The 1,093,904-nt window shown below is 32.5% G+C and overlaps 28 protein-coding genes, 8 long non-coding RNA genes and 1 pseudogene across 63 annotated transcripts; 23 read left to right on the top strand and 14 right to left on the bottom strand.

The window, feature by feature from the left end:
* The first annotated feature begins 15,776 nt into the window (after positions 1-15,776).
* Positions 15,777-32,356, top strand: LOC127729347 (uncharacterized). Of its 3 annotated transcripts, none has more exons than XM_052237118.1 (4): positions 15,777-15,930; positions 19,000-19,144; positions 27,255-27,415; positions 31,908-32,356. In XM_052237118.1, the coding sequence occupies exons 1-4, from the start codon at positions 15,879-15,881 to the stop codon at positions 32,078-32,080; spliced, it is 531 nt and encodes a 176-aa protein (XP_052093078.1). In that variant the 5' UTR covers positions 15,777-15,878; the 3' UTR covers positions 32,081-32,356. The 3 variants fall into 3 exon arrangements, with proteins under 3 accessions (XP_052093078.1, XP_052093092.1, XP_052093086.1); XM_052237132.1 differs by lacking the exons at positions 15,777-15,930; positions 19,000-19,144 and adding exons at positions 22,987-23,229; positions 25,894-26,014; XM_052237126.1 differs by lacking the exons at positions 15,777-15,930; positions 19,000-19,144 and adding exons at positions 22,988-23,229; positions 25,891-26,014.
* LOC127729406 (uncharacterized) lies at positions 28,823-30,796 on the top strand. The gene is made up of 3 exons (XR_007994608.1): positions 28,823-28,992; positions 30,109-30,254; positions 30,697-30,796. It is a non-coding gene; the product is annotated as an uncharacterized LOC127729406 (long non-coding RNA).
* A 16,782-nt stretch (positions 32,357-49,138) lies between the features above and the next one.
* LOC127729171 (uncharacterized) lies at positions 49,139-73,636 on the bottom strand. 2 transcript variants are annotated; one of them, XM_052236857.1, is made up of 10 exons: positions 73,529-73,636; positions 68,994-69,856; positions 68,633-68,744; positions 67,824-67,892; positions 63,484-63,528; positions 59,033-59,087; positions 54,648-54,782; positions 53,879-53,935; positions 53,421-53,474; positions 49,139-49,390 (listed from the first exon to the last, which is right to left on the bottom strand). In XM_052236857.1, exons 2-10 carry the CDS (start codon positions 69,638-69,640, stop codon positions 49,311-49,313), a joined length of 1,254 nt encoding a protein of 417 aa, XP_052092817.1. In that variant the 5' UTR covers positions 69,641-69,856; positions 73,529-73,636; the 3' UTR covers positions 49,139-49,310. The 2 variants fall into 2 exon arrangements, with proteins under 2 accessions (XP_052092817.1, XP_052092826.1); XM_052236866.1 differs by having other exon boundaries at positions 73,589-73,636.
* Positions 73,637-79,952: 6,316 nt separating this feature from the next.
* On the top strand, positions 79,953-128,760 carry LOC127729053 (uncharacterized). Of its 12 annotated transcripts, none has more exons than XR_007994492.1 (12): positions 88,891-89,049; positions 96,389-96,571; positions 99,846-100,451; positions 105,249-105,368; positions 106,589-107,304; positions 115,292-115,956; positions 116,464-117,025; positions 120,205-120,445; positions 121,461-121,572; positions 125,358-128,112; positions 128,281-128,364; positions 128,449-128,760. XR_007994492.1 is itself a non-coding variant. In XM_052236697.1 (10 exons), exons 2-10 carry the CDS (start codon positions 96,428-96,430, stop codon positions 125,552-125,554), a joined length of 3,363 nt encoding a protein of 1,120 aa, XP_052092657.1. In that variant the 5' UTR covers positions 79,953-80,068; positions 96,389-96,427; the 3' UTR covers positions 125,555-128,760. The 12 variants fall into 12 exon arrangements, 4 of the variants coding, with proteins under 4 accessions (XP_052092657.1, XP_052092641.1, XP_052092648.1 ...); XR_007994486.1 differs by having other exon boundaries at positions 125,358-128,196; XR_007994493.1 differs by lacking the exon at positions 128,281-128,364.
* LOC127738623 (piggyBac transposable element-derived protein 4-like) lies at positions 81,481-83,707 on the bottom strand. The gene is made up of 2 exons (XM_052249958.1): positions 83,703-83,707; positions 81,481-82,447 (listed from the first exon to the last, which is right to left on the bottom strand). Exons 1-2 carry the CDS (start codon positions 83,705-83,707, stop codon positions 81,481-81,483), a joined length of 972 nt encoding a protein of 323 aa, XP_052105918.1.
* On the top strand, positions 102,056-104,077 carry LOC127729477 (uncharacterized). Its single transcript, XR_007994647.1, has 2 exons — positions 102,056-103,477; positions 103,789-104,077. It is a non-coding gene; the product is annotated as an uncharacterized LOC127729477 (long non-coding RNA).
* Positions 128,761-132,859: 4,099 nt separating the features above from the next.
* LOC127729277 (uncharacterized) lies at positions 132,860-142,965 on the top strand. The gene is made up of 4 exons (XM_052237014.1): positions 132,860-133,171; positions 134,582-134,701; positions 136,196-136,463; positions 142,504-142,965. The coding sequence occupies exons 1-4, from the start codon at positions 133,049-133,051 to the stop codon at positions 142,695-142,697; spliced, it is 705 nt and encodes a 234-aa protein (XP_052092974.1). The 5' UTR covers positions 132,860-133,048; the 3' UTR covers positions 142,698-142,965.
* A 2,893-nt stretch (positions 142,966-145,858) lies between these two features.
* Positions 145,859-151,771, bottom strand: LOC127729184 (filamin-A-interacting protein 1-like). Its single transcript, XM_052236877.1, has 3 exons — positions 151,320-151,771; positions 148,977-149,023; positions 145,859-146,938 (listed from the first exon to the last, which is right to left on the bottom strand). The coding sequence occupies exons 1-3, from the start codon at positions 151,618-151,620 to the stop codon at positions 146,081-146,083; spliced, it is 1,206 nt and encodes a 401-aa protein (XP_052092837.1). The 5' UTR covers positions 151,621-151,771; the 3' UTR covers positions 145,859-146,080.
* Positions 151,772-165,371: 13,600 nt separating this feature from the next.
* On the bottom strand, positions 165,372-222,183 carry LOC127729098 (uncharacterized). The gene is made up of 8 exons (XM_052236756.1): positions 222,108-222,183; positions 206,849-206,915; positions 189,637-189,747; positions 186,517-188,205; positions 185,258-185,423; positions 182,568-182,697; positions 173,362-173,574; positions 165,372-167,721 (listed from the first exon to the last, which is right to left on the bottom strand). The coding sequence occupies exons 3-8, from the start codon at positions 189,743-189,745 to the stop codon at positions 167,581-167,583; spliced, it is 2,448 nt and encodes an 815-aa protein (XP_052092716.1). The 5' UTR covers positions 189,746-189,747; positions 206,849-206,915; positions 222,108-222,183; the 3' UTR covers positions 165,372-167,580.
* Positions 204,479-652,068, bottom strand: LOC127729108 (TBC1 domain family member 25-like). 3 transcript variants are annotated; one of them, XM_052236767.1, is made up of 7 exons: positions 651,936-652,068; positions 640,940-641,049; positions 638,781-638,929; positions 634,865-635,005; positions 627,291-631,520; positions 218,934-219,253; positions 204,479-204,752 (listed from the first exon to the last, which is right to left on the bottom strand). In XM_052236767.1, exons 1-5 carry the CDS (start codon positions 651,990-651,992, stop codon positions 629,542-629,544), a joined length of 2,436 nt encoding a protein of 811 aa, XP_052092727.1. In that variant the 5' UTR covers positions 651,993-652,068; the 3' UTR covers positions 204,479-204,752; positions 218,934-219,253; positions 627,291-629,541. The 3 variants fall into 3 exon arrangements, with proteins under 3 accessions (XP_052092727.1, XP_052092735.1, XP_052092742.1); XM_052236775.1 differs by lacking the exons at positions 204,479-204,752; positions 218,934-219,253 and adding an exon at positions 219,266-219,516 and having other exon boundaries at positions 627,912-631,520; XM_052236782.1 differs by lacking the exons at positions 204,479-204,752; positions 218,934-219,253 and adding an exon at positions 517,195-517,658 and having other exon boundaries at positions 627,912-631,520.
* Positions 237,026-239,110, top strand: LOC127729393 (retinal homeobox protein Rx1-like; the record flags this gene model as incomplete). The annotated part of the gene is made up of 2 exons (XM_052237220.1): positions 237,026-237,145; positions 238,912-239,110. Coding segments are annotated over 2 exons (285 nt in total), but the record flags the coding sequence as incomplete, so codon positions are not given.
* LOC127729372 (uncharacterized) lies at positions 245,388-255,007 on the top strand. 2 transcript variants are annotated; one of them, XM_052237186.1, is made up of 4 exons: positions 245,388-245,464; positions 250,269-250,464; positions 251,006-251,151; positions 254,389-255,007. In XM_052237186.1, the coding sequence occupies exons 1-4, from the start codon at positions 245,416-245,418 to the stop codon at positions 254,424-254,426; spliced, it is 429 nt and encodes a 142-aa protein (XP_052093146.1). In that variant the 5' UTR covers positions 245,388-245,415; the 3' UTR covers positions 254,427-255,007. The 2 variants fall into 2 exon arrangements, with proteins under 2 accessions (XP_052093146.1, XP_052093135.1); XM_052237175.1 differs by lacking the exon at positions 245,388-245,464 and adding an exon at positions 249,106-249,247.
* Positions 287,021-344,093, top strand: LOC127729133 (xaa-Pro aminopeptidase ApepP-like). The gene is made up of 22 exons (XM_052236791.1): positions 287,021-287,112; positions 299,396-299,487; positions 301,689-301,784; positions 304,795-304,858; positions 305,536-305,640; positions 306,626-306,718; positions 310,174-310,320; positions 311,028-311,123; positions 311,565-311,646; positions 313,568-313,691; positions 314,640-314,762; positions 316,507-316,593; positions 316,911-316,961; positions 318,136-318,197; positions 319,028-319,177; positions 321,663-321,723; positions 327,712-327,781; positions 336,004-336,183; positions 336,672-336,743; positions 337,733-337,809; positions 338,518-338,616; positions 343,803-344,093. The coding sequence occupies exons 1-22, from the start codon at positions 287,040-287,042 to the stop codon at positions 344,025-344,027; spliced, it is 2,229 nt and encodes a 742-aa protein (XP_052092751.1). The 5' UTR covers positions 287,021-287,039; the 3' UTR covers positions 344,028-344,093.
* Positions 344,943-354,910, top strand: LOC127729420 (uncharacterized). 2 transcript variants are annotated; one of them, XR_007994618.1, is made up of 3 exons: positions 344,943-345,073; positions 353,390-353,524; positions 354,408-354,910. It is a non-coding gene; the product is annotated as an uncharacterized LOC127729420 (long non-coding RNA). The 2 variants fall into 2 exon arrangements; XR_007994620.1 differs by lacking the exon at positions 344,943-345,073 and adding an exon at positions 347,527-347,596.
* LOC127729043 (putative helicase MOV-10) lies at positions 363,835-407,490 on the top strand. The gene is made up of 17 exons (XM_052236669.1): positions 363,835-363,941; positions 370,364-371,173; positions 372,232-372,473; positions 376,020-376,260; positions 376,635-376,775; positions 383,097-383,259; positions 383,903-384,054; positions 386,730-386,918; positions 388,874-389,021; positions 389,382-389,543; positions 392,419-392,522; positions 392,892-393,106; positions 394,786-395,183; positions 396,067-396,243; positions 396,644-396,732; positions 397,434-397,558; positions 406,634-407,490. Exons 2-17 carry the CDS (start codon positions 370,404-370,406, stop codon positions 406,705-406,707), a joined length of 3,390 nt encoding a protein of 1,129 aa, XP_052092629.1. The 5' UTR covers positions 363,835-363,941; positions 370,364-370,403; the 3' UTR covers positions 406,708-407,490.
* Positions 421,098-446,301, bottom strand: LOC127729042 (transcription initiation factor TFIID subunit 3-like). Of its 2 annotated transcripts, XM_052236659.1 has the most exons (11): positions 446,148-446,301; positions 441,991-442,164; positions 436,875-437,117; positions 436,212-436,371; positions 433,627-435,367; positions 432,909-432,995; positions 431,544-431,674; positions 430,051-430,705; positions 429,228-429,251; positions 424,436-424,536; positions 421,098-423,836 (listed from the first exon to the last, which is right to left on the bottom strand). In XM_052236659.1, the coding sequence occupies exons 2-11, from the start codon at positions 442,154-442,156 to the stop codon at positions 423,695-423,697; spliced, it is 3,450 nt and encodes a 1,149-aa protein (XP_052092619.1). In that variant the 5' UTR covers positions 442,157-442,164; positions 446,148-446,301; the 3' UTR covers positions 421,098-423,694. The 2 variants fall into 2 exon arrangements, with proteins under 2 accessions (XP_052092619.1, XP_052092620.1); XM_052236660.1 differs by lacking the exon at positions 429,228-429,251.
* On the top strand, positions 446,406-448,323 carry LOC127729331 (ADP-ribosylation factor-like protein 6). The gene has a single exon (XM_052237092.1). The coding sequence runs from the start codon at positions 446,677-446,679 to the stop codon at positions 447,253-447,255; it is 579 nt and encodes a 192-aa protein (XP_052093052.1). The 5' UTR covers positions 446,406-446,676; the 3' UTR covers positions 447,256-448,323.
* LOC127729157 (synapsin-like) lies at positions 455,768-600,714 on the bottom strand. The gene is made up of 14 exons (XM_052236833.1): positions 600,623-600,714; positions 572,504-572,689; positions 562,210-562,617; positions 548,954-549,011; positions 539,038-539,129; positions 537,830-537,980; positions 527,755-527,844; positions 485,524-485,586; positions 478,272-478,414; positions 477,163-477,237; positions 470,105-470,207; positions 467,352-467,467; positions 464,865-465,209; positions 455,768-462,288 (listed from the first exon to the last, which is right to left on the bottom strand). The coding sequence occupies exons 3-14, from the start codon at positions 562,446-562,448 to the stop codon at positions 462,153-462,155; spliced, it is 1,611 nt and encodes a 536-aa protein (XP_052092793.1). The 5' UTR covers positions 562,449-562,617; positions 572,504-572,689; positions 600,623-600,714; the 3' UTR covers positions 455,768-462,152.
* Positions 469,454-511,164, top strand: LOC127729218 (tissue inhibitor of metalloproteinase-like). Of its 6 annotated transcripts, none has more exons than XM_052236948.1 (6): positions 469,454-469,577; positions 504,759-504,893; positions 507,262-507,398; positions 508,000-508,102; positions 508,510-508,631; positions 509,385-511,164. In XM_052236948.1, exons 2-6 carry the CDS (start codon positions 504,776-504,778, stop codon positions 509,670-509,672), a joined length of 768 nt encoding a protein of 255 aa, XP_052092908.1. In that variant the 5' UTR covers positions 469,454-469,577; positions 504,759-504,775; the 3' UTR covers positions 509,673-511,164. The 6 variants fall into 6 exon arrangements, with proteins under 6 accessions (XP_052092908.1, XP_052092926.1, XP_052092936.1 ...); XM_052236966.1 differs by lacking the exon at positions 469,454-469,577 and adding an exon at positions 485,043-485,261; XM_052236976.1 differs by lacking the exon at positions 469,454-469,577 and adding an exon at positions 493,736-493,833.
* Positions 514,948-526,346, top strand: LOC127729266 (metalloproteinase inhibitor 3-like). The gene is made up of 6 exons (XM_052237004.1): positions 514,948-515,074; positions 519,443-519,597; positions 520,380-520,543; positions 522,182-522,287; positions 523,837-523,958; positions 525,393-526,346. The coding sequence occupies exons 2-6, from the start codon at positions 519,477-519,479 to the stop codon at positions 525,600-525,602; spliced, it is 723 nt and encodes a 240-aa protein (XP_052092964.1). The 5' UTR covers positions 514,948-515,074; positions 519,443-519,476; the 3' UTR covers positions 525,603-526,346.
* On the bottom strand, positions 583,634-586,615 carry LOC127729321 (uncharacterized). The gene is made up of 2 exons (XM_052237080.1): positions 586,399-586,615; positions 583,634-584,815 (listed from the first exon to the last, which is right to left on the bottom strand). The coding sequence occupies exons 1-2, from the start codon at positions 586,481-586,483 to the stop codon at positions 584,301-584,303; spliced, it is 600 nt and encodes a 199-aa protein (XP_052093040.1). The 5' UTR covers positions 586,484-586,615; the 3' UTR covers positions 583,634-584,300.
* On the top strand, positions 607,617-617,101 carry LOC127729376 (NADH dehydrogenase [ubiquinone] 1 alpha subcomplex subunit 5-like). The gene is made up of 5 exons (XM_052237199.1): positions 607,617-607,701; positions 611,399-611,443; positions 613,039-613,155; positions 614,085-614,150; positions 616,934-617,101. The coding sequence occupies exons 1-5, from the start codon at positions 607,681-607,683 to the stop codon at positions 617,033-617,035; spliced, it is 351 nt and encodes a 116-aa protein (XP_052093159.1). The 5' UTR covers positions 607,617-607,680; the 3' UTR covers positions 617,036-617,101.
* Positions 652,069-657,810: 5,742 nt separating the features above from the next.
* On the bottom strand, positions 657,811-680,792 carry LOC127738613 (bifunctional endo-1,4-beta-xylanase XylA-like). Its single transcript, XM_052249949.1, has 7 exons — positions 680,724-680,792; positions 671,927-672,075; positions 670,956-671,180; positions 663,359-663,465; positions 662,351-662,466; positions 659,329-660,400; positions 657,811-658,230 (listed from the first exon to the last, which is right to left on the bottom strand). The coding sequence occupies exons 2-7, from the start codon at positions 672,065-672,067 to the stop codon at positions 657,849-657,851; spliced, it is 2,043 nt and encodes a 680-aa protein (XP_052105909.1). The 5' UTR covers positions 672,068-672,075; positions 680,724-680,792; the 3' UTR covers positions 657,811-657,848.
* A 14,478-nt stretch (positions 680,793-695,270) lies between these two features.
* LOC127738603 (uncharacterized) lies at positions 695,271-702,648 on the top strand. Its single transcript, XM_052249937.1, has 4 exons — positions 695,271-695,401; positions 700,880-701,432; positions 702,240-702,292; positions 702,505-702,648. The coding sequence occupies exons 2-4, from the start codon at positions 700,931-700,933 to the stop codon at positions 702,646-702,648; spliced, it is 699 nt and encodes a 232-aa protein (XP_052105897.1). The 5' UTR covers positions 695,271-695,401; positions 700,880-700,930.
* Positions 702,649-704,397: 1,749 nt separating this feature from the next.
* On the top strand, positions 704,398-708,279 carry LOC127729402 (uncharacterized). Its single transcript, XR_007994607.1, has 4 exons — positions 704,398-704,581; positions 705,355-705,422; positions 707,132-707,250; positions 707,764-708,279. It is a non-coding gene; the product is annotated as an uncharacterized LOC127729402 (long non-coding RNA).
* Positions 708,280-721,009: 12,730 nt separating this feature from the next.
* On the top strand, positions 721,010-738,159 carry LOC127729464 (uncharacterized). Its single transcript, XR_007994640.1, has 4 exons — positions 721,010-721,479; positions 731,381-732,612; positions 737,393-737,511; positions 738,100-738,159. It is a non-coding gene; the product is annotated as an uncharacterized LOC127729464 (long non-coding RNA).
* Positions 738,160-745,532: 7,373 nt separating this feature from the next.
* Positions 745,533-747,877, bottom strand: LOC127729448 (uncharacterized). The gene is made up of 2 exons (XR_007994638.1): positions 747,156-747,877; positions 745,533-745,727 (listed from the first exon to the last, which is right to left on the bottom strand). It is a non-coding gene; the product is annotated as an uncharacterized LOC127729448 (long non-coding RNA).
* Positions 747,878-749,387: 1,510 nt separating this feature from the next.
* LOC127738598 (uncharacterized) lies at positions 749,388-750,286 on the bottom strand (annotated as a pseudogene).
* A 16,124-nt stretch (positions 750,287-766,410) lies between these two features.
* LOC127729370 (uncharacterized) lies at positions 766,411-781,486 on the bottom strand. Its single transcript, XM_052237159.1, has 3 exons — positions 781,086-781,486; positions 768,567-768,737; positions 766,411-767,093 (listed from the first exon to the last, which is right to left on the bottom strand). Exons 1-3 carry the CDS (start codon positions 781,144-781,146, stop codon positions 766,885-766,887), a joined length of 441 nt encoding a protein of 146 aa, XP_052093119.1. The 5' UTR covers positions 781,147-781,486; the 3' UTR covers positions 766,411-766,884.
* Positions 781,487-795,001: 13,515 nt separating this feature from the next.
* LOC127729384 (PR domain zinc finger protein 14-like) lies at positions 795,002-808,190 on the top strand. The gene is made up of 8 exons (XM_052237212.1): positions 795,002-795,282; positions 801,804-801,908; positions 802,491-802,651; positions 804,382-804,649; positions 805,309-805,438; positions 805,937-806,063; positions 807,270-807,380; positions 807,953-808,190. Exons 1-8 carry the CDS (start codon positions 795,048-795,050, stop codon positions 808,115-808,117), a joined length of 1,302 nt encoding a protein of 433 aa, XP_052093172.1. The 5' UTR covers positions 795,002-795,047; the 3' UTR covers positions 808,118-808,190.
* Positions 808,191-840,998: 32,808 nt separating this feature from the next.
* LOC127729440 (uncharacterized) lies at positions 840,999-844,665 on the top strand. Its single transcript, XR_007994625.1, has 3 exons — positions 840,999-841,195; positions 844,105-844,173; positions 844,570-844,665. It is a non-coding gene; the product is annotated as an uncharacterized LOC127729440 (long non-coding RNA).
* A 43,370-nt stretch (positions 844,666-888,035) lies between these two features.
* LOC127729081 (uncharacterized) lies at positions 888,036-939,589 on the top strand. Of its 2 annotated transcripts, none has more exons than XM_052236744.1 (21): positions 888,036-888,084; positions 899,461-899,578; positions 900,526-900,720; positions 901,944-902,077; positions 902,634-902,742; positions 904,230-904,390; positions 906,019-906,135; positions 907,149-907,257; positions 907,974-908,152; positions 919,209-919,313; positions 920,815-920,901; positions 921,797-921,920; positions 924,291-924,464; positions 926,867-927,091; positions 928,043-928,155; positions 928,641-928,710; positions 929,593-929,829; positions 930,601-930,843; positions 932,506-932,742; positions 934,673-934,759; positions 939,245-939,589. In XM_052236744.1, exons 1-21 carry the CDS (start codon positions 888,079-888,081, stop codon positions 939,394-939,396), a joined length of 2,982 nt encoding a protein of 993 aa, XP_052092704.1. In that variant the 5' UTR covers positions 888,036-888,078; the 3' UTR covers positions 939,397-939,589. The 2 variants fall into 2 exon arrangements, with proteins under 2 accessions (XP_052092704.1, XP_052092706.1); XM_052236746.1 differs by lacking the exon at positions 888,036-888,084 and adding an exon at positions 896,827-896,908.
* A 37,293-nt stretch (positions 939,590-976,882) lies between these two features.
* LOC127729479 (uncharacterized) lies at positions 976,883-992,445 on the top strand. The gene is made up of 3 exons (XR_007994649.1): positions 976,883-977,085; positions 989,155-989,224; positions 991,588-992,445. It is a non-coding gene; the product is annotated as an uncharacterized LOC127729479 (long non-coding RNA).
* LOC127729366 (uncharacterized) lies at positions 980,566-993,690 on the bottom strand. The gene is made up of 4 exons (XM_052237144.1): positions 993,599-993,690; positions 983,119-983,169; positions 981,662-981,970; positions 980,566-980,780 (listed from the first exon to the last, which is right to left on the bottom strand). Exons 2-4 carry the CDS (start codon positions 983,158-983,160, stop codon positions 980,658-980,660), a joined length of 474 nt encoding a protein of 157 aa, XP_052093104.1. The 5' UTR covers positions 983,161-983,169; positions 993,599-993,690; the 3' UTR covers positions 980,566-980,657.
* A 23-nt stretch (positions 993,691-993,713) lies between these two features.
* Positions 993,714-997,996, top strand: LOC127729341 (uncharacterized). Its single transcript, XM_052237104.1, has 2 exons — positions 993,714-994,003; positions 997,576-997,996. Exons 1-2 carry the CDS (start codon positions 993,787-993,789, stop codon positions 997,923-997,925), a joined length of 567 nt encoding a protein of 188 aa, XP_052093064.1. The 5' UTR covers positions 993,714-993,786; the 3' UTR covers positions 997,926-997,996.
* A 9,526-nt stretch (positions 997,997-1,007,522) lies between these two features.
* LOC127729242 (ras-related protein Rab-23-like) lies at positions 1,007,523-1,057,378 on the bottom strand. Of its 3 annotated transcripts, XM_052236988.1 has the most exons (9): positions 1,057,313-1,057,378; positions 1,041,866-1,041,928; positions 1,034,313-1,034,737; positions 1,032,464-1,032,549; positions 1,019,422-1,019,498; positions 1,016,910-1,016,989; positions 1,016,304-1,016,386; positions 1,012,586-1,012,672; positions 1,007,523-1,011,928 (listed from the first exon to the last, which is right to left on the bottom strand). In XM_052236988.1, exons 3-9 carry the CDS (start codon positions 1,034,465-1,034,467, stop codon positions 1,011,744-1,011,746), a joined length of 753 nt encoding a protein of 250 aa, XP_052092948.1. In that variant the 5' UTR covers positions 1,034,468-1,034,737; positions 1,041,866-1,041,928; positions 1,057,313-1,057,378; the 3' UTR covers positions 1,007,523-1,011,743. The 3 variants fall into 3 exon arrangements, with proteins under 3 accessions (XP_052092948.1, XP_052092950.1, XP_052092956.1); XM_052236990.1 differs by lacking the exons at positions 1,041,866-1,041,928; positions 1,057,313-1,057,378 and adding an exon at positions 1,037,211-1,037,440; XM_052236996.1 differs by lacking the exons at positions 1,041,866-1,041,928; positions 1,057,313-1,057,378 and adding an exon at positions 1,036,334-1,036,401.
* A 4,982-nt stretch (positions 1,057,379-1,062,360) lies between these two features.
* On the top strand, positions 1,062,361-1,093,150 carry LOC127729165 (ubiquitin carboxyl-terminal hydrolase 14-like). Its single transcript, XM_052236846.1, has 18 exons — positions 1,062,361-1,062,428; positions 1,068,359-1,068,504; positions 1,068,927-1,068,959; positions 1,070,403-1,070,507; positions 1,070,873-1,070,976; positions 1,073,691-1,073,752; positions 1,075,066-1,075,196; positions 1,075,750-1,075,824; positions 1,078,281-1,078,345; positions 1,079,421-1,079,503; positions 1,079,787-1,079,818; positions 1,080,874-1,080,939; positions 1,081,797-1,081,889; positions 1,085,480-1,085,605; positions 1,086,071-1,086,143; positions 1,086,853-1,086,960; positions 1,090,343-1,090,417; positions 1,092,785-1,093,150. Exons 1-18 carry the CDS (start codon positions 1,062,413-1,062,415, stop codon positions 1,092,862-1,092,864), a joined length of 1,473 nt encoding a protein of 490 aa, XP_052092806.1. The 5' UTR covers positions 1,062,361-1,062,412; the 3' UTR covers positions 1,092,865-1,093,150.
* The last annotated feature ends 754 nt before the right edge of the window (positions 1,093,151-1,093,904 follow it).

The following is a 1,093,904-nucleotide window of genomic DNA, read 5'->3' as shown; positions in this document are numbered from 1 at the left end:
GTGGGGTTTCATATGATTATATATAAATATATATATATATAGAATGAATTTCATAACAGTGTGGACATGGACACCTGATATTTCAATGATATCGTGTCGGTCACTGGCTGTCGACAACAAAGACTTCACGCAATTACAGTATGTCAGGGGCCTCTCAATGGGGATATACATAATTACTATTTTACACATTTCCATTCATAAAAATAGTTTGTTTTGAATATATTTATATACTGACAGCAACAAGTTTCTTTTGAAAGAATGAGTATATTCAGAGGTGATATAACAAAGTAATCAAGAGAAAAAAAGTAAGAAAAATTCGTTTCTGGCAATAAGTGAAAAATTAAGTAGTGTGTCTGTTTTAGGCAAGTCATGCATTGCAAATCATTCAGTGGATTGGTCAATCGCCGAAAAAAAGCTTTATTTGTAAACAAACACTAATACATGCATTGACGGGGGCATAAGTATGCTAATAATACATGTCCGTATAAGGAAATGTGTCCGATCTGTTCAGGTTCATCATAACCTTTTGGTTAATATGGCCGTATTTACACCACAAATTTTACTCTGAGTACAGACATACCTCTGCACCTGGAAAAGTTTTAGGGCATGGCAGGAACTAGATAATTAAATTTTAAATGCATTTTATGTTTCAGAAAATTATAAACTTTTCTGGATTTTGCTGTTCATTTTTTTTTCATTCATGTAGAAGGTGCCAAAATAAACTAAGTTGGGAAAGAGGTTTGAGAAGCTCCCCTCGTATATAATAAATGTTGTGAGTAGTATTGATTTAAATGGACAATAGACATCTGCGAAGATTACTCTACATCAACTGGTACGAATAAATGTTTTCTTAATTTTTTAAGGAGCCACAGAACGTTTGTGCAATAAAAAACATTACGTTTTTTTTCGATAACTTGGTGATATCACCTCTGAATATACTCATTCTGTCAAAAGAAACTTTTTGTTGTGAGTATATAAATATATTCAAAACAAATTCCTATAAACTTTCATGCCAAAACTTCTATTTTATGAACGGACATGTGTAAAGATAGTAATTATGTATATCCCCATTGAGAGGCCCCTGACATGCTGTAATTGCGTGAAGTCTTTGTTGTAGACAGCCAGTGATACACACGATAACATTTAATAACTATGTGTCCATGTCCACGCTGTTATGAAATTCATTCTATAAGCACAACAATGTTAAATCTGCAGAAGCAAATTTTTGTTCTTCCCTCGCCGGGATTCGAACTCATGCTATTGGGATATCGATACAACACCGCCTGCACTGTGTTCAGCGCTCTAGACCACACGGCCACCTAGACTGAACTAACAATTCAGTTTTCGGTGGCTTAGTGTTATATTTCCTCGTCAGTAGAATCTAGAGGTGTAACACAGTACATGATATATTAGGCATAAAGATGGAATTGATTGCAGATTAGCTAAATATCTATCGTAAAGGATCGTAAGATACAGTCACAGATATGCTGATATTTAGAGTAATTATGAACATAATATGTGTTTTCAGCCGTGTATCACCTTCACTGGTGATCCAATGGATGGATCTGTCGTAGAGTTGTCACTTGTTTAGACGTGTATATATATATAATATATATATATATATATATGGTAGTCAGCAGGGTTTAAGAACATTTGTTGTTCGACCTGTTAGTCAAATGCGTTTTGTTAAAATATACTTTTTCACCTCTTTTGGTCTTTTGGAAAATGTTGTTTGTGCTGTATTTAGACCCCTCTAACAAGAAATTTGTTTTGCATGTACACGTATAAACATTGCGGTTTTTATCCAACGCAATCATAGGTTTGAACGTTGTTTTTAATTTAGACTTGTTTATATTTTTTCGTTTGGGCTTGTATTATATTTGCCTTCGGGTTTATATGATCCGTTCATCCTATTTTGACTCCTCAAAATTCAAGAGTCTATCCTAAATTGAGGTAAATTATGTGGCCTTCCAATAACCGTTTCGATTCCTAACATCACTGAAGAGACATTAATTGTCGAAATCCGGATATGGTGTACAAAAATCTTTGCACCTTTGTTTGCGGTATACCATATTTTCCGCAAGTTTGTTGTTTTCTGTTTGGTATTAAATTTATAGTTAAGATCCTATTATTACACCTTGTGATCCGTTTATTTGGCAATCGCCAATGGCAGTCAGCAGGGTTTAAGAACATTTGTTGTTCGACCTGTTAGTCAAATGCGTTTTGTTAAAATATACTTTTTCACCTCTTTTGGTCTTTTGGAAAATGTTGTTTGTGCTGTATTTAGACCCCTCTAACAAGAAATTTGTTTTGCATGCACACGTATAAACATTGCGGTTTTTATCCAACGCAATCATAGGTTTGAACGTTGTTTTCAATTTAGACTTGTTTATATTTTTTCGCTTTGGCTTGTATTATATTTGCCTTCGGGTTTATATGATCCGTTCATCCTATTTTGACTCCTCAAAATTCAGGAGTCTATCATAAATTGAGGTAAATTATGTGGCCTTCCAATAACCGTTTCGATTCCTAACATCACTGAAGAGACATTAATTGTCGAAATCCGGATATGGTGTACAAAAATCTTTGCACCTTTGTTTGCGGTATACCATCTTTGCCGCAAGTTTGTTGTTTTCTGTTTGGTATTAAATTTATAGTTAAGATCCTATTATTACACCTTGTGATCCGTTTATTTGGCAATCGCCAATGGCAGTCAGCAGGGTTTAAGAACATTTGTTGTTCGACCTGTTAGTCAAATGCGTTTTGTTAAAATATACTTTTTCACCTCTTTTGGTCTTTTGGAAAATGTTGTTTGTGCTGTATTTAAACCCCTCTAACACGAAATTTGTTTTGCATGCACACGTATAAACATTGCGGTTTTTATCAAACGCAATCATAGGTTTGAACGTTGTTTTCAATTTAGACTTGTTTATATTTTTTCGCTTGGGCTTGTATTATATTTGCCTTCGGGTTTATATGATCCGTTCATCCTATTTTGACTCCTCAAAATTCAAGAGTCTATTCTTAATTGAGGTAAATTATGTGGCCTTCCAATAACCGTTTCGATTCCTAACATCACTGAAGAGACATTAATTGTCGAAATCCGGATATGGTGTACAAAAATCTTTGCACCTTTGTTTGCGGTATACCATCTTTGCCGCAAGTTTGTTGTTTTCTGTTTGGTATTAAATTTATAGTTAAGATCCTATTATTTCACCTTGTGATCCGTTTATTTGGCAATCGCCAATGGCAGTCAGCAGGGTTTAAGAACATTTGTTGTTCGACCTGTTAGTCAAATGCGTTTTGTTAAAATATACTTTTTCACCTCTTTTGGTCTTTTGGAAAATGTTGTTTGTGCTGTATTTAGACCCCTCTAACAAGAAATTTGTTTTGCATGCACACGTATAAACATTGCGGTTTTTATCCAACGCAATCATAGGTTTGAACGTTGTTTTCAATTTAGACTTGTTTATATTTTTTCGTTTGGGCTTGTATTATATTTGCCTTCGGGTTTATATGATCCGTTCATCCTATTTTGACTCCTCAAAATTCAAGAGTCTATCCTAAATTGAGGTAAATTATGTGGCCTTCCAATAACCGTTTCGATTCCTAACATCACTGAAGAGACATTAATTGTCGAAATCCGGATATGGTGTACACAAATCTTTGCACCTTTGTTTGCGGTATACCATCTTTGCCGCAAGTTTGTTGTTTTCTGTTTGGTATTAAATTTATAGTTAAGATTCTATTATTACACCTTGTGATCCGTTTATTTGGCAATCGCCAATGGCAGTCAGCAGGGTTTAAGAACATTTGTTGTTCGACCTGTTAGTCAAATGCGTTTTGTTAAAATATACTTTTTCACCTCTTTTGGTCTTTTGGAAAATGTCGTTTGTGCTGTATTTAGACCCCTCTAACAAGAAATTTGTTTTGCATGCACACGTATAAACATTGCGGTTTTTATCCAACGCAATCATATGTTTGAACGTTGTTTTCAATTTAGACTTGTTTATATTTTTTTCGTTTGGGCTTGTATTATATTTGCCTTCGGGTTTATATGATCCGTTCATCCTATTTTGACTCCTCAAAATTCAAGAGTCTATCCTAAATTGAGGTAAATTATGTGGCCTTCCAATAACCGTTTCGATTCCTAACATCACTGAAGAGACATTAATTGTCGAAATCCGGATATGGTGTACAAAAATCTTTGCACCTTTGTTTGCGGTATACCATCTTTGCCGCAAGTTTGTTGTTTTCTGTTTGGTATTAAATTTATAGTTAAGATCCTATTATTACACCTTGTGATCCGTTTATTTGGCAATCGCCAATGGCAGTCAGCAGGGTTTAAGAACATTTGTTGTTCGACCTGTTAGTCAAATGCGTTTTGTTAAAATATACTTTTTCACCTCTTTTGGTCTTTTGGAAATGTTGTTTGTGCTGTATTTAGACCACTCTAACAAGAAATTTGTTTTGCATGCACACGTATAAACATTGCGGTTTTTATCCAACGCAATCATAGGTTTGAACGTTGTTTTCAATTTAGACTTGTTTATATATATATATATATATATATATATATATATATATATAAAACGTCTGAATAATAGTCAACGATTTTTCCCACGAGGGCGCTGGATCGTTTCGAGTAACGATACACGTACACAATAAATAAATTATATAAACGCCTAAAAAGTGTACACAACAACACCAATAACAAAAAAAGGAACTATAAATGTAATTATTTATAAATATTTCGGATAACAGATATCCTTCATCAGTAAATATGATTGTGATGTTGAATGAATCATATATCAGTCTACTTAGATTAAACTATACCAATCTTGAAATTTATACAATAAAAATGTCAAACCGAACATCAGGTAAGACGCTTCGAAATTCTAAATATGTGTTAAACACCACATAGGTTATATGACTAATTACAACAGAGAATTCAAATATATGCTTTAAATAAAAATGATAATGTGCGATATGAACTAGCACAATTCTAAAGCTTTAACGGTGACGACAGTTATGATGTTACAAGAACGATTGCGTCAATAAGAATTCCAAATAAACAGCACTGAACGATCTAAATTTGTAAATATTTCAAATTTGACAACGGTAGAGTAGTTGCAACAGAGTCTGCGTATTTAAACATCGCAAACAAACGGCCGTTAAAATATAATAATAAATTTTGACTAAGGTTAACTAGTTGAACGTGGCTTGGTACTTTTACATCCCTCAAAAAATTAAGCAATTTAAATTGGTATACAGATTTATTTTAGAGATGAGTAAGGTAAAGAAATAGAAACAGAGACTATAATAAAAAGTAATATAACCCAAATGTGAAGCACTGCATGGAGTCGAACTACATCTTTTCATTTATCCCATTTGGTGCCAAAGTTGTTAATTTTCTTATCCAAAATCTTTCCCGAGTGAGTCTATCCTCCCTAGACCAAGCAGAGTTGTGGTCAATGATTGTAATGGTCAGTCGATTGAGATCTGCCTTAGTGTGGCCAGGGGATCTTAAATGTCGACTGAGAGGGAGGTCTGGCTTGCATAGGTAGTCGCTACGATGACCGTTCATTCGTTTGTGAAACGGCTGTTCTGACTCGCCAACATACTGTTTACCACATTTACACTGTAGGAGATACACAACATTTGTAGTCTTGCAATTAACATTGCAAAATATGGTGTATTCTGTACCAGTGGAGTGACTGTTAAAAGTCTGGGTAACCAGTATTTGTTTGCAAGTCAGACATCGTTTGTTTCCGCAACCCTTGCAAGAGCCCACAGACGAAGAGCCTGCTTGAGAGGATAAATCAGCTCTCACCAGCAAGTCTTTAAGGCTTTTGGGCCTACGGAAAGCCAGTACAGGTGGCTCGGGAAAGATCTTGGAAATTTTGGATGGTAAGTCAACACAAAAGGTGTTGACTTACCATCCAAAATTTGACAACTTATCTCACCTAATCCGCGAAAATTGGAAAGACTTGCTGGTGAGAGCTGATTTATCCTCTCAAGCAGGCTCTTCGTCTGTGGGCTCTTGCAAGGGTTGCGGAAACAAACGATGTCTGACTTGCAAACAAATACTGGTTACCCAGACTTTTAACAGTCACTCCACTGGTACAGAATACACCATATTTTGCAATGTTAATTGCAAGACTACAAATGTTGTGTATCTCCTACAGTGTAAATGTGGTAAACAGTATGTTGGCGAGTCAGAACAGCCGTTTCACAAACGAATGAACGGTCATCGTAGCGACTACCTATGCAAGCCAGACCTCCCTCTCAGTCGACATTTAAGATCCCCTGGCCACACTAAGGCAGATCTCAATCGACTGACCATTACAATCATTGACCACAACTCTGCTTGGTCTAGGGAGGATAGACTCACTCGGGAAAGATTTTGGATAAGAAAATTAACAACTTTGGCACCAAATGGGATAAATGAAAAGATGTAGTTCGACTCCATGCAGTGCTTCACATTTGGGTTATATTACTTTTTATTATAGTCTCTGTTTCTATTTCTTTACCTTACTCATCTCTAAAATAAATCTGTATACCAATTTAAATTGCTTAATTTTTTGAGGGATGTAAAAGTACCAAGCCACGTTCAACTAGTTAACCTTAGTCAAAATTTATTATTATATTTTAACGGCCGTTTGTTTGCGATGTTTAAATACGCAGACTCTGTTGCAACTACTCTACCGTTGTCAAATTTGAAATATTTACAAATTTAGATCGTTCAGTGCTGTTTATTTGGAATTCTTATTGACGCAATCGTTCTTGTAACATCATAACTGTCGTCACCGTTAAAGCTTTAGAATTGTGCTAGTTCATATCGCACATTATCATTTTTATTTAAAGCATATATTTGAATTCTCTGTTGTAATTAGTCATATAACCTATGTGGTGTTTAACACATATTTAGAATTTCGAAGCGTCTTACCTGATGTTCGGTTTGACATTTTTATTGTATAAATTTCAAGATTGGTATAGTTTAATCTAAGTAGACTGATATATGATTCATTCAACATCACAATCATATTTACTGATGAAGGATATCTGTTATCCGAAATATTTATAAATAATTACATTTATAGTTCCTTTTTTTGTTATTGGTGTTGTTGTGTACACTTTTTAGGCGTTTATATATATATATATATATATATATATACAGAAGAGTTCATGGATTCCAAAACCAAGCAAATCTGCAACACTGGAAGAAGTTATCGACAAAATCAAATCGGACGTTGTCCATCTAGCTAACAACAAGTACTCGTCGTTTTATAACACCTCTTCTGACGAGAAAAAAAGCCATACAATCGCTGAGAAACCGAGATGATATTGTGATAAAACCATCAGACAAGGGAAGTGCCGTAGTGATAATGGACAAAGCAAACTACATCGCGGAAGCAGAGCGTCAGCTCTCTGATGAGAGATTTTATAAGAAGCTTGACCATGACCCTACTTCCGAGTTTTGTTCCAAAATTATTACTGCGTTACAAACCATGCACAATGACGGTCACATAGATGAGGAAACAATCGGATATTTAAAACCAGAGAACGCAAAGCCTGGTCGATTGTATCTTCTTCCCAAAATACACAAGGTTAACAACCCTGGTAAACCCATTGTATCCGCAAACGTCTACCCGACTGAGAAAATCTCAGAATTCGTAGACTTTCATTTAAGACCTCCTACTTATAACATCACCTGCTGATATGACCCCTTCCTATAGGCACAATAGAACGTGTCTCTATTGACCCATTCTTTACTTATAACTTCACCTGCTGATATGACCCCTTCCTATAGGCACAATAGATAGTGTCTCTATTGACCCTTTCTTTACTTATAACATCACCTGCTGATATGACCCCTTCCTATAGGCACAATAGAAAGTGTCTCTATTGACCCTTTCTTTGCTTATAACATCACCTGCTGATATGACCCCTTCCTATAGTCATCATAGAAAGTGTCTCTATTGGCCCTTTCTTTACTTATAACATCACCTGCTGATATGACCCCTTCCTATAGGCACAATAGATAGTGTCTCTATTGACCCTTTCTTTACTTATAACATCACCTGATGGTATGACCCCTTCCTATAGGCACAATAGAACGTGTCTCTATTGACCCTTTCTTTGCTTATAACATCACCTGCTGATATGACCCCTTCCTATAGGCACAATAGAAAGTGTCTCAATTGACCCTTTATTTACTAATAACATCACCTGCTGATATGACCCCTTCCTATAGTCATCATAGAAAGTGTCTCTATTGGCCCTTTCTTTACTTATAACATCACCTGCTGATATGACCCCTTCCTATAGGCACAATAGATAGTGTCTCTATTGACCCTTTCTTTACTTATAACATCACCTGATGGTATGACCCATTCCTATAGGCACAATAGAAAGTGTCTCTATTGACCCTTTATTTACTTATAACATCACCTGCTGATATGACCCCTTCCTATAGGCATCAAAAAAAGTGTCTCTATTGACCCTTTCTTTACTAATAACATCACCTGCTGATATGACCCCTTCCTATAGGCACAATAGAACGTGTCTCTATTGACCCATTCTTTACTTATAACATCACCTGCTGGTATGACCCCTTCCTATAGGCACAATAGAACGTGTCTCTATTGACCCTTTCTTTGCTTATAACATCACCTGCTGATATGACCCCTTCCTATAGGCACAATAGAAAGTGTCTCTATTGACCCTTTATTTACTTATAACATCACCTGCTGATATGACTCCTACCTATAGGCACAATAGAAAGTGTCTCTATTGGCCCTTTCTTTACTTATAACATCACCTGCTGATATGACCCGTTCCTATAGGCACAATAGGAAATGTCTCTATTGACCCTTTCTTTACTTATAACATCACCTGCTGATATGACCCCTTCCTATAGGCACCATAGAAAGTGTCTCTATTGACCCTTTCTTCACTTATAACATCACCTGCTAATATGACCCCTTCCTAAAGGCCCCATAGAAAGTGTCTATATTGACCCTTTCTTTACTTATAACATCACCTGCTGATATGACCCCTTCCTATAGGCATCAAAGAAAGTGTCCCTTCTTACCCTTTCTTTACTTATAACATCACCTTCTCTTATGACCCCTTCCTATAGGCACAAAAGAACGTGTCTCTTTTGACCCTTACTTTACTTATAACATCACCTGCTGATATGACCCTTCCTATAGGCACAATAGAAAGTGTCTCTATTGACCCTTTCTTTACTTATAACATCACCTGCTGATATGACCCCTTCCTATAGGCACAATAGAAAGTGTCTCTATAGACCCTTTCTTTATTTATAACATCACCTGCTGATATGACCCCTTCCTATAGGCACAATAGAACGTGTCTCTATTGACCCTTTAATTATAACATCACCTGCTGATATGACCCCTTCCCATAGGCACAATAGAAGGTGTCTCTTTTGACCCTTTCTTTACTTATAACATCACCTGCTGATATGACCCCTTCCTATCGGCACAATAGAAAGTGTCTCTATTGACCCATTCAAGACACCACAGATTACCTTCGTAAAATGGAATCCATGAACCCTCTTCCTCCGGAAACTATCCTTGTCACTTTAGATGTCACCTCATTGTATACCAACTTACCTCATGATGACGGAATACAATCGTGTAAGGAAATATGGGACTCGCACAACACTTTAGAACCATATACCGAATGTTTAGTCCAGCTGCTTACTCGGGTTCTGAAATGCAACAATTTCACCTTTAATGGTGAACATTATCAGAATGGGGACGAAAATGGCACCGACTTACGCCAATATTTTCATGGGCAAATTAGAGAAGCAAATCATTTCAACATCTTTATCCAAATCTGTCTTGGTTCCGTTTCATCGATGATGTTGACATGAAATGGATTGAATCCCAACAAAAACTTGATGACTGTATCAGACATGCAAACAAGGCCCATCAGTCAATTAAATTTACATATGAAATTTCCGACTCTAAAATAGCTTTCTTAGACACAACTTCATCTATAAAGGACGGTGTCATATCAACAGACCTCTACTGTAAACCTACAGATAAACATCGGTACCTTTCTCCCCAAAGCTGTCACCCCAAGCACTGTACAAAAAGTATCCCGTACAGTCAAGCTCTCAGAGTAAAGCGCATTTGCTCCTCTGAGGAGGCTGTCACTAAACGGTTACAGGAACTTCGCGGATTTTTGACCAAACGAGGTTATAAGAAATGGGACATAGATAAGGTGTTTGTGCGTGCTAACAATAACAGCCGCAATGACATATTACAGTACAAACAGAAGAGGCGCACCGAAATAGTTCCGTTTGTTTTAACATACAATCCCACCTTTACTAACCTTTCACGTTTGATCCGTGCCAAATGGCAGACTATTGGACTAATTATCCAAGATCTTTCCCAAACCTCCTGTCTAAGCTTTTCGGAGACCAGCAAGTCTGAAAGACTTATTTGTGAGCGCTGATGTCTCCTCTAATAAAAGCTGTTCAACTGCAGGATGGTGTAAGTCGTGTGGTAACAGACGATGTCTGACTTGCCAACAAATACTGAATACTCAAACATTTACTTGCCACTCCACTGGGTCTGTGTACACTATATTTTGCAATGTAACTTGCAAAACCCAGAATGTTGTATACCTTCAGTGTCGATGCGGCATGCAGTATGTTGGCGAGACAGAACAGCCATTCAACAAACGCATGAATGGTCATCGAAGTGACTACACATGCAAGCCCAACCTCCCCGTAAGTCGTCATTTGAGATCACCTGGGCACGCCCAGGCTGATCTCAAAAACCTTACCATCACTATAATAGACCACAGCGAGGGATGGTCAAGGGCCGACAGACTTGCTCGGGAAAGGTTTTGGATAAAAAAAAGTTTAGGACAGTTTCCCCAGAGGGCATAAATGAAAAAACATAGAATGAGTCACTCCTTTTCCCTACCATCACTCATTTCCCTACCATCTGATCCCGAAATCCCGAACCTAATTTGCCCAAATCCTTAATTCCCAATCTTAAAACATTGAAATCCCGGATCCCCACAAAAAAATAATCCCGAAATGATCAACATGGCCTCTAACCTCAAATAACAGGTCAATCCCTGGTCAATCATACTTTTTCCATGGGATTACATGTTTTGAATATCTATTGCTATAAAACTGTAAGTTAGTAAGGCATGGCACCCTCTTGGAGAAACTGGATGACCTTTGTAGCATGTGTGTAATGAAAGAATTTTGTAACCGTAACCGTAAGCCGTAACCGACAGTTTGAAAATGTATTTTATAAATTCACCCAGTTTTTGTTTTGTGCTATGCGGATTCTGATTTTTGATTGTTTGGTTTTGTTGTCGTTTTACGACGTCTTTCAGCAGTAAAACTGAAATCCTTGTCAATTCAGAACGGAGTCTAACACGGTCCGCTTTTAAAAAGGCGATCATATTCTAACTTACAACCCCAGTGATGACAGGCTAGTACAGTCAGGTTTTTTTTTTTGGAAGAATTTAAGGAAAAATTGGTCATCCCGACAAGCAAAAATCCCGGAGTTAAATTGTAGGCGTCCTGATTTCCCGAATTAAAAAATGGCCGATCCCGACGTCCCGAAAAAGGTCCTGCCGCCCCCGCTAGAATTGCACTAGCGTCTTTGTGTTCGGTTTCAACTGTTTTATTGTATAAATTTCAAGATTTTTTATAGTTCAATCAGAATAGATTGATATGATTCATTTTACATCATAATCATACTGATGAAGGATATCGTTATCCGAAATATTTAACATTTGTTCATTTTATTATTTTTTGGTGATGTTGTATCCTTTAAGACTTGTTATATATTATATTTTGTAGTGTACTGTACCATAATTATATGATCCATCGCCCCGTAAAATTTATCGTTGGCTATTATTTAGTCATGTTATATATATATTTTTTGAATTTAGACTTGTTTATATATATATATATATATTTGCCTTCGGGTTTATATGATCCGTTCATCCTATTTTGACTATTTCAAAATTCAAGAGTCTATCCTAAATTGAGGTAAATTATATGGCCTTCCAAATACCGTTTCGATTCCTAACATCTCTGAAGAGACAATTGTCGAAATCCGGATATGGTGTACAAATTTTTGCACCTCATGTTTGCGGTATACCATCTTTTCCACAAGTTTATTGTTTTCTGTTTGGTAATAATTTAATAATAAGATCTGTTTTGTTACATCTTGTGATCCGTTTATTTGGCAATCGCCAATGGCAGTCAGCAGGGTTTAAGAACATCAGTTGTTCGACCTGCTAGTCAAATGCGTTTTGTTAAAAATATACTTTTTCACTCATTTGGTCTTTTGGAAAATGTTGTTTGTGCTGTATTTAGACCCCTCTATCAAGAAATTTGTTTTGCATGCACACGTATAAAAATTGCGGTTTTTATCCAACGCAATCATAGGTTTGAACGTTGTTTTCAATTTAGACTTGTTTATATTTTTTCGTTTTGGCTTGTATTATATTTTCCTTCGGGTTTATATGATCCGTTCATCCTATTTCTAATATTTCGACTCTTCAAAATTCAAGAGTCTATCCTAAATTGAGGTAAATTATATGGCCTTCCAAATACCGTTTCGATCCTTAACACCACTGAAGAGACATTAATTGTCGAAATCCGGATATGGTGTACTAATTTTTGCACCTTTTGTTTGCGGTATACCATCTTTTCCGCAAGTTTATTGTTTTCTGTTTGGTATTAAATTAATAATTTTAAAAGATCCATTTTGTAACATCTTGTGATCCGTTTATTTGGCAATCGCCAATGGCAGTCAACAGGGTTTAAGAACATCTGTTGTTCGACCTGTTAGTCAAGTGCGTTTTTGTTAAAATATACTTTTTCACTTTTTTGGTCTTTTGGAAAATGTTGTTTGTGCTGTATTTAGACCCCTCTATCAAGAAATTTGTTTTGCATGCACACGTATAAAAATTGCGGTTTTTATCCAACGCAATCATAGGTTTGAACGTTGTTTTCAATTTAGATTTGTTTATATTTTTTCGTTTGGGCTTGTATTATATTTTCCTTCGGGTTTATATGATCCGTTCATCCTATTTCTAACATTTCGACTCTTCAAAATTCAAGAGTCTATCCTAAATTGAGGTAAATTATATGGCCTTCCAAATACCGTTTTGATCCCTAACATCACTGAAGAGACATTTATTGTCGAAATCCGGATATGGTGTACTAATTTTTGCACCTTTTGTTTTGCGGATTTCGACAACTAATGTCAAAACGGTATCAAAATAGGATGAACGGATCATATAAACCCGAAGGCAAATATAATACAAGCCCAAACGAAAAAATATAAACAAGTCTAAATTGAAAACAACGTTCAAACCTATGATTGCGTTGGATAAAAACCGCAATTTTTATACGTGTGCATGCAAAACAAATTTCTTATAAGAGGTGTCTTAATACAGCACAAACAACATTTTCCAAAAGACCAAAAAAGTGAAAAAGTATATTTTAACAAAACGCATTTGACTAACAGGTCGAACAACAAATGTTCTTAAACCCTGCTGACTGCCATTGGCGATTGCCAAATAAACGGATCACCGATGTAATAAATGGATCTTAATTATAAATTTAATACTAAACAGAAAACAATAAACTTGCGGAAAAGATGATATACCGCAAACAAAAGGTGCAAAGGTTTTGTACACCATATCCGGATTTCGACAATTTATGTCTCTTCAGTGATGTTAGGAATCGAAACGGTATTTGGAAAGCCATACAATTTACCTCAATTTAGGATAGACTCTTGAATTTTGAGGAGTCAAAATAGGATGAACGGATCATATAAACCCGAAGGCAAATATAATACAAGCCCAAACGAAAAAATATAAACAAGTCTAAATTGAAAACAACGTTCAGACCTATGATTGCGTTGGATAAAAACCGCAATTTTTATACGTGTGCATGCAAAACAAATTTCTTGTAAGAGGTGTCTAAATACAGCACAAACAACATTTTCCAAAAGACCAAAAAAGTGAAAAAGTATATTTTAACAAAACGCATTTGACTAACAGGTCGAACAACAAATGTTCTTAAACCCTGCTGACTGCCATTGGCGATTGCCAAATAAACGGATCACCGATGTAATAAATGGATCTTAATTATAAATTTAATACTAAACAGAAAACAATAAACTTGCGGAAAAGATGATATACCGCAAACAAAAGGTGCAAAGGTTTTTGTACACCATATCCGGATTTCGACAATTTATGTCTCTTCAGTGATGTTAGGAATCGAAACGGTATAAAAATTGCGGTTTTTATCCAACGCAATCATAGGATTGGACGTTGTTTTCAATTTAGACTTGTTTATATTTTTCCGTTTGGGCTTGTATTATATTTTCCTTCGGGTTTAAATGATCCGTTCATCCTATTTCGACTCTTTAAAATTCAAGAGTCTATCCTAAATTGAGGTAAATTATATGGCCTTTCAAATACCGTTTCGATCCCTAACATCACTGAAGAGACATTAGTTGTCGAAATCCGGATATGGTGTATAAAATTTTTTGCACCTCATGTTTGTGGTAAACAATCTTTTCCACAAGTTTATTGTTTTCTGTTTGGTATTAAATTAATATTAAGATCCATTTTGTACTGGTGATCAATTTATTTGGCAATCGCCAATGGCAGTCAGCAGGGTTTAAGAAAATCCGTTGTTCGACCTGTTAGTCAAATGCGTTTTGTTAAAATATACTTTTTCACTATTTTGGTCTTTTGGAAAATGTTGTTTGTGCTGTATTTAGACCCCTCTACCAAGAAATTTGTTTTACATGCACACGTATAAAAATTGCGGTTTTTATCCAACGCAATCATAGGATTGGACGTTGTTTTCAATTTAGACTTGTATATTATATATATATTTATATATACAAGTCTGAATTGAAAACAACGTTCAAACCTATGATTGCGTTGGATAAAAACCGCAATTTTTATACGTGTGCATGCAAAACAAATTTCTTGTAAGAGGTGTCTAAATACAGCACAAACAACATTTTCCAAAAGACCAAAAAAGTGAAAAGGTATATTTTAACAAAACGCATTTGACTAACAGGTCGAACAACAAATGTTCTTAAACCCTGCTGACTGCCATTGGCGATTGCCAAATAAACGGATCACCGATGTACTTTATATATATATATTTATATATATATATATATAAAGTTCCTAGAAAATCAACCTAACGATGTTAGAGTAGATCTGTTTCTTTACTATATATAAACAAATCTTAATTGAAAACAACGTTCAAACCTATGATTGCGTTGGAAAAAAACCGCAATTTTTATACGTGTGCATGCAAAACAAATTTCTTGGTAGAAGGGTCTAAATACAGCACAAACAACATTTTCCAAAAGACCAAAAAAAGTCTATTTATATATTTGTGATTATAAACCTAATATCAGCCTCACTTATCAATAATATTTGAGCTGCTTAAACATATGCTTAAGAATAAAAAAAAAGTTGTTTATCTTTTGATTTTATTGAATGTTATTTAAATGTTTTAATCTCGAATTAGTGATTTGATTGCCATGTCAAATGCGTATGCCACTTGGGGCTAATAACTGGAATAAAATATTCTTCTTTTTTTATTCTTTTGTATTTCAAAATGTCACAGCCCTTGAAATGCAGTGAAATATTTAAATGTTCAGTTTTATTTAAATACCTTAATTGTTACTGAAATATTTGATTCATCGTTTGAACACGTGATAGTGACGTTGTAGCGACAACCAATGTCCCAACAAACAATAATAAAGGATTAAATATTAATTGTATTTTCGGCCATGTTTTATTAGCTGTATTATTGAGCTAAAATGGACACAGTAACGGAATTAATCTGTTGCTTGTTTCAGTTATTAATATCAGGTATGTGTGTGTGTGTGTGGGGGGGGGGGGGGGGGGGGGGGGGGGGGTACTTTACGTGTTTTTTCTATATCTGTTTATGATACTTCCCCCTTATTTGGATATTTCAAAGCTTATAAATAGAGTATTCGAAGATCTATTGTTATCAATAATTATTTATGTATCGGAAAATCTTGTTGGAAACTTCAACATACCTCAAGACTTTAAGAAAAAAGGTCACCTGGCTTTCTCCTATTTGACAGTATAATACATGTATAACCGGGCGTTTTCCGTGTTATAGTAATTCAAAGACGGAATACCAATACTTTAAACTTTATTAGCAAGGTCCGGACAGTACCAGACCTAAGACCTAAACTGACTACAAAATAACATACAAAAGCATATATAGAAAACAGTTACTATAGCAAAGGATCAGTGTCTAAAGGATTAACTTGTCATCGACAGAGTGATTTCCATTACGACAAACATATATTTAACAATAGAATTAATTAAACACAAAGAAATGTAAAAGGTTTGATAAATGGATTAATAAATTGTCACTATAGCACTTAAAATATATTGTCGGTATTAGCTTTATTTCTATTTCACATTTGTCCAAATCTTCCTGGTTATATTCGCCACTACTCCACCAAAACTCGGTCTCCGAGTTTGCCGAATGAATTTTGTTATCGTCGTGGGTATCCTCCTCCTCGCCGATGACGTTGCTGCGAATTGCCACGCGAGCAAATTGCAAGGGTCGAACGCACATCTCGGTTTGAATGTTTTATATCTAGATGTTGAATCTCGTGTCTACTGTTTACGTTCTCTTCCTTAAGTCTCTGAATTTCGTCTTCCATATCATTTAAGATGCGATTGTACTGCATGTCAGAATTTTTGAACTCCATTGTTAAGCGTTGTCTGGTGTTCGTTAAATTTAGGTTTTCCTCTTTCAGTTGAACTATTACTCTTTCCAAATGTTCATTTCTATCTGTATAACCACTTATTTCTTTTTCAAAATTTTTAGTTCGACTTGTATGTTCGGCTAATTCATGTTCGATCTTTTGAATTATCCGGCCATGTTCTAAACGTTCCAAATTTAATTTGTCCAAACTGTCACTCAACATTACATTATCTTTCACTACGGTATTCAATTTAGAATTTTCACACTTTAGCACAGCGATTTCTTTGATGAAGTTTCGGTTAGACACTTTCAACTTGTTAATGTGTAGTTTCGCGGATTCGTCCTGTATGGAGCACGTAAAAGCGGAGAGTTCCTTGTCCTCGAGTTCTTGAAACGGAAATTGAGACATTTGTTTCTTCTCAATAAACGTTCTCATTCGGACGCTGTCTCTTTGAATTTTTGACTTTGATTTCTTCTTCGGTTTTGGGTTTTCACACGACTTAACGTGAAAACTACACATACGGGCAAAATGTCCATGATGTCTGCACTTGTAACAATGAGCGTTAGCTGCATAACACCGATGGTAGGTGAAAACGTTCAATGTCTTACCGCAATATTTGCACAGAAAGTCCAAATAGGTATCTGTTTTTCTCATCGGAAACGGATGTCCATTTCTGCAAGGCTGGTAATTCCAGGTTCCTTCCATATAGTTGCTTCTAGAGGTATTCATTACTAGTTTGGGGGAACTAGCTCAAGATCGTGCCGCGGGTACCTCCACCAATATATAACCGGGAGTTTTTCCGTGTTATAGTAATTCAAAGACGGAATACCAATACTTTAAACTTTATTAGCAAGGTCCGGATAGTACCAGACCTAAGACCTAAACTGACTACAAAATAACATACAAAAGCATATATAGAAAACAGTTACTATAGCAAAGGATTAGTGTCTAAAGGATAAACTTGTCATCGACAGAGTGATTTCCATTACGACAAACATATATTTAACAATAGAATTAATTAAACACAAAGAAATGTAAAAGGTTTGATAAATGGATTAATAAATTGTCACTATAGCACTTAAAATATATTGTCGGTATTAGCTTTATTTCTATTTCACATTTGTCCAAATCTTCCTGGTTATACATGCTAAACGAGGACGTCTGTTTGGCTGTACGGGATGTATAAATACACAGCCACATCTGAGATAAATCCGATACCCTATAGGCTACAAAGCCAGTACAGACATCATGTTTGCCATCGAATCAATATGAAAGAGTAATTTCTGTACCAACATGACCAAGCCGTCTGCTAACCATCATTTCCGAAAGTTTAAAAGCTGCGATCTTCTAATTACAGAGGAGAAAAAAAATTGGAAATGTACAATCCAGAATCAAAAAATTATTCTTATAGCTATGTTTTTAAGTGAATCACAAACACTAGAAATAATATAAAGAACATTTCGTTTTGATTGACTGAGATAGCAGCAAGCCCACCATCCAGAATCTAATGACTGTCCGCTTATTTAATAGTAATATCAATCATTCAATTTTCATATATTTTAGACTTTCTCAACTCACAACTCGACTTGTGTAACTCGCAACTCGACTTTTGTAAATCGCAAATTGACGTTTTTAACTCTTCAGTCGACTTTTGTAACTCGCAACTCGACTTTTGAGTCTGGGACTGACAGATCAACATCGTTAAACAGTAAAATAGTGTAAGTTTCCCTTACTCCATGAAATATGATATACTTTAGATTCTTCTATTGGTTATTCTTATCTATACTCTGATCTATTTAAAATGAAGCGAGGCTTTTTTAAATTGAAGTTTGCGGGGGCTGAAATGCAAATGGTCACTGGCGGTATAGATTATAAAAATAAGAAGTGGCATGATTTCCAACGAGACAACTATCCATTAAAGAATAAATAATGAAGATATAAGCACCTATAGGTAACCGTAAGGCCTTCAACAATGATTAAAACCCATACCGCATAGCAAGCTATAAAAGATCCCGACATGACAAAACCCATACCGCATAGCAAGCTATAAAAGTCCCCGACATGACAAAACCCATACCGCATAGCAAGCTATAAATGATCCCCCCCGACATGACAAAATGTAAAACAATTCAATCGATTTATGAACTGTTTTATTGAGAATATGTTATGATTATAAGTTTTTATTTTTCAGTTAACCTTGTAGAGTCTGCCCGATACTACAGATCCTATTCTGGTTACTATTCCAGATATTATTCTCGTTACTATTCTTATTACAACTACTATTATTATAATTATAATTACTATGACACGTATTATGGATATAGCAGTTCTGGCTCGTAAGTATGATGTACTATATAGTACTGTACTGATTTATTTTCATTTAGTACATTAGCTACTCATTTAAGTCTTATTTATTTTGGGAATTGCACACTTGTTTCTTTGGCTGAATGTAAAATCCCTATCGCCAAATACCAAATAATTAACATAACTCAATGCATGAACGTATCTGATGAATAATTAACCACAGCATCATGAGCACACGATACGCCCATCTCCAACAAACATGCATACAAAGGTATTGTGAACTACATAGTAAATATTAATCTTTGTACAATGTCAAGAGGAAGTGAATACTGCATTTCGCCACTGTGAATGCGTAAGAAACCACAACTGCTAATCATTAACCATTGAGAAAAAAAAGAAAACATTGCTATACAAATAAGAGTTAAGATATGGTTTGATAGCTAATGAGACAGAGACCAAATGACGTAGAAGTTAGCAACTAAATGTAATCGTACGGCCTTCATCAATGAGCAAAATAAGCACATTAAAAAACATGTATACTAAACGTGGGGCTAGAATGAATAAAAATTGCACGGTTTCTTAATTTTTCCCCCTGACATTTAACACATTACACAATTCATTGCATTAAAATGTAAAAACGAGTTTTTAAAGGAAAAGAAAGTTAAAATCCAATCCTTGTTCTTCACATGTTCATGTCTAATATAGAGATTTAAAACTAGATGATGATGATGTCGGATGATAATGAAACTTTAAAACAGAATTTTAAATAACAAAAAAAATCTTTTTTTTCAGGGCTGGTATGGTTGCTGGTATAGTAATCGGTTGCATATTTGGTCTAGTTATTATTGTTACTATAACAGTATGTGTCTGTTATAACGTACGGAAAGGAAAAACAAAAACTACGGTGGTTATTAAACCAAAGCCAGTAAAGACAAAAGTCAATGTTGTTAGAAGTATGTTTATATATTTTTCATTTATATACACATTTTGCCAAATACAAAATTTCATCAATTTAATTAAAATTTCTTAGACTTTGGAACAGACCAGACCTGTGTTTCACAATAAAAATTTACGACTAAAAGTCATGAACGATTCAGTTTATTTAAGATCAATTTTGGATCGTAAGATATATTTTTTTAAATGCAGACAAGGATTTAAAGTTTAAAGCATTTGGTCTCGCATCGCTACGGGGCGATACTTACGCATGCTGTTTCGAGTGTCGGCAGCAGCGGTGTCAACAATTTTGTTAAAGTTTGTGGTTAGGTCAGTTTACGGGGAACCACTAATATGCAGTTGTATAAGCATGGAAATTATTTGACCCTGCACCTTAGTCATAGTTCATCATAAGTTGACTTTGAATATGTTGCCTAGTTTACCTGTTAAAGTATTGCCATTTTAATTTCAACATTTGCATTATACTATCAAAATTACATACATGCGATACATATCTCTGTGTTGACAGTTTATTATGTAAATGAAGCTGAAGAACATAAAAGGTTTCAAGTCCTCCTACAAAATGTCATAGCTTTTCACGAGTTTTATGTGTCATAATAACTTGGTATTCGTTTTATTTTAGCGACAACAAATATTGCACCACCACCACCACCACAGCCAAATCCCTTCCAGTATAATCCAAATATTCCTCCACCCACATATGCATCACAGGATGCGGCCTACCCTCCACCAGCATATAATTACGGATACAGATAATACAGATACCAGTGTTATTATTTGCAGTACAGGAACGATCTGACATTATTTGAACAGTATTATGTTTAATGCCATAGTCAAAATATATCTTATTTATATTGTTGTTGTTGTTTCATGCAAATATATTTATAAAATTTTTGTACGACCCAGATAAGCAATATGAACTCAAGTCATGTTTTCAAACTTTCAATAATTATGTTGTGTATGGTTAACATTATTACTACTAAAAACCGGGGGATCAACTATGTAAGGGTGAGCAGTTCATGTTCTATTGGTGGCACCCATCGTGTCGCACATGACCAGTTAAAATCCTGAAATGAGTTGCACTTTGTGATAAGACAAAGAAAGAATTATGGACTCCGTCTATTGAACGATTTGTCTTCATCTGAGACCATGATGTCAAGTATAAGTCCTTTCGAAGAAATGAACCCTTGATTAAATAGCTTCCCTGTAAGATGTTATGCTTGTCATGCACATCCTGAAATACAAACTCTGCAAAATTCAATAGCAAATAGATAAATTTGACGAAAATACCAGGATATGAATAGAAAAAAAAGAACTGGAAAAGGAGATTATCCGAATTAGAAAATCTCGTAGACAAAACAAAAAATTAAAACAGAACAGACCGAAATCATAGATCTTAATCTTAATATGCCAATCTATATATAACGAACAATAATAACTGGTAAATGTCTCTGGTCGAACCGTCATACAGTACTGAATTCAATTATCTCATGATATGTCTGATCGAGGTTTTTTTTCAGAACAAAGATATACAAGTACCATTACCGATAGAAACACGTATATATCGAAAAATAAAACATCACAAAATGCAACACCGAAACTTAAGTAAAAGTATCGCAACCCAAGCTCAAGATTTGATGAACCTTTGTATTATTGAAGGATTGACAGTTTCTGCTCCTGACTGCATGGTGCCACCAAATATAATTTTTAAAAGACTTTCAACACACATATTAAACTTGTAACACCGCAGATGCGACTATAAAGGCTAAGTATAAATTATTAGACGACATTTCGGATTTTGATCAACTTTTGAACTCCATCTAGGAGGGGGTGGACAGGGGGTACCCTTCTCCCACCTCCCACCCCCTATCTCCCACCTCCCACTTTTAGAATCTTTTTTTCTCTCCCACCTATGTTTTGAGCTGTCCACCCCGTCATCTAGGTATTATGAATGGTATATATAATAGAATCAATTAAACATTTGTGAAATAGGTCTATGGATGTAAGTAAAAAGCGGCGAAAATATTCTAGAAAATTCGGCCACATAATTTTGTTTTGATTATAAATTATATGTTTGATTGCTGTAAATATTTTCGTTTTAACGATATGAAAATATTAGGGGTCATTGGATTCGTTTTTGCTGTCAAAATCATGCACTAGTGATACATGTATGTAAACACGTTAACAAATACGACATCGTCACGGCGTTAACGGTTATTTTGTTGTTTAGAACCTTTTTCCACGCTACATTTCGATACTAATTAATTTCGACTAAAGAAAAAAATACGAATCCGATGACCCCTCATATTTTCATATCATTTCTCAAATGGAAGTGAACATATCAATTCTAATTAAAATACTGTGAACGGATTTTTTCCCTTATATTCTACATTATATGTACACAATGTATACATCTTATAATTCCAAAAAATGATTTTTTCAAGACGCATTTGTATTTAAAGATTGGCCCTTTCATGTGACCATTGAAATACTGCATTGTCAATATAATGCTTCAATGCTTATACCAAGTTAGACTGCAGCTCTTCGTTTTTTCCGCATTCCGGATTATTTCGTAGTATAAATAATAGATAAAAAATATTCATTGTAACCTGCAAAATAACCGCATTCAGTATGATCAGAGAATATGCCTCCACTATGGTTCAACACATATTGTAGAACTGAAATCAATATTAAAAACCCCTAAAGACTTCACATTATGTTTTGGCGGTGACGTTTATTTTTAAGCCTCTTTCGAAAATGAGCGGGAGTTCAACAAGGATTCAACTGTACCGACAGATTATTTTATAGACTGTACAAATAGATACCCTTTTTTAATAACATCAAGAATTGTTTCTTTTAAAAAATTCTTTAATTTTGTTTAAGCTCTAGTTCCATATATTTTATCATTTTTTAGATTATTGTCTTTTGTTATCATCAGACACCACACATTGATGAAAGTAGCGACAGGTTTTATAATTTGTTTGGTCACGTGACAAAAACATCGATTCGTATCCAAGGACAAGAGATTCACATTTTAAAAATAAGCATTTAATTATGGGTTTTATTTAAACTGTGTATGTTGTTTCATTTGTTTTCCTCTCATGTGTCAAAATGGGAATTGGATCATTATTAACCAATCTGATTCTTCAACTATGTCTTACAGGTACGTTTAAACTCTTCACTTTCTTATAATCTATAAAACCCCCGGTTTATTTGTGGAATTAATAATTGAGGGTCAAAATTTATAACAAAGCTACTGTTATTGTAATATCGTGTGGATAATTGCAGAAACACATTAAATAAGTTAAAATATTACAGAATGTTTACTAAAAAAATTAAAACACAAAACAAATATTAAGAAAAGGGGGGTTCATTCCCCAAGCACTTGTTGCCAAAATCCTAAATTGTACTGTATAACTTGCAGTTATAGGAGCGATCAGTTGATTTGAAATGCATTGTCACTTTTACTAACTGAATACCATAATACAAATAATGCGAACTGTACACCTACAAGTATACATTTTTACCTGTTGAAATGTGCGTACATTGTCAAGGTAGGTGATTAAACCATTGATTTATTGATATAGAAAACTTTATATTCGACCATAGACTGATAGATTTTATTTGTGTGAAATCAAGTTAGAAACATTCCCAGTGTTTACAAGTCTTTGTATCCGCTGTAATAAACAAATAAAGATCCTTTCACACAAATCTTGAAAGCAGTGAACATATTATTATCAGTATATAAAACAAAAACCTGTTACACTATTTAAAAACCCAAACGATGTCCTCAGATATTTCAAATTCTGTCTCCGAATAACGTCAGGATTTAATGGTTTGTTTTTAGTTTTGTTCTTTTTTATACCTTGCAGATGAAATAAATGGGACATTGTGTTGTCCTGTATCTTGTGAAATCTGGTTAAACTGAGGCGGTTAAAACTTTGCGGTTAAAACTTTGGTTTAAGGTATACAGTGTACCGTAAACTTGAAACTTAGTACACATGCATCATTGCATGTTTAGTATGTGTGAATTTGTTAAAAATATATACAATTAGGAGGACCCGGTGTGATAGTGTGAGCAGGGCATAGTGTTCTATTATACATTCTGTTTATCTTTATCGCTGCTTGATATTGCTACATAGAAAATGAAAATTCACCATGGGGAAGATAAATCATCTCTTTTGTCGAAAAGTTTTATTCTCAAACGACCCTAATTGTCAATTTCTAGATGTAGGTCAAGATATGAGGCAGGCTTTACTGTTGTGTCCTTTATTTCAAGTTCGATGGGATAGATGCGTTCAACTTAGTCACCAAACATTGAATTATTTAGTGAGAGGCCATCCTCTATATAGCGGTACGTAAAGTTAAAGGGGATAGTGTTCGCTTTTTTTTCATTCTTCCGAGGAAGCTCCTGTGTGAAGAATACCTCATATGAATAAAGGAACAAGACGGCAAGAAAAGGAACACAGTTGGTGCCCATGGAAATGCCGATTGTTTTTTTAAAAACACGTCCACCAAACGTCATAAATATGTTGTCAATCAAGCATCTTGTCAGTTTCAGAGCATTTTTTGTTTGAATCAGAGTGGGTTTTTTTTTTTTACAAAGTACGATTTATGCCTCCCTAACTTGACAAGATACTTGTATATACGCTGGCCATTCCTTTTTTATTAAACAAAGCAGAACAAATTCTTTCAATTTGTCTTTTAGTTTTGAATGGGGAATTGTAAAGGGTTAAAATGTCAAATATTTTAATAAGTCTGTATTGCAGGAGGAAAGAGACTTTGTTTGTATGTACTTTAACAGATCTTTGGATTTTTTTAGTATCTATATAGGTTCACAACGCCCCGAGATTAGGAAGTTTTAAAATAACTTTGAAGCCCGGCTTTAATTGCTGATAATTTAGAAAGAGGTTTGGAGGAGCACTTTAACCACCCAGCAATATAACGTTGTGTTTAAGGACACTTATGTAATTTGGGTATATAATACAGTGAAACAGTGAAGGGAGATCCACATATTCATATTTGGTTGAAAATCCAAATGGACATAGAACAGGACTTTGATTATTCAGGATTTCCTCTTTAGAGAGTGTTGTGGGGTTATATGTTGAGTTTAAAAGTTAATTGTCAATACCGATTTTCCTTTATCAAGCAGTTTATATAATGTGATTTACGATGTTCTTTGGGGCTTTATCTGTGGAAACCATAGCATATTTTTCATGGAGGTAGGACAGGTGCTTAGCAACATTTGGGTCTTTAAAGATCGATGTAGCACGTGTATTCATAGACCATTCAGTTTTTTTAATTCTAATTTGTTTTAACGACCTCACAGCCTTAACCCATTCGGAAAGAGTATCTAAGTCATTTCTTTTTTTATCGTTTAGCCCATAATCATCGATTGAACCCAGCAGTAAGGTTGTGTTTCCAATTGATGGATTTAGATTCACGATATTTCTGGTATTTGGATAACACATTTCGCAGAGAAATGTTATCTACAATGTTCAAGTCACCAGTAATAACGTAGCCAGCAGGATAATATATGAATGGGGAACTAGCACAGGTGCATTCTGGAGGTTTAGACTTGAAGTCGTCAATTTTGAGATCCTACAACACGTGTTTTAGTCGCAGTTGGTTCTATTTTGGACTTAAGCGATATTAGTAAAATTCTAAATCGCAAAAGACATAATATTTAATATAACATGGTCTTTATGTTTTTATTCATACTCTTTCATAATAAAATATTTAAACGGTGGAGTAAAGCAAAAGTCGCGGGGAGGAAACACCACTCTTATTATTTTTATGGTGAAATCTATTTTTTTTATTTCAGCAGAGCTAGCTGAGTGTGCTCGATACTACTACTCGAGATATTATTCCAATTATTACTATTACTACTATTATTACAATAGTTATTACTACTACGATAGTTACTATGGATACAGCAGTTCTGGCTCGTAAGTCCTTAAATATCAGATGTAAATTGTTAACAGTATATTAATACGGCACATATAAGGGTATAATATTTCTCTCAGATATCTTTTACATGAATTATGGTTGTGACTCACGTTATGATGTAAAAAATTGGCACCATAAATACATTTATATTTATATAAGGACATGTGGTATGATCCCCAATAAGACAACGAACCACCAATTGAAAGACCACGAGACGAGGATGTAAAAGGTTACCATAAGGCTTTCATCAATGAGTAAAACAGATCTATAAATTGCTGTTCTATGTCATTTTCACATTTCATATGTTCTATATTGCTAAAGACCGACAGCACAGAAACATAACATCCGAAATTATACAGTACTTGTCTATACTGTTCGGATCTCGAAACGGCATGATTGATATTTCAACTTGACACTAGCCATCTTTTGTGTAAAGGATGAATCGTAAGGTTACACAAAATCAGTAGGGGATACGACATCAGAGTGGATTTTTAATTTGTAAGGTAGAATATTAGGCAAACATGTCTACACAACACCAGGTTTTAACCCATGTTTTGACCTTGAGTCAATTTTTATGGTTTTGCAGTCTTTTAACTTAAATACACGAAGCCTAAGCTTAAGGCGAAAAAGTAAGACAAAATTCATATATGTTATTTCTGATAGTTAAATAAAACTAACGGCGTGCAAGCATTTATAAGACGTTTTTGATAGATTTATAACACTTTTTGGTATTTGCATTCGAAATGCCAAAAATATGGCCTTATTCACACCTTCTCTTTTCGAACTTAACTAATTGTCTTTCCTTTAATAGGAGTCCTCTATTTTCAAATTAAATATTTCCGTGTGCTTCGGATTGAATTTGTAAATTATGACGCTTACATACAACTTTTCTGATCTTATATTCCTTATTTTACAAGTTGAAGGAGCATATATTCCGCTCTTATATCGGATTTCCTTGTTCTTATGTCGGACCAAACATTATCCTACTATACATTATTACAGCATGAAATCATAACCGGAACAAATGGCAGGTCTTGATAATGTGTAGGCATGAACAAAAGGCAGGTCTTGATAATATGTAGGCATGAACAAATGGCAGGTCTTGATAATGTGTAGGCATGAACAAAAGGCAGGTCTTGATAATATGTAGGCATGACCAAATGACAGGTCTTGATAATGTGTAGACATGAACAAAAGGCAGGTCTTGATAATGTGTATGCATGTTCCTTTTTTTTTCAGAACCGCTACCATTGTGGGAGCAGTAATTGGATCAATAGTTGGCATAGTATTTATTATTGTTGTTATAATTGTATGCTATAGAATTCGACTGGCCAAGGCCAAGAGTACTGTTGTCTTAAAAAGAACACCACCAAAGCCTACCGTTACATACACTACTACAAGTAAGCTCATACATTTTAATTATTTTTTTGTTGACTTGCTCATTATTCACTGGTGAATTAAAATAAATTGCTGCAAAATACGGGTGATAAAAGATGTTTTTCAAACGCTTAGACTTTGATCGAAATTTATTTATAAAAAAATCTCTATATAAGTCCGAAATATCTGACCCTAACGCGGCATCAAAATATTACAGACAACGGACTCTGTACAATCAATTTATTCTAGGCAAATCAAATATTTAAAACTAAGGTAGATGAAACAACACTCACAATTGAACTATTATTATTCTGTTTTTGTTTTCAAATTGGAGATCATTAAATAAAATCAAATGTATTAAACTGCATACCTTAATTGGGGAATTTTTGTCCGTTTTTATGGATTTCCCCCTTTTTGATCTTACAATGCAGTTCGGTATATTTGTTATACTTTTTTGTATAGTTATGTGAAAAAATAAATTTTGAAATGAGATTAAATACATGTGTGGGTGGATGTTAGGCTTTCTGGACGTACAAATTGTGCAGGTATTCATGTTGCGAGGCGTCTGTTTGGCTGATCAAAGCGAGGAATCAACATCTCTATTCTAAACGTACGTGGCAGTATGTATATTGATACACCATCCCAGGTAGCACAAAACATTTTCAAAACATTTTTATAAGGTTGTATAAATGTCGTCTCAAAACGTTGTCGAAAAAATGTTTTCGTGATGTTATGTAGATATTTTTTCTTGTATTTTAAAAACATTTATTTAAAACATTTTTTGAAAATGTTTTTACAATGATGTAAGAATATTCATGAAAATGTTTTCAATGACATTTTTTAAGATATTTTGTTTGAATGTTTTATAAATGTTCAGAAGATATGTACGTTCTACTTCTAAAAAACATTTTAAAAGCATATGAGTAAAACATTCTTAACAATATTGCTAATATGTTTTTAAAACATTTTCTAAAAATGTTTCATGAAATGTTTTAATAACATGCCTTTAAGATATTTTAACAACATTTCTTCATAATATTTGATGAAAACATTTTAAAAACGTTACGCATTTAATATTGAGAAAATGAATTTATAAAACATTTTGTTACTAATATTTTAAGAACATTTTAAAATAATATTATGAATACATTTACCCAAAAACATTTAAAAAACGTTACGCATTTAATATTGAGAAAATGAATTTATAAAACATTTTGTTGCTAATATTTTAACAACATTTTAAAAAAATATTATGAATACATTTACCTAAAAACATTTAATAGAAAATGTTTAAACAATATTTTGCAAACATTAATTTAGGTTATAGAAGAAAAACTTTATTTCATCAAATGACAGTGATTGAAGCGGTACTTCCCATTTATTGCCCTTTACAGTGCACGTATTGCTATTTTCCGGATTTTCTGTTCCAGTACCGACAATAAAAGTTTACACATTTAAAATCTAACTGTTCCCGATGACCAACGAACATGATCCGAAGCAATTTTGGAAACCAGTAACCGGAAGTTTTATTTACCATGCTGTAAACAAAGACAAAGGAAACGTACAAAATAAAGAATAACCTTATCATGCGTTAAAACTGGTAAGATATGACACTAGTTCACATTATTAAAACATTGTTATGCTTCTGGAAATATCTTGGTTAACTTGATTAATATATTCCAAGAATTAATACGAGTGTAAGCAAGCACAATGCAAAAAGGGGGGTGATGATTTAGATGTTATGATGTTTATGTCCAGTGAACATTACGAATTATAGAAAAGGGGTTAAACTTAAGGGTTATTTATATGATTTTAAAATTCATAAATGTAATCACTTGTAACCAGTGAGCATGTCTGAAAAGTTCTGTGTTACAAGTCAGCCCTTTGACGCTTTGTTGGCTTTAACAGACTGAGCTATTTAAGCAGTACTTCCTTAGCTCAATCTCTGGCTACGTATCTACTAGTCAAGGGAATCTCAAACACGCAATGGTTAGCTATAAACACACAATATATAACGCATACCAGTCAACTGGCATATATTTCCGCCCCAAAATATCTATGATACGCGCCCCTGTGCTATAATATATTGTTTATGTAACTTGTACATTTGTGTTAAGCCCTACAGCCCAGCCTAAGGCCAGATAATTATTTATGTGCCAAGTCCCAAGACAGAAGTTTGATTTAGTAGTTGTCGGTTCATTTCTGACATATTTGTTTTATAAATTATGCCATTATAGTTTCATTGTTTGAATTGTCTTTAATTATACGCCCATTTACGGGACGTATTATGGTATACCGTTCTCCGTATGTCTGTCGTCAACATGTCGGAGATAAACTCATAAATGCTTTAACCAATTTGAATAAAACTTTATAAATTTTAGATTTTACGTTTCCGAGTTCTGGAGTTTTATTCATTAAAAATAGCGTGGATTTTCTAGTTTTCGGACAATAACTCAAAAACGCTTTCAGCAGTTCTCTTTAAACTTTGGTGAATAGTTTATATCTATTGACTTAAGCTCCCTTTTCAATTTTCATGAATTTCTGATTTGACATTGAGAAATGATTGAACTTTTTTCTTCGAAAAATGCGACGGGCGTATCATGCGCTCATGGCGCAGCTGTTTATTTTTGAATGTTGTGGCCTTTGTAGCTGACTACTACAATGTGACTTTTTCTTACCTGTATTTTATTTATATCGATTATTTTAACTTTTGTAGGATCAATTAGCATGATTAGACATACCAAAATTTAGGATAGATTTTCAGAAATGCAGATTAAAATTGAGAATGGAAATGGGGATTATATAGAAGAATATAAGCTTAGAAATGATTCAAACCATCCTGGAGGAGCAAATTTTATGAAGGTATTTATTCTTTAAAATCCTCAATCTATAGTACATGTATTTGCGCTAAAATATACAATATATCCATTACGAAACTTTTTTTTTTTTTGTAAGACCAAGAAAATGTTACAGGCCCTACACGGCTGGCTACTCTCAGTTGAGAAAATTGTAGTGTACAGTATACATGTCTTATTTTATAAACTGGTGAAATCTACCTTTACACTTTTGTAATAATAATACACCCCAAACACTACAGATGTATAAAGTAGCTACAATTGTTGCTTCTGAATCCATTAACACTGATTAGATGACACTTTTCAATATATTTTTGTGAAAACACTGGATTAAACACTGGATTAAATTGAAGAAAAATAGTTTATTGTGTAATTCAATGAAATTAGCTGAATTTTCACTCGTTAATCACTAAACAGAAGGACTAATTTGTTTACACTTTATTTTACAGAAGCCAGTAGATGTCAAAAGAAATAAAAAGAATGGAACAAAAGAAACTTTGAAAAAGAACAGTGATACGAAAATATTGAATAAATGTTTTGCATTTATAATTGTAATTCTATCTTGTATAGTGTTGACTAAGGCAGCAAAGAAAACAGTAAAAAAAACTTCAGAAAAAAAATGTCCGATGCTACATGTGATCAAACATGAGATCAAGAAATACTTCTCAAAAAAATGCACAAAGATTAAAATCAGAAAAAAACCATGACAAATTATAACGTGTTCAAGGTATTACAAAAAATAGGGTTATGTCAATGATACATAAATCCGACAAAAGTAAACAAAATATATGTAGATTCAACTGTAATCAACAAACAATTGTATTAAAAGGAGATGTGGGGTAAAGATCAGTATGACAGCAGTTGTTTTTCAGATGCAGATCCAGGATTATGAAAAGAGGGGCCACAGGCTCTAAACTAGACAAAGTTTGAGTGAAATAGTAGGAATTAGATTAACCATAATTGCAGCTCCATAAGGGGACCCAGGACCCCCCCCCCCCCCCCCCCCACCCCCCCTCCCCACCCCCAGATCAAACATGATTAAAATGTTTTTTGAATATTTTATAAAACATTTGAATGATGATGTAAGAAAACATTTTTCTAATGATATTCATATAACATTTAAATGATGTTTTGAGAATATGAACATTATTAAAACATTTTGTAAAATGTTTTTTGAACATTTTCACAACATTTTATCCTGCAAAAACATTTTTTTTTATGTTTTAAAAATGTTTCAAGGATATTTTATAAACAAGCATATTTAAAACATTTACAAAACATTTTACAAACATTGTCAACAAAATTCAGAAACGTTTTAATGATGTTTTAAAAATATCCTGGACATGTTATGGAAAATGTTTTGAAAATATTTTTAGCGCCATACATTTTAATGTGATTTTGATATTTTCTACGATATTTTCACAACATTTTTCAAAATGTTTTTAAAACATAAACACAATGTTTTTGTGTTAACTGGGATGTGCAGGAAAAGGGGCGAACCCATATCATCGGTCGTGTTGCCGGTTTGGAGAAATCCAGGTGCCCATATTGCTATACCTATGTAAACTGTTCGCTCAAAATTTAAATGGGAAATATGTATTCAGTAAATATATGCACTATTGTAGAAGAAAGTTTAACATGATATATTTTTTCCTTTCAGTGTTAGCTAACAGACCTCAGATAGCACCACAACAGCACCCAACACCACCACAACAACAACCAATACCTCCACAATCAAATCCCTTTCAGTATAGACCAAATCTCCCTCCGCCGACTTACGCATCACAAGACCCGGCATATCCTCCACCAGCTTATAACTATGGATATCAATGAACAGAATCTCGTTTAAATAAGAAATTGTGCAATCAAATCACTATGTGATTATAAATGCTAACTGTGATAGCAAACAATAGGCATTAAGACTACAGATTATTTTATCATAATTTTTAGGATTAATATTGACAATGCCAAATTTGAATGTTATTTATATCTTTATACATAAATGGAAGAAATGTCAAAAGTTTTATCTTGTGTTTCATCAGATGTTGGAACATGAATCTTCTGTTTGCATCAGATTTAAAAATTAATAAACGTTATTATTTTAGTTAACCTACTTGTCATTTGAACTGCATATTGTTTCAGTTGGGTGATATATATATATATATATATATATACTTCATATGCAGGCGCTACTGGAATGTTGCTACATAGAAATGGAAAACTTACAATTGGAAAAGAAAACTACTCATTCGAACAAATGTCCAAGTTCGCTAAAGATTGACTTGGGGGACAAAGCATCTGTTCATATTACCCGTAATATATTCGTTGTATGAAACTGTTGTAAGGTGAACACTACCATTTGACAGAGTTCATCTGACTTTGATCTCATGTAATGGTTTATCAGTAACGTTAAGTTTAGTTATAAATCTTTTTCTCAGATGCTGCAAGTGAAAGGTCAGCTATATAAGGTATGAAGAATGATTGTATGGTGTACAGTGGCAGATTCGGGGGGTGGCATAGAGGGCTGATGCCCCCTTTTTGATCGAAAAAACTATCATTTTTGCATAAAATCACCACACACAAAAATTCGCCTCTCTCCGATTGGCAATTTAAATGGTATATTTTAAGTTTTATGGAATTCCGCCCCTCTTTCAAAATTCCTTGTTCCACCCCTGGTGTACATCGTCTGTCTTGCAGGGTTTATCTTTCCTTGACCTTATTTTCGTTGTTTATTGGTCAACCTTTATGATCTTGGTAAGGTCGTTTTCTTAGATACTAAAATTAATAGGTTAACTATATTGGATGGAGCGAATGATAGTAAGGTAAACAGGTCTATCTGTATGTCAGGGTTCATCTGACTTTGACTTAATTTTCATGGTTCAATGGTATGCATTAACTTTCATGCTATGCATTATAAGGTCTGTTTCTCCGATATTAAAATAAATCGGGTAACTATATTGGGTGAAGAGAATAATTGTTAGGTATAAATGCCTGTCTGACAGTGTTCATCTGGACCTTAATCTCATTTTCGTGGTTAAATGGTCAACTTTATTGTCTTTATAAGGTCAAGTTACTTAGAATTTGTAAGTAACGAGTCAGCTATACTGTGTGTATAGAATGATTTTTGTCGAGCCTGCGACTTTTGTCGCAAAAGCGAGACATATAGCGATCCTACATTCCGTCGTCGGCGGCGTCCACAAATATTCATCCTGTGGTTAAAGTTTTTGAAATTTTAATATCTTTAATTCTTAAACTATCCTAGATTTCTACCAAACTTGGACAGAAGCTGGTTAATGATCATAAGATAGTATCCAGAAGTAAATTTTGTAAAAAAAAATCCTGTTTATCCGTATTTTACTTATAAATGGACTTAGTTTTTCTGCCAGTTAACATTACATTCATTCTGTGGTTAAAGTTTTTAAAATTGTAATAACTTTCTTAAACTATCCTAGATTTCTACCAAACTTGGACAGAAGCTTGTTATTGATCATAAGATAGTATTCAGAAGTAAATTTTGTAAAAAAATAAATCCTGTTTATCCGTATTTTACTTATAAATGGACTTAGTTTTTCTGCCAGTTAACATTACATTCACTCTGTGGTTAAAGTTTTTAAAATTTTAATAACTTATGGACTTAGTTTTTCTAACAGTTAACATTACATTCACTCAGTGGTTAAAGTTTTAAAAATTTTAATAACTTTCTTAAACTATCCTGGATTTGTACCAAACTTGGACAGAAGCTTGTTTATGATCAAAAGCTAGTATCTAGAAGGAAATTTTGTAAAAATTTATTTCCTGTTTTTCCGTAAATTACTTATAAATGGACTTAGTTTTTCTGTCAGTTAACATTACATACAGTCTGCAGTTAAAATTTTAAAACAATTATTAGATTCATAAACCATCCTGGATTTTTACCAAACTTGGACAGAAGCTTTTTACAGTCAAAAGATAGTATCTAGAGGAAAATTTTTAATAATTTTTTCCCCATTTTTGTAAAATATATCTATTATGTGCATTCCCCTATCACAATGAAAATATAGACAACAGCAAAAGTAGGCGAGACCGTGACTGGGTTCCGCGGAACACTTACGATTTTTTTAGATATGTATGTCTGTTTTGCAGGGTTCATTCGACCTTATCTCATTTTATGGTTCAGTATGTCCATAAACTGGGTGAATATTAATTGTAACACGTATGTTTCATATGAATTTGACCCCATTTTGTTCATTGGTTAATTTTACTTCTTGGTGATCACACCAACGACTACTTTACAAGCTAAATAACTATGAAAGCTGGAGGCTCTAAAAAAATGTCATTTTGAAGGGCAATAACTCATATAAGAAGTTTTGGTGTAGACAGACAGTAGGTAGATCTCAACATTTCGAACATTTCTGCCACATTCAGATTTGTTCTATTCATAGCGGTTTTCAAGATAATAAACAAAATTTGTATTTTACCCCTATGTTCTATTTGTGGCCATGTTGGTTGGCAGGCGGGATAATCAGACACATTTTTTTAACTAGATACCCCAATGATGATTGTTTCAACGTCCTTGGGGGACTAATAAAGGACGAAATCGTTTCTAAAATCTAATTTTACTGCTCTAAATATATTTGTGTGTGACTACCTTAACATGCAGTGGGAAAGAGAGAGAGAGAAGGCATGCTAATGAAATATGATACATAGGATATAGATGATTTTACTATTTACAAACATCATCCCGGAGCACCCCTGTGATTCCGGTATGATATGTACTGAACTACGTTTCCAACAACCATATACAAATCAAGTATATAACATCCCCGCCCCGAAAGAAAAAGAAATTTATAAAATTTCGAGATGGTTGTTGGTAAACGTAGGTCAGAGAATATAAAACTAAAATTAGACAACAAACATTATAGTCTACCATAATCAAAATTTATAATTAAAAAAAATATATATATAAGTTTCTCACTAAACTTCAAGGTATCAAATCTCTGACGCCGACTACCACACAAATCTCTTACAATGTAATATTTTCTCATCACAGTTATGGTCTTGCGTATGAAACATTCAAATGACTCATAATTTCAGTTATGCAATTGAGGAATCATAGTCTATTTGATAAGTCTAGCAGAGACCTGAAACTCCTAATATTTCAGATAATACATTCATAAAAAATATCAACTTGTACACACAGATTTGGTTAACACTAGCACTCTCACTTACATATAAATACGAAAATATTATATGAAACATACACAGGTTTTATAGTCTAGAACATGTCATTCAACCTCATTTGACACAAACTCTACTCATGAAACGACCAATAAAAACTAGTAATAATAATACAATGATTATTAAAGAGAAGGGTGGCAGTCACACACAGTACATTCAAAAATAATAAATCTCAATATACAATAACAAACAAATCAAATCTTTTCACGTTAAACAAGTCTCAATATTGTCAACTGTTATCAACGATAACTGGTCCCTGGTACTGGAGGAATATAATAGCGATGCAATCATCACTGATTAAAACAACATCGGATTCAGCACGTTTGGCGATGCAATCATCACCGATTCTATTAACATCTTCTTAATACACGTGGGGCGATGCAATCATCACCGATTATATCATCATCATTGTCCAACAAGTGTGGCGATGCAATCATCACCGAACACCAAATCACCTGTATGTGGCGATGCAATCATCACCGATCATTTGAACATCTTCTTAGGTATTTACAAAAAACACAAGTAAACGGTTAAAAACTACACTTAATTGGCGATACAATTATCACCGAATAATTACTGTATATCAATGTGCACTGAATGCGTGATAGTCTTACTATCGAACGTTATTGAAACAATTACGATACTACACTAGCGGAGGTGGCCTAGCAATTATTAGTTCCTGAGCTTTCGGTGGTAGCTCCGACAACGGTTTCCATTTTGCATTTTGTGCAGGCTCGCCTATCAATTGCACTAGATAGAGAAACGAACTTCCGTGTGGTTTCTTTGCCAGGATTCGCTTTATCTTTTCCTGAGCTCCATCGCATGAACTTATTTCACTTAGAAAATTTTCATCACGGTATCTGATAGGTTTTTTAACAACCCGAGATGTTCGCCTTAACGGAGTAGGATTATCATTTTGTACTAGTAATTGAATATCTTGTTCAGTATCTATTTTATTTTGGGAAATGTCGGAATCAGAATCGGAACTAGTTGAAACTGGATTTTGCCGTGGAACATGTACTAAATAGTTTTGGGGATCTGGTGCTCTTATATGCGCAAGTTTTAGTCGGTTAATATGAACAGGTGATTTTAATTTCCGTTTTCCGGATGGATCTCGTAATTTGATCAAGTGAGGACTAGGAATGCTGTTAACAACAAATGGTCCGTCGTAAAGTGGCTGAAATTTTCTACCCTGACCTGTTAGAGTTCTTTGTAAATATACGTAATCGCCAATCGAAAGTTTTAGTTCATTTAGTTTAAAGTTTGCGTTTTCTTCCATTTTTTCTCCTGAAACTTTGGCATTTTGCACAATCATTTCCCATATTATTTCAAGACAATCCTTTAAATCCGAAAAATAATTTTGCATATTGGGATGAATATCATTCAGGTTAAAATGTGCACCGAACACGGGGAATTTTGGACGTTTCCCGAAAACAATTTCAAACGGGGAAAAATCTATACTACTGTTGACTGACGAATTCATTGAAAAAGTAACCGAATGTATCTCTGTTTCCCATGATTTTTCTTTCAAAACATGCGCAGTTAAGCGTTCATTTAGTGTCCTATGTTGTCTTTCACATGCTCCTAGACAGTGATGAGCAAAGGCAGGCGTGAACTCTTGTGTCACTTCCAAAAGTTTACAAAGTCCAGCGGTGCATTGATTGACAAATTCTGAGCCACGATCTGAAACTAAGGTTCGACACAGACCAAATTGAGTAAACATTCGATAAATTACTTCACAAACTGTCAGAGCATCATTATTTCTCAAAGAATGTGCAAATATAAATTTGCTGAACATGTCGACCGCAGTGAAAACATAAGTATTTCCATTTACTGACTTTGGAAATGGACCACATAAATCGATTTGCCACACTTCGAATGGCTCAGAAGGAGTTAGAAATGCCACAATGGCTTGCTTGGTTTTGAAATTTGTAACTTTCCGAACTTGACAAAAATGACATGTTTGTACATAATCCGTTATAATTTTTCCCATCCTTGGAAAAAAGAAATGTTCCTTGGCTCTGTCAAGTGTATTGTTCATTCCGGCATGGCCACCGAGAGGCGAATCATGAACCACTTTTAATACAGAAGGTATCAGCGCTCGAGGTATAACAATTTGATAATGTGACATCATTTTGTTGCGTTTAGATTTTGCAACTCTTGAATGGAACAGTATGTCATCAATGAGCGCATAATCGTTAGATTTCAATAGCACACATCTTGCTTCCTTTTGTAAATCTGGAAGTATATCGTTTTCTAAATAGTCTATAATGGGGGACAATGACGGATCTTGCCGTTGTAACTCTTTAATGTTATTGATAGGCATAGAATTTTAGCTAAAATTTTGTCATTAACCATTTTATCAATATCAATGTCCGTATCTGATTTTGACGATTCATGTAATATATTATATATGTGCTGACGCTTTATCTTAAATTGTTTATTTACATCTTGCGGTTCATCTGTATCGGCATCATATGGATCAGAATGTTCTGATTGTTGTTCTTCTGTTAACACATGTATAGCCTGAACTGCCTCTGAATTGTTTTGAAATAAATTTGCAAAGTTTTGACCGTTTGGTAATGTTATATGTCCAATTTTGTCCGGAACGAAAGGAAAGTACGGGTCATCTTCCACGGGACTTTCGACAATTTCTGCATGGAGATTTTCGCATCTCGACAGAGCGTCTGGAACTTCCATTTGCTCTGCTTTCTTATATACTATTTCGAAATTAAATTGTTGAAGAATAGAAAGCCAACGTTCATAAATCGCACCCTTAAATTGCTTTTGGTATAAAGGCTTCAGCGCTTGGTGGTCGCATTTCCCAATAAACTGGTTTCCTCTAAGATATTCGGAACAATCCAATATACTCACAACCATTCCTAAGAGTTCTAATTTGGTTGGCCCATACGATTGCTGCCAACGACTAAGGTTTTTAGACCCAAAACGAATAATTCGTGGTTTACAAGTTTTGTCCTACGGACCAAGTTGGTACAACATATACCCTATTCCACGAGAAGATGTATCGACGCTCAAACGAAACTGCATATTAAATTGAGGAAAACTCGACATTTCAGAGTTGACAAGGCGATCTTTTAAATCATTAAATGCTATGTCTTGTTCCTTTCCCCATTTGAATGTTTGATTCTTTTTCAAAAGTCTAGTAAGAGGGCTAATTGTAGCGCTAAAGTTCGGAATAAATTTCTTGAACCAGTTAAAAAGTCCAATAAGTCTTCTAAGTTCTTTTACATTTCGAGGTGCAGGGTACTCTTGGATTGCTTGAAGACGATCTGCAGGTGGAAATATTCCATCTTTCGAAATAAGATGACCCAAAAAAACGCATGATTGTGCCGCAAAAGAACACTTTTTCGGTCCAAGCTTCAAGCCTGCATCCCTAAAACGGCCAAGTACTTCACTTAAATCAGAAATGTGCTGATCAAAAGACTCAGAACATATTAAAACATCATCTAAATAACATAAACAAGATTTGAATTTAAGTCCATGTAACACCCTGTCCATCAACAGTTGAAATGTATTGGGTGACGTTTTTAGACCCATAGGTAGTCTCAAAAATTTATAAGTTCCAAAACATGTATTAAAAGCGGTATAACGAGAAGATTCAGGTGTTATGCCCATTTGGAAAAATCCCGATGACAAGTCAATGGATGTTATATAGTTCGGCGTCATTTCCGAAAACGATTCAGTAAGCTCCTGCAGGTTTGGTATTGTATACTTAAATTCCTGTGTTTGAGAATTCAAGTAACGAAAATCACAACAAAAACGAAAGTTCTGAGGAGCATGCTGGTCGGAAGATGTCGAACGTTTGGTTACTAAAACAATTGGACTTGTTATTGGCAAATCTTCGGTCTCACTGACTGGTGAGATTATACCTTGTTTCAAAAGTTTATCTAAGTGATGTCTCAAAATCTCACGTTTGTATGGTGGTAATCGATACGGTTTCTGGTGTTTACCAGTAGCATCGGGCTTCAAATGAATCGTGTGTTCGATTAGTTTTGTATATCCCAAGTTAGGATTGTCATCGGTAACAAACAAGTCTATGTTTTTGTAAAGAAGTGATGCAAGTTCAGTTTGTTGCCTTTCTGAAAGGTGATCAGACAAGGTGAATTGATCCTTTACCTGCTTTAAATGTTCATTACTACAACTATCACTACAATCTTTCAAATCAGGTGTAACACAACTATTTACAATATCAATATTCTGTACAACTGGACAACTTTGGTCAACAGGTACATAACTGTAATCAGAATTAAGCGATAAAAACTCCGCTATAGCTCTGTCTTTTGGAATAACAACTCTCAGTGCTGTTGCGTTTAAAACTTTCACAGGAACCTTGTGATTATAAGAAACTGTGACAAGATATTTGGCTACCATTAAACCTTTTTCGAGTATGAACTTATGATTCGAACAAACACCATTTAATCCTGGCAGAACATAAGTAGGAACATGTCCCCATACAATACATTCGGAATTAGGAGGAATTGTAAGTTTCTTGTGTGTTTGCACTTTGACTGACTTGAAATTAGCGGAAAAATTGCTAAAGTCAAGAATAATATTGTTACTATGCAAGTAATTAGTTCCTAAAATTAGCGGATGTGACGTAAACGGTAAAATATAAACTTCAATTGCATGATGTTCATTGTTACACGTAACCAAGATTTTTGCTAAACCAAAAACTCTAACCTTTGAATTATCGGCAAGTCGCACTTCAGACGGAAATTGTTCGAAACTCAATTTAGATTTGTACGGAAGAGTATTATACAAAGTTTGTGAAATAACATTTATTGAACTACCATTATCTACCAATGCTGCAATGTTTATATCTTCAAATGAAATTTGCAAATGTACAAAAGAAGTTCCATTGTTTTTATGTATGCTGGCACTAACTAAATTTTGACCGAACGACCGTGCCTGTCCCTCGGGTTTTAGCCTTTTCCCGACTGGAATTGCTGAAGGGTATTGCAAAACTGTGCAGTATGTCCTTGTTGGGAACATAACTGACATGTGGCTGATGTGTTGACAGGTCCAGTTCCTGTCCAATTACAGTTGCGATGAATGTGACCTTGCCCCCGGCAACCATAGCATTCACGAGAATTTTGTTGCCGAGGCGGGTGGGTTGGTGACTGGCGGTAGTCTTGGCGTCGGTAATTTGGCGATTGATTTGAGCTGTTATTCTGTACCGTGATATTGGCCACCATAGATGTAAGCGTCTTTATTTGATCTTTAATATCGTCCATTTCACTTTTCGTGGGATCAGGTCTTGGCTTAACCTCAGTCTTAATGGCTTGTGTGACATTCCCTTCTGTTCGATACCCCGGCACACGCCTCTACCATTTTTGATGAAGTCAATGCTGCCTGTAGTGTAGTTCGATTTCCGTCAGCGCTGGACCTTTGAGATGCAGGTGAAATGCTGCAATTTTTCGTTTATGATCTTGCAGATCATACAGAGTTGAGTAAGACTCGAATTCAGCGAGAAATTAAGCGGCATTTTCTTGTGGATAACCCGAAAATTCCCTACACTTTACAATTTTGTCCATTGGAATAGTAGCGGGTGAATATGGTGAAGACATTAATGAAGTTGTGGTTTTAGTATATTGTAAATGAGAAATGTCCGTTCAAGGAGTAGATTTTGGAATGTTGGTTATGTTGTCAAACGAACGTGTCGGGGTCGGTAAAGATTTAAATTCGTCTTCTTGAATAGCTTGCTTCGATATAAAACTGTCACTTAATAAATATCCAGAGAGGTCACTAGAATGTGCATTATACATGTGTTCAATGGTAGATTCAGAAATGTTTGGGATTATTTTATCGTCATCAAAAGTTACAGACTTACTCATACTCTTATTACTGTTTGATTAATATGTATTAAAAGCAATCATGAACGTAAACTCCGTCGGCCTGGCGAGACAATTCTCACCGAGAGCCTCATCTGTATACACATAAAACACATAAATTCTTCAACACTAACAATTTTTTTTATTACAATAAACCATATAATTATGCGCAATCAACAACAATCAAAGCGACGATACCGTCAACAGCCATAATTTGGACAGCAATGATGTAGGATGAATTCCATCTAAATAAAAAGCATTAAATTTGTATGAAAACCGGCTATTTCTGATTTGACTGCATTTTCTAGAATTTTGAAGATCACAGCTAAATTTTGGTGAATGTTTTCGAAGAATCAAATTTGTCTCACGGATAAAACTATTCACGGTATTGATTTGTTCTTCAAGTTTCAAATCATCATTCTGAAATCGTTCCGAATATTTGTGGCCTTGGTTTTTATTCCAACATACAATGGAATAAACAGGTATTTCTAAAAACACCAATTCAACTGTTTTATATGTAGCGACAAGTGCATAAATTCGCCTGAAGTTGTTAATATTGTATCATTGACCGAGGAAGAGTCACGTGATCGGAGACTGATATGTCTATTTTTATGATTAAAATCAGTAAGGTCACTAACTCGAATAATTCTGCGCCCTCTAGCGGCCTATAGCCTATTGTTAATGTAGCAATCGGAGATTAGACGGAGATCGGCGGAATATAACGACTGACATTATTCGGGTTATAAGGTCACAAGTTCCTAGCCACACATATAATACAATGTTTTTATAGTGTCGTACAGCTTCTTCAATCTGTCCTTCAGCTTAGCATTGCTCATTATCATACAACGGTTTGTTACTGCAGTCTAAAAATACATTCCTTATCTGCATGGTGAATTCGTGCAGACGATACACACACTACGCTGATTCAGCAATTTGGGTCAAATTCACACAATCAAAATGTCAATTAATTCGTTTATAAAGACGGAATGCAAAAAAAATATAAAATGTTCATAACGTCAGCGGGAAGTATTTGAGGTCCTCCACCATTCAACGTCCTTGGGGGACTAATAAAGGACGAAATCGTTTCTAAAATCTAATTTTACTGCTCTAGATATATTTGTGTGTGACTACCTTAACATGCAGTGGGAAAGAGAGAGAGAGAAGGCATGCTAATGAAATATGATACATAGGATATAGATGATTTTACTATTTACAAACATCATCCCGGAGCACCCCTGTGATTCCGGTATGATATGTACTGAACTACGTTTCCAACAACCATATACAAATCAAGTATATAACATTGTGGCCATGTTTGGTTAATTTGGTCCAGTAGTTTTCAAGGAGAAGATTTTTGTACACGAAAGTTAACGGACGACATACGGGCCCTTACGCCAAGTGATGAGAAAAGCTTTAAGGGAGCAACCATTTAACTTCAAGGGAGGGTTATGGTTTTTTGTCTGAGTCAGAACATTTTTTTTTAGTTTTTCGACGCTATCAATCAAACTAAGTTATTTTATTTTCTTCAAAATTTACCCCCCCCCCCCCCTTCTTGAAGTTAAATGGTCGTTCCCTAAATCAAAATTTTAAAATACCGTGACTAAACTGATCAAAGCTTACTCCATCAGTGCCAGTCACATCGGGAGTACCACAGGGTTTTTCAGAACACATAAATGGAGAATGTGTCAATGGAACACAGATGATGCCCCCGCTAGCATATAACGTTATAAAGGGACATAACTCAAGAACGGTAAAAGTGACGCCATTCAAATTCGAACTTGATCTGAGTTTTGTGGTAATAAGCATTGTGTATAAGTTTCATAACATTTGGTAGAGGCAAACAAAAGTAAGAGAAGGGAAACCAATTTCGGGTGGTACGTACGTACAGACGGACAAGGGTAACACTTAATGCTCCCTCCGCTACGGCGGGGGCATAAACATTAACACTCTTTGCTGATGATAGCATCGTATATAGAGAAATCAAATCTTAAGCAGACTGTAATAAATTACAACAAGATCTAGACACTACAGCAAGATGGAAGGCAGATTGGCTTATGGCTTTCCACCCATACAAGTGCACCAAACTTACAATATCTCATAAATAAAGTGCTCCACAGGCCGCAGCTTGATATGACCGCAGAGGTCGAACCTTGAACAGTTGAGGCAAATATGGACACAACATTCAAGCTTGATACAGCTCTGAATTTGGATTGTGATTAAATATTGACACAGCATAGGTTTCTGACACAGAATGAATGTGTTCTAACAGAGACATATAATACATGTATTATATGTCTCTGGTTCTAAGAACTTGAAATTTGAAATTTGACATTTGCCTACTATGGTCCAATATCCAAAATCTAAATTCATGGTTAGGTTCAGCATATCAAAGAGCCCCAAGAATTTAATTATTGATGAAATCAAACAAAGTTTAATTTTGGACCCTTTTGACCTCAATGTGGGCCAATTTGATCAAGGGGCCAAAAATCCTAAATCTAAATACACCTTTAGATTCAGCATATCAAAGACCCCATTATATTAAATTTTTGTTGAAATCAAGCAAAGTTTTATTGGACCTTAATGTGAACCAACTTGAAAACTGGGCCCAAAATCAATAAACAGCTGCGCCATGAGCGCATGATACGCCCATAGCTTTTTCAAAGAATAAAGCTTAATAACTTCTCAATGTCATATCAGAAATTCATGAAAAACTAATGGGAGGCTATCTTAATAGATATAAACCAGTCACCAAAGTTTCATAATAACTGCTCAAAGTATTGTATGAAAACTGGAAAATCCCCCCTTTTTTATGAATAAAATCACATAACTCTGAAACATAAAATCTAAAATTTATAACAATCAAAAGGGAGCTCATGTCAATAGATATAAACAACTCACCAAAATTTCTTGCAAATTGGTGAAAGTGTTTTAGAGTTATTGTCCGAAATTTTTAATGAAAAAAAACCCAAAACTCGGGAACTTAAAATCTCAAATTTATAAAAAACGAAAGGGAGCTCACGTCAACAGATATAAACAATTCACCAAAGTTTCATGTGAATTGGTTAAAGCGTTTTTGAGTTATTGTCCGACATGTTGACGACGGACGGACAGACGGACAACAGTATACCATAATACGTCCCGTTAACAGGCGTATAAAAATTGAAATACATGTTTAGATTCAGCATATCAAATTACCCCAAGAATTCAATTTTTTTTTTTAAATCAAATTTTGGACCTTTTGGACTTTAATGTGGACCATTTTGAAAACGGGGCCCAAAATAAAAAATCTAAATACACGGTTAGATTCAGCATATTAAAGAACCCCATTAATTCAAGACTTTGAATTAAACCCCATTGAAATGGGTTAAGAATTAAGCAATTTATTAAAAGTATTAGAAAATTAATTGTTTCTGGCCCCGACTTCCTAAATAGTTCGGACCGTAACCCCCAAAATCAATCCCAACCTTCTTTTTTAGGTATCGAACCTTGTGGTACAATTTCATAGAGATCCATAGACTTATACTCTAGTTATTTTTCTGGAAACCAGAAAAACCTGGTTTTTTGGCCATTAATTCCTAAACAGTTTGGGCCATAAACCCCAAAATCAATCCCAACCTTCCTTTCGAGTATTGAACCTTGTGATACAATATCATAGAGATTCATACACTTATACTCAAGCTATTGTTTGGAAACCAAATGTCTTCTGACGAAGACGACGATGACATCACCATACCATTATACAGCCGCAAATTTTTGCGGGCATATAAAAAGACATATATGCACAAATACATCCTACATAACTATATCTTATATGGAGCAGGATCTGCTTACCTTTCAGGAGCACCTGAGATCACACCCAGTATTTGGTTGGGTTCATGTTGCTCAGTCTTTAGTTTTCTATGTTGTGTTTTTTGTACTGTTGTTTGTTGGTTTGTCTTTTTCTATTTTAGCCATGGCGTTGTCAGTTTATTTTCAACTTATGAGTTTGAATGTCCCTTTGGTATCTTTCGCCTCTCTCTTTTTTAACTTCATTCTTGAATCCATTACATCTGCTAAATATCTGAGCATTACTTTAAAATCAAAACTAAAATGGATCCTACATTATGACAACATGAAATCAAACAGAAATAAATCCTTAGGATTCCTTACAAGAAATCTAAAAATATCAATCACAGACATTAAATCCAGAGCATATCAAGCAATAGTAAGACCTAAACTAGAATACAGCAGCAGTTTATGGGAACATGCTACCAATAGCTACAGTACAGGCAACCACAGTTGACAGCTTCAGAGCACACCTTACACAAGGTATATCTGTCAACTGATTTAAACCAGATACTGTAAATTCAGAAATTATTGCGTGCATTTATTATTGCGATTTTGTCATTTTAGACTAAAATGCGATTTTAATTTTTGCGATATTGAGAAAATCCTGTTTAATTCATATAAAAAAATTTCATAATGCGAGTTTAGATTATTGCGATTATAACCCTGTCATATTTTTCGCAATAATAAAAATATCGCAATAATTTCTGAATTTACAGTACTAAATTTTGTAAATATTGTTAATTTTAATCAGTTTTTGTAATATACATGCACAGACTGTAAAACTTGTATACTACTCCTTTGTTTTTACAAGAGAAATAACTTTTGGTAAAAACAATCCATGCACAAACAACAAGTAATCTTCAGTATCCAGAAGTTTTGTTGTACATGTACAACTGAAGAAGAAAATCAGGTTGGTTCTTAACAGAACAAATTCTACAGTATTTGAGGGGATAAGTTTAGTCCAGATTTCACTGTAATCCATGTGTATATCAACAATATTTACAATGCATTTAAAAAACTGTACTTTTTTTATAGGAATTATCCACTGTAGAAATATAAATTATCTAAAAAAGCCTTGAATGTTCTCATACCCTTGCACCTCTTCACAGATTTTAACACAACTTCTATAAATGGTTTATATCAGTAGTACATTTGTATCTATAAACCAGTGCCAATTGACAATTTCTATGGGAGTGATTACCCTTGGAAATCTTAATTAAATGAAAATTGCCTAATAAGCATTTTCATCCTTCATTTCAGTTCTTGATGGATTTTTATTAAATTATTCCTTTGAGCTACAACCAGTGCAAAACAATTAGCGGTTGAAAATGTAAATCAGGTGAAAAACTGCATTGTAAGTAATTTTATGTTTACAATATGAAGATGATCAATAAGAGCCTTTTGTCATAGCAGATTACTGAAGTATTGCTTCATGAATCATGAATAAGGGTTTTATGCTGATAAACAAAAGATGGATAGCAGAAACTAATTCTCTTTGTATTTAAAAGAATTAACATTTTACAAATATAAATGTTTCCAATGACTTCACCATTCATGGACTACAGGAATGGTTTTCCTTTATAATGAAAATATAGTTAAAGGATCACTTCCATTTAGAATGATGTTACAATATTCTGATCACCCTAGGAATAGAGAAATTCTGTTTGTTACAATTCAAATTTCTTGACTTCCAAATGTTTTTTTTATCACATCTGAACCAAAATCAATATTTTTCAGTCTTTTTTGAGGTGAGACATGTGTGAAACTTTATCATTGTACTTCCATTTTAATGCTTTGAACTATAAACTTTCAATTTAATTTTTTGAAATTCAATCTTCAACAGTATGAATGAAGTGACCCTTTGATATAACAATCAGCCATAAATCAGAACATTTTCATGCTATATCAAATTAAAGGGTCACAAAATCTCCATGATTCCAAAAAAGATCAACACTTACAATGTCAACCTTACTAACTTTTCCAATGGGTTGATCCTCAAAATCAAAGATTAAAATGTATCCAAAAGCAATTTTTAAGTGTTTGATTTGAAGAGAGTGTATCATGTTGTTCTGATTGCAATGGAATTTAGGTCTTGATGATCCTTTAACTCTTTTTAACCGTATATTCAAGGAACAAGAGTGCACACGCTGAAATGTCTTGCCTGCTTTACTGACCATTGATTTTATGTTAGAGTCCTAAATATAAAGCTTTACTACAAGTATCACATAAACTTTACATGATCCAAGAAAATGAGGTCAAGGTCAGATAAACCAAACTGGAAATACATGTACACCTTACAAACAATCTATGCATTAAATATAGTTGACCAATTGCTTATAGTATCTAAGAAACAAACTTAACCATGAAAACTTAACATTGACCAATAACCATGAAAATGAGGTCAAGGTCAGACGATACCTGTCAGACAGACATATACATCTTACAATCATTCCATACACCAAATATAGTTGACCTATTGCTTATAGTTAAAGAAAAATAGACCAAAAACTTTACACTGAGCAATGAACCATGAAAATAAGGTCATTAACCCCGCCACATTCTGTATGTGCCTGTCCCAAGTCCGGAACCTGTAATTCAGTGGTTTTTGTTTGTTGCTGTGTTGCATATTTGTTTTTCGTTCATTATTTTGTACATAAATTAGGCCGTTAGTTTTCTCGTTTGAATTGTTTTACATTTGTGATTTCGGAGCCTTTTATAGCTGACTATGCGGTATGGGCTTTGCTCATTGTTGAAGGCCGTACTGTGACCTATAGTTGTTAATTTCTGTGTCATTTTGTCTATTGTGGAGAGTTGTCATATTGGCAATCATACCACATCTTCTTTTTATATCAATCAAGGTCAAATAAAACCTGCCAGACTGACATGTACATCGTAAAATATTTCCACACACCAAATATAGATGACCTATTGCATATAGTTCAAGAAAAACAGACCAAAACACAAAAACTTAACTTTAACTGCTGAACCATGAAAATGAGGTCAAGGTCAAATGACACCTGCCAGTTGAACATGTAAACCTTACAATCATTCCATACACCGAATATAGTAGACTTATTGCTTATAGTATCTGAGATATGGACTTGACCACGAAAACTTAACCTTGTTCACTGATCCATGAAATGAGGTCGAGGTCAGATAAAAACTGTCTGAGAGGCATGAAGACCTTGCAAGGTACACACATACTAAATATAGTTATCCTATTACTCATAATAAGAGAGAAATTAACATTACAAAAATCTCAACTTTTTTTTCAAGTAGTCACTGAACCACGAAAATGAGGCCAAGGACAGACGGAAACTTCATAGCATAAGGCATCTATATACAAAGTATGAAGCATCCAAGTCTTCCACCTTCTAAAATATAAAGCTTTTAAGTAATTAGTTAATGCCGCCGCTGGACCACTATCCCTATGTCGAGCTTTCTACGACAGAAGTTGCAGGATTGACAAAAATCTAATTCCCTTATCTTGCAAGCTCATACTTAGAAAAAGTATTTGGAACAGAAGAGATAGAAAGGAGCCATGATATATTCCGGTCAGTGTGTCCTTTTGTTTGTACATTAGTTTGTTCCCTATCAGATTTAAGCTTTTGTCAATGTAGTTTACAATGAAATTGTGGTTACATCAACTTGAAACTTGTACCGGTAATACATGTTCATCTTGTCAAATTTTTAAAATATATGTTTTTTTCTTCGATTTCCGGGTTCACATAGAAATATGTGCAGGTGGTGAACGGTGTCCTGTAGACAGATTTTTCTTTGTACATAATTTTGGAGTCTGATTGGCACTAATGCATTAAGCATTTGTTTTATTCATTTGGTCTCAACTTGTTGGGTTTCATCTAATCTTATGAAAACATACACTTTGGCCTGAAAAAGTATTTGCGATGGCTAAAAAACACATGTGCAAACAACTGACCTTATAAATTGATAATGTTTTATGATGTTAATTTGATAAACATTATAGCAATAATCCTTTTCTTTTTTGAACATTTAATAAGGTACCTTTTTATTTAACAAAATATCATATTATAATTTTAAATAATTTTACCATCTATTTTTTTTTCTTCATATTTTATCATATGTTTTTAGCAATATTTCATAATGCTCTTTTTACAAACTATCTACCATGTGTTTTTTATAAACATTTAATCAAGTTCTTTCTTAATCCTCTTTTTCAGTTCCTTCTTCAACTTCTTTTCAACTGACTTATCTAACTGATCACCATCTGAAAGAGATTATGTTGTAGAATTGCCTTGAATTTCTATATTCACAGATATACATATTAGTTTTCAAAGGGAAGTTGAAATCTTCTTCTACAGGGAAACATAATTATTTCATGAATAGGATGTACATGACATTGAGAAAAGAAGAACATGGAATTTAACTTAACTGATTGTATGCTCATAGCTGTACTTTTTGGATGAAATGTCCATGAAATTAAAAGAATAATTAAAAATTCGTAAGGGGTTCCATGGAACCCTGTGTCTCATCTACGATTGCTGCTGTCAGTGTAAAAGTGTAATGTTGACTTAAAAAGTGAGTCCATTTATCAGTAAAATACAGAATGTAAAAAAAAATTAAAACGTTTTCTTTAGATGCTATTCCTTGGTCTTGAAGATTAGCTTCTGTCCAAGTTTCATATCAATCCATGAAGGTTTACAAACTTATCATGTCAAAATAATTGAATCCCAGACTGTCTGTAAGTGTTAACCGTCATAAAAAAGTCCATCTATCAAAAAAATACTGAAAATAAAAATGTAGTTTCAATAGTTTGCTTCAGATATTATCTCTTAATCATAAAGCTTCTACCAAAGTTTCATAAAATTCTATGAAGGTTTCACAAAGTATTTGATGTGTAACAAACTTTAACCCCAGACTGTATCTACTTGGTAATTGTAAAATAAACTAAGTCCATTTATCAGTAAAATACAGAAAAATGAAAATAAATATTTTCAAAGTTTTGCTTTGGATACTGTATTTTGGTCATAAACAAGCTTCTATCCAAATTTCATAAAATTCCATGAAGGTTTGACAAAGTTATTGATGTCTAAAAAACTTTAACCACAGACTGAACCTAAATGTTGACGCTGCGGACGGAATCTAGGATCGCTATGTCTCGCTTTCGCGACATAAATGTTGCAGGCTCGACAAAAATGGGTCTTTGATTCAAAGAGCTTAATTGGAAAACTTTTGGTTTATATTTTGAAAAGTCAATGTTAATGACACCAGTATCTAACAGGCACAAAAGAACATCAAATTAAATGATAGTATAAAGGAATGGTTATATCTGATATATCAAATGAAACCATAATAAAATGCTCCGCAGGGCGCAGCTTGATACGACCCCAGAGGTCGAACCCTGAACAGTTGGGGCAAGTATGGACACAACATTCAAGCTTGATACAGCTTTGCATTTGGATTGTGATTAAATATTTGACACAGCATAGGTTTCTGACACAGAATGAATGTGGTCTAAGAACTTAAAATTTTAAATTGGACATTCACTTATTATGGTCCAATATCCAAAATCTAAATACATGGTTAGATTCAGCATATCAAAGAACCCCAAGAATTCAATTTTTGATGAAATCAAACAAAGTTTAATTTTGGACCCTTTCGACCTCAATGTGGACAAAGTTTATAATGGGGCCCAAAAATCAAAAATCTAAATACATGGTTAGATTCAGCATATCAAAGAACCCCATATATTCAATTTTTGTTGAAATCAAACAAAGTTTAATTTTGGACCCTGATTTGGACCAACTTGAAAACTGGGCCCATAATCAAAAATCTAAATACATGTTTAAATTCAGCATATCAAAGAACCCTAAGAATTCATTTTTTGTTAAAATCAATCTAAGTTTAATTTTGGACCCTTTGGACCTTAATGTAGACCAAATATTTGAAAACGGAACCAAAAATTAAGAATCTAAATACACGATTAGATTCATCATATCAAAGAACCCCAATAATTCAATTTTTGATAAAATCAAACAAAGTTTACTTTTGGACCCTTTGGACCTCAATGTGGACCAATTTAAAAACGGGGCCCAAAATCCAAAAACTAAATACACGGTTAGATTCAGCATATTAAAGAACCCCAAGAATTCAAGAATAAAACCCCATTGAAATTGGTCAAGAAATAAGCAATTTATACGAAGTATCTTCATTTGCACAATACTGTGCAATTAAATATTTCTTGCTATTGCGCAATACTGTACAATTGACAATTTCTTGCTATTGTGCAATATTGTGCTATTGGATATTTCTTGCTATTGCCCAATACTGTGCAGTTGAAGATTTCTTGCTATTGCGCAATACTTATTATATAATAATTTACACATCCTGTTTGGTGTGTATCTCCTACCATATCATTATTATTTGCTTTTAAATATAAATCAGAAATAACCAACTTAAAATGGAAAATTTTAAAAGAAAAAATAGGAAAAAAAGAAAAAAAATGAAAAAAAAAAAAATCCCCCCCCCCAAAATTTTTTGAACCCCCTTATGATTTATCACACCCAAACTCAATCCCAGCCTTCCCTTTGTGGTATGGTACCTTGCAGTACAATTTCAGAGAGATCCATACACTTGAACACAAGTTATTGTCTGGAAACTGTAAAAATGTTTGTTTTTTGGCCCCTTTTTGGCCCCAAATTCCTAAACGTTTAGGGCAATTACCCCCAAATTCAAACCCAGCTTTCCCTTTGTGATATGGAACCTTGTAGTACAATTTCAGAAAGATCCATACACTTACACACAAGTTATTGTCCTGAAACTAGAAAAATGCTTGTTTTTTTGTCCCTTTTTGGCCCCTAATTCCTAAAATATTGAGGCAATTACCCCCATCATCAATCCCAGCCTTCCCTTTGTGGTATGGTACCTTGCAGTACAATTTCAGAGAGATCCATACACTTGAACACAAGTTATTGTCTGGAAACTAGAAAAATGCTTATTTTTGGCCCCTTTTTGGCCCCCAATTCCTAAACGTTTCGGCAATTACCCCTAAACTCAATTCCAGCTTTCCCTTTGTGATATGGAACCTTGTAGTACAATTTCAGAAAGATCCATACACTTACACACAAGTTATTGTCATGAAACTAGAAAAATGCTTTTTTTTCCCCTTTTTTGGCCCCTGTAATTCCTAAAATTTTGAGGCAATTACCCCCAAAATCAATCCCAGCATTCCTTTTGTGATATGGAACCTTGTGGTACAATGTCAGAGAGATCCATACACTAACACACAAGTTATGTCTGGAAGTTACAAAAATGCTTATTTTTGGCCCCTTTTTGGCCCCTAATTCTTTTACTGTTGGTACCATAACCCCCAAAATCAATCCCAACCTTCCTTTTGTGGTATTGAACCATATGGTAAAATTTCATAGAGATCCATTCACTTAAACTAAAGTTAGAGTGCGAAAACCAATGTGTCTTCGGACGACGACGACGCCAACGTCATACCAATATACGACCACAAAATTTTTTTTGCGGTCGTATAAAAATCCTTTGGATAACAAAATATGTGCAGTTTAAATATATGTTAAATCTGCATTCAAAAAAGTGTCTAAAAGCAGTGTGGAAAGGTTGGATGTTGAGCAATGCATGTTTACAGCAAACGGGAATCATTTATTTAATTTGTCAAATCATGTATTCCAAATGGGATGAGTACAAAGTTCACTTTTCTTCAAAACCTTTAAATTGTATTACTTTGAAATTTGCATTGCAAAATAATCATTATATTCGATCAAAATGACAATATATTATTTTTTATAAGAATTAGAGTTGTCTACCTTTGTACACAAGGTCTGTACACATCTTAAATGCATAGTATTTTAGAAAGCTTGAGGGATCTGTGTTGAAAACGTTATGGGTTTTCTGTTATTACTTCATGATTTGTTACACTTTTGATATTAAATAAAAATAATCTTGTTTATCTGGGTTTTTATCAAACAGTTATCTGCTGTTTTTTCCTCAATGTTTGCAGTCATTAGTTCTAAGCAATAAGATTTTATTTTTACAATAAAAACAAATAAACCATAATAAACATCATTTTAAAATAATGATAACTTTACAGTTATAAGACTGACAGAATTATTTACAAACACAAAAACTAAACTTTGTAGGAAAAAAAGAAATTTCGAGAAACCTTCAAACTGTCACATATGACTAGAAATAGTTGATTGAAAAATATTTAATTCCTATGTCTTTCAATCTTTGTTAAATTCTGACTAAAGGATCATAAAACTACTACCTACCTAAGTAGTCTTCATCCTGATGATGTTTCTTTTTATGTGACTTTGATGATGAATCTGAAAAGAAAAAATGTTAAAAATGCAAAGTATTGTATCAGTCTATATGCATATACAAACCAGTATGATACACTAAAGTCCAATGGTAAATGTTTTTGGCCAATTTACATAGTGAGCTATTTCTCAAGATTAAAAGATACTTGATAAGTCTGAATAAACTGTTTCATTTATTTTGGATTCATTATTATTCATGGAGTACCAATTTTCGTGGATTTCTTTGGGATAGGTGAGCCACAAGTTCAACTAAGTACAAATTTCCTATGCAAATTTTGGCAAAACCATGAAATCAAGTATCCACATAAATACAATCTTTCTTCAATCCCCAAAAAACACTTCATGCTATTTGAGCTTCTACCTCAGTAATAATGTCAGTTAAGCTACAATGATGTCATTAAAAAACATACTAGATTTATTTCCTTTATGGTCATGATGTTTTCTTTTTCCTAACTTCACTGGATCTCCTGAAATCATAAAAATATTTTTACAGAAAATTTAGTTTAGAAAAACTTTCCTTATCAATTACCTGGATCATTAGATTATCACTCAATGTTCTCCCACATTGATCTAGCATTTATTTACCATAATGAATATCAAAAACTAATCATCTTCAGACTTTGGAAATGGGAAGAAAATTTAGCCAAGTGGTTATTTTCAGAAATTTCTAAGAAATTTAAGTACCTAAAAGGCATTTTTTTAATATCTGTTTGGTTAATGTTCCCTTTTCCTACAGAACATTTTATAAATAATTAAGACTATGAACTTTTACAATCTAACCTCAATAGGCAAAGGGACCCAACAAAATTATTTGAGTTATCGTGGGATTAAATCATAGAATGTCATGAGTTACATAATGTTTTCCCATTTGTAAGTTGTAACTTGTATTGTTAAGGTTGAAGATGTATAAAAACGACACAGCAGAAACATTACACATGGGATGTTAACAAAGATAAGTATGGTCACACAGTAAATATTCCGTGAGGACAAACATTAAGTTTTAGACTTAGAATCAACCAAGTTTGAATCATCACAGTCATCATTTAACAAATGAGAGGGACTGACAAAATAGACCTACTAATCAGAAAACAAAACTAAGTTCGACACAATGAAGTTCAACTGTATTTGACCCCTTCTCCTACAAATCAATATCAATAACTCATAACTGTGAAAAATTACCTGACCCAAACGGTTCAAATCTAGGTATAAGACCTTTAGGTATTTTATGGGCTATTGGTTCTGGAATCTTTATTGCAGGTAGATCTGGAATCTCTAAAGACTGCATCACATGTATCTGGCCTCTGAACTTTGGTCCTATAAAAATACAGTTGAAATCAAATAAGGAATTCTAATTAGCTTCACATAATTTGTAGGAAATAAATAATATGCAAACTAACTTTTAAATTCCTGTAAGATTTTATTCAGTCTTCATTGTCTGTGAAAACCATCTGGAGATCTCTTCAAAGATTTGATTCAGTTTGAATTGGTAGCATTCTTTTACATACCCCATATACATTTGGTTTGATGCAGAATATTAAATCCAATGCAAGCGTTGGCAGGATAGCACACGCTTTGAAAACTTTAAATACTGCAGAACATAAGAAAGGGGTTCCTATGACCTACAATAACTTGCTGTAAGGCTAAATTTCCTATCCTATCTGATTCATCCCTTTTCTATTGGCAATCAAAACTATTTCCATCCAAATTTTCAGATCATTAAAACTGATAAACCATTAACTTTTTGAGAATGCATAAACTATTTGCCACTGAATGAACAATCAATTCCATTCATAAACTGAATTCGTTTTGGTTAGTAATTTCCTTTATATTGCGTTCACCATAAACAGGTTGAACTGTGATAACCCCACTATAAGCATTCAGCAAACAGAAGGTTGATGAGTCATGAATTTGAAAAAGCATCACACAGTATAGCATGCCTAAATGAAGTTTGATACCAAATTTCAGAAAGCCTTGATTTGTAGTTCCTCAGACAATTGAGACAAAAACTTCTATCAGGTAAACAGAAGAGTCTCATATGAGATTCAAATGCAAACTTGCAGTGTTTAGTGATCAATTTATAATATCTTCTTCAATATCTTTATGAATAACATATAAAACGATGTAACTTTATTACAAATAACCAACATTTCTCTTTCTTTCAAACAAATATCTGCAATAATTATTGTTGAAATCAGATGTGGAAAGAGGGGATATTCAATGTCATCACAGTTACTTCTTATATGTAAATTATCTAAATACGCTTTAGAGAAAAACAAACAGAGAGCCTACACTATGGTTTATGATTGTATAAACTCTTAGTTTTTTCCAAATACAGTGAAATCTGTCAAAACTGAACACCCTTGAGACTTGATGTTTTGTTCGGTTTTCACAGGTGTTCGGATTGTAGACGTAAACGGAAGTGAATAGTTTCAAATTATTTTAACACTGACTGACGAGGAACATCAGGTGACACAACAAACAAGAATATATTTTCAAGTTGATTTAGATGTAAATGTTAATAAAGTGAAAATATCAAATAGATGAAGAAAGACATAGTTACATATTTTTACAATAAAATGCCAATTTGTCAATCACGCTCCTCATTGTAAGGAGAAATTTCGTTCAATGTTATCTGATGTGTAGCCAGTTTGCTTTTCATAATGATGTTGTCATCCGTAAATTCACCGACCAATTCAGATTTCTAATCACTGTCAAATGACGATTCGGTAGTTGACTCGAGATCAACATCGTCTGTTTCAATTATCTGTAGTTCTCTAACTTTATCTTAACTAAATAGCTTACAGAACGTCAACATCCGGGTCTTCAGAATCATATGCATTTGATAGGGCCTCTAAAGGAAAACCTGCATCACGAAAACATTATTCAAAAGTCGTTTATTTTGTTTCATTCCACGACTTGTCAATCCATTATCAGTGAATGGAAGAACGTTAATTTATTTACACAGTACAGTTACGAAATGGCAGTTGTCAATTTGTGGCAGTGAATATTTGAATCACGTGCATTTAAATAATTCCAATTTGTATTCAAGGGATAGGTCCTTTCTTGCCCCTTTTGGCGATGGGCGAGGTTTATCGTTTTGATCAATTTTGCGTTTGCAAGCCCCTTGCTGTAAATTTCATAGAATACGTTTTTATAGACTAACCGATACTTTTACAATGATTTTAACACTGTTTACAGGTACACAAACAAGCTCATTAGTTTATAATAAAATGCTCTGCAGGGCGCAGCTTGATACGACCGCAGAGGTCGAACCCTGAACAGTTGGGGCAAGTATGGACACAACATTCAAGCTTGATACAGCTCTGAATTTGGATTGTGATTAAATATTTGACACAGCATAGGTTTCTGACACAGAATGAATGTGGTCTAAGAACTTAAAAATTTTAAATTGGACATTCACCTATTATGGTCCAATATCCAAAATCTAAATACATGGTTAGATTCATCATATCAAAGAACCCCAAGAATTCAATTTTTGATGAAATCAAACAAAGTTTAATTTTGGACCCTTTTGACCTCAATGTGGACAAAGTTGATAACGGGGCCCAAAAATCAAAAATCTAAATAAATGGTTAGATTCAGCATATCAAAGAACCCCATATATTCAATTTTTGTTGAAATCAAACAAAGTTTAATTTTGGACCCCGATTTGGACCAACTTGAAAACTGGGCCCATAATCAAAAATCTAAATACATGTTTAGATTCAGCATATCAAAGAACCCTAAAAATTCAATTTTTGTTAAAAACTAAGTTTAATTTTGGACCCTTTCGACCTTAATGTAGACCAATTTGAAAACGGAACCAAAAATTAAGAATCTAAATACACGGTTAGATTCGGCATATCAAAGAACCCCAATAATTCAATTTTTGATGAAATCAAACAAAGCTAAATTTTGGACCCTTTGGACCTCAATGTGGACCAATTTAAAAACGGGGCCCAAAATCCAAAAACTTAATACACGGTTAGATTCAGCATATTAAAGAACCCCAAGAATTCAAGAATAAAACCCCATTGAAATTGATCAAGAAATAAGCAATTTATACGAAGTATCTTCTTTTGCACAATACTGTGCAATTGAATATTTCTTGCTATTGCGCAATACTGTACAATTGACAATGTCTTGCTATTGCGCAATATTGTGCTATTGGATATTTCTTGCTATTGCCCAATACTGTGCAATTGAAGATTTCTTGCTATTGCGCAATACTGTGCAATTGAAGATTTCTTGCTATTGCGCAATACTGTGCAATTGAAGATTTCTTGCTATTGCACAATACTTATTATATAATAATTTACACATCCTGTTTGGTGTGTATCTCCTACCATATCATTATTATTTGCTTTTAAATATAAATCAGAAATAACCAACTTAAAATGGAAAATTTTAAAAGAAAAAAAAAAGGAAAAAAAGAAAAAAAAAGAACCCCCCCCCAAATTTTTTGAACCCCCTTATGATTCATCACCCCCAAACTCAATCCCAGCCTTCCCTTTGTGGTATGGTACCTTGCAGTACAATTTCAGAGAGATCCATACACTTGAACACAAGTTATTGTCTGTAAACTAGAAAAATGCTTATTTTTGGCCCCTTTAGGCCCCAAATTCCTAAACGTTTCTGCAATTACCCCCAAACTCAATTCCAGCTTTCCCTTTGTGATATGGAACCTTGTAGTACAATTTCAGAAATATCCAAACACTTACACACAAGTTATTGTCATGAAACTAGAAAAATGCTTGTTTTTTGCCCCTTTTTTGGCCCCTAATTCCTCAAATTTTGAGGCAATTACCCCCAAAATCAATTACAGCCTTCCCTTTGTGATATGGAACCTTGTGGTACAATGTCAGAGAGATCCATACACTTACACACAAGTTATTGTCTGGAAGTTACAAAACTGCTTATTTTTGGCCCCTTTTTGGCCCGTAATTCCTTAACTGTTGGTACCATAACCCCCAAAATCAATCCCAACCTTCCTTTCGTGGTATTGAACCTTATGGCAAAATTTCATGGAGATCCATTCACTTAAACTAAAGTTAGAGTGCGAAAACCAATGTGTCTTCGGACGACGCCGGACGACGAAAACGACGACGACGACGCCAACGTCAGTCATACCAATATACGACCAAAAAATTTTTAATTTTTGCGGTCGTATAAAAACAATTCACCAGTTCATTAAACTTCAAATACCCTCGGGGATCCTCTGTCAGCCTGTGTTTGTTTAATAACTCATGCAAATCATTGAAAATACCTTTTGTTTTTATTGCTATTGATCAATTTTGACAGGTGATTTTTGTATACACTTTCACTAACGTGCCTTAAAAAAGCGTGCGGGATTCAGTGTTGGCAGGGTGCAGATTTTTCAGGTTAGATTAGCGTTAATTGATAGGGATATTCCATTGGACTTTGAAAATTGTTCGGTTAAACTGTAATTCGGTTTTATCAGGGTTTGGTTTTCCCAGGTTTCACTGTACAAATATTTCAAAATCAGAAATCAAACAAATAAAAACGTTAATTCCTAATTTCTAATTACACAACAATCTACATACCTAATACAAAAGACGACTTTTCTCTGCTTGGTAAAATGGGAGCAAATGTTGACATCTGGAATTAACAATAAAGAACCTTCAGTAAAACAAGAGTGCACACGCTGAAATGTCTCGCCTTCTTTACTAATCACTGATATTATGTTGATAGTCCTAAATATAAAAATTATTACAACTGTCACATAAACTTAACATTAACCAAGAAAATTAAACATTGACCAATGAACCATGAAAATGAGGTCAAGGTCAGATGAACAATGCCAGACAGGCATGTACAGCTAACAATTCTTCCATACAACAAATATAGTTGACCTATTGCTTATAGTTTAAGAAAAACAGACCAAAACACAAAAACTTAACACTGAGCAATGAACTGTGAAAATGAGGTCAAGGTCAAATAAAACCTGCGCGACTGACATATAGATCATAAAATATTTCCATACACCAAATATAGTTGACCTATTGCATATAGTATTAGAAAAAAATACCAAAACTCAAAATCTTAACTTTGACCACTGAACCATGAAAATGAGGTCAAGGCCAAATGACACCTGCCAGCTAGATATGTACACCTTACAATCATTCCATACACCAAATATAGTAGACCTATTGCATACAGTATAAAAAAAACAGACCAAAACACAAAAACTTAACTATAACCACTGAACCATGAAAATGAGGGCAAGGTCAGATGACACCTGCCAGTTGGACATGTACACCTTAAAGTCCTTCCATACACCGAATATACTTGACCTATTGCTTATAGTATCTGAGATATGGACTTGACCACCAAAACTTAACCTTGTTCACTGATCCTTGAAATGAGGTTGAGTTCAAGTGAAAACTGTCTGACGGACATGAGGACCTTGCAAGGTACGCACATACCAAATATAGTTATCCTACTACTTATAATAAGAGAGAATTTAACATTACAAAAAATGTTAACTTTTTTTTCAAGTAGTCACTGAACCATGAAAATGAGGTCAAGGACATTGGACATGGGACTGATGGAAACTTCGTAACATGAGGCATCCATATACAAAGTATGAAGCATCCAGGTCTTCCACCTTCTAAAATATAAAGCTTTTAAGAAGTTAGCTAATGCCGCCGCCGCCGGATCTCCATCCCTATGTCGAGCTTTCTGCGACAAAAGTCGCAGGCTCGACAAAAACTCAAATATTCCATACCCCCATATAAAGGGGGGGGAGCTTGTAATGCACTATTGGCACATTTTTTTTCTGTTTAATTTTAGGTATGATTCTTTTCTACTATGTTTTCAGAAAGTAATATTGTCTTACAATATCTATTTTCAGTAAATATGACCTTGACCTTAGACCTAGACTTCAAAATCAATAGGGATCTGACTCTCACATATCAAAACAAGATTGCAAACCAATAAGAAGTCTTTCTTACACAAATTATAGTCTATCTTTAAAAATATGACCTCAAAATCAATTGGGATCTTCCTCTCCTCATTATGTTTGACCATATACCCAAGTAACGTTGCAGTCTGATAAAAATCATTTTGACCTTACCTTCCAGATATAATTTTTCTTCATAAATTTAAGTCTACTATAGTAACTATGACCTTGATCTTGGACATAGTGACCTCAAAATCAAAATAGATCTTCCACTCATTATATGTTGTCTTATCGCACCTTGGCCAAACTAGCGATGTTGTGATTGGTTTCATGCTGTCACGTGGTGACCCCTATGAATCTGTAGGGGGTAAATAGATTCCATAGGGGTATCATGACGTTATGTCTATTATTAACAGTGACGTCATCTATTAATATTATTGTATTTCATTGTTTATTTTTACACAAAACTAGGCAGGAAAAGTCCTGTGTGCGATAAATTTGTTGTATGGTTCATTACTGACCCCCTACGGATCCATAGAGGGTTAAAAAATTACATAAGGGGTGAGGTCGAACAATAAAATTAATAAAGGATGTCACCAACTGCCTTCGGCCTCACCCCCTATGTATTTTACTAACCCTCTATGGATCCATAGGGGGTCAGTAGCAAACTATACAACTTATAATATGACCAAATAAGGTTGCAATCCCATATATATATATATATAGTATTTGATTTAAAACTAGTAAACAACTTTTCCTCACAAATTTCTGTTTATCATTAGTAACTGTGACCTTGACTTTAGATGTAGTGACCTCAAAATCAATAGAGATTTTTCTCTCATAATATCTCACCATATACCCCAGTAAGGTTGCAATCTGATATAAACTATTTAAAAGTTAAAACAGGGGCATTTCAATCCTTTTGTGGTAGGGGTGAGTGGCTGGGACATCAAATACCCTTTTCATTTTGAATAACAAAAATATACATGTATACCCTACCATATTTTCTTCAAAAAATGTACCTATACAATATTTCATGGAGAGATAATTTGATTTGACAAATAGATGATGCATTTACGACAGAGGTTTTAATCTCATCTGTGAAAAATATTGACATCTGATTAATTTCAAATACTTATGATTCAATCAACAACCTTTTCATATATTTCATCTTAATTTTTAGACCTTATCAAAAACATGAAGCTTGAAAATAGTGAGCTATTCCAGCGGCTCATCCATACCTTACCTAAAATGACACATTATGTGTTGACACACAGTCCAACCCCAAAAGATAGTTTAGCCACATTAACACAGATGTAGCAAAATATCTTTTTGGATAAAGCTGTAGCTCATATTTAAATATTGATGACAAAATCATAAAATGAGGCTTTTTGCAGTTTTAAATCAAATGCAGAAACTTTGGAGCCCTGAAACAAATACAGCCAACTGAAAGACTATCCTGCGAACATTTAAAGGATGTTTAGTTTAAGAATACTTCAAAAACATCAATATCATTAACAGAATAAGAATTTCTGTCCATAGGACACAATGCCCTGCTTACACAATCACATTTCTATGTTCAGTTAACTTCAAAATTTTGGTAAAAACTCTAATTTGGCATATAGTTTTAATAGTTCATGTCATTATAAACATGTGTACTAAGTTTCAAATGACCACAATGTCCTGATAAACTACCTTAAACTAAAAATGTTCCCTGATTTTAGGACAGACAGACGCTTGGACAGAGGCACGGACAGAAAAATATTATACCCCTCTACTACCAAAGGCAGGCTAAAATAAAAATTCGTAAGGGTTCCGCGGAACCCAGTGTCTCGCCTACTTCTGCTGTTAATCACGGGCTCAACAAAAATGAGGAAAAAAATTAATAAAAATATTCCTCTCTATACTATCTTTTGATTGTAAGTAGCTTCTGTCCAAGTTTGGTAAAAATCCAGGATAGTTTATGAATCTAATAAATGTTTTAAAATAAAAACTTAAACTGCAGACTGTTATGTAATGTTAACTGGAAGAAAAACTAAGTCCATTTATAAGTAAAATACGGAAAAAATGGAACAAAATTTTAACAAAATTTCCTTTTAGATACTAGCTTTTAATCATAAACAAGCTTCTGTCCAAGTTTGGTACAAATCCAGGATAGTTTAAGAAAGTTGTTAAAATTTTAAAAACTTTAACTACAGAGTGAATGTAATGTTAACTGGCAGAAAAAACTAAGTCCATTTATAAGTAAAATACAAAAAAAAATTGAATTTTTGTTTACAAAATTTACTTCTGGATACTATCTTATGATCACAAACAAGCTTCTTTCCAAGTTTGGTACAAATCCAGGATAGTTTAAGAAAGTTATTAAAATTTCAAAAACTTTAACCACAGAGTGAATGTAATGTTTCCTGGCAGAAAAACTAAGTCCATTTACAAGTAAAATACGGAAAAAATAGAATTTTTTTTTTACAAAATTTACTTCTGGATACTATCTTATGATCACAAACAAGCTTCTTTCCAAGTTTGGTACAAATCCAGGATAGTTTAAGAAAGTTATTAAAATTTCAAAAACTTTAACCACAGAGTGAATGTAATGTTTCCTGGCAGAAAAACTAAGTCCATTTACAAGTAAAATACGGAAAAAATAGAATTTTTTTTTTACAAAATTTACTTCTGGATACTATCTTATGATCACAAACAAGCTTCTTTCCAAGTTTGGTACAAATCCAGGATAGTTTAAGAAAGTAATTAAAATTTCAAAAACTTTAACCACAGAGTGAATGTAATGTTTCCTGGCAGAAAAACTAAGTCCATTTATAAGTAAAATACGGAAAAAATGGAATTTTTTTTTTTACAAAATTTACTTTTGAATATTATCTTATGATCATAAACAAGCTTCTGTCCAAGTTTGGTAGAAATCCAGGGTAGTTTAAGAAAGTTATTAAAATTTCAAAAACTTTAACCACAGAGTGAATATTTGTGGACGCCGCCGACGACGACGACGGAATGTAGGATCGCTATGTCTCGCTTTTTCGACAAAAGTCAAAGGCTCGACAAAAATGCTGCTCAATAAAAACTTTGTACTATAATTACCTCATTTGTAGTATCTTCTGTTACATCCACTTCATACAATTCATCCTGGAAAAAAATATGAAAAGAATACCTTTATAAACTTGTTTTTTACAACCTATAGATAATTCTTTTATATTTATATCAAGTGATATAATGGATGAATGGGGTAATATTAAATGAAACCTTTTTTGTCCAAAACTGACAGATCAAAACAAAAAATTCTGTACTCTCTACCAGTAAACTTGTCATGATGAAAATATGCTCAGGTATTATCTAATGTAATGGTATCGATAAATCATCAGCTGGTCTCTTTTGACCATACATCTGATCAGGGGCGGATCCAGCCATTTAAAGAAGGGGGGGGGGGGGGTTCCTTACCCAGGATAAAGAGGGGGGGGGGGGTCCAACTATATGTCCCCATTCAAATGCATTGATCGTCAAAAAAAAAGGGGGGTTCCAACCCCTGGAACCCCCCCTGGATCCGCCACTGTTGATCAATACATAACATTTTCATGATTTTGAGATATTACAACTGATTTTGGTGTTGGACGTTAGAAGATTAAAAATGGAGATTAACTTGACTTACACCAAAGTCAAATGTGATTTTCTAAACAGTATAGTACTGTGGATTCGTTTATTTTCGTGGATACTAATTTCAATGGATTGAGGTAAAATTATGATTTCATGGTTTTGGCTATAAGTGTGTATACAAACCTATAGAAAATTTATACAGCGTTGAACATTTAAATTTGTGATTTACCTATACACACAAAATCTAAAAAAAATTGGTATCCAACGAATAATAATGAATCCACATTATCAATTATCTTATGTCAAACTTAAATGGAAATAATTACTTTGAATTACATTTATACTAAAACTTTCACTAAATAAATTGCCTCGCCGGATGCAGCTGGATACGACCGCAGAGGCCCAACCCTGAACAGTTGGGACAAAAATGGACACAATATCGCGCTTGATAGAGGTCTGAATTTGGATTGTAATTAAATATTTGACACATAATTGGTTTCTGACACAGAATGACTGTAGTCAAAGAACTTAGAATTGGTTATATGATTTGAATTTATATTCAATTTTTTGCTTTTGTGCAATACACTGTGCCTGTGCGAATTTTCCAAACTAGAGGCTCTCAAGAGCCTGTGTCGCTCACCTGATTCTACTTTGGTTTTGGAAATCATGTAAAAATAGATTAAAATCATAACAGATACCCTAATAATGAGTGAGGCCAAATTTGGTTTAATATTGGTCCTGTAATTTAATAAAAAATCCTGGTGGCCATCTTGAACAGTAAATCAGCAACAAAGTAGCAACACTTAATCAGCACCTCATAAGAAACATTTATGCCATGTTTTGGTTTCATTCCATTCAGTGCACCTCTAGAAGAAGCATTTGTATGTATTTCCCATAGGGTCTTATGTTAAAGGAAGTCCCCCCATTGGCGGCCATCATGGATGATGAATCAGCTTCAAAGTAACAAAACTTAGTCAGCATCTCATAAGGAACATTCATGCCATGTTTGTTTTCAATCCATTCAGTATGTGGTTCTCTAAAAGAAGTCATTTGTATGTATTGTCCATAGGGTCCTTTGTTAAACATTGCCCCCATCTGGCAGCCATAATGGATGAAGGATCAGCTTCAAAGTAACAACACTTGGTCAGCACCTCAAAAGGAACATGCATGCCATGTTTGGTTTCATTCCATTCAATGGTTCTCTAAAAGAAAACATTTGTACATATTTCTCATAGGGTCTTATGTTTAACTAAGTCCTCCGCTGGCGGCCATCTTAGATTATGGATCTGCTTCATAGTAACAACACTTGGTCAGCACCTCATAAGGAACATTCATGCCATGTTTGGTTTCATTGCATTTAGTGGTTCTCTAAAAGAAGACATTTTTATGTATTTCCCATAGGGTCCTATGTTAAACTAAGTCCCCCGCTGGCTGCCATCTTGGATGATGGATCAGCTTCAAAGTAACAACACTTGGTCAGCACCTCATAAGGAACATTCATACCATGTTTGGTTTCATTCCATTCAGTAGTTCTCTAAAAGAAGACGTTTGTATGTATTTCCCATAGGGTCCCATGTTAAACTAAGTCCCCCGCTGGCGGCCATCTTGGATTAGGGATCGGCTTCAAAGTAACAACACTCGGTCAACACCTCATAAGGAACATTCATGCCATGTTTGGTTTCATTCCATTCAGTGGTTCTCTAAAAGAAGACATTTGTATGTATTTCTCATAGGGTCCCATGTTAAACTAAGTCCCCTGCAGGCGGCCATCTTGGATTATGGATTGCCTCAAAGTAACAACACTTGGTCAGCACCTTATAAGGAACATTCATGCCATGTTTGGTTTCATTCCATTCAGTGGTTCTCTAAAAGAAGACATTTGTATGTATTTCCTATAGGGTCCAATGTTAAACTAAGTCCCCTGCTGGCGGCCATCTTGGATTATGGATCAGCTTCATAGTAACAACACTTGGTCAGCACCTCATAAGGAACATTCATGCCATGTTTGGTTTCATTCCATTCAGCGGTTCTCTAAAAGAAGACATTTGTATGTATTTCCCATAGGGTCCCATGTTAAACTAAGTCCCCAGCTGGCGGCCATCTTGGATTATGGATCGGCTTCAAAGTAACAACACTCGGTCAGCACCTCATAAGAAACATTCATGCCATGTTTGGTTTCATTCCATTCAGTGGTTCTCTAAAAGAAGACATTTGTATGTATTTCCCATAGGGTCCCATGTTAAACTAAGTCCCCAGCTGGCGGCCATCTTGGATTATGGATCGGCTTCAAAGTAACAACACTCGGTCAGCACCTCATAAGAAACATTCATGCCATGTTTGGTTTCATTCCATTCAGTGGTTCTCTAAAAGAAGACATTTGTATGTATTTCCCATAGGGTCCCATGTTAAACTAAGTCCCCAGCTGGCGGCCATCTTGGATTATGGATCGGCTTCAAAGTAACAACACTCGGTCAGCACCTCATAAGAAACATTCATGCCATGTTTGGTTTCATTCCATTCAGTGGTTCTCTAAAAGAAGACATTTGTATGTATTTTCCATAGGGTCCTATGTTAAACTAAGTCCCCCGCTGGCGGCCATCTTGGATGATGGATCCGCTACAAAGTAACAACACTTGGTCAGCACCTCATAAGGAACATTCATGCCATGTTTGGTTTCATTCCATTCAGTGGTTCTCTAGAAGAAGTTCAAAATGTAAAAAGTTAACGCCGACGACGGACGACGGACGCCAAGTGACGAGAAAAGCTCACTTGGCCCTTCGGGCCAGGTGAGCTAAAAAAACAACATTCTTTCCCTCAAGATATGGTCATAATCTCAATTCAAATTTCCAATGGAGTTTGCAACCATAACTACCCATTTAAATACATCATAAAAGTCTTAAATAGATAATTTAAAAGCAGTGTAAGGGAGGTAATCCAACATTGTACAACATTGAACAATTTTGTTTTTGGATTACCTCCCTTACACTGCTTTTAAATTGTCCATTAACCAGGAAACCCTTGTTTTTTCCCCTTTTTTGCCCCTAATTCCTAAATGGTTTGAGCCATAACCCCCAAAGCCAATCCTATCCATCCCTTTGTGGTATGGAAACTTGTGGTATAATTTCAGAGAGATCCATACACTTAAACACAAGTTATTGTCTGGAAAATAGAAAAATGCCTTTTTGGGCCTCTTTTTGGCCCCTTTTTCCTAAACTGTTAGGACCATAACCCCCAATATCAATCCCAATCTTCCTTTTGTGGTTATAAACCTTGTGTTTAAATTTCATAGATTTCTTTTTACTTATACTAAAGTTATTGTCCGGAAACCAACTGTCTGCGGACGACGACGACAACGTGATACCAATATACGACCACAAAATTTTCTTGCGGTCGTATAAAAACAGATTTTCTTCTTTAAGCATCTTACTATTAGGGATCATTAGAACAGTAAAATTCCACAACTTGATAGGCAAAAGCATCCACAGCAGCCAGGTCAGACTTTGTAGAATGATCCCATGCATTTTTTTGTAATAGTATTCGAAATGGGTCAAAATTTATAATATTTGGGGCCAAATTGGGGGATATAGTTATGTACAGAATTGTAGTTAATGATATTTTTTTTTTTATCAAAAATGTTTATGTTTGTTAGAACTGTTCATGGGCAAATACCCTTCACCAGAGAAGTCAGTCTTGGTACAAGTATAGTTTCATTGCATATAGGTTTTAATAGGTGTAGATGTAATCACAAAAAACTGTGCCTTTGTATATTTTACATGTTTTTCCTGTAGATATTCACCATTTCTTTTGAATGTGAGACTACTGATACTTACATCTTTAGAACTGAACTCTGTACATCCATTTAAATCTATTGCCATCCCATTCAGATTTTGAATATCAAACTGAAAATATAAATGTCCAATTGTCCATTAATTCTTAAAACATGACAAAAAATTGCCTAACACAAGATTGGAAATTTGAACATTTTTTCTTTGCAATTTAAAATAAACGTAGAAAGTCTTGCTTGATAACTTGAGACAATTGTTCTACATAATGATTCTTTAGTTATTACTCTTATATATCAATTGACATTTTATATCCATTCTGACCACATGAGAAATGAAAGCAAATAATATTTTTGTATAGTATATGGTACTACACAAAGAATTCAATTCATTGTAAATATGTTTTAGTTTACAGTCAATGTTTGTATCATTGTCTGATTCTTCAATAAACTTGCACTTAAATACTAAATAATCAGTTTTTCTTCAATACATATACAAAATATTAAGGTTTTACTTTAGAGTCTACTTTAATTGTTGACTGTATCAAAAATATTGTTCTATTATAACATAATAATACATGCCTACTGATTATTTAATCACTTGATTGGTTGACCAATTGGTGTTAAATGTGTAAAATTATTAAACCCTGCTGGGGTCTAAACAGCTCCATAAATCATACAATTATAAATTGTTTGGTTGTTATTTGGTTGTTATTTTCATTTGATCTTACAAAACTGATCTTACAAAAGATTAAGAAAAAATATGTAACTTGTATTTTCCAATGAACTTATTACTTGATTTTAAGGTAGTATTAACCTTCATATGCAAACAAATATAACTACAATTTCAGGACATACATTTACAGGTGCCTTAATAAGCCATAGGTCCTTGTGTCTGAGATCTTCTTTACACATATCTGTATTGGATTCAGTAAGTTTAGATGGTTCATATCCTTCTGGTATGTTGTATCTACAAAATATATATGAAAACCTGCATAAGACAATCTTCAAAACTTTTAAAATCCCTGTTTTGAGTTATTTCCCTTTCTAAAGATTTTTTTTCATTAACTTTTAAAAATAACCCAAGAAGAAAACTTATTAATTGATAATATTTTTGCCCCAGTTTTAAAAATATTTTATTTTAGGGAATAATTGGCCAAAAATCATATCTTCTCCTCTGGCATCTTTATTTTTATGAAAGAATAAAGGCATGTATTACCTCAGTTTTAAATTTTGCTCCGTTTGGTTTGTCATATCTTCCTGATCACTTTCTATGTTCCCAATTGTGTGAGATTTTCTCTTCTTCTTATGAACCCTTGAAGACCCTTTTAACTGACTACCAGATGTAGAAGTACTAAATATTGATTGAGACATCAGTGGTTCTTCATCACCAGAATTTTCATCTGAACTGTCTGCTGTTGTCTTTGCTTCAATTATTCTTAACTTTCTTTTTTTCTTTGGTGAAGCTATACTAAAATCTGACATTTCATCCATACTGGATTTTGCATGCTGTTCAGCTATACTGTGAATTTCTCTCTCTACACTTTGATCAGAATCAGAAATGTCATGTTCTAACCAATGTTTGGAAGCGTCTAAAGATGAATCAGAACCACTTGAAGTTGTAGGAGATTTTGAACGATTTGACCTTTTTTTACTATGTCTCTCATGTTCTAATGAAATCTTCCTATTTTTAACTGAATTGTTTTTTACTCCCTGTTTTGAAGGACTTTTAGATTGAACAATTCTTTGCTGTTTCTTTGTGTTTTTTGCTGAAAGTTTATCTTTTTCTGTTTCTGTAGTTGATATGTCCAATAACTTCCTCCTTGATGATTTTTTTACATGGCTGTCACTTGTTCCAGAAACCATAATGCTTAGCAAAGAGATTTAATAAATATTTTCCTGCTAATTTTCCAAACAATGATCAATTTGCCTCAAAAAGTTTTTCCTCTCATCTCCCAATATAAGTTACATTGTATATCTATGTAAATAATATGGTCTACACAACTCTACCGTCTAAGTAACTTCACTCTATATTTCAACTCCTTACTTCAGATAATTCTCTCTACAATTAAGCAAACTCTTCTACAAAGTAAATAATTAGAATTAGATAATTTAGTGTCATATCACAGATATCCCAACTGACAGCTACTACTCTGGTTACTACATGTATATAGGTAACCAACCATAATTCTTGAAAAGGAAGATGAATGTATCATTAACCAAAGTATGGGAAAAATTGGCTCATAACAGGATTTCTCAAAATTTCTTAATTATTTTGTTCTTCAAATTTTACATTATTGAAATAATAGCAGCCCATGGGTAAGGGCAGTTAGGACTGTTAACAAAAACTTTTTACAGAAGATTGTAAATTCATTATCTAATTTCAATTAATTATCTTTTTCTTCTTGCTGTGGTAAGTATCAGAGTGCCATCTGTTGTATTCTGCTGGAATGACCTGCTTTCTTAGAAAAACTAACAGTTATAATAATATATCCAAATTTTGACTTATTCTCAGTGTCAAATTTTTCATTCAAATAAAAACACTGCATTCACCTCTGCATTTACAATATTTTTAATATTGTATATATTGTGCAAAATTTTTTCTGTGATTAAAAATAAAAAGATACATTCTATTCAATACAAGATTTCAAAAATATGTTTATCATAAGCACTTTGGGTATACTGTTCTATTTTGTTAAGTTTTAGTGTATATGTTGTGTACAAGTTATCATTTTGTACAAATTATAACATGTACAAAAAAATTGTACAAATTATAATTTGTATTTTGACTTTGTACAAATTGTAATTTCTGACTAAAATTCATTTATAACTTGTACAATAATTAATAGTATTGATTTTGTTATAAAAAAACAAGGATACACATTATATTTTTTTTATTCAATGACCACACAATTAACCTTATTTACAAAATACAAAAAATAGTTATGTCTCATTTGTTTGAGCATGTGAGTGAATTATGGCATCGAGAATTGCACAATATCTTTTGCTTTTTACATTAACATGTGCTGCACCCCTTTTACATTTACATGAAATAAACCCCTGACCACCAGTTTCTGAAAGCTTGATAACTGTTTCACGTAGAGAAAGTTGAAGCTCAGGGACTGTTACTGCGAAAAAGATGTGTCTTTAACAGCTTCAATTTGATTTCTCGACCAATATCATGCTAAAATTCCTACAACTGTTCCAATAGACCTACGATATTTCGACTATCAATTGGGGCACGATCATACTGAGGAATTGGTATAATGACATTATCCCCCACAGCAAGTTCTGGGGCCTGTTTATCGAAGCAGTCTTAGGATTAGGACGTGTCCTAAGACCAACTTGAGACATATCTTAGTCCTAACTGGGTTTATCAAACATGTCGCAACTTACGATAATCCTAGGAATTGTCCCAACTTTAGGATACTAATTTAGGTGTCTTAAGATGTTCTTAAGATGGTCCTAACTTTAGGATATATTTAGGATGGTTATTTTATTAATAAATATGGCCTGTGTTGGTTTCATTTACTTTAATGCATATTGAATCCCTATCTCTCTTTTCAATACCATTAGTTGCAACATTTGATAGTTTACTAAAATGCAGAGTTTTACTCTTTTCCACTTCGTTCAGAAGAGTCTGTAGTTCTGCATCAGTAAAATGCGGATTTCCTCTCTTGCTCATATTCACAAGTATATATTTTTTTTTGGCAGTAATAAAATAGTTGATGAACTCCGTATTTATATGAAAGATGCACAAGATTTGCCTTTGAACTTTTAAGTATGAAACCATGACACGTCAAAATCAGCTCACCCAAAGCATATACATGTAATGACTTTACCAATTAAATATTTAATTTTAACTATTTACAATTAGTTTGTTCAATTCTTATATAAAACGTAATCCTAAGATAGCTTCGATGTGCATGCTGAGACATGTCGTAATTTGGTCCTTACTTACCCTAATTTCAGTCCCAAAAAATTCTTAGGACAGACCTTAGGACAGTTTCTATAAACAGGCCCCTGATGATAAACGTTTCCTTTTCTTGTTTAGATATTCGGGTTGGATCAGTTTGCCAGATAGAGCACGCTTCCTGACACGTATGATCAAGGTGTTTCAACGTCAGTGTCATCCTGATTGTCACTCGGGCAATTTTCTATTATACTATCAGAATTGTCACTCGGCTAATTTCTATTATACTATCAGAATTGTCGGTGGAACCAATTTTTATTTTTCTATCAGAATTGTCACTTGGGCCAATTTCTATTTTGCTAGCAGAATTAACTGACATGCATGTACATTTCCTGTCTCCATCTTGGTATTTTTTTAATTTTTTTTTTGTAAATAAGATTTAGTTTGTGGTCATTGAATACAAACTCTATATCGTGTATCATTGGTATTTTAAAACAAAATCCATACTTAAAATTATTGTACAAGCACTTTTTGTACAAATTACAATTTGTACAAAGTCAAAATACAAATTATAATTTGTACAATTTTTTTGTACAAATTATAATTTATACAAAATGATAACTTGTACACAACATATACATGGTATACAAATGCATGAATAAACTTTGTTTTAAATATCAAAATGTCAAAAAAGCTAAATGACAGTAAATATGCACTTTCTAAAGTTTAAGATAATTTACAGAAACTGAATTTGGTTAGAATCAACAAACTTAAAATACTGAACATTAAAAACAGATATTTCTACACAGACATGACAAATCAATTCTATCATTTTGGAATTTCTCCACAGACTGAGACATGACAGATCAATCTTTCGTTTTGAAACTCAGTAAATATCCCAAGGCCCATGAGTTACAGTTCTGCAGCTAATTCTTTGAATTTAGAATTATTGTGAAAATAAAAATGGATGGTACCATCAAGATTCGACCCCTGAATCTTTGGATCTAAAGGCAGCACTCTAACCGACTGAGCCAAAGAAGATCTTTCCTAACTCAACCAGTTAGACTACTTTTATATGAAATTGCATGTCCATTGAAACAACTCTTGAACCCCTTTTCTTTTTTCATGCTGCATACCATCCTGGCATTTGAGCAGCTCACATGTCAACTACCTGACAAACCCTACATTTGTAGGTCTTTCACTTTGAAACCCTCTGGTCAGTTCCTTGCATGTCATAGTCATCCCTAATGACCTGCTGGTCATACCATAGTCCAAATAATTATGATGTCTTGAAAGGCTATCTTAATTTTTTTTGCTGTCACTCCTTCCTAGTATCTACAATTATTCGCTGCTATAAAATAAAATAGCCTTTCAAGACGTCATAATTTCATGTATTAGGACTATTTATACCCTATGACTCTCAAAAGATATTCATTTCAAATCACTGGCCTACTGACGATGCTTATCCTCATGGGTTTTCGTGCTATTAAGAATGCATTGTGACGTCACAATTTCCATTGAAAAAGCATGCATAGTACGAATTCATATGACCTACGAAAACATGATCTGACCATATGTCCGTTCAACCCCAGTGTTCTGTAGTTAGAAAATATCAATATAGTATAATATTTAAATAAAAGGTTTTTTTTTTTCTTTTACACTTAATATATGTTACATTTCAGTTTATGGCAAATTATGCTGGAACATTCAACTTTACAAAATGCAATAATATTGCCAAAAATTCACTTTAAAAATAAAAATTATCCATTTTCGATCAAGAGAAATGGGGGGGGTCAACAAATGAGGAGCATACTAAAATTCAAGATTTTTGCATCTTATACATTTAATTTTGTGTTCCTTGCATCTACAATCTTTGGTTTTGTTGTTGTCGCATACCATACCATGTGCACAATATAGCCTGGTTTCTGGATTCGATAGTCAATTCGGACGGAACCAGTCGATAACTAAAATAAATATACAATCCCGTATGGATAATTTGTTTTTCATAAGTATGAATAAATGAATACTTCAGATTAAAAAGGTAGTCCAGTTAGTAACAATATAGTTTATCTTCCCTGGGTTCCTCCTTAAAATAAAAAAAAAATGATTCTTATATGAATAAATGTACATTGGTACAATTCCATACTAACTGATTTCTATAGTTTGTTCTTATGTTGTACTGTTACACCACTGTCCCATGTTAGGGGAGGGTTGGCGCTCCTTCAAACTAGTTTAACCCCGCCACATTCTGTATGTGCCTGTCCCAAGTCAGGAGCCTGTAATTCAGTGGTTGTCGTTTGTTGCTGTATACCATCATTTGTTTTTCGTCATAAATCAGGCCGTCACAAGTTTGTTTTCTCGTTTGAATTGTTTTACATTTGTCATTTCGGGGCCTTTTATAGCTGACTATGCGGTATGGGTTTTACTCATTGTAATGTTGAAAGCCGTACGGTGACCTATAGGTGTTAATTTCTGTGTCTTTTTGGTTTCTTTTGGAGAGTTGTTTCATTGTCAATCATACCACATCTTCTTATTTTTATATTTTATACACTGTATAGAGTCAGTTGTGAAATAAGATATTTCAAATATTTTCTTGTCTATACATTGAATATTTCATATATGTTTCTTTTGTCTTTTCGTCGTTTTTCTTCGACTTCCGATTTTTATTTGCTAACTAGTATCCGTTCTCTTCCCTTTTTAATGTTTATGATCATCTGTCGTCAAATTGAATGTCCATATCAAGTTTTAATGTAAAGCAAAATATTGGGCCTGAAATAATGTCCCTAAAGAAAACATTTCATGACTTTGTATCACGAAATTTTGTCCCCATCTATGATATATTGTCCAGTGAAGGACAAATTTCCTTTGAAATATTGTCCATATACAGGCAATATGAGGGTCGTAATGGGGGTACCTTCATGATGAATAACGGTACAAAATCTTGCCAATGTCGTTAACGGTAATTTTAGGTGCCTGACGATAAACATGATGAACATTTTCTTTATGACGATAATAAAAATCAACTGATTTTGACGAATAACGTTAAGTTCTTTCCTAAAATAACGGTAACGGTTAATTATTTCATAACTCTGACGAATCACGATAAGGATATTTTGACGAATCACGATAAAATTTTAACCAATTTGACGCTAACGGTAGCCGAAAATGACCGTTTGACGCCTCGGTAAAGGGCATTTCTACCCTCCAATATGTCATAGAAAGATAGTATGACAGTTTGTCTTGTAAAAGGGAGGTTATCCAAGGTTATATATTGTGTTTAGTGAGACAATATTTCATAAATAAATTGTCATGAAATTTTGTTTCATGAAAGGTAAAGCTATATAAACATTTAATATTTTGGATAATGAGTATCATTAGTTTTATTTGATTGAAAATAAGGAACAAACCTGCATAACTTATTAATGCAGCAATTTATGGTTATACACATACTCTTTATGAAAAATATTAAATATTTCCAGTCACATTCCATGACAGAGGATTTCTCAGGGAAGACATCATTAGATTCAGAAATGTTTCCGTGGACAGTATTTCACAGTGAAATATTGTCACAGACAGATTTTCACATTGAAATATTGTCATGGACAAAATTTCACAGTGAAATATTTTCATGGACAGCATTTTATAGTGAAATATTGTTCAGAAGGAGGTGACTAAATCTCATGGACAATAACTTATATGAAATTTTGTCCGACGGACAATATTTCATGGGTACTTTATTTTATGTTACATTAACACCTCAGTTGATACTGTCTCGTGGGGTTAAAACAAGCCGACTTTAGGATTGAAAACAACTTCAAACATTTTTGCAGTCCTGGAGTGGTTCTGGCTGCTACTGCTCGGCTTAACGTATGTAATTTGATACATGTTTAAGCATCTTAAAGGGCATTAGCTATGAGATATGTATATAAAAAAATCAATCTGATTAAGATATAGTTCTTTGATTTCGTTTATACTTATATGTTCGAGGACGCGAGCTAATATAGGTCTGAATTTTAATCATATTGATATAATTTTGTTTCAATCATTAATGAAAGTGAAATAATGAAATAATAATCCGCGTTTAGCAGCCAGTTTAGTTCAATTTTGTCAAAATAAGCTAAGAAATATCGCTGATGAATTATTCACTTGTAAGTGAATAATTCGACCTCATTAAATCCGTATTCATGTGATCTTCAATTTAACCCCTTATCTAGAGATGGATTACGCATACACTAGGCGTGTTCAGCTATTAAAAGGAAAAGAATGTCAACATTGAAAGTGAAACAAGGGTAAACCATTTGGTTGACTGATTCGATCCACACAAAATCATTCTTATACAGGTAAAAACGATGATTAACATATTTTTAACCTATAATATGAAATCAAACAGACCTAGAAAAATCCAATTGCACGTGTTCGCTAACTATTTATATCTAATATTTATTTATATCGGGTCATATCATATTAAATGACCGTCAGCATTCTTCGGAGGTCACCTAGATGGTTAATTAGATGGCGTCTAGACTAAAATACACACGAAATACTGATATATATTATCGAGTCCCAGGATTCCCTACATCGTAAATTGTTTATTTTAGACTTTTTATTATTTGAATATATGTTTTAGTATATTATAAATCAAATATGAGAATTAGAGTCAAATCGGTGAACATTAATTTGACAGCTAATGCCCCTTTAATGTTTCCTGACTAGCTTTCATTATTATTTTGTTTAATGTTTCATTATGTTATACCCCATCACACTAGGACCACGATCCCGCTACGACCTCAGAAATTATTTAAAATTTTGGAATATCGTAGTAAGATCGTGGTGGTCATAGTAAGGACGTGACAAGGTCTTCATGATCGTTGAGGTCCACGACCAACTTTGAACATGCTTAAAACATTCGTAGTGCAGTCGTGGCCAAAACTAGTCATTGTAGAAGCGTAGGAAGGTCGTAGTAATGGCGTAATAAGATCGGAGTGGGCGAAGAAGCATCGTATTGGAAACGTGGTGCAATCGGGAAGCCAATGGAAAAGATTTCGCTGCGACCTGACTACGATTTCACTGCGACTATCCCGATTTCACTACGTCTTTATTACGCTATCTTCTACTACGATTAAACTACGATGAAGACGACAATAGAACACTGCTACTACGCGCTTGCCGTCCTTAGTACGACCTTACTGCGATACTACTACGTTCTAGCCACGATAATTGCACGACCTCATTCTGTTGATACCTCTACTTTTAGCACCACGACCTCTAAATGTTTTTGATACCTTTGGCGGCATGTTTTCTCAAGGAAACTGGAGTGTACAATGGGAAAGTCAAGATATTTACAGGGACGAAGAGTGCAGTGACAACGTAGTGGAAACGTAGTGGAGTCGTGGTTCGATCGTACTAGACTCGTATTGAGATCGTAATGCGATCGGGAAGGTCTTGGTAGAAGCGTACAGAGAGTAAATACACGTGTAAGTCGTTGTAAGGTCTTATTAGATGTAGCAAGAGCGTGACAATATCGTAACTAGAACGTGTTACTATTGTAGCGGAATCGTAGTGCTGTCAGGATCTTATCAGGATCATAGCAAAGTCGTGGTATGAACGTGAATACTATGAAATATTGAATATTCAAGCCGACCATACCACGATCACGATCTCACCCGCGATCTTATCTGCATGGTTACCTCACATTCGGTGAAATAGGGGCACTTAGTACACCATATGCACCAACTCTAGAACGGTTATGTCTGTCTCGTGAAAAGGAGGTTATAAAAAATAGTATTTTATTGATAATAACACACATATATTACATGTATAAGTGATAGTCAGTACTTTTCTTATATCTAAACAGTACAATATGGTACAATTAAGATATTTGACTATATTCATTTATAAATGCAAATTTGAAATTAGCTTATGATAAAATATATAATTGTTATGATAAAATATATAATTGTACCAGTAAAATCAGAACCATTGACACGCGATGAAAATAGGAATCGATGCTATCAACATCAGCAACGCCGGTTCTTCATAACAAAGAATTGATATCTAAAATTCCGCTTTATTTTCAAAATCAGTGCACTTAAAGTATTTAAAAATAAATAAGTATTGCAAGATTTTGATTTATTCTCCTTGAAAAACCCTCTGACATGTGACTGTTCCCAGGCCACTCTCCATATATTTACAAGCCCTCTGGCCATTTAATTACTCGTGATCTAAACATAATTCAACATGAACGTCTCAGGAAGGTGATATGTCATGGTCCCAAATATAGAGTGCCAAACACATCAATTGGAACCATAACTTTAAAATAATAATGGACTCCGTTGAGGGTTACGCCAGAGTATGGAAAAAAACGAGAAGAGAGTGAACTAGAAATTCTGTCAGAATGGGTTAAGGCAATTAATTGGCTGATACAGCGTAGCATCCGCAAATTGAAAAACTGTGTAAAAGTTCGACCTAAGTCCGTATTCAGAGATAAATAAGCTGTAAAAAGTCTCTTCACGAAAAAGATGTTGTTGTTCCTGCTGACAAAGCTTCAAACAATTTTGTTTTTGTCTGTAAACTTTGTCCTATTACAACGAGTGTCTTATCAAAGAATTAGGAATAAATGAACAATCGGGTAATCCCACGTACAAAAACGTAACTTTTGATAAGGATGATTTCTTGGCAAACCATATGTCCTTCATGGTCCCATTGAATATTTCAATTAGCAAATAATCTGAGCCTTGTTTGTATGGGATACATAAACTCCACAGAGCTCCGAACAAACAACGGTAAAGTACCAGCTCATCTGCATGTTCTACCAAGGAATTGTCGGTCTGATTAACAAAAATTGTGTCCGCAGTGAAAGAGGGTTTACAGAAATACAGCGAATCTGTTTAGTGGCGTAGTAATTACTCGTGATCTAAACATAATTCAACATGAACGTCTCAGGAAGGTGATTTGTCATGGTCCCAAATTTAGAGTGCCAAACACATCAATTGGAACCATAACTTTAAAATAATAATGGACTCCGTTGAGGGCTACGCCAGAGTATGGAAAAAAACGAGAAGAACTAGTAGGAAGGTACCAAGACCTTACAGATAAATATTCAGACTCTACTTCACAAATAATACAAGATGGTCTTGCGTTATAGATTCTAGGTGCTAAAGTTGTGTATCTTTTTATTAACTTTACGGTTTTCCCTTTATTTGTCTTTGTTTTATTAAGTTCCTTTTGGTCGTATGACTCTTGACGTGACTGCGTATCTGTACATCCAGCTATCGGGTTTCTGGCTTTGGGCGTTCCTGGTGAAGATGGACCCAGAGGTGCGATTCGTTCCGTTGGTTGATAAAGTCTTATGTTTGATTTTTTATCTTCAGTTTGTATGGACCGGCCCCTTTTTAATTTACCTTGGAGTTTGGTATTTTTTTCCCCTTCTTCATCTGATGCATGTACAGCTTCAGCTTCATATTATTGAAGATTACGAATAAATAGAATAAATACTTGCCTTACAAACTATTTTCCATTATAGATATAAAAATGTACATGTACATGCTTGTGTACCATAGAATTATATGATGCAGCATTTCACAGTAATGCACATACTTTTCAAGATACATATTCCAAAGATTATCTGAACACGGAAACACGTGAAATAAAAATCGCAAAAACGTTGCACGGAAAATAAAAATCGGGAAAAACGAAGCACGAGAAATAAAATCGTAAATATTAAGAAAAAGGTACTAGAAGTTATTACTCAGCCGTTCTTAGAGATCATGCAGTCATTATTAATGGACATGAAGACCCTGCGGTCACCTTTTAGCGTCCGCTAGTTGAATTTGATTTGAAAAAATATTATTCATAGTAATTTGATGGACTTTATTACATATACAATAGAATTGCAAAAGTAGAATGGTAACAGTATACATCAAGTTCTATTAGATTACACAAGTTTTACTTTTTAGTCAAATGCGGTACAAGCACGAGAAATTAAGAGTTCCGACACGAAACACGGAAAATAAATAAGGGGGCACACGAAAAACGCACATCGAACAAAACACGAGAAAACGAGAAATAAAACGTCAAAACACGAAAACACGTAAAATAAAAAGGCCGAAAACGTTGAACGAAAATAACCCTTTACCACCCTCTTAGTAGTCTCAGATTTTACCAGAAACATTGTATGTCTCTGGTTTTACAATTTAATTTTTATATTATTTTAATTATTTTTTTATTATCGGATACTGAATACATCTTTTATCATACAACTTTTGGGTCTGCTCCTTGATCAAAACAAAAACAGAAAAATCCAAACATTTGTGTTGCCGCTAGGAATGTAGTCCAGTTAACCGCAACTGCTTGTCGACTGTTGCTGGGGATACCCGTTGCTGGTAAGTCTGTTTGGTGTTTATTAGTCCAGAAACAAACTGATATTTTCTTGTTAATATATAAATAAGGAGATGTAGTATGATTGCCAACAAGACAAAGTCCTATACACACCAAAGTTCAAATAAAGTGGATGTAAGCAATTATAGGCAACCGTACGGCCTTCAACAATGAGAAAAACTATACCGTATAGTCGGCTATAAAAGGCCCCAACATGAAAAATATGAAACAATTCAATTGAGAAAACTAATGGCATAATTTTTAAGGTTCATGTGGACCCTTTGGCCAAAATGGCTGCGTTTTCACCTAAACCCTTTGACTGCCAAGAATCGGCCCGGCGTCGTACGTTTTCAAACAGCGCCATGGCAACCTTTACAACAATTGATAACGTCAAGCTATTGTGCATGGTACCTGCATAGGAAAATTTGCTCGTTTTGATGACACCACAGCTGTCTGCTTAGTTGATTTATCGCTCTCAGGTGCCGTTTTTTGTTGTTGTTTATTTTGGTTAGTCTTTTCATTATTACACTATTTGGTGTTGATTGCAATTTATTAGAATAGTGGTTGTAAAAACTGATAACCTCATTGACTTTAATGGTATTAAAGCTCAGAATGCCGTGTAATGTATCATATCTGGTAATGTTTTTTTGTATGTCTTCGTGCGATTTCCCCATTATATCCGTTATTTTTCATATTGTTTAACTGTTTGCACTTCAAGAATACCTTGGTACACCTGTTTTTATACAGAGCCTCGTTTTTCTCAAATGCCGTTAGTTTGCAATGTAAATTTATGTTGTCTTTCTTTGTTTTTGTCTATATTTCTTGATTTCCTTTCAGTTTTATTACACTTCGGTATTCTACCTTAAACCGTTTATATTTTGCGGCTGGTGCGGAATTTCGTAAACTATTAATAAATGAAAACCAACTCTTGTTGTCAAAATGCTTGGGTTGCTTTTTGTATTATTCCCTAATAAAAGCATTAAAACAAAAATGTTTCTTCGTGGAGAATTTATAAATATTAAAACATATCTGCCGCCAAAATATATATGCAAATTGTGAAAGAAGGTACATTTTTGTGTAAATGTATAAAATCTCTCGTAGATGTGAACCACATACTGAGGCACTTTGGACAATAAAAGACACCAGACAAATGTAATTATATAATACAATATTAAAAATGTATTTATGATTAACATTCGTGCCTCTGAAGGCAAGCTGCATGTTGTCCTCTGGTACACTGCGCACAAGAGGTTCTTGATCTTTTTCTTATATTTCGCTTTCTGTCGGAACAAATGACACAATCTCGTTCTTTTCGAAAGTCAAGTTTTTTCACTCTTGCTTGCCGATTCACGTTACCATTTCTATGTGTCAAATAAGCGGACGCTAAACTTTCTATTACAGATTGGTTGAACTGAAGTCAGGACATAACCGGTAATGATGTGTTATGACTGTACAGAATATACTCGTTTAACATGATGCGGTTAAATATGTGATATATAATTTTTTTCCATACTTTACTGCATTTCCTGTGATCATTATATGCTCCAATCATTTGGTCGCTAAGGTCGACACCGCCCATGAATGTATTATATGCGCCTATGATCCTAGGTTTACCGTTTAGTGTATCAATAGCATTGTAGTAAGTAGACACCAATGTGACGGGGTTTTTTCTGTTGTGGTCGCGGAAACAGCAAAGCATGATTTGTCTTTGTCTAGCGTAAACAGCATTCCCTGCTTGAGGACATGCATTTTTTATCATCTGTGGCGTAGGTCTATTAGTTCTCATTGTGCCTGTGAGATACGTACGCTCTCTCAATAATTTGTTAGCTAAATTAAGTGAAGCAAAAAAGTTATCGGCGAAAACATGAAAGCCTTTTCCAAGAAGATGTGAATTCTTCATTAAATTTATTACTACATTTGTTCCTTGTAATGTTCCAGCAGGAGTGGGATCGAAACGTTTCCCGTGATATACATCCATCTGTAAAACATACACGGTGACGGACTCGACCAACATCCAGAATTTAAGGCCAAACCTTGAACGTTTACTTGGTATATACTGTAACATACTTGTCTTTCCTTTTGTACCAACAAGGGATTCATCTACAGCAAGTTCTCTGCGGGAATTATAATACCGTAAAAATTTCCTGTTACCGAAATCAAGTAACGGTTTGAACCTTTGAGATGGTTTGTAAGCTGGATCATTAGGATTAGGGAGTGTTTTGGTGTCCACCAGGTGCAAAAATTTTAAGATGTTTTGGAATTGGTTTCGACTAAACATACAACGGAACCAGGGTGTAGACTGAGATGGACTGTGCTTATTCCAATATTCTTCAAATGAGACTTTCCTAATTAAGCCCATGTTAAAAAAAAACAGCAAGGAATCCCTTAAACTCAGGTATGGTTAGTTTACCCTCCTTCTGCCACTGCATTTTTCTCGAAAATCGTCTGGTTTGGCGAATGGTTTCATTGCAAAGATTCTTTGCATATCTAAAAAAATAATAAAAAATAATCATAAACATTTATTATATAAAGTCGTAGAATCTTTTATGTAAATATTTATTTTTTTAAGGGAACGACCATATTACTTTGAAAATGTATATTTTTTGGTGGTGGTGATTAAGTGGGGTGTGTGTTTTATCTTCAAAAAATATTCTTAATCCCAACTTTGAAGAAAAACATTATGATCAGGGAATTTTTTTTTTATTATTATCAGTTTTTGCCATTATAAATTCAATATCAAGTGTCAAGCTTGACTCGTAAAGCAAACCTGAATAAAAAAATACATAGTACCCCCTTTCAGAGTTAACAGGCTGTTCTCTCAAGAAATGTATTATTTTTATTTTCTTCATTTGTTTTTGTATTTGGTGATTTGTTGATGTCTTCGTGCCATTGACTTATATCTGTTCTTTTTAATATTTTGTTTTCGTATACTGCCAGAATAACCGTTTCTTTTGAGTTACACATGCTTTTGTGTTATTTTATATCCTGTCATTGGGGCGCTTCCCCTGTATCTGAGCAAGCTGCAACGCAACCACAGAAAAACATAATGTCCATTACTCTTTATTGAGCTGAACGAACAAACAGTCGTGTTGGGCTGTCTTTCTATTATCTTGACCGGTCTACACATACCATTTCAGCAGGACGAACACCCGTTTATTTTTATTTGCAGGGGGATATAAAAGTGTTCAAAATTTTCTAAATTATGTTTTAGAAAGAACAATGTCATAATTGAAACAAATTGTAATCACAAACACTTAAATCGTATGACTTTGTTGATTATTTTATTGACTGTGTCATTAACATTTCAATGGAGGAGCGTTGGTTCTACATTGATGGTAAAAAATTGCAATATGGCTATGAAAGATACGTCTAGTAACTATAAACTAACTCAGAAAAGATTATTTTACCAACCTGTTTGTTTGTTTGACAAACTCTTTGATAAGGTCAATAGAAAATCGCTAATAAAAGTCAGCTATTGGCGCGGCATCTCTGGGTGGCATATTAATGGGTCCAGTGGGTGCTCTATTAAACGGTGGGTCATTCATTGGCTCTGGTGGGAGAACCCGGAACCACGGATTAGGTTCAATTGCAGCCATGTTTCCTTCAGCGCTGCTCATAGTCTATGACGTCACAGATTACGTCATTGATGCTGCACATCGGCCAAAGCCGATGCCTGGCAGTCAAAGGTACATTTTTGAAATCGGTGCGTTTTTTTGTTGTTGTGTGTATGAGGGATGCCCCCTTTTGCCTTGGCATGTGATATTCCGGGTACATGAAAAAAAGAGTATTCGGTACTCAAAGGAATGGTACGCAGTATTCAGAAATTAACGTGTTGGTACTCGATACGCCGGAATCATAATTGTTTCTGAGGCGGCATTAAGTGTTACCTTTGACCACCCGTCCGTCCGACCTGGTTTTGGTTTCCACTCTTTAAACCAGGTAAAAAGTCAAAGACGATTATGAAAAGTTTATAGAGGGATAAATGCAGTAAAAAAATATTACTTAAGAAATAATTCCTACATGTCATGCTCTATGCTCATTTTAACATGGGCAGGCATTATATTTGTCTATATTTTACATTGAGCGTTATTTCGATTCTAATAGGACAAATACAGTATATTTATAGGTCAAAGCGCACAAAAATATCTTAAAAATGTTTGGCTGTTCTCATTTCCTCCCCATGGAGTCTGTACATTACATTTTCATATTTAATTAGTTTAAAAACTAAAAGCAGGGTAAATATATGTTGTTTGATAATCAATATATAATAAAAGTTTATGTAAGCTGCTAAAATATATATACTTTATTAGAATAACAATGAAAATAACGAGAATATAAACAGTAAATTTGTGCGCATGTGTCAAACATATTTTGTGCTAATTAGAACACGGCTTTGTTTACAAAGCGTAATAAGGACGTCATATTATAATGATAAATAATTTATGCTCTTTAAGTCCATTGGTCCATATGCACATCAACAAAATAAAATAAAGTTTTGTTTTATTGCTATATTATAAAATTGAGAATGGAAATGGGGAATATGTCAAAGAGACAACAACCCGACCAAAGAGCAGATAACAGTCATAGGCACCCGGAATATGATAAAGACGCACTTATACAATTGACATATTGGAGCTGGGACGACTTTTAAACATATCCGTTTATTTGGAAAAATCAATAGAAAGAAATATGTGAATGTAAGCAAATGACAATGCACTTCTGGGTAATAATGTAATAATATTATAAGGATGGCTGGATCGTGATGGGGCTTCATTGAAAGAAAAGTCCATGAGCCTGGTAGCAGAACTCTGAACAACGGCTGATTTTCTTTCCACGCCGGTTTCGCTGGGCACTGCGAATTCTCTATGACGTCAAGGAACAACATCACAGCGGAAAACAACATCGGCTTTGGGCCGATCCTTGGCAGTCAAAGGTACTGTTTCTGCATCGGCCAAATCGGCCCTATGGCAGAAAGGAGGTTAAGGTTCATGTGGACCCTTTGGCTAAAATGGCTGCATTTTCACCTCAAAATTTACTCTGAGTACAGACAAACCTGTGTATCTGGAAAAGTTTTCAGGCATAGCATGCCCTAGATAAATAAAATTCAAATATATTCTATGTTTTAGAAAATTAAAAAAGTAACAGGATTTTGCAGTGCACTTTTTTTCATTCCTCCAGAAGGTGCCAAAATATAATAGGCACTGGCTACGGTTACATTGAAATGTAACAATAATAAAAAAGTTATTGTTACATTGGAGACTTTATGGTTAAAAGTTGATGTAAAACAAGGAAAATCAAGAAATTTTACAGAATATACAAATGTTGTCATGGTTTGTTGTGATATTTGTTTTGATTTTCTGAACACCTTGTACCTAAAATAAATTTAAGAATATGTATATGTATATAACTTTTCAATTTGCACTAATTTGGGCCAAATAAAGGCCTTATTGCTCCTACTAACTTTGTACAGCCATTCTGTCCCACAAATTACCATTCATATTCATTTTCCCCCTGCGAACAATAAGGTTGTTGAATTCCTTACCAAACCAGTTAGCCAGTAACCCAGACTAAGATGCTTTCAAGTCTGGAACACAATCTATTATGTTTTGCTAAAACAAATGATATGTTTATATTTATATAATTTTTTTTTTATATGCCCGTTTATGGGACGTATTATGGTATACCGTTGACTGTCTGTCCGTCTGTCCATCCGACCGTCCGTCCGTCCGTTGTCAACATGTCGGACATTAATTCAAAAACGCTTTAACCAATATGCATGAAACTTTGGTGAAATGTTTATATCTATTGACGTGAGCTCCCTTTCGTTTTTTATAAATTTCAGATTTACCATTTCCGAGTTTTGGGGTTTTATTCATTAAAAAAGGGGGGATTTTCCAGTTTTCGGACAATAACTCAAAAACAATTTCACGAATTTGCATGAAACTTTTGTGAATGGTGTCCCTTTCGGTTTTTTATAAATTTCGGATTTACCTAGCCGAGTTTTGGGGTTTTTTTAATTAAAAAAGGGGGGGATTTTCCAGTTTTCAGACAATAACTCAAAAACAATTTCACCAATTTGCAAGAAACTTTGTTGAATTGTTTATTTCTATCGACATCAGTTCCCTTTTGATTTTTATAAACTTCAGACTATATGTTTCCGATTTATGGGGTTTATTTATTTCAAAAAGGGGGATTTTCCAGTTTTCGGACAATAACTCAAAAATGCTTTCAGCATTTTTTATGAAACTTTGGTAAATTGTTTATATCTATTTTTGTAAGCTGCCTTTTGATTTACATAAATTTTCAATTTTAAGTTTCCAAGTTATAAGATTTTATTTGTCTATAGTCTAGACAACAGATTTACTAAGTATTGCGCAACAGCACAGTGTATTGCACAACAGCAAGAAATCTTTCATATAACCAATTTCAAGTTCTTTGACTACATTTATTCAGAAACCTATAATATATCAAATATTTAATTACAATCCAAATTCAGACCTGTATCAAGCTTGAATATTGTGTCCATTTTTGCCCCAACTGTTCAGGGTTGGACCTCTGCTGGTGTATCCAGCTGGGCTCCGCGAAGCAGTTTATTTAGATAATCAAAATGTTTTTGAAACTTATTGTAAATATGCCCATTTTCTCCCCTAGCATGTGCCTTGTAATCATAATATATATTGAAGTTAAGAATTATTAGGTAGATGTAGATGCATTTCAACTTTAGAAATAGAATTTTTTGTTTCTTGAATACAATCCCAGGTTTTCAGGTGCTTTCAGGTATTCAAGGTACCTTCAAATTGCCACTTATGATCAAAAGAAAATAGATAATGATAGAGGGTCAAAATTTATAACCTACTATTATTGTAATATCGTATGGAAAAGAGCTAGCACACAATAGTGAAAATAAGTTAAAATATCTCAGAGTATTTACTAATAAATAAAAAAAATAAAAACACCAAAAAAAATTTTAGAAAAAGGGGTCCCATTCCTCAAGCTCCTGTGTTTTCAGGCTATTATGGGTTTATGGAGCAGAAAATCATACTCCTGTATTGTCTAAAAACAAATAACTGAGTCCTGCAGCTGCATATAACTAAGTTCATTATGAAGTATGTCAAGCACAACAATGAACATTATTTTTGAATTTTAATAGTTTCTTGTTCAACATTCCTGGCACCAAAAGCATTACCATGTCATGCTAGATTTCCTTAAAGGGAGAGAAGATACTTAGAAATCAATTTGAAGAAAAATAGACTATACAACTATACATAGCCAAGAGCAAGACAAACAACATTGGCTTTCATTGTCAGTAATTTTAATATTGATGAAATGGCAATTCTTCATTTAAAGTGAAGAAAATTAAAGCGAGACAATTTTTTTTTAAAACACCCATTTTATGTGGTTTTGAATTTTGGCTATATTCTTGAAAGCAATATTAGATATATCTTCCAAGAGAATCTTCAAACAACAAAAATTATCAGCTAGACAAGATCTACAAATAGTTCCACATGGATGAAATCATCACAACTTTGACTCCTTTCAGGAATTATTGCCCTTTAATGATTTTTTTTAACAATTTTTTTGCATTCTTGGAGAAAACTAGACTCGTAGAGTGAAACTATAAACAGCCTAAATGATCAACAAGAAAAGATATACAAATAAGTTCAATGATTAAAATCATCAGTCAAATCCTTAAAGGAGTAATTTGACATTTTTTATCCATTTTGGTGTTTTGGGCTGTAGTCTTGAAAACTGTAATACCGGTAGGTATAATCACTTTTTTTATTGGAGTTATTGACCTTCAATGACAACTTTTACCTATTTTTCATGTTTTTGGCTCTTTTCTTAAGTACCAAAATAAATAAAGAGTAACTGTGAACAGAAATAATAAAATGCAAGATAAGATATACAAAAAGGTGAACATAACTTTGGGATTGACTTCTTATAGAAGTTACTGCCCCATAACATTTGCTAAATGAAAATTTTTGACCAATTTTAGCATTTTTTGTGATTATCTTGAAAACTTTGTTAAATAATCAGCAAGAAAAAATCTACAAGAAAATAAATTGATGAAATGGTCAGTTGACTCCTTTAATTATATTATGCATTGTCCTTAATGTGGTTTGACATTTTAAATTTATTATTCACCTTGAAGCCTCTAGTTTTAAGAGTTAAGGACTATGTAAGCATACATTTTTCAGTATGTTTTTTTTCTCATTGTTGATGGCTGTACGGTGACCTATAATTACTTAAACCCACTTCATTTGGACACTATTAGATAGGTTGTCTCATTGGCAATGATGCCACATCACCTTAGTTTGTATTTATTGCATAAATGCATATATATATATATCATGTATTCATGTATTCAGATGTATATTACATGTATAATAAAGATTGGCTAAGTTTTGTTCTTTTGAAAATTCCACCCTATTTATTTCCTTTTAAGTACATAATTTAATTATTTTGTACAATGATATAACATACCCATGTGACACAAATTGATTTCACGTCTGACTTGAAAATAAGTGAAAAATGAGGTCAGGTTGAAAGAAGGTGAAAATTAAGTAGCTGAACTACATTTTTGAAGTGTGCTCAGTTTGACAATTCATGTCAATATTCATGATATTGCAAAAAGTCATTTTAATTGATGCCGTTATACATGTTAAATATATAAAGCTAATTTTTAATCAGATTTACACTTTATATAAGCAGAAAAAGAACATTTGATGGACTTGATAATGAAATTCATCAAATGTCTTTTGTGCACTAAAACCTTTAAAGGTCAACGGAAAACCCAGATTTCTATATTTGTTCTGAATACCAAGAAACTGATATTGAATGGGTATCATATTAAGTATTTTAATATGTTGTACATCAAAGTCCATGTGTGTGAATGGAAGGAAGTGAGTAAGAACAGCTGATGATGGCTTCCTTGAAAAGATGTCATGGAATTAAAACATGCAAATATAATGAATTAGTTTTACATGTAAGTATTACCATGATTACCCGTATTACTTTGTCTTTTAAAATATCTTAAATCATGTAAATGATAAAACTTTTGCATGTACATTTGAATTCATGCATGTGTATCTGTCCTTGCATACTTATATAAACCTCCTTGTAAGTCAAAGTCCATTATTGGTTGCATTAAACTGTTTATTGAATTCTTTAATCATCAAGTTTTTTTTATAAATAGGAGTGCCTGCATGTATTTGTTGAAGTGTGTAAATATCTTACATTCTTCAACAATGTATTTAGATTGGTATTGTTAAGAAATTTTAACCACTGATAGATCTTATCCTTAACTACATTGATTAAGAAAAGATTTTCCTTTAAAATCTGTAGAATATAAATTAAGTCTGAGGACACAGTTATCGTTTTTTGATTTTCATTGTCTATAAATATAGACCCTAGTGTGGACAGTGTATAACTTGCAAATGTTTTCATACATCTTCCAAATTTTTTTATTTATATTGTATGCATAAAATATCAAGTAGGGGGATGAAATTACATGTTAAAAGAATTGGTGTGATCAATTTTAAGGTAAAGTAGTGATTTGGTCCAGTTAAAAAAGGTACAAAATTATTTTGTCTGAAGCTGTCAAACTGAATTGTAGACTCTGTAACTTAGAATTGTCCATATTGTGAGTTAGAGCAGGTAAAAATTTTATATAATTTGTCCCAAAAGTAGTACACTTCACTTTAAAAATCTTATTGAGATAGAGCAGGTGTAATTTTTATACAACCGCAAAAATTAAAAATTTTTTGGTCGTATATTGGTATTACATTGGCGTCGTCGTCGTCGTCGTCGTCCGAAGACACATTGGTTTTCGCACTCTAACTTTAGTTTAAGTGAATGGATCTCCATGAAATTTTACCATAAGGTTCGATACCACGAAAGGAAGGTTGGGATTGATTTTAGGGGTTATGGTACCAACAGTTAAGGAATTAGGGGCCGAAAAGGGGCCAAAAATAAGCATTTTTGTAACTTCCAGACAATAACTTGTGTGTAAGTGTATGGATCTCTCTGACATTGTACCACAAGGTTCCATATCACAAAGGGAAGGCTGTAATTGATTTTGGGGGTAATTGCCTCAAAATTTTAGGAATTAGGGGCCAAAAAAGGGGCAAAAAACAAGCATTTTTCTAGTTTCATGACAATAACTTGTGTGTTAGTGTTTGGATATTTCTGAAATTGTACTACAAGGTTCCATATCACAAAGGGAAAGCTGGAATTGAGTTTGCGGGTAATTGCCCTAAAAGTTTAGGAATTGGGGGCCAAAAAGGGGCCAAAAATAAGCATTTTTCTAGTTTCCAGACAATAACTTGTGTTCAAGTGTATGGATCTCTCTGAAATTGTACTGCAAGGTACCATACCACAAAGGGAAGGCTGGGATTGAGTTTGGGGGTGATGAATCATAAGGGGGTTAAAAAAATTGGGGGGGGGGGGGGGTTTCTTTTTTTTTTCTTTTAAAATTTTCCATTTTAAGTTGGTTATTTCTGATTTATATTTAAAAGCAAATAATAATGATATGGTAGGAGATACACACCAAACAGGATGTGTAAATTATTATATAATAAGTATTGTGCAATAGCAAGAAATTTTCAATTGTACAGTATTGCACAATAGCAAGAAATCTTCAATTGCACAGTATTGCGCAATAGCAAGAAATCTTCAATTGCACAGTATTGCGCAATAGCAAGAAATATCCAATAGCACAATATTGCGCAATAGCAAGAAATTGTCAATTGTACAGTATTGCGCAATAGCAAGAAATATTCAATTGCACAGTATTGTGCAAAAGAAGATACTTCGTATAAATTGCTTATTTCTTGATCAATTTCAATGGGGTTTTATTCTTGAATTCTTGGGGTTCTTTAATATTCTGAATCTAACCGTGTATTAAGTTTTTGGATTTTGGGCCCCATTTTTAAATTGGTCCACATTGAGGTCCAAAGGGTCCAAAATTTAACTTTGTTTGATTTCATCAAAAATTGAATTATTGGGTTTCTTTGATATGCCGAATCTAACCGTGTATTTAGATTCTCAATTTTTGGTTCCGTTTTCAAATTGGTCTACATTAAGGTCCAAAGGGTCCAAAATTAAACTTAGTTTGATTTTAACAAAAATTGAATTTTTAGGGTTCTTTGATATGCTGAATCTAAACATGTATTTAGATTTTTGATTATGGGCCCAGTTTTCAAGTTGGTCCAAATCGGGGTCCAAAATTAAACTTTGTTTGATTTCAACAAAAATTGAATACATGGGGTTCTTTGATATGCTGAATCTAACCATGTATTTAGATTTTTGATTTTTGGGCCCCGTTATCAACTTTGTCCACATTGAGGTCAAAAGGGTCTAAAATAAAACTTTGTTTGATTTCATCAAAAATTGAATTCTTGGGGTTCTTTGATATGCTGAATCTAACCATGTATTTAGATTTTGGATATTGGACCATAAAAGGTGAATGTCCAATTTAAAATTTTTAAGTTCTTAGACCACATTCATTCTGTGTCAGAAACCTATGCTGTGTCAAATATTTAATCACAATCCAAATTCAGAGCTGTATCAAGCTTGAATGTTGTGTCCATACTTGCCCCAACTGTTCAGGGTTCGACCTCTGCGGTCGTATCAAGCTGCGCCCTGTGGAGCATTTTATTTTTAATTGAATTTATTGTCTAAAAGAAATGCACTACAAAATCCCAGGAGATGAATTCTGTAAATGTAGATTCTGTACTTTGGCAACTTCTCTGAATAGTATGCTGGTATCAATTTGTCAAACTGAATAAAAGTAAACATATGTAAAGGATTTACATCTTTTTTTGATAGAAATTCTGTAAAAATATCTTGATTTTGACAATATTTGGCCAAAAAGCATTTTTAAGCAGTCTCCATTTTTATGCCAAAGTGGCATGCTGACTTTCAATCTGATAGGTTTTTATGTTTTGATATTTGTGTTTCTATGCTTTATTCAAGTTTTATTAATCATTTGTGAAAAGTAGATTATCACAGAAAAATGTTGAAAATGTGTTGTATTCATGGTCCTGGTTGAACAGTCAGTTTGATGTATGTGAAATGTAAGGAGCTTTGTACATGTATAAAAATTGAAGTCCATCATAAATATTTTACATAATCTATTAAAAAAGCACTTTACAATGATAAGTGCACCTTAGTCATTTCATATACTACCATTATATTTTCTGTAGGATAGTAAGTGGTTCAAATATATGCCTGTTGAGACTAAAATTGCATGTAAGTTTTCCACTGAAAAGTGATAAAACTGTGCATTAGACCATACTATCTACAAAAAAAGTTGAATGCAAGAGTCCTTTTAAGTAGTTATTTGGTCCATGCAAGAAAGAAAATTGGAGGGGATATTAGTTTGATAAACTTTGTGGAGGGAATATTAGGTCAAATGAAGATGAGAGGGGATATAAGTTTGATGACCTTTGTGGAGGGAATATTAGGTCAAATGAAGAGGAGAGGGGATATAAGTTTGATGAACTTTGTGGAGGGAATATTAGGTTAAATGAAGATGAGAGGGGATATAAAATTGTTGAACTTTGTGGAGGAAATATTAGGTCAAATGAAGATTGGAGGGGATATAAGTTTGATGAACTTTGTGGAGGGAATATTAGGTCTAATGAAGATTGGAGAGGATATAAGTTTGATGAACTTTGTGGAGGGAATATTAGGTCAAATGAAGATTGGAGGGGATACAAGTTTGATGAACTTTGTGGAGGGAATATTAGGTCAAATGAAGATTGAAGGGGATATAAGTTTGATGAACTTTGTGGATGAAATATTAGGTCAAATGAAGATGAGAGGGGATATAAGTTTGATGAACTTTGTGGAGGGAATATTAGGTCAAATGAAGATGAGATGGGATATAAGTTTGATGAACTTTGTGGAGGGAATATTAGGTCAAATGAAGATTGGAGGGGATATAAGGTCTAATGAACTTTGGAGGGGCAAATGAAGTTAGATAGAAGTATTAGGTTTACATCTTGTATCTTGTATAATTCATTACTAAGAGCTAGTAATGATCCTTGATAAAAGACTTGGTTAGTCAAATAAGAAAATCCATTAATTAACCAGTTTGCCCTTCAACATGGGGACCAAGGAAAATAACTCCAACTCAAATTACACCAATTGAAAACTACTAAAATCTATTAGATTTGGAACTCATGAACTTAGACTTCTTGCTTTACTCCTTGAGAACAAGGCTTTTATAAATTTGCCCCTCAGTTACTTCCTTATATTTTACAGAGCCCTGAATACCAGAAAATAAAAAAAAATACAATGACCTTCAAACAATTTTTTTTTAATTGAGGCAAATATATCATGAACATAAAACATAAATAATGCTTAATTATCCACCAATTGATCCATGATCTATACATTATAAATTATCCACCAATTCATCCATGATCTATACATTATTAAGTATCCACCATTCATCCATGATCTATACATTATTAATTATCCACCAATTCATCCATGATCTATACATTATTAAGTATCTACCATTCATCCATGATCTATTCATTATTAATTATCCACCAATGCATCCATGATCTATGCATTATTAATTATCCACCAATTCATCCATGATCTATACATTATTAATTATCCACCAATGCATCCATGATCTATACATTATTAAGTATCCACCATTCATCCATGATCTATACATTATTGATTATCCACCAATTCATCCATGATCTATACATTATTAATTATCCACCAATGCATCCATGATCTATACATTATTAATTATCCACCAATGCATCCATGATCTATGCATTATTAAGTATCTACCAATTCATCCATGATCTATACATTATTAAGTATCCACCATTCATCCATGATCTATAAATTATAAATTATCCACCAATTCATCCATGATCTATGCATTATTAAGTATCCACCATTCATCCATGATCTATACATTATTAATTATCCACCATTCATCCATGATCTATACATTATTAATTATCCACCAATTCATCCATGATCTATACATTATTAAGTATCTACCATTCATCCATGATCTATACATTATTAATTATCCACCAATTCATCCATGATCTATACATTATTAATTATCCACCAATTCATCCATGATCTATACATTATTAATTATCCACCAATTCATCCATGATCTATACATTATTAATTATCCACCAATTCATCCATGATCTATACATTATTAATTATCCACCAATTCATCCATGATCTATGCATTATTGATTAATTAGTATGTGTATATGATGTAAGTGTGCTGTGTATATGTTGATGCTCATTAGTATGTGTATATGATGTAAGTGTGCTATGTACATGTTGATGCTCATTAGTATGTGTATATGGTGTAAGTGTGCTTTGTACATGTTGATGCTCATTAGTATGTGTATATGATGTAAGTGTGCTGTGTACATGTTGATGCTCATTAGTATGTGTATATGATGTAAGTGTGCTATGTACATGTTGATGCTCATTAGTATGTGTATATGATGTAAGTGTGCTGTGTACATATTGATGCTCACTGATGTATGGTTTTCATCAATACACTATTTGAATTTTATAAAAGTCATGTATTGTAACCTAACTGTCCTTCAATTGAGTATGATATACATGTAAACACGACTGATCATTGTACAGTTTATGTTACACAATTGTGTGAATGTCAGGGTAATACAAACTTAACATTCAAATGTTTAATGACAGTTATATAATAATGTCTATTTCAGATATTTATGATAATTGTATAGAATTTTATTTCGTTTTGAGAGAGTTTAAATGATTTATTACCTGGTGAAAAATTCAATATCACAATGGTTTAATACACTGATGGGATTCATATAGCTTTACTTTTTATTAATTGAACAATTATGACTGTGGATGCAGATCTTTCATGATCAATGTCTTTACTGATTACAGTATATATATCTAAGGATGTGATAGCCCACGTCAGGTGACGTCAGTTTGAATCTGTAAACATGTGTGTTGACACACAAAACAGTAAGAAATTGATCAAATAACAAATAAACTTGAATGTTGTAATAAAACATAAGAGATTGTGGTGCAGATCAAGCATCTTGTCGGAAGATAAATAAATCGGTCAATAGTGGAAATATAAAAGGAATTATGTATAATAAAAATTCAAGTATTTAACAGAAGTTAAAAACTTGGCATATAATAATATCTGCTTTCTGTGGTAAGTTTTTAAATATAACTGTTTTGTAAACTTATTGTGTCATCTGCACATTCAAAGAACATGAAAATAGATGAAATTAAATACTTATGCAATATATTCTATGTAACAATCATATTCGGCATGTAAAGAGCTATTTCAATAAACATCTCTATAAAATTTTTATTAAACTGATAATCTACCAATAAATCTGTGGCCTCATGTTTAGTATGCATAAGTTTACCTCTGTAAGTAGGACGTCATGAACCAGAATAAGATGATGGGAAGAAATCAAATGAAACTTAAGTACAAGCTTGATTGAATTTAACAATTTTAACTGTGATTTTACAATTTTAAAAGTTCATTATTTAGGTTGATTGACCGAAGCAGATGTTTTATTTTCTTATTCTTTTTTTTCTGATTTTTGAATTTTGGTGAACAAACAATAAATTGTTTTGACTTTTTTTAGAAATTGTCAAATTGATATAATTACATACATATAACCGAATTCAATGTCCTAGTAACATTTCACAGATAAGATAGCTGACTTTGATAGTTAATTTGTTCAAAGATAGCTCTCATGACGGATGTTTATCCTAGTTGAATAGGATTCAACTGTACTGACCAAATTTAGGAAGGAAAAAAAATTTAGCCCTCATGCATTTATAAGTTAAGTGATGGATATATATCACATGGAACAAAATTATTTGATATGGTAGGGATTTATTGTCTTTTGTGTATCTATCTGTAACTTTATTTTTTTTTCTTTCTGTGTACCAAATAAAAGGTATCTGAGACCACTATTGTTATGGTAATACATGTATATTTATTTGTTTACTGTTATGTTAAAACATTTGTCATACAAAATAGTTTTGGTGAAAATTTTGAAATTGGAGATGACAATTAAATCCTGAACTGGCTCTTTTCTAATAAAATCTGAATTCAAATACAATTCTACAACAACATATTGTTTACATTTCAAAGAAAGCTTTGTACTGTCTAAGATATATATATCCTGTGTTTATACACTTTGTTTGCTCTAATAGCATGGATACAATATAAGAATAGATTTTTTTCCAGGAAAAATAGTATACTGATGTACAGTGTGTAATGTTTTTTTTTTAATTTCCAGGTTCACTACCAGTAAAAATGTGATTCAGATATTTGAATAATGGGTTCTACACCCTATGATACTTATAGAAATATAAAACAAAGGCTAGAAGAAGAGCCAGAGAATATTTCGTGGACATTGCCTCGGAAAGTTTGTATTCTAAAGGTGACAGGAAAATTGGGCATTAAAGTAAAAGTATACGAGGTATGTATTATTATATATATTTGTAATCTAAATAAAAATATATTGAGTGATAAGGTTTCATTTCAGCATTTAAAAATCTGAGGAATCAGGTCTAAATACAAAATTGTACCCTTATTCATAGAGGGGGCAAAATGTAGATATTTGATGTACATTGTATTGTCATAATCAAATGATTGAAAACTTACAACCTGTAACTGTAATTTTAAAGTATTTCAAGTATTAGGAAGACACATTAACTTATTTGGTGATTAAATACTGCATCATCAGGGACATTTCCCCATCTTTTTCTCAACATGTCCTGAAGAAATTTGAAAATTTTAGTTAACTTCTTAAAGAATGTCCTCAGAAAAAGAAATAGACCTGAAGCTCCTGAAATTTTGCTGAATCACTGATGATGGCAATCATTCAACTGAATGGATAATTATTTCATATTTCTATATGAAAATTTAACTCCAGTCTAAAATTTCTGTTTCAATAATTTCAGCTTTAAATTGTTCAATATGATTTTACTGTTAGTTTGCACTAGTTTGTCACCTGTAATTTAGTATGATACTATGTAAATCTTACATAGTACTAGCTTCATATATTAAACTGTACCAAGCATACAGTCAAGCAATATATGTAAAAGTTCTGTAGGTGTTAAATATTTCAGTATCAATGCTACTGTATAAGGAAGCTTGCTACAAAAAAACATTTATGTGTCATTGTATGTCTGATAGGAAAAGAGCTGGTAATCTTAGAGGCAAAAATATCTGATAACAAAAGTGAAAGTTTATAGACGATGTAATCTTGATGATTAAGGTACTTGTATATAGATCCTACAGAAAAAGTATTATACCACAAATAAATTGAAAATGTGTGTTAAAAATTTGAAGTGTTGCTAAAGATTCCTGGTAGGATGCTTAGAGGAATTAAGAAGGTGAATGCATTCCAGCACTTTAAGTATCATTTGATATTTTTTCTTGTGTCATTTACCCCTTTCCCATTATTTTTTTCCACCCTATACCTTACTGAAAACTTGATTTGTGTCAAGGATCTTACCATATACAACATGGTAGATGAATTCTGAATAACTTTTAGTCAGATTATTGTCATGTGAGGAAAGTTCACACATGATTAAGATGATGACTATATTTTGTGCATGAAATGCTTAGGTTAAAGTTTGCATTTAAAGTCCAGATCAAAGCAACTAAATGTAATTGAGGAATGATCTTTTGTCAGTGGATGGATCATGTTTAGAGATGAAGGTCCACAATGAAATAAGGTGACCTTGAAATTCATTTTAGGCATGAATGGCTTTGGATGAGTGTTGTTTTAAAGTCCAAATTTTAGAGGAAAGATGTTTTGTCAGTTAATACATCATGTTTAGTGACAAAGGTCCTTATACAAGTTAGGTGAACTTGACCTTCATCAATGATTTAAATAAAAAATAATAACTCAAGGGAATAGGTGATCTTAATGATGCTTTATTTCTTAATTTTTAATTGCAACTGAACATGAACTCTTCATTATCTCCTTGAATTAAAAATATTTTGGATTGTCTCATTACAGTGTATGTAATTTTAACTTACTCTCATGGACAAAAAATATTTGTTTTGAATATATTTTTATACACATACAAAATAACCATTATTATTACTACCAGTATGATACTGACTCAAAGATAATTATATTAATCCACCATGAATACATGCTTTGAAGAATAATTGAATTACCAGTAGAACTCTAAAATTAAATATTAAATATTATTTCTGTGATAAATAAATCATGACTTGATAATGAATTATGTAAATATTCCTTATAAACAGTGTTACATATTATAAGTACCAAGCCATGTTTGTCTGATTTGCGATTTTTCTACTTAATATTTGATATTTTATTTTGATGATATGAACTTAAATCTATATACACTGGCTAATATTTAAACTCTATTATCTAAAGATTTAAATTGTGTTTACAGACATTGTTCCCTTCCCATTAAATTCTAAGGTATTTTCGTGGGTAGTCAGTGTATTGAACTTCATGTACATATAACATTTACACAAGTTTATTGAACCAAACACTAGGTATTCGGTTAGTTTTTCAGATTAAAAAATCTTATGTAGTGATGTAATTTGATACCAGTGCTCAAATATAATTTAGTTAACTTATACACAGGGACAAGAACTATGGTTTCTTACTTATGTAGGTAGCAAGATTACAGTAAGTTCCTTTTCATATAAAAAAATACATGTCTATGAAGAATTTCTAATATCATTTCTACCTAGAGATTATTTTGATTAAATTAATAAAGATTAAGACTTGGACACAATTATTGATATAATTTTTTAATTAAATAATACAGATAATGGTTTGTTATGGCACTATTGCATAGATTAGAAATGTTCCTCTTTCAAAATGATGAAACGTTATCAGATTATATTCAAATTGAAAATATTATACAGATACTTTAAATAATTTTTTTTCTCATTTCATTGGATAAAGTGTGTTACTCACTTGATCATATCTGGATCCAGGATTATGAAAAAGGGGGGCCCCCCCAAACTAGTCAACATTTGGAGTGAGACATGTAAAAAGTCTATGTGTTAACCATATATGAAGCTCCATATGGGGGCCTGGGCCCCTGTCCCCACCCTCCTAAATCTGCCTTTGTTGATATCATTTACTTATGAACTATAATGTATCAAAAGTGTTGTCACACTGGAATCCTCTTCCTCCCCCTCCTAAAAAAAAAGAAAAGGTTCCAGTAAGGCAAACCTCCACTAAGGTCAAAATGTATGACATAAGGATGTGTTTTAACAGTTTTAATGTAAAAAAAATAAAGGAATAATGTGTGAATTATGAATAAATCTGTAATGCAGCCCTTTTGAGAAAGGTGCTATATTTTAATTATTAAAATATTTTAAAAAATCCTTAGTTATGTTATTTCCCTTAGTTCATCTAATACCAAAAAATAAAGAATCAATACATGTAGATTTACAGTATTTAATCTTGATAAAACTCTTCATAATGCCTTTGTTTTCTAAATTTTTAATCAATGGTAATATTGATAGGTTCTGTCAACAGTAGAAATATGACTTTTATCAGTTTTTCTTTGTGGATGGAGAATGTGATTACATAAAAATGACGTTTCAGAAGATTTGTACATAACGGAAGTAAAGGGATGCTTTAATTGTAGTTCATGATAACAAGAAATACTACTTATAAGCAGAGTGATGGTTGTAAACAAATAGTGATATCTCAAATTGAATATATATAATGTTTTATTTTCCAGAGTAAAATATGTGATAAGACCTATGCAATTGTGACAAGGGTGAAAGACGAATGTCGGCTGATACAGGGACACAATTTGGCTGAATATGAACGAATTATTTCCATAAACAACACCAATATTGAGACTTATACAGAAGACTGTGTTCTTCACCTGTTACAAACTCATCAACCTGATGTAGAACTTCTTGTGTGTCGTTTAGACTTGAAAAGGTATCGTGACCCATCTGGATCTTATACAAGTGAAATGTCTGGTCGGCCTTCAATAAAGATCAAGCAAGTCAAACCTGAAGAAAGTACAAACCAAATAATTTCTGCAGAATCATTACTCGATTCGCTTGTTCCAGGACATTTTTTAGAAGATAGAAATATTTCTGTACCTGTTATTAATTCTCCGAGTGAGATGATGTATAACCCAGAACCATGTACCTGTAATTCTCTAGATTCAGCAACCAGGAAACCAAAACCAAATATTAACCCACAGGGTAATACAGAAATCTATATAAAATATCCCCACTGTGTCAAGTGGTCATCAACTAAAACAATAACACTCGATAGAGGCAACAAGCAGAACTTTGGATTTAAATACAAAATTAAACAGTGTACTTACGTAAGTTTACAGAATAATAATTAAAATTCTTTCTCACTGTTAATGGTGCCTAAAGTGATGGCTCTGATACAGAGACTTTATAATGTTTTTAGAGTTGCCTGGGTCCACACAAATTAAGAGGTTCATGCCCCATAGCCTGTTTTTATACGCCCGTTTACAGGACATATTATGGTATACCGTTGTCCGACCGTCTGTCCATCCGTCCGTGTCAACATGTCGGACAATTACTCAAAAACGATTTATCCAGTTTGCATGAAACTTTGGTGAATTGTTTATATTTATTGACGTGAGCTCCCTTTCGATTTTTATAAATTTTGGATTTTACTTTTCCGAGTTATGGGGTTTTATTCATTAAAAAAGGGGGATTTTCCAATTTTCTGACAATAACTCAAAAATGCTTTGAGCAGTTTTCATGAAACTTTGGTGAATTGTTTATATCTATTGATGTGAGCTCCCTTTCAATTTTTATAAATTTTAGATTTTACGTTTCCGAGTTACAGGGTTTTATTCATTGAAAAAGGGTGATTTTCCAGTTTTTGGACAATAACTCTAAATTGCTTTGCACAGTTTTCATGAAACTTTGGTGAATTGTTCATATCTATTAACGTGAGCTCCCTTTTAATTTTTATAAATTTTAGATTTTACGTTTCTGAGTTATGGGGTTTTATTCATTAAAAAAGGGGATTTTCCAGTTTTCAGTTATGGGGTTTTATTCATTAAAAAAGGGGGATTTTCCAGTTTTCGGACAATAACTCAAAAGTTCTTTGAGCAGTTTTCATGAAAAATTGGTGACGGGTTTATATCTATTAAAATAACCTCCCTTTAGTTTTTTATAAATTTCTGATATGACATTGAGGAGTAATGGAACTTTTTTCTTTGAAAAAGCGACAGCCTTATCATGCGCTTATGGCGCAGCTCTTTATTTTATTTTACAAAAAGTAGAAAATATGTTCTCTCAATAGCTGCCTTGCTCTTTGAAGATAATACAATATATTTTTAGGTTTATTAATTTGACAAATTCTGTATCATATTTTAATGAATACCTCGATCAGATTCTCAAAAAAATGGAATATGTATTTCCATTTATTTGGTCTGCATTTTAGGTAGATACATATGTATTTATGTATATTAAGTGCCTCCTTAACTATGACCTAATTACTACAGCTGACTGACACTGATAAGATAATTTATCACAAGTTGAAGAATTTGCTACTGCTTATTACTATAGTTTGTTTGGAATACTTTTATAATGATATATCAAATCACTGGTTGCCACATAGTAAATACAGGATTTAGATCATGTTATTTCAAAGGAATGACTTAGTTGTAATTTCTTTGCCTTGTTTCGAATTGAGATAATTTAGGCGATTCTCTTTGACATGTTCAGGTATTAAGGTCAACTTTTCTTACTGTGATATTATATTGACAGAAAATAAATGTCATCCACATGAATTCATCTTTGTGTAGTTAAATATGTTTATTATATTGCTAAGGATGTTGTACTTGAAATAGTCAAGCCAATGTTAACCTTATCAATCCTAAAAGCCTATGTGTTGTGATTTATTTCATCAATATTCATTGTAAATATTGTTTCATTGGATAGTTTCTAGGTAAAAATTCCCTTTATCATGACTTTTATATCTAAAACTACAGTTTATTGAAAAACTTGCAGATTTAATTAAAATTTGGATCCAACATTTAACATAGAAACACCAGTAAATTGTAATATTATTGATTAATATATGCATCGTGCCCTATTTTTTGTTTGTCAGTTTCAAATACAAGGTATATATTGAATGTTATAGAAAGATAACTGCTTTCAGTAACTTCTAGGGGGTGTTTGAAGATTTTGTAGATATTTTTTTAATCCTGATTTTGAAATAAATATCAAAAAGGCTAATCTTTGCCAGATGAGCAATATTGGTTCTATTCTTGATTATGTATTCTTGTAAGGGTTTGTTGTCATGCATTTTTATAGTTGTATTATATTTTCTACGTAGGAAGGGTGCACTATGTTTTCTGGTCTTTTTGTCCATCTGTTTGTCCGTCAATCCAGTATCAAGTAAATGTTTTGGTTGAAGGTAGTTTATCCTTAGGCTGTGGACACATCAATTTGAAACTTAGTGCACATATGTTCATTGTGGTGTGAACTTCTTAAAATATATACCATACTAGGGTTTTGACCTAGATTTCACAGTTCACTTAACTTTGAAATATGATATTGTCTAATTCTGATTTTGGGTGGGTGTCATACTCATAGATATATATGAGTGTATTTTGGTAACAGTTGGATGTCTTGCTGTTGTGTGGTAATTCTATAGTATTGGTGATTTATCATGCATTTTTATGGTCAAATTTTGAACTGTTTAATATGGTTTCCTGTCTACCTTTGTATACCCCTAATTGAAGAAGGAGTATATAGTGATGTACATGTCCATCCCTTACAAGTTTGGTTTCCAGATTATAATTAAAGAACAACTTGCCTAAATGTTTAAAATTTTAACAAAATATCATAGAGCATAAAATATAGTTCAAGTCTGATATTTATAGTTTTGACATTTACTGTTCAAGAGTTGAGTAATGCCAGTAGTTACCTTGAAAGGTGATTTTTATACAACCGCAAAAAATTTTGTGAAGACACATTGGTTTTCGCACAATAACTTTAGTTTAAGTGAATGGATCTCTATGAAATTTTACCATAAGGTTCAATACCACAAAAGAAAGGTTGGGATTGATTTTAGGGGTTATGGTACCAACAGTTAAGGAATTAGGGGCCAAAAAGGGGCAAAAAATAAGCAGTTTTGTAACTTCCAGACAATAATTTGTGTGTTAGTGTATGGATCTCTCTGACATTGTACCACAAGGTTCCATATCACAAAGGGAATGCTGGGATTGATTTTGGAGGTAATTGCCTCAAAATTTTAGGAATTAGGGGCAAAAAAAGGGGCAAAAAACAAGCATTTTTCGAGTTTCATGACAATAACTTGTGTGTAAGTGAATGGATCTTTCTGAAATTGTATTACAAGGTTCCATGTCACAAAGGGAAAGCTGAAATTGAGTTTGGGGGTAATTGCCCAAAACGTTTAGGAATAAGGGGCCAAAAATAAGCATTTTTCTAGTTTCCAGACAATAACTTGTGTTCAAGTGTATGGATCTCACTGAAATTGTACTGCAAGGTACCATACCACAAAGGAAAGGCTGGGATTGATTTTGGGGGTAATTGCCTTTAAATTTTAGGAATTAGGGGCCAAAAAGGGGCAAAAAACAAGCATTTTTCGAGTTTCCGGACAATTACTTGTGTGTAAGTGTATGGATCTTTATGAAATTGCACTACAAGGTTCCATATCACAAAGGGAAAGCTGGGTTTGAGTTTGGGGGTAATTGCCCAATGTTTAGGAATTTGGGGCCACAAAGGGGCCAAAAAACAAACATTTTTACAATTTCCAGACAATAACTTGTGTTCAAGTGTATGGATCTCTCTGAAATTGTACTGCAAGGTACCATACCACAAAGGGAAGGCTGGGATTGAGTTTGGGGGTTATGAATCATAAGGGGGTTCAAAAAATTTGGGGGGGGGGGGATGTTTTTTTCCTTTTTTTTTTTTTTTTTTTTTTTTTTCTCTTAAACTTTTCCATTTTAAGTTGGTTATTTTTGATTTATATATAAAAGCAAATAATAATGATATGGTTTGATTTCATCAAAAATTGAAATATTGGGGTTCTTTGATATGCTGAATCTAACCGTGTATTTAGATTCTTAAATTTTGGTCCTGTTTTCAAATTGGTCTACATTAAGGTTCAAAGGGTCCAAAATTAAACTTAGTTTGATTTTAACAAAAATTGAATTCTTGGGGTTCTTTGATATGCTGAATCTAACTGTGTATGTATTAAGATTTTGGATATTGGACCATAATAGGTAAATTAAAAAATTTTGAGTTCTTAGACCACAATCATTCTGTGTCAGAAACCTATGCTGTGTCAAATATTTAATTACAATCCAAATTCAGAGCTGTATCAAGCTTGAATGTTGTGTCCATATTTGCCCCAACTGTTCAGGGTTCGACCTCTGCGGTTGTATCAAGCTGCGCCCAGCGGAGCATTTTATTTTAATATCAGTATCATAATTAGTGTACATTTTTGCCCAAATCTTAAAATTTGATCACAAAATCATGGATCATAAAAAAAGTCTAGTTTGTTTTGATGGATTTTACATTTACTGTTCGAGAGCTATTCCCTTTAGTTACCTTAACATTTTTTTCCCCAGGTTATAATGAAGTCTTTTTAGATTTAAACACTGTTATGAAACATGAAATACAGGTCATATTCCCTTTGAATTTGCATTTACCTCAGAAGGGTTTTTATGCAGGCTGAGGTATCTTTATTTTTGATCACAGTACCAGGGTGTCTTATTCTAGTTTTCTCTTGTAATTCTTTAACTGAATTCTCATATGCTGTATGATTTTTTTTTCGTACATATATAAAAATGAGGAGATGGGGTATGATTGTCAATGAGACTATGCTGCCTTGACATACAATGGAGATATGAGGGTATGAAATCCTTATATTAGGTTATTGACTTACCAAGTATGCCACCATTTAAGGGTGAGGTCATATTCCTATATTATTGGAAATATCATGCATACATTTTTATTTTGATATGTAATTTTGTTTTTCAATAAATTTAATACTTTTATAAGATAAGAAATATATGTAAATTATTATGGGATGCAACGTTTTCATTGTAGAAGTAATGTACAAAATGATAACCATAGTATAGAAATATATATTATCTTTTTAGCGACAAGATGATTGGTACACACTTGTTGTAGAAGTGAAGGATACCCCTGCAGAAGGCAAGCTGATGATTGGTGATTACATCAGATCTATAAATGGCCAGGCTTTGGCAACACCACATGAGGTTTGCTCTTGTTTTATAACTTTTTAATAGTTCATTGTTTTGCTTAGAGGGTGAGGAACATGACCAGCCACTTTAATAGTTCATTGCCTTGCTTAGAGGGTGAGGAACATGACCAGCCACTTTAATAGTTCATTGCCTTGCTTAGAGGGTGAGGAACATGACCAGCCACTTTAATAGTTCATTGCCTTGCTTTGAGGGTGAGGAACGTGACCAGCCACTTTAATAGTTCATTGCCTTGCTTAGAGGGTGAGGAACATTACCAACCACTTTAATAGTTCATTGCCTTGCTTAGAGGGCGAGGAACATTACCAGCCACTTTAATAGTTCATTGCCTTGCTTAGAGGGTGAGGAACATGACCAGCCACTTTAATAGTTCATTGCCTTGCTTTGAGGGTGAGGAACATGACCAGCCACTTTAATAGTTCATTGCCTTGCTTTGAGGGTGAGGAACATGACCAGCCACTTTAATAGTTCATTGCCTTGCTTAGAGGGTGAGGAACATGACCAGCCACTTTAATAGTTCATTGCCTTGCTTAGAGGGTGAGGAACATGACCAGCCACTTTAATAGTTCATTGCCTTGCTTAGAGGGTGAGGAACATGATCAGCCACTTTAATAGTTCATTGCCTTGCTTTGAGGGCAAGGAACATGACCAGCCACTTTAATAGTTCATTGTCTTGCTTTGAGGGCAAGGAACATGACCAGCCACGTTCAATCAGAAAGGGAATGTTGAATCTGATGCCTTGTGAAGGGAGTGTCACACTTAATTTTTGCAGTATTTTGGGTAAAATTTACTGGGATTGATATTTTTGTCGAATTATTCATAAAAATGCATTTGATAATCAATATCAATACTTTTCTTATAATTTCTAAAACAAAAAACAAGACAACCATAAGTACTAACTTAAGAAACAGAACAAAAAGAAAAGAAACAAAGTACCATGGGAATTTGTAAAATAAGAAATGAAACAGTTTCATATTTTCTTGTTTCATGTCATTCTTTTCTGATTAGTTTCTTGTAATATCATCACCTCACCTGATTAAATTACAAAAACACTGAGTTTTAAGGCTTTTTGATTACAGATTTTCAAACATTTTTGGAAAACATACCCAAATGCTGATTGACTATCTGAAATATGTTAGGCATTGTATAACAATCAGTTATTTTACCAGGATTTAATTTTATTTCATTTGCTTATTGTGGTGATTGTTACTTTGTAGGCATTCAAAATGATGGATAAATTGGAGGATTCAATAACAGCCAAGATTGTTTTGCAGCGACCAGAAGATGTTGTTGAAGATTTCAGGGGCAAAATACAACAAGCCAAAGATATTTGCAGTGCAAAGCAGATAAATCCTGCGATTAATGAACCTGAAAACAGGAAACCAATGAGACAAAATAGTTCCACATCACAGAAATCCACTGGTTCAGGAAAACTGTTCCCCGGTGAACAAAAACTGATGGCAGTGCATCCTTCTAAAACTGAGGCAGCTAAAACTGGCTTGAAATATAAACAAGCTGATAACAATACTCTAGTGTCGGGATTATTTAATGTTGTTAGACCTGGATCTAGTTGTTCAAATTCTAACGAGTCCCATATGAACTTTTTAGAAAATGAAAAACTTGTTGATAACTCAGAAGTTCATTTAATTGTGCCAGAACCACCAGTATTAAACAATAACAATCAAATTTTGTCAGAGTTTCAATCAAATCGGATAGTAAAACTACCGAAAATTAGGATATTTATATGTGGCAATGAGGCAAGAGCATTAGCCAAATTATTAGTGCCGTCAAGTTTTTTAAAGACAGACACTAGCAGTGCACATTGTTTGTATGAATGTGTTAAATGTACAATGGACATGAGTAAAGCTGGGGATGTTAGTTTTATGCCTTGGTCATCATATGACAATTTGTTACAGTCAGAGGAAACTACAAGGTTAGTACCATTACTACTATTTATATATAGGAAAATAGACTCATACTGATTTTTTGAATTGTTCATTGGTAGCAAAACAAAATTGCACTGAAGAACTTTATTTCCACTTACCATGTACACTAAATATCAATCTTGTATCACATTTTACATTTCCTGTCTGTGAAATTAAGATTATATAACTTATTTATCTATTCACAAGGAAACACTTCATAAAAAATGAAGAAGGAAAGCTAGTAATAAAAAAACAACTATGCCATAAAAATTATATGTATATTTATGAAATTTACATATTATAAGTGTTGATCATATATACTGGTATTACCAATACTAATATACAAACTGATAAAGATAGCAGAAATTTAAGACCAGTACATGTTTAGACTGTAAAAGATCATTGATATTTCTGTAATATTCTAAAGAAAAAAACCTTGATATTATTATCATAATATTTCAGTACTTTAGTCTATAAAATAAAGCTTTGATCAACATCATTTTCGTAACCTTATCTAAATTTCATGGTTTAGTGACTTATTTTTCCCCAGCAACTAATGATGATGTAACAATATTTAAATATTACATTTCCTTTACAATAAAATTTTATATCAATTTGGCCACTTTGATCAACATTGAAATATTAAATGGCTTTGGTTAAAGTTGTTACTCTATTAATTACAGTTCACCTTTAAGTAACATTGGCAATTTGTGTTTTTTTGTAGCAAAAATCTTCCTTTTTGTCTCGCCTATGACGAAAGTCGCAGTATGCGAGACATACAAATGAAGGTATTACTATCCGGCGGCGTAAACTATTTGTATAAAGCTTTATATTTCAGAAGGTAGAAGACCTGGATGCTTCATACCTTGTATGCAGATACCTTATGTTACGAAGTTTCCGTCTGTCATATACCTGTTGTCCTTGACCTCATTTTCATGGTTCAGCAGTTGCTTGAAAAAAAATTACAGTTTTTTTATCATGTGAACTTCTCACTTATTATGAGTAATGGGATAACTATATTTGGTATATATATATGGGTTCCTTGCAACGTCTACATGTCTGTCAGACAGGGTTGACCTGACCTCAACCTCAATTCATGGATCAGTGATCAAAGTCAAAGTTACGTTTCTCAGATACTACAAGCAGAAGGTCAACTATATGTGGTGTATGGAATGAATGTAAGAGGTACATGTCAGACTGGCAGGTTTCATCTGACCTTGACCTCATTTTCATGGTTCATTGGTCATTGTTAATTTTTTGTGTTTTAGTCTGTTTTCCAAGTACTGTAAGCAATAAGTCAACTATATTTGGTGTATGGAATGATTGTAAGGTGTACATATCTGTCTAGCTGGTGTCATCTGACCTTGACCTCATTTTCATAGTTCATTGGTCAATGTTAAGTTTTTGTGTTTTGATCTGTTTTCCAAGTACTATAAGCAAAAGGTCATCTATTTTTGGTTTAGGGAATGATTGTAAGGTGTACATGTCTGTCTAGCCAGTGTCATCTGACCTTGACCTCATTTTCATGGTTCATTGGTCAATGTTAAGTTTTTGTTTTTTGGAAAATGACGCAGTCAATTTTCCTATACCGCTGACCAGAAGTCATTTACCGCTTCCAAGTCGCTTTCTGAACTCGGTTCCGTATTTTACATACTTATTCATTCTTAACCTGTCCATATGTTTATTGTTATTAAATGGTATTTTGAGCTATCCCTTTGGTATATTTTTCATATTTATACGAGCTTTCGCTTTTGCGTGCATGTCTTTACAATCCGTAAAAAAATCAGAATATAAATAGATCCGTTTTGTTATGGTTTTGGACTTTTTACATACCAATGATAACCAATCGCTAGACAAAACAGTTCTTGAAAGAATGTCAACCTTTCTTGTCAGTTGAACTTTAAAATCATTAAAAAAATAATAATTGGAATCATCTTGATATCCATACTCTTGATATCCACACGAAAGATAATGCTCTTTATCAAGATTTACGAAGTTTTTAAGAATCGAAAATTAGTAATATGGTTATACCCACGCGGTGCATTTGTATTTTGTTTACAAAGTTATAGCTGCAGACAGTTGAAGGGCAAACGCCTGAATCTGACAGATGAAGGTCAATCTGTTGACACAAAAACTACCTGTACCTAAAATATTCACGCCCATAAACAGCTCCACCTATATAATTTTTTTTTCGTCTTTGAGAACGATGTTCTGTTCTGTTTGAAATTAAAACATTAAATTAATTAACTTAAACATAAAATAGTAAGTGTAGAAAACAAATTAAAAGATATATTTTTACATGACTGATTATGCATATGCTGGCAATGTGCGCAATGTCCTTTAATCCAAGATTGAAAATAAGTTTGTTTCCTACGTCAAAATGGCGGTTTTCAATGTTTACATTTTTTCCATCAAAAAAAAAGTTGACACAATTGCGTGTCCGGCCATGAATATGCAAATTATTTATTATTTCGGGTAGCTTATTCAATTACATTTACTGATATAGAAGTGGCTATACGTTACCATCCATCGTTACAAAAGTAGGATGTGTTTGGTGTGTACATCTCTGGAATGATGTGTATTCAATTTTTTACGGTAAAAATCAATGTTATCTTCATTATATTTCCATGCAAACACAAGTCATAATGACAAATAATTGTTTATAAAACTTATAATGTAAACAGACATGTTTAACCATCTGTCTTAGCAAAAATTCGTGTAAATAAAGCTGATGGGTTGTTTTATAATTTAAGCACAGCAGACAAACACGTGGTTGTTCATTGATGTTTGTTTACTTAAAATGCAGGTTGTTGTTACTTCATACCTAGAAATAACCACTATTTTGTTATTATTGTTTAACAGCAGATATAATTAGCATTTACAAAGGGATTGTATTGCTTTCAGAGTTATATAATATACCTTGCCTAAGAAATAGGTCTAGCTAGGTCCTTATAAAAAAAATGAGGTTATAATGATGTAAATTACCATATTTACATTACAGCTGCATTTTTATACGACTGCAAAAAATGTATATTGGTATGACGTTGGCGTTGTCGTCGTCGTCGTCATTGTCATTGTCCGAAGACACATTGGTTTTCGCACAATAACTTTAGTTTAAGTGAATGGATCTCTAAGAAATTTTACCATAAGGTTCAATACCACAAAAGGAAGGTTGGGATTGATTTTGGGGGTTATTGTACCAACAGTTAAGGAATTAGAGGCCAAAAAGGGGCCAAAAATAAGCAGTTTTGTAACTTCCAGACAATAATTGTGTGTTAGTGTATGGATCTCTCTGACATTGTACCACAAGGTTCCATATCACAAAGGGAATGCTAGGATTGATTTTGGTGGTAATTGCCTCAAAATTTTAGGAATTAGGGGCCAAAAAAGGGGCAAAAAACAAGCATTTTTCTAGTTTCATGACAATAACTTGTGTGTAAGTGTATGGATCTTTATGAAATTGTACTACAAGGTTCCATATCACAAAGGGAAAGCTGGAATTGAGTTTTGGGGGTAATTGCCCAAAACGTTTAGGAATTAGGGACCAAAAAGGGGCTAAGAATAAGCATTTTTCTAGTTTCCAGACAATAATTTGTGTTCGAGTGTATGGATCCCTCTGAAATTGTACTGCAAGGTACCATACCACAAAGGGAAAGCTGGGTTTGAGTTTGGGGGAAATTGCCCTAAATGTTTAGGAATTTGGGGCCAAAAAGGGGCCAAAAAACAAGCATTTTTACAGTTTCCAGACAATAACTTGTGTTCAAGTGTATGGATCTCTCTGAAATTGTACTGCAAGGTACCATACCTCAAAGGGAAGGCTGGGATTGAGTTTGGGGGTGATGAATCATAAGGGGGTTTAAAAAATTTGGGGGGGGGGATTTTTTTTTTTCTTTTAAATTTTCCATTTTAAGTTGGTTATTTTTTATTTATATATAAAAGCAAATAATAATGATATGGTTTGATTTCATCAAAAATTGAAATATTGGGGTTCTTTGATATGCTGAATTTAACCGTGTATTTAGATTCGTAATTTTTATATGCACGTTTACGGGATGTATTATGGTATACCGTTGCCCGTCTGTCCGTCCGTCCGTCTGTCCGTCCATCCGTCGTCAACATGCCGGACATTAACTCAAAAAAGCTTTAACCAATATGCATGAAACTTTGGTGAATTGTTTATATCTATTGACGTGAGCTCCCTTTCATTTTTAATAAATTTCAGATTTACCGTTTCCGAGTTTTGGGGTTTTATTCATTAAAAAAGGGGGGATTTTCCAGTTTTCCGACAATAACTCAAGAATGCTTTCACCAACTTGCAAGAAATTTTGGTGAATTGTTTATATCTATTTACATGAGCTCCCTTTTGGATTTTTATAAATTTTAGATTTAACGTTTCCGAGTTACAGGGTTTTATTCATGAAAAAGGGGGATTTTCCAGTTTTCGGACAATAAGTAAAAAATGCTTTCAGCAGTTCTCATGAAACTTTGGTGAATTGTTTATATCTGTTAATGTAAGCTCCCTTTAGAATTTTATAAATTTTAGATTTTACATTTCTGAGTTATGGGGTTTTATTCATGAAGAAAGGGGGAATTTTCCAGTTTTTGGACAATAACTCAAAAATGCTTTCAGCAGTTCTCATGAAACTTTGGTGAATTATTTATAGCTATTGATGTAATCTCCCTATTGATTTTCATAAATTTCAAATATGAAATTGAGAAGAAATTGAACTTTATTTATTTATAGTCTGACAACAGATTTTCTAAGTATTGCGCAACAGCACAGTGTATTGCATAACAGCAAGAAATCTTTACTTGAATATTTAATCACATTCCAAATTCAGAGCTGTATCAAGCTTGAATGTTGTGTCCATACTTGCCCCAACTGTTCAGGGTTTGACCTCTGCGGTCGTATCAAGCTGCCCCCAGCGGAGCATTTTATTTGCATTTAATATATATCATACATGTACATAAGAGAACAACAGATTAAATGCACATGGGTTTAATTACTATCCTAGGCATTAATTTTAATAGGTGGCAGCAAATAGGGCAGATTGTCCCCACATCTACTCTGTTGTTCCTAAGTCTCAAAATTCTGCTTGCCCTGGCTAAGTCCTCAACATCTTTCTTGTCTTGAGTATAGATCAGCAGCTCCTCTATTAAGGATTAGTAATGGAGCACTTTATATATAGTCCAGTGGTTTAGTCCTGTGTTTTTTGTCGCTCTTATTTTTATGCCCTTGCCGTAGCGGAGCGGGCATTAAGTTTTACCCTTGTCTGTCTGTAAGTCCGTACGTCCCAAAATTGGTTTCCATTCTCTAACTTTAGTTTTCCTGAACCAAATGTTATGAAACTTAAACACAATGCTTATTACCACTAAACATAAAGCAAGTTTGAATTTGGTGGCGTCACTTTTATCGTTCTAGAGTTATGCCCCTTTACAAATGGAAAAATTGCTGAATTTTTCGTTTCCGTTCTCTAACTTTGGTTTGCCTCAACCAAATGTTATGAAACTTTACACAATGCTTATTACCACTATACACAGATCAAGTTTGAAATTTGGTTGCGTCACTTTTACCTTTCTAGAGCAATGCCCCATTATATTACAAATGGAAAAATTGCTGCATTTTTCGTTTCCGTTCTTTAACTTTAGTTAGCCTCAACCAAATGCTATGAAACTTATACACAATGCTTTTTACAACAAAACACAGATCAAGTATGAATTTTGGTAGCGTTACTTTTACCTTTCTAGAGTTATGTCCCTTTACAAATGGAAAAATTGCTGAAATTTTTGTTTCCGTTCTCAAACTTAAGTTTCCCTCAACCAAATGTTATGAACTTATGTGCAATGCTTATTACCACAAAACACAGATCAAAAAGTTTGAATTTTGGTGGCCTCACTTTTACTGTTCTAGAGTTATGCCCCTATTACAAATGGAAAAATTGCCAAATCCTCGTTTTTATGCCCCACCTGCGATAGTTGTAGGGGCATTATGTTTTCTGATCTGTGCGTCCGTTCGTTCGTCCATCTGTTCGTCCGTCTGTCCCGCTTCAGGTTAAAGTTTTTGGTCAAGGTAGTTTTTGATGAAGTTGAAGTCCAATCAACTTGAAACTTAGTACACATGTTCTCTATCAAATGATCTTTCTAATTTTAATACCAAATTAGAGTTTTGACCCCAATTTCACGGTCCACTGAACTTAGAAAATGATAGCGCAAGTGGGACATCCGTGTACTATGGACACATTCTTGTTATTCTCTAATTTAAGTTTGCCTCTACCAAATGTTATGAAAACTTATACACAATGCTTATTACCACAAAACTCAGATCAAGTACAAATTTGAGTAGTGTCACTTTTACCGTTCTTGAGTTATAGCCCTTTATAAGGTTATATGCAAGCAAGGGCATCATCTATGTCCTATGGACACATTCCCCATTTATCTTATTTATATTATTATTATCATATTTCTTATATTTTCTTGTAAGCCACCAAGCCACAACTCCTCTTTTTCCTATGGTGCCTGAAAACAATGAACCAGTTTTGTTGATTATTGAGGTCTGTAAAGTGACTTATAACTGCCAACAGCCACATTATTTGGACTCTGGTGGATAGTTATCAGACTGTTATCTCATAGGCAATCATACCACATCTCCTTATTTTAGTACGGGTTAATTATTTGAAATAAATGACTAACAAACATTACATTTTGTAAATCATTTGAAAAAAAAAAATTCTGCAATAATTTATGTTGTCATTTTAAGATTTCAGTTTATATATATATCAACAATGAAATTTGGTTGTATAAATGGTGTCACTATGTTTGTAATTGTCAAACTAGTATAACAATACTATTGTCTAAATCTACAGAAATGGATCATGCTTCAAGTAACAGAAATAACAATGTCACTAGGTCACTTAAATAAGGACTATGTGGGGTATAAGAGCTTGCTTACTACAGGCTCTTCATAATCATTTTGTTAAATAATTCTACAAAGAAGGGGATAGTCTGTTAATGTATCCTTGACTAAGAATAATGAAATTGCAAGAAACAAATTCACATATTACTTTGAATATTGTAGATCGTTCAGGTAGTCTTGAGCTATATCTTTGTACAAAAGAACAACCAGTAGTCATCTTCACTTCACACATATATTATCTTGACAAACAAATAAAACAGCCATAGACATTAAAAAAAAATTATATCTATTCTATTGTCAGTCAGCCTACGGTACCTACCATGAACTGAAAAGTCTCCTAAGATTCAGTAGGTAAATTATGTGAAAATCAAGACTTGCATAAAAAATATCCCAATATTAGAGACTATGGCGTCATTTTTCTCAGAGCTTTCAGCTCTTTGATTTCGGTTTGTTTTTCAAATACTAATAGCAATAAGTCAACTATAATTGGTGTATGGAATGATTGTAATGTGAACATGTCTGTCTAGCGGGTACATGTATCATCTGACCTTGTCCTCATTATCATGGTTCATTGTTAAAGTTAAAGTTTTTGTGGTTTGGTCTGTTTTTCAATTACCATAAGCAATGGTCAACTATAAATTATTTGGTGTATGGAATAATTGTAAGGTGTACATGTCTGTGTGACAGTTTTTATCTGACCTTGACCTCATTGTCATGGATCTTTAAAAATGTTAAGTTTATGTCATACTTGTAGAAAAACCTTTATCTTAAAGACTTGTAACATAGTCAGTAAAACAGGCGAGACATTTCAGAATGTGCACTCTTGTTTCTAACTTTTATATTATCTTGATGGATATTATTGTTTAATGTTCAGTGGCAACTATCACATACATATCAGGAATAGATGTTATTTGAATATGTACTCTGGTTTGTACTAAACTGACACACTAAGCCAAATAATTTTTCTGAATTTCTTGGAACATTGTTTATTCCCCGGTAAGAAAGTTTTCAAACTAAGTTATTGATGTTTCAGTACACATATATATCATGTAAAATAATGTGTGAATATTGAAATCTTTCAGGTTACATGCTAGTAATGACTCTCTGGTCAATGGGGAGGTAAACAAACAAAGAGAAGAGGATTATTTACATAGAGGTGTTGTCAATACAGAAATATTCATTGTGCCAGATGAGAAACTATTTCAATACGGATGCCATTACTTATTTACAAGGACAAGTTTATTTTTGCTGACATTTAATGGTGCCAAAGTTTTAAATTCTGCTGCAGGAGAAATTCTACGGTTACAAAATTTGATCCATACTATAAGATGTTGTGTGGGGTATGATAGCAATATCTTTACATATGGTCTTTTGAACAGTGAACAAGCTGATTTCAAAGACGAGGTTCAAACTTTATTTTATACATCCTACGGTCAACAGATACGCAAATATAGTGTGACGATTCCTGATTTAATTATATCTGACGAAAATTCTAATCAGATTCCATCCAAAATATTGAAAAAGAATGTATGGAAAGCTGTAAGTGAAACAATTCAGAAACAACCTGTGTCTATTCTCTCTGTTGTTATGATGGCACAACTTGAAAGGCTGCGCCAAGAAGGAAAACAAATAATAACAGAAGAAGAATTCACAAAAATGTTCAAAATGGCTGTACCAAATGGTGAACCTAGTCTACAACATGTTGTATGGACTACCTTGAAGGAGTTTGGTGAATTACTCTCTCCAAGTAGGTCATATATACTCCAATGTTAGAAAAACTTTTTATTACAATGCATTTCTTCAGCAAAATTCTTTTTTCTTTTACATTTTTAAAACATGCTTACTCTTATTTATAGTAAAATTAAACAGTTAGGTTATTCTACTACATGAAATAAATGATAAGATGCTCTTCAATTTTGGTAATTACAAAAAGAAATGTGACACTGCCAAGTATGCATTATACTATGGTCACAGTATAGTAAGGTCTAAAGCTATTAAAGTTGTTTGTTTTTTTTTTCTTTTTTGGATGTTACATTATGTTATGAAAGTCATGCATTTTGTATTTGTACATTTAACAAGCATATAGTATTTAATACCCAGTAACATTTTGTAGTTGAATCAATTAATCATGTTCTAATTGAGAACTGAAATGAGTGAATAGACTGCAGTGTGCAATGGTAAAATTAATTCATACCTGCAACTTTTCAAAGTCTCCATGGACATTTTTAATTTAATCTCTAAATTGTCTTTCCAGAAGCAGCACCTTTAAATTTACCCAACAACCAGCAAATGGAGAAGTTGCTATTTATAGATCCCGAGATAATACTTCAGCATGTCCAAGGCTTGGTTTGTATACCACAAAGACATTCCTCAAGCAGTGATATCACCAAACACTGGATTAAACTTGTTGCTACTGGAAACATATCAAAAGAAGACCTTTTGTCAATCATAAGTTCTCAATCGATTAATGCAGAGAAGATATTGAATCTTATGTTAGCATTTGGCATGATTTTCAAACATTTTATTGATCAAGATGGCATTGAACAGTACCTTTTTCCATACTTTCTGTCAGAACAAGGGCATATAAACCATCAAAGGACAGACCGGAGTAATGCCTGTTTGTATTTACAGTGTGTTGATCAGACTCATTTGTCCAGCATGCAGTTTTATCAGCTTGCCTTTAGTATCAGTAATCAGTCTGATGGTAACAGGATCTCGCTGACCAGTGCTAACTCATGCACCCTACATCACCAGGGTCATGAGATCACTCTGGTACATCACAAATTTCAGGACAGAATGCAGATAATTATTGGAAAGTGAGTAGATAATTAATATATCACGTTACATGTTTTATAATTGAATATATAGAAGGATCAAAAGAGCAACAGATAAACTTTTTGAAATTATTTGCTTTGTAAGCATTATTGCCATAAGAAGTTAACAGTACAATGAAAGTTTTTGTCTCGCCTTGACTGAGGTATGCTGTTTCGGGCAGTAGCGGCATCAACAATGTATTAGTTTGTAATTAGGTCTAGTTTATGGTGAACCACTAGTGGTAGGTCAATAATATTTGGTATGCAGTTGTATTAGCATTGGCACATCTCATTACCATGGAGATTATTTGGTCCCGCCCCCTCAGTCATGATCTATTGACTTTGAAACTTTGCTTAGTTTACATGTTTTAGTTTGTGATTAGGTCAGTTTATGGGGAACCACTAGTGGTAGGTCAATGATATTTGGTATGCAGTTGTATAAGCATTGGCATATCTCATTTTCATGGAAATTGTTTGGCCCTGCCCCCTCAGTCATGATCTATTGACTTTGAAACTTTTGCTTAGTTTACATGTATCAGTTTGTGATTAGGTCAGCTCAAGGGGAAAGTTAGTGGTAGGTCAATGATAATTGGTATGCAGTTGTATAAGCGTTAGCATATCTCATTTCTGTGGAGAATATTTTGTCCTTACCCCTGGCCTATTGACTTTGAAACTTTTGCTTAGTTTACATGTATTAGTTTGTGATTAGGTCAATTTAAGATGAACCACTAATGTTAAGTCAATGATATTTGGTATGCAAATGTATTGGTATTTGCAAGTTTCATTTCCATGGAGATTGTTTAGCCTTGTACCTTCAGTCATGGTTCATTGACTTTGAATATTTGCATAACTTACATGTTAAATTATTACTATTTTAATTTCAACATTTGCATTATCAAATAACAAATAGGCGAGACATATCTCTGTGTTAACAGTTTATCAATTATTTTAAATATCATACAAGTGCAGTGATTCTTCCATGACAAGTATAAAACTAAAACAATTTTAATGATATCACAATCCTTGATGTACATGATGTATTAATTAGCTTTACACAATGAAAACATTTTTTTGTTAAAATCAGGGATAATGTGCATAGCAAACCACCTTGTTTGTAATAGAATTGATTGCAAGAAAATTCCTTTTAGAAGCATGCTGTTGATTATACAAATATTATTTATCTTTGCATGTTTCACTGTAATCTTATTTGTCCTTGAGATATATATAACCTGTACTTTTTAAACCATTTCCTATTTCCTTAGATAAATAACACTTGGTCAAGTGGTATGTTGTTCCGTTCGAAAAGAAGCTTTAAACAAATTAAATAAAATATATGAATAAAAGTTTCTTAAAATGTCATTTCTTGAGGGGTTTTTTTCTGTCTCGCCTTGACAGAGTCAAAAAGCAAGACATAGGTATGCTGTTTCTGGCAGCGGCAGCGACAACAATGTATTAGTTTGTGATAAGGTCAGTTTATGGGTAACCAATAGTGGTAAGTCAATGATATTTGGTATGCAGTTGTATTAGCATTGGCACATTTCATATCCATGGAGATTATTTGGCCACGCCCCCTCAGTCATTTTCTTTTGAATTTGAAACATTTGTTTAGTTTACATGTAAAACTTTTGCTTAGTTTACATGTATTAGTTTGTGATTAGGTCAGTTTATGGGGAACCATAGTGGTTGGTCAATTATATTTGGTATGCACTTGTACTAGCATTGGCACATCTTCCTTCCATGGAGATTGTTTGGCCCTGTACCTTCAGTCATGGTTCATTGACTTTGAATATTTTGCATAACTTACATGTTAAAGTATTGCTATTTTTTATTTGCATTTTACTATCAAAATAACAAAAAAACGAGACATATCTCTGTGTTAACAATTTATTTATTGATAATGACACACAGTTCTGAAACACCATAACAGCAGTATTACTTATAACAAGGAAATATTTATTTTCATCATATATTTTTATCTTTTTGCCCTATTTCATGTAATTTATTGATAAAAATATAAAATTACAAAACACAATTATCTATTAAATCTTTAGTACTTAGGTTTCATTTATTTCCATGGAAACCAAATTCTAATCTTGATGAAAAGTTGCTATTTTGATAGTATCTAATTTCTTAGTATAAGTTTTTAGTCTTCTTCTTTGATGTTTATACTGGTAATAACTCTTAGTTTGTATAGAATAATTCTGTCCATAAAATTCCTAAAAATTTTGCATTCCACAAATATCAAAGAATCCCCATACAGTTTATGCAACTTATGTAGAAAGAGGCATGCATACTCTGTCCCTGCTTTGAGTCTACATATCACACATGCACTTTTTCCTGGACTTTTCCTTTATCTACAGGTTTCAGCTTGCTGATATATGATACTAAGCTAATTTTTTTACATGTTTAATATTGAATTGAGATCTGTTCTTGGTTTCAAATGTCATGAAGAAATATATACATATGTGCATTTGATCAAATGAATACCTATCTAAGCAACAACTAATTAGAACTTCTTGATGTTGGCCGGAAATGACTTGCTACTTCATTTATATGTTTTAGAGATTACTTTGTAACTTCCTGTGTACTTGTTACATCAGTAACATTCTTTGAGATTGAATTGTAATAATATTGTTCAGATAGAATGTTTAAATGACAGGTTTTGTTTACAGTTGCTGTCATTAGACAATGTGATATTACCTAGTAAAAGTACTAAAGAGAGGTGAAAATTACAATAGGGACATTCAAACTTATAAGTTGAAAACAAACTGACAATGCCATCTAGCAAAAAATGAAAAAGATCAAAAGATAAACAACACTATACAAAACACAACATAGAAAACTAAAGACTAAGCAATAGTTAATTAAATACATTTTCAATAACTCTTGATAAATTTGGTGCATCCATGGTGCTTTCTTTTTTTGTTGCTTTCATTAGGAATGGTCAAAACCAAAAAAAATCTAAACCTAAGGATTTATAAATACTTGAGGAACTAGATGACCAAATTGGACATAGGGACCTAATGAATACCGGTAGCCAAAACCATTTAAAGCCAACTTTACCTGAGGGAGTTGGAACCTTAGTTTTTTTAATAATTACCAAAATTTAAGGAATGTATGTTATAAATCATGTCAGAAGAAGTGCTACATATATTAATATACATTTGTAATTTTGTTTTCAGAAGTGAAAGAAACAAGAAGTTACATTATATATACCAATGGTTATGTGATGTTTGTCATGCTGCCCTACCACCTGAAGTTCAGTATGTTTTAGGTCCAGAATGTCCACTTCAGGAGGATTGTGAGGTGAAAGGATCAAAGACCAGCATGCATGTAGTGGACATTTCAAGTAGGAGGTCTATTTTATGTAAAACAACAAGGATTGATAATCACAAGGCTGTAAGAAGATGGCTACAGGATCAGGTGAGTAAAGTTATTGAATTAAGTAGAATTTCAGAACACTGATTGATTGGTGTTTAACGCAACTTTCAACACTATTGTGCTATTTCGTGGCTGTCAGTTTTTATTAGTGGAGGAAGCCGGAGAGAACCACTGACCTTTGGTAGGAAAACTGACAAACCTAGTCAATTAAGATTGGAGTCGAGCGCACCTGGCACGTGCGGGATTCGAACTCACAACCTCAGTGTTGACTGGCTAGTGATATAGTAGTTCGACTACTTAGACCACTCGGCCACCGAGGCCCCTTGAGAACACTGATTACTTGAATACTTTCTAAGTTCAAGTTATTTGAAGAGGAACCATTTAATAATGAGACAATATCCATAAAAAACTCAGTAAGATGCGTCTATCAGAACCACCAAACAACAAAACAGATATCATATTAATCCATTGGAAATCACTGCATTTCACATTACTTCTTGGCTCTCAAAATTAATCACCATACAAATGATAAATTAACACAAGAATAGAATTTTTTGTCTACAAGAATTTCAAATTTGGTCTGAATGGCAATATCCAAAAAGCTAAGGAAAAGTCTCAATAAAACAGTTAATTCTAACCATTTATAAAAGATACAACAGTAATAATAGCATTCTCTATATGCATTTTCCACACTTATATCATTTTCATAGGGTACAGATTTAAAATTTTGCCACAGTAAAAGTAATTGCAAAATTAAATTAATATTGTTGAAGTAAATATGCTTACTATTGCATGCTTAACACATTCTACTTAACGAGTAGCAAAACAACCCCCTTAAAAAACCACAAAACAAAAAAGAAGGTACAACAAAATAAAAACAAGGAATAATAAAAATACATGACAAAAGAATTGTACAGGGTGAAGGCAGCATATTCTTTCTTGAGTTATTCCTGTTAAAAAATGTATACATTCAATCAATAAGCAAAAATAACTTTAATTAATAAGAGATCAATGCATAAATCATATATCTTTAAAATGTATGTTGTTATGCTTACAGAGCACAGAACCAAAAGTTTATATAAAAGATTTGCCATACAATGTGTTCCATAAACTTTTTACCTATCTGCAGTGTGCGACAACTCTTGGGCAGGATTGGAAAGGTTTAGGAGGTAAGTACAGTATAAATGTTTATAATCTGATTTAGTCATTAAAATCTGACAAGAGGGAAACAAACTTTTGGGATTAAGGGAGGGGACAGTGTTCAAAAGTGTTCTTCAAATAAAGAAAAAATGTAAATTTGAATTTTGGTTTAGGTACTGTTAAAAAGTTATCTTTAAGCAGGGTATCTGTCATCACTATATCACCATTCTAGTTTAATTTTATTGGTATCTATTTTGGTTGGAGAAACATTAGTTATTTCAAAGTTTCTTAATTTTGTGATTTCATCATTTTGTCTTATCAAAAAAGTAACTTAAAAATTATAATTATATTATGCCTAGTACATGTATTAAAATTTGAAGTTTTCCCGTACCAAAAAAAAATATCCACAAAAACTGGTATGTTGCAAGTATTAATGAATTCACATGTATTTAAACTTATGATTTTAGCTTCTTTGGGCAAATGTGAGATATTGACGCCTGTAATTTGTTTTCTATTAACTTTCTCTGTAAATACTGGGCAAATTTGAACCAAATATCTTCATAATTTGTAATGGCCAAAGGAAATCTAATCGGGCAGAAATATTCAAAATGTCAAGGTCTACCCACCGTCCATTTGAACGAAAAATGTCAGAAGAATCCTTATAGGAGTTATTGAACATTTTATTATCTTGAAAATCATAGTTGATAGAGAGAAATTTCAGACATGAAAAAGGATCAGCAAGACAAGATATATACAAGTTAAAAAGTTAACATGGCCAATTTCCTTTTTTGAGGAAACTAAAGTAGATAGCTATAAATAGCAAAAATGATCTGCCAAATAAGATCTACAAATAAATCAATCATGCCGAAATAGTCAGTCAACTCCTCATAGGAATGACAATTTGTTCCCATTTTTGCATTTTTGGAGGAAACTTTAGTTGTTAGCTGTAAACAACAAATATGGTCAGCCAAATAAGTCATATGGGAAATCATCAGTCCATGCCTTATAGGAATAATTTCTCTTGAATGATCATTAACGAATAAAATTTAGTGTTTTTACCTAATACATGTATCTTGATTACTATAACACATATATAACAGGAAGATAGCATGATAAGAAAATATCTATGATAGAGTTTAATCAGACAAACTTTTACATAGATATAAGAAGATGTGGTATGAGTGCCAATGAGACAACTCTCCATCCAAGTAACAATTTATAAAAGTAAACCATTATAGGTCAAAGTACGGTCTTCAACACGGAGCCTTGGCTCACACCGCACAGCAAGCTATAAAGGGCCCCAAAAATTACTAGTGTAAAACCATTCAAACGGGAAAACCAACTGTCTTATCTATATAAAAAACGAGAAACGAGAAACACTTATTAACTACATCAACAAATGACAACTACTGAACATCAGATTCCTGACTTAGGACAGGTGCAAACAATTGCAGTGGGTTTAAACGTTTTAATGGTACCAAACCTTCACCCTTATCTGAAACAATAGTGTAACATCACAACATAGAAAGACACACTATAAAACATTGTTGTAAAATATCAATTGAAATGGCTTAACTCAATCAAAAGACATATTAACACAAGCAAACATACACTGAACGAATAAATTTGATCTATGATACAATGTAAATACAAAATCAATGAAATAAGGGATGAATAATTAAAGTAACAGTATTATACCGCTGTGAAATGTTAAACAATTTCAGAAAAACAACAATAATCTTAAACAAAAATCCGCCATTTACAATAATATTATACACAGGTAAATGAAAATAATTTAATTGTTAGGTATACAGTTTAAAAGGAGAAAGGAAATATTTTTACAAAATAAATAATTTTGATGTTCATAGTTCGAAGAAGTGAAAATTTATAGTAATATGACAACCATGAGAAAGGGTTATCAATCGAGACAGATAAATAATATATTTCCTAAATATCAGATAACCAGTGTAAACTGTTCTTATTGATAAGTACTTGTTACATAATAAAAAAAAATATAACTTACGATAATTTGTGCAATTACATCCTTATTGCTAACTGAGATCAATTCATGAAAGTTACAATAACAATCATAAACATCAATGTTAAAAGGGTAATTTATGAAAGTAAATCAAAGATGATTTTATTGTCGAGCCTGCGACTTTTGTCGCAGAAAGCTCGACATAGGGATAGTGATCCGGCGGCGGCGGCTACGGCGGCGGCGGCGTTAGCTAACTTCTGAAAAGCTTTATATTTTAGAAGGTGGAAGGTCTGGATGCTTCATACATTGTATATGGATGCCTCATGTTACGAAGTTTCTGTCAGTCACATGTCCAATGTCCTTGACCTCATTTTCATGGTTCAGTGACTACTTGAAAAAAAAGTTAAGATTTTTTGTAATGTTAGATTTTCTCTTATTATAAGTAATAGGATAACTATATTTGGTATGTGCGTACCTTGCAAGGTCCTCATGCCCGTCAGACAGTTTTCACTTTACCTCGACCTCATTTCATGGATCAGTGAACAAGGTTAAGTTTTGGTGGTCAAGTCCATATCTCAGATACTATAAGCAATAGGTCTAGTATATTCGGTGTATGGAAGGACTGTAAGGTGTACATGTCCAACTGGCAGGTGTCATCTGACCTTGACCTCATTTTCATGGTTCATTGGTTATAGTTAAGTTTTTGTGTTTTAGTCTGTTTTTCTTATACTGTATGCCATAGGTCTACTATATTTGGTGTATGGAATGATTGTAAGGTGTACATGTCTAGCGGGCAGGTGTCATCTGACCTTGACCTCATTTTCATGGTTCAGTGGTCAAAGTTAAGTTTTTGAGTTTTGGTCTTTTTTTCTAATACTATATGCAATAGTTCAACTATATTTGGTATGTGTGTACCTTGCAAGGTCCTCATGCCCGTCACACAGTTTTCACTTGACCTCGACCTCATTTCATGGATCAATGAACAAGGTTAAGTTTTGGTGGTCAAGTCCATATCTCAGGTACTATAAGCAATGGGTCTAGTATATTCGGTGTATGGAAGGACTGTAAGGTGTACATGTCCAACTGGCAGGTGTCATCTGACCTTGACCTCATTTTCATGGTTCAGTGGTTATAGTTAAGTTTTTGTGTTTTGGTCTGTTTTTCTTATACTGTATGCCATAGGTCTACTATATTTGGTGTATGGAATGATTGTAAGGTGTACATGTCGAGCTGGCAGGTGTCTTCTGACCTTGACCTCATTTTCATGGTTCAGTGGTCAAAGTTAAGTTTTTGAGTTTTGATCTTTTTTTCTAATACTTTATGCAATAGGTCATCTATATTTGGTGTATGGAAATATTTTATGATGTACCTGTCAGTCTTGCAGGTTTTATTTGACCTTGACCTCATTTTCACGGTTCATTGCTCAGTGTTAAGTTTTTGTGTTTTGGTCTGTTTTTCTAATACTATAAGCAATAGGTCAACTATATTTGTTGTATGGAAGGATTGCAAGCTGTAGTACATGTCTGCCTGGCATTGTTCATCTGACCTTGACCTCATTTTCTTGGTTCATTGGTCAATGATTAGTTTTCTTGGTTAAGTCTGTATCTTAGAAACTATAAACAATAGGTCAACTATATTTAGTGTATTGAATGATTGTAAGGTGTACATGTATTTCTTGTTTGGTTTATATGACCTTGACCTCATTTTCTTGGATCATGTTGAGTGTATGTGATAGTTGTAGTAAAGCTTTATATTTAGGACTATCAACATAATATCAATGATTAGTAAAGAAGGCGAGACATTTCAGCGTGTGCACTCTTGTTTGTGTACTTACAGGATTACTTGGATTATCAATAAATGATATCAATGTTTATGAAACAAAAAAAGATCCTGCGATGGTTCTTCTATTGGATCAGGATCAAACCAATAGATTGACAGTCCATGAGTTAATAGAATTATTGGACCATCCAGATATGAAAAGAAAAGATCTCATAGAACTGTTACAGAATTGGTTAGATAGCCGAAATAGATAATCCCAACTCATACATCAAGACAGACAACTCTTACTTCACCTGATTCATTCATATGGAGTTTACACTTGAACATCGAAACCAAATACTGATACAGTTTTGAAGGAACCCAATGTCATCTTACTGCAGATTGATTATTATTTGTTTGATACCAATTTTCAATCATTTATCCACGACAGTACAATTTTTCCTCAACCCATGAGAATTGGTGACCACAAAAATAAATGAATCTACAGTATTTCAAACTAATGTTTGAATTATAAATGGTATATAAATTTTTACAAGAAGAAATGATTGATATTCAGACTTTTTATTATATTTCTAAAATATGTAAAAATCCCAATGATATTGTTACTAAAAAGAACAAGGATAGAAAAAAATTATAAGATGTCTTTAGTTAAGTTAGTTTGATTTTATAACTTTGGACAATGATTGCACTGGGCATCTTTTTTGAATAAGTATAGCACATTTTGCAAAGCTTCATGACATGATTTATTCAAACATTTATTGAGATTACATTATTTATTCTTTGAATATCTCTCATTTACCAAAAAATAATCTTATGTTTTACTGGACTTTGTAATTTTTGTGAATATTTTAATAGTATGCAATTTTTGAACAATGCAGTGTAAAGTGTTTATATATTTATTAAATAGAAGGAATGTGTATGATATGATTGAACAGTTTCACATACTATAGATTATATGGATTTATATTAGATGCATACATAATATGAAATGCTTGATATAGAAATTCTGTATATTTTTCATGTCTCTTCTACGATTCTAAATTGTGAAGTAGCTATTGAATTTTTATAGTGATAAAGTCATAGTAAAATAGTGAATCATCATGATTCTTATAATTTTATTTCTTTGTTTTTTTACTTTTACAAGTTTAACCAACCACTTTAGAATTGTACACTTTAATAATAAAAAAAATCACTAAAGTTAGGTCATACATGTATTAAAAAAGTTATCTTGTTCTTAGATACTGGATTTTTTAGAAAGTGTATTGTATATACAGACAAATTTCTGACCTCCTTTGGTGTCGTTTCTGAACTAGAAAGATGAGATTTATATATAAGTCAAATTGAATAAGGACTGGTGTAATACCTAGTGTTTTGAGATGATTTTGATCCAGACTTGCTTTAATCTATATTTTGATATTGCTTTTGGAGGAACCTATAATTATAGGTTTCATAACGAGTGAGAGTTGGATAGCACTTGTATCAACTCCAGTCATTTAATTTCAGTATAATGATAAACGAGCCTTTGGATAGTTTATTATTACTATTTAAATAAAATAAAGAGAGTTGATATGAATTGATAGCCAATTCTAACCATTTGTGAAACCTATTCTTTTGCACATACCAGTTTGATGTCATATGTCCTGTTCCGACATCAAACTTCAACATCAGACATTTTAAAACTTTTTGTATGCTTCAGATTGTAATAAAATTAACAAAAAGAACATTTTCAGGTAAAAAGTGTGAGTGTTTAGTGTCGCAATATCCTTTCATGATGCATATAAGCCAATCAAATTAAAGCATTTTTGGTATCACTTTCGTGGAGAATTGATAACAGGCCACAACCATGAGAGAATGTATTTTTGTAAGCTTTTTGTTTATTTATTAATTGGACAGTCCCTAAGAAAATAATTCTGCTGTTATCTGAAAAGCATATTTTTTGGTTCTGAAATAAACTGCTGAATAGATTTTTTTTGTTTTTATATATATTTTATGCATGTTAATTACTTAAGGGCAAACTCTTGTTTTTAATATCTGTTGTATAAAAAGTTTATAGTAGTATTAAATTAGGATTACCATTATTTGTGTATGTAAGGCCAAGGCAAAACAAATAATGACCATAGAACAGACAAAAATAATGATGTTAAAACCAAAGTTCACAGGGCATTATCATATCGTGAAGAAAATCAATTAAAACAAGGACAATATTCATTTGTGGTTCAAATAGTGGTTGAATTTTTTGCACATTTGAAATTTTGAGAAATGATCTGAGAAATTGAAATTGTCTGACATTATGAGATGTACATGTATAGCTATGTAAAATGAATGTGCAATATATATTGTTATTTTTAGTTTGAGTTAACATAGTCCTGCATCAACATCACTCATTATGTCAAAAGAAGGGTTTTCTCACATGTAAAAGACAATAATATTTAGAAAACCAAACTCTTTTTCTGTAATTGTCAGATAAGACTACTCTATATTAATACTTAGTATAGATGATATAAATTAATCTAAACTAACCATATGTGTCTCTCACAAATGTTCTGTTCAGAATTGTTTGATGGGATGTTTAACAAATCTTGTACAACTGGAGCAGTTAATCAAAATTGATACAGCAAACAATTTACCCGTGTTTTACATAAAAGAAATTACAAAATAGTAAAATGAAAAGAATAATTTGGATATACACCAATGAGACCGCAACCTAATGACACAAAAACACCTAGAGGTAAACATTGTCTTTATCAATAGACATATGTGTATGTAGTCTGTTAATTGATGCAGCAACCTAATGACACAAAAACACCAAGAGGTAAACATTGTCTTTAACAATAGACATATGTGTATGTAGTCTGTTAATTGATGCAGCAACCTAATGGCACAAAAACACCAAGAGGTAAACATTGTCTTTAACAATAGACATATGTGTATGTAGTCTGTTAATTGATGCAGCAACCTAATGGCACAAAAACACCGAGAGGTAAACATTGTCTTTATCAATAGACATATGTGTATGTAGTCTGTTAATTGATGCAGCAACCTAATGACACAAAAACACCTGGAGGTAAACATTGTCTATATCAATAGACATATGTGTCTGTAGTCTGTTAATTGATGCAGCAACCTAATGACACAAAAACACCGAGAGGTAAACATTGTCTTTATCAATAGACATATGAATTTAAATTTGATTTGTAATTTTAAAATTTTGACAAATAAAAGAACACTTCAGTGTGTCATATAAACTTGAAAATACAAGAGTTGTACTTATTTTACTATTGTTGTAAATGGCATGTACATTTATCTCATTTTAGAAATCCAACATCATAAGTAGTGTATGATATATTAAAGTTTTATTTTCTTTTACATTTGTGTATTTATTTTGTTACAGGATATCAAAATTGCATACATATATATATATATTTGTTTTGATTTGTTTAATAAAATTTATGTCAAAGTTTTCTTGAGTTGTAAAGTTGAAAATAACAAGAATGCACATGTTGTCATGCTGAGCATACCCCCACTCATAATTCAAAGTATCTGAAAACAGGAAGGAGGTGTCTTACAAATTCAAAGGATTTGTACAGTAAGAAGGATTGGAATCTCGTGGTTTATCATTACTATACAAATCCTTGCAAATTCATAAAGTGCTCATCGTCCTGAACATGCATGAAATATTTGCCAATGGATGTTAAGCAACCAACAATCAATCAATCATAAAGTGCTCACACGTTCCAACTCATCCCTGCCAAACTGCTTGACTAAAGGAGTAAGTTCACAAAGGGTTAAAATTGGCCCTAAGATTTTGCTGTTTTTAAAACAGGCCAAAATATTACAAATTTCACATAGAAATAGTTGTGATATTACTAGTACTTCATTTTGGCACATCACATTAGAAATGAAGACATATTGGACTCCTTTGGTCAAATTCTCAATAATTCTTAACAGTATATAGCATTTACTTTGGCCGCCACCCCTGATCCAGAAAGTTTTTGTGTCTAGGGATTCAATATCATCATTGGCAACTTTTGGCTAGAGAACATTTTGGATCCTAGGTTGCAGCCAAGGCTTTCCTCAAGCTTTTAGGTCTGAAAAATGCACAAAATCACCGTATTTTAACAATATATCCAAAATGTGCTGATTACGAAACCAAGAATGTACTCTTATGAAGAGATTTATTTTCAATAAAGAAGTAAGGCTTTTGAAATTGATCCATTCAAGAACCAAATTATGGCCATTTGGAAATTTTATGATAAAATTTAAATTCAAGGCCATATTTGGCCTAAAGTGAACATTGTCCTTTGAAGTCATTCATTTAGAAGTACTGGAGAAATGTGTGTCGAAAATTTTAAGTTCATTCAACATATTGGAAAATTCAAAGTATCCACAAGCGGGAAGATAGTGTCTGACAGATCCAAAAAGTGATCCAACTTTCCAACTCATCAATGTCAGGCTGCTGACCGTAAATGAAGTCATTCTGTTAGTAGTACCCGAGAAAAGTGTGACAGAAATATTTGTTGGATGCACAGACGGATGTATGGACAAGATGAAAGCAATATAGCAATAATAATAAAAAGTTATAGAAGCATGAAATATACGGTAGTGGGAGGCAGACGTCAATGCAGTCTATTAATTTTATGATTCTAGCTAACTTGGAATATAATAAATGAACTTAACATAACTCACTTAAGTTTGAAATGTAGGCCAGTGTGACCTAATTTTGAAGGTTAACTGTTACACTTGCTTAAACGCATTATTGCACAATCTCATTTCATTGTAAATCACTAAGTACATGAGAAATTAACTGAATAAAAAATTTACCAAAGTTAATGACTTTTTTAAGCTGTTATACTCCCCAAAAAACATCCTTACACCAGGTTTCTAGTACTAGTATACAATTGTAAGTTGCTTAGTATTTTAGATCTGAACTCGAATGTAAAACTGAACCAGTTACTGAAGTGTGTATATATGTCTGGTGAAATGTAGACTAGTCAGTATGACCTGGGACACACTATATTGACAGTCAGTGAGACCTGGGACATAATATATTGACAGTCAGTGAGACCTGGGACATACTATATTGACAGTCAATGAGACCTGGGACATACTATATTGACAGTCAGTGAGACCTGGGACATACTATATTGACAGTCAGTGAGACCTGGGACATAATATATTGACAGTCAGTGAGACCTGGGACATAATATATTGACAGTCAGTATACTATTCCAAGTTTTCTGCAAGATCTGATTCAGAAGTTTAACTGAAATTAAGTAACTGATCACAAAGCTAGAAATGTAGGTCAATGGGATCTTATTTGACGAAGATATGTTATAGCAGAGTATATATATCTCTGGTTATAGTTACTGGTATCTAGATGCATCTTTACATCATACTACGGAATAGTAGGTCACTAAGAATCTGAGAACTTAACCCTAACGTAAAATATTGAACCGAAATAGTTGAAAAGTGTACCGGTAGGTGTGGTCTTATGCTACCGACAGGCTGTCCCTTCGTGTATGTTTTGCAGTTGCAGGTTGGCAAATTGTCTTTATGCCCATTTTCGAAAAGCTTACATTCCAATTTTATGTGGCGGTAATATTTTGATTTCTCTTATACATATGTTACTTTCATGGACTTACATGTCAAATCACTACAATAAAGCCTGATTGGACTAACACAAGAATTAAAAAGTTTCATATGGGAAAGCATCTGTTTTATCAGAATGCAGCATTTACTTTATGCAAAACAATGAAGATTTACTGCATTTGTGAACACTTCAGATCACTTCACAGTGGCGGATCCAGAGGGGGGCGTAGAGGGCTTACGCCCCCCCCCCCCCTTTTGCACTTTTTTTTTTTTTTTTTTGTAAAATGATTAATCAGACTAGACTTCGTGAACTTTGCCATTTTCCGCGTATTTAATTTTTATACGGCAATTCTTTACTTATAAAGATATGTTTCGCTCGTATTTACTGTAATATATTATTGATTATGTGATTCGCTACGGTGGAGTTGACCAGTGCGTAAAAACGTCACTCAGTCATTTTGAAATTCAAATTACAGTAACACTGTGACATTGCTTAGGCTGAGGATGACAAGCATGACACCTTCAAAGCGACAAAGGATTGAGCAAGAACGTATTGATTGACTTCTATTTCACAATTCCACCGAACAGAAAGTAATACTCTATTACACTTTCATGAAAAAAAAGTTCCACAGCAATATTATTTACCTACGAAAACATGTTTAACCCAACACGCCCCAGCCTATTAATAACATAGCTGAATAATGATCCCCAGTCAATAAGCTCTAGATAGATTTAAAGTCTAAGGTACGGACCATTTGATTTGAGGGGCAGTCTGAGATGTTTGAGAGAAAAAATTCTGACCCTGATTTTTGCCTTAAATAAAAATTCTGGCTGTATCTGGATTGAAAACAATAATCTTGTCCACTTTTTTTGCTATTAGAAACAAAAATTTCCAACAGAATTATTTAGCATTAAATGAACATGATGAATAAAAAAAACGGGCGTAATTTTTTTGGGGCCGGGGGTTTGCATGTAAATCCCATATCTGACCGGAATGTCTGTTTCGTCGAACTGATAAAATGAATACTTTTTCAAGGCCCGACTGCAACCTGCCTGCTGGGTGTGGCCTTTATGTCTCCATTTGTCGACCGTCATTCATATATTCGTTGTCATTTCAGACTCATTCGTAGCCTTTGGTTGATTTGAAACCCCTCACTTCCCTTGTTGGGTGAAACATTTCAACCAAACATTTGGATAAAAATTGCTTGTTCATTGAATAGCCCGGCGTATATCTTGTTTACAACAAGAAATCCGTGACGTTATGCTAACTAGACATACAACAAACGAGAATTTTCAATGTCAATTTTTTACTGACAAGTCCCACATCAAATATATTAGTACATAGCTTTGGATTCATCCAATCATTTTATAATAAACAATTAATGGGGAGAATACGGCATCAAAAATGTCCAACCCTTACACTTTATAAAATATACATGCCTTACGTCAGGAACCGTTAAAAAAGTGCATTTTACACTTATTTTATGTTTTTTAGCCAAAAAAAGGTCCAAAAAAATGTTCGCATCGCTCCGCTCGGCGATATTTACATACTTCGCCCCCCTTTCCAAAATCCTGGATCCGCCCCTGCTTCAGATGGCATAAATAATAATGATAATACCGTTGACTGTTTAGTTACATTTATCACTGTATCAATTTATTTCAACTTATTAAACAATTTTGCAATCCATTTGTCCAGGGACGGTCTATACTAAATGTAGACTGTCCCTGATTTGTCTAACTCCTGTGGGAATTTTCTGTTTTTGTTTACGTAATTCAACACGTATGTAATTATTAAACAAACACTTATATAGCATCCTTTTACTTACCTTTTCATTTCCAACTACTGCAGAAACTGGTTAATTTTATACTTTTAATACAGAAGCGTATTTTTTGGCCAAATTTTATTGCGCAATGTAGCAAATATGATTTCTCGACTTGAAAAAAGCTATTAATAAATGTTTTGCTGATCAAAGTTTTGTTATATAATAGTCAAGGTCGTCGTAAAGTTTGGTGTTTCTAAGAATCAAGATCTAGGACACATGATTTTGTGGAAATGTTGCATCTATTATTTCCAGTTAGAACTGATGATTGAAATATTGTATATCGGTGGGATATTACACCTATACTAACAGAACAGACATTAATCGAGAAATAAAAGAATGTCTCCAGAAATTTTGTTAAAATATCCACATGGGATTAAGTGGTCATCACCGGTTGTTATTGTACTGGACAGGGATGGTAACCGGAGTTTTGGTTTTCGATTTAAGATATGCCAGAGCAGGGTAAATAAAGTAATCATCATTCAATAAAATTGTTATTATTTGTTCTAATTATTACAAACATAAATTAACAGACAACACAGACCGCACAAACAAAATGTTTACAAAAAGAAACAATTAAACTGTTGCACAACTATTTATAAGAAAAATGGAAAAAACGCAAAGCTTACTGGCATATATAAGGTGAAGATATGTGGTATGATTGCCATTAGAATAGTCATTGAGACAGCTATCCAAAAAGACCAAATTACAAGGAGCCATTGACACAGCTATCACAAAGACCAAATTACAAGGAGCCATTGACACATCTATCCACAAACGGACCAAATTACAAGGAGCCATTGACACAACTATCAACAAAGACCAAATTACAAGAAGCCATTGACACATCTATCCACAAAGACCAAATTACAAGGAGCCATTGACACATCTATCCACAAAGACCAAATTACAAGGAGCCATTGACACATCTATCCACAAAGACCAAATTACAAGGAGCCATTGACACATCTATCCACAAACGGACCAAATTACAAGGAGCCATTGACACATCTATCCACAAAGACCAAATTACAAGGAGCCATTGACACGTCTATCCACAAAGACCAAATTACAAGGAGCCATTGACACATCTATCCACAAAGACCAAATTACAAGGAGCCATTGACACGTCTATCCACAAAGACCAAATTACAAGGAGCCATTGACACATCTATCCACAAAAACCAAATTACAAGGAGCCATTGACACGTCTATCCACAAAGACCAAATTACAAGGAGCCATTGACACATCTATCCACAAAGACCAAATTACAAGGAGCCATTGACACATCTATCCACAAAGACCAAATTACAAGGATGTGAACAACTACAGATCACCGTACTGTCTTCAACAATGAGCATGTTTCTAAGACTTTTAAAATACCAATCAGTACATCTCCAACGAATTTAGTGTGAGAATGTCATAAGCAGTCTGAGAAAAGCATGTGTAAATGCCAAAATAAAAAAGATCCAACAGGGTGAAGGAAAATAAGTGTTATTTAATCTTTTACACATAAAAACATATGAAAGATCGATATAGACGATATTTAACGATTTTACTTCATTAGATTGCCATGTCTTTCAACAAAGAAAACAAATGTTATATATACACTATTCATCATTCTAATATTTCCGAGTGATTTGGGTTTATTTCAGTATTGCATCGCTCACATTTCATTATGAAAAAAAAATCATATCAAAAACTATTTTGGAGAACAGATTGAAGTCTTAAATTATTGACATATTCAGTACTGCCTTTAAAAACGACTTACAAAAATGTATAAAGTGAGATCAATTTTATAAGTGTTACTCTTTGCATGAAAGCTATATAAATAATACTTAAATGCTGTTACAATAATCAATATTTTTCAGAATCCAGATGACTGGTACACGCTTGTTTCTGAGGTTTCTAGTGCCCCTGCTAAAAACAAGCTGAATGCTGGCGATTATATAAGATCCATAAACGGGAAATCGCCGGAAACACCACAAGAGGTATAAAAAATATCACCAAATTCTTGTTTTTACAATTGAAGAGTCCACGAGCATATATATATCGTAGAGTGATTACTCAACTAACTTTTACTCAGTACTGTTGATAGTGGTTGTTATAATTTTTATTGATATTAGAATTTCTCAAGGTAATCTTCACTGATTTCGTTTTTCGTTTATTGTTTTGCATAAATCGGGACTGGTCGTTGTTTTTCATTTTGTTCTTCCTGGGCTTTTTTGTTGTCATGCTTTGATTTTTTTGTTGTCATGCCTGGGCTTTTTTGTTGTGATGCCGGGGTTTTTTTTTTTTTTGTTGTCTTATCTTTTGTTTTCCTTCCCTTTTACCGAAATGCTGTCAAATAAAGCTATATCATAGGACGACAGGAATGGATTTTCATATATTTGAGCTCGCTTTCAGTAACAGTGGTCATACTTTGATACGATATTCTTTATAATTGCTTTGCTTGATTTTAATTTTTACGAGGATGACCGTGAGGCGAGATTACTAAAAATTCTCAAGAGGTTCCGCGTAACCCTGTGTGTCGCCTGGGATTGCTGCTGTCTACATGTAAAAACGTAACGTTGACTTTAAAAAGTGAGTTTATTTATCATTAAAATATAGAATTTAAACAAAAATTCAAACTTTTTCTTTAGATGCTATTTCATGGTCTTGAAGATTAGCTTCTGTCCAAGTTTCATAACAATCCATGAAAGCTTACAAATTTATCATGTCAAAAAAGTGTAATCACAGACTGTCTGTAAATGTTAACTGTCAAAAACTAAGTGCAACTAACAGAAAAATACTGAAAGTGAAAAAAAAAAATTTCAAAAGTTTGCTTTAGACATTATCTCTTAATCATAATAAAGCTGCTGCCAAAGTTTCATAAAATTCTATGAAGGTTTGATAAAGTAGTTGATGTGTAACAAACTTTAACCCCAGACTGTATTGTTAAATGTAAAAAAAGCTAAGTTCATTTATCAGTAATATACGGAAAATTTTATTTAAAAATTTTTTCCCTGTCTTTTGATCATAAACAAGCCTCTGTCCAAATTTCCTAAAATTCCATGAAAGTTTGACAAAATTATTGGTGACTGAAAAACTTTAACCTCAGACTAAATCTGAATGTTAACTGTAAAAAAACTAAGTCTGCCATCCTCTACCTTCAAGGTGTTATACTGCTCTAGGTTCCATACAAAATGTGATACTGTCGACGCTGTTCTTAAGAAATATTCAGTTCGTTTAGAAAGGATGTTTTGTCTTCTGAAGTAATAAGCATCTGTGCGCTTTTCTTCAAACAATTATGCTGTTGTATCTAACATTCTAATGTCTTCCTTCTAAAGAGTCTACAGAAGCAGTAATGGAGTAACAATAGAATATTATATTTTTATTCTGTTCTGTATTATCACGTTTTCATTTATTGAAAAACATCTGTTGACTATGGTTTATTTAAAAAACATTTTGTCAAATGTGTATATATATCTAATGTATTTTAATAGGCTGAACAACTCCTGTACAGTTTGGAAAATTTAGATTCATTGAGGATTATCGTGCAGCGGCCACAAGACATTCTGTCAAAATATAAAAGATGTATTTCTCAAAAAGAGGGAAGCGACCCGACCAAAACAGTTAGTTTCAGAGGAGTTTCGATACAGAAATCCGATTTGAATGTTTATATCGGTGATATACCACCCTCATTGTATGACCAACTGTGTACAGATCTTCAGATTCAAATGCCGCGTGAGAATGATTGGAAACTATTAGGTGGTAAGTCATAATGTGGAATTTGTAACCCAAAAAATAAAACTAGTCAGAAGAAACTGATATAATAACAATTATCTTTATTTATGCAAAACGGATATGAGCATACACATAATATAAACATGACATAATATATAACAGTTAATTTGTATTATCCTTAGTAAACTCTCTCTCTCCTCTTTTCTAATGACTGTTTTATAAAGGATGTCACTGCTTTAACATTGCTTGGTGTCGGATTCAGAAGCCTTTTAATTTTATCAACGTGTCTTAAGTATTTATAATTATCTTCTACAGTGTTACAGATATATATATTTAAATAACTGTTCACGAATATTTTTTGTTAAATTATACAGGACAGAGATAATTAACTTTCCCTTTTACATCAAATCTGGGACTATAGTATAATAGTCCCAGATCAAATGCATAATCTTTCTTCTCGTGGTCATTTTCTATATCTGCCTATTGCAATCAGTAGTGTTTATACTCATTCAGAAATGATCTCTTATTATTTTGTGACGGACGGCTATACTTGCAGAATTTCTTTTTGTGGTTTCGACAACATACCTAATGACTTTCTTAAATACGGTGGTGTTATACTGGTTGGTTCCCTTGTTAAGATAACCGACTTTGAATGCATTCCAGTTGAATGTCATAAAGGTATAATAAAGTTAATTCACAAAGGAGGCTCGGTTCATGATTTGGCTAATTACAGGGGAATAACTTTAACTTCCAATGTATATAAGGTTTATTGTAAAATCATTGAGGACAAAATTATGAATTATATTGAAGGTAAGAACTTATTAGGTGAATATCAAGGCGCCTTTAGAAAAGACAGAAGAGTTGAAGATCATGTTTTCACCATTCGTGGACTCTGCTCTTTAAGGAAAACAAAAAAGGAAAACACCCTTCTAGCTTTCTTATATCTATCCTCTGCTTTTGATAAAGTCTGGAGATGGTCTTTTTTTTTATCTTCTTTGGCAAAATGGTATCCAAGGAAAATTCTGGAAACTACTACGTTCTCTTTATAAAAATGTAAGTAACAATAAAATTGAGAATGGAAATGGGGAATGTGTCAAAGAGACAACAACCCGACCACAGAACAGACAACAGCAGAAGGCCACCAACAGGTCTTCAATGCAGCGAGAAATTCCCGCACCCGTAGGCGTCCTTCAGCTGGCCCCTAAACAAGGTCATTTTTGGAAATTACGAATCAGATGGTTTGATCATGAATTAGGCCTAAAAGAAGGATGTATTTTATCTCCTACATTATTATCTATTCTAATGTCTGATCTTATCTCAATGATAAAAGAAAAGAATCCCGGTATTAATGTAGCGACAGAATAAAAACTGGTTTCTAGGGGATGTTTTAATTGAGTAAACAAATATAAATACTTGGGAGTTAATTTTTCAAGAACGTTCAAATTTAATCATCATATCGGCGACAAATACCTAAAGGAAAACTTTGAAAAGAAACCTAACTATATTATTAGCGTCTCAGGAGAACACGGTGATTTTAATCGGTCTAATTTTGGCTGTGCTTTGTGGATTTCGGTTATACGTCCATCCATTGCTCATGCTTGTGGCGTATGGTACTCAACGTCAAAATCCGGAAACGAAATGCTAGACAGCTGGCAGTACAAAGTCGCAAAATTAATAATTAACTCCAAAATGCTCTGTTTTATTGGAGTTAAGATGGGAATCATTAACAAATTATATGGACCGTCAAAGGATCACATATTTTGATAGGTTAGATTCTTTACCTGGTACAAGATATTGCAAAGTGATTTTTAACGAACTTAGATTTTACGTTACACAAGCAAGACAACATTCCGCATGAAATTGAAAGATAGTGATACATGTCAAACATGTTGTATTGAAGAAACTGTTTTGCATGTATTATTGGAATGCCAGGCATTTAATGATATTCGAGAACGTTTCTTTTCTGATTTGCGAGATTTTCTCCTCAATGCAGGAACCGGCGTGTTTTTTTCAGAGTTGCCTCGCTTTAATAAACTTCAATTAATCATCGGCGACATAGCCTTTTTGTTCGGTGATGATATCGGGAAAAGGGTTGATGAAATAGGCAAAAAATATCTTACCTCAGTCATTAAAGCTCGCAATGAGTTGTTTGAAAGTTTGAAAGTGTGCCAAATTTATTTGAATTTGTATTTTAAGAAAAAGTCTAAATATTATGTGTAATCTTTTAATAATATTCAAGATATAGCAATGCACTTTTACGGTTTCTTTTATTCATTTTTATAAATGTTTATTATCAAAGGTTGGATTTTAAAAGAAATACTTTTACGATTATATTGACATTTTTAATTTTATAGTGATGTGATATTTTACGTACACTGTATATATTGTCTCTTTGACACATTCCCCGTTTCCATTCTCAATTTTATTTATTATTTATTGTAAAGTTTGTATGACCCAAACACTAATACCCCGCTGGTCACGGTTTGCCCCGATGTAAAGGGGTACTTTCTCAATAAATATATATAGAATATTATTGTTTTCTGTTTAGTGTTAAATTTATAATTAAGATCCAGTTATTACAGCGGTGATCCGTTTATTTGGCAATCGCCAATGGCAGTCAGCAGGGTTAAAGAACATTTGTTGTTCGACCTGTTAATCAAATGCGTTTTGTTAAAATATACTTTTTCACATTTTTGGTCTTTTGGAAAATGTTGTTTGTGCTGTATTTAGACCCCTCTAACAAGAAATTTGTTTTGCATGCACACGTATAAAAATTGCGGTTTTTATCCAACGCAATCATAGGTTTGAACGTTGTTTCCAATTTAGACTTGTTTATATTTTTTCGTTTGGGCTTGTATTATATTTGCCTTCGGGTTTATATGATCCGTTCATCCTATTTTGACTCCTCAAAAATCAAGAGTCTATCCTAAATTGAGGTAAATTGTATGGCTTTCCAAATACCGTTTCGATTCCTAACATCACTGAAGAGACATTAGTTGTCGAAATCCGGATATGATGTACAAAAACCTTTGCACCTTTTGTTTGCGGTATGCCATCTTTTCCGCAAGTTTATTGTTTTCTGTTTAGTGTTACATTTATAATTAAGATCCATTTATTACATCGGTGATCCGTTTATTTGGCAATCGCCAATGGCAGTCAGCAGGGTTTAAGAACATTTGTTGTTCGACCTGTTAGTCAAATGCGTTTTGTTAAAATATACTTTTTTGGTCTTTTGGGAAATGTTGTTTGTGCTGTATTTAGACCCCTCTAACAAGAAATTTGTTTTGCATGCACACGTATAAAAATTGCGGTTTTTATCCAACGCAATCATAGGTTTGAACGTTGTTTTCAATTTAGACTTGTTTATATTTTTCGTTTTGGCTTGTATTATATTTGCCTTCGGGTTTATATGATCCGTTCATCCTATTTTGACTCCTCAAAAATCAAGTGTCTATCCTAAATTGAGGTAAATTGTATGGTTTTCCAAATACCGTTTCGATTCCTAACATCACTGAAGAGACATAAATTGTCGAAATCCGGATATGGTTTACAAAAACCTTTGCACCTTTTGTTTGCGGTATACCATCTTTTCCGCAAGTTTATTGTTTTCTGTTTAGTGTTAAATTTATAATTAAGATCCCTTTATTACATCGGTGATCCGTTTATTTGGCAATCGCCAATGGCAGTCAGCAGGGTTTAAGAACATTTGTTGTTCGACCTGTTAGTCAAATGCGTTTTGTTAAAATATACTTTTTCACTTTTTTGGTCTTTTGGAAAATGTTGTTTGTGCTGTATTTAGACCCCTCTAACAAGAAATTTGTTTTTCATGCACACGTATAAAAATTGCTGTTTTTATCCAACGCAATCATAGGTTTGAACGTTGTTTTCAATTTAGACTTGTTTATATTTTTCGTTTTGGCTTGTATTATATTTGCCATTCGGGTTTATATGATCCGTTCATCCTATTTTGACTCCTCAAAAATCAAGAGTCTATCCTAAATTGAGGTAAATTGTATGGCTTTCCAAATACCGTTTCGATTCCTAACATCACTGAAGAGACATTAATTGTCGAAATCCGGATATGGTGTACAAAAACCTTTGCACCTTTTGTTTGCGGTATACCATCTTTTCCGCAAGTTCATTGTTTTCTGTTTAGTGTTAAATTTATAATTAAGATCCATTTATTACATCGGTGATCCTTTTATTTGGCAATCGCCAATGGCAGTCAGCAGGGTTTAAGAACATTTGTTGTTCGACCTGTTAGTCAAATGCGTTTTGTTAAAATATACTATTTCACTTTTTTGGTCTTTTGGAAACTGTTGTTTGTGCTGTATTTAGACCCCTCTAACAAGAAATTTGTTTTGCATGCACACGTATAAAAATTGCGGTTTTTATCCAACGCAATCATAGGTTTGAACGTTGTTTTCAATTTAGACTTGTAGAATATATACATATATATATATATATATATTGTCCTAAGAGTATTTCTACCAAATTTGATGTGAATATTTTCCAGATGTGTTCTGTCAAGAAAAGTAAGTGCATCTAAATGAAATTGAGACTTTGGGTTTTCTTCTTTCGTTGAGGGTCTGTAGTATTTTATTATAAATGCAAATATACGGTTGCCTATTGTTGCTTACATCCACTTCATTTGAACTTTGGTGGATAGTTGTCTCATTGGCAATCATACCACATCTTCTTATTTTTATATAATAAAATTCAGAATTATAAATTACTATAGGTTTTACCAACGAGTCAAAAAGATTAAAGGCTACATTCACTTATACATCTGTGTATATGCTGGTGTATTATATCTAGAGAAAAGAGTACTTTTCTGGCTTTTTAAAGGTCTTCAGTACTAGGAGTTCAACTTCCATTTCTCCTTACTATATTACCAAGAAACTTGTACTCTTAGTTTTAATAAAAATCAAATAAAACTAACCTTTTTTTTACACCTTAAGGCATTTAATGTAACAACACGTAGAAATAAAAGAATCCTCATGTTCACGTAGAACCAATTTCCCCTGTACATATTTCATCAGCAGGGTCATTTCATATATAATTCTAGAATATGTAGCGACATACACAATATCACAGATCTGTCCACTGCTTTAAGGTTCTGGTTTTATCAGATATTTATTTCTGGTGAAATGCTGAGGAATATTAAATAATGTAAAGTATTATAGCATAGAACTTTTTCTGAAATGTTAGTACTGTAAATGGTTCAAAATGCAAATTTCGAGTACTTAGAGTTAAACATAATAAGGGCATCTCCTCTTATTCAAGTTAAACCAAACCTCAAACTCATCGAAAAAGATATTTATTACTTTGGTGTTTGCTTTCCATGTAATTTTCAATACAATAGTCTTGAACTAAAAATGTATTGATAGAATAACTGTTTTCCTATAGTCTAAATGTTACAAAGTCTCGACTCAAGTGTCAACTCAGTGGTCAACAAGAAGCTGTGTAATACTGATTTGGGTGCTAAAGACAAATTCCCTTTTGTATCTTAATTTTATTACTTAAAAACTATATTCCGAGGATGGCCGACTTTTACCCCGTCAGTTAATCTTGTAACGGTCACATTGTGATTTTCTAATCAGTCTATCTATTTCATTATCAGGTTTTTGTAAAGGTTGTCGGATATTCGTAATATTTGAATTGAGTTGAACATTAATATTTATAGTATATATTTATGCAAATTTATGGTCAAATCATGAAAAAAAAAGAATTCTGGTGCTTTGAAAGTATTTTTAACAATTTTGTCGATAAAACGTGTGAATGAATAACGTACAGAATGTTGCCTTCAGTCATTGCTCACAAAATTATACAAATGCAATTTTTTTTTTCACTGAAAATGTGAGATATATTTCTCATCTTCTTAAGTTGTCACCAAAATACATTAGTTTTTTTTTAAATTGCTTAACTCTACAGAATAGACAGAACATGTTAATTCTTGCAAATTCGGAAAGTTGTTCAATCAACTGGATGTGTACTAAATCCTCAGAATATAAGGCTTTGATAAACATCTAAAAGCTGGATAAAAAAACACCTTTGTATATTTCAGAGTTAATTCTACGTTTGACGACTCGTGATGTTGAGAGATACAAAACAAAGACAAATCCAGCTGATTGTTTGTTATGGGATCTTAGAAATGAGAAAGGTTTTACAGTCCCTAGGTTGATCAACTTTCTTAGGAAAATGGAAAGAGAAGACATAATATCACCTTTACAAAAGTGGCTAGACAGTGAGCAAAAATAGTACTAACCTACAAGGAAACTGCTTATTTAGTCATGAGTATGCACAGAATAAAACAAGCCATGAACACCAAAACTGAGAATAAAATCTGACGTCTTAAAAATGGTACCAGGTGACGGAAGAAAATTAAACTGAATATTGGAAAATGGACTAAAACTGATAACTTGGTATTTTATGTAATTCATTTCAAATATAAATGCCGTTCTCACAAACAATAGATCTTAACTGATATATAACCATCTAACCATCATTATTAAAGAAGGAATATAAATTAACTTTTCATTGAGAAAGATAAAAGATTAGTCTGTTAAAAGCATTTATTTGCAACAGTAATTTGTGAAAGAAAATTCTGTAATAATCTTATCGTGAAGAATATACGTTTTGCATTCTGGTATGTTTGAACTGTTACAACGTAAAAACAAAAACAAACAATTGATATATCACTTCGCTTCAGATCGCTTTAAATTATTTCCTGAAGATTATATTTGAAAAGCACACAATTATGTTAACTAAAAGAAAACTATAAGATATAGTTTTAAAATCTGGGGAGATAGTGTTCATTAAATTTTCATTAGACACCTCCAGCAAGTAAAAATGAGGGAGTCACCGTGCTTGGTTTCTTGCTACAACACAAAATGTCCTAATTCACAGAACAATTCATTTTGAATTAAAAGAAATTTTGAGTTACCTCCCCGTATATGTAAAATGCGCTGAGTATCAGCAATACTGGGAAAATTTATTTTTGAGATTTTAACTAAACGGGATGCCATTTCAGAGAAGTGCAAAATTTAACAATATCAATTCACATAACGGTGAACGGTGAACATAACACATTCAGTTTCATAACAAAAAAGAACTCTGCCCGAATAATATATTGTTCATAGATACTCTTAGAGGCTCGTTACTCTACGCTTAAGGAGCAGACGAGATTAGTTTTAAGACAGATTTATCTGTCTATTCAATAGAATCTTGCTAAAAGAAAAAAAAATGTTGATAATTAAGCAGTGTAAAATAGTCATCATGGTTTGTATAAAACCGAAAACATTCAGTCGAAAACAATCATATGATATATCATATTTATGAAAGAACATGACAGCAATAGTTCGATCAGATTTCTTGAATAACAGACTTTATGCCCAGAAAAGGGGCAGAAGGACTTTTGTCTGGCATTGAAGCTTAGCTGTTTCATTTTAACTGGCGGAATTCAGATTATACTTTTCTTAGCTTTAGGTGGTATGGGAGTATAAACGATAATTGATAGAACTTTTTTTCATACTTTGCCAAAATATAGTATATATTGTGGAATGTTAAAAAATATCATGAATAAAAATGATAGGTCACCGCGCATTCTTTCAGGCTACATGTTGTAAAAAATGACACATTTTGTATCGATTATACATGAAAACCCATCATTATGTGAATAGAAGGTAATCTAAATGATAGAATTGAGAAATAAAATACGAGAAGATAGCTCTTAGTAAATGCCTACAGAACATCGAAAGGAAAGATAGGGTCACCGTACGTTTTTTTCCCTGCTATAACATGAAATAGAAAAATTTCATGAAGATTCCTCTAGAAATTATTCTATTTCAGAGTTACTTCTTCTTAATGCGCTTATTAAAAAAAAAATGAAAATCAAGCAAAAATAATCTATGTTTGTAAAAAATATTAGTAATAATAAGTTGAATTCTTATAAATTTGTTAATTTGAATGAAAATTCAAATTAGTTAATTGCATTCCTGCATCAAATTTTCCTGACTTGATTGAAAATCTGGACCTATTGTGTTCTGCTATTCTACAATCCAAGATGGCGAAAGACACCCATGCTACCTTAAAGTCGGAACTTTGGCATTAAAATATATAAGGTTTCTGGAAAATATCAGAATTCGAGATTTAGATATTGAAAGTTTACTTCAAATTTTAAAAACTTACACCTATAGGGACTTAAAGTGACGAGGGTCGCTTGAAAAGTTAACTTTACACTAAAGACGTGACTATTTTTATTTTCCATTTTATGTAGCAACATTCCTGCATCACGATCTCCTTGCGTTTAGGGTAAATATCTCCAAATTTATGCGTTTTTCGAGCGGTTGTGTTTCCTATCAGGATATATTAAATAAGTGGTAAATGCTAAAAAGGAAGCTGAATTTTAATAGTGAATTTGACGTTATTTCTTCAAATGAGTTTTCGGACGCCATTATGATTAAACTTACCATAACATCTGGATACAATTTACAATCTGTGTCACAGATGACTATGATCTGGGATCATGGATATGTTCAATTTTTTATAGTTCATCCTCTTTGCTTATAATAACCCAGATTCATCTGTCATGAGCTAAATGACGGATGTCACTTGAGGAGCAGGAAATGCTTACCATCGTCACTTGAGTTTATCCTACTTATTTAGGACGTTCGTGTTGCTCGATCTTAAATGTCTTGTATTTTGTGTGTTTGTATTCTTGTATTTCTGGGCAATTGTGTTGTAATTTTTCGACTAATGACTACTGATTGCCCCTTTGTATATTTTCTTACTTTCTATCTATTTATCAGTATTTGGGATAAATCCTTCTATCGGTCTTCTTTAAGACTTATGAATAAAAAAATTAGAGGCGTTCAGGCGTCTGAATCGCTCACCTGGTAAAAATATGTAGCACTCAGTCTCTTGAAAATCATTAGTAGCAGTGATGGCAATATTGCGCACACTAAATAAGGTAGTGACAATGTTTGACCCAGAGCCTATCGGGAAATATATTGTATAGGTCTTATCTTGGTGATCAGTTATGCTGTTAACAATATATCTCTATAAATCAACATTAATAGCTTTCTTCAAGAAATGCAAAACAGGGTAAAAATCATAATAGAATTAAAAATTTATTATGTCAGTGATGATAATGTATTAAAGTGTAAGAGTGATAAAGAATATACTTATTGAGATATAAGCCAAGGCATTACCCCTGTGTTCTATTTAAAGCAACAATGGTCATGTCTGATGGTGAATCAAAATATCGGATACAATTCATAAACTAGACATAACAAGAAACATTCACACACAGCTTACTAAAATCCATAGGAGAATTTTGAAAAATAAAATATTTACGCAAAGGACGACAGACGGCAATGGATGCAAAGTTCAACAGGGGCTCTTTTCACAAAAAGTCACAATGACAAAAATTGATCGTAAGTTATACTGAAATAAGTCACCAAACCTTTATACCAGGTGATTTTAAACAGATTAACTCTCCCATTTTATTAGAATTTTACAACAATGTATGTGTTTCTTTCCTATTAAACAAGAACACATTAGTAACGCTTTAAACACATCAAAATATTGTCAAGTTATTATTTTTCCTAATTATTGATCTCTTCGTGAAATAAATTTTCAAATTATGATTTGTTAGATCTGTTTGACCTCTGGATGGCATTCCCGCCAATGTATAATGTCCGTGGGGCTCCGGATGATTTTATCTGATTCAACCTATCTCTAGCAGATAACGCATTGACAGCGTCGTATATTTCGGACAATTTTTGGTTCTGTTTATCCAGAACTGTTTTATAAGTAGTATCCTCGGTTGTGGATTTTTCTTTCTGAACGCGTATAATCTCATGAATTCTTTCATAAGCATTCTCGATATCTCGTTTCAAATCATCACGTTCTTTTTCTTTTTCGTCTAGTTCTGTTTTAAGATTCCTGTTTTCTGTCAACAAATGTTTAGCCTCCATATCTGAATTCAGTTTTCCTTTTCTGACAGTTGATACTTCATCTTGAAGTTCTTCTACTTTATCTTTCAATCGATCAACTTCTTCCTTTAACATAGTATTTTCGGCTTTTAGTTGGGAATTTTCCAAGTTTGATTGTGTCAGTTTTTGCCAACGTTCGTTTTCCTTTTCTCTCAAATCCTTCTGGTGTTGTTTCAGTTGATCATATTTCAATTTGAGTTTTTCACATTCATTTTGTTTTCGTTGTAGACTTTCGATACTATCTTGCAGAGATTTTATGGCACTGTCATTCTGCAATAGCATTTGTTTCTTCTCTTGTTCCCATTGTTCGCTGAATTTCCCCAGTTTGGCATCTATATTTTCTTCCATCTCTCGAATGTCATCTTCTCTTCTTTTTTCAAAATTGGTGACTAGTTCCTCGGTTAACTTTCCACTAAATTCTGATAGGACTTTTGACATAATAGAAGCAACTTGGTCAATATGTGTATATCCACTGGCAAGTGCTGGCTCGTCAGAATGACTTATCTAAAATGATAATATATAGACAATAAACACTAGTTAATTAATATCCAATTGGGCATAACATAAAAGTTATCGTTTTCCTATACGTATACCTGACACTTTATCTTGCTTCCGATTAATTATCAAACTCATTTCATAAAAACAGAATTTCTAATTGTATTTAGCATCCTTCGTCGATAAACAGGAACTGAATGCGAACATTGTTAAAAGTTTCATATAAAATAGCATTGAAGGATAGCTATAACCCCTTTAGATTTTGAACATAGTCAAATGCATGAATGAAATAAATCCCAAACAGGCATAAAATAGGGCATGGAGATCAAATCATGTTTTTCAAAGCAAAATGCATTCTCCGTATTGGTCTGAAATCGAAATTTATCCCCTTTTTTGCGTTTTGGCAATTATGTTTAACACAGCAATAGATGTCAATAGAAAACTGCATACCTGATTAGATTAAATCTACATATAAGTCAACAGAAGCAAAATAGTCACACGACGCCTTATAGGAGTCATTGCCCTTTAAATGAACATTTTAACCCTTTTTGCGTTTTTTTGTTATTATTTTTACTAAATAGAAAAAGAAAAGCTGTTTACAGCAAAATTATCAGTAAGATGAAAAAATAACAAATAAGTCAACATGAGTTATAGCACTTAAATTTCAATATTTATCCATTTTTTCGTTTTTATACGACCGCAAAAATATGTTGGTCGTAAAATGATATGGCGTCGTCGTCGTCGTCCGAAGACATTTGGTTTCTACACAATAACTTGAGTATAAGTGTATAGATCTCTATGAAATTGTACCACAATGTTCCATACCACAACAGGAAGGTTGGGATTGATTTTGGAGGTTATTGTCTTAACAGTTTAGGAATTAGGGACCAAAAAAGGGTCAAAAACAAGCATTTTCTTGTTTCAGGACAATAACTTGTGTATTTGTGTATGTATCTCTATGAAATTGTACCAAAAGGTTCTAAGCCTCATAGGGAGGTTGGGATTGCTTTTGGGGTTTATGGCACTAACCGTTTAGGAATTAGGGGCTCAAAAAAGGGGCAGAAAACAAGGATTTTCCGGTTTCCGGACAATAACTTGAGTATAAGTGTATGGATATCTATGAAATTGTACCACAAGGTTTCAATGATTGATTTTTTGGACCATTATAAGTAAATGTCCAATTTCAATTGTTTAAGTTCTTAGACCACATTCATTCCGTGTCACAAATCTATGCTGTGTCAAATATTTAATCTCAATCCAAATTCAGAGCTGTATCAAGCTTGAATGTTATGCCCAACTGTTTAGGGTTCGACCTCTGCGGTCGTATCAAGCAGCGTCATTTTATTGCTATTATCTTGAACACGTTGATAGATAAAGATAAACCATAGATAGCAAAGCTTAGTGTTTGTGATGATTTTTGTTCTTTTTGCGTTTTCTTTTACTGTTATCTCAAAAGAACTTTAAATAGCAAAAAATGAGCAACAAGACACGAGCTAACAATAAGCTAACTATATCGAAATTGTCAATAGACTCTTTGTAGGACTTATTGTTCTTTAATGATGACTTTTTAATGATGATGTTTCACCTAATTTTGCATTTAAAACAATCATAAATAAGAAACTATCAAACAAAACCGATCTACAAATACGTCAACATGACCAACATCTGTTTTACCTTTGTTTGCATTTTTATCTTTGAAAACTATAAGTCAAAGATAAACTGAAGACAGCAAAAATAACAAAAAAATCAGGATCTACAAGAAAGTAAAGTAATGGAAAATGTAATTTGACTCCTTCTGGGGATTTTTTGTTCTTCAGCAATTTAAAGGGTGGTCGGAAATATTCTCGAAGTGGATCTTGATTAAACCGGATCACAAACAAAAGATGCGTGAAAAAGATGTCTGCCATTGTTGGTAAAAGTTTTAATGTTGCATATATTGCCAGGTACCCGATTCGGGAGCCTCTTATTTATAGTTTTGTACTGTATCGTTATGCACTGCGAGTCATGAAAGAGAATAATCAACGCTTTGGGGCTAAAAAGAACTTACCGCTTGAACAGGCTGCCTCTTGTGGGGAGTTTTTGCTCTCATTGGACCTGGAAAGCAAACAGAAGAAAGATTTCTATATTGAAACGTCACAAGGGTCAAATGTTGTTTTTTTTTTGTATTACAACGATTCTTATTTTTTTGGAGCAACTGGCCAACTGAGCTTATGTTATCACTTGGCATCGGTCGTCGTTGACCGACGTTCGTCTTTAAAAAAAATCTTTAACAAATCAAATATGTTCACACTTGGAAGTAATGTTAACTGCATGTCCTCTACAAACGATCCCCATTTTTTTCTTATAGGAGGAAAAAATTATAAAATAGAACATAGATTTGCAGTTTTTGGCTTATAAATTAAGCAGGTAAATATCTACAGGTCCGAAATTGTCAAACGACTCTTTCTAGTTGTCATTGACCTTTAATGGCGTTTTTTACCCATTTTTGTGTTTTGGGCTATATCAAATCTCGACACTACAATTCGATGAAGACAACTGTAAAAAGCAAAAAGGATCAGCCAAATCTATATAAAAAAATAAGTAAACATAATTGTAATTGTCAGTCGATTCCTTTTAGGAGTCATATCGGGTCGCCATCTTACTTAATTGCGTGAAAGATTGCTGCCAATGTGGCAAATGATTTTAAAGTTGCATATTTAACGAGGTGGGCGTTTAAAGATTCTTGGACCATTAGTTATAAAACATAAAGCTTTTAAACAGTAAATGCAATATATAGAATAAAATGCGGTGATTTCCCTGAAGATTCGCCAAATAAAGTCTTGAGAGTGACACACCACCCAATGATGAAGGTTCGTAAAACTGCCGTCAATAAAATGGTTTACTGTGAATTGGGACGTTACTCAATGTTTTATGAAAAATACATAATAATGATTCAGTTTTGGTTAAAAATATTAAAAATTGATAACTGGTTATGGAGATAAATTGGAGAGTTCTATTAAACCAACGACAAACTGAATTAGGCATGCTCAGTCAGAGATGTTTTATGTAAATATAGTTTTCATGATGATGGTTAAAACAAAGCGTAAATAATGTTGATATATTTATACATGAGCTAAAACAAAGAATGAAAGAAATCTGTATCACTGATGCTAATGCGTTTTTTTTTTAATTCATGTAAATAGATATAAGAAGATGTGGTATGAGTGCCAATGAGACAACTCTCCATCCAAGTCAAAATTTATAAAAGTAAACCATTATAGGTCAAAGTACGGTCTTGTATACTTTATAGATAATATATATGACACAGACATATTGCAATTTTGTTTAGATAGACCTGCTAATCAAATATATAAACCTTATATGGGTAAATATCGGATCTCTGCCCATAGTCTCAATATAGAGGCAGGCAGATATTACAATGTTCAATAGCAATATTGTTGAAGATGAATACCATTTTATTAAAGAATGTAACAGGTATAGTGATGTAAGAAAACAATTTATTAAATAATATTATTGGCAATTAAACTTATACAGTTGCTATCAGTTCACAATGTGAAATACATGTAACTTAATAATTTGGGTAAATTTTAGTTCATTATATTTATCCAAGGATGTATAACTAATATACGTCCTTGATTTATCATATCTGAATGGTTATTGTCATTCTCCGCCATATGTGTATTTTGTATAATTATTCAGTTATTGGTATGACACTGGTGCATTGAAAATATAATGTAAATATTTACGTTCTATAAGCTGTATTGCTTTTAAATACAGTATTATTATTATTAACTAAATGTCGAGTTGAAGAAGAGCAATCATCAAAGTGTTGTTTCTTTGATACACGGTTATTTCCCTTGTATTTTTAGGGATATTTATCTAATATACATCTACTCAAAAGTCCTTTTCGACGTTATAATCTGTAAAAATTATGTCCTTTCGGGAAATTTCCCCCTATTCTCAAAATAAACATTTATCCGGAGGTTTTAATCCAAAGTAGTTTGATATACATGGGATCTTACAAAAGAGTCGTGTTTCACTATTCATTGTGAAATAAGGTAAAACATCAATCTTCAAAAAATAATAACCATTGCGCTTATATGGCAAATGAACATGATATATCGAAATTAAACTGTATTAAATATTGCATATGCTTCTCATAAGCTACTAGTACCTAATAAGAAATGCTTAGCTAAATCATAACGATGATCCTCGACCGTCGAAAATACGGTCACAGACGTCATATTTGTCTACTAGTATTTAAATCATGAAACCTGTTTTTGTGGCTTAGTTCATCTGCTTCACAACAAATTGCTTTATACCTAAACTTCACCGCAAAAATGGAAATTTATATGCCTCGTTGCTTGATGCAATTAAGAAAAAAACTTACCAGCATCTAGCTTTACCACTGTATTTTGAAGTCTCTCCACCACATAAAACTGTCGTTCATTTTGAAGTGCTTCAAGAAAGGCATTGTATGCTGCAGGATGCGAAGATGATAGTAACAGTTGAATGAATTCATTAAACTTTCTCTGAGGAGTAGGTGGAGTTGCAGCATCAATCCTGGAACGATGTTCTAACTGAAACACGTCTCGTTCAATAAGATAATCCAAAAGAGGATCTAAATCTAGCATTCTTTCTTTCAGATATGTCAAGTTTTGAGTAATCCTTTTACGATTCTCTTTATTCATATTGTATCTTTGCTACTTTACCATTATAGAATTAAATGTGTTAATTTTCCCTCTTATATTTTAATTTAAATCGGATGTCACCTATCTAATGAAGTCTGTTTTATGCAATCCAAAGTGATAAGTGTACTTATGACGAATGCAAAAATCTCCAGTGAATGACATTCTAGTTAGCAATTTACTTATTTTTGTATCGATTATTTAAACCTAAAAGTGATCTAACAGTTTAGAATTTACTTAACCCAACCTATCATTTATTCATCAATACATGTGAATTTAAATGCAAACATTGTCAAAATACATGACAATGTAATGTTTACGGTAACTTGGATAAGTCCAATATTGTATCTGCACAAAACTTCTATTCAAATCGATTTCTGATGTATACAACTCATGTTTTTCCAATTTTAATATAAGGATTACTCCAAACATTTTTATAATATTACCAATTTCCTGCCTGTTGGTACTTATAGTTAACTAATAATTAAATCGCATGTAGGACAAGTTATTTTGATATCAGATCTACAGGTTTTTTCTACATTCTTTGAAAGCGTTTTAAAAGTCAAAATCTTGTGGACGCTCAGTTCAAAATATCAAATTCCTAGTACTGATAAAAAAAAACACGTGAGAATGGGACGCTCCTTATGGCGATGTAGATAATCAAGTTGTCTGGTCAACCTTATGGCGATGTTTGTAACCAAGTTGTCTGTTCAACCTTATGGCGATGTTGGTAATCAAGTTGTCTGGTCAATATTTATACAGTTTTCTACGTAAACGTTTTGCTCCATTATTTTGATAAGATGAGAAGTGTGGCCAATATTTGAGTTTTGACCTCAAATTATATTTTTTCAACTCAAACTAAACCTTTTGTCTTTTGGCACAAAGGTATATGTCATGTGGGTTTCACCTCTTTCATCAATTAATTCACCCTCATTTCTGAATCCTAAGGTCTAATAGAAAATGTCTCAAAGGTGCACTCTGATGGTTTTTACTCATTGTAGTTTTCTTGTCTGTGCTTTTATGGATGTACTGGTTAAGAGTGAGTATGAGCATCTGGAGAATTCAATCCGCCAGTCTGGTCTATGAAGCCATTATATGTAACTGTTCGTTTCCTTATAAAGTTTTTATCATTTTAGAAACTAAGAAGTAACTATTCTGTCCATTATTTAGCAAGTTTATACCATTTAATAGTATCTACCTTGTAATATTAGTCAGAGACTATAGGGAATTTTTCTCTATTCTTATATAGTACCAGCTCGAAATTTTACTTGAACACAAAAAGGTGACTTAAACATTTCTACATTTCCTTCAATTTACATACTCTATATTAACATGTGACCTGTTATGCATTATAACTGAGAAATGACCCTGAAGAGGAAAATAACGTTGATTATTCAAACATGAAAAGAGGTCAAAGTCTGATAACTACTGCAGCTGTACATGTACACCATGCCTTGTAACAATTCTATAGACCAAATATAAATGACCTCTAACTTATTTGACCGGACTATGAAAACTTGACTGTAGAAGTTACATTACAAAAAAATCAAAGAGCTTAAAGAATTTAAAACCATAAGCTATCCATATCTACAATATATGGATGTTAAAGCTCCTGTGCTGTCTTATATTAAGTTTTTAACAATCAGTTGACAATGTTGCTGCCACAGGATTGGCATATCTTGCATTCTGCAACTTGGACACAGGCAAAACTTTTCTGGTTTTCCAATCGTTTTGTCATGCCAATAAATTAAGTATTTTTACATTTATTCTGACAAAAACTATAAATCCTATATATGCATTGAATATCTGATTTACACTAATGGACACCTTGTTGGTAAATCGTTCATGACATATCCTAGACACTCTTTATCAGGTAAGATTTCAAATGATATATGTATACAAAATCATGACAGCAGATTATGTAATACTTTGATTTAGGTTATCTTAAAGTAGTACTTTTTAAAATTCTCTGAAAAATCATCAATTAAAAAAAAAGAAATGATTAAATATCTGCATGGGACAAATTTAAAAAAACTGTCAGTGTTTCCTATACAATTATATAATAGTTCACACTTTATAGAACCACATTTCAATCATATGTTTCCAAAGTTAAAATTTAAACAGGTTTGTATTCCCATTTAACTAAGTATAATGTTATATTTTTTTTGTAATTGATGTGGTGCAAGTATATACACATTAAATCAATTTCTTATTCAGTATAGGCAGAGACATATATACACAGATGTCTCTGGTATAGGACAATGTACATTTTGGGAATAATTTGGCCCTGTTAATTTACATTTACTGAACTAATTATCAATCACATTCTTTAATCATCAGAGAAAGCTTTCAGAACAGGTGAACATTATCAAATATAAAAAGAAGGATGAGAATGATTACTAATGAAACAACTTTCCATCATACACCAAATGTTGTAAAAGTTAGCAATAAGAGATCACGTCACCTTAAAAAAATATATATATATGCTTGTTTCCTGCTTCCAAGTTGAAAAAAAAGGGTAGGAAGTTGGAAATTTATTTTCATTTTTATACTGACCGACTTTAGAAACGCAACACTAGATTATTCTTTTTAATTCCCATTTTCAAATATGCAATTTTTGTTTAACAAACTTATGAACAGAAATTTCTTTCATTACTTCATTGTTTTAAAAAAAATGGCAGTTCGAAAGTTGAATTGATTACGTCATTTTCAATGTTCAAATCATGTCGTTTACACTGAAACCCTGGTTTTCCCCTTACCAAAGAACGTGTCATCGTCAAAAGCAATGACTGCATGTAACAAACGCCAAAATTATTGTCAGAAAGGTCAACCAATTCTGTTCGGCATGTTTTGGGTTCTGTTTTGCACTTTCTGATTTTGCCGTTGTTCCATCCATTTCAATGGGTTTTGGCAATTATGCGGTTAAAACTTAAGGGGTTTAAATGTTTTTCTGCAGTCGATTCTTTGGCAGTTCAGTTTATGAAAAACATTTATGGCATGAATATGTGCGCAATGGCATTCGGCAATTTGATAAGCAGTTGACGTTGCGGCCGTAAACATGTCTCGCAAATGACGTTGCGAAATTAAATTCTATTGACGTTGCATTGTCAATACATGTTGATCTGGTCATTGATGGTCTTCAACAAATCCCGTCTACCTGTATCGTTGTCGGAAGGACAGTAAAAGAGTTTCTGGCGTCATATTGTCTGGTTGCAGCACGTTCACGTATTCCTGTTTGCAGTATTCTTATGGCCTGATTCAGTTTTTTATTCCTCAGTCTTGACAATATGAAGATGCAACATTTTTTAACTGATTTAAGTGTGGCCAAGGATTGAAAGAACTGTTTCACAAGGAAAAAAAACTGAAAAAATCTTTTATGGGTTCCAAATTTGCTTTAAGAAATTCGTGCGACTTCAATAATCAGGTATGGTCAATAACCACAGGTAAGTCAGATGTTGATTTTTTCTAAGGAGAAAGAAGTATGGTAGGCATGAATAGTAGTTGTATGAGGATCAAATATGATTTGGTAAAAGAAATCAACAAAATGAGTGTTGCGTTTTTAAAGTCAGTCAGTATATTTAACTAGGATACGAGTAAATTTTAGAACAGGGGATATTCAAAACCAATACCAAAAGAGCATCACTGAACATTTCAGTAGAGAAGAAAGATACTTATTTGGCAATTGCCTGATTCAGTGGTTGACATTTAGCCCAAATCTCCAAATGGGGTTAACTCATGTTAGATAACAGGCTTAAAAGTGTATACGCCAGCTGCACATTTCGTCTACAAAAGACTCATCAGTGACGCCTGCTGATATAAACCTATGACATAAGTTTCATAAAATTCTGGCTAGAATTGTACACATGAGAGCACTAACAATGCAATTTTCCATATAATTAATGTTTCCAAGGGGCATAACTCTTAAAAATAATTGATCGGCACTGATACGCCCGTCGTCTTGTGTGTGAAGTTTTATGCAATAAGCATAAAAAGTTTCTGACATACGGCGTGACATGTGAAAACCCCCCCTTTTTTTTTTACAAAAAACTCAATATCTCTAAAATAAAATTTTGAATCAAAACCAAAGTTTACAGATCTTTAGATTAATATAACTAAGAAGTGTGTAAAATTTTAAGCAATAATCATAAATCGTTTTTGAGATACGGCGCGACATGTGAAAAACTCCTCCCCCTTTTTTAACAAAATACTCAATATCTCTAAAATAAAATTTTGAATCATCACCAAAAAGTATACAGATCTTAAGATTAATATAACTAAGAAGTGTGTAAAGTTTTAAGCAATAATCATAAATTGTTTTTGAGATACGGCGCGACATGTGAAAAAAAACACACACCTGTTTTAGTTACTAAGTCCCGTATCTCAAAAAGTTTTAATTTTATTTTCACCAAAAAGTATACAGATCGTTTGACCATCATAAGAAACAACTATGTTAAGTTTCATGAAATTTGGATAAGTCATTCTCAAGGTACGGTGCGACATGTTTACGCCGGACAGACAGACGGACAGACAGACAGACAGACGGACAGACAGACAGACAGACAGACGGACAGACAGACAGACGGACAGACAGACGGACAGACAGACAGACAGACGGACGGACGGACGGATGGACGGACGCTGGACATTTGTATAACATAATACGTCCCGTCAAAAATTTGACGGGCGTATAATAATTGATCGGCACTGATTTTCGAACTCGTCCTAGACATTGCTGATATAAACCTATGATATACGTTTCATAAAAATCTGGCAAGGATTGTACACGTGAGAAGAGCTAACAAGACCGGACGGACGGACGCGTTGTGCGGGTGACAATAAAATGCCCCGCGAGGGACAGCTTGTTACGACCGTAGATGTCGAACCCTGAATAGTTGGGGCAGGTATGGACACTATATTCAAGCTTGATACAGCTCTAAAATTGAATTGGGATTAAATATTTAACACAGCATAGGTTTCTGACACCGAAAGGATGTGGTGAAAGAACTAAAAAAATTTGAAATTGGACTTTTACATGGTCACAATATCCAAAATCTAAATACATAGTTAGATTCAGCATATCTAAGAACCCCAAGAATTTATTTTTTGATGAAATCAAACAAAGTTTAATTTGGGACCCTTTGGACCAATTTGATAACAGCATAGGCGGATCCAGGGGGGCCTGGGGGGGGGGCGCTTTTTGTGGGAAAAATTTGGTTGATTATATAGGGAATCACTGAAGCATGACTCATTAATAGTCCTTCAAAACTGCATCAACATGATGATGGATTAAAAATCAGCTTATCAGCCATGCCACTTAGAAAACACAAAATTTTCAAATAAATTTGTCACTCCATTTGTAAGTGCGTTAGTTGATGAATTCCACATGTTTTGTTTTCTTGATAATAGGTGGCAATTGCTTCATGAATGAATAAATAGTAAATACACAGCACTTATCCATATTCATAAATGTGAATATTGAGTTAATTACAAATATAAATATGTAATACAAATTGTGTGACGTTTTTATAGGAAGCAAGGGGAAAAAAATCAATTTATTTTGATAATAATAATAATGATTTTTTTATTCAAAGAGGGTTACACAGTAAGCTGTAAAACTTATCTTCTCTGAGGCCCTCATGAAATACATTGAAATATAACAAACAAAGAATTACAAAATAATCAAACAAATACACACATTAGCTAATGTGTAGGAAAATAATACATCACAAACTTTCCTTCATTCATTTTAATATTTAATGTTCATGATCAAGTTATAAAAATGTTAAAATAAACAAAATTTCAATTAACTTTATTGTTCCTGTCCTGGGGTGGTAATACCAGAAACTGAACACAATCATCTCTACCTGTTAACAAACTCAGTTTTTTGTTTTAAATACTGTTTGTTAAGTAATATTATCTGTCCCTTTATCAGCATGTGATTACAGATTTACAGCTCTACTTAACCATTTTATAATTGAGAGAAGATGTGAAACTTTCATTCTGAAGGGTTTCGATTTAAGATTGAATTGAGTCTCTAAATAATCTACAAAACTTACTTTTAGTTATATTCAAAATATGTATACATAATTTTTTCTCTAAAATGAGATTGATTTGATGCTATAACTATGACTCTACTTACAATTTCTATTGCTTGTGCAATACAGCTCTGAATTTGGATTGTGATTTTATGTTTGACATAGCATAGTTTCTGACACAGAAAGAAGGTGGTCTAAGAACTTAAAAATTTATAATATTGGACATTTACCTTTTATGGACCAATACACAAAATCTAAATACACTAGTACATGGTAAGAATCAGCATATCAAAGAACCCTAAGAATTTAATTTTTTGATAAAATCAAACAAAAATTTAATTTTGGACCCTTTGGACCTCAATGTGGACCAATTTGATAACAGGGCCTAATATCCAAAATCTAAATACAAGTTTAGATTCAGCATATTAAAGAATCCCATATATTCAATTTTTGTTTTGGACTTTAATGTAGACCATTTTGAAAACCGGTCCCAAAAAAAAATAATTTAATTACACGGTTAGATTCAGCATATCAAAGAACCCCAGGAATTCAATTTTTTTTTTTACATCAAACAAAGTTTAATTTGGATCCTTTAGACCTTAATGTGGACCAAATTGAAAACAGGCCCCAAAATATAAATCTAAATACATGGTTGAATTTGGCATATAAAAGAACACCAATATTTCAATTTTTGATGAAATCCTCCTAAGTTTAATTTTGGACATTTTGGACCTTAATGTGGACTAATTCAAAAATGGGGAACAAAATCCAAATTCTAAATACATGGTTAGATTCATCATATTAAAGACCGCCAAGAATTCAAGACTTTGAATTAAACCCCATTGAAATTGGTCAAGAAATAAGCAATTTATACAAAGTAAACTAAAAGTAGTGTTTTTGGCTCCTTTTTCCTAAACCATTAGGATCATAACACCAAAAATCAATCTCAACCTTTCTCTTATGGTATGGAACCTTGTGGTACAAATTCATAGTGATCCATAGACTTATACTCAAGTTATTGTCCAGAAACCAGAAAATCCTAGTTTTTTTGGCCCCTAATTACTAAATGGATAGGGCCATGACACCGCAAATCTATCCCAACCTTCCTTTTGAGGTATGGAACCTTGTGGTAAAAGTTCATAGAGATCCATTCACTTATACACAAGTTATTGTCCTGAAACAAGAAAAATGCTTTGGCCCCTTATTCCTAAACAGTTTGCACAATAACCCCCAAAGTCAATCCCAACCTTCCTATTGTGGTATAGAACCTTGTGCTACAATTTCATACAGATCCATAAACTTATACTCAATTTATTGTCTGGAAACAAAAACGTCTTCGGATGACGACGCAGACATCACCATAACATAATATGAATGCAAAAATTTTGCGGTTGTATAAAAACGAATTCGGGGACCTTCTATAAATTTTATACCAATAAAACGGAAATTTCAGTAGTAATCACATATCATTTTTCAAGAAAATTCGTAGGACAGGATTTCAAGAAAAGTTAATTTTAGGTTAAATTTGGTAAATTTTTTTAAGATATTTACGTGTATGGATTTTGATTACAATTTTCCAGATATTTTTTTGTTATATCTCAGAAAGTATGAAAGTTATATATATAATTTTTTCGATGTTCATGTGCAGTTCCTCATGCTCTAGTTGTATGCAGAATTTCATAAAATTCCGTCCGATCATCCATTTACATACCTGTTACCTTAATAATATATTTAGCATAGCTAACTGGTATTAACAGCATGAAAACAAAGATAAACTTTATTCTGGTAGCCGAACATGAAGAACTGTTGAAAATGAACATGTCAGAGTTAAATCAATTGTTCAAGAATTGCTTTATTAATTATTTTCTGACTGTTTCAGACAACTTTTCTGCAAATGAAAGAGAAATAAATTAGGGTCAGAGGGTCTGAGACAAGGACTGTCGGTAGACAGGAAACAAACATATTTTTGTTTGGCCTTATGGCCTTCAATAATGGGTATAACACATACCGCATAGCAAGCTACACAAGGCCCAAACATGACAAATGTAAAATTTGAATGTGATGTCTTTAAAGAGACATAGAAGCAAGATTTGTCAGATTTTTAACCAAAACAGGCTAATTGTAAGACATTTTCATGATTTTGGCTCAATTAATACAGAGCATAAGCATTGCACAAAATGCAAAAATAGAAGCCATTGTAGGGGTGACCAGCTGTCAATTTAGCTCTTGAAAACCGATAAATTTATCCACATAGCATCATTACGATCCTTATATGACAGTTTTATTCTAAAAAACATATGAATCTACTAGCAATTAAGCATCATTTAATATACTTTTAGGCCTTTATTCAACTTAAAACTATTGTCTGATCGGTTGTCAGGGGGAATTTTCGAAAAATTCAAAAACACTAAAAAAAATTCTAATTTAATATTTCTTGGGAGGACAGACTAAAATTTTCAGAGGTTGAAGACTAATTACGCTAGATAACACACAAAAAAAATGAAACTTTTTTTGGAAGTTATGCACAAAAAAGATCCACAAGTAAAGTCTGTCATCAAGTATTTTTAGTAAACAAGAGTGCACATGCTGAAATGTCTCGCCTACTTTACTAATCATTGATTTTATGTTGATAGTCCTAAACATAAAGCTTTACTACAAGTATCACATAAACTTAACATGATCCAAGAAAATGCGGCCAAGGTCAAATAACCAAACTGGAAATACATGTACACCTCAATCATTCCATACACAAAATATAGTTGACCTATTGCTTATAGTTTCTAAGAAACAAACTTAATCAGGAAAATTTAACATTGTCCAACGAACCATGCCAGAGATATGTACACCTTACAATCAATCTATGCATTAAATATAGTTGACCTATTGCTTATAGTATCTAAGAAACAAACTTACCAGTAACCATGAAAATTTAACATTGACCAATGAACCATGAATATGAGGTCAAGGTCAGATGATACCTGCCAGAAAGACATAAACACCTTACAATCAATCCATACACCAAATATAGTTGACCTATTGCTTATAGTTTAAGAAAAACAGACCAAAACACAAAAACTTAACACTGAGCAATGAACCGTGAAAATGACGTCAAGGTCAAATAAAACCTGCCAGACTTACATGTACATCGAAAAATATTACCACACACCAAATATAGTTGACCTTTTGCATATAGTATTAGAAAAAAAGACCAAAACACAAAAACTTAACTTTAACCAATGAACCATGAACATGAGGTCAAGGTCAGATGACACCTGCCAGCTGGACATGTACACCTTACAATCATTCCATACAACAAATATAGTTGACCTATTGCTTATAGTTTAAGAAAAACAGACCAAAACACAAAAACTTAACACTGAGCAATGAACTGTGAAAATGAGGTCAAGGTCAAATAAAACCTGCGACTGACATGTACATCGTAAAATATTTCCATACACCAAATATAGTTGACCTATGCATATAGTATTAGAAAAAATTCGTAAGGGTTCCGCGGAACCCAGTGTCTCGCCTACTTTTGCTGTTAATCGCAGGCTCAACAAAAATGAGGAAAAAAATTAATAAAAATATTCCTCTCTATACTATCTTTTGATTGTAAGTAGCTTCTGTCCAAGTTTGGTAAAAATCCAGGATAGTTTATGAATCTAATAAATGTTTTAAAAACTTAAACTGCAGACTGTATGTAATGTTAACTGGAAGAAAAACAAAGTCCATTTATAAGAAAAATACAGAAAAAATCGAACAAAATTTTAACAAAATTTTCTTCTAGATACTAGCTTTTAATCATAAACAAGCTTCTGTCCAAGTTTGGTACAAATCCAGGATAGTTTAAGAAAGTTGTTAAAATTCTAAAAACTTTAACCACAGAGTGAATGTAATGTTAACTGGCAGAAAAACTAAGTCCAATTATAAGTAAAATATGGGAAAAAATGGATTTTTTTTTTTACAAAATTTACTTCTGGATACTATCTTATGATCATAAACAAGCTTCTTTCCAAGTTTGGTAGAAATCCAGGATAGTTTAAGAAAGTTATTAAAATTTCAAAAACTTTAACCACAGAGTGAATGTAATGTTTCTTGGCAGAAAAACTAAGTCCATTTATAAGTAAAATACGGAAAAAATGGAATTTTTTTTTTACAAAATTTACTTTAGAATATTATCTTATGATCATAAACAAGCTTCTGTCCAAGTTTGGTAGAAATCCAGGTTAGTTTAAGAAAGTTATTAAAATTTCAAAAACTTTAACCACAGAGTGAATATTTGTGGACGCCGCCGACGCCGACGACGACAACGACGCCGACGCCGACGCCGACGCCGACGGAATGTAGGATCGCTATGTCTCGCTTTTTCGACAAAAGTCGAAGGCTCGACAAAAAAGACCAAAACACAAAAACTCAACTTAAACCAATGAACCATGAAAATGAGGTCGAGGACAGATGACACCTGCCAGTTGGACATGTACACCTTTAAATCATTCCATACACCAAATATAGTAGACCTATTGCTTTAAGTATCTGATATATGGACTTTACCACGAAAACCTAACCTTGTTCACTGATCCATGAAATGAGGTCAAGGTCAGATGAAAACTGTCTGACAGGCATGAGGACCTTGCAAGCTACGCACATACTAAAGATAGTTATCCTATTACTCATAATAAGAGAGAAATTAACATTACAAAAAAATCTTAACTTTTTTTTCAAGTAGTCACTCAACCATGAAAATGAGGTCAAGGACAATGGACATATGACAGATGGAAACTTCATAACATAAGGCATCTATATACAAAGTATGAAGCATCCAGGTCTTCCACCTTCTAAAATATAAAGCTTTTAAGAATTTAGTTAATGCCGCCCCCGGATCACTATCCTATGTCGAGCTTTCTGCGACAGAAGTCGCAGGCTCGACAAAAATTGTTATTCAAACATGCCTACTCTGTTGTTATGACTCATTAGAAAGGGATTTCACTTAACCCATATATTTCATTTTTCAGTACTGTGAAATTTTAATGTTATTAAATCAACCTGTAGCCTAAATACATAAAAATAATAGAATCTGAATCAAGATGATGTATCAATTAATTTTGCTTTATACGTTTTCAAGACAAAATAGTCAACTCAAACACGCCTGATCATAAAAAGGTGTACTGGACTTTCTCTTTTCTATAAAATCATTGCCCAGGTTTAGGATTAAAAAAAAAAAGAAATTTTGCCAGGAGCAGAGATGCAAATTAATGCTTTAAAAAGATCAATCTTTAATCTTTCTGTGGAATTTTTTTCAGCGGAATTTATGCTTATGCACAAAAAAAATCCACATGTTTTTGCACCTACCACAATCGATTGTTTGTGGAAAATTTGTCTTCAATTTAAAAGTTTAAACATCTCTAGGCTCCATACTAAAATTTAAGAAAAACATGTATATGAGATGCATAAAATCCTATATCATGCACCTGTATTAAACTTTTAAAGCCCATAGAAATAGATGTAAACAATTCAAATATACTAACTTGGCCTTTTTTACCTTCTCTAATAAAGAGTTCCATTTCTTTTGTTTAATTTCAACTGAGTATCTGACAGCCTGCAACCTAACTGTGAAAGGGTGATACAGTTTAAAACACATATGATTTTAGTGCCAATTTCACCCAAAAATCTCCTCATCATACTCAGGAATAAATAAACAACAAACACAATCAGCATAATAACCAATTTATTTGTGTTCTAACTGAACACTGAACACATGTATGAGCACAATAGTTTGTCAATATGATGAGCACTAAGTTACAATAAAATCAAATACGTATGTAGCTTAACAATACATGTATTATATTATCGGTAGCCCTTTATCAAATTTTTGTCAAAATCACAAATCATTTTGAGAATAAAATACAAAGTTGAAAATTTTAAGATGTATTACTTTGTATCAATAAGCACTGTTGACTGCTGTTCCTTAAAGATGGTAAAAATATCATGGTGCTTTGACAACAGGAAGTGCATAAACAGTGAAGAATACCTCTATTTAAAAGAAACAAAAACAAGTTTAATAAAAGTTACCTAGCCTACCCTGGATATTGTGTATTCATCAAATAAAACTTTTAGAAAAAACATTTGAGCCCCAAATTGAAACAAAAATGTTTTTGAACCCCATTCAAACAACTATTGCCTTTTGTGGCCAATTTGTAACTTTCAATAGGCTTTCAATGGAAATTATGTACCATATTTGCCACTTAATGATCATTAAATGAAGATTGTTTGTTGAGGGTCTTCCAATCATTAATCCCAAGGCACAAGTTTCAATTAAATTGAGCCTTGGAGTTTTGAAATTAGCCAATCAGAATCAAAGATTACCTCTGGCTATTTTGTTTTGGATTGTTATTTGCTTAAAATACAGTGGCAAGTATTTCACACATAATCAAGACAATAATTTTTTTTTATCCGATTATATTTTTTTTAAGATTGAAACCAGAACTTTTGATAAACAATGATAAAAGTCCCTCCATATATTATCCCTGACATGTTTGGTTCAAATTGGCATACCGGTAGTTTTTTCATGGATGAAAATTAGTATTAATACAATAAGAAAAGCATTCATTTTAAATAAGATGAACATGGGAATCAATGTTTCGCTATAGCAAGATTTGCTTTGTGCAATCTTGGTATACATTTTCAAATACTTTCAGTGTTGACAAGCAAGGTAGTTACAGAGAACTGGCGAATTATAATTGCTTCTAGTTTTCATGTTTTTATCCTATCTGAAAGACATCATGGACATTTTGTGCTTGATTCTTACCACATTTTGATTTATATTAGTTAAATAAGTAGACAAGAAATGAGCTGTCAAATTTCTGTATTTTGAAGGTAACCATTTTTGAACTTAAGAGGACAACTAGTATGAATGAAATTGATTTATTCTAAGGTATGTCGCTTTAAGGCTTGTTTGACTTCTCAAGTGCCATTTTCAATTTTCTTTCAAGGACCATAACTCCTGACTGGTAATGTGAAAATAGTCAATATCGAACTTGACCTTCATTTTGTCATCAATAACAGCATATCAAAATGGTTAAACAGTTCATAATTTATTGCACAGAAACACTATAAAGTACTGTTTAACAATCTATCAAAGATCATAAATGGCAAAAGTGAAAATTGTCTATATTGAAATTGACCTCAATTTTGTCATCAGTAACAACTTATCAAAATTTGAAAGCATTGGTTGAACAGTTCATAAGTTATTGCACAGAAACTGTTGGCAGCCACCCACAGTACTTCATCATTTCAATAACCAACTGTTTCCTTTGGAAAACACTGTTAAAACTGACATCTTAGAATTGTCTATTTCCTTTTTTTACGACTCCAGATGGATTGACCAAAATTAAAACAAAAACAAATATCATACAATATCAAAGGGGCAGTTCTCTGGGGGTAAAACAGTTTAAAAAAAAATCTAAATACATACAAAAATTCATAAATACTAGAAATACCAATGATGCATACTTTGCCTTAAGACATTCTAACCTTTTAACATCTGGAACATACACTGCAATTTAATGAAAATGAAAAATTCATTGTAAATTTCAAATGTTTACAAAAATAATATAAAATAAAATGCTTCGCTAGGCGCAGCTTGATACGACCGCAGAGGTCGAACCCTGAACAGTTGGGGCAAGTATGGACACAACATTCAAGCTTGATACAGCTCTGAATTTGGATTGTGATTAAATATTTGACACAGCATAGGTTTCTGACACAGAAAGAATGTGGTCTAAGAACTTCAATTTTTTTAATTTACCTATTATGGTCCAATGTCCAAAATCAAAATACATGGTTAGATTCAGCATATCAAAGAACCCCATATATTCAATTTTTGTTGAAATCAAACAAAGTTTAATTTTAGACCCCAACTTGGACAAACTTGAAAACTGGTCCCATAATAAAAAATCTACACATGTTTAGATTCAGCATATCAAAGAACCCCAAGAATTCAATTTTTGTTAAAATCAAACTAAAGTTTAATTTTGGACCCTTTGGACCTTAATGTAGACCAATTAAAAAAAACGGGACCCAAATTAAAAATCTAAAAACACGGTTAATTTTGGCATATCAAAGAACCCCAATAATTCAATTTTTGATGAAATCAAACAAAGTTTAATTTTGGACCCTTTTGACCTCAATATGAACCAATTTGATAGCGGGCCCACAAATAAAAAATCTAAATACATGGTAAGATTCAGCATATCAAAGAACCCCATATATTCAATTTTTGTTGAAATCAAACAGTTTAATTTTGGACCCCAATTTGGACCAACTTGAAAACTGGGCCAAAAATCTAAAATCTAAATACATGTTTAGATTCAGCATATCAAAGAACCCCATATATTCAATTTTTGTTGAAATCAAACAAAGTTTAATTTTGGACCCCAACTTGGACCAACTTGAAAACTGGTCCCATAATCAAAAATCTAAACACATGTTTAGATTCAGCATATCAAAGAACTCCAAAAATTCAATTTTTGTTAAAATCAAACTAAGTTTAATTTTGGACCCTTTGGACCTTAATGTAGACCAATTAAAAAAAACGGGACCCAAAATTAAAAATCTAAAAACACGGTTAGATTTGGCATATCAAAGAACCCAAATAATTCAATTTTTGATGAAATCAAACAAAGTTTAATTTTGGACCCTTTTGACCTCAATATGAACCAATTTGATAGGGGGCCCACAAATAAAAAATCTAAATACATGGTTAGATGCAGCATATTAAAGAACCCCATATATTCAATTTTTGTTGAAATCAAACAAAGTTTAATTTTGGACCCCAATTTGGACCAACTTGAAAACTGGGCCAAAAATCAAAAATCTAAATACATGTTTAGATTCAGCATATCAAAGAACCCCATATATTCAATTTTTGTTAAAATCAAACAAAGTTTAATTTTGGACCCTTTGGACCTTAATGTAGACCAATTTGAAAACTGGACCCAAAATTAAAAATCTAAATACACGGTTAGATTCGGTATAACAAATAAATAAATGTGGTCAAAGATTTTACAAATCTAATGCGCCATACTGGTCTTCCTTTATAAATATGCATTTCTTTAAACATAATTTAAAAGCAGTGTAAGGGAAGTAACCAAAACGTTGTATTTGGATTACCTCCCTTACACTGTTTTAAATTATCTTAATTGTTCATTAACCATTACTTTATACATAATTTTAAAGCAGTGTAAGGGAGATAATTTCAATGATGTATTTGATTTATCTCCCTTACACTGCTTTAAATTATGTTTTGTACTAAAGTATTTGTCCATTAATGAGGACAACCTTGTTTTTCCCCCTTTTTTGCCCCTAATTCTTAAACGGTTTGAGCAATAACCCCCCAAAGCAAATCCTAACCATCCCTTTGTGGTATGGAAACTTGTAGTATAATTTCAGAGAGATCCATACACCGTTCCACAGTTATTGTCTGGAATCTAGAAAATGCTTATTTTTGGCCCCTTTTTGGCCCCTAATTCCTTAACTGTTGGTACCATAACCCCCAAAATCAATCCCCACCTTCCTTTTGTGGTATTGAACCTTATGGTAAAATTTCATAGAGATCCATTCACTTAAACTAAAGTTAGAGTGCAAAAACTAATGCGTCTTCGGACGACGACGACGCCAACGTCATACCAATATACGACCACAAAAATTTTTTTGCGTTCGTATAACAACAAGTAAAAAAATTAAAAAATTATATAACAGACTAATACTTCAATGTTATTTTGTTTAAAGACCAAATGCTCTGAAAATATGACTGTGTTGATTTTCTATGTACAGTATAACAACCAAACTGACCACAGTAACTAGATAAGATTACTGTTCCACTAGTTACTTTTCATCTGCTTACATATTATCAAAACAGCTGTTTATTTTGTCATATTCCGTACATCAATTTTGTATTCTGTCTACAACTGTAAAGAACTTCTGATATTGGACATCTTTTAATGTATGAAACTTCTTCTGCCACTGTTATAGCCATACCCGGATGTGAATGTGGAAATTCTTTTCGTGGACACTGTAATTATAAACAATCATCTATAAAAATTGAAGCCTTTGCTGATGTACAAGGATTGTAAAAGCCTGACTACTGAAAAAAATAAAATGCTCCGCTGGGCACAGCTTGATACGACCGCAGAGGTCGAACCCTGAACAGTTGGGGCAAGTATGGACACAACATTCAAGCTTGATACAGCACTGAATTTGGATTGTGATTAAATATTTGACACAGCACAGGTTTCTGACACAGAATGAATGTGGTCTAAGAACTTAAAAATTTTTAATTTACCTATTCAAACCATATCATTATTATTTGCTTTTATATATAAATCAGAAATAACCAATTTAAAATGGAAAATTTTAAAAGAAAAAAAAATCCCCCCCCCCCAAATTTTTTGAACCCCCTTATGATTCATCACCCCCAAACTCAATCCCAGCCTTCCCTTTGTGGTATGGTACCTGCAGTACAATTTCAGAGAGATCCATACACTTGAACACAAGTTATTGTCTGGAAACTAGAAAAATGCTTGTTTTTTGGCCCCAAATTCCTAAACGTTTAGGGCAATTACCCCCAAACTCAAACCCAGCTTTCCCTTTGTGATATGGAACCTTGTAGAACAATTTCATAAAGATCCATACACTTACACACAAGTTATTGTCCTGAAACTAGAAAAATGCTTGTTTTTTGCCCCTTTTTGACCCCTAATTCCTAAAATATTGAGGCAATTACCCCCATCATCAATCCCAGCCTTCCCTTTGTGGTATGGTAACTTGCAGTACAATTTCAGAGAGATCCATAAACTTGAACACAAGTTATTGTCTGGAAACTAGAAAAATGCTCATTTTTGGCCCCTTTTTGGCCCCCAATTCCTAAACGTTTCGGCAATTACCCCCAAACTCAATTCCAGCTTTCCCTTTGTGATATGGAACCTTGTAATACAATTTCAGAAAGATCCATACACTTACACACAAGTTATTGTCATGAAACTAGAAAAATGCTTGTTTTTTGCCCCTTTTTTGGCCCCCCATTCCTAAAATTTTGAGGCAATTACCCCCAAAATCAATCCCAGCATTCCTTTTGTAATATGGAACCTGTACAATGTCAGAGAGATCCATACACTAACACACAAGTTATGTCTGGAAGTTACAAAAATGCTTATTTTTGGCCCCTTTTTGGCCCCCAATTCCTTTACTGTTGGTACCATAACCCCCAAAATCAATCCCAACCTTCCTTTTGTGGTATTGAACCTTGTGGTAAAATTTCATAGAGATCCATTCACTTAAACTAAAGTTAGAGTGCGAAAACCAATGTGTCTTTCGGACGACGCCAACGTCATACCAATATACGACCACAAAAATTTTTTTGCGGTCGTATAAAAACACCAAAGTGCACATGCTGAAATGCCTCGCCTGTTTTACTTATCATTGAATTTATGTTGAAAGTCTGTAATATGAAGGTCTTACTACAAGTATCACATAAATTTAATATTATCAATGTTCTATGATAATGAGGTCATGGTCAGATGAACCAGTCCAGACAGACATGTACACCTTACAATCATTCCATACACCAAATATAGTTAACCTGTTGCTTTTAGTATCTGATAAACTGACAAAATCATGAAAACTTATCATTGACCAATGAACCATAAAAATGTGGTCAAGGTCAGAAAAATACCTGCCAGACAGACATGTACACCTTACAATTATTCCTTACATCAAACATAGCTGACCTATTGCTATTTATATGAAAACCGACCAAAACACCAAAACCTAACTTTGACCAATGAACCATGAAAATGAGGTCAAGGTCAGATGATACTGATTAGACCGACATGTACACCGTACATTCATTCCATACACCAAATATAGTTGACCTTTAGCTTATCATGCTTGTAGTACTTGAAAACAGACCAAAACACAATAAAATGCTCCGCAGGGCGCAGCTTGATACGACCGCAGAGGTCAAACCCTGAACAGTTGGGGCAAGTATGGACACAACATTCAAGCTTGATACAGCTCTGAATTTGGATTGTGATTAAATATTTGACACAGCATAGTTTTCTGACACAGAATGAATGTGGTCAAAGAACTTAAAAATTTTAAATTGGACATTCACCTATTATGGTCCAATATCCAAAATCTAAATACATGGTTAGATTCAGCATATCAAAGAACCCCAAGAATTCAATTTTTGATGAAATCAAACAAAGTTTAATTTTGGACCCTTTTGACCTCAATGTGGACAAATTTGATAACAGGGCCCAAAAATCAAAAATCTAAATACATGGTTAGATTCAGCATATCAAAGAACCCCATATATTCAATTTTTGTTGAAATCAAACAAAGTTTAATTTTGGACCCCGATTTGGACCAACTTGAAAACTGGACCCATAATCAAAAATCTAAATACATGTTTAGATTCAGCATATCAAAGAACCCTAAAAATTCAATTTTTGTTAAAATCAAACTAAGTTTAATTTTGGACCCTTTGGACCTTAATGTAGACCAATTTGAAAACGGAACCAAAAATTAAGAATCTAAATACATGGTTAGATTTGGCATATCAAAGAACCCCAATAATTCAATTTTTGATGAAATCAAACAAAGTTAAATTTTGGACCCTTTGGACCTCAATGTGGACTAATTTAAAAACGGGGCCCAAAATCCAAAAACTTAATACACGGTTAGATTCAGCATATTAAAGAACCCCAAAAATTCAAGAATAAAACCCCATTGAAATTGATCAAGAAATAAGCAATTTATACGAAGTATCTTCTGTTGCACAATACTGTGCAATTGAACATTTCTTGCTATTGCGCAATACTGTACAATTGACAATTTCTTGCTATTGCGCAATATTGTGCTATTGGATATTTCTTGCTATTGCGCAATACTGTGCAATTGAAGATTTCTTGCTATTGCGCAATACTGTGCAATTGAAGATTTCTTGCTATTGTGCAATACTGTGCAATTGAAAATTTCTTGCTATTGCACAATACTTATAATATAATAATTTACACATCCTGTTTGGTGTGTATCTCCTACCATATCATTATTATTTGCTTTTAAATATAAATCAGAAATAACCAACTTAAAATGGAAAATTTTAAAAGAAAAAAAAAAGGAAAAAAAGAAAAAAAAAAAATCCCCCCCCCCCCAAATTTTTTGAACCCCCTTATGATTCATCACCCCCAAACTCAATCCCAGCCTTCCCTTTGTGGTATGGTACCTTGCAGTACAATTTCAGAGAGATCCATACACTTGAACACAAGTTATTGTCTGGAAACTAGAAAAATGCTTATTTTTGGCCCCTTTTTGGCCCCCAATTCCTAAACGTTTCGGGCAATTACCCCCAAACTCAATTCCAGCTTTCCCTTTGAGATATGGAACCTTGTAGTACAATTTCAGAAATATCCAAACACTTACACACAAGTAATTGTCATGAAACTAGAAAACTGCTTGTTTTTTTGCCCCTTTTTTGGCCCCTAATTCCTACAATTTTGAGGCATTTACCCCCAAAATCAATTACAGCCTTCCCTTTGTGATATGGAACCTTGTGGTACAATGTCAGAGAGATCCATACACTTACACACAAGTTATTGTCTGGAAGTTACAAAAATGCTTATTTTTGGCCCCTTTTTGGCCCCTAATTCCTTAACTGTTAGTACCATAACCCACAAAGTCAATCCCAACCTTCCTTTTGTGGTATTGAACCTTATGATTAAATTTCATGGAGATCCATTCACTTAAACTAAAGTTAGAGTGCGAAATCCAATGTGTCTTCGGACGACGCCGGACGACGACGCCAACGTCATACCAATATACGACCAAAAATTTTTTAATTTTTGCGGTCGTATAAAAACTTACCATTGACCAATGAACCATGAAAATGAGGTCCAGGTCAGTTGAAACCTGATAGACTGACATGTACCCCTTACAATCATTCCATACATGTACACCACATTTAGTTGACCTACTGCTTATAGTATCTGAGAAACCAACCTAATCTCATAACTTGAACCATGATCACTGATCCATAAAAAAATGATGTCGAGGTCAGGTGAACCCTCTCTGATGGACATGTAGGTGTTGCAAGGAACCCATATACCAAATATAGTTATCCTACTACTCATAATAAGTGAGAAATTCACATGACAAAAACACTTTTTTTTTCAAGCAGTCGCTGAACCATGAAAATGAGGTCAAGGACAATGGACATATGACAGGCAGAAACTCCGTAACATAAGGTATCTGCATACAAGGTATGAAGCATCCAGGTCTTCTACATTGTGAAATATAAAGCTTTATACAAATAATTTATCGATACTGCCGGCGGATAGTAATACCTATGTCTCGCATGTCACAGGTGAGACAAAAAAAACCCAACAATACACAGTTAGTAATAAATATTAAAATTGACACTCATAATTTTTTACCACCTTCTTTCCCTTGATTTCCAACAAATTAAGCTGACTGTTTGTGTCATATACAGGCATATGTATGGAATGAGCGTCTTTCATCAATTTGATTTATAATAGATAAATGGTGAAATATAATCTCTTTTTGGTGTAACTATGGCAACAATCTCCATTTAATTGATATAAAATATTGCAAAAAAAGGGGATGAAAATGTCACAACTGTTCCCAAAATTTGGTTCAAAGTAAAATTTCAATCCATTTGAGTGAAACCTGTTCTGAAACCCTTGACCTTTATCTATAATGGGATCAAATAAAAAAAAAGCATTTCACCTCATTTTTCCAAAAAATTACATCCAAAAGTCGAGCACAAAAAATTGTTAGTTAACATAACAATAATTTCTGAACATATGGTCGGTATGGATATAAAAATATAGAATGTCGAACAGAACATAGCTAATATAACATGTAACAAACTATCTTGATGTTTATATAAATCCAGGCTATAACCCCAAAAATCAATCCCAACCTTCCTTTTGTGGTATGGAACCTTGTGGTACAATTTCATAGAGATCTATACACTTATACTCAAGTTATTGTCTGCAAACCAAATGTCTTCGGACAACGACATCACCATACCATTATACAGCCGCAAATTTTTGCGGTTGCATTAAATTCAGTCACTGAAGCATGAATGAGGGAGAAAGCCTTATTTCCTCTCAAACACTGATGTGCATGGATTCTTAGCAACAGTATACCAAAATATCAATAGTGTATTATAATACTTCTTTATAAACACATCAAATCAGTTAGCTTAACCTATAATTATTGAAGTCAATGGAGCAGGACTGAAAGGGGTATATTCATACAGCATAAAATTGAGATGACTGGATGCTGTTGCAACTGTCAATAATGTATTGTAAGAACTTAGCTAGAAATGGACTAACAAGAAAACTTAAAATTAGGTGTTGATGATGATGATACTGACTGCTATATTCTGTTCTTATCAGTATAAAAAATACTAATTTTAAAGTCTTTTGTATAACCCAGAAGAGAATTGAACCCAAAACCTCCTGTAGCCATGAAAGAACTTTACCACAAAACTATCAAGGTGAATGGTTAGATATTTTTGTTTTCACTTTAACGAAATATGAAGAAACTTCTTATAAATATAAACAAGTCAGCCAATACAAAGATTTAGGTATACATTTTTAAACAAGAAATAAAAAATTTTCCATACCTTTCTAGGAATAAAGTATGGAGCATCTGTCTCCAATAACAAGCGTTCCAACGGTATAAATCTGGCTACTTCATGTGTAGAGGTAGCTGATTTATAAGTAACAAGTGGTGTAAGTCCTATAAATAGATTAGGAAACATATCCATCCATTTCTTAGCAGATTCATAGTTCCCAGTGAAGCAATGGCAGTGTATTTTATAATTCTTTGGTACCATCTGAAAATTAAACAAGAACATGTATCTATTGGACACACTGCCCAGCTCATACTTTCACATTTCAATGTCCATTGAACCAGATGGGTCAAAACCTTTATTTGGTATGTATTATTTACTTAAATATTTCAAATAATGAACATGTGTACTAAGTTTCAAGTTGTTAAGACCACAACTTCATGGTCAACTACCTTAAGCCAAAACTTTTACCTTCTAAATTACACGAGTGTAAAAAATTGTCAATCATATTTAAAAACATTTTACAAGTCTAAATTTAACAAGAGTGCACACGCTGAAATGTCTCGCCTTCTTTACTAATCATTGATATTATGTTGATAGTCCTAAATATAAAGCTTTATTACAACTGTCACATAAACTTAACATTAACCAAGTAAACTAAACATTGACCAATGAACCATGAAAATGAGGTCAGATCAGATGAACCATGCTAGGCAGGCATGTACAGCTAACAATTCTTCCATACAACAAATATAGTTGACCTATTGCTTATAGTTTAAGAAAAACAGACGAAAACACAAAAACTTAACACTGAGCAATGAACCTTGAAAATGAGGTCAAGGTCAAATAAAACCTGCGTGACTGACATATAGATCATAAAATATTTCCATACACCAAATATAGTTGAACTATTGCATATAGTATTAGAAAAAAAGACCAAAACTCAAAAACTTAACTTTGACCACTGAACCATGAAAATGAGGTCAAGGTAATATGACACCTGTCAGCTAGACATGTACACCTTACAATCATTCCATACACCAAATATAGCTGACCTATTGCATGCAGTATTAGAAAAAAGACCAAAACTCAAAAACTTAACTTTGACCACTGAACCATGAAAATGAGGTCAAGGTCAGATGACACCTGCCAGCTAGACATGTACACCTTACAATCATTCCATACACCAAATATAGTAGACCTATTGCATACAGTATAAGAAAAACAGACCAAAACACAAAAACTTAACTATAACCACTGAACCATGAAAATGAGGTCAAGGTCAGATGACACCTGCCAGTTGGACATGTACACCTTACAGTCCTTCCATACACCGAATATACTAGACCTATTGCTTATAGTATCTGAGATATGGACTTGACCACGAAAACTTAACCTTGTTCACTGATCCATGAAATGAGGTCGAGGTCAAGTGAAAACTGTCTGACGGGCATGAGGACCTTGCAAGGTACGCACATACCAAATATAGTTATCCTATTACTTATAATAAGAGAGAATTTAACATTACAAAAATTCTGAACTTTTTTTTCAAGTAGTCACTGAACCATGAAAATGAGGTCAAGGACATTGGACATGTGACTGACGGAAACTTCGTAACATGAGGCATCCATATACAAAGTATGAAGCATCCAGGTCTTCCATCTTCTAAAATATAAAGCTTTTAAGAAGTTAGCTAACGCCGCCGCCACCGCCGCCGCCGGATCGCTATCCCTATGTCGAGCTTTCTGCGACAAAAGTCGCAGGCTCGACAAAAATGCATTTACTGCCATTTGAAATTGTCAAAAACAACCCCATATCGTAAATCAGAATTAATTTGGAATTTATAATCAACTTGAAAGTTATGGTTTACACTTCATTTCTCATAATCCTAAGTAATTTTCAATTCTAAGCAATTAAAATAATTCGAATTTTAAACTGTTTTATGCCACATATCATTCTAAAATAATTTTACAAAAAAAAAAAGAGACAAGAAATTGCCGGTAGTTTTAGGCTGCAAAACAGCAGACACAGGTTTGTTTATATGGTGACCTGTGGTATAAATTTGAAGTAAAAAAAAAATAACCCTGACTTTCAAGTTCTCGAAAAATGACCGAAATTACATGATTTAAGGAGTAAGTTCAGTAAGAGCCATATTTGACCTAGATTATTAAGATCAATTTTTTCAAGATAAACAAGAGTGCACACGCTGAAATGTCTCGCCATCCTTACTAACCATTCATTTTATGTTGATAGTCCTTAATATAAAGCTTTACTACAAGTAACACATAAACTTAACATGATCCAAGAAAATGAGGTCAGATAAACCAGAAATACATGTACACCTTACAATCATTCAATAAACCAAACATATTTGACCTATTAATTATAGTTTCTAAGAAAGACTTAAACAAGAAAACTTAACATTGACCAATGAACCATGAAAATGAGATCAAGGTCAGATGATACCTGCCAGACAGACATATACACCCTACAATCCTTCCATACAACAAATATAGTTGATCTATTGCTTATAGTTGAATAAAAACAGACCGAAACACAAAAACTTAACACTGAGAAATGAACCGTGAAAATGAGGTCAAGATCAAATAAAACCTGCGAGACTGACATGTACATCAAAATATTTCCATACACCAAATATAGTTGACCTATTGCATATAGTATTAGAAAAAAAGACCAAAACTCAAAAACTTAACTTTGACCACTGAACCATAAAAATGAGGTCAAGGTCAGATGACACCTACCAGTTTGACATGTACACCTTACAATCATTCCATATACTAAATATAGTAGACCTACTGCTTATAGTATCTGATGTATGGACTTGACCACGAAAACTTAACCTTGTTCACTGATCCATTAAATGAGGTCGAGGTCAAATGAAAATTGTCTGACGGGCATGAGGACCTTGCAAGGTACGCATATACTAAATATAGTTATCCTATTACTCATATTAAGAAAGAAATTAACATTACAAAAAATGTTGACTTTTTTTTCAAGTAGTCACTGAACCATGAAAATGAGGTCAAGGACAATGGTAATATGATAGACGGAAACTTCGTAACATAAGGCATTTATATACAAAGTAGGAAGCATCCAGGTCTTCTAGCTTCTAAAATATAAAGCTTTTAAGAAGTTAGCTAACGCCGCCGCCGGATCACTATCCCTATGTCGAGCTTTCTGCGACAAAAGTCGCAAGCTCGACAAAAATGTTAAGTTGATGAAAAGACATGCGAGAAATTAGATAGAACTATTTTTATCAAAGTTTTATTTTAAAGCATTGATTTTTACATCCCAAATAGGTCAAAAATAGAGATTATTGCTTAATTAACAAAATTGTCCTCATTTCAAAATAGATACATAGAGTGCAGTCGTCCACAAACTAAATATACAAGTCAGACTGAGACATGTTAAGAGATCTTTTTGTCAACGCATATGCTCTCTATGTTTCCAGTCCAAAAATACAATGGAAATTTACCCGTTTTAATTGAATTTTTTAGGAAAATCATAATGAGTGTTATTCATGACATCATGACTAGAATGCAAGTACGTTAATTTTCAACAAAAAGAAATATTTCCTATCAAGTCATTGTATTAGGTATGATTCATTGTGATATTGGTTAATAAATTCTAATTTGAAATTTTAGCTATATAAAGGGGCCATTTTAGGGCCATATTGAATCTACTCCTTTTCTGACCCTATGCTTCAATTTTTACAGTCATAAAATGTCATGTTAATCCATTGCCCAAAAAGATATTTACACAGGAAAAGTGTTTTGAGGCTACCTATTCACTGGCTAATAACTTATTTGGGTGATACATGTGCTCTAATTAGCCAAATTTTTTTTGGAAACTTATTCTATTTGAGATAACAATCTGAAAATTTCCAGTATGAGTTACATCTTTCTTTCATAATCAAAGCACTGCATGTGCTGTGGGCAGTTAATAGAAAACCAAGGCAAAGTAATGATGAAAATTGTAGAAGAGTTGGTTTACCGGTAGTTATTTATCACAACTTATAATAAAATGCTTCACAGGGATCAGCTTGATACAACCGCAGAGGTTGAACCCTGAATAGTTGGGCAAGTAATATTGGACACTACATTCAAGCTTGGTTCAGCTCTGAATTTGGATTGTGATTAAATATTTGACACAGCATAGGTTTCTTACAATGAATGAATGTGGTCAAAGACTGAAAAATTTGAAATTAGACTTTTACTTATTATGGTCCAATATCAAAAATTTAAATACACTGTTAGATTCAGCATATTTAAGTACATCAAGAATTTAATTTTTGTTGAAATCAAACAAAGTTTTATTTTTTACCCTTTTGATGACGATATGACCAACTTGAAAAATCTAATACATTGTTAGATTCAGCATATAAAATAAACAGCTGCGCCATGAGCACATGATATCCCGTCGCTTTTTCAAAGAATAAAGTTCAATAACTTCTCAATGTCACATCATAAATTGATGAAAAACTAAAGGGAGGTTATCTTAATAGATATAAACCAGTCACCAAAGTTTCATGAAAAACTGCTCAAAGCACTTTAAAGATATTGTCCGAAAAATGGAAAATCACCCCTTTTTGAAGAATAAAATTGCATAACTCGGAAACGTAAAATCTAAAATTTATATAAACAGTTCACCTAAGTTTCATTAAACTGCTGAAAGTTTTTTTGAGTTTTTGTCCGAAAACTGGAAAATCCCCCTTTTTTAATGAATAAAACCCCATAACTCAGAAATGTAAAATCTAAAATTTATAAAAAACGAAAGGGAGCGTACGTCAATAGATATAAACAATTCACCAAAGTTTCTTGCAAATTGGTAAAAGCGTTTTTGAGTTATTGTCCGAAAACTTGAATCCCCCTTTTTTAATGAATAAAACCCCACAACTCGGAAACATAAAATCTAATATTTTTAAAAAACAAAAGGGAGCTCACGTCGATAGATATAATTCACCAAAGTTTCATGCAAATTGGTTAAAGCGTATATGAGTTATTGTCCGACATGTTGACAATGGACGGACAGACAACGGTATACCATCATACGTCTCGTAAACGAACTTATAAAAACCCCAAGAATTCAATGTTTGACTTCAATTCAAACAAAACTTAATTTTGGACCCCAATTTGGACCAACTTTAAAACGGTGACAAAAATAATTTGATTCAGCATATTAAAGAACCCCATTGAAATTGGTCAAGAAATGAGCAATTTATACAAAGTTCTATAAAATGCTTGTTTTTGGCCCCTAATTCGTAAACGGTTAGGGCCATAACCCCCAATATCAATCCCAACCTTTCTTTTGTGGTATGGCACCATGTGCTACAATTTCATAGAGATCCATACACTTATACTCAAGTTATTGTCTGGAAACCAAATGTCTTCGGAATATGACATCACCATACCATTATACGGTGGCAATTGTTTTGTGGTTGTATAAAAAATCTCAAGTATCAACACTTTTTTTATACTGTGTTATCATACACACTTTTCTCATCAACTATACCATTTGTTTTCAAAAACTGATACCAGGTTTTAAGTTACTCAAAAACAAAAATCCTTTTTAAAGTATCAATGTCTGAGAAGATGTAAGTATATGTAAGCGTAAGCATGTCTCCATTGAATAATTGAAGAAAGCAAATGCATCTATAATGGGAATTTATGAAAAGGTGATTTAGCGATTTTTTGACCGAAAATTATAGCACCATGGGCCAGAAATAAAGGACAGTTCTAAGACTGATAGGTCTAAGGACCACTCTCCAATATTATATTGGCCTGGGGAGAACACTGAGTTTGGTTGACGTAAGTTCTACAGTACAAAATTTATGCTATTCTTCCTTTCTATGAACAAATAAATGTGGATAGTGTCCACATGTGGACACAAATGATGCCCCCGCTTGCATATCATATAGTTATAAAAGGACATAACTGAAGAACGGTAAAAATTTGAACTTGATCTGAGTTTTGTGGTAATAAGCATTGTGTGTAAGTCTCATAACATTTGGTTGAGGCTAACTTAAGTAAAGAACAGAAACTAAAAATTCAGCAATTTTTCTATTTGTAAACACGCATAACTCTAGAACGGTTGTGTATAAGTTTTATATCATTTGGATGAGACAAACTAAAGTTAAAGAACGAGCGAAAAATTCAGCAATTTTTATGTTTATAAAGGAACATAACTCAAGAATGGTAAAAGTGTTGCCATCAAATTTCGTACTTAATCTGTATTATGTAGTAATAAGCAATTGTATACAAGTTTCATAACATTTGGTTGAGGCAAACTAAAGTTAGAAAACAGAAACAAAATATTTGTACTTGATCTTAGTTTTGTGGTAATGAATATTGTGTATAGGTTTCATAATGTTTGGTTGGGGCAAACTCAAGTCACAGAATGGAAACTAAAAATTTTGCAATCTTTCGATTTATAAATGGGCATAACTCAATAATGGTTAAAGTGACACTACCCAAATTCAACTTGATCTGTGTTTTATCAGTGGTAGTCAAAATTAAACATTGCATTGTATAAAGCATTGATTGTAGTTGACTCAACTATAATCATTGACAAAGGAAGATAACTCCAATTTTAATAAACTGCTTTGCTGAGTGCAGCTGGATACGCCCGCAGAGGTCCAACCCTGAACAGTTGGGGCAAAAATGGACACAATATTCAAGCTTGATACAGGTCTGAATTTGGAATGTAATTAAATATTTGATATATTATAGGTTTCTGAATAAATGTAGTCAAAGAACTTGAAATTGGTTATATGAAAGATTTCTTGCTGTTGTGCAATACACTGTGCTGTTGCGCAATACTAAGTAAATCTGTTGTCAGACTATAAACAATTAAAATCTTATAACTCAGAAACGTAAAATCGAAAATTTATAAAAATCAAAAGGGAGCTTACAAATATAAATATAAACAATTTATCAAAGTTTCATAAAAAAATGCTGAAAGCATTTTTGAGTTATTGTCCGAAAACTGGAAAATCCCCCTTTTTGTAATGAATAAAACCCCATAAATCGGAAACGTTTAGTCTGAAATTTATAAAAATCGAAAGGGAGCTCATGTCGTTAGAAATAAACAATTCATCAAAGTTTCTTGCAAATTGGTGAAATTGTTTTTGAGTTATTGTCTGAAAACTGGAAAATCCCCCCTTTTTTAATGAATAAATCCCCAAAACTCAGAAAACAGTAAATCCAAAATCTATAAAAAAAACAAAAGGGAGCTCACGTCAATAGATATGAACAATTCACAAAAGTTTCATGCAAATTGGTGAAATTTTTTTTGAGTTATTGTCCGAAAACTGGAAAATCCCCCCTTTTTAATGAATAAAACCCCAATTTTTCCATTTATAACGGGGCATAACTCTAGAACAGTTAAAGTGACGCCACCAAATTTCAAACTTGATCTGTGTTTTGTGGTAATAAGCATTGTGTATATAAGTTTCATAACATTTGGTTGAGGCAAACTCAAGTTAGAGAACGGAAACCAATTTTGAGACGTACGTACGTACAGACGGACAAGGGTAAAACTTAATGCCCCCACCGCTACAGCCGGGGCATAAAAAAAAAACTAACAAGTCCAATGACACTGTTGTCTGAAGTTGTGGAACTATAGCCAAGTTCGGATAACTTTTTTTGACCAAGGATGTATATTAAACTAACAATATACGTCATTGCTTTGACCAAACCGAATTTTGAAGAAAAAAAACTTCACTTCCCTATTCATAAGGTTTTGAAGAGTAACCATTCTTTAGAATGGATTTCGGTTACTTACATTGCTAATTTTAGATCGCGATAACAGTATGCAGTTGATATCCGAAATCTGAAATTACGGGGTCAAACACGATCGGAAGAACAAGAAACCCCTGAAAAAGGATGGAGAGCTATGCTCGATATGTCAGTGTCACAGTGTTAAATAATAGAAATATATATCTCTTGTTAAATTCAATAAGATATATTTGTCTCATATAATATTGTTTTAGTTCTTTCAATAAAGATTATAAAACAACAATAGATCTGATTTTATGTGTTGTTTCCCGCGCTTCCTTTTGTCTCCATGACATAAGAATTATAAAATAGAATGTTATCGATCTATAAATAAATTTTTCAATGACCCATATGTAAAATATTTATAGCTGTTTCCGTATAGGCAAAGTAGTAAAGGGGCCCTTTACAGGTTTTTGTTTGACGTGAGAAATTTTTTAAATTAGAATTGATTATTTTTTCACCAGTAACAAAGATAAAACCTTAAACTTAAAAAAAACAACCGAAAACAATGCATACAAGATAAACTCTGACCTTCTGTCACGTGACCAAAAACTTGAACTTAGCTGTTAAATCATTTTATTTTCCAACTTTAACAACTTCATTTGACAAAGCCTGTTATGTAATAAAATGGAATAATATAATAGAGGAAGGAAAGCGTTAATAAAGTGATCAATGCATGACTGCCAAAAGACTGCCACATGACTGCTACATTTAAACGACACTGTAATAGGCACGATTCATGTAAACAAAGTTGCAATATAGTATTGATCACAGCTTAACGTTTGTTATAAATCCTTGAAATCTACTTTTCGTCTACTAGTTTAAAATTACAGCCAAACTATATCCTTGCGCAATTTGTCATTTGGTAAATGTAAACGACTTGTATATAGAAATTTTTCAGCGATGAATTATTTCATACACTTGTTCTTTAACATTGTTATCAAAAGCACAGAAGATTAAACTCAATGTAAGACTTTCCGTTAAGCACTATTTCCAATGTGCAACGTCATTGATTTTGGGTTGTTCGACGATCATTTAAGGTTATATTAGACATATTTTTTGTATTCCAGAACTAAAAGAATGAAAAAAGTGTCCAATTAGTTATACATGAATTACCAGCCTGCTAGATAAGGACAATGACACCTATTTCAGTATTCCCGAGGAAAAATGCAAATCTAGAGTGCTAGCATAAGGCAGCTTAACTGCCTAAAAATCCAAATACAGCCAAATAATATAAACACTTTCCTTAACTAGCATTACTTTAAGTGTAATTTCATTGTTTAGAACATGTACATTACCAGTTATAACATTTTGCTGCATATTTTTTGTTTGCTTTAACATGTACAATGTATAAGTAAATTCACTGTATCTCCTTTTTAAAAATAAAAAGAAACAATTTTGTAATTATAAGTTTACAGCATGAACAGTTGCCACTACACAGATTAAATATAGAATCTTAACCTCTTCCAATATGGCTAGTGTATCTTGTTCAGCATCTCTACAGTGTATAACTAATGGTTTGTTCATATCAAGTGCTATCTGTATCTGCTTTCTGAATACTATCTGTTGTACCTCTTTATGTTTCTCAAAGCTACAATATGTCAATAGAAGTTTCATAGTTTAATATAAAATACTTAAGACTTAAAAAGTAATTATAAATGGTTCTTTTGTAAGATTGTTCAATGCTGGGCAAGACGTTGTATGTTAATAAACCAGCAAAATTTAATGTAGTCCACTGCAGCCAGTCATGTTTAGTTTTATTATCTGAATATCAGTATGGGCTATTTGATCTTTCACCAGACTAAGGTTCATATGTTGTACTGTTACACCACTGTCTCAGGTAAGGGGGAGTGGTGGACAATTTTTGCTGTATACTGTAAATTCAGAAATTATTGCGTGCATTTATTATTGCGATTTTAATTTTTACGATTTTGAGAAAAATCCTGTTTAGTTCATATAAAATATTTCAAAATGCGAGTTTAGATTATTGCGTTTACAACTCTGTTGCATTTATCGCAATAATAAAAACCTCGCAATAATTTCTGAATTTACAGTATCATATTTGTTTTTCTTTTATTGTTTGTACAAAAATCAGACTGTTAGTACTCTCATTTGAATTGTTTTACATTTGTCATTTCGGGGCCTTTTATAGCTTATTATATCGTGTGGGTTTAGCTCATTGTTGAAGCCGTATGGTGACCTATAGTTGTTAACTTCTACATCATTTGGTCTCTGATGGAGAGTTGTCTCACTGGCAATCATACCACATCTTATTATTTTTATAAGGAACTTTATTGTAAGTTGAAACAATTCTAAACAATAACTAATTATTAACTACTCTTTTATTAGATTTTTATGATAAAAACTGCCTATGCAATACAAAAGTGTCAACTCGGCCAATATAGAATAGCTCATCCAATTTTGATCAGTTGAGGTCCAATCTGGCCAATACAGGTTTTCAGAATTTCTCTGGATTTTCGAACAAAAGTTATGATTAACGCCAAGATATGTAAAAGACATGCTAAATGAGGTCTTATTGACAAAAGGACCAATACTGACCTAGGCCATTGGCTGAGGTCAATATTGGTTCTGTTGTCCATAATATCCATTAACAATAAGTTTTGAAATTCCTTCTTTTCTTTTAGAATGTAGTACTAAAACAAGAAGTGGGGCAAAACTTGGGAGATTATAGACCAGTTCAGCCCAAAGTATTTGAAGAACCAATGGAGGAGAAAAATTTCCAGTACACATCTATAAAGAATTCAGACGTCATAGGCCAATGCTAGACAATGATTCTCAATTTTACTTGAGACCATTAATTGAATCAAAAACAGATTTCTGGGTCTCCAAACAATGAATAGGAAAGGACAAGTTAGGGTGTATTTATATGAAAAACATGGCTGACAATAATGATAAATCTGACATATCTGATGGACAAATTGCATGAAATTGCCACTGAACTTGATAATGTAAATCAACCATGCAGTATTGTATCTATAGTTGAATCAAGATCATGTTTAGCATTAAATGTCAAATTTATCAAGCAATCAAATACATGAAATAGTCAGAAAAACAAGACAATCCATTGACATGATTGACACTGTTTTTATGGGGCAGTAATTAGCGGTGGTCCCGTGCATATCAATATTGTCTCTGGCAGTAATGAGAAATGGAAAACATGTACCAGCACTGTGACCAGTAAAATTGTATCATCTCAAGAGTAACAGAACACAAATGTCAAACTAGTTACATTAACATTGTTCCTGGGAAGAAACTTGCCAAAAAAGAATTCTAGTTAATCATTCTTCTTTATCAAATATTGAACAACTTTAATATTTCTGTATTTTGTCCTAATCCTGACTTGGTAAATGTTTTTTTTTAATTTTTATTTTTTGGGAGGAGAGGGGGGGGGATAATACTAAATAGAAACCAACTTTGTAATAAATACTATCTCCAGACATGTCAAAGTTCGAAAATATAAAAAAAAACTTTTTTGTGCATGTCCCCTTAATTTTTTTAGGACATTGCTATAAAATAAAAGGTAAGGGTTCCCTTGCCATCCTGACAAATCATGTGGGAAATGCCAAATCTTAATGCTGAAAGTTATATTTCATGAAAAATTTTGATGACAACACAATCTTCATATAGCAGTCATGTGTTATAAATGCTTCCTCTTCCAAAGCCTTGCTTTACAGAAACCCTTTGGTTTTTGAGTCAGGGTTTCCATATGTAGTTTACAGGAAGCACACACCTATTACATATCTTCCAGAAAAAAAAACCCATATTTTTAGAGATTTTATCTAGAGACCAAGAGTTTGGAGCCATTTTTAGCAGCTCTGACCATAAAATTATAACCTACTCCTTTTCCTACTTTCAACTTGTATAAGTTTCATTAAAATCGAATTAAGGCCCCACCTGGAATTCTGAAAATTTTAACCCCAGCAAGATTTTCCATAACTTTTTCCAAGATAATAGACAATACTTGCTGTAAACCTATATTCTATTTTGGCCTTGGTAGCCATGTTGATTGGCAGGCAGGTCATTGGCCATCTTTTAATCTTTTTAACTGTATTATATTGTTGTTTCTTTACTGAAAATTGATGTTATATATATATGTAATGACTATGCAAGTAATATGATTATAACCTTACATGCCAGAATAGTCCAACCCTATTTCACCAAGGGCCACAACTTTTGGATTCATGAGACAGAATTTAAGGTTCATTTCTGTTCTATCTGTGAATTCTGTAGCATTCTTTGGATGACAGCCGAATGTTATCCAGACATCTTTCTCCTTGGCAATCTCATTCCATAATCCTATAATAAAAAGTTTTACTTGTATATCATGGATATGAAAACTTCTATCATAATTTGTCCTAAGCATTGTATAGTTGGCCAATAAAAAATTGCAAGGAAATTATTGTGTACTTGTAATTTTTTTTTTATAGTAAAAAAATAATCTGCTGTTTAAAGTTAGAACTAGTCTGTTAAGCATATTAAAGATGAAGGTTAAAGTTTCATGATTTCTATTACGTGACATTTTTTTTTTAATTGGAAATTTATGTTAATTTCTTTTAAATGGGTTTATATTAATATCTTTTATCATCAACGTCAATATATATAATAAACAACATGATACGCCTGTCGCTTTTTTAAAGAATAAAGTTCAATAACTTCTCAATGTCAAATCAGAAATTTATGAAAAACTAAAAGGAGGTTATCTTAATAGATATAAACCAGTCACCAAAGTTTAAAGCACTTTAAAGATATTGTCCGAAAACTGGAAAATCACCCTTTTTTTATGAATAAAATCCCATATCTCGGAAACGTAAAATCTAAAATTTATATAAACAATTCACCAAAGTTTCATTAAACTGCTGAAAACTTTTTTGAGTTATTGTCTGAAAACTGGAAAATCCCCCTTTTTTTAATGAAAAAAACTCCATAACTCAGAAACATAAAATCTAAAATTTATAAAAATCGAAAGGGAGCTCATGTCAATAGATATAAACAATTCATCAAAGTTTCTTGCAAATTGATGAAAGTGTTTTTGAGTTATTGTGCAAAAACTGGAAAATCTCCCTTTTGTAATGAATAAACGAAAAAAGGAGCTCACGTCAATAGATATGAACAATTCACCAAAGTTTCATGCAAATTGATTAAAGCATTTTTGAGTTACTATTAGACATGTTGACGACGGACGGACGGACAACTGTATACCATAATATGTCCCGTAAAACGGGCGTATAAAAATTATCAAAATATTTCACATTATGAAACATGTTTTTTGATTTACTTTGCTTTAACAATATTTTTACTTTGGCATCCACACTACCCTGAACAATATCAGGAAAGAAACTACAGGAAGTATAATATATAATATTTTTGAATTGAATACAAGTTCACCTACCATCAGATCTAAAACTACTTGGATGACAAAACACAGCTACACATCCTTCAAAGTTAGGTGGAATTGTGTCACTATTGACTTCTTTAAACTTTGACCATGTTCCACCAAACTCTGTTCTTGTGAATAAGAAATCTAAATGACAATGAGAATCTATATAGTTTCCTTGGTGTTTCCTACAATTCTCCATAAACCGTATTTTCCAGTTAAAGGTCCATGATGACTGACTCAGACTGTCAGAATCAGTTTCATTTCGTGTGTTTTTCGGATACATAGCAAGTCTATCTTTAAATGTTTTTTCATTATCCATTAGTTTGCTGTTATTAAGGAACCTCATTCTTGCAGTCATTCCCCGCATAGATACACTTCCACGTTTTAATGTACTTTCTTCATTTTCTTCTTTTTGAGACTGAGAATATTTTTCTGGTGTTTGAGATATTCCTGAGTCTGTTGGACTTGTGGTATTTTGCCTTGATGAGAACTCTGCTTGACAAGATTCATTTGAAAGGCGACTATTGTTTCCAATGTTTGGACTGGGTGGTGTATAGCCAGCTGCTATCATTTCTTGACTGACCCAACCAGGATAAGTGTATGGAGGAAACATCATGGAATAGCCACTCAAAGGGGAATCATTACATGAGTCTGGACTCTGCCAGAATGTTGCATTCCAATGAAGCTTCTTCGGTTTGACATCCCTTTCTGTACTCTCCTGTGATGCCACACTAATAATTTCTGACCCATCATCAGTTAAATCAACCAAATCATTGTCTACAACTGCTTTCTTAGTCTTGTGATATTTAGGAAACTTTTGATTAAGAACAGTTTGCAGTATTTGATAATTACTGATTGTTGAGGAACAATCCTGAAACTTTGATGATCCATCATCTGAGTCCTCTGTAATTTCTCCTTCCTCAATTTCTGGATGGACATCACTTGAACCCCTTGTTTTAGTTTTCTGACAAGATTCTGTGTCAGGTAAATGCTTTGAATGAACATGATTTTTTCTCAAATGTATCTTTTGTTTAAAAGAATTTTCTTCCTCAGAATTTGAATCATGTACTTGTATAACATCATCCTTGCTCTCTTTTAATCTTTTCTCACCCTGTGATGACCTTGAACGATCATCTTCAGATTCCTCTGTTTCACTATAAGAATAGTCCACTAACCTTTTTCTAGGAGTGTCTTTATCTTTACCCAATAATTTTCTAATGGCAGATAAAGGTGATACTTTGTCGCTTGAAGGTTTTAATTTCTTTTCTTTTGGCAAAATTGGTCCAATAAATCCTGGTGAGCCTTCTACAACAACTCCACTGTCATTTTGATCACCATTTTCTATTTCTGACTTATGTCTATATTTCTGTTTAGAGTGTGTATTTTGATTGTTTTTTGGAGAAGTTAAACCATGATAAAATCCTTGTGCACATACTATTGGTGATATAACAGTCCTAGATGACTGTGAACTTTGGACCATGTGAACAGGTACATCTTGAGGTCTTGGCTGAGGACCACGATATGACATTCTACAGTGGGAAATCAATGGCGCACTATGCATCCTGTCCCAAATCTGTTTGGAAGGTGGTGGTGGTGGAACCCCTGGGAAAGGCATTTGTGGTATCATTCCAACTGGATAGATAACTTTCCTGGGGGGACCTGCTAATCCTGGAGGTAACATGGTATTCTCATCTCCACTCTCTACAATAATAGTTCATTGTATTAATTTAATGTTAGATCAATTAGTAAATTTCGTCTTTTCTCTTAGTATGATCTCTTCTGAAGATATGTTTTATTAGACCTTTATATTTAAACTGATATTGGGACCAGTCAGTAATTGTGACTGGATAGTTTTACCTAACACAGGAACACTTTTCTGGTCATACAGTGACACAAAGAGTAATTACTATATAAAGGGCTCAAATTAAACACTAATGTCATATAAAAACAATTATTAGCCAGGGTTAATTGGCAGCCTGACTATCAAGAGTGGAGAAATATTGTAGTCAACTGGGTGAAGTGATAGAACCTGTTCGTCAAATAATACCATTAAACTGCTTACTGCAATGTTCTAAATGAATATGACTGGAAATTACACAACAGAAATTTAATCAAAGTGTGGTTTAACAAAATTTGAATGCATACAGAACAATTTGAACTCCGAGCTATTGCTCATAAATGTAGCCCTGCTATAAGTTTCAGTGAACAGGAAGATGAGCAACTAGACATTATTGAGATGGAAGCCATCTCTGTGGGCCCCGCTGTAAATAACGTGTGGTAAAAAATTTGTATGGATAAACTGATATGAAGCACTTTTTTAAGTTATTAAGAATTGTTATGGACGGACGGACTGACCGACAGACAGACAGACGGACCTTTGACCTAATAAGTTGTACATACATTATGACACAACCTCTAGTGTTGGTTAATATACACGTCAAGTATAAACTTTGAAATCATAACGGTTCTCAAGATATAGAGCGGACATGATCTGTACCATAGGACATGGGGTTGTCAACTGAAACCAAAGTTTTTGACCTTGACCTTTGACCTAGGAAGTTGTACATACATTATGACACACCCTCTGGTGTTGGTAAATATACATGTCAAGTATAAAGTATGAAATTATAACGGTTCTCTGTATATAGAGCGGACACAATTTGTTACGGACGGACAGACTGATCACTATAGCATAAAGGCGGACCCGCCATTAGGCGGGGCCCTAATGAATGTGAAAACACATCAAACAGTATAAAAGACTGCTACGGTAATATAATTGCAGAATACCTAGATGAGAAAAAAAATCATCATGACCATAATGTGTAAGATTATACATGTACAATATATATTCTAAGTAATTAGTAAACAGGAAGCGGAAGAGCAATGAATCAGAAAATGCATCACAAAGTATAACATGCTCACATGAAGCTCAGATTTGTAGGTCCTGAGAAAAAGTTTATGGGACAGACAGACATAAACAAGTATACTCCCTCTCCTCTTTTCCTCATTTTGTATATTCTCTGTATCCTATATTCCATATGGAGATCAGTTGCTAAAAATCTACTTCAATGTATGTTTCACAAGTAACATATTTCAAGTTTGTCTTTATTTTAAATTGACTTTTTAACAAACCTTTTATGTGGGATCGTGTGTAATTATCATGTTCTTTACTTTTCTGGTCTTTGCTTGCTTTGTTGTTGTTGACATCAGGTATAGGTACAGTATGGTAAATACCTTCCATGTCTGAAAAATTTATATAACTTCAATTTATACTAAGATGGATTCCAGTGACTTCTAAATGAAAGAGCAACAAGCATTCTGAGGGTATTACATTGCAGTAAAATATCCCCTACTTGCAAGATTATTGGATGTGTTTATATAAGACAAGCGTTCCATTAAAAGAGAGGTCAGATGGAGTTTCACACAATGTATCATGCCAATCAATGAAGTTCTGTTTACTATATAGTGTTTATAGTGAGCTTATTCTGATTATCATGATTAAGAAAATTGTATGACCTCTGAAAGAGTTTAATGAGAAGCAACATGTTCATGAATCAGACATAATTACTACATGCATTACACATTTCAATTGAAAAGTCAACTTATTATTTTTACGGTTATGCTGATTTCATTGTTCTTTGGTTGCCTTTTTTCTTGACATCAAAATAGGAAATTCAGATGAAAGCAAGAAAATCGGAAGTCAGGATTGCATTTTCACCTAAGAAGAACTGGCAACTCTCATGTTGATTGAAAATAAAAGAAGAATGTGTCCATGGGACACAGATGCCCCCACTTGCAGACCTGCCAACTTTTGAAAATCCCCATGGGGGATTTAGTGCGTGACCAGATTTTTAAGGGTTGACATTTTTGCGGCGTTTCTGTATGCAGTTTTATCCTCTTGAAATAGTCTCATATCTCTTCTTTTTTTTTTTTGGGGGGGGGGGGGGGGGGGGGGGGGGGTAATTGATGATGAGCTAATAAGCCTTGATTTCTTTTATTTGCATGATTCTTGTACTTATTAATTGGCAAAATAACTTAAGAATAGAGAAAAATGGCCAAAAAATTAAAGAATACAAAATAAAAGACCCCCCTTTTCCCCCCTCCAAAGACCTTTTTATCTTTGCACCATGAATCAAAAGACCTAAACCTAAATGTCCTAAAGTTAGAAGGATGGAGACAGATCTTGAGTTAGTTTATCAGTAATGAGTAAATGGATAAAATTTTAGTTATCTTTCTTGGTATTCAAAGGTGCTCAAACTTGCAGAGGCTTATACGCAGAAGTGAATACAATATGGCGTCGGTTTTAAATTAGAACTGGACAGAAACATGTCTGATTTCAAAAACTTCACAGATTTCAAGATAAACGATGTTTCATAATGAGTTCATTATAGTTGTCGCCTTACAGTTAATTATGTTTTTGTCATGATGGCATGGTAAACGTTGCAAAATGTGATTGTATGAAAAATTGATAAAATTGAACTGACCAATTCTATTTACAAATTAATTAATTTTGAGGATCAACATGACCCATCATGCCCATTGGATAAGTAGATTACCTGTATCAACAAATTATGACACCTGTTGTGGCTGTTGATTAACTTTGGGTCGTAAACTTGTCATAAATATGTCGCCAGGTAAACTTATAGATTTACAGAAATTGATCAGAAAAACTTCAAAATCAGTAACCAACAATTTTTTCTGGTAGATTTTGTGAAAATCAGGATTTTCACTTGTTTTAAAATAGGTCTGCGCTTGTAAATATACAAGTCATTGTACTAATTCAAACCAATTGACAATTAATTCAGCAATTACTCCATTTATAAAGGGACATAACTCAAGAACAGTGACAGTGACGCCACCCAAATCATATCTTGATCTGTGTTTAGTGGTTATAAGCATTATGCATAAGTTTCATAACATTTGGTTGAGGAAAACTAAAGTTTGAGTGCAGATATGGCAAAATTAACAAATTGTCTATTTATAAAATGACATAACTCAAGAACAGCAATGAACGTTGAAAGTGACGCCACCTTAATTTGAAATTGATCAGTGTTTGGTGGTAATAAGCATTGTGTATAGGTTTCATAATTTTTGGCTGAGGCATGTTAAAGCATGTAAAGTAAGAGAACAAAAACCAATTTTGGGCCGTACGGATGGACAAGGGTCAACCTAAATATAAAAAAATAATTAACACGTCAGGAAAAGGATAAATCGACTAGGAATTAGAGAAATATTGTTTCACACTCGAATTTTGAAATACAGCGATTTCTGATTTGTAGCTATGTTTGACTCTATAATTCCAATATGTACCTTCAAAAGGATACTGTAGCCAGTAATCTTGGCAAGTCCTGATCTCACATAGTCGTGGAATCTGACACATACAAGTGTGCCATACCCAGTACTGTTGAACAGAAGGATGACAGTTGCAGGTTGATAAATCTGGATAGAAGTAGCTCATATAATGATTATCAACATCCTTTTCACAAGTATTTTGTTTTGAATGTGATTCTTCTTTTGCTTTGTTACACCCATCCATATTAGAATTAACAAAATCTCCTGTATCATGTGTACAAGGGATGATGTGCTGATCATTTTGCACTTGACAGTCTTTTTCACTCTCATCTAGTGTAATGTTCTCTGTAAAATGTCCATCCAGAATTTCATCTTCAATGTCATTTTTATTGACATCTAACTGCCCTGACTCACTGTTTTCATAATCAGACATGGTGGGAACTCCACTAAGTGTACTTTGTGATTTAGGGCTAAGTAATTCACATTGAGGCATAGATGACACAGATGCAGAATCACACTCCACATTCAAATGCCCTAAATGTACATCAATGAAGTTCTGGTTAATTATAGTCTGAGGTGCCTTACATATTTCCTGGTTTACCTGATTTATGTCCATCTGTTGATCAGTTGTTGTTATTTTTTTAAATAAATTCTCTTTATCAAGATTCTCTTGATTCTCATCCAAGCTATCAATATTTATCAAACTACTTTCCCAATCCTCTGGAGAATGATTTTCTCTCTTTTTAGACTGATTATCACTATCCGTCTTTTCATTAGAATTCAGTTCGAACTGATTCTTAACACTAAAGCCTCTTCTTTCCTGTACTAACACTTTCTTGTCTTCAACATTTATAAATTTACTCAAATTACATTGAAAATCTGGTGACAAACAACCTCTCCCTTTTGCAAATCTTGGAATAAAAGATTTCGTATAACTAGGCTTCTTGACTCCATCACTATCAGGTTCAGCAAAGTTTGGTGACACCTGTTCAGTCTGATAATTATCTGGTTTCTGAAGATGATATGGTAATGGAGTCTGCTGTGCTTGACACTTTTTAACAGTCAAATATGAATGACTGACTGGAACAGGTGAAAGTTTGGGTCTGACTGTTTGTTCAGTCACTCTAACATTTAACAGCTTTTCTGTCTGTATGCAGGCTGATCGATGATCTTGTACTTCGAATACATCACTTGTAGACTCTTCTTCTGTTAGGCTGCGATCAGATATTATGTACTGATCAACAGGAACAAGATCTGATTCCCAGTCTTCCTCCTGTCTTACCAGAGAATGAGGATCTGATGCAACGGTCACTTTTCCTCTCCCTATCATTGGAACTCTGTTAACATTAGATGTTTTGTCATCTACATCCAACTGACATTGCCATTGTTTTTGTTCCTCAAGTAATAAATTCCTTTCAGTTTCTTTATGTTTAAAGTTTTGAACAAGTTCCTTAATTTGCATATATGGACTGCTTGAAAGACTATGAGATCTCTTGTTTTGCTCCAGAGCGGGTAAACCACTTATACTGTATGAAGGGAACCGTTCCAGATCTTCGTCAATATTATCATTCCTTTGTGTCCCTGTTTTACAGCTTTTGTCACATTTTATATCTTTCACTTTTTGTTTAATCAAAGTATCATAAATGTCCCCATGAGCTGAAACGTCACTTTCAAACTCTTCTCTAGCCTGAACATGTGTACAATGTTTATTTTCAGCTTTCTGTGAGTCATGTATGTTTAAAGCATTCAAGTCTTTATTGTCTTTTCCACCACTATGACTTCTTAATTCACTTTCTTTATTTGATTCAATACTAATGTCACTATCTTCTGAAAATATTCTAATGGATTCACATTCAGAAATATCACTCATTTCAAAAGTTTTGTAACTTTGTCCTAGGTCTGAAGTTTCATTGTTTCTACTAATGTCAGATAATTCTAAATTATCACGAAATTTTTCACATATTTTTCCTTTTCCACATCCTTCAATGTTATTAACAACTTGTTTTATTTCATCAGTTTTACATAAAGGTTCAGTATCAATTTCACTTTTTTCTTTATCAGTTTCAAAAGGTTCATCAATAACATATTCATTTTCATTATGGTCATGTTCATGATCTGTTTCTACGAGATCAGACAAAGTTTCATGTTGGATATCATGTTTTCTGACATTTTTGTCTTCTTCATTTTCAGCAGTAGTCATGGTAGTTATTTGAGAACTTTCTTCTACACACTGTCCCATATACTTTTGTATTTCCAAAGAATACCCTATTTCATTAGACTCCTGTTCATGATCAGTACATGTAAGTGTTAGGTTATTTATGTTTTCATTATGTGGTTCAATTTCATTAATCTGAGATGATGTGTTCAATTCATGTTCAAGGTCAACAAGATTAAATTCAGTATTCCCACTATCTCTAGCAGAAGAAACTGCATCTAAAGAATGCTTTACATCATCTTCCATATTTTCTCTTTCAACAGATTCAACATGTTCTTTTTTAATTATATTATGATTAGCATTTTCAGTAAGTTCTGTCTGAATAAATTTTTTATTTCTTTTGTTATATTCAGTTTGCAATAAATTCATATCAGCTGTATTCTCAAGGTGTTCATTCCTAATTTCACACTCAGATTTGTCAATGACAGATAGATCAACAGTGTCTTTACACATATTATATAATCCTTCAATACTATCACTTGTCCATCTTGTTTCTACTGAATTCAGTTTATCCAATTCCTCAATACTACAGATCTCTGAATCATTTCTGATTTTATTTGTGATCTTATCTTGCTCTATATAATCACTATTCTTAACAGGAACTTCCAATGTTGATATGGATACCGCAACTTGGATGAGATCTTGACCATTATTGCCATGAGAAGACAGACCTTTCTTTGGATAGTTATCTGGAATCCACTTTTCTGTTTCAATCTTTTCAAAGTTTTCATTTTGATTTTCATGATATAAAACTTCCTCATTATTTATCCCTTCTACATGCCAGTTCTCATGAGATGTGCCAGAATATGTCAGTTTAATTTCTGTCTGTGGAATTTCAATATCAGCTGTTTGTATTCTATAACTAACATCTTCTACTTCCCAAGTGTCCTTTTCCCTAGACCTAACAGCTGCCTGTACTCTAGAATTAACATTTTCTACTTCCCAAGTGTCCTTTTCCCTAGACCTAACAGCTGCCTGTACTCTAGAATTAACATCTTCTACTTCCCAAGTGTCCTTTTCCCAAGACCTAACAGCTGCCTGTACTCTAGAATTGACATCTTCTACTTCCCAAGTGTCCTTTTCCCTAGACCTAACAGCTGCCTGTACTCTAGAATTAACATTTTCTACTTCCCAAGTGTCCTTTTCCCTAGACCTAACAGCTGCATGTACTCTAGAATTAACATCTTCTACTTCCCAAGTGTCCTTTTCCCTAGACCTAACCTCTGAATTATTAATGTGTTCCTCCATTATGTTGTCAGAGTTCCAATCAGAAAGATTTAACAATTCTGTTGACCAATCTTCTGATTGACCTGATTCAGTGTTACAATGGACTTGTGGAATGACACCATATTCTGTTTTTCTGGATGGTATACAATTTTTCGGATAATGCAGTTCTTTGTTAGATCCTCTACGAGTACTTCCACAAGTTCCTCTTTGAGTATTACCATAAGCTCCTCTATGCATATTATCATGACATCCCCTACGTCTATAGTCCCTTGATCTGTTTTGATTATACTGAAATTCCCTATGATTTCTTTCTCTATGAGAAATATTCTGTTGGTGTCTGTTTTCATACTGATGAGAAAAGTTATGACTGGAAGTTCTATTTAATTGAGAATTTGGGGGATCAGAAGATTTTTGATTGTCTACTTCTGGAGATTTTCTATTGCTGAAATCAATACGCTTCCTGGTCAAAGGCATGTTATTATTTTCATCAGAAGACATCTTTTCTTGATTAACGTGCTCTTGCGTTTCTCTTAACTTTAAAAATCTTGGTGGAGTTTGTGCTTTTGGTAGATGATTATATGGTCTGAATTGATAGTCATTATTCTTAATTGGTGTTGTCTGAAATGGTCTTCCATGGGCTACTTTGGCTTCTGTTGGCATTTCAATGTTTATAGACTGCATATTGTTGTTTTCAGATGTTAATAGTTCTGGTTTTACTTCTTTATATGAAGTTTGTTGTACTTGTTTATCTGGTGTTATTTCTCTACTAGGACAATGTTGTTTATCTGGTGTTATTTCTCTACTAGGACAGTGTTGTTTATCTGGTGTTATTTCTCTACTAGGGCAAAGTCGTTTATCTGGTGTTATTTCTCTACTAGGGCAAATTAGTTTATCTGGTGTTATTTCTCTACTAGGACAATGTTGTTTATGTGGTGTTATTTCTCTACTAGGACAATGTTGTTTATCTGGTGTTATTTTTCTACCAAGACAATGATGTTTATCTGGTGTTATTTCTCTTGTAGGACAATGTTGTTTATCTGGTGTTATTTCTCTACTAGGACAATGCTGTTTATCTGGTGTTATTTCTCTACTAGGACAATGATGTTTATCTTGCGCTATTTCTCTTGTAAGACAATGTTGTTTATCTGGTGTCTTTTCTCTACTATCATGATGTTGTTTATTTAGCATTATTTCTGTACTGAGGCAATGTTGTTTATCTTGCGTTATTTCTCTTCTAGGACAATGATGTTTCTCTTGTGTTATTTCTCTTTTAGGACAATGTTGTTTATCTGGTGTCTTTTCTCTAATATCATGATCGTCTTTGTCATGCATCATTTCCGTACCAGGACAATGTTGTTTAACTTGTGTCCTGAGAGTATGCTGTTTTTCTATTATCTTGTCTTTATTTAGGTTAAGTCGCTTTTCAGATGTAAGATCTTTACCTAGATTATGAAGACCTTCTTGAGTCATTTCTTTACAAGAGGCATGCTGTGTTTCAGGTAATGATTCTATTTGTGGGACAGACTGTTTAAAATGCATTGAATCTTTACTTGGAGAAGTCAATCTTAATTTTTCATTCGACATTTCATTCAACTGTAGTATTTCATGGTGTTCAGGATGGAAAGTGTGATCAGATTTACTGTGACAAATGTGTAGCTGTTTCTCCACAGAACCCATTTCTTTAATTGATCGCTGGAATATTCTTGCACATCCACCACCTACTGTTCTCTTTCGACCTTCTAAAGAAGCCATTCTAACTGAAAAAAAGATAAAACTTAAAGTGTTAAAATAAGAAATCTTCTTAAATAAAAAAACCCAAACTTTTACAATTTAAATACATAGAACAGAATATCTTAGTATCGAATACATAAAATAATCATGAGTTAGCCTTTCAATTTCATGCAAACATTGCAAAATGACATACAAAACTGATGGACAGAAATTTTCTTTTTACTTGTACTTATAGATCCCTTAAAAGACCACAATTACTGTATATCAGGAATGTTTTCAGTGTTTCACTTTTTTCATGGTAGGCATTTCACTGCAAAATTTAAATTGCACAACCATTTTACTGTCCATTTTTAAAATTGCATTGTACAAGACTGTAAAACGCTTACAATGAACACAGCAAAGTTTTATCTCTCCCCTCTAATGCCAAAATGATCCAAACTTAAACAAGAAAATAACCTGACATACAGTATATTAAAATTTACAAAGGTTACTTACCAAATCTTTTTACTTCTTTTATTATTTTCCTCTGAAGATGATTAATTCAAATTCGGCTTTCTCCCACAACTATAAAGTTAGATACATGAATCAAGGGATCTAAATAGTACAAGTAATCAGAAATTATGCCGATATTAAAATATATTCCTGGGAAAATGCTTTCGATACTCTACCACTATGCTAAATGTTTCAATATCTTGACTACACTGAGCTTATTATCCTTGGTGGATAGAGGAAAACCCTGTTTATCCACTGCAAAATCTGAAAGTAGGTTCATTAATGCAGTAGTTTAGCCATACAAATTAAACTATTTTACACTATACCAAATCTCTGAAGGAGTGTAGTGTATACCAATTTACTTAGTATTTTAGATAATTATGTGTCTGAATATATTTAAAGTTCAATATATTCTGGGCAGTTTATCTCCAGATCGGATTCCATATCTCTTTTTACATATGTCATGTATGTAGATCACAGTGATATGCTGTAGTTTTGAGTATTTTTTTTACCACACCAGATTTAATATGATCTATAATGATAAAAGAACAGCCAAGTGTTTCAATGTGCCCCACTTTGCACATATTTTATCTGCTGAAGGGCAATAACTCAAAAAACTGTTTTCAATTAATTTAAAAAAAAAAAAATCTTTCAAGAAATGAAGCCATGAGCTTGCTAACAATGTTATTTTCCATATATTTCTTATTCAAAGGGGTATAACTCCTGTAAAAATAGTTTTATGGCACTCTATCAGCCTTTGATATAAACTTCAAATGAATTCAACAGAAATGTAGGTGTGAGGGTGTTTACAATGCAATATGCTATATAAATTACATTTCAAAATGACACATATAACTCATGAAAAAATAATAGATCAGCACTGATGTGCAAACTTGCCCAATACATTTCTGAAATAAACTCATAACAAACCTACAAGAAATGCGAGAGTGCTTAGTGTGTAATTTTTTATATAATCAATATTTTAAAGGGGTGTAACTCTTTAAATAAACTGCTTCGCTGAGCGCAGCTGGATACGCCCGCAGAGGTCCAACCCTGAACAGTTTGGGCAAAAATGGACACAATATTCAAGCTTGATACAGGTCTGAATTTGGATTGTATTAAATATTGACATATTATAGGTTTCTGAATAAATGTAGTTAAAGAACTTGAAATTGGTTATATGAATTGAACTTATATTCAATTAAAGATTTCTTGCTGTTGTGCAATACACTGTGCTGTTGCGCAATACTTAGTAAATCTGTTGTCAGACTATAAACAATTAAAGTTCAATTAATTCTCAATGTCATATTAGAAATTTATGAAAATGTAAAGGGAACTTACATCAATAGATATAAACAATTCACCAAGGTTTCATGAGAATTGCTGACAGCATTTTTGAGTTATTGTCTGAAAACTGGAAAATCCCCCTTTTTTATGAATAAAACCCTGTAACTCGGAAACATAAAATCTAAACTATATAAAAATCGAAAGGGAGCTCATGTCAATAGATATAAACAATTCACCACAATTTCTTGCAAGTTGGTGAAAGCATTCTTGAGTTATTGTCCGAAAACTGGAAAACCCCCCTTTTTTTAATGAATAAAACCCCATAACTCGGAAACGTAAAATCTAAAATTTATAAAAAAACAAAAGGGAGCTCACGTCAATAGATATAAACAATTCACCAAAGTTTTCTGCAAATTGGTTAAAGTGTTTTTGAGTTAATGTCCGACATGTTGACAAGGGACGGACAGACTGACGGACTTTCTGCAAAACAATTAATACAAATTCTCTTTAATGGACAAGAACTATATATTTTCTTAATTTAGTAAATTGTTTTGTGGTAAAACTATAACAAGCAAAATTTTTGCACTTTAAATCTAAAAACAAGAGTGCACATGTTGAAATGTCTCGCCTGCTTTACTGACCATTGATTTTATGTTGAAAGTCCTATTACTCATAGTAAGTGAGAAATTCACATGAGAAGAAAACTCAATTTTTTTTTCAAGCAGTCGTTGAACCATGACAATGAGGTCAAGGACATTGGACATATGACAGTGCTCTCCCCAGGAATTTTGGATAGCATCACATTTGGCGTAAAAAAAAATTGTATTTATTTTTCAATGTCATTTGTTGCGTCGCGGCAATGCTCTCTTTCTTTTAAGTTATGTTGATTTTTTTCAATTCATAACTGAGAATACAATTAAAGTATAACTGTTCTTTTAGTTTATTTCTTTAATATTCATTTATAGTTACAGAATTATATTTTTCTTGTCAGAAACTACCAACTAAAAATCTAGTACAAAAGAGAACTTCTTTTATATCAAAAAGGAAAAGAAAGTATCATATAGTAATACCATTTCAATTAAAAACTATTCTGTTTATCATGTTTATGAAATTCATTATTTCCTGGGACTCAATGTATCAGTCTCAGTTGTTTCAAACAGATATATGTTTTTAACATTGTTAAACTACTTTAATCAGTAAATTAATTGAAACAATGCATTTACATAGAAATAAATATATTTTGCAAGGAGATCTAACAAATAGTCTGTAAATTCATGTGGAATGAGTAGCTTTCCCTATTGGGATCATTATTATTCTGTCAGCTGTGCCGTTTCTGTGTCTGTAGTTATTACCGTAAAAATGCGGATTTTGATCATAGTTGGTCCGCTTCCGATCCGTAATTAGTACAAATATATCAATGGCGGTCGAAGAAAAATTTACGAAAATAAACAATGTTTGAGAAGCGAATTGGATGAATATATCACGATTTTACTGTAATAAATAGATGAAACATTACCTAAAGGCAATTTTCATCACGTTCTAATGAAGTATAGAACTTATTTTGCCCAGAATCGAAATGTTTTATGTACGCTCTCGAGTACCGGAATGGAAAGAAAACACTTCCTTTACAAGTTGTTAGTTTGAAATAACAAACAACCAGCCTGTTAAGTTCGCTCGTTTTTTTTCTTTTTTTTCTTCTTCTCTTAGGAGACGAATTTGCCTTGATTCAAACGTAGATTTCGAATTGTTTATGATTTTCTCGATGTGAAAATTTTGCAATTGGGCCACGTGTTATCAGTCATGTCATAAGTGTCAGCTTGGGGTATTCGTATCCAAACAGTTATCACCCAAAGGGCAATTAACACCTATTTAATCAATCTTAATTGCCTCTTATGTCTGATTTGAAGGGATTACAATTAAAGGTGATATAATTTTTATGATCCTAAGCGGCAATTCTATGAAAGTTCGAAATTTAGGACATCGATAATGCGGCAGTGTATAGAGCAGACAAGAAAAAAATAGCGTCCTCAAAATAATTATAGCGTCGCGGTAAAAAATTATAGCATCGCGGGACCGGGATGCTAAAACGGCCTGGGGAGATCACTGCATATGACAGATAGAATCTTCGTAACATACAGTATCTGCATACAAGATATGAAGCATCCAGGTCTTCTATCTTCTGAAATATAAAGCTTTATACAAAGAGTTTACGCCGCCGCTGGATAGTAATACCTATGTCTCTCATACTGCGATAAAAGTCGAAGGAAGACAAAAAAGAAATAATTCAAAATTTCATAAGAACTAGTCAGTATTTTTAAAGTTTGTCATGGTTTATTTAATGTACACATATCAGAACAAGAATGTGTCCATAGTACACGGATGCCCCACTCGCACTATCATTTTATATGTTCAGTGGACCGTGAAATTGGGGTCAAAACTCTAATTTGGCATTAAAATTAGAAAGATCATATCATAGGGAAATGTGTACTAAGTTTCAAGTTGATTGGACTTCAACTTCATCAAAAACTACCTTGACCAAAAACTTTAACTTGAAGCGGAACAGACGCATTTTCTATGTTCAGTGGACCGTGAAATTAGGGTCCAAACTCTAATTTGGCATTAAAATTAGAAAGATCATATCATAGGGAACATGTGTACTTAGTTTCAAGTTGATTGGGCTACAACTTCATCAAAAACTACCTTGACCAAAAACTTTAACCTGAAGCTGGACAGATGGACGGACAGACGGAAGATTGAACGAACGGACGCACAGACTGAAAAACATAATGCCCCTAGGTGGGGCATAAAAATAATAGGCATATGGTTTGTTGGAAGATATTTTGAAGATTTATACCAGTTATTCAGCATGATATATAGAATTTGTTGTGTGTCTGGCAATAGATTTTGTTGTGTGTCTCAGTGAAAAGACAATTCAGAAATTTTCCTTCTTATGCTTCTGAAATGAGCAACAGAAAAAAAACTTCCAGAATCAGAGGAGATGTGTTTCAAGAACAACTTGATTGATACCAGGTATATGAAACTGAGAATTACATTTCTTTTTATATTCAATACTACTGAACTAAGCTCTTTTTTAAAATATGACACATGAGATGTAAGTTTACATCATTAAGCGCTAGCCCAATAATAAAATAAACTGTTGATACAGAGATATGTCTTGCCTTTATGAAATTTAAGATAGTATAATGCATATGTTGAAATTAAAATGGCAATACTTTAACATGGAAGCTATACTAAACATTCAAAGTCAACAAACTTTAACTGAAGGTACGTATACAGGGCCAAATAATCTCCATAGAAATCAGAACAGCTGATGTTTTTATAACTGTATACTAAACATCATTGACTTATCATAAGTGGTAAACTGACCTAAACACATTCTTTAACAAGTAAACTTTGCAAAAGTTTCAAAGTCAATGATCCATGACTTAGGTGACAGGGTCATATAATCTCCATCCAGGGCATTGAGATGTGCAAATACTAATACAACTGCATACCAAATATAATTGACTTACCATTAGCATGATTAGTGGTTTATCATTAACTGACCTAATCATAAACTTTAACATGCAATCTAGGCAAATATTTTAAAGTCTAAGACCATTACCATGATTACTGAGTGAGGAGGCAGTGCCTAATAATCTCCACCAATATTAGAAAATCAAATGTTACCACACCTCCATACCAATTATCATTAACTTACTAGTAGTGTTTTTTCTTCAACTGGCCTAATCACAAACTTTAACATGTAAACTAAGTAAAGTTTCAAAGCTGAGAGGACAGGGCCAAATAATTAATCTCCATAAAAATAGTATTTGTTAATGCTTATACAACGGCATACCAAATATCATTGGCCAACAACAAGTGGTTCCCCTTCAACTAACCTAATCACAAACAGTTAATTGTTTTACACTAGTCATTTTGGGACCCTTTATCATGTTTATAGCTTGCTGTTTGGTGTGAGCCAAGGCTCCGTGTTGAAGGCCGTACTTTGAAAAATAATTATTTACTTTTTACACATTGTGACTCATACCACATCTTCTTATTTCTACTTAAACAATGTTGACACAACAGTTTTTATAGGTCATTAATGGTACACTTCCAAAAACATAAACCTTAGTAAAGCCACTGAAACTTTGTTGATGGAATACAAAGATCAAACTTTATCTATAGGTCACTAATGGTACACTTCAGGAAACAGAACCTTAGTAAAGCCACTGAAACTTTGTTGATGGAATACAAAAATCAAACTTTATTTATAGGTCACTAATGGTACACTTCAGCAAACAGAAACCTTAGTAAAGCCACTGAAACTTTGTTGATGGAATACAAAGATCAAACTTTATCTATAGGTCACTAATGGTACACTTCAGGAAACAGAACCTTAGTAAAGCCACTGAAACTTTGTTGATGGAATACAAAGATCAAACTTTATTTATAGGTCACTAATGGTACACCTCAGGAAACAGAAACCCTAGTAAAGCCACTGAAACTTTGTTGATGGAATACAAAGATCAAACTTTATCTATAGGTCATTAATGGTACACTTCAGGAAACAGAACCTTAGTAAAGCCACTGAAACTTTGTTGATGGAATACAAAGATCAAACTTATCTATAGGTCACTAATGGTACACTTCAGGAAACAGAACCTTAGTAAAGCCACTGAAACTTTGTTGATGGAATACAAAGATCAAACTTTATTTATAGGTCACTAATGGTACACTTCAGGAAACAGAAACCTTAGTAAAGCCACTGAAACTTTGTTGATGGAATACAAAGATCAAACTTTATTTATAGGTCACTAAGACACTAACATTATTTAATAATAGACAATAATATCAATACTGTCATGAATGTCAAGCTCTTTAATTAGCTCATGGTGATCATTCTTATCATTAAACCCTTCAAGCAACAGAGGAAAACTCATGAATTCACAAGACCTTTATAGAACAAGAGTGCACACGCTGAAATGTCTCGCCTTCTTTACTAACCATTGATATTATGTTGATAGTCCTAAATGAAAGCTTTACTACAACTATTACATAAACTTAACATGATCTAAGAAAATGAAGTCAAGGTCATATAAACCAAACGAGAAATACATGTACACCTTACAATCATTCATTACACTAAATATAGTTGACCTATTGCTTATAGTTTCTAAGAAACAGACTTAACCAAGAAAACTAAACATTGACCAATGAATCGTGAAAATGAGGTTAAGGTCAGATGAACCATGTCAGGCAGACATGAACAGCTTACAATCCTTCCATACAACAGATATAGTTGACCTATTGCTTATAGTTTAAGAAAAACAGACCGAAACACATAAACTTAACACTGAGCAATGAACAATGAAAATGAGGTCACGGTCAAATAAAACCTGCGAGACTGACATGTACATCATAAAATATTTCCATACACCAAATATAGTTGACTTATTGCATATAGTATTAGAATAAAATGCTCCGCTGGGGCGCAGCTTGATACGACCGCAGAGGTCGAACCCTGAACAGTTGGGGCAAGTATGGACACAACATTCAAGCTTGATACAGCACTGAATTTGGATTGTAATTAAATATTTGACACAGCATAGGTTTCTGACACAGAATGAAAGTGGTCTAAAAACTTAAAAAATTTTAATTTACCTATTCAAACCATATCATTATTATTTGCTTTTATATATAAATCAGAAATAACCAATTTAAAATGTAAAATTTTAAAGAAAAAAAAGGAAAAAAAAATCCACCCCAAATTTTTTGAACCCCCTTATGATTCATCAACCCCAAACTCAATCCCAGCCTTCCCTTTGTGGTATGGTACCTTGCAGTACAATTTCAGAGAGGTCCATAAACTTGAACACAAGTTAGTGTCTGGAAACTAGAAAAATGCTTGTTTTTTTGCCCCTTTTTGGCCCCAAATTCCTAAACGTTTAGGGCAATTACCCCTAAACTCAAACCCAGCTTTCCCTTTGTGATATGGAACCTTGCAGTACAATTTCATAAAGATCCATACACTTACACACAAGTTATTGTCCTGAAACTAGAAAAATGCTTGTTTTTTTGCCCTTTTATGGCCCCTAATTACTAAAATTTTGAGGGAATTACCCCCAAAATCAATCCTAGCCTTCCCTTTGTGGTATGGTACCTTGCAGTACAATTTCAGAGAGATCTATACACTTGAACACAAGTTATTGTCTGGAAACTAGAAAAATGCTTATTTTTGGCCCCTTATTCCTAAACTTTTTGGGCAATTACCCCCAAACTCAATTCCAGCTTTCCCTTTGTGATATGGAACCTTGTTGTACAATTTCATAAAAATCCATACACTTACACACAAGTTATTGTCATGAAACTAGAAAAATGCTTGTTTTTTGCCCCTTTTTGGCCCCTAATTCCTAAAATTTGGAGGCAATTACCCCCAAAATCAATCCCAGCATTCCCTTTGTGTTATGGAACCTTGTGATACAATGTCAGAGAGATCCATACACTTACACACAAGTTATTGTCATGAAACAAGAAAAATGCTTGTTTTTTGCCCCTTTTTGGCCCCTCATTCCTAAAATTTGGAGGCAATTACCCCCAAAATCAATCCCAGCATTCCCTTTGTGATATGAAACCTTGTGGTACAATGTCAGAGAGATCCATACACTTACACACAAGTTAATGTCTGGAAGTTACAAAAATGCTTATTTTTGGCCCCTAATTCCTTAACTGTTGGTACCATAACCCCCAAAATCAATCCCCACCTTCCTTTTGTGGTATTGAACCTTATGGTAAAATTTCATTGAGATCCATTCACTTAAACTAAAGTTAGAGTGCGAAAACTAATGTGTCTTCGGACGACGACGACGACGCCAACGTCATACCAATATACGACCACAAAAATGTTTTTGCGGTCGTATAAAAAAGACCAAAACTCAAAAACTTAACTTTGACCACTGAACCATGAAAATGAGGTCAAAGTCAGATGACACCTGCCAGTTGGACATGTACACCTTACAATCATTCCATACACCAAATATAGTAGACCTATTGCATAAAGTATAAGAAAAACAGACCAAAACACAAAAACTTATCTATAACCACTGAACCATGAAAATGAGGTCAAGGTCAGATGACACAAGCCAGTTGGACATGTACACCTTACAATCCTTCTATACACCAAATATACTAGTCCTATTGCTTATAGTATCTGAGATATGGACTTGAACACCAAAACTTAACCTTGTTCACTGATCCATGAAATGAGGTTGAGGTCAAGTGAAAACTGTCTGACGGGCATAAGGACCTTGCAAGGTACGCACATACCAAATATAGTTATCCTTTTACTCATAATAAGAGAGAAATTAACATTACAAAAAATCTCAACTTTTTTTTCAAGTTGTCTTTGAACCATGAAAATGAGGTCAAGGATAATGGACATGTGACAGACGGAAACTTCGTAACATAAGGCATCTATATACAAAGTATGAAGCATCCAGGTCTTCCACCTTCTAAAATATAAAACTTTTAAGAAGTTAGCTTAGGCAGCCGCCGCCTCCAGATCACTATCCCTATGTCGAGCTTTCTGCAACAAAAGTTGCAGGCTCGACAATAAACTAGATATCATTGAGATGGGAGCCATCTCTGTGGGACCCACTGTGAATAATGTGTGTTAAAAAATTTGTATCTTTATCATTGGACATGGGGTTGTCAACTGAAACCAAAGTTTTTGACCTTGAACCTAGGAAGTTGTACATAAATTATGACACACCCTCTGGTGTTGGTTAATATACATGTCAAGTATAAACTTTGAAATCATAACGGTTCTCAAGATATAGAGCAGACACGATCTTTACCATAAGACATGGGGTTGTCAACTAAAACCAAAGTTTTTGACCTTGACCTTTGACCTAGGAAGTTGTACATACATTATGACACACCCTCTGGTGTTGGTTAATATACATGTCAAGTATAAACTTTGAAATCATAACGGTTCTCTAGATATAGAGCAGACACAATATGTTACGGACGGACGGACAGACTGATCACTATAGGGCGTCCTGCCGAATGGCGGGGCCCTAATAATTATATACTTACTAATGTTTAGTTCCTCTTTTTTTCCTTCCAAATTTTCAAGCTTTATGCACTATTACACACTTTGCTTCTGAAAAAGTTTAGAAATAAATAAAGTTTATTGACTATATTATAGTTCAATAATGAATTTAATTTTTTTCTACAGAACAAGAGTGCACACGCTGAAATGTCTCACCTGCTTTACTTGTCATGATTGAATTTATGTTGAAAGTCTTTAATACGAAGGTTTTACTACAAAGTATGACATAAACTTAACATTGAACATTGACCAATATACCATAAAAATGAGGTCAAGGTCAGATGAACCTTGCCAACAATATGTACACCATATAATCGTTCCATACTCCCAATACAGTGATATATATAGCAATAGCATATAGTATCTGAGATACAGACTTGATCCCAAAAACTTAACCTTCATCACTTATTCATGAATTGATGTTGAGATCAGGTGAACTCTGTCTGACGGACATGTAGACTTCCAAGGATCCCATATACCATATATAGTTCTATTACTCACAAGTGAGGAATCACATGACAAAACAAGAATGTGTCCATAGTACACTGATGTCCCAATCACACTATCATTTTCTATGTTCAGTGGACCGTGAAATTGGGGTCAAAACTCTAATTTGGCATTAAAATTAGAAAGATCATATCATAGGGAACATGTGAACTGAGTTTCAGGTTGATTGGACTTCAAAAACTAACTTGACCAAAAACTTTTAACCTGAAGCGAGACAGACGGACGAATGGGCGCACAGACTGAAAAACATAATGCCCATAAATGGGACATAAAAATAAACATTTTTTCAAGCAGTTGCTGAACCATGTAAATGAGGTCAAGAATGATGGACATATGACAGACAGAAAATTTGTAACATAAGGCATCTGCATACAACTATATGTACAAGGTATGAAGAATCCATGTCTTTTACCTTCTAGAATATAAAAACTTATACAAAGAGTTTATGCGGCTGCCGCTGGATAGCAGCTGCCACTGGATAGTAATCCTTATGTCTAACATTCTGCGACTTCTGCACTGCCTAACCATCAACAATGACAAATTGGATAGCAAAATTAATGATTTTCCTAAATCAAGTTTTTTTTTAGGAAATCCCTTATCTTCTACATTGAACAATTACTTTTTGCAACTAAACTTAAGATGGATCATAGTATGGGAGTTTTCTTGTAAAAAAGCAGAATACAATCAATCTAGATTTTCAAGGTAATTAGAAAATTTTGTGGCATAAATGCATTTCATTTGTAAGACTTCCTCTGAAATAAACAAATTAATGTGATTTTATCCTATTGTCATTAATGTTTTTGTACAATTGCAGTATATTTCTTTATTTATTCAAAGATATTATTGAAACTTGGTACATAACTTGGTATAACTCAATAATCAAAATCGTCTTGGTCTAAAAAGGTCTTTTCTTAAAACATTTTTGGAATTTTTAACAATAACAAACAAATAATTGACTATATTTTACTAGTGTGTCTCTAGTTCGATTGATGAAATGCAACCATAAACCTAATATACAAAGGTTCATGACAGTTTCACACTCAAAACATTCGAACAAAAGTTTAAAAAACTTCATGATGAAACAGATGAAAAAAAAAAAATGTGTCCATAGGATATGCCCCCCCTTGTAGATATGCAAGGTCGATGGATGTACTAATTCATACCTAATGACATTTTGCTTTCTTTGAAACTTAATGACTATTGTTTCTGTATGTTGTCATTAGAGATTGCTTGGGCCTTTGAGTGCTTTCATTGTTCAATAACAAACAATAATGGGGAAACTCGGGAACAGTTTAAGTTACACCACCCAAATTTTAACTTGATCTGTGTTTGGTGGTAATAAGCATTGTGTTTAAGTTTCATAACATTTGGTTGAGTTAGAGTTAGAGTGTGGAAACAGCAAATTTACCAATTTTTTCATTTATAAAGGGACATGACTCAAGAATGGTGAAAGTGATGCACCCAAATTTGAACGTGATCTGTGATTGGTGGTAATAATGTATAAGTTTCAGACAATTGGTTAAGGCAAACTAAAGTTAAACAAAAACCAATTTCTGGACGTACAAGGGTAAACCTTAATGGCTTGAGAAGGCACAAAATATCAATAAACAGCTGCGCCATGAGCGCATGATACGCCCGTCGTCTTGTGTGTGAATTTTTATGTAATAAGCATAAATAGTTTCTGACATACGGCGTGACATGCGAAAACCCTCCTTTTTTTTTTACAAAAAACTCAATATCTCTAAAATAAAATTTTGAATCAAAACCAAAAAGTATACAGATCTTTAGATTAATATAACTAAGAAGTGTGTAAAATTTTAAGCAATAATCATAAATCATTTTTGAGATACGGCGCGACATGTGAAAACCCCCCCTTTTAAAAAAAAAAAAATCAATATCTCAAAAATAAAATTTTGAATCAAAACCAAAAAGTATACAGATCTTTAGATTAATATAACTAAGAAGTGTGTAAAATTTTAAGCAATAATCATAAATCGTTTTAGAGATACTGCGTGACATGTGAAAAACCCCTCCCCCTTTTTTTACAAAATACTCAATCACTCAAAAATAAAATTTTGAATCATCACCAAAAAGTATACAGATCTTAAGGTTAATATAACTAAGAAGTGTGTAAAGTTTTAAGCAATAATCATAAACTGTTTTTGAGATACGGCGCGACATGTGAAAAACCCCTCCCCCTTTTTTAACAAAATACTCAATATCTCTAAAATAAAATTTTAAATCATCACCAAAAAGTATACAGATCTTAAGATTAATATAACTAAGAAGTGTGTAAAGTTTTAAGCAATAATCATAAATTGTTTTTGAGATACGGCGCGACATGTGAAAAAAAACACACACGTTTTAGTTACTAAGTCCCGTAACTCAAAAAGTTTTAATCTTATTTTCACCAAAAAGTATACAGATCGTTTGACCATCATAAGAAACAACTATGTTAAGTTTCATGAAATTTGGATAAGTCATTCTCAAGTTACGGTGCGACATGTTTACGCCGGACAGACAGACGGACAGACAGACAGACGACCGGACATTTGTATAACATAATACGTCCCGTCAAAAATTTGACGGGCGTATAAAAAGTCCAGACCTACCGTTCTTTTTTATTTGGAAATGCACCCAAAAAACATCTTCTTTTTTTTTTGCCTTCTGGCTATTCATATTTTGGAAAATTTGATTCATTTTTCATAAATATACGCTACTTCAAGTATAAAAGGTGTATTAAAAAAGTTTTTTAACTCTAGAGAAGTATCCTTTATTTGAGGGATAGTTACTGATTTGGGGAACTAATCCCCATTTGGCAGGTTGTCACCAAATTGAATGGTAAATTTCTCCAAAAAAAGGAGTGGAAAAATCCAAAGATATAGAAATGAAATTTACCTACATGTAACTCAGTCAGGGGTTATACTTAAACAAGTGGATTTTTTCTAATTACTTCTTATTCTTAACATGCTTAAGGTAGAGTTATATCCTGTAGACATTAAATTTGTTTACTTAAATATTAATAAATAAAAGTAATATTTTCTTTCTTTTTTTTTAATATTTTTTGAAAACATTTCTATAAATGAGTGTTGAATTGTCTGCCATTAATAAGATGATGATGATGATGAAGGATTGCTGCTTAAATTCCAGCGTCAAATTAATATATGCATATTTTTAATGTGCTAGTTCACAAGGTAATAGTCCGCAGGAAGACATATCACCTTATCCGGACACATGATTCTAACTCCGAGCTGACCAGTCTTTGCTCTTACTCCTTAATGCTGCATGCTTAGTGGAGAAGCAGCAAATACCAATTTTAAAGTCTTTGGTCTGACCCGGCCCGGGTTTAAAACAACAACCTCCCCAACTCAAGGCCAACACGCTACCACAAGACAACAGACGCAGTTCTGCCATTAATAGTTGTCTTAACTATTCATAAGGCCAAAAATAAATATTATTTGTTTCCCTTTTTCCCTACCAGGTATTGGTAGGTAGGTTGGAAAATAATTATATTTTTTCCCCAAAAAAACGAAGTTTGTACATGGAAACTGTATAATGGAAAGGAGGAATTTTCACTGACATATACTGATTTAATGTTGCCATCTTAACATTTTGTACTTTAAGGTTCAGTAGTTAACTTAAACCAATGTGGTGGCATTAATATGGTGCACAATATACAAGTGCTTTTAAAACTGATCATTCAATGCTAAAAATAATAATTAAAAAACTTAATACTTCCAAGTCAAAAAGAAAGAAAAAGTTCAAGGCATGTTACATCAAAAACTTCAAATAGAATGAGATGATGCAAGTACTTGAAATGTTAGCAACATGGACTTCAGATATAAAGCATCAAAAGATAAAATAGTTTCTTTCACTAACATGCATTCATTGGCATTGTTGGCATTGACAAGGCATCAGGGATACTTTTATCATTTCATTTCTTTTGAAATTCAATAAAAATTTGTCATTGTCAGCTTTATTCTATCTAATTGGCCTTGGGTTTCTTTAGGGATTGATGAATTTAAGGAAGCCTGTTTTTCCCAATTTACATGAAATAAAATACTTCGCTGAGCGCAGCCTGATACGGCCGCAGAGGTCGAACCCTGAACAGTTGGGGCAAATTTGGACACAATATTCAAGCTTGATACTGTCTGAATTTGGATTGTGGTTTCTGACACAAAATAAATGTGGTCAAAGATCTTATAAATCCATTGCGCAATACTGTGCAATTGAAGATTTCTTCTTGAAACTTTTCAAAAATTCGTACTTTTTAAAAATTTTGAAAAAAAAATATGAATCCCTTAAAAAAATTGGGAAAAAAATCCCCCTTGGAGCAATAACCCCAAAACTCAATCCCAGCCTTTCCTTTGTAGAATGGAACCTTGTAGTATAAATTCAGAGAGATCCATACACTTACACACAAGTTATTGTCTGGAAACTAGAAAAATGCTTGTTTTTGGACCTTTTTTGGCCCCTAATTCCTACATGTTTGGGGCAATTCACCCCAAACTCAATCCCAGCCTTCCCTTTGATATATGGAACCTTGTGGTACAATGTCAGAGAGATCCATACACTTACACACAAGTAATTGTCTTGAAACTAGAAAAATGCTTGTTTTTGGCCCCTTTTTGGCCCCTAATTCCTAAACTGTTGGCCCCCATAACCCCTAAAATGAATCCCAAACCTTTTACTTGTGGTATTAAACATTGTGGTACAATTTCAGAGCAATCGAAATACTTATACACAAGTTATTATCCTGAAACTAGAAAAATGCTTGTTTTGGACCCCTAATTCCTAAACGGTTGGGACCATCATCCCCAACCTTCCTTTTGTGGTATTGAACCTTCTTAAAAAATCATAGAGATCCATTCACTTAAACTAGTTATTGTCCGGAAACCAATGTGTCTTCGAACGACGACGACGACGACATCATACCATTATACGATCCCAAAAAATATTTTGTGGTCGTATAAAAAAAATTCCCTTTCTTCATCAATCTTAATGTAAATTAACCTAGGGCAAAGTGTGAAACAAAAAATTACAGATCAGCATCGTAAATGAAATGTCCTTTTTCTTAAGTCTAGCAGTAAGTATACAAGTTGAATTTGGCTGACTTATGAAGGAATTTTGGCACTTAGCTATAGCCCTCCAACATGGTGACAAAAGGGAACTCTTGCCCAATTTGTGTCAAATCAAAACCTATCTATAGTCGTAGATATAATGAATAAAATGAAATGCTAGTTTGTATTAAAGTTTTAATTTTAATTTTTTTTTAAATATCATATATTCTATTTTATCAACCTCTGAAAGATCCTGCAGAATACAACTCTCTGATTATATTCATTGTATGATACATGTATATCATAACAAGAGTGCACACACTGGAATGTCTTGCCTGTTTTCCTTCTCATTGAATTCATGTTAAGAGTCTGTAATATGAAGGTTTTACTACAAGTATCACATAAACTTAACATTATCCATGCTCTATGAAAATGAGGTCACAGTCAGATGAACCATGCCAAACAGACATGTACACCTTACAATCATTCTATACACCAATTAAAGTTGATCTTTTGCTTATAGTATCTGATAACCTGTCATAATTACGAAAACTTATCATTGATCAATGAACCATGAAAATGAGGTCAAGGTCATATGAACACTGCAAGACAGACATGCACACCTCACAATTGTTGAATTATTGTGCCATTCACCAAATATAGTGGCCCTATTGCTTAGAGTATCTGAGAAATAGACAAAACCACAAAAACTAAAAATTGTCCAATGGACCATCAAATTGAGGTCAAGGTCAGATGAAACCTGTCAGTCTGACATGTACACCTTACAATCATTCCATACACAAAATAGAGTGGACCTTTTGCTTATAACATCTGAGATACAAACTTAACCACATAACTTTAACCTTGATCACTGATCCATGGAATAAGGTCGAGGTCAAGTGAACCGTACCATACAGACATGTAGACATTGCAGGAAACCCATATACCATAAATAGTTATCCTTTTACTCATAATAAGTGTAATTTTTTTTGCAAGCAGTAACTGAACCATTAAAATGAGGTCAAGGACAATGGATTATAACAGGCGGAAACTTTATATCATAAGGTATGAAGCATCAGGGTCTTCTACCCTCTGAAAATAAATGGCACGTGTCTTTAGTTACAAGTTTATACCAAAGTAACAAAATCAATGTTATCGGCAGATATGTGAACTGTTACTAAAGCGCTAGTTAATATTTGAAATAAATATCATAAAAATAAAGTTTTACAAATTTAAAAAAAAAATGTTTATTGAATTTATTCCTATATAATATCTCATAGGTGCTTTAATTTTAAATTTTAGGCATTTCTCTTGACCTCTACCGCCTTACAGTAAAAGGTCAACGAGACTGTTTTACCAAGAAATGAAACACAATAAATCTTCCACGAGGTACGAAATGGCATACATACAAACCTTCCATGAGGTAAGAAATGGTATACAGACAAATCTTCTATGAGGTACGAAATGGTATACATATAAATCTTCCATAAGGTACGAAATGGCGCACATTAATAAGACAGTTTTTACCAAGAAATCAAAAACATATAAATCTTCCATGAGGTACGAAATGGCATACATATAAACTTCCATGAGGTACGAAATAGTATACATATAAATTTTCCATGAGGTACTAAAATGATATACATGATAATATTCCATGAGGTACGAAATGGTCAGGGTACGAAATGGTTTTTGCCAGGGTACGAAATGGTTAGGGTACGAAATGACTATAATTCCCTCGAAAATGGCGACCAAGGAAAGTAACTCAAACTCAAACTACGTCATTCAAAATCTATCTATAGATAGACACTTTGGGGTATTTAGGCCAAAAAAAAATGTCTTGAAACAGTCTGTTTAGGGTTAAATCATCTAAAAAAATAGGGTAGGTAAGTCGGTATCTTCAATTTTTTTTTTTTTCCATTTTATTTTTGCAACATGATTTTGAGTAATGTGGTCCGTTTTTTCATGGTTCGAGTTGTCCATGGACTGAATTAATCCATATTTTGTTGGAAATAAAATCGACCAATTCAAATGGTGTTATGAACTACATAATGTACTATGACGTCGCCGTTTTTGCGCTTAAATAAAATTAATTCCACCGTCTTGAAATTTTCGTGCGTTTTTTTACCAATATTAAAAAATACGGAAGTTGAGCTTTTTTTGAGAAAATTATGAAAATAAAATTATGTAAGGATTCCTCTATAAATATTACTGATGTAAGTTTTAGATGTATTGAGTCTTAAATTCACTCTCTTTTTTCCTGCACTTTTGCGGTATGCATTTTAGGCTTACTTTCAGCCTAAAGTTATCATCAAGGGATTTACTTTAATAAAAATATATAAATGCAAGTAAAAATGTAAATACATAAAATATAGAATATAGAAATTAATTAAATCAGAACAAAATACCTTAACAAAGAAAGGTTGAGATAAAATGCAAATGATTTTTTTTTAAATCCTCAAAGACGTGAAAAGATGAAAAGTACGCCAAAAAGTGCAATATTCATTAATGATGTAATCAATCTAATGACGTCATCCATTAACACATCCATCGAATTATGGCTGATCCTAATCCCTGGTTTTGAGTTGATCCTCCTGAAGTTAGGGATCACACAGAATTTAATCATAATGTAGGATCTACAGGGTTTGACACTAACTAAATGTATGTACTAGCCTGCAGGGCTAATGAAATTATTATTCTTCTAGTCCTCTTGACTAGCCTCCAAGCGCCAAAGGCACTTGGACGGTCGTGCCACCGGCACAACCCTATCTTGGAGGGTCTGGGGGCATGCCCCCCAGAAAATTTTGATACAAATGAAGCTAAATCCTGTGTTCTGGAGCATTTCCAGAGGGTTTTGAACATGTTTTGTTTCATGAAATTTCACTGATTGGCTAATAAAAAATACCCCCCCAAAAAAAAAATTCATATTTTAATCATCTTTATCAAGAATGTGTTCGACTTATTTTGAAGACCCCTTTAGATCATTACTTCATCAACATCCTCATTTTACTTATCATTATTACTAGTGTCTTTAATGAAGATGGATAAGTTAGGGATTTAAAAATACACCCACAAAAGAGGAAAGATTTGCCCTTGCTGTTTTTTGTCATAATTCTTCATGGACTCCTTCTTTTCCCTTGTTTTTTCAGTTTTTTTTTTTTTTTTCCAGGACAAGATTTTATTCCTAAAAATCTGTATATTTTTACTAGAGACCAAGGAATTGTATAGTATACAAATCCTTGCAAAGACCTATAGTTTTGTTTTTATGACAATAATTCAGTGATATTGTTTGCCTCAAATTACATTCGAAATACAGCTTTTTCCCCTAGAGAAAATTCCCAATTACTAAAAAAATGGCTTAAAATTCCTCCCAATAAGATGTACATTTTTCCCAAAAAGTGATGGTATCGGTAGTAATGTATGTAAATTTCGTATTCATGTTATTATTTTGATATTATGAAAGCACTTTTGAGATCCAGGTTTCTGATTAGAATCATCACGGCGTTTGTAACACACATGGTTTTCAATGTATAAAGTACCATCATTGTTTCCGTTTCTTTCCCCTCCCCATAAAGTACCTTTCATGTTAAAAATGTCTTGACAATCAAAATATATGTGAATAAACTGTACAATAAAGACAGCAAAGGTCAGCAAAAAATCTGGGATTTGTTGACAATTAAAATTTTGACTAGCCCGTCGGACTACTGTGATGAAAACTTTACTAGCCCTCCCTTATTTTTACTAGCCTCAGGCTAGCGGACTAGCATTAGTGTCAAACCTTGAGTCCTAAAAGAATGCAACAGAGAAATTCCAGACCCACTGAATATTTCATGCTGATTTTCACAATTGATTTGATGAAGAAGTTTGTCTTGGAAACAAACGGATATGTGTAAGCCCATGTTCCATTTAAATCGACACCATTGAATTTTAATGCACGGAATAAATTTCAATGAAAAAACTTTACTGCATCCAATTTTTTAGATCAATGCGGCATACGTTAGGAAAGGCTGAACAGTAAACAGAAATAACTAGATATCATTGAGATGGGAGCCATCTCTGTGGGCCCCACTGTGAATAATGTGTGGTAAAAGTTTGTATCTTTATCATTGGACATGGGGTTGTCAACTGAAACCAAAGTTTTTGACCTAGGAAGTTGTACATACATTATGACACACCCTCTGGTGTTGGTTAATATACATGTCAAGTATAAACTTTGAAATCATAACGGTTCTCTAGATATAGAGTGGACACAATTTGTTGTATCTTTATCATTGGACATGGGGTTGTCAACTGAAACCAAAGTTTTTGACCTTGACCTTTGACCTAGGAAGTTGTACATAAATTATGACACACTCTTTGGTGTTGGTTTATATACATGTCAAGTATAAACTTTGAAATCATAACGGTTCTCAAGATATAGAGCGGACACCATCTTTACCATAGGACATGGGGTTGTCAACTAAAACTAAAGATTTTGACCTTGACCTTTGACCTCCGAAGTTGTACATACATTATGACACACCCTCTGGTGTTGGTTAATAAACATGTCAAGTATTAACTTTGAAATCATAACGGTTCTCTAGATATAGAGCGGATACAATTTGTTACGGACGGACAGACTGATCACTATAGGGCGTCTGCCATTCGGCGGGGCCCTAATAAATCAAGGTTTGGATACAAGAGATACAAATAAAAAAAAAAAATGTGGATAGTGGACACATGTGGACACTGATGATGCCCCCACTTGCATATCATATAGTTTTAAAGGGACATAACTGAAGAACGGTAAAAGTGACGCTACCCAAATTTGAACTTGATCTGAGTTTTGTGGTAATAAGCATTGTGTGTAAGTCTCATAACATTTGGTTGAGGCTAACTTAAGTAGAGAACAGAAACTAAAAATTCAGCATTTTTTCTTTTTGTAAACACGCATAACTCTAGAACGGTTGTGTATAAGTTTTATAACATTTGGTTGAGACAAACTAAAAAATTCAGCAATTTTTATGTTTTTAAAGGGACATAACTCAAGAATGGTAAAAGTGTTCTCACCAAATTTCGTACTTATTCTGTATTATGTAGTACAGTCGACTCCACTTAATCGCATACCGCTTAATAGCATAATTCGGTTAATTGCATAATTTTCTCCTGCACAAAACCATTTCCCATTCATCTAATGTTAAATTATCCGGTTATATGCATAGCCTTACAAGTGGCCTTTCGGTTAATTGCATAGAAAATAATTGCCGGCTAGATATGCTTAGTTCAAACTGACCAGATTTTTTACCAGAAACAGCAATTTGGTAAGTATATTTTTCTTGAATGTATCATTATTTTCGTTATTATTTCATATTCACTTTTGTGTTATTAAAATAAAGTTTTAAAACAGTTTCTTTCGTGTTTATATGATGGAGGTTTACTTTAAAATAACCCTCGATGTGTACACAGGTGAAGTTTCCCATGTTCTAATTCAGGCCTCGAGGTCATAAAATGTCAAACAGGTAATTGTTGTAAAAACACGACAATTCTATCCCAAAAGGTGTTAATTATTGATTGGATTTTAAGTATTGTCCATAGATTACATTTGGGGTGAATTTTAAAAACAACAACGCCTGCTAATTTACTTTGAAAGACCAGGGTGGGTCTTTTCACCACGGAACACCGCCAAACACCCAAAAAAACCATCAACCACTAAGAAAATCAGTGATTTTATACAATAAAACGGTAAAATCAATTAAATTTTAAGTTGTTTATGTGCATCATTTTTCTTTTAAAGTCGATTATCAATATAATCAATATAAAGAAAAACTTCTCCTGATTCATCACTATTTTTCCGGATTACATTGTGTGTGTATAAGCATGATAAGAATCATTTGACATCTATTACTGATGAAGGATATTAGTTATCCGAAATAATTAACATTTGTTCATGTCTCTTTTCTTATTATTGGTACAACTATTTTATAAAAGAAGAAAAATAAAATGCTCTGCTGGGCGCAGCTTGATACGACCGCAGAGGTCGAACCCTGAACAGTTGGGGCAAGTATGGACACAACATTCAAGCTTAATACAGCACTGAATTTGGATTGTGATTAAATATTTGACACAGCATAGGTTTCTGACACAGAATGAATGTGGTCTAAGAACTTATAAATTATTAATTGACCTATTCAAACCATATCATTATTATTTGCTTTTACATATAAATCAGAAATAACCAATTTAAAATGGAAAATTTTAAAGAAAATAAAAGGAAAAAAAATCCCTTCCCCAAATTTTTTGAACCCCCTTATGATTCATCACCCCCAAACTCAATCCCAGCCTTCCTTTTGTGGTATGGTACCTTGCAGTACAATTTCAGAGAGATCCATACACTTGAACACAAGTTATTGTCTGGAAACTAGAAAAATGCTTGTTTTTAGGCCCCTTTTTGGCCCCAAATTCCTAAGCGTAAAGGGCAATTACCCCCAAACTCAAACCCAGCTTTCCCTTTGTGATATGGAACCTTGTAGTACAATTTCATAAAGATCCATACACTTACACACAAGTTATTGTCCTGAAACTAGAAAAATGCTTGTTTTTTGCCCCTTTTGGGCCCCTAATTCCTAAAATTTTGAGGCAATTACCCCCAAAATCAATCCCAGCCTTCCCTTTGTGGTATGGTACCTTGCAGTACAATTTCAGAGAGATCCATACACTTGAACACAAGTTATTGTCTGGAAACAAGAAAATGTTTATTTTTGGCCCCTTTTTGGCCCCTTATTCCTAAACGTTTTGGGCAATCACCCCCAAACTCAATTCCAGCTTTCCCTTGTGATATGGAACCTTGTAGTACACACAAGTAATTGTCATGAAACTAGAAAAATGCTTGTTTTTTGCCCCTTTTTTGGCCCCTAATTCCTAAAATTTTGAGGCAATTACCCCAAAATCAATCCCAGCATTCCCTTTGTGATATGAAACCTTGTGGTACAATGTCAGAGAGATCCATACACTAACACACAAGTTATGTCTGGAAGTTACAAAAATGCTTATTTTTGGCCCCTAATTCCTTCACTGTTGGTACCATAACCCCCAAAATCAATCCCAACCTTCCTTTTGTGGTATTGAACCTTACAGTAAAATTTGTTCTAATTTTGTATCCCTGGTAAAGGAAATGTCAGTACGCAAATAAACTAAAACAAAATGTGTTTATAAACTTTATTAAAAGATTACAATATACAATAACATGAATAACACTAGACTTATAACTTTTATCAGAATAAATCAACATTTGACATGTTGTAAGTGGATTATGGCCGTTCATTTTTCTTCAGGGATTTCCTTTACTATCGATGTTATTTGACTCCGTAATTTGGCATTTCGGATATAAGCATACTCCGCTTAATTGCATAATTTTGTCTTCCAAATAAGCTATGCAAATAACCAGAATCGACTGTAATAAGCATTGTGTATAAGTTTCATAACATTTGGTTGAGGCAAACTAAAGTTAGAAAACAGAAACAAAAAATTTGTACTTGATCTTAGTTTTGTGGTAATGAATATTGTGTATAGGTTTCATAATGTTTGGTTGGGGCAAACTTAAGTTACAGAATGGAAACTAAAAATTTTGCAATCTTTCGATTTATAAAGGGGCATAACTCAATAATGGTTAAAGTGACACTACCCAAATTCAACTTGATCTTTGTTTTATCAGTGGAAGTCAAAATTAAACATTGCATTGTATAAAGCATTGATTGTAGTTGATTCAACTATAATCATGGACAAAGGAAGATAACTCAAATTTTAAAAATTACTTGATATTTAGAAGAAAACAAAAATTTTGCACTTTTTCCATTTATAAAGAGGCATAACTCTAGAACGGTTAAAGTGACGCCACCAAAATTCAAACTTGATCTGTGTTTGTGGTAATAAGCATTGTGTATAAGTTTCATAACATTTGGTTGAGGCAAACTCAAGTTAGAGAATTGAAACCAATTTTGGAACGTATGTACGTACAGACGGACAAGGGTAAAACCTAATGCCCCCAACGCTACGGTGGGGGCATAAAAAAAGATCAAACAAAAGCAAAACGCAGGGAACGGAGCTATGGATTTCATCATGAAATTAATATTGCATTTATCGTGGGAAAACGCATTGTCCAGTATTGCATCGTAAAAAAGCTTCTTGAGCATACTGGCCAAATTAACATTCCAGGTCAACATGACATTTTAATGGATACATGCAACAGGTTTCTTAGTGAAAGATATGTTTTTTGATCGGTGCATGTGTTTACTCATTTATTAGTTTGTCCCTTCTTATCCCTCCACAGTCTTTCTTAAAAAAGAAAAGAAAGAAAAAAATTTGTGACAGTACATTCCGACAAAGCACGCTTAATTTGATGTTAAACTATGGATGTTGACAGAAGCTATTGTAGGGTATTGTTTTCACTTCAATGTTTACAAAGGAAAAAAATATGATCCCACTCCAGCAGGAGAGACCCAAGGTTCAAATGTTGTTACATCATTACTTCGCGCTGCTGGTTTACTGTATAAATGGTACCATGTGTTTTGCAACTCGTTTTTCACCTCTTTAGCTTTAGCAAAACGATTGTTAAACTAACATACATATGCAACTGGAACTGTGCGTATTAATGGCCCGTTACCAAACCTTATCAAATCGGCAAATTTAAGGCCTTCCCAGAGTATGTTTATGCGGAAGCAGGAAATTTTGGTATGTGTGTTTAAGGAAAAAGAAAAGCGCAAAATTAGTTGCAAACCGAAAACCTAAAATGATAACGGAGTACAATAAATATATGGTAGGCATCGACTTGTATGACATGCTCACTAGTTTTTACGAGGACGGTCGAAAATGTGGAAGAAGATCGTGTTTAACATTATACACATGACGGTCATAAACGCATATATTTTATATCAACAGAACTCCGACAATGTGAAATCTCGTCTCCATTTTATACAATTATTAATTGATGACCTTTCCGAAGATCATATGACAAGAAATACTGCCAATCTTAGGGTCTTGAATGATGAAAGAAACAACCAACATTTGAGAAAATTGTTCTGTATGTACGGTACGAAATATTAATGTTCCTGGTGGCAGGAAAAGGTCGAAACATAAATGTGTTCTCTGTCATAAAGGTGTTCATAAAACATGTTATAAGAAACACAGCAGACGATGTAACGCTGATGAATAAAATATCTTTCTTGATAAATGTTTATGAATCTTGAATGTTGTATCCCCGGCTCATATAATGAAATTATTCATAGAGAATAATCACAAAATTTCTTTTATAAGTAGTGACAAATCCATCTATTTTCTCATGTATAGAAAACATAAAACAATTTATCATCACCCCTCCCCTCCCCCCCAGACTTGTACAGTTGTATGAGAAAGATAGTAGCATATACATGGGAGTGTGTGAAAAAGATAAATTCCATATTAGTCTGATGTATATATGTATGTGTGTGTGTGTGTGTGTATATAGTATCCTATGCGTTTTCCGTTTGACCTCTTTCAAACTTTCATCACCCTCAATGGGCTCATCAAGCATGTCTATAATTTGTCAGTATTGATCATTGATGTTGTTGATAAATGAATAAAATACTGACTCAAAATAGAGATTACTAAACCATTGCTATAGGAATTTAAAACTGATTGATATTGTATTCTCTCATGTCTTTACCTAAACATTTGTTTCAGAAAATATCGGATTGTGTGTGTGTTTGAAAACAGAGAACAGCTTCAGCAACTTCATTGCGCATGCGTTTGATGCACGTGTTGGATTTGATTCACCTTCTTTTAAAAAGAGTTTATAAAGCTAGCGGTGCGCTCTCTAAAATAGATAGATACACTTTGATTTTATTCATTTTTATAAATTTGCAACAAAATTACGAATCTATGTCCGTATATATATATCTGATAAAAAAAATTAAAAAAAAAACATCCGAACTTTAATGATTCTTTCAGTGTCCGGTCATACAAAGAAGGGACCGATTATTTATTATGTTCCAACCCATTAAACAAATTCCTCACCCCGGGTATGCCTCCGGTGAACTTACTGACTCTAGTGCATTCTTAAGAGTTACAGATCCTGTTACCAAAAGATAAACTTGTTTAGTCCCAGCAGACCCTTTTGAGGTTGTGCCAAATTCCTACTCCTAATGTCTAGTCCTACAGAATTAATTTCCCGTTAATATGCATGTCGTATTGATACCAACATATTACTTTTAGGTCCACTTTAATGAAAAAATGTACTCATTTCGTTTTGATACTGAATTTATTGCATATCAGTTCATGGTCAAAAAGCCTCGTATAATTATTTACACAAATTCTTTGCGTGTAATTGGTCTCTTTTTCTTTACTTTAAATATAAGCAACCTTTTATTTTTGTATATTGTTTTCTGATAATACATGCATTAGTTTAACATACTTCGTATATTTAGGGAACACATGTTAATTTAAGCAATGTTGGTAGTTTCCGATAGCTAACATTTTCTATATCATTTGCTTCAAGTATTAAAAGAGTTGAAAAATATACACTGCCTGTAACCGAGTACGGCAGAAAGTGATTTTCCCCGATTGATTACTGATTTTTCCCGATTTTCCTATGTAGAGAACATCAAAAGGGTAATTATATATGAATTAAGGAAAATCTGTGTCAATAATTATGCAACCTTCCTTTTCATTCATACATTTTTATCATTGACCTCCCATGGGCAATATGGATTTTGATGACCAATCCTAAAAATAGATTAGGAAAATACTAAAAAAAATATGATTTCAATTTCTGATGCAGTGTACTGATTGTCCACTATCAGTGTACAGATTGTCCACTATCAGTGTACAGATTGTCCCAGAGAAGATGAAGTTTTAAATTACAGATTTTCCCCGATTTTCTCTTATAGAATCATAAGGAAAAAGGTTTATTCTAAGTTTTATTTTTAACTGTTACTTGCAAGAAAATATCAACATAGCTTTAATAGCTTTCTAAAAATGTCATCTTTGAAGAAATAGTAGCTCACCATCAGAAGACACATCCATCCGAAAAACTTGTCATTTGGAGAAGACTTGAAGACGGTGGTGAAAGATAACATACCATGCATTAATTCCAGAACTTCTTGACAGAAAAGGATTTTTTTTTATTAAAATACAAGATGAAAATATTATAATTTGTAACTTATCAACAAATACACCACAAAAGATTATCAAAAAAGGCAAATCATCACAATCTCCAACCATTTCAGACAATTTATCAAATTTACCAAACTATGAATCCAGAAATATACAAACAGTAAGTTATGAACCCCAAGCAAGAAGAAACCTGCTTAAAGTTTCTTAACCAACCAATGAAACATAAATGAACCAAAAAATCTCTAATTCAATTTTATATATAAAATTGTAGAATTACAGGTTTGCAGGAAAATTTTTCATATATTCCACTATTTTTATTAGAACATGCCTAAGTGTAATGAAGATCCACATATTAGCTTTATTTTTTAATGAGTAGCTTTTTCAAAATCGGGGACAATCTGTATAGGTATCAGGGAAAATCTGTAATCAACACAAGCTGATCGGGGACAATCTGTACACCAAAGCTGAAGTTTAATTACTATTTTTTTCACCATTTAAAAGCTTATTATGTCCAAATTTCTACTTGCTTTTTTCAGATTATTATATTTGAAAAAAATTTCATGAAAAAAAAATAAATTGATACTCCCAGTTTTCTAAAAGCAGACTAAAACAGATTTTTTTTACTCAAATCAGCTGCAACAGCATCAAAACAAAGAATAAGGAAGGTCATGATGTAACTTCAAAGCAAATCACTTACTAATGACTATACTGACCAGACAGAATAAACGATCTTTACCAATTGATTAGTTCAAGCTACTTAAATTAAATAACAGAACTATAGTGTAAATTTTATCATGAAAAATCAGTACAAAATCGAGGAAAATCAGTACTATAATCGGGGGAAAATCACTTTCTGCCGTACTCGGTTATAGGTAGTGATATAACTCTATATAAAGTATATGACTTGTTGAATCATATAATAAACAAATTATCGTTTAAGCCATATTTATAAATTATCTACTTTAACAGGTCCCATCAAATTACAAACCTTGGATTATACATAATTAAGTACTTTTAAAATAACAGACTGTGCGAAAACATTAATTTATCAACATCAGAGACATATATACAATTGTATAACATGGAAGGTTTAATAGTTCAGCGCGTGTGTCCGACGAAGAATCAAAGGAGCGGATTATACAATTATCTGTTTCTTTTCATGCCTAACTGTTATAATTAACATTGTAAAAACAATGAATTTTTTAGAAATGGCTTCGGTAAGAGATGGGCTTGTGTGATTTTTACAATTAATTTGGAATCCATTGCTAATCGTTACGCGGAAAGATGAAAGAGGCAACATAAGAGAATGTTGGCTTGTTGTTTTTACAAAGGAATCTTTTAAAATTGCAATAACTCAATTTTTTATATCATTGAATGTTTTCTACTTGTTGTTGAAACAACGTTTAACACAGTGAATCCCTAGAATTAAGGTAGGCAGTTATTGTGTTTTATATCTGGTTCTTTTTCATATGAAATTATAAATATCTTTCAGGGAGGTTCTCGTAGCTACCGTTTAATTTATCCCGCAAATACATCTTATGTACAATGTCTGTTATAAATGAAACCATTTTTTCTTCATCGTACATTTGGCTAGAACAGACTAAGAGACATGTAACAAATGTTTAGGCTAGACCATGTACAAGAATTCCATTCTAAACTATAGATGGCAATAAAAACGATCCCGGTGATCAATATAAACGATTTTGACACTCAAATGTTCCATAACTGCTCGAAAAGGATTAATTATCGTATCAACAAAACTGAACAAGCTTTTGAAAATACTCTAGATTGAAAAAAATCATGCACATATGTTATATTAAATTTCGAATGATGAATCACCGATTCCGCAAAATGTGACCATGTGAATATATGATATTTAAACCCTTTTCAATTTTTATAGTTCGTTCTTATATTGTACGTTACGCCACTTTCCCAGGTTATGGGAGGGTTGGCGCCTGCAAACATGTTTAACCCGTTCTGTATGTACCTGCATGTCCAAAGTCAGGAGCATATAATTCAGTGGTTGTCGTTTGTCGCTGTATATCACATTTGTTTTTCGTTTAATGTTTTGTACATAAATCAAGCCGTTTGTTTTCTCGTTTGAATTGTTTTACATTTGTCATTTCGAGGCCTTTTATAGCTTCCTTTGCGGTATGGGTTTTCCTCGTTGTTGAAGTCTGTACGGTGACCTATAGTTTTTTTTAATTTCTACGTCATTTGGTCTCGGATTGACAGTTGTCTCATTTGTAATCATACCACATCTTCTCATTTTAAATTATTTAGAGTTTGTGTAAAGCAAATGCCATCGGTGATGCATATCATCACTAAATCACATGCAAATGTTTTAAACTGATAAAAAAAAGTGTTGACAGAAATTTACACCAATTGCAATACGCTAAATAGAATTCAATAATATCATGAATATAGTTCAAAATCCAAATAAACGAAATTATGTTCATAAAAAACCTTTAAAAAAGGGATAATTTTCATTATTGAAACAACCTTTTTACCTCATCTTGCTTTCTCTCTTTCACAAGTCAACTGTATGTTGTATTATATATTTGTATTATTTATCATATAGTTTTCTTATGAACTTTAACCATGGCGATTCAAAATGACTTTCGACCGACAATTTGTATAATAATTGATACGCTTGATAAGATAGTTTTGAATCCTTTCCAGATAAAAGTCGTGTCCAATATGCAATCATTTTAGCTTGATATCTAGTTGAACAGGAAAAATGCCAAGTTCACCATTAATCATATAGTTTGGGGTGGATTCTTTTAACCTAAGTAACAATTTACCAAATTGTAATTGTACCCTTTCGATGCATTGCATATTTTTACAAAATCCCCATACATCTGAGCCATACAAAAGAATTGGCTTTACCATTTTATTAAACAGTTCTACATGACATTCGATGGATAAATTATGAATGCGACCTCTTTTTAAAACCTCATACACTGCTTTTGTTGCCTTCTCTGCTTGCTTATTTATTGCTTTACTGAAATTTCTGGTCCGGCTAAATAGTATTCGAAGATAGTTAAATTCGTGAACTATCTCTATGTCTGCCCCATATTACAGTACTCTCCAAATTTGTTCAATATTTTTTGTAAGTCTTCTTTTGATTCAGACAGAAGGACCGTGTCGTCTGCATATAGGACAAAAAGTTTCAGGTAAATGATCAACTTGTCTTCTAGTAAATCCGAAGTCTCGTTTAGACCCTCAAGATTTTCCGTTTCTAAAAAAACTTGCAAATCATTCAAAAAGAGGGCAAACAGAAAAGGCGACAAAATCGCACCTTGTCTTACCCCAATATCACATGAGAAATAGTCTGATTTGTGATAATTATATGTAATACAAGACTTAATATCTTTGTACATATTTAGAATGACATGATATATTTTTCCTAATACCATTTAAAAGTAGTTTATACCAGAGAGCCTCTCTCCAAACCGTGTCGAACGCCTTTTCAAAGTCGACGAATGCGCAGAACAGTTTCTTATTTCTATATTTCAAAATTTAAAAAAATGAGTATAAAGCAAAAAGACTATCAGTTGTCGAGTACGAATTTCGGAATCCAAATTGGTTTTCATTCAACAAGAGTTTTCATCAGAGAAACGACATAATCTTTCGTTTAGTATAGCTGTAAATAATTTACCAAGGCAACTCAAGATGGTTATCGAACGGAAGATTTTTGGATCAAACTGGTTGCCTTTACCTTTATATATAGGTTTTATATTTCCAATAAGCCAAATATCAGACAGAACGCCGGAGTCAAATATGAGGTTAAATAACATCTCATAAATCGGAAGAAATAAATCTGCAGTAGATTTCATGTATTCGTTTACTACATAATCTTCATCACAGGCTTTGTTGTTCTTCAGATTTTTAATGCATTTAGCTATTTCTTCTTTGGTAATGCAGACATTTATTTCATCATTCAAATGACCAATGTCAACACTATCAAATAGATCTCTTTTGGAAATTTCCCGAACAGGGGGTTCTTCAACCGTTTGGTTAAGTTTTTTTTAAAGCTGAACAAGTCCTCAAGCGGAAGATTTGGTTGCCTTTTCTGTTTACCCCTATTTAAAAGATTCCAATACTCTTTTGGGTCGGAAGTTTTCATATATTTAAGCTTACAACGCATTTGCTTCCTATGCTTTTTACTATTCGCATCGAGTGTCTTTTTATATCGCTTCTCTGCTTCTGAAACCTCTTGTTTAAGTGTATCTGTTTTTCTGAACTTAAGTTTCTTTTAAGTTTACGATAGTTTTGTATTGCGAATCTACATTCTTCGTTAAACCACGGTTTATCTCCCTTAGGCTTCTTATTAGTAGATTTTCGCTTTCGGGAACCAAAAGTATTTTTGCGCTATCAATAAAAAGATTGCATAATTTTCTGAAAAACGAATTAACTTTATATTTATCTAAATTGTCACTCAAAGTTTCTTCCAAATCAGTATATAATACTTGTAACTTTTCTTTATCTTTATTATCAACAAATGAAGTTTTTTTCGACACGTCCCACTTTTTAACTCTACAGCTTATTAAGAAAATTATATGTACAAATCGTTTGTGGTTCATAATTGTTTATTGTTGCTCGTTTTTTATATAGATGAGACCGTTGGTTTTCCCGTTTGAATAGTTTTACACTAGTAATTTTTGGGGCCCTTTATAGCTTACTGTTCGGTGTGAGCCATGGCTCCGTGTTGAAGACCGTACTTTGACCTATAATGGTTTACTTTTATAAATTTTGACTTGGATGGAGAGTTGTCTCATTGGCACTCATACCACATCTTCTTATATCTAAATACAGTAATCAATAACACTGGTATTTTTTACATGCTAGTTTACCAGATTCAATTTTATCATCACCAATACGACCATTTACAATAAACAAGTCATTCCTTTACATAATTCTAATAATTTCTGACCAGAACGGTTTTTAACAGTATCCATACTCTTTCTAATGTATATTTCTGTCAATATTAAGAACCTCTAAGCAATTTGGAGTATCCTGTATAAATTCAGAAAAATCTTGTTCGTGTTAATTTGCTTCTATCTGATATAATATGGTTCATCTGCAGTTCTGCCATTATAATCGCCCAATAAACAAATATATTTAAAATTTTGGGAAAAACTACGTAATTCATTTTTAACTTGATCGAAAGTATCTGGTTGGTGATATACGGAATTTTCTGGGGGAAAAAATTGAGAATGGAAATGGGGAATGTGTCAAAGAGACAACAACCCGACCATAGAGCAGACAACAGCCGAAGGCCACCAATGGGTCTTCAATGCAGCGAGAAACTCCCGCACCCGGAGGCGCCCTTCAGCTGGCCCCTAAACAAATATGTTTACTAGTTCAGTGATAATGGACGTCATACTAAACTCCAAATTATACACATGAAACTAAAATTAAAAATGATACAAGACTAACAAAGGGCAGAGGCTCCTGACTTGGGACAGGCGCAAAAATGCGGCGGGGTTAAACATGTTTTTTGAGATCTCAACCCTCCCCCTATACCTCTAGCCAATGTAGAAAAAACAAACGAACAACAGTACGCACAGTAAAACTCAGTTAAAGAGAAGTCCGAGTCCGATGTCAGAATAGGAAACAAAAGAAAATAAACAAAATGACAATAATACATAAATAACAACAGACTACTAGCAGTTACTGACATGCCAGCTCCAGACTTCAATTAAACTGATTGAAAGATTATGTCTTCATCATATGAATATCAGGCACAATCCCTCCTGTTAGGGGTTTAGTATTATACCATCATAAAATATATGAGAAGAACATAACCCGTGTCATGCCAACAACTGGTTTTAGAATAAATATGTTTAATTCCGATGCAAAGACCCTATAAGTGAATCAATATTAAAGCCAAAATATGCAATCTTTAATGACCTGACAACAGTATCGTAACTATATCCCTTCTTAATAAGTCTGTTTAAAGGTTTTGTTAGCTTTTGAGGTGAATACTGACATTTTTGTGCTTTGTAAAGAATATTACCATAAAAGATTGGATGTGAAATACCCGAACGTATAAGATGTTGCATGTTGAGTTATATTTACGAATGATGTCCTTATACCGATGATAAAATTTAGTAAATGTTTTGACTAGTTTATGATATCGAAAACCCTGGTGTAATAATTTTTCAGTAATACATAAATTTCTTTCGCTAAAATCTAATACGTTGTTACATACACGAGCGAATCGTACAAGTTGAGATATATAAACACCATAAGATGGTGACAAGGGAACGTCACCATCTAAAAATGGATAATTAACGATAGGAAATGAAAAATCATCTCTTTTATCATAAATTTTTGTATTAAGCTTCCCGTTAATGATATAGATATCAAGATCGAGGAAAGGAAAGGACAGTGGTCATTGTTAGTATTAGCTTTATTTAAAGTAAGTTCAACAGGATAAATGTCTTTAGTATACATACTGAAGTCGTCATTATTGAGAGCCAATATATCATCCAAATATCTAAAAGTATTGTTAAATTTTTGTATCAGATGTTGTTTCGATGGGTCTTTGCTGATTTTAGTCATAAATTGTAACTCATAACAATACAAAAACAGGTCCGCAATAAGTGGTGCACAGTTAGTCCCCATTGGAATTCCGATAACTTGACGATATACGGAATCTCCAAAGCGAACAAAAATGTTATCAAGTAAAAATTCAAGGGCAGATAAATTATCAAAGCATATCAAGTACTTCCAACGAGTTTTTGACACTCCAAAAGTAGTTAATTCCACTATTTTCAAAGGCCTTATTTGAACAATTAATTATCAGGTTTTTGATTGTACCAAGTGTACTAGTAAGTAGAATAGACAATTTAGTAGTGGAACAATGACTTGAAGACGAAATAAATCTATATTTGTAAGGTGATTTGTGTAGATTCGGAAGCCAGTACATAGTTGGGACTTTCATTGTATTTGGTTCTGCTTGTAAAGAAGTAGCTAATAGTTTATGTTTGTTACAGATATCGTTTTCTGAAAATGAAGTCAGTTGGAATGTTGGTGAATTCGTGATTTCATTTTGCAGAACCTCAATGTAGAATGTATATTATACCAAACACAACATCCTCATATATTTCAAACAAAATTTAAGAAAGTTTGAACCAGAAGACGTATTTTGAATCTGATTCTATTGGTTCTAAATAATCATTTAGTGTTTCTTTATATGCTAAAATAAAACCACCAGATTTTTTCACAAATTTTTGTCTGTTTTTCATTTGAAATATATAACCTGGAAGTGTTATAATATCTAAATCATCCGTCTTCGTTTCTTGCATACAAATTATATCATGATCATATAAAAGTTCACAAAATTCAGGCTATTAAAGACGCTTATTAATGCCACAACAGTTTATTAGGATATTTAGATTACATTTGTTTTCAATAATACAGTTTGTGTCACTATTTCCTATTTTAGGATTGTTCAATACATTTTTGACACTCGTTTTGACTTTTGAAACATGTGAAATATTTGTATTTTTTGTGTTAACTGTACATGAAGACTTTTCCTTTATTGTCATTTTTATGAATGGAAAATAAAGAATAAATAGCCTCTAAAGATACTCTAATTTAGCTATCTTAAAAGTGCCAGATATCACGTTCTTTATAAATCAAGACACAGTTTGACAAAGGTATTTGATTAAATTATTAAACCTATTTTACTGTATGCATGGGGCGAAGTATGGGTTTCACTTACGATATGATTCAATTCAATATTTTATTTAAGTCTCACCTCTCAATAACTATAATACAACATTACATTTAGTGTAAACATATATAGATATAAAAAAGAGGGCCATTCTGTACAGAATTATAAGAGACTATAACATAAAAACATTATAGAAAATTCGTCTATTATAAAACATATTTATAAGTACATTATTTACAGTATGAAATATTTCTACGTCAATCTAAGATAAGATAACAGGCTTAAAATTTGGCACAGCTACGAATCATATTAATATGTAAATAAAAACACCGTTAATTTCTGTTTATCATCAAAAGACATAAAATCACTATTAAAATGTTTTGCTTCATCAAATATTTTTTTTTCTAAAATCGTCATATAAAGGACACGATAAAAAAAAAACATGTGCTTCATCTTCTAAAATATCTTTACAATTATCTCAGACTAGCTCATCTAAAAGTGATTTTTCAAATCTCCCCGTTTCGATTCTTAATGGTACCACTCCACATCAAAATTTGGCAAAAGAACTCCTTTGTGAAAATGGTATTGGAATGTACAATATGTTTCAGTTTCAAAACTGTTCTTAAACAAATTATATGTTATAAGGTTGTTGCCATCTTGACTAGTTAAAGCTTTCTCTGACTGTTACTAAACATTTTAGACATAATAATATTACCAATTGAGGTACTATCGAAATATTCTGTAATGTTACACAAATATTCTACATTGTACTCAGAAAATGCTTTCCTTACATAAAAATTATAATTTTTTACACACTTGTGTTTTCTACTCATAATGTCTGTCCATATTTAATAAATTTAATTGTATTTATCAAGCAATAGGATTGGACACAAGTTATAACAGCTTATATTAAGTCCTCTCCTTACATATACAATACACATATATGATGACAGCAAACACATACATAATACAGCGACAGTTATAGAAAATAAAGGAAGGAGTCACACATTTGCATGGCAACAAAAAAGCAAATAGGACAGAAAGAAAAAAGAAAGCTGCTGACTTAGAATGTTAAAATCGTTTTGACTGTTTAATGAAATAACGAACTTTATCAAAAATTTTAGAGTTAGTTTCGTAATTATATGCATCTTTTCCAAACAGTAGCGTTTCAATATCAATGTGTATGTTCATATTTGTAAGATCATTAATCAGAGATATTCTTTGGTTATAATATAATTGACATTCTAGAAAGTAATGGATGGCATCTTCAACAGGAGAACCGCAGGAGCATTTAGAATCATTCACTACATTTATCTTATTTAAGTCTGCATTTAATGAACTGCACTGCATGGTGCCTTAGTCTTGTATGCAGTATATTAAATTTTCTAGGCCCTTCACCATAATATGTTGGAGGTCTAAATAGTTCACCCTTTATTTTTCGTTTAAATTGTGGAATAGTTGGTGCGTTTCTTATTGTTGGATTTAAATTATTCCATATTCTGACAGTAGATGGTACGAATGACTTTTCAGTTATTCGTAGTCTACATCTAGGGGGTATATAATTATCATTATTTCTTAGGTTGTATCCACTGACATCAGATGTAACTGGAGGTAGACAGTTGATTAAATATTGGGGACAAAATTTATTATGCATTCGATAAAAAATTGTTAATTTTCGTTGTTTACGCCTTTCTGCTAAAGTTTCCCATATTTCCCAGTTTCTGTCCATATGAAAACCTTTCTGTTTAACCGATTAGAACTCATATTGCACCAGGATCTTTTCCGTTAAGGGGTTTTAGGCATTTTTAAACTATTGTTAATTGTTATTTTGAAAATATATGTGCTGTTAACTGCATACTATTGACTAATTAGCTATTATCTGTTCTTAAAATTGACATTTTTGTTAACTGTTATTGTGAAAAAAATTACCCTTATTAACTGTTTTTCGATTTTTGAATTCACTATTTTCTGTTTACTCATCTGTTTTATAACCCGAGGGTTAGATATTTCTCCTTTTTGACACCTGTGTCATAAAATGTGTTGATAGTACATTAAAATGTTATTGTTTTTTTTTCCTGAAAAAGGTTAAAATTATTCAAGAAAAAGTAGGTTTTTCTTTATTAGATCTATACAATGACCACCACATCATTTTCTACAAAAGCTATCAAAATTGATTCATGCAAAATAATACTTATATCTAGATGCATATAGTACTTATATACCTGTTCATACACTGTTAAACAATTTAAAAAAAAACAACAAAAATTATGCATCCAATATAATACGCCCTCCAAGGGATAACATCCGAAATACAAGTGTCAAATTTTTCACATTGTATATTGGACCGGTTATGTTTTATTTATTAATATTGTATCAAAGAGATCCATAAGAGAAACTGATTGAAAATTGGAGTAATTCAAATGAGAAATTCTCTTTGAATACAATGGCAATTCTTCTCATTATTACAGTCACCACTTTCCTTACATTTGTGTATGAAACTAAAAATAATCTGTATGTCGTTATTAAGTGTATTCAAAATGTATCTAGACCCAAAATTTTAATAGATGGATTTTCACTGCATTTGCTGTTTGTTTTGGCAAAAAACTCAAAAATAAAAAAGCATCAATTATGAGCTTAAATAAAAGAGCCTTACATATCTAAGCCAGATCCAACCAATTACCTACTGTTATATAGACCTATATAGATATAAGATGTGGTATAAGTGCCAATGAGACAACTCTCCATCCAAGTCACAATTTGTAAAAGTAAACCATTATAGGTCAAAGTACGGCCTTCAACACGGAGCCTTGGCTCACACCGAACAGCAAGCTATAAAGGGCCCCAAAATGACTAGTGTAAAACCATTCAAACAGGAAAAAAAACGGTCTAATCTCTATATAAAACGAGAAACGAGAAACACTTATGAACCACATCAACAAACGACAACCACTGAACATCAGGTTCCTGACTTAAACAAATTTTCCGGTATTTGTTCATAATTTTGATTTTCTTTTGATACATTTTTTAATAATATAGTTTGATTAGTATTTAACGTATAAATAATTTTTTCCTATAGGATAAACAAAAAGGAAAGAAACACCTTAAGTATGACTTGAGGGAACGCACAGTACAAAGTGTTTTCTCTGAACATAATAGTTTGGAGCCAGCTAACTAGTTTAACCCCGCCACAATCTATATGTGCCTGTCCCAAGTCAGGAGCTTGTAGTTCAGTGGTTGTCGTTGGTTCATGTCTGTCATATTTGTTTTTCGTAAATTGTTTTGTTATACATTAGGCCGTTAGTTTTCTCAATTGAATTGTTTCATAATTTTCATGCGGAGACTTATATAGACGACTATACGGTATTGGGTTTTCTCGTTGTTGAAGGCTGAACGGTTGCCTATAATTGCTTACATCCACTTCATTAGAACTTTGGTGGATAGTTGTCTCATTTGCAATCAAACAACATCTCCTTATTTTTATATAGTCGATTGATATAGACAGTGTATTCGTGTAACTTGGCCAGAATCATCATGTGATTAGCCCCCTACCCCCCCCCCCCCCCAAAAAAAGTTCCTGATTTAGAAATGATATCTGTACTATAATTACACAAGGCAATTTGTATACCCGATGCTATGCTTTATATCCGACCTAGCCACACATATTTATTTACCTTTATATAGGAGTCTTGAAAATATGACTGTAAAAAGCAGATGACACTCAGTAGATTTCATTATTTTTTTTTATTCATTAGTTCATTTCTTTTTCAGAATGGGCGTAAAAGATGATCTTCAGTCTCGTCGTGGCAGAACCAAGTACACCACTGAACAGGTACATAGCAATAATTAAGAAATGATCATCATACGAGAAAAGACGCTACGATATAAACAAATGAACACTATCCCGCCACAACTGAAAGGGGCGTTACATCAATATTGGTAAAGCTCTTCCGGAAATTTCCTTCCATAAAAATTGTTAAATCTTCTGAACCAAATCACTACACAATGTAAAAAAACATATTTTCTTTCAATAAAGTGTCGTGTAATATAAGAATAACACTTGATAAATTTCATGCGTCCGAAGAGCTTTTCTGGGTCATAATTTACTTCATTAGAAACGCTCAAAGCCGAATATTTGAAAGCCAAGGACATATAAGAAACGAAACACTTGAAGAGCTTTAAGACCAAAAAGTAGATAAAAATAATTGCCAAATTCATCAAAGGTCATCTTTGCCTAAGGAAGTTGAAACCTTAGTATCTTAATGATTTATAAATTTATAAACTGTCTGTATAAGTTAAGAAAAGTCTGTTATAAATCATTTCAGTAGACTACTAAAAGCTATGAATGAACGAAGATTAGGGATAAGCGTCATAGAGACGGTAACTGCACGGCACTAAAAACATCAAAAAGACATCTTGAGGTCACTACACAATTACCATCGCTGGAAAAGTAACCACATCGTCTGTCGAGGTCTTTATAATAGTTGGAAAAAAATAATTTTACAAATTCAAATTAAACAATAAATCAAGGATCAAATATTTGTTACCATCCCAAAAATGTTATGAATGTAAGATTTTCAATGATGCACTACCGACGAAGTACGGTTCAAAAGGGTCAAAAGGGTCTAAATTATAAAGGAACCGTTTGATTTTTTTTGGGTTATAAATTACAGGCTAGAACGGACTTGAAACATTAGAGTTATCTTTTTTTGACATTAAATGCTTGTTTTTTCAATGGACATGATATTTTTCATGTTCTGATGTCTTGAAACTATATAAAAATTATTCTGCTATAAATTAATTTCTGTCGCTAAAATGGGCGTTGATTATTTCACTTTTAGTTCAAATAGATTAAAAATCTGGAGCTACAACGGGTTAGACTTTAGCGCTAAAAAGTCCGATTTTTTTCTCTCGCTGAAATGTCCTCCGCCGTTTAAAACAAACACCATTTTTAATGATTGCGTAATAACTTTTTCGCATGCTTTACTTTTTGATTCGAGCGTCACTGTTGAGTCTTTTATAGATGGAATGTGCGTCTGGCGTACAAAATTTTTGTCCTGGTATCTATGATGAGTTTATTGAAATAAAATGTTTGCCTTTTTGTTGAAGGCGTTATATGCTCAGTTGTTGCCTTTAATAATGAATTATCATTATTTTTCTTTCGGGAATCTAGTATGAATGACCGATCTCTGTGACAGGTTCTTTAAACTTTATTCATAACTTTTCTAGACTTGGAATGGCTAAGAGCTTGACATATATTGTATAGACACTTTTCTTTTTCTGAAGACCATGTATTGACCTGGAGATGCTTTTTGGGGGTTGGTTTCCCGTCTCATTGACATACCCACATTTCTTTTATACATTGAAATAAATGATAGAGTAGTTTTTAATCATTTTTTAAAGAAAGTATAATCCTTATCGTAATATTTATTCTCTTCTGGTTGAAAAATTGAAGATACTTTTCTATTTATGCATGACGTTTTATTTGAAAAGAGGAAGATACAATCACTCCATAAAGGATCCATAACAAAAAAGAAAAAAAAACCAACAGTCTACAAAACACTAAACACGAGAAACAGAAAGCCCAGCATAATCACTTCATCGAATTAAGACTGGTAAAAAGCGTCCTTAGTTTTTTAGTAGCTTTTAGTTATAAATCCCAAATATTCTTAACTGATATAAGTATTACGTTTATATCAATTCAAAACTAAGGCGTCTGTCTGATCATTTTGCTACCGAGCTAAAATACTTTAAAATAAATATATACAAAATTCATTATAAAAAAATTGTTTTCTTTGTTCCAGCTGTATGCTTTGGAGAGGTCATTTTGTTTGTCACAGTATCCAGATACCGCCACAATGGAGGAACTTGCTGACCTGTGTAATGTTTCAACAGACAAAATATCAGTATGTATAAAGTAACAACCTAAATATACTAACGTTTGTACAACTTTAGACAGTTTCTGAAATCTATAAAAATACTACAAAAAAGTTACTAAGTTTAATTTTGTGAACGGCAACAACCCTTCAACAAACTAATACAATGTATATGTAAACGGATTAATATATAAAACAAATTTAAAAAAAATGCGAAATAACAGTGACGAATGCTTTGAACGGGTTACGTATTGAAATCTTAACATTTTATCATGGACAATGGTGCTTTTGATTTCAACTGTCTTAACTCGGACTTCGTAGATGAGCGCAATTTATCGATGAGTCTATTGTAGACGCGACGTTCGTTGGGCATTCATGATGATTTTTTTTTATCATTATGGCAAACAAATGGACAGATGGAAGGGTGGCTGGTTATAGTACACTGGACAATGATACAATCATATATTCAGGACTGGAACATGAATACGAATCCCGTTGTATTAAACTGACACACTGTGCCAAAATTTTAAAACAAGATTATAGTTTTATTGAAGACATCTGGCCAAACTGCTGCTACAAAAAGTTCCAATCTGATATTAGATTTTTTTTTTGTATTTTATTGTTCTCCGCACGTTAATGCAGTTTGTTCACAACACTGTTTGGTTCCAAATAAAAAGTCCAAACCAAAAGTAAATATTTTATTACTTTTTTTGTTTATTATTGCCATTAACCACATAACCAGGTCGAATTCGATTTTTGCAAAAATCACATATGTGGTTTAAAGTGATATTGCTAAATGTATTTCACTCCAAGTGAACATTGATAATCTGAATAATATTCTTGAAGAGATTTGCAAAAATTTAATATATCCAATAACCAATTAAAATGTTATTTTATTTATATGTTTCTATTTTCCAAAATATTATTTGAAGTTATACATATGTACGTTTTAGACAATTTTCAGAAAATATTGAAATTTATCCAAAGGACATCCATAAGACCATAACCAAAATATTGAAATTTATCCAAATGACATCCATAAGACCATAACCAAAATAGTTTAAGTTTGTATTTGATTTCACTACAATTTTGGTTCTTGCTGAGATATTCCTTCTCATCTTTTGGTTCTTGCTAAGATATTCCCTCTCATCTTTTGGTTCTTGCTAAGATATTCCCTCTCATCTTTTGGTTCTTGCTGAGATATTCCTTCTCATCTTTTGGTTCTTGCTAAGATATTCCTTCTCATCTTTTGGTTCTTGCTAAGATATTCCTTCTCATCTATTGGTTCTTGCTAAGATATTCCCTCTCATCTTTTGGTTCTTTCTAAGATATTTCCTCTCATCTTTTGGTTCTTGCTAAGATATTCCCCCTCATCTTTTGGTTCTTGCTAAGATATTCCCCCTCATCTTTTGGTTCTTTCTAAGATATTCCCTCTCATCTTTTGGTTCTTGCTAAGATATTCCTTCTCATCTTTTGGTTCTTGCTAAGATATTCCTTCTCATCTTTTGGTTCTTGCTAAGATATTCGTTCTCATCTATTGGTTCTTGCTAAGATATTCCCTCTCATCTTTTGGTTCTTTCTAAGATATTCCCTCTCATCTTTTGGTTCTTCTAAGATATTCCTTCTCATCTTTTGGTTCTTGCTAAGATATTCCTTCTCATCTTTTGATGTTGACAAAGTCTTAGGCTAAATGCCTGAATGTGTAAATCACTGTAGTACACATATATAAGCTGTCAGCAATACTGTAAATAAATATTAGTAGACTTCTTGAAAATTAACTTGTAACTTATTTTCAGACATGGTTCCAGAACCGAAGATCTAAGTTCAAACGTCAATCTAAAGACTCCAACATTGCCTGGATGAGGAAGCACATCTTCAACAGAGACCCAGCAGTAAAAGAAAATCATGTACTGTCACCACCAACAACAGAAAGTATCAGATGTGCTCCCAAATCAAAGTAAGTCTATATATTAAACAATAGCACTGTTACCAGCCAGTCATGGATAACCAAGGAAATACTATATAATTAATAATTGTTGTATTTTACATAAAAAATATTCTGCTAAAAACTGATTACTGTACAAAACAAAAGTTCAAAAAATTATAACTTTTCAACAATCATTGGCTTCGACTGAAAATAAATTTTAGAATTTGTGGTATTGTTTATTTGTAACTTTTTTAATTTAAGGAAACAGCGATAAACCTTATAACTTATTACCTTATATATTTGAGCAATTCAAAGTTTTAAGTATCCAAATTACAAATAGTTTGCTGTTTTTTGTTTGTTTTGGATATTTTTTTGTCGTTAGTAACTTAATGACTACATTTTTGTAGTGGTAAATACTGCATTCAAAGTAATATATATATGACTTTAGCAAAATAAACGATAAACATAATAACAACCCGAAAACATGGGATGCAGAATAAATGTATTGATTGATTGATTGATGGTTGCTTAACGTCCAGTGACGTATTTAGTAGAATCCGAAGTTCATTTTGCTTTGTAACAGGCCACTTGCACACCTTTCAAATAGTTTTTGAATGGGTTCTTTAACGTGAAGAAAATGTGGCACTCTCCATAGACATCGGATTCAACGCCCCATTGCGTATCAATTTTATACACCCTGCTAAGCCAAACGAAAGCCAGTCTTTAGCCAGTCTTTTTGTTGCGCTTCGGTGTTCCTGTCGTTCATTTGTTTTCCTCTTATAGTTGATGTGTTTCCCTCGGTTTTGGTTTGTAACCCGGATTTGTTTTTTCTCAATCGATTTATGACTTTTGAACACCGGTATACTACCTTTATTTATACTTGCCTTTATTTAGCATGTGTTTTCTGTCGAAGGGCTATACCTAGTCAACACTTCTTCTTTAGTGATACATTTCTTATAAACTGTAGATTTTATAATGATATCAGACAAACTGTTTTAATGAGATATTAGTGTTGCCTGACTATATGCAGCTAGATAATCAAGGAAAATTAACATTCCTAATGGTGAACCATCCAAGGAAAATAGCTTAATACTTAGCAGAGTCACTTTTCCGTAGAAAACAGAGTTTATTCTAGTTAACATTCTTAAAATTTAGAATAACCATTTCTGAACTTTTACAAACGCTAATTCTTAAGTTATGATTATCTTTCTATCGAATTTAAGTTGACAATTAACACGTGATATTGAAACATTTATATTGAATTGAAAGTTAAATGTGACTTATTGGTCCATTGGAACGGGTGTATTTTGTATGTTGGATAATATTTTTTACACATATGTATATATTTATGTTGAATTACACATGTCACTATGATAAACAATTTACTTACTTATACAATATACCATCGGCATCCAATGATTACATACTGTTTGGTCAAAACTGACAGAGAAAACATTTCAATTAATATGTAGTCAAACAAATATATTTGTTAATTTCTATTAGTACAAAATATTGAACTTCGTTCATATAAATTATCATAAATATGCATGACTCATACATTGTATCTTTTTTTCAGTTTGTCATATATGCCAAGTGTGTCTTCTAGTTATCCATCTCCACCAACTCCGTTTTACCCGCCTGTAGGTCCATATGATATGTTCAACGACATCTTACGTGACATCAGTTCCACCTCTAACAAACCAACCACGGAGAATTCTTCGCCAGTTCAGCAGTTTAATGACCAGACATCGCTATCAGCAGAGTCATCTCCAGACATGAAACAGATACTTACATCACCATTACAGTCGTCACAGCAGTGTTCCAACCAACATCCACACTTTAGCAAACACCAAGACAGGGTCTCACCAGCATATAGCTCACCGCCACAACACATGTCGTCACCAGACCAGGAATGCATGCTGAACTCATCATCAGACAGTTCTACATGTAGCATTCAAACATCTCCCCCATCGTATAATCACAGCTCTACATCACCATCTCAACCTCATCCACTGTTGTTTCAAGGTCCGTACTACATTCATCAAGCGTATCCATGGCAATACTTTCAGACCTCAGTAGCAGTAGCACATCGCATGTATCGACGCTAACCGTGAATTGTTGTTTAAAGTGTCTTTGTGGTTTACCTTAGTGTACTAAACATATTCAAAGTGATGACTCTCGGTTTGAACATCTGTAAATAATGTTTGAATTTGTAAATATATCGATATAATAGTGCTAAAACAAAATAAAGTTCATTTGATTGTCTTGTGTGTTGCTATCATTATTCTCCCTCATTTTACCCATTTGCCTTTTTATTCATACATTTCCAATTTTTCATGTTGAGTTTGAATGAATAAATTAAAGCAATGATGATGAATAAAAAATGTGTAAGGTATAATTTCAAAGCGACATCTACCATAGAACACTAAAAAAAATCCCCGAATCGAAAAATAGACGTCAACATATGGTTAATAAACATTAACAGCTGTGAATAGATTTCACTGTGACTACTAAAGATCTACAGCTAATGCAGGTTTCTATGAAAAGGCAATCCTTATATGTATATAACGATTGTGACATCACAGAAAAACATTTATCACCATATTTGTAATTGCATGAGCAACACAACGGGTGCCACGGTGCCTTCCTGGGCACATCTATTTAGTCCCCACACCCCAGTGTTTTTGGTTGGGTTCGTGTTGCTCAATCTTTAGTTTTCGACGTTGTGTTTTGTGGTTTGTCTTTTCGTCGTTTTTTTAGCTCACCGGTGAGCTTTAGCCATCACTTTGCGTCCGTCGTCGTCCGTCTGGTGTAAACTATTTCAAACATCTTCTCCTCTGAAACTACAGAACCAATTCCAACCAAACTTAAGCAGAATGATCCTTAGGGTATCTAGAATAAAGTTTGTGTTTTATTTTCTGTTTCGTAAAAAAAAATGGCCGCCATGGCTAAAAATAGAACATAGGGGTAAAATGCAGTTTTTGGCTTATATCTTAAAAACCAAGGGAATTAGAACAAATCTGACGGGGTAAAAGTGTTCATTAGGTGAAGTTCTATAAGCCCTGAAATTTTCAGATGAATCTAATAACCCATTGTTGGGTTGCTGCCACTAAATTGGTAATTTTAAGGAAATTTTGCAGTTTTTGGTTATTATCTTGAATAGTATTAATGATAAAGATAAACTGTAAACAGCAAATATGTTCAGCAAAGTAAGATCTACAAATAAGTTTAATATGACCAATATTGTTAATTGACCCCTTAAGGAGTATTGCCCTTTGAGGACAATTTTACACAATTTGTTTATCATGTTTTCTAACTTTAAAAAATCATCTCCTCTAAAACTACTAGACTAATTCCAACCAAACTTAAGCTAAATGATCCTTAGGGTATCTAGAATAAAGATTTTGTTTTATTTTCTGTTTCGTCAAAAATCATGGCCGCCATGGCTAAAATTAGAACAGGGGTAAAATGCAGTTTTTGGCTAATATATCTCAAACACTTAAGCAATTAGAGCAAATCTGATGAGAAGTTAAAATGTTCATTAGGCCAAGTTCTATCAGCCATGAAATTTTCAGACGAATCTAACAGTCCATTAATGGGTTGCTGCCACTAAATTGGTAATTTTAAGGAATTTTGCAGTTTTTGGTTATTATCTTGAATAGTATTAATGATAAAGATAAACTGTGAACAGCAAAACTGTTCAGCAAAGTAAGATCTACAAATAAGTTCATATGACCAAAATTGTCAAATGTGTCCTTAAGGAGTTATTGCCCTTTGAAGACAATTTTTCACAATTTGTTCATCTAGTTTGCTTACTTTAAAAAATCATCTCCTTTGAAACTGCTGAATCAATTTCAGCCAAACTTGGGCTAAATGAGTTACCGAGTATCTAGTATAAATTTTGTATTTTATTTTCTTGTACGTCAAGAAACATAGCCACTATAGCTAAAATGGAACATAGGGGTAAAATGTATTTCTTTGCTTTTGAAGAAAATATGACAGATACAAAGAACATCTCAATGGAATTTTAAAGCCACTCATTAAAATATATCAAAAAGCAAAAGTATTCATTGATGAAAGATTTAAGCAAAAAATTACAGGTGAGCAATTCAGGCTCTTGAGAGCCTCTTGTTTTTTTTTGCCATGGTGTTGTAAGTTTTCCTTCACTTATGCGTTTTGAGTGCCCGTTGGTATCTTCCTACTCTTTTTGAAATAAAATGTAACGAATTAAAAGTCATGACAGGTACAAACCATTGCCAAGTTTTCTAAATACAACCTAAGATAAGATAAACTAAAGTTGACCGTCATCAGATAGGTTCTAAGCACAAAATCAACTAACAAAAACAAAAACCCACAACAAATTAGCCAACAAAAAAAACCCCAAAAAACAAATGACAAATACGTACATTTCTAAGAGTACACACAGTTACTGCAAGCTTAGCCAAAGACCAGTTTTAACTAATAAATAATCATTTCCAGACTAAATTATCAATTTAATGTACAAACGTCATAAGCAGTCTGAGAAAAGCATAAAAAGTTTCATTGATGAATATTTCAAAACACATCAATGCATGTAATGTTACTTGTACATGCACGTGGCAGAACTGAATACGCTTACAACATCAATACCAGAAGTAATTGTTGCTCTAAAACACTTGCCTTTGAAAATGAATTAAACAATCGTGACAAAAAAGACATGTCTGCCATTGTCAAACATTGAATATTTAAATTATTTGTAGATAGACACCTTTGGATACTAGCATATGAACCGATATAATAAAAGTTAATGCAATGGCAGAGATGTGCCAGTATATAGACTACATGTATATATTTTATTCTGAAAAACCTTTGTTGATACAAAGGTGTACAGAAACATATAGATCTACACCATGATATAATAAAAATGTGGTAGTAGCAGATGAAGTCTTATCAGAGAAGAAAAAGGCGTAAAAGTTTTTACTGGCACAACTTCTTTTTAGTCTCGATTACTTTGACGATTTCATAAATGTCTTTAAAGTTGAGAGCGTTAATGTTGGTACTACCTATACATTCTGTCCTTTCTTCTGAAAAATAGACCACTCTCAGGATTATATACATACTGAATCCATGAAATTTAGTAACAAGGAAAATGACAAGAAAAAAAAAAACATTTTTCAATAGTTAGAGTCTTCTTTCATTTTCATTTTTTATTTTCAAAAATCTCTTGTGGTCAAAATTTTGCTCCCTATCAAAATTGCCCCCTTGAAACCTCTTTTCGCCTTCTCTCGCTCACCTTTTTTTCTCCTTCTCTCGCTCACCTTCCTTTTCTTGCTTAATAATTAAGTGTGTCTTGTTGTTTGTAGTACAATTTTAAATGAACATATATCATTGTTGGTACAACGGCTTATCAGTATACATAAATGATCAAAATATTATTTGCTAGATATAACCTTTAAGTATCTACTTGACAAACATGTGACAACTGACTAGTTTGAAGATTATGATAGTACTGTGATATATCTTTACAATTTTTCAAACAATATCTTGGTATTTCATAATTTCCTTAAGCATGTTAGCTAGGATATTTTTAAATACTCACATTCGACACACAAATGAACAATGAATTGTTAAATATAAGGTATAAAGATTAAATTTCGTGTATTGGATACTATAAAGATCAAAAGCCGTGAAATTCACCTTAATATTTAAATTGAGTATTTACATAATAATGATATAACTTTCGATATATGCCTCAAAAACATGACTGGTTTAAAGCACAGGCACTTGAGGAATGGATCCTTCTTTTCCCAAATATTTTTGTGTGTTTTTTTTTAATTATTTTATTTTTTATAGTAAATATTCTATAATAAATGCAAAATAAGCTAACAGATCGCAGCCATTAAAAATAAAATCAGTGGCGGGGCAGGGACATAAGAAAGGCGTTAAAATATTTCGTGTTTGAATTGTTTTTGACAATTTAACACGTGTTTTTGTTGAAAACTTTCAGGCTCATAGGCTGAAAAAAAACTGATTCAAGGATTGACGTGATTTTTTTTTATTGTATATCTATTTTTACAGACTGATTCAATTATATCATTTATATCACTTGACAGTGAATATGATCAAAATCATTTTCCTCAAATTATTTATAACCTGATTATTTGGTATTTCTAATTTCCTGTACCTTAAAATCTATAAAAAGTTAAGTTTACGGCGAGTTTTTTCTTTAATTTACACAAAAAAATGCAAGGTAACTAAATTAGTTTAAAGCACTCATAATGCCCTTATCTCATAAATTAGAATACAGGAAATGCGGTTTTGGAATTTCCTTAAGTATTCTTTTAATGCTTTCCGGAAATAAATAAAACTACATTTTTCAAAGAAGTGAGATAAAATGTTGAACGGTAAAAAGGCGCCATGGATAATTGTATTGTTTTTCACAGGTATGTTATGTTCAGATGATCAATTTTAAACGTTCTGTGAGTAAAAATTTTCATTATGGCATATAGTTATATGTGTTAAGCAAAAGTTGTAATTTATTTGAAGACACTTTTTATACAATTTGTCAGTAGCTTTGCTATTGTTCCTGCATAATCGTCCTAAACATGCATGATCAATTTGCAACTGGACAACCGACAATCAATCAATCCAGGCATAATTGGATAAATCAAGCACACGTCTTTTTATTTAGTGTACCGCTGCCAATTGTGCCCGACTACATCATATAGCCATATATAGCACTGAAACAAATGTATTATTGTATTGTTTCGACAAAGTCGCAGCAGCGAGACTTAGACATGTTGTTCTCGGCTACATCGGCTTCAACACTTATTAAAGTAAGTGACTAAGTGATTTTAATGGAATCACAGATGGCAAGTCAATGATATATTTGGGTATATGTAGTTGTTTTAGCATTGACATATCTCATGTCCATGGAGGTTATTTGACCACACCCTCAGCAATTTCTGCATAATTAACACGTTGAAGTTTTTGATTAGGTAAATTTAAGGAGAACATATAATGGTAAATCAATGATATATTTTAGTAAACATTTGTATTAGCAATGACACATCCAGCGACTGCTTACCTTCCAGAGCACATGAGTTCAGCCCGGCTTTTGATGGGGTTCGTGTAGTTTAATCTTGTTTTCTTCATGTGTATTGTTTTGTTATTGATATATGTGTTATGTCGTTTTAGTGTACTTTATCTAACCTATAAAAAATAGAAAGAATACCACTAAATAGGTATTTTATGACTTTCTAAATGGTTGATCTTATTCTCATTTAATCATAGACAAGACTTGAAGACTTGATAAGAAGTACCTAACAGAAGTTTGAAAGGGATTGTTTTGTCGCCCAAATAACAATTATTACCAATATCATTTCCCGTGGTAGTGGGCGTATGAAATAGTACGTGTCATACTGTTCTGGAAATTGATGAAACTGAAAAACCTGTTTCCTATTTTGAGTACCATAAGCAACACACTGACTAGGACGAACTGTTGTCTCAGCTTTAACACTATATTACAATTTGCCATCCTGCTTAACTCTTATCGGCAACCCAAATAAGCTTATTCCTACGGTGTAATTTATCCTTAACTGTCGTGACAAAAGTGTGAACTATAGATTGATATGTATTTTGGGGGATTTGAGGGTTTACCTCATCAATGAAGAAGAATCTGTTTTGAGTTCTTTGGTGACCTTGGTTGCCATCTAAAAACAAACGACGAAAAAAACCAAGACAAATACCTATATAACTGAAAACTACAAATATAAAAACAAGGAGATGTGGTATGAGACAACTATCCACCAACGTTCCAATGAAGTGGATGTAAGCAGCATATCTACGAGTATGTATTCCTTATTTTTTTCTGTATAAAACTAAAAAGATGTGGCATGATTGCTTATGAGACAAATACTTATTAAAGTCCAAAGAGCAAGGATGTAAAAAGCTTATGGTCACCGTACGGCTATCAACAATGAAGAAACTATAGTACCGTATGTATAGTTATTATAAAAGCTCTTGAATAACAAAGTGAAACACTTCAAAGGAGAAAAGAAACAAAATGAAAATAACACATTATAACTCGTGCGTTCGATGCGCTTTACTTAAGTTTTTCCTTCACCAGGAACACTCAAACCTGATCATTTGAAAGCAAAGGATTAATAGATACCCGAACACTTTGGGAGCTACACTGTATATAACCAAAAAGGGACATATACAAGAGTAGCCAAATTTATCTAAGGGGTCAACAACACCTGAAGGAGTTGAAGCCCTAGTCAATGTCAGTATCAAAACACTAACTGATGACAACGTCGGAAATTAACAGTCCACCAGCAGTGGAATCAACACAGTGCTATTAAATAAATGAAAGAAAAAAAAAACACTTTATAAATTTCGTGCATGTAAAGCGTTTTTGTTGAAATATCGTATCTGGAATGCTCATACCGAAATATATGAAAACGAAGAACGTATAAATGCCATATTTTAAGCATACTTTTCCGGTAAATTTCCTAATAGTATTGAAAATTAAAAAGGAAAGTTGGTACTGTAAAAATTCAAATTTTAATCAAATTTAGTAAAACCTTTTTCTTAGTACATCGTAAGCTAAGTTGGCTTTGGTGTTTACGCTCTCAAAGTTTCATCTTTATTTGGCTTTTTATGGATCGTGCGTACCTGATGAAGATTGTTCAAGAGACACGTGTCATGTGAACGGAATCGATATTATCACAAGTTTGTTTACTTCCACTAAATTGGCACCGCTCCTAATGGGCTATTAGTCCCTTAATGGTTCCATCTGCCCAGTAACAAGTGCTTCGGTACTACTAGTATATAATTCAAATTTGAGTGTGGATATCCAGTTTATCAATTGTGTAATTCTACTAAATCTTAGTTTATATATTTACCTCAGACATAACTGACCAAAGGCTGTTATTACTCTTCTGTTAAGGCTTTTGCTTTTTTTCTCTGTGAAAATTGGCTTATACAAATTTTTGCCATGAGCGTACTTAATTATATACCAATAAGTATAAAGAAAAATAATCATGAGTTATTGAATTTTAATAAACATATAATGTAAAAGGCAGGATCAGAACGGGGAAAAACGTGTACAGCTGTTATCCTAATGCTAGCAAGATAAAGGTTTGGTTTGCTTGCTTTGTTTGTATTAATGTTTGCTCAAGCATTGTTATTAAGATTGACATCTGAAAAAAACATAAAAAGGCGGAGTTAAGCTTGTATACATTATATTTAAATTTGATTGGACATTATCAAATAATCAAATTTACCTATATACAGCTTTAACTCCGCCTACTTATATTGTTTGCAGATGTCAATCTTAATTACAATGCTTGAGCAAACTTGAATACAAACAAAGCAAGCAAGCCAACCAAACCTTTAACTTGCTAGCATTAGGATAACAGCTGTAACTATCTGTCTAAGTTGTCTTTTGAAGTAACTGTTTGTGTGATAATCGCATGAACAGAGGGACATTGTGTGTCAATGGTGTAATGTCAATGGTTAAAACCATTGATATAGACGTATTATAACTGCAGGGCTTAAGATAATACATTACGCACAGTTTTGTTTAGTTTTGTGTGTTTTTTTTTCTTTTTTGTTTGTTTTTGTTTGTTTTCTTCTTTTTTTTCGTTTTTTGTTCAACAATGCATATTTGTTTAGATGTATGCAAATGGTAGTTTGATTTTACATATTTTTACCCATGATTTGCTGCATTTCCGTATTTGAACTGATTTCCGATTTTTGAATTTCTTGTATAGATAGTATTTTACGTTTATTTACATTGCTTTTACCTTTGAATTCGTTCGATATTCCAGAGATTTACTTCTGATAACTGGTACGATTTATCTGATCAGGTGTTTTATCCGACTGAGTCACTTTGCGTGTGGTAAATATTTTTTAGTTTGTCTTGACAAATTTGATAGAAGCGATACACTGATATACCCCTAACGAATCAAATGAGACTCGTTGAATTCATAAGTTATTTATTCTTTTAATACTATTTTGACAATAAGGCTTCAGTATTTAATACACATGAAAGAAACACAAATATGTTTAAATGTCTTATTGAATTTATAATTGTATTCGTGAGATCAATGCGTTTTAATTTAAAAAATTGTACAGTTAACCAGAAATAGCGATATGCTTAAAGGTTAAAAACATGACTGGTTGCAAACTTTTAGAAAGACATTTTGCGTATATTTTATTTGGTAAGTACATCTCTAAACTTTCTTTAAATAATGTATGTATAATTTTTACCTGGAATAATTGAAATTCACTAAAACTATATATTTTTTTTTCGGATATTTTTCTTTCGTTTTATAAAATTATTACTTGTAATAATGTAAATTTTGTCTGCAATTTTATATTTTTCTGGATGTTGACAAATCCTAGGCTTTCTTCTCTTTGTTTGTATATGAACTTAGTATGACAATTATTTTGATGTGTTTATCCAAGGAGCTATGTCGTCTCTATCTCCAGGGGAAGTTAGATTTAATGTTGTACACAATAGCAATTTATATAAAATGGACTTGACGATTTTAGTGTAGACCTGTGCATAACCCCGATTCAGTACTCAAACTTACAAAATTACATAGTTCTTAATCATGTTATTATTTAAAAAAATTCTAGTAATCTCAATACAAAAACTCTTATTGAATCAGGAATGACATAATGTATTTGATTTGATCTTTTAAGGCAAAGAGTATAATTCTATTTTGATAAAATTAATAGCTGTCAGAATGATTTTGATTGAATACGATTTGAGTTCTACAGTGTTAAAGGTCTTTTAAATTGAACGTGTATAAAGTAAATCTCTTCAATCAATTCACTTTATAAAAAAAATTGTATATTCATCACAGATACTACTTTAAAATTGTGTACGCCAGATGCGCGTTTCGCCTACAAAAGACTCACCAGTGACGCTCGAATGTAAAAATTAGAAAGGCAAAAATAAAGTACGAAGTTGAGCATAGAGGACCCAAAGTTCCGAAAGGTTTTGCCAACTATAGCTAAGGTAATCTATTCCTAGGGTAGAAAATTCTTATTATTTCGAGAAATTCAACGTTTCGTAAAAAAATATTTTATAATTTTGACCATATCAATAATAATTCATGTCACACAGAAGTGCTACAACCGACATTGCCTAGTGGTTTACAGTCCGTTTACTCCCTACCCTGTCCACCGACTATTTTTTATTCGTATTGAATTCGAAAACATTTCATATTACAGATTTAATACTATTTAAATATACGTTTGCTGGAGAAGTATGTACGTATACCTATATGGACAGCAACAGAGAAAGGTTTGCCCACCACTATTGCACCACAGGCTGCTGTGGGAGTTATGGAGGTTTCGTTTGTTGTGTAAAGGATACATACTACAAGTATTTCCGAGATGAAAGACGACAACCAGCTGACAAAAGTTTGTATGTTAATATTGAAATATAAGTTTAATATGGAGATTAGAAGGGCACAATCATTTGAAATTCAGGGGGAGAAGCAGGAGGATTTTTTTCTGACGGAATATAAAATTAAGAAGCCATGATGCTGTATGATTGCCAATGACTATATAGGTCACCGTACGGATTTTCACCTCTTGTGATTCTCGCTTATTCTTTTTGCGCGACGAAAATTTATTTTCGCTTTTGTGCAAATTTATTTTGTATACCAAATGGTCGAACCTAACCATTTTCTATAAGTTTAGTATTTTCATTATTGGTCTAATTGTATGTTCTCACGACGTAGTAGGATAAATGGATCTCATAAAAACGTAATGATCGACGCGAGTATTTCTAGATGTTAATAAACCTGAAACAAATACTTTACACCATATACCAATCCCGTACATTCGTATGATAGACTAATTGGTTAGAGCACACAAAGAAAGTTTATTTTTAGCACGAAAAGAGTGTATAAAATGGTATGTTTTAATGATACTTTTAAATTTCACAAATCTCAACACTTCAGAAGCATAGAAGCTATAGCTGCCATAGTGACGGGAAGTATTGTTGGTTTATTAGTTTTCATTGGAATTGGAGTGGTACTCTATATAGACTACACAAGAAGAATAATATGGTTCAAACCTGAAGCATCACCAGTGGAAAAAGATACAAGTGAGTTATTTCTTTTACATTCCATTCATGATAAAGCGAAACTATATAATAACATCAATAATAAGAAATATGGATACATGTATGGAAGGGAATATCCGCCATAATTATTCATATCTTAATTTGTTAAATGTAATTCCTAAATTTGTAACATGCAATTTCTTAATTTGTAAAATGTTATTCCTTAATTTGTAGCGTGTATTTTCTACATCCGTTACACGAATTTCTACATTTCTTGATTTGTGAAGTGTAACTTCTTAATGTGTAAAGGCAATTTCATAATTTTTTAACGTATTTTCTTCGTTCGTTACATGAAACTCTACATTTCTTAATTTGTGAAATGCAATTTATTTGTTTGAGTCACGTTTTGGGACAATGTGTCAGTGTAATTGTTATCACTGCCAGCCAATAAGAAGTTCCGTTTCACAAGATTAACTACAAGTTACAAATCAACAAGTTACAAAATTAATCAAGAAGTTTTACATATCAAGAAGTTTTACAAATCAAGAATAAAATAGTTCCACGATATTCCACACGATGTCGCTGTTGATCCATGTCAACTCGTACCTTAGCCAACTCGTACTCAACCAACTCATATTTCTACCAACTCGTACCCAATATTTCATTATTTGTATGCATTAAAGTTGCTATGTTCTTTTATATAATATAGAAACATATAAATACAATCAAGTACAACTTTATTTGTTGGTAATCTGATGAAATTTGTTTTCAAATCCGAAATATGTAAAGATAGACAATCAGCTCTATATTCATGGCACTATATTAGACGAATCTAGAACAGAGCGTACCAGCTCTTCGTCAAGAAATCATGACACGACCACAAAAAGGTCTTACTCTATTGCTACCCCATCTAGCAAAAGATAGCGACAAGGACCGTCCCCTCGTCCACCGAACTCAAATGCTCCACTAACTTCTGGCATATAGGGGGTTGGTGCAAGAGGCCTATATCTAAAAAGAATTTGACCAGCAATTGAACTGTAAATAGTGAATATAAATTGAACAAAGATAGTTTAAAGTTTTGTTTCTTAAATGTTTGTGGGCTGAAGAAAAGATTGCTGTCTCCGGATTTCATTGACATTTTGCTTGGACATGATATATCTGTATTTTTTGTTGAAACGATGTTTACTAGCTTAGATAATTTAAACTTACCAGACGATTATATCTATTTTTTGGGGACTATTTTTAATGCCCGTGTTGCCTTTATCGGTTCAGAAAGATTCGAAATGCCTTCATATAAAAACTAACTAGCAGATCTTCTTGAACACATGTTCAACGCTAAAATCAGTAAACAAAAATGCTCCATAGAATAAGTGAGAAGGATATTTTTTACTGATGTTTACGTTGAACATGTGTTCAAGAAGATTTTTCTAGTTAGTTAATATATGTTTTGATGTATAGTTTACAAATAGGGGGTTTCAAAATAATATTGTTATCGTTCAAACAATTTCACGAAATCACTTACTACTAAAGACGAATGATTTACTTTAAATATTTCTGATTTGAAAACAAATTGCATCAGAATACCAATAAATAAAGTTGTACTTTTTTGTTTTTATACAAAATAACATGAAAATTTTATTGAGTATAAATAATAAAATATTGGGTACGAGTTGGTAAAAGTACGAGTTGGTAGAAGTACGAGTTGGTAAATATTGGGTACGAGTTTGCTAAGGTACGATTTTACATAGATCCACAGCGACATCGTGCGGAATATTGTGGCACTATTACATTCTGGATTTGTAAAACTTCTTGATTTGTAACTTGTTGATTTTTAACTTGCAGTTTAAGAAATTGCATTTTCACATTAAGAAGTAACGTTTCACAAATCAAGAAATGTAGAATTTCATGTAACGGATGTAGAAAATACATGCTACAAATTAAGAAAGTTACATTTTACAAATTAAGAAATTGCATGTTACAAATTATGAAATTGCATTTTACAAATTAAGAAATGTATAATTATGGCGGATATTCCCTTCCATATACATGACAGTCAGATAGCATCCTAAGGACACAAACTGATCCGGTGATCTACCATAATCATTCTGATCATCATTAGAACTTTTCTCCCCCTTTTTAAACCCATTTATATATAGTCTTTGTGGATGTCGTTTGTTGCTGTATTTCATTTTCGTTTTTCGTTTATTGTTTTGTACATAAACTATTGGGTTTCTCCTTTGAATTGTCTTACATTTATCATGTCGTGCCATTTTAAATCTTGCTTTGTGTTTTGGGATATGCTTATTGTTGAAGACTGTAAGGTGAATTTTACTTGCTTACTTTGTCATTTGGTCTCTGGTGGAAAGTTGTTTCATTGGCAATCATAATACCACATCTTCTCAATTTAATTTATACATAAGTAGTATTTCTTTTTTTTTCTTTTTTTGGCAAAACAAAATGTTCTTTTTTACCTTTTATAGTCTTATAGAAGTATTCGATTTTTTTTCTTGCAGAACAATACGTTATTTTTTATTCCTTTATATATAATCTTATAAGAGTCATATACCTTAAAAAGTTTGTTTCAAATAAAAAGAATTGAGAATGGAAACAGGGAATGAGACAACAACCCGACCAAATAACAGAAAACAGCCAAGGGCCAAGGGCCACCAATGGGTCTTCAACGCAGCGAGAAAATCCCGCATCCGGAGGCAGGCTTCAGCTGGCCCTAAACAATATTGTATACAAGTTCAGCGGAATGGATGCCACTCTAAACTCCGAAACATATAAATGAACCAAAATTGACAAAAACACACAAGATTAACAAAGGCTATAGGTTGCTGACTTGGGACAGGGCATACATGCGGTGGGGTTAAACATGTTTTGTGAGATCTCAACCTTCCCCTCTACCTCTAGCCAATGTGGAATAAACAAATACACAGTAATACGCAGAGTAAAACTCTGTTTGAAAAAAGTCCGAGTCCGATATTAGAATAGGTAAAAGAAGAAACTAAGCAAAATGACAATGATCAACATAAATTAACAAAGGACTACTAGCAGTTACTGACATGTCAGCTCCAGACCTCAATTAATTTAAACTGATCGAAATATCATGTCTTCAGCATTTGAATGTATGTTATGTTCATCCCATATGTTGTGTGTTTTGTTCATAATGTCTTTGCTCTGTTTGTTATAGATTTATAGGTTATATGTTTGTCAGTTCATATATGCGTTTAGTGAACATCAGCACAGGCATGACAGGAGTGTTTTCTATATTTACAGAGTCTACAAAGGAGCCATTGATGGTTGATGAAAATTAGGATGAAAGAAATGGAAATAGATGCATTGAAACACACGGTTAGATAAGAAGGATATGATTGTAAAACTATGAATGTTTTGAATGAACAATTCAAGAACCAAGAGACTGAGTAATGAAGAGTTGATGTGTTATCTGAGTCAACCAATATTCAACAATTGATCATGTCAAGTATTGAAAACAAGAGATCTCGAACACTGCATATAATTCTCATCTTAACTGAATATTTCCACTAGAGACAGGTCTAGTCGACTGTGTTATATCATGGAATATTAATGTCTTTAATTTTTCTTTTTTTTATTTGTGTTTAAAATATCTAGCATACATAAACCAAAATCTATAAGCTGATCTCAATAAAGCCTATACGTTCCACTGACCGACATTTGCTGTCGAAGGACTGAGTGATTATAAGGTTATTGTAGCCAAATATTGGCGTGTCTGTCGAAGTCATATATCATTATGAGTTATTGTGTGTTTTCATTGTAAACGTTTCTTCTCGCATACTAACATTATGATAATAATTGTACTATGATGTTTATGTACCTTGCCTGACAAGGTTTGTAAAAATATATATTGTCTATATAAGATATAATCTCTGTTAAATTTATTTACAATTGCATCTTGGCGATTTAGAGCTTGACATATCATGGTAAAAACCCTCGTTTACTGTCGAAAGCTACATATGTTGACCTTTAGATGTCACTTATATTTTGTTTTTGTCGTTAGGTTGTTGTTGTTTTGTAAGATTTTCGTTGCAAAAAAATCCTTTAGATTTTAAATATTATATCTGATACAGAAGTGTCCGAAACAGGAGCCGGACTGATGATACCCTCAAGAATCCACAAAATTAGAATTCGAGTATACATTTTTCGGTCATTATGGTTCAAAGAGGTACCTAGAGTCAATTAGATTGTACTCAAAATAAAAAAAAAAAAACTGTTAAAAATCATTTTTTATTCACTTAAAGTGTAAAAAGTAAAATAACAAAAATAACTCCAAGGAAAATTCAAATCGGAAAGTCCCCTATCAAATGGCAAAATCAAAAGCTCAAATACATCAAACGAATGGAACACAACTGTCATTTTCCTGACTTGGTACAGACATTTCCTTAAACTACCCTGAAAAAAATTCAGATCTATCTTCACTGACTTACTCGTCGTAACTGATAAAAGCGTTGCGAAATCTTATCTGACTCAAAAGGCTAGTGTGAGTTTTCCCAATTACTTGGCGTCCGTCAACTTTTGACAAAAATCTTCTCCTCTGATACAATGCACAGGGTCAAATTTAAACTAACGGCCACAATCATCATTGGGGTATCTTATTTAAAAAATGTGTCGAACGACCCTTCCTTCCAACCAAATGGCCGACATGGTTAGAAATAGAAAATAGGGGTGAAATGTTTTTGTTCATTACTAGTACCTTGAAAACCACTATGGATAGAGAATAGTTTTGTAAAAGTTAACGGACAACTAGCATCAAGTGACGAGAATAGCTTATTTGACCCTTCGCATCAGGTCAGCTTAAAGGGATGTTGCATGATTGTAAAAAAAAACACAACCAATCGGAGACCAAAGGACGATGATGTAAACAACTTTACGACACTGCATGACCTTCATCAATGAGGAAACAAACCTATACCATAAAGTCAGCTTTCAAAGGCTTGAAACGACCAAAAACAACAAAGCAAAGACAGACAGCAACGGAAACACTGAATTACAAGCTCCAAATTTAGGACAGGCAAACAGAATGCATTGGGGATGAATATATTTGTGAGGAATCAACTGTCTAACCTGAGACAGTGGTGTACCAGCACAAAACAAGAACAAACTATACAAATCAGTTGAAAAAGTTTTAGCTCATAAGATCGGCTATGAGCATACTAAAAACCCTAACAAAAAAATACACAAGTAACTGATTTAAGAGTACTCGCAGTTACTGAAAGCTGTTCGAAGACAATTCCAACTTATAAATAAACCTTATATATTTTAGTAATGACGTTCCCTTGGCACCATCTTATGGTGTTTATATATCACAACTTGTTCGATTCGCTCGTGTTTTAAATAACGAATTTGATTTTAACGAAAGAAACCTCTGTATTACTGAAAAATTATTACACCGGCGTTTTCGACACTTGTCAAAACATTTACTAGATTTCATAATCGGTACAAGAACATCATTCGTAAGTATAATAAATCGACATGCAGATACTAGATTTTATAATCGGTACAAGAACATCATTCGTAAGTATAATAAATCGACATGCAGATACTAGATTTTATAATCGGTACAAGAACATCATTCGTAAGTATAATAAATCGACATGCAGATACCAGATTTTATCATCGGTACAAGGACATCATTCGTAAGTATAATAGATTGACATGCAGATACCAGATTTTATCATCGGTACAAGGACATCATTCGTAAGTATAATAAATTGACATGCAGATACTAGATTTTATAATCGGTACAAGAACATCATTCGTAAGTATAATGAATCGACATGCAGATACTATATTTTATAATCGGTACAAGAACATCATTCGTAAGTATAATAAATCGACATGCAGATACCAGATTTATCATCGGTACAAGAACATCATTCGTAAGTATAATAAATCGACATGCAGATACTAGATTTTATAATCGGTACAAGAACATCATTCGTAAGTATAATAAATCGACATGCAGATACCAGATTTTATCATCGGTACAAGGACATCATTCGTAAGTATAATAAATCGACATGCAGATACCAGATTTTATCATCGGTACAAGGACATCATTCGTAAGTATAATAAATCGACATGCAGATACTAGATTTTATAATCGGTACAAGAACATCATTCGTAAGTATAATAAATCGACATGCAGATACTAGATTTTATAATCGGTACAAGGACATCATTCGTAAGTATAATAAATCGACATGCAGATACCAGATTTTATAATCGGTACAAGGACATCATTCGTAAGTATAATAAATCGACATGCAGATACCAGATTTTATAATCGGTACAAGGACATCATTCGTAAGTATAATAAATTGACATGCAGATACCAGATTTTATAATCGGTACAAGGACATCATTCGTAAGTATAATACATCAACATGCAGATACTAGATTTTATCATCGGTACAAGGACATCATTCGTAAGTATAATAAATTGACATGCAGATACCAGATTTTATCATCGGTACAAGGACATCATTCGTAAGTATAATAAATCGACATGCAGATACTAGATTTTATCATCGGTACAAGGACATCATTCGTAAGTATAATAAATTGACATGCAGATACCAGATTTTATCATCGGTTCAAGAACATCATTCGTAAGTATAATAAATCGACATGCAGATACCAGATTTTATAATCGGTACAAGAACATCATTCGTAAGTATAATAAATCGACATGCAGATACCAGATTTTATCATCGGTACAAGGACATCATTCGTAAGTATAATAAATCAACGTCTAATACGTTCAGGTATTTCACATCCCATCTTGTATGGTAATAAACAAAGCACAAAAATGTTGTTATTCACACCAAAAGCTGACCAAACATTTGAACAGACTTATTCAGAAGGGATATAGTTACGATACTGTTGTCAGGTCATTAAAGATGGCATTTTTTTTTTGGAATTAATATTGATTCACTCATAGGGTCTTTGCATCGGGAATGAACACATTTATTCTAAAACCAATTGTTGGCATATTACGGGTTATGTTCTTCTCGTATTTTTTATGATGGTATGATACTAAACCCCTTACGGGAGGGATTGTGCTTGATTTTCAAATGATGAGGACATAATCTTTCGATTAGTTTAACTGAGGTCTGGAGCTGGGATGTCAGTTACTGCTAGTAGTCCTTTGTTAATTTATGATGATCATTGTCATTTTGCTAAGTTTCTTCTGTTACCTATTCTAACATCGGACTCGGTCTTCTTTTAAACAGAGTTTTACTGTGCGTATTGCTGTGTGTTTGTTTATTCCACATTGGCTAGAGGTATGGGGGAGGGTTGAGATCTCACAAAACATGTTTAACCCCACCGCATTTTTGCGCCTGTCCCAAGTCAGGAATCTCTAGTAGAGCCTTTGTTAGTCTTGTATGTTTTTTGTTTTATTTTGGTTCATTTATATGTTTCGGAGTTTAGTGCGACGTCCATTTTCGCTGAACTAGTTAGTATACATTATTGTTTAGGGGCCAGCGAATGCCCGACTCTGGGTGCGGGATGTTCTCGCTGTGTTTAAGACCTATTGGTGGCCTTGGGCTGTTTTCTGCTCTTTGGTCAGGTTGTTGTCTCTTTGACACATTCTCCGTTTCCATTCTCAATTTTAGAAAATGTATATCAGCACGCTTCAAATTAAAGACGTTATAGGCAGTTGAGAAAATATGGCCTTGTACAATGTCAAACATATAGTATCGACAGGATGTATGATCGAAAGTGTTATTAATTGTACAGCCACACACCTAAGTTTGTCCTATTCCACTAAAAGCAAAATTAATACCAGCACCGACAACGACAACACATAAAGATCATTAAAACAGCGTCAATCCGACAACTCTTTGGAACTCCAAGAGTTTCACAAATAATATCACCATAAAAACTAGGAAAAGACATCCCGTTTGCAACTAGAACTTTACAGCTAAACTTCCAAAACAAATATCTGTATCTATGAGAGAATCCAGTAAAGCCTGACGGATGTTTTTTATCAATATAGTATTTGATAGCTCCATACTTGTTTAGATAAACAGGCCAATTTAAACTATAATCCAAAACATCATAGAGAAAATCTTATCGTCGTCATGGGCCATGCAGTATTAATGCGTATTTCAGCAATTGCATTTGTTGCATTGTATTATTGAAACAAAAATGATCTATATAGGTCCCATTTCTGGGTTCGGAATTAAAATTTGAAATAATGTTGACATAATCGCGTTAGATAAATTAACTTGTGTGATGAAATAAATATGAAAAGACTAGATAGTATTATATATCACTTTGGACCGGATGTATGCTACAATCCCAGTCCTCCTGTCACACATGAATCACCGTCCCATTTGCGTTAAAAAAAATCATCAAAAATACAAGGTTTATGACAATTCAGTTTTGAGAGAACTATTGAATAATAAAATTTCATATGGCAAAACGATTTGTCATGATATGTGTTGGTCGTTTTTTAACAGTTGGACAAGATATGCCCAATCGAGTGCAAGTTTCAATGTGAAGGTTGTCCTGATGGATTAGAGGTTCCCAAATTGCTACCGTACCAACCGTAGTACGAACTTGGAGCCGTCATTGAACTTTTGAAAATAATTCATATATTCCCTTAATGTCAACGTATGTTTTAAGAATCATTACCAAACGTATTTGGAGGATTTTTAGCTACACCTTGGTATAAATTTCATGTGGATATCTCCCCTTTTCCTAACAAACAGTATTGTGTGTACTTGATTATGCTTTCAACCAACCGTTGCAAGTAACCGTTGCAGGAACGGTTTATAATTAAGATTTATTTCCCTTGAAATTGCACAGGCAAAAAGAAGCTAAATATAAAGCATATTCATATTTCATCTAATGCTCGCCTGTTATATTGCTACAACAGTATAGAATGAATAGGTTGGCGTTTTTGGGGGTAGGCTTTAACAAAAAAATGATAGAATAAGAGATATTTTAAAAGACCTCATTGAAAATGTATTAATGATGAAAATAAATATGAAAACTGTTTCGTAATTTATACTACCTTCATTGATAAACCTCGTGTGCAAGTCAACTTAAAATACAAAATTACAAACCCCCCCGACTGAGCAAGTCTTTAGGTATATATATATTAACTTATGTCATATTGGTGATCAACAAACTTTTTATTACAAAAGCAGTATCAATTCTTTGTATTCTTTAATAGAATTTAATATTGTAAGTTATTTTAGTAGTTCAAATTCATTATTTATACCATTCTTATATTTTACTGCAATTTCTCAAAAATCGTCATACACACGTACGAGAAATTTTACTATTTGGTTAAAAGTACGAAGAAAGGGTCAAATTAAAGATACGCTTATAAAATATTCAAAGAACACAAGTGTCAGTACAATTTACTATAATTATATGACAATTATTCTAGTTTCAATGATTCAAAACATTGGTGTTGTTTTCATCGGCAAAAGAATAGTGAATACTTATTTTTCAATACTTTTTTGGTAACAGTAATGATCGAAGTAGACTACTTAAATAATAATAACTAATTTCAATATCATGCAAGAACATTATGTAATTAAAATATGAAATCAACACAATTTTAACACGTAAACGAATATAACCAACACCAATAACACGTGTTTTAGAAAGTAGTTCATAGATATTATTTTAATTATTTCAAATTCTGTTTATAAATAAGAAAAAAAGATTTTTTTTCCCTATAAATTAAAGAACCTTAGTGAGCGCGCTCTCATACCCCACGTCCCCACATTGTCATTGGAGAAATAAAATAAATGTAAGAAAAAAAATTTGAATCATAATTTCCTGTCAATATGCACATCTACATAGTATGTCCTTATTATCTACAAAGTTTCATGAAATTCTGTCGTGTGGTTTCAGAGGAGTTGCGATGACAAACTGTTGCAGAAGTACATTGAAGCAAATAAATTCAAAGGGGCATAACTCCTAGAAAAAATAAAGAACCTTAGTGAGCGCGCTCACATACCCCACGTCCCCACATTGTCATTGGAGAAATAAAATAAGTGTAAGAAAAATAAATTGTATCAGAAAAAAAATTGAATCATAATTTCCTGTCAATATGCACATCTACATAGTATGTCCTTATTATCTACACAGTTTCATGAAATTCTGTTGTGTGGTTTGAGAGGAGTTGCGATGACAAAAGGTTGCAGTAGTATATTGGGCAAATAAGTTCAAAGGGGCGTAACTTCTGGAAAAAAAATTGAATCGTAATTTCCTGTCGATATGCACATCTACGTAGTATGTCCTTATTATCTGAAAAGGTTTCATGAAATTCTGTAGTGTGGTTTGAGAGGAGTTGCGATGACAAAAGGTTGCAGTAGCATATTGGGCAAATAAGTTCAAAGGGGCGTAACTCCTGGAAAAAAAATTGAATCGTAATTTCCTGTCGATATGCACATCTACGTAGTATGTCCTTATTATCTGAAAAGGTTTCATGAAATTCTGTTGTGTGATTTGAGAGGAGTTGCGATGACAAAAGGTTGCAGTAGCATATTGGGCAAATAAGTTCAAAGGGGCGTAACACCTGGAAAAAAAATTGAATCGTAATTTCCTGTCGATATGCACATCTACGTAGTATGTCCTTATTATCTGAAAAAGGTTTCATGAAATTCTGTTGTGTGGTTTGAGAGGAGTTGCGATGACAAAAGGTTGCAGTAGTATATTGGGCAAATAAGTTCAAAGGGGCGTAACTCCTGGAAATTTTTTTTTATCGTAATTTCCTGTCGATATGCACATCTACGTTGTATGTCCTTATTATCTGAAAAGGTTTCATTAAATTCTGTTGTGTGGTTTGAGAGGAGTTGCGATGACAAAAGGTTGCAGTAGTACATTAAAGTAAATAAGTTCAAAGGGGCGTAACTCCTAGAAAAAAAATTGAATCGTAATTTCCTGTCGATATGCACAACTACATAGTATGTCCTTATTATCTAAAAAGGTTTCGTGAAATTCTGTTGTATGGTTTGAGAGGAGTTGCGATGACAAGAAATAGGACTGACGGACTGACGGACGGACAGACAGACGGACGGACAGACAGACGGACGGACAGACGGACATACGGACGGACGGGTCAAAAACATTATACCCTCCGCAACTCGTTGCGTGGGGTATAAAAAATTGAATCATAATTTCCTGTCAATATGCACATCTACATAGTATGTCCTTATTATCTACAGTTTCATGAAATTCTGTTGTGTGGTTTCAGAGGAGTTGCGATGACAAACTGTTGCAGTAGTACATTTAAAGCAAATAAGTTCAAAGAGGCGTAACTCCTAGAAAAAAAACTGAATCGTAATTTCCTGTCGATATGCACATCTACAGTGTATGTCTTTATTATCTAAAAAGTTTCATGAAATTCTGTTGTGTGGTTTGAGAGGAGTTGCGATGACAAGAAACAGGACTGACGGACGGACGGGTCAAAAACATTATATCCTCCGCAACTCGTTGCGTGGGGTATAATAAGTTCAAAGGGGCGCAACTCCTAGAAAAAAAATTGAATCGTAATTTCCTGTCGATATGCACATCTACATAGTATGTCCTTATTATCTAAAAAGGTTTCATGAAATTCTGTTGTGTGGTTTCAGAGGAGTTGCGATGACAAACTGTTGCAGTAGTACATTAAAGCAAATAAGTTCAAAGGGGCGCAACTCCTAGAAAAAAAAAATTGAATCATAATTTCCTGTCGATATGCACATCTACATAGTTTGTCCTTATTAACTAAAAAGGTTTCATGAAATTCTGTTTAGTGGTTTCAGAGGAGTTGCGATGACAAACCGTTGCAGTAGTATATTGAAGCAAATAAGTTCAAAGGGTCGTAACTCCTGGAAAAAAAATTGAATTGTAATTTCCTGTCGATATGCACATCTACGTAGTAAACTATGTCCTTATTATCTGAAAAGGTTTCATGAAATTCTGTTATGTGGTTTGAGAGGAGTTGCGATGACAAGAAACAGGACTGACGGACTGACGGACTGACGGACGGACGGACGGGTCAAAAACATTATACCCTCCGCAACTCGTTGCGTGGGGTATAATAAACGAAACAAAAACTATACCTGTAACAAACAGAAATGCAAATCTATATTTAGAATCTAAAGGACGTGTCAACTCAGTTCGATTAAGGTCTGTTTGATTCATGCACTTGTGCACAACGAAATAATCTCATAAACAATCATAAACAAAGCGTTGAAATCGTTATCAAATAAAACGTTAAGCTATTTTTTTGCTGATATGCATTTCAATTCTTTAAATTTATCACGATGAATAAAATAATCTCATGCAATAAATGATCCCTCCAAAACAGCACTAACCGTTGGGTTACGTGCCAACCGTACCTGATACGCAGCAAATCGGGAAACCTCTATTACGCGAGTGTTTAGATACTGAATGCAAACTTGGTCCTGCGCATACCTTTTTATCTGTACATTTCGTACAATATCTTGTATTTACTTAATTGGGACAAATAATTAGATTATTGACCTATCTTGTTCGAAGCGACGAAATGTGCTGCCCCGTCGATTCCAGTCCAAATATATATGGCATTGGACAAGGTATGAAAAAAAAGAGAATTAAATCTCCGCCCTCGCTCATTTTTCATGGGATTTAATTTTAAAGTAAGTTTGGTTAAACGATTTAAATATAAGGTAGCAGAAAAGTAATCACAGCAAATCACTTTAATATTAATCATTTTATACATCAGAGATATAATCTGCAACTATTCAAAAAAAGATTTGCTAGGTTACTATAGTTGTAAGTCTTGAAAGCATTCATGTGAGTATAATAAATTGATTTTGTTATTATATATTTATTAACTTGTAATTTATCTATTTACAAGTATGACCGTTTATATCAATATAAAATGCTGATTTCAATTCCTCTGTGTAATTATAGGGAATGGTATATTTTGGGGCATATTTTACACTGCAAAATAACTGAAAAAAAAAATGTAAAATCCCATTACTATTCACCATTTTTGAAACCTCGGAATAGGCGTTGTTAGAAAATATAAGAATTACCTTAGGAGTAATGATACAAAAGTGACGTATTTCACTAATTGGTCGTGTATTTGGAATTATAAATGCAACACATATAATTTTTAATTCGATATTCAGATGCAGTTCAATGTGTTCTAAATGCATACACAATTTCATTAAAATCCGAAATATCGCCCAATTACATGTACGTGGCTTAAATAAGAATTCGTAGGGAAGTGTTTGTTTTTTTTTCAGTATTAAGCAAAATTAATCAAATATTAATTTAGGAACGGTTTTGGCTTAAACTAAGCACATAAAGCACACAAAAATATTCATAACATTCCCCTCTAGTTCCAAAACACTCACTTCTAATTTTGCATATGGATGCAATTAACTGTTACTGTTATTGTACAATTAAAAACCTATATGAGAAAAAAAAAAACTCATGTTGCCAGATTATTTATCATCTTATTTTTTATTCATTAATCAAATGTAAGTACTTCATATTTTCAAACTTGTTTTTACCTATGTTGCTATTTGTATTAAATACCAGCGTATTATAATTTTGGATCTTTATTTACATACATTCTGTAGTTTTCGACATTATTTTTGTTTGTGTTCTATTTCAATTCATTGTTTATCGATGTATTTATATACATGTTTATTCGTTTATTTGTTGTTTATTATGGCATGGTATTGGTTGCAAAAATTTGATATTTTTCATTTAAATGCAATATTTTTCATTTAATTGGTATATTTTTTCATTTATATGCGATATTTTTTCATTTATATGCAATATTTTTTCATTTGTATGGTATATTTTTTCATTTAAATGGTATATTTTTTCATTTATATGCAATATTTTTTATTTTAATGGTATAATTTTTCATTTATATGGTATATTTTTTCATTTAAATGCAATATTTTTTATTCAAATGTATAATTTTTCATTCAAATGGTATAATTTTTCATTCAAATGGTATAATTTTTCATTCAAATGGTATAATTTTCATTCAAATGCAATAGTTTTTATTCAATTGGTATAAAATGTCATTTGAATGCAATATTTTTTATTCAATTGGTATAGTAGTTTTTTTATTTATATGCAATAATTGCATTATGGGAAATTCTTTGACGTCATAAGGTCAAATTTGCAACAACGTTTGTGATTGGTCGGAAATTGTTTGGATGTCTCCCCTTTCTTTCTAAACAAGGGTGACCAAGAATTAAAAAACGCGTCAGAATATCGCCCCTCTAACTAAATCTAACGTTCGTGCGAGTCCTGCACTGGCTGTTAATGCCAATAATGGCCAGGACGAGCAAAAAATGCGAGTGTCAAGTAATAATAATTAATTTGACACACAACTTGTTCATGGATAGCGCTGAAACAGATGCCTGCGTGCATGGCAAAAACACCTCCAATGAAAACCTTTTCTGAAGAAACTCTCCTACAGTCTACACATTGAAATAAAAAAAAATACATAGCTAGCCCCCGTCCAGATACATGTAATCATGACGTTCTTTAGTGCTATATCATTTTTTACTTTTCTTGATCCTCAGAGACGTTGCAGGTAGGCACATGAAAAAAGAATAAAAAGCATCCAGGACGTTACAATTATTTGGACTAAGCCCCCTCTTTTTTACTACATGTAGAAAAAAAATCACCTAATTACGACAGCAGAACTAGAAACCCACAAGTAGAGACATAAGCTGTTATACTCCGGAACTAATTCTTTAATAAAGACAATTCAGGATAAATTGGAACCAGTTACTAACCCATGTTACAACAATAGTCCTATGACATAGGACTTCACTATATGAGGCGTGAACTTCATATTTAATACTATCTATGATATGTGCTCTCATGTCTTATGCTGCAAATCATTTTACATTTAGGATTCGTTGCTGAGCTTTTTTTTACTGTTCTCGCCTCCGAATCCCTTAAATAGATTTTTTTTCAAGCCCCACAGTAGTTCAATAATTACTATATGTCTTTGCATAAATAAGTATGCAGGGCATATTTCAAAACATATTTTATCTTCAGGACTTTTAAATGATTTACTTTTCAATACTGCATTGGGAAGGGGGGTATACAAGTTTATTTTGTGACACATTATATAATATAATTAGGTATCCAACAAATTATATGATTGTACGTTTAGCTATTATCTAGACCCGTACACAATGTATATAATTAGACACATTTAACAGGGGCGGATCCAAAACCTCGGTGTCTAGAAAGGGGGGGGGGGGGGGGGGAGTAGGTTAAAATTTAGATATTTGTATAGAGATGTATATATGCGAGTATTGGCAGTAATGGTTATGGTGTGTGTGTGAGGGTAGGGGGTTTCAGATCAAAGATCGTTTCTATAATTCTATATCTTTTAGTTTTTACCATTTCACTCTATTCTTTATCCTTTGATCTCTATTATATTTGTTCTAAACATGCGTGACATATTTGCCACTGGACATAAGGCAACCAAAAGTCAATCAACGTATTCTGTATATTTCATCATTTCTTTATTATGTTTTCTATAGGTTTGGTCCCGCCCCTTATCTATTTTTTTGCACATTAGGGACGACATCAAAAGTTAAATGTAGGATAAAAAAAATAAATAATTCATATAGTTTTTTTCACTGACCCCCTACCCCCCCCCCCCCCCCCCCCCCCTGATAAATGGTGACTCATGCATAGCATCATATGGGGTTATTAAAACAAGAAACATATTCATATTATAATAATTAATGTATGCTAGGACTTATAGATAGATGTCATTAGTCCCAGGTCATGTAATAAAGTAGGTCTTATAAAAATACAATAGCATTTTAATTTTGATGATTATATATATGTTTATATATTTAATAATGCCATTTTTTTGGAAAAAAGGTAGGGGCAAGGCGTTTTTAAAACATATCAATGGGACGCGTTTTTTTTTTTTTGTTCTTCGGAAGTCCATTTCTGTTTTTTTTTGCATTGGGAAGATCTTCTGGCTCTCTTCCACCTCTTCTTTTTTGATAGGTTGACGGCAGAGGCACATAACAAACATGGCGTCGTTTAGTCTAAATGAAATTAATAAATTTATGAATGCAGATATATTAGAATGTGAGCTGTTTTATAAACGTTTTATGGTATGACAGCCTTAGTAGGACATCCCTGTAGGACGATAAGCTGGATAAATATAAGAACTACACGGACAATAACAGTTAAGGGACGATTATTTGATATTCTAAGGACGGGATTTTGATTGATTGGTGTTTTACGCTACTTTCAACACTATTGGGCTATTCCGTGGTGGTCAGTTTAAATTTATAGATGAAGGATGGGGAAGGGGAGAGGGGGCATTATTATTCATTTCAATCTGTCGCTAATCATGCCTATTTTTCAGCTCTTACCAGGCAACCATATTCATATATGAAATCCTTCTGTCCCCCGACCCAACAAATAAATAAATATCAAATGGGTTTCCTCTAATTTAACACAAGTTTTAATTGATTGATTGTTTGTTGCTAATTTTAACGCCCAGTGAAAATTATTTCATGCTTGTTCAGGAAAACACGAGTTTAGAAGTCACGTATATAATATAAAAATGAAGAGATGGAATATGATTGCTAATAAGGCAACTATCCACCGGAGTTCAAATATGAAGTGGATGTAAGCAATTATAGATAAGATAAGATAAGAAACATTTATTTTAATTCGGGTTACATGAAATACTACAAACATGAGCTCTGTAGAGCTTTTTGCCGTCATGTAGACAAATGATTTTTGTAGACAATCGTAAGGCCTTCAACAATGACAAAAACCTGATACTGTAAAGTCGTCTATAAAAGGCCCTTCATTAAAAGTGTGACTGACAATTCAAACGAAAAAACTAACAGCCTAATTATACATAACAAAACAATTTACAAAATATCAAATATGAGTCGAGACAGGAACCAACGACAACCATTAAACTACAGGCTCCATCCCTGGGACAGGCAAATAAAGAATATGGCAGGGTGGATATAAAAACGAAGATGTGGTATGATTGCAGATGAGACAACTCTCCACAAGAGATCAAATGACACAGAAATCAACAGCGATAAGTCACCGTACGGCCTTCGACAATAAGCAAAGCCTACACCGCATAGTCAGCTATAATAGGCCCCGAAATCAAAAATGTAAAACAATGCAATCGAGAAAACTAACGGCCGAATTAATGTACAAAAAAAATGAACGAAACACAAATATGTATAACAAAGCAACAAACGGCAACCACTGAGTTACAGGCTCCTGACTTGGGACAAGCACATACATACAGAATGTGGCGGGGTTAAACATGTTAGCGGGATCCCAATCCTCCCCCTAATCTGGGACAGCGGTGTAACAGTACAACAAAATGTTTGTGAGCAACCCATCCCAAAGCTGGGACAGTGGTGTAACTGTACAATAAAATAACAACCTGCACAAATCAGCAAATTACTCAAAAGATCGGTAGGAGACACACACAAAAACTAACATTAAGACAATAGACACAAAGCACCGACATAAGAGTATTTGCAATTACTGGAAGTTTGCTCAAACCTAATTACAACTGGTACTGAAATAAATCTTGTTCTCCCAGACCGAGTTATCAATCAGTACACAACGCGCGGCAAAGGATTTATTAAAAAAAGAAAACAGTCTGAGAAACGTCTGGTTTACGTTGAATATACATATAAGAAGATGTGGTATGAGTGCCGATGAAACAACTCTCCATCAAAGTCATAATTTGTAAATGTAAACCATTAAAGGTCAACGTACGGTCTTCAACACGGAGCCTTGGCTCAAACCGAACAGCAAGCTATAAAGGGCCCCCAAAAATTAGTAGTGTAAAACCATTCAAACGGGAAAACCAACGGTGTCTAATCTATTTAAAAACCCGATATACTTGCATATAAATCCATATACAATGAAACGGTTTTTGAAAAGTGGACCGAACGTTTTGACCATCGAAATTTTGCAATAGAAATACTAGTTATGACCACAAGATTTTAACAGCCAGTGCAAGACTCGCACGAACGTTAGATTTAGTTAGAGGGGCGATATTCTGACGCGTTTTTTAATTCTTGGTCACCCATGTTTAGAAAGAAAGGGGAGAAATCCAAACAATTTCCGACCAATCACAAACGTTGTTGCAAATTTGACCTTATGACGTCAAAGAATTTCCCATAATGCAATTATTGCATATAAATAAAAAACTACTATACCAATTGAATAAAAAATATTGCATTCAAATGACATTTTATACCAATTGAATAAAAACTATTGCATTTGAATGAAAATTATACCATTTGAATGAAAAATTATACCATTTGAATGAAAAATTATACCATTTGAATAAAAAATATTGCATTTAAATGAAAAAATATACCATATAAATGAAAAATTATACCATTAAAATAAAAAATATTGCATATAAATGAAAAAATATACCATTTAAATGAAAAAATATACCATACAAATGAAAAAATATTGCATATAAATGAAAAAATATTGCATATAAATGAAAAAATATACCAATTAAATGAAAAATATTGCATTTAAATGAAAAATATCAAATTTTTGCAACCAATACCATGCCATAGTTTATTTATTATACCTAGATATTGGAAAATGAAATATTTCAATTCATGGTAAGTATTAAGATTAGTACACTACAGTTTTAATTATGATCAACATTGTATAACTTTATACAGAGACATATAATACAATATGTCTCTCATTTTAACTTGTATGAAGCTTTACATTAGATAATGAAAAAAAGATTGCACATATGGTAAGGTTTTTGAATTTGTAATGGTGACAAAGTAACGGCTTTTGTGGTACTCCGACCTTTATCAGCCCGTATCTAAAGCCGTAAAAAATAAGTGGCATCTAATTTTAAAGCTCAGACGGAGAATTAACAAAAATCTAAGCAAAATTCAAACCAAAAATTATGTACACAATCTAAGCAAATTCTTCAATTTTTTTATGATTAATAATACCATTCCCATTCATCTTGGAACGATTCAATGTCAACCTTTGTCATGATAAATACATGTATGTCAAATTAAAGCACCAACCTTTTGTCTCTCTTGTGTGTGTTGGGGCGTGTCTTTAAATGAATAGATTGATTCCAAATTTCTTGAAAGATATAATATTTGTTTCAGATACGAAAAATATATCAATTTGTATTAAAAACATAAAGCTGAATGACGCCTATTCTATGACAAGATTAACCCCAAAAGGATATTTCAGAATTTTCACCGAATGAAGAATTTATAATGCAACAACAGGAGTGTTTGCCACTCCCTCCCTAAACCCCCAAAAACACCAAAACACCAAAACAAAAATAAAAACAAACACATAACTGAACTAAGCACGCACAAGCTTTAATGGTCTTTTGGAAAAAAACTACATACTAATTTTATGCATTGTTGACATTAGACGAAGTTGACGGGAGCAACAGGTATACGGTGCTCCATATACGTTAAAGAAACAATATCCATATTTTTTTAAATTTAATTTCCATAAATGAATAATAATAATAATAATAATAATAATAATCTTTATTTTAAGAGGGTATGCTCAATTAGTACAAACAGTTGTAACTATGTGTATTTAGCCTAACAGAATTATTGTAACGTAAATGTTTGTGTATATCCAACACTATATAAATAACACATAGCTGAGAGGGTGATAGAGCAGATTGTTACCCCGAGAAAGCATTGTCAACTGAGGCGAAGCCAAGGTTGAAAATGTCTTTTCGAGGGGTAACAATCTGCTCTATCACCCTCTCAGATATGTGTTATTTAATTTATTATACTGAATGTTCTGTTATTACTGTCTATTAAATTTTAATTTTTCAAAGTAATAAACTATGACGTCTTGTATATATCAATCATCCGTATTTATTAAAGAGCACACTTGAGCAAGGGTAATAGAGTATTTGCCATGGCAAAGAGTAAATTGTCTCCCTCGTATTAACCAATCAAAATCTTGCATTTTGACATGAAGTATAATAAAATATAATTGAAGCATATATATATATATACTTACCATATGAACATCCTCTATGGTAATGATGAAGGCGTCTATGTTATGGGAATCAAACAATGCACGAACTTCTTGTAATCTGTCATGCGTTGCATTATTCTGCAAGCAATGTTTCATCATTATTTGTTTTAATTTTGAAAATTTCAAAAATGAACTAGTAAATGTGAATTGATAACAAAAGGGATATATGATATGGACATTTCTACTGTTATATTGGAGATATGTATTTAAAAAATAATTGTATATATATAATATATACAACAATTTCAAAAAATTGCGGTTTTTATCCAACGCAATCATAGGTTTGACCGTTGTTTTCAATTTAGACTTTTATATATTTTTTCGTTTGGGCTTGTATTATATTTTCCTTCGGGTTTATATGATCCGTTCATCCTATTTCGACTCTTTAAAATTCAAGAGTCAATCCCAAATTGAGGTAAATTATATGGCCTTCCAAATACCGTTTCGATCCCTAACATCACCGAAGAGACATCAATTGTCGAAATCCGGATATGGTGTACAAATTTTTGCACCTCATGTTTGTGGTATACCATCTTTTCCACGAGTTTATTGTTTTCTGTTTGGTATTAAATTAATATTAAGATCCATTTCGTTAGATCTGGTGATCAATTTATTTGGCAATCGCCAATGGCAGTCAGCAGGGTTTAAGAACATCAGTTGTTCGACCTGTTAGTCAAATGCGTATTGTTAAAATAGACTTTTTCACTTTTTTTGGTCTTTTTGAAATTGTTGTTTGTGCTGTATTTAGACCCCTCTACCAAGAAATTTGTTTTACATGCACAGGTATAAAAATTGCGGTTTTTATCCAACGCAATCATAGGTTTGAACGTTGTTTTCAATTTAGACTTTTATATATTTTTTCGTTTGGGCTTGTATTATATTTTCCTTCGGGTTTATATGATCCGTTCATCCTATTTCGACTCTTTAAAATTCAAGAGTCAATCCCAAATTGAGGTAAATTATATGGCCTTCCAAATACCGTTTCGATCCCTAACATCACTGAAGAGACATCAATTGTCGAAATCCGGATATTGTGTACAAATTTTTGCACCTCATGTTTGTGGCATACCATCTTTTCCACAAGTTTATTGTTTTCTGTTTGGTATTAAATTAATATTAAGATCCATTTCGTTAGATCTGGTGATCAATTTATTTGGCAATCGCCAATGGCAGTCAGCAGGGTTTAAGAACATCAGTTGTTCGACCTGTTAGTCAAATGCGTATTGTTAAAATAGACTTTTTCACTTTTTTTGGTCTTTTTGAAATTGTTGTTTGTGCTGTATTTAGACCCCTCTACCAAGAAATTTGTTTTACATGCACAGGTATAAAAATTGCGGTTTTTATCCAACGCAATCATAGGTTTGAACGTTGTTTTCAATTTAGACTTTTATATATTTTTTCGTTTGGGCTTGTATTATATTTTCCTTCGGGTTTATATGATCCGTTCATCCTATTTCGACTCTTTAAAATTCAAGAGTCAATCCCAAATTGAGGTAAATTATATGGCCTTCCAAATACCGTTTCGATCCCTAACATCACTGAAGAGACATCAATTGTCGAAATCCGGATATGGTGTACAAATTTTTGCACCTCATGTTTGTGGTATACCATCTTTTCCACAAGTTTATTGTTTTCTGTTTGGTATTAAATTAATATTAAGATCCATTTCGTTAGATCTGGTGATCAATTTATTTGGCAATCGCCAATGGCAGTCAGCAGGGTTTAAGAACATCAGTTGTTCGACCTGTTAGTCAAATGCGTATTGTTAAAATAGACTTTTTCACTTTTTTTGGTCTTTTTGAAATTGTTGTTTGTGCTGTATTTAGACCCCTCTACCAAGAAATTTGTTTTACATGCACAGGTATAAAAATTGCGGTTTTTATCCAACGCAATCATAGGTTTGAACGTTGTTTTCAATTTAGACTTTTATATATTTTTTCGTTTGGGCTTGTATTATATTTTCCTTCGGGTTTATATGATCCGTTCATCCTATTTCGACTCTTTAAAATTCAAGAGTCAATCCCAAATTGAGGTAAATTATATGGCCTTCCAAATACCGTTTCGATCCCTAACATCACTGAAGAGACATCAATTGTCGAAATCCGGATATTGTGTACAAATTTTTGCACCTCATGTTTGTGGTATACCATCTTTTCCACAAGTTTATTGTTTTCTGTTTGGTATTAAATTAATATTAAGATCCATTTCGTTAGATCTGGTGATCAATTTATTTGGCAATCGCCAATGGCAGTCAGCAGGGTTTAAGAACATCAGTTGTTCGACCTGTTAGTCAAATGCGTATTGTTAAAATAGACTTTTTCACTTTTTTTGGTCTTTTTGAAATTGTTGTTTGTGCTGTATTTAGACCCCTCTACCAAGAAATTTGTTTTACATGCACAGGTATAAAAATTGCGGTTTTTATCCAACGCAATCATAGGTTTGAACGTTGTTTTCAATTTAGACTTTTATATATTTTTTCGTTTGGGCTTGTATTATATTTTCCTTCGGGTTTATATGATCCGTTCATCCTATTTCGACTCTTTAAAATTCAAGAGTCAATCCCAAATTGAGGTAAATTATATGGCCTTCCAAATACCGTTTCGATCCCTAACATCACTGAAGAGACATCAATTGTCGAAATCCGGATATGGTGTACAAATTTTTGCACCTCATGTTTGTGGTATACCATCTTTTCCACAAGTTTATTGTTTTCTGTTTGGTATTAAATTAATATTAAGATCCATTTCGTTAGATCTGGTGATCAATTTATTTGGCAATCGCCAATGGCAGTCAGCAGGGTTTAAGAACATCAGTTGTTCGACCTGTTAGTCAAATGCGTATTGTTAAAATAGACTTTTTCACTTTTTTTTGGTCTTTTTGAAATTGTTGTTTGTGCTGTATTTAGACCCCTCTACCAAGAAATTTGTTTTACATGCACAGGTATAAAAATTGCGGTTTTTATCCAACGCAATCATAGGTTTGAACGTTGTTTTCAATTTAGACTTTTATATATTTTTTCGTTTGGGCTTGTATTATATTTTCCTTCGGGTTTATATGATCCGTTCATCCTATTTCGACTCTTTAAAATTCAAGAGTCAATCCCAAATTGAGGTAAATTATATGGCCTTCCAAATACCGTTTCGATCCCTAACATCACTGAAGAGACATCAATTGTCGAAATCCGGATATGGTGTACAAATTTTTGCACCTCATGTTTGTGGTATACCATCTTTTCCACAAGTTTATTGTTTTCTGTTTGGTATTAAATTAATATTAAGATCCATTTCGTTAGATCTGGTGATCAATTTATTTGGCAATCGCCAATGGCAGTCAGCAGGGTTTAAGAACATCAGTTGTTCGACCTGTTAGTCAAATGCGTATTGTTAAAATAGACTTTTTCACTTTTTTTTGGTCTTTTTGAAATTGTTGTTTGTGCTGTATTTAGACCCCTCTACCAAGAAATTTGTTTTACATGCACAGGTATAAAAATTGCGGTTTTTATCCAACGCAATCATAGGTTTGAACGTTGTTTTCAATTTAGACTTTTATATATTTTTTCGTTTGGGCTTGTATTATATTTTCCTTCGGGTTTATATGATCCGTTCATCCTATTTCGACTCTTTAAATTCAAGAGTCAATCCCAAATTGAGGTAAATTATATGGCCTTCCAAATACCGTTTCGATCCCTAACATCACTGAAGAGACATCAATTGTCGAAATCCGGATATGGTGTACAAATTTTTGCACCTCATGTTTGTGGTATACCATCTTTTCCACAAGTTTATTGTTTTCTGTTTGGTATTAAATTAATATTAAGATCCATTTCGTTAGATCTGGTGATCAATTTATTTGGCAATCGCCAATGGCAGTCAGCAGGGTTTAAGAACATCAGTTGTTCGACCTGTTAGTCAAATGCGTATTGTTAAAATAGACTTTTTCACTTTTTTTGGTCTTTTTGAAATTGTTGTTTGTGCTGTATTTAGACCCCTCTACCAAGAAATTTGTTTTACATGCACAGGTATAAAAATTGCGGTTTTTATCCAACGCAATCATAGGTTTGAACGTTGTTTTCAATTTAGACTTTTATATATTTTTTCGTTTGGGCTTGTATTATATTTTCCTTCGGGTTTATATGATCCGTTCATCCTATTTCGACTCTTTAAAATTCAAGAGTCAATCCCAAATTGAGGTAAATTATATGGCCTTCCAAATACCGTTTCGATCCCTAACATCACTGAAGAGACATCAATTGTCGAAATCCGGATATGGTGTACAAATTTTTGCACCTCATGTTTGTGGTATACCATCTTTTCCACAAGTTTATTGTTTTCTGTTTGGTATTAAATTAATATTAAGATCCATTTCGTTAGATCTGGTGATCAATTTATTTGGCAATCGCCAATGGCAGTCAGCAGGGTTTAAGAACATCAGTTGTTCGACCTGTTAGTCAAATGCGTATTGTTAAAATAGACTTTTTCACTTTTTTTGGTCTTTTTGAAATTGTTGTTTGTGCTGTATTTAGACCCCTCTACCAAGAAATTTGTTTTACATGCACAGGTATAAAAATTGCGGTTTTTATCCAACGCAATCATAGGTTTGAACGTTGTTTTCAATTTAGACTTTTATATCTATATATATATATATATATATATTATTCAGATATATATATATATATCTGAAATGTTTCAATCATTTGACATGCTGAAAACACAATTAAGTTTATGAAATAAAATAAGCCTTGATAAATAAATTTCGAAAAATAATTGAATGAAAACAAAATTTAAAATTGTTTCGGGTGTTTTTTGTTTTTTTTTTATAAGTTATTTGTTATTCCCGAATGATGTCGAAAATTGAATTTGGACTGTAAGCCAGTAATAATTTTCAATCGATGTCAACTGCATCACCAATCCTGATTTCAAAACAGCTTATTCTATTTCTGAAATGTTTAGATTGTAAAGGACATTTTTATTTTAAATTTTGTTGTAGTTTGTTATGAAATAAATTAACCGTTGAAATGCATATATTAAGTCATTAAAATTATTTCTCTATTTATCGCCTTTAAAGACAATCCAACAAGAAAAATCATTTAAGAAAACAAAAATGTATCTAACCTTTGGACAACTTAATCTGTCGAGGATAAAACTTGTTTCTGGAATAGCAACAACACATTCTACTCCAAGGTCATGACCATTCGTTTCTTTGACTACAACAGAACAGAATTAATGTTTACCCTTTGCTAAATTCGTCCAACTCCTCTTTCGTTTACACTACATTAAATTTTTCAATAGACGAAAATCACTTGAAACTAAAAATACATAATTATTAAATACATGAAAGGAAAAGAAAAAAGCTAAAAGCATTAGACCTATATTAACACTGCAAAGGAGACAGTAACTAAGTTTATGAAAATCTAAATGAATTACTTAATTAGAAAATTGTAAATTTAAAGGAGAAGGTACGGTAAGGGCTAATTTTGGCCTCAAATTTGAAGTACATCTGATCAAAGATTTTTGACATTTTTTAAACACTTAAGTGTCTATTTAAGTCGTTTCAATTGGTTTATGAAAAAAGACTTGAACTGATCTGGTCATTGAAGACGCTCAAAGTCAAGCTTAGATATGAAAATCTATCAAATATGCCATAAACGTCACTTTTCAGATGTTTTTTGTCTAAAATGTAAGTGGCCGCATTCTTGTTAGGTTTCAACCTCTATATATGTTATGTATTATCATCAAATACATTATATATTTAAATATTAAGACTGAACACAAGTGCTCCATTTTGGACAAAAATGGTCTAAAAAATGCTAAAATTGAGAATTTGTAAAAATTCTATATTTTGGGGCCAAAAAGGAGTCTATCCGGGCCTACTCCTTTGAAATCATGTTCGTAAAAAAGCATTCTGAATGGAATATCATCATCAGGACTATCACATTCAAAATATTTTATGACCAAATGAATTTTGGTATCTTGTAATTTTGTATTATACCATTAGATTGGTGTCATTCTGGTAGACATGTCAATAACCATAATAGTTTAGCGTTACAAGTTATGTTGATAAAAAGATGTGAAACCTGATCGGTCGATGATGTAACAAAACTAGTGATATAATTCAAAAGGTAGATAATAAAAAGAAGTATAATTACGTCCGTCATATTGATATCCCAAGGAACATGCATACAATTCTAAAAATTCATCCGCGTGCATTATGGGTACTAAGATGACCCATGTTTTCTAGGTACCTGTTCGTTATAATGATATTCATGATTTTTTACTGATATATATATATTTCTCAAGACAAAACATGTTGATAAATGTTCTTAAACAAATATTTTCATGAAGTTTCATTGGTAATATTAATATAGATATGAAGTGATAAAGAATTCCATTTTGCACTTGATAACGTCAGCGGATTTATACGCAGTAAAGCGTGGTTAAAGTTTTATTGGTAATATTAATATAGATATAAAGTGATAAAGAATTCTATTTTGCACTTGATAACGTCAGCGGATTTATTAGTTTCGATAATCCAGCCGCTTTATTTTTACATCAGATGACCGTGAGGGCATTCCGGTGTATTGCTGTCGCCTAGATTTCCATTACGTAACTTTCGTGTTGGGATTGTAACCGATCTATAAACATGATAAATACGCTGACATTTTCGAGTGCAAAATAACATTCCTTATCGCTTGTTATAAATTCATTTTTTCAATGGATACTCCTAAAAATATTTTTTTAGAACATAAATTTATAATATGAAAATGTTTTGTCGTTAGAAATATATATATATATAAGTAAAAAATCTTTAATATCTATGCACACGTACAGAAAATGTGTGTTAACGCATGCGGAAGAATATCTCAAGAACGTTTGCAATCTCCCATGCAGAGTTATCGGTCCTCGCTCTCTCTCAAGGACCGATAACTCTGCATGGGAGATTGAAAGTTTGGCGGGAAAATATGAATGCCTACTCAAATCCAATCTATTAGAAAAATCGAATTATTACAGAAGTGTCCACCATGCACTTGCACTGCACTATTATTAATATAGTAGAATAGAATGATATACAAATGGATGAAAATTATATATACATGTAACTGTAATATACAAATATTAATATAATATATAACAAAAAACCAGAGTATACTGATTTGTATCACTTCAATATCATATTTATTACGGTGAGGTTGAATTCTCTATCATTTATTTATCATCCACGCACGAACTTGTCTCAGAAAAAAAAATATATCTGTACATTAACCTCACTTTCAGGTATAGAGATGTGATTTTTTTTTCTGAGACAAGTGCTTGTGACCATCCACAAGAACTTGCAGTCATCCGATGTTCAGTACTTCAGTACTTTGATTCATGGTAAAGCGTCTGGATGACAAGCAGGGGCGTAGCTAGGTATCGAACAAACTGTAGGCACAAATTGCGGCAGGGGGTCTGAGGACCTTAAGCGGTCCCCAGTAGGTCCAGGGGGGCGAAGCCCCCCGACGGAAAACGGTTTTCAGCATTTTTAGTTGCAAAATTTTGTGTACAAAAACCATGAAATTTACTGGTAATTTTAACATGAAAATATACATGAAGAAAAGTTCGTAGAATTTTACATAATTTTACAAAAACATCTGACTGATGAATTAAAAAGTAAAATAACAAAAATACCGAACTCCGAGGAAAATTCAAAACGGAAACTCCGTAATCAAATGGCAAAATCAAAAGCTTAAACACATCAAACGAATGGATAACAACTATCATATTCCTGACTTGGTACAGGCATTTTCTTATGTAGAAAATTGTGGATTAAACCTGGTTTTATAGCTAGCTAAACCACATGCATGACAGTTGCATAAAATTCCATTATATTGACAACGATATGTGAACAAAACAAACAGACATACTAAAATATATGATAAAAGAGATGATTTTTCATTTCCTATCGTTAATTATCCATTTTTAGATGGTGACGTTCCCTTGTCACCATCTTACGGTGTTTATATATCTCAACTTGTACGATTCGCTCGTGTATGTAACAATGTTTTAGATTTTAACGAGAGAAATTTATGTATTACTGAAAAATTATTACACCAGGGTTTTCGATATCACAAACTAGTCAAAACATTTACTAAATTTTATCATCGGTATAAGGACATCATTCGTAAATATAGCTCAACATGCAGACTTCTTATACGTTCAGGTATTTCACATCCAATTTTTTATGGAAATATTCTTTATAAAGCACAAAAATGTCAGTATTCACCTCTGAAGCTAACAAAACCTTTAAATAGACTTATTAAGAAGGGATATAGTTACGATACTGTTGTCAGGTCATTAAAGATTGCATATTTTGGCGTTAATATTGATTCACTTATAGGGTCTTTGCATCGGCACTAAACACATTTATTTAAAAACCAGTTGTTGGCATGACACGGGTTATGTTCTTCTCATATATGTTATGATGGTATGATACTAAACCCCTAACGGGAAGGATTGTGCCTGATATTCATATGATGAAGACATAATCTTTCAATCAGTTTAATTGAAGTCTGGAGCTGGTATGTCAGTTAACTGCTAGTAGTCTGTTGTTATTTATGTATTATTGTCATTTTGTTTATTTTCTTTGGTTACATCTTCTGACATCAGACTCGGACTTCTCTTGAACTGAATTTTAATGTGCGTATTGTTATGCGTTTACTTTTCTACATTGGCTAGAGGTATAGGGGGAGGGTTGAGATCTCATAAACATGTTTAACCCCGCCGCATTTTAGCGCCTGTCCCAAGTCAGGAGCCTCTAGCCTTTGTTAGTCTTGTATTATTTTTAATTTTAGTTTCTTGTGTACAATTTGGAGTTTAGTATGGCGTTCATTATCACTGAACTAGTATATATATTTGTTTAGGGGCCAGCTGAAGGACGCCTCCGGGTGCGGGAATTTCTCGCTGCATTGAAGACCTGTTGGTGACCTTCTGCTGTTGTCTGTTCTATGGTCGGGTTGTTGTCTCTTTGACACATTCCCCATTTCCATTCTCAATTTTATAATAGGTAAAAATTTCAAAAATAGGGGTACAGCAGTCAACATTGTGTTATAATCTTAATCACTATAAAAACAAACAAATATGTAACAAAGAAACACAAAAAGGCATATAGACAAAGCACATTAGCTAAAAATTAACCGACAGAACAATCAGAAATATAAAAATAAAATATTTACAATCTGCATTGCCCAGCGTAGATCAGCATAGCCCTTTAATAAAGCAGTACATCCTGTTTAGTATTTTCGTATCTATTCCTTTCTGATTGAGGATAATTGATAAATACGTCAATTGATAGTACATATTGACGATCCTTCATTTAAACAATTGGCAAGTAAACACCATAACTACTATATAATAATACTATCCTTCGGGCTAGGCATCGACCATTCATATTTTGATTCTTAAACCTTCACCCTCCCCCGGCCACACAAACAATATACACACTATCCTTCGGGCTAGGCATCGACCATTCATATTTTGATTCTTAAACCTTCACCCTCCCCCGGCCACACAAACACATACACACTCACAGTCAATGCCTCATGCAGAAGTTCTGTTCTGTTCATACTATCTAACAAAATTCAAGAAATTCATATTTTCTGATATTCTGTATTGTAGAATCCATACCGGCTGAGGAATTTGTATAATTATGGTCATTACACGAAGATCTGAGAGTACTCGAAGTTACTGAAAGTTAGTTGATTTGTTGATTGATTGCTAAACGTCCAATGGCAAATAGTTCATGCATGTTCAGGACAAAAACAAATTTACAAAAATACAACAGGTAGCCAGGTCCTGTAATAGGGGTCATCCAGGATGAAGGTCTGGAAATTTGGAAATGCCATGCATTTGAAATTGGAAAATGAAGGTTTATTGGATAGGAACAGAAATTTTGCCTTTCAGCAGACCACCTACGAACCCCTCAGAGAGTTGTTGCAAGTGTTCTTAACGTGCAGCGAGCGTGGCACTCTCTCTACACTAGGCATCGGATTTAACGTCCCCATTCTGATCAGACGTTACTGCGTATCTATACATCCCGCAAAGCTAAACGGATGTATCTAAGAATAATATGTCAGGGTTTTGAGCATGTTGAGTTTCATTCAAGTATTTGTTGATAGAAGTGAAATGATCTGAACCAAAGTTCTAGTTTTTAGTTTCTATATAAGGTGGAATATAATGACATGCAATTCTATCCAATACTCCATTCACTAAGGATGATAAACTAGTGTACAAATGACATTTGATAATTAAAGAGTTTTGACGACTTCACGTGCATCTACAGATAACGTTGTTTATTATTTTTTTTAATAAAAAAAAAATATTTGTGAAAAAATTATGTGTAGGCACGTGCCTTAAGTGCCTAACAGCAGCTACGCCCCTGACAAGTGCTATAGAAATGGTAATTTATGACAATCGGAATAGTATCTGCTTTTTTTTAGCTTGTTTAAATGGATAATATCCAAGACGATTAACCAAGAAGTTGGTTATTGACTACGGAAGAAATTACATTACGATAATATTATTGAAAAGTCCGAGTGTTTCGATTGTTGTTTGGATTAGTCGAATGACTTCATTTAAAGCTATTTTTATTTGTTTGTGACGTTATACAAATCAGGGACCAGACAGCATGGCTTGGCCGCGAAGGAAAATAACAGCACAGCCAAGTCAGCCAACCTTGGGCTTGGTAAGATGTTATAACAATACATACTGTAACATAAATTTCAATACAACCTGATACATTGAGTAGTTATATTTTTTCATGCATGTCCGTGCTATGCAAAAGAGTTAATAGTTATACAATTAAATGACAAATTTTGTATTGACTGGGACCACTCGAATAGTCGTACATTCTATAAATACAATTTGGGGTTGATATATAGTATCTTTAACTTTATAAATATTCGATGAAAAGGGGCTATGACGCCGTAATATGACCTTCATCCAAGATTAGATTGTTGTATCTATCTGTATAAGGGAGTTTGCAATAGGGGGAGAGGAGAGATTCACAGTGATGTACATATTCAAAGGAGGGAACGCAATCCAAAACCCTAAGTAGAAGAATAACAGACAAAGTGTTTCTAGAAGATGCCTTTTTGTATATACACCAAACGGACAAAATGTTCTATACTCGATTTAAAAAAAAAAAAATATGCACTTTTTAAACAATACAGATTAGAAATGGGACAAGTTGTTGTGCAAAATAAGGAGATGCGGTATGAATGCTAATGAGACAACTATCCACCCAAGTTCTAATAAAGTGGATGTGAGCAATTATAGGCAACTGTATGGCCTTCAGCAATGAGAAAAACGCATGCATGGTTTGGATAGAGAATAGAAACAGGGACTGTGTCAAAGGGACACCAACCCGACCAAAGCGCAGGAAACAGCCCAATGCCTCCAATTGGTCTTCAATGCAATGAGAAAATCACCCTTCCGGAGGTGGGATTCAGCTTGTCCCTGGACACTAATTTATACAATATATTTGTATGATGTTTTTTTCTCAAACAATAAATTTTTTTTCATATATATGCTATGTTGGTGACCAAAATTGATATGATTTTAAATTGATATTTATTTTCTTTTGTAGACAAACCAATGATGATTTCTGGACACAGATTTTATGTGATAAATGTCAAGAATTAAAAAAATATAATGTTCAGGATACTCATTGTATCATGCTTAAACAGCTTCAATTTTATAAGAATAAGATTCAAAGAATTTTTTTTAAAATACTGAAATATCAATCAGTATAAATAAATCACAGTACCAAGAATGTTTGGTAAACATTATTTTGACAGCAACCACAAAGCCAAAAAAAGGTACACAGACGTATATTAAGTCTATAAAACAAAAATCAAGAACAACATTGTTGTCAGACATGTCAGAGCATTAAGATTTGTATTAACAAATTAAAAATCATATAAACAATTAAACAGTTAGTTTTCTCGTTTGAATTCACATTTTTTATGTCACGCCCTTTTATAGTTGACTATACGGTATGGAGTTTATCAATATTGAAGGCCGTACAGTGACTATATTTGCTTATATCCACGTCATTTTAATTCAGGTGGGTTGTTGCCTTTCTAACAATCATACCATATCTCCTTATTTTTATATATAGGTTCACAAGAGAAGATATTGTTCTTGTGAAGCTGTCCTTTCTTGCATACTAATACATGGTGGATATTAAAATTATAGTAGAAATGATGGAGATCTGAAACAATAAATCAGTTAACAATCATAAGGATATTCCTCTAGAGAAATAGAATACACTTTTGAGTTGTTGGTTTTTTTACAAGTTACCATGTAGTATGGGATAAATCCTATTCCATCTTCTCCATGTATGCATTCAAAGAGTGATGGGTTTCATGAATGACTGGTTAAGTTCCGTATTTCCTCTATGGACACGGGGTAACACTGGCACAGTGGTATTGTGTGAAGGTTGGTTCATAAATTTGTTCTTCCCAAAAGGATTAGGCGATACCATTCTGTCGTTTGCAGTTTATTTTTTAAATGAAAATTGGTTTGGCTCATTGTGTGATCTCACTGATCTGCAAGTAATAGCTGTTGAGGAAATTATTTTACATTGCAGTCTTCGTATTTGTATTATTTTTCTTTACATAGAAGTAACTTGATGTGTGTTTTTGTAAGGTAAGTGTATCCTGAGACTGCTATAACACATATAGTAGTCTCAGGTGTATCAGATATCTGAAAGAATATATAACAAGGACAGCATAAACTAAAACACAAGTTTCAGAAATGAGAATAATGGAAAAAAAACTAAGAAAATTGGACCAAAAGATAAAGAATAGAGACTAAAGGTGTGCTACAATGTAAAAAATAGAGAAAAGTGGTGTGCCATAATATGAACAATAGAGAATAATGGTGTTTTATAGTATGGAGATAAGAGAATACCGTGGTGTGCTAGAATATAAGAAGATTGGTTGCTTGGTTATCGTCTAGTGGTAAATATATTGCATACATGTTCAGGACAAACAGAAATTAACAATAAATATAACAAGTATAGAAAAGAAGATGTGGTATGATTGCCAATGAGAAAACTCTCCACAAGAGACCAAATGACACAGAAATTAATAGCTATAGGTCAGGGGCGGATCCAGTCATTTATAAAAAGGGAGGGGAGTCCTAACGCAGGATAAAGGGGGGGGGGGTCCAACTATATGTCCCCATTCAAATGCATTGATCGTCAAAAAAAGGGGGATTCCAATCACCGGAACCCCCTCCTGGATCCGCCACTGTAGGTCATCGTACGGCCTTCAACAATGAGCAAAGCCCATACCGCATAGTCAGCTATAAAAGGGCCCGAAATCACAAATGTAAAACAATTCAAACGAGACAACTAAGGTCCTGTAATAGAGGCCGTCCGGGATACAGGTCAGAGAAATTATGACCGCAACCTGCAAAGGGGCAGAAATTTAGCCTTTAGTACAACGTTCCACCTACGAACCCCTCTCCTAGCGCAGAGAGAGCGTGGTACCCTCTATACAGGAGTGCTTTAACATTTAGAACAGACATTCACGTTCTATATTGGAAAACTTGGACTGATCATGTATGAGCATTTACCAATTCAGTTTTTTTCTTTTTTAAAAAAATGTACATGTACAAAATTCAGGTCAAAAAGGTCACCGTTAGTTAGTTTATAATCGTTTTTGAAGAAATTTATGCTAGACAAGTAGTTAATGATAAAGTCTTTTAGATAAAAATCATGGCAAAAAAATGATTAAAACTTATAAGTATTTTAAATCAACGAAAAAAATATCCGTACTATGAACGAGTATAAGAGAGTGTTATCTATTGTACACTATCTATTTCAAAACATTTACCAAGGGACTGTTTTGGAACTGTTGGTGAATTTTTTTAACCTAGGTTCCAAATATTCTTAAGTCTTTATAAACAGGGGATTGCTATGAAACTCCTCCGGCCCAGTGGAATGAAGAGCACAGAGAATAACGTGAATTCTAGTGTATTATGGCCCGGTTATTGGTCACCTCTGTCATATTAATTAGTTTCGGGGGAAACTAGCGGTATCTTAAATAAAGTCCAAATCGCTGGAAAGTTTACATATTTATTTCGCATCCATATATTTTAAACATTAAACATAACTGAATAACAACATAAAAACATATATAAAATACAATTTCAAAAGACTGATTGACATGCGGAATATGAACCAATCAGAATATCTTTTTATCAAATATTATGGGCGTATTGCATTTCCGCTAATTTTTCAAAGTTCCAATACTACGTTTCCGGAAACTTAAAGTATACGTTTCCAGAAATTGTATAATTTATTACTTTTCCGGAAATTTACCTGGTAATAAATTATTAATATTTGAATATATGTTTGATAAATTATTTATTTCATATTTTTATACAAAAAAGGTTCTGATCTTATATCTACAATATACTAGATATAAAAAAAAATGAAAGTTTCACCTTAGTGAAAGATAATGATGTTGGAATTGTTATATTTTTATGTTTCACCAACTTGAAATGTCTATGATCGTCTATGCAATGAAATAACTAATATTTTCATAGATGGCACAGTTAAATATTCAATACATGGGTGTAAAATGGTAACTACATTCCTCTTGTGTTTGCGTTACTTCCACTTTTATCAAAATGTGGGATCTACTTATTGATGTGTGCACTTCCCGAAGACTAACTCTCCAGTCCGAGGTAGATCATATTGACATTGAATGTGCAATGCATACTGCTGTTACAAAAATTTCATGCTGCTACAATCAGTTGTTGCGGGTTTCATTTAGGACAAAGACACAGTTCAAGGTACTCCTTTAACTGGCCACCCGCTGATTGATACTTCGACACAAACGAAGTTTGTGTAGATAAGATTGAAACAACAGCAGGGGTCCAGATAAGGTACTCCTTAATTATTTTCTCGAAAAAGTAATAATTTTCCGGAATAGTAACTAGTTTCTCGGAAAAGTAAGGTATTTTTTTCCGGAAACGTAAACTTCTCTTTGCGGAAACGTCATTTTTTTTCCCGGAAAAGTAATGCCAATATGCGGAAACGTAAAACGCCGAATATGATAAATCGTGTTTTGCCGAAAGCGGGGATTACGGATTAAAAACATGTTTCGTAAAAGTTTATCAAGAATGGCTTTCGGCAGTTATCACTTAGTGTCAATTTATCTATATTCTTTGTTACACAATCTTTTATCATAAAGACGGATATAAATCTTTGATAATTGATTTAGATGAAAGGATTATAGTTAAGTGTAAAATACAAGTAACTTTTGAACTATTGAATTATTAAAAACCAATGACGACCCGGAATGATAATAAAAAGCATGAATTATAAAAATATACAAAATCCTAAAAGTGAACTTTGAACGAACAATTGTCGGGTCATAGTATCGCAGATCAAACATAGGAAATGCGAAATAAAACATTAATCATATTTGGCTTTATAACACTCACGCAACAATATCATGTATTCGACGTCATATAGCATTTATATATATACCGGTTCCCAAGTGTTATTTGTATAAATCTGTATTTTAACATCCCGACCAATTATTACATGGTTTTTATCTTTTTTTTCTCTGTTTGTTTTGGTCTTTCCTGTTTTGAAATTTGTGTTCAATGTATTTTGAATTTTAATTAATGTGTTTCAAACTTTCGAAATATTTTCTAAACTACGCAAAATCTCCTTTGTATATACCCCAATGACGCTAAGTACACTCCGTTGAGGCAAACACATTACGTAATACAGATATGAAGTATTTGGTTGTCAAGTGTTTCTGAATGTTTATTGCGACAACTGAGAAGAAAGTGATGATGATAGGATACGTTATTTTCATAGCTGCGTCAATATACGGTAAAGCTAGTATATCATTTAATATTATACAATTAAAGCCTGTTGATGTTTTTATTGACTCATGGAAGTATATTCACTTCTGACGATCGATCAAATGAAACGGTTTATCAACTTAGGACGGAGTTCGAAGTCGATATGATAAAACTATATGTATTAACTGAACATCATTTTATTAACTTACCACTCAATAATGATCATTTAACTTATACTTCTTTTTTCATTTCCATTCTCTGTTCGCTGTTATGTTGAATCTTGGTTACAACCCTTTGCTGCTACATTTTTTATTCATTTCAAAGTATACATAAGGAGTGATTAGAAAGGATAAATAATAAAGTAAGAGTCGACAATAGTTTACGATGTTCAAATCTGCAAATCCATTTTGAATATAAAAATTCGCAAGGGGTTCCACGGAACCCTGTTTTTCGCATGCTTTTGCTGCTGTTTGCGTTAAAGTGTAAAGTTGACTTAAAAATTGAGTCCATTTATCAATAAAATACAGAATTTTTTAAAAAATCAGAATTTTCTTTCGATGCTATTGCTTGGTCTTGAAGATTAGCTTCTGTCCAAGTTTCAGAATAATCCATGAAGGTTTGCAAATTTATCAAAAGTTTGCTTCTGAAATTATCTCTTAATCATAAAAAAGCTTCTGCCATAGTTTCATAAAATTCCATGAAGGTTTGACAAAGTGATTGATGTGTAACAAACTTTAACCCCAGACTGTATCTACTTGTTAACTGTAAAAAAACAAAAAAAACAAAGTCCATTTATCAGTAAAATAAGGGATCAAAATTTTGCTCTGGATACTGTATTTTAGTCATTAACAAGCTTTTGTCAAAATTTCATAAATTTCCATGAAGGTTTGACAAAGTAATTGATGACTGAAAAACTTTAAACTCAGATTGAATCTGAATGTTAACTGTAAAAAACTAAGTCCATTTATACGTAAAATACGGAAATTTTGCTCTGGATACTGTATTTTGGTCATAAACAAGCTTCTGTCTAAATTTTCAAAAAATCCATGAAGGTTTGACAAAGTTATTGATACCTAAAAAAAACTTAACCACAGACTGAACCTAAATGTTGACGCCGCCGACGGAATATAGGATCGCTATGTCTCGCTTTCACGACATAGATGTCGCAGGCTCGACAAAAATCAAATAAGAATAACGGAAGAAATTGCATGACTCCATGCAAAATTATAAAATCGTGTGCACACTCCTAACTTTCGGTACTATTCAATTATTTGGCTTCTAGGGTTCCTGGAGAAAGTAGATCTATTAAAACTTGTGTGGTAAGAATATACTCCCTTTTATATGTGCACACTCTATAGCAGAATCTTCAATATAAAAAATTAAGATATATACCAGCTAGACTGGATAAAAGGTAAAAAGTATAAAACTGATTGGATGGTTGGAATTGTCGGGGACTAATAGATGATATTATTAAATGTATTAATCCCAAGAATCATAAACCTTGTTTTCTATTCGATGGTGGTGAATAGCATAGTTTTCAATTAATATATTCCCCAAAACAACAAAGCATAGAAGTAGCGCCTATTTTGATCTAAGTATATCGGGATTATAATTGTTGATGATTTTTTATGATTCATGCCAATGTTAGCTGCATTGTTTTCTCTTCTTCTTGACATCAAACATTCACGATTGTCTTGTTGAATGCTATTTGAGTACACATAGCTCAGGAGGCGCTAACCCTGTCGACACACCCGGTCTCGCTCCTTTTCGGTGGAGTTCAAGCGATTTCTCCAGTGTTTGTTTGTTATCTTAAATTTTCTCTTCAAATCGATTTACTAGATTTTAACAGCGGTAACATACTGTCGCCTTAAATTTACTGATGGCCCATTTGAGGCTTATTATCTCTAAAATATCTTTTTATTCCAATTTTGATGTTTCTGTTGGTTTTTGATGGAGAATCTCATTCATATCCTAGTTTTTCATTTTTGTTTATTGTTTGAAACGTCACTTCTTTGCTAAATTACTAGTCTAGGTTGGTTCAGTGAGGTAGAGATTGGTGATTTCCACTCATACCTTGGTACTCTGCCTAGAGAGTGGCGATTCTCATTCATACCTAGGTTCAGTAAGGTAGAGAGTGGTGAAGTAAGGGAAACCCCTAAAATAAGTTTGTTTAAAAAAAAGAGGAAGATAACAGAACGTTTTGGATCATTTTTGCTGCATAATTTTGTTTAAAAAGTGTATATTAATGTTGTTGTTTCTTAATATCTATGATGTTCGTGTTTAATACTCTGTCTTTAGTTTTATATGTTGTATGTCGTATGTTGTGTTTTGTGTGCTGTTGATTGTCTTTTAGTCGTTTTCTTTTTTGTCATGGCATTGTCAGTTCGTTTTCGACTTATGAGTTTGAATATCCCTTTTGTTATCATCCGCCTCTCTTCTTCACATTTAATTTTTACTCGGATGATCTTGAGTAGGTCATCCGAAGTAATGTTATGGCATTTTCTGAGTGTGCCTTTAACCACGCTTTACTGCGTATAAATCCGTAGTCTCGATTACCCGTATATTATATCTATATGTGATTATTAAACTGACATTCTATGTTCTTGTAGCTCACGCAGTGATGCCCAACTTGACAGTGATATGCATTTTTTATAGAGACATGATGTCAAATAAATAAAACTGCTTCAAATACCATTTTACACGTATTCTTGTCTCAGTGGTTTATAAACATTTATTTAAGATTTATAGTCAAAATAAAGCTTTACACCGTACTTATTCAGATTTCGGATATTTTTTTCGTTGATTTAAAATACTTATAAGTTTTAATCATTTTTTTGCCATGATTTTTATCTAAAAGACTTTATCATTAACTACTTGTCTAGCATAAATTTCTTCAAAAACGATTATAAACTAACTAACGGTGACCTTTTTGACCTGAATTTTGTACATGTACATTTTTTTAAAAAAGAAAAAAACTGAATTGGTAAATGCTCATACATGATCAGTCCAAGTTTTCCAATATAGAACGTGAATGTCTGTTCTAAATGTTAAAGCACTCCTGTAAAGAGGGTACCACGCTCTCTCTGCGCTAGGAGAGGGGTTCGTAGGTGGAACGTTGTACTAAAGGCTAAATTTCTGCCCCTTTGCAGGTTGCGGTCATAATTTCTCTGACCTGTATCCCGGACGGCCTCTATTACAGGACCTTAGTTGTCTCGTTTGAATTGTTTTACATTTGTGATTTCGGGCCCTTTTATAGCTGACTATGCGGTATGGGCTTTGCTCATTGTTGAAGGCCGTACGATGACCTACAGTGGCGGATCCAGGAGGGGGTTCCGGTGATTGGAATCCCCCTTTTTTTGACGATCAATGCATTTGAATGGGGATATATAGTTGGACCCTCCCCCCCTTTATCCTGCGTTAGGACTCCCCTCCCTTTTTATAAATGACTGGATCCGCCCCTGACCTATAGCTGTTAATTTCTGTGTCATTTGGTCTCTTGTGGAGAGTTTTCTCATTGGCAATCATACCACATCTTCTTTTCTATACTTGTTATATTTATTGTTAATTTCTGTTTGTCCTGAACATGTATGCAATATATTTACCACTAGACGATAACCAAGCAACCAGTCTTCTTATATTCTAGCACACCACGGTATTCTCTTATCTCCATACTATAAAACACCATTATTCTCTATTGTTCATATTATAGCACACCACTTTTCTCTATTTTTCACATTGTAGCACACCTTTAGTCTCTATTCTTTATTTTTTGGTCCATTTTTCTCATTTCTGAAACTTGTGTTATAGTTTATGCTGTCCTTGTTATATATTCTTTCAGATATCTGATACACCTGAGACTACTATATGTGTAATAGCAGTCTCAGGATACACTTACCTTACAAAAACACACATCAAGTTACTTCTATGTAAAGAAAACCAATACAAATACTAAGACTGAAATGTAAAATAATTTCCTCAACAGCTATTACTTGCAGATCAGTGAGATCACACAATGAGCCAAATCAATTTTCATTTAAAAAATAAACTGCAAACGACAGAATGGTATCGCCTAATTCTTTTGGGAAGAACAAATTTATGAACCAACCTTCACACAATACCACTGTGCCAGTGTTACCCCGTGTCCATAGAGGAAATACGGAACTTAACCAGTCATTCATGAAACCCATCACTCTTTGAATGCATACATGGAGAAGATGGAATAGGATTTATCCCATACTACATGGTAACTTGTAAAAAAACCAACAACTCAAAAGTGTATTCTACTTCTCTAGAGGAATATCCTTATGATTGTTAACTGATTTATTGTTTCAGATCTCCATCATTTCTACTATAATTTTAATATCCACCATGTATTAGTATGCAAAAAGGACAGCTTCACAAGAACAATATCTTCTCTTGTGAACCTTTATATAAAAATAAGGAGATATGGTATGATTGTTAGAAAGGCAACAACCCACCTGAATTAAAATGACGTGGATATAAGCAAATATAGTCACTGCACGGCCTTCAATATTGATAAACTCCATACCGTATAGTCAACTATAAAAGGGCGTGACATAAAAAAATGTGAATTCAAACGAGAAAACTAACTGTTTAATTGTTTATATGATTTTTAATTTGTTAATACAAATCTTAATGCTCTGACATGTCTGACAACAATGTTGTTCTTGATTTTTGTTTTATAGACTTAATATACGTCTGTGTACCTTTTTTTGGCTTTGTGGTTGCTGTCAAAATAATGTTTACCAAACATTCTTGGTACTGTGATTTATTTATACTGATTGATATTTCAGTATTTTAAAAAAAATTCTTTGAATCTTATTCTTATAAAATTGAAGCTGTTTAAGCATGATACAATGAGTATCCTGAACATTATATTTTTTTAATTCTTGACATTTATCACATAAAATCTGTGTCTAGAAATCATCATTGGTTTGTCTACAAAAGAAAATAAATATCAATTTAAAATCATATCAATTTTGGTCACCAACATAGCATATATATGAAAAAAAATTTATTGTTTGAGAAAAAAACATCATACAAATATATTGTATAAATTAGTGTCCAGGGACAAGCTGAATCCCACCTCCGGAAGGGTGATTTTCTCATTGCATTGAAGACCAATTGGAGGCATTGGGCTGTTTCCTGCGCTTTGGTCGGGTTGGTGTCCCTTTGACACAGTCCCTGTTTCTATTCTCTATCCAAACCATGCATGCGTTTTTCTCATTGCTGAAGGCCATACAGTTGCCTATAATTGCTCACATCCACTTTATTAGAACTTGGGTGGATAGTTGTCTCATTAGCATTCATACCGCATCTCCTTATTTTGCACAACAACTTGTCCCATTTCTAATCTGTATTGTTTAAAAAGTGCATATGTTTTTTTATTAAATCGAGTATAGAACATTTTGTCCGTTTGGTGTATATACAAAAAGGCATCTTCTAGAAACACTTTGTCTGTTTTTCTCCTACTTAGGGTTTTGGATTGCGTTCCCTCCTTTGAATAAGTACATCATTGTGAATCTCTCCTCTCCCCCTATTTTTACACATATCAAGATGCAAACTCCCTTATACAGATAGATACAACAATCTAATCTTGGATGAAGGTCATATTTCGGCGTCATAGCCCCTTTTCATCGAATATTTATAAAGTTAAAGATACTATATATCAACCCCAAATTGTATTTATAGCATGTACGACTATTCGAGTGGTCCCAGTCAATACAAAATTTGTCATTTATTTGTATAACTATTAACTCGTTTGCATTGCACGGACATGCATGAAAAAATATAACTACTCAATGTATCAGGTTGTATTGAAATTTATGTTACAGTATGTATTGTTATAACATCTTACCAAGCCCAAGGTTGGCTGACTTGGCTGTGCTGTTATTTTCCTTCGCGGCCAAGCCATGCTGTCTGGTCCCTGATTTGTATAACGTCACAAACAAATAAAAATAGCTTTAAATGAAGTCATTCGACTAATCCAAACAACAATCGAAACACTCGGACTTTTCAATAATATTATCGTAATGTAATTTCTTCCGTAGTCAATAACCAACTTCTTGGTTAATCGTCTTGGATATTATCCATTTAAACAAGCTAAAAAAAAGCAGATACTATTCCGATTGTTATAAATTACCATTTCTATAGCACTTGTCAGGGGCGTAGCTGCTGTTAGGCACTTTAGGCACGTGCCTACACATAATTTTTTCACAAATATTTTTTTTTTATTAAAAAAAAATAATAAACAACGTTATCTGTAGATGCACGTGAAGTCGTCAAAACTCTTTAATTATCAAATGTCATTTGTACACTAGTTTATCATCCTTAGTGAATGGAGTATTGGATAGAATTGCATGTCATTATATTCCACCTTATATAGAAACTAAAAACTAGAACTTTGGTTCAGATCATTTCACTTCTATCAACAAATACTTGAATGAAACTCAACATGCTCAAAACCCTGACATATTATTCTTAGATACATCCGTTTAGCTTTGCGGGATGTATAGATACGCAGTAACGTCTGATCAGAATGGGGACGTTAAATCCGATGCCTAGTGTAGAGAGAGTGCCACGCTCGCTGCACGTTAAGAACACTTGCAACAACTCTTTGAGGGGTTCGTAGGTGGTCTGCTGAAAGGCAAAATTTCTGTTCCTATCCAATAAACCTTCATTTTCCAATTTCAAATGCATGGCATTTCCAAATTTCCAGACCTTCATCCTGGATGACCCCTATTACAGGACCTGGCTACCTGTTGTATTTTTGTAAATTTGTTTTTGTCCTGAACATGCATGAACTATTTACCATTGGACGTTTAGCAATCAATCAACAAATCAACTAACTTTCAGTAACTTCGAGTACTCTCAGATCTTCGTGTAATGACCATAATTATACAAATTCCTAAGCCGGTATGGATTCTACAATACAGAATATCAGAAAATATGAATTTCTTGAATTTTGTTAGATAGTATGAACAGAACAGAACTTCTGCATGAGGCATCGACTGTGAGTGTGTATGTGTTTGTGTGGCCGGGGGAGGGTGAAGGTTTAAGAATCAAAATATGAATGGTCGATGCCTAGCCCGAAGGATAGTATTATTATATAGTAGTTATGGTGTTTACTTGCCAATTGTTTAAATGAAGGATCGTCAATATGTACTATCAATTGACGTATTTATCAATTATCCTCAATCAGAAAGGAATAGATACGAAAATACTAAACAGGATGTACTGCTTTATTAAAGGGCTATGCTGATCTACGCTGGGCAATGCAGATTGTAAATATTTTATTTTTATATTTCTGATTGTTCTGTCGGTTAATTTTTAGCTAATGTGCTTTGTCTATATGCCTTTTTGTGTTTCTTTGTTACATATTTGTTTGTTTTTATAGTGATTAAGATTATAACACAATGTTGACTGCTGTACCCCTATTTTTGAAATTTTTACCTATTATAAAATTGAGAATGGAAATGGGGAATGTGTCAAAGAGACAACAACCCGACCATAGAACAGACAACAGCAGAAGGTCACCAACAGGTCTTCAATGCAGCGAGAAATTCCCGCACCCGGAGGCGTCCTTCAGCTGGCCCCTAAACAAATATATATACTAGTTCAGTGATAATGAACGCCATACTAAACTCCAAATTGTACACAAGAAACTAAAATTAAAAATAATACAAGACTAACAAAGGCTAGAGGCTCCTGACTTGGGACAGGCGCTAAAATGCGGCGGGGTTAAACATGTTTATGAGATCTCAACCCTCCCCCTATACCTCTAGCCAATGTAGAAAAGTAAACGCATAACAATACGCACATTAAAATTCAGTTGAAGAGAAGTCCGAGTCTGATGTCAGAAGATGTAAACAAAGAAAATAAACAAAATGACAATAATACATAAATAACAACAGACTACTAGCAGTTAACTGACATGCCAGCTCCAGACTTCAATTAAACTGATTGAAAGATTATGTCTTCATCATATGAATATCAGGCACAATCCTTCCCGTTAGGGGTTTAGTATCATACCATCATAACATAAATGAGAAGAACATAACCCGTGTCATGCCAACAACTGGTTTTTAAATAAATGTGTTTAGTGCCGATGCAAAGACCCTATAAGTGAATCAATATTAACGCCAAAATATGCAATCTTTAATGACCTGACAACAGTATCGTAACTATATCCCTTCTTAATAAGTCTATTTAAAGGTTTTGTTAGCTTCAGAGGTGAATACTGACATTTTTGTGCTTTATAAAGAATATTTCCATAAAAAATTGGATGTGAAATACCTGAACGTATAAGAAGTCTGCATGTTGAGCTATATTTACGAATGATGTCCTTATACCGATGATAAAATTTAGTAAATGTTTTGACTAGTTTATGATATCGAAAACCCTGGTGTAATAATTTTTCAGTAATACATAAATTTCTCTCGTTAAAATCTAAAACATTGTTACATACACGAACGAATCGTACAAGTTGAGATATATAAACACCGTAAGATGGTGACAAGGGAACGTCACCATCTAAAAATGGATAATTAACGATAGGAAATTAAAAATCATCTCTTTTATCATATATTTTAGTATTAAGCTTTCCATTAATGATATAGATATCAAGATCGAGGAAAGGGCAGTGGTCATTGTTAGTATTAGCTTTATTTAAAGTAAGTTCAACAGGATAAATTTCTTTAGTATACATACTGAAGTCGTCATTATTGAGAGCCAAAATATCATCCAAATATCTAAAAGTATTATTAAATCTGTGTATCAGATGTTGTTTCGATGGGTCTTTGCTGATTTTTGTCATAAATTGTAACTCATAGCAATACAAAAAAAGGTCCGCAATAAGTGGTGCACAGTTAGTCCCCATTGGAATTCCGATAACCTGACGATATACGGAATCTCCAAAGCGAACACAAATATTATCTAGTAAAAATTCAAGGGCATATATAGTATCAAAGCATGTCCAATTGACATAGTTTTTTTGTTTATTGCTACTAAAAAATTACCTAAAAGAGTTTGAACATATATATTCACATTCTGACTTTTTAAATGCCCATTTAATTAGATGTGTGAATTTTTTCCTAATGAGAATGTGAGGCAATGTGGTATATAGGGTAGAAAAATCAAAACTTTGAACAGATTCAAAATCACCAATATATGCATGTAATTTATCAAGTACTTCCAACGAGTTCTTGACACTCCAAAAGTAATTAATTCCACTATTTTCGAAGGCCTTATTTGAACAATTTATTATCAGGTTTTTGATTGTACCAAGTGTACTGGTAAGAAGAATAGACAATTTAGTAGTGGAACAATGGCTTGAAGACGAAATAAATCTATATTTGTAAGGTGTTTTGTGTAGCTTCGGAAGCCAATACATAGTTGGGACTTTCATTGTATTTGGTTCTGCTTGTAAATCGGTAGCTAAAAGTTTATGTTTGTTACAGATGTCGTTTTCTGAAAATGGAGTCAGTTGGAATGTTGGTGAATTGGTGATTTCTTTTTTCAGAACCTCAATGTAAAATTTACGTCAAACAATAATAATATTATTAGCAGCTTTATCGGCCGGGACAAAAACAAATTCCTTGGCTAGTTCTTTTAGTTTATGTTTGATACGAGAAATAGGTTTATTGTGGTCTATTATTATGTCTGTTTGTTTTGTTCACATATCGTTGTCAATATAATGGAATTTTATGCAACTGTCATGCGGTTTAGCTAGCTATAAAACCAGGTTTAATCCACAATCCATTCGTTTGATGTGTTTAAGCTTTTGATTTTGCCATTTGATTACGGAGTTTCCGTTTTGAATTTTCCTCGGAGTTCGGTATTTTTGTTATTTTACTTTTTAATTCATCAGTCAGATGTTTTTGTAAAATTATGTAAAATTCTACGAACTTTTCTTCATGTATATTTTCATGTTAAAATTACCAGTAAATTTCATGGTTTTTCTACACAAAATTTTGCAACTAAAAATGCTGAAAACCGTTTTCCGTCGGGGGGCTTCGCCCCCCTGGACCTACTGGGGGCCGCTTAAGGTCCCCAGACCCCCTGCCGCAATTTGTGCCTACAGTTTGTTCGATACCTAGCTACGCCCCTGCTTGTCATCCAGACGCTATACTATGAATCAAAGTACTGAAGTACTGAACATCGGATGACTGCAAGTTCTTGTGGATGGTCACAAGCACTTGTCTCAGAAAACAAAATCACATCTCTATACCTGAAAGTGAGGTTAATGTACAGATATATTTTTTTTTCTGAGAAAAGTTCGTGCGTGGATGATAAATAAATGATAGGGAATTCAACCTCACCGTAATAAATATGATATTGAAGTGATACAAATCAGTATACTCTGGTTTTTTGTTATATATTATATTAATATTTGTAAATTACAGTTACATGTATATATAATTTTCATCCATTTGTATATCATTCTATTCTACTATATTAATAATAGTGCAGTGCAAGTGCATGGTGGACACTTCTGTAATAATTCGATTTTTCTAATAGATTGGATTTGAGTAGGCATTCATATTTTCCCGCCAAACTTTCAATCTCCCATGCAGAGTTATCGGTCCTTGAGAGAGAGCGAGGACCGATAACTCTGCATGGGAGATTGCAAACGTTCTTGAGATATTCTTCCGCATGCGTTAACACACATTTTCTGTACGTGTGCATAGATATTAAAGATTTTTTACTTATATATATATTTCTAACGACAAAACATTTTCATGTTATAAATTTATTTTCTAAAAAAATATTTTTAGGAGTATCCATTGAAAAAATGAATTTATAACAAGCGATAAGGAATGTTATTTTGCACTCGAAAATGTCAGCGTATTTATCATGTTTATAGATCGGTTACAATCCCAACACGAAAGTTACGTAATGGAAATCTAGGCGACAGCAATACGCCGGAATGCCCTTACGGTCATCTGATGTAAAAATAAAGCGGCTGGATTATCGAAACTAATAAATCCGCTGACGTTATCAAGTGCAAAATGGAATTCTTTATCACTTTATATCTATATTAATATTACCAATGAAACTTTAACCACGCTTTACTGCGTATAAATCCGCTGACGTTATCAAGTGCAAAATGGAATTCTTTATCACTTCATATCTATATTAATATTACCAATGAAACTTCATGAAAATATTTGTTTAAGAACATTTATCAACATGTTTTGTCTTGAGAAATATATATATATCAGTAAAAAATCATGCATATCATTATAACGAACAGGTACCTAGAAAACATGGGTCATCTTAGTACCCATAATGCACGCGGATGAATTTTTAGAATTGTATGCATGTTCCTTGGGATATCAATATGACGGACGTAATTATACTTCTTTTTATTATCTACCTTTTGAATTATATCACTAGTTTTGTTAATCATCGACCGATCAGGTTTCACATCTTTTTATCAACATAACTTGTAACGCTAAACTATTATGGTTATTGACATGTCTACCAGAATGACACCAATCTAATGGTATAATACAAAATTACAAGATACCAAAATTCATTTGGTCATAAAATATTTTGAATGTGATAGTCCTGATGATGATATTCCATTCAGAATGCTTTTTTACGGACATGATTTCAAAGGAGTAGGCCCGGATAGACTCCTTTTTGGCCCCAAAATATAGAATTTTTACAAATTCTCAATTTTAGCATTTTTTAGACCATTTTTGTCCAAAATGGAGCACTTGTGTTCAGTCTTAATATTTAAATATATAATGTATTTGATGATAATACATAACATATATAGAGGTTGAAACTGAACAAGAATGCGGCCACTTACATTTTAGACAAAAAACATCTGAAAAGTGACGTTTATGGCATATTTGATAGATTTTCATATCTAAGCTTGACTTTGAGCGTCTTCAATGACCAAATCAGTTCAAGTCTTTTTTCATAAACCAATTGAATCGACTTAAATAGACACTTAAGTGTTTAAAAAATGTCAAAAATCTTTGATCAGATGTACTTCAGATTTGAGGCCAAAATTAGCCCTTACCGTACCTTCTCCTTTAAATTTACAATTTTCTGATTATGTAATTCATTTAGATTTTCATAAACTTAGTTACTGCCTCCTTTGCAGTGTTAATAAAGGTCTAATGCTTTTAGCTTTTTTCTTTTCCTTTCATGTATTTAATAATCATGTATTTTTAGTTTCAAGTGATTTTCGTCTATTGAAAAATTTAATGTAGTGTAAACGAAAGAGAGTTGGACGAATTTAGCAAAGGGTAAACATTAATTCTGTTCTGTTGTAGTCAAAGAAACGAATGGTCATGACCTTGGAGTAGATTGTGTTGTTGCTATTCCAGAAACAAGTTTTATCCTCGACAGATTAAGTTGTCCAAAGGTAAGATACATTTTTGTTTTCTTAAATGATTTTTCTTGTTGGATTGTCTTTAAAGGCGATAAATAGAGAAATAATTTTAATGACTTAATATATGCATTTCAACGGTTAATTTATTTCATAACAAACTACAACAAAATTTATAATAAAAATGTCCTTTACAATCTAAACATTTCAGAAATAGAATAAGCTGTTTTGAAATCAGGATTGGTGATGCAGTTGACATCGATTGAAAATTATTACTGGCTTACAGTCCAAATTCAATTTTCGACATCATTCGGGAATAACAAATAACTTATAAAAAAAAAAAAAAACACCCGAAACAATTTTAAATTTTGTTTTCATTTAAATACTTTTCGAAATTTATTTATCAAGGCTTATTTTATTTCATAAACTTAATTGTGTTTTCAGCATGTCAAATGATTGAAACATTTCAGATATATATATATGTTACAGTGAATTTGTATAATCAGGGATTATGTAGAATCCCTAAAAATTTCAGGGATTATGTATAATCACTGGTTAGTTTAGGGATTATATATAATCACTAGTATTTTCAGGGATTATGTATAATCACTAGAAAAAACGTCAGGGATTATACAGAATAACTGAAATGATATTAAAATATATAACATATTGAAATATATTAAAAGTTAACCGTAATATATCAAAATAATAACCTTAATATGTTAAAACGTTAGGCATAATATATTAATATGATAGACACAAAAATACTGAAATGTTATACACAATATAATTAGATGATAAGCACAATATAATTAAATGATAAGCAAAATATATATAGAATAATTGTTTTTTTTGGTTTTTTTTAATACTGACTTTATCAGTAATAATATCAAGCGAGCCCTTTTTGACACTGACTTTATCAGTATTAATAATATCAAGCAAGCCCACAAGGGCGGGTTGATGAAGTCAGTGTGAAAATTTTAAATGGCATAATGATTATTCTTTTTATCTGATTGTTTTAGCAATTGTTTTTAGGTTGAGAATATGAAATAAAATGAAATTGTCATTAAAACTATTTTTATGCGTACAATCGTTTTGATAAATGTTCGTCCATTGTATGAATGAAGTCAAATGTTATGCACAATATTTTAAAAATAAACATTTTATTTACAAACTAAATTTGGATGGCATCGACTATTACACATGTGCTCTGCTTTTCTACAGGCATATCTATAAAATTCACATCTGTTTTTACCACAATATCAACATTTAAAAACAACCTTGTCCTCCATATTGAATCAGATTTTATGGCACGTCTCAGAGAAATAGAGTTTTCAGCACAAACATCTGAAGGTACCAATGAAGGGAAATCAGCAACCTAAAACTGATTTCTTGTATTAAAGATCCGAGCAGGATTCCATGCTATATGGCAAGGAGATATCCTTCTACAGTCTTTTCGTGAATAATGACCTTTATGTTTTTTTGGATCTCCCTTTCCTGGAACCACTAGTGGAATTGGTATGATCACGGAAGTAATATTGAAAGGAATAACAACAACGCCAGTTAAATATTACTTCCATGGTATGAGATATGCATATGTTGCATTTTGTTTTTCCTCTGCAATTTGCATTAACTTTTGAGCATACGTTTTCTTCAACCCAAGCAACATCTGTGCCTGTGCCGAGCTTATTTGTTAGTGACATAATGAGGTTCAACACTTGAATAAAATGTAAAGGGAAAAACTCATCACTTAAGATTCACATAGTAGATCAGGAATGAAAACTGTTTACTTAAACTTTCAAGGAATAAGAAAAGAAAATGATAATTTGTCTATGTTAATTTGTTTCATCATCTTTGGAGCTTTTAATTATTGATAATCCCTGAAATCATATTAGGGAATTTGTAGAATAATAATTAAAATTATCAGTGATTATATAAAATCACTGGTCATTTTCAGGGAATCTATATAATCACTAATGATTTTAGTGATTCTACATAATCCCTGAAAATTCAGGGATTCTACATAATCCCTGATTATACAAATTCACTGTAACACATATATATATATATATATATATATATATATATATATATACAATTATTTTTTAAATACATATCTCCAATATAACAGTAGAAATGTCCATATCATATATCCCTTTTGTTATCAATTCACATTTACTAGTTCATCTTTGAAATTTTCAAAATTAAAACAAATAATGATGAAACATTGCTTGCAGAATAATGCAACGCATGACAGATTACAAGAAGTTCGTGCATTGTTTGATTCCCATAACATTGACGCCTACATCATTACCATAGAGGATGTTCATATGGTAAGTATATATATATATATGCTTCAATTATATTTTATTATACCTCATGTCAAAATGCAAAATTTTGATTGGTTAATACGAGGGAGACAATTTACTCTTTGCCATGGCAAATACTCTATTACCCTTGCTCAAGTTTGCTCTTTAATAAATACGGATGATTGATATATACAAGACGTCATAGTTTATTACTTTGAAAAATTAAAATTTAATAGACAGTAATAACAGAACATTCAGTATAATAAATTAAATAACACATATCTGAGAGGGTGATAGAGCAGATTGTTACCCCTCGAAAAGACATTTTCAACCTTGGCTTCGCCTCAGTTGACAATGCTTTCTCGGGGTAACAATCTGCTCTATCACCCTCTCAGCTATGTGTTATTTATATAGTGTTGGATATACACAAACATTTACGTTACAATAATTCTGTTAGGCTAAATACACATAGTTGTGTTTGTTTCAATCTTATAATAAAAGGATTGAAGGAATATGAATTTATAATAAAAATTGATAAACGAAAATAACACTTGATTGTTATTTCGTGCGTCGAGACGCTTCACCAGACACGCTCAAACCCGAACAAAAAGCCTAGGATGTATGAATACCTAATACAACGTGAAGAGGTGACCAAAATGAACATAAAAAGTATAGCCACATCCATCTAAATAAACTCATCATAGATACTTGGCTTAAAGTTGCATGTGTACGTCAGACGCGCGTTTAAGGTCAACGTTCCTTATGTTTAGCTAGCTATAAAACCAGGTTTAATCCACCATTTTCTACTTAAGAAAATGCCTGTACCATGCAAGTCAGGAATATGACAGTTGTTTTCCATTCGTTTGATGTGTTTGAGCTTTTGATTTTGCCATTCGATAAGGGACATCCGATTTGAATTTTCCTTGGAGTTCGGTATTTTTGTTATTTTACTTTTTGCATGAGGGAGTTGGAATCTTAGTTTCATAATAATAACATGAAAATACTGGACGATAACATCAAAGCTGAATATATCTCGGTGACTCTTAATAGATAGAACATACTTTTTTCTTTTCAGTTTTGTTTTTGTTATTTTAAGTCGTCCCTTTTTAAGAATAAATACACATTTCGTTATATTTCGCCTTGAAAGATAATAGAATATGGGGTGTTTCTCCTGTGCGTCCTTTTTGGGTGAGTTTTGGTTAAGTCCTCGTAAATCTCATCTGACAATGTAATGACATAATACCAGAAGGGTACTGTAATATAGTCAAACACAATCCGGCTTCATTCCTATCACCATTGTCTTTTACTGTTTTTTTCGCGTTCAGGTTAACATCTCTGATACCCATTGTGATATATCAATGACCCATTGTGATACATCAATGACCCATTGTGATACATCAATGACTTTTCATCATTTCACTGCCTTATAGCAAAAACTCACTTCTGAGTCATTTTAATTATCAGATCCAACATTTTTACGCTTGAGTAATTACGTTTTCGTTTAGAATGGTGATTGTATTTCAGGTGGGTGGGTGAAAGGAAGCATGCAAAAAACATCAGACTCGATTTGTGTAATTAACTAGTTAGGTTTTTATTACCCATAGTTTCAAACATTTTGAAATTTTTGTATATGTACTTACTTGAGTACGCATTTGGGGAGTATTGCAGCTTTTCCTGATGGTGAAACTTAAGTCATTTTTCAGCACCATTATAAATTAAGGGTTTTATTTTGATTACATTTTGATGAATTTGCACAGACATATATACTAAAATACTGTATTATAGGTCTCTGAAAATTTGTTTGCATTTAACTAAACTCTTCTGTAAGATTGTAATTATACGTCCGTTTTACGGGACGTGCTTATGGTATACCGATGTCCGTCTTTCCGTCCGTCGTCAACATTTCGGACAATAACTCAAGAACGCTTTAACCAATGTTCATGAAACTTTATTGAATTTTTCATATCTAAAGACGTAAGCTCCCTTTCGATTTTTATAAATTTTAGATTCTAAGTTTCCGAAATATGGAATTTTATTCATAAAAAAGGGGGGATTTTCTAGTTTCCGGACAACAACTCAAAAATGCTTTCAGCAGTTTTCATGAAACTTTGGTGACTGGTTTATATCTATTAGAATAAGCTCCGTTTAGTTTTTTTTTATTTAAATTTCTGATATGACATTGAGGAGTTATAGAACTTTATTCGTTGAAAAAGAGACGGGCTTATCATCACTCATAGCTCCGCTCTTTATTTTCATTAGTTCTGCTAATTTGTAGAAATCAGTAGAAGAACGCTTCCCTTACTGGCTTTTAAATAAATGCCAACTTAGCTTTTGAGTGTATTATGTGTATGTCAACGGAATACCTAATACACGTGTCTTAGCATTTCAATTTACGATCCATATATGATAGATATTACAAACAAGCTATTTAAGAATGATAGATATTACCAACAAGCTATTTAAGACTGATAGATATTACAAACAAGCTATTTAAGTCTTTTACAATTTAAAAACAAATGTTGGTATGTTTTTTATTAGACAGTTTTTGTACAGCAAAGAAACAACGAATTCACAAATATTCAGCAAAAGCTTACCGAATATCTTGGAATACAAATATACAACAAAAAATCTTAAAAACATTTTAATATTAATTTGAACATCTGTGGACGTTTTTTTTTCACTCTTAAGATTACAAATAAACTTTGTTTGAATTTTACTCTGATTGTTGTTCTCGTGTAAATTTTAAAGTATTCGAATTCGTTATATATCTATTTTTGATAAGATACACGGTATATTGACACTCGTCAGAATACTTAAAGCTCAGTAGTTCTCGATAGAGTCTACGACTCATTGTTAATTGTTTACTTGAATTGAGAGTTATCTCATTGGCACTCATACCACATCTTCTTATTTCTAATTAATGCATCAATTTGTCATATTCTAAATATGCTTGCCGTTCGGGAAAAATTATTTCAGTCGATGTTTGTCACCTTTTAAAAAATATATAAAAGAAAGAAACAAATTTCTTTTTCAGCAATTTACAACATCGTTACATGATAAACGATTACAGGCTGTATCGGGATTTTCTGGTGTTATTGGTAAGAACTATGTAAGATGAGGTTGAGGTAATGAGTAAATCTCTTAATGAAATCGTTATTGCTAGGCGCTTTCGTAAAACTAATGTCCATTTAGAACTAGATGTGTTCCTTAATTTTTTTTTTATTTGTTATCAGTAATGTTTCAAGTCGATATAGCACTAAATGCTTTCACAATCAACACCCATATAGTACAAGTATTCTGTGTGATACCATCGAAGAAGAAAAAACTTGTCTCATGCATATCATAACTACTCCATGACCTTTTTGCCAACATGTACGAAGGTTAAACGTTCGGTGGAAATCGTTTTGCTACGAATACCTGGCAAATATTGAAGAATACGAGTACTAGGCATACACCTGCTTTTATTGGTGTAAAATGCAAACCTTGTTTAAATATGTATGATATTTTTCTGTTGAATAGTATAATACTGTTAAGTGGACCTTAGATTTTTTAAATTTTCAAAGCGCACATGTAAAGTTTTAAGTACATATGTACATCTCCTGCATGCATATACTTGCTGTCATTAGGTCTCTGGTGGAGAGTGGTCTCATTGGCAATTATACCACTTCTTCTTATTTTTATATTTGCAAGTTTTAATTTTGAATACGAATATCTCTTTTGAAAATATGAATGCATTGTTTGTAATTGTTAAAAATACAGGCTTCTTTCTATTAAGGTCTTGGAGTTGTTACGAGATCCACGGCAGCTCTGTGGACTGATGGGAGGACTTTTATACAAGCAACCGAAGAAGTGGACTGTGGTTGGGAGATCTACAGGAAAGGTAGAGTAAAACATTTTATTTTACAAATGATTTCTCTTTCCTATACATATTTTGATGTTATTTTAAAGCCAGTTTAGACAAATGTTAAATTAACAACCCCGTGAAAAAAAATCAACAACAACACAACAAAATAAAATAACAGAAACAAAACAAACAGCAACAACAACTAAATAAAAGAAAGAACCCAATCCCCCACTCTCATCCAAATAAGAAGAGAAAAAGGAAAGCAAGTTCCTATAGACTTTTAAAATGTACGAATTTTACTTACTTTTGGTGGAGTTTGAAATATTTTTCTTATCAATAGATACTTTCATAATACCAGTATGCAGATATGTATGGAAAGCCGTTTTTATATTTATTCCATTTTAAAGATATCTTGTTAAGGTAATAATTAACTAAATATTTTCATGACTTAAAGATTAATGATTGCTTAACATTGCTGTTGAAGACAATTTTGAAAGAAATTTTTTAGTAGATTTGCATTGAAGGATTGATTGGTTGGAGGGTTTTGCTAAATGTACAGTGACACATATTTTATGCATATTTAAAGAAAACATCGATTTTGAGGCCCAACCTCTTTGCAATAAAAATTACCTTCCGACCAAAATTCTTGTTTGTCAAATCCGTTTGGTTTAATCCCTCATAAACATAAAATCAAACAGCTTGCCCTTGTCCATCATCTTCGGGGACTATTTCAACTATATGCAGATCTTTCGGTAAAAAAAAAAACTGAAGATTTTTTTCACGGGCTGGGTGCAGGAAAAATTTCATGAATATGTATATGAAACACAACATTTACAATAATATTTGGAATTTGTAACTGGTTTACTAGACAGGGGCGTGTAAATATTCTTTTCGCATGCAAAACTCGAATATTTCCGCGCCCGTCTTGTAATTCAGTTACACATCCTAAATGGTATTGTACATACAACTTACATTCTGCTATTAATGTGTATCTTTCATACTGACCTTTTTTTATTGACAGGTGGTCCGAACACTACCTCGGTTACTGATTGGATAAAAGAAAATGTAGTAGATCATGCAACAGTTGGTGCCAGTCCTAGTTATATGTATTCAGGTAACGTATCACATTTTAAGATTATACCTTTTGTTTTACAGTCTGCAATTACCCTTTCTTGATCAGAGATGTGAGAGAATCGTCAGTGAGACAGCAACCAAAAAGCGAAGAAAAAAAAACAACGAAAGGGCAGTAAATTAATTCAACAGGTACTTCAAGAAATCTGCCATCAATATTTAATTGCTGAAACTGACAAAAAATAACGCGTTTTGAAATGAGACAAAAGACAAAGACTAATGAAGTTCCAGTCATATGGACATGAAATCCAATGATTTACAAGCTTTATTAATTTCTAAAACTATCATTACATATAATAAATTCTCTAGTCGTAATAAATGATCAAATAGGAAAGTTTGTGATGAAATTCAAAACAGTTACGCAGTACACACAGACATAGCAAAAAAAAACCATAAAAAATTACAACACAAAAAATTATACGAAAATGATTATGTTAGTCCTTTAAGATACAGTTTGATAAACTGTGCCCACTTACTACGCTTGACTGTCTTAGCTTTGATTAAAATATATCTAAAAAATATTTTTTAAACGCTGAATCGTTGATAACAGTTTTTGGCTCCCCTGGCCTAAAGGGCCAAGTGAGCTTTACTCGTCGTCTGGTAACTTTTACAAAAATATTCTCCTCTTAAACTACTAGGCCAAATTTACTGAACCAAACTTAGCCACAATCATCATTGGGGTATTTAGTTTTTAAAATGTGTCGGATGTCCCCACCTGCCAACCAAGATTGCTGACAAGGCTAAAAATAGAACATAGTGGTAAAATGCAAGTTTTAACCTATTATTTTGAAAACCCCTATAATAGAGAAAACTTGACATGGCAACAATGTTGAGAATGTTGAGACCTATTGTATAATTACGTCAAAACTGTCAGACGACTTCTTATAGGAGTTATCGTCTTAAATGACAAATTTTCCCATTTTTAAAATGTTTGCTTATTATCTCGAAAATTATAATAGATAGTCAGAAACTTTAAATAGCAAAAAAATGATCAGCAAGACAAGATCTACAAATAAATCAACATAGCTGAAATCCTCAGTCGACTCCTTATTAGAGTTATAGCCCTTTAATGACGATTTTTACCAATTTTTGCGTTTTGGCTAAAATCTTAAAAGGTATAATAGATAGATAGAAATTTTAAATAGCAAAAATGATAAGCAAAACATGATCTACAAATTAGTCAAAATCATCAGCAGGATAAGATCTACAAATATTTCAACATGAATGAAATTGTCAGTTTACTCTTAATAGAGTTATTCCTTTTAATGATCTTTTTCACTAAAAAGTGGCCATTGTTGAAGATTCAGGTGAACGACACAGACTCTTCAGAGCCTCTAGTTCAATCATGTTTGAAAAGAATTCTCTTTCAAAAGAGACGTTATGATAACACTATAATGTTTCATAGTATGAAAACATCATACTGTTTTATATCTTAATCAATAGTAATTCCACAGATAAATAGAAGACAAAAATATTTATTTTTCGCTGTTTAAGTATTGCTGTTAGTACTCAGATTTGACAATTTGGGAATAATTACACAAATCAGCAAAATTTCTCATATCGACCTCCTTTCATTACATTTGGAAATTATTTGAACAATAAGATTCATTACACATACCATTTAAGATGGCTATCACTGTCGAATAATGTCATTGTCTTTATTAATATTACTTTTACTGTTAAGTCTGTTTTTTGAGATATCCATTTGACGTGACTCTGTGCTTATGTATCCCGTCATACTTTGAACGACAAAATTATTTTATTTATTAATATTACTTTTACTGTTAAGTCTGTTTTTTGTGATATACATTTGACGTGACTCTGTACTTATGTATCCCGTCATAATTTGAACCACACAATTATTTTATTTATTAATATTACTTTTACTGTTAAGTCTGTTTTTTGTGATATCCATTTTACGTGACTCTGTATTTATGTATCTCTTCATACTTTGAACGACAAAATTATTTTATGTCTACCTGTGCGAATTTCAAACGCGCGATTTTACGCCAGTACTTAAAACCTAAGTCCTTCCATCCTTTATGGGTGGATTTTACATAGATAAATAAAATAGTATAATATAAGCTAAATGAGGATGTTAAATTTGATGTATGCCTTTTTGTGCTTCTTCGTTACATTTGTTTGTTTTTATAGTGATGAAGATGATAACACAATGTTGACTGCTGTAACCCTATTTTTGACACTTTTACCTATTGTGTCTGTTTGTTTTGTTCACGCATCGTTGTCAGTATAATGGAATTTGATGCGACTGTCATACAAGTGAGGGGTTTAGCTAGCTATAAAACCAGGTTCAATCCACCATTTTCTACATAGAAAATGCCTGTACCAAGTCAGGAATATGACAGTTGTTGTCCATTCGTTTGATGTGTTTGAGCTTTTGATTTTGCCATTTGATTAGGACTTATATCTAGTAATTGACTATAAGGGTCGGTTGAAAACAAAACTTTACTACAAAAGAGATGATTTCAGCTTTCCAATTGTGACCTTTTCATTTTTAAACCAAGAGTTCTAAATGGTGCAGTTGAAATTATCACTTTGTAAATTTTACGGACGCCATCGCGGGATGGTTGGCCGTTATGGAATATCCGTTTCACAGATGATATCGGATATGTTCCTTGTGTCGTAACTACAATCCTGTTCCCTTTTCACGAATGTGACCTACCGAATTGGACTATTTGCCGGCTTTGTAATAACATGAGCAACACGACGGGTGCCACCTGTGGAGCAGGATCTGCTTACCCTTACGGAGCACCTGAGATCACCCCCAGTTTTTGGTGGGGTTCGTGTTGAGCAGCTGTTGTACCCCTATTTGTGACATTTTTACCTATTGTGTCTGTTTGTTTTGTTCACACATCGTTGTCAATATAAAGGAATTCGATGCGACTGTCATACAAGTGAGAGGTTTAGCTAGCTTTAAAACCAGGTTTAATCCACCATTTTCTACATAAGAAAATGCCTGTACCAAGTCAGGAATATGACAGTTGTTATCCATTCGTTTGATGTGTTTGAACTTTTGATTTTGCCATTTGATTGGGGACTTTCCTTTTTGAATTTTCCTCGGAGTTCAGTATTTTTGTGATTCTACTTTTTAAAGGACACACATTTTTTAGAGATGAAATTCTACTGTTGATGTTTTCCCTCACTTTCATTTAAATAACAAATTGATCTTAACTCCAAAATAACTCCAAAGTAGATTTTCTTTACATATGCTCGGAATCTTACTAATAGTTTCCTTCTTCTATAGTAAAACACTAAAGAGTACAGTAAAACAATTTATCCATAACATTTAAGAAATTTAAACCAGGTAAATGTGGTATTATTTGCTGTTATACTAGATTCAGTGATTGCAATGGCACAACTTACATCATATCACAAAATTAGCAAGGTTAACAGAACTGTTTTGTTTGCATATCATAGTATGGTGGAAGAACTTTGATTTTGTGCTGAGCAAATATGATCTGACACTTAAAGCCATTGAACCAGATTTAGTAGATGAAATTTGGATATCAGACAGACCCCCACAACCAAGTACTGATATTAATGTTCTAGACATTAAATATGCAGGTGAGAGCCGATTTATCTTTATTAGAAATAAGATTAAACACTAATGTGTTGTTATAAACGCTCAAATGCAAGTAACATCGAATGATATATAACATGTGAAGCTCATTAATAAAGACTGGGTGTTAAAGCCTGGCGAAATGATTTATTTTGATAATCCTTTCCTTATTATATGTTTCTATACAAAGAAAAGATTTTAACTTACTTATTTAACTTTTACCGTAAATGTTATCTGCTCACCGTGCTTTTAAAGTTTGCACCTTTCATTATTTTACTTTTTATTTGAAGTAGCCTTATTTAAGCTTTGCACATAATTTGCGATCTGGCGGAGATAACCAGGATTTACTTTAGGTATGCACCATCCCCAAGCCCTTTGGCTCATAATTTCAAGAATTGCTAAAAAATATAAACTTCTTGACAACTATAAATCATAAACGTATAGATTGGTATAGTTATAGACTGCCATTTATAATTTATTATTTTATTACTATTAATATTTTTTTTCATTGTTACTATTGTTAAACTCAAAAGTAATCTTAACTTTAAAATGATCACAAATCCTTTGATTCATGAGATGTTAACTATGTTTTCTCTCCGGCAAATTTGTCGATAAGATAAGACGAAACCATGTATTTTGTCAAGATAATGACTTACCTAAGTTTGGATATCCAGTTCTATAGTGTTGATGCTTTACAATTATATTATATTAGGAAGAAAATGGGAAGACAAACTGAGAGACATTAGAGAAGACATGACTAAACTAGGAGTTGACGTTCTAGTGACAACCGGGATGGATGAGATAGCATGTAAGTTTTACTCTAACTACAGTCAATTTTCGATGATATGATATTTCAAGTTATTCACAAATAGATGATTATATATATGATGTTGTTTGCTTAACGTTAACTGGCAAATATTCAGGACGAGAACTGATAACGGTAAAAAAAAATTAAAGCAGTAAAACATAAATAAAAAAGAGATGTTTCTGAATAGAAATGAAATAATTTGGTAGCTTATTACCTGCAGTTTATCTATATCATTCAAAAGGGCACGCTCATTTTTTTACGGTAACCATTGATACTTTGACATTCAATTTGACACAAGTACACAATAGACCATTTTTGCCTCAAACAGTAATAAGCAAAGCACCAAAGCTATCAGCAGTATTAATGTTAATACAATAACCTGCATTTCAATAGCTAACACATAGTTTTGGTTAAAAAAAATCTCATTTAATTTATTTACAGGGCTTTACAATATCCGAGCAAGAGACATAGAGTATGAACCTTACCCTTATGCTTTTTCCATTGTGCAGCATCAGACTACCAGGTAATGCAGAGGGTAATTATGTCATTAAACGGAGCAACATTTTAAGTAGCAAATGCATACAAATTTATGATTACAGTCGATTGTGTTTTTTGTGTGTAAATCTATTTGTTATGAGATGTCAAAACCTAAACAACTCTATAATTAAAAAAAAACACGTTTAACACAGTTTCTGACATCGTTCATTGTTTCAACACTATTGAGTAATGCAAATTTCTCATAACTTTTTTTGAGAAGAATGTGAAACACGTTTATTGAAAATTGCATCAATTGGCGTGATCAAACGTATATTGATAGAAAAACCTAATTAGTTGTACAATATTTGCGCCCTTATATGGTTTTATGTGTATATAGATATTATATTTTTGTTCTTTTTCATCGTTTTAGCATTTGAATATAAATAATAGTGGTAGACAGCATTTTCTGCCGTATACCTGGTGTAATTATAATTATTATGCAGTTTTGGGAGAATGCATGTTGCAACGCCATACAAAATTAGAAAATATCGATGAATAATATGTCATTTGGTATTTTGCATTGTACTAACGAGTCATGTTTGGTTGGTTACAAGCTAAATGTTTGGATTTTAACTAATACAAGCTTCCTTTTCTGTATTCTTCACCTATGCTTTTCTGTTAGAAACAAAATGGTATATATAAGAACAGAACATGTATGGCGATATGTTGTACTAAAAAGAAACAACATTAGGTCAATTATTTATGAAATAACAGACAAAAGAATTAATGTGTTATGCCAGTTAAACAAGATTGCGCAAGTAGATAACGATTTTTGACTTTAATAAGTAAGTTTGTTTCAAGTTGGCTGCGGTAAAATTTTCAAGCTTTAAAAAAACTTCTCATGCAAATACACGTGTGAGATGACCATTTCATGTACTTATCAGCTACCATATTACAACTATTTATTGGGTAAAAAAAGTTTGTATATTTTTATATGTCTGCCGATGACTAGCGTATTAACTGTTTATCTTTTCGTTCGTGCGTATGTCCGTCAAGCAGGTTTTGTGATAACTCTGCTGTGTACGATTTTGGCGATTTTTTTTATTCCGGAGTTTCTATCTGTTTATCATTGTAAATTAGGCAGTTGTAATTTTGTATCTTTGTCAAGTTTGCTATATAAGATATTTGAAGACAATATTTTGTTCAAACAAGACAAGTTTTCTGTTGATTTTGAGGATAATTTTAAATGTTGTTACAGTTTACATGCCTCTCTACTCGCTAAACATTGACAACTTGAATCACATCTAATGTTTACTGAAATTGCTTTATTACATATTTTCGAAATCTTTGCACACTGTTTGGTACTGTGAAGATAAGATTTTTAAAGTCTGATAGTTTTAAGATTTTAGTTTTATAGTAATGGGAGGTTTGATCGTTAAAATAGCGTATGAGCATTCAAGTTTGCTGTACTGGATGTTAATAGAATTGTTATCCCATTTTCGGGTCTATTATGGCAAGTCCGCCTTTAAATGTGATGTTTTCGTTTTTCCCCCCTTATTTTAGGTCCAGGGGTATGACTTTGTTCATCATAATATAGACAATTTTGGTGTGTCGAGCAAAGTCCTCTTAGTCATCTTATTCCATTCAATTTATCAATCTATTAATGTCCCCTCCTTTTCAATATTCATATTCTTGAATATCCGGATGTTAAATGACTAAATTTTTAAAAACAGAGCAAGGGGCGTATCATGCCTTCATGGCGTTGCAGTATCAGTCAGTACCTTTGGAAGCTGATAACGTGGCTAACTTTGCAATACAAACAAATTCATTTTATTCTAAAGTTTTGACAATACAAAGAATATTTACACGTACCATTTTATACACAGTAATGAGGTATGAAGACAAGAGTTATATAAGTATATGAACATGAAGAATGTGTTATTTGTTTAAACAAAATCTGTTTACAGTTTATATATAATGGACAGTAAATCAAAGCTGTCCCGTCCTAGTTCAGATCCAGAAAGCTTAGTTACTTTGAAAGAACATCTGAAGACGAATAATGATGGGCAATGTTCCAGATCCTGTGTGCAAGTAATTAACACTAATAATGTTTTTGTGTGAGATAGATAATGATTGATATGTAGTTGACCGTGTGCATATTCATAGATATCAAAATGTTTTGTCATTAATTTTGTTTTCAAGGCTTCAATGATACAATTAGTGATAGTGAGTTTTTCATTTTATCGTAAACAGTTGAATTGATGTGTAATACGAACAAAGGATATCGATCTATTTAGTTTCCGTGTAATATCGATGTTATTAGTACTCATTATGTTATTAGTCTGTTTTGTTCCCGTGATTATAACTATCTAATAACCGTGATGATATCGATCTGTTTAGTTCCCGTGGAGGTTTTGACCTGTCCAGTATCCGTGATTATGTGTATGATATTTATCTGTGTAATTCCCGTGGTGATATCGATTTATTTAGTACTCTTGATTAAATCGATCTGGTTATTATCCATGATGATATCGATATGTTTTGTTACCGTGATGATACCTGTTTTATTGTTTATAACACTTATGATATCGGTTTCAGTCGGTGCAGGAATCGTGTTCAAAGGATCGTATTCAATAGAACGAATTAACCCTTTAACTGCGTATCGAGATTAAAGAAAACAGATTTATTTTTACGTAGATTTATCTGAAATCCATAAAGCTTATTAATTGTGAAAATATACCCTTCTATTCTTTTTACGTAAGACACTGACCAAAATCCTTTAATTCCATGAATTAAGATAATGCAACAGTTCTGGGCAACTATGATATCAAAATAAAATATAAATTAGCACATAGAAGAAGACACAACACTGTAAAAATTCATTTGACATTAACAAATGTAAAATTACAAGTTCGTACAATGATCAAAATAGTAAAAAATCAAAACACAAAACCAACAAACTTGTTTAATGCTTCGATCTCATTAATGATATAACTTTCTTATCCATTAAAATGGTTTTTCATTGGATCTTTTTTCAAGACCAAGGAATATAACCATTCCAGTTTCACTGAGGACATTGTCAAAATAGCTGGACGGAAAGACATAAAGAAAATCATGGTGTCGTTTTCCTGCAATTACAAAATATATGCTTCGATTCCTGAGGTAAAGTATTTATTCTTAATACAACCAAGAGCTGATGATACGCAGGAAAATATTACAAAAATGCACTATGAATTGTTTTCGAGGTTCGTTCGGTCATATAATTGGAGCATTACTTCACTGCGATATTGTTACTGTCCCAATGATTAAGTTCAAATCTTTTATTCATTATCGCATGGAAATCATCATTCACGAAATAATCCTAATGATATTAACTTTAAACATATATGTACAACTATATTTCATCAGTTTGTCATATTTTGCTTTGATTATTCTCTTTTACACCTATCTAAGTTTTTCAACGATGTATGAAAAAAACCCTTTCTTTCAGGATCCGTTGCCGGTATTATCGTCAGTTCACAGAAATTAATAGAATGTAAAGAATTATAAAGATGCCGTCTGTTCCTTTGTGTGAAAATGTATTTGTTGCTGTAGTGATATGCCGTAAATTCAAAACAGAATAATTTGGAGCTGGAAAAGCAAATATACATATTTTAGAGTACGCCGATGTAATCCCGGATAATTGTCCAGAATATTTGAAAGATCGACTGGAACAAATTAATTATGAGGCAGCACGTATAGTTACTGGGGCTACTAAGTTAACAAGTCTACAAATTCTTCTAAAAGAGACCGGATGGGAAACTCTCAGGGAAAGGCGAAAAAATCACCAAGCTTATTTTGTTTCATCAGATGGCTAACAATAACTCTCCAGCCTATCTTTTAAATCTAGTCCCTTCCAACTTTGGCCAATCACATTCGTATCGGACACGCAATGCAGGAAATGTGCCTCACATGCCTGCACGAACGAATTATTATCATAACAGTTTTCTTCCTTCTACTGTCCGTTTTTGGAACGAGATTCCAATTAATATCAGAAATTCTTCTTTATATATATTTAAGAAGTATTTGAAGAAAACTTGGGTTGTCCCAAAATATTTTTATAGTGGTAGTAGACTAGGACAAATTTTGCACACTAGAATTAGAACTGAGAGCAGTGGTCTGAATGAACATTTGTATAGAAAAAATTTAGTTACTGATCCTATTTGTAAATGTAGACAGATTGAAACATCTGAACACTTTTTATTGCGTTGTCCGCAATACCAATTACTTAGAGAGTTTATGCTGAGTAATTTGTCATGTCATAACTTACTGTATGGTAATCCTTTGGTGTCCGACATTGAGAATTCTGATAACTTTCTCATTCAAGATTTTATTCTTAAAACAAATAGATTCGTGTGAATTTCATATGCATGCATTGAGATATATAATTATGTATAAATCAAATTGTCGTTAATTTATATTTATATTTATACCTGTGTAGTTTGATAGCACTGTAGTTCAGTTGTGAATTTGGTCAACAAATGCTTCTTATTTCAGTTAAAAACATATTTCTGACGCCATCCATCTATTATTAAATCATATGGGAGAGGAATTTGTAAAAGTGAAAATTCACTTGTTTTCCAATCCTGTCATATTGTAATGTTTACGTTATTATTTTCAAAATAAAATATTGTTTACACTAAATATATATCACACACAAAAATTAACAGGAGTTTATTGAAAGGAACATTTTGCCTAAATTGTGTTAAATTATGTCAGTATGTTTCTTTTTTTCTCGTACATACAAGACTTACTCATATTGTAAATTAACCTAATTTTTTGTATGAACATTTTGCACTTCATCTCCAAAGTAATACCGATGAAATAAATGCATTAAAAAATTTTAAAAAAGAAATGGTATTTTCAGGAAAAAGTATACCAGGGAATTCCACCAACGCTTGCCCACAAAGCAAGGAAGAATGACGTAGAACGGATGGGCATGAGACACGCTGTTGTAAGAATAATCAATAATAAAACCACACAGAATGACTCAATTCAGACCGAGATCATGTAACATCCAAAAGAGATTTACTTATAATTATATTTTTTTGCACGAAATAGCCACACTGTTGCGAGTTACAATAAGAGGTAGCATTAGTTCACCAATGTTCTTATAAATCACTTGTTACAAATAAAGTGAATGGAAATATTAGCAACAATGTATTTTTATTACAATCATTTTTTGTTTTTATTGTTGCATTTCAGTCTCATTAAATTCAATATTCGATCAATTTTAATACAAAATATATTTTTATTGCATTTATTTCGTAGCTAGTGGATTCCGTGAAACTGATTTCATTGTTTGCTCGAATTGAAAAAGAGGTATGTATACCAATTATGTAGTGTGTAAAAACTCATCAAAGATACTAGGCTTATAATTGTTTACACAAGACGTGCATTTAGTCTGCATAAGGTTCATAATCTAAAATCGAATCTTAAAAGTTGGAAGGCCAAACAAAACACAAAATTTGAAGAGCATCGCAAAACCAAAAATTTCAAAAAAAGTTATGCCAATTAAAAGAAATAAACGCTAACATTTAATAAACAAAAGGAACATGTGATAAAAAATTTAGAAATAAAAAGCAAGACGAAGGACTCGCTATTGTGATGCATGATACAAGATATAATACATGGAACATTTTAAATATTGTCATTTTCTGATATGTATAGAGAATGCAATAAAAACCGTAGCAAAAAGCAAGGATCTAACTATACACAGGTAAATTTCACTCTCGTGATTTGAGATTCACGTGAATTTCACCTCAAAAGAGCTTATACGTGAAATTCAAGTGAACTGATTTCACGCGAGTTTCACCTGAATCTCATGTGAAATTCACGTGAATTTCACGTAAAAATCCATTGATTTTTTTCAAAATAAAGTTTTTCAAATAACATCTAAATTTTCAAATTTAATAAAATCATGAAAAATACCATCTTTCTTGGTAAAGTTAACGTAAAATAAACATGAAAATCTCCACGCGAGATTCATCTACGTGAAAATTTTCACGCGAGTTTCACGTTTAGCTCGTTTAATGCGAATTTCACGTGAGCAAAATTTGCCTGTGTACAAATCCGTTATAAAAGCAATAAAAAAACAGTATAACATGAGAAGTCTCTTATTGGAGCTTTCTGTAATTGTTGTGTTTTTCTCACAACTCACGTTACTAAATCATGTAATATACTAATGATTTGCTCATTGTCTATAATTTAAGACAGAATGTTAATCTCATGATGCATTTTTTTTTTTATAGTTTCTTGTGTCGTTTGGTTGTTGCCTCATGTATGGTATGCCTCACTTCACTCAAAGTGTGTTAATAAAGCTCACCTTCAAACATGATTGTATGTAAAAATGTGTCTTAACTCTTCGATTTCAATACGCATGTGTGTATTTGTCTATGATGAGTTTATTTAATATCCACAAATATACCAAATATAATATTTTATAAAACTACCTCATTTTTATTAACGATTATTACTGTTTTTATTCTGTTTTAAGGTTTCTCAAGGAATTCCATGGACAGTGTACAAAGCAACTATAGAGGCTATACGTGCAAGAAGGTACTGATCTGAAACAAAATACTCCTATTCTGTTATGAACTATTTTATTTCTGTTATCTTTCCTTAAATGATGCGGTAGGATGAGTATTATCAACTAGATTTTGACAAGAAATAAAACCTCCGTCCGCCACAGTTTATATCTTCTTCACAATACATCATTTTTTTTTATCTACTGAATTACTTGAACAAACGACATTTGTAGATTTCTACCACATATTCAATCAATATCTTAATTTTAAATTGTACAGCCGAGAATTTTAGAAAAAAAATCCAACCTACATTACTTGCCATTCATCGTATTCATATCACAACATAGTATTCTATTTAAATACTGCTTATAACATTATATATATCGGAAGACACCCGGAAAATCGCGGGTCTGTGAATTGGATTTCCATGTTTATTTGAAAATTCAATTAATTCCATATAGAGTTCAAATGCTTTATCAATACTTCATGGACTCAATTTTACTAGTATTAGATCAAACATATTTTGCTTGAGAACTTTATTTGCGTTGTAGTTTGACATTCTTGGTTGGGTTTCTTTATCAATCTTGTTGCATTTAGGTATGATTTTTTTCTTCTTATTCTTGTATTTAAAATGTTGGTTTTAAGTGATGTTTTTACTTGTATTTAATCTTAATGAAAGTGAATAGTATATATTACCTAATTACCTAATAGAATAGATTAAGTGGAATGTACTATAATTTTTTAATCGTACGACTTTAATTGTCAAAAGGAAATAGGTTCGTAGCCGTGTTCTAGAGACATTTTCTACATAGGTTCATTAATTAGTTTACTCAAATAAAATATTAATAAACCATATTTCAGAGAGCTGGATCTGTACAGGGACGAGAGCTTTTTAGCCTTGGCAGGCAGTGGTATATCAACTGTACCCCTACTAGCGTATCCTGTAGAAAATGCCTCTAGACAACTTGCTACGACTGAATCATTCCTAATGGACTCTGGAGGACAGTATTTGTAAGTTGTCAAAAACCTTTACATTTTTAAATAAATGAATTCGTATCATGTAATAAAAATAATTTACGACACACTGCACGTGTTTCTGGTATTAATAAGAAACTAAGGTTTGGAATTTTTAACCCTTTCATACAAAGTTGACCTTGGGTGGATTCAGCCATTTTTTTAGCTGCCTTTTGTTCATGTATCTCCTCAAGTATTTAGAACTAATAAAAGAGGAGATGTTGTATGATTGCCAATGAGACAACTATTCATGAGACTAAATAACGCGGTTGTAAACAATTCTAGGTCACCATACAGCCTTCAACAATGAGCAAAACCCGATACCGTTTAGTAAGATCTGAAAGGTCAGGGTATTACAAAATGTAAAACAATTCAAAAGAGAAAACTAACAGCCTGATTTATGCTTGTTTCCAAATGTATTCGTTTGAGCGTTTCTGATAACGGTAAATTCTGAAAAGCGCTTCGGACGCGGACGTATTAAAATCGTACATTGATATTTTTCATTATCTAGTAAAGTGTCGAAACCGCTAGTTGTGGACTGCTAGTCCTCAAGTGTATCATCAGGCCAGTAGTCAGAGCTTCCTGGTTATACGATTTATAATAAACCTTTATTAAATTCTTCGTTGATAAATTTAGAAATTATTTAAAAACAGAGGTTCCAACTCCCTCAAGTAAAGTTCACTTATATTCTTTTTATGTTCCAATTGGCCATGAAATCCCTCAGGTATTCAAGTATTTATACATACATACATGCCATTCAATTTTTGGGGGGGAGTGGGGGGATGTCAGTGAAAGGGAAATTCGTGAAAGCGTTTCGGGCGCACTGAAATAGTTAAGTAAAATTGAGAATGGGAAATGGAGAATATGTCAAAGAGACAACAACCCGGCAAAAAAGCAGATAACAGCCGAAAGCCACCAATGGGTCTTCAACGCAGCAAGAAAATCCCGCACCCGGAGGTGGTCCTCAGCTGGCCCCTAAATAAAAATGTGTACTAGTTCAATGAAAATGGACGTCATACTAAAAAGTTTTTGTTTTCCCACCTTCATCAACTGCCCAAGAAAAAAATTTTGCAGCAAAGTCTAAGTATAAAACATCTGAGTGCACATAAACCAAAATTGAGTAAAGAGAACTGCAAAAAAACTTTTAAGGTGAGCCGTGCTTGAGGTAGTTGCAAAATTACATAATTATATGAGCTGGTAATTTACAGACAAAATGTTTCATTCAAATCGGTACTGGCCACTGGGCGGAGCGAACCGTCTGAAACTAATAGTCAAAATGCAGCTGCACCAACCCACTGATATAGCTCCGACATATAATGTTAATGTATCATATGATTTCCGTGCGCACAACATATATTTCTGGAATTGTGAACCAACATTGACAACTTTACGAAATAGTGAGATATTAAGCCTCAAATCATTTGATATAAAAATAAGGAGATATGAGACTAATTTGGTAGCTAAAAATGATTTATCAATACAGTTGTAAGATTATAGACATTGTGTTTTACTATTTGACTGACAACTGAATATGATAATTATGGGCATTACCACATGTCGAGGCGATGGATACATGGGGATTCGTTCCAAAAGAAGCAAGACGGGATAAGCGTATTCTGCTGCAATGCGAATTCACATATATAGAAAATGAATCAGGAAAGATCTCTCCAAACGAATATCATTGTAACAATTGGTTATTGACTGCCCTACATGAAACTTAATAAATGTACTTAAAAATGAAGCGGCGCGTTTAGTCCTGTTTACGGATATACCCTTTTGTTGGAAGGTATAGTTGTCTGTGAAATGTAATGATGTGATACGATGGTTTCCATGAAACTATTAACGTCATATAACAGCTATGGTGAGATGACATCCAACATTCAATCACATAATAAACAACGCGGTTTTTATGTCTTAGCTTTTATTTTATTATTTTTTTCTCATGTTGATCGTTGTATTCTTATGTGTTGTTTCGGCGTTTCGAATTTGTTGAATTGTTTTTCCTTTGCTCACACAGCGGTTATCTTCTTTGTTGCCTTTTACGACTGATAAATGTTTCTTTTTCTACGAAGCGTCTCCTACGAAAACAGGTTTAATTGGAGTGTGATGTGTATCTTGCTTTGGATTCTCACTATGGTAGTTCTTGTTTGTGTCGTGTCTAGTGATCAATGAATTAACGACACAGAGAGAATATTTGTTCCTGTCTTCGAAAATTTGGACGATATTTCCAGCTTTAATCATTTGTGAAGTAGTTCCGGTTTGGATATGAAATTCCTGTTGCCATATCAAGTATTCTAATTTCCAAAGACGCCAGCATAACTGTTCAATAAGATGTGCTTTGCAATGCCGTTTCTATCAGACAATTTTTTCATTTCATTAATGCCCTGTTTTAGAAAAAAAAGTGCATTTGTAATCTCCTCATATAATAAATGTGAAGCGTGGTCGAATCCAATGCATTAACAAGTGATACTATTACTTTCAGGGATGGAACAAGTGACATGACCAGAACATTCCATTATGGTATTCCATCTGATCATGAACAGGTTTGTTGATATTATTTGAAAAAAGGTGCTTTCTTTTTTTGTAGACAGAAAGTTTAAGCAATATTTTGCTTAATAGTTCATATTATTTGCAGATATAAATTTTTTTAACAATAATTGGTCTTTTTTGTTCCGGTTCATGAATGTGTAAATGAAATGGCACGACTTGGGACCAAACTGGCCGTAATAATCAAAGTATATCTATCAGTAAAATGTTGAATCTATGCACTTTGATAAAACGTAGCAATTTTTGTATAAAGCATTTCCTTTTAACAGGATAAAGAACCTTTCTATGAAAGTGAATACATTTGAATAGCAAAGTTTCATATATTTAAAATTGAGAATGGAAATGGGGAATGTGTCAAAGAGACAACAACCCGAACAAAGAGCAAAAAAAAACAGCCGAAGGCCACCAATGGGTCTTCAACACAGCAAGAAAATCCCGCACCCGAAGGCGTGCTTTAGCTGGCCCCTAAACAAAAATGTGTACTAGTTCAGTGATAATGGAGGCCATACTAAACTCCAAAACATATATAAATGAACTAAAATTAAAAATCATACAAGACTAACAAAGGCCAGAGGCTTTTGACTTGGGACAGGCGCAAAAATGCGGCGGGGTTAAACATGTTTTGAGAGATTTCAACCCTCCATCCATACCTCTAGCCAATGTTTTTGTATACGTACAGTAAAACTCAGTTTAAAAGAAGTCCGAGTCCGATGTCAGAATATGTAACAAAAGAAACTAAGCAAAATGACAATAATACATAAATTAACAAAGGACTACTAGCAGTTACTGACATGCCAGCTCCAGACCTCAATTAAACTTTGACTGTTTTTGTATTACATTCATATGAATCACATACCTTCCAATCTTGGCCCAGAAATATTCACACAAGAAGTACTTTTATATAATTATCTTCTAGTTAGTGACAAGCAATCCGTCGCTCGTGCTCTATGTGTTTTTTGATAAACGACTCGTGAAATTACCCTTTTTGAAAAAAAGCAAACAAAACATTATGACTATTCTTCAATGATACTGAAACTTGTTTTGGCACAAATGTTCAATTTTAGTCTATACTACTACACATTGGGTTTGTACAATATGTTACATGTAGCAATTAGTGACAATGTTCTATCGCCTGTCCAATCATGATGACTTTGTATAGGAGAGCGTTTTAAATGCAAAACGATTTCAAATTAATGATTGTATCTTCAAAGTAAACTTAATATCAAATGTAGTTTAATATTCGTATAAACACAGTTGAATATGTAATTTATTTCGATGCAGGTAAATGCCCATTACGATTTACATCGCAAGTCTTTGGTGACAAATTGCACTATATATTTATTTGTATCAAAAGAATATTAGATTTTTTTATTTTTATTTTTTGTGTTTTTAACGCCACTTTTAAGCACCGCTTTTGGGCTATTTCGTGGCGGCCAGTTTTTATTTGTGGAGGAAGCCGGAGTGCCCGGAGAAAACCACCGACCTTCGATAGGAAAACTGAAAATCCTAATCAATTAAGATTGGAGTCGAGTGCACCCGCACGAGCGGGGTTCGAACTCACAACCTCAGTGTTGACTGGCTAGTGATTACAGTAGTAACTACTTAGACCACTCGGCCACCGAGGCCTCAAAAGAAAATTAGAAATCTTCAAGCCGAATGTGTACCAATATACCATACAAATACTGTATTCGCTGTATTCTTTATCCACGCATTGTCACTGTGTATCATCGCCACCGGAAATTGGGTACTAACTGGCGAAGCGGAGAGAAATGGAAAAAAAAGTAAACAAGGTAAGAATTCATTCAATTTAAAGCATTTCTACTGATTTGACGAGGGTACCGCTTAAGAAATGATTTTCTGATATATAATTCTTTAAATTATTAGGCCGAAAAGTACAAAATTGAGACAATATTTTGTGTTATACTCCAAATCTTGCCATTAGTACCTGAAAATTCCGAGGTCGATCGTCCTCTGTCGCCCCATTGGCAAGATATTCAACTTTTTTTCATTATTTTTCCAGACACTTTTTTAGATTATTATAGTGTGGCATCATATTTACTGATTTGTTGTCAAAATGAACGTTTTTAAAGAATATAGACCATAAAAAATAAAGTCTAGGGTACGGCAACTTGCTCATGTTGACAAATTTACTGTATGGCAACTTGTTTTCAACTGTATGGCAACTTGCTAATTTCAAAATATTTATTTAAGTATTATGTTCAAATATCTAATTATGCATTTGATAAAAATACAATTCGCTTGACACCATTTAAGATGTATACAAAATATAAGGCTTGAACACAGTCCTATTACATCTTTTACATACCTGATGTATACAATATGAATACGGCATATACAAAAGCTGGCAAATGTTGTAGCTTTCGGAAAGGCATGTCACTGTTTTACTGACCTGTTGTTCTGCCCTGACGTAGCGTTAAATGTTACCCATGTCCGCCCGACCCGTCTCTCCCGTCCGTCCAGAAAGCCCCAATAATTGGTTTCCGTTCTCTAACTTTAGTATGCCTTAACCAAATGTTTTAAAACTTACACGAAATGCTTATCACCACAAAACACAGATCAAGTTATAAATTGGGTAGCGTCACTGTTACCATTCTTGAGTTATTCCCTTTTATAAATGAAAAAAAGCTAAATCTGTCGTTTTTGTTCTCAAACTTTACATTGCCTCAACCAAATGTTTTAACCATACAACATTAGTCAGCATTCGCATATAAGTGATGAACATTTCGGGGATGGGTTGTGGGTGGAGGAAAGGAGGTAATGGCAGGAGAATTTTTCCGCATTGAATATTTAGAACCATTAAGTGGATGAATTCTCTTTCAACTTTCAGATAAAATGAAATATAAATAAATTATCATTCTCTGCAAAAAAAAATGTTGTATTGCTACACCACGGCACCATGTTAAGGGAGGTTTGAGTGCTCACAAACATGTTTAAGCCCGCCTCAATATATATATGTGTCTGTCCCTGGTCAGGAACATGTAATATAGCGGCTGTCGTAAGTTGCTGCCTGACATATTTGTTTATGATTTTGTCATAAATTAGGCAATTTTGATACGGTATGGGTTTTGTTCATTGTGTATAGTAACCAATAGTTGGTCAAATCTATTTCATTTGGACTTTGTTTGAAAGTCCTCTCAGTGAAAACCATTCCACGTCTCCTTTTTCAATTAATGCTATTGTCTTATTTGTAAAAGGCAGATACAGCCAATATATTAGAATAAAGAACATTAATTTTCTAAAAAAAAACTTCATCTCTATATAGTAAGAAATGAACAAGCTCGGTGGCTAACACTGTTTAAATTAAAAAAAATATTAACCTTAGATTAATCATTTTTGGAAAGAATGAAAGAATAATCCGATACAAGGGAAACAAATCCGGCTGTGGCTACGGCATAAACTATTTATATAAACTTTCTACTTGAGAATAAAGATGACCTTGTATGAAGTTTTTTTTGGTTTTCATCTTAATATTATATACTTATTAATACAATTCACAAAAGCTAGCATCTTCGACTTGTAAGTTTAAAGAATTATAATGAAATAACAACTTATAAGGACAGGTTGAAATATTTTTGAATCCTGATGGTGCATAGTCATAAATTCTTTTGGAAAAATCCACGTAAATTTAAATGTTGATTTGATAGCGTTCATTTATTTATTTGCCCTCGTAAACAGTTTTGTTAAAATACCGAAATCGGTAAATTCTTATCGTGAACGAATAAGACGGGTACACCATTTTACATTCAGACGTGCTTAAGTTGCACTTTTTTCTTCGTATTAAGAAAAATTATTTTAATTTTAGCATCTATCTAAAGATTAGATTATTTACACACACACAAAAATAGGGCTTACTGTTGATTTTGAAACTCTATGAATTCACATTTATATTCAACCAAACAGATAGGCCGAGATCCATACCTTTATAAGTTTCAAAACAGAGAAGGTGTGTTTGAAAACAAATAATCACGTACTGCTATATCTTTTAAGGCAAATGCAAGTCTTACTTGTATTAATTATATAATTTTAATTGGCACAATATCACATTAAAATTTACTGAGAAATATTATACATAGTAATCATGAAAATGTACTACTGTAACAATGAAAATTCGGACGAATACACTCCTTTTCACTACCCCTCCATCTACTCATTTAAGTTTAGGCCAAACAGCCTTAGCAACAGTCTTTTATTATTTTTGCCCTGTAAATAAAAAGATTGATTGAATTTACTTAAACTAAAAATAAATACAATCTTATTTTCAATAAGAAACAAGCAAATTAATTCGAAACGCAATTCATGATTTATTTCTCCTAATTTTCAATGAAAACAAAGTATTTTCTTCACTTTTCTTTTAACAAATTATTCATTTCAGAAATTAAAAAAATAAACAATAAACAATGTTGAAGACCGTACCTTGACCTATAATGGTTTACTTTTATAAATTGTGACTTGGATGGAGAGTTGTCTCATTGGCACTCATACCACATCTTCCTTTTTCTATTTAACCCAGCACATTCTTTATGTGTCTGTCCGAAGCCACGAGCCTGTAGTTTGGTGGTTGTCGTTGGTTCATCTCTATCATATTTGTTATTTTTCGTTAATTGTTTTGTTATGAGTTAGGCCGTTAGTTTTCTTGTTGAATCCTTCCACAATTTTCATGTCGGGGCTTTTTATAGCCGACTGTAAGGTACGATTTTTCGTTGTTGAAGGCCAAACGATAGCATATAATTGCTTACATACACTTTATTTGACCCTGGTGGATAGTTATCTTATTTGCAATCATACAACATCTACACTGTTTATATTAAAAAAAAACAGCGCCAACAAAAGATGAATGGTCGTTTTTTTTTATTGAACTTACAAAATTCCACCCTGACAATAAATAAGACAACAGTCGTTAGTATTATAACGATATATGAATGTATCTAGGAATATGGTTGAAAACAACCTTTTTGTCTTTAAAAACACAAAGTCAAATAGAGGTACGCAACGACGACTTCTGAACGAAATTAACGGCATATATTTTATAATATTTGATAAGTAGTTTATTTTGTATATTTGTAAGCCGGTAAAGCTTTGATACAGCCAAAATTTCGTCACTTGATATTATCTAAACAGTGATTAATTTGATCTTTAAATTGCAATATATTGCAAGACGCCGTACAGACAAAAATTGTTATTTTGCAATTCGCCGTACAACGTCCTGCAATTCGCCGTACAATAAACAAACAATGTTTTGGTCCATATTCTTTAAAAACATATTTATGACAACAGATTTCAGTCAATACGATGTCACATTATCATTATTTAAAAACGTGTCTGGGAAAAAAATGAAAAACAGTTGAATATCTTGCCAATGGGGCGACAGAGGACAATCGACCTCGAAATTTTCAGGTACTAAGTGGCAAGATTTGGAGTATAACACAAAATATTATCTTAATTTTGTACTTATCGGCCTAATAATTTAAAGAATTATATATCAGAAATTCATTTCTTAAGCGGTACCCTCGTCAAATCAGTAGAAATGCTTTAAATTGAATGAATTCTTACCTTGTTTACTTTTTTTTTCCATTTCTCTCCGCCTCGTTAGTACCCAATTTCCGGTGGCGATGATACACAGTGATTGTGTATGTTTTGGTCTACTCGATAATTTCGATTGTTATAAACTGTAGACAATGTCTTGCTCTTTTACCTGTCTACCTTGTAATCTGATAAATGCACGAATTTGTTTGCGTATACTTGTGTGTCCAAGGTTGAACAAAGTCTTGTCTTTTTAAAAACGATTATTCTGCAAATTACAGGCTCCATTTTGGATTGAATGGGTTGACTTCGTGAGAGCGTGCATATTTTAAAACTATCGTATGCTCACAAACGATCATGTATAAAATAGTTCTGTTGAATATTCATGTAAATGATGATGATCACGATGACTGCCATACTATCGCTTGGGTTGTTTTTTACAGGAAATCTATACAAGAGTACTGATGGCCCATCTCAACCTAGCTATGCACAAGTTTCCTGTGGGTCGAACCGGTATGTTTCGTTTAATTGATACAACACATATAAGTTATTTGTTGAATAAAGGTTTAAAGAGTCTTCGTTAATTTTGATTGATGTTTGCTTAAGATCTAGCGGCAAATATAAAATGCATATTCAGGAAGATGAATTTAAAGCGACAATAGTTTACCGATGTTCAAATCTTGTAAATCGATTAAAAAATGACAAATCAAAGAAACAAAGAAATACTGAGGGAATTGCAAGAGTTTCAAAAGAAGCGAGAGCAAGTGCATCGACAAGGTAAGCGTATCCTGTTATGCGTGCATCTTCCGCCATATGCAATTCCACACTCAGTCAATATCACTATCGAGAATATGACAATATCAGTAAAATCAATAAAACATGTTGCTAGTGAGCTGAGACACCGTCACATCATATCGGTCAACCAATTCGTGATAGTGACCATAAAACTAATATTTCCGAATAAAATGTATGTGTGTAGTATTGATTTCAACTTTACATATTAATGAGTTGTTAACCATATGACCCTACTCAGTTGCATTATTTTGACTTCGAGGCGATATTTTTTTGTTTTTATACTACCTGACACAATAGTCACAACATAGAAAGACACACTATAAAATATCAATTGTAATGGTTTAACTCAATTAAAAGACATATTAACAAAAACAAGTGAACATACACTGAACGAATAAATTTGATCTATTACACAATGTAAATACAAAATTAATAAAACAAGGGGTTAGATATAAAACAATATCAGAAAGACAACCATAACCTTGGACAAAATGCCGCCAAATAAATTAACGTAGCTGTTTAGCAGGAATTAGGGGCAAAAAATAAGCATTTTTCATGTTTCAGGACAATAATTTGTGTATAAGAGTATAGATTTCTATGAAATTTTAGCACAAGGTTCCATACTTTAAAGGGAAAATTGGGATTGAATTTTGGGGGGTCATGGCTCAAACCGTTTAATAATTAGGGGTCGAAAAGGGGCCAAAACAACTATTTTCTGATTTGCAGGCAATTACTTGAGTATAAGTGTATGGATCTCAATTAAATTTTAGCACAAAGTTTCATATTACAATAGGAATGTTGGGGTCTATTTTTGGGGTTAATATAGTAGCTGTTCAGGAATTAGGGACAAAAAGGGGGTAAACAAAAACTATTATTTTAATGGTTTACTGACAATTACTTGAGTATAAGTGCATGGGTCTCTATTAAATTAAGCACAAGGTTTCATACCACAATAGGAAGTTTGGGATTTATTTTGACGGTTATTGTCGTAGCTGTTTTGTAATTAGGGGCCAAAAAGGGGTCAAAAACAAGCATTTTTCATGTTTCAGGACAATAATTTGTGTATAACAGTATGGATCTCTATGAAATTTTACCATTAGGTTCCATACTTCAACAGGAAAGTTGGGATTGATTTTGGGGTCATGGCCCAAACTGTTTAGGAATTAGGGGCCGAAAAGGGACAAAAAAAACTAGGATTTTCTAGTTTCTGGACTATAACTTGAGTATAAGTCTATGGATTGCCATTTAAATGTTCCAGAAGGTGTTATACTTTAAAATGAAAGTTGGGATTGATTTTGGGGGTTATGACCCTAACGGTTTAGGAAAAAAGGTCCAAAAACAATACTTTTGTAATACTTTGTACAAATTCCTGATTTTTAGACTAATTTCAATGGAGTTCAATTCAAAGTTTTGAATTCTTGGGGTTCTTAAATATGCTGAATCTAACCGGGTATTTGGAATTTGGATGTTATGACCTGTTTTTGAATTGATCCATATTAAGGTCCAAAGGGTCCAAAATTAACCTTTCTTTGATTTCATCAAAAATTGAATTATTGGTGTTCTTTGATATTCTGAATCTAACCGTGCATTTAGATTTTTTATTTTGGGGCCTGTCTTCAAATTGGTCCACATTAAGGTTCAAATGGTCCAAAATTAAGCTTTGTTTTATTTTTAAAAAATGAGTTTTTGGGGTTCTTTGATATGCTGAATCTAAGCGTGTATATAGATTTTTGATTTTAGACACAGTAATCAAGTTGGTCCAAATTAGGGTCCAAAATTAAACTTTGTTTGATTTCATCAAAAATTGAATTGTTGGTGTTCTTTGATATGCCCAATCCTACAGCATTTTAGACTTTTGATTTTAGGCACGGTTTTCAAAGTTGGTCCAAATTGGGGTCCAAAATTAAACATTGTTTGATTTCATAAAAAATTGAATTGTTGGTGTTATTTGATGTGCCCAATCTAATAATGTTTTAGATTTTTTATTTAGGGCCCGTTTTTTTTAAAACTGGCCCACATTAAGGTCCAAAGTATCGAAAATTAAACTTTGTTTGATTTTAACATTTAAACTCTGTATCAATGATGAATGATATTTTCGAAATTGTTTTTTTTTTAATTTTTTTTTGGTATTTTTTTTGAAGAAATTCGTGGTAGGTTTGTTTGTTATTCTGTATAAATTAATTTTCAGACTGTTATATATATTTTTTTTTATGAAGCAAACCCCTTTGAATACTTAGATAATATTGTCCATTAACAAATAAATAAATTAAATTCTTGGTGTACTTGGATATGCTGAATCTAACCGTGTATTTAAATTTTGGATATTGGACCATAATAGGTAAAATCCAATTTCAAATTTTTCAGTTCTTTGACCACATTAGTTCTGTGACAGAAACCTATGATGTGTCAAATATTTAATCACAATCCAAATTCAGAGCTGTATCAAACTTTAATGTAGTGTCCATACTTGCCCCGACTGTTCAGGGTTCGACCTCTGCGGTCGTATCCAGTTCCGCCTAGCGGAGCATTTTATTTCACCTATTTGGAGGAGAAGCTGCTTTTCTTTGGCCAATGAAAGCCACTACCTCCTGCACGGTAGGTGAGCACGGTACCATCTCATTGAGAATAGTGTACTTTAATTTTTAAAATTTGCAAAAGTATCACCTCTTCCAAAATTTACAAACATTTGATATACTTATATAATATGAATATAAAAATAAGGACATGAGGTATGATTGCTAATGAGACAACTATCCACCAAAGTTTAACTAAAGTGGATGTAAGCAATTATAGGCAACCGTTCGGCCTTCAAGAATGAGAAAAACCCATACCCTATAGTCGGATATAAAAGGCCCGACATATGTTTGTTAACTTCGAATTTTTTGTGTGTGCAAATATTGTTATGTTTGTCTTGGTAACAATCCAATATTTGGATTTTACGCCAATGAATAATTTGAATGTGAATCCAAGGCGGTGTTTATTGAAGAAATTTAAGGTAACACGATACCAAATGACTTTACGTTATGAGTTATCGTTCATAGATACCCGTCAATGCAGCAGGTTCCATCGTGTTTCTGGCGGTTAACGACACAATACATATAGGCCCTACGCTGTACTTAAATCGCGAACAATTAAAATAATAAAATAACCTTTTATCTATCATGGTAAACATTTTTAATTGTAACTTTGCATAGATGTAGAGTGCCGAGAGATTTCATACACAAGAATTGCGGACAGCTCAGCTGGATGGCTTTATCAGCTACCACACAGAGAACCGTAATCATTGAAATTTTTTTAACGTTATTGTCTATGGGGAATTATGACCACTAGCTAAATAAACGAATACTATGTCTATTTTATAAATCTCATATAAAATTAATAAATTATAGAGATCTCAGCCTTTTTTTAGCTTTGAAATGGTGTAATAAAATCCACTTTATCTTGATATTTACTGGTGTCCCTATCATGTTGAACGTCGGGTTCTCTTTTGGTTGAGATATGTTAAATTACGAGGTATACATATTTTATAAAAAATCATATTAAATTCATTTTTTATTGTAAATCAAATTAACAAATTATACACTATTGGCAAATAATTTTCCTATCAAATGGTATAAGAATCGTCATTTTAAAATAATGTTTACTGTTGTCCCTAAGCATTTGAAAGTGAAACTTCATTATTTATGAATACGATGTATATTCATTCAACTAAGATTGACCGTATTCAAAGACAAATTGGTCTTGTTATTTAGTTGAATTCTCATTTTTATGATGTGAACTTCTTTTCTAATTACATCCATCATTTTAAATATCTAGTTAGGTTTTAAACAATATATTAATTTCTATTATCTCAAAGAGTTCTTTAAACATCAAAATTTTAAAAGTAGTGTGGTTTTGTGGCATCTTGAAGAAAAATATGCAAAAAGTGTTGGTTTTTTTTTCGTTTTTTTTAAAGGCTCTGTCTAATTAATCTTATTTTGATTTGAGTAATTATATTATTATTACCAAATATTTGAATACACAATTGCATGATTGTATTATTGAAAAAAATGTCTACGAAATCTGAAAAACTAAATTGAAATAGAAAAGATGACAACGTGCAATTTTTAATGTTATTCAAAACATACAAAATTTTATACAAGTTTTGTATAATGAAAAGGTATAGGGAATATTATTCTTATCATTATAAGAAATGATCAGAGAAGTAAATGCAAGTATTTTGAATGTATACAGTAAGATATCATAGCACCAAAATCATTGTTAGGATATGCTATCTTTATGTTCTCCTTCATACATTAATCTTATTGTTTAGTACAAGGATTTGTATAGTCCTATACAAATCCTTGTTTAGTATATTCATAAAATGTCGTTTAATAATTACAAATGACGAAAAATATCGAAGTCCTTTTTAAGAAAAGCTCCATAATTATCGATCTCAGCTAACATATAAACACGAATGTGTCAATATTTACATAGTATATTGTTTAAGCGTCCCATGGTGCCACTGCAAATCCTTTCCGGTGCGGTATCACTATTCAATACCATATGTTACTATTTTATCTTATCATTGAAGTATTATATTGAAAATATAGTAGTCCATGCAAAAGAGATTATTGGGAGACCCCCTTTTTTATTTTTTGCAGTTAATTTATAATTTGAAAATAGTCTTTTCACATCAACTTTTTTTCCTTGTCTTAAGTGTTCAAACTCTTATCAATGCGATTTAACAATAATAATTTATGTATGTTGCCCTCTATTCTTATGTTTAAATGTTTAAGAGTATTCTACACATAAGAATATAGGATAACACATATAAACTAATTTTATAAAGTAAAACAAAATTGAGATACGGCTGAAAATATGAACGAATATTTTCAAATAAGATTAATTACAACAAAAAAATTATTATAAAATTAACTAGACAAAGTGATGCTCCGCACTTCACTCTGAAGTAACTGTATCATAACAAAGATAATGTAGAACTTTATCTGAGATTTAATTGTGTCTGGGAGAAACAAATGATGCCCCCGCAGATGCAAAGTGTTATTTTAAAATAACTTCAACTATCTCCCAAAAGAGCAAATATTAAACCCTGACCACATGCACACCTTCAATATATGTACAAACCACTAAACTTTAAGGAGAAAGTCTGCGGTTTTATTTACTGATATCTTTGTCTAATTAAGGGTAGTGAATTATGTAAGTTTTGTGTTCCTAGAGGACAGGAAAATATTACAATTTAATCCACAGGTGTTAATGAGTTTACGTGTTACCTAGATCAAATAAAATTCAGCATGGAGTATACATCTGGCTTATACAATGTCAATGTCGAATACATGTGACCTACCCATATCAAATAAAATCTAAAATTGACAGTAAAAAAATGCACATCTTGTCATATTTACGATATTGCCTTCTGTAGCTTTTATTTATATGTTTTATGAGATTTCAACCCTCCCTCTATATCTCTAGCCTATGTAGAATAAACAAAACACAGCAATACGCACAGTAAAACTCAGTTTAAAAGAAGTCCGAGTCCGATGTCAGAATAGATAACAAAAGTCTTTTAAGACACTAAGCAAAATGGCAATGATACATGATAAATTAACTAAAGGACTACTACAGCAATAACTGACATGCCAGCTCCACACTTTAATTAAACTGATTGAAAGATTATGTATTCGTCATATTCATAAATTGTCTATCCTTTTCCAGAATCACGTTGAAGAGTTAAATGCTATTTTTTTTTTATATAAAACATAATCTAGATAATACTCAAGCCGGCCTGCTTGAAAGCCTGCTTGATGTTGAAAGGATTTGTATATTGGATTTTCATCTAACCCAATTAAAAAGAAATTTACAAGGATAGATCAGTTTGCCTGCGGCTTTTATTGAACTTGTTAAAATCAGAAACACCGATGATAAATTATTTGGACTATCTTAAAGCTTCCGAAAAGGTCGTGTGTAGTATAAACAGGGTTACAAATTTCATACAATAAGAAAATTTACTAGATTAAGAAAAAAAATTTAAAAAAATTTTGATCAAGAGATATACATATATTATAAATATAGGAAATATAATAACATGTAAACGTATCTCTTTTGAACCATCGTTAACAGAAAATATTCTTTCTACATCATAGGGCATGCACAACTTTTCTTTTTTTAATTATTTCTTTCCTATCGGCAATTTCTTCATCATTCATCTGTGTATAGTGTACGCGGGGTTTCTTTCTTAAATCCAACTGCGTTCGGAATTATCGTATAACTGCTAATATCATAAATTACCCTATAGGCATAACGTCAAAGTGACATCTATTGGCGGGGTGTTCGTTTAGGGGAGTTATCTATTCTTATCTGCTGGTCACCAGACGATGAGATCAAGATGGGAACCAGAATAGAAAAGTAACACGAGTTATCTCGCCTTGAAATGTCCGTAATTCTTGTACATGGATGCAATATGTTATTTGACATTGACTGCTTCGTCGTCTTCCTTCCATTCTTTTTCTCATTTTTTTACATTTAAATATATACCTTTTAAATGATCTGTTTCTATTGATAAGTAAGCATTTCTACGATTTATCTAAATATGTGCTTATGCATAACAGACTGAGATTTTTTGTGTGTGTGTGTGTGTGTGGATTTTTTTTCAATTAATTCTTATTTATGGTGACTTTTGTTTTTAAAGTAGAAATCCAAAATTATAGAAAAGCAGTATAATGTGTGAAAATACACGGAATTGTACCACTATTAATGCAATTCCGTTAAGAAGCCCATTTGTTTTAAAATGGTCGCCGAAAAAACGCCGCTAGCAAAATAGAAAAAATTAAATTTATTTGGAAAAGATTACGGATATAATTTAGCAAAAAAAGGTCCGTTCAAGCAGACGTGGGAACTAGAACAGGAAATGGTTTGTTGGCATGAAATGAAAATCAAGAAGAATAGTTGAATTTGGCCCAACAACTTTCCCTGTGTTCCAAGTGTAAACAGTCTCTAAAATTTATTGGACTGTACAGAAAAACTCCGTTATGGTTTCGGAAGCTTGTTAAAAATATAGTGCCAGCATTGTAATCGTATAAGCGCAGTCTACACAGGACAGCCACTTCGGAATGAGGAGAAAGTTAACTACGGCAAAAAAATATGGGATGTCAACACTAAATATGCACTCGGTTAGGACGAAATAAAATTAAATCATTCAGATCCCGTTATATATATATATATTTAATTCCATTCTAAAATAAATTATTCATTAAAAAACCGTGGCCCCACAATAAATGAATGATTGGTGCTTTTGGTGAAGGTAAATAAAAAAAAAAGCGCTTTGAAAACAAATTATAAAGAGATATTTTCATTAACCTATATTATTCAAACGGAAGAAACAAACTGAAAAACCAACGAAATCATTTTTTTTTGTATTTACGCTTTGGCATAAACGTTTACCATACAGCAACAAAACTGCGTGCACAATTTTGTATGTAGATTTTAAATCAGTATTGATACAATATTAAAGATCAGTTCCGATGTAATTTTCTTAAACAATTCAGTTGTCATATACATCCGTTAGGAGAAATAGTGATACAAATAACATATTAATAAATGGGTGCGATCCCGTCAAACTTTCAATGTATGTTCTAATGTTTTTTAGTTGAAATGCTGTCACCAACTTGCTTATATCATAACGTACCCATCATAATTATAAATACATGTATATTCGAAAACATCTATTCTTTGAGAGTTTTTGCTCAACTTTAAACATATGTGTTATTTGTGTTTTAATTCTCTCATGTCATACATAAATTCTCATGTCATACATAAATTCCAAATGTATATGTTATTCCATACTGAAATTATAAATGTATCTTTCAAAGTCGACCTATTACTGATTACATAAAATATAAACATATACAAAACTTTTACTCTTTATGTAATGCATTTTGTAGGAAAAGAAATAGACTCGGCCATTAGACAACCACTTTGGGAAATCGGAGTTGACTATCCCCATGAAACAGGCCATGGAATTGCTCATTATGGCGTAGTTGTGGAAGGCCCAGCTCGTATTTCTAGTTCTAAAGCTAGTTACACAAGTGACATACCGTTGGAAACCAATTACTTTGGATATGGTAGGTATTCTAGACATTTTAGAGGACAAAATACTTAGAAGACATGTGCCATTTCTGATAGTTAATTATATTAAACTAGAATTGAATCAATTCACAGATAACGTTATAGGAACAAAAAAAAAAGGTAAATCATTTTAATCACTTTCATTATTGCAGGAAAGGATGCATGATTTAATATCATATCAACAATTTGATTAATAAATATCCAATTTGGAAACACTTTCTATTATGGAAGACAAGCCAAGCCTTCTTTCACGCATTGGTCAACGTTTTAAGGCTAATTTTTTAATTACTTTCTTCTCGACTTCAAAGAAATTTCAACAGTTTTACAACACACAGTATCTTAACCGTATTGTCTTTTTATGGCTATAAACGGACAAATGAATGTTTGTCTTTAAACTTAAATGACTTAAAAATTTAACTAGTTAGATGTTCTTGAAGTACACAACCAAAATCAAATTTCAAATTTATATATAATATAATTTCAGATCAGACTCAGCTTCTTCATATACCGGATCCGGCTGATTATCCAGTTGAGGAGGATATGTGCTTCTCTAATGGTACGAGTATAAATAGGAGACTATAGAAAAGAATATGATAAAAAGTACCGATTGAAAACTAAAGAAACAATGATCATCCGATATAAGATATTCCATTCGTCGAATGGTTAGCATGTCCAGTGTTTCTTTTATATGATTCAAAGTTTATTACTGATAAACTTACATAAAAATGAAATCCAACAATATAGACAAATGTTAAAGCTGAGAATATACAAAAATTTAAGCATTTGACGCGACTACACAGCAACTTCAGTCTGCCTCATATGTTGACAATGAGGGTCGGTTGAAAACAAAACTTTACGACAAAAGAGATGATTTCAGCTTCCAATGTGAACTTTCCATTTCTGTGTAGCAACATTTCAGAAGCGCCTGCATACGGAGTATATATCTCCAAGTTGCTACGATATAACAGGGCTTGTATTTCCTATCGTGGTTTCCTTGATAGAAGTTTGCTGCTCACAAGGAAGCTATTAAACCAAGAGTTTCAAGTGGTGAAGTTGAATTCATCCCTTCGTAAATTTTACGGATGCCATCACGAGTTGTTTGACCTTTATGGAATATCTGTTTCGCAGATGAAGACGGATTTGTTCCAATTGTCGTAACTACAATCCCGTCCCTTTTCCCCGAATGTGACCTACCGAATTAGACTTATCACCGGGTTTGTACTTACATGAGCAAAACAACGGGTGCCACATGTGGAGCAGGATCTGCTTACCCTTCCGGAGATTATGAAGATATACAAAAAAAAAAAAAAAAGAAAACACTTACCCTCTCACCGAAAGATAAAACACAGGTAGTTACTATTATAGTTAACAGAGACGGAAATCTTTAATATTGCTCTTGTACTATTTTCAGTCCATTTCATGGTGGTCACTATCAGATCATTCAGGATGGACAGATATAAATGATTAAATTACATCTGACTTTTAATTCTGCTACTGTTGTATCTCTATTATACCTTATTTAAAAAGGTAAACAATATTTTACAGAACCTGGATATTATGAAGTGGGAAAATTTGGTATGAGAATAGAAAATGTAGTAGTTGTGAAGAAAATGAACAGAAATGTAAGTTTATTAAACTTTAATTTATGATTTGCCTGCATTTGGTGTTGAAATTGAGGGGACAGTCTGTAATGAAGAAATAGAAAAAAACATTGTAAAAAACGATCACTGGCATAACCGCAGAAACACATAACATACCAACTGGAACATATTGATAATGACTGACACCTATACATGGCTTCATACGTTTTCAATTTTTTTAATCAAAATATTGAAAGTTTAAACATGTCAGTAGTAGGCTAAAAGAGATTTTATGAAGAAAAATATTGAGTCGACATGAAAGAGTCTCCTTTGCTTCTATTCATAAAATATTCAAGAAAATGAATGGATCAAATGGCTACATAGTTCACTATACAATTAACATTGCACAATTGTACAAGATGCAGTACTAAAAGATTTGATACTGGAAGAGCTATGGGATTCCCAAAGAAACAAGTACACAGAACAAGTTATTTATTGGCAAAATGTGTAACCATACTAACCGGAACTCAGATCAACTGTATCTCGAGAAAGAGAGGATGGCATTTTTTATTCGGAAGAAATCATAAACCATGTAACCCCAATACATGTATATTCATTTTTTTTCAAAACAAATTAAAGGCATCATATAAAAACGATACATACAAGAAAATTGTTTTCGGAGTTTGTTATATAGATAACCTTTTTTAATTCCTTTTTTGAGTTAACATGTAAAAAAAATGTATATTTTAGAATAACTTCTCTAAGTGCAACTTTCTGGAATTTGACACAATAACTTTCGTTCCATATGAACCTCATTTGATCAAGCGCAGCTTACTAAGTAAAGAACAGGTTAGTAAAGTTTTTTTTGTGTCTTAGTAGTCCAGTCGATTGTGAAACAATTGTTCAGATTGTGGTAAAAGCGTCAAACTTTGCAGAGTTTTAGTTAGCTATGGACCCAATTCAGAAAAACAATATGGCTGCTCTGGGCGGCCATTTTAAAATGGCGTCATAAAAATTAATAATAATTATTAAAAAAAATATATGAAAAATAAATGATGTTACTAATTTTGATAACCTTTGATATATTTTGACACTAATGACAAAGAAAATCATCTGAGGACTTCATATATATTGAAGTATTGGTGGCCATTTTGAAAACATAAATTTTCAACATTATTTTCTATTCTTATTAGTTTGCTAGTTGCATTTATACTCATGTTTTATGCATTTACAACTACTTTTGCAAATTATATGACTGCTGCTATTTATATAGGATATTCACAAGTGGTCAAATAAGGCATGCATATGTTGACACAATAAATAATTTCTTTTACTCGCAGGCTTGCCTATGTATTTTTTTTCCTCAGAAAATAAAGTATATACAATATAATTTATGACCACTCTATTTCGAAAAGGAAAACAATGTTGGGATTGAAATCACTGAGCTGAAAAACTCAATGAATAAATGGCCCGGAAAGAATTTCGAGACGCAAAGCGAGGACACGTGAGGATTTACAATGCCAAGCAGATACAAACAGAGTAGACATAGACATTTGACTTGGTAATCAGTCCTTTGTTGTAAGCATACAAAGATGCTGCATATTGAATTAATAGTTTCTCTCATCATTCAACTTGGAACAGTTGAATGAAGGCCAAAAACACTCCAGAATCACAAGGCAAAAGGTACTAATCCTGTCAAAAGAAACCCAAAAAAACAGACACAGTTGCGATGAATCAACAAGAACAATGACTGTAGGGAGTGTTTTTTTTTCTTTTTATTCATTTTTTGTGGTGAGGTATTTGACGATCATCATGAAGCATCGACAATTATGATCGACAAACATTTTCGACAAAAAAAGTATGTGACTGTCCACTTGAACTACAACCCATTGTTCTCTTAGCCAGACTCAGTGCTGGAGATTTAATATCACAGGACCAGATATTATGCTAAATGTTTGTTAAAATTGCACAACAAGGCAATAAGACAATAATTCAAAGGCACAGAAAGAAAGTCGGGGATCTCCTATCCCAATATGGAATGGCGCTTGCCAAATTGATAGAATACATTGACAGCTCACAGTCTGGAACAGATATTGTTCTGATATTTGAGCTTGCTGACATCGATAAATTGTACAATGTATGCCTTGAGCAAATCGGAATTGTCATTGTAGGAATGATTGATACAACGCTTCTAAAAAATTGGATACTAACTGCTATAGAAGATATGCAAGCACACAAGAAAAGTAGCGTCGTTCTTCTGATTTTTAACGAATGTGTTGGAGAAGTTCCGAAACAGGCCATGTCTCCTAGTCGTGACGATGAAGGCCTTATCTTAGCCAAAGTAAATAGAATAATTTGAAGAGACTAGCTTGCTACTATAAAAAGATTTACAGGGGAATTTAATGAAGCCATTCAACATCAAACACAGAGACACGTGGCTCTCTATCTGAGGAGTGATAAATTGCAGTTGTATCCTTTCGACGACGAGTTGCACAATTGAACTATAATAGCTGAGAAATGGTAAGTGCTGTCTGGGACTCAACTATATTACTGGACTGTGTTTCGATGTTTGGCCATCCTAGTATCATTCATACTAAGCAATCAATGTCTGTTGAACTGATTCATGTTGGCAGCTGTTATTGAATGTCCCTGTAAAGCTATTCTTAGTATCAAGCATATCTCTTCAAACTATTTTGCCTGCTTTGGCTATGATGATACCTTCATTTTCACGCTTTAAAGATGTGGCTTGTTTCAGAGCTTCACGAACACCTTCGTTGAAAATCAAGAGAACTAATCTACCTCGTTTGTAAGCTTGCAGATCTTCTATGGCAGCTACATTCCAATTGTTTAGATACGTTGTACCAGTTCTTCCTTCCATGACAACTCCAAGATGTTCAAAGCGTGTACTGTCCAATTTAGAGTGATCGGCAAGCCCAGACCGTGTGTCATTGATGTAATTTATTATATCTGAAAGCACAATTCCATGGAAAAGAACTCCTGGCTTTCTTACTGTGTCTTTTATTCTACCTATTTGCCATGTTGTCAAGTTTTATCAAACATTATTAGGCATGATACTTGGCCTCCTGTAATATTACATCTTCAGCACTTAATTTGGCTAAGAGAACATTGTCTTGTAGTTCAAGTGCACACGATGCACTATTTCTGATTATAAATGACGATGCATCGTGGAGATCGTCAGATACATCATCAAAGAAACAATACACTGCAGTCATAGTTCTTGTTGATCCAGAACCACTTTACTGTGACTTGTTTCGACGGGATTTGTGACATTTTGCCTTGTGATTCTGGAGTGTTTCTACAGTTCCATAGCCTTCATTCAACTGTTTCAAATTGAGCGACTGGACTACCAATTCAATGTGCAAAATATTTTTATGCTTGCATCAAAGGACTGATTACCAGCTCCAATGTCTATGACTGTTCTTTTTGTATCTGCTTGGCTTTGCAAATCCTCTCACGTCTTCTCTTGCCGTTACACACATTATATCCAGTCTATTTGTCCATAAGCTATAAGTTATTCAGCTCTAATGATTTCAATATCTAGCTCTGGTGTTTTTGAAATCTACAATTTTGATCCTTATCGACAAAGTTCAGTCATAACTTATATCATTGATACGTAAATTCTGTTGTAAAAAATACTTAGTCAAACATGTAAGTAAACATGTTCATGCCTTATCTGACCACTTGGTGAATATCCAATGTAAATTAGCAAAAAAAGTATAAATGCAAACAGTGAATTATGAAAATAGTGAATAATGATATATTGGAAATTCAGGTTTCAAAAGGGCTGTCATTTAATATGGCCCCAAAATATCAATATTTGAAGTCCTCAGATAATAGTCCTTGTCATATGTGATTGATTTACCATGTGTTATCAAACGACTGGACTATATGGGAACCATTCTGCAACAAGCGCGTAACTAATAAAATGTAAACGTCAAAGTGAACACGGTTACCGATGCATATGTGTAAAAGCAATATTAAGTTGTAGATGTTGGTGACAATGTGATAGAATATGATAGACAGAAACAGCTATTGTGTGGTTTGACAAAACATGTAGAACTCATGTATTGTGTGATATTTTTGACGGCAATTGAGAACATTTCTGCAGATGATTTCCATATGACATTATTTGTATGATATGATACTCATTATGTCTGCAATCAAGATTTTTTGAAAGTTGTTTCAAATAAACTATATAAACAAAATGATTTATCCCACAATCAGTCAACTATTGTACAAATAACAGGTACACTAATAAATGTTTGCTTTATTTGTGCTTGTAAAAATAAAGTATCCTGTTATCCCACTTCTAAGTTGAGTAAACGGTTATATTGATATTGCCTTTTGCGACAATTATTCAGATTTCAACAACTAAAGTTTCAAGTGTTGGGTGTAAATTTCAGGATAAGAACAATATATGTACATTGTCATACAATATAAAATTCATTTGTGCTTGCTACGAAACAGGAGATAAACTCGGCGGGCCTCGCTTTTCGTCCTATTTTTAAAGCTCATACAAATATTTTCCAACAATGTACATATATTGCATATTTATTTTCACCGAAATTATGACTTTGGAGCTATACCTATTTTGTCTTTAAAATTTCAAGATTTTTCAAGATGGCCGCCATTCCATATGGGTAACAATTCCATAAATTATATTCAACAAGACAATTGGTATAAGCACTATCACTGTTTTTATCAGGTTTTATGTCAGTATCTTCCCTGATAAAAGTTTCATGAATTATTTTAGGAATTTTTAGAAATCAAACGTCCGCCATTTTAAAAATGGCTGCCTCTCCCGCCAATTTCGACTTTCAGACTGGGTCCATAGCTGAAAATGTTTTCCATGACATATAGTACTACTATGCTAGATTTCATGCTTTTACCACAATCTGAGCAATTTTGCAAAAAATCTGCACAAATCGACTGGACTATAGGTTAATCTGTATTGGATGCGATTAAATAAAAATGATGTTATGAAAACAACCTCTGATTAAAGATTTTATTACAAAAATTATAAAATTAGAAATCAAAATCCGGAATACAATGAATGATATTCTAACTAGACCCGATAAATTTGGCAAGGGCCATTCGAACAAGTATTTATACTATGTCGTCAGTCAATTGTGACACATACACTCTTGTGCGGGCAACTGTAACTTTTTTATGATATAAGATAAATCAAGAAAAATGCTTTGGAAGCACCAAATGTATTGTTATTTTCATTTACTAGCATTGCGTCGTATATCGCATCTGGTGGACAGTTACTCACTCCCCTAGGGTATCACCATGTCGGTAGTCATTGCTATGGAACTGACATGATTAATGACATACTTTTCTGAAATTCTCCGTTGATGAATTTAGAAAATAGTTAAGAAACTAAGGTTCCAACTCCCTCTGGCAAAGTTGACCTTCAGTTAGATATAGTTTCTTTTTCTTTTAGGCTCCATTTGATCATATAGCTCGTTGTGTATTCAGGAATTTATACATCCTTGGCTTTAAATCTTTTTGGTTTGAGGTTCTTGGTTATGGTAAATCCAGAAAAGCTCTTCGGACTCACCAAATTTATTGTGTTCTTTTTATTCAATATGCTGACTGTAATCCTTATAGAATCAGTGGCGAGCCATTGTTGATCTAATTACAAATACATGTTATAATAAAAAAGGACATATTGGGAGAACTTGAAAACGAGCTTGATCACAGACCGTTGACTGGACGCGTACTTTAAAAATTGGACGTCACAGTCTATCGCCACTAGCAGGATTCTAGTGCCACTCAAATTATTTACAAACATGCAAGAGTTTGTTCGTTATTCAAAGATGTTTTGTGGATATTCGGAAAAGTCTGTTTCACTCCGATAAAACTGCACGAAATGATTGCAATTTGTGAATATAGGTGACCCCATTGACACTGTTCTGTTAAACTTACGTCTCAGATTGTTATATTAAGGCAATGATCTTTTTTCCTTGTGCATTTTATTCTATTACTTATCTAAATTTCATGTACTGTAGATCAAATGGATAAACAATTATCATAGAGAGGTTTTGGAGAAGGTGTCACCATATCTGAAAGAAGAAAACGACACAGTGGCTTTGGAATGGTTAAATAAACGAGTACGGCCTTTATTTATTACACAAAAAATACCAGAAATAGATAATACCAACAATGGATGTATTTTGGTGACATGGCTAATATTTTATTTTATATTATTTTTTATTTCGATCCTTTTAAAATAAAAGCTATCAACTACTATTTTGTCAAAACTTTTACTGTTACATTAAAAATATGTGCTTCAATTATAATTCTAGTTGGTCTTTTTTTCTGTGTGTAACTAGTGTTACATTGCGATTATGTACTGGCACGGCAGTTTTTTTTCTGAGCACTGATATCATGGAAAAAGGCATGCGAGACTTATAGATTGTTATTTCTTGTCTGTCTTGTTTTGTTGAATTCACGTCTCATTGCCGTATTCCGGACAACTCACGAAAGAACGAAAAGAAGCTCGCATTTTATTTTAATTTTCCGTTCCACTATATAGGTGTCGTCCTCTCAATGACTTATTCAAAGTTTAGGGACTATGTTAAAAGGATACCACAAATGCAGTTAGATTGGATTGATATATTGGGTTACATCATGACTATGACAGTGATGGGCGGTTGAGCACTAAATTTCATCATAAAAGAGATGACTTCAATTTCCCATTTGTGACCTTTTATTTCATACCCTATCTTTCTTTCCTCGATTATAACGTTTAACATATCAAAAGTTTAGATACAAAGACAAAAACAATTAAATTACATGTACTCCAATCCAAGTGAGGCTGTGTCCGTCGACATAGTAAACGTATCCTGCTATGCTTGTATTACCCGCCTTGCGATTCCGAAGTTTTATAGACTATATAGTTTAACGTATCATATTATTTCCGTGTGCGTGACATTTGCATTTTACTACATAAGACTACATTAAAGGTTAGATAATAAATGTTACTATATGGTATGTTTTTTATGAAACTGTTACCTGGTTAGTCAAAACTATGTTTGCAGTCAACAAACATTTTTTTTGTTTGTTATTTTTGTTTATTTGTTTCATATCAGCTAAAGTAAATAATGTTACAATGAATTAAGGGTCACTTATCTAAGGTTATCACGAGAAATTTGTTAGTTAGTTCAACATCTCGTGATAGCCTCGAGTTCACAATTTATATTAGATATTCTAACACCAGGAAAGATGAGGGTTACAGTTATATTGCTTATTTGTGGGCTTATCATTGGTGATGCTTCAGGTAATTATTTTTTGATAACTTTAATTGTATCTTAGATCAAAGTTATAGGTTTTTGAATGGTAAAACGGTCGATGCATAGGTGCAAATAGACAAAATCATTATCACACGCTCTTCATATTATATACAGACACAATATTTTCCACATCGTCTTAATAGTTTGTTGACTTCTTTAAAAAAAAACCATCGTGTTGTTAACGTCACTGATATATGTTAAACTATTCCAACTGCTAAAATATTGATTAAGTTTTTTAAACTTTGACTTCTAAGACATAATTCGAGATAATATAGAGTAAGCTTGGAGATATACATAGAATGTGGACGAAATGAACAATCATCATACCTAGTCCTTTGAAAAAAACATAGGGATTCATCTTATATGTACTTTGAACTTTTTAGGGTGTCAGTAATTATCAATTTTAACAATCGAATAGTCGTGGTGATATCAACGACACACGTCATGTCAGTATTTATCAACTTTAATAATAGTCGTGGCATTTCCCGCTGTAGAGGAAGTATAATTTTTTAAATAAATGTCTATGTATCTTTTAAGATAAACATTTCTTCACTTGAGAAAATGAACTTTAATATTTTTCTTAACTGAACATTCATCTTCCTCTTCCTTTTTGTCGGCAATCATTGTGTTTTTTTTTAATACGCCATAATGTCTGTATGTGTTTTTCTAGTTCCTAAGGACTGGATGTATGTGTAGGTTTGAAATTTAAGACTTTTTAAAAAGTTTTATTTCATTTGCATTTTATTCATTACCTTATATATTTACCACTTTTGTGTCTATTCTGTTACCTCTCTAACATACGTTTCTTCTGTTCTTTTGTTCTCCCCGGAGTGTTTTGGCCATGCCCTAAAACAGAATTTACGTTGGTTCTTGTTTTGACTCGTCCTCCTAGTTGCCCTTAATAAAGTTTTATGTGTCCGTTTATTCCAAGAGTTTTTGGTGTATATTGTTACTTTTTTCTAGACGGAGTATTACATTTCCTGTGTTGCAGACATATATTCTTTGGTAGAGCCTCCGTAACACATCGGAGTACAAGGTTCGAACTCCTCAAGATATAGTTCGACTTACAGAAGCAGATTTAGGGAGGACCAAAGGGCCCGCCCCCCCCCTTTTGTGGGAAAAATTTGGTTGATTATTTAGGGAATAACTAAAGCATGACTGGAGAGAGCGTCCTCTTATGGCAGTCAGTGCCCCCCTCTATATGAAAATGTCTGGATCTGCCACTGACTTTTGCACCTATATTTGGAGTTCAGACTTAATTGATTTGTCGGTTGCGTTTGTTCATTAGGAAATGTCTGCTTCTGAACATTGATAGGGTTAACTCTTTTGTTTTCGGCACTTTTTAATGAACAGTTTTCGATTACCTGTGTTAATTTCCTCTATTGTTCCTGACTCTACTGTTTGGCATAATTATCTAGGAATAACTGCTTACCTTGACAGAATTGACTTGATTTTTTCTCCTCTTTCAAAAAACATTTCCTCCAAATCTCCCGCAACTTTTCAGCAGCGTTTCGAACGGATATCTGCTTTATTTCCATCATCGTTTCGGAATCGATTGCTGCGTATTTTTTTGCTGACGAGATAGATTATTGTAAACCAACTTTATTTCGCGATTTTCAAATTTGTTTGATGTAGTTAAATAAGTAAGAATCCAAGTTTTACATATTCGCGACGATTTATATTCGCGTTATTTTTCTACTCGCGAAAGTCGCCAAAATAAATCGCTCGCGAAAATTAGTTGGTTTACAGTATTCTGAATAGTAGAGATGTCAGTTTTGAATTTTACGAACAATGTCAACGGCTGAAATAACAATAATTAATATCTATAATTGATATCTATAAAAATTAATCAAATGAGATGTAGGTAAATGTCAATGAAACAGCAACCAATCGACTGAAACACCGCAAGACAGCTTGAGGTCAACATACGATATTCAACAAAAGAAAACTGTCTATAAGTAAGCGATAACTGTGGTTTGCAGAGCTTTAAATTTCGTAAAATCATTTTGAAGATATCCGAGTCATCCAGTCTTTGCTCTAACTCCTCAATGTCACTTGCTTAGCGAAGAAGAATCAAATACAAATATAAAGCATTTGGTTTGACCCTGTCAAAGATTGAACCCATGACCTCCCGCACTCGAGTCAAGCAAGCTACAGAGACTATCGCGGAGGTGAACTAGGTTTGAAATCGTCCATCTACGTCAATTTTAAAAGAAATATCCAGATATGATAAAGACTTTTTAGTTTCAGTGATTTCCTTAAATAATCAAATTTTAAAGTAAATTTGGATTTTATTAGATAAATACTTACCATCATAAATTCTGAGTATACCCAAACAGCGTCATAAGGTCAGATGGAATATCCCCGACTAAAAATAAACGTACTATCACTGGTTGCTGGTCCGGACATATACCCCTGGTTTACCCATATTCTCCCATTCAATTTCCTCAAGACAGAAACGTAAGGAAAGGGGATGAAGGGGAGGCGGGTGGAACCTATAATTTATGATGGTAAGTATTTATCTAATTAAATCCAAATTTACTTGAAAATTTGATTATTTTATAGCTATAAATACGTTACCATCATCAATTCGGAGTAACAGAATATAACGTAAAGCTGAATCCCCTGTAACAGAAGAAACAGGAGGAAGGTTTAATCTTTGTGCTGAAACTATAGGTTCAAGAGAGTATAAACTCTCGGCAAAAGTAGCCGTAGATTGGAGGTAATTAGAGATAAAACAGTTCTCATTTCTCGAGAAACCTGCAGACAGTACCTCTTCTAAAGATGCACTGTTAAACAGAGCCCAGGATGTAGAGATACCCCTAACATCATGAGCTTTAACATTAAAACAATCCAAAAGTTCTGCCTTAGATGAATCATAAGCTAAAGATATGCATTTGCATATCCAAGTAGAAATAGTTTTAACATAAAGATCTGAGATTCCTTTTTTAATAGGAATAAAGAGTCTTGAATTAGAAACAGAACGTAAACTCGTCGTTCTATCCAGATAGATAGAAAGGATTCGTACTGGACATAAAAGTACAGAAATAGAATCGGTAGGGAGTGCAGGAATCACGACTGGTTCTGCGCCCTTATCTGGAATCTGATTCTTTGCCCAAAAAAAAACAGGATCAGTTAAAAGAGTAACAGGAGATTTATCCATGCTTAATCGAAGGCAAGCATCAGAATTAGAGAAAGCATGGATTTCACTCCTTCTCCGTCCAGAAGCCAAAGCTAAAAGAAAACAGCATTTGTAGGAAAAAAACCTTAAATCTACTTTTTTCTGCTGGTTCAAAAGGAGAAAGTTTTAAAAGGATAAAACTAGTCCAAGGTCCCACTTAGGAACTAAAGTTTTTTGTCTTGGTCTTTCAAGACTAAAACTACGAACCAAAAGAGAAATATGCTCATTGTTTCTAAAATCTGGACCGCCAGAAATATGAATACTTCTTGAAACAGCTGATCTATATCCCTTAATAGTAGAGGGACATAAACCTTTGGATTCAAAAAGAAAAAACTAGAAAGTCTGCTAATTGTTGTACAGTGACTTGGAAGGGATCGATTTCCCGCTCATTACACCAATCTGAGAAGATTGACCATTTTGCATCATAGACAAGGCTAGTGGAGTCTCTGACAGACTTTGTGAGATGCTTGTTTGTTCCTTCAGAAAAACCTCTCTTTCTGAGGCTAACCCTGAGAGAAGCCAGGCGTGTAGATGAAGTTTTTCTAGATTTTGATAAAGAACCTTGCCCTTGATTTGAGACAGAAGGTCTGGTCTCAGAGGAAGAACTAGAGGACAAGCAGAAGGTCTGGAAACCAAGACTGTTTGGGCCATGCTGGCGCAATAACTATGGTCTTGCACTTCTCTCCTGCTATTTTTTGAAGTACTGGGGAGAGAAACCTGAAAGGAGGGAAGGTGTACCCGAACATTCCTTTCCAAGATAGGCTCATTTCGTCCCAAAGGAATTACATCTGCAATAGAAATCAATAGACCCAGAAGTTGCAAGAATTGACGTGCTGTGACTGATTGAACAGTTTGGAATAGATGAATTTTCTGACATAGTTTTGTAAATTTTTCCTCTGGGGGGAGAACTAGGCCTAGATTGGTTTTGAAATGTTCTCCCAGGAAAACAAAGTCTTGAGAAGGAACTATCTCTGACTTTTTCCAGGAAATTAGGAAACCTAGGGACAGAAAGTAATTGATGACCAAATCTGTCTGAACCCTCAATTTGGTTGGGAAAAATTCCTTGAAAAGGGAATTGTCCAGGTAGGAATGAATCTGAATAGACAGGGAATGTAGGTGAGCTATAGCTGCCTGCATGATTTTGGTAAAAGCCAAATGGGCTGTAGATAGGCCAAAAGGGAGAGTTCCAAACGAAGCGAAGGTATTTCCTGTAAGTATGGGAAATGGGAATGTGGAAATAAGCATCTGAAAGATCCAGAGAGGTAGTCCACATTCCTGGAGGATTGAAGCCCTGATTGATCTGTTGGTTTCCATTTTGAAATGGGGAAAAATAAGAAAGTTGTTCAGAATAGATAGGTCTATGACCGGCCTCATTCCTCCCGTCTTCTTTGGAACCAGAAAGAGACGGGAACAAAATCCCGGAGACAGAGTTAAGAGCGACACCTCCTCTATTGCAGATTTCTGTAACATTGTGTCTACTTCTACTGATAGAAGTTGATACTTGACTGGGTCGAGTATGAGACAAACTTATCGGAACTGCAGACAGAGGAGGTTGGTTCTTGAACTGAAGTGTTAATCCCCCTTGAATTATTGACAGCACATAACAGTTTATTTTCTTCCACTGATTTAGGAAAAAACCTAACCTCCCCCCTACTGGTATGGATTTTTGAGGAACTTGTAAATTTTCCACTGGGGGAACTGTCAATAACGTATGAGGGGGCAAGAACCTAGGTACTAGACCCAGATTTCTTGGGGCCCTTAAAACCACTAGAAGACTTACTTGAGCTTTTACCGGAGTTAAGGGATTTGTTCTGAGGTTTGCCGTAGTTATTCTTCCTTTTCTTAGCAGAAGAAGGAGTACCACCAGAAGCACTAGTAGAACTAGAGGTATAATTAACCGACCTCTTGCCATTGTTAACTTGTACATTAACTTTGACGGGAGGAGGGGTTTTACTGAGTTCCTCTTGAACCCGCTGTACGGGTAAACCAAAGATCTTGTCAGAAAGTGGAGATTTCAATAAAGAATCTTTCAAAGACTCAGCAACAGAAGTTTTTTCAAGAAACTCTGCTCTTTTAGATAGTGTACAATTAGCAATAGAACCCATTAAAAGCAACTGAGATGAACCTAGAGCTTTATCCAGTTAAAGTAAGAAAGATCGTACTTCCGCTGGAACAACTGAATCTTCACTGTTAAGCAAATGTCCGGTTGCAGCTAGAAAATGTTCGGCTGTGCCAAGAACTTGAGAAGCACTACGAAGGAGATTCTCAGTCTTTGCCCAAATATGCTAAGTGAGACGAAGATCATATACTGGCTTTGTTCCCAATGAAGATGAAAAAGATTTGTCACAAGTGAAGAATCAAAGATATCAAAATCTTTGGACTTGAAGTGATCAGAAAAGGAAGAAATACCAAAACCAGAAATTTTGTTATAAGCAACCTTTTCACTAGCAGAATTATCTATACCTTCATTGATAATTTGTAAAGCAGATGCCATATGGCCAGATTCAGAAAAGAATTGTGAGAAGTCACAGAATCCTGAGAAATACCACAGGAAGCTTCAAAAGTTAAAGAAAGTCTCTTCGGCTTTGGAGGAGAAGCAAAAGGGATATGTGCTTCATCCCTCATCAAGGTATACACCTTATCCTTAAGATCCTTCAAAGATGAAGGAGGATCATCAGTCTCCTTGGTGGCAGGTTGGCGATCTGACTTAGAAGAAGGCTCAGGGGCCGTCTTCGATACCTTGGGAGAAGAAGAACTATCATCATCCTCATCAGTGAGGAAAGCCCTTTCTTGACTCCCAGGAGAAACAGAAAGCTCGTCATCCTCCCTCTCATCATTTTCTACAGACTTAGCTGGAGAAGGTTGATGGGATGAAACTCTATTCTTCAGTAGAGACATACGACTGGATAGAGTACTAAACTCAGCCTTGAAAGACTCACCAAAGTCCAAAAGTAACTTCTGAAAACCATCTAAGGAAGGTGCAGAATCAGAACCCTGAGTACCATGAGAAGAGCTAGAAGACTGAGCTCGAGAGTCAGGTTCGGGGGCAGAAGGAGCTACTGCAGGAGTCAAAGATACTGCTACAGGTGGAGCAGGAGCTAAAAGTGGAGCAGTAGCTACCCCTGAAGGTGGACCATAGAAATTGTCCCTGTAATGCCACCATAAGGGTAAGACAGTGGCCAAGGTGGCTGAGACCATGAGGGTAGAGGTTGGGTGACTGAGTTGGGTAGCATATACCCACAATAGGACACTGGGGGTCTAGAACCTGGCAAGTTCAAGCCCTTAGCTGTACCTGGGACAGAACGAATAGTACCCGATGAATTAACAGGCCTAGATAAGGAATGAGTCACCGTAGTTGACGTAGGGCACCCCCCCCCCCCCCCCAAAAAAAAATGCATGGCCAAACCTTGTGAAAGGGTCGGACATGTAGCATTACCATACACCATTGTCGAAACTCCGGTAAATGTACTGGTAGTAAGGGGGGACTTAAAGGTAGTGACCCATTAAGGAAATAGTCCGAACCAGGATTAGTGACGAAAGGACTGTAAATTTAGTCAAAAAATAATTTTGTCTAGAAATTAATACTAAACAAGGGAATAATTTCAAATAATAATACACAATATAAATTAGAAAAGCAATTAAGCAATTCAAAAACTTTACAATAACAAAATTCTTCTCTGTTAAATCTGTTATAGTAAATACACGTGTGACCAATGTCGCAGATAGAAATTGAATGGGAGAATATGGGTACACAGGGGTATTTGTCCAGACCAGCAACCAGTGATAGTACGTTTATTTTTAGTCGGGGATATTCCATTTGACCTTATGACGCAGTTAGGGTATACTCAGAATTTATGATGGTAACGTATTTATAGCTATAAAATTCAAGTTCCTGATATAGATGTGAGATATAAGTACTGAATCTCGCTGAAATGTGTGTTAAAGAGCGAAAGGTCATCATTAATATACTAGCACTGATTCTTCGCTGAAATGTGTGTTATAGAGCGAAAGGACATCATTAATATACTAGTACTTAATCTCGCTGAAATGTGTGTTATACAGCGAAAGGTCACCATTAATATACACGCACTGAATCTTGTTGAAATGTGTGTTATAAAGCGAAAGGACATCATTAATATACTAGTATCTGAACATGAATTAAAAAAAAACTTTCAAAGATTTTTTTCTGTCTGTCTTGGAAAAGCATTTGTATAAATTTTGCTTTATATGAATACAAAAACAAGTCAACTAGAAGGGGTGCACAATGAGTACCCATGGTAATACCTACTGTTTATTACACCCAACTCAACAGATATGTTGTCGTTCAAAATGTCCAGCAATTTCATTATTTCTTGTTTTTAAATTGTTTCATCTTCTGTGTTTTTGTTGTTGGAATCAGTGTGGTTCTTCATAAACAAGTAGTTTTAGTGAACTAAAACAAGAAATTTGTATATAAAATTTCCATTTTTGTAGAAAAAGCACTGTTAAATGAAAAAGTGACCAATCTTTCAATTGACCATGAAGAATAGTAGTGCGGGTTGTACACAAATCATAAGTTTTGTTACCAATGCAAAGTGGTAATGATTCTGTATGAAGATTTTTACCATATGTCAAGGTCAAAATCACTCAGAGTATAGACCAGTAGTGAATAAAAACAGAGTAACAATCTCTGCTATCAACACCAAATAACTTCAAATATCATTTCGTAAGAACATTTAACATTTTCTTCTTACACAAATACATGGAGACGTCGGTGTATATGTCAACCAGACAGAAACAAAACGACACAGAAAAACCAAATACATTTTAGACTAGATGTCTGCATACGGTCTATACAACAATAGTTAGACCATATAGTGTGTCCCGTGTTTAAAAAAAGCTGTTAACATTTTAACAGATACTATCAAAGATCTGACATCAAAAACAAATTCCCCTAAGGACAAAAAGACATTAAGTCTGTAAGGTATAACAAATGACAACAACTAACCATGGTTGGTTTATGAAAGGCCCAAACACATGAAGCGAGATTTTAGTCCGGAGATTTCACCTACCCCCCTTTTTAATCTCGGTCACCATGTATATCTTAATATATAAATGACATTAATGGTACTTAATATTTCAGCTTTTCAATGTTACAATTGTTCTTCGTTCAGTCAACAAAGTTCTTGTGGCCTGACAGATCCATTGCCAAACTATCTGAAGACGACTTCTTGTAACACTCAATGCTATAAATGGGTATTATTTTCTTATGCCAGTGGTATGTATACTATATTTTGCCATTATCATTATTTTATGTTGTAACCAAGCCTATTTTGAAGGCTCCATCTAACTATTCAAGGAAGATTCCTTTATTCAACTATAGGCACCAACGAAAAAAAAGCATTACCAAGTAATCTTTAATTAAAAAAAATGATATGAGAAAACAAAAAGGCAAAACATTTAAAAATTGAATCTTTCAGATTCTATCATAATTCATACTGTCACGAAATTTTGTTAGCTATAATTTATTTGATAAAATGTGACCTACGATCATTGAATGATAAATTTAGCGTACTTCTTTATCACGATATGTGTTGAACTATAACACTTAGTGGGAGATACGTTTTCTTTGATTAGAAATTAAAAATAAATCTAAATTTATGATTCTGAATTATTTCGTGTTTTTCATTTAATTAGTGAATATGTATGCCTACACTTTATACTTGTTGCTCATTGAATACACGACTCATTTCGCTTATAGCTTTTATTTTGTATGTTTTTTTTTATATAGGATAATTACATATGTTATCCAATGTAAACGCGGAATGTCATGCTCTCAGTCTGTAAAAGAACTCTTTTAAATCTTTTTGGGGTGCCCGTAGGTTGTATGTTTCAAAGCGAAACTTCTTACCCTACTCAACAGGCTCTAATTTTCGAATGGCAGTAAACAATTTCCGACATTATTCTACATGGTCAATCCCTCTTCAAAAACAACCTGTGGTATTTGTTCACATAACTTGTACCTTTATGCGAGCTTTTTTAAAAGTAGCTTAGTATTCTACCTTCATATTTAGCTGGCTTACTTTGTACAGTGCTCTATTCATTGTCACATATTTTTCTATATTGTATTAAGACAGTACATCTTTTGGTTACATTTTCAGAAGTAAGAAGAGGTTGTAAGAAAAATGGTATTTCACCACCTGGTTCGAGTTATACAGAGTATTTATGTTCCGCCAATTTGTGTAACAAAGCTCCTTCTATAACCCAATCTACAAAGATGATGTTTTGTATGCTGTTTGTTGCTGTCTTTACCATATTTATCAACCGAAAGTGACCTTAACATTCTTTCGTGATATCTATTTTTGAAAAAAGTCTTATGTTAAATGTTTACTGTTTAATGTAACTATAGAATGTAATGGAAAATTATGCAAATGAACGTTACAGAAATGATAATTGGAAAGATTTTTAATTTTTTTTAAATATGTTGAACACAGTTATGTAAATATACAAACATATAATTGTAATATCATGTACCCTCTTTTTTTATTTAAAAAAATCTGAAATCAATAATAACATGTTTTATCTCATATATATGTTTTCACGTATCGAATTTATGTCATTTTGATATAAGAAAGAAAAATAATGGAATAAAGATTGAAATGTGGTTCCTTTATTGATTATTGAATGAAGTTCGTGTAGTTCAGTTTCATGTATTGTGTGTATTGAGCTCATGTGTGTCAAAAGTGGTTAATAGTAAGGAATATAAACGTGAAACGCAGCTTTTAGTGCGACGTTACGTGTTTTTGTTTCAGTTACACTTTTGACAAAAAGTTTTGGAGGCCAATTATATAAAATGTCTGGATCATTAAAACAAAAAGAACCTAAAGAGATCCAAAAAGTGCGACCAAAACAGTCAAAAGTCAACTATTGAAGAAGTTTCGGTCTTAGTTTAGTACAATTCAAAGTTTGTAAGTAAACATTTTTGAATCAAAATGCATCATTAAAGTCATGCCAGTACCGAGGTGCTTGCTACAGGGCAGACGGTACCCTCAGGACAAAAGTCCGCCGTCATCAATTTCGACGGTGTAAGTATCAACCTATTGAAAACGATTTCGGTGCGTATATACGACGGCTTGGTTTTAGAATATCCTTAACATAGTCAACGTCGTAATATTTATTTCCAAATGAAAATAGATTTGAAAGTGTAATCAATTGTAAAAGAAATTTTGTGTTATTGAAAGAAAATGGCCGAGGTATTTCATCAATTTAAAAGATGTTTGTTTTATACAAGTAAAAGATTGTACAACTGTACAAAACTGTTTTTGTGCTGAAGCTAAAGTTACAACCCCTCTGTTATAGCTGATCTTAAAGACGGTGTTCAAGGCAAGGCTAAACTGTTTATGCCCTTTGATGTTGTGCTCTCCAACGTTTTATTTATTCTTGGTTTTACCATGGAAGTATTATATTGACAGGAACTCCAACAAGCGGACTTCAAACGTTTATAGTGCGATGCCGCAAAATCGTTAAGTATCTGTTAATTAACTCGACATGTCATATGGATGCATGGGTTCCGATCAATTTTTTGGAACCTCGTGATTGATCGTAACATGGAAGTAATATTTACCTTTCAATATTACTTCCATGATCGTAATTACGAAACATACCGAAATAACCGGATGTATACTTAATTGTCAATTGTCAAGGAAATGACATTTTGCTGCGTAAAAACAAATAAAAAGAAAGATACGAAATCCCCGCGACTGCTTTCACAACAAAAAAAAAATGAAGAGTAACGTACACGTACAAGCTATAAACATTTCAGTTTAAGTTACAAAAAATAAAAATAGTAAGATTTTTTATTCATGAGAGGGCCGTTGGCTAAACACGCACAACTGTTACATGTGTATATACATGCTAGTCTTTGAAATCATAAAATTCTTATAAAATTTTTATCAGCAATTATTATCGCGTTTTACTGCTAACTTTGACAAATATTTTAATTAAGTGTTTACTGAAAAAATTTCGAACAAAAATTTAATTCAAAAGTTTGTTCCCCATAGCGGCGGAGGCCGGGGGAGGTTAAAGGGCTTTGATCGAAAAAAAAATCAAATATTTTGATTAATTGTTTACTGAAAGTCCAATGGCAAATATTTCATGCACTTCAACAAGAAACACAAACATAAATTGCTTAACATACGGTGTAAGATGTTTAAGAACTGTTAAGCATTTACACACATAAATAAATTCAAATTTGGTTCCAATGATAAAATTATAAGAATGAAAAAAATAGTATACTGCTTAGGGACCATCATAGTGATCGTTCCAGAAATATTTAAAGCCATTCGTTAAAAAAATCTGTCGGACGTCAGAGTAATCTCGGACTAGGTGAATATTTAAGGTTGTTTATAACTTTGGAATTATTATAAAAGGTGTAACAATTCATCTGTCTCGTAACCTGATAATGCTATGTAGAAGTCATCACGTGCGTGTAATTATTAACCTTTTTAGTCTTTAAAACATATTGGATAAATACGTTAATAACATTTTTCTACATTGAGACGATAGAGAAAACCATAAATATTCTTGTAACATACGATTAAAATGTACAACCTTTAACGTAAATTTGAGCTATCCTTCGCCATTTTACACACTACACGCGCATCACATTGTTTTCCACAAACACCCGACTTTAGGTACATGTAATTTTTAATATCGGATATTTCCCGATTTCCAAGTTCCAATGATTAAAACATATTCGGCAAAACTGAAAATAAGCTTGCCCTCTTTCCGAATGTAGTTAATTTTCTTATGTCATTCTGTTAAATATGGACCAATTTTTTAGATCTTTTCAGCTTTTGCCTTCATTTATTGAACGGAAACAGGTGTCGTTATTCATGTGGCGATTCACAAATAACCACGGGAGTTTCCGTGTTTATTTGCATTGGTATGTAGATATAAAGACACTCGATACCAAATCACATGATAAGACCAGCTTCAGTTAACAGAACAGGCGAAGGCGGCATCGCAGATACCCCACAAAGGAGTTATCACGTACTTGACGAACTGAGTCGGAACCTTTTATTTTCTTAAAGAAATCAGTGGGATGGGAATGTGCTAATTTTTCGTTGGAGTTCCTGTCAATATAATACTTCCATGGTTTTACAAATGTTTTGCCTCTATCAAATTCGTGAAGTTTATTCCAGAAACACGCTCTCATATTTATACCTTATTATAGGGGTGTTAGTACTCATGAGTTGCCTTTTTCTTCTATTTTTTCTTATCAAGAAACATGTATTCAGCCAATTTCGTAAAGACTATTTGACGATGTTGCGTTTGTTTTCCGTATGAACTACTAGTACATGTATATTCGAAGCACTTATATGCCCACCGTCACTGGTGCGGGCTAAACTACAATCGTTGCTGCCGAAAAGGCAAACACTGTATGTTGTGTGGTCGTTAAATAATTTATTTCTAGAACGGTGCATATTAATCATTTTAAAATGATTTTTTTTATAGAAAAATATGTTTCTCAAGTTTGGTCCTCAATTCAAAAGTGAGGTATTGCATCATTTGCCTCATGACTTTGTTAACCTATGTCCTCCTGACTTGAATTTCTGTTGGTTTATGACCTGTGTAGAAATGTCAGTATTAAAAGATTTGAGTAACTTTATATTCATACGCAATGTAGTTTGAATCACATTTGGTCCCTTTTTACACCTTTTTTACACAAGGGAAAATGGTACTTGTATAACTCTTAAGTACCACGCCTTAGTGTGTCCTCAACCGCTAAGCAATCAATCCAATCAAACTTTTGACTCCCGCTGTTGCACTCAACTAACCTGCAGAGAACTAAACATTTAAAGCTGTTCTTTCCAAACGGGAGAATGGTACTTGTATAACTCTTAAGTACCATCCCTTGGTGTCACGGTCCTCAACCGCTCAGCAATCAATCTAACCAAACCTTTGACTCCCGCTGTCGCACTCAATTAACCTACAGAGAACTAAACATTTTAAGCTGTCCTTTTACAACGGGAGAAGGATACTTGTATAACTCTTAAGTACCACCCCTTGGTGTGTCCTCAAACGCTCCGCAATCAATTCAACCAAATATTTGACTCCCACTGTCGCACTAAACTAACCTACAGAGAACTAAGCATTTTAAGCTGTCATTTTACAACGGGAGAGTGGTACTTGTACAACTATTAAACACCATCCCTTGGTGTGTCCACAACCGCTAATCAATCAATCCAACCAAACTTTTGACTCCCTCAATTGCTCTCAAATAACCTGCATAGAGCTAAAGATTTTAAGCTGTCCTTTTCAAACGAGAGAATGGTACTTTTCAACAATGATCAAAACTCATACCGCGTAGCAAGCTATATAATACACCCCGATATCACAAATGTGAAACAATTCATACGAGAAAAATAACAGGCTGAATTCTCTAAAAACAATTAAACGAAAAACAAATATGGTACAAATGTATGCAGCAACAAACGACAACCACTGAAGTACAGGCTCCCGACTAGGGACAGGAACACACAGAATACGGTGGGGTTAACAATTCTAAGGCGCCCAACCTTCCCCTAACCCTGGACAGCGGGGTAACAGCATAACATAAGAACAAACTATAAAAATCGTACAAATATAGTAACAAGTAAAAAATAGTACAAGCACAAACACAATAGAGACACAACGTAGAGATCTGAGAGTGTTCACAGTTACTGAAAGCTAGTTCAAAGTCAATAACAACTTATAAAAAAATGTATCTAAGACTTAAATATCAAAGTGTGAAGACGTCATTAACAGTAACAGAAAAACAGGACCTTGTGCAATGCCAAAATATAGGTATCGACAGAATGTAGGGCCATGAATGTTCAAAGGTGTATAGCAATACTAGTAGAGTTTTCATCTATTGATAACAAATTCAATTTATTATACTTCACGTTAAAATGCCATATTTTGATTGGCTAAAACGAGGGTGTTAATTTACTCTATTACCCTTCATGGAGACGCTTGATCAAGTGTGCGCTTTATTAAATACGACTCTATCCTATGGCAAATACTCTATTACCCTTCACAGAGACGCTTGATCAAGTGTGCGCTTTATTAAATACGGATGGTTGTTATGTACAAGACGTCATAGTTTATTACTTTGAATTTGAAATTTAATCGACAGTAATAACAGAACATTCAGTATAATAAATTAAATAACACATATCTGAGAGGGTGATAGAACAGATTGTTACCCCTCGAAAAGACATTGTCAACCTTGGCTTCGCCTCAGTTGACAATGTTTTCTCGGGGTAACAATCTGCTCTATCACCCTCTCAGCTATGTGTTATTTATATAATGTATACAAATAAAACTAATTTTCAAAATTAATTACTGTGTTTAATTGCCATAAGTTTGTGTAAGGTAACACGATACCAAATGGCATATCTCCCGATTTCTAAATTTTTTGGCATGGCACACTTCTACTTTGATTCGCGTTACATCGGAATATGAAATAAAAAATAGGGGTCACCATTTTTTTTTTTTTTTTTTTTTTAATTTTTATAAGAAAACTTCAATTTTGGCGACAAATTTACATAGATATATATATAGGGAACATGCGTTTTTTAACTATTTTTTTTAGATTTTTCAATGGATGGCTATGTTCTATGATACACGGAGAAAGAATAAAATCTAACATAATATCTAGGATTGTATACTGAATCCATGCATGTATTGAAACACGTATGTATCCATCCTTGTTTTTAGATACATTGCTTCAAAGTTTACCGATACGCTTAGAATTTGACAGAAAATGTGACGTTACTGAATACAGAATAACGTTATTTTTATTTAGAGGTATTGAATAAAAAATATGTAACGGGATCTGAATGATGTTTGTTATTTTATTTTCATTTCCTCTATCGTAAATTTCCTATTAATTAAATATAACATTCTACTGAGTTAATTTTATTTCGTCCTAATCGGGTGCACTTTTAGCTTTTCAGAACTGAATCTTCAACTTAACCCTACCAAACTAGACTCAACGGTGATGTCAACACTGTATTCATGCATGAATAAATAAAGTGCTTCAAAAATTTGATTTGGTAAACAGTGATGTTGAAGTACAATTTGAATTGTTTGATTGTTGGTTGCTTAACATCCAGTGTCAAATATTTCATGCATTTTCAGGACGATACAATACAATTTGAAATAGTTGTGTTTAAAAGACACATTTGATGTAGCCGTCAAAAAAAGGTTTAACATTCTGTTAGTTGTAAAAATTATAAAGAAAATCAACAACCTGATAAAATACACATTCTAAATATAGTATACTCTGTATGGTTTAAACGAGTGAGTTGCCAGTATGCGTAGTTAGTCGGACAAATCTTGCAAACTGAATGCAAAATTTTATTTAAAAAGACAAAGTCCAATATTCTGTCATTCGAGGAAAATTATTAAAAAAAAATCCTGAGAATTTATATGCACCCTCTATATAGGTAAATCTCTCGGCGCAATATAGTATCAAAATGCCAAATCCAGCAACCTTTCATTTAAACAAAAATCTGACAAGATGCACATTTTTAGTGTATGTACTAGCACCGGTTCATAATTTAAAAGTTCAAGCTTAAAAACTTAGTCCTAAGAAATCAGCCGTATAAAACCCTATTTACAAAGTGCGGAACGGACTGTCGAACGGATACGGGTAAAAAAATATGCTCCTAACATTTTCTCGAGGGAGCAAAATATATATTAGCATATATGATTATGTTCTATCTTATAAGGCATTAGGTGACAAAATATCTTTTTGAATAAGCAGTTCATAGTGGAGTGGTAATTGTGAGATCTCAAATGTAGCAATGTAAGCAAGTTAACATCTACGTCATTTGGTCTTTGATGGAAAGTTGTCTCATTGGCAATCATACCCGTGACATCTCCTTATTTCATAATGGTTTGAGTTTTCTCCTGAAATACAAAAAATTTAAAGGCTTTAACAAGTATGTACTAGGAGACTAAAATATGTTGCTGTTATAGTTAAAATCTGACTTTTGTTGTGAACATGTGATGTTATAATTAATTTGTTAATCGTCTGTGAGTCGTTTTGTCTCCAACTTTGTGAAAAAGTGTGTTTTTCATTAGCTGTACCTGTACATCATGTCCAACTCAAAACAACAAAAACACACACATCCCCGAAGACCCAAGTGCAAATTAACATGAATCTAAATTCAAAATGACTTTAAGATCTCGTTGGTTTTTTGTCCCCCGCGCGAAGCGTTGAGGGAGACATAGAAATACCGGGCGTCCGTCCTTCACGGTCCGTCCGTTTAAAGAATCGATAAGTTTACCTAGAATCTAAGTTTACGGGCTCGATATACAACTTCACCATCGAAATTAGGATGTGTCATCCCGTTTGTTATAAGTTTTCTACAGGTACAGCCAAATTTCCGAACCAAATTTTTGTATCTATGAAAGAATTTAGTAAAGGTTTTGATTAATTTGTAGTAAGGAAATTCTTTACTTAAAATAATTTACCAGTTATACATAGATTACGTTCATTGAAATCCAAAACGTCACTGGAGACACGGGTATGGCGAAGGTGTTGGGATGTATACACACCGTTAGTTAGGGTCAATATATGTTCAGTGACAAAACTGCATTATGTCGATTAATATCTTTGCCTTTGTCCCCATAGAGGATTCTTAATTGGCATAAATTTAACAAACATAATATTTGCTTCGCATCATTGCTTCGCGTTATATTTAGTTTCATGGAATTCTGATGGAATTGTGAATGCCTTACGGAAAGGAAAATAAATTATATACGGTGGGTATTGGAGACGCGTTCGAAGAGTTAAGGTAGCACTCCACAGTTAGGTGCCAGTGCAGTTTCGCATTTTGGCCCCTGGGGATTTTTCAAATATGAGAGCTAGTGTGCAATAAAATTCATTTTTGGATAGCTGAAGATTAATATAGCCTTCATAGTGGGTTTATAGGAACATCTAGATTGTGTAATGCATTTATTTTGGGCTGTTTTCAGTATGACAATCCGTATTTTCATATCCAAACCAGACATCGGTCCGGCAAGTATTGCATTGTTTTTTTCTAACTTTTTGTCGCACGAACTTTGTGATTAAATTTTACGAAAAAATGAGGCGAAAGACACCCAATTTTTATTTGATAATTTGGTAGATTAATGTCAACAGTTTCAGAAAAGGTATTACTCATAGGCATTGAAATTCTAGTCTAAACCTAATTTTGGGGGAATATGTGACATTTTCATGCCCGTTTTTGCAATATATTTTTTAAATAAATGCAGAATGTTGCCATGGATACACAAAACTGAAGGATTTATTTTTCACCATTTTAACTTTTGAAAATTAAAATCTATGGAAGATACTGCCATACATATGTACATGTATGACACAAACAGTTGTCTTAATGTATTAGAAAGCCAGGAATAGAAGATGATTAAACATTTTGTGGTTCAATTCTTATTTTTATTTTCTAACGTATATTTATGATCGCGTCGTTTGTATATTGTTGGGTAAGATCCGAATGGGGCAATATATGTCTCTGATTTGACATTATAAAGAAGTTACACAGGCATACCTGTGTCTCGTCTATGTATACCTTTATATAAAAAAGCGACCCGCCCCATTCGGATCTTACCCAACAATATACAAACGACGCGATCATAAATATACGTTAGAAAATAAAAATAAGAATTGAACCACAAAATGTTTAATCATCTTCTATTCCTGGCTTTCTAATACATTAAGACAACTGTTTGTGTCATACATGTTATATTATGTCTCTTGTATTATATGTCTCTGGTCAAATATATCAATGGGGTGCTATTTTACAGAGCCGGATAATGTAACAATGGGTAGAAATATATATGCCAATGATCATAAATATCCATCTTCTATTTCGTTTGTAAAAACTTTGTACTAAACAAATTATTGTGAATGATCTCATGTCATTACATTAGCATCTAGTTAACATGTCAATTTTATGTCTGATAGCTAGGAAATATTTAAATATTACTAACTATAATATGATAAATAAGTAAACTGGTCCGCCATTCCATCTAAATCTCCGCACCGAAGGTGTAGCGATAAGTGAACACAACAGGGTTCCAGTTTAATAAAAAGTTAACACATTTTTTAAAAAAATATTTTGAAGGGCTTGTACTAAAGTTTCATACGTACCAAAGAATAAATATAGCTCGGAATATTTTATCATAAAATTTGAACCCTATTCAGGATTTAATTGTCATATTTGACCATTTACTTATTCTCAGATGCAGAGACATATAATACAATTGTATTATATGTCTCTGTCAGATGTAACTAGGAAGTTGTAGGATACAATCCTAGCCAAACCTTCAGTACTGTCGAGAAGTGAGCCAGGGTCCCAGTTTAGCCCTACAGTAATCCAAAATTTAACATGAAAGTTGCAGTGTATATTTCGATGAAGCAATGGCTGGTGATAAGTCACACCACACGGTTTATACAAATTGCAACTAATGACCTAAATGGGATTTTTAATCTCAAAAACGTTTTTAATCGGGGAATTTTCAAAACAAAAATTATGAAACAATAAGGACAAGAACCGTTATTTTTGGAAATTCCCGCAAAATATTTATCATTATTTTTCTCTTTCCTTTTCATTTGGCATGCATTATTTGTAGCTTTCTTTGTAAGTTGATTGCATAAGACCAAATAATCATGTTTGCCGATGTCATTACTCTGCATAATACATGAAATTGTGAGATCAATCTTAACGTCCATTGGCATTGACAATAATGTCAATATGAAGATTTTGTTATGCAATATGAGTTGTAAAATGAACAGAATCTGTTCTAAGAGTAAGACCTGACACACCTGATTAAAGGTGTCGTTAAGTCGTGGACACAATGTCCTCTTCCCTAGGTTAACCCTTTCACTGCCACACCGATTCCATACTTTGCCAGGGAAGATTTTGGTTATTCAAAAAACAACTGCACCGCTTATGACGTCCACAATGAGAGAACGTCATGGAGAGGGGCCAAGATGGAGGTGTGCACAGAATTACAAGTATCTTGGGGATTTTAATGTTTTGATCTGAAACGCGGCAGAAGAAATGCGAGTCATACGTATTTGAGGGGTTCCGTAGTAAATTGCAAGCGATACATTTATGTTTTGAATTGTTTTCAAATTTAACTTATAACAGTACTATATCAGTTAAACTTGAATATTGAAAATCGGACATTTATTTAGTATGTCTTATTGAAATTCAACCTATTTTAAAATGCCATGATAAGTTTTATTTACATGTATATACTGAATACACCTAATCGCTATTTACTCCAATCCGGATAAGTTCTGAAATTACACAACTTTTTCATCCAGTTGAAGCTATCTGGGGCCCTGTTTAAACAACGTATTATGCATAAAACTTTTCATTGTGACATGTTTAAACCATCGTAAACACCTCATTCAAATCAGTTTTTTTTTAATTTTGATTTGTGTTTTAAAAAGTTGATCATAATCTATCATAGTGTCCACTTTCTAAACATTTTCCTTCCTCAGCTCATTACTGGTGACCTTTGTATTTGAGACCCTTGACCCAAACAGGAAGTTGTCTAAATGACTGTTTTTCTGGATTGGACCAAATAGCGATAAGGGTATATTTGAAAAGTACACTTGAACATGTATGTGATATATCATAAAACAGAAACACTCTTTGATAATTAAGTATATTGGGGATTCCGGAAATAACATGAACAGTTTCTATTTAGATGTTATTGGCTTTGAACTAGCTTTCAGTAACGGCGTGTGAGTACTCTCAGATCTATACTTAGTGTCTTTTGTGTTTTTGTGCTTTGTTTCGATCTGATGAGTTGAGATCTTTTCAAGTGATACGGGAGACAGATTTATAAACATGTTTTCGAATCCCATATTTGAATTTTATGAAATATTGCACTACTGCATTGTTATAATTTTCCAATATAAAATACTGTTTAAACTAAGTGATTTTTATACGACCGCAAAAAAATTTTGAGGTCGTATATTGGTATGACGTTGGCGTCGTCGTCCGGCGTCGTCGTCCGAATACACAATGGTTTTCGCACTCTAACTTTAGTTTAAGTGAATGGATCTCTATGAAATTTTACCATAAGGTTCAATACCACAATAGGAAGGTGGGGATTGATTTTAGGGGTTATGGTACCAACAGTTAAGGAATTAGGGGCCAAAAAGGGGCCGAAAATAAGCATTTTTGTAACTTCCAGACATAACTTGTGTGTTAGCATATGGATCTCTTTGACATTGTACCACAAGATTCCATATCACAAAGGGTCAATGCTGGGATTGATTTTGGGGTTAATTGCCTCAAAATTTTAGGAATAAGGGGCCAAAAGGGGGCAAAAAACAAGCATTTTTCTAGTTTCATGACAATAACTTGTGTGTAAGTGTATGGATCTTTCTGAAATTTTACTACAAGGTTCCATTTCACAAAGGGAAAGCTGGAATTGAGTGTTGTGGTAATTGCCCAAAACGTTCAGTAAGAAGGGGCCTAAAAAGGGGTTTAAAATAAGCATTTTTTAGTTTCTAGACAATAACTTGTGTTCAAGTGTATGGATCTCTCTAAAATTGTATTACAAGGTACCATACCACAAAGGCAAGGCTGTTATTGAGCTTGGTTTGGGGGGAAAGGGGGATGGGGGTGATGAATCATAAGGGGGGCGGGGGTCAAAAAAGGGGTAATTTTTTTTTTTCCTTTTTTTTTTGTTTAAAATTTACATTTTAAGTTAGTTATTTTTTATCACGAAGAGAAAGTAGGAATTGAGTTTTGGGGTTAATTGCTCATTTATGAATAAGGGGCCAAATATTGGTCGAAAATAAGGATTTTTTTAGTTTGCAACAAAAACTTGTGTTCAAGTGTATGGATATCTGTGAAATTGTATTGCAATGTACCATACCACAAATTGAAGGTTGTGATTGAGGTGGGGGATGATGAATCAAAAGGGGGTTGAAAAAATGTGTGGGGGGTAGGATTTTTTTTTTTCCTTTTTTTTTCTTTAAAATTTTCCATTTAAAGATGGTTGTTTCAGATTTATATATGAAAGAAAACAATAATGATACGGTTATATATCATGAGGAACTGAGATTTAAAATTATGTATATTGGAAATTTAGGTTACATTGGAAAGTAATAATTGGCTTTGGGGGGGGGGTGGTTATGGCTCTAATGTTTAAGGAATAAGGGGAAAAAAGGTTAAAAAACAAGGGTTTCCATTTTAATAGACAAATAATTGAGTAAAGAACATTATTTAAAAGCAGTGTAAGGTTGGTAATTCAAACTCATTTAAATATCTCATCTACACTGCTTTTAAATTATGTAAATTGGAAATTTGCCAATAACTTTATTGTTAATAAATGCATTGGAAATTTGCCAACAATTTTAGTGTAATAAACTTCATTGGAAATTTGCCAATATAAAATTTTGCTGATGAAGGTTTTTTGTTTACCTTTAGCCTTGACTATGAAGTCATTTTCTATTTTTATAGCCTTATGATGTAGTTGAATTATTTAATACTTTTATGATGTGTTTAAATGGGGTTTTATCATGTTTATGGTTGCAAATTTATTGTTTTAGTATAATAAACTCCATTTAAAATTTGCCAATAAAAAAAATTTTTGTTTATTTTTAGCTATGATTATGATGTCATTTTCTATTTTACTTTTATGGTTGCAAAGAAATTTTTATTTTTAGATATTACTGTTAAATGATGCTGATTAAGGTTTTTGCTATGTTTAGCCATGACTATGATGTCATTTTCTATTTTAATATCTGTTATGATGTATTTTAATGGGCTTTTATGGTTACAAAGGAATTTTATTTTTAGATATTACTATAAAATGTTGCTGATGCTGATTAAGGATTTTGTTTATTTTTAGCCATGACTATGATGTCATTTTCTATTTTAATACCTTTATGATGTAATTTCCATTTTTAGATATTACTGTTAAATGATGCTGATTAAGGGTTTTTTGCTATGTTTAGCCATGACTATGATGTCATTTTCTATTTTAATATCTTTATGATGTATTTAAATGGGCTTTTATGGTTGCAAAGGAATTTTATTTTTAGATATTACTTTAAATGTTGCTGATTAAGGATTTTTGTTTATTTTTAGCCATGACTATGATGTCACTTTCTATTTTAATACCTTTATGATGTATTTAAATGGGCTCCCATGTATTTAGATTTTTGATTATTTATACATGTTACCAAATTGGTCCACATTGAACAAAAACGGTCCAAATTTCAACTTTATTACATTACATCAAACATTGAATTCTACATATTCTTTGATATATTGAAATTAACAAACAATTTAGTTTATGGATATTCCACCATAATAGGTAAATTAAATTTTTTCCAGTTCTTACACCACATTCATCCTGTGTCAGAAACCTATGCTGTGTCAAATATTTAATGACAATCCAAAGTCATAGCTGTATCAAGCTTGAATTTTGTGTCCATACTTGCCCCAACTGTTCAGGGTTCGACCTCTGCGGTCGTATCAAGCTGCGCCCCAGCGAAGCATTTTATTATGATTTGTTTTTATGGTGTGCTGTTACACCACTGTCCCAGGTTGGGGAGGGTTGGCGCCCACAAACATGTTGAACCCCTCTTCATCAAGTTCTATATGTGCCTGTCCCAATTCATGAACCTGTGGCGTTTGTTGCTGTTTATAATATTTATTTTCGTTTATTGTTTTGTACATAAATCAGGTCGTTTGATTTCTTGTTTGAACTGTTTGAATTTGTCATTTCGGGGCCTTTTATAGCTTGCTATGCAGTATGGGTTTTGCTCACTGTTGCATGAAGGCCATACGGTGACCTATAGTTGCTGACTTCTACGTCATTTGGTTTCTGGTGGAGAGTTCTCTCATTAGCAATCATACCACATCTTCTAATTTTTATATCGTGTACACTCAGAAAGAACGACTATTTTATGCAAATCTGCGATCTCTTAAAAGTTCGGTAGAGTTTCAACAGTTGGTCATCGGATTCACAATATGAACTGTTTGCAAGTTAGATTGACCCGACAGAAATTGAAGTACACGATATGTACCATATTTAGTTAAACCATTGGGGAATGATTCTATTGAACATAAATAACACAGTTAACGTGAATCACCATGATAAACTAGTTTGATGATGGACAGCGATTGCGGACTTTCAGGATTTCTCTTCTCCTGTCAATAAATAATAATCGCCAAATATTTAAAGAGCTATTTTAAACATTCTTTGATTAAAAAAATACGGGTATCTATGTGTTTGGAGGGTGTTTATTTTGAAGATACAGGTATAAAACTTAAGGTAGATCGGGCTTCTTCCGCCAGCTCGGATTGTAAAATACTAGAAAACAATCGGTCTAGATCTTTAATGAAATATGCATTTTAAATGAGGAATGCATTCATTTTGTAAGACTTTTCATCTTAAGGAAGATAATTGTGTGTTTTATTGTATTATTCCAATAGTTTTATTAAAAAATCAAAACCTGCAGCTTGGAAAAAAATCTCCGTGACCTCACTTTTTAATATAGTTTTGAAAACAACATGAGTCTTCATTTAATCCAAAGTATGAACAAATTCTATCTTTTTTTTATTAGATTTAATCCCCTCCTCTGAATAAAACCGAAATCTTCCCGCATTAAAACCCCGTGTCGAGCCTCAATGTATTGTCCTTACCATCTGTGACGTAATGTGTATTGTTACAAAACAGACGAAATAGGCAACAGTTGCTAAGCCTAAAAAAAGACCGTTGGCATTTGAAAGGAGTACAGAAAGCCTAAATATAGGCTTTACGGCATAGTAAGGGTTAAGTAGATGGAACAGTTATCTGTACCAGTACATAATACAGGTTTATGTGAAGGTACTCATAAATGTGAATTATATCCCAAAATGTTTTTTTATAATTTATATGAAATTTTCATGACTACATAATCTTTCAATACACCTTTTCGCTATTTGGAAATCTGGGCTGCTTGAAATATTGATATCATACAACAATCACTTTTCCATTGTGGCGTCAGATATTTTCTATTATAACGTCAAAATTTTAATGGAATTTTTGTGATGTTCAGTAATGGCGGACAAATAGCGATAAGGTGTATCAGTTTACTTGAGGTCTGGAGCTGGTAACTGCTATTTGTCCTTTGTTAATTTATGTTAATCATTGTCAATTTGAATTGTTGCTTCTTTTACCTATTTTAACAGCGGATTTTAAAAGGGGCCCAAATAAGCATTTTTCTAGTTTCCAGACAATAACTTGTGGAACGGTGTATGGATCTCTCTGAAATTATACCGCAAGTTTCCATACCACAAAGGGATGGTTAGGATTGGCTTTGAGGGTTATGGCTAAAACCGTTTAGGAATTAGGGACAAAAAAGGGGAAAAAACAAGGGTTTCCTGGTTAATGGACAGTTAAAAAAAAGTACAATGTTGAGTTTGGATTACCTCCCTTACATTGCTTTTAAATTATGTATAAAGAAATGTTGTATTGTCTTGAGGTGATTTGCTGTCAATTTATTTTTAGAAGTTACTATTTAAAAATGCTGATTAAGGAATATTTACTATATTAATTTTAGCCATGATTATGTATGTCATTTTCTATTTTAAGACTTTTACGATGTATTTAAATGGTTAATAATGGTTGCAAACTCCATTGGAAATTTGAATTGAGATTATGACCATATCTTGAGGGAAAGAAAAGGGGTGGGGGGTTGTAGGTGAATATTCAAAAATTTCAAATATTTTTTTTTGGGGGGTGGGGGTCAATTCGCAACAGCATATTGTATTGCACAAAAGCAAAAATTGAATATAAAATATAAATTCAAATCATATAACCAATTCTAAGTTCTTTGACTACAGTTATTCTGTGTCAGAAACCTATTGTGTGTCAAATATTTAATTACAATCCAAATTCAACCCTGTATCAAGGGCGAATAATGTGTCCATTTTTGCCCCAACTGTTCAGGGTTGGTCCTCTGCGGTGGTATCCAGCTGCGCACGGCGAAATTTATAATTAATATGAAATTAATAATTTATATCTTTTTTTTTCCATCAAGGCTTTAGAAAGAAAACTGGCATACTGTTTAATGGTCAAACATGAAAGGCAACAATTTCCGGCTGTTTAATGAAAGTAAAGACCGTGGATTGGACTTTCTAAGATTTCTGTCTACAGAAGAGATTTCAATTCAAAATCAAGAGAAAGAGAAGATAAAAAATGTTTATCATTCTGGCTACAATGCTTACAGAAAACAGATAAAACCAAATGAATCTCAGATCCCATTTCCAGTGATCATTAAAGCCCTGTTTATCATGGGAAAGCTTCATTTGCGAGAAAACAGAATGTTTATGGGAGAAGCACCTTTAGAATATATCAACTCCCATCAGAATAGGTCTCCCAGGCATCAAAACAGTGCATATCAAAATTTACCTGCACCAAATATTTCAGGGAATTCACTCAGAAGAAATGGTAAAAACCACAATACAAAAATTCCATCAGCCAGTGTCCAACAAAAAGGTACTGAAAATCAAAACACAGAGTCAGGAGCACCTAAAAAAAGGTCTAGAAACAGGAGGTTTAGACGAAAATTTCCTGGTCGAGTAGCAGTTGATCAGCATCTTCTAATAAATAAAGAGTCTTCAAGTGAAAGTGATGCTGAATCACCTGGGAGTGACACATCACCAAACCATAACACTAATGCTAATACATTTAAAGTTTCTGATTTTGATCTTTACACTCGTAAAATTGGAAATATCTATGAATGCATTGCATGCTTAGCAAAATGTACATCTAGAGATGAAATTGAACGTCATCTAGAAGGAAAACGTCACAGACTTGGTGTAATGACTTTTGAATTGAAGAAAAGAAGGTGATTTTATTGACATATCTCTTGTTATGTACATGTAGATCATAATAAAAACAAGGAGCTATGGTATAATTGCTAATGAGACAACTTTACACCAAAGACCATAGGATGAGGATGTTATCATGTTAACAACTATAGGTCACTGTACAATCTACAACAATGATCAAAATACGATATAGTAAGCTATAAAAGGCTCATCATGACAACATAGGGATTAATTCAAAAGAGAAAACCCATGAAATGATTATATTGGACCTCACATTCCACCGTTAATTTGACATAGACACTTTATCATGTATATAACAATGATACATTGTAACATCTTACATTTTAAGACACTTTCATCTTCTTAAGGACTTATTTATTATTTATAAGCAGGATAAGAATACTGTGGATTCATTATTGTTCATTTTGATACTAAATTTCTAGGATTTCATTTGTAAAGGTGAACCACAAACTTGAGTGTTTAATTGAAATCCAAATTTCATATAGGCTTGTGTGCAAAATTTATCAAAAACCAAGTTATCAAATATCCATGAATGTACAATTTTTGCTTTTTACTTAAAATAATAAAGCCAGTTTTCTTCCCTAATGAATAATGCTGAAATTAAGATATGTTTGCTAATGATGCAGGGATTGCATAAAAAATTTGTATGAATAGATAGACATGCTTAGTAAACTGTCCTATATACAGATGCTTTCGAGTTTCAGTTTTGTGAAATTGACCCTAATGAAAATTTAAAAAAAGATGCAAATATAACGATTTAATGATCAGCTGATCTTTACAGTTACCAGTGCTATTAGTAATAGTTCCAACTTTATTTGGTCTTTAGAATTATTGTATGATATACATTGTACATATCTGACAGAAAGGGTGCTAGAGCACATGACTTTTACCTCATTTCATGGTCCATTGGTTTTATGTTTTCAAGATTATATAATTTTTTTCAAGTTACCATCTGTAATAGTCAATAATTTGGTCTAAGGCATTATGGATGAAATGGCTACTATTAAAAAGAACTTTGTAGACACAAATTTGATGAAATAGATTTTATTTTCAGAAATGAATTGGTTCAAGATCAGAAAGGTATACAGATTATAAGTGATGTCCCTTGTGCAGACAGTACTTTTTGTTTGACAATACATGAAAAGGTTCCAAAGACTATGGTTTTGTCCATTAAAAACAACAGTAGTGACAGTTGTGAGTTGGTCCACTGTGAATTGCTGAAGCGGATCAGAGTTTTCCAGTTAGATGATGACCATGGTGTTACAGAATCACAGGCAACCATGAATATACTGCCAGGTTTGTAGGAGATATTAGTTCTTTACAAACTTCAAGAAATGTCAGGTAGAGTTCTATTGTTATGTTTCAAGTCAAAATCAATAATTTTGGTATTAGTCTGGTGAAGTAGATTGATTGATTGATTGTTGATGATTAACTCAACTTTCAGAACTCTCGGTTGTATTGTCAAGTCTGTTTTTATTAGTGAAGGAAACCAGAGTGCCTGGAGAGAACCACTATCCTTCTGCAGGATAAAACTGACAATCCTATTCAATTAAGATTAGAGTAGAACATACCTGCCATACACAGGATTGTCACCTACAACTCAGTGTTGACAGGCTAGTGATATTTTAGATGAACAACTTAGACCACTCAGACACTGAAGCCCCTATGTGATGTTGAGATTGTTGTGTTTAAATTATGATGCATTTAAAAAACACTTGTGCTATAGCGAATTCATCAGTTTTTTTTGGAAAATCATTGTTTTATGGGCTTCAGTATTTTTGTGCAACTTAAAAAAAGATTGTTTTCTTTCGTTCAAAATTGATAAGAATTTGAACTGTAATGTTTTTTAAAAGAAGTAATAACAATACCTGATCATGTATATTTTTTTATTGGGCAGGCATAGATAAGATTATTTGGCCTTAAGCATCTAAACCACCCTGTTGTTCTGTATAACATATACACAAAGGCCATGTTTAAAAGAACACTTGTACCAAAAGTTAAATGTTTTGATATGCTGCTAAACATTTCATTTAAGAAATAATTATTACTAATTATTATGTAATATCATGTGATTTCCTCTTAGAAGTTGTCAAGATTTTGAATACATCTTTTGTATATTTACTGTAATGGCTTTATCTACAATGCAGCATGCAGAACTTACTTTTTTATGTGAGACACTGTAAAAGTGTTTGTTCTCATTCTAAGCCCATTTATATTTTCTTCGATAATATAATTTTTTTAGTCCCCTACCGATTAAGTCGAAGGGGACTTTAGGTTTGCCCTCTGTCCGTCTGTCTGTCCGTCCATCTGTCCATCCGTCAGTCTGGCAAATCAGTTTTCCACACTTTTTTTCTTCGTTCTTGAAGATATTGATATGATATTTGGTATATAGTTTTGCCATGACAAGTTATAGATCAAGTTCGAATTTTGTTCCGGTCTGATGATTTAGTCTAGAGTTATGGACCATAACTCTGGACCATATCTAATGTTAGAGTACTATGTTAAACCATATTTTTGTACAAAGGGAGATAGCTCATTTTTTAAAAGACATTCTTTGGTAAGTTATTTGAAGAATTTTTTGGCAGGTTTGTTTGTTATTTTGTATAAACTAATTTTCTGAATGCTATATATATATATATAAAAAATTATGAAGTGAAATCCTTTAATTAGATAATAATCTATTTTTATTAATGTATATATTACATTTAATACATTGTGTAGATAAAAATTGTTGACATTTTATAGATAAGTTACAAATCTTTATTAGTTTGTGACAAATAAAAGAAAAAATGTTTGGAACTATTAATTATATTTGGTTATAATTTGAAAATAGATATACACTGTATTACATCATATCTAATTTTAGAGAACTATAAATCATATCTAATGTTAAAGTGTTTTCCATACTTTTATTCATCATGCTTGAAGATATTGATTGATAATTGGTATATAGTTTTATCATGACAAGTTATACAGATCAAGTTCGAAATTTTGTTTCGGTCTGATAATTTTGTGCAGAGTTATGGTCCTTGGACTTGAAAAATTCACTCATTTAATCAGTTTTCCACACTGTTTTCAGTCATGCTTGAAGCAGGGCTTCCAAAATTTTTTTGAGCCAGCCGGACATTTCATATCTCATCCCGATTTTAAATCCCTTTAGACTTAGTAAATTAGGCAACTATGATAATCAGTTGGCCATCATATATGATATAACCAATGAGTGAAATTAAAACGATGTTAAACTTTACTTTGATATAAATTCGATGTTCTGACGTAAAGTGTTAAATTGAAAGTTCAGCATTCGAAGTGTGCAACATCAGCGTAGTAATTCCGCTTTAGACTCTTTATTTGTGCAAAATAACGCTGTCAAAAGCTTTACTTTCGTTTTTAAAATCACATTTTCCTAATGCCGGATGTTGACTTGACAATGGTAAATCACGGATCAGAGACGGATACGTAATATCCGTGTAAGTTTACGATTGAGTTAAGTAGCCTTTTCAAGTTATTTCTTCAAGAAAATACTCGAAATGAACGTTAGATAAAGGTATCAATGATAATTTTAGCATTATTGAAGAATTAGGATGCATAATTAAATTTCCCACTGGCGGACAATATACACATGCGCACACGTGTACTAGTTCAAACAACGTGGTTCTGACGATTATTCGTTTAAAACCTTTTCAAATTTTTCATCAAATCATATTTATTAACATATTTCTTATAATTTCAATCTTTTAGACTAAATTAATTAGATGCAACCCGCTGAAATGTAAGAAAATAAATTTGAATACCCTTTAGCGTACCCCAGTATTTAACACGATGTACAGTGTTTTTAAATATGATAATGAATATCATACATATTCGAATTCATTTGTAGATATTCTTATTTGAAGAATTATTTTAAAATTTAAGGAAACTTTTTTAAAACTGAATGGTCATTTACAATAATATCTACAAAGCGTAATTAAAAAGGATGTTGTTCCATACACGCTTACATGTTTGACCTCGTTTACCTGATCACCTTTATGTTCATTGTTATGCACCATCAATTCTATTGATTAAGACAAGCTAAGGTCTCTCATCAAAGGTAATGACCTGTAATCAGTGAACGATTTATGGCTTCAATATTACTTATTGAAGGGATAATTGTTTGACAGCTTGTTGTTTTTAAAATAAAAAAAAAAAAAAAATCTCCTTTTTATTGATGTACCAAGCCGTGCATTTGTGTACCCAGAGGATTAGACTAACTGAGACACTTCAAAGTATGAAATATGCTGCATCTGTTTTATTAAACCCAAATATGACCGAAATATCTTTGTGAAATAGATTGCCACAATTATAAACTATAATGCCCAAATGGACATTTTTACCGATCGATAGTTGGTAAAAAAAGTGAAATGACCGTTTTATGAAAATGCCTTGAATAACAAAAAGTGGCAAACCTATGATATTTGACCGTTTGAGGCTGAGAGCAGCCGGACTTTTTATATAAATTTCGGTCAAGTCCGGAATATATGACCGTTTTGGAAGCCATGGCTTGAAGATATTATCTTGATATTTTCTTTTTGTTTACACCATGACAAGTTATAGAACAATTTAGCTTTTTGTTCCAGTATAATGAATTTTTACCTGGTAGGGGACTATGTATTGCCATGCAATACTCTCAGAATGCTTGTTATTATAAGCATCACATGGTTTCTTTGATCTGAGTTCTTTATTTAACATTTTAAATATTTTAACTGTCAGTCGAGAAAGGAGAAATATCACATTATACTCCATTTAGTGATAAAATCTGTATGTTTAATTTAAAACAGTAAATCAATTTATAAGTTATGTTTTCAGGTGGAACATATAAGATAAGAGTGAAGACATCTGCCAAGAATGTTGGTACATATCATGCTCCAGTTGCTTTCCACTTCAACAAATATGATGACCAAGAGTTCCATATCATCAAATTTCTCTCTGCAAGATGTGTAAATGATATTACTGAGAATATAAAGCCAAGTCTGCCATATAAACGGCAGTCAAGAAGAGCATTGCAGAGGTTGACTAAGGAAATTGTAGCAGGCTATCCTTTACCAAAGTACGGAGAAAAAATCGTAAAAAATAAATAATACCAGCTAAAACAATTCAACAAAGAATGACAAAAAGACCGAAAAAAAGATGCAAAAACTAAAATTAAAAAATACCAAACCTCAGGAAAGTTATATTTTGCCTACACATTGTCATAAAATCATAAGGAAAACAGATTCTTCTAATTTGGGTTAAAGTTGAGAGTTAAATGTCTATAAAATCCTTGAGGCAAACATGTTTGAAAATTAAAAAATGTATCTGTTTCTAGTGGAGAATTTGATCTTTGACTCTGTTTGCACAGATGTTATCTTTATATGTATTTCCTTTATTGCTTACTGATAACATTGATTTTTGTAACATAACAGAAAAATTAATTTGTTACAGACTTTATGGTGACAATCTTAAGAGAGAAATTGAGTTAAAGTCTTACTTAATTCCTACTTCAACCCGCCACTTAGTTAATAAAGGATTGAAAGACACAAAAGGGCTGACACATGTGCAGAAATCAGATTTGACTGAGATAAAGTAAGTATAGCAATTATGTTCAGCAATAATTGCAATTAATTCCGTAACTATTCCACAAGTGCACATAATGATAAAAGCATTATGAATGATCCTTTTATATTATATTACAAGAATAAGATATAAAAAAAGAAGATTATGCAGACGATAGTTATTATAATACTAGAAACCGTTCTCACTATAGAGTTAAGATGTAGATTGGACATATTTTTATTATGCCCCCACCTTGGAGGAGGGGGCATTAAGTTTTAGCCTTGTCCGTCTGTACATACATACGTACGTCCCAAAATTGGTTTCCGTTCTCTCACTTTAGTTTGCCTCAACCAAATGTTATGAAAATTATACAAAATGCTTATTACTAAAAACACAGGTCAGGTTTGAATTTTGGTGGTGTCACTTTTACCGTTCTAGAGTTATGCCCCTTTACAAATTGAAAAATTGCTGAATTTTTGGTTTCCATTCTGTCACTTTAGTTTGCCTCAACCAAATGTTATGAAACTTATACGAAATGCTTATAACTACAAAACACAGGTCAAGTTTGAATTTTGGTGGCGTCACTTTTACAGTTCTAGAGTAATGCCCCTTTACAAATGTCCGTTCTCTCACTTAAGTTTGCCTCAACCAAATGTTATGAAACTTATACATAATGCTTATTACCACAAAACACAGATCAAGTTTGAAATTTAGTGGCGTCACTTTTACCGTTCTAGAGTTATGCCCTTTACAAATGGAAAAATTGCTGAATTTTTGGTTTCCGTTCTGTCACTTTAGTTTGCCTCAACCAAATGTTATGAAACTTATGCACAATGCTTATTACCACAAAACACAAGTAGAGTTTGAATTTTGGTGGCGTCACTTTTACCGTTCTAGAGTTATGCCCCTTTACAAATGGAAAAATTGATGAATTTTTCGTTTCCGTTCTCTCACTTTAGTTTGCCTCAACCAAATGTTATGAAACTTATACATAATGCTTATTACCACAAAACACAGATCAAGTTTGAATTTTTACTTAGTGGTGTCACTTTTACCGTTCTAGAGTTATGCCCTTTACAAATGGAAAAATTGCTGAATTTTTGGTTTCCGTTCTGTCACTTTAGTTTGCCTCAACCAAATTTTATGAAACTTATACACAATGCTTATTACCACAAAACACAGATCAAGTTTGAATTTTGGTGGCGTCACTTTTACCATTCTAGAGTTATGCCCCTTTACAGTTTCCTTTCTCTGACTTTAGTTTGCCTCAACCAAATGTTATGAAACTTATACACAATGCTCATTAACCTTATTAACACAAAACACATCAAGTTTGAATTTTGGTGGCGTCACTTTTACTGTTCTAGAGTTATGCCCCTTTACAAGTTTCCCTTCTGTCACCTTAGTTTGCCTCAACCAAATGTTATGAAACTTATGCACAATGCTTATTACCACAAAACACAGGTAGAGTTTGAATTTTGGTGGCGACACTTTTACTGTTCTAGAGTAATGCCCCTTTACAAGAGGAAAAATTGCTGAATTTTTAGTTTCCGTTCTCTAACTTTAGTTTGCCTCAACCAAATGTTATGAAACTTATACATAATGCTTATTACCACAAAACACAGATCAAGTTTGAATTTTAGTGGCGTCACTTTTACTGTTCTAGAGTTATGCCCTTTACAAATGGAAAAATTGCTGAATTTTTGGTTTCCATTTGTCACTTTAGTTTGCCTCAACCAAATTTTATGAAACTTATACACAATGCTTATTACCACAAAACACAGATCAAGTTTGAATTTTGGTGGCGTCACTTTTACCGTTCTAGAGTTATGCCCCTATACAGTTTCCTTTGTCTAACTTTAGTTTGCCTCAACCAAATGTTATGAAACTTATACACAATGCTTATTAACCTTATTAACACAAAACACAGATCAAGTTTGAATTTTGGTGGCGTCACTTTTACTGTTCTAGAGTTATTCCCCTTTACAAACAGAAAAATTGCTGAATTTTTCGTTTCCCTTCTGCCACATTAGTTTGCCTCAACCAAATGTTATGAAACTTATGCACAATGCTTATTACCACAAAACACAGGTAGAGTTTGAATTTTGGTGGCGTCACTTTTACTGTTCTAGAGTAATGCCCCATTATTTTCGTTTCCGTTCTCTAACTTTAATTTACCTCAACCAAACGTTATGAAACTTATACATAATGCTTATAACAACAAAACACAGATCAAGTTTGAATTTTAGTGGCGTCACTTTTACTGTTCTAGAGTTATGCCTTTTACAAATGGAAAAATTGCTGAATTTTTGGTTTCCATTCTGTCACTTTAGTTTGCCCTAACCAAATGTTATGAAACTTATACACAATGCTTATGACCACAAAACACAGATCAAGTTTGAATTTTGGTGGCGTCACTTTTACCGTTCTAGAGTTATGCCACTTTACAGTTTCCTTTCTCTAACTTTAGTTTGCCTCAACCAAATGTTATGAAACTTTTACACAATGCTTATTAACCTTATTAACACAAAACACAGATCAAGTTTGAATTTTGGTGGCGTCACTTTTACTGTTCTAGAGTTATGCCGCTTTACAAATAGAAAAATTGCTGAATTTTTCGTTTCCCTTCTATCACATTAGTTTGCCTCAACTAAATGTTATGAAACTTATGCACAATGCTTATTACCACAAAACACAGGTAGAGTTTGAATTTTGGTGGCGTCACTTTTACTGTTCTAGAGTAATGCCCCTTTACAAATGGAAAAATTGCTGAATTTTTCGTTTCCGTTCTCTAACTTTAGTTTGCCTCAACCAAATTTTATGAAACTTATACACAATGCTTATTACCACAAAAGACAGATCAAGTTTGAATTTTAGTGGCGTCACTTTTACTGTTCTAGAGTTATGCCCTTTACAAATGGAAAAATTGCTGAATTTTTGGTTTCCATTCTGTCACTTTAGTTTGCCTCAACCAAATGTTATGAAACTTATACACAATGCTTATTAACCTTATTAACACAAAACACAGATCAAGTTTGAATTTTGGTGGCGTCACTTTTACTGTTCTAGAGTTATGCCCCTTTAAAAACAGAAAAATTGCTGAATTTTTCGTTTCCCTTCTGCCACATTAGTTTGCCTCAACCAAATGTTATGAAACTTATGCACAATGCTTATTACCACAACACACAGGTAGAGTTTGAATTTTGGTGGCGTCACTTTTACTGTTCTAGAGTAATGCCCCTTTATTTTCGTTTCCGTTCTCTAACTTTAGTTTACCTCAACCAAACGTTATGAAACTTATACATAATGCTTATAACAACAAAACACAGATCAAGTTTGAATTTTAGTGGCGTCACTTTTACTGTTCTAGAGTTATGCCTTTTACAAATGGAAAAATTGCTGAATTTTTGGTTTCCATTCTGTCACTTTAGTTTGCCCTAACCAAATGTTATGAAACTTATACACAATGCTTATTACCACAAAACACAGATCAAGTTTGAATTTTGGTGGCGTCACTTTTACCGTTCTAGAGTTATGCCCCTTTACAGTTTCCTTTCTCTGACTTTAGTTTGCCTCAACCAAATGTTATGAAACTTATACACAATGCTTATTAACCTTATTAACACAAAACACAGATCAAGTTTGAATTTTGGTGACATCACTTTTACTGTTCTAGAGTCATGCCCCTTTACAAATAGAAAAATTGCTGAATTTTTCGTTTCCCTTCTGTCACATTAGTTTGCCTCAACTAAATGTTATGAAACTTATGCACAATGCTTATTACAACAAAACACAGGTAGAGTTTGAATATTGGTGGCGTCACTTTTACTGTTCTAGAGTAATGCCCCTTTACAAATGGAAAAATTGCTGAATTTTTCGTTTCCGTTCTCTAACTTTAGTTTGCCTCAACCAAATGTTATGAAACTTATACACAATGCTTATTACCACAAAAGACAGATCAAGTTTGAATTTTGGTGGCGTCACTTTTACTGTTCTAGAGTTATGCCCCTTTACAAATGGAAAAATTCCTGAAATATTTGTTTCTGTTCTCTAACTTTTTGCTTCAACCAAATGTTATGAAACTTGTGCACAATGCTTATTGCCACAAAACTCAGATCAAGTACTTTGGGTAGCATCACTTTTACAGTTCTTGTGTTATATCCCTTTATAACGTTATAATGCAAGGGGGGCATCATCTGTGTCCCACGGACACATTCTCCATTTATCAAAATCTTTTTTCCCTTCCTCAATTCGTGCATGGAATTTATTGCCGTAAGATATTAGATCCATTCAATCATCTCCAAATTTCAAAAATACAATCCGGCGAAATGATATTTCGTTTTTGGTACCTAAATGTTACCTTATTGGAATTAGGATGAAAAATATATTGCATACAAAATTACGACACAGATGTAGTCCTTTTAAAGCTGATTTATACAGAGTTAATTTAGTAAATGACCCAAGTTATGAATGTGGGTGTCCATTAGAAGATTCGATTCATTTTTGTCGAGCCTTCGACTTTAGTCGAAAAAGGGAGACATAGCGATCCTACATTCCGTCGGCGTCGTCGTCGTCGTTGTCGTCGGCGGCGTCCACAAATATTCACTCTGTGGTTAAAGTTTTTGAAATTTTAATAACTTTCTTAAACTATTCTGGATTTCTACCAAACTTGGACAGAAGCTTGTTTATGATCATAAGATAGTATCCAGAAGTAAATTTTGTAAAAATAAAATTCCATTTTTTCCGTATTTTACTTATAAATGGACTTAGTTTTTCTGCTGGGAAATATTACATTCACTCTGTGGTTAAAGTTTTTAAAATTTTAATAACTTTCTTAAACTATCCTGGGTTTGTACCAAACTTGGACAGAAGCTTGTTTATGATCATAAGATAGTATCTAGAAGTAAATTTTGTAAAAATATAAATCCATTTTTTCCTGATTTTACTTTTAAATGGACTTAGATTTTCTGCCAGGAAACAACACATTCACTCTGTGGTTAAAGTTTTTAAAATTTTAATAACTTTCCTATACTATTTTTGATTTGTACCAAACTTGGACAGAAGCTTGTTTATGATCAAAAGCTAGTATCTAGAAGGAAATTTTGTAAAAAAATAAATCCATTTTTTCCATATTTTACTTTTAAATGGACTTAGATTTTCTGCCAGGAAACAACATATTCACTCTGTGGTTAAAGTTTTTAAAATTTTAATAACTTTCTTGTACTATTTTGGATTTGTACCAAACTTGGACAGAAGCTTGTTTATGATCAAATGCTAGTATCTAGAAGGTAATTTTGTTTTCTTCCAGTTAACATTACATTCAGTCTGCAGTTAAAAGTTTTTAAACATTTATTAGATTCATAAACTATCCTGGATTTTTACCAAACTTGGACAGAAGCTTCTTTCAATCAAAAGATAGTATCAAGAGGAATATTTTTATTGATTAACTTCCTCATTTTTGTTGAGCCTGCGATTAACAGAAAAAGTAGGCGAGACACTGGGTTCCGCGGAACCCTTACGAATTTTTTCTTAGAATGTCCACTCTACATAAATTTTAGAAATCAGCTCTTTACAAATATTCAACACTTAGTTGCTATTTCCATAGAACATATTTTATTTGGAACAGACGAAATTAGTATTGAACAAAACACAATCCTTTTAAGAAATATACACAGTTATATACGCCATACAAAACGATTCTTTGATTAATATTGCTGTATCTTAAAATAAACTCGTACCCAACTGTTACTGTTTAAACATAATATATTTATTGTATATATTTTTCGTATTGTACTGAATTATATAATTGTTGTCATCTTAAAATTTTGTATATTGTACTTATTTGGAGAGGATTATGTTAAGTTGTTGTAACTTGTATCCAATCCTATTGTTGAACTTGGCCTGATTGGTCAGTATTAGCTATTGCTATCATTTGTCAAAGTTGCTTTTAGGGTGTGCAAATTTGAAAACTATCATACAATGATAAGGAATCCCACTTTGCATTCAGGAAGTTGTAAAATTAGTTATTTATGTGCAAACATGGCTAGCCATTGAGGATTTGATTCCCTATTTATTGATGTCTTTTGTATACGGTGATCCTATTGATATTAGATTGATTTTTGGTAATGTGAGTCTATATTAGCAAAGGAAAACAAGGATACTGATCAGGATGCCAGATAAAACTAAAGTTTCATTGCAGTTCCAAGAACCATTTCTGACATTGATTTTTAATTGATACTAAAAGCTTTAATTCGAGTCCTGTTTGTATGTATTCAGAGGAGGTGGATTTCACTGTATATTTTACCCACAATATTTGTCTTATTCTATGTATGTTAATTTCTATTTATGCAGATCAGCAATAGACAATCCTGTAGAACTTGGTACTTATGTGAAGAGATTTCAGAATTTGATGCACTTTGAGGAGATACAAATGGAATATGATATAAGAAAATATGACCTTGAAAATGTGCCCATGGTTTTTTGTTCTGATAACAAGAGACTGCTGAAACTTGAAGTAAGATTCTGAATGATTCTCTTCTTTATTTGAGATTTGTATAGCAGATATTGAAATATTGTCAAAAAAGGTTCTAATAAAATTAGTTTGCAATTGACCATGTTAACTAATATCTTTCTGTCCTTGAATGTTTGGGGAAGTATTAAAAAATAAGACGCAAAATCACAAATGGGGCTTAGCAGACCAAAATAAGTGGATAATAAACCTCAAAATTGGGGATCAAATCTCCTGATCAAAAAACCTTTATGTCTTCCTGATATGATTCTCACATCTGCCACATGTATATAGAATTTTTGCCACATTTTTGTCACAGAATTTCAATAAATATTCTGGACAAATGAAGTAGCAAACTATTGGAAAAGAAATATTGTCTGTTGTTTAGAAAATACCATATAATGAGATATACCCCTTTTCATAACTTTTCATGTACAGTATATAGAACTTATACTGATGAACTTTTCTCAAACTGGAAAATCAGGAATAATTTCTGCATACTTAAACATTATAAACTGGAAGGAAATTATTTGTAGGATTTGCAAATGTATTGCACAAATGTACATATTAAATGATTCTAACACAAGAGTGGTACATAAAAGCAAAGAAAATATGACATGAATAAAGATTCCATTGTTTTGTCTTAAAGGTTCCAGGATTAGCAGAAAATAGACCATCTGTTTTAAGGGGAGACAGACTTTATGTCAGGATAAACAACAATGAACACTTAAGTGACAAAGAATACCAGGGTTATGTTCATGAAGTAAGACAACTAGAAGTTGTTTTGGGATTTGATGATAGGTAATCTAAGAATATATTTGTAAATACTGCTAAGAAGGGCATCCAGGTTATGCCAACACACTAGTTTATCCACCCCACATTCTGTATGTGCCTGACTCGAAGTCAGTAGCCTGTAATTCAGTGGTTGTCGTTTGTTGCTATATATAACATTTGATTTACGTTCATTGTTTTGTACATAAATCATGCCGTTAGTTTTCTCGTTTTAATTGTTTGATATTTGTCATTATGGGGCATTTTATTGCTGACTATGCGGTATGGCTTTTGCTCATTGTTGAAGGCCGTACAGTGACCTATAGTTGTAACTTCTATGTCATTTGGTCTCTGGTGGAATTTTGTCTCATTGGCAATCATACCACATCTTCTTATTTTTATATTTACAGCCAGTCATTAAAACTATTTGTTTCTTAGACTAATGAACCCTTTGCATCTGCTAGGATTAAGTTTTTCATTGTCTATTTCAACATGTCCTTACATGTAGTTAACTGTCTGAGTTCTTGAAAATTAGTTTTACTAAACATTGGCATTGTTTGATTACAGCTCGGAGTCAATTTTCAAATGATGTTTTGACTGTTGGGTCACTTTACTTGGGGTTCAAATTACAATACGACACCAGTTTAAAACATTGCCATTATTCTCAGAGAATAAATATTGATAGTTAATCATATGTCTATGTAACTTCTTACAATATACAAGTATGGCCAGTAGAAAAGCTGATTATCCAAATTTGTCAACCCTAAAAGGTTATTTCCCTGAGAGCGCAGCCACGAAGTGAACTAACTTTTTGGGGTTTACAATTTTGGATATTCATCTTTTCTAAGGGACTACAATTGTTTTATTACACCGAACTAACAGCTAAAGGTCATTTGAACCATTGAAAAAGCACTTGCCTTACTATAGTAACAGTTAATCAAGTTAGTAAACTATTTTGTGTCCAAGAATTTCTGGTATGTACAACAAAGGTAGACTCTTTCTGTAAAATATTGATGGCCCTGAAAATGGCTGTTTACAAGAGGTATCCTCTGTAGTAGTTGAATTTCCAAGCCTTGTTTGATCTTGTTTCCTCGTCACTTGATGGGCTTCAAACCTGGCCTATGCCACTTTTGTCGAGCCTGAGACTTTTGTGGCAGAAAGCTTGACATAGGAATAGTGATCCGGCGGCAGCGGTGCTGGCGTTAACTAACTTCTTAAAAGCTTAATATTTCAGAATGTAGAAGACCTGGATGCTTCATACTTTGTATATAGATGCCTTATGATATGAAATTTCCGTCTGTCATATGTCCATTGTCCTTGATCTCATTTTCATGGTTCAGTGACTACTTGAAAAAAAAGTTAAGATTTTTTGTTATGTTAATTTCTCTCTTATTATGAGTAATAGGATAACTATATCTGGTATGTGCGTACCTTGCAAGGTCCTCATGCCTGTCACACAGTTTTCACTTGACCTTGACCTCATTTCATGGATCAGTGAACAAGGTTAAGTTTTCGTGGTCAAGTCCATATCTCAGATACTATAAGCAATAGGTCTACCATATTTGGTGTAACGATTGTAAGGTGTACATGTCCAACTGGCAGGTGTCATCTGACCTTGACCTTATTTTCATGGTTCAGTGGTAATAGTTTAGGTTTTTTGTGTTATGGTCTGTTTTTTTAATACTGTATGCAATAGGTCAATTATATTTGATGTATGGAAATATTTAACGATGTACATGTCAGTCTGGCAGGTTTTATTTGACCTTGATCTCATTTTCACGGTTCATTGCTCAATGTTAATTTTTTGTGTTTTGGTCTGTTTTTCTAATACTGTATGCAAAAGATCAAATATATTTGGTGTATGGAAATATTTTACGATGTACATGTCAGTCTGGCAGGTTTTATTTGACCTTGACCTCATTCATGGTTCATTGCTTATGTTAAGTTTTTGTGTGTTTTGGTCTGTTTTTCTTAAACTTTAAGCAATAGGTCAACTATATTTGGTGTATGGAATGATTGTAAGGTGTATATGTGTGACAGGCAGGTATCATCCGACCTTGACTTCATTTTCATGGTTCATTGGTCAATGTTCAGGTGTCCTGGTTAACTTTGTTTCTTAGATACTATAAGCAATAGGTCAAGTATATTTGATGCATGGAATGATTTTAAGGTGTACATTTCTGTCTGGCAGGGTTCATCTGACTTTGACTTCATTTTCATGGTTCATTGGTCAATATGGAATTTCCATGGTTTGGTTTGTTTCTTTTATACTATAAGCAATAGGTTATCTATATTCTGTGTATGGAATGATTGTATTAAAGGTGTACATGTATTTCTTGCTTGGTTTATCTGACCTTGACCTCATTTTCTTGGATCATAAATGTTAGTGTGATACTTGTTATGTAGTAAGACTTTATATGTAGGACTATCAACATAAAATCAATGATCAGTATAGTAGGCGAGACATTTCAGCGTGTGCACTCTTGTGACATCATTTTAATGGGATACAACTTGTGTTTGAAGTAAAAGCTGAAAAGTTTAATAGGGTTATTTATCGCTGGGGGTAAATTTTTAAGTTTATTCGTCCTTCCTTCCATGTCACATGATACTGTGTTACCCAATAGAATTGTTTATAATATATGTAAGGTATAATAATAAAAATGATCTGCTATTTTAGTTTAAAGCATAAATACTTTTTGTTTCAGTTTGATCCAGAGATTCATTGTGAACATGAAGTTTAATGTCAGGTTTGAGTTTAACAGATTACCTATGAGACTTCAGCACAGAGCCTGTGAACTTGCAATTGAAGAAAGTCTGGAACATAAAATTCTATTCCCTGACCGTGGGACTGTATGTACAGAACAGACCTCTCACCCTGTTAATGTACAGCTTAGGTAAAATGCTTTGAATAGATTGTAAAACTAAACAAAGTCTTACATATTGATTAGTGTAGCATATTAAATCATTTAAAACTTCTTATTCTTATTAATTATGAAGTTAAAAATTTTCCAAATAAAGATTAATTTTAGTCATTCATTGTTTACACAAAGCAGATTATTTAGTTTGCAAAACGTTTAGATTTATAACATAGGTAATTGGTGCGAGGATTTTTTGATTTTTTGATTTTTATACGACTGCAAAAAAATTTTGCGGTCGTATATTGGTATGACGTTGGCGTCGTCGTGGTCGTCGTCCGAAGACACATTTGTTTTTCGCACTATAACTTTAGTTTAAGTGAATGGATCTCTATGAAATTTTACGGTAAGGTTCAATACCACAAAAGGAAGGTTGGGATTGATTTTGGGGGTTATGGTACCAACAGTTAGGGAATTTAGGGGCCAAAAAGGGACCAAAAATAAGCATTTTTGTAACTTTCAGACATAACTTGTGTGTTAGTGTATGGATCTCTCTGACATTGTACCACAAGGTTCCATATCACAAAGGGAATGCTGGGATTGATTTTGGGGGTAATTGCCTCCAAATTTTAGGAATTAGGGGCCTAAAAAGGGGCAGAAAACAAGCATTTTCCTAGTTTCATGACAATAACTTGTGTGTAAGTGTATGGATCTTTCTGAAATTGTACTACAAGGTTCCATATCACAAAGGGAAAGCTGGAATTGAGTTTGGGGGTAATTGCCCAAAATGTTTAGGAATAAAGGGCCAAAAAGGGGCCAAAAATAAGCATTTTTCTAGTTTCCAGACAATAACTTGTGTTCAAGTGTATGGATCTTTCTAAAATTGTACTGCAAGGTACCATACCACAGAGGGAAGTCTGGGATTGATTTTGGGGGTAATTGCCTCAAAATTTTAGGAATTAGGGGCAAAAAGGGGAAAAAAACAAGCATTTTTCTAGTTTCAGGACAATAACTTGTGTGTAAGTGTATGGATCTTTATGAAATTGTACTACAAGGTTCCATATCACAAAGGGAAATCTGGTTTTGAGTTTAGGGGTAATTGCCCTAAACGCTTAGGAATTTGAGGCCAAAAAGCGGCCAAAAAAACAAGCATTTTTCTAGTTTCCAGACAATAACTTGTGTTCAAGTGTATGGATCTCTCTGAAATTGTACTGCAAGGTACCATACCTTAAAGGGAAGGCTGAAAGGGAAGGCTGGGATTGAGTTTGGGGGTGATGAATCATAAGGGGGTTCAAAAAATTTTTGGGGGAGGGAGATTTTTTTTCTCCTTTTTTTCCTTTTTTTTTCTTTAAAATTTTCCGTTTTAAATTGGTTATTTCTGATTTATGTATTAAAGCAAATAATAATGATATGGTTTGAATAGGTAAATTAAAATTTTTTAAGTTCTTAGACCACATTCATTCTGTATCAGAAACCTATGCTGTGTCAAATATTTAATCACAATCCAAATTCAGAGCTGTATCAAGCTTGAATGTTGTGTCCATACTTGCCCCAACTGTTCAGGGTTAGACCTCTGCGGTCGTATCAAGCTGCGCCCAGCGGGAGCATTTTATTGGTGTTTTAACGCCACTTTTAAGCACAGCTTTTTGACTATTTCGTTGCGGCCAGTTTTTATTGGTGGAGGAAGCCGGAGTGCCAGGAGAAAACCACCGACCTTAAATAGGAAAACTGACAATCCTAGTCAATTAAGATTGGAGTTGAGTGCACCTGCACGAGCAGGGTTCGAACTCACAACCTCAGTGTTGACTGGCTAGTGATTACATTAGTAACTACTTAGACCACTCGGCCACCTAGGCCCCTTATTGGTCTGAGGATGTTTACACTCATTCAGGTCTTAAAAAAAATAATTAAGTTTGAAGCAATACCTCATTTTGAAATTCATATAAAACTGAATATTATTTATATATGAAAAGAAATTTTGTTTCTGTTTAAAGGTATTTTTGTAGAGCAATAGAAGCAAATGAGAAGCAACAGATTGCTGTGAAACATATCACTTTAGGAACATCTCGTCCTTCACCATATATTGTATTTGGTCCTCCAGGAACTGGCAAAACTTTTACCATAGTAGAAGCCATTAAACAAGTAATGTTATTCAGTGTAGCTTTAAATAAATGTTCAAAAAAACATTGAAAGATATTTCAATTCTCAAGTCTTGATAGCTATTGTATGAACCTGGGTGGCAAAATAGAACTAATTTGAGTGATACCATGGTTTTTCAAGAGCCATAAGAATTAAACAAATTTGACATTGCACCGTTTTAATTCTTTTATTTTATTTTTGTTTTTTTTGTCTGAAATTTAATTAAATAAAAGAAGAGAAATGAATGTAGCATATACTGACTGTTCAGTGAAAGCATTCAAGGACTAAACTCCCAAGCCTTGTAAAAACAAATTTAAAGGCAAGACTGAAATATTTGTTATTTGTTCATATTTTGCATTATAGATATGGAAAACCAAGCCTCAGACTCACATTTTAGCATGCACACCATCAAACAGCGCTGCTGACCTGATAGCTGAACGTTTACTGGAACACATTCCTCCACGAGATATACTCAGATTAAATGCAGCATCTAGGAATTATAGTACCATTCCTGAAAAAGTTAAGGTACAATTGATTGCAAGGAATTTACATCACATATAAACTGAAATACTGGAGATGTGGAGCTCCTGTTGGTAGATCCTTATACAAGGCAGACCTGTGTTTTCTAGGGCGGGAGTCAAAATTTCTCATGGATTTTATGGTCCTGTTCGTATATTGCTATCATGTCGTCGTCATCTTGGTCGTCGTCGTCCGAAGACATTTGGTTTCCAGACAATAACTTTAGTTTAAGTGTATGGATCTCTATGAAATTTAATCAAAAGGTTCAATACCACAAAAGGAAGGTTGAGATTGTTTTTGGGGGTGATGGTCCCAACTGTTTAGGAATCAGGGGCCAAAAAGGGGCCCAAAACAAGCATTTTTCTAGTTTCAGGAAAATAACTTGTGTAAGTATTTTGATTGCTATGAAATTGTACCACAAGGTTCAATACCACAAGTAAAAGGTTGTAATTCATTTTGGGCAAAATTGCCCAAACAGTTCAGGAATTAGGGGCCAAAAAGGGGTCAAAACAAGCATTTGAGGTCTGGAGCTGGCATGTCAGTAACTGCTAGTAGTCCTTTGTTCATTTATGTATCATTGTCATTTTGCTTAGTTTCTTTTGTTACCTATTCTGACATCGGACTCAGACTTCTTTTGAACTGAGTTTTACTGTGAGTATTGCTATGTGTTTCTTTATTCTACATTGGCTAGAGGTATGGGGAGGGTTGAGAGCTCACAAAACATGTTTAACCCCGCCGCATTTTTGCGCCTGCCCAAGTCAGGAGCCTCTGGCCTTTGTTAGTCTAGTATGTTTTTTAATTTTAGTTCATTTATATGTTTTGGAGTTTAGTGTGACGTCCATTTTCACTGAACTAGCACACAATTTTATTTAGGGGCCAGCTTAGGACCACCTCCGGGTGCGGGATTTTCTCACTGCATTGAAGACCCATTGGTGGCCTTGGGCTGTTTTCTCTGCTCTTTGGTCGGGTTGTTGTCTCTTTGACAAATTCCCCATTTCCATTCTCAATTTTATTTTTCTAGTTTTCAGACAATAACTTGTGTTTAAGTGTATGGATTTCTCTTAAATAAGAAACTTTTTTCCAATATTGTTTTTTTGGAAAAAAGGGGGGGGGGGATTGGGGGGTGAAAAAAAATTTATTATGGGGGGTCAATTTTTTTCCTCAAGATTTAAGAAATTATCAATTTTCCCCAAAAAAAATTGGGGGTCACAATTTATTTTGCTTATTCTTTGTATATAGTCTGAAAACAGATTTACTAAGTATTGCTCAACAGCACAGTGTATTGCACAACAGCCAGAAATCTTCAATTGAATATAAATTCAAATCATATAACCAATTTCAAGTTCTTTGACTACATTTATTCTGTGTCAGAAACCTATAATGTGTCAAATATTTAATTACAATCCAAATTCAGACCTGTATCAAGCTTGAATAATGAGTCCATTTTTGCCCAAACTGTTCAGGGTTGGACCTCTGTGGTCGTATCCAGCTGTGCTCGGCAAAGTACATTTATTGACAATTTGAATCCCTAATATTTGGTAATTCCATTTTGTTTTACAGTCGATGTCATCATTTCCTGCCAGAGGTGAATATTTGTAGGTATTGAGGGTTAAGTTAGTAACTGAGATTTTTTTTATGATTAAACAGCAATAAGCAATCATTTACAATTAACACATGCTAAACAAGGTTGTTTATGGCACATGACTAGATTGTTAATAGTGAAAAATGACAATGGTTGTAGTTATGTAAACCATGACTCTATAATCTTTACTGCAGTTTAATGTTGGGACTGATCATCAACAGTGGTCCATCTGGCTATTTTCATCACACACGCTCTGCCCATGATAAATTGGAGCTCTGTTCTTTATATTTGGCCACTCTTTTCCTTTAACAACAAAATTACAATCTTGTCTTACAACAATAGTACAAATATATAGTTCAATGAACATATAAAACATCAATTAAAATGATGAAAAAAATCTTAGTTATGAGACCCAAACTAAAGCTGACATTTTTTAAAACTTCAGGTCTGACTTGGCAGCTCTTTTACAGATCTGCCAAGGCCTCTAAAAATAATTTAGTTGGCTAACTTGACTATGGAAGTTTGCAGTGCTTCTTAGTGTAAGTCACACAGAATTCAAAAAAAAATTTAAAAATTTTGCAGTCGTATATTGGTATCATGTCGTCGTCGTCATCCGAAGACATTTGGTTTCCAGACAATAACTTTAGTATTAGTAAATAGAAATCTATGAAATTTAAACATAAGGTATATAACCACAAAAGGAAGGTTTATGGTCCCAACAGTTTAGGAATTAGGGGCCAGAAAGGGGCCCAAATAAGCATTTTTCCAGACAATAACTTGTGGAATGGTGTATGGATCTCTCTGAAATTATACCACAAGTTTCCATACCACAAAGGGATGATTAGGATTGGCTTTGGGGGGCTATGGCTGAAACAGTTTAGGAATTAGGGGCAAAAAAGTGAGAAAAAACAAGGGTGTCCTGGTTAATGGAGAATTAAGTACAAATTACAGTGAAAGGGAGGTAATTTAAACACAACTTTGAATTACCTCCCTTGCACTGCTTTTAATTTATTGGGGGTCACAATTTATTTTGCTTATTCTTTGTATATAGTCTGAAAACAGATTTACTAAGTATTGCTCAACAGCACAGTGTATTGCACAACAGCAAGAAATTCTGTGTCAGAAACCTATTATGTGTCAAATATTGAATTACAATCCAAATTCAGACCTGCATCAAGCACGAATATTGTGTCTATTTTTGCCCCAACTGTACAGGGTTGGACCTCTGCGGTCGTATCCAGCTGCGCTCGGTGAAGCAATTTATTGAAATAATGAAAAAGAAACTGATATGTTTTTCAGCCTGTTTGTAACTATAGTGCAGCCACTAGACAGTTTGTATACGAGACCAAAGAAGATGTTATGAAATACAGGATAATTATTTCTACCTTAGTGACTGCTGGCAGGTAAATATACTTTGTGGTTCAAACATACTTCAAGTGATTCATCCAAACGAACTTCAGAGATGTAATAATAACATTTAATTGTAATATTTAAAACCATTTCAGAATAAACATTTTATACATTTTATAATTTCCAGTCTGTATGTCCATTATTCTGTCTGTAATCATGTACTGGTTACATTGTTACATTTTCTACTTTGATCTAAAAATTATTATATAAATGTTCAACATTTGACTGATAGTAGAACCTTATTAAAGAAACTACTGTTTATATACCAATTATGTGTTTGTTTCATTATTGTTTAAGTAAACTCTGTTAGAAATAAACTAGTTATGTATAAAATTTGAATAACTTGATGGGTATTATTTTAGGTTATCCTCAGCTAATTTTCCCACAGGACATTTCAGTCATGTGATTGTAGATGAGGCAGGACATGCTGTAGAACCAGAACTTTTGATTGGTGTAGCTGGCATCCTTAATATTGACCCCCATATCCCTGGTGGGTGTGGACAGTTAGTATTAGCCGGAGATCCTAAGCAGTTAGGACCAATCCTTAGATCACCATTTGCTATAAAATATGGATTAGGTGAGTTAATCAAGAAATTGTTCACAAGAATTTTAATATTTGCAATAAATTGATAAAGCTTGGTACAGATGCGCAATTCATTTCAGGTAGGCTATAATGGTAGCCTTTTCCTCAATTCTTCTGCCCAAATCGTAAACATAGATATGTATGATGGCTCATTTTGAAGCTGAGGAATATTGACATATGTGGTTAAAACTTCATGGTACAAAGTGAGATTGATTTTTCCGTAATTTAGCACACCTCGAAAAGCCGTTTGTGATGCGACTTCTCGCAGTAAAACTTCACTTTTTTCACACAATAAGTTCTTTGAAAACTTGCTTCTTTGCATACATTTATTAACTGCAAAGTTTTTATACCTTTATTCTATGGTCCTCTGCTCTCCAAATCAGCAAAAATGGTTAACCTCAGTCACTTGTTAAAAATTGAAACATGTCCAATATCACTGCACAGAGATTTTTTGTTAACACACTACTTTTGAGTTCCTCACTTTGAGGCACATTAGGGATATTGACCCAGCTGTTATATTTAATAAATTAACAAGAATGCCTTTAATCCATTATATTTGATTTATTCAGTACTTCAGACTTGATGCATGAAATTACCTGGCTAAATAAAAAAATCTGTTTTAATAGATAAAGGAGTTATTCTTTATTATTATATAATTATACCCCACCCTAGGAGTGGCACTATATTGCAATCACCTTGTCCATTTGTTTAATCAAACAAATAGTTCTGTCACATTTTTCTTAGGAGCTACTTCACAGAATGACTTTATGTGGTCAGCATCTTGACAGTGATATGTTTTAACCTGAGAGCATTTTTCTGATCAGTCAAACACTTACTTCCTATTTTCTGATACTTTGAAAGACTAGTGTGGTATTCTTAGTACAACAACACAGTAACTTTTTGTGTTATTACTGTTAAGACAGAGTTCATCAGAAATCAGAAGGAATAGTAGATTTCGTTGTCATGCTCCTGGGTAAAATTATGTTTCAGTCATCCAGATTATCACCATTGATATTTGGTACCAAGTTTCATATTTGTAAGTTATACCATGTGACATATTTTCAGATGCTTCACTTATTGACTTCCTATTTTTTTCATACATTTAGGTTCATTAACATTGATGATATACATGTATAAGAAGTTTTTGTTATAAATCATAGCTTGTTGATATTTGATACCAAGTTTATTGTTGATAAGCTAAAATGTTTTCTTATCTTCTTTCTGTTGTCTTCTACATGTTTGGTACATGTATTTCCTCTCAATCAATAGCAAGAGCAGGGGTAAAGATTATTTAACAGTATCACACACTATATTGTGTGATATTTGACCAGTTCTCATAAATATAGTGGACTATAATAAATTTACTTAGTGTAAAGATGCTGCAAAATATAATACCTGGGAACAAGGTTGATTTTGTAGTGGTAGACTTTAGAAGTTTTAATGAAAATGTAGTTCCAACCCAAAGTGGCAAATATCCTGAGTTTTCCACTTATATTTTCACATATATTTTAAAAAGTTTACCCTCCGAAAATGTAGTATAGACAATTTTATGTTTATTTTGTTACAGCATTTGGTGATGTACTATTTAATTACTTATTTGTAAGACAGAAATAGAACAATTACATTTGATATTTTCAAAAAAAGAATAACGTATTGCTATTTTTGTTTTCCAGATAAATCTTTGTTAGAGCGTTACATGTTAGACCAAAAGGTATATGCCAAACCATATGATGAGAGAATTATTACTAAACTTCTTAACAACTATAGATCTCATCCTGACATTCTATACCTACCAAATAAATTGTTTTATGATCAAGAGCTAGTAGTAATGGCTGATCAGATGATGAGGGAAAGCCTTTGTGATTGGGAGAAACTCCCTTGTAAAGGTTTTCCTATCATATTTCATGGAGTTATTGGTCAGGACATGAGAGAAGAAAGAAGTCCTTCATTTTTCAATGCTGAAGAAGTTTCTATTGTTCATAGTTATGTCAACAGTTTGTTGAAGGAAAAGAAAAGAGGATTGAAGATAAATCCAAAGGATATTGGCATTATTTCCCCTTACAGAAAGCAGGTATATTCAAATTATTTTAGAAAAATATTCATCTATTATAATTTAGTTTTGATTACAACTGGAAATGGTTTGTTTAAGAATTCTACAGAGGCACATTTACACCAGACTTTATTTTTACTTAAACACTCCAGAACTCAATAGGTTTTCTCTGAATTAACTTTTTGCTCTTGTTTTGTGATGCCCAATATTTACTACTTGTATAGATAAAGAATTTCTCAGCAATAGGTACTGAGAATACCCATAACATATTGAAAATAACTTAAAGTCCAGATGATTGAAATTTGTATACACAATCAAGATGGTACAGGATTTAATACTGCTCAAGTGTTTTAAGTGGGACATGAATGAAGTATTTTTATGCCCCAGCCGTAGCGGTGGGGGCATTAAGTTTTACCCTTGTCCGTCTGTACGTCTGTACGTACGTCCGTACGTCCCAAAATTGGTTTCCGTTCTCTAACTTGAGTTTGCCTCAACCAAATGTGACGAAACTTATACACAATGCTTATTACCACAAAACACAGATCAAGTTTGAATTATGGTGGCGTCACTTCATCCGTTCTAGAGTTATGCCCCTTTATAAATGGAAAAATTGTAAAATTTTTAGTTTCTGTTCTCTAACTTAAGTTTGCCTCAACCAAATGTTATGAAACTTATACACAATGCTTATTACCACAAAACTCAGATCAAGTTCAAATTTGGGTAGCGTCACTTTTACCGTTCTTCAGTTATGTCCCTTTATAACTATATGATATGCAAGCGGGGGCATCATCTGTGTCCACATGTGGACACTATCCACATTTATTTATATTTTGTTTCTGCTAGTAAATTTGTCTCAATGATGTAACAAGAGTAAATGTATATAATACAACTTGTATAATTATAGGTACAAAAATTACAGCAATTAATGAGAGCAAATAAATGGGGAGATTTACAGATAGGGTCAGTAGAGGAATTCCAGGGACAGGAGAGGAAAATTATCATAGTATCTACTGTCAGGAGTAACCCAGAATATCTTTCTCTAGACATGGACTTTAAACTAGGATTTCTCAAAAATCCAAAGGTAACATTAAGCTACAATGTAGACTTATTGAATGTTTTACTTGCTATCTCAACTGCAACTTGGAGACTTAGGCATGAGGTTTTCAATAGTAAAACATTGACCTTGCCATTTCAAAATGAATAAGGGAACAGGGTATGATTTTTTAGCTTCACTGACATTCTACAAGCCTTTAAAAAATTATCAAAATATCTTATTTTAAAGAAAAGATAGGAAAGTCCAGCATTCACATTGTATACATTCAGATATGTGTTTATTAAAGTATTAGTATATTAACAGATTTCTTTGAAACTGATACATTTTATCCATATTTACTATTTGTAATACAGTCATTCTGATGTTACCCATAATGCACCCTCTCCATTACTGCAGGTTACTTTTAATTTCTTTCCTATTTTTTCAGAGGTTCAATGTGACCTTGACCCGAGCTAAAGCATTGTTGATAGTGGTTGGAAACCCTGTCACTTTGTCACATGATAAATACTGGAAACAGTAAGTACTGGTATTCAAAATTCAGTATGCATATCTATCAATACAATTATTTCCATAGTCAACAATAATACAAGATGGAATAATTGGATTTGTGTAAATGTAATTTTTAATGTTGCTAGCAAAGATAGAATTTCTAGTTTAATTTCTGCAATGTCTATCTTGTATATTACTCCAACTAGTCTTAAGGTCCTTTTACATGACATCTCAACCAAACAGTATTGAAGATCTCAAATTGCATAAGCGTTTTTTATTCTTTGGTTTAGTTTAATTTTTCCCTTGCTAAGCTGAACATAAAATGTCTTTTGTTTAGTGCATGTTTACACTATGGGAGTTCATTGACATTCATATCAGTTCAACATTTGTCTAAAACATAAACTATTTGACAGTGATCACGGTGATCTGATATTTAGACAAGAACTTAATGTTTCCTTACGATAGTTGTTACATGAAGAGAAAGATTCAGAAAGTTATAAAACTGTTTAGTTCTGTTTAAGTTTAATTTCTTTACTACACAATTTAAAAAAAAAGGAAGATAAACCTAACCTTATACATGCTGAAATACTTAGCTATGTATACGAAAAGAAATAAGATAACCTTTATAATGTTAGAAAGAATACTAAAAAATCATTACAAATAAAAAATAGAAATAAAAATATTTAAGTAGTTTAAAGATAAGTCAATATTTAACATGTATATTTCAGATTTATTCAGTACTGCCAGGAAAACAAAGCCTATGTAGGTGTAGATTTTGAAGATGAAGAAACCATGGTGGAGGACATTATAGAAAGATTAAGTGCCTTAGGTCTCTCTGATTCTATACCTCAAGGTAGTTATTAAGTGCCTTAGGTCTCTCTGATTCTATACCTCAAGGTAGTTATTAAGTGCCTTAGGTCTCTCTGATTCTATACCTCAAGGTAGTTATTAAGTGCCTTAGGTCTCTCTGATTCTAAACCTCAAGGTAGTTATTAAGTGCCTTAGGTCTCTCTGATTCTATACCTCAAGGTAGTTATATTTTCTCAGGGTTATTCCACATATTGTTCTGTTCATTTGGTTGGTATTACGAAGAAAAGTATTAAGAGCCTAATAATCAAATATATATATATATATATATATATATATTGAAGACAAGTCTAAATTGAAAACAACCTATGATTGCGTTGGATAAAAACCGCAATTTTTATACGTGTGCATGCAAAACAAATTTATTGGTAGAGGGTTCCAAATACAGCACAAACAACATTTTCCAAAAGACCAAAAAAGTGAAAAAGTATATTTTTACAAAACGCATTTGACTTGCAGGTCGAACAACGGATGTTCTTAAACCCTGCTGACTGCCATGGCGATTGCCAAATAAACGGATCACAAGAAGTAACAAATGGATCTTATTTATTAATTTAATACCAAACAGAAAACAGTAAACTTGCGGAAAAGATGGTATACCGCAAACATGAGGTGCAAAAATTTGTACACCATATCCTGATTTCGACAATTAATGTCTCTTCAGTGATGTTAGGAATCGAAATGGTATTTGGAAGGCCAAATAATTTACCTCAATTTGGGATTGACTTTTGAATTTTGAAGAGTCAAAATAGGATGAACGGATCATATAAACCCGAAGGCAAATATAATACAAGCCCACACGAAAAATTGTAAACAAGTCTAAATTGAAAACAACGTTCAAACCTATGATTGCGTTGGATAAAAACCGCAATTTTTATACGTGTGCATGCAAAACAAATTTCTTGGTAGAGGGGTCTAAATACAGCACAAACAACATTTTCCAAAAGACCAAAAATATATATATTGTACTTTGACTACAAGAACCACTTGTGTCCTTGGTTTTTTGACAATCCTCATTAAGATAAATCAAGCATTGAACTAAATTAATGACAACATTATTTTTGCCTGGTTTCTGAAATTACTGTTCATTTTAAATTACATTATGATAATTTCTAAATGGATTTCTGTAATTGTATGTTTGTGTCATACACACAAGTTCATACACCTATAATATATGCCTTGATTGCACTCGATTCTTGTACATAACCACATGCTAAACATAGTGTAGTGCAGGGCTTCCAAAAAGGTTGTATTGTCGGGATTTGACCGATAAATTATATTTTTGACTTGTGCCGACCCTGAACCAGACAGACGTGTTGAAGACCGTACTGTGACCTATACTGGTTTACTTTTATAAATTTTGACTTGGATGGAGAGTTGTCTCATTGGCACTCATACCACATCTTCTTATATCTATGTAACGTGATTTTGCCATTTTGACATAATAAAAAAAAAATGAAGTTTATGCCATCTTTTTGACCTGACCTTTTGTCTTAAACAGCAACACATTTCCTGTCATAAAATTGACATGATGAATAAGTGCTATCAAAACAATAGTTCTCATTACAATCAAGGTTAATTAGTTGTCTGACAGTTGAAATTTACCTGTTCAGGCGACAGGTAAACTATTTTGTACCGGACATTGATTGTTCTATTTAAAGTTATTTTCTTAAATTTCATCGGTTTGCATCTAATATATTTAGTAAATAAATGGGGAATGTGTCCATGGGACACCGATCATGCCCCTGCTTGCATACAACGTTTTGAAGTGACATAACTCAAAAACGGTAAAAGTGACGCTACCCAAATTCATACTTGATCTGAGTTTTGTGGTAATAAGCATTGTGTATAAGCTTCATAACATTTGGTTGATGCAAACTTAAGTTAAGAGAACGGAAACGAAAAAATTCAGCAATTTTTCCATTTGTAAAGGGGCATAACTCTAAAACGGTAAAAGTGAAGCCACCAAAATTCAAAAAATGATCTTTGTATTGTGGTAATAAGCATTGTGTATAAGATTCATAACGTTTAGTTGAGGCAAACTAAAGTTAGAGAACGGAAATGAAAAATTCAGTAATTTTTATACGACCGCAAAAAAATTTTGTGGTCGTATATTGGTATGACGTTGGCGTCGTCGTCGTCGTCGTCGTCGTCGTCGTCCGAATACATATTGGTTTTCGCACTCTAACTTTAGTTTAAGTGAATGGATCTTTTTGAAATTTGACCATAAGGTTAAATACCACAAAAGGAAGGTTGGGATTGATTTTGGGGGTTATGGTACCAACAGTTAAGGAATTAGGGGCCAAAAAGGGGCCAAAAATAAGCATTTTCTAGTTTCCAGACAATAACTGTGGAACGGTGTATGGATCTCTCTGAAATTATACTACAAGTTTCCATACCACAAAGGGATGGTTAGGATTTGCTTTGGGGGGTTATGGCTCAAACCGTTTAGGAATTAGGGGCAAAAACAAGGTTGTCCTGGTTAATGGACAAATACTTTAGTACAAAACATAATTTAAAGCAGTGTAAGGGAGATAAATCAAATACATCATTGAAATTATCTCCCTTACACTGCTTTTAAATTATGTATAAAGTAATGGTTAATGAACAATAAAGATAATCTAAAACAGTGTAAGGGAGGTAATCCAAATACAACGTTTTGGTTACTTCCCTTACACTGCTTTTAAATTATGTTTAAAGAAATGCATATTTATAAAGGAAGACCAGTAAAAATATCTGCAAATGTTTTCATCTTTTTTTTTTACAAAAAAATCCATATGAAAGATTTGACACTATATTTTTATTAATTCTATTATAAAATAGATTAAGTTAGCACTATGGTAAATTTAAATGGGTAATTATGGTTGCCAACTCCATTGGAAATTTGAATTGAGATTATGACCATATCTTGAGGGAAAGAATTTTTTTGGGGGAAAAAAGGGGGGGGGGGATAAAAAGAAATTGTGGGGGGCCAATTTTTTCTCATTTCAGATTTCAGAAATTAAAAAGAATTATTCTTCAAATATTTTTTTTTTTTCAAATTTCAAATATTGAAAAATTTCAAGAAGTAATCTTTAATTGCACAGTATGGCACATTAGATTTGTAAAATCTTTGATCACATTTATTTATTTGTTATGCCAAATCTAACAGTGTATTTAGATTTTTAATTTTGGGTCCAGTTTTCAAATTGGTCTACATTAATGTCCAAAGGGTCCAAAATTAAACTTTGTTTGATTTTAGCAAAAATTGAATATATGAGGTTCTTTGATATGCTGAATCTAAACATGTATTTAGATTTTTGATTTTTGGCCCAGTTTTCAAGTTGGTCCAAATTGGGGTCCAAAATTAAACTTTGTTTGATTTCAACAAAAATTGAATATATGGGGTTCTTTGATATGCTGAATCTAACCATGTATTTAGATTTTTTATTTGTGGACCCCGTTATCTAATTGGTTCATATTGAGGTCAAAAGGGTCCAAAATTAAACTTTGTTTGATTTCATCTAAAATTGAATTATTGGGGTTCTTTGATATTCCAAATCTAACCGTGTATTTAGGTTTTTAATTTTGGGTCCTGTTTTTTAAATTGGTCTACATTGAGGTCCAAAGGGTCCAAAATTAAACTTAGTTTGATTTTAACAAAAATTGAATTCTTGGGGTTCTTTGATTTGCTGAATCTAAACATGTGTTTAGATTTTTGATTATGGGCCCAGTTTTCAAGTTGGTCCAAGATAGGGTCCAGTATTTAAACTTTGTTTGATTTCAACAAAAATTGAATATATGGGGTTCTTTGATATGCTGAATCTAAACATGTATTTAGATTTTTGATTATGGGCCCAGTTTTCAAGTTGATCCAAATTGGGGTCCAAAATTAAACTTTGTTTGATTTCAACAAAAATTGAATATATGAGGTTCTTTGATATGCTGAATCTAACCATGTATTTAGATTTTTTATTTGTAGGCCCCGCTATCAAATTGGTTCATATTGAGGTCAAAAGGGTCCAAAATTAAACTTTGTTTGATTTCATCGAAAATTGAATTATTGGGGTTCTTTGATATGCCAAATCTAACCGTGTTTTTAGATTTTTAATTTGGGTCCCGTTTTTTAAATTGGTCTTCATTGAGGTCCAAAGGGTCCAAAATTAAACTTAGTTTGATTTTAACAAAAATTGAATTCTTGGGGTTCTTTGATATGCTGAATCTAAACATGTGTTTAGATTTTTGATTATGGGCCCAGTTTTCAAGTTGGTCCAAGTTGGGGTCCAAAATTAAACTTTTTTTGATTTCAACAAAAATTGAATATATGGGGTTCTTTGATATGCTGAATCTAACCATGAATTTAGAATTTTTATTTGTGGGCCCCGCTATCAAATTGGTTCATATTGAGGTCAAAAGGGTCCAAAATTAAACTTTGTTTGATTTCATCAAAAATTGAATTATTGGGGTTCTTTGATATTCCAAATCTAACCGTGTATTTAGATTTTTAATTTTAAGTCCCGTTTTTTAAATTGGTCTACATTAAGGTCCAAAGGGTCCAAAATTAAACTTAGTTTGATTTTAGCAAAAATTGAATTCTTGGGGTTCTTTGATATGCTGAATCTAAACATGTGTTTAGATTTTTGATTATGGGCCCAGTTTTCAAGTTTGTCCAAGTTGGGGTCCAAAATTAAACTTTGTTTGATTTTAACAAAAATTGAATATATGGGGTTCTTTGATATGCTGAATCTAACCATGTATTTAGATTTTGGACATTGGACCATAATAGGTAAATTAAAAAAATTCAAGTTCTTAGACCACATTCTTTCTGTGTCAGAAACCTATGCTGTGTCAAATATTTAATAACAATCCAAATTCAGAGCTGTATCAAGCTTGAATGTTGTGTCCATACTTGCCCCAACTGTTCAGGGTTCGACCTCTGTGGTCGTATCAAGCTGCGCCCCAGCGAAGCATTTTATTCCATTTGTAAAGGGGCATAACTCTAGGATGGTAAAAATGACGCCACCAAAATTCAAACTTGATCTGTGTTTTGTGGTACTAAGCATTGTGTATAAGTTTAATTTTGGTTGAGGCAAACTTAAGTTAGAGAATGGAAAAGTAAAATTCAACAATTATTCCATTTGTAAAGGGACATAACTCTAAAACAGTATAAGTGACGCCACCAAAATTCAAACTTGATCTGTGTTTTGTGGTAATAAGCATTGTGCACAAGTTTCATAACATTTGGTTGAGGCAAACTAAAGTTAGAAAACGGAAAACCAATTGCGGGACGTAAGGACGGACATACAGACGGACAAGGGTAAAACTTAATGCCCCCTCCGCTAAGTCGGGGGCACAAAAAGATTCAGATTATCAAAAATATGTATATAAATATGACTGATGAAAAATTTAAAAAGGTAGTAATAAAGGTTTTAAGAGAAAAATCGCCAGAACCACTTTTTTTGAACTAGTACATGTGTGCACATTTGCGCAGTTGTGAAAAGTAATTATTCGTCCAAATTCTCCAAAAATGCTAAAATTATCATTGATACCTTTATCTAACATTCATTTGAAGTATTTTCTTGCAGAAATAACGTGGAAAGAGCTACTTAAACTCAATTGTGCTTCGTAAACTTACACAAATTTACGTATCTGTCTCTGGTCTGTGTTTTACCATTGTCAAGTCAATATCTGGTATTACTGTGACTTGACTATAGGTGTTGCTGTTTACTCTTACCTATTGTTCAACCAGATTGTAAAATTGACAATACAATTGGGACATTTAAATTGACCAGTTGGTATTGTTAAGAGTTGACAATCATTTACAGTCTACCTTGATGCTGTCCCATCACTTTACCTGTTCAATTGTTACTGTTTTGAAAAACTTATCCATGTGGTATTTAGGTTTCAAGTTTTATCTTTGTGAAATAACATAACATGCCTACAGTATAAATAAGTACATATATGAAAAAAGCTAGAATATGGCCACAATATGCAAAATTATTCCATGTTATAATATTTGGTAAAGACTGCAGATTTTTTTTAATATTATTTCCCCATGTTTTTCTTTAGAGAATCCTAAAATAAGTAAAGGGAATACACAATGTAAGTACAGTCTTTTTCATTGAAATGAATGTATTCCTTGAAGTAATTGGCCATACAATTTCCAAAAAAACACAATTTGAAGAAAAAGGAGAGATTTTTATTTTACTGTCATTTCAAATTTCAAGAGTAAGCAAGCCAGAACAAGAATATATATATGGTTTTTTTTGCAGAGTATTAACTTGCATGTCATATAATGCACTACATTTCCTCTTAATGTTTTCATATTCAAATACTATGATTGCTTGGATTTCTTTCATATCGTTGAAAAGACCTCTTTTTTCTCATTCGCTCTTTCTAATGGGAGATAACTCAAAAGATTTATTTTTTACTTTCGTGGAAATCTTAATTATTTCATAATTTCCATAATTTTCCAGTATTAAAAAACACCAGAACAAATGTGTGCATTCCTTCGTTTAGACATTTGTTCAATACTTATTGTCATGAGCCTTATACAAAGTGTTCATGCCTAGTGAAATATCAAAAATAATAGTTATGAATAAACTGGTTTATTTATGTATTTATTGACACTGATATTTGATATCCCATCCAGTATTCCAGTTTTCACTATTTGAAGTAATACTATTTGAAGTAATTTTTGAACTATATTCCTAATTCTATTAACTTTTTGGAATATTTTCTTACATTTTTCACTATATCACTAGATTTTTTTCTATTTCCACAGTATTCTGTTTAACTTCCCATGATATATATATCCCAATAAAACAGACGCAGAGTCTTTATATTAGATCCAGAATTTTGTAATTTTTGATCATTTCCAATGTCACATTTAAAATAATTATCCTCACTTTACAAATTTTTTGGAATATTTTATTTATATATTACACTGTATCACTTGATTTGACTATATCCACAGTGTTCAGGTTTTATTTCATTTCCCATGATAAATGTCCCAATTTAACAATATTAGATCCAGAATTTTATAATGATTATTTCCAATATCCCATTAAAAATTGTTATCCTCACGTAATGATTTTTTTGGAATATTTTACTTTTATTATTCACTTTATCACTTAAGATTTGACTATATCCACTGTATTCACATTTTATTTCATTTCCATGATATATATCCTATTTAAACAGGTGAATCATCTTCATATTAGATCCAGAATTTTATAATGATTATTTCCAAAATCACATTTAAACATTTAAAGACACTGAAACATATTGGTTGAACTTATTTCTCCTACTTGCATTCAAGTTTTGAATTTTTTTTAACTTTTAGATTAACTAAATCCATCTTATAAAAAGTGAATTTCCTTGAGTGAACAGTTTTTTATGCACAAAAATCCTAATAGATATCAAAGAAAAACACTGCAAGTATACTCCAAAATTATTTTGGCTTTTACATGTACATCATCATGTGAAAGCCACATAAAACATTTTGAATGAATTATTTCCTCCTTGGTACATTCATGACAATCCATTCAAAGTCACATTTTACTTGTAAGAAGCAAAATTAAATGCATCTAAGAATTGAATTCAAATAAAATAAATCCCAATATTTTATGCAAATTGATTTCAATGGATTTCAAACACTGCGAATAAAAATCCAAAATGAAAAATTTGAAGGGACATATGAAGAAACACATAACATATCCATCTGAAAACTGAAACTGAAAACACCTGAATAGCTATTTCTTGTTTCATTGACAACTGGACAATACTATGTATAAGGGTTACAGCTGATTTCAATGAGTGTGTAGGAAAAGGTAATATCTTTTGGTTAGCTTGCTTGCTAGCTGAACCGTGAAGTCATTATTAGGTTAGGTAAACTACCCTCCTTTTTGAGTAGACTAGTCCGACAGACAGATAGAATTGGTTACCTGTGGGATTAGTCTACTCATAAAGGAGGGTAGTTTACCTAACCTAATAATTACTTCACGGTTCAGCTAGCAAGCAAGCTAACCAAAGATATCACCTTTTCCTACACACTAATTGAAATCGGCTGTAAAAGTTTAAAGATTCATTTATTATATAAAAACAGTTTTAATTTTCATACATATTAAAATGCAGTTCCGAAAATCTTTGACTGATTTAAATTATTGGGTCAAAATTAGATTAATCATCTATATTGGGGACTTAAAACAATGAAAACCAATAATATTTTCTTCCCTATCAATTTTATAATAGAATAACCCTAGGTGAAGAAAAACTTCAGGAGAAAAGCATGCTATAAGGTTGGGTTAGGTGAATAAAAATCAGTACAGGTAGCATTAAGGTAGACTCAACTCTTAACAACACCAACTGGTCAATTTAAATGTCTCAATTGTATTGTCAATTTTACAATCTGGTTGAACAATAGGTAAAGGTAAACAGCAACACCCATAGTCAAGTCACAGTAGGAAAATGTGCTTTTTAAAAAACGAAAGTAAAGTTTTTGACAACATAATTTTGCACAAATTAAGATTCTAAGGCAGATATTAGTACGCTAATGTTGCACACTTCAAAAGATGCACTGTCAATTTAACAGTTTACGTCAGAACATCGAATTTATATCAAAAATCAAGTTAAATATCGTTTTTATGTCAATCATTTTTTATGATGCCCAACTGATTACCATGATTGCTTTTAATACTAAGTCTTAAGGGATTAAATTCGGGATACAACAAAAAAATCCGGCTGGCTCAAATATTTTTTGGATCTACCCCGGTAGTGTTATTGGAATATGAATTATTATGTTATATGTTAACTTGATTATGAAGTAAGTGAATTTAGCATTTTTAATCTATATAGAGTTTTACAATTTTTTGGAAAAACAATGAAAGGTGAGTAGGAACTTGGTGTATTTTTAATATTCAACATTTTATTAATGTTTACTTCACTTGGAACTTTAACAAAGTAACTTCTGCATATATATTTAGTTGGAATATCTTCAATACATGCACATCAGAGAAAATAATGAAACTCATTTCCAACAGCTTGTTAATCGAAATTACAAAATCTTTCATCTCTTTTGCAGCCTCAGGACAAGCAGTTATTGATGTTGAAGAATTTAGTAAATTTAACGACCAGCCATGGCGTTCTGATTTGTAGGCTGGAAATGAGGAAATCAATATGATTGTTGAAATTTGAAGAACAGAACAGATAAGAAAGAAAAAAACAAATAACACATGCAAATGAATACTACACTCAAAAATAGACATGTATGCAAATAAGTTAAAAGTTGCAAATGAAATTATGAGAAGAAAATAGCTATTTCAATTATATTATATATTTTACAACTGAAAAATTGGTAAATCTGCTTTCTTAATTTTGTAGTTAGTGATTCTTTTTTTTTATATAGGTTTAATTCAAATGATTTGTTTGGTCAAATTTATGTACAGTTTTAAAGTTATGTTATAAGTTTTAAAGTCACCAAGTGGTATTAGTAGAACTAGTTCTTCTAAGATTTGAAAACTAAGTGGTCTTTCAATGATGTAGTTCTTTTATGTTATTTTTTTATTTGTTTAGTGCAAATAATATGTGTTAGCATTTTCCTAGGTGTTAATTAACTGACTGTATTTGTATTTGAGCAAGTTATGGCTGTGAGCAGGAGACACATTCCCTGTTGACACACCCAGCCTTGCTCCTTTTGTGATTCCCTCAGTTTCTGTTTGTTACCTTGATTTGTCTCTTCGTAATCGATTGAAAAGATTTGAATATCTCTAAACAATTGTCACCTTAATTTATGACAAAATTCTTAGTACATGAAGTAGTAAAGACTTTAAAAAAAAAAAGCCAAAAAACCTAGTCACTTGAAAAAAGGAAGAACAAAATTTCACAAAAATAAGAGATATATATATGAAAAACAACTTCGTTAACCTTTCTGTACTGAGGTTTAATGGGATGCAAATTGAACTGAAAAATGATACATTTTAAAATAACTGTAAATATATATGTACTTTGTCTATATTGTTAAATAAGATATATATCATCATGGACATAAACTTTTTATAACAGAGCTGAAAAAGTCTTTTGAGGCATCAAACACATTTTGTCTCACATGCAATGTTGGATTGCTGTCTTGTTGACATTTACTCATATCTTTTATTAATTATTTTTAATCAAATTTGAAATTTTGAAAGTATCAGGATTTTTAAATCAAAAATATATTACTACATATAGTAACAACAACATAGGAATTAACAGCTTGAAAAACCTCTCTCCCAATTTGTTGTTTACTTTTATACTTAAACTGATTTAAGTTTTTGTCATTAATTTTAATCCAATTAATTCAGTGCATGCTGATCTTAATAACATCTCTGTGTAATATGCTTTATATTGTAACTTATTTTGCAAGTTAAATTTTTAATGATTTCTTGTATCTGAAATTTTTTAGATACTACTGTGACTTGACTGTAAGTATTGCTCTCCACCAACTGCAACTTATTCAAAATTATGACCAAATTGCAATTTGTTTTATAAAACCAAACTGTTCAACTGGTCAGAAATTTGAACAAACTGCTGTAGAAATCCACAGTCAAGTCATGAAAGTGCAAGGTGATAAAATAAAGCATACTTACAATCCTATAAGACTTTAATTCCACTTCAATGTTATTTTGAAAAATCAGTCTAACAGTTTGTATAGAAATTGTATTGTTATTGTCATGCAAAAGGTGATAGGTAGTAATTTTGAATTGCTATGAAAATTCCAAACTAAGCTTTCATACAATTTTTCTTTCGAAAAGTCTTCTATATTCATAAGAATCAATCATCATTTGAATTAAAACATCTTATATTCAGTAAAATATTTGTGAAGTAACAATATGTTGTTAGGAAGTTTCCATGGGAGATAATCAATTTTTCTTTCGAAAAGTCTTCTATAATCAGAAGAATAATGTTTTAGGTTATCTCCCATGGAAACTTACTAACAACATATTGTAATTTCACATATATTTTACTGAATATAAAATGTTTTGATTCAAATGATGTCTGATTCTTATGAATATAGAAGACTTTTTGAAAGAAAATTTGTATAAAAGCTTAGTTTGGACATTTTTATAGCTATTCAAAATTACTGCCTATCACCTTTAGCATGACAATAACAATAAAATTTCTATACAAACTGTTAGACTGATTTTTTCATAATAACATTGAAGTCACTGGTGTTAAACTGATAATCGTAACTGGAATTACGACGATCCCAATATGGCGACAGCAGAAATAGGTAAAATCTTTTCAGTCATTTTTGTCAAATGTAGCCCGTTGTTGTCAAGAGTTACTCAGCTGCAAGGTTTTTCTATACCATTACATCATATTTGAATCGTAACGGTGCACTATAATTGTCTAAGCGCTTAGAAAATTGCCGTCGAAACATTGGGGATGATAATCGTAATTCGATGGCATTTTTCTTGTTTGATAATCGTAATTTCTTTATGCGATAATAGTAACTGAAAAATAATAAATGTGTCTTCCAGCTTGTCAATGGTATTTTGTGTGTGAAAACGGCAATGTCCAGTTAAACGATGACATTAACGCGCAAAATAAAAAAATAATGAAGAAACTTACAGGTTAATATTTAGGACAAATTTACTTACATGTATATATATCTCGATTTATAACTGACAACAATATACATGTACCTGTTAAAGATATGGAAAATGAAGCAGCTTTCGAGTCATTTATTGTGGTAAATAGATAATTTATATTCATTCAAAGTTTCAATGTTGTTTTCGCGTTTAGGTTTTTTTTTTTTTGGAAGTTGGGAAAGGGTGGGGGGTGAGTATTAGCATTATCCCATATCCCAAAAGTGCAATCCTTTCAAATGAAAGTCCCGTATACCACATTTCAATATGCCATATGTTTTGCCTCAAATATTGCATATATCCAATCGACTTTTAAATCAATAAAAAGGGCAAGTTAACCTCCCCTATCTCAATATTTCCTATACCACGGGGGTGGCTGTGGGTTACTTCCTATATAAATATATAAGTTATAATATGGATCAGATTTCTGGTCTTCGGCAATATATGAAAGGGGATATTTTTTTTAAATTTCAGCAGCACGCCAGAAGTGACACCACCCCTTCCCCTGTGCCTTATACAGACCTCATTTATCATAAGATCGCTGTCAGTTTTGAGTTCTCTGTTGTTTATATTCGGGGATGGGTCCACAAATAATGTAAAAGGGAAATGGGGGGGTGGTGCTATAAACTGAACGTTTATACTAAATTTCTGCGAGAAATGAACAAAATTTTCCATCAGTTACTTAACTGCATTATTGGATTTAACAGTTGATACTTTGATTTGTGGATATGAGTTTTCATTTTGCCCTTTTCCTTATATTTCAATAGAAATACATATAGTTTAATTTTGGAGTGAAATGTATCCCGGTTAAAATAGCCGTTCATATTTTTCAAGTGAATTCACTTTTGTTCTGTTTTACACTGTTATTTTATATGATTTTAAAAATTAAATTCAAATATTTTGATTAAATATCCATGTATTTTAGGACGTTTCTTTAAACAGGGTGGATGGTCAAGGATCTAGAATAGTTACCAGTTTATTGTTACTATTGTTTATTGTTACTTGTGTTTATTGTTCCTTGTGTTTATTGTTACTTGTGTTTATTGTTACTTGTGTTTATTGTTTTTATTAGCCTTAGCTAAATGGCGCGTATAGTCTTGCGAAGCATTTGAAGGACTGAAAAAAAAACACAAATATATATTATATATATATGTGTATTGGTCCTCAGAAGGCATAATATGTAGATCATCACAGTCGAAACTGGTTTAATTACAAAGACTTTAATAGATAATCAAACAAATATTTTGTGTTTCAGAAAAATGCATGACAATTATGAAAGGCTAATTTTTGTTTTCATTTGATAGAAAAGTACTAAGTATATGGTAATTATGCAAGTACAAAAAATGTTCTTTGTTACCTTCAATCATGATTTTGTTTTCTCTACAATAACTTCCATGCATATGTATGCAGCATATTTTTCATATACCAAGTATCTATGATTTCTTGAATCAGTTTGTTTCTGATATGGCGGAATATGCGCTATGATTTCTTAAAGTTGCAGTCATTCTTTGAATAAATATAGCTTGTAAGGTAATTTAAGGCCACATCAATTTGATTTCTTGATCTTCGGGCTTTTGGCCAAACTATTAAAGAACACAAATCCATGTTTGCCAATGAACTCCACGTCACCATGTGATTAACTCCATAACACACAAAGCATTCCAAATTTTCTCTACTCTTATATTATCATTAAACGTTTTAAGGATGTCATATTATTAGAATGCCAAACTAAATTGGTGTTGTTAAAATTTATAGTTATTTTCTGAGATATCGAAATGTCAGTGACGGTCATGAAGTAGCCAAGCATTTTTATAGTATTTATGGGCTATACAATTTTTTACACATTCAAAAAGGTGTGACATTTGTTTTCAAGTCCGTATTTAAATAGAATACCAAACAATATGTCTTTTTAACTCTAAACGTGAAGAGATCATGATGACATTTTTTAAAATTTTCTCCCATATTTTGTGACGGTCCTAGTTCCTGGAGTTTTCAGTATTTTAACATAGTTCGTGTTTCCCCATTTACAAATTTATTGAAGCTGGTCCCCTTCCAATTTTATTATATATATACTAGTATGTAGCTGTTTACATTAGAACTGTTAATCATATATGCACAAAAAGAAATGTCATAAGATGTGGGAACGTTTTCGTGATTAATTCATCACCATATTTTCATCATATGCTATTAGATAGACGTTTTTCGTGTCAATACCAATCAAACACTATCCAGTTACGATTATCTTCTTATTTATTAATACCGAAATTACGATTATCATTTTTGCGAGTTACGATTATCGTCCCGAATTTTTCGACGGCAATTTTCTAAGCGCTTAGACAATTATAGTGCACCGTTACGATTCAAATATGATGTAATGGTATAGAAAAACCTTGCAGCTGAGTAACTCTTGACAACAACGGGCTACATTTGACAAAAATGACTGAAAAGATTTTACCTATTTCTGCCGTCGCCATATTGGGATCGTCGTAATTCCAGTTACGATTATCAGTTTAACACCAGTGGAAGTGGAATTAAAGTCTTACAGGATTTTAAGTATGCTTTATTTTATCACCTTGCACTTTCATGACTTGACTGTGGTTTACTACAATAGTTTGTTCAAATATCTGACCAGTTGAACAGTTTGGTTTTATAAAACAGATTGCAATTTGGTCAGAATTTTGAATAAGTTGCAATAGGTGGAGAGCAACACTAACAGTCAAGTCACAGTAATAATATTGTGTTAGTGAACCTCTGAAATGAGTGTTTTCCCTACACTATTATAATATGTTATCTTCCTCTTTAGGGCTATTCCAAAAAAAAGTGCTTAGTTGGTTGCAACTTCATTCTTTGTTTGGGGTACTATCAACAGAATTTTAATTGTTTTCTGTAATGTAAAAACAACAGTGAAACTTATGAAATAACCCCCACCTCCAATCAAGGTTAAAACAAATTATGTGGAATTCCCTCCCTCCCAGGAATTAGTTTCTGGAAAAGCCCTTAGTCCGTTTTCACAATATAAACCACAATGATATATTTTACTGAATTAATTGTAACTACCAATTTGATTATAAAAAGGAGAGTGATTATTTTTGTTATCCATGTTAAATATTTTTTTATTGTATTATTCATTTTAAAGATGTTTTATTCAAATTATTTTTGTATGATAAAAAAACATTTTGTTTCATATTTTTTTTTTACACCTGTTCATATTTAACCACTATTTTATGTGCGATAAGAGAAGTTTTATGGTTTTATGATATTTTGCATTTAATTTTCCTTGTTAATATATTTTGCTCTTATTCTAATAATGTATTCATTGTGAATTTTTAAACCACACATAAAATACTTTGTAATTTAGAAAACATTGCTTAAAATATTAGACTTACTGTAATGACTGTCAGAGTTACATAGAGTGGACAATTCACTGTTTATTTATACTGAATTAAGCATTAGATATTTTGTAGTTTGGAGACAACAGTATTGTATTTGAAGATTTGTAGGCATCAGTTTGGTGGTGATAAATTGAATTTATTTTCGATCTTCAAATACAGAACTTTTATCAAGTCTAATCCAACTGGAAAAAACCTGCTTAATCATAGATTTTAAAAACAATTACATGACATCTGCTACTGTGAGCATAATTTCAGACTGTCAAATGTAAATTGATGCCTTAATATTTGCAACATTTTCAAGTCAAAATGAACTGCAAAAGAGTTACCAATCTATGTACTTTTTAGTGCGTTTATTTATTCAAAGCTGTTATTTCATATTACTGCAGGTTTACAGGTCTCAATCTAGATGGTGAAATAAACAAAAAAATTTCCTCTTTGTGTCCACTCCTAACATTGTAGGTCATCTGGTCTAATTTGTGTCCACTCCTAACATTGTAGGTCATCTGGTCCAATTTGTGTCCACTCCTAACATTGTAGGTCATCTGGTTCAATTTGTGTCCACTCCTAACATTGTAGGTCATCTGGTCCAATTTGTGTCCACTCCTAACATTGTAGGTCATCAGGTCCAATTTGTGTCCACTCCTTACATTGGAGGTCATCTGGTCCAATTTGTATCCACTCCTAGCATTGTAGATCATCTGGTCCAATTTGTGTCCACTCCTAACATTGTAGGTCATCTGGTCCAATTTGTGTCATTGCCATCATTTGGTTTTGAATGTCATTCATTAACATTTTTGTTTTGAAACTTCTCAGCAAATGCAAACCAAATTTGGCAGCAATATGTTACTGAGGGCTCTCTGTTAAAAAAAGCATGTTATTATTCAAAACTCATGTGAAAATTGTTTTGGAGACCCTCTACAAATCTTCCTGCTTTTAGAATGATTTGATAACCGTTAAAGACGTAATTCATATACAAATTAAGATTTTCATTGTCTTCTCTGAAAGTACTGGGTCAGTCTGAAAGCAAACTTGACAGAAGTTACGCATGAAAGATTATGTACAAAGAACTCAATTAGAAAAAGACACCTACTACATAAATGATGATTAGAAACCCTTTACATAAATCTATCCTTTTGTGATAATTGAAATAAAAAACTTAAATAGCTTTTAAAAGCTTGGAGAGGGAAACAGGTTTGATGTAGGCTCTAGTTTTTTTATCAAGCTTGAGAGGGATTTTAATTGTTTTGTGCAGATAGTGATAGAAGATGAGCTTACAGATGTATATAACCCTTTACAGATAACTATGTGTACTGTTTAATTTTAGAATTTAAAAGTTATCTGAATAAACTTATGTCGATTGATTACAAATATCTATGATGTAAAAACTGAGTATAAAGTCTTTGAACAGTATTAATCAGAAAACAAGTTATCAGTGACAGTTGTTATTTTAACTTAATATAGGGTGCAGCTGCCACCAGATATTATTAACTGACAAAACTTCTCTAAGACAGTTGTACTTTTAGAATATGTTCAGGTTACATAAAATGTTAAAATATTGAACAAAATCTATTGGTAGATATTATATTAGTATGAAGTTCAGAAGTCAGTAGCTCCATTAATTAGGGTAATTATACTTCATTTTTTAATCATTTAAAATTTTAACTTTAAATTGATAATAATTTTAATGACTATAATATACTCATTTTTGTACTGAAAAAAACCAGCAAGGTCCAAATGAAAGTTTTGAAGTGAGCAGTCTATAAACAGAACTTTCTGTTTCACTTTATTTAACTAACTCTGATGTATAAGATGTGAGCTACTGACTTGGAAAGAATGCAAGTTTAACAAACAAAAGCATATGTGCAGTGATGTAAATGTTCTGTACAAAAAGATCTTACTGATAGAAAAGTAAGTCATGTATAGATATGTACTCACGATATTGTAAGAGACATATCAATGAATTGCTAGTTGTATATGAATTACACACTATCGCAAGTATTGCAAGTAAATGATGTACAAATAGAACATATAAAATGTTCATATGGCATTGTTTGTTAAGATTGAATGATAACAAGTTAGATGTATAATAAGTATGCAGGTTTGGAAGTTTGTAAAGATGTTCAGTTCACACATTAACAAATTTTCTGCAATACTTTATAAGTTCTTGAGGAGTGTCTATCCCAGTAATGCATGCACAAAAATATTTGGGAAACTCCAATATTTCTATATTAATATTAAAACATGCACCTTAAATAAACATTTGGAAAAATAATTAACAATTCTAAATATTCGTTTTAAATTGAATTCTTGAGACTTTATTTTTCTGCCAAATATTAGATTATTAGCAGCATGTATCTACAAAATCAGTTTTATCACAGATAAAAGATTTTTATAACAGTAATTTGTCCCTACATTTATAATTAAAAGGAAAGTATTTTGTATAACAATATCTGTGTGGAAATGCAGATTGTTACTTTTAGTATCTTCATATTTAGTTGTGTTTAAGAAAATAATATTCACTGTTTCAGTAATTTCCAGATGACTTATTTCTGCCCAAAATTAGGTAGTTACTGTGCTGGCCCAAATTTGCATTAGAATGAAATTTATTGTAATATTATTACATACTACAGCAAAGCTTGTTATGGTATAATATCTAATATTTGTTGCCATTCCAGGGTTGTCTATAATGTGCTGACATCAAAAGTAAGCCGCACACAACCAGATTTTAAACCATGTTTAAAGTCTGTTATGCTTTTCTTACAATTAACAGTAACAATATTTCTTAAGGTTGTACTTAGGTGAGGTTTAGGAATTTGTGTCAGATGTTCGAACTCCTTGGTTTTTTTCCTACGATACAGGGTAAAATATTTTGCCCCATAACACCCATTTTTCATCCATATAAGACTTCAATAGCTCATAAAAGATCATTTACCAAAACTTAAGCAGATTCTAGATTTCTTTTCTTTTGATTTGAGACCCGAATAATACACGTACCAATCAGCTGGTACCAATGCAAATATAAGGTAAAAGTCCAAGTCAGCCTTTTCCCGCCATTTTTTAAAACTCAAATATCTCGAAAAGGAGCTCCATAACCTATCAATATTTTTAGCTTATTTTGTTCCTTTACTAATGCTCTTCCGACTTATAGTATCAATTTTAAATTCTAGATTTTTTTAATTTCACCTAAGTGCATCCTTAGGTTAATAATTCTGATATTGTTTCTTATCATAAAGTTGATTTTTTTGCATTTTTAAAACATTGCATTTTGTTCATTCAAGCTTTGTAAGTTTATAAGCATCTATTTTTTTATGGACCAAATTAAACTATTTTTATGTTGCATGAAATTGTTTGTGGGACCATTCCAATTGACTGGTCTCTGTGATTTTGTTGTTTTGTTTTTGTTTTAGTATAGCATGCGTGAAAAATAAAAATCTTGTCAGAAAAGATGTGTGTTTTAATTGAAAATAATGTTAGTTTGTTCTGATGATGTACTGTTACACCACTGTCCCATGTAAGGGGGTGGGTTTTTAACCCGCCACATTCTGTATGTTCCTGTCTTAAGTCAGTTGCCGGTAATTTAGTGGTTGTGGTTTGTTGCTGTATATTATATTTGTTTTTTCTTTTATTGGTCCGTTAAGCAACAAACAATCAATCAATCTTTTATTGGTCTGTACATAAATTCTGCCGTTTTCTGGTTTGAATTGTTTTACATTTGTCATTTGGGGGCCTTTTATAGCTTACTATGCAGTATGGGTTTTGCTTATTGTTGAAGGCTGCACAGTGACCTATGGCTGTTAACTTCTACATCAATTGGTCTCTGGCGGAGAGTTGTCTCATTGGCAATAATACCACATCTTTTTATTTTCATAATTAGGACATTCCTAGTAAAGTTGAAATGTTTTATAGAGGTGATGCAAGAAAAGAGGAATGGTCAACCATGACAATGTGATATGCAGCTCCTAAAAAAAGACAACAAAGAGACTATCTTCTGATATTGTATAGATATTAAAATATTAGCTAACCCAAAATAGCAAGTCGCAGGAAAATAAATATTTTTCAATGCAAAATAATCATAACTACATGTACTTGGAAAATCTTTTAACAACCCAAAAGTACCATAAATCCAGCATGAATACATTAATTTATATAATTATTTTAATTTTGTCCCATGTTGCAGAATGCAAGACATAGGGATTACTATCTGACTATAGAGGCGGCGTAAACTATTTGTATAAAGCTTTATATTTCAGAAGGTAAAAGACCTTGATGCTTCATACCTTGTATGCAGATGCCTTATCTTACGAAGTTTCCCTCTGGTCATATGTCCATGGTCGTTGACCTAATTTTCATGAATCAGTGACTGCTTGAAAAAAATGTATAATAGAGAAACAAAGGATATGGGGTATCCATCCATGACACAAAATCAGATAAATGCACAGCAAAAAATAAACAACACAAAAAGCAAAGGAAGAGCGCTTTTATTGCTTTTCTTCATCTCAAAGTCACAGTGAGGGCTTCAACACAGAGCTTAAAAACTCTCATGTAACTGCAAGTTTAAGACAGCCCCTGGCAGCAGTTTGAGCGGAATTCTTTGTAAAATAATTTGGGTATACTTTGTAAGATATAACCCCACCAAATCAGGCCCAGTCAAAAAGAACATACTGGAAAGTTATACATATTTAAACAAAATAGTTCCTACTCATAGGTGTAAATATCAAACTATGTAGAATATATTTTGGTAATTTAGTCATCAAATGAAAGGTGAAGGAATGGTGATCCTTGTAAAACACCTTTTAACTGATAAAAAGGAGGGCATGTATTGACTGTTTCTCAGATATAAAGTACCTGATTTGGAATATCCCAAGTTCCGGTAACCAATACGGTCTGATGTGTAAATAATGGTATATAGACAGCCCCCCCCCCCCCCCCAAATAAATGCTTGAAATTGAAAAATTTAACATAGAAAGTGATGCTGGCCAAGGATAGGTGGTGTGCGTCTTTTTAAATTTTAGTACACAGACTGGCCTAAAATTGAGAGAATGATGTGGCACACATGAGAGAAGTTATCTCGGATAAATACACCATAACTTTATAAATACAAAAGAGCATACACCTCAAGCACGGGAAAACTTTCTACGGCCTCCACACAGCACGAGATACAAACTCCATTAATATAATAGAAAAACAAAGGATATGGGGTATCCATCCATGACACAAAATCAGTACATGCACAGCAAATAAAAAAGAAAAAAAAAGCAAAGGGACAGCGCATAAGGTTCCTGTGGACACTTTGGCTAAAATGGCTGTGTTTTCTCCTCAAAATTTACTCTGAGTACAGATTAACCTGTGCATCTGGAAAAGTTTTAAGGCATAGCATTCCCTAGATAAATAGAATTCAAATGCATTTTAAATTTTAGAAAATTTAAAACTTAACTGGATTTTGCTGTGCACTTTTTTTTCGTCCCTGGAGTAAAGTAAAGCAGTCAAGATATTTCAGTGTGTACACTCTTGTTAATCTATAAACATGATCAAGGTTGTCCCTTTTCAGACAAGAAATCACACAGATTCATCTTAAAATAGTACCCCCCTGCCCTTAAATCTTTGCTTGAACACTGATAAATGCTTATATTTTTGTCCTTTCATGTCTCATACTTGTGAAAAATCATCTTGATTATAGCTCCCTCCAGACCATAAACTTTTGTTGACATGAGAAAATGATTAGCTCTTGCACATTGACATTCCAACATTTATTTTAAGAAGACTGTTGTAGCAGTTGTTTAGACTAAAAGCAACTGCTCGTTTTGAATAATGGATTAAAAATTCCTTGTGATTAAAAATTAAGATTCATCAACACATATGGCATAGCTTCCAAGTGATCTATACAGACTCATGTGAGCATCTTGTTGGTTATTTGTGTTGTCCTATTGACTTATACCAAACTTTATTTCATAATTTACTTAAGTCAATTGAATACCATATACCTCATTTAGTTTGCCCAATAACCCATTTCATGTTCCTGTCTCAAGTTATGTAACTCATCAGTAGTTGTCCTATATCTGATCTTAATGTTCTATGTTATTATACCCCACGCAAATTTTTGCGTCGGGTATAATGTTTTTGACCCGTCCGTTCCTCTGTCCGTCTGTCAGTCAGTCAGTCCTGTTCTTGTCATCGCAACTCCTCTGAAACCACACAACAGAATTTCATGAAAATTTGTAGATAATAAGGACATACTATGTAGATGTGCATATCGACAGGAAATTATGATTCAATTTTTTTTCCAGGAGTTATGCCCCTTTGAACTTATTGGCCTCAATATACTAGTCCGTCAGTCCTGTTCTTGTCATCGTAGATGTGCATATCGACAGGAAATTATGATTCAATTTTTTTCTAGGAGTTATGCCCCTTTGAACTTATTGGCCTCAATATACTACAGTCCGTCAGTCCTGTTCTTCTCATCGCAACTCCTCTGAAACCACACCATAGAATTTCATGAAACTTTGTAGACAATAAGGACATAATATGTAAATGTGCATATCCACAAGAAATTTTTATCAATTGACTTTTGTAGGAGTTATGAGTCTATGACACTTAGGCATCTCATGAGATTTTGTTTGCTCAGTGTCAATGTGGGGGCGTGGGGTATGTGAGCGTGCTCACAAAGGTTCTTTAATTTGGAGAATTGCCTATTGGGTGCTGATTGCAGACCTTTGATTGTGTCTGTTAGATTAATCACAACTCTTATAGACAGGACTATTGTGAGCTCTTCATGTTGGAAAGACACCTATCTATTACTGAAGACTGTATATTACCCTCTACATGTCTTTTGGTTGGTTTTGTCATTTGGTTGCGACATAAACCCAGATCTCCTTTTTTTATATTCATGCTTCATAAAATCACCTTTAAATTGTGAAATAAACTGTTGACACAGAGATTTGTCTCGCCTTTTTGTTATTTTGATAGTAAAATGCAAATGTTGAAATTAAAATAGCAATACTGTAACATGTAAGTCAAGCAAAATATTCAGTCAATAAACCATGACTTAAGGTACAGAGCCAAACAATTTCCATGGAAATGAGATGTGCCAATGCTAATACATATGCATACCAAATAACATTAACCTACCACTAGTAGTTCCCCATAAACTGACTGATTTTTATAGTTTGTTCTTATGTTGTGCTGTTGCACCACTGTCCCAGGTTAGGGGGAGGGTTGAGTGCTGACAAACATGTTTAACACCGCCACATTCTTTATGTGCCTGTCCCAAGTCAGGAGCCTGTAGTTCAGTGGTTGTCGTTGGTTCGTGTCTGTCATATTTGTTTTTCGTAAATTGTTTTGTTATAAATCATGCTGTTAGTTTTCTCAATTGAATTAATTCATATTTTTCATGTCAGGGTCTTTTATAGCTGCCTATATGGAATGGGTTTTTCTCATAGTTGAAGGCCGTACTGTTGCCTATAATTGCTTAAATCCACTTCATTTGAACTTTGGTGGATAGTTGTCTCATTGGCAATCATACCACATCTCCTTATTTTTATACCAATCACAAACCAAAACAGGTAAATTAAGCAAATGTTCAAATTCAACAGACCATGATTGAGAGGGCGGGGTCACATAATCTCTATGGAAATGAGATGTGCTAATGCTAATTCAACTGCATACCAAATATCATTGACCTACCACTAATGGTTCCCCATAAACTGACCTAATCACAAACTTATACTTTGTTGATGACACCACCGCCGCCTGAAACAGCACACGTCTCGCTTTTTGACTCCATCAAGGCGAGACAAAAAGTGATAATTCAATAATTAGCTAACTATCCAGTCAAGTGGAAAAGTTGTCATCTGCTGTAGCAGCTTAACATAAAACTTGTATGCAATAGAAAAATATCACTTCAAAAAAAGAAGAAAATATAAGTGAAGCACTCAAAGACAGGTCATGGAAATCGATATGCTAGGAACCATACTTCTTGCTTGTGTATTGTCCTTGGTGAATTTGATTCATGTTTTAATGCAGTTATTTAGGTATCTTCTACCTAATGTTTTAAAAAAGAAAAAAAATCTTATTTTCCATTAGCTCCCATGTGAAACTAAGACGTCTGCAGGCTGCGATATTGGTTAAGTTATCAGAACCAAAGTTATTACACTTGGCACAGTACGATACAGAATCCTTCTATCATATTTTAGTTTCACCTACATTAAGAGTTTCTCAAGAGAATCATTAAAAATTTCAGCTAATCAACCTAAAAGCAGCTCTCCAGAGGAAACAATAGGAAGAAACTTTTTAAAAAGCAATGTAAAAAAATGTTGACAGCCTAAACCTGTGTTTGAGGAAGCAGAACTTATTCATTGTAATTTTCATTAGACACTGAAGATTTTCTAATTTTTAAATATTTAAAGTATCTGTCAGTCATAACTATAGCCAAGAGCCAAACATTTGGAAAACAAACTAGGTTACAAACCAAGTAATAATAAATACACAAAAGATAATGGTAATAAATGCTAAGCAGCAAAGAAACTACACAAATATTTTGACTCTTTATTGTTTATAACTATATAAATAGTTACAAATATACATCTTTTAACAAATAAAAATCATTGACTGGTAAAATATTAATTACAGAAATACTTCTTAATTATGAGCTATGATCTTTAATAATCTTAAATTTAAGGACCTCAGTATGTTTTCTTTAAATATAGATATAAGTACATGTGGCAATGGTACAACTATTCACCAGAGACAAAATGACGAGGATGTAAAGCATATTTAATAATAAATGACTTTCAAAACATTTTTTAACCAGCACACTTTAGTAAAATGAAGCCTCAGAATCTCAGGCATGTCTGCTTAAAAAGATTCAAAATTAGACATTCTCATTTCAATGAAAAATAAGTTTAAATAATAAGATTTTACTGTTGCATTATCAGTTTAAATCACCAAGACCTTTTGACTTAAGGTTTAGTTACAATTAAATTGATCAACCCTAGAACATAAAATTTTCTTATACACATCTCCTTTTATGCATATGGTTCTAATTTCTGATAAATTCATCAGCTTACATTTTTCCTGAATCTTTTCAGATTATTGAAAGAAAACTTCCTTATTCAATAGTTAACTGTATATTAGTCATGTGACAGTTAACAGAGAATGTCATATATACAGAATGATATCCTGTAACACATGTTTTTCAAATAGGTAAAATGTTCACAGCAGTAACAAAGTAAGTTGTCCCCTTACTAGAGTACCTTAATTGGTTGAACAATGACACGATTTTACCATGTACCAACTTCAGATGGTCATACAAATAATCTATATTCAAAATACTGTAAAGTCAGAAATTTTTGCGATGTTTTCATAATTGCGAAAATTTCAGCGAGATAGGAGTAGCAAAATTAAAACTTGCATTTTTATGCTTACATACAAGATAACATTTTATGCTATACTTAAAAGATAGCTTAATTTGTATGCAGCATTTCCTGAAATGGTAATATTGCATTTGAGTCAATTGTTCAAAAATGACAATAATAAATACACACAATAATTTCTGAATTTACAGCTCATGTTTTTTTCACGTCTAATTTGTTTTATATTAATATATTATTTTGAACACATGGTGGATTCATTTGAGTCATACAACATGGGTGTAGGAGGGTATGGATGGAGTTTACAAAATAAAGAGAAAAATAGGCAAACAATTATAAAGAATAGAGAATAGTAGGGTGCTAAATTAAAACGAATACAGAATAATTAACATGAAAAACTCAGTCGTTATATTTTGCTGCTCTACTGTTACCATACTATCACCTGAAGGCCTAGTCAATGAAAAATCGACAATTAATCATTCTGAATTAGCTTGGGATTTGCCTATCTCAATAACAATAACAGCTGATTGGCTCTTTCATTCAAAGATTCAAAATCCAGGACTTGTGACAAGTTTTAATCAAATAAAATGTTCAGGCCCTCATGAGTTGGACAGTGGATCATGAGGAGGGCCGGACTTATTGGGGTTACAGAATAATGGACAAAAAAAATAAAGATAAGAGAAAATTTACCTAAAAAATCAAAGAATACAGAAATGACGACCCCCACATTCAGACCCTCATTAATAACTACAGCAATGCCTATAGTGTTGTTGTATAATAGTCTCTATTGTTGCTGTGTTTCATACTTGTTTTTCTGTTCATTATTTTGTACATAAATTAGGCCATTATTTTTCTTGTTTGAATGGTTTTACATTTGTCATTTCGAGGCCTTTTATAGCTTCTTATGCGGTATGGGCTTTGCTCATTGTTGAAGGCCGTACAGTGACCATGGTGACCTATAGTTGTTAATTTCTGTGCCATTTGGTCTATTGTGGAGTGTTGTCTCATTGGCAATCATACCACATCTTCTTTTTATATCTACAACATTATGGGTTGTTGAAAACAAAATGCTCAAGTTAAACAGTTTGATTCAGTGATTTCGTGTTAAGTTTACCTAAGTCATACTGTAGTAACTTTAGTTTCTACTGATGTGATTTTTTTTAAAAAGTATTTCTTGTAGCTATCTGAATAAAATTTACAACTTGCAAAAAAACTAATACATGTAAACAAATTATACTGTAAAATGATCATCATAAATATAACTTGAAAATATGATAATCTCAATTAATTAACTACAGATGACCATCTCTGGGATGAAATTGAAAAATAACAAATACAAAAAAAAAACTAGACGATAAGTCACTCAGTAGGGCTACATATAAGTAATTTTCATTTAGCAATTGCACTTCGGTCATAGCTGACTTACTGCAGTCTTCATCTAACAGTTAGATAAAATGTTTTATCATCTGATTAGTCTGATTGGGTGTTATGAACAACAACTTGGTAAAATGTTCATCTGACGGCAAAAATAAGACAGCAACATTTACAGGCAAGTCACACTTATATAGCTGGCTTAGCTGCACTTACTAAGTCTTTCAGCAAGAGCTCTTTACTGATCAACATAGAGCTGGCAATGAGTTCAACATTATGCTAGTTTAGTATGTAACATATCCAAATAAGCACTTTTGTTAGTATGTAAGAATACTTTCTCAACATACATTTTACAAGTTTTTTTTTCAAAACCAATTGTGACTAAGTGTTAAGCAGGTTTCTTTCCTCTTCCTCTTCCAGCACCACTGCCCTTCTTTCTGCCTCTTTTTGACTGTTTCTTTGGAGCCATACATTTTGTACAATACCATGATTGATCCTCTGGTGGGTCTTCCTTTATCCCAACACATACCCTGGAATGGACAGCATTGCATATTCACAAAGCAGATATATAGAAGTATAGAGGATTCTTCTTATTTTCATGACCCAAATGTCAATATAAAATTTTTTTGTTTGAAGACCAAAAAATAATTTCTCATTGAAACAATTTTTAGAATAAATTAATCTAAAATGTCAGTATGATAGAACTATCAATATTGGAGTTAAACTGTCTCCATATATGTGTGCCTTCTAATTAGGTGTTTGTATATTCCCTATCTGCCTATGAAACAAGATTGCCAATGGATTAACTTGGTGGTAAGATATTCTGAATGTTTTCATTATGGTGTACTTTTTACTGTCTTTCTAATGCATTGGGGTGACATTTTTCACATTGCTATTTTAATGAATGAATTTATATTGCAAACTGATATAGTCTTTAGCTCGTTGACATTCTGATTAACCCAAACCTCTCATTAAAACAGTGAGAATCTAAAAAAAGTTTGATGCATAAAAGTAAATCTTTTTCTTTTTCTTTTTTTTTATGGATGTTGATGGGGGAAGGAGGGAGTAGACAGGAAACTTGACCAAAGTTTCAAAAATATTCATAAAAATACATCTTTTATCTACTTACCAATGATACCAATCATCACATATATCACAACCAATCATAGGACTACCATCATCTGGCATCTTACATGTCGGACAGATCCAAACTTTCTGTCCAGTTGCATCCTGAAAACAGTGTCATATAAAAATTAAAGCCAACATTAAACAAAACTCAATACACAATACAGTGACCTATTTCTATATGATGTATATGTTGAAATGATAAAAGCACAAACATTGGTAATAACTAATGCCTACATGTGTGCAATAATTCTTTATTATTACTACATTCATGAAGAATTTCAATTGTTTTAAATGCTAAGAATTAAAAAGGAAATCTAAATAGCATATATTCTATTTCAAAATATTTTTTTCAACTTAAGCCTATCAGTTTAATAAGTAGTATCTAAAAACATTAATTTATCAGTAACAAATGAACAAAATAAATATATAATTCTCTTCATTGCAAGCATATAAACAAATGTAGTTTTTCATTACATACCGTTGTATTGACAATGATTTAATGAAACCTATAAAGATCTATGACACCATTAGAATTGGTAGATTTTTATTATTGTAAAAATAAGGTGATGTGGTAGATTGCCAATGGGACAACTATCCATAAGGATATTACAAGAAGAATGTGTCCATAGTACACAGATGCCCCACTCGCTCTAACATTTTCTATGTTCAGTGGATCGTGAAATTGGGGTCAAAACTCTAATTTGGCATTAAAATTAGAAAGATCATATCATAGGGAACATGTGTACTAAGTTTCAAGTTGATTGGACTTCTACTTCATCAAAAACTACCTTGACCAAAAACTTTATCCTGAAGCGGGGCAGACGGAAGAACTGACGGACGGACGAACGAATGAACGGACACACAGACCGAAAAACATAATGCCCCTAGGTGGGGCATAAAAATTCACAGAAATATGATTCTGAATAGATACATCCCAACTTTGTAATAAGAAAGGGTCAAATATCATCTTCATGCTACTTGAACTGATCAAAAGACCATAAAATACTGTGAGCAATAAATTACTTATGATACCTCATTATAAGTTTTCAGTAAACAGGAAGTTGATGAACGATGGATGTGAATATGCATTTAACAGCATAGCATGCATAACATTAAGATTGATACTAAAATTCAGGATGCTCTGATTAGTTCCTGAGAAAATGTAACAAAAGTTTTATACATAGCCTATATATATTTATATAAGTATTCAGTAAACACGGAATTGATAAGGAATTGATGTGAAAACACATCACACAGTATAGCAATTTCACATGGAGCTTGAAGCTCTGATTTGTGGTTCCTAAATAAAATTTAATGGGACCATAATATGCTACTCTATTGGAGTGGGGGTATAACTAGTTTATTATTCATGAGATAACAATATAAAATTGAGAATGGAAATGGGGAATATGTCAAAGAGATAACAACCCGACCAAAGAGCAGACAACAGCCGAAGGCCACCAATGGGTCTTCAACGCAGCAAGAAAATCCCGCACCCGGACGTGGTCCTCAGCTGGCCCCAAATATGACTATATTTCTATGTACAAAGACTAATATGTTAGTAGGATAGACAGTTAATATTTAACACTATAACATATGATTTAGATAAATAATATTAGTAAAGGTTAGTGGGTAGTTTGAAGGTACAATCAAATCTTTCATGTTCAATTACAAAGGTAGGCAATAAATATAGTCTCTTCAGAAATTTTCTTAAATGGATTAATATTTCTGTAGAAATATATAATACAGAAATCTAAACTAAATTAATATAAACAATGAAAACATGAAAAAGCAAAACGCATGAAAAACATACAGTAAAACCTTTGTATAGCTTATATATATATCTATTAAAACATAAATTTCTCAGAGGTAAATTTTGGAAAAAATTTGTAAGGGTTCTGTGGAACCTAGTGTCTCGCCTACTTTTGCTGTTAATCGCAGATTCAACAAAAATGAGGAAAAAAATTAATAAAAATATTCCTCTCTATACTATCTTTTGATTGTAAGTAGCTTCTGTCCAAGTTTGGTAAAAATCCAGGATAGTTTATGAATCTAATAAATGTTTTAAAAACTAAAACTGCAGACTGTATGTAATGTTAACTGGAAGAAAAACTTAGTCCATTTATAAGTAAAATACGGAAAAAATGGAACAAAATTTTAACAAAATTTCCTTCTGGATACTATCTTATGATCATAAACAAGCTTCTTTCCAAGTTTGGTACAAATCCAAGATAGTTTAAGAAAGTTGTTAAAATTTTAAAAACTTTAACCACAGAGTGAATGTAATGTTAACTGGCAGAAAAACTAAGTCCATTTATAAGTAAAATACGGAAAAAACGGATTTTTTTTTTTACAAAATTTACTTTTGAATATTATCTTATAATCATAAACAAGCTTCTGTCCAAGTTTGGTAGAAATCCAGGATAGTTTAAGAAAGTTATTAAAATTTCAAAAACTTTAACCACAGAGTGAATATTTGTGGACGACGCCGACGACGACAACAACGACAACGGAATATAGGATCGCTATGTCTCGCTTTTTCGACAAAAGTCGAAGGCTCGACAATAAAAAAAGATGCACTTTCTTGGATTCTTTCAATTGCAAAATAAGTTTTTACTGTATATGAAAACTAAAAGAATACGAATTATGATGATTAGCAAACCTTAAGCTTGGTGACAGTAAGCTTGGCTGTTTTGTCATGTCTTGACTTAAAATGAAATGAACCAATTTAAACCCAATGATTTGATGAATAATGTAATGCTGACTAAGAGTTTATACACATAATTACACCTTATATAAGAAAGCCAGATTTTGATTGGTTGATAGCCAGTGTATTTTTCGCATATTCTAATATTTTTTTCCTCATTTCAAACGAATTTGCCTCAAATACCATGGTATTTGCCATTTTGGATATTCCTTTTTTACCCTCTCGAGCATTTTCCCGGCAAAATTTTTCGGATATGACGTTACATAAAAAAGCGAGCTAACGCGTATTAGTACATGTATAATTCCCACGGTTCTATGATAATATCCTTTTTTCCTCAAAATTATGCATAAACATGTTAATGAATTAGTTTCAATCCAAATCTATTCGGTGTAATTAAACAGATATATCATGTTATGGAGGGGTATTTGCGAAAAATTCCAGTCTTGGGACCGAATTTCGCAAATACCCCTCCATAACATGATATATCTGTTCACAATTATAATGATTTAGTTAAAAACATTTCTGAAATAGAATTTTATATATAAATAAAGCAGGAAAATAGCTGTGATGATATATTATGATTCAAAATTTTACAAAAAAGTAAAATTTGCCAAATTGTATAAAAAAAAATTGAACAACAGAAATACAAATGTACAAAGCACTGAAAAAAATTTCAATTCTACTGAAATATGTAAAAATAATGAAATCTAGATGAAAATGGCACTTTGATATTTAAATCCCTATTTAGTGTTTTAAAACCCCAGAAATAATGGCATTGAGACATGAGACAATAGAGGAAGTTATAGTATCTTTTTGATGAATTGTTTTAAATTTTAGTTCATTTCTCTCGTGTCTTTTCACAAAATTTCTGAATAAGATATGTAGTCCACCTGTAGGTAGTAATCCCAATGGTTTTAATCTACCACACAGGGAATACAAATTTAATAAGTCATGTCAATTGTTCTTCAATGCAAAAATTAACTTTACATGTTCAACAGTTATATTTAATTATGAAAAGAGGAGAAATTCTTAAGTTTTCCTAAACTGAAACTAGAATGACAAAGACCATGTCTTTTGTTTCCACTTTAAAAATTGATCATTGACAATAAAATATTATAAACACTACCACTTCAAATCTTGTACTATTGTTGACTGCACACCTATGATAATGAGTTAGTATTCTGTGTTCTATATTTTGACCAAAAGATCCAGATATATTAGACAAAAAACATTAACCTTATATCTATGTAACTTGTATTGTACATATAGGATAATCTTTATGTAGTGAACAATTTTTCATATAAAGATCTTTAATATTCTAAAACTTTACAGAGAATGAAAAAATGTTATAACTCCTCAAGTTTGACTGGCAATAATAAGTGAAGGGTTGTCAAATATGTAAGAATGAGCCAGTCTATTCAAAATGTTCTGAACCTGTTGCAAAAATACTAGCAGCCTACAAAGAACATCTTGTCTGATCAAATGTCCTGAACTTCTACCCCCAAATACTGATTACAAATAGAACCCTGCCAATTCAAATGTATGAGCCAGTCTATTCAAAATGTTCTGAACCTGTTGCAAAAATACTAGCAGCCTACAAAGAACATCTTGTCTGATCAAATGTCCTGAACTTCTACCCCCAAATACTGATTACAAATAGAACCCTGCCAATTCAAATGTTCTAATCTCAACACAAACATAGTTATTCTATCAATATTTCCCAGATGGAAGTTAAATAAATATACATCAATATTTGTTTGTTTTAACCCAAGTACATTAGTTTTTGATAATCCAAATAATTGATTTGCCATTTTTGGTCTTTGGCAACCTTAAATTTGCTCTTTTTTTCCAAAATATGATCTCAATTTGATATTAACAAATGTAACTATTTTCTGATCCATTCTGTTTTTAAAACACACTTGCAATTAAAAAAAATACCCTGTGAATGTTTAATCTATAGACTAATGGTTTCGTGTTATACATGTAAAAATCCACCATGAAACAAAGAAAATGTAGTTAGAAGTGGACTTATTATACAAACAAAGACGTGTAGTTAGAGGTAACAAGACATGTAATGATACATCACCTCAATGACATGATCTTCTGACACCTGATAAGTATAATTTTAACAAGGACAATAGTAAAAGGTCTTTACTCAATAACATGATCTTCTGACACCTGATAAGTATAATTTTAACAAGAACAATAATAAAAGGTCTTTACTCAATAACATGATCTTCTGACACCTGATAAGTATAATTTTAACAAGGACAATAATAAAAGGTCTTTACTCAATGACCTGATCTTCTGACACCTGATAAGTATAATTTTAACAAGGACAATAGTAAAAGGTCTTTACTCAATAACATGATCTTCTGACACTTGATAAGTATAATTTTCACAAGGACAATAGTAAAAGGTCTTTACTCAATAACATGATCTTCTGACACCTGATAAGTATAATTTTAACAAGGACAATAGTAAAAGGTCTTTACTCAATAACATGATCTTCTGACACCTGGTAAGTATAATTTTAACAAGGACAATAGTAAAAGGTCTTTACTCAATAACATGATCTTCTGACACCTGGTAAGTATAATTTTAACAAGGACAATAGTAACAGGTCTTTACTGAATAATGTATGATGAAAGACAGATTAATTGTGAATGATTTAGTATTATATGTATAAAATGATAAATCTGATATAGTATATAAATAATTTGATGATTTAAAAGCCATATTAGAAAACAAAAAGCCTTATATTCCAATAAAATGAATGAACGTTCAAAGCAACAAAGCTGAAAAGCAGACTGAAGCAGGGAACGGAATACATATGTAAAATCAGTTTTTAGTTGACAATTTGAACCCTGCATTTATGCAATTACAATATGTTTTACTTTAATACTCACTATAAAGGTTCCAATGGTTTCAGCGACTACTGTTCTCTGTACGGAGGGCTTGGATGGAGGAGGAGGGGGAGGAACTATAGAAGGTGGAGGCATAGGAGGCAATTCAAACTTCTCTCTAGGATTGGAGGGACCTGGAGAAGGAGATGGGGAATGGTATGGACTGGTAGAAGGTGTGTCACTATGAGGAGAATTGACCTGCTCCACAGGAGATTCTGGAGGATGGGGAGGTGATGATGGAGGTGTAGATGGGGTTTGAACTGGGGATGTCTTAGTTTCTGTTGGGGCAGGGGAAGGAAATTTATGTGCTCCTTGATGATCAACAGGTTCACGTCTTCTTGGTACACTGGATGTAGATGGCTGTGACAGATTTGGTGGGGGTGGGGATGGGACAACACCTCGAGGTAATTCTGGGATAGAAAGTTTACTAGGATTTTTACGAGGAACAGGGGATGGCACTCTGAGAACAGGAGGTGGAGGAGTTGCTGTTTTTGGAGGTTCTGGTGTGAGAATAGGGGGCTCCTCCTCTATCACAAGTCCTGGTTTAATAACTGGCTCTTTCTTGATTTCTTTTGTTTTTGGCTCTTTCTTAACTGAAGTTACAGAGGGGGATGATGGTTTGCTTTCAGAGATCTGTGGTGTTGTCTTCTTTATTACTCTGCAAAATTATTGTAATTTTTCATAGATTTTTATTCAATCATAATTATAAAAACAAGAAAATCCAAAAGAACTTAATCTGATGCTAGACAATATCCATATAAGTTTTTTGTTTTAATAACAGTAAGAACCTTTAAAATAATCTTAACTGCTTCATTTTTTATACATATTTTGTTTAAACATATTTTGTACATAAATTAGGCCGTTAGTTTTCTTGTTTGAATTGTTTTACATGTCATTTCGGGGCCTTTTATAGCTGACTATGTGGTGTGGGCTTTGCTTATTGTTGAAGGCTGTATGGTGACCTATAGTTGTTAATTTCTGTGTCATTTGGTCTCTTGTGGAGAGTTGTCTCATTTGCAATCATACCACATCTTCTTATTTTTATATAGTATGCTTGAATAATATTTTAATAACACTAGAAATAATTGAAATGTAACTGAATTCATAATTAAGAATTGAAAGCTTTTTTGTACTTTTATTAGCATGTACAATCATTGACAGAAGTGCTTTTTGGATGTAGCTTGGAAGCAATTACACAAAAAATATGAGCAAGATCAAAATTTTTACACACCATTAAAACTACAAAAATATGCTTTCAATTTTTATAATTTAACTTGTTAAAATATGTGTGCAAGTCAACTCTAACAAACATGTATTTTCGTATACAGTACATAAAAATCCAACTAATACAGTCATGGTAAATTTGGGTGTGCCCAAAAATAGTAAGTTTCTATTTTACCATAATACTTCTATCCATTTTAATGTAACTGATCAGAATCATATGAAATTTAATTTAATGTTATTATCTACAAATAACATAATGATTATAAACATACAGTTTAAGACCTTCTTGTCGAGGAGATTCACTAGGTGATGACTCTGTTCGAGGAGACATTATTACACGAGTACTTTCACATTTATTTGATGCACCACCAAATTTTATCTTCAGCTTGGTGGGGAAATACGTCTAAAAAGTAAAAATATTTGTATAAGATATTTTACAATTATAAATCAGATTAATGAAAATTCCTTAATCAAATGACAGGAAACTATGTGCATGAATAAATGCAGATGGATACATCAATGAGACATCAACCAAACAACATAAAAACAAATATGACATCTTGAAGTGAACATACCATCTTAAACAACAAAGAGACAAGGATCTGTATCATCTGTAATATAGATACTGTCTTTATACCCACATTAAACACAAAAAAACTGGAGTATACACATTAAAAAACTTTATTACTTATCTAGCATTTCATGCCGAAATTTCCACTTAAATCTGTACAAATAATTCTTAAAATGTTCTGAATTCTGACAATTTCCTAACACATTCATGTATTTTGCTATAAGGAAATATTCAAAATTAAAAATAAATACGAATTGTTTACCTTTCTTAAAATATCTTTTTTTTAGTTAACAGTTGATTTGGATGGGTTGGGGAACCTTAGAAAAAGAAAACATTTATTTGATCTAGGTCTCAAATTTATTTTTGTTATTTTGACACAACAGATCATTGTTCCTTACATATTTTGTAAGTTAGGATGGTTTTTCATTCCTTTTGGTGGCTACTACAACAAATCATGCTCTCTGTATCGCTGCAACAAGTAAGGTGCAGACTCCTATGATTTTAGCACATCAAAAAAGTGCATCTTTGGCAAGTGTCTCCAAAGCAATACAAAATAATCAGCATACATTGTATCACAAAACACACTAGCACAAGTGCTTAATTGAAAATTGATCTAAAACTTTATAAAAAGTTAAAAATTATAAAAGTTTATGTATCATAATCATTTTTGATGGTTTTACATACCAAATATCTAGTAATAACATGTGTTTTATCATATCATAAGCATGTTCAGTAGCTACTTCTTAAACTGCCGGTAAATGTAAAAACCCTCAAAGATTAATTTGACTTGTTCTGTTGATTGATTCTGTCAAGTTTTTAATGACATCCCCTTTTGAAATGACCTTGGAGTCGGTTTTTTGTTATACTGTTTTGATACAGCAAGCAAAGTATACATATACAGAATAATAATGAATCAAGATAAACCTGATTGATTTGAAATAGTGTTTTATGATGCAATTTCAGCTGACATATTTTATAAGTAGGGTACTTGGAGAGTTCAGCTTCAATGAAACTAAATACAAATGGAGTACCACTGAACTGGAAGTTACAACTGAGTCTCTCTCACCTCATGACCTTTATCCTTTTTACTTTTTTCCTTGTCTCTGTCTTTGTTCTTGTTTTTCTTTTTCTTTTCTTTCTTTTTCTTGTGTTCCTTAAATATTAAAATGAAAAGAACTTTTAATTGTCATGATTATTTAAGTGGAGTAAATACAGTAGCACAATGTTCTAGTGATTATGAGATTGTAGATTGAGATGAGAATGTTAAAAAACATAACATAAAACATAGGTTACCATGCTTTCCAGAAAAATGAGGCTGATAGTAGGAAATATTTTTAATTTCTTTAAAATATGCCGACAACTTTGAGAATTTCTAAATCTGATATTTTTGGCAATACAATATTCTGATAAATGTACATCAGAGAAGAATAAAATGAGAAGTTGTTTAAAAAATAGATAGAATTTCAGTATTTAATGTCAAAATATGTTAAATTCAGCGACTTTTATTTGTCAACTTTCACCGAAAACCTGATTTTTGCCTATTTGGAATGCTTATGTCAACCCTTTATAAGAAAGTAAATAAAAAATAATGGACTTAAATATCTGGGGCCAAAAAGGGCATTTACAAAAATTACTTCATTCCCATTAGTTTTGCCGTGTTAAAAAAAATGTTTTTCTGATTGAGTGAAAAATAAATCATGTTACAAATAAGCCTTGTTAAAAAATCTTCAATCTTATCTTAATAATGACCTTCCCATAAAAAACTAAACAAAACATAACCTTACCTTTGATTTTTCAGATTTCTCAGATTTTCCCTTTATTTTGTTTTCATCTTTAACTGTTTCCATAGGCTCAGTTTTAATCACAACTGGTTCATTTCTGATTTCAGCTGGCTCTGTCTTAACTTCCACTGTTTCATTCATTACTTCAATAGTAACATTTTCTACCTCCACTGTCTCTGACATGTCTGCATCTTGTGTAGCTGGCATTGTATCTTCTTCTGGTTCAGGTGGCCGTACTGATACAGCAAGACCTGCTGCTGACATGGCTGCCATCCATGGATCCATTGGCTTCTTTTCAGGACTTTTGACTTCTGGTGATTTGTTTTCAAAAATATTTACCTGACTTATAGTTTCAGATAGAACAGTTTGTTTTAACTTCAACTTTTCCTTAACTGGCGTTGTTATTTTCTTTTTTCCAGAACCCTTTGGACGTCCTTTCGGTCTCTTTATAGGTGGTGATGTAAGCAGTGGTGGTGGTAGTGGTGGTATTTTTTCACCAGTAGGTAAAGTGATATTATTAACATTATCCTTCACCTCAGGTGTCTCAGTTTTGACGGTGACCTCTGATATGACTTCACTATGCATGTCATCCAAATCAACATTTGTAACATAAGCATCAAATGATTCACCTTCATTAAATATTGATTTTTTATCTTTTGATTCAATTTTATTTTCATCATCAGGACTAGCAAGCTCAGCAACTGGTTTCTTTTCTTCTATAGTTTCTTCATTTTTAGATGATTTTGCAATAACTGAATCAATAATGTCATCAATGGCAGCTAATCTTGCCATTTTCTTCTCTGGACTGATTGGTGGTCTTCCACGAGGCCTGTGAGACTGTTCTACAATTATTAGTTTGGAAGACCCATCTTGTGAATTTTCATCATTTCCTTCAGTCTTAACAATAACCTCACTGACAGATGATTCTGTTGACTTTCCAGACAGAGACAAATCTATTGGCTGATCAGTTGTTGGTGTTGAAACAACATCTTTAATGTCTTCATTTGAGATTTGTGATTGTGGTGACATTCTTTCTAATATATTTCTCTCAATCGTTTCAATGTCTGCTGGGCGATTAGGCTTAACCACCACAGGAATAAATCCTCTGGGTCTTCCTCTAGGACTTTTTGGTGGACGCCCAGGACTTCTTCCTGACTGAGGTCGACTTGGACTCCTATGTAAAGGTGGTCTTCCTGGACTTCGTTGAAATGGAGATCTACCTGGGCTTCTTGATAAAGGAGGTCTTCCAGGACTTCTCTGCATGGGAGGTCTGCCTGGACTTTTCTTTAAAGGAGGTCTTCCTGGACTTTTTGGGGGTCTACCTGGTGGTCGTCCTGGGCCTTTAGGACTTTTAGCCTGTCCAGGAGATTTAGATCTAGGCCCATAACCAGGTGGTGACACAACAGTGGATTTCGGTCTTACAATTTCTGTTTGCACATCTTTTGAATCCGATCTTTCATATGAACTTGGCACAAACACAGTTTCAGAAAATAGGTCTCTTTCAATTTTTTCTTTATTTGAATCTGATTTTTCTTTTGCAGATGCTTTCTTTGACTGTTTAACAGGTGATGGTTTGGGCGATTCTTTAGGTTTTTTAGGATATCCCTGAGGTGGTGTTCTTGGATCTGGCAATTTACCAGCTTTGCCATGAGTTGGTGTATGATCTCCTGACGTAGATATGATAACACTTTTCATTTCATATAATGATGGTCCAGCATCTTCAGGAAGGGCACCACTGTCTAACCTATGAAAATATCAAGTGAAAAATTATTGTTTAAACAACAAATAAAACAATTACAAATTGGAACCAACACATCATATACACCTTATCGCTAATCCCGCTTGACCCGAGAATCAGTCCCGCTCGAACTTTTGACGTCATACAACAATCACTTTTCCATTGTGGCGTCAGATATTTTCTATTATGACGTCATAATTTTACGGGAACTTCTGTGATGTCCAGTAATGGCGGACAAATAGCGATAAGGTGTATTCATTTAGTATGCTACAGGTGATTCTAATTGACCATGGGCTATACTTGTGCAATAATAATAAATTCAAGGGTAAATAGTTATACTTGATATTACTGCAATTATAATAGTTTTGGCAAAACAAATCCCTTAAATCAAGTTAGAAAGAAAATGTTTAGTTTGTTTATTTGTGATATATGGTAGTGAAGCCTGAGTTAATGCCAAACAACCAGATTATTGTCTCACATACTTTATGTTTTAGACAGAAAATAATTAATTTAAAAAAAGACATTTAATAATGTAGTTCAGCTTAAAATGGAAAATTTTTGGCATCAACTATTTTTTTTAATTAAAAAGAATGAATATCTCACTTTTCTTGATTATTTTATAAATTCTAACTCAAAATAATCTTTTCCAAATAATTTTGTTTTATTCACAAAAGAATGATAACAAACATGAAAATCTATATAAAATAGAGGCATTGTTTCAAAGTGAAATTTGAATGCGCATACATTTTTCCTTTTTATAAATTTTCAAAAATCTTTTGTAAAATATGTTTATCTACTTTAAAACATTGGACAGTTTGCTGGACAAGAGGTAATGATTAAGAAATTATACCGTCTTCTTTTAAATGGGGGTCCATCTGGTGGTGTATTAGCATGTTTGTCTACAACAGTGCCATCTACTGGACTCGTTGATATCTGATTCATTGTTGGAAGTGGTAATAATCCTGTTAATCTTGCATCTGTACTTGGCTCAGTTGGCACAGACTCTTCTTCTGAATAAACATTTAAAAAATACACATGTTCAACTTCAAATGTTTTAAACTGTAATCTCTTGTTATTGTCATTTGTAGTAAAACCAAAAGTATAGAAATGTTCCTTTATCATGTTTATCTTAAATCAAGTTTCACTGGTTATTAGTGGTACACTATCATATATGTTAATTTGTTAACCAAATACAAGAAGAATAACATTTATCGATTATAGTCAGTATAGGCTGAAGTAAGATAAAATTGACCAGCCATAAACAAATTTAATTTTTTTTTTTGCCCCACAAAGCAAGTTACATTCAGGTTTTACTGAACCTGCATAAATTACTTTATCAAATGCAAGGCAGAGTCATAAGGCATATATAATACCAGAATAACAAGATGAAAATGAACTGTATCATGTATACCTTGATATCAAAACAAAAAGAATTTTCAAATAAAATCTATAAAGCAAATCTTTTAAAAATAATAATTGACTGGTAACTGACATTTTTATATAGCTATTGTACCTTCCAGTTCAGGATGCATGAGCGGCATGTACTCTGGTATAGATTCATCCCTTGTGAACACCTCTCTACAGTCTGGTTTAGGGAACTGTAGATTAGGTTTCTTTGGAACAGGAAATGACACCACATCATGAGCGTATGGTAAAGGATCTGCATTCTTAATGTATTCGCCTAACTCACTAGGACTGACATTCAAATGGCGGAAGGCTAAACCTATGTCATCTATATTGGGTTCTGTTCTTCCAACTGAAAATACAAATAAAATGACAGTATCAACAACTACTCTTTCTTCGATGCTACACGAAACACTTCACATATTTTATGTACAAATTGTACAACACTTAATCTTGTTCAATCACAGTCTACTTGTTCATATATACCATCAAAGTACAACACTTAATCTTGTTCAATCACAGTCTACTTGTTCATATATACCATCAAAGTACAACACTTAATCTTGTTCAATCACAGTCTACATGTCCATATATACCATCAAAGTACAACACTTAATCTTGTTCAATCACAGTCTACTTGTTCATATATACCATCAAAGTACAACACTTAATCTTGTTCAATCACAGTCTACTTGTTCATATATACCATCAAAGTACAACACTTAATCTTGTTCAATCACAGTCTACTTGTTCATATATACCATCAAAGTACAACACTTAATCTTGTTCAATCACAGTCTACTTGTTCATATATACCATCAAAGTACAACACTTAATCTTGTTCAATCACAGTCTACTTGTTCATATATACCATCAAAGTACAACACTTAATCTTGTTCAATCACAGTCTACTTGTTCATATATACCATCAAAGTACAACACTTAATCTTGTTCAATCACAGTCTACATGTTCATATACACCATCAAAGTACAACACTTAATCTTGTTCAATCACAGTCTACATGTTCATATACACCATCAAAGTACAACACTTAATCTTGTTCAATCACAGTCTACTTGTTCATATATACCATCAAAGTACAACACTTAATCTTGTTCAATCACAGTCTACATGTTCATATATACCATCAAAGTACAACACTTAATCTTGTTCAATCACAGTCTACATGTTCATATATACCATCAAAGTACAACACTTAATCTTGTTCAATCACAGTCTACATGTTCATATATACCATCAAAGTACAACACTTATTCTTGTTCAATCACAGTCTACATGTTCATATACACCATCAAAGTACAACACTTAATCTTGTTCAATCACAGTCTACATGTTCATATATACCATCAAAGTACAACACTTAATCTTGTTCAATCACAGTCTACATGTTCATATATACCATCAAAGTACAACACTTAATCTTGTTCAATCACAGTCTACTTGTTCATATATACCATCAAAGTACAACACTTAATCTTGTTCAATCACAGTCTACATGTTCATATATACCATCAAAGTACAACACTTAATCTTGTTCAATCACAGTCTACATGTTCATATATACCATCAAAGTACAACACTTAATCTTGTTCAATCACAGTCTACATGTTCATATATACCATCAAAGTACAACACTTAATCTTGTTCAATCACAGTCTACATGTTCATATACACCATCAAAGTACAACACTTAATCTTGTTCAATCACAGTCTACATGTTCATATACACCATCAAAGTACAACACTTAATCTTGTTCAATCACAGTCTACATGTTCATATATACCATCAAAGTACAACACTTAATCTTGTTCAATCACAGTCTACATGTTCATATACACCATCAAAGTACAACACTTAATCTTGTTCAATCACAGTCTACATGTTCATATACACCATCAAAGTACAACACTTAATCTTGTTCAATCACAGTCTACTTGTTCATATATACCATCAAAGTACAACACTTAATCTTGTTCAATCACAGTCTACATGTTCATATATACCATCAAAGTACAACACTTAATCTTGTTCAATCACAGTCTACATGTTCATATATACCATCAAAGTACAACACTTAATCTTGTTCAATCACAGTCTACATGTTCATATACACCATCAAAGTACAACACTTAATCTTGTTCAATCACAGTCTACATGTTCATATACACCATCAAAGTACAACACTTAATCTTGTTCAATCACAGTCTACATGTTCATATACACCATCAAAGTACAACACTTAATCTTGTTCAATCACAGTCTACATGTTCATATATACCATCAAAGTACAACACTTAATCTTGTTCAATCACAGTCTACATGTTCATATACACCATCAAAGTACAACACTTAATCTTGTTCAGTCACAGTCTACATGTTCATATACACCATCAAAGTACAACACTTAATCTTGTTCAATCACAGTCTACTTGTTCATATATACCATCAAAGTACAACACTTAATCTTGTTCAATCACAGTCTACATGTTCATATATACCATCAAAGTACAACACTTAATCTTGTTCAATCACAGTCTACATGTTCATATATACCATCAAAGTACAACACTTAATCTTGTTCAATCACAGTCTACATGTTCATATATACCATCAAGTCTACATGTTCATATATACCATCAAAGTACAACACTTAATCTTGTTCAATCACAGTCTACTTGTTCATATACACATGTATACCATCAAAGTATAACACTTAATCTTGTTCAATCACAGTCTACTTGTTCATATATACCATCAAAGTACAACACTTAATCTTGTTCAATCACAGTCTACTTGTTCATATACACATGTATACCATCAAAGTACAACACTTAATCTTGTTCAATCACAGTCTACATGTTCATATATACCATCAAAGTACAACACTTAATCTTGTTCAATCACAGTCTACATGTTCATATATACCATCAAAGTACAACACTTAATCTTGTTCAATCACAGTCTACTTGTTCATATATACCATCAAAGTACAACACTTAATTTTGTTCAATCACAGTCTACATGTTCATATATACCATCAAAGTACAACACTTAATCTTGTTCAATCACAGTCTACATGTTCATATATACCATCAAAGTACAACACTTAATCTTGTTCAATCACAGTCTACATGTTCATATATACCATCAAAGTACAACACTTAATCTTGTTCAATCACAGTCTACATGTTCATATATACCATCAAAGTACAACACTTAATCTTGTTCAATCACAGTCTACATGTTCATATATACCATCAAAGTACAACACTTAATCTTGTTCAATCACAGTCTACTTGTTCATATATACCATCAAAGTACAACACTTAATCTTGTTCAATCACAGTCTACATGTTCATATATACCATCAAAGTACAACACTTAATCTTGTTCAATCACAGTCTACATGTTCATATATACCATCAAAGTACAACACTTAATCTTGTTCAATCACAGTCTACTTGTTCATATACACATGTATACCATCAAAGTATAACACTTAATCTTGTTCAATCACAGTCTACTTGTTCATATACACATGTATACCATCAAAGAGTACAGATGTACACAAGTGTTTCAAGGTCTTAAGAATAATAACAATAAGGGAAAGGCATGCTGTTTTTGTTAAATGATAATATAGATGTATTCAAATATTCTATATACCGGTAGCTAATTTCAGAGTGGCTAATTTTAAGAAAAGTAGTACAGGTAATTAATGGGCAAACAGTGATGTTTCTTATTTTTATGACAACAAACACAACAGATTATTTTGAGATTTTTATTTCCAAGAACACAAACACAACAGACAATGTGTTATCATTGCTGTGTATGTTTTAACATGATAAATTAATGCACATAATTTGAGGTAAATAATTGTTACTACCCAGATATTTTTGTTTACATTCAAAGTATAATAAATTTGGTAGAGTGGACAGGAATAAAAAAAAGCATGGTGATGGTGTGTGAGTGGGGGCTGTAATCAAATGGTAGTCACTTTGTTACTGTTTACTCTAATTAAGTTGTCTTCTTATTGTAATATAAATCAGGTTGTTAGTTTTCTCTTTTGAACTTTTCTCATTTTGCAATCCAAGCTCAGTTTATGGTATGTATTTTTTCTCATTGTTGAAGCCCATACAATGACCTGCAACTGTTTACATCTTTGTTCTTTAGTCTTAATGGATGGTTGTCTCATACATTGTCATAGGCAATCACACTCAATCTCCTAATTTTTATATTTATATTTCTAATTTGTGTCAAATTGTAAATTATATAAAAGCAAATCACATCCACTGTTCTTTACTATAAAATGTTCCTTCAAAACTGTAAATTTGAATTTTGTGAAATCATTAATAGAACTCTTAATCCTACAAAAATAACTACTAGAACTCTTATGCCAGTTTAATATTAAAATGTATACATAGAAACTCCAATCATCTGGGTAGTTCCATTCAGTTAATTTCTTCCAAGGAATATTATATCATCAGCCAAAACTTATAATTTATAAAATTATATTAAAATGTAAAAATTCTTTGAATTTATCAAAAATGAAGAAGTGGACATTGTTATGGATGCAAAGGGTACAATAACAAGCATTCTGTGAGTATTGCATGGCAATACATAGTCCCCTACCGGTTACAAATTCATTGTAATGGAACGAAATTCTAACTTGATCTATAACTTGTCATGGTGTAAACTACATAAAAATATCAAGTCAAAATCTTCAAGCATGACAAAAAAAACTGTTGAAAACTGATTATTTAAGAGAATTTTCTATGTCCAAAGACCATAACTCTGCGCAAAATTATCAGACTGGAACAAAATTTGTCTTTTAAAAAATGAGTTATTTCCCTTTGAACAGAAATCTACTAATTAATAAGTATTTCATCAAGAATTTAGTTCTAGGGAAAGGGCTTTAACTGAACAAAGAGAAAAGCTAATATAAAATCGTCAAAATTGAACTTGACCTGTAACTTGTCATGATAAATTAATAAACCAAATATCAAATCAATATCTTCAAGCACGAAGAAAAAAAGTCTGGAAAACTGATTTGCCGGACTGACAGATGGACAGACAGACAGACGGACGGACGGAGTGCAAACCTAAAGTCCCCTTCGACTTCGTCGGTAGGGGACTAATAATTATAACATCCCTAAGTATTTATTTTTTTAGTGAAGGGGGTGTAAAAAGATAAATAGCACTTACATTGTTCAGCATATCTGTGTGTTACTTTCCCTACTTGCAAAAGGTAACGTTCTAAAATATCTGTCAAAAGTTCTAGTGGTGTTGATTGTGTGGAATTCCAACCCAGATTCTGACAGATTTGTGCAACACACACTTTTAAAACCTGGTAACTGTATTCTCCAGACATGTTACACTCTAAAAGCAAGAGTAAAATAATGATTAAAAGGATAACAGGAATTTCTAGAAATATTGGACAGTACAACAGATCACATCAACCATCCACATTTACTATATTCATAAGCCACACATGTGTATTTTTTTTTTCAATAGGCTAACATATCATATTCATTTTTTAGTATATAAATGTTGACAGTCATCATAGCTATATGCCTAATGTCAAAAGGGTTACTTTCCAACCTAAAAGAGTCAATTCAAACCACCTGATGTTTGGCAGAAAAAGGTCTCTTTGTATGATTTTTCATAATCTTAATATTTTGATGAATTTGATTTCATTTTCCCTAATTTGCATAATATTGAGCTTACTTCTTATGAACCTTTATCTAACTGTAGAACACAAAATAAAATTAAACTTTGATACACTGCTATGCTTTCAATTGTAAATTGTCTGAAATGAAAATATGTTTCTTTTAATTATTCTTAAATTCCTTAATGTTATGTAGGACAATATTCTTTTCTGTGCAACGACCAGAAATTTTTTTAGTTGCCATTTGTGATTATTCTACAGTTTATTGAGACTGAGAATGACCAGTATCCAAATTACATGATTTCCTGCCTTTATTTTAAGACAGAATATCGGCCCCGTTCCCAATGAGAAAAAACCTGAAATTTTCCCAAATGAACCCATAAAATTCCTAATTCAATAAAGTTGTATTGGAAAGGTAATTGATAATTTATATTTCGTACAATTTTTTCAAAAATAGGTTGTCATAATGTTCCCATAGAAAAACACATTGAATATTGACAGATAAAGATCATATTTCGGAAAGCAGTTTTTATAATGGGCAAGCTACATTCTGCATCTGGATGACGTTCAGTGGTTAACACGTATCTTGTAATCAACGGAAGGTCTGAAATGAGATCCATACAAAAATCGGGATAGGTACTGAATCAAAATACTTTTCAACCATGGAAGTGTGAATAAATTTTTGCTGGGGTTTCGATTCAGTATCACCATAGTGTTTTATAACAAAGACTTGATACAGAAGAAAGTTCAGAAGTGATTTGTTTTGTAAAAATAATAGTGTGAACAGAAAAACAGACGTGCTTTAATACTGAAAATTAAAAACAAAGTTCACGATTTTACTAAAATAAATGGGGAATGTGTCCATGGGACACACATGATGCCCCCGCTTGCATATAACGTTATAAAGGTAAAGAATTCTAGAATGGTAAATGGGACACCACCCAAATTTGTACTTGATTTGAGTTTTGTGGTAATAAGCATTGTGTATAAGTTACATAACATTTGGTTGAGGCAAACTAAAGTTATAGAACGAAAAACGAAAAAAAAATAAACAATTTTTCCATTTGTAAAGTGACTCCACCAAAATTCAAACTTGATCTGTGTTTTGTGGTAATAAGCATTGTGTATAAGATTCATAATATTTAGTTGAGGCAAACTTAAGAGAACGGAAACCAATTTTGGGATGTACAGTTGTACAGACGGACAAGGGTAAAACTTAATGCCCCTTTTGCTACGGCGAGGGGCATAAAAAGAATTAAACTGGATTTTTGGGTCTGACTCGTTTGGGCAGACAAACAATTTGGATACCATTATGAGTATTTGCAGAGAGGGCCCTGGAACCCTCACAGATGAGAACCTTGAAAAACTTTTGATATGTTGGAATTGGAACATGATAGAAAATTGGAATTCTATTATGAGGACCAAGACCTCAATAACAGTAGAGAAATCAGTATACCAATGATTTCAAATTTAGATATGATCCAGGTAAACTTATCAATCCTTTAAATAAACTTACTCTAAAAAGTTATGAATTCAACACTGTCATTATATTTTTATTGGTATAAATCTTGATTTTGTTATCAGTAAAATAAACCATACTGAATATTATAGTTATACACATATGCACATTCACAGTTCTACAATCTGTCTATATCTATATTTTGACATTGCACAAGGTCATGTCTCTGACTGTTAATGACGTCTTTACACTAAATCCATGGGATGTTGGATGTGTACTGATTGATATTTTAGTTTTAGAATTTAGATACATGATTTTTTCTATAAGTTGTTATTGGCTTTGAACTACATTTTTACATGTAGCAGTCATTACTGCAAGTGTACTTTCAGATCTGTACTTTTCTTTTTCGTTGTGAGGGATGTATAAATTCCCTGCCTGGGGGCACCTACAGTCTGTGTTTTTGATATATGTTTCTCTGTTTTGAATCGATCTGATGAGTTAAGCCCTTTTCAACTGATTTTTATAGTTTGTTCTTATGTTGTGCCGTTACACCACTGTCCCAGGATAGGGGAGGGTTGGTGCCTTCAAACATGTTTACCCCGCCACATTCTTTGAGCCTGTCCCAAGACAAGAGCCTGTAGTTCAGGGGTTGTTGTTAGTTCATGTCTTTGATATTTGTTTTCGTAAATTGTTTTATTATAAATTAGGCCATTAGTTTTCCCAACTGAATTGTTTCATATTTTTCATGTCAGGGCCTTATATAGCCGCTTATACGGTATGGGTTTTTCTCATTGTTGAAGGCCGTACGGTTGCCTATAATTGCTTACATCCACTTCACTTGAAATTTGGTGGATAGTTGTTTAATTGCCAATCACACATGTACAACATCGCCTTATTCGCCTGTGTTAAAATCTAGGTATATGCATAGGAAAATGTCATGTGATATGACTTACTCAATCCACGCATTGAAACAACAACTATCCCGGAACTCACCTATAGCACCAACATTGGATAAGTTTCTGTTTTTCAGTTACTTTTATACCAGAAATTATGCTGGGAATTTTTTTGCAATAAATGTTTTTATCCTGCACCAACTGTACAACATGCATCATACTTTTGATTTTATGATCTTTTATTGTAAAAAGACATTACCAGCACCAGGCACCTACATGTACCCACACACAAGTATTGAGTACTCACTACTGAGTTTAATTACTACAAAAATGTATATCAAAGAAGAAATGATTATATATATATATATATAAATCTGCTGTAAATGGGAAATTCGTAAAGAATTCTAAAGGTTTGCCGACTTCTTCCCCTTTTCACAGGTAACACCTGTTTCATATATCTGTGTATGCTGTTTTTTATCCATATTACAAGTGCTTTTAATCAGGGTTGGCAATAACCCGGGTTTTCTGAGTATTGCCAATCCCAGTGAAATACTGGGAAAACCCAGATTTACCGGGTAATACTGGTCAATACTGGCCAGAATTTTAAAGAGGATTCAGTGATTAATCACAAATGCAATACATTAAGGATATTCATAAAAATAAAACATATAGTATTTTAATTTATAAGTTAACTTGTTTGAGACTCTTATTATTATTAAGTGTAATATCTGATAAAGTATTGTTCCAACAAATAAGACAAAAAATTCAATTTGATTTTTAAAAATAAATAGAACTATTAACAATCAAATGTAAGGAAAATTTCTTTTAAACAATTTTTGTTCATTGCTAAAAATGTTTACTATTAAAGCAGTATATATATGTACATCACTAATTAATAAGTAATTATTATTTTTCAGATTATAACCATGATAACACAGATTTGTTTATAAAACAATAATCATCCTTTGCATTTCTATAAATGTTCACGACATGTCCCCTTAAGGTGTTTATTTAGTAATATGATTGCATAACAATTAAAATTACAATTCACTTAAACATTGCAATAAAATGCATTTTTTTCAAAGTTTGGATTATTAAAACAAAATAATTTAAAAAGGTACATGTATCCTAAAATTTGCAAAACTTGTATTCTGTCTACATACCTGACATAGAAGTACTTTAAGAATTGGAGAAAAAAATTGAATTTCAATCCTCTAAAAATGACTCTCAATGGTTATGTATAAAATGTATATACTTATAAGCCATAAGACTATGAATCAACACGAAGTCTTTACTATTCTTTGTAAAAATAAAGCTTAAAAATCATATTGCCCAGTATTACCCGTTTCTGGGAGCAGTCTTTACAATAGACTTTTGAATCTAAAGGTTTCAGAGCATTAGAATCGTCTGTTAGGCCTATTCCTTCCTTTTCCATCAATATACAGATGAAAATGTTAAAATTGAAATCATAAAAGCAGTGAAAAATTTTGCTTCCGGTTATAATCGGGGTCAAATATGTTCTTAAAGTTTTAAGTGTAAGTACTGGCGTTAATGTATGTTTCAAACGTTCTAAAGATTCAGAAAAGTCACCGTTGCTTGACGGGAAATACTTGTTTACAGTGGTAACAGGAAGCGGGTACACGTTTTTACAGTTTTACCTGATTTTCACACCTTGATCAAGTATTTGTATCGATTTATATGAACTTATAAATTTTTAAAGAATCAAGAACCTTCAAATATGAACTGATTCGATTAAGATGGAGAAATAACACGGACAAAAATCAAATTCTTGAAAAGAACTTGTTTACACTCGTACACTCAGACTCTATATCTAACTATAACTAAATTGTATTAGTACTCTTAACCTAAAGATGGGATTTTTTGACAAACTCGCAAAATGGCTTGGTTTGAAAAAGAAAGATGCAAATGTTATTGTCGTTGGACTTGACAACAGTGGTAAAACAACGATCATTAATCATCTGAAACCAAAGGAAACAAAATCTCATGACATTGTCCCAACCATTGGTTTCACAGTTGAAAAATTTACAAGTAGTGCTTTGTCAATTACAGCATTCGATATGTCAGGCCAAGGGAGATATAGAAATCTATGGGAGCATTATTACACAGAATGTCAAGGCATTATATTTGTGATAGACAGTAGTGACAAGCTTAGAATGGTTGTAGCAAAAGAAGAATTGGATCAACTTCTAAATCACCCAAAAATTACAAATAGAAGAATTCCGGTTCTTTTCTTTGCCAATAAGATGGATGTACGTGAAGCAATTTCAAGTGTTAAAGTTTCTAGTTTGCTTCAGTTAGAACAAATAGAAAACATGAAGAACAAACCGTGGCATATATGTGCAAGTAATGCTTTAACAGGGGAAGGTCTAATGGAAGGCGTAGAATGGATAAGTGACCAACTTCGGGATATTATTGATGGAAGCAAATGATTAACACTTGTTGATAGCTGTTATTTTAGCAAGTTAAAATATGTACATGTACATTTAGTACATGTTTGAATTGAAAGAAATCTTAAACAAATGATAAATATAAATTGGTGTTTTATACATTTTTTTGGTGAATTCTGGACTTTTGTACTTTTTATGATGGACCAAAATGACAATTAACATTGGAGAAAATATGACACTGTGAAATTTTATTTCAGTGTAAAAGTTATGTAAATTTAGTCATGATTGTAGAACTTTAAAAGAAGAAAAAAAACTGATCTCCACTTAAAGTCAGATGGGCGTTATAAAAACACTAGAGTACATGTATTGTAAACTAAGAAAATGATTATATATATCATTGTGAATAGTTATGTTTATTTAAAAACACCAAAAATATTCAATTTCAAAATTAACCAAAATTGTTCCTACATTTGAATGTAAAATTTAAACATTAATTACATGTACATCTAAGGAAATTCCATTCCAAATCTTTTTAAAATTATTGACTTTCATTATTCAATAATATGACACTACATGTACTTACCTGTAGCTCAATCATACATTGTATTTTACAGTATTTATAATAAAAATAAGAAAAGAGGATCTCTGTTTTTGAATATTGAGAAATCCATATTTTTTCAGTAATTCAAAATGCAGATGGATGCTTAAGATCATTAAAAAAATAAAATTGTACATGTATGTTATTGGAGTTATATATTTCCTGGAAATTGATTTATAGTAAACAGCATCTTATGCTCTGAACAGAAATAACATGAACAGAAGTATTTGGTTGGCATACATGTATTTACTGGACAGGAAAACCTACTGATCTGTTTGATGAAGTAATGTATTCTTGAAATTAATATTTATCTTGTTTATATGATCTTATTATGTACATTTGTACATGTGCATGCACACCTTTTTAATATTGTAAATTGTCAGTACATTTCAGTTGATAAAAAAATAACACTTACACTGATTATACATTTTTTTTCTTATATACATGTACTGTAGAGTATATAATTATTTTACATTGAAATTTGACAAAAATATATCAAATTAACGACTTTGTTTTCAATTTTAGAACTTTTTGTAAAGCAAGAACTGTATCCTAGGTACATGTAGGTTAAACTTTATCCCTGCCTATACATTTAGGCTATACATTGTTTTTGTAGCTATACAAACCTTGCAAAAAGTGCATATGGTGATGACTCAGATGTACATTTACAATTTTTTTTCACATAAGCTATAATGCCTTGTAATTGCCTAATCACCTACATGTACATATAAAAATGAAAAGATGGGGTATGATTGCCAATGAGACAACTCTCCACAAGAGACCAAATGACATAGAAGTTAACAACTAAAGGTCACTGTAATGCCTTCAACAATGAGCAAAAGGCATACCGCATAGTCAGCTATAAAAGGCCCCTAAATGACAAATGTAAAACAATTCAAACGAGAAAACTAACAGCCTGATTTACACACAAAATAATGAACAGCTGGGACAGGCACAGGGGTGGCAGGGTTAAACTAGTTTGAAGGTGCCAACCTTCCCCTAACCTGGGACAGTGGTGTAACAGTACAACATACATGTTGACATAAGACTTGTATATTTTACAGTCTGATTTTTACCATTAATGTGAAGTCAAAATAATGTCAAATCCAGGACAATCAACTATGCTTGAAAAGCAGGAAAACAGTTTGTCCTATAAATCAGGAGTTGTTTCCCATGGCCAAAATTCTAAAATTGGAAGCAAAGTTGGTAATTTGAAAATGAACTATTAAATAAGATGTTTTGTCAAATTTTGACCTTGATGGAGAATTAGCCTACATGTACATCATAACATGTACATATCAATCAGTCACAGAGAATAATGAAAACTGATGTTAAAAAGAAACAAATTGGTCCAATATCATGAACATTACTAATTTATGTGCATATGAATTGAAGAACTAGTGTTAAACATTTCAATAGAAAAGAACCTTTTAAAATATATGTTTAAAAAAATGTGGGCTTGAAGTCAATATCAACAAAAGAAATGTTTCATATGCAAACTCTGAATCTGTGTAGTCTAGACAAGATGTGATTAAATATAACAGACAATTCAAATGAACTGCCCTCAATCAGTCAGAGGTAACACTTCTACAAGTTGTTTTTATTTACCAGTACAGGTTAATACAGTAGTAATAAATTTGGAGGTAGAGTTACCTCCCTTAGTCATTCAGATTTTTTTTTTTACTTACATGTACAATGAATTGCAATATGAAAGTAAAGTAATACTTTCTTCTTTCTTGTATTTCTCTTGACATCATTGCTCTAATAGGGTACAACTTTTAATTGTCTGTCTTTAATAGGACCATTAAAATATCATTTGTATGTTCATTTCAAAGTACACAAATGTACTACCCATTTACAAGTCTCCAGGAGGCCTTGCACAGTTACTTAACATCTGTGTGCAGCAGATTTCTTTGTTTAAATCTTGAAATAAAATGATGAACTCTAATTACAAATTGTTGAGCAAATCAGAAAAAAGTTTCCAGAGCAAGGGCAACCAAATCAGAAAATTGCTCAACACATAATTCTAAAAGGTATTAGTTTGGATACCTCTCCCAAAATTGAAAATATCAGGGGTTGTAAAAAGAAATTACTTGAATAAGTTAATTTTTTGGGGAAGCATAAGGGGGATTATTCGAAACCTTGAAAATTAAAATCTGGCAAATTTACTTATACATGTACTAGTAAATATTACTTGCATCTTCAAGACTTTGAAAAAGTATTACCCCTGACTGTCAAAAACAAATTCTCAAAAGACAAAAATACTAAGATATAACTAAAAACAACCACTGAAGAGGTAACTGATATGGGACAGACACATTAACATTTGGTGTTAGTCTAATGAGTATATTAAATAATGTACATTTAAGAATGTGAAAATGTCCTTTTTATCATGATTAATGATTAACATGTGTATTAACAGTCAATACATTTGTTCAAAGTAGGTGGACTTGAGAGTAAAGTAGTTGGTGGAAAACTTTTGAAATCCCTTATCATACATGTATAAAGTTTGCTTCAATGAAGTTGAAGAGAAATTAGATAACCTGTTGAGTCAGACATTGATAGACATGCAGCCATACAATTTTTATGCAGACAAATGCCTTGGAAAGAATGACCTTTTACTGTATGTGTAAGTCAAATGACCATATTTCATGGTTCTGATTGGCTTTGATTATTTTTTTTTTAACTTTATAAAAATAACAAATATGATTTGCCTCGGTTTATAATTTGAACACCACGAATACATATAAAAATAAGAAGATGTGGTATGATTGTCAATGAGACAACTCTCCACCAGAGACCAAATGATGTAGAAGTTAACAATTATAGGTCACTGTAAGGCCTTCAACAATGAACAAAAAACCATTTGTTACTTTTTAACTTTTTAATTTAAACATGACATACAATGTACATAGGTGTACTTGTATAAAACCTATTATTGCAGTATTATACAAAGAAATTCTGGAACAAGATTTGTCTTTATTTTACATCCAAGTTAGTTCTCCAAGCAAGTGACCTATAATCATATAAGTTGGTGAAAAGATTAAGCTCTGCAGATTATGACAGCCTCCCACAAAAACCATGTCACCCTAGTTTTCCTCCAACAAAGTATGCTGAAAATTGATTTTAGTTTTACACTCCAGGTCACATAAGAGATTTTGAAATGTATGATCTTCAATCATACAAATGTGGCTAGAGGATAGTATACATTTTTATTGAAATTTCATTTTCAAAAGGGCCAGTGGGAGCTCTTGTCTTCACTTGGCATTTATAGTGCGTCTGCTGTCCATTAACTTTTACAAAAATCTTCTCCTCTGAAACTACTGAACCAAATAATAGAATCTAACTTTACTACAATTATCCTTGGGGTATCTAGTTTTAAAAAAAAATGTGAATGATGATTCCAGCTGCCAACTAACAAGGCAAACTAGAACATTGGGGGAAAATGCAAGTATTACTCAATAACTTTTAGACCATGATATTCATAATGAAATAAGACTAGGACAGAAATGTTCAGAATATAAAGATTAAGTGTTTTTTGCAGAAACTATAAAAGTTTAAAGAGAAATGGAAACAGCAAAAATGATCAGGACAAGTTGTACAAAAAAAGTCAACATGACTGAAATTGTCAGTTGACTCCTTTTCGGAGGTATTTTGACTTTTACCTATATTTGTGTGTTTTTTTTCAAGTACTATAGTAGATACGTTTAAGGAACAGTAAACATAAAAAAAGACCAGCATGATGAGATCTTCTAGTTAAGTCAACATGGACGAAATTATCAGTTCACTTCTTTTAGGAGTTATTGCCCTTGGAAGATGATTTTTTTCTCGCCTGCGAGACATTATAGGGATTACAATCTGGCAGCAGGGTAAACTATTGGTATGAAGCTTTATATTACAGCAGGTAGAAGACCTGGATGCTTCAAACCTTTTTATGCAGATACACATGTACCTTGATTAACGAAGTTTTCATCTATCATATGCCCTTTGTCCTTGACCACATTTTCATGGTTCAATGACTGGCTTGAAAAAAAATTATAATTTTTTTGTCATGTGAAATAATCACCCAACAATGAGTAACAGGATAACTGTTTTTGGTAACATGGCTTTCTTGCAAGGTCTACATGTCTGTAAGACTGGGTTTACCTGACCTCAACCTCATTTTATGGATCAGTGATCAAGGTTAAGTTGATGTGGTCAAGTCTGTATCTCAGATACTAAAAGCAATATGTCAACTTTATTATTTGGTGAATATAATGATTGTGTACATGTCCGATTGGCAGGTTTCATCTGACGTTGACCTCATTTTTATGGTTCAATGAACAATGTTTAGTTTTTGTTGTTTTGTCAATTTATTAGATACTGTATGCAATATGGCCTCTATATTTGGTGTTTGAAATAATTGTAAGGTGCACATGTCAGACTGGCAGATTTCATCTGCCCTTGACCTCATTTTCATGGTTCATTGGACAATGTAAATTTTTCATGATTTTGTCAGTTAATCAGATATCGTAAGTAATAGGTCAATTATAATTGATGTATGGAATGATTATAAGGTGTATGTGTCTGTCTGGCAGGGTTCATATGACCTTGACCTCATTTTGATGGTTCATTAATCAATGATAAGTTCTTGTGGTTTGGTCTGTTTTCTAGGTACTTTAAGCAATAGGATCACTATATTGGGTGTATGGAATGATTGTAAGGTGTATATGTCTGTCTGGCAGGGTTCCTCTGACCTTGACCTCATTTCCGTGGATCATTGAAAATGTTAAGTTTATGGGATACTTGTAGTAAAACCATATTCCAGAACTTTCAACATAAATTCAATCAAAGTAAAGCATGTGAGACATTTCAGCGATTGCACTCTTGTTATTAATTTTCTTGGTCAGAAATATTCTTATTGCTATGTAAAAAATGCCAGGTGATTATTAATATACAATTCAAATTCTGTAATTTTTTATTTGCGACAAAAGGAATACGAGACATAGTGATTACAATCCGGTGTCAGGGGTGGCATAAACTATTTGTATAAAGCTCTATATTTCAGAAGATGAAAAATGCGCTCCCCCTGGAGCAGCTGGATACAACCACAGTGGTTGAACTCTGAACAGTTGTGGCAAGTATGGACGCAATATTCAAGCTTGATATAGCTCTGAATTTGGATAGTGATTAAATATTTGACACATTATAGATTTCTGACACAGAATAAATGTGGTCAGATAACTTAAGATTTTGAAATGGGACATTCAATCTACTTAATGGTCCAATCCAAAATCTAATTCCATGGTTAGATTCAGCATATAAAAAAAAACCATGAATTCAAACAAAGTTTTATTTTGGACCCTTTGGACCTCAATATAGACCTATTTAAATATGTCCAAATATCCAATATAGTAATACATGGTAAAATCCTCAAACAATTCAAGACTTTAAATTAATCCTCATTGAAATTGGTTAAAAGATTTGTATTTATTTTCAATTGAAGATTTCTTGCTGTTGTGCTGTTCTTTGATTTTGTGCAATACTTAGTAAATCTGTTTACAAACTAAATATAATAATTTACACACCCTGTTTGGTGTGTATCTCCTGCCATATCAGTATTTGTTGTTTCTTTATAAAGATCAGAAATAATTTATGTTAGAACCAGCTTAGCCATTATTAGTAAAGTCTTGTTTTTGGCCCCTATTTGGCCTCTAGTGTCTTATTAAAGCCACAACCCACAAAATCGACCCCAACCTTCTGTGTGTAGTATGAAACCTTGTGGTACAATTTCATAGAGATCCATTGACTAATACTTAAGTATTTGTCAGGAAACCAGAAAAACCTTGTTCCTTCCCCCCCTTTTTTTGCCCCTTATTCCTGAATGGTTTGAGCCATAACCCCTAAAGTCAAACCCAACCTTCCCTTTGTGGTATGGAACCTTGTGTTTCAATTTCATAAAGATCCATAGACCAATACTAAAGTAATTGTTCATTGACCAGAAAAACCTTGTTTTTCCCCCTTTTTTGACCTATTCCTGAACGGTTTGGGCCATAACCCCAAAAGTCAATCCCAACCTTCCCTTTGTGGTATGGAACCTTGTGGTACAATTTCATAGAGATCCATATACTTATACACACGTTATTGTCCGGAAACTAGAAAAATGCCTTTTTTGGCCCCTTTTTGACCCCTAATTCCTAAACAGTTGGGACCATAACCCCTAAAATCAATCCCAACCTTCCTTTTGTTCTATTGAACATTGTGATTACATTTCATAAAGATCTATTCACTTATACTAAAGGTATTGTCTGGAAACCAAATGTCTTCAGGCGACTAGGACGACATGATAGCAATATACGAACGCAAATCTTTTGCGGTCGTATAAAAACCTGGATGCTTCATACCTTGTATGCAGATGTCTTTTGTTATGAAGTTTCCGTCTGTCTTATGACCATTGTCCTTGACCTCATTTTCATGGTTCAGTGACTACTTGAAAAAAAGAATTGAGCTTTTTTCTCAAGTAAAATATTGACTTATTATATGTCATAGAATAACTATATTTGATATATTGCTTCCTTTCACGGTCTTCATGTCCAACAGACAGGTATTCACCTAACCTCCACCTCATTTCATGGATCAGTGGTCAAGGTTAAATTTTCATGGTCTAGTCCGATCTCAGCTACTATAAGCAATAGGTCAATTATATTTGGAGTGTGGAATGATTGTAAGGTGTACATGGCAGCCTGGTAGATTTTATCTCTCCTTTACCTCATTTTCAAAGTTCATTGGTCAAAGGGAAGTTTTTTGTGGTTTGGTGTGTTTCTCAGTACTTTGCGTCTTTTGTTATTTGTTTATGTGCAACAATATTTGGTATATATAGAATGACTGTTAGAGTATGTCTGTATCACAGGGTTCAATCTGACAGTGACCTTATTTTCATGGATAAGCTTTTATTTTAGGGACAGTATCTCAGTCACATCCATCAGATATGAAGTAAATGTAAGCAATTATAGGCAACCATATATTTGGTTAAGAATGACTGTAAGGGATACATATCTTCATGAGTGATCTGACCTAGTCCTCAATATAATGGTTTAGTGGTCAATGTTAAGTTTTTTGTGATTAAGGTCAGTTTATAAGATTCTTTTAGTAATAGGTAAAAAATATGGTTTCTTGAATAATTGCAAGATGTAAATGTTCCTCAGACAGGTTTCTTGACTGTCTCGGTTCATTGATCAAACAATTTTTCGTGGTTGCAACATTTGCTAAGTAACAAGTATAGGTCAACTCTATTTTATGTATTGAATGACTTACAAGTGTAGAAGTCTGTTTGACAGGGTAAATCTTACCTTGACCTCATTTCATGGTTCATTTATAAACGTTATGTTTTTTGTGGTTTTAAACATATTTTAACTATAATTTATAGGTCAACTGTACCTTTTGTAAACTTTCATGAATATAATGTTAAGTTTTTATACTGTAATGGTGTATCAATACTATTTTACCAATGAATTTCTATTTATTGATTAGGCCACGATGAGTGATTGGCCAAAGTAGTTCATCTACTGTATTACTAGCCTGTCAACACTGAGGTTGTGAGTTGGAAACCCTGCACTTCGCAGGTGTGTTCAACTCTCATCTTAATTGACAGGTTTGTCAGTTGTTTGCCAAAGAACAGTGGTTCTCTCTGGATTCCTCCACCAATAAAAAATGACTGCCAACAATCAATCAATCAATCTGTTTACCCAGTATTATGAAATGCAGATGTTGGTCATGATGAGCTATACAGTTATTTCAATACCTTTTGATGTGCACTATTTTTAATTTTTCAAAAAATAATAAAATGTAAAAAAGAAATACAGATCCTAAGATCAACATTTCTAATAATGTGTTTCAATAAAACCTACCCTACCATACTTCAGTCACTGATAGTATAACATTTGTCCATTACTTGCTGATAGGGGTATAAAAATTAGATCTAGAGATTTTGAATCATTTATTCCTTTATTTGACTGATGCATCTGTAAATACTACTATATTGCACTTTCTAATGATAAAATGTCTCAACAAAAACAAGCTGACAAACAACAAAATATCACATTCTAGTAAAACCTTCCTATTATGTTCTCATATATATAACATTAACCTACAGTATTCATTTTTGACTAGTGAACAGACATGCAACTATTTTGATGAAATCATGAGCAATATTTCATAGTGTTCTTACAAATGGTATATAAATGTACAGTGAAATATTCTGCGATACAGATTCATGAATATAACTGACAGTCATTCTTAGCTTATAACTTATTAGTAGAATGAATAAAAAAAAACTACACACAAACACTGTAATAAGGTAGATCATCTGTCTGACATAACAGCATATGTATTATAAGGGAGGATTTCAGAATGACAAATTGCTGAACATGGGTATCATAATATGCCCTTACCACTGAGTGGCAACTACATAAAAATTACGCCTTTTTGTCCATTCTTAAAAAATCACAACAATAAATGCATTCAATAATTTCTGATTTATCAGTGCCAGTGAGAACCTGTTCGAAATAAGTCAGTTTTGTAGTTTTCATGAATGGTACTGAGTTAGAGCAAATTGTTTTGTCATGTTTAAATGAATTATTGATTTCCAGCAAACTTCTTGTGAACTTCTTAAGAATATAAACAGTTAGGTTTTCAATAATTTCAGGGACCCAAGAAGTTGCCTTCTACATTTTTAACCTTCTCCCCAATGAATTACATTTTAAATAATTAAATGGTTTCAACATTGTTTAATCTTATTTAAATCTTATTAAAGTTTATCTGTCTGATAACTTATGCTTGCTTCTTTATAACAATGTTTGCATTATTTGACCAGCAGATAATATTAGGACTGAAAATCTGCCAATATATATGGCATGCATATATATTGTTTTGCAATAAATAGAAAATTCTACACTCATTTGGAGTAAAAAACAGTAAAATTTGAATAGCAAATAGAGTAAATAAAAAACATTATAAACAATGTATCATCAATAACAGTTATTAAATAAAATAATTAAAAAAACTTAATATATATAAAGCATAAAAAACAATATAAAATCACAAAAATTGCTATAAATCTGAGATCTACAGTTTTGACAATGTACACCTGAAACAGTTCATGTTAATCTAACATGTGTTTTACAATGTATAGTACACAAAGATACGTTTTGTATGATTTGATTCTTTATTTGAGTTTTATGTAGACAATAACAAATAGAGATGATTTTGTAAAATGATAGGTTTTGTATATTAATCCAATATAATTCAAAATAAAAAAAATAGTCAAAGCATGATGGATGCTGCGACTTGATCACAAAAATCAGCATATCCATTTATGTAAATTATTTTAGTTAAATCATTCCTTTAAAATTGTTTTATGCAAAGCAGTTGTTGGAAGCTCTCTTTTCAGATATTGAAAGGGATATACATGAGACTTGGTTAGAAAGTGTCTTACTTTAATAGATTGTATTCTAGACTAGAATTTCTAGTAGAACTTTATAATTTAAATGACAAAAAAATAACAGTTAAATAAAGTTTTAAATGTCAACTGTTCATAATTTTGGATAACTGAGATTTCTTTAAATGGGAAATCAACTTTTATATCAATACATAGCTTGTACTTAATTTATACACACAGAGAGTTTGTGTAAGATCAGTGTTCCAGCTAGGTCGTTTTCACAGGGCAGTCCGCCCGCCCTTTCCAGAGTGCCGCCCTGTGCCCTTTTTAGACGCCCTGCCCTTTTTCGTAAGTCCATGCCTTTATAGCCGTAATATTTTGATGAAAATACAATTATTCTACCTGTCTTCATATTTATGGCAAGTTTATGCCCCACAGCTAATTTACATTTACAGCAGGTGTAATAAGTTGTGATTACAGATAATCCACTCATCGACATCGGATGGGTCATTAATCCGTTTATTAAACTTCATAATTGACCATTGTAATAATTTTTCTCATTAAATTCGGTCAGTCAGCATTTCAATTTCAATATTTGTCAAAAGATGACAATTTGCGTTTGATGTATCCGTAGATCGTTTGTTGTTATGTCAAAGATTTTTTTTTTTAAATTGATCTTTTAAACTAGTTTTAATCCAGAAGAAAGTAAAAGCAATGCTTGACTGTACCTTTCATTGAATATCTATATCCAAATTAAATTAATAAAAGCTGTAATCCATGATCACAAATTGACTGCTTTGTTTACATTTGTTGAAAGCCATGTGCTTTTTGGCGGGAAAATTCGGAAAACCCCTTTAACAAAAAACAGTTACATTTCATTGTTATTTATAGACAGTAAAGATGTGTCGTCAAAATACATACTGAATAGCATAACTATGTGCAAAGGGACATAACTCTGTGATTTACCAAATGGGCTACAATGCCCCACTTATATGCGCATCTTCATGTTAGGACATTTTCTAAATTCAGGGAGCATAATTACAGAAATATCAAAAGGAGGAAAAATACCTTAATGCTGCATAGTTGAAAAAAACCATAATCTGTAATTTTACCAAAGAATTCATAAGAAAGTTTGGACAGACTTTATTTTTTGGTATATAAATTAATTTTATCTGTGAACAACAAATTTTTAAAAATAAGAGAAATTTTCAAATTGTTCTGTTATAAGAGTAACGTGTCTGTAGATACAGACAACACATCTATACCATATTGCAAGATATGATTCTAACTTTTATCATGCCTTATAAAAACACATTTGAAAAATAATTGTACTTTCTATTTCAACTGAAAGGGAGAGGTTTCAATTTTAAAGGAATTATTTAACTAAAATAATTTACATATATGGATATGCTGCTTTTTGTGATCAAGTCGCAGCATCCATCATGCTTTGACTATTTTTTTTATTTTGAGGTATTACAAAATCAGGTGATTTTTAAGTAAAGATAATTGTTATGTAAATGCACAGCTTAGACTGTAAGATCTTTGGAATATTATGAATAACCACAGATTTACTGTTGAAAGAAAGAAAAATCAAACTTACCAACTATCTGTAAAAAATATAATAAAATTACAAAATTTTCACACATATTTATGCGTTGGAAATATTGAGCCCATGCAAGAACCACCAAACTGGTAAGGTGTTGTTCATATTGACCAACATTGTGGTAAATTATTTAGATGGAATTTGCATGTGCTCTATAATTGACCAAAACTATGTATTTTCACGAAAACCTGTAAAGGGCCTTTTCCAGGACATCAGAACTGCATTTAATGTGAGATCATGGATCGAAAAAATATCTATTTTTAAATTTGTATTACCTCAACATTTTAAACAGACAAAAATGAAAATCTGAATTAAAAAATTCAAATTTCAGTAAAAATTTAAACCCAAATAAGGCCCTTACTGCACCCAGTCATTTAACCTGATAACAAACAACATGTAAAACTTAAATAAAATAATCATGAACATTTCATAGCATGCATATATCAAGATACAATTGACTAGGAATGTATTTTAAAAAAATTATCTCAAGTAAAATTAACAAGTCATTTTTTAGATTCCGCAGTAATATTTACAGACATAAAAATCAACAAAATACATTTTTTTCTTTACAGTCCATTTCAACTCTTCACTAGAATCCTAAAACTAAAAGAGATGGCAAGTCATACTGAAATGGCTAGTCTGAAAAACTGACTTGCTACAATTTTTAATCATCAATTATTTGTGAAATGAGTTGTTTATTCAAGTCCCAATTTCCAATTTGGTCATATAATAAATTGGGTGTATGAAAACAAAAGGATCTTATTTTCTGTACAACAGCTGATTTGCAATTTTCAAAGATAATAATTTCTTTATAATAGACATCGACCATTATGATGTATGACCAACTTAGACAATTTGAAAACCAATGTTAAGTTTGAATTTTAACTGCTGAAAGAAAAGCAGAATTAAACACTTCAGAATTAGGGTATCAGAACGAAATGTATTATATACATTTGTAACTGTCTGCAGAGTTTAATGGTAAGCACACTACAGAAATTTTTATAGTATGTTTGTGGTTGTCGTTTTTTGGTGTGGTTCATAAGTGTTTCTCGTTTTTTATATAGATTAGACTGTTGGTTTTCCTGTTTGAATTGTTTTACACTAGTCATTTTGGGGCCCTTTATAGCTTGCTGTTTGGTGTGAGTCAAGGCTCCGTGTTGCAGGCCGTACTTTGACCTTTAATTGTTAACTTTTTATACATTGTGACTTAGATGGAGAATTGTCTCATTGGCACTCATACCACATCTTCTTATTTTTATCGTTAGTCAAAAATAAATAAATAATGGTTATATGACTCTGGAACCATTTTACTGTCATGTGTACATAAGTGAATTTATTAGTTAAACACAATAAATGTTTAACTTAACATTCTGATTAAACACAATAAATGTTTAACTTAACATTCTGATCAAACACAATAAATGTTTAACTTAACAAACTAATATCACTATACTTGAAGACTAAGTTCCAAACATTACACTACAGTACATAACACTATAAATTATTTTATAATGAAATCAACATGCATAAAAAAAAAACTCATAAGGAGATCTTGATCCTTAATATAAAGTTTACACTTTAAGTGATTATGATATATCAAAACTTTTGTATAATGAACACATCTTACTTTTTCTTACTAGTTGGCTGATTATGAGTATCTCTTGGCATTCTAAACAATTAAACACATATAGTTCTATACTACACTTTGTGAAAAATTTACAAAAATGGTGGGATTTCATGGAAATGTATTGCAGCAGAGTATTGGTCAGCACCAATGCCAACTGACCAATCAAATTATTCTGTGTTTTAGAAAATAGTTCACTCTAGTTCAAACCTACCAAATGCCACGAAAGAGATTTTAATCACAAGAGGCATTAACTCCTGTAAGGAGTGAACTGACAGTTTCTGCCATGTTTCCTTATATGAAGAACTTACTTTGCAGGCCATTCTCTCTATCTATGGTTTTTACTGAAAATTTAAAGGTATATATACCTAAACCTGCTTATAATTTTTACCCATTGTCAATTTTGCTTCAACTGCTTTAGTTTTTGAGATATAAGGCAAAAACTGCAGTTTTAAACTTATGTTCTATTTTTAGCAACAGCATCCATGTTTGTTAATGGATTTAATCCCAGGATACAACTTTAAACTAGATTTCGTAAGGATCATTTAGGAAAAATTTGATAACATTTGGTTTAGTAGTTTCAGAGAAGAACACTTTTTTTAAGTTTAAAAAGATGACAGATGTCTAGTGATGACAATCACTCACATGCATGGCTCTTTGTCCAAGGAGAAATAAAAATGGTCTATGAACTTTTCATCTAGAAACTTTAAAATTCAGAACATATTAGACAATAACATATCATAAATCTCGAGTATGAGATTTAAGTTTGACTACAATGTAATTTAAAATGTATTTTGCAGTCAATAACCATGTGCAAAAAACAGTTAAACTATTGTGACAAGTGTTACTAGAATCACTGACCTCAGGATTCTAAATACTTTCAACTTTATTTAAAAATTAATCAGAAAAACAATCATGTGTATAAAAATGACAAGATTCAATACAGAATCAAACTTTTTGGAAAATAAAAATGTTTTAACATACTAAATGGCACATGATTTATATTAGTCAATTAAATTTGACGATTAAGATGATGTCAGACCTTTTAAATAGCAGATTTTTTGTAAGTTTTTCTTAGAGTCTGTATAAAACAGAGTTATAAGTATTAGCCATGTTTAATTTTCATTACACATATTTTATAACTTCAGCATCTAAAGGACTTCAAAGATATTACAATTCTTTGTTTGTACGCCAGAATGAAATGTGTTACACCATTGGTTTTATCTGTAGTTAAAATTATTTTTAACTGATCAGAAAATTTGCTGTATTGAGTATTAAGATAACAAGAGTTCACACTTCTTCTTTTGATCAAGGTGTAAAAACAGTTGATTAAAGATGTGTTCTTTTTTTCAAAGTGTCTTTCATAATTATCATGTATACTTAAATGGAACAGCCCACACTTCTTTCGATACTTTTTCTACATGCTGCCTTTTTAATCAATGCTTGACAAATTCATACAAAATGATAATAAAAGAGTTCTTCATTAAATAATATATATAATATATCTAGTTGTATCTATTTCCTTGTATATATATGATATCTGTATAAAATTACAGGTAACATGCCTTAAATAGCTGATTAACTAGACACAATAGACAGTCTAGTATACTTAATTTTAGATGGTGTTTTTGCATATTATTAACAAATAATTACAGAATAAATTAATTGGTCAGTCAGTGTTCACATATCAAAACAAAATCTACATGTCTCCAAATATTCCTGCAAATGTTTTTCTAAGGTTCTTCATGGTATCCTCTCCTTCTGGGTAATCTGTTGATTTGCCTAAAGTAGGTGCTCCAACACCAATCGGTGGGGGACGTGCTCCTGGTGGTCCTCTGAAAAAAAAATCAGTTTATATAGAATAAAGAACGGGGCATAGATATTGTTGAAAACAAAAGAATAAAAGGTAAAATACAAATGAACAAGAGGCTCACCTGAGCCTGTATAGCTCACCTAGTGAAAGAGTCAGTTTATGTAAAATATAATGAAAAATACATTTTATCTGATTTTTATTAGATTAAATGTGTATTCAAAGACAATAAACTGTTATCACAGAGATATGTCTCGACTTTTTGTAATTTTGATAATGCAAATGTTGAATTATAATAGCAATACTTTAACATGTAAGTTATGCAAATATTCAAAGTCGATGAACCATGACTGAAGGTACATGGCTAAACAATCTCCATGGAATGAGATGTGCCAATGTTAATACAACTGCATACCAAATACCATTGACTTATTATAAGTCGTTCCCTTTAAACAAACCTAAACACAAACATTAACTGGTAAACTATGTAAAAGTTTCAAAGTCAATGAACCATGATCAGGGATGGGGCTATATAATCTCCATGGAAACGATACTTTCAAATGCCAATAAATTTGCATACCAAATATCATTGACTTTATATTAGCAGTTCATCTTAAACTGATCTAATCACAAACTAATACATGTAAACTAAGCAAAAGTTTCAAAGTAAATAGACCATGACTGAGGGGGCGGGGCCAAATATTCTCCATGGAAATGAGATGTGCTAATCAAGGATCCGGAAATTTTTCCACACAATTTCGGTCATTTTGAGATGATTGAAAAGTTGGTGCCCCTTTCCAAATTGTCGATGTCAACTTGACTAGATTCATAGCATCAGCCATCAACGAACTTGTATTGCTGTTTCATCGCATTTACTAAGTAAATGTCTTACCATTACCATGAAGAACAGTTTAGGGAAGGCAATAGTTTAAAACTGAAATGATTTTAATGACTCAAAATGGTAAATCTCTCAGACATTGTCTCCTGCTTACGTTTCTTTCGATTTGACAAAAGTTAAAACCGGAGGTTTGCGATAAAGTTAAAGTACGAATAATTCTGATTCATTTCCGGGATTTGTTTTGTTTATCAAATTGACAGGAAATCACCGGCTTTTTATGGCTTTTTTATTTTATTACCTTTACAAGTGTTTGAATGTAACAGACAATAGTTGCACTCGTTTAATTTAGCATGAAATCAATTTGCATTTTACGATTAAATATTAAATTTGCTGAAGGCAATTTCATGCATGCGTATTAAATAGTAAATAAAGCACATGAAAAAATACTTTTTTCTCCGTAAATTTAGGTTAATTTTTAAATCAGATTTGATGATTGTCTTTGCTGAAAAGTAATTAAATAATGAATACACTTGTCAGGGAATTTCAATTTTTGTTAAGATATCATTCTGAGCTTGTGATCACTGTCAGGTGTGAATTAAAACCACAGGTAAAAAGTGATTAGCGATCATTAGCCAATGTTTCCCGGAGGCATTGATATAGATATTAGGAGGGCCCTCAGGATTATCAATCTACTGGAGTGGCAGTTTTATTACAGGAAAGGGATTATAAACAAAAACAAGTGATCACAACTTACACAAGACAGTGCAAAATGGCGATTAAGAAATCCGATTTCAAACATTGAGTCAATGAAATGACCGAAATTGCTTCTTTAAAAATATAAAATTTGTCCTAAATCCCAATTACTCGTTTAGGACAAATAGTTTCATCTTAGGACATGACTGGCATATATGACCGTTTCCGGACCCTTGGTGCTAATGCCTATACACTGAACACCAATTAACATTAGCCAACCACTAATGGTTCCCCTTGAACTGACCTAATTACAAACTAATACATGTTAACTTAGCAAAATTTTCAAGGTCTATAGACTATGACTAAGGGGGCGGAGCAATATAATCTCCATGGAAATGAGATATGCCAATGCTTATACAACTGCATACCAAATATCATTGACCTACCACTAGTGGTTCCCCATAAATTGACCTAATCACAAACTAATACATGTAAACTATGAAAAGTTTCAAAGTCAATAGACCTTGACTGAGGGGGAGGGGCCAAATAATCTCCATGGTAATGAGATGTGCCAATGCTAATACAACTGCATACCAAATATCATTGACCTACCACTAGTGGTTCACCATGAACCAAAACTTATCACAAACTAATACATTGTTGACGCCGCTGCCGCCGGAAACAGAATACCTATATCTCGCTTTTTGACTCCGTCAAGGCGAGACAAAAATCAATAAAAAAGTCAGTTTTCTGATATTCCACTTACATGATCTATAAAGTAAAATCACAAAAATACTGAACTCCGAGGAAAATTCAAAAAGGAAAGTCCCCAATCAAACGTCAAAATCAAAAAAACAAACACATCAAACGAATGGATAACAACTGTCATATTCTATATTTTTACAGGGAGAAATATGCAGTTGTGTACATTGTGTTATGAAATAAGCATATGTTTTAGGAATTTAATATCTGTTCATAATAGTACTATGGTTATCTCTACTAGAATTTACAGTGCTATTTTGTTATTCTGGATGTGACAGTATATATATCAGCTACACTAAAATACAAACCCATCTGTTCTATTCTGTGATTGTTGTTGCCTTTGTTGCTGTGGATGTTGTGGTCTCTGATTCATGGCTGCACCATGTTGAACTGGATGACCATGGACTGAGCTTTGTTGTTGTGTTTGGCTTGTTTGACGCTGCATCTGAGCAGATGGCTGATGTTGTTGACCTTGAACATTGCCTTGTTGACTTTGTTGTCTTGGTATTGGCTGCCCTTGCTGTGGCCTTGGTTGACCATGACTTTGTGGTGGATTTGGTTGACCTTGCTGAGAGGGTTGTGGGGGCCTTGCTGGTGGGTTGACTGGTTCGTTCTTAGAACCATTCATTCCATAATGTAAACTTATCGTCCGACTGAAATGTAGACAAATACTGTTATTATTGATGGCAGATTATTTACCAGGATTTGTCTATTTTTAAAAGATTACTAAAACGTAAGCAAAGAAAACAAATGCTACCAATTTTCCACATAGGCTTCATAAAAGTTTGTTACAAAAAAGAAATTTCTTTAGCATGGAGTGGCTTTTGGTCTAAGAAATGAAATTGAATAGACTAATTAAGATTTATTCTGAATTTATCAAGGGACATAACTCCTGATGTAACAGTATTTTAAAAATTAAACAAGAATACTATGTGTACTTTAACATCATTTAAAATGGTGACAACTAAATCATGAATCAATGTCCTACTATAATTTTAAACAGTAATTTTGGAATCTGTTATATGTCCTTGCATATTATTGATCAATTTCAATGTTGATACCACACTTACTTTAGTGTCCAACTAAATAAGTTGTCCTACCAAATTAGATTGTCACCAGGTTTGTACTTACATGAGCATCATGACAGGTGCCACATGTGGAGCAGGATTTGCTTTCCCTTCTGGAGCACCTGAGATCACCTACTATTCGTGATGTGGTTGGTGTTGCTCAGTCTTTAGTTTTCTATGATGTGTTATGTGTACTGTTATTTGTCTATCGTCGTTTTTTGTTTTTTTGCCATGGCATTGTCAGTTTGTTTTCGACTCATGACTCATATCCCTTTGGTGTCTTTCGCCTCTCTTTTACTTTAATTCAAACTTCTGACACATTAGATATGATTATTAAACCCTGAAACTAAAGTCACAGCATCCTTTGAATCAGTACTTTTTGATATTGCATCTGCATCGCATCAAATTATCTTCAATCTGGTCCGGACCATGAACATTGAACTATGAAATCACATTTCAATGGACCAGTATTTTATGTGTTGCATATCTTAATGAATTCTGTGGTGAAGTATATAGTAATGTCACAATTTTTTCATGAAAATGAAATCCACACTTTATAAATTTGGTATGTTTGAAGCACTTTTATTGATTAACCTTTATCAGAAAAACTTAAATAAAAAAATAAAGTTAGGGATGTATGAATATTTTATGAGCTATATGACCTAAGGAGACCTCAAAGAATAAGTAAAACCATCTATTGTCAACTTTGATTGAGGAGTTTGAACCTTAGTTTCTAATAATTTGTTTATTTATAAACAGAAAATTTTAGAAATTTCTTTTATAAATGTCAGTGGCCATGCACTAACTACTGGGATGATAGGTTCTTGGAAGAACCTATAAAGTTAATAAGTCTCAGGTTGAAGAATTTGATTTCTGATTACTAATTCACCTGACTGTATACTAACCTGAGTGAAGAACTTGCTGCATTCTGATAATTTCATTACCTCTCACTATATTAACATGAGTGACCTGACTTTCTGAAGACACTTATATTCTTGTTACTTTTAAAGTCGCCTGTCGTTACTAACCTGAGTGTCTTGATATGCTGTATTCTTAAGTTACCAGTCTTTTATACTAACCTAAGTGTCTGGACAAGCTGAAGACACTTGTATTCTTAAGTCAACCGTCATTATACTAACCTTAGTGTTCTGACAAGCTGAAGACACTTGTATTCTTAAGTCTACTGTCTTTAAACTAATCTTAGTGTCTGGACAGGCTGAAGACACTTGTATTCTGAAGTCTACCGTCTTTATACTAACCTTTGTGTCTGGACAGGCTGAAGACACTTATATTCTTAAGTCACTCATTGTTATACTAACCTAAGTGTCAGGACATGCTGAAAACACTTGTATTCTTAAGTCACCCATCTTTATACTAACCTAAGTGTTTGGACAATCTGAAGCCACTTGTCAACGTCTTTATACTAACCTAAGTGTCTGGACAGGCTGAAGACACTTGTATTCTTAAGTTACCCATCTTTATACTAACCAAAGTGTTTGAACAGACTGAAGACACTTGTAATCTTAAGTCACCCATCTTTAAACTAACCTAAGTGTTTGGACAGGCTGAAGACACTTGTATTCTTAAGTCAACCGTCTTTATACTAACCTACATGCCTGGACAGGCTGAAGATACTTGTATTCTTAAGTCAACAGTCTTTATACTAACCTAAGTGCCAGGACAGGCTGAAGACACTTGTATACTTAAGTTACCCATCTTTATACTAACCTAAGTGTCTGGACAGGCTGAAGACACTGTTGCATTCTGGTTATTACTAATTCACCTATATTTCTTCTGTCTTCTTCTTGACTTTCACCAAGTAAATTCATAGATGAATCATTTACCTAAAAGAAAAAATCCATTTAAATTTAACATCTCTATATATATATATATATATATATATATATATATAAGTACCTCTAAACAAGTGAAAACTCTATCACAGATCTATCCATTGGATCACCAGTGAAGGTGATACAAGGCAGAAAACACATATTATATTCATAATTACTCTAAATAACAGCACAACAATGTTAAATCTGCAAATTTGCGCAAACTTTTGTTCCTCCCTCACCGGGATTCAAACTCATGCTATCAAGATATCAAGACAACACCACCTGCACTGTGTACAGCCCTCTAGACCACCTAGGCACCGAAAGCTGAATTATTAGTTCAGCCTAGGTGGCCTAGTGGTCTAGAGCGCTGGATATTAAATATATATAAGATCCATGTTACATCTCGTGATCAATTTATTTGGCAATCGTCAATGGCAGTCAGCAGGGTTTAAGAACATCAGTTGTTCAACCTGTTAGTCAAATGTAATTTGTTAAAATATACTTTTCACTTTTTTGGTCTCTTGGAAAATGTTGTTTGTGCTGTATTTAGACCCCTCTACCAAGAAATTTGTTTTACATGCACTAGTATGAAAATTGCGGTTTTTATCCAACGCAATCATAGGTTTGAACTTTGTTTTCAATTTAGACTTGTTTATATTTTTTCGTTTGGGCTTGTATTATATTTTCCTTCGGGTTTATATGATCCGTTCATCCTATTTCGACTCTTTAAAATTCAAGAGTCTATCCTAAATTGAGGTAAATTATATGGCCTTCCAAATACCGTTTTGATCCCTAACATCACTGAAGAGACATTAATTGTCGAAATTCGGATAGGGTGTACAAATTTTTGCACCTCATGTTTGCGGTATACCACCTTCTCCGCAAGTTTATTGTTTTCTGTTTGGTATGAAATTAATAATTAAGATCCATGTTACATCTCGTGATCAATTTATTTGGCAATCGTCAATGGCAGTCAGCAGGGTTTAAGAACAACAGTTGTTAGACCTGCTAGTCAAATGCGATTTGTTAAAATATACTTTTCACTTTTTTGGTCTCTTGGAAAATGTTGTTTGTGCTGTATTTAGACCCCTCTACCAAGAAATTTGTTTTACATACACATGTATAAAATTTGCGGTTTTTATCCAACGCAATCATAGGTTTGAACGTTGTTTTCAATTTAGACTTGTATATATATATATATATATATAAAACATTAATGTTGCCACTGTTGGGAATAGTATGCATTTATAAAGACAACTGATCTTTATTTGACATTGTTTAAGAAATAATTCCTTCGTGTCATGCTCTATGCTCATTTTAACATGGGTAGGTATTATATTTGTCAATACACTGAGCGTTAGAGCTTTAGCTCGTTGTAAAATATCAACAAATATAAAGCCTACCATATTAAAATGAGCATAGAGCATGACATGAAGGAATTATTTTGATTATAATAGGACAAACACTATTTTAATAGGTTGAAGCGTACAAAAATACATTAGAAATGTTTGGCTGCTCCCATTTCGTCCCAATCGAGTATGTACATTACATTCTCATATTTTATAAGTTCAACAAGTAATAGCAGGGTAAATATATGTTGACTTAATAACAATATATAATATTATTTTATGTAAGCAGCTAAAATATATATATTTTATTAGAATAAAATGCCAAACATATTTTGTGCTAATTAGAACACAACTTTGTTTACAAAGCGAAACAAGGATGTCATATTAGAATTATGTGGTTTATATTGTTATTTGGGTTATAGTTAATGAAACGTTCAAGAGTATTCTAGATAGATAGTGAAAGTATTTGTGTATATTTAAGTTTCAGGAAGTGTTAGCAAATTCTGGAATTTACCTTGCAACTAAAAATAGATTGTTTATCATTTATCTAGTTTTAATATTTGTAGATGATTCTAGATTTAGAATATTCTTTTGATTTTGGTATATAAGGTAAGGTTTTTGTGAATAAAGATCATTAGTAGAAATACTAATACCATCAGTAGTATAGAAGTATTATCAGTTGAACAAGAAAGCATAAGAAGGATTATTTAGCAGTTTATTCCAATGTGGTATTTATTGAATTTGACATACTGTATATACTGTAAATAACCGTAAGTTATTTTATTAAAGTTAGTCTGATTTCGCCACAGCTACAAAAAAAATATGTGAAATCGCTTCACTTTGATCTGAACAAACTAAATCATCATCAAAGTATTAACTGTTTATCATCAAAATATTTAAGAACTGTGTTATGAACGTTTAATTATGCTTTGATACCTTTGCTTGATTGAAATGTCAAATATGACATTTGATGATTTTGCATAACGAAATTCCGCCAACTGGTGGCATACAAATAACATCTTTTACACTTGTTGTTAATCCTACATTTCATTAGTAACTGCTATCTACCTGCTTTATATTGGTATATTGCTGTATCAGTGTCAGGACTGATGACTGATGCTAACATTCAGATTACAGTTTTTAGTTTTTCTGGCTGCCTACATAAATGCATACATCTTGTTTTAACAATGATGGTATGCCCACTAAAAAGATGAAATGGGTTTAAGTATGAAATCTTATATGTTATACCAGTAGTTTTAAATGGAGTTGTCTTCCTTTATCTGAATAACAAATATACCTCAATGATATATTCTTTTCCATCTTTCCCTTGTACTGCCTCAACTGACATGATATCCAAACCTCCAAATAACTGACTACACTCATCTACCCATAACTTAAATCTGCAAATACAAAAATCATATCTTTAAGGCATTTTTATAAATATTTATACAAGTATTGGTGTAGTTTATTAACTCTTCTGCCTTTATTTTTATTTGAATTAGTACAACTTTGGTTTGTACACAATGACCCGCGTTTTGTTAATATTTGTATATAATTCAATTTGTCAACCTTATTCATTACAATACTCTCTGTAATCACTGAAATGATGGATTGCAGGAAAGATTGCTAAAAAGTGATTTTTGTACATTATCATATTTTCTTTGGTGACTATAATTTTCACAAAATATAAAATTTCAGGAATTGTTTTTAAATATCGGGTATAATTTTATATTTTTTATCTGTCTGTAGGCTTTAAAATATTAATTTGAATGGTCATTCGTATAAGGTTACACAAAAATTATGACATGTATTATCTTTAATACATTATACATTGCATACTCCTAAGTGATAAAAAAAAACCAATATAGAGCCTTTTCATATAAAAATAATTTACTTCTAACAGGTAACTGATTGAATTACAAATTTTTAAACCAAAGCCCCCCTTATCATCAATTACTAAAATAAGTTGAAAATAAAAAAAACTTTTATTAGTCCCCAATATTCAAATAATTTTTATAAAATAGTTAACATTTGAAAAGTCTCTAATTTTGAAATTACGCTTTGATATCTTAGATACTATTTTAGTAGTAGTCAAAGGGGATACATTATGAATGGACAATCTAATATTCTTAAAGCATGAAGATTTCACTTCTTATCTATTTGGTGTTGTATTTAAACTGTTACAGTAGTAAAAGGCTTTAAAATTTTTGTTATAATATTTTAATATTTGCAGCTGAAATGACTATGATACAGTAAAAGTTTAAGATAAAAAGTTTCAACTTCAAATAAGGAAAATATCTTAAAGTCTGCATAGAACCATGCCCTATACTAGTGATCTGACATTTGAGGTTGGTCAGTAATACTGCATAGAACCATGCCCTATACTAGTGACCTGACATTTGAGGTTGGTCAGTTACTGCATAGAACCATGCCCTATACTAGTGACCTGACATTTGAGGTTGTCAGTTACTGCATAGAACCATGCCCTATACTAGTGACCTGACATTTGAAGTTGGTCAGTTACTGCATAGAACCATGCCCTATACTAGTGACCTGACATTTGAGGTTGGTCAGTTACTGCATAGTACCATGCCCTATACTAGTGACCTGACATTTGAGGTTGGTCAGTTACTGCATAGAACCATGCCCTATACTAGTGACCTGACATTTGAGGTTGGTCAGTTACTGCATAGAACCATGCCCTATACTAGTGACCTGACATTTGAGGTTGGTCAGTTACTGCATAGAACCATGCCCTATACTAGTGAACTGACATTTGAGGTTGGTCAGTTACTGCATAGAACCATGCCCTATACTAGTGACCTGACATTTGAAGTTGGTCAGTTACTGCATAGAACCATGCCCTATACTAGTGACCTGACAGTTACTGCATAGAACCATGCCCTATACTAGTGACCTGACATTTGAGGTTTGGCAGTTAACACTTTTGATATTACCTTCTTTTTTATACCTAAGCTCCTGTATATGTAGAAACAAACTTAAAACTTATTTCCATTACATGGATTTTTACCCTGAATATTAGTTCATATAGTTTAAATAAAGATAACTGTCCATGGTGATATTCAATTAATGGGAGAAATATTTTAAGGAAGGTGGCATAATTCATAAAAGAATCAATGTCCAATCCAAGTTCCTGTTCATGAAGAACCAAAAGAATGCAAATCAAAATAGATTCATTTTGTTTTTATACAAGTATCAAATACACAGATGTCATTCCAAACATTCTTGTTTATAATAACACTAAAATCAAATGTAAATTGATCAAGATTCTGTAACATGAATCTTTGGAAAATCTCAAATTGTTTTATGATGAATAAAAGAGAGTCATATTAGAAATGTACCTGAGTTTACAAAGCTTCTCACACACTGAAAAGAAAAGTGATATTTTACCATATGTAACTGAGAAATGACATGCACTTTCTTGTGTTAAAAGGGAATATCACTAATAAGTATATGCATGAGAATAAAACAATATGTGTCCATAGGACACCATACCATGCTCGCACTATCACATTTCCATGTTCAGTAACTGTAAAATCTGGGTAAAAAACCTTAATTTGTCATATTTATTTTTAAAGTTCACACCAAAATGAAATTGTAATAAGTTTAAAGTTGATGTGACCACAACTTCATAATAACCTACTTTAAACTTAAACTTTTACCTGATATGGAACAAACAAATAGACAAACAGATCTGAAAACATAATATCCCTTCCTATCGAAGACTGGGTATAAAAATATTGGACAACAACTTTAATGTTTGCTTGAAATTATACTTATTATACTTGATTATAGTGGTCTTAGACTATGACCAATGGGAAATATGATCACTGAAGCATCACTTTAACAAGAACTATTCTCAGCAGCAGAACCTACCATTGAGAAAATATTCATCCTCCAAGCATATTATTTATAGCACCAAGTGACATAATGTTTAGGGGATCAGTTCAATTGATACCTTTTTGAAATATGGTCACTTAAACATTATTCTTGGCAATTTTAGTCCAAATTAGCCCTCATTGGTTTGTAAGAAGATTCAAAATGTTCATCAGACAACAGATAGATGATAGAAATCATATTTAATTAAAGAACCTTTGTGAGCATGCTCACATACCCCACATCCTGACATTGTCACTGGACAGACAAAATCTCACCAAATTCCTTAGTTCAAAGACTCATAACTGTACAAAAGTCAACTGATAAAAATTTTCTTATGGATATGCACATTTACATATTATGTCCTCATTAACTACAAAGTTTCATGAAATTCTGTTGTGTGGTTTCAGAGGAATTGTGATGACAAACTGTTGCAGTAGTATATTGAGGCCAATAAGTTCAAAGGGGCATAACTCCTTACGATGACAAGAACAGGACTGATGGACGGACGGGTCAAAAACATTATACCCTCCACAACTTTGTTGCATGGGGTATATTTATAATTAACGTTCTGAAAGTTATTTTCCCCCCAATGTCCTAAACATTTATAGTCTAGGTACAGGTAGCCATACATCGTAACTATATTTAATACCATGGTTCTGCATAAGGCAAGAAGGCAACTCTTTATCTTAAATCAAGTTCAGATATCAAAGGTCAAGGTTCCATGAATAGTGCTATAGAAAAAACTTGTGGAAAATATAAAACAAGAATGTTTCCAAAGAACACGGATGCCCCACTCGCAATATTATTTTCTATGTTCAGTAGACCGTGAAATTGGGGTCAAAACTCTAATTTGACATTAAAATTAGAAAGATCATATCATAGGGAACATGTGTACTAAGTTTCAAGTTGATTGGACTTCATATTAAATCAGAAGATGAACTCATAGGTCAAGGTCAAGGTCACTTAACAAAATAAACAGCCGCGCCATGAGCGCATGATACGCCCGTCGTCTCGTGTGTGAATTTTTATGTAATAAGCATAAATAGTTTCTGACATACGGCGTGACATGCGAAAACCCCCTTTTTTTTTTACAAAAAACTCAATATCTCTAAAATAAAATTTTGAATCAAAACCAAAAAGTATACAGATCTTTAGATTAATATAACTAAGAAGTGTGTAAAATTTTAAGCAATAATCATAAATCGTTTTTGAGATACGGCGCGACATGTGAAAACCCCCCTTTTAAAAAAAAAAAAAAATCAATATCTCAAAAATAAAATTTTGAATCAAAACCAAAAAGTATACAGATCTTTAGATTAATATAACTAAGAAGTGTGTAAAATTTTAAGCAATAATCATAAATCGTTTTTGAGATACGGCGCGACATGTGAATAACCCCTCCCCCTTTTTTTACCAAATACTCAATAACTCAAAAATTAAATTTTGAATCATCACCAAAAAGTATACAGATCTTAAGGTTAATATAACTAAGAAGTGTGTAAAGTTTTAAGTAATAATCATAAACTGTTTTTGAGATACGGTGCGACATGTGAAAAACCCCTCCCCCTTTTTTAACAAAATACTCAATATCTCTAAAATAAAATTTTGAATAATCACCAAAAAGTATACAGATCTTAAGATTAATATAACTAAGAAGTGTGTAAAGTTTTAAGCAATAATCATAAATTGTTTTTGAGATACGGGGCGACATGTGAAAAAAACCACACACCTGTTTTAGTTACTAAGTCCCCTAACTCAAAAAGTTTTAATCTTATTTTCACCAAAAAGTATACAGATCGTTTGACCATCATAAGAAACAACTATGTTAAGTTTCATGAAATTTGAATAAGTCATTCTCAAGTTACGGTGCGACATGTTTACGCCGGACAGACGGACAGACAGACGGACGGACACCGGACATTTGTATACCATAATACGTCCCGTCAAAAATTGACGGGCGTATAAAAACCTGTTCACATTATTTTTGAGAGGATTCTGTTTGACTGCTTGTTTACTGTGTGCTGATCATTATGCAATTGGCCAAAATATTTTACTTTATTTAAAAGGTAAACTTGTGCTCCGACAGTTAAACCCTTTTTAACTTAGATAGAAAAAGGTACTTAGGTTAAGTTAGTTTTCATCTAACATCAACTCCCTGATGACAAAAAAAAATAAAATTTCACAATATCTTTACAATTATAGTGTGATTGTGATGATTCATTATGACACAAAATAAAACAGGGATGTAATCACTTTTACAATATCTTCACACAATTAATATGAATGGCAAGCTCTTCATTTAAGTAGCAACTATTATATATATAGATTGCAACATACTTCAATCACATATGCTTGACGTCATTTTTTCTTCAGTGGATTAATAAACGGTATCTCTATATATAGACCACAAAAAGTGACAGAGTTCCTTCTTTTTGTCAGAACATTTGACAAAAATGTTAGATATTACTGTAATCTGTATCATACAATAACCAAGTATTAACCATACTTAAGTAAAAATTTTCAACACTTTCAAGAATTTGTTGACATGTTATACACACCATTTCACACCATAGAACATGGAAAACTGACAAAGTTGTCTACAATATTAGACACTGATAAATTTGTTTACATTTTTTATTCTAATAAGGTTAATTACATTCTTTGAAAATCAATAACATATTTGCTAGAAGGGTGTTATACCAAAAATGAGGAAGTACTAAGAGTATGTCTTGGAATGTTTATGTGGTGTAGTAAATATGTATGTCTAAAGTTCAAAAGAAAAATAAAGGGAACTGAGGACATGACCTTGTAACCTTGCCAATAATTTCCAAGTTACATGCAGGAAAGGTTGAATGGATACAAGTATCAAAAAATTGCACCATATTTGAAAATTAATCTAATTACATGTACCACAATAGCATGCATGTAACTAGAAGTCATTTCTGCCAATGCATTACCTTTTTACTAATAAACAAAGTACGGTAGACATAGGAGTAAGATGTTTAATTGTACCATTACCTTTATCCTACCACAAAATTAACTTTTCTTTAGGAATCTGAATATAATTCCCATTTTTTCCACCTGCTAATCTTTATTCTGATGTTTTCTGCAAGTTGCTTGTTTTTTTAAGGGACACCAGTTATGTACCAGATCTGCACATATTTTATTTTTAACAGTTATTTCCCTTTTTTTCCAACATGCTAAATTGATCAATCTACCAAGTTTGCAGATGATTCTGCATAATCTAGCTGCAAATACAATTCTTCTATAACATTGTTATTTGGACTATGTGTGTGTTCATTGTTTGTTTGTTTGTCTATTTATAGAGGAGTCACGTGTTGATGTGGTCTGTTGCGCTGTCCAATATTTTTGGTAATTCAGTTATCCATTTTATGTATTATTTCATCATCTTAATTTTTTACCTGGCCTTAATATTGAATAAGGCCTACAACTTTGATTTTACTATATGAACATGCATTTTATTATGACATCCTCATAATTATTTCAGACAAGTTTAAAGCTCTATGTGACTACAGCTTTTCGTACATTCAGTGTACAATCTTGCATGTGACACTGACTTTTAAGCAATTCTGTAAAGTTGTGTAAAGTCTGTAAATAGTATGTCAGTGAACTTTAAGGACTTATATTGACTTTTAATAGCTAACTCTCGAAATAGATAGGATTAATAATCATCATCATTGTTTTCCACCCTACTAATGTGTTGCAAATATGAAAAACACATGTACTTGACTCCCCCAACAACTTATATATTGACATATGTAAACCTGTCTGGTTGTTTTTTTGTGGGCAATCAGTTGATGAAACAACAACAAAATCAAACAAAGTTATTGGGTCAAGTGTATGAAGTGCTAGGAAATACTTTATCTAGAAAGGAAAAATCATAAACTCATCTTTTCCCTGTGTTAATACTAATACTTATATCTATTTATGTCCTTGTAAAATAACTATTAAGAAAACTGAAGAAAAAAACCCCATCTTCTGTACCAAGCAGACAAAATGCATCCCATTCTAAACATTAGCATCTCATCGATAATTGTAATACTGTAAATTCAGAAATTATTGCATGCATTTATTATTGCGATTTTGTCATTTTAGACTAAAATGCGATTTTAGTTTTTGCGATATTGAGAAAAATCCTATTTAATTCATATTCAAAATTTCAAAATGCGAGTTTAAACTATTGCGATTATAACCCTGTCGCATTTTTCGCAATAATAAAAACATCGCAATAATATATAAATTTACAGTACAATGTAATGTTAAAATCAATGTGCAACATTTTTAGAAAATTTTGTTTTGCTCAATTCGTTGTGAAAACACATGTGGCCAGCTACTTGATATTTAAAAAGTATAACAGTCCAAATATTGTTACCTGATACCCTTTTTAAGTCACAAGTTAAAAGTCATTTGATTAAAGACGTGTAGTTGACTTACTTTTCATTCATAGCTATCTGCTCTAACATGGCTGACCCAGTGTTGGCTTTCCAATTTCCAGATATAGACTTTCGCCTAAAACAGAAAATAGTAGTCATTATTTTCTTTCTCCATATCAAAGATTCAATTTGCTTTAATGGGGTTTTCCTTATCTTCTTGCTTCTAACTTTTGTAAATTCTGTTCGAACTGTAACAGAAGCTTCTTTAATTAAACTGATAGCCAATGAACCAAAATTTCTTTAACAGTCAAATTGAAGAAATTTAACCCTAGTTTTACCTGTGTTAAGCCTAAATAATGTTGATTTCAAAAGCTTTTTTTCAAACAGTTCATGTTATAATCTTACCTGAATTGAACACTAGCAAAAAAATCCTATATGAGGCTTTGCTAAGATCCACCTAACATTGTTGTGGAACTATGGCTGTTTCAGTAAAGTTGAACTCAAATTTTATTTTCCTCATAATGGCTATAAGTTAATTAAAATCAAATGCGATATTTGTAGTCTCATTTCAATTTTTTACAATAATATGTAGGATTCTTAATTTGGTCTACCTCCCAAGAATTTGTTCAATAACATGTGGTTATATTAATTCAAATCATAAAATCATAAGATCTCAGGTTTTTTTTACCACATCAGGTCCAAGTCTTGCTTCAGGTAAGATTTACATGGTTCATAATCTAAATGTTTAATATGTAACTGCTGTTTTGAATCAGCAAATTTAACAAAATATGTATTTTGTTACATAACTTGACAAGTTTTTCTGAGAAAAAAATATGTTAATTTAATCCATCACTGAGTGGCAGCAGTCAAACAGGAATAAACAGATTTATTTACTAACTACAACTTTTTACACAAATAATTCAAACTAAACAAGAAAGTTCAGATAGAAGAATATAGCATTCACTTTGGTCAACTTGAACAGTTAAAGCAATACAGACATAGAAAGTAAAGTATACTTAGTCGCAGAAAACTTGCACTTCCATGCAAAATTTTACAATGGGGAGACAAATTTTTAAAATAAAAAAAAAATTTTGTTTTTGATTTGTTAAAAATCTGATCTAAACTAATAAAACTATAATAGATACTATAAACCCGGTGGTTTTGACTTACATGTAAGCTTTGTAGTGAGGGCCTATCTTCTGTATATGTATATCATAAAGTGTGTCGATGTAAGCTTCTGTAGTAGAATACGTTCCTGTGACTGCCACCACACCAGCAATATCTTGGAAATCATAATGATTGGAAACTCTAACCTAAAGCAGTAAAGGTCATCACCACATAAGAACATTTTACACAGGTCAAACATTAATGATGAAATATCATGATTTACCCAAGATTTTTTAGATGTTTTCAAAAGGTGTCAAAGTTGTATCATGTTATTCACCCATAACAAACCCAGCTTGAAACCTAGCAAAGATTATTATGGTTCAGCCATACCAGTCAGTCATCAATAATATTTCCAAAACTTACATTTTTTCAAATTTTAACAAAAAAATATTTCAAAATATTGTTGATCGATCTAAATCTGGTTCCAGGAATTTAGACTGTTAAAGAAACAATTTAACTACTGGCTGACTGTGATGGCTTGTGCTGATATTTCCTTACTGATAACTCACATATAAGCCCTGTAATTGTTTCCGATCTTCTGTAAGTGTAGATCATATCGACCATCAATGTATTTCTCTGTTGTTGCATAGTTACTGCCAAGGGCCAATATATGGGCTACTTCTCTGTATGTATCTATATTGTCTAACCTAACCTGTGTTCATATAATTCATGTATGTATGTACTATGTATATTGTCCAATTCAACTAGTTTTCATATAGTTCATATGGTACTCATATAGTGATATTCAATGTATTTCATACTTCTGTATGTTTTCTAAGACACCTTGTCCATACCAGTGGTTGTCTTGATGAATCATATACCAAGGAGGCAACAACCCAACAACAACAAAAAATGTCAGGATTTGAAGTATCATTTAAACTATGTGCATCAGCATATAAAGCATGCAGATAAAAACTAGCAACTATTAAATCAGGATCATATGTGGGTCTTTTTTATCATCATTGTTTATTAGGTCTGCATTTCAATGTTATGTGGATGAATTCTACCTTTGGAATTCTATTTACTTTGATAATTATCCAAACTTTACAATAAATGGAAATAAATATGTTCATGCTGTTTAAATATTCATGCACAAAGCATTAGTTATTTCAAATGAAAATGACATTTGTTCTTCAATGTTCTATTCATTTTCTAAGCTATTGTTCCTTATAAATGTACAAATGTTTGCATGCATTCATCATAGCGATTGTTAAACAATGAACAAAAATGTGATATTAATCATTGCGATTTAAGAAATTCAATGCTCCATATAAGTAATGGAGTCAAAATTTATATTGTGAATTCTTATTCTTGTAATATTTAAATCATAGTAAAAAATTTATGAATGTACAGTACATATGCTTTTTACCAAATTTTCCAGCAATGTTTTACAATTTATGGTAATTTTTATTAAAAATGATTTTTTGGCAAACTTGGAAGTGGCATAACTCTTTGACTTTATGTTGTAGAAATGATTTAATACAAAGTTAGTTCTTTGTTCTGGTGTTATCTGATTTCAGAAAGTGCTTCAGTTGAAGATTGAAAGTGGCACTCACTCACTCACTCACTTCTGGAAACATTCAGGAACTGAAATTATACCCCTCATCCCTACTTGGATTACTCATTTCAAAAATAACATTTTAAAATTGACATATTTCAACTTTGTTTATAATTGGGGTATTGTGAATATTCAACTTACATTGGTAAGGCACATACATATTTTTATACTTTGATTTACAAGATGTCAGTGTTATATTCGAATGTAACCCCATCCTTGATGGTCAAATCATAGATGTATACAGGTTTATACATCTATGGTCAAATGTAAGCCATCTTTGATGGGATGGGTCAATAAGGTTTTGTCATTATAAACATATATGTTGTTTATAAATATGATTTATTGATTTAATTATACATGTTTATCATTTTGTTGTTTTACTTCATCATTTTAATAATAAATGACAGTTTTCAATTCATACATATTGTTTGTTTGTCATTCCTTCATCCCATCAAACAAATGTATTTTCTGTCTTTATAATTATCTAAATGGGAATTTCATTTCTCTTGTGTTGTTGTCTTGATTTGTATATACGGGCTTTTTATAAAGTACAGTTTGCAATATTGACTAGATTATGGGCAAATCAGTCCATATACACTATGCCTGAGACTTTTTAAGAGTACATAAAATTGTCTTTAAGTAAACAATCTATAAATCAGTACAATTGATGATCTGACTGTACTGGTTAATCCTTTACCTGCACATTCTATTTAAATGATAGTATATGTTGGCCAGCTGACTTTACCTGTACATTCTATTTAAATGATGGTATATGTTGGCCAGCTGACTTTACCTGTACATTCTATTTAAATGATGGTATATGTTGGCCAGCTGACTTTACCTGTACATTATATTTAAATGATTGTATATGTTGGCCAGCTGACTTTACCTGTACATTCTATTTAAATGATGGTATATGTTGGCCAGCTGACTTTACCTGTACATTATATTTAAATGATGGTATATGTTGGCCAGCTGACTTTACCTGTACATTCTATTTAAATGATGGTATATGTTGCCCAGCTGACTTTACCTGTACATGCTATTTAAATGATGGTATATGTTGGCAATTGTTTCAACATTATCAATGACACAGCAATACAATGGTCAAATGAATTATGCTTTCTCATCCATTGACCATCTCATTATTTTCTGAAAAACTTATTTTTCATTCTTCAACTTATAAATTCCCAGAACTAAAACGGTAAACAGGACAGAGCATTAAGCATGTTTTCCAAGTTAATTTGTTTACAGATAAAATGGCTAAAAACTTTTATTTTTTCCAGATAAAGTAAACACGGCACAAGATGTAAACAGTATAAGCCTGGAATATGTTTTGATATTTATTTGTGAAAAACTTTTCAGTGATTGCAAAATAACCAAATACCACCCAGATGATTATTTTATAAATAAAACAAAAATTAGAAAAATACATCAAGGAGACAGATATCTAAGCGATTGGTCATGGCAGCTGCTTAATACCTAGTATTAAATATTCCATGCAATTTCAGGATAATAGCATGTGCATGAAAAGTAGGAATATATCCTGTTTGCAAAAGATTAATACAAATTAGGCAGTCCACTGCAAATAATTTCACCCTTCAGATACATAGCTGACCACCTTGGACATGTGAGGAGATTCTAACCCACTTTTCCTGCACTTTAAGTGAATATTGCTTTTAGAGAATACCATTAGTCAGGATTTGCAATTGGACGTTATAAAAACAAAAATTTGTAAGGGTTCCGCGGAACCTGGTGTCTCACCTACTTTTGCTGTTAATCGCAGGCTCAACAAAAATGAGGAAAAAAATTAATAAAAATATTCCTCTCCATTCTATCTTTTGTTTGTAAGAAGCTTCTGTCCAAGTTTGGTAAAAATCCAGGATAGTTTATGAATCTAATAAATGTTTTAAAAACTTTCACTGCAGGCTGTATGTAATGTTAACTGGAAGAAAAACTGAGTCCGTTTATAAGTAAAATACGAAAAAACAGGTACAAAATTTTAACAAAATTTCCTTCTAGATACTAGCTTTTCATCATAAACAAGCTTTTGTCCAAGTTTGGTACAAATCCAGGATAGTTTAAGTTATTAAAATTTTAAAAACTTTAACCACAGAGTGAATGTAATGTTTCCTGGCAGAAAAACTAAGTCCATTTATAAGTAAAATACAGAAAGAAAAAAAATTCTTTTTACTAAATTTACATCTGGATACTATCTTATGATCATAAACAAGCTTCTTTCCGAGTTAGGTAGAAATCCAGGATAGTTTAAGAAAGTTATTAAAATTTCAAAAACTTTAACCACAGAGTGAATGTAATGTTTCCTGGCAGAAAAACTAAGTCCATTTATAAGTAAAATACTGAAAACCAGATTTTTTTTTAAAAATTTACTACTGGATACTATTTTATGATCATAAACAAGCTTCTGTCCAAGTTTGGTAGAAATCCAGGTTAATTTAAGAAAGTTATTAAAATTTAAAAAACTTTTAACCACAGAGTGAATATTTGTGGCATGCCGCCGCCGCCGACAACGACGACAAAGACGATGGAATGTAGGATCGCTATGTCTTGCTTTTTCGACAAAAGTCAAAGGCTCGACAAAAATCAATCTGAAAGTTTTAAGCAAATAAAATATTTGACACAGAGATTGTCTCACCTGTATGTTACTTTGATAGTAAAATGCAACTGTTATAATTTAAATAATAACACTGAAACATATAAACTAAGGAAAAGTTTCAATGCCAATTAAACCTGTATGAATACCTAAAGCCTGATATTAATTTTGGGAAGCTTTTTGTAGTTACCCCCTCTCCTAACAGAAATACAGTCTATGATTAGCTTTGAGAAACCAAATAAATAATGTTGATTAAAAAACAATAAGAGGTGCACCATTATATGGTTATGGTTAAGATTCTGAGAAAGTTTCAAAAATTCTAATCAGGGTTAAAAGAAGCAGTTGCGTATACAAAATGGATACCCCCAGATAAAGCAATGGCAGTCCATTATTTACTTCGGGAAACTCCAAAAATAATTTGGATAAAAAACTAGGGGCTCTAAAGAGCCTGTGTCGCTCATCTATAGACTATGTGCATCTTAAACAATGGACACTCTCCAACATTGTTGACTACAATAGAATCCATGACAACAATCTCTATTTTGTTGTTATTGTATTGCTGATCATTTTTTCTGTTTACAGTTTCTTTCAATCTTTACTTTTTGCCCAAAACAGAAAAAAGGGTAAAAAAATTGTCATCTAATCACTCCTAAAGGATCTACTATAAACAATTTCAGCAAAATTTGACTTGTTTGTAGATCTTGTCTTGCTGATCATTTTTGCTATTTGAAGTGTCTATCTATCCTTTATAGTTTTCAAGATAATAGGCAAAATCTTAAAATATTGGTAAAAGTCATCATCAAGAGCAAAAACTCCAATAAGGAGTAAACTGACCATTTCACCTATGTTGACTTATTTGTAGATCTAGTCTTTCTGATCATTTTTCCTATTTAAAGTGGATGGGCACATTGCATTTGTGCCAATTTTTACAAAATCCAATCTTTCATTTGCGCCACAAGGTTATATTTCAATTGCTCTCAAAAAATTAAAACTACATTTGCGCCATTTTACAGGTAACATATAACGGAAAAGTTTAAAATATTTAATTGCTACATCGTGAATAAGTTTTTTTTTAGTGTATTCCTCCTATGTAACTAAGTAAGTTCATACTCATTTCTAATATAAAACTGAGAGTCACTTAGGTTTATCTATACAGTGTTAACATGTTTGAGGGGTCAAGATGGACATTGTCAATTCTGAGACAATTAGGCCGTTAGTTTTCTCAATTAAATTGTTTCATATTTTTCATGTCGGGGCTGTTTATAGCCGAGTATACGATATGGGTTTTTCTCATTTTTGAAGGCCATACAGTTGCCTATAATTGCTTTCATCCACTTCATTTGAACTTTGGTGGATATAGTTGTCTCGTTGGCAATCATACCACATCTCCTTATTTTTATATAGAGGAAATAAGTTTATTTTGTATGACCACACATATAGGTTATTCAGTGTACATAAGTACATCCGAGCCGTTGCTTACAAGTCTTGTGTCAGAACAAACATTTGGTTTAACTCCAGTATATAGTGCTTTCTTTTAGGTTTTATATCTCGTTAATTTATAACACAACTGTGTTTTAACATTATTATGAAAAGTCTCTTATTAGGAACGTACTAGTGTATAGGGCTTTCATTATGGTTACGGTGACTTATTTCGGAGGAATATGTGTTTTAAATTTATCATTAAAAGTCTCTTTTGAATAAAACTACTTTTTATACTATTTACATGTATTTACCTGTATTATTGGCGCAATAAAAATGTTTTATTTTGGCGCAAATGAAATATGGTTTGTGGCGCAAAGGAAGATTATTTTGGCGCAAATGAAATGCCATTTGGTGCAAAAGCAAAGCACTGGTATCTATCTATAATAATTTCAAGATAAAAGGTAGAAAACTAAAAATGGGTAAAAATCATCAAAGAGCGGTAACTCCAATAAGGAGTGAACATACGATTTCAACCAATAGACTTATTTGTAGATCTTGTCTTGCTGATCATTTTTGCCTATTTAAATTTCTATCTATCTTTTTATAATTTTTTCAGATATAAGGAAAAAACGCAAAAATTAGTAAAAATCATCATCAAAGGTAACAACTCCAATAAGTGGTCATCAGATGATTACAACCATGTGACTAATTTGTAGAGCTTGTCTTGCTGGTTATTTTTCCTCATGTATGTTTCTATCTATCTTTTATAGTTTTACAGATATAAGGCAAAAATTCAAAAGATTGTTAAAAATTGTCATTAGAGGGCAATAACTCCAATAAGGAGTCATCCGATGATTTCAAGAATGAAATAATATATAGATTTTGTCTTGCTGAACATTTTTGCTTATTTCAAGTTTCTATCTATCTATTATGGTTTTTCAGATATTAGGCATTAATGGAAATAATTGATAAAAAGCACTTGCATTATTCGCATTAATTAAAACCTCCCAATAATTTCTGAATTTACAGTAAATGGACAGTAGATAAATATCAACATTTTGAACATTTCTACCTTTGTTAGATTTTTTTCTATCTAAAGCAGTTTTCAAGATAATATACAAAACTTACATTTCACCCCTATGTTCTATTTCTAGCCATTTCCGTCATGCTGGTTGACAGGCGGGGTCATCGACCCTATGTTAAAACTAGAAACTCTAATGATGATTGTGGCCAAGTTTGGTTAAATTTGGCCCAGTAGTTTCAGAGAAGATTTTAGTAAAAGTTAACGGACAATGACAGAAGATGGATGCCTAGTGATGACATTTAATAGCTCAATTGGCCCAAAATTGGGTCCAGTGAGCTAAAAAGGGGTAGAGGATACCAAGGGGACAATCAAGATGTAAGTTATCTTGATACTCAAGTTACAGATACAAATGAACATGGGACATTCCTGTAAATAGCTAAAAGCTGTCATCAGAATACAGTGTTCATTTTTTTTTACATATTTCCAAGGCTATTTGTCCTAGACCAGGAAATTTATTCTAAAACATCCATTGATTAAATAGTCTTTATGTGATCCAGCAATTGACAAAAACAGACCATTTAGTTTCCACAGATACCAATTAGCAATGATATTTATTTGTTATACATATGATACTGACCTTACCAGCCCCAGCATGTGCATGTCCAACCTTTACAACTACAGGGAACTTTGGTGTTATCAACTGTGGAAGAAAAAAATAATTAATATGAAATACAGCAGGTAGTAGATGTGGTATGTTGTACTATGCAATATTTTTGTTGTTTCTTGTTATCCTTTTCATGTATTACAATATTTCAAACTGGAAACTTACAATTTTTTTTGTTCAAGACTACTTTTCAAATTTCAACATTTCAAATGTTAATGTTGATTTCAATGTTTCTTTTGGTCCCCTTTGCACTGTCCAGTAAGTCTATCTATATTTCAAAATCATTCTTTTATTAAGCAAGTTTTCTTGTAAAAAAACAGTATATACCAAGTGTTAAATGTTTGTTTTGTAAAATAAATTAACTTTTTTTTCAAATAAATGGCAGCATACTAGGAACAATTTCAACAGTTGAGCATCATTTATGTCAACAACATGCATTGGCCTGACCTGCCTCTAAAGTGTAGGAGTCTCAGTAAATTCTTAGAGTGACTTTGACAATATAACTGACATTCTATTCAGTATTACATTGTTTTATTTAAATCAAGCAAACTTGCTTAAATAGAAAAAAAAACCAAAAAACTTTGAGGTATATTTTGAATGTACTCTACATTTCCAGAATTATGTGTAAATTGTATGTATCATTTTTGGGTGGAGATGAACACTTAACGTAAAGTACACAAGTATTTCTACATAGAGTTAATCATAATGAGATTAATAAACATATACACCTTCAAAACATTAACAGCTTGTACTTTTATATAATAAACAATTAACCCTAGATTCTTGGCATCATAGTTTCATATTAACCTTTAAGTGTTTTCCAATCCCTTTCAACATTTATCAGATTATTTAGAAAAAAAAACACCAAACAGATAAATTCATTAAAAAAGCAATTACTTAACAGAGGATAAAATTTTAAATGAGAGACGCCTAGCATCTTAAGCTGCTCACCCAGTTCATGACCTAATATACTGTGTTGGATTCTTTTGATTAAAACTTTCAATTTCATGTTAGAATGAAGTTTTACTTAATTTAGAACAATAAAACATAATACTGAAATTAACCATCTGTATAAAAGTTTCTCCAGTATTCTCATGATTTCATGTCAAATTTGTGTGATTTCCAAATTACATTTTCTAGATGTGGATGTCAAACATTTTAATTTTAACTTTTGAATAAGTTTTTGAGTTTACTACATTTTTGATTCCTTGATTTAAAAATCTTAGAGGACTGCAATATTTAACCTCCCCACCCAATCTCATGACCATTCAACAATTGTCTAGTTTTTAACTAGCTTAGACCTGGAAAATGTGAAGACTCTCAAGGGGTGATCCAGCCATTTTTAATAAACTGTTATCACAGAGATATGTCTCGCCTTTTTGTAATTTTGACAATGCAAATGTTGAAATTAAAATAGCAATACTTCAACATGTAAGTTATGCAAATATTCAAAGTTGATGAACTATGACTGAAGGTACATGGCTAAACAATCTCCATGGAAATGAGATGTGCCAATGCTAATACAACTGCATACCAAATACCATTGACTTATTATAAGCCGTTCCCTTTAAACAAACCTTAACACAAACATTAACTTGTAAACTATGTAAAAGTTTCAAAGTCAATGAACCATGATGAGGGGGGTGGGCTATATAATCTCCATGGAAATGATACTTGCAAATTCCAATAAATTTGCAAACCAAATATCATTGACTTAACATTAGCAGTTCATCTTAAACTCATCTTATCACAAACTAATACATGTAAACTAAGCAAAAGTTTCAAAGTCAATAGACCATGACTGAGGGGGCAGGGCCAAATATTCTCCATGGAAATGATTTGTTGAGATGTACTAATGCTTATACAACTGAATACCAATTAACATTGGCCTACGACTAATGGTTCCCCTTGAACTGACCTAATCACAAACTTTTACATGTAAACTAAGCCAAATTTTCAAGTCAATAGACCATGACTAAGGGGCCGGAGCCAAATAATCTCCATGGAAATGAGATATGCCAATGCTTATATAACTGCATACAAAATATCATTGACCTACCACTAGTGGTTCCCCATAAACTGACCTAATCACAAACTAATACATGTAAACTAAGCAAACGTTTCAAAGTCAATAGACCATGACTGAGGGGGCAGGGCCAAATAATCTCCATGGAAATGAGATGTGCCAATGCTAATACAACTGCATACCAAATATCATTGACCTATTTGTGGTTCACCATAAACGAGACCTAATCACAAACTAATACATTGTTGACCCTGCCGGAAACAGCATACCTATGTCTCGCTTTTTGACTCTGTCAAGGCGAGACAAAAAGGGGGGTTCCAAATATATGTCCCCATTCAAATGCATTGATCATAAAAAAAAAGGGGGGGTTGCAACCCCCCCTCCCCGATCCGCCACCTACTCTCAATACTGTTAAGTAACAAACAATCAATCAATTAATCAATACTGTTTATATTGGATGTTATATCATAAAAGAGCTCTAATCAAGGTGAGCATAAAATTATTTCTTCTGGAAAAATCTTTTAAGTCAGATTTGACAATTAACATGTGAAACATGCTTTATCTTAATTTGATTATCAATGATATGTGTAAACGTGTTTTATTTTAAATATATGTCATAGCAAGGTAAACAATGTTTGTTACCTTAGGTAAAGAAAAATTATATTTTTGTATGGTAAATAGAAGAATCTTCTGTATCTTTATTTGAAGACTCCTGAATAACCATTTCTGAGTCAATTACAATGTAGAAATATTTTCTTCTTCGAATTTTCACAACTACAAAAATTGTAATAGCCTATCAACTTTATGGAGTATATAAGATAGAGTTAGCTAGAAAAGTATGATAAAGACTAGCATTGCATTTGGCTAGTCAAACAAAAGTCATTTATTTTATTTTGCCCATTTATGACAAATCAAATAGATAAAATGTAAAAAAAATAACATATCTCCATTGACAAACAGACCTTATTTACACTGTGTTTCAATGTAAATCTATAATTCATTGTTCTTTCAATCGCTTTTCAATTTTATGGATGAATATATCTCCGAAGTCAAACTTAAATATAATAAATGGTTTGTTTTTTGGCATTCATGATCTTTCTTCTTATGAAAAGAAACTGAACAAACAAAGATTGATTGATCTTCTGTGTACCACACTCACACAAACCAATACATAAATACTCAGGTTATACAAAAAAAGTACAAAATAATGAAGATAGAAATCTACCAATTTTGTGCACAATTTACCGTAACATAATCTATTTTGTTCATGTTAACATTGATTTAATCAAACCACAAAATCAAGAAAAAGAAGTTACCGACTTTTTTCTGCTATACTGTTGGTTTACCACATGAATCAAATTGCAGAATATTTGTATGAGTGACTTTGTTTGAATACAAATCATCATTCAACTTGAAATACTGTACATAGAACAAGCAAAGAATATTGTTTTGTTACGAACGCACCTCTGAGAGATGTTTTGTCAATGATATGATCATTTCTTTAACAGTTAAATACAAAAGAATCATATTTTAGAGCAATATCAGTCATAATGTTATCGTAATTCAACTAATAATCTACTGGACCACCTAATATATAGCCTAATTAATATCTGATAATTTAATAAGATGTCGCAGTTCATAAATAAGTTCTATGATTTTGGCGACAAATTTATACAGTTGATGTCACAATGTATTTCATCAGAAGTCAAGAGTAATATGTAAAGTTCTTTTAAGTCATGGACTATTTTCAAATTAATTAATGTAGGACAGACAAGGATCATAACAATTAAAAAAAAAAGACGACTAAACCTTCTGTTGGTGACATTAAAATTAAAGAAAAAATATAGTCCAAGAACAAAATACTGTGACCCTAACTCACAGCAAAGTATTAGAAAACAGAACTTAGACTTATTTCAATCTGGTGGGAAAAAACCCAAGATTAGTGATTCCTCAGTAACAAAGTACAAAAAAGTTGACGTAGTTCACAATTACTTTGTAGAAGTATTTAACAGACTGGCTTATCTTGTTTCTATCTTTCACAAAAAACTGGAAAATATAAAATAACAGATCTCTTAACTCTCCATCAAAGAGACATATGCTAAGGGTCGTGGAAACTATACAACCCTACGGTTAAAAATAGCAGTATTTGTAGGATTTTAAAAGGAATGCCAAATCAAAGAAATTTAGAAAATTTCAGAATGCAGAGAGAACTTTATGACAGGAAACACCCTTGTTATGTCTTAAAAAACATAATTTTTGGATTATGTGTAGGATGACTTAATAAGCTGCAATGCAAGAGGTAACTTTCTCTTTAAAATCTGTGTTTGAAAGAAAATCTTAACCAATGGCCTTCTCACGATTCCTCTCATTTACAAAAATATGAATAAACAAAGTTTCCTAAATCAAAACATAGTATGCACTAAACAATATGAAATTTAGCAGGTTTTGATGATAAATCTTTTAACCCAATAATGTTTTTACAATAAACGTTCTTTGTAATGAATTTGAGGGCTTGTCAATTTATTCCCTTTTTATGGCTGAATTCTGTTTGGAATGTATTTTAATGTTTAGCAAAACTAAAAATAAATTTTATGGTCTTTATTTTGTCACCTCTGAAATTCATCACTCAAGCAAACTATATTTAAAGAAGTAAACTTTTCTAAACTGAAACATAGGTGTACCTAAAAAAGGCATGCTTTGTCAATCAAAATACTATTTCAAAATATTATATGATTTTTTCAAACTTGCAATATCAGATGCCAGTCATAGAATTCTTCAGTAAACTTATTATGTTTAAGGAAGTTAAGTTCTCTTGGCAGCTGGCATGCTGTTAACATTTATGTACCTTTTTTATACTTACAATTCTTCATGTCATAAACATAATTTGATTGTTTCAAAACTAATCCTCTGAAAATATTGCAATTACTCACTCTCTATCAAAAAAGTGATTTCCTAATCATCAAAAGCAGGAAAACTTTGCCATATCCAACAGATATTTGGCTATTCATGATTAATTGATTGTTGGATGCTTAATGTCCAATTTATCATGCAATATATGTATATCATTTAATAAATCATTTCTGAAGGTTTTATTTAATGTTTTCTAACAGACCACTCAAAATGTTGCAAAATTTGTCCCAAAAGGCAAAGAGCAAAGTTGTCACCTAAACCTACCTGATGTAATCAAGGGGTTTTTGACATGAGACATTAAGTAAAATAAAATCCAAGCAAGAAGCACAAAAATATTGCCTAGACCATCAATATAACAACTTTGGTCAAGACCATTATGTGAAGTTTAATTTGGACCTAAGCAGGTAATACAAAGATGTACATCAATTTATTGAGTGTATTAAATGTGACCTTGAACTGATATAATCTAGAGTCAAGAACAACTGTGTAAAGTGTAACTAAGAACTAAGCAGACAGTATTGAGAAATGGCCAAACCAGGGACAGACAGACAGATGTAATAATGTGTCCAAAATATTCTGCAGAGGATAAAACTATAAAAACAAAGAGTGTACAATGCTCAAACTTCTCACCTGCTTTATGCTTATGACTGAAATTTATGTTGAAAGATTTTAAAATAAAGGTTTTACTGAAAACTTAACATCATCAATAAGGTCAAGGTCAAAAGAATTTTCCAAGATGGACATGTTTGCCTACAATTATTTCATACACCAAATATAGTTGACCTATTGCTCATAGTATCTGAGAAACACCTAATTATGTAAATCATTGAAATGAGGTCAGGTTCAAGGTAAGTGAACCTGTCTCTTCATTCCATACACCATTAAATTGCTACGCCGAGCGCAGCTGGATACGACCGCAGAGGTCCAACCCTATACAGTTGGGGCAAAAATGGACACAATATTCGGGCTTGATACAGGTCTGAATTTGGATTGTAATTTAATATTTGACACATAATAGGTTTTTGACACAGAATAACTGTAGTCAAAGAACTTAGAATTGGTTATATGATTTGAATTTATATTCAATTTTTTGCTTTTAAGCAATACACAATGCTGCTGCGAATTTACCTCCCCCTCCTTTTTTTCAAAAAAAATAAATTTAAAGGATTTCTGAAATCTTGAGGAGAAAAAATTGTCCCTCACTTTTTTGCCCTTAATTCCTAAACGGTTTGAGCCATAACCCCCCAAAGCCAATCCTAACAATCCCTTTGTGGTATGGAAACATGTGGTATAATTTCAGAGAGATCCATACACTGTTCCACAAGTTATTGTCATGAAACTAGAAAAATGCTTATTTGGGCCCCTTTTTGGCCCCTAATTCCTAAACTGTTGGGACCATAACCCCCAAAATCAATCCCAACCTTCCTTTTGAGATCATAAACCTTACGTTTAAATTTCATAGAGATCCATTTACTTAAACTAAAGTTATTGTGCAAAAACCAATTGTAACTTGGATGGAGAGTTGTCTCATTGGCACTCATACCACATCTTCCTATATCTATGAACACCTTACAATCATTCCATACACCAAGTATAGTTGACCTATTGCTTTTAGTATCTGAGAAACAGACTTAATCAGAAAAACATAACATAAACTAATGACCATGAAAATGAGGTCAAGGTCAAATGAACCCTGCCAAACAGATATGAACACCTTATAATCATTAAATACCCCAAAGTTAGCCCACCTATTACTTTTAGTTTCTGAGAAAAGGACCAAACTACAGAAAGTTAACATTGACCAACAAACCACGAAAAGGAGGTCAAGGTCAGATGATACATGCCAGACAGACATGTACACCTTATAATCATTCCATATACACCAAATGTATTTAACCTATTGATTAAGGTATCTGAGAAACAGACCAAAGCACAAAAACTTAGTATTAGCCAATGAACCATGAAAATTAGGTCAAGGTCAGATGAAACTTGCCAGTCAGACAATCATACCATACACCAATTACCGTTTACCTGAATACAGTTCTATACAAATTGTTTAAGCCACTGACCTTGGATTAGCATCCCTATGTCTCACATTATGTGACTGTATTCTCTTAACCAAGAAAATGAGGGTAATGACAACAGAAACCAGAAGTATTCAAGGCATCCCATATACAAGATATCCACATCTTCTCCTTTATAAAGATTTATACAAATATTCTAAGCTCCTGACATCTGAACTGAACCTAAGCATCCCTATGTCATTCTATGACATTTGTCACAGGGGAGACAAAAAATTAAATAGGACTGATAGCTTGATGAAATAGCCTGAATAGCTCATATATATATATTATATATAAATATATATATATTTTTTTGGGGGGGGGAGGGGGGAGGGATGGGGAACCCAGGAAAACATAGAAAATTCAAATCAGTTAGAATTTCAGCATTATTTATAAAGGGTTTAAAAATCAATTCTGAAAAGATTCCAAAATAAGGGGAAGTAGCGCATTGTATTCTTGAAAATAAAGTCTAGAACAATAAAAGAATGATATAACCATGACTAAAGGTTTTTTAGTGAAGCAAGAACACAATATCATATGAAGCTTATATTCAGTCACAAAGACTTGGCAATCTCTATTATAGCATGACACTTGTAGAAATATTTGTAGATTGAGAAAAGAAATACCTGAACACAAAGTAGCACATGACAGGTATATAATAGATCAAACACTACAATTGGTTGACATAGCAATTGCATTCCTATCATCCTGACCTATCTCAGGCATTCTGACATATTGTACATACAGTTATACTTGTTTACCTGTCATTAACCTGTAACAAACAACTAAATAGATCCATTTATCTCTGTTTGACACAAGACAAGATCATTTGTAACTGAGTAAGATATAAAAGATACCCTTTTAAAATATTTCTGGGTCCATGATAAGTGTTTTCGGTATTACAAGAGATCAATTTCTCAGAGACAAGAGTCACATCAACTAATATTTGCTTACTTTGTTTAATTCCTGTTATCTGAGAAAATGAAATTTTGTTTTACAAGTTGTTTTAATGAATTGTTCAATAATAACCTTATTTGTGTAAATTGTGAACAAATGTGTGACTCACAATTTCATATTGACAAAATTGTAATGACATAGGTAAGAAAATGTTACAATTTAAGAATAATTTCATTCATGTTATATTCTGTATGTAGAAATTTAGGTTTGTTTAAAAATTATTTCACAGATATCTAGGTGGGACAAATACTCGCATCTGTAAATCTCTATTTCCTCGTATCAACTTATAAATAACTATATACCGATGATCTCTCCACCCTTACTAATGTAAGTACTGAACATTAGTTTTTATCACTATAGAGTTGTAGTAAACCCTTGTTAAAAGATGAAAGACTTGAGAAGTTAATTATCTGTAACCACAAAACATAGGTGGCTATACATTATGTAAATCATGCATGCTAGAACCTGGCTTCTGATGTACCTAAAATCAGGTGTGAATTGTATACTTATTTACACTCAATTTCCCCTGGTATCTGCTGATTCTAACACAGACATAATATTACTATAACACCCTTTTCATTCATCTTCATTTAAAAAAAAAATATCTATTACAATATGGCAATTATACTTCTTCACATTCAAGGCCACATCTGATGAGAATGAGTGATTGAAATATCAACTGCTGTGTATAAATAATGATTGAATATTTAATCTGTCTATCATTTTCTATTTCTATCTAACAATTCTATTACCTTGAACTAGAAAAAGTGGCAGCCATAGCAGTGAGTGGTTTTTTACACCATGCATATAATCAGAATTGAATATACCCTAACTTTGGAATAAAGCTTATTTTACAGATTGATAATACATAATAACAGTTATCTCTCAAGACAATATTTCCAAATGCATACTGCAGGTTGAATCTTTAACCATTGTAAAAGGCTGAATGGTGACTTATTCATTCTGATCATTTCAGTCTTTTTTTAACAGTTGTCTCATACCCTTTCATACCAGATCTCTACTACACATTTATCTTATCAAACTAAGATCAACTGCAATGAAATAAAATTCAATTTCTTTTTTATCTAAATGAATGTTGGCAACTTATTTTAGTCCATCTTCAACTCAAGTAAACTTAATTACCACATCCTCTTCTTAACTTAACCTACTTCACAATTATATAAACTGCACATTCCAAACATTACTATAGCCTGGCTATAGGTACCAACTTGAAGATTCTTCCGACACTATCAATTTTTATCGTTCACTCATATTTCATTCATAAAATTCTTAACAACTATTCTATATTTGGACAAAATATAAGTACACTTATCCTTACAACATTATCTCATAAGTAATTTAAAAGAGTGTAATTATTTAAGAGTTACTTAAAACACCAATTAATTCAAAATTTCAATTTCGAAAGCCAACATCATGTGTTTATGCAAAGTACTTCTAAATAGGGTTAAACACTAAGAGGCACTTGTAAAACATGATGTCACCTGAGAGAAACAATGGAATCACCCAGGTATGGGAACAGATAGTACGGAAGTTTAACACAACATATTTGCTATAAGTAGGGACCTTCTTGAAATTGACGTAAATAACTCCTCCACTCTCTGCTCAAGTGTTAATTCCTAGGAATTAAAAAGTATAAATAGCAGAAAAATCTCCCAGAAAAACATGTGAACACATAGGTAAATATTTATGTGATAAGGACCTACAGTACTATAAATAATTACTCCTCAAAGAAGTTTGCATTACCTCAAAATTCATAACTTAAGGTAAGTCTCTTGTATTTTTAGTTAATTTTTGTAATTAATTTTTATAATGATTAACTATTTTCTTATACATAAAACAATATTTTTTTTATAATTGTGATTTTCTACCATTGATATCAAGTACATACTAATGCAATGGTTTTAGTATGCTAGATTTTCTTAAATTCCAATTTTGAGTTGACTTGAAAAAATTTGCTTTTTAGTGGAAATTGGGTGCCTGCTTATTTTACAGTCAATATTTCACATAAACCAATAAACATGAATGCAGACTGTTTTTTTTCTAGTGAAGAGGGGTATACTGATGAAATGTAATAAAACTGTTTGTAAAAATAGATAACTACTGCTGCATATCTTTTCAATGACTGTCATGATTAAAAAAGAACTAAGACATTAAGACTATCTTTTATTATGATTGGCTTTACTTTGCTTGCTATCTGTTTATTCACTATAAGTAATTTTTGCCATGTTGAATTATTTTTTACATAAAAAGACAAACACTCATCACAGCAGTGAGCTGGCTAAGATTACCTTTCACAGATAAAAGTATTCTAACGTTACATAATCTCCTTTGTAAATTGTCTAAAGGTAAATATATATTCTTTTGAAAGTGCTTTACATGTTACCTTAGGGAGCATAATGAATTATGCTTCTCACGATATGAGTACACAACAAAAATGTTTACTTTTTTCAATCTATATCTATAAAACCCCCTATTTTCATATAAATCATACTGATGACAGTCTTAACCAACTAAACCTTACTTTATTGGCCATGGGAAGAAGTTTTAGTAGTAATTATAATGACATGTCAAATGTTTGACTTAGTATCAAAGCATAGTAGTCTAGATCCATTTAGATTTGAAAGTAACTGGTGTCAGAGAGTAAATTCACATTTAGTACCATTTACAACAAGAGTGCACACGCTGAAATGTCTCGCCTTCTTTACTAATCATTGATATTATGTTGATAGTCCTAAATATAAAGCTTTATTACAACTGTCACATAAACTTAACATTAACCAAGTAAAGTAAACATTGACCAATGAACCATGAAAATGAGGTCAAGGTCAGATGAACCATGCTAGGCAGGCATGTACAGCTAACAATTCTTCCATACAACAAATATAGTTGACCTATTGCTTATAGTTTAAGAAAAACAGACGAAAACACAAAAACTTAACACTGAGCAATGAACCTTCAAAATGAGGTCAAGGTCAAATAAAACCTGCGTGACTGACATATAGATCATAAAATATTTCCATACACCAAATATAGTTGAACTATTGCATATAGTATTAGAAAAAAAGACCAAAACTCAAAAACTTAACTTTGACCACTGAACCATGAAAATGAGGTCAAGGTAAGATGACACCTGCCAGCTAGACATGTACACCTTACAATCATTCCATACACCAAATATAGCTGACCTATTGCATGCAGTATTAGAAAGAAAGACCAAAACTCAAAAACTTAACTTTGACCACTGAACCATGAAAATGAGGTCAAGGTCAGATGACACCTGCCAGCTAGACATGTACACCTTACAATCATTCCATACACCAAATATAGTAGACCTATTGCATACAGTATAAGAAAAACAGACCAAAACACAAAAACTTAACTATAACCACTGAACCATGAAAATGAGGTCAAGGTCAGATGACACCTGCCAGTTGGACATGTACACCTTACAGTCCTTCCATACACCGAATATACTAGACCTATTGCTTATAGTATCTGAGATATGGACTTGACCACCAAAACTTAACCTTGTTCACTGATCCATGAAATGAGGTCGAGGTCAAGTGAAAACTGTCTGACGGGCATGAGGACCTTGCAAGGTACGCACATACCAAATATAGTTATCCTATTACTTATAATAAGAGAGAATTTAACATTACAAAAAATCTGAACTTTTTTTTCAAGTAGTCACTGAACCATGAAAATGAGGTCAAGGACATTGGACATGTGACTGACGGAAACTTCGTAACATGAGGCATCCATATACAAAGTATGAAGCATCCAGGTCTTCCATCTTCTAAAATATAAAGCTTTTAAGAAGTTAGCTAACGCCGCCGCCGCCGCCGCCGTAGCCGCCGCCGCCGCCGGATCGCTATCCCTATGTCGAGCTTTCTGCGACAAAAGTCGCAGGCTCGACAACAAAATGCTATTCAAAATAACAACTAGCTGCAGTTTAAATGAACAGAGATGAATCCAGCCAGAAATTAAATGTTTGAAATGTTATGTGGGGTCTACAAGAACTAAAGACTCTTAAGAGCCTGTGTTGCTCACCTAGGTTTATGTGCATCTTCACCAATAGACACTCTCCAACCTTGTAGACTATAATATTATTCATGACCACCGTACATATCTTCTATAGTTTTTGTCCAAAACACAAAAAGGGTAAAAGTAATTATTTAAGGGCAATAACTTGTCTTACTGATCATATTTGATTTTTAAAGTTCCTAACTTATGCAGTTTTCAAAATATAAGGCAAAAATAGTAAAAAATCGTCATTAAAAGGCAAAATTACTCCAATCAGAAGCCGACTGACAATTTTGGCCATGTAGACTTTTTTGCAGATCATGTCTTGCTGATCATATTTGCAATATAATGTGAATGTCTATGGTACTTATAATAATTTTCAAGATAATAGGCCAAAAGGGGAAAAAAAATCATTCATCATTTAAGAGCAATAACTCCTACAAGAAGTCATCTCATGAAAGTAGACAGTAGGTAGATCTCATTATTCTGAACATTTTCGCTCTGCCAAATGTTTTCTGTCTATAGCAGTTTTCAAGATAATAGACATAACTTGCATCTTATCCCTATGTCCCTATTTTTAGCCATGTCTGCCATGGTTGGCAGACAGGGTCATATTTTTTAAAACAATATATTCCAATGATGATTGTGGCCTCAGTTTGTTTAAATTTGGCCTTTTACAAAGATCATCTCCTGTGAGACTAAGTAGTTTCACAGGAGATGATCTTTGTAAAAGTTAACAGAAGACATTTATGGTGACAACGATGATGGATGCCAAGTAATGGCAAAGGCTCACATTGGCCTTTTGGGCCAGGTGAGCTAAAAATAGAGGATTTATTCTTAATAGTGTCAATTCTAATATGACTTTAAACTAGAGGCTCTCAAGAGCCTGTGTCGCTCACCTGACTCTACTTTGGTTTTAGAAATCATGTAAAGAAAGATAAAAATCATAACAGATACCCAAATAATGATTGAGGCCAAATTTTGATTAATATTGGTCCCGTTATTTAATAAAATATCCTGGTGGCCATCTTGAACAGTAAATCGGCAACAAAGTAGCAACACTTGGTCAGCACTTCATAAGGAACATTCATGCCATGTTTGGTTTCATTCCATTCAGTGGTACTCTAAAAGAAGACATTTGTATGTATTTCCCATAGGGTCCTATGTTAAACTAAGCCCCCCCCCCCCTAGCAGCCATCTTGGATGATGGATCCACTGCAAAGTAACAACACTTGGTCAGCAACTCATAAGGAACATTCATGCCATGTTTGGTTCAATTCCATTCAGTGGTTCTCTAAAAGAAGACAATTGTATGTATTTCCCATAGGGTCCTATGTTAAACTAAGTCCCCCACTGTCGGCCATCTTGGATGATGGATCGGCTACAAAGTAACAACACTTGGTCAGCATCTCATAAGGAAGATTCATGCCATGTTTGGTTTCATTCCATTCAGTGGTTCTCTAAAAGATGACATTTGTATGTATTTCCCATAGGTCCTTTGTTAAACTAAGTCCCCTGCTGTCGGCCATCTTGGATGATGGACCGACTGCAAAGTAACAACACTTGGTCAGTACCTCACAAGGAACATTCATGCCATGTTTGGTTTCATTCCATTCAGTGGTTCGCTAAAAGAAGACATTTGTATGTATTTCCCATAGGTCCTTTGTTAAACTAAGTCATCTTGGATGATGGACCGACTGCAAAGTAACAACACTTGGTCAGCACCTCATAAGGAACATTCATGCCATGTTTGGTTTCATTCTATTCAGTGGTTCTCTAAAAGAAGACATTTGTATGTATTTCCCATAGGGTCCTATGTTAAACTAAGTCCCCCGCTGGCGGCCATCTTGGATGATGGATCGGCTACAAGGTAACAACACTTGGTCAGAACCTCATAAGGGACATTCATGCCATGTTTGGTTTCATTTCATTCAGTGGTTCTCTAAAAGAAGACATTTGTATGTATTTCCCATAGGGTCCTATGTTAAACTAAGTCCCCTGCTGGCGGCCATCTTGGATGATGGACCAACTGCAAAGTAACAACACTTGGTCAGCATCTCATAAGTAAGATTCATGCCATGTTTGCTTCCATTCCATTCAGTGGTTCTCTAAAAGAAGACATTTTTATGTATTTCCCATAGGGTCCTATGTTAAACTAAGTCCCCCGCTGGCGGCCATCTTGGATGATGGATCGGCTACAAAGTAACAACATTTGGTCAGCACCTCATAAGGAACATTCATGCCGTATTTAATTTCATTCCATTCAGTGGTTCTCTAAAAGAAGACATTTGTATGTATTTCCCATAGGGTCCTATGTTAAACTAAGTTCCCCAATGGCGGCCATCTTGGATGATGGATTGGCTACAAAGTAACAACACATGGTCAGCACCTCATAAGGAACATTCATGCCATGTTTGGTTTTATTCCATTCAGTGGTTCTCTAAAAGAAGTCATTTGTATGCATTTCCCGTAGGGTCCTATGTTAAACTAAGTCCCCCGCTGGCAGCCATCTTGGATGATGGATCGGCTACAAAATAACAACACTTGGTGAGCACCTCATAAGGAACATTCATGCCATGTTTGGTTTCGTTCCATTCGGTGGTTCTCTAAAAGAAGTCATTTGTATGCATTTCCCATAGGGTCCTATGTTAAACTAAGTTCCCCGATGGCGGCCATCTTGGATGATGGATCGGCTACAAAGTAACAACACTTGGTCAGCACCTCATAAGGAAGATTCATGCCATGTTTGGTTCCATTCCATTCAGTGGTTCTCTAAAAGAAGACATTTTTATGTATTTCCCATAGGGTCCTATGTTAAACTAAGTCCCCCGCTGGCGGCATCTTGGATGATGGATCGGCTACAAAGTAACAACATTTGGTCAGCACCTCATAAGGAACATTCATGCCGTATTTAATTTCATTCCATTCAGTGGTTCTCTAAAAGAAGACATTTGTATGTATTTCCCATAGGGTCCTATGTTAAACTAAGTTCCCCGATGGCGGCCATCTTGGATGATGGATTGGCTACAAAGTAACAACACATGGTCAGCACCTCATAAGGAACATTCATGCCACGTTTGGTTTTATTCCATTCAGTGGTTCTCTAAAAGAAGTCATTTGTATGCATTTCCCATAGGGTCCTATGTTAAACTAAGTCCCCCGCTGGCAGCCATCTTGGATGATGGATCGGCTACAAAGTAACAACACTTGGTGAGCACCTCATAAGGAACATTCATGCCATGTTTGGTTTCGTTCCATTCGGTGGTTCTCTAAAAGAAGGCATTTGTATGCATTTCCCATAGGGTCCTATGTTAAACTTAGTTCCCCGATGGCGGCCATCTTGGATGATGGATCGGCTACAAAGTAACAACACTTGGTCAGCACCTCATAAGGAACATTCATGCCATGTTTGGTTTCATTCCATTCAGTGGTTCTCTAAAAGAAGACATTTGTATGTATTTCCCATAGGGTCCTATGTTAAACTAAGTTCCCCGATGGCGGCCATCTTGGATGATGGATCGGCTTCAAAGTAACAACCCATGGTCAGCACCTCATAAGGAACATTCATGCCATGTTTGGTTTTATTCCATTCAGTGGTTCTCTAAAAGAAGTCATTTGTATGCATTTCCCATAGGGTCCTATGTTAAACTAAGTCCCCCGCTGGCGGCCATCTTGGATGATGGATCAGCTACAAAGTAACAACACTTGGTGAGCACCTCATAAGGAACATTCATGCCATGTTTGGTTTCATTCCATTCAGTGGTTCTCTAAAAGAAGTCATTTGTATGCATTTCCCATAGGGTCCTATGTTAAACTAAGTTCCCCGCTGGCGGCCATCTTGGATGATGGATCGACTACAAAGTAACAACACTTGGTCAGCACCTCATAAGGAACATTCATGCCATGTTTGGTTTCATTCCATTCAGTGGTTCTCTAGAAGAAGTTCAAAATGTAAAAAGTTTACGCCGACGACGGACGACGGACGACGGACGCCAAGTGATGAGAAAAGCTCACTTGGCCCTTCGGGCCAGGTGAGCTAAAAATGGATAAAAATCTGAACGAGTTTGACTCTTGTGGGAAAGAGTACTGGTAAGCACAATATATTATAAAAATAAAAATGGGCAAATTTTAAGGGTGAGATCAAATTTGCAGTAAAAATAATAGTAAACTTTAATTGATGTAGGGTTATGGGAAATTCTAATAGACCATCAATCAACACTACTAAACCTTCTAGAATGTACTACTCTATGCAAGATCATGAATCAGGTTATGAATAAGACTATCAGGTTTCATAGTACATACTATAAAGCTACTACTGTTGATGAAGATGGATGTTGTGACATACAGTGTAGGTGGGGTATATATTATAGACACCCAATGATTCATATAATAATATGAACAACGTAAATAACTGGAATACAGTGATACATGTATACTGGAATTACAATTTCTCCTTTACAAGTAAGAACTTTTCTCATTTCAGCCTGTGACATATATAGGACAGATTCATTCTTGTAGGTCTAATTATAACCAACAAAAAAAAGAGTAATAACACATTAAAAAAACACCAAACCAGAGGCTCCAAGGAACCTTTAATTGCTTTCCTAGTATCTATCCAATAAAGTTAATTATGTTTTGTTCCTAACATTTCAAAAAAGGCACCAACACAATTTTGGAGTTAATATGGCACTCATCTAAACATCTATGGATAAAACTGGCTTATGTTCCTTATAGAGTTCATGTTATTTTATGGCATGATGCTTTTTAAATAGTCTTATATAGTAAAAAATGTGCTCATTGTTGAAGACTGTATGGTGACCTATCATCATTTGGACTGGTGGATAGATGTCTCATTGGCGATAATACCACATCTCCTTATCTTTATATCAAACTATGCAATTGTAAATAAAAAAGGCTCATGGAATGTGATTTCCATTTAAGGTTCTAAATGCTGTTGATCTCAATAACATTCACCTATTAACACTGTTGGAAAACAAACATGTAGCATAAGATTTATGTTACTTGCAACTTCTCGAGTATGGTAATGCAAGGCTGTGAATAGAGCATTAAATATTCTACCAAAAATGGTTCTATTATCTAGTCAAACTAGAAAAAAAATGTGTATGTAATCTGTGCAGACTTATTTAACAAAAATAGACAAACAGCAAAAAAATACTATTTTACATGTATTAAGGCTTACAATTATTATGCCACTTATAATAATTATGCCAGCCACTTTTGGTTGGTATTTAGCCTTCATTAATATAATCATGAAACTCAAAACCTCAAAAAAGATAATTACTAATTTTGGTTCTAGTTGGGCAAGTGGTTTCCTAGGACCTTTTCTCCATGTCTCTATTTATTCAGATATTTCTGTCATGTGTTGGATGCCACATGTGGAGTATGATAAGATTATCAAAATAGTTGAAACCAATTTACCAATTTATTAGGGATTTCTTCTGAAGCATTGTTGGCATACTTTGGAATTGTAACTTACAGGGATCAACAAGAGAATTTTAAATGATTAATTGTATAGGTCTACCATAAACTTAACAACCCAAATCCGTTATCTGGCAGAAATTAAGTTTTATAAATTGTTGTATTTCTTACATTACACATAATTACAAGCAGTAAATTGAAAAAAATCTCCAACAGATTGTAAATAATGTGCTTGTAATCTACCTTTAAAAATTGTTTACATGGTGAAAAAATCTCCTTGGAAGTAGTGAAGATTGAAGAGGCCTTTCACTCAATCCAATACCATTTATATTTATGAATGAAGTATTTTTACTTTCAAATGTAGATGTTTTTATATAAGTGACTACCTTTCTGATGTACTAGCAGGATTAAACAGAAAATGAGACTGTAAATAAATAGATTAATCTTTCTTATCGCATGTTAAAAAGGTATATCACAAGATGCTTAATGAAAGGTGAGGTTCAGAAATAACTTAATCTTGGCAGAACATGAAAGAAAATGTTGCTTGATATTTCAAAATTAAAGTTTAATGTTTGGTACAAGTGAAATAATTGTTTTAAACCAGCGTGTAGTGTTACCTTGCTTTCGTGTTTTACAAATTCACAGTTATCGTGTAAATCGATACGTCTAATGAAACGTTATATTTAAACAAATGTCTTGTCACCTAAGAGGATGATTTTCGCAATAAATTTTCATGAGAAAAATGTTAAGGCATGTGTATGCTGTTGCAGACATGTAATACCTGATAATACTAATTACCATGTGGAAATTTATCCTTGGGTTTAGAGCTCAAATTGGCTTAATTTGCATAACACCTTTTGTTAATTTTGTCTCCTTGATTTATCGTTAGCCAGTCAGACTTATATGGTTTGCATCTGCAAATATTTACAGCAGGTGTTCAATTCATACAAATGCTGATGTTTTATTGGCTGAAAGATGAATCATTTGATTCTGTCATATGTTTTCAATTCGTATGAAAACGACTCAAGATCATTGAGTTTTAAGCTCTGCCCACTTGATTCACCAATATAAAAATAAGAAGACAATATTTTTACACTTTGTTTGTTTACTGATACTTCATGCAAACACAGTTATATAATAAAAAAAATTGCAAATTTTTCAATTTGAAAAAGTTATTGACACATTATATGTAGTGACACTATGAACAATTGATAGAAATCTGTATCAATAATTTATACACATGTAATAATCATTGTTTGATAAATATTTTACGACATCTTCATTATGCAAATTTCAGCGATATGACATATCACAGATTTCATGTGTTTAAAATTTTAATTTCAGATATAATATGCCTTATTATAACATATATAGGTATTTCACTTCAAAGGATTGTAAATATAAGAATTGAACGCTGTGTTTTTGAAGTTTTATACAAAATGAAAGTAAGTGACAATCATAATTTTAGCAAGAAGTGCTTTCCTGATTCACACAAAATGTGGAGGTCACTTGCTTTCATTTCTGAATCTTTAACTGCATTCCTGCAATTCCACACAGCAAAAAAATGACATTCCCAAAAATTCATTTACCTCAATTGTTTGGGTTGTTTTCATATCTTTATTAGTGGGAATGACTGTATAATTTTCCTGTTCGAAATGCAGAATTGAAAATGATATGAGAAGGTTTATGGTAACATTTGTTAAACATTTGAAGGCCTTAAAATATTTAAAAAAGCAATGACAACATTATGGATTTATTCTCTTTTTCAGAGACATAATTTCTAACCATGGAACTGGTATACTTATACGGAGTATTGACATTCTTATTTACATTGCGGCATTATGCAAATGCATGCTCATGCTTTCCAACCCATACTCAGAACCATTACTGTAGAGCTGATTTTGGTAAGTGTGAAAGACAGTCAGATAAGTGACTTACTTCTATATATATATATACTTGTTATCTTAGTTTTTTTAAAGTAAGGAGCATTTGGGTTTTACAACAGGCTATGACTTGAACAGGAGATTATTTCATATAAACTTGTAAAACAGATGTTAAACAATTTCCAACAAAATTAGAGACAATTACTATGATTATATCTAAACAAATTGTTGTGCTCTCAAGTTAGTAGAGTGAATTATTGTTTTAATGACAAATTAAATCAATGACTTCCTCTGATTTTAATGTTAAAATGCTACTGTGTATATATTCATACAGTATTTATCATTTTGACCATGTTTGTTGCTTGAAAAAATTGGAATTCCTGTGTTAATCATCTTTATTCTGCCAGTTCCTTTGACCAGTCATAATCAAAACACTTACTAAGGCTTAAAATTGGTCATGACTATGTCAATAAAACTGCTTCAATAATCTGAATTTTTATTGTTGATTAATTAAATTTAATTGCTTTTTTAACATCCAGTGGCAAGTATTTCAAGTATATCCAGAACAAGACCATCTTCATCAATAAATCAAATTAACAGAATTTACAAAGTAGGTTAAGAAGGATGGATGTAAGTAGGAGGCAGAACTTTGCCTTCGTTAGGTCTCTTATGGGCCCCTTACTGAGTTGTCGTCACAGTTTTTTAGCTAATAGAAGTGGACTCCTTCCAAATAGATTGCATAAAATTTACCTCCAAATTCTAAAAGGACCAGGCTGAACATTTATACACACCAATGAGTCAAATATGCATCCCTCAGCATGGGTCCTTATGTTTTACTGGAGAGGTTTGAGTAACCTAATTTTTGTCCTCATTCACACTCTTTTTTCAGACCCAGTTAAAAATAATTATAATATAATATTTTCAACAAACAACTTTAAAATAGAAAAAATTAAGAGAGAACAAGTGAAATTGTCATGCCTTCTTTAAAATCAAGGTCTTAAAATATCAACTAATGAACCATGAAAAGGGCAAATGTTAGATGAACCTTATGAGATGGACATGAACAGCTATCAATTATTATCACACTGGGTATACCGATCAGAAAAAGGTGGAGGGATCCAAATCACAAGGAGCAATTAATGAAAAGTTTGTTACAGTGGGTAGTTAAAATCTGGATTTGGTTTTGACAGAGGAATTATGTTTCAAGAATTTCATTAATTGTTCCTCAGGATTTCGGATCCCTAGATGCGAATTTTGGATGGGGATACCCAATGTAATTATCAACTTCTAATATAGTTGACATATTACTTATAGTATTTAAAAAAGTGACCTTGTTATGAATGTTGATCAATAAGTCATGGAAATTAGGTCAAGGTCAGCAGAACTCTTTCAGATGCACATGTTCGCCTTAAAATCATTCTATACATCATAATTGTAGTAGTCTCTGAAAATTGACCTAACACAAAAAGTTAACATTTACCAAAAAAAAATGAAACCAAGAATATGAGGTCAAAGTAAGATAAACTCTGTTAGACCTCATGTAATGCTAACAATAATTATATACACCAAATCTAGTTGACCTTATCTTTATAGTACCTAAACAATTACCTCAACAAGTGAATCATGAAAATGAGGTCAAGGTCAGATGATCTTGTACATTGTACAATCCTTTTATGTAACCAAATATAGTTGCACTATTTTGCTGTGGCTTGCAGAACAGAATTCTAAATGACTGTTTTTGACTTTGCATTAAAAATAACTAAATAAGGTTACAAACAAATTCCATCACAATTTAAACCTAAAAATAGCAGCCAAAACATTGAGATCAGTAGAACATTCCTCAAGTACCTGTATTCATAACAATACAATACATAACTTGAATGCACTCCATGCATGCTTCAAATAATGCCAAGTATTACTATTATACTAATTATGTAATTAATCAACACAGAAAATAACTGTCTATGAAGTAAAATCTGATGCCAGATTTCATCTATGATTGTCAGTATTCTGAAACAAACCACTACAATTATATTATGTTTGTCATATCATAGGCTGCAAGCAAATTATCTACTGTAAGAATACTTTGCATTTTTTGCAAAATAAATGTTTGTTTTTTGTAGTTTTACTGATTGCTTTCTATTTGTGTTCCAGTGGATTGTTCATTTGTCTGTCAATCAGATAAACAAAGCAAAAGATAAATGGTAACCAATTATGTTTTTCTATCAAACTGCAACAACAACATAATTATCTAAGTCAATGTTTGATTTAAATCAGATATAATCATCTTTGCAGATATTTTAAGTTGGCTCACAGTGCATGTGACAACATTTATCTGACTGAATAATGTCATTTATCAATATGTATAATTTGTACATGTTTTTTTCAGTAATTGTTGCCACAGTGAAAAATGTAGAAGAAATATACAATAACCAATTCAAACAGACCAATAAAATTCCAGAAGGACCAGTGTATCCATTTCCAATCAGGAGAAAGTTCAAGGCTAGAGTTCATAGGTCATTTAAGGTAACCTACAGACAACATTCATAAAAGGAATGACAACATAAAAGAGCACATTTTATGATAGGCACCTAAAGTAATAGAATACCACATCTGACAGAAGAGATCAGTCATGTTTAGTAGAGATTTATAGATGTCATTATCATGATTTCTCAGTACATCCAAGGATTAAGACAATTTTCCTGCAGGATTCTTAATGTAACAAGATCAACTTCAAAGGAGTAACAATTGCTAATTCTGCTTATTCCAGCCTATTTTTCATTTGACGATCCTTTGTATAAAACCACACCAAAGTGAAGAAATAGCTTTGGTTTTTCACCCCACATCCACATTGAAGGTTTTTCTAAATTAATTAAATTTCATGAAGACTTTGTTTGACATCTAATAACATTTTAGTTTGCAATTAGATAAAAGGAGATGTGGGGTACAGGTCATTAAGACAGCAATCAAATGAAGCAAACAAAAGGGGGGGGGGGGGGGGGGACTTCATCCATTTTTAAAAAAATTTTCATAATGTTCTGTTGATGAAATAAATAAAGCTACATATTTGTGTAAGCAACCAGCTTGAATTTTGCCTTTCGTTCATTTATCTTTTAATCTCTTACAGAAGAATGGAAATGATACATCAAGAGAGATTATAATAAACACTCCAGGTTCTGATGCTGCTTGTGGTGTACAGTTAGACCTCAATAAGAAGTATATTATTGGTGGTAAGACAAATATATTAACTAATGTCTTAAATTCACAACAGAATATGTTTTATTTAACCTTGTATAAACTGAGGGTAAAACTTCGGTTATTTTGGGTCATTTAAAACGGTCAGGAGTACATGTGTTTCAAATTTATAAAAATGAAATTGCACAAGACAGATGATCATGATGCATACAAGACAATATCTATAATATTGCAAGGGAAAATATCACTGAGTATCAATGTTTGTATGTGTTTCCTAATTTTTATTAATTCAGATATATATTTTTTTAATATATTCATACTAATTTCAAACAAAAAGAAAATCAGATTGTAATAGTTATCATTCATAAAATAATAGGCAAAGGAAGATAACTCAATTTTGTTCATAAGACAATAATTCAGCTGCTCATCTTTTTTTCCCCAGGTTATAAAGTTGAAGGTGACTACTGGATTAATCTATGTGGCTGGGTGCAGGAATATAAAACACTTAACAGGCAGCAAATAAAAGGACTTAAATTTTTCTATGGAAAAAATTGTCAGTGTAAGGTAGGTTATAATAGAAAATATGAAATAAATTACAGTAAATGTACAAATTTAGAAAATCATTTACTGTGAATTGACTCCACCTATTGCAGTAAAATTCAAAATTCTGTATAGAAATTCTTACAAACATTTTCATAATATCAATGAAGTGAAATTAAAGTCTAATAGTATTGTAAGTAATTGCTTTATTTTATCACCTTGCACTTTCACAAATTGACTAGTTTTCTACAACAGTTTGTTAAAATTTCCGACCAGTTGAAAAGTTTGGTTTGATAAAAACATTGTGCAATTTGGTCAGAATTTTGAATAAACTGCAATATGTGAAGAGCAACACTTACAGTCAAGTCACAGTAACATAAATCCAAATATGGGCAATAAAAAACTCATAAATATAAAAGGATCAACACAATGGCAAAAAATTTTAAAAGGATAAACTATTGCATGATTAACATCCAAAAAGAAAACTAAATGTGTTTGAACGACACGAATGGCCCTGCTCACAAATTTTCCAAGTCTTAGCCCTGTAATTTCAGCCAAAATCAGCGAAGCAGAACCAAACGTAAACTCGATCTGTAACTCATCATAGTAGACTCACATACTAAATATCAGCTCAATATGTGAAGCGTTTAGAAGAAAAAAATTCTGTATAACTGTTATCAAATTTTCAAAGTCATCAATACGTCAATTTCAAAGTATGCAATTTATTTTTTAGCTTTAATACTGAATACAAAATGACCTTGATATTGTCTTTTACAGGTATCTTGGTGTAATGGTAACTTCTGTAATTCAGGATATGGAAATTCAAACAAAAACACTTGTAAATGGGAACCACGGTGGAGTAATGATTGTTATATAAGATATGGAGTCTGTAGTGAAAACAGATCTGATGGCTCATGTTCATGGCGGAAAAACAGAAAATTCAAAACATGCCTTCAGACAAATGATGAAGTATTTCCATGGAAACAAAGGAAACCATCAAACGCAGAAGTTTTCCCTCCACCATCTGTACATGAACATGAACACAGTCCTGGTTATGTGCCTTAATGTATCTCTAAGTAAATGTGTTATAAACCAAGAGAAAACAAATATCAACAGTTTTGTATCTTTAATAGGGCATACTATCAGGCAGATGATATTGTTTTATAAAATAATGTGATGAATATGGACAGCTAAACAGATTTCCATTTAATATGACAACAATGTTTAACTGTGTTACTTCTTAGTGACATTTCTGCATGACTGTAGAAATCTCACTGATCAATTACTTTTTCATATTGAAGAAAAGTAGACTAAAGACTTAGTATACACTTTATAATAAGAATTTTTCATGTGTGTATATTTTTGCTATGTCAGAAGTTGGCACTTGAGTCCATTATTTTCCTCTGCAGGTATTAATCTGCAATATATATTGTTATGTGAATCTTAAATAATAGTCAAACAGAATAAGCAATACAGCAAACATTTAAACTTCTAATTTTATGTGAAAACCGAAGAATAAAAAAGCATTTACATTCTTAAATATATTATAACAGAACCACCTATAGCTAAGTAAAATTAATGAACTTTTGTGAGCCAGCTGACATACCCAAGCCCCAAAGAAAGGGGCTTATAATAACCCCGTTCACTTTCAGGTCTGATGCCTTTCTTTTATGATTTTAGACTGAAATATTGTCTAACAAAAATCTGTTTTCATATCTATGACCGTAGACCTAGAAATTTCAAAATTAAAAGGGTCTTGATTTCATTATATGTCACAAATTTCGGTCTATAATTAATTATTTTGACCTTGAACTTAGGTGTAGTGAATTCAAAGTCAAAAGGAATCTTCCTCTCATTATATATGTGACCATATAACCACGTAAAGTTGCAATTAACATCCAAAATCATTGATTGACAGACTGACAGACAGACTTATATTGTAGTGATGGGTATAATAAAGAGTAGAAGGAAGGCCTTTCAAGAATGCAGCCTTTTTGTAAAATGAAAAATGTTAAGAAATGATAAGTTTGTTATGTTTTGATATTTTCTTGCAGTTGTATATTTTTGTAAATACACTAATTATAGGCAGCTAAACCATTCAAAGGGAAGTAACTTATAAATTTAGTTACTTCATTTTTATAGAATTTTTAAATTCTTTACTTTTCATACAATATTGTAATAAAGTAGAAAATATTTGAAAACTAGCAAAAAAATAAGTTATCAATTTGAGTAATTTTCTTCATAAATAGAAAAAGGTAGCTATTTTGTTTTGTTTTGGACTATTTTTAAAAAACATTGAATGATGGAATCAATGAAGTAACTAAATGAAAAGTTGTATTTTTATGTTTTGTATGTCTTGCTGTTGTGAATTCTATTTTCTGTAATATTCACCTTGAACTACAGATAGCCATATAAAATAAAACTCTATAGGACAGCAAACTATTTCAATTTAACATATATATCTTAACATATCAAATTCACACATTGTTCACCCCTGTAAATACATTGTAGGTAGATACATTTTGTGATTTTTTTTCAATAAAAATATGTGACTAAACTTATGTCAGTTATTGAAGTGAGATCTGCCTTAATTGGAACATTATAACCCAGAAAATGTATTACACAATTCTAGAAAACTAAATGTACGCTATTATCGACAATTCGTACATTTTCCCTTTGAACTTACTGCCTAATATTTTTAAGATCATGGACAGGACTTGATACTCGAAAATATTAGGCAATGACATCATCTGTCATGTTCTCAAGTCCATCTGCGTCAATTTATCAATGAAATGCACGAGACAAATCATTCATACATCTGAAAAACTATCCCAGGGTTTTGTATGCGTAAAAGAAGCGTTACTACCGGTAACTATTTCATTTTACTTTGTATTCTCCACCAAAAAAATATACATTTAAGACAAATTGCCGATAAAAAGAATAATGGCATTTTATTTTTGATACTAACTTCATCACCTCAAATATCAGCTCGCCCTGTTGAGCTCGCTTGATATTCTTGCTGATAAAGTCAGTATCAAAAACAAAAAGGCCATTATTCTATATATGTATACATTTAGTCCATACAACCAAATAGACAAAACACATAATTAGGAAACAACCTAGACAATGCTATTCATATACACCCGTCATAAACAGATATGCCATTGTCTGCCTGTCTGTTTGTTGTCCATGTTGTTGTAGAAAAGCAAGATAATGCCTTGATCAAATTTCAGGCAACTTGTATGGAATACTTAGATGGATTGGAAGAAAGTTCCCAGTCAATGTTGTATAAATTTTCATTTTGTTGTTCAAGAGTTATGGGACTTTAACTATCAGATTGAAGGCACCTTTTGACATATCCTGCATTTACTTAATGATGCTCAGATATATCCTGGAAGTATAATATTGACTTTTTACTTCCATGGATATATTTACTTGAAATTCTACACTATTGGTGGGATTTAATATTTAATTTTTGTGTGTAAATTGTCCTGATGACACCTGCCTGGCAGGCGAAATATGCAAACCAACATTTTTTTTTAATAAAATTGTAGTCTCATGAAGAGTTGTTGTCATATTGGTACTTTGTTTGATATTAAATATTGACAACCCTGTATACCAAGGTATCCACTCCAGGAGTCTCTACCAAAAGTAAACACAACAGAATGTTGTTTCATTGGATGCATTTTCAACCTTTTAGTCATGTGATTTATGTTCAATGTCATAAATTTGAACAGTCTTTAATTCAGAGAAGAAAAATACCCTTTCTTGAGTAACTTGTCTATGTATAATAAATTTGTTGACTTTAGCTGGATATGATGTAAAAAAAAAAAGTAATAATAACGAATGCAAGATTATTCAAGTGTCAGAACTAATATGAGTAATAATGAGTAATAGTGCAAAATCCAGCATTGAAGGTATTAAATAAGAACCTTTTTCATTCCAAATGTCCTTTTTTTTTGTGCTAACAAACAGATTATTCGAACATATTATGACATATCATTGGTGAAAATTTCTGAAGAAGATTAAAGACTATTGAAGTTTTCTCCCACAGACAAAAAATGATTAAATGTTTGATATTTGTCTACAGTCAAATGACTGATGCCATAATAACATTGATGACTTCATACTTTGTCTTTATTTGATCCGTCTGCAACATCCTGCATAAAAGGACAACCCAAAGATTGATTTTTTATAAGTACTTCTAGTTAAATCTTGTTTTAATACAGGAAATAAATATTTTTATTATCAATGATTATAAATACCTTAAATGTGAAAAAATATTTTTATGTTGATATATAAGCCATTCAATCTTATAAAAATTGTGTCAATGCTAGTCTGCTTCAATCATGTTGCAAGTTGATCATGATGTTTGAATATTTCACTGCTTTTATAAACCTTCACTTTCATGATAATATTTTTGAAATATTTTAGCTTGAAGACATTTTGTTCCTTGACTGATGTTGGTGTAGGATAAGTAAACATAACATGCACATTTGGGACAAGAAACAAGTTAGACAATGATCAACAATATAAAAAAGAATTTTATTACAGGGATTTATTCTTCCAGTTTGCATCATTTTCCCTTGCAAGTAGATTTATAATGATGACAGGGACCTGGAGTTACTTGCCCTGAACTGCTCATGGTTCTTATTTAACTGGTGCTTTAAAATCTAAGTATGCATAATTGACCAAAAACTCTTCAAATATTAAGTTTGGGACCAAATGCATAAACTTGTTGTTTGTAGACATTTGCTTTTAAACAAAAAAGTCTTGAATTATACAACTTAATATCTATACAAAGATAGTATTAATGAATGCTATCAGGAAAGTGTCTAGCTCTTAGCAACAAAAGGAAACCTAATGCATCAATGTTAAAACTAGGCTCTTTGGAATTCAATGTTGAGACTAATTTTCTGTCCCTACTCATCCCAATTTTTATTTCATATTTGTTACTTATATAGCCTTATAATTGCTCTGCTGGGGCAATAAGTCAAAGGGAATGCATCAACACTTATTTGACAATAAAATGATGAAATTATCAAAAATAAGAATTAATATAATTGTCACTAAAGATTTATACCAAGACAAACTTAAAGGACAAAGGGAAATTATCAACACTTATTTGACATTTTAGACATTTATACAAATCTTCAGGGAAATCAGAAAACACATAGGAACAAGATATCAGATACTTTCATCATCCAAATTGCCTACGAACAAATTGGCTGTAATTTCTTATCATGTGATATTGTACTAAAGAAACATCAGATTTGTCTGAGTTTCCTCGACACATACCAATTTTAATTTGTTTTATGAGTAATACAAATTGATTCTAATTTTGCTTGAAGTAATTTGCTTTAGTTGATAAGATTTAAAGATTTAAGAATGGGTCTATCAATTTAATTCATAAACTTTGTAATAATTGAACTGATTGATTGTTGGTGTTTAATGCCACTTGCAACATTCTTAACTACAAAATGTATATCATGACAGGCAATTTTTATTGGATGGGGAAGTCAGGGGTGTCCAGGTCCATTCAATCAAAGTTGGAATTGAAAAAAATTGAAAACAGTTATGCTGAAAACGTAAACATGTTTGAGGACATAATTGTCCTTTAGTACTTGGTGGATTGTTGTCCGTGTTGGCCAACATACCAAATCAATGTAGTTTCAATTTCATATGAGGTTAAAAGAGCCAATCTGTAAAAATAAATTCACCATTTTTGTTCTACTATTAGCACATTCACAAATTTAACTCACCATGCTCATACCAAGTGTACTTTATTACTTTACAAAATTATTACGTTCATAATTAAACCAACAAAAGCTAATTATTAAAATACATATTGTTTACTCTTATGGCGGTGTCATGAAATAAAAGTTCCTCAAATGTAAGTTCCAAACGAAAGAAATATTCTGTAATATTATTTCCACTGGTTATGGCATTATTTATAACAAAGTTTCCAGTGGAACTTCTGTAAGGTGGAACAAATACATATTGACAGTGGTAAAAACTGGCACTTTTTCTTGGTCTGCAGCAATTTCTGATTGTATGATGGCCTCTGAATGTCTATGTTTGGTGAAGATTGTATTGTTGCCTATAGATGTCTACTTTCGGTCAAATTTTGTTTTCAGATCGCTGTTTCAATGGCAATTACCCAATCTATTTTCTATCCTATATCTGCTATAAATATTTGATCATTTCAAAATCCCACCTAAGAAGTTTTTATCTTTATTCATATTCATCCTAAAATATATCTTCTTTCACAATAAGTTGAGGAGTTTCTCTTTAAAGTTTATCCATACTAATAATTCATCTATTGTCATTTTTTCATTGTCGTGACTAGATTTTTAATATTGACGTAAAAAATCTCTGACATACAATGTCAGAACAGATTATCTAAATGATTTATAGGGAATTGGGTTTATAAGTTCTTCAGTGAAAGTTGGTCTATTGAATTAAAGGTAAGTTGTTTTAAAATTTAGATTTATATCTTGCACTGATGCCTGCTGTAATTTTTGTACTTTCTTTTGCATATTATCATCATTTGTTGTTTTTAAAATCAGTTCATAAATATGTCAGCCTCATTTGAGACTTTAAAAATACTTATTTAAAATCAAATATTTGCATATTTTGTCAATTAAAATCCTTACTGTAAGAGTAAAGTGGGATGTGGGTATTCATCAATGAGACAGCGATCCAAGGACACAATGAGACAGCAATCCAAGGACACAATGAGACAGCGATCCAAGGACACAATGAGACAGCAATTCAAGGACACAAAACATTAAAAAAAAAACATCTAGAGGTCAAAATATTGTAATTGATAGGTTTAAGTTTGGTGACTTTCATATTTGTTTTTCGTTTATTGTTTTGTACAGTTTGTTCTTGTGTTCTGTTGCTCCGCTAACAGCACTGTCCCATGTTAAGGGGAGGGTTGGGAGCCTGCTAGCATGCTTAACCCCGCCACTTTTTGTATATCATATTTGTTTTTTGTTTATTGTTTTGTACAAAAATCAGGTCGTTAGGTTTCTTGTTTGAATTGTTTATATTATGTCATTTGGTCTCTGGTCAAGTGTTGTCTTATTGGCAATCATACCGCATCTTCTTATTTTTACATTCAACTAAAGACAAGTGTCTAGCTCTAAATCTCCTCAAGTTTCAGCAAGAAGTAAATAATTACAGAAAGGCTATTGTAGATCTGCCTTCAGTACAAATACCCTTCAGGACATAAACATTAAGATATAGCTAGATAACCACCGACTTTAGACAGGCACATGGAAACGTTGAATCCTCCCCTTTTTCATTCCTGATTTCAAGTTTATATCTCAAAAATCATCAATTGCAAATTTTCAACATGTAATAACTGAAATTTTTATGTTGGAACAAACTAGAATATTACAAGATAAAGAAAATAATTGATGAACTCATTATTTAAGAGTAAGTAAAGTAATTATCATGATCAATATTATTTCTATTACTTTTTTGTGTTTTCTGTTTGGAAAAGAGTCACAATTAAAAACTGAATGTATTTGTATGACAGACATGCCCAATAAACAGCAAGGAACATGAAATTATTTAATTCTACCAGAAATAGGTAAAAGAAAAAACACATTCTCAGTTTGTTGGCATGGACAAATTTGTCGAAATAACAGTTAATAAAATGATTCACAGAGCGCAGCCTGATACGACCACAGAGGTCGATCCCTGAACAGTTGGAGCAAGTTTGGACACAATATTCAAGCTTGATACTGTCTGAATTTGGATTGTGATCAAATTTTTGTCATAATACAGGTTTCTGACACAAAATAAATGTGGTCAAAGATCTTAAAAATTTGAAATGGGACATTTAATTTACCTAGTATGGTCTGATATCCAAAATCTAACAACATGGTTAGATTCAGCATATAAAAAAACACCAAATATATAATAATAGTTGAAATCAAACAAAGTTTAATTTTGGACCTTTCAAACCTTAATATTGACTAATTTGAAAACAGGGCCCAAAATAAAAAATCTAAATGCACAATAAGATTCAGCATATCATAGAGCCGCAATAATTCAGTTTTTGATGAAATCAAACAAAGTTTAATTTTGGACCCTTTGGACCTCAATGTAGACTAATTTAAAAATAGGGCCCAATATCTAAAATAGTAATACAAGGTTAGAACCCCCAAAAATTTAAGACTTTGAATTAATCCCATTGAAATTGGTTAAAAGATTTGTATTTATTTTCAATTCAAGATTTCTTGCTATCAAGCAATACTGTGCTGTTGCACAATACTTAGTTAATCTGTTATATATAATAATTTACACACCCTGTTTGATGTGTATCTCCTGCCATATCAGTATTTGTTGCTTTTTTATATAAATAAGAAATAATCTATGTAAAAATGGAAAACTTTTGGGGAAAAAAAAAAAAAATTATGAAAAAAAAATCCCCCCAAAACCAAAATAAAAATATTATTGTAAAATCTTGAAGAAAAAAGTATGACCCCCCCCCCCAAATAAAAATTGAAAAAAAAGACAAAAAAATCCCCCCCCCCCCCCCCTCAAAAAAAAAAACTTGTTGAAATTTTGAAGAAGATCTTTTCAGAAAAAATGTACTATTAAACTTTTAACACAAGTTATTGTCTGGAAACAAGAAAAATGGCTTGTTTTAGGCCCTTTTTTTGCCCCCAATTTCTAAACTTTTGGGGCAATTACCCCCAAACTCAATCCCAGCCTTCCCATTGTGGTATGGAACCTTGTAGTACAATTTCAGAGAGATCCATACACTTAAACACAAGTTATTGTCTGGAAACTAGAAAAAGGCTTGTTTTTGGCCCCTTTTTTGCCCCTAATTCCTGAACGTTTGGGGCAATTACCCCAAACTCAATCCAAGCCTTCCCTTTGTGATATGGAACCTTGTGGTACAATTTCAGCGAGATCCATACACTTACACACAAATTATTGTCCGGAAAACTACAAAAAAGCTTCTTTTTTAGCCCCTTTTTGGCCTCTAATTCCTAAACTTTTGGTACCATAACCCCCAAAATCAATCCCAACCTTCCTTTTGTGGTATTGAACCTTCAGTTAAAATGTCATAGAGATCCATTCACTTAAACTAAAGTTATTGTCCGGACACCAAATGTGTCTTCGGACGACGACGACAGCATGATAGCATTATATGAACGCGTGGTCGTATAAAAAAAGCATGAAGGATTATTTCTAAGCACACTTGCCTGAAGCCTAATTGTTAAGTGTGTATTTGTTGAATCAGTCAACCAATATGACAAATGTTTATCACAAAAAATTAAATTCAAACCTAATTTCCATTGAAGTTTGATCAATTAGAAGAAAGACAAACTTGATATGAAATTCATCATTTTACACTAGTAAACCTTAAAATAGAACCAATAGCGATAGGCAAATCAAAATAAGTCAAACAGATGTGTAATTTTATAGAAATTTATAATTTTTTATTGTTATGGTCATTTCGTTAATTATTGGGCAGAACTGTTGGTTAATCTCAGAACTGACACAAGAGGACTACTCTTGTAACTGAAAATCCTGAAGTCTTAACTTGTGATATGTATATGAACAGTTCAGTTTATGTTTCTATAAAAGATAAAAAAAAATTATCTACTGAAAATGTCAATCATAACACTACTGAACTAAACAAAATCAATTTAACTGACAGCAGTTTAGGGAATTAATTTTATTTCCTTTTGAATAAAAACTACATCAATTTCTATCTAGCAAGAGACAAATGTCTTAATTACCAAGACTTCGGTCTATTTTAAATGGAAACAATATCATTATTGGCAATAGTATGCCATAACAGGATAAATTGTAAAATATCAGACTAATTTATAACAGAAACAGTATTGATAGATTCTGCTGTCTTAGACTTATATGCACTCATTCTGAAAATTAAAATTTATCCAATATCTTTATACAGTTTTAAAGATTTTGGGTCCTGACCCTATATAAAAAAAATTAATACATGCTATTTTGGCAAATATTCCTTAAAATACCATTACACAACTAAAATATGAATAAATTGAGAAGTGGGGTACACATAAATAAGACAGTAACCCAAACAAGAAATTACATTTGATTTCATTCAAAGTGTACCCTTTGTATTCTTGTCTTTCATTTTTGCTTATGTGCTTTGTCTATATGCCATTTTGTTTTTCTTTGTTGACACATTTGTTTGTTTTTATGGTGATTAAGATTATAACACTAATGACTATGTCGACTGCTGTACCCCTATTTTTGATATTTTTACCCATTATGTTTGTTTGTTTTGTTCACAAATTGTTGTCAATATAAAGGAATTTTATGCAACTGTCATACAAGTGAGAGGTTTAGCTAGCTATAAAATCAGGTTTAATCCACCAATTTCTACATAAGGAAATGCCTGTACCAAGTCAGGAATATGACAGTTGTTTTCCATTCGTTTGATGTGTTTGAGCTTTTGATTTTGCCATTTGATAAGGGACTTTCCGTTATGAATTTTCCTTGGAGTTCGGTATTTTTGTTATTTTACTTTCTACTAGTAATTCAAAGTATTGGTAAACAGAAAGCTATTGTCCAATAGATCTGAGAAGCACTCACAAATTGTAAGTATTGGTAAATAGGAGGAATTAATTCCAAATACCAAATACAAAGTCATACTGTTCAATAGTTCAAGAGAAAAGTGTGACAAAAATATTTGTAAGACGAAAGGATGGAGAGGATTTTAGTGATTACAATTTAGACCCAATTCTTAAGAATGGGGGTATAATGGTATACTAAATTATCAACCACTGACAAGGTTCATTTCTTTCAATAAATTTCAATTTTAGGAAAGGACGTGGAAGTACACCAGATAACACTACCATGCAGTATATAAGAATTCTGATTGTTGTCACAGCGATTATCTCCCTTGCAGGAGTAGTATTATCTGGCTGTAGATGTCAAATCAAACATCCACAAACTGCCTTCTGTACACATAATTATGGTATGTTTTGTCTGTTCATTAACAACCTGAAGAAAAAGGTCACAATCACCACTTTGTGTTAATAAATATTCAAGCAAAATTGTCAATATCTTGGGAGTAATTGTTACCTGTGCAGCATAGAGTTCCCAAACTATCGGACAGATTGTTTTACTTAACATGTTCATTCTGAATATTACAATATTTCAAAATGCCAAAAAAGTCAGATAAAAAACAAAAGAATACAACAATTAATGATTCTTGCCAACTTCTAGCAATGATTTTCATCTTAAGGTTGCTCTCCCTCTATTGAATTTTGAAGAAGCTTTACATCCATAATGTATTTAGATTCAAACAGTGTGGAAGCCACAAAAAGGTGTAGTTTTTTTGGATCAAATGTGCTACAGAGAACAGCAGAAATTACACATTAAATAAATAAAACTGAGTGAATCAATATTTCAAAATAATCAATTAAAAGAAACTGATAAACGAAAGAAGGATTTTCTGTTCATCCGTTTTTCCTTTCCCTATGCAATTCTACGGACTACAAATGAAAATAGTTTGATTGATTGATTGATTGGTGTTTAACACCACTTTCAGCACTATTGGATATTTCCTGGTGGTCAGTTTGTATTGGTGGAGGAAGCAGGAGTTCCCTGAGAGAACCACCAACCTTCACAGGAAAACTGACAATTTGTCTCAATTAAGATTGGATTCGAGCGCAACTGCCACATGAAAATAGTTAGTAAAAATCTACTGACATACAAACAATGAACTGCCAATTATATTTCACATTTCATTTTCAGTTATAAAAGTAATGGTGAAAAGAATCAAAGAAAATCTGGCAGAAAATGGATACAAGCAATATCTTTCTAAAAATTATAATCAGTTTACAGTTTTATTTAGAAGAATGCCAAAGAAAATCATCTTAAGTAGAACCTACAAAATCAAAATATTGAGGGTCTTTAAGGTTAGATTTATGTTACTTAGGGAATCAAGTAAAACATAATTGGAACTATGAATTTACCAAAAAAAGTCTTTTGATTTGTTTAAGAAGCATACAAGATTATGGTTTACTGACATACCACATAAATTACAAATAATAGAATACACCATTAAACACTCAAAAGTTTAATATAGATACTCAGCAGGTAAAACAGCCTGGTAAAGTCAGATGAACCCAGTCTATTAAGAGGGAGGCATGCATTGCAGGATATTTTAAAAAATTTCTATTTTATTCACAACATCTTGTTGATGAAATCAAATAAAAAAAGTATGTGTCTGAGGACATGAATGCCCCCCTCTTAAGCTTGCTTATAAAATGTGAAAATACTTTTTGAGAGCATTTGATGACACTGCTTGTGCGGAAATGAAAAAATTGCAATTTTGCCAAGTTATAAATGGCATAGTGAAAAGAGGGTATACCTCTTCCAGAGGGGCACAAGTTTTGTTACACAGAAATATATAAAGACAAAGCTTACTTCCTTTAGCTGTGAAGGATGTATGAATACACAGTAATGTCTGATTGCTGACTTTGACTCCAAATACAAAGTAAGTAATACCTGGTTAACCCACTTTAAACCCGGAGTCATGACAAAGATAGTCAAACCCACATTGTTTCCATGAGAAAAGTTTCCAAAAACTGCCTTATATGTATAGATATTTTTTTCTTAACATCCTTTGAAGTTTAGTAGGTTTTTCTATCACATAATGGTATACTCTTAGAGCAAGAACGTTGAAGATCATACTGCTATATTTCATGTAAAATCTAATTTTTATTGCATATTATAAAGTCTGTTATTTATTCTGCGATAAACATCTGCAATATATTTTGTGATAAATCTTTATAACAGACGTGCATATTGAGTGTCTACACAGATTCTATGAATAATCTCCCCATTTATCATGTGTAATATGCATGTTTTATTTCTTGAGAAATCTTAATGTAACATTATATAACACAATGATTTAAGATAAATGACGACTTAAATCATTATCAGTTTATTGCTTAAATGAAAGAAAGTATAAAATCCAAATGTGATTGATTGATAAACTATTGCTTAAAATCCCTTCATTTGGGAAGTACTATATGACAATGAGGAAAATTCAAAGGAATCATAAGCAAGAGTGATTGTAATATTCATTTTCTAGGAAAATATCATATCATATTCAACACAAGATTGATCTATATTTGCAGAATGTCCAGAGAAAATGCTTAATGAATATTCAGGACAGGAACAAACTTAATTCAACAGTATTAAATTTGCATGTACAAAGAAACATACTCTGCTACAAGTTATATCCATACTTTTATATCTAATAGCATTCAATTCAATAAAAGAACTGTGTTCTGATATTTAACAAAATCAAAATTGACATCTATATTTCCCATTTTTAATCATCAATTTTCTAGTGATTACAATACTAAGGTCTCTCTATCCATAATTGGTGGAAGTATGAAGTAGTATTGTATATCATTATAATTAAATGATAGGATAGCAAACAGAAATGATACAGACATCAACCCAGCAATGCAGAGAACACTGTATCATACTAATGCTGCAAGTACTAACATTATATATACATTTTGTACTTGGATGTTTTCCAGAGTAGTAAAAAATTTAAGCAAGGCAATATAAAGAAAGTTATGACCCCCGGCTCATACAAAAGTTGTGGTGTTATACTGAAGAAAAACAGAGTGTATATTTTAGCAGGTATTTAAAATATTTGTGATTTTACCAAAATATATAAAATTAATTACACATTTAAAATAAACATTTCAAACAAAAAATGCATGAAGTTATACACTTTTCTAAGTATTGTAATAACAGAAAATACATACAGTATGTCAATATTTCAAAATGACATTTAGTCTGTCAAACATTCAGTATTTACCAACCATCTAAATCTATTATCAACCAGACAGACATTAACATTGCAACTGATGATGGTGCAACACTACTTTTTGAACATATATACATTTATAGATTATTAAAAATCTACAATCTAGTAACTCAAATCAAAGCAATCTCAATTCAAACAATCATTTAAAAGACTGACATTGCAAAAGAAGATGCTTTTTTTCCATAAACAAATGACACCATTACTTTATAAAGCAGTATTAACAACACAGTGGTTGTCTTGGGTTTGTTCCATGAAAACATGTATGGGACCCAGGAAAGGCACTTCAAAATCTCAACTATGGGTGGGTGTCAAACACTTTTTTGTACAGTGAATATGATTAAAAGGAATTCTAAATTGCTTCTGTAGGTGGTTACCCCATTTTCAAAGTGCCTTCCCTGGGTACCATGTAAATTTAAATGAAACTGTCTTTATGTCCTATCTTAATATTTTTGTTATTTGAATAATCTGGTTTCTGTTAAATATATAGCTAAAATATGATTTTTTTTTGTTCAATCATTAATGAAAGTAATATAGTGAAATACTAATTTGCTTTTAGCAGCCAATTTGGTTCAATTTTGTCAAAATAAGATAAATAACATCGCAGATTAATTATTCACTTGCAAGTGAATAATTCGATCTCATTGAATCCGTATTCATATGACCTTTAATTTAACTCCTTAGCTGGAGATGGATTACACATGTATTCAGCTATTAAAGGGAAAATAAGTCAATAATGAAAGTGAAACAAGGATGAATCATTTGGATAACTGATTCAATCCACCAAAAAATCATTCGAACACAGGAAAAAACAATGATAAACATACTTTTTAACCTAAAATTTGAAATCAAACAGACCTAGAACAATCCAATTGCACGTGGTCGCCATCAGTTTATGTTTATATCAGGTTATATGACAGTCAGCAGTCTTTGGAGGTCATCTCGATGGTTAATTACCTGACGTTTAGATAAAAATACATATCAAATGTTGATACATATTATCATCGAGTCCATGCGGTGTTAATTGTTTATTTTAGACTTTTTGTAATTTGGATATACGTTTTAGTATGTTATATATCAAATATGAGAATTTGAGTCAAATCGGTGAACATGAATTTGACAACTAATGCCCCTTTAAAGCTTAACAAATAGTATTGACAACTGTCTTTTGTTGAAAATGGTATGTTGACCACTAGCAGTCTTTTGATTATTTGTGTGATTGTGTTACTGTCTCAATGACAAATAAACCACATCTCCTTTTATTATAGATTTCTACAAATAAAGCATTTCTGGTGATATGTCTGGTAAAAACGTCTCAGTCAAACTTTTATTCATTAACTATACAGATCTATTTTTCAATAGGTGATGTCATCAACACAGAGTTATGGATAGATGGTTGCAGTTGGGTACAGGAATTCAAAAGTCTAACAAAACAAAACCTGATTGGTCTCAGTAAAAAATATAAACAAAACTGTAATTGTCAAGTAAGTTAATTCTATTGTAAAATAGCAGTTATAGATGAAACGTAATGGTTTTACTATAGTTGTCAGTTAGACATCTATAAAATTGTATTTAGCAGTCAACCATAGAAATTTTTATTCAATTTTTAAAAGTATCCAGATGGGCCATTGATTCAATCTTTAAGACTAGGCCAAAGTTGGGGTTGTGGGCTACTGGGTTCTTTATTATTCAAATCTGATTAAGCATTGAACAAAATTGCCAAAGTAAGAACATTTTAAAACAAGGATGTGTCCATAGTACACGGATGCCCCACTCGCACTATCATTTTCTAGGTTCAGTGGACTGTGAAATTGAGGTCAAAACTCTAATTTGGCATTAAAATTAGAAAGATTATATCAAAGGGAACATGTGTACAAACAATTGTACTAAGTTTCAAGTTGATTGGACTTCATCTTCATCAAAAACTTCCTTGACCAAAAACTTTAACCTGAAGTGGGACAGACGGACGAAAGAACGGATGGCCAAACGAACAGACGCACAGACCAAGCATAATGCCCCTAGGTGGGGCATAAAAAAAAAAGATTACGAGAATTTTTTATTTGAACTGTCTTCACATAGCAAAAGACTTTTGCAGACAACTTCCAATGAGTTTCTATGTAAACAACAGTCGTATGAGCTACTGCTCACTTATTTATACTCACTCTTGCTTTAGAGTAAAAGGAAGTAGACAAGCTTACTGTCTAGGTCAACATTTCAAAAGTTTGGTATCAATTATCAAGGTCAGATTTGTATTTGCTAAGAAAAATGCAAAACAAAATTATTATATGTACTTGATATCTAAAGAACATACATGTATAAGGCAAAAAGGTAGAAGATGTGTGCTAGATCTGAAAATTTGTCACAGTAAAGTTTTTAATGCAACACATTATTCTTATATGTTTATCACTGTGAATAACATACATAAATGCAGCAAACAGGAAGTATATAAGTGATTACCTTACCAATACAAAGCTTGGTGCCAAATATTAATGTTTGATCTTTAAGTTGCTGAGAAAAAATGAATGAAAATTTCTTATATCTGCATCAATGTGAATAAAAATTCATGCACGTGGCAAACAGGAAGTAGATTATTGAGGGATCACAAATGTGTCACACAGTATAGTTTACAAATATGAAGTTTGGTACCATATATATCAAGAAGTTCTCATTCGTTGTTACTGAGGAAAGTGTGTTCAGATGGATTTGTTGGTCATAGGTAAACCAGTGTATAGACCCCACTATCTTTCTTTGTAGCAGGGGTATAAATATTATGAGGGAAATTTCCAATATTTTGGGTTCGAAAAGTTGACATGTACGTGTGACAGATTCCTACATCTGGTTAGCTATGGAATTGCACACATTTGTTTTCATCTTATTTCTATATATTATGTTTACGTATTGTAAATCCTGTATTACAGATTAAACACTGCACTGGAAGAAACTGTAGACATCATCAGGAAAATTGTGAATTCCGACACGAAATATGGGGATGTTATAGGGATTATGGTATATGTGACCATAGAAAACATTCAGGCAGCTGTCATTGGAAGCAAAATAAAGACTTTTATTCATGTATAAAAAAAAGCAATCGAAAGCTTCGCAGGAATAAGAAAAAAAGGAAAGTTTGACAATTGGACAATATTCAATTAGTTTCTGATAAAAATAATTAATTTCTCTCAAGATACATTAAAAGGAATAAAACCACTAATTCATAGTTCTATTGTTTTCTAAGGTAAATTTGCAATTTCAAACATTCATATCTATTTTATCTTAAGTTTGGTAAATTTGCAATTTCAAACATTCATATCTATTTTATCTCAAGTTTAAATATTGCGAGTCATTTCATGTCAAACCTGTTCATTATCCTGACTTGAGTTGAAAAATTCCACATGCCTTTAATTGTACATTAGAGCTCACTGGTTTCCGGAAGTTTTGTGGTACAAAAACATGTACTACTGATCTGAACAACAGCGCATATATGCCATCCTATATAATTTCATATCTTTTTTTTATCATTCAAAAGAAATTTTCTCCAAGGGTTTTACAGTCATTCAAAGTACTTAAACTTTCATTTGATACCAAATTCCCCCAAATATTTAACTTTTTGACAGCTAGGCATAGGATATATTTTATTTAAAATAAGCATTCTCTTGTATGTTTTTTTTCCCCGGGCCAAATTTATAGTGGTTCTATACCTAAAATATTTCTACAGCTAAGTCAATTCAGTTAAAAAAAAGTGAAACATATTATTCAAAGGAGATTAAAAATATGAAAAACATATGGATGATGTAGAATTACCTTATGTTGCCCTTCATCAGAAATCTTTCTACAGTAAAAACATTTTGATTGTCAGACTGTTATTATCCTCAAAATAAAAGTTCCATAGAAAAGTTTTACAATTTGTTGTTTTTGACCTGTGGTAAGTATCATGTTCCTTGACCTTTACTGACATTTGCATACCTGCCAACTTCTGAAACCTTCAATGAGGGAGATCTCCCCCTCAGCTATGACAGCTGAGGGGGAGATTTTGCGCGAACAACATTTTCAAGCTAAATATATGACCTGTACACTTATTCGTCTCCAAAACACCAATGAGAGATAATAAATATACTTTATTTCTTCAATTCATTGTTTAAATTTATACAAGTTTTTTTGCCTTTTTTAATATCTCTGAGTCAGGACAATACTCATAACATTTCATACTTTGATTTTGTTGTGAGTCTCACACTAAGCATGCTTTTAAATATTGTAAAGACCACCAGAAGCAACTGAAAAGTCAATTGAACATAATGTGCAAAATGAAGATTCATTGCCGAGTGAACTTGGTCGTAAAAATTGAAAATCTTTCATCCAATCTGCTTGAAATTTGCAGTTATATACTTTTTTACACTGCCACTTGGTCCAGACAAATGCATCTATATTGTTGCAGTTGACATAGCAGACATGGAATTTCAATTACTTTATAAATCGTACATAAAAACTACTGACCACAGTTTTCAAATAATCGCCGATTGTTTGTTTATTTCCATGAAAGTAACGAAAAATCCTGAGAAATAGGAATGCGGGTCATTCCGGGTTAAAATATCCAAATGCAGGAGATTCTATACTCCCGCATGGGATCAGACCGGCAAGTGGGAGATTTCTGGAATTTCGTTGTTTGTGCAGGAAACTCCTGCTCAAAACGGGATGGTCGGAAGGTATCCATTTGTTTCAACAGGTTTTACAGTTGTATCAAAATAATTTTGCAGTTATGTTACTATCACAAAGATTGCAGGTAGTTCTATAGGCGTACACTTTGATATATAATTTAATTTGTTTGTTCACAGAAAAAAGCTTAATTTAAATAATACTGTCACAGGATAGACTAAATAGGGAAATACTCCACAACATCAATTGGTAGTTCTACTGGAAAATGTGTCTCGCACCTATGTAATTGTCTATTCCATAATTAGTGTCTGCATAATTGTTGAGGACAACTCAGACACAAGAAAGTCTCCAACCCTACTATATGGTGTTTGACCTAAGTGTTCAGTATGATGTTTGGTCAGTATGATGTTAGCAAACTTTCTTGATGACATGAACACTATATATTATGCCAGCTTGACTACAGCTTGCGATAATTGTAGTTAAGAATTACCTTAGTGTCCATGTCACCAAGAAAGTTTGTTAACATTATACTTAAGGCAAATTCTTAACTACAATTATTTGCAAGCTGTAGTCAAGCTGGTATAATATATATATTGTGTGCCATTCCTCTTTTAATTTTTATAAAATACTTACCATTTCACGATGGTTAGGATAGTATGCTTGTTCTATTAACGGGAAGTTTTCTTTTCCTAATTTCTTCTGTAATTTGACTAGTTGCGCCAACTGAAAAAGATAACAAAAAATAAGTATCAATGAAAGTATCTTTGGGAACATGCTAACACACTCACATCAATGGAACTTCAGAATTCTAGTCTTGAATACCTTACCTCAATGATATTCAAAAGAAGGGAAAACCTTTCTTTAAAATGAAGGCACATGTTCAAAATGAACATGCTCATCAAAGTAACAAGAGTAATTAAGACAAGCATTCTGTGAGTATTGCCTGGCAATACATAGTCCCCTACCGGTTAAAAATTCATTGTACTGAAACAAAATGCTAACTTGATCTATAACTTGTCATAGTGTAAACTATATAACAAATATCAAGTCAATATCTTCAAGCATGACGAAAAAAATGTGTAAAATTGATTATTTGAGTGAATTTTCTAAGCCAAAGGACCATAACTCTGCACAAAATCATCACACTGGAACAAAACAAACTTGATCTGTAAGTTGTCATGATAAAACTATACACCAATTATCAAATCAATATCTTCAAGCATGATGAAAATAAAACACTTCAGCAAGCGAAGCCTGATATGACTGCAGAGGTCGAACCCTGAACAGTTGGGGCAAGTTACTTTGTTTGATTTCAACTAAATTTTTTGTGTTTTTTTATATGCTGAATCTAACCATGTTGTTAGATTTTGGATATCAGACCATACTAGGTAAATTAAATGTCCCATTTCAAATTTTTAAGATCTTTGACCACATTTATTTTGTGTCAGAAACCTATATTATGTCAAAAATTTGATCACATTCCAAATTCAGACAGTATCAAGCTTGGATATTGTGTCCAAATTTGCCCCAACTATTCAGCCTGTTTGGTGTGTATCTCCTGCCATATCAGTATTTGTTGCTTTTATATATAAATCAGAAATAATCAATGTAAAAATGGAAAATTTTTGGGGAAAAAAAATCCCCCAAAAAAATTTGTCCCCCCCCCCCCCCCCCCCCCCCCCCCCACCCCCAAAATATTTTTTGAAAAAATTTGAAATTTTGAAAAATCTTGAAGAAAAAAGTATGAACCCCCCCCCCCCCAAATTTTGAAGAAAAGAATATGAACCCCCCCACCCCCCTTTCGTCGGTAGGGCACTGATAATCTGCCCATTTCTCAAATCAACACAATAAGCAATATGAAAACGGTTGAACTTATGGTTAATTGGTATGTAAAATACAAAAAACAGGACGAATTCAGAAATTATTGCAAGGTTTTTATTAATGCGAATAATGTGACTGGGTGAGAATCGCAATAATAAGAGCTTGCATTCTAATATCTGATACATATATCTGTATGCAGATTTTCCTTGAAGCACAATAATAAATGCACACAATAATTTCTGAATTTACAGTAAGTGAAAACATTAGCCAAAAGAGAAAAAATTGTAAAGGGTTTCATGGAATTCTGTGTCTTGTCTGCAATTGATGCTATCAGAGTGAAAAAGCATTCTGTTGATTGCGAAAGCTCAGTCCATCTATCAGTTAGAATTCCATAAAGGTTTGAAAAAAATTATTGATGTCCATAAAAACTATATACACAGACTAAACCTAAATGTTGACCATGACAATAGAATGTAGAATCACTATCTCTCACTTTTAGGACTTTTGACACAGAAGACTAAAAAATGAAGTAAAATTGAGAATGGAAATGGGGAATGTGTCAAAGAGACACCAACCGGACCATAGAGCAGACAACAGTCGAAGGCCACCAATGGGTCTTCAATGCAGCGAGAAACTGCCGCACTCGGAGGCGTCCTTCAGCTGGCCCCTAAACAAATATGTATACTAGTTCAGTGATAATGGATGTCATACTAAACTCCAAATTATACACAAGAAACTAAAATTAAAAATGATACAAGACTAACAAAGGCCAGAGGCTCCTGACTTGGGACAGGCGCAAAAATGCGGCGGGGTTAAATATGTTTTTTGAGATCTCAACCCTCCCCCTATACCTCTAGCCAATGTAGAAAAAACAAACGTACAAAAAAGTAGTACACATAATTTAAGGCATCTCAAGAATAAATATGACATAACATATCTAAAGAATAATATACCATAACTATAAAATATGGTTTTTAGAAAAATATAGTTGCTACAGTAGGTACCGGTACTTATTTTTTCAAAAGCAGAAATGCTGAATTGTCTTGCCTGCTATGCTGATAATGACTGAATATTTTGTTGACAGCCTTTGAGATCAATGTATAACTTAAATTTAATATAATATTATTCACCCGGGAGATAGACAAACTTTTCTCATTAAAAGGACTTTAGCAACATTTGTTACAGGCAAGATGAAAATGAAATGTTACCATATTAGTATAGTTCGGAATGCCATGACCAAAACAAACAAAAAAATATATAAAATGATGTTTCTCTTATTATCTAGTTTTTTTATAATTCCTTTGCAATATTACAACTACATTATGTAATTTCCTCAGAATGTACAAAACAAATCAATGTTGTAAAGATATTAAGTTTCTGTAACCATAAGAACAGGCCAATTTTCTAAACTATTAACTGAAGTTGTTAATTTCTGTGTCATTTGGTCTCTTGTGGAGAGTTGTTTCAATGGCAATCATACCACATCTTCTTATTTTTATGTTAATTTTCTTTTTAAGAAAAAATTAATGTTCAAACCATCACAATCTACAAAAATTAATAAAAACAATATTGTTTTACTCATCATTTCATCTTCCATATAATCAGCTGTTAGATGTATAAGGCCAAAAAAAAATATATGTCTGTTTAAGGTTACATACTTTAAAAAAATAGGGTAGGTAGGTCGGTATTTCCATTTTATTTTATTTTTTTGTGACATGATTTCGAGTCATGCCGTTTTGTCTTGTCGTGGTCCGAGTTGATCATGGGCCGAGTTTACCTGTATTTTTAATGATTGGATTATTTCCCTTGGTTATTGGTTGTAAACAATTGCGGTAAAGTGTTTATTTCATCACACGAGTTGCGAAATTCCTAAAAACAGCTGTCATATTCACGATTGTGAACATTGGGATGTATCAGGCAATTGATTTATATTATTTGCAACACTAATTTCGCTTTTGACATGAGATCAGTTTATTTTTCACTTTACGACGGAAATAAAATGACTTAGGGTCGGCGCTCAAAAGTAGGGTCGGTCGGGTAACCGTAAACAGACATATATTTTTTTTTGGCCTAATAGTTATAGGAAGGCTCGTTTATCATAATTATTGAAATTAAATATCAAGTTCATTTCAAGCTATATTAAATTCTCACAAGTTACAAAAGCCTATTTCTCTTATGGTAAAATTTATCTTTGACCTCCTGGTGAAATATTTTCTATTTTGCAAGCTTCTGTCAAATACAAGTCCACCTACAATAAAACCCAGACTACTGTTAACTTCAGATATTTTCAAGCATTTTTTCTTGTACACTTCAGAATGGAATATAATTTGACATAAAGAATAATTTCAAGTGTTTTGTATATTATTGAAGAAATCACAAATCTCTGTTGCCAAGGGAAATGTTACCTATGAAAGTCATCATTGACCTAATGAATAGCCAATGAAAATGTTGCAATTTCGTGACACACTGCAGGATAGGACAACAAAATAAACAAAATTATCATATCACTTGTTCTTATCATAGGCTGTTCAGCCTGATACAAGAAACTTCTCTTCATGCTGAAAACAGATAACAAGACAAAAAACCTTTAAAAGAGAATGTTGCCTATGTCATTGTTAAAAGATGTACTATCTTGTTTAAATATATTAGCTATAATCCACTAGAAAGCTTTTGCAGTCAGAAAGAGTAGGAATATATGTAAAAATGACCAAAGCCAGTGAGGGTTAAGAAATAAATGAGCCATTTAATAAAGTAATCTAAGATCTTGTACTGAACTCATTGCACCAATATACTAAAAATTCTTAAGGGTTCCGTGGAACCCAGTGTCTCGCCTACTTTTACTGTTAGTCGCAAGCTCAACAAAAATGGGGAAAAAATTATTAAAAATTTTCCTCTAGATACTATCTTTTGATTGTGAGAAGTTCTGTTCAAGTTTGGTAAAAATCCAAGAAGGTTTATGAATCTTATAAATGTTTTAAAAACTTTAACTGCAGACTGTACGTAATGTTAACTGGAATAAAACTAAGTCTATTTATAAGTATATATACTGAAAAACAGGAAATAAACTTTTACAAAATTTCCTTCTAGATAATAGCTTTTGATCATAAACAAGCTTCTGTCCAAGTTTGGTACAAATCCAGGATAGTTTAAGAAAGTTATTAAAATTTGAAAAACTTTAACCACAGAGTGAATGTAATGTTAACTGGCAGAAAAACTAAGTCCATATATGAGTAAAATACAGACAAACAGGATTTTTTTTTTTTTACAAAATTTTCTTCTGGATACTATCTTATGATTATAAACAAGCTTCTGTCCAAGTTTGGTACAAATCTAGGATAGTTTAAGAAAGTTATTAAAATTTGAAAAACTTTAACCACAGAGTGAATGTAATGTTAACTGGCAGAAAAACTAAGTTCATTTATGAGTAAAATACGGATAAACAGGATTTTTTTTTTTACAAAATTTTCTTCTGGATACTATCTTATGATCATAAACAAGCTTCTGTCCAAGTTTGGTACAAATCTAGGATAGTTTAAGAAAGTTATTAAAATTTCAAAAACTTTAACCACAGAGTGACTATTTGTGGACGCCGCTGCGGCCCCTGGAATGTAGGATCATTATGTCTCGCTTTTACGACAAAAGTCGCAGGCTCGACAAAAGGTGGTCCAATACTCACAGAGATGACTGAAAACAGAACAGAAAACTGTAATGTTTATACAAAAAGTAAATGCAGCAAGGCATATCAATAGTATGTGAATCAGAACAACAGTTATATCTGATCTGTACTACTCGTAATACAATTATACACCCAATGTCCACTTAATTTGTTTTGGGAGGGCTGTCAACTTAATTTATGAAATTTTTGTTTTCTAAACTCTGTTTCATCCAAACTTGTGTTAAATAGCTAAATAAGGTTAAATATGTCAACCACTGGACGTTAACCAAGCAACAATCAATCAGTCAATCAACTTTGTAAATTATGATGTCATAATGATATCACATATGAGTTCCTTCCTTAAAGCAACAGAGCAATCATGCATGGCCATAAGTTCGTCACATGTGATTTTTAACTATATATTTGATATAAAATTAAGTTTTTTCAAAAAGAACATGGTAGGGTCATTTCAGGTAAGATTTAAATTAACTTGGTACATGCATTTATCAATGAAATTAGATTTGATGAAAATATTTAAGAATACTATTTTTGTAATTTCTGGTGCCAAATAATTGGCTCCTTTTTACTTTCTCCTGTATCATGTTAGGGTTGGAAGGACATTTTTTTTTTAACATTGTGACTGAGCTATTTATTTTGTGAAAATCTGGTCCATCAGGAATTCAGAATTTTAATATTCTGTGATTCAAGAAGAAAAAAAACCCTTCTTTTTTTAACCTAGAATTCAAAATTTAATTTCAAAGTAAGGATTTTTTTCTTCTTACTTCTCAGTCACAATCTGGAGCCACACAAAAACAAAATTAGGTTTTTTAGTTGATTCTAACAGTGATTGTTTAATGACATTTACTTCTTAAATCATAGATTTCTTGATTTGGTAATTTGTCAGGGGCGGATCCAGAACCTCGATGTCTGGGGGGGCACCATGAAACCAAATTTAAAGATTTGTTTAGAGATGGATATATGGTGGTGGTGTCATGTATTGGGGATGATGGTGGTTTGTGGGGGGGGGGTCAGGTCTTCATTTCTATATCTTTTAATTAATTTTGGGTCCATTTCTTTCTACTCTTTTATTTGCTGCATAATGTCCTCTATTCTTTATAGTTCAACACCCTTAATCTGTTTTCTATATTTTTTGGGCCCATTTTTTTTCTAGTCTTTACTTTTTGACCATTACTAGTATTCTCTAATCTGTAAACCCCATTCATACCCTCATTCATGGTAAACCATTCATACCCTCATTCACGGTAACCTATTCATACCCTCATTCACGGTAACCTATTCATACCCTCATACACTTTAATTGAAACAAGAAAAAATATACAAATATTACTGTACAATAAGTAGGTTTTCAAAAATACAATATCATTTTATTGATGATTATATATCAGGCACAGACCATTCATGTTTTGTGGAAGGGGATGTTTTTTTAAAGACAAATCGATGGTTTCCATAAAAAATATGAGGAAAAGAAACACGACATTTGAGATAAAATAAAAATGTTGTATGCATTGAAAAAATTGTTTGTTGTTTAATAAAGTTCGAAAAAGACTGTTCTGAGAAAGACACATTCCCCAGAAACCGTATACAATGTGAGTGTTTGGTAATAAAGACGTATATCTCATATCGATACTAACCTTCTTGACACTAAACATCTATTTTTACATATTCTTTTAAGACCGATTTTAGTTGGTAATTTCTTTCCTGATAAGAAGATTTCACTTGTTAATCGATATTGATCCTGTTAATATATTCGTATTAATTCCAACCATCATGTACATGTACATGTAGTTTACATAAATGCTTTTGGATATAGACATTACACAAAGGTGTCAATATTTACACACCCATCGATAACTTGTCATAAATCACGCATGTTGAAGCTGGGGTTAATTAATGACCAGTTTAGGAAGTCAAATCAAGCTGTGTCTTGATTTTCTATCTAGATAAGCAGATACAGTAGCAATAAAACTATGTGAGAAAATTTTTTTGGTGACCTCGACTGGGGGGGCACGTGCCCCCTGTGCCCCCCCGGTAAATCCGCCACTGTTTGTTTCTAGAGAATTTATGATTAGATTTCCTTCTGTTTCCGTCAAATCAATGCCAACTAGGCCAATAGTTAATTGTTTATTCTGTATGTTCTCAAAATACTTTATCAAATTTGAAATATCACTTTCTGAGACGTTCTGAGACCAATTCAATATTTATAGAAGAGTTAGGTCAAAGTCAAATGACTTCATTGACTGAGAACCTAGTTGTTTACAACGTATAAGTTTTCATAATACTTTTGCATGGAAATTCTTATCTAGTAAATTATATAAAGGTTTTAAATTAACCAAACTAGTAAACTATATAAAGGTCTTTTAATTAACCAAACTAGTACACTATATAAAGGTCTTTAAATTGATCAAAGAAGGGGGGGTCAGAGGGGGTCCAATCCCGAAATCCCAAGTTTATTTTAGCTGAATCCCCATTTTCCGGGCCTTATTTGACGATATCCCTAAATTCCGATAAAATAACATATGCTTTTTTGGCAAAATAGTACATTAACTAATGATTGTATACTCTTCAAAGCAATCAGTGAGTCTGTTATGCACCGGGCAGATTCCCTGTATCTTATCAATATAATCTAGTGAACATAGTTTAAAACAGATTATATATACATGGAGACTGCAACATTCCAAAACTTAAAAGACACATAAATAAGTTGGCTAGTTTGAGCTCAATAAAAGAAGGTAAGAAATTTTCGTCAGTTACTTGGAGTATGATAGTACATTGTTTAAGCTATCACTCTTCTTTACTCTGCAACTTTTTGTGTGCTAGTCCGAAGCCAGGATACAGTGTCAAGTAGTTGTGCGTATTTGTTTTACAGGTAATTATTTATTTGTGTCTTGCCATTTAATTTCGTCCGACATCCCTTTTTTTAAAATTAAATATGGACCCTATTTAGCTCTGTGGTATGGGTGATCACTGCCGCAGTGACTTGCATTATTCTGTAAATAACTTTGTAGAGTGCTTCGAAACTTAAGATTGTGTAACACAAAACTCAAACAAATTTTGTTTTGGGTCAAAATCAGACGTCTTGGAAGGGTTACTTTTTCTTTGAATACTTATCTGTGCTGACGCACCTTGTTTAAATCCTGTTTTGTTTCCTTGTGTAATCGTGTCCTCTGGTTTACTCATTTTTTTATACTCTTACATTTATAACTTTGACCAAGATGAATAAAATTCTCTTCGGAGAAATCCAAAGACTGAAAACCATAGACTAATCCGGGCATAGAACAAACAATGTGAAGATATAGCCAAGTAGTATTAATAATACCATAAACCTTTGAACAAATTAACGCAGGTACAAAAGGAACAATCACAAACAGAACACTGAACACTAAAAAACATGCACAAATTCCTACAAAAACCAGGAGTGAAGCCAGGTGCTCCAGAAGGGTTAAGCTAATGCTATTTTTTTTTAAAAAAAGAGTCCCGATAGATAAAAATCCCGAATTCATGGACATAAATACACGTAAATCCCGTGTCTCGATTAAACTAAATCCCGAAATCCCGATGATAATATAGCTCGTTCCTGAAATCCCGAACTAAATAAACTGTTATCACAGAGATATGTCTCGCCTTTTTGTAATTTTGATAATGCAAATGTTGAAATTAAAATAGCAATACTTTAACATGTAAGTTATGCAAATATTCAAAGTCGATGAACCATGACTGAAGGTACATGGCTAAACAATCTCCATGGAATGAGATGTGCCAATGCTAATACAACTGTATACCAAATACCATTGACTTATTATAAGTCGTTCCCTTTAAACAAACCTAAACACAAACATCAACTTGTAAACTATGTAAAAGTTTCAAAGTCAATGAACCATGATCAGGGGTGGGGCTATATAATCTCCAGGAAAACGATACTTGCAAATTCCAATAAATTTGCATACCAAATATCATTGACTTAACATTAGCAGTTCATCTTAAACTGATCTAATCACAAACTAATACATGTAAACTAAGCAAAAGTTTCAAAGTAACTAGACCATGACTGAGGGGGCGGGGCCAAATATTCTCCATGGTAATGAGATGTACTAATGCTTATACAACTGAACACCAATTAACATTGGCCTACCACTAATGGTTCCCCTTGAACTGACCTAATCACAAACTAATACATGTTAACTTAGCAAAATTTTCAAAGTCTATAGACCATGACTAAGGGGGCGGAGCCAAATAATCTCCATGGAAATGAGATATGCCAATGCTTATACAACTGCATACCAAATATCACTGACCTACCACTAGTGGTTCCCCATAAATTAACCTAATCACAAACTAATACATGTAAACTATGAAAAGTTTCAAAGTCAATAGACCTTGACTGAGGGGGCGGGGCCAAATAATCTCCATGGTAATGAGATGTGCCAATGCTAATACAACTGCATACCAAATATCATTGACCTACCACTAGTGGTTCACCATGAACTAGACCTAATCACAAACTAATACATTGTTGACGCCGCCGCCGTCGTCATTGCTGACGTCCGAAACAGCATACCTATGTCTCGCTTTTTGACTCCGTCAAGGTGAGACAAAAATGGACAATCCCGGGGTCCAGATAAAGGTCCAACCCCTCCTCATCAAACCATTAAACTATATAAAGGTCTTTTAATTGACCAAACTAGTAAACTATACAAAGGTCTTTAAATTGACCAAACTTTTAAACTATATAAAGGTCTTTTATCTGAAGGAACATAACTTGCATAAAAATATTTCAAAAATAGAATTGTTCACGTAAGAGCACTTACAAATTAATTTTCTATAGAATTTACATTTCAAAGGGACATGACTCCCTTAAAAATAATTGATCAGCACCAATTTTGGAACTCATCTCAGACATTGTTGATTCAAACCTTTGATATAAATTTCATAACACTCCTACAAAAAATGTAGGCTTAAGTGTGTTCACAATGAAATTTTAAATATAATCTATATTTCCAAGGGGCATAACTCCTTAAAAAATACTTGTTTGGAACTGATCTTCAAATTTGCTGATATAAACCTATCATGTAAATTTCATAAAAATCTGGAAAAAAGGACAGACAGACAGATACTCAGTATTTGTATGTCCCCCTCACTGTGCTGTGAGGTGGACAATCAACAAATGAAAAGATCCACTGTCACAGTATAATACATAATAAGTAAAATGTTTACCACCCATGGTCGGTCTTGGAAGTTATATATAGAATGTAATGAGTTGATACTGGGTATATCACCATACTGGAAACCTATTAAAATACTTCTCCAGTCTTCCGAGGCATCTCGTACATACTGTCGAATTAATAAAAAATCAGGTTTAAATGACCTGAAAATAAAATACAGAAATGAATAAAAGAAGATGTGTTGTATATTTCTTGTACAATGTATCAATAAGACAAAAACCAGAAAACACATTTAAATCAGGAAAGACATATATAAGTTAACATACAGACTTCAACAATCAATAACATATATACCATATATGTTGTAAAATTGAGAATGGAAACGGCCACAAAGGTGTACATGTATGTCAAGCTCTTAATCACCAAAATTGGTTTACTCATCTATGAAAAGGTATAAGTTGCATATAAACACAACACATCCAATTTCAAGCTTTTTATAAATCCCTCTTAAACAAAGTCAAAGAAAACAGACCTGCATACTGTTGATAATTCAATATAGAAATGAAATATAAACTGAATCATTCTAAAAAATAATTTGAGGATATCTCATTATACCAATCTCAAGTCCTGAACTTCATCAGCGACAATAGATGTTTCCTATTATTATTATTTATGATTTTAGTGAATTATTCAAGGCAGATGTTTAGCATTGTGAGTGTTGACTTTGTCAAGACTCCTGAGATTCTGACATTTGTAATGTATGCTTTTTTAACGATTAAATCCTAGATGTCTTTTTGTATTTTATTATGTAGAACTTGCATCTTCTAGATGGTGAACAATTATAACCGGTATGTGGGGGAGGGTTTGGTGCCCTGCAACGTTTAACACAACCATATTCTGTATGCGTCTGTCCCCAGTCAGGAGCCTGAAATTCAGTGGTTGTCATTTGTTGCTGTATATCATATTTGTTTTTTTCGTTAATTGTTTAACATAAATTTGTCATTTCTGGGTCTTGTATAGCTTGCTGTGTGGCAAGTTGTTTGTTTACCTAAAAACTTAATATTGCACTCCAAATGTTTGTACACATCTTTTAAGTCAAAATTCCACTACATGTGTTTGTATGTGACTACTAGTAACTTTCAGTTCCACTAAATGTTTATATATGACTTCACTAATAACATTTAGATCTACTACTCTTGTTTGTATGTGACTTTACTAATAACTTTCAGTTCCACTACACATTGTATGTGACGTCCTTACCTAACAACTTTAGTTCCACTACGTGTGACCTGTATATCTACCATTGTACCAGTATCTGAATAGGAAGCTAAATTTATTTCTTTAAACTCTGCCTGAAAAAAAGAGAAAAAAAAAATGACATCTCACGATGCATTTTTTTTCTTTTAGAAGAATGTCTTAAATTTGATAACATTGTCCAATTCTATATGAATTTTAGGATCTTCTTAACAAATTTCCAAAAGAATTGACATATTCTATTGCATACCATAGGTTATCTTTCATTTGACCATGAGTAGATTTTATATGTGAAAATTGTACCACTCCTGACTCCATCAGGGTAAAATTTAATGAGTATGTCTTACTAATGTGATAATATCTCCAGTAAACAACAGGGTGCTATCACTGATTTCTTAATTCAAATATCTTGATGTGTTGCAATATAAATAAAACTTGCTAAACAAGACACCATGCCATATCACATTTCTATGTTCAGTAAACCCTGAATTCAGGAACAAAACTAATTTGCCATAAAATTGTATGATTACAATAAGAAATGAGCCGTCAAATTGACAGCAATCCAGGTTTTCTGTATTGAAGGCATTTTCTGGTTTGTTTGACCACATTCTGCACCTATTTTCCAATCTTTCAAGGACCATAACTCCTGTACGGCAAAAGTGAAAATCATCAACATCAAAATTAACCTTTTTTTTTTTCATCAGTACTGGGTAACAACATATTAAAATTGAAAGCACTGGTTGAATGGTTCATAATTTATTACCTGGAAATGACACACAAGATGCCATATTCCAATCTATTCAAGAAAAGTAAAAGTGAAAATTGTCAATATTAAACTCGACCTCTATTTTTTCATCAGTAACATTCATATTAAAATTTGAAAAGCATTGTATTAATGGTTCATAAGTTATTGCACAACAACGGTCGGCAGCAGCCAGCACTTCACCAAATAACTAACCAGATTTTTCATTTGAAAATCGGGTTAAAAATTCACTTGCTAATTACCATGCCTATTCAGTTTCAAGTTGATGAGATCACAACTTCATGGTAAATGATCTTATCAAAAAATTCACTAAAGCAAAGATAATAGTAACAACTTAAAACTTATAAAGTTATAGCTATTGTGCAATCCTCAGAAATCTCAAGTGCACATATGGCTTATCATTCAAAAATATCATCCCTGTAGGACCATGACAGACAAATGCTCTGTACAGAAGGATAAGGTATTATAGAAAATAGCGAGTAGGATTTTAAGAAGCTTAAGTAATGAGTAGTTTTAGGCATTCTGAAACATTGGTGCAAAATCAATATTAGAGGGCTTAAATAACTCATATATAATTCAAACAGTTTTTTATTTATATTTATAATTTTAAAGGTATTATTTTTGTCACATTATCCCTATGATTTATCACAAGTTCTTTTTTTATTATCATGTACCCACATGTTTTATGCAACTAACTTTTATCAATTAAGTGGAGGCACTATCCCTACTGACTGGTCAATACTAGCCTAGGACATACATAAACCATGAAGTTATGTCAGGATCAATACACAACCTTGTCAAAGTATCTGATTAATTACAGCTTGTCTATAGTTTGATTTGTAACAGTGAAGTCTATGGGGCCAAGTTATTATTTTTAGGCAGGTTCTTAACAGTTTGATATTTAACAGAGCTAACTTAAGGGTGACTAGATGTATCAATGCCATTTAAGGTTATCATCAACATAAATGTATTTAAAGTAAAGACAGTATAAAAGTTTGTTGAGGTTACCAGTGATTCAGTGACAATAGCTGTTTCAAACTGTTAAAACTGGTTTACAGTTGATATCTAACGCAGTAAATTTTACCCCCAACAGATATCTTTAATGATTAAAGTTTTATATGAATAGGTGACTAAGGAAGAAAATAGAGAAACTTTTTAAGTCCAATGCTGTAATTAATTCAAAATATAGTCATTTACATAAAGTTCATGAGAGATCTGTGATAACTCAAACAATAAATACCAAATGAAATGTCAACACATTATTGCCTGGAACTTCACTTCCTAATGATTGATTATGGTAAATGGATGCAAAAAAATAATAAAAGCTAATGTTGGCCAGGGGAAGAAAAATCTTTAAACATTTAATAATATAACAACTTTAATGACCCACGTTTAAGGCTTCAGGCCTTGTAATTAAAGAACATGAAATATATTATAATACTATTGCAACAGCAACATTGTTCAATGAAAATTAACCCTTGTGTCCTGCCTAAGAGCAGTTAATCACAAGTGAGACTAAATCTTTTAATATTCAATGTATTATGACTGGAACAGAATCCTAAATTACATGACCCATTTATATCAAGAATCAACCTGTTCTTTTACACAGAGTTTGACCAGTATTTTCAATCACAATAAACAATACGAACTTTCTGGCTTTGACAACATAAACATTCTGTCAGATGTATATGGTACACAATAAAAAGAAGTATATGAATAAAAAGAACTTAATTGAATGATCCATCATCTACAGACCCAGGATAAAACATCTCAGTAATCAATAGGACAAGAGGCTCCAAAAGGAGTATAACATTACTTTCTTTACAACAATTTCTAAACTAGAACTGAGTGAACTCACAAAAGGATGTCCCCTGTTCTGCAATACAATCAGTGTATTAAAGACAGTAAATTTGATTATCTCCTCTTTAAAATTTTGGAATTGGATTATATCCTTTTATTCACAATCTCAGGCAGTGTTTTACAACTGGGTTAAGTTTCATCAATATCCATCCAGCCATTAAGGATTTGCATTTACAAGGCACATGGACAGACGGACAGACAGACAGACAGACAGACAGACAGACAGACAGACAGACAGACAGACAGATGGTAATAACTATATAAATTTGATTATCTCCTCTTTAAAATTTTGGAATTGGATTATATCCTTTTTAATTCACAATCTCAGGCAGTGTTTTACAACTGGGTTAAGTTTCATCAATATCCATCCAGCCATTAAGGATTTGCATTTACAAGGCACATGGACAGACAGACAGACAGACAGATGGTAATAACTATATATAGTTGAACAGGATCTACCTTATCTTCCCAAGTATCCTGTAAGGTGCCCTTGGTGGACCAGGATCTGCTTACCCTTATAAAGCACACCAGTTTTCTGTGGGGTTTGTGTTGCTCAGTCTTTAGTTTTTGTGTAATGTTTTGTAGACTGTTGGTCATTTTGTTTATTTTCTATTAGGCATTTAATGGTCATTGTCAGTTTTTCTTCGACCTAACATTTTTGATTGTCTCCTTTTTTTTTTAAAAGTGAAATGAATATAAACCCGGCTTTGTACTAAAGATATGTAGTCATGCTGAACCAGACTAACATACTAGTTCACATTATTGAAGGCCACACAGTGACAGCTTGTGATTTCAAGCTGGATTTTCAATGAAACTCACCCGAGTTCTATTCTAAAGAAAAATTATTTGAAATGTGATCATTTAATTTATTATATTTTATAAATGTTATACTCAGTGGCTAAAATAAATGCATTTGACTAAGAAGTTTGCTTTCCCATGGCTTACCAAAACAATGACAAAGTATATAAACAGACCAGATACCAATAACTTACAGCAGAATGCATTGAGTGTGTAGGTAAAGGTAATATCTTTGGTGAAGTCATTATTAGGTTAGGTAAACTACCCTCCTTTAAGAGTAGACTAGTCCGACAGATAACCAATCCATGTCTGTAGGACTAGACTACTCCGAAAGGAGGGTAGTATACCTAACCTAATAATGACTTCACGGTTCAGCTAACAAGCAAGCTAACCAAAGATTATACCTTTATCTACACACTCAATGCATTCTGCTGTAAGGGCTTTTCATATTTCAGCTTACATTGTACTAACTAGGACTTTTCAGCTGAGTATTCATTGACATAAACTTACACTTTTCTGCAAAATAGTTGCCTCCCAAATCTGTTATTATAAATATAAAAATGTCAATACACGGATCTAATCATCCAAGCTATAAAACACATAATTATCAAGCACACTGCTAAAGTGATACATTATTGTCAATGAAAAGCAAACAATTTAAAAGTGTAAACCACCTTGATATATTCCATCTAGAAACATTAACCAAGAGAATAAACAAAATATCTGAAAAGAATTCATCAATACTGCAAATAGATGAGGGAATTACTGCTGAGTAATCAAAAACCTGTCTTTTACTGCAACTCTATTGCAAAAATATAGCAATTTATTGCTATGTTAAAAATTGTTTGCCAAATTTCTTTCTTGGATTTGTGGATTTGTTGCATTTTGAATAAACAAACTCCACCTCAAGCTATTGATACACTTGTCCCTTTTAATTCAACCAACAAAGTTCTATTCCAAGCAGGCGTTACAGAAGTGATTTTTGTATCAGGTAAATGTGTGTCATTTAAATATATTATGCATTTTATACTCAGTACTGGGAATGCAATAAAATAATTATGTCTCAAACAAAAAATTTGAAAATATTAAAATGTTGAACATGAAGTAGTTTTTAATATCATGATTTATATGTACCATCGTTCCATGCCATCAGAAAATTAAATGTAAAATTGCTAAGGTGTGAAACCATAAAAAGGATCTTTCAGAAGCAAATAGAGATGACTCAAAAAAGTCAAGGTAGATTTACAGTAGTATTTAGAACCTACAGATGATGATGATGATGATGGATGGCTGATTTAACGTCCAGCAGCAACAGAAAATTAAACTTAAACGAAGTAAGATGCAAACAACATAAATCATTCTCAACACGATTTCCAGTTAAACCAACATTGCCACTACATTTTGCGAGGGTAAACTACTTTACGGCATTGGAAGTAATTTTTACACAACACCATTGTCCTATATTAGGCCAACTAAAATTAATTAGTAGATTTTCATCCAGATTTTTGAAAAAAATGGGGCAGGTGGGAGGATTTTATTTTCTTATTTTTATTTCCCTCTAAACCTTTTTGTGACGTGTTGTTCATGTACAAGGGTAATACTAAGCTTAAATCATGTATATATATAAGGAATTCTACATTATTTTTCAAATTCTTAAATTAATATTTCTGATTGGCAACCACTGTTCTACATGTAATTGCCGCTTTAAAAACCTATTTTTAGTAAATAGCAAAAATATGGAGAAATGTTCTCTTTTAGACTACCTAGATCAAATTTGTTTTGTTTTCTAAGGTATGATTTGTAGTGCCCATAAAATGAAGCATATGCATTGGTATGCAACACAAATATGATCCCCAAGGGTGACTGGGGAATAGAAATATGGTCACTACAGGTCTTCTTCCCACCGGCAGTAAAACCCTTGCCAAAGTGGAGCGTCCGTTTGGCTGTGCAGGATGTATCAAGTACACAGCCACGTCCGGTCAGAATGGGGATGTTAAATTTAATGCCTCCTATAGAGAGTGCCATGCTCTCTGCAGGTTAAGAACCCTTGCAACAACTGTTTGAGGGGTTCATAGGTGGTCTGTTGCAAGGGTAAATTTCTGCCCCTATCCCTATCCATTATACCCTCATTTTCCATTGGTAGTCCAAATTTACCCCGACCTTCATTCCGAACAGCCTCTATTACAGGACCTACCTATTGTATTTATTGTTAATTTGTTCTCATCCTGAACATGCATGAAATATTTGCCACTGGACGTTAAGCAACCAACAATCAACAATCAATCAAATATTATGAGTACAGAGTGAAATGGAAACTCAAACTGTGTTGAAAATACTAGGGTTGATGCTTTTAAGATTATTTTACAAGGTGCAAATATAATTACAATTCAAAACATGAACTGAACCAAAAAGAAAAAGTTTTTTAATGACTCTATTGAGGGGCTGGGGACAGACGGTGTTTGCTGTTTGTCAACAAAAACAACAGCCTTAGGGTAAATCTAAGGGCTTGCTTTAATACATTTTCTAAGTTGGCCGACTCTTTGTACTCAATATATGGTCACAAATCGCACATATTCGTGCTTGTGTCAATAACTTTATTCCAGTCATGTTTTTGTACCAATGTGTTCCACGATTCTTGCGTTTTGGATATCATTTACAGTACAAATTATCTGACACAAAATAATTGAATAAATAAAAAAAATCCACAATTTTCTATTCACTGAAATTAGTGACATACCACGATTAGCGTTCTTAAGGACACCGCCTATTACACGTAACCCGAATATTTCATGCCCTTCTAGTAATCAATTATATTCTCACAAGATAATGTTGTCATCATTGAGCAGAAGAATATGTCAACTTATATTACTCGAAGAAATACAAAAACCGAAATTTAAAACAGGAAGTTTTGAATGAAGTGAAATTATTGGGGGTTACCGTAATGGAAATGAACAAAGTCCGGATATCATAAAAAAAAAAAAAATCAGGTCCAGATGATTTTAGAGGGGCCGGGCAAGGATACAGTTATAAAGGAACATAACTGAAGAACGGTAAAAGTGACGCCACCAAAATTCAAACTTGATCTGTGTTTTGTGGTAATAAGCATTGTGTATAAGTTTCATAACATTTGGTTGAGGCAAACTAAAGTTAGAGAACGGAATTTTCCATTTGTAAAGGGGCATAACTCCAGAACGGTAAAAGTGACGCCACAAAAATTCAAACTTAATCTGTGTTTTGTGGTAATAAGCATTGTGTATAAGTTTCATAACATTTGGTTGAGGCAAATTAAAGTTAGAGAACGGAAACAAAAAATTCAGCAATTTTTCCATTTGTAAAGGGGCATAACTCCAGAACGGTAAAAATGACGCCACCAAAATTCAAACTTGATCTGTGTTTTGTGGTAATAAGCATTGTGTATAAGTTTCATAATTAGTTGAGGCAAACTAAAGTTAGAGAACGGAAACCAATTTTGGGACGTACGTACGTACGTACGTACAGACGGACAAGGGTAAAACTTAATGCCCCCTCCGCTACGGCGGGGGCATAAAAAGGACAGAAAATAATATATCCAGAGATGATTTTGTAAATGAAATTATCTGAAATTAATTAAAATTTACCTGTAAACATCTCCACCCCTTTTCTAAAGTGTCATTTTCTACGATATCTTATCCAGCAACTTTTTTTTTCAAGAAGCAAAATAACTGAAAGTAGTTAAATAACTGATCCAAAATTATCCCTATATCTACTGTATATATTAAAAGGCAATTGTCCATACATGTTCTATTGCCACAACTTCTGCAAAAGAAATGCTCCACCAGAACTAATCTCAAACTTAAAAGATAAGTAGCCTATCCTTATAGCAGACAATAATGTGTAAAATGTCAAAGAAATTTGTAAAAGCAAACTTTAATATAATGAGACCATCTAAGTCAGACCTATAGACAGACAGAACAAGTGTATTGGAATCTCAGATTAAAAACATACAAATTGAATACAGTCATTCTAGTATAAATTCATTTTAAATTATAGATTTTATGTAAAAAAATCTTCTTCATCAGACTTTGTGACAAAATGTCGATAGTTTTTACCTAAATACAAAGACCCAATATCCTGAACAACACAATTGAAATTAATGAAAATGACTCAGTAAAATTGACTGTGTGCTGCTATTTCTTTGTCTCAATGGACTTGACAATTTGTAACAATAAAAACATGAGTTGTGACTTTAATTAAATAATGTACCATTTAGTCATCAACAGCCAGTCTAGTGGGAGTTTAAATGTTCCATTTAATGTTCATCATGCATTTTTTATATGTTTCTGGAAGAGAAATCAGAGGGATGTAATTGTCTAAAGCTGGTTAACACCATCAATGTACATACATAGTATTATCTATATCTAGTAAAGAATACTGGTCTTACAAGTGTTAGGGGTAGTCTTGAGCTCAAAGTGAAAGTTATGTTAAAGGCCTGTTACTTACAAGTGTTAGGGGTAGTCTTGAGCTCAAAGTGAAAGTTATGTTAAAGGCCTGTTACTTACAAGTGTTAGGGATAGTCTTGAGCTCAAAGTGAAAGTTATGTTAAAGGCCTGTTACTTACAAGTGTTAGGGATAGTCTTGAGCTCAAAGTGAAAGTTATGTTAAAGGCCTGTTACTCTATTTGAAAACAGCATTATGTGCTGTTCTTTTGTTATTGGTTTTGTCAAAGGTGTGCTGGGGTTTTGCAACATGAATTATTACAAAATTTTCCACTTTCAATTTATGCCTTTTCCTAATAGATTGAAATATTTGCTGCAGAAATTTAACCATACAATAAATAATTTTATATGTCTTATCATTAATTCAAGTTATTCACTTTCCTTTGTTCTTAAAATTGAACATTTTTAACATGCAACTCATCAACACTTCTAAGAATAATTGCATGACAATTTCAATTAAAAATGAATTAAAAGCTAGCTTTTAACTGCTAACAGTCACAGTGTCAAGTGTTTTACTATATGCAAATATTGTCTGGAAGAATAGTTAGTAATATTTTCACATACATTTGCCCTTTAGGGAATTCGAGCAGGATGACAGAAGTTTGATATTAAATTGTTTAGTAAAAATTGATACACAACTCTTTTATATGCATGACAATTCAGATGCTGGGCATATTGTACAGACAACAGTCTACTGTTGAACACTTTAAGTTCACCACACCTTTTTGGGTTATTTAGGGAGCTATCTCATTGCTGTATACACTAAAATCTCCTTTCTTTCAAATATATCTTCTATATTTAATTCAAAATAAATGTACAATATTCTTAAAATCTAAATTAAACAATTGTTACTTGATTAAGACTTGTGGTTATATTGACTCATTCTTTTCAATAGATTTTACAGAACTGGCCAGATTATATGTTTATTAATTTTTAGAAAGCTTGGAAAAATCTGAATTCCTATTAATTCCTACTTAAAATCTCCTCAGTCAATATTCATCCACTCAGACAGAATCTTAAGCCATAGAAATTTGACACAGTTTTCACATCTGAAAGGTATGACATGTCACACCCTATAAGACAGGATGTAGTACCATTTTCTCCATGTTAAAGAAGCTTACAACTTTTTAAAAAGACTCCTTTAATTATCGGTCTCAAGGCCAAATGTTTGCCCTTGTCCAACACTACCTTTTTTCATTGGCAGTCCAAATTTTATACTTCCATTCTAGATGAATCACTATGTCGCATCTACTTATTTGACACATTTTTTTCTGGTCCTGAATATGCATGAAATATTTGCCAAGAAAACAATGATCAACCAAGTTTTGTCAAGAATAAAGTTTTCAGAACATTGAAAAGCACAATTTAATATAATTACTGAGTAAAAAAAAATGTTTATCAATGAATATTTTTAATTTCAAATTTAAAAAATAAACATAAAAATAAATAGATCATCCAACAAAAATAAAGTATAAGGTACCATGTTAAATCAACCAAAAAATTATACAAAAGTTACTTCCGCAACTTTGGAAAAATTTAAATTTAAAGCTTTGTAATTAAAATCTACGTTGCTGAACTTTAAAACTTTATTTACTCAGTATACACATCTTCCAATAGCAGCAAGGTCCAATGTGGAGGTCAAGATTAAAATGTATATTGTAAAATTGACAATTTTCAAAACCTTTTTAAAATGTATACTTGTAAATAGTAAGATTTTCTGTATGATGGGTTTTTCAGTCCATGTCTATTTAGTTAAATGTAAATGTCATTCCATTCAAGAAACTTTTAGATCTTTTAGAAGTTGTATTTTGTAGGCAACCAGAATATCAGGGTCAAAAAGGACAGAGCAACCACAATATTTAGACATTTGCATTCTTGTGATTTCTAAGGGATACATAAAAGTACTGATCAATGTTTTGACCAGCTTCCTTATTTCAAATATGCTACATCATCAAACCAAATTATTAGTGTAATGAATACTAACTGTATATTTAATGTATTTATACCTGTCACCCTTCATAATTACCTGTTCAACTCTTATATCCCAATCACCAAAAATTTTTCTTCCTCTAAAATATTTTGACCTGCAAAATAAATGGAATTACATTTACATATTTAGATATACATACAGATAAAAAAAAATTTGGTAGAAACCAATGAGACAGACAACCAATGACACAAACAAGAGTATATAGACTGAAATGTCTCGCCTGCATAACTAATTATGAGGTCACACTAAATTTTCTGATTTAGCATGTATCCAGATGTTAGTTTTTACACAAAAGTTTCTGATGCGAATGGAGTTGTGATTTTTTTAGCTGAACAAAAGACTAAAATTGGTATTTGTTGCTTTCCTCCTAAGGACGCAGCATTAAGGAGTAAGAGCAAACACTGGTCGTCTCTAAGTCAGAATAATGTGTCCAGGTATGGTGACATGTCTTCGGCAGACTTACCATGTGAGGTAGCACATTAAAATCTGGATCAGTGTGTTGGTCTAGTTATATCACACTAACATGTTCTCCTCCAGAATGTGCATTTAATTTGCCACTGGACGTTAAACAGCAATCAATTCATACAGGTATAACAGGAACTTATCAATAAACCATGAAGGTCAAGGTCAGATGAAATCTGTCAAATGGACAGTTATTGTCAGTTATTGCTTCTTTCATCATACTATACACCAAATATAGCTGACATACTACTTAAAGTATCTGTGAAAGGTACCTAATAATGAAAATTTACAATTGTCTAATGAACAATGCAAATGAGAACAAGTCTCAAAGTCAGGTGAACTCTGTATGACAGACATGTATACATTTCAAACATTCAATACATCACATGTAGCTTACAATTACTTACAGTATCTGGGAAAAAGGTCTATGGTAATCACAAAAACATAATGTTGATCAAAGAACCATGAAAATGAGATCATGGTCAGCTGAACCCTTTCTGACTGATCATATGAAAACCTTACAATCATTCTCTACACCAAATATAGTTGAGCTTTTACTCAAAGTATCAGAGAATTAAACTGAATCATAAAAACTTAATTTGACAAGGAATCAGCTGTCATTCTGTATCATGAAAGGCAAATACAGGCTTTTTTTTTACCTGCCACACTCTATGCCTATTTTCCAATCTATCATGGACCATAACTCCTGAAGCAAAAATAAAAATTGTCAGAATAGAACTTGACTACCATTTTGTCTTAAACATTTTAAGAGCTTTGGCTGAATGTTTCATTAGTTATTGCACAGAAACGACATAAAGACTATTAAAGTGCAAATTTCCAATCTATCAATGACTATAACTCCTGAACAGCAAAAATGAAAAGCATCAATACCGAAATTGACTATAACACAATAGATGAGTGGATGCAGCTCTCATATATTTTTATACACATAAACCCTTTCCTTGACTTTTTTTTTCTCTTCTTCCTGGTACGGGAAAAACTCCGGTGCAGGAGTGTGAAATATCCCGGAACTGTGGCACTATGTACATGCAAATGGATGTCGAAAATTGTGTTATAATAAAATAAAATATTTGCCACAGTTCAATTACAATTTAAAATAACATTAGTTGTAGCTTAATGTTAAACATATTCACATTATGTACAGTGGCTTAAATACACTAATTAATTAGCCAGACTAGAACCTCCAAATGTTAAGGTGGAGATACCACCTTTGAAGGATTCTAGGGAGGGTGACATGCAAATTGTTTCTGGGAGGTCGTTCCAGACAGCAATAGTACTTGGGAAAAAAGATGATTTAAAAAAGTCTTTATTTGTATATATATGCCGAAATTTATGTAGGCCTCTAGTTCGCCTGTCAGATTGTGTCAGGACGTCATTAGTGACTTCGACCAACCCCCCATTAATCTTATAAATCAAAACAAGCTTAGCTTTTGTATACAGGATTGTAAGTTTTCCCATTTTAGTTTGCTTAACATACCAGTGACAGCGCCTGGTGATCTATCGTTATTATCATTAAAAACATATCTTGCTGCCTTAAGCTGTATCTGCTCAATTTGGTTTACTTGGCTTTGTTTGTACAGATCCCAAACTGGTGAGGAGTACTCGACGGTCGGACGCACAAGTGATGTGTACGTAAGGTTTTTAACCTTACGTGTAGTTTTTCATGTTTCTACGTAAAAAGCCTAGTGTTTTATTTGCCTTTGAAGTTATATTATTAATATGGGGCCCCCAATTAAGATCATTGCTTATTGTAACTCCTAGATACTTGCTGTCTTTGACAGATTCAAGTACATGATTATGTAATTTATATTGAAATAAATAAGTTAGTTTTTGACTTTTTAGAAATATTTATGACATAGCATTTTTCAGGATTAAATTTCATTTGCCATTCAGATTCCCAATTTTCAAGGCTTGATAGATCTTTTTGGAGTGCTTGAGACTCATTTATATTATTTGATGTTTTATAAAGTAAACAGTCGTCAGCAAAAAGACGAACCTTACAGGAGACATGCTCAGGTAGGTCGTTTATGAATAACAAAAATAAAGTTGGGCCTAATACTGTGCCCTGAGGAACACTATATTATTTTGGAAGATTGAACACTGTTAAGCAGGACTTGCTGTTGCCTGTTTGACAAAAAATCTTTTATCCAAAGTCAGTTATTTTCACGTATACCATAATAATTAAGTTTTATTATTAATCTTTCATGGGGGACCTTATCAAAAGCTTTAGAAAAATCTAAAAGTATTGCATCAACTTGATTACCTTCTGCCAAGTATTTGGCTATGTCCTGGATGCTGATAACAAGTTGTGCTTCACAGGAACGTTTACTCCTAAAGCCATGTTGGCAATCATTTAAAACATTATTTAAATCTAAATGTTTTCTAATATTACTTGTTAAGACGTGTTCTAAAACCTAACAACATATAGATGTAAAAGAAACCGGTTTATAGTTAATTGCATTATGCTTATCTCCCTTTTTAAAAATTGGCACAACATTTGCCTGTTTCCACTCTTCTGGGATTTTTCCATCATTTGTGGATTTTTGAAAAAAGAATACAAGGAAGGGGGATATCTCTTCCGAGAATTTATTAAGGAAAATAGCAGGGATATTATTAGGCCCAATAGCTTTATGGGGGTTTATATTTTTAAGGAGTTTAATTATGCCATTGATATTAATGGTTATATCTGGCATGGTGGGGTAGGGGCTTTTAGGTTTATGTGGCATTGAAGTTTTATCTTCTTTAGTAAATGCACTTTTAAATTATTCATTTAAAATATTTGATTGTGTTTGACATGTTTAAATAAAATAGTGCTGAATGTTGAGAAAGAGAATTCATCAATTTATCAGGTTATATTTATTTATATATACTGACTGAGATTACAATAATACATAGTGTTATAGTAATTTCAGATAATGTCTTTACTTCTAACATAGTAATCACAGATATTGCATAATCTTCTTTTATTTTACTTTTGTTGGAGATTTTAAAAGATGATGATATTAAGTTCTCGAATTTATATTATGTCTCAGATAGTTTTCCTAAAATAGCTAGGTCTAATCTGATTGGCGTCAACAATATAATCATACTCTGATTAAAATGTCTGTAAGTTGCACTTCTGCAAATATAGACAATGCAATTTCCCATAGGAACTCCTTTTACAGCTAAAACTGTACCAATTTTACTATGAAGTTTTTTGTAAAAAATTATATTCTAAAATGGAATTCATTCATATACACTACTATTTTCAATATTTGTATGCCTTGAACTTGTAAGAGTTTAAACTTATACTAAAATTCTGTACTGCCCCTCCCTTCACTTCAGGTCTTCCTCAGAATTCAATTTGGCCACTATCCATGTGTATTTATACTGATAAATTTCCTAAGTTGTGTCTCTATGAGATGAAACAGAGATCATATCTGGGAACCAGTAGGTAAATAAATGGAGAATGTGTCCGTGGGACACAGACGAGATGATGTCCCAGCTTGCATTTAACGTTATAACAGGACATAACTGAAGAACAGTAAAAGTGACACCACCCAAATTGGAAACTGATCTGACTTTTGTGGTAATAAGCATTATATATAAGTTTCATAACATTTGGTTGATGCAAACTTAAGTTAGATAACGGAAACAAAAAATTCAGCAATTTTTTCATTGGTAAAGGGGCATAACTCTAGAATGGTAAAAGTGATGCCTCCCAAATTCAACCTTAATCTGTGTTTTGTGGTAATAAGGATTGTGTATAAGTTTCATAACATTTGGTTGAGGCAAATTAAAGTTAGAGAATGGAAACTTATCTTGGGACTTACGTACGTACAGACGGACAAGGGTAACACTTAATGCCCCCTCTGCTGCAGCGGGGGCATAACAAAACAAAATATCTATGATATTCAATAATATTAAATATCTCCCCAAAAGAGGTGTGGTTTGTGAAACAGCTGTATTTACAAACTGCAACGTATTATTAGATAAATGGGGAATGTGTCCATGGGACACAGACGATGCCCCCGCCAGCATATCATATAAAGTTATAAAGGGACATAACTGAAGAACGGTAAAAGTGACACTACCCAAATTTGTACTTGATCTGAGTTTTGTGGTAATAAGTATTGTATATAAGTTTCATAAAATTTGGTTGAGGCAAACTTAAGCTAGAGAACTGAAACGATAAATTCAGCAATTTTTCCATTTGTAAAGGGGCATAACTCTAGAACAATAAAAGTGACACCCCCAAAATTCAAACTTGATCTGTGTTTTGTGGTAATAAGCATTGTGTATAAGTTTCATAACATTTGGTTGAGGCTAACTTAAGTTAGAGAAAGGAAACGAAAAATTCAGCAATTTTTCCATTTGTAAAGGGGCATAACTCTAGAACGGTATAAGTGACACCCCCAAAATTCAAACTTGATCTGTGTTTTGTGGTAATAAGCATTGTGTATAAGTGTCGTAGCATTTGGTTGAGGCAAACTTAAATGCAAATGCTTACACAACTGCATACCACCAATGACCTTCCACTAGTGGTTCCCAATAAACTGACCTAATCACCAACTAATACATTGTTGTCGTCGACGTTGCTGTCACAAACAGCATGTATTAATGTAAGTCTCGCTTTTTGACTCTGTCAAGGCTAGACTAAAATGTAAAGTTGTCAATATTGCCAGGGCTGTTTGTGAGGTGATTTATATTAAATGAGACTAGATTCAATATTTTTCACAGTTTTGAACTTTTAATTTTTACTTGCCAATCAGAAAAGTACTGTACACTGCAGCTTTTACTTGCCTGGTGATGACTTTCACTTGTATCAAGAAATCTGACAGCCGTTCTCAAGACGTCAAGTTAATGCATTGAAACAACATAAAATACCATTTTCCAATCATTGAAGGAGCATAACTCCTAAACATCAAAAGTGAAAATCATCAATATCAAATTTCTCCTCCACTTTGTAATCATGATCAACATATTAAATTTCGAAAAGCATTGGTTAAAACATTCATTAGTTATTGCACCGAAACATTCCATTTTCCAATCAATCAAGGACCATAACTCCTGAACAACAAATGTGAAAAATAAGAAATTTTACAGAACTTGACCTCAAATATGTCATCAGTAACACCATATTAAAATTTGAAAAGCATTAGCAGAAGAGTTCAAAAGTTATTGTAACTAAATGACTGGAGCTGCCTGCACCCACCCTCCAGTCTGGCCAATGTACAACACTAAATCAATAATGTATTCCAGATATGGACTATCCAGCACTTGTACCGTCTGAAATATGAAGCTTTATAACATTGTAACAGGATTAGATCACTAAATCTCGAAAGACAAAACAAAACCAAAAGACATTTTGTTTTAATATTAGGTAAGTGTCTACATAACATGTCATTTATAAAAGTTGTAAATAAATTTAACACACTACCAAAAATCTGCCATCTATACCAAATTCTCAAAATGAAAAAAAAACATTAAGATATATAGACTACCACTAAGACTTCTTGAAATACAGTGTACAACTGTCCTGAACAGCACTTCCACCAACATTCATGATCCATTGGGTGTATGCTACCATCTACCAGTTACTAGAACACACCTGGGAACATACAATTTTCTAACAAATGGTTGCCAAATACCCCCCAGCTAAAAAATGTGCCTAATTGGCTTGACAGATATTTACTAAACTTTACACAGCTGTAGAACACTACCAGAGGATGTGTATATATAGCATTATATGACCCCTGTCCAGCATGTTAAAGGGGAGATAATCAAACTATTTGACTAATACTGATGGGGGCTGGGGGGATAGCCTTATGTCAGCTCAATAACAGTTCTAGTTCTTTTTTAATTCCTTACGAAATCAAGATACTGAAACAACCACTTCTTCAAGTTCATGGGGGCAATTAGAGACAAGGATTGTAAATATGGAAACATTTGTTTTTTTCAAAATCAATACAAACACAGCCATTTCTGCATTAATTTAACTTAACACAAATCTTTCAGAACAAATTGCATTTATGGTAAATTCCAAAATCTTTAAGTAAATAGCTTCTGTCTAGAAGATTTTGTATGTCTAGAGACATTACAGTTAAAGGAATCAGCTGCTGATTTAATAATGCCTTTCTACAAACAATTCTGTTACATGGGACTCTGGGAAAGATGTTTATGATCCCTAACGACTGAGAATTTACAAGCTTTAACCATGTTAACTAAATACAAAAAAAATTTCTTGCACAGCTAAAAGTAAAATAACAAAAACACTGAACTCCAAGGATAATTCCTAATGGAAAGTCCTTTATCAAATGGCAAATTCAAAAGTTCAAACACATAAAACGAATGGAAAACAACTGTCATATTCCTGACTTGGTACAGGCATTTCCTTATATGTAGAAAACGGTGGATTTGGTGGATTTAAACAACTGTTTGGATTTTTTTAACCTTTCAGCTATAAATATAGTTGAAAATTCATTAAATCAATATAACACTAAAATTTGAAAAAAAAATACCTCTTTTAAAGTGAAAGTGGTAATTTTAATAGATCAAAATAATGATTCATGCACAAATTCATGTAGTATACAAACTTCTCTACGGATTTAATGAAAGTATTCTTACTTTGAAATTTAAGGGGATTACTTCAAAACATTCAACTTCAATATTTAATAGTCTCAGCTTCCTCAAATGTTGCCACAAAAAACAGAGATAGGGAAATATGATATAATATGAAATAGGTCATTATGTTAAAATTTGATGTATAAGTCTTCTGTTCAAGATGTCACAAATAGCACATTTTTTTAAAATAACATCAAAAATCAATAAAAACAACTCAATTTCCATTGATTTGTCAAACTCTGAACATAGAGTACATATGTCAACAAAAAAATCTTTTAACATAAAGTTTGTAATAAAATTTTACATATCTGACTGTAATGTTTAGTCTAATTAGATATAACAAGATGTGGCATGAGTGCCAATGAGACAACTCTCCATCCAAGTCACAATTTGTAAAAGTAAACCATTACAGGTCAAAGTACGGCCTTCAACACAGAGCCTTGGCTCACACGAAGCCTGCCTTCTATGTCTCCTAGGCCTGGATTAAGTCCAAATCCAGACAATTTTGTCAAATTTCAATAAAATCTCTACTTTTGGCCTACTTTGGGTTGGAAATGTGAACATTTTATAAGAAAAGCTTGGCAAAAATTGTTTAATTCTTCTTTCGAATTTGTCTTTACATCAACAAGAAGTCATTTTATTTTGAAATAATGGACTTGATACTAAGGGTCAAATATGGCCCTTACTGAACATAATCCTTTCTTTATTTACACAAGTTCAATATCATTATGAAAAGATTTATTGAAATCTATCAACTGAAGTTTAAAACACAAAATATCTCAAATTTCAGGGGTTCAAATTTACTTTAGGCAATGGAAGGTCCAGGACCTTTGACTAATAATAGTAATAGGTCTTCCTTTATTCTTAGAAGGTCCAATTTTAATTGAAAATGCAATTAATAAAAACAGATGCTTACCATTCCAATGTGCCCATCACATCTGAAAACATCAACCTATTTTTTTTCTGAATTTCTCAAATAAACTCAATCAGAAAAAGGTGTGCCCTTTTTTCCCAAAACACTACATTTTTTATGGTGTAAAGTTTTGTTTTTTGTGCAACAAACAAGGGCACTTTCCCTTTAACTGTGTGTGAGATAAACCAGTTGCCTCATCGAAATCCAACCAAGGGCAATTAACCCTCCATTCGGACAAAAATTTACCTTCTCACTTTTCTCTGTCATATTTTTGGTCTTTAGTCAGATCCGATCTTTCTGGCTGTGTTTTCTCAATCACACACGCTGTATCACTCGTTTCATCAGATTTTCTTTTAGAAGAGGTCACCCCAAAACCAAAAAGACTTATACTGTTAACTAGTTATGTTTTAATGATATATTCTCCAGTTTCCCTGGTATCTTGTAAGACAACCGTTCATGTGAGTGCACATCAAATCAATTGTGAAGAATTTAAGCAAACACATAACGAAATCCGGAAAGGTTTTTCGAAGTCCGTGTCTGTAATTAGTTTCAAATACCGGAAGTGCGGCCATTTGCAATGTTTTTGAAGCACCTGCTGTGCAAATTTCTTGGATTTTAACCTATTTGGAATACCTTTTGACATAAATAAAATGTTTTACTGGCTTTCTGTGCAGTTAGATAAATAATTATGTCGATTAACAGAACCCTGTGTCAAAAACAGGGTCGGTTGATACCAATTTTTTTTTTTTTTTTTTGAAGATCCAATAAAAAAATTAGGGTCGGGGCTAAAAAAACAGGGTCGGTCGGGTTACCGGAAACACAGATTTTTTTTTTCTCGGCCTAATTTGAACCCCTGAACTTATATAAAATTTCCTTCATGAAAGTCAGTAAGGGAATAACACAGTTCCTACTTACAAAAACCTATAACAAAAAGATTTGTGCACCTTACCTGACATCTATAGTCCAAAAATGATCTAACTAAGAAAATTCAACATTATTATATAATGAGAAACAGCCAATTGTGAAAAAAAAAAGAAAAAAAAAAGCTAAATAAAATAAAATTGAGAATGGAAATGGGGAATGTGTCAAAGAGACAACAACCCGACCAAAGAGCAGAAAACAGCTGAAGGCCATGAATGGGTCTTCAACATAGCAAGAAAATCCCGTACCCAGAGGCAATTTTCACAAAATAACCAAACCATCAAAAAGAGGTCCATGTCAAAAACTAGAGGCTCTAAAGAGAATGTGTCGCTCACCTGTATCTTAAAAAATGGCCACTTTTTAATAAAAATCATCATTAAATGGGTAATAGCTATGAGTTAGACAAAAATTTTGAATACAATTCTTTTTGTTTCAAGTATCAATAAAAGCATAATTTTTAAATAATATTTCGTTACAAGCAGTTAGTTTGGCCCAAATTTGTCAATATAAAAAGCTCAAAAACATCACTGATTTTTTATTCACTTGCAAGTGAATCTCATGTGAACTTCAATTTAACCCCTTAGCTGGAGATGGGCTATGCATGTAATAGGTGTGTTCGGCTATCAAAAGGAAAAGAATGTCAACATTGAAAGTGAAACAAGGGTGAACCATTCCATTGACTGATCGGATCCACAAAAAATCATTCTTATACAGGTAAAAATGATGATTAACATATTGTTTAAACCTATAGCATGAAATCAAATAGACCAAGAAAAATCCAATTGCATGTGGTCGCTATCTATTTATATCTATGTTTATATCTGGTTATATGACCGTCGGCAGTCTTCAGATGGTTAATTAGATGGCGTCTACACTAAAATATACATGATTGATTGATTGGTGTTTAATGCTCCTTTCAACACTATTGTGCTAATTCGTGGCGGTCAGTTTTTATTGGTTGAGGAAGCAAGAGAACAACTGACCTTCGGTAGGAAAACAATCCTAGTCAATCAAGATTGGAGTCAAATGCAAAAGCCACGTGAGGGATTCAAACTCACAACCTCAGTGTTGACAGGCTAGAGATATAGTAATTCGACTACGTAGACCACTCAGCCATCGAGGCCCCCCAAAATACACATGAAATGCTGATTTATATTATCTGGTCCATGCATTGTTAATTGTTTATTTTAGATTTTTTGTATTTAAGATATACGTTTTAGTATGTTATACATCAACTATGAGAATTTGAGTCAAATCAGTGAACATAAATTTGACAGCTAATGCCCCTTTAAAGGGGAATAACTCTATTACAAGTTAACTGCCAATTTCAGTCATGTTGACATATTTGTAGATCTTATCCTGGTGATAATTTTTCATTTTTAAAGTTTCTATTTATTTATTATAGTTTTCGAGATAATACGCAAAAAATGCAAAAAAATGTAAAAAATTATCATTAAAGGGCAATAACTGCAACTAGATATCATTGAGATGGGAGCCATCTCTGTGGGCCCTGCTGTGAATAATGTGTGGTAAAAAAATTGTATCTTTATCATTGGACATAGTTTTTGACCTTGACCTTTGACCTAGGAAGTTGTACATAAATTATGACACACCCTCTGGTGTTGGTTAATATACATGTCAAATATAAAATTTGAAATCATAACGGTTCTCTAGATATAGAGCGGACACAATTTGTTACGGACAGACGGACGGACAGACTGATCACTATAGTGCATCCGCCCTAATAATGAGTTGACTAAAGATTTCGGCCATTATGGCTTATTTGTGGAGCTTGTCTTGCTGATCATTTGTGCTTTTCAAAGTTTCTCTCTATCTTTTACAGTTTTCAAGATAATAAGCAAAAATGGGGAAAAATTGTCATAAAAGGCAATAACTTCAATAAGTAGTCGACTCAAAATTTCATTCAGGTTGACTTATTTGTAGATCTTGTCTTGCTGATCATTTTTGTTATATACAGTTTTCGTCTATCAATTATAATTTTCGAGACAGTAAAATTCATCATTTAAGGGCAATAACTCATATATAAGAAGTTGCCTGATAGTTTTGATGTAAATAAACAGTAGGTAGAGCTCAACATTTTGAACATTTTTGTCTACGTCAGATTTTTCTCTATTTATAGCAGTTTTCAAAAAAATAGGCAAAACTTAAATTTTACCCCTATGTTCTATTTTTTAGCCATGTTGGCTTTCTTGGTTGGCAGGTGGGTCATTGGACACATTTTTTAACTAGATTCCCCAATGATATTTGTGGCCAAGTTTGGTTAAATTTGACCTAGTAGTTTAAGAGGAGATGATTTTTGTAAAAGTTAACAAACGATGACGGACCAATGATGAGAAAAGTTCACTTGGCCTAATACTACAGGTAAACAATGAAAATGAGGTAAAAGACACCTGAAACATGACAAAAATAATCTTCACACCATAAAGAATACAAAACATTCAAACCTTGAAAATGAGGTCATGGATACCTGAAACATTTTGAAAATACATTTCAGGCCACAAAGCAATATAAGCCATCATAACATTAAGATACAATTTTTGTACTGTTATCAAAAGCATTACTTTGTGTCCATCTCAACAATAGTCCATTACTGATACTCAAAAAGGCAATAGACAGTTGTCTATACCATGTGTCAAGCTCTAAATTGCCTGAAACTACAGACCTATGGATTTAATCTAACAGAGACTATCAAAGGACTGCAATCAACTCTAAACTCCCTGAAGAACAAATTAGCTTAGAGATATAACTAAATACAATCACTGACAAGGTTTCTCACTTTGAAAAGGCACATATAATTACATTAACCCATTTAATGATACAAATATTAATGGCATAAAAATCTTACAAGATACAAAATCTTATGTTCTATTACTCAACTTCTATATAATCAAATTTCTCCTTAAAAGACTAAAATCATGCAATTAGCAATAATTGTTTAGATTTTAAATTAATCAATTCTGAACATTGAAATTGCCTTATCTTGACATTTTTTTATGGCTAATTTAAGACACCAATTATAGAGTTAACTTATATATTCTGTCACTAAATCCCCCTTGGGACGTCCTCAAATTCCTTATATTGACAGCCACTGTCATGCACTCTGGATTAACTCCCACAACCTGCCAATAGTGTAAAGATCTCCTGTAGATTCATTAGCTTCAATGTAACTTTTTAGGTCTTCAAACCAATCAATTTATATAACTAATCCATTGATTAGATTTCCCATGTAAAAAAAAAAACGGTAAATGCTGAAAATATTTGTGAAATTTATTTTTACTTATAAAATCTGTCTCATCCTAATTTTGCCTTTCTGTTTAAAACAATTTCCCATTGCAGTCATTTATAAGGTTGTTAGATATATATCTTATTGGTCATATTACCTACAGAAGACAGGGTAGTACTAAATAAAATCCTTTTTAGGTTTTTTTTTGGTACCATAAAACATTTCATTGAAGATAAGGGAAATGACAAAATAGGCAAAAATGGAATTATTTAATAAATGTTAAGTTTTAGAAAAAGATTGCACCTGGGAACATCTATAGTTGTGAGACTGTTACAGATAATCAAGTTTTCAGTGTTGTAATTGTGCTTAATTTCATCATTTAATGTCTGTGTTGTAATTGTGTTCCGTCTTTGATAATTAAAAGTCTTGTCTACCTTTTGTCCTGAAAATTATGTGACATTTTAAACTCTCACTTTCAATTTTTAAGGTTAGAAAATTAATATGATTTGATGGTTTATGTATTTTGTGATGTCATAAGAGTTAGGACAAGAGTCATTTACCAATTTGCTATTGTATGATGTCTAATTACTAGACTTTTCAACATATTTCAATTGGAGTAGCATGGTGGGCTTCACTGCTGACCCTTTCAGAGTTCACCCCATGTTTTAATATACTGTAAACCAAATTGTTTTTCGCGGATACTTTATTTCGGGTTTAGTCATTTCTATTTGACTTCGCAGCGATTTCTTTTCAAGATTAATATAAGAAGATCATACTAACATATTTATGACGATTTATTTTCACGTTGTTTAAGCCTTAATAGCTTGACTATGGAATGCCTTTATTAGCACAAAATCTAATGAACCAACAATTTGTCTATATAAACAAAATTTTCCATCTACAAACATAGCACTTTTATATCCTGTAATGACAAATTTGACATCATCAAACAAACTTGAAAATATGATGTAAAATGCATGAAAGTCAATTTCCTGTGTTCCGCCATGTACACTGGATGGGCCTGTTCTACTTGCATCATGATGTAAAAATTTGTACATGGTATTTGAAAGCTCTTATAAGAAGAAGAAGACAAAAACATTTTCATGGTTCATTGACAAACTAACTTACCAGTCTGTATGTTGATCATCAACTACTAACAATATTTTACATCTATCTTTATTATATGCTGGTTTACTGTTTTGTACTGGTCCTGCCCTCGGTATTCCTTGGGTTGCATTTAAAGTTTTTGAAGGAGAACTAGGTGCACTTGGTGAAGGTCCTTTTTTAAACGTTAATATACTCGAATTTTCCTCCCTAAGCTCTCCCTGAAGATCCCCAGAACTGAATCTTCTTCTGAGGAAATTCATTCCACTAGAAAAATTCTCACGGAAACTTGAAAACGAAATTTTGGATGATTTTAAAGGAAATGCACACACAGGTGTTCGTGATGAAGAATGCACTGAAAAATCCAGTTCTAATAAAAACGAGATGAGAATAATATTGATGGTACCTCTCTACAGATTTCATATGAATAACCTGCAAGAAGAAATAAATCAATTAAAAACATAGAAATGTCCTGAATACTCAGAATATGTTATAACCAAAACGTAAGGAATCAATATTCTCTTTTCACAGTCATAAATATAATCGTTCAATGGTTCATCAAGATCACGATTAATTATTAATGTAACTGGTAATTTACTTTATATTCAAGAAATTTAAATACAAATTCTTTATGTAATTTGACATGTTTTCACACAAAATCAAATTTGTTATGGGATAAATGAGATGGAACAAATTTATTGCAGCATGCAGTAATGGTAACTGGTATAATTTCTCATAGAAGCATATACTCTTCAACATGCATACAGGATGAAATTGATTTCAAAGTTTTCAACTTGAGTCTTCAAAATGTCTCAGATTTTAAGTAACCTGTTCTGTAATTCAAATGTTAGGAATTGGAGGAAATAGCTAAATTTTCAATTTCTGTCAAATAAACTGTACCCATAGCAATAAAGAGCTGCGCCATGAGCGCATGATACGCTCGACGCTTTTTCAAAGAATAATGTTCCATAACTCCTCAATGTCATACCAGAAATTTATAAAAATAAACCAAAGGGAGGTTATTTAATAGATATAAACCAGTCACCAAAGTTTCATGAAAACTGCTCAAAGCACTTGAGTTCTTGTCTAAAAACTGGAAAATCCCCATTTTTTAATGAATAAAACCCCTTAACTCGGAAACATAAAATCTAAAATTTATAAAAACCAAAAAGGAGCTCGGTACTTCAATAAATCTTAACAATTCACCAAAGTTTCATGAAAACTGCTAAAAGCATTTTTGAGTTTTTGTCCGAAAACTAGAAAATCCCCCTTTTTTAATGAATAAAACCCTATAACTCAGAAAAGTAAAATTTAAAATTTATAAAAATCAAAAGGGAGCTCATGTCAATAGATCTAAACAATTCACCAAAGTTTCATGCAAACTGCTTAAAGCATTTTTGAGTTTTTGTCCCAAAACTGGAAAATCCCCCTTTTTTAATGAACAACACCCCATAACTCGGAAACGTAAAAAATAATTGATCAGTACTGATTTTTTAACTCTTGAAAGACATTGCTGATATAAACATGTGATATAAGTTTCATAAAAATCTGGTAAAAGTTGTACATGCGAGAGTACTTACAATACAATTTTCCATATAATCAATGTTTACAAGGGGCATAACTCTTTTAAAAATAATTGATCGGCACTGATTTTCCAACTCTTTAAAGACATTGCAGATATAGACCTTTGATATAAGTTTCATAAAAATTATGGCAAGAATTGTACACATGAGGTCGCTCACAATGCAATTTTCCATATAATTAATGTTTCCAAGGGGCATAACTCTTTTAAAAATAATTGATCAGCACTGATTTTCGAACTCTTTAAAGACATTGCTGATATAAACCTGTATTTATATCATAAAAATTCAAATTCACCCAAGTTTCATGCAAACTGCTTAAAGCATTTTTGATTTTTTCTCCAAAAACTGGAAAATTCCCCTTTTTTAAATAAATAACACCCCAAAACTCACAAACTTAATCTTCTAAAATTTATAAAAATTGAAAGGGAGCTCATGTCAATAGATACAAACAATTCACCAAAGTTTCATGCAAATTGGTAAAAGCTTTATTGAGTTATTGTTCGACATGTTGAGGATGGACGGACAATGGTATACCATCATACATCCCATAAACAGGCGTATAAAAATGCAAAAATGTAAAATAAAAGAAATTGAAGAAAAAATATATGTTAGAAAGGAAGGATGTGAATAAATGAATATTTTGATATGGTTGCAATATTATACTGTCATATAGTCTCTAGAACAAAAATCTAAAAAGAAAAATATTGTTGAATGTGTTTGCATGAAAGATGTATCGTAAACCCATCAGATATTTGTAAATATCTTTATTCTGTAACTCATCAATATAACCAGTATACATAAGAGGATTATGGGATAAAACCATTTCTACTATAATAAATGATGAAATTGAAGGTGTCAAACAAGACAAATGTAATTAATTTGTCAACAGATTACCTCATTGTAATGTGTTCAATCTAAATTTAGATAGCTGACAGTAATGAACTACTTAAAGAAAGGAAATTTTTACAAAGTGCAAGCAATTCCTCATTTTCAATAGCTTTTGTCCACAAGATCAATAGATTTGATTACAGGATTTCATCAATGTAAAAATTTCACAATCAGTTTTAATTTCTGGAAAAGAAATCTTACAATTCAGTTACCACCAAAGAATATGAAGAAGCTGTGAGTAGGAATTTCATTGAAAGAAAATTCGTAAGGGGTTCTGTGGAACCCTGTGTCTCGCCTGTGATTGCTGCTGTCAGTGTGAAGGTGTAATGATGACTTAAAAAGTCAGTCCATTTATCAATAAAATATAGAATTAAAAAAAAAATCAAACATTTCTTTAAATGCTATGACATGGTCTTGAAGATAAGCTTCTGTCCAAGCAAGATAACAATCCATGAAGGTTTACAAATTTATCATGTCAAAAAAGTTTAATCTCAGACTGTCTGTTAATAAAAAAGTTAACTGTCAAAAACTAAGTCCATTTATTCCATCAGAAAAATACTGAAAATGAAAAAAATATTTTCAAAAGTTTGCTTCAGACATTATTTCTTCCTCATAAAAAAGATTCTGGCAAAGTTTCATAAAATTCTATGAAGGTTTGATAAAGTAATTGATGTGTAACAAACTTTAACCCCAGACTATATACATGTGATAGTTGTTAAATGTATACTATACAAATTCTTGGTTCATCTATCAGTTAAATATGGAAAAATGAAAATAAACATAATCAAAATTTTGCCCTGGATATTGTATTTTGGTTGTAAATGAGCTTCTGTCCAAATTTCCTAAAATTCCATGAAGGTTTGACAAAGTTATTAATGACTGAAAAACTTAACCTTAGACTAAATCTGAATGTTAACTGTTAAAAAAACTGAGTCCATTTATCAGTAAAATACGGAAAAATGAAAAGAAATATTTTCAAAATTTTGCTCTGAATACTGCATTTTGGCATAAACAGGCTTCTGTCCAAATTTCATAAAATTCCATGAAGGTTTGACAAAGTTATTATTAATCTAAAAAAGCTTTAACCACAGACTGAACCTAAATGTTGACGCCACCACCGCTGACAGAATCTAGGATCGCTATGTCTTGCTTTCCCGACATAAATGTTGCATGCTCAACAAAAAAGATAACTAGGAAGAATGTAGGTTATAAAATATCAAAGTTGAAAATTTGGCTTTACAAGAACTTCAAAATATAAATCAACATTTCCATTACATCTTAAATACTTTCTCTGAGGTACTTTTTTGTTACTATGGAATGTAATTTTTAGGTATTTCAATGGCAGTCTCGTCTTCATTAACCTCTCTAATGTTTATTTGCATGGAGCAAAGGATCAATATAGGAATAGGTCCAGCAGCCTACCTCATCAGAAATTTGGTATCTTTTACGAAGTATTTTTTATTGGAAGCCCAGCAGGTATAAATGAGAAGATGTGGTATGATTGCCAATGAGATAACTCTCAATCCAAGTTACAATGTATAAAAAGTAAACAACTATAGGTAAAAGTACAGCCTTAAACACGAAGCCTTGGCTCACACCGCTCACACCGAACAGCAAGCTATAAAGGGCCCCAAAATGACTAGTGTAAAACAATTCAAACAGGAAAACCAACAGTCTAATCTATATAAAAAACGAGAAACACTTATGAACCACACCAACAAATGACAACCACTGAACAACAGACTCCTGACTTTTGGTCTGTACAAATTTAAAAAATCCTGACCATTCATAAACTTGCAGTGAGGTTAAGAGTTTTTTTGCCCCGTGTTGAAGGCTTCATTGTGACTTTGAGATGAAGAACAGCAATAAAAGTGGTTCCTTTGCTTTTTGTGTGTTTTTTGCTGAGCATGTACTGATTTAGTGTCATTGATGGATACCCCATATCCTTTGTGTTTCTATTATATTTCATTTATGTAAAAATCTCTGTTACCAAATATGTAATAAAACAATATACAATTATTATACAAAAAAAATAAAACCTATATAAAGCATACAGTCAATTTAGATAATAGACAATAATTTACATGTAATTTGCAACTAATGCATTAACAAATATTGAGTGTGTCAATGATTTCAATCCTACACCCAGACATCTGAGAGTAAATTCTGTATCAGGAAATGTCATCATTTCTTACAATAACAGATACCATGACATGAGAAAATAGCATTACAGCCTTCCTCAGTAGTTTCTTATCTTTCCTATGTATGTTCCTATTCACCAATTTTGAATATATAGATTATTTTATTGAAGGAAGGAATACAGTGATTACTAGGCCTTGTATTAATTCAAAAATTCAATTAACAGAGGTGAGAAAACTCATGTAAATTGTTAAGTTGTATCATAAAAGTATGGATTGGGACTGTTTTATCATCCTTAAATATGTCATGGCATGGAATTTCAAATGAAATTTGATGAGACAAATGGAGATAACTGTATTGTAATATTTTAAAATGACAATCTAGATATAAAAGTTGTCTTCAAATTTCCAATTTTAGAAATGATACATAAAATGACAAATAAGACAGCCTCAGATTAAGTAACCTACACTGAATAAGGTGCATCTAGGGATGTGAAATTGTTCACATTGATATATTGATTGATTTGTATTTGATTGCTAAATATCTAGTGGCAATTATTTCATGCACTTTGAGGACTAGAAACTATTACTAATTGATACAATAGGTAAGTTCTGCAAGGTTAGATGACAGGAAGAAGTGATGGCAAATTTGGACTGCCACTGGATTGATTGATTGCTGGTTGCTTAACATCCAGTGGCAAATATTTCATGCCTGTTCAGAACGAGAATAAATTAAAGAACCTTAGTGAGCACGCTCACATACCCCACGCCCCCCACATTGTCACTGGGTAAACAAAATCTCACCAGATTCCTGTTCAAAGACTCATAACACCAACAAAAGTCAACTGATAAAAATTTCTTGTGAATATGCACATTTACATATTATGTCCTTATAATCTACAAAGTTTCATGAAATTCTGTTGTGTAGTTTCAGAGGAGTTGCGATTAAAAACTGTTGCAGTAGTATATTGAGGCCAATAAGTGCAAAGGGGCATAACTCCTAGAGGCCATCTGAAATTAAGGTTTGGAAAATCTGGACTGCCACTGGAAAGTGAGGGTAAAGATAGGGACAAAAATCTAGCCTTGCAACAGGCTACCTACGGACCTCTCAAAGAGTTGTTGCAAGGGCTCTTAACATACAGAGAGCATGCCACTTTCTTTACACAAGGAATCAAGTTTAAGGTACCAATTCTTACCAGACGTGTTTGCGTACTAATTGTACATCCTGCATATCCCAACGGACACCACACTTTGGCAAGGGTCTTACTGCGGATCAGAAGACCAAAGTGACAATATTTCTATTTGGTGACTTCCACTGGAAAACAATAGTATGTTGGATAAGGTCAGAAATATTGCCATGCAACAGGCCAGTTACTGACCCCTCAAAGATTTGTTACAAGAGATTTTCTTGGCACTCTCTCTACATGGGGCATCAGATTTACAGTCCCAATTCTGTAGAGACATCATCACATTGATCAGACTATACAGAAATCAAAGAGTTATGTTGTTTAAATGATTCTAACAGTTTGATAATGACAGAAATTATCTTAACATCTAAAAGTAAATATTTCTGCATATATATATTTATATATATGTCGTGTACATGTTATTATTTTGTACAAGTTATTACTTGTACAAAAACTTTGTATGAGTAACTACTTGTACGATATTATAACTTGTACAAATATAATTGTACAGGTAATCAGTTGGTAATTACTTGAACAATTTTTGTTGAGAAAAAGATAATAACTTGTACAACTCACTATCTTTGAGTTATATTTGTTTCTTCCTTCTGTGTTTTTTTTATGTTTTATTCAAAAACTCCTTTCTTTTGATTTAGTATTTTGGTTTTGTCATTAATTTTGTTGGGTTATTTTTCTTTCTTTACTATCACTTTTTTATTTTTTGGAGTGTTTATTTTTGCTTAGGCCAAAAAAAAATATATGTCTGTTTACGGTTACCCGACCGTCCCTATTTTTGAGCGCCGACCCTAAGTCATTTTATTTCCGTCGTAAAGTGAAAAATAAACTAAACTCGTGTCAAAAGTGAAGTTAGTGTTGCCAATAATATAAATTAATTGTCTGATACATCCCAATGTTCACAATCGTGAATAAGATAGCTGTTTTAAGGAAATTCCCGACTCCTGTGATGAAATAACTACTTTGCCGCCATTTTTTTCCAACCAATAAAAAAGGGAAATAATCCAATCATTAATAAACAGCTGCGCCATGAGCGCATGATACGCTGTCGTCTTGTGTGTGAATTTTTATGCAATAAGCATAAATAGTCTCTGACATACGGCATGACATGCGAAAACACCCTTTTTTTTTTACGAAAAACTCAATATCTCTAAAATAAAATTTTGAATCAAAACCAAAAAGTATACAGATCTTTAGATTAATATAAATAAAAAAGTGTGTAAAATTTTAAGAAATAATCATAAATCGTTTTTGAGATACGGCGCGACATGTGAAAACCCCCCCTTTTAAAAAAAAAAAATCAATATCTCAAAAATAAAATTTTGAATCAAAACCAAAAGTATACAGATCTTTAGGTTAATATAACTAAGAAGTGTGTAAAATTTTAAGCAATAATCATAAATCGTTTTTGAGATATGGCGCGACATGTGAAAAACCCCTCCCCCTTTTTTTTACAAAATACTCAATAACTCAATAATAAAATTTTGAATCGTCACCAAAAAGAATACAGATCTTAAGGTTAATATAACTAAGAAGTGTGTAAAGTTTTAAGCAATAATCATAAACTGTTTTTGAGATACGGCGCGACATGTGAAAAACCCCTCCCCCATTTTTAACAAAATACTCAATATCTCTAAAATAAAATTTTGAATCATCACCAAAAAGTATACAGATCTTAAGATTAATATAACTAAGAAGTGTTTTCCTTTCTTTTTTCTGATGCAGTCAGTATGATTTCGGTGTGTGACCCATTTATAAAGGACGCTTCACTATGGTAACGGCATGCATAATGTCACAAATCTTTACTCTGATTGGGCGAAATAACGGAATTGAACAAAACCCGAATAAAAGATATATGCTACAATAAAAGGAAAGCATTACGAACATAAAATCAAACTAAAAAATATTGTCCAGATAAATAAAAATAAATTCAGGTAAAAAAGGTGTCAATAAGTTGGCACGGTAGTATTTACATTCCGGAATTTAGGTTGCTCTTTTTTGTACTTAAGTCAACGTATCTGAACAGTGTGATTGGACAAAAATACAGTATCTACTGAACATACTTTCGCAAACTGAGGAATAAATCTGGTGTAGAAAATTAGAAATAATTTTACATAGAGGGGAAAAATGAATTTTTGAGAATTTTTTGAAATTTTGTATTCACTGCATGATAAAAGACATAAAAGCACTTGTGGCTTTAAGATTTCAAAAATAGCAAAAAAAGTAAACAGTCATCATGCATATTCAAATTAATTTCTGAATATGATAATGAAAGTACTTCAGTTAACTGTGTTAAGTTTGGGCAGTGTAAGAAAGTGATGAAAATTCTAAAAAGGCTACCATTATCCCTATGTGCCAGGAAATACTACAGTGCCATCATTATCACCACTGACCTCTCTGTTTGGATTTTGTAGGCTTAGCTTGAGTAAGTAAATATCACTGACAAATTCATTAGATATACCAGTTCAATGTACTGATTTGCTGTGAAAATCAAATAGCCAAGGTAGAATAATGATTTGTACAAGTTATTATCTTTTTCACAATAAAAATTGTACAAGTAATTACTTGTACAATTTTATTTATACAAGTAATAACTTGTATGATGGCATCATACAAGTAATTACTTGTACAAAATATTAACATGTACAGGACATATAGATAAGCCTTCAATGAAGATAATATATCAATTAAAGGTAATTTTAATCATAGTTTATTGACTTTATATATTGTTGGAAACTAGTGTCACAATGAAAGATTTGCATAAAACGATGTTCCTTTGAAAGAATATGCAGTTTACTATATTCAAGCTTTCACAAGTAATGAATTATCTTTGTCTTTCAAATTGATGTTATAAAAATCAAAGTAATAAATTATTGATGAGAAGGACTGTTTGAACACCAGGACTAAATAATATATCTTTTGGTGGCTAGGAAATGCCAACTGACAAAGGGAAAGGTACTTATTTGTCCATGTCTGTAACCTGGAAGCATGTGTTTACTACAACAGGAGTGTTAAGGAAGCCTTTCTGTGAGTTCGTCTTATTTGTAATTGAAAAAAAAGTGTGGGAATCCAGTTTGATATCAATGCAAAGCATATTCTAATTCTATTCATTTTACTTCCACAAACATAAAAGACTGATAAAATACTTATAAAATTTCGTATAAAATTATATGATATCTTACCTTTTAACCATATCATTAAGAGTAATTCATGAGTTTAATTTCTTTTAATTTACACAGGAAATATATATGGCCAGGGTTTTGTACGGATCAGCCTACCTTATTTTTCCAATTATCAAGAAAAAAATATAATTGATATTTCATGCTTTTTTATTCCCACTGACCCTAACAAATACATAATCCTTGAAATATAAATAAAAATATCTGCCTAGCAGCATTTTTATGAAATTAAATGCATTATTTTAGCATGTTAAAAATTATATAATTAACAGAAACACATTGTGTTCTAAAAAAATACAAAAATCTAAAAATAATCCGTGGTTTGTGTTTCTAAAAATAAACAATCATAACTGACCTTGAAATGCTGTTTGCACAAATAATTTTGCGGAAAGAAACCTTCGTTAAAATCTCGTTACAATAAGTTTGTTTTCAAATTTTTATCATAATTCCATCAGACATCAAGTTAAAAATAAGAGATATCCACAAACAATTAGGAATTTTCTTGTTTCATAGATTGAAAAAAAACTTGTCCATTTGGATATCAAAAATGTGATTGCTTGACAAAAGATTAGCCGATATCCTTGTCTTTCCGGTTTACAAGTCTACTTCGCTTTTGACAAGGATGGTAAGGTATTATTTTCGTGCGACGTGTTCGCAATTTTTATTTCACATGTTTTCGAGCTTGAAGCTCATTAATAACTCACCAATTAGCCTGAAAATTAGTATAAAGCAACATGTAGCTTTTTTCTCGTTCGTGTAATGGCTAAGTATTTTCCTGTTTGTCCGTGGACATAATGTTACTCCACTTTTTACAAAGTTAAATGACGACACATGCATTGAATGTCTTAAACAGCTGAGCAATAATATTAAGAGCTAAAACTTAAAAAATGATGACAAAATAGCATACCAAAAATACTGTTAGTATGCTGAAATACATATTTATGTTTTTTTTTTTGTTTTTTTTTCAACTGACCGACTCGACTTTTTCATATAAAAAAATCTGTAAACTAACATTTTAAAAAACCCTGGCCTATGCAGCCAATTGTATTTTTAAAAACTTTTATTCGATTGGAATCACTTTTTTTTTTGCATTTATGGACAAATTATGTCAAACATTTGAAGTAGATGTTTAAAATAGGGCTTTATACTTTCTGCAAGTCATTAACACAGGTCTTATTATAAGCCATCAATTCAGAATTCTTCGCCATCTTAAAATCTGGATTAATGACATAGATCCAGCTTGGCTGCATAAAAAAATCTTTGAATACGTTTTATTCCATTCTAATAACAAATAAAAAGTGGTGGCATATAAAACCTATAAAAATACTTACAGGCAATCAATGCTTTATCTCCATCTGACTTGGTAAAAGTAAATCTATGGCTAACAATGGATAATAATGTCTATGTCTACTCCTAACACGGCTTAATCCTATAAAGATACCACTAATTCTGAAGAAGATCCAAGTCCAGTGCCCACAATCAGAGAATCGGTCAATCGAGCATGCTAACTAGTCTGCCTGTAAAGAATATTGTTATATAGAATCAATATACAGTATGAATCCAATAAACCCTAACAGATTTGACAGCCTGCAATTTCTACAAAATTATTTCACTTTATACAAGTAAATCTCATTCTGACAAAATGTATTATGATTCTGACAACTGAGAGTGCCAAATATGTTCCATATAATACAAAATACTACAAAAAGAATGGACAGAAAATATTTCTTTAATTTCATTTCAACAAATATAATTTACAAAATCAGATTAAAGTACTTATATCCAACAGACAACTATGTAGAGTATATTTCGACTAAGAATTTCCCTTTCTTTGTGAACTTTAACATGTCTCACCTTTGAAGGCCCAATTTCAGGCAGACATAATTGTATGAGGATAAAAAGAACAGCAAAAACTGACAGAGATGACAACTGGTAAGGTCATGTCAGTCACAATACTATATGACCTGTTGTCTAATAATATCTCAATAATCTGCAAAAATATCAAGTCTAAGTGAAAAGATAAAAAGTCAATGTCAAATGATGACAAGGTTCTTGCTAAAAATTAAACATTTTACATTGAGGTCAAAGGTGAAAGCCATATGTTAATGACAATGTTATGCATTTTTTGGTATCAGTGAAGACATTGGTATGCCACTTGTCATAATTCTACATCAAAAGATAGCAAAGTTCTGACTGAAATAACCTCTTTGAAAATTATTTAACCTTGGTCAAAAGAATGAATAACCTCTTTGAAAATTATTTAACCTTGGTCAAATTTCAAGGTCATATGTCAAACATGAAGGTATTCAAAACATTGTCTAATGGCTTGTATATAGTCTGTCAATAATAACAAATTGTTTGCCAAATCAAGTTTTAACCTCTAGTTCAAAGGTCAAGTTCACATGTTGGTCATAACTGTATGCAACACATTTTCTTTTGATGATACACTAAAATTCCAAACATCATAAGATAACAAAATCATGCTTGTTTGTTAAAAAAGACCTTCAAATCAAAGGTTGAGGTAGTAAGTTGGATATCATGGTAGTACCTAAGTACATTGTTTAATAAGTAGTGTAAATATCACACCAACCATTTATAACATTGTCATGCTACAATAAAACAAATCTGTGCAACCTAGGACAGAGGAATCAACTGGAAATGTGATGAAATAACTGACAATTCCAGATCTGGTCCTCTGAAAGTTTCTGCATCACAAATATTGCTAAGCAAACAATCTCAAGTCAATTTCACAAAAATTCAAGTATGGCCTTTCAACTCAACAAATAGTTATTCTGCCCTTCTATGAACAAAAGAACAAATGTCAAGCAACTTTAAAATAAAGTGGACACATTACAGAAAAATAAGCTAACTAAAAGAGATCCTGTTAGGATTGAATTGAACTGTTATTTATTTTTTTTCTTAGCCAATGGTCAAACCACATCAACATGTTGTTCATGCAAGTACAATAACATAAAATATTATTTGTCCACTTAGTTTTGCAAGTATTTCTATGGATCAATTACAAGCATTCAATAATAACCTTTCAACATTTTGTGTCAAATCTTTGTATTCTGAATTTAAAATTTTATGTGATATAGGGACAATAAATATTCAGATTATTCATTTTCAGGATAAACAGTTACTGCACTTATATTGAGGAATATTGTCCCGAGCAGTATATCATATTGCATGAGCTTGCAGGTGCAAAATGATTTACTGGGTGTGACAATATTCCTCAATATTAGAGCAATTATTAACCCTTTTATAATATAGGACCAAATACTGCAGTAACAATGATGATACTTCTTTCAATTCCTGCAGCTCTAGTGCCTGCAGTAAGGACACAATGTCCATTTCCTCCATCTTGTTTATCCCTCATTTGCTTGCATGCAATATCACTTTACTTGGAACCTCTCTAATATATAACAAACTTCATTGAGACAGTATAAAATGAGAGATTTATTACTGCAGTAACTTTAATTAACACATCCCAAGTGATTTCTGCCTTAACAGTATTGATGATTTGTTGCCTCTAATGGTGAACTGCTGTACTACATTCAGGATTGCCAACACATTTTGCTGTGAATGTCACTTTGAATTGTTCAGAACTGGAAAGATCTACTAAGTATTTTGGAGATTCCATTGTGAAATCGACAACATGTATTTTAAAATTTTAAAATGCAGCTCAACTAAAACTATGCAGAAGTTAGTGGTAGAAAGTAAGAAATCTAAGATTCAAAGAGTGTTGAGAACCTTGCACAAGAGAATATCTACATGCATATTGAATTAGAAAAACCTACATTTGGATAAGAAGAGTTGTGGTGTTTGCTTTGATGCTTTAATCTTATCTAATGCATTCCCAGAACACAACCAATTTGCAAACAAAAAATTAGAAATCCATTATAGGCTTGGCAATCAAACATTTAATGATCTAGTTGGAAAATGGATTAAATGTTGCATGTTTCTGTTGTCTGATAAATTGTGCTAATCTACTGAAACAATTTATATGAACAATCCACCAAACTATACAGAATTTGACTGTTAGAATCAATACATTAACCAATTTGGTTTTAAAATGCTCATTAATGAAACATATACTTGCTCTCTATTGATACTAAATTGAAGAGCTTCCATGATCAAAGATATGAATAAAACTTAATGACACAACAAACAGAACACAGTAGTTATAAAACTTCAACTGCATCATGTGTTATCATGCCTGAATAAATAAACCTACAACTGCATCATGTGTTATCATGCCTGAATAAATAAACCTACAACTGCATCATGTGTTATCATGCCTGAATAGCCCAAAAGAGTCTGAAATTAAATTGCAAAACAAACCAAGATAAATGTTGACTGATTAATTAATAAACTAACTCAGTCTGAAATTAAATTGCAAAACTAAACATGATTAATGTTGACTGACTAATTAACAAACTAACTCATTATGGTGTAACTAAAAACTAATCTGTAGTATATGCATATGTGTCAGTCTGAAAACTAACTTTCTAATTTGGTCAAAATTCAACAAAAATTTGTAAAAATTTCTCAAGATTTCAAGACTAATAGTGATCTAGTTAAATATACTATATTTTTTTGATTGCATGTTTAAGTGAGTTTAACTAAATTAGCATTTCATTGTTTATTTTTGAAAGTAAAAATCCTATATATCTCTACACTGAGCCATTAGTACGTCTGTCTGTGTCTAATTGAAACTTATTTTCTTTCTATATACTTATGGTCAACAAGATGGATCAAAACCGATTTGTCAAGTTCTACAAATACCCATTAATGCACCAAGTTATCTTTTTCTCAGCAGTAATAACAAGTTGTTCTTAGAACAAGTAAATATATATAGTTTTTATGTAGCAGAATAACAAAACTTTCTACAAACTAGAGGCTCTAAAGAGCCTGTATTGCTCACCTTGGTCTATGTGCATATCAAACAAAGGACACTCTCCAACATTGTAGACGAGAATAGACTTCATGACAAAAATCTCTATTTTGTTGATCTAGTATTACTGATTTTTTAGTCTGTTTAGTTTCTCTCTATCTTCTTTATTTTTTGCTCAAAATACAAAAGAGGGTAAAAAAAATCATCATTTAAGGGCAATCACTCCTATGAAGAGTGACAGTCTACTAACTATATCGGCAAAATTTGAGTTTTTAATAGATCTTGCCTTGCTGATCATTTTTGTGATTTAAAGTGTTTATTTATCTATTATGATTTAAATCATATAAGGCATAACGGAAAAAAAAAGGTTTCTCTCTAAATATCATAGTTTTCATGATAATAGGCAAAAATGAAAAAAATGGTAAAATTTGTCATTTATGGGCAATAACTCCTATAAGAATTTGTCTAACAGTTTTGACGTATATGGACAATCATTTGTCTCAGTAGTTTTAGAGGAGAAGATTTTTGTACAAGATTACAAAAAATTGTTAAAAAATTACTATAAAGGGCAATAACTCTTTAAGGGGTCAATTGACCATTTAAGTCCTGTTGACTTATTTGTAGATCTTACTTTGCTGTACATTATTGCTGTTTTCAGTTTATCTCTATATATAATAATATTGAAAATAATAACCAAAACCTGCAAAATTTTCTTAAAATTACCTATTCATGGGCAGCAACCCAACAATGGGTTGTCTGATTTGTCTGAATATTTCAGGGCAGATAGATCTTGACCTGATGAACAATTTTACCCAATGTCAGATTTGCTCTAAATGCTTTGGTTTCAGAGATATAAGCCAAAATCTACATTTTACCCCTATGTTCTATTTTCAGCCATGGCGGCCATCTTGGTTGGCGGGCCGTGTCATCGGACACATTTTTTAAAATAGATACCCCAATGATGATAGTGGCCAAGCTTGTTTAAATTTGGTCCAGTAGTTTCAGAGGAGAAGATTTATGTAAAAGTTAACAATGACGGACAATGACGACGACGGACGACGACAGACGCCCGACGCAAAGTGATGAGAAAAGCTCACTTGGCCTTTAAGGCCAGGTGAGCTAAAAAATGGAAATTGATACAGAGAATTTATCATCAAACAAATCTGGAGTTTGATACCCGTTTTTTGGATTGAGTTTGTGTTGGTTTTCAGTGTAAAGATTTTTGGACTGTTGTTTGTGTCTTTTGACCATGGTGTTGTCCACTTTTCATCAACTATTGTTTTTGATTGACCACTTAGAATCTTCTCCCCACTTTTTTAAAATTTAGTTTAAATAGCCAATCTGTAAAATTTCATGCTACATTTTTTTTTGTACTAAATAAAAAGTATTAAATGAATTAGACACATCATTTCATAAATTTTTGACAGATAGTCAGAATTTCAATCTTTCTCACTGAATGTCTATATTTGACAGTTCCAGACAAACAGAGTTTTTAAAGTATAAGACTGGTCCCTTGGTAATTTAATAACCATTTTATCCATAATTTACATTTATTAAAAAAAATCATGTGGAAATATCATCTATCTTGCTACAGCAGCAAAGATTTTAAAGTACAGTGCCTGATGATTTCAGTAAGTTTCATCAATCATATTGGATGAACAATGATAATAGAATTGTTTTGTATAAGATACCATGATCTTGGCAGGGGAGTGTTATTTTTTTATAAACTTACACTTTTTCATTGTATCTCTCACTTCAAATACTGTTAACACATCCTTCCAGTCTGACTTTTGTTCTTAATCAGGCTCTATTATTACTAGGAGCCTCAGGGAAGAGCTGTGTTTCCCTTGTTAAATAAATAATTATTAGCATTATGGTCTTTCCACTTTTCCATAAAAAGACCTTCAGAATTTGTTCTGAATAATTTTTTTTTTCCGCCCATTTGATTTTTTTAGCGGAATTTTACTTTATAAAAATGTTGATAAGATATTTGGTGTATGATTTTGAAGTTATTTTGCTATTGAAACTCACCCTGTTCAACCAAACACTTTGTTCTTTGTAACAATTATCTCCGCTTAACACAATTTTTCTTCACAATTCCTTTGCAACCATAAAAGATCCTTACTTACAAAATTCTTTTCCCAAATTGCCCTTTACATCCTAAGGATGTCTAGAATAACTACGACCAAAGCGATCAGGAGACTTCATATGAAAGTTCTTTCCCTTTACGTATTCAACATACATCTGTATTTAGTAAAACCTAAGTGATAGAGACATAGGATCTTTTGATTTGAGGTCCTTGGTCTACTAAAAATAAAATGAGGTCAGGTTCATGTTCTAAAATTTAAGCATTTGTCGTTATAACTACTCCTGGTAATTTTTTCACTAAATTGTTAGTTGTGTCATTTCACAACTGATATCTTTTGGCAAAAAGAATACTTTAATGTTTACTGGGAGTTTTCTCCCCTAAAATGTTAAGAATAAGCTTTATAATCTTATAACTCCTTACCAAACATAAAAGAAACTTTCTTTTATATGATATGATTTTAGCTAGCATTTTCCTGCTATGGTTTTAGCTAATATATGCAATACATAGTTCTTTTCACTTAGAAGTTGAAAGGTGACATTAAATAAACACAATTTTAGTTTTTATAGTTTCAATCAAGTACATATATGGTTAAGTATCTCTTCATTGCAAGATTACATTGCAGCTTCACTGAAATCAATCTGACATTATTAGCAATAAATTTCTTTAGTGAGACAAAAACAATGACAAAATTAAAAGGTTTCTGATGAAACAAATGTAAATGTCAATTAGTAATCACCATCACTCATCAAGAATAAATTGACACAAAGTTCTGAGCTTCCAGACCAAGACAACTTTTAATAAAATAGCATGTAAACTTTAGATGAGACCTACATTAATATAAACGTCTATTGTCCAATTGATTCTCTTATAAAGACAGGGATGTTAAACTATCAATATTCCTTTATATACTCTGATGTATAGTTTCCTGTTAACAGTTTAATGTATTTTATAAGACCAATTTGACTTCTGACATTTCCATAGCCTCTTTAAACAATTATCTAAGCCATGTTCCATTCACAATCCATTCTTCTAACTTTCAATCTCAATTCACTTTGCTAAGTTGTTCAGAATAACAGATCATAAATAACTGCCAACAAGAAAACCAACAATTCAAATAATCAAACAATATTTTGTGTATTAAAGAATTGAATCAAATTTCAATGAATTAGTTCAATTTACAAACTGTTGTTAAACCTTGCCATCTATACAAATTACAACTGATGGTATATTTTAAAATACACCTGTGAAGTAAATCTTTTGTTCAAACTCTCCATTATTTTTCAGGAATGGAGAATTATTTTCTATTGTTTATCTTCATTCATCCTGGCGTTTTGCCCTTTGGATATTTCCATCAGCACTTTCTTAATCAAAGCGCGAAAGCGCTGTAAAGGCAGTTAATTACAGGTTGTGTGTATTTTTAGTCCAGTTATATCATTATCTTGCATAGTACATTGTACTTATCAGAGGTGGCTTTCAGTATTTCAGATTTAGAGTTCTCTAATGATATTGAACAAGTTTTATGAATGTCATATTCTGAGCACTATATGAAGGCGATTGTTCTCACTTGTTTACGAACTAGTGCATTATGTCCAGTTAGTACCTTTTTTATCTATGTTTATAGTCAAATACTGTTTAAAATAGTTTGGCATTTTCTTTTAAGTAATAAGTAAATGTTATCAACTGTATTTTATTCAACTTTGCAAATGTGGTTTGTTACTGGTAAGTACAATGTATGGATGATAGTTGTTTCATTGGCAATCATAACACATCTCCTTATTTATATAATGATCTATATTCAACGACCTTAGGTACAAAAAAAATGTATGTAACTAAACTATGATGGGAAACCTTTGACTTCTTTCTTTAATATAAACTTTTGATTTGGTACCATAGAACTATGTAGAATAAATGTACATTGCAACATGTCAACTCTTTCAATGACAATACTTTTTTTAGAAACTATAACTCCAAGCAAAATTATATTTCCAAGTATAAAGTAATTTATGAATGAAACAAGAGTGCACACGCTGAAATGTCTCGCCTTCTTTACTAATCATTGATATTATGTTGATAGTCCTAAATATAAAGCTTTATTACAACTGTCACATAAACTTAACATTAACAAAGTAAACTAAACATTGACCAATGAACCAAGAAAATGAGGTCAAGGTCAGATGAACCATGCTAGGCAGGCATGTACAGCTAACAATTCTTCCATACAACAAATATAGTTGACCTATTGCTTATAGTTTAAGAAAAACAGACCAAAACACAAAAACTTAAAACTGAGCAATGAACTTTGAAAATGAGGTCAAGGTAAAAAAAAACCTGCGTGACTGACATATAGATCATAAAATATTTCCATACACCAAATATAGTTGAACTATTGCATATAGTATTAGAAAAAAAGACAAAACTCAAAAACTTAACTTTGACCACTGAACCGTGAAAATGAGGTCAAGGTCAGATGACACCTGCAAGCTAGACATGTACACCTTACAATCATTCCATACACCAAATATAGTAGACCTATTGCATACAGTATAAGAAAAACAGACCAAAACACAAAAACTTAACTATAACCACTGAACCATGAAAATGAGGTCAAGATCAGATGACACCTGCCAGTTGGACATGTACACCTTACAGTCCTTCCATACACCGAATATACTAGACCTATTGCTTATAGTATCTGAGATATGGACTTGACCACCAAAACTTAACCTTGTTCACTGATCCATGAAATGAGATCGAGGTCAAGTGAAAACTGTCTGACGGGCATGAGGACCTTGCAAGGTATGCACATACCAAATATAGTTATCCTATTACTTATAATAAGAGAGAATTCAACATTACAAAAAATCTTAACTTTTTTTTTCAAGTAGTCACTGAACCATGAAAATGAGGTCAAGGACATTGGACATGTGACTGACGGAAACTTCGTAACATGAGGCATCCATATACAAAGTATGAAGCATCCAGACCTTCCACCTTCTAAAATATAAAGCTTTTAAGAAGTTAGCTAACGCCGCCGCCGGATCACTATCCCTATGTGGAGCTTTCTGCGACAAAAGTCGCAGGCTCGACAAAAAGGAGTTCTTAATTAAGTAATAAACTGATTCGCTGAGCGCAGCTGGATACACCCACAGAGGTCCAACCCTGAACAGTTGAGGCAAAAATGGACACAATATTCAAGCTTGATACAGGTCTGAATTTGGATTGTAATTAAATATTTGACATATTATAGTTTCTGAATAAATGTAGTCAAAGAACTTGAAATCGGTTATATGAATTGAATTTATATTCAGTTAAAGATTTCTTGCTGTTGTGCAATACACTGTGCTGTTGCGCAATACTTAATAAATCTGTTGCCAGACTATAAACAAATAACAATGAATAAAGTTCAATTTCTTCTCAATGTCATATTTGAAATTTATGAAAATCAATAGGGAGATTACATCAATAGCTATAAATAAATCACCAAAGTTTCATGCGAACTGCTTCAAGCATTTTTGAGTTGTTGTCCAAAAACTGGAAAATCCCCCCCTTTTTAATGAATAAAACCCCATAACTCAATAATGTAAAATCTAAAATTTATAAAATTCTAAAGGGAGCTTACGGATTGATAATTTAGTCTTAGATGCAAGATTTTTTTATCAGTTTGTGGCTTTGAACTAGCTGTCAGTAAATGTGAGTACACTCAGATCTGTACTTAGTGTCTTTTTGTTGTTTGGATGTACAACTACCCGGCCACGTCCACTTGTATTTGTATTTATCCATCTGATGAGTTAAGCCTCTTTCAACTGATTTTTATAGTTCGCTCTTATATTGTACTGTTACACCACTGTCCCAGGTTAGGGGGTAGGTTGGGATCCCGCGAACATGTTTAACCCCGCCACATTCTGTATGTACATGTATGTGCCTGTCCCAAGTCAGGAGCCTGTAATTCAGTGGTTGTCGTTTGTTTATGTGTTGCATATTTGTTATTCGTTCATTTTTGTCGAGCCGTCGACTTAAGTCGAAAAAGCGAGACATAGCGATCCTACATTCCGTCGGCGTCGGCGTCCACAAATATTCACTCTGTGGTTAAAGTTTTTGAAATTTTAATAACTTTCTTAAACTATCCTGGATTTCTACCAAACTTGGACAGAAGCTTGTTTATGATCATAAGATAGTATCCAGAAGTTAATTTTGCAAAAATAAAATTCCATTTTTTCCGTATTTTACTTATAAATGGACTTAGTTTTTCTGCCGGGAAATATTACATTCACTCTGTGGTTAAAGTTTTTAAAATTTTAATAACTTTCTTAAACTATCCTGGGTTTGTACCAAACTTGGACAGAAGCTTGTTTGTGATCATAAGATAGTATCTAGAAGGAAATTATGTAAAAAAATAAATCTATTTTTTCCTTATTTTACTTTTAAATGGACTTAGATTTTCTGCCAGGAAACAACACATTCACTCTGTGGTTAAAGTTTTTAAAATTTTAATAACTTTCTTATACTATTTTGGATTTGTACCAAACTTGGACAGAAGCTTGTTTATGATCAAAAGCTAGTATCTAGAAGGAAATTTTGTAAAAAAATAAATCCATTTTTTCCGTATTTTCTTTTAAATGGACTTAGATTTTCTGCCAGGAAACAACATATTCACTCTGTGGTTAAAGTTTTTAAAATTTTAATAACTTTCTTATACTATTTTGGATTTTTACCAAACTTGGACAGAAGCTTGTTTATGATCAAATGCTAGTATCTAGAAGGAAATTTTGTTTTCTTCCAGTTAACATTACATTCAGTCTGCAGTTAAAGTTTTTAAACATTTATTAGATTCATAAACTATCCTGGATTTTTACCAAACTTGGACAGAAGCTTCTTTCAATCAAAAGATAGTATCAAGAGGAATATTTTTATTGATTTACTTCCTCTTTTTTGTTGAGCCTGGGATTAACAGAAAAAGTAGGCGAGACACTGGGTTCCGCAGAACCCTTACGAATTTTTTGTACATAAATTAGGCCGTTAGTTTTCTTGTTTGAATTGTTTTACATTGTCATTTCGGGGCCTTTTATAGCTCACTGTGCGGTATGTGCTTTGCTCATTGTTGAAGGCCGTACTGTGACCTATAGCTGTTAATTCCTGTGTCATTTGGTCTCTTGTGGAGAGTTGTCTCATTGGCAATCATACCACATCTTCTTTTTTATATTTACATCAACAGATATAAACAATTCACCAAAGTCAAGGAGAGACAACAAAACTTAGTTGCAAGATCTCTGAAATTATTTACACGGTACAAGTTTTTCTAATTGTTGGAGATTGTATGGTGACAGTAACACCTGTAACTGCTTAACCCATTTCTTATGCACTTTGGTTCGATAAACTCACTGAATATCATACCACATCTCCTTATTTTTATATGCATTACAATTTACATGTGCATGTAATTGTAAATAATATTTATATATATATATCAGAACAAACTTCATTGCGTCACTTTTATTTATGCATCCTTTGGCACAATACAAGTTCTAAAATTACACAACATAAAACAACTAAATGTTATTTCAGATGAAAGTTTTGTTTCAGTTCCATTCATAGGATTTCTTAGAATTTTGTATGTTTTGCCAAGTCCAATAATTAGCTCTATGTGCACGTGTTAATTGGAGACTTTTCTATCCCGTATAAGAGTTTTGGAACTAATTCTGTTTCTTTTTTTGAAAAAAGTGAGCAAACAAATCTTGCACATTTAAACCTTTGTCTGCCTTCACACTGTCACCTGGATCACATAATTGAACTATTCTACATCTTTCAACTATTTCACAGTCACTGGTACAACCAACATATGCATTAGAGACATAGTTGACTAAACCACCAGGTGTCGAACATACAAGTATTTTCAGTGTTTCTGTTTTTATATGATGAAAAGGTTGCCTGAGCTCTAGGAGCTTTAGGTTTTATCACGGGATATTCTGTGCTGTCAATAATAATCCAAGTTGTAGGAAACTTTAATTCTAAGTTGGATGGCGAAAAATACCTGACTAAACCACTAAATGGCCAAGTGTTAGCCTCACGCCACTGTTTAGACATAAAAACAATCCATGTTTACACAATATTCTTAACACTAGTTTCAATCTAGAATCTAGACAGTTCAAAGTTGGTTGTATAATGCCTCAATTTCATCAAAGTCATAAAAAAACTGATTTTCAAATGACACCCTATCAATTTGAAAATATATGTATCTCAAACAATGTGCTGTTGGACCAAGTGTGGTCAAAACAAATAAAAATTTAGTATACAACTCTAAACCGGTATAAAAATGCATGGCTGTGTCACGTGTCTTCATTTCAAAATTCTCTGCTGAAAATATAGGCATTGATGGTGTTTGCGTAATTCCATCTGTGAAGCTCAACATTAGCTCGGCAATTGGTGGTGGACAGTCATAAATCCTGTCTGCAGTATGAATTACTTCTTCAGGAAAACCAACTTTACAATCAAAACTTTCCTCTAGATTTCTACTACAATATTCATCAAGTTTAGTTCTTTTGTTTTCACAGGAAACTGCCCTGATTTTTCTTTTTGCGGACGATTCAGTCTCTTGCTTGGTCCAGGAAAATAGGCTGGGATTGGCAGTAGACTTAAGTCTCTGTATGGTGGGTTTGTGCCCTGAAAAAGGTTATAAAACATTAGTTTTTTGATAATTAAATGAACTTCCATTAGCAATGCATACTTTGTACAGAAGCAAGTTAACTCGTACCATTGTAAACTCGTACCACGTAAACTCGTACCACTGGGAAGTCGTACCAATCAGAACTCGTACCACTGCAAACTCGTACCATTAAAAATATATTCAAAAATACGAAAGTTTTATGATTTTTTTTTTGGTAAACTAAATAAAAAAAGTTGAATTACTTGAATTTTATACTAGATTTTAATGAAAACTTAGACAAAAATACGAATGTTTTATGATTATTTTTTTTTAAGCTTTATACAAAAAATTAAAATATCTTTGAAATTTATACCAGATTTTAATGAAAACTTAGACAAAAATACAAATGTAATTTCTTAATTACCATGCTAATAAATATATTAAATTCCTTTGATTGTGTGATTATTGGTTGATTATTAACTAATCAACTTGGTTTTTTTTATCTTTAACTAATCAACTTGTATAATCATATAAGCATGGTCATATTCTGCTGAAATGTGCTGAATATTGTATAAAAATAAATTTCATACTTTCTAACTGTTGGTCATAAACAATTTTAAACCTTTAAAACACAATCAATAAATTCTTTCATTAAATAAAATTCCTTTTAGAAACAATAGAAAAATACCCAAATCTATTCAATGTTACTGATTTGGAATGATTAAAAATTAAATCAAATAGTTGTCAGTAAAAGTTGAAAAAAAGAGTCTATTCAAGGGAGACAACAAAGCCAATCTGCCACGGTTTTCTCTATCCAATTAGACAAGGAAAATTAGCTACAAATTGGTTATTGTAATTTCAAATTATATACATTTTACAGACTTAAGAGGTATTGAGTGAAATTAAAGTATATATTCAGTTAAACACCATTTGAATGCATTTAAATAAGTGGGTACGAGTTTACAATGGTATGAATTTACCGTGGTACGAGTTAGCAGTGGTACGAGTTTGCATTGGAACGAGTTTTTGTTTAGTGGTACGAGTTGACATTGGTACGAGTTACAATGGTACGAGATAACTATAATTCCTTTGTACTCGTAACCTGGCAAAATATTAACTAGATTTATTCATTACAATCTGGATAAAACTATGTTAGCCTGATTCAATGTACATCAAAATGTATGTTATGTAAATCCAAAGGACAAACAATGAGAGACGTATGCAACAAACATACATTGTTTGTACCTAAATAACTATAATATAGATGAGAGCATGTCATTGTTTTGTTCCTGTTAACATTGTCATTGATATTTTTCAAGAAAGTCTATGAGGCATAGCTTATGCATTCCTGTCATTACTACATAAGCATAATTACTGCTAAAATAATTCTCAGTATGATATACCTCTTGTAAGAAATCATTATAATTGTAGCAAGCACCAAAAAATCTCAAACAGATCACATTGAACCGTAATCCAAAAAATTATGACGTCCACCCCCTTTTATTCTAAAACGATAATTGCGGTTGTAAACTGACTTTGGTTTATTCGCATGGCGATTACATATATAACTATATATTTTAAAAAGAAAATAGAGTTTTACCATGAATAGTTTCCTGCACGTAGTCTTTTTCAGTAAAATGTGCCTTGCAAACAACAGCTGATTGAGATGGACTCCACGATTTCATCGTGTTCTCGTCCAATCTGCGTATGGGCCATGGCGTTGATCCAACTTTTTCTTCTTTTTAAGTCATTTGGAAATGCATGTCCTCCTCTTAAATGACATCCAGGTACACAACAACAAGTACTTGGCATCGTTAATTAAGGTTCATGTGGACCCTTCGTCTAAAATGGCTGCATTTTCACCTCAAAATTTACTCTGAGTACAGACAAACCTGTGCATCTGGAAAAGTTTTAAGGCATAGCATGCCCTAGATAAATAAAATTCAAATATATTTTATATTTTAGAAAATTAAAAACTTAACCGGATTTTGCAGTGCACTTTTTTTCATTCCACCAGAAGGTGCCAAAATAAACAAAGTTGGGAAAGAGGTTTGAGAACTTCCCCACAGGTAATAATTGAAGTAAACTGTTTTGATTGACATGGACAATAGATGGACAATAGATACCTGACAATAATTGGTGATTTAAACTGTGTACCTGAGTGGACCATATCAAGTGAAACTCAACTGTTTGTTAATTTTATCATCTTCTGCAGGGACGAAAAAAAGTGCACTGCTAAATCCAGTTAAGTTTTAAATTTTCTAAAACATACAATGCATTAGAAGTTTATTTATCTAGGGCATGCTATGCCTTAAAACTTTTCGAGATGCGCAGGTTTGTCTGTCCTCAGAGTAAATTTTGAGGTGAAAATGCTGCCATTTTAGCCAAAGGGTCCACATGAACCTTAAAAATGCAACTGTAATAGTTGCACAGTGCAGAAACCGGAAGTTGAAGTACAGGATCGGCTACCACGGCGCCACCTATTCAGGAACGATAATCTGCTACTTTATATAACTGCTAAATAACAATAACGTTAGACGGGTTCGCGTGCATAAACAGAAATGCGCTTTAAATTGTATAATATAATTCATGTTCAGTCGACCTTTTATTATTATATCAACGACTGAAATGATTTATAAACATCTAGATTGCAGAAAACACTCGAAATTAACCCGAGCTCTTTCCACACGGAATTCAAATAATTCTAGTTTGTCAATCGGTTGACTGCTTATAATAATGTAAAATACAAATATATCAAAAGTTTTTAAAACTAACAAAACACAATGATCGTTTCTCTATTTCCCAATGTAAATGAAATGAGACAAAAAACATTTTATACCACAATAAGAAGAGGAGAGAATCAACATTTTCCGGATCTACTTGGAGCTAAATGACCCCCCACGTAGATAAGTTGGATATCGCGGAAAGAAATATTAACACGGCAACTAGAAAGGCATTAAAGCACTGCCTTTAAAAAGTGTTCACCGATAGAAATAATTCTAAAGGACGTAACGCAATATTGAATGAAGATGAAAACTTTCTAAAATGGCTGATACTGTTTTTTCTTATACTTGGGATCATAGTAATACAAAGCAAACCAGATATCTCATTACAAAAAAAAAATGAATTAACAAGCAGCTTTTATTTGCTAGTCGTATTTCCATGGTATGAAATATCCACAGTTTGTTTTCCTATGCATATCTTGGCTGAATTTCTGTCACGGATAGTATCCAAGCAGGCAAAAACGAATATTATTCATTGAGTGCCATTCCTCTTCTGTGCATCTAAAAAATATTAAATGTGTTAACTCAGTTGCATTCTTTTGTAATATTGAACACATTAACATTATTCAATAATGAAAATTAGAATCTATTTCACTTAAAGGTTTGCTTCTAATTTTACCATTTAAGATATCATTTCCTTGAAATTAAAAATGTTGTACTTTGATTTTGTACAGCAAACATCGTTTGTTGCATTTTAATATATACATTAAAAACAGAAGAATTACTCAGATAGTTTCTACAATAATATTGTGGTTTAATAGAACGAATAGTTCCAGAAACTGAAATGGTCAAAATGGTGTATTCAGTATATCATTAGATTGTTCGTTGTTACACTTTGATTGTCGTACTAATGAATATAATTTGAGGGGTATGGATAACATTTGAATAATATTGTGTTAAATATTGGGCAGGGTTTTTATTCAATTTTTAACAGAAATGCGTAACATAATCCAATTCATTCACTGTTGTTATATGTCCAGTGGCAAATACAACAGTTATAACGGCAATGCAAATGACGGCATTAACCTTGAAATGTTTAAATAAAATTAAAAAATAGTTTTCCACTTAAGTTAAAGACCTTCAAAACAGAATCCATAGATGTTTTTAATCATGCAGGTTGTTTTCAAAAACTTTTTTGTTTCTGTTCTGATTATAGGGAAAAATGAAAAATGTTTAGTTTGCTTGAATTGCTATTTAAGACTCATCTAAAAAGTGCATACAATTTTTGTTTGATATAATGAGCAAAGGGAGAGAAAAAATGTTGGGTTATGCACGAATCAGAATTTTCTTGTTTAATTTCATATTTTGTTTCTGATATGACTTATAATCCAGCACACCCTTATTAGTTAAATAACCTAGACTAAAGTGTTACATACCTGGAAATTTATTCTAGTTGTACCATTTCATTTTTCTCATCCAATATTTATCAAACGAAAAACACACATAATCCATTAACATATATACAAAAATATTAGTTTTATTTCTCTCTCCCGAAATGCCACTTAAAGACACAAATAAATATCCTTTCAATCACACTACAAGAAAGACATCGCCTATCCAATGATTTAAAACATAAATCTGGATATTTATTCAAGATCTTTTTATAGTAATTGTTCTACAGTACTGTTCATAAATACTTCGTTAAATGAATACATGGTACACTTGATCTTAAATTTTGACTGCAGATTATTGGGCACAACAAGGAAAAATGAAAAGAAAACCATTACAAAATAAAATGAAATTCTTTAAAATGTTATAATCTGAAGATTCATTTTTCATATTTAAGGTGTATTTTAAGTTAGCAAACGTCCAAATAACTGTCCATTCCTGAGAAATAATGGATGTTGGCCCTGCGGGCCTCTGCTCCATTATTTCTCAGGAATGGACAGTGCTTTTGACTTTCTCTATAACGTATTACTTTTGTAAAATGCTGATGACATGTATTCATTGGTTCCTTGAATGGTGAATGTTGAAAATTACTCAACCAGAGTTACATCACATCATTGCCAACAGAAAAATTATACCAGTCTTGCATTCTGATACTTTCATTACAAAGAAGAATCATGGTCTGTTTTCTGCAATTGTTATCTTTTTTTTGGAACGACTTAAATCCTGGAAGCCAGGGGCGGATTCAGCATATTAGGTTAGGGGGGCGCAAACTTAAATGTTCACCGAGCGGATAGAGGCAAAAACTTTTTGAGGTAAAATTATCGAAATATTCTTTAAGCAGAGGGCAACCCATGCTTTGCAAATTTTATGGGGGGCGCACGCCAACCACACCCCAACCTGAATCCGCCCCTGGAAGCAAACTTTGACACTCAATAACTGGGGCTCTTTTCACAAAATACCTTACGACAAAAACTGATCATAATTTATACTAAAATGTTAAAGATTTTCGTGTATTTTTTCTCTTAAGATTTTTTGTGAAATTAGTTGCTGATCAGTATCAACTATCATTGTAAAACATTAACCATTCAGCAGTATATCTGTTTACAAACCAATTATGCTTTGACCTGATTCCCAAATATCTTTCTAAAATACTATACAGTGCCAAAAGATAACATAAAATCAAATGTTTTACAGATATTAAAAAGCAATAATCAATATCAGGCTGATAATTATTTACACAGGTCAATAAAAGACTTGAATGAAAAAATATCCTTAAATAGTTTTAAAGTAATCTTAATTATCAGAAAACAAGAGTGCACACGCTGAAATGTCTCGCCTTCTTTACTAACCATTGATTTTATGTTGATAGTCCTAAATACAAAGCTTTACTACAAGTAACACATAAACTTAACATGGTCCAAGAAAATGAGGTCAAGGTCAGATAAACCAAACGAGAAATACATGTACACCTTACAATCATTCAATAAACCAAACATAGTTGACCTATTGCTTATTGTTTCTAAGAAACAGTCTTCAACAAGAAAACTTAACATTGACCAATGAACCATGAAAATGAGGTCAAGGTCAGATGAACCATGCCAGACAGACATGTACACCTTACAATCAATTAAGGCATTAAATATAGTTGACCTATTGCTTATAGTATCTAAGAAACAAACTTAACCATGAAAACTTAACATTGACCAATGAACCATGAAAATGAGGTCAAGGTCAGATGATACCTGCCGGACAGACATATACACCTTACAATCCTTCCATACATCAAATATAGTTGATCTATTGCTTATAGTTGAAGAAAAACAGACCAAAACACAACAACTTAACACTGAGAAATGAACCGTGAAAATGAGGTCAAAGTAAAAAAAAACCTGTGAGACTGACATGTACATCATAAAATATTTCCATACACCATTTATAGTTGACCTATTGCATATAGTATTAGAACTATAGACCAAAACTCAAAAACTTAACTTTGACCACTGAACCATGAAAATGAGGTCAAGGTCAGATGACACCTACCAGTTGGACATGTACACCTAACAAACATTCCATATACCAAATATAGTAGGCCTACTGCTTATAGTATCTGATATATGGACTTGACCACGAAAACTTAACCTGGTTCACTGATCCATAAAATGAGGTCGAGGTCAAATGAAAATTGTCTGACGGGCATTAGGATCTTGCAAGGTACGCACATACTAAATATAGTTATACTATTACTCATAATAAGAAAGAAATTAACATTACAAAAAATTTTGACTTTTTTTTTAAAAGTAGTCACTGAACCATGAAAATGAGGTCAAGGACAACAGACATATGACAGACGGAAACTTCGTAACATAAGGCATCCATATACAAAGTATGAAGCATCCAGGTCTTCTAGCTTCTAAAATATAAAGCTTTTAAGAAGTAAACTAACACAGCCGCCGCCGCAGCCGCTGCTGGATCACTATCCCTATGTCAAGCTTTCTGCGACAAAAGTCACAGGCTCGACAAAAACCACTAAAATGTGTAAATGTTAGTCTATAAAATGTAGGAGGTATGAGGATTAGATTATTATTCCAAGTTGAATTTTATCTTTAAAATAAGATTACGTATTTGAAAATCCACTTGTTGGGGTAAAGCAATATTGCACTAAAGCAAATGTAAAGTATTCCAAATCAACCAGTTAATTGGCCAAAAGCGGTTATCAGTCACCTGGCAAAATGTGACGTATTGATATTATTTTCACCTTTATTGCAAACCAAAAATATCTTTCCTGAAACAAATTTTCTGATTTCAGATATATAGATTTTTGAGTCCATTTAAGTGAAATCAAGGTCAAAAAGTTGTTTTGTCTACTGTGCAAGAATCATATTATTGATTTACCTAAAAATAAGCATAAAATTATTACTACAAAATAATCATTGTTAAGTTTGGTGAAAATTGTTCAAAGTATACTGGAGTTTTTGCCAGACAGATAGACTAGACAATGGTATACCATATTAGGTATGTTGTTGCCTGGCTCTTAAAAACTGTCATTTAAGAGCAGTAACTTCCATAAGAAATCAAATGACAGGCTTGTCATTTGGTGTTTGTGCAGATCTTGAATTGCTCCTCATTTTTGCTGCTGATCTATCATTAATGATTTTAAACATATAGTTTATGCCCATATTAGCACCCCTTTGTCTCACATTCTGTGACAGGTGAGATAAAAATTGCAAAAAAAAGAACTTTTTTGCATTGTTTTTTTCATTTTACGGTGAGATTACTTTTTTTCATTTGTTCAGATTTTTTTGTCCGTTATAGTCTATAGTTTGTCCGATATAACTCAATATCTTTAATCCTGATGTAGCTTTATCAACTTCTACAAAAACTCAAACCCATGCTAGGGGCCATCTTGGATCATCTTGACTTTGCAGTGAGGTGTGAGCTTTTGCCTCATGTTTAAGGCCTCTTCGACTTTAAGATGATCAGCAATAGAACCCAGATCCTTTGATTTTGGTTTTTCAATTACATGTATGGATTTTGTGTTGTAAATTAATACACTATATATCCTTCGGGACAAAAAAACAAAGAAAATTAAAATGAACTACTGTCATACAATCTGTTTTTATAAACAATGAGAATCTCAGATGGTTCAGAAACAGCACTTCTGATGAGAGATTCAATTTACAAAAAATATGAAAGGGCAGACTATTTTGGGTTAACTTTTGATTAGTAAAACTTTTCTGTATGCATCACAATAAAAAATGATGAATGTTTGAAATTCTAATCATACAATCCAGATAAAAGAATAAGATATACAATTGATTTCATAATGTATTATTACTATCATAGCATGATTTGTAGAATTTGGTAACAGAATTAATTTATACTAGATGATAACTTCAGCTGTACTTAACTGTGATGTATTATTATTATAGCTTTTGAAAGGCAGTGGGAATACAGAATACACATTTATTAAGGATTGTTTAGTATAGATTTGCAAAGAAAAATCTGACTAGATATGAAAACTCCCACAAATACTTAGCTTTTTAAGAACAAGGCAAAATGAAGATAAAGTAAAAAAAAAAGCTTTACTTCCTACACATCTCAGTTAGAATGAACCACCAGCAAATGTTATACAGGAATCTTCCTATAGAAAAATGATGCTTTCTGAATTTTATATAATCCTTTGAGAGGGACAAACTCCTAGTGACATATATTTTGAAAAGAAAAAAAAAACGACCTTAAATAAGAAAACTTTTGGTTAAAGAAAATGAATTTAGAAGCAATTTTGCAGAATTTAAAATGTCACAGTGAATTACATACTCCCACAATAAAATTTCAAAACCATTATAGAATTGAATGCAGTTTTTGAAACTTTATACCAAATGAAAGCAAGTGACCATTATATTTTGCATGGAGCCTTTCTTGCTAAAAATGTGCTCACTTGCAAATTGTTTTAGGGCTATACATTCCCTATATTGTACTTTAAAAGAACTTGATATTAACGAGAAGAAAGATGTTTACCTTGATAAAAAATATGTTGTATGTAGTATCAATATTTCAAATTATTTATATGACATTATTTTTCTTTTTTTTTCAAATCCTAACTACTCTTGTTCCCACTTAATGGTGCACGCCTTTATTTCCTTTATGATCGATACTACTCAAGATATATAAGTTATCATTCAAGCCCACGTCCGTTGATCTGCACTGAAACTTCAATCATAAGCAATCTAACAATGAGTTCATTTCTGTACAGTCAATGATTCTGTAATCAATCTTCTACTACAAAAAGACAATTTCTAAGAACTAGAAAGTTTTTCTCCCCATAATCAATCACTGCCATGGGAAATGCAAATCCCGTCAAAATCTAAGATTGTGCTAAATTGCATAAACCACTCAGTAACTTTATTTACAAAATCAAAAGCACAATCCAATTTCAAGGATTAAATATCACCTTACAACACAGATCAATTAGTCTTGAAATGTTAACTTTTCACAAGATTTTAGATTTAATACAACATTTTAAAAAACAAATTGAATTCCAGTTTCATTTTCTAAGGATTGTCATTCAATTACTGTAAGAAATGTTTGCTTAATGATTCTGAATCACAACAGCAAGATTTAGTTTGACTACCTATTGAAATCATACTGTGTTGGCAGTCCTAATTTCAATAATTAAAAAATCAAAAATACATATCACTTGACAATTCTTATAGAAACAGCAGGCAAAGAAATTGAAATACATATAGAAATGTTGGGAAAATCCCCCGTACCCAAGAAAAAAAAAAAGCTTCTTATATTTGTAATTCTCATTACCAGTGGTTTGCTATGACACCAACACAGGTTCTTTATAGACCTCTTTTTTATGCATACTTACAAGATTATGATGGGTTAACAAACATCAATAAAAACGCAACCAAAAAACACAAATCAACCAATATAGAGGACATGACAACCATGACAAGCACAACCATGACAAGCACAACAAACCATGACAAGCACAAAAAACCATGACAAGCACAACAAACCATGACAAGCACAACAACCATGACAAGCACAACAACCATGACAAGCACAACAACCATGACAAGCACAACAAATCATCACAGGCTATCTCCAAGACCTAAATCAAAATGTTCTTGTTTAAAACATGATGGACTAAAAGAGTCTGCTTTTATAAATATCTTTCTACAAACAATTCCAAAACATAAACTCAATATATCCCATTGCATAACATGTTACAATGTATTTCTTTTATTTCTGGTTTATTCTTCATGTACATAAAACTATGAAACAATTGACTACCTATTACTTATCTTATTCCAACTGAGATTTCTTCAAATGAAAAACACGAGATTTGAGTTCATATAGTGATGTGCAGTTTCAGTCAAGATATGGAATTAACAATCAAAACACAGAATATACCAAGGCAGCTATCAAATGCCATAGGTTGAAGACCAAAGGGAAAAACGACAAAAACACAAAAAAGTTCAAAAATGCTATGCAATCAGATATTGATTGTTAAATACTGAGGTCATCTACGAAATAATCAAAAGAATAATGTTGCAATTTTGCATGTAGTGAATATTCAGTAAATAAATTGCTTTTGACAAATACAGACAATAATCTTCCATATTTTTTCAAAGGAATATGACCCAATCCTCAAATGTAGGAAAACATGGCAAAGCATAATCAAAAGAATAATGTTACAACATTGCATGCAGTGAATATAATAAAATAAATGGCTTTTGACAAATACAGACTATAATCAATCATATTGTTTTTCAAAGGAACAGATTACCCAATCCTCAAATGTAATCAAAGAGCTGATTGCTCTGAGGTGGAAGAAGATGCATAAAAGGTAACTTGAATTACAATAAAAGCAGCCCCCACCAACCCAGCCTGCTTTGTCCCATTATTGCTTTCGATGTATTTTTTTCTTCCAAAAATAATAATACTCATAACTCAACCAAAACTCACTATACTTAACATAAAAATCTGCAAATACTGTTGATTCAAATTAAATTTTCTATAACTAAATTCCATACAATCGTCTCAGCATGGTCAACTTGATGCAATGCAATTTTGCCAAGCAAGTAATTATTTAATTGGTTTCACTTGAAAGTTTTCTGTCAAAGGCAGATAGTTAACTTTAAAAAAAACTGGCCACCAAGAGTTTAGGCGGCTAGAATGAAATTTGAAAAAAAAAGGCAGAACAGAAGTTTTGAGTAAAAAAAAAGGCAGGATGAGCAACTTGGCAAAAAAAAAGGCAGGATGACAAATTATGTATAAAAAATCAGGATAAACTAATTAATTTTTTTTCATGTGGGTTCATGAATTTCGAGAATTTATACCATATAAATATCCGAAAACTTTATTAAACTTTAATACCAATAACATTATTATATTTTAATAATTGCAAGGACGTATAAAACGTCCTTGATAAAAGCAGTCAATATAATACTTCCACGATAAAAGTAAGGAGAAGGAACCCAGGGTGAACATACTCTATGGGGACGAACTCAGGGCGAACGGACCAAGGGCGAACATGTAATCAGGGCGAACCGACCCAATACCAAATTCATGCATGCGTACTATAAAGTCTACTTTAAAGACATCCGGTTACAAGTAAACAAATAACGTGCATGTAAGATGAGATGAAATCTAATAATTTACATAAATAAAAGGGTTGATATTAATACATTAAAACATGAGAAATTATAACACTAACGATAGTGATCGTTTTTCAAGCATAACTAATAAATTAAATGATGCAGATGCTTAGATCATGTGTAAACATCGGTGTCAAGATATGGCACGGAAGTTGTTATGAAATTGTAAAGCACAGAAAGGGATATGGCATACGTCCTGGTGACAGTTCAATGATTTTACAGCCGGCAGTAAAGGCTTTCATGTTTCAAATTTACTTTAGCGTAGTAAAGCAGAGACATATATACACATGTGTATATATGTCTCTGAGTAAAGTCACATACTGCATGCATGCTATGTTAGTCCTTGACATGTACATGGTTTATTTCAGTTTGAAAATCCTTTGCAACTAAACTTCACTCTTACATTCTAAATGGACAAGATAACACATTTTCCTATAAAATCATATCAAACCAGTTACATTTAACTACTTTTTCAAGAAAATTTATCTGTTGATGTATATAAAACCACGCTCCAATAACTGTCCTGCATCTTTGCTACATAGGTTTGGAGGGCTTTACAATTTCTAGAACAACTGAAGAAGGGTCCTTTCTGGCCCAAAATTTGAAGTCAGTTATTTCCAGATGAAAGTATTTCAAGCTCAACATGATGTGTGAGAAAGATAAATGGGAAGATTTTTGTCAAGTTTTTCTTACAAAACTTTTCCATTTTTAACAAAGATTTTTGTGAAAGTTTACAAAATCCTCTTGATTTCAACAACAATTAGGCTTAGGAAACATAGAGTGCATCATGTGAGACAGTTCATTAGTTTTAAAAAAAAAAAGCATAATGTTAAAAAAAATTGTTGTTGACATATATGCCCTGTACATTTCTAATCCAAAAACCTAAGGGAATGTGCATGTATTCATTAAATTTGCAGGAAACAACATTTTTGGTTATTATGATATTTTCAAACAAGAGTATCTGTTTCCTATCTAGAAATTGGCAGCACTTGATACATTGTGATAACGGTCTTTTAATCCTTATTTGAAAAATAAGCTAGAAATAAGGGCCTTATCAAACATATTCCTTTAAAACCCAGCTCTGAAAAATATTACATCCAACAAATTCTAGTGGTTTGCCAATTAATAAGTTGATCAGGTTTTGGTATATTATGCCTCAAAACATCACCTAGTAACAGCTGTATTGTCACAAGAAAGCATCATGCCAAGGCCACATGAATTTATTTGTTTATTCATCTGGCTAAGGCCACACTAAGTTAATTTGTTGCTTATGGGATTTTTTTTCTGCTAAAATTAGAAACAAAATGAACCATTTCTATTTTCAACATTCTATATAAACAAATAGTTCATGAGAAGTCTAAAATATGAAGAGATTTAAGGAAACAATACATATAAATTGTTTAATCTGTTTGATTGAAATAAACACAAGCTTTTATTGAATGATAGATTGAAAATTTACCCTAATGTATCTCCTGTTTTCTACCTAAAAACTGATTATTTTTCTACATAAACTGCCAAAATAACAGCAATACCACCAACCATTTATGAAAATATAGAAAAGAAAAAAAAAAAATTAAGTAGACATTTAGTCATGACAAATCGGAAAATTAATCTTAGTTGTCATTCAAAATAAATTTGGCAAATAATATAAATGTGTTCTGTAAAATAACTAACGAGAAAATTAAAAATGCTTGATTCAGTTTAAGAGAAAACTGAAAAGTTAATGGAAACTTAATGAAACTGCAGAATATTTAGATCTGTTCAATTGATGATAATACAACTTCAGTGCAATGCTTTCCAGTGTTTGGCAATGGGGCCTACACATTTTAACAATTTTTGTGTCAGTGAAGGCAAGAAAACAAATGAATTAAGAGTTAATATGGAAATTAAACAATAATTAAAATAAAAAAACATTAAAATAAAAGTGATCATAAGCATGATAAATGCCTGTTGTCACTATCAAAAGTTTTCTTGGGTAAAATTTTTTGGATTTTTTTAGTGACAACTGTCAAAGAAAACTTTGATCAAAATCTTTGACAGACTTGGGTGCAATAGAATCTCATCCTATCTTTTTAAGAACTTGGATGGACTGGGACAGGAATTATCCAATCACACTGGGACAGGAATTATCCAATCACAGTGTAGTGTTTTCTTTGACCAAGTTTTTGATGATAAACTTAGATAGTGACAACAGATGACTTGGACCAAGTACCTGTTCAAAGAAAACTTTGACCAAGTTTGATAGTGACAACCAGGCTTAAATGTAGCTTAGTATCTGGTGTTAATTTATGGGAGATAAAATGGCTTAAGTCAATTTGAAGTAATTTGGCTATGCACTTTAGTGTATTCTGGTTCTTTAAATTTCAATAAAGTAGTCTTCTTCTCCTAATCCTATGGAACTATTCAATAAACTACCAAATTGTTCTTGTATAATAAAACAAAAAACTAAATCTGCTTGGACACTGTAGTAAGGTATGTTCAATTTCTGTAATGCTTTGCAATTTCTTTTAAACTTTCAAAAATAATTTTACATGTGTATTTATTATTAAGATCCATCTACTGTGAACTCTGGTTTTCTTAAGTGAAACTAACCTAAATAAAACAGTTCCTTTGTGACTTAGAAGAAATACCATTAAACATTTATAACTCTAGCAAATAGAATAATGTCATATTGGAAAACAAATTTACATGAAATTATAGGATTCTGATCATATAGATATAAACATTCTAAAAGATGGAATATTTCTATAGATAATGGTTCAGTTAACACATTTATCAATAGGCTCAATACTGTGTATATATGTTTTGATCTTAAAGTAGCCATAGTCCATAATGAGCAAGGGTGTGAAAACATCGAAATTCTTCACTTGTCCAAGGAAAGGTACTTTACAAAAATATAATTCCCCAGAATTTTATCTGATTTGTCCCTACTGGAACAATTTTACTTGTCAAGGAGATTTTTAGACAAGTTGGACAATTCGGGAATAGTATTTTGTGCTGATAATTTATTGAAATTCAAATTACTTCAAAATGTAATTAGAACATAATGATTAAAACTATGACAGGTAGTGATGACAAACATACAATACTTCTAAGAGATATATTATTAGTTACACAGTCTGCTAGTGACCTAATATGATATATATGGGGTCAGCAAACCCCATATATATCTTATTAGGTCACTGTCACATGACACTGTGTAACAAATTTATCTTACTGACTATCTGATCATGTGGCATTTAGACTACTGTGGATTCATTTATTTTCGTGGATACCAATTTTAATGGATACATGAAATAACATATTTTCGTGGATATTTCATTTCGTGGTTTTACCAAAGAGTGCACACATGCCTAAAGAAAATTATACTTCGTTAAACATTTAAATTTGTTGCTCATCTGTACCCACGAAATCTACGTGATTGGTATCCCACGAAAAATAATGAATCCACAGTAGTGGCCTATTAAAGTGATCAAGTCTTCAATATTACTTCCATTGGTCTATACAAAATAAAATGCCAACAATAACAACTTGTTAGCTTTTTGAAATGTATTTTCTGCATTTATTTACCAATCGTTCATCATCAATTTCTTCATCTGGGCGAAACGTTTCAAATTTTTCCTCAACACCATGCTGTTTTTATAAAAGGACTTAACACCACTACTAACCATGTATTAAACAAACATGTACACTGACCCAATGTTAAATATGCAGGGTCTCCATGTTCTCTTTTAACCAATGATATTCCTAGAAGTGTATAATCTTCTATTCTTTTTTTATAAATTGTCCTCGACTTCTTAGGAAGGTTTTTTTCTTTCTTAACAAGTTTCTTTTACAATATTTCAAATAATTTGTTTTGAATTTAATTTGAACTAAAAAAAAAATAATATAATTTCAATTTTTAAGAATTAGCATATGAAGTTAATATTTGAAAATTGTGGTTTTGTTTTCTTAGGATATTCTTAAAAATTGATAAATATATCAAAAATTTATGATTCAAATGCATATCAGGGGTACTATAATAAAATAAAGATTAAATAAAAAAAAAATGAAAACATCATTTTCACCATTTCATATAACATTATTGTTGGCTCATAAATGTCTTTATTTAAATAACAGAAAAAATTCCATAGAACACTGGTATAGATCAATGTCTTCGATCTTAAAAAAGTATCATGCCATAGTTCTATCAATGGCATTCATAGATTTTTACCAATACCCTCTCAATATGCATTAGTCTGTCATAATATCATTTAAGGTGAATCATTGATTTCCTGTAGAATTTCTAATTTTCATCCTGATATTACATCTGCTATTAACAATTTACATAAATAAATAATCACAGAAAAAAAAACATTCTTTTTCTAATGGTTACAAAAAATAATGCATATTCTGAGAATTTTTCTTATGCAAAATGACAAAATCAAATTGAACTATTTATTTGTTGGTGCTTTGCAAAAGAGTAGCTTATTGTTTTACTTACATGTATTATATGGCATGGTTTTGGATATCAATAAAGGTATCCAGGAATTTGTACTGTAAGCCTGCAGGAAGCTGGCTGGATTATTCCATCTCCTAAAGAAAGGGAAAACAAGACAATAAGATCAATATTATATCCCATTGATTATTAGTTATTATGTAATGAGTAATTGTAAGGTAAAATTGATCTAATGTGTGATATAGAATTAATATAAACATAACAAGGAAAATAGTTTCAATCAATATTCTGAAATTTTGAAAAAATTTTCAAGCAATTTAGACACAAAAATTCTGTCATTTCCAATCAATACACGCAACATAAAATATTTCTGTTTATGTTTCAATTAACAAAATGCAGTTCTCCATTAACAAACACAAAATTTAACCAAATTGCTTAAACAAATAAAAAAACAAATGCTTTAACAAATAAATAAACAAAGTTTTAACTAATTAATAAACACTATTGAATACTAAAATTAAAATAGAGGCTCAAAAGACCCTGTGTCACTCAGGTGCATCATCAACAATGGCCTCTTTTCAGTAAGAATCATCATTTAAGGGAATAACTCTAATGAGAGTTAATTGAAGAGTTTAGTTGACATATTTGTAGATCTTATCCTGCTGATAATTTTTCCATTTTAAAGTTTCTATTTATCTATTATAGTTTTCAAGATAATAGTCAAAAAATGCAAAAAAATGGTAAAAATTATCATTAAAATAGCTCCAATAACGAGTTCACTTTAGATTTCTGCCATATTGGCTTATTTGTACATCTTGTCTTGCTGATAATTTTTGCTATTCAAAGTTTTAACTATTATAGATAAAAATGGGAAAAATAGTCATCAAAGGGCAATAACTTCAATAAGGAGTCGACTGATGATTTGGTTCAAGCAAACTTATTTGTAGAACTTGTCTTGCTTATCATTTTTGCTAATAAAGTTCTATTTATCTATTATAGTTGTGATATAGTTTCTATTTGTTATCATACCAAAATAGTTAAACGTCAACTGTTCATTTACTTTATATACAGGATTTCAGTTGGTTGCTATGAACAAAAACTGTTGCTAGGAAAAAATGATGTATAATATAATTTTCAGTAATATATTCCAATATGAGTCTATCAATATGATTTAATCTTAAAAAAACCTTATTTTTTCAATTTGAATCATAATTTTCTTTGGTTGCTATGGTAATAATTCTGTTGCTGAGAGGAAAAAATTGACATTTGACATTTGAAATTTACAATTTTTGTACAGAAAATGAATTTTTCATTCAGATTAGTCGTAGACAGTCCATTATCTCATTGTTTCCTCAGAAATAAATTGATATTAATAGATTCAAACCCAAAATTTAACCAATTTCATTATATTTGGGTATATCCGTTACCATGGCAACAATATTATAAAAAAAAATTGTTTGTAAATTTTAAAGCTCTGACTTAGATGTATAAATTTCAAATGTCTAACTGATCTGTTTAAGGTACAGTTAATAATTCATTAAAGAAAGCATATTTTCAACATTTTATTGAAAAATTCGTAAGGATTCCGCGGAACCCAGTGTCTCGCCTACTTTTGCTGTTAATCGCAGGCTCAACAAAAATGAGGAAAAAAAATCAATAAAAATACTCCTTTAGATAGTATCTTTTGATTGAAAGAAGCTTCTGTCAAAGTTTGGTATAAATCCAGGATAGTTTATGAATCTAATAAATGTTTTAAAAACTTTAACTGCAGACTGTATTTAATGTTAACTGGAAGAAAAACTAAGTCCATTTATAAGTAAAATACGGATAAACAGGTACAAATTTTAACAAAATTTCCTTCTAGATGCTAGCTTTTGATCATAAACAAGCTTCTGTCCAAATTTGGTACAAATCCAGGATAGTTTAAGAAAGCTATTAAAATTTTAAAAACTTTAACCAGAGTGAAAATATTGTTTCCTGGCAGAAAAACTAAGTCCATTTATAAGTAAAATACGGAAAAAATGAAATTTTTTTTTTAACAAATTTACTTCTGGATACTATCTTATGATCATAAACAAGCTTCTGTCCAAGTTTGGTAGAAATCCAGGATAGTTTAAGAAAGTTATTAAAATTTTAAAAACTTTAACCACAGAGTGAATGTATTGTTAACTGGCAGAAAAACTAAGTCCATTTATAAGTAAAATACGAAAAAAATGAAATTTTTTTTTTTAACAAATTTACTTCTGGATACTATCTTATGATCATAAACAAGCTTCTGTCCAAGTTTGGTACAAATCCAGGATAATTTAAGAAAGTTATTAAAATTTTAAAAACTTTAACCACAGAGTGAATGTAATGTTTCCTGGCAGAAAAACTAAGTCCATTTACAAATAAAATACGGAAAAACAGGAATTTTATTTTTACAAAATTTACTTCTGGATACTATCTTATGATCATAAACAAGCTTCTGTCCAAGTTTGGTAGAAATCCAGGATAGTTTAAGAAAGTTATTAAAATTTCAAAAACTTTAACCACAGAGTGAATATTTGTGGACGCCGCCGACGACGACGACGACGACGGAATGTAGGATCGCTATGTCTCGCTTTTTCGACTAAAGTCGAAGGCTCGACAAAAATCCTATGCAAATCAAGTATATAAAAAAAAAATCCATGGAGGAAAGGGTTAAGCCCTGTCAGATTTTCTCTATCTATAGCTTTTTTTAAGATAATAAAAAAAAAATTGTATTTTTTCCCTATGTTCTACTTATAGCCATGTCAGCCATGTTTGTCGGCAGGCAGGATTGCCTGACACATTTTTGTTGAGCCTTGATATTTATGTCGCAAAAGCGAGACATAGCCATCCTTGATTCATTAGTCATTGTCGGTGGCCTCAACATTAAGGTTCAGTCTGTGGTTAAAGTTTTTTTAGACATCAATAACTTTCTCAAACCTTCATGGATTTTTATGAAGTTTGGACAGAAGCTTGTTTAATGAACATAGAAACAGATGTAAAAAAATTCTTGCTTAGTTTACATGTATAAGTTTGTGATTAGGTCAGTTTATGGGGAACCATTAGTGGTAGGTCAATGATATTGGGTATGCAGTTGTATTAGCATTGGTACATCTCATTTCCATGGAGATTATTTGGCACTGCCACCCTCAGCTTTGTCTCTTGACTTTTGACACTTGCATAGTTTACATATATTAATTTGTGATAAGGTCAGTTTTTGGGGAACCACTAGTGGTAGGTCAGTGATATTTGGTATTCAGTTGTATTAGCAATGGCATACCTTCAGTCATGCTTCAATGACTTTGAATATTTTGCATAACTTGCATGTTAAAGTATTGCTATTTTAATTTCAACATTTGCATTTTACTATCAAAATAACAAAAAGGCGAGTCATATCTCTGTGTTAACAGTTTATTTTAGACTTATAATAACTTTGTCAAACCTTCATGGAATTTTAGGAAATTTGGACAGAAGCTTGTTTATGACCAAAATGCAGTATCCAGAGCAAAATTTTGAAAATATCTATTTTCATTTTTCCATTTTTTTACTGATAAATGGACTTTGAATAAAAGCCCTGTTCATTGATAATTTTTTATTTTTTATATGTATTGTGTCAGATTTTGTCCCATGTACATTTACTCCATATCCTTTCATTTTCTATTTAGGTTTTTTACAGTTAACATTCAGGCTCAGTCTGAGCTTAAAGTTTTTCAGTCATCAATAACTTTGTCGAACCTTCATGGAATTTTACGAAATTTGGACAGAAGCTTGTAAATGACCAAAATACTGTATCCAGAGAAAAATTTTGAAAATATTTATTTTCAATTTTCTGTATTTTACTGATAAATGAACTTAGTTTTTAATAGTTAACAAGTACATACAGTCTGGGGTTAAAGTTTGTCAAACATCAATTACTTTGTCAAAGCTTCATAGAATTTTATGAAACTTAGGCAGAAGCTTTTTTATGATTAAAGGATAAATGTCTGAAGCAAACTTTTGAAAATATATTTTTTTTTATTTTAAATATTTTTCTGATAGATGGACTTAGTTTTTTACAGTTAACATTTACAGACAGTCTGGGATTAAATTTTTTTGGCATGATAAATTTTTAAACCTTCATGGATTGTTATAAAACTTGGACAGAAGCTAATCTTCAAGACCAAAAAAATAGCATCTAAAGAAAAAGTTTGAATATTATTTTAAATTCTGTATTTTACTGATAAATGGGCTCGCTTTTTAATTCAACATTACACTTTTATACTGACAGCAGCAATCACAGGTGAGACACAGGGTTCCGCAGAAACCCTTGCAATTTTTTTTTAAACTCGATACTCCATTGATGATTGTGGCCAAGTTTGGATAAATTTGACCCAGTAGTTTCAGAGATGATATTTCTAAAAGTTAACGGACAACAACGACGAATGACAGATGCTAAGTGAAAGCAAAATTTCAAACTGGCCCTTTTATTATTGAGTTTCAAAATTTACACTACAGCTAATAAGTTTTTTCTAAAAAAAAAAGCCATCATTTTATTGAAATCAAACTTCTAACTTGTTTAATGTTGATTTCTCAAAAAGAAATAGTAAGAATAAGAAATGACAAGTAAACCAAACTTTAAAGTTTTGAAATACTTGTTTATAAATTTATAGATGTCCAATTTTTATACCCCAGTCATCCTTGGGGTGAGGAGAATTTGGAATTTGAAGAACAGTGTCTCGTCATAAAGAAAATGTCCAGACTGTAATATACTCTCAGAAACTGTCTAACTAATGAAAGTCAAAATATCCATAGTAAAATTGAACTATCAATTATATTTGGTTCTTTATTGAATGCTTTATTACAGTTGTTAAACTCAATTTCTAACGAATGGCATTTGCAGTCTCAATAGACTTACAGTAAATATTACCGCTCTTCATTCTGGTTGCCCCCTTAATTACTGGATTTATTGTTAATTAGTTCTTATCCTGAACATACATGATATATTTGCCACTGGATGTGTAATGACAGATGTATAATCTCCCATTGCATCTTTTTGTTGAAAAATGACATGTTTGCCAGTTACGTTGCTTTCACCGGGAAATTAAAAATTTTGACCTTATTGAAACAATAGCTTAGTAAGGTAGTCGTTGATCGGGAATATACATGCTTCTGATCAGAGGAAATGAATGCCTTTATAAGGTATACAGTCACATAGAAATATTACAATGAAGGGTAAGGCTATTCGAAATGGCGACTTATATCCCTTTAGGGTTTTTCAGTATACTGATGTGGATAGTAAACTGCACATTGATTGAAAACTACGAAATATTGATACCTGATTAAAATAAATGGAGAATGTATCCATAAGACACAGATGATGCTTCCGCTCGCATATAACGTTATAAAGGGACATAGCTAAAGAAATGTAAAAGTGACGTCATCCTAATTCAAACTTGATATGTGTTTTATGGTAATATGCATTGGGTATATGTTTCATAACATTTGGTTAAGGCAAACTAAAGTTAGAGAACGGAAATCAATTTTGGGACGGACGTACGTATGTATGGACGTATGGATACCTAACGGCGAGGGAATAAAAATGTTGATCTGCATACCGAGTCCCTTTGTGGCGAACGCGTCAAAATCTGAAGAGTATTATTTGGAAGAGAGATAATCATTGAACCAGCTTACCCACTATTTGAAAAACAAAGTGTTCTGTCCTAATTTCACTCTTTCTTAAATATTGGTGCCCATATATACAAACTAAACTGGTCTTCTTCAACTAATGGCATTATACTGTTACATTTTAGCTCTCCTTTTCAAAAAAAATATTAAACTAGAAGTTATAGTTGAGTTACAGCACTGTTATTACTTTTTGTCGTTATACCAGAAAAACATTAGTCTTATTGAATCAAGCCATATTCACTCATATAAACGTGTACGCAGCAAAGTTTCATTGATTCCTTTACTTTCTTACTGCATCATTTTTTTCCCTGTATCTCTGAGATACTGTATCGAGAGGTATTTATTAAGCAATTCGTCAAGACTTAACAAAGTATTTTGTGCTTTTAGTTAGTGGTGATTAAAAATCTGCTACTTTAGTACTAATACATTAACCTAGCTTGCATCACCCGTTCCAGCGAAGGACAGTGTCCTCTTCTTAATATAAAACAAACCTTTTATTTGGCTTTCTAACATAAAAATAAATACATTTTTTTTCAAACACTTCAATGTCAGACTAATGGAATGTCGAACCAAGGGTGTTGGACTATTGGGGTGTCGGGCTACCGGGGTGTCGGATTATAGGGACTGCCCCGTTTAAACAGGGCCCCAGATAGCTTCTACTGGATGTTATTTCAGAACTTATCCGGATTGGAATAAATAGCGATAAGGTGTACACTTAAACAGGGTCCCAGATAGCTTCAACTGGATGTGTACACCTTATCCCAGTATTTACTCCAATCCGGGTAAGTTCTGAAATTACACAACTTTTTCATTCAGTTGAAGCAGCTACATATATGTATATATATATGTCTCTGGTTGAAGTTATCTGGGGCCCAGCCCCTGTTTAAACAATGTATTATGCAAAAAACTTTTCAAAGAGACGTGTTTAAACAATCGTAAATACCTCATACAAGGCATTTTTATGATTTTAAATTCTGTTTTGAAAAGTGGATCATAATCTATCATAGTTTCAAAATGTTTGCCTTCTAACATTTCCTTTCCTCGGCTCGTTACTGATGACCTTTGTTTTCACAACACTTGATCCAAACAGGAAGTTGTCTAAATTTATTTATTTTTCGGATTGGAGTAAATAGCGATAAGGGGTAAACGAGGGGCACAGTTAGTTCCCATCGGAATGTTATTCAATGCACGTCTTAGTCTAACTAATGGCATAAGTGCAAGTCTGGCGTTTATTACTTTGAATTATTTCTTTTCTTCCATTGCCGGACCTCAAGTGGCTAAATTCTACACAGAAGTTCATGTTAAATGTAAAATGATGTTTGTAGTAGCGTAGCCGTAGGCGTAGGTCGAAGTTTATTAATTTGGCGGGAAAAGTATGAAAATTAAGTAAAAGACTGAGATGTTCCGAACTATATAAACTTCCGGTAGAAATGGCAGGCTATCTGAAAAAAGTATTATTATATTTATTTCTGGCGATAAGCAGTGACTGTGCATTGAATTAATTTTTGTATATACAATGGCTGAAAATGACTTTAATTTTAACTCAAATTTGCTTTTTGTATATGGAAAATATAATTACTAGAGTAGAAATTCATTAGTTTGAAGCAGAGCCAGAAATATGTGCCCTTGAGAAGTTATTTATTTCTTATTTTGTCAAAATTTGTGAAATATAAAAACATACACTAAAAGACTACAAAAATATACTAATTGTTCTTACATGTGGCAGGTGCTAGCTGTCAATGAGGACAAAATGTGTAATAAAACATGTTTTTGTTCTACTAAACATGCTAAAGAACTTATCGTCGATGATTGCAAGTTCATGGCATTTGGGGATTTCCACTTTATTCGTGACTTCATGCATAATTATTTATCATCGGCAACGTGCTACTTCAAAAAAACTTAACCGCATATTTTTCATTGCATTTTCACTAATATCGGCTTGAAAAAGAGAAGTTGTGTATGTTCTTGCATATTATTTGTTTAAACATCTATTTTCACTATTACTGTTTATTCCTCTCCTAGAATTTCGTTGAATTCTTGGGAAAATCCTTTCAGCAATGTTATTGACATCTTATCAATGAGTCATCTATTTTTAGGTTATGTGGCGCTCTTTTCCCTTTTTTTAAAGCCAAGAGTATTATTTTTAAAGTCTGTATGTGAGATGAGTTTTTAAGATCAGAAAAGGATTTGATATATTTTGATAAAACCAAACCTGCCGAATATTGGCTCGTAAAAGTTATTTAATCCTATGCCATTTAATGCAAATTGAATGAAAAAATACTTTGATGCATTAATGACATTGTGACATCGTTATAGTTATCTTAAACATGTTTAAAGTGTTTAATTCTGGACTTTCCAATTGACCATTGAAAGTCACGTGTAAAAATTAGAATAATTGTTGTAGGGAGAATAAAAAAGTTAGTATATCCCAATTTCTCTTTTTTTCGAGATATTCATTTGTTATTTGATCTCAAATTTATTCTATAATGTTCAAATACATAATACAATAGGCCTGACCTATATATTGTTGCACATGCGCAAAAGCCACCGTCCAAGACAAAGGTCACGAACTTACAAGTATGTCTACTTATTTTACGGAATCTGGTCACAATACGAAACATAGACAGATTGACCATGTTTCTGAAGCTATTTATCAATTAAATGTATCAGACTGTTTGCAAATAAGTAAAGAATATTTACATTCACAGTGGATAATATTTGCTCCAAGGTTGTGAATTTTTTCTTCCGCTTAGAGTTAGGGTAACGAACTTCCAATCATCGAGGATAAATAAAGAGGGTCAGTCTTAACAGTATGGAATACTAAAAAAGACAAATAACCTCTAAAGAAAACAGTAATTTTTACACATTAAAATGATAAAAAAGATTAAGTAACGAAAGATTTAATCCTATTACCATATTTATCACATTTTTATGTGCATTATATTGATGTTTATAAAATTGAGAATTCAAAATTTTTAAAATGTTAGCGGAATCAGCAATATTTCTTTCCTGATTTACATTGTTACTGTATAATAGTTTATATTTCAATTTTTAGAAATAAATGAAAACATTTTATTTTATGTGTGATTATCACAATAATTATGAAAAAAATGTTGTTAGACGGAAAGTTTACTGTTCTGACAACAGCTCTTTTAAGTCTATTGTTTTTGGTTCTCTGGATATCATTTCTTATTGATATATATATACATATGTGTATAAAAATATTCATCCTCGTTTAGAAGGTAAATTTTAGTCAAATATATAAATAAAGAAGAAACAATATATTTAGATGTGTTAGATGGTATTCTAATGTGTTTGGTGGTGAAAAGACCTACTGCTATTAAGAGCTCATCTTTCTATGTTATACAATGTATCTGCATGTACAAGGTACCGGTATATACATGAAAACCTGACTTTAATAAATAAAAATAAATTACTTTGCTAGGCAGGTGTTCAGGGCTTGCACTAATTCAGAATCATAGGGAGAAGTGACTTTTCTGTTTGAAACTGAAAGGGAGAAGTAGTGAGAAGTGTGCATTCATGTGTGGCGCTTCAATGTTTTGTTTTTACAAATATATAAATTGCTATATGTATCATATTTATTTAATTCTTTCTTATATTGACTTTGTTAACCCTTACCATGCTGTGCCTGTCATATGACGGGATTACCCAAACCACCGTTATTTGGCTCCAATGTCTCTCCATACTTTTAGAGGTCAACTTTATGATTCTTATTTCGAAATTGATGCATGTTCCCTCAACCTGAGGCTATCTATTGTCATGTTTCTCATGGTTAAGTTGCATTTTGAGCTCAAATACGAACTTGGAAAATTGAAATCGGATAAAACTGGTTTTTCTGGAGGGGTGGGCTTCCCTTCGGTGTCTTACACAGGAAGTTCAGAGGCCTAAAACTTTCAAAAATAGTGTAAACCTGCGGGCATATATCTACTGATCATAATAATTATTGAAATACGCATAGTAAAACGACTACTTCCGGTTTCAGGTCCAGTTGAAGTAAAAAATCGGAAAAAATCGTGAAATTCAGTATTTTTGTCCAAATGACCTTCTTTAGACTGGTGTTCCCAGATCAGTTTCACTCCAACCTAAGAACTGTTGGGGTTAATGTGTAAACTTGGGTCCACTGTACATACAGACTACAGCTGGATATCTATATCAGCATCCCTCGTTCTTTGGGGTCAAGAAATAGGATGAAAAATCCTCAAAATTGACGCTTTTTGAACCTGATGACCAACTTTGGGGCAAATTACCACCCACCCATCCCCGCCTCCTCACCCCAATGAAATTCATTGTTTCTCATGAAAAAGATATTTAACAAATAAAACTTAAATCTGACAATAAATTGAAACAATGCATTTGCATGGAAATATATACATTTAACTGATCTAATCAAATGTATGTTAATCCATGTGAAATGTGTATTTTTCACTTTTGGGATCATTATTCTTATGTCAGCTGTGCAATTTGTGTGTCTGTAGCAATTATTTAGCTGTATTTTAAGCCTCTCTGTATCTGTGTTTGTGAGTTAGTGAACACAACATAGTACAAAGAGTTGAACATTCTTTACATTTTTGTAGATCCTATCCATGCCATACATGTATATACTCACTCAGATATACAATCTACAAAATGTTGAGTATGTGTAATCACCATGCATGTACTTATGAAGAAAACCATTTTATTGAAAAATTACCCAAGTTAAAGGATATATTGCATGGATTATGAATTTAACTGTTTAACCTACAATTGTGGACAAAGGAAGATAACTCAATTAAAAATATTGCATAATTAAATTTTTTATTGTTTAATTTTCAATTCAAAATGAATGCAAACTTTTCCCCCTCAATGCCTACAAGCACTTTGATTCTTTATTTCACAGTGTCCCAGCTTGATTTTCAAAAACAACATTTGTGGTTCTTCTGTACATGTAACCTAGTACTTAAGTTGTTTTATAACTGCAATTTTGATTTGTATTTGTCTGACAGTATGCAAAAATGAATTGTGAAAAACTTTGATTTAAAAATCTTTAGATTTTGGAATGTATGTCTTTCCAGTTCAGATGAAATAGAGTAACTAGCATATACTCCTTGCTGTTATTATTAGTTTAATTGTTTATAATTTATTTTTCAGAGTACTGGATTAACGGGACTAGCTGTGGATCCACTGTCAGCCAGAGTAAGATATTTAGAAGTTTAGTAATAAAAACTTTTATTTTCCATGTTAGCTTATCAAATCTTTTGTATTCAATTGAAGCTTGGACATAAAAATGTAACATAGGAGCTTTGTGCATGTGTTCATAATTCTTAAAACCATTGAAATTTTTATTTTGGCAGCAACAAATATTGCTGAAGGCTGGACATACTGTGTACATGTATATACTAATCCATCAATGTAAATTATTTCTGTTGAGCATTAAATTTTAAATGGCAAAAGAGCAAGTGTATAGATAAGTTGTATACAAAATGTATCTGGTTTAACTATATCTGGAATTGTTGTAAATGTACATTTTTGTCTGCATTGGTTAACCTGGCCTTGACTAAAATTTTAGGTTCCTTTTGGTCCTTAAGCTCCTTTTTTTAGGTATTTATACATCTTTGTCTTTCAAATGTTTGGGTTTTAGCTTTCCTGATGAAGGTTAATCCAGAAAAGGGCTTAAAACATACAATATTTATAAAGTGTTATTTTAGTTTTTCGTTGTTCAATAACCAATGAATTTCTTCATTGTAAATTCCAATTTCTCAGTTATGAGAAGAAATAATAGAACTAAATTTGGTGTAAAAACCATTGTAAGGTGTACATGTTCCTTTGGACGGGGTCACTTGACCTTGATCTAATTTTTAGGGGGCAGGTTAAAGTTTAACTAAAAAGTCATATGTATTTTGGGTTTACAATCATTGCTATATGTACATGTACATAGCTGTTTGGCAGGGATCACCTAACCTTGATTTCTATTTCATGGTTCAGTCCCTTATTAGTCCCCTAACGACGAAGTCGAAGGGGACTTTAGGTTTGCACTCTGTCCGTCTGTCCATCCGTCAGTCCAGGAACTCATTTTTCCACACTTTTTTTCTTCGTTCTTGAAGATATTGATTTGATATTTGGTATATAGTTTTTTCATGCCAAGTTATAGATCAAGTTCGAATTTTGTTCTGGTCTGATGATTTAGTCCAGAGTTATGGTCCATAAAAAAACTCCATAACTAATGTTAGAGTACTATTTTAAACCATATAATCTGTACAAAGGGAGATAACTCATTTTTTAAAAGACATTCTTTGGTAAATTGTTTGAGGAATTTTATGGCAGGTTTATTTATAATTTCTACAGTATATCTATAGTTTTTTATAGCGGCCTCAGTAGCTGAGTAGTACATGTAGTTCATTTACAGTCTCACAAGCCTGTCAACACTGAGGTTTTGAATTCAAACACTGCATGAGGCATTTGTGTTCGACTCCAACCTTAATTAACTGAGATTGTCATTTTTCCTGCAGAGGGTTGTGGTTCTCTCCAGCCACACTGACTTCCTCCACTAATAAAATCTGACCACCACAATATTTATAGCCAATAGTGCTATAAGTGGCATTAAACACCACCAATCAATCAATATAGTGTGTTATATGATTAATATGTCCCCTTTACATCAGTAATAATCAATTTGCTACAGCTAGACTTTTAAGTATATCAGCTCTTGTTTCTCTTAAAATAATGTTTTAATGAATACGTTTTTTATTTCTCTTAAAACAATGTTTTAATGAATATGTTTTTTATTTCAGAAACTTGGGATTATCTATAAAGACATCTTGAAGATATGTGGTGCAATGCCTCAGTCCTATTCCTACCGTCAACACACTGAACAGTTAGTTAAAGACAGATTGAATGTTGTACAAGCAGTAAGTATCTAAGGTACCAGCATATTGAAAAAATATAAGAGCAGTATAAAACTTTCTTTTTTCAACAATGTCTATAGGATTTTTTGTATTTTTTAATTTGTTTGACTTTCTCTTTAATTTCCTACAGTATTGTTTGAATGTCATTTCTTTAACCATATTTTATCAGAATAACACCCTTTAGACACATTTGTATTTGTAGCCTTTGGATTTTGAAGAAAAAAATTTATCACCACAATTGTTGTGCGAGGATAGCAAATTGATAATCTGATATTTTGCCATGTGTCTGTTGTGGTGTTCAGATAGGGTAGCAGTAGATGAAATTTAAATTTCTGTCTGGATTACATGCCTTTTCACATTTTATAAAGAATCAATTTCATTGCACTTTGATTTAAAAATGTTAATTGTCAAGACTAGGAATAAACTTTGTCATACAGTGAGCATCTCACCTTATGCAAGAACCACTGTGAGCTAGTCATCACTTAATACATGTGGACCTTTCATAATCTTTTTTTCAAAACCTCATGGCATATTGGAATCTGATTACATGTACATGTACCATAACATCCTTGTTAGTTTCAAATTAATGTTAATATTTACCACCCACTACATTAACGGATAAAAATCTAACTATGGCTCTGAACAGTGATTCCTACTCATCTATAAAACAACTGGCAATGTTTGGTATTGGAATTAGGTTTTAGTTTTCATATATTCGAACAGAAAAGTTTTTCACACTTAAGTGAATGAGGTGCTTAACTTCATGCTAATTTCATAATGTTTGTTAAAATACACACTAATTCATAATGGCAGCTTCCACTTGCAGTTTTTGAAAAATAGTTTGACATACATGTAGCAATAAAAGTATTTTCATCATTTAAGTTTCAAATATTTGTTAAACTTAATTGTTGACCTTTCATCTTACTATATAGGAGTCTGATATGATGCAAGCAGAAAATAAAATAAATGGAGGTCAGATGGAAGAGTTAGTGTTACAGGTAATTGTTAAAATACAGTACAACTGAATCATCATAGAGCACTTCAATCTATAAAGTATTTATTACAATTTATTATATTTGTCCTCTTCTTTTTTTATTTTGTCTAATTGGCCTATACCCCACTACTCTATTTATTATATTTGACCTGTTCTTTTTTTATTTTGTCTAATTGGCCTATACCCCACTACTCTATTTATTATATTTGACCTGTTCTTTTTTTATTTTGTCTAATTGGCCTATACCCCACTACTTAATTTATTCATATGTATTTGTATACTTTTTAGTGGACACTGTAGTTCAGTAATTAAAGACATTATTGTTGTGGTCATTAGGTGAAATGGTGATATAGATTCCCACAGCCACATTAATCTGGACACTGCACCTTGCACTCAGAACCTTGTACCTAGTGCTCCCTTTTATGTGCCTGGCCTTCCATATAACAATTTTTGCTTTAAAAGTGTTAACTTCACTTCACAAAATCTTGTCATCATCTTAATTATATGTTTATGAAACAAATAGCCTACTTGGGTGACCCATGTCAACATATTATTATCTTGACCTTTAATAAAGGTGATAATTATAAAGGATTAATGTACAATGTAATTAAGGATGTTCACTGCTGTAAATAACAACATTGTCATAATTGACGTCTTTAAATAGAAAATTCATAATAAAATAAAATTATAGAAAAAAAACAGGTCAATGTGCTTGTTTGTGAGCAACAGGCATATAAAAAATTAGAACTAATGACTTGGAAAAAGATTTCTTTCAGTTTTTCACATTAAAAGTATGACAGAAATGTTAAAAGTATGAGAGAAATGTTAAAATGTATATAAGGTATAATACTAACTGATACTGAATTCAAGAGCAATAATGTGAATTACTTTTTATTAAGATATAAAAATATAATATAAGAAAATACAGTATGATTGCCAATGAGACAACTCTCCACAAGAGACCAAATGACACAGAAATTAACAACTGTAGGTCACCGTACAGTCTTCACAATGGGTAAAACCAATACCACATAGTCAGCTGTAAAAGGCCCAAAATGACAAATGTAAAACAATTCAAACGAGAAAACTAACGGCCTGGTTTATGTACAAAATAAAAAAAGAAAAACAAATATGATATACAGCAACAAACAACAACCACTGAATTACAGGCTCCTGACTTTGGACAGGCACATACAGAATGTAGCAGGGTTAAATGTGTTTGGCATGCGCCCAACCCTCCCATAACTATATGCTCTCAATTCAGTATTTGTTTAATAAATACTAAACAAGTGAAAATGTCCTATATTTGCAATGTTCAGTAGCTAGGATTTGAAAGGGCAAGTTTCACTTTAGGCCAAATATGGCCTTGAAATTCAACTTTATCATAAAATATCAAAATGGCCATAATTTGTTTCTTAAATGGATCTGTTTCAAAAGCCTTACTACTAGGTTATACATATCTCTTCATTAGAGTACGTTCTAGGCTTTAAAGTCAGCATATTTTGAATATATTGTCAAAAATGATGACTTTGTGCATTTTTCGGACCTTAAAGCTTGAGGAAACCCTTGGCTGAACCTAGGGTCCAAAATGTTCAGGGTATTGAATTCCTACACACAAAAACTTTCTGGATCAGGGTTTGGGGCCAAAGTAAATTATGTTAAAAACCATTAAAAATTATTGAAAATTGAACTGACGTTACAACACAAATAAAGCATTCTTGAGTCTTGAGTATGCACTGACACTGAAACTATTCTAGGATCTTCTACAGTTATCTGGGTGTACTATTACTGGTAATAATTTTGATTTTAATCTTAAAAAAGGGAAATCTACAATACAAATAGGTATTTGTTTGATATGATAATGTGTTTAAACCTGCAAGGTTACAGGTAAAAAAAAAACTTTTTAAATGTCTCGCTGATAATTTCACCAAACCTATAACCTTGACTACTTGTACATTATATGATATAAATATGTTTATCAGATAATTATATTTATGCAAATATTTCAGTAATAAGGTACAAATTATGTGTTATAGTGTAGATTCATAGTTGTAAATTAAAATTCTCATTATTTTTATGAATTACACACAAATGGACAATACAACAAATAAATTATGAAATATTTATCTTCTTCATGCTAGTATAAAGAAATCACTTGAAACAGGTGGATTATTGTATTTTTTCAGTAGAAAATGCGTTTTCAAATGAAGTGTACATAAATTTGGCTGTTAGTTTTCTCGTTTGAATTGTTTTACATTTGTCATTTCGGTGCCCATTATAGCTGACTATTTGGTATGGGCTTTGCTCATTGTTGAAGGCCTTACGGTGACCAATAGTTGTTAATTTCTGTGTCATTTGGTCTCTTGTAGAGAGTTGTCTCATTGGCAATCATACCACATCTTCTTTTTTATATCTTTTTCCAGATTAAGTTTTTAACAGTAATTATAAATATGGTGAAAACAAATAAATAGGATGCCTTTTTTCATGTGCACTGAAAATTGTGTCATACATTTATATTTAGCAAGTCTGGCAATTAAGGTTTATAGGAAATTTTGTAAATATGAAGATGAGTGGAAAAGTATCACATTTCAAAGGAATTTTTTATCCATAATTTAGGATGAATTATGTGACTTACATGAATGTGTGTGAAACATGATAGGACTAAGGTATACCAGGCTGAAATCAGAGAATGAATTATTATAATATACTTTAACTGTTAGAATAAAATAAATTATTATAATACATGTTAAATGTTAAAATAATATCACAAAAATTATGTAATTACAGGCAGAAAGAGAACTTAGTTTAGCAAAGAATATGGTAGCCTGGAAAGCATGGGAACCTCTAGTGGAAGAGGCTCCTAAAAATCAATGGAAATGGCCAGTGTAATAGACATGAACTGTAGATTGTGTATTTATTGTTATTTGTACTGAGAATAAATATGATTAAGATTTACTGGTAATTGTTTTATACTTTCTTTGACCAATTGCAGCCATGCTATTAAATGGAAATATGGTATTCTACATAATTTTTACCAAGTAGCACAATATATAGAAATGTTGTTGTTATGTTTCATTGTAATAAGAGTGAATCTGAAACATTTTTATTTTAATTGCTTATCAAACAGTTTATGTACAATGACAAGAAAAATTCCCACATTTCTCATTTGTAAACTTTAAACAAAACTGTAGATTTGATATTTGGTCTGGAGCTTTATAACGAGCATATGTACCTTATAAGGGATTGTCAGTTATGCCAGGCAGTCACTTTCTCTTACTTTGAACTATAATTATACACTCTAAGCATGGAATTTTTCATACCATATTAGGGCTGTTCCAAAAAAACATACATGGGACCCAGGATTTCACTTTGAAATCTCAACTTTGGGTATTTTAAACAGTGAAAATGTAAGAGAAATTAAAATTGCCTCTGTAGATGGTTACCAGATTTTTAAATTGCCTTCCCTGGATACCATTATGTTTTAATGGACCAGCCCTTACTTCTTTATAATTTAAGAATGATTGGTATTTTGATAGAAAATTAATAAAGGTTGAGTTCTATGCAATTTTCCCCCAACAATCATTTCCTGTTTTATGAAACTTTGAATTTTTGATATACCCAAAATCATATTTGGTTTGGAACTTTATTTTCAGATATGCTGGGTTGTCTTCTTCCTGTTCAACAAAACTTTGAAATTTTATTTTACACACCAAGCATTGAAATTTTTGTCGATGTTTAATAATGAGTTTTAATTTTGCACATAACATCACATGAAACTCAATCTGTCAACCTCTATCACTTCTAAAACTTAAACATGGTTGTATATATGGATTATTATGAGTTCCTCAATAGCAAAAAAAAATTATAAAGATTTTTGTAGTTTCAACAAAAAGAATAAAAATTTGACTACACCTGTTACTTTAAAGTCATATGAAACGAGTTTCTTGTAATTATAATCTTAAGGAAATTTTTAAACCAATGCATACATACTAAACGAAGTCATCTATGCATGTTTTTTTCATTTAATATGAAAGTATAACGCATTATTGACTAATAATATTTCAATCTGATTTTTTATAGCAAGCTTATTAACTTTTGTTTTATGCCGAAGTTTACCATAATTCAAAAGCAGTAAACTTCTAAAGATTTTGATAAGAAAAAGGATTTCTTTTACAAGAAAGTCCATTTACACTTGTGTTATAGCAAAACTTAGCTATTCAAGTATATAAAACATATTTAACTTTTTTTGTAAATTTGAAGTATCATATGACCTTAATCAAGTCATAATGATTATCTAAATTGATAGCCTTCAGCAGGATGTATCAGTCTCAGCATGAGTTTATATTGATATAAATGATGTAAGAACAAATATAGATATCTCCACCTATGTACACAGTGAACATCTTCTGAATTATCAATCTACCTACCTAGTCCTGGCACATAGGGCAAGTGAATTATCAATAACCTTTTTTAATAATGATACTTTGTTTTTGAACTTGCGCTATTGATGTCACAACAATGACGTAATTCAACAGGTTTGTTGAAAAAAGAAGCATCCAATGTTTTTTTTAATATTTAACTTCTTTGCTATTCACACAATTTAAATTGATTGATTGATTTTTGGTGTTTAATGCCACTTTCAGCACTATTGGCTATAGTGTGGCAGTAAGTTTTTATTGGTGGAGGAAGACAGAGTGGTCGGAGAGTACCAGAGACATTCAGCAGGAAAACTGTTGATTCAGATTGGATTCAATGGCACTTGCTATGTGTGGGGTTCGAACTCACAACCACAGTGCTGATAGGCTAGTGATACAGTAGATGAGCTACTTGGACCATTCAACCACTGAGGCCCCCACAATGTAAATAATTCCAACTGAATAGAGAAATTATTTTTTACCATACAATTTGAATTTTTTTTTTAAGTTTCTGACTTCCAAAAAGGGGTAAATATGACATTTTTAAAACAACAAAAATAAGAACAGGAAACATACTTTGTTTTTGTAGTAAAAAAAATTGAAGTTGCAATATTGGGTTCAGATTGTTTCAGTAGTTGAATAAGAAAAAATATGATTTCCAATAGGGTCCAATTTATATATGCACTACTATAAACAATGACCAAAATCTTTTAAGTTTTTTTTTAAAGAAAACACAAAGAAGGGCCTTTTTTGTGACATCACAGTTACATGTATATTGGGATGTCTTACTACTCATTTAAAACTTTCAATTACTTCAACTTCAAAACAGACAAACATGGAAATGTTTTTTTTATTAAAGCTCAATTTTTAGTAAAAATATTGATCAATCAGGGTCCTTATCACATCTCACTATATATATCAAAAGGGAGTTACCAATACCAATCCCTACAAAAGTGTGAAGTTTGAAGTAAAAAATCCAAGCAAACTAAAGCAAGTGCATGGAATAGCAAAAAATAACTTCCAATATAATGATTTAAGTCACATAACTCTTTTCTGAAACAAAACACCTTAATTTTCAAATTCGAAATGGAGATATCTTTCACTGATTCAAATATTCCATATAAGTTTCGTCAAATTTGTTCCTAGCATTCTCCAGTTACTGTATGACATGTGGACACGCAAACAACAGACAATGGAATACCATAACACATCCTGTCTGTGATGGACAATAAAAAATACCATAGATTTGAACACCAAAATTTCAATAGGGCATGTTGAAGGGCTAGGCATTATACATTGAGGACAATACACCAATCTCGAGTTTGTTTTTTATGAGTGAGTTAACCCGGGGTCAATTCACATAAACTACCGGTATGTCATTGAACGATCAGTTCTTACTGTGACGTAATAAAATAAGCATTGTGACATAGGAAATTTACGGGAAAGTGCATGAATTTGAAAGCTGTCTATAAGCTGGATGGATGTTGAGGTAACTGATACCAGGCCTTGCAGTCATAAAAATTTCTAGCATGATTATCGTACACAGAGTAAAAAATCAACTAATCAAAATACCAGATTAGTAGTCTATCATGAGTTCAACTGGACTAAATACATCCAGCCATTAGTTTTCTTTTTATACGACCACAAAAAATTTTGCAGTCGTATATTGGTATCACGTTGCCATCGTCGTCATCCGAAGACATTTGGTTTCCGGACAATAACTTTAGTATTAGTAAATTGAAATCTATGAAATTTAAACATAAGGTTTATAACCACAAAAGGAAGTTTGGGATTGATTTTGGGGGTTAAGGTCCCAACAGTTTAGGAATTAGGGGCAAAAAAGGGGCCCAAATAAGCATTTTTCTAGTTTCATGACAATAACTTGTGGAACAGTGTATGGATCTCTCTGAAATTATATCACAAGTTTCCATACCACAAAGGGATGGTTAGGATTGGCTTTGGGGGGGTTATGGCTCAAACCGTTTAGGAATTAGGGGCAAAATAGGGAGAAAAAACAAGGGTGTCCTGGTTAACAGACAATTACTTAAGTACAAATTACAGTGTAAGGGAGGTAATTCAAACACAACTTTGAATTACCTCCCTTACACTGCTTTAAAATCATGTATAAAAAAATTTTGTATTGTCTTGAGGTGATTAGCTGTCAATTCATTTTTAGAAGTTACTATTTTAATAATTTTAAAAATGCTGATTAAGGTAAATTAATTTTTAGCTATGATTAGGTATGTCATTTTCTATTTTAAGACTTTTATGATGATTTAAATGGGTTATTATGGTTGCAAACTCCCTTGGAAATATGAATCGAAATTATGACCATGACTGAGGGAAAGAATTTTTTTTTGGAAAAAGGGGGAGAGAGGGGGGGGGCATTTTTTTCTCAAAATTTCAGAAATTAAAAAGAAAATCCTTCAAATTTTTTTTTTTGGAAAAAAAAAGGGGGGGGGAAGGGGAGGTCAATTCGCAACAGCATAGTTTATTGCACAAAAGCAAAAAATTGAATATAAATTCAAATCATATAACCAATTCTAAGTTCTTTGACTACAGTTATTCTGTGTCAGAAACCTATTATATGTCAAATATTGAATTACAATCCAAATTCAGACCTATATCAAGCGTGAAGATTGTGTCCATTTTTGCCCCAACTGTTCAGGGTTGGACCTCTGCGGTCTTATTCAGCTGCGCTCGGCAAAGCAATTTATTTGAATTGTCTCACATTTTGTCATGATGGTGTCTTTTAAAGCTTACTATACTGTATGGGTTTTGCTCATTGTTTAAGGTCGTACAGTGACCTAAAGTTGTTTACATCCTCGTCTTTTTATCTCTGGTGGATAGTTGTCTCACTGACATTTCTTACCACATCTCCATATTTTTTATACTAATATAAATATGATGTGATGTAGAGGTATGACAATAAAATCAAACAAAATTTTCACTTCAATGTTATATTTTGACAAGAAGCATAAACATTTGGAAGTAACTTCAAAAAATATCATATAAATCAAATTTTGTAAGTATTCTGGTTTTAACATGGTAAAATTGAACTACATTTACAATAAATATACATTATCATTTATGAGAAACCCTTATAACAGTTGTTTCAGTAAATATTAAATGCTCAACTGCACTTCAAGATTTATGAAAACCAATTTCAAAAGCAAAATACATACATTACAAGAACGAATTTAAATTAATTAGTGTTGAAAAATTCTGCTTACTTTTCACAGGACTCTGTATAGCAATGGTAAATCTGATTGTTAGTATGTGTATTGTTTAGATAAAGACAATCTTAAATGACAAAATTTTCCTAACTGAAAGTTGGGGTAAAGTTCTGAAGAGTCTGAATTACTCATCTGACAACCATACATAGTACGAACACAACCTGATTATCAAATCATGTTTTTGAGTGGATAGTGAATGTGCAATTTCAAAGTAAGCACCTTTAAATACTGGGTAATTCAGACTAAGCTTGTCTAAATTAACATATTTGTTGAAGAGAAGTTATTACAATATAATGTATCCCAATTGGTCTTGTATGATCAAAGTCTCATGAGATGTTTATTTGGCATCAAAATAAAATTATGTCTTTTAGATAGGGGTGTTTAACGTCCTACACACCAACTTGATGTTTTAAGTCGGACAGCACCCATAACTGGTTATATAAATTTAACTTACTTATGATTTTGTAATTTCAGTAAGTTATATTAGTTAGATGGAAGGGTTATCTAAACATGTTCATCAAATGACTTAGTCTCCAACATTTTTCCTGATGATAAAAAAAAACTGAATATTAAATTATCAACCTGTTTTCATTCTTTTACCTTTTTGAGATAACAAGGGGAGTGTTGAAAACTCTAAAACTAGTTAAATTCAATCACATGTTCATGTGACTGTCTGAAGTCAGGAACATTGTCAAAGGTGATCTTTACTTATATTGTAAATGTTTTTTGTCCTTTGCAGAATTTGTATTTTGTAGGTCTTTGTTAAAGTTTATTCAAATTTATCAAGAGGTTCAAGATTTTTTTTAGAAGTCAATCGTTAAGTCTGACAATGGATGCCAAGTGTAAAAAGCTCATTCTGACATTTTGCAGCAGGTGAGCTTAAAATCTACTGCATGTTTTCAGTCGTCTTACCTCTGTTGTCTACTTTAAGGACATTTTTTTCATTTTTACTATCTTAAATTCAGAAATTATTGCATGCAAATAATAAGACTGGGTGAGTATTGCAATAATAAGAACTCATATTCCGATATCTGATACATATATCTATATGTATCTTTTCCAAAAAAGACAATAATTAATCTCACATTTTTGTTCATTCTTCAAAAATTTCAGCAATAAATGCATGCAATAATTTCTGAATTTACAGTATTGAAAGATACTGTGGCTTCATTATCTTTCATGGGAAACCAAGTTTTGTGGATTAAGGTGATTTAAAAGTTCAATAAAGTACAAATTTTGTATAGGCTTGTATGCAGACTAAATCCACAGTAATCAAAATTCATATCTATAATTAAAGTTTACTTATTAATAATCAAAGAAGTTTTCTACCTACAAACCCCCTGCCTTTGCAGGATCCATTACACAATTGAATTTGAAACTATTGAATACTGCTGCCAACTATCACCTCTATGACCCACAAACTTTAAATTATACAATATATACCATCTAAAGCACAAGTTTTACATTTTTTCAACTGACATAACTAAAAACAAATTACAAAAAGATGCAAATAGCAGTTGTTACTTTGTCTTATAAAATGCAATGAAGAATAGATTCCTGTCTGAACACAAATTTTGGAAATTATGTCACAATTAAAAGCTTCATACAAATGTTACATTATATATATTTATGTCGCATACTGCACTCCACAATAAATATAAATAAACAGTCATTAAACTGATAGTTTAAATGGACATGCATATGAGTCTTTGGATGGGGTTTCTCATTTCTGTATTCTTTATTTTTTTAAGTCATTTTTCTCTATTCTTTATATTTTTTGCCCATTATTCTCTATTTTTTATTTGTTTGCCCTATATTTCTCTTTTCTTTATATTTTTTGCCCATTATTCTCTATTTTTTATTTGTTTGCCCTATATTTCTCTTTTCTTTATATTTTGCCCATTATTCTCTATTTTTTATTTGTTTGCTCTATATTTCTTTGTTCTTTATATTTTGCCCATTATTCTCCTTTCTCTAAATCCCTTCCAGACCCTCATATATATTAAGAGATGTATTTTACAACTGAAAAATCCTTGACAAATACTGATAGCTTAAATTGACATCTATATACATTCAGAGATGTATGCAACAATAATATGACTGAAAAATTATTTTAAGAAAATATGAAGCAGAAAAAAATGTAAACTATTGGCTCCAAACAGCCTACATTACTCAGCTAGTATTTATGCATGATCTTTACTTCGGTTCATGTCAGAAAAAAAAACCCAAGTCTATGTCAAAAGATAAAAAAAGTTCTCAACTGGACTAGCTAACAGGCTAAAAACTAACTATATATTTGAACCTGAGTTCAAAGTCCAAAGTCATATGTCAACCAAAAAAAAATAAGGAATGCATCATGTTGTAACGATATATATATACCGACTAGCCAATCATTTGAAATCTTTTGTCCAAAGATAAATTTTGAGCCAGACAGTATTCCATTTAAAAATAGTAGTTTAACCTTGACATATTTTGCTTTACCCTACCATATATGATTATTATAAGTACATGTAAAAAATAAATAATTTTACCTTTCCATTAAAGGTCAAGGTCATATGTCTACCATGATAGGACATGACACCCTTATATGATAATTAACCCACATCTTAACAGTATTTTTTGTTAAAAAAGGTAATCCTTCCTGATTGTAAAAATATAATACTTTAATCTAGAGGTAAAAGGTGAAATTTCATTCATGAAGGTACATGTATGTCACACACCATTTTATGGTGATAAATACACTCAATTGTCATTAATCTACATCAAAAGGTAACTCTATATGGCTTTACAGGCATATATCAAAACATTATAATCTGACCATGAGAAGAAAGGGATGGACAACAAAGTCTCATTTCATTTAAGTAGAGACATAACTATTGACATGATTGATGCCAGTGTATAATGTTTCAGATACTGTATACATAAAAATTGGTCATAAATGAGATTTCAGAAATCGATCAATTTTACAGTGAAAGTTTGTTCCATAGAAAATAGAAATAAACATTAAATATACAAACATACAGAACAATGGATAATCAATGACAAACATACACCAGATGTGATAGACAGCATACCAATACATCAATACAAACAATAACAATAATATACTATCTGTATATGAAGATCGGATGATCTTGAATAAAAATGTTGTGTGTTTATAAAATCATAAGCAATTGTTTTTGATTAGATCAAATATCTGCACAATTAACTAAATATGATGGTGTTTAACATGAAGAACTTAATAAAATATTGAAAAATGTTGAGTACTTGATCTAACAAAATATTTTAGAGATAACTGTATTGTATTTGAAGCTTTGCGGACGTCCATCGGTAGTTTTACTGTCACACATTGAGTTTACCTGGCGACATGTAGCGGAGACAGGTAAATGGATATTTGCAACAGTAAAACTACTGATGGACGTCCGCAAAGCTTCAAATACAATACAGTTATCTCTATTCTAATGCAAAACAAACAAATCGTTGAATTTTAGTCATTATTTCAGTGTAAAATTTTCATTAAACAAAAATTCCTTGAAATGATGTTATCTTCTTTGGCGCCTCAACTATGTGACGTCATAGGTAAGCTTCCGGCATCAAACGTAAACACCGGGCGTTTTCTGGCTTCTTGTCCGCTTCAGAATGGAATAAAATTTGATGAAAAGAAAATTTGTAGGTGCAAAATGCAAGTTTTTCTGCTTATTATTGGAGAAATTACATGTCAATAAATTCCGGAATTCAAAATGTCGGCTTCCTTAGTTACAGACAGGGAGATAGAGAATTTTACACTTATTGTCATCCAATCAGAACCATTGATACAAAATAATTGCATTAGAATATCTGATGACTCGGAACAATAACATAGTTTAAAATATGACATTTGGTAAAAATCTGTTTTCAACAAATGAGTGTGGTAGTTTGTTATAGTAGATCGACCTATACAGCTAGTAGTTGAAGACCAGAAGATTAAAAAAAAAGGTTAATGGACTACATGTAAGATGGACAACAAGAAATGACAATACAAATGTGGTCATATGATGTTCCCATAAACAAACATTATATGGGTAAACAAAATGTAAATTTAGAAATAATTGTATGCAATATATTGGTTAAAATATTGAACAATTTACTCAAATGAGTGATTGATAAATTTATGTGATTTTTGGATATCCAGCATTAAAATAATGATATCAGAATTAAATAATGCTCCGCAGGGCGCAGCTTGATACGACCGCAGAGGTCGAACCCTGAACAGTTGGGGCAAGTATGGACACAACATTCAAGCTTGATACAGCTTTGCATTTGGATTGTGATTAAATAATAGCATAGGTTTCTGACACAGAATGAATGTGGTCTAAGAACTTAAAAATTTTAAATTGGACATTCACCTATTATGGTCCAATATCCAAAATCTAAATACATGGTTAGATTCAGCATATCAAAGAACCCCATATATTCAATTTTTGTTGAAATCAAACAAAGTTTAATTTTGGACCCCGATTTGGACCAACTTGAAAACTGGGCCCATAATCAAAAACTAAACACATGTTTAGATTCAGCATATCAAAGAACCCTAAGAATTAAATTTTTGTTAAAATCAAACTAAGTTTAATTTTGGACCCTTTGGACCTTAATGTAGACCAATTTGAAAACGGAACCAAAAATTAAGAATCTAAATACACGGTTAGATTCGGCATATCAAAGAACCCCAATAATTCAATTTTTGATGAAATCAAACAGTTTAATTTTGGACCCTTTGGACCTCAATGTGGACCAATTTAAAAACGGGGCCTGAAATCCAAAAACTAAATACACGGTTAGATTCAGCATATTAAAGAACCCCAAGAATTCAAGAATAAAACCCCATTGAAATTGGTCAATTTATACGAAGTATCTTCTTTTGCACAATACTGTGCAATTAAATATTTCTTGCTATTGCGCAATACTGTACAATTGACAATTTCTTGCTATTGCGCAATATTGTGCTATTGGATATTTCTTGCTATTGCGCAATACTGTGCAATTGAAGATTTCTTGCTATTGCGCAATACTGTGCAATTGAAGATTTCTTGCTATTGTGCAATACTGTGCAATTGAAAATTTCTTGCTATTGCACAATACTTAATAATAACTTACACATCCTGTTTGGTGTGTATCTCCTACCATATCATTATTATTTGCTTTTAAATATAAATCAGAAATAACCAACTTAAAATGGAAAATTTTAAAAGAAAAAAAAAAGGAAAAAAAAAAAAAATCCCCCCCCAAATTTTTTAAACCCCCTTATGATTCATCACCCCCAAACTAAATCCCAGCCTTCCCTTTGTGGTATGGTACCTTGCAGTACAATTTCAGAGAGATCCATACACTTGAACACAAGTTATTGTCTGGAAACTAGAAAAATGTGTTTTTTGGCCCCTTTTTGGCCCCAAATTCCTAAACGTTTAGGCAATTACCCCCAAACTCAAACCCAGCTTTCCCTTTGTGATATGGAACCTTGTAGTACAATTTCAGAAAGATCCATACACTTACACACAAGTTATTGTCCTGAAACTAGAAAAATGCTTGTTTTTTGCCCCTTTTTGGCCCCTAATTCCTAAAATATTGAGGCAATTACCCCATCATCAATCCCAGCCTTCCCTTTGTGGTATGGTACCTTGCAGTACAATTTCAGAGAGATCCATACACTTGAACACAAGTTATTGTCTGGAAACTAGAAAAATGCTTATTTTTGGCCCCTTTTTGGCCCCCAATTCCTACACGTTTCGGCAATTACCCCCAAACTCAATTCCAGCTTTCCCTTTGTGATATGGAACCTTGTAGTACAATTTCATAAAGATCCATACACTTACACACAAGTTATTGTCATGAAACTAGAAAAATGCTTGTTTTTTGCCCCTTTTTTGGCCCCTAACTCCTAAAATTTGGAGGCAATTACCCCCAAAATCAATCCCAGCATTCCTTTTGTGATATGGAACCTTGTGGTACAATGTCAGAGAGATCCATACACTAACACACAAGTTATGTCTGGAAGTTACAAAAATGCTTATTTTTGGTCCCTTTTTGGCCCCTAATTCCTTTACTGTTGGTACCATAACCCCCAAAATCCATCCCAACCTCACTTTTGTGGTATTGAACCTTGTGGTAAAATTTCATAGAGATCCATTCACTTTAACTAAAGTTAGAGTGCGAAAACCAATGTGTCTTCGGACGACGACGACGCCAACGTCATACCAATATACGACCACAAAATTTTTTTTGCGGTCGTATAAAAATCTACAATTAATGAGTTGCTTACCCTGTCATATTTTTCACAATAATTATACTGTAAATATACATCTTGAAAATTTGTGAATTTACATTATCTTTTCAAATGTTGACATGTACAAATACACTTTACTCACAAATTTTGTCAATCAAACATTATATCATTAACATATGCACAAATTAATTTTAGTAAATATTAATATATATGTATGAGCTTACAACACTGCCATTTTATTCTTCTAAATTAATTATACTTTTTTGCTCCTATCAAAGCTAATTGCATTGCTGACATGGTTGAGAAAGTCACAATTTTCATAATTTAATATATTACTCCCTAGATTTCAGATAACTAGCTATATAAAGATATAGCCATTATTTTCGATGTAAAACTATGAACAGTGGTGGCATGTTTGTTTGATTGCTGCTTGCCTTACATCCGGTGGCATAATTTTGTTGAAGTTACATGTAAGCTATTTAAAAAGATAAGAAAAATGACAAATGATCTGTGTAATACTTAGTCTGAGTTTGCTCCAATGTCTAATATCCTTTTTAAGGACTTGCTAGGGAAGTTGTTACTTGAAAATTAAACTATTATGAATTTCGAGACAGAAATTTGCTGTTTCAAGTCTGGGTCAACAATTTCCATGTTTCTATATGGACCCACTCTGACATGGGAATCATTTTCATGTTGTTTTAGTTGGGTTAATTTGTCTGTTTCTAAATAATTGCATAAGAAGTCAACAATTAATTAATAGGTAAAGGGCAGCTAGGATTTAATATGACAATGATTATATGGTCTTGACCTCTTTTCATGCTTCAGGTTAAGTTTTCAGGACTAGGTCTTTGCAAATGATTTAACCATGTCATGTTTTAAATATACATGACATGTTGCCATCATTTGTAATGCTTGTTTATTTATATTAGGAGTATATGTCAGTCTATCATTTTCACACTTCAGTTGTTTAGTTTCATTTCTAGGATCAGATATCTGTTAATGTTTGGTTTATAAGAATTATCTACAATGTATAATGAGATCATATATCTTTACAAGTGTCATTTGACTTTGATCTTACTTTCAAAGTGTCATTGGACTCTGGCCATACTTTCAAAGTTCATTGACATTCAATTGGTATTCAGATATTGCTTGGGCAGTGGCCATGGGTTAGGTGACACTGACATATATTTTTGAACAAAAAGTTCAGAGACAGAAGATTAGTTTAGTAGTTGTTGCTGGAATTGTTTCATTTAAAAGAAAAAGATAAAAAAAAGATGATCTAAGAATCACTAAAGCAAACTGGTTGACGGTTCTCAGAGGAGACTTTTTCAACAATATACAAAATGAAGGTTGCAAAATGATGAAAATTATTACACAGATAAAGCTAAAAAACTTAAGATGATGTCAGCACCAAATTTTTGCAAAAACAATTACTTTATATGCATAAATTGTACAACTGCAGCTATTGCACAACACATAAGGCATTTACACACTTTCTTGTATTTTTCGCTGCTGACTTTGAAGATAATCAGCGTACAAGATTCTGGCCTGATGAAGTACTTTGTGGACATCATGTTTTCGTACCATTTTGTCAAACAACATGGCCATCTCATCATATTCTAAATGGTTCTGTATAACTACATCACGGTGTTGTAGAAGTAAAGTTAAACAAATGAACATTAGGAATGGATTCCCACTACCAAACTCTTCAGGGGGAGGTAATTCTAACAGATTATCGTTCGTTATTACCTCAATTGAAGACAGAGCAGAATTCATACCCGAGTCATCCTGCCGTGAATCACTGAAGTCATTTTTGGAATGATTATTTTCACTTCCACTTCCTTTTGAAGAAACACTATTTGACCTGTTGTCTGCAACAGTTTTTGAATTAGAACTTTTCGAGACTGCATCCGACTGCTTTTTCAATGGTGATATCATTATTCTCTTTTTCACATTGTCAAAAAATGATCCTTTAGTTGGAGGAGGGGTCGGTTTGGGTGCCTCAGGTTCCTCACTAGATTCTAGAGAAATATAAAACTGACTCTGTCCATGTGCACTGTCATCCTCACAATTACTATCCTGACTGTTGTTCTGTTCATCACAATCGTCAGTCTCATTATTTATTTCAACTTTTAAGTCTTCTTCATCAAACTCATTGTTTCGTTTCAGATTAAAATCTTCATTAATTGCATGGTCAACACAAAAACTGCTTTTATCATTTTCTGTGTTCAATGATGTTGCCCCAACCATAGAATTATCAGTGTTCCCTACTGAATTATGTTCATCTTCTTCAGTTACAGTTTCAACAGTAGAATAAGTTCTCTCTATATCCATGCTTTTATACCCTTGAATTGGACAGGTTTCTTTAAGAGAATTGTCTATAGAAGAAGACTTGAGTATGATAGATTTTGTCATTAGTTCATCATTAACTGAAGGATAGTCTTGAGACAGCATTTTGTCCTCTAATGGTGAGTTGTCATCCGCAGACAAATTATTATTTACACTGGTAACAACACAGTTCTGACTACCATTAGGTATGTCCTTAACTTTAGAGTGAATATGTATACGCCTAGCCAATAACTGTGCATAAATGTTTTGTTTTGATGTAAATGAGGGAGAAGTTGGAGGCATGGACAGGAAATCTGGACGATAATCCGGATCAGCTAGTGCAAGTTCAAGATCAGGAGGACTTGGTGGTAATGTGCTCCACATTACTTCTAACATATACATTGAATCATCAAATGGAAATTCTCTTTTACATTCTAAAAGTAACCAACGGTAACAGAAAAACATGTCTGAAGCATTCACATTTTTAAGATAATCGTAAAAAACAGGGTCATGAATTCTGATCAAATCTTGAAGGTGCTGAAATTTGGTTTCAATAGCATTGCCATTAAACAAGAAATTTGTCCGTAATCTATTCATCAATGCACAGAAACATAAATAAGCTTGAGCTTCATCTTTTTGTATGACAAGAAGAGGGGAAGCAACATCACTCATTCCTTGACAGTATGATACCTCTGGATGTGTTACGGCATAAGTTACTAAAACATGAAATAAAGTGATGAGATTTTTGTTGTCATCACTTCCGGAATAAAACTTATGAGTTCTGTCAGTTCTTAAAACATCTTTCTTTACCAGTGTTGCTACATGTTTTATTTCCTCTGATAATGAACCATTTTTAAAATGCTCTTTCCAATGATCTCGTAATTTGTAGTATTCATTTTCCTTAGTTTTCATGTAATCAAATCTCTCTTTACCAGAAAGTCCAGCAGGAAAAATATTTAAAAGATGTCTCCATACAACCCTTCTTAAAGAGGCTTCTATTCCACCTTGATAAATACTCAGTCTCAGTTCTTCAGGTTTTACCATATGACCCGATGAATCTAAATAATTTCTGAATTCTAAATCTGTTACTGGAGACTTGCTTGGTTTGTACTTGGATTCTTCCTCACCTTTAAAACCTGAAAAATATCAAATGAACATAAAGCCTCTCAAAATAACAGTTAAAATACCTATTCTATGCCCTTCTTACTATAGAAAAGGGGCATTATGTTTCCCTGTCTGTGTGTCTGTTATTTTGGGTGCATCCTGAAATACAAATATCCTTCCCACTATACAAGGTCCAAAATTTCATTAGACATGTCACATGTTCCATAGTTGACCTAGGTTAATTAAGCACCTGGCAAGCGGTCAAGATTATAAAGATGATTTACTTCCTTTTTAAGCAAATAAGAATTAATTTACATTAGAAACAAACATGTAGTTTCCCTATTTGACGCCAGGTGGTAACTTTTTACAACTAATTTTTTTTGTACATACTAAAAATTTCCTTGCAATTGGCAAAATTTTTAATTTATAGCTCCTAACCTATTTGGGTAATTTGACATCTTTGGCTTTCAAATGTTCGGGTTAACGAGTTCCTGATGAAAATAAATCCAGAAAAGTGCTTCAGACACAAGAAATTTATAATGTGTTATTTTCATTTTCTGAACAAAGTCTATAATTGCAAAGGCTGCATTTATGACTGCTTATTTCTAAAGATTAAAAGTATAACAGAACCATTATAAACAAGAATGTGTCCATAGAATACGGATGCCCCACTCGCACTATCATTTTCTATGTTCAGTGGACCATGAAATTGGGGTCAAAACTCTAATTTGGCATTAAAATTAGAAAGATCATATCATAGGGAATATGTGTATTAAGTTTCAAGTTGATTGGACTTCAACTTCATCAAAAACTACATTCACCAAAAACTTTAACCTGAAGCGGGACAGACAGACGGACGGATGAACGGACAGATGAACGTACAGACGCACAGACCAGAAAACATAATGCCCTTCTACTATCGTAGGTGGGGCATAAAAATAAGGAGATAAGGAATGCTTGCCAATGAGTTAACTTTCCACTAGAAATCTAAGGATGAGGACGTAAACAATAAATATTATATAATGTCACCTTCAACAATGAACAAAATCCATACTATACAGTAACCTATTAAAAACTGTGGCTGAGAAAATGTGAAACAATTCAAAAGAGAAAAAACAACAATCTGATTTATACTAAAAACAAATATGGCAGACAGCAACCAACAACTCGTTAACTTAAAAAATAAATAAAATAAAAGAAGAATGTGTCTGTCACAGGACACAAATCCCCCGGCTCAAGCTTTGCTATTTCCCCAATTTAAAAAAGAGGCATAACTGGAGAACGGTAAATAACTCTGCCCGAATTCGAACTCTATCTGTGTGTTGTGGTTCTTAGCATTGTGTATGAGTTTCATAAAATTTAGATGAGTAAAACTTGTTACAGGGCAGAAACAATAAAGTGCTCCGCTGGGGCGCAGCTTGATACGACCGCAGAGGTCGAACCCTGAACAGTTGGGGCAAGTATGGACACAACATTCAAGCTTGATACAGCACTGAATTTGGATTGTAATTGAATATTTGACACAGCATAGGTTTCTGACACAGAATGAATGTGGTCCAAGAACTTAAAATTTTTTAATTTACCTATTCAAACCATATATCATTATTATTTGCTTTTATATATAAATCAGAAATAACCAATTTAAAATGGAAAATTTTAAAGAAAAAAAAGGAAAAAAAAATCCCCTCCCCCCAATTTTTTGAACCCCCTTATGATTCATCACCCCCAAACTCAATCCCAGCCTTCCCTTTGTGGTATGGTACCTTGCAGTACAATTTCAGAGAGATCCATACACTTGAACACAAGTTATTGTCTGGAAACTAGAAAAATGCTTGTTTTTTGGCCCCTTTTTGGCCCCAAATTCCTAAACGTTTAGAGCAATTACCCCCAAACTCAAACCCAGCTTTCCCTTTGTGATATGGAACCTTGTAGTACAATTTCATAATGATCCATACACTTACACACAAGTTATTGTCCTGAAACTAGAAAAACGCTTGTTTTTTTTTTCCCTTTATGGCCCCTAATTCCTAAAATTTTGAGGCAATTACCCCCAAAATCAATCCAAGCCTTCCCTTTGTGGTATGGTACCTTGCAGTACAATTTCAGCGAGATCCATACACTTGAACACAAGTTATTGTCTGGAAACAAGAAAAATGCTTATTTTTGGCCCCTTTTTGGCCCCTTATTCCTAAACATTTTGGGCAATTACCCCCAAACTTAATTCCAGCTTTCCCTTTGTGATATGGAACCTTGTAGTACAATTTCATAAAGATCCATACACTTACACACAAGTTATTGTCATGAAACTAGAAAACTGCTTGTTTTTTGCCCCTTTTTTGCCCCTAATTCCTAAAATTTGGAGGCAATTACCCCCAAAATCAATCCCAGCATTCCCTTTGTGATATGGAACCTTGTGGTACAATGTCAGAGAGATCCATACACTAACACACAAGTTATGTCTGGAAGTTACAAAAATGCTTATTTTTGGCCCCTAATTCCTTAACTGTTGGTACCATAACCCCCAAAATCAATCCCCAACTTCCTTTTGTGGTATTGAACCTTATGGTAAAATTTCATAGAGATCCATTCACTTAAACTAAAGTTAGAGTGCAAAAACCAATGTGTCTTCGGACGACGACGACGAAGACGCAAACGTCATACCAATATACGACCGCAAAATTTTTTTGCAGTCGTATAAAAATGGGACAGATGGACAGATGGAAGGATGGTCAAGGGCAACACTTAATGCCCCCATTGCATAGGGCTGTGGCATAAAAATTTGGAGGAATTACCAAAAATATTAGACATTCTGACACCATCAACCTGTATTTGAGGACCGAAACGGTACTGACTTACATTTTTAAGTAAATGTCTGGTATAAAATTTGTTTCCCAAAGAACAATAATGCATTCCAAATGAGGAAAATAAACTCTGACAGAGCAATTTACTTTGGCAGCATTGAACATAGATGAAGTGATGCTACTGATATCCTGGGTGAACTTTAACATCAAACCCAAATGTAAAGTTTTGAAAAAATAAAATTTGCACAAGTGTGTATAGAATGACCTGGACCAATGATCTCAGCGAAAACCTTGGACTTCGAATGATAAACATTGGAGTACTTTATTCCTTCTAATTTGGATTGCGTTTACTTAGTTTAATGAAAATCAGATCAAGGCATTTTATTTGTATTTGAATGATGTTACAAATGAACAGACTGAAACCTTTCATTGAAGTATACATTTTTTCCCAAAACTTCACTGTGAAGGGATTATATTGAAAAACCAGTTGAATCTACACTTGAAAGTCCAGCAGGAATTGCACTATTCTTAAATGAATCTATATAAAATTTATAACATAATAAACTTGTACCTACCCATTACTTTCTGCATTGACCTGGAAACAGTTTTACCCACTTGACTGGTCAAGGTGCCTAGAAGAGAACTGCCATCTAGATAGCCATGTGCCCTTTGTTGTGGAAAATCTACAGGTCCAATTATATCCCAGTCATCTAAACCTATAAAACAATACTTCACTGCTAATGATACATGTACATGTAGTAACTAAAATCCATTCTTGTTTCTAACTTGCACAATTTTAAAGCTTGTCTTCACTTGTTACATACATTTTGTACAATGTAAACATATCTAATCTACACATACATTTATAATAAATTGCTTCGCTGAGCTCAGCTGGATACGACCGTAGAGGTCCAACCCTGAACAGTTGGGGCAAAAATGGACACAATATTCGCACTTGATACAGGTCTGAATTTGGATTGTAATTAAATATTTGAAACATAATAGGTTTCTGACACAGAATAAACTGTAGTCAAAGAACTTAGAATTGGTTATATGATTTGAATTTATATTCAATTTTTTGCTTTGTGCAATATACTATGCTGTTGCGAATTGACCTTCCCCCTCCCAAAAAAAATTTCCCCCCCCCCCCCTTCCTTTTTTTGGCAAAAAAAAAATATTTGAAGAAATTTTCTTTTTAATTTCTAAAATCTGAAATGAGAAAAAATTGTCCCCATTCACAATTTCTTTTTTACTCCCCCCCCCCCCCTCCCTTTTTCCAAAAAAAAAAAATTCTGTCCCTCAAGATATGGTCATAATCTCAATTCAAATTTCCAATGGAGTTTGCAACCATAATTACCCATTTAAATACATCATAAAAGTCTTAAAATAGAAAATGACATACATAATCATGGCTTAAATTAATATTCCTTCATCAGCATTTTTAAATAGTAACTTCTAAAAATAAATTGACAGCTAATCACCTCAAGACAATACAAAATTTCTATATACATAATTTAAAAGCAGTGTAAGGGAGGTAATCCAAACATAACATTGTACTTTTTTTTAATAGTCCATTAACCAGGAAACCCTTGTTTTTCCCCTTTTTTGCCCCTAATTCCTAAACGGTTTGAGCCATAACACCCCAAAGCCAATCCTAACCATCCCTTTGTGGTATGGAAACTTGTGGTATAATTTCAGAGAGATCCATACACAGTTCCACAAGTTATAGTCTGGAAACTAGAAAAAGGCTTATTTGGGCCCCTTTTTGGCCTCTAATTCCTAAACTGTTAGGACTATAACCCCTAAAATCAATCCCATCTGCATTGCTTATCATGATCATAAAGGTTATCCAACAACTATCACATAAACTTACCATTAAAGGTGATTCATAAAAATGAGGTTGAGGTCAGATGAACCCTGCCAGATGGATATATAAACCAACTTTAGCTATTACCTATAGCATCATGGCAACTATCTCAGAAACTGCCATATCCACAAAAATTTAACATTGAATGAGAATAAGGTCAAGGTCAGATGAACCTTGCCATGGTCATGTACACCTTTACAAACATTCCAATGCAAAATATAGATGACATATTGCTTATTGTATCTGAGAAACAGACTTTTTATTATTAATTATTTTTCAGTAACTGCAAGTACTCTCAAATCGTACTTTCATGTTAATTTGACCTGTTATACAATTTGTAATGTATTTTTGTTATTTAATGTTTACTTATTCAGTGTTATATCTAGTCTCACTATTTTTAATATATACCACCTTTGATAAGTGTTTAGTATGACGATAAATTTTCACTTTTGTTCTCGTACTAGGAACAACAAAATTATTTCCGTACTCCATGTATACCTTACAACAAAATTATTTTTATTTACCTGTTTACGTTATTTTATTTGGCGGCATTTTGTCCAAGGTTATGGTTGTCTTTCTGATATTGTTAAACATCTAACCCCCTTGTTTTATTAATTTTGTATTTACATTGTGTCATAGATCAAATTTATTCGTTCAGTGTATGTTCACTTGTTTTTGTTAATAAAATTGATTTCAGCCATTTCAATTGATATTTTATAGTGTGTCTTTCAATGTCAGTGTTCCAGCTTGAATCTCAGGGCAGAAGGGTGCTAGTTGTCTGAAAGGGCACTTTAGCGTAATAACCCAGATTGTAAGGGCACTGTTGGACAGTGTATAAATTACCTTGAATATTGTTAGGCTCAGCTGGAGAACATTAGTTGTATTTAAACCATATTCAGAAATTAATGTGTTCTTGATGTTGGTTCCAGTAAGATTTTTTTTATCAAATTATCATACCATGAAGCAAAGCATATCATTTTGATGTTAATCTAAACAAACTTGTACATTTGGTAAGGAAAATAATCATCAGAAATTTCAATGTTTCAATAACTTATACCAGTCTATAAAAATAAACAATTAGTTTTGAAAGATGGAGTTATACATGCAAAATTGAATGTTTAATCAATTAAATTATCTACATTTAAATTGCTTGATCAATCCCCCTATAGTATATTGTTATTAAAGTTATTTATTATCATTTCAATTGTTACAAAAAAGTATTTTTAAGTGCACACCAAAGTGCTCCTAAGTAAGGAGTTTTAAAAATATAACAGGTGAGACAGGAGATGATCATATTATATTGATGCAATAATATATTGCATATATTGCAGAAGGTATAAACAGTTACTTTTTCTCCATCATTGTTAAAAATAAAAGCATTTTTGGAGTGCTCCTATAAAAGGAGGATTATAAAATACAAGAAGTAAAACAGGAAGTGGTGCAATCTTGTTATGTTCAAAGTACAAATTTCTTTGATTCTTCTTTAAATTTCATACTCATGGTTATGAAACAAAACATTTTTACCAATTTACTCAAAACTGTGTATGCCTTTAAAATTGTTTTAGATTTTATTTTTTATGTTATGCCTACTGAAATAAATTTTTTCAGGTGTACATGCTGTACATAAACATTACAAATGGATAACATGTGGACATTTAATTCTGTATTAAATATCTAGTATTTGTTCAATTATCTTAAATCCACTAATTAGCAGTAAACAATCATTAACAAAGGTGATAAAACTGCCAAAGGCATTAGGTATTTAACTTAATCCCATTGTCAGTTAATTAGTGTTACACAATCAGGTAACAATTTTACCGGAAACGCCGATAGGCATGACATTTGGAAATTTTATTTTTTTGAAAAGGCAGAGGGGTGCATTCTTTTGCTTTGGAGGGCAGAAGGGCGGGGGTAAGGGCACCAAGGGCGGGCCGCCCTTCTATTTAGGGCAGGCGGGAACACTGAATGTTGTGATGTTACACTATTGTTTAAGGTAGGGTAAAGGTTGGCGCCTATTAAAACCTTTTAACCCGCTGCATTTGTTTGCACCTGTCCTAAGTCAGGAACCTGATGTTCAGTGGTTGTCGTTTGTTGAAATGGTTCATAAGTTTTTCTCGTTTCTCGTTTTTTATAAAGATTAGACCCTTGGTTTTCCTGTTTTAATGGTTTTACACTAGTCATTTTTGGGGCCCTTTATAGCTTGCTGTTCGGTGTGAGTCAAGGCTCAGTGTTGAAGGCCGTATTTTGACCTATAATGGTTTACTTTTACAAATTGTGACTTGGATGGAGAGTTATCTCATTGGCACTCATACCACATCTTCTTATATCTATTAACAAGGAAATTTTAACATTGACAAATTAACCCCAAAAATGAAGTCAAGGTCAGATGAGTCCTGACAACCATACATGTACAGTACACTTTACTATTATCCATACACATATCCATATGTACAGTACACTACTGCAAATTTCAATACCATTCAATGGAAGGTTTAGGAGGAATAGTATTCCTGTGTTTCACATACTTCAATATTTGTTGCAAGCGAGACAATGAAAACAACATCGCGTTTCAAATATGTTACATTGTGTTTTTTTGTAAATAAAGTATTGCAAACTGAACTAACCATCATCAAAAGGTTTCAGGTCCACTTTAATCTGCAGACATGGGTCAGAGGCACTCTGGAAGGCAGCATCCATATCCCAATCAGATAACATACTCAGGTAGATCTCTTGTCCTTCATCATCTCTAGCCAGGTAACTCAAGGTAAAGTCCCTGAAAACCATAAACAGTCTACAGTACTATCACAGTCACAAATTGATGACAGAACTTCTATGATACAACAGTCTTAATAAATTCATGGCAGGAGCAGGAGGGAGTGGTAAGGATGCGGTCACATCATTACATTGTATAAATGTTTGATCAAATGACTGATTTTGTGAAATGCTCCTCTCCTCTAAATCATGATTCGATCTTGGTTACAGCCTTGACAATATAAAACAACTATCAATCAAGGATAGTATGTTTCAAACAACTTATCTGATGAAATAAAGTACAGTAAAGTGACATTGATAGTGGTGGTCATTATCCTTGATCTTTTAAGAGATAAAGAATTAAAAAAAAATCTGCAAGACACACCACTTCAAATTCAAACTACTGTGGATACATAATTATTCATGGTATACCAAATTTTGTGGATTTTGTGGGTATAAGTGAACCATGAATTTAAATGTTCAACAAAGTACATATTTTATGTAGGCTTGTACAATGTTGTATGCAGACTTTTGTTAAACAATGAAATCAAATATCCACGAAAATTGGTACCCACGAAAATAAACGAATCCAGAGTTTTTATTATTTAATTTGAAATATTTTTTAATAAAAAAACCTTCAATTTCTTTTTTACTTTTCAATACTTCAAAACTTAAAATAAACAAGCATTCTGAGAGTATTGCATGGCAATACATAGTCCCCTACCGGTTAAAAATTCATTGTAATGGAACGAAATTCTAACTTGATCTATATCTTGTCATGGTGCATTTAACTACATAAAAATATCAAGTCAATATCTTCAATCATGACGAAAAAAATTGTTGAAAACTGATTATTTAAGCGAATTTTTTATGTCCAAAGACCATACTCTGTAAAAAATCATCAGACCAGAACAAAATTCGAACTTGATCTGTAACTTGTCATGATAAAACTATATACTTATTATCAAATCAATATCTTCAAGAATGACAAAAAAAAAGTGTGGAAAACTGATTATTTTAGTGAATTTACACTTGGCCTGGGCGATGATATTCGTTAATTTTATTCCTCACTAACACTCAGGATAAATTTGGATATCATGGCTGAGGCCATGTGTAAATTTCCAACAAATCTATGGCTTCCATGAATTATTTCTTAAATGAAATATATCCTTTATCAAAAATAGATTATTATCTAAATAAAAAAGTTCACTCCATCCAAAAAAAATTTTAATATATAGCATTCAGAAAATTAGTTTATACAGAATCAATAACAAACAAACCTACCACTAAATTCTTCAAACAATTTACCAATGAAGGAACAAATCCAAAATGTCATTTATCATTAATAAAAATATCTTTTAAATATCTTTTAAAAAATGAGTTATTTTCCTTTGAACAGAAATCTAGTAATTAATAAGTATTTTGTCAAAAATTTAATTCTAGGGAAAGGGCTTTAACTGAACAAGGAGAAAAACTAAAATTGTGAAAATTGAACTTTACCTGTAATTTGTCATGATAAAACAATACACCAAATATCAAATCAATATCTTCAAGCATGTAGAAAAAAAGTCTGGAAAACTGATTTGCCAGACTGACAGATGGACGGACAGACAGACAGACGGACGGAGTGCAAACCTAAAGTCCCCTTCGACTTCTTCGGTAAGGGGACTAAAAAGCAGAATGAATTTGGAAAAATGATGAAACAAAAATAGGTTTGTGTATACCAATAGTGTTTTGGAGACTGTTAACTTCAATTTAAGTGTTTTCATTGTTTTTTTTTTAGACCAAGGTATCGTCTATTTTTCAACTTGACATGATTTTTTATCGCTCCCTTGGTATCTTTAGGCTTTTTTTGGCATGATATATATATCGTGGTGCAACATATTATCAGCAGTTTTGTCTGTAGCCCTTGGGAAAAATGTCATCATATAATTTCAAATGTAAGTGGTCATTTACTTTTTTGTGGATTAAGCATAATTTTTGCATGGATATGGGCTGTTATAAACTATCATTTAATATTACTTGTATTTACCCTTTTATGCTGAATGCACTTGCTACAATGTGCTGTAACATCTCAAATGATGTTATCTGAGGATCCAGGGAAAACTTCTTGCATTCTGGCTGCATGAAACCATCATGTTTCTGAAAAGATAAAGTACATGTATCAATAAAAATAAAGTCTATATTAATCATATCTTAATGTAGCTGAATAAAACCTTAAATGTTCATGTGCCACTGTCTGAAAAAAAAATGTTTTTGTGTGATAATAAGATCTGATTCTGTCCTGATTTTGGGACAGCCATTTAGTCGGACACTCCAATATTTGGACAAAAGTCAATATCGGTGATATAATAAGTTGGTTCACTATGATAACCCTGTTATAAGTATTCTTGAAATGGAAATTGCTAAGTGATGGATATAAAAACTCATAACAAAATTATTGATTCTCATAGGAAGATTGATACAAAATTCAGAAATCCTTGATTTGTAGAAATGCAACAAAAATTCATACATGGCCATTATTTAAAAAAAAAAATATTTATACAAGTATTCAGTAAACAGGATGTGGATTTTGTGATGAATCTGAAAAAAATGCACAGAAAGCATAGAAGCTTCTTACCAAATTTCAGGGAGCTCTTACTTGTAGTAACTGAGTAAAATGTGAACAAAATTTTATGTGACGTACATACAGACTGATGGAAGGACAGATAGACATTAACCAGGATACCACCTCCTTTGATGGGGTTGTAGGTGTAATACCACCAGTACATACAGACTAACGGAAGGACAGATTGACATTTACCAGGATACCACCTCCTTTGATGGGGTTGTAGGTGTAATACCACCTCCTTTGATGGGGTTGTAGGTGTAATACCACCTCCTTTGATGGGGTTGTAGGTGTAATACCACCTCCTTTGATGGGGTTGTAGGTGTAATACCACCTCCTTTGATGGGGTTGTAGGTTTTATACCACCTCCTTTGATGGGGTTGTAGGTGTAATACCACCTCCTTTGATGGGGTTGTAGGTGTAATACCACCTCCTTTGATGGGGTTGTAGGTTTTATACCACCTCCTTTGATGGGGTTGTAGGTGTAATACCACCTCCTTTGATGGGGTTGTAGGTGTAATACCACCTCCTTTGATGGGGTTGTAGGTGTAATACCACCTCCTTTGATAGGGTTGTAGGTTTTATACCACCTCCTTTGATGGGGTTGTAGGTGTAATACCACCATTGATTTTCCCCTATTAGTCTTTGTTACATTTGCACTTTTCAAAAAATTGTGCAGAATTTATCTTTGATTCAAATAAAGAAATACTTGGCATGAGTCAAGTTTTATCCTGTCCAGTACTACAGCATGCACAGACAAAATTTCACATCACATTTCATTGCGTATAAGAAAATAACCATCACTGGAAGTTAACCAATCAAATTTGCACCACTTTTTTTTCTGTGTACAAGCTTTAGTAACCATGTAACCTCAAGTTTCCAAAATATTCTATAGAAACACCAAATAAAACAAGCATTCTGAGAGTACTGCACGGCAATACATAGTCCCCTACCAGTTAAAAATTCATTGTACTGGAACAAAATGCTAACTTGATCTATAACTTGTAATGGTGTAAAATATATAACAAATATCAAGTCAATATCTTCAAGCATGACGAAAAAAAGAGTGGAAAACTGATTATTTAAGTGAATTTTCTAAGTCCAAGGACCATAACTCTGCACAAAATCATCAGACCGAAACAAAATTCGAACTTGATATGTAACTTGTCCTGATTGAACTCTATACCAATCATCAAATCAATATCTTCAAGCATAACAAAAAAAAAAGTGCAGACAACTGATTTTTTGAGTGAATTTTCTAAGTTCAAGGACCATAACTCTGCACAAAATCGTCAGTCCAGAACAAAATTAGAACTTGATCTGTAACTTGTCATGATTAAACAATACACCAAATATCAAATCAATATCTTCAAGCACGTAGAAAAAAAGTGTGGAAAACTGATTTGCCGGACTGACGGATGGACAGACAGACAAGACAGTCAGACGGACGAAGTGCAAACCTAAAGTCCCCTTCGACTTCGTCGGTAGGGGATTTAAAAGAATGATGCCCTGAAACACCCAAGATATATGTTTATGACTCCGAAATTTTTTACTGCAATGAAATGTAGGATTAATTTCCTACAACTGTCAAATTCAAGGGAATATTTTTTTCAACCCTTTTTCGTATGCAACCGGATGTGACGTACTATGATTTGGTGGTATTACACCTGTATAAATAATTCAACCTAATAAGAGTATACCTATTTTGATATAAAATTAAATGATTCATAATGGATTAGGCTGTGATAAGTAATGTTTGAAAAATATCTTTAATACTTATGTACCTATGTATTTAAACTAATAACTCACTACAAATGTTCTTTTCAATGTTTACATCTTGATTTTTTCCCCATTTTTAAAAATTACCATGAATTACCATTGCATGTGTTCTCCTTTCACATATTACCTTCCTTAACAACACTTTGTCAATGTCCTTCGACAAACCTAGCAAAAATCAAAGTAAGGTCAGGGATCTGTCATCAGGTGAATTATGGCCGTTATTTGCTCCTAGCTGCAGGTAAGACGTGCATGTATCAAAAATTTAAGCCATCTTTTTAAAAACAAAATATGGGTGCGTCTAAACACTGCTAAGGAGTCCTTAGTGCACTAAGGACTTATGATATGCCACTAAGGACTAGATGGGGTGCTATTACATGTAATGTCTTTTCATATTATTGTAGATATTGATATTTAATGCATAAATTTTAAATTTTATAGAAAAATAATCACAAATAAATGAGTTATTCAACATTGTGTAGACACGTGCCTGTTTTTCTTTGATGTGCCGAAAATCAATGAACCGTTAGACACGTGTCAAATTACATAACTGATTACACGGGAATCCTGCTATCTGTTGTGTTTAATCGACAATATTGGAAAAGTTGGATACTAATAAATGAATAGTTTTTAAGATTATATTTCAGTGATCAATTTTGATTTGACTTCGCACTGAATAAGTTGTTAAAATTTTATGCATGTTTTTTTTCAGATTCTGAAAGAGTATTTTGTAATTATTTCTTGTAAATAAAAGATTTGTTTCCAGAGCAATATATCTAAATTTATTTTCATATATGAAGACGTTAATCAATGTATTACTGGACAAAAACGAATCAATATGATAATAAATTTTTACTACATGCAACCAATATAAGAAAGAAGATGTGGTATGATTGGCGATGAGACAACTCTTCACAAGAGACAAAATGACACAGGAATTAATAACTATAAGTCACCGTACGGCCTTCAACAATGAGTAAAGCACATACAACATAGTCATTATTTCATACAATATCTTAAACAGACAATTTGGTTAAAAAAATACAAATCGGATTTCCTTCTGACATACTTGTTCTTCTTAAAGAAAAAATAGATTTAAAGAAATTATATTTGAAAATATTTCTGTTGGTTTTTTCAAAGATTTGTATAGTAATATCAGATACATATAATACTGTAGTATATGTCTCTGGTAATATACTATACAAACCCTTGTTGTTTTTTTTTCATTTTTACACGTGATAGATTTAGGTATAAAGTATTCAAATTATCTTGTATTACAAAAAAAATGATTATTTTCACATAATGAAAAAGCATATTTTCACATCATGAAAAAGCATATTTTCAAGGCATTCGTACGAAGCATAACCTTTTTATGTCAAAATTATATCTATAGCTCTAAATCAACACATACGAGATAATTTTCGTTAATAATGTGTTAAAAACTGTGGAACATTTAAAAAAAAACATTTGTCTCCTTTATATATTTGAAAATGAAACTTCAAAGTTCGATAATGATATTTAAACTTCTTATACTTTGAGAAAAAAAATAAGTTCGGTATGAAGCCTTTGTAAACAGCTATCAAACTGGTTGAACACTAGTGGTTTTGAATAACATCAAGGACGTCACATGATTTTTTTTTCAATTCAATCGTAATTCGTACTAAGTATGAAGCAGTAATAGAAAGTGGAAAAGCAAACACCAGGTTTTGATATTTTTTTCCGAATTTACTCATAAATTTTAATGAAACACGCATCTTTGTCGGAATTAAAATTAAAACAAAAAACGTATAAATATATCTATTCCTTTTGTCTTGGTATCTCTAAATATTACTTCCATGCTCTTACATAAAAATTTAACAAGCTGACCACACTTATTAGTTGGCGCACATCAAAGTCGAGCACAAATGGCAAATATAACTTTGTCGAGAAAGAAATAAAAAAAAAAAAAAAATAATTTGTCCTTTTAATCATTGCAAATAAGAACAACATATTTAATTATAAATTATTAATCTTTTCGATACAATTGTTAATTACTTAAAATAAAAAGATAATGATTGTTTATTCAGTTGTTATGTTATATGGCACGTGTCAATCGGTTCACTGATTTTCGGCATATCAAAGAAAAATGGGCACGTGCTTAAACAATGCTTAATAACTCGTTTATTTGTGATTATTTTTCTATAAATTTTTTTATTTATGCATTAAATATCAATCTCTAACTTAATATGGAAAAATAATACATGTAACAGCACCCCATCTAGTCCTTAGTGGCATAATATACGTCCTTAGTGCACTAAGGACTCCTTAGCAGTGTTTAGACGTACCGACAAAATATTGATCTGAACAACATTCTGATTTTATGGATGTGATAAAAATTCATCTAAAATCTTTGAATATATGTACATATTATTTAGACACTTTAAATTTTCAAATTCCAGTAGGTTTTTAGTATCTTTCTGATTTGGACTCCCTGAGTGAAAGAAATTGGTCCTACATGTATCTGTTTGTACTTACAAATGAAAAGTACTTTCAAACCTATAGTTATTTCTGAAAAGTAAGTTATACTAATAATTTCAACAAAATTTCACTCTATATCCTTCCTCCTTTATGAATAATAATTGTCAAATGATTATTCCTGTTTCTACAAATGCAAATTTGTACATTTGCTTGAAAAAATGATTTAAAAAAAAAAAGGATATTTAATCAACACTCTAAATGCAAGACAATTATGTGTGTCTATATCATAATCTAATCAGTTAAATCTGTTTATCAACTTGTCTACTTTTCAAGTTCATATGAACACTGAATATGACTATAAATATCATAGTGAAATTTTGAAGGTCAGGCAATTGCAACATTTTTGAGACTTTAAATAATTAAATATAAGCAGATAATTTTTTTTCAAGACATAATGATAGTACATGTAAATTTATACCGTAAAACTTTCTGTTTCCACTTTTTAAGATTGATAGACACTTAAATTCATACAGGTAGTTTTTTTCTTATATTTTTACCCACCCTCAAAAAAAATACTTTAAAACACAGGAAAAGATACTTGTTGAGAGGCAATCAAAAATCTAAGCAGAAAAAAGACAGACAACATCCATCACCAATAGAAAAACCTAAAAAGTTCACAAAAATGTCTGCTTGTAATCTAAATTCAACATTCATTTAAACATTACAGGTACTAATCGTTGAGAAATATGGTGTTCAAAACTCCACTACTTTTACATGTATGTGGATTATGTTGGAAGAAATCATTCTTTGGTGAATAATAAAAGCTTTCTGAATAAAAAGATAAAAATTTCTGTGGAAATTTATTTTGTTCACATTTTTTCAGGGAATATATAAAAACCTGTGAAGAATTAGGACGATAAATTATAATGAGAGTTCAGTATTTAGTTGATTGCATTTTAAGTGTACATGTATCTTCTGTCTGTAAGACACATATGATGCCAACACAGTTCATGATAAACATAGAGGAAAAAGAAAGATTCTGATGTAATGCACATGCACACGTATTATATGTATACAAACATTCTACAAAATAATTTTTGCTTGAAAACTGTAGAAGTTACAGAACAAAATATGCATCATAAATGTAAAATTTATCAAATAAGTTCAACCATCTCTCATTCTATAAATAATTCTTTAAATTAATGTGGGAGTCTCCCAAGGAAGAGGTGTTACCTGCAGTCTCCAGTAGTAATACAATCTTAAAATCAAGTACCAAAAAATACTTTGCCTATTATTATTTGTTTTTATCAAATAACATACCTTTTCAGTTTCAAATTGTACTGAACAAAATTTCCGCTGTTTATAGGAGTCCTTTACAGTCAATAAAAACATTGTTTTAGACTTCAATCCACTGCTAGTTATATTTGTTGATTATATATATGTCTACCCAGTCTAATTATGTAATGAATCAGATTTAATTTTTATTTCTAAAATAAAATTGGATAACTACTTCTTTATTATCCCCACTTGAACTTCCATCTTTGTTATGTTATATAAAATTTTATTTCAGAAATCCCCTTAACCAACATGACCAATGGCATCAGGAATTTCACTACAATGTGAATGTTTTTCTTCACTTGTGATCCCAATTATGTTTTTATAGTCCCTAACCAATGCAATCAGGGACCTTGATGAAATCAGAGATTATGTATACTTTTAACTTATATAATCTTGTTGATCAGCAATTATTTTGTTGTTAGTCCTTGGTAAATATAAATGAGATTAGCTTCAAGGTCCTCGACTTAAAGGTTATTAGCATACATTGTATGATAATGTGTTAATGCACTCGAAATATAAACTGACAAAAAAGATGACAATTCAGCATTTTGACATTTGTCATATATATATAAATGTTATCATATAATAATGTTACTTTAATTCAAAATTATTACATACAATTTAAAGAAACTGGAAAAGATAATTTAAATTTATCAATGTTCTGAATATTCTTTTTTCTTCTTCTACTTTTCCATGATTCTGAAAGATCCTTAGTCTAGGACATAAACCAGCAATAGAAATTCTAAAATCAAACTAATGCAAGTGATGCAACAACTTTACAAACAATACATACCAAAACCAAATTGTATATAAAAAAATCTTTAAGTACTCAAATAGTGTTTGTAACAGTAACATTTGTATATGTACATGTACATATATTAGATAGCAAACAGCAATTTACATATTTCCCAAAAACAGCCAAAATTACCACAATTTTTGTTAAAAAGATTTTCAACTTGATGTATATGTATATTTACATGTATTTCATGAGATTTAACATTATGTTATTTTTGCAAATTTAATTTATTTAAGTTTATTGTTACATATTAAGGAAAGGAGGAGGTACATTTTGTATGATACCTGCCATTATTTGGCCCTTGAAATTGCAAAAAAAAGTAAAATTATTCAAGCCTTTCAAAATTATGTATTTTGTTAAATCTATTGATAAATGAGCAGGTTAATATAAGATGGACACTCCAGTGCTGAAAGGTCACTTTTTATGTCACTATGTTCTACCTTCAATGACAATTTTACTCATAGTTTTCGGACAAAACAGATACACAAATGTATGAGCCATGGATTTACCGAAAGGAATATTTTACACACATTAACATCTTTGTAAAATACATTGTGTGTATAGCAATATAGATCAATATAGTGAAGCCTTGGCTCACAAACGTATATAAATATAAATGACAAGATTTCAAAATGAGGCTATTTTGAGTGGTTTTTTTTAGTTATTTTTTAACTAAATTCAAGGAGTATGAAGCCCTGATGCAAACATGTGAGACAAATTCTATAAATATAAATACTGATGTCAGACAGACTAATGTCTTACAAACATTTGAAGGATGTTATGTGGTAGATATAGAATACTTCTGATTTTCATGTTCAAGGGGCCAAAAACTTGCCCATCATTGTTGGCCTACAATCTTGGTTTTGTAGGGAAATTCTCTGTGTGCTGTGATGCAACAAGGGTTGAGAATTAACCTGTTTGGTTTACAATAGATTAAAAAAAATGTCATTGTCTCTATATTGGATCTAACTTTAAACTATGATTAGATTGTTTTTTCTTTAGAGATAGAAGAACAAAATGTTTCATTTTTTTTTAAATTCTATTTGGGATGCAGACAAGGGGATCTGTCTTTGCATTTTTGTTTTTTGTTATCTATATATGCAGTAATAATGTAAATTCAGAAATTAATGGGAATCACTGATTACTGGTTAAAATATGAGTTCTGATGTGATTGCAAACATTTTGTGAAGGAAAATTACTTCTGAAATTATGAATGCAGGTTTTAATTCTTGAATTAACAGTATTACAATGTATACCTCAAATCAGATATCTTGATGGAATATATTTCTATTGATCAATTACATATAACAAAATACTAGTTTGATGATGACACATCATCTTCTTTATAATAAGTAATTTTAAAAAACCAAGAGAAGCACTGAACAAAATAAAAATCTTTCCAACTCTAGACTAGACACATGCCAATTGAAGAAAACTGACAATCTTTTAAGAGGAAAGATGAAATTTTCATTACTTGGTGTAGACATATAAATATTGAAAGTCTATAAATTTAAATAAAATTTAAAGATAATCTGGTGTAAATAAATCTATTATTAATAGCTGGTCAAAGAGGTTATTCACTCCTTTAGAGGAACTTTATAATGTATGTACCTGTTTGTTAAAAACTCTTAATCACTACGAAATGTGTAAATAAAGCTGGTTTGATACATTTTCACAGCTTTATTGTTAACAGTACATATTAAGGGATATAAACATAGCAATGTTTGCCAAAACTGTATGCAAGAAAAATGAGCAGAGCTGTAATACACATGTACAACCTAGCACAAAGAATATAAAAATTAGAAGATGTGGAATGATTGCCAATGAGACAACTCTCCACCAGAGACTAAATGACATACGAGTTAGCCAACTATTGGTCACTGTTTTGCCTTCAACACTGAGCAAAACCCATACCGAATAGACAGCTAAAAAGGACCCAAATTGACAAATGTAAAGCAATTCTGATGAGAAAACTAACATACTGATTTATGTACAATGTACAAAACAACAAACTCAAAAACCAAATATGATACTGGTACATGTTTATAGTGTAATATTCTAACTATTGATCGGGAATATATGTATGTTCGTTCGTTACATTGTACAATGTATTTGGAGTTATATTATCTACATATACCTTGATTAAAGAATCATAAAAGCAGCATGGTTTGGGTCTTGAAAAACAAAGACATTCACCTTATAATCTACCAATAATCCTTGTAAAACACACAAATCGCCTTACAGATCATTTCAATCAGCAACAAAGGACAAGCACTGAATTACAGGCTCCTGACTTGGGACAGACACTCAAAGAATGTCTTTTAATGGGGAAATAATCAAATTCTGGCTTTAGCCCAACAAAATTAATTATCAAACAATGTCTTTTCTACAGTCATGTTTACTCAGTATAAACACCCACAATGCTAGATCAAAACTATAAATCCAACTGTTTACTAGAAAAACATTGAAAAATTTATGTTTGTTTATGATTTTTTTTACACTTTTTTACCATAGGACAAAACCAAAGTCAGAAGGAACTGAAATTTCATGTAAATACAAAAGTAAATGATTTTCTGCCAAAAGAAATAAGACATAAAATAAAATTCATTAGTACATGAACAGGTACAGTACTTGATTACAAATAAATGGGGAATGTGTCCATGGGACACAGATGATGCCCCCGCTTGCACATAATGTTATAAAGGGATATAACTCAAGAACTGTAAAAGAGACACTTCCCAAATTTGTACTTGATCTGAGTTTTGTGGTACATGTAATAAGCATTGTGTATACGTTTCATAACATTTGGTTGAAGCAAACTAAAGTAAGAGAACAGAAACGAAAAATTCAGCAATTTTTCCATTTGTAGAAGGCATAACTCTAGAACAGCAAAAGTGAAGCCACCAAAATTTGAACTTGAACTGTGTTTTGTGGTAATTAGCATTGTGTATAAGTTTCATAACATTTGGTTGAGGCAAACTAAAGTAAGAGAATGGAAATGAAAAATTCAGCAATTTTTCCATTTGTAGAGGGGCATAACTCTAGAACGGCAAAAGTGATGCCACCAAAATTCCAACTTGATCTGTGTTTTGTGGTTATAAGCATTGTGTATAAGTTTCATAATATTTGGTTGAGGCAAACTAAAGTTAAAGAACGGAAACGAAAAATTCAGCAAGTTTTCCATTTATAAAGGGGCATAACTCTAGAACGGTAAAAGTGACTCCACCAAAATTCAAACTTGATTTGTTATTTGTGGTAATAAGCATTGTGTATAAGTTTCATAACATTTGGTTGAGGCAAACTAAAGTTAGAGAACGGAAACCAATTTTGGGACGTACGTATGGACGTACATACGGACATGGACAAGGGTATAACTTAATGCCCCCTCCACTACGGCGGGGGCATAAAATATGTAACTTGAAACTTAAAACCATGTTTTTTTTACATTGCTTATGACATGTATGATGTCAGATTTTTCTATTTTGTGTTGTTGGGCTGCCTTTTCACTGTCCTATACCCAATATCTATTTCAACTTATTAATAAAAAATTTTAAAACATTTCAAGAATTAATATATAATTTGAAACAAACCATACATGTTTAATACAAGGAAAATGTTGTCTGAAACTCAAAGAAAACATTCCTTTGCTAACAATTGCTTTGACTTCCTAAATGATTTGTGTAAAACAAGTATATGTATAGTAAGAAGGCCATCTTACTATACAAATCCTTGTGTAAAAGAATAGACATTGTCACAGCAACAAAAGCAGTTCAAGTTAATGTTTGTGAATCCTTTGGGCAATACGAACATCGTAGTTGATGTTATATTTCATGTACGCTACTCAATACTTCTACCTTTGAGTCACTCAGTGAGTGACCACAATGACCAGGCGGACTATTTTTTCAATTATGGTTGTGTGAAGTTGATCTGATAAAAAAAGGTGATGAGAGATTACATTTACTGGGATTAAGAACAGGTACATATTGGTGCAGCATCAGCAACTGGTTGCAAAATGGCTAGGACTGTGGGTAAGGAACAATGTCAATTCAATACCTTTATTTTCACTCGAATGACCTCTCTACGTTCTGTTATTCCATAAAACCCTGACATATTGACATGTAACTTTCACGTCAGAGTTGTCATCTGTTCGAACAGTAGCTCCAGCTGATTAACGTCACCCATCAGATACCGGAAGTCACAATTATTATTCCAGGTTGTCATCGAGTTTTCCTGGAAAGGGTAAATCTGCTTTTACTGTGTAAAAATATAGACAAAAAAAATAATAAAAAATAACAGTGATAAAATTATACATACCAAATTATAAGATTTTATACAATAGCAACAGTATGGTACACTTAAATATGTATGATATTACAATAAGTTATCTAATTGCTGTCCTGTGTTCCCTACTACCAGAATGAAATAACCCAATAGACTGGTTCAAAATATTATCAGGATACCAGTTTAAATAGAGGGTCTATTCGGGTGAACCCAGGTTTACAGAAGTTCTAAAGGCAAATATAAAACTGCCACACCCGACTTAACATCCGACATTTTTTTTTTATTATTATTCCTATTTAATAAACAAAAGCATACTAACATCTTCAACAGTAGTAAAAGCTCACCAAATAAACAAAATATTAAATCCTAAAAAAAATATCTAAATTCACGGATATAGTAACTCGGAAAAAAAACAGGAACACTATTTACCACGATTTAATTTAGCCAGATTGAAATGGGGTCCTTTCAAAATAAGTGTAAAGTTAAAACAGTGGGATAAACAAAATATGTTTATATATGAATAATAAGACATGTAGGGTGTACGCCAATGAAATTGTCTAGTATAATAAAAATCACTACGGTAAGAAAGGATATTTTGAAGGAGTTTATTGTTGTGTAAACTTGGTCCACTCACTCACAACTATGATAAAATGTCACAGGTGCAAGACGAGATTTAAAAAAATATATACTGAATACACGAACAGGGATGGCTGTGCTCTTGACAGAAAACCGCCCTGGCGGGGTTATATGATAAGGAAGGACGACTGAAATCGAACACGCATACACATAACTATTCCCGTGAAATCTTTAAGGAATCTCAGGTTCGATCATCGGTAAACGAGAGAGCTATTTCACACTCCTTTTCCTATGGCATTACTTGAAAAAAACAAAGCCTAATCTTGTAACATAGCCGGACTTACCTGAAATGGGGTGTTCAAAATATGTAGGTACACACAGGGAGTGCATTTTTCAAACAAACACAAGAACATCTATAAAGCTTGTATAGACCTAAATTCAAAAGTTTGATTAATCAACATTCAGGAAAACTCAAACACAAATAAACTTTTCAACTATGCACTCGAAATTTTCCAGAAAAAAAACAGAATCATCACGTGAGCAATTTGAAGATTCACGTAAAATTTGCGAATTGCTTTGACTTCAACGACCACACGGACCTCATATTCTCTCGGTCTAGAGGACATTATCATGGGACAAGGGAACTAACCCGCATATCTCAAACTTTTCTCTATTGATATCATGAATATCGTTGATAAAAGACAACGTAATCACAGGAACTTCATGAGGGGTCACTTATGACAAACCTATCACCCACAATGTACTAACTTTACACTTGATGATCCCTTATCTTTATATATATTTTGTACACGTTATCATTTTGTACAAATTATAATTTGTATTATATATAAATATAAAATTGTAATTTGTACAAAAAGTGCTTGTACGAAATTTGACTAAAATTCACTTATAACTTGTACAATAATGTATAGTATGTATTTTGTTATAAAAAAGCATTGATATACACTATGGAATTTTTATTCAATGACCACACAATACACCTTATTTACAAAATACAAAAATGGTTTTGTATCATTTGTTTGAGCATGTGAGTGAATTATGGCATCGGGAATTGCACAACATCTTTTGCTTTTTGCATTTACATTTAGAAGTGGTGCATCCCCCTTTGCATTTACACGAAAGAAACCCCTGACCACCAGTTTTTGAAAGCTTCTTAACTGCTTCACGTAGCGAAAGTTGAAGCTCAGAAACCGTTGCGGCGAATAAAGATGTGTCTTTAACAGCTTCAATTTGATTTCTCGACAAATATCCTGTTAAAATTCCTACAGCTGTTTCAGTGCGGTACACAAGTTTTCCAGATTCAAAAATTACACTTACGATATTTCGAGGATCAGTTGGGGCATGATCATACTGAGGAATTGGTATAATGACATTATCCCCCACTGCAAGTTCTGATTATTTCTGTTTCATTTTCTTGGTTAGATATTCGGCTTGGATCTGTTGGCCAGACAGCGCACGCTTCCTGGCACGTTTGATTGGTGTTTTAACGTCAGCGTCATCCTGATTGTCACTGGGGCCAATTTCTATTGTACCATCACATTGTCACTGGGGCCAATTTCTATTATACTATTAGAATTGTCACTGGGGCCAATTTTTGTTATTCCATCAGAATTGTCACTGGGGCCAATTTATATTGTACTATCAGAATTAACTTGCATGCATGTATCAATTACATTTCCTGTCTCTATCTGGGTACTTTTGTATTTTGTAAATAGGGTTTATTGTGTGGTAATTGAATAAAAATTCTATAGTGTGTATCAATGCTTGTTTATAATAAAATCCATACTATAAAATATTGTACAAGTTATAAGTGAATTTTAGTCAAATTTTGTACAAATTGTAATTTGTACAAGCACTTTTTGTACAAATTACAATTTTGTACAAAGTCAAAATACAAATTATAATTTGTACAATTTTTGTGTACAAATTATAATTTGTACACAATGATAACCTGTACACAACATATATAAAAACAATGATAGAAAACCAATTAGTAAATTATAAAACTATTGATAACGAGTGTGATACTTAATAGTTTTTCAGTCCACTATATGACTGTACGCATATCATTACAACTTTTTGTCCTAATAGGATATACCTTTGTAATGAAAACCTTGATCTTATATGTAAACGTTTTTTTCTAAAAATAAAATATATTAACAGAGGTGTTGATTTTATCAACGTATCCAGTACTTTTAATGACTCTATCGTTCAAAACTTTATACCACCCTATTTTGATAACATAGAACTATCTATAATTTCTCTTATGTACACTGAAATAGTACAAGTCTAATTATACGCCAGTTACATCAGATGTCAGTTTAGAAAATAACACTCTTTCAACATGAGACTATGAAACATCGAAGTTTGGATATGACCCCTATGGCCATGTTATTCCAGGGGACCTCAACATCGCAAACGGTTTAGGACCGAGAGGTTATAAACTCTCTGAAAAAAGACCAAACTATCGTCCTCAATCGAAAAAAAGAGTGTTGTCAGAACATTTAAGATTTTATTTTCCATCTTATTGTAAACTGAAATTGATGTAATAGAAAAGTTGAACTGATGGTCGAAAAGTCCCTTCACTCCAATTTAAATAAATGTCTGAATATTATGGATATTAGCATATCACATTCCTGAAAAAATTAGGAAATTGATAAAAAAAAAGGTTGTTAGTAATATATGCCCATTTCCCGGATTTAAAAAAAAAACCACTTTAAATCTCGTTAAGCGTTTTGTGTTCGTTCCGTCCGACGAATCAGATAACCATGTGTATTGGTAAACGGTAAATACTACACAGAAGTTCGTAAGAATGAAATCATAAATTCTACATTTAAGACCGTGCGCACCACAGAGAGTTTAATAGTAAACAATCATGTCACTACCACACCTCAGCTTAATGTCTCCTCTGCACAAGGTCCCTACTATATATATATGTATTGGTTTCCTAAACGACACAAAACGAAACTTTCAATATCATTTCATCGTGGCTTCTAGTAAGTGTTCTACTACTAATCTTTCTGTGCTTTTAACTAGTTCCCTTACAAAAATTAAAAGAACTTGAATGTTATTAACCTTTGCAATAAAGCTGGTGAAAATAATGGAATAAATCATATTTGGGGTAAACAACTCTGTGTATGTTTAAAACGTGTTTTTGATGGTCCATTTAAATCGGCAGATAGTTATGACTTGGTGCGGACTCTCTTTACTACACTTTCACATAGTCTTATTAAACAGAAGTTTTCATATTTAGTAAAAGTCATTTGAAAAATCTGATTGCAGATTAATTTTCTGCAACTCATATAAATAGATATAAGAAGATGTGGTATGAGTGCCAATGAGACAACTCTCCATCCAAGTCACAATTTGTAAAAGTAAACCATTTTGTCGAGCCAAGGCTCCGTGTTGAAGGCCGTACTTTGACATATAGTGGTTTACTCTTACAAATTGTGACTTGGATGGAGAGTTGTCTCATTGGCACTCATACCACATCTTCTTATATCTAATTATTATGACATTTTGACTGAGTGCGAATTCACACGGCGGGTACGTGATATATGCATAGCAGGAGACGTTTATCTCGCTCTGTTTGTTCATGCGATTCCCTTAAGTCTTATCTTATATATTTATGTGTAAATTCTTAATGGATTTACGAGATTTGAGCGCCAGTAAACAACTGCTTCCTTTCTTCATTTTAAGCCTTAGCTGCCTATCTATGCGTTTTCTATTGATAAGTCGCCTTATCAGATGGCGTAATGTCGCGGAATTTCTTTGTTTTATTATTTTGACTGTAATTTATACATGCATAACGGATGACATGACACTTACCAATGCAATGACTTAACTTACAACACTGGAATTATAAGGAGATATAATCTAGATGAGCATAGGCAATTTTAACCGATCAATGACTTATTCTAGGGTCTGAGTTGTGCTGAACTCAAAACATCTGACAGATTTAAGAAAACCGGAAGACCAGATGCGAGGATCTAGAAATTTTTGAAATGAGGTGTCTAGTTTTAAGGGTTCCATCTAGATCCGCTAATATGCCAGCTCCGGGAAACATTACAGATTCTATGTTTGTAAGAACCACAAAGTTCAAAAGCAATGAGGTCCAATCTAATTAAAATATAGATCTCGGATTTCGTTATACTACGTTATACTACATACGAAGATCTAACAACTACCCGTATAAGGTTTCACTTCTGAAGGATTTTGCATGTGACTTTTTCAACCAATCAGAATTCTAGTTATCCAATCTGAACAGCGCACGCGGAACATATTTACTTGAATGAGGTTCATTGAAAGGTCCCGAGGGTATCCAAAAATAAAAACAATGGGACTTAAAATTTATCGCTTCGATTGTTAATCGTTTGGAAATAGTTTTTAAATCTCTTTCGTCGTCATATTGTAACTATAGCCATGAATATTTGAAATATGTGACGTTTGTCAAAGTTTTCAGATGTGCCTCATATGCTTTATGACTTGAGGTCGGATCGTAATCGTGGAAATTAAAGAGTACAGTAAACACTGTTAAACTGTACACTATAGCACTGCCAGTGGCGGATCCAGGGGGGAGGGGGGGCTTCCAGGGGTTGGAACCCCCCTTTTTTTTGACGATCAATGCATTTGAATGGGGACATATAGTTGGAACCCCCCCCCCCCCTCTTTATCCTGGGTTATGTAGTATAACGTAGTATAACGAAATCCGAGATCTATATTTTAATTAGATTGAATGAGGTCCAAACACATTTGATTTTCAATTGGCCGCATATTTATACATTACGCATTAATTGCCCTTTCGACACACCCGGGACATATATATTTGATTCCAATTATTTTTACTTCAATATTTGTTTGTCTCTACCTTTACGTATGTAAATAGAAATATATATATAGAAATGTATATCGAATTGATATTTAAAAAAATAAATAAGCTCACTTCTACATCAGAGCAACAGAAAAAAAAATCATAACAAATAATAAAATGCTTATCTTTATTAGGACATCTTTAAAATATGTAACAGTAACATAAATATTTAAACACCCATTAAAGAAAACTAGTCGTGAAATATTAGGTCCTAGCTCTTATTGTTTCCTTTCATCGTCTTTTTGTTTAGTCTTTAATTGCCTTTTCTTTAAACTTTTAACTAAAGAAACTAATCTTTTTAATGTTGACAACCGCTGTTCCTTCTTCATTTTAGGCTTTAGCTGCCTATCTATGCGTTTCCTATTGAAAAGTTGTCTTATCCGATGGCGTAATGTCGGGGAATTTCTTTGTGTTATTTGTTTGACTCCAAGACCAGATTTGGTCGCATCACTTTGTCTTAACTGATGGAGTTCAAGAGCAACTTTATCCGCCGAATGCAGACTTCTGTGATTAACTTTCGCGATATTCATCTGCCTTTTATTATTCCTGTCTGTGTCTAGTTGCTTGTCACTTTGGCGTTTTCTTCCATTTTGTTTTAGCCTTAAAATAAAAATATAACTATATGTTTTATAGTTAGTGTAAATACATTATTATTTAAAAAATCGTGAAGTTTTCCCATTTCATTATGATAATAATTACAGAGACAGTGTACTAACAAAAGTGTTGTCTCTAACGAAATTCGGTGAAAAAAAAAACGGGCAAGTGGTTGGTGGATAGTTTTTCAGATATTAGGCAAAAACGAAATAAATTTGTAAAAATCGTCATTAAAGAACAATAACTCCAATAAGGATTCTGATGATTTCGACCATGTTCACTTATTTGTAGGTCTTGTCTTGCTGATCATTTTTGGTTTTATAATGTTTTACTATCTATTATAATTTTCAAGATAATAGGCAAACATGAAAATAAATTGGTACAATTAGTCATTTAAGGACATTAACTTCAATAATAGATCGTCTGACAGTTTTGATGTTTTTATCATTCGGAACATTCTCCCTGTCAGATTTTCTACATTTAAAGCTGTTTTAAAGATAATAGATTAAACTTGCATTTTACCCCTATGTTCTATTTTTGACACGTCGGCCATGTTAGTTGGCAGACGGGGTCATCGGACACATTTTTGAAAACTAGATACCATAATACTGATGATCGTGGCTAAGTTTGGTTAAATTTGGCCCAGTTGTTTCAGAGAAGATTTTTGTAAACGTTGACATACGACAGACGACGGACACCAATGGATGAGAACAGCTCACACTGAGCCTTCGGGCCACTGTGGGCTTAGAATGATATGAATATGCACCATGCTTTGTTGTAAACCAATACGTTGAACCACATCTTAATTAATCTAATGTATACAAGGTGATTGATTGCCCACATGAAGATATGTCATTCTGCTCGGATACATAATTTTGTCTCCAAACTGACTAGCTTTGCTATTTTTGGCATGACTAGCAAGCAGCAAGCAACTCAAATTTCAATGTCTATTGTTGAACCTGACTTAGAATGGAGCCCACAATAAGCTTTCTTGCTACAAAACTGTCGAGGCAGTTTGGATGATAAGAGATAAAGATATTAATGCTTAAATAATGAAACACAAGAGCCATTCTTGTGTATCTATCAGATACTATTTAAGGTTACCGTACAACTTTTCCACGCTTCCACCAAAAGTCATTTCCACCATTCCAGCTGTTATCCCATGAATTCCCATCATTCCAGTCATTGTTCCAAGAGCTTTCGCTGTTTTGGTTATTGTCCCACGAGTTTCCATTATCCCAATTATTGTCCCACCAGTTTCCATTATCCCAATTATTGTCCCATGAGTTTCCATTATTCCAGTTATTGTCCCATGTATTTCCGCTATTTCCGTTTCTGTCCCTTGAGTTTCCATCTTCCCAATTATTGTCCCACGAGTTTCTATCATTCCAATTATTGTCCCATGATTTTCCATTATTCCAGTTATTGTCCCATGTATTACCACTATTTCCGTTACTGTCCCATGAGTTTCCGTCATCCCAATTATTGTCCAATGAGTTTCCATCATCCCAATTATTGTCCCATGAGTTTCCATTATTCCAGTTATTGTCCCATGTATTTCCGCTATTTACATTACTGTCCCATGAGTTTCCACCATTCCAGTTATTTTCCCAAGAGTTTACACCATTCCAGGTATTGTCCCAAGAATTTCCACTATTCCAATTATTTCCCCAAGAGTTTCCATTATCTACGTTACTGTCCCACGAGTTTCCAGCATTCCAGTCAGCGTCCCATGAATTCCAACTATCCCAATTATTGTTACCACTGTTGCCGTTATTGTCCCATGAATTTCCACTGTTGCCATTATTGTCCCATGATTGTCCACCATCCCACCAATTTGCAATGTTAGTGTTGTCCCACGAATTTCCACTGTTGCCATTATTGTCCCACGAATTTCCACTGTTTCCTTTATTGTCCCACGATTGTTCGCCATCCCACGAATTTCCACTGTTGGTGTTGTCCCATGTATTTCCACCATCCCACCAATTTTCACTGTCGGTATTGTCCCACGAATTTCCGCCTGTGTTCCCCTCATTATTATTCCACCAATTATTATCATTATTGCTACTAGTATCACCACCATTGATGTTACTATCCCACCAGTTTACATTATTATCCGTTCCAGTTTCTCCACCATTGCTGTTATTATCCCATACATTTCCGCCGTTATTAGATCCTACATGAATATTTCCAATAAAACAAACATTTATACTGTTTTATTTGTCATTGTATATTTTAACCTTTACTGTTTAGTTCATTTTTGGTAATATCCTTTTGGCGTGACTCGGTATTTATAAATCCCCCTATTGTGATATTATTATTGCCATTTTATTTTTCTTTGTTGCCATAGTTTTTTTTTTATAGTGATTAAGATTATAACACAATGTTGTTTGCTGTACCACAATTTTTTACATTTTTACCTATTATGTCTGTCTGTTTTGCTCGCACATTGTTGTCAATATAATGGAATTCTAAGCGACTGTCATACAAGGTAGATATAAAACCATGTTTAAACCAAAATTTTCTACATAAAGAAATGCCTGTACCAAGTCAGGAATATGACAGTTGTTTTCCTATTCGTTTGATGTATTTGAGCTTTTGATCTTGCCATTTAATGAGGGACTTGCCTTTTTGAATTTTTTGGAGTTCGGTACTTTTGTTATTTTGCTTTTTAGCAATAAAAAAAACTCGGCAAAATGTTAATTTTCACGGTATTGAAATAATAGTTGTAACACAGTGAGGTATTTTTTTGTAACTACAATCAGCTCTTAGTTCTTTCTTTAAAAACGTTTTTGTGTTGTTGACGTATATATGTTTTTTTTTCTTTTCAATTGTGTTTTGTCGTTAACCTATTTCGGAGAAAGGTATGAAACCTAATTGAAGGAGAGATAGATGGGTTGATATAAAGGGGAATAAACCAAAAATGTAGAAGAAATTGTGTGTTTCGTCTTTGAGTAAAAATATTCCATCGTTCTATAAAGATTGACAAGTTATGTATATATATATAGCACGCATTTTACGAATTAACGTATTTAATTCACGAAAGCGTAGCGAATGAGTAAGGCATGGCTATATATGATTTGTAACGTTAATGGGCGGTGACACATGTCAAAGCTTAAACTTAACTGTACTTTTCAGAATTAAATATGCCAATCAAATAGTGGCATTTTCTAAGACAAAACGTCTCTTATTTTCAGAAAATGAACTCATGGGTCGGATTTTTAGTAGGATTTGATTTAATGATAGATTCAGACGTAAATGAATTCTTGCCGTGATACTTTCATCAAGGTTTAAAGACTAGGGAGCGATTTATGTGTTATTGGAGTGCCCCCTCACCCTGGCGAAAATTCTTGAGTGGATAGATGCAAAATTTTGTTAGATGTATACCATGCTACCTGCTTTCAAAACCAATAGGACGTGTAGTTTTAGAAGAGGTAAAAGAAGGAACCGTATTTTAAGCTGATTGTGTTATTGTAAAGGTATTCTGCCTTTCCCAACTGACCATGAAAATCATCGATTAATAGATAGGCTGTTGATTGCGTAAGGTCAAGAGATAAATATTTTAAGCCTGCTCAATTCACGGAGATATACCTTCAAAAAGTGGAGGGAATGAAACGACAAAAAACCCAGTGACAATATTTTTTAATATTTATTTTGACACGAAAAAAACAGGTGTCCACCAATGTATCAATATCGCCTCTTCGTTGATAGACCGCTTTCAGATTCCTTGTTGTAGCTCTCCCCGAGCATTCATTTGTTTCAAGTATAGGGAACCATTTTTAATTTAGGGTTAGGTTTACAAGCTTGGCTAGTGTGAGGGTAAGCCCCCCCCCCCCCCCCTTTTCACGATTTTTATTTGGATACATTGTTGTGTTTGCATTTTGTTTGAATTCATAAGGACATGTTATGGTTATGGATTTCATAGTTTACTAGGCCAAGGAGGCGCAGCTAGACAGTGAAATAACAATGACAAGCGACACACGACGGGACTGGAGAGTGCAATAAATAAAAAATCTTTCAGATAACGCACTCCTCTAAAAATAGCAGAAGTTAACTCACTAGAAGATGAAAGGTAAAATTACCATTCATGTTACAATACACTTTAATGCCGACATAAATAGTATACCTGAACATAAACCATCGTTACATTGTTGTCCTGCTGCACATTTAGAACAAGCACGTCCTTTGATGTACGGATCTCCAGTACGAAATTTACCATTATCATTGAAGTTACCACTAGAAAAATGAAACAAGATTCAAGTTAAATTTATCTAGCCACACTTCATTGGTGTTTGCCAAATATACAGAGCACTACATGAACTTCTTATTTTTGTATTTATTTATTTTTTGTGACTTGTCGTTTTTTTTAAATTTTTAATGTTTATTATTATTTTTCAATCAAGTTTTTTTTTGTATCTACGAATACATTTTGTGAGAAGTCGGAACTTTTGACTCAGATTATTTTTAGTATGTCAGACTTAAGTTAGCTCTAATATCGAATCAGTTGTGACAATACATTCCGTATGCAGGTTATGGTGTATATTTCTTTCGATATTGGGAACTGTATATTTAAAAAATCGTCGTGTCCGTCAAAGAGCTTGATAAGAAGATATACATTATGGTTGAAATCCAAGTGGGTGTTCAAGAATGAGAGATCATTTGAGGTTTCTATAGTTTTGATGTTGATGAACGAGATGTATAATAAAACAATTACCAAAAACCAATTATGACAGGCATAAACAACTAACGACAGCCACTATTTTACAGGCTACTTACTTGGGACAGACTCATAAAAAAGAATGTGGCTGAATTTGGGACAGACACATAAAAAGAATGTGGCTGATTTAAACATGCATGCTCAACTCTCTCATAAAATGGGACAGTGGTGTAGCACAACATATCAAAGAAAAAACTTTCAAAATTAGTTGGAAATACTTAGCTCAATAGATTATTTATCTTGTTGACACAAGCTCTCCACTAAAGATATTCCAGCAAGATGATATAAGCACACAAATGACAGCGTGTCCTGCTTTATCACAGTATGTCTTAAGGAAATTTATATTAAGTACACCAACTCCATGCTTCTTATCCCTCGACATAGTAATTCTCAGCAAACAAAGTTTGACCAACTTACGGTGGATTGTAAAAACAGGAAAGGTACAGAAATTTGTCTCGGAACTGGCCATTTGGTGGACAAGTATATATACCACATCCAACTTTGTTAGTCTTTGCCCACACAAGCTGCGAATAAATGAAAAACAATAATTATGTATATATAAAATGTCTGCTTCCTTGTACTGCATGGCTGTGCGTTTTCTTAAAGCTTTCCCGACATACCAATTGCATCATTGTATCATCTTGCATGATACTCTTCTATAAATTACTATTATGAATAATCAATAAAGCATTATGTTTGATATCCATACTGTCATACTGTTTGGAAAGCTCCAAAAGGTTCCCCAATCACAACAAGTGTAAACAATTCCGGGAAATGATCAGTATATTTATGTCAATATCATAAACTAGCTGGAATAAATCAGGAAGACAAATGTAGACAAGCAATGCTCTATCATCTCCTGTTTTTCGACAGATGTTTTAATGTATGATGCGAAGTTATGTATATGTGTACACGCTGATTTTTTCCTCGAACATAAGACAGCAGGTTAACACCAGATCCATGCAACAAAAGTAAAGCATTCATCAGATTAGTCCTTGAGACACAAACATCCATGCATAGAAAAAATGAGGGACAATAATTTCCGACTTGAGATTTAAAAAATCCCGAGACACGTCTAGTCATATAAATTTGCAGATGAAAATTTAGATTTTTTTTATTAGTTATTATTGGCTTTGAACTAGTTGTCAGTAACTACGAGTACTCTCAGATCTGTACATGGTGTCTTTTTGCTGTAGGGATGTAAAAAGTATTCGTCCATGTCCACTCTGTGTTTTTGTTAGATGTAATTCTATTTGTATTCATCTGACGAGTTAAGCCTTTTCAACTGATTTTTATTGTTTGTTGTTATGTTGTACTGTTACATCACTGTCCCAGGTTAGGGGAGGGTTGGCGCCTTCAAACTATTTTAACCCCGCCACATTCTGTATGTGCCTGTCCCAGGTCAGGAGCCTGTAATTAGGTAGTTGTCGTTTGTTGCTGTGTTACATATTTGTTTTTCATTCATTATTTTGTACATGAATTAGGCCGTTAGTTTTCTCTTTTGATTTGCTTTATATTTGTCATTTCGAGGCCTTTTATAGCTGACTATGCGGTATGGGCTTTGCTCATTGTTAAAGGCCGTATGACCTAAAGCTGGTAATTTGTGTCATTTGGTCCCTTGGGGAGAGTTGTCCCATTGGTAATCATACCACATCTTCTTTTTATATTATCAATTTAAATTTAAGTTTGAGGATGAGTCAGTGGAAAGCCATTATTCAATCAGGTATATCATCTGTTTCGTTTTGATTTAAAAAGAGCCTATCATCATATAGAAATATTTTCGGACCACAGAAAGTATTAAGGTTTTAGTTGGCATGCATTTTGAATGGACAATAAGTTATTTTGTATTTAACGTTCTAACATTTGAAATTGCATTTGAAATTGCTAGTGCTGGTCAAATATTTAACAAAATTTCAAAAGAAGTTGTCAAGTATTGGAGGAGTCAAGGTTTGAAAATCAGTTAGATGATGGTCTGAGTGGAGACGGTAATCTTGGTTTTGCATACCGTGTTAGCACTTTTATAAGACAAAGTTTGACCGAGTTTGGTTTTTTAATAGAAGAAGAGAAATGTATATGGTTGCCTGTACATAATATTATTTGGATAGGCTTATAGTTTATCGTAGACTTGTATTGACATGGTTTTATTTTTATATTTGTCTATCTTTATTGCTCTATGTAGTACTCTAGCTAGTCAACAAACATTAGTTTGTGTTGTGTTTTTCTATAAGTAGTTGGGTTAAATGTATTTAGTGGAAAGAAGACTACTCACAGTCACTGAAAGCCATTCCAAAAACGGAAGATCAACTGATATAAATAGATAATATCCATGGGACAGAATAGCAATCCAGAATAAGAATGATTAGGGATCATTCAAGCGAGACAGCAACCCGAAGAGCACCAAAAAGCCCTGAAACTCGATAAAATTGGAACTACCGGTATGACAAAATGTAAAACCCAAAAAGGTACAGGTGCTTTTGTCAAAAACAAGGAAATGCCTGTACCAAGTAAGGAATATGACAGTTGTTATCCATTCGTTTGATGAGTTTGAGCTTTTGATTTTGACATTTGATTACGGACTTTCCGTTTTGAATTTTCCTCTGAGTTATTTTACTTTTTGCTATAAATCAAACTGTTCTGTTGGTTCGAAGAAAGAATGGACTGAGTAGAACAACCAAGTTTGATATTGTATTATAGGTTAGATATTAAACGCATATTCAAACAATGAATATTAACTTCATTTAGACGTTAAGCACGCTATTGCGTCAATGCCGTGAAATCCGACAGAGCACTTGGATAAATAGCTCTTCTATGAAATCTAAATAGTTAAGCTTTATAAAATTTATATCCATCGACTAGGCAGGTATTACTGTTTCCAAAAAGATAAAACATTATTTTATAACTTTTCATAATATTTGTCAAATATTGTCAAAACGTCAAAAATATGCGTGTCAGACGTAACAAATTATACGCATAATAACTTTTACGGGAGTTTTTGTGCTCTTAGAAAGAGTGTAAAATCCGCGAAAATTCGCATGAATGATAAACGTCATATATAATTTATGACGTCATTGCTGATTTTTGCGTTGATGCAACGGTCAACGCTGATTTTTTCAAAAATGAATAATCTTCACGATGGTCAGATTTCAGAAAATGGTAAGTTATCAAAAGTTATGGCTTTTTAAAATATTAGATGATATGAATTTCGTTTTCATAAATCATTCCCACAAAAGCACATAGATAGACCATTTCAAATCCGGATTTTTACAGCACTCACATCACAAATAAAAACGCATTGGCTTTGGACAAATGTCTTGCAAGAATGTCCAATGTCGAATTTCGCCGCTTTTTACAAGTAAACTGTCAGTTTCGACGTCATTTAATAAAATATTCGATTTGTAGCATACAAAATAGTGATTTTGCGTAATTGTACTTTAACCCCACATAACAGTTACATACTTTTTGATAAGTTGTTAAGTCGAAACGACTTCGTTTTTTAACAAATCCAATGTCTTGCAAGTTTGTCCACTTTACAATTTTCTTACGTTTTGAACGTTGTCGATTCGGGACGCTATATATATGTGTGTTTTCAAATTAAATCTAAATGTTTGTTTTGTGTTTTGGTGTTGAACACCACTATAAGCGACTTTTATCGAACTTTATTAATAGGTGGAGGAAGCCGGACATCAGGCGACCTTCGGTTAGATAACTGACACTAACTGTCAATTAGGATCGGAGTCCAACAAATTTCGCCACGAGCGTATTTTAAAATCGCCAGGCTCGTGATCACTATATGAACCCCTAAGGCCACTCACCCATCTAGGCCATCGAAATTGAAAGCTTTTCGTATTATCATATAATATATGAACGATAATCTATTGTTTTCAAGTAACAAGTACGGTTCGATTTCATGTTAAGATCAGAGGACAAAACAGAATAACAAACTTATAAATTTCGCTATTAACTGTTCAAGCATCGAAAGAACTTTATACGGCTATGTTAGAAACGAAGATGACAACTGTAAAGGAAAAATATATACTAGTAGTATTTAACAAAAAGAAATTAAATTATTATCTAAATTGAAACAAATATGGTAATTTGTCAATAAATAGGTAAAATATTAATTGCAGAAAAGAAGAATTTTATGTCCGGAACAGAGAGAATTAAATATTATAAAGAGATGAAGAAACTAAAAAGAAAAGAGCAGAAAAATAAAAGTTACAATAAATATAAAGACAAATACAACGCAAGCCGAATCAGAAGTCCGAAAAGTGAGGTGTCCAAACGCGCTTTATATAAAAGAAATCAAAGGCAGAAAATCAAAGAAAAGAAAGTAAAACAGAATCAATATAAACGTCGGTCACGAGACAAAACACAAAAAGCAAAACAAACAAATAATCAAAATGTCGAAATTCGAAATGCAGTATTTAAAAATAAGATGGCCAAATGCAGGGCACTGAAAAGGCTTAAGGACGCTCTACCATCATCTCCAATTAAAAAACAAGCTATACTACAACACTGTGTATTTCACCAACAGCAAAACAATCTTTATAAACGCCAGAGTCCATCTCTCTCTGAAAAGGTCTTAGAAAATATGAAGGGATTCATACATGAAACAAAACAGAAAAGAAATTCTGATGCACGTAACGCTATGCATGTAATATCGGCTTCTGTCAGCGGTGAAAAAATTTCAAAAGGAGAAAAAAGCAAAGCAGCGCGTAAGTTGGGATTGCAGCCGCGGCGACTTTCTGATGGTCAAAGAATTCGCACTTCTGTTTTGAGATCAGAAAAATCTTGTTACGAATTCACAAAGAGGAAAACAAGATCTGACATTACTTCTGATGAAACAAAAAAAACAGGCTTATGATTTCTGGATATCCCCTATGGTTTCGCGCACAAGTTCTAACAAAACAGACATGAAACGCTCACGGATAGGGCCTCATGAATATGTTTCTCATCAAATAAACCTGCTCGAAAAAACGCAAACTGAAGTGTTTTTAGAGTTCAAAGCGAAATATCCAGATTTTAAAATATCACAACGTTTGTTTGAAAGTTACAAGCCGTTTTTCGTGATGCCAGTCAAACAAAAACATCGCAATACATGTTGTTGTCGGCAGCATATAGAGGTTCGAATTCTTTTTAAGAAATGTATGGAATTTCGGAAAAATTTGCATGCAAGTAATCTGGACTTGACCCAAGAGAACTTACCAGTTTTTGAACATTTAAATGACATATGTGCTGACACTTTATGTGATAAGACTGCACCGCACGCAAAGTGTTTAAATCGGTCTTGCAAAGAATGTGGAGTTGAAAAATTGTCCTTCCACGACAATGAACTAGACATATCTAAAAATGCTCGCGACATTAAGTGGGGAAAATTTGAATACACTGAAATAAACGTGAAAGGCAGAAAAACAAGAACAAAACTTATGTTAGTTAGTAAAAAAACAAAACCTGGCGAAATGTTTAACCATTTTAAATCACTACTCGAAACTTTTCCAGCTCATCAAAATAGAGCTAACTGGCAAAGTGAACAGTATAGAAATATTGTTCAAAATCTTCCAACCGATCACGCAGTTTGTATTCACGATTTCTCTGAGAACTACCGATGTTCCGAACGGACTGAAATCCAATCAGCATACTTTCAGAGAACCGAGGTTAGCATACACGTTACAATTTTAAGCAGGCATGCTATTCTTGAGGTAGACGGGATCGACAGTACATTAGATTCACCGGTAATAGTTAGTGAACAGTTTTTTGTCATTAGTCCAGACTTGGATCATGACCGTCACTATACTGGATATGTCCAAACTCTCATTTCAAAATACGTGAAATCGATATCTGCAGAAATTAAGATTATGCATGAATTTACCGACGGTTGCAGTGCTCAGTATAAAAGCCGAAACTGTATGGGCGATGTTTGTACACATAGATCGGATCTAGGGTACGACGTTTTAATTAGAAACTATTTTGAAACCTCGCATGGCAAAGGCCCACACGATGCTGCCGGTGGTTTTCTAAAGAATCAAGCGGACTCCACCGTGCTCCGGGGTAAAACTAAAATTCAGACGGCGCGTGACCTTTATGATTTTGCTCAGAAAAATCTCCAGAATCCACAGAGTGGAATATATAAAAAACGGCTATTCAAATACATTGCTGAAATTCCTCGTCTCCATAATATAAACTTTAAACCCGTGGATCAAAATCGCAAGATACACCAAATCATATCAACAAATTATTCTACAGATCTTCTTGTCCGCGACTTATCGTGTTATAATTGTGATAACTGTTTAAATGGAGCAATAAACGAGTGTGAGAAAACGCAATTGATAGGAAATTCCAAAAGAGTGAAAATGATTCAAAATGATAACTCGAATTCCGAAAAAAATGATGACCATTGCAATACAAATGATAATATAATTGAAGACATTGTTAAAAAGGACATGATAACTGCGGTTTTGGCAGACGATATTGATTATGAGTATTATATTTTAAAAGTGTCAAAAAGACCTCACATTATAAAAAAAATATTTCAGATGACTGGGGTTGTTCGTTTAACCGAGGTTCCAAAGTTGTGAAAGTACTGTATTACGAGAGGATAAAAAATCAACCGTTAATTTTCAAACTTGTGAAGCGTAAAACTGCGATTTGCTATTCCTCTGCAATACGATTCATTTGTGCCGAACTTGAAAGTGACAGTAAAATTGTTGTACCTGAAGAGTTACACCTCGATATTATACAAAGCTTGTAAACATATCAGATGAATATAATTATTTTTTCACGCAATTATTTTCTTTCTTAATCGAATTGTTCAGTTATGAAAAATAGTAGTGTTGAATATTTTTTTCCATATTTAACTTTTTTAGTAAGACCCTTTCACTTTTCATCAACTTCCCCCTCCCCCCCCCCCCCCCCCCCCCCCCAAAAAAAAAAATAAAATAAAAAACAAAAACACGACAAAACACCCAGACTTCTTTATTAAAGCAAAATGAGTAGCTGCCTCCCTCCTCCCTGTTCTCAGCACAGATTTAATGGGGGAACAATGTATTATATTACATTCTATAGGCACTATTATCTCACACAAATACATATTTTGTACTGTTTTAAGCTTGCGTAACTTCCAGTAGGAAGTATTTCATGCATATTCAAGACTTAGAAGTATCCATATCGATCAAAAAAGATTACCGACAAAACGAACAAAGTATCCTCGATTACTGGCATAAAACGTCAAATTATGACGTTACCAATTGAGACGCAATATCGTGCGTAACGTCAGACTAATCGACTGGGTTGTCCTAAACTTTGGGGGGGGGGGGGGGCTCAATTTCATTTCTCCAGTAAAAATGAAAATACTTGATATTTTCTTCGATTGATCTTAGCTGAAACAGATATAGTTATTTGACATTTATTGTAACTTGTGTTTAAAGTAAAGAAAATAATTGTTTTTATGAAAAGAAGTGAAAACCTTACAACAAGTACTTGTTTTCTATTTATACTTATCCTGGCAACAAGTACCTGTTGTCTATTTATACTTAAAGTGGTATATTTCCGAATGAGAACGTGAATGAGAGCTCATACCAATGCTGTACACCAAATAATTCTGGTGCTTTATTTTATGCTTTAATTTAGTAATAGCATACTGACTGATACGCTTATCTGAGTGCATTCTGTGTTATAAATTGTGCTTTTTATTTAACCGTGTATTTGTGTTCGTCTTAAATGTATTGTATTGTTTTATATAGTCGATGTCAAGAGCTTCCGTTTTGCACATCAACGTTTAATAAATCTATTGACTTGAATTTGACTTGACCATTCACATGCATGTTCATACCTCTCAAGAAGTGCTCAATATCCACGCCTCAATGCTTGATAACAATGTAATAAATGAACAGCGACGTCTAATTTCTTCACTATTATGCTATACTAACAGAATGATATAAAAAAAAGTTAATCGATATTCTAGTCAGATCCGTTTGTGCATGTTTCTATTTAAGAAAACAATGAACTTTGTACCTACCTGTGTATAATGACCTGTGGGCACCGTAAATCCTGTGGACCAATTCCACAGCGTATACTCATCATACCAAGCCTTTATTCCCCTCTCTATCAATTCCCTTTCTTGTCCTTTATCTCTAATTGTATGAAAATACAAATTTTCGCCGTACCCTGTGTTTCCATTATGTCCTACAGTACAGGTCTTGGCCCATTTCAGCGCAACGTTGGCAATCGTATCACTCCAAACCTGTAGGGATGAAAAAATTAAAAAAAATAAAGCTTATCTTTCTTACACACACAGCATTACATGTATATGTCATATGTGGTGCACGATTGGAACGATTACATGTACAGGTTTTTCACAATTAATTTTTGTATACTTATCAAACATGATTTATGCGTTGATTCGTTTTGTTTTTATTTTCCTTTCAACCACTGGTACTTTAATTTCATTTGTGCAGAGTCCTGGTAAGTGCTGAAACCCCAGTAAGATTGTTCTGTCTGTCGCAGACCATTTCATACATACGGAGGTGAGAGTTACTTGTTTGAGGATAGTGCCCCTTCTTTCGTCTTACTTCTCTTAGGAGACACGAATTTAGTCTCAAACTTGCTTTGAAATGAGAGGGCTGTCCTCGTTGATGACTTGGCAGTGACTTATAGGTGATGGTAAGCGCTTTTGTGCTGCACATTCCAATTTCGGAATTATCTCCTTGTATATTTATCTGTACTAACATCTATTTGTTTTGTATAGTTAATACATAACTAAACATGCATTGTCATCTAGGTGTTAACACTTATGGTCCTTCCGGCGGAGTACTCACATTTTGTCATACCGTGTTCTTTATAGATAACTTAACGATATAGGGTTTGCTCATTGTTGAAGGCAGTACGATGACCTGTAAGGGTTGACATCTTTTTCCTTTGGCCTGCGGATTATTGTCTGAAAGGCAATCATACAAACTCTCCTATTTTATATGTTATATCTGAATTTACCATTTTCTCCATATTAGCAGCTCCTTTCTTTGCTTCCATCTTTCTATATTTGTTATGTTCTTGTACCATATAATTATCGTATTGACCACAATATACAAGGTCTACCATATACAACGCCAATAACAACCCTGGTAGACTCATGGCAAGGTCTAGAACAAAGTTTAAAATATTTACTGATGATAGTAGATACAAGAATTCAAAATCATGGCTTGAGTTATTAGCCGATATTTATTTGATTTGATATGATAAAGACATGTTGAGCATACTGGATAACTATTTTAAAAACAAAAAGTGAAACTTCAGCTGTTTTCGGGGGATTTAATCTTTTAAGTCAACATTACACTTTAACACTGACAGCAGCAATCGCAGGCCAGACAATGTGTTCCGCGGAACCCCTTATGAATTTTTTCTCTAATATTAACCAGTTGAGGAGACTTACATATAAACAGATAGTGAAATTAGTATCCTATATTTTCTTTACATAGATTACATTTTCGGTCCTCCGCAGGTATATTATGCAAACGTCCAGTTTCAATGGGAATTTTAAAGTTAGATGTTCTTTATTTTGTCATTTAGATTATTTCGTTTTCCGGCATCTGTATTAAATAATTTTAAAAGCTAAAAAGTTCTTTAAAACTTGATTTAAATACACCACTGGAAGATAAGTACCGATTATCAGGTAGTCTGCATATTAATATTGTAAAATATTAGCTGCGATTCACAATATGAAGCTTTTTGTCGAGAGAGCGAAGCGAACGAGTTTAAAAGGCTTCATATTGTGTCGAGCAGCTTATATTTTACCATGCATATATGCAGGTTACCAGATAATTGATTAATCGGGTTGTGTTTGCGTATTTTGCATGAGAGAAACAAGTGTTTTCCTGGTTTCACCAGCATCCGGATGATGACTTGGTTAGTTCTGCTATCAAATGTGGAGCAGGATCTGCTAAACCCTTCCGGAGCACCTGAGATCACCCCCAGTTTTTGGTGAGGTTCGTGTTGCTCAGTTAGTTTTCTATGTTGTGTTTTGTGCATTATTGTTTGTCTGTTGGTCTTTTTATTTTATAGCCATGGCGTTGTCAGTTTTTTATCGACTTATGAGTTTGAATGTCCTTGTGGGATCTTTCGCCTCTCTTCATACCATTTGACGTCGCTGATATGTTCGGGTCAAAATTATTAAGGCCGAGTCGATGTATTTGACGTCACAAAGCCGTGCTATGGAATTTTAATAAGACCAGAGCAGAGTGTTATAGAGAGTGGGACGACCTATAATTGAACATGTTGATGCCACTTTTGAATATATTGATCTTGTAAAATCTGTTTTTATCAGATCTTTATAGTCAGAACTATCTTGATTGACAAATGCATATCCTAATTTTGTATCATTAAATATTGACTAAATAATATTTAACCATTTGATGGACTGACTGCTATTTTGCTTTATACTAAGTAAAAGTCTATACACATAACTACTTAATTTTTCACCATGAAATATTTTTCTCCTAAATAATACCGTCTTTTTCTAATGGAAATCTGCCTATTTATTCATAAGCCGTATAATAAGTTGTTTACCTTAATTTTAAAAACACATGTTTACAAAAACTTAAGTTATTTTTTTCTAAAACTTTCAAGTTTTCGAACCTCGAAATCTCATAACCATATAATAAAAATAGGCTACCACGGTATCACCAAGTGTGAGCTGTAGGTCTTATGGAATGACTTGTTTTTTTATATTTCTATACAAGCTGTATAATGCTTTCTGTGCTTAGTTAATCAGTTTTTTCTTTGCTTCTACAAAAATCCCTTTACCAAGAATTGCCAAGATATGAGTAAGTATCGACTATTTTAATATTTTTGCCCTGTAATTTAAATTCAATTTCCGTCGCACTTTGCGTTGGCTAAACACCATACTTTTTGATATTGTAACATTAACTTCCAGTTTCCATAATATACAGTAATTATGAAAATATTAAGGGCATTTCGCATATTTTCTGCTGAATAAGCCAATATGACAGTATCAAACAGTTTCATAATTGTATTTGACTCAGTTTTACATCCAGGGGACATCCACCTAATTCAGCAAAGAACTTTTTTATGTCATTTAGAAAAATGGAAAAGAAAAGAGAGAAACATTTTCACCCTGTCTTACACCAGTAAGACAAGTAAAATATTCTGACTGGTCGTTGTTGTATTGAACACATGATTTTATATCATTATACATGTTGAAAATGACAGTATAAATTTTGCCCTTTATACCACTGTTCTGTAGTTGTTTCCACAAGCCACTCCTCCATGCATACAGTGTAAAAGGCCTTACGGAAATCGACAAATGAGCAAAATAACTTTTTTTCCAAAACACTGATAAAGTGATATTAAGGCATGTAATACGAACAAATTATCAGTTGCAGAGTGACCTTTTCGAAATCCTGCTTTATTATATGAAATTACGGAAATTGTGTTTGCAAAAAAAAAAAGTTAACCTAGAATTAATAATTGATGTAAAAAGTTTTCCTAGACAGCTAATTAATGTTATTGCTCTGAAATCCGGATCCATTTTATCTCATTTGATCTTAAAAACTGGTCTTATTATACCAATGGTCCAGTGCTCTGGTATTATTCCAGTGTCTAAGACAATGTTGAATATTTTACAGCATATCTGAACCAGTGCTGGAAAAGAATGTTTTACATATTCAGATAAAATTTTATCTAATCCAGGTGATTTGTTATTCTTCAAATATTTTGTTGCATCAATAATTTCGGCATCATTTAAGATTGAATTGTACAAGGTATCATCACAAATAGAATTAAAGTAAATATCTAAAGCATCATCAGCTGCAAATGGTTCATATTGATTCAAAATCTTTAAAATATAATTAAATGACAAACATTGGTTTAACAAACAGTACGAAGAAAAATAGAACGCATTTCATCAGGTAAAAAATACACATAAGCATAATAAGTCTGCTGAGATCAAACAACTTTTAAGCTGTATAAACAAAAAACACTAAACCAAAATTTAAGTAAGCATAAAAAAAAATGTGCTGCTGAGCTAAGATCTCACTCGAAATATGGCACAAAATCTGTTTGGGGGACTCTTAAAAGTATACAGAAAGATTCATATTGACACATTTTACGAATATTTTAAAATGTAAAATTATTCCTAAATCTTTGTATTTCTCTACACACATCTTTTTATTTCATCCTTGAAACTTCCTGAATTTTTCAATTATATCTGTGTTAATCTTTTATGAAGTTATAATATATCTATTATTTTTATTATATTAAAAGATGGCGAGAGCTAAAAAAATGTGCTCTGAACAAATTTCGGCAAAATCATAACTTTTTATCATACAGATAAGTCAGCGAGAGAGCAAATCAAAGACCCATCATCGAAATAGTTGCTTGATATATCCGGCCTTCCTTTTTCACATATCTTTACGCATTATTCAAAATCAAAGTATCACAAATGGCGGGTCTTGAACATGTAGTCGTAGGCCTTGATTTTGATAATATTGACCTCTGTATCGACAAAGTATTGAGTGAATACCCTGTCAACATTTTCCCAACAAATCTAAACAAACGTACGGGAAAGGCCAATAAATGCTTGTACGAGGAAATCAATGTTAACTTGTAATAGAAGGAAGCGAGAATGGTAACTTTCTACACATCCCTAACACATCCTTGGATAAAAACACTTGATTTATTCTATTATGAGCACATGGGAAACAATGAACAATTTGACATTATTTGGTGTGATGTACCCACAACATGGTCTGATCCCAACAGTAATGGAAACTCCATTGTTATCGGAATATTTGATAAAGACCAAGTACTTCAATTTAACATTCTTTGTTACAACTGGGACAATCAGAGTTCATGGATTTAAATATATGATATTGTGCAATCCCACTTTCCTGTTCTCATGCAAATCCTAGCTAAAGTGTTAAATTCTTGTAACACTGTTGTGGAAGAAAAACAAAATGATTTGGATCAGACAATTTTGAATTAAAATGAAAACTTATCATCAAATTTAGACTTGCAGAGCGATTGTGCTAATAATAATCTTGACGATTCACTCACATCAATAAAATCGATCAAAATCCACCGTACAACAGGATGAGCACACAAGTACACTTGGTACAGTAGAGAACCCAAGTATTGTTAACCACTTTTCTAGAATTGAGAAAACTATAACTAATGCTATCATGCAGGTAGAATATCAACAAACAAATGACCATTCCAAATTAATGACGGCAATACACTCTCCTTGTGAAACTTTATCTACCTTTATCAAAGCAAATTCCAGACCAAAAGATCAATCTGAGGTAACATCTCTACAAAAAAAATGCACATTGAAATAGAGACTTCAACATCTAGAGAACCAACTTGAAATCCAGGAGGGTAACATGTTAATAGAAAGATCAAACAATGAACCCAACATCAAAAGTCTGAAATCACTGCTGGATGAAACCAGAACACAATCAAAGCAATATAGTGAAATATCTCACTTGAGTTCACACAATACACTGATAAATTGAAAGTGAAAGATGAGGAAATACAACACCAAACAATCTCGGTTAATAACTTGACAACCAAATAGGACAAAGCTCAAGATGAGGTTACTCAACTAAAAATGCACATTTTTGCTTCACTAGATAATATCAGCTTGATCAAGGAGTTCTCTACACCTAAGACAGCAACTCCTCAACAACAACATGATGTATCGTTAAAACCCAAGGTACTTTTATTGGGGGCTTCAAATGTAAAGGACATAAATGAAGCTAAACTTACAAGTGCAGCTTATGTTGTGAAAGTTGTAAAATATACTTTAAAGGAAACCAAAACAAATGTCATCTCTTATGAAGACACACCAGATGTAGTGGTCCTGCAATTGCTAACTAACGATTTGAAAACACTTACGTCACAGCAATGTGTTGGTGAACTTAAACGTTTTGTTTCTTTTATTCAGAATAAATGGCAACATGTTAAGATTATCATATCTCTTACAACCCAAGGAAAGATAATATTGTATTTTACACAAATGGACAAATCATAAATGCTTTAATAAACAAAATAATACAGTCTCGTGTGAGTCTTATTGTGAACAGTGTACCATGTTGTCACAAGGGTATCTCGTTAATGATTTATTAACTGAAGATAAGTATCACTTGTCATCAAAAGGGGTTTAAATTTGGCCAGCAATTTTCAAAAGGCAATTCACAGCGCTCTTGATATCCCTATGCCCACTCAAAAGCGAAGGCGTTCTTGTTTGAGGGGACAAAGATGTTATGGTAGGGGAAACCGAAGAGACGAAATTTGTCAATTTGTTTTGAACTAATATCCTTAATTTGTCAGTTTATTTTGGGTTTATTTTTTCATATATTGTTGCAATTTAACATTTCACAGGGGCACTGAGCATGTTTCTTTCCTTTTATTTCTGTTCATTTAATAGGGAATTACACACATGTACAAGGGCACGAACATGTACAATTTTTGGTATATTGAAGTAATCTTACAAATAAAATTTGTTTGTTTTTTTTTGGGCACAGGACATTTTAGCGAAATATTTTGAAATACTAGGGGACATTTTGGCGCAGACATTTTAGCCAATTTTAGCGCAGGATTAATCTGTTTACTTGTATTTCAATAGCCCATTTTAGCGAAACTTACCTGGTTGAATAATACTATCCATACTAAAACTATGAACAGTAATTTATGCTGGTTTAACGTTTAAGTTGTTTGCATTTACACTTTATTGGACATATCATTTAAAGATGTATCTGATTGTTTTGTAGAAGGGTCCATATCCGTTACGCCAGAAGATAATAGATGTGTCGATTTCGCAGATTATCTGACCGAATACTATGTAAAAATTAAAATAACAAAAATACCGAACCACAAAGAAAATTCAATTCGGAAAGTCCCTTATCAAATGGCAAAATCAAAAGCTCAAACACATCAAGCGAATGGAAAACAACCGTCATATTCCTGACTAAGTACAGGCGTTTTCTTATGTAGAATGTATGACAGTCGCATAGAATTCCATTATATTGACAGCAATGTGTGAACAAATCAAACAGACATATTAATAAGTAAAAATGTCAAAAATAGGGGTACAGCAGTCAACATTGTGTTATAATTTTAACAAATAAAAACAAACAAATATGTCAACAAAGAAAAACAAAATGACATATAGATAAAGCACATAAGAAAAAAATGAAGGCAAGAATACAAAAAATGACCAAAGCACAACAACACATTGGCGGGATGCACAAGTACCGAGCCACACCAAAAGGATATTACCCAAAATGGACTAAACAGTAAAAGTTAATAATTACAAAGACAAATAAAAGAACACTATAACACGTAATTCAGATGATAAACAACGTCAGTACCTAGAATCTATACTTCAACACCATCATGTATTATTTGTGAAGGTCGATACGTTCGTTGATATAACCCTGATTCATCAACTTTCTGCTCAGACACAGGTGACGTTTTACAAAGTCTGGGTAGCAAGCTCTTGAATACCGAATGAGTTGGGAAATGTATATCCCATATGCAGGTGAAGTTGGTATATTGCTACTAAGATGGGGGAAATCGATAATTTCGAAATTAGAATTGTCTCGTTTGTCATAGATTTTGGAACTGAGATGACCGCTTATGTCAAATTCGAGGTATAAGTCTAAAAATGAGGCGGAGGAAGTCGTGTCTGTTGTTTCTTTAATTTCTGAATCTGGAGAAAAAATAATGGAACCAAATCTGAAAAGTTCAGATTGTTGATTGAAAGAACATCATCAATATATTTGAATGTAAAATTAAGTGATCTGGCTTCTTTGATCTTCTTGTTTTTGACAAGTGCCTGAAGGAACTCCGACTCATATGAAAATAAGAGATCGTCAAGCAGAGGCGCACAGTTTGTTCATATAGAATGCCGAAAATTTGTTGAAAAAGTCTACCTCCAAGTTCAACAAATATGTTGTCAATAAGAAACTCCAGCATACTGATCACTTGTTCCTCTGTGTAGCATTTTTTTACCTTTTTGTCCACTATTAACAAAATATGCCGTATGGTATCCCAAAGTAATAAATTTATAGCGTATGCTACCATTATCCTTTTGAAAAGCATTGGATTATTTCTTTTAGACGATTTTTCAATTTCACATGGGGAATGGTGGTATACAGGGTTGAAAAATTAAAAGTTTTGATAGAATTCATCTCAGAGAAAGATCGAGATTCCAAATTATCCAGAAGTTCTTTAGAGTTTTTTAGAATCCACATATTTTTGTCAATCTAACGAATAATTCGTTTGTAGAACATGCAGATGAACCGGCAATGTACCGTTGTTTGTACGGAATTTTGTGAAGCTTATGTATCCAATACAAACGAGGTAAGTCCTCATATTTGCTGTTCAATATAATGTTCATTGAGGCCATGAAGGACGTATGATTTGCCAATATCTCATCCTTGTAAAATGATATGTTTTTGTATGTGGGATAACATGCTAGTGAGTGCTCATTTATTCCTAATTATTTTACAAGACACTCGTAGTAGTTAGATTTACATACAAAGACAACATTATGTGAAACTTTGTCCGCAGGAACAACACCGTATTTATCGTGAAGAGATGATATACATTTCACAGCTTCTTTGTCTCTGAAAACAGACTTTGGTCGATCATTCACACAGTTTCTCAACTTACAAATTCGACGTTTTATCAGAGACCTGATTGTTTTGACCCACTCTGACAAAGTGTCCAGTTCAACCTTTTCTCGTTTAGCCCATGCTCTGGCGTAGTCCTCAATGGAATCCATAATCATTTTGAAGTTATGATTCCAATTGATATGTTGGGGTTCTCTCAACTTAGGACCATGAGATATTACCTCTCAGAGATGTTCATGTTGAATTATATTTAGATCCCCAGTAATAAGATGACCAGAGGGGCTGTAAATATAATGCGAGTGGGAACAGTCACATAACGGAGTGTTTTTTACGTATTCTTCAAATCCAGGCCATGCAATGCTTGCTTATAGTTAAATACTTTAGGTGCAATGGTTTTGCTGTAACTGTAGGATACAATAGGAACTAACTGAGTTTTGAAAATAAAGGGGAATTTCAGATGTTACCTCCTTGTGATGAAGTACGTTGCTGATATTGATTGCATAAATTCCTTTATTTGAAAACTGAACTGAAAGGTATTTCCTCTTTTCATCATGTAATGGTTCCGAACTTACTGGCTTAAAAAAAGACAGAAAAGAGCTACATTACAAATGATACTGACCAGTCTGTATAATGGAGAAAAAGTATTTATGCTGATATTCTATGTTTCCACCTTGGGCAGAGGTTCCATGTAATTCAAAGCGAAAATATAATGGCACAGAGTCGTTCCATGTTCATGAGCTATTTTATAGTTTTCACCCAGCCATTTACGTTTTTCTTTAACACGGTTACTTTCTGTCTATTTTGACGTTAGATATAGAATCAGTGTGTGAGAAGGTAATGTTTTCTGTTCGTAAATAGCTCTTAATCAGCTGTTGCTCAGTGATACCCATTTGACTGTTTGTATGTATGAGCATATTAAATAAAAAAGAGGTCTCAAATAAAAGTCGCTTTAGTTATTTATTTAAAAAAAAAAACAAAAAAAAAACAGACAATCGACCAAGGTTATCGAACATTTTCCTCATGTCCAAGCATATGTATTCCGAAAGAAATTAAAAAATAAAATAAAAATACAAGTCGAAATATCAAAAGTGTAATATAATTTTTGTAGATAATATGAACAAAAATAATCGACTAACCTGATTTGCCTGTGACGGTTATCCTTTCGTGTGTTTGCTATAAGCGGCATTCTGATGCGTCTTTTATAGATGACCATCAAGTTAGTGCTAAAACATCGGAAATTAGAATAATCATAACGTCTTAGTGTAAGATGATGATAATCGCAATTTCAAAATGCATTATCTAAAAATCTGGAAAACGTGACATCCAGTTCATGCATAAAATGATACTAACTTATAACTTTCGATGAGATCAATAAAAAAAGTGACAAAAAAAAAATAATAAAGAGCATATTTTGTTGCTTGTATTTCGGATTTGTTTTTACCCTTCCCGAGTTTAACTATTGTGTACATGTTATACAATATATGTTGCATACGAAACAAGTCATCTTTACTCTTGCAGAAGCGCACCTGATATAAATTATATTCAATAAATAACTCTCTTTAGACGAGGAGTCGAATTGTCAAACCACATATTTATGGAAACAAAAGACTACTGATATCTTATTCATTATTAAAAGAAAAGGTATTCCATTGCACTGTATGTGAGATATTCAAATACTGCGGACAAAATATATATTTTGATGACGATTAATCATCGTGGCATTTAGTAACGAAGAATGTAGCAAAGATGTTTTTCGTAAGAGATTTTCCAATAAATTAGAAAAAAAAATTTATTGAACTCTGTCCAAGTGCTAGAAAGGCTCGATTACATTCGGAATAATTTAGTTGAATTTTTATAAACGTCATAGACGCATACACATCTTTTTTATTGTCTTCGGTAGACGCCCTTCTAGTTTTATTACTTTGTCAGCAAGATGAGTAGCCTAGTAACTGGTAAAGTTGAAGTTTTCCACCGGAAACATTTATGGACGCTATCATCATTTAATTGACCATTACGGAATATATTTGGCACAGATGACACGGATGTGTTCTAGTTTTCATTTCTGTCCTCTTTTCTTTGAAAGTGACATCATCGAATTCGATTTATCACCGACTTTATATTTGCCAAGAACGAGACGACAGGTGTCATGGTGGTTCAGGATCTGCTTATCCTTCCGGAGCACATGATATAATCCCCTGTTTATTTTTGCTGAGATTCGTGTTGCACAGTATTTAGTTTTATGAATAATGGTTGAAGATTGCTGTTTATCTTTTAGTCGTTTTTCTTTTCTCATAATGTTTGTTTTCTTCGACTATTATTTTGTTATTGGAATCGTCTGTGTATTAAAACTCATCAAAAATAGCAGGCTTATAATTTCGTACACCAGACGTGTGTTTCGTCTACACAAGACCCATTAGTGGCGCTCGAATCAAAATGGTGTGATAGCCAAATCAAATTCAAAGTAGAAGAGCATTAAAAACCGAAAGTTTCAAAAAGTTGTGCCAAATACAACTAATGGAATCTTTTCCTGGGGGTAGGAAAAACCTTAGTGTTTCGAATAAATCAACATTTTATACGCATTAGATTTACAGAAAATGAACATCTCAATGCTATTTCATGTCATCGCAAAGCCCAGGTGATACTCTCAAGATCGGTGAACTAATTTATATTAGTCCGCAGTATTACCTTACCAGTGTAACATATATATTTAGTGATATCTGTTGAAGTAGGTTAATATGTTATATGGTAAACAAAAAAGGGCCCATTGGACAGGAAATATTTTGAAACTTTTTGTATTGTTATATGGTAATGGAAAACTACTTTGGAATATTTGAGAAAAAATATCATGTATGTTTGTTTTGTACTTTTAAAGCTATCAGAACTGTCAAATTTTGTAAAGAAGTAATATTACATTTTATTAAACTTATATAAAAGTTATTGCCGAAAAACGGAAGCAGATATTCTCAAGAGAGGGTAATGATGCTCTTATGTCTAAGACTTGCACCGTTGAGTGTCAATCAATATGTTACACAGTTATTAAAGCAAGGCCAATATTTATTACATCATTTATTTTGCTTTTCTGTTTTCAAGCGTTAATTTGGTATTCAAACTTAAAACTGATAATAATTTTTAAGTATTTTTTGAAGACGACAAAATAGAAGCCAAACAAGTTATAAATTGTACTGTAAATGTAACGACAAAAAGAGCGGTGCGGGTAACAAAATATGAATAAATACAGGCTACCAATTACAAAGCTAATCTAAATAGTAGTATACCTTTATCTGTATGATCGGTTTGATAGTCTGTTTATTCCTCATGGTATATCAATATAGATAAGTTGCTCAATCGTGAAATTTTTGTCCATAAAAAGTGTTATTCTTATATGTTAATGTCATATCAAATAGGTGTTAAATAAATAGGAAAATTGTACCACTTAATTATCAAATTATGGAATGAACATGTTAATGTGTTCAATATGGCAAAATAAAAAGTTTATATATAAAAGTACGAAGATGTGGTATGATTGCACAATTACCCACACGAGTTCAAATGACGCATATCATTGGCATATGTAAGCAACTATTATAGGTCACCACACGTCACCAACCTATACTGCACAGTGAGCCACAGAATGCCCTGACATGATAAATTAGAAACAACCAGGACGAAAAAAAACCCGATTTATGACAAAACAAACATGATAGACCAAAACCAACGACAACCACCAAACCACAGGGTTTAGCCTTTGAACAGTATATAAAAATGATAATTACAACATTTATGATTACGTAATACTGTTGAATGTTCTTATATTCGTTACAGGAAAAGCCACTTTCGTTATTTACTTTTGAAAACAATAATACAAATACATACAAAAGGCTAACAAAGAATCATATCAGAATAACAACTTCACTTTGTCTTTCAGTTACTGTTCACAGTAATATGAAACTTCTGCTGATGAATTTACAACTTTGAAATGTTTTTTCTTCTTCAAATATCCTGTCTGTTTAAATATAAGAAAGATGCCAGCTAACATGTCAATAGACGCATGGATGGAAGTTGTAAACAACTAATTGTATAGCAGAAACAAGGAGAAATTAATGATTTCAAGCATAATTACACCTTATATATGAATGCCGGATTTTGATTGGTTGGTAGCCAGTGTATTTGTCGCATATCCTAACCTTGGGACCAAATTTCCCTCGCCTTATGGCTCGGGAAATTTCACACTCCCTTGAATGGTATTTTTCGCAAATAACCCTCCATAACATGATATATCTGTTCGTAATTATAATAAATACATTTTAATAAAGCCTTGTCAACATAACACAATAAACTATAATAATATTTTTATCGTACCTGTCGGACATTGTCTTTGAACATAACATCTATTTTGTACCATGCGTTTTTCTGATATCAAGAGTCGGTCGAAATGACGGCAACCAGTTTTTTCTTACATCTATCAGTGTCCTTGCTTAAGCAATCAAAGGTTATAACTCTAGAAAATCGTCAGAACCAATCTTGATCTCTATTTTGTCAAGAGAGACAACATAAGGAAATTTGGAAAGGATTGGATCAAGTGTCTCAAGTTATCGCACGGAATCGACATAAAGTGCAATTTTCCTAGTAATTAAGGAATATTGTTCATTAACTGCAAAAGTGAAAACCTTCGTAATTGATCTTGACTTCCAATTTCGATTACAATAGGTGTAGTAAAGATGTAAGAAGTGACTTGAATAGACTACTAGATCTTTACAATAGAGTGGAATTTTAAGATGCAGCCAAAAACCCGGTTCTGTTCGTGTTAATTATCTACAGTATGCAGAAATTACCCCATCTTTGTTTCTTAACACTGACTTGTATTCCCTTTCTATCTATTTTTTGTTTTCAACGTTGGTAACATATACAGTTTGACACTTTTTCCCTCGTCACTTATCTACTTCTCCGAATACACGCATGTTCTTTACATTGATGATTTGCTGTTTTGTATTTCCCTTCGATTCAAAGAAAAGCGAGGATATGAATTTAAAAAGCAGTAGCTCACACTGCATCTTGTTTTTACTTCAAAGTTTTAAAGTGTCTTGTATGTTTTATCTTCACAAACTTTTGACTGGAGTAATTCCACAATCCGTGTCTTTTGCAAATAAACTGGAATCACACGCTCCTTTACTATCACTGTGACCATGTGTTCTAACAATCGGCTAGATTCACATGTTACATTGCAATTGCTGTGTTTTTACTTATCACTTATGTCAATGTAATAAAACTAAATTGACAACACCCTTGAAGAATTTTGACTTTAGACAGTTTTTGCTGTTCTTTTTGTTTTTGTTTGTGGGTTTTGAAGTTCCAATTTGTTTTATATTTTTATATGTTTTGGCTTTCCAAAATATGTTAGTGTCAATCGAGCTGAATGGAGATTATTCTAGAAACACATATCGTGTTTACACAATAATCGTATTATACGATTCGTTTATACCTTTATAATAACAAAACCTAGATGCTTCTTTAAGATACCATTTATTGGCATACAGCAATTAAGTTGTGTTATAAGGTGCTGTTTTATATATTCTTATAGAGATTTCCAATAAAATGACATACGTACACAACTCGACGTACGTACCTAGCGGGCACGGTTATCGCCAACCTACGAATTTTGTTTAGACGTCGCTCAAGTTTAAACAAAGTACTAGTATTCCAAGACTTTATAAATCAGATACTGGCATTTTCTTCCAAATCAAATAATTATAAAATGACGTTAGGGGTTTAATATAATACCATCAATTTATAGTCTTTTATCCATTTTATTGATAAACAGTTTATAAGTGGGACACCGAATTAATTTTCCTGCATAAATCATTGAAGTGCATGTGTCATAAAAAAAGAAACATAGAAAAATAAGATAATAAGATTTTTTGGATGCGCAATGCAGTCAAAACGGCACACTATTGTATTCCTTTACGGTGTGTTTATACCAGTGTATACGATCACGACTTTGCACAACGCTAAAATATAAGTATATATCAGTAGCATGTTAGACCATAAGTATTCAGTTCATATGTAGTTTTAATATAATATTGAGAATGGAAATGAGGAATGTGTCAAAGAGACAACAACCCGACCAAAGAGCAGAAAACATACGAATTCTACAAATGGGTCTTCAACACAGCGAGAAAATCCCGCACCCGGAGGCGGACTTCAGCTGGCCCCTAAACCAAAATGTGTACTAGTTCAGTGAAAATGGACGTCACACTAAACTCTTAAACATATAAATGAACTAAAATTAAAAAAACATACAAGACTAACAAAGGCCAGAGGCTCCTGACTTGGGACAGGGGCAAAAATGCGGCGGGGTTAAACATGTTTTGTGAGATCTCAACCCTCCCCTATACCTCTTACCAATGTAGAATAAACAAACACACAGCAATACGCACAGTAAAACTCAGTTTAAAAGAAGTCCGAGTCAGATGTCAGAATAGGTAACAGAGGAAACTAAGCAAAATGACAATTATGCATGAATTAACAAAGGACTACTAGCAGTTACTGACATGCCAGCTCCAGACCTCAATTAAACTGATTAAAAGATTATGTCTTCATCATATGAAAATCAAGCACAATCCCTCCCGTTAGGGGTTTAGTATCATACCATCATAACATATATGAAAAGAATATAACCCGTATCATATCAATAACTGGTTTTAGAATAAATGTGTTTATTTCCGATGCAAAGACCCTATGAGTGAATCAATATTAATACCAAAATATGCCATCTTTAATGACCTGACAACAGTATCGTAACTATATCCCATCTGTTTAAAGGTTTGGTTAGCTTTTCAGGTGAATGCCGACATTTTTGTTTCTTGTATAGAATATTACCATAAAATATTGGATGTGAAATACCTGAACGTATAAGATGTCTGCATGTTGATTTATATTTACGAATGATTTCCTTGTACCGATGATAAAATTTAGTAAATGTTTTGACTAGTTTGTGATATCGAAAACCCTGGTGTAATAATTTTACAGTAATACATAGATTTCTTTCGTTAAAATCATATACGTTGTTACATACACGAGCGAATCGAACAAGTTGAGATATATAAACACCATAAGATGGTGACAAGGGAACGTCACCATCTAAAAATGGATAATTAAAAATAGGAAATTAAAAATCATCTCTTTTATCATAAATTTTGGTATTAAGCTTCCCGTTAAAGATATAGATATCAAGATCCAGGAAAGGGCAGTGTTTATTGTTAGTGTTAGCTTTATTTAGAGTCAGTTCAGCAGGATAAATCTCTTTAGTGTACATACTGAAGTCGTCTTAATGAAAGCCAATATGTCATCCAAATATCTAAAAGTGTTATTAAATTTTTGTATCAGATGTTGTTTCGATGGGTCTTTGCAGATTTTAATCATAAATTGTAACTCATAACAATACAGAAACAGGTCCGCAATAAGTGGCGCACAGTTAGTCCCCATTGGAATTCCGATAACTTGACGATATACGGAATCTCCATAGCGAACAAAATTGTTATCTAGTAAAAATTCAAGGGCAGTTATCGTATCAAAGCAGGTCCAATTGACATAGTTCTTTTGTTTGTTGTTACTAAAAAATGACCTAAAAGAGTTGAACATATATACATTCGCATTCTGACTTTTTAAATGCCCATTTAATTAGGTGTGTGAATTTTTTCTTAATAAGATTATGAGGCAAAGTGGTATATAGGGTAGAAAAATCAAAACTTTGAACAGATTCGAAATCACCAACATAAGCATGTATCAAGTACTTCCAACGAATTTTTTTATGCTATATATGCATATTTAGGGCGAGAAGATAAATATTAACCCGACGTTGTAACACGATTTTTTCTTTGATCTTCGAGTGAGTTAACTGGCCAACGAAGTTAACTTCGATTATTTTTAGCGGAGTGCGTTAACTGAATGATTTTTTAGTTATTGCCCTCTCCAGTCCCGCCGTGTGTAGCTTGTCATAGGAGAAGCACTGAATGGGAGGAGCTTAGACCAGTGCTCTAACTTCCATCTCAGAAGTTATTATTGCACTGTCTAGCTCCGCCTCCTTGGCCTAGTAAACAATGAAATCCTTGACCATGAAATGGCAACAAACTGCATACACAACAATATATAAAAAAATTGGGGAAAAGGGGTGGGGGGTGGACTTTCACTAACGCTAGCCAAACTTGTAAACCTGACCCTGAATTGAAAATGGTTCCCTATACTTGAAACAAATGAATGCCCGAGTAGAGCTACAAAAAGGAATAGCGTGGTCTATAAACGAAGAGGCGATATGGATAAATTGGTGGATACTTGTTTTTATCGGGTAAAAATAGATATTTCAAAAAATTGTCACTGGATTTCAGTCGTTTACTTTCCTCCACTTTTTAAAGGTATATCTCCGTGAATTGAGCATGCTTAAACTATTTAACTCTGGACCTTACGCATTCAACAGCCCATCTATCATGTCTATTAATCGATCATTTTCATGGTGTTGGGAAAGGCAGAATACCTTCACAATAATTTTAAAAACGTTCCCTTCTTTTACCTCTTCTAAAACTACACATCCTATTGGTTTTGGAAGCAGACAGTATGGTATACATCCAAAAAGATTTTGCACAAGGTAACAGTCTGCAGGAAGACATGTCACCCTAACCGGACACATTATTCTGACTCTAGATCGACCAATCTTTGCTCTGACTTCTAAAGTAAGCGTGATTAGAAAAGAGGCAGCCAGTATTTGATTAGAACCGGCAGAGGATCGAACCCAAGACCTTCCACACTCGAGCCGTAACTTCCATTGAGGAAATGACGCAACTTCATCAGAAATTTGTTGACTATAAACAAAATAGAAATACAGAGAATATATATAAAATGCATTTCAAAGTAGAGTAGAGAGTGGAGACGGATCTAAAAGTTGACCCTCTACCCTTTTCACACTCATTACATATTATTAACTTAAAAAAATATAAGTATAATTTCTTTCAGTATTTTACAAGGTGTACTTTGTCCGTTCCATAACCAAAACAGTTGTATCTATCGTGTTCATTTTATTGATTCAAACAAGAGGTTATAACTGTGAAACTTACATGCTTGAATTTTCTTTACAACGAACATGTTACTTTTGTTGGACTCAGTTTTTAACAGACACTTATCATACCTATGGGACAAACTGTGCTCCTCTTCCCACTGACGTATACCTTGATTAAAATAGGCCAGAATTCATAGTTCTCCCAGTTATCATAATCCATGGATCTTGTCAAAACCCCCATAACGTATAAAATTACGGCATGAAGTGAATCTTAACCTTTATATCACTAAATCTGTACAAAAGCATTTAGGAGAAGGTCATGTCATTTATTTTTGTTTTGACCAGGACATGTCTGTAATTGAATTATCAGAATAAAACGTTTGACCAGCAGTTTCATTGCAATGTATTGATTTAATGCGCACTATTATTCCATGATTAAACTCCATAAATCCGGATTTTTCATAGACAAGATATTTGTGCCAGTGTATGACCAATGAAGAATAACTACGGTCAAGTACGTAAACTCCCCCTCCATGTTTTTTTTGTTTTTGTTTTGGGAGGGTAATCGTTTACCGTTGCGTGATATACCAGCATGTACTCTATACAAGACCTTATCCAACAGTGTAACCAATGCTTAAAGGGTCGTCTGTTTTGTTGTACGGGATGTATAAATACACAGCCACCACGTGCAATCGGAATGGGTACGTCCAATCTAATGCTAGGGAAAGTGCAATCATTAGCTCTCGACAAAATGTCTGACCCTGTCTATCAGGCTCTCCTTTTCCATTTGCAGTTGAAATGCATGATGTTCCTGGCCAACAAATTCTACATATCTATTTTTCTTGTCCTGAATGGCCTGAATATGTATCTAGTTTTTGTCACTTCATGTCAGCCAACAACAATCAAACGATCAAACCTGCACCGCAATCCTTAACCATGCATGTCGAGGCTTTGACTGCCAAGCCTCAAATCGTTTGTCTCACTAGATATAAAATTCAAGCTACTCTACTGTCGAGGCGAGCTACCACTAGACCACCGAGGCTATTATGAATATAGAAGATACACATACATGTACATTTGAAACAATAATATGTGGACATAAGACACCGTGCCCTCACATTATCACATTTCAATGTTAAGCGAACCACTTAATTCGTGTCAAACTCTAATTTGGTACATGTATATAATTTTTAAAATTTTATATTTAGAACGGGACGGAAGAACGTACGGACACAGATACAAGAAATTATCATACCCTTTGCCATCATAAGTTGGTCATGAAAGTTAAATGATCATCCTACTTTACAAAACTACAATCAAATATTCCATACATGTCTGTTTTTCAGACATATTGTATAGGTTAAATGCCAATCATTTCACGAAAATAATTTGTGAGCAATGACGTTAAATTACAGATACATTTGTACAGTCTCTTCATCCATGCATCATTATAATTAAACAAAAGAAGGGGAAAACAATAACTGACTTAGTAAAGAGTAATGATTTTTTTTCTTGAAGATGCATCCTCATAAATTCAATTGATAAAAATTCTACGGAAAGATGACCGGTAACTGGATTAATTGTTCCGTTAAAATGGTGTTGTCAATAAAATCATTCAGAATTAAATAAAAAAATATGTAAAGATTTAAAATAGTAGATTTGATCAACTTTTAAATAACCTTTATTGCAAAAAGTATTTGTATTCAACGAGCAAAATATTCATGCAGTCTATGCTCCCCTCCGTCATGCTTCAATGCAATAAGACGGGATACGTTCAGATAAGTTGGTTATGTCGAGTAATGTCATTTTAATTGGGAATCTCTACTAAAACTTAATGACTGCACGCGATGTCTATTACAACGTTACAACAGTGCGTTGTCAAAACAGACAAAAATAATTGATTTAGCTTGTAATTTGCTTGTTAAATCATTGAAATACAATTCACATAGGAATTGAAAGCTACTTTTGAAGTTTTATACAAAAAGCAGCATTCAGTTTCAATAAATATGAAATATATATATATAGTATGTCTTGGTATAATATATATATATATATATATATATATATATATATATATATATATATATATATATATATATATATATATACATGGTATGGTATGGTGTACAAATTTTTGCACCTCATGTTTGCGGTATACCATCTTTTCCGCAAGTTTATTGTTTTCTGTTTGGTATTAAATTAATAATAAAGATCCATTTTGTTACATCTTGTGAACCGTTTATTTGGCAATCGCCAATTGCAGTCAGCAGGGTTTAAGAACATCCGTTGTTCGACCTGTTAGTCAAATGCGTTTTGTTTAAATATACTTTTCACTTTTTTGGTCGTTTGGAAAATGTTGTTTGTACTTTATTTATACCCCTCTACCAAGAAATTTGTTTCGTATGCACACGAATAAAAATTGCGGTTTTTATCCAATGCAATCATAGGTTTGAACGTTGTTTTCAGTTTAGACATATATATATATATATATATATATATATATATTTAAACGAATTATATATATATATATATATTCATCATTACTCTAAATATCAGCACAGCAATGTTAAATCTGCAAATTTGCGGAAGCCAATTTTTGTTCTTCCCTAATATATATATATATAAACAAGTCTAATTTTTGCACCTCATTTGCGGTATACCATCTTTTCCGCAAGTTTATTGTTTTCTGTTTGGTAATAAATCAATAATAAGATCCATTTTGTTACATCTGGTGATCCGTTTATTTGGCAATCGCCAATGGCAGTCAGCAGGGTTTAAGAACATCAGTTGTTCTACCTGCTAGTCAAATGCGTTTTGTTAAAATATACTTTTTCACTTTTTTGGTCTTTTGGAAAATATATATATATATATATAAACAAGTCTAAATTGAAAACAACGTTCAAACCTATATATATATATAGTATCTCTTGGAAAATAGAAATCTCTTAGATTTTTTTGGATTTACCTTTTCTTCTTGTTTACTAAATTTACGCAACAAACCTCAGACGATGAGTCCCCTTTTTTTCCCCGATATCTATCTTCAACATGGAAATTGTACTCTCCGTCGGATTAAATTTAAGTTTTTCGTTCACAGTCAACCCTGTTGCATTATAAGTTATTGAATGTCATCTTCATTCGAACAGTTTTTTTCAGTGATGTCGCATGATATGTATTTTTTTTTTGTGTTGAATAGGGTAACAGACATGTACTTTTTTTAAGAGACGTCCTTTTTCGTCGTCTGTATCGCCGATCATGCGCCATAGTAATCGATCCGTCTAACTGATTCCCCAGCATAAATCTGAGTTGCCGTGTATGTTTCAATATTCGAAAGAAGAGAGTCGACCTTTTGTCGGGTTTGTTTGCTTTTCGATGATTCTTGTAAAATAAACATGGTCATCAACTTGAAATTGTTCTTCCTAATTGACTTTGTCAATTCTTTCCTTCTGTTTGTTCTTGGTCTGTTTTATACTAAAAGTATACACAAACAAGAGCGCTTTGTGCTGTTCTTGGAGTGTTATTTAGCGTTGATTTTATCTTATATAGCTTTGTATAGAATTTCGTCGATTCGTTGGTGTGGAATCTTATTGCTGCCAAAGTAAGGTTCAATAAGGGGCCCCAGGTATTGACATCTCTTCTCTAGACATAGCATCATTCAAGGTCCTATGAAATCTTTCTATATTGCTATAAGCTTTGCTGCCTGTAAAATGTCATGCTGAATTTATAGTGCTTTTAATATTTCGTCCACTTTGCTATTGACGTTTTTTGTGCCATTGACACTACTTCGAGAGAAGTACCATAAATTGGAAAGATTCATCAATTTGAAACAATTGAGCGATATTGTAAGTTAACTTGTCAAGTATTTCCAGACAAGGTTGTAGGGTATGGTCCAGTCAAATGTAGAGTTGTAGGAGTATGTTTCGTGATGGGTGGTTTCACCTTCTTACCGCTTCTTGTTCGGCAGGTCGTGCATTTCTCAATATAACTGTTAATTTTCTTGTACATTCTCGGGATAGTATACTATGGCGTTGTAGGTCCGACTAGACGCCATATTTTCTAAATCACAGTGGTTTTGTTTGAGTATTACGTCTTCAAGATTCTCAGGCACAGGATCTCATTCTTGTGTCTTAATACTCGTGGTTAGACCATTACCCAATCGCTTGAAATTTGAAGTAGTGTGTCTATTCAGTCTTGTTGGTATTTACTTCTTAAAGTTTTTTTTTATCTTCTGACTATTTCGTCATTTTCCTGTTCGTTCCTGAGTTTTAACTTGAAAATTTACAAAGTTAATTGGGTTAATCTTATTGAAGTTGATATTATTGATTGAAGAACTTGATCGTCTGTTTCAAGTTCTTCGTAATCAGATTCTTCTTTCTAACTGTCATTTTCTGTTAAAGGTTTTCTTGAAAGAATGTCGGCAAACTGATTTTCCTTGCCTTTTAGGTATTCGGCCTGGCAGTTATAGCTAACGATTATATGCACCTATTGCTGTATTTTCATGGATTGCATCGGCGCGTTCTAAATATATTTGAGCTGCTTATAGTCTATTCGGAACTACTATAGTAATAGTAAATTAGGAAGCTGTCCTTCTCGATTATCAACCATTTGGTTTTCAAGGCACTGAGATCGTGTGATACAAATAGATTCACTCTTCCTCATCATAATCAGTCAGGAATATGACAGTTATTATCCATTCGTTTGATGTGTTTGAGCTTTTGATTTTGCCATTTGATTAGGGACTTTCCTTTTTGAATTTTCCTCGGAGTTCGGTATTTTTGTGATTTTACTTTTTTGTAGGGTCACACAAGCTCCGATACAGCTATTTCAGCTGTCTTTTGTGACATGTAAAATCAATCTTGTCTATACTAACGCCTTCTAAATTAAAGTTGCAGTAACTGCTCATTAAATCTAAAAAAGTAAAGCAAGATGAGTCCCATACATTGTAAGAGGGCAAACATGTCATCAATCAAATGTAAAGGAAAATAAGTGGTTGGACTGATTTATTGTGTCTTCTGAAGTCTACGCAGGTTAGTTAAACTTTTGAGCCATCCATTTTATGAAATACTCCCAAATAAACTCATCATAAATACAGAGGACTTTCAAAAGACCTTAGAAACAAAATCCTCATCAATTACTTTTCGTTTGGTCAATAATAACCGATATATTCAGTTCATGATTAGTGGGTGGTCTCTTGTGTCAATTTTCATTTTCATTGCACAAAAGATGAATATGTTTTATATAACGGAACGGTTATTTTCTAAAATTTTATTACACGTGTACATTGAACTCTCCTAACAGAAAATCTTTCGATTTTGATCCAAATTTACCGGAATTGTTCAGTAAATAGCTTTAATTTTTTCTTTTATGTCACAATTTGACTTGAATCTTTATATTGTATGCTGCAGCTTTCTGGACAAAATAATTTTTGACCTGAAATACATTTATTGAAAAACACCTACTAGTTTACCTTCTATAACACAGGGAAGTAGACACAAAGGATCAAATTGAATTATAAAACTGACTCATTGTTTATTTTTTAAAGTTTGCAATTCTTGCATCGTACAGATATTTTTTCAAGTAAATGGCTCATTAAACCGATTAGAAATTTGATGCTACTTGCTCGTCCTATCTATAAATGATAGCTCTTTATGGATTCCGTACGTCAAAAGCGTTTAATTTCTGGACTTAATTATCAGGAACGCTCAAACCTCAACATTAAAAACAAGGATCTTACATAAAAGGGACCTGGATGAATACTCAAAATTATCTAAGGTGAACTTTGCCTGTAATAGTCGCAAATATTTAGTTTTTAAGTCCGACATCAAGAGAAATTTTTAATCAAAACAGTGAGTGAAAAGATTGCATTCCAATGAAAATAATAATTTCTGGAATCAGTAGCGCATTGAAAGATTGACAATAAATATATTATGTCATATTGTGTATAATTGCATTCTGCAAGAATAGATAAGAATTCGATAAATGAAAAAAAAGATTAAAATTCATAATATATTTGATTATTTTGTATTTTTTATTTACTTTTGTATGTTGCCCTCTATGTGCTTCTTTTTGGACATTTCCGTCGTTTTTTTTTTTGTCTAATTGACGATTATATACAATATCCTCTATAAATGCACTGCCGATGGTCGTTTGTTCTCTCTGGGTACTCTGGCTTCTTCCACCAATAAAAAAACGGAATGCCACGAAATAGAAAATAGTGCTGAAAGTGACATTTAACACCAATCAATCAATCAATTCTTTTGTTCATATTTACTTGATTATTGTTTAATTTGCATTCAGCATTCATAATATTGATATAAATAGAACAATCATCTTTTATCATTTAAATTTCGCGGAAATTACCTGTATGAGTCAGTTTGTTATGACACCGGATCGTATGATAACTTTGACTGGTTCTCTTCCGTTTGAATCATTAATCCGGGTCGGTTATATTGCCTACCATTTTACAAAACAATCGAAAGATACGAGGTTATTCTATAATAAAGTACAATTTTCAAGTTAGTATTACTCTAATTTCTTATACATATTATATCTTAAAATATATATGTCAAACAAAGAATAGCGGATTATAAACGTCAAGACTCGATATCGTATAAAGAAAACTATGGCTGGCTGTATACTTGTTTCTTTCAATACAAAAGTGTTACGGTACCAGTTTTACACCCATAATAATGGTGTTTTTTTATTCCCGGTTATTTCCCAGTGTGTTTTACTCACTATATTTGTTGGACATCAATGCGCTGAGAGGCTTGAGTAAGTATTTATTGTATTGCTTTTGCATAAATCAGAAAACTTTAAAAAGTAAAAAAAATCTGTGTTTGTGGTGTTTATCAATCCAACAAATAAATGGGTATTTCATAATATTGTGAAATCTATTCCGTCTCGTTCCAGCAAATCCAATGACATTGGTGTTGCCTATTCTTCGATATAATCTATATGCTTCATACATGAAAATAGAAACATCACCAACACTTACAATGTTGATAGAATTATTGCTCCCGCGTTTATTTTTAAGGACGAATTTGGTGGCTGCATGTCTTCAAATGACTACGACAGGCCACATCTAGTGATTACAGATTTTGTTTCTGTACAAAAAATTTTAAAAATCTTAATTCTCTGAAACCGGAGTGAATGGACCTCATCAAATCTGAAAACTTAAAAAATTTCAGGAAGACATTTTATTACTACAAGCTGGTGAACATAACGTTGTAGTTTAGTATATTTGTCTCTACGTTTTGTACACATAATTATGGTACTAATATCATAAGAATAGTTGTTAATCAATGACGATTTATATGGTATTAAATTAAAAAAAAACACCATAAGATTCCTTTTAGCGAGAAAGTTCCCTGCTGTGGCCTTCCTGAATTCGCGCCCAACGTTTGAAATATTCGAAACATATAAAACATTCAAAGATGAATAAATTATCCTATATACTGAATATCAGCGAACGAAAATCACAACTTTCCCAAAAAGATGCATAAACATCAGTTATATTTAGAAATATATTGCAAAAGATTAATAAATGGTTATTTGTTGTTCAAAATTTATACTATATAAAAGTATATTCGACCACAACAGAGAAGTCTTTTGCGACGAATTAAGGTGACTACATCCAAATGAGAATGTGCATGATCGTATCAATATTTTTTTTCATGTCGCATCTTTAAATGCAAGGTTCAATCTATTTATTCGGATGCAATCAACTATGTGTAAATATAACAACATTCAGATATATTGATGATGTTATTTCCATTAACAGTCCAAACTTTTTTGATTGGGTTCCGTTAATATATCCTCCAGAACTAGAAAATTAAAGAAACAACAGACACGGCTTCCTCCGCCTCATTTTTATACTTATACCTCGAATTTGACATGAGTGGTCATCTCAGTACATGAATCTATGACAAACGAGACGATTTCAATTTTGAAATTATCAATTTCCCCCACCTTAGTAGCAATATACCATCTTCACATGCATATGGGATATACATTTCCCAACTCATTCGGTATTCAAGAACTTGTTGCTGCTCCCAATACTTTATAAGACGTCACCTGTGTCTGAGCAGAAAGTTGACGAACCAGGGTCATGTAAAAGAACGTCTAGTCATTTTTCTAAAAATGTTCATCGGAAGATATCAAAACCTTATTGATAAATATTCCGTACCAACTTCACAAATAATACATGATGGTCTTGAATAAAATTGCGAATGCAAATAGGGAATGTGTCAAGGGGACAACAAGCCGACATCAGAGCAGAAAACAGCCGAAGGCCACCAATGGGTCTTCAACACAGCGAGACAATCCCGCACTCGGAGGCGGGCTTAAGCTTGCCCTAAACAAAAATGTTTACTAGTTGAGTGAAAATGGACGTCACACTAAACTCAGAAACATATAAATGAACTAAAATAAAAAAAAACATACAAAACTAACAAAGGCCAGAGGCTACTGACTTAGGACAGGCCCAAAATGCGGCGGGGATAAACATGTTTTGTGAGATCTCAACCCTCCCCTTATATCGTTAGCCCTTGTAGAATAAACAAACACACATCAGTACGCACAGTAAAACTCAGTTTAAAAGAAGTCCGAGTCCGATGTCAGAAAAGGGTAACAAAAGAAACTAAGCAAAATGACAATGATACTTAAATTAGCAAAGGACTACTAGCAGTTACTGACATGCCAGTTCCAGAACAGAATTAAACTGAATTAAAAGATTATGTCTTCATCATAAGAAAATCAAGCACAATCCCTCCCGTTAGTGGTTTTGTATCATGCCATCATAAAATATATGAGAAGAACATAACCCGTGTCATGCCAACAACTGGCTTTAGAATAAATGTGTTTATTTCCGATGCAAAGATCCTTTGATGTATATATTCTAGGTACTGACGTTGTTTATCATCTTAATTTACGTGTTATTTTGTTCTTTTATTTGTCTTTGTAAATTATTAGCCTTTACTGTTAAGTCCATGTTTTGTAATATCCTTTTGGCGTGGCTCGGTACTTCTGCATCCCGCCAATGTGTTGTTGTGCTGTGGTCTTTCATTTTTGTTTATGTGCTTTGTCTATATGCCATTTTGCTTTTCTTTGTTGACATTTTTGTTTGTTTTTATAGTGATTAAGATTATAACACAATGTTGACTGTTGTACCCCTATTTTTGACATTTTTACCTATTATGTCTGTTTGTTTTGCTCACACATTGTTGTCAATATAATGGAATTCTATGCGACTGTCAAGTGAGAGGTTAAGCTAGCTATAAAACCAGGTTTAATCCACCATTTTCTACAAAAGGAAATGCCTGTACCAAGTCAGGAATATGTTAGTTGTTTTCCATTCGTTTGATGTGTTTGAGCTTTTGATTTTGCCATTTGATACGGGAATTTCCGATTTGAATTTTCCTCGGAGTTCGGTATTTTTGTTATTTTACTTTTTGTAGTCAGTAGTGACTTTTTTTTAGCAGAATATATATTCTGCTAAAAAAGTCACTACTGACTACAAAAATATATATATGTAGCATTATGCTAATGATAAATCTACAAAAGTAGAAACTTACATACAATGCAAATTAAGTAACAGATTATTCTATGCACTTCATATAAAAGTAGCAAATAATATGTTATTACAAATGCATGTACAGTAGTTGTTTACATTCGTGCCATTTTGACAGTGGTCAATAGTCATCTCATTGGAATTCATATCAATTTATTTGTAGTATAAATCGCCATTTAAATACTGTTACAGTTGTCCGTTTTATCATCTCGAGTGAGGAACAGTTATTTTCATTCTTTCTTTTCATGCAACACATAGATAGAAGATACAATTAGAGATTACCTGCTGTGGTTTCCACTAATTGGTACTTGTAGGTTGCACTTTGTAAATACAGCTGTTTCTCAAACCACGCCTCTTTTGGGGAGATATAGAATATTCATAGATAATTAATTTTGTTTACATACTGGTTCCCAGTTATGATCTCTAGGTTTCATCTCATAGAGACATAACTTGGGAATGTTACCAGTAAATATTCATATGCATATTGTCTATATAGAAATCTATGGTAATCCCACAGTCAAGGTAGGGATAGTTAAGAAATTTAGTGTTAGTTTAAACTCTTAGAAGTTCGGGGCATATAAACGTTGAAAATATGCCGCACAGCCCTATATTTTGACCTTTGAAAAAAATTGTAGTGCATATGAACTTTCCATTCTAGGATATGATTTTTTTCAAAACTTCATAGTAAAAGTGGTACAGTTTTAGCCGTAAAAGGAGTTCCTATGGGAAATTGCATTGTCAATATTTACAGAAATGCAACCTATATTGGGTGAAAAAAGAGAACATACAGAATTAAACCAAATTTGGTTTATCTCACAGATTTTAAAGAAATTAACTCAAATACGGAGTTTTATAAATATTTCATGAAGATTGAGAAAATCCTGGGCCTTAACTATGATGACTCAGCATAAATTCACAGTTTACAGTATGCATAGTTTACTTAAAGCCCTGAATGCAAAATAAATTCATAATATATGCATATTTGTAAGTTAAATTGTTTAGAAGTGCTTATATTTACTCTTCGCAGTCATTGAAGCTCATAGATCCGTCCTGAATATTATTGGTGGGGTGTTTTTGTCCTGTCGATAACCCAAAAGTAAACTGTAACGCCTAAATCTGCTTTTTTGTCACCGCGGCATAAAAAATACAAGCTTAAAATACAAAAATATCTCAACAAAACTTACAATAGTTTGTTCTAGCCTGAATATGTACTAAATATTCCATATTGCTAGAAACAGCAGAATAATTTAGGAAATTCGATGCCCCAGGGGCAAAAAACAGAGAAAATTGCCTACCCCCTGGGTCATAAAACAAATAATTTAAATTGTAAATGCTATGATTTTATGATTTTAAAGGTCTTTATATAGAAAACAATAACTGTGCTTGGAAGTTATGCAAAAATTAGATGTTAGCAGTCATTTCTATAAAATTTTAAGTGAATTTATACATCAGACTGGTATCTGCATACATACAACTTTTGCAAATATGGATTTGTTTTAACACTTCTAGCTCATATTTTAGCTAAATTATGTCAGATATATGATTAGAGATGATACTGTTGTGACAAGAATTCTAAACTGACCATTTGAGGCAGAAATTGTGAACTTTCATTGACAAATAGGCATACAGTAAAATGTGGACTGGAGACACATGCAGGATTTGATACTTTATATAATCTTGAATGTTGGAATGATTGACTGCAAAACATTACATTTACAGTATTCTGAAATACTTTCAATATGTTATCAGAACAGTTTTAAACAGGTTCTAGGCATTTCATGTCAGACAACACGCAAATAGGGTAAGCTGGCAATAATTAAAGTCTTGTTTTCAAATTCTTTAAAAAAATTGTAACAGGGGAGGGGGTATCAAATGAACAGTAAAAGAAAACTTAGAGTTTATGCAGTGATTTCTTTAAGGCTATAATTCTGATAAATAAGTATTAATGTGAGAAAAAGTGTTTTTAGAGAGTTTTCTATTGGAATAAATGTTTGTATAGGTTGCACTTTGTAAATACAGCTGTTTCTCAAACCACGCCTCTTTTGGGGAGATATAGAATATTCATAGATAATTAATTTTGTTTACATACTGGTTCCCAGTTATGATCTCTAGGTTTCATCTCATAGAGACATAACTTGGGAATGTTACCAGTAAATATTCATATGCATATTGTCTATATAGAAATCTATGGTAATCCCACAGTCAAGGTAGGGATAGTTAAGAAATTTAGTGTTAGTTTAAACTCTTAGAAGTTCGGGGCATATAAACGTTGAAAATATGCCGCACAGCCCTATATTTTGACCTTTGAAAAAAATTGTAGTGCATATGAACTTTCCATTCTAGGATATGATTTTTTTCAAAACTTCATAGTAAAAGTGGTACAGTTTTAGCCGTAAAAGGAGTTCCTATGGGAAATTGCATTGTCAATATTTACAGAAATGCAACCTGTAATGGGGTTATACATGACACAAACATATGTAATAATATAGTGAAATAAGTTGAAACTATAATCTATCTACAATGTAAGGAAAGAGTTAGACTGTTTCAGATTTTGCAGCAATTATAATTTTAAAGTCAGCTGAATCAATTATATTTAATTTCAAAAAGTTTTACTCAGATAATTATACTGAAAAGAATTGGACAGCAGGTATCTGTATTAATTAAACCAATTTTATTGACAGGTTTTGTACATGCAAGTCTTAGAAAGTCTAAGATAAAAAGACAAAGTTACAATGGAAGAGTATAACATGTATCTACCCATTCTGAATAAATTAACCATAGATCTATTCCCAGGGATACTGCGGAATCTTCTGGAATCTTTCCTGAATCACACCCAACTTCCTGATTGGTACGCATCTATTAGAGGAAGAACATTTTTCAGCAAGATTGAAGAAATTTACATATTCGAAAGTCCACAGAAAGGTTATCAACAATTCGATTTAAGTCTTTTGATAAAGATTTTGAAATTCATGTGTGGAGCAACAACCATTAATTCACATTTAGACTCTCTTTGCCGAATTAGAAACAAATTATCTCATTTACCAAATACAAATATTACACGAGATGAGTTTGACTCTTATTTCAAAAAATGTTTTGATGTAGCAGATAGTATTGAGAATTACGTAAAGACACCAAATGATGTAGCCAATGCTAATGAGAATCACCCAAGTAGACCAGGACGTTTATGTCAAAGGATTCATGACATACGTGACAAAGGTTTTGACTTATTTTCAGGTAAGGATCTGCAAAGGAATTAAAAAAGATTACATATTCTAATGTATTTATGAAAAACATAATAATAAGCATAGCAATTGAGACTGCTTTTTTTGTGTCTGCTTAGCCGGGGTCTCTATCCATCGTCTCTTGTCCTGCTACGACAAAACTTGAAACAAGACATTCAACAATAACCATCAGAAATACATTATAATGAATTATTCGCAGAATCTTCATCACATCACAATTTCATTATAACGGTGGCACATTCTCAAAATGTCCCGAATGAATCAACCTCAGGTCATTATCAACATAAATATTTACGTCATAAATATATGTTCTTCAAACTTAATGACAATTCAAAAATTCAGATCATTCCCTTACCATGATTCAAAAAGAAAACGTCATGTTATGCTAATAATCTTGGTTCGAAGGTTGCAGCTATGATCATCTTCATTTTCCAAAATGTTAAACCGTTGTATAGTTTCAATCTCTTAAATATTTGACGGTTATAAAACAAAAGTAGTAATCTAGCGCATTTAGTCTGAAAAGCATATATCTATGACGTACACTTTTTTGGTAAAAAGGGCATACTTTTAATGGGGATGAATATTGGCATTTCGCAGAGCCGAAAACAGAAATTCGGATTTCGATATCAAAACATACTGTACTGTCATTAGTAACACAGTTTTTCAATTGCAGTTTCACATCAAAGTTAAGATTATACTGAATGAAAATGTTGGCATTTGCATATAGCAGTTCATGTCATACGTTATTTGAAATATGTTGATTTAAAAGTATTATTCTTATATTTATTAACTCCTACAGGTCAAACAATGATCGATAAAATACAGAGACGACTGAATCAGCTACAACAGAACGTAAGTCTTTTTATTCCAAGTTATATCCAGTATTGTGTATTCGTCCTAAGTCTCGTTGGATTTATTTACAACTTTATTGTAATATAGTAATTTAGAAATATTGACACAAGATCTTAATCTCAGATATGCTTGAGAATATGTCAAGTTGACTGTCCCTCTGGTATCTTTCGTCCCTCTTTTATGTAATATATTTTTTTCTAATTAAATCACAGGGAGAAAGAATCACAAATTCAGAAATTAAAAGGGAGGCAATGACTATAGAATCGGATATACAAGAATTAGTGCACCAGAATGACTCACAGAATGTAAAGCTGTGCGAGCTGAAGAAAATGCTTCATCGTGTAAGTTTAATTTAATTTCAATATACTTTAATGTGTTAAAATGGAATCATTCATAAGATGAAGCTTATAATGTGTTTTTCTTTCATACTCATCGTTTACTTCACGAACAATGGCTAGTCCATACTTTATTGGCGAAAACATATCAAACAACAATTTAGATTTTGCAAAATTAAAAAGTAACTGGTAATGGGTGAAGGGCTAGAAATCTGGACTTCAACTGGAAATTTACATGTAGAAAAAATGACACTCTCACAACACAGTCCAAACCGATCGGACGTTTTTGTAACGTATCTATACATACCTTATATCTAATAAAACACCCCTTTCCATCAAACAATGCATTGACGCCGAAAAAGCTTACTTTTTTGTGGTCTATTTTCACCCATGGAAATTTGTTTTAATGGTATAAAGGGAGATCAGGGGTATACGTTAATAAAACAGCAAAACAACGTCAACAAATAACAATACACCAGGAGGGTTATATATAGTCTTCCAAAATGGACATGTATCTTTACAATATATCAAATTATTAATGGTATCGAGTTTATAAAAATTGTGTACAATAAAAAGTAAAATAACAAAAATACCGAATCCAAGGAAAATTCAAAACGGAAAGTCCCTTAACAAATGGCATAATCAAAAGCTCAAACACATCGAACGAATGGAAAACAACTGTCATATTCCTGACATGGTACAGACATTTCCTTATGTAGAAAATGGTGGATTAAACCTAGTTTTATAGCTAGCTTAACCTCTCACTTGTATGACAGTCGCATAAAATTCCATTATATTGACAACAATGTGTGAGCAAAACAAACAGACATAATAGGTAAAAATGTCAAAAAATGGAGTACAGCAGTCAACATTGTGTCATAATCTTAATCACTATAAAAATTAACAACTATGTCAACAAAGCAAAACAAAATGGCATATAGACAAAGCACGTAAGCAAAAATGAAAGACAAGAATACAAAAAAATGACCATAGCACAATAACATAATGTGTTGCAAATATCATAAATCAACATATGATCACTAAATAAGATTTTGTACTATTAAATTTTGAATAAGCCTTGTAGTTTTTCCCTAATGACATCTTATATTTTATTAGGTAGAAAAAACGCTAGAGCCACCAGATGACACTTATGCGTTACATATTTGGAAATAAAGACTAGGTAGATATAATAACACAGCTTAAATCTTTGTAAGAAGTAAAGTAGATTACAGAATGGCAATAAAGGTGTATCATTAGTTACATTTTCAATTGTCGTTTTCCGCGTAATTATTTTTCTGTATCCTGATAAACTTTTTTTTCAAAGTGCAACTGATAGAACCTATGAAATCAATTAAAAAAAAATAATTTGCCAATGAATATTTCTGAATGATTTAATTATCAATTTATATTGTTCTATTAAAGATTTTTTTTAAAAATAACACAGAAATTTTATTCAAAGTTTAACTTCATGATGTGATTGTTCAAACAATTTAGACTTTAAAGAAATTATCTATTTAACAAAAATAAAAGGCATTAGGCTAAATTACACATAGGAGAAAGTACAATATATGTTAATGATAAATCAAAACCTTTAGTTACATGTATCTCATAAAATGAAAAAAAATAAGGTTTAAATAGGCTTCAATATTTTTGCTAAGTATACTTTATAATATTACAGATCTACCTGTTGTTCATACTGCACTACCAAGATACCAAATAACACAACAGACACTGAATGGAGACAAATCATCTACAAAAAATCAGGTATTCTTTTCATCCAAATGTTAATTACAAATAAGTCGACTATTTTGGGTTTTTTGTATTATTTGTAAGATACCATGCATTTTTTTTTATATTTTTGAAGATAATAATATACGATTAAAGGGACATTGCTGAGTGTGTAACAGATTAAAAGATAAAAGATACACAGTGATTAGAAGATGGCACATAGAAAGTAACTATGATCTTCCTACTTTATTATGTTTTTAACATTCTATATTTTACATATTATGAATAAAAGGATATTGAGGGTATTCGTCAATTAGACAAGACAACAAATCCAGAAAAGACATCTAGGTAAATAAAACTGGCTTCAAAGGTGACCTTGTGTGGTACTTTCGTTTACTTACATACCATAGATAGGAATATGGTATATGACTTTGCAATAAGAATCGATATTTGGTAGTGAATCGAGGGGTCTTTTTCTAGGCCATAAATCTGAAGTTCTATATATTGTCACTAGTATTTACTTTTATCTTAAGTGGGAGTCTGTGATGTGCAAGATATTTTACTAAACTAGTTGCAATGGATGGGAGCGGGAATTGAGTTTCCAATTTTCTTGTTCGTCCTTAAAACCGTCGGTTCATTTTGTTTCATTACCGTTAAATTTGTAAAAGATTTAAGGGACTTAACTAAATACAATTAGGTCACAAAGTTGACACATTTTACATTTTTCATTCCAATTCTATGCACTTTGATAACAAAGTTTTATGTTTCTTCACAATTGCTTGAATATGCTTCAAAGAAATAATAGTCAAGATATTGGTCGATAATCATAAAAATTTCAATTTTGAGGGTTACAGAATTTTAGGTGTTATTGCAATGGGTGCAAAAATCGGTTTTGCATTTACCTATATTTTGATTTAGTTTGAAATATGTTTTCTCTAAATCAGATAACTAATAGACATCATCACTACACAAGTTTATGTGTTTGTATTTTATTTCCAGATGGTATGCCAAACTACAGAGACAACAGAGTCTTACACAGGCACAATAGAAGAACAATCACAATGCAGGTAACTAGAATATTATGAGAATGAGATTCCTGGAATCATAAAGTAATTTTTATTTCGCAAGTGAAGATTTTTTAAATTAATGTGACAGTAGTTTACCGATGTTCATATCTCCTAATTCGATTAGGAAAAGATAAATCACGGAAAATGAAAAAAAATGAGGGAATCACATAAACTCCAAACGGAGCGAGACCGGGTGCGTCCGACAGGGTAAGCGTCTCCTGCATCACATCACCCGCCATGCAAATTAACACTCAGTCAAATTGTCAAAAAATCCAAACTCATTCAAAATGTTAGCTAGTGGTATAAAAATGACCTGATGAATCTTTGATATTTGTTAGGTAACACGTGATGTCTTTGAAACAATTTCAAAGTAGGGAGTCCCAATAATGTATACCATCTGGTCGACGAGCATGTTGATGACATATTCAAATGTTTCTTCTTCTTTTTATAGTAACTGATAATGAATTTGCTTTTAAATAAAACCGTAGTAGATGAAAAAATTTAAATAGTGTCTGTGTAAATATTTTAACAAAATACTTGGTCCGTTAACTTTAAGATCCTCACTTGCTTTGTTTAATCATTCTCGTGATTTATAAATTTTATTTTCAGGTTACAAAACCAGCCATCAGACTCTACAACCGTCCAATCTAACGAGATCCTGTCGATTCCGCGTGCAATTGAAAACTGTAGAGAAAAAAGAATTTTACAACAGCAACGTCCGATACCTCATTACCGGAGACCAGAAATACCACTTAAAACAGTATCAACAGTTAGAAACGTCACTGAGGAGTCCATCTTATCCGGGTCAATGAATTCTCCTTTACCTCATCGGTGTACACATTCTTTAATTACAGAACTACAATCAAAAAACGATTACAAAAAAGTAAACGAAAAAAGACCACACATTGCTACCAAAAATGGTGATGCAAAGAAAAGTGTGTCACGGGAAATGTGTTCAACTACAAATAGGCCTGGAAGGAAGCAAAAAGACGATGCTGCCGCTAAGAAGGATGGAAAAGTATGCAGTGCATATCCTTCAAAAGGAATGCCGTCTAAATTAGAATCGACTGTTGAAGTTGAACAAAGTCAGTCTGTAATACCACAACAGATGATAAGATATTCAAAATGTATAGGTGAAGTCGACCATGCCCTGAATGTTACTGATAACAGACTCGTTCTTCGAAGTTTGTCAATTGAAACTAAACAGATTGTCAATAAAATAGAACACCATTTCTTTTTTTCTAATCCAAGACATGGACTTGATTTAAGGGATTGGGTGGAGAAACAACTGCCAAAATCAAAAAAATGAAAGATTGGAAACATCTCACAAAGATTCAAAGGAAAATATGTAAGTCGTAGAAAGGAAAACGTACTTTGAATTATCAAGACAAAGACATTATCAATAACAACAACCAAAAAACCACACGTTTTAGTAGCAGCATATATAAATAACATCAATGATTTTTAAGTTTAAAGTAATGAGAAACATCACATGATTCATAGTAAATAACTCAAATATTGAAATATACTAAGTTTAAGTTGACCAACATGTATTTTAATTAAAAAAAAACTTTTAATTAGATATGTCCAAAGGAAATAATTTTGATTATTTTTGTTGAATAATAATTGTACCTTATGGTTTATTTTATTTGCTATAATAATTTATTTAACTGTTATATTTAGATGTATAAATCTACTTATATACTTAGGAGACAGAAAACGAAAACCGAGAGAAAACAATGCACTTGTTACCAAGCATTAGGCGTTGAACTAAGAGATGACGACCAAGTAGACGAAGATGCGGATCCTTATATAGAAATAAGAAGATGTACGTAATGAGATAGATATATATTAATTTCTTTGTTAGTCGTTTTAGTTAAATATTTCATGCAATTTTCTTCATTTATTTCCACTGCTACTTATCCTAATGAGAGATTCAAAAAGAAAGGCGAAAGACAGCAAAGGGACATTCAAACTCCTAAGATCACACCACATCTTATTTTAGGGTTGTTGAACATACTCTCTAAAACATATACAGAGTCACACCAATAATTTGAACAGTTTGATATAGTGACCAAAATCGTATTTTTTATTTATCTTGTGGTCTAAGTTATAAAAAAAAACCATAAATTTACTCAAATGATCAGTCCAATTGTTTTTCTTCTAAATGTCAAGTAGTGAATAGTTTATGTTATTTGAAAACAAGAATATATATTACAATTGAATAAGTATGTTCTGGAAAGTGGGTCTACCGGGATAAGAATATGAAATTGGGGCTGTCATAGATAAAAGAAGGTTTGATGGCTAGGAGATATGTAATCAGGTATTTTCATTCTTTCAGATAAAGAAATATGTACTGAGGACGTCGCGATCCTTCATTCAGATCGAAAGGAAGATGGAGCACTGGCAGAAAGATATTTAAATCATTTGAAGGCAACAATGATTGGACTTACAGGTGAAACACAGGAAGCGATATTTCTCCCTGGCATAAGTGTATTTGACATCAAACCGCTATTAAAATATGAATACATATTTGTGCTAATCACTAGATTTTATGAACGTGCAAATATATTAAGATACATAGTGCAAACTTTACTTCATTTATCAATACGTTGTGATATGAAAATATGCAAACTAATACCGGTCTTCATGGAAAATATAGGACATTCACCCATGGAATTCATTCAGATTCAACCACTGAAGTTTTACAAAACTTTAGAACAAAGTGAACACAAACAACTTGAAATCAATCCATATTATTGCAATGCTTTGAAAGCAATATTTAGAAAACGACAGTGTATTGACTAACAATCATTTTTAAAACATGAATTATTTATTAAATATATTATAAACTGTTTATAGTCCTTTTCATAAAACCTCTGCAAGAAATATTCTTCATAAAGATAATCATGTTGACGACTACTTTGCTTGAATTGCTCACCCTGTGTACACAACAATATATGTATATGTACAATATTTGTATTTATTTCATATCGATTAAGAATTAGCTTCTCTTATTGGATAACAAGGGGCCACATGACATTCTTTATTCTTCAGTAATAATTTCTATCGGTCTTTAACAGAAAAAAAAACGGACCGGACAACCGGTCGTTAACAGACTTTTACATGTTAATGACCGATGGGGCGTGGTTTCTCTGTCCCTTTAATTGAAGAACTGGTCATTATCATGATACATGGACTGCCAATAGGACAGTGGTATTGACTGCGACAATGTCAATACCACTGTCCTTTGGGCAGTCCATATATCACGATAATGACCGGTTTTTCAATAATTATTATGTAAACAATATGATATAAGCATAACAATTGCAAATATAATCTATCCCCTACCGTTGTATCCATTTCAGCTTTATGTTAAATAGGACAATGCTTAATGGTAGGTTTACTTTTATAGATTTGTGAGAAAAACGTAAAGGTACCATACAAATCTGGAGTAGTTTCAAAGTTTGAATTTTAACCGTCGTGAACAATCAAAGGCTATTGGCCCATTGATGTAGTTAAACAACAGAGTAAAGCGGAAATAATTGCACATCATTATTATTCATGGTGTTCACCAGGGTGAAAATAGTGTATGTACATTAAGCAAGGCGAACACAAATTATAAAAAAAAGAATTGCATGAGACAGGCAACTTAATTCTCCAATTATTAATGGGTAGTTCCTATATTGAGCTAGGTAAAAAACCAATCAAATGTCAATATTGGCAAGCACAGGGAGGGGAGAACATTTGTGGCGCATTTTCATATTTTGAATTAGAAAAATTCAAAAAAAAATTCTGATGACTGGTACAAAAACTGACCAATTGTGCAATTAGTTTTGAAAAGACAAGACACCGGAAACACATGGTTAATATGAAATTAAACAGAGTTCGAACAGAATGAAAAGAAGTAAAGCTGGAAATCGAAATTCTTGGTGAAATTATAAAGAGATAGGGGATATTTCCAGACATTGCGCCTCAATCGGTAACGACGTAATTTTACGTTTTCCGACGATAATCGAGTTTTCTTCTCTTTTTTTTGGGGCCGTTCTTAAAAGTTTAATTGCTTCTCAGAGTCACAGTTGACCAGCTTTATGTGTTATTTCATATCAGATCTCTTTATTTCAATGAACCTCAACGGTTGACTGTGGTATAGAAATGTTGTTATCCCTGTCATCCGGCAGTAAAACCATTAAGTGGGGGGTTTACTCCTGGTTTGCCCACTTTTAATTATACCAATTATCTATAAGTAAAGAAAACAAAAAAGACAAAAGTTTTAATGAGCATACAATTGTATAGTCTGTTCCAACTTGAGTATATAGTTTATTAGTGTTTTCTATATATTCGGGTATTTTTTATTTTACATTTTCATTTGTGTAGAAAAATAAAAAATAAATCAAATATTTTTTCTCTCAATAATTTAATATCAATTCAATCGATTCATTTGTGTACAACAGTTACTAATGATTAATCATTGACATTCAGTTATAAAAGTGTCTTAATAATTCCATAGTTTTTGAATGATTTTCATATAAATACATCAATACAAGTTGTCTTTTATTGCAATCATAATTTATATAATATATGAATCAAGTTTATATAAATGCATTGGTGGCCTTCGGCTGTTGTCTGCTCTATGGTCGGGTTGTTGTCTCTTTGACACATTCCCCATTTCCATTCTCAATTTTATTGCATAAGGAAATAAATAAAGCTATATGGTAAAATAAGTAATATGGGGCACTATATGTATAATGATGGGAAATGCAATCTTTTTTATATATATATTTCAAATGTCACAAAACAATATATTCACAAAGTCAGTAATTACAATAATTCACGAAGTTGTTCAGTTCAAATGGAAAAGATGTGATTCTGCGTCAGAGTAGTCTATCACATGAGTCCTTGTTCGTATCTGTCTTTCAGTAGTTGGAGTCTGGTGTCTATTACTCTGTATCTGCGTCATTTTGGTGGGCGGGCTCCTCCTGCTGCATACTGGATAATGTTACATTCTGTCAGTACCTGGGTCTTCTTCAGTTACTCAATGATCTAGTACATGTTGGGGTTGACATGTTGGAGTCTCTTCTTAATTTTGATGTGCCATCCTTCTAGGTGATTGGTGGTGGGAGGTCCTTCAGTGTAGTAGTGGTTCCATAGAAAGTGATATCCTTCAACCCAGAACTCTGTCACATCATCAGTAAATGATGTTGTAGCGGGTATGCTGTCAGCTTCACCAATGTCTTCTAAAGTTTTAAGCTAAACAGCCACAACAAGGTTACCCCTAAGAACACTGTCCGTGCTGCATTGTTGGTTGCTGTTTAGTAGTCAGTAAATTCTGTTTCTGGTGAAGTTGTAACTGATGTTGGTGTGTCAAATGTAAAGCTTGGCTACTGAACAGTTGCATTTATATTCTATTTGCTAGAATTAATTGGATATTTTTAATATTAAATTTCAGAACAGTATATTTATTAAAAATAAAAATAAAAATAAGTTGAATAATAAAGAAATTTTACTTTTTTTTCAGAATGTACCAACAATGAAAACTATTTGCTGATAAAGTATAAAAATAATATACATTTTCTATACACACATTGGTCTATTTTTTACTTTTTTGGGGTCAAATACACTACATTTTCCTGCTAAAAACTATATAAAATATTAAATATTTTTGCATTTTTTCCTTGATTTAATAGCAGATTATAGTATCTTGTTAAAAATTTTACAGGTAAAATAAAAGGTAAAAAATATGACTATAATTCAGAAATAAACTATAATTGTTAAAACAACAAATCCCCCTGGTTTGCCCACTTTTAATTATATCAATTATCTATCAGTAAAGAAAACAAAAAAGACAAAAGGTTTAATGAGCATACAATTGTATAGTCTGTTCCAACTTAGGTATATAGTTTATTAGTGTTTCTTTATATTCAAGTATTTTTTTTATTTTGTAATTCCATTTTCATTTGTATAGAAAAATAATAAATAAATCAAATATTTTTTTCTCAATAATTTAATATCAATTCAATCGATTCATTTAACAAACATGTACAACTAATGACAAAACAATGAGATTCAGTTATAAAAGTGTCTTTATAATTCATTAGTTTCTGAATGATTTTCATGATATAAATACACCAATGCAAGTTCTCTTTTATTGCAAACATAATATATATAATATATGAATCAAGTTTATAAATACATTGCATAAGGAAATAAATAAAGCACTATGGTAAAATAAGTAATTTGGGGCTCTATATGTATAATGATGGGAAATACAATCTTTTATATATACATCAAAAGTCACAAAACATTATATTTACAAAGTCACAAATTACATATTTCACTTAGTTGTTCAGTTCAAATGGAGAAGATGGGATGCTGCGTCAGAGTAGTCTACAACGTTGATGAGTCCTTGTTGGTACCTGTCTTTCAGTAGTAGGAGTCTGGTGTCTATTACTCTGTATCTTCGTCTTTTTGGTGTGCGGGCTCCTCCTGCTGCATACTGGATAATATTACATTCTGTTAGTTCCTGGGTCTTCTTCAGTAACTCAATGATCTCGTAGATGTTGGGGTGGGCATGTTGGAGTCTCTTCTTAAGTTTGTTAATTAGCTATTTGTTAGAATCAATTGGATATTTTTTTATGTTAAATTTCAGAACAGTGTATTTATTAAAAATTTGAAAAAACTAAGTTGAATAAATAAAAAGAAATTCAAATGACATTTATTCTAATCTTTAGTTTCGTTATTTTACTTTTTTTTTTTTTTTTAAATGTACCAATAATTAAAACTATTTGTTGATAAATTGTAAAAATAATAAACATTTTTGTACACATTTTTCCCTATTTTTTCCCCCTTCTATTTGTCAAATTAAATACATTTTCCTGCTAAAACTATATCAAATATAGAATATTTTTGCACATTTTCCTTGATTTAATAGCAGAATATAGTATCTTTTATAAAATTTTACAGGTAAAATAAAAGGTAAAAAATATGACTATAATTCAGAAATAAACTATAATTGTTAAAACAACAATTCCCCCTTTGTTTACATATGCATGTAATTAAAAGTGGGCAAACCAGGATGACACCGTTTCATATGCATGTAATTAAAAGTGGGCAAACCAGGATGACACCAAGTGGGGGTTATGTTCTATTGTGTCGGATCCATAAATTCGCAGCCACATCTGTCGTTACGGGGACGTTAAATCCGATGTCTGTGTATGGAGAGTGACACGCTCTCTGCATGTTAAAGAACCGTTGAAACAACTCATTCCACTCTGCATGTTAAAGAACCGTTGTGACAACTCTTTAAGGGTGCGTAGGTGGCCTGCTGAAAAGCATAATGTTGGCAACTATCCAGTATGCTCTCATTTCAAATGGAAGTCCAAATTTCCCGCCATTCAACACATCCCGATTCACTTACCTCCCAGAACATTACTATCATAATACTTGTTATTTTGTTATAGTCCTGAATATGCATGAAATAATTGCCACTTTTTATTAAGCAAATAACAATAAATCAATCGATTTCGATTGATTGATTTACTGATTGAATGTGGTTTTCTTAACGTCTAGTGGAAATGATAACATACATGTTCAGGACGAGGACAAATCAACAATACATACAATATTGTTATAAAAACAATAAATAGGGGCTACAAGGTATGGATAAAAAGGCGTAAATTTGGACTGCCAATGGGAAATGGGAGCATTCGGGATAAAGACATTATTTTGCCTTGCAACAGACCACAATTAACTTTGAATGAAAGTTTCCACTCATCAAAAGGCTATTCCATTAAAGTATGACAATGTTTTAGTCAAAGTTTGTGATGCAGTTTAAACAATTTAAAGGACTTTGTAAAACTTTAACTATGTAAACGGACCTCACCTCCATGTATCTTTTTTATAAGTATAAAATATCTGATATCAACGCACCATTTTCTGAGTATCCGTTGAGTGGGTAGTTATCATATCATTGTACTATTTTAATTCCTCGATGCGAATTCTTTCTTATACGACCGTTATCCGAGACATTTGGTTTCCAAACAATAACTTGAGTATAAGTGTATGGATTGCTATGAAATTATACCACAAGGTTCCATACCACAAAAGGAAGGTTGGGATTGATTTTGGAATTAGGAACCAAAAATTAAGGACTGTTTAGACCAAAAAGGGGCAAAACAACTTATTTTCTTGTTTTAGGACAATACTTTGTGTATAAGTGTATGGATCTCTATGAAATTGTACCACAAGGTTCCATACCTCAAAAGGAAGTTCGGGATTGATTTTGGGGTTATAGCCCAAACCATTAAGGAATTAGGTGCCAAAAAGGGGCCCAAAACTAGGATTTTCATGTTTCCGGGCAATAATTTGAGTATAAGTCTATGGATCTCTATGAAATTTTACCACAAGGTTCCATACCATAAAAGGAATGTTTGGATTGATTTAAGGGGTTATTGCTCTAACAGTTTAGGGGAAAAGGGGCCAAAACAATACTTTTTGAATTTGTATAAATTGCTTATTTTTTTATTAATTTCAATGGGGTTTACTTCAAAGTCTTGAATTCTTGGGGTTCTTTAATATGCTGAATCTAATCGTGTTTCTAGATTTTTCATTTTGGGCCCCGTTTCTAAATTGTTCCACATTGAGTTCCAAAGGGTCCAAAATTAAACTATGTTTGATTTCAACAAAAAATGAATTCTATGGGTTCTTTGATATGCTGAATCTAACCGTGTTATTTAGATTTTGATTTTGGGCCCGCTTTTCAAATTGATCCACATTAAGGTCCAAAGGGTCCAAAATAAGACTTTGATTGATTTCTTCAAAAATTGAATTCAATTTTTTTTTATATGCTGAATCTAAACATATATTTAGATTTTTTTATTTTGGGCCCCTTTATCAAATTGGTCCACAGTGAGGTCCAAAGGGTCCAAAATTAAACTTTATTTGATTTCATCAAAATTTATATTCTTGGGGTTCTTTGATATGGTGAATCTAACCATGTATTTAGAATTTGGATATTAGACCATAATAGGTAAATGTCCAATTTCAAAGTTTTAAGTCCTTAGACAACATTCATTCTGTGTCAGAAACGTATTGTATGTCAAATATTTAATCACAATCCAATTTCAGAGCTGTATAGCACAATTAATAGAAATTGTTAGTAGATTCATAGTTAAAAAAAATATAGCATCAAATTCTAATTTAAGAAATTATGTAAAAATATAGTTTGAAATTTACTATTCATTATTAGATATTTTGAAAAATAATTAAAGGTAACTATATAAATTTTTAAAGACATTGTATTAATGATAAATGATATTTTGGAAAAAGTGTTTTTTTTTCATTTTTTTTTTGTAAATTTTTTTGAAGAACCTCGTGGTAGGTTTTTTTGTTATTCTGTATACATTAATTTGCAGAAGCTAGATATAGATTTTTTTTATGAAGCGAATCCCTTTAAAAACAAATGTTGTCCATTAATAAATAAATAAATTTAAAAATAAATTAAAATTAATTCTTTGTGTAGTAGGGTATGCTGAATCTAACCGTGTATTTAGATTTTGGATATTGGACCATAATAGTTAAAAAAAAAAGTCCGATTTCAAATTTTTCAGTACTTTGACCATATTCACTCTGTGTGAAAAACCTATGCTGTGTAAAATATCTTATCACAATCCAAGTTCAGAACTGTATCAAGTTTGAATGCAGTGTCAATATTTGACCCAATTGTTCAGGGTTCGACCACTGCGGTCGTATCAAGCAGCATTTTACTTATCAATTTCATACTCAATGAGGTCTTGTTGTAGACTCTCTCTTTCTCTTTTTCTCTCTCTCTCTCTCTCTCTCTCTCTCTCTCTCTCTCTCTCTCTCTCTCTCTCTCTTTTTCTCTCACTCTCTCTTTTAACTAAGAAATACTTTATATCCATCAACTCATTTGACGGTAAAATATATATAATTTCTGTGTAGGTGGCTCATTACGCGTGTTTCGTGAATAACTTTCAATAGGTACACTAAGACATAAAACGAAACAAATAAAAAGTTTGAGAAAATAAAAGCCAAAAGGGCCTGCAGAATTCGACATGCGCATACTAATTTCGGTCTACAATCCGCCCAGGCATATCCATCTGCTATGCACCATGTGTGTGTCTTCTAACTATTCGATTAGCTGGTGAAACCTTTCAAACATGGCAATTCTGACCAACAACAGTGGTAATTGAAATAAGCATGGTTATATTTCCGTACGATCAATACGCGTTTCATGAATAGTAGTCCACAAGTACGCTCGAGACCAAATTTTGAAAAGCAAAAAAGTATAAAACGTTTGACAGCACAAAAACCAAACAGAACTTCAAAAATGTCCAATGACAAGCTTCCTTTATGAATACAATAGTCGAGATAGGAACGACGGACGGTAAACCCTTCGAGACACAACCATCCTTTATTTATTTTGACTTTTGTAGACCCCACTGATTTGATTTTAGTACTCCGACTTTTTAAAATCGTAAAATGAACAGAACGATATTTTATTATTATCATTATTTAAGGCACTTTAAGATCTTTAATCTTATGTTTTTTTCAGTTCGTCAGTTCGCGGACTCAAAGAAATCAACTACATATCGTCTTGGTGTGTCATTTTGGATATCAGATGTGCAAGAAAGTCAGTTCAAAATTTTAACCAGCAAAAAGAGTAATGAACCTTACCTAGTCCAAGTTAAAGATGCAATGTTATTCAACAGCAAACTCCTTAAAATATTTCGCGAAAAATAATGACGAATATTGTTTAATATTCATTCTTTTGACACAGGGGCTTCAAGAATTGGTGGATTTTAAAAATGCTTAAAATGACAAAATTATTTGAAATGTCACTCATTCGATACCCCCACTTTTCGGCACGATTGTTTTCTTTTTTACAAAATAAAAATTCTACGACGATTGGGTAATTTTTAAGGCCAAAAAAAGGAAATTCATGCACAAATTCAGGTTTAGATTCAAGAAACTAGAGTTGTACGATATTTTTCTCGTTTTTTTTTTTTGTATATACTTATATTTGATACTTCAAATTTAACACAAAAGATGATTATGTTTTAAACACTTAAATGGCTAAGTTTAACAATAAAATACGCACACAAAGACTTTTAGAAGAAAATCCTTTTTGTTTCATCAAAATATCCTGTCAAAAATGAACATGTCTTCCCCGTACTTGAATTCCCCGACACCGATTTTCCGTTTGCAGCAAACTTAATGACACCTTTCGTTAGAAATCCGGCAATCGCACAGCACAAGTGCGAACGGAAAAAACGTAATGAAAAAAAAGTAAACAAACGTGAAAGTAATATAATATAAACCGACACCAGACATGAGACTGATCAAGCTTTATTTAAAGTCAGTATATACAAAAGAATTGAAAACATAAGCTCTTAAGAGTTTTTATCAAAGATACCAGGCATATAATCTTGTACGCCAGATATCCGTTTCGTCTACACAAGACTCATCAGTGGCACTCAAGTCAAACCAATTGAAAGTCCAAATAAAAAACCAAGTTGAAGAGCATTTTAAAACCGACAAAACAAAAACACAATACATACGTATCGAAACGTACACACATACAATTAAGCATAGAATGCAAGAGTTCATATAATGCAAACATAAAACACAAAAGTTTTATATAGTAGCTTAAACGCACAATATTGAAGCAAGAACTTTTGGGGTAAAAACAAAGCAAAAGTAAAGGGGTTTGCAGCATAAAAAGAACACATAGAGATAAGTTTAATAACTAAAATAAGCAATAAATAGCAAAAGCTCTATAAGTAAATATATATGTATATTTATAAAGTTGCCATGCTGAAAACAAAGCATAAAACTAAAAACATGAGGATTAACTGGTTTGCAGGCGAAACACTGGCATGAGCTGCCAGAACAAGACTTTATTAAGATTTCGAATTCAATTAAAGGTAATTGCTAACGAAGCTCATCTGGCATCTCATTCCAAAGTTTAGCACCCGCATACATTAAAGATTGTATGTCATATGCTGTTGTTCTCATATGTGGTAGTTTTCCTGTATTTTGGTATCCAAAAGAGTATGAGTTTTCCTTTAAGTGTATTAAATCATGAAGAAAAACAGTACAATCTTTATCAATAATTTTGAAAATTTCAGTAGCCAATATTCTCATTCTTCTAATTTTTAAGCATGGTAATTAATATTTGCATAGTAGAAAACTTTAAAACTTGCTGAATAGTCTTCATAAAAAAGTAAAAATAACAAAAATACCAAAATCCAAGGAAAATTCAAAACGGAAAGTCCCTTTACAAACGGCAAAATCAAAAGCTCAAACACATCAAACGAATGGAAAACAATTGTCATATTCCTGACTTGGTACAGGCAGTTCATTATGTAAAAAATGGTGGATTAAACCTGGTTTTATAGCTCACTTAACCTCTTACTTGTATGACAGTCGCATAAAAGTTCCATTATCTTGACAACAATGTGTGAGCAAAACAAGCAAATAAATTAATCTCTCTTAAATTTTCTCAATTTTTTTTTTGTATTTACCTTTCCAAAAAAGTGCCAAATTAATGGGCAGTAATCAAAGTTTGACATTATCAAAGGATAATATATTGTTAATTTTCTAGTTTAAGTTTAGTCGGGTGTTTTCCAATTTTTGTAGTACATTTAGGTATTTTCTTGGATTTTTTATACATATTATAGAGACAAGTTCATTGAAATTAACTTTAAAATGTTTCGTAACTCATAGAAGTTTTACCTCATTTTCGCATTCAATTTCGATACCTTCTAAATTGAATTTTAAGTTTTTGTCTTTAGTCTTTTTATCATCTACAGCTATCATCTGAATTTTTCTGGATTAGCTTTCATCTTATCTATTGAGAAACAAATAATTAGGATTTTGCGTTCATTTTATAGAGTATTCATTTTTTTTTTGTCATTATCTGCGTATGAAAAAAATGTTGTCATCTCCATAATTATAGGGTTAACTTTTATGAATAAAGTAGAAAATATCATTTAAGAAAGTATTTGATAAGGTCGGTCCAAGTATAGCTCCTTGTGGCACCCCTTTAAACATTGACTGCCAGTACTGGAATTAGCACCTTCTTTAAAAAAATCTTTATTATTAGTTAAACAACTTTCCAAAAAGATTAAGAGGTGAGGTGGAGACACCATAAGATTTTAATTTTAGTCGAAGGAGGTCATTTGGTAGGCAATAAAAAGTCTTGGACAAGTCCATTAATATTGCTGCTTCATGTTTATTCTGATCTGAAGACTTTTTCCAGTCTTCTATTGTTTTTATCAAAGCTGTTTGGCATCCATATCCTTTTCGAAACGTTGACAGACAAAGGTGAAAATGAGTTAAAATATTCAATCAGTTGAGTTTCTATAGACTTCTCATTTTTTTTGAAACAATGGGCAACATACTTACAGGTCTATAGTTTCCTTTATCTATAGTGTTTGATTTTTATGAAGAGGTATAACTTTTCTTCCTTTACCTCCTTTAGTTTGTCTGGGAAAACAGCTGATTAAAATGATTTATTTGTCAAGTTGATAATTAATTATTTCATTGTCTTCACATAAGATAAAGTCTTTTGAATAATGTTTGATTGTTGGCCAAAAATCTTTGCTGTTTGGTCCTCCTATACTTCCTTCCATGAAGAATTTCTGATGGTTTTCTTTTCTGTTTTTGTGACTAAATTTCCTTGTTTTCTATGATATTCCCAATTGGCTTTACTTTTATATTTTTGATATTTGTTATATGCCATCCCTTTTTAAAAAGATATATTTCACTACGTAATGTTTTATTGATAAAAGGTGCTGGTTTAGAAAGAAATCGTTAAAATACACGAAATCAATTAATAACTGTCATGACAAAGTTTAATAAACAAATGGAAAAAAAGGAAAATAATAAAAATCAATTAATCATCACTCTATCATCTCACTTATTTCTCACGTGATCCATGATTCTTTGTTGATGGTTTATCAATGTCACGATTCGATAAACTTCGTCACCAAAACCCGAAAGTTAATTAGCAGCCAAAGTTTTCATTCATCAATCACCGAATAAATTTTTTTGTGTCGTTTATACGTTATTGATTCGGATAAAGTATGTACTTATAATTTAAGTCTAGTATATATGCAAGCATTCGTTCAATAATTTCCTTAACATTATAATCCCCCGAAACTCATTTAATATGACTTGAAGCATATTGCTTTAACTAAAATATCATTTCATGTATTCTGCAAGATTTAAGGGATGGCATCGGTGGAATAGATTCACCTTTCACAATTCGCAAGGACAACGTTCAATTCTTCCATAGTACATAAGTATATATGAGTATAACATGTTAAAAAATATCTGAAGTGCGTCTTCGACTTTATTTTTCTCCTTACATATATAAAATCTCTCTAAATATATAGGACGTCTATACATTTACCGCGCATTATTCATTTTTCATTATTCAAAATTCAATATGAATAATGAAATAGTTCATTATTCATTATTCATTATTCAACGTTTAGTAATGAATAATTAATAATGAAATAGTTTATGTTTCAGTATTCAAGTTGAAAAGTGAATAATGAAATAGATCATTTATTATTTGACTATGACTAAATTAATGAATGTGGGAAAATACCGAAATCCGGAACCCTTTCTCTGATATATATTTGAAAATGAAAATGAAAAACAAATGATAATTGTTATAATTACAATCCTTAAAAATCTACGATGTGAAGGTCAATCAAATGAATGAGAGATCAATAAAGATAAAAATAAATATAAAAAGACTGGTATTTCAACCATAAACTTCCTAAATAAGAGTATTCAATAAGAGCAAATTCTCGGATTATGGGTAATTCCAGGATACGGGCGTGTATTTCGTAAGAGAAAATTCTCGGACTAGTGGTAATTTCAGGATACGGGCATGACACAACTAAACGGAAAAAAAAACCACCCTGATTTTGATTGTACGGTGAGTCACAGTTTGAAATGGTTTTTATATTGCACGTGTTATATATATATATCTGTATATCAAACTCTCCAACTTTTGCATTAATTTATGAGGGGGGAAATACCAAAATTCGAAACCCTTTCCCTAATAAATGCTAAGTTTATGAAAAAATATAAGTGATGTACACGCATAAAAAAATTGATTATATCAATGTAAGGCGCCTGTTACCGTGAGTTTTCACAGATCATATAAATGGCTCTTATTTAGAAAAAGATACACTTTTACAAATGACGGTTCTTACCTCTGTATCAAACTTTCCAACTTTTGCATTAATTCATGAGGGGGAAAATACCAAAATTTGAAACCCTTTCCGTAATAAATGCTAAGTAAATGAAAGACAGTAAAATATTTGTGATGTACACACATAGAAATATTTGATTATATCAATGTAAGGCGCCTGTTATCGTGAGTTTTCACATACCTTATTTAGAAAAAAGATACACTTTTACAAATTACGGTTCTTACCTCTGTACGTTTGTACACTATACTTATGCTCAGTTGCAACTCGTATTGGTCCCCTAATCTCCGAAGAGTTAAAATGTCTAAATAAAACGTTCAAATGGGTATAGATTGATGAACAGTACATAAGTTTCTACATATACGGATATAAACGCCTTCGTATATGATAAACCTAAACCATAAGGTAAATATAACAGGAAACGAAATAATAATCGTTTATGAGAAATGTTATCAGTTATTCTAGTGTTTTTCTTTACTCTAGGATTCAAAGTATGAAATTAAATATATATATAGCATAGCAGTGTAATACGAGGCCTCTAATTATTACAACACAAGATGACATGAAATAAATTTGATAAAATAAAAAAAAAAAAAAATTGTGTGGGAAATAATAACAAATCTGATACAGGCAACGTTTTATCAACAAATATGTAGAACGGAAAGAGGAATAGAAATTAACTTAATATATCTTGAAAAGTTACAGTGTAACCGTACTTTTAGTATCTAAACCAAAATAGTTCATTTCATTGTCGTCGTCCGAGGTTTATTTGAACATTGACATTGACGAGTTAGTCCTATGTTTTGGTAAGTGGATTTTTTTGTTTAGTAAAACTACTAAGAGAAGTTCTCTTAATATAACTTAACTGTTTTACTTTGGAACAGCTCCCCTGCCCTTTTCACATTAATAATTTTAGAATTTGATTTATCATTTTATGCATTGTGCATTTTCCGTTTTTACTTATCTTTGCATGTCTTGTGTAAATATATTTCTTAAACCATATGATAACTTGCACAAATTGACAAAGTTAATAATAAAAATAACGAAACTATTAATATTAAATATGAAAATGTAAAATGCGTCGTCCGTTTTTTTTTTTTTCTTTTTTTTTAATCGATTTCAATCATATACCGAATGAAGATTCATAAAATGTGAATTAAAGCTTCTTTTAAATCACATTTTTTAACACATACTGTGTTTCTATGATAACCTTAAAATTGAATGTTTATGATAATTCTGTCAATTGATATAAAAGTGAAAAAAGGTTTGGTTAAATGTCAGAATCAAGTAGCAAGAGTGTTTGCGAATATGAACGAATGACATCGGAACTATGATATTTCTAATTTTAGTTTATTAGGAGGCGGCTAAAGCCCGCCTCCAGGTACGGGGTTTTCTCGCTGCATTGAAGACCCATTGATGGCCTTGGGCTGTTTTCTGCTCTTTGGTCGGGTTGTTGTCTCTTTGGCACATTCCCCGTTTCCATTCTCTATTCTATAGATGACAATGCATTATTTGTACGAAAATATTAATTGTTAAAGGAAATATTTGTAGGAATATCAGTAGTTTCATAACGATTGTATTATTAAACTTTGATACACGAATTGGAACTCCTTATTCAAGGAAATAATTAAAAGTCAAATCGTGTTAATTGATATATCTATATATTCTAATCTTAATGTGATTTTCTTCCTGCTCATTATTCTTTATACCAAACTTAAAAAGACATTTATCAGCTTGCTTATGTGTTAATGTGGTAGCTTAGAAATCTCCTAATTAAATCAATTGACTTCTTGAAACCTAAACGAATTTGATGATAACATGAAATAGGATACAAGTTCATATCTATTAAGATTGTTGTTTGCTAACAGTGAACAAATGTATAAGTTGGGAAACAAAGATCTTTGGAATACATTACATCAGTTTCAAATGACTATAAAAAAATATAGATTTAACCCTAAGTAGGGGTCATATCGAAATTTATCTTAGTAATACCTCCTATACATTTCTAGGAATATGATTGGTTAAAAGCAACCGCGTGGAGACCATGTATACTTCATATGGGGTTAGTAGGCAGGGCTTATTTCAATAATGGTTAGAAGTGGTGTTACGTCCCTTTGTAAAAACATCACGGTGTTGAGAAAAATCTGAAAGATTTCAACAACTGAAGAATCTGATGATGAACGATTGAAATAAATGCAGAAAACACATTAAAAGCTAACAAGTTGTTATTTTGCTTTGATAGGCCACTTGTCTAAAGCCACATGTCAAGATAGTTGGTAAGATAAATTCGTTACACAGTGTGCTAGTGACCCAATATGATATATATGGGTGAATAAATTCCATATATATATATCGTATTAGGTTAGCTCGAACCCCATATGGAATTTATTGACCCATATATATCGTATTAGGTCACTAGCATAGGAATTTACTGACCCCATATATATCGGATAAGGTCACTAACACACTATGTAACTAATAATATCATGGCAGTAGCTGACGATGACGTCAAAATTAATATTGCGATACAATAAGTATTTATGGAATACATCGGGTTTCTATGCTTATTGTTGAAAACTGTATATTGACCTGTTAGTCGTTTTTCCTTCTCTTTTTCCGTGTGTGTGTGTGTGTGTTTGGAATACTGTCTTTCATATCATGTTATTTATATCGGAATATCGATGTTCGTATTACTGTGATGAAACTTTCACCATGCATACGCCGAATTTATTAAATCCTTAATGACTGAAATATTTCTTCGTGTAAAAACATTTAATTGTCACATCATACATTATACTATGACATATATCGACACTCTTTCCAAAACTTCGTTTCTCTAACTTAAACAATGATAAATACATGAAATCAAGCAAACCATCCAGAACAAAACTGTGTAAAAAAGAGATAAGATAGCAGGAGAAAAAAAGGGGGGGGGGGGCAATCATAAGTATAAGTCTAACAAAAAAAAACAATACCGTGGCTAAAAAGAAAAACGACGAAAAGACTAACAACAACAACAAAAAACAAAAACTGAAGATTGAGAAAAACGAAGCCCATCAAAAACTGAGGTTGAATCCAAGAGCTTCGGAAAGGAAATCAGTTCCTGCTCCACTAGGGGTATCTGTAGTGTTGCTCGTGCAAGTGAAATAAATTTCCGGAGCATTCGGTAATGTCATAATCAAGGAAAAGAGGATGGGATTGTGGTTACTGCAAGTGGAACATATTATATGTGACACAGATATTCTATAACGTTCAACCAACTTATGATGGCGTCCGTAAAACTTTCGAAGGGATAATGCAAAGGGCCGATCTTTATTTGCTGGCAAGTGCGCGGTTTTGATCCAAGCTAAAGGCATCACTGTTACTTTGAGATGAAGAACAGCATTAAAGGCACTGTTTCTATGCTTTGTGTTTCTTAAGATTTATCGATAAAGTAATGGAAAAGAATGGTATGTCGAATCAATTCATGACGCAAAAACTATTCAGGTCAAAATATAGAGATTATAGAAAATTCCCAGTACTTTATGTTTTTACAATTATGGCGTATTTATTTTTGAGATATTTTTCATATGCGAACTTCTTTACTTCTCTCTTCCGGTCTGAATTTTCATCGAAATTGTACTGCAGTCCATTCGCACTATTTGGTGTAATCAGATCCTCCTTTACCAAATTATTTGACATAAATTTTGATAGACCCTGTGATGGCCTTAATGTGTGTATCGTTTCTGTATTTTACAGATTGTTGGGAAAATTTGCTTTTTATTTTCTGTGTTTTCTTGATATTACCCCGTTTATATGTTCTGTAATGTACAGGCGTAGCGTGATCGATAACTAGCAAAGAATTTCGACAAAACCGGTGCAAGGAGCAGTATTAAACTTGCAGTGAAGTCCAATTTCTTCTCCCATATAAAAGGCCTCACTGTGACTTTGCGATGCAGAACAACAATTAAATCGTTGATCATTTGCATTTGCAAAGTGTAAGTAGACATTTTGAACCAATACGATTTTTTAGCTCACCTGACCTGAAAGGTCAAGTGAGCTTTTCTCATCACTTTGCGTCCGTCGTCCGTCGTCCTGCGTCCGTCGTCCGTCGTCCGTCGTCCGTCGTCCGTAAACTTTTACAAAAATCTTCTCCTCTGAAACTACTGGGCCAAATTTAACCAAACTTGGCCACAATCATCATTGGGGTATCTAGTTTTAAAAATGTGTGGCGTGACCCGGTCAACCAACCAAGATGGCCGCCACGGCTAAAAATAGAACATAGGGGTAAAATGCAGTTTTTAGCTTATAACTCAAAAACCAAAGCATTAAGAGCAAATCTGACATGGGGTAAAATTGTTCATCAGGTCAAGATCTATCTGCCCTAAAATTTTCAGATGAATCGGACAACCCGTTATTGGGTTGCTGCCCCTGAATTGGTAATTTTAAGGAAATTTTGCTGTTTTTGGTTATTATCTTGAATATTATTATAGATAGAGATAAACTGTAAACAGCAATAATGTTCAGCAAAGTAAGATTTACAAATAAGTCAATATAACCGAAATGGTCAGTTGATCCCTTTAGGAGTAATTGCCCTTTATAGTCAATTTTTAACCATTTTTCGTAAATCTTAGTAATCTTTTACAAAAATCTTCTCCTCTGAAACAACTGGGCCAAATTAAACCAAACTTGGCCACAATCATCATTTGGTTATCTAGTTTTGAAAATATGTGCCGTGACCTGGTCAACCAACCAAGATGGCCGCCACGGCTAAAAATAGAACATAGGGGTAAAATTCAGTTTTTGGCTTTTAACTCAAAAACCAAAGCATTTAAAGCAAATCTGACATGAAGTAAAATTGTTTATCAGGTCAAGATCTATCTGCCCTGAAATTTTCAGATGAATCGGACAACCCGTTGTTGGGTTGCTGCCCCTGAATTGGTAATTTTAAGGTGATTTTGCTGTTTTTGGTTATTATCTTGAATATTATTATAGATAGAGATAAACTGTAAAAAACAATAAATGTCGGCAAAGTAAGATCTACAAATAAGTCAACATGACCGAAATTGTCAGTTGTCCCCTTTAGGAGTTATTGCCCTTTATAGTCAATTTTTAACCATTTTTTCGTAAATCTTAGTAATCTTTTACAAAAATCTTCTCCTCTGAAACTACTGGGCCAAGTTAATTATAGATAGAGATAATTGTAAGCAGGAAAAATGTTCAGTAAATTAAGATGTACAAACACATCACCATCACCAAAACACAATTTTGTCATGAATCCATCTGCGTCCTTTGTTTAATATTCACATAGACCAAGGTGAGCGACACAGGTTCTTTAGAGCCTCTAGTTTAAAACTAAATCCGTTGGAGGTGTACTGATTGGCATTTTAGTATTGTTTATTAATTAGTTCTTATTGGACTTTCAGTAATAGTGTCTGTACTCTTAAGATCGATACTTTTTTGTATTTTATCTTATTACTTAGTAAATATTTTTACCCTGAAACTTGACCGAATGTAACAAAGTTGACAATATGTAAAACGATTCAAACGAATAAAACCAATTGCCAATTGTATGACAAAACAATTAACGAATAACAATTATGACAGGCAGCAACCAGTGACAACCACTGTTTTACAGGCGCGATCTAAGTACTCGCAGAAAGCTAGTTCAAACCAAATTGTAATTTATTAATAAATCATATTCTCGAAGACTAGTTCGCCATATTTTATTTCGATTAAACATTAGCAAAAAAAAATATTATAAAAATTTCATATATAGTATTGCAAACAAATTCAACGTGTGATTTATTAGTTACTTGTTACCAAAGCAAATTATTCATGAAAGCCAATGTGACGTAATTCTAGTTTGGACCTTCGCCACTAAATACAATGCATCTACCGTCAAAAGATCATTTCAATATAATTTGTAGTTGCTTAGATCTCAACCTTGATGTACATGTCATGTTGTAAAAATGCGTGAAATTGTGAATTTTAGCATTTTCATCTTTTTATGTCGTGTTTGGTATCAATAGTCATTATTTCTTATGAGTAATTAAGTTTCTCAATATTTTTATTACGGAAGAAGTGAATCTTGTTCGGGAAACAAGATTTTGAACTATTTTCAAATAATTTTAGAAGAGACATTTATCAGTCGTGTTCGCGTTACTAGGAAATATTTATGGATTAAGATTAAGATTAATTCGTGAGAATACTTTTTGACAACAATGGTCATCAATGTAATTTATTTGTCAACACCCAAACTGTATATAGAGCGAATAATGTCTATTAACACTAAGTCTTAATTTAAACTGCTTTTGATATATTTTATTGTTTGGAAACTATTTGTTAAGTACCTTTTTCTATTTTTTCATTATTCAAAACGTTTCTATGATCATGTTTTATAAAGGTTAATTTTGAAACGAAAAAAAAAGGAGGTAGAGAAAAGAGAGAGAACCATGTGACGCATCGGTTCGCCCCGCTCTCGATCTGCGAGTAGCGGTGGGTTAATGTATGTTGCTTTAGGTTTCTACTCCCTCAGGCAAAGTTGACCTTAGATGGATTTGGCTATTTGTTTTAGGTATTTTTGTCATATAGCTCTTCAACTGTTTCGGTACTTATACATCCCTCGGATTTCAAATGTTTGGCTTTGAGCGTTCCTGATGAAGGTAAATCAAGAAAAGCTCTTCGGACGCATGAAATTATTAAACGTGTTGTTTTCAATTTTTTACATCACTGGGTCGATACCTCTGCTGGTGGACTATCAGTCCCGAGGGTATCATCAGCTCAGTAGTCAATTTACTTCGGTACTGACATGATTTATAACAAACTTTTCTAAAATTGTCCGTTTATAAATTTTGAAATTATAAAGAAACTAAGGTTTCAACTCCCTCAGGCAAAGTTGACCTTAGATGGATTTGGCTATTTGTTTTAGGTATTTTTGTCATATAGCTCTTCAACTGTTTCGGTACTTATACATCCCTCGGATTTCAAATGTTTGGCTTTGAGCGTTCCTGATGAAGGTAAATCCAGAAAAGCGCTTCGGACGCATGAAATTATTAAACGTGTTGTTTTCAATTTTTTTGCCATGATTACTGTTTTGTAAATATACTTTATGAACTGTGATTGTATATATGTTGGATGGAAAAATAAAGTATGTATCCAGTCTCGTGTATTGATTTACAACAACTTTCCAGTATGGACCCTCTGCCATCTGAAATAGGACTAAGTTTGTTGGATTGTAAAACACTGCTAATTATCTATGATGGAATGGATTTACCAAAAACGAAACACACAAACGAAACAAACACTGTTTATAATCAATTTTTTTAATTACGCCAAACAAGGATTTTTTAAGCATGTCATACAAAGCCATGTATGTGTAAAATAAAGACTAAGATAACATAATCCTATTGTGGACCTTCGTCATTTAGTATTACATCAACCGATGAAAGATCATTAAGCTGACCAAATCCATTCATGTGTAAAATGAAGGTCAAGTTAAACTAATTTTAGAGTGCACTTTCGTCATTAAAGGAATGCATCAATTGACAAAAGGCAATTCTTCTATGATATGCAGTTGCCTAGGTATGGTCATTATCTCATTAATTAACCAAAGCCATTCATACGTACAATGACGGTCAAAGTGACATAATTTAAGTAGGACCTTAGTTACTAAACATGATGCATCAACTTATATTATATAGTTTGTCTTATATAAAAAAAGAAGATGTGGTATGATTGCCAATGAGACAACTCTCCACAAGAGACGAAATGACACAGAAATTAACAACTATAGGTCCCCGTACGGCCTTCAACAATGAGCAAAGCCCATACCGCATAGTCAGCTATAAAAGGCCCCGAAATGGCAAATGTAAATCAAATCAAACGAGAAAACTAACTGCCTAATTTATGTACAAAATAATGAACGAAAAACAAATATGTAACACAGCAACAAACGACAACCACTGAATTACAGGCTCCTGACTTGGGACAGGCACATACAGAATGTGGCGGTGTTACACATGTTAGCGGACGCCCAACCCTCCCCTAACCTGGCACAGTGGTGTAACAGCACAACATAAGAACAAACTATAAAAATCAGTTGAAAAAGGCTTTACTCATCAGATGGTTACAAATAGAAATACATCGAACAAAAACACATAGTGGACGTGGACGGGTACTTGTACATCCCAACAATAAAATTACACTAAGTACAGATCTGAGAGTACTTGCAGTTACTGACAGCTAGTTCAAAGCCAATAACAACTAATAAAACAAATCATGCATCAAAGACTAAATTATCAATCAGTACACATCCAACAACCAATGAATTTAGTGTAAAGACGTCATAAACAATCGGAGAAAAACATGACCGTGTACAATGCCAAGATACAGGTATCGACAGATTGTAGAGCCATGAATGTGCATATATACATATATAAATACAATAATATTTAGTTTGCTTTTAATTTACTGATAACAAAATCAATATTAATACCAATAAAAACAATATTCAAAGATCTAATTACAGTGTTGAATTGGTAACCTTTTAGATTAAGTTTATTTAAAGGATCGATAAGTTTACCTGGATCATTTCTAAATTTCCGGGGTCGGTAAACAACATCTCCGTAAAAATGAGGAAGTGCTATCCCGTTTGAAAAAGTTTTTTACAGGTACAACCAAACTTCAAAACCAAATCTTTATATCTATGGAAGAATTTAACAAATGTTTTAAGTAATTTGTGGTAGCGAAATCCCTGACTTAATAATTTATCACTAATACATAGATTACGTTCATTAAAATCCAAAACGTCACAACAGACACGGGCATAACGAACGAGTTGTGATATATAAACACCGTAAGATGGTGCCAAAGGAACATCACCATCCAAAAAAGGAAAATTAACAATAGGGAACGAAAAATCGTCCCTTTTGTCGTAAATTTTAGTGTAGAGTTTCCCGTGTAAAACTGAAATATCTAAATCTAGGAAAGGACAATTATTACCGTTTATATTTGATTTATTTAAAGTAAATTTCGGCAGTATATTTAGAAAATTCTTGATTATTTAACGAAAAAATATCATCAAGATAACGGTAAGTGTTGTTGAATTTATCAATTAAATGCAATTTAGACGGGTCTTTACTGAGTTTGGTCATAAGATGTGATTGATAACAGTACAAAAACAAGTCTGCTATTAAAGGGGCGCAATTTGTGTTCATAGGAATACCTACAACCTGTCGATAAACTTTATTACCGAAACGTATATACATATTATCAAGGAGACAATTAACAGTTTCAGTCATCTTATCACACCTCCAGTAAGTATATCTAGCATATTTACCTTTCTCATTAGAGAAGAAAGCTTTAAATGAGTTGCAGCAAATATATTTGCATTCAGATTTACCAAACGACCATTTAATTAAAAAGGAAAACTTTTGTTTGCTAAGAATGTGTGAAAGTGTAGTGTAAAGAGTTGAAAAGTCAAAACTGTCAACAGAATCGAAAGGACCATCAAAAGCACATAATTTATCTAAAACATCCAAAGAATTTTTTAAACTCCAAAAATAGTTAATTCCACTATTTTCATATATTTTATTAGAAAAGTTAATGATAAGTTGTTTGATAGTAGTTAAGGAACTAGTTAAAAGCACTGAAAGATTTGTTGTAGAACACTTACTAGAGGCCGAGATGAAACGATATTTTACTGTTTTTTTGTGAAGTTTAGGTAACCAATACATAGTAGGGACCTTCAAAAGTTCAGAAGAAGCCTTAAGCTGTGATGTGGTTATGATATGTTTGTTTACTATATATATATGACTCTCTGTGGAGCGCACGGACTTGAATGTAGATGAATTTAAAATTTCATTCTTAAGAACGTCCGTGTAGTATTTCCCTACACGAGGCATTGGATTTGACGTCCCCATTTGAACTGGATGTGGCTGTCTATTTGTACATCCCGCATAGCCAACGGACACCCTACTTAAGAAAGGATCTTTCTGTCGTACCATATTCCTATACCCCATCTACCATTTGGGTAAGCGTTGGGCGAGGGGATAAAACAAGTATTATTACCTGTTATGGGCAGGAAAATCCATAAAACTCTATTACCTTAACTTGTCGTGGACATGTTAAAGAGGGGCACCCGTTTGACTGTGTGGGATGTATAAATGCGAAGACACGTCCAGTTGGAATTAAGACTCTTATTCGATACCCCGTTAAGGGAAAGTGCCAGACTATCTTGCACGTTAAAGAACATTTGCAATAACTCTTTGAGGGGTCTGTTGGTGACCTGTGGCATAGTAAAATCTGCCCTTTTCCAAGATACAATCATTTTCCAGAGAGAAGAAATTCCTGTCTTTCAGCCCGGTCGACCCACTAAGCTGAACTAACTTTATGATTTTTATTCTCATCCTGCAAATGCTTAAAAAATAGACATTTTGACGTTAGGCAAACAACAATTACTCAATCATGTAATTATTGTAAACAGTAATGCCATTTATAAAAGCCATGTCACGATAAGCAAATCGAAAAATCCAAGAGCACACTCTTCGGTTGGTTAATGAAGTACTCAGTCCGTTGACATCAATTCTATAACTTAACAGATTGGAGAAATATTGCTTTTATCATGTTTATCACATTTTTTTCGGAAATGAAATGAATGTCGACCGAAATTGTAATCATCAAACAATTTTAAAGGATCCAACAAAATTGTTGCTTTTTATTTTACAGTTTTTAGAACATCGCAGGACATAAGTTGCTTCTCAGTAGAATTTCAAAAAGATCAAAGCCTCAATTGATTAAGTGAATGACGAACGAGGACACGTACTACATGATAATTTAGGATACAACAGGAAAGTATTATTGTATCATCTAGATAGTAAGACACAAACAGACCATTTGTGTCATTTATGCAGACATTAATATTGTAAACCCAATGATCGATTTAAGTGGTATCACTTGTTTTATTTTGAAACGTTGAATGTCTGTAGTTAATTCTAGCGGTTACTCAATTCTTAATAGAATGAAACATATGGAGGCGATGTAAACCGATGACTAGATGTCTTACCTGAGACAGACAATAAACATGTCTAGTACAGTTAAGTGAAAGTGGTTTCTATACATAAATCATCATCTATATATCACAAAAGCTAACGATTGTCTTGTCAGAAACGAAATTTTTTTCTAGTCTTTTTTATGCATTTTTCAACAAGACAAATTGGTTTGAAATTCGACCAGATTAAAAAAAAAAGAATCACTATTACCCTCCCCCCACCACCTTGGAATGAGACTTTGGAGTAGTTTTATTTGCAAACGATTAAAGTAGCAAAAAAGAATTATCTAAACCATTGGGTGAAAGGAAAATGACAAGAATATGTTTTATTTCTATTGATTTGAAATCAGGACTTTCGTATTCGCCCCTTTTCTATTACCTGCATACCAGCTCAAATATTACTTTAATTATTATCAACAGTTTGAATTTGGAAATTTGATAGTGTTTTGTGCAAATTCTTAGATGTCATTATTACAGATTTTTGTTTAGTTTAAACATATTCTATTTGCTAAACATCAGCAAAATGGATGAGACACAAGTAAATCATATATATGAAGTCTTTTCATCTACATAGATTTTTGTTATATTGGCCACTGGATTTTATTTAGATTGATGAACTGAAAGATCGAACAATAAGGGTATTTTGGGTTGTTCTCAGTGGTAAATATTACTTCTGCAATAACGGCCATCGATAAACTTAAGGTTATATCTTAATTTAGCGGATTTTATCAAATGTTTCGGTTCAGGAGTTCTTGATGAAGGTAAACCCGTAAAAGCGCATTGGAAGCTTGAAATTTATAAAGTGTAATCATTTATATGAGGTTTACAATTTACTTGTTTTAGTCAGTAGATATGGATCGTGGTTTTGAGTGACTTTTAAAAGGGCGGATTCATATCCAGTTAAATAAAGGTATGCATATTAGAATTGTGATTTATAATAAAAAATTAAATCATGACCGTCTTATATATAAAAATAAGAAGATGTGGTATGATTGCCAATGAAACAACTCTCCAAAAGAGACCAAATGACACAGAAATTGACAACTATAAGTCACCGTACGGCTTTCAACAATGAGCAAAGCCCATACCTTATAGTCCGCTATAAAAGGCCCCGAAATGACAAATGTAAAACAATTCAAACGAGAAAACGAACGGCCTAACTTATTTACAAAATAATGGACATACAACAAATATGTTACACAGCAACAAACGACAACCACTGAATTATAGGCTCTTGACTTGGGACAGGCACATACAGAATGTGGTAGGGTTAAAGTCGTTTGAAGGCGCCAACCCTCACCCTTACATGGGACAGTGGTGTAACAGTACAACATAAGAACAAACTATAAAAATCAGTTGAAAAAGGCTGGTGATTGTTGGCGCCTGTTAAAACGTTTAAAACCGCTGCATTTTTATGCACCTGTTCTAAGTCAAGAGCCTGTTGTTCAGTGGTTGTCGTTTGTTGGTGTGATTCATAGGTGTTTCACGTTTCTCGTTTTTGATATAGATTAGACCGTTGGTTTTCTTGTTTGAATTGTTTTTCACTTGTAATTTTGGGGCCCTTTATAGCTTGCTGTTCGGTGTGAGCCAAGGCTCTGTGTTAAAGGCCGTACGTTGACCAATAATTGTTAACTTTTTATACATTGTGACCTGGATGGAGAGTTGTCTCATTGGCACTCATACCACATCTTAATTGATATTAACTCATCAGATGGATACAAATAGAAATACATCTGATAAAAACTCAGAGTGGACGTGGACCGGTACTTATACATCCCACAACAAAATGACACTAAGTACAGATCTGAGAGTACTCGCAGTACTGACAGCTAGTTCAAAAGCAATAACAACTGATAAAAAAAATTGTGCTTTGAAGACTTAAACATCAATCAGTACAAATCCAATATCCAATGGATTTAGAGTAAAGACGTCATAAACAGTCGGAGAAAAACATGACCTTGTGCAATGCCAAGATACAGGTATCGACAGATTGTAGAGGCATGAATGTGCATATGTATATAACAATAATACTTAGTTTGATTTCAATTTACTGATAACAAAATCAATATTAATACCAGTAAAAACAATATTCAAAGATCTAATTACAGTGTTGAATTGGTACCTTTTAGAATTAGTTTATTCAAAGTATCGATAAGTTTACCCAGATCGTTTCTAAATTTCTGGGCTCGGTAAACAACATCTCCGTAAAAATGAGGATATGCTATCCCGTTAGAAATAAGATTTCTACAGGTACAACCAAACTTTAAAACCAAATCTTTATATCTATGGAAGAATCTTGTAAAGGTATTAAGTATTAAGGTATTAAGTACCTTGTGGTAACAAAATCCCTGACTTAATAAGTTACCAGTATATATTACGTTCATTGAAATCTAAAACGTCACAACAGACACGGGCATAGCAAACGAGTTGTGATATATAAACATCGTAAGGTGGCGCCAAAGGAACATCACCGTCCAAAAATGGAAAATTAACAATAGGGAACGAAAAATCGTCCCTTTTGTCGTAAATTTTAGTGTAGAGTTCCCGTGTAAAACTGAAATATCTAAATCTAGGACAGTTAATACCGTTTATATTTGATTTATTTAAAGTAAATTCCTTTGGGTAAATTTCGGCAGTATATTTAGAAAATTCTTGATTATTTAACGAAAAAATATCATCAAGATAACGGTAAGTGTTGTTGAATTTATCAATTAAATGCAATTTAGACGGGTCTTTACTGAGTTTTGTCATAAACTGTGATTGATAACAGTACAAGAACAAGTCTGCTATTAAAGGGGCGCAATTTGTGCTCATAGGAATACTTACAACCTGTCGATAAACTTTATTGCCGAAACGTTTATAAATATTATCAAGGAGACAATTAACAGTTTCAGTCATCTCATCACACCTCCAGTAAGTATATCTAGCATATTTACCTTTCTCATTAGAGAAGAAAGCTTTAAATGAGTTGCAGCAAATATATTTGCATTCAGATTTACCAAACGACCATTTATTTAAATAGGAAAACTTTTGTTTGCTAAGAATGTGTGGAAGTGTAGTGTAAAGAGTTGAAAAGTCAAAACTGTCAACAGAATCGAAAGGACCATCAAAAGCACATCATTTATCTAAAACATCCAAAAAATTTTTAACACTCCAAAAATAGTTAATTCCACTATTTTCAAACATTTTATTAGGAAAGTTAATGATAAGTTGTTTGATAGTAGTTAAGGAACTAGTTAAAAGCACTGAAAGATTTGTTGTAGAACACTTACTAGAGGCCGAGATGAAACGATATTTTACTGGGTTTTTTTTGTGTAGTTTAGGTAACCAATACATAGTAGGGACCTTCAAATGTTCAGAAGAGGGCTTAAGCTGTGCTGCGGTTATGATATTTTTATTTACTATCACTCTCTGTGGAGCGCACGGACTTGAATGTAGAAGAATTTAATTTCATTCTTAAGAACGTCCGTGTAGTATTTACGGCATACCACCACCACATTGTTGGCTGCCTTGTCGGCCGGTACAAACACAAACCGCTTTGAAAGTACTTGAAGTTTGTTTCTTATTCTAGAAATAGGCGTATTATGTACTCTTTTATTTATTTCTGAAATATTTTCAAAATGTGATATTCAAATATCCACAACATTCATATATTTATTTAAATAAGAATCAAGAGATTTTTTATCAGATTTTTCCCGTTTACACCAATATTTACAATACGATGAAAGAGCGTCTTTTGTGACCTGACGACACTGTTTCCAATCCATTTTAGATGGAGGACGATATTTTGGTCCTTTTTTTTCAAAAAGTTTTTAACCTCTCGGTCTTGAACGATATTGAGATCCCCCGTAATAACATGGCCATAGGGGTCATATCTAAAATTTGACGATTCACAGTCTCAAGTTAGAGGAGTATTATTTTCTACATTGACGTCTGATGTAACTGACGTATAATTAGAAATTAAACTTCTGCTGTTTTTTTTGTATGTATACGAAATAATGGGTGGTTAATTTACTCCTTCGTAGCATTGTATATTATTAAAATAACTCACAAAATAATTGCGAAAACGTTGACTATATTTTAAGTGAGATCATAATAAACGGAATACATTTTTGAGAAAAAGTAATTGCAGAAATGTAAACCAGAGACATATGAAACATATGTTTGTATTTTACTAGTAAAACGGCATCAACAAGAACCCAAAAACTTTAAAAAGCAGTTCAGCCGTATATAATGTTTGGAATATTTCATATGATTTCCTTTATGACATATCTTATTACTTTCACATTACTGAAAGCTTTTACAACATGATTATAGATATTCTAAGTTGGTCAAAACTTTCTCCCTTTTTTTTCTAAAACAAAAATGTATAAAGAGATTGATTGTTACAGTATCATCACACCTGCAGAAATACAATAAGAAGTGGTATTACCCATCCAGCTTTACAAATATATTATTTATGAAGCATAGATGCTCAAGGATTTGTGTTCTTTAAATCCTTCTTTTTGGCTGATAAGACTTATTGATAAAGGTTTAAATTATCTTCTGTTGTGCAATTGTTGATTCCATATTAATCCATATTTGACATACTTTGTTTATTATTTTTTTATTATTAAATTAAGTATAGATGAGGAGGAAGGTAATTTTTTGTTGTCATTTTAAAGATTTGGATTTCCAATGTTATATAGAAAATTTCCACACCAGAAATAGAACTTAAATCTACCTTTTAATTTTTATCTTTCAAAGTCTGATCCAATCAGACAGGGGAAATAAGTTCCACACCAACGCGAAGAAATGTTCGTTACTCAATCTTGAAAAACAAGGGTTATATATATATGTGTCTCGATGCTCGATTTATAACTCATAATCAATAAATCCTATAACAACTATTTCTTTTTCCTTTTCTTTTTCTTTTCCTAATCGGCAATGGAATAAATTGACATATTGTAATTTACAACACGGGGGAACTAGCGGTAGAGTTTTAATTTGGACTATTCACAAGTACTAAGCTTAATCCTTCATATCAAAATGACATTGACTCTTTAAAAGTTCTATTTTACTAACTGAACTTCAAGCAGATTACGACATATGGTTTGAGAAATATTGTAACAACATGAAACAGTATTGAAAAATTATGCAATAAAGTCATAGAAATTTACACCATGACAATAGCATTACACTGAAGGTCAAACGTTTCTTCTTTTCAATAGATATTTGTTGATGAAGTTATAGTATTTGACTAAGGAGGGCTAAGATATCACGATGGTTCGTTTTAACTTTATAGACCCTCTTTTTATACATTGGAAATATGTTATATTTGGGTTTTATATAATGGACATTCCTCAAGATATTTAACTGCTCCTGTTTTACTGTATACTTTTTTTTATATAAGTGAAACATATTTAATCGTCCATCAGGTGAAAAAAGCCCACTTTAATACATCCCTGTAATAGCTATTTTTTTAAAAAATATATTTGGGTACACCTTAGATGTTAATCTCTCGTCATTTTTCCCGTGGTGATTATAATGTTTTACAAAGGCAGATTACATATGCTTTTAGCCAATGAGGAAACAGAAAATTTATAGTAATATAATAAAATTTGATAGTATTTGTTTTTTTGTGTATTTATTCCATTTCTTAATAAATCTATTCCTGCAGGACATAATTAGTTTTTATGTATGAGTTTCAGGAATGCAGTGGGATTTTCTTATAAAAAGATGCCAATTCCATATATTTCCAGCAAGACACGTGACGAAGTATTGGCTATAAAGGAAAACAATAAGAAAGTTTATCCAGCAAAGGCAAATGGTGGGTGTCTTAATATTTCTAGTGAATCAAAATAATTACCATGTCATGTTATTACATATATATGTGCTATTATTTCAGCATGCTAGTTCATTATTTAATTTATATCTTCAAATCTATTATTATTATTATTATTATTATTATTACTATTATTATTATTATTATTAATTTGTTTTTGTTGGTTTGTTGATAAGTTATCTGTTTGTGCATTGTCGAGAAAGGCGCGGTAACAAAAGAGGGACGAAAGATACCAGAGGGACAGTCAAACTCATAGATCGAAAACAAACTGACAACGCCATGGCCAAAAATAAAAAGACAAACAGACAAATAATAGAACAGATGACACAACATAGAAAACTAAAGACTAAGCAACACGAACCCCACCAAAAACTGGGGGTGATCTCAAATGCTCCGGAAAGGTAAGCAGATTCTGCTCCACATGTGGCACCCGTCGTGTTGCTTATGTTATTAACAAAATGATAATAGAGCATGGTTGGCTCCTTGAAGAATAATGTACTGGTTTCCTGGAACAGGGAAACTATACTTACTTAATTCCGTTTATATTTTTGTTTTGTTTTTGTGTTTTTACAGAAAATGTAGATGAGCACCTTCTTGATGTGGAAAACAAATTACAACAGCTTTTGTCGTCTGTGAGTTTTAATTACTATATAACAACGAGAGTTGCACATGATATTTCGAAAAATAAATTTTTTACAGTTGAGTCCTTATAGCTTTTGTTGCATGATTTATAATATGATCTAAGAATTACAGATGTAATTTAGCGAACGTGAAACTCGAGATTCTAAACAAGGGATTCTCTCTCGGACAAAAAGTGTCAACCAAATGCTAGATTTCGTTGTTGTTTTCTCTCTTTTTAAAAATGTTTATGTATTTCTGATCAGTCATTTTTGGAGGGATGCTATACGTTTCAAAATCAATATTCAAGAGAATAACATTTCAATATGATTTGATAATAAACCCTACTGTGTTTTTGGCCGACACTATGAGCCGATGAGCAGAGGAGTGATATGAAACTCATAACAAAATTTATGACGTATAGTAGGCTATAAAAGACTACGGAATGACAAAATTTTAAACTATTCTAAGGAGAAACCAATTGCCTGATTTATAGTACAGCATAGAAGGGGGGAAAATAGTGCAGAGACCAAGGACAACCTCTGAATTTCAAGTCCTGGCTTTGAACAAGCACATACATGTAAAGTATATTGCCAGGTTAAACATTATTGTGAACGCTTACCCCCCCCCCCCCCCCCCCCCCCCCGAACCTGGGACAGTGCTGTAACAACACAACCTAAGAGCAAACTTGAAAATCAGTTGATAACAGCTTGACTCGTCAGACTGATACTAAGGACAAAACAAATATCAAGAAGACAAACTTGTAATCACGAAGTTCCCGTCTAACAGTACTCGCAGGGGCACAACTTCAATACAACTTGTTTTAATTATTCAATGCCAAGTCGAAAAATATCCAGAATCACCAGCGGTGGTATCAAACAAATGGAAATATATAATACCCAATTTTATATACGTGTATTATCATCACGCTCGGGAACTCAGCGAGGTAAGCAGTTTTTTATACAAAACATTGAGAACGCAAACTTATAAACGTGATTTTCGTTTCCCAGTTGTTTTTATTGATGTAAGACCCTGTCATCCAACTAACATTTGGCTTTTGTCTTGTGATTTCAAGGTATACGTCATTAATTATGTTTTAATTTACTGAAATTTGTTTTTTTCTTCAGGAAAAATATAAAAACAAAGATGAACTAAAAAAAGAACTACACGCTTTGCAACTGTGGCTACCACTTGCAAAACTAGATAAATGTCATCTTTCCAAGATTAGTCTTATATATGAGCTCACGCAAGAGGTGAATTTTATTTATATGACAATTTATACCTCATTCTTTGTATTTAATATTTGTGAGTAAATAAGTTAGCGGATTAATATGTTAATGTTAAGTTGTCAACTGTCACTGGGTACTAGTAATTACTTATAACTGACTTGCAGCAACTTTGAACATACAATTATTTCATAGATGAGAACAGAAAAAGCATATTTCAATTATTATTTCTAGATGTAAGGTAATTTATTGGCCCCATCTCGCGTCTGACAACAGTTGCAAAAGCAATATTTCTCGATGTCCTACATTCCGTCGATGATAGATGAAGTTAAATCTACGTCCTAGGGTTTCTGATGAATAGTTAACGCATTGCCAAGCATACCACATATCATGTATTTACAGAGTTTTCATTTACGTACAGTATGGGGTTAAAGTCAATCAGACATCAAAAACTTTTTGTCAAACCATCATAGAATGCTATGAAACGTGTTTTAATTTATGATCAAGAAAAAGCATCAGAAGAAAAGCTTAGGATATTTCAGATTTATTTTGTACTTTATTGATTAAGAATAACTGTGAGGACTCTTAGATCGGTACTTTGTGTCTTTTGTCTTTTTGTTAGTTATTTTTTTTAGTGCTTCGTGCCGATCTGACTAGTTGATCCCTTTGCAACTGATTTTTCTAATTGTTCTTACGTTGTGTTGTTACACTACTGCCCAGGGTAATGGGTAGGGTTAAGCGAAAACAAACACGTTTAACCAACGCCACGTTCTTGTTTTAGTGCCAAGCAAGAGCCTATTTTCAATTCAGTGGATGTCGTTGTTGTTGGCTGTCATATTAGTTTTATCGAACATCAGACCGTTTGTGTTCTCTTTTGTATTGATTCACATTTTGCCATTGGGTTTAATAGCCAACTATACGAAATAGGTTTTGTTCATTGTGGATGTCGTACGTATACGTTGGCCTGTAGCTTTCTTTTTCATTGTGGATGGTCGTACGTATACGTTGGATTATAGCTGTCTTGTTCATTGTGGATGGTCGTACGTATACGTTGGCCTATAGCTGTCTTATTCTTTGTGGATGGTCGTACGTATACGTTTGCCTATAGCTGTCTTGTTCATTGTGGATGGTCGTACGTGTACGTTGGCCTATTGCTGTCTTGTTCATTGTGGACGGTTGTACGTATACGTTGGTCTATAGCTGTTTTGTTCATTGTGGACGGTTGTACGTATACGTTTGCCTTTAGCTGTCTTGTTCATTGTGGACGGTCGTACGTATACGTTGGCCTATAGCTGCCTTGTTCATTGTTGATGATCGTACGTATACGTTGGCCTATAACTGTCTTGTTAATTGTGGACGGTCGTACGTATACGTTGGCCTATAGCTGTTTTGTTCATTGTGGACGGTCGTAAGTATACGTTGGCTTATAGCTGTCTTGTTCATTGTGGACGGTCGTACATTATACGTTGGCCTATAGCTGTCTTGTTCATTGTGGATGATGATACGTATACGTTGACCTATAGCTGTCTTGTTCATTGTGGTTGGTCCTACGTATACGTTGGCCTATAGCTGTCTATCTTCTCGTCCTTTGGTTTTTGGTGGAAAGTTGTCTCATTGGTAATAATACCTAATCTTTTTTATTTTGTAATGTTCATTTTTTTTGTGTATTTTTTAGGTTCAGAAAAATTTTGATTTGACACTTGTTGAAGGTATTTGTATACTGTTCACAAATGTAAATATTTGCTTCAGTTTTAACATTTGATGAAATCTGGCTTTGCTTCTTATCTTTATTCTAACAGCAAGTAATCTCTACATACGTAAACATTTTATTTTATATGTGACAATTATTCTACTAAAAGTATTGGAAATTTATGTTACTAAAACCTTAATAAATAAGGCGCAGAAGACCAAGAATCAAGCCCCCTATAAAGTCGGGATTTAATCCGCTGTCCAAGAATCTCTTCAAATCATCCATTTTTTTCGACTTAAACATTTCTTAAACAAACATACCATGTTCAAGGAGGTGTTTTTGAAAAAAAAATACCAGTCGAGAGAAGGTAAAATTTTCTGAGCACAGAGGCGAAGAAAATTTCTTCTAAACACTGGTATTTTCCCTGTAAATCTCCCTCCTATAACATACTATATATGTTTTTAAATACACCGAATACCACGGTTAAATTTGATTCCTGTATTCTTTCGCCTAAAGAAATAAACAAAAACATCCACTTTAGGTGAAGAGTTAGAAGCAATACCGGTAGCCCGTAATATGCTGTGAATTTAGATACGCATACATGCAGGTAACTGTTAATCGTACATATAAGTTTGCGCTTTTGACCTTTAATTGTTTTGCGCTTTTAATGCATTACTGTTTTAATTGTACTGTATCATAAAAAGTTAAAATACAACAGCAGTAAAAAGCTGATAAACATGTAATTCAGACAAGAAATAATGAATCAATTGCCGTTGAAAAATTCCAGAAAAATGAAAAAGAGAACTAAGACGTAGCGACCATGGTTGTGTGCTCAGCCAAAACATACAGTCTTCTATATCCGTTTAAAATGGGCCATTAAACAACTAAATTTACTTTTACCTAGCCAGTATTACTTGGCAGAATCGAATGCTCAATTTTGGCGCAAATGATAATAGGTAGTTTGAAAAACGTTTGACCTAGAATAGATATATACAACTTAAAAGCATTAGTACCAGATATATTTCAAAATTCACATTATCCAACGAGTACCTCAATTTATGAACAACGATTTAACCAATATAAATCACGACAATGTTAGTGTTTCTTATATTTGAAAGTTTTACCAATTAACACATAAACGAGTAGTTCAACACTATTTTTTATACGCCAGTCAAAGACGGAAGGGTCATGATTTACTGTTTACGCCCGTATATATGTCCATCCATCAGTCAGAAGTAAAATAACAAAAATAACTCAAAGGAAATTCAGAAAGATTAAGACCACTTCTCGCGATTACCGAAGCATGCTTCCACAATATCATTACCAACTTTTATAAATATGAGGTTCCATAGAACCAAGATACCTTCGAATAAATTTGATGATTTTCATAGTCCAGAGTTTTGGACTTTTATCGTTTTAAACCAGGCATTTTTCACAATGCTTATCAAAAACTCTGGTATGCGTTCAGGAATGCTTATGACATTTTAAAACATTGTTGGTTAATAAGTCTGGTATCTTTGAGGAGTGTTTACAACCATTTGATCAATGAATTGCTTGTGGAAGTTTCGTTCTGGCGGGTATCAACAACACAGCAGTCATGAAATATCATTGATACGGTCATTTTCTGCAAAGAGGACAAAATTTGTCAAAATTTCAGTTTGAGGTATCTTCTGGCGTTAATATTTTGTTCATTCTTTTTAAACAAGTCATAGTATTGTTAGAACCTCGGAGAACGCATAAAGAGCTGTGCTAATCCGAATTTAAGAATTAAAATCTTTTTGATACTGGCTCCGGTGTTAAATATACTCGGTGGGAAATTCATAAAAATTACAAAGTCCGAAGTACGCATTTAATTAACCTTCATTAAAAGATTCAAAGAACTGATTCTAAATACAAAACTGCAACTAATGCCACTAAAAGTTTAATGGTTACTAGCGAAATATATTGAAATGTTTCCCTTATATGTGATCATTCACGAAGGAGTTGTCCCCAATGACTAGTTACACATTTTAGAGTTTTGATCATTTCACTTGGCAGTACGACAGGTGCATGTGGAACAAAATATGCTTTTGTGCTAATACAATTGATATAAGCTTTTGATCATCACTTTTTGCATCCCTGTCTAGTGCTTATATACTTTTGCGTTAACTATCAAACTACAAATTTTATAAAAGCTTTAACGTACTTACTAGATTCTATTCTTCGTTGTTTCAGACGCCGAAATATATAAACAGTCTTCTAAGTGTCTACCACCAAGATCACACACAGTTTCAGATAATCGCTGTTTGGTTGACAAATCTCAGGTAAAGAATTTCAGCATTTTTATACATGCGTTTGCAAATATTAATTTAAAAGAATCACTAAGAATATTATCCCTATTTGGGCCATTTTTGAAAAAAAGGGTGACGAAATACCAAATCGCGTTAAAAAAAACATTACATTTATAAAAAAGGACAAACCATTGGAAAAAATGAAGAACTACGAAAAGACAAACAGCAGTCTACAATATACAGAAATCTCAAGATAGTTTTTTGGGAAAACGAGTCCAACAAAACCCCGATGTGATCTCTGGTGCTCTGGAATGTAAGTTCCTATATTCTTGTTCCACTTCTGGAACCCGTAGTTTTTTTCATGGTAAACAAACATTCGGTGATGTTATAATCGAGGAAAATGGGATATGAGTGTGGCTACGACAAATGAAACATTTCCGTGGTTGTCTGTGACAGTGTCTTGTTGAACGTTATTTATCTTTTCATAACTGTCGATCATATCATGATGGCGTCCGTAAAACCTTCGAATGGATGACTTCAATTTTAACATTGAGGACCATTAGCTCTAGTGTTTCTTTGTATTGGGGTATTTATACCTCATTGGCTTTCAAATGTTTGGGTTTGAGCATTCTTGCTGAAGGTAAATCTCGAAAAGCTCTTCGAACACACGAAAATTAAAAAGTGTTATTTTCATTGATATGAAATACACGCACTGGAAGTTGTCATTTTAAGTATTAAACAATTAAAGTTGATAAGAGAAGAATTTAGAACTGAAAGGTAGTTTTGTTGAGGCATTAATTCTACGGTTTCTTATAACATGGAGTATGAATAAGATTCATGCATATTATTAAAAGAACAAACACAAAATAATTAACATTTTTCAAGTGAGTTGCAACCTTAATTTTGAAAAATAAATGTTGACCTGTGTGACCTAGTTATTTCGCGCCTACTTGTATAAAATTGAAGTATATATTTGATAAACTTCCTTATGGCTGTGTGTATTTGGATTTGACACTCATTTTTGAGTACTTTTAAAGCTTACCTTATCATAAATGTGTCTCTAATTAATATCATTATTTGAAATTCTTTAGAAAATACATTAATAAATTTGGCATATCCTTGCGAATGAAATAGATGCATTAATTCAGAAATTAATAGTTAAAAAATGGTCTGATTAAAAAAAACCCAAACCCATACATGATTATGTTTAGTAAGATTTGATTGATGTAAAAATTCGAACAGTCAAAGAAGTTAAACTAAGAGGCTGGAGTCGGTTTCACTAAAAAACTTACGACTCAGATTGATCGTAAGTATACTGAATTGTTCATGACTTACGTACGATCAATCTAAGTCGTTAAGTTCTTTTTGTGAAACTGACTCCAGTGCCCCAGATTCTTCTTAAGTAAAATGAAAGGATGTTAATGCAACAAAAAAGCAAATGTAATTGCCAAGCGTCATGTGACTGCGTCTCATTGGTGACACCCTTTGTCTCCTCATATTCCAATTTGTTCTGTTGATAAACATGTCTTTATAGACAACTCAACATTTGAACATTGTAAACTTTGCAGCCACTAAAGTATGATTATGAGGATTGAATCTCATGTTATCTGTTACACTGAAATTCATTTATGTAAATGCAATAACATACCAAATATCATTGGCCTTGTTTACAGCAATACTTTTTAAACACACCTTCTAAAAATCTTAACATTTGAATAATATAAATATTCCATACTTACCTTCTTTCTTTACCCTGTTTGTACTTACATTAGCAACACGACGGTTGCCACCAGTGAAGCAGGATCTGCTTACCATTCCGGAGCATCTGAGATCACCCCCGGTTTTTGTCGGTGCTCGGGTTGCTCAGTCTAGTTTTCTTGTTGTGTTGTGTTTTGTTTACTGTTGTTTGGCCGATTTTCGTTTTTTTGCCATTGAGTTGTCAGTTTGTTTTCAACTCATGAGTTCGAATATCGATTTGGTATTCTTTGTCTCTCTTTTACTGTTACATGGCGTAGGGGACAGAGCATCATAATCTGAATGTAACACCATGCATATTATACAAACATGGTATACCATACATCTATACTACTAAAATGACGAAGTCCAATTTGTTAGCCGGCATGACGTAAAAACGACTTATGTTCTAATTCGCCAGACTTAAACGAACATAAATTATTTATGCAATAAAACTCAACACATGTATCAGAAATGAGCTCTCCTTGTGAGGGTAGCATACTTTTTATTAACCAATGTATAATATAAATCAAACAGTTCGTTTCAAAGTTCATTTTAAGCACATTACGGCTTAATCTCAGTCGTTATTAATTAGGTATAAAAACAGTCATACAGGCTCGATCACAGTCAGCCAACCATTAATACATACAAATATACACCAATCTACAAAACAAGAAATACAACTTAATAAATCATTATAAGTAAAACATTACTTTCCACATAAAAACAATAGATGGTCTTGATGATGGTGGGGGGTGAGGGGGGGGGGGGGGGGGGGGGCTTAATACAGGCAAGGCAGTAGTACGGCGTATGCTACTCAGCGTAAGGCAGAACTTCGAATAATAACATTATAAATTACATTTAATTTATATCAAACAGCAAGCACGAGAAACACGAGCCAAAATCATACGATACATAGAATACCTGTTTTAAATTCGCAATGCGACGAATTTCATCCAATGGAATATATTGTAAACATTACAGGTATTCTAAAAACATGTGTTGATGTAAACAAACACACGTGTTTTACCAAAACATATACATGTGCTTCCGTACTATTATTAAATATATTTATGTTCTAATTCGCCAGACTTAAACGAACATAAATTATTTATGCAATAAAACTCAACACATGTATCAGAAATGAGCTCTCCTTGTGAGGGTAGCATACTTTCGAAAGTAACAAAGAAAGAAAAGGGGGAGGGTCATATGCCAAGGTTTTTAGAAACTGTTAATTTATCTGATATGTTTTCCTGAACATACCCATCTTTTGCAGTTTCAGATGCCCATCTCCCATGTTTCTTGAATAACCTGTCATTTATACCAGAAGCGGCTGCAGCCGTCGCACCACCTGCTCTCAAACTGTGTAAACCAAAATTAGATTTTTCTAGACCTAAAGATCCAAGAGCGTCTAACAACAACTCTCTAGCCCTTGTATAAGATAGAGGAGTAATTCCTCTTAAAACATAAGTGTTTGTTTTCTTACGAAAAGTTACTGCTCTAAAAATGAATTCGTTAGAATCGATTGCTATGTTAGCTTGTGATAAATATGTGTGTAACATAGATACCGGACATGTCATAGAACTAGTCTTCGAAATCAACACTCTACTACCTTCTCTGTGTTGGTCAGTCTTACTTTTTTCGATAAATAAAGATATATAAGTAGGATAAAACTGTATATCTGATCTTTTCAAATTAACAAGTTCGGAAAATCTTAAAAATCCTGCATAACTTGTAAGACACATACAGGCGATTCTTCTATGATTTAAAGTACTGAATTTGTTACCGTATTTTTGTACAATCTGGTACAGAATTTCAGGTGTAATAGGCTCTTTCTTTTTTACAATGTAATGCCCGATTGACCTATGAACTCCTTCTTTAATAGATGTACATAAAAAAGAATTACAAGGATCGGCAAATCCAGCTAGTTTATGTGACCAACTAATTGCATAGTAAGCTCCTTCAACTATAGATGCGGATTTGTGTTTTTTACATAAATGAATCAGGTATAACGAAACATCATAGTCTGATGCTGGTAAAGAATTAAGATTAAATGAATTACACCATCTACAAAAATTGTTAAAGGCGTACCTGTACTTCTTCCGAGTGCTTTCAGCTCTAGAGTGAAGACAAAATTCTGGAAGACACTTTGCTAAATTTTGTAATGGCTGGTGTGGTGAAAGAATTTCTGATGACCACCTACCAACGCTGAAAATATCTGAAAAATGTAAAAATTCAAACAGATAGTAAATAAAAAAGTATATAATACATGACAAATGCGTTTAATATATAATCATTACTGACCTTGCTCCGTACTATAGCCTTGTCAGATTTCTAAAAAAAGACCTCGCTATCATTTCTATAGCCTTGTAAACATGTGTCATGTCTATGTCACAGTAATACAAAAACAGTTATCTACATTGTTCTTAGCCTAACAGCTAAAATATCAGAATTAAAATTCTTAGAGCCAAAAATCGAATTCTTGTTGTTCCCTTGAAGAAATATGCGTTGTTCACTGGAAAATTCAATTACTTCCAATACATAATGACGAAATTCCATGTTTCTTCTAAATAATAAAGTCCAAAACGATGAAGACGGCCATTTTGGTACTATCAGGGTACCTTCGGCTTTACAGAGTACTAAATGATTTATACTTTTAGTAACTAAATCAATTGGAGGGACTATCCAATTATTTTCATTTTTCCAATTTTGTGTAAAAGCATCAATAGCTTCACTCCCGGGATTCCAAAATTTTGAATTAAATCGCTTCAATTTTGTATTAGCAAAATTGGCAAATCTATCAACAGTATAAGGACCCCAGAAATTATCCATGAATTAAAAAAACTCCGGAGATGTTTGCCAGTCATCTATATCTATCATTTTAGACAAAAAATCAGCTCTACAATTTTCTGATCTAGGTACCCATATTGGATGTACAATGACTCCTTCCTTCGAACAAAATTTAAAAATGTCATATGCAAAACACTGTAAATGCATCTTGGTGCTACCTCTATTGATTATTTTTACACAGTTTTGATTATCGGTGTGCCATTTGACAGTACTGTTTTTTAAAACAGATTTAAATGAATACAAAGCTAATTGAATAGCCCTTAATTCTCGCCAGGTCGAACTCATGTTTTTCTCATATTCGCTCCATGTGGAATGAAAAACTTTTTCATTCAACTCTACAGTAAAAGCACCTGCGGCTACATTACTAGCATCTGAATACACCACTATGTTTGGTAAGGTGTCATTCACAAAATTCTTCTGATTAAGATTTGTCAAACTGTCTGACCAAAATCTCAACTCTGCTAATACACACTCAGTGTAAGCAATATTTAAATTACCATCCCATGATTTTCTGTTCTCAATTGCAAAATATAAATGCCTTGTCATTAGGCTTGTGACATTGCCCATAACTGGAGACATAGAAATAATTCTACCTGTGAATTGTGCTAACTGACGAGCACTTATAATGGGAAATTTATTCAAAATATTGTCAAGCGATTCTTTTGCATCATTTAATCTACGTTCAGACACTGCTAAACTAAAGCTTTTCGAATCCCATAGTAATCCTAGCCATTCCAAGCGTTGAACTGGATCAAAAACAGATTTTTGTTCATTTATCAAAAATCCAGCTAATTCCAATGAGGACTTTACGAATTCAGATATATTTTGACATTCTAAATACCCATCTGACATACCTAAACCATCATCTAGATAAAGCACTATATCTACACCGTTTTCACGCCAGTATTTAACCATAGGTCGTAAACATTTTGTAAAAATGTAAGGCGCTGAACTCAAACCAAAAGCTAAAACTGAAAAGCAATAAAACTTTCCGTTCCAAGAGAACCCTAAATATGTATGTTGCTCTTTGCAGATGTCTAAATGAAAATATCCAGATTTTAAATCAAATTTAATTAGGTATGGATCTTTTTTAAAAAATTGTTGAGCAACTTTCCAATCTTCGAATTTTATTTTATTTTTCAAAACGTATAAATTCAATTCAGATAGATCTAATATCAATCTCTTTTTCCCGGACTTTTGAATGGCAACACTTAATGGATTTACTACAAAAGGCTGGAATGGTACTTCGTGTACGCATCCGTTTTTCGAAAGTTCGAGAACAGCTTCGTTTACAAAATCAGTATTATCAACTGCAGATTTATTATTGCGGAATTTCATAGGAGGTGGTAAACTCACAAAAGGAATCATATAACCTGATTTTATAGTATTAATTATAAATTTGCTTGCTCCAATGTGCTCCCAAAAAGCTACATTTTTAGATAAACTACTTTTGACGCCTTTGGCTAATTTGGAAAAATCAACTTTATCAAAATACTTAACATGTTCGAAAAGTATATTCATGTGCCCATGCAACAAATATTCATCTACTAAATTAAGAAACTTATCTTTTATCTTATGTTGCTGGGTTGTTCCTTGGTGTAAATTGCTTGCTGCTTCTATTGGGACAGTTTGTCCTCCAGTGTCCAAATTGGTGGCATTCATAACACATGTCATAGGAAGTCGCCTCTCGGCGACTGTTCCTCCGAAAGGGCGGCTGGTTGTACTGTTGAAGAGGCATATCTGCAGTATTAGTAGGAGGTCTGGAAACAGTAGCTGAAGGCTTAGCGTAAGGTTTAGTACGACTTTTCTTCTCCTTGATGGTTTTGAGAGCTCTGCTTTCAGCTTGTCGGAGTCTTTTCTCGTCATCTGAATCTGATGCTATTTCGTCACTCTCGTACTCGCGAACTGTGGTCCAACCAGCAGGAGATTTATCGGCTATTCTGATGAGCTTATTTCTTTTGTTCAACTTTAAGATAAGTCCAGAAATTAAATTTATAGAAACAAAATCTTCCTTCGAAAAAACGTTTTTGCAGCTTATGTAGGTCAGCAAGGACTTCGGAATTGAAAGAAAATTGGATTTGATTACCTTCACTCTTTAGTTTCACGGACGCTTCCTTTTTCAACTTAGTGGCTAAGGAGTCGTTGCCCGACACTAACTCGTTCTTCAATGCAGATATTTTAGTATCGAAGTACGACGTAAAGAGTTGAAAAGTGCTGTCACTTATTTGTTGCTGTGGCGCTGTTTGCTGGGTTGCTGTCGACGGTACTGGTATAGGCAAACTAGGAAATGCAGCTTCTCTGTTAAGAACGACAGGAGTTGTAGACTCGTGTAGTAGTAATTCGTCTTCGTCTTCGGAACGGTGGTCTGTCATGGTTAATACAGGCAAGGCAGTAGTACGGCGTATGCTACTCAGCGTAAGGCAGAACTTCGAATAATAACATTATAAATTACATTTAATTTATATCAAACAGCAAGCACGAGAAACACGAGCCAAAATCATACGATACATAGAATACCTGTTTTAAATTCGCAATGCGACGAATTTCATCCAATGGAATACATTGTAAACATTACAGGTATTCTAAAAACATGTGTTGATGTAAACAAACACACGTGTTTTACCAAAACATATACATGTGCTTCCGTACTATTATTAAATATATTTATCAAAGAATTCAACATTAAAAATAACATATATAGGACAATGGTGTTGTTTAAAAGGCCCTTTTGTTTTCCATATAATTAACCAATATCTAACAAGTTCCGAGTCGAATCCAATACCGATAACAATAGTATATGTCACATGTAGTTTCCGGTTGTTACCTCTTACCTTCTGCAAATCCTTCCTCTATCAGGAGAACCCTTAATTCTTCCACTAGTTGTTTTATTTCCATATTATACTATAGTTCTTTATTTAACAAGTCTGTTTTCTTCCACCTCAATACCACTACTAATTTTGGTTAATTAGTTAAAAATCAAAATTACAGGACGGGTTCAAACAGAAAGATTTTGAAACCTTACAATCAGCATGACAATACGAATACTAAAAATCTAGGCTAAAAATGAGGTATGGGTACTTTAATTCAGTCACGGACCTGCGATGTCGCGGGTGTGTTCTAGTATTCTTTAAAAACACGTCATACAACTAATAATTGAACTATGTAAAACTTCCCAAATCTCTAAGGCATGACTAAAGACAATAGTCTTATATTCCTGCGAAACTGAAGTTCGTGGATGAAACACAAAAAAGTGGTTTATCATCAAAGAGAGGCGAAAGATACCAAAGGGACATTCAGAAGTCGAAAGCAAACTGAATATGCCATGGCAAAAAAATATATTTGATAAGAAAACTTGACATTTACCTTAGAATAACCGAGAGGTGGACTTGAATATAATTTTACAATTGAGATACATTGATGTTGATGCAACAGTTTCAATGATGAATCATTAGTAATTATACAGAAGCAAGAAAACTTAACACAAATGTTGCAGATGATGACCTCGCTAGAAATAAAAATAATATATATATGTCTTCCATCACGAAATTCGTTGCAAGCCAGGAACATATGACAAATATTGTAAACATCAGACCGTTAGTTTTCTCGTTCGAATTTTTATACATTTGTCATTTCGGGGCCTTTTATAACTTACGCGGTAAAAGTTTGGTCATTGTCATGAGTTTTCTCATTGTCAGTCTATCACATCTTCGAATTTTTTTATGAACGAAATAAAGACAATGGAAAAAAGTCAATCAGTAGTGGTTTTGTCAAAGTGGCAGTATTATGACTGCAAAACTTATTGGTTTTGCCGCGTTTTGTGCACATTTTGAGGAATTGCTTCATGGCTCTGGTACCATTATATAGTAAGAGCGTTTATTTCCAATATGTGTTCCGTAATCAGTTAGAATTCTAAAGTACAACACACCGGACAAAATATCGTTATAATAATCCATAATTTTTGGTTGATTTCTTGATTGACAACATATTTGTTATTTTTGAGAGGACCTGTTTTTCAACAAACAATCGGCATTCCCATGGGAACCAACTGTGTCCCTCTTCTTTCTGACTTGTTCCTTTATTCGTATGAGGTTGACTTCATACAGGAACTTCATAGGAAGAAAGAAAAGAAGTTAGCAGTATCCTTTAACTTTATTTTCCGCTATATAGATGATGTCCTCTTACTAAATAATTCAAAATTTGGTGACTATGTTGCACGCATCTATCCCATCGAACTTGAGATAAAGGATACAACAGATATAGTTAAGTCTGCCGCATATCTTGACTTATATCTAGAAATTGGCAATGAGGATCGGTTGAAAACAAAACTTTACGACAACAGAGATGATTTCAGCTTACCAATTGTGAACTTTCCATTTCTATGTAGCAACATTCAAGCAGCACCTTCATACAGAGTATATATCTCCCAGTTGATACGATATTCCAGGACGTGTGTTTCATATCATGATTTCCTTGATAGAGGGTTGCTACTCACAAGGAAGCTATAAAGCCAAGAGTTCCAAGTGGTGAAATTGAAATTATCCCTTCGTAAATTTTACGGACGTCATCACAAGTTGGTTGACCGTTATGGAATATCCGTTTCACAGATGATATGTTCCTAATGTCGTAACTACAATCCCGTCCCCTTTTCCCGAATATGACCTACCGAATTAGACTTATTACCGGGTTTGTACTAACATGAGCAACACGACGGGTGCCACATGTGGAGCAGGATCTGCTTACCTTCCGGAGCACCTGAGATCACTCCCAGTTTTTGGTGGGGTTCGTGTTGCTCGGTCTTTAGTTTTCTATGTTGTGTTTTGTGTACTATTGTTTGTCTATTGGTCTTTTTCTTCTTTTTTAGCCATGGCGTTGTCAGTTTATTTTCGACTTATGAGTTTGAATGTCCTTTTGGTATCTTTCGCCTCTCTTTTGTAATTATTAAACGATCTTAAATGTGTCCAATGACTTTATACCTCAATCTCACTGAGGAAAATTTCTGTTAACTGATTCTATTTAAAAGACAAATATTACAGGAGAAAGTTGAACCATTTGCCTGCCTTCGTACAAAAGCAAAAGCAACCAGTGAAAAAGTAGTTAAACTCTCAAGGTAAGTACGTAACTTGATAAATTCAAATTAATAAGTAAGCTTTATTTCAATAACTTGAGGATCATTGTATTTTAATACTTTATTTTACCAAATATTAGCTTGCCGTATGAAATAAACAATACTGCAACCAAAATATCAAAACTGGCCAGTGCAAGTTGGGAACACGTCACAACATATACTAAAAGCTTTTATTGCAGAAAGACGTAGTGTGCAAGAAAATAATATCCTTTATTTTATACCACCACTATTGCCGCTGCTGAGCTATCAATCATCGAGGGTATCATCTCCTTAGTTGCGGTTGTTTCTTGATTTAAATGATATATTTTGTCTGGAAATTCAATTTAATTGAATTATATAATACTGTGCTAGATTGGAACTCCCTTAGGTGATGTTGACTTTAGACGAACTTTGCATCGTAAACCAAAAATTAAGAGTTCAACTAAAGTTGCCACAGTAAAGTCAATCATTTAAATCAGATATTCAATTATTTACATCATGACATAATATTTCACACAACACTTGACTATCCAACATATCTTTTGATTTTTAGGACAAAAGAACTGCTAAAAGACGAGACATTATTTCGAGGACAACATAATGTGAGGTAAGAATAATGTTTTTATATCTATTATGCATTATCCCCTGGTAACTTTTGAAGTAAGACAATATGCTTTACCAATTTTTTTAGAAATTACCAAGTGTTACCAAATTATGAATGTTTATTTAATCAGCAATCAAAACCGGGCTTCGGATTTACTGTGAAACTACCGGCTATATAGCGTTGTGAATTAGACATAAATTTCATAGATCTTTTATATCACATACAATCTAAATCCCTCTCGTTGTATAATGGTATAATATGACCATTGACAGACTTATTCTAAACTTTGTTTCATAAAAACAAAATGTATATATTCATATCTTATTTTTGGAAGGAACAAATCATACCTTGTTAAAACATCCTTATAAAATCCACAACATTTTTCTTACGCTTTGTGGACGTGTTTTTCAACAGAAATGAGGTCCAATTGTGTTCATCTTGCCGACTTGGTCCGTTATTCTTAAGAAGCAGACGACATACAAAGGCTTCGCAAGAAGAATAAAAAGAACCAACCATTATCCGTTATCTCCTCTTTCACCGTCATGATTTGTTTACCCTTAAGGAATATCACTTGTCGTAGCCATAATCCCATTCTGTTTCCTCCATTATGATATCACCTCATGCTACATTTCAACTATTGTCAACTTGACACGAGAAACACGACGAGTGTCCCACGTAAAGCGGGAGCTACTTTTCTTTTTGTAGGAGCACCTTTTTTTTTTATTCTAAAGGGAATCCCTTCTCTATAGCAGATCCAGATAAATGAAAAATTATACTATAATACTATTATTTTATCATGTTTTGTAATGGAAATTGACAATGTGACAATTTATATCATTTTTGCTGTTGTTTGGTTAATATTGGAACGGTATTTATATTGCTTATAGTAATGTACGGGGGAAAAAGGGGTGATTTTAAAAACAAAACGGAATATTTTTTTTGCAGTGACCAGGTAGTATCAAGTTGTAATGAGACGGAAAGAACGATAAAAGACGATACAACACAGGAAGATAAAACTAAAAACTCGTCATTAGTGAAAAAGACGAGTGAGACAAATCAAGACAAGAGCTCACATCCCAGCATAACATCAAAGTGTGAATTATTTGAAACATCTAGTGATGAAAAACATGGAAATAAAATGCCATCAGAAGAGTACAGGTATACAACAATGATTAGATCATCTCCATATGACAAACAAAATGAAAAACGGAGTTTTGCAAATACAACAGTGAAAAGTATGATAGCTATCATAAATCGTCCTTATCCTTTTCAAAAACTCTACATTTTCACTTAAAACGAACAAAGAATGTTGCTAGATAGTCCTTTGAACCTTAGTAAAAAAACGTGGCTGTTTGACGATTTCTGGAAATTAAATCATTCCTTTGTTTTATACATGACGTGTTACCTGTAGCCGATATTATTTATTAAGAGTGGCCCAGTTGATCAGCCTTTTTTCAGCATTTTGGATTCCAAATCCGCTATTGGGCTTTGATATTTTAAATTAATGTGTAATAGCAATTAATTTTTACCAAAAAAAACCTTCCATTTTTTTCTATATCCTATATTTTGTGAAATTGTAAAAGAGAGGCGAAAGATACCAAAGGGACATTCAAGTCGAAAATAAACAGACATTGCCATGGCAAAAAAAATCAAAAAAAGATAGAGAGAAAAAATAAACATGACACAGTAAGATAACAAACTGTATCTCAATGCATATAATTTTTAGCTCACCTTACCTGGAGATTTTACCCTTTAATGACGATTTCTACCATTTTGTTTTGTGTTTTTGGCTAATATCTGAAAAATTATAATAGATAGATAGGAACTTGAACAAACAAAATTGATCATCAAGGCAAGATCTTCAAATAAGTCAGCATGGTTGAAATCGTCTGACAATCCCTTATTGAAGTTATTGCCCTTTAATGACGATTTTTACCATTTTGGCTAATATCTGAAAAATTATAACAGATAGATAGAAACTTAAATGAGCAGAAATAATCAGCAAGACAAGATCTACAAATTAATATAATGGAGGAAATCGGAAATTCACTCCTTATCTGCGTTATTGCTCTTTAATGACAATTTTCTTTACCCTTTTTTGTGTTTCAGGCAAAAACTAAAAAAGATAGAGAAAAATTGTAAACAGAAAAAAATATAATCAATACAAGATCAACGAAAAGAGATTCTTAAGTCATGCATTCTTTTATAGTCCACAATGTTGGAGAGTGTCCATTATTGAAGATGCACACAGACATAAGGCGACACATGCCCTTTAGAGCCTCTAGTTTTAAAAGTTAATCTTCACTGGGTTATTGCAAACGATATTTCCTATATAAATGTATGTTGTCAACTCAGAACCGTTCGCACATTTTCAAGATGATTAAACACAATCTTTAACTTTATGTTTATGGACTTTTTTCCAGGTCTGTTTATGAAGTTTATGGTATATCTGAATCTGTTGTTTATACATCTGATGTACAGATAGAGAAAAACTTACCAGGTAAAGAAAGAAAAAGTGAACAGTTGCGATATAACAAAATACAAATTACAGAGGAAAAATACAAAGTTCAATAGAAAAATGCACAAAATTAAAAACTAATGCCAAAAAAAAAAAACAACGATATTATGTGCGCTAGATATAGAACAATTTCCCCCAAATTCTTTTTTTTTGTGAGGTCGCCAATGAGCAATTTCATGTATAGTACTCACCAAATACAATAAGTTTGAAGCATAGATTCTAGGTACTGACCTTGTATATCTTCTTAATTATGTGTTATAGTGTTCTTTTTATTTGTCTTTGTATATTTTTAACCTTTACTGTTTAGTAAATATTTGGTAATATCCTTTTGGCGTGGCTCGGTATTTATACATATTGTGCTAAGGTAATTTTTTTTTTGTATTTTTGTCTTTCATTTTTGCTTACGTGCTTTGTCTAAAGAGTGTCTACATGCCTAATTGTTTTTCTTTGTTGACATAGTCGTTTGTTTTATAGTGATTAAGATTATTACACAATGTTGACTGCTGTATCCCGATTTTTGACATTTTTACCTATTATGTCTGTTTGTTTTGCTCACACATTGTTGTCAATATAATGGAATTTTATGTGACTGTCATACAGGTGAGAGGTTTAGCTAGCTATAAAACCAGGTTTAATCCACCATTTTCTACATAAGGAAATGTCTGTTCCAAGTCAGGAATACGACAGTTGTTTTCCATTCGTTAGATGTGTTTAAGCTTTTAATTTTGTCATTTGTTAATAGATTTTTTGTTTTGAATTTCGGTATTTTTGTTAATTTACTTTTTGAATTGAAAATCGCATATGAAACTAAAAATAGGTGATTTCATTTAAAATTTTGTGTTTTAATTTTAGTGATTTGTGAACCTGTCAATGACGTGGTAATTTTACACCCAGATAAATTACAAGATGTCAAACTTGCCAATAAAATTCTAGAACATTTGATGACAATTGTTCCAGGTCTTAAAGGAGAACTACATGATGACGTTTTCCTACCAGGACAAAGAATTTTCCAAGTAGATCATTTGTTTGAAAGCCATTATATATTTATTTTGATAACGCCATTTTACAGCTTACCAGAATCAGCAAAACTACATCATCAAGTAGATATGATGTTACTCGATTCATTGAATTATCTGGAAAAGAAAGGAAGGATTATTCCCGTTTTGGTGGAGAAAAATATCGACCTTCCAAAAGAATTTGCATCGATCAAGCCATTGAAATTTTATTTAACATATGCCGAAGAACAAATTGACAAAAGCCAATATTTCTCTAGAATTAACAAATTATTTATGACGAAGTTAAATAGAGCGAATTCATGCACTTCTTGAATGTAAACTTCAAGTTAGAGCTATATATTAAGACTCGCATCTGTTATGAAACTACAAGATGGCAACATTATGTGATTTGACAATTGGTTATTTTAAGTAATTTGACAATTGGTTATTTTAAGTAATTTGACATTTGGTTATTGTAAGAAATTTGACATTTGGTTATTTTAAGTAATTTGACATTTGGTTATTTTAAGTTATTTTGACATTTTATCTTGTAATATGTACTTCATAAATTATAGTCGAGATTTCCAATAAAATGACATACGTACGTAACTCGACCTACGGACATAATGGGACTGGTTATTGCCAACCATCGAATTTGGTTAAATTTCGCTCAAATTTAAACTGAATGTTCCAAGAATATAAAAATCATACACTGGAATTTTCGTCCATATCAAATAATTTTTAAGTAACGAAAAATGAAAGAAATCAGGTATTTTTCTATTTATCACGTGGTTCTCCAGATTTCCGCCTTAATTTTCATTAGAAAGGTGGTTTACTGGCAAGTACAGAAATGTCGAAATCTGTGTTTGTCAGAATTTTTGTTTTGACTATAATCAAAAGTTGAGATAAAAACTATCGCTTCCATTTAATTTATAAGTCAAAGTACTAGTGTTATTCATTTATTATAAAATTCAAAGATAAACAATTCCCTATATACATGAAGGGTATATTTTAGAAGGTGTGCTCCATTAAGGATTGTCTTGTTTAACGGGAATGACACTGCAGCATGATATATGAGCCCAAGTAAAAAAGACATTTCCAGGCAAAATATTTCATATCTATTGAAGTACATTTACTTATGAAAAGTATTTTATATATTTTATTGATAAACAATTTACACAGGCTCACCGAATTTAATTTTACTCAATAAATCATTGAAGTTCATGTGTCATAAGTCAGAAACATACAAAAAAATGTGATAATAAAACTTCGATGCGCAATGCAGTCAAAATGGAAAGCTTGTATTTTCTTTTTCGATGTTTTTTATTCCCAATGCAGTGTAGAAGATCACGACTTTGCGTAACCCTAAAATTGTAGCCTACAAACGCAAGTGAATAGTGAGGGCTGGTTTTAATCAGACTGATGTTTAGTTAACCACTTAATCCGGGTAAAACACTAATTGGGTATATGATTTTAAAATTAAGTTTTAAATTTGGAACGGAACTGACAAACGGACGGACGGACAGACTCGAAAATATGATATCCCCTTGCTATCATAAATAAGTTAATCATAAAAAATTAAAGCCGCGACTGTAAGGATCCTACAATGACGTTAAATTACACATACAAACTCGTCCTAGAACCCATGGATCCTTATAATTATAGCAAGAGGTAATAACAATAACCGATATAGTAAAGTGTATTCGTTTCTTTTCTTGCAGATACATCTTGATAAATTCCATTTTATAGAAATTCGACGGAAAGATGACAAAGTACTATCAATTAGATAGGTCAGTGAACTGAATTTCTGTCTCTGACCAAAGTATCTTGAAATAAATTATAGAACAATGCTAAAAAATAAGTAATCATGTACACCTTTTAAATTCCGGCATGTTTGGAACTGTTGTTTTAACCTTATCACTTATAAATCAAAAATGATAATTTCATATTATATCTTCAGATTTCAATATTTTTTTTTTCAGACTTAATATTGACTTTAGCAGTTTTAAGAATTCATCTTGTCAGAACTAAATATATGGGTCAAGTGAAATGATCAAGTAATTATCGGTCCGTTTGATTACCGGTTACTGGATTAATTATTCCCTTAAACGGATTTTGTCAATAAAATCATCCAGAATTTAATGAAAAACTATGTATAGATTTAAAATTACAGATTGGGTTAATTTTTGAATAACATATATTCTTACAAAATATGTGTTTCAATGATCATAATTATCATGCAGTCTATGCTCCCCTCCGGCATGATTCAATGTAATAAGTCGAGATACGTGCAGATATGTTGGTAAAGTCGAGTAATGTCATTTTATTGGAAATCTATACTAAAACTTCATTTTTTTAGCTTACTTTAGTGATTTTTTTTTGCGCTTTGAATGGCTTTGTTGCTCATGTCGTATTTTCTGAACATATGTTCCAATACCTGATGGATAGACAGATGGACAGAATTACAATATATAATAATATTCATGAGAATCTGAGTGTATAATAGATGCCCCTTAAATTTAACAATGACAAGACGATAAATATCACCAACGAGAATAAGCAAATATTATTAAACAATTACTTAAAGATGATAAATTACTCTTACTCTACTCTCACACCTGTCGTGCTTCTACGCTGAAAGATTTGGTTGAGGTAATGAACAGGTAAAAAGCACAACTTGATTCTCCAACATACCGGATAAAAAAGTTTCAAAATAGTGACCGTTTGAACGTTAAGGTTGAAAAAGTCGAATCAACGAATTACGGAAGAATTTCATCTACTATCATGTAATCTCATTCCTGGTATCTATGATGAGCTTATTCGTGTTACACAATATCAGTTTGTTTAACATGGAACGGATCTTTGGTCAAATCAATTTGGGAACAAGCTTGATATTAAAGGACCAGTTGACCAAAAGGAATCCCTTAAACCTGTTGATATGTAAACGTACATATATATTGTCAATGAGATAATAAACATCTTTAATCATCTCATCACAGTCCCAGTAAGTGTATCTATAACATATTGAACTTTTCATTAGAGAAGAAGGATTGTATATGTGTTGCAAAAAATTAATTTGCAAACAGATTTTCAAAGAAATTAGAAAACTTCTGCATCTTTGATAAGATTGTGAGTTGAGTATACAGTTGAAAAGGCATAACTGTCATTCAAAATTGAAAGGACCATCAAAAGCATGCAATTTATGTCAACATCCGAAGAGTTTTTTACACTTAGAAAAGATAATCCCATTATTTTCATATGCTGTAGTACAACAATAAATTATTTAACATTTAATTGTAGTAAAAAGGAATGAATTTTTTTAGAATATCATTTGTATGTAGTTTATGCAGTAAAAATGTTTTAACAAAATACTTAGCTCCATGGTAAATTCAATTAGGGGAAAGTCCATAAAACCTGACCAAATCAAACGCTCGACTATATCAACCAACAGAACAACTGGAAAACAATTGTCATATTCCTCACTTGGTACAGTTAGCTAGCTTATTTATAAGACTTCCCACTTATATGATGGTTGTTTATATTTTCGTTATAGTGACACAATTGTATGAGCAACCCAAACAGATATAATTGGTTAACGTGATAATTGAGATTGAGAAGCCAAATTTGTGTAAACATACATCATAGATATACATCCCAACTGATTTTTAAAATAAAGGAAGGTTCAAATAAACTAACAAAGATACCATCAACAAACAAAATATTTTGTAGTTGGTATTACAGTATAATAACACATTATGACATATAGACTTTCCCGAGAAAGTACAAATTAAGTTCAATATAAATATAAGGGTATACAAAATGAAAACCAAATAAAAACCTCATGCGTCCAAATCGTACCTCTGGACATACCCGTATCAGGAACGTCCAAAGCCAAAATACCGAAAGCTGGATGTACAAATACCAGGTCAAGCCAAGCGTAAATGGTCTTGAAGTTTATTTCTAATCCAAAAATGGGAAATAACGAAACCTGGAGTCAAACTCAACAAGTGATATCAAAATAAACTAAACCTATTAAGGGACCGAATGTTTCTAATATACAGTAGGTCTATCTATTTTCTATCATAATTATGTTACTACTCAAATGAATATTTTACTAACTTAATCAAGGAGAGCCCTTCGACTTAGGTTCAAAACCTCACTCTCTTTCACTTCCCCTATTAATGTATGTATAATTTTTAATTTTAATGATGTTTAATGGCTTTTCATGTCATTTCTTCGTTTTTGTTGTGTCTTTAAAAAAATACATTCGATACTGCAATAAATGTTTCTTTAGATCGAAATTGATTTCTGATTTGTTAATATTGCTGTATTGCTTTAGATGGGTTTTTTCCAGAGTTATTCTTTTTGAAACACTTTCAATCCTGGTATCTATGATGAGTTTATCGTTAAAACCATGGTTTTCACATTTTCAAGTGAAAAAAATTGTCTAAAAAATCTTAATATCCACTTACATAAATTTGAGAAGCAGTAGTTTAGTTATGATTATGTAAAACTCTTTCTGATAAGATGCATGCATTTTTCTTCGGAAATATATTTTTAAGCATTGGTGTTTGCAAAATAAATTTGGAGAGCCCTGGATGTTGTATCTGACATATATTTTTGCTGGTTGCGTTTGTAAATAGTTATTATACCGCTATTGGAATGGTTTAGATGGCGTTGTCTTGTTGTTGATATTTTTTCTGGGATTTTCATTATGACTGGTTGTTAATGCTGTGGTTGTATATTCTAAGACTTGAGCTGGTTTATATTGTTTTTGCTCTGAGTTTATTTTTGTAACACACCTAAGGATTTACATTTGTCATCTATACTTTGTTGTTGGTTGAAATAAGACTTATTTTGTTGTTTGCTGTTAATGTGTGTACGGCTAATGAAGTCATGTCGTTATAAGCTGATTACGAAACTAGTTTTGGTATTTTATTCTGTAGAAATATCAAAAGAATTAAAATACATTGATCAGATCAGGGATTTTTATATCTGCTAAAAAGAATATTGTACAAAACTCTACATACGCTATGTAAGTCGTTTAGAGAAAAGGGTGGACAAACTATGTCAGTTGAATGTCAATTAGATCTTTTTAATAAGATTGTAAAGTCGATTTTTTTGTGAGAATGTGAGATCTGAGGTTTTGAAAAATAATGACGTTCGGGGAAAAGTTCAGCTTTAACTTTGTAAATTACTAGTAGGCGAAATATACCAAAGAAATATTCAAACAGATGAATAGGATAATTGCATAAAAGTTTAAATTTTGAATCATTACAGGCAGTTTTCCTCTTCACCAAAGTTGTCTTCCCATTATTTTTGTTTTCTCGTGCTGATATCTAGTCGAAATTAAACAAAAGAAATGGAACTCTTTATTAGAGAAGGTAATTAAAAAATGTCCAAGTTGGTATATTTGAATTGTTTACATCTGTTTTATTGGATTTAAAAGTTAAACGAAGTGCACAGTTGTTTTGTATCTTATATACGTGTTTATACTTAATTTATAGTATGGAGCTTCCAGATATTTGAAAATTTTTAAATTAAAGACAAATTTCCACAAAACAGTCGATTATGGTAGGTGCAAATGCATGTGGATCTTTTTTGTGCATAAGCATATATTCCATCGAAACAAATTCCACACAAAGCTAAAAGATTGATCTTTTTAAAGCACCAATTTGCATCGCTGCCCCCGGCAACAGATTTTTTTGGGGAATAAATCCTAAAAAAAAGGCAATAATCTCATCGAAAAGAGAAAGTCGGGTACACCTTTTTATGTTCATTCGTTTTTGAGTTGACTGTTTTGTCTTACACCATCCCGCTTCAGATTCTATTAATTGCTTTTATTTAGGCTTCATATTGATATAATAACAGTAAAATTCCACAATACCAAAAACTGAAAAATATGGGTCAAGTGAAATGCCTTTCTAATGAGACATAACAATAGAGTACAGTGCATTTGAATAGCAATTTTTTTATTAAAAGCACTTGACGACATACTTTACTTGTAGATCTTTTATGTGCATAACTTAAAAAAAAAAATGTGTGTGTGTGTTACTCGGGTAATTAGTCTTTAACCTCTGAAAATTTTAAGTCTGCCCTTCCACGAAATATTTAATTACAATTTGTTTTTGCGTTTTTTAATTTTCGAAAATTCCCCCTGACATCCGATCAGACAATATTTTTAAGTTGTCAAAATGCTCAAAAGTACATTAAATGATGCTTCATACAAATGTAGCTAGTAGATACATTTGTCTTAAAAAATACAACTGTCATGTAAGGATGGTAAGGATGCTATATGGATAAATTTATCTGTTTTCAAGAGCCAAAATTGACATTGCGTCATCCGTACAATGGCTTCCATTTTCGAAATTGAAAACATTAGGTGGCGTATTGGGGAGATAATTTTGACGAAGGAGAATCCTGAATTCACAGAAGAAATCGGTAGCGATGACACGATGTCAAAATTGCCCTAGTTATAGTTCTTGGTAACCGTTTCATTCACATTGCATCATAACGACCACTACATGAAAGTTGTATTATGAAGGACAAATATTTCATCTAAATGATAAAACCATTTGTACTATTTTTATGCCTTTATACTTCTTACAATTATTGACTGATTAGTTATCAGACGAATTTTGGAAAGTTCTACGAAACACATAAAAAATCTATAAAAGTATCATGTCTTGAAAGGTGTTGACTAAAAATTATCAACAGTTGAACACTAATAGCCACAGATTACATAAAACATATTTCTTTAGTTTTGCATTTTCAGGTGTTTGGCAGAAATTATAGTGGTGTCAGTGAACTGCAATTTTTGTAGTACATTTTCATGAATAAGATCATTAATATCTCTAAATTTTACTTTTATAATGTGTCTAAGAAAAAAAGTTTTAATATTAATAGCAGCACACGGTTATTTTCTAATTCATACACAATACTACATTATGACTCAAAGGTATTTTGCTTGACCTCAATGTCGGGTTTTCTAGTAATTTAAACTTTGAATGATGTTATACTAACATTGAGCTTTGAGATCTGAAGCGATATATCAATTGTTTTTAATACAAAGCAGTGAAGTCAAACACGCTTGAGTGTTAAGGGTGTAACCGACTTTCTTCTTGTGGTAAGATTTTTAACCATTTTCAAAATCTCGTCTCTACATGGATATTTGTTCCTCGAAAAAGTATTTGCACCTACCAAAACTCAGTTGTTTTGTGAATATTTGTCTTTAATTACAAACATGCATTATATGTTTTAGTTCCATACTATGATATGAGTATCAATAAGTATATAACATACAAATAAATACTGTATTGTACAGATGCGTTGGACTTTTAATGAACATAGAAACTGATGTAAATAAATCCATAAAATGCCAACTTAGTGGGTTCTTTTTACCTTTATAATACAGAGATTCACCTCCCGTATATATCTGTTCAGTGGTTCTTCCAGTCCTCTCTCTATCTTTTTGTAAATTTGTTATTATGTAACTTTGTATAAATTTAGGTATTTTTTTCAAATGTTACATACCATGTACCATATCGTATTGTAGAAACTAATCTGCATATATTGATACCATTGTATTGTATATACTGTTGTTTACCAGAATAACAACACATATAAGATGTTATTGATAGAGGGCGGTTATTTTTATTATCAGTCTCTATTTAGGGGGGTGGGTATCAAAGCTTATAACGTTTATTGTTATGAGAATTAAAAGAAAATATAATTCAATGTATAACTATGAGTATATTCATGATAAGATATATCATATCACAGAAGAGTATCAATGTATATACAAAATAAGTTCTAAACTTGCATCTTTAAATTACTCAATTTCTAATGCAAATATGTTAATGTTTTATCGAACAAAATGTTTTGTCAACATATGTCATATTAACTATTGTAAGTCACAGAAACAGTCAAACCGTATAAAAACTTATCTACAACAAAACTCAAAATGATATTTATATATACATATATATCCGATTGAGAATGTCTGTCATAAAATTGTCACATGTTAAGACGTGTATAATAAAATTAAAATTTGATGTGGCGGCATGCTAATTAACATTATCATCCTTTACTGAGAGAAGAAAAAAGTTTGCTAACGCAAATGTGTAGATCTACTACTGTTAGGCTAAATTTGAGACGAATTATATACATAGAATGAGTCCTTACCATCACAGGCTTCAGTACAGGACTTTTACAGTTTTAAGGAATTTATTTCTCCTCCCAAACATCAATATTGAAAAATTTTACCAGCGTATTGATTTGTGATAGTTTGTATAACGATCAAGGTTACTATTACAATGTGAGTACCACATGTCAAGATAAGAACCATTTGACATCTTACTGATGAAGGATATTAGTTATCCGAAATATTTAACATTTGTACATGATTTTATTTTTTTGTGATGTTGTACACTTTTAGACTTGCTTATTATATATATATATATATATATATGTGTGTGTGTGCAGCAAAATTGGACCTATAAAATATCTTCCTTTCTTTTTTATTCATTACATATACTAGATGTAGGCTGTTATTGGATCTCTATTTTAAAGGTTAAGTAAAACAATATTGTCCAAAAGTCGAGGATAAAACCGCCAACCTTAGGACATTTTTACAATTAACACTGTATCTGATTGATATATAAAGAATTATTAATCAGTTTGACACCATAATGTTTTAATATATTCAAAACGGCAACTTTGAAATTTTGATTAAGCATTGTAATCCGATAAATGATATTGGCAACGAAGATGAATGGACTGAATAAATAAATTTTAAACTTTGTCTTAAATGAAGTAAGATGAGATTCATGACAAAATTAAGAGTAAGCACTCCATAATAAAGACCAATCTTACACCTCAAATATGAATACACATTTTATTGCCTCCAAACAGTATACCAGTCGAAATCCAACAGTAAATTGAAGAAGAAAGAATATTTAGTTGGTGTACTTGAGACAACACATGTTGCTGCTATAGTTGCCAAATCCTGCAAAAACATTTTATTGAGAAGAAACAGTGTTTTATTTCACTAGTTCTTAAAGAAACAAATGTTTTACTTTCATTTAGTATAGATGGACACTGTAAATTTTAAATGTAAATGTGTAAAAATATGTTTATATGTATATATTGTGTCTTAAAAGTCTCTCATAAATCTTTTTAAGATTGGTGCATACATTGCAAATGTTTTAAATGTTTTATGTTTATTTCTGTGAATTTTATTTTTTGTTTGTATGTGGTGAGACTATAATAAAATATTGAATCTTGAATCTTGAATCTTAAATACAAAGTAACAGTGGATTAACAGATAAACACTTGTTCAATTAGTTCTCAACTATTGTATAAGTAAATTGGTTTGAATGTACAGTTATCTAATCAAAATTACTTCTTTGTGCCTGGTTCGAAAAATAGTAAGCAGGAAAGCTTTAAACTCTTTCTTCTTGTCGTGTTTCACGTAATTACAAAATGGCAAACTCTCATTAAATTTCTATGTGACATACTAATTGTATTGTCTCACTATTTTTCTCAGTTCTTCACAAAACTATAACTAATAAGTAAATGATATGATGTCTGAAATAGATATCATAGACACGTAACCATAACCGCACACTTAATTCAAATATCAGTTTTACTTCTTCCTATAATATTATTTCTTTCAATAACACATATATGTACATTATGCATCGCCTTACACTTTTGACAAATTGGGATAGCTTTCAAAAACATCACTATCACGCTGTCTGACTATATCCAATAATCAGCATCAAACATAACAATAGAAACACGTGTACTTTGTTGTTCGAGCTACCGTTGCAGGCTCTTTTGTCACATGAAACTATACATCCTGTATATGGAACACCTTCAAATTTAAACTTTCCACACATGTTTTCAAATGTTTTCAGAGAACAATAACGTATAATAGTTTCTGTTCCATCAATACCTATAACAGATACAAAAGCATTAAATTTTTGTCACTTTGTATTTTTTTAAGGAATGCCGTTTAAGTTAAAAATATCTAAATAACAAACAAGATATGATGTTAATCTGACTGTAGGTTTGTGCACAATCAACTGCCGATTGTTGTATTGAAGGGATGCCATGATGTGGATTATCCCATGGCGGGAAAAAGAGTTACCACATTTTGTTATTTGCATCCTCTTAAACCATAAAATGCGGGGAAAATCTCTTCTGGAGTACAACTTAAAAATATTTAATAGGGTTATACAACTACTCACACATTTTAGGTGAGTCATCAATTCATTTTTCTATAAGCATTAAAATATTAGAAAATAATTTTGCCGTTGGACCTCTCAAAATGTCACTTACTGGACAGCAATGCACAAACCGCACACCTAAGCGCGTAAGCATAGCATAATATAAAAACTCAAGTATAGTGGAAAAATAATAATGATTATGATAAAGAATAACATAAAAAAACAATGTCTCTAAACGTCGTTCAAAACTTTTTAGTATCTCGGTAGCACAAGGAACACCTCTGAGTGCGATACTGATATTTTGGATAGCAAAAAAAAAACACAAAAAAAAACCAAACAAAGCAACGACCCAAAGTAAAACAAAAATATGACAGAAAGAACAACAAAAATCATGCGCATACCTTTCTAGAGGATAAAAGTTACTTCATATGATATTGTGTTCTATCTATCCTCTCCCCCTCGAATGAAAAAAATACAACCAAAGGATAACTTTTCAATAAGTGTTCGAAGAAATCAGAACATACTGTATGGAAGCTGAATGCAAATAGCTGTCTAAGTAGGAGACGCTTACCCTGTCGACACACCTGGTCTCGTTACTTTTAGAGTTCATGCGATTCCTTCAGTTTCTGTGTGTTGCCTTGATTTGTCTATTCCCTATTAAGATTTACCAGATTTGAACATCGATAAACTACTGTCGCCTTTATTCAATTTTAATTCAAAAACGAACTGGCATGATAACGTTACGCGTACGTGGAAATTAAAGACAGTCATTCTTTTTTTATTGTGTGTGTGTCTTGTGAAGTTGCAATTCTATTTGCAGGTGCTAATTAAAACAGATACAACCTCCCAGACAGAATTCGATTTCACTTTTCACTCGCGTGTTAGTGACATTGTATTAGAGTATTACAGCCATTTTTGCAAATTTATAATAGTTTCGTATTTGTTCTGACTTATGCTTGGATTTCATGTCTTTCTTCCACTGTAAGAGTTTTCGTCATCAATCTTCCACAATGTTTTTGAAAGAGCAGATGTAAAAAAAAAAAAAAATAAAAAAAAAAAAACCTAGGAAAATTAATGTTATTAATAGATTTGGAGTCACTCTTTGCAACTTATTTGTGATCATGGATCATAATTTCCCGCGAATTTAATTCTTTGTTTTGATCAATGCTATCCCCAAAACATATAATAAATTAACTTACTGCTCTCTCCTTTCATTTTAATACAATATCTGGCCGGAAATAGTCCTTGTCTTCCCTCCATTCCTTGGTGACAGCCTACAGAAAGCTGATTATATATTGGATGAAATGGGTCCGTACATGCAGGGTTACTGTTATTCTTTGATGAGCAGACATAGCAATCAATAATTGTAGCTTAAAATATTAAAAAAGATATAGTATTATTATAGTATTAATTAATGGGTGTTTTCATAATGGCCCGGTTATATATATATGTCCAAGGTCTGTAATAATGGTCGAGGATGCCCTTAATGGCACGAGGCAACGCCGAAGGACATTAATCCCCTGATGCCATTATAACTGACCGAGGACAAATAACAGGGTCATTTTGAAAACACGTATTTCCTAATACTTTTATTAGCCAAACCGCCAATGTGTAATATCTAACCAAGCCAAATAATTTTTGTGAAGAAATTGTATATATATAATTATACCAAATGCAATATTAAAAAGAAGCTTTAAAAGTGATGTGATGGAATAACATGTAAATGTAAATATAGTTTAATTGTTGTTTTATTCAAAACAATTTATGGCAAACAAAATACAAGATTTCATTCTGGATTTTAAAACTCAAAATTAAATAAATTGATACACATCACGAAATGTGTTATGTAATTATTAACTTGACAACTGGGTCAAATAAGATATTGAGTTATGATTCTTGTGAATTTTCAATTTCTTAATGTTTCTTTTCCCCAGAAATGTATTTGAATTGATAACAACTGAAATCCGTAATAGCCCTGATTATTCATAATGGCCAGGTGTTTTTTTCTAATGGCCCTGTTTTTTCATAATGGCCCTATTTTATTTCATAATGACTCTGTTTATTCATAATAGCCCTGTTTATTGATAATGGCCCTGTATTAATGTCCTGTTAGTCTGTAATGAACCAGTTATGCTTTTATTAATACAGGGGCCGTTTCATACATATTGCACTAAACTGGTTAATAATATACAGTATTGAAAAGAGTATCTAATGCAAAATTCATGAATTAATTATTTTGACAGGCTAAAATTAGCATGTATAGTAGTGTTTCTTTTAATCTATTACAATACAAGGTCTGATAAAGGAATTTGTAACTTGCCCATGAATAACTGATATCACTAAAATATTACAACGCAGGCGTAATTCCTATTAAGTCTGTATGTGGTTTTGGTCGCTTCGGCAATTTTTTTTCAGGAAAACATATATTGGACATGTGCCTCCCAGATCTGGTTGGTTAACCAGTGTCAGAGGAACCTCAGCCCATTTTTTTTAAAGGGTGCCAAAAGGATGTTTCTGTATATCAAGACTGAGTATTCATATTCATATTTCTGAATTGTATTGGGCATGCACCCTCAAACCTTGTTGGTTAGGCAGGGACATGATAACCCTTGTTCATTTTTAGAGAATGCTTGGAACAGGTTTTTTTCTGTATATTGAATATCAGTAAATAATATTAATAACAATTAATTTTGGTTTCTACATTTTGCATCAATATCTTTGTCTGGAGCCATCAATCTAGGTGCTCTTCAACGAGCATAAGTTTGCCCTGAACAATGTCTAAATAAAAATTAGGAGATGTGGTATGATTGCCAATGAGACAACTATCCACCAAATTTCAAATGAAGTGGATGTAACCAATTATAGGCAACCGCACGGTCTTCAACAATGAGAAAACCTATACCGTATAGTCTGCTATAAAAGGCCCCGACATGAAAAATATATTTTAAAATTCAATCGAGAAAACTAACGGCCTAATTTGTAACAAAATATTTACGAAAAAAATAATGACAGATATGAACCAACAACAACCACTGAATTACAGGCTCCTTACTTGGGACAGGTACATACAGAATGTGGCGGGGTTAAACATGTTTGAAGTGCCAACCCTCTCTCTAACCTGGGACAGTGGTGTAACAGTACAACTTAAGAACAAACTATAAAAATCAGTTGAAAAGGGCTTAGCTCAGCAGATAGATACAAGGCAGAAAAACATTTAAAAAAAAACGCAGACCGGACGTGGCAGGGTATTTATACATCCCTCACAAAAAAGACGTGACAAAGTACAGATCTGAGAGTACTCACAGTTACTGGAAGCTATTTTTTTTCATAAAAGCAATTTCCTTCTATTTTATTTCATTTTGACATTGTTTATTTTTTGTAGTTCATATACATATATATATATATATGTGATTTTATGTTTGGCTCATTTCATCATAAGCATCCTCTCTTTTATTCATACGGCTGACAGTTTGTCTTCTCGCTTTAAATTGTGTTTTTAGTTTTAAACAAAAAACATACAACTACATGCGCAATTTTACAAGCAATGCAACCTTGTTAAAAGCTCGAGTAAGGAGACAGAGATATAAGTCTACATAATAACACTTTTGTAAATTAAAATCATCACTATCTATACAACTACTAAATAGAGATTAATGGCGAAAATACTTGATCCATATTGCCTTATTATATTAAAACATATTTTGATATTTAAAAAAGAATGTTAATTAGGAATTACCCTGTACATTGTATTCTTCTTGGAGTTGTAAGAGTTTTTTTTCTGAACTTATATATCCTATACATATATTAAAACATAAAATGTATATTTTATCAAATATTTTACATGTTTTAACTATACTTACTCGTCCTGAACATGCATGAAATATTTGCCACTGGACGTTAAGCAACCAACAATCAATCATAATACATGTATAGGAATATCTAAGTGTCCTCAGCTATAGGTCAATGGCATTGAATTAATGTGACAAAACACTTCCTTCAAGAACTATGACACATAAATGATTGGAAAATTAAGCAACCTATTTAAGGAAATGTACCAGTGGAACAGTCACCCACCAAAGAAAATTATATGCAAGGAAATAAGGCGAATACGGCGTCCAATAGTAGAAAACTGTCATACTGAATGACAAAGTCTAGAGTTTTAAAAAATCTATTGTTTGCATACAGATATTACTTTTATAAACATAATGATATATACGTCACATCGTTGAATTACGGGAACCAAAAATGGAAAACAAAATGTGTCTCAATAGGAAAATTAAAGATTCTTCATGATTTAGGGGTTAGAATAATTGTATGGTAAACATTTTAGTCATTCGTTACTAAAGAAAATTCCTTAAAAAAAAAAGTAAAATCACAAAAATACTGAACTCCGAGGAAAATTCAATCGGAAAGTCCCTAATCACATGGCAAAATCAAATGACAAAACACATCAAACGAATGGACAACAACTGTCATATTCCTGACTTGGAACAGGCATTTTCAAATGTAGAAAATGGTGGATTGAACCTGGTTTTATAGCGCTAAACCTCTCACTTGTACGACAGCCTCGTCAAATTCCGTTATATTTACAACGATGCGTGAACAAAACAGACATAATAAATAAAATAGTCAAAATATGGTTACAGCAGTCATCACTGTGTTACAATATCAAAACAAACAATCATTTACAAAAAAGCACAAAAGCATCTATCAAATTAAAAACCACATTCATTGCTTCGCGTGTCTGACGTCAGAAAATGTAAACGTCACATAAGAAGAAATTTTGTCGTTCAATGTTTATTCAAAACTATTTTATAATTTCATATGGGGAATGTTGGTATACAGGGTTAAAAAATCAAAAGTTATGTTAGAATTAACAGTCACGTTAACCCATCCTTTGTAAGCTTACATGAGCTAACGCCCAGAAAAGTGAAAGCTTACAAGCTGATTGAAGAAATATAGACAAATATTCAGTGTTCAAACATTAAAAATCCTTTAAATATATGACAACTCTGAGATTGAAAGGAAAACTTGAAAACTAATAATAAAATCTATAATGTAATGGAACAATAGATGTAATAAAGATCAACTTGGAAAGATCAACAATGTACCAACGGCTCGAGGATTGAAAATCATTAAATATAAATTCAATAAGTAGTAGAATAGTTGAACAACTGGGCTATTCTTATCAAGTTGCGGACTTAATGTTAGTTACTAATAATTCCAACAAAATTTTGGAATCAATAAACACGGGAAAACAGGAATCGCAACCACCAGGACGATTCCGCTATCAGATATACCAAATTGAATGTCTAGTCTTCGTCGATACCGAATTGAGTATACGTATAAAGGATGGAGTAGTAGTTATTTTTGAAACACCAAACATGGACATCACATTATTCGTTAATGAAAAAAAACCCTTTTTATTTCATATAGGCACAGATTTTTTTCATTTCGGGGCCTTTTATAGCTTATTATTTGGTATGGGTTTTGCTCATTGTTGAAAGTTGTACGGTAACCTATATAGAAGTTAACTTCAATGTCATTTGGTCTCTTGTAGAGAGTTGTCTCATTGTCAATCATACCACATATTTTAATTTGTATTTCAAAGGGTTAAACACTAAACTCGGTTTTTAATGATGCAGTTGTTCTATATGTGTAGTGCAGGTCGTAAAAAGAAACCCAAGAGAAATTTAATGCATAGCTCAATTCGCCGCAATATTTTGGTATACCATTAGATCTTGAAAGTTGAAACCATCTATTGAGACATTGGTATGGTAATTTTGTATAAACGTGATAATACTCCGATTCGGATGAACAAAGTGACCAGCATTAATTATGAAGTAGAGAATATCTTTACTATATGAATTTTTTTTCGTATGTTCTAAACATTTCTGTAATTTTCTGATAATAAACCATTTATGAAAGGTTTAATTCATTTTCTATCCCATGAACTTTGCCCATTGAGGGAGGTAGGATAAGGTTGTCTGTGGATATTCAGTATATCTCTGGCTCCTTAGACAAGTGTCTCATTTGCAATTATCCCATATGCTCTTATGTGATGAAACTTAAAACTGTTGACACAGAGATATGTCTCGCCTGTCGCCTAAAATATTAGAAAAGGACAATTTTATGGACAGCAACATTGCTTATAAATTCAAAGTTGCTGGACCATGACCTAAGGAGACAGTCGTCAAACTGATATGTACTAATAGTATGCAACTTTATATCAAACTGACTCAAGCTGTAAACCTAACAACTAATGACACCGACGACGATGACGCAGGAAAAGCAGCACCTATGTCTCGCAGGAAAGACAAAACCATAAAAACAAAATTACTATGCGTAGCAATCTAATAAAACAAAACAGTAAAAACGTACGAAGAGTGAAAAGGGCAGTGTCAAAGCGAGTGTGATAGGAGAAAATTCCATCGGAAAACACATGACAGGAAAAACATAAAAACAACACATAATCAATCTGTCAATCCATCTGGAAATTAAATCATCTAAATAAAATACTAGTAGATAATTTTATTAATAGTAGAATGTCACCATCCATACTAATTGAATCTGTTAAATTTGAAATAATTTGGAACTGTTTACATATATAAAGATAACAAGACGTGGTTTTTATTGCCAATGAGACAACTCTCCACCAGAGACCAACTAATGTAGAAAGTTAGCAACTATAGGTCGCAGTACGGCCTTCAACAATAACAAAACCCATACCGCATAGTAAGCTACAAAAGGCCCCGATATGACAAATGTAAAATAATTCTAACCAGAATTTAAGAAAACTAACTACCTGATTTATGTAAAAAACAAAAAAACGAAAAACAAATATGATAAACAGCAACAAATGACATCCACCGAATTACAAGCTCCTGACTTGAGACAGGCACATACAGAATGTTGCGGGGTTAAACATACCCTCCCAAGTTATTTGACAAGTTTGACATATTTGTATATTCAGAAGGCATACTGAATATTTTACGGAGGGAACCAGCCTAAACCCTCCCCAATCTGGGGCAGTGGTTGCAACAGCAATACAAGATTGGAGCTGTTTACATATTTGTTCAAACTTGGTTCTACATTTAACTATGTTCAGTGTAGCAATCTTGGATTTTAGATCGGCATAAAAACAACATTCAAGCAAAAGACTCCAGTTTTTGAAGAGGTTACAATGACTAGCTGTTTATATGTATTTACCATCGGATACCTTCATCAGGAACGTTGAAATGTTAGGGGCTATATGATAAAAAAGAAACTGGTAGGCAGTTTCCAAGAAAAAGTTGTTTACATATATTAAAAATGATAATGTTCTTTGTTCTGGTTACCAATTTTGCCTGTCATCATTGACTCAAAATTAAGAATAAGTTGCCATGGACAAACAATCTCTTATCGATCAAATTGAAAAACGTAATTAGATATATTCTAAATGACTGAATACAAAATATCAAGAGGATTCGAAAGCAATATTATGAGCGGACTTATTGGAATTCTATTCCCATGATAAATCAATTATAGTCATTTTAAAGACTATGATTAGTATAAGTTTAGTAATATCGATGGTTCATTAAAAGGAAACTGATAAAATCGAGATACTTATACTAATGTTTGACCGAGAGATTAGTCGTAGGACAGAACACTTATGTTTTCAAACAAACACAAATAACGATAGAAACAAAAACACAACACTCGTCAACAAATGAATTTGTCAAGTTTTCAATGGAAATTTGTTAAAAACTAAATTTTGATTAACAGTAGATCAAGATCAGCCAATTAGCTCCCAGTCCAAACTGTAAGTGACGCTGTCCGCATTTATTATAATATTTTGCATGCGGTGTTTGTACATGAAATATGCGTCAAATGCTTTATGGTTTTGAATTTAAGTCAAGTTTATTACTGATATTTTTATTAGAAAAATAGACATCAGATATTACCTTAATATCTAAATTAATAATACATGAGCTGCTCATGACAGGGGATGCATCGGTGGTCTCCTGGTATCGTATTCCGCGTTGAGTGCGGGAGGTCGTAGGTTCGAACCCCGACCGGGTCAAACAAAAATTTTCAAAATTGATATTTACTGGTTCTTCACCAAACAAGCGACATTTTGGAGTAAGGGCAAAGATTATCGACTGAGTCCGAAAATATTACCAGGTCCCGGGTAGGGTGACATGTCTTCCTGCGAACTACATGTTACCTTGTGAGCTAGTACGTTAAAAATCCGACTCAGTGTGTCGATCTAGTAAAAAACAGGTTTCATATTGATATCTCACGTCCTGAATATTTATTGTATATAAATTGTCACTAGATGTTAAACAGCCATGCATCATCACATAAGCTGATTAAAAACAAATCATCAAAGATATCAGGCTTATAATTTTGTTAGACAGACGCGTCTACAAAAGACTGGTCAAGATCAATGACGCTCAAATCAAAAAAAAATAAAGGCCAAACCCTTACCCTGTGACTTTACAAATACAGTGGAAGCACAGTTTTACATTAAGGTATAAGTTAATTTTTTTTTCAGAGACAAGTGTCTGTGAGTGGAAAGTTGCCCTCTTTGCCTGTTACAATTAGTATATTGACAGAAGTTTTCTTTAACCATAATTTACTGTTTTTGTACTTTATAGAATTTAGTTTTGATGGTAGATATTGGACTGTCTCTGTTGAAATTAACAATTATTTTATAGGCGTGTGATGGTTTAGAGCTTTGTGTTCATAAACGTGACAAATATTATTTATAACGCAAACAAATTGGAGACAGTCCTTTCAACCTATTGCTTTTTTCTTCAAAGTCTTTTTGATAAAAGTTATGATTATAGTGTTGTTAAATAATTACTTTGGACGACGAGGTTGTTTTTAACGACCTTAACTACCCATGAGGGTCTTGCACGGTCGGAACTACTTGGAAACATTCAATTCGCTTATTCATAGTTTGAAACAAGTCTCAAATGTTTTTTTTATATGCATTGAAATTCTTTACAAGTTTAGTTTGGGCATCGTAGAAGATCGTGTCGTTCTGGCTGATCATAATGATGATGTACGAAATCTACCTCAAAGTACAACCGCCAATATAAGACTGTTGGACGATATGGTTTCTATATTAACACTAGAACTTAAACTTGTTTTTATACTGTGTAATGTGTATTTTACTTGTGTCTGTGGTTTTGTAGTCTATAACACAGGTATTATAATTTTAAGGTTTTTTTCTGATTTTATTTTATACATGCCACTTATCGAGAATAAAAGGGGGATTGAGTGCTAGAAACTTAGTACAATCCTAACACATATCATTAAAGGGGGGTGATTGCTAGAAACCTAGTATATTCCTAACACATATCATAAAAAGGGGGGGGGGGTTGAATGCTAGAAACCTAGTATAACCCTAACACATATCATAAAAGGGGGTTTGATTGCTATAAACCTAGTAAAACCCTAACACATATCATAAAAGGGGGTTGATTGCTAGAAACCTAGTATAACCCTAACACATATCATAAAAGGGGGTTTGATTGCTATAACCTAGTAAAACCCTAACACATATCATAAAAGGGAATTGATTGCTAGAAACCTAGTATAACCCTAACACATATCATAAAAGGGGGTTGATTGCTATAAACCTAGTAAAACCCTAACACATATCATAAAAGGGGGTTGATTGCTAGAAACCTAGTATAACTCTTACACATAACATACAAGAGGGGTTGATTGCTAGAAACCTAGTATTGTTCTAACACATATCATAAAAGGGGGTTGATTGCTACAAAACCTAGTATAACCCTAACACATATCATAAAAGGGGGTTGATTGCTAGAAACCTAGTATAGTTCTAACACATATCATAAAAGGGGGTTTGATTGCTATAAACCTAGTAAAACCCTAACACATATCATAAAAGGGGGTTGATTGCTAGAAATCTAGAATAACCCTTACACATATCATAAAAGGGGGGTTGATTGCTAGAAACCTAGTATAGTTCTAACACATATCATAAAAGGGGGTGGATAAAAACCTAGTATATAACCCTAACACATATTATAAAAGGGGGTTTGATTGCTATAAACCTAGTAAAACCCTTACACATATCATAAAAGGGGGTTTGATTGCTAGAAACCTAGTATAACCCTGACACATATCATAAAGGGGGTTGATTGCTAGAAACCTAGTATATTTCTAACACATATCATAAAAGGGGGGTTGATAAAAACCTAGTATAACCCTAACACATATCATAAAAGGGGGAGGGGGGGGGGGGGGGTTGATTGCTAGAAACCTAGTATATTTCTAACACATATCATAAAAGGGGGGTTGATAAAAACCTAGTATAACCCTAACACATATCATAAAAGGGGGGGTGATTGCTATAAACCTAGTATATTTCTAACACATATCATAAAAGGGGGGTTGATAAAAACCTAGTATAACCCTAACACATATCATAAAAGGGGGGGGGGGGTGATTGCTATAAACCTAGTTTATTTCTAACACATATCATAAAAGGGGGTTGATTGCTATAAACCTAGTAAAACCCTTACACATATCATAAAAGGGGGTTGATTGCTATAAACCTAGTAAAACCCTTACACATATCATAAAAGGGGGTTTGATTGCTAGAAACCTAGTATAACCCTGACACATATCATAAAGGGGGTTGATTGCTAGAAACCTAGTATAGTTCTAACACATATCATAAAAGGGGGGTTGATAAAAACCTAGTATAACCCTAACACATATCATAAAGGGGGGGGGGGGGGGGGTTGATTGCTAGAAACCTAGTATAGTTCTAACACATATCATAAAAGGGGGGTTGATTGTTATAAACCTAGTAAAACCCTAACACATATCATAAAAGGGGGTTGATTGCTAGAAACCTAGTATAACCCTAACACATATCATAAAAGGGGGGGGGGGGGGTGATTGCTATAAACCTAGTTTATTTCTAACACATATCATAAAAGGGGGTTGATTGCTATAAACCTAGTAAAACCCTTACACATATCATAAAAGGGGGTTTGATTGCTAGAAACCTAGTATAACCCTGACACATATCATAAAGGGGGTTGATTGCTAGAAACCTAGTATAGTTCTAACACATATCATAAAAGGGGGGTTGATAAAAACCTAGTATAACCCTAACACATATCATAAAGGGGGGGGGGGGGGGGGGTTGATTGCTAGAAACCTAGTATAGTTCTAACACATATCATAAAAGGGGGGTTGATTGTTATAAACCTAGTAAAACCCTAACACATATCATAAAAGGGGGTTGATTGCTATAAACCTAGTAAAACCCTTACAGATATCATAAAAGGGGGTTGATTGCTAGAAACCTAGTATAACCCTTACACATATCATCATGAGGGGTTGATTGCTAGAAACCTAGTATTGTTCTAACACATATCATAAAAGGGGGTTGATTGCTAGAAACCTAGTATAATCCTAACACATATCATAAAAGGGTGTTTGATTGCTATAAACCTAGTAAAACCCTAACACATATCATAAAAGGGGGTTGATTGCTAGAAATCTAGAATAACCCTTACACATATCATAAAAGGGGGTTGATTGCTAGAAACCTAGTATAGTTCTAACACATATCATAAAAGGGGGTGGATAAAAACCTAGTATAACCCTAACACATATCATAAAAGGGGGTTTGATTGCTATAAACCTAGTAAAACCCTAACACATATCATAAAAGGGGGTTTGATTGCTAGAAACCTAGTATAACCCTAACACATATCATAAAAGGGGGGTTGATTGCTAGAAACTTAGTATAGTTCTAACACATATCATAAAAGGGGGGTTGATAAAAACCTAGTATAACCCTAACACATATCATAAAAGGGGGTTGATTGCTAGAAACCTAGTATAGTTCTAACACATATCATAAAAGGGGGTGGATAAAAACCTAGTATAACCCTAACACATATTATAAAAGGGGGTTTGATTACTATAAACCTAGTAAAACCCTAACACATATCATAAAAGGGGGTTGATTGCTATAAACCTAGTAAAACCCTAACACATATCATAAAAGGGGGTTTGATTACTATAAACCTAGTAAAACCCTAACACATATCATAAAAGGGGGTTGATTGCTAGAAACCTAGTAAAACCCTAACACATATCATAAAAGAGGGTTGATTGCTAGAAATCTAGAATAACCCTTACACATATCATAAAAGGGGGGTTGATTGCTAGAAACCTAGTATAGTTCTAACACATATCATAAAAGGGGGTGGATAAAAACCTAGTATAACCCTAACACATATTATAAAAGGGGGTTTGATTACTATAAACCTAGTAAAACCCTAACACATATCATAAAAGGGGGTTGATTGCTATAAACCTAGTAAAACCCTAACACATATCATAAAAGGGGGTTGATTGCTAGAAATCTAGAATAACCCTTACACATATCATAAAAGGGGGGTTGATTGCTAGAAACCTAGTATAGTTCTAACACATATCATAAAAGGGGGTGGATAAAAACCTAGTATAACCCTAACACATATTATAAAAGGGGGTTTGATTACTATAAACCTAGTAAAACCCTAACACATATCATAAAAGGGGGTTTGATTGCTAGAAACCTAGTTTAACCCTGACACATATCATAAAGGGGGTTGATTGCTAGAAACCTAGTATAGTTCTAACACATATCATAAAAGGGGGGTTGATAAAAACCTAGTATAACCCTAACACATATTATAAAAGGGGGGGGGGGGGGTTGATTGCTAGAAACCTAGTATATTTCTAACACATATCATAAAAGGGGGGTTGATAAAAACCTAGTATAACCCGAACACATATCATAAAAGGGGGGGGGGGGGGGGGGGGGTGATTGCTAGAAACCTAGTATATTTCTAACACATATCATAAAAGGGGGGTTGATAAAAACCTAGTATAACCCTAACACATATCATAAAATGGGGTTTGATTGCTATAAACCTAGTAAAACCCTAACACATATCATAAAAGGGGGTTTGATTGCTATAAACCTAGTAAAACCCTAACACATATCATAAAAGGGGGTTGATTGCTAGAAACCTAGTATAACCCTTACACATATCATAAAAGGGGGGTTGATTGCTAGAAACTCTAACACATATCATAAAAGGGGGTTGATAAAAACCTAGTAAAACCCTAACACATATCATAAAAGGGGGTTTGATTGCTATAAACCTAGAAAAACCCTAACACATATCATAAAAGGGGGTTGATTTCTAGAAACCTAGTATAACCCTGACACATATCATAAAAGGGGGGGGTGAATGCTTGAAACCTAGTATTAACCCTTACACATATTATAAAAGGGGGGTTGAATGCTACAAACCTTGTATAACCCTAACACATATTATTATGCCTGTCACAATTCAGGAACCTCGTTAGTTGTTGACTTCAGTTATATCTACATGTATATGTATTTATACTTTGACAATTTAATGGTAATGACATATTGTTAATTTCTCCACAACTTGTCGAAACTAGGTTGATTTAGAGCTCGACATATTGTCTATGGTTGAAGACCGTATGTTGAAGACCGAATGTTGACCTCTGTATATTTTTGTGTCGTTAGGTTGTTCATTGCGTATCCCAACATCTTCTTTAATTCATATATCGCAGAAAAAATTAATACCAATTCACAACTATTGACAATGTGTGAGTGTATGCAGTTAGTATAAATTCACCTTAAATATACTTACCCTCGCCAAAATAAATATCTCCAAGATATACTAGAAGCAATCCATAAAATATGTGGCTCATATTTAATGTATATCATTTCGTTGTCTTCATCATAATAGTAATTGACACAAAACAGATTTTTACAAACACAGCATTAATCGTTTGTTATACAACCATTTTCTTCCGATCAATGAAAATAAAAGCGAAATTATATCAATAGAATCGTAGACTGAAATTCACTTCTGTGGAAATATTTTGTTGTTATCTCGTCAACGTTTATTTACTTGAGATATATCTCAAACGCAGACATTAAACAATATCTATACATTGATGTACATTGATAACTACAACACGACGAAAAATCGATTACAGGGAGCTAAAAGAACACACATAACAGCTGTTTTTCAATGGCGGTTTCCAAATGTTTTATTATATTTTGTGTATTGATCTGTTAGCAATTCTAATATCATGTTATGCTTTTATTATTTGCTCAGTTCTGGAATTGGTTTTCATTGCTATTGGTTTAAATTAAGAATTATTTTTATCAATTACTAACAGACTTACGTAAACCATTCTAATCAATCAGACATATACATTAGTAATTGATTAATCTGGCTTCCATTTGTTCTACGTGTTACACTATTTCACTTGTATCAAATTATATTAATTTTCATAAATTAAATATTTGCAGTCATCTGGGGAGGCCATCAGTTTTGTTCGAAATTCAAGATCGAAATTCATTTTCTTCTTGCGTTACATCATCTGCTATGTATGCCAGCAATGCATATGAATGAAAAGGATTAAATAATAAAATTATTGCTGTACATTGTGCATCTAAAAGAGTTTTAACATTACTGGTCATTACTGTTCATGTAGTTGTTCCAATCCTCTGAGACCTGTTTATCAAAAACAGCATTAAGACTAGGACATATCATCAGACCATCCTAGGACATATCCTTGTCCTAAGTGGGTTTGTCAAATATGTCGCATTGTAGTATATGTCCTAGGCATTGTCCTACGTTTATGACACCAATTTAAGTGTTTCATGATGGTCCTAACTTCAGGACATATATCTTAATGTGATTAATTTGTATCCCCACCCATATTTTAGTGCTTTACTGGTTGCGATATTGGAAGGTTTACTTAAAAGTCAAGATTAATACTTTTCCATTGCATGCACTCAGGAGAGTCTACAAGGGTTCTTTTCACAAAAAAATCTTACCACAATAATTGATCGTAAGTTATCCTTAAATATTCGAGACTTCCGAGAACGTTTTTTTGTGAATAAAATCGCTGTTATTTACATCTGCAAGATCATGATTCTTTCTTTCGCCCATATTCACTCGTATATTTTTTGGCAACAATAAAATATTTTAGCTACACCCTATTTGTTTTAAAGATGTACGAGATTTGCATTTAACTATTATCTTAAACTATGGAACTGTACGTGACACTTCAATAATGCTGTCAGGTAATATTGGTTTTTTTATATGAAATTTCTGCAAGCAATACCAAACTAAGCCCAAACATATTTGACGAAATTTTTTGAAAGGTTCTACAACTTCATCATATTGATAACCTTGATGTACAGTTTCTGTAAAATTTAGAGTAAACCGTGAATACATTTCAAATAAAGAATATGTAAAGCAACACGATTGATGCAGCAGGATCGGTGTAATTATCCTTCCTGAGCACCTGAGATCACGCCGGTTTTTGGTGAGGGTGTTGCTCAGTCTCTAGTTTTCTATGTTGTGTTTTGTATACTGTTGTTTGTCTTTTGTCTTTTTTCGCCATGGCATTGTCAGTTTTATTTTCTAATGAGTTTTAATGTCCCTTTGGTACCTTTTGCCTCTCTTTTAAAAAGCTTCAAAACATTATTAGGGGGGAATATGTTGTCTAAGTACTTGATAGACGTATTGCTAACATATCTATCAATTGGCCTTTCGCAACATTTAAAAGTTTAACCATAAAATGAAGTTGATAACGTAAAAAAATAAGTATCAATACACATGCAGGTAGTCCCATTGAAATAATAAAAGAACAGAGATCCAATGACCCCCTCGTTGCACATATTTTATATTTCCAAGGGGCACAACTCTTTTAAAAAAAGTCGATCGTCCACCATTATAGAACTTGTCCGAGATATTACTGATATTAACCTATAGTATAAGTTTTATAAAAATCTGGCAAGAATTTTACCCGTGAGAGCGCTAATGAGGCCATTTTCCATAAATTTAATATATCCAAGTGGCATAACTCTTTTAAAAAAAGTCGATCGTCCACCATTATAGAACTTGTCCGAGATATTGCTGATATTAACCTATAGTATAAGTCTTATCCCAGGAATAGATTACCTTAGCCGTATTTGGCACAACTTTTTGGAATTTTGGGTCCTCAATGCTCTTCAACTTTGTACTTGTTTGGCTTTATAACTATTTTGATCTGAGCGTCACTGATGAGTCTTATGTAGACGAAACGCGCGTCTGGAGTATTAAATTATAATCCTGGTACCTTTAATAACTATTATAAAAGTCTGGCAAGAATTGTACCCGTGAGAGCGCTAACGATGCCATTTTCCATAAAGAGGTGGGGCCATTTTCCCCTGAAGGGCCAATTTCAAAAAGTGCCGAAAGAATAAAATGTACGATAAAAACAAGAAATAAAAATGTTTTTTGATCAATATCTCGATTTTAATTTATTATGATATGTCGGAAAAATAGTTAATCTAACCCCCCAAAAAAGATGAAAGTCAAATATGCGGAATTTACCGTGTTTTTAGGTGGGAAAAACAGGGAATCCCCCGAGAAGGACATTTCAAACCAAAACAAAATTATGTTTTTTGTTGTTGTTGTAATTTATATAACTTTTTTCCTCAAAAATGAAATTGGTTTAGTGTGTCCTTAATACCTAAAAAACAACTTTTTTAATAAAAAAAAAATGAAACATCACTAAATTGTACCTATAAAGCAGCTTAATAACAAATTTGATTTTAAGAGTCGCTGTGGTAGCGCATAGAACTGTAAATGATAGATGTTTGTTTAATTCATAGAGACATTATGGATCATTTTGACTATATATCATTTCATTAAAGAAAAAAAAATAATGTGTTGCTTATTGTGTGCGTTCCTATTACTATCCATACTCTTGACTTACTTCCTATTCCTGTGTTTACATTTATTATATATATACAAGCAACAATTGCCGTCAAACTGAAGTAGGTGCTTGTACATAACCAATAACACGAGAATTGATTATATAGCAATGAAGCCCAAATGTTGTGTGTGTAATATACACATAAAGAAAAAAGGCCATAGCATTAATTTCAAAACAACAAAAACAATTTTTCGAAACCTTGAACAAGAACGTTTTTGAAAATGGTATTATATGTAACAAATGCAGACAGCAATTTTAATTATCGCCAATCCACCAACTGTGTAGATTCTAGTAGTGACATTGTTACCACCGTCCCTGCACCGGTACCCAAGTCATCAGAAAATAAAACAACACCACAGAACAAATCAATTACACTACCAATCGTGACTGTAGGTAAAACATCAAGAAAGTGTAGCATCTGTATCACAACAAAGGGTCCATTTGTTACGATGCCAGAAAAGGCCAGATTACATGTGTTTGTAACACAAGGTGTTCTAGTACCAACTGGTGTAAGATGTTGTCCGGTTCATATAGACGGTAAAACCTTAAAAATCGGGACAGAGATAGATACATCCAGATTGAGGAAAATAACATCCCAGTTAAATGCGTCCGATATTATTTGGCTTCTTGACAGGTTACGTGGTATGGTATCTCATGCAAAGAAAAAGAGACTAGACTTGTTTATTGTTAACGGTTGGTTTTGTGAGTGAAAGGCGGGAGCCCTAACTATGGGATGCTGTGCCCATTTAGCTTCGATATTGTGGTACATGGGATATGCCAGACATACAGAATATAAAACCAAAACACACAGATATTCCGCTGCATTTAAAGATGCCAGTATAGACATAAATTTTCACTTCGTACTATGAACATCAAAATTATTTATTTTGTAAAAATATTTCCTTTCTCTATTGGTACTGTACACGTATACCTAACAACAAAATTATTTTCATTTACCTGTGTTTAAAGTTATTGCAAATGGCTGATATTTTTGTTCGAGCATATTCTTTTTCTTTAATTGTTTAACATTTCTTACCGATATAACAAGTTACTTTTATTATTCTTCCCTTAGTTTATTTATTTTGTATTTACATTGTGTCATAGGTCAAATTTTTTGTTCAGTGTATGTTCAATGGTGTTAATATGTCCTTTGATTGAGTTAAGCTATTTCAGTTGATATTTTATAGTGTGTTTTTCTATGTTGTGATGTTACACTATTGTTTCAGAAAAAGGGTGAAGGTTTGGTACCATTAAAACGTTTAAACCCGCTGCATTTGTTTGCACCTGTCCTAAGTCAGGAATCTGATGTTCAGTAGTTGTCGTTTGTTGATGTGGTTCATAAGTGTTTCTCGTTTCTCGTTTTTTATATAGATTAGACCGTTGGTTTTCCCGTTTGAATGGTTTTACACTAGTAATTTTTGGGGTCCTTTATAGCTTACTGTTCGGTGTGAGCCAAGGCTCCGTGTTGAAGACCGTACTGTGACCTATAATGGTTTACTTTTTACTTGGTAACTGCGTGTACTCTCAGATCCGTACTTAGTGTCTTTTTTGTTGTTAGGGATGAGGGATGGATATATACCCTGCCACGTCCTGTCTCTGTTTTTGTTTGATGTTTTCTTTGTATCGATCTGATGAGTTAAGCCTTTTTCAACTGATTTTTATAGTTTGTTCTTATGTTGTGCTATTACACCACTGTCCCAGATTAGGGGGAGGGTTGGGCGCTCACAAACATGTTTAACCCCGCCACATTCTTTATGTGCCTGACCCAAGTCAGGAGTCTGTAGTTCAGTGGTTGTCGTTGGTTCACGTCTGTCATATTTGATTTCCGTAAATTGTTTTGTTATAAATTATGCCGTTAGTTCTCAATTGAATTGTTTCATATTTTTCATGTCGGGGCCTTTTATAGTCGACTATACGGTATGGGTTTTTCTCATTGTTGAAGATAGTTGTCTCATTGGCAATCATACCACATCTCCTTATTTTATATTAAAGTAATTAACTTTCTGTTATTGAAATCATGCCGTCCGACGCTATAATGGTATAATAGCTGGGATTGTACTTTGAAAAAGATATTTCACAGCAACGTTATGAAGAATACACAGCGTTGTGAAATGTTCAAAACGGTTTTGTGCAGAATTTCATCCAATACCATGCGAATATATTAAATAATGAACAAAATCTTTTGTTCCTATCCCAAAACGACAAAAGGCAAATTGAAGACAGACAACACTATATAATACGTATGCATTCTTTCTTATAACTATGAAGGAATATGTTGATGCTTTGAGAACATCATTTTGTTTTATTGTTAGAGAGTGTAGAGCAAATTAGAAAGGTCACAAGAGTTGGGTACTTCATATACGGATTTGTAAAAGTTGTTGGAGTAAAGAGGGACAAAAGGATATTTAAACCATTTAAAAACAAAATAAATTAATACAATTCAGAATGAGATGAGTATGATTAATACTGGTTATATTTTTTTTATCTACAATATGAACACACAAGGCTAATAGTGTTGAATAAATTGATACCAGTTAAAAAAATTGTGTGTCTTCATGTAAGCCATGAATATAAGGAAGTACAATGCATATGGTAAGACACAGACTAGTATACCACTAAATTATAATAATTACCGGTTCTGATATAGAACGTATAATTCAGATTGGTTATGTATATCTTAGACTATGAAGTGGAAACCAAGTTACGTCTCTTATATAATTTATTGTGGAGGCAAAACCAGTAAAAAGCGGAATAACCCATACAGATCAAATACTTGAATCAGACTCCAAGAGATAACTTGGTCTGTCTAATTGTTTAAGATCCGGTTCCTCGGTTCGGGAAAATTCTGTTCGACTTCTTAGTTGATAATGCAGACATTACTGTACATCAAATCAACACACGAACCAGAAAAGTACTGTTAGCAGTGGAAAACGTGTTGTGTTGGTCTTTAAGCATGAACAGTCGATATTTTTATTCTGAAGTAATAAAATGTATCTGACCTAGAGAGCAGTGCGATTAATTAACATCACTTGACACTAATTGTCGTGCGTTGTCTGACGTTTTTTGTAACTATATCTTGTTTTCTACAACTACACGGTATAACAGTCTTCTTTTTTGATTTCTTTCCACCAAACAACTATGCAACCGTGAATGAATATGAATTTACGAAAAAGGTAAAGCGAACAAACGACATTTTATGATATCATACTTTATAAATAATTGGCTAATTTTATGAAAAAAAGAGATGAAGTGTATTAATACGCCAATTAGACAGCAACCCAACGACACAAATAACCGAAAGACACCTAGTAGTCAATATACGGTCATCAACAATATCCGGGCGTCCATGCAATATGCCAATCTCTAAATCACCAAGTTTCTAAAAATAAATGAATAAATTTAACTGACTATCACAGATCTGCCATTAACATCAGTCTCCAAATACAATAATATGAAAGAAAGGCGGAAGATACCAAAGAGACATCCAAACTCACATGTCGATGATAAACTGACAACGTCATGACAAAAAAAGGAAAAACGACCAAAAGACAAACAGCCGTATAGAAAACGCAACATAGCAAACTAAAGACTGAGCAACAAGAACCCCACCTAAAACTGGGGATGATCTCAGGTGCTCTGGAAAGGTAAGAAGATCCGTCTCCACATATGACATACGAAAACAACTTATGAGATTCTTGAGGGGAAAGAGTCATGAACATTTAGCGGTGTTAAACTATTCTTGTGAGATATGAAGTCTCCCCTTTTAGTCTTGATCAGTGGACTAACAACAGGTACATACAAGAACATACAATAATAATTGCAACAGGAAAAAACTTTATAGATATGGTAGATAAAAGATATGCGTCCGAAGCGCTTTTCTGGATTTATTGTCATCAGGAACGGTCAAATCTATAAACGTGAAAGCCGAGGATGTAAAAATACCAAAATACGCGGTGGCTATATGACCAAAAGGGGCCTAATCAGAATAGCCAAATTCATATAAGGTCAAGAGAGTTGGAACCTTAGGACTGGGACCCACTGCTAGATAATGAAAATAACAGTTTTACAAATTTGGAGAGTCAGAAGCGTTCCGGATTAAAAAGGTACAAACAGAATAATGGTTAGCAATACCGTATCAAATGATGCTTGTCGTTACTGAAATTCTTTAATTCCTATTGCATTATATGTGAAAAAAATGTCATTAGAACCTGTGAGTTGCAAATGCATAGTACTAATTTTGAATCTGATTAGATATATAATTCAACATTGGCATAGACAAAGAAATGAGCGCAATAGCATAAGGACATCTACTTAAATGCCCAATCTAAACCACAAATATAGGCCAAAAATAAAATAAGTAGAAAACTTTAACTATATAACTACAGAAGGGACTGTGTGGAAAATAGGTAGGTCAATACCAGGCCAACAACAAAAAATCAAGAATAGCATAAACACGTAAACATCAAACGGCAAGGGAAAGTTACGAATGCATTCGGCAACCGTATAGTAGTGTACCGATATCCGTAATTTGTCATTTTCGATGTCAGAACAAGGCGCCTGTAGTCATATTTAACCACGCCACATTCTAGTAATTCAGTGGTGGTTGTTTGTTACTGTATTTTCTCGCTGTGTTAAAGACCCATTGGTGGCCTTGGGCTGGTTTTCTCGTTTGAATTGTTTTACATCTTGTTATATCGGGGACTTTTGTGGCTTACTATGCGTTATTGGTTGTGCTCATAGTTGAAGGCCGCAAGGCGACCTATAGTTGCTAACATCTACGTTATATGGTCTCTGGTGGATAGTTGTCTCATTGGCAGTCATACAACACCTTCTTATTTAATAATAATTCATCTTGGAAACACACACCATGTGATGATGAACCTACTAGATTTGGGATCCTAGAACTTCTCCACAGATAATAATTAGATATCACTCAGGTAGTTTGGAAGTCGTCAATTTCTGTTTTGTCAATGACGTTTATATCGGAAACAAGATAAGCATACCTACTGATCAAAATGTGAATAAAATACTTAGGAAACGCAGGTAAAAGACTATTCTAAAAAAATACATGGGTTAATTTTTTGTTTCACTATAAGGAAAATGAAGTCATCGTATTCAATGTTATGTTAGTGACAGCGGTTCCTCTAATTTCAAAGCTTTAAAAAAGATAAAACTTAATTTTCGCTGAACTAGTATACATTTTTGTTTAGGGGTCAGCTGAAGCCCGCCTCCGGGTGCGGGATTTTCTCGCTGTGTTGAAGACCCATTGGTGGCCTTGGGCTGTTTTCTATTCTGTGGTCGGGTTGTTGTCTCTCTGACACATTCCCCGTTTCCATTCTCAATTTTATCAGTGTTATATATAAATGAATTGTTGTTTCATAATGTTATAAATCATATTAAGAAGATTGACCTTCTCATCCTAATAATGTTTATAATGCTTTACGTTTATCAATATCTTCATTCCGTTTTGTACATTTTACGTTTTTTTAGAAGTATACATCAGAAAATTATATTTTTTTTTTCTAGTTCTCTTCAACAATAACTGAATAATCAAATTCTTGGTCAATGTTAGAATCTAAAAAGTAGACATGAATGAAAATAGAATACATCCTAACTTATAAAGTGACCCGACCCTACAAATATTTTAATTCTCAAACGAAACAACAACTATTATTTTTACAAAACACCGATAAATTACTCACCCGAACAAAAGTATTGTGTGTCTAAGGTAGACTGGTCGGATCGTATCAAAGCACATACAGTACTAGGTTTATTTAACCAGGTTTATAAGTCTTTCATTGGAAATAATTTTAATAAATATTATGAAAAATGAATCATAGAGAGAAACCGATAATATTCAATGAATATATTTTAGTTTCAAACCAGCTGTGTACTTATAAATGTATGAGTTCAGCATTTAGTTTTTAGTTATATTTGAAAGAAATATAAGTCATATGTTTAAAATGAAGAATTTAAGAGAAACGTTCACTGGACAAAATTTTATGAGATAGTAAAATGATCAGTAAAAGCGCATGACCTGTCATAACAAACATTAATGAACTCTATTTTATTCCAACGTGTGATGTAAAACAATTCCCTGGCAGTTCCATATTTCCGATTTCGCCAAGAAGTTGTCGGCTTTTTACAATACAAGAGCCCATCTGTCACTAACATTGTAATATTACAAAAATTTGAATAATTAACAATTATTCAAATTAGACAAATGACAACGTCTCTCATAATTCTATATTTTTCGTACATCATTACTAAACTGGAGATTTTTCTGACATTGAATTTTTATGCCCTCTAAGTATATAGAATATATATATATATATTTATCTTTATAAAAAGAAAAGAATCATATAAATCAACCTACCCGCCGGAATTTTATTTTAATAAAATCACATTCCCACATTCTTCAAACATACACGTGCATTAGATATATTTATATTTGAACTTATTTTGACAATTAGATATAAAGAATATAGAAAATTATTTGATATTTTAACTTTATCTAGTGTTCTTTCTTGAATGTAATTCAAATACTAAGTTATTCTATTATCCAATATATGATTTTAATCAAAGTAAGATCACAGGAAAAATGGTCAAATTAATTTATTATTGTCTCGATGATGACCTGTCTATATAAATTGACGTCTAATAGCAAGTACTTTGGTTCAGGTATTGTTTCCCCCTTTTCCTGCTTTGTCTTTACAATCAGAATATTATTTGAGGAAGAAAAGAATTCCGCTCAAACCAGTGCTTGGGGCCGTCTTAAACTTGCAGTGAGGTGAGAGTTTTTTGTTCCGTGTTGAAGGCCTCACGGTGACTTTGAGATGAAGAACAGCAATAAAAGCGCTGTTCCCTTGCTTTTGTGTTTTTGGCTGTGTATATACTGATTTTGTGTCAGGGATGGATACCAGTATCCTTTCTTTTCTATTAGTTTATCTGTGAAGTTCAATACTTAAAAGACCACATCTTCTTGATATCATTTTTTAAAGTCTACTTTTATAATAAGGTTACTTGTTTGCCTCATTCTCAGAGAGTAAGTGTTAAAAATAAATCTTTGACTAGCAAGTTCAGATAACTACCAATCAGGGGCCTATTGCAGATAGATTATGCAATCTTTGTGATCAGGCAGTTGAAGATGATGTAGAAAAGTTTATGGAAACGGGGAATGTGTCAAAGAGACAACAACCCGACCAAAGAGCATAAAACCACCCAAGGCTACCAATGGGTCTTCAACGCAGCGAGAAAATCCCACACCCAGAGGCGGGCTTCAGCTGGACCCTTACCAATAATGTATACTAGTTCAGCGAAATGGACGCCACACTAAACTCAGAAACATACAAGTGAACCAAAATTAAAAAAACACACAAGACTAACAAAGACTAGAGGTTCCTGACTTGGGACCGTCGCAAAAATGCGGCGGGGTTTAACATGTTTTGTGAGGTCTCAACCCTCCCCCACCCCTCTAGCCAATATTGAATAAACAAACACACAACAATACGCACAGTAAAACACAGTTTACAAGAAGTCCGAGTCCGATGTTAGAATAGGTAACAGAAGAAACTTAACAAAATAACAATGAACAACATAAATTACCAAAGGACTACTAGCAGTTACTGACATGCCAGCTCCAGACCTCAATTAAGCTGCTCGAAAGATTATGTCTTCATAATATGAAAATCAACCACAATCCCTCCCGTTAGTAGTTTAGTATCATGCCACTTCCTTATGGACTGTACCTGTCTTCAACGGTACAGGAAGCTATATATGAAGTATTTAGTAAAAGCTATGATAGTGTTAGCATACTTAGGTCAGAAAATAAATGTATATGGACCATGCATGAGTAATGAGGATAAACAATATTGTCTTCATATTATTTTAATGGTAGCTTTTTATTTGAGAACTGTCAACTTTTAAGCAAGATAAAAACCTACAATGTACAGCTGGAAAACCTCAGATCAATGAAAGTAAATTATTGTATTTCCATTTTTTAAAACTTTTTTACTATGCTTCTGTTTGTGAGGATATCATGTGTGGTACTTTTTATTACTGTAATCAAGAAAAATAAAAACTATTCCTTGTAATTTATTTACTTGATATTCTATGTATAATCCCTTGTAATCTATTTACTTGATATTCTATGTATAATTCCTTGTAATTTATTTACTTGATATTCTATGTATAATTCCTTGTAATTATCCTTATGGGCACTGTGATTAGTAAAATCAAATATATGTATCAGCATCTGTATTTCCGCTTAATTTATTTAACTCTTATAGAAAACGTAGTTATAACTTTTTTTGTGTTGTTTCATTAAAATTTAAGTTTACAATCATTATATTGATATTATTTTATTTTTTTTATAATAATAAGAATATTATTACTACTATAATTTTCATTTTTTTTTTTTTTTTTAATATGTTTTTTTTTTATTATTATTATTATTATTTTTATTATTATTACTGTAATTTTTCTTTTTTTAATTAGAATGTTTATTGATAGGTTAAGTATTATGCATTTATCCAAATATTTATCTTTATTTTTTTCAAATTGCTATTTACTTCTACGACAATTCTTATGATAACGGTAAGTCGTCTAAGAGAGCTTCGATGTGCATGCTCAGACATGTCGTAGGACAGTCCTAAAATCATCCTAAGACATATCTTAGTGAACTTTTGATAAACAGGTCCGAGAGTCCGAAAGTATTATTTAAAAACTAAGCTATCTTTTCCCCTAAATTCCCAGAATTATACTAGTGAATCTAAAAAAAAGTTATCAATTATTTAAGTGATTTAGTCAAAATCAGGGACTTTATACATTCAACTTCTGAAATTTCAGGAAGTTTACAAAGTCAATAATTTTACAAATACTGTAACATATATACGTAAATTGCTGAAATTTTTTAACCTTTACCAATTTTAATCCTGGTATCTATGATGAGTTTATTTACTGAGAAGAGAGCTCTGCTTATCGAGGAAGCTCATTTATAACACTAAATATGAAAGAAAATGAATGGACAAAATTTATAAACTTCTTTTTGTGAATTGAAAATTTGTATCCGTTTAACGAATTTTGAACGTCGGAATAGCGAATTCAAATTTTTGAATTGATAGGATACAAAGTGGCTACTAACATGTAAAATTTACAATAACACAGAAAAGATGAATAGTCACCAGAAACGTATACTGATTTGATTAATTCCAACCAGAGACAGGTACTTTTTCTAACGAACAAATAGTTATATACTAGTAACTGTTAATCTGTTAATACAAGAAGACGTGAAAAAAGTTTGTATCAGTTTGTTCTCCTTGCATATTGTAACGTTGAAATAATTTCTATCGTTTCAGTATGTTTACTTTATATGGGAATACTATTTCTTCCCTTAGTTTTCAAATTCCTCTATCCCTATTGTACAAAAATAAAATTTATCTAATTATTTATTTGTATAAAATTTGAGGGACTCTAATCCTTAAAACTTCCCAAAGGCAATTTAATATTATCACTCATCTTTCAACAAATAGATACGAAGTAAATCACAATAGTTATAGGTTAATACCAATGATTAGGGTATTATTCAATGTAATTTACATATTGTTATTTAATTAATCGTGTCAGTCTGAAAACCACATATATTTGACAAATCTGTGGATCCATTTTTCTCGTATTGTTCAACACCTTGTTTCGCTTCAGGTGTGAAAATATTTACTTACGTTAGTAACTATTCGACACTAAGTCGGGGTTCATTTGCTGTTTTTTAAATAAAAGATTTTGAAAGAGTTGAAATTAATAAAATTAATTGAAGTTTTTGTAGGTGTGCTGTTTTGTTTTTCCTTGTTTTATTTTGTCAGATACCTTTTGATAGAATTTTTTAATAAAATACATTTTTGGCTGCAGTTTCATTTCTCCAAACACGTACTCCACAACTTCTGCCTTTAATATTTGCAAGAAATTAAATTAAAAAACACAAAAAAGTATTAAGAAACACATTCCAAAATAAAAAAAAAAATAGTTCAATAGACTGAAAACATGTTCCTATTTCTTTTTATGTTTTAGGGGAAAACTAAATTGTATTTTCCGTTGTTTTTTGTAGAAAGTGATACATGATAACTATTTGTTTTTATCAAAAACAATAATATATAATACTTTTACAAAAAATATTGTATTAAAATAAAAGATAGAGAAAATGAAATAGAAGTATCCTTGTTTAAAGTCTGATTGAACCATAAATGTGACGCAGGCGCGGGGAGGTGCCGTATCAAGATGAAACCGACCAAATAATTGTCAATATTTACATTAATCCTTAATACCATTATAAAGAATCGGCGATTAGAGGGTTAACGAGATTTGATCTGTTCATCATTCCGGGACAATTATTGCGACAAATAGAGACCAGAAATATGATGGTTAACATACAGAGACCTAATATGATGCCGTTGATTCAGCAACATTTTATTTCACCTATGCAGAGGTATGAATTTGAAAAAAAAAAATAGTTTACTTTATTTGTTTTATTTCATTTGTAATGTGAAAAAGGCTTTTTAGAAAATATTTACAATGTCATTTATATACTGATTCCATGAGTATAATTGCAATGAAAGAAGGAGCAAATGAAACATATTTAAATATGACAATTAGACGAATATTTTTATCATAAGAAAATATAGGCAAAACGCATAAATGAATAATGAAATTAAAATAAATCAAAACCAATAATAAGAAATTGTTTATTTCAATATTACAAGTCATAAATGAATTGAAATTTCAGCATGCAGATGGAGCGATTTAGATACAGAGGACCAGAATTTCCGTTCAATATTCCAATGATGCCACAATCTCCGATGCCATCACAAACGACAACAACGCAAGTAACAAACACCACACAACCTCCTCACACTAGGCTTTACAATCCGAGACTGGTCCCACCCCTGGGTATACCAACATTCAACTTTAGCAGAGAGGAGTTAGATATGGTATTGTATGGATATACACAGAACAAAGTGGACAGATGTAAAGGACATGCATTGTCAGGCATTAAAAGTTTGGACCTCAGTCACGGTAAGTTCATTTGATGTTTTATATTTTTTTTGCTTACAATGTTTTTGTTTTGTACAGTTCAACATTAATATATTTTTGAATGCATGTAACATATAGTGGGAACTTTGATATATGATATATTTCATCAAATACATGTAGCTTTTTTTTCAAATAAATAACATAAAAAAGGAAAAGTTTATTCTTCGTTACAATGATCCTCCCTTTCCCTCTTTCTCAAAATCTTTAATTTAGAATTTTCCATCGTAGATATACCTCTTTCCTTATAATATTAAAGAAAGAACGGAATGTGTTCTTCTTAAATAGCTTGACATATAAATGTAAAAATTAGAAAAAAAAAGTTCAATGAAATTGTATACTTTTACATTAAATAAAATGCATTATTTAACAGAGTTCTGCATTAAGAGGTATGAGCGGTGATTTTCTTTGATACTCTGATATATTTTTACGTTTTTGAGGCCATTCCATTTTATTATTTACATAAATATTGTATTTTATCCACTGTTTGTTTGTAACTTAGGAAGAAAAAGCTATTCCATGTTTTAACCTTAAAATTTCACTAAACTATTTACAGTTATATGAAAATTGATACAGTTAACACTTTTCATATACTTATAATATTTTAAGGGCAAATAATGCACACATTCTGTAAACACAATTTTCCGTTTAAAAAATATTTGTTAACACCACACAAGGCATTCACCTATACGTGCCATAAATTTGATTTGGAATAATTGTTGTATCTTCCCTGTAACATCGTTAATCCAGTCTCATTAACGGTCAATCTTAAAAACACCAAAAGTATTTATTTCAAAGAAAACTGACTGGTGCTTAAAGATGACAAAATTTGGCGTATACTTATGCAAATAAGACTGCAAAGTAAAGTTAAAATAAACAATGCTAACATGTCTAATGTATATTGAAACGTAACATTCGAAGTCCATGCATATAAAAAGCACCTTTTCGTATCTTTCATTTTTGTTTAGAAATAAGGAATGATATATTTTTTTTATCATACGATATCTTCGTCTGTGCTTTATCCATTATCACTGAACTAGTATACATATTTGTTTAGGGGCCAGCTGAAGGACGCCTCCGGGTGCGGGAGTTTCTCGCTGCATTGAAGACCCATTGGTGGCCTTCGGCTGTTGTCTGCTCTATGGTCGGATTGTTGTCTCTTTGACACATTCCCCATTTCCATTCTCAATTTTATTTCCTTATATATTCTCACAAGCATCGTGTATTTAAAATTGATTTGTTAGTCCTTAACAGATACAAAAAGCCTTTTCAATTTTAGAAAAATATAAATTACCAAATAAAGAATGTCCTAATTATACATATTAAAAAAAATTTTTGGTGGACTTTATATTATCAATTTCAGTTTAAACATACGAGAAATGCTCATGATATTATTATCACCAATGCAAAGTATGATTATAAGGATAGAAAGACAGAAACAATACTTGCTTTTATAAAACACGGTGAACTTCAACAAGAAAACTTTAATCAATGTAACAACCTAATGAATGTTATGTTCCCTTATGCACATAGGACATTTCAAAATATATGTAAATATATACAACATAATATATACAGAAGTTTCAAAATATATGTAAATATATACAACATAATATATACAGAAGTTTCATTTAATTACAGGCATCGTCTTTTTCTTCTGCTTTACATTTGCCCGGATTTGTACAATTTTTTACGTTGAAAAAAAACTCATTACGTTTGCACAGAGCCGTGTACAAGTTGCTACATTTACTCGCATTTATCAAGTTTACCGCTAAAGTTTTCTAATTCATAGAGAGATAGTAAATAAATCCAGAACAAGATACAACTACAAAATACAAAATTTATATTTTTTTTCCTTGTTATGGTACCTTATTTGGATGACAAAATGCTTATGATCTTTATATTCGACCATCATGCATAAATATGTCGACATATAAAAACTAACTTACGCTCATGGACAATGAACATTATAAGTTTTATATAACCCTGATAAAACTAAATGTTTAACACATTTGTCTTTCTGTCCTGCTTATGTCTTTGCTGTATGAAATCTTACCAGGAGTTCAACCGCCGAAATTAGAATATTGAACGGCATTATTGTATATGAGCAGATAACTGATACTGTCTTTGATACGGTATAGATCACTCTTGATTGCTTCTGTCTATGTTTTCATGTTCTCCTATACCGTTTTTTTTTTCTGGACTGATTTTTACTGCACATTCTATGAACTTTTGTGTTCTACTAATATAGATTATTAGGAGGATGGTTAGATCTAAGAACAAGTTTAACCCCTACTCATGTTCATATGTCTGTAGCCAGGAACCTCCTCAGTGGTTGTCTCAAGTGATATTTATTTTTGGTCCTTTAGTTAATTGTGTTCTAATGGCGAGTCTTTGAAAGTCTTCGGTAAATTTATTTACAAATTTTCTAGACTCAGTTCGATTTTAAACTAGACATTTTGTATTGTGTGTTTTTAAAAGACCGTATGTTTAACTTTAGGGAACTGTTATTTTTGTGTCGTTTTGGTTGCTATCACTTTTGATAAAACATATATATTTTTGCTCATATTCGAAGGTAATATAGCTGTTCCAGCAACATTGAAACAACTAATTTCCAGAGAACCACAAAAATAGTTGTCATGTGTTGCACTATCTTTGTAAAAAAACAACGGTTGATATCAAATCGATTTAACCTTTTTGTGAAATTCCCATTTGTATTCCCCACCTAGGGGCATAATGTTTTTCGGTCTGTGCGTCCGTTCGTTCTTCCGTTCGTCCGTCTGTCCCGCTTCAGGTTAAAGTTTTTGGTCAAGGTAGTTGTTGATTAAGTTGAAGTCCAATCAACTTGAAACTTAGTACACATGTTCCCTATGATATGATCTTTCTAATTTTAATGCCAAATTAGAGTTTTGACCCCAATTTCAGAATTGCCCAGAATATCAAGATCTACCTACTCTCCAGTTCTATCATAGTTGCAAAAGACTCCTAAAAAGAGCAATTTATGACCAATTTTATCGTTTTTATTTTTGATCTTGAAAACTGTAATAGACAGAAAGAAACTGTAAACAAGAAAGCTCAAATCAATCGATTCCATACAGGAGTTAAATGACGATTTTGATCAATTTCAACTTTTTGTCTATAATATTGAAAACTTAACAGATAGACAGAAACTGTAAACACCGAAACTGAGAAAAAACATATTACCGAAACAAATAGATGATTCCTTTAGGAGTTGTCTTTATATAATGACGATTTTTGAACAATTCAGCGTTATGCCTTTTCAACAACAACAAAACATACAGAAATTTGAATCAGCCAATTCGATGGGCAAGATGTTGCAAATGTCTCACCAAACCGGCCAATCTTCTTTATTGGAACAATTCCCTTAAATAATTATTTTAACCAATTAATTGTAATTTTGTTGCAAAAAAGTTCCCCTCTGAGAGAATTGAATCATTTTCAATTAAATACCGGTATGTCATGATGATCCGTAGTTTGTCTAGAATACTTCGGACTTCAACCATCATGGCATCCATCACCCAAAATAGAACATACGGTCAACTGCAATTAATTTTCCGGGTAATACCTTGTAAAAAATATTTATAATTAATCTATTTATTTCCAGAAATTTGTTTTGCTCGCAAAAAAATTAAATCTTTATCAATATCACGTATGTTTTGACCGAGTGAGATATTCCTCTGGTAATCATCCTTTGTTGCCATGAAAACTAGAGTTATTAAAATAACTTTTTCCTGAAAAGGATCGTTTCAGTATTATGAGCAGCTGTTTCGTGATCCATGGTAGATTTTTGAAACCAGTCCTTATAGGATCACCTAAGGCCCTCGATGCTTTTTGTACTCTGAACGTCTAAACTATTTATTGCAATATTTGTAATACATAATTATATTTAATCATACTTTTGAATTGATGAAACATCAGCAAATTAAAAGTTGAGAATAATTCAATTAAAATGATATTCACACTTTCAAGTTTTAATTAAGATTAAACTAATTGGTATTATTCAAGGAACATAATATATGCTGATTTTTTATTTTCTTCTTGGACGGACTATTTAAGAAGTTTATGACGTGGACAATGATTTTAGTCTTTTGATTAACCTCTTCTAGATTATGTTTAAATCCACAAAGGATAGTATAAAAACAATTAATGTAAATCTCATTTACTTTTCTTTCATTGCTGTTCTTGATTTAATATGTTTTTCTAATCAGTCATATACTAAAATAATAAATTTGAAATCTCCAATAAGAGTGTCAAGTTTTAATTGGATAACCGTCAGCAGTTGTTTGAGTAACGCTTTCTTATTGGTTGCTTTCAGTATATTGAATGCTTCCTAGCCCTGTGGTGGTCAGTATTGTTGAAACAAAGGATTAATTGCTAATCTAAATTTTTCAACTTAGGTACATACTTTTTTAAATCTCTATCGCATTAAGTGGGTATCAAATCTTTTTATTTATTTATCCCCTTAAAAGCGTGTTTAAAAACAAGAATTTTAATTCGAAAACTAGTCCCCTATTCAACAAAATATTTTCATTTCATTATCTCTGAAGAAATATTTACATGCATATTAGTGAAGAAATACCTGTCGCATGGAACTAGAAATATCTTGAAACAACATTCATTGTTCGTATAAATTATTAAATGAACATTCAGACCAACAGTGGAAATTCATACCACGCCGCACAATGTGTCATAATCACAATGACTTATAAAGCAGTACAACGATTCACCTTTTCCTCTACAATTTTTGTTTTTTTTTCACGAAAAGTACTACATTAAATGTATCAATGGTAGTGGTTTTTATTTAGAGACAGTCCTATTTATTTGTTTTACTAAAGTAAAGATTTCCGAGTCATGAATACCAATAACCTAACACAATTTCAAATTAATTTTGTCACATATATGTGTATACAAGTGATTTTTTTCTCTTCCTATTTGGGGACATTTCTGGATATTGGTAAAATTGTTGATATTTCAACATTTCTAAGAATATCGTAATTTGGTAAATATTAAAGAACTTTAGGGACAGAAATGAAGAAGAAATCACATCTTTAGAGAGCTTTTATTATCGACTTGACGTGACTATGTTTACACAATCAGTAATCAAAATGCACAACTCAATACACAAGAGGATAATTCTTGGCATATTTGTCACATGCGCACTATTCAAGGAGTTGATAATTTTCTTACTTCTTTCACAGAAGACTTCTAAATTCGATTGCCTGGAACAAAGCACAGTATTTATCATATTTAGTCCTCTTGAAAAGTTGGTTCGTATTCCAGGAATCTTATAACGATCCCTGCTGAATGTTTCCTAACACAATAATCTAATTACTTATAATATCAAGGAGAATTAAACACCATATGATAGAATTCCTGGACTTTCATCAGACCGACGACCTATAACTATAGAACAAACTTAATAAATTATACGGCATTATGAAAATATAGTCGGGATGTCATTATTCAATTGTTACAAGTTCTGTATATTGAAAAACAAGTCATCAAAGATAAGAGGTATATAGTTTTGTAAGTCAAACGTGCGTTTCGTCTACCTGACTCATCAGTGGCGCTCGAACAAAAAGAGTTGGAGGAAGGAAGGTCAAAACCAATACGAGGTGAAGAGCATCGTAAACCTAAAATTCCGAAAAGTTGTGCCAAAAAACGGCTATGGCAATCTATTCCTGGTGGAAGAAAACCTAAGGGTTTCGAATAATTCAACATTTTATCAATAATAAATTTTCAGAAAATGAACAATCAGTGATATTTCATGTCAATTTTTAAGTAATGAGTACTGGAATGCTGATACCCTCGAGTCAAGGAATATTGGGCGCAGTTGAAATATGTTGTCATTGGCTATTTAGTATTAAAAAAAACGCCAGCCTTAAAAAATCATATTAATTTTTGTAAACCATACTTGTTTACCGTCTCCTCAGTATAAATTGCAATTTTTACGAATGATGAAAAAAAGAAACAAATATACTTTTAGAATAAATGCAACATCTTGTACGTCTTTAAAGATGTTTGGTTAATACATTTAGTCACACGTTTTTAATGATTAACTGCTAAATCAATATGCTGAAATTCAACAGGTTAAATATAAATTATGCAAAAAATCGGGATTGAAGCACGGACTTTTATATATTCTTCTTAATAAGAATGTTTAAAAAAAAAGAGATTCCAGAAGTTGGCGCTTGATTGTTCTTTATAGTCGTGACCAACGTATACGCAGTTCCAATTACCTCCAAACAGCCATACACAATCATTGTTTGTTAATGATCGAGCGAAAAAGGTAAATAATAGACTGTTCTAAAACGCTGATGAAGTTTCAAAAGTTTGATATATTCGATCGTACATGACTAGTATCCTTTCCATTGGAGCTTGTAGGCATATAGATAATTAAAAACCTATACATTCATTAACATTTGATTTAGAGTTTTTTTTATAAATTTGAAAATCATTCCAAATAATTTTTTTCTTTGATTTAGGGATTGATCGAATCCTGACAGGAAATAGTCCGGTAAAGTCAGAGAGTTCACCTCCAGTTCCAAATATCAAACCATTAGATCTCTCGGGATTGGACATACCAGATGGTAGGTATAACCAAATGATAAATGTCCAAAGATGGCATAGAACGGAAATTTTGATAGAACTAGAAACATTTCAAGTATTTATTAAAAAAGAGTGAGAAGAAATTTCTTACCCAACACCATATATTCTATAGTTAGTTATAGCTTTGCCTTTGGAATACAGATTAATGTATTCTAGACAAACACATTCGTCAATGCAAAATATTCCACAAAAAAATATAAAAACGATTGAAAAATGTTGTATCAAAATTGGTAAACGATTTGTAGCACAGGGTAACATTTTGAATTTATGTATATAATAATAAAATAGGAGGCCACACAAAAATTATGCAATGCAGACTTTTTTTACCGTTTTACCGATAAAGGGGAGATGCGGATTTAATTATACTTAATTTGTGAATAGAAAAATACAAATTGTGATAGGAACAAATCACTGATAAAAAGTGATAAGTAATGACAGCAGACGAAGAAATTTTGAATCATAATTAAACATTTCATACACAGCAAAATATCAATAACATCTTTACACAACTCTGTGAAATAATTATTCGTGAATGCTCATTTGTGTCCGTTCATATGTTTCAGGCTTGACAGTCTTACAAACATTGTTTGCTAGAACCATTCATTATGGCGTGTTTTGTACATCTACCGTAATATCACGTGGTACTAAGTTTGGACCATTCAAAGGAAAAACAGTTAACACAAGTGAAGTAAAAAGTAACGACGATAACTCTTACATGTGGGAGGTATGTACATCTTTAGATGAAACAAAACCAGTGACATTCAGTTCTCAATTACTGATTGAACCCTGAATCCAAATAAGATAAACTTGAAGGTTTTTATTTTCCTTTTCGAGCCTCTAACACGGAGAGAAAAGTTGTCGTTTGTAAAGAAATTCGTCTTAGCAGTTTACGTAACTCATATCCCCTCATTGAACTATCACTGAGACTGCATGTTTTAATTTCATACATCCCAGTGTACTTTTATATGTAATTTTGTATTGCATTAAATCATACCAATGTGATATGATATTTTATTCATTTGTTTATTTGTTTATTTGATTGTCCTTTTATTTATATTCACAAGTAACCTATTTCCTTTGGCATATATATCTACAAAGGTTTACGCTTGACTTTTTCTACAGATTATGTATGTCTGTTTTTTTTGTAAGTCGTGTTTAAATTCATGACATAAACTTACGATCGAAGTATTAAATCATTTTGAATATCAATGCCAGTTACAGCTCGGACCGAAACGTGTACTCAAATGCATCTTACTTAAATCAAGCACTTCAAGTTGATTAAAATAGACACTTAACGTGTGTCTAATAGTGAAAAAGAGCACATTTAAACCAACTGTTCAAACATTTTAATCACTCTGGTGCTGTTCCACAAACATTAAGCATTGTAAAGTTGTCATTTTATTTTAGGTAGGTGATTTTTATAAATAAATACTAATTGCAAATGTGCAACAATTAAAGACCAACAGCGTCGCATTATGACACCTCTTTATTTACTTATGTGAACACTACACCGTCTCGTGACTGATGACAAAAGTATTGAGAATATGATACATTTATTTTAAAAACGGGACGATTCTGTTCTCTATGTTATAGATTGAAGTGATTTGTCCATATCAATCATATGTCATTATAATGTCAACATTAAATCACAGTATTTTCAGTGTTGATTATGCTGAATTTTCAATGTTTTCATAGTTGGTCCGTTATTTTAATATTTGTTTTGATGCACATTGAAATACAGTCATAACCTTTCTAGATCGTTGAAGTAAATATGAAGAAATAGAATTTCCATTTAAAAACTAATTTTTAAGTCGTTTATGTCATAAAATCATGAAAATTTACATTAATGCATTCTTTTATCACACATGAATGAATGTAAATAACTTGGACAAAACTGTAACACGTAACTAATCACAGCTCGTTTTATTATAGATATGTCCATTGTTATGTGGTCAGTAAATATGATGAAAACATGATTCTGGCCTAAATGATGCTCATCATATTTAGTGTTTCGAAACTCTAAAACATATTGGTTCAAAATTGAAATTCTATCACTGCAATGAGAGGAAAATAGTATAGAAAAGGGACAATGTAATAAAAAGAGAATGATAGGTGTTTATAAAATAAATTTTCAGAATTCCATTTTTGTCTACTTCAAAAATTAATTTATCATTGTTATTTCGAACTAGAAATACAAATTTTTTTTTCCATTAAAGAAGATATGCAAAAAAAAACCCAAATAAATCAAAGGTAATGATGGCTTTTTAGGATTTAAATTAGAAAATCCACTAAAATGCCACCTTTTCGTATCTGCGTTTTCGGACGTAGTGCCATACATATCCATGTGCTGGTATATATCAACAAATAAGTCGAAAACATTTTTGCACAACCAGAAAGCGGTCTCTATCTGAAGATAATGTCTATAGCTATGTAACATCGTTCTTTTTGTTACAGGTTTTCTATGAAGGCAAGCTTAGTCATTTTGTTGATGGACGTGGTCCCACAGGTGGGTGGATGTCTTTTGTAAACTGTGCAAGGTATGCACAGGAGCAGAATTTGATCGCTATGCAAGTTGACGGAGACATATTTTATGAAGTATGTAAAGATATACCACATGGCACAGAACTATTGGTTTGGTACGGAGACTGTTACCTGCAGTTCATGGGAGTACCCGTTTCATTGAAAGAAATGGCGGATGGCGGCGTTCCCGATGAATTAAATAGTTAGTTTTGATACTATTAGTTTTTTGTTAATAAAAATAACAGAAACAACACTGACATATGAACTATAATGTTAAATCATACTAAATGAACTTAGTTCTATAGGATATAAAGTAAACCAGGCTAAGGAATCTCATTAGGGAGCAGGCATTATTTACCAGGGGGTTGTGCACTTAAACCTTAAAACTTAAACATCTTGCTTTTATTATCTTTTATACCCCTAAATATCATTTAAGATTACTTCCAAATCTTAAATTCTTTCAAATTCTTCAGATTTTTTTCAAATTTTTTTTGCCCCCTGTTCAGATAATCGGATTTGACATTGCAGCCAAATGCATTTTGATTATCTCCTTGAACAAAACTGTAATTTCAACTTTTTCCAGTCCTGCTTTATACTTATATTTTCTGATATCATCCACACTTTGAGTCCTCCCATATATGAAGAAATTAAGTACATAAGCAACTGCAGCATTATTTAATAATATTTCAATATCAAACAAGCACTGACGAAGAACATATTCTGCTAAGTATTTTCTGGCGTACATAGTTTTGAAGCGTAAATAATTCTGATTTAATTTTTTTCATCGATTGATAAACTTATATCAGTAATAAAAGCTGTCACATGCATTTATGTAGTTTTTCTTAAACAAATCTTTTACAGCAAGTGAAGGATTTACCTGTGAAAGATGTGGGAAGGTGTTCGCTTACAAGTATTATCGAGATAAGCATCTGAAGTATACTCGGTGTGTTGACCAAGGCGACAGGAAATTTCCATGTCATCTATGCACTAGGTAAACTACGGTAACATTACTCATTAACATTGTATTAGATATACATGAGAAAATGGAAAGTACTTTGCGTCCTAGTAACAAAAAAGCAACATATTTGCCTTTCAATGCATCCAAAATATTACTATCCAAATCTTACAAAAATTATACGATTCAACGAAACAAATTAGGAAATTCAGGTCTTTATCTCCTGTGGATTGAATAAAGGAACAATTTGACGAAAGGAGAAGCAGATAGCATTACAAGAAATATTATATTACACAGCGAATACTATCGATTTAAGAGCGCACGACATGTGCCTAATAATGTTTTTAGAATAATCGTAATTGGACACGGGGAAGCAACTGTCGGTGAGCTAATTATTAATATAGAACAAAAAACATCAAAATGATAAACAAGTATCCTCTAAGGTTTACTTGGAGGAGACCCAACCCTGTTTTTGCGTAGTTTCTTTTTCATTTAACATAAATGTACTGTAAGTATATTTTGTCTAATTTACAGGTCATTTGAAAAAAGAGACCGGCTTAGAATTCATATACTACATGTACATGAAAAACATAGGCCACATAAATGTGTTGTTTGCGGGAAAAGTTTCAGCCAGTCCTCAAGTCTTAACAAACACATGAGGGTAAGAGTGTAGATAATTCTATTTTTGTGTACAATTTAAGTTTAGGATGTACGTAGTTTGTCATTTCCTGCCTATGAAAGTCACTCTTAGTTCTTTGCATGGTCAATTTCATTGTACTTGTAGATTGAATTGCCCCCTTTTAAATTTGATTATTCACTTATTCAGTATAACGTCCTTAATAATAATGTTTTTGTAATGCTCTTTTATTGCCGTTTTTTTCTATATAAAAACATTAATAGTTATTAGCAGACCATTGACAATTCATAAGTTCAACAAAAATCCCACCAAAAACCGAGATTGATATAAAGTGCCCCAGAATGTTAAATGTAAATAGTTATAAGCAGAACACATAGTTAATGGAACTGTGAAAAAAAACCCAAAAATAGAAAAAAAGAAGGGCAATCCAGACTTCAAGTACCTGGTCAATTTCACATCATGCTACATATATATTTTTATAGAAATTTTAAAAACATTAAATTAATAGATTTTTTACAAATTTCTTGTAAATTACGCGGTGTTTAAAGAGTTACGCGAATTAGGTATGCTAATATCCTAACTTTTTAATAGCAAAACAATTGGAAGATATTTGAATTTTTAGCTTTGAAATTTAGTTGAACAATATCATATTGGTATCGGACCACATTCGACAGTCCAAACATTGAAGGCATTTAAAAATCACAGATACCTTCTTGCATATGTTATAAAAATAAGAAAATGTGGTATGAATGCCAATGAGACAAATCACTACCTAATTATGAAGCGGTTTTAAACACGGTAATTGAGGGGAAAAACACCAGAGCTTCAACTAACTCCTCGTTTTTCTGGCGGTAGCGTGCTGGCCCCGAGTACGGAATGTTGTGGGTTCGAACATGAAAAACCAAATATTTGAGAATTAGTATTGGCTGCTGCTCTTCTAAGCACGCGATTTTAAGAGCTATGACAGGTCGACTCGGTGTAAGAATAATGTCTCTCAGTAGCGTGTATAGCGCAAAGCGCAAAGCGGGGCTTATATGTATATCACATTAACACGTACTCGTCCTGATATGACTGTAATATTTGTTATTGCACGTTGAACACCAATCTATCAATCAATTAACTCGTTTGTTATTTTTTCCGATTGTCCTGATAATTCGAATAGCTTACTATATGAAACTCCAAAAAAATCTTTTGACGCTATCATTTTGTTGTTTTTGACGAACATTGCAGGTGCACAGTGGGGAACGTCCATATAAATGTGTATATTGTAACAAAGCATTTACAGCATCTAGTATTCTGCGTACACACATACGTCAACATTCGGGAGAAAAACCATTCAAGGTAAGCATTGTATAATTATTATACAAACAAAAACAATCAAACAAACATACAAACAAAAGAGGTATGTAATTGAGAATATCAACCATTGTCAAAATGTTAATAAAAAATGATTTTAAATTTGTTCGAAATTCATATTCATAAAAAACAATCAGGGGTCGAGTAAGAGTGAAAGCAAACCATAAAGAAACTGCACTACTGCAGTGCGTATTGTCGCGTAATCTCGTCAAATTTAAACTGAAATTAACAGAAAAGATAATAAAATATTACCAAGAGCATTTGCCATTGAGCCCTCCGATTTCCCAACTACATAAAAATGTCACATCGAATACACTAGAGAATGACCAATATTTCATATTTTTCAGGTATATCCCAAATTGTTCTAAAGATAGAAATTCATGATCATATTCCTAAATAAAAAAACTACAAATATCTTATATCACAGTAATTAAAAGAGTAAGAATTCATTTTCCTGAAACACATTAGCAAAACTGTAATAGTGATGAACAGCATTGAAACATGAAAACTCACAACATTTAATGTCGCTGTTATTGTTTTTTTTTTATTCATTTCAGTGTCGACATTGTGGTAAAGCTTTTGCCTCACATGCCGCACATGACAGTCATGTGAGACGAACCCACATGAAAGATAAACCTTGCCCATGTGGAATTTGTGGCAAGAATTTTCCACATACGTATGAGCTTAAATTACACATGGCTTCACATCATCATATAGAATAGACAGTTCGGTAAGACCGTTAAAAAATGTTGACAGGAACAAAAAGTGCTAAACAGTAGGCGAATAGTGTGATTGTTTCAATATATTTTGTTTCAAGCTATTTTCGAATAATGCATGACACCATATACATGTTCAATGGATCAGATGTGGACATATTTGATATGTTATATAAACCTGTTGTTTTTAATTGTGCAACATTGAACATTGTTAACAAGTATCAATTGTTGAGTAATCTTGACAGGCACAATTTTTACTTCTGTGTGACCCATTATTTAGGGAAGTAACTTTAAGTAATTAAGAAATAAACCTTTCAAAACTTTGACACAATAATTTCGACTTATGTATTAATGTATCTTTAATCAAATTTATTTAACATGTCATTTAATTCACGCTCACTAGCCTATACATTTGTAGGGGCATTAAAAATCTTTTAATCTTTTTCAAATTTTTCAGCATCACAACCTCTTGGTTGTACTTTGAAGGATATAACGTCATATTTGTGAAACAGTCTTTTAAATGTTTAGAGATGACAAAAAGCCTAATATTACCGAATGTACCATCAAATGATTGACATGGAGACTAACTGTACCCCTCTCACCGCATTATCAGATTGGCTCCATTGCATGCTGATATCCATCACAATTTCTATCTAAAATACGTAAAGAACTAACGTAACATTTGATAGATGTTTTCGACAACACGCCAACTTCGTCAATACATTACTCTTAACAGAATGAACGTTGAAAAAAACCGGCATCCTCCTGCAGACATAAGTATTAGAATTTCTCATGGTACTCTTTAAACAAAAAAATATGACAAACTGCTCTAATTATTTTTCTTATTGTTAATTTCCCCTTTCTTGTGGGTGATAATTGTGGTTTTTGTTATGGAATGTGCATTTTTCAAGTGGTTTGAAATGCGCGTATTTGCAGTGAATCTCGGATTTCAATGGGTGTAATAGTTTCATGATAAAAAAAATATGTACAAAAGGATAGATTTTTAAATAATAGATTTATCACAAATACAGAAATGTATTACTATCTGCACTATTATACAGCCAATGCTTTTTCTGAACTACCTACAAATATACAATCTTTTATATACCTTTTATTGTTAAAGGGAGGAAGGTTGGGATGTAAAGACTAGTTATCTCCTCGGTGCTCTCGTGGTATAGTCTCGAGTGCGGGAGGTCGTGATATCGAATCTTGACCGGGTCAAACAAAGACTTGAAAGTTGGTATGTGCTGCTTTTGTTTTGTTTTTTCCTATAGGGATGTTTTTGATCATGTTTGATAGTTCTTACATTTTCAACACTCGAAATGATTAAGGTCACGACATTTATAATAAAGACAATTATCCAAAGTCGTTGAACTTCTCTACTTGTTTGTTTTTTCGGGGGGAGGGGGTAACTCTTTTACATATACCCACAATTCCTTCCATTCAGGTTCCACAGCCATGTATAAAGCACAGCAATAATCCGATTTTAATAGGATATATGCAAAATTAAAAGCATATCATCGTGACTCCTAAATATTCAAATTCAAAATTCTGAAACAGAAATAGGGAAAATTGACCGAAACTTTTTAATTTTCTCTCCAGAAATCGTGTGTCAAACAGTAGTTAGTAACTCAATAGTCGAGTGAAGATACTTTGTTGTTGTACATATTTGTTATTTGTTATTTCGATATTTATATATAGCATGTTTTGGTTCATTTAAATGGACATTTGATGAAATCAAGAAAGTTTTTTGTTTGTTTGTTTTTTGTTGATGATATTTATAGTATATTAGCTTTATGCATTAAAAGAAAAAAACCACATGAAACAATTATCGTTTATTTCATTTACATTTACCACTCACTTTAAAACATAAACACAACACATAAGATAAGAACATCTACGTTTTTTTTTTCAAACAGAACATTACCAAAACCGTACGAAATATCATGTTAAATCATTACATTTGGCCCCAAATTTCACACCAGCACGCGACCAACTGATGACTACTAGGATGGGTATTAAGTGAAGTAAAATTCCGCTTACAAAAGCATAAAAAGTATTACTTAGCTCTAAGACAAAAAAAAAAACAACTTCTACTATTTGAGTTGGGAAAACTGCCGTCGTTCCCCAGTCCGCTCCGCAATTTACGATTGTATAAATAGAAGAGAAAATACAAAACAAGTCATATATAGAATAAAAAAACACGAGGAAAATATAAAAAGAACGGCCAGACAAACAACAGTAAGATTGAGCAGTATAAAAACAACCTGGGGTTGAACTCAGCTGCTATGAAAGGATGAGCAGTTCCTGTTCCACTAGTAATAAAATTCTTGTTTCTAGTTTGTTTTTCATAATAAATCTGGGGATAAGTTGCATTTTGTGATCTTATAAATTACAAATAGGCGTTCTCGTGGCTATATATGACATCTATGGGTTAAATAACTTCCTTTACAGCAACAAGCTACTAAAAGCAGGATTGGAAACGAAAACCCGGAAATATCGGTGCTGGTGGCATGTTGCTACATAGAAATATTGAAAGCCATAGATGTATAAATACGTAGAAATGTTAGGAGCTTTGTGACCTAAAGAGACCTTATAGAAAAGCTAGATTCACATAAGGTCAAATTTCCCTGATAATTTCTTAACTTATCAAAGGCAATTTTGGAAAATAGGTAAAACAAATCATGTTAGTTCGACTACTGATCTATGGTACTCTCGAGTACTAACAGTTCACCAGCAGTGGTATCGATCCATTGCTAGTAAAGGAATATAAAACTGTATAAATTTTTATAGCGCTTTTCTGGATTTACATTCATAAGGGACGCTAAAACTTAAGCATTTGACAACCAGGGATTTATAAATACGTAGAAGCGTTAGGAGCTATATATCCAAAAAAGGGATGTAAAAAGAACAGCCAAATTCGTCTAAATTCAACTTTGCCTGAGGGAGTTGGAACAGAAGTTTCTTAATTTATCAAAGGAATCTTCAGAAAATATGTAAAACACTATGTCATCATCGATGCATCGACTACTGAGCTATGACACCTCGGGGACTAACAATTCACCAGTAAACTATTTCAGTACCGATACATCGACTACTGTTCTATGATACCCTTGGGTACTACCAGTCCACCAGAAGTGGTATCGACCAAGATTAAATGAAAATAACATTTGATAAATTTACCAAGTTTATAATTTGGTACGCAAGACATGCGTTTTGTCTACATAGGACGCATCATTGGTGCTCGAATCAAAACAGTTTAAGGAAAAACACAATCTTAGCATCCAAAAATCCACACTGAGATTTGTGCGCACTAATTAGCAAACTTAGGGTACGTTCGGATATGAACCTAAGGGTACCCATAGTTAGCCATTGATAGCTTATGGTACCTATTGCTGAAAATTGCGCGAGAGAAATCTAACTACAGGTAAACTTTCGTACCTAAAGTTCACCCACGCTTCTAGTATTACATCTTCACTAGCAAAGGGTTACGACCAAGTCCCCTCCTCTTCATCCTTGGCAGATAAAGCCAACATTTGTGATTATAATGCTGCGCCATCTACCGGTAGATAAAAGTCACGCCCATTCCAACTACATCATTCTTGACCAATGGTAGCACTTGAAATCTCTTCAGTGTGGATGTATAAAAATGGTTGTGTCTAGTGTTTACAAATTTTGTGAAGCAGGAACCGAAAATATACGTTGACATTCCAACATTTGCGCTAGAAACATACTCAGGAACTCCAATTAGTTGATTAAGAACATTAAAATTGTCACTAGATATCGTCCTATGTTTTGGGGTATGGACTTGTTGCACATTCAGCACATGGCAATTGTTTTTTTACATTTTCTACATTTACACGTGATCATCTTAAATGTGCTCTTTGATTGGATGCAGCAAGTTACAACTGCGACCAATAAAAAACATTACCTCGTGGGTCCGAAATTCTAGCTTAATCCGCCAAGGGTGGAGAGGGAGGGGGGACTGGATCGTAACCCTTGGCTAACAAAGATGCTAGTATTAATAAAGACAAAGGAGAAAAAGAGGGAGAAGATACCTAGACCAATTATTAAATATTGGATGCCCATTTTGATAGACAGGTTATTCTCCTGACAAAAATACATAAATTAGAACATTTCCCCCTGTGTTCACTTACTTTTGTTTAAGTTTAATCTTGTTTACTGCAATATTTGAAACTTTCTAAGTTTTATGGAAGCAAACAAGCTCACCTGATACTGTCAATTTCTCCCAAAAAATCTATATTTTATGCATCCTTGAACAAAGGTGAATGTATGAAGATTTGAAATGTGGAAATGTGAGAAAATGATAAAAATGAATAGTTCAGGAAGATCCTTTTTTCAATTAAGATAAAAATACTAGAGAAAAATAAAACAGACCTGTCCGTTTATGATTTCCTTTGACGTAAGTGTCATTGGTGTATATTTTGGTTACCAATTGAACGGTGAACATGATACTCCTTTATAAAGAAATTTATTAATCACTGTATTAATATAGTTTTAACCAGCAACGTCTGTTAAAACAGTTCAAATATACTTTTCTATATTATAGAAATATAATTTTGATACATTTTTATGAATTTATTTTGGCATTACAAAATTTTTAGCAATATCTAAAATGCCTAGTGACATTACTTGATTTACATCTTTTTGTCAACCAGTTAAGCTATCTACCATTTATGTTTTATTAAAATGGGTGGTTGTTCTGCAAACAAAAACTGTGAACAACATAGGCATGCGTCTTTCGTGATATTTATTTAATACAATGTAGTTGACCAATTAAAATAATATTGGTTGGAGCTTTGCAGTGACAACAATATATTTGCCAAGGACGAAAGTAAAGTATTTAGCAACATTCGGGTCTTTAGAGATAAATGTAGCACGAGTGTTCATAACGACCTCACAGCCCATAGGAACGTTTTGTCATTATCTAGGGCATAATTTTCGACATAATCAAATAGTACTGTAAGTTGGTATTTTCAGTTTTCGATTTTGGCCTAAAGCTTTTTAATTCATTGGCTAAAACTTATCATGGATAGAAATTTTACAATGTTAAGTTCTACGGTTATAACATGGTCATCCAGATTATATATGAGCGGGGAACTTAAACAAGTACGAAAGTGAGGTTTAAACTATATGTATCAAGACTGACATATCTAATGTACTAAATTTCAGTGTAGTATCAACAATCCAAAATAACATTTAAAGCTGCGAAATAAATTTAACATGACACTTTTAGCATCAAGCGCCAGTATTAGCCGCTTTTTTCTCGCCGTGAAAAGAAGTTCTAATAAATAGATGTATATACGACAACATACATGTATATACAAGAATAAAATGTATACAGATTAAAAACACACAGGCACGTGTAACTCTCCTTTTTCTACTTGTAAATGCGATGTTTGATTTAATTTACTAATTGAAAAAACAAACATCTGTCTGAACCAACGATTTCGTTTTTAAATTAAGGATTATCAAATTTGATTCCGGTGTGCAATCCATGCTACTTTTGTTTAAACTGAAATAGAATGGAAATAGAAATATTTCCCAATCATAATTTAACAACGAATTATATTTGAAAGACGAAGCATACTGAGTCACATTACTTCTGGTTTCCTTTCGATCAAAACAAGAATTCACAATACATTTTGCAGATTTTTATCAGTGTAGAATGTACAGTGCATACGAGTATTTGACTATCGTGCTCTATAATGGTTTCGGCGTATATGGATAAATGCAAAAATGGAGTAGCAAATGATATCAAAACGGAAGCAATTAAAAAATTTAAATGTTTTCTTTTCAAGGTACGCGTGAATTAAATTAATGTAACAGTGCATAATATCTAGAACACTAACAATTATTGTTTCCACTTTTCGTTTCCGGATAATTGTTAAAATGAAAAAAATCTATTGTTACTGTCCTTCAAAATGGACTTAAAACTAGTTCCCCATCATGTTTAATGTTTTACACACAAAAGATAGAAAACATTCACTTTATGAAACAATTTTGTCATGTCTTAAAACTGTTCGCGATAATTGTGTTTTTTTGAGTACAACACTTATTTTTTCACTTTTCGTTTCCTGCTTATAATTTTGTTATGTTTAATTTTTGTGATACTCCCATTTAGGTTATTTAGTAGTTTATTTTCAATCATTATGATTTACAAAGCATAACGGATATAAGGTATTAAGTTTTATTCCCTTTGTACAAATGATAAATCTATATTTCAATAAACCAGACATGGAATCTTATGAACACCTTATTTCACTCCTGTAGGTATTTTATCGCTTGGAATTTGACCCAAAATGCAATAGTTAGTTGGTTTGAACTTATTCATATCAAATATCATACATATAAAAAGCACACAATTTGCAATGTTGATGACAGACAGTTAATATTGTCCAAACCTTCAGAATTACAATTCTAGGCTTTACTGATAAATCGCTATATCTTTTGTAAAGTCACATAACTTGTGATTAAATTAAGCAATTGTGACAAGAATATACTACCAAAAGTAGAGGAACGATTTGCAGTAGTTACTTATTCCTTTTTTGACTTTCAAATGTAAAATAAGCATCAGTTATACATTTGGTATTCCACTTTATTGATTTTCTTCAATTGGATATCGAATTGCTTTTAATCTATGCTCCTTATTTAACCTTTACGTTTGTTCCTTGAAGTATCTTATTATCTACACTAAACACTAACTTCAATGCATATAGAATATGTGGCCATATATAGATATAAGAAGATGTGGTATGAGTACCAATGAGACTTTCCATCCAAGTCACAATTTGTAAAAGTAAAAATGACTAGTGTAAAACCATTCAAATAGGAAAACCAACGGTCTAATCTATATAAAAAACGAGAAACACTTATGAACCACATCAACAAACGACAACCACTGAACATCAGGTTCCTGACTTAGGACAGGTGCAAACAAATGCAGCCGGTTTAAACGTTTTAATAGGCGCCATCCTTCGCCCTACCTGAAACAATAGTGTAACATTACAACATAGAAAGACACACTATAAAATATCAATTGAAATGGCTTAACTCAATCAAAAGGCATATTAAAACAAACAAGTGAACATACACTGAACGAATAAATTTGATCTATGAAACAATGTAAATACAAAAATAATAAAATAAGGGGTTAGATTAAAACAATATCAGAAAGACAACCATAACCTTGGACAAAATGCCGCCAAATAAAATAACGTACACGGGTTAATAAAAATATTTTTGTTGTAAGTTATACATGGAGTACGGAAATAATTTTTACAAAATAAATAATTTTGTTGTTCTTAGTACGAGAATAAAAGTGAAAATTTATCGTCATAGTAAACACTTATAAAAGGTGGTATATATTATAAATAGATATAACACTGAATAAGTAAACATTAAATAACAAAAATAATGTCAACATGCTCCTCTCACACTTTCACTTTTCCATGTTTAGAGAATCGTAAAGTCTTGGTGAAACCATAATTTGGCATAAATATATAACAGTTCAACTAAAAATGAGCCTGTCCCTGTGTACTTAGTTTAAAGTTGATGTGATCACAAAAAAGTTCAATGTAAATTCAAAAAGGGGAAGTCCATAAAAACTGAAAAATCAAATGCTAGACTTCATCAACCAACGAAGGGACAACAACTGTCATATTCCGGGTTGTTTAAACCTGGTTTTATAGGTAGCAAACCTCCCACTTGTAAGACATTAGCTTAAAGTTCCTTTATATTGATAAAATTGTTTGAGCAACCCAAACGGGACATACTAGGTTAATGTAGCAATAATTGGGATCAAGCAGCCAAAACTGTGTAAACATATATCACAGACATACAACAAATTGCCTTAAACCAAAACGTGAACCTACCTTAAACCGAAAATTTAAACTATCACATTTCTATGAGAACCATGGAATCTTAGCAAAAAAAATATTAAACAGTTCAATAAATAATGAACATGTATACTAAGTTTCAAGTTAATATGACCATTAACTGCGTTAAATCAAAATTTTAACCTTCCTTAAACCAAACCTTTGACCGATGTCATTACCATGTTCAGTGAACCGTTAAATCTGGTTGAAAACTACAATCTGTCATAAAATATAAAACAGTTTACCTCATTATGAACATATATACTAAGTTTCAAGTTGTTGTGACCATACACTCTCTCATACCACAACTTTAAGCTATCTTTATCCAACATTTTAACCTACCGTAAATCAAAACTTTAAACTATCACATTTCCATGTTCAGTGAGCATTAAAATTAGGATCAAAACCTTAATTTGGAATATACATTAAAGAGTTATCTTTATAATGAACATGTTTACTAAGTTTTAACTTGATGTAAACAAAAACTACCTTAACCCAAAACTTTCACCCAAGTTAAACCAAATCGTTATTTTGATACGACTTACAAAACCGACAGACCAACAGATCGGAAAACATAATACCCTTATATCGAAGGCGGGACATATTTTATAAAATATCTGAGTGTAAACTCGATGTTTTTTTTCTCACAATTAAATATTAAAATTGATACCTAGGCTAGTAATTAACGGCCGACAATCTATTACATATACTTTGACTGAAAGTATTCTTAATCTCTGTTTTAAATGTTTCATCGAAAAATGTATAAATAAAGGGGCTAGCAATATTATTCAAAATATAGCCCTGGTGTACAAATATTAAAACCAGTCTCTCAACGTCAGTTGTATTTTCCCAGAAATTCAGTGTTAATGTTTCCAGAATTGTAATTGTAATTTTAGGAAGTTTTTTCTGCGTTTTTGCAGTTCATATTTTCTTGGGCCTTCCTTTTTCAGATATCTATGTGTTCTCAGAACAATTAAACAGTACGGTACTATTAATAACCCACAGCATAGGATAACACCAACACACATCACAACATCATAAACGACAGACACAGTACCAGTTATTTTTCCGCATATCTGTCCAGTGACATTTCTGTTTATGCTATGAGATGGGATTGGGCCATACGTTTCCACAGAAGGCCCTGCAAGAACAGCTGATAAAAACAAAGCGACTATCATGATTATTTTTTTTCCATTTTAATGTCATCATAGTACCTTTCCGCCTGCAGACTTTCATATACCATTGAATTGCAATCGTTACAAGTAGGAAAACAGACATATAAGTCGTACCAGATGCCAATAACCATCCGAATTTACAGAGTACATCAAAATCATACGTCAATGACATAAGAGTAGTCAATAGTCCAAATATAGAACAAATAACACTTACTAGTAAATCAGCAACGGCTAGGTATGGTATAAAATATTGCCCGCCTTTAACAGTTTTCATTTTAAATCCATAGATATAAATAACTAGACTATTCCCTGCAACTCCTGTGATTATAAACAAAACCACTAGCATATATAACGGAATGAATAAACGAATCAGGTAGGTATTCCAATAAACAGTATCGTCCATTTTAAAACACCTAAGCTGTCTTTATTTCCTAAATATGGTAACAGCTTGATATATGTTAATTTTATTGCATTTATTTCCTATTTAATCAAGGGCTCATTTTGGGACGGGAAATAATTTTTTATTTTAGTGTTTATATTTCAATTGCGATTGTTGTAGCCATCTGTCACAACTGTCTATAGCTGTAGTGATAAACAATGTCATGTTTTTTTCTCAGAATGCTTATGATGTCTACACTAAATCCGATGGATGTTTTTTTTTCTGTGCCAATCTGATGAGTCGATACCTTTTCAACTAATTTAATCAGTTTGTTCTTATGTTGTTGTTCCAGGTTAGTAGAGGATTAAGAGCTCGCAAACATGCTTAATCTATCATTATTCTGTATGTGCCTGTCTCAAGTCAGAAGCTATTATTCAGTGGGAGCATTGTTTGCTGTCTGTCATAATTGTTATGCGTTTAAAATTTTTTTCATCAGAATAAGAGTTTTATAACGTGACAGGAAATGTTGTTTGAATATGGCAGGCAGTTTCATGAAAACTATGGTCAAGCCATTTTTCTAAAAATCTACATACTGCGATTAAAAAAAATCACACTTAAATTTAAAAACTTCAAATCACAAACTGATAATTACAAATTACACACTGTGATCAACAATTCACACTTAGAACTAAAAAATACACAATGCGAATTAAAAAAATGATAAAAAAACTCATCAAAGATACCAAACTTGGTACGCCAGAAGCGCGTTTCGTCTAATAAGACGCATCAGTAGCGATAGAATATAAACAGTAAAAGGAACAACACACATATATCCAATAAGCATTTGGATATGAACCTAATAGTTAAACCTTGGTAGCTTAGGGCACCTATTGTTGAAAATTGTGTGAAATAAATCTTACTAAAGGTGGAGGTTTGTACCTAAAGTTCACCAATGCTTCTAGTATAATTATAATAAAGACATGAGAAAATACCTAGGCTAATTAGATGGTATTAGATGCAAATTTGATAGACAGGTTATCAACCATACAAAAATAAATAAATTTTACCTTTTTTGCCGTCTAGGTCTAGTATTTAAAGAAGTCTGTGGCTATCACATTTATCATCCACTGTCCGACCTAGTATATAAAATTGAACAATTGGAAATGTGGAAAATTGATAAAAAGTAGTGTGAAGAAAGATCTCTTTTTAAAAACGTTCGTCAAAATTTCAAAGGAAAAATAAATCAGACATGGTCGTTAATGATTTCCTCTCAAGAAAGTGTCATTGGGGTATGTTGGTTTCCAAATGAAGATAACCACGTTTCTCCTTTATCAATCTATTTATCAATCGCTGTATTCAAACAAGTAAACAAGCTACTGCTCATTAATGATATCTTCGCTTTAAGAATTTGTTAAACAAGAAGAAGATGAACCTTAAACCTAAAAACGCATCACAAGATAAAGTATGTTCATAAAGCCTAAAAACAAATTTCAGGAAGCTCTAGTTTGTAGTTCCTGAGAAATGTGCGAAAAAAATTCAGACATGGTCATTATGTGTTAGAATATATAATTTTTCGGTAAAAAAGAAGTTGAGAATCGACGAATTTGAAACTGCATCACACGGCAATATGTTCACATAAAGACTTCAAGGCGGAGGTATACATAGTTTTAATCAGAAATATCTGTAAAAAATAGTTCAGATACATGTTTCTGTATTAAAGAAATATAAGTCTGATACATTTAAGGATTTATATTGGCATTTACAAAATTATTAGCACTATTTTCTGAAAAAAATAATAAAACTGCTAGTGACATTTTATGATCCATATCTTTTTGTCAATCAGTTAAGCTGTCTACCATTTGTGCTTGACACGGTTTATTGAAATGGAGATTGTTCTAGAAACAAAAATACAGGCAAATTATTTTGTATGACAAGCCATTCATTTCAAAGAATTAAATTTACCAATTAAAAAAATATTGGTGGAAGCTTTGTCTGCTAGGACAGTAACATATTTGTCAAGGACAAAAGTAAAGTGTTTAGCAAAACTGGAGTCTTTCCAAAAAAACATGAAGCTTTATTGTACATAAAACAATTAAGTTGTTTTAATCTGATTTTTATCAACGACCTTACTACCTATTGGAAAGAATGTCTTACGTTTGACGTTTTTCCATTTTCCGGGGAATATTTGTCGACCGAATCAATAAGTATTGTTCAGGTTTTTTTTCAGTTGTCGATGTTGGCCTACAGTGTTTCGAACCATTGACTAAATAAATCACAGTGAAGCGTTTTTGATAATATAAAGTTCTACAGTTTAGACATAATTATATATACGAGTGGAAAGCCTGCACAAGTACACAAGTGAGATTTAACCTATATATAATGAGACTAAAATATCTAATATACTAACTGTCAGGGTAGTACCAACAATCCAAAAAAAAAAAAAACATTTTAAACTAAGAAACACATGCAAACACATCTTGTCTTGGGGAGGGATAAATCCTACTTTGTAAAGAATCACTCTGATTCAAACAAAAAATTCTCTGAAACTGACATTATCAAGATGCTTGATTTCTTGATTGACAACATATTTGTTACGTTTGGAGGACGTGTTTTTCAACAGACTGTCGGAATTCCAATGGGAACCAATTGTGCCCCTCTTCTTGCCGACTTGTTTCTTTATTATTATGAGGCTGACTTCATACAGGAACTTCTTAGGAAGAATGATAAGACGTTAGCAATATCCTTTAACTCTACGTTCCGCTATATAGATGATGTTCTCACTAAATAATACAAAATTTGGTTACTATGTTGAACGAATCTATCCCATCGAACTAGAGATATAGGATACTACAGATACAGTTAAGTCTGCCTCATATCTTGACTTACATCTAGAAATTGACAATGAGGGTCGGTTGAAAACAAAACTTTACGACAAAAGAGATGATTTCAGCTTCTCAATTGTGAACTTTCCATTTCTATGTAGCAACCTTCCAGCAGCGCCTACATACGGAGTATATATCTCCCAATTGATACGATATTCCCGGGCTTGTGTTTCCTATCATGATTTCCTTGGTAGAGAATTGCTGCTCACAAGGAAGCTATTAAACCAAGAGTTCCAAATGGTGACGTTGAAGTCATTCCTTCGTAAATTTTACGGACGCCATCACGAGTTGGTTGACCGTTATGGAATAACCGTTTCACAGATGATATCGGATATGTTCCTTATGTCGTAACTATAATACCCTCCCTTTTCACGAATGTGACTTACCGAATTAGACTATTTACCGGATCTGTTATAACATAAGCAATACGACGGGTGCCACATGTGGAACAGGATCTGCTTACCCTTCCGGAGCACCTGAGATCACCCCCAGTTTTTGGTGGGGTTCGTGTTGCTTAGTCTTTGGTTTTCTATGTTGTGTCATCTGTACTATTATTTGTGTGTTTGTCTTTTTATTTTTGGCCATGGCGTTGTCAGTTTGTTTTCGATCTATGAGTTTGACTGTTCCTCTGGTATCTTTCGTCCCTCTTTTGTCACTTATTGGAACAATCAGGAAATAGCTTTCACTGACACTTTTTACAGTTCTTTGTGGGTTAAATTCCATTTCATGACGCAATCCTCCCACTTGCATGATAGTCTTTTATGATCTGTCAGCTGAGACAAACCACACATAATCTTACCAAAAGAATCAAGGAACACAATTCGGTAACAACAGTGGTTATTTGAGTGAAAAACTATTGGTCTTATTTTTTTGGCCAAAAGAAAATTTGATTTTGTGTTTTCCTTGGATTTATCACTGACCACGGTAATAATACAAGTCTGATTACTCATGAAAAAATCCATTGATTTTTCGCCTGACTGGTTATAATTAACCCATATCTCCTTTTTTGTAAACACAGGCTTGTTCTGTTTGATGGGATGAAAGAATGACAATCAAACAATAAGTATGAAATGTCATTTATTATTAAGATGACGAAGAATCAACAAAATGATACACATGTATAATTAAATCAATAAATCATATTTATGAACAACATATATGTTTATAATGATAAAACCTTATTGACCCATTCCATCAAAGATGGGGTTACATTCGCCCATCAAGGATGGGGTTACACTGACAACTTGTATATTAAAGTAAAAATATGAATGTGCCTTACCGAATGGGTGTTGAATATAGTTTGCCAAAAAATCATTTTTAATTAAAATTAGCATTTATTTATATGTTTATGCTTTTTGCATTTTATTTATCAATTCATTTATTTATTTCATATTTTTAATAATAACGTAATGACATCCGCTTTTTTTCGTAAAAAGAAGAGCTAAAATACATTTATATAAGACAACCTACATATATGTATATACTTTCAAAATAAACAGGTTCGTATAATTCCCCTCTATATCAACTTGTTTATGTGGTGTTGTTTGATTTATAATACCTTTTATATTATTATTATTGTATATAACACCAAACATCCATCTGAAGCCACGATTTCAGATTTTGCTTATCAATTATCAAATTCGATTCCGGTCTTCCATCCTACGTCCTGTCCATTCTGCTTTTGTTCAAACAGTTATAGAATGGAAATATAAACTATCCCCATTCATAACGTAACACTGAATTGTAACACTGAATTGTATGTAAAAGAGGATGCATAACGAGTCAACATTACTGCTGGTTTCCTATTGAACAAAACGAGATTTCACACAAAATCGTGCTGATCTTTTTTTTAATGTAGAATGTACAGTGTATAATTTCCCACGGATCTATAGTATAGTGAGAAATAACTGTAATAACGGTACTAGTAAATACTATTAATATGGGTACTTCATACACGTACATGTCGTGATATTGAGATCAAGCGGAAATATTTTCCTTTTTCTGTCATTTCTAGTCAAACATCAGACTAGACAACAGTGAAATAAACTTCAATATTATTTATGATTAAATACTATTTTACATACTAAAGTTTTGTAATTAAACGGGAATTTTATATGCACTGCATAACAAATTAGTATGTATTCATAAACACAAACATTTTATTCATACTATTCAAAGTATAATCCTCGAGACTATTTTTCGAGCATTGGGTTTTGGACACAGATTTCCGACTTAAATGTATTCATTTGACTGTATTGAAATGTAGTTTGGTAGATTTAACTCGTTTTGTTTATCCTGGCCGGCGGGATCGTTGTTGACAGAGCAACATATGTCCTGAATACACATGACCAAAAGATTAGATTTGACTATGTATATATATAGATTGTAGTATTGTATTGATATGTCATAAGATAAGTTTAGCAGAGTTGATACGATCGTATAACTGCATTTATGTTACTCTTTAATGCTGGAATCGTTTCGGAGTATATGACTATATACACAAATAGAGTGACACCGGATAAAAAAAGGATGGAAATACAAATGTAAATGATTTTTTTGTTATTTTTTCATTTTCGCGTGAATGAAATACATGTTATGGTTTCGGTTGAATAATGTGTTATGTCTTATCGTTTGTAGTCAAAATAATTATAAAATTGCCTTTCAATACCATCATTGTCATTTTCCCGAATATGACTGTTATACCGAGTGTGAATTTACATTGCTATACGACGTGTCTCGGTATTTTCTACATCCAACATTCATGTATTTTTTTTTATGTTTCTGTTATGGTTTTCGATTGATTAAAGTGTTATGTCTTATCGTTTGTTGTCCTAATAATTATAAAATTGCCTTTCAATACCATCATTGTCATGAAAATTGTTTGGACGAGTATTGTGAAAATAATTGTATAAAGTTCGAGATTGCATGTTAGTTACGTAAGCGCGTCACTGTTTTTGATATCCTGTGGTGACTGTCGTTGATGGAATATGTTCGTTGTTGTTCTGCGGTTTGCATGTTGTGTCGACTATTATATTATTTGTTTGTGCGTTTCTCTGATTTATGACTTTTGAACACCGGTATACTACTGTTGCTTTTATTTTTGTATCATTATATTTATATATAAAATACTAAATACTTACAATTATTTTTTTCATTTTTCGTTTCCGGATTATTGTTAAGGTAAATTATTTCTATTGTTATTGTCCTTTAAAATCGACATAAATCTTGCATTTCAATCATGTTTAATTGTTATGCACAAAAGATGAGAAGCATTCACTTTGTTTGTTTGTCATTTTCAAGCGTACAACCATTATTAATTTTCACTTTTCGCTTCCTGATAGGTTGTTATGATTAGTTCTAGTGATGTTACTATTTAGACTTTACATCAAAGTTATTCATAAATCAGGATGATTTAAGAAGTGAAAATTAAAGTTCGCATTCAGTTTATGGAATAAGTCAACTTCTTAATTTCTAATTTCTTATAACTATATTTGAATAAACCAGACAGTTCAATATTAAAATGTGACTTCTCTGTTCTCTTCTACTGGTTTTCTGTCGAGTAGTATTAGATCCAAAATGAAAATATGAGTGCGTTTTATGGTCGATGTGTATTTCTCCCTCACTAAAACTTCGATTCAAAATAAAGTACCAAAACTAGTGATTAACCTAAAATATATACCGTTTTCTAGCACATATACTTTGGCAAAACATATTCTGTACCTCCGTTTTAAATGTTTCATCGAAAAATGCATAAATGAAAGGGTTAGCAATATTGTTCAAAATATAGCCTTGATGTACAAACATTAACACCATCCTCTCAATGTCGCTAGCTTTTTCCCAGAAATCGGTTGTAACTGTTTCAAGGATTGTTATTGTTATTTTAGGAAGAGAACAAATCAGAAATATTAATGTTATAATCAAAAATATTTTTGTTATTTTGCTGATGACCCTTCGATTTGTCTTTGTTAACTTCTTTGACTGTTTCTTTATAACTTTACTGTAGTTTCTCACTGACTTTTTTCCCAGATCTGATATGCTTTTAGTAGATAAGTGTTCGTTGGTGGAATAATTAATGCTATATTTAGTTTTCAGTTCACTGTCTAGTGTTGAAATTGATTGCTCTTTAGTTTGGTGTTCAAAATATTTGTTTTTACTACATGTTTGCAGTTCAACTTCACTTTGGTCATCCTTCTTCAGATATCTATATGTTTTCCGAGCTATTAAACAATACGGTAAAATTAATAACCCACAACAAAGGATAACACTAATACCCAATACAGCATCATAAATGAAAGACACAGTGCCGATTTTTTTTCCGCATATCATTCCAGTGACGTTTCTGTTTTTACTTTGAAACGGGATCGAGCCATAGGTAACCACGGAAGGCCCTGCGACAACAACTGACAGACACAATGCGCAAATCATGACCATTTTCCTCCATTTCAATGTCATCATAGGTCCTTTTCGCCTGCAGACTTTCAAATACCGTTGAATAGCAATCGTTACAAGTAGGAAAACAGACATAAAAGTTGTTGAAGATCCCAACAGCCATCCAGATTTACAGAGCACATCAAATTCATACGTCAATGGCATTAGAGTCATCGATAGTCCAAACAGAGAACAAATGACGCTTCCTAGTAAATCAGCAACAGCAAGGTAGGGTATAAAGTATTGACCGTCTTTGATATTTTTTAGTTTGAATCCATAGATATATATAACTAGACAATTCCCTGTTACTCCTGTGATTATAAACAAAACCAGAAGAATATCTAACGGAATAAATAAACGAATCAGGTTAGCATTCAAATAAAAAGTGTCGTCCATTTTTAAACTCCTTTGACTATGATATAGTTCAATAAGGTCTTACATTTGACTGTTTAGTGTCTATATCAGTGTAGCTCTTGAATTTTATACTGCATTCAGACACTTCCTGTTGTCTTTATTCCCTCAATATGGTAACAATTTGATATTTTGTACATGTTAATTTCATTTGAATTATCACTTCCTGCACAATCAATGGCCCAAGATGGGACGGGAAATAAACTTTATTTTTTGTGCTTAATTTCAATGGCTATAGTTGTAGCCATCTAAAGCTGAAGTAATAAACAAATGTTTTTTCTTACACTGTTTATGATGTCTTTATACTACATTCATTGGCCTTTATTTTTTTGTGTGCTTCGTCTAGACCTTTTTACCCAATTTAAACAGTTTGTTCTTGTGTTGTGGTGTAACACCACCGTTTCAGGTTAGGGTAGGGTTGAGGGCGTGCAAACATGTTTAACCTTGCTTTATTCTGTATGTGCCTGTCCCAAGTCTGGAGCCTGTAATTCAGTAGATGCGTTGGATGCTGTCTGTCATATTTGTTTTTCGTTTATTGTTTTATCATAAGCAGGCTGTTGATGTTCTTGTTTAAATTGTTTTACAATTTGTCAAGTCAGAGGCTTTTATAACTTAATATATGGTATAGTCTTTGTTCATTGTTGAGGGTTATACGGTGACATATAGTTGCTTACAATCAAGTCATTTGGTCTCAATTTGGATACATGTTTTATAGGAAAAAGTAAAATAACGAAAATACCGAACTCCAGGGAATATTCAAAATGGAAAGTCCCTTATAAAATGGCAAAATCAAAAGCTCAAACACATCGAAAGAATAGAAAACAACTGTTATATTCCTGACTTAGTACAGGCATTTCCTTATGTAGAAATTGGTGGATTAAACCTAGTTTTATAGCTAGCTAAACGTCTCACTTGTATGACAGTCGCATATAATTCCATTATATTGACAAAATGTGTGAGAAAAACAAATAGACATAATAGGTAAAAATGTCGAACATTGGGGTACAGCAGTCAACATTGTGTTATAATCTTAATCACTATAAGAACAAACAACTATGCCAGCAAAGAAAAACAAAATGGCATATAGACGCTCTATAGACAAAGCAAATAAGCAAATCTGAAAGACAAGAATACAAAAAATTACCATAGCACAATAACACAATGGTGGGATGTATAATTACCGAGCAACGCCAAAAAGATATTACCAAAAATGGACTAAACAGTAAAGGTTAAAAATATAAAAAGACTAATAAAAAGAACACTTTAAGATGACAAACAACGCGAGTACCTAGAATATATGCTTCAAGACCATCATGTATTATTTGTGAAGTTGATCCGGAATAGGAATTCATGCCTTGTCTGCTTATTTACAATTACAATATTTTTTCCCTGAAGTTTTACTTCGTAGTTATAAAAGAAGGAGAAGAATACGAATATGTTTATTTCCATATTCTTCAATCCTTTCAATTATGTTTAAATTTTAATGATGTCATCTGTCTGCACAAATTGATATCCATGTAAATATCTATACAGAAAACAGGATGTAAGTTAATAATGATGTAATGAAATTTTATTTGAAATCAGATAACGACTTCTGAAGAAATATTTTATTTTTTATCGTTTGAAAAGTCGATTTTCGTGCTTTGAATTTAAAATTGGGTTAACAGACATCCGTGTAAATCATCTTTGCAAAATATACTTTAAGTGCTTATACATATACAAACAAAACAAGCTTGGTCTATACTTTGCAATATAGTAATGTAATAAACTTTTTTTTAAATGTACATATATATTAGTAGAATGCAACTTCAGTTACTTATATTTAAAAATAATCGGAGACGAAACCAAGTGACCTTGGGTCTGCGCCCTGCGCCATTGGCGCAAAATTCATTGAAATGTCCCATTTTCATTTTTCAAAGGGGTCGAAATGACGCAAAACATTATTACTTGGCGCAAACGTATGTAACAATGAGCGCCCGGCCCGGCAAAACAAACTAGAAATTGTCACGTTTCAGTGAATTGTCGTGTAGGAACGCAAAACACGTCTATGTTGGCCATTCAAGTATATTTTGTCACTCGGAATATCTCAGATTTTCTTTAGCGATACGATGAAATACGAGAATTCCGAACAAAATTTTGACAAAATCAATGCAAAGTCTGATTTAAAAATCATTTTACCATCAATGCGTTAAAATCTTACTCCGATCATGCCACCCAAAAAATTAAGAAAACTCGAAATGACAAACCCTGTTTTGTATAACCTGCAATTTCCGATCCTACTGGAAATGTGGGTGAAATCTGAAATGCCTGTTACGAACACAGCTATGTCCGGAGTGGTGGGTGTGGCTAGAAACTTTCAAACCAGATGGTTATAGTTATACCCATGGCTATTTGCAAAAGAGCTTTCAGTTCTCAAAACCTAGTCACAACTAAATTAAGGAATCGACAACACTGTCCCTTCAAAGCTACATCTAGCGACATCTTTGAATACGTACTGTCACTATGGGCAATCAAAACCTACAAGTCGAAAAAGACCACCATGGCAAAAAAAAAACCCCAAGAAAATAATAAAGGCATCGGTTAAATAATTGAGATCTCTGAAGAGTCACGATAGAAAGTTAATAAATTTGATTCTACAATAGCCAAAAATAACCATTTAAGGCAAGATGTGTTATTATCGTTTGTTTGGAAAACCTAGACTTTAGCAGTGGAATGTCTAGTGCAAAAGAAATTAACTCTCTTACACTGATATCCAGAACATCTTAAGTGGTTTGATAGTTTTACGTGAGGACGCTACTGATTATAAATACACAGGAAAACGTTCCAGTAAATAGGAACAATGAAACAAATACTAGTAAATAAAAAAGATTCAAATAATGTTATCGTCTTCCTCCTGATATAGTAAGCTATGAAAAAAGCAGAATTAGGAGTTTTGCGTTAAATTGATCTCAAATGTTACTATGTGAATACATTTTTCACGTACCAACCTCAGTATAAAAACTGCTGATGCAATTATCTGGAAGAGTACTGACAACAAGGTAATTTGGATATGCATGTATATTAAAAGTAACATAGTTTGATAGATAGTATTTAAATATTTACGATGTTGGTTCGAAATAACTTTTTTACAATAAGTATACATTCAACATTTTAAAGAACATTTTACTCTTAACAATAACCACAATAAACCTATTTCTCGTATCAAACATAAACTAAAAGAACTAGCCAAGGAATTTGTTTTTGTCCCGGCCGATAAAGCTGCTAATAATATTATTATTGTTTGACGTAAATTTTACATTGAGGTTCTGAAAAAAGAAATCACCAATTCACCAACATTCCAACTGACTCCATTTTCAGAAAACGACATCTGTAACAAACATAAACTTTTAGCTACCGCTTTACAAGCAGAACCAAATACAATGAAAGTCCCAACTATGTATTGGCTTCCGAAGCTACACAAAACACCTTACAAATATAGATTCATTTCGTCTTCAAGCCATTGTTCCACTACTAAATTGTCTATTCTTCTTACCAGTACACTTGGTACAATCAAAAACCTGATAATAAATTGTTCAAATAAGGCCTTCGAAAATAGTGGAATTAATTACTTTTGGAGTGTCAAGAACTCGTTGGAAGTACTTGATAAATTGCATGCATATATTGGTGATTTTGAATCTGTTCAAAGTTTTGATTTTTCTACCCTATATACCACATTGCCTCACATTATCATTAAGAAAAAATTCACACACCTAATTAAATGGGCATTTAAAAAGTCAGAATGTGAATATATATGTTCAAACTCTTTTAGGTCATTTTTTAGTAGCAATAAACAAAAAAACTATGTCAATTGGACATGCTTTGATACTATATATGCCCTTGAATTTTTACTAGATAACATTTTTGTTCGCTTTGGAGATTCCGTATATCGTCAGGTTATCGGAATTCCAATGGGGACTAACTGTGCACCACTTATTGCGGACCTTTTTTTGTATTGCTATGAGTTACAATTTATGACAAAAATCAGCAAAGACCCATCGAAACAACATCTGATACACAAATTTAATAATACTTTTAGATATTTGGATGATATTTTGGCTCTCAATAATGACGACTTCAGTATGTATACTAAAGAAATTTATCCTGTTGAACTTACTTTAAATAAAGCTAATACTAACAATGACCACTGCCCTTTCCTCGATCTTGATATCTATATCATTAACGGAAAGCTTAATACTAAAATATATGATAAAAGAGATGATTTTTCATTTCCTATCGTTAATTATCCATTTTTAGATGGTGACGTTCCCTTGTCACCATCTTACGGTGTTTATATATCTCAACTTGTACGATTCGCTCGTGTATGTAACAATGTTTTAGATTTTAACGAGAGAAATTTATGTATTACTGAAAAATTATTACACCAGGGTTTTCGATATCACAAACTAGTCAAAACATTTACTAAATTTTATCATCGGTATAAGGACATCATTCGTAAATATAGCTCAACATGCAGACCTCTTATACGTTCAGGTATTTCACATCCAATTTTTTATGGAAATATTCTTTATAAAGCACAAAAATGTCAGTATTCACCTCTGAAGCTAACAAAACCTTTAAATAGACTTATTAAGAAGGGATATAGTTACGATACTGTTGTCAGGTCATTAAAGATTGCATATTTTGGCGTTAATATTGATTCACTTATAGGGTCTTTGCATCGGCACTAAACACATTTATTTAAAAACCAGTTGTTGGCATGACACGGGTTATGTTCTTCTCATATATGTTATGATGGTATGATACTAAACCCCTAACGGGAAGGATTGTGCCTGATATTCATATGATGAAGACATAATCTTTCAATCAGTTTAATTGAAGTCTGGAGCTGGCATGTCAGTTAACTGCTAGTAGTCTGTTGTTATTTATGTATTATTGTCATTTTGTTTATTTTCTTTGGTTACATCTTCTGACATCAGACTCGGACTTCTCTTGAACTGAATTTTAATGTGCGTATTGTTATGCGTTTACTTTTCTACATTGGCTAGAGGTATAGGGGGAGGGTTGAGATCTCATAAACATGTTTAACCCCGCCGCATTTTTGCGCCTGTCCCAAGTCAGGAGCCTCTAGCCTTTGTCAGTCTTGTATTATTTTTAATTTTAGTTTCTTGTGTACAATTTGGAGTTTAGTATGGCGTTCATTATCACTGAACTAGTATATATATTTGTTTAGGGGCCAGCTGAAGGACGCCTCCGGGTGCGGGAATTTCTCGCTGCATTGAAGACCTGTTGGTGACCTTCTGCTGTTGTCTGTTCTATGGTCGGGTTGTTGTTTCTTTGACACATTCCCCATTTCCATTCTCAATTTTATGGTTGACGGCGTTAACAAACTATTGAACTATTTCATTAGCCTTATCAAACGTCACGGTCAGAAGAATAGGAACTTTAAATCCGACGCCTCTGGTGAAGGGAGTGCCACAAGCAGTACACAGTTAGCAGTCAGGGGCATTACTTAAACAAGTGACTTTTAAAATTACCTATACAAGTAATGTTGAAAACGAGGCTATTTTAAAAATTACCTATATAAGTTACTTTTCTAAATATTATTTTTATAGGTGTCCAATTATACATATAATGTATACCACAAAATTATTTTATTTATTAATATTACTTTTACTGTTAAGTCTGTATTTTGTGATATCTATTTTACGTGACTCTGTACTTATGTATCCCGTCATACTTTGAACGACAAAATTATTTTATGTCTACCTGTGCGAATTTCAAACGCACGATTTTAAGCCAGTACTTAAAATTTTCGATCCTTTATGGGTGGATTTTACATAGATAAATAAAATCGTATAATAAAAAATGCAAAATGAGGATGTTAAATTTGATGTATGCCTTTTTGTGCTTCTTCGTTACATTTTTTTGTTTTTCATGATAGTGATTAAGATGATAACACAATGTTGACTGCTGTACCCCTATTTTTGACATTTTTACCTATTGTGTCTGCTTGTTTTTTCACGCATCGTTGTCAATATAATGAAATTTGATGCGACTGTCATACAAGTGAGAGGTTTAGCTAGCTTTAAAACCAGGTTTAATCCACCTTTTCTACATAAGAAAATACCTGTACCAAGTCAGGAATATGACAGTTGTTATCCATTCGTTTGATGTGTTTGAGCTTTTGATTTTGCCATTTGATTAGAGACTTTCCTTTTTGAATTTTCCTCGGAGTTCAGTATTTTTGTGATTTTACTTTTTACTAGTTTTAACAAATTTTTACAGTCATCTGGTTACTTTTCCCATGAAATATAAAATCTAATCCTTCTGAAACACTAATTGCCTTTCTGACGCACTCATCTTTCATATCGACGCTTCTGGGTCAAAGATTGATCTCTTGGGACTATTAAAATATCGTTTTCCTTGAAAATCTTGAAGGTAGACAGATACAAATAGATAGAAACTTGTGAATTAATTAAGACTTGAAGTTATTTATAATTTGTAACCCAAAACAATTACATATGTTCCTTAAACAAGTGTTATTACTTATTCTTTCAAAGATGTATAAAATAACTTATTCAAGTAATATTTTTGTCATTAGTTTTAAAGTAACCCTTTATGTCTATACTCCTCTCAAATCTAATAAATTCTTAATTTTATGATATAAAAGGATGTAAAAATTCATGAAAACTACATTTAGTCCATGCTTCTATTGAAATTTAAAATAACTCTATTGAGTAATTTTTTATTTTTTAAAAACAAAAATTACCTATATAAGTAACTAAAAAAAGTTACTTGTTTAAGTAACACCCCTGACTGGTTAGGCAAAAAAAGTTGAAATTGACTGTCACAATTTTTAACCACCGTCTTTCCCTCGCTCTTTTACAAATAAGGCTGATTGTATGTGTCATGTATGTGCATATGTACGGAAACAGCATCTTTTATAGGTTTGATTTCCAATAGTTAAAATAGTGAAATATAATATCTTTTTGGTGTTAACCATTGCAACAATTTGCATTTATTTGATACACAATATTGCAAAAAAAGGGTGAAAATGGTCACAAAAGTCCCCAAAATTTGGTCCAAAGTAGAATTTCAATCCATTTGAGTCATACCTTTTCTGAAATCATTGACATTTATCTATCAAGATGTCAAATAAAAATCATATGCATTTCACCTCATTTTTCCATAAAATTGAATTGAAAAGTTCGCGCGTGGAATACTTGTTGGAAAATACTGCAATAATTTCTCCATCTCCATAGATTTGATATCCAATAGTTAAAATAGTGAAATATAATCTCTTTTTGGTGTAACTATTGCAACAAAGAATCTACATTTATTTAATACAAAATATTGCAATATTACCATTTCTGAAACCATTGACATTTATCTATCACCTCATTTTTCCATAAAATTGAATTGAAAAATTCGCGCGTAAAACACTTGTTGGAAAACACTGCAATAATTTCTGGACCTTTGGGCGGTACGGATGTGAAAATACGGACTGTCGAACAGAAAATGTTATAATATATGCAAAAACAATCTTGATGTTCATATAAACCCACTTTCAGGGCTATATTATTCTTCAGCTATCTAAAAGTAAACTTTATTGCACAATTGCTTTCATATTTGAAAAATTCACAGGGGCCAAAATGCGAAATCAAACTTCTAACTGTGTATTGCAACCTTTTAAACACTTGCAATAACTCTTTTTGGACTCCGTATGTGACTTGTTGCATGCATAAATTTCTGTCCCAATTAAATATACCCTCATTTTCCAGTGGTATTCTAAATTTGCAACCAATCATATTTGTCGACTCCTTATTGCAGAACCAACTTATTGTTCATATGTTATAGATATTATTTTAATGCATATTTTAAGGTTTTTCTTGTCGTATAACACACCGAGGGGTGTCAGGATTGATCAAATGAAAGACCGACCGTCAAAAAATATTAAGCAAATTTAATATAAATTAAGGTAAGGTTTGCGTACACAGGGAGATAACTCGAATTCAAATGATTGAAATAAGGAGGGACCCGCCATTTTGAATTGCTTGGATCAACCAATGTTCGATTACTACAATATTATCGAAAATAAAACAACACCTACCTCAAAATCGCCGTTTTGATGTGATTTTATCAACATTTGAATCGTAGAAGTAACGTAATAAACCTTCAGATTGTTAGTTTTCATTTATATGACGTCACGTTTAGCCATAACGTCTTTGTGCAAAAAACATTCATGAAGTTTCGCGGAATTTTATTTTATTTCAAATTTATACATTTTTATGCCTCCGCCATAGCAAAGGGGGCATTGAGTTGTACCCTTGTCTGTTTGTACGTCCATCCGTACTTTCGTATCATAGTGTACGTCCGTTTGTCCAAAATTGGTTTGCGTTCTCTAACTTGAATTTGCCTTAACCAACTGATATGAAACTTATGCACAATGCTCATTACCAAAAAATACAGAATAAGTTTGAATTTTGATGTCGTTATTTTTACCGTTCTAGAGTTATGAGGGGTCGGACAGGGGATACCTTTCTCCTTTCTCCTTTCTCTCGTCCCCTTTCTCTTGTCTCCCAGAGGCGGATTTGGGGGGGGGGGGGGGGGGCGGGCCCCCTTTTGTGGGACAAATATGGTTGATTATATAGGGAATAACTGAAGCATGACTGGAGCGGCCCCCCTCTTAGGAAGTCAATGGGCCCCCTCTGGATTCTGGATCCGCCACTGTCTCCCGCAGTAAAAAACTAATGTATGGGAAGCTCATTTCAATAGAAATCGATCTAATGTCTTGATTTTATGGTTTTCCTTTCACAAGATAGAAGTGTTGTCTATTCTGCTTCAAGAAACTCAATAACTTTTTCACTGACTGTTAAGCTGTCTCTTTCATTGAATTTGTAAGTCTGATGCACGCCGTGTCCCAATGATTTTTTTTATAAAGTATAAATACAACTTATACAAACGCAGGATTGAGTGAAAATACGGCACATTTTTGTGACACTTTTAGTCAATTTCGTTAAGAAACCCATTCGTTTTAAAATGGTTGGAACTTTCATAATGCGCCGAGTGTTTTACTTATAGAGGATGCATATATATATTCTCATTATATTTTTATTGCTTAATTTTTACGAATGACAGAATGTTGAACTTGGTCTTTTCAAAAGTACAGTTTGCAGGGTTTGTCCGCAAATACGCACACAATCCACACACTTACATCATTTGCCACCGGACATTTTACAACCTCTAATCAAACAATCAACATTGTACTTGAGAATCACTGTTTGCTTAATCGAATTGTTGAAGCACTTTATCCATGCATGGAAGTAGCGGTGGCATTATATGGCCTTTGTATAGTTTCGTAGGTTTAATAAGTTGAAAATATGTTTTTTTTTCTAAGCTGAATGAAGACCCAGTTCGTTTGAAATAAAATTAAATCATTAGAATAAATAGGAAATTTACGAAACCGGACAGGGGAAATGAAAACAAAATAACAAACACCATTTTGATCCTGTTACATATTTTTTCAATACCTCTGAGACTCTATATTCAGTAAAGTCATCCTTTTTCTGCCAAATTCTATGCATGTCAGTCAACTTTGAAGCAATTTATCTAAAAACAAGGATGGTAACATGTGACTCTACACATGTACGGACTCACTATAAAATCCTAGAAATTGTTAATTTTTAGTCTTTCTCCGCGTATATAAGAGATCATAATGAAGTAGTGACGACGCTCGTAGTATTTTTATGAGGTCGTTTTCTGAATTTTTCGTTTCTGTTCTCTAACTTTAGTTTGCTTGAACCAAATGTAATAAAACTTATACGTAATGCTTTATTATGTTTTATGTTTATGCAAGAGGGGGCATCATCTGTGTTCCATAGCAATTCCCCATTGATTTCAAGCTCTAACGTATTATTTTTTTTTATGCATTAGAATCGGAATAACATTACTGTGGTCGAGGAGTAGTCACAATCAATTTTGATTTGACGGTCGCAAATTTCCGTATTAATGTCTCCGCTACGCGTCGACAGTAAAACTGCATTTGCGAACATCAAATCGCCAATTGACGGTGGGGACTCCTCAACTAATGTACCGTTATTCCTGTGAACTTCATTGAACTGATTTTGATTTATTAGCTCACCGGGGCCCAAAGGACCCCATGTGAGCTTATGCCATCACTTGGCGTCCGTCGTCGTCGTCTGTCGTCGTCTGTCGTGGTAAACTATTTCAAAAATCTTCTCCTCTGAAACTACTGGGCCAAATACCTTCAAACTTTAACTAAATGTTCCTTAGGGTATCTAGTTTATAAATTGTATCCGAAGTTTTGATCCATCGACAAACATGGCCGCCATGGCTAAAAATAGAACATAGGGGTCAAATGCAGTTTTTTGCTTATATCTCAGAAACTAAAGCTTTTAGAGCAAATCTGACATGGATAAAATTGTTCAAAAGGTCATGATCTATCAGCCCTGAAATTTTCAGACGAATCGAACAACTCATTGTTGGGTTGCTACCACTAAATTGGTAGTTTTAAGGAAATTTTGCAGTTTTTTGTTATTATCTTGAATATTATTATAGATAGACATAAACTGTAAACAGCAATAATGTTCAGCAAAGTAAGATCTACAAAAAAGTTTAATGACCAAAATTGTCAGTTGACACCTTAAGGAGTTATTGCCCTTGAAAGACAATTTTACACAATTTGTTCATCAAGTTTGCTAACATTTAAAAATCTTCTCCTCTGAAACTACTAAGCCAAATACCTTCAAACTTCATCTAAATGTTTCTTAGGATATCTAGTTTATGAATTGTATCCGAAGTTTTAATCCATCGATAAACATGGCCGCCATGGCTTAAAATAGAACATAGGGGTCAAATGCAGTTTTTGGCTTATATTTCCAAAACTAAAGCTTTTAGAGCAAATCTGACATGGGTAAAAAATTGTTCAATTGGTCAACATCTATCAGCCCTGAAATTTTCAGACAAATCGAACAACCCATTGTTGGGTTGCTGCCACTAAATTGGTAGTTTTCAGGAAATTTTGCAGTTTTTTGTTATTATCTTGAATATTATTATAGATAGATATTAACTGTAAACAGCAATAATGTTCAGCAAAGTAAGATCTACAGAAAATTTAAATGACCAAATTTGTCAATTGACCCCTTAAGGAGTTATAGCCCTTTAAAGACAATTTTACGAAATGTGTTCATCAAGTTTGCTAATCTTCTCTTCTGAAACTATTGTGCCTAATACTTCTTAACTTTGAATGAATGTTCCTTTAGGAATCTAGTTTATGAACTGTATCTGAAATTTTGATCCATCAACAAACATGGCCGCCATGGCTAAAAATAGAACATAAGGATGAAATGCAGATTTTTGCTTATATCTCAGAAACTAAAGCTTTTAGAGCAAATCTGACATGGGGTAAAATTGTTCAAAAGGTCAAGATCTATCAGCCCTGAAATTTTCAGACACACCGAACAACCCATTGTTGGGTTGCTGCCACTAAATTGGTTGTTTTAAGGAAATTTGGCAGTTTTTGGTTATTATCTTGAATATTATTGAAGATAAAAATAAACTGTAAACAGCAAAAATGTTCAGCAAAGTAAGATCTACAAAAAAGTTTATATGACCAAAATTGTCAATTGACCCCTTAAGGAGTTATTGCCCTTTGAGGACAATTTTACACAAGTTGTTTTATGTTTTTTAACTTTAAAAATCTTCTCAAATGAATCTAGTATAAATTTTGTATTTCATTTCCTTGTACGTCAAGAAACATAGACAATATGGCTAAAATGGAACATAAGGGTAAAAAGCAAAAATAATCATTGATGAAAGATTTAAGCAAAAAAAATATCAGGTAAGCGATTCAGGCTCTTGAGAGCCTCTTGTTGAAATATGTGAAAGATTTTCATATTACAGGTCTACATAACTAAATATCATATTTTATATATGAACAATACATATACAGCTGGTCATTTGTATTCCCGGGCCATCTTCTGTTTCGTCTATCCTCATGTATAGGAGCATGTACTTTGTTTGTTTGGTCAAAGACTCCAAATCTGAACATCATGTGTAACAATTTGACAAAACATGCCAGTAATATATTTTTCTCCTGCAGGGCTTTTTCCTGCTTAATCATAAATATTTGATCATATTTGAATAATATTTGTTGGTGTCCAGATTTAAATGAATGGAATAAACACGGCTGCTGTAAATGACTTTTCTAGTCAAAACTGATGTCTTTCCATCCAATTGCTGCGTACAAACAATTTACCAAACATGGGGCAAAAAAAGCAATTTTCATTACTTTTAATGGCAATCAGAATGCTAACCTAAGATTCAAAATATTACAGTTCAACTTTGAAGCAATTAAAGAAAATTAGTGTTTCCTTCAAAATCAGAGACTTGTAAATGTATTAATACACATGCAAGCATGACCAAAGTTAAACACCTCCCCCTTCCGACTGATAGTTGTGGGCCTAAAAGTTAAGTTAATCACTGTTTTCTCTCATTGATTATGATAAATCCCAAAGTGTTAAAAGACAAAATGATTCTTTGTAAAAAGATGCTTTTAAAGATGACTTTCAATGGGAAATCTTCTTTGCAGATCCACAAAAAAACGTATTTTTGTGTTTTACAGAAATGACATGATGAATAAAAAACGCCCATTTCCGTAAAAACGAGTTCGTGGACATATCAATTTTATTAGCTCATTATAATGCAAATGGTTAAATCCTTAAGTTCACAGTTTTTTACAAAAACGGTGGACCCGGAGGGGGATTTTTTTTGGCTTTTTGTTGCCATGGCAACGGTCTTTTTTAACCCAAAAATTAAAAAATCTTGTTTTTAGGAACCTTTTTATGAATTTGTGAATTAAAATCTATTATTAATAAATGGATCACAATTATTTATATATATTTTATTCAGTTTTATTATTTTATAGTCCCTTGCATACATTATTATTTCAGAAGAATTCAAATACAATTTTCCCTAAAAAACGTCAAAAATCGCAATTTTGAGCTTTTTAACTTAAAAAACGGGACGGGCGATGTTCGATTTTTTTTCATTAAATGATTGGGTACTCCTCCCTGAACAAAATGATGTATCATATTGGTATAATATCACTAAGAAAAAAATCCAGGTATCATGCAAACCTTACCTTAAGCAAAGATTTGCAGAACTTTTATCCTATTTTACCGACCACACTAAAGTGGGATATTCTACGCCCTACGGGTCATTAATTAATCTAGATATAAACTTAAGCAATCATTATCTAGTTACAATAGAAATATGAATGTAGCTGCAAAAGCAAGACACAAATGAATTGTTACGGTGTATGACAAAGTCACGTTGTAAGTAATGTATTGTATCAATTTAGTTTATGAAAGGGGGATGCTATGCTTTTTTTTCTCTTTTTTTCATGATATTCGAGGAAAAGCAGATTATTTTTTTAACATTTTTTAACGAACTGTTCAGATTAATTGTTTTCTCTCTTTTAAACAGCAACACATTTTTTTTGAAACAGAGAACTTAGTCAGGATTTAATAGAGTAAAAGGTATAAATAGAGGTAAAAAGTTAAAAACTGACACGAATAGAGCACGAAATCATGATTCATGTACATAAAACACGAAAAACTAAATTATATAGGTCAAAGTATGATTTCCTATACAGTGTGAATTAATATGGTTTTCAAAATCCTAGAAACGAATGTGTTAAATCTGGCTTGTTTTAAAAGTGTAATGAAAAGTTTTGCATTATTAAATTCATCTCAAATAATGTCCCTTTATTGAAACGGTAATTAACTATTTGTTTCGAATGTTTTTTGTATTTCCGTCTAATAAACGGAGGACAGGATTGTTTCTGCCATAATCAACAACACACAATAACTATCAATCGAATTAGATGTTTAAGTAAATTATAGTTTGTATTTTGATCATGGAAATAATGACTTTACACAAGTCATTATTTTATGACTTGAAGCAAATTTCATTGAAACTTGTTATCGTCCGGGTTGATTCTTCAAAAGAAAGACCTGTCGTTCTGAAAGAAAATAACTCCATATAGGTATATAAGTTCTCGTCCTTAACACCGTGAAATATTTCCCCCTGAATTTGAATCAAACAACAATCCATCAATCATTATCAACGTTGAAACGGAAAGCAGTTGCAACCGTAGATCATATATCAAGCAACCTTATTAGTTGATAGATATCTTTCAGATTGGTTGTGCTGTTACATTACAGTCGCAGTTTAGGAGAATAAACCCGTCAAATTATATATGTGAAGGCCGTACGGTGGCCTATAGTTGCTTAAATCCACGTCGGTCGTGCGATTTCTGGTGGAAAGTTGACTCATTTTGCAATCATACACATCTTCTTATTTTTTTTAATATAAAAGATGAATTTGGCAATCACGTCTTTTACTAGAAATTACAATGGTATAAAATTCTTGTAAAATTGACATTATAGATGCAAAAGGAGAATATTTCTTGGTGGATCAATATTTATATGCCCTTTCTGTTGACTCCGTTGAAATTTTATTTGTTGTTTAACCTGCAATTAATGTATATTGTCACCAAAACAACAATATATTAAACTTTTACATTTTGCCCAGAATATCGACATCTGCAAAAAGATATCATTTTGCATTTCTATGTTTACATAATACAGTCCTTGAATGGTGTAAACTTCACATTTACACCATACACCTTTACACAATTCACCAAACACCGTACACTATTCCCCTTTGGAATTAAACAAGATTAGCAGCAATCACAGTTACCCACAATTTAACGTGGTTGAGGGAATAGCAAATTTCAATATATTTTTAATAAAATGAACAGTAGCCTATAAACCAAACAACATTCCCTATGCACCATACACCATTCCACATTGCACATTACACCATTACAACAAACACCATACACCGTTACACCATATACGTTCTACCTTTGAAGGACTGTACATCAATTGTTGTCAACATCATGCAAAAATTAGTTTCCAAAAATCTTCAAAGAAGTAATGAAAGTGCGACAAGAAAATGCAATCTTATCCTGCTTCTAAATCACAACTCCAGGTAAACTTTCTATAAAACACATTATTTTGTACGTGATTCATCATATTAGATGATAATTTAAGATTAGAATTAAGAAGGATGAAATGCCCAATGTTATCACCAGTTGAACAGGAACAAATGCGTGCCTTTTCGGGGCATTTGAGTTCAATTGCGGCGTTTTGGTAGGTTCATGTTGATCAATTGTTTATTGTGTAGGGTTATGTGGACTGTTATTTATATGGGACAGGTCATTTAACTGGCCTAAGACCACAATTAATGACCCCGCTTTTCGTTATCCACGAATATAGATCCCTTTAATTAGAGTGTATTTTTTCTTAATTTTTTTATTTTCCCTTCCTCACTCATTTCATAGGTTTTTTTGGGGTGGAAATGAAAGAAGAGAGGTGAAATAAACTTTTGGATGTTGTATTTTAACTGATTTTGATATGGAAAGAGTGAGTAGGCCAGGTGCAAAAAGGTGATATTTACAGTTTTCGGAACATCTCTTGACTTGTCCATAGGGGTATGGATGTGTATTGGCTAAATTTGTAACAGTGATTGGTTCAATCTTTCTGAATTTTGGATATATTTTTGGACTAGTACTATTTTTTTAATGAAACAAAACGTTATAAAGAACTAATAGAGGAATTTAATAGGAATCATTCACGACTTTTCACGCGTGGCGGCGCTGCGGTTCCATAAGTGGTTACTTGAACGCTTCAATCACGTAAAACGCTTGCATCTGTATTTACAACGTAAACAATGGCATCCGATGATTACAATACCTGGTCTGTTCCAGAACTAATGTTACGTGGAGCTGTCACAAGAGACAGAAATATAGATCTTATAGAAAGGTAAACGATGTATTTAAAAAATATTGAGATTTCTTCTATTATAAGCGGAAACGCCGTTACAGTACATTGCCAAAAAGCTTTCGTCACCTACATTTTTGGGCTATATATTTCATATAAAAAGACGTGTATTGGAGGCATTTATGGTTGTATTTTTACAAATAATGTGTTGAAAAACGCTGAATTATATATAAAGAGTATTTGTTTGTTTTGTCATAGCTCTGTCATCAGTTGTTTTTATTTTCTCCTGATGTGAACACATATACTACTTTTTACAATTTAATTTGGTTGAAATATAAATATATAGCAAGATTGTTTATAATAGACAATAATATTTATGTTTATCTCAGAAGAAAATGAAAATAAACAAATAATTATTCTGCTGTTGGTACCAAGTTGCATAAAATCAAATCAGAAATGTCCCCTAAATAATCTTTTGAAATGCAATTTTATATGAAATATTTAGTGTGAAATACCAAGTGACAAATACATCATCACGGTACCCCAAGTTAGAAAAAAAAAAAAAAAAAATAAAAACCCCACTGAACATATAAATAGTCATGAATATATAATTAAACTTTCTAGGATACATTTAAATGATTTTGTATAATAATAATTAAGAATAGGGGTTCTATACAGATATTATCTGTTGGCCATGAAATGTGATACAGACCATGCAGACTGGGCAAGGGAAAATTAAATTTAACTTGTTATATACTGGGACTATTATACTAATAGTCTATTAGTCCCAGTTATAAGATAAGATAAGATAAGATAAGATATTTTATTTCCAATTATGGGCCCCAAAGGGCATAAACATTACAACATCAATAATTTTTCATAATACAATACAAACAATGAGATAAAAAAAAAAAAAGTTAAACGAGAACTATTTAAGTTCTTAAAGAATACGTAGATAAAGAATCTATAGTATGTTTTTTTTTTTAATACTAATGCATTTTATTGCAAGTGTGGTTGATATAGATAACAAACAAGCAGCCCAAAAAGAAAAAAAAAGAAAAATAGATATCCATATATGTATAGTACACAAAAAGTTGGATCAATTAAACATATAATAATTAGCCAAAAAGAAAGTAGAAATTAAGCATGTCCATGACTCATCCTGTGTCAGCAGCAAATAGGAAAGCATTATGGTTTCCTAAAGGCAGCTGACACCAGGGGGCGATACCTTATTGGCCATAGGCATGTACAATGTGTGTAAATGTCTCTTTCCTACCTGTATCAAAAGCAAACAAGGAAGCATCATAGGTAACTTGAATGCAGTTGATACCAGGGGACGATGCCTCAAGGATATAAGAGAACATTTGAATAAATAATATATCTTAACAATTTTTTTTTTTTTTTAATCGGCTAGTATGTTTATATATAAACAATTTATCACTTTTGAAAATGGGACAATTACACAAGGAAAGTATTAAATCCTCCCAATACCACTTTTAAACAAGACATGATTCTACATTTTTAAGCTTTAAATCTTTTAATATGTCCCAGCTTCATCAACTTAAAAAAAAAAGACAATGTAAAAAAAATATAAAGGCCCTTCTCTGCAAACTTTTTACATATAACATGATGGGGCCATTTTTGGAAATTTTAAAAGATATGTACATCTATAATGAAGATCTATTTGCAATTCAAGTTCAAACAAGGAATTATTTAAATATGGAATAATTTCAAATTCTGCAAAATTGATTAGAACATAATTATGAAAACTAAACCCAACTAAATATTTTTTAAACTTAGAAATGTGGTCCCTATACATGTAGTTCTATGTCCTTTTTGAATCCTATCTGTTCTTGGCAGATAATCTTATAAGATTCTAAATAGTTTTCTAAACTATTATACTCTAGAAAAAAATGTTCCTAAACTAGTAAAAAGGGTTATACCTCTGTTGTTTGAAAGGGCTATTAAAACGTCTTCCTTTGAATATGGGTTAAATAAATTTTCTCTCCAATAAGAACTTCTTGCTAGAGAGAAAATTTTTATTAATTTTTAAGAAAAAAGTAGTGTTTTATAATTTTATATACATATCATGCCCAACATTCAGCATACAAGAATTTTTCAAAATTTCATTAGTTATACCATTAAATCCACATGATATCTTGTTTTTCAAATATTTCATGGCAAGCAGAATTTAATCTATGTAATAGTACTTTAAAAAATCTTTACCTACATGTTTTAAAAAAATTCAAACCATTCCTTAGCTTGTTTAATTAAACTTTGGCTGGAACATGCATTAAATATTTGTCACTGGACATTAAGATTCCAACAATCAATCAATATATTTGAACTTGAATCATTGATTTCTTTCCTTTTTGTCTTGCTTTGACAGAGTCCAAAAGCAAGACATAGCATATATTAGGTATGCTGTTTTCAGCATCATCAACAATGTATTAGTTAGTAAAGCAATATAAAATAGTGAAATATTGCAGACATTTTCTACTGGTAGATATTTGTAACCATGAAAGACAATATATTCATTATACAGTTTTCATGATTAATCGCACAGGCAGTTGTCTCAGAAAAAAATTTCCTATATACCTTAATATAACACGTGTTATAGGAAATTTTTTTCTGAGACAAGTGCCTGTGATTAATCGCTAGCCCTTCAAGGCCAGGCCAGATAAATTTTTTGTAAGTATAGATAATTGTTAATGTGTCAATCCTAGTCAGGAGCCTTTAATTTAGTAGTTATAGTTGGTTAATTTCTTATATATATACATATATATTTGTTTTTTTATTGTCTTATTTTATAATTTAAAATCTAGCCATTAGTTTTCTTGTTTGAATTTTCTTTCATTTTTGAATGTTGTGACCTTTGTAGCTGACTAGTACAATGTGATTTTTTCTTGACTGTATTTTATTTAATATTTTGACTTTTTTATCTTTTATAGAATCAATTAGAAGAGCCAAAATTTATAAGCTTAGATTCAAAACATTCTGGAGGAGCAGATTGTGTGAAGGTATTTATCCTTTTATAGCCGCAATCTATATCACAAAAATGTATTTGTGTTAAAATATACAATTACCATTAAGAGAGTTGATTTTTTGTAATACCAAGTAAAGGTTACAAGTCCTAATCTCAGTTGGGAAAATGGTACTGTACAGTTTTATTTTAGTACCAGTGAACTCTACCGTTACAGACTCGTATGATAATAATACACCTGAAACTCCACAGATGTACATGTATATCTTCCGAATCCAGCCACACTGATTAGATGTCGCTTTTCAATATAAATTTTTATGAAACCAGACTGGATTAAAATAAAATTTTCTTGTGTAATTTGATGAAATTTAAATTATCTCCACTAGTTTACTCACTAAACAACAGGACTAATTTGTTAACATTTTCTTTACAGAAGCCAGCAGAAGTCAAAGAGAAATAAAAAGAATGGAACAAAAGAAAAATTGAAAAAGAACAGTGAAATGACAAAATTAAATAAAATTTTTGCATTTCTTATTGTTGTTACATTGTATCTTGTGTATAGTTGACCAAGACAGCAAAGAAAACCATCGAAAAGCTGTTCAGACAGAAAATGACAGATGCTACACATGATCAAACAAAAGATAAAAAAACACTTCCAAGAAAAAATTTGTTCAATGCTGGACCAAATGAAATGCATGAGGATATTTACAATCTGAAATAAAATGCTTTGCTGAGCGCAGCCTGATACGACCGCAGAGGTCGAACCCTGAACAGTTGTGGCAAATTTGGACACAATATTCAAGCTTGATACTGTCTGAATTTGGATTGTAATCAAATTTTTGACATAATATAGGTTTCTGACACAAAATAAATGTGGCCAAAGATCTTATAAATCCATTGCGCAATACTGTGCAATTAAAGATTTCTTCTTGAAACTTTTCAAAAATTCGAAATTTAAAAAATTTTGATAAAAAATATGAATCCCTTAAAAAAAATTGTGAAAAAAAATCCCCCCCCCCCCCAACTTTTTGAAACCTCCTTTGGAGCAATAACCCCAAAACTCAATCCCAGCCTTTCCTTTGTAGTATGGAACCTTGTAGTACAATTTCAGAGAGATCCATACACTTACACACAAGTTATTGTCTGGAAACTAGAAAAATGCTTGTTTTTGGCCCCTAATTCCTACATGTTTGAGGCAATTAACCCCAAACTCAATCCCAGCCTTCCCTTTGTTATATGGAACCTTATGGTACAATGTCAGAGAGATCCATACTTACACACAAGTTATTGTCTGGAAACTAGAAAAATGCTTGTTTTTGGCCCTTAATTCCTAAACTGTTGGCCCTATAACCCCTAAAATGAATCTCAACCTTCTACTTGTGGTATTAAACATTGTGGTACAATTTCAGAGCAATCGAAATACTTATACACAAGTTATTATCCTGAAACTAGAAAAATGCTTGTTTTGGGCCCCTTTTTGGGCCCCTAATTCATAAACGGTAGGGACCATCATCCCCAAAATCAATCCCAACCTTCCTTTTGTGGTATTGAACCTTCTTAAAAAATTTCATAAAGATCCATTCACTTAAACTAAAGTTATTGTCCGGAAACCAATGTGTCTTCTGACGACGACGACATCATACCATTATACGATCCCAAAAAATTGTTTGTGGTCGTATAAAAATTAATACCTCTATGTAAGTGAACAAATTATGCGGTATGGGCTTTGTTCATTGTTGAAGGCTGTACGGTGACCTATAGTTGTAATTATTTCTGTGTCATTTGGTCTCTTGTGGAGAGTTGTTTTATTGGCAATCATACCACATCTTCTATTTCATATGTGTTCAGTGCAAAATACAAAAAAATGGACTATTCAATAAAATTGATATCTAAGACAGGAAATATTGGGGTTTGTCAATGAGACATCAACCCGACAAAAATAGACAAAATATATGTAGAGTAAGCCGGCATCAACAGCATGCAGACAAATGTAAAAGGAGATGTGGGGTAAAGATCAGTATGTGGATCCAGGATTTTGAATCTAGATAAAGTGATCCCCCCCCTCCTTTTCTTTGAGATATTATTGTGTCTGGGAGACACAATTGATGCCCCCGTAGATGCAAAGTGTTATTTTAAAATAACTATAACATTTAACCGCTTATACCCCAAAAATGACAAAGTTCAACTATCTCCCAAAAGAGCAAATATTAATAAAAATCAAAACCCTAGTAACCACATACACATCTTCAATATATGTACAAACAGACAGCAAAGTGAAAACTTCTTAGGATTCTAACTGTAGGAGGAGTTGTGCTGAATAACTATATACCCATAATGGGACGGACGGACAGACCAGGGTAAAATAATATGCCCCCTAACTTTCAGTTGCGGGGGCATAAAAAGGGGTCATCAGGCCCCAAACTAGACAAAGTTTTGAGAGTAATAAAAAAATCTGGATTAACCATAAATGTAGCTTCATAAGGGCCATACAGGGGGACCCAGGCACCCCACTCCTAAATATGTCTCTGATATTAAACATTGTTTATATGTTTCTGAATATTTTATAAAAAGACTTGAAAGATTATGTTAGAAAACATTTTTATAATGATATTTCGTATAAAATTTAAATGAATTTTTAATGATTTTTTGAGAATATGAAGATTATTAAAACATTTTGTTAAAAAATATTTTTTGAACTTTTTCAAAACATTTTATCCTGCAGAACTGAATTTTTATATGTTTTAAAAATGTTTCAGGGATATTTGATTAACAAACACATTCAAATCATTTATAAGACATTTTACAAACATTGTCGTCAAAATTCAGTAACATTTTAAAAGTATCATGAAAATCATGAAAATGTTTTGAAAATATTTTTAACGCCATACATTTTTGCATAATTTTGATATTTTTCTACAATTTTTTTTTTACATTTATCTATTTTTTTTGGTGCTAACTGGGAAAGCAGTGGTGAAACAGCACCACATTAGAACAAATAATAAAATCAATTGCATGTAAATCCATTTCATCTTTTATATAGATATGGGAAGATGTGGTATGAGTGCCAATGAGACAACTCTCCATCCAAGTTACAATTTATAAAAGTAAACCATTATAGGTCAAGGTACGGCCTTCAACACGGAGCATTGGCTCACACCGAACAGCAAGCTATAAAGGGCCCCAAAAAAATACTAGTCTAAAACCATTCAAACGGAAAAACCAACGGTCTCATCTTTATAAAAACGAGAAACGAGAAACACATATAAACTACATAAACAGACGACAACTAGACAACTACTGTAATCAGATTCCTGACTTATGACAGGTGCAAACATTTGCAGCGGATTAAACGTTTTAATGGTACCAAACCTTCTCCCTTTTCTGAAACAATAGTATAACATCACAACATAGAAAAACACACTATAAAATATCAATTGGAAGGCTTAACTCATTCAAAAAACGTAAATTAACACACAATGAACGAATAAATTTGACCTGTGACACCTGAATGCAAATAAACAGTAATAAAAAATTACAAGGGATAAATAATTAAAGTCAAAAGTAAATAAACAGGTTTAAACAAAGTTATATGCATATTTATTTACAATGTATTTTTATGAAATTAGAAAGAACACAGCAAACACAGATAGTTCTGGAACCAAGTTGAATTAGAAGTTTCCACGTGGAATTAATTGTTTCAGATTTTTTATTCCCCTGCCACAGCGGAGGAGGGGCATTAAGTTTTACCCTTGTGTAACTTTTAGACAATACAAGGACTCTTTTAATGTGAATTCGGTTGGACGACACTTTTCTATCACAAACTACTTTCTTCTGATCTAGTTGGAATTTCCCTTTCAGAAAAGTTTGTGTGTTAATATAAGGAACTGTCTTGGCTAGTAAATAAATCCTGTTCCATAATTCCACTATTTGCCAGGCCATTTGTTGTCACCTTTGTCAAATTTTTTTTTACATCTGGTTCTGACAGAAGTATTGATCCTCGCACTTGCAGCCACTTGGATTTTAACCATGAATTAATTTCAAACATAAAGATGTATCCCATCCATCACTTCATGGTTGGGTAAAAAGTCTGTTATCCATGATGGCTTCTGAAATATTAAAACAGGAAAACACAAAGCATCATGTTATTTAATAAACTGCAGGTTCAGAAATTTTTCTTATCATTCATAAAGGACAAGCGTTTAATGCAGGGATCTGTGTGATGTTTTTTTTCTCACAAAAATACTCTTGATTTCCAACTTTGAAGAATAAAAAAAAATTGTTCTGACAGCTTTTGCCATAAGTTTAATGTAAAGTCCTTAGAAAATTCAGACTTTATTGCGACAAACAAATAGAAAAATTATGCTCATATGTACCATGTTTTTTTTTAGAATGCAATATAGGGATTGTCATATTTCCTAATACATGTAGTTCTCTTCCTTTCATGCATTGTTTTGTCAGGGAAATATATTCCACTTGCTATAATTAAGTGCACAACATAATTATTATTTCTTATTTACAATGCAAACAAAGGTAAAATGGTGAACAAATGTGAAGACTAGGAAAAAACTTACAAAGTGTGAGGGTATATTTGAAGAATAAAATACATCCCTGTGTCATCCCCCTATTTTAATAAATAATAACCTGTCAAATTATTGGGCTGTTTAATCGAGAAAAAATAAAACAAAGAGGTTAAATACTGTATTTAATATAAGAAAAATATAAATACATAATAACCTAATCCTGTTGTTATATAATCTCCTGGCATGACATGGTTATCAGCTGGTTATGGCAAACTTGGTCGAATATTTTCCGCCGGGTTTCCCTAGATATTTTTGATAGGTGGATCAACTCTCTTGATGCCTTCTCTCCATTTTAAAAGAATTTCATGGTCTTTTGGGAATCTGTGGTCCCCCTTCAGAATAATTGCAGCCGGGGACACAACAATTGTGAAGCTTACATGTAGTTTGGTGAAATTAGCGAGTGTCGATTGAGGTTACTAATGTAAACATGTGCAACGTAATGCGATTCAAGCGTCAAAGTGATTAAAACGTTTCCGACAAGGAAGAAATATTACGAATGATCCCTATTGTGGTCTGTGGCCAACTGTCAGTCTGTTTACGCCATGTTGTCTGGGATTGCCCAATAGGTACAAATGTACCTTTTTTATTTAAGGGAAGGAATATATCTCACTAATTCAAATATGTTGGCCTCGAGCATTAGGTAATGACGAAATAAAAAGAATGATTACAAACACAGGATTGTAAACATATCAAAGTATTTATTGTGGATATTTAGGTATGATGGTTTTGTCTCTTACTTTTTTTCTGAGATGAATTGATGAATTTTTTGAAAACATTTTATATCGTTTGAAGTTGTACATGAGCAGATATATTTTGTCTGATAAAGTTTGTTTCTTCAAAATACGCAGGAACGGCTTATACAAAAGTATTTAAAGTAGAAAGAAAATGACTTGAAAAAAGGAAATTTAAAGCTTTTGTTCAAACGATATCTTCTCCTTTTGTTCATATCAAAATACAATGGAAAGTAACTGATATAAAAAGCAGAGCAATTGTTAAATGTGCAGGCGGATGAAAAACAACAGTTCCGACACTTGACTGAATCTTATATACAAAATAGAAGATGTAGTATAATTGCCAATGTAAAACTATCCACACATTTCAAATGACGTTAGTATCTGTAGGTAAAAATATAGCCTTCAACAATGAAAACAACCTAATCCGTATAGTCGTGTATAAAAGGCGCCGACATGAAAAAATGTGAAACAATTGAAACGAGAAACCGACGGTCTGATTTATGACAAACCAATGAACGAAAAAACAAATATGTCAGACAGCAACCAACTGTTAATATATATATTTTTTTTTTCTGCTTCTCTTTTTAACTTAATAGAGACCAAATCATGGAATATATAAAAAGCGCATTTTTGCAGATTGTTGTATTTCAAACACATGTATGAGCTGTCATGCTTTGACATTTTAGTAGTATTAGACGTGATAGTAATTGGTGTGAAAACTTCCAAAGCATACAATAAATAATTTTCTACTGTTATTTTCCCATTTTCACTGAAATGCTGTAAACAGATTGCAGGTTTTATACATCCTTGGCTTTCAAATGTTTTGGTTTTGAGCATTCCTGATGGAGGTATATCTAGAAAAGGGCCTCTGACGCAAGTAACTAAATTAAATGTTGTTTTTAATTACTAGCACTTTGTCGATACCAACGAATCATAGAAAATTTGGCTTATAGTTTAATTTTCCATTTTTACTGGATTGCTGTTAACAGGTTTCAGGTCTTGTACATCATTGGCCTTCCAATATTTGGGTTTTGAGTGTTTTTGATGTAGGTTTATCTAGAAAAGCGCCTCTGACGCAAGTAACTATCAATTACTAGCACTGGGTCGACATCAAAGAATCATAGAAAATTTGGCTTACAGTTTATTTTTCCATCTTTACTGGATTGTTGTTAACAGGTTTCAGGTCTAAAACATCATCGGCTTTCAAATATTTGTGTTTGAGTGTTCCTGATGGTGGTATATCTAGAAAAGCTCTTATGACACACGTAAATATATAAAGTGTTATGTTCATTTACTAGCACTGATTACAATGCTGTCGGATCATTAATCCCCTATAATATTATCAGATCATAGGCAGTGCTTCGGTACTGAATGATTTGTAAAATATTTTTTTCTGAAATTTTCCATCGATAAGTTGATAAATTATTTAAAACTAAAACAAACGTTCCAACTCCATCAGACAAAGTTGAGCTTAGATGAATTAGTCTATCCTTTGGTCTTATAGTTTATTACGGTTTCAGGTTTATGCATTATTGGCTTTCCAATATTTGGGTTTTGAGCGTTCCTGGACGGTAAATTCAGAAAGGCGTTTCGGAAACACGAAATAATATAAAGTATTATTTTCATTTATAAAGAAAATACGTCACCGATATTTTCAAGTACGTTTGATTACTGACCCTAAACGTATGTTCTAGAAGTTTTCGATGTTTTCATATAATATTTTGCATTTCCTAATACCGAAGAGAGCGAAGTCGATGCTCCGAACAAACACAGTTAGTGTATACCCCGGCCCAATGAAACGATAAAACTAGGTCATATAAACGTTTGTAGTTGGACTGTTAACAATAAGTTACTGAGGACTAAAATAGATGCTGATAGTATTAGTGTCATTAAGACACATCTTATTGCGAGTGACAATTTGCATATAAACGGATATATAAGGAAAGGCCTTAATATACAACAATTTCATCGTGATGAACCGAAAGACTCAGGGGGTGTAGGATTATTAATAAAACAATGGATTCAAAATGATTACAATTTTGAGGTGGTCGATGCCATTTTTGAGGGAATTTTCTGTATAAAATTTACGTCCAAATCAGCAGACTTTAGTTTTACCGTCTTTTCGTGTTATTTGCCACCGGAAGGTTCTATTCGAGGCATAATTTCCCAAAACTTTTTTTGCACTTACTGCTGAATATTTATGATCAGAGTGAAAGTGACGTTATCGTCAACTGTGGTGACTTCAACTCAAGAATCGGAACACAAAATGACATTTCTGATTTCGATTTAATACGAAGCAGGACAGCGATCGACAAAACAGGTAATCATTATTAGAGTTCTTAAATGAATCAACAACATGCGTTTTAAACGGGAGATACGACTCGAATAAAGACAATTTTACTTGTATATCAGGAAGAGGAAAATCCATCGTGGATTATATGTGTGTTCCTCACGACGTTCTCGATCTGTGTTCCTCATTCCAGGATATCACTTCCCGATCTGTAATTGAGTAGAACAACTTATTCCAACTTCTAGGTGACCGGAGTAAAATCCAAGACTATTCTATTCTATTGGCAGAATTTAAAACATTAACTAACATATCCGAATATAGTAGCTCGAAATTAAATATATTCAAATGCTTCAGGCTTATCTACTCGGATCTTTGTACTTTGGTAGTTGATGAAATGAACCGTAAAATTCCAGTATTTGATACAAGTAGAAAGACTATTATCTACAGTGGTCACGATTTTCTTATATTTGGGTCAAAGGTCAAAGCTTAAATTTCAGGAAAAACGCAAAGTCATCATATATGCGTTTAGAGCAAAATAAATTCAAATTATTTTAAGGATTAACTACAGTTTCTATATTTAGGACCAATTTGATATTTCTGTTGCAAAATATGATTCGAGATTGATATTTGTACTTATAGGGTGCACATTTACAATTTTCATTCAGCTCTTAAATAATAGTAATCGTAACCCATTAAAATTTCCAAATTTGGAAATTTTACATAAGATTCGATAGAAGTGATCTCTAGAGATATTTTTCAGATATTTATAGATTATCGTTGGTTATCTCAACGAGATTGATTTTCTCGATTGAGCCGGTACGGCGAAAGTGAGAAAAGCAATCGAGCTGAGATGACCAATGCTAATCTGTTTATCGCTATTTTACCTATGAAGACGTTGTTAATTTCCTTGACAACGGCACGTGTCCCCTTAGTTTCTAGCGATAATTTTCATATCACTCGACTCCGCTGAGATCGGAAATTATCAGTCAGCGAGATCAAAGGAAAAATTCGTTAAATAGCAATAATAGCATTTATAAGTTGTTCTCCCTAAATGTTATTTTTTCCGTCTTTTGATAGAAGGTGTTCGTAATGATTTTCTGGGTGAATATCAAATTTTCTTTTGGTGAGTGTGGAAGCACAAACAGTTGTATTTTGTTCAAAAACTGTTTTAATATTAATGCAATTAATTTATAATGAATTGAATTAGCAGGTCTGAGTATTTCTTTGCTATATAGAAATGAGAAATACTGCAAACGGTAAAAAGGTGTAGGGGTGTCTGTCAAAGTTATGAAAACAACTATGACAATAAGAAACAGGTTATCACTTCATCTTACACACTTATATGACTTATTGTGGATAACTTGGCCATACAACTGGCATGAAGTTAAAAATTATCTACAAAAAGCCTAGGGGTATGTACAGCATCGATGTATTCTACTAACACTTGTTAACAACATAGAAAAATTGTCGAAGCTAGTAGTAACTATTACATTTCATCGTCAACTGTTAGTTTGAAAGTCCACAGACCAGGTCTAGGTCAGTGAGCTAATTTCAGTTGTTTTTTTTTCGATGCAAGTCGCCGAATGCGAGGCATATAGAATACAATATGATGGTGATGGCGGCTGCAACGGCGTTAGCTATTTGTATAGCTTTATATTTCAGAGGGTTGAGGAATTTGATGATTCATACTTTGTTTATAGATACGTTGTGTTAAGAAGGTTCCGTCTGTCATATGAACATTGTCCTTGACCTCATTTTCATGGTTCAGTGACTGCTCAAAAACTGTATATATTTTTTTCGTCATGTGAATGTCTCACTTATCATGAGTTTTAGGATAACTATATTTGTTTTCTACTATATGGTATCCTTGAAATTTCTACATGTCAGTCAGACATGGTTCATCTGACTTCGACCTCATGTCATGGATCAGTGAACAAGGTTAAGTCTCCGTGGTCAGGAAAGTATCTTAGATACTTTAAGTAGTGGGTCAAATATATTTGTATGGAATGATAGCAAGTTGTACATGTCTTTGTGGCAGAGTTCATCTGACCTTACCGCATCTACATGGACAATTGATAATGTTAATTTTATGTAATACCATTGTACAACGCTTTACTCTGATACTTTCGATATAATTCAGTCATGATTAGTAAAGCATGCTGTACCTGTAAAATTCTTATATCTGATATCACATCCTATTTTTTACGGTAATGATGTTTATTGTCATACTTTTCTCAGACTATTGATGATGTCCTTTCACTAGCTTTCATTTAGGAGATGTCCATTTGATTTCCCTGTGGAAAAGAGGATTTTGAAAATGATTACTAGTAACTTTGCCGGGTATTAACTGGAAATAAATGACATTTCACAAGACAGGATGAAAATGAATACAATGCAACATGAAATGCGGGATAGTTTGAGAATGCAAATGTGTTGAAAAGTGAAAAAACCCCAAGGGTGACTGGGGAATAGAAATGTGGTCACCTTTGGTCTTCTTCCGACCGGCAGTAAAACCCTCGCCAAAGTGGGGCGTTCGTTTGGCTGTGCGGGATGGACAAGTTCGCAGCCACGTCCGGTCGAAATGGGGACGTTTAATCCGATGCCTCGTGTAGAGAGACTGCTACGCTCTTTGCACGTTAAGAACCCTTGCAACAACTCTTTGAGGGGTCCGTAGGCGGCCTGTTGCAAGACCAAATTTCTGTCCCTATCCAATATACCCTCATTCTCTCGTGGCAGTCCAAATTTCCCCGACCTTCATCCCGGACGGCCTCTATTACAGGACCTATCTATTGTATGTATTGTTAATTTGTTCTCGTCCTGAACATGCGTGAAATATTTGCCAATGGACGTTAAGCAACCAACAACCAATCAATCAAAAGTGAAAATTAATTTTCGCCAGGAAAGTCGCGGAAAAAAAGTATGCGCAGCAACAGATGAAAATAAATGGTCGATCCGGATAAAAATCCCTTTCACAAACATGTTTAACCCCGTCACATTCTGAAATCAGAAACCTGCAATTAAGTGGTTGTCGTTGGTCGCTGTCTGCTGTATTTATTTTGTGTTGTCACAAATGAGATCGTTTGTTTTTTCGTTTGGAAACATGTGAGATAGATTGAACAAGCATATTCCGCTTGGAAATTTGCTGCAGTTCTATCTACGGTTGTATAATTTATAGCACGAACGGTGGTACAGTTTTGTTTTCATCACACCGAGGGTGATCGTGGTCGAAAGCATCATGCAAGACCATAACATAGACTTGATGTACCATATTCCGGGTGTGAAAAAAAAAAAAAACAACCGGTTTGATTCCAATACTACAATAATAAAAAAAAATCTATTCAATAAAAAGTTTTGTAAAACCGACACAAAACATATTCCTCCGAACAAAATAACAAGCTACAAAGTTAGCTGGTCGTTTAAAACAAATTGATCAACCACACAACAAGCAAAAATGAAAAATGTATTGAGTGACAACTGTCCTTGGTTATGACCTTATAGTGTAAGAAACAAAATGATTAATGGCACGAGATAATGCGTGTTTAATCAATGCAAAAATGTTGACTTAATTTGTGTTTTTAATTACTAATATCTTCAAAACGACTAATATTTCACACATGATATTTGGCACACACATGCACTGTATCTTATTGCTTTAGTCAGAGTCAAAAATATCGTGATGGTGCTCGTAATAATTTTGCTTTCGATGAAAATGTGGTTAATTTCTGGTATAATTTTAGTCTTTATCTTTATACTAAATCTTTATACTAATATTAAGTAAATACTTTCCGCTTTCGTTATATGATATATTTAACACATAAAATATCTTTTAAGTTCTATTTCAACCACCAACAAAGAGCTCAGGTGGCAGGTACCAGTTTTGGTGTACCAGAATATGTGTCCCACGCAGAAATTTTGTTATAGTTAAGTAATGAAATATATAAGTGCATCATGTGGACTGAAAAATCAAATGAATGTAAATTGTAGGCTATTGTCCTACATAAGTAATTAGTTGCATACACAGGTTGGGGATTTCCTTCACACATGGGACCAATCAGAGGTCGAAATTGGGGTCTGCCCTCTTGATTTCTTCCAATCAAAGTGGGGAAAAAATTCAGTTTTATGTAAACAAAAATATCTTGAGATTTTGATGATAAGGATAGGTGAGGACAAGGCTCTAATTCGTTGAACATCATTTATCTCCAGAAATTTGCCTAAAATTCTTGCCTGACATTAGCAGGATTCTGTAGGTGAAGATTTGATTTGTATGATTTGCAATGCATTTATGAATTTTAAAATATCCATGCTGGACAGACACCCAAATAACAGGTTTTCTATACATTCACATAAGTACGCACACATCTTAGTTACCCGAAACCATAAATTTTATTTGCATATAAGCTTGAATGATTTTTCAAGAAAATTAAATAAAAAATATGAAATTCTAAAGATTTATTGTAAAATAACTGGTTTCTGCCACCTCAATAGTTTTATTTTTCATCTTAAAAAGACTCCCCGTACAATACGGTATCTGGGGGTACCCCGTAAAAACACGAAATTTAGAAAATAGTGACCACGGGAATTTACGACAATTATGATTGTAAAAGATAATGATTTTCCTATAATTTGCCAAAAAAATTAACTCGTTAACTAGAGGACTTTTTAGACATTGGGCACCCAGCTATCACGCTTGTGTAGTAGACACGTTTTCAACTAGGACTTAAACTTTGTTTGAACAATTGGTCATCAGATGTTAAACGTATTGTGACAAAAATTGACATGGAAGACTATTCAACCAAAAAAAGATTTTTTGATCTTTCCCTTGTAAAAGACAGACTTTATATGTTGTGTTCTATAAATAGGAAAATTCTATTACAAACTTTCTAAAATTGAGGCCGTACTTTGACCTATAATTGTTAACTTTTTATACATTGTGACTTGGATAGAGAGTTGTCTCATTGGCACTCATACCACATCCTCTTCTTTTATATTTCTAAAATTGAAACATATAAAACATTCAAATCAGAATATACACGTGAAAACTATGTTGGATTAAACCTCACTCGTGCAGTGAAAAACACAGTCAAGTGGTGAAAGTGCAAGGTGATAAAATAATGTAATTGTCATGCAAAAGGTGATAGGTAGTAATTTTTGAATTGCTAAAAAAATGGCCAAATTTAAGTTTTTGCATTATTTCTAATAAAATGGTGTTTTTTTTTGGACATTTTTTTTAGCAATTCAAAAATGACTACCTTTATTTACAAAAGAAAAACGTAGCAGTACAATTTTTACACGGACATAAACTTTTGCTATTATTTTAGTATTGGGCATATTTCAGGACTTAATTTTCGATTATATTTAAATGACAGGTTAACAGTTAATATGTCTATGAAGAAACCTTATCTTGTTACTCGTTTAGCTGGTCCACTTGACTCTTTTTCTTTAAACCGCCCTGAAAGGCAGGTTTTTATCGATTTCATGCTATATTCATTAATGGTAATACATAAAACTCTCCTGTTTGTTAAGTGAATTAATTCCGGACTGAACGTATTCATGTTTTTCAATATTAAACATTTTTTTATTGCAAAAAAACTTCTTTTTCCTCATGAAGTGTCTGCATTTTATAATTTCATATTAGAAAATATCGCGACTCCACATAAGAAACATTTTTATCGATTCGCACTTTCCATAGACTACTATAGTAATCGCGAAAATTAAAGTATACCAAAATGGTCAAGACAAGTCAAGACTGGATGTATTTCTTCCTCTTCATTACATGTTTTACAGCAATTAAATGACAAACAAACCATTAACGTATCGTTATCTAGCAAATATACTACGGCAGAACATATTTTTTATCTCAGCATTAAATTTTTCATCGAAAAATGTATATATGAAAGGGTTAGCAACACTATTCAAAATATATCCTTGGTGTACAAACATAATACCCAATCTCTCAATGTCACTAGCATTCTTTAAGAAATTAATATTAAGTGTTTCTAGAATTGTAATTGTTATTTTAGGAATGTAACACATTATAAATATTAATGTTATAATCATGAATGTTTTTGTAATTTGGCTGATCATCCTTTGATTTGTCTTTGGTAGTTTTTCCATACTTTTTCTATTATTTCTCAATGAGAGCTTTTCCAGATCTAATAGAATTTTATTATATTGGTGTTTGCTGCTTTGTACAGGAATGCTATATTCAGTTTTAATTTCGATGTCCACAGTTGAAAAGGAATGCTCCTTGGTTTGGTTTTTCAGAAATTCTATTTTTACTGTATGTATGAAGATCAACTTCACATTGGTTTCCCTTTTTCAGATATCTGCGTGTTTTCCGAGCTATTAAACAATACGGTACAATTATTAACCCACAAGAAAGGCTAACACTAGTACTCACTACAACATCATAAATGAAAGACGCATTACCGATTATTGTTCCGCATACAAATCCAGTGACGTCTCTGTTTATATTTTGAAACGGAATTGAGCCTGTTATGAACACGGACGGCAATGCGACTATAGTTGATAACAACAAAGCGCACATCATGATTATTTTATTCCATTTCAATGTCATCTTAGGACCTTTTCGCCTGCAGATTTTCAAATACCTTTGAATTGCAATCGTTACAAGAAGGAAAACAGACAAAAAACATGTCCAGGTTGCCAACAACCATCCAAATTTACAGAGTGCATCAAATTCATACGTTATTGGCATTAGTGTCATCGATAGTCCAAACAGAGAACAAATGACGCTTCCTAGTAAGTCAGCAACAGCTAGGTATGGTATAAAATACTGACCGTCTTTGACAGTTTTCATTTTGAATCCATAGACATATATAACTAGACCATTTCCCGTAACGCCGGTGATTATAATCAAAATCAAAAGAATATCTATCGGAATAAACAAATGTAGCAGGTAGGCATTCCAATAATCAGTGTGGTTCATTTTGCAGCTTCTTTGACTATTCAATAAGAAGGTCTTACAAATCAATATCGGATATTTAACTATTTAGTGACATTAAAAAAAATACTGCAGTTGAAACACTTGCTGTTGTTCCTATTTCTTAATATGATAACAAAGTGATATTTTGTACATGTCAATCTTTACATTTAAATGTATTTCCTTCTCTTTTAATCTTCCCTCTTCCTGTCATGATTAACATTGAGACTTAAGACAGTTGCAGTCGTATAGTAGACATCAACAATAATGCTAACTACATTGTTTATTTGCATTTCGAGCATCCTTGTTAGTTAAGTGAGTCTTATTTAAGAACATTAATACAACCACCTAACATTATGCTGTCGATATCTAATATCTGTCTTTTGCGATTTGTCTTGTACTGAACAACTCGCACTAGGTTATTCGAACTACACCAAGGTAAAAGGTCAGGGACGGAAATTACCAAATTTTGCAAAAATTGAACAAAATAACGGTTGACTCGTGTATGGTAAAATCCTCCAAGAAAACTTATGAACCATATAGAACAGGGGTACAATAATTCCTGATCAAACTTACATTAATTTATCAATTAAGCATTTAACCAGAAATTGAAATTTCCAATTTGATTTAAGAGATTTTAAAGCCAAACATTCTTGGTGGATCAATATTTGAATGCCAGCTATAAAAAAATAATCTTTTTCACGCCATGGATATTTTTCAATATCTTAACCTGCAATAAGAAATGAAATTAATACTTATACTTAATATATTTTTTTTCGTTTTAAGCAATTTTCTGGATTTTACTTCATCAGGAATGCTCAAAGTCAAATATTTGATAGCAAAGAATATATAAGAACCGAAACAAGTGACGAGATACAGGACTAATGAGAGATATCCGCTCCTATTGTTTGTATTGTTCGTATAAAAAAGAGATAACAAGTTACTGATAAAAAAAAATCAATTTTTCTAGGTGCATACGGAAGAAAATTAACAGTCCAGACGCTTAAGTGAACCTTATACAAAGAAAAGAAAATTTGTTATGGGTCCAAATGACATGAATGTAAGTAAATATAGGTCACCATATGGCCTTAAACAAAACTTGAGCAAAACCCATATATAGTCAGCTATTAAAGGCTCAGACTTTTAGTGAAATAATTCAATCAAGAAAAATCATTAAATGAAAAACTAATATAACAGACAGCAACCAACGACTACCACTGGATTACTTCATCCTTACTTGGAACAGACACAAAAAGAATGTGACGGGGTAAAATATGATTATGAGCGCTCTATCCATACATCGGACAGAAGAATAACAGCACAAGACAAGAGCAAAAAAACCAGTTGGAAATGGCTTGACTCATTAGGTTGTCACGAGGCACAAATAAAAAACCCAACTAATATAAAGACAAAAGACAAAAGGTATATACCTTAGAAAGATACGAAAGGGGTCATCAAATTCATAAGTCGAAAACGAACTGACAATGCCATGTCGAAAACTAGAAACGACCAAAAGATAAACAATAGTTAGAGTACTGTCATTAACCAAAAGCTAATTAAAAATCAAAGCCTATTCAACTTATAAATAGGTCATGTTTTCTCAGGCTAAAGAACTGATGCTTGAAATATTAGTATGCATTTCATATGTTGTTTCCATGTACATTAATAAGATTTTTTATTCAATAACGTCAATTCATAATAGATACTTTTTTTGTTCCATAAGTTTAACGAAAGAAAAAACTCTATTTTAAGAGCATTATAATGAGAAAGCAAAAGTTAGGAAACAATTTAACGTATGCTTTGATTAAGGTTTTTAAGAGAGTATAAACGTCTAATCTATTTTATTAAGATATGAGAATTGTCCTGTTTATTCAACTAAGAAATCAACGCGTTTGTTCTATTTAAACAGTAAAAATATAACTATAAATTGGGTTGATTTTGTTAAATTTTTCATAGAGATGTCAACTCAATGGACTAGCACTTATTCACGTGGATTATAAATAAAGACAATAGTAGTATACCGCTGTTCAATAGTCATAAATCGATTTAACTGAAACAAAACCGGGTCACAAACCAAAACTGAGGGAAAAGGAAACAAAACAGAACAACAGAAACACTGAACTGTTACAAAAACAAACGCCAACATACATAAAAACGGACTATGTGATAACAACTGTGATTATACATTGTAATGTACCAGTTACTTTTTAGTGAGATCGTGACACTTTCGCTCGAAAACATCCAGGAAAAAATAAAATTGGAATCAATGTTGTAAATCATGTGTAACCATTTTCTTTATAATTACCTACATGTCCTTAACAATAATAACATTTTTTTAAAAACTTTTTGGGAGTTTGAATCAGTGAAAACCATCCCCCCGGGAATAGTGAATAATTGGTGAAAAAACACTCATTAGCATTACATAAAGGATTATCTATAAATACGTCATGGTTATTTCAAAAGACGATTTATCACTGCTTACATCCATTCTAGAATTTGTTTATATTTTCATAAATCGTTTTATTATTTAGGAGACATCATATTGCTTAATCTTAAAATATTGTCTGTCCTAAAATTTTATTTGTTATATTGAACTGCATACGATACAGTAGCAAATGGTGATAATTATGCACCCAAATTTAACGCGTTGCTGATAATCAGCATCCAAAAATTGCGGAACGCTCATTGACGTCATCAAGTCGGTATTTGGATTTGAAAGTTTTGCAACGGAAAACGAAGATAAATAGAAATAAGAAGATGTGGTATAAGTGCCAATGAAAAAACTCTCCATCCAAGTCACAAAGTGAAAAAGTGAACAATTATAGGTCAAAGTACGGCCTTCAACACGGAGCCTTGGCTCACACCGAACAGCAAGCTATAAAGGGCCCCAAAATGACAAGTGTAAAACAATTCAAACAGGAAAACCAACGGTCAAATCTATATAAAAAAACGAAAAAAGAGAAACACTTAAGAACCACATCAACAAAGGACAACCACTGAAACAGGTTCCTGACTTAGGACAGGTGCAAACAAATGCAGCGGGTTTAAACGTTTAAACAGGCGCCAACCTTCACTCTAACCTGAAATAGTAGTGTAACATTACAACATAGAAAGACACACTATAAAATATCAATTGAAATGGCTTAACTCAATCAAAAAGACATTAACAAAAACAAGTAAACATACACTGAACGAATAAATTTGATCTATGACACAATGTCAAAAAGGCAATTATAACCTTGGACAAAATGGCGTTAGATAAAAAGTATACTTTATTACTCGAAATCTACTGTGGGGGAAAAATCGAGGCAAATGAAGACTGTTTACTTGCCTTTCATCAATAAATTCGTATATGGCAGTAATTCGTAGAGCAATTTTAATGAACGGCGGAAAAACTACTCGACGATGTTGCATTAAGAATACACTGCGGCGTAATTTAATTTCTGTATGCTGTTAAAATTGTCTACAACTTTTTAAACCAAATAATTGTATGATTTTACAAAATCATTCGCATTCAGCATTCATTTAAGTACTTATCTAAAGACCGACAAATTAAGAAACACTTTCGAAAAAACTGGGTGAAAATATCTTTTTCCATGTGAAAGTTGCAATATCGTGAAAAGTAAGTCATGTTTGCATATTTTTCTTTGCATATTTGGATTATGCATATCGAAATTAACTTTCTGTCAAAATTTTATGGAAAATAAAGAGATCTTTTCTATATCGTATGCCCTTTATCATATTGGATCTGCAATTTAGAATGATATCAAAATAAAAATTATGTAAAATATAAGCACAAACCCGGTGATAAGTCTTATTCAATAGGTCAGGGGACGGGATTGTGATTTCGACAATTGAAACACATCCGTCGTAATCTGTGAAACAGATATTCCTTAACAGTCAACACAATCATAACGTCCGTTAAATTTTCGAAGGGATGATTTCAACATCACCACTTGGGACTCTTGATTCAATAGCTTCCTTGTAAGAAGCAACTCTCTATAAAGGAAATCATGATAAAAAATGCAATCTCTGGGAATATCTTATCAACTAAGAGATATATACTGCAGATGTAAGAGACGTTGACAATTTGCTGAATAGAAATTGAACGTTCACAACTAGGAAGCTGCAATCATCTCTTTTGTCGAAATGTTTTGTTTAAACAGACCCTCATTGTTAATATTTCTAGATGTAAGTCAAGGTATGAGGTTCACATAATTATATATACCGTACAAGTGAGAGGTTTAGCTAGCTTTAAAACCAGGTTTAATCCACCATTTTCTACATAAGGAAATTACTGTACCAAATCAGGAATATGACAGTTGGTTTCCATTTTTATTTTTGAATGTTCTGGTCCTCCGTAATAACGTGACAAGCCGGAATATATATGAATGGGGAGCAAGCACAGGTGCAATCAGGAGGTTTAGACTTGAAGTCGTCAATATTGAGATCATGCAAAACGTGTTTGTAATTGGAAATTGTAGAAGCGATTGGTTATTTATAGGTTTAAGAGATGATAGGTACAGACTGATCTTTAGGTAGGGAGGTATTTTCGAGTTAATGGTGAAGGATATTGCCCAAGATGATGGCATTGAGTCCTTTGTTGGCAAAGGAAAGTGTAAGAAAGAATCCTTTCTCCTTTTTGTCTTTTCCAATGCAAACTGAGCCAAAAAGTCCACGACTGGCAATATCCGAGATGATAGCTGTAAGTTTTGTATTGGTTTGAATGGTGGTTTTGCTTTTGATTTTGCCATTTGATTAGGGACTTTCCGTTTTGAATTTCTGACCACATGATGTCGCAGTTCCCCATTCCCGAATCCAGTAGTCTTCCTTTTGTCTACGGAGAGGTGTTGCAAGATGGGGATTGTTAGTTCTGTAGTATATGTTTACTTTGTAACAATGAGACAGGTACCAAAACAAATGCAAGAACCTGGTCCAAATGTGCAGAAAGTCGGCAAAGGAAGGCGAAAAACTTGGACACAAACGGAAGTTTTTTTGAAAACGGTGACATATCTGGAAAACAATGACGATGGACAGTTAACAATCTCAGATCTATAGAATACTGCAGAAATGAAGATGACCCATATAACTCCAAGTATGTGAAAAACAAACTCCCAGAAAACTTCGGGTCATCCATTGTTAAAGCAGAAATTAACAGGAAACCAGACGTTGTAATTTTGAAAATGGCAGAATCAGAAATACTTCATGAATTTTATAACCAACCGAAAGAGAAGCCATACAAGTCAAACAGAATATGCTGATTAAAGCGGCAGCAAAACTTTTATTGAATGACATAAAAAGCATTCCAACAAAAAAAAAAAGAAATGTACCCCGATCAAAACATTTTGTCTTCTATCACTGCAAATAAAGAGTTTCTACCGGCATCCTTAAGAACATTTTTGACGACGTAGTTGAAGATGATTAAGGCATCTTATATAAAGATTTGTTCAGTGGGATAAGCTGTAATGCAAGCTGCCAGACCTAGAGTAATTATGACACCCCTACAGGTCGGTTTAGGAATACAACTTCATCACCATTTTGCGTCAAAATGCTTGATCGATGTACTTCATACACTTGGCTTCTACTCCGTACGGCGAAATTTTGAATTTTGAATCCAGCGCTGCAGTCTCCCAAGAAATATATCTACCAAACGATGTAGTGATCATACGATTATGTTTTTGGCCAATAATGTGGATCATAATTTACAGAATTGAGACGGCCATGCACATTTCATGGCATGGGAATCATTGCTATTGTTACACCGAGTATTACTTTTAAAAAAACGCACGGAGAATAGATACAACACGAGAAAAAATTTTAAAATCCGGCAAAATTGAAATGAAATTTCACAAATTACCATCTGAAATGCACCCATTTAATTTGAAGGAACTTAGACGCTTGAATAACAATGACCGGACGAAAACCTTAGAGACATTATTGAAGATATCATGGCCTCTTTATTCACCACGTGTAAGTTGGTCTGGATTTATGCAGACAGTTCAAGAAGGGCAATATCACGGATAATCATCGATACACTTTTTACCCATGCTTGACTTGAACCCAAGCGACCTCTGATGTATTTTCTCCAAATTTTCGTTCATTTGCAAAGAAGCTAATCGCCTTCGACTTACACCTTCAATTACTTTCGATCAATCTCTCTACTGGAAAGCCTTAAACGATATTACACAATGAACCAAGAGACAGTCAACTTAAATCTGTTGTTCTACGCTTTTTTGGTTTTCACACACAGATGAGTTTTCTCGGGTGTATTGACCATACTATGCAGTAGTCTTGACTCTATGAGTTACTAGAAAATATATATACATCAAACACAATAGAGCATATGATGACAGGAGAATCTGTATCGAGAGCTGTTCGAGGGCATAACATAATCGATTGTGCTTTGTACATTCTGCTGTTATCGAAAATGAGTGACGTTTCCTTACTTGAAATTGGAGAACATACACACGAATTTATGAACAAAGTCAATGCCTAGGACAATGAAGTCTTTGGCACTAACACAGAACAAAATAAGGCATACCTTAGAGCAAAGTCTGAATCTGCACTGCAGACATGCAAGGAGATTCTAGAAAACAAAACATTATTTGAAAATGTTCAGAACGTCGATCGATCAGGTACGAGTTTCGTAGATTGTCGAAGTACCCAACTAAAAAACTCTGGATTCAGTATATTGACATGATTAACATATTGAAACTGTTCATAAAGGCAGAGAAAACCGGTGATTGGCATTTACATTTGCACGCTATACAGGAAATGCTGCCGTTTTTTGCTGCAAACGGACACAACTTATATTTGAAGTCAGCCTATTGTTATCTTAAGCAAATGCAAACATTAGAAACAGAATATCCCGATATGTATTCGAAGTTTTGTGAAGGATATCACGTTCTTAGGAGAAGCAACAGATATTGGACTGGAATTTCAACGGATTTGGCCATTGAACAGACGGTAATGAGTAGCGTTAAAACAAGTGGAGGGATGACAAAAGGCAAAGGGATGTCTGAAGTGCAAAGGGCGCAATTGCTAGCATGCTCAAGTATGAATTCAGCTATGCAGACAGTGGAAAATGTACGGTATACAACTAGCAAACAACACAAAGAAAGCACAAAATCGAGACAAGAGAGAGACAATAAAGGACGTATTGACTATTCTGTCTATCTCAGTGAGAGAAAAAAAAATTCTAAGAGTTCAGTTCTGCGAAATATAGAAATTTGGGTCACCGCTACCGATTAAATTAACGTATACAACACTCAGATACTAGTAGTTGGAAAAACAATCATTGAATCGATGAAGGATCTGGATGCATCTTCGATATCATTCAAAAGAAGCATGCAATGAAAACCTTGAAAGAAAATACAAAGATCAGAACACAAGGTGACACCCTAAATGTCAGTTCTCAACTACTTTTTCAGAAACTGATTACTGCATCTAAACATGTCACAGACGATGTATCAAAAATCTTTTCATACGAACTGAGCAATTTCCATCAGCGATGATAGATACATCAGGTGCCATGCAAGAACATAAAAAATCAAACCTTGCTGAAGCTTTGTGGGCAATCGATGGTTGTTCAGCGGAATATGAGACTTCTACAACTTATGTTCAGTACGTACTTGATAGTGGGTCCTTGTTGCATCGCATTCTATGGTCCGAGAGGTGTGACGTTCGGAAGAATTGCTGACTCATTTGTTTTATCACGTCTGTAACTATATAACGCAGCAATTGTTGTTTTCGATGGCTATAGAAATGAACCATCTACAAAAAAAACCATTCATCAAAGACGAACAAAAGGTGGAGTTGGAACCAAAGTGCTATTCACGGAAGACACTCCCTTCAATTCAAAGAAAGAACAGTTCTTAGGAAATGTAGAAAAACAAACAAAACTTTATAACAGTTCTTGCGGAACACTTCAAAAGTCAAAATATTGTCACAAATCATGCAGAAAGCGACGCCGACATATTAACTGTTCAATCTGCAATTGAGAGTGCAAAATCTACTGTCCTTATCGGTGAAGATACTTATCTTTTGGTATTGTTGTGTTACCATATGAACTCTCGCCATCGCAACATTATCTTTCAGTCTGAAAGGAAAGAGTCAACATAAAATTCCAGGTATGGGACCTTAGGAAAACAAAACAATTTCTTGGAGAGGAGTTGTGCAAAGTTCTGCCGTTTGTGCATACAATTTCAGGATGCGATACCACCTCTCTAGGCTGTTTAGAATCGGAAAATGGCAATCTGTTGAGAAGGTACAAACCGATGCATACTTCATGGAATGTGCAAATACATTTACTGATACCATGTCTAAAGAGGAAACACTAAGAATTGGCGATGAAGCAATTGTATGTCTATAATAAAGTTCAACATGTAGGCTTAGATATGCTACGCCTTAGATAAATGTACATCGAAAGTTATGACCAGTTCAAAATGTGTAGCGGTACACACACTTCCTACGCAATCGAATGAAGCACAATTCCATGTTCTAAGAGTATTATATCAAATGAAAGTCTGGATTGACGAGGACGAAAACTTGAATGTGAAAGACTGGGGGTGGTTCATCGATGGAAACATATGCCTACCTGTTAGATCTAGCGTGCCTCCTGCTCCCGAGGAACTCTTGAAAACAATTTATTGTAGATGTAAATCAAACAATGATACAAAACGTGTAAATGCAGGAAGCATGGTCTCTTGTTGTAATGGATGTAATGGATGTACTTCAAATTATGATTCCGATTCTGATGATTGATCATCAAATCGTGCGGCTTGCATTGACATACTATGGATTTCTGATTACAATACAATGTTACCAAATTTGTTTGTGAAAGAGTTTTTAAATCATTAACTTCTTATACATAATAAGGTGTCTTCATGCTCATCTGTGTATGTTAGATTTTGAAAACTGAACCAGACTTGAAAAAGGGACGAATTTTACGTATTAACAAATGTTTTACCTACTATAACTATGTATAGTAGCCTATATTAATATAAAACAAGTGTTTTAAATGAATTTTTGTATCCATTTTCATCATCGAATAACTTTGAAAAACAGTTTCTACATCTATATTTCATATACTTACCCAGTTTGCTGTCTACCCTTACCTTAAAGTGTATATAGGGAAATTCCCATTTTTTAAGGATTTTCTGCCAAAAAAAAAAGCTTATATTCACCCAAAATAGCAATAATATTGCATTTGATTGCAAACAATCGTATTTGTAGCGAAGGCAACAACGTTTATTTCTTATCAACTTTACCATGTCCGCTTGTATTTGATAGAAGAGTGGTTAACAGGGTATTTCCAGTTTTTCACGATTTTTCTTCAAAATCTACATTTTCCCTCAAAAACAATCGGTAAATGCCTTTCTAGATTTATGACCAAGTTTGCTTTCTATCCATAACTTTAAGAAGATTGTAGGGAAATTCCCATTTTTCTTCAAAAGAGCTTATTTTCACCCAAAATTACAATGATATTCCATTTAATTGTCAATAATCTTGTTTGTAGCGAAGACAAAATTTATTTCGTATTAATGTAACCAATTCCGCTTTTATTTGATAGAAGAGTGGGTTAGAGGTTATTTCCAGTTTTTCACGATTTTTTCTTCAAAATCCACATTTTATGTCTAAAAACATAATTAGATGCCTTCCTGGATTTATGGCTATTTTAAAAATGTGAATAAGGACACCTAAAACTATTGAATAAACAACAAGACCTTTCTGTTGCAATTAGTTCTCGGTCAGGCTATTTTTGGCATAGATTGAATGGACTATATCTTTATAAAAATCTAAAAGTTGAGAAGAACGCCCATTTCAAAGGAAGTTTAAAACTTTTCTTCAAACGAACATTTCCTTTTTTTCATATCAAAAATGAGATTAAAAGCTAATGATAAAAAATACATACGAAAGAAAACCGACAATCCCTATACTTATAGAAGTTAACTCTATTTTTAATATTTTTTTAAAACGTATTCAAACATCTTGTCTATATGTATATACCAGATTTGTTTTATTCCATCATATCAATACACATCAGATGCATATTGTGGATACTTCATACAGCTTCTCAAGAAAAAAGAGTCTGGCATTATCCTTTAACTTCCTTTCCGCTCACTGAATAATACAAAATTTGGTGACTGTTGACTGTTTTTATCCCCAAGAACTTTAAATAAAAGATATGACGGATCCATTCAAGTCTCATATCTTGATTTACATCTAGTAATTGACAAAGGTTAAGAACTAAACTTTCCGGGTGGAAATGATTTCAATTTTCCCACGATGAGCATTTCTGTGTAGCAACATTGAAACAAAGCCTATATCTGGAGTATATCGCTTTCAGTTGACACAATATTTAAGAACTTGCGTTTCCTATCATGACGTCTTTGATAGAGAGTTACTGCTTACAAAGCTCCATATGGTAAAAATTCATTCCTCCGTAATTTTGCAGAAAAAGAATCATGATTTTGTAGATTGTTATGGAAAATCTGTGTGGTACATTACCCCAGATATGTTCCACTTAATATAAAAAAAGGAGATGTGGTATGGTTGCCAATGAGACAACTATCCACCAAAGTTTAAATGAAGTGGATGTAAACAATTATAGGCAACCGTACGGCCTTCAACAACGAAAAAAACCCATACCGTACGGTCGGCTATAAAAGGCCCCGACATGAAAAATATGAAACAATTCAATTGAGAAAACTAACGGTCTAATTTATAACAAAACAATTTACGAAAAACAAATATGACAGACATAAACCAACGACAACCACTTAACTACAGGCTCCTGACTTGGAACAGGCACGTAAAGAATGTGGCGGGGTTAAACATGTTTGTGAGCGCTCAACCCTCCCCTAACCTGGGACAGTGGTGTAACAGTACAACATAAGAACAAACTATGAAAATCAGTTGAAAAAAGCTTAACTCATCAAATGGATACAAATAGAAATACATCTCACAAAAACACAGAGTGGACGTGGACGGGTACTTATACATCCCAAAAACAAAAAGACACTAAGTACAGATCTGAGAGTACTCGCAGTTACTGACAGATAGTTCGAAGCCAATAACAACTAATGAAAAAAATCATGTATTTAAGACTAAAATATCAATCAGTACACATCCAACATCCAATGGATTTAGCGTAAGGACGTCATTAACAGTCAGAGAAAAACATGACCATGTGCAATGCCAAACTATAGGTATCGACAGATTGTAGTACCGTGAAAGTATATATTTGTAAAATTAAGTATGGTTCTAATTTACTGATAACACAATCAATATGTATACCAATAAAAACATTATTCAGAGATTGTGAAAGAGATTTTAAATCATTAACTACTTATACATAATTACACAATAATACACAGATGAGCACGAAGACACCTTATTATGTATAAGTAGTTAATGATTTAAGAACTCTTTCACAATCTTTGAAACTTGTCGTTTTCTCGATTGTAACACCCTTAATGCTAATCATCACCGTATGTTAACCTGAATGATTTACACGACGGGTGACACAAGAAAACCTGAGTTCACCCGGGCAATTTTACTGATGCATTCATAAAGTGTTAGGGAGCGGTTATCAGTGTTACCTATTTTTTGGAACACATAGAAAATGTTCTCTTTGTTCAACTAAGTAATCGATGGATTTGTTCTATTTTAAAAGTATTTATATGACTCAGAACTGGTTGAAAAGCTTTTTTTCAACATGAATACTAAAGATATAGACAGAAAGTCAATGTATTAAACTGCAATACTTCAATATCATGTTACTAGAAAGTGACATACCTTATTCTCTTATTATTGCGTTCTGTAATCTATTTCTTGCATGAAGAGATATTTCTTGTATCACACTGCACGGAGTGTGATACGAAAAAGTGATACGAAAATCTGCCTTAATTTGATTGGCTTATCCAGCATCATGAGACGAAATTACGACATTTCCATTGGCTATTCGTTAGGTCGTTGATGATTTTCAAAGGTTAAGACGATGTACATTTCTTCCATGGCAACGGTCATATTTGATTTCTTCAATAATATACAAAACACTCACACTTTTCACCTGAAAATCTTCTTTTTTGTCAAATTTTATTATATTCTGAAGCCTACGAACAGTTTTAGAATGTCCGATGTTAAAGTTTGACACCGGAACAGGACATATGACGTCATACTTGTATGTGCAAAAGACTAGATCAACTATTCGCGGAAATTTTAATTTAACACAATGAGAGTGTTGACCATAAGAGAAATAGGTTTAACAACTTGTGAGAAATGAATATCGCTTGATATCAACTCTTGTTATTTAATTTAAATAGTAATAATAAACTCGCCAAAGGCTCGTTTATTATTATTTGAAATTAAATAACTCTAGTTGATATTATCAGATTATTACATGGCATTTTTCATATCAGATTTATTATCAACCCAAGGTTCAATATATTGACCGAGGGCGGATAATACATCTGATATGAAAAATGACATGCTATGATCTTTTTATCATATGCTTCAACAATGAGGAAAATTAAAAATTTAATATATTGATCCTTTTAAGAAGTTCTAAAGTAGAAGTTCAAAGAGTGAAAAGTTTACGGACGACGGACGCCAAATGTAAAACATCCGATATGAAAGTATTCTATCATATGCCTCAAAAGAGGAGAAAAACAACAGTATAATATATTATAAAATAAAATCAACAAAACAAAATGAACATTGTTTGGAAAAGTCAACATTTGTAAAGTAACCTGCTAAATTATGCTGGAAACTTTGAAAAATGCATTTATTGTATTATTTGTTATGCATTTTACATAGTATATCTTCCTGTTTCCTAATACTTGTTTTGTATCCTACTTTGTTATGTTTTTCACTGAAAACATATCATTGAGGTGTATTTTCTGGAATTTGCAAAGTAACGCCGGAATGCCATCCGATAACGTTACGGAAAGGCATGCGATAATAGCCGGAAGCAGTTGATACATTTTACATATCAGCCCGCTAAGCACCATTTCGGAAAATATGGAATTCACGTAATTTTAATGCTATTATCATAATGTAAAAATTATAAGTTATTTACTCTAAGTATATGATAACAAGCGATATCCAATTCTCACTCGTTATGAAACCTATGATTATCGCACCACGGGTAAATAAGTGACATTATGATTGGTTTAACGCCGTCACGCGGTGACCCTTATGGATCCGTGTGGGGTCAGTAAAATTCAGATGGGGTTCATGACGTCACGTATACTATTGATTGTGACATCATATATTTATGTAATTGTATTTCATTGCTTATCTTTATACAAATCTTGGTAGGAAAAGTTCCTTTTGTGATAAATTCGTTACACAGTTCACTACTGACTCCCTACGGATCCATAGGGGGTCAGTATTAAACCATATAACTTACAAGTGGTTTCTAATTTTGCCAATAAAATGAATTGCAATTGTTTTTGATAGTCGTAAATTTCTCTTTAGTAATCAATAATAAGTCAAGAGCTATATGACCTAAAGAAACATAAAAAGAATAGCAAAATTTATCTTGTTTGAGCTGTCATCATTGGATTGTTTTATATTAACAGACGCCATAGTAGTGACTAATTGGTGAAAAAATCTGGAGCACAAGAAAAAGGAATTTTTCTGTATTTGGAGTTGTTTTATTATTGAACCACAAAGTATAATTGGCTAACAGTTAATTTTCCAGTTTTACTGGATTTTTCTGTAAAAAGGAAATTTTTATTTAGAAAATACGTAATAGATATTTCAAAGTACATTTTTATTTAGAAAATACGTCATTGATATTTCCAAGCACATCCGTTCAGGAAGATTTTTTGTGTTTGGCTTTGTCATTTCAGTATTCGACTTAATTAGTTATATTGCTGACATTGTTCGTCCCGAAATTACTTCTGTTATATCTATTCATATTGAAACTGTTATTTAAAATAATTTCTATAAAAATCTTAATTAATACATAAGGATAGGAAGTATACAACTTACAACGTGTCGACCTCTTGTGTCCTTTTATCTTCATGTTATGTGTACTTCATTAAAACTTCATTAACTTCATTAAAGTTAAGTATCAAAACTTAACCAATCGGTTTCTCTCCTACATGTATTTAAGAGATTTGTGTTTGACCATATAAAATAATAATATATAATACTTATAATATATAATACTTATAATATATAATACTTATAATATATAATAAAATAGTTGTCGGGTATGAGGTTTTTCCTATCAAAATGTCACTTAAAATTACTTTTTTAATGCGTGTTAATTGTGCATCATTTTACTTCTGATCGGTCTGTCCAACATAAGGGACTAACTCTGAGTTGGTCTTGGGCCTCGGTGACCGTGTGATCTAAGTAGTCGAACTTCTGTATCACTAGCCTGTGAACATTGAGGTTGTAAGTTAGAATCCTGCACGTGACAGTTGCGCTTGTCTCCAATCTTCTTTGACTAGGATTGTCAGTTGTCCTACAGTCGGACAAACCGATGTACCTTTTCGCAAAAAAACGTATAATTTGTAGATGAAATCATAAGTTTTAGACTAATATACTTTCAAAGTGGAAAGGACTTTCAGCAGTATGGGTGTCAACTTGGTTTCTTATTCCATGTTTGACATTAAAAAGAAGTTACTTTTCCTATTCGTTGTTAAACTTCATATTTATTCCTACTAACAATTCATCATTGCTCCTGACTTCGTGTTCAACTTTGTTCCCGCCAGTACTATACTTCGAACTATCTGTACTAATTACGAAAATTCAGGTATAAACACATACATAAAGTGTAATATGGATGCATTTTTTCTAATTAAAACGTATAGCAATAATAAAATGTCAAAGCTATGAATTTACCTACCGTTTTCTAGTAAATATACTTTGGCTGAACATATTTTTTATTTCAGTTTTGAATTTTTCATCGAAAAATGTATAAATGAAAGGGTTAGCAATATTATTCAAAATATAGCCTTGGTGTGCAAACATTAGAACCAATCTCCCAACATCCGTTTGATTCTCCCAGATATTGGTTGTAACTGTTTCCAGAATTGTAATTGTTATTTTAGGAAGGTAACACATTATAAATATTAAAGTTATAATCATGAATGTTTTTGTGACTTGGCTGAAGATCTTTCGATTTGTACTTCTTAGTTTGTTTGGCCGTTTCTTCAAATTTTTTCTGTTATTTTTTAAAAAAAAAATTCCGTATCTAATGTTATTTTACTAGATTGTTGTTCTTTACTTTGTAAAGTAGTGTTATTTACACTTTTTGGTTCAATCACAAATGTTGAAATGGAAAGCTCCGTGGATTGATTGTCAAAATCTTTGCTATATGTATGCATTTCGACTTCACTTTGGTCGCCCTTTTTCAGAGATATAAATGTTTTCCGAGCTATTAAGCAATATGGTATAACTAATAACGCACAACAAAGGCTTATACCAACACCTAATACACCATCATAAATGACGGACACAGTACCGTTTACTGTTCCGCATATCAGTCCAGTGGCATTTTTGTTTCTACTTTGAAACGGGATTGAACCTCTTGTGACCATGGACGGCCCTGCGATAACAGCTGATAAAATCAAAGCGCACACCGTGATTATTTTTTTTTCCATTTTAATTTCATCATAGGACCTTTTCGCCTACATATTTTTAAGTACCGTTGAATAGCAATCATTACTAGAAGGAAAACAGACATGTTAGTTGTCCAGGATACGAGCAACCATCCAAATTTACAGAATTCATCAAATTCATACGTCATTGGCATGAGTGTCATCGATAATCCAAACAAAGAACAAATTAAATTTCCAAGTAAATCTGCAACAGCTAGGTATGGTATAAAATATAAACCATCTTTAACAGTTTTCAATTTGAATCCATATTGAACAGATATATCATGTTAAGGAGGGGTATTTGCGAAAAATACCAGTCGAGAGAATGTTAATTTTGCGAGCCGTAAGGCGAGTAAAATTCATTCTCAAGACTGGTATTTTTCGCAAATACCCCTCAAGAACATGCTATATCTGTTTAATTACACCAAATGTTAACGTTCAAACACGCATTGATGATCGTGACGTTACAAGCGTCCAGTCGGATAGAGTATTTTTGGCAAATACCACGGCAGAGAGGGTAAAAAAGGCATATCCTTTTTGCATATACCCGGCGGCGTTAAAAAATGAACGATATTCATTTGATTACAGTAAATTGGTGAAAAATACACTGGCTATCAACCAATCAAAACCCAGGATTCTTACATAAGGTGTAATTGATATATATAATTAGACCATTTCCTGTCACTCCTGTGATTATGAACGAAATCAGTAGAATATCTAACGAAATAAATAACTGTATGAAGTAGGCATTCCAATAATTAGTGTTGTTCATTTTTATAACTTCGTTGACTGTTTTATAATTGAATATGAATTTCAAACAAATCAGTATCGCACACTGTTTTTGTCTATTTTAGTTAAGTGTCTTTTTAGCGTAGGTCATTTACTGCTAATAAAACACTTCCTGTTGTGTTTATCTCTTAATATGGTAACAAAATGAATGAAATATGGTACATATGAATATCATTGCAATCACTACCTACACAATTTAAGGGTTTATTTTGTGACGGAAAAGTAAGTTTTGTTTTTGTGTTTATATATTAATGGTTATTGTTGTAGCCATTTTTAGCTGCAGAATTAAACAACATTAGATCAAAATATGTTTATATCATGTTAATTGAGTTCGTTAGGAAACTGCTGAAGCATTCGGTAAACCTTACTCCTCCCCTGTGTGTAAGCCTCAAATAACAAAGTTTATATTTTCTGAATTTGACATAATTTTGAATATATTCATACACATAAACATGATATATATCTAAAAGATGAATGGTGTTCTTAGAACAATAGGAAGTGTTATTTTATCAAGCGATCTTGGATTAAATTAGAAGTTGAAGTTATCACTGAAAAAAAAACTGACAACGCTATAGTTAAAAAAAAAAGACAAACAGACAAACAACAGTACACAAAACACAGCATAGAAAAACAAAGACTGAGCAACACGAACCCCACTAAAAACTGGGGGTACTCTGGAAGGGTAAGCAGATCCTGCTCTACATGTGGAACCCGTTGTATGGACGTCAACATGATTTGGTTGACCGTTATGAATTACCTGAGTCACAAATCACCATGGATGTGTTCTAAGTGTCGTATTACAACCTACACTCTGCCGGAAAGCTCAGTCTTTAATTTTCACTGTAGTGTTTTAAATTGTATTCTGTTGTTTGTCTGTTCGGCGTCTTTCCTTTTGGGCATGATGTTGTCTGTTTTTATCGACTTGCCCTTTTGATTTTCTTCTACGAATCTTCTGTCTCTATTTTCCTCGGAGTTCAGTATTTTTGTGATTTTACTTTTTTCTATTTAAGACCTACTAATAAATACTCCAAAAGTATCAAGGTAGCCCCCCCACTTGATTAAACTAAAATGTTTTAAACTGTACTACTTTTCTCTATATAACATTTTTTCAAAGATCCATGAGTACCATGAACAAATATTATTTCTTTACAAATTTATATTTCACATTTGAACTAAACTTTCAATTTTCAATTTCAATTGTGCATTCAGTTTTGCAGAAATAAAATATTTTATCGATACATCCCCACAACAAATCTCTTCTTTTCAGGTAAAATAAGGTTTTAAAAATCATTTAAACAGTACATCAATGGTTATCACAACAAACTTATTTCCATGTCAAGTGTCCTGTGAAATATGTTGATTATCTGGGGATTTTGATAGTAAGCATGTTTCAAATCGTTGCAATAAAATTACATTTTGTCTAGATAAAATATCCCAAAAATGGATTATAGGAATCACCAAAAATACTGGGACTGTACAACAAACCAAAATAAAACCACCAACACCGCGTGCTCCGTGTAACATACAAACAAATACGAACAAAATATTGTGCATATAGTTTGGCTTTAGAAAGGCTAAAACTTTTATGGAGTTAATCCAAGAGCGCAAGTATCCCGCAATCGAAATACACAATACAAAAAACCCTTTACAATGTAGCTACCAATTGGATGACTATTAAATTAACTTCAGTGTTTATTTGTTACCTTGATTTGTATCTTCTTAATGAATTGATGAGATAACAACATCAGGAAACTATTGTTGCCTCTAATTGAACAAGACATGAAACAAATGAAACGTTTCTTCGAAAGCAGGATTAAAATGTGCTCGCTAATACAAGATGATAGCTAATGTAATTGAAGCTGTTGGTTCGATATTGAAGCTTATCTTAATTGAAATCGGTAATATTGGTAATCGGTAAAACTGTCAGATCAAAAGAACCATTTTAACTGAATTAGCAAGTAAATCACACACATTTAGCCATTTTTGTTTTAAAGATACTAGACATTTTGAGAGTGTGAAAAGATAATGTCTCCATGTTCAAGTTCTATCAACGACCCTACAATAAAAGGATAGGATGCGAAATACCGTCTTATATTAAAGTTTTACGAGAAAATTTATATATACAGATACCATGCCGATAACGACTGTAAACAATTTTGGAGAGTTTGATATATCTATAACTCTTTAAAAGAAACTTTTGTGTAAATGCAAGTTATGTACATTAAAAACATTTTCTACCAACCTGTACAAGTACTGAAAGCAGAAGGTGTGATAAGGCCATTTTTATGGCTGCTTGACTGCTGTACCCCTATTTTTGACAGTTTTACCTATTATGTCTTTTTGTTTTGTTCACACTGTTGTAAATATAATGGAATTTTATGCGACTGTCACACAAGTGAGAAGTTTAGCAAGCTGTAAAACCACGTTTGATCCACCATTTTCTACAGAAGGAAATCCCTGTACCAAGTCAGGAATATGACAGCTTTTTTTCATTCGTTTGATGTGTTTGAGCTTTTGATTTTGCCATTTGATAAGGGACTTTCCGTTTTGAATTTTCCTTGGAGTTCGGTATTCTTGTTATTTTACTTTGTAGTAATAGACAAAGGAAAGACACAAAGACTAGGAAGTAAACAGTCAAAAATATGTCGATCTCGTATGTCCTATGATCATTATGCTATATATGAACGTGTATTTCATTAAAACAAAAGGTTAAGTATCAAAATATGACCTCCCTGTTTCTTGAGAGACTGGCACACAAAATAAAATGGTTGCTGGGTATGAGGTCATTTTATCAAAATGTCACTGAAACAAAGAAACAGTATTTTTATGAAAAAAAATACAAATGACATAAGTCAATTGATTCATAGTATTTTGGACAGTAACACTAACATTTAGTATGATCTAATCAAGAAATCGCTGTATATTTTCGGTTAAAAATCGTATAATTTGTGGATAATACAATAATTTGTTTTACTTTTAAAGCGGAAAAACTTTTACCAGTAGGAATGTGAACTTGGTTTCATATTCCTTATTTAACTTTTAAATGTCAAATAAGTAACAGTAATCTATTCATTATTTTTCTTCACATTTATTCCAATGATTCATCAATGTCCCTAGCTTTTGTTCTCTGCAGTATCATATTTCGAACTACATCTTCTAATCGCAAAACTTAAAGTATAACTAAATGGTTTAACGAGATGTATTTTTCTATTAAAACATACTGCAATGATGAAATGCCAAGTTAGGAATTAACTTAAAGTTTTCTGATAAATACACTTTGGCAGAAGATAAGCTTAACTCAGTTTTAAATTTTTCATCAAAAAATGTATAAATGAAAGGGTTTGCAATGTTATTCAAAATATAACCTTGGTGTACAAACATTAAAACCATTCTCCCGACGTCGCTAGCATTCTCCCAGAAATTGGTTGAAACTGTTTCCAAAATAATAATTATTATTTTAGGAAGGTAACACATAATAAATATAAAAGAAATAATCATGAATATTTTTGTTACTTGGCTGATGATCCTTCGATTTGTCTTTCGTAATTTGTTTGGCTGTTTGTTTGTAATGTTATTTTCACTTTGCATTTCAGTGTCTAGTGTTGAAACGGAATGTTCCATGGTTTGGATTTCAGAATTTATGCTTTTACTACATGTTTGCAGTTCAACGTCAATTGGGTCCAGAGTTTGAATGGAACTCTCCTTGGTTTGGTTATCAGAAATTTGGTTTTTTGTTTCTATTTGGAATTGAACTTCACATTGGTCTTCTTTTTTCAGATATTTATGTGTTTTCCGAGCTATTAAACAATACGGTACAATTAGTAACCCACAACAGAGAATAGCACCAACACCCAATACAGCATCATAAACGACGGATGTAGTACCAGTTATTGTTCCGCATATATGTCCAGTGACGTTTCTGTTCATATTGTGAAACGGGATTGAACCTTTGGTAACCACGGACGTCCCTCCGATAACAGCTGACAGAAACAAAGCACACATCATGATTATTTTCTTCCATTTTAATGTCATCAATGGACCTTTTCGCCTGCATATTTTCAAATACCGTTGAATTACAATCGTCACAAGTTGGAAAATAGACATTAAAGTTGTCGCGGTTCCCAAGACCCATCCACATTTACAAAGAGCATCAAATTCATACGTCAATGGCATTAGAGTCATCGATAGTCCAAACAGAGAACAAATGACGCTTCCTAGTAAATCAGCAACAGCAAGGTATGGTATAAAATATTGACCGTCTTTGATATTTTTCATTTTGAAACCGTAGATATAAATCACTAGACCATTCCCCGTAACTCCTGTGATTAGAAACAAAATAAGTAGAATATCTAACAGAATAAATACACGTATTATGTAAGCATTCCAATAATCAGCGTCGTACATTTTCTAAACTGACTGTAATATAAATAAACACATAGGTCAAGCAAATTAGCATAGCACATTCAAGTGTCTGTTCTAGTTAAGTGTTTTTAGGTTAAGTGTCTGTTAAAGTGTAGTTGTACTATTTCATACTGCTACAGAAAACTTCCTGGTGTCTCTATTTCTTAATATTGTATCAAAGGGCTGAACAGGATATATATTTAGAGATGAAAGGTGTTCTTAGAACAATATGAAGGGTTCTTTTTATTACTCACACACTTTGAGGAAATTAGAAGTTGAAGTTTTACGACGTCAATGGTTTGGTTGACCGTTATGAAATACATGTGTCACAAATCACCATAAATATCAACAATATCGTCCACTTTTCCTGGATAATGACATCACCAAATGCTATTTATTGGTGAATACTTACTTTTATACCCTTCCGGATTGCTTACTCATGAGTTTTCTGTGTATTTTTAAAAAAAATTGTACACTGTTGTTTGTCTGTTCGTCGTCTTTCTTTTCAGCCATGGTGTTGTCTGTTTTTCTCCCTGTTTATTGTCCGCTACGAATCTTTTGCTTCTATTTAAGATCTACTTAACAATTACTCCTTAAAGACAAAACAGCCTATTTTTTATGCGCATTCGATAGCGCTACGTGTATTGTGAGATAAAAGCTCTATGACGTTGTCTTTTTAGCCCACCAAAAAAAAAACGGCAAATTATCGCGTTCCATTTCGCGCATTTAGTAGCTTTTAGTAAGGCGTGTCGCATCAAAGGACGTTTTGTTAAGAATACTGAAAAGTCGCGTCGGAAAAAGCCCAGTGATCGTTTAAACCAACTGAATACGACTAATACATCATGTAACAGTTTACGGCCAGCTACAAACATTCCTGAAGTGTGGAGTCCTGGAAAGAGACGAGTTTTTTAACCGGCAGAATTGCAACAAAGACTGATGGACGGTTGTGAATTTTGCGGAGTATAATTGGGGTTTTCAAGAGTTGTATCTGAAACAGTATGTACCTTGGGGTCAATTATATACATTACTTGTGACTGTGAAATGTTGAACAAAATTAATTTAGGCAAAGTGCATCATGAAAAAGAAAAACAGAGAACAAGACCAATATTTGACATCAATACAAAGATTGCTATAGGTAATTCACCAGAGTGTAACACAATTAATATCATAATATTCAACAACAAAAATGTAGAGATGCGGTAAATACGCACAAAAAAAAACATTTACATTGCTATATACAGGATCCTACAGTATTCGCCCCGTAAGTAATGAAACAAATAATGAGAAAAGCACACAATAAAATTTCCACCGAATAGGTATATTAAAGATGAAAGAAATTACTTATGGACTAGAAAATTGGTATTTGCTGCTTCCACTTTAAGCACACGGCATTTAGTCGTAAGTGCAACCAATTTTCATATTTAATGTAGTAAAAAATTAATGTTCAACTTTTCATATAAAAATAAGGAGATCTGGTATGATTGCAAATATGACAACTATCCACCAAAGTTCAAATGAAGTGAATTTAAGCAATTATAGGCAAACATACAGCCTTCAACAATGAGAAAAACTCATACTGTATAGTCGGCTTTAAAAGGCCCCGGCATGAAAGTGTGAAAAAAATCAATTGAGAAAACCAACGGCCTGTAACAGAACAATTTATTAAAACAAATATGACAGGCATGAACCTTTGACAACCACTGAACTACAGACTCCTGAATTGAGACAACCACATAAAGAATGTGGCGGGGTTAAATTCACGTGAATTTTCAAAATAAAGTTGTTCGAATAACATCTAAATTTTCAAATTTGATAAAAAAAAAACATGAAATCAGTTCACGTGAGTTTCCACGTTTAAGCTCGTTTTGGGTAAAATTCACGCAAATTTTACATGATATTTACATGAATCAAAATTCACAGAAATTCACGTGAGTGAAATTTCCCCGTATAAAGAAAAATTCAGCGCGTAAGCAGTTCGTTAAAATACATTTCGGCAAAAGACAACACCAACAAAGGCGCCTTTCCCTTGATGTCATGACTTAGAAAATATCAAGATTCTTGTCTTATGTATATATACCCTGAATTATTTCTTAAAAAATCGCACCTCAGTTACATGTATATTGTAGATACAAACATACAGAAAACGAAATCAGATTGCAGAGACTTCAGAACTACTATTATGCCTTACTGCATCAATGACTTTATAGTTCGGCTTTCTTTACTTGTTCAGTTCTCTTTCGAGTGATTTATGATTATTATATACCTAAGTGATTGAAGTGCTCGTGTTCAACTTCTAAGTACACTAAATTTTTTTCATTTGAAAGATGAATTTTTTGGCAAAGGGGAACGAAATATCCAGAGGGACATTCAAACTCATAAGTAGAAAACATACTGACAACGCCATGGCTAAAAAAGAAAAAGACAAACAGACACACAATAGTACACAAACCCAAGATAGAAAACTAAAGATTGAGCAACACGAACCCCGCTTTAAACTGGGGGTGATCTCAGGTGCTCCGGAAGGGTAAGCAGATCCTGCTCCGCAAGTGGCACCCGTCGTGTTGCTCATGTTAGTACAAAACATGTAATAAATCTAATTCGGTAGGTAACATTCGGGAAAAGGGGACGGGATTGTAGTTACGACATTAGGAACATATCCTCTATCATCTGTGAAACGGATATTCCATAACGGTCAACCAACTCGTGATGGCGTCTGTTAAACCTACGAAAGGATGATTTCCAACTTCACCACTTGGAACTCTTGGTTTAATAGCTTCCTTGTAAGCAGCAACCCTCTATCAAAAAAATTATGATAGGAAAAAAGCCCTGGAATATAGTATCAACTGGGAGATATATACTCCATATGCAGGCGCTGCGGGAATGTTGCTACATAGAAATGGAAAGTTTACAATTGGGAAGCTTAAATCATCTCTTTTGTCGTAAAGTTTTGTTTTTAACTGACCCTCATTGTCAATTTCTTGATGTAGGTCAAGATATGAGGTAGACTTAACTGTATCTAGTGTATCCTTTATCTCAAGTTCGATAGGATAGATGCTTATTCATAGTCACCAAATTTTGAATGATTTAGTGAGAGAACATCATCTATATAGCGGAAAGTAAAGTTAAATGGTACTGCTAACTTCTTTTCTTTCTTCCTAAGAAGTTCTTGTATGAAGTCAGCATCATATGAATAAAGGAACAAGTCGGCAAAAAGAGGGGCACAGTTTGTTCCCATGGGAATGCCGATTGTTTGTTGAAAAACACGTCCTCCAAACGTAACAAATATGTTGTCAACCAAGAAATCAAGCATCTTGATAATGTCAGTTTCAGAGAATGTTTTGTTTGAATCAGAGTGATTTTTTACAAAGTAGGATTTATCCCTTCTAAAGACAAGATACTTGTATCTCCGTTGGTCATTCTTTTTTATGAAACAAAGCAGGACCAACTCTTTCAATTTGTCTTTTAGTTTGGAATGGGGATTACTTGTGTAAAGTGTAAAAAGTCAAATGTTTTAATACTATTGCAAGATGAAAGAGTCTTAGATTGTATGTATTCTTAAAGATCTTTGGAATTTTTTAGTGTCCACATCTGATTCACGCCACCTCTTGAATAGGTAGTTTCACAATAACTTTGAGGCTCGGCTTTGATTGCTGATAAAATTGATGCTAATAATTAAGAAAGAAGTTTCGTGGAGTACTTGTAAGACTAGCACAGGTGCAATCAGGAGGTTTAGACTTGAAGTCGTCAATATTGAGATCCTGCAACACGTGTTCGTAATTGAAAATTTTAGTTGCAATTGCTTTGGTATAGGTATGAGAAATGATAGGTACAGACTGATCTTTAAAATACGGAGGTAATTTCGAGTGAACTGATTTATGATGAAGGATATTGCCCAAGTTGATGGCATCGAGACCTTTTTAGGCAAAGGAAAGTTTAAGAAAGGATCTTTTCTCCTTTTTATCTTTTCCAATGCGAACTGGTTTGAAAAGTCTGTGACTTGCAATATCCGAATTTGTATTTGTTTGAATGAGGGTTAGTAACAGTGGTTTCCAAACATAAGTTGTACAGAAAATGAAGTTTTGAAAGGGGTAATGAATAAAGTTTCGTGCGAATGTGATGAATACCTAACGGCTTTTGTATAAATGGAAGCAGGTCATTAATAGAGACATCATGGAGAGTATTTGATGTATAATGACGATGACCATAACTGCGTCTACGTCGAGGAGTAGAGTTGAAAGTCTTCACCACATTCACCGAGCTACATGAAAGACTAGATAGAATACCTATACCATCAATTTTGTCATTGCAACCATATGGTGTCGCAGTTACCAAATGTTGAATCCAGTAGTCTTCTTTTTGTCTACGGAGAGGTGTTGCAAGATGAGGATTGTTAGTCCTCTGGTATATTTTTTCGATGATGCGAACTTACATAGAAAGGATTGAATGATCAGGCTGGTTAAAATGCTGGTAAACAATGTACTGTGGTTGATTACTGATCTATGGCCGCACATATGTTTATTTAGCCTAGCTTCCTTTCGTTTCATCGACGTATACCAATCCGCAAAGGTTACACTCTAATCCGTAGACGACATTTGTTGATTTACAAATCAGATCATCGTAACTTCTGGTAAAATAAGAGTTTTTAGTTAATTTGCTAGTGAATTGAGCATTTTGCCTTTTACTTATCCGCATACTACAGTCAACATAAGTATTTGCTTCTACTTAACTCATAATCAGAATTCAATGAACTTTCTCAGAATATTCAGCATAGAATGTCATTGTGAAAATCAAATACACGGCGTGCTGCATGATTTCATTTATCATTTGTCGTTTAGTTTGATCGTCTTTTTCATGATACTGCTATTTCCATCAACCATTTCTTTTCAATTAATGTAATAACCATCTACGTGAGAGGTCTTATGGATTTCAACTCGTGTTTCTTTGAGTCAATGTGCTAGTTCTAAAAGGACTAGTCAATCAAAGTCAGCTTTTCGTCACTGGTTTTAGTTTAAATAGTTATGAAAACACTGTTAGGTTTAATATATAGGAATAAAAAGAGAAATGAATTAATGACCAATGAGACACGTAGGGTAATTGGGAAAACTGTATCTCACTCTGTGCCTTACTATCATACTAACACCATATAATACACGTTAAATCATCATAACTTTTTACAAGTTGGGAATGAAGACAACAAATATATATATATATATATCTGAAAGAATAACAAAAACCGACATATTACTTACACGATCATGCAGTAGCAAAACTGAAATAAGAAAATGTAATCAATAACTCCGACATGTAATTAAACAAATGCCGTTGTTTTTTTTTATACCAACAAGTTCATATCCATGGTAAATTCTTGTATAGGATGTAACATTCTTAAACAAATGTACTATGTACAATGAACCATACAAAGGATGTAACATTCTTAAACAAATGTACTATGTACAATGAACCATACAAAGGATGTAACATTCTTAAACAAATGTACTATGTACAATGAACCATACAAAGGATGTAACATTCTTAAACAAATACACTATGTACAATGAACCATACAAAGGATGTAACATTCTTAAACAAATGTACTATGTACAATGAACCATACAAAGGATGTAACATTCTTAAACAAATGTACTATGTACAATGAACCATACAAAGGATGTAACATTCTTAAACAAATGCACTATGTACAATGAACCATACAAAGGATGTAACATTCTTAAACAAATGTACTATGTACAATGAACCATACAAAGGATGTAACATTCTTAAACAAATGTACTATGTACAATGAACCATACACAGGATGTAACATTCTTAAAAAAATACACTATGTACAATGAACCATACAAAGGATGTAACATTCTTAAACAAATGTACTATGTACAATGAACCATACAAAGGATGTAACATTCTAAAACAAATGTACTATGTACAATGAACCATACAAAGGATGTAACATTCTTAAACAAATACACTATGTACAATGAACCATACAAAGGATGTAACATTCTTAAACAAATGTACTATGTACAATGAACCATACAAAGGATGTAACATTCTTAAACAAACACAGTATGTACAATGAACCATACAAAGGATGTAATATTCTTAAACAAATACAGTAAGTACAATGAACCATACAAAGGATGTAACATTCTTAAACAAACACAGTATGTACAATGAACCATACAAAGGATGTAATATTCTTAAACAAATACAGTAAGTACAATGAACCATACAAAGGATGTAACATTCTTAAACAAATGTACTATGTACAATGAACCATACAAAGGATGTAACATTCTTAAACAAACACAGTATGTACAATGAACCATACAAAGGTTGTAATATTCTTAAACAAATACAGTAAGTACAATGAACCATACAAAGGATGTAACATTCTTAAACAAATGTACTATGTACAATGAACCATACAAAGGATGTAACATTCTTAAACAAATGTACTATGAACAATGAACCATACAAAGGATGTAACATTCTTAGACAAATGTACTATGTACAATGAACCATACAAAGGATGTAACATTCTTAAACAAATGTACTATGTACAATGAACCATACAAAGGATGTAACATTCTTAAACAAACACAGTATGTACAATGAACCATACAAAGGATGTAATATTCTTAAACAAATACAGTAAGTACAATGAACCATACAAAGGATGTAACATTCTTAAACAAATGTACTATGTACAATGAACCATACAAAGGATGTAACATTCTTAAACAAATGCAGTATGTACAATGAACCATACAAAGGATGTGACATTCTTAAACACATGTACTATGTACAATGAACCATACAAAGGATGTAACATTCTTAAACAAACACAGTATGTACAATTATCCATACAAAGGATGTAACATTCTTAAACAAATGTACTATGTACAATGAACCATACAAAGGATGTAACACTCTTAAACAAATACAGTATGTACAATGAACCATACAAAGGATGTAACATTCTTAAACAAACATTGTATGTACAATGAACCATACAAAGGATGTAACATTCTTAAACAAACACAGTATGTACAATGAACCATACAAAGGATGTAACATTCTTAAAAAAATGTACTATGTACAATGAACCATACAAAGGATGTAACATTCTTAAACAAATGCAGTATGTACAATGAACCATACAAAGGATGTGACATTCTTAAACACATGTACTATGTACAATGAACCATACAAAGGATGTAACATTCTTAAACAAATGTACTATGTACAATGAACCATACAAAGGATGTAACATTCTTAAACAAATGCAGTATGTACAATGAACCATACAAAGGATGTAACATTCTTAAACAAATGCACTATGTACAATGAACCATACAAAGGATGTAACATTCTTAAACAAATGCAGTATGTACAATGAACCATACAAAGGATGTAACATTCTTAAACAAATGCACTATGTACAATGAACCATACAAAGGATGTAACATTCTTAAACAAATGCAGTATGTACAATGAACCATACAAAGAATGTAACATTCTCAAACAAATACACTATGTACAATGAACCATACAAAGGATGTAACATTCTTAAACAAATGCACTATGCACATTGAACCATACAAGAAGAAACACCATCCTTGAGTTCAAGAACACATTTCGGTTATGATTTTAAAAAAGAGGCGGAGACACCAAGGGGACATTCGAAACTCATAAGTCGATATAAACTGACAACGCCATGGCATAAAAAAAAACCAAGGACGACAAAAAGAACAAAACATAAAACACTACAAAGGAAACTAAAAACTGAGCAACGTGAGTTCCACCAAATATTGCGGGTGATTGAGTCAAATTTATGAAATAATGTTTAACTTTTAAAGCACTGTAAACTCATTCTTTAAACCTTAGACTTGGTGATTTTCTTCCTTTTTGGAGAAGAAGACATGGAATAAGTATGTTATTTACTTATAGGATAATTTGTTAAAATATCGTGTATAAAATACATTTAAGGATATGTATAGATCTGAATTGTTTTCCTCAAGAACATATGAAAATCATCTTTAATTTTTTTAATATAGCTAAGTTCACGAAAAAATGTGCTTGATTGGGCAACTAGTCGTGAAGTCGTGAATGTCAAATCATATTACCACAGGGCAGTTAATTCTTCCGCAATTCAGATTTTTTTGTTGCTTCGAGAGAGGAACACGAACAAATTTACTGCATATAAAGTTTCTTCTTTTTTTAATAAGGACATTTTTACGTAAACTGCTCCAAAACTTTTTAAAGAAACGATTACGGTTGTCAACACTGTACATGATCTATGGCTATAAAACAAAATGTCTTTTAACTATACTCTATCTATCCCTAACTTAATACATCGTAATATTTTCGTTATTGTTTTTTTTTCCTTTTTTAGTTTTAAAAGAGTAGATAACATGAAAACTGATTGAATAAGAGGATCGTTATCACATCTGTATATATCACTACATACTATATAGGTAGATAATGCACTTTGTCCAGTTCAGGGTTCATATCAACGTTCCCCTCTTTCCACCTTTAAGTGAATGATTCACTGATATATAACAATGGGGGTAAGTATTACACCTAATATACATAAATAAATATATATGTAATTGTTATATGTTATACCTTATATGTTTTATTGTATTGGATTTCATGTAGTCTTCTTATGCAGACTAAGGACTCTTATTGTTTCTCCAAATACAAATATCTTGGCACCAACATAGCTTGTTTTGCGGAAAGCAAAAGTGACATCTAATATTGGGCAGTGTTAAATATTATCTAAATGCAAAGAGAGCGTTTTAAGAATCAAATCTTTATAAATGTGTGCTTACGGTAATAATTTTGAACCTTTTAAATGAAATCATGCGTTGTAATTGGATTATGATTTTTAAATGATTTTCTAACAAAAAATAGTATTTCCCTGGTAAGAACTCAGTATTTTGACTTTCAATGCAATGCTGCATGGGTATATGTATGTAAGGTTCCTGCATCATTCGCTAGTATTATGTGAAAATTTGTTTACGACTAAATTGCATAAAATACTAGAAAGTTAGATTGACCGAATAGAAACTCCCTGTCGTTTCAACTGTATACATGACACTTATATAATATGTGGTTAAAACAAGCTCGTTCTATGGGAAGATACTTCGTTTTGAATCAAGAACTTATGTGCAAACCTGTTCATTCAAATTTAACCCTTTTATTATTTTTTTGTAAGATTTGAAAATAATTGTCGTAATTCTTTAATATTGATGGACAGTAAAAGATCATTGAAAGAAATGTTGTCAAACAAACGAAAATACACATCAGGTACTTCAAACAGAGGGGCGAAAAATACCAGAGGGACATTCAAACTCATAAATCGAAAATAAACTGACAACGCCAGGGCTAAAAAAGAAAAAGACAAACAGACAAACAATAGTACACAAAACACAACATAGAAAACTAAAGACTAAGCAACACGAACCCCATTAAAACTGGGGGTGATTTCAGGTGCTCCGGAAGGGTAAGCAGATCCTGCTCCACATGTGGCACCCGTCGTATTGCTCATGTTCGTACAAACCCGGTACATAGTCTAATTCGGTAGGTCACATTCGTGAAAAGGGAACGGGATTGTAGTTACGACATTAGGAACATATCCGCTATCATCTGTGAAACGGATATTCCATAATGGTCAACCAACTCGTGATGTCGTCCGTAAATTTACGAAGGGATGATTTCAGCTTCACCATTTGGAACTCTTGGTTTAATAGCTTCCTTGTGAGCAGCAACCCTCTATAAAGGAAATCATGATAGGAAATGCAAGCTCGGGAATATCGTATCAATTGGGAGCTATATACTCCATATGCAGGCGCTGCGGGAATTTTGCTACATAGAAATGGAAAGTTCACAATTGGGAAGCTGAAATCATCTCTTTTGTCGTCAAACCTATATTATACGCTCTATGTATTCTAACACGAAGACAATCTTAATAGACTGCAAATTTTAAATGTTTTTATTCAAGTTTACACTGAAGAAAATCCAGAACGAAAATGGAAAAATCTAGACTTATAAGACAATAAACTGATACAATTTTGATAAATTTTGCATTGGAGATGTTGAAAGGGCCATATGTTCACCCCAAATATCAAGTCCGTTATTTCAAAATGAAAAGCTTATCTGTCTCATTGACGTATACCCCATATCTCCTTTTATTCATATTTATATATTTCTGTTCACGCCTTTTGGGTTAAAAGCGTATATATAAAAATATGGAGATGAGCTATGATTGCCAATGAGACAACTATCCATCAAAGTTCAAGTAAAGTGGATATGTATATTTATATTTGGCTTCCGAAACTTTTGGTCTCAAGCTAATCTGATAAAGGTCAATCCAGAAGCAAATGTCATGGAAATTAGTATCATGCGTTTTTAAACATAAAACTAACTTTTCTTAATGGCTGTTGAAGATAATTTAGACACAATAGTGCAAATTTTACACGTTTTTCTAGAAGATTGCAACGAAGGACAAAGATCTGAAAGACAATACATGGCTTGTATCCTATAGAACGTTGGCTTTGGTTGAGAGTGTTATCCTTTTCCATTTACTAAAAAAATACTCAAGATTTGATGAAATCTTCCAACATTGCAGTTTATAATCTAATTATACCACATATATAAGGTTGTTACAGTCTTAAAGAACACGTTTTAGTGAAGAATGAGACGCTTTCTAGAAAATGGCACGGGCGAAATAAGTTCAAAGGAAATAAGCTCTTTGAGGGTTGAAACAAAATTGAAAAGTTTTTTGATACCGAAGTTTACAGTAATGAATTAAGTGTCTTAGTTGAAGTTGTTTTTAGGAATAAGATACAAAAATAAAGAATTAGTACTGAGTATAACCGCCAAGTTTAGAAGTTAGAATATACTCGCATCTTTTTGTCTAATGACAACTCAATATTTATTTTCTATTTTTCACAAAGCTTTCCATGCACTATAAAAATAAATTAAAATATTTTGTTTTGGTTGTTTTTTTTATATGAATTTCTTCAGGGGGCTTCGCCTCGGAGTATACTGTTCATAGTACATGACCAAGGACGTTCTAACCTATACATAAATTTTTGAATAATCCCATATATAACCTGTTTAAACTGGTGAAAAGATACCCTGTTTAAAATGACGTAAAGATGATAAAAATAATCATACCATATGGTGTATGCATTATCTGCAAACTTTTCCATATTTTTATATATTTTGAAATATTTAATGAAAACCTTTCGCAAACTTTGATAATATAGTATTGCATATTGGTCTTTCCCACATGGAACATTTCTTAAACAATACTAAAAACCATCTTTTACAAGTTTTTATTTGGGGGAAAAAATATTGATAGAAGTCAGTTTAAGTTATTTATCTTGAGGAGCCCTGCTGTTCAGTCCATCTTTGATTATTTTTTTATTACATGCATTAAACTTAGTGCTCAGACAAACTATTCTAATAGGTGCTACATTTTTCAGAAACAGTGTAAACCATGTACATTATTTTTGATCTGTATGTAAAGACAGAAACATTTATATTTTACATAGAAGGAACAAGGCCCATACTTGTTTTTTGGATTCTCACTCTCTGGTTTAGTTTTAAACATATGTAAAGCGTTTTGTATGAAATATTTACAATCTTTATTTCCGTTTTAGAATAAGCCCAGATTATATATGTTTACAACATTATCATATTTAAGTTTCAATCTAATCATTTTGCGTTATATACTCCTTTTCTGATGATTTAACGTGTTGAAATTTTGATGAAAGTCCTCGAACACAAATTGTTTTGTACATCCAGGGACAGTCTATACTAGTTAGTATAGAAAGTCCCTGGTACATCCAACCGATAAAAAAAGATGACTGGTAGATTTCGCCCACATCAGGTACCCTTTACGATATGGGCTATATCTACATGTTCATATAAATGTCCATATGTGTACCAGTATGTCTGAGTAGATATGGTAGATAACGATAAATATAATCGGCTGTTTACATTAGAGTAATGAAATCATTTCTGTCCTTACATCATTCTATAGATCTACGGTAACCTATCTTACATGGCACATCATTTGTATCTATTTTGTAGGTTATCTTATACTTTTATAGAATTGATAATGAACGATTGTCATATGCAAACAATGCATATCTTACTTAAAGGTGGTCAAATTCATAAGTTATATAACTTGATGAAATCCTTTTTTTCTATATGAGTTTATGATAGGAAAGCAAAGATATGGGGTATCCAAAAAATCGGTATATGCACAGTAAAAAACGCAAAAAGCAAAGGAACAGCGCTTTTATTGCTGTTCTTCATCTCGATATAACAGTCAGTGAGGCCTTCAACACGGAGCGAAAAAACTCTCACCTTACTGCAATTTTAGCACTGGATTGAGTGGAATTCTTTACAAACTGACGATCACGCCACAACACTCCAATGAATGGCCATAAAGTACCATATTAACGAGCTAATTTGACTGTCAAGGGTCCAATGTAAAATGTTGGATTAATTTAGAGCAAGGACGTATAACTAACTTACTAGTATAACTAAAATATACGTCCTTGATTTAGAGCGACTTTGAATTTGTCCTCGGTAGTATTGTCAACGTTATATTTGTTCCGCCTAACAAAAGTTCCCCTGGAAACTTTGTTATAAACAATGTCATAATATCTGTTCCTATTGGAACAAATATTCTATACCGTTTATTCCGTAAGGAACAAATACTGTAATATTTGTTCCAGTGGAAATAATATTACAGAATATTTCTTCCACTTCGAACTTTTATTATGAAGGAACTTCTATTTCGTGACAGTATTGGTGACCGTGCCCGTTCGTCACTCAAAGATATAATCGAGTGGAGCGATGAATAAAAAAAGACAATTGTTTAGAGTGATTTCTAAATGTAATGGTTTAGTCATTTTTGCTAACCGAAAAGGTTGAGTGCCCCTATTTGCTGTGCAAATAAACGATGAAAGAGGTATTTTACACCGTAAATGGGAAAACCGTGGCTGAACATAAAACTTGAGATAATCAAAAAGAAAGTTACAAATTGTAAAAAATAGATAATTTGTTTTAGAAATATTATAAAAAATAAATAATTTATGTTATGTCCATTGCTGTCTGATTTGTTATTTCACTTTAAAACTACACATACCGCACGTCTGGGACTATTATACTAACTATTTCCCAGCGCACATGCAGTCACTTATCTCTGATTTTTATTACTTACGCTATCGTGTATTATATAATAGTACATGCATATAGGTCAAAAAGGGGAGTAAATAAGTATGTCTCTGGCTATGTAAAAAATGAAGAGTAAACAACCCTGTATAATTCACTGCGTTTGAAGCTCTTTCAAAAAAGAGTCTAGATTTACCTTCATTATGAACGCTCAAAGCCGAACGTAGAGCATTCTCCATCTGGTAGTGCAGAATTATATTAGGGGACGACCATTTGATATTAGGGGGGGGGGGAGCAGGAGGATTTTTAAAATAAATAACTCAGCCTTGATAATAACAAAAATGAATGGTTTGTTCTGTGTCAATGTATTGAAAATAACTTGGCAGGTCTTTTAATCCATTTTATAAATGCTATTCTGAAGTATGAGATGGCACCAGATTCTTCCAGAATTCATCTTTTTTCATATTTTTTTCGGGAAAAACTTTAATAACATAAATATTAATGTATTTTGAAATGTTTGAAAATGGGTTTCAGTTCACTTGAGGTATATTGTCTCGTGAACATTTACCTCACTTTTATTACAGGGCCGTAACTACATTGAGGCAAATGCCTCATGTTGGAAATTTCAAAACAAAAGCTTGTCTTCATATCAAATTGTTTTCACAGCAAGTGTCTTGCAAGAAGCAAGTTCTGTTCACCCTCTGACGTAGCCCCTGTTTTTTGAGATCCATGTTTCTCATTTATTTTTTTTATTTTAATTATGTCTAAAAGACAATACAAGCGTTTAGAAAATAAACTAAAACGAAAATATAAGCGTCAAGAGGGTGATATGATAGCTACATTGCGTAAAAGCGACCCAAAGAAATATTATAAACTGTTTCAAAAGAAGAGAGCCAAAACTTCTGATGTGTCACTTTCAGAATTCTTCGAACATTTTAGAAATTTGGTCACAAATGATGGTATTAATGTGACAGTCGATACTCCAGAGACCGTTTCCGACACAACATATGATGAACTTGATCAAACTATTACACAAGATGAAATTTTGAAGTGTATTTCTAACCTTAAACGTGGTAAAAGTCATGGTATTGATGGTACATTTAACGAGTTATTCATTGAATTTAAGGATATCCTGCTACCATTCCTAGAGGAAATATTCAATAAGATATTAGCATCAGGACATTTTCCGAAATCTTGGGCACTCGCAGTGTTAATTCCTGTTTTTAAAAAAGGCGACTCGTCCGATCCAGCGAACTATCGTGGAATCAGTTTAGTCAGTAATTTAGCGAAACTGTTTACATCTATTATAAATTCAAGACTAATAAAATGGTCTGTGAATAATGATATTATTACAGATGCGCAATTTGGATTTCGCCCGGGTAGCAGCACTGTTGATGCAATTTATTCTTTGTTGACTCTCGTTCAGAAAGCACTTTTCAAGAAAAAACGTTTGTATTGCTGTTTCGTTGACTACAAACAGGCATTTGACTCCGTAACCAGACTTAACTTATGGTTGAAACTATCAAGAGTTGATATAACAGGCAAATTACTGTCTGTTTTAAAATCAATGTATTCTACAGTAAAAGTATGTGTGAAAGTTGATGGTTTTTATTCTGAGCAGTTTACAAGTTCAGTTGGTCTTATGCAAGGGGAAGTTCTTTCTCCTATACTATTTTCGTTATATGTAAATGACTTTGAAATGGAATTTCTACGTAATAGTAATATACCATATGAAGTGCAAGACTTGTCATTGTTTTTACTTATGTATGCTGATGATATGATTTTATTTTCTGATTCAGTTATTAGCTTGCAAGATATGTTAGACACATTATTATTATATACTTGTAAATGGGGTTTGACTGTAAATATTGCCAAAACAAAAATTATGGTATTTAGAAACGGAGGTTTTGTAAAAGACGAAGAAATTTGGTATTATGATGGCAATACTATTGACATAGTGGATGAATTTTGTTACCTTGGTGTACTGTTAAATTTTAACGGTAAATTTGTTAAAGCTCAAAAACATTTAGCTGAGCAAAGTAGAAAAGCTGTTTTTGGTTTAAAGTCGAAGGTTTCGTCATTGTATTTGAATGTTTTTACATATTTGAATTTATTTGATACTTACATTAGTAGTATTTTATGTTATGGTTGTGAAATATGGGGCTTCCATAAAGCTCCAAATATTGAAAAAATACAACTTGATTTTTGCAAAAACATATTAGGTGTCAAACAATGTACAACAAATGTTATGGTTTATTTTGAATTGGGTAGATATCCTTTGATATATTTTAGAATGTACAAAATAGTGAAGTACTGGTTAAAATTGTTATCCACAAGCAACTGTATTCTTAAAAACTGCTACAGGGAACAACTGTATAATTTCTGTAATATTAGAAGCAGTTGGACTTATCAACTACAACAATTATTATTTAACTTAGGTTTAAATGAGATCTGGTATAACCAATACAATTTGATTATGGATACAAATTTATTATTATTTGTAAAAACAAGGATATATGATCAAGCAAAACAGACTTTGAATGATCAACTGAAAGTTTCATCTAAGTGTTATTTATATAAATATATTGTCAATAATGTATGTTTACAGAATTATCTAACCAAACATATGAATTTTAGAGTGTATTTAACTCGCCTTAGATTGTCATCTCATAATGTGTTTGTTGAAGTAGGCCGTTATCATGGAGTAAATAGGTTAGATAGAAAGTGTACTCTTTGTACTTTGAATATCACTGAAGATGAATTCCATTTTGTTTTACAATGTGAATGCTATAGAGACTTAAGGAGACAGTTTATTAAACCTTATTATTATAGACGTCCATCGTCGTTCAAATTAGTGCAACTTCTCAGAACTGAAAATGTAAAAGATTTGCGTAATTTGTGTAAATTCTTGTTTAATGCATTTAATCATAGGACCAAACTGTTATTGGTCAATACTTGATATTTATTTGCTTCTCTGATGTATTATGTCATGCTGTGTTATAGAAATGTATTTGTATTTATTGAACTGATAAGCATAATGTGCTTAAAGTAATAAAGAATTGAATTTTTATTTTTCAGTGTTGATTGTCTATAATGTTTGTCGTTTTGTGTTTTATCTGTTCCCGGGTTTGTCTTTTGTTCATTGATTGCCCTTCTTTATGACTATTCTCTTTGTAATTTAGTAATTATGTTTTAAACTTGAGTTTATTATATTTAAGGACCTTTTGTCTATTACAAACTACTTTAAATTGTATCCCAGTTAGGAACTACATCAAGTTGTAATTGAAATGTGTTATAAAAACTGACTTGACATAGTTATATCAATGATAATCAGCCCCCTCTTAACTTAATTTGAAAAAAAAAAAACATAATTGACAGGTATAAAACGTTTTTCTGCAAACTGAAACATTTTTTGCTTTGTCCTACATATTGATCTTTTGATGTTGTCCCTAAAGACTAAAAGTCTTACACTGAATCTATATATTTTGCTTTGAGACCAGAATATTGTCAATAAATTAAAACAGAACTTGCGTTTCAGATTAAGAAAGGGTCTGGGAAACGCGCATAATGCATGATTATAGCTTCTTGGGGCCTTTAGCGAACCCCAGACTCTTCGCTGATTTTCCAGCTTAAATACCTTATACCTATGCAATATATGCAGTTTGCAATTCAGAAGATTAACTTCCAGAGGATGGTGATTAATTATGATTGACTTAAATGACCGTATGTTATTTATTTAAGAATTTAAAAATTGTATGTTTTCAAATATTATAAATATAATTGTGAAAATAGATAATCAGTACCTTGTTTTAATGAAAATAAAAAAGCATGCTTCAACAGTGCAGAAAATAAATAATCTGTCCTTTTGGTCCACAAAAATAAATAACCCATCCAAAACAAATCCCCCCCCCCCCCCCCCCCACAGAATATCAAATGGTCGTCCCCTTAGATGTATATTTGTTTTTGGATTGTGTATATGTATTTATACGTTTTTATGGATTCAATTCGTTCCTTATTCTTTCCACAGTAACAGACAACTTGTATTCTTTGAATTAACAGGTCCACATTCAGTTATACTTCCGTCATTGTTAAGTAAATTAGTATTTGGACTTCCGGTCGTATTCTTTACTGTGAAAAGTGTCAAAATAATAATGTTATGAACAATTTCAGCTTTAGCAGTCTGGACTTAACTTGGAGGTACTGTTACTTTATCTGAAATGCTCTTACAATCGAGCCACATCCATTATTTTTATTATTTTGATAAAGTTCCAGAAAATACTTGGTTTTATTTTTTTTAATAATTTCAAGGATTTGTATAGACTATACAATCCTTGATAATTTCTTCATTTTCAGAAAAGTTTTGATATTAAAAAACTCATCCTGAATATCCATAACATATTTGCTACTGGATGTTAGCCAAACATCAAATTGAAATTTCAATACTTAATTGATATGGGGTGTCGCTGGGGTTCTGTTGCCCTCCCTTTTCATATAATTTAGATTTTAAAAATGTATACCTTTTCATATATTGCGAAGGTAAAAATGTAACCTTTTCCCATAATGGTTGGGTTACGTGTGGTGTGTTGGAAAAGTGAAATACCAAAGGCTCAGATTCCTTATGTAATGTTTACTTACGGCAAGGACGTATATTAGATGTTAGTTATACGTCCTTGCTTACGGCAAGACTTTCGGCTGTGAAAAAATTACAGGGCTTTTCATATACCAAGTAATGGGAACTTTATTGACCTTATCATACATTTCTGATAGTTTTTCCCACCTATTCATATATTTTCAAGCTAGAAAATGTGACCTATTCAAGGGGCACATCCTATCACCTTGTATATATAGGAAGTGGACCCCCGAGAAATAATTGTTGAAGTCAATTCTATAAAAGATTTTTCAGATACACCTTATCACTATTTATTCAAATCCTGATAAGTTCTAAAATTACACAACTTTTTCATCCAGTTGAAGCTATCTGGGTCCCTGTTTAAACAATGTATTAAACAGTATTACGCATAAAACTTTCCAAAGAGAAATGTTTAACCATCGTACAGACTTTAAACAAAGTATTTTTATTACTTTGATTTGTGCTTTAAAAAAGTGGATCATAAATCTATCAAAGTTTCAAAATGTTTGCTTTCTAAACCTTTTCCTTCTATAGCTCATTACTGATGACCTTTGTTTTTGCAACACTTGACCCAAACAGGAAGTTGTATAAATAGATATAGGAAGATGTGGTATGAGTGCAAATTAGACAACTCTCCATCCAAGAAACAATTTATAAAAGTAAACCATTATAGGCCAAGGTACGCCCTTCAACACGGAGCATTGGCTCACACCGAACAGCAAGCTATAAAGGGCCCCAAAAATTACTAGTGTAAAACCATTCAAACGGGAAATCCAACGGTTTTAATTTATATAAAAACGAGAAACAAGTATGAACTACATAAACAGACGACAACTACTGTACATCAGTTTCCTGACTTATGACAGGTGCAAACATTTGCAGCGGGATTAAACGTTTTAATGGTACCAAACCTTCTCCCTTTTCTGAAACAATAGTATAACATCACAACATAGAAAGACACACTATAAAATATCAATTGGAAGGCTTAACTCAATCAAAAAACGTAAATTAACACACAATGAACAAATAAATTTGATCTGTGATACCTGAGTGCAAATACATAGTTAATAAAAATTATAAGGGATAAATAATTGACTGCTTTTTCTGGATTGGACTAAATAGCGATAAGGTGTATTGAAATAGTCAAGTCAATTCTTTAAAAGATTTTTTTAAGAAATGATGAGAAATGGAGTTTTAAAGGGACACATTTTCAAGTAAATCGAAAACCTGGACTTTCTATTTCTAAGAAAACTGAGTGCTCCCAGACTTGCTTCCCATTGTTATAACAGATGCCGCTTCTTGGATAAATTTGTCCATTTTCTATGGTTTGCCAGATAGTTAAGTACCTGCCAGATGTATTGTACTAATTATGGACTCTTTTTTGCCAGGGACTTAATTTGATAGTAATATTATGGATACAGTCTTACGTACCTAGGAAACAAAGTTAGGAGGACACTCTATACTAAGGGACAGATGTATCTCGAAAATGTTTTGTGAAAATCAATGATTTTGAAGAAGACTTTAAAAACCCTTGTGTGAATTTTAAGGATGCAAAGGCAAAGAAGCTTTTGCATTTGGTTGATTAGCGAATAATAATTGTAGTTTACTATGGTTTCAAAAAGGTTCACAATAGGAATATTTTACCTTTATTGTTTAGCAGATATTTTGCTATAGCACATAAAATGTGTTGTCACAAAAATACAAAGATGCCTCATCAATTCTGATTTAAATATTGTGTAAAGAGTTGTGCCTCTTGGAAATGTTGATTATATGGAAAATTGCATCGTTAGCGCTCTCATATGTACAATTCTTGCCAGAATTTTATGAAACTTATATCATTAAAAAATTGTAACGCTATGAAAAATACCAATAGAAAAGATCTTGGAATAGGAGGTAAAATATGTCATGTCATTGTAGCTACAAATTTTACACCATGTAAGTACATGTACTCAGATGTGTTTGCTTGTAATGTTTGAATCGACAATGATTTATATGTTCATATTTTTCATTAATCTTTATACAATTTCAATGCCTATATTCCGTTTATTAAGGCAAATGGAAAACAAGATGTTATCATAGATTACATGTAGCTTTATTTCAGTGCTTATTTATTTTTCAGGGGAAAAGTAAGACTGTTTGTAGACTGTGTCTGATATCCTTATTGTATGTACAATATGTTAAAACACAAGCACAGTACTGTACCAAACCTACAGATGCACAAATCAACAACCCTAATGGTAAGTAGAAAAGTGTTAAGACATCAGGTCATCAGGCTGGTCAAACATTCCCATATTAAGTATCAAACTTCATTCTACTGGCATGAGTGGTATTCATTTACAAATAAATATACATGGTGTGGAGGATGAACAACTGGGACCTGTCTGCAAAAGAACTGTTGTGACCAAAGTTAAACTTCACCTCAGCAAAATCTATAAAAGTATAAACAAAACTCCATTGTGCTAGATCCTGTAAAATGGCATCAAGAGTTAAATCAACTTTAAAACAACTGAATCACTATCAATGACTAAAAAATAAGAATGCTCTCCAACAGCCATTGATTGAATTTTTACTGAAATTAAATGTAGAAACTTATATAAGTAAGACTATTTAATAAATATCTAAATAGAACATCTACAGATGATGGGCTTTAAATACTCTTTGGTGAAAAAGTGGCTTTCTAACCCTATTTTTACAATGTGTATAGGACTCATCTTATCTCTCTGTCCTAAGTTTAAGCTATAAAATCGCAATTAAGGCTTTCATGATAATCTGATTGATTTTAGGATTGTTTAAGGTCAAATACATGTACCGTATCAAGAAGTTTGTGAAGAAAGATAATTGTTGTTTGACAAGTTTTGATACTAGTAGGAACAAGAGGTGTGAGATTTGCTAATAATACCAATAACTTGAAGCAGAAGATACATGTGTAATTCTGTAGGAGAAATCTCTTTGAAAAAAACAAGACCATTGGTTAGATATTCTGTCACAGTATAAGCATTGAAGGATCCTTAAATATTTGGCAAGTATCCACAACTTACACCTAACTGAGAAAACACACAGCATTATGTTACACAATTCAATATTGAAGGCTTTTAGTTAACTCTAGTAGAATATGTAAAAATATAGGATCTTATGTGTTTGATTAAATTATTGTTAAATTTTAATGTTATGCTTTCTGTTACAGCTCCTCCATTTCCAAATTTACCTACTTCATTCCAGACTAGAATTGAAGCTGCCATAATAGACAAAAATTACACAATGTCAGGAGAAGAGTACTTTGACAATCCTAACAATCAGGCTTCTCTGTCTTTAATGAGATCTGGAGCTATATATAAACTCATTTTTGATTATGCTAATGATCAACTGTTTTATGTACAACGTAAGTATTAAGAATAGAATAAGAATAGAATGTTGTCTCAATCACTAGTTTTCTGTTAAAAATTATCTGTTTTGATGGGCATGAGCACTGGGTTTATGTGCAAGTGGTGGTGCTCCAGACACCTGAGGAAAAATCCCAATGAGATCTGTTGGAGACCTAATGATGGTACTAATAACATTTGCCAACTTCAAAATATAATTCTAACACTGTTTGGTTAGTAAATATATTCATATGCTTTTTAGTCTTGATTCAGCACAGCAATGTTATAGAACAGCATTTTTTTCTCTTGCAAATTAAAAAATATGAATTTCAGATGTTTAGTAGAATTTAAAAATGAAAAGAAATTTAAAAAAAATCTAATTATGCTTTACAAATTAGTGAAAAATTATTCAAAAAGACTGTTAGACATGATATTTATAGTAGGAGTTTCTTAATATTAACTTACAAATAAAAGTAGTTTATAAGATATGTATCAAGTTTCTGATCAGAATCTTGACTTACAAATAAAAGTAGTTTATAAGATATGTATTAAGTTTCTGATCAGAATCTTGACTTACAAATAAAAGTAGTTTTATAAGATATGTATTAAGTTTCTGATCAGAATCTTGACTTACAAATAAAAGTAGTTTATAAGATATGTATTAAGTTTCTGATCAGAATCTTGACTTACAAATAAAAGTAGTGTATAAAATATATATTAAGTTTCTGATCAGAATCTTGACTTACAAATAAAAGTAGTTTATAAGATATATATATTAAGTTTCTGATCAGAATCTTGACTTACAAATAAAAGTAGTTTATAAGATATTTATTAAGTTTCTGATCAGAATCTTGACTTACAAATAAAAGTAGTTTATAAGATATGTATTAAGTTTCTGATCAGAATCTTGACTTACAAATAAAAGTAGTTTATAAGATATGTATTAAGTTTCTGATCAGAATCTTGACTTACAAATAAAAGTAGTTTATAAGATATGTATTAAGTTTCTGATCAGAATCTTGACTTACAAATAAAAGTCGTGTATAAGATATATATTAAGTTTCTGATCAGAATCTTGACTTACAAATAAAAGTAGTTTATAAGATATATATTAAGTTTCTGATCAGTCTTTTCTGTAATTGAAAAAAAGATGAATGAAAAATTGAATATACCATTTGTGCTCTCACAAAAAGAATTTATCAGTGATTAAAATAAAACTATATTTACTATAACTTTATTTTAGCTGACCAGGCTTGTGTAGTACACAACTTGACAACTGATGACAATAATCTTTTATTTGGCCTACAGTTTGTAAAAGGATTTCCACATGTTTTTACTACCAGTGGTGTGTTACACTTTGCAAAGAAATTTGGAGAGGTATGTGCATATAGATGGTGGGTCTATTGGATAGCTGTGCTATATTAAGAAAATTTTCAGGCCAGGGTTTCAAGAAAAACATAATTTAAGTCCAAATTTCTGAACATTATTGTGATCTTTTCATGTTTCCATATGATATTGCACTTCTATTTTTCTGATATTTGATTTGTTTAATCTTGACAGGTATGAAAGTTCCATATATCATTTTTTCCATTCATATTATTAAAGTCCTTCAGGTTCTAATTGCATAAACAATTTCAAAACAAATCAGTAAGATTCTCAAATTTCATACCTGTTACCTTAAGTTATACATTAAAAGTAGACAAATTATTGCCAGCCTCTGACTAACACTGGCTGAACAATAATATACATCACATCATTTGCAGTAAATATTATCAGACTGAATGTCTACTTATGATCAAAAAATATTTCAGGCAACAATATATATAGGCAATTTGTGATCTAAGTTAATCTGGCAAAAAAGAAGGGGGCTTATATAACAATTCTAGAGTTAGTTTTATTTCAGTGTATAAAAGTTTATTTATTTTTATTTTAGCAATACATAGGGAAAACACAAATAAGAGGAGTATATGTAGATCATTGGAGAACTTGTATGTACTGGGCAGCAGTCAAAGCCAACTTCACTCTAGATTATTACTTTACAGGTATATATGATAATGAAAATTTATACATTTCCCTGGCATTGTCTCTACCTAAGAAAGTACAAACAACATAGCACAGAAAGGTGAACTTTCTTTCAATCTAATCAATGTCCATGTCAAGCAGTTTATTAATGATATATACTCAGATTTTCCAGTTACAAAATTATGTGTATAATTGTCGAGATAACTATTACATTAAAAATGACATAAGTTGTGGATGGCATATAATTTATCTGTTTTAAATTATACAAATTTCAACTACATTTATGGACAAAGGAAGATTAACTCCAATTCAAAATTTAGCTTGAATGTGTTCTATTGTTAATAATACAATGCAATGTTTAATTTGAAATTCATATTGCAAAATGAAAGCAATCTTAACCATTTAGTGCTCACAAGCAGTTTGATTTTATATGTTACAAATTAAATGCATGATGATGTTACAGAAAATACAGAAAATTTAGATATGTATATGAACTAGAACTGTACTTAGTTAGAGGCTCAAAGGAACAAAGACATTTTTTAACAACTTTAGACTTAGTGATCACAACAAATTTAGAAATTAAAGACAGAAAATGTAACTTAAAGGAAACAGTAGAAGATGAATGGCATTTGTCTCTCCTTGTCCAAATCTATCTGGATAATTACATTGTTATTAATCTGCCCTTGAAAGGGCACCTTGATTGGTGAATAAAATTATCTGTATTTGTTAACTGTCAAGAATTAAAATCAACCCTAGCCTGAATATCAGTTTCGTATACAAAATTATCAACTTTGAGTTTTTTTTTGTAAAGCAATTGCCCAAACTTAACATTAACCCAGTTAACATAAAATTTTAAGAGAACAATATAATTTGTACAAGCATCTAATCACTAAATGATAATAATTTAAGAAATTTGTGGATTATGAAAATGTGAACACAATGATATTATCTTCAAAGTATTATCCATAGACTCTTGTAAAAATGTCAACTTTTGTTTAAAATGAATAACAAAAGACATGCACAGGAGAGGTTATATCTTGTAAAAGGGACCTAAAACATGGGATGGGGTTAAAATAGTCTTGAGATCCCAACTGTCTTCCTTTTAATCTTGACCCCTGGTTAAAAAAGTAGGTAAATGAAATTTCAGTGAAGGAAAAGTTATTAACTAAATAACTGGATATAGTACATAAGAAAAACACAAGTTCAAACAATAACAAACAATACTATATCATAAATGCTCTCAGTAACTGAAAGCAAGCTCAAAATAACAGTCTGATGTTAATAATGCTGTCCTACAGTGTACCTTGGTGGCAGTATTTACAGTAGATCAACCTCATAAACAGTACAGATAAAACTCGTTCTTGTGTAATGAGGTATAGATTGGGGAGTTGAAGTTCAATGAATATCTATGAATATTTTTTTCATAAAAAATCTAGACTTTCATATTAATAAGAAGCCATTACCAGAAAGAAAGTTTTAATATAGTGTGTCACCTATTTTTCATCAGATCAAAACTGGATAACAGCTGCTGGTTGGCCTCAGATACCAGTTCGTGCTGAAGTAACTGGTGTAATGATACAGAAGGATGGTACAACATACAATATACATCATTATTATGACTACACAGATTTCAGAGCTGCTGTTTATGCTGATCACACTGTTTTTGAGGTATATTGTATTAATATTATTAGGATTTTGTTGTCTGATAGAAATTAAGTAAGTTCTTTTATATAATATTGCTAGCTCATAATGAAAGGATTATATTATGACTCTATTTTTGTCAATCCAGCAAAATGTATTTTGCAAAAGCGAGACATAGCGATCCTAGATTCTGTCAGGGGCATCTGTGTCGTCAGCGTCAACATTTAGGTTCTGTCTGTTGTTAATGTTTTTTTGGACATCAATAACTTTGTCAAACCTACATGGAATTAGATGAAATTTGGACAGAAGCTTGTTTATGACCAAAATACTGTATCCGGAGCAAAATTTTTAAAATATTTACTTTCATTTTTCTATATTTTACTGATAAATGGACATAGTTTTTTTTACAGTTAACAATCGTATTCAGTCTAAGGTTAAAGTTTTTCAGTCATCAATAACTTTGTCAAACCTTCATGGAATTTGATGAAGTTTGGACAGACACTTGATTATGACCAAATTACAGTATCCAGAGCAAAATTTTGGAAATATTTATTTTTATTTTTCCTTATTTTACTGATAAATGGACTTATTATGCCCCCGCCGTAGTGGTGGGGTCATTAAGTTTTACCCTTGTCTGTCTGTACGCAAGTACGTCCCAAAATTAGTTTCCGTTCTCTAACTTGAATTTGCCTCAACCAAATGTTATGAAACTTATACACAATACTTATTACCACACCACACAGATCAAGTTTGAATTTTGGTGGTGTCACTTTAACTTTAAATCTGTGTAGTCATAATAATGATGTATATTGTATGTTGTACCATTCTTCTGTATCATTACACCAGTTACTTCAGCACGAACTGGTATCTGAGGCCAACCAGCAGCTGTTATCAAGTTTTGATCTGATGAAACTTGTTTACGATTAAGAGATAATATCTGAAGCACACTTTTGAAAATATATTTTTATTTTCAGTATTTTTCTGATAGATGGACTTTTTTTACAGTTAACATTTACAGATAGTCTGGGATTAAATTTTTTTGACATGATAAGTTTGTTAACCTTCATGGATTGTTATGAAACTTGGACAGAAGCTAATCTTCAAGACCAAGAAATACCATCTAAGGAGAAAGTTTGAATCTGATAAATGGACTCACTTTTTAAGTCAACATTACACTTTTACACTGACAGCAGCAATCGTAGTCGAGACACAGGGTTCCGTGGAACCCCTTAAAATTTTTTATGAATGATAATTTTAAATGTCTGTGTCAAAACAATTTTGTAATTATATAATATATAGCAATTTTATTCTAGTTTTATATAGGACTATAGAAATATTAACTGAAATATCTTGTATTCTTAAGATAGGCCTACTTATATTTTAATTGCAAAGTTTGATGGAATATGAAATTTTTTGTGTGTCTATCCAACGATCTTAACCTTTAAATGAAAGATATTGATAAAACTTGGTATGATTGCTGTTCACAATGCAACCAGTTTGTCATTAATAAATTAGAATGTTTTTTGAAGCAATACAAAGTCACATTTAATGTCAAATCTTGAAACCTAAAAATATTCAACCTACTAGTGTTGGTATGAATCAAAAGTAGCTACATATTCATTCAAACATCATATCAAATATGTTTTATATTGTAGACTCCATCAGGAGTTGTCTGTCCAGGACGCAAGCAGACAAGAAGTATACCAAAATTAGGTCAGGCCTTTATGTATAGAGAGGAAATTATTGGTACTGGTGGAGTACAGGAAGTTGATGTAAGTAACAAGGCAGCACAAGTTACAAAGACGGAATAAAGGTCCAAGCAGCACAATATTTTTCTCCCTGAATATAATTTGGTGGTGGGTTATCAGTCTTTGAAGGTAACAGACTGTAACAACCCGGTTTGATATTGCTGGTGGTGGATTATCAGTCCTTGAGGGTAACAGACAGTAACAACCTGGTTTGATATTGCTGGTGGTGGATTATCAGTCCTTGAGGGTAACAGACTGTAACAACCTGGTTTGATATTGCTTGTGGTGGATTATCAGTCCTTTAGGGTAACAGACTGTAACACACAGGTTTGATATTGCTGGTGGTGGGTTATCAGTCCTTGAGGGTTACAGACTGTAACAACCTGGTTAGATATTACTGGTGGTTGGTTATCAGTCCTTGAGGGTAACAGACTGTAACAACCTGGTTTGATATTGCTGGTGGTGGATTATCAGTCCTTTAGGGTAACAGACTGTAACAACCTGGTTAGATATTACTGGTGGTTGGTTATCAGTCCTTGAGGGTAACAGACTGTAACAACCTGGTTTGATATTGCTTGTGGTGGATTATCAGTCCTTTAGGGTAACAGACTGTAACAAACAGGTTTGATATTGCTGGTGGTGGATTATTAGTCCTTGAGGGTAACAGACTGTAACAACCTGGTTAGATATTACTGGTGGTTGGTTATCAGTCCTTGAGGGTAACAGACTGTAACAATCTGGTTTGATATTGCTGGTGGTGGATTATCAGTCCTTGAGAGTAACAGACTGTAACAAACAGGTTTGATATTGCTGGTGGTGGATTATCAGTCCTTGAGGGTAACAGACTGTAACAACCTGGTTTGCATTTACAATTTGCTACAATATAAAACTTATGGGCTTAGCCTAAGACAAAATAGAGGTGATTCTTAGGTTTATCAGATTTAATATTTCTTGTTTATTGTTACGTCTGAATTAAATACATTTAAAATACAATTGATTAGGGAGTACACATTTCACTGATTTTCTTTTAATTTAAGGTTTACTATGATGATAGTTACAGCCTGTTAAGATATGACTTCAGACCAAGTGGTCAATGGCCTTATGGAAACAATGATGCTGCAGCTGAAATTCATGACTTCAACACAGGTACCTTAACTTTTAAGAAGATACTGTAGAAATCTATATGATTTTCTACAGTATCTGTGCATGGTAATAACTTAAATTGATTTGTACTTTGTGTAAAACATCAATCTTTTTCACACTTCTGGAAAATCTGTTTATAATAATTACCAAAATAATAAAAACTTTTCTAAAACTGATTGTAATTGTATAGATCAATTTGAATAAAATGATACAGAGCTGCCGAATAAAAGGAGAACATATGCCTACCAAAGGAAGATTGAATTATTTAAATTATTGTCTTGAAGGATTACAACCCTCAATTAGCATATCAATCATTATTTTTAAAACTAAAATGGATCAACTGAAATTCAAATAATTGTTGTTTGTGACGTTGTAGCTGTTTTGAAGACACATTGAAACACAATATTCATACTTGGGATTCATTTATTTACTTAGGCACCAAGTTTTGTGCATACTTGATTGCATGGTCTTGACAAATTTTGCATACAAGCAGTGTATGAAATTTATACTTTATTGGTTGATCTATATCCCAAGATCCACAAAAATTAAAACTCAATGTCTAATGATTTTGTAGCACACAAGCAAAGAAGTGTATTTCAAAATTATTAAAATCTGTTCCATTATTCATTTTTTCTGTATATAATCAACTTCTGAATGACCTGCTTTTTTCAAAAGCTTTTCCACTAACTTTTTAATGATGATAATTGAATTTTGATCAGGTGTTGCTTATGCTATTGACAAGGCTCTACAGAACTGCAGTATCATACCTATTCAGAATGGTTCCTTTGATTCCACCATCAATGTCACTAATGCTGTTACTACCAATGCCTTTGTTATGAGAATGAAAACACCAAAACAGATCTTCTACTTGGACAGTAACTTTACATTTGAAGGACAGGTATTTACACCTCATTGAATATTCAACACTTCTTTACTAGAGCCAATGTTTGGAATCTTATACTGTAATCGGGTTTTAATTTCTGGTCTATAAATTTTGAACAAATTCGAGTTAAATCATGTCTTGATATGAATTGCAGAGGGTTTGTTGTAATATTGTTGAAATGCCTTGAAAGTTAAAGTCACAATATTAAGTTGAGGACAAACTATACCATCACATTCAGTCTGTTTGTTTAGAAAAATAGTGATTTTGATGTCATTGTTTACTTAAACCAATGACCAAATTTGCAGAAATGAAAATTTACTTGTCCATGATTTTGTATTAAAAATTAAGGATTATTGTGCTCTATAGCATACTTTCCAGAAAACCAGGGGTTATTTTTAATAATTGTTGACTTCCAAATTGTTGTGTTTACCCACAAGAGTTTAAACATTGTTTGAAAATTGGCATATAGAAAGGTGATACATGTAAAATTTAGGATATACCTGGTTTCTATGAAGTTAAACTTAAGGTAATATATTTAGAAAGCTGTAAAAATTGAAAAATTTGGTTAATTGAATTGGTGGTCTGACACCTTTCAACAGCTTGAGTAACTAAGTAAAGTAAAAGGATATTATGTCTCATGAGCATTCATTAGTGATGAATGAGGTCACAATGTACCTTGTTTTTTAATTAAATTAAAAAAAAATTGTATTTGAATATGAAATATGAAGAGAAAAAAACAACAACACAATTTGATTTTTAGATCTGAACTACTTTCTAACACATGTACGGAGGTTACACATTTTTGTTGCAAAAGCGAGACATAGCAATCCTACATTCCGTCGGCGGCAGTGTCCACAAATATTCACTCTGTGGTTAAAGTTTTTGAAATTTTAATAACTTTCTTAAACTATCCTGGATTTCTACTAAACTTGGACAGAAGCTTGTTTATGATCATAAGATAGTATCCAGAAGTAAATTTTGTAAAAAAAAATCCTGTTTATTCGTATTTTACTTATAAATGGACCTAGTTTTTCTGCCAGTTAACATAACATTCACTTTGTGGTTAAAGTTTTTAAAATTTTAATAACTTTCTTAAACTATCCTGGATTTCTACCACTTGGATAGAAGCTAGTTTATGATCATAAGATAGTATCCAGAAGTAAATTTTGTAAAAAAAAAATCCTGTTTATCCATATTTTACTTATAAATGGACTTAGTTTTTCTGCCAGTTAACATTACATTCACTCTGTGGTTAAAGTTTTTAAAATTTTAATAACTTTCTTAAACTATCCTGGATATGTACCAAATGTTGTGAAGTCCTTGTCACACAAGCATTTGAAATTGGATATTTTGGTAGTATAAAAAACTCACATTACTTTCTTGATTATTTATTCCATCAGTAACATCGATACATATACAATAACATTATCTTATTTGATTAAGCTCTTCTGGCTTTATATAGCAAATATGAAACAATGAAAGGAGCGCATTTAACAATGACAGGATCATATTAAACAAAGGAAGGAGTTTTAAACAAAGAACGGAGTTAAGTTAAACAATTAATGGATCTTTAAATACATTATAACAAAAGGAGTAATAAGTGGAGTGCAATTTTAAATACATGTTCGCGCCTCGTGACACTCCCCACTCAAAGTTAAACAATTATAAGTGTCACTGAATTAAATGTTCATAAATGTCTTGTTCCATATTAAAGTCTGACACATATGTTTGTCCATCAATAGTTGAAAGAGTTCTTTGAAAAGTAAGAATCAATGTCTGCTGAATAGTTGAGTTGCCGATGGTCATCAGGGATCTCTCATCATTTATTACATCGTCGTCATCATCACTGACTATAATTACATCATTTGTATTATTGTTAATGTCACTATTAGGCTGATCATTCGACTTGCAGCAATCAGAAATGTTATCATAAGAACTGTGTCGGCTCTCCGCATCACTCGTACCACACGAATCAACATCTTTGCTTGTATTTTCACATTCTTCTTCATGCTTATCTGTAGCTGTACAGTCATTTATTTCATCATCACTGATATTATCCAAACTGTCTAGAAATTCTTCAATACTCATTGATGGTACTACTTTTTGTTTTTCCGTTTCTATAGCATCGTTAATCAGGTCTAGAATGGTATCATCCTCGCTAACATCATCATAATATTGTTCATTGTTGCTACTTGACCTTCTTTCTGCAGATAACGATTTACATCTAGCCAACTCTTCTTTGATGCCATGAATGGTAGTTAAATGATTAAACAAGTAACCTCTTCTGATAAATGTTGAACTGCAGTTATCTTCTGTGCAGTCAAACGACTCTAGGCCAGCATAGTGTTCTTTTATATGGCGTATGAGATTCTTCTCGTATTTATATTCCTTGTAGCAAATTAAGCAAGTGTACATCGTGGCTACGGTAACTATGTGAATGAAGATTTAATTCAATAGATCGGTTTTTATACAACCACATAGACACTGAATAAGAAAATCGTGCAAAATCAAGCTCCGTTTAAATTTCAGCTCTGTTTAAATTTCAGAGATTGAATGCTTCATTAAACACAATATAACATTTGGGCACACTCTATTCATTTGAATTATTTCTAAATATAACTTTATACAAATATTATCAACACAACAACACATATATATTGATCATAAATTTAACTCTTGAATTTTCTTTTTGGCAATTTCTGCCGGCGTCCGGATAGGTCTTTTTGGCATTTCTCTATATTTGGGAATAATTGCCAAGTCTTGTGATTTTGGATCATCGTTTGAAACTTCATCTATTTCGACCAATTATATTTCCATTGGCTAATCTCACTTTAACCGACCTTAACTGGCCATCATTACTTTGAATCAACTTTACAATCCTCCCCAATTTCCACATTCCTTTTGGTAAATCTTCTTTTATTATTACTACACTCCCAATACTTGGAGATATTGTAGACTTTATTTTTCCACACTTTAAGTTAATTTGTTTTCTTTCTCTTAAACTTAGAAGATATTCTTCTCTCCAAGTTTTCCAAAACGAGTTTAATATATTTTGTCATTTTCGCCATAGCTCCTTCAGTTTTTCAGATGATGTTTCACAATGTTTGGTAAGAAGGATCTTTCAGATCATAATCGACATCAGGAATTCGGTTTTGTGAATTAATTGCAAGGAAATGATTTGGGGTTAAAGTTGTTCTCGATTTCAGTTCTTCATCGACATACACTAATGGTCTCGAATTTATCACAGCTTCTATTTCTTTCAACAGGGTCAATAACTGAACATCTGAAACGAAACGTTTTCTCAATGTTTTCCTTAGACAACGCTTTACGAGCCCAACTAAATGCTCATAGAATCCACCCATCCAAGGTGCAAGTTCTGTTATAAATTTCCATTGAATTCCATAGCTGGACATGTAATTTTGTACTATTTCATTTTTGATAATTGTATTTTCCCAGACTGATTTTATGGTTTCACTTCCTAACTTAAACTGAGAAGCGTTATCACTAATAACCTCACTTGGTGTTCCTCTTGTCGATACAAATCTACATAATGCACAAATGAATTCCTCAGTTGTCATGTCATTCACAATTTCCAGATGAATGGCCCGTGTCGCAAATCATGTAAATAAACAAATCCATCTTTTCTTCATCACAGTGCCATCATTCACATAAACTGGACCACGGTAATCAAGACCAGTTCCTTGAAAAGGCAAGATTCTGGAGACTCTTGATCTTGGAAAAGGAGCCATATTTGGCATTTTGAAAGAACCATCTTCAAATCTCTTGCATGTTTTACAATGCCGTAATATTTGCCTTACAGTAGCTCTTCCTTGTGGAATCCAAAACTTGTTCCTGATCCTACACAATGTATGAGAAACACCACTATGAAAAAGTTCTTTGTGAGTTTTTTCAACAAGAAGTCGAGTGAATGTCTCCCTACGAGGAAGAAGAATAGGAAATTTAGCACATTCACTAATATCAGCATTTTCAAATCTTCCTCTGCAACACAACAGGTTATCATTATCTAAGAAAACTCCTAATTGAACTTTTAAATTGTTCTTCGGACCTGTATGAATTGAGTTAAACACATCAGCAAAACTCTTTCTTTGAACACTTTGAATCCACTTTTTCTCAGCTTTCCTGGTTTCTTTAACAGATAAATATTTCTCACTATTCGAGGGAATCCTTTTGATCTTTGAAATGAATCTTTCACTCCAGGCAGTAACTCTAATAAGTTTGTGGTATGATGAGAATCTTCTGATATCTATGTTGTATGGCATTTTATTACTCGTGATTTCTTGTCCATTTTCACTAACAAATGCACTTTCCTTTTGGTTTTCACTTGTTCTAAGTTCACTTTTGAATTGGTCATTAACTTTCTGATTAGCAGCATCATCATGATGAATCTTTTCCCAAGTATTCTTGTCTTGTTTTAGCCAACTAGGACCGTGCCACCAAAGGTGATCACTTCTGAGTTTTTGTACTAACGTTCCACGCGTTGCGACGTCTGCTGGGTTTTCTTTTGTAGAGACATACATGAAACTTATATCTTTATGGCTTGTAATTTCTTGAACTCTATTTTCAACAAAAACTCTAAGACTTTTCTTTGTTGATAGCCATTTCAACACACATTGTGAATCTGTCCATAGAAGCGTCTTGTCAATCACTAGTGTCAGTTCTGTTTTTACGAACTTCAGACTTCTAACACCAATGAGAACTGCCATTAGTTCTAACTTAGGGATGGTCATACCCTTAATAGGGGCTAGCCTCGATTTTGAGAAAATCAAATCACATTTTGTTGCTTTTCCGCTTGATTGATGAATGTAAATCACAGTTGAATAGGCTCTTTTCGATGCATCACAGAAACATAATAACTTATATTTCACATTATTTTGGTTAGCTTCTAATCCTATGAATCTTGGAATAGAGACTTCTGAGATTTTCCTTAATTCGGCACTTATACTAATCCATTTCAACTTATCATATCCACATATCTCATCATCCCATTTTAAGTTCCTTTTCCATAAATCTTGAAGAAAGATTTTACCACTGACTATGACAGGCGAGAAGAAATCCATTGAATCAAACACTTCTGCTAATTCACTCAATGTTTTTCTCTTTGTTGAAATTCCAGAACACATTGTATTTTTTGCTGATTTCACATATATAACATCAATGTCAGTATTCCAGAGATGACCAAGTACACATGTTTCAAACACATCCGTCCTGTCTTTGGTCTGCAATAATTCATTGAACATTTTACTACTGGAAATCCATTCTCTTAAATTCATTGCAGCATTTTGAAATATATGTTTAGCTTCTGAATAAAACTCCAATGATTCAGCTACCGATGTACAACCAGAGATCAAATTATCAACATAAATGTTATCTTTTATTTTCCTGGCTATAGGCGACTGATACGTGTCTAAATGACTTTCGACTGTAGCTGCTAATAGAAATGAACTTGAGATTATTCCGAAGGGAACTATGCAAAATCTAAACTCCTGAAGGTTGGCATCCGAAGCATACCCATCTTTGTAATTCTTTAGCCAAAGAAATCGTGTAACATCACGATCACTTTTCTGTAATCCAACCTGGAGAAATGATTTTTCTATGTCAGCAACAATTGCAACTTGATTCAAACGAAATCTCATAAATATTCCACACAGATTCTTTAAAAAGACTGGTCCGCGATATAAGCACTGGTTTAGACTATTGACTTCATTATTCGGTTTTGCGACGCATCATAGACTATCCTCAACTTCGTAGTCGTTTTATTTGTTGTTATAACAGCATGATGTGGAATATAATGTTTCAATCCCTCTGTACTATGTTCTTCCACTTTTTCAACTATACCTTTATCTTATTGATCTTGAATAACAGAATTATATCTTTCCAGTAATTCTGGTTTCTTTTTTATCCTTGCTAAACATGATTTTAGTCGAGACAAAGCTAAAACTCTATTCAATGGTAAGTCAACATTGTCATTCTTCCATGGCCATGTCACGTAGTACCTCCCATTTGAATATTCTAACGTTAGTCAACATTGTCATTCTTCCATGGCCATGTCACGTAGTACCTCCCATTTGAATATTCTAACGTTTCCTTGAACATTTCTAAGGCTCTAGAGTCTTCCGTCGATTTGTCATCGTCACTTATTCCTATTGACTCCAAATTCCACAGATTTGTAATGTTAGGGACAGACGTAATACATGTATCAGTCTTCTGTACATTTGATCCTGTGTATGACATTATCAGAAAACTACTCTCAATATCCTCTCGTGAATAATCATTTTCTTTAGTTCTTCCTGTGATTATCCATTCCAACTTAGAAGCTAGTAGATACAAGCCAGGTTGAATTTCAATCCTTTGTCCAAGAATGAAATCAAAATAGTGATCATTTCCAATCAACAAATCTACAGTAGACCTTTCGCATTGGGTTGGTATGACATCTGCTAATTCAACGTCCATTACAAAATGTCTCACATTTTCAATCGAAGATGTATCTAATCTTCTCCGTTGAACAGTTCCACTGATAACTGGCACAATGTTAGCCGAAATTTCCAACACTTTTCCATTATTCAATCGAATACATAAACTAGTTGATGCGGTTTTCACAGTTCTGGCCTTCTCACTTCCAAACGTAACTATTGTAATGTCCTCGTCTCCTTCAGATTTCAATTTCAACTTTGAGGCTTACTTTTGAGAAATGTAGGTTCTCTGAGATCCGGAGTCAAACAACAAACTGGTTGTTTGTTTTAAAGAATCATTTGGATTGTTCACTTCAACTTTAGCGGTCTGCATAAGAACAATTTCACTAGATGATATCAACATATTCTCCGATGTAGTTTCTCTCTGTTCACTTAAACTTGTAAATGATTGTTCCACGCCACTACTTAATCCACTAGAAGAATTATCATATTCCTCACTCAAATGGACACTTGTTAATACTGATCTGAACTTTTTGGGGCATAACCTCCGGTGATGACTGTTCAAAACACCACAATGTATACACAATTTTCCTTTCTTACAATCAGCTGATTTATGTGTCTTACGTAAACACTTGTAACAACTACCTTTCAACTGAGCTTTCCTTTCATCAATGGTTTTGTATTTAGGACATTCATTACTCCAATGCTTTCCTTGACAAAATCTACACTTATCAAAATAAGATGAGTTCTGCGAAGTATCATTTCCAATCACTACAAGTGCTTCGGCTGTACTTCTGTTTTGAAACTGACGTGATCCGTTTTGGAATTTAGAAACATTTCCTTGAAACTGATTTCGTTTTGACAAAGAATTTGCTCCGTTATTGTTTAGACTATTATGACGATCCTTTTGAACATCACTTTTATCCGACCTTTCCTTTGCCACTACATAATCCATTAATCTATTACATAAAGATCGCACACACCATTTTTCTTTAGTTCCTTTTTGAATTTCAAGTTGCAGCATCACTTCCTGTGGTAATTTTGAACGCACCATTGAGACAAATATATCTTGGTCTACACTTTGTTTCTATACTTCAAGACTTCTTAAATGACGGTTCACTTTATCTATGAATAACCTCAGTAAATATGTTTTATTCGAAGGGCATTGTAAATTTATATCTCACAGTAGTGCAAATCAATCACATCTTGGGCATTCCCAAACCTTTCTTTAAGAATATTCACTGCCACAATATAGTTTTCATGCGACACATTTAATCCAGAAATCGCATATATTGCGTCAATGTTTGAAAGCCTTTTGTTTTGATCAATAGTAGATTTAAAAGAATCCCAGAACTCATTCCATTTTGTCTTGTCACCATTAATGGAAATTATATCAATTTATGGCAATTTCACATTTGTTTCTGTACTTTCACCCTTTTGTTGGCTCTTTATGAATTCATCTTGTTGTTTCAATTGTGTTTGTATTATATCTTTCATTTCTTGCTGAAGTTGAATTAAATCTGACAGATTGATTTTCTCTACATTTTCTGTAGTTTCTAATTTAATATTATCAACTAACCTTTCTTTCAAGTTCTCTAGGTCCAAATAACAGTCTGTTGCGTCTGAACATAACTTGCAATCTTCATCTGCCAATTTATCTGCTGTTCCAGATTGATCTTCTTCTAATGAACTAGCAACTTTGATACTTTGAATTTCCAATTTGTTAATATAAACTTTCAATTTTTCAATACACTTGGGGGATTTGTGCACCATTTCCTGACATTGCGAATTAGAAATTTCCGCATGTAGAATTGAATTCCCTTCTTGAATTTCCGTGTATAACATATTCCTATATCTGGTTCTAACACTTTTCATATGGCACAAAGTCGTCATCTTGTATTCGTTTGAAGTTAACAGAATTGTTCCCTATTCCCGGGTTCCTGCACCATAAAATGTTGTGAAGTCCTTGTCAGACAAGCATATGAAATTGGATATTTTGGTAGTATAAAGAACTCACATTACTTTCTTGATTATTTATTCCATCAGTAACATCGATACATATACAATAATATTATCTTTTTTTGATTAAGCTCTTCTGGCTTTATATAGCAAATATGAAACAATGAAAGGAGTGCATTTAACAATGACAGGATCATATTAAACAAAGGAAGGAGTTTTAAACAAAGAACGGAGTTCAGTTAAACAATTAATGGATCTATAACAAAAGGAGTAATAAGCGGAGTGCAATTTTAAATACATGTTCACGCCTCGCGACACCAAACTTGGACAGAAGCTTGTTTATGATCAAAAGCTAGTATCTAGAAGGAAATTTTGTAAAAATTTATTTCCTGTTTTTCCTAAAATTACTTATAAATGGACTTAGTTTTTAGGCAGTTAAGCTGCCTTATGCTACCACTCTAGATTTGTGTTCTTCCCACTGAATGGTGTAAAAAGTGCTATTGTTATTATCTAGCTGGCTAATATGTTATTAATAACTAATTGGGCACTTTTTTCATACTTTCAATTCTGGAATACAAAAAATATGACCGGAAAAACCTTAAATGATCGTCGAACCACCCAAAATTTTTGAAGTTGCACATAGGAAGTAGTGCTCAATAGAAATCTGTACGTAGTTTATTATCCCATGTGTTTTTGGCTAAGATGTCAAAGATCAATTGTATGAAATATTTCATCGCCAAAAATCTCTAATTACAAGTTGTTTACATTCCCCATGTAATGGCGAACGGCACAGAAATATTGTTCATGTACACCAAATCTCTATGATAGAGGAAATAAAGTTATACATAGTAGTCTAAGTTGGCTGTAATTTTAACTTACACGAATTGTAAGCTAGTAAGTATTTTGATGTTATAAAGTAAGTTTTGTTTATCATGATCTTCTTTTCGTTTAAGAATATTGTGATTAATCAATTAATTTCAATTAAATGTATGCACATTTAAATTCCTTTCTTTTATTAAATTATTCCGTTCATCAGTGACATCGCTAAACTTGCCAAATAAAGTTGTTATTGTTTTATGAATGACAAAGATGAAAATCGACGTTGATTGGATGTTTTAAGAAATGTGGACAACTCGTCCCCTAGACAAGTCGGACCGAGTCCACTCGGCCCCCACTCGCACCGTCTAAGAAGACAACTTGGACCGCTTGTCAGATTTACTTATGGTTTCATTAAATGTTAGACTAACATGTCTAGCGGAGCCATCAATCTTTCGTTTGTGCCTTGGGGTCTATTTAGGGGTATTTTGAGGGGCCTTAAGAAGGGAGGGGTTTACTATAGAACCCTATGGGATTTTATTTTTTTTTCAATTTTCAAATGACTATTACTTGAAAACAGTAAGTGATAGACACACACGGTCTTCATTAATAATAACAGGACAATGGAACAAATCAAATAAAATATTGGGTGAGTCCCTGGGGGGTCATCCCACCCCCTTCAATTTGAAAATGTGTTTTTATCTTGTAAACGGTCGCGATCCCCACCCCTAAACCATATATATACTTGTATGGGACAATAAAACAAATCAAATGAAAATTTGGGGGAATCCCCAGCGTCACCCCATCCCCTTCTGTTTGAGAACTTGTAAACGGTCAAGATCCCCACCCCTACTGCATATATATTCTTGTATGGAACAGTAAAACAAATCAAATGAAAGATAGGGAGTCCACAAGAATGTTTGACCAATTGTTTTATAATCACCTGTCATTTTACTCCAAACTTTTACATTTACTATGGGCAGGTCAATCAGACCTCACCTTTGATCCCTGTAGTAGTAAACCTTTGGCTGATTTGTGTCTCATAACTTTTGTACTGTAGAACCCAAACGCATTGTTCCTGCCAGGGAAGCAAGTCAATTCATACTATTACAAACTCGTAATACGTCAACTTGTACCACTAAAAGTCAACTGGTACCATCATTAACTACCAACTAGAACAACTGCAATCATTGCGAACTTGTACCACTGCAAACTCATCATTAAAAATATACATTGATATATGCATTGCTTTTCAAAACCTTGATAAAATATTAATTAATTTGCCTTAATAATCAATTCATTAAATAAACATACATGTACAATATACGAATGTTTAATGTTTGTTCTTTCAAATCTAAAAAAATTAAGCAACACTGCCACAGTTTTCATAATTACGTTTGCCTTGGTTTTTGGTTAACTGCCTATAGCGCTTACAGTGCTTTAATTCTTCCAGTTAACATTACATACAGTCTGCAGTAAAAGTTTTTAGAACATTTATTAGATTCATTAACCATCCTGAATTTTTACCAAACTTGGATAGAAGCTTCTTACAATCAAAAGATAGTATCTAGAGGAAAATTTTTAATAATTTTTTCCCCATTTTTGTTGAGCCTGCGACTAACAGCAAAAGTAGGCGAGACACTGGGTTCCGCGGAACCCTTACAAATTTTTTGTAAAAATAATACCAAACTACTGTTGAAATCATTTTCCCCTACCACAAAGAGTAAAAAAAAAAAACATTCAATTGATTGTTCATTTGTTGAAATAACAGGACTTGAAAAACCTTTCAATAATTTATATATAACAAGGAAAGTCACATTAATGAAAAACACATGATAAATTACATAATGTTGTAATTTTTTCAGAGATATGCTCGTGGATTGTTGTGTGATGTTTTTATTTCAAACCGCAGTGATTTCTCTCTTGGAGGATTTCAATATTCTGCCGTACTAGAATATTATTTCTTAGCTGTAAGTACTTCTTTATATAGAGTGATCTTCATTTTGTGTAAAAACTCTTTTTTCAATACCATTTGTTTATTTAAAAGAACTATTAAGACTTGTTTTACTGGAAGCTATGTTTTCTGTTGTTATACTTACAATGTATATTATTGGAAGAGGTACACACACCATATCATGTATACAGATGACTTTCCATCTGGCATATGTTCGTGACCTTTTTTCATGGTTTAAAAAATGTTTTAACTTTGTTTAATTTTCATGATAAGGTCAGGTTACTTTTATGAAGATGTGACTTCATTTGGTATATAGATATTTTAGGAGTCATCTGACCTTGACCTCTTTTTATAGTTCAGTGATAATTATGAGAATTTTGACTTTTCATGCTAAGCTCAGTTCCTTACTTACTATGAGTAATAAGGTAACTATACTGACCATCACTCCTGTAGTAGTAGGTAATTATATACAGTCTATAGAATGGTTGTAAATTATACATGTTTATCTGGCCTTGACCTCTTTTGATGATTGAATGAGCAACATTAAGTTTTCAACTTAGGTCAGTTTCTTGGTTACAATACAAAGAAAAACCAACTATATTTGTTTCATAGAATCATTGCCAAAATAAAAAATAATAAAAAAAACACAGCACAAAACATTTAGGAAGATCTATCACAACCGTGCCAAAACCAACTGTTGCTCTGGAAGGTAAGCAGCTCATGCTCTACTATTGGCCCTTATAGCAAAGCTCATGGCTAGTAAAAACTGGTGTATAGTCATATTCAGTGATGTCATCAACATCTGACAACCTGGCAGATGATCAGATTGAAAAATCTCAAGTCAGAGTATATTTCCAGGTGTGGCATAAAAAATGGGTCAATTAAGAGGTATTAAGGTATATATGGACCTTTTGGGTAAAATGGTTTTGTTTACACCACAAAATCTACTCTGAGTGCAGACAAACATCAGGCTTCAGGAAATTATTTTAGGAATAGCATGCCCTAGATATATAAAATTAAAATGCATTTTATGCTTCAGAAAATAAAAACTTAACTGGATGTTGCTGTCCACTTTTTTTCATTTCTGCAGAAGGTGCCAAAATAAACAAATTTTTTTGAGAACTTTCCCCTGTGTAATAATCAAGATAAACTGTATTGATTGGCAAGCACGATAGAGGGACAATAGATATCTGACAACAATAGATTTAAACTGTGTAACTGATTGGACTGTATCAAATGAAACTCAGGTGTTTGTTTATTTCATCATCTTCTGAAGGAAGAAAAAGTGGACAGCAAAATCCAGTTAAGTTTTTTTTATTTTCTGAAACATAAAATGCATTTGAATTTAATACTTGTATATCTAGGATATGCTATTACCTAAAATGTTTCCAGATGCACAGGTTTGTCTGCACTCAGAGTAAATTGTGTGGTGTAAACACAGATATTTTAGCCAAAGGGTCCACATGAACCTTGAATAATATTATAGGTAGTATGTCATAATTTTATATATTTTGCAGATGAGTCAATCATCGTCAAATAATGATGGAAATACCAATCCAGGAGGAAGTGATATACCTATACAACTTATAGTAACACTTCCAACAGTAAGTTGTCTCCCTTGCCTCTAAACAATTTACTAAATCAGGGAGATTAGAATTTTTCAATATAACTAACAGTTACTCTCAACAATGAAAAGTCTTTGTTTGTTGTCTTTATAAATAAGTGTTGAATTCTAGGAGGCAGTGATATCAGAAAACAACACAGTCACATTGGTCTATGCTTAATAAGTCAAGTAAACCAACACCTTCTGGCTGCACATTCTGGTAGAGTAATCAGGATTGATACCGAAGTATGCTGTGGTTTTCTTAAAACATCATATTAGAACAAACTATAAAAAGACAACAACATCCTGGTTACAGGAAAGAAATTTATTTCCATGGCCGACATATTCCACCACTGAGAGTCTTCAGGACAATATAAAGATTGTAAACAAACACTGAAGTACATTAAATGAGGTTCATGTGGGTTTACAGAAAGGTTAACAGGAAGTGTCCTCACAATTATTGGTATGACAATGTTAAAAAGAAAGTTTAAGTAAAAGTTTATAATAAATTGTCCGTATCATTTCTAAAATGGACAACACTGGACATTCCATACCATTTCAACTGGCTTCACTCTGAAGGAGGTACTGCTTCTAATTGCGGCTGGATGTGACATGTATGGTTGTTGCACATGTTTGGAATTGTAGAAATTGTGGTAAATCTGTATAAATTTGAGGTTTGGTACAATATCCATATGTTTTAAGTTCATTCTTGTAAGTATGTCATGTGGTTCTTGTGGTTCATTCTGTTTTGGGTTCCCTTCTTTGATTCTTGAAGCACAAGTTTGTCTGACAGCTGTATTTGACTTTCACTTTAGATAAGGAGTCAATTGCTATCATTATATGACACAAATGTATTAACAAATGTGTTAATAGACTTGAACGACTTTTATTTGTAGGTACCACAGACCATTACCTACATGTTTTATGACTTTGACCAAGAGAACCCAGAGTTGACAGTATTTGATATCAGTCCGTGTTTTTCAGGAGCAGATACAATCAGTTTTAAACTAACATTTTTTGGTAAATCAATTAAACTTGTTATGTACCCCTTTTCAGTGTCATCAGTGAGTTTTTAATCTTCAAAACAAAACAAAATTCAGGGACTTCTAAATTTGAACAGAAATTTTCACCAAATGTTTGACAATTTACATGAAAAATTGACATTTATCTTGTATTTTAAGATATTTGATTCAGTATTATGCCTCATCTAACCATCCTTTGACAGGAAAAGAATTACATGATGATTGAAGCAACATCTGATGATTTGCTGAACTTCAAATTAGTTTCTTATATAATTTTGAAAAAAAAATGATAGGTTTCTCAAGAGAATGTATTTATTAGAGAAGTAACCTAATGAAAAAGGCCTTATAACTAAATTTGTTGTGATGGAATTGAAGTAAATTTAAATTAAAGTCCCTTGACCTAACTTGTTTCACTTGAGCAGTAATGATGTCCATGAATACTTTAGTTCAGGCTCCTGGCACATACAGAAATAGGCAGGATAAAACATGTTTGAAGGCACTAACCATCCACTTTACCTGGCACAGTGGTGTAACAGTACAACATATTAAAGAACAAACTTTAAAAATCAGTTGAAAAGGGCTTAATTCATCAGATCGATACTAAGCAGAAAAACATCTAATAAAAACACAGACCGGATGTGGCAGGGTATTTATAAATCGCTCACAACAAAAAAAGACACAAAGTACAGATCTGAGAGTACCTTAAGTTACTAACAGCTAGTTCAAAGCCAATAACAACTAAAAAAAAATTTATGTATCTACAAGACTAAAATACACACATTTTGTAATTTTTTGTGCTTTTTATACGACTGCAAAAAATTTTTGAGGTCGTATATTGGTATGACGTTGTCGTCGTTGTCCGAAGACACATTGGTTTTCGCACTCTAACTTTAGTTTAAGTGAATGGATCTCTATGAAATTTTACCATAAGGTTCAATACCACAAAAGAAAGGTTGGGGTTGATTTTGGGGGTTATGGTACCAACAGTTAAGGAATTAGGGGCCAAAAAGGGGCCAAAAATAAGCATTTTTGTAACTTCCGGACAATAACTTGTGTGTTAGTGTATGGATCTCTCTGACCTTGTACCACAAGGTTCCATATCACAAAGGGAATGCTGGGATTGATTTTGGGGGTAATTGCCTTAAAGTTTTAGGAATTAGGGGCCAAAAAAGGGGCAAAAAACAAGCATTTTTCTAGTTTCAGGACAATAACTTGTGTGTAAGTGTATGGATCTTTCTGAAATTGTACTACAAGGTTCCATATCACAAAGGAAAAGCTGGAATTGAGTTTGGGGGTAATTGCCTAAAACGTTTAGGAATAAGGGGCCAAAACGGGGCCCAAAATAAGCATTTTTTCTAGTTTCCAGATAATAACTTGTGTTTAAGTGTATGGATCTCTCTGAAATTGTACTGCAAGGTACCATACCACAAAGGGAAGGCTGGGATTGATTTTGGGGGTAATTGCCTCAAAATTTTAGGAATTAGGGGCCAAAAAGGGGCAAAAAACAAGCATTTTTCTAGTTTCAGGACAATAACTTGTGTGTAAGTGTATGGATCTTTATGAAATTGTACTACAAAGTTCCATATCTAAAAGGGAAAGCTGGGTTTGAGTTTGGGGGTAATTGCCCTAAACGATTAGGAATTTGGGGCCAAAAAGGGGCCAAAAAACAAGCATTTTTACAGTTTCCAGACAATAACTTGTGTTCAAGTGTATGGATCTCTCTAAAATTGTACTGCAAGGTACCATACCACAAAGGGAAGGCTGGGATTGAGTTTGGGGGTGATGAATCATTAGGGGGTTCAAAAAATTGGGGGGGGGGGGGGGGATTATTTTTTCCTTTTTTTCCTTTTTTTTTTCCTTTAAAATTTTACATTTTAAGTTGGTTATTTTTTATTTATATATAAAAGCAAATAATAATGATATGGTTTGATTTCATCAAAAATTGAAATTTTGGGGTTCTTTGATGTGCTGAATCTAACCGTGTATTAAGATTCTTAATTTTTGGTCCCGTTTTCAAATTGGTCTACAATAAGGTCCAAAGGGTCCAAAATTAAAATTAGTTTGATTTTAACAAAAATTGAATTCTTGGGGTTCTTTGATTACCATGTATGTATTTAGATTTTGGATATTGGACCATAATAGGTAAATTAAAAATTTTTAAGTTCTTAGACCACATTCATTCTGTGTCAGAAACCTATGCTGTGTCAAATATTTAATCACAATCCAAATATAGAGCTGTATCAAGCTTGAATGTTGTGTCCATACTTGCCTCAACTGTTCAGGGTTCGACCTCTGCGGTCGTATCAAGCTGCGCCCAGCGGAGCATTTTATTATTTGATTGTACATGTAATGATATATATAATTTCAGGAACTTTTGATACCCCTGTAAGAGTATACAAACAATTGTTTTTGTTTGAAACACTAAATGCTATAGCAGCTGCAACAGGAGCATCACCACTCAGGATTACCTCCCCTCAGTTTTACTTTCAGGATGATAAAGCATTCTTTGTGGCTACATTAGTGGATGCTGCACCTGTTCTTGGTAAGATAACATGCTATGTGTTTCATTGATATCAATAGTATTATTTGTTATATACCTATTAGTAAATACAAGTAAATTGTATGTGTAATATGTTCAATGGCAATTGTGCTGTATCAGCTATCCGTGATGATATCGATATTAGTCACAGTTTCAAAGGCTTTATTAAACCTCTTATATGTATAATGTCATGTAATTGCTATCAGTCACAGTTGCAAGGTTTAATCAAACCCTATATCTGTATTACGTCATGTCACATGAAAAACATCTACTCGATTTATATAATAAAGTGTATATGATATTACTTTTTCGATATCACAGACTATATCAACCCTCAAACAATATTATCTCTGGAGCAGAGCTCTAGGAATTATATTGGTGTCTTGGCTTGATCTAGATGTGGTATTGAAAAAGCCATATGCTATTCTCTATTTATTATGCCCTCCCACTTCTAGACTGGGTGGTCTATGACATTTACCTTGACCATTCTGTCATCTATTCTGCAGTCCATCCGTCCAAACAGAAAACAATTTCATTACATACTGTAAGGTTCAATGAGGAATACTTCGTTGTTTGGTATAAATCTGATAATGATATGTTTCAGTAAGTAAAAATAATCAAACATTTTTCTGTTAATAGCTTTAAGAACAATATTTCTTCCTTTTTGTCTCAATTAAAAGTCCCTGGCGGGGGTTATTGCAATACTGCATTCCATTGTTGTCATTATGATCAACATTTAGGTTCAATTTGTGGTTTAAATTTTTTTAAAGATCAATAACTTTATAAAACTTTCATCAAATTTCATGAAACCTAGACAGGCGCTGCTCCTTGATAAAAAAACAGTTTCCAGAGCGAAATTATAAAAACGTTTATTTATTGATGTTCCGTATTTTACTGATAATCTGATTTTTTGAAAACATATTGTTTTTATTTCTAATATTTTGCCTTTTTTCAATCATTGATAAATGACTCATAAATGGACTTAGTTTTTGGTAGTCAACGTTACACTTTAACTTCTACGGCAGCAATCTCAGCCAAGACATAGGGTTCCAAGAAACTTTTTATGAAACTTTTTCTTATATATCCTACTTTTTTCCTGTCAGAATTATTAATGGTAAGACTTTTTACATTCAATGCTTGTATTGACCTGAATTTTCAACAGAAGTAAAACTGGTTATGTTTATAAGTTTTCATTAATCCTGTATCAGCTGTCTAAAGCACAGGCACTTGTCTCAGAATTTTTTCCCCTATATACCTTAATATAACACAAGGTAATTAACTCGCATTTTTTGAAAAATGTCAGCCTGTCGCGAAATTCCGTTATATGTCGATTTCTCAGTTGTCAACCCCACTAAAACTTGTTATGTCGTAAATCTAAATTGATTTTTCTACACAATGGTGTATGACAAGCCTACTTTTGTTTTCGGAATCATCTGTAGCAATCCTATTCAAGTATGTCAATCGTAATTATTTCGTCTACCGACACCAAATTGTAAACATACGTCTCACAGTAAAAGGTATCTTCCCACTCTCTTTATATATCTCGGTTTCCGATTGGTCAATTTTTATGGGAAGGTCTTATTGTTTCTCGGAGTTATCTGATCTTATTTCATTTCATACGTAAAGTCCAGAGAGAGTCTGAATGACATTGACGTAATGGGAAAATTTATGTCTAAAAAAAGAAACTCGTAACTTATTAGACAACCACAAATAACACTTGTAAGATTTTTTTTCACGGTATCTTATACAATTTTACCTACTGGGTGATATGTTCTATTCAGACAAAAACTAAATAAGTTTTTTTAAAATAATTTTTATAATTAATCATTTACTGCGAGTTTTGTGTTTCCAATCTGGCGTCGGAAGACGAAATAATGACGATTGACATACTTGGGTAGGCCTGCTACAGATGATTCCGACAACAAAAGTAGGCGTGTTATACTCCATTGTGTAGAAAAATCAATTTAGATTTACCACATAACAAGTTTTAGTGGGGTCGACAACCAAGAAATCGGCATATAACGGAATTTCGCGACCGGCTGACATTTTTCAAAAATGCGAGTTAAGTACCTTGTGTTATTAGGGTATATAGGAAATCTTTTTCTGAGACAAGTGCCTGTGGTCTAAAGTGATACATTTAATGGCTTCAGAATATGGTAGTTTTTAACAAAATGTGCTCATGTTTAATCTCTTAATGTTATTAACAGTTTTGGGATGTATTTTTTTGTAGATAATATGTTAAAAACATGTTAGTAAGTAGAAAAATATGTTAAAAACATGTTAGTAAGTAGAAAGTAAGTTAACTTCTATTGACAACAGATTCTTTAATAATTTTCTACAGTTAGAACAGTAAAAAAGCATCTAAGTTATGGATTTGATTTAACTCATTTTATTAATATTTTCAGCCAAATTCAAGCAGATTCCTGGAATGGTTAAACAGAACCACAATGACATCAGTTATACAAGTATATCCTCAGCACAAGACTGTGCCAGTTATTGTTATAGTAATAAAAACTTTACCTGTCTCAGTTTTGATTACTGTCCAGCATCACAGATTTGTTCCCTCAGTAAAGATGGACTAGATGATGGAAAAACGCTAGCAACTAATGCTCAGTGTAGTCATTACATAAGTAAGTATTGTGATGCCATAGATATCAAGTGGAAAATGAATATTCAACTCTTTTTATTTAAAGTTATAACCCCTAGAGTAAAGGAGAAGGACTTGTATGTTCACCAAATATCAAAATTGGATGTTTTTTTAAGATATTTTTTTAGGTGTCTAAATAATGTCTTAAAGAAGATGGCATGTTGGCAAAATATTTTTAGAGCATGTGTCTGAAGTTTGTGTAGTTTATAGAATCTCAGAATGTGTTAATCAACCTACCAATAGTTGGTGTAATTTTGGCGTGAAAAGTTTTAATCAAAACATAATTATTTTTTATTGAAGTACTTAAATTTGATATGCAAAATTTGAGAAAATTAGAAACTCATTGGCTTTTAAGACTAGTTTTACCCCTTATTCCCAATATCAGCTAAAATTTATGGTAAAAATACTATTATTTTTAATGGCAAGAAGGTTAATATCCCACCTGTCTATTGATATGTAAATGATTTTTATTTCAAGATGAATTGATTGCTTTAAGCAGAGTTATCCCCATTTCTCAACAACACTATGCTGTGGTCATTGACAATAATATTGTCTGCTTTCAAAATTGAAGAATTAAAAAGATTAGTTTGACAAAACTAATTGCCAATTCAGAAATACTATGATAATTTGCTGTTTTAGAATATAATGCATTCTGGGTACTATTTTCAAAAGTTTTGGCTAAGAACATGCTGAACAATGGAAAATCCGAAATTCAATCAGTAAGGTGAGTACTATTGATAAAAACTAAACAGGCAAATGATGAAAAGTTGTAAGTAGAAGTAATCACCTGGAATGGACTTTTCAAGCTATTCATAATAATAATCCTATAGTATGAGTCAAATACAAAAAAAGGATGAAGCAAGACTGTAACAAACAGAGAAGAATTGTAACGTACAATCTGTAATTTTAACTGTTTGCTTTGTTTTACTTTCAGAAACAATAAATATGAATTCCAGACCAGAGGTACCCTTGCAGACAGCTTGGATGAATCTAAAGAACAATGTTACAAAAGGAGCAGTTCAGATAACTATTAACTTCCCAAATAAGGTAAAACAGGGCATTTTAGTATGAAGTATTGGAAGAATATTTCGTATTAAAACTTAAGAGTTACCTCCCATTTTATATCTATATATATGTTCTGTTATTATGTTTTGTGTTGTGGGCATTCTAGTTAAAAAAAACTTGTGTCTAATCCTTTTGGATGAAAAATATGTAAAAACTAAACCAAGTTAATCTATCTATATATACCAAGTTTTTCAGGAGATAACTTTTTCACTTGCTATAAAGTTATGAAATTTGGGGAAAAAAGATATTTTGAAGTTAACAAAATTTATTTTCATGTTTAAAATTTTTAAAGGAGCTATAATAGTATTTCTTGATTATTTCTATAAAAAAAACATTTGAAACCTGTGTGGTTAGGCTGAAGGGCTTTCATTTTTTTTCCATACCTAATCCTATTGGACTTTATAATTTGAAGAATGATTTGAATATAATCCAATTACACTAAATGAAAACATCTTTTTTTTTTAAAGAATATGCAGTACACAGCATCAGATATTAGTAATGCTATTACCACTGGACAAAACAGAAATCCATCAGCTGGTAAGTTTAGTTTCTTCTTGTTACAAATGTAAAGACAAATAAAAAATTGAAAAATACCATGGAGCCATTGCAAAGTCATATGGCTGTAAAAGATGAAACGATACACAATATTCCACAAAATATTATACAAAACCGAATTTTAGTCATATGAACCCTGTTACAAACTATGAGTGAAACCCATTGTTTGGAAGGGTTGTCAGTGCTGGTTTCTCATTGTTATGCTCAGATTACAGGAAAAGGTATAACAAATGTCCCATGAAAGCATTGTTAGTTAAGATAAGAAGAAAAAGTCCCAAATTTAAGGGAAAAAACAGAATACGTTTTATACTAGGATTTACCACCAGATGGAACAGGGGATAATGACATGTATTGGTACTTGCCAAGTTTTATACTCGCACATTTTCAAAGGGAGAGTAAATGTGTAAAATCTTATGTAAAGGAATTGTATGGTATCATAGATAATGATTCATTACATTTTAAGATTTTTGATGAAAGAACTTAAAGGAAACAGCTTTGCCCCAAAAAATATGTGACATAAGTTTAAGCAATCATAAAAACAAAGAAATGTATTCACAAAAAGCTACTAATGCATATAATATATATACAATATGTCTCATTATATACTCCATCCACATCTCCTTTTATTGATAAATACTGTAAAGCATTTTTCTTCTTCATACTAGTAACTATATTTTATTGGAAGAAGTATTCCACAAATTTGAATTGTTATAAAGCTTTTCTTTGTTCAGACCATGAAACTTAAATATCGACAAAACAGTAACTTCTCATAATACTGTTAGATAAGATACTTTTCAAAATTAAATTAATCAACAGTGAATGCAAAAAAAGATCTAGCTATATGAATGTTATGTATTGTTTTAGTGTCTACACTGAATCAGTTCCAGTTATTAAACAACAAGGTAGTACCAAACTACGATGACCTGATTTTGACGGGATTGTCTGTGGATGATTGTGCTGCCTCATGTGTGACTGAGGACTCTTTTGTTTGTTCCTCATTTGAATATGACTACAACTCAGGAACTTGTTACCTGTCTCATATTCATCCAGATGAAACTCCTAAACTCATCAAAAATCAAAATGGATTTGATTTATATATACGTATGTATTGTCTGATTGTATATGAAATGTGTTAGCCTGTAATGCCTTTGATATACATAAATCAAGCTTCCCAAAAATTCTTATTGAGAACATATATATTGTAACTGGTTCAGGCGCGGAACAAGCCATTTTTAAATGAGGGGTTCCAACACATGCAAGTCATATAAAAAGGGAGAGTTCCAACCATATGTCCCCATACAAAAGGAAAGCATTAGTTATCAAACAAAAAGGGGGTTCAAACCACGGGAACACCCCTGGATCTGCCACTGTGGTTTGTTTTTCTGTTTGTCACTTACCTGTGAAACAAATATTGTCTGCAAGATAACTTTAGTTTGCTTAGGAGTAGGATCTTATAAAGGATAAACTTTTTAAGCCCCTTTGATCTAAGAAATAACAAAGTTTTATAAATCTGGCAAATAACATACTTCAGAAATATTAACTCTTTTAGATATCATTAAAAATCTATTTTGAATTTTTCTTAAATTATTAATATTTATAAATATATCAAATGTAGATAATCTCTTGAAAGAATACATCAACAATGTTAGAGATTCTAAATAAATCACAGCAAAGATGTCTAGAAAGGGCTAAACATGAAAAGGGTATTTACCAAAATAAGTTGGTTTACATTACATTGGTTTACATTAAGATATGGTAGAACAGATCTGCAGTGGAGAACATGATTACAGCGCTATTTATCATGTGTAAATTACACTATTGTTGATTGTACAGCCAAGTTCACAAGATACATGTTATTAACTTGTATTTTAGGTGATTATACAGCAAAGTTCTCAAAGATTGCTGGTACAACTGTTTTGTCCAACTCGGACACAATCTATCAGAACATTTTCGATGAAAACCAGTGTGCCAAACTGTGTGTGGACTATAATGGATTTAGCTGCAAGTCATTTGACTTCTGTACAGATATTGGGACCTGTTTCTTGGGAAAAACTCATTACTATGACGCACCACAAACCAATATTAAATCTGATCTTCTTTGTAATCACTGGTCAAGTAAGTTAAACAAAAGTGCTACTTCAATATGTATTATAACACATTCTTTGATGGCAAATAACATTTCAGTTGCATTTGCCTTAATAGAAACAAACAAATATATGTGGATCTAGTAACATTGTCTTTTTTGTTATACATGATTTCTGTCTCTGCCCATGCATATTTAAATGATTTATTTCTCATTGCTTAATATTGTATAATGGTACCACATAAGTACATATATCTACAGAAAAACCTGCTTTAGAGCCCACCTGTATTAAGCAAAACCCTGTGTTATAAGACCATTAATTTAAGGTCCCTCTGTAGTGCATTTCATATAGATTGAACCTGTATTAAAAGACCACCTGTCATATGAGACCACTTTTGTTGTCTCCCCTTAGTGGTCTCTTAAAACAGGTTTCATTGTATATATAATATGAATTATAATTGAACCAAATGTTCTTTTCAAAAGATGAGAGTAATAATTGTATTATAAATTGTGTTATTGCATTTATATTTATATTTATGTTTATATTGAGTTATATGACCGTCTGCAGTCTTCGGAGGTAATCTCGATGGTTAATTAGATGGTGTCTAGACTTAAATAACACGAAATGCTGATTTATATATGCTGATTTATATTATCAAGTCCATGTATTTTATGTCCCCCACCGTAGCGGAGGGGGCATTAAGTTTTACCCTTGTCCGTCTGTACGTCCGTCCGTACGTCCCAAAATTGGTTTCTGTTCTCTAACTTGAGTTTGCCTCAACCAAATGTAATGAAACTTATACACAATGCTTATTACCACAAAACACAGATCAAGTTTGAATTTTGGTGGCGTCACCTTAACCGTTCTAGAGCCTTAACCATTATTGAGTTATGCCCCTTTATAAATCGAAAGATTGAAAAATTTTTAGTTTCCATTCTGTAACTTAAGTTTGCCCCAACCAAACATTATGAAACCTATACACAATATTCATTACCACAAAACTAAGATCAAGTACAAATTTTTTGTTTCTGTTTTCTAACTTTAGTTTGCCTCAACCAAATGTTATGAAACTTATACACAATGCTTATTACTACATAATACAGATTAAGTACGAAATTTGGTGGCGACACTTTTACCATTCTTGAGTTATGTCCCTTTGTAAACATAAAAATTGCTGAATTTTTTAGTTTGTCTCAACCAAATATTATAAAACTTATACACAACTGTTCTAGAGATATGCATGTTGACAAATAGAAAAATTGCTGAATTTTTTGTTTCTGTTCTCTACTTAAGTTAGCCTCAACCAAATGTTATGAGACTTACACACAATGCTTATTACCACAAAACTCAGATCAAGTTCAAATTTGGGTAGCGTCACTTTATTGTTCTTCAGTTATGTCCCTTTATAGCTATATGATATGCAAGCGGGGGCATCATCTGTGTCCACATGTGGACACTATCCACATTTATTAAATGTTTATTATAGACTTTTTGTAATTTGGATATACGTTTTAGTATGTTATAAATGAAATATGAGAGTTTGAGTCAAATTGGTGATCATGAATTTGACAGCTAATGCCTCTTCAAAGGAGATTTTATCTAAGACAAGAATTTTCCGTTGAAATATGAAAGGTCTGAAGAGGTAACTGATGAAAACTTCAAAATATAATAAAAAAAAATGTCAACTTTACAGGAAATTACATGGATGATTTTAAGAAGAAAGCAAGATCTCAAATTCCACTTGTAAATAACAGAATCATTTCTGGGATAGATGCTTCTCAGTGTGCCAAATTATGTGTTCAAGAGGAGACATTTAGTTGTGCTAGCTTTAACTATTGTGGCAACTTGACTGAATGTAGACTTACTTCTAACTCCATTAAAGGGGGTCAAGTCATAGCTCAGACAAATGCATACTGTGATCTGTATACAAGTAAGTATAGTTTTACATTTAGTTACCATAGTAACCAATATGAAGAAGTAAGAGTCACTTATGATTCAGATGTAGAGTCACATTGATCAGTTATTTAGTACATTTCAGATCATTTAAAAAAAGGCATAAAAACAAACTTATAAATTTACAATGTGTCCAATCTTTTTCTCCCATGATAAGCATAAATAAATAGTTTGATTATCATGCAAAAACACCATCAAAGTTTGTGGATTCATTCAGTAAATTAATGTTTCCCACTATGTTAAATGGGAATGATACATGTCACTAATGAGTTATGTTTGCAGGTGGATGATCTGTGGAATGATAAGTGTCACTTTTGAGTTATGCTTGCAGGTGGGTGATCTGTGGAATCAGCTTGACAACTAAGGATTGCACTTGAGTTACTCAAGAACAAGTTTGCAAAATCAACCTTTTTTTTAATCTGGGGTATAATTTTCAAGAATCTTTTTCTCTGAAACTACAAAGCAAAATGTTTTGAATCTTAAGGAGACATAAAGTTAATCAAGTGGCAGACATGGGGGTATTGGTGGCACAAATCTTATTGAAACTCTGGGTAGAAATCACATTTTTATGTTCTCTAAATCTATTTGGTCAATTTTAACCCCATTAGTATGTATAACTTCTAGAGGCAATCTTAATTCTAATAAGCCAATTTTTGAAAATCTTTTCAGTTTAAACTACAAGGCAAAACATTTATAAACTTGAGGGGATTGATGATAACAAAACCATCTGAAGGAAAATTTGTCTGAAATTTTTTCTTCTCTTGAGAGCAAGTAAATTTGCTATCGTAGCAATTAAGGCTCCTAGAACCATCTTCTTTATATTCAACTAAAAGTCATAGTTATTGTTGGTACAAAGAACTGTATACTTTTTAATTTACATATAAGAAATTTTTATGTGTTTATAAATTTGAAATTTACAAATATTGGCTGAATGTGCACGAAAATGGTTCCAGGAATACTAGGATGTACAATTATATCCCAGGAATTCTGTATAGCGGGTTATTTTCGCGGGTGTAAAATTTCGCGATTTACAGGCAACAAAGCATACAAAAAATTTTGGCGGATTCTTTAATCCCAATTAAATATTTTAGCGGATACTGAAATGGTTGCTGTTACAAAGTTGTACAAATTGACAAACAAGGGCATTTTATTATGGTTAAATAATTGTTTTACCTGCATGACGTCTTATTTATTGATTATATTTTGATACAGTTAATCAATAGAATACCGGTACATAGTTATTTGTTACAGGTGTACAAACTTCTTGTAAATGTTACGGTTAATAAGTTACTAAATTGAACGGACCTTTGATGTACTAATTAGATTATAAAACTTAATCATGAGTGACTTGCAACTCTTATATGATTTGACACTAATTGATAAGGATAAAATACCTGACAAGCGTACCTCTTACACTCTTGTATTATTATTAAGTTTATTATGTAACCAATAAACTAATTAACACATAACAGTCAGTGACCAATGGCCTTTGGCATTTATGTTGTTTAAATTAACATAAACCGTTATTGATCTGTCAAACGGAAAGAAAATAGATAGTTTACAAAACTCTTTATCTATTAGAAAGTATTGAATGTATGCAGAAATTTTCGCAGAATTTATTTTCGCGATTTCCCCTGACCCGCCAAAATAAGCAAAAATAAACACCCCACGAAAATAACCCGCTATACGGTAGTATTTTTATAATATTGCTGTTACTAATCTAATGACAGTAGTTGAAAGGTAGTTTTAAAAATCTATAATTGGTGTCTAGAAAAAGGATGAGCATATATGTTTTCACCATCTTTGTAGCATATATATGGAGTTATAGTAAGTTTTTATGGATTCTCAATTTTTAATACATTTCAGAAGTAAGATATTTTTTCAACTTTACTTTAAACCTTTTTCAGGACAATCTTTCCCTGATGGAACTGCATATACTCCTAATGCATCGAAGTACTATGGAACAAAACCAACTAAATCAGGGTACACGGGAGGTAAGATCACTTGACATGGTTTAGTATCTTGAATGGAATGAATTTCTCAAAGAAATCTTGCTAGTTATATAGCAATACTATCATGATAAAAAATTAGCAATTAGTTAGCTATAATAAAACAAACTCCATTACATTTTTAAAATTCCTGGGACTTAATGAAGGTCTAGTTCAATTTTCAAGATTTTAGTATATCTCCTTTGTGAGTTATCGCCATTTTTAATATCCAAAAGTGGAATTTTTAAATATTTTACTCTTGTTATCTTTTTTATGACTAAGCATGATGTCTTGTCTCACAATAAAAATTGGAGTGACAGATTTATTTGAAAATTATCTATTTCCTAAGTGGTAATGATTATAAGCTATATTATTAGACATTTTGAAGTTAATTACATTATTAATTATTAATTAGATCTGGGTTATATCTTAGCATATAATATCATTGGAGTGATAGATTTATTTGAAAATTTTCTGTTTCCTGATAAGATCTGTAGGACTGTATATATAAAGTTTGAAATTTACTGGAAGGACTGTATAAATGAAATTTGAAATTTACTGTTCATTATTAGACATTTTGTAGATAATTAAGTCTCCCTAAACCATATATATTCTTACCCCCACCCCCTTTCAATTTAAGAATGTGCTTTTATCTTGTAAATGGTTGAGATCCCCACCCCTAAACCATATATTCTTGTATGGGACATAAAGACAAATCAAATGAAATATTTGGGGAGTCCCCGGGTTCACCCCCATCCCCCTTCTTTTTGGAAACTTGTAAACGGTCAAGATCCCCACCCCGAAACCATATATCTTCTTGTATGGGACAATAAAACAAATCAAATGAAATAAAAGGCGAGTCCCCTGGGGTCACCCCCACCCCCTCCTGTTTAAGAACTTGTAAATGGTCGAGATCCCCACCCCTAAACCATATATATTCTTGTACGGGACAATAACACAAATCAAATGAAATATAGGGGAAGTCCATGGGGGTCACCCCCACCCCCCTTCTTTTTGAAATCTTGTAAACAGTCAAAATCCCCACCCTGAAACCATATATATTGTTGTATGGGACAATAAAACAAATCAAATGAAATAAAAGGCAGGTCCCCTGGGGGTCACCCCACCCCATCCTGTTTAAGAACTTGTAAACGGTCGAGATCCCCACCCCTAAACCATATATATTCTTGAATGGGACAATAAAACAAATGAAATGAAATATAGGGGAAGTCCATAGGGGTCACCCCCACCCCCCTTCTTTTTGATAACTTTGTAAACAGTCGAGATCCCCACCCCTAAACCATATATATTCTTGAATAGGACAATAAAAGAAATCAAATAGAATTAAGGGGGAGTCCCCTGGGGTCACCCCCACCCCCTTCTTTTTGAAAAATTGTAAACGGTCAAAATCCCCACCCCGAAACCATATATATTCTTGTATGGGACAATAAAACAAATCAAATGAAATATAAGGCGGGTCCCCTTGGGTCACCCCACCCCATCCTGTTTAAGAACTAGTAAACGGTCGAGATCCCCACCCCTCAACCATATATATTCTTGTACGGGACAATAAAACAAATCAAATGAAATATAGGGGAAGTCCATGAGGGTCAACCCACCCCCTTCTTTTTGAAAAATTGTAAACGGTCAAAATCCCCACCCCGAAACCATATATATTCTTGTATGGGACAATAAAACAAATCAAATGAAATATAAGGCGGGTCCCCTTGGGTCACCCCACCCCATCCTGTTTAAGAACTAGTAAACGGTCGAGATCCCCACCCCTAAACCATATATATTCTTGAATGGGACAATAAAATAAATCAAATGAAATATAGGGGAAGTCCATGGGGTTCACCCCCACCCCCTTTCTTTTTGAAAACTTGTAAACGGTCAAGATCAACACCCTGAAACTATATATATTCTTGTATGGGACAATAAAACAAATCATATGAAATAAAAGGCGAGTCCCCTGGGGTCACCCCCACCCCTTTCTGTTTGAGAACTTGTAAACGGTCGAGATCCCCACCCCTCAACCATATATATTCTTGTACGGGACAATAAAACAAATCAAATGAAATATAGGGGAAGTCCATGGGGGTCACCCCACCCCCCTTCTGTTTGAGAACTTGTAAACGGTCAAGATCCCAACCCCTCAACCATATATATTCTTGTACGGGACAATAAAACAAATCAAATGAAATATAGGGGAAGTCCATGGGGGTCACCCCACCCCCCTTCTTTTTGAAAACTTGTAAACGGTCAAGATCCCCACGCAGAAACCATATATATTCTTGTATGGGACCATAAAACAAGTCAAATGAAATAAAGGGAGAGTCCCCTGGGGATCACTGCCACCCTCCCCCCCCCCCTTTTGAGAACTTGTAAACGGTCAAGATCTCCACCCCTAAACCATATAAATTCCTGTTTGTAATTTCAAGAAGATTTGAATGACATACAGGGTCAATCCATAGGCATCACTAATGCATATCATAAACCAATTTGTACTGGACATTGCCCAATGTCAAGTAACAATGGAAATAACGAATTATTGGAGCTTTGTTTGGGAGACTTCGTAACAGCATTCTGTTACATTTATTTCTTGTTACTGATAAGTTTTATAGATTTTGAAATGACATTGTATTAAGGATAAATAAAATTTTGGATTTTTGTCTTCTTTTCTTTGGTAAATTGTTTGTAGAATTTTGTGGCAAGTTTGTTTGTTATTCTGTAAAAACTAATTTTCTGAATGCTATAAATTTTTTTTTTTGATGTAGTAAACTCCTTTAAAAACTAAGCTTATATTGTCAATAAACATATATTTAGGGTTCTGATTTTGGGCCCAGTTTTCAAGTTGGTCCAAATTGGGGTCCAAAATTAAACTGTGTTTGATTTCAATATAAATTGAATATATATAGGGTTCTTTGAAATGCTTAATCTAAACCTGTATTTCTTTTCATTATTTATAAGATAATACCTCATTGAGGTCCAAAGGGTCCTAAATTACACTTTTGATTAATTTCATCAAAAATTGAATTCTTTGGTTCTTTGATATGCTGATTCTAACAATGTTTGAGTGTTAAATCATATCTAATTTTAGAGAACTTAGTCATCAGTGGTTGTTGTTATTATATTATTGATTATAATTTGAAAAATTGCATCATATCTTATTTTAGAGAACTATTTATCCAGTTTGAGTTATTTCCCTTTGCACAGAAAATATTATGGATAAAATTAACCTGTGTTTTATTTCAACATAAATTAAATATATATATAGGGTTCTTTCAAATGCTGAATCTAAACCTGTATTTAAATATTAGATTTTTGGGCCCAGTTTTCAAGTTGGTCCAAATCAGGGTCCAAAATTAAACTTTGTTTGATTCAACAAAAAAATAATTTATGGGGTTCCTTGAAATGCTGAATCTAACCATGTATTGAGAGATTTTGGATTGTGGGCTCCTTTATCAAATTGGTCTACATTGAGGTCCAAAGGGTCTTAAATTAAACTTTTGTCTGATTTCATCAAAAATTGAATTCTTGGGGTTCTTTGATATTCTGATTCTAATATGTACTTAGATTTTTGATATTGGACTATAATAGGTATTTAAATGTCCAATTTCAAGTATTTCAGTTCTTAAACCACATTCATTTTGTGTCACAAACCTATGCTGTGTCAAATATTCAATCACAATCCAAATTCAGAGCTGTTTTAAGCTTAAATGTAGTGTCCATACTTGCTCAACTGTTCAGGGTTCGACCTCTGCAGGAAAATCCGGTTTGCTGTCACTCTGACAGCCTCTTGTTTAATTGTAGAATATCAGTAAAAGATTATAAAAATTGGTGGAAAATAAACTGAGTATAATATATCACGAGTGTCAAACACAATTTCTCTTTTTATCCTAATATTTAAGATTGTATCATAGAACAGTCACTATGATTACATATTCTACCCACACTAGAGTTTCAAAGGAATGTCAGTGAATGTTTTATCTGTATAAAATAGAAAAACAGAGCCTTTTTTTTAAACTTCTTGATTGTTTTAGTAGAAATGAGATACATTTGACAGAAAGATTGTTTATGATATGTAAAGGTGAAAAGAGTCAATTTTGAAGTCAAGACATTGGTGATTTTGTTTTAAGGTGTGCCATGTCATATTGTTGCACAGTACAGTTTCCTTTAACCCATGAAATGTGGTATATTAAATCCTATTAACATTTGATTGTGAGGTCTGTATTGAAAAAAAGGTCAAATTTCTTTTAATTTTATTTACATGAAAAATTTACATCTGTGAATTAAAAAGTGGAATATTCAATGATCAATTACCCGGTCATACAAGTGTATGTGTAGCAAAATAATTAGAAATTTTTGATTGCTTTAAATAGACTTGTGGCAGTAGTAAGTATTTGCTTAAACAAAAAGCTAGTTTTAATTTACAATATTAATAAATGCCTTTGATCACATTATTTTATTGAATTTTATCTTTTTTTTCAGGTTCTATGGCTGGCTTAGCAATAGGAATGATTATTTTAGGAATAATTGCAGCATTTGCTGGACTGATGATCTACCTTAAAGTGGCTCATAAAACAACTGACGATGTGGCAATTCAATTTAAAAGACATTTTAATGATGAAACTGATGGCTGATTCTCAATACAATGACTAATCATGTCTATATTTTTTTTTTATAATGTAAAACTGTCATATGAAAGTATTAATACGATAATTTTTCTAAATCCTTTCATAACTTAACAATATTCATGATATTTCTCTCATTATATAATTTAAGCAAGTTGCATGTCTGGAGTTTAAAATTGATTTTAATAAAAAATTAAATACACCTTGTTGTCAGAATGTAAATTTATGAAAATGTTTGCAGAAAAAAAGCTGCTGGATAATGCATATTTGTAACCTGTTGTCTATTTGTCACTGAATTCATGCTCACTTTGACCATGCCCTGCACAGATAATTGGCATTTCTAATTTAAAAAAAATTAAATCATTTTTATTTTTTGCTATTACGGGTATTGTCTTGAATGACTTTTTAATTTTGGAATATGAAAACCCATTCTTTGGAGGACTGTATGAAAATAATGGATGAGATAGATATGTAATTTTTTTTCACTTTTATAGTACTAGTACATATTTTGTAAAAAAAACAACATACCACATGTGTATGTGCCTTTCTTCAGCCAGGAACCTAGCCAGATGTTTACTTTTTTCATATCATAATATCTATTTTGTTATTTGGATAATTTAATGTTGGAAGTACTGTCAAATTTATACAAAACATATTTCGACTCTTGGCAATTTAGAGCTACTGTTATACCCCAACTCTAGGAGTGGGCTATATTGTGAAATCATCTTGTTTTTGCATCTGTACGTTCTTTTGTTCGTTCAAAAAATATGTCCGTCCCATATTTCTCCAGAGCAGCTGACCAAAATGACTTCATATTTGTTCAGCAGCTTTACAATGATGAGTTGTAACATGTGAGCATTAATTATCAAGGTGACACTGCATAGCCAGGGGATGCCTTATACTGTGGATTCATTATTATTCGTTGGATACCAATTTTCGTGGGTTTCGTGGGTACAGGTGAACCACGAATTCAAATGTTCAACGAATAACATATGTTCAATAGGCTTTGTATCCAGAGATTGGCAAAAGCACGAAATCAAATATCAACGAATATGCAAGTTTTCAGCAATCCACGAAAATTGATATCCACGAAATTAAATGAATCCACAGTAGTTGTCTGTACATCTGTTATCTGTTTGTTTGATACCACTTCTAATTGGATGATAAGTCAATATTGCCCTTACCGATTTCAATAAATTGATAACAGTGAAAATACCCTTTAATGAAAGGTGACAATTAATTTATATGAAATTTTGACAAACATTAGGGTTAAAAACTTATTTTAAATAAAAAAAAACACAAATTTTTAGAAACATACTATGGTGCTTGAATTCTAACAAAAATAGATAAATAGGACGTATAGGTTATGATATGATATTCAAAATTGATTCCAACTGTGAGAAATTGATTTTTGTGATAATATTTGGGGGAAATTGGACAAACATTTTATTGTGCTAAAATTTCAGCAAAAATTGATTTTAAGGTATAATATGCTACCAAAAATTGTTTCCTTGTGTCAAGATTCTTGTATGAAACTTGTAAAGGAGGGGGGGGGGGGGGAGGGAAGGATTGGCCATAAAAAAAAACATAGTTTTTGTTAAAAGTTTACAAATTTTGAGAGACATCTTTTTTCTACCATTTTCAACAAAACATGTAGATATAATTTGCTGATCCAAATTCCTATTGTCAAATTGTAAGTGTAAAAGAGAAATTTTATTGGAATCATTTTTCAAAACTTATTAAATTGTGAGAATTGTCTTTTTGTGCCAGGATTTCAACAAAATATAATTTATATTTAAGTTATTCCAAATTGATTGGAGGCACCAACAATTCAAAAAATGTGATATTTACTTTCTTTTCCTAAAAAATTCACAAATTTTGAGGAACATAATTTTATACTAGAATATCAAATAAAATGGGGGTAAAAACTTACTTTTTATTCCCCTACCCACGAAGTCGAAGGGGACTTTAGGTTTGCACTCCGTCTGTCTGTCTGTCCATCCGTCAGTCTGGCAAATCAGTTTTCCACACTTTTTTTCTTCATGCTTGAAGATATTGATTTGATATTTAGTGTATTGTTTTATCATGACAAGTTACAGATCAAGTTTGAATTTTGTTCCGGTCTGATGTTTTGTGCATAGTTATGGTCCTTTGACTTAGAAAAATCACTAAAATAATCAGTTTTTCGCATTTTTTTTTTGTCATTCTTGAAGATATTGATTTGATAATTGGTAATAGTATTGTCATGACAAGTTACAGTCTAAGTTTGAATTTTATTCTGGTCTAATGATTTTGTGCAGAGTTAGGGTCCTTGGACTTAGAAAATTCACTCAAATAATAAGTTTTCTGCACTTTTTTCGTCATGCTTGAAGATATTGATTTGAAAATTGGTATATAGTTTTATCATAACAAGTTACAGATCAAGCAAATTTTGTTCTGGTCTGATGATTTTGTGCATAGTTATGGTCCTTGGACTTAAAAAATTCACTTAAATAATCAGTTTTCAACACTTTTTTTCGTCATGCTTGAAGATATTGACTTGATATTTGTTATATAGTTTACACCATGACAAGTTATAGATCAAGTTGGAATTTTGTTCCAATGCAATGAGTTTTTAACAGGTAGGGGACTATGTATTGCCATGCCATTCTCACAGAATGCTTGTTATTTTAAAACTGACAAATTTAGAAAAACATCTTTTTGTGTTTGGATTTCAATCAAAATGTATATATATAGGTATATTATGCTTTCATAATTGATTCCTTATGTCAAAATTTGGGTAGAAACTTAGTTTTTGTGCCATTGACAAAAGTCACAGAACGCGAGGCTTAGGGATTATAATCGGACATTAGAGTAAACTATTTGTATAAGCTTAGGGATTATAATCCAACATCAGTGTAAACTATTTGTATAAGCTTAGGGATTATAATCCGACATCAGCGTAAACTATTTGTATAAATCTTTTTATTTCAAAAGGTAGAAGACCTGGAATCTTCATACCTTGTATGCATATACCTTATGTTACGAAGTTTCTGTCTGTAAAATGTCCATTGTCCTTGCCCTCATTTTCAGGGTTCAGGCTTGAAAAAAATGCTGTTTTTTTGTCATGTAAATTACTCATGAAATAGGATAACTATATTTAGTATATGGGATCCTATCAAGGTCTACATGTCTGTCAGACAGGGTTCACCTAACCTCGACCTCATTTCATGGATCAGTGATTAAGGTTAAGTTTTTGTGGTCAAGTCAGTGTCTCAGATACTATAAGCATTATACATCAACTATGTTTGGTGAATGGAATGATTGTGTAAATGTCAGACTGGCAGGTTTAATCTGACCTTGACCTCATTTTCATGGTTCATTGGTCAATGTTAAGTTTTTGTCTCGCCTGAGACGAAAGTCGCATTATGCGAGACAAAGGTATTACTATCCGGCGGCAGCAGTGGCGTAAACTATTTGTACAAAGCTTTATATTTCAGAAGGTAGAAGACCTGGATGCTTCATACCTTGTATGCAGATACCTTATGTTACAAAGTTTCCGTCTGTCATATGCCCATTGTCCTTGACCTCATTTTCATGGTTCACTGACTGCTTGAAAAAAAAATTATAGTTTTTTTGTCATGTGAATTTCTCACTTATTATGAGTAATAGGATAACAATATTTGGTATATGGGTTCCTTGCAACGTCTTCATGTCCATCAGACAGGGTTAACCTGACCTTGACCTCAATTCATGGATCAGTGATCAAAGGTTAAAGTTACATGATTAGGTCCGTTTCTCAGATACTACAAGCAGAAGGTCAACTATATGTGGTGTATGGAATGATTGTAAGGGGTACATGTCAGACTGACAGGTTTCATCTGACCTTGACCTCATTTTCATGGTTCATTAGTAATTGTTAATTTTGTGTTTTGGTCTGTTTTTCAAGTACTGTAAGCAATAGGTCAACTATATTTGGTGTATGAAATGATTGTAAGGAGTACATGTCTGTCTAGCTGGTGTCATCTGACCTTGACCTAATTTTTATGGTTCATTGGTCAATGTTAATTTTTTGTTTTTTAGTCTGTTTCTCAAATACGAATAGCAATAGGTCAACTATCATTGGTGTATGGAATGATTGTAAGGTGTACATGTCTGTCTAGCCAGTATCATCTGACCTTTTCCATGGTTCATTGGTTAACATTAAGTTCTTGTGTTTTGGTCTGTTTTTCGATTAACATACCCAATGGGTCAACTAAATTTGGTGTATGGAATAATTGTAAGGTGTACATGTCTGTGTGACAGTTTTTATTTGACCTTGACCTCATTAATTGTCATGGATTTTTAAGAACATTAAGTTTATGTGATACTTGTAGTGAAACCTTTATCTTTAAGACTTTCAACATAAAACCAATGGTCAGTAAAACAGGGGAGACATTTCAGCATGTGCACTCTTGTTGTAATTTGGTCTATTTCTCAGATACTATAAGCAATGGGGCCGCTATATTTGAGGTATGGAATGATTGTAAGGTGTACATGTCTGTCTGGCAGGTTTCATCTGACCTTGATATAAAAATAAGGAGATGTGGTATGATTGCCTATGAGACAACTATCCACCAAAGTTCAAATGAAGTGGATTTAAGCAATTATGATGCAACTGTAAGGCCTCCAACAATAGAAAAACCCATACAGTATAGACAAATCACAAATTTGTACAGACACATAAAGAATGTAGCAGGGTTAATCATGTTTAAGAGTGCGAACCCTCCCTTAACCTGGGACAGTGGTGTAACAGTACAACATAAGAATAAGCTATAAAAATCAGTTGAAAAGTGCTCAACTCATCAGATCAATACAAAGCAGAAAAAACATCTAATAAAAACACAGACTGGACATGGCAAAGAAGTTATACATCCCCCACAACAAAAAAGACACATTTAAGTACAGATCAGAGAGTAATCACAGTTACTGACAGCTAGTTCAAAGCCAATAACAACTTAAAAAAAATCATGTATCTAAGACTAAAATATCAATCACTACACATCCAACATACAATGGATTTAGTGCAAAGATGTTATTAACAGTCGGAGAAAAACATGACCTTGTGCAATGCCAAAATATAGGTATTGACAGATTGTAGTACTGTGAATGTGCATATGTGTATTATAAGCAATAATATTTAGTATGTTTTTAATTTACTGATAACAAAATCAATATTTATACCAATAAAAACAATATTCAAAGATCTAATTACAGTGTTGAAATGGTAACCTTTTAGAATAAGTTTATTTAAAGGATCAAAAAGTTTACGCAGATCGTATCTAAATTTCCAAGTTTGATGAAATGCAATCAAAACCCTATGGTACTGACTTGATATCTAAATCTTCCAAGGTTTATCACTACCTTTGATAGTTCGAACAAAATAGTACAGTGAAGTAATAATTCTTTAGATCCTATCCAGTCAATTTCATGCAATTTATTAATGATATGTTATACTTAGATATTCAAGTTACAATATCATGTGTATTTGAATTATGGTACCATACTTGTCAAGAAAACTTTTCTATATTGAAAATTACATACCAGTATTGTAAATTCAGAAATTATTGGGAGGTTTTTATTCATGCAAAAAATGTGACTGGATGAGAATGGCAATAATAAGAACTCACATTCTAATATCTGATAGATATATCTGTTTGCAGATTTTCTTGAAATCACAATAATTATTCTTGCCATTCTTCAATAATCCCAATAATTTATAAATTTACAGTAAGTAATTTATGGTGTATGAATCTGTTATAAAAATAGAGTCAACCACAAATACAATCATCAACAAAGGAAGATAACTCCAACTCAAATTTTTAATTTGCCTATCTAATTACAATTCAATGCTTTATTTTAAATTCACAAAATTGCAAAATGAAAGCAATCTTTACTCTTCAGTACTCACAAGCACTTTGATTACTGAGTTTGGCCATAGACTGTGATTCATTGCTGAACAGGTACAAGTCTGCTATTAAAGGGGCACAATTGGTGCCTATAGGAAATGCTTCAATATGTCGATAATCTTTATTGCGGAAACATAAAAATTTTATAGCTTTAATAATCTCATCACACATCCAGTAACTATATCTAGCATATTTACTTTTCTCGATAGAGGAAAAGGCTTTAAATGAGTTGCAGCAAATAAATTTGCAATCAGATTTTTCAAACGACCATTTGATTGAATGTGAAAACTTTTGTTTGATAAGATCCGGTGGCATATTTTCATAGTTCATTGGTCAATGTTAAGCTTTCATGGTTTTGTCCATTTATCGGATGAGTAATCAGCAATAGGTCAACTATATTTGGTATGGAATGATTGCATGGTGTACATATTGTCTGGCAGGGTTCAATTGAGCTTGACCTCATTTTTATGGTTCATTGGTGAATATTCAATTTTAGTAATTAGGTCGGTTTCTCACATACCATAAGCAATAGGCTAAATATATTTGATGTATAGTATGACAGTATGGTTTACATGTTTGTATGGCTGGGTTCATCTCACCTTGACCTCATTTAAATGGATAACTTATAATTGTCGTTTATTAAATTCTAAAACCATTATTTACTTTCCCTTTCAATTTATTTGTATAATGTTTCCATAGCTGTATTATGACATAACAAATTGTAACTGCAACTTATGTACTTCAGAGGTTGTAAAAACTGCTCAATTGCCTGAAGAAGTCACCCATGTGGGGAAACATGCAGTCATATAAATACATTAATATCTCGCAGCAACATTGTGTGTTGTTGTCTTTCAGTTTTTATTAATGACAGATTGAAAGTATTCGTCCAACTTTGTTTCATAAAACAGAATTGTCAAAGAATAGAAAACAAGAATTGGGTGATCACATCATTTCATCAAATGGTACTGTCATTATCACCTGGAAACAAAACAAATCAAAATTAAATACATTATGTTCAAAAATCAAAAAACTTGATTGAGAGATGCATTATTAATTATCATCTGGAAATTTAAACAAAAAATTCTAATGTAAGTAAGTGGCATAACTCTTGATCTGTAAATGTCAAAATCATCAAAATTGAACTTGACCTGTAGTTTATGATCCATGACATTGCATTCAAATTACACTCAAGCTTGGTCAAGTGCATACCTGTCAACATATGACCATGAAAATGCATAGAATGAAATCTCAGGTCATAACGCGTACGAACTTTTTCGAGCTGAATTTCAGTATTTAGGGGACATTTTTCTTATAATTTATATCAAAGTTTACAAAACATGTCCACATGGGCAGAGACATAGTATTATATGTCTCTGACATGGGTTAAGTAATTTAAAATTGTACATTTAATTATTTCATTGCACTTGAAGGCCATTGATAGATTTGTGTTACATTGCCTTAATTTCTTTTCATATTCATTCCATGACATACATTGTGCCACCTTATGTTTTCTTTACATACAGTGGGATTTCCAGTGACACTAGAACAATAGAAAAGTGACTCTTCTTATGAAAGAGATAAAAAAGAAAGACAATTAACACATAAAACTCGATATGCATAGGGATGAATAATATCTCTTAAAACACAAAACCATAATGTAACTTTCATACAAATACTATAAGTAAATTATATTTTAAAGCTGAATGTGTTGATATATTTTTTTTTAGTTGCCAAATATGCTGTTAATTGAACAATTTATTGCTCAACATAGGGTGTATAAAAAACTGCCAATCTTGACTGCATATTTTTCGTTTTTTTTTAAAAATATATATCAAACCTTAATAATGTAGCTTTCTGAGGATCCAATTTTTAACGTGTTCAAAAATGTAGTTTCGCCACAAGAATTTTTCAAAGTTGGGTCATTTTGTCTATATTAATGTCTGTAAATACGTATGATCGAGCACACCGATAAGTGTATCGTTGGGACAACTCGATATAATGTAATCAATATACGTGACAACTTACCTAATGTGAAGTGTATTGAAATCATCATAATATAAATGATCAACATATTATGCTTGAAAAACATGAGTCCTATAATATAAAACTTTAAAGGTTCATATCATTTACATTCAACGTTTTTATCGGATTTTTTTTTATAATTAATGTAACCTCCAGGTTCAACATTGATAGTGAAAAAAAATCCCATAAAAAGCGTTGAATGTAAATGATATGAACCTTCGAATTCTTATAATATAGGACTAGAAAACATGTGATCCAAGTTAATATGGCAAGCCGTTGTGGAATTTATTCCCTATTTATTAATATTAATAAATCATTTATTAATATTAAATAAAATGCTCCGCATGGCGCAGCTTGATACGACCGCAGAGGTCGAACCCTGAACAGTTGGGGCAAGTATGGACACAACATTCAAGCTTGATACAGCTCTGAATTTGGATTGTGATTAAATATTTGACACAGCATAGGTTTCTGACACAAAATGAATGTGGTCTAAGAACTTAAAAATTTTAAATTGGACATTCATCTATTATGGTCCAATATCCAAAATCTAAATACATGGTTAGATTCAGCATATCAAAGAACCCCAAGAATTCAATTTTTGATGAAATCAAACCAAGTTTAATTTTGGACCCTTTTGACCTCAATGTGGACAAAGTTGATAACGGGGCCCAAAAATCAAAAATCTAAATACATGGTTAGATTCAGCATATCAAATAACCCCATATATTCAATTTTTGTTGAAATCAAACAAAAAGTTTAATTTTGGACCCCGATTTGGACCAACTTGAAAACTGGGCCCATAATCAAAAATCTAAATACATGTTTAGATTCAGCATATCAAAGAACCCTAAGAATTCAATTTTTGTTAAAATCAAACTTAGTTTAATTTTGGACCCTTTGGACCTTAATGTAGACCAATTTGAAAATGGAACCAAAAATTAAGAATCTAAATACACGGTTAGATTCGGCATATCAAAGAACCCCAATAATTCAATTTTTGATGAAATCAAACAAAGTTTAATTTTGGACCCTTTGGACCTCAATGTGGACCAATTTAAAAACGGGGCCCAAAATCCAAAAACTTAATACACGGTTAGATTCAGCATATTAAAGAACCCCAAGAATTCAAGAATAAAACCCCATTGAAATTGGTCAAGAAATAAGCAATTTATACGAAGTATCTTCTTTTGCACAATACTGTGCAATTGAATATTTCTTGCTATTGCGCAATACTGCACAATTGACAATTTCTTGCTATTGCGCAATATTGTGCTATTGGATATTTCTTGCTATTGCGCAATACTGTGCAATTGAAGATTACTTGCTATTGCGCAATACTGTGCAATTGAAGATTTCTTGCTATTGTGCAATACTGTGCAATTGAAAATTTCTTGCTATTGCACAATACTTATTATATAATAATTTACACATCCTGTTTGGTGTGTATCTCCTACCATATCATTATTATTTGCTTTTAAATATAAATCAGAAATAACCAACTTAAAATGGAAAATTTTAAAAGAAAAAAAAAAAGGAAACCCCCCCCTCCCAATTTTTTGAACCCCCTTATGATTCATCACCCCCAAACTCAATCCCAACCTTCCCTTTGTGATATGGTACCTTGCAGTACAATTTCAGAGAGATCCATACACTTGAACACAAGTTATTGTCTGGAAACTAGAAAAATGTGTTTTTTGGCCCCTTTTTGGCCCCCAATTCCTAAACGTTTCGGGCAATTACCGCCAAACTCAATTCCAGCTTTCCCTTTGTGATATGGAACCTTGTAGTACAATTTCAGAAATATCCAAACACTTACACACAAGTAATTGTCATGAAACTAGAAAAATGCTTGTTTTTTGCCCCTTTTTTGGCCCCTAATTCCTAAAATTTTGAGGCAATTACCCCCAAAATCAATCCCAGCATTCCCTTTGTGATATGGAACCTTGTGGTACAATTTCAGAGAGATCCATACACTTGAACACAAGTTATTGTCTGGAAACTAGAAAAATGCTTATTTTTGGCCCCTTTTTGGCCCCTTATTCCTAAACGTTTCGGGCAATTACCCCCAAACTCAATTCCAGCTTTCCCTTTGGGATATGGAACCTTGTAGTACAATTTCAGAAAGATCCATACACTTTCACACAAGTTATTGTCATGAAACTAGAAAAATGCTTGTTTTTTGCCCCTTTTTGGCCCCTAATTCCTAAAATTTGGAGGCAATTACCCCCATAATCAATCCCAGCATTCCCTTTGTGATATGGAACTTTGTGGTACAATGTCAGAGAGATCCATACACTAACACACAAGTTATATCTGGAAGTTACAAAAATGCTTATTTTTGGCCCCTTTTTGGCCCCTAATTCCTTAACTGTTGGTACCATAACCCCCAAAATCAATCCCAACCTTCCATTTGTGGTATTGAACCTTATGGTAAAATTTCATAGAGATCCATTCACTTAAACTAAAGTTAGAGTGCGAAAACCAATGTGTCTTCGGACGACGCAGGACGACGCCGGACGACAACGACGACGACGACGCCAACGTCATACCAATATACGACCGCAAAAATTTTTGCGGTCGTATAAATATGATTTTTTAATATTACAAAATCATTTTTTAATATTAATAAATCGATTTTTTAATATTAAAAAATACTGTCATTTTTTAATATTAATAAATGAATATTTAATATTAAAAAATCATTTATTAATATTAAAAAATCATTTATTAATATTAAAAAATCATTTTTTAATATTAAATATTCAGTCTGATATTTTAATATTAATAAATGAATTTTTAATATTAAATAATAAATCAACATCAATACTTTAGCGTTTAATTAAGGCAAACCAATCATTTATCTGTCAAACGCTTTAATGATGATTATTGGACAAGTCGGTCCGGAGAAATTTTGGACCGACTATGTTAAGTCAACTCGGACCATCTTATATCGACCCAGACAAGTAATTAAGGAAAGTTCGAACTATTTAATGATTATAAACCATTAAATATTGAATTTTGAATTAAATTTTCTTTTAAAATCATGCATTAAATTTGCCAAAATAATTTCAAATTATAATTTGATCCATGTGAATGGACTCAATCCTACGGAAGCGTATTAGGAACAAAACAAATTAGCATTGACCAATATTTGGCAAACATATAGACTAATCAACTCTTTCGTATGGCAAGCCGTTGTGGAATTTATTCAGTGTACCACTCTGAATGTAAATTTTTTACTCTTCTGGTGATAGCCACGTGGTTAAATATTCTGCATTGTCCCTATCAGAGCTTTGAAAAGATCTATCCATATCAATATTTAAGTTCATGAAAAAATCAAAACATAGTGTCACATTCATGTTTACCACTGACTAAATTCTCGATCGATTTATTTACTTGGGCCAACATAAGCGATTTGTAGGTATTTTTTTGTTAGTCAAATAGGACACGGAATTTCAACCGTTCCATTTTTTACATTTCAAATATCTGTAATACGATTTCCGTAACCTGGAGTCTGGACTAAGCAAACATACAAACTATTAGTCCCATGCATACAGTTACCTTTTTTCTTCTGTCAAAAATTTGAAACGTGTTTAGGTTAAACTAGTAGTACAGTGACACGATATTTCTTTATAGCAATATAAAGAATAAGGAGGTGTTATGTGGTAATATATGATTGCCAATAAGACAACTATTCCACCAAAGTTCAAATGAATTGGGTGGAAGCAATTATAGACAACTGTTCGTCCATCAACAATAAGAAAAATATAGGGACATAGTAAAAAATAAAATGGGCACATTTGTTTCGAAGTCGAACTTTTGACATGTCAAATCTAAAAATTTCGACTTTAACTCAAATTTTTGACTTTTCAAATCTCGAAATTTTGACTGTAATCTGAAATTTTGACTTTTGAAATCTTGAAATATCGACTTTTTAAAAAAGTATTACAACTTTAATATAAGTATTCAAACACAGCTATTACAATTTTAGAAGGAGATGACATGGACGCAAATAAATAAATAAAGCGTCATCCAAACATTTGTCAATTTATATTCAGAAATAGTTTTGTTCTCTTTAATAATGATATGGATTAACATTTAAGATTGAAGAGTTTAATTCGGAAGGAGCATGCGTGTTGACAGAAAAAAAAAATGTTATTTTCCCATATTCCATGTTTTAGTGTCCACGACTCTGTCATAGGGTCGTCACATCTAAGGACATTTTGCATCCTATGTTTTATGATTGGGTTAAAAGTCCTGTTCGGTATCCCAAAAGCAGGTCAACGACTTTGCCTTGTTGAAACAATGGTAAATCAAGTGGCAAAATATGCCATGCATATTCAGGACGACTCATGAGCTCCTCAGTTTTCTAGTTTTAGAACATATAAACATATAAATACTGAGAAGTTGAAATTTCCAGATTCTAAAACTTGAAAATTTGAGTTTAAAGTCTAAATTTTGACTTTATAAAGCTGAAATTTCGACTTTTCAAAAAGTCAAAACTTTCAACTTTCTAAAAGCCGAAATTTCAAAATTTCTAATAGCTAAAATTTCCAATTAAAGTCAAAATTTCGAGATTTGAAAAGTTGAAAATTTGATGTTTCAATAAGATTTGATTTGTCAAAATTTCGAATTTGAAACAAAAGTTCAATGCCAATTTTAATTCTAGTTTGTCCCAAATATGATTCCGTAGTATCCAAATTTCATCAAGTTTATGATAAAACTTAATTCATACACAGAAAAAAAACCTTGTGAAGTGGATGCTAATTATATAGTGTGTGATACACAGCGTTATCATCATAAACAAATATAATAATGATTGATTAAACAAGAGTTTATATAGTTTGTTCTTATGTTGTGCCGTTATCACTGTCAAAGGTTAATGGGTTAATGGGTTCTCACATACATGTTTAATGTTTTACTCCGGTACATTGTCTAAGTCATGAGCCGTAGTTCAATGGTTGTCGTTGGTTCCTGTCTGTCATGATATTTTATTTCGTAAAAAGCCGTTAGTTTTCTAAGTAACGTTGTTTCATTTTTCATGGCGGGGTCTATTATAACCACCTATACCAGTGTATATAAAGTCTAGGTACTTGTTAAATGTCTTATAGTCAAATGAGGTACTTGTTAAATGTCCTCAATTAAAAGAAGGTATTCTATAATTGTCCAATATTTGTAGCAGGTCCTTGATGAATGTCCTATAGTTATAGCAGGTTCTTGTTGAATGTCCTATAGCTATAGCAGGTACTTGTTGAATATCCTATCGGTATACTAGGTTCTTATTGAATGTCCTACAGATATAGTAGGTACTTGTTGAATGTCCTATAGTTATATCAGGTATTTGTTGAATGTCCTATAGTTATAGCAGGTACTTATTGAATATCCTATTGGTAAAGTAGGTTCTCGTTGAATATCCTATAAATATAGCAGGTACTTGTTGAATGTCCTATAGATATAACAAATACTTGTTGAATGTTATATAGCTATAATAGGTAAGTGTTGAATATTCTATTGGTATAGTATGTTCTAGTGGAATATCATATAGATACAGCAGGTACTTGTTGAATGTCTTAAATTTATAGCAGGTACTTGTTGAATGTCCTATTGGTAAAATATGTTCTTGCTGAATGTCCTACAGTAATAATAGTAGGAACTTGTTGATTGTCATCTAGTTATATCAGGTATTTGTTGAATGTCCTATAGTTATAGCAGGTATTTGTTGAATATCCTATTGGTATAGTAGGTTCTTGTTGAATGTCCTACAGATAAAGCAGGTACTTGAATGTCCAATATAATTACTAGGTAGTTGATGAATGTTCTTTACGTATAGCAGGTACCTGTTGATTATAGTATAGCTATAGCAGGTACTTGTTGAATTTCCTATAGATATAGCAGGTACTCGATGAATTTCCTATATCTATAGCAGGTACTTTTTGAATATCCTATCGGTATAGTAGGCTCTTGTTGAATGTCCTAGACATATAGCAGTTACGTCTTGAATTTTACTTTTTTATAGTATGAAGTTGTTGAATGTCATTTAGTTTTAACAAGTACTTGTTGAATGTCCTATATTTAAATCAAGCACTTGTCGAAAATCCTATTGGTGTAGTAGGTTCTTGTTGAATGGCCTATAGATTTAGGAGTTACGTGTTGAATATCCTAAAGATATAGCAGGTACTTGTTGAATGTCTTATAGTCATAGCAGGTACTTTTTGAATGTCCTATAGTTATAGCAGGTACTTGTTGAATGTCCTATAGCTATAGCAGTTACTTGTTGAATGTTCTAAAGTTATAGCAGGTACTCGATGAATTTCCTTTATGTATAGCAGGTACTCGATGAATTTCCTATATCTATAGCAGGTACTTTTTGAATATCCTATCGGTATAGTAGGCTCTTGTTGAATGTCCTAGACATATAGCAGTTACGTGTTGAATTTGCTTTTTTATAGTATGAACTTGTTTAATGTCAATTAGTTATAAAAGGTACTTGTTGAATGTCCTATATTTATAGCAAGTTCTTGTTGAAAATCATATTGGTATAGTAGGTTCTTGTTGAATGGCCTATAGATTTAGGAGTTACGTGTTGAATATCTTATAGATATAGCAGGTACTTGTTTAATGTCTTGTCTTATAGTCATAGCAGGTACTTGTTGAATGTCCTATAGTTATAGCAGGTACTTGTTGAATGTCTTATGGTTATAATAGGTAATTGATGAATATCCTATTGGTATAGAAGGTTCTTGTTGAATGTCCTATAGTTGTAGAAGGTACTGGTTGAATGTCCTGTAGTTATAACAGGTACTCGTTGAATGTCCTATTGCTATAGCAGGTACTTTTTGAATATCCTATAGCTTTAGCAGGTACCTGTTGAATATCCTATTGGTAAAGTAGGTAGGTACTCATTGAATGTCCTATATATATATAGCAGGTACGTGTTGAATTTCCTTTTTTACAGTTGGAACTTGTTGAATATCATAGTTATAGCCGGTAGTTGATGAATGTCCAATATAATTACTAGGTAGTTGATGAATGTTCTTTACGTATAGCAGGTACCTGTTGATTATACTATAGCTGTAGCAGGTACTTGTTGAATTTCCTATATCTATAGCAGGTACTTTTTGAATATCGGTATAGTAGGCTCTTGTTGAATGGCCTTAACATATAGCAGTTACGTGTTGAATTTGCTTTTTTATAGTATGAACTTGTTGAATGTCATTAAGTTATAACAGGTACTTGTTGAATGTCCTATATTTATAGCAAGTACTTGTTGAGAATCCTATTGGTATAGTAGGTTCTTGTTGAATGGCCTATAGATTTAGGAGTTACTTGTTGAATATCCTATAGATAAAGCAGGTACTTGTTAAATGTCTTGTAGTCATAGCAGGTACTTTTTGAATGTCCTATAGTTATAGCAGGTACTTGCTGAAAGCCATATAGTTATAGCAGTTACTTGTTGAATGTCCTAAAGTTATAGCAGGTACTCGATGAATTTCCTTTATGTATAGCAGGTACTTTTTGAATATCCTATCGGTATAGTAGGCTCTTGTTGAATGTCCTAGACATATAGTAGTTACGTGTTGAATTTGCTTTTTATAGTATGAACTTGTTGAATGTCATTTAGTTATAAAAGGTACTTGTTGAATGTCCTATATTTATAGCAAGTACTTGTTGAAAATCCTATTGATATAATAGGTTCTTGTTGAATGGCCTATAAATTTAGGAGTCACGTGTTGAATATCCTATAGATATAGCAGTTACTTGTTTAATGTCTTGTCTTATAGTCATAGCAGGTACTTGTTGAATGTCCTATAGTTATAGCAAGTACTTGTTGAATGTCCTATAGTTATAGCAGGAACTTGTTGAATGTCCTATAGTTAAAGCAGTTACTTGTTGAATGTCCTACAGTTACAGCAGGTACTTGTTGAATATCATATAGTCATGGCAGGTACTTGTTGAATGTCCTATAGTTAAAGCAGGTATTTGTTTCATGTCCTATTGCTATATCAGGTACTTGTTGAATATCCTAATGGTATAGAAGGTATTTGTTGAATGTCCTGTATTAATAGCAGGTACTTGTTGAATATCCTATTGGTAAAGTAGGTTCTAGTTGAATGTCCTATACATATAGCAAGTACTTGTTGAATGTCCTATAGATATAGCACATACTTGTTGAATTTTCAATAGCTATAATAGGCAAATGTTGAATATCCTATTGGTATAGTATGTTGTAGTTGAATATCCTATAAATATAGCAGGTACTTGTTGAATGTCTTATAGTTATAGCAGGTTCTTTTTGAATGTCCTATAGTTGTAGAAGGTACTTGTTGAATGTCCTATAGTTATAACAGGTACCTGTTGAATATCCTATTGGTAAAGTAGGTACTCATAGAATGTCCTATATATATAGCAGGTACGTGTTGTACTTCCTTTTGTTATAGTAGGAACTTGTTGAATATCATAGTTCTAGTCGGTAATTGATGAATGTCCATTATTATTACTAGGTAGTTGATGAATGTCCAATATTATTACTAGGTAGTTGATGAATGTCCAATATTATTACTAGGTAGTTGATGAATGTCCAATATTATTACTAGGTAGTTGATGAACGTTCTTTACATATAGCAGGTATCTGTTGATTATACTATAGCTATAGCAGGTACCTGTTTATTATACTATAGCTATAGCAGGTACATGTTGAATTTCCTATAGATATAGCAGGTACGTGTTGAATTTCTTATAGTTATAGTAGGAACTTTATGAAAATCATATTGGTATAGTAGGTTCTTCTTGAATGGCCTATAGATTTAGGAGTTACGTGTTGAATATCCTATAGCTTTAGCAGGTACTTGTTGAATGTCTTATAGTCATATCAGGTACTTTTTGGATGTCCTATAGTTATTGCAGGTACTTGTTGAATGTCCTATAGTTATAGCAGTTACTTGTTGAATGTCCTAAAGTTATAGGAAGGTAATCGACGAATTTCCTACATCTATAGCAGTGACTTTTTGAATATCCTATCGGTATAGTAGGCTCTTGTTGAATGTCATAGACATATAGCAGTTACGTGTTAAATTTGCTTTTTTATAGTATGAAAACTTGTTTGATGTCCTATTGCTATAGCAGGTACTTGTTGAATATCCTATGGTATAGAAGGTTCTTATTGAATGTTCAACAGATATAGTAGGTACTTGTTGAATGTCCTATAGTTATATCAGGTATTTGTTGAATGTCCTGTATTAATAGCAGGAACTTGTTGAATATCCTATTGGTAAAGTAGGTTCTAGTTGAATATCCTATAAATATAGCAGGTACTTGTTGAATGTCCTATAGATATAGCACATACTTGTTGAATTTTAAATAGCTATAATAGGCGTGTTGAATATCCTTTCGGTATAGTATGTTGTAGTTGAATATCCTATAAATATAGCAGGTACTTGTTGGATGTCTTATAGTTATAGCAGGTTCTTGTTGAATTTCGTATAGTTGTAGAAGGTACTTGTTGAATGTCCTATAGTTACAACAGGTACTTGTTGAATGTCATATTGCTATAGCAGGTACTTGTTGAATGTCCTATAGCTTTAGAAGGTACCTGTTGAATATCCTATTTGTAAAGTAGGTACTCATAGAATGTCCTATTTATATAGCAGGTACGTGTTGAATTTCCTTTTGTTATAGTAGGAACTTGTTGAATATCATAGTTTAAGCCGGTAATTGATGAATGTCCAATATTATTACTAGATAGTTGGTGAATGTCCAATATTATTACTAGGTAGTTGATTAATGTTCTTTACATATAGTAGGTACCTGTTGATTATACTATAGCTATAGCAGGTACTTGTTGAATTTCATAAAGATATAGCAGGTACGTGTTGAATTTCCTTTTGTTATAGTAGGAACTTGTTGTATATCATAGTTCAAGCCGGTAATTGATGAATGTCCAATATTATTACTAGGTAGTTGATGAATGTCCAATATTATTACTAGGTAGTTGATGAATGTCCAATATTATTACTAGGTAGTTGATGAATGTCCAATATTATTACTAGGTAGTTGATGAATGTTCTTTACATATAGCAGGTACCTGTTGATTATACTATAGCTATAGCAGGTACTTGTTGAATTTCATATAGATATAGCAGGTACGTGTTGAATTTCTTATTGTTATAGTAGGAACCTTTTGAATGTCCTATACATATAGCAGGTACTTGTTGAATGTCTTATAGTTATAGCAGGTACTCGATGAATATCCTATCGGTATAGTAGGCTCTTGTTGAATGTCCTAGACATATAGCAGTTACGTGTTGAATATGCTTTTTTATAGTATGAACTTGTTGAATGTCCTATAGTTATAACAGGTACTTGTTGAATATCCTATATTTATAGCAAGTACTTGTTGAAAATCATATTGGTATAGTAGGTAGTTGTTGAATAGCCTATATATTTAGGAGTTACGTGTTGAATATCCTATATATATAGCAGGTACTTGTTGAATGTCTTTTAGTCATAGCAGGTACTTGTTGAATGTCCTATAGTTATAGCAGGTACTTATTGAATGTCCTAAAGTTATAGCGGGTACTTGTTGAATATCATATAGTCATGGCAGGTACTTGTTGAATGTCCTATAGTTATTTCAGGTTCTTGTTGGATATTCTATTGCTATAGCAGGTACTTGTTGAATGTCGTATAGTCATAGCAGGTACTTGTTGAATGTCCTATAGTTATAGCAGGTATTTATTGAATGTCCTAAAGTTATAGCAGGTACTTGTTGAATATCATATAGTCATGGCAGGTACTTGTTGAATGTCCTATAGTTATAGCAGGTACCAGAAATAAAGGTAGGTATGGCCTCTAAAATGTTCCATAGCACTTATACCCTTAGGAGTGTGTCAGGAAAGAGAAGGGGATTGGGGTATTCTTGTATGGCACATAGCTGAAGGGGGATTTTCTCGCTGTGTTGAAGACCCATTGGTGGCCTTCGGCTGTTTTCTGCTCTATGGTCGGGCTGTTGTCTCTTTGACAATTTCCTCATTTCCATCCTCAATTTATTTTTATGCCCCGCCTACGATAGTAGAGGGGGATTATGTTTTCTGGTCTGTGCGTCCGTTCGTCCGTTTGTCCGTCCGTTCGTCCGTCCCGCTTCAGTTTAAAGTTTTTGGTCAAGGTAGTTTTTGATGAAGGTGAATTCCAATCAACTTGAAACTCAGTACACATGTTCCCTATGATATGATCTATAATTTTAATGCCAAATTAGAGATTTTACCCACATTTCACGGTCCACTGAACATAGAAATGATAGTGCGAGTTGGGCATCCGTGTACTATGGACATATTCTTGTTTTATCTCTACTATTGCCCGCTGGGAAAACTAAGAGATTCTCCATTGGGGCCATGGTACTAGAAAATGGTAATGGTCTCTAAAATGGAATATAGCATTTAAAACCCTACAACTGTACGAGTTTGTCAGCAAAGGTTAATGGGGACCCGGAATGTTACATAGTCCAACTTTTATATTGCCTGCTGACCAAACTAAGAGATTTTCTAAGTGGGCCATGGGAATAGAGGTAGAGGTTGGCATGTCTGAAAGCAATTAAAGCTTAGACCCATACGTGTGTGTCAGCAAATAATGGGTATCCTGGTATGGCAAATATGCCAACTTTCCTATTCCCCACTGGCCAAACTAAGATATTTTCCATGTGGCCCACGGTTACCAGAAGTAGAGGTAGGCATGGTCTCTAAAATTACCCATAGCGCTAGACCTGTAAAAGTTTTGAAGCATATGGTAGGAGGTGTCTCGTTTGTCACAAAGACCACATGAACTATCACCTGCTGGCCAAAGTAAGTGATTCACCACATGGGCCATGTTATAGAGGTAGAGGTAGAGTTATGCATGACCTCTATTATGGACCAAATCATTTATACATTTAAAAATTATAAACCAAATTTATTAAAAAAATCTTATACAGTTATTTTTTCTGAGACTTATTTTTCTACATTCCAATTCACTAGGACAGCATGTTTTTTGTTGTCTCTTAAACACCACAAAGGACCTCCTTTGAGCACAAAAAAAGCACAATGTAGCACATAGGACCACAAAGGACCTTATAATCATTTTTTTGTAAGGAAATAATATTTTTTTAAATCTCTATTTCAATGTGTCAATATATGCTTTGCTTTATCAAATTTTATTTTGGACAAAAACAAAGCATGTACAGAAATGTTCTTTCTTTATACGAATCTTAAATTGCTATGAGGAACAAAAAGTGCACATGGTGCAATAAAAAAGGTGCAGTAAAAAAGGACTGTACAGCTGTCTTTTGGGAATATGTTTCGTTGGGCTGTTTGATGAAAATGAAAATATACATGTTGCCGTCTAGATAACCCCGATAAGTAACTGTAATAAAAGTGTATCATCATGCCGTGAAATGTATGGCCTTGAAAAATGTATTTATGATAAACTCTCTTATTTTATACCTTTTGGATGAAATGGTTTCTATTTCTACCTTTTTTACATCAATTAACGATGACCGGTGTCTTTGGTCGCCGCTTGTGTGGTCTAGACTTAGAACACTTGTATATTTTGCATATATCGTATTCTTTATTCTACATTGGCTAGGTTGAGATCTCACAATACATGTTTAACCCCGCCGCATTTTTGCTCCTGTCCCAAGTCAGGAGCCTCTGGCCTTTGTTAGTCTTGTATGCTTTTTAACTTTAGTTTATTCATATGTTTTGGAGTTTAGTGTGAAGTCCATTTTCACTGAACTTTCTTTTCTTAATGTTCTTCGTCTAGTTTGAAGAGCTCTAAATTAATTATGGGACGTCACCTAACCACATAGAGGTAATATACAATAATTATTGTAGAAGGCTTATTTTCTGGAACCTTTTTTTTATTACCATGTTTTTCTATTAAATGGGCAGCTTTTATTAATATGTTTATGTTTAGTAATGTTTTTAATTGTAACTTATGCAGAGTATAAGTGTTGTTTATTCAGACGGGATGGTTTCTTCCATGAGATGGGGCAGTCGATTCCATTATAAGGTCAATGGTCATGCCTAATTTGGTCTGTCTGATATCAAGGATTAGGTTTGACAAATTGATAAGGCTGTTGATAACAAAGGCTTGATAAAGTTTCACTTTTATTATATAATATAAGTTTGCCCTTTGGGAGTCAGTATCTCAGCTGGGAAAATTTTGCTCCAGGCCCTGTCGACGACACTTGGTATAGTGGGTAGCCAAGCCCCGTGGACATGGACACTCCGCCAATCAACTGGAACGCAGAGGGTTCCAAAAGGGGATGAAGCGATGCTTCATCTCGTAGCAGGGTGCTACGAAAAGGGGTTGAATTGACGGTGGAGAGATGAAAAGTAGTTAATTACTTGGGGATAAGAAGAGAAATTAACCAGTGGTGAATTTCGTAATGGTCCAAAGATCAGATGTGAAACAGCTGAGTGACCCCCAAGGAATTGAATAGGAAAGTGGTTGTAATGGGATGGACTTAAAGTTTAACACCTTGGACACCTTCAATACTTCACTGATAATGAAAGATAGAAATAATAAAATATGTATTTAATCATATGAATCAGTTTCTAAAATAAAACAAACAAATACATGATATTTAAAATACTCAAATGTTTAATATCTACAGGTATGTATTGTACATGTGCAAATGTACACTATATGGTATAAAATAAGAATAAAAGCAAAAATTATTTTACACAGGATATGACGTAATGGATAGATACAAGAATCATGATGATAACTTTTGTTGTGCCTTTTTAATTACATTTTTACTAGTTCTAATATAGCGACAATAACTATTAGAATTCCATCTACCTAATGTTTTAATTAAGTGATCCTCAATATTAGATTTTCCAGCTGTTGTAGCAGCTCCAATTCGAAATGAATGTCCGTTAAAGGACTGAGGATTAAATCCACAGATATATACCCAAAAGATGCTTTAACTTGCTGATGAAAAATTCTCTTTCTAGAGCTTTACCCGATTCGTCAATAAATAAAGCACTATTATTTTGAAATTTAAACATGGTTTTCCTTACAATCAAATAATCATGTAAAGCTTTAAATGGACAACAATTATGATTTAGCTTGTGAAGTTGAATATCAACACCCATCCTGAAAGGGTCAGTCTTAGACTGCTTTAAATGTAAAATAACATAGTCAGAATAAAACAAAGCATCAGATATACATGAATTGTTGTTACAATCAAATGATTTTGACCTGCGAATTGTAAACTCGCCACAGCGTAAGAAACCATAAAAAGCTACTGTAAAAGCAGTATATAACATCTGATCAATAAAAGGTGAAAAAATTCCTTCTTTAAGCTTAACACATAAATGTTGAAGGATATCAAAAGTTATGGGTAAGCGATCTTTAATGATCGGTTTCTGTAATCTTTTAATAGAATTAAAAAACAAGGACAGTCTCTCTAAATTGTTACTAGAATTATTGAAAGGAGAACATATATTGTCCTTCAAGCATCTATGTCTAATTCCACATATGTATAGTTTAATTGTAGAGTACTGTAGTTTGAGATGTTGAAAGCAATGTGTAGCAAAATATATCAATAGATCTCCTGACAGTGAATGAGGCTTGCTGTCAGTGACACTTATACCATTTAATAGCAAAAATTTAAAAAAATGATTATAACCGGTCTCATATGACACTTTTGTCCCTTCAGAAATAGAATAATTCCATAATTTACTAACTGTTTCACTCAGTGCCACATTACTTCTGATGCACTTGGAACTATGCATGGACTCTGTTCTGCTTTTGGGGCCAGCTTGTGAAAACGGGTGATCTGTAAACGAGACAAAGCATCCGAAATTTGGTTTTTATAACCTGGAACATGTTTTGCACTAAAGTAAAAATTATATTTAGCTGCACACCAAGTCAGCTGTCTCATCAATTTCATAATTTCTAGAGTTTTTGATCTCCCCTTTTTCACAATAGCTACAGTGGCCTCATTATCACACCAGAATAATATTCTTTTACAAGACCACTCTGGCCCCCAAAGCAGTGCTGCTACAACAATAGGATATAATTCTAAAAAAGCTATTGAAAGGTTATTTGTCAATGATGGTAAATCCAAAGGCCAGGTTGAATAAAAGAATTTCCCCTGAAAATAGCCCCCAAATCCTATTGTTGACGCAGCGTCTGTAAATAATTCCATATCAAAGCTACTTGTAAATTCATTTTCATGAAACATAGTAATGCCATTCCAGTTTGACAAAAAACGTAACCAAAAATCCAAGTCTGTTCTACATTCTGTGCTTAAATGCACAAAATCAGACAAATCTTTAACTGTAGTTGACAAATTAATCAAATAAGAAACAAAAGACCTTCCAGGTAAAATAACCCTGGAAGCAAAATTTAAATGTCCCAATAACTGTAAAAGTTCTCTTTTTGTACAAGATGATTTGTGTAATATTTTGCGAATAAAATTGCATATCCTTTGCACCTTATTATCAGGTAATCTGGTTTCCATTTTTTGTGAGTCTAGTATGATACCCAAATATTCTAAACAAGTAGTAGGCCCAACTGTTTTATGACTAGCAATGGGAATGTTAAGCCGTTTAAATATTGTCATCATAATTGCCATTGTCCTCTCTCCATCTTTGTCGGGATGGTCAATTGTTAGGAAATCATCTAATAAATGCAGGATATGCTGTACCTTATAGTTTTTCTCAGCAATATAACACACTGCTTGGGAGACAGTGTCAAAAATTTTAGGACTGGAACGGCATCCAAAGGTGAGCCTAACATAAAAATAATACATAGATTTCCACTTAAAACAAAACAGTGGCCACTGCGTAGGTTTGTAAGGACAAATTTAAAACGCATCGGATATGTCGTACTTGGATAGACTTGCTTTTCTCCCACATTTTGAAATGATGCGGATAGCATCATCTATTTTCACATAAGACATAGAACAATCACTTTTGTCTATCATATCATTAACACTCATACATTCATCATTGTGTGGTGATGACAAATCTAAAATTAATCTTTTCTTATCAGAATATTTCCCCGTTGCTACCCCTAGAGGGCTTACTCTAAAACGAGGAAAAGGACTATGTTGAAATGGCCCATACACAAAACCTTTTTCACATTCTTTCTTTATCAAATCTGAAACAACTGTAGATTGCGACCTAGCCGAGTAATTATTTTTGCATACTTTGGTATCCCATGTATCGTATTTTACCATAGAATCGAAACCATTTCTTAATCCATTTATCAAATATGATCTGAAATTTATATCTGGATGATTCTGCAGCTCATGCTCAAGAATTTCTATGTTGATAGGAGTTGATGCTTTCATCGAATAATCTTCCAAATGTACATGTAGTCATGATTTGTTATCAGGTTTAGTCTGAGTAACATCTTTGCTACTAGTGTTATTTTTGTAGGTTTGTGAATATTTTTGAGGAACATGAACATTGTGATGGTTTTGTCTATTACCTGTACATGTAGGTGCGGGGTGACCTGTAGATCTACATGTTGAGCAAGCGTGAAGAAGGTTGCATGTTGTTCTGAAACAACCCCAGACATTATTATAATTGTAACATACTTCTTTGCCGTCGTAAAATACTCTACTACGACCTTGTTTATCAAGCTTGTTTGGCATGTTTGGTCTAACTGACCTGTTGTAACCTAAGTTGCTATCTACATGTATACCCTGATGATCAGAACACTGCAATGCACAAAATTCTGTGGCATGATCAACTTGATGACATAAGTTGCATGCATTTACTCTAATACCCCCACTAACTAGTGAAAGAATGTCACGGTCTCTTTTACTCCAATCAACCTTGATGTGTTTCTCTCTTAGGAGTGTAGCTGCCTTTGCAGAGAACAGCTTATGGTAGGTATAAAATTTTTCTCCATAAAATTTATGGATCTGAATCAAATCTGCTTCATATGCATCAAGCTCTTCACGTCTTTCGGGATATGACACACACATGATTCGCTTATATTTGCCAAAGGCCTGAATAAAATCTTGTATATTCAGGTTCCTGTTAAGACGGGGGTCAGGCTTGCTTGATAGATTAACTTTTATTTTATCAGCAGTGATACTGTGTGCTTGAGGGTTTTCGTAATTGGATATTAGCAATGAAGTGAGATTAATGTCCTTACCCTCAATAATATTTCTTTGAATATTGGGCGACACAATATCAACATTGGTGAAAGAATCCGATCGCACTCCATTTCTTGTTGAATCCATTTCGGCACTGTTATGGTGAGAAAACGGTAAGGCACTAGTCGACGGACTATAGCTGAAGTTGAGATGTGCGGCGGTTCTTTGGGTTGTACCAGAAACTGGGATAAGCGGGACATCAGAAGCGTTTCTTTGTTCGTACCAATTAGCTAGATCGTAGGTCTTGGTGAAGGAATCCATTGTTGGTCTAATGTTGGAAACGGATGGTTGCATGCTTGCCATACACTGTGTAAACGTGTTAACCATTGTTTACATTGGAGTCCGCACGTACGTCGTTTCCGGTTACACTATCCATGCGCGGTGATGGGGCGGAACTTCTTTCATCTGTGGGCGGGTCTTGAAGTACTTCTCTCGGTTGCCTAATATGGTCATCCGCTGCGACGGTTGCACCTTCTCGAATTTCGTCAGTGCATAGGCGCTCCTTGTTGTCTAGATACAGTTGTTTAAGTACTGTTTTAGACCAGCTTTTTGGAATGTTAATTCCTAACTTCCGTAATTCGTCCCGAAATCTTGCACCTGTCCAATTTTCTGGATTTTCCATATCCCATTGCGAGCTTTGTGTTGCATTTTCTTCGTTGTTATAGGGAATATGTTTATGTTTAGTAATGTTTTTAACTTGTATTTTCATAAAATATTTTAAAAAAAAAATGTTTTATAGATTTCAGTAATAAAAAAACCCAACTGATTGTCTAAAAAGATAAGTCCTTTCTTAAATTTAATAAAAAAAAACAGTTTTCTTATCACTGGATTGTGATTTTTGTCGTGTGTTAAAATATGCAAGTCAATGTAAAAAGTGATTATTAGAATAAAAGATTAGAGAAAAAGATAAAAAAAAAAACAGCAACCGTAAGAATATAAATCTTTCAAAATTTCGTTTTCGTGTATGAATTAATTTATTGTTTTGAATAGTCATAAAAATAACTTTTATTACTTTTTTCCTGTTATGTCAGCTTGCCATTTATTGGGGGTAGTTGTTATTGAAATTAAACGTATGTCAAATATTAACAATATCATGAATATAACAGGTAAAGCTTTGATAATCTGGTCACCTGTAATTACATTTACCTGTTAAAATCAAACTTATTTTGTTCAAGATTTAGAAACAGAACGAAAAGCAACTCTTTTCCAGGTTTTCTCTTCTTAGTAGCGAGTACACATACATTTAGTATTTCCGACAATGTACATTTATTGTTTATATCCTACAATTTATAACTGACGCTTTAATGGTTAGTTTTTAAATCCAAGTCTGAATTTTTACATTTTTTAAAGAAATCTATAATAGTTTTAACCGCTGACCGCGAAGTTGATCGAAATTGAACTGTTACGGCAGAAACAGAAATATTCTCATTGCCGTTTGCTCAATATGGAGGTGGAGTACAAGAGGCTTTATTTGTACAAGTTAAAATAAACAAAACTTTATTTTTGAACTTGTTATTTATGCAACAATTAGTTGAGAGCAGGATAAAAGCCGGTGTTTCGTGGATATTTTTGTTATTCATATTTTCCACTGATCTAGTTCAGCTACATGCTTGCAGTAACGTATGATCATCGTATATAAAAGCGCTCAAACAACTCTTATATATAGGTGGCGTATTTATTGATATTAGAAAATGATTTTTTAATATTAAAAAATCAAGCTGAATATTTAATATTAAATATTCATTTTTTAATATTAAAAAATAAGACCATTTATTAATATTAGAAAATGAATTTTTAATATTAAAAAATGATTTATTAATATTAAAAAATGATTTATTAATATTAAAAAATGATTTATTAATATTAAAAAATGATTTTTTAATATTAATAAATAGTATCTATTTTTTAATATTACAAATTATTTTTTAATATTAAGAAAATCGAATATTGAATATTAAAAATTGAATATTTAATATTAATAAATAAAACCCATTTATTAATATTAAAAATTACCTATTTATTAATATTAAAAAATATTTATTAATATTAAAAAATCGATTTATTAATATTAAAAAATCGATTTATTAATATTAAAAAATAATATTTAATATTAATAAATGATTTTTTAATATTAATAAATAGGGAATAAATTCCACAACGGCTTGCCATAAATTAACCACGTGTGTTAAAGAACAGACTTTGCACTTCTATGATGTACAGGTATGCGCATCTTCCATATTCAAATCTGTTAAAAAAATGTAAAATTGAAATACTTACACACTACGCAATAGTTTTGTCTTTGTTCAAAAATCATGAGTATTTTTATTTGGTATTTCTTTGATATGAATATACTCATTTCTCTAACTTTGATTTATGTTTATTGTCAGTTCATGTAATATGTTGGAGTGTGTGCAAAATAAAAATATCCATCCGAGTCAAATTAAAAATGCATTAATTTTTCTTAACTTTTGTATAATTGAAAACTTTTGCAGGTGTTGATTCAGAAGTCCGCATGTGAAATCTTTAACGTGCATTTTAAAGTATAAACAGTGGCAGTTCCAGAAATTTTCCTAAGGGAACGACCATTTAACTTTAAAAAAAAGGGGGTTATGGGTTTTTTTATTCAGCATGCTGGATCTATGCGATCACTCTGTTTTTGGAGATGGTGCAGAATACTAAGTTGAAGACATGTCATGAAACTAATTATGTGTTTTTATGACTTGCAGAATCTTCCTACACCATTTTAATCATCAACTGCCAACATTTGACATGTTATTTGCCCTTAAATTAAGAAAAGATTGGTTGAACAACCCTTTTCATTTAAGATATACACTTGCATATAGTTCCTTTGTAAATCAAAATTTATAATGATTTACTATTTATGGTATGAAATAAATTGAAAAAGTATTTTTGCATCAATTGAATCAGTTGATAACAATTTTGAAAGTATTATATTATTATCTTATGCTAGTGTAAGTTTTTGTTCTATGAAATTTAGGTCAACATGTGTGTAAATATATCGAAGTTGATTCCCACACTTTTTTGAAATGGTATTACTCCAATTCTTTCCATAGGTAAGTAAGAGTCAGTATGGTTATAAACTGTCATGATTTTCAAATAATTACACTCAAAGGTGTAAGTATTAATTGGGAACAACCCCAGTCTTAATTCACCACATTTAATATCTCAATGACCTGTTACATAATTAAAAAGGCACAATTTATTACACACCTAACTGAATACACATATTCTTGACCTCAATAGTAAACCTACAAATGTATTATTTATTTTGATCTACACTACATTAAAATATTCTGTTAATTTTGCTAGCTAGCTGAATGATTAATCAGACGTGTTTTTTTTTCAAAGAAAAGACAAAAAATGTAAAAATATGTATAAAAAATGCAAGCAAATTTTATTTCACTTGTAAAATCAGTGTCATTATCATCTGACATAAGTCAATAATCAAGATCTAATTAATTAGTTACAATTATCAGAAATTGAGTTGAAACATTTTCTGCAATACAATTTATTTGTTTGTTCTACATTTATATCCCAATTTATTGATATTTAACAGTAATTGGAAATATCTCAGCATTAGGTATTTGTACATTTAATTTTGAATACAGGAAATGTATTTTCTTAATAAAGAGGGGCCTTGGTGGCCGAGTGGTCTAAGTAGTTACTGCTGTAATCACTAGCCAGTCAACACTGAGGTTGTGAGTTCGAACCCCGCTCGTGCGGATGCACTCGACTCCAATCTTAATTGACTAGGTTTGTCAGTTTTCCTATCGAAGGTCGGTGGTTTTCTCCGGGCACTCCGGCTTCCTCCACCAATAAAAACTGGCCGCCACGAAATAGCCCAAAAGCGGTGCTTAAAAGTGGCGTTTAAAACACCAAAAATCAAAAATCAAATCTTAATGAAGAATGAACACCAATTAAGATAAAAATTAGTTATTTTTTTCATTATTGTTGTTGAGAAAGTGCATTTCCAAGGCATCTTTCTGGAAATTATCAAGCCAGCTATAATTAATGGGCATATAAAAAAATATATTACTTTTTTGACGATTTCCCTTTCCATTCACGTCAATACCATTAAATTGCAAATATTTATAAAAAAAAAAAATCTGACAGTGTCTAAAATTGAAATATCAATATATATACATCATTATTTGCATCAATATTGCGAAATTCGCTACCTGTGTGCAATAACATAGAAATTTAACAGTAAGATTGGAAATGAAAAGAGAAAAAAATATTGAAAAAAGTATGGTCAGAAAGAATATCAGACTAGCTATGAATATGGCTGGATCACAACATCGACGATGCTTTGATTCTTTAAAGATATTATGATCCCCAATTTGATGAATTTTGTTGGTAATACTTTTATACAAACACTACATATAGGAAAGTATATGTTAAATCTGAATTTATTATGAAAAATGTTTGACTCGGACAACATAAACATATTCCGACTCTGATGAAAGTTTGTAAATCAGGCGGGTAGCATGCGAGGAGCTTTTTTTAGAATAACTTGGCTAGTTTTCTGACGTCCAACGACTGTTTTCCAAGACAAGCACGGCCCCAGCTTGTCTTGTAAAACAGCCGTTGGACGTCAGGGTAATCTCGGACTTTAACTTGGCATGTCGTATTAATAATTAAACAAATTAAATCTTTATTTTGTCATAAACTTTGTGAACTACAATGTCATGCAAACTGAAACCAAAAGCCCATCCTTGATAAAAATGTCAAGTGTGCCAAATGTGGAATTAAGACGGCAAACAGATCGTATCATAATATGAACAAGCCTGTGGAGTTATTTTAAGTTGGTTACAAGACAATCATAGCTTATGATTCTTGGACCGTCTCTGTCCCAGTTGTAACATTTCTTTAGAATGCAAATGTGTCAAACCACAGGGTCCTCCACAAATAAAAGAGAAGGTCGGACACTTGTCAAATATGTCCCAATATAGGCTTAAAAAAGTCATGAAACTTTAGGCTAAAATTTAAACTGCGGCCTTATTTTAAATGTCGTTGATGCCAAAACATATGATATGTTAATGTTCAAAATTGAATATACAGATGAACTTTCGTGGGTCTTTCCTTTCCCTCAGTGACAAGCATTTTCTAAAAAAAATCACCTAGCCAGTTCTTATGAAAACGTACTTCAATGCTGGATTGAAAGAAATTGTCAAATTAAGACACAAAGAAGATGGCCTCTTAACAGTCTAACAGCAATGCATAAACTTATCTCCCCATTACGCCAGTTCATTTTTACAATCGTAAAAATGGAAGCCATTGTAGGGATGACGCGCTGCCAATTTAGCTCTTGAAACCAATAAATTTATCCACATAGCACCATTACGATCTTTATATGCCAGTTGTATTTTAAAAGACAAATGTATCTACTAGCTAATGGGCATCAGTTAATGTTTTTGTCTGCATTCAGTCAACTTAAAACTAATGTCTGATCCGATCAGACAATAATTAGATTTTTTTTTAAATGTTTATGAATTTTCAGTGATCGGTTGTCAGGTGGAATTTTTGAAAATTCATAAACATTAAAAAAAAATCTAATTAAATATTTCGTGGAAGGGCAGACTAGAAAATTTCAGTGGTTGAAGACTATAAACCCTAATTATCACACTAAAAAAAATGAAGTTTTTTTCGAAGATATGCATTTTTAAGATCCAACTTAAAAGTCTGTCGTCAAGTACTTTTAGTAAAATTTTGCTACTCGAACACACCTACTCTGTTTTTGTGATTCATTAGAAAGGTATTTCACTTGACCCATATACTTCATGTTTTTAGTACTGGGAATTTTTGATGATATAAAGTCAACCTGTAGCTTTGATATATAAAAATGATAGAAGCTGAAGCGAGATGATGTATCAAATACTCTTGCTTTATACGTTTTCAAGACAAAGTATTCAACTCAAGCACGCCCTAACATAAAAAGGTGCACTCGATTTTCTCTTTTCGATGCAATTGTTACCCATTTTTTTGATTTTTTTCTTGAGCCACATAATGGGAGGGCAGAAACGAAAATTAAGGAACACATAGATTGATATGTTTTCCGTCCGTTGTAATTTTATTTTAAAAATCGGAGGTTATGCATTTTTTAGATCCAATTGAATAGACACCCATGTCGTCGACTTGATATCTAATTGTTCTGCTTTATTATGTAATAGATAAATTGAAAACTTATGCAAATGGTGTTTTTATGAAAAAAATACTACGTAATTTAGCCGAACACTGTCATTTTATTTGTTTCTATTAACTTTTAAAATGTTTGTTACTAAAGTAAACATTACAGTTAGCATTTATCGCCTTCTCTAACAATGAGCTTCGATTCTTTTGTTCTATTTCAACTGGGTTTCCGCCTGATACATTTGTGCAGGTTGTAATCAACAGAACATAATTTAAAAATCGGAGGTTATGCATTTTTTAGATCCAATTGAATAGACACCCATGTCGTCGACTTGATATCTAATTGTTCTGCTTAATTATGTAATAGATAAATTGAAAACTTATGCAAATGGTGTTTTTATGAAAAAAATACTACGTAATTTAGCCGAACACTGTCATTTTATTTGTTTCTATTAACTTTTAAAATGTTTGTTACTAAAGTAAACATTACAGTAAGCATTTATCGCCTTCTCTAACAATGAGCTTCGATTCTTTTGTTCTATTTCAACTGGGTTTTCGCCTGATACATTTGTGCAGGTTGTAATCAACAGAACATAACATATGTTGCTATTAGAGTATAATAAAATAAAGTTAAACAATTAAAGGAGGTATAGATGAAAAAAGTAATTTTAAAAATTTTAATTTTTTAATTGTTCTAAGGTAGAAAAATTCAGTAAAAGTATTATTCTGATATGTTTGTGTATTCAATTCATTTTAGATTTAATCTTTTTACAAAAAAAAACATAAGTTTAAGGAGTATATTGTGAATTGACAAAAATGGGGAAGTAATTCAATTTTTTTTAAAACAACTTTGAAATACACAAATTATTTACGACCTAAAGCTAAGGTAATTGGTGTTAATTAACAGTGTCTTTGACACCAAAGCTGTCAAGTGAAGCCATGCACTGAAATGGGTCACTTGATTTGAGTTTACACAGCTAGTTGAACTTCTTGTCCAGGAAGAATTACGAATTTGCCGGTATTTGAAAGGAAAGGAATCCGGGTGAAAACGGGTTATTTTCCGAATTCTCGGGTTATTTGGGTGACCCCTTAGAATTGTGAAAATCTCGGGTCACACCTGCAGGATCCGGGTCAGTTGACAGGTATGCAAGTGGAACTTTTTAAAATTATCATCAGGAAACAAAAAAACAAAAAAATGTTTTAAGGAAACAAAGAGCATAACTATTGAACAGTAAATTTCAAAACCATCAAATCAGATTTGACTTGTCTTTTATGGTCCACGAAATTATTTTAAGTTCAAAAGATTTGGGCAAGCAGTATTGTCATTTTCATCTGGAAACCAAAGAAAACCCAATTTTTAAGATAAGTAAGGGGCATTACTCTGGAACAGTACATGGTCAATTTATATTCATCCTTAAACTTGACAGAGAGCGAAATAACTTTATTGTTGAAGACTTTATTTGACAATAATGTCTTATGTTTCCAAGACAAAACTATCTCACTGATGTATACCTTGCATCTCCTTTGATATCCAGTATTGTGATAAGTGACCAAGTATCTATGTGTTGTTTTTCAATGTGGAATAATTGTATCCTCAGACTAAATAAAGATACAGTGCTAATAAAAATATTAATTGCATAGCAATATAATATTTCCCACAGAAAGTAACCAAAAGTTAGCGTGCAATAAATTCTATTATTAAAACTAATATATAATATGGAAATAGAAATATTACATTGGAAAAACTGGGGACTAACAGCTGCATACACATAATAAACATTAAGAGTTATCCCCCTTTTAACATATAAATGAAAATTTATATACAGAAACCTTGGAGGATAAGATAAAATTTGATGATAAAAGTATACAATTTTATCGAAAAGTCCAAATACAGATGCATAGCAGCTGTAGCCCCAAGTTAATTTTTCCTTTTATTGCCAGTACAACAGTTTAAGACAAGGAAATTGATGAAACTAACTGATTTTGAGCTAACCTTGTTGAATTACTCTTGGGCTGGTATAAATATACCTAGTATAACAATCTGATGACCACCTGCCTAATCTTTTAATCAAGTGGTCTTCTAATCTTACTTCCTGTGCGGTTGTTGCTGCTCCAATTCTGAAAGAATGTCCATTATAATTTTTGCTTTGAAGACCTAAATTGTCTAAAATAATTTTGACATGTTTGATGAAAAATTGTCTACTTAAAGGATTGCCATTATCAGAGACAAACAGAGCATCAGATGTAATACTTGACATTTTTCTCCGAAGAGACAAATAATTTTTAACAGCAATGCAAGGACAAATAATATGTCTACTTTTGTATAAGGGTATAGTAACACCCTGTCTGAAAGGATCTGTTTTAGATTTTTTCAAATGTAACAAAATGTGATCTTCAAAAATTTCTAAATCACCAACACACAAATGTGTTTCCGAATCAAAATTGCTAAGTATAGTGAACTCTCCACAACGCAAAAAAGCAAAAAAAGCTCCAACACAAGCTGCCTTTAATATTACATTGTTAAAAAGACTGAAAAAATTGCTTCTCAATAGCATAACCATTGTGTACAACAAAGATATAGTAATTGGCAATCTAGGCCTTTTAACACAACCTTTCTGCTTCTTTTTTAAACCATTTAAAATTGTTTGTAAACATTATAATGGCTTGCCATATTGTTCTAAAGGACTAAATCCTAAATATTGCAGGTAATAATATCTTATACCACATAAATACAGTTTAATTGTGCTATATTTTAAACTTTTATGGTCATCGTAAAAGGCAACAAATCGCATTAACAAAGTTTCTGAAACAGGCGGCATTTCATTTGAAGTCCAGAATGATCCCTGCAATAAGGAGAACTTCTTATATAGATCAAAACCTGTAGTATAATGCGATCTTGTACTATCAGCTACTGAATATTTCCATAACGTGTCTACTGAGCTGTCCAAAGAATGTCTGAAAGCTGTGGGCAAGGAGTGGCTGTTACTTCTGCTAAAGGTGCTAAAAGTCTGAACTTGTTCATCTGAAAACGAGACAATGCATCAGCAATTACATTAGATTTTCCTGGTAAATGTTCACTATAGACAGCAAAGTTATAAGTTGCAGCACACATTATAAGTTTACGCATTAAATTCATAATATTTGTTTCTTTCGATCGACCTTTAGCAATAATGTGGACTGTTGCTAAATTGTCACAGTAAAAAAGAATCCTTTTACCACACCACTCCTTACCCCATAGAACAGCTGCAACAACTATAGGATAAAGTTCCAAAAAGGCCATAGAAGCAGCAAAGTCAGATTTGCATGGTAAAGTTTCAGGCCAACGGTCACAAAACGATTTATGCTGGTAATATCCACCAAATCCTATCGAAGAGGACGAATCTGTATAAAGCATCATATCTGCTGCTTTAGTTAAAGTCTTTTCATAAAAGAAATTGATGCCATTTCAATTTTTTTAAGAAGATAACCTCATGTATAAATCAGCTTTGCACTCTTTGTTTAAATGAACATGATAAAAACTCTCTTTGACAGATGACATTAACTTGTACAAATAACTAACAAAAGAGCGTCCTGGAAGAATAACTCTAGTTGCAAAATTTAAATGTCCAAGCAACTGTTCAAGTTCTTTCCTAGTACTGGACTTTTTACTTAAAATTAAAGTTATAAAATCTGTAATTCTTATCGCTTTGTCTTGAGACAATCTAGCTTGCATATTTACAGTGTCTAATACAATGCCTAAATATTCTAAAATACAAGTAGGACCAACAGTCTTTTTCTTCGATAGAGGAATACTCAATTTGTTAAAAAATAAAGAAAGTAAAGCCATTGTTCTTTCTCCACACTCAGTAGGCCTATTAACTGTTAAAAAATCATCTAAGAGGTGAAAAATTACATTAATGTTATAATTATTTTTGGCTATCCAACATATACTTCTTGACAACATATCAAATAATTTGGGACTAGATCGACAATCAAAAGGAAGTCTTACATAATGATAATAAAAATTGTCCCATTTAAAACAAAATAAATGCCATTGGGTAGGTAAAATAGCCAAATGTTTGAACGCATCGCAGACATCTACCTTACAACAGATACTATTTAAACCATATTCTTGAATTGATTGCATCATCAACTTTAATGTAACTAAGTGAACATAAATCTTTGTCTATCAAATCATTCACACTACCATGATCACAGCTGTTGTGAGGCGAGGAAAGATCCAATATAAGTCTTTTCTTAAAAGAATATTTATGTACTGCTTTACCGATTGGACTAACCCTATAAACAGAAAAAGGGGGGTGTAAAAAAGGTCCCTGAATGAAGCCTTTAACCAATTCATCTTGAAGTAGAGCAGTTACTGAATCTGGATCTTTCCTGGCTGACAAAGCATTTTTACATTCATATGTAGAAATATTAATGTCAGAAACTAACATATCAAAACCATATCTAACACTATAACACAGTAAGCTAACAAAGTTTTTGTCAGGGTGATTTCTTAGCTCAAATTCTAACTGGTCACAATTTATAGGTGAAGAAGCTCTACAATCAGAGAGTAGTAATTTTTTCGGAACTAATTTACTGTTTGTTTTAACTAAGTTTTGATCATTGTGTTGATGACCTTCTTTGTAGTTTTGACAAGCAACTTTGCCATGAGTTTTACTTTTACAAGTTTTACAAGCATGTACGTATTTACAATAAGGTTTAGAGCAACCTGTAAACCCATTGAAATTGTTGCAAACAGGTAAACCATCTACAAATATAACATCACCGCCAATAGAATCGGGTGTGTTTCTGTATGAAGTAGAATTTCTTTGTGGCTGAAAATTTTGCTGCTGTACACTACACATAACGGTGGAGTGAGTTGTTGAGTGACACTTCCTACATGTGTTGATCTTAGAACCTGCACATACCATATTACGTAAATCTGAGTCCCCTTTTGACCAATCTATTTTGATGTTGTGTTGAATTAGCATAACAGCACATTTAGCTGAGAATATTTTGTGATATTCATAAAAACAGTCTGGCCAGATGTTTGCCGTTTCAATAATGTGTGCCAGGTATAAATCTAGCTCCTCGTTTCTGTTAAGGAAAGCTGTACCCATAATACGTTTGTAACGTCCAAAGGCGATTACAAATTCGTTCATTGATAGATTTCTCTGGAGTCTTACATCTGATTCCTTATTCTTTCTAATAGTTGTGTTTTCATAGTTTGGAATTAATAACATATTAAGATTCACATCTTTACCTCCAATAATATCATTCCTTAATTCGGGGGAAACCATGTCTAAAGCTGAAAACGTCAGGAAGCTGGGTATCCGATTTTTCCTGGAATTGAATAATTTGCAGAATAAAAAGGAATAGTCGAAGTAAATGACGACGCAATGCCTGGTGAAGTTGAACCATTTCCAAAAGCTGTTGATAAAGTAAAACGTGGCTGTATCTGATCGCCTTGTTTATTCATATCATTTCATTGTTGCATTGACTGTTGACAAAGTTGAATAATGTCCATGAGGAGTGTACGGATCACATCAAATTAAGTCGAGTATGCGGTTAGAATTATACGTATCTTTATTCATCAAAATTACATTTGGCAGTATATCGTAACAACCGATTCTCTACAATAAAATAAAAATACACATTAACATATATCGTAAGTAAAAATGTAAATCAAAACACTAAAAACATAATACTAAACAAACAATAGGAATCACTTTCTTTCACGATTCATAAATAACTTGTTAAATTAAAAAGTTAATTGAAATACATATTAATTAATAAGTTCTTTTACATTTCTTTATATTTCTTTTTTAAATAAATATTGTTCTTAAAAATGTACATAAATATCTCTTACCGATTATAATCTCTCTGTACAAAATACTGATGTGTCTCCGAATAATAAATAACTTGCAATGAATAAAAACTCTAGACAACGTAACGTACGTCAAAGGCGAAACGTCATAAAACTAAAAAAAACGGGAAATATTACAATTTATACGAGCGCAACGTTACATTTGCGCAAATACTCAAAAATAGTATCTACAAGTATTATAAATAAAATAAATAAATTCAGTAATAATAAATGGAAGAAACCCAACAATTTGGAATAACATTTCAAATCTAACAAGGAGGTTTTCCATGTTTACATTCTGTATCGTTGCGTGCGTAGATGAAGCAGTGGGCGGAAGCTGAATGGTTGCGTGCGCAGATGAGGAAGAAGGCGTAGTTATCTCCTGTTGAACGGTTGGAATTGAGTGAATATTCAACCGCGGATTAACATCGCTATCAGAATTATTCATGTCAACAGAATCAAATCCGGTTGCAGCACTTACGTTTAAAGAATAGCTTCCATCTGAAACAGAATTCCTTTCAGCTGAATTCTCGGAATTATCAATCCCTGCGGAACTATTTTCATTAGATTGATTGTCCAAGTACAATCTTCTCTAGGTTGATTCCCTCCGTAAAATATTCAGTATGCCTTCGGAATATACAAAGTATTGTCAAGAATTTCAATAACGGCCGGGTACCAGTCTAAATCTTCTCAAACTACTGTTTGATAAATGTCCCGTAATCTTAATCCCGATTTTACCGAGGGCAGCCTTTAGTTGAGACGCGGTCCAATTAGAAGGATTTTGGTCGTTTAATGTTTCTGTTTGTACACGACTTGCCGATTTCCTCCTTGTAGCCATTTTGGTTCTACAAGGTCGTGGCAGAAAGTATGTTAAACAATGTTAAAGAAACAGGACACCATGAATTCGTAAAGTCTTAGATCACACAGAATAATGTACAAATATCAATTTATAAGTATTAATATCCAATCAATAATTTAAAATATGAAAATCCAATCAAAACGTAATGAAAATATTTGACGACATAAGTGCATTACTATTGATCTGAAAGCAGCAAAATAGATGACATATATCCCAAACTAAGTTGAAAATGAGGCTAACATGTTCTAGAGGTACAAAAAAGGGGAAACCCTTTTTTATGACTAAAACTGAGATAATCCTTTATATAAACATCAATTATCCAAATAATTGTTAAGTGATACTTAATTTATCAACAAGAATCTAAACTTGAGACGGACAGACTGATGTGTGCATCACTATATACCCTCCTCTTTGAGGCAGGGGTATACACATCTTGTTTAAGGAAGGAACACATAACATACTTTGTAAAAAACCCACTATTATCTCTGAAAAATGGATCATCAAGATGCTGGATTTTTTCGTTGGAAAACATTTTTGTTACATTTTGAGAAAGGTTTTTTAACAAAAAAATCAGCATTCCCATGGGGAACACTGTGCCTTCTGCTTCCCAATCTTTTGAGTTAGACTTCATACAGGATCTTCTAAAGAAAAAATTTAAGAAGCTGGCATTTCCTTAAATTTCAGTTTGTGCTATATATAGATGATGTCCTTTTGCTAAATAATTCAAAAGATTGGCGACTATGCTGACTGCATCTTTCTGTTGTACTTGAAAAATAGGATATCACAGATACATTTAGTTCTGCTTCATATATTGACTTGTATCTAGAAATTGACAATGAGGGGAAGTTGAGAATTAATCTTTACAACAAAAAGAGATGATATTCAATGTTCCCATTGTGAACTTCCCATTTCAATGTAACAACATTAAAGCAACAACTGCATGCAAATGGAGTATAGTTCTCCCAGTTGATACAATATTCTAGGGCTTGCATTTTCTGTCATGATTTCCTTGATAGTAGATTGCTTTTTACAAGGAAATTTTTGCATCAAGAGTTCCAAATGGTAAAGTTGAAGTCATTCCTTCGTAAGTTTTACAGGCATCATCATGGTTTGGTTGATTGCTATTGAATATCTGTGTCTTAGATGACCCAAGGATATGTTCACTAAGGTAATCCTATCCTGTCCTCTTTGTCTTGATTGTGAAATTACTAAATGCGACTTTTCACAGATTTTTACTTGTCATGAGTAACACAATAGGTGCCACAAGTGGAGCAGGAACTATCCTTCTGGAGTACCTTAAAAGCTTATTTCATCCCTAGTTATGTTTCAAAGGTATTTGTGTTGCTTTTGCTTTAGCTTTCAGTATTGTTTTTTGTGTAATTTTATTTTTCAAAGCTTGTGCTGTCTATTCTGGTTACAGTTTTGTTTGTCTGTTGTGCTGGTAAACCTTGCTTTCATTTCAAACTTTCACATTCTTTCAAGTCTAAAAGTAAAATAATTTTAATGTACCAATGGTTTTTGTATTTTGGAATGTCTCCTTAGAAAAGAGACATTTATCAATCAATTTTTGTGAGATGTCTTATCATTGAATATGAATATATTTGAACAAATGAAACAAGTGTGTCCGTAGTGAACAGGAGCTGCTGACCCTTCCTTGGCAGCTGAGTTCTGCCTGCTTTTTGATAGGGTGTGTTTTGCTTAATCTTTAGTTTTCTATGTAATGTTTTGTTTTTTTGCTTATCTTTTCGTTATTTTTCTTTTTTGCCATTGTGTTGTCTGTTTTTATTGGACTTTTTGATTTTTCATTGACCACTTGGGATCTTCTTTCTTTTGTTCACATAAAATGCCAAGATTAAGTCTCGCACATCTTGCTTTTATAGAGACAAGACAAATCTGAAACTGTTATTGTTCTTTCTTCATGTGTGATTTTGTTGTCAAAAGTAGGGTCAGTAATGGGTCATTTTAGCCAAATCTCAAAACCTGATACTTTTTGTATTTTCTTCTGGAAAAGTCGTGATTGGGGTAAAATATCACTATTGTTCTGTGTTTTCTTTTATAGCTTTTAGTCAGAGTGAGTCCTCCTACATCTTAAGATGTTGTTATATACCCAATAGTGACTATTTTGTTCTTGCTGCATTGTATAATAAAATGCTCCGCTGGGCGCAGCTTGATACGACCGCAGAGGTCGAACCCTGAACAGTTGGGGCAAGTATGGACACAACATTCAAGCTTGATACAGCACTGAATTTGGATTGTGATTAAATATTTGACACAGCATAGGTTTCACAGAATGAATGTGGTCTAAGAACTTAAAAAATTTTAATTTACCTATTCAAACCATATCATTATTATTTGCTTTTATATATAAATCAGAAATAACCAATTTAAAATGGAAACTTTTAAAGAAAAAAAAAAAAAGGAAAAAAAATCCCTCCCCCAAATTTTTTGAATCCCCTCATGATTCATCACCCCCAAACTCAATCCCAGCCTTCCCTTTGTGGTATAGTACCTTGCAGTACAATTTCAGAGAGATCCATACACTTGAACACAAGTTATTGTCTGGAAACTAGAAAATGCTTGTTTTAGGCCCCTTTTTGGCCCCAAATTCCTAAACGTTTAGGGCAATTACCCCCAAACTCAAACCCAGCTTTCCCTTTGTGATATGGAACCTTGTAGTACAATTTCATAAAGATCCATACACTTACACACAAGTTATTGTCCTGAAACTAGAAAAATGCTTGTTTTTTGCCCCTTTTTGGCGCCTAATTCCTAAAATTTGGAGGCAATTACCCCCCAAAATCAATCCCAGCCTTCCCTTTGTGGTATGGTACCTTGCAGTACAATTTCAATGAGATCCATACACTTGAACACAAGTTATTGTCTGGAAACTAGAAAAATGCTTATTTTTGGTCCCTTTTTCCTTAACGTTTTAGGCAATTACCCCCAAACTGAATTCCAGCTTTCCCTTTGTGATATGGAACCTTGTAGTACAATTTCATAAAGATCCATACACTTACACACAAGTTGCGGTCGTATAAAAATGAACATATTTTTTAAATCTTAAATTGACTTTCAAGGTTTTCAATTTATCGGTCGAGTTTCCTTAGGAGTTACATGAAGTACATGTTGTTTTTTTATCCATGATCACAAATCATCATCCACCTTTTTCAACCTATGAAGGCAAAATAGGTACTATCACAAATTCCAGCAGCAAAAAAATTTTTCCAATTATTTTTAATACAATCTCTTAGTTCAAACTAGTAAACATTACAAATAAAAATAACAAATAAAGAAGAAGATAACTGTCTTTCAAACTAAATGGCATGTTTGTCCTCTATTGAAAGGTCTAACTGTGGTAAATTGTGGAGGTGGTTCAATACGATCCCTTGCTTGTTTGTATCTTTCTCTGTCCATTTCCCATCTTCTTTCTTCCTGCAAAGAATGCAAAAAATAATTATAAGAATGTGTTCAAGAACATGAAAGTCCTATACTCCCAGCTGAGTTTAGTAAACCAAGCCATGAAATAAATTACTTGACTTAAACTAATGTCTCCCCTTCATTTCTGATCATGTTTTTCTTCCAGCCATCCAATCACTGAACTCTCCAGTATGTTTAATGTGCTGTCATGACCAGCTTTACTTGAATAAGTATACCCAAATTTATGATTGGAGTTTTGTCATCATATTTTAATCACAGTACAATATTAAAATAAGAAAAAGTGGTATGATTGCCAATAAGATGACTCTTCAACAGGGACCAATTGACATCAAACTTTTAAAAATAAGATATCCTTTTTAGCTGTCAATTTTCCATGTAATTAAGTAAGGGAGATAATCATGTAACTAACAACGCTAGTTTTTATCCCAAATTCTGCTAGGGGATTGCAATAACATATACTTTGCCTTAAGAAAACAATTAATTTCTCAACAAAACGTTTTCATAAAAGTTCAGCATGTTTTATATAAGCATGAACCATGTGAGTCGCTTACCGTTGTAGAGTTACACCCCTTTATAACATGGAAAATTGCAATATTTTTCATTTCCACTCCTAACTGAAGTTTGCCTCATGCAAAATTTTAGCAAATTCATACAAAATGCTAAGAACCACAACACGCAGACAGATTCAAATTTGGGCAGTGAGTCATATATCCTTAAAGATTTATGTCCCTTTTAAACTTGGAAAATTGCAAGGCTTAAAACTCTGACACATTTTTTCATTCAACTTCCCAGTAGAACTCAAGTTTACCCGTAACTTGATTTTGAACTTAAACACAAATTTAAATCCAGAATTTTTCAACAACCCTGTGACTTACTGATTTAAAACCGCTAATACATTCTTTAAAATCTTCAAATTCAGCTAGACATTCTTTGCCTGTCTGTACATTTCTCAAGCCAACACGACTGGCACATCTGAAGTAATCCAACTCAATGTCTGCACATTTCTCATTTCTTTGATTATGGTACCACTGTGCAGTTACAGGTGTTAGTGGCGAGTAGAACAATGGTAATCCAAATCCAGCACCTAATCCAGGATAATGATGATCCCAAATCTTCCTAAATCTATTTACACCTCTCCTGAAACTTGGAACTGGTGGTACGTCACGTTTTTGATCTCTCAAATTCTGAAATAATAAATAGTATTAAACATGTTTAAAGCACCGCCAACTAAACTTAATAAGGAGTTTTCACCTGAAATGATATTAAGATTATTTGACCCAACATTGGAATTTTACTTGACAAAAATAACTTCATACCACAGGTGTAATACAAAGCTGTTTCTTTGTGATTCTCATTTTATCAACATCTTAAGTAATAATGGTTGTAAATTTACATACTATATGTATTTTGTCTATGTCAGTTTCAAAAGCTTTAAAAAACTTACCAGGGTTTATAGTCATTAACTTTTTTAACAACTTGCTCTTTGCCTTTGGGCAAGTGACCTTGATATATATTACTTAATTAGAAAACGGTAACCACCTGACCAAATTATGTTCTTGCTTAAGAAATTTTAAACTGCCATTTATGGACATAAAATCAGGTAAATGCAATTAAAAAAGGAATGAAATGTAGCCGATAGTCAAAATTGATGTACCAAGCCATTTGAAATACACCAATTCACCAGTCACCTTTAGAAGAGAAAGCTCAATGAAATATATATATGGTTAAAGACATAACATAACATTTTTGTAGTTTTCTGTGTTTAATAAGTTTGTTTTCTAATTTGCCATGACTAATTTGTCTTTCCTTTACAGTATTTAAACATAATCCAATTATCTGCAATTCACTAAGTCTATTTTACAGGATTCAATAATTCTCCTATCCCCTTTTTTCGTATTATTTTAAATTTTTGTTTCATCAATTTTAGCTATCTGTTTTCTTGTATTCTGCCAAAAAACATAGGGACCCCAGAGTTAGCTGCTGTACTACCTAAATCACAGGCCGGGGCTCAGAAATGTTATTTTACAACATAATGTGCTCTCTTTCCAAAATAAACACTAAGAATATAACAATTTTCCTGGACCTCTGCTTAAAATGGGGTCGATACTTGGATGGGACTCACTCTCATATATTTTTACCCACAGAACTCTTTCCTCTTATATCATGTATAGATATAATTTTATACAAAGTAAAGTAAAAACAAAGACATTAATTACTTAATGAAAATCAACTGTAGCTTGAAAAAAATATGATTCATTATTTAACACATTAATACTTGGTACATCACACAACTATATATTATATATATGCTGGAAACTAGAAATTAACAAACCTCAGTCAGTCCTATGTAAACCTCTCTTACCACATCTGGCATTGTGAACACCTGAAATAATTAACATTTGGAAACTATTTATAACTATTCAGACTGAGTAAAACTTTTAAGTAATACAGTTATTAGTGTGAATCAACGCTCTATCAAATTTTCAGATAAGTGTACAGATTAACAGCTGTATAAATTCAAGACTTAAAATAAGTTACTATCATTCCTTCATTTGTTAATTTTTCTTTAAAAGTTAGCCCTGTCACACTCTTACCTGGTATGATTGACTGGATGATGAAAATTTAGCAAATTGAGAAAATGGACTGATTTCTTCATCAATATACATGTATATTTGCACAGGGCACAAGGTAAAGTTTAACAAGTATATATCCAATGTGAGCAGAGTACAGTGTTGCACATGATAGTGGTGTCTTGAACATTAATATTCTAGAAAGAATAATATATAATAACCTAGTAAAAATATGACATTTTTAATATTTATTCTACTTTTATTGGAATCAGTTATGTTTGCTTATTCGAAATCTTATTCAGTGGCTCTTTTGTATATCTTGTATTGATGATAATTCTTATTGGTTATGGTTGATACCTATTCATAAAAGTTTTTGAAATAATTGGCAAAATTAATGAAATTGGGGGGGAAAAAATTAAAGAATAGCATGAATAGTGCACACCCTGAAATGTCTCACCTGTTTTTTTTATGTTTTAATCATATTTGAATAATAATGATGAGGTCAAGGTCAAATGAACCTGGCAAGAAAGACAGGTTCACCTTACAATCATTCCAAACTCCAAATATGGTTGACCTACTGCTTGTAGTACATTGTATATATGATTAACTGACAAAACCATGAAAACTTAACATTGATCAATGATACATGAAAATGAGCTCAAGGTCAGATGAACCCTGCCAGACGGACATGTATACCTTACAATCTTACACCAAATATAGTTGACTTATTGCAGCTGCCTATTGCTTATAGTATCTGAAAAACTGACAAAACCATAACTGAACATTGACCAATGAACCTTGAAATAAAGGTCAAGGTCAAATGAAACCTGCCAGACAGACATTACACCTTACAATCATTCCATACACCAAATATAGTGACCTATTGCTTTGTTGAGAATAGTACGAAGTAATAACATTACGTTTCCCGTATTTACATTCACATGTTTGTGACATTACTTAGACCTTGTAAATAATATACGCAAAGTACATATACGACTTACTTAGTTTATTCCACACTTTTATGGTGCTGTGACCATTGGATAAGATGGACAACAAGCTAAAAGCTGTCAGAGCCGGTCACAAAAGTGCAGTAAAGAGACTTTTACGGAAAGCGGAAGATGATGATTCAAACTTGGACAATGAAGAAAGTGCTGAACTTTTAGAAACATTAATTCAAAAACAGAAAACTATTAGTGCATTGGACGAAGATATTATGAATTCTTTAAAGGAGGATGACATTGAGGAAGAAATTCTTAATGCAGATGAGTACAAATTTTTTTTGAACACCAAAATACGACATATATACGGAAAACATTCGCAAATAAAGTATGTACTGATGTCCCACATCATGATCACACATTACCTTCTCACACTTTTGAAAACATTAATCAACACAGTTCTGTTCCGTACACAACACAAATGTATCCCGTACAGCAACCTAGCAACCAAAATCACCATTTGCCGAAACTTACACTACCCATGTTTAACTGAGAAATTCTGACTTGGCAAACATTTTGGGACTCTTCCGTCCATTACAATGTAACACTCACAGACGTACAGAAATTTTGTTATTTAAAATCCAAGCTTGTTAAAAGGTGCTGCAAGAACTATTTACGGTTTACTGCTCACAAACTCAAATTACATGGAAGCTATTAAACTTTTATTTATTTAAAGGAGTGCTTCGGACAATCGAATAAGATTACAAATGCTTATATGCAAGCTATGCTAGAACTTAGAGCACCACAAAACAACCTACTCAGTCTACGCGTTTATTAAGACAAGTTAGAGGCATATAAAAGAGGTCTTGAATCGTTAGGCCACTCCCGAGAATTGTATGGTGCCTTACTTATTCCCATAATACTGAACAAGCTTCCGTCAGAAATACGACAACACTTAGCCCGTGAAAACGGTTTATGGATTCAATGCAGCCTACCGCAATGACCGCATCGTTTTTGACAAGCGCTAATAGAAAAGGTGAACCGAGTAAAGTAGATACATTCGATAACCGTGAGAGACAAACACCAAATATTCGCCAAAAACCTTGCACATTCTGCCAGAATTTACATAACCCTGCAAAATGCTCAAATGTTACAGATAACTACAAACGCCTAAGTATCGTCACACAAAAGAAGTTATGTTTTAACTGTTTAGGATTACACCGTTCCGTAGATTGTAAATCGAAATTTCGCTGCCGCCTGGGCCATAAAAAGCACCACACAAGTCATTGCCATGAAAATATATGTACTAATAATAAGCAAAGGTCAGTAAATGCCTTAGTTAATGATAGCAAAAATACATTGATCGCCGCAAGTTTTCATTCGTCTGAAGAAAAATCCCATTCTAACGTACTTCTAAAAACTGCCGTTGCACCAGTTGGGGGAAATGGATATGTTGATACGCACATTTTGTTTGATGAAGGAGCACAGCGTTTTTTTGTTACCGATGAGTTAGCGTCTAAAAATAGACTTAGAAATACTAGGAACAGAAACCATACATTTATCGGCATTGGAAGTACCGACAACAAAGTCCGTCATTTTTCAAGAGCACGCTTATACGTAAGAGTCGATAAATAGAACGAAAATTCCAGTTGGGGTTCTAGTAGTACCGAACATCGCCAGCCCATTAACCAATTACATTGGTAATGGTATACGAGAATTCAAGTACCTGAAAGGATTACGTTTAGCTCATCTGTTTACAGAAGACAACTCTTCTTTTGAAATTTCCTTACTCATCGGAGCTGATTTCTATTGGGATTTCGTAAAGGATACAATATTAAGAGGAAATGGTCCAACTGCCGTAAAGTCAAAACTTGGTTATTTGTTGTCTGGTCCAATTCCGACGTCTAATCGTCAACAGAGTAATGTAGGTATGTACAACATATTGACATCGCACAAACCAGAGGAGTTCAATTTAGAAAGATTTTGGGAATTAGAGTCATTAGGAATAGATAGCAACACGACAGATGTTGAAACAGTAGACTATATTGAAACATATCAAAAGTCAGCAATTGAATTCCGAGAAAACAAGTACATAGCAAAGTTGCCATGGAAACCAGATCACGAACCCTTGCCTACCAACTTCTTCGTTACGAAACGAAGAACTGAAAACGTCATTCGAAAATTAAGTCAAGATCCCGATGATTGCCTTATGAACACACCCCTGATTTTAAACGACCTTACAAAGATTTTGATAAGATTTCGATTGAACCCCGTTGCCATAGTAACTGACATTGAGAAGGCATTTTTACATGTCGGACTCCATGAACAGGACCGTGATGTCACAAGATTTTTATGGTTAAATAACCCTGTTGATCCACAAAGCGATTTAGAGACATATAGGTTCAAGTCTGTACTATTTGGAGCGAAGTGTTCACTGTTTATCTTAAACGCTGTACTGCTAAAACACTTACAGCAAACAGAAAATGAATCTACTAAAATACTCACAAGGGATTAATATGTTGACAACATTTTATCTAGCATTTGCAATGTAAAACAAGCCGTAACTTATTTCAAGAAGCGCGACAATTGATGTTAAATGCAGCATTTAATCTTCGCTCATGGACCTCAAACAACGAAAATGTGAGAAATCTAGCTATCAAGGAGGACGTGTTAGATACCGACAAAGAAGCAAAAATATTGGGAATGCGTTGGAATGTCAAAACGGATGAATTATCTTACGCAAAACGAGTTTTACCGTCTGTATCATCACATATTACAAAACGAGAAATTCTGAAAGAATCTTCAAAGATTTTTGACCCGCTAGGATTTTTAAGCCCAGTTAGTATACGAGCAAAGATTTTGTTGCAAGATTTGTGGAAAGAACGCTATGATTGGGATGAACCCCTACCCGAAAATCTACAGTTACAATGGAAGGATCTGGCAAAAGACATAGGAATCTTTACAAGTATGAAATTGCCTAGACTATACTTTACTGGAAATACAAACTCAAGATCACTACATGTATTTGTCGACGCAAGCATGAAAGCGTATGGAGCTGTAGCATACATGTATCTATCGAAAGGACATAGTGCCGCATTAGTGATGGCAAAAACGTGAGTTGCACCCGTTAAAAAGCTTACATTGCCACAATTAGAATTAATGGCCACCGTAATAGGAGCTCGCTTGACACAACATCTTAAATCTACTTTGGAATGTACAGATGTGACACTTTGGTAGGACAGCCAAATTGTACTTCAATGGCTAAATACGTCAAAACTGTTGAAACACTTCGTATCAAACCAAATTAAAGAGATTAAGGAATTAACAGAAGAATGCAAATGGAAATACTGCCCAACAAATTGTAACCCTGCTGATTTGCTCACTCGTGGTATAACCACAAAACAGTTTATGGAGAGTGTATTATGGAAAACAGGACCGACTTGCCTAATTCAAAATTCAACTAACTTCGAAACGAATATACCTATTAACACAGCTTTACCCGTATTAGCAGACGACAATGAGGAGACATTAGATGAAGAAAGCAACACTGACAAAAATTATGATCTTCATTTTCGAATTGACAAAATTATAAATGCTTATAGGTATGGATATACGAGAAACTTTTGCTTTATATAGTACCTGAGAAATAGACCAACCCACAAAAACTGAATATTGTTCAATGAACCATGAAATAAAGGTCAAGGTTAGATGAAACCTGCCAGTCTGACATGTACACCTTACAATTATTCCATATGCCATATATAGTTGACCTAATACTTATAGTACATTGTATCTGAGATACGACTTGACCACCAAACTTTAACATTGATCACTGATCCATGAAATGAGGTTAAGGTCAAGTGAACCCTGTCTGACAGACATGTAGACGTTGCAAGGAAACCATATATCCAATATAGTTATCCTATTAGTATTATTCATAATAAGTGCCATTCACATGACAAAAAAAAACTGTATAAGTTTTTTTTCAAGCAGGCACTGAACAATGAAAATGAGGTCAAGGACAATGAACATATGACAAATGGCAGGGGCAGATCCAGCCATTTATAAAAGGAGGGGGTTCCTAACCCAGGATAAAGGGGGGGGGGGGGGGGGGGGGGGGTTCCAACTATATGTCCCCATTCAAATGCATTGATCGTCAAAAAAAAGGGGGGTTCCAACCCCCCGAACCCCCCCCCCCCCCCTGGATCCGCCACTTAATGGAAACTTCATAACATAAGGTATCTGCATGCAAGGAACATGTATGAAGCATCCAGATCTTCTACCTTCTGAAATAGAAAGCTTCATACAAATAGTTGGATTTTAATCCCTATTTCTCCCATTCTGGGCAAGACAAAAATCATCATTTGAATGAAATAATTTCTATAAGGAGTTGGTTGACAATGTAATCATGTTCAATTGTTGCACTGAACATTTTTGCTTTTTTAAGTTTCTCTCTATCAGCTATATAGTTTTTGACAAAATGCAAAAATGATCTGGTCATTTTAACTTTTAACTGTTTAAAATTTCTCTCTATCTGTTATAGTTTTCAAGATAAAAACCAAATATGTCAAAATTTGCCAAAAAAATGACATTTCAGGAATATCTCCAAAAGGTGTTGTCTGATTTTTCTGAAAAATCCATAGGATATAGACCTTGACCTATAGGTAATTTTTTGCCCAGACAGTTTTACTCTAATCATTTTAGTTTTTTTAAAATAAAAGCAAAAAACTAAGAAATTTTCTAAAATTTGACATTTCATGGGCAAGTAAATTATTTTTACCTGGTCAGTTTTGCTCTTTCAGCTTTAAATCTAGAGCTATTAACAAAAAACTGCATTTTATCCCTATGTTCTATTTGTAGCAATAGTGGCCATGTTTAATGATGAAGCAAATCCCCAGGGATCTACATTTAATAGCTAAAGAACATTCAGGTAAAGTTTAGTTACATTTGTCTCAGCAAATTCAGAGGATGAGATATTTTCATCAGTTTTCGACGACAGACAGATGTCAAAATCAGAGCTAAATATCACTGTAGTAAGTATCAAGATTTTTATGAGGGAACTGATGTTTGCTCTATAGCTACCCAGGCATGGGGTAATGCAAATTTGTAATTGTAATGCATGGTAATGCATTACATTTTTCCAAGTAATTGCATGTAATGTGTAATGCAGCAATTTGTGCATTACATGTAATTGTAATATAATGCATTACTTTAGCAAAAAGATGTGTAATTTCATGCATTACATGACATTACATGTCATTACTTTTTTCACATACTACATCTTTAACATATTGTTGGAGTTTTAACTAAACCAAATTTAAGATTTCTTGATTAACTAAGAATATATTAATCATTAGAATATATTCTTTATTTCATCTTATTTCATACATTTTCCTGCATAAAAAGATTGATATATGAAAAGCATAGCTGTATTGTTGTCATAAGATCAAAGAATATCTTTGTTTTGCTTAAATAAAAGATAATTAAACTTTGTTATAAAACACTAATTAGTTTGTTTAACAATCAATATTTTCACCATTTAGACAATTGTTCATTAATTAAGGTCTATGTTTATTTTATAATTAGGGAAGTAATTCACAGTAACTAAATATTTCGTTTAAAATTAAAAAAAAAAACAACAAAAAATATATTTATAAAAGTAAAGTCAACATTAAGTTAAAATAATTAAAAATTGTAAAAGTCAAATTAAATAGACTTTTTACATGTATACTTATATTCAATTCATGGAACAGTTACTGCGTATGCTAGAATCTATTGTGACTTCTAGTTGTTTTTCAAAATGTTTAATTTTTCTATTCACTAATAAAATTTTCAAATGTAATGTGTAATTCAAGGCATTACTTTGCAAAAGTAATTGTAATATAATGCATTACTTTGATAAATGCATGTAATTGTAATTGTAATATAATGCATGGTTTGGTCAAAGTAATTGTAATATAATGCATTACATTGCAATGTAATTCGCCCCATGCCTGTAGCTACCACAGTTTGATTAAACAGACGTCATCTTCCTATCATACTTATCTTATGTATGACTCATATATACATTGTTTAATACTGCTGGAAAAAGACCAAAAAAAATGTACTAATAGACACATGCTACTTTTTTTCTTTTTTTGAAAGAAGCTGACTATTACTGTCATGATTGAATGTTCTGTCTACTCATTCTAATGTTGTCATACATAATGCAGGAAAAAGTAAGAATACATCAATACAAAATACAAAATACGCTATGCTAGTTTTAATTTTCAAAAATCTGGCATGAAATGAAATTGTTTTCAGTATTCATGATATTAAACCTTGTCAGAAAAATTGTCATTTTTATACCTCTTTAATTTTTTTTTAATCATTAAAAAATGTTTTCTATTCAATCATTACAATAGATTAAGCAGTTAAGAGTTGATCAATTCAATCAACTGGCTCTACTGATTTGTTTTGTTAACATCATGGCTTTGCAATTTTTTTTATTGAGTTGACAGTTTAAGTCAAGCTTGACCAATCAAATAAACATGTATATTAGCTGTTACGACTGAGGCTTTACAATAGTTGATTGATTTGACATTTGATGTCAATTGTGATCAATTGTTATGATAAAGGCTATGCAACTTTTAGAAATGCGTTGATAATTGATGTTCAATTGAATCTACATTTATAGCATTATGGTTGAGGATTTGAAATTTTTATTGAATTGATTATGTTGACAGTTGCTGTTTAATCCTGAATAAGACAATCTATAGATACTATCAAGGGGTACACAGATTAAAAGCAATTTCCCAAAACACTCCTGAAAACTCCAGAAGAACCCAAGAACCAATAGATATTACCTGAAACCTCTATATTAAATGGCGTAATACTGATTTTATTGACAATAGAGACTATAACTTTGATATATTTCATTTCTATTTAATGAAAGTAAAATTTACGACAACTAAACGTACTAAAAAGAATAGGCACTCATCTCACCAGACTTTCTAAACTTACAATATACCACTCATTTATCTTGTCAAACCTCAGCTATTGTCCTCTCACATGGCACTTCTGCAGTGAACAAAACACAAAGAAAATAGAAAAAATACAAGAAAGAGCACTCAGATTCATTTATGATGACTACAAAAATTCTTACGATACACTCCTTGAACAGTCTAAGCTACCAGCACTAAAAATCAGAAGAATGAGAACCATGGCATAAGAGACTTATAAAATAATTAATAAATCAAGTCCAGAATTCCTACATAATTTAATAAACATTAAAGAAAATTCATATAACTTCAGGTACAAAGGCATAGCGGATATACCACGGCCAAAAACAACAAGGAATGGGGAGAAAAGCTTTAGTTATGAGGCAGCAAGACTCTAGAACTCCTTGCCAAATGAGGCAAGGAGCTTATCAACTTTTGGCCAGTTCAAAAATTTTATCTCCACCAGGTGTTTTTCAGAAAGTTGTACCTGCAGTTCTTGTAAGTAATGTAACTCCTTGCTGCCACATGACTTGATCTTGAAGCCTACTGTTTGTTTTATGTTTTTATTTTTTGTAGTTATTTTTATTTATTTGCTTTGCTTATGCATTACCTGTGCTGTAGCTGCTTGCAGTCTTTTGCTTGTGCTTTATAGTGTTTAATTTTGCATGTGCTACTTGGATACACATATTGTGTGTTACTATGTGCTGATATTTGACATTTGTTTTAATATATATCTTGCTTAGCTTTTATTTTGCATGTGCTATCTATGTATTAACATGATTAATACATGTATGTGCTGTCTGTATGTTTGTGTTGTATATGAATCTGATGTTACTACATGTATGCAGTTCTGCCAACTTTTAATAATGCAAATGCGTGAGATTTGGCCAAAATCGTAAAGATCAAAGAGAAAAAACAATAGATCAAAGGAAAATGCCGCCAAATAAGCATGAAAATGTGTGAGACTTGGCAGCCCTGTGTATGTTTTGTTTATTAATATCAGTCGGTTAAAGAGCTCTTAATAAAGACAGTCTTCACGCTTAACCACAAGTCCTACAGCATTGGCTTGTACAATTGCTTTCTGACTTGTAAAATTCTTCTCTACAAGCCAACAGAATCCAACTAAAATTTTAAAAAAATTGAGCTTCTGCAAGTTCTGGCTTGTGGAATCAAAAGTTAAGCGTGAAGGCTGTAAAGAGCTCTTAAGAGCTCATGTTCCTTGTTATTATGTATATATGAAACCCGACTTTAAATAAAGATTACTTTACTTTACTTTACATTCAGGAATTTGATTTGTGTCTCTTGTATGACATTGACAAATTATATGACAAACGTAATTATTTGAAAGGTAGAAGGTTCAGCATTGATAGTAGAAGAAGGCCCTATATTAATACATTGAGAGTCAACCTTCCTATTGAAAGAAACAACTGACTGAACAGGTGACTGTGCTACCTTAGTCCAAATAATAAGGGGACCTTTGTCCCCTATTACGGTAGAAAAATCAATAAAAGAAAAAAAAAAAAAAAAAATCGGGAAAATTTCCCGAAATTTTCATTCTACTAATGAACTCAAAATCGTTAACTTTTTTTTAACTTTTTTATTTTCAGACTTTTTTATTTTCCCGCATTTGCGCAGAAATCTACTTCCTTTTACCGGTCTCGTTTGCATGAGTCTTTGAGTAAAATATATATTTATCAGTCTAGTAAAATATACAAAAGGAACGCAATACCAATTCCATTTTTAATAATTCATTGAATGGCTTGATATGAAAAAACGTTACCCGATAGCGTTTCTTTGTTAACATCAGAGACATATAATACAATTATATGTCTCTGTTTACATTGAATATGACGTCATAACATAAATAACGTCACAACTAAAATTCCCAACAACAGAACAGAAATCGGAAACGTAAGGGTATTTCCGTTTCTTTTTGAACAGATTTTGAAGTTAAAATATGTTTGAATTAAAAAAAAATAATTCATACAGACTTCGTCCCCTTTCACAGGTAACGCCTGCCTCATATTAAGTACCTTACATATATAAAAAAAACTTAAAATGGTGAATGTTACTGTTGTCACCAGTGTAACCATTCTCCTGTAGCAGTTACAAATTCTGACATGTTGATTTAAGGACACATTTCTGGACATATATGCATATTAATGACGTCTTGAAAGGCTATTTTGCTAGTGGCAATGCTACCTCAGCTGTCTATGTAAACCTTTTAAAAAAAAGTAAAGATTAAATAAATAGAAAAGAGCAAAAATTGTAATTAAATCTAGCTGACAGATTTTTGGGTCTTTGCTTTATACATCAATCTTCACCTTTTGTGATTTTCAGAATATATTTTTTTAGATGTTCTTCAATCCAAAACTGAAATGACCTTGTCCCTGTCGACAGGAAGTTAGTGCAAAGTTCTAATCACACTATACTTTCCGGTTAGTTAAAATTCCGGGAATTAAAAACTGTTCTGTTTGTTGTTTTTTTTTCATTTTCAAGTTAAAAAGACATAATGGCAGCTAAAGAAAAACTTCTCAGTATTGAATATCCAGGATTTGATCAAAGATCAGAAAATTCAGAATCATTCCTAAGTAATTTAATGGACGATGTGGAAAAGAGGGTTGAAAAATTGAGAGAACAAGCTATCGCAATGGAACAAGAAAGAGAAGCAATACTAGCAACCCTCCAAAAAATACAGGACAATGATCTAAACCTCGAAATTTCAACTGGTAAACAACAACTTTTGTATCTATAAGAAGTTGATGTATGGGTGACAAAAAAAAACTCTACTTGGGACCATACATGACATAATATGTAACATGTATTCACCACAAGATAATGACAATAAAAAATGAACATCAGTCATCTTTCAGAATGACAATAAAAAATGAACATCTTTCACATTCACCTCAAGAGAAGTTTACTTTCTATTATAATATCAATTTAAATACTTGTCGCTACAAGGTTTATCTTGAACTTCATGTATATTTGTATATATGAATTCCTCATTCATTTTGCCAGGACAGAAGTATATCGTCACCCGTTTTTCCCAGACACCATCAGATTCTGGAATGCCACAAATGATGAGTTGCACAACCGTTGAATCATTCATTTAGCTTCAATAGATGTTCAACCTTGTTTTTTAATGTTTTTTTTTTAAGAAGCACAGTTTAATTCACTGTACATGCTGTAGATGATTTAAACATACCTGCACATTTGCTGTTCTCACATTGAACATGTACATAAAACAGTACAATAATACTCCCATGAGAGGACTGTACTCTTGAAAGCGAAGAAGAAAAAGAATTGTTGCAATCAATTTTATAGACATGCTAAGGCATATGTCATTATATAATTGAACAAAGTTGAAAAATGTCCCAAGAAAATAAACCACATCTATATTGATCATGTCGATAAAGTTAACAACAAATAACATTTTGTTGGTTGCTGTCTGATAAAGTTGTCAATTGATAGTTACGCCCCCATTAAAACCTGAATGATGATGCTGTGGTTTTGTTTATTTGTTAATTAACAACCATTTAAGGAAGTCATATCAAGCAGTGAGTTAATTCACGAATTGGACATTTCTGCATATCTTGCATACAATTATGCAACTGGATTTTGTTGCAATAAAATTATATGTTAAATTTTATTTGATGACCCTGACTAGAGGAGGGTGTTGCAAGTGCCCCCTGCGCCACAGGTAAACCACTGGTATTGAAAATATTGTCAATGAAACTACTAAAATAACATCCCCAACAGCAACTCTTATGTATACCCCATATGCATATATATATATATATATATATGAATAATCTTGGTAAACTAGGTAAGAAATTGTCCAAAAATATGGAGAAGATACAAAATGGACAATAAAAAAACCACAAGTCATATAAAAAAGGCAAAGACAAATGACAAAAAGATAAACAACAGTCCGGCAATCACTACACAAAAAAAAAAGCTACCAAAAAAGTGAAGGTTGATCATGAGCAACATTTCATGAAATGAATTAGATCAATGATCTAACTTCAAAAATATTTATGACATATCATGGCAATACATGTACAAATGAATGTACTTAAAAAATGTACTGGTTTGACAAAGGGACAAACCCTTTATCACAATCAACAGTCAGGGGTACAACTTCTTCAAGTAATCTTTTATCTTTATATACTTGAAGGTGTAAGAAATATTTACTTGTACTGGTAGAGAAAGTTACCATCAGAAATTCACAGTTTTTCTCAAATAATTTTTAACAGGAACTCTTAGGGGAATTCTTTTAACATATAAATGGTTACCAAAATTTAGGTTTAACACTATAGACTTGAACTTTGATTCCTCTTATAAACAACAAAAAACACGCTACTACTAAATGTATGCTAATATTTGTGAGAAACTTTCATATAGGTACAATGACCAGTGACAGTCACTTTTGACTATTGTCATGTTAAAATGATAGAATTTACACTTAATCAGAACATTAATGATGTATTTTGCTTGCATGTAGCAAGAAGAGAACACGACAATATACTGACCATTAAGTTGGAAAATTTGGAAGGTTCCCTTACTCAGTTACTGTTCAGAATGTGAACTTTCTGTTGCTTGAAATTAAAGTCTTACACTGCATTGAAGAGACATATAGACTTCAATTTTGAAATTTCTTAATCTTTTTTAATTCTTTTGAAAGAAATTGTAAATTCTAAAGCAGTGTTAGGTATAAGTTTGTCTTAAAACAATAAGTTTTCGGAAAATAAGGACGTCATAAAGTGATGACGTCATGTCCCCACACATGTACATTGTGTACCATAAAAAGTAACCAAAGCATTTATTAATTTGGTCTTTTAAGGGACATATCTCCAGGAAACTTGGGAATAAATAGGTAGAGTTATTTTCCAAAGTTTTGGTCAGTTTTCATTTGAATCGCAATTTTATTGTTACTTTCTGTTAAAGAGTATCTGATCTATAGACATTGTGCATTCATAATTTATATGGTTGATGGCTCTGATATTGACCAATGTTAATATACTAAATATACATGTACACTATGATGTTTATTGTTGTAATAATCAAATATGTCAATCAATTGTAACTGATTTTTATGCCCTTTATGGGCCCTGTAATTTGGGAAATAAAAAATAGTCTATTCTATTCTGTTCTATTCTATAGACACCTGTATACATGTACCATTTGATAGATCTTTTTTTAAGTTTTTCCAAGATTAATAACAATTAATAGCTCTCATTAATGTGTCTAAAAGATCACTTGAATTTTATATCCAAAGAGTGTTGTAATTTAGAGACTTTGGCATTATAACCCTATCTATGTGAAATTATTGTTTAATTTAAGAGTTGAAATGTCAGTCCACCATTGTCTGTCCACATGAGAAAATTCTTGATTTGTTGAGGAAAAATTCTGTAACTGACATGGTTGAGAATATTGAAATCAAATATTGACCATTTCAGAAAATATAACCCAATTTTTAAATTAGCTATTTTCATAACTAGGGCTTTAACTGAAAATTTTTATTGTTTTCAATGTTGCATCCCTGACTACTAAGGGAGATAACTCTGCCTTTTTTGTTTACCTTGTAAATGAAATTACTTGTACAAGTATAATACCCTGAAAACTAAAAGGCATATATTTTTTCAAATAAAGTCAGTCAGACTAGAAGAAATGAAACAATTGATCTTGCAAAAGAAGTTAAAGTAACAACAATTATCAACTTACACTATCCCATAGTCTATAAATCAAATATCTTGAGTATTTTTAATTGTAAATTCTACTTCTATAAATCATTTTTTAAATTGAGTAACATTCACAGTGTGCAAAGTAAAGCAATCCTGGATAGCTTCTCAGTGAAAAAATTACCTAGCTATACATCTCACTAGACACTACTTAGAAAATAATTATGATTGTCAGATATTGTGCTGCTGCATTTTATGGCACAGTATAATTTGCTACCTCGTGGGTCATAATATGTTCAATATGTTTCATCTTCATTAAGACAAAGAACACAATCCTTAGGATGAAAATTTGGCTTCACTCAGGAATCTTTTCATTAATTTGAATAAAAGAAGTTGGGCATATACCAATAAGACAGAACCCAATTACACAAAAAAAACAAACAGTCAAAATATAGTTTTCAACAAAAGACGTGTCAATACAATATGCCAAGCTATAAATTGTCAGAGATTGTTAATACTATTGTTTTGTTCGAATAGTACAAAGACCTGTGATATCAGAGTCGTATTGTTCAATACTTTGAATATATATCTTTCATTCAAACTGATATATTTTTCAGACGAAAAGGAAGAAATAGAGGCAAATGCAGAAAGACTTATCTGTAGATGTCTTACAATTGAAGTCAGTATAACAACTCCAAGAAATGACCTTCAGGAAAATGCTCTTCAAAAAATAAATGAAATTTTACAAAATTTAAAAGTACAGATGAAGTCAGGAAAACAGTCAGCCATTGAAACAGCAAAATCCTATTTAAATGCATGTTCAGAAGATGGAGGAACAGTTGTAGATTATAGATTTCAGGGAATTATTTTAGAATGTACTGCTGATGATCAAAAAATGGTTCGCAAAAAATTAAAAGAAATGATCACTCATTATTGTAACTTTCCTGAGAGAAATGGCATTTTGTAATTATTGTTATTTAGTAACTCCATTGTTATACTTTTTCGATTGTTGAAAATAAAATGAAAAAATCCTTTTTATGCTTGCATTATATTATGGAATATTTATAAGGAATTGACATTTCCAGTTTTCTGCCTTAGGTCTATGGTCTTGAGTATCAAGTCAACATGAAAAGAGACTATCATAAGGAAATTGTGACCACAAAGATTGTAGAATTTTTTACATGTTTAGGGAGCTACCATTTGATTTTTATGGGGGGGGCTAGGATAAAAAGTTTTGTCCTGCATTTTTTTTTAGTTGTAATCTCTGTCCTGCCTTTTTATTTTTCACTCTATTCGGTCCTTCCTTTTTTTTTTAAAGTTTATCCTGACTTTTTTTTACCTAAATTGTCATCCTGACTTTTTTTTTTTGCAAGTGTCTCATCCTGCCTTTTTTTTTATTCAAAACTCCTGTCCTGCCTATTTTTTTCAAATTTCATCCTAGCCCCCCCATAAAAATCAAATGGTAGCTCCCTTACTTTGCATTGCTTTGGACTACATAATAAAGAGTTTTTATGATGGTATGATACTAAAAGCCTAACATGAGGGATTGTGCTTGATTTTCATATGATGAAGACATAACTTTCAATCAGTTTAATGAGGTCTGTAGCTGGCATGTCAGTAACTGCTAGTAGTCCTTTGTTAATTTATGTATCATTGTTTTACTGTGCATATTGTTGTGTGTTTGTTTATTCTACATTGGCTAAAGGTATAGAGGGAGGGTTGAGATCTCACAAAACATGTTTAATCCCGCCCCATTTTTGCGCCCGTCTCAAGTCAGGAGCCTCTGGCCTTTGTTAGTCTTGTATGTTTTTTTAATTTTAGTTCATTTATATGTTTTGGAGTTTAGTATGACGTCCATTTTGACTGAACTAGTACACATTTTTGTTAAGGGGCCAGCTAAAGCCTGCCTCCAGGTGTTGGATTTTGTCGCTGTGTTGAAGACCCATTGGTGGCCTTCGGCTGTTTTCTGCTCTTCAGTCGGGTTGTTGTCTCTTTGACACATTCCCCATTTCCATTCTCAATTTTATTTTGAGCAAGTTTCAATAAAGTTGAAAGTTGGGGCTGTTAAGGTATTCAGTGTCATTTTGTGCCTCAGCATCTGGACCCACGAGTAGAGATATTTTGTGCCTCAGCATCTGGACCCATGACAAGAGATATTTTGTGCCTCAGCATCTGGACCCATTAGTAAAGATGTTTTGTGCCTCAGCATCTGGACCCATGAGTAGAGATATTTTGTGCCTCAGCATCTGGACCCATGAGTAAAGATGTTTTGTGCCTCAGCATCTGGACCCATGAGTAGAGATGTTTTGTGCCTCAGCATCTGTCCCCATGAGTAGATATGTTTTGTGCCTCAGCATCTGGACCCATGAGTAGAGATGTTTTGTGCCTCAGCATCTGGCCCCATGAGTAGAGATGTTTTGTGCCTCAGCATCTGGACCCATGAGTAGAGATGTTTTGTGCCTCAGCATCTGGACCCATGAGTAGAGATATTTTGTGCCTCAGCATCTGGACCCATGAGTAGAGATGTTTTGTGCCTCAGCATCTGGACCCATGAGTCGAGATATTTTGTTCCTCAGCATCTGGACCCATGAGTAGAGATATTTTGTGCCTCAGCATCTGGACCCATGAGTAGAGATGTTTTGTGCCTCAGCGCCTGGACCCATGAGTAGAGATATTATGTGCCTCAGCGCCTGGACCCATGAGTAGAGATGTTTTACATGCATATGTATTTTGTATTGAAGTTGCATTCATTAAGGAAACAGTATTTATATAACCGGTATCAGGGACATCAATGTTTTAAAAATTTTGGTTAAGTGAGGTAAAGTTTAAACCTCATGGTAAGTTCAGGTGCAAAGATGGAAGTATAATGTAGACGTGCATTAAAGGTTATGTGGATTGTAGCGGAAATTTTAGTATAGAGAAGTTCAATTGTAGAAAGTAAAACAAGATTACTTTAAAATATGTTTATACCCCTAGAGTGAGAGGGGCTACATTTCATCTGTCTTGTCTGTCCCTTTGTCTGTCTGGTTGTCCAACTTTATATATTTTGGTCACACTGTCTCAGGTATTACATAATGGAAAGAGCTCATATTTGGTCAGCAGCCTAAATGTGATGAGTTGTAATTGGGGACCCTTTTCTGATCTGCCAAATTCTTAATTCCTTTTGGTGATACTTTTAATTTTTAAAATGTTGAATTAACTTAATTCACATCCAATATTTTATGGTAATATTCTTTACAAAGCACAAAAATGTCGGCATTCAACTCAAAAGCTAACCAAAGCTTTAAACAGACTTATTCGGAAAGGATATAGTTACGATACTGTTGTCAAGTCATTAAGGATTGCATATTTTGGTATTAATATTGATTCACTCATAGGGTCTTTGCATCGGAAATAAACACATATATTCTAAAACCAGTTGTTGGCATGATACAGGTTATGTTCTTCTCATATATTTTATGATGGTATGATACTAAACCCCTAACGGGAGGGATTGTACTTGATTTTCATATGATGAAGACATAATCTTTCAATCAGTTTAATTGAGGTCTGGAGCTGGCATGTCAGTTACTGCTAGTAGTCCTTTGTTCATTTATGTATCATTGTCATTTTGCTTACTTTCTTTTGTTACCTATTCTGACATCGTATTCGGATTACATTTAAACTGAGTTTTACTGTGCGTATTGCTATGTGTTTCTTCATTCTACATTGGCTAGAGGTATAGGGGAGGGTTGAGATCTCATAAAACATGTTTAACCCCGCCGCATTTTTGCGCCTGTCCCTCTGGCCTTTGTTAGTCTTGTATGTTTTTTAATTTTAGTTCATTTATTTGTTTTGGAGTTTAGTGTGACGTCCATTTTCACTGAACTAGTACACAATTTTATTTACGGGCCAGCTGATGACCACCTCAGGGTGCAGGATTTTCTCACTGCATTGAAGACCCATTGGTGGCCTTCGGCTGTAAATGTCTCTTTGACATATTCCCCATTTCCATTCTCAATTTTATTAATATTATCTTCACAAATATCTGCTAAAATGAAAACAAGAGTGCACACATGGAAATGTCTCCCCTGCTTTACTGACCATTGATTTCATGTTGAAAGTCTTAAAGATAAAGGTTTTACTACAAGTATCACATAAGCTTAACATTTTTAAAGACCCATGACAATGAGGCCAAGGTCAGATAAATCCTGTCATACAGACATGTACATCTTACAATTATTTCATACACCAAATATAGTTGCTCTATTGCTTATGGTAATTGAAAAACAGACAAAAAAACAGAACTTAAAAATGACCAATGAACCATTAAAATGAGGTCAAGTTCAGATGATACCTGGAAGACCGACATGTACACCTAACAATCATTCTATACACCAAGTATAGCTGACCAAGTGCTATTAGTATTTGATAAACAGACCAATGCACAAAAAACTTAACATTGACCAATGAACCATGAAAATGAGGTCAAGGTCAGATGAAACATGCCATACCCCTTACAAACATCCATACACCACATTTAGTTGAAAATAGGACTTTTAGCTTAAGGAAATCAGCATTCTAACGAAAGTAATTTAACCCCTTCACCCCAATCACAACTATAGTCGTGAATGCAACCTCCATTCTTTATTAGCCCATATGACCCTCCATACATTTTTAGAACTGCCCTAGCTGAACTGTGTTAATAGCAGGAAGTTAAATCTTGCAAATAATGGTCCATAAACTCTTTCCAGATGAGTTGATATGAAAATATGAAAACCTTAATTTCCTTCTTTAAAAAATCGGAAAACTGTTAAAAGTAGCCAAAATCAGGTGGGGTAGGGAGTCATTTGATGGCAACTACCTTACTGGTATGGGCAGTAGGTATTAACTATTATCCTGAATGCATGCATATGTTTTTCAGGAATACAAGGAGTTATAATATGGCCCAAAAAATCTGGTCTGTTAAAACAAGAGTGCACACGCTGAAATGTCTCGCCTTCTTTACTAATCATTGATATTATGTTGATAGTCCTAAATATAAAGCTTTATTACAACTGTCAGATAAACTTAACATTAACCAAGTAAACTAAACATTGACCAATGAACCATGAAAATGAGGTCAAGGTCCGATGAACCATGCTAGGCAGGCATGTACAGCTAACAATTCTTCCATACAACAAATATAGTTGACCTATTGCTTATAGTTTAAGAAAAACAGACCAAAACACAAAAACTTAACACTGAGCAATGAACCTTGAAAATGAGGTCAAGGTCAAATAAAACCTGCGTAACTGACATATAGATCATAAAATATTTCCATACACCAAATATAGTTGAACTATTGCATATAGTATTAGAAAAAAAGACCAAAACTCAAAAACTTAACTTTAACCACTGAACCATGAAAATGAAGTCAAGGTAAGATGACACCTGCCAGCTAGACATGTACACCTTACAATCATTCCATACACCAAATATAGCTGACCTATTGCATGCAGTATTAGAAAGAAAGACCAAAACTCAAAAACTTAACTTTGACCACTGAACCATGAAAATGAGGTCAAGGTCAGATGACACCTGCCAGCTAGACATGTACACCTTACAATCATTCCATACACCAAATATAGTAGACCTATTGCATACAGTATAAGAAAAACAGACCAAAACACAAAAACTTAACTATAACCACTGAACCATGAAAATGAGGTCAAGGTCAGATGACACCTGCCAGTTGGACATGTACACCTTACAGTCCTTCCATACACCGAATATACTAGACCTATTGCTTATAGTATCTGAGATATGGACTTGACCACCAAAACTTAACCTTGTTCACTAATCCATGAAATGAGGTCGAGGTCAAGTGAAAACTGTCTGACGGGCATGAGGACCTTGGAAGGTACACACATACCAAATATAGTTATCCTATTACTTATAATAAGAGAGAATTTAACATTACAAAAAATCTGAACTTTTTTTTCAAGTAGTCACTGAACCATGAAAATGAGGTCAAGGACATTGGACATGTGACTGACGGAAACTTCGTAACAAGAGGCATCCATATACAAAGTATGAAGCATCCAGGTCTTCCATCTTCTAAAATATAAAGCTTTTAAGAAGTTAGCTAACGCCGCCGCCGCCGCCGCCGCCGTAGCCGCCGCCGCCGCCGCCGCCGCCGGATCGCTATCCCTATGTCGAGCTTTCTGCGACAAAAGTCGCAGGCTCGACAACTAGATCACTGTTTTGTCAGAAATCTGTAAAAACAGACATTTTGGCAGACCTGGCTTTCCTATTATAATTCCCAAGCAAGACAATCAAGTCACATTTACTTCCAGTCAGCATGTAGATGTTGCTGTAACTTCAAGGTAATAATTGAATGACAAAGAAACACAGTTTGGTCAATGTCTACCTCTCAAGTTCGTATCAAAATTAAAAATAGACTGAAAATTACCATTTTTCAGCTCGGGTGGGTGTGATATGCCAATGTATTTATATTTTTATATTATATTCATCAAAGCTTGTTTTATTTCTGTAATTAAAACATATCCCCTGACAAATTATGACACTATTTATTAAGACATTTTTGCCTGCTTTAGTCTGTAAGGAGTTGATATTTCCTCCCAATTGTCTTCAATGCACATGTGTACCTTTGTGAAGAAAAGTGCTTCTAGAAAAGAATTCCACTCAGATTAATGTTGAAGCGAGCTTTCAATATCATCTATTCATGTGGGATATTTCACGTCATACACCATATCCCTTCTTTTCTGTTATACAAGGTTAAATTTGTTTCTGACTGACATTGAAAGTAAAGAATTATATTATTAAAACTTGGTATAAATGTTTACTGCCACTTGTGTCCAATACTATTCATGACATGATCTCTGGTGGAGTATTATTTCAAAAACAGTTGATCTTTAGGGTGTCCAGAATAAGTTTGTGAATTTAAATTCTGTCATAAAATATAGGGGTAAAATCAACAGAAAATACACTAAAATATTCATTAATAAAATGCTCCGCTGGGCGCAGCTTGATACGACCACAGAGGTCGAACCCTGAACAGTTGGGGCAAGTATGGACACAACATTCAAGCTTGATACAGCTCTGAATTTGGATTGTGATTAAATATTTGACACAGCATAGGTTTCTGACACAGAATGAATGTGGTCTAAGAACTTAAAAATTTTCCTATTATGGTCCAATATCCAAAATCTAAATACATACACAGTTAGATTCAGCATATCAAATTTACCCCAAGAGTTCAATTTTTTTAAAAATCAAACTAAGTTTAATTTTGGACCCTTTGGACCTTAATGTAGACCAATTTGAAAACTGGACCAAAAATTAAGAATCTAAATACACAGTTAGATTCAGTATATCAAAGAACCCCAATATCTCAATTTTTGATGAAATCAAACCATATCATTATTATTTGCTTTTATATTTAAATAAAAGATAACCAACTTAAAATGTAAAATTTTAAAGAAAAAAAAAAAGGAATAAAAGGGAAAAAAAATCCCCCCCCCCAATTTTTTGAACCCCTTATCATTCATCTACCCCAAACTCAATCCCAGCCTTCCTTTTGTGGTATGGTACCTTGCAGTACAATTTCAGAGAGATCCATACACTTGAACAAAGGTTATTGTCTGGAAACTGTAAAAATGCTTGTTTTTTGGCCCCTTTTTGGCACCCAATTCCTAAACGTTTAGGGCAATTACCCCCAAACTCAAACCCAGCTTTCCCTTTGTGATATGGAACCTTGTAGTACAATTTCATAAAGATCCATACACTTACACACAAGTTATTGTCCTGAAACTAGAAAAATACTTGTTTTTTGCCCCTTTTTGGCCCTTAATTCCTAAAATTTTGAGGCAATTACCCCCAAAATCAATCCCAGCCTTCCCTTTGTGGTATGGGACCTTGCAGTACAATTTCAGAGAGATCCATACACTTAAACACAAGTTATTGTCTGGAAACTGTAAAAATGCTTGTTTTTTGGCCCCTTTTTGGCCCCAAATTCCTAAACGTTTAGGGCAATTACCCCCAAACTCAAACCCAGCTTTCCCTTTGTGATATGGAACCTTGTAGTACAATTTCATAAAGATCCATACACTTACACACAAGTTATTGTCCTGAAACTAGAAAAATGCTTGTTTTTTGCCCCTTTTTGGCCCCATATTCCTTAACGTTTAGGGCAATTACTCCCAAACTCAAACCCAGCTTTCCCTTTGTGATATGGAACCTTGTAGTACCATTTCATAAAGATCCATACACTTACACACAAGTTATTGTCTGGAAACTAGAAAAATGCTTGTTTTTTGGCCCCTTTTTTGCCCCTAATTCCTACAATTTTGAGGCAATTACCCCCAAAATCAATCCCAGCATTCCCTTTGTGGTATGGTACCTTGCAGTACAATTTCAGAGAGATCCATACACTTGAACACAAGTTATTATCTGGAAACTAGAAAAATGCTTATTTTTGGCCCCTTTTTGGCCCCTTATTCCTAAATGTTTTGGGCAATTACCCCCAATTTCAATTCCAGCTTTCCCTTTGTGATATGGAACCTTGTAGTACAATTTCAGAAAGATCCATACACTTACACACAAGTTATTGTCAAGAAACTAGAACAATGCTTGTTTTTTGCCCCCTTTTTTGCCCCTAATTCCTAAAATTTTGAGGCAATTACCCCCAAAATCAATCCCAGCATTCCCTTTGTGATATGGAACCTTGTGGTACAATGTCACAGAGATCGATACACTAACACACAAGTTATTGTATGGAAGTTGCAAAAATGCTTATTTTTGGCCCCTTTTTGGCCCCCAATTTCTCAACTGTTGGTACCATAACCCCCAAAATCAATCCCAACCTTCCTTTTGTGGTATTAAACCTTATGGTAAAATTTCATAGAGATCCATTCACTTAAACTAAAGTTATTGTGCGAAAAACCAATGTGTCTTAGGACGACAACGACGAGGACAACGATGACGACGCCAACGTCATACCAATATACGACCGCAGAAAATAAAAATCACTAAATAAATATGCAATGGAAACAAGAATGCACACATTGTCATTCTAAACATACTGATGAAATATGAAGTTATTTAAGTTTAGTAGTACTGGCGAAATGTTTTAAGTTCATTAAATATACATTTATATGTATTGAAGTTTAGTGTGGCATCCATTTGCTGAACTAGTATACATTATTGTTTAGGGGCCAGCTGATCCCTGCCTCCGAGTGTGGGATATTTTTCGCTGCGTTGAAGACCCATTGGTGGCCTTGGGCTGCTCATTGTTTGGGTTGTTGTCTCTTTGACACATTCCCCGTTTCCATTCTCAATTCTGTGTAAAAGCAGAAATTTTTGTTGGGTTTTTAATTTCAATTATTTCATAGATAGATATTATCCACAAAATTAAAACCCCTAAAGAAATTTTAACCTACAAAGAATATTACTTTCACTTACTGGAATCCACAAAAATTATATCCCAATAGCATCAAATTTTGAGGCAAATCCTTAAAATTTTAACTATGAAAATTAATGTTTCTGCAGTATAGAAAAATTCATAGTATAGCCTAGCTAACAGGAAGTAGGTGTCTGGCAGATTCGAAAAGTGCTCACATATTAATACTCATAACTATTAAGCTGCAGACCAAATATGAGGTCAACTGTTCAGTAAAACCGAAGAAATGTGTGAGGGAAATAATTGTTGGACTAACAGACGGACAGACAAGGTGAATATAGTTATGATTTATGAGCCAAGGCTCTGTGTTGAAGGCCATACTTTGACCTATAATTGTTAACTTTTTATACATTGCGACTTGGATGGAGAGTTGTCTCATTGGCACTCATACACATCTTCATATTTATTATGACCCCAAGAACCATTAAACATGGCTGCCACAGTAACAAAAAAGAAAATTACACTAATTTTTACTTAAATGTCTTCTTCTATGAAACTGACTGTATAAGAAAAAACCTGGCAGAAATGTTCATTGCATAACTCTTGTAAATACTGTGACTTTATTTCTGATTGGAAATCAAATATTGCTGCCATCATGGATCATATAGATTTGTTGTATTAAAACATAACATTCAGAATCAAACATCTGCATCAGTAAATTTAACATCTCTGCAGTACTTGGCTAAATTAAATTAAAGAGTCAGGAATGATTACACTGGACTATAAAATTTCAATTCTAATCAGATCTTCAACATGTCCAGCATCACATATTGTCATGGTTTTCCATAAAACTCTATTTCTGCTTTTTGAGCAAACAAATCCAGGTGAGCAATTTAAACTCCTTGGAGCATCTAGTTATTCGAGGCAGATGGAATTTAAACACATACCATCAACATATCTGTATAGTTAAAATTCATTACTTGTTGTTGATTGATTTGTGTTTAACGCCACTTTCAGCACTAATGGGCTATTTCGTGGCGGTCAGTTTTTCATTACTTGGTATACTCTGTGTTGTAAAATCATAGTTAAATTTTTTTCACGCTGTTTCCATGAAAATAAGTTGACTTCTAGTATATCATCAGGAAATCTCCATCCAATATGAAAGGAATAAAATAACATCTGTTCTTTGCAAATTATTTAATGTATATATGAACATGTAAATCACTCATTAACATGTACTTTAGAAGTACAGTAACTGTTCTAGTACAAATAAAAAATTAACAGATCTATTATTGTCACACAGATCTGTACATGATATAAAAACTTATGACTATGAAAAATTTGTGTAAAAAACTTTTTGAAACATGTTATAAATTATATAAAATATAGAGACAGCATTTTTTTTTAACTAAACCCTGTGTAAAACAAGAGAATATCAAACAACCTGGTCCATTTTTAAAAAGATTTGATATGTGTATTAATATAAAACAGATTCCATTTCTATCTGTACAACTGATAAACCTGTAGACAGAAAAAATAACTTCACATTTCATAGATGAAAATTATATCACAAAGACATATGATCTCTTTTCCTCGAAATTGCTTATGCAGCCACTTTTTTTAACAAGAATAAATATGAATTCAGGGAACATCCACCATTTTCTTTTTCTAACAGGTCTGTGTCAGCAATCTGACGTTGTTTTGTTGCAAAGGTTTCAGAACTTAACTTCAAAAGTAGTACACCACCTTTGAAATTAAATTGCCTGATATAAACATTAAGTTAACTTTAATATTGTAGGTCTTATCCTCTAATATAATTTTTCCTATAACGAAATTGAGTGATCAAATTCCAATATACATAAAAATGTTCAAGTCATGACCTCTTGTAGGTATTGAAATGATATTCCCAATAGGAAAATATTGTATGCCCCTGTTACTGTTCTCCATATGAAGATAAAGCATACCACTCAAGCCTACAGATAAATACACCACAATATAAAACAATTGATATCAAATGCAATACTCTACATGCTATAGCACCAGTCAAAATCAAATTATACATCTATTTTTATTTCAGCAGTTTAATCTATTAATTCTCCTCTCCAACAGAATATAGAAACTAGGAGTTGTGGTATGATTATTTCTATTCTTGAACCTATAAAAACAGATAACAAAGCACACATACTAGTTCGATTGCTTGCTTTATATCTTTTCATTTTCTCTTTCTATAAGAATATCTGTACTACCAATACTAGATATTAGTCCTTATATTTTATCTTGGAATGCTTTTTTCAAATATTTTCGAGGAAGCCTTCCAACAACATCAAAAGATAAAAGCTATTTTTTTCTTTTTGGTTCATTTCAAAACATTTGGTTTAATTTTTTCTGCTTGATACAACCATTAAAACTGATTGGGAATCAGAAAATGTAATACTTTATTTTTGTGTATTGACTTTTATGATTCCTTCTAAATGAGACCAGTGGAGTGGGAGTAGACATGTTTGGCCTGAATCAAATGATTATTATGGAATATGTTATTCCAGTATGAGATCAAGGTCTCACAACATTTGCAACTTTGATACACAAATTAAAGGTTACCCATCACATACAGAAAAGCTCACTTAATAACAAAAACACAATTTTGATTAAATTCAATGAAAATTAGGTAACAGTTGGATTACCACTGTCAGACAGACCTCTAAATGATTTCATAGAATATGACCTATGATTTACACAGAAAAGATCACTGTTTATGAAAGATTATGTCAATATTCAGTAAATGATGCCATGATTGTTTTTTCCTCAACAAGGAAATTTTAACTATTTTCATACCTCCCCTTTTTGTTTAAAAGTTTCAAAGAAAAAAATCTAAAATACTGTACAGAATCATGCAAAGAAAACTACTGAAAAAAAATAGAAATCGAAAAAAGTGAAAAAAGTATACACAGCTATATTTGTTAAGTCACAGGACAGAATCAGCTTTGTAAAAGAAAAGGACAAACAGCCAATAACTTAAAAATAAACATCATATAATCTTGATAGTTTTGCTAAAATTTAGATTATTACCACCCTATAGTGCAACTTTCTGTGGAAACTCTTCAGTCATGAGAATCTAGCTGGAGCACTGAAAACAGACAAGTTTTCTGATATAATTTTTCATCTGTCACATGTGTTGTACTGGTGAATATGATATTACATGTGTTTCTAAAAGGAAATCTTATTAAAATTTGTTCAAAAATAAAGTGAAATTCATTAAGTCCTTAATGTTGGTAATTCAGAATAATATAATATTTTAGTTGATTTTACTGGATAAAAATAACATATATTCCACCTGATTTGAGTTTCTAACTCAATATATTACATATAAAACTTTACCCCAAATTAATTCTGCCAAACGTTTTGGTCATGTCAACTAAGCTAAATGTATATGAGGTCTGGAGTAATGAAATTAGTCAAAACACTAAATGCAAGTAACCATGGAAAATCATACTGATTAAGGGCATTACAATATTTACACAATTCTTTAAAGGAAAACTACTTTTATGTCACAATCACATTAATATATGATCAAACTACCCTATCAAATGTGAATATAGAATTAAAATATTGCACAACCTTATACAATCAATACACTCATTAAAACGTATGGAAATCTAGTTACACTTCACAAAAGAATAGGTCACGATTAAAACATAAAATGTGCAGAATGACAAATGATTTCTTGCATATTCAGATTGCAGATGCAACAATTTATATTCATTTGATTTTAAAGTCAAAATCATCAATACGGATATTTGTTACAAAAACATTTCAAAACAGATTAGAACTTTTCCAATTAAAAGGTACATGACACCTGATATAACATGTTTAAGCACCTTTTGAACAAAACATGTGCAACTGGGAAATATCTAAAATTGTTTCTTCTGTTGATTTTTCCTATATGCATCTTTAAAAGTGACAAATTTCAGGAAATCAGGAAAAATTCAATATTTTGTAATTCTTGAAATCATGCACTTTCACCCATCACTTCCATGCATGTTTGTACCAAAAACATTTTAGTTGGTGCTTAATATTTAAATATTATGAAAGAAATAACTGGATTGCATAAACAAAATTTAAATCATTACATAAAGCTTAATTCTATTCTTAAAAGTAACGTTTGGTATCAATAACTTTGGCAATTTTAATAGCAGTTGCAAACATGTTATTGCATGTCTGTGTTTTCTTTTTCTGTTCACTGTTTTGTTCAACTTATATTTATTTTCTGATTAACTCTTCAAATTTATAACCATTGTTTGCAAAAAACTACTGGCTCTTTTGGTGTGAAATTTTGTATGAGCTACATTTTTTTTGTACCAGAGTTATCTCCCATATGAGAAAGTATCCTTATAATGTATGTAGAGCATATTATCAAATTTCTCTACCAATATTATTATACCTTATTATATATTTTTTATATTTCTTATTTAAAATACATACATATCTATTTTCTATTTTAGGAAATGGCCATACTTGAAGCTAATAACTTTATAAAACAAAGAAATTGTAATGGACAAATCAACATTCACAACAGCAAGAATCTGCTCAAAAATGTTGTACACAATCTTCTCTAAAAAAAAGAGATCGTTCCCAAAAAAACAAAGAAAAATATCTTTAAACTGAAACTGTGCAAAAAGAGCACTTGTTGAAACCCATTGCTTGCAAATCCAAGCAAAGGGAAGTTATATTTAATTACTTTTAAAGGAAATTAGAATGACTACTACATTGTGTCCATCTATAAAAAATATAATTTTGGCCCTCTAAAAAGCAAAATAAACACTCTATATACATGGTTGTGCTTAAATTTTAATTTGCTCAATTTCATGAAACTTATGAGAGAGAATAAATATTTACTTACATAGAAACCCTTAGCGTAGGTAGGACCTACAAAATTTTAAGATTCTAAAATATTTATAGAATAATATTGGTAAAAATTGGCACATACTTATACATCAAATAAAATTTATAATCCAGTTATTGTATTAAATAGGTAACAGGAAGATGAATAAAAAATAAATATTCTTGTGTTTTAAAAAAAGTTGCATAATATTACAAATTATAGTTGCATTCTAAAATCTGGGATAAAAAAAACATAAGAGACAGAAAAAGCTGCATAATATAAAATATCACAATATTCTTTTTTTCACAATATTTTAGATATGACGCACACCCAGTAAAATATGATTCTGCTTTTCTGAAATTCTCTGATTAATGTAAATAATGATTCATAACCAAACTGTCTTTTAGTAGTATTTTCAATTCGTCAGGTCTTTCCATATCTTTAATATCCATGGTTGGATATTTACTGTTGTCAGGAACAGCACTAATTATATATTGGACAATAATTTCACATTCTACTAAAGGCTATAATATTACACATTTATCTTTAACAACAGATTTTTTGCCTTTTGTCCGTCGTTTACTAGGTTCTAATTTGATTGCTCCATCATCGTGATGATTTCTGTACTTATGTTTATTATTTTTTGTACCATTTTTTTCTTTCACATGGTTATCTTTACTATTGTTTATGGGTTCAGAGTCCATTAAACCTAAAATATAAAACATGTTTACAATCAATAAAAACATCAGTTGTTGCTCTTTTCAAATTTATTCTTAATCTGTTTTTATGGAACATTTCATATTATGATTCTACTGTTATACATGCAAATATGTTAATATTATATGATATAGGTTAAAGTTTAATTCATTTCCAATACAAATACAACCATGAAGCCAAGATACCACTACCAAGTCAAGTTTAGCAACAGAAAAACAAATAAATCAAGCATATAGTTGCTCAAATGATAGGAAACAAAAATGGAAAAATGGCAGGGACCATGGGAAAGTTTAAAAGCAGCATCTACATAGTTTTCAATAACTTTTCTTAATGCTTTGATCATACACATGATGATGTGTATGAGCTTTTTCATTCAAAATGTCTTTGACATTGCTCACTATCTGGAAAAGTCCAGATAAAAATGCTAGTCTCCGTTCATTAAAACATGTTAATGAGAGAGACACTAAATTATTGGGTGCTAGATATTATTTGTCAGCAAAACTGAGTACAACAGTGGATTGGGTAATATAAAGGTATGTAGCCTTCCAGATATTAAAGACCCTCCATAAGTAAATTTAATCAAACAGTCTTTGGCCATGGAGTTGTCCCTCTTTCCTCAACATGTGATATGCATGAATAACAAACTTACTTGTCCCTATAGTTTTTGGCATATACTCTTCCTCCTCTTCAACTTCATTAATCTGTTCTAAGTATTTTTCTGATAAATATCTAAACACTGTAAATGAAAGAATCTCTATATAAATGACAATCTAGGATTTCATTGTTATTTTTTTTTTATACAAAAAGTCTACATCAAATCTGATATAACAGAAATAAAAAAATGGTCATCTATTAATTGTTGTATATTTCGTCTGATTAAAAATTCATTCCAGTTTACAAATCTTATAACAACAACAAAGAACATTCTGACTTTTACATAATTTTCATCAATCATTTTGATTTTTTGATAATTTTAATCGAACATTTTGATTTTTTTATAATTCTTATCAAACACAAATTTCATATTTTGCAAAATACAGAATAATTCATGATTAGCTGGTCATGATATTAATAAAAATATTAATAAACATGCTTTCACATATGTTTTCCAAGTATGTTAGAAATTTTCAAAATAATCAAATGGATAAATTCATTACAACTATGATGACTCTTTTCACTTGTTTGGTCATGTTCAATTTGGTTTTCATGTTGCCGTTTTGTTGTCTGTAAGTTTGTGTGTGTTTATGTTTGAATTAGTTTTCATGTTCCTGGCTCTGTGAGAAAAATTCTGTGTTTAGGTTTGAATTGGTTTTCATGTTCCTAATTTTGTGTGTAAAAATCTGTATTTAGGTTTGAATTGGTTTTCATGTTCCTGACATGTGTGTAAAATTCTGTATGTACGGGTTTGAAATGGTTTTCATGTTCTGAACTTTGTGATTAAAATTCTGTGTGTATAGGTTTGAAATGGTTTTCATGTTCTGAACTTTGTAAAATTCTGTGTGTATGGGTATGAAATGGTTTTCATGTTCTGAACTTTGTAAAATTCTGTGTGTATGGGTTTGAAATGGTTTTCATGTTCTGAACTTTGTGATTAAAATTCTGTGTGTATAGGTTTGAAATGGTTTTCATGTTCTGAACTTTGTGATTAAAATTCTGTGTGTATAGGTTTGAAATGGTTTTCATGTTCTGAACTTTGTAAAATTCTGTATGTATGGGTTTGAAATGGTTTTCATGTTCTGAACTTTGTGATTAAAATTCTGTGTGTATAGGTTTGAAATGGTTTTCATGTTCTGAACTTTGTAAAATTCTGTGTGTATGGGTATGAAATGGTTTTCATGTTCTGAACTTTGTGATTAAAATTCTGTGTGTATAGGTTTGAAATGGTTTTCATGTTCTGAACTTTGTGATTAAAATTCTGTGTGTATAGGTTTGAAATGGTTTTCATGTTCTGAACTTTGTGATTAAAATTCTGTGTGTATAGGTTTGAAATGGTTTTCATGTTCTGAACTTTGTGATTAAAATTCTGTGTGTGTAGGTTTGAAATGGTTTTCATGTTCTGAACTTTGTAAAATTCTGTATGTATGGGTTTGAAATGGTTTTCATGTTCTGAACTTTGTGATTAAAATTCTGTGTGCATAGGTTTGAAATGGTTTTCATGTTCTGAACTTTGTGATTAAAATTCTGTGTGTATAGGTTTGAAATGGTTTTCATGTTCTGAACTTTGTAAAATTCTGTGTGTATGGGTATGAAATGGTATTCATGTTCTGAACTTTGTAAAATTCTGTGTGTATGGGTTTGAAATGGTTTACATGTTCTAAACTTTGTGATTAAAATTCTGTGTGTATAGGTTTGAAATGGTTTTCATGTTCTGAACTTTGTAAAATTCTGTGTGTATGGGTTTGAAATGGTTTTCATGTTCTGAAATTTGTAAAATTCTGTATGTATGGGTTTGAAATGGTTTTCATGTTCTGAACTTTGTGATTAAAATTCTGTGTGTATAGGTTTGAAATGGTTTTCATGTTCTGAACTTTGTAAAATTCTGTGTGTATGGGTATGAAATGGTTTTCATGTTCTGAACTTTGTAAAATTCTGTGTGTATGGGTTTGAAATGGTTTTCATGTTCTGAACTTTGTGATTAAAAATCTGTGTGTATAGGTTTGAAATGGTTTTCATGTTCTGAACTTTGTAAAATTCTGTGTGTATGGGTATGAAATGGTTTTCATGTTCTGAACTTTGTAAAATTCTGTGTGTATGGGTTTGAAATGGTTTTCATGTTCTGAACTTTGTGATTAAAATTCTGTGTGTATAGGTTTGAAATGGTTTTCATGTTCTGAACTTTGTGATTAAAATTCTGTGTGTATAGGTTTGAAATGGTTTTCATGTTCTGAACTTTGTAAAATTCTGTGTGTATGGGTTTGAAATGGTTTTCATGTTTTGACTTTGTAAAATTCTGTGTGTATGGGTATGAAATGGTTTTCATGTTCTGAACTTTGTAAAATTCTGTGTGTATGGGTTTGAAATGGTTTTCATGTTCTGAACTTTGTGATTAAAATTCTGTGTGTATAGGTTTGAAATGGTTTTCATGTTTTGAACTTTGTGATTAAAATTCTGTGTGTATAGGTTTGAAATGGTTTTCATGTTCTGAACTTTGTAAAATTCTGTATGTATGGGTTTGAAATGGTTTTCATGTTCTGAACTTTGTGATTAAAATTCTGTGTGTATAGGTTTGAAATGGTTTTCATGTTCTGAACTTTGTAAAATTCTGTGTGTATGGGTTTGAAATGGTTTTCATGTTCTGAACTTTGTGATTAAAATTCTGTGTGTATAGGTTTGAAATGGTTTTCATGTTCTGAACTTTGTAAAATTCTGTGTGTATAGGTTTGAAATGGTTTTCATGTTCTGAACTTTGTAAAATTCTGTGTGCATGGGTATGAAATGGTTTTCATGTTCTGAACTTTGTAAAATTCTGTGTGCATGGGTATGAAATGGTTTTCATGTTCTGAACTTTGTAAAATTCTGTGTGTATGGGTTTGAAATGTTTTTCATGTTCAGAACTTCGTGAGTAAAATTCTGTGAATATGGGTTTGAAATGGTTTTCATGTTCCTGACATGTGTGTAAAATTCTGTATGTATGGGTTTGAAATGGTTTTCATGTTCTGAACTTTGTGATTAAAATTCTGTGTGTATAGGTTTGAAATGGTTTTCATGTTCTGAACTTTGTAAAATTCTGTGTGTATGGGTATGAAATGGTTTTCATGTTCTGAACTTTGTAAAGTTCTGTGTGTATGGGTTTGAAATGGTTTTCATGTTCTGAACTTTGTGATTAAAATTCTGTGTGTATAGGTTTGAAATGGTTTTCATGTTCTGAACTTTGTAAAATTCTGTGTGTATGGGTATGAAATGGTTTTCATGTTCTGAACTTTGTAAAATTCTGTGTGCATAGGTTTGAAATGGTTTTCATGTTCTGAACTTCGTAAAATTCTGTGAATATGGGTTTGAAATGGTTTTCATGTTCCTGACATGTGTGTAAAATTCTGTGTGTATGAGTTTGAAACGGTTTTCATGTTCTGAACTTTGTGAGTAAAATTCTGTGTGTATGGGTTTGAAATGGTTTTCATGTTCTGAACTTTGTAAAATTCTCTGTGTTTATGTTTGAATTGGTTTGTATACTCCTGTTGCATTGTGAGTTATAATTCTACATGTTTTAAATTAATTTGGGTTTCTTGGTCATGATACTTTACGGTTAACTTCAAGGGTACATAAAGAAGTGAGTTACAAAAACAACTGCTACATCTACAGAAATTATAACAAGTTCAGAAGAAATGAAAATGTTGGTTTTTGTTGTAAATAAGAAATAAATTTCTAACCTTCCTCTACATTTAAGTTGTCTTTAACGGAGGTTCTATAAAACCTTAATCTTAATCGTTTGGCAAGATCCTCTGCTTCTTCTCTGTAAAATATTAATTTTCAAACATATTAAATTATAGAGATCCATTACACAAAATAAGTCAACATACTAACATGCAAAGAATAGGGTATAAGGGGAGTAAATGTATGAGAAATTACATAAATTTCATTACTTCTGAATATATCAGACATTAACAATGTAGAGAAGTAACTTATTGGTTTGACAATTAGATATATTCAACTGTCTGTGTTGTTAAAATAGCTGAAATAGCTGTTACAGGTGTCAAGAGTTTCTGAATTTGCTGGAAAAGCTCTGCATATACACATACTTCACTAAGATATGAAATTCAAAATTTCAACATCTTTAAGGCTTATATGATGCCTTTTTCTGATATTTGAATACTTTGATGACAGTTTTTTAACGTTTCTTGGTAATTTCACATATACTTTACCTAGATTTTGATAAGTATGAGTATAAAAGCATTTATAGTGAATTATTTTAATTTTCTTGTACAAATTTATAGTTTGACATTATGTAAAAGATGGATTGTTATAATCTGACTTACGGTTCTACAACAGCATCATCTATGAGATCAATTTTATTCTGTACAATGACCATACCAATCTCTCCTACTTCATCTTCAACCTGTAAAACTCTCATCATTACTTAAATTGTTAAATACATTGGTTTTTAACAGTTTCCATAAAATCAAACAACCCAGAAACTGGATTCTCAACATATGTACCTGTGGTTATTTACTGTAACAAACAAAAATAATAAAAACAGTTTATTTTATTGAAAAAGATTAAATCGAGAAAACAGTCAACAACAACTGGTCAATTTCTATTTGTTTGATAGAAAATAAAATCCATAGCTTAAGTGAAGTTAAAATCAACTTAAAATGTGGAGCAGGAAATTGCCAACGCATACAGAGAACCTGATTTTTTGGTGAGGTTCATGTTGATCAGTCTATTGTTTTCTATGTTGTGTTTTATAGACTGTTGTTGATATGTATTTCAAAGTGCAGAATTGATTGGCAAGGGAGAAAAGTCAAAATGTGCTTGTTTATTTTTACACAATTCCACAAATGAAAATTTAGATATCTATATGATATTTGTATTTTTGTGAACATCATTCAACTGGAAAACTGTTTGATTTTTTCGTTTCATTTTCTGACCAAAATTACACTTACAGTGGAATTTCAATTTTTATTAAAAATATCACTCTAATACTGAAAAATAAACCTTTTATAATTTTCATACCCTATATATCATTTTTTCTATGTATTTCTGATAAAAAGATATTGAACTTTTCTTGAAGCATAACTTTTTATTCAAATTAGATAATAAAGCTGTTATTAGGTCTCCCCTGTGGATATTTATTGTAACAAACAAATAATAAAAACTTCTCCCATTTAAAGCTAAAAGGTCATCAGGTGAAGAAAACAACAATAAATTGTCAATTTTCAAATTCATTAATATTCTCAGTAGAAACTAAATTTATGATTATGTTTTAAAATCTTAAGCAAAAGATTCATGAAACTTACCAAATGATTTTGACACTAAATATTAAATCATAAAACATATAGACTGCATGTTAACAAAGCATTCACTGCCATTAAAATGAAGATACAATTTATACATGTGTGTACTGAACAATGATGCAGAGATTTTTAATATTTTCTTAGGTTTCAATATGTGAACATTAAAGCAATAAACTTTAGCCATTATAACTAAAATCATATTTAAAATTATAGTTTTGAATTCTGATGTGAAATAATACAATTACAGCAAACTATAAATATACACTTTTTGACACATGGTTTTGTTTTGAACTGTTGCCTTTTAACCAGATAACAATAAACCTTTGACATGACAGAAATTCTATACCTAGATTGATATACCTGATACACCACCAGAGTTTATCTCGTTCCAGCAGGTTCCTCAGAAAAAAACAGCATTTACTTCAAATTTAAATCTTTAGTTTCATTGATTTGTGAAAATAATTTTCGTGTTAAAATTTGATAGGGTGCAAACAAATGTTACATCATGATAAGGGTCAGAATTACATAATTTCTATGATGATTAGAATTCAATAATTGATTAATTTGGCTAATTTCCAATGGAGTCTGAGTGTTTTTAAACAAATGTGTTATTTTCTAAATAACTAGAATTGAGTTTTTGGACTATAAATGGCCATCTGTTTCTAGATAAATATTTTATTTTATGTTCATTTTATCTAATGGTGTGAAAACTCCCTATTTATATTTCTATGTTTTCGTCTAACAAATATCAGCAATAGAGAATATGATGGAATATGTCAGTGAAACACCAACTCTATACAAAAAGCTTAAGCCCCCAAAAAAACCAAGGTTCAAAATGTGATCTTTGACAATAGAAAAAGTGTGTATACCATATATGTCAAGCTCCTAAACACCCTTGGTCAAGTTAAAATTTTGAGAAAAAAAAATATTAATAGAAACTAAGAAATATCTGCCACAAACATTAATTTTTCAACAAAAAACATCCAGATATAACTAAAAACAGCCCCTATGAGTTTCCTGACTTAAGTAGGCATTTTAACATATGGAGGATTTTTGTGGAATTTTCAACCCACTCTCCCTTTAATCTCCCATTAGTATGAGTACCGGGTAATATCTAATGCTAATGTGTATGCATATTTCAGGCTTCAATACTGTAGCAAACAATTTACAACAATTCAACTTTTTCTAATCAAAACAGAACTTTATAATTGCAAAGTGTTATCTAGTATTTCATGGCTTATGTCTTTATAGACAGGGTAAACATGGTGGATAGTTGATTCATTGGCAATCATTCCACATATGGTAAATATGAGGAATATCCTAAAATGAGGCTATTTTTGCAGTTTTTCACCATGTGAAACACATTTGAAGCACTAACGCAAATATGCAGACAGAGAAAAGTCTTGTGAACACTTGAGATATGTCATTTAAATTTATAACTTTACAAGTCCAGGGGCAAAAAAAGTGGCCTGATCAACCTTTCTCCTTTTTATTGCATACAAGCACTGTAATCTGGATAAGTAAATAATGTTACCTTTTTCTTCCATGATTCGACAGCTTCAAAAGACTCCCTGTCTACAGTGGAAAATGCCAACACACATGCCTGAGCACCTGTAAAATGCAGATAATATTCTATTTTACATAATATACAAATAAATGCTGGATTTTGGAAATATTAAGCAACCTGAATGGCAGTAAAGTAGCTTATTTTTACATTTATGAATCGACAACCACATCATTTGGAAGCTCATCAGGTGGTTAGTTGTCTCAATTAGGCAATCATTTCATGTCTACTTATTTTATTTAGGTCATTATGACCACTTGAATTTTTACAATTTTATTACATTATTCCACCCTGGCTTACCTACAGAAATATGTTCATTTTATCATATATCAAATTTATCTTGGTCATGATATGGAAATTATACCAATTAAGATATTAATTCCTTTGATCAACTTACTGAAGTGGATTACATACTCAGCATATCCACTAATGACATAAAATAACCTTGTCCAAAGCCAAATAGTTTGAAAGAATGATTTAGTTGGACTCAAGTGTATTGAATTGATTAATTTTTTGTAAAAATGTCAAAATTTTCTTCAGTTTTACTTCTAATTATCTATCTGTGATGAAAATTACACCCATATATAAAGAAACATCACATGATCTTGTTAATAAACTTTTAAACACCATCATTATAATATGAGAATTATATCAACACTTTGAAAATACTTTTATTGACCAATGGCATTGTTGATAAAATAATGAAGTATCTGAGTACATGATATCAAACCTGTAAATATAGCAATCAGATTACTTTTATGAATTCAATATACTCAACAGGTTTGAGCTTCGGCTTTACTATAGGATTTTTTCACGAAACACTGTTCAGTACAATGGTGAAATTGATTACTTAGGTTCATTTCCATCAATATTAATTATTGGTTATTATTTTGTAATATATCATTTAAGACTTGGACACAAAGGTCTTTAAAATTTAGTCTTTAATTAGAATTCACAATAGGAATTATCAATATTAATGAATAAATATGCTTTACAATGATATTTTTTTTTTACAACAAAGGAATGTACAAAAAATGAAGTATAATATTAACTTTTTTATTATAATCTGAACAGACTTTTTTCATTGCCAGTGTTATCTAGGTACTTTGAAGTAAAGGACAATGCATGCAAACTTCAAAGTGACACCTATTATAAATTTGTTGGTAATAATTTAGTTTAGTAACTGGTACAAACCCCTGCACCTTTAAACAATGACAAAGTTTACTTTTAAACACTCCCATAATTCTTTATCTACATATTTTTGTCAAAAGAAAGCATATGCAAACCTGCCGTGACCCAGGCTTGATAGACTCCTTGTTTGATACTTTGTGTATTTTTTCTTTATGTTAGTTGTATTTTGTGCTTCATGCAAAGCTGATGAGTTTTTTAACTGATTTTTACAGTTTGTTCTTATGTTGTGCTGTTTCACCAGTCCCATGCTAAAAGAGGGGGGGGGGGGGGTCAAGTGCTCACAAACAAATGTAACTTCGCCACATTCTGTATATTCCTGTCCCAAGTCAGGAGCCAAGAAATTTAGTGGTTATAGTTGGTTGCTGTCTGTCATATTTGTTTTTTTGTTTTTGTTTATTGTTTGGTCATAAAATAAGCTTTTTTTTTAACTGAAATTGAATAACTTTTGTCATGTTAATGGCCATTATAAGTTATATATAATATAGTATTATGCATCATTTTCAATTCCCCTGCAGTTGATGCAAGAGTAACAAGGAAATATACTATATAAATTTGCTGTATAAATATCTGGTCAGAGTAATACAATAACAAGAGGTTGTCAGAGTGACTGCAAACTGGATTTTCCTGCAGAGGTTGAACCCTGAACAGTTGAGCAAGTATGGACACTTCATTTAAGCTTAAAAAAGCTCTGAATTTGGATTGTGATTGAATATTTGACACAGTATAAGTTTGTGACACAAAATAAGTGTGGTCAAAGAACTGAAAAATTTGAAATCGGACATTTACCTATTATGGTCCAATATCCAAAATCTAATAACATTGTTATCATTAGCATATCAAAGAACCCCAAGAATTCAATTTTTGAATTGTTGATGAAATCAAACAAAAGTTTAATTTAGGACCCTTTGGACCTCAATGGGGTATTATCTAATTAATAATGAAAATAAATACAGGTTTAGATTCAGCGTTTCAAAGAACTCTATATATATTCAATTTATGTTGAAATCAAACACAGTATAATTTTGGACCCCGATTTGGACCAACTTGAAAACTGGGCCCAAAATCAGAAATCTAAATATATGTTTATTAATAGACAAACTAAGCTTAGTTTTTAAAGGAGTTTGCTTCATCAAAAAAAAAATATATATATATATAGCATTCAGAAAATAAGTTTATACAGAATAACAAACAAACCAACCACAAAATTCTTCAAACAATTTACAAAAGAAAAGATGAAAAAAAATCCAAAATGTCATTTATCATTAATACAATATCTATTAAAAATCTATAAAACTTATCTGTAATTATCTTCAAAATGTCTAATAATGAACAGTAAATTTCAAACTTTACTGTCCTACGGATCTTATCATCAACACTTAGGAAACAGAAAATTTTCAAATAAATCTGTCACTCCAATTGTAATTGTGTGATAAGATATTTACCAGATGTTTTGTTATCTATTAATTAACAGGTGAAAATTATTTAAAACACTTAGTGTAATCAAACTTTATATATATAATTAATAATTCCCAATTTTTTTTCTTTCATTTGTCATAAACTAATATAGATCTGCAACTTATCTATCAATGTCAACAACTTTATCTACACAATGTAATGTAATGAAATATATCCTTTAATAAAAATTGATTATTATCTAATGAAAATGATATTTGCAAATCACAATTTCTGTTCAAAGGGAAATAACTCAATCATATAATAAGTATATATTTGGACTTCTAAAAAGTTGAAAACTCAAAAACGAGAGAAGCAAAAATAGTGAAAATTGAACTTGATCTTCATTTAGTCACAGGAAACAACATATCAAAATTTGATAAAAATTTGTTAAAGCGTTTGCAGGTTAATGAAGGGACACTGTTTGGCAGCCGCCCGTCTGCCCGCCGTACATCCTTAAATCAATAACCGATTTTCCCCTCAAAAATCCGGTTAAAAAGTAAAAATCAACCAAACAGCAAAGTAACAAAACAGGTTAACCAAAAATAGACATCTAAAAAATAGTTTACTCTGTCTATATTTTTTTTTTCAAGACATGATAATTGTGGAATATTAAAAATCAATCTCCTCTTTTCATAAACTTTCAATTATGGAAGATTAATGATGATGTTTATTGATTAATGGATTGTAACATCACAGTAATTTCCAACAGGTAATTGAACTTTTATAGAATAACTACCTTTCCACATGCACCTGAAACATTTGGTATTGGTAATACAAAAATATAGGTTCAGGAGTTTGCTCCATTTTCCTGCTTTAACTGATGCAAAATTTTTTTTTTTTAGATTTATTATTTTGGTAAAGTGGATTTCCTGAAACTTTTGACACTATGGTATTTGTGGGATAAGGAGATGTGGTATGATTTCCAATGAGACATCTATCCACACAAAGTTCAAATAAAGTGGATGTAAGCAATATTTGGCAATTATAGACAGTTTTATGTAAATAACAATTTCATAATAATAACACTGATCAGTAAAATAATCTGGCACAATCTGCAAGGGACAATAAAATACAATCTTGCACATAATCAGTTTGGAAATCTCTTGAAAAAAAAGAATGTAAGCAAAATGCTGTTTTTATTAATCTTGTCTACAATTATAATAATATTGAATATTTTTAACTATAGCCTTAATTACAGTGCTAAGATTTGTTCATTGATTTTTTTGCATTGAATAATGGTTTGTTACAGAGAAATTAAGTAACATGGTTCAAAAGCAGTTCAATTAAATACCTATCAGGGTATATAATAACATAAATCAATTTTGAAATACAAAGTCATGTCCTTGATTACTTTGCTTTTTCATAAAGGTGTTATCAGAGAATGCACCAAACAACATCAAATTTAAAATATGCACATAGTTGGTTGTATATAGATATCTATATATAAATCAAATAATAAAAGATAAAAATCATTCAATTTGAGTTTCAAATATTTGTTTAATGCTTTATTGTCATTTCCCTTATCGAGAGCAGATTGAAAAAAATTTGTAAATTTATCATGTCAAAAAAATTTAATCCCAGACTGCCTGTAAATGTTAACTGTAAAAAACTAATTCCATCTATCAGAAAAATTCTGAAATGAAATTATATTTTCAAAAGTTTTCTTCAGACATTATCTCTTCTGATAATAATCATAATAAACTGTTAACACAGAGATATGTCTCGCCTTTTTGTACTTTTGATAATGCAAATGTTGAAATTAAAATAGCAATACTTGAACATGTAAGTTATGCAAATATTCAAAGTCAATGAACCATGACTGAAGGTACATGGCAAAACAATCTCCATGGAAATGAGATGTGCCAATGCTAATACAACTGCATACCAAATACCATAGACTTATCATAAGTCGTTCCCTTTCAACAAACCTAAACACAAACATTGACTTGTAAACTATGTAAAACTTTCAAAGTCAATGAACCATGATGACCGGGGTGGGGCTATATAATCTCCATAGAAACGAGACTTGCAAATGCCAATAAATTTGCATACCAAATATCATTGACTTAACATTAGCGATTCATCTTAAACTGATCTAATCACAAACTAATACATGTAAACTAAGCAAAAGTTTCAAAGTCAATAGACCATGACTGAGGAGGTGGGACCAAATATTCTCCATGGAAATGAAATGTGCTAATGCTTATACAATTGCATACCAATTAACATTGGCCTAACCACTAATGGTTCCCCTTGAACTGACCTAATTACAAACTAATACATGTAAACTAAGCAAAAGTTTTAAAGTCAATAGATCATGACTGAGGGGGCGGAGACAAATAATCCCCATGGAAATGAGATATGCCAATGCTTATACAACTGCATACCGAATATCATTGACTTACCACTAGTGGTTTGCCATAATCTTACCTAATCACAAACTTATACATGTAAACTAAGCAAAAGTTTTAAAGTCAATAGACCATGAGTGAGGGGGCAGAGACAAATAATCGCCATGGAAATGAGATATGCCAATGCTTTTACAACTGCATACCAAATATCATTGACTTACCACTATAGTGGTTCCCAATAAACTGACCTAATCACAAACTAATACATGTAAACTAAGCAAAAGTTTCAAAGTCAATAGACCATGACTGAGGGGGCAGGGCCAAATAATCTCCATGGAAATGATTTGTGCCAGTGCTAATACAACTGCATACCAAATATCATTGACCAACCACTAGTGGTTCACCTTAAACTAGACCTAATCACAAACTAATACATTGTTGACGCCGCCGCTGACATCAGAAACAGCATACCTATGTCTCGCTTTTTGACTCCGTCAAGGCGAGACAAAAAAGCTTCTGCCAAAGTTTTATAAAATTCTATGAAGGTTTGACAAAGTAATTGATGTGTAACAAACTTTAACTCCAGGAAAAACGAAAATAAATATTTTCAAAATTTTGCTCTGGATACTGTATTATGGTTATAAACAAGCTTCTGTCCAAATTTCATAAAATTCCATGAAGGTTTGACAAAGTTATTGTTACCAAAAAACTTTAACCCCAGACTGAATCTGTAAAAAAAACTAAGTCCATTTATCAGTAAAATAAGGAAAATGAAAATAAATATTTTCAAAATTTTACTCTGGATACTGTATTTTGGTCATAAACAAGCCTCTGTCAAAATTTCATAAGGTTTGACAAAGTTATTGTTACCAAAAAACTTTAACCACAGAATGAACCTAAATGCTGACGCCACCGAAAACGGAATCTAGGATCGCTGTGTCTCGCTTTCGCAACATAAATGTTGCAGGCTTGACAAAAATGTATCTGCACTTCAGCAGAATAGAAATGGCTCATCAAAAATCTTTGTCAGGAAAATGAAATAAATAAAAGAACAGCATGCCACTGTCCCTCACCTATGCATATAGTTTATTTATCCAAGGCCAATAAAAAAAAACGAAAGTGTTGGTACTTTTTAACTTAGTATCCTTCTTTTGTACAAGAAATGTAGGCATTAGATCGCTAACAGTGTTAATTCCATATATTTTCTGTTTCCAAGGGGCACAACTCGCTGATTATCAAACTTTTCCAACACCTTGCTGATATAAACCTTTGATATAAATTTCATAAAAACTCAACAAGAATTGTAGGTGTGAGACAGCTTACAATGCAATATTCAATATATGGTAGATTATATCATTTCAAAGGGACATATGTAATTCCTGTGAAAATAGTTGATTAGCACTGATATTCGATTATTTCCCAGACATTGCTGATATAAACCGTGGATATACATTTCATAACAATCCTACAAGAAATGCACGCTTGAAAGCGCTTACTATGCAATTTTCGATGTTATCTATATTTCCAAGAGTCATAATTTCTTTAAGAATAGTTGTCGTCATTGATTTTTTAAGTCATCCGAAACATTGCTGACATAAACCTGTTTTATGTGAGAGCACTTACAAAACTTGCATTACAGACACAATCCAAGTATTTCTATGTCCCCTACACTGCATTGTGCTTGGGACAATAAGATTTACAAAACAAGATTCAGTGCTTTAAGATACAATAAGAGGTATCTTTAGCAAAATGCATTATAAGGACTTCTAATTATTCAGAAAAGGATTTCATACAAACAAAAATTATGTTAGAACATCCAAAATAAAACAAGAGTGCACACACTGCAATGTCTATCCTGCTTTACTGACCATTGATTTTACTTTGAAAGTCTTAAAGATAAAGATTTGACTACAAGTATAACGTAATCTCAACATTTTTAAAGATCCATGACAATGAGATCAAGGTCAGATAAACCCTGTCCGACAGAAATGTACACCATACAATTATTCCATACACCAAATAAATTTGACCTTTCGCTTATGGGATTGGAAAACAGACCAAAACTGAATAAACAGCTGCGTCATAAGCACAAGTTACACCCATCGTTTTTTCCAAGCATTTTTGAGTTTTTGTCAGAAAAACTGGAAAATCCCCCTTTTTTAATGAATAAAAACATAAAGGCTAAAATTTATAAAAATCAAAAGGGAGCTCAAGCAAATAGATATAAACAATTCACCAAAGTTTCTTACAAATTGGTGAAAGTGTTTTTGAGTTATTGTCCGACATGTTGACAACAGACGGACAACGGTATACCATAAACGGGCGTATAGAAACTTTACATTGACCTATGAACCATGAAAATGGTGTCAAAGTCAGATGAGACCTGCAAGACAGACATGTACACCTTACAGCTTTTCCATACACTAAATATAGCTGTCCTATTGCTATTAGTACTTAAAGAACAGACCAAAGCAGAATAAAATACTCCGCTGGGCGCAGCTTGATACGACCGCAGAGGTCGAACCCTGAACAGTTGGGGCAAGTATGGACACAACATTCAAGCTTGATACAGCTCTGAATTTGGATTGTGATTAAATATTTGACACAGCATAGGTTTCTGACACAGAATGAATGTGGTCTAAGAACTTAAAATTTTTTAATTTATCGTACCTATTATGGTCCAATATCCAAAATCTAAATACATACATGGTTAGATTCAGCATATCAAAGAACCCCAAGAGTTCAATTTTTGTTAAAATCAAACTAAGTTTAATTTTGGACCCTTTGGACCTTAATCGTAGACCAATTTGAAAACGGGACCAAAAATTAAGAATCTAAATACATGTACACGGTTAGATTCAGCATATCAAAGAACCCCAATATTCCAATTTTTGATGAAATCAAACCATATCATTATTATTTGCTTTTATATATAAATAAAAAATAACAAACTTAAAGTGGAAAATTTGAAAGAAAAAAAAAAGGAAACAAAGGGGAAAAAAAAAATGAAAAAAAATTCCCCCCTCCCATTTTTTTGAATCCCCTTATGATTCATCACCCCAAACTCAATCCCAGCCTTCCCTTTGTGGTATGGTACCTTGCAGTACAATTTCAAAGAGATCCATACACTAACAAGTTATTGTCATGAAACTAGAAAATGCTTGTTTTTTGCCCCTTTTTTGGCCCCTTATACCTAAAATTTTGAGGCAATTACACCAAAAATCAATCTCAGCATTCCCTTTGTGATATGGAACCTTGTGGTACAATGTCAGAGAGATCCATACACTAACACACAAGTTATTGTCTGGAAGTTACAAAAATGCTTATTTTTGGCCCCTAATTTCATAACTGTTGGTACCATACCCCCCAAAGACAATCCCAACCTTCCTTTTGTGGTATTGAACCTTATGGTAAAATTTCATAGAGATCCATTCACTTGAACTAAAGTTATTGTGTGAAATCCAATGTGTCTTTGGACGACGACGACGCCAACGTCATACCAATATACAACCGCAAAATTTTTTTGCAGTCGTATAAAAACTTAACATTGACCAATGAACCATGAAAATGAGGTCAAGGTCAGATGATACCTGCCAGACAGACACCATACAATCATTCCATACACCCAACATTCTTGACCTACTGGTATTACTTATAGTACTTGAAAAACAGTCCAAAACACAATAAAATGCTCCGCTGGGCGCAGCTTGATACGACCACAGAGGTCGAACCCTGAACAGTTGGGGCAAGTATGGACACAACATTCAAGCTTGATACAGCACTGAATTTGGATTGTGATTAAATATTTGACACAGCATAGGTTTCTGACACAGAATGAATGTGGTCTAAGAACTAGAAAATTTCTAATTTACCTATTCTAACCATATCAATATTATTTGCTTTTTTATATAAATCAGAATTAACCAATTTAAAATGAAAAATTATAAAGAAAAAAAAGGAAAAAAAAATCCCCCCTCAAATTTTTTGAACCCCTCATGATTCATCACCCCCAAACTCAATCCCAGCCTTTCCTTTGTGGTATGGTACCTTGCAGTACAATTTCAGAGAGATCAGTACACTTGAACACAAGTTATTGTCTGGAAACTAGAAAAATGCTTGTTTTTTGGCCCCAAATTCCTATACGTTTAGGGCAATTACCCCCACACTCAAACCCAGCTTTCCCTTTGCGATATGGAACCTTGTAGTACAATTTCATAAAGATCAATACACTTACACACAAGTTATTGTCCTGAAACTAGGAAAATGCTTTTTTTTGCCCCTTTTTGGCCCCTTATTCCTAAAATTTTGAGGCAATTACCCCCAAATAATCCCAGCTTTCCCTTTGTGGTATGGTACCTTGCAGTACAATTTCAGAGAGATCCATACACTTGAACACACAAGTTATTGTCTGGAAACTAGAAAAATGCTTATTTTTGGCCCCTTATTCCTAAACATTTTAGGCAATTACCCCCAAACTCAATTACAGCTTTTCCTTTGTAATATGGAACCTTGTAGTACAAATTCAGAAAGATCCATACACTTCCACACAAGTTATTATCATGAAACTAGAAACATGCTTGTTTTTTGCCCCTTTTTTGGCCCCTAATTCCTAAAATTTTTGGGCAATTACCCCCAAAATCAATCCGAGCATTCCCTTTGTGATATGGAACCTTGTGGTAAAATGTCAGAGAGATCCATACCCTAACACACAAGTTATGTCTGGAAGTTACAAAAATGCTTATTTTTGGCCCCTTTTTGGCCCCTAATTCCTTAACTGTTGGTACCATAACCCCCAAAATCAATCCCAACCTTCCTTTTGTGGTATTGAACCTTATGGTAAAATTTCATAGAGATCCATTCACTTAAACTAAAGTTAGAGTGCGAAAACCAATGTGTCTTCATCCGACGACGACGATGAAGCCAACGTCATACCAATATACAACCGCAAAATTTTTTTGCGGTCGTATAAAAAGTTAACAATGACGGATGAACCATGAAAATGAGGTCAAGGTAAGATGAAACCTGCCAGACTGACATGTACCCATTACAATCATTCCTGACACCACATGTAGAGTTGACCTTAAATGATGTTAGGTAAAACTTTAAGATTTTAAAAACAAATGTTTCCCCAAACTTTCTGATATAAAAATAAGAAGATGTGGTATTATTGCAAATGAGACAACTCTCCATCAGAGATGGTTTGACCAAATGATGTAGAATTTAACAAAACCCATACAGCATAAGCTATAAAAGACCCCCGAAATTTCTGAGCATATAAATGAATTTTTCTAGAAACATGGTTTAATAAAACTGACTGTAATTTATCATTTTGATTCAAAATATCTCTCTTTCTCTCTCTCTCTTCTATAGAACTTGCATGATTAGAAAGCTTAAGGAAATGCCATTGGATTTAAAAAGTGAAAATTTATTCTTTTTGTTTTTAAAACGTAATAAATAAAGTTTAATCATTGTTGATGACATTTTGCAAAATCATAAAATGAAAATCCACTTTCAAATTATATCAAAACACTTGTTAATTTCAAATAAAACATATATTATTTACATAAATGTGAAAATGTGAAAAATTTTGGCATACATCATATAAAAATGAAATTGTATTTATCAAAAATGATAACAATTTACTTGAAAGTTAATATTTTCTTTATCATTTCTAATTTAAAATGTATTAGATATGAATAAGGGATGACTGTATACATACACTGCACAATTTGTGGTTACTTTAAAAAAGAAATCTAAAACACCATCTTTCTATTGAGAGATCAAAGACATTCATTTAAAACATCAATAACTTCTGATGTAAACAAAATTTAACCTTCTATGTCACTGCCACATTAATGTCTGTTCTTAGCAAATAAGAAATAAAAACAGGCCAAATAACTAAAACAAAACCAACATTTAATCTGTAATTGTAATAACCAATATATTTAATAGGATATATGTATTAGATGTAGTCTTCTCATATCCGAGTGGCTTCAGCCACGAAGATATGAGACAACTACATCTGATTTTCATAGAAGTAATAAATAAATATTTTATCTTTTTTCTTGTTCTCTTGTTCTAAAAAGAGCATAATGCCATTTATAGTTTTGATAAAACAGGAATAGTGTCATTATCTCAAATTTTCCAGATGCAGTAACACTTTCAGAAGATGTTTTGTAGTTATGGATTTGGAATGAAATCTGAATTGGGTCTATTTTTCTGTCATCAAATTGTTACCTTATTACTGCTTTTGAATGGCAATATGAATCACTGTACTATCTTGAACTTTTTTTGGCAATTAAACCAGATAGACCAGTGTGCCTCATATGATTTAAGTAACAAAGTTAGTTAGAAGAGTAGCAGTATGTTCCCTTGGAATTGCCTACTATCTATGTATTTAGTAATATTTTGTCATATTATTCATACTATTTTTTTCATTCAAAAGTGATATTTATTCACAAAATGATACATTACATTTTATAAGTAGTTTAACCTTTATATGTAATGTGAATGCATTTATACAAATTAAATGTTATTTGAAATGATGTATGAGGATAAAAATATTCGCCACAGCCACTAATTGATGGTATATACAAAGCTGAACAATATGATGGCTTTACAAAAACTGATTTCACATGCCACTAAATGGATTTATTAATCTGTCACAGTTCATACAATTTTCTTTCTGATTCAAAGGTAATACGGAAAACACTTACACAAAATAGTGTGAACTAGTTTAACCCTTATATATGTGGAGTTAGCGTCATTTTAACATAAAAATGTAGGAAGTACAAATTTATCATCCTCCATGGATTTACTACAATTGAAACCTCAAAGTAAACATTGTTACCTATTAAACAACACTTAACACCTACTCCTCATGTTCTTTTCCTTCCCCAAGTTTGAAGAAATTACCAATGCATTGTATTAATAAAGCAATATTTACAAAGCTGGTTATTGAAATTAACTTTATAATGACCCTCAAATTTTCATGATAAAAAATAATTTGTACTTATTTTTACTCATTCAAATAAACATGAGCAAATAAAATAGTCATAAACTAAATTCTATTAAATTTTCATTTGCAGTTCAGATATCATGTCTATAATTCATTAAGTTTATGTTAATACAGGTTGAACATATCAAATGCTTTAAAGCAATTTTAATAAGACACAGAATTGTAAACTCTTTTCAAACCTTCAATACAAATCTAATATTGACATGAAAGATTTCTAGTAATTCCGTCCACTAAACAGTAAATAATAAATCATGTTACCCAGTCTAATCAGCTAAATGTATTTTATTTGGGATTGTAAAGTTTAAATCAGCCCTGCCTTTACACAGTGAAAAGCTAAATTATACATAACTGTACTTAAAATAAAAATTTTAATCCTAAGATTTTAACATCTGTGATTCAGGTCTTTTAAATAATTCTTTTCAATTTTGCATTACAAAACATAAAAATAAGTCTGGCATTGTGACGATTTTAATTTTAAATATTTTTTACAATTTAGATTTTGTTATAACAACATTATACTATTTTAAAAGCATTATGTTCTCCAGGACCAAAGTTTTTGTTACTGTTCTGTTTTAAAGCTGAAATTATTCAAAAAACTGGTGACCAATAAAATTAGGGTATTGGACTGAAGTCAAACACTTCCATAAATCATACAATGTTGTTAACAAAGTCAGTGAAATCTTTAGTTTTACATGTACATGTACATTTAAAAATAAAAAATACTTACATTGTGTATCAGTTTACTTATACATGTACCAAGTGCCTTATTCTTATACTAAATGTTTAACAATACATTTTGTTCTAGAATCAACAATAACAAAACCAACTCTAGATAGGCATTTTAGTTGCTTTTAAATTTTCCTAAAAACATTTTGGAATGAAATGGTATTGGCATATAGATGGATGATATTAACCAGTTGAATTCCCTTCTTTCGAGTAGGTATATAAATTATCATTATAATAAAATTATGCAGTATATTCTTTTATTTTTACAAACCTCTGTAATAAGCCTTTGTAATGGCATCAAATTCTTCTTGTCCAGCAGTGTCCCATAACATCAAGCGGACATCTTCAGTGTTAACTCTACAATACAGAAGCACTGTCAGTATATTGTTCCTACTAATGTTGTGTTTAGATAAGTTCACTTTAATATGAATAGATGTACAAGATTTTAACAAACTGTATCATGAAACCTTTAAAATCAAAGTACACATAACCAATGATGGCATTATAGTTTCATTCTTGAAAATATGTGAAAATAGGGTCAATGATAGTTGCAAAACAATATAAGTTGTTTATGGATTACTATAATGGTAGTCAATGATCCACAATGTACAGTTCTTAAAGTCTTACCCTTCTGTTTCCTACATTCTCAACTTTAAAGATTACTATATGGTATTCAATGATCTACAATGTTACGTACAGTTATAAAAGTCTTACCCTTCTGTTTCCTACATTCTCAACTTTGAAGATTACTATATGGTATTCAATGATCTACAATGTACAGTTCTAAAAGTCTTACCCTTCTGTTTCCTACATACTCAACTTTAAAACAGACATCAAAATCAATAATAGCCAATTCTTTTCTGATAATTTTGCAAAAACTTCATTAAAAGAGTAAAAGAAAGTTGAGTGCCAATTTACTTTTATATTCAGCATATTATGGGACAGACAACAGATCATATTTGTATTCCTGTCATTGAAGGTTAGGTAAATAATGGTATAATATATAAAAAAAAAAAAAAATTCTTTTAAACATTTATTCATAAACTTTACATTATTTTTGACAGAATTTCAATGCAAATAATTTTGGGTTTTGTATTTCATCAATTTGAATTTAATTATCTAATATTTTATAATTGAATAGTGCTGATTAAGTGTCATTCAATTTACGCTGTGATATTTACTACAAATGTATATCTCTTTTAAATATAGTTCAGCATTATTTTCAATTACCTTTTAAAAAAATGTGGGCATAATTTCCATAATCTTAAAAATTGTTTACCCATTGAAAAAAAGGAATTAGTAAAGTAAATATTTTGCTTAATTCATATTCTGCAGTGTTAAACTAGAGGCTCTAATGATTGTGTATTGCTTATCTGGATCTATGGCTGATGTCCAACTCTATTAAACCTATTCAATCTTCTTAAAGATCAACAGCAACAAGTCTATCTCTTGACACTGGGATGTTTCATTGATCAAAATTTTACTTCTTACTTACATGGGAACGCTCTGTTTTCAGATGATTGAAATGAAAAATTAATTTTTATAAGAGAGACTCCATAGAGTAAATTATTCCTTCAAAGTCTGGTTTACACTAGCCATCTTGAGTTTCTTCATACGCATTCAATACAAAAAACAAGATATGTCAGAATGACACGAATGGCATCGCTCAGAAAAAAGCTTGAAGCCATTTTTAGGAGTGGAAATTTTCAAAGTCCAGATCCCGTAATTTCGGCAAAAATCAGAAAAGCCGAACCAAACATAAACTCTATTTGTAATTCATTATAGTAGAATCACTGTGACACATACCAAAAATCAGCTCAATATGTGAAGGTGTTTAGAAAAAATGTCTGTATAACTGTTATTTTCACGTCATTTTCAAAGTCCAAATCCCGTAATATTGGCAAAAATCAGCGGAACGGAACCAAACGTAAACTCAATCTGTAACTCATCATAGTAGACTCACATACTAAAATCAGCTCAATATGTGAAGGTGTATAACTGTTTGTTGCTGAATGACGGAAAGACAGAATGATGGATAAGGGTAAAACTATATGGCCCACCCTAAGTCGGCGGGCTATAATTATGTAATCTAAAATCATACAATTAGGTATAAAACTTACTCTATTTGTCTCTCTAGAAAATCCACTCCAATTGTTTTCTTATAATCCTTTGTAAATATTCCTTTACAATAACGCTGAATCATACTAGATTTCCCCACAGCCCCATTCCCCACGACAACTACTTTGATAGCCGTTTCGAATTCTTCTTCTCTCATCTTACCACCCAGTCATTTTAAATTTATAAATAAAACAAATGTATCTTTAACAACATCTATAAACAAACTGAAACAACAGCATGATTTAAAATGTTTAACAAACAGTGATGTCCAACGATTATAGGACCTTAGTGCACCAAGTTTCTGTAAATCTGAATTTCAATCGCACAAATTCCAGTGTAAATGCTGTAGCGGTTTGTAACCAGTGCTTATTTAGTATCCAAATCCAGTTTCTTGACAATCCAGTGTATCTCTTTTTACAAGATGAATCTGAAATGGAAAGTATTGTCAGAAAATAACTATTTATCCTGATGATGGTTCAAACATAAACTGTTATATATCTCTGCATTACATAAATAATTCTTAAGTAGGAAGTCTAGGTACATGGCTTAACACACCTTCTTTGTTGAGTAAGCATAACAATATAAAGTCGCAAGATCAAACTGTTTCCATCATCCTATGTTAAATCCTAGTCATTCATAACTACTGTGTTGACTTATTATACATTTCCAATTTCATGGTCTCCCACTTTCTTCATCATTTAAATGTTTATGTTCAATACAATTCAAGTCAAATCAATACACCCAAACAATCGGACCAAAAAATCTATAACATACCCTATATCCTATGAATGCATATCATAAAATTTCCCTTTCAAAACTTTAAAAGGTTTCATTGATTCACATTTAAAAAGGCAAAATACTTCTTTCACAATTGACATCTTCCTATTTCAGCACTTAATAATGCTGATTAAAGCCAGCTAATGGATAATATTTGTTGTTTATTTTTTACAATAGTGTATTTCATCCCACTACTATTCTACCCTTTACAAACAAGAAAAATCATGTCCACTTAATCAGATTAAATTCATACTTAACAATAGGCATTAATCTAATTTTTTTCTCCTTAAAAAATATAACATGTGTGCTGAGTCAGGCCTTACCTTCTCCTACTACTGTTTCATAAATATAAAACCTACCGGTTTTTAAAAAATATGAAAAGTTGAATTATACAGTTACACCAATTTACAGGTGTTTCAACTTGGACTGATCGAGAACCCTCTTGTTATAAATAAATTATGTTTACAGAAGCAGTGCCATTACAACTAATATGAGGTACTTTAAATACTATTTAATTCGATGACCATTTTTCAACAAATATTAATTCTAAATCGCTCTAAGTCGTTATCTTTTTGTAACCTCTTTATTTAGCTGAAATATATCCCAACAGAAGTTTTAACCTAGCAACAATCAGGTTACCCAGTTATTTCACACATTTGTTTTCTTGGCTAATACATTATTTCTTAATATTTAAAGAGACATGAAACAATGAAGGTTGTCTTTGACCTAGTAATCTTGCATAAAATAAAACAGCCCAAATTAATTTTCTGTGCAATTTATTCTATATTCAAAAAATATTCTGTATCTTGAAAGCTTTTAAGGTCCTATGCATACTAGGGTTCTAAAAATAAAGTATGAAGAAGGATACATTGTTAAATATAAAAGTACATTTTTTTTCTGCCTAAAAGCAAAATTAATGGCTATGATGACCCAAAATGAACCTTCAACTGGACATTTTTGCTCACTTTTGACTCTTTCACAGACTGCCACTGTGGAATCACAGAAGTCTAACAGTCACTATTTTTTAGACTGCACAAATTCTCCAAATTAACAACCTTTCCATCACATCAATGAGACAGCATCCAAATAATCCCAAAATCCATAAAGAGGTCACATTAGGTCTTCAACAACATATAAATGTTCATATAATGTCACCTGCACTTATTGAATCCATTTTACAATTTTTTTGTTTTTCAGGTGTACGATACAAGTTATTGAAATCTTTGGAAAAAGATAAAAATTTTACCTTTAGTTTGAATAAAAAATACTCCACAATAAATATAAAATCTAGGCTTCCACAATACAAATTCAAATGAATATCAGTTTTAAAAATTAAATTCCAGTAGGATTCAAAAATTTAAATTGCTATGAAGTGTCTTTGTATTTAAAGAGAGCCTTGTCTATTCCATATATATACATTACATACTAAACAATAAAACTATAAAATAATCCAATTTGTATGCTTAAGTCCTACTAACAAGCTATTATAATAAATAACAGCATTTAGTTGAGGAAATGTTAACAAATACTCCTGTAGAGATAGACAAATTGTCCTATTATAAAGACTGACTTGACTCCATTGGACATTTAATGGGCTATACAACAGAGGTCCTATAAGGAAACATTACACGCTAAATAATCTTTTAGATTGGTTGGCAAGTTTAAGACCAGACATGTAGTTCAGGTAAAGTAAGAATGGAGAGGAGGGCCTCAAACTGTGCCGAAGAATGTATTGCTGGTGTATATATATCAATGATAACTTTTTTATAATATCTTTGAACAATCTGCAGACATGCAATACAGTATTTATAAGTCACACCAGATTCCTTTATATTTTCTTGTCAGTTGTTTTCATCAGTTCTGAAACTTCCAAGCTTCCAATATTTTACCCGCATAAAGCTTTTCAAAAGCGCAGCTATCAAGTCCTATTTCTCTTCTGTCACGAGATTTTCCCATTAAATTCTGTACTGAGCAATATTTAGTTGTATGTAAATATATGATTCAATTTCTAATTCAAAATTAAATTTATTGTGAACATGTATTCTAAATTAAATTCTTTACCAAATAAAGTCTAGAGCAGAAAAGTAATAAAAGAAAGTTTAATAATTGAAGTTTAGTATTACCTGATTACATCTAGGTGTTATAATTAGATTACATTCCAATGGCACCAGAACAAAGGTAGAATAACGGCCAATATTCTTCACAGGTAAACAATCATAAAATAATGTTGATAAATACCAAAGTATTACAATGTGTTAATATCACCAGGAATAATTTGGACAGATAATGGAGTGTCCTAACATGTCCATATAAATACCATTTCACATAGATAGCCTGATGTTACGTTCACTAATATTCACAAATTCATGAAGTGAATCTTTACATGAGTTGTATTTTATCAACAGAGTTATCTGTATACAATCCAGGATCATCAAAGTTTTTAATATTGGAACGTTCTTGCTACCTGCGTTACTCAAAATTGCTTTATTGAACTGTAGTAGTATATTATTTTATCTACCACCACGAGCATACCATTCAATTTTAAGATCCATGGCATTCAGATTTTATACTATTCCGATTATATCTTAACTTTGTACAATCTAAATCTATACTCAAATATCTATACATAGAATTCTTTACATCTGACCTTACATATAATTCAACAAAAACTTAATTAACTCTATCTAATCAAGTGAGGATAGAATAGCTAATCTCTCTGTATGGTAAACCCCTGGGCTTGGAAGACAATTATTTTCTCTCTTAATGTGACATATTTTACATGAATATTAAAAGAAAGTTATAACCAACTGGCATTAAACTTTTAAACATTGAATAACAATCAACTGAAGCATAAATTCTAATAAAATGGAAATTTATTCATGACAAATTGAACATTTTTTTCAAATGTACTAAATTAACATTGATGTTTTAAATTATATTTGATCTCTTTTTTTTATTTCAAGTTATAAATAAGTAACAACAAACAGACAAAATTTATGGAACTTGTTTACCAGTGTATAGGTCTAAATCAAATCATACTTTTTATAAATAAACATTTAGATTTTATGACAGACAGGAAAGTACACAGACACTGTTTTCTTTTTTCTACTTCTTATTCAATATTATAAGTCCACCAACGCAACTTATCTTCATTACCAAGTAACAGCAAAAAAAAACATTGAGCTTTATTATCTATCATTATAGTTCCTTAACAACAACATAACATAATATGTCTAGTGATAATTAATTTATCTAGCAGTATACACTTTATATTTTGATTATTAATGTCAATTTTTTTCCTATCAATGTGAACATTTTCATTAGAACTGACATGTAACATTTATAGTGTTAAAATGTTTACATCAATTATGAAAGGTATGAGAAAAGTTCTTTCTGACATTTCAATTTCTGTCATTTTCAAATACATTACAAAAATATGGACCTTCACTTTTTATTTAATTTCATGATCGAGGCTTGATAGTTCAATGAAAATTTAGTAACCAAGAAAACAGTTTCTCAATTTTATTGTTTATTCTACATAATAATAAAAGCTTTTGCCTATCAAAAAAATCCTTAGTTATCATGTAGTGAGATGTAATTACAGATCTGTTTGATGTTTTTACAAACCCTAATGACTTACATGTTTATCTTGTTTAATACTGTGACAACATGCAATACACTTTCTGGTTTTAATTATTTGTTTCTATGATCCTACATTTAGATAAGCATGCTATCCTGGGGATTTTTGTTTGTCATATCCAAGATTATTAAGAACAAAATGACTGATGAGTGTTTTAAGATTGTTCTATTTAATATCAAGGCAGACACACATGTTTAACAAGAGTGCACACGCTGAAATGTCTCGCCTTCTTTACTAATCATTGATATTATGTTGATAGTCCTAAATATAAAGCTTTATTACAACTGTCACATAAACTTAACATTAACCAAGTAAACTAAACATTGACCAATGAACCATGAAAATGAGGTCAAGGTCAGATGAACCATGCTAGGCAGGCATGTACAGCTAACAATTCTTCCATACAACAAATAGAGTTGACCTATTGCTTATAGTTTAAGAAAAACAGACCAAAACATAAAAACTTAACACTGAGCAATGAACCTTGAAAATGAGGTCAAGGTCAAATAAAACCTGCGTGACTGCCATATAGATCATAAAATATTTCCATACACCAAATATAGTTGAACTATTGCATATAGTATAAGAAATACAGACCAAAACACAAAAACTTAACTATAACCACTGAACCATGAAAATGAGGTCAAGGTCAGATGACACCTGCCAGTTGGACATGTACACCTTACAGTCCTTCCATACACCAAATATACTAGACCTATTGCTTATAGTATCTGAGATATGGACTTGACCACCAAAACTTAACCTTGTTCATTGATCCATGAAATGAGGTCGAGGTCAAGTGAAAACTGTCTGAAGGGCATGAGGACCTTGCAAGGTACGCACATACCAAATATAGTTGAACTATTGCACATAGTATTAGAAAAAAAGAACAAAACTCAAAAACTTAACTTTGACCACTGAACCATGAAAATAAGGTCAAGGTCAGATGACACCTGCCCGCTAGACATGTACACCTTACAATCATTCCATACACCAAATATAGTAGACCTATGGCATACAGTATAAGAAAAACAGACCAAAACACAAAAACTTAACTATAACCACTGAACCATGAAAATGAGGTCAAGGTCAGATGACACCTGCCAGTTGGACATGTACACCTTACAGTCCTTCCATACACCGAATATACTAGACCTATTGCTTATAGTATCTGAGATATGGACTTGACCACCAAAACTTAACCTTGTTCATTGATCCATGAAATGAGGTCGAGGTCAAGTGAAAACTGTCTGACGGGCATGAGGACCTTGCAAGGTACGCACATACCAAATATAGTTGAACTATTGCACATAGTATTAGAAAAAAAGACCAAAACTCAAAAACTTAACTTTGACCACTGAACCATGAAAATGAGGTCAAGGTCAGATGACACCTGCCCGCTAGACATGTACACCTTACAATCATTCCATACACCAAATATAGTAGACCTATGGCATACAGTATAAGAAATACAGACCAAAACACAAAAACTTAACTATAACCACTGAACCATGAAAATGAGGCCAAGGTCAGATGACACCTGCCAGTTGGACATGTACACCTTACAGTCCTTCCATACACCGAATATACTAGACCTATTGCTTATAGTATCTGAGATATGGACTTGACCACCAAAACTTAACCTTGTTCACTGATCCATGAAATGAGGTCGAGGTCAAGTGAAAACTGTCTGACGGGCATGAGGACCTTGCAAGGTACGCACATACCAAATATAGTTATCTTATTACTTATAATAAGAGAGAATCTAACATTACAAAAAATCTTAACTTTTTTTTCAAGTAGTCACTGAACCATGAAAATGAGGTCAAGGACATTGGACATGTGACTGACGGAAACTTCGTAACATGAGGCATCCATATACAAAGTATGAAGCATCCAGACCTTCCACCTTCTAAAATATAAAGCTTTTAAGAAGTTAGCTAACGCCGCCGCCGCCGCCGCCGGATCGCTATCCCTATGTCGAGCTTTCTGCGACAAAAGTCGCAGGCTCGACAAAAAGCAATAAAATAAATGGAGTTGCATTCTGCATGTGGACCACCCTTTTTATTTGGAAAACAGACAAACATTATCTGACAGTAGAGAAATCTAACCATTCCTAAATTTTCTTGCTTCACCTTGATCACCCCCTCCCAAGAACCCAATTATAACAATCCTAATGACTGTTTTTTAACAAATAAATTCAATTGGAATATAAAGTTCAGCTTTTTGGAGTGAGTGCAAAGAGAGTTTCATTTGTATATTTGCAAATAGAAAATGTTTCTATAACTTTATATACCATACCAAAACCTCAGTGAAAAGTTTCAAGTCTAAATAACAATAAAACCTTAAAACTAACACATATGGCTAATTGTAAAAAGAGTAATTGTATAATCTGTTCATTCTCTAACTTAATCGTTGAACCATACTTTGATAATATTGTTCTTCTTTGTCCATGTCATTATTTATCTTTATGTATATGATTTAAAGACCAGGAAGATAAGATATGGTGCAAGACCACCAAACATGTCCAACATAAGGTCGAGTGGGCTTAGCTGATAATCACACTTGTATTCTGTCAAAAATCACTTATATTTGTTGACACAAAAACAGATGACAAGAAGATTTAATTATCGGTCATCTTGGCTATGGTTCTGGTTGATAGGTTTTTATGTTCTGGGTTATTTATCTATATTTCCTTTGACAATATCATATACTATACATATGTCTATAATGTTATGATTAAATGTCAAGATATATTATTCAAATAATTGTTTTTCCCATAAATAATTGATATAAGTAAAAAAAAAGATTACTCCCTTCAGGTTTCATTTATATGTATGTATTAATGTAAAACTAAATCATCAAGCTAGTACATGGTACACTATTGTATGCTCAAATATTAATTCTAGATTTTAGTAAACATTGACTTGATCTATGCAATGGAATAAATAGAAGATGGTCTTAATATTGTCAATTATAATAAAAAAATCTTTTATCCAATGAAAACATCATGCATCTCTCTAACAACAATACATTTTGCCTTTAGAAATTCAGATTGCATTTACAATATATTGCATTTGCATTAAAATTTAGTACAATTTACATGTAAAAGCTACCAGTTAAACACTCAGTACTTACTGTAGGGAATGTTCATCCGCTGTAAGTTTGTTCTTGCTCTTTGTTCAGTAACAGTACACTTTTCTAAAACAATAATAAAATTATCCCATTAATTTCATTATGTTTACACATAAAAGTCTTAACAAACAAGATACATGTATAATATCTCCAATATGTAAGTTATGCCACATTCATTACAATAATCTTAACTTACATGACTTATACATGTAAATGATTTTTTTTTTAAATTTATACCTCTCTACCTGTTTAAACATGTAAATAAATTATAATCTACTTGAAAAATGATACTCAACTTTATATAATTTGTTAAATCTGATAAAATTAACAAACAGCTTCTTAGTCATTAATTATTCAATAAATGGCAGTATTACATCCAAAGTTAAATCTCTTTGTTTATCTGTTACTTAATTAACTTAGATTTTCTATAGGCACAGACTTATGATCTGATTTATACTTTATCTCATTAAAAATAGGTCTGTTTCTTAATTATATAATTAGGCATACAATTTTCTTACTAGAGTATATTTAGAGTATTTAAAATTATAAGAGTGATCACACAGGATTTATGTTTCCCACACAGGGTTTATGCCAATTTATGGTGCCCATATCATTCAATTTTTCATACACTTTTTCCATTTCTTATATATTTCACAAAAGCCATATTTATTTTTCACTCCCTCCATAATTTTTTTTACAAATGTTTCAATATACTGTTACTCCCTCTATTATTACAGAAGTTTAATAGACACTTTGACAGTATATATATTGCAAAGGCGGTACAATAACATTTTCTTTTCTTCAGACATTAATTATTTATCACTTCTGTGGTGTGGATAAAAGCTTTTCCATAATGCTTGTGTGCAGGCTTTTCATTGTGAGTTATACTTTTACAACATATATGGTCTACAAAGGAAAAGAGAGAGGTGTGTGTGCACATAAAACTGGTATAACTCCACCACATTTAATGCCTGTACCAAGTCAGGCTATCAGGACTATGTTTGTACTCTAACAGCTACTTACAATTATTTAGTACCGGTATTCATACAACACTTGTGGAGGTAGTTTCACTGAAGAATGATTTTGACAAGTTTCTGATAACACAGGTGTTAATAATATGGAAAGAGGTTTGGTGCAAAACTTATTAAACCCATCGATATTATGTTGTTTGTAGAACCATTTCAATGTAATTTATAAGAACTTCATCCTTGGTAGTTTTAAATTGTTAAATGAACATTATTATTTGCTAATTATAGAAACCAGGTGAAGATTAGGACTTTGGGGGATCAGGGTCTCCCCAACTTTTTGTTTTTATCAGAATGTAATTAAGGTCAAATCACAGCCAATTTTGCCAATAAGGTCCTAATTCCTAATTCTCAGAAGCGCTGAATCACATTTAACATTATTTTCATTGATGTTAACCTCACTTTTCCTTTTATTTATATGTACATGTATAGGAATATAAGTGAAAAGGCCACAACTTTGAAATTAGAGGTAAAATCAAACAGGTACATAAGTTTACTGTAAACATTTAGTTTCACAGAATCCAATTTTCACAAGTTTGACTACTATATATAGTATTCTTTTTTGGTCCATTTTGGTCTCAAGTAATCAAGTATTTATTTGTCTTTTTTCCAAATAATTGGGTTAGAGCATTCTTGAAGTTCAATAAAATTCAATTTATATAGTGTATTTCTCCTTTGATTGTCACAATGTAATTACAAATGTTGCAGGTATGAATTTTTGCTTATAGTATTATGAAATCATTTCTAATACTTAAATTGTACTTTTTTTTTAATTTACTAAGCTTCTGTTTTCCAGATTTCAGAACTATTGAAACATAGAGACTCCTTAGAGCCTGAATTGCTCACCTTGCAAAAATATGCCAATTCAATATCTTTTTACCTTTTTCATACTAAAATTTTCTTTCTTTAAACAAATTACAAATCCTCAACTACACAGCTTTTGGAATACATTCATGTCAAGTAAAGACCAATTATCAAACCATTTTTCTTCAGTAATGGTGTGATTTACAACAGCAAAAAGATGGATCAAAAACTCAAATAGTCAAATGTATTACTGTAATTTAAGAAAATATTGCGAAAATTATGACAGGATATGTTTCGCTAAAATAAAAACTTGCATTCTTAATTTGAAAGCATTATTTGTATGCAGCATATCCTGAAATTGCAACAATTAATCTGACATTTATGTCCATTGTTCAACAATCGCAATAATAAATGCACGCAATAATTTCTGAATTTGCAGAACACAGAATTTTACTTAAACCATGGAGAAAGGTAACGGTCTACACTGTACATTTGATTGATTTATCTATTGTTGGTGTTTAACACTACTTTTAGAATACTGACTATATTGTGGCGGTCAGATTTCATTGGTTGCGGAGGCAGGAGTGCCGGGAAAAAAAACACAACCTTTTTCAGAAAAAATGACAATCCTAGTCAAATAAGATTGGAATCAAAACACACCTGCCATGTGCCGGGTTCAAACTCACAACCTAAGTGTTCTGATGTCAGTATACATTTGCATAGTAGTTTCCCAAATAAGACATTTAAAGATGTGTCTCAGAGATATACAATGTATCTGCACTGATCGAGTTGTTTTTGGTAGGACCTGCTTTGAAAGTAAGTTCATCTAAATCAGTATTCTCAATAATTTGTTATATAAATAGGCTCAAGAGGATTTAGTCTAACAGCTTGACATATTGTGTAGACACATTTTCTATTTTCGAACAATAAGCAACATTAAGCAAACAACAATCAATCTATTGTTGAACATTATATTTGTCCTCTAGATTTTTTTAGAATTATTTTTGTTGTTGGATTGGTGTCTCATTGACGTATACAACACTTTCATAGAAAAAAAATTATATGAGATGACATCATATACTTGTATAGGTGTATAACAAAATTTAAGGAAAAGGATACTTGTATGGTATATCAATTAATGTCAAATGAAAGAACCCTTACATACCCCACGCCTCCACATTGTCACTGGGCAAACAAAATCTCACAAGATTCTTAAGTTCAAAGACTCATAACTCTTACAAAAGTCAACTGATAAAAATTTCTTATAGAAATGTACATCTACATATTATGTCCTCACTAAGTACAAAGTTTCATGAAATTCTGTTATGAGGTTATAGAGGAGTTGCACTGAGAAACTGCTGCAGAAGTACAGTACTACCTGTGACATTATCTTACTACTGGTGGCCATAAAAAATATGGTCACCATGATGGCCCTTAATGTCCATCATTATACCTCCTGTTGCTTAATTAATACACAAGGTATTAATCAATAAAATGCTTCGCTGGGGCGCAGCTTGATACGACCGCAGAGGTCGAACCCTGAACAGTTGGGGCAAGTATGGACACAAAATTCAAGCTTGATACAGCTATGACTTTGGATTGTCATTAAATATTTGACACAGCATAGGTTTCTGACACAGGATGAATGTGGTGTAAGAACTGGAAAAAATTTAATTTACCTATTATGGTGGAATATCCATAAACTAAATTGTTTGTTAATTTCAATATATCAAAGAATATTGGAATTCAATGTTTGATGTAATGTAATAAAGTTGAAATTTGGACCGTTTTTGTTCAATGTGGACCAATTTGGTAACATGTATAAATAATCAAAAATCTAAATACATGGGAGCCCATTTAAATACATCATAAAGGTATTAAAATAGAAAGTGACATCATAGTCATGGCTAAAAATAAACAAAAATCCTTAATCAGCAACATTTAAAGTAATATCTAAAAATAAAATTCCTTTGTAACCATAAAAGCCCATTTAAATACATCATAACAGATATTAAAATAGAAAATGACATCATAGTCATGGCTAAACATAGCAAAAACCTTAATCAGCATCATTTAACAGTAATATCTAAAAATAAAAATTTCTTTGCAACCATAAAAGTAAAATAGAAAATGACATCATAATCATAGCTAAAAATAAACAAAAATTTTTTTTATTGGCAAATTTTAAATGGAGTTTATTATACTAAAACAATAAATTTGCAACCATAAACATGATAAAACCCCATTTAAACACATCATAAAAGTATTAAATAATTCAACTACATCATAAGGCTATAAAAATAGAAAATGACTTCATTGTCAAGACTAAAGGTAAACAAAAAACCTTCATCAGCAAAATTTTATATTGGCAAATTTCCAATGAAGTTTATTACACTAAAATTGTTGGCAAATTTCCAATGCATTTATTAACAATAAAGTTATTGGCAAAATTCCAATTTACATAATTTAAAAGCAGTGTAGATGAGATATTTAAATGAGTTTGAATTACCAACCTTACACTGCTTTTAAATAATGTTCTTTACTCAATTATTTGTCTATTAAAATGGAAACCCTTGTTTTTTAACCTTTTTTCCCCTTATTCCTTAAACATTAGAGCCATAACCACCCCCCCCCCCCCCAAAGCCAATTATTACTTTCCAATGTAACTTAAATTTCCAATATACATAATTTTAAATTTCAATTCCTCATGATATATAACTGTATCATTATTATTTTCTTTCATATATAAATCTGAAACAACCATCTTTAAATGGAAAATTTTAAAGAAAAAAAAAGGAAAAAAAAAAATCCTACCTCCCACACATTTTTTCAACCCCCTTTTGATTCATCATCCCCCACCTCAATCACAACCTTCAATTTGTGGTATGGTACATTGCAATACAATTTCACAGAGATCCATACACTTGAACACAAGTTTTTGTTGCAAACTAAAAAAATCCTTATTTTTGACCAATATTTGGCCCCTTATTCATAAATGTTTGAGCAATTAACCCCAAAACTCAATTCCTACTTTCTCTTCGTGATAAAAAATAACTAACTTAAAATGTAAATTTTAAACAAAAAAAAAATGAAAAAAAAAAAATACCCCTTTTTTGACCCCCGCCCCCCTTATGATTCATCACCCCCACCCCCCTTTCCCCCCAAACCAAGCTCAATACCAGCCTTGCCTTTGTGGTATGGTACCTTGTAATACAATTTTAGAGAGATCCATACACTTGAACACAAGTTATTGTCTAGAAACTAAAAAATGCTTATTTTAAACCCCTTTTTAGGCCCCTTATTACTAAACGTTTTGGGCAATTACCACAACACTCAATTCCAGCTTTCCCTTTGTGAAATGGAACCTTGTAGTAAAATTTCAGAAAGATCCATACACTTACACACAAGTTATTGTCATGAAACTAGAAAAATGCTTGTTTTTTGCCCCCTTTTGGCCCCTTATTCCTAAAATTTTGAGGCAATTAACCCCAAAATCAATCCCAGCATTGACCCTTTGTGATATGGAATCTTGTGGTACAATGTCAAAGAGATCCATATGCTAACACACAAGTTATGTCTGGAAGTTACAAAAATGCTTATTTTCGGCCCCTTTTTGGCCCCTAATTCCTTAACTGTTGGTACCATAACCCCCAAAATCAATCCCCACCTTCCTATTGAGGTATTGAACCTTATGGTAAAATTTCATAGAGATCCATTCACTTAAACTAAAGTTAGAGTGCGAAAACCATTGTGTATTCGGACGACGACGCCGGACGACGACGACGACGACGACGACGCCAACGTCATACCAATATACGACCTCAAAATTTTTTTGCGGTCGTATAAAAATAAAATTCCTTTGTAACCATAAAAGCCCATTTAAATACATCATAACAGATATTAAAATAGAAAATGACATCAAAGTCATGGCTAAACATAGCAAAAACCTTAATCAGCATCATTTAACAGTAATATCTAAAAATAAAAATTTCTTTGCAACCATAAAAGTAAAATAGAAAATGACATCATAATCATAGCTAAAAATAAACAAAAATTTTTTTATTGGCAAATTTTAAATGGAGTTTATTATACTAAAACAATAAATTTGCAACCATAAACATGATAAAACCCTATTTAAACACATCATAAAAGTATTAAATAATTCAACTACATCATAAGGCTATAAAAATAGAAAATGACTTCATAGTCAAGGCTAAAGGTAAACAAAAAACCTTCATCAGCAAAATGTTATATTGGCAAATTTCCAATGAAGTTTATTACACTAAAATTGTTGGCAAATTTCCAATGCATTTATTAACAATAAAGTTATTGGCAAATTTCCAATTTACATAATTTAAAAGCAGTGTAGATGAGATATTTAAATGAGTTTGAATTACCAACCTTACACTGCTTTTAAATAATGTTCTTTACTCAATTATTTGTCTATTAAAATGGAAACCCTTGTTTTTTAACCTTTTTTCCCCTTATTCCTTAAACATTAGAGCCATAACCCCCCCCCCCACCAAAAGCCAATTATTACTTTCCAATGTAACCTAAATTTCCAATATACATAATTTTAAATTTCAATTCCTCATGATATATAACCGTATCATTATTATTTTCTTTCATATATAAATCTGAAACAACCATCTTTAAATGGAAAATTTTAAAGAAAAAAAAAGGAAAAAAAAAAATCCTACCTCCCACACATTTTTTCAACCCCCTTTTGATTCATCATCCCCCACCTCAATCACAACCTTCAATTTGTGGTATGGTACATTGCAATACAATTTCACAGAGATCCATACACTTGAACACAAGTTTTTGTTGCAAACTAAAAAAATCCTTATTTTTGACCAATATTTGGCCCCTTATTCATAAATGTTTGAGCAATTAACCCCAAAACTCAATTCCTACTTTCTCTTCGTGATAAAAAATAACTAACTTAAAATGTAAATTTTAAACAAAAAAAAAAGGAAAAAAAAAAATTACCCCTTTTTGACCCCCTAACATTTCATAGAGATCCATTCACTTAAACTAAAGTTAGAGTGCGAAAACCATTGTGTATTCGGACGACGACGCCAACGTCATACCAATATACGACCTCAAAATTTTTTTGCGGTCGTATAAAAACTAGTCAAGGATAAAGGGAAATCATGACTGCATTGAAGTGTTAAAATTATATAATTCACAGGTAAAGTATATGTGTTTGTCAAATTTAATAACTGTGATTATGACAAGAAATTTCTAAAATAAAATGAAATAAGAAAACTAGTTGAACATATAGCTTCCTAACTTTTTTTTTGTAAAAATTTTCTCATGACTGTTTGTTTTGATGTTATACCTTTTAAATAATTCTATTAATTAGTTATTTTTTACATGTATTTTTTGGCAAGTGAATAATAAATGAATATCATCTTCTAATATAACTTTCACAACGCCTGCCTTTTTCCATTGAAAAGGTGTTTCTCAAATTAATTTTCTAAAATCAAAATTGTTTATACTAACTGCATTTAACATGGTTAAAAAAATGTTTAAGATAATCTTTAGGACTTATTCTAAATAAAATTTGGGCAATTCATTATTTCTCTATTGAACATGTTGAATAAATACATGTATATTCAAAATATTCATTACAGAAAAATTTGATAATATTTTTGTTATCATATAAACATATTACAATTTAATCAAGTTTCTGACAAAAAAAACAAAAACAATCATTATAATGCAAAGAAATAACAATTTTATAAGAAATCAAAACACATGGAAAAAAATTATTAGGTTTTACCCTCAGTTCTAATGACTTTTTTTTTTTTATAAAGGAGCCAATATTTTAAACATGTTCCATGTTATAGAGGTTTAGCATTTCTTTTACTTTTTATACGACCGCAAAAAAATTTTTGTGGTCGTATATTGGTATGACGTTAGCGTCGTCGTCGTCGTCCGGCGTCGTCCGAAGACACATTGGTTTTCGCACTCTAACTTTAGTTTAAGTGAATGGATCTCTTTGAAATTTTACCACAAGGTTCAATACCACAAAAGGAAGGTTGGGATTGATTTTGGGGGTTATGGTACCAACAGTAAAGGAATTAGGGGCCAAAAAGGGGCCAAAAATAAGCATTTTTGTAACTTCCAGACATAACTTGTGTGTTAGTGTATGGATCTCTCTGACATTGTACCACAAGGTTCCATATCACAAAAGGAATGCTGGGATTGATTTTGGGGGTAATTGCCTCAAAATTTTAGGAATTAGGGGCCAAAAAAGGGGCAAAAAACAAGCATTTTTCTAGTTTCATGACAATAACTTGTGTGTAAGTGTATGGATCTTTCTGAAATTGTACTACAGGGTTCCATATCATAAAGGGAAAGCTGGAATTGAGTTAGGGGGTAATTGCCGAAACGTTTAGGAATTGGGGGCCAAAAAGGGGCCAAAAATTAACATTTTTCTTGTTTCCAGACAATAACTTGTGTTCAAGTGTATGGATCTCTCTGAAATTGTACTGCAAGGTACCATACCACAAAGGGAAGGTGAGGATTAAGTTTGGGGGTGATGAATCATAAGGGGGTTCAAAAAATTTGGGGGGGGGGATTTTTTTTTTTCCTTTTTTTTTTTCTTTTAAAATTTTCCATTATAAGTTGGTTATTTCTGATTTATATTTAAAAGCAAATAATAATGATATGGTAGGAGATACACACCAAACAGGATGTGTAAATTATTATATAATAAGTATTGTGCAATAGCAAGAAATTTTCAATTGCACAGTATTGCACAATAGCAAGAAATCTTCAATTGCACAGTATTGCGCAATAGCAAGAAATCTTCAATTGCACAGTATTGCGCAATAGCAAGAAATATCCAATAGCACAATATTGCGCAATAGCAAGAAATTGTCAATTGTACAGTATTGCGCAATAGCAAGAAATATTTAATTGCACAGTATTGTGCAAAAGAAGATACTTCGTATAAATTGCTTATTTCTTGACCAATTTCAATGGGGTTTTATTCTTGAATTCTTGGGGTTCTTTAATATGCTGAATCTAACCGTGTATTTAGATTTTGGATTTTGGGCCCCGTTTTTAAATTGGTCCACATTGAGGTCCAAAGGGTCCAAAATTAAACTTTGTTTGATTTCATCAAAAATTGAATTATTTGGGTTCTTTGATATGCCGAATCTAACCGTGTATTTAGATTCTTAATTTTTGGTTCCGTTTTCAAATTGGTCTACATTAAGGTCCAAAGGGTCCAAAATAAAACTTAGTTTGATTTTAACAAAAATTGAATTCTTAGGGTTCTTTGATATGCTGAATCTAAACACGTATTTAGATTTTTGATTATGGGCCCAGTTTTCAAGTTGGTCCAAATCGGGGTCCAAAATTAAACTTTGTTTGATTTCAACAAAAATTGAATATATGGGGTTCTTTGATATGCTGAATCTAACCATGTATTTAGATTTTTGATTTTTGGGCCCCGTTATCAACTTTGTCCACATTGAGGTCAAAAGGGTCCAAAATTAAACTTTGTTTGATTTCATCAAAAATTGAATTCTTGGGGTTCTTTGATATGCTGAATCTAACCATTTATTTAGATTTTGGATATTAGACCATAATAGGTGAATGTCCAATTTAAAATTTTTAAGTTCTTAGACCACATTCATTCTGTGTCAGAAACCTATGCTGTGTCAAATATTTAATCACAATCCAAATGCAAAGCTGTATCAAGCTTGAATGTTGTGTCCATACTTGCCCCAACTGTTCAGGGTTCGACCTCTGCGGTCGTATCAAGCTGCGCCCTGCGGAGCATTTTATTGTTCTTGGTTAAGATTTTATTCATAAGATTCAAGATTTTATTCATAAACTGGTCAGAGACATAATTATGAGAAAGTAAACAATTTTCAAATAGATTATCTCTAAGTTGTTATGTTAATTTTACAAACAATTCTATCCTTTATAGGAATTTTTATCCACCATTTTCTATTTCTAAATTATGACCACTAATTCTTTACTGAGTGAAGCATTTGAGTTTACTGTTTTCATCATAAGTTTTTATTTTATTTTCAAAAATATTCTTATTTTTTTTCTTAAAATTCATTTTTAATCAAGGGCTTAAAGAATCTAATTCATTCAAGTCCCTGCAATTATTAACTTTCTCTAAAAGGCCCGAGTTGAGTGAAATATTCTTTGCAAATGTATACCAAGAATATGTATCATGGATATGCCAGTCCTGCAGTTTCGACAATATACACAGAACAAAAAGTGATTTAATTAATAGACCATAAAAATGTCACAATCTATATAGAAGTGTACTTTATTTTTTCTGGAGACAAATCTTGCCTGTTAACTGACAAAATTAGCCAAACTGAAGATAACATATTTGATAAGTTTACAATCATTTCAAAAAGCAAGACAATTTTTTCTTTAAATAATTTCTTTTCATAAGATTTACTTTATTCAGATCAATATACAGATAAGAAGATTTTTCATTATGATTAGCATATATCAAAATTTGATGATAACTAGGTCGCCATTTGGAAAATTTAAGTCTCTAGTGATTCTTCATGCACAACTCCAGTTTTGAGATTTGGAAAAATATAAAAGATAAACAAAAATAGTTTATTTATATACATGTACCATATAATGATATTTTTAGTTTTCCTGAATAATAATCATGAAAATAGATTGTACAACTTTGTTAACAAAATTTATTGTAAAAGGATTGATATTCATGATATTGATAGTTTGAATTAGTTAAGAAACAGGCTTGTTAAATTACTTGCTTCATGGTTCCTTTAAACATATAATTTGCATGATTATAGGTTATAATTAATAATAATTCATTTAGTAATGCAAACAATTGAATACCATGTACATCATGTACATTAACTTTTTTTTACTGTAAAAATAATTATTTAAAGGATTCTCTGTTTTGTTTTCAAATGCTAGTCCATAACTTTACTTTTATCTTTGAATTTTTGTCATTTCTACTCAAGATTCTTTCTAAGAAGAAATTAAAAGAATAATTAAGAAGCAAAAAAAAACAAATAAAAAATAACATTATAAAAAAAAGGAAAATATGTAAATTTAAAGACAGAAAAATCAACAAATGATATGAATTAACAAAGACTAAAACAACATTCTATTCTACATTTAAAAAAAGAGGTGATATGTCAATTTGAGAAAAAACCTGAGTTACCTGTACAGGTAAATTTTAATGAAACATACAAGCTGAAAACTTCAACCCGGATTGATTTCAACAGGTAACATAATTAGATAAAACATTAACCTATGTTTTATGACCCCAATAAATGGCCAACATCTCAAGATTGAATACCCCAATTAATGGCCACCATTCGATGGTGACCATACAAGAGGGTGGACATAACTAAGAGGAAGTCACAGGTTGTACTGTATATCTAGGAAAAAGTTTTAAGTTCAAAGGGTCATTACTCCTAGAAAAAACATTAAATCATAATTTTCTGTTGATATGCACATCTGCATAGTATGTCCTTATTATCTACAAAATTTCATGAAATTCTGTAAAGTGGTTTCAGAGGTGTTACAATAACAAACTGTGGCAGTAGTATATTAAGGCCAATACTGTAAATTCAAAGGGCATTACTCCTAGAAATAGAATTTAATGATGATTTCCTGTAGATATGCACATCTACATAAGTATGTCATTATCATCTACAAAATTTCATGAAATTCTGTTGTGTGGTTTCAGAGGGTCAGTGATGAATGGACAGGTCAAAAACATTATACATGGGTTATAAAAATAACTATGCACACACTGAAATGTCTCGCCTTCTTTACTTATCATGATTGAATTTATGTAGAAAGTCTGTTATAATTACAAGTATCAGATACACTTAACATCAAAATCATCCATGAAAATTAGGTCAAAGTCAGATAAACATTCCATACACCAACTTTAGTGGTTCCTTATAGAACCTGAGAAACAAACCAAACCACAAAAACCAATGAACCATGATAGTGAGGTCATGCTCATATGATACCTGCAAGACAGACATGTAAAACTCACAATGTATGTATTGTACAACCATTCAATACACCAAATATAATTAACCTATTGTTTATAGTATCTGATAAAATGTCAAAACTACAAAAACTTAACATTGAATAACTTAAGTAACCATGAAAATCAGTTCAAGGTCATACGAACCATTGCAGACAGATCTGTACACCATACAATCAATCCATACACCAAATGTTATTGACCTATTGCTTACAGTATCTGATAAACTGACATAACCATGAAAACAACATTAACCAATAAACCATGAAAATGAGATCAAGCACAAAAAACTAAACATTGTCCATGAACCATTAAAAAGAGGTCAAGGTCAGACGAAATATGCCAGACAGAATGTACATATTACAATCATTCCATACACCAAGTTTAGTTGATCTTTTGCTTATAGTATCTGAGATACAGACTTGACAATGAAAACGGATCAATGAAATGAGGTCAAGGTCAGTTGAACCCTGTCTGACAGACATGTAGACTTTGCAAGGGTGCCATGCATATTCCCCAAATATAGTTATCCTATTACTCATAATAAGTGGGTATTACAAATAATAATTTTTTTTTCAAGCAGTAACTGAACCATGAAAATGAGGTGACTGGTCAAGGACAATGGACATATGACAGATGGAATCTTAACTTTGTAACATAAGGTACAATGTATCTGCATACAAGGTATGAAGCATCTAGGTATATTACATGTACCTTCTGAAATATAAAGCTTTATACAAATAGTTTTTGTGTCATCACTGTCACCAGATTGTAATACCTACATGTAAGTCTCACATTCTGAAACTTTCAATGCAGGCAAGACAAAATCCAAAAGAAAAGAAACAGCACTTTTAATACTGTTCCTCTCTTAAACTCACAGGATTTTAGAAGTTGGTTTTGTATGCCAGAAAAAAAAAAGAAAGTATATTTGAGCTCATGTTTAAGTTATTTGACACATTCTAAAATATTCTCCTGCTTTCAAAAATCTGAATATAAGTACAAAATGTACATACATATGCATGTATCAAACAAATGTAAGTGTCATTTAGGTTTAGGTTTTTTTTGTTGTTCCTACAAAATGTATTTATGAACTAATCATGCTAATGCCTTAAATCTCTGTTTATTCACCCTTAATTTTAGTGGTTATAGTTTCGGTATTTAAAACACTCTTAGGACAAAACAATTATTTGTAAATCTGAGCATAGAACTAATGATTTTTACAGTAGTCTTCATATGTAAGCACAACAAAAGAAAAAGTTAGATTATTTTTTCTGTCAATCATTGAAAATTTGGCTGGGCAATATTTCAAAAATTGGCTAATACTGGGCAATATGATTTTTAAAATTTTATTTTTACATATTATAGTTAAGAAATATTGTAGTTTCACAGTATTTCTGCTATATCACTGTATACAGGTATATATATACATTTTATACAGATAAACTGTGGGAATCTTTTTCAGAGGATAAAAAATAAAATTTCTTCCTTTTCTCCAAAAGTTCTTTATACATGTAGTCAAAATTAGAGTTTTGCACAATTTTTTGATAAATTGTTGACACTGCCAACGTCGCTGCCTCAAGAAAAGCTACACCTGTGTCTAGCCTGTCGCATGTGAGATAAAAAAAAATTTTTTTGTCTTAACAGTTGCCCTTGTGCATTACCCTATTCCTGTTCTGTTGACGGGCGCTGCCAAGTTGTTAGTCATACATATATCATTTCCTGCAAATTTGTATATCTGAATACCAAAAGGAATAATGACAACAATACAATGAAAATAAGATATGTTCTATGTACTTCGACCTCTTTTACAGGTAACACCTGCCACATATTAAATATGCTATATTAAGCTGACTAATCCAGTGTTATAAAATATCTTTCATTTGAAGAAGTCCACTTATTCAAATAAGACACTTTAATTCAAATCTATTCAAGTTACAATACTATTGGGTAAAATTGTTAAAACTTTTTTTCTAACGGTTGAGCTTGCACATTACCCTGTAACTGATTACCAAAAAGAATAATGAGGACAAACATTTTGAATTTATTCTGTTTGAGTACATGTACGTAATACAAATGTACAACGACTCTAGAGCTTATTCAACAAACGATTGAATAGCAAACAAAAGAGTTCTTTGGGTAACTCACCTCAGATCAATCAGGCAGTTTTTTTGCATCTGTACAAAGATCAGTAATAAGCCGACTTTGTTTATACATTGTTTTTAGGTATAAATTATTATGTTTTTAATTAAATTATACTTTAAAACGAGAAAAAAAAGCTACCTAAAAATAGCATTTCTTTGTTCATGTTAACGTTGTTTATATTGAAAATGACGTCATATATAAAATTCCAAACAATAGGACCAACATCAGATATGTTTCCGTAAATCAGTTACCTTTTCACCAGAAATTCTGCTGGGAATTATTTTTACAATAAATGTTGATATGAATAAATCTGCTGTTGACATGATATTGTAAAATATTCTAAAGTTTGCTGACTTCGTTACACCTGCCTCATATCATGGACTCATCAGAATCAGCTGGGACTTACCCCTTTGCATGGTGATTAGTACCAGGACTCACGCTCAAAATATCCAAGTGAGTACCCTGGACTGTGTTCAGTGGTATTCGACTGTATCTAATTGTGCTTTTACCAGTTACTATAAACAGGTCAGGAATAACCATTAATTGGTGGATTATACCTCAATTCAGGTATAATCCACCATTTGACATATAATGAGATACACCAATTGAGGTATAACACAGTTTTTACCACAAAATTTTTTCAAGAAATAATGTAACATCTTTTTGCATTTACCATAACTTGCTTTGATGACCACTTAGTCATGACATGCAACTGATTTTCACACTTCGTGTTGCATTTTGTTATAGAAACCTAAAAACTAATATGAAGCTCCTTTTCCTACGTATAAATTCTGAATATTAATCTATTACATCTTATTTTTGTTCCAGAGTCTATTCCTGACCATTTCGACTAACAAATCTTAAAGCTGGAACTAATGCAGACTTAATTAACCATTCCTGAATATCCATCAATTGGTGGACTATACCTCAATTGAGGTATAATTCGCATTTTCACAAAATGCAGCACAGGAAGTTAGAAGTAATTACATGTCACCAAAGAGAACTCGTCAAAGCTTATGATGGTAAATGCAAAAAGATGCTCGAAAATCTCTTTAAAAAAATTTGTGATAAAAACTGCATTATAGTATACCTCAATTGGTCTATCTCACTATATGTCAAATGGTTATTCCTGATCTGATAAATCATCCACCATATCCATGATTGATAACTGATCTATTTACTTTCTTACTAAGGTATACAGGTATAATATCTTGTAAAAAGTATCTGCTAATCATTTCAAATAGTGGCCGAAACGACTTAAAATTTGGCCCTGTCTGACTAGGGCCGCGACACGAAACCTGAAGACTCAGACACTCAATATATCACAATCTTAACCAATATAAGTACATAGAAGGCAATTGCCAAGTGAAGTGAACAAGTACAAGATAGCATTCCTTTACTCTGGAGATGAATCTTGTCAACTTGCCGTAAAATTTCGGATATTACCTTTCCAGGTGGTGTGGTACTTAGTGGTTACTGCGGAAGCTAAAAGTTTTACTGCGTGATGACTAATCTTATGTCTACTTGAAAGTGTTCATGTTCGGCACACCAAATATTATACAAACGATATGAAGTGAAATCAAACATATAATCGGTGCAATTTGGGGGGAAAGTTAATTGTTTTCTAATCATTTTGTCGTGTATAGAAAACATAAAACAACTAATTTCCCCCTAAAATTGTACCATTTGTAAGCTTGATTTTACTTCTTTAAGTTGCTCTTACTTGATCGAGTACTAGAATGTCCTACTACAGAAAAGGTAACCTGTCGAAAAAAATATAAACTCCGGAGACAAATAAAGGCAACAGTAGTATACCGCTGTTCGAAAACTCATAAATCGATAGAGATAAAAACAAATCCGGGTTACAAACTAAAACTGAGAGAAACGCATCAAATATAAGAGGAGAACAACGACACAACAAAAACACAACATTAAAATGTAACACACACAGAAACGAACTATAATATAACAATGGCCATTTTCCTGACTTGGTACAGGACATTTTAAGAAAAAAATGTTGGGTTGAACCTGGTTTTGTGGCATGCCAAACCTCCCGCTTTTATGGCAACGTCAAACGCAACACCAAAACGACAACATCACATAACAGGACCACAATACAAATAAATGGGAGAACATATAGGACAAAGAAACACACGAATAATAGCTAACAAAAGGTACTAGGCTTAAAATTCAATACGCCAGACGTGCGTCTCGTCCACGCAAGACCAACCAGTGACGCTCAGATGAAAAAAGTTTGGGGGCCAAAACAAGTACAAAGCTGAAGAGCACCGAGGACCAAAACTTCCAAAAAGTTGCACCTAACACGGCCAGGGTTTTCTGCCTGGGACAAGAACATCCTTATTATTTAGAATAATTTATAATTTTGCAAACAGTAAATTTTATAAAATGACTATATAATAGATATACATGATAAAACCAAAGTGGGGACTAACTACATAATAAAACGGATACATTACATAAAACAACTTAATCCAACACATAAAAAAATACACAGCCGAGTTAGCCAAAGCCTCAACGCACAAAGTGACGTCACATTTAAAATTCTAAAAAAACACACAAAGTGACGTCACATTTGAATTTGTAAAAGTATTTCCCAAAAATAAGATAGGATTAGGATTGATTAAAGATTAGATTTGTAATACTGACATTACATTTTTATTAGTAACAATGAAAATTACAATACTTATTAATATCAAATGGTATTTATTAGATAATTAATTGTATTATCTAGCTATTTCGGTGTTTCTTCTGAATCAAACTGTAAACCAAATATATCGTATAAATTTAGTTGAACAAACTAAAATCTAATAAATGAAGGGGGTGATTAATTATCTTTACCATAACACAACAGAAAAGACGTTAAGACATTTGACAAAATCCGACGAGAACAACAAATATAACATCAAAATTGAATACATGAATTTGGGATAGAAAGGTACCGTGACACGTCTTATAGCAATGCGGTTTCACACTCAGCAAAACAGTCACAATCGGGAATAAGTCACGTTCGGTAATTAAAAGATCATACGACGTAATGACAAACCTCCATCTAACACGTGGTAAAAATGTCCTTAGTTAGTTTGGACAAAGACAAATCGTATGGATCAACCAATTGGTGATGGTGTCCGTAAAATTTACGGAGTGTCGTTTTTAATCTGTCCTCCTCATAACTTTGTTGGAGCAGTTTCTGCGTAAGGAGCACACTCCTGTATATGAAGTCCGTATAGTGTGAACAAGCACGAGAATAACGTATCAATTGAGATATGTAAACACCATACGAAGGAGCAGAGGGTATGTTACTGCTGAGAAATGGGAAATTGATAATTGGGAAGACAAAAGTCGGTACTATGAAAATAGTCTAATAGATAAATTAGTTTTCTATGTCTTCTGTTGGCCCTATCTTTTTGAAGTATTTATATCTCGGCGTGTGTTTGTTAGCTTCCAAAACCATATTTTTAAAACACACCATTTCCTTCGGATCCTGCTCGTGGCAGGTGCGCTAAACTCCAATCTTAATGGACAAGGAATGTCAGTTTTCCTACCGAAGGTCGGTTATTCTCTCCGGGGACTCTGGCTTCCTTCACCATTAAAAACGGATCGCCACGAAATAGCCCGACAGTAAGTGAAAGTGGCGTTAACCACCAATCAATCATATATATATTTTTATTTTTTGCTTGCTGCTGACGCTTTGTTTACAGTTTAATGCTTATGCTTCATTTTATTATAGATTTTGATTATCACACAGATCTTCAATTTTAGATTTTTCATTATGTTTAAAGTGGCTTATACTCTATTTTGTGCGTGTTAATTAATGAATTTCCATGTTTATAAATATCAAGTTTTATCACGATTTTTACCTATATTCTATTTTTTTTTATTTTAGTGCTTTATTCCAAATTTTGTAGTACTTTAATCATGCTTCAACTTGCTTAAACATGTTAAACCCTTGTTGAAGGCCGTACGGTGAACTATAGTTGTTAATTTCTGTGTCATTTGGTCTCTTGTGGAGATTTGTCTCATTGGCAATCATACCACATCTTCTTTTTTATATAAACCAAGTCTTTCTTATATGACCCTTATATAAATGCCAAATCTGGTGTATGTAATGCATGTTGTTGTTATTTTGTATTTATGTTATGTATATTCGGTCGAACTCATGCTCGAGCTTGTGTTGTATAGTTTTATAAATGCCGAACTCGCAACAAAATTTTCGTATCTCATCTGATCAATCAATCAATCAATCAATCAATCAATCAATCAGGAAATACCTATACCAAGTCAGAAATATGACAGTTGTTTATGAGTCGTTCCGTTGGTTGATGTATACCGATTATCAAAGTGTCTGCATATTGATATTGTAAAATATCAGCTGCGAGTCACAATATGAAGCTTTTTGTCGAGTGAGCGCAGCGAACGAGTTCAAAAAGGCTTCTTTTGTGTCGAGCAGCTGATATTTTACAATATAAATATGCAGACAACCAGATAATCGATTTATCGGGTTGTATTTCCGTATTTTGTATGAGAGAGATAAGTGTTTTCTTTGCTTCACCAGCAAACCAGAAGATGATTGATAAGTTCGGGTCAGTAACAGATAGAAAAATCAGGGTTAGAATTCATAGAACAGACAAGGTGCAGTGGCAAATATTTCATGGATATTTTGGACACAGAGAGGGTTACCCCGGCACTCTTTGCCCAAAAAAAACCTCCTATTTCTTCTATGTGCCTCAGGACTTTTAGTTTTGAATTGTAGTTTCACTTTCCATATTCGGTATTTATTCTAATGTAAGCTCCACATGGTAAAAATCACGTGATGCAGGAATATATTATCTTGGAGTTAGGCTATTTCTTTCTTTTCGGGCGGGGACTTCAAGCAGACAACATGCATGTGTATAACGGCACTGTATATTTTCTTTTTAAATAAAGAGAGTTGCCGGTCCTGTACATGAATAGATCGGTTAGAAAGCAAGGTTTTAATTTTAATTAGATTGGAAAGCTTAATTCGAGATTTGAAAATGGAGAGAGCGAAAAAAAGGGGTAGGTTGTTCCACGGGGAATATTTTTATCTTATGAACTCTACATTTGAAAGGTTCAATTTTTGGTTTATCTAATTAAAAGAGAAAACAAATAATGTTAGACAAGTTGTGAATGTCTTTCTTCATTTCTCCCGGCAAACTTATCAACGTCTGTTCATACATTATGACGTCGCTGATATGTCCGGGTCAAAGTTATTTAGACCGGGTCAACGTATTTGACGTCACAAAGCCGTGATATGCAATTTTATTAAGAGCTGAGCAGAGTGATATAGACAGTGGGACGACCGATAAAATCGAATATTTGGTTTTGTCAGTTTACTATAGACTTCTTCTTTTTGAATTTACCTTGAAGTTCGTTATTTTTAATATTGATTTTTGCAGTGACGTCTTTGATTCCAATGAACCAGTAATAATTAAGGCCATTTTTCAAATATGGACAAATCAAAATTCTGTTAAAATCTTTATTTATTTCCAGAAGTTGGACAACCTGAGCATCACATGAGATTATACAATCCGGGCCTGGGTATTAAAACAGGATTTCTTACAAATAGTAATGGCCTAAAATTTGTCAGAATTTGCTTGCATTTATATATTTTAAACCAAATTATACTTCTTCGTCTCGCTTATATCGTATGTGAATATGTGTATATGTATGCTTCATGATCCTTCATGTAATGATTTGCATATATTACGTATCCGCTCTTGTGTGTTTTGTAGCTTGCTTAGTTTTAAACATGCTTGTTTAATAGTTTTGTTTGTAATAATACAATATAAGAGGTCAATAGAGCTTATGTTTTCTGTATACAAATATTCGTTTATAAATGACGCTTAAAATTGAACTTGAACTTAAAAAAGTTTTTTTTGTTATTAAATTTATTCTTTAATGATTATGTTCTTCAAATATCTCATCCTTAACAATGTCAGTTGCAAACTTTACAAAAAGTTATTGGAAACCTCAGCAACTCTTTTGTTTTGGTAATGATCATGGGCTTGTTATCATTTTCTTAAGTCTACAGTAATTGTTTAACTAGACAATCAGTTTGTTCAAATCTGACATTTGCATTTTACGGTTTAATTATTAAATCATTAAATAGCATATTTTTTTTGTATTCTGAATTGTTCGCATTCACGTGTTTTCCTGATACTTTAAACGTTCTTTGGTTTCACTCGTTTTAAATTTAGATTGTTTAATACAGTTATTACAGAGACATATATGTATTATACGTATGTCTCTGGTTATTATGATAGGTTGTTACCGTTTTGCCAAAAATGAACACTTCTATTGGGTTTTTTCTTTTTCTTCGTTTGAACGTGGGGAAAACAAAAACGATGCACTACATCTTAAAAAAATAAATATATAATATTTTTAATGGATATAAGTTAAATATTATATTGTTTGATTTTCTTTACATTCAGTACGGGTCTGCGATGAGTCTTGCACACTTGCGCACTGATGCAGACGGGTACTTCCTGTATTTCATGCTTTTAAAATATGCCGACTTACAAAGGTTGTTATTAAGTTATTTCAACATTTCCATGACTCTCTTGTCCAGAATTACACTAAGCAGGTTAAAACACTTGAATTCCAAATGTGGTTCTTTTTTGTTTTTGAAATACACACGTCAGTAAAAATTCTATAACTAAAAGCCAATGACTGAGCACTTTTTTGGTTGATCACAGAGAAGTTCATGACCCGGTCTATGCCATATAGATTTGTTTCTAGTCTTTCTGGCTATGGAAATGCTGGGTAATAATGTTATTAGGCGGTTGCTTCCTGATGAGCTCTTAAAGGTTCAAACGGGGAACTCTCAAGATACAAAAATGAAAGAAAAAGGAGATTAATTTTTGTTCCCTAATATGAGGAAGGCGCTACCTTGAATGCCAGCTTACCAAGACTATGTCCTACATATTGTTGCTTAACGTCCAGTGGCAAATATTTCATGCCTGTTCAGGACGAATGTTCTACAGAAAGTTTTTGTCTAAAATAAAATAATAAGTTCAGATGGAAAATGTTAAGTGAACGATCATTGAACTTCAAAAGGCAGGATGGAGTATGTTTTTTTTTTCTTCAAAAATATTCTGATTCCCAAATTGATGAAAAAAAAATATTCTAATCAAGCAGAGGACAAAAAATATTCTGAATCCAGATTATCCCCATACCTTCTAGTGTTAATTTTTGACCAAATAATTTTGATTGATAGCACCCCTTTGCGTGAAATAAATCTAACTCAAATAAAAAACCATACCTCCCCCTACCCTTTTGAAGCTAAATGGTTGCACCCTTATTGTCCATATTGTTTTCTGCTGAAAATAAATTGGAATATCTTTTTCATCAATATCTAAAAGTTGAAGCTGTTTTTTTTATTTAGTATTGCAAACAATGCTTTCTGTTTGTTGAATTATTTTTATTTTGTAAATTAGCTGGATGTTCATATTGTATTCCCAGTTTCCTGCATCTCATATATATGTGATCAGCAAGAGGATCATTCTGATTGTTAAAAGAAGAGTTTGAATTTACAGTGAGCCTGTTTAAAATAATGTTTTTATCAGGTTTTTCATTTTGATCTAAGCATAAGGAACCATAAATAGGATTGTTAAGTTGATAATCTAAAGATTTTGCTATTTTCTAGGATGCTATTTAAAATTTGAGGGGAGAACACTGCTCAGCAGTATAAATGTATTCCTGATCATCTTCTGTTTGTGGGTTTCTACATCAATTTCATGTACTAATTCAGAGTCAGTTTTATGTCATTTTTGCATTTTTTTTTATAAGCTTACTTTTCAATTTTTTATATGATGGCAAAATAAAATTCAGAATGGAAATGGGGAATATGTCAAAAATTTGCTTTCGAGTAATGCAATCATGTCACTGTTGTCCGAAGACACATTTGGTTTCCGGACAGTAACTTTAGTTTAAGTAAATGGATCTCTATGACAATGTATGAAATTGTACCAGAAGGTTCAACTTCAATACACAAAAGGAAGGTTAGAATTGATTTTGGAGGTTAACTTATCATATGGTACCAACAGTTTAGGAGTCAGTGGTCAAAAACTACTTTTTTTGGTTGTTTTTTCCATAATTTTTGGGTTTTTTCTCCAAAAATTTACCATTTTTATATTGATTATTTCTCATTTATATATAAATGCAACAAATACTGATATGGTAGGAGACACATACGTAACAGGGTGTGTAAATTATTTTATCGGTAATTTGTGCATTTTTCCTTTGATGTGTACTTCTTGATAATGTCGACGTCAGTATCAGTGAACTGGTCATGATAAAGAAAATATATTGGGTCAGTTCGCAATTGACATGGGCAAGTGCACCGCAAAAGGATCTTCTTTCCCTTTAATTCACAAAATTGCACATGATTTTTTTCGCAGAAACGCACAAGTTATTTCATGAATGAAACACTGTAATTGTTTGAAACTTTCAGTAATAAAAAGTTAGTTTAGCCTTTTTGAACGATTCACTGATTGTGTGAAAATTTGAACAGAAAATGAACGATAAACCTGATAAAATTGCATTATCTGCAGAATTATTGATAGCTTTCCTTACTATTCACAAGGACATATAACTAACATATCGTCCATGCTATTCCGATCTGAGTTTTTAGTCATACATAGTCTGGCATGGCTGGTGCTGTTCCAAGTTGTCTTCTTTCTCTGCATGTTTCTTGAGAAGTATTTGTTTGACCTGGTCAGTCACTATAAAGTGTTACAATTCATATTTAGATGCAACACATAAATAGTGACCAAAAAGGTACCGCTTTTACATGTATGACATGAGAGAATTTAGAAAAAAAATTTAAATGTACACATAATTTTTCAACATTTTTGTGGGACTATCATATAAAATTAAGGAGATATGTAGTTGGAGACTGCTGCTGAATAGAAATGTTCAGCCTCACCTGATATCTGTTTTCAAATTAGTCCATATTAAAGTTTGAAGGGTCCAAAATTAAAATATGTTTGATTTCAACTGCCATAAAATTTTTGGTGTTTTTTTATATGCTAAATGTACATCCGTGGTTGTATTAGGCTGAGCTTGGCGAAGCATTTTATTGCTTTTTTGTTTGTACTTTATTTTATTTTGGTCATGAAAATTAACTTGTAGTTGTGAAGTTGCTTACATTTTTAAAAGATGATAATTAGATAACTTCGCATGGTGACAACACTGACGTATTCGTAGATTTACTTTTTCCCGGGAATGCTTCATCTGTTTATATATTCTCATTGTGAACGATTTGTGTATATTTAAATATATTAACCGATGTTGAAAGACACGTATAATGTCAAATCATTATAATACAAATTGTTTAGTCTCAAAGAAAACTTGTAAGATTTCTGCAGTTATTTTTGTTGAATAGGTGCAAATTGGGTACTCGGTGCAATTTGGGAACTGTGACGTTATAGCCATAAGTGTTTATTGCTTTAATAGGTTGAAATGTGCACCTGATAAAAGTATTCAGTAGAGGGAAAATGTTTTGATCAGGTTTAAACTGACGCATAAAATATACAGGCGACTGCGGGAGGGAATTATTTATATTGCATCCAAATAATGTGTCGGCAGCTTGAATTTCAAAGGATGTAGCCCACATACTTCCAAGTAACATGCTCTATACCTATCAAAAGTCATGGTATTATCATGGGTTATCATAATCCATCTTCCCATAAAATCCTATTTTGGACAATATGGGTGCATACAATATATATGTACCTATATTATAAATGTATCACTCAGACTCAGGTCTCCTTTTACAGCTGTTTTATGATTAAACTTAGAGAGTGAAAAAAAAAACAGTCTCCATCTCCTGGGACTGTTTAAGGTAGATATGTGTCATAATTAATGACAAGATCTGTTGAGAGTTTGTCAAAGGAAGTACAGTCTACAGATAGTGTCTGAATAGTGAATTTGAATATATTTTTTTTGTTTAAAACTTCTGTTAAGTTTTGAATTTCACCTGCATTTGTCTGTGAGCTACAGGAATAACCGTGACCACATTCAACAGTATAACCAACTTCATTATCACTGTAACTTGATATGGGAAATTCTGTAGCAAATTTAATAGCTAGTAGTCATGGTCATAGAGGCAGAGCAGCGGATTTTACTACCTCCGGCTACATTTCTCCCGAAATTTATTGCTTGCAGAGGGTTTTTCTGTGTTCCCATGGCTGGACGGAACTTTTACACTACAAATGTTATCATAAATTATGATATTGTAACTTTTAAATGAAGTACCTGTGGTAATTTAGGAAATTTGTCACTGATAATGGAAAGATGAAGCAGACGACGAAACATGGCGTAAGATGTTGTCCAAACTTCGGTTATTTCCGTGGTACAATAAAATTTAAATAAACTACACAAGTTACTAAAATTTCTAAATTCTTGTTTTTGTAAACAAATAAAAATTCATGTCGTATTTAACATCGAATGTATTCCGTTTTGTCTCGTTTTTTCAAGATCGCGATTAAACGAGAATCTGGCAGCCATTAAAAATATAAGGGTTAAACTAATGTCCTGACCATGTCCTGACGGATATTCCAATGCTAATTTCGTTTTCATTATTTAAAGAATTGACTTTATATTTGGAGCCAAGCAAGAATACAAAATTTATTTAATAAATATAAGGAAAAAAAAGAAAAAAAAATTTTTTTAGAGTTAGATAACTTGACTTGATCAACTTCGAAATTAAAAAAAAAAAAATCGTACGAGATTTAACGAGAGTGACGAAACTTTTTAGATTGATCATGTAGAGAGAGTTATCGTTCTTTATTCCAATTAGATGCTTCTACCATAAGTGCCAGCTAAAGCTGGCATATAATACTAATAAACGTATTTACATTTTTGATATTTAGTATTTACATTTTTGGTATTTAGCTGAATTTTGTCTCCAAATGACCTGATGACGTCAAGCAACAATCACTATTTGATTATGAAGTCAAATTTTTAAAATTGTGATCATGGTGATGTCAAATTTTACTGGATCTTGTGTGAATTTAAGTGAGTAATGGCGGACAAATTTGCATACAAGTGTAAATACATCTATTATTCATTTGCCTTTGGCCCTTGATAATGGTGTTTATTTTCCAACTCATTTGCTATGCCTGTGTCTATGGTGATGATACACAGGTTGGGGAAGATTCTCACAAATGGTACCCCATTTTTGGGTATTATACCAAAATATGGTATCAATTTACAGTGATAAAAAATCAAATTTTGAATTTGATCATAATAGCTGTCATGGCGCAAAAATTCATATAAATGGCAACATTTTCACCTTTAAGACAATCATGACAATAGTTCAAATGACAAGACAAAGATAAATACCTCCAAAAATCCTACTTTTTGAAGGCTGTTAACTTTTATCCTGATGATAATTCGGTCATGGTGTCTGTAGGCAAAATGTTGTCCTTTACCCAAAGTTTGTATTTTTATCACTGCAGATTTGACACCCGTTTTATGTTGATCATCCCCAACCTGATAAAGATTTCTTTGTAATATGATGCAGGTGTAACCTCTGTCGTCGGGTCTGATCTATGATTGAGAGTCTAGATTGGGGGGGCGGGGGGGGGGGGGGGGGGGGGGGGGATTTTTTAGGTCATTTTTTTTCTTCTTTATATTTTTTGCCCATTATTCTCTATACTTTATATTTTAGAACTCCATTATTCTCTATTTTTTTATTTTTTGCCTTATTTTTCTTTATTCTGTAAACCCCATCCAGACCCTCATAATCTGGGGGGACTTATAGATTGATAGCATGTTTGATAAATTGTACATGTTGTAACTTTTATTTCACTGCCAAAACCCACATGTACCAAGTAAATGATACTAAATGTGTGTCGCCAAAAACATAAATTATAGTATGCAGTCCTGTAAATGAATATGTCAAAGTTCAAACAAGCTAAATTAGGTCATAAATTTCCCCATCCAGAAATACTAAATATATGGTATAGATTTTGCTTATTTTTTAATGAGTATGGTGACCTAAAGTTGCTTACAGATATGTCATTTGAACTCTGATGAAAAGTTGTCTCATTGGCAGTCATACGACATACATGTACATCTCCTTATTTTTGAATTTAACAATTGAGGCTGCACATAAGCCATATCTTGTATTATACTTTAATTCTACAGTAACTAACTTGTAGACATTGCAGGGAACACTGCCATTGTTGAGAAGTACTAAAACATTTAATTTGTTCACAAAAGAAAAGTTAAAAAAAATGAAGTCTCTTTTAACATGTTTAAAGCTTTAAAACTGTTAACATCTTCAGTCCTTCCTAGACAAAACTTGTCCATTAAAAATTTAAATGTATGTTAAGACAGAATTATTATATGCAAGGTTTCAAAATCATACAACATCAAGATGTCCTGAACATCTTTGAATAGACAAGCAAATATATTTCATCAATGTACTTTATCTGTTTATTGTAGTTAATATTAAGTGGGGTAAAGAAAAGTTCAGTGATGTTGAATGTAACACAGATGAACCTCCAGAGGTATTTAAAGCACAATTATTTGCCTTATCTGGTGTTCAGCCAGATAGACAGAAGGTTATGTTAAAAGGAATGGTCGTTAAGGTAAATATGACTGTTATTTATGAAAACTATTTTTCAAATAAAATTATGCAAAAAAAAGAATTTTCCATGAATGTACATGTGACGAAAATCTTATGAAATGCATACCCATTCTGAGCTAGGGAACAATAACATGATACATGAACAAAAAAAACAGTGATTCAAAGTTATGCCAATGATAATGACAATCACTAAAACGAATATGGCACAGTAAAACTAGTTATATGAGTTAGTGGAACAAAAAAAATATACAATGAAGATTAGCCTAGGAAAAAACTTAAGTACAGAATTAGCACTTTTATAAATCTGTGGATTACATATACCAAATGGTGACTGTACTAACCATATCAATGTACATGTAGTTAACATTGCCAATTTTTTAATTCTGAGTGATATTTAAAAGTTCTCTATTCTTTTTTTACTAGGATGACAGTTGGGGAAATGCCAAACTAAAAGATGTAAGTGCAATGATTGATCAAAAAGCCTAGTTGATTGGGAAATAGAATCATTGAAATTTGGATAGAAATTAGAGTTCATGGTCTTCAGCAGTAAACATTTTTGATAAATGCAGGAAAAAATAATGAACAGGGCAGTTTTATATATATATATGTTTTTGTCTTACCTTGACAAAGTGACAGAAGAGAGACTTCGGTGTACATTTTCAACATAGGTCTCCCTAAGAATGACTGGGCAATATCCAACATACATTGGATTGTAGGTGGTGCGAACAATTGTTTACATTTGCTATGAGTAATTTTAAGAGGAACAACAAATGGTAAGTCAACGATATTTGGTAGTCAGTTGCATTCTATTGGCACATCTTATTTTTATGGAGATCATTTGGCCCTGTTCCTCAGTCATGATCCATTGACTTTGAAATTTTGTCATAGTTTACATGCTAAAATTTGTGATAGGTCTGTTTAAGAGGAATCGCTAATAGTAGGTCAATTATATTTGGTAAGGAGCAGTTTTAGCATTGTCACATCTACTTTCAATGGAGATTATTTGAATCCTTCCCCTCAGTTATTGTCCATTGACTTTGAAACTCATGTTTAGATGTTTTAATATAAATTTCAACATTTGCATTATTCTATCAAAATAACAAACAAGCAAGACACATCTCTGTGTCAACAGTTTATCTTCAACCTCTTAACCTCTGTCTTGTCATTTCAATCAGTGGAAACATAAACATGATAAAAGGTACACAGAATAATGCAAATTTAAAATTAGTTCAGAAAAAGCTCTCTGTAAAACCTGTATAATGGACATCTAAAACACAGGTAAAAGAAAAGCAATACTAATTGATACTATAGCAAAGCCTGCTTACAGTTAGTTACTGTAACCCAGCTTAAAGAAAATGCCATGCCACCCTTCACTCTTAATATCTACAGCTCATACAACAGTTAACAGTGCAGGAGGACACAACCTTGTACAATGTCCAGTAAATCTGTTCAAAATAACAATGCATAAAAGAAAAAAAGAAAAAAAAACACATTAGTTTTGTATCAAACTATGGACTATGAATTATCAGTACATTCTCATGAAAATATAAAACACAGTTTTTGAACATTTTGTACTCTTTTCTTTGTCATTTGATAAATTATGTATAAAACTAAGGGATTTGATGGAGTTGTACAATACAGAGACAATATTCCAGCCAGTTACATGCACCTATCACACTCACTTACCAGTATTTTATCACTACATTCCAAGTCTTACAGGCACATATTGTAGGATTTAAATTTAGAATATTTAAATCATAAGAAAAAGTAAAAACAATTAGAAACTGTTAAACATTAATACAAAATAAAGAATGACATTGTTATTTAGATCTTTTTACTTTTAACTGATGTAAAATTTTGTCAATGTTTGAAATCAATTATGTTTTTTTTTAATTTCAGGGTGCGATGGTTTTAATGATGGGGAGTGCAGATGCACTTCCAGAAGCACCAAAAGAGAAAGTAATGTTTATGGAAGATATGAGTGAACAACAGCTAGCCACAGCTGTAAGGAAAATTAATCGGATTTTACAGTTGTTATTTACAAGCATTAAAAGTGTTCTTCCTTATATGATTAATCATTTAATTTTTTTTTTAAATTTCTGGTGAAAATCCATTTCTAGAAAACACCTTTCAAAGAATTTTTATATCTTGAGTGAGATCAGTAGTGAATTTGAACCTGTTTGTTTGGTTCAAGTATCTTTCCTATACAAACAAATATCTTAGAAATATTTACATTACAAAAGAAGTTTGCTTATTGCAATATCACAAAAGAACGATATGTTTGTTACTCCATACTTTTTCCTCTTCAGATAATAAATCTGTGAAATATTATCTATGATGACTGATGTTGAAGTACTTTTATCTTCCAGTTGAAGTTACCGGCTGGTTTAACCAATCTAGGGAATACATGTTATATGAATGCAACAATACAGTGTCTTAAAAGTATACCAGAACTGAAAGATGGATTAAAAAAGTAAGAACTATTATATGGATTTTTGGGAAAAGATGACTGTCATCTTATGAGCTAATACTGTAGATCAAAAGTTTTTGCCTAAGCAAGTTTCAGGACTTTTTAGGAACCATTCAAGTTTTCACATGTGTATTACATCAGAAAACAACAAAAATGTGGTGTGGGAAAGGAAAAATAATACTGTGGATTCATTATTACTCAGTGGATACACATTTTGTAGGTAAAGGTGGACCATGAATTTAAGTGCTCAACGAACACAAATTTTCTAGAGGCTCGTATGCAGACTTTGCAAAAACTTTAAAATCAAATATCTAATAAAATTTTTCTTCAATCCATGAAAATTGATACCCACAATTCACAGTATACAGATTGGTTTTAAATAACAAAACATAACGTTCCCTTACTCTCATGGAGTAATGTTTAAATATGTTTTTTTTCTTTCTTATCACATTCATTTTCTTATTTCCATAAGTAATACAAAACATCCTAAATGTTTTACTCATACTGGATGTCTTCAAATTTAGATTTGATAGAACACTTGCATTGATCAAATTTGAAAGCTTTAAAGACAATTAGGGGCGAACGCTAATTTGCCCTTCTACTATAAATGATACCTTGAGCATTCTTAGTGGACAACTCAAATCACCTAGAAAGATAACTTGGCCTGTTCTAATGACACTGGTTAACTTATGCTTGTGTTTGCAGACACTACTTTCTTCATTGAATATAAAATTTGTCTTTCTAGTAGAGGGTTGTCTTCTGGCTGAGTTGACTTTTATTTTAAAGTCATTAAACAAGTTTCTGGGGATTATAATGTTGAGGAAATTTTTTAACCAATGCATGCCTCTGGCCTTTGTTAGTCTTGTATCATTTTTAATTTTAGTTTCTTGTGTATAATTTGGAGTTTAGTATGGCGTCCATTATCACTGAACTAGTATACATATTTGTTTAGGGGCCAGCTGAAGGATGCCTCCGGGTGCGGTAGTTTCTTGCTGCATTGAAGACCCATTAGTGGCCTTCGGCTGTTGTTTGCTCTATGGTCGGGTTGTTGTCTCTTTGACACATTCCCGATTTCCATTCTCAATTTTATATACATGAGTCCTCTGTGCATGTTTATTTTTTTTACATCTTGTACGAATTCATTAGGTATAATGGAATATACTATTTTATTCTGTGATTATGTTTAAACACTATGGCTCCTAATTATCATTTAAGGTTTGGTGCTGATGTTGACTGATCATGACCTTGATAAGCAATCAACTCAGAATCATGGAGCATGTGTTTAATAAGTGAGATGCTAGAGTGATGTTTATTTGTTTTATTAATATTTCCCACGAGTTCCCATTGCATAATTTAATTTGTCATAACAATTGTTATTAAAAGGATACCCGAGGTATCCACTCCAGAAACTCTACCATACTACATATTTACCAGGCATTGGTTCACTTTCCATTGTAAAAGGAATAAGTGTATTAAAATTTTTCTTTAGAATCAGCTACTACTATCTTCCTTCCACCTTTTTTTTTTTTCTTTTCTTGCATCATGGTTTTCCTTTCGCACTTGTGCTGTACAATTGCTGAATTTCTAATGAGCGGTGTCATGGTTAGGTCATACAGAAAAGCTGTCTGTGAATTAGAGTACAGGAAGACAGTAATTCAATAGCAGAAGATTTTGATAACATGAAAGATTTACTTTTAAAAAAAAAACATATGTACATGTGTTTGAATGTAGCCAATGCAGTATATAAAACATGTTCATTTTTTGGGGTTAAATTTTAAGGATCACATGACTTTAAGGTACAATCAGAATCAATACACAAGAAAAAATGGTAGTAACATAAAATGTTTTGTAATTCAAATAATTATATAAGCAGTGTGGTCTAAGGATTGATAAATGTGATCATTTTCACCTTCATTGGACTATAAACTTAAAGAATAAGGAAATTTTCAGGAAATTTATATAACACTACTTCTGGAAAAGAATATTTATAGTGCGGCATCAAAATAATAAACACCTTTGTTTTGTAATGATTAACATGCAGTTCAATTATTTTGGGAACAGAAAAAATTGATATTAAGGGAAAAATTGTTGTCTTTCCCCCCTTAGACTTTCAAGCTCTTTGATTTTGAAGATATTGTATGAGTTTTCTTAAACTTCATTAAGAAAAGTTAATTTATTCACTACTTAAAATTTATATATGTAAATACATCTAATGAATAAAATGATATATGGGAAATATATGTCAATGAGACAGTACCCAACAACACAAAAAAACCAAAACCATGTAGATGTCAACATAACTATAACATTAAATGAAGAAAATTGTGTGGTTTTCTTATTATTTCAAAAAACAGAATAATTGGTTTTTTTCCCCAAACTTAGTCATAAGGGGAGATAACTCAAATAAATGTAACTTTTATATTGTTAAGTGTAGTAAATTTACCCTAGTTTTATTTTTATTTTGTGAAAGCACATTAAAGTATCTATCTTCTCATATTTTATCTTAAAATTCTATCATTTAGTTTTCTTTCTATCACACAAAATTGGTTTTTCCATGTATAATAAAAAAAATCCTATGTGACCCATTCTTTTTATTGTGTTTTTGAAAAATAAGCACAATATAGACTACATTTGGCAAAGTATTAAAAACTTCTATTAATTTTGATTTAGACTTATCTACCTTAAAGCATACAAGATAATTTTTCTTCTTTATTTAGATACAACAGTAGTTCTGGAGGTGGAGCTGATGCTGGAGGTTCTGCTGATCTTATAACTGCTTGTAAGTTGTACGGTCAAATTTAATGATTAATAATTAAGTATACACAACACATGTTTCTTTATTGAATTATTCAATAATTGCACAGCTTAATATATTGAGTATAAAACAAGAAATTGTATAACCAGAATGACAAAACAAATTTTGTGTTAAACTGAAAATTTTTAATTAAATGTATACCTTTAAAAATATTCAGCAAAGAACTTTATGCTGTAGAATCTGTAGTAAATATCCTCAAGGAATTAGTCCACCATCAGTAGTATCAACTAAGTGATAGGTAGGATAAAACTAGATCAATATGATAATAATAATCAAATACCACGAAGACAGGCAAAAAAAAGGAAAATATCTTGTGTTTAAAAAGTTACATTTTTACTGTAGATATCAATATATCTTTATGTTGTGACATTGAAAGTAATGAAAGAAACAAAATATCTATATTCCTGAGTTATTTCCTGTGTTTCAAATCAAAGTCAGGCCACCTAAAATAAAATTTGTTCTTAGAATTTTTTTCAGATGAAAATAGAGGGGCAGCGAGCAAAAAAATCAAATCGATGAGTCATGCATGTTTGATTTAGAATAGTTCTCAAAAGTTATAAAGAACAGCCTCAGTATTAAATGTCATAAATTTCAAAGTTTTATTTAGAGTCTAGTCTATTTAGTAAACTGCATTACAACACAAGCTCTAAAGCTCTAGTGAGCTTTTCAAATTGACTATGAACCAATAGCACTTCCAGCTTTTGTGTTTTAGTACTATAGTTTTTAATTTATTCAGTTCAAAATACGTTTATTGAACATGTTGGAAATAAAACTAAATCTTTTATTGAAACTGACAATTAATTGACATGGCAACAATGACACAATTGCTGATAAAATTTGGAGCAGCAATTCTGACTAACAAAATATAAATTGGGTGTGGCCTAATCACAGACATATTTTTGCAATAAATTCAAACAGGATATTGTGCTGTGTATTCTTACTATAGTATCAAATACATGAAAATAGTCTTCTTTCTTTAAACAAAAAAAACTTGATATTTAAATTGTATTTTACCACTCTATATCTAAGAATAGGAAATTTCATGTTCAATTTTTTCCCTGATGTAAGGTGTTACAGAGTTGTGTTTTGTTTCATATCTGAATATTAAAGCTGTATATATTAACTAATGGCATTTATTTTTGTGTGTAATCAGCATATATGCATTCACTAGTTGTATATATTTTAGTTGATTCTAATTCATCAAAATTTAAAGATTTATTGAAGTAAGGGATAAAGTGATTACAATGTTACAGATATACATTGTTAAAATATTTCAGCTATGAAAGAGTTGTTTCTAAGTATGGATAAATCTGGAACTGCCATTCCACCCATTATCATGTTACAAGTATTACATATGGCTTACCCACAATTTGCTGAAAAGAGTGAACATGGAGGCTATGCTCAACAGGTACTTAAACAATCAGCATTGTTACAAGAAAATAAAATTTGTAGAATTTCTGATATATTATGATAGAGCTTCCTTCATAATCAATAATATTAAAGATGAGAAGTGGGGTTAATTTTAATAGATTTGATGTATATGTCAAAATGTGTATATATAATTAATGTGTTAAACTGATGTCAGTATAACTGCGGGCTAAATTTTGATTTATAGATGAAAATACAAGACTTATTTGATTTGATTTAAAGTGTTATAAATCAGAAACTATTTTCTACCCCAGGAATAGATTACCTTAGTTGTATTTGGCAAAACCTTTCAGAATTTTGGGTTCTCAACATGCTCTTCAACTTCATACCTTATTTGACCTTTTTAACTCTTTTGATTATAGCGTCACTGATGACCAAGTCTTTTGTAGGCAAAACAGGTGTCAAGCGTACAAAATTATAACCCTGGTATCTATGATTAGTTTATTCTTAACAATATGAAAAAAGAACACTGTATTTTGTTTTGTTTGTTTCTTTTAATTGATGGTAATTGTTACTGCTCTTGTACATTTCAGGATGCAAATGAATGCTGGACAGAATTAGTTCGATGTTTACAACAAAAAGTGCCTGGTGTGAAAAAAGAACCAATGGTACAAAGATTTACAACAACAAAAAAATATTTTGAAAGTTTTATCGTTTTTTAGTGATGATTTTCACGTTTTGCAACCATCAGGAACGATTGGAGATGGGTGAATGTGTATGATACAAGTCTCCACTTATACCATAGCTCCAAGTTATGCCATACTTTGTGACATGTTTCAGTGATATATTGCACCAATCTTTCTCTTGACAAGTTATGCCATACTATGTGACATGTTTCAGTGATATATTGCACCAATCTTCCTCTGACAAGTTATGCCATACTATGTGACATGTTTCAGTGATATATAGCACCAATCTTTCTCTTGACAAGTTATGCCATACTATGTGACATGTTTCAGTAATATATTGCACCAATCTTCCTCTGACAAGTTATGCCATACTGTATGATATGTTTCAATTGTCTTCCATATTCCACTCTCTCTTTTTAGCTCACCTGCCCTAAAAGGCCAAGTGAGCTTTTCTCATCACTTGGTGTCCAGTGTCCGTCGTCCATCGTCCATCGTCGTTAACTTTTACAAAAATCTTCTCCTCTGAAACTACTGGACCAAATTTAACCAAACTTGGCCACAATCATCATTGGGGTATCTAGTTTAAAAAATGTGTCCGATGACCCGGCCCGCCAACCAAGATGGCCGCCATGGCTAAAAATTGAACATAGGGGTAAAATGTATATTTTGGCTTATATCTCTGAAACCAAAGCATTTAGAGCAAATCTGACTATGGTAAAATTGTTCATCAGGTCAAGATCTATCTACCCTGAAATAATCAGACAAATCGGACAACCCATTGTTGGGTTGCTGCCCTTGAATTGGTAATTTTAAGAAAATTTTGCAGTTTTTGGTTATTATCTTCAGTATTATTATAGATAGAGATAAACTGTAAACAGCAATAATGTACAGCAAAGTAAATCTACAAATAAGTCAACATGACCAAAATGGTCAATTGACCCCTTTAGGAGTAATTGCCCTTTATACTCATTTTTTAACTATTTTTTGTGACTTTTTGTTATCTCTGACTAAAATCTTCTCCTCTGAAACTACTGAGACAAATAAAACCAAACTTGGCCACAATCATCATTAGGGTATCTAGTTTAAAAAAAGTGTCAGATAACCCTGCCTGCCAACCAACATGGCCGACATGGCTAAAAATAGAACATAGGAGTAAAATGCAGATTTTGGCTTATATCTCTTAAACTAAAGTATTTAGAGCAAATCTGACGACGTAAAAATGTTCATCCGGTTAAGATCTATCTGCCCTGAAATTTTCAGACAAATCAGACAACCTGAGTTGGGTTGCTGCCCCTAAATTTGTAATTTTAAGAAAATTTTGCAGTTTTTGGTTATTATCTTGAATATTATTATAGAAAGAGATAAACTGCAAACAGCAATAATGTTCATCAAAGTAAGATCTACAAATAAGTCAACATGACCAAAATGGTCAATTGACCCCTTAAGAAGTTGTTGCCCTTTATAGTAAATTTTTAACAATTTTTTGTAAATTTTTGTAATCTATTACAAAAATCTTCTCTGAAACTACAGAGACAAATTTAACCAAACTTGGCCGCAATCATCATTAGGGTATCTAGTTTAAAAAATGTGTCTGACGACCCCGCCTACCAACCAACATGGCCGACATGGCTAAAAATAGAACATAGGAGTAAAATGCAAGTTTTGTCTATTATTTTTTGAACCGTTATAAATAAGAGAAAATCTGAAAGGGGCAAAAATGTTCAGAATAATGAGTTCTACAATTGTCCATATATGTCAAAACTGTTAGACAAATTCTTATAGGAGTTATTGCCCATAATTGACAAATTTAACCATTTTTTTCATTTTTGCCTATTATCATGAAAACTATATCATTTAGAGAGAAACATTTTTTTTCCGTTATGCCTTATATGATTTAAATTGTAATAGATAAATAAACACTTTAAATCATGTAAATGATCAGCGAGGCAAGATCTATTAAAAAGTCAAATTTTTCAGATATAGTTAGTAGACTGTCACTCTTCATAGGAGTGATTGCCCTTAAATGAGCATTTATTTAACCCTCTTTTGTGTTTTGATCAAAAACTAAAGAAGATATAGAGAGACTAAACAGACTAAAAGATCAATAATAAAAGATCAACAAAATAGAGATTTTTGTTATGAAGTCTATTCTCGTCTATATTGTTGGAGAGTGTCCTTTGTTTGATATGTACATAGACCAAGGTCAGCGACACAGGCTCTTTAGAACCTCTAGTTTGAAAACTTGAAGATTTTTCAAATATCATGCACATATATGAAATTTAATAAAAATTTTGACATTTTTTGTTTCTAAGTTTGAATCTTAGTATAACAGTGACCTTCTGCCTTTAAGAAAAATTTCCATTAATTTTATATTTCTGACATTTTACAAGGCAGAGGATGTGCAGATTAAGTAAAATTTCACCATTTCTTTTCAGGAAATCAGTGCATCTAGTAGTCAAGGCCTAGTGGATCAGTATTTATCAGGAGAATTTGATGTCTCGTATCTTTTGATGATTTTTATACAATGAAGACAAAGAAGTGAGATTCCTACTTCTTCACAGATTGATGAATCTTTTAATATCATAGGTTTCATATTTTACTTTCCTTTGCTCCGAAGAAGTATTCCTACTTCTTCGGAGCAAAGGAAAGTAAAATATGAAACCTATGATATTAAAAGATTCATCAATCTGTGACATTTTTGCAGTGTTGGGAAGATACTATGGGTTCGTTAAGTTTTATTGGAACTGATTTTCATAGTTTTATAAAAACTTGTAGTAGACTAGGATAGTAAATGAATTAATTACTGCTCTTTTTAAGGCAATACAAATTTGGATGTTGTTTGATATCAACTCAATTCATGGCTTGCCTTTTCCTGAAGGATCCTTGGAAATTAGATCCTTATAAACAAATATAAATCACTGGAAGCCATTTTCCCAAAAGTTCAAAAAGAATTGTTTATAAATAATAAAATATTTTGAAACCCATATGAAATAATTAATGACCATTCCAGGCCAAATGTTTGTCAAGACAGGAAGATTTTATTTTAACATTGTTAAGCCTTAAATTTCAGATCTAATATATTAACTTATATTTGAACATGTACAATGATTAATTATCTGATTTCCCAATATTATTTTAAAAAACAAATTGGTTTAGGATATGGTTGTTCATTAAGCTAAACAAGTTTTTCAGACACCAAGAAATTTTTCATGGAATAACTGGTTATTTTTTTATGGTTTTTAGGATTTGTCAGACTAGATCACTGTACTGTAGTTTGTAAATTAATAATGCATAAAATTTTGAGAGAAGTCATTTAGTATCATGTGTTAATAAATGAGGAACTTGTAAAACAATTTTAATAGCATTAAATAAAAATTACAATTATAAATCCATTAAATAACAACCATACATATGTAACAGATCAGGTTATGTTTGCTAAAAGTAAAGATGAAACTAAAGTTGTTATAAATATAACTGTTGTAAACAAACTACCTACAGTATTAAGGTCTTGTTAATTTACAAGAAGGTTGAAAAATTCCAGGAAGAGAATTTTTGTTATCCTTAACAATACTCAGAATGAAATGTGAAGAGGCTGAAGAAGAAGTGGCAACACATTCAACAGAAAAATTTTATCAATTAAGTTGTTTTATAGAAAAAGGTAAAGTATTTAATCTGTAAAATAAGTATTTAATAATGTTTAACTTGGAAAAAACAATGTATTAAAAAAGTAATATATATCACATGATATATTTGGTTAGGGATATGAGATATGAGAATTTGTTTAAAATAGATAGGTTGGTTCAAAACTTTGAAATCTTAGAAAGTTTGTTTTGAAAAAAAAGTTTTAGAAATAACTGTTCAAACTGCAATTATGATATACAAAATTAATTTTAGTGTGCAATATTGAATTGTTTAATATATTTGCCATACTTACTTTTCAGAGGTTAAATACATGCACACTGGTCTAAGATCTGTAAGTATTAATAAGATTAGATGGTCACAAAACTCCAGCACTAGTATTTTTTCCGATTGTTTTCTTTTTACTAAGTATGGGTTAGTGATATAGGATGGCTTCAAATTTTGCTCTAACTATAAAAAGAGTTTTGGTTAGGTATAAATAATTTAGATCACTTATTTTCCTGTACCTTTTGGGGTAAATACAGGTAAATAATGTTAAAATTCAATGTAATACAAGTATTTTAAGGTTTAAGTGTAACAAAGAGAAATACAAAGCACCCCATTCATTTGATCAGTATGATTGCAAATGTGGAAATTTGAGCAGGGTCAGTTCAGTTAAAATGTGGTCTATACTAATTGATTTAGTCAGTACGTACAAAAACGTTAAGCACATTTGAGAAAATGTAAATTTGTCATTGTTGTCATATATTTATATAAACTATTGAAGGCATTAGCTTGTGTATTTTGCGGTCGTATATTGGTATGACGTTGGCGTCGTCGTCGTTCATCGTCCGAAGACACATTGGTTTTCACACTATAACTTTAGTTTAAGTGAATGGATCTCTATGAAATTTTACCATAAGGTTAAATACCACAAAAAGAAGGTTGGGATTGATTTTGTGGTTTATGGTACCAACAGTTAAGGAATTAGGGGCCAAAAATAGCATTTTCTAGTTTCCAGACAATAACTTGTGGAACGGTGTATGGATCTCTCTGAAATTATACCACAAGTTTACATACCACAAAGGGATGGTTAGGATTTGCTTTGGGGGGTTATGGCCCAAACCGTTTAGGAATTAGGGGCAAAAAAGGGTGAAAAACAAGGTTGTCCTGGTTAATGGACAAATACTTTAGTACAAAACATAATTTAAAGCAGTGTAAGGGAGATAAATCAAATACATCATTTGAATTACCTTCTGTATCAAGCTGCGCCCAGCGGAGCATTTTATTGAATATCATTTTGTATTCATTGTAGGGATACAATCAATTTTATAACTTTATCACATACATGTACTTGTATATGATGCAGTCAGGTGTAGGACATATAATGACATATATGATTCTTTTCAGAGGCTAGAAGAACACATTACTAAAAATTCGCCTACACTAGGAAGAGATGCAGTATATAAAAAATCTGTAAGTGTTTCAAATCTGGTAGTACATTTTTGAGTTTCTATTATATATAGTAGTTTGCATTAATCTTAATATTGTATATAAAAAGAGCTCTTTTGAACCTCACTCCTATCCAAGCAGTATACTTTGATTATTTTCAAGGTACATGTATATTGAAATCTACTGAAATAGATATAGGAAAGAATTTTTAATTCGTTGTAAGTGTGCAATTTAAATGTTCAAAAATAGACTTAAAACCTTTCTATCCACTCTTGGCCTAATTTTAAAAAAAGAATTGTTGCCAAGTAAACGGATCACCAGATGTAACAAAATGGATCTTAACTATTAATTTAATACCAAACAGAAAACAATAAACTTGCGGAAAAGATGGTATACCGCAAACAAAAGGTGCAAAACTTAGTACACCATATCCGGATTTCGACAAATAATGTCTCTTCAGTGATGTTAGGAATCGAAACGGTATTTGGAAGGCCATATAATTTAACTCAATTTAGGATAGACTCTTGAATTTTGAAGAGTCGAAATAGGATGAACGGATCATATAAACCAGTAGGCAAATATAATACAAGCCCAAAAGAAAAAATATAAACAAGTCTAAATTGAAAACAACGTTCAAACCTATGATTGCGTTATAATACAAGCCCAAACAAAAAAATATAAACAAGTCTAAATTGAAAACAACGATAATATATATATATATATATATATATTATGCAAGTGCTTAGAAATTCTTTAGCTTTTTTGTAATGTCTTATGATTAGTTATTGAAAATGTGAAGTCCATAAAAGAAAGAAAAGTTTCAAGTTGCAACACTAATATAGTTTGCCATATAAATACTGACATTTTATACCTTTTTTCAGAGTAAATTAAAGAGAATTCCAGCCTATTTAGCTATTCAGTTTGTTAGATTTTATTACAAAGAAAAAGAAGCTATAAATGCTAAAATTTTAAAGGTATAGTATTGGCTCTTAAGATTTGTACCAGTATGTAATAAGTGTATAAAAACCTCATATTTACACGGGAAATGATCAACCCATTGCCAAAAAAGTCAACCTTTCCTGCAACAAAGAGTCCATAATTGAAAACGTAATGTAGCAAATGTCAACTCAGCGTTATCTTACAGGCTGAATACCAGTTATCCTGTATGCATCACATTTCATCTAGGCACAGTCATTATGAGCATCATCATTAATTAGTATAAATAAATGAAATAGTATTAACTATACATACATAATCACAGTAAATGGATAATCTCATGACTGATCACACATTATGTTTATGTGCTACAAAACAGGTTTACATACATGGATATGTTTGGAAGGTTTTATGACTTTCCACATAAAAACATTTTATTGTTATAATGGAGTTCATATATATGAAATGTGATTGTTGAGAATATTGCATTTTTAATTCGCAGAATTAAGGACATTGATGTAATTTTTATACGACCGCAAAAAAATTTTTGTGGTCGTATATCGGTATGACGTTGGCGTCGTCGTCGTCTGGCGTCGTCCGAAGACACATTGGTTTTCGCACTCTAACTTTAGTTTAAGTGAATGGATATCTATGAAATTTTACCACAAGGTTCAATACCACAAAAGGAAGGTTGGGGGTTATGGTACCAACAGTAAAGGAATTAGGGGCCAAAAAGGGGCAAAAAACAAGCACTTTTCTAGTTTCAGGACAATAACTTGTGTGTAAGTGTATGGATCTTTCTGAAATTGTACTACAAGGTTCCATATCACAGAGGGAAAGCTGGGTTTGAGTTTGGGGGTAATTGCCCTCAACGTTTAGGAATTTGGGGCCAAAAAGGGGCCAAAAAACACATTTTTCTAGTTTCCAGACAATAACTTGTGTTCAAGTGTATGGATCTCTCTGAAATTGTACTGTAAGGTACCATACCACAAAGGGAAGGCTGGGATTGAGTTTCGGGGTGATGAATCATAAGGGGGTTCAAAAAATTTTGGGGAGGGATTTTTTTTTTTTTCCTTTTTTTTCTTTTTTTCCTTTTTTTTTTCTTTTAAAATTTTCCATTTTAAGTTGGTTATTTCTGATTTATATTTAAAAGCAAATAATAATGATATGGTAGGAGATACACACCAAACAGGATGTATAAATTATTATATAATAAGTATTGTGCAATAGCAAGAAATTTTCAATTGCACAGTATTGCACAATAGCAAGAAATCTTCAATTGCACAGTATTGCACAATAGCAAGAAATCTTCAATTGCACAGTATTGCGCAATAGCAAGAAATATCCAATAGCACAATATTGCGCAATAGCAAGAAATTGTCAATTGTACAGTATTGCGCAATAGCAAGAAATATTTAATTGCACAGTATTGGGCAAAAGAAGATACTTCGTATAAATTGCTTATTTCTTGACCAATTTCAATAGGGTTTTATTCTTGAATTCTTGGGGTTCTTTAATATGCTGAATCTAACCATGTATTAAGTTTTTGGATTTTGGGCCCCGTTTTTAAATTGGTCCACATTGAGGTTCAAAGGGTCCAAAATTAAACTTTGTTTGATTTCATCAAAAATTGAATTATTGGGGTTCTTTGATATGCCGAATCTAACTGTGTATTTAGATTCTTAATTTTTGGTTCCGTTTTCAAATTGGTCTACATTAAAGTCCAAAGGGTCCAAAATTAAACTTAGTTTGATTTTAACAAAAATTGAATTCTTATGGTTCTTTGATATGCTGAATCTAAACATGTATTTAGATTTTTGATTATGGGCCCAGTTTTCAAGTTGGGTCCAAAATTAAACTTTGTTTGATTTCAACAAAAATTGAATATCTGGGGTTCTTTGATATGCTGAATCTAACCATGTATTTAGATTTTTGAATTTTGGGCCCCGTTATCAACTTTGTCCACATTGAGGTCAAAAGGGTCCAAAATTAAACTTTGTTTGATTTCATCAAAAATTGAATTCTTGGGGTTCTTTGATATGCTGAATCTAACCATGTATTTAGATTTTGGATATTGGACCATAATAGGTGAATGTCCAATTTAAAATTTTTAAGTTCTTAGACCACATTCATTCTGTGTCAGAAATCTATGCTGTGTCAAATATTTAATCACAATCCAAATGCAAAGCTGTATCAAGCTTGAATGTTGTGTCCATACTTGCCCCAACTGTTCAGGGTTCGACCTCTGCGGTCGTATCAAGCTGCGCCCTGCGGAGCATTTTATTTACTTTTACAATTAGGTCAGATTTAAACGAATTTGTAATTGTTGTTATTATACACCCCAAAAAAATTTTGCAGTTGTATATTGGTATGACGTTGGCGTCGTCGTCATCCGAAGAAACATTGGTTTTCACACTCTAACTTTAGTTTAAGCGAATGGATCTCTATGAAATTTTACCATAAGGTTCAATACCACAAAAGGAAGGTTGGGATTGATTTTGGGGGTTATGGTACCAACAGTTAAGGAATTAGGGGCCAAAAATAAGCATTTTTGTAACTTCCAGACATAACTTGTGTGTTAGTGTATGGATCTCTCTGACATTGTACCACAAGGTTCCATATCACAAAGGGAATGCTGGGATTGATTTTTGGGGTAATTGTCTCCAAAATTTTAGGAATTAGGGGCAAAAAAAACATGCATTTTTGTAGTTTCATGACAATAACTTGTGTGTAAATGTATGGATCTTTCTGAAATTGTACTACAAGGTTCCAAATCACAAAGGAAAAGCTGGAATTGAGTTTGGGGGTAATTGCCCAAAACTTTTAGGAATAAGGGGCCAAAAAGGGGCAAAAAATAAGCATTTTTCTAGTTTCCAGACAATAACTTGTGTTCAAGTGTATGGATCTGTCTGAAATTGTACTACAAGGTACCATACCACAAAGGGAAGGCTGGGATTGATTTTAAGGGTAATTGCCTCAAAATTTTAGGAATTAGGGGCCAAAAAGGGGCAAAAAAACAAGCATTTTTCTAGTTTCAGGACAATAACTTGTGTGGTAGTGTATGGATCTTTATGAAATTGTACTACAAGGTTCCATATCACAAAGGAAAAGCTGGGTTTGAGTTTGGGGGTAATTGCCCTAAACGTTTAGGAATTTGGGGCCAAAAAGGGGCCAGAAAACAAGCATTTTTCTAGTTTCCAGACTATAACTTGTGTTCAAGTGTATGGATCTCTCTGAAATTGTACTGCAAGGTACCATACCACAAAGGGAAGGCTGGGATTGAGTTTGGGGGTGATGAATCATAAGGGGGTTCAACAAATTTGAGGGGGGATTTTTTTTTCCTTTTTTTTCTTTAAAATTTTCTATTTTTAATTGGTTATTTCTGATTTATATATAAAAGCAAATAATAATGATATGGTTAGAATAGGTAAATTAAAATTATTCAAGTTCTTAGACCACATTCATTCTGTGTCAGAAACCTATGCTCTGTCAAATATTTAATCACAATCCAAATTCAGTGCTGTATCAAGCTTGAATGTTGTGTCCATACTTGCCCCAACTGTTCAGGGTTCGACCTTGCGGTCGTATCAAGCTGCGCCCAGCAGAGCATTTTATTTTCTTATTTTAGGATGTTAAATTTCCAATAAGTTTAGATGTATATGATCTGTGTTCAGAAAAATTACAAGAACAACTTGCACCAATGAGGGATAGGTTTAAAGAATTAGAAGATAAAAAGGCAGAAGAATTACAAAAGGTAAAGAGTTATTTTGTGAAATGATAAACAGGAGTTACTTTTACCCTTTGGATGCTCATATTGAACATGCTGTTGATTACTTACCACCGAAATTTACTGTTTTCTGTCTCATTGAGATAGAAATGTTTACAGATCACTATTAATTGTTAACAGTCTGTAGCCCAATAAAAAGGTCAGGGAACCAAGATAATGGCAAGTGAATATTTTTAGGGGTTGAAATTTTATGAAAGTGGAAGATAAGAATTTTTAATGGGATGGGGTGAAGAGAGTCTAAAAATCATGAAATGTTTTGTCCTGCCAGATGGATCACATCTATGTCTTGTTGAGTTGCTATAAGTATATATATTCTATTGGAATTGGTGACATCCTTAATTCACTACTCATAGAGTAGCTACAAAATATCAAAAAGATTTTCTTGATTAAAATAACAATAATTATTGGTTAAATTTTTAATTTATGTTATAGGCCAAAGTATCTGGGAAAGCAGATGAGAAGAAAGAACTAAAATTAAAACAGGAACCCTATTCTTTTCCTGATGGTAAGAAGATCAATTTGTTGAGAAAAAAATTCTCTTGGAAAAAAAATGATGTAGTCTGTCTGTGTTTTTTATCCATTATTTTTTTCGGATGAAAGAAGGTGTACTATGGACCCTAGTTATATTACAAAATTGTGTGATTTTTGCTAAAATATAATTACTATTTATGTGCAAAGATAAACTATAAGGTGTTTCAAATATTTCTCCAGTTGACTAGTCCTTTGCTGTTACTCCCAAAGGCAATAATCTTGACACAAAATCAGAAAATATTAATTTTCAAGTATTTTGTATGACCAAGCCATGGATCAAACCCACAACCTCCCACACTTGAAGTGATATGCTTCCACAGAACTCCAAGCTGTGGTATTATCTTGCCTTTAATATTTGGTGGTAAAAAAAAATGTTGAAAAATTTACAAAATCTATGTATTTTTCATCAAAACATGAAGAAAGGACTTTTTACAACATCTTAAATGCATTTATTGTGACATTGTGGATCTGAAATTTCTTGATTTTAGTTTTATATTACCACAATTGTGGGCGAAAAATTCCAACTAAATGTAAATCTTGAATTCAAGTTCAAATTACTGTGAAAAAATTAGGGAATATAGGATCTTATCATGACCTGTCAGTACACTTTGTTTCAGTACAAAGTAAAATCTTTACTGACCCCATGTTTATTTTTCAGTATGTATTGTAATTTCTGTTTTTAGATGTGGGTTCAAACAACAGTGGATATTATGAGCTACAAGCTGTATTAACACACAAAGGCAGATCCAGTTCCAGTGGGCATTATGTTGCTTGGGTCAGACGAAAGGGAGGTTAGTCTAGTCATTAACAATGTAAAAGTAATGTGCCTTGAACTGAAATCCAAAACTAGTATTCTGCTTATAGGGATGGATAGATAAATTATAAAGATGATATTTTATCTGACATTTTAGAATAAAATTCATTGGAAAATTTCTGGCTAGAAAGTCTTGGCACAAAAGTTCCCATTGTATACTATGGTAAATTTTTCCAATTATACAATAAGGTGTCTACATCTGGTTCTAATTGTCCTATTTCCTAACAACATTGTACAAAAAAATGTTTTACTGGGTAACAGTTGTGGTAAAAGATAATTGGTTTTGATAATAACAATCTGTTTTTGGCAGATGGGACCTAATTTAAAGAATTTCAGAAATTGCTTATGTTAAGCCTAGGATCCTGGCTTAATCTTTGCCCTGTGTTTATTGAGCAGTGGGCCGGCATACCAAACAAGCTTTAGTTTTAATCTAAAATAATTTGTCTCTCATTGCAAAGAAGATATTCAATTAGTATAAGGGAACTTCCACTGTATTTGCATGATTATTCACTTAAAACTAGTATGGAAAAAGTGACTAATTTCGCCTAAGATTTTAACTTAATATGTTTTTGTCATATATACTTCTTACAAGATGTATTTGTGTCAGAATTCAAGCACAAACATGGAAAAACTGAAATGTTGCATCACATGAATTAGCAAAGTTACCATAATGACAAGGGAGATAACCAAACTAGATTTAGCTCTTATTGTTTAATCCAAGGATTGTGTTGGGCCAGGGGAGGGTTGAAGAATGCTCCTTTTGAAGGGAAAGTGTTATTTTTAAGTTTGAATAATTATGAGATAATGCAATTTTTGCTTGCACTGGAAACAGTGAATTTTGGTTGGATTACAGAAAGTGAAAATTCAACTTTTAATTTGGCGAATTAACAGCAGACAATTTCTGGGAAAAGGGAGTTCCTGTTTTGTGTAATCTACTCCTTCAATTGTGAACTAAAAACCTTCCAACTTTCTAGTATGTTTGTTTATACATTTAAAATTTGCACTCATTTGGAGAATATTTTCCATTTTTCCATATGGTGAAAGTAATCAAGACCCCCTTCACACTTGGACATTTAGATCGATTTAAACTAGATCTGTTCACTTTAGATAGATTTAAGCCCAATATGAACGCTTTGAATCGGTCTAAACTAAAACACTAAAAGAGGTAGTTTAGTTTGAATCGATCTAAAGGGAACCGATCTAACTTAAAATGTGAATGCAGAGATCGATCTTAACTAGTACGATTGAAACAAAATTAATTTGTGCGCATGTATGGCGGCAAAATTACACATGCAATTTATTACCAAATGGATGACCAACATAAAAGGGCTTAATATTAACAAAAACTATAGGAACAGCAGTATCAACATTTTTCAAGTAAAACAATAACTTCATCCTTTATTTTTTTGCAAGTGTGTGTATCAACATATTAATTTGATTAAATATTTCTATTTATACACAGTGTTAACAACTTCATGTGTAATTAGGTCAGATCAATTGCATATTTACTTGTAGTGTGAACGCTGTGGTTCAGATTAGACCGATAGAGATTGTTAGGATTAAAGATAATGTGAATGCTAACTGGTTTTATTTAGATCGATTCAAATTTAGATAAATTAAAGAAATGCTAGTGTGAACAGGGTCTTAGTCAATTTTTAACAGCACACTCAATTATACCTGTTTTGTGTAGTCAACCCAACAGTTTTATATCCTGAGCCTTTTTATACGACCGTAGTCGTATATTGGTATCACATTGTCAGGGGCGGCTGTGTCAGCGTCGTCCGAAGACATTTGATTTCCGGACAATAACTATGGTTTATGTGTATGGATCTCTATGAAATTTAAGGAAAAGGTTCAATACCACAAAAGGAAGGTTGTGATTGTTTTTGGGGGTGATGGTCCCAACCGTTGAGGAATTAGGGGCCAAAACAAGCATTTTTCTAGTTTCAGGACAATAACTTGTGTATAAGTATATTGATTACTCTGAAATTGTACCACAAGGTTCAATACCACAAGTAGAAGGTTGGGATTCATTTTGGGGGTAATTGCCCAAACCGTTCAGGAGTTAGGGGCCAAAAAGGGTCTAAACAAGCATTTTACTAGTTTTCAGACAAATAAGTGTATGGATGGCTCTCAATTTGTACCACATTTTACAAAAAGAAAATTTCTTCAAATGTTTTTGTTTTTTTTGGTGGGGGGGGGGGGGCAATTTTTTTTCCTCAAGATTTAAGAAATTGTCAATTTTCCAAAGAAAAAATTTGGGGGTCACAATTTATTTTGCTAATTCTTTGTATATTTATAGTCTGAAAACAGATTTACTAAGTATTGTGCAACAGCACAGTGTATTGCACAACAGCAAGAAATCTTCAATTGAATATGAATTCAAATCATACAACCAATTTCAAGTTCTTTGACTACATTTCTGTGTCAGAAACCTATAATGTGTCAAATATTTAATTACAATCCAAATTCAGACCTGTATCAAGCTTGAATATTGTGTCCATTTTTGCCCCAACTGTTCAGGGTTGGACCTCTGCGGTCGTATCCAGCTGCGCTCGGCGAAGCAGTTTATTTTTTTATATGCTGAATCTAAGCATGGAATAAGATTTTGGATATTGGACCATTAAGTAGATTAAATGTCCCATTTCAAATTTTAAGTTACCTGACCACATTTATTCTGATTCAGAAATCTATAATGTGTCAAATATTTAATCACTATCCAAATTCAGAGCTGTATCAAGCTTGAATATTGTGGCCATACTTGCCCCAACTCTGCGGTCGTATCCAGCTGCTCCAGGCGGAGCGCATTTTATTAAACTTTCTACAAAGTTTATGTAAGTTGTGTAAAAGTTGTAATTTTGTAAGAATTTTAATTTGTACAAACTTTTTGTACATTTATCAGTATTTTGAGACAAACCTTCTTTTAGCAGGTGATACAATTTTGTCTTCAATAATTGACCAGCTTGAGCTTGATGTATTACTTACAAATGTATATACTTCAACCCAACATTAAACACTGACCTCTTTGACAAATATTGACAACTTGTACAAAAAAGTTTACAAATTATAATTTGTACAAATTTACAAATTCACAACCCATTAAAACCACAAAAAAGGAAGCATTGCATTCTTATAATTACATTTCAATTGTTAAACCAGGAAATTGCCAGTTAAATCAAGCATTTTGTTTGTTTAATGTTCCTACATAATGCTGCAATATTATCATTGCCAGCTTGTGGTCTTTGATGCTGCATTTTATTGGGACATAAAACATCACGTTAAAACACCATGTGATTGTTATCTACAAATCAAAATGATGGAATCCTTATTAAACCTCTATGTAATGTAATTATTTGCAGATGATTGGTATATGTATGACGATGATAATGTTAGTCCTGTGACTGCAGAGGATGTACTAAGGCTCTCAGGTGGAGGTATGTATGGCAATATTCTGTAATGTCATTTTAAGTGTTTACTGTGCGACAGTGTTTGGACAGCAATGACTTTCTACTGGAATAGTACTTCCTATGAATTATTCATTAAAATATAATTTGGGTGATCTTTTACTATATTTAATTTGTTTACACCATGGATATACATGATATATTTGTACTTTTGTTGTTTTATTTATTTTCATGTAAAATGTTAACGTTTCTGTATATAGTGCATTAGAATTGGCAAATTTCAATAAATATTTAAAAAATCAATCAATTTCAAGACAGAATCAATCTTACTTGTTAAAATAAGATTGAAATTACTTATATTCAAGCCAGACTCACCCTTATTTGTACAAGTTAGATCACAAACTTCCTTGTATACATATAGTGAATAATGTTTGATGATTCAGTCAACAATATCAATCTTTTGAATTTATCACTTAATTACTTTTACCTCGTTATAATTGTACCAGGTGAGACCAAAAAAGAATGTGCTATTATTTTCAATAAAAAAAATAAAGTAAAGGTACATTTTTGATAAAAAAAATGCAAATTTGCTGTAACTATCAATGGACTCCTGATAGGAGTTATTGCCCAGAAATGAAATTTGTTTTACTATTGTAGCTTTTATATCTTTTATCTGGAAAACTATGATAAATAAACAGCAATTATAAATAACAAAAATTTTCAGCCAGTAAAGAACTACAAATATACCAATATGACTGAAACCATCAATTGATTTCCTGCAGGAATTCATGCCCCTAAATGACAATATTGACCAATTTATTTAGTTTTGCTTATTATCTGAACTATAATAGATAGACAGAAACTGTAAACAGCAAGAATGATTTGATAGCTGCACAAAGTCTTCAAAAAAAATTACTATGACAGAAACCATCAAAGTTCTTCTTATAAGAGTAATTGCTCTAAAATGTATATTTGATGAGTTTTTATACAACCGCAAAAAATTTGCAGCAGTATAATGGTATGGCAATGTTGTTGTCATCTGAAGACATTTGGTTTTATACAATAACTTGAGTATACGTGTATGGATCTCTATGAAATTGTACCACAAGGTTCCATACCACAAAAGGAAGGTTGAGATTGATTTTGGGGGTTATGGCCCTAACCGTTTAAGAATTTTGGACCCAAAAGGGGTCAAACATTTTCCTGGTTTCCAGACAATATTGAGTGTAAGTGTATGGATTAGTATGACATTGTACCACAAGGTTCCATACCACAAAAGGAAGGTTGGATTGAATTTGGGGGTGATGACCATATCTGCTTTATAGGAATAAGAGGCCAAAAAGGGGGTAAAAAACCAAGTAATTTTTTAAACTTTGTTTGAATTGCTTATTCTTGACCAATATTAATGGGGTTTAATTAATCTTGAAATATTGGGGTTCTTTGATATGCCTAATCTTACCGTGTATTTAGAATTTTGATTTTGGGCTGTGTTTTCAAGTGGGTTCAAATTATGGTGCAAAATTAAACTTTATTGATTTTTCAATATGCTGAATCTATATTTAGATTTTGGATTTTGGGCCCATTTTTCAAATTGGTCCACATCAGGGTCAAAAGGGTCAAAAATTAAACTTTGAAATGAATGAATTTTAAGATTGTTAACATGTATTTTAATGATTTCCTATGGTTGAAAATTCCATTGGAAATTGAAATAGACATTTGTCCATCTGTTGATTAATTTAATAAAAGGTTTCCTACCAATTACAGCTTAAACTAAATTCTTTTATGGAGCATTTTAAAAACTTCGCTAATATTGTCCATTAATAAATAAATTAATTAAATTCTTGGTGTACTTTGATATGAAGAATCTAACTGTGTATTTGGATTTTGGATATTGGACCATAATAGGTAAAAGTCAATTTCAAATATTTCAGTTCTTTGACCACATTCATTCTGTGTCAGAAACCTATGCTGTGTCAAATATTTAATCACAATCCAAATTAGGAGCTGTATCAAGCTTGAATATAGTGTCCATACTTGCCCCAACTGTTCAGGGTTCAACCTCTGAGGTTGTATCAAGCTGTGCCCAACAGAGCATTTTATTACTATTTTAGACAAAACACAACAAGGATTTGTCAGTATTATAGGAATATTTATAGTTTTTCAGCACATTTGATGTTTTCGACAACTTCTTAGTTTCTTTCTTTGGAAAATGTGTACAAGTTTCAAAAACAATCATATAATGGTTTACTTTTATAAATTTTGACTTGGATGGAGAGTTGTCTCATTGGCACTCATACCACATCTTCTTATATCTATATATAACTTTTTTTCTAGTTTCTAAGGTTGAGTCAATGTGTCCAGTACTTTTGATTAAATGATTTTTTTCTCATCTTACAGGTGATTGGCATTCAGCTTATGTATTATTATATGGACCAAGAATTCTAGAGGTTGAAGAGGAAGAGAAGATGGAAACTTAAATAATAAATCATCCAGAAAAGAAGACAACTCATTTTGAACAAACACTCTTTTATTTAAATGTCCCGTGAGTTATTCAGAAAGTTCCTGTTGCAAAAAATTTCTTCTTCCATAGGAACAAATTATTTTATTAAAATGACAGTAATGAATTTAAATGGGACCTTGCAAGTATTTTCACTGAAAAAGTTCTATTTGAATGCTAATCTTTAAGTTATATATGACAATTCTTTGTTCATTTGTAAATTTTTAAGACTCTATTAGTTGGTGCAAATAAATGTAAATTATTAATGTTAATGTTTTATTGTTTATTTTTATACCTCCGCTTTAAAAAAGGGAGGGTATACTGTTTTACCCCTGTCTGTCCATCCGTCAGTCCATCCGTTGGTCAGTCCGTCTGTCCGTCCCATGATATATTTTTCGTCGCATCTTTCTCAGGAATTACATCATAAGGATTTCTGAAATTTGGTTTCAGGGTTTATATAAGTCAGCTACACCGTTTGATGCGTTTTCAGATTCATTACTCAACAACTTCCTGTTTACCGAAATATTTGGGCGGGGGTATCATCAGTGAGCAGTAGCTCACACTTTCACTTGTTTATTGCTGCAAAACAAAATGCTTTCATGGGAGCAAGTTTGTTGTCATCATGGATGTAGAATAATATCTGTTTTTAAAGGTAATATTTACAAATGTGGAAAACTTCTTAAAAACATTACTATTTATATACAGTGAAATTTCAGCATCTCATTATTCTGTAAAAAAAAATATCTAAAGTCTTCATTTTGACAATTTTCACATCTCAAATATAAGTACAAATACACATTAGATTTAAACATGTCTAGCTAGAGTTAAGTGGACAAATTATTTGGTTTTGGCCTTCATCGTTCAGTCAGCCAACACAAATATTTCTATCTTGTAGTTGTGTTGATGTCTTAATTTATATCTGTATCCAAGAATTGCTTCATTGAACATAGTTTTGTACTTCTGGTTAGTTCTCTTTATAATACAATTCTTTAGGAAAAGAGAGGCGATGATAAACTTACA

The sequence above is a fragment of the Mytilus californianus genome, unplaced genomic scaffold (assembly GCF_021869535.1).
Source record: "Mytilus californianus isolate M0D057914Y unplaced genomic scaffold, xbMytCali1.0.p SCAF_1, whole genome shotgun sequence".
NCBI lineage: Eukaryota > Metazoa > Mollusca > Bivalvia > Mytilida > Mytilidae > Mytilus > Mytilus californianus.
Note: the sequence above shows the minus strand (reverse complement) of the source record. Positions and strands in the feature narration are given on the sequence as shown.

Coding starts and splice junctions, on each gene's coding strand:
- LOC127729347 (XM_052237118.1), top strand. CDS start 15,879: ATGGACACAGTAACGGAATTAATCTGTTGCTTGTTTCAGTTATTAATA. Junction 15,931..18,999: donor GTTTCAGTTATTAATATCAG/GTATGTGTGTGT, acceptor TTTATTTTTCAG/TTAACCTTGTAGAGTCTGCC. Junction 19,145..27,254: donor GGATATAGCAGTTCTGGCTC/GTAAGTATGATG, acceptor TTTTTTTTTCAG/AACCGCTACCATTGTGGGAG.
- LOC127729171 (XM_052236857.1), bottom strand. CDS start 69,640: ATGGTTTCTGGAACAAGTGACAGCCATGTAAAAAAATCATCAAGGAGG. Junction 59,088..63,483: donor CAGAAGATACTACAAATGAG/GTAATTATAGTA, acceptor TGTTAATTCCAG/ATGTCAACATTTGCTCCCAT. Junction 53,936..54,647: donor ATTTGAACCGTTTGGGTCAG/GTAATTTTTCAC, acceptor TTATGATTTCAG/GAGATCCAGTGAAGTTAGGA.
- LOC127729053 (XM_052236697.1), top strand. CDS start 96,428: ATGGGTTCTACACCCTATGATACTTATAGAAATATAAAACAAAGGCTA. Junction 96,572..99,845: donor TTAAAGTAAAAGTATACGAG/GTATGTATTATT, acceptor TTTATTTTCCAG/AGTAAAATATGTGATAAGAC. Junction 100,452..105,248: donor AAATTAAACAGTGTACTTAC/GTAAGTTTACAG, acceptor TTATCTTTTTAG/CGACAAGATGATTGGTACAC.
- LOC127729277 (XM_052237014.1), top strand. CDS start 133,049: ATGTCTCCAGAAATTTTGTTAAAATATCCACATGGGATTAAGTGGTCA. Junction 133,172..134,581: donor TTAAGATATGCCAGAGCAGG/GTAAATAAAGTA, acceptor AATATTTTTCAG/AATCCAGATGACTGGTACAC. Junction 134,702..136,195: donor CGCCGGAAACACCACAAGAG/GTATAAAAAATA, acceptor GTATTTTAATAG/GCTGAACAACTCCTGTACAG.
- LOC127729184 (XM_052236877.1), bottom strand. CDS start 151,620: ATGAATAAAGAGAATCGTAAAAGGATTACTCAAAACTTGACATATCTG. Junction 149,024..151,319: donor AGTGGTAAAGCTAGATGCTG/GTAAGTTTTTTT, acceptor TTTGCTTTCCAG/GTCCAATGAGAGCAAAAACT. Junction 146,939..148,976: donor AGAGGCAGCCTGTTCAAGCG/GTAAGTTCTTTT, acceptor TTATCATTTTAG/ATAAGTCATTCTGACGAGCC.
- LOC127729098 (XM_052236756.1), bottom strand. CDS start 189,745: ATGGAAGGTATTTACCATACTGTACCTATACCTGATGTCAACAACAAC. Junction 182,698..185,257: donor GGGTTGGACTATTCTGGCAT/GTAAGGTTATAA, acceptor GACATATTGTAG/CTTTGAGAAACATAAAGAGG. Junction 167,722..173,361: donor CATACTTTATTCCTAGAAAG/GTATGGAAAATT, acceptor TTATAATTACAG/TGTCCACGAAAAGAATTTCC.
- LOC127729372 (XM_052237186.1), top strand. CDS start 245,416: ATGTTGAACGGTAAAAAGGCGCCATGGATAATTGTATTGTTTTTCACA. Junction 245,465..250,268: donor AATTGTATTGTTTTTCACAG/GTATGTTATGTT, acceptor TTCATATTACAG/ATTTAATACTATTTAAATAT. Junction 250,465..251,005: donor CAACCAGCTGACAAAAGTTT/GTATGTTAATAT, acceptor TCAACACTTCAG/AAGCATAGAAGCTATAGCTG.
- LOC127729133 (XM_052236791.1), top strand. CDS start 287,040: ATGTTTATTGCGACAACTGAGAAGAAAGTGATGATGATAGGATACGTT. Junction 306,719..310,173: donor TCCTAGTTATATGTATTCAG/GTAACGTATCAC, acceptor TGCATATCATAG/TATGGTGGAAGAACTTTGAT. Junction 327,782..336,003: donor GTTTCCTGTGGGTCGAACCG/GTATGTTTCGTT, acceptor TGCATTTTGTAG/GAAAAGAAATAGACTCGGCC.
- LOC127729043 (XM_052236669.1), top strand. CDS start 370,404: ATGAAAGGCAACAATTTCCGGCTGTTTAATGAAAGTAAAGACCGTGGA. Junction 389,022..389,381: donor TAGTAGAAGCCATTAAACAA/GTAATGTTATTC, acceptor TTTGCATTATAG/ATATGGAAAACCAAGCCTCA. Junction 396,244..396,643: donor GATTTCTCAAAAATCCAAAG/GTAACATTAAGC, acceptor CTATTTTTTCAG/AGGTTCAATGTGACCTTGAC.
- LOC127729042 (XM_052236659.1), bottom strand. CDS start 442,156: ATGTCTGGAGAATACAGTTACCAGGTTTTAAAAGTGTGTGTTGCACAA. Junction 432,996..433,626: donor AGAAATCTGAAAAATCAAAG/GTAAGGTTATGT, acceptor TTAATATTTAAG/GAACACAAGAAAAAGAAAGA. Junction 430,706..431,543: donor CGACAAGAAGGTCTTAAACT/GTATGTTTATAA, acceptor ATAATTTTGCAG/AGTAATAAAGAAGACAACAC.
- LOC127729331 (XM_052237092.1), top strand. CDS start 446,677: ATGGGATTTTTTGACAAACTCGCAAAATGGCTTGGTTTGAAAAAGAAA.
- LOC127729218 (XM_052236948.1), top strand. CDS start 504,776: ATGGAACTGGTATACTTATACGGAGTATTGACATTCTTATTTACATTG. Junction 504,894..507,261: donor TTACTGTAGAGCTGATTTTG/GTAAGTGTGAAA, acceptor TGTTTTTTTCAG/TAATTGTTGCCACAGTGAAA. Junction 507,399..507,999: donor GAGTTCATAGGTCATTTAAG/GTAACCTACAGA, acceptor AATCTCTTACAG/AAGAATGGAAATGATACATC.
- LOC127729266 (XM_052237004.1), top strand. CDS start 519,477: ATGCAGTATATAAGAATTCTGATTGTTGTCACAGCGATTATCTCCCTT. Junction 522,288..523,836: donor CAGAGTGTATATTTTAGCAG/GTATTTAAAATA, acceptor ATTTTTCAATAG/GTGATGTCATCAACACAGAG. Junction 523,959..525,392: donor AACAAAACTGTAATTGTCAA/GTAAGTTAATTC, acceptor CCTGTATTACAG/ATTAAACACTGCACTGGAAG.
- LOC127729157 (XM_052236833.1), bottom strand. CDS start 562,448: ATGAATTTCCTCAGAAGAAGATTCAGTTCTGGGGATCTTCAGGGAGAG. Junction 470,208..477,162: donor CAGATAGCTATGAATGAAAA/GTAAGTCAACTA, acceptor TTGTATTTGCAG/ATTTAAGTTATGGGTAGATG. Junction 467,468..470,104: donor GAAAAGAATATATCATTGAG/GTATATTTGTTA, acceptor TTTTTCTTTTAG/GTAAATGATTCATCTATGAA.
- LOC127729321 (XM_052237080.1), bottom strand. CDS start 586,483: ATGAAATCGTGGAGTCCATCTCAATCAGCTGTTGTTTGCAAGGCACAT. Junction 584,816..586,398: donor CGTGCAGGAAACTATTCATG/GTAAAACTCTAT, acceptor AACCTTTTTCAG/GGCACAAACCCACCATACAG.
- LOC127729376 (XM_052237199.1), top strand. CDS start 607,681: ATGGCAGGCTATCTGAAAAAA. Junction 607,702..611,398: donor TGGCAGGCTATCTGAAAAAA/GTATTATTATAT, acceptor TTTATTTTTCAG/AGTACTGGATTAACGGGACT. Junction 611,444..613,038: donor TGGATCCACTGTCAGCCAGA/GTAAGATATTTA, acceptor TTTTTATTTCAG/AAACTTGGGATTATCTATAA.
- LOC127729108 (XM_052236767.1), bottom strand. CDS start 651,992: ATGTCAGGGTTTTATGGAATAACAGAACGTAGAGAGGTCATTCGAGTG. Junction 638,930..640,939: donor AGTGCATTCAGCATAAAAGG/GTAAATACAAGT, acceptor TATGGTTTTCAG/GGACTTTACCTTGAGTTACC. Junction 635,006..638,780: donor CCTGAAACCTTTTGATGATG/GTTAGTTCAGTT, acceptor ATTGTTTTATAG/GTTTAGATGACTGGGATATA.
- LOC127738613 (XM_052249949.1), bottom strand. CDS start 672,067: ATGAGTCTACCAGGGTTGTTATTGGCGTTGTATATGGTAGACCTTGTA. Junction 662,467..663,358: donor TCCTGTTTTTACAATCCACC/GTAAGTTGGTCA, acceptor CTTGTTTCATTT/TTCTAGTGGTAACTTCAATG. Junction 660,401..662,350: donor TAACGATGGTTTATGTTCAG/GTATACTATTTA, acceptor ATATTCATGTAG/GATCTAATAACGGCGGAAAT.
- LOC127738603 (XM_052249937.1), top strand. CDS start 700,931: ATGGAAGAGTATAACATGTATCTACCCATTCTGAATAAATTAACCATA. Junction 701,433..702,239: donor AGGTTTTGACTTATTTTCAG/GTAAGGATCTGC, acceptor TAACTCCTACAG/GTCAAACAATGATCGATAAA. Junction 702,293..702,504: donor TGAATCAGCTACAACAGAAC/GTAAGTCTTTTT, acceptor ATTAAATCACAG/GGAGAAAGAATCACAAATTC.
- LOC127729370 (XM_052237159.1), bottom strand. CDS start 781,146: ATGAGCCACATATTTTATGGATTGCTTCTAGTATATCTTGGAGATATT. Junction 768,738..781,085: donor AGATATTTATTTTGGCGAGG/GTAAGTATATTT, acceptor TAATATTTTAAG/CTACAATTATTGATTGCTAT. Junction 767,094..768,566: donor TAAAATGAAAGGAGAGAGCA/GTAAGTTAATTT, acceptor TATCTGTTATAG/GTATTGATGGAACAGAAACT.
- LOC127729384 (XM_052237212.1), top strand. CDS start 795,048: ATGATGCCACAATCTCCGATGCCATCACAAACGACAACAACGCAAGTA. Junction 804,650..805,308: donor CGTTCCCGATGAATTAAATA/GTTAGTTTTGAT, acceptor AATCTTTTACAG/CAAGTGAAGGATTTACCTGT. Junction 807,381..807,952: donor CGGGAGAAAAACCATTCAAG/GTAAGCATTGTA, acceptor TATTCATTTCAG/TGTCGACATTGTGGTAAAGC.
- LOC127729081 (XM_052236744.1), top strand. Junction 900,721..901,943: donor TCAACTGTTTTATGTACAAC/GTAAGTATTAAG, acceptor ACTTTATTTTAG/CTGACCAGGCTTGTGTAGTA. Junction 930,844..932,505: donor TCTTTGTAATCACTGGTCAA/GTAAGTTAAACA, acceptor TCAACTTTACAG/GAAATTACATGGATGATTTT.
- LOC127729366 (XM_052237144.1), bottom strand. CDS start 983,160: ATGCCAGATGTGGTAAGAGAGGTTTACATAGGACTGACTGAG. Junction 981,971..983,118: donor TTTACATAGGACTGACTGAG/GTTTGTTAATTT, acceptor TTATTATTTCAG/AATTTGAGAGATCAAAAACG. Junction 980,781..981,661: donor GTATTAGCGGTTTTAAATCA/GTAAGTCACAGG, acceptor CATTCTTTGCAG/GAAGAAAGAAGATGGGAAAT.
- LOC127729341 (XM_052237104.1), top strand. CDS start 993,787: ATGGCAGCTAAAGAAAAACTTCTCAGTATTGAATATCCAGGATTTGAT. Junction 994,004..997,575: donor AAACCTCGAAATTTCAACTG/GTAAACAACAAC, acceptor TATATTTTTCAG/ACGAAAAGGAAGAAATAGAG.
- LOC127729242 (XM_052236988.1), bottom strand. CDS start 1,034,467: ATGAGAGAAGAAGAATTCGAAACGGCTATCAAAGTAGTTGTCGTGGGG. Junction 1,016,990..1,019,421: donor TCGAATCATGGAAGAAAAAG/GTAACATTATTT, acceptor AGAGTTTTACAG/GTTGAAGATGAAGTAGGAGA. Junction 1,011,929..1,012,585: donor GCCAAAAACTATAGGGACAA/GTAAGTTTGTTA, acceptor TTTATATTTTAG/GTTTAATGGACTCTGAACCC.
- LOC127729165 (XM_052236846.1), top strand. Junction 1,073,753..1,075,065: donor TGCTGATCTTATAACTGCTT/GTAAGTTGTACG, acceptor AAAATATTTCAG/CTATGAAAGAGTTGTTTCTA. Junction 1,079,819..1,080,873: donor TGCACACTGGTCTAAGATCT/GTAAGTATTAAT, acceptor GATTCTTTTCAG/AGGCTAGAAGAACACATTAC.